Below are 1,153,433 nucleotides of genomic sequence, written 5' to 3'. Positions count from 1 at the left end.
AGTTCAGGAGAACTGCCGTTTCAGAGATGCTTTGTGCAACACTCTTGCACCTATTATCATGCCACGTTCGAAGTCCGTTAGATCACTCCTTTTCCCCATTCTTGCTACGGTTTGTACGCTTAACTGATACTAGAAAGGTTTTATTTCTAGTATCATAAAAAGATATGATACTAGGTTTTATGCAGTTTCTGCTGCATTTATATCTACAACTGTGGTCATGTGACTTGCAACGTTGTGGGACAAACCATTTGTGTGCACAGCAGGATGTACCTAATAAAGTGGCAGCACAGTGTATATACAGTATATATTGCTAATTGTAGTAATAGCATTAGCGCTTCATATTAATGGCTCATATTTAACAATCTAAGCCTTAAAAAACAGAACTATTGAGTTGTATTAAAAATATAAAGTAGCAGCAGTTATGTGCAAGTCAAAGTGACAAAGTAGCAATAAAGGTAACAAAAAGGCATATTATGGAAGTTCGTACGTCTGATGCTTCCATATCGGAAACGGCAAGTCTTGTCGATTGCTCGCCGCCCACTGTGGTTAAGTTGTACAAAGAATAGTGTCGAATAGGTCAAACCACCTCCTGCCGACAGAGCTGTTAAGGATTACATAAGGTGGACGTTAGTAGTAAGCGAAGGGTGCAGCGCGTTGTACAGGCTGAAAGGCAGTTCACTGTGCGACAGTTTACATTGTAATATGCAGAATGCAAGAACAATATCCGAAATGACGATGGACCGCACCTTCATATGTATGGGGTTCCAAGCATACGACTACAAGAAACACCCTCTCCTCACCGCTGATCATCGTCGACAGCGAATGCTGTCGTGTTAACAACGTGCTCGTTGGATACTGGAGGACTGGAAGCGTGTATGAGGGGTCGGATGAGTCCAAATACCTGACGCAACACGTCGACGGACGCCTTCGTGTGTGGCGCAAGCAACACGAGTCCACGGACTCATCGTGCACACTGTCCGTTATCCAGGCAGATGGTGAAGGTTACTTAATATGAGGCATGCTTTGCTGGCAAGAGCTACATCCCTGGTGCGTATCGACCAACGTTTTATTAGTGAGGTCTACTGGCAGCTCTTAGGAGACCATGTGCACCCTGCCATGTTGCATTTTTTTTTTTTTTTTTTTGGACAGAATCGGGATCTTCCAAGGCGATAATGCGCCTTGTCATCAGGCCTACACTGTGAACAAATGATTCGAGGCATCACCTATCTTGAATGGCCTCAAAATTTGCCTGACCTCAGTCCAATTGAACACCTGTGGGATGTTTTGGAAGGACAAGTGAGGCGTATGGACACGCAACCACCATCTCTTCTGACACTGTGTAAAGCCTTGCAGGCAGCATGGCTGCAAATCCCTACGGATCTTAAGACATCTAGTGGAGCCACTTCCTAGGCGATTAGGGACTGTTATCCATGCGAATGGTGGCTCAACATGGTATTAGGTAGATGGTCAGTGATTTCTCAGTGTATGCAAAAAAGTGAAGGAACGAATGAAACAACGGTAAACAAAAAAAAAACAAATTTGCATATAAAAATGATATGATTAAAAATAAATAAATATATTGTTGTATAAGGCACAACTTCTGTATTGTTATGAAGAGTCAACTACCAAATTGCACAAAAAGACAATATAAAGTCTCTATTTCTGAAGCAAAGCAGATGCTACGAAATAATGCTAAAGCAAAGTTACATCTGGCGAAAGTTATATGTTAGTTAAATAAAAACACGAAAATCTCTGGCGAGGCAGCGACTCCTCCCAATTATGCACTCGTCGGTATGTATAGTACAGACGAGAGTTGCCGCCAGTAACTAACCAAAATACTTTGCAGTACAGACGAGTAGTGGGCTTTTTTCATTTCGTGGCTCAGTTAGTCGGTCTCAGACCTAGAGAGCAAGGTTTCCCCCCCAGAAACTGGGATTTTTCGTCCAGCAAAACAGACAAATCGAACAGAGAACACACACAATTAACAGACATAAGACACACAGCACGGGAGATGAATTTAATTATTCGGGTGGCCTAAATATAATAGTTTGGTACAGACGAGTGCGTAAATGAAAGGGTAGACTGCAGTAGTTCTCAAACTGTTATTCAGCACCGTCTGCGCGTGTAACACAGTGGGATCGTCACCGTCTTCCTCCACACCGGTGGGAAAGGCCCGGGTTCGAATCCCGTCGATGACGCGAGGAACTTTAATGGGCTTTTTTCACTCCGTGGCTGAGTTAGTCGGTCTCAGGCGTAGAGAGCAAGGTTTCCCCCCCCCCAGAAACTGGAGTTTTTTCGTCCAGCAAATCGACCAGAGAACACACGCAATTTACAGTTAAAATATGGGTAGGTGTAGTCATTTATGGGTGACCCTAATATCATAATTTTTTTTCTTTTCTTTTTTTTTTGTTCTTCAGCACCTCCGTGCGTTGTGACCTTCAAGTGTGTCGCACATAATTAAGAAAAATTCTATGTATTTCAACGACACTCTTTAAATGTGCCTTGAATATAGTGACAAGAATTAGGAAACCACAGCAGAAGAGGGTAAACAAATTCCCTGCTTCTGCTTTACTCACCAGACCGTGGTTTTCAACCGGAGTGCCGCAACAACATTCCAGGGGTGCCACATAATTTGAGTTTAAGTTACTTAAACTTGTTATTATTATTATTTTTTAATTTATATGTTTATTTCATTATAAAAAGGTGTACAGTATCTTTTTAATTTTGTGGTGATCTATAATTGATGTTTACTTAGTACCTCTATATAAAGAATAAAATTATTATATACTGTATACAGGGTGTTTCAGTTAAACGTTTCAGAACTTCTAAGAGGGGTAGGGTACATCCTGACAACTCGAAATCATATAGCAATGTGGGGTCGGAAATGCTTTCCTGAAGCGGTGTTGTACACAGAAGCACCATAAAAAGAAAAGAGACCGTAAGTGAGAAATCGTTTTAATAATACATGAAAAGAAGCAAAAGGTACATAGATTAAAGTAAGTGTTCGAAGTTTCTTCCACGGGCTACAATGCACGCCTCACATCTCCGACGCATGGACATCTGAACATTCTGGAATACTCCAGGCGAATTTCGAATTTCTTGAACAAGAACGCGAAGTTAGTAGGATGGATGATTACACGAACGCAGAGTTAGCCGATATGCATTTGGCGTACGGGGCTGCAAATTGTAGTGGGCCAGCCGCACAGCGTTTGTACGCGGAACGATATCCGACGAGGCGTATTCCCAGTCATAATTTCTTTGCAAGACTGCACCAGAGGTTAGCTGAGAGAGGTTCATTTGAAAGAGCTGACAGGGACAGGGTAAGAACAGCACGGACTCCAGCCGTCGAACAGAATGTGCTGCAGCATGTACAGGGGAATCCAAGAACGAGTACACGAAGTCTAGCAAACGCAGTCGGGGTTTCCCATTGCAGCGTCTGGAGGAGTCTCCGAGAACAAGACATGCATCCGTTTCACGTGCAGCGTGTCCAGACACAGCAACCGGAGGATTATGCACCTCGTATTGCTTTCGCACAGTGGTACCTTGGAAAATGTGCTACAAATCCCCTTTTTCTTGCTGAAGTGTTGTTTTCCGATGAGGCATCCTTCACAAGGGAAGGAATTTTCAACACGCATAACGACCATATCTGGGCGGTCGAGAACCCGCATGCAATACGACGTCGTGCAGCACAGATTCGATTTTCGGTCAATGTATGGACCGGTATTATGGGAGATCACCTCATCGGCCCTTACCTGTTACCGTGTCGTCTAACCGGACCTATCTACTTGATCTTTCTGCAGCAAGTATTGCCACAACTTTTGAGAGATGAACAGATTTCTGCATCGACGCAACAGACAATGTGGTTCCAACACGATGGAGCCCCTGCCCATTATAGCGGAGATGTTCGTAACTACCTGGATGTCACATTTGGTCAACAGTGGATCGGACGTGGTGGTCCCGTGCGTTGGCCTGCTCGGTCACCCGACCTATCATGTCTTGATTTTTATTTCTGGGGTCATATGAAATCGCTAGTTTATGACACCCCTGTTGACAATGCTGAGGAGCTGGTTGCAAGAATCGCAGTAGCTGCCGAAGAAATTCGCCTGGAGTATTCCAGAATGTTCGGATGTCCATGCGTCGGAGATGTGAGGCGTGCATTGTAGCCCGTGGAAGAAACTTCGAACACTTACTTTAATCCATGTACCTTTTGCTTCTTTTCATGTATTATTAAAACGATTTCTCACTTACGGTCTCTTTTCTTTATGGTGCTTCTGTGTACAACACCGCTTCAGGAAAGCATTTCCGACCCCACATTGCTATATGATTTCGAGTTGTCAGGATGTACCCTACCCCTCTTAGAAGTTCTGAAACGTTTAACTGAAACACCCTGTATATATAATTTGTATTATGAAATGTAATTTTTATAATTATATTATTGTAATAACTATCATATATACAGAGAGAGAGAATCGACTCTAACAGGCAGAAAATTGAGTAGGGGGTGCCGCAAAATAAAATAAATGAGTTAGGGGTGCCGTTATTAAGAAAAGGTTGAAAACCACTGCACCAGACCCTTTACTACGATCAACGAGAGGAACAGTTATTGCCGATCTTTTGTTTAAAGAGGCTGTATTTAACTGCCTCTTTAAACAAAAAGAGTACATTAACTAACTGAAAGTTAGTTAATGTACCAACTTTAAAGTTAGTTAATGTACCCAGTGCATTGCATTTCAGGCGCGTTAGCAAATAAAAAAAAATCAAATTATTATATTAGGGTTTCCTGTAATTGATTACATAAACCCGTATTTGTGTCTATAAATTGCGTGTGTTCTCTGGTCGATTTGCCTGTTTTTGCTGGACGAAAAAATTCCAGTTTCTGGGGGGGAAAACTTTGCTATCTACGCATGAGACCAACTAACTCAGCCACGGTGTGAAAAAAGGCAATTAAAGTTCCTCGCGTCATTGACGGGATTGGACGTGTTAGCAAATAGTAATAATTCATGATTTATAAATTAAAGGGCAAAAATCAACGCTTTTATGCGCGAACCGAGGGCGTTTCGGTTTTGCTCGTCCGCCATATTTCCCATTCATTCTTTCAATCAGAGCACTGCAATAAACACATCTAGCACTTCAGATACAATATGCGCTTTTACCATATCCTGCGTGTAGTGTGTTGATAATTATAATAATTACTAGATTTCAATTGAGCAAAATTTATAAGTTCTTGAAAATCTATTTAGTGGGAGTCGAGTTACATGCAGATGGATGGACAAAGAAATAACAATTGCTGGTTTTGTATTTTTCTCCGATTGTAATAAAATTTAGAATGGCTGGACAAACCTTTCTAAAAGACCCAAATATAAAATTTTATGATAATCTATACGAGTCCAGTTATTCCATGCGGACGGAGGGACAGACGTGGTGAAGAGAATTGGCAGTTTAAGCATATAAGAATTATACTAATGCTCCTAGAAACACGGAATGCGAAATTTTAGTAAAAAAATATATAAAACCATGTTATCTGAAAGCAGCGGTTGCCAAGCTCATGTTTGGGGAGAGATCAGTTCAATTAGTTTTCTTTATTTTATGACCTAGTGGGTTGAATTTTGCTCTTGGTTTCCCGAAAGTTGTGCAGACTGCATCGCTATAACTGGCATAGCTGAGCCTCCGTTGGAACAATCAAGATATCCGGAAACACAAAAATGATGTTGGAATCGTTATTCAACCGTATTTGGTCACTGTCAGTATTTGCATACAATATAAAACTGATCAGTTTGAGAAACAAAACGGCGTTCATGCATTTTTTAAGTAGTCATTTGCAATTCGAATTGCCTGGTCATGAAAAATTCCATCGCGTATTCGTTTCAATGAAACTCAGACAAACTTAATAGGTCAATGACAGACTATAGGCTCCACGATGGAGGGTCTAGGAAAAAAGTACCACTTGTCTTTTCCTCTTCTCTGCCCGAAGGCGGAGGACATTTAAGGAAGAATGGTCATAGTCGTCGACAAAAGAGAGAAGATCGATTTAACAACAATGGCTGCAACAGTAATGATTCTTGAATGCTTATCTCCATTTCGAGTATCGAACTTGTTCTTGAAGGAAAAACAAGACAGACCACGTCGAACCCCGCCCTTCTGCAAATTGTCTTGATCGTGGGAAGAACTGCAACACAGGATGTTAATTCTCAGCAACCTACGGCAACCTGTCCTGGCTTAATTAATCATTAGGTCAACAGCAGATCGGAAGGAACATTCCATTCTCCAGCAACAAGTAGCATCAATTAGAGGTTTTGAGGGATCTCAGCCGAACAGAGCACTTCACGGCTCGTGGAGACAAAAGGTCATTTCAAAGTCAACGACCGGCTCTCTTCTTTACGGGACGAAATAGGCGTCGGTCTTCCAAGTGAATACCTGCCGCATGTTTTTCAGTCGCTATCTCGCCATTGTTTAGTGGTCGGTGAAAACATTTAAACTGGAACGTTCTTGGCGGTTCCTCTAACTTGTCATGCGCGAGCACGTGTCATGTAGGTGTAGAGCTGTTGCGAGGCTAGCGCGTATCACGCCGTTCGCCAGGTATTCACGCGGTACCGTACTGTTTGAGTTTACCTGGCTAAAGTCTAGAGCTTTCGCCTTATCGATGAGTGTACACCGCATACGATGTGGTTTCTTGATAAGGCGACCGAGATCGCAGTCGATGTTTATCTGAGGTTTCGTTCATACAATTGCAAAGAAACGCTGTAGAGTCAAGTTGCGCGACTTCGCGCCAATTTCGTCCCGTGCGACTACTGCAGATGGACGACACCCGCGCGTTACATTTAGAAGTAGTTGAGTTTACCCATCCGTGCCCCGGCGCGTTCAAGTGTCGTCGGTGTCACGCGGTGAAGACAGCTCTCTTTCGGGCGCGCTGTGGTCACGGCTTTTGCTCCCGCTGCATCACTTCCACTACTGCCGAAAAGACAGCGACGTTCCGCTGCCCTGTTGACCTGCAGACCGTGGACAGGAGCGAAGTAAGTGTGATAAATGTTTTCGTCTGTCCCACTTTCTTACTGGTCGCATTGGAACAAATATATATAAATTATTTTAATATTAAACTTTAAGTATTCTAATTTTATATAACTTTATATTGAATATTATTTTATATAATTATTTTCTATATTCGTATATCCTATATTTGTAAAACCCTCCTAGTCAGATGGCTGTACCGGGGGTGGGGCATCTTGCGTGTGGTAAACCGATTTAATAAGTGATTATTAATTATTTATTAATTAAATATTACAAAAATTAATCGTGTACATCTTTTATTATTATTATTACTAGCCATATAGTGCAAGGAAGCCTGAGGCTTATGCTGCACCAGCCAAAAAAAAATTTCCGAGTTACCCTGAGAGAGAGAGAGAGAGAGAAAGAGAAAAAGTAGCAGGGAATCACCAAGAAAGAGAAGAATGATGATATCCAGGTGAGCGCCCTAGGTGTGCCAAGCCCATACTCACCAGATGTGAGCCCCTTTTTCGTGCAGTTAAAGATTCTATTCTATTCTGTAATATATTCTTGCTTGTATGAGGGACGGTGTGATTTTTATATTAAAGTCTGTTATTTAATTATGCCAGTAGCCCTAATTTGGTGGCCTAAGAGATATGCATAAAAATGAATTCCATCGATTATTAGTTGTTCATGAATGAATATATTAATAAGTGTAAACGTGATTGTTATTTTCCATACAAACGGCTGCAGTAGTCGAATGGTCAAAAAGGAGGGTACAGTAGTACACGCATTTGAGTTAACCATGCGGATAACTTTGATGTTCTTACATTTTCGCTGTCTTGCGGAGTATAAACAGAAATTTATTTATTTATAATACTAGCCAACTGTGAAAGTAGCTAATTAATTTAAACCGAGTTTCAACTAGTTGATCAATAAGATTTGTCGACAGGAAAACTTTATTTTATCTGGGACACACCTAGTCTTCGTTTACATGCTTCTGGCTCATCGATACTTTTGAATGACGAAAGGTAGTTCCAGTTTGTTCAATTTCGGTTTGTCCAAAGTTGGAAAACATCCTAGCTGATGTTTTGGACACGAGCCAACCTTTTAAACCTTTTCGACTTATAATTTATTTTTTATCTAATTTAATGGTATCCCGTATTCAGAAGAAGATTGCTGTAATCCTGCACGTATCGTTTTAAACACATTTTCGTATTCATACAAAGTTAAAACGTGATATTTCCAATCGTCATCTGGCCCCAGACTTCGCATCCTATTTCACCAAGCGATATTCATGTTGGAATGCGTCTAAACTGCGACGTAGTTATGAGAAATAGCCGGCACACGTGTTCACACAGGTGGGGTATTTCGTAAGAGGATAAAGTAACCAGGAAAGCAGACGCATTTTCTACTTATTTTTGCGAATTGCAGTCTGGAAGATTCCCCTCTCCCTTTTCTATTTGACGTTACATCCAAACTGCAATCAAACTTTGTCGCAATGAGGGGGTTTCAAACCACGACGCACTGAAGCGCAAACATAGTGTATGTTAATAATATTCGACGAGGGCGTTAATCACTCCCAAATTCCGCAAAACCCCTCGATTTTAGCCACTGATTGCAATACCAACAAGAATTGAGGAAATAAAATTCCGAAATGGGAAATGACTGCAGTACGTTACAAAATGACAACTGTTGAAGCTTAGCTATGATTCTACCTAAAAAAAAAAAAAAAAAATAATAATGAATAATAAGAATATCCCAGATTTAGGTTTGTGGGGAGGGGAGGAAGGATTTAATCACTTTATAAACAGGTTGTCATTTCCGAACTGAGTAAACTGTTTATCGTCCCAATTCGATTAAAGATAATCTATCAGTTTGTGTTATTAGTGCCAGTACAGTGTACTCGTGTATTGAACGCATAGAATATGTACACGATGCAGTTCGCAGATCAGAAGGGTTTATAATCTAGTTAGAGACATTAGAGATCAAGTTTATAAACATTTGCATAATAATTTAAACGTTGAACGTATGAAAATCACCGACTCTCCCTGACATAAATTTATTTAACATATAACAGGTATGAACCTGATTACATGTGCAAGTGTTTGTTTAAAATAGGAAACATAATTTACTATTGTGGCGGCTAAAATAAATAGTAAAACAATCAATACGCGTCATTTCTCCAATAACTAATCCAATTGTTGTGAAAAATAGTTTTTTTTTTAGCTTTTGATTGAATTTCATTTAGAGTAATTATCGCCATGTTCCATGTATACTAAAATACTCTGTGAGCCTGTGCATATGACAACCGTTTATGAAATATTCTCTAAAAATATGTGCACCAGGCCTCCAGCTTATCTGAATCTTGCATTGACTTTTTAATATGTAGCTACAATGTACAAGTAAAAATAATACCTGAAATACTTAAATCATTGCAATTTCCATAATATGAACTATTAAAATTAAGATTTTGGACATGTAAACCCGGTCGGACTCTGAAGGAATTCTTAAAGGCTTTTTCAGTCGAGGCAGTAGTTAGCCGATCTCAGAGAGACTAGGCCTTTTCTCCTTGAATTTTTCAATTTTTCGGCCCTCAGAATATGCAAGTCGGCCTGAGAATAGATGTACTTAATACACGATAAACCATAACACTGTCGATGCTCACAACAAAGAGTGGCAATTGTGGTGAATAGTCCTCTGATGAAACCTTTCCATTAGCTGCTTATCACTGGCTGTGGAAGAGGGCTGTTTTAACATGGAAGACTGGAAAGAATCACATCCAGACGCTAGTTCTCAGGACGGCAAAATGGAGTAGTAGGCCTTCCGCTAGACCTGTTTTTGAATTATTTTCCTTTGGCGGGAAACACTGGCTAACTACAGCTCCAATCTAGGCTGTAGTTAGCCAGTCTCAGGCGGAGAAAGTAGGGGTTTCCCCGTGGGTTATTCCGCATTTTTCAGAACGCACAATTTGAAACCCGCCCTGTAAATACGCACTTGTACACAAATAATACACAATTGGTGAGCGATAAGCTCCGGTGCTGTTAAATAAAAAAAAAAATCAACAACAAAAAAATAATCTGAGAACTTGCACAGACTGCTGGTTGGCAATCAACCTCATTAATGTGTATATTTACCATTCTATCACTCACTGGTTTCTAATACTGTCTGTAAATCATACTCTAATTGTTTAATAACGATATATTCCAGTGCAGATGTAACGTAGTAAAATTATAAATAACTTTTTTCTCTTTTTTTTTTTTTTGTATTACATTTTATTCATGGCAGCGCTCTAAGTCTAAACGAAACTTGCCCTTTCATACACGTATAAGTGAGATTACTTTAAGTGAGTTTTCTATATAGGAAATAAATAAACCTGACCTTCAAAAAACAAATGAAATAAGCCATTAGGTGACCTAACCTTTTATGTTGCATGTAAAGAAAGGTTATCGTAGATTTTATGGATTGCTATAAAAGGATTTGAAGTGAACACGAAATACAGAAAGAATAAGATAAGAAGTGTGCCCAACCAAGTTGCCGACGCCATTCACCAAACGACACAGGAATGTCTATGGCACGGTCTCCGTTTACTTTTGCTTGGATTTTGCCGAAAACGATTTAGAACCATCATAGATGTGAATAACAGTCTAGAACAATGTGACATTTTTTATTCAAATACACACAGTTAATGTGAACATGTCATTCACAGAAGAGAAGTGTGTTGACTATCCTGTTTATCTTTCGGCATTAAGCCCTACGAAACCACAAATACAAACGAATCGGGCTATTGAAAGATAGATTATTATTATTACAAATTTTCGATAAATTTATGGAAATCTTTTACCACTCCCCAGACGGCTGTTTTAGTAATGACTGGAACCTGAGGCGCCAGTCATTACTAAAACAGCCGTCTGGGGAGTGGTAAAAGATTTCCATAAATTTACCGAAAATTTTTAATAATACCAGCTGTCGAAAATTTATCGAAATTTTTCCATTCGAAACGCTGTGGACAGCTGGTAAATGGAAAACTGAATTTACAAACTAAGAACTTTCCTTGTTCTATACTGTACTGGGAATGACGAGGAACTTTTATGGGCCTTTTACGCTCCACGATTAAGTTAATGTTAAGTTAATTAGTTTCAGCAGTTTAGCTATTTTCGGGATAGAAAAATCTCGGAATAATTCACGAGGAAACCCCATATCTCCTCTTGAGACTGACTAACTCAAAACTCAGTGAAAAGGATCTCAGAAACTATTTAAGTTTCTAGTCTCAGAAACTAGTCTATTTACAGAAATGGAAAGCAAGTTTATCGAATCGCCGTGTATAAATAAACTGCTCTACCATTAATATCCGAACACCCGCCTTTAGACAAAAAAAAAAAAAAAAAAGAGCTTTTATTGTATCATTTAATATTTTGTGCTGTTAAACCTTTTCCCTTTATGACGGCCTTCAATCTTCGCGGCATACTCTCAACCAGCTTTTTATTAATGTCACGTGATATGTTCCTCCACTCGCCTTTAACGCAGCCACCAGTTCGGCCTTGTTCTTTGGGCGATACCCGACTATTCAATACACCCCAAAGATGCTCGATAGGGTTTAGATCAGACTCTGGGCTGGCCAATCCAACTTTTCCACACCCATATCCTCAAACCACTCTATTACGAGCAGTATGGCATGACGCGTTGTTAGGTATGCTAATTCAGGTATGGGCCTTCCCCGAAGTATTGCTAGTGTAATGCATAATGTTGGAAGTGTATAATTGTCCAGGATGACCTGGTATTTCACAGCATTCATGGTTTTGTTCATAACGGCTAATGAGCCCAAGCTAAACCATGAAAGGAGCCCCATTCCATGACACTGCCTCCACTAAACTTCATTATTGGGAGTATACAATCAGGAAGAAACTGTTCTCCTGGCATTCGCCACACCCAGGAACGGCCATCAGACTGGAAGAGTGCGAACCTCGACTCGTCTGTCCGTAGGACTGTTTTCCACTGCTCTACAGTCCAGGATTCGCGCTCCTTACACCATGTTAACCGGCATCTAGCATTTATTGAGATGATCAATGGCTTGTGAACAACTGCACTACCATTGTAACCCATATCATGGAGTGTCCTTTGTATTGTACTAGTGCTGACATTTGTCCCAATACTCTCACAGAGGGTTGGTGTGAGTTGAGACAATGGTAAATTACGATTTGCTGCTTCGCAGAATTCTCTTTTCCCGTTCTGTTAGTTTTCGGGGTTTACCAGGCCGTTTTTTTTGGCAGATTCTGCCCCATTTGCATATGACGTCACTAACCGTTGACCTAGGGATCCCCAGAGTGACTGCGATGTTTCGTAAAGAACGCTTGCTTATGTGGCATCCTATTATCATTCCACGTTGGAAGTCTGTTAATTGTGTCATCACGACGCAATGTTGAACGTGTCATCTTGCATGCCCACTTTTGCAATTGTCTGTTCGAAGCCTAGTGTGCATATTTATAGCAGGTTCTGTGACGTGTTGCATGCATAGGACCTGTTTCCCCATCCATGGAGGGGTGTCCGCATATTAATGGTAGGGCAGTGTATATAAAGCCTCTGTCCAATTTTTTTTTTTAGGATTCGTGTTTATAATCCAGTTTAAGCTAATTTACATTACGTACTTGTCGGGAGAGGGCATTACTAAGATATTTTGCAGTGATATTTTTATTTATGTATTTGAACAAGTTTGAAATTGTCACCATTATTCACTATATTGAAAGACTTGGAAAGTAAGTTCCGTTAGTTCTATAATTAGAAATTCTTGTTAATATTTGGCATTATAAATGATTCAGTTATTTTTAAAAATAACATTTTAACTAGTTACATTTTTGTAATATTCCAATAATACGAGTCGTCTGATAACGTTCATACAAACTATGCAAGTTCAGCTTTCTTTCTAGTTATGGTTTCAATGAATAATTTTTGATATAATTCCTTTTTCATTATTTCTTTCTTCAGATATAATCTTATGAAACAATGCGTAACTTTTATATAAAAACAGTTTTTTCCTTTTTAGTCATCTTGTAGATAAGAACGAATTTTTCGGTGTTATCTTTGAGTTGTGTGGTTGTAGATAACCCTTATCGGAATTTGTTATTGTTATTGGTACAGAAAGGTATTTGTTTTAAGGTAGTTCCAAATTTAAAAAAATAAGATTCTTGAAAGATGTTAGTTTTAAGATGATTTCTTGATTGAAAGTTATTACAGTAAAAATTCCTTTTTTACTAATTTTGATATAAGCGGTGAACGACATTAACTTTTCATACTTGCGGTATCACAGTATAGTGTATTGTAGCCTGAGATATAATATGCTGTTTTTACCTATCCTGAACTAGAGCAGCTCAGTGTTTTCATTGGAATGACATCTAATGGTATTAGTATTGGCAAATGATGCCAAGAGGTTAGCTTATACAGCATCAGCCAATAAAAAGAAAGAAAAGAAAAAAAAAAAAAAAACAAAAACCACAAACTTCATTTATCCATTCTTTTAAATAAATTACCTATTCCTTTAATTTATTTAGTTTCCACTTCCACAACACCAGATGAAAGTTCGTTCCAACATCCTATTACTCGATCTGGCTGAAAGCCAGATCGAGTAATAGAATGTTGGATAATATGATAAATATAATATATCCTAAAATCATCCGTTTCCAATTTAAATTTACGTATATATTTCGTCCGAGAAGAGCAAGGCTGCCATCAGCATTTAGCTTACTCAATCCATTTAAAACACTAAACACGTAAACATTTAAGGTCTGAAACATGCAGGTGTCTGATAAGAGTGCCTTTGTTTGATAAGAGTTCCCTTTTGTTCTAACAGATCCACATTCTTCCTAATACGAGGCTTCCAAACCTGTATGCAGTACTCAATATGCAGCCTAACCATTGCCTTATACAACGGGATAAACATCCCTGTCCCTGCCGGAAAAATTCCTGTGTGCTATTTAAGAGAATCCCATGAGCTATTCTAACAGCCCGTCTGTACTTCTCAGAGAACTTCATGTCAGAGTGGGAATGCGTGGTAATCTTCGTGTTAACTCGTAGTAGCTGTGCTTTGAATACGAATATGTAATTCGCACATGAGAAAATCTTTAAGGAAGGGGATGGCAGAAGTTTATCAAACTCCAACGATGAGCTAAATGACTTTGTGATAACTGAAAGGAAAGGGGAGGAGAAATTGTTGAGGATGGACATAAAAAAGGCAACTGGGGCGGATGGAATCTATCCAATTATATTAAGAGCGGAAGCAATGGAGGAAAGCAAACCCTTAGCCACAATTATAAGAGCATCCTTGGATTCAGGGGAGGTCTCCCTGTGAATTGGAGAAGTGATAATATCGCTAAAGAGGAATTTATAAAGAGGAATCAAAAGGCGACACGAGTAATTACAGAATTGTCGGCTTAACGTCTGTTCCAAAGAAAATAACGGAACCACTAGTTAAAGAAACAATGCAGGACCATTTAGACAGCCATGCTATTATACTGCAATCACAGCATGGATTTGTCAAGGAGTGTCTTGTCTAACCAATCTGAACAGGTTACTATGATTCAAGGAATTGGATGCAAAAAACAATTTTGACATCATATATTTGGGGTTCAGGAAGGCTTTTGATACCATTGCACATAAAAGACTGCTGAAGAAACCGGAGCAATGTGGCATTAAGGGCAAGTTACTGCCATGGATAAAGGGATAGTTAAGTGGAAGAACACAGAGAGTGGCTATCAATGGGCACTGTTCTTCGTGGACTAATGTTATTAGTGAAGTTTCCCATGGTTCAGTGCTGAGTCCATTGTTATTTTCAATATTTATCAATGATAATGATGAAGGTATATCAGGCTTAATGTCCAAATTTGCAGATTATACCAAGGTTGGCAGAGTGGTCAATGGCAGTCATTGGGGTGAGCTACTGTAACAAGATCTAGCAAAAATTTAACATTTTTAAATTTTTGGTAGATGTCAATGTTAAATTGGTAATTTAACATTGACAAATGCATGGTACTACACATAGATAGCAGTAACCGTAGAGTAGCTTATCAACTGTGTGGTACTACACTCGGGATAGTGGAGGATGAAAAAGACCTGAGGGTAATTGAAATTCTCTGAGCAGTGCAGACATGCGGCCAGGACAGCTCATGAGGTTTTGTCAATGACATGCAGAAACTGCTAGCAGGGATAAGGAGGTGTTTATCCCTTTGTATAAGGCCTTGGTTAGGATGCATCTTGAGTCTGTATACAGGGCTGGAGGACTCATTTTAGGAAGGATGTGGATCTGTTGGAGCGGGTGCAGAGAAGGGCAACCATATTGGTGAAGGGAGCAGAAGGGTGCTGCTACCTAGAAAGGCTTCAGTTCTGAAAATTGCAGCGTCTCGAGACCAGGCACCTGCGGAGAGATCTGATTGAGGTGTTTAAAGCCTTGAATGGATTGAGTAAGCTGAATATTAATGGTATTCTTTCACTTTCTGAGACTACACACACATGAGGGGGCATAAATTCAAGTTGAGGAAGGATGGTTGCAGGACAGATGTGCGGAAGTTCGCATTCAGTCAGCGGGTGGTTGATTGTTGGAACAGGCTTCCATCTGTTGTTGTTGTTGTGGATGGGTTCCACTTCCACAACATTGCTTCCTTGAATGAATAAATTCAAGGAAGAACTAGACAAATTCTTGGAATGTATGGATTGGTGAACTGTTTTTTTTTTTTTTTGTTGGCCGATGGTATATAAGCTTGCTTTTTGCATCATTTGCTGCTACTACGGCTGCCGTAGCCGAGTGGTCAAGCGCGCAGGTGCATAAGTACACGTGCCTTAAGTGACCGGGGTTCAAGCCCGTGACTTCTAAATACGGTACTGTTCCTTATATTCTATCTATCTTGTGAACTCCTTTGGTCGTCCCGGAGTATAAACAAAAAATTTATTTTTATTTTTACTACCACTAGTACTTCAGCCACGATATGGTAGGCTTTTTCATTGACTGCGTATAGGCATGCTTATCCCAACACATATTGGAATATTCACAATGAGTTATTCTGCGGTAAGAAAAAAAAATCTCAGATTAACTCACTGAGAAAGAAGCCGCTTCTCAAACTGAGGATGACGAACCTGGTGAAACCAACTGAAAGGCCATTAACAATTCTACAAAGAGAAGACTTGAACCAAGATCTTTTCAAACGGATGCCAAGTGGCTACCCACTGTACGGATACAGAGGTTTACCGAAGAACAGCATATATTAATTAATACCGTCTTTTCGAATATTCAGGAGATAAAACAATTCATTGAATAACACAAGAAAATAAAGTTAACTTATTCCTGGAGTAATGTTCATGGAATGGCCTCTGATGAACGTTAGTGGTGGCAGAGGAGAAAATGTACCCCATACGTTTTTGTTTTTTTTAACTTTTTTAATCAGTAAAGTACAAAGTGATGAATGAGTACAGTGGCAAGCGATTATCGCATAAAAAAGAATGGATCTATATTTCATAGATAATTTTCACAAAACATTTTCACAGAGCGAAAATGATAACTGAAATTCAAAAACAAATACAAGGCAAGTACATATAATTTTACCATGAATTTGTATATAAATGGTGAATTTATATATAAATGATGCTTAACTTCAAAATGAGCCTTGTTCTTGAAACATAGACACAATACTTAACATTGCAGGTGTGAGATTTAGTCCACCTTTTACATCATATTTATAAGCAATACTTGCATTGCTGAGACTTGCATTATGAATTTTAATTCTCTTTGAAATACAGTCTCAGCTGTGCAGCATTGTTGAGACTTGCACTTATCGTAAATTATGATAGCGAGGCATTTATATAATACAGTATTTTACTGTACACTACATTCCTTCCGATCCTTATTCCTGGACACAGTTAACATCTTGACTTGTTCATGTTTGGTGGAGTTTCCAAGTTTTCTCCATGCTGAACTTCCATGAAGTTACTGATTTTGGTGAAAAATCAGTATGGTAAATATAATTATAAACTTTGTAAGATTCTGGACCCCTCAGAAACTTTTGCGTTACCACCCATTATTCTTGATTTCCAACAATTCTATAAACTTTGCATCAAAATTAAAGAAAATTGTAAACACTTTTTTAAGAAATTTTATGCCAGCCTTAGTGGCGGCACTGGGGAATTTCTGTCCATTCCTTTACGTGTAAAGGAAAACACGTAATGGAAAGTGGTGTGGCAAGGCATTGAAATTTTCAGGAATAAATACTTTGGCAAACAAAGAATCCTTAAAAAATAAACATGGTACTTCTTTTCTCAAGCCCGTACTCTCAGGCAGACAGGACACTGCATTAAAGTGATGGAAAAATGAAAGGCAGTTAAGCAAGTTTCTTTTTTCAACTAACTGGCTGTTTTATAATTCTTCTTCTTTTTCCCTTATGATGATGATGAAATTGTGTATGACTAATTATCTCTCTAAATGTAGAATGATACTGAAATATTCCATTGGAGGATCGTGGCTTACCCCATCTTTACAGATGCATCATTAGTCCATTGCCTTTTGAAGGAACTCTTCCATAATTTCGTGTTCAGTCACGAACTATTATGAAGTCATGCATTTTTCATAACAAGTTTCCCCATTTTGCTATGCCAACACCTGTGTAGTTATCTGCTTCCTGGGCTTTAAAACAAAAACTGACGTCTGAAGCGATGCAAGTTCAACTGACGTATTGATAAGACACCGGCAAGAGGGCAATATACCAGTTAAAGATAACCCTTTTCCGACACTCCTTACACGATTACAGCAGAGGTGGATGACTCATGGACGTTGCAAATAAAACTCGAATTCGTTCACGCAGGGTGGGATTGCATGACCTTGTCTGTCATTCAGTAAATTAAAGAAAACAGAAATTAATTAGAAGTTATGAATATGGGTGTGGGTCAGTTAAATAAGGAATTACAGGTAAGGCCTGTTGGCAGATAAGTTAGGAATGCTTGTAGTAAGCAAGAACGTGTTCTTGTTACACAGCAACACTGAAAAAAGAGGCGGCTTCTGTGCAGCCATTTTCAAGACTACGTAATTTTTTTTATCTGGGCAACAAATGAGTTAGTATGTGCTTACATTTAACAATCTCTTTAACTTTGTTGACGAATATAGCATTAGCGCATGAAACTGGACTCTTGTTAAGCAGAAACTATTTTATAAATTAAGCTGAAACCTCCATCTGATAAATGAATTATTTGTTCGAAATTGCCTTAATAATAGAGTTTCACATTAGCACTTCAGTTTTAGGAGTGATCTAAACCAGCGCTTACGCCTCTGTGCTATGCAGTGATACTTTTTTGCCACTATGCATAATAATTTGTATAATTTAAAATTAAGTTTTCGATGTTAAGCTGATTAATTTCCCGAGCCTGTCTATGGATTTAACATTTTAGAAATAAGGATTAAGGGCTATATTTATAGCATAGGCCAAAAAAAAAAAAAAGATGCGGTCCAACGAAAATCATTAATCCCTCAAAATTGTATTGTTATTACCACGAGTAATTCCATGTTGCATTATTAAGTCCTATTATATCTAAATTATTAATCCGAAATAATTGATAATTACTATTGTGGTTATTATAACGATTTACTAAATAGCAAATATCTCAACCCGAAGTAGATGTATGTACAATCATAAAAGCAGATGTTTCCGAATGAAAATAGAGGGGATTCCATTTATATATTCGACACGTGTCACATTTTCAAGTGGCGAATAAGGTGTGGGGGGGGGGGGAAACAAAGAAACATTTTATCATCGAAAGGTTACAGGATAAACATGTCTATAATGAAGACTGTCTCAATAATTTTATCAGTATACATTCTGATAACCTCGAACAGAATAGGTAGAAAGACCCATCAATTGGTATTGAGAAGTTGAATAAACAGTATTCCTCAACGACTTCCACTGTCAAGATAAGGTTGTCCATAACAAAAGTTATCTTTAATACAGCATCACTGTGAGTCAATATTAGGTGTCAGAGATCATGTTGGATAGTAGAGCACCACTTCGTAATATTTGTGCACCTGAGGACACTGAAACGGTTACCAACGGTTCAATAATTTTTATTTTATTGTTTATTCAGGAAAGTGAAAATTTAATGGGCATACATACTATTCTGTTGGCTGAGAATACGAGTCTCCCAAGATAATAGACAGAGAACCCGCCTTTCCAAACGAATGACCAATAGCAATACCCATTTGGAAAAGCGTTGGTTTCACTCCATCATTGGTCAGAGAAAGTTTTCACACTTTAGGCTGATTTGGCCAATTTCAAACAAATTTTAAGTTTTTCACAATCCAAAAACAGTTCGGTAGTATTAGGGCTGGAAATGGGAAGGGGTGACAGGTGGACTCCGTCTACACCAGTTCCATAATTGTTTTTAAGCCTACAGCAATGTTACTAGTTCTGAAAAGCCGTTTTCCACGCCTGGCTAGCATGCATATTGCAGACATATTACATTTTGTTGCACTGTAGTGGCTCTGAATATGCTATAGAATATAATTAATGTTGAACAGTCCCTTGGTTATCATGCAGCAGTGTCCCTTGTTGATCGGCCTTCATGACTGAAGATTACACTTGGTGATGAGGAATGGGAGTCATTATAGGATGATCAGTAATCACTAAAGGACATTATCTACGAACCATCATCGCGGAATAACTTGGGTATAGCAGTTCACCATAGAGGGCTAATTTTTTTTATAGAAGTTTCCTTGATTCATTTCCATGACAAAGGAAGTAAGCAAACCCTTAGCCATAATTATGAGAGCTTCCTTGGACTCAGGGGAGGTCCCCATGGACTGGAGGTGTGCAAATGTATCACCAATGCACAAAGGGGGTTCAAAAGGTGACACAAGTAACTATAGACCTGTTAGTTTAACTTGTGTTCCGGGTAAAATAATGGAATCACTGGTTAAAGAAGCATTGCAGGATCATCTAGACAAGACTGCGGTAATAGTTACGACACAGCATGATTTTGTTAAACGGAAGTCTTGTCTGACCAATTTGATTGGATACTATGATGTGGTCACAAAGGAACTGAATGTCAAAAATAATTTTGATATCATAATACTTGGATTTCAGGAAAGCTTTTGATACTGTTGCACATGGAAGACTGCTGTACAAATTGGAGAGGTATGGCATTAAGGGTAAGTTGCTAAAATGGATAAAGGGATGGTTGAGTGGTAATCAATGGACACTGCTCTTCGTGGTCAAATGTTATTAGTGGAGTTCCCCAGGGTTCGGTGTTGGGTCCATTGTTGTTTTGTATATTTATCAATGATATTGATCAAGGTATATCAGGTTTAATGTCCAAGTTTGCAGATGATACAAAGGTTGGCAGGGTTGTTAACGACAGTATGCTAGTCCAACTGGATCTAGGTAAGTTGAGCAAATAGGCTGAGAAGTGGCAACTGAAGTTTAACATTGACAAATGCAAAGTACTGCATGTGGGTAGCAATAACCGAAGAGAAACGTACCAACTTGTGGTATTACACTCAGGGAAGTGGAAAGTGAAAAAGACCTGGGGGGTAATTGTGCAGTCAAATTTGAAGTTCGCTGAGCAGTGCAGACGGGCTGCCAGGGCAGGTCATGGAGTCTTGTCAATGATATATAGAAATTTTTCTAGCAGGGAAAGGGAGGTGATTGTCCCGTTCTGGAGGTCTCATTTTAAGAAGGATGTAGAGTTGCTAGAACGAGTACAAAGAAGGGCAACAAGATTGGTGAGGGGAACAAAGGGGGTGTTATTACCAAGAAAAGATTAAGTTCTGCAAGTTACAGCATCTGGAGACTAGTCACCTGCGAGGTAATCTGTTTGAAGTGTACAAGGCCTTGAATGGGATGAGCAACCTGAATGCTGATAGGATTCTTCCTCTTGCTCAGATTAAGATCTTGAGGGAGCATAGATTCAAATTGAGGAAAGACAGTTGTAGAATAGATGTGCGGAAATATGCCTTTTGCCAGCGGGTAGTTGGTTGGTGGAACAGACTTCCATCTTTTGCTGTGGAAGTTGATAGCCTAAATAAATTTAAGGCTTGAGTTGGACAGGTATTTGGAACGAATGGAGGGGTGAAATGGGATTTTTTTTTTGGCTGATGCTGCATAAGCTTGCTTTCTTGCATCGTATGCCTCCACTAATGCTAATGAAGAGCACAACTAGCAAGTTACACTGAATTTCACTGCAAATCGGAGAGATTTTTAGTTCTTAGATAATGAATATAACTATAAACTGCTGTCCTTGTGTAAAGGTTATTACGTGTCATCCATGCATATTTCGTATTATGGCTTGTTTACCGTTTAGTGGAGAAAAATAAAATTGTTTTATAAAAAATATCATGAACTTTAAACATTGCGCGCTGCTTTCTCTAAGTTGTTCTTTTAGTGGCATGGTGTTCAAATCGAACTGAAGAACAGCAAGAAATTAAGCACTTCAAACCTGCGTAGAGTTGCCTTTAATTTCTTAAAGGACTGCATATCATTCTCAGATGTTTCGCGGTACTACTTTCTGTACTATACTTCATCAGTAACTGTAAAGACGGCAGAACAGGTATTACTTTTAACAAGGTTAAGAATAGTTACCCTTAGTTTTAAGAGTACATAATAATTCAAAGCGGCTGAATTATTAACACCTCCAGGTTGCTCTCCCCGCTTTGTGTGAAGCTCTCATTCGGTTGATGACAATTATTCTGTAATAAAATTATAAAGTCAGAAACTGCGCGATGAGCCGTGTGTGAAGCTGACAGTATAATAAGGAGGGTAATTTAGGTATATGGGTATTCATTGTTATTATTTAATTTACCTTTAATTTCTCCATAACATTTTACCTACAAAACTTGAACAATTAACCGTTAAAATTGTCTACTAAAATTACAATTATAGTATATAGCATAAATAGCTCAAAATTAATTAAAGGTAAATCCTTTGTAAATTAGTTACCAACATTTACCTTTCTGTTGTCTTTACAGTCACAAGAAGTGGTACAGAAAGTACCACGATATTTCAGAGAACAATATGGCCCTTTAAGAAATTAGACAGATTACACTGTACGCAGGCTGATGTGCTAAATTTCTTACTATTTTGCTTTCTCCAAATTTTCTTCGTAAGGCAAAAATACCTATTTGATCGTGATAATTGGCTATTTTCTGACGAGATCGAGTATATCAATATTGAGGGGAAAATATCAGAGTGAAAGACTAGTTTTGGTGCAGGTCAAGGTTTTTGGGACACGTGTGCTAATATTTTAAGTAAAGTCACTCCTTTTCTAATGAATAATGAGATAAATCAATAAAAAAATAATAATAAAATAGTCGAGCTTGGTGTGAAGCATACAGTGATGTCGCTACTGTTGCAGAAATAGCACTATTGATCTTTACAGAAATCATTATGAATAGCACAGCAGAACATCTGTCTTCAATTAGAAAAGAATTAAATTTAAAAAAATAATAATAACCATTCTGTATCTCACTATGAACATTGAATATCTACCCCAGAAATCACGTGCAGATGTTTAGTCAGGTAACGGGAGGGGAGGGAAAGAAATATATGGAACGAAAAGTTGAGAGGGAGTAGTAGAAAGAAGAATCGAAATGTGGAACATTTTTGACAAATCATTATACCTTTGGTGGTAAGAATATATCCGGTAGCGAAAAACCATCATATCACTAGGCTCGCCACTGCGTGGAGGGCAATGGAGGATACGGTTGGCCCTCTAAGGTTATTTAAGAGCACAGGGAACCATTTCAGTATCTTGCGGGGAGTGGCAGGCCGTGTAGTTTCATCTCTGCATGTATCCCCTAACACCTTTGTAAATATCGGAAAAGTGAATAAATCGTTAATGCAGAACATTTTTGAAAACATCCTTTCTTAGCTTTTTCGGATTGTTACCTAGCAACCGTTGGGAATAAGGGACTTGTCTCCATATGCCCTTGTTTAAAGCTTCGAAAATGAATAAAGCTTCAATGAAATATGTCCGAAATGACATTGCCTTTTTTTTATGGGTTTATTCCAACAAATTATAAGATGTCTAGGATTGCCAATCGTCATAAATTTTAATTGAATGTCCTAGGCCCTCAAGGAGGACGTAGGCCATTCAATTAAAATGTATGACGATTGGGAATACTAGATATTCAATTAAAATTTATATTAATTAATAGATTTAAAATAATGGGATAAGAGAAAAAGTCACAAAACAGATTTCATTAAGAGTAATTTCACTGACTTCAGACTTTGTGCCTTGTTTTTGCACAAACAAGGCACAAAGTCTGAATTACTTTGACGAAACTGCGTGACGCCTTGAACTAGAATGGCGATCACATTAGCATCAGTAATAGCAGTGTTGCCAGCTGTAGTCAGTTGAATATATCTGAGCCACAATACAAAAATAGATAAAATCCTATGTTAACAATGAAAAAAAAAAAATTTTTTTGTAGCTAAAGAGAATTTAAACGATTGGTGTATATGCTCCGAAAAACAACGGGGGGCGGCACGTTCCCCGGTGCCCCTACCCTGAACCGCCTATGAACACATCTAGCAGTTTTATTTTGTGTCGATTGTTTCGTAATAGCCAATATATTTCAAATTTATGCTTCGCTAAACCTCAGAAGAACTTGCCATTTCCTTCACTCAAATTTCACAAAGATTGAAAAAAACAAAATATGATTGGTTTATGTATGGTTTGTCTATCGAATGATGAGAATCTAGAATTGTATGCCGCTTGCGGAATGTTCCATAGGCGGATGACTGAACAATCAGATAAAAGGACTGAAAAATATGCGAAAATCAAGGAAGCGTGTGAGTGAGGCAGCATTAGCTAGCAGCGTCTTTAAATGGGTTCCCAACCTTTTAGGAATCCCTTGTAAATCAAATTCAAAATTATACCTTATGATTTTTAATAACAAAAATATATATAATTTTTATACGCTTTGGTAATATCGGGTGTGAAAAAGTCATAAAACTATTTTATTTCTGAAAAACAACTGGCGTCTTGATAAATTTCAGAATTAGCAACTCAAAAAAGAGGTCCTGTTAACGGGTTACTTAAAATAATTTTTAAATGTCATAGCAGTGTTGTACTACTGCAATGTATTGTTGTTTGCGCGGGTATCACTGTGGTATCGTCACTGTCCTCCCCACATCGAGTGGAAAAGGCCCGGGTTCGAATCCCGTCGATGACGCGAGGAAATTTAGTTGACTTATTTTAACTAACTTTCAGGTCTTAAGTACTGAAAAGATTTTTCATATTTCTTCCTGTTTGTTGTCTTTCAGACGTTGTGCTTGTTCAGATAAACTCATTCGCATGATGGTGGAGCATAAATCTGCCTCCCGAAGTAAAATAAATAAATAAAAATAAAATTTGGATAAAAAAACTTAATGCCTTTCCTACAATGCGTGCCTTAATAGATAGTAGACGAAGTTATTGCGCATTCCGACAAGCTCCAGTAAACTAAATTAGAAATGCACTCTTAATTCATTATCGGTACTTGACTGGGTTGATCTGTTCTGCATGTGTAATTCATTACACAACGAGTTATATCTCATATTGCTAAAATTGTAAAGACGACACTGGCATTAACAACAACAAAACAAAATTTTGGTATCATTGCTTTGTAGAGTCCCATGTATAATCCAAACTAGAAATTTGATCCACTTCCAAAATTCCTGGACTGCTCTTGAAAGACTGAAAAAAAATATGAAAGTGTCACTACAGGTATGACATCGAGATGCTCGGGACATGGTTTGTCAATGAACAGTGATTGATGGGGGACGGAGGATTGCAAAGTAAATTCCTATAGAAAGAGAAATAAATGAAAAATGTAAATTTTCATTTACAAATGAAAATGTAAACTGGATAATGGAGGAAGGGGGAAAAAAAAAAAGGCTTGCGGCGGTCTTTTTGAAAATACCTGGAGAAAACAGCTCAGGATGGGACATAAGGAAAGATTGTGCTGGCCTCATTTATCAAAGGATGCGAAAGAGATAAGAAAACGAGGTGTAGCCTCTTCCACTAACCCGATGTGCCGATTGGATGAGGGGAGAACTACAAATTCTCTCTCTAAGTGTTTACAGACTTCCAGTGGAGTTCTGACATTTTCCTCTCACCCACCCCATGCCGAGACTAACATGACGCTGGTGGGTTCACCATCTGTTTAAAGTGACGCCTTGTTTATTGTAAATAGGCAGTTTTGTGAAAGTACAAAGATTTGCTTTTAAATAAGCGCAGCACGAACGCAGTATCCCAATGACACTCCCCTAAGCAGACTCTGCCATGAATTACTAAAGGCGAATACCGACGGCTAGTATAATAAAGCAGAATGAATATTAACTGATGACTCTCCTCGCTTTTCCTTTCTGTCTAGCACTACGGTGTCTATACCTGCAAACTGGGAGAAGTTGAAATTGCATTCCTGGCATACACAAGAGATATTTATGATCGTTCCAGTAACTGGTACTCATACATTCTCTTTATACAACTAAAAAGGAACGGGTGACCTAATAACTAGCTTTACTGCCAACTTAGTTGCACCCACCTGTCGTAGCCGTGCACGAAAAGACTTGCAGACACGTGCTTTCACTAACCTTTTATTGCCAACAGCTGCCGTTTTCCCTGCGAAGGAGATGATTGCAGGAAGTTGTTATAGAGGGCCATCAGTCCGTAGTTCCTTATAGTACGAACAGCTAAGCGATGATTTAGTTGCCTCCTCCCTCCCAGAAGCATTAAATCCACATCGTTAAAAAATGCGAAAATCTCCTGCAATTCCCTGTGAGGCTTTTCTGTTGGGTAAAGTAATCTCTTCGAGCTTCAGAGGAGGAACTCAAAGGATAACGAAGATTCTACCGAATGACGTCAAACCATAGGTGACGCCTTTTCCCCATCAGTAATAGCAGATCACATCGTTACGCGCCCCCATACCCCACAAGTAAATACTGTTCCCTGTTAAAGAGCACATGAGTTTCAAGGTCGGTGAAGGGTAACCAACATTGTCGTGGTTGAGAACACTCACGATTAATAAACCTAAATGTTATTTTATGTAGGGGTTACTGTCTCGTCACGCGACATCATCGTGTGCTCTTGGGGAACACCAGTGGAGGGAGTCGAATTAATACTGCAACGAACGTTATCGGATTTCTTCCAAGCAATTATTAGAATCATGACGACAGAAAGAAAGCATTGACTGCAGGAAGGCATTTGTTTCGCTTCGGTGACGTCTGATAATGCACTAGGAATTCGACCGTAATCATTGCAAGGTGGTTAATGGTGAGCATTTGTTGTTATTAAAACAATTAATCGTTGCTTGGGATCTGTAAGCATTACAGGAAATCTTTCAATTCCCTTCAGAAATGTTCGCACGTTTTTAGATTTATCCTTTTCTTTTCCAACGGAGACAATCCCATATGCTGTTGTTCAGAAATGAAACTTATGGTTCAGAGCACGTGCCAGAGTAATAGATAGATTGATAGAATATACTCGTACAAGCAAAAGGAGAAATGTTCTGTCACTCTGTGGCTTGTGCATATGACTTACTTATTTCAATGTATGCTAATTCGAGGTAACACATGGAGCAAATCAAATTTGTTTATTAGCCCTTTGTTTCATCTGTTGACTATTAATAAATGAGCATAAACTTGAAAAATCAACCAGTATGTCTTATATTATTTTACTTTTAGTTACTCACAGTCAGACCCGACATAAAATTGCCAAAGGCAAGAATTATGCCCTCGCGGCTAGCACAGCTGGTAGAATCGCTGTCCTCCCCACACCGGGTGGAAAAGACGTGAGTTCGAGTCCCGTCGATGACGGGAGGAATTTTCATGGACCTTTTTCGCAACGTGGCTGAGTTAGTCGGTCCCAGGCTAGGGTAGCATGGTTTTTCTCCCGGAAACTCAGTTTTTCGTCCAGCAAACAGAAAATCGACCTCGGAACAAACGCAATTTACAGAAAATATACACGGAGCAACGTGGCCTTAGTCGCTGGTGCTCATAAAAACCCTACAACAACAGCAAGAAGATATCTATAACTTATACTACAAATGTGAAAAATGGGAAGAACTTGTAAGTAGAATCGAAAGGAATTATAGGGGTAAATTGGGACACGTCAAACTAAGGGTAAGGTCCTTAGGTTGACGTATAATTGCCTTTGTGCTAATCGTTGAGTTTTCAGTGCATCAGTATTAAAATGTGCTGCTCAGACATCATCACACAGTGATTTGCCCTTTTAGGGGTTACCCGCGCTTGTAGGACCATCTCCAAAAATGCTCTTCTCGTTATTGGAAGCAGGATGCCAAATGATTATAAAAAGGGGATTACGGTAAGGTAAGCCACAAAGAAAAATTTCTCATAAGGTTTTGTTGTAGTATTGACAGAACGTAAGGGAGTAATTCTCTTAAAGAAGAGTAAAAGATTTAATGAAGAAATTGTTAAGTTTTAGCAGAGCAAATGGTACAGTTCTGACAAGGTTAAGTTACACGGATTCGTACCGAATGTACGAATTAACTTGGTAGAGCAAGGTTCAGCCTGGATTTATTTGCCACAATGTGAGCTACAGTCTGAGCATGGAATGCAAGCAACGATGAAATCTGTGGTCTTGGGAGTCAAGATTTATGTTACTGCAGATCCGTTGGACGAATTTACATGTTATGTTGTACCATTCACTGATTTCAGATATGAACTGAAAGTTTTTAGTTGGGGCATAGATGTTTCAATGTTGTTTGCAGATGTGGAGAGTTTTTAGAGGTTTTTCAAATTGTGTGATTAAGGCCTTCAAGTGCAGATACGCGATAGTTTTAATTGTAAAATTTTGTAAATATGTACATATATTCTAAATGTATAAATAGTGAATTTTATATCTGTTGTTTCCTATATAAACTTTGATTTTAACTTCACAAAATAGTACTTTTCTCCCGTGCCAGGAAGTGATACCCTGCCGCAGGGTTTGATCATACTTGAAGGCAGAAAGTAAGTGGCTTAAGAGACGTAGCCATGGTCAATCGTTAAGCGCGAGAGTACAGAAGCACACACCCTGAGTGGGCCTGGTTCAAGCTCGCGTGACTGCTAAATACACTTAACTTTGCAGTTGCAGCACTCCTAATTGTTACAAACGCATAGTGGCGCTATACCTGACAGGTGTAAACTTTGTATGTACAGTATATATATTCTGTATTATGCCACTATTTTATCTATTCTCAATGAATGCAATTTTTATTATTATTTTTTTTTTTTGTTATCTCCAGTTTATGGGTACACTTCCGGAGGAAGTGGCTTCTTTTGGTTGAATCCGTCCCAAATTACTGATGCAAACTAACCTAACCTTTTTTTTTTCACTAGCCAAAAATGAAAGTCTGTTTAAAAACACACACACACACACACACTTCTTTTGCGTGAATCCGTCCCAAATTTGGCCATGCCCACAACGCTGTGACAAGGTGTATCCATAATCTGGAGTTCAGCCATTTTTTTTTTTTTTTAATTAAATATTTAACGATGTATTCATTGTCTAAATGATTATTTGTAAAACTCTGACTCGAGCTTTTCCTGGAGATAATGTTGTATTTAAGTTGTTTCTTAAATACTCTAAGCTCGGATAGCACCTGTATTGGTAAAATAAAATGTGTACAAACTTTAGTATTTACACAAGGTAAAATTTATTACTGGAATAAAATAACATTTTCGACAAAAACTGGTCATATTAACGGTTCGTGGAAGTTGTCTTTAGAACAAGTTTCGCCTTATTGAATATCTTGTACACAGGAAGTACTGGAGGACGATCGGATATAAATGGTTATAACTGATGACAGATGGCGGAAGTTATTCACCTAAGCGGTGGCATGCGTGCACAAGATGAAAGTGATAAAAAAAACTAAATAGTTATGCACTCGACCACAAAGGTGATAGAAGATGCTGTAATTACGTGTCATAGGCAATGAGATCGTGCAGAGGTAATTTTAAAGCAACACAGTAAGTTGCGTGCAAGCAGAATTCTAAAAAAAAAATCCAGTACAGTACTCTTGTAGTTTCCCTTGTGTCTCATCTGAATATTCCACGAATTACTTCCGTTATTTTTCAGTCACTGGTTCGAAATTTGTTGCTAAGTGGCAAATTTTATATGCACGATTAAATATAGAATTATAGCGTGCTTTCTTTGCGTTTCTAAAAGCACGTTTCTGTATCCTGCTATCAGAGAAAATACCCAGTTTCACTAAAAAATATTTTAAGCAGAAGTATCACGGAACAACCTTTCTGCCTACTGCATATTCATAGTGATGTCACTATGCCATTCATGGTACTTGTAGGCTGCACTTTTAGTTGTGATTGTAATTGGGTTTTAGGAGCATCAGCGACTAAGCGCCTTTAGTTCAAGAGAATGGCCTGAAAACAGATACATACTATGGAAATATGTAAAATAGAATGTCTTTTCATTATAGCTTGCGAAAAGGAAAGTCTTTTAGCATGATCTTAGACAGTAGCCAACTAGGGATTTGTAGTGAGGCAATGAATAGATGCATTGAATTTTATAAAACTATCGAATTATATTAATCGTTTTGGGGATGTATATGCATCCGTACGCGGTATTTTCGCGTTATTTCGCTAATTTCAAAATAACTCCCCCCCCCCACATGAAAATGAAGTGTTACGGGAGTTGGATAGTAAAAGGATGCTGACTGGTTGCGCGCACATATTCGGACTGTTTTGTAAGAGAGAGACTTAAATATGGATTGCGCGTTCAGTTTCGTTCACATTTAGAACCAAAGGTGTAATGCAGAAAAGTATTGCAATATTACAATGGCTAGTATTATAATGGGATCTCCATCCTTCAAACAAAGCCCTCATGGGTACCACAGTTGATGGATCATCGTCCTCCACACATCAGGTGGAAAAGGCCCGAGTCTGAATCTCATCAATGAATCCCCCGAGGAATTTTTATGGTTTTTTTTTTTTTTTTTTCACAACGTGGTCGAGTCAGACGGTTTCAGGCATGGGTAGCATGGCTTTTTCTACCAGAAACTCGGGTTTTTCGTCTAGCAACACAGCTAATCGACTATAGAACATACGCACTTTACAGACTTATTTTATACGGCGCAATATGGTCTTAGTCGCTGATGCGCTTAAAACCTTATAACAACAACAACAAAAACTTGAAACAAACTCAACTTGATGTGGTCTTTGAACGAACGATCCTGGCTCGACCATAGCTAAGCGGTAAAAATTTAACGTACAAGCTTATCATGCTTCGAATATGCGTGAGGTAAAATACAGAAATGTTCTTGTACTGTCGAAATAATAATTGTTATGCAGGTGGTTCAACTCAATCTTATCTTATCTTTCGTCTAGAAAAATTATTTCTTTTTATATTGATTACGATTGCTGCCTTTCCGCCACGACATGCAGAAAAGGCTTGGGTTCGAGTCTTCTTTTTTTTTTTTTTAAAGAAAACCCCAAGCACGAGAGGTATTATAACCTATAGTACTTAGTACCGTGCATGGGTTGAAGGTTGAGAAAGTGAAGGAAGATACTTGTTGACATTAGACTTGAACTTCTGTAGATTGTAATTTTCAGGAAATACGCATGAAGGAAGGTTGTTCCAGAAAATGGGAGTTGAAGGAATAAATGAGGAAGAAGAAAAGTTGGTTCTGTGAGCTTGAAGTTGGACAGTAAAAGGATGCTGACTGGTTGCGACACGTGTTCGGATTGGTTTGTAAGAGAGAGAGAGAGAGAGAGAGAGAGAGAGAGAGAGAGAGAGAGAGAGAGCGGGAATTATGGAAGCCAATTTAGAAGAACAATACCCATGGAAGTATCTATAGAAAAGGCATGCAGCAGAAACAGAACGTCTATGAGAGAGAGAGAGAGAGAGAGAGAGAGAGAGAGAGATATGAATAATTAATTAACCTAACTCTCCTCTTTTGAATGCAATCTAGAAGTGTGAGAGAGAGGTTTTGGGGGTACGGTCCCAGATGTGGAAACGATATTCCATGATAGGACGAATTTGTGGAATATTGTTCCCACATCTGGGACTCCCAAAACTTTCTCTCAAGCTTCTAGATTCCATTCAAAAGAGAATTTCGTTGAAAGAAAAGTAATGCCGACAGCGAAAGAGAAAACCCAGTTTTTTAGATGCAGAGTAAGCAACATTGGTGATGTGCTTATGTCAAGAGAGATTAGAAGTCAGGGTAATCCCCAATAGATATGTGATCTTGTCTAGAAATCAGTGTCATCAAAGATAAGCAAAGGAGCAGAAAAATCATTTGCAAGATATTAAGACAGGAGTGAGTTTTAGAAGGATTGAAATCAACTACTTTTCTTTGCCCCACTGGAGAATTACTTGGAAATCAGCCTGGAAGGTGTAATGCAATGTGGTATCATCAGCAAAACTATGAATAGGATTTCCGGTTAATGGAAAAAGGTCATTGAAATTCGAGAGGAAAAGAGTGGAAGAAAGAACTGAACCGTGGGGGACACCTGCATTAGTGGAGAAGTTAGGAGACAGAGAGCCATCTACCATCACCCTAGTTAGCGGTCAGAGAGAAAACTGGATACCCAACTAAAAAAAAACAGTTGGCCAACCATAAGATGGAAGCTTATTTAGAAGACCCCTATACCAAATACGATCAAAAGCCTTTAAAATGTCAAGAGCAACTGCTTAGTTTCACCAAACGTTTCCACTGAAATCATCAGAGGATCAACATTTACGCAATCCATACTGGCGATTATTGATCAGATGGAAGATTTCTAGATAGTTTTAAGAGTTGGCAGTTAATAGATTTCTTCATTAGTTTAGAAAGAGTAGAAGTGCAGTGGAACGATAATCGGATGGGAGTCTCTAGATGGAAAGGAAGTTTTATGCTTTTCTGCACCATGGCTGAGTTAACTGCTGAGATAGTGCGCTTGCGCCAGCTAGTGCAGTCGCCCGATTTTAGTGCTCTTCGTTTTTCAGGTATTTCTACTAACTTTTCCGTAAAGTTTAACTTATAATTTAGTATGGTTGGATTCATCATTGTGAGCTGAACAAGAGGATACATCACTCAAATATTGGATTTATCCAGGTAATATATTATTTGTATTTTAAGATGAAAATAGGCAGTTCTCTGAGCTGTGCACATTAATTACCAACAACAAGAACTTTCAGGATATATCGCTGTCGGGATAAACCCCTTGGGATTCACCACGTGTAAATGCTGCCTACGTAGGTAGTCAACTAAGAAGTAAGACGAGTGCTCCAGATAATCTCAAGACAATGCCGCAAGCAATAATGGTCAAACAATGTACCACCCCACAGGTGGCACAATAATCTCTTAATCACTGAAAGTACTAGTAAGTTTAAAAGTGCACTAAAGGCAGCGGAGGAATTTCAGAACTATACAGAATTGCATATTTAGTCCACATTATGGATCAGAAAGAAATCATTCCGGGTCTATTAATATGTAAAATTTGTGGACATAATGAAGAAACGATTATCAAATGCATTAAATGCCTCGGGTTGATATGTAATTCTTGTACCAAGATAAACCTAACTAAACTGCCCAAAGCTAAAAGACTGCTATTTATTTGCGATCATTGTAAAGAAAATACGAAACAAATAACTTCCTGTAAGGCGCCAGATGAAGCTCTCATTCAAGAACCACAAAATAAACACCCTGTAACTCTAACGGATATCGATGCCGATACTCCTGAGAATGACCACACGTTAGAAATAGCTTCAAAAATGAATGAAGAAACAAATGAATCGCTGGATGATGATAATTTTACACAATTTCCTCTGAGCACTCAAGATTACTTAGATCTAGAGTCCTATCGGGCCTCCGACAATCAGGAAATCAGTACACGTTCTCTGAATAAAAGTACTCAAACTGAAAGTATAAGCAATGCCGAGAGTAGTCATGCACTGCTAACGGTAAATACGGATTTTCAGAACACAAGAAAAGCCCCTGAACAACTCTCAGCAGCAATAGAAAGTATAGCTCTGAATCTGAAGAACGTTCAAGAAAATCTAGCGGTTTTGATTGACGAAAACCAAATACTTCGAGGGCAAAATATAGAAATCTCTCAAGAGCTATTCACCCTCAAGCAAGTCATAATGAATTTATCAGAACATACAAGGAGACCTGAAAGTACAGCATATGGCAAGTACAAACAACAGGATAATGAATATCATGATTCAGACGCGATCTCAACAGAAACTCGACAACGGGTCACTGATAGCAGTGTCACACTAGAGCCAGAGAGAGTACCAGTATCCACGTGTAGCAAACAGTTCCCAGTGATGATCTCAGCAACAAATGGACACATACCACAAGCTGAAGAATGTTTTGTCACCTTCGAACAGGAAAAAATCGATAAGCATCCGCATAACAGTGCAACCGTTTCCTCTCAGAGCTGCATCTCAATGCATAAAAACTCCTCATCTGTGAAAAAGGATACTCAGAAGATAAGGGGTGTAACACTTGCTGGCACTAATTCAGTAGATACAGTCAATGAGGTAGTCGGCTGCTGCCCAAACCCGCCACAGCAAAAACAATCGTTTTGGCGGTCTTATGCCGACGTTACCGCTATCAGCCCAACTGGCATCCGACCCAAAGGTAGAGACAATCAAAACAGCACCCACGAAGAGAACCAACCTCTTAATCCCAGCGCTGTGTCGTATATCCCTCCATCTTTAACAAACATCAATGAAAAGGGTATCATAAGACATAATCAGAAACCCAATCAACGAAAGACTTGCCCAGCACATAACTATAACATAACGGCTGTACTGACTCGGGACCAAATCTTTGTATCAAGATTAAATCCAAAAACCACTACTCAGGCAATCATAGAAATGTATTGGAAGGAATACTCCATCAGAGTAGATGTTAGACAACTACGTACGCGGCACGCATCTTATGCCTCTTTCATTGTCTCAAAGCCAGCTGACCCCTGCCAACCCCTAATAAGCTTGGACCCATGGCCACAAAATACTCTAATTAAACCTTATGAAAACAGAAAAGCTAGCGTGCTCCAGAGGGGGCATAATAATACTCAGGTATAGCAATTACAGAGTGTCCCATCCACACTGGCATCTGTAACTATCAGATGCTACATTCATAACATAAGAGGCATAAGTTGCAAACTCCATACACTTCAATCTATTCTCCTTACTGCAGAGTACGATATTATTTGTTTAATGGAGACCTGGATGAACCACAATAGATGTATTGACACTCTTTGCCTCCCTTTGAACTATGCTTCTCAAGTTAATGGACGCGCCATTCGCCGCGGTGGTGGAGTTGCAATTATCTATAAAAATTCCTTTTCTCGACATAGGACCAACTCAAGTAGTTCCGAAAACTTTGAAGCCATCTCTGTAATCCTTGACCTCAATGAAATTAGAATACAGGTTTGCACTGTCTACCTCCCTCCAGAACACACCCTAGAGGTTAGAACGGAATTAGCGACCTGGATTACTACCAATCTCCAACCCAACGTCCCTACTATTCTCGTAGGGGACTTCAACATGCCCCTGCCAAGGTACTCAACGGCTCGGTCTTCTCTGGAAAACATGCTACATATGCTCGACCTTCATCCTCTTCAAACTCCCCCAACTCGCGGAAATCAGCAGCTCGACCTCATTTTTCACAACATACCTCATGCGGAACTTATCCAACCAACCATCTTCTTCAAATCAGATCATCAACCGTTAGATTGTGAATTTTATGCCCATTCCGACCTCTCTAATGAGTCGGTTGAAGGATGTGGCCCGCTGCATACGAGAAGAGTCTTTTCAAACAAGTTCATTAAGCAAGAAATAATCCTCCATCGCCTCACTACGTATAAATGGAACTGTCTGTTAGAAAAGTCAGGGCCTGAAGCCGCTTCCATCCTGGCTGAAGAATTATTTCAAATAGCTTGTGTTGGTGCGTCTAAGGAGATTCGGATCTCACATCGATCTAACTGGTGGTTTAACAACAATATGAAGGTTGTGTTTGTAAGAAAACAAAAGGCTTACAGAAAATGGCAGAAAACCAGAACCGCTGAAGACTACATCGCTTACAAAAAAGAACGAGCCTGTTTCTTAAAGCACAAACGCCAAGAGTACAACCTTGCAATTTCTAAAAAGCTTAAACAGTCTAAAAGAATCAATAACAACAAGAATACCAACTTCACCATGGATGAAACTTTATTTAGGGAATGGGCGAACAGTATCTTCGGAATCTCTCCAGACCCTAATTTAAAGAATAACTCTCTCGCACCAGACAATACCAGTTGGCTGGTAAATTACATGAATAACATGACTCCATCCGGATCCAATCTTGATATCAGACCTCTTCTAACAGAAATCACCATAACCAAAGAAAATGTAATTCAGGCATTAAATAGTCTCCCAAATAAATCCACTTCTGGCCCTGATATGTTCCCCCTCTTCATCATGAAAGTAAGCAGTCCATTCATCATCGAGGTCTTGCTACACATATTTAGAGAAACCCTACACACTGGAATTATCCCTGAAATATGGAAACATTATATTGTAAAACCTGTGCCTAAAGTCAAACATCCGAAAGACAAGAAGGATTTTCGTCCAATCTCTATAAGCTGCAATTTACTAAAATTGTTCGAGAAGACTCTGCTGCCAATTCTTGTTATGCATTTTTTCCATAAAAGACCACCATATTTACACACTGTGATTCCAAAGAGATCAACTGTGACTAATCTAATGGACACCCTATTTCGGATCCAAATGACTCTGAACGCCAAAGAACAGATTGATGTAGTATTTTTAGACATTAAAGCTGCTTTCGATAATGTCTCAATCAATTCCTTGATGACAATACTTGAAAGGCACTTCAGAATACAGGGAGGCCTATTAAAAGTCATCGTTTCCATTCTCAAACAAAGGCATTTGAGAGTAGAACATAGAACCTTCCAATCGAACCACGTCGTCTACAGAGGAGTCCCCCAAGGTGGCGTCCTTTCCGCACTATTTTTTGCTGCCGCTTTGGACCCCTTCCTATCTACGCATCCTGACTGCAGCTCTTACGCAGATGATATAAAACTCTTCATCTCGTCAAAACACGGTGACAAATCTGAAGCAATCAACGCCCATGCCACTGCCCTAATAGAAGAACTTGTCCATTATCTTGAGAATATTGGCCTATCCATAAATCCGACCAAGTCAGCACAAATGTCTTTCACCAACCTGAAGAAGAAGATGAACATAAACATCTACATAAATGGTATTAGAGTGCAAAAGGTTTCTCATCACACTGATCTAGGGCTCACCTGGGATGAAGGCCTGACCTTCCAACAGCACTTTGCCAACACTAAAGCAAAAACTCTGTCAGCAATGTGGGCGATAAGACAGGAACTTACTGGAGTAAACAACCAAAAACTTGCCACTCACTACATACAAACATGTCTTGTTCCCATTCCCATGTATGCCTCGACGATCTGGTCCTCTGCTTCCCTCACTAACATCAAAAAATTCATGGGTATCGAGTACTGGATTTTAAGGTGGTTGAACCGTGTTAATGGCCTCCCTTTCACCATCTCGAGATCAATCATGTATGCTAACCTCGGTTGCACCCCTTGGAATCAGTTGCTGATTACAGGAAATCTGCGTAATCTCTGTCAACTCCTCACCGATCGCTTTGACGCTCCAAATGTCCATAATCTTGTTGCAGGTCCTAGGCTTTCCCGCGTCCTTTGCAATAGTTCATGGATTCCCCTAAGAAGCTTATTACAGAATTTAACTATGCTTAGAAGATGTTTTCCGTCTAACATCCTCCAAACGTACAACACCCGAAGATTGATCCCCACAAGTTCTGTGATGAGAAAGCGTACAGATCTGAGAAGATACAGGACATGTACCACCACATACAACTGTAGAAGTTTCCTGATTATCTCCTTCAGGATGGAATCTCCCATGAACTCTACTTTGCTGAAGAATTAATTTGTTTTAAATCATTATGTGTTTTGTATGTATATGTATTGGCTGTATGTGCACACATTAGGACGCGTATGTGTTTATATGTCTCTACCTTTTGCTCGTGTCACTGTATATATTTTTATCCGATATATTTGCTCACTTTAGATGTTTGTTGGATAAAGAAACTAATGTTCATAATATTATATAGAAACTGTTTCTATAAAATAGAAATAATAATAATATGTGTAATTTATGTACGACTTCTATGTTTGCTGTCTAAGTCAAAATGTACAAATGTATATAGGCACCCTCCTAGCTGAAGGCTGTTCAGGGGTGAAGCATATGGAATAAATTGAATAATAAATAAATAAATAAAACTGGTCTAGGAAAGGGGTTCCCAATCGTGGGTCATGGCCCACTGGAGGGCCAAAGCACGTTTTCCAGGCGGGCCACAAAGACTGTCCAATTCTTTCTTGACAGACTACACCATTTTTGAGTTGTACCTGACAAAGTTGGCAGAACACGGTATGACTCATGCAAGTTGCATGAGTTATACCGTGTTCTGCATAGTGTTTAGTTTCTGGCAGTTGCTGCAACTTATTCACTTGTGTTTTGTAGTGCGCTTGAGTCAGATGCTCGTGTCACTCTTTCATGTTTATTACCTTCCAAGACACTATTTCTAGGTAAGTTATGTTGTTCATATACATGTACAATGAACCATGTTCTAGTTCATGTACAATGGTTTTCAAAGAAAGTGCATCACCTAGGAATTTCATATTTCCAACCCTTTTAGATGCAAGAAAAGTACAAACTTGAAGCTTCCTACCATGAAAAGCTGTGGGTCTTTCACTGCACATACCTTGTGGATATTTTTGATCAACTGGACAGACTGAATCTAAAGCTGCATGAAAAAGGAACAACTATCATTCAGTTCATTGACACTCTCAGTGCATTTATACGGAATGCTTGAAAACTGGAAACGAAAGGCCGAGAAAGGGAACTTTGCCATGTTCAAATCTCTTTTACCAGTCACTATTAATGATCCGTTGGATCCTGGCGTTGCAAATGATGTTGTTGACACACCTCAGCTGTCTCCGAGAAGAATTTCTGCAGTACTTTCCAGAAATTTGGAGAGAATAACTGTCGCTCACGCGGAATTCTTTTCTTGTTAAAGTCAGTGACGTCCAGGATGACCTGCAAGATGAACTAGTTTAACTTCAAAATGATTTTGAACGCAGAGATGTTTTTGAAGGTTTCTCTATCTATGAATTTGGTCAAAAATGACGGGAAGCTACCCCAACATTGCAAAGGAATGCCTTCGGAAGCGCCTGTCCTTTGCAACGACTTATCTTTGTGAATCAGGCTTCTCAGTGTTGATGCAGTTGAAGACAAAGGCTCGGAATCGCCTTGAATGGGAGGCAGATCTTAGATGTGCGCTTTCTACAACAGAACCTAGGATTGGAAAATTGGTGCAGAAAATTCAGGAGAACATCTCTGTTGGGTCCATTGTTGTTTTCTATATTTGTTGAGCAGATGGGCTGAGAGGTGGCAACTGAAGTTTAACATTGACAAAAAAGTAAAGTACTGCATATGGGTAGCAGTAACTCCAGAGTAACATATCAACTGTGTGGTACTACACTCAGGGTGGTAGAGAATGAAAAAAGACCTGGGGGTAATTAAGCAGTCAGATATGCAGTTTTCTGAGCAGTGCAGACAGTCTGCAAGAGTAGCTCATAGTGTGTTTTCAATGATATACAGGAATTTTTCTAGCAGGGATAAGGAGGAGATTATCCCCTTGTATACGGCAATGGTCAGGCCACACCTTGAGTACTGTATACAGGTCTGGAGGCCTCATTTTAAAAGGATGTAGAGCTGCTGGAACGAGTACAGAGAAGGGCAACTAGATTAGTGAATGGAACAAAGGGTTGCTCTTACGAAGAAAGGCTTCGGATTTGCAAATTACAGAGTCTGGAGACTAGACACCTGAGAGGTGATCTGATTGAGGTGTATACGGCCTTGAATGGTTTGAGCAAGCTCAATGCTGATGGGATTCTTCCTCTTGCCCAGATTAATCGCCTGAGGGGACATACATTCAAATTGAGGAAAGACAGTTGTAGAATAGATGAACGGAAATTTGCATTTAGCCAGCGTGTGGTTGATTGCTGGAACAAACTTCCATCTGTCGTAGAAGTTGACAGCGTAATCAAATTCAAGGCAGAAGTACACAAACATTTGGAGGAAATGGATGGGTAAAATGGGAAAGTTTTATTTTTATTTTTATTTTTTTTTTTGGCTGATGCTGTATAAGCTTGTTTTCTTGCATCTATATCATATGCCTGTACTAATGCTAACTAAAGTAGTTTCAGCTTAAACTGGTTTGAGTTTTGTTTTTTCATTCGGCAGATGCCTGCAGTGTTTTGTTTTTACATAGAAATTGTTCAAATGAGAAACATCGTTCCATTAATAAATACTTTTAAATTGAACTAAGTTGTGGTTGTTATTGACATTTCTTTGTTTTCAAAAAATTGCTCAGCTATGATCCCCACTAAGCCATGACATGTCAGGCCAAAAGCCAGTTGGGCCACATAGAGAACAAAGTTGGGAAACACTGGTCACTTCTCCTCCCATTGGAAACTGGAATTTTTCATGTTGATTTGCCTGTTTGGCAATCAGCCAAACAGGCAAATCAACAACAGAATTCATACAGTGTACAAATACAGCAAACTGAAGCCCCATAGCCTTGGTTTCTTTGGGGATGATGAAAACGATATCAATTCGCTCTTAGTAAATTCTAATTGATGTTTACTGAATGTAATCATTTCTTGTCACGTATACACAGTGAATAATGTCAGGATGAAAATCGCTAATTCAGGGGTCACAGTATTTACCTTATTTCCCGGCCATAAGACGCACACCTTTTCTCCTGTAAAATATTGAAAAAGCAGGTACTCAATTAATCAGAGTTAGCTGTATTTCATCAGCTGTTTGCCAAATTTAGCCATTGCCACCCCAATTAACAAACCACAGTTTACACTAAAAGGTTGCATGAAACGACCAACAATTCCACAGGTGTTAGAATGGGTGAAAAACCAGTGGGAATTAATTAATCATGGCATGGGGTTAGTCTGACTTCAAACCCCATGGGTGACTGGAAGAATTCTTAAAAGGCCTCATCCGGGGTTGTATCTAGCTGCTCTCGGGAGGAGGGGATAAATTTTTTAGCTCGCACAACATGCAAATGCCTGTAAATAATGCAGGATGAAGATCATAGGAACCAGAGCCCTATGATCCAACTACACTAAGTGAACAGAAACATGGGAATACCTACCCAGTAACGAGTAGGCCCACCTTTCTCCCGGATAAGGGCAGTCACACGGCGAGGCATTGAGTCCACTAGTTCACGAAAGCATTCCACAGGTATTTCCATCAATGCTTGCTACACCATTGTCCAAATTACGTCGCATTCCTGGATGGAGGATGCAAAGCTCGAACGGACCTTTCCACAGCATCCCAAAGATGCTCCACGGGGTGTCCGGTGAACGGGGAGGCCATTCCATGGTGGTAAAATCTGCAGAATGCTCTTCGAACCATGTTCTAGTTACCATGGCTCTGTGGGGAGGCGCATTGTCCTGTTGCAAGAGTCCATTGCCTTGTGGGTGCAAGATGATGATGCAGATGGTCTGGAAGGATGGACACGCAGAGATATGTCTAGACGTACCAGAAGTCCCAACGTGTGCCAGCTGCCTGATCGATTCCTTGTTGACATGACCAGGGCTCCCACTCGTGGGTTTTTCCACCCAGATCTGGGTTTTTTGATTGTCATCTGGGTTGATAGGTTTTTTTCACAAAAATATCTCATTATCTGGGTTTTTTCGGTAATTTTTAATTTTAAGTCAAAATTTATTTTTATTTCTTGTAAATAAATAAAATTTAATACATTTAATAAATGTTTATGAGAGAGGCAGTCCTCTCATTTGAGAGGGGAGGATGGTCATGACAGTATCGTGGTGTGTGTGCGGGAGCAGAGACGCTTGCCGACGGCAATGAGTCTTAAATGTGAGCCATCACCAGAGCACGATTCTATATTGAATAATTGGGTACAGCAAAGACTGTCCCAGCGACCTAGCCAGTCGCTTGAATGTATGAAAAATGCGCCGTACGTTGCGATCACCGAAAAAGAATGGTGAGAAACGTTTACACAAATTGCCGATACACGTACCGCCAAGTAAATTACAAGCAGAACACACATGAAAAAGAAAATATGAGCCCAAAAGGGACGGTCTGGGGCCGCCTGCGCTGAGAAGTGTATGGCGGTCCGATGTCTTCCTCACTCTAAAATCGCTGGGTGTTCGAAGAGAAGCCCCTAGAAATGAGAGCGAATAAAGCAGATACTGACACCGATAAGAGAAGTAATCGAAACGAATGGTGAAAAATATGTGTGGGCTGATCAATACCGATGATGGCTAATCAGCTCTTGATAAAGTGCAGCGTACCTGTGAACCCCTGCCATGTGTTACACCTCTCCTCTATGCCTCTCGTTCCGTTTGCGAAGTAGTGCCCGTTGGTCTACACAGCAAATCCAGTCGCCTGTTCCGCCCGAAGTGCTGATCGGGCGGCGTTCTGGATTCGAATTTCTATTTATTAAGTTTGCTGCCTATGCGCCCGAGCGCCGAGATTTCTTTCGAAGTCGAAGCATTCTTCCGCACCACGAGTTGGAGAGCGGAGCGGGGTCGAGGCTAACTGCTCCTCATTGCGAGGTCTTATTTAAGACATTCTCATTTAAGACCTCTCTCAATACATTTAATAAACTTGGACATTAAGCTTGATATACCATCATCAATATCATTTATAAATACAGAAAACAATAAGGGACCCAACACTGAGCCCTGAGGGACTCCACTAATAACATTAGGCCACGATGAGCAGTGTCCACTGATTACAACTCTCTGTCTTCTCCCCCTCAACCACCCCGTTATCCATAGCAGCAATTTGCCTCCAATGTCACACTGCTCCAATTTGTGTAGCAGTCTTCCATGTGCAACAGTATCAAAAGCCTTTCTAAGATCCAAGTATATAATATCAAAGTTATTCCCTGCATCCAGTTCTTTTGTGACTGCATCATAGTATCCAATCAAGTTGGTCAGGCAAGACTTCCCCTTAACAAAACCATGCTGTGTCCGAGCTATAACTGAAGTCTTGTCTAAATGATCCTGCAGTGCTTCTTTAACCAGTGCCTCCATTAATTTTCCTGGAACAGAAGTTAAGCTCACAGGTCTATAATTACTTGTGTCAGCCTTTGATCCTCCTTTGTGAATTGGGGTCACATTTGCACATTTCCAGTCTATGGGTACCTCCCCTGAGTCCAAGGAAGCTCTCATAATTATGGCTAAGGGTTTGCTTACTTCCTTTGCTGCCTCCTTTAATATAACTGGATAGATCCCATCCACCCCGGGTGCCTTTCTTGTGTTTATCTTCAACAGTTTCTCTTCCACTTTACTCCCAGTTATTTCAAGATTCTGTAGCTTACTGCTAGAGTTGAATACACCTCTGGCATTCCCCTCGCTGAATAACTCCTCATGTGTGAATGTCGATGCAAAATATTCATTTAGTTTGTTAGCTACCTGAGCAGGATCATCAACAGTTGTACCAATGTACCAATTTACACTTGATAGAAGTGTAAATTGGTACACTTCTATCAAGTGTACCAATCTGATTCATCCCCTTCCTTCTAGAGTTTACATAAGTAAAGAACTCTTTGCTGTTTTTCTTTGCATCCCTTGCCAAGGATTTCTCGTAATCTGCCTTCGCCTGCCTAACTTCCTTTGTAACTTGGTTGCATATCAACTTGTATCTATCATAGGCTTCTGTGTCATGTGTTAATTTGTAAGTATCCCATGCATTTTTCTTCTCTGCCATATGCCTCATTAGTTCATCTGACATCCATTTTGTCCAAGTTTGCAGACGGTACAAAGGTTGGCAGGGTTGTCAAGGGCACTACTGACACTATGCTGCTGTAACAGGATCTGGAAAGGTTGAGCAGATGGGCTGAGAGGTGGCAAATGAAGTTTAACATTGACAAATGTAAAGTACTACACATGGGAAACAGCAACCCCAGAGCAACGTATCAACTCTGTGGTACTACACTGACAGTGGTAGAGAATGAAAGGGACTTGGGGGTGGTTCTGCAGACAGATATGAAGTTCTCTGAGCAGTGTAGACGGGCTGCAAGAGTAGCTCATGGAGTATTGTCAATGATATACAGGAATTTTTCCAGCAGGGATAAGGAGGTGATTATTCCCTTGTATAAGGCAATGGTCAGGCCACACCTAGAGTACTGTATACAGGTCTGGAGGCCTCATTTCAAGAAGGATGTAGAGCTGCTGGAACGAGTACAGAGAAGGGCAACAAGATTAGTGAATGGAACAAAGGGGTGCTCTTACGAAGAAAGGCTTAAGTTTTGCAAATTACAGCGTCTGTAGACTAGGCACCAGCGAGGTGATCTGATAGAGGCGTATAAAGCCTTGAATGGTTTGAGCATGCTCAATGCTGATGGGATTTTTCCTCTAGCTCAGAATAATCACCTGAGAGGGCATAAATTCAAATTGAGGAAAGACAGATGTAGGATAGACGTGCGGAAATTTGCCTTTAGCCAGCGGGTGGTTGGTTGGTGGAACAGACTTCCATCCCTTGTAGTGGAGGTTGATAGCCTAAATAAGTTTAAGGCTCAGCTGGACAGGTATTTTGAACGAACAGAGGGGTGAAGTGGAAGTGGGTTTTTTTGGCTGATGCTGCATAAGCTTGCTTTCTTGCATCAAATGCCTCTACTAATGCTAATGCTAAAAAAAAAATAACAGTTTACAATTTTCTTAATTTTATATTCTAACAATACTGATCATAATTTGTAATATCTCAAGTGCTTGTACAAAATACTACAAATGTAAAAGGATTTCAAAGTTTTCGCAGGGTTCTACACTATGAAATTACGCTTACATGTTCATACATGTAAGCATACATGTTCGTGTTACTAACATATATGCTCAGCCTATTGAGCAGGCGGAAGGCGGTCTTTACTGCACAGTCTTTCGTGATTGTTCGTGGTATTATTGCATTATTTGGTGTGATTTTTACATTTATGCGTGTACTACGTACAGTGATATAATAAATTTAAATTGTAGTGACTATTTCTATGTTATGTTAATGGATTAGTGATTTATTTTTTATTTTATAGAACATTTTAAATAAGATAACTGCTAATTAGCCATACCCACAAATTGTCCACAATGTCTGAAACTTCTTCCCCACAGAGAAAGATGAGTAAACGGTGGTATACTCAAAGTTTTAGAAATGAATGTTTAAAAGATCCGGAATTAAAGGATTGGTTGAAAGAAGACAGTAATGAAAAAGGTGCGTCTTACTGTATTTGTTGTGAAATGAAATTAAAGAATGCCAATAAATCGATGTTACTAGCGCATAAAAATACAGTTAAACATAAAAAAGTGCAAATATTGCTAAGACAAGTTCAACGTTAGACACGTTCTTCAAAAACGTAAACCTACAGAGAATGAAGAAGTAGCAAAGGCAGAGTTAACAATTGCTGCACTCATTTCTGAGCATAATATTCCATTTGCGCAATGTGATCACCTTATAGAAACATGTAAGAAAGCATTTCATGATAGCAATATTGCAAAACAAGTTCAGATGAAGGCGGCTAAAGTCTCTTATCTTATACAAGATGGCATAGCCTATCATGAAAAAATATACATTTCTAACATGTGCAGAAACAACAAGTTTTCAATGATAATAGATGAAAGTACAGATTTATCTTTATCTCAAGTTCTAGCTGTTGTTGTTAGATATTTTGATATTCAAAAACTTGATGTTGTAGATATGTTACTTGACACTGTTTGTGTCGAAAATGGTACTTCAGAAGGGCTTTATCAAGCTGTAAAAGATCTTTTCATAGAAAAAAACATTCAAATAAGTAATCTCGTTGGCTTTGGAAGTGATAATTGTGCCACTATGATGGGTACTAAGAGTGGGTTCCAGTCATTGCTAAAAAAGGATTGTTTGTTATTGTTATTTGGTTTTTAGGAGCATTTGCAACTAAGGCCATATTGCTCCGGCATATGCGGTGGTCATTTCCTGACCTTTCCGCATCCTCTGTATTTGGTGGAGACGGGCTCGAACCCCGGTCTAATCAAGAAGCGTGTGCTACGCACTGCTGCTCATTCTCACCTGGCTACGGAGGCGCCCCTAAAAAAGGATGTACCATCAGTATTTATAATGGGATGTGTTTGCCATTCTTTTGCATTATGTGCTAGTCATTCAGTCAAGGTACTACCGTCATATCTAGAAATATTTATAAAAGATATATCTTGTTATTTTTCCTGTAGTAGTAAAAGATTAAACGAGTTCAAAATGATTCAAGATGATTGTAGATACTGCTAAGCATAAAATCCCCAAATTAGCACAAACACGTTGGTTATCCTGTGGCAATGTAATAAAAATTATTATTGAGCAGTGGGATGCGTTAGTTCTTTATTTTCAGTCTCAATCAAAAATTGACAAAATCGATGGTGCAGGGAATATTTACAATATTATGATCACCAAAGGAACTAAGCATATGTTGTTGTTTTTAGGATATGTACTGGAGAAAATAAACTGCCTGAATATTGAATTTCAATCTGAGCACATTTCAGATTGCACTTACTTCATTCAATGGTTTCAATTGAGTATAAAAATATTCTTAGTTTTTTTCATAAAAGAAGTCATTATTTCGTGCAAGCTGGTTGAAATTGATCCAAGCAATGCAATAAATCATAAGCCTCTGAATAAAATATATTTGGGAGGCCGTTGTATGGCCTTATTAAATTCAACACCACTTGGTGACAGTGAAAGCAGGTTTAAAAATGACTGTTTAAAATTTCTTGTTGAACTTTGTATGGAAATCAGAAAAAGATTTCCTCTAAATGATGATGGAATTATCGCCAGTCTCAATGTTCTTGACCCAGCAGTGATACATGATCGTGCCAATTCGCCATCCTCAATTTTCCATTCTGAAGACAAACTAGATCTTCTAGATGATGAATGGAGATCATTTCGTTTAAATCAAGATTTAGATTTCTCTTACAAAACCATCCCTGAGTTTTGGTATCTGTTACGTAATGTAAAAGATGGCTTTAATAATTCATAATATGAGATTTTATCTAACTTTATGACCAGTCTAACTATTTTACCTCACTCTTCGGCAAGCGTAGAAAGAATCTTCTCCCAAGTAAACCATATAAAAACAAAAGCCACAAACTCCCTTAAACCAGAAACTGTGAAAAATCGACTAATGGCAAAACAGGCGATAAATAGATCTAATCAAAATTGCTATACATGGAAACCTAAATCAGAATTGGTAAAAGAAGTCATACAAGGAACTTGTCATAAAAGATACGAAGAACGTTTGAAAAAAATGAAAGAATTTCAAAAAATAAATGTGGAGGGAACTGAATGGGATGAAAATTCTGATTACAATTAAATAAAAGATATTTTTGCATGGTAAGTTTTATCTTATTTGTGTTGCTATACTATATGATGAAAACTAGGTTTTTTTTGGGTTTATTTAAGTTGCAATCTAAGTTTTTTTTAAAATTTGTGAGTGGGAGCCCTGGACATGACGAGTGCATAGTATCATGCGGTTTCCGCCAGATGCATACCCTTCCATCCGTTCGAAATAACTGGAAACAGGACTCATCGGACCAGGAGACCGTCTTCAATCATCCAAGTGCCGAAGTTCTTTCGCCCAGTTGAGTCCTGTGTCGTGGTGTTAGCAATGGGACTCTGGTCGGTCAGCGGCTCCCATAACCTATTGCGGCTAATGATCGCCTGATGGTCATGGTGGAGACTTAAGTCTCAACCTCCAACCCATGCACGGTACTAAGTACTATAGGTTCTAATACCTCTCGTCTTTGGGGCTTTCATAAAAAAAAAAAAAAAAAAAATCGATTAATTCACTAACGATTAGGAACCGGGTATCCTATGAATTCTGTCCTTTCAGTGTATTCTTGAAACAACCAGCTAACTGGATTGTAAGATATGCTAGTTGAAAGCAAGATTGAGAATATAACCAGGAGCATAATTTCAAGGGAAAAAATTAACATTGTTCTTATGAGACTTTCGTTGGGATCAGTAGACCTTGTATGTTAATACAGTATTAATAAAGGCTAAAGCCAGGTTAATTTAGAACCAACCTTAAAAAAAAAAAATTCCCTTAATCATGATCTCAACATTTTGAGTTAACTTCAATTATCGACACAATTTATTCCAAAATAAAAAAATAAAAAAAGTTAAAGTAACAAAGCATTTCAAAGCCTTTGCCAGTTGTTTCATCAACATGCATCTACTAATTTTGAAAAGTAATAATTTCATGGAAGTTCCCTCCAATCCTTCATTAAATGTTAAAATTAACTATGTATTCGTTTTTCTTCTCTGGTAAATTAACTGTTTTACTGTGATATATAGCTGCCATTTCTGCAACAGGTTAGCCGTTCATTCATCAACTTCTCACGACTGCACATTTAGATTTTATGATTCTCCAAACTCTTCCACTCTTTGATATTCATATTTTATCCGTGCAACCTTCTTTAACACCTGTTTCACTGCTCTTAAATTTTTAACGATCGTATTTATCGGGCAGGTAGAATCGCAAACCAGATTATCTAGACTGGATGTTGGTCAGTGCCCATTACCACGTTGAGCACGTTAAGGGCAACGGTTGGTCATCCACCCTGTTAAGTTATTCTCTTCAGATCAGCATCTCCTGCACTGCGCAAAAAAAGTAAAGAAAACAAAAAAAAAAAAAAAAAAAAACATGTCAGGCTTTATTTATGATGTGCGTCTAATTCTTATAACTTGTATGTTTGAGTTTTTCACGCAGATTTTTATTACCATTCTGTTTGCTATCACGGTTTCTAAACACAGATCACGAGACGGAAGTTCATTTAGGTTAACTTCGCTTTTTAACCTTGCCTTAGTGAGACAGAAAAACACACATGAGCTTGAATGTCACAGCGCATGCACCATCTCATCCCCACATGTTTTATTTTGATGACGAAAGAGTAAAACTGCAGTATTGCGTTAGAACTGTTTGCATGAGATCGTCCTTATGACCCGATTTCTTCGTTATGACCCTTTTATATCATTGCTAACCTACAGCATCATGTTGGAAACGTGCACACCTGCAGATGGAATTCTAAATCCATACCCACCTACCTCCCCAACCAACTTTCGTGTCTGATGACACCAAGTAATCTGGCACGATTATTGTGTCATCCACACAAACTACATATTTCGTATTTCGTGATATGGTCTGCAGTTCTAAAATTAGCTGAGAGCAGAGAGATAGCAAACTGGATACAAAATTAGGACAGGAAATGCTAGTATTGTTATTTTATATAATTATTTACCATCAAGTAGGGCCCCAATCAATTCAACATTCATTATGTTTGACGAGTCAACGGTTGCCATTAATCATGATTTTTGCATGGAAATAATTTCTGTAGATGTACGTAATAAAAATCATTACTGTCAGTGAAATAAAAGACTGCTACACATTTTTTTTTTTTTTTTTTTTTTTTTTTTAAAGAAAATGTTGTAAAGTTTTATATTACGATATAATCAGACCCTCTTGCAACAAGCAACTTCAACGAGCATCCAGATCCTCATTACCCAGAAGTTAGAATACCATCCCTGGTTATACAGGATGTTCCAAAAATGATGGTTAATAATTTAAAGGTGAAAAGTACAAACTAAAATAAGCAAAAAAGTTCCAGTGAACGCCGGTCAGCAAATGAACCGTTTTCGGGAAAATGCATATTTTCTGTTACGATCCGCCACTGGCTATGGGAGCACTAGTTTAGCAAAAAGCTGTGGATCCTTTGCTAGGGGTGGTTTTATTAAACATAAGATAATACATTTTTAATTTTTGGTTTCAACACCACAGGATTTTACAGATGTTACAGGATGTTACAAAAAGTGTTTGAAATGTTGTCTGTACGCAGCTTTGCAGTCTTCTCTGCATTGAGTTGCGATTCCTCTCAGGCATTCCTGGGCCATTTCTGATTTGCTGAAAGGAGGGTAGGGTAGTCTGTATTGCTGAGACCGTGTACACGCTGGATATGGTAGGGGTACAATAATTGGGGATGCAAAATTTGCCACACACTGCTATGACTCAGTACTCGCTCTTGCAGAGCAACCCTCCTTGTCAAAATTCCTGGATTTTGTTCTATTCTTTCTACCATTTTGTTCTATTTCTTTCTAATGGAAACCTCGTATTTTTTGACGGGACATGGATCTTTTTATTATAAGATGCATTATTTTGGGTTAAAACCTGACCCGTTTTGCTACTGTACGTGTGTTGAAACCTAAGATCGTGTGCTGTATTATAGTATTATTTATGAGCAGTACAGACAAATTTTAAGAAATACTGTTGTCGTGTTGGTCCTGGAAATTAAAAATTATACCTCGCAAATAGAAGATATTTTAATGCCTTGCAAGATTTTGCAAGATTGGTCTTTAATAAGCGGAGACTGTCTTTCCTTGTAATGTCAACTTCTGGTCTTGCTGAGCAGTAAAAAGAGAAGGATATTTATTTATTTATTTTTATTTACTTTTTAAAAAAAAATTTTTGTTTATTTATTTATATATTTTTTATTCTTTTTATTTTATTATTTTTTTTTTGTGCTGGCCTGTAGTTTTAGGGTAACTGTAGGCAGGATATTATATATCTCCGGTTTGGATTTATATTCCAGGGGATAAGACTTTTTTTTTAAATTTTATTTATTATTATTAGTTTTTTATTTATTATTATTTTTTTTTATGCTGGTTCTCAATTGCAATCTGCACGCTGGCTAATATGTGCACATTGCAATTGATGAGCGGGATTGCTGGCATCTGATTTTTTTTTTTTTTTTTTTCACATGCAGAATTTTTTTTTTTGCTGGCTCTCGGGTGTGGGCGACCTGGGAGCGGGATTTTGCGGCCAGCTGCCGGTTTTGCACGGCCACTGGTGGGTGCGGGATTTTCTGGTGCTATGTTAGCACTGACATAGGAGTAGATCCAGGTTCGTCTCCTTATGCTACGGCGAGCATCGAGTGGTATTTGCCCATGTTGGTGGCTGCCACCTGATGGCAGAGATGTCTGGTAAATACACATTTACACTTCGGGCTGATGTGATTAAGAGTTTTTTTTCTCTACATGACAATTGGTGGAGATGGACGAATAGTCCTGGTGCCACTGTGAGATATATATATATATATATATATATATATACGTCTTCCTCACACCGGGTGGAAAAGGCCCGGGTTCGAATCCCGTCGATGATGCGAGGAACTTTAATTGGCTTTTTTCACTCTGTGGCTGAGTTAATCGGTCTCAGGCGTAGATAGCAAAGTTCCCCCCCCCCAGAAACTGTAGTTTTTTGTCCAGCAAACAGAAAAATCGACCATAGAACACACGCAATTAACAGACATAAGACACAGCACGACAGATGAATTTAATTATTCGGGTGGCCTAAATATAATAGTTTTTTTTTTTTTAATTCTTTCTAACACTTTTCCTCAACATCAGGTGTTATGCTTCTGGGCCTACCTGCTCGTACTCCATGTGCGAAGCGCCCATGTTCTCTAAGGCATTGATGTACCCTGATGAATGCGCGCCTGTTGGGCTCCTTCGGTGGGGAAATGCTTCTTGGTACAAATATGCAACCTCGAGTGCACTGCCGTTGGCTTTACCATACATGAAGTGCATGTCCGCATACTCTTCGTTGCTGTATCCTCTTTCCATGACAAGTACTAGTATGCCCGCTACGTCTCAGAGCATTGAGAGATGGGAAAGGGAGAGAATGAGCATAACCTAACCTAAACAAACTAGTCAGTGGTGGATCCCAACTCTGTACAGTTCACCTTTAAATTATTGACCATCACTTTTTGAAACACCCTGTATAACCGTTGTTCCATTTATGTAGAATTTAATACTACGAACTTTATGCATGCTGTAACCTGTGGCCAGGTAACGTAACCTTATTTTAATAAAGTTAGGTTATCCAAAATTTGATAATTGGTGGTTAGTTATTAATTAATAATTTAGGAAATGTAATTTCACGTGCATATCGCTATGTATCATATAGAAGTTACGACATATTAAATTCCTAGTCTTATTAAAGCGACCTAACCTTATTAAACACGGTTAGGTTACCTAAAATAGGATAAATAGGGAAGTTTAATTTTTAACTAGACATTTATGAAACATAATATTATTAAATAAAGTTAGGTTATATAAAGCGGGTTAAATAAAAACTTGGGAATTTATTACATAAAGGTTGATTTGCAGTGAGTATCAGTAATGGAAGTTTGATTGACATCTGTCAGTCCTGTTGAGCAGAAGCCAATGAGAGACGAGAATTATACAGTAATATCGGCCAAGCTATCGACTTATCAAATGAAAGTAACGGGATAAAAAGGGTTATTTAGTTAACTCTTGCGAAAATTCTAGGATATGAACCTAGAAAAAGAGTTCCTTAGTATCGCCCTCTAGTTAGACTATTTATTCGTCGTTATAGCAATTCAGGTCCAGTAGAAGCTAATGTTTATTCAGTTAATAAGTATATACTGTACTCATTTCAAACTTAATTTAATAATGGTGGTAGTTATTAAAAAATAAACTTTCGTGGCACCATGACGCGGTCTTGTTACGCAAAATTCACAGTCCTTGTGCAGTTTTAAATTTTCATAACTTCCGTTGTATACATGATAAAATCAAGCTGTAAAAAGGGTAAGGGATTTATTACAGTTTTACATACATTTATTCTTGAGATTGTTAATTCTCAACGTGTCCACCGTCATTACGTATACAAACTGAGATACGATTCTGAAGTTTTACAAATACGTTATGCTGTCGATTTTCAGTAATATCCTGAATCACATTACAGTAGTTATCCTAGTCCGTTATCAATTTACTTTCTCTTTTTTTTTCCTATGGGGACATGTTAAGACTATAGTCTAAAGAGCGAGGTTTTGTTGAATAAATAAGTTTTAACATGTCCCCATAGAAAAAAAATCCAATGGGCTCAAATCTAGTGAACGTGGTGGCAAAGAGATCGGTTCACTTCTTCCAATCCATACGTTGGGAAAATTTTCATTCAGAAACTGCCTAACACTGAGAGAAAAGTGACAACGTGCACCATCTTGCTGAAACACGTATCACCTATAATCCTAAACGACGTATTAGTTCAAGAATAAAGTAATTTTGCAGCATTTCCAAATAACTCTCACTATTTACAACCCGTCCTTGGCCTTCCAGATCGCGGTTTATCATTGATCGAACCTGTTTCTTTAAACTTTTTTGTCATCCAGTTAATTATGGAATTCCTGTGTGGTGCATCTTTGTTGTAATGGGTTCTAAATCTTTTTTTTTTTACTGCGGTTACAGACTTTAACTCGGCCAACCACAGCACACAATTTACTTTCTCTTCTATTTAAGCCATTTGGTCAAGCCTAATTCTGCAAACAAAAATAATAATAAAATTTTTGCTAACCTACAATAAAATAAATGAATCACTCTCAGCACATACTAAACGTCACTAAATTACAATTCTAACGTTTTTCACAGATTGATTTTATCATACATAGAACGGAAGGTATGAAAATTTAAAACTGCACAAGGACTTTATAATGACACTATATTAATTACGGGGTCTCAGAAGGCTATCCCGGCCTTTCTTCAGAAGTTGTAAGGAGTGACGCTAAGAAGGGTTGTTGATTATTTACTTCCATTTTCGCTTAAGGACATTGATACTAGTGGCTTTATAAATTAATGCGTACCCTCCATCTACAGAAAAAAAAAATTAAATCACATTCTCTGAAAAGGCTATCATTTTAAGGTATAGGTACACATCAACTTTGTGTGTGGACGATAACGTCAATATATATATAAATGAGCAAGGTGCTCTTATATAAATTTACATTGACATTGCATTGATGCTGTAGCGCTCGCTTTTTGAGTTGACCGTAGTTCGAGGTTACGTGACAGCTAAATACGATATAACGATCGTGTTCTTGTCAGAATGATTAATTGTAAACTCCTCTGACCTACGGGTATGTTGTCGTGCCGGAGTATAAACAAAAACATTTAATTTTTTATAAAACCTGTCTCCACGCAATTACGTACAGGGTTCATGGAATTTTCTCACCACCGCGGTCCTTCCCACAACTCAAGCCTGTCCAAATCATCCCACTCCACGGCATTTATTCTGTACTCTCGGTTCACACACAAATAGCGTGGTATATAATTATATAACGCCACGTGTCTCTCTGTCCAAATACCATTCGCGGTCGCATTATATTCTCTTAGAGATTTATTGAATGGCACTGACATCACGATTCATTTTATTTCCAGTTATGTCTCGACAAAGAGATGAAGAACAAGTTAGTACAGCTGGAGGTTTATTGTCTTCAAAAGAAGCAGGGCTGTAAAAGGACTGTAACACTAAATAACCTTGAGGTAAGGCATTTTTACTCCATAACTGGTTTCGTTACAGAATACAAATGAACAGTATTATTACTATTTTCTCAATGTCTGTTAACATATGAGAACCCATCCTATGGTATATCTTTACTTCATGAAGAACGAAACCATTCTTCAAGATGGGTATACTTTCGTATGTGAAACATTGTATTTTTCATTCTCTTCCACTCCCCTCCCCCCTAGTAAACGAAATTCCTATATAAGCTGCTGTTATTAGCAAAATAATAAGAGTATGAATGAATGCTTTATGAATTGCATTCCTTACAAAAATTTCGCCATAAATAGGCGATGACAGGGCATATGAAAAGCGGCTCACTTTTCTTTAAGGTTTTCTATTAAAAAAAAAAAAAAAAAAAAGAACAAGAATTTCAGAATATTTTGTCCCGCGAGTGATAAATTATATTGCGACCCATGCTTTTTTTTTCATCTGTTAAATCCTTTAAGCTTTAAATTGCTAGCCAAGTTCATTGTTCCAATAAATATTTTTTTGTGTCATTCAACTGGTTAAGTCTGTTTCTGTAAGGCGAAAGAATAGATTACAATATCGTGATCGTCTACTTTTCAGCAAGCGCATCTAAGATGTCAGTCACATAAAGTGAATTCGGTGCTTTCTCTTTGGTATGTATATACAGCAGAATCGAGTCCAGAAAGTTTTTTTCGCCGGTTTCCTTACTGTTATAGTCACGCTGTCCAGTTCCAACATGACACGCAATGGATCTTTGAATAGCTAATAGTAAACGCTGGAGAATACATCGTGGGAAAGAATGCAGATGGCATTTTAAAAGCGGTCTATTGAGCATTCGTGAAGTGGGTAACGGCAAAAAAGATGTAGTAAACACTCATCGCGTGACCAAAAGCTATATGACAGACAGAGAAAACGCGAATAATGGACTTTTCAAGGAGTCATATTTATAGTTAACTTAGACCTGTGAAAATTTCGTGCAGTAAAATGCCAGCACGTAAATCTCCTCCCTCTCACCCGGCCTCCACACCACGGAATAAAAGAACAACAAAATTAATCTCAATGTATTGTCTGCCTGCATTGTAGCAACTAGTGTGTAACGTAGAGAAACCAGGTTACTCGACAAAGTCTCAAGGAAATTCAGATCTGAAGGCCGGGTGAGATAGGAGAGGCAAAGTGTATCAAGGCTTTCAGGGATGAAAGAAGGAAGCGGAGTTCAGGTTTGTAAGCTGGAATTATTCTCTTTCTTTGCTTTGAATCTCTCTCAATCATGCACGCAGCGATTTCCAGATTATCTAGTAGCGCTTCCACAGTTGAGCGGAGGTTTAACTCTTCATATTGAATAATTAACTTTAATAATAACATTATATTCAGTAGTTTATTTATCGATTTTTAAACATCTTTTAATGGCTGCATTATAATCAGTGTGTGGGCTGATTTTCAGCCCACACCCTATGTAGGTTACGATAGGCCTTTTTAATTTTATTTTTTAACGATTATTTGCATTATGAATATACAGTGAAAGTTCACTATAACAAGAAATGATAATCTTCATTATAAGGAATTCTCGTTAAACCTTTTGTATCCAATAATCTCAATAAGCTTTTACCTTAAAATTTACCTTATGGGATGCAACTTTAATAGCATTTTATCAGTTTTGTCATTTTCTAGGTGCGCAGTTCATCCCTTCTCCCCACCACACAACAAACATGTTTACGTTACAACTACTAGTTGGCTACTGACAAGCAAAAGTGAAAAACATAAAGGCGAGTCAAAGTATACTTACTGATAATTTCTCATGCTTCAAACATCTGCTGCAATCATGAAAACTTCTTTCCATAACTTTGAAGAACAAATACACAATACATGTAGTATGCTGCAGTTTAATCCAAATAATACTTAAAATTTTTCTTTGCTGACCGTACTTGTCGTGATGGACTTTCACTGTATTTCTGCTTATTAAGAACGTTTTGTTTTTAATTATAGCGTTTATTAAATAAGGAGAAAACGTTCATAAATAAAGATTTCTTTTATAGCCAGACGAACGGCACGACGTTTGCAACTAGCACGTACGCCACCTGAGGTGTATGAATAAATTTTTGAATCTGGGGCCAAATAATAGTATATATTTTCGAAAAACTATGATCTGTACATAATGGGTCGTTTTTTTTTTGTTAAGGATCATTATAAAATCCTTGTTTTATCTGTATTTGTCCAGGACAAAATTAGTATCCTGTTCGTGGCCTTGTTATAAGCCGCTATATGGTTCAGTGTTAAAATCAGCCTGTACAACTATTGACGTTACAAAGGATGGAACTTTGTGCGTTGTAAGTGATTGCATTTACTTGTTTCGTTCAGTCTACTTCGTTTTTTGATAACATTTAGGAACGGTTATTTGGCTGTCCCAGAAACCGCTTAGTGCATGCTCGTCTTATCGCTGCAGTTATTTTCACTTTTAGCATCGTCTCCGCTGTTTAAATTCATGGGATGAACTTGAAATCATATCGCGAATAAGTCGGTACGCTTCCACGCAGTTTAAATTCTCGATGTGATTGTCGAGTGCTGTTTATGAATTTATTAGTGCCGAAAGTGTCAGCCTACGCCTCTCTCGGTTTGTTTGTCATCAGCAGTACATCCTGTCGGTGTGTGATTTTTATATGGACATCGACTATTGTGGCATGACTGGCGTTTTTGTAAGTTACTACGATTGCAGTGTATGCGAACGTTGACCCTGTTTTTATTCCTGAGTGATCAGGAAAAAAAAAGAGTTAAGTCGTGGAAAGTTAATATATTGTTTTTTGTAAGGATGGCTCCTAGAACGTTAATTCAACTCCGCTTCGTAACTCTGAAGAATAGTACCACTGTAAAAGGGCCAGATATGTGCAGGTTTGTGTAAGTAGTGTTTATGTTCTGGCCGCTTGGCTACTCAGAAGCATCAGTCACATGGAGAGATGATTCGAGGTTCTCGTCCACACCACTGGAAGGTGGGGCAGTCCCAATGGAGTTCGGATCATCATCATATGTAGCTTCAAGAAAATAAGAAAAAATAATATATATTTAGTTCATTTGCCGTTACAAAATTCTCCCCTGAACCGCGATTTATACTAGGGGAAATTCCTCCTAGCTATGATCATTAGATTCTTATCCAATATTTCATTTGACTGACCTCAAGACATGGCTGGCATATACTAAAGTTGGCAAATAATATTAAAAGAATGGGTTACATTTACGATTTTATCCAGATTTCTGAAGGTTCGGTTCATAAATCCTTTTATAAATAATATGGGGGCACGAACAATGCTCGTAGCATGTTGGCCGTTTATTACTGCTTGGATTTTGCTAAAACATTACCGCCAAACTCTAATTAGAATGTTTGAACTAACTGCTACAGTACAATAAAATCCTAAAAGCATCGACAAGAAATTTGTCATTACAGCGTCTCCATTTATGTTTTGTGTTTTAAGGTATTTTTCTCATTTGACGCAAAAGAATGAATAACTTGTATCATATTATGAGTGTATGCATATTGTGCAATTTTTATTTGGCGCATTAGCATATGTGCATAAGCGCCTATTGTTTTCACCATGTTGGTCCGCACGTGACTCCGAGTGGATGGATCTTCATGAAATTTTATATTTGGTTCGTATAGAAAGATTTGAGCCATCCTAAATTTCATTAAAATCGGATAAATAGGAATCTGACTATTTTTTTTATTTCTTTTATATATATATATATATATATATAATTTTTAAGTAAAAAAGAAAATTAATAGATAAAATGTAGTTTTAAGGCAGTATTGTTAGCTTTAGACAGCCCGTTCACGCTTTGCGTGAATTTTAATATGAGAATTGTAAACATGGTGTCGCTCGTGAAGAGATAGATATACGGTATAATACACAGAAATGAAACTTAAAAAGGTATATGGGAAAAAGCAATAACTGTTATTCAGTTGCAATTAAACTGAACAACTAAGTTTCGAGAACGTAAACTATAGAGTTTTATTAAGTGTTCTATAAGTTATAATCTTAGTAATTAATTGATAAAAATAACTATATTTATTTGTCTCTTTAGTTAATCACAGAAAAATAAAAATCAATTAATTTTAAGGAAAAATGGAATGCATTGAATACATTACTTAACTTGTAATGGAAGTATGTTATCGGATGTTTAGATATTACTTAATAAGAAAATGTTTAATCGATATCACATTTTCGGCATATGATTCGTTGGTCCCTGGAAAGCTTTTAAGATCAATCAGAGCCTCCCATACCCCCCCCCCCTCCCATTGACCATAGAAATCTATTCGTATTAAGCATATTTCGCATAATCTCTAGAACGAAATGTCGGATCGAGGCCAAATTTTCAATCTATGTTCTGAGGAAATTTCCTTGGAAAAATTTCGGATCCAGTTACTATTCCACAGCCCTCGTGCCCTCTCCCTACAAAAATCGGCATACTGTATATGAAAGCATGTTCTCCCGTTAATCGACAAAAAAAAAAAAAAAAAAAAAAAAATGCGGATTGCTACCAAATTTTCAATATATATTCTTTTGGCCCCCGGGATGGTTCTAGGTTCGGGATTTCATAGCATTCCTTCCCCATTTTCTCTATAGAAATGTTACTATCAATTTGCTTACGCGCCTGAAATGTAACGCATTAACTAACTTCTTTATATTGTAATGTATTAAATTCCAGTATTTAATTGTATATTTTTATTTGTGTCTAGTGATAAATAAATAAATTCTGAATTTCTGCTTTCTTCAAAGATATGTCTCCTTGTTTCAAAGTAATTGCTACCATTCAAAGTCAGTTACTCTCTGAAAACCTGGGGTCATGGCCAACTGTGGCACAACGTGTTCATCGCCGTAGGTAAAGGAGCCGGAAATTTTTAACTTAACCAATTGTAGAATAAATTCAACCAATTTACTTTCACTGATTAATTCAATTTCTAAAATAATTACTAACACATCCTGTTTTATAATTAATAAATAAGCATTATTTACAGTGCACTGACATGAAATTATATGGCTATTAAAAGTCTCTCTAAACGGTAGGACTTCACTTGTTTTTACATATGGCCTTAGTTGCTAATGCTTCTGAAAACCAAATAACTTGTTTTTACTGTAGCAAAGTTTAATAAATTTCGAGCACCATACAAGGACGAATCCAGTTTTCACGATTTTTGATAATAGCAAAGGTGATCTAATCTTGACGGGAGGGGGAAGTGGGATTAACAGTGGAAGCGTAACATACACGATCATGCTTTTCGAATGATGTTACTGGGTAAATGCCCTCCTCCGGATCTGCTCTTGGAACCATATAATCTCTCTCTCTCTCTCTCTCTCTCTCTCTCTCTCTCTCTCTCTCTCTCTCTTCTCCCCCCAAAGCCTGTCCCTTATTAAACCTTGAAAGTAGAGCAGTACCAGAACAATACTGTATATTGAAATGACTGAGTACGTTCTGATGCTAAAGACTCGTTTTCTCAGGCTACAACAGAAAAATCCTCTTTCTGGTACACATACTTGAATTCTACACTTCGTCTGTTACTCTATATCTTTAATTTTTACTACATTATAACCATAGTCAATAATTAAAGTCACGGAGCCTGCTTTGAAGGATAGCGGCTATGTTATGTCACTTTTCATCTTAATTTAGAAAGGTTCTGGTTTAAATCCTGTCGTGACTATAAATTTTGAATGGTTCTAAGGTGGTATATCTGTGGGGTGACACTTTCCTCCACTCCACAGACAGACATACCAACCTTAGAACTCAGTTTGCAGACGCTACGAGAAGAACTTTCAGGCAATGAGGTTAACTGAGGAAATCTTGCAGTGGAGATGCGGGATACCCCCGGGTTTTTCAAATGCAAACAGATTACCGGCATTAGAACACAACTTATTTTTGTGTGTTCTAATGCCGTCGTCAATCGTCGATTGACGACAATTCAGAACAGCAAGAACAACTTTAAAGTCGCCAACCAAATTCAGCGAAAAAATGGCTTGGAACAAAATTAATGTTATTGTTGTAGGCTTGCTTGGAAATGATTTACACCAGCAGTTATAGCTGTCTTCATTATTCTAACAAACATATGTTCTCTTTTAATCCCATTTTTCTTGTCGACACAATGTGATGATTAATTGCAGACAAGGTATTCAACCAAGTATTAAGGCTGACTGACGTTGCAGAAGTATACTTTTAGACGTGTTTGACAAGATGCTTTTTTTTTAAATTTTATTCTTTCTTGTGTCAGCTCCATAGTTTGAACATTATCATATATAGAAGGATATTTTCTTCCCGAAGGACGACAAATAATGAACTGATAATTTTTTTTCTTCAAGGACAAAAGATAAAAATATTTCTCCGGAAGTTTACAGCAATCAAAATACTATGAACTCGACTTGCCTACAGGGCACCGGTGGCGTCTCACGAGACGACCAGTGGAGAATACATTGAACGTTAAGTTATTTTACGAGCGCCACTCAACCAGTCCTTTCAATTGAATTGCTTTTACCCACAACTATGGAATTAAACCGCCCCTACGGCCGAGCTTCTGATAGGCTGCTGTTCCTTCTAGTACTTGGTACAGCAGTTTTCAGAGCAATGAATAGTTTCCAATGTATTCAGTGAGTGATCAGAGCGAATACTGGCCACAAAAGTTCAGTAATTAACAGATTAATTAAACACTAAGGTAATTTTAATTAAATTGTTTGCAACATTCTTTTTGAGTAACAGGCTGCTCATTTTATGCTGCTAAATACAACCACAAATAAGACAAAACATCACGCATATATACCTATATGTTGGCGAGTGATGTACACTAATTCTTAGAATAAAAACAATTCCATTCTCTTCATTAATATAAAAATAAGCTATCTGCGAAAAAACGAAATTGAGAATTCTAATTCAATTATTAAAAAATAATATTTGTCGTAATATTTATAATAATATATAAAAATTGCCATATTTTTAAAATAAACTTTACATTCTGTTTGTAGGCGCTAAGTCTTTTGCTCTATTCGGCGCCTGTTGCTGGGACAATACTTTCTGTATCCTGGTTATTCCTCTCTCTCTCTCCCCCCCCCCCCCCGCATAATACGTTAAAAGGACCCAGTACATGAAGTACCACTAATAGTATCCATTTTGTCGCCTCTGAGAGTTAGTGCCTGGATACGGTTGTCTTAATACAGCCCTGCTTTTAATCAGGATATTATTATTATTATTATTATTAATATCAATTTATTTCCGAAGAACTGTCCTTTTACAGCTATGCAGCTAGAGGACATGAGTTATATACAGAGAAAAAAACATAAAATACAGACATATGCATTGCATACAGAGCCAGATACAATACACGGCCTTAAACAGCCACTGGTGAAGATACAAAAACATAAAGTTATAAGAAATACAAAAACATAAAGTTACAACAAGTACAAAAACATAAAGTTACAACAAATAAAAGTGCATCCGGATACATCGAAGCGTGGATATTGCGGTATCACAGAGAGTCCACCTAGAGCTTGACTAAGGCATACATGTCTGCAAGAATGGAAGATCTGTAGGTTCTGTCCTTGCAAAGTTTCTCAGCGTCTATGGCTAATCTGTTAAATATTTGGAAGGAGTTGTGTGGAAACATGTTGTCCAAGGAGGACATGCTACGCAGCTTCGACCTGTATGGGGAGGTGTTGGACTGGCATCTTCTACTGTCGGACGGTCTGGCGATGATATCCCAAATATCGGGTGACTTCAGTTTTCCGGATAGAAGCTGAGAGAGGGTAAGAAGGTTCCTAGAGATGATGTGATACCTCCAAGGAAGCGTATTAAGATTGGTGACCAGAACAGATTTTGAGATTGTAGGTGTTAGCCCAGCAACCCTATTTAGCCATTTCAAGATCCAGAATTCCAGGGAGAGGAACCTGGCTTGGTATGATGAGGGTGCTGAGGACCATATAGTCGAGGCATATAATGGAATTGGGAAAATACAACGAAGAATGTATTTGATGATAAGGTCCGGGTTATGGAAGTTGGAGATCTCTTGTTTTACTGCCCATAAAGCCGAATATGTTTTCGTTCGAGTGGCATTAAAGTGAGGCAAGAAGGTGAGGTCTTTGTCCCAGATGATACCCAAATCTTTATGTTGGATGACTTTTTTAACTGGAGAATTCGCAATAATGATGTCCACCTCGTTGGTATTTTTCTTCTTAGTGATAGAGAGTTGTGCAGTTTTCTCTTTATTAATGGAGAGCCCAATCGCATGAAGGTAGTTTTCCAGTTCATGTAGCTGTCGGTTGGAGCTCACAGTAATAGACTGGAGAGACTGGGGGCATTTTGTGATGACGAAGAACTTAATATCATCTGCGTAGGTGGTAAAATTAGTACGGTTTGATAGGAAGGGTTCTAAAGATGCGGCGAAGAGGGCGGCAGAGAGAACGCCCCCTTGGGGGAGCCCTCTGGAGCAGAGAATGTGGTGATTATGGTTTTGATTTCTGATCCATAGGATCCTGGACTGAAGGAGTTTCCTAAGGAGAACTAAGGTGTTGCCAGAGATTTTGAAATAGTTGCACAGTATGGTACATAATGCATGGGTGGACAGATTGTCAAAGGCCGCCTTAATGTCGAGAAACACAATATCCAGTTGCTCTTTGTTGCTTAAGGTACTTTCAATTCTGAACAGTGTGTCCAAGAGGTTGGTGATCGTGGAACGTCCAGGTAGTACACTATGGAGGTATGGAGGTTTGTGGCCGAACATGTGATGGATGAGAGCAGGAAGTATGGCTCTTTCCAAGATTTTGAGAAAAGTGCATCCTACAGAAATTGGTCTGTAGTCATTAGGCAATTTTGGGTTAGACTTTTTTGGAACTGGAGAAACATAATATGTGTTCCAGATAGCAGGGTAAACTCCTGTTACGAGGACGGAATTGAATGCATCAAGCAAGAGATCAATGATATATACACTGCACAGTTTAACCATGAAAATAGGGAATCCATCCGGGCCAGTGGTAGACTTGTTGGGAAGACTGTTGATGACCTCAGTAAGGCGTTCCTTTGTGATGGCTATTTTATCCAGTGATGTCTGGTTAGCTGGTGGATTAACCCGAATAAAGGGGTTTGGGGCAGATAGGGGCTTAGTTGCGAGCGAGTTAGCCCATGCAAGGAAGGTGTCAGTGGACATGGGGGACTGTTGATTCTTGTTGGTGAAGATTCTTTTCCCAAGTTTCATTCTGTGTGCAATCCAGTCATTCTGCGCCTTCCTCCGAATGCGTAGGAAGCGTGCCCGATGTTTTTTATAGAGTTGGTAGTCGGCTAGATCCCGTGTTTTTTGCCATTTCCTGTATAGTTTCTGTTTCATGATGAAGGCGAGTTTTGCGTCGCTGGTAAACCAGTTCTTGGTCCTGGGAGACAGGCGTACAGATTTGGAGGCCCCTTCACAGGCGATGTCTTTTAACAAGTTTGCTAAATTGGTAAGCGTTTGATCAGGATGGCTAGCAGCAATTTTTTTCCAGTCTGTAGCTTTTAGTCTTTGTAGGATGATTTGAGGTTGCATATATTTTAATGAGAAGATCTTGAGTTGGGATTCTTTATGGTCATGCTGTTCAAGTTGTCGGGGAGAACATAGACATTCACTATCAAAGGAAATTGGGAGGTGATCTGATGCAAACTTAAAAATCGGCGTTGTGAGAGTAAGATGGTCAAGGTTATGAAATAAGAGGTCTAGGTTTTGATGTCGTCTTGTAGGTTGCGTATGGGTTAGTCTAAGGCCTAGAGATGAGAAGGAGCGTACGACGTCCTTCAAAGCAGCTTCGTGTCTTGGGGAAGGCATGTTGAAATCTCCTAAAACAAAGGTGAGCATGTGAGGCTTGAGGTGGGTTATAATCCAGGTAGTTAGCTCATCCCTTGTGTCGGGATTATGGTCAGGAGGTAAATATACCGCTACAACTTGAGTTCTCACTTCTTTAACTGTAAAAATTGCAGAAATGGCTTCAAATGCAGGGGAGTCGCTGAGTTGTGCACACACAAGGTGATGGATGTCTTTGTAAATGATGGAGACGCCACCTCCACGTTTGAGGTCCCTGCCGTTGCAAACATTTTTGTAATGGTGAGGAGTGGCCAAGTGGGTGAGTTGTCTTCCATGGTTAAGCCAAGTTTCCTGGATACAGATGAAATCATATTCGTCGAGCAGGAGGAGAGATTGCAGAGGGGCCAATTTGTTAACAATGCTGCGCACATTTTGCGAGAAGACCCTGATTGTGTGGCATGTATGGAGGTTTTTTGGAATAGATGATTGCTATTGTAGAGGACGAGTAAGCAGGGATTGCTGAGGGGATGGCCTTTTTTCGTCCGAGAAAGGTCTGATAAGTATGCCTGGAGGCCAGAAGTCGGGATCCAGAACTTTTTCGTAGGCAGTGGGTGAACATCTTACTAGAAATGAGGCGTAGCCAGTTTGCCTAGTTTTAAGCTGTTTTACTTCGATGCGGACATTGTGTTCCACAAGAAACATTCTCTTTATGGAATCGGGGCTTGTTGAGGGTCCAAACCGGGAGACAAATATCTTGGTTGTGGGCAAAGCGACAGAGATGTCATATTTCTCTGCGAGCGTCTGTTTACTAGGGTGAGTCTTTGATAATCGCTTGTTGACTAATGTTGTTGGAATTCTTTGGTTGCCTTCTAGTGGGGGAGAAAATGGGGCGGGGCTCTTGCTTCTCGAAACACATCTCTGGTCAGCGATTCTCGGTTCAGTAGCTTGGTCATGTCTGTCGTGTGGTACAATGTGATCATTTCTTTCGTGAAACAGAGTCAACTTATTAGTGTGGTTCACTACACCGGTGGTTTTGTTTACTTCCTGTGGACGTTTGTCGCTTTTCTTCTTCTGATCCCGATTCTCAAGTGATTTAAGGAACTTGCAGTAATCTGATTTGATTAGAAGAGTTTCAAGGGCGCTTTCATTTTCTTTAGCCACCCTAAAGGGATTCTTATTGTGCATCTTTTCTTTTTGTGTAAGCAGTTCGGCAGACTCAAGGGGTGTCGTTTGCGTGGCTGCATCCCGTTTTGTGACTATGCAGCGGTCATTAGTGCAAAGACACCGTTCAGCACTTATTTCCTGAAGGGTGCGAGCGATTGTCCCGAGGACTTCACACAATTTTGTAGATGCTTCCTCGATTGCTATTGTTTTTCTTTTCCAATCATCCTCCTGCACCTTCAAAATCTGTCCCGCGAATTCTTTTTCCTTCTTTGCTACATGAGTTTTTAGCAGTGTTATTTCTTTCCGTATCGTCATTAAGCTGGGTAGTTTGGGTGTGGCTGACGTTCTGCTGTTCGCTGTCGGTGCTGCTTTAATATTTTTGGTTTGATTACTACAATCCAAGTTGTTTTCTTTCAGGAGTTGGGGGGTTATTGCAATCTTGCGTTTTGATTTGGTTTCGCTGCGGACAGATTTGAGTTTGCGACTCATTCTTGTGTGTTTCATACGATTGATTGTGCATTCCGAGACTTCGCTCTTGCGGGGAGATGCCCTTGAAAAATCGTGGCTATCGGAAGATTTGTTTTCTTGGGCGGCCTTACCCTTACTTTCGGGTATGTCGCGGTGGTTGCATTGTGGGATCACTGTGGTGTTTATGCCCGATAGGCGCTTTGCCACTTTTTTCATGTTGCCGAATAGGGCTGTTAGTTAGTGAATGGTTGATAATTCTAGTAAGGAATTCACTCTGTTAGGTCGGGACTCCCAAGGACGAAGAGTGGGGGTTCTTTCAGCTTCAAAACAAACAGCCCACGCAGTGAGGGGAAGCTCGCACGGACGACCTTGAGAGAAGCTAATGATTAAGGGACGGGACACAAAAGGCACGTAGAGCACTGTTGGCTTTTGATATAGCTAATATTAAAATCATAAATATCTTTTTACCTTGTATCTTCTGTCCGGAATCACTTAAAGATCTGGATTGGTGACTTAAATCCGCGTCGGAAGGTATTAAACTTAAGCCATAGGGTTACTGAGGCACTGAAATATTACAGATATTGGAGGAGCACGTTGTAGGACGTCAGCACTGCTCGAACGAGAATACTAAGTCCATATATAGTAAATTGTAATTGAGACTGCCTTCCTGTTTATGCATTTCATTATAAATATATTTTGATTAACGGATAGTTTCTTTGGTTTTTTAATTGCGGAATAAATTTGCAGAGTCATTTTCCAGTGCTCATATGTTATTTCACAATTTCAGAAACATCTAGAGACGTGTGGCTTCGTACCCGTAATCTGTCCTTGTGATTGTGGAATTCGTGTATGTAAAAGAGAGCTGGCCCGTCATTTGGCAGTTGACTGTGATCGTCGCCTAATGTCGTGCGAATTCTGTGAAGAAGAAATAACTTTTAAAGACGTTGAGGTAAGCTTTTCTGTAGAAATTCCAAATCGGTTTTGATAAATCCCCTTGCTCTCATAGTGTAGAATTTGTACTGTGCCTACAAGGCAGCGCCTAGCTGGAGTTCAAAACCAAAGCGGCTATTTATGGCTTCTAGTATCTTAAGCGGTTTTTAGGGTGGCTTTTTCTAATGAGCACTGAGAACCGATACCCCGGCGCAAACCTACTTGAACATTATCGTAATGGTCTTTTTATGGCTTTCTTAGTTTTATTTTTCATCTTCCTATATACAAGCTATAATGCGAATAGCGGCACATTAATTCTTGTTGTGTCTGCAACGGGTTCTGCTGACTCATTACCGGATAAGAGACTCTTCAGCGCCTCTACTCGGAATGCTGAGGTCGTGTGATTGACGGTTATTTAAATGAGAAGTTGCAAAACTTGTTTTGATTCGAATTCTTGAGTTCTGCAACCATACACTGTTTACCTGTGGAGTGATAAGATCTTTATTATGAAACAGCAGATATCTTGGGGATGAAGTTCGTTATCCTTCTCCATGGGTGTTTTGTCCCTCTCACAAGAAACCTCACGTGCAGTTAGATGGAAATTTTAGTTTTCAATTCACATTATTTTTCAATACTGTGTGTAGCGCAACGTTTTTTGGCTGATTTTTACAGATATTAATTACAAATAAAAATAATTGCAATTTTGTAGATGCATTTAATAACTAAAATAGCGAACAGACCTAAAATTTCATAATTACTGTGAAGTCAATTGGCTGTCCACACTAAATTAGTGAGCAGTGTCATTTGTTCTGTGACCAGAATGATGCAGGTTCGAATCCTGTAGGAATGGATGTTAGTAAAGCCCTCACGAGAAGAATCAACGATGTCGTTAAGGAAAACATTATGCTCACAATATTAATTTCTGAAATAAATAATTATTTTTGAAAAGGTCTGGTATCTGACAACTAAAAATGTAGTTGTATTTTGAGGATTAATTATAAATTCTTTCTAATTATTATTTGTTAGCTCAACAAGTGTTTAAATTGATAATTACTTATTTTCATTAACTTATCTAATATTTATTAGCTTAATTCCTACTCCATATAATACAAGAAATCAGTGTTACCCAACAGTGTATGTAATTCAATAATTATCAAACTGTCAGTCCAGAGCCCTTTAAAATTATGCTACAGCCTAAAGTTTCATTGACCTTGGTTAGAGGAACGGGAATCGCGGGAGCAGATTGGCTTCCAGGAGGGCGGAGGTCGCGGAACGAAAAAGTTTTAAGAACCACTGATACTTTCGTGATCGATCATCGCTTATCAACTGAAAATTGATGACTTTATGGACTCACATATAGATAATTATATACTAGTCAGTGAAACTTTGACGCTATTTTGGTTATCTTACAAACACAGCAGTGGAACCCAATTAGTGTCTCTCGGTCATTTAAGTTCTTTGGGTTGGTAAAACGAAACTCAAGAAAATAAGTAGGTATTAAATTTCAGAGCAGCAGAGAAAAACAGTAAATTGTGCCGGTCAGCATTCTCCGAAGTCTTCGTTGGAATTTACCGGTCCGTGAGTACAAAATAATGTTTGAGAAACTCTGGAATAAAGTCTAATCGATGATAACTCACAGTTCTCTAACAAACCCAACTCGAACTCGACCTAACTGGATTTCTCGCTCGATTCAAAAACAAAAGATTATGCATTCTAATATGTAATCACCTATTATCGTGCTAGGACTTTCATTCGCTTCGCTACGAGACCAGCTGCGAATTTCCACATTAACGACTTCACGTGATGGTAGTAACGTTCCTTCGATATTTGCTTAAGTGTTCCCCAAAATCCTGGATAGTTAACAAAATCAGGTCCATACACCAAATGGTCCTTTCAAGATTATTGTTATCATTATCTGTTTATTGCCAAACTTCACCATCAACCCTGCGTATAGAAGACGTTGGATTTAGATCTAGGGTTTGGTTTGGATTTTATTGACGCATTAGCAACTAAGGCTATAATGCGCCAAGATAGATCTAGGGCCTCCTATGCTGAGCTCCAAGGTATGGCAGCGTATCCTACTAGAAGTAGCTATTACAAAGGAAAGGCAGAAAGTCGCAAGAGATTGGCTGCACTAATTCATGACATTTCAACATAGATACCTCTAGTCTATGAAGCGTACTTAAAGACGAACAGTATCACTTTAAAAACCAGAAAGTGTTGTGTTTTGTATATGACATATTGTGTTGGGTTTCGTTGTATGTTCTAGCTTTTGGCCGTAAGGCCTCTAATGGGACCCCACGTTGCCCGCACACGCACACCTCTAGAGGCAGCCAGGTCGCCCATAATTTTCTCACTGGTCTCCTGAGCTTCCTGCTGTGTTGCATATGTGCTGGTCCATCGTTATACTTCTTTCATTTTACTTTTAAAATAGTTTTAAGTAGGTTCCATGACAATTAATGCTCAGTTTCGCCAACAATTGTACACTTGATTTTCTTGCATCGGAAACGCATCTATAATTACTAACCAATTATCCCAGAGTCACTAATTTTAAAGAGGTAGTTTGACATGACCTCCACCTTCATCATATCATAACCTAATCCTACCCGAAAAAATTACACATAGTTGACAAAATGTCATGTGTGTATACCGATACATACAATTAATTTAAATGAGATTGTAGACTCGTCCATGAGCCTATTCGTCGAACCAATACGTACTACATATTTTAGCCCAAAAAGTAACATATATAGCGGAAGAATTCGCATTAATCGCTGCAGTGATTTTTGATTAAGAGATTTCTCCAATTTATTATTTACCATAATGTGGATACTTGATTGCTTTCTTTACAGGAACATGGAAATCAGTGCTTGAAGAGGCTAATGAACTGTCCATACTGCAAGAGTGAGGTTACGAGGGAACAAGTAAGTCTGCTTTAATAAAGATTTTCTAAGAGTTCTCTGTGAGTCAGATCAGATTATGATTAAAGATTGAGCTTCATTTTACTTCAATTTTTGCATGAAGCCACAGCCTTAGTTTTACATTCCTATAACCCCAAGGAGGGAAGGGTGTAACTTAATTAAAAAAACAACTGTCCTTTCTTTTATTTTTATTTATTTGTTTTAATATTTTCCACTGATTTACAAGCAATAGTACACGTTTGAGATACAATACTCCATGAAACCCCGGGGGCTCACATCTGGTGAGTATGGGCTTGGCACACCCAGGGTCCTGAGCTGTATATCATCATTCTTCTCTTTCTTGGTGATTCCCTTCTATTTTTGACTCTCTCTCTCTCTCTCTCTCTCTCTCTCTCTCTCTCTCTCTCTCTCTCTCTCTCTCTCTCTCTCTCTCTCTCTCTCTCTCTCTCTCTCTCTCTCAGGGTAACTCGGCAACTTTTTATTTCCTGGTGCAGCATAAGCCTCAGGCTTCCTTGCACCATATGGCTATTAATAATAATAACATCTGGGAATACTGTATCGCCTGTGCCTCATCTGGATCATGCTACTATGAACATGAAATTCTTTCTCTGATGAATACTCTTTCTAAATTTCATTATAATTCAGAATTCCAGTGTGATTTTGTAGTCTTCCTTTTTTGATTTTTATTTCAGTTTGTTGACCAAATTCCGTGACTGTAGATATGCATAGCGTGTGTTATAGCTCGATCTTTAGTAAATGCCCTTCATTAGTATTTTTCAACCCATATCGATATCATTCACGAGTATCAGAAGAGCATTTCTCCAGTAAGTGGGAGGTCGTAACTGGTACGATGCCACGCCCAATTTTAATGGACGTACATGTACATATAAATCCAGAGAATGTAGGATAGAATAAAGCTAATCATTTTACTCAGACGACTTCTCGCACCAAAATTTACTCTCTCTTTCTCAATTTGGGCACTACTGTGCAAAGCCGTTGCCTGGTAACCTGAATGGTAAACAGAAGAAACTGTAAACAGAAGAAAATAAGCAAATAACTAACTCTTTTAAACGGAAAATCAGGTCACTGTTGTATGGTAGCTTTCGTGAAGTCTTTAGTAAATTTTAATGATTGCGTGCAGTGTTTGTTCCCTTGGTTTACTCGGAGAAACAAGGGATCTCAGCTTTTCTAAACATATTCCAGCTAATTTAATTCCACCAAAAGGCTGCCTAAAAATCAAAGGTTTGTATATCCCTCACGAATGCGATAAACTAGGATCACAATGTTATTTGTTCCCTTTTCTGTGAAGAATACTTCTCAAATAAGGCTATCTGCATTTATCGAAGGCGGAAGGGGATTTTACTTTAATAGTAAAGTACATTTTATAATGATAGCAATTTAATTGGCCAGAGAAATAAGTTATGTGACATTTACATTAATTCACGAAATATTCAAAATTGGCTACTCTCCAAGTAGCCAGTTTTGAAGTAGCTTGTATTGAGATAAAGTAAATTAATTTCACAGGTCAGACATAAAGTAACGGGCAAAACACTAGCGACATATTTGAAAGATATCTTTGCTTCAGAAAACAATCGAAGTTAACCAATATTCATTTCTCTTAATCTCGCACCCTACCCATCTTAATTAGATTTTAAAATCCACTGTTCTCCTTAAGAATTTGTTTGATTAAGAATTTTTACTTTTTAAACTAAAGAATTCAACACTTATTTTACATAATAGCCTGATCTCTAATTGCGGAAAAAGATAGCTCAATTAGATTTTAAAAAGAAACATGCAGACATGAAACTCATTGTTTTATGCTTGTAAACGTTGAAATAGTAAGCGCCCAGCAAGCATTATCCTCTGATGGTTAATGAAAGGTGATCCAACGCTCTCTTAGGATTTGTCCTAATAGCGCATTGGGTTACCTTCCTAGGAACAGTGTTCCAGCCATGTAATGAGATTGCATCCCCAGTTGCCCTTTATGTCCTTCCTGTATGGGCCTCTGCACCCACCGTTAACCTTAGGAGATTTCTATCTGTGGGATACTGGATTCTGAGGTGGCTGAAAAACTAAAGCCATTTACTAGCTCTAGAAGTATTTTTCACTCTAACATGAACTGGATCCCCTAGCAACTAACCATATCAAAATGAACGTATCCATTCTGTCGAAGCTCTTCATAGAAAGGATAAAATCCCATGTCTGGCTGAAATTGTCCTCAAACGCCGTCGCCATAATCAAGCCCACTTTCCAACCACCCAGGAACAGGATAAAGTGTAAAGTGTTCTATGTCAACGGCCCCAGGGGTTTCCCCCATCTCCACATTGTGTACTCTGTTTGTGTATCACAGAACTCTGTGAAGGCCAGAGGTTTAAAAAGAGTAATGTGTGTGTGTTAGCGTTGTATAGTGTCATGTTATGTTGTTCTTCTGACCATTTAGCTGTTGAGCCCCTAGTGTGACCCCCCCCCGTTGCCCACACTTATCCCCGAGAAGGCAGGTCAGGCAATAGAGGGATCGCTTAAGTACTCTGGCAGGCCCTGCCACCTAATTTCCGAAGATTTCAGAGGCAAGGGCCTAAAAAAAATATATATATATATAATAAAAATAAACGAATAAAGTAAAAAAAAAAAAAAAAAAAAAACGCGAGACAAGTTAGAGTAAGGGTAGAGTCTGAAGAAGGAGGGGGGAACAGGTAGAAACATGGGGATGATAGGGAAGACAACCCCAACCTGGTCAGTGGGGACAAGCCCGACCAGGGGGAGGGGGACGGAAAACCGTCCCCTCTGCCCAAGGGATGGGGATTAAAAGTGAACTGGGCAAGAGCACCCCGTTCAGGTCGCCAATGTCAACAGTCACTGTCAGGTAATGGATCCATTATTCCAGACAATAAGTACATTCAGGAGGCTGGCATTTGATGTTACTTTGCCTCCTCCGGGTGTTTCTTGGGTCTTCCTTGCCTTATCAATGGCCATTGTCTGGAGAGGTCAGGTCCAGTTTAATTGCCTCTAATAGGACTAAGTCACAGTTAGGTGTTGATGGTCTAAGTTTCCATTTGTCAAAGACAACCATGATGCATCTCCAGTGACTGCTGGCTCCCGATTGAAGTACAACACATCCAGTCTTGTAAGATCGCTCCTAGTCCACAAAGGTAGGTGGTCAGCGAACAGTTTGATTTCACTCTCATTGTTTAAAGTCAGTGATTGGTAGTAGTATATGTCAATACAGGCGCGCTATAGCCCCAGCAGCTTATGCGCCATTAAACCTTCATAACACACACACACACACACACACACGTCAATACTCAGTGGGTCCTTTAGGATATTGATGCATCCGGTAGGTGTTGTGATTCTTAGGTTGCAATTTTAAGTTCAGGGTTTTCAAGTTAGGTGGTTTCAATTCCCTGTGTCTCTCTCATTGGAAGCATTGTTATTTTGTCAGTTCGTCCAAATGGTTTGTCAATTTCTGGTCAGTTTAGAGTATAGCCACATAGTCAGTTCCATGGCGTGCATTTAAAAGGTCCATGTCAGTGTCCGTGAGCTAAGTTTCAAGTCCAGGATTGTCAAGTCGGGTGATGTCATTTTTCAGTTGACTTTCATTAGAAGTATTTATTTTATTGGTCATTTATGTCAGGTCAGTTTGTCTAGGTAGTTTGTCCATTTCCGTTCAGTTTAGTCATATAGTCAATTCCATGGCATTCATCAGTAAGGTCCATGATAGTGATCTCTGTGGGTGGATGGCAATTAATGTCCTGCGTTGGGCAAAAAGTTTCTGTGCATACTTAGTAAAAGCCTTGTACTCTTCTGGTGAGTCAAGGAGATGTGATTTTAGATTCCCCGGGAAGTAAGTGATTGTTGTCATTAACCGGCAGCGAAGGTCCTCATAATGGGTATAGTGAAACATAATGTGGTGCCAGGTCTCTGCCTCCCCACACGTGCAGCATGGGTCCTCGATGATCCCAAAGTTGGTTAATTTTGCATTGAATGATCCCTGGCAGGCCAGTAAGTAAGTTGTGAATAGTCCGGGATGGAACCAAGTTGGGGGCTTTGGATTCAATACTGGGTAAGAACTTTTGTGATTTCGCCTTTTGTTGATGCAGTCCATCGATCCTGCCATGCCTGCTGTAGATGCCTTTGGAGTATAGTTTTCTCTGCCTTCTGATTCGCTGTTGGGTCTATGGTGAAATTCAAAAAGGTGCAGGGCAATCCCTTAGCAATGTAATAAGCCATACCGCAGCGGATTATCTCAAGGTCAAGAGGGAAGGCGTGTGTACTGGTTGTACGGTAGGCACGGGTGATGGTGAGTAGTATCGACCGTTGGATTGTTCCCAATGTTCTTCGATTTATTGCGGTTGCAGCTTTACAGAACCAAACAGGAGAAGCGTAAGTTATTGCGGGTAGGAAAGTAGTCTTATAATAGAGTGACAGGGTGCGCTTATTGAGTCCCCAATCTTGTCTTGTAATTCTGGCAACCAGTGTAGAATAATTCTTAATCTTTGTTCTTATGTGCTTCAAATGGTGTCGAAATAGATTAGGGTCCAAGATGACGCCAAGATATTTTAGCTGGTTTACCAGTTTTATAGTTGTATTAACTTTTATCTGTGGTGGTCTCTGTAGGTTGAGGGTTCCCTTAAGTTAGATGGAGGACGTCTTGGTCGGTGAGATTTTTAAGAAGTGGGTTTGTGCCCAGTCTTGTAGGATCCTTAATGCCTGGTTTGCCTTGGTTTCAAGTTGGGCCCTGCTGTCTGCAGCAGGGCCCAACTTGAAAGGGTCTGGTCTCTTCTGTCATTTGATAAAACACAACCTCATTCAACGTTCCGACTTCATTATATTGCTCTGTACGCCATTGCAGGCTTCTTTTTACCCCCCCTCTTCACCTCCAGGATCAACAGGGTGCATTCCATTGCTTTAGTCCAGTGGGTCCCAAACTACTTATATCTACGGACCCCTTCAAAAATCAAAAACTGTTCGCGGACCCATATATATATGTGTGTGTGCGTGTGTTAGAGAGAACACTGGGTTTTCTGAAAAGAAAATTGAAAGTTTTATGTTTCAAACAACTCGCCGTTATTCTTATTTTTACATAAATATATATAATAATAACCTTATTTATCATCAATTTGCTATACATAAAATGAATAATTTTACCAGTTCCAGAGGGTCTGTTTCGGGGAACCCTTGGAACTGATCTGCGGACCCCAGTTTGGGAAACGCTGCTGTAGTCCATTTCCTGCAGAGTTCCGCATAGTACGAATGCTAATTGATTGCAAAATTTCCGCATTAAAGGCATCAATGAGTTGAGTCCACCTTAACAAGTTTTAAACGCCACACTGGTTCCGCCACCCTAGACTTGTAGCAGCTGTCTCTTTTCATAGGGTCTGTATATTTTTTCAGCATTTCTCCATTCGTGTAATACTCGAATAACAGCCGTCTTGGAATATCCAATAACTTTCTTTTGTACCGTAGTATCTACCAGACGCTAGTCTATTATCTTCTTTCTTTTGAAGCTGATGAGATCTTTCCTTTTTCAATTACTGGAAAACAGAATGCGGTTATTGTACTTTCCCCTAAACCAGGGGTGGCCAACTTAATTCGTGATGCGATCGACTTTTTTTCTTCGAAATGTGCTGCGATCTACTGCGATCTACCATCTCGAGAATTTCATTGCACTTGGTTAAAAAAGTTAATCAACACACATTGAAAACTGTTGTTTATAAATTTTAAAATTAAATACAATTCAGAATTTTATATTTATTTTAAAAGAACTTAAATACAATTCTGGATTTAAGTTCTTTTAATTTATTTTTTCTAAGATCACTATTAGGCTGAAAATCCGATTTGGTATTTACCATGGAGTGCGTTTAAGTGCCTTTCTAAACTTCTTTTTTTGGGTATAACCACGGAAGCATTGCAAATCAAACAACAACATTTTTCTTTTATCATTACAAAAAAGTATTCTAGTTCCCACTCTTGATGAAAATGATAAGTTTTACTCTTTTTCGTAGTATTCATTTTAAATCAAAGGTTATTAAATTAACGTATAAGTACTGTCCAGTTATTAATAATTAAGTGAGCTAAATAAGAATTCGACACGTACACATGCTCTCCACAACGAACTACGTGAATTTTCACTAGACAAGCCTTGCGGCTGCACGGCGACAAGAGTAATAACGTGATTCAACGGATTTGTAATAAGCGTATGCAGTGGGGAGCACAAATAATAATATTTAATTTGACTAATCTATTTTTATATAAACTGTATTTAAAATTCGTCGTGATCGACCGAAATTAAAGCCGCGATCGACTTGTTGGCCATTTCTGCCCTAAACAATATCATCTTTATTGAGATTTTTGTATACGTTACAAACCACAAGGTTGCTTTCATAAATCAACCACAGATGCTTATCGGTCCTAATAAAGTGACCAGATAGTATAAATCGACCATGAAACGAGTTATAATTCGGTCAAGCATTGTGAATATTATGTATATGTAGGGCTGTCTACTTCCCGTTTGAAGATTCTGTTATATAGTATTATATTACCACATCGAGTGGCTTTCACTCACGTTATGAATGCTTTTGCCTGTTCCATCCACTTTGCTTCCGGCTCGAAACAATACTCCAAACCATAACATTTTATTTCTGAACTGCAAGCAGCCTATTTTTACCGGTCCAGCATCTGGTGACGTAAGCAGTTACACCAACTGGACCATCAGCATGCAGGTCGGCTACCTTCAAAATAGTAAATAAAAAAATATTTTTCTGGTCATGGTTTGGTGGTATGGCTAGCTAATGTTTTTCGTTCGCTGTACCCTTATAGCAGAACTAGGAGGGACTGACATGCATGGACAAGTGCACAAACCTAGCACGCGATTTTAACTTTTTTAATTATCATGAGAAACATTGTTCCAAAAAAGAAATGAATGGATTTTACTATGTTTGATTAAACAAATAAAATCCAATTTAATAGTGATTTACATAACGATATTGCAAAGGTCCTCTAGAATTTTGTAAATAACAAACGCTAAAAAATACAGCTACTGTACATTTTCTTATTGGGTTGTAATCAAATAGGAAGCGTAAAATAGCATTTCCCAAACCGCTCTTCCTGTGGTGCGAATCATCATAATGAAAGAAATAAAAATTCTTTTTAATTAATTGCTCTTTTCAAAGCTCGACGAATTTAGAGAAAAAGGCCTCTATAAAACATCGTTTTGCAAGTAGAGGTTAAAGGGGTTGCAGCCTCCCACCCCTTGTGATTAAAGACATTTGGATTTTTTTTTTTTTTTGCTACACAATGGTTAAAGCTTAAATGATTCCCAGGAACACAGGGAATAATAAGGAAATTACCTCTCCTTCCATCCCTTAACTGCTTTAGCCCTCTCCTTTAGTAAATCTTGGGACCACCGCTGTGCTCAGTTTCTACGTAGCTTAGTAGCAAACTTAGTTTGTTATTGTATAGAGGCACTTCCTTACGAGTTGCTTGTTACTGCGTCATTCATATTAGGGCCACCCAAGAGCTATCTTATCTGCCCATGTATTATGTCCATAAATTGAGTATGTTCTCTGGTCGATTTGCCCATTTTGCTGGACGAAAACCCTAGTTTCTAGGAGAAGGGGAACTTGCTGTCCACGCCTGAGACTAACTCAGCCAGTGCTTATTATTTAAAGTGTGTAGTGGTGCAATACCTAGGAAACTCGTGGTGAAATGCCTCCCCGATATGAGATAGATGCTCTCAATAGCAAACTAAGTTTGTTTAATGCTGCGTACAAACTGAGGATGTGCACCATCTGTACAATAATGTTATATTTTTCATTACAAAGTTTAAGTAAAGCAGTAATTTACATTGATCATTTGGCTTTTGCCGCAACCAAATCAGCAATCTCAGAATTGCTTGTTCCCTCCATATTGCCTAAAGGTTACAGATTGCAATAAGCTGATAATTCAACGGCAAACAACCTGGCTTAGGATGGTAACAAATGGCTTTTATGAGATTAAGCCTGTAATTAATTTGTGGCGGTCCAGTGATCTCGGCGTTCGCAAAGAGGAAGTCGTTCTTGCTCGGCTCCTCACAGGACGCGATCATTTAACACATTGGTTTTTTGTTGAGGGCTGATGACCCGCTTGTGTGTGAGTACTGTGACACCAGTTTAACTACCAGCTCATTTAAAGAATGAATAGCAACTTCCACTGCTTTTGACCATCAGACCGAGCCTAACAGAGACAGTTACAACTGACATCTTTTAAATTTTGACAAAATATTAACTTAGATAAATAAATTTAATTCTTTTAGCGTTAGTAGTTTTATATCATCTTTTAATCCCTGTACCATCTTTTACCTTTTTTCTGATTTATTATATGTCTCTTTTGGTGCGGTAACCTATTTTTGGGTGAACAAACACCTACTGGGTATAAGATCAATAAATGAGAGCGTGACGGATGGACATTAGACACCAAACGCTGCTAAATATCATTGGAATCGTGACCGATGAACATTAGCGGATTATGTATACATGCGGGGAGGTCAAAAAGTTTCAGCAACTGAGAATATTAAAAATCATTGACATATAAAGACCACATTTTATTTTAGAAGGCTAAGAATCTGTATCAAATGCAAATGTTAAGACTCAATATATTATATACAGTAAGTCAAAAGTAGCTTCGCAACTTTAAAAGCTTGTAAATGCTGACAGTGATAAAAATCTTTCTAGAAGGCACTGCAACAATGTGCCTTCTAGAAAGATGGCTTACCCCCCCCCCCCATCACTTACATAAGAATATTCGCTGTTCGCTTCTTCACTTTTCAAATCGATGGTTAAGAAAGGCCAGTCTAATTCTATGGTCATCTCACTCGCCGGACCTCACACCATTGGACTTTTATTTGTGGGGCAAAGGCCAGATGTATGAGTTTCCTTTGCCAACTGATGTGAACGACTTGAAGGGAAGGATCACTGCGATCGGCAGTCACACCAGCCATGTAAATGTTGTAACTGTTACTTTACTGCTTATTTGGGTGCGTACTAATTTTTACCTAGTACAATGTTTCTTCTATGTAAGCATAATAAAAAGTTAGAAGACGCCAAATGTGGGAATCTACTTTTGACTTACCTTAGACTTTTAATTATTTTTATGATTTTGTTAATAAGTATATAGTAATATCTAACGTTTGTCCTAAAGAGAAGTTTCTGGGCACCCGGAAATCTTTCTCTTTAGGACAAATGTCGAAAGTGGAATCATTGAAAGGGAATTTAAAATTATATAATGATATTCCATTAAAGTTTTTATCATCTATAGTAACTGGATGAAACATGGCCATATTTTTTGTAAACCTCAGTCGAAGCTAGTCACAGCAAATGAAGCATAATGGATCATAATTCCCATAAATTCTGAATCATTGGCCAAGCGGAAAGATTATTCTACAGATTACCTATGATCTAAAACACCAGTGAAGTATTATGCAAATCTAATGCCTAAAGTAAAAGTTGCAATTCGAGAAAAACAAAAAAAGGAGTCGACTTCCTGTGTGTCCTCACGAATAGTACAGTGGTTTCAATTATTGTTCTTCCTGGAATCGAACCTACGCGTTTTCCGTGAAAAACTGAGTTCAATTCCAGTCGACATGAAAATTTGCTGGCACAGTGTACTGACTCCTCATGGCCTTAGTTATTTCGGCGCAAATTCTAAACACATTGCTCATGGAAACTTCCTATTTCTTGAAAAAGCTGTTATTCATAATGTAATTAGAAAATGACGTTACGTGGCGATTTTAGATGGTGTTTTTTTTTTTTTTTTTTTCTCTCTCTCTCTCTAAATAACCACGTTTCGGGACCCTTGCCGGAACCCATCATCAGACCACGCTTGGCTGTTAACAGTACAGCCAAGCGTGGTCTGATGATGGGTTCCAGTAAGGATTCATTTGAGGTTATCTGATAAACATGTATCCTTACGCAATGGAAAGTATCACATCTACTGTGATCAGTCCGTGTGACAGTCATATTGACTGAACATAATATGAAGCAGGAAGCCATAACACAATCATTTATTAACTCTCACAACTCTTAAGCCATTATACGCTTCCCATCAAAACGCAGCCAACTATAGTGCTTTATTATAGCATCGTTTTTATATCCTAAAGTGTTATTAGGCTTCCTTACTTCCATATGATATATATCCTCTGTTTATTCTTCACTTTCCCCGCGTTTGTGCAGTTACTGAACATCCAACCTGTTATAATCAACGCCTTATAAAGGCATTGATTTGCAACTTCTCAAGATTTTCATCACGAATCAATCGACGTTTCAACATGCATTACGGTAATCAATTCAGTGATAAACCACACCATCGTGAACGTATCAATCAACCCGAAATGAGTGTATTTCCTAACCTGTTATTATCTTAAGATATTGGAAATGGCTGCTATTGCAGCTCACTTTATACGCTACAAAATAAATCTTCCTCGAAGTGGACAACCTGTTTTTGCCTCATTCGCACTCGAAAGATACGTTTCTTGAGAAGTTGCTATTAAGTATCTTGATGACGACTACATGTTCAGAAGAGATAAAGAACCAAGCAATGAGCAGAAAATTGTTCTCGTGAGCGGAATGATTGTTGGAATACTAGCATCAACGATGCATTTCCAGATAAACCTTCGTTCCCCTGACCTTCATGGCGCTATCTTTTTCCTTGTTGTCCAGAGAGCGCGTTCTTGAAAATGTGGAACGAAACTGGAGTTGATAGGGTTCCATCAATCTACACAATCTGACACGACCCAGTGGGTGGGGGAAGCGGATGATACGTCTATATCACCGTGTTCCGGCTGCCCACGTGACAATCATCCATCCGGCAAATGTCACGTTCGCACGCAGATGCGGAAGGACACATCCGTAGACGTGACGACTTGCTCTTTTCGTTCGTGATACTCCCAGACCTAAACCACCCACGTGTTGGTTTGAGGTATATTTTCTGCTTTGATCGTTATAGTTCTAACAGGTGTAACGTCTCGAAATGGCCAGTAATTGCAGGATGGCTTGTAACTAACTCGTTTTCGAAATCACAGAAGTTGCTCATTTGGTCACATAATATCGCTGCGCTAAGCATCTTGGATATTCTTCATTACTACATGCATCTGCGCAGCTCCGCCGTGTAGGTTTATCCCCGAGTTATGCTATTGTTGTTTCTTATCTCACTACTCTCTACTATATCCTATTATTTTCAGATTCTCGTCTGTTCTCCTTTTTTATTCGAAATACTAGTACCTTTCTTAAGTGGGTGTGGAGTGATGACCAAAACTACATCATACTGAAAATAACCGATCCCTCTACATTTTATCTTCCCTTTATGCTTTCTTATTCGCTTCACTATCTTTCCCCTCCCGCTGCCCTTCATATGAATAGAGAAACAATTTCTGGAATTTTCACAAGGAGCTAAAATTTGTTTCCAGAACAAGTAGAAGTCTTCGACGACAAAGTTCATGGCATATCTCCGGTTTACATCCCACTGGAAAAACTTCACGATTGAATTGGATATAATTATCACCCTCTCACACCGGGTGAAAAAGGCCCGAATTCGAATCCCCAATGAAGCGAGGAACTTTTATGGGCATTTTTCCATAATGGCCGTGTCGGTCCCTGGCGTGGACGGTATAGTTTGATTCTGGAAAGTCGGTTCGCCCTGCAAACTGACCGATGCATACAGGCACGATATAGTGACACCTCATTGCCTTGGTCAACGTCAGGTCCCACCAGGGGCCCCCGCGGCCAAATGCCAGGACACCCAACAGAACCTAACGCAATATGTCATATACAACAGACAACACTTTTCTGGCATTTACGGTAGTTCTGTATTTCTTCACAGCGTACATATGGCGCAGATGTGAGAAATCACAGGTGGCGCCTGACCCTAACACTATGCACACTATGCCTTGGTGCCTAATATACACTTAATTTAATAAACTGCACTAGAAAACTCACCCTGCTACGCAGGCAATTTGCTTTTAATTGTGTCCTTGTTCTGCCAACAAACTGCTTTTTCCGTGGTGGCTCGCTGGCCACTTTGGTGAATTGCCAGTCAATTAATCGCTCTGACGCGTTATTTTATTCGTTTAAATTATTCCCAGGAGTGCTTAGGCTTATCTTAACATAACCTTATATTATAAATAAAAAACTGCCTGTTTTACCAACATAACTTGTGAATAAATCGTCAAATTCACTTACCGTTGCTCTTTGCCGCTGTTATAAATCACATATATATATATATAATATTAAAAATATATGTTATATGATAGTTATTACAACAATATAGCTATAAACAAAATTACAATTCATAATACAAATTATATGTATACTGTAGCATAAGCCATAGGCTTCCTTGCACCGTGTGGCCATTGCTAATAGCAATAATTTTATTCTTTATATAGAGGTACTAAATAAACATCACTTATAGATCACCCAAAATTAAAAAGATACCCATATTAAAGATACCCATCTTAAAAAGATACCCATATACCCATATTATCACCCAAAATTAAAAAGATATATAAATTTTTAAAAAAAATAAGTTTAAGTAACTTAAACCCAAATTACGTAGCACCCCTGGAATGTTGTTTCGGCAGCCTAAGGTGCCGCGGCACCACGGTTGAAACCCACTGCTTAAAACCATTTTCTGATCAGAGCTCGTTGGCTGACGTCTCTTGCCTCTGATGTAGAAGTGATAGTTTTAATAGGAGAATCAATAGATGTTCTTATAAACCTAAGTAATAATCAGTGTAGGGTACTGTTATCAAAAATTTAATCGAGATCTTTAAATATTCCTGATATCTAGATGTTTACTTTAACCTTTTAGATGAGAGTTATTTTATTGGGATATTAAAAAATATAGAAAACTTTTAATACATTTTATACTATTTTGGATACCAGCAAAATGTTTTGGTACTTTCGACTTCAAAGAATTAATTAATTTTCTGAATTCCCTGATTATATTGCAAGAGTCAAGACACAATTTTGCTTTTTATGTACCTTCGTTTTTGTCGCCGCATTTTAAAGTACAAATACCCTTCCTGCTCGACTTTACTTCACTAGAACACTACTTTAATTCTGTTTATGCATGCATGCCGATTGGACAGGGTTAGATCCAGACTGTTTTTGTAGGGAAAGGCGATATAACAATAATGATTAGGGTTCTGATTTTTATGTATTATCACATTCATTTACATAAAGGCATGAAACTTAGTGTGTCCATGTTACATGGTCTGAGGATCCTAAAGAAGCGTGTTTGTAATTTCATATTTCATCATATTTTACACATTAGGTCATAATTTCGAAAAAATAGCATATTTTATTCTTGTCGACATAAAATTTTCATATTTCGTCTTACGATAACCGACAAATTATTTATCAAATTGATTTAAAATATATTTCTAAAAAACCATGGGAATTTAATTTAATCATTTCACATTCCGGCATGGGCGGGCACGAGCGGCTAAATCCCAAAGTTATTTTGATTGGCTCTTTAGTCACTCACAACGACATTAGTGTAATCTTTAGCTATAATTTAAAACTTTACAGTAGTTTCGCTTTATACTGAGTTCAACGAATTATTCGTTCTTTCTCTCAATTATTCGAAAAATTGAGCTTTTTAGAAAACGGATTTCTTCTGTGGTGAAAGAAGAGGTCCAAAGACACATACCAAACGGATGGAAAAATAATATATTGCAACGCATGCAATAAACAGGTACGTAATTTAATTAATAAATATAATATCGGTGTAGATACACCATAGATAACTCTTAAAACTGTAGGCCCACCGCTGACCCGCTTCGATCCAGCAAAATATGTCGATTCTTGGCTACTTCGGAAACGTCATTCAGCAACCGACACAAAAAGAGGAGGAAAAGAAGTCGGCATAGCGTGTCGGATGAGAACTTAATAAAAATTTGGAATATTCTACAAAAACTTTTTATTATGAAATTATTTTACTCACAGTTTACTTATTTTTTTATTTAAAAATAACTAAATGCACAAGGCATAATACGTTAAGAGTTTAATATCTATATAATATCGGTTTAGATACACCATAGACAACTCTTAAGAAACTACGGTTGTAGTTGTTGTAGTAGGCATTATTTGCTCTGTTTCTCATATTTCTGTTTCTCATTGTGCCCTTCCTTCACAACGAGTTGCCATGATATTGCGCTACCTCGAATAAGTAACGCTTCACTAATAGAGAAGACTATTGTTACTTATTCTCAGTAAGTACCACCACCCAGACGGCACCGGTTCAAAGCTATTGGCCTATCATCGGTGGGTGGGCAAGTACCCTGGTATTGCAGACATGACGACGACAATATTTTTTTAAATACTTGAATAATAAATTTATGCTTAATAAATTGTGTTAATATACTTAATTTGTTGTTCTTATTCTAAAAACATTTAGAGTACTTTTCATGTCCTTTTAATTTTCAATTTTTCCTGATAGCAAAGAATGAGTACCGGCACCTATTTTTTTTTTACAAAAAAAAGCACTCGCTACGAGCACCAAAACCTTTTTACAAACGTCAAGTGCAAGTACAATTAGATACTTTGTATATAATTGTACTTTCTCTTGTAGACCTATTACCTAAAAGTGAACTTTTGCTTTGGAAGATAAAACAAAATGTCTTGGGAGCTTTATCTCCCTCATTCCATCCCTGTTTGTGCGCCTATGGTCATTTTCTAAAATTACACGATTTATCCCGTGTAAAGTGGGATAAAGTTTCTAATATTTTTGCCAGAGGCACTGGCCAAAATATTAGAAACCTTCATTTAATATCTAGATGGCTGTTGGTTGTTATAGGGTTTTAGGCACATTAGTGACTTAGACCGGTGCTACTCAAAGTGTGGTCCGCGGACAGGTGCCAGTCAGCAAACTGTTTGTTATGGATCCGAGACTAATTGGAAATTCATCGTTACCAGACTGCGACGATTCGTCTATTACCGGTACGCGACGCTTTGTATTTCACAGACGGATTGAAAATAAAAGAAACTGGTCTTTCACCACAGATAGTTTGAGAAGCACTGACTTCGACCATATTGCGCCGTATACAATATGTCGGTAAACTGCCTGGGTCTGTTCCGAGAAACGGAACACGCAAGAACGTGCTCGTTGAATAATCTTTTTCGTCCAGAAAAATAGAAAATCGACCTCAGAACACGCAATTTGAACACACAAATCAACATAGCCTTAGACGCCGATGCTCCTTAAAATATATATATAATAAATAAATATGATTACTGAAGACGTTCAAGCATTACTGGTAGAAAAGAGGCTGGCGAAGCGGATTTGGTGGAAGTGGTATCGAAGGCAAATCAATTCAGAGGATGATAGCGCAGATAAATTCTCAACTTCCAAATTTAACATTAAAAAGAACACGGGAAGGCATAACCTTCCCGTGTGCTTTTTAAACTTAACCGAGCAATTAGAATCTTATTTTTTGAATGCAGATGCTTCTACTGAAAGGAGCACAAAGTTGAAAAGGGAGCTTCAAAAGTGCTTAGCTCCATACTACAAAAATATAAAGATCTATCAAGCAAAAGCAAACAAACCCAGATTACTGATTTTTTATTTATTTTTATTAAGAGAGCAGAAGACGCACGAAATCTAGAATGGTGTATTTTTTTCAGCTTTGTTAATAGTTTGTTAAGGAAATGGTGTATTTTTGTTAGCTCTTGGAACTTAACCCCCCCCCCTTTTTTTTGTATTGGTTCTCAGTCCCGTATAACACGGTTTCAAAAGAAACTTTATTTCTCTAGAATCAAAGATATAAATTTTGGATAGTCTTAAAAAGTGGGGGGAGGTATCATAGGTTGCAAAGAGGTTAAATTTAAATGAAGCAACAATCCCGACCGTAAAGAAAAATGAACAGAAAATTAGAACTGCTGTTGCTGCAGGATCTTTCATTTCCGCAAATATGAAAGCTCTTCCCACAGTGTCAATAATTGAGAAAATGGAAAAAGTAATCAGTATTTGAATTGACGATAGCAATAAAAAACGGATCCCATTAGACCGCAGTGTAATTAAACAAAAAGCACTAAACATTTATAACCATTTAAAATAAAATGGAGGATCTTCTGTTAAATCGGAGTTTGTTGCCAGTAACGGTTGGTTTGAGCGATTTAAAAGCCTCTTCTAAGTACATAACATAAGAATTCAAGGGGAAAGTGCATCGGTGAGAACGAAGCTGCCAAGATGTATGCAGAGGAATTTCAAAAAATTATTGAAGAGCACTGATACACACCACAACAAGTTTTCAATGCCAATGAGACAGGTCTTTACTGGAAAAAAAAAATGCCCAACAGAACGTTTATCTCAATAAAAGAGAAAACTGCACCAGGTTTTAAAGCATCGAAAGATCGTGTAACGCTACTTATGTGCAGTAACGCATCAGAAGATTTACATGATAAAACCTATGCTAGTTTATAGATCCTCTAAACCTCGTGCAATGAAAGGTGTAAACAAAAACTCGTTACTGTTATATTGGAAAGCAAATAAAAAAAAAAAAACTTGGATAACTGCCGATTTATTTAAAGAATGATTTCTAAATTGTTTTGTGCCAGTTGTTAAAGAGGAAAAATCTAGATTTCAAAGTTTTATTAGTATTGGATATGGATAGCGCGCCAGGCCATCCAAAAGATTTAAGTCATCCAAATTTGAAGTAGTTTCTACTACCTAATACAACTTCTTAAATTCAGCCATTAGATCAAGGCGTTATATCTACCTTTAAAACTCATTACATCAGAAAATCGTTACAATGGATTTTGGGAAATATTGATTCCGAATCTATTGAAGTGGTGGAGGCATGGAAACATTTTTCAATTGTGGACTGTAACGAAATCATAGCTTTATTGCTCAAAGAAGAAAGTAAAGCGGTCAACATTAAATGGGTGTTGGAAAAATGTATGGCTAGTAAGTTCATTCAGGAAATATGGTCTCACCGGCAGAAAACGGAATCGGTGCGATAGTAGAAATTGCTCAGTCGGTAGCAGAGGAAGTTTTGATGATATGACTACTGAAGAAGTTTAAGAATTACTGTACTGGTAAAAAAAGAGGCTAGCGAAGCGGATTTGGTGGAATTGGCATCGGAGGAAAACCAAATCAATTCAGAGGATGACAGCGCAGTTGAAAATTCTGAACTTCCAAATTTTACACGGGTGACGAGAAGGCAAAACTTAACCGAACAATTAGAATCTTATATTTTGAATGCAGATGCTTCTACTGAAAGGAACACAAAGTGAAAAGGGAGATTCAAAAATGCTTAGCTCCATACTATGAAAAATACAAAGCTCTATCAAGCAAACCCAGATTACTGATTTTTTAAAGAGAGCAGAAGAAGGTGAAGATATTCTGCAACGGAGAAAACGTTCTCGTTCGATTGTGCTTAGCAGCGATGAAGAGGAAGAAAATTAAATGAAGATACATTATCTGACATATGTATCACAGTTTGTAAGAATCCTGTTCAGTTATCACTATTTTAAATAAAAATTAAGTTTCCGACAGTTAAAAAATGGCGTTCGTTCTTACGTTCCAAAATTAGCTTTTGGAACGTAACCCCCCCCCCTTTGTATTGGTTCTTAGCCCCGTATAATACGGTTTCGCATTACACATTTTATAGGAACCTAACTACCGTGTTATACGAGGGTTACCTATATATATATATATATATATATATATTGCTGACAATCTATGCCAGTGATGACGAACCTTTTGTGGCCTACTGCTAAAAATAAGCTGAAACAAAAATATAACAATTTTTCAAGTTCCATAGGGGAAAAAAACTGATTAATATTAGTCGCCTTAATTGGTAATAAAGGCTACTAATATCTTGGATATTATAAAGGCATCAATACTTGAAAGTTTCTAATCAGAATTTTATTGCTGCATAATTTTTGCAGCAAACAGTTTACATTTACGGTTTCACCACTCGATGTGGCCAATAAACAATAACACAAAGTTACCTCCAAATAATATATATATATTATTTCTATATACACAATGTATATGTACAGTATATGGGTTTATATGGTATATCTACTGGTCTAGCTTGCACCTTGCTGCGAAGACCTTGGTGGTATAACGTGTATACAGGGTGTCTCAAAAATATTGGTACAAACGTTTAGGGAGGTAGGTAACATCTAAAGGAATGTGAATCGCATAGGAACCCATAACCGGAAACGTCACTGTAAGTCGGTAGACGGCGCTGTTCATCATTTCGCGAGAGGGAAAATTTCTGGTTAACTCATTCAAGCAGTAGTTGCCGCACGAACAGCATGCATAAATATACGAACTGTGAGCTGACAGACGTGCACCTAGTGTGTAAATTAGCAAAGGGCAATGGACGAGCCGCTCAACGAATTTGTGGAGAACGCTTCCCAGACAGACATAAACTGGACCACCGTTTGTGCATCAAAATTTGTGCGATTATGGGTCATTTAGAGGTAACAGGAGTAATGCGGGCAGACCATGTTCTACGCGAACTCCCGCCATGGAAGAAAGTGTGTTGAATGCCGTCCAGAATAATCCTACTACCAGCACACGTGCCGTTGCCTTTGCCTTAGGAGTGTCTCGTTGCAATGTACAGCGTGTCTGGCACGACGATTCCTTACACCCCTTTCATCTCCGAAGGGTTCAGTTACTGCTTTCCGAAGATCATCCTGCACGTGTGGCTTTCGTGCAGTGGTTCCAAGAAAGTGTTCAAGACTTGAATTTTCCAGCCTATGTTTTGTTAACGGATGAGGCTTATTTCACTCGGGAAGGCTTATTCAATCAACACAATGCTCACGTGTGGGCTCACGACAACCCACACGGTGTGCGCCCCCATGCGGCACAACATCGCTTCACAATAAATGTGTGGGCAGGTATGGTCTGCGGCTGCTTAGTCGGCCCATACCTGTTACCATCCCGCATGAACTCCGCTAAATATCTGATCTTTCTTGAACAAGTTCTACCAGGGTTACTTGACTATGTTTTAGCAAATGTGAGACGCAACATTTGGTTTCAACATGACGGGCGTCTGCCCATTATGGAAGGTGTGTTCGTGACCATTTGAACAGGCGTTTTGGACATCGATGGATTGGCCGTTGTGGACCCGATGCCTGGCCCCCACGCTCACCTGATTTATCGAGCCTTGATTTCTTTATGTGGGGGAGCACTCAAATCAATCGTGTATGAATTGCCTGTGGAGACGGAAATGGATTTCGTGATGAGACTCGTCTGCACTGCTGCTACTGTCAAAGAAACTCCACCGATGTTCGACCGTGTCCACCAATCCATGCTGCGTCAGTGTCACGCATGCATCGCGTCTCATGGTGGAACCTTCGAGCATCTGTTGTAACATCATGAAATGCATCCATCTTGTACTCCATTGTTAATATTATGTCAAATAAATGTTTGCCACTAATTACTGTCTTGTGTCATTTCTGCTTCTTATACCTCTGCTACTACTTTCTCGTGACGTTTCCGGTTATGGGTTCCTATGCGATTCACATTCCTTTAGATGTTACCTACCTCCCCTAAACGTTTGTACCAATATTTTTGAGACACCCTGTATACTATTTCGTGTACGTGTAGTGGGTTATGGTCAGAGGCAATGATATAGCAGTTTAGCTAACAGTACGCGAGATTAGGTGAGGAATTAGGATGGAAATAGACATTCCTGCCTTCGTATAAGCTAATAGCCCAGAGTGTGGAAAAAATTAGTTGGAGGAAAGTGAACAGCATATGAATGAACAATCCAAAGTTAGTGTTCGGTTTATCGGGAGCGCAGTTCCCGTCCGTGCTACTGACAGCCCTGGACATTGTAGATATATCGATCAGTAAATGGTTATATATGTATATATAGGGTCCAGTCACATTATTATGACGACCTACCTAGTATCCAGAATATGCGCCTTTCGCAGCATGCACCGCAGCCAGTCGCGGCGGGAGGCACTCAATGAGTCCGGGGAAGGTTGCTGCAGGTATCTGTGACCATGCAGACTGCAGTGCACCCCCAGTGTTCCTGTAGGTTCCTTGGTGGAGAATCCATTCGTCTGATGTGTCGATCGAGGTGGTCCCATAGATTTTCAATTGGGTTAAGATCCGAGAAATTCGGTGGCTAAGGGAGTAGCTTGAAGTCTTCGTCGTGCTCCTCAAACCACTCATGGACAATTCTGGTGACATGGCATGGCGCATTGTCTTGCTGGATAGATACCATCGTCCCCAGGGAACACGGTCAACGTGTACGGGTGTACCTGATCGGCGACGATCGATAGGTAACCATTTGCGTTCAGGATGCCCTCCAGAGGTATCAGCGGACCCAAGCCATGCCGTGAAAACATTTCCCAGACCATAACGCCGCCCCCACCAGCCTGCCTTGCCAACAGTCATGTCCGGGTGTCTGTTCTCGGAGGTTTCACACCACCATCTATCCACTCGGTGGAGCAGAAACCGTGACTCATTGGAGAAGGCCACCCTTTGCCACTCGGCCATGTCGGTATTGTTGTGCAAACTGACGGCGTTGTTTGCGATGAACGGCCGTCACCATGAGTGATGTCACCAAGCGTCTGCTCCTGAGCCCAATGTTTAACAGGGTTCGCTGCACTGTCGTGTTGGAGACCTTTCTGGTGGCCCACGGTTCATTTGGACGGCCAGTTGAGCAACAGTAGCGCGCCGATCGGTCCTGACCAACCGTTTCAGCCGACGTTCACCTCTGGGATCAATGGTGCATGGAGCTCTACAATTGGCACGTCGGGTCGTCAAAACTGTCCCCATTCGTCCAGTCTTGATACACTTTCACCACTGCAGCACGTGAGCATTTCACAAAGTCCGCTGTTTCGGAAATGCTGGCACCCCTGGCCCGATAGCTGATGATCATGCATTTTTTCAGGTCTGATAATATTGTGACTGGACTATATATATAAACGTGTGGAGATGCAGGGCCGTGCCGAGCCATTTTAGTACCCGAGGCAAGAATGCAAAATTACGCCCCAGTGTTAATCATGGCAACGTTGGCAATTATTTAATCTTTCTTTTGACGCCTCTTTCAGCTTTTAATCTGAGGCAAGAGCCTCATTCGCCTCACCTTCGGCACGGCTCTGGGTGTATCTTATGCGGGTGGCCCCTGTACGCTAGCTCCACTCCGCCATGGTATTCTGTGATGATACAGAACTCTGTAAAATGACAAGAAATGAGTGTAGTAGTGCTAAGTTTGTTCAGTGTGTATGTGTTGTTTCTGGTCACTTTTCTATCGGGGAGCGGCAATCACCAGGAAGGCTGCTTCTCAATGGTCCACACCACGAGGAAGTGGACCACAACTATATGCGTACGGTCCAAGATAGACAAAAAAAAAAACTATATATATGGGCGGCCGCATGCCCGTATACTTTTCTGTGCGTGCCACTAGTTCGCGATCAATGATGCCATATGGGTTGATCAATCAAAACGCATTGTTAGCATATTATCAATCCATTTGGTGTAGCCTGTTAAGCTTGGATGTAGACAGCTGCTTGCTTCCTTCCTTAATTTATCTCTGATGCATTTATGACGGTTGTAAGATTATGAGACTATGCTGTAGATACGGAAGTGTAAGGGTTTGATTTTTAGGATATCGCATATCTGGGTCCTGGATTTTGTAAATGGATATCCCATCTTAATATTAAGCCATATGTTAGGAACGATGATCAAAGGAATAGAAATGTATTTTTAATGCTGCCTCACACCAAATTTCAGCTCCATAATTAGCATTAATAAAAGTGATTTAAGGAAGCAAAGCTTATTAAACACCGCCCACTGAAAATAGTGAATAAGGTTCGGGATTAACGTACATTACCATTAGGCGCCTCCGTAGTTAGGTGGGAAGGAGCAGCAGTGCGTAGCACACGCCCTTGATTAGACCGGGGTTCGAGCCCGTCACCACCAAATACGGAGGATGCGGAAAGGTCAGGGAATGACCACCGCATATGCCGGAGCAATATGGCCTTAGTTGCAAATGCTCCTAAAAACCAAATAACAATAACAAACAATCCTTTTTTAGCAATGACTGGAACCCACTCTTAGTACCCATCATAGTGGGTACTAAGCCAACAAAAATGCTCCTAAAAACCAAATAACAAACAAACAAACATTGCCATTAAAAAAAAAAAAAAAAAAAAAAAAAAGGATCCAGACATCCAGTGGCGTCATAGTATAATCATTTCCCTCATGGGTAGACAGTTGGTATAACCACCGTCCTCCCCACACTGGGTAGAAAAAAACCTGAGTTACAATGCGAACGAAAGGAATTTTATAGGCCTTTTTCATGTGGCTAAGTTAGTCGGTCTCAGGCGAGCGTAGTATGGTTTTTCCCCGGAAATTCGGATTTTTTCGAACAACAAACCGTCCACAGAACACGAAATTTACAAACATTATATATGGTGTAATATGGTCTAAGTTGCTGATGTGCATGAAACCCTATAACAACCAACTAACCCAGCAACCAGCACAATTATTATATAATTTGTGCAGTAAGTAAGCGGCCCTTGGGGTAGCACAATTGTTATAATCACTCTCTCCCCTATACCGGGTGGAAAAAGCCTCTCGCTGACGCCAGAAATTTTTAAGCGTCATTTTGCATAACATTGCTAAGTTAGTCGGTATAAAGTAAGGAGTGCATGATTTTCCGTCCTGCAAACAACAAACCAACCGAAGAATACCCGCCATTACAGACACAACATGTGTATGATTCCTCGTATAATAAAATAAAATATTTGCTTTGGCCCTTAACACTTTCAGTAAACGTACCTTAGCTGTATGTCGCGATTATTAACACAAAATTTGTTCAAACTCAGTGGCGGATCCAGGAGGGAGCAATCGCTCCCATCCTGAAGAGCATGAGCAAATTAGAACAAATATAGTGTTTTATGATATCAAGTTGTTGTTGTATGCATACATAAAGGTCGTGTAAAAATTCGAGATATATTCAAACTATCTTAAATTCGAGCTTAGTTTTCTGCCAATCACATATCATTATTAGGGTTCGGATTTTTATGACCTTAAAAATGTCAAAACACGATGAAAATGTGTCATTAAATTTAACCAAATATAACCTTAAATATGACTAAATAATTTACCTTTACATACCGTATAAATGATACTATTTGCTTTTTTATTCTTTTAAAGTTGTACAACGACTTGTTATACAAATTTCTAACAAGTAATATAATGAAAAGATCACAATTTGCAAGTTTGTTTGTCTTTTTTAAATATGAACATTAAAATAATTTTTTTTTTAAACATACAAAAACAAAAATGTATAGGCTAAGGTACTGGCTGCTAACACTTAAGTTGCTAAGTACTTTACCAACTTAAGTAGAAGTCATGCATATTAAAACTAAATATGCATGAGCATTAAATTGGGAATGTCCATATATGGAAGCATCAAAAATAAAAATTGATAGATCTATTACAGGTAATTAATTAATTTACTTAAATAAACTAAATACAGCAAGGCATAATATTTAAGATTCTGTATAATATCTATGTAGATACACCATAAATTAAGAACAACTTAAATAACAATTACGATAGTAGTGTGAAAGGCATCATTTCGTCTATCTCATATTGTGCTCTTCCTTCAAAACGAGTTGCCCATGTATTGCACTACCTCTAATAAGTAACGCTACCTCTAATAAGTAATAGTTATTGTTAATTGTCTTACCACCACCCACCGATGAAAAGTCAACTAGCTTTGAAACGATGCCGTCTGGGTGGTGGTACTCACTGAGAATAAGTAACAATATACTTCTCTATTAGTGAAGCTTTACTTACTCGAGGTAGTGCAATACATGGGCATCTCGTTGTGAAGGAAGAGCACAATATGAGATATAGACGAAATGATGCCTTTCACACTACTATCGTACTTGTTCTTTAAGAAACAGTAGTGAAGAAACTGTTTTTGTCATCAACGAAGCGCTGGATGGGCTGGCAATCAGATTCATTTGTGAAGATCCTCGTTCACATTCACTCTGTGAAATTGGTATCGTACTCAGAGCGTTTATCAAATGCTCCAATTCTTCCGAAACCTTCTTACCAGTTAAGTATCCACGAATTGCATTTAACTCTAATTGACAATTTTCTAATTTCATTTTCACCAAATGCCAAAAATTCATATTTAGAAGTACTAATACCTTCGTTGTCCTTCTCTCGTCATCGGTATTGTCACTAGTTATTAAATTTGAATTTTTTTTTTTTTTTTTTTTTTTTGAAACTGTCCAAAATATCGGTGTCATTCAGGTGCTGTGACCATGTAAACAGAGATAGGGAAATTTTACGGAAAAACGTGGATAACGCACTTCAGCGAAACAACAGATGATTATTTGTCGGGGTAAAAGAAAATCACTTTTCTAATTCTCGAACGGGGCGCTTACAGTTGATTCATAGCGGTGTCCAACCTACGGCCCGCAAGGAAAGTGAACTAAAACAGCATTTAAAATTTTGTTAATTATCAAAAATATTTTCTAATAAATGTTTTGTTCAGTAAATGTAATTGTGTATTGTGCTTAATAAAATTTTTGAATATTTTCAATTTTACTTTTACATGCAACAAGATATCGAAAATGTAAAACACTAAAGAAATCTAACTTTGAATTTTTTTGAATATGGCCCCTGTACGGGAAAAGGTTGGACACCATTGGAAGGTGGGCCAGAGCCCATTGGGAATACACCTTGATCTGCTCACTTTTGACCAGCGCGACTTCGGATAGGTATTACCAGGTACCACTAAGTTGTAGAATGCTAATCCCTTCAGCTCTCTTAATTCGGTCAGCAGCACTAATTGTCTGAAGGCTAAAAAAGCGAACAGGGCGTACCGAGTTAATTCTCTCCTAATCCATTCGCTATATGAAAATTTTCTTCGCTCAACGGAAACTATTTTAAATGTAACTTCCAAGGGGAATTCAAAATAATTAAACAGATGTCTGACTGAGTAATTTAGAATTATAAAAATGGTTATACAGTTTTATATAGAAAAAATCTTAATAATTGACAGTAAAAAAATGCAAATTTAGTTAAATCATTTTAAGCTTATTTGAATAGTAGGTAAACATGTGAAAAAAATTTACGGAATATTACAAATTTCGAAGTGCACTGCATCCAAATATCACACGTCACTGTTAATAAAGGTGCCGGTACGCCGTACCGTGCCGTCCCATCCCATCCCAAAAAAGCACTGCTCGTAGATTGTAGAACGTAGTAAGTCAATACTGTAGTTGCATCCCACAGAAAACATTTTCTGCATGCGCCACCCTTTTTCAGGCTACGGAACACTGTGGTGATTTGAAAGTGCTGAACAGGAAAATAGTATTGTACTGCATTTCTTCTGATTTGAATTCAATTATTGTAACTCCCTTTTATCCATATTTTTAATAACGATTATCTTCTGTCCCTGTCAAACTTTTGCATGCGCCCCTGACGGTAATCAGAATTAAAAGACCGAATTCCGAGCGGTTATTAAATTTATCGTAGTATATCGCCACATCTATTTTTATACATAGCTAATTAAGGATTTTGAATAATAAATATTTGGAGCAATTCATGATATCTGCTTAGTGGCCATATAATGCAGTATTCCACCTTTATTCCTCATGCTGATTACACGAGTTACTTATTGAGCAACAACGATATACTGTACTATATTGCCTTGCGTTTACAGAATATGGAATGATTGTATGCAAGACGTGAAGGATTGCGTGTCTCTGGTGCTCACGTGCGCGATTTAATACAGTATATCGTTTTCTAGGACAGTAAATTCCTGATAGCGTGTAATTTTTAGGAAATGACCAATTTTGTTCAGGCTGCTGGAACTGCGGTCTAATTCTGAAAGCGCCGAACAGAAAAGTAGTACTGTACTGTAATTTATAAACTGGTAATACTCCAGACAGAGTAATAACATACAGTACTTACTTCTCTGCGATTCCAGATCTTGGGTACAGTTCCAAATTTCGACTAACGGTCGGAAACAGTGCAGTGATTGACAGCTGCCACTCACTGCTTTCCACGCCCACATGTAACGCGCCAAAGTCACGTGATATCATAATACAGTACATCAAAGCCTAAATAAACAAAGGGAAACTACAATACGTTAAATAAGCGAAAATAATTACAAAATTTGAAAATAAGTCCGTTTTTTAAATTAAATGTCTTCCGAAGTTTCGTAAAAACATAATCTTTGGTTAAAATATCTTTTAAGATAGAGATCTCTTATATATATATATATATATATATATATATATATATATATATATATATATATATAAAATAATTTATATATATTTTATATACATATATAATTTGTATTATGAATTGTAATTTTGTTTATAGCTATATTATTGTAATACCTATCATATAACATATTTTATTTTTTTAAATATTATATATATATAGAGAGAGAGAGAGAGAGAGAGAGAGAGAGCTAATAGGCAGAAAATTGAGTAGGGATGCCAAAAAAAAAAAAATAAATAAATTACTTAGGGGTGCCATTATTAAAAAAAAGGTCAAAAACCACTGTACTAGGCTATCAAGTTATGTGTTGTGCTATACCATTAGGTTCGTAGACTTTTAAATTAGTTAATAGCCTTACTAGAATAAAGTTATTAGCTAAAACAAAAGGCTATTCTTTACAAAATGTATGCACTTTCTTAATCTTTACATGTTGGACCACACATAGGAGTGCATGACCTCTTTATGCATCGTAATTAGACTAATTATGCAAATTAGTTTTAAGTGCTAATGTATGAAAATTAGGCCCAATTAATGGTGCAAAATTAATTAATTTTTCCAACTACTGGTGCTAATGATGTCTTAGTGGTTTCCACGTTCACCTATACAATTATGCAAATTAGCATTAATTTATTGTGCTAATTAATGCAAATTACCAGTGCTAATTACTGCTATTTACATACTGCTTGTTTCACTAACTAATTGGCAAGAATTAATATTGCACTAATACTGTTAACTGTTATTGGCAAGAATTAATATTGCACCATTAATTAGGACTAATTAGTACAAATTAGTATCAGCATAAATTAACACAAGACTAATTTGCATAATTAGTCTTAATTACAACTTTGGTTCAGCAAGCTCTCTGATGCTCCTCCAGGGATGAACTAAGGTATTCCCATGCCCTGGACAGAAAGATTATTTTGGCATCCCTTTGCATATGCTAGAAATAACGTTTTGCAAAAAAATCTTTCCCTTGCTCTTCAGCTTCTGACGCTCTTGCAAGAATGGCGCCCAGGGCAGCTGCCCTGTTAGCCCGTACCTTAATCTGGCACTGCCCCCTTCCTGTGGGAGGAGCTACAACTGTGGCATCAGGCTATGTCACTGCAAAAATATGTGGAATGGTTACCATGTTGTAAAGAGTTACCCAAGCTTCTAATGCTCATTACACTGCTACAAAACTAGGTAAAAATCTCCAAATATTTCCTATATTATTTTAGCCATATAGTGCAAAGAAGCCTGAGGCTTATGCTGCACCAGCCAAAAAAAAATTCGAGAGAGAGTCAGAGTCAAAAGTAGAAAGGAATCACCAAGAAAGAAAGAGAAGAATGATGATATCCAGCTCAGGACTGTGTGTGCCAAGCCCATACCCACCAGATGTGAGCCCCTATCAATAATAAAACAATGGTGGCAAAATTCAAACATTTTAATTGAAACAATGGTTAATTGATACAATTATAAGTCAAGTAAAGAACAAATGCACCAAGTTAATCAGAGAATTATAAGTAATTACTGCACTACTAATTTTAAATCAAAAGCTATGAAAAACAAATTTAAACAATTTTTTTTCACTTTCACTTTCAAAAAGGTTTATAGTCCAGATAGCCCATTTCTTTATTTATTATGTTGTGGTATATGTGAAAGTATATTTCTGTGGTTGGAGAGTCGTTGATTTGCAGCTTAGGGGAGTGGTGTTTTGTATTTTTCTTATTTTATGATTTTATTTTATTTTGAATATTAGGGTATTTTGGTACTCAGGTAGCAGAATTGCACCTTGCAAAGTCTAATCCTGATTGTAGTACTAATTTACTGCATTTGTTTCATGGTAATTATTGTCTTTTTCCACAATGGCACTGAGTTTTGCTCCTTTAACAAAAGTTCAGAATGCCTTCAGCTTCAATGCACATTCTTGCCCATTTCACAAGAGAAAATGTAACATCATGAAGAATATGTTGTTCTTTTGGTGCTTACGATCCTAATAACATGACAAAATAATAATTCCTCACAAGTTTTACCTTGAATTCATAAATAAAACATTTTATGGCCACCTCCCCACATACCATGTAAGTCAAAGGGAGAGGTCGAGATCTGGTGATTACAGTGGCCAGTTCTGCAGATGCTTATGGCCAATCCAGCAACCAGGAACATTGTGAGTAATATACTGTATTAATGATATTACTTGCCAGTTGTGTGGAGTAGAAGAGTTTGACAATTTCTCATGTTATATAGTTGTGATGAAAGCATTGATTAAAGCATATTCAGAGCTTGAGGTGGTGGCATGTTCAAAAATTTTTTTTGGGGGTGGGGCTTGTACATTCCAAAAAAAAATTAGTATTAGTAGTGGAAAATGATGCAAGGAAGCAAGCTTATATAGCATAAAAAAAAACAAAACCACTACCATTGTTCTCCCCAGGACCTATCGAATGGGCGCACCGCCCAGTGAATTTAACTGGCTGCCCAGCTAAAATTTAAGTGATTCTTGCAGTACTATATGGTACTCGTTGATCTCAATCAATATTAATTCGAACATGCTATGCAAAGTATTATGCTTCCCCACCCAGCTACTTCATAATGCCACTTGGCTGGAAAAAATTTCTGGGGAGAACACTGCGCTACCCACGTCATCCGTCAATCCCCTCTAATAATTTGTGTAATTATTTCTTAAATTTATTCATCAAACTACCCAACTTCCCAACACCAGATGGAAGTTTGTTTCAGCAATCACTCTCTTGCTGAAAGAAAATTGTTGCACATCTCTTCTACAACCATCCTTTTTTCAGTTTAAATTTATGTCCCCTTAAACACTTCAAACAGGTCTGTATATATGAAAGGGTTGGTTAAACCAGTGGTGCAGCCTTTACAAGTGTCAGCACTACAGTACAATTATAGAAAATGCAATATTCCTGGGGGTGGCTGAAGTATCATAGACATTTCTGCCCTCCCCCATCAGGATGGCAATGCCTGTGATATTTACACTGGAACATTTGGTGCAAACTGACACACTGCACTCAAAGTCACTTAGGTTGTGCTGTTGTTCCACTGAATTGCACATATATGGACTATACATAGATATGTTATATATGTATATATATATTATTTAATACTATCAGAATTATGCAAGGAAAAGCTTATCAGCCAAAAAAATGAGGGTGCAAAAGCATATGTGCTTTCAGCAGATTGTGGTTAAGCATGTGACTGTTAAATATGGTTAACGATTTTATTCATTGTCAAAATAATGAATGTAAACTCTTCCAGAATTGTTCACTTTTTAATTCCAACTTTAATTTCCATGTATTATGTATGCAACTGAAAAATTCCATTTTTTATATTAAAAACACAAAATTTAAATAATTTTTTGAAAATAAAACCCCTTCTGCTGTGCTAGATCTGTTAGTGATTGAAATGTAAATCAAAAAACATTACAAGAGAGAGAGACAGAGACTTACTTCAACTATTGGACACCAGTCAGGTGCTTCAATGTCACAAAGCCAGAGAGTGTAACCATTGAAGGCACTGCCATCTGTCATAAATTCACTGTACTTCATTAATTGGATGTGAGAGATTCCACTCAACATGCACACATAACTTTATCTTGCGTTTTTTCTGTTTTGCACAATAATTAACGAGATTTTTAGAATTTAATGGAGAAATCTAAAGTGAACACTTTTGTTGACAGCTACTGAGAGTTCAGTTATGGGGACTGAGTAGACGAAGAGTATGACATCTGAAGGCCATGTAGGGATCTCGAAGACCCCTGTCTCAGGGTTAAGTGGGAAAAGCATTTTTGTGAATCTGTTTTCCTGAAGAGTAAATTGATCTAAAAAATGCTGTGCAGTTAAAGGTTGAACAGCAGCATGAAGTTTATTGATCCAGCTAAAATATCAGGAAGGTAGTATGAACTTCAGATAATAATGTAACCTATCTGTTAATGAACACATGATATTGACCACTCTTGGTGTGTAAGAGTTAGCAGTTTATATAGCTAAAATTTGGTATTAGATTTGCCTACTGGTTTGAAGGTTAAGCTCTTTTTAATAGTAAAAGTTATGGGATTATATTGTGTGTTCAGAGGTGAAAACCTGTTTAACAAGATACTTTAATTCTTTTTTAAATTTTTAGTTAATAGTATTAAAGAACTGCATACCTTCTCTTTGTCAGTTGACATTTCATGAAGAAAACTGTCGACAGAGACCACGAATGTGTCAAATGGCTGAACTTGGCTGCAGATTCAAAGTGAGTAAAAAATTTTTTTTTATGTGCACATAGTCACTGAATGCAAATATTTTCTTTTAGTTGCATATATTTCACAAATATAGCATGTATGCAAAAATTATTTATGATAAATATTAATATTAATAATTACTACACAACTAAATTTTTAAGTAAGTTTTGAACTATTAAAATTTAAATTATGTCCATTTCTGATAAGTCTGTGGTCCATTATTTATTTATTTATTTTTTTTTTTTTTGTTGCATCAGGCAGCTTGTGTGCTGAGAATATCCATTTTTTTTTTTTTTGGTTGGTCTGTAACAACTAAAATCCACAACTTCTGGACTGGCTTATCCAGAAGAAGAGACCTGTGAAACATATGAACTAATGACTGAATTTAGTGCTGGAAAGGAAGTATAATGATTTTGTTAGAAGCATAAGGTTTCAGGAAAATATGTAGAAGATGGAATTTCACAAGAGAAATGAAGTATTATTATGAATAGATTTGAAAAGACCTTGTCAAAGAGAACATTTTAAAAGTATAATAAGAGAAGATGACACATGAGTATTTCAATGTAATCTCATGCTAAATGACAGCCTGTGGAATGGAGATGTGCAGCTTCTCCAGTGGGGAAGGAGAATAAGATCATGGCATCTTTGATTTTGAGCACCAAGGGGATCTATTTTATGGGTTTTTTACAGAAGTAACTTAATTAATAAAGAACAATACAGTAAAATTTCACATTTCGTAGCTTTTGTTTGCTGATTTGCTACTGAGTTTTTGTGTCCCTATTTTCTGGGATTGGGCAGCTACTTTTGACTACTTGAGGCCTATACTTTGATCCTTTTCCACCCATTGTGAGCCACACATTGTCATTCATCGAATAATGGGAGTCTGTGGTCACGGATGGAGGGGGCACAATGTTGAGAGCCAAAACAGAGCACCCTCAGATCAGCTTCACTGGGGCTGCCTTTCCCTCCTTCAATTTCTCCTTTCTTTTTATGGCAGAGGTATGAAAGCCCTTTTATGATGCCTCCATCCAATTCTCCCCCACGCATATGGTCCAAGGAATTAATAAGATAGCGGCTACAGTAATATTAATATATTTTGTGGTATTACATGGATTTAAGCACCTGGTAATTGGTTACTTTCTTGGGTACATGGTAAGCCCACTGTGAATCAATCACCTTGACTCATAATCTTATTTGTTGTCGCAATATGTGACATCAGATTTTACACTATAGGCCTAAAAGGATTTTATTGGTGAAGGATGCATATATTATTAAAGCAAACTAAACATCATCTTCTATTGGAAATTTTATTTTTTTTCCTTATGAAATCAAATTCCTGATAGCTGTACAACTACAACCATTTTTGTCAATAGAAAATGCAGATTCATAGTTTTGTTGTTGTTGTTTGTTATTTGGTTTTTAGGAGCATTAGCAACTAAGGCCATATTGCTCCGGGTTATGCAGTGGTCTTTCCCTGACCTTTTCGCAATGTCCGTATTTGGTGGTGACGGGCTCGAACCCCGGTCTAATCAAGAAGCGTGTGCTACGCACTGCTGCTCCTTCCCACCTGGCTACGGAGGCGCCTGCAGATTCATAGCTGGCAAATTATGATAGCAAGGGAGCTGAAGGGATGTTACACACAAATGATGAAAAGGCATTTAGATTTCTCTACATATTTAAATTTGATTCCCATACGTGGAGTTTCACTTGGGTTTGTTAAAATTTGGAATACAGTGTCAGTTCTCCCAATGCCGAGTGAGCATGTGTCTTACTATCATTTGCTGAATGAGTTTCCGGGTGCTTTAACTAAGTTAATTTTGCAATCCAATGTTAAAAAGTGTTAGGAGTGAATTTGTTAAAAAATACCTGAACATCAAAATAAGAAACTTTTTATTATATTTTATAACCTCAAATGTCTAAAATGTGTTCTGTGTGTTTCAAATATTTAGCAAAAATGCTATCTATTGCTTTCATCAAATATTAATATGTTAATTATCTTTTCTAGGGCACAAAAGATGACCTTGGTTATCATGAAGATGATATAAAAGCACACTTTCCATTGCTTGTAGCATCTATTGTATCATGTAGACAAGGAATACAGGTAATTTTTTTTTTTTTTTGTTTTAAATAAATAATTTGTAGTCTGCTATGGGAAACTTACCAGATTTTCAGATTTTAACAGCATTATACAAAATACCAAAGTAACTAATAATATAAATATGGAAATATGGAGATAGAAATTTAGGTAATGTGTGCATTTCAATCATATTTGATTATACAGTAATGAAATGTGTTTAATTTAGTAATTATCAATAGTATCTTTTGGATTCTGGATTCTGTACAGTATTTGAGAATCATCTATTTGCCAGAACTTCAAGGGATGCTCTCACGATGGATAGCTGTAAGGTGGGATTTGTGAAGCAGTACTTCTAAATGCAATGGATAGTGCAGGGTTGATGCATAAGGGAAAAAAAGTTAATCCATCAATGTAAAATTTGGTAGAAAGATCTGTATGAATATTCAAAATAAGTCCTGAAATTTTGTAAAGGATTGGTGCTGCAAATAAAGTTAGAGATGATCAGTTACTATACATGTGTGTTATATGTATCAGTTATAGTATTGTATATATTAATTATATATATAATATATAATTAATATATACTGGCTCTAATAATAGAGGAGCTCTTTATTGCATACAAAAGGCACATGCTGTACACAATACCCTTCATGGCTACAAGCCAGGGGTTAATGTTGAATAGTTACTGTAATAACCTATTTGTTTGTTACTGCATGCAAGGCTATAGCAACAAAGTTGGTTTTTGTTCAATATACTAGAAACCCCAGTCTGCCTTATAAGTCAGTTTGCTTTTATATAACTTAATTGGTCTCTGGCTTTACTGTATTAGCAAACTGCTTTTCCACAGCCATTTTAACAGGATTCCATATCCTGTTAAAGTGGCTGTGGACATTAAAATGGACATTATTGTATCATTATTCATATATGAAGTTTATATATATGCAGAGAGACAAGGAATTTTTGTGTAAGGAATCTTACATTTTTGTTTGGCTTTAATTTCTCCTGACTTTTGGTTTCATATTGTATATACTTGTATGCATATGCTGTACATATCAATTACAATTAATGCAGTGCAAATATATGAAAAACTTAAACAACGTGACTAAATGTTTTACAAATTGTATAACATGAATAAATATTGTACAAATGTGCAATAAACATACCAATAAATTAAATTTTGAATTTGAATTTTTATTTTATATAATTTTAATTTATACTTTAATAAACCATTGGTTTACTTTTGGTATCAGGGAACTCTGAAGGAAATTTTGGCTTAAATATATCGTCAACTCGTGTAAGGATAGCACTTACTCTGGGTTAAAATGACTTCCTGAGTTTTATTGTGAAATCTCATGTTATCCTAGCATGATTCAGATTATTATTAGTAATTTGACGTTCAGCTGAAAGCAGTGGCAAGCTTATTAGTCATTTGACTTATGGAAGACCTTACAGATAAATTTTAAAGTTTCCAAAGCTGTAATATCAGTCAAACATTCCAATCATTCAATGTCGTCAGTATGACAATCATTCTTAAACACTAATTTTAAAATGTGGTTTGGTTACAACTGAAACCAAAGACAGTTTCCATGAACAAAGTTTGATTTCTAGTTCACAGTTTGCTAAAAGGAAGTTAATTTGAAAGCACATACAAAAAAAGTAAACTGTCTTGTTTCAAAAATATTCATACTATAAATTTTCCTACAGCTAAAATACTGAGACCAATCTTTGAGTAATATTTCACTTATTTCATCTATTCAAAGAAAGATTGAAAACTATGTTGGTGTTGTTTAGACTAAATTGTTCACTAAAGCAATCATCTGCTGAGAAATGTATGGTATCATTGGAACATATTATTATACCAGGTACTTATAATAATATAAGATGTCTAATGCAAAGATGTCTTGTTATATAAAATTCTGGAGATGTGACAGTAAGTTCTTGCTTGTTTTGCATACATCTGTGTTACTGTTAATCATTAATATTTAATGCATAATCATGTTGTTTGCCTTCAGCTTGATTATGTACATTATGTATATTCATTCAGTGAAAAGACACACAGCCCACGTTAATGTGTGCTAATGGGTGTCTTTCTGTGTAATGACAGTAAAAGTTTTTCACTCTCATTATAGTCAAGTGCAGCTGTAGAGCATTTGTTCAATGAATATGCTACAGCTGCACTATAGCATATTTGCTGAGTTGGAGGGCATTCCATTGTTAACTTTATAAACCCCTTCAACAGTTGAGTATAGATAAATATTTTGCTTCCATTGCTTCTTCACTAAAGGTCTAGAATCAAGATTGTTTACTGTTGAGAAGGTCTCTGTAAGCAAACAAAGAAGTTGTGCCCCACACTGGAGTTCTCTTTCTTTTACTCTTACTTGATCATTGCAGTTTTGTAGCAGAGCCATCAACCACCTTTTAGGAGTATATGAACCAAGGATGCAGACATATCACCAGTACATGTTCTGTCCTTACATATTGAATTGAACCTCTTTATTCCTGAAAGCAGTGGATGTACCTTTCTCAAGCCTTCAGATTATTCTGTAATGGATGAAGCGTTGATAAGCTAACTCGAACTAGCATATATCTTGGACTTCTCTTGAAGAATATCATCGGATTTCAAGGTTGGGGTGTGGGGGGAGAAACAATAACATTTACACATTCCTACATATATTTCATAGTCTATGGATCTTAACAGAGAACAGTATTCTAAAACAGAGTTTGCTGTGTCTGGAAGTGAACAAACTAAGTCCTTCAGTTCAGCTGCAGACTTGTATTGTAGGTGGTTTCCAGCAAGTTGCATTAGGTGTCATAAAATATGCACCACATGTCCTTTTTTATGCATTGATGTCTGGTTTAATTTTGACCACAGTTTACTGTGCTTTTCAAGAGTGAAGTTGAACTCTTGTTAATGATCTTCTTGAATGATACAGACAAGGGAATAAAGGGTATAATGTTGAAATGTACAATATCTATGCGCGTGTAGTAGAAGGTTTCCTGTAAAGTGAGCTCTTCGTATAATATGCAATTTTAAAGTGATTCTTATTTTCCTGAGTATGAAAGATATCAGATGGTTTGCCTCATCGTCGTGGATCCGATGGTTACCAGGTAATCTTTTATATGAATTTTATTTAAGACTGTTACTAAGAATATAGAAGTGGCTCTATTGTGTTGGACCTATAGCACAATGTTAAGCTAACACCTTCTCTATATGCTGGAAGGACAAGCGCTGAGTTGGTGACTAATACACTAATTCCCAAGGGCAACCTGCTTAAAGGAAGTAAAGTTAATCTTTGCCTCCAGCTCATTCAATGGAACGCTCCCTTGGTGTAGCCTTTTCTTTGACCACGCGCTTCCTAGAAACTGAACGTAAAGCTTTGGAAACAGAACACTTCACATTAAAATGATGAACAATCAAAGCAGCTGCACAATTTGTAAGGTGAAGTCTTTTGTGCAAGAGGGGTTTTTGTAAGCCGTGCACCCCACAATGCTATGGAAATTGAATAAAGAATGGCAAAAAATGTAGACATGCAATCTTTGTAATAGAAATAGTGTAATCAATGTAGATAATGAATCTGTAAATCCACAGAAAGTAGACGGTAGTGTCCTAGCCATTGAACTCGATAAATCCCCATCACTGACATCATTACTGCCTGCTCAACCTCCTCGCAACTCTGTTACTAACAAAAATGGAATGGAGATTGTGTCTGATGAATCCAGCACACAAACCAGTATGCTTGAAAGTCCGATGGTCAACATAGACCAAGTAATCATTAATGATTTAATATCTAACAGCCTTACAGACATTATCAGTGAGCACACGAGAACTATCACTGCCCTACAAACAGATAATGCAAGGAACCTATTAGGCAAGATGGAAAGAATTTCGGAATGTGTCACTGACCTCTTCACAGAAAACCAGCTCCTACGGGCACAAAACGTAGAGATCCTGCGAGAAGTATTCCAACTGAAAAGTCAACTTGAAGAGAACTTAAGAACATGATCGTGAACTGTATCCCTTTGAAGCCTGGCCGATATGTAGGACTGCCGTTTGCCTCCTCTCTGCCACCTAATGATATGAACAAAACCTCCCCACTCAGTGACAGTGGCAGCCCAATAATAACCCCAGTCAATCACGATGGGATAACACTTCAGGAAGGTGATGTACCTGAACATCAGTGGACTTCCGTACTGACAAAGAATCCAATGCGGAATCAGAAAGAAACTAATGAAGAACCAGTTGATAAAAGTAATGGTGAGAATGAAAATCCCCCTGCTTTTTCTGCAACACCACACCTCGCCAAATTGACACACAGAAATAAGCCTCGAATGGATCCACGATGACACCTACTAGTCATTCCAATTATGTTATTTAAAACCATCAGGAAATCCATACGGAAGCTCATCATCATGCTGAGTCTGCCCCCCACTCCTGGGCTGAGGTTGTCGCTAGGCCGTCCCCTCACATATCGAGAGGGGAAACAACTAAGAAAAATTACAAAATCCAAGATGCAAGAACAGTACCGCAGCCACGAATAAACAATAGATCTAGACAATCACATATAACCGAGAAGCCCTACTACCTGGCTCTAGTCTAGCTGGAAACCAGCACATGTCGACCAACAACCCACTCACAGAAGCCTGTTTATTTTACGATTAGCTCCACATACAACCTCAGAGCAGGTTAAAAATGGCATAAAAGATAACCTGAACCTATTTGTTGATGTTTACCAATTGCCCACAAAATGGCCTTCCTATTCATCTTTCAGATTAGATTGTGACATAACCCAATAAAAATCTTGATTCAGCCATCTGCCTGGCCTCGAGGGTTCCTCATCAGACCCTATTTTCAGTCCTCTGCCTCAAGACTTCATCAGCACAGCCAAATACCACACGGTCACATTAAGGGTCCAGGTAACCCAACTAGCTGACTCAGCATGGACATCGAGGAAGAAAGGCAATATACAATTCCTGTGAGATATCTCAAAGAGACATCTCCAGAATAGACAGACACAAACCACCAAAGCAGAAGGTATTAAGGAAGATCCCCAGACAGCCTATCTATCTTTTATCAGAATGCCCATAGCATCTGTAATAAGCTCAAAACTGTAGAAGAGCTTTTACTCTCACACAATTATGATGTGCTTTGCATAACAGAAACTTGGCTTGACCATAATGAAGAGGACTTTCCATTTGCAGTGTTGGCTGGTTATAATGTGATTCTTTGCTCCTGACAGGACAAAAGAGGGAGTGGAGTGGGACTTTTCTATAAAACACCACACATGTTTGTAACTAAGAAGTACAAAAGCCACTCTACTAAGTTTGAAGGCCTAATTGTGTCATGCCAATTTAAATCAGCCCACATTGATATTGCAGTTATCTACACCTCCCCCACCCCGTACCCAATGCTGAAACCATTGACAAGATAACTAATTGGCTCATTCGTGGACTTTGTCCTTCGGCAAGGCATGTAATATGTGGAGATTTCAACTTAACCCCTCAACTTGTGCATCTTCAGTCCAGAATGTTAACTAACCTTTATCCATTAGGAATCCATTTAATTAATAATCTCCCAACCAGGGATTACAACCACCTTGATCTTGTACTATCATCAAGCGCCTGTGAATTTGATTCAACAGCAGAAACGGCCTTTCAATCTGACCATATGCCAATTTTCTTTAACATGTCTTTTATGACTCCAAACTACAACATTTCGACTTGGATCCACACTAAGGTTATAACAAGCCCAAAATTAATCAACATTAGTAAATGCCTTGAAGCAGCAACTGCAATCCCTTCGAATGCACTTGAGCAGTGTGATAGTCAACTTGCCTTGGATCTGTTAACTAGTTGGCTCGTCACAATTTCTAACTTTGCAGCCTCAAAGAAAATAAGGATCTCGGAACGTACAAGAGGATGGTGGACCCCTGAGCTGAGGAACAGCTTTAAGCCTTAAAAGCAACTCTAAAAACAATGGAAAAGGACTCAAAGCGTACTCAAAAGTACGTGCAAGCTTTAAGTCTCAAGCTATAAAGCATTACGTTGAAGCCAAACTTTGTAAGGGTGCCCCATCATACCCACAGAAACACTCTGAACTCTCCGCAGAGTTTGATCCTGATGTCTGGATGGACTTTATTGCATGATTTCAGCAAGGTCACCATGAGTCCAGTGACATTTCCATGTTTGATGATGATGTGCCCAGAGATGCACTCGCAACCATTTTAATTACAAGACACGATCTGATATCTGCAATTAGTCAATTGCCCGCAACTGATACTGCAGGGATTGATAAAGTTCCACAGTTTATAATTAAATGTTTGAGCCCATATCTAATTGATCATCTCTTAATGATTTTTAACACCATATTAAAAGGAGAATTTTTCCCTCCAACATGGAATATGTATTCTGTTAGGCCACTCCCAAAAGTTTCTCAGTCAGCTGAAGCCAAGCACTTTAGACCCATCTCATGCTTCTCATGTTTATTGAAGTTGCTTGAGAAAACATTGCTGAAAACACTTACTATGCACATCCTCCCTCACAGGTCTTGGCAAATTCATTATGCTCTGCAGGATAGATCAACGGTTAGTAATTTACTTATGACTACCAATGCCATACTTGAATCGCTTGAGGAGAAAGAAGAAATGGCAATAACTTATCTAGATGTACAAGCTGTGTTCGATAGTGTTAACATCTCAGCCTTGCTTAAGCTCCTCCAAACTTACTATCACATTACAGGCCGAGTATTGAAATTTTTGACATCCTTTTTTCAGAATAGAACCATCTAACTGTCCATTGGAAAGCAGATGTATACAAGGCAAATACAAGCAGGCATGCCACAAGGGGAGTCCTGTCTGGCATTCTTTTTACAGCAATAATTAACCTGCTAATATAAAACAGAACAGATATATTATCGTATGCTGCTGACTTGAAGCTCCTAACAAAAATAAAATCGACCGCTGAAGCAATAGACACTACAGTACACATCAACAAGATTTTATCAGAAATGCAGCAGTACCTCATGAGATTTGACTTGAAAGTGAACCCTGAAAAATCTAGAATCATGGGTTTCTCACTGAAACCCACACCAACCATAATTCAGCCCACGATTGAATGAGTTTTGATCCCCTAAATTGAAAAGCAAAGAGATCTGGGTGTGATCTTTGATGGAAAACTAAAATTCCATCTTCGTATAGAAGAGATCTGTGCCAAATTCAATAGGAAACAGTGGATTGCCAAGCAGCACTTGTTACATATCAGAACAGATATGTATATCAGAATGATCATTTTTGAAGGCATACTCTACGGTTTGTTATGTTTGTTATTAGGGGCATTAGCAACTAAGGCCATATTGCTCCGTGAATATGCAGTGGTCATTCCCTAACCTTTCCACATCCTCCGTATTTGGTGGTGATGGGCTCGAACCCTGGTCTAATCAAGAAGCGTGTGCTGCGCACTGCTGCTCCTTCCCACCTCGCTACGGAGGCGCCCATACTCTATGGAGTAGAGTTTTGGGGCTCGGCTACAAACACAACAGTTAAATCATTAAAAGCCACAGAATACTGGCTTCGGAAGTGGGTTACCTGGAAGTGTCATCTCCCACCACAGCAGTACACAACTCCGATGGCCAAAGCACTGAATGTAACCAGATTTTCAGCCTTAATGCACGAAAGAAGACTAATCTACGCCATCAAAATGATCACTGGAAAAATCTCAGCACCCAACAGTTGGGACACTGTGTGTTGGCGGATCCCCCAACCAGCACTCCGAAGCTTCTTGCTGTCCCTTCAAGGCTACATTTTAAAGATCGATTCCTCCCTTATCAGAAGCTCTGTCTAGCTCAATCCTTCGACACTGACCTGTGCAAAATCATCAGTGACAAAAAGTATAGACGGCTCATCCTGGATTTGCATGTGGGTTCCAACAACCATCAATTGATGTAAGGTCGCTCCAGCTGGTCAAGAATTTGACGGAAAACCGAATTCAAGGAAACTATTCTGTGTAATTTTTTATGTCTCTTATTATTTTAAATTGATGTATTATTATTTATTTTATTAATTTTTAAGGAAATATAATCTACTTTATGTTATTTATCCTGTATTATATCTCCGGTGAGATGATATCTCACCGCCTGTTAACCCCTGGCTTAGTGCCGTGAAGGGTATGGTAAAATCTGGGTACCTGCGTGTACTTTTTGCACCTTGAAATAAAGATCATATTTATTTATATATAAATTTGCAGATGGTATAAAGGTGGAAGAGTGGTTAAATCAGGCTGATATTCAGAATGATTTGGGCAGGCATTATGGATGGTCAGCGAAATGGCAGTTATGTTATAATGCTACAAAATATAAGGTTCTACACTTGGAACTGAGAGTAGTAGTAATGGCAAACAAGGGAAGAAAGCAAGCTTGTATAGCATCAGCCAAAAAAAAAAAAATCACAGTTCATCCATCTGTACCCTCTGAGAATTTGTCTAGTTCTCCCATAAATTTATTCAACCCATCCACTCCCATGACAACAGATGAAAGCCTGTTTCAACAAACAACCAGGTTGATTGTTGGAACAATCAAGTTTGAAGGCAAACTTCCGCACAACTATCCTGCAATCATCCTCCCTCAATTTATGTCTCCTCATGTGTAGTCTCAGCAAGTGAAAGAATACCATTAACATTCAATTTTCTCAATCCATTCAAGGCTTTAAACACATAGGCGCCTCCGTAGCCAGGTGGGAAGGAGCAGCAGTGCGTAGCACACGCTTCTTGATTAGACCGGGGTTCGAGCCCGTCACCACCAAATACGGAGGATGCGGAAAGGTCAGGGAATGACCACCGCATATCCCGGAGCAATATGGCCTTAGTTGCTAATGCTCCTAAAAAAAACCAAATAACAAATAATAACAGCTTTAAACACCTCAATCAGATCTCCCTGCCTTTCTAGATAAGAGCACCCCTTTGTTCCCTTCACTAATCTGGTTGCCCTTCTCTGCACCCATTCCAGCAGATCTGCATCCTTCCTAAAGTGAGGCCTCCAGACCTATACAGTATTCAAGATAACTTATACCCTAAGTGGGGTAAAAAGGGTGTAAATGAGGAAATACTTGGGTATTTTAATAGTCAGGCATGCAGTGTAAGCAGGCAGCCGGGAAAGTGCATAGTGTTTTATTAGTGATTTACCACCTTTTTGCATCTAGAGAAAGGGAGGTTATAGTTTCATTATAAAAGTCAGTAGTGAGAAATCTTTGGAATATCATTCAGCTTTGGAGAGCACATTTGGAAAAAGACATTCAGCTTCTTCAAAGAATCTGAAGACAAGTGTCTCATATAGTGCAAACAAAGGAGCATCCATATGAGGAGCAGTACAGATTACAAAGTGTAGGGGGGTTAAATCAAGGAAACAAGACAAATCCTTATACACCTACCTCAGTTTGCTTCAGTCAACTCAAATAGATCCCCTTCAGAGAGATCTGTTTGAGGTGTATAAGGATTGAGAAGGGGGGGGGGGCAGTTTGACTGAAGGAATTTTTACACTGAAATCTGATTCAAATATCAGGGTATATAAATATTAATTGCTGGGAAAAACTGATGAGTGAATGTCAGAACGTTTGGCCAGAATTTTGTTGACCACTAGAACAAACTGCCTTCTTTGGTGGTTGAAACTTTTCCACAAATACTTTCTGGTAGTGGGAAAAATATGATTAAAGTAATATAGATTTTTTTTTTTTTTTTGATTCAGCAAATGCCTAGCTTCCTTGCATGTTTATTGCCTATACTAATATTCTTCTGAACTTTCCATTTTCTTGAATGCTATTTTCTGAATATATTGTTGTCACCAGATTAAGTGATTTTCACATTTTTAATGTGAAAGTAATTGTATTTTTCTGTGATCATTAATAATACCTGTGCTCAATCACAGACATCAATAAATTCAGTATTATTTTCTTTTATAATATTTGCACATTCTGTTTTTTTTTCTCCTTTTAGCCTGTTAAAACTTTCACAACATTCAAACTGTTGTTATACAAGCAACTTTGTTCTATTCCTTGTACTATATATGCATATTGTACAATTCATAAGAGCATATTATGCACTTGTCTACATGTCCCTCTGATACATCAAGTAGGTAGAACACAGTGCTTTCTATTCAGTATGATAAAGCTGATGCAGTCAGCAATTATATTTAACTGTTTTTTTTTTTTATATTCTACGGAGGGTGATATGGTATCTTTTGAGATACCAGTCTACTCAAGCTCTACAAATGCTTTAATGAAGTTTGATTATTTTCTTATTGAGGAATTTGTCAAGTCACAAATTCATTTCCTGAATCTCATCTGTCAACAGTTTTGTTTAAAAACAATTACATTTTCATTTTTGCCCAGTTTTTGTAACTCCAGATTATTACTGAAGTTTTGTTTTTTAAGAGGATGATTTTTCCTTCCAAGCATTCTCCATTATGGTTTTGTCACTCATTTGGAGAGGTTTAAGTTTGAATTCCATCAGAGGCTGGAGGAATTCTTAAACTCATCTTCAATTGAGGCTATAATTAGCCAGTCTTGGCAGAGGGAGTAGGGTTATTTATGGATTTTCCAACCTCCATAACATGCAAATCAGCTTGTGAACACACAATACTAGTGTATGACTTTAGATGCTAACATACTATATAAAACAAAATAAAACTAAACAAAACCTTTCCTTCCAAAGTTCTTTCTTGGTTTATATTTCTTCTTGCAGCTTAATATTGTGTGATGTTGCTGTATAACTTTTCAACTCAATTTTCAGGGAAAAAAAAAAAAAAAAACCAGTTTAAAACTTCTGGTGATTAGAAATCAGCTTTAGAAGACTAATATCATTCATAATAAATCAAATAAATGGAGTTTAATGAATATATAGCTTCAAATTTGATGTGGAAACAATTCCAGTGTTCAAAGTTTTCACTTTATTGATGCAGAAGACATGCCACAGTAACATAGTTTCATTTTCAGAAAAAAAACAAAAAAAAGAATAAAACTTAAATCTGCCCCATGGTAATAAATTACTTTACTCCACATCTCAACTGAGACAAACATGTAAATAACAGAGCTAAAATGGGTAGGTAAGCAGGTTCCTACTTTGCTTCATTGGCAACTCCAAGAGTTGGATGATTCAAAAACACTTGGAATGTGGAGTGCTAGTTATAGTCAACTATGTAATGAAGTAGAAATAAAATTAACATATCCTGGGAATTTTTTCAAAAATTAATATGCAAAAGAACTTGAAAGTTGAAAACAAGTGATTGTTCACTGCCATGCTGGAAAGGAACTAGTTTCAAAATAATTCCTTTATAAAGATGTGAATACATTCTCACAGCATGCCTGAAAGGAATCATCTCAGAGGAACAAGTTTATAAGAACTCGTTCTTTATAAGCACAGTGCTTTTCCTGTTGCTTGGAATAAGACAGCACCGAAAGGTGGCACAAAACAGGAATTGACTGCAGAGTTTTAAGAACAGTGAGAGAAATGCCTTTACGACCTGGAAACTAAATGGTATGAAGTTCATTCAGGATTCTTCTAGAACTAGATTCTAGTATCATCAGATAGTTTGCCTATCTGATGCTAGTAGAGAATGTGCAAGGCTGCCTTTACGCATTCAGTTTCACCTTGTTGGATTTTCTCGACTATTCACAGCATGACTATGACTATTAATTAAACTTTGGCACTTTCTTTCTTTACTTCTTTCTTTCTTCAGCATTCATGGCTGTTTTCTTTATGATTGAACTTTTTTTTTTTTATGTAACTTTTTACAAGCATTTGTAGGATGTTGTTGCAAGTTACTTTTGCACAGAATAAATGGCCTAAATAAAAGTATTTAGATCATTTTGGGCAACTCAACTGCTATGAATAACATTAACACATGACAAGCAGGGCTGTACTTTGGACACAGCATGCTACGACGCTCCCAAGGCATACAAAAAATCTCAGATGCCTCAAAAAATGAGAACTGATAAATCAAACTTATTATTTGTTTTAATTGAATTACTTTACAAAATCTTTTTATGATACAATACCAAATCTGTAAACACTGAAGGCCTATGATTATATTATGACCCTATATATAATATACAATGCAAATAAAATAACAGTTGGTACAGTTTGTTACCAACTGTTTTTCATTTGTTGATTTAATCCATCACTGGGATGGTTCAGAATATTTCTTACAGTGCCTCAAATTTGTCTTTACATGTTCAGTTTTATATTTTTGATCTTGTGGGGCTGTGATTAATGAGTGTCCAGGGGTTACAAAGGCTTTAATCTGGCCCTGATTTTAAGTTCCATTTTGTAGGCTGCTACACTGAAATTTTCCATTCGAGTCAGAATCGGGAAACTCTCTAGACATCTTTGCTACTGGCTTGATTGCCTTTCCTATAAATTTTCTTTCAATCTAAGTAGCCCTGTAGGTTCAGAAAGACCTCTTGATGTTTATTTTTTGTATTTATTATCCTGTTCAGAAGTTTTTTAAGATTTTTTTTTTTTTGAGTTGATGATTTTTATCATAAATATAAGCATTTTAGAATTTTTCATCCAGCCACCTGTGTTTATAGTATGTTATGCGCATTATTTATTGAATGTGATATGGAAATGTTTATTTTTAGGCTTATTGTTTATTTTATATGATTATTATATTTATGTATATACAGTTGTTTATTTTGAATGGATTATTAACTGTCACCTAAGAATAACACTAATATGACATATGAAGTTAATTATTTTGAATTGTTTAAGTGAAATTGTTTTTATATATATAATCCACTGTATTTAATCAAATTTTCAAAGTATTATAAAATAGATAATTGTAGTAAAGGATGAATGGTAATGTTTCCATTCTTATCTTTCAGGACTTGCAGGATAAAATGATAATGGTCACATCAAAAAATGAGAGACTTGCCCAGCGTATAGAGGTAAACAAGTTACACATAATTATATACATGTAAATAAAAAAATTTTATTCAAGCAAGTAACAATTTGCGGAGAACTTTTGTAACCTGTGTATATCACAGGTTACAAAACTATATTGCTATAGTTTTAGGAAAATTTAATAATAATCTTATTATTTAGAACTACTAGTAAGAGGATGCAATAAATGTAGCAGTTAGTTTATTGTGGTATTTTTAATTCTGTTGTTAGCTGTTCAAAATTTCTTGATATGTTGAGTGTATAGCATGACTTTAGAACAGTTAAAATTAGATTAATTAATTAACACATTTAACTCCACATTTTTTAAAAGCAACAGTTTTCTTATTGACTTTGTGGCATGGTAAGGGTTTCTTTTTATTTCTTTAATTTGATAATGTAATCCATAAGTGGATTCAGAAAAGTTCTATAAATCCCATCAGCTATTAGTATTTAGTAGTGGCAAATGTTCAAGAAAGCAAGCTTATATAGCATCAGCAAAAAAAAAAAAAAAAAAAATTCTTTCCACATCACCTGTCCATCTCCTCCAATAGCTTTTTTAGTTTTTCCTTGAATTTATTCAAAAAACCCATTTCCTCAACAACAGATGGAATTTTTCCAACAGTTAACCACTTGCTGGCAGAAGGCAGACTTCCCACTATTCTGCAACCAACCTTTCTCTCAGTTTGAATGTATGCTTCCTCGTGTGTGTGTGTGTGTGTGTGTGTGTGTGTGTGTGTGTGTGTGTGTGTGTGTGTGTGTGTGTGTGTGTGTGTGTGTGTGTGTGTGTGTGTGTGTGTGTTTAGAGCAAGAGGGAGAAGGTTTAATGGATTGAACAAGGTCAGCATTAATCTTGCTCAATCCATTAAACACCTCGTGCCTTAAACACCTCAATTAGATCATCTTATAGGTGCCTGGTCTCCAAAACCTGCAATTTGCAAAACTGAAGCCTTTCTTGGTAAGTGGACCCTTCTGTTCTCTTCACCAATCTTGTCCCCTCTCTGCACTTGTTCTAGCAGATTTACATTCTTCCTAAAATGAAGCTTCCTGAACTATATGCAGTACTCAAGATGTGGCCTAACCATTGGCTTGTACAACAAGTTAATCACCTCCTTATTCCTACTAGCAAAATTTCGGTATGTCATTGACAAAATGACATGAGCTGTCTGGAGCTTGTCTGCACTACTGAGAGAATGTCATATCTGGCTGCACAATTAGACCCAGGTCTTTTTAATTTTCCACTATCCTGAGTTAAAAAAAAAAAAAAAAAAAAAAAGGTAAACTGCAGTCGTTATCAACCCACTGCAGGATGGAAGCCTCCTCAACAATTCATGTTGAGGAAAATGTACCATAATCTGCCACGCTGGTCCAGTGCAGGTTGGCAAATTGACCATATTTAGCAGTTAGGGGCTTGAACCCCCAGTCTACTCAAGGAGCGTGTTCTACTGCACTCCTGCTCCTGACCACTCGGCTATGGAGGTTCTGAGTATAGTGCCACAAGTTGGTACGTCAATCTGAGAACAATGCTACCCATATGCAGTACCTTGCGTGTGTCAGTGTTAAACTTCAGTTGTGCTATTTCTCAGCCTAACTTTTTTAGATCTTGTTGCAAAGCATACCTTGATTACTGTCACTAACCTGCCAACCTTTGTATCATCTGAAAACTTAGACATTAAGCCTGATATATGTTCCTTCATCAGTAACATTTAAAAAAAAAAAAAAAACAACTATTCCAGCACCAAACCCTGGGGGACTACGCTAATGACATTAGTCCATGAAGAGCAGTATTCATTTATAACTACCCTCTGTCTTCTCTCACTCAACCAACTCTTTATCCATAGCAGTAACTTCACTTAATTCTACATTGCTTCAATTTGTACTGCAGTCTTTTATGTTCAATGGTATCAAAAGCTTTCCTGAAATCCAGTTCCTTTTTGTTACTGCATCATAGTATCCAGTCAGATTGGTCAGACAAGATTGCCCCTTAACAAACCCATGGTGTGACTGAAGTATGACTAGACAGGAGTGCTAGATGGTCCTACCTAACTTCTTTAATTAGTGAATCCATTATTTTCCCTGGAACAGAAGTTAAATAACAGGTCTGTAATTACCCATGTCACCCTTTGATCTCCCTTTGTGAAATATGGATACATTCATACATCTCCATTCCACAGGGACCTCTCCTGAATCCAAAGATTCTCTCATAATTATGGCTAAGAGTTCGCTAACCTTCTTTGCTGCATCCCTTAGGATAGATCCTATCTACCCTAGGTGCCTTTTTTATGGTTAGCTTCGACAATTTCTCTTTCATTTTCCTCTCAGTTAGCAAAATCATTAACTCCCTGTTAGAGTTTGATAAACTTTCAGTATCCCCTTCCTTAAAGAATTCCTCATGTGTGAATGTAGATGCAAAATACCTATTCAGTTTGTCAGCAACCTGAGCAGCGTCATTAACAGTTAAACCATTGATACCAAGTGGGCCATTATGATTCATCCCCTTCCTTCTAATGTTTACATAAGTAAAGAAGCCTTTGCTATTTTTATTTGCACTCTTTGCCAGAGATTTGTTGTAATACAGCAGACTATCGATTCACCATGATCGGATTAACCGGGACACTTCAAGACTCCAAATAAAAAAAAAAAAAAAAAAAAAAAGAGAGAGAGAGAGAGAGAGAGAGAGAGAGAGAGAGACCAAATGTTTAGGTTGTTTTAGTGTGTCGCGTCGATTGTTGTGTTTCATTGCACCGCAAAAAGACACAAATTTTTTTGTTTCGTTATTTATGTCAGGGATGTCAATGTTTTTTATAGTGAATATATATATATATATATATATATATATATATTTTGTTTAGAAATCGCGAAAATGATGGGCAAATGCAAAAGAGTTGTGCTTTCAGTTAAACAAAGACGAAATTATTCAAAAGTTTGAAAACAGTGCATCCATTAATTCTCTAAAGAACCATTATGATGTTGGTGACCAAACCATATGCAACATTGTAAAAAATAAAGAGAAGCCATTCGATTTAAAATCAACATCGCAAAAAATAAAGGGAAGCATCGTATTGGACACACGAGTAGTACGTGGTAAGTTTTTTATCCATCGCTATATTTTTTAAGTAGGTTGCTGAACATTTTTCGATACAGTAAGTCCCCAACTTACGCAACTATGGATTTACGTAAATTTGTTTTCACTCAATTTTTTTATTTTTAGGATTTTAAAATTTAAAACAACAAAAAAAATAATAATAAGCAATCAATAATGACGATCATGACATGCACAAGTGAGATCGGAGTAACAAGCAAAAAAATAGGAAAGAAGAGAAGATTCTTACAATTATTTATTTTTTTACGTAACTGAAGATTTCAGTGAAGGGGACACACACTTCACCATAATAATGTAAAAACTCACAGAATTCCAGCTATTGGTATCATTGCAAATGCAATAAGATAGAGTTTACTACCCGTTTATAATAGATTGCGCTAACAGAAAAGCCCAATAAATCGGAAAGTGCAATTTTTTTTTATTGTTTTTTGCTGACCTTCAGAAATGTGTTTTAGTAAAATGTGAGCTTGCGCGGGGTGATAATAGTGAGTTTTCACCTTAACCCTGTGAAGTTCTTTACAGAAAATTTCATTTTGACCGTTATCATGGTGCTGACTAAGAGAATAAGTGACAGCACTACTAGTAAATCTACTAAGAAAAGGAAAGCGATCGATTTAGATCAGAAAATTAAACTAATAAGAATGTGTGAAAATGGTCAAACATTAACAAGTATCGCGCTGAATTCAGATTTGTCAATAATAATACAGTAGCAATATGTTACTAGTCATTCCTGAGTTACGTAAAACTTGACGAAGTAAGAAGTCCTGGAATGTATCTCTTAGATATGTTGGGAACTTCTGTATTTTTGGATTAACCGGGAAATCAATTATCCGGGATTTGTTTTTAACTATCTATCCCGGAAAATCAAGAGTCTACTGTGTGTCTTAGTTTGCCTAACTCATTTTGACTTGATTGCAGACTAGTTTATACCTACTGTAGGTTTCTGTATCCTCTGATAATTTGTATGCATCTCATGTATTTTTCTTCTCTGCCACGTGTCTCAGTAGTTCATCTGACATCCATTTAGGTCTAAGCCGTGAATAGCATTTCTTTGTTGATGTGAAAAGCCTAGTAACTTCTTTGATTACTTCCTGTATAGAATTAGAAGTTTTTCCCACTGTACACAATTTAAAAACTGTCTGAGACCACTGTAGTCACCCTTGCAAAAGCCCTTCACTTTACACTTGTTAGTATTCGTCTTTAAGTAAATCTGACATCAGTACACCGTGATCACTGCCATCCAGTGAGGCTTTGACCTGCCTATTCTTAATGCATTAAGAATCACTGCTGATAATCAGATCAAGAGTATTGCTTTCTCTTGTCTCTCTAACATGCTGCTGTTGAAAACAGTCATCCAAGAAATCCACAAAAGTCTTGCTAGTGTGTGTGAGTGATCAACCCACAAATTCCAGTCAACATCTGAAAAGTTAAAATCCCCCATTATAAGACATTCTGATTTGCTGATCCACTCTATTTCCCTATATAGCTGTTTGGTATACTCTTCACAGTCATTAGGCCTATAACATACTCCTACTCAATTTTGTTTTCCCAGTACTTATATCACACCAAACTGACTCAACATTGCACTGCCACCTATGTTGACTGGATGCATTTCCTTAGATTTAATATACTTCTTAACTAAGAGCATAACCCCTCCACCTCTCCTGTCCTGTTTGTTCTTCCTGTATACATTGTACTCCCTGTATTCAAATTCAGCATCACTTATGTTTGAGTGACACCATGTTTTCAGTATCCTTACAATGTCCACATTTGATGACTTAACTGTACTTCACGGAGCAATATGGCCTTAGTTGCTAATGCTCTTAAAAACCAAATAATAACAACAACAACAACTGTACTTCAACAAATTTATTTAATATGCTCCTAGTATTAGTGCACATGCACCTGTTCTTACTCTTAGTTACCTTGATACAGCCCATGTATTTGCTTGTTCCATGAGTTCCCCCCACCACTCACACAGGCCTTGAAATACCTGATATCTTTTTTCCAGGCTGCATGTTCCAATTGAAGCAGTGCAAGGATCGCTTATGCCTGTGGTGTGGTGTGTTGTTAATCTATTGGTCTGTGTATTCCTCCAAACCAGCAGTTTCCAATCCACTTAACACTACCTTAATAGTATCAGCAAACATTCTTGCACTCCTTAGTGTATTGAGTGTTCTGGATGTAGAGTTTGTCTATATTACAGAATCAGTAAACAAATTTTTGCTTTTAAAACTTGGACTAAGTGTTTTAATTAATTTAATGAAATTTTGATATCTAAAATTAGATTTTAGATTATTTGTTATCATGTGTCCCTCTTCTGGTATGGATTACTTGGTAGTGAAACTGTCAGTCTATACAGTGCAAGGCAGAACTTGTTAACATTACTGCATGATGCTGGTAGAAGTTAGCATGAATCTCTTGATAAATTTCATTGGCTCTATCCTCAAAAGCAAATACATTCATGGGGAATTTTCTACAATGTTTTAAGAATAATGGAACATTGTAGATAAGCTTCACTTTGTATGTCCTCAAACACATCCACAGGAGACATGAACGTATTTGGCTAGCTTAGTTACGTGTGAGCAGCTCACATTCATCTGGTCAAAAAGTTGTTCATGAAGCAGGAGTTAAGGTCTTTGTATAAAGTACTAGAAAGGCATAAATTTCATTCCTTCAAATTGCATATGATTGAAATATATGGAGATAACAATCATAAAAGTGTTAATTTTATGAATGAATATTATATATGCAGATATAGAACCAGAATATTCTTTAAAATGTCCACTGCAGGGAGGAATATTCTTTTAGATGTCCATTGCAGTGGAACTCCCCACTGAATGGACAATGTCCAATCTCAAACCACTCCTCAGACAGCCATTTGTGAATAAAAAATTATAAGTCCATACTTGAGGGGACATAAATATTCAAATTGAAAAGAGAGAAAAAAAAAAAAAAGGTGGTTGCAGCGTAGATATACAGAAATTTGTCTTCAGTCAGCAGGCTGATGCTATATAAGCTTCCTTTCTTCCATCACCACTACTAATACTTTATTGTTGAATCTGTTAATGGAGACTCATATAGGTTAGGTTGGGAAATTACATTGATGAAATGCATTTAAATGTTAAAGGTTTTTAGTTCCAAATAAGATGGTTACCCCTAATTTTGTCTATACCAAGTAATGGCCATCTAAAGCACTTATTTGCTTCCCCCCTCCCAATATCTTTATGTGGAGATGTTTGAAGTTTGTTCTATACCAAAAGAGAGACTGCCTGCAAACATTAAGTTAAAAGGTAACATTACAACAGAATATAGAAAAAAACAGTAGAGAAATGCTTGTGAGCAACTTCTAGCTTGAATAAATGTGTAAAAGATTACAAGGAATGCAGTTCGATACTTACATTACTTGTATTTTAAATATAATATCTGCAATACAGATTTTGTAACACATATAACTACATATCACTTTAGCAGAATATAATAAGCATTTTAAAGCTCATTTGCCTATAGACTAGATTTATAAACATTGGTAACTTCTTAACATTTAGTTTTATCAAAGCAAACTTCATGCTCTTTTTACAGTTGTCTAAATTCAGATAGTTTTATATTCAAAGGAAATAAGGAATAACCTGGTTATCAGTGTATATTTACATTTTATATGTTTGCTGGTGATCTGTTTATTAAGAATACCTATACTGATTCTGGCAATAAATTACAAAAAAAAAAAAAAATTGTGATATATGGATCCACTAGCCTTTTTACCCACTATGTGATATTCTTCTCTTCCTAAGGGAGTGTATAATTCCAAAACAATTGATCACCCACTGCTATAGTGATAGTTGCATAACAACTGTCTGCAACACTAAAGTATGCAATGCATGGGGCTCATTTGCCAATAAACTTGATTTATAAACATTGGTAATTTCTTCTTCTTCTTCTTCTTCCATGTTCCGCATGCTCTGTGTCTAGAAAAGTAGCAAATAATGCTGATGGTATTTAATTTAGTGTGGGAGTAGTGTCAACACTGGTTATTCCAACTCAGGAGACACATTGCCTAACCTCATCATCTTTGATTTATCCTTAACTGTAGCACAGTTACTATGAGTTTATCCAAAGTGATGTTAGGCATTCTGTCTTTAATTGGAATAACACTGTCATTTTGATTAAAAATCACTTGTTAAATTTACAGAAAATCAGAGCAGTACTATGGTGAATTATGCCAGTCAAACATGACTGATTTCATAAATGGGTATGAATCAGTGAGTAATTTTTGAATGTGCACAAATGCAACCAGCTGCTATGGCTGAACTGACCATCTACACATGAATGGTGATCACAACTCATCATTGGATTACTATATTTGACATAACTGGTTATGCTAAATAGCAGTTTTGGTAGTATAGAGAACATTGCTTGCTTCCAAATGAAATTAAAGGTGAGTGTATATTAGGTGCTAAGGGGGGTTATTCAATCAAAAGTTGACATATATGACTATGTACAGAGGAATGTTGAATGATAGGAGGGAGGATGGGTTTTCTGAAGTGGATACAATGAATTCCAGAATCCAATAGTTCAGTATATAGTTGAGTCTATGAGTGCCAACCAGTATAACCAGTTTTAAGTGATGGACAGAGCAAGCCTTTTGAGATTAGTAGGATTTAATCTATGTGGACTTTCTGGAATGCACAACAACAGCCAGTGCATAAAATTACAGTGACCTGTTATGAATATTCTGAGGCAAACCATATGTAAATGTTGTTAAAGGGTATAAAAAGGTAACATTACTATAAGTTAGTATTAGTGGCAAATGATGCAAGAAAGTAAGCTTATATAGTATCAGCCAACCCCCCCCAACACTTCCCCCCCAACACCTGTCCATCCCATCTAATGGTTTTTGTCTAGTTTTTTCTTCAATTTATTCAAATTACCCACCTTTACAAAACCAGATGGCTGTTTGTTCTAGAAGTTAGTATTAGTAGTGGCAAATGATGGAAGAAAGCAAGCTTATATAGCATCAGCCAAAAAAAAAAAAAAAAAAAAACACCCCAACACTTCCCATAACAGTTTGTACAGTACTTCTTTGAATTTATTCAAATTACCCACTTCTACAACACCAGATGGGAGTTTGTTCCAACAGTCATCCCTGCTGGCTGAAGGCAAATTTCCATGCATCTGCTCTGCAACCATCCTTCCTCCGTTTGAATTTATGCCCCCTCATGTGTATAGTCTGAGCAAGGATTCCATCAGCATTGTGCTTACTAGTAGTGGTAACACTGGTTGTTCCAAATCAGGAGACATATTGCCTGACATAATTTTTGATTAATCATAGTAACTATGAGTTTATCCAAAAGTTATATTAGACAGTTCTCTCTTGAATTGGAATAACAGTCATCATTTTGTTGCACAATATTGCTTTTCCTCACTCAATCAATATAACCATCAAGACTGTGAGAAAAGGGATGAGAGTTCTTGAACCCATTCTGCCTCACTTTCCATATTCACCTTGTGATTACCAGATGATACAAAGGTTGTCAGGATGGTTAATGACAATAATGAAGGTATGCTGCTGCTGCAATAAGATTTAGAAAAATTAGGCAGATGGGTTGAGAAATGGCAATATGCACTACCTTGCATTGACAAATGCAAGGTACTGCATATGGGTGCAGTAATCCCAGAGTAATATATCAACTGTGTAGTATTATACTCAAGGTATTGGAAAATGAAAAGGACTTGGGGGTAATTGGTCAGTATGTTATACTGATGTGACACAGGTGCCAGGACAGCTCATCAGGTTTTGTCAATGATATACAGGAATTTTGCTAGCGGGTATAAGGAGATTATCCCATTGTATAAGGCAATGGTCATGCCACACCTTGAGTACTGCATGCAGGTCTGGAGGCCTCATTTTAGGAAGGATGTAGAGCTGCTGGAACGAGTGCAGAGAAGGGCAATGAGATTGGGGGGGGCACTCTTACCAAGAAAGGTTTCAGTTCTGCAAGTTGCACCATCTGGAGACTAGCCACCTGAAAGGTGATCTGACTGAGGTGTTTAAGGCTTTGAATGGCTTGAGAAAACACAGCTGATGGGATTCTTCCTCTTGCTCAGACTTCACGTGAGGGGGCATAAATTCAAATTGAGGCTGGATGGTTGCAGAATAGATGTGCAGAAGTTTGCCTTCAGCCAACGAGTGGTTGATTTCTGGAACAAGCTTCCATACATTTTTGTGGAAGTGGAAAGTTTGAATAAATTCAAAGAAGAACGAGACAAACTATTGGAGGGGATAGATAGGTGAAATGGATTTTTTTTTGTTATTAATTATTATCAGATAAATATTATGAAATTAGAAATAAAGTTTGTAAAATAAATATTGTTGACACTTTATATAGGATATTATATTTATAGTGTCGATAGTTTTAAATTTTCAGGATAGCAGCTTTTATAATTTATTATTTATATTATTATTAGTATAATTTATTAGACTAAATATTTTAGGGCAGAAAGCTTCAAACTATGACATTATTTATTTAGTGCATTTGCATCATAACTACATAGTTGAATTTTTTTAGACAAACTGAAATATATAAATTGGCATCTGAGTGGTGGTATTAAATAAGTAACAGTAGTCTTTCCTAATGGGGAAGCATTACTTATTTGAAGTATAAGGAGGGCAACTCATGAAGGATTTCACACGTTAATTATGCCAATGTTAATGTGTGAAATGCCAATGATTTTTTTTAGACAAACTTAGGTTTGTCTAAAAAAAAAAAATTCAACTATGTAGTAATGATGCAAATGCACTAACTAATGTCATAGTTTGAGGCTTTCTGCCCTAGAATATTATTAGTCTAAGATGATACTTTTGGCTTCTGTCATATTGTATAAATAAGTCACAACTGGGTTGTCACCACTTATACCTCTGGGTACCTACCCACTCACTGATGAGAAGCTTCAAAACGGTGCTGTCTTTGGAGGGGGGGGTATCCATGGAGACTGAGAATAAGTAACAATAGTTTTCTCTATTGGGGAAGTGTTATTCGAGGTATTATTGAGTGATTACTGAGAGAATGTGAGTGTTAATTTAGTAACTACTCTAATAGGGGCAGAGGTGTGGAAAAGGTTTTAATTATCCCATACCCATATACAAACAGTTCTGTCTGAGTGGTGGTACTCAACTGAAAGTAAGTAACAGTAATCTTCTCTACTGGGGAAACATTACTTATTTCAAGTATAAGGAGGACAACTCATGAAGAATTTCACAATATGAGCTGTTACAATAATGATGCCAATGTATAAGCTGTGGTTTGTCTAAAATAAAAAAAAAAATTGATCTATGTACTAATGATGCAAATGCACTAATGTCATAATCTATTAGTTAAAAAAAATCAAATTTTTACTTTTACTTTTTTTAAAAGGAAGTGATTCCATCACTAGAAACAGTTAAAATACTTGAGAAGAATGTGAAACAAGTTCAAGAACGTTTAAAGGTAATGCAAATTTAGTACATGTTCTGTAAGTTGTTGTAATTACAATATTCATTTATACTAATTGTCTGATGAAATACCACTATTAAAGATAATGGCATATAGTATTGCTGTATATAAATTTAAAAACATGTCCCTTAATCTCACATGTGGAGATATGTTACTTAGGTTAAATAGCTGAATCTGAGTCAGCCTATTGACAATTTGGAATAAAGTATAAGAAATTATTATTATTAGCAGCCATACGGTGCAAGGAAGCCTGAAGCTTATGCTGCACCAGCCAAAAAAAAAAATTTTCTGAATTATAGAGAGAGAGAGAGAGAGAGAGAGAGAGAGAGAGAGAGGAGGGAATTGCCAAGAAAAAGAAGAATAATGATATCCAGCTCAGGACCCTAGGTGTGCCAAGCCCATACTCACCAGATGTGAGCCCCTGGGGTTATGTAATAGAACTTCTAGGACAACTTGATTGGCATTTGCACTTATTTATGGGATGATATAGAAAAAAAAAAAAAATGCTCAATGTTTTAAATTTTAAAGCAGTTTGAAGATAGCTTTAATAGGTGATGCAAATATATCAGAAGTACTTTATGAAGTATTTCATGAAGTCATGGTATCATTTAACTCTATTCTTCAACATTGTTAACTCTTAGCATTAGAGTGGAATAAATGCAAGGAAGGAAACTTTTCCTTCATCTGTCAGGAAAAAAAAAAAAAAAAAACCTGTTTTAAATTATTTCCATATTGCCAATTCAATTCTACCTTGAATTTTGCCAAATCTTGCTTTTGGTCATCTTGCAGGCAACGTATTCCATCATTCCACAACATGCTGCTTGAAGGTAAAGTTTATAAGATCAGGTCTACGGTTTCCCCAAGATTTTATTTGTGTTCATTTTGCTAATCCCCCCCTCCCCCAATGCAGAAGGATTAGTAAAAATTTTTACCTCACCATGATTAATTTCTCCAAGGTGTTAACTGCCAAGCTCTGCAAATCATTCTTCTAAGCCATTCTTCATCAATCTAGTTGCCCTTCTTTGCATTGTTTCCAAAAGTTCTATAGTTTTCTTTAGATGCAGCCTCCATACCTGGATACAATATTCTGTGTTTGTACCATCACAAAACATCCTTTAATTCCTTTCTGCCTAATCTATAAACTACTCCTTAGTTCCCCCCCCCCTCCAAGTGCAGTAGAACAAAGTAAAATCTTTGTTTTTAGTAGCATTAAACTTTAACTGCCATTTTTCAGACTATACTTAATCAGTCCAAAGCCTTTAGAAGCAGTATAACTGGGTTCTGATTGTTAACCACTCTCTGAACCTGTAAGTTGTCAGCAAACTTTGACATCTTACACTGTATCACTCATCAAAATCATTTATGAAGATAAGAAACAAGAGGTCTGAGTAATGAGTCCCAAGGAACTCATTACTCAGACCTCACTTATCCCTCTGAAGAATACCCACTTATGACTACTCTCTATGTTCTACCCTTCAGATCAACCTGTAATTCACTTGATGGATCTTCCCTGAGCTGCTGGAAGATTTTTTTGATTTGAAATTATTGTTTTTCTAAAACTTTTGATTTAAATTTAGTAGTATAGCATTATTTTGTGATTTTCTGATTAATCTGGTGTATTTATTCTTTACTTGGCCTTGTAATTGCATAAAAGTATCGGTAAGGGTATCAAATCCACGTGTTACAAGTTGCAACTCCACTGAACGAGAAATTTTTTAGCCATATTTAGCCACTTTATTGAATATTTTTTACATCATATTATTTTCTGTAAGTAGCTTATAGACCTAGTAAGGATCGTAAGTTATTCTGAATTGAGACAGCAAGATTTGAAAGTTAATTAATGCTTAAGTGTCCGTAGATTTACCGTTCGTAATTGCCGCCTTTGTCATACGATACGTTATATACCGAACTAGATAGCGTTAGTATAGTATAGGTTATAATATTGTCAGTTGATCGGTAGAATCTATTAAACTTGTTGAACTTCGTTGTCAATTAAATTGTACTTTTAACTAAATACATATAACGACTTAGATTACAAATGTAATATAATTAATTAATACATAACTGATACAGAAGTTATATAAAGGGAACTCGTAGATAATTAATACTTGAAACTGAAAAATATATATACCGTTATAACTGTGTTGGGATACAAGTTTAGGTTTATAATTTTGAACTGAAATTGAAATTTTATTGAAATTAATAGAAATCATGACTCAGACCAGAGCAGCAAAGCAAAAGGCTCAAGCTAATGGAAGTGCTGTGGCTCAGAAGAGAACTGAGGGGGGAAGTTGCCTTCTGAATCATAGCCTTTTAAAATGCACTGATTGCATGATGTTTGTGGAACATTCAGGTACAGGACATGATATTGCCATGGGGGATGTCTTTGTGTGTGCGCGATGCAAGGAGTGTATCGAAATCAGGCAACAACTCAGCGTTGTTATGGGCCTATATGAGAGCTTGAAGGACAGGGTGGATGCCCTCGAAGGAACTAAATTGAGGGGCCCATAAAGCTCTCAGCTGCCCACATCAACACCAGAGCTTGCACTTGGTCATCACGCAACACAGCAGCAACCCCCAAAGCAGAATGGCCCCCACAGGAACTAGTAGTTGTTGGTGACTCTATTGTCAGGAAAACGGGGAACATGCTTTGTAAAAAGGATAGGTGGAAAGGACCAGGGTATGTCTGCCAGGGGCAAAGGTTGATGATGTTGTAGAGCAGATATCATCTTTTAAGGGCACAAAAGGAGATATAGTTGTACACATTGGCACTAATGATATCAAGAGTAGGAGACCGGCAGAATTACTAAATAAGTACAGGTCACTGTTGAAAAAAAGCCATGATGTACGATTGAAATTAAAACTGCAATTCTGCCCAGACACAATAGAAGGGAGTATATGATGAGAGCCTTGTTGATCAATTCGGCCCTGGAAAGATTGTGCAAGGCTCAAGGGGTAGAATTTTTTTCAGCCTGGACTACTTGTTAACAGGAGAGACTGCTTCTACAGGGATGGGATACACTTAAATAGAAAGGGTGCAAGAATATTTGCTGATGCTATCGGGGCAGTGTTAGGTGGGTCGGAAAACTGCTAGCTTGGGGGGAGACAAATACTAATAGATTAACAGTAGCCACTGGCAGAGGTGAAAGAGATTCTTGTACTGCTTCTATTAGAATGAACAGAAGCCTGAAAAACAAGATGCAGGATATTTCAGAAACTGCTGGGAGTCATTGCGGTACAAGTAAACACATGGGTTGTGTTAGGGTAGCTAAGAATAGAAACAGGTGCATGTATACTTGCGTGTACACCAATGCTAGGAGTTTAGTAAATAAATTTGATGAATTTGAGGTATTGCTCTAAACATCAAAGGCAGATATTGTTGGGATATCAGAGACGTGGTGTCACACAGATATAAGGAATGCAGAACTGGAATATGGGGAGTACAATGTCTACAGAAAGGATAGACAGGACAAGAAGGGAGGAGGGGTTATGCTATTAGTTAAGAAACATAAAATCCAAGGAAGTGAAACCAGTTGACATTGCTGGACAGTGCAATGTCGAGTCAGTTTGGTGTGACATAAGCATTGGGAGATCAAAATTGAGAGTAGGAGTGTGCTATAGGCCTAATGACTGTGATGAGTATAATAAGAAACTGTACAGGGAAATAGAGTGGGCCAGTAAATCAGAGAGTCTTATAATGGGGGATTTTAATTTCCCAGATATTGACTGGAATTTGGGGGCTGGTCACTCACACACACTAGCAAGGTTTTTGTGGATTTATTGGATGATTGTTTTCTACATCAGCATGTTTGGTAGGCAACTAGAGGGAGTAATGCTCTTAATTTGATTATCAGTAGTGATTCTTCATGCATTAAGAATCTACAGATAAAGGAACCACTAGGTGGCAGTGATCACAGTGTGCTGAAGTGGGATTTACTCAAAGAGGTAACTACCATCAGGGGTAAAGGGAAGGGTTTTTGCTTTCGTAAAAGCGACTACGATGGTCTGAGACAGTATTTAAATTCTATACAGTGGGACCAACTGATGATGTTACCAACAGCAAATTCAAAATGGGAAGCATTCAAAGAACTCATCTTGGAAGCCACTAGGCTTTACATACCAACTCGAAATATTGTTCAAGGTTTAGGCCTAAATGGATGTCAGGTGAACTAATGAGACATATGGCAGAGAAGAAAAATGCATGGGATACATATAAATTAACATGTGACACAGAAGCCTATGATAGATATAAGCTGATCTGTAACCAAGTTACAAAGGGGAGGTTAGGCAGGCGAAGGCAGATTACGAGAAATCTTTGGCAAGGGATGCAAAGAAAAACAGCAAAGAGTTCTTTACTTACGTAAACTCTAGAAGGAAGGGGATGAATCACATTGGTCCACTTGATATCGATGGGTCAACTGTTCATAATCCTGCTCATGTAGCTAACAAACTAAATGAATATTTTGCATCAACATTCACACATAAGGAGTTATTCAGAGAGGGGAATGCCAGAGGTGTATTCAACTCTGGCAGTAACTAGAGAGTCTTGTAATAACTGAGAGTAAAGTGGAGGAGAAATTGTTGAAGATAAAGACAAGAAAGGCACCCGGGGTGGATGGGATCTATCCAGTTATATTAAAGGAGGCAGCAAAGGAAGTAAGCAAACCCTTAGCCATAATTATGAGAGCTTCCTTGGACTCAGGGGAGGTACCCACAGGCTGGAGATGAGCAAATGTGACCCCAATTCACAAAGGAGGATCAAAGGCTGACACAAGTAATTATAGACCTGTGAGTTTAACTTCTGTTCCAGGAAAATTAATGGAGGCACTAGTTAAAGAAGCACTGCAGGATCATTTAGACAAGACTTCAGCTATAGCTCGGACACAGCATGGTTTTGTTAATGGGAAGTCTTGCCTGTCCAATTTGATTGGATACTATGATGCAGTCACAAAAGAACTGGATGCAGGGAATAACTTTGATATTATATATTTGGATCTTAGAAAGGCTTTTGATACTGTTGCACATGGAAGACTGCTGCACAAATTGCAGCAGTGTGGCATTGGAGGCAAATTGCTGCTATGGATAAAGTGGTGGTTGAGGGAGAGAAGACAGAGAGTGGTAATCAATGGACACTGCTCATCGTGGACTAATGTTATCAGTGGAGTCCCTCAGGTTTCAGTGTTGGGTCCATTATTGTTTTCTGTATTTATAAATGATATTGATGATGGTATATCAAGCTTAATGTCCAAGTTTGCAGACGATACGAAGGTTGGGAGGGTTGTCAAGGACACTACTGACACTATGCTGCTGCAACAGGATCTGGAAAGGTTGAGCAGATGGGCTGAGAGGTGGAAAATGAAGTTTAACATTGACAAATGTAAAGTACTACATATGGGAAACAGCAACCCCAGAGCAACGTATCAACTCTGTGGTACTACACTGACAGTGGTAGAGAATGAAAGGAACCTGGGGGTGGTTGTGCAGGCAGATATGAAGTTCTCTGAGCAGTGCAGAGGGCTGCAAGAGTAAATCATGGTGTATTGTCAATGATATATAGGAATTTTTCTAGTAGGGATAAGGAGGTGATTATTCCCTTGTATAAGGCAATGGTCAGGCCACACCTAGAGTACTGTATACAGGTCTGGAGACCTCATTTCAAGAAGGATGTAGACCTTTGCAAAAGAATTACTAAAATCCACATATGTCAAAGTTGTTTCTTGCATCCAACTGCTTTATAACTTTGCTATCTAGCAAGGCCTCCCTTTCATGAAACAGTGCTGAGACCCATTTAGAATAGTTTTTGTTAAGATAGGCTTATATTGAATTTTTAACCATAGATTCCATAAACTTACTACCCACAGAAGTCAAACTTACTGGTCAGCAATTGCCCATTCCTTCTTTAGCTTCTCCCTTATGCATTGGGGAAACATTGGCACTTCTCCAATTCAAGGGAATAATCACTGAATGTAATGTTGGTGTCATTAATTTAATATTATAAATGGTGATCTGTCACATGGTATATTAGTGTGGATTAATCCTTTCTAATATGATGAATAATCATGTAGCACCCCTCTTCAAATTGATTAGAAGTAATGTAATCTTTTAAATCCACATTCAATTTGTAATTAAAACATTTAGTGGGATAACCTATATTTTTAACACCATGAACAGTTCTGAAAATTCATTCTGAATACCTTATTGGCTGATAGCCACAAGCTTCTGGGATATCTTTTGATAATTGAGGGGCCCATCAAGCTCTCAGCTGCCCACATCAACGCCAGAGCTTGCACTTGGTCATCAGGCAACACAGAAGCAGCCCCCTAGGCAGAATGCGCTGGTCCCACAGGAACTAGTAGTTGTTGGTGACTCTATTGTCAGGGAAACGGGGAACATGCTTTGTAAAAAGGATGTAAAAAAAAAAACAATATATATATATATATAATATAACTTAAGGATTTAATTTTTGTTTTAATTTTATTGAATTAAATTGGAATCATGACTCTAACCAGAGCAGCAAAGCAAAAGGCTCAAGCTAATGGGAGTGCTGTGGTTCAGGGGAGAACTGAGGGGGCCAGTTGCCCTCTGAATCACAGTCTATTAAAATGCACTGTTTGCTTGATGTTTGCGGAGCAGTTGGGTACGGGACATGATACTGCCAAGGGGGATGTCTTTGTGTGTGCACGATGTAAGGAGTGCAAGGAAATCAGGCGACAACTCAGCGTTGTTATGGGCCTTTATGAGAGCTTGAAGGACAGGGTGGATGCCCTCGAAGGAAATAAATTGAGGGGCCCATCAAGCTCTCAGCTGCCCACATCAACGCCAGAGCTTGCACTTGGTCATCAGGCAACACAGAAGCAGCCCCCTAGGCAGAATGCGCTGGTCCCACAGGAACTAGTAGTTGTTGGTGACTCTATTGTCAGGGAAACGGGGAACATGCTTTGTAAAAAGGATAGGTGGAATAGGACCAGGGTATGTCTGCCAGGGGCAAAGGTTGATGACGTTGTAGAGCGGATATCATCTTTTAAGGGCACAAAAGGTGATATAGTTGTACACGTTGGCACGAATGATATTAAGAGTAGGAGACCGGCGGAATTACTTAGCAAGTACAGGTCACTGCTGAAAAAAAGCCGTGAATTAGGGTTGAACTTGAAAGTGTCTGCAATTCTGCCCAGACACGATAGGAGGGAGTATATGATGAGAGCCTTGTCGATCAATTCGGCCCTGGAGGGATTGTGCAAGGCTCAAGGGGTAGAATTTTTTTCAGCCTGGACTGTACTTGTTAACAGGAGAGATTGCTTCTACAGGGATGGGATACACTTAAATAGAAAGGGTGCAAGAATTTTTGCTGATGCTGTCGAGGCAGTGTTAGGTGGGTCGGAAAACTGCTAGTTGGGGGGGATACAAGGACTAATAGATTAACAGTAGCCACTGGCAGAGGTGGAAGTGATTCTTGCACTGCTTCTATTGATATGAGCAGAAGTCTGAAAAACAAGATGCAGGATATTTCAGAGACTGCTGGTAGTCATTGCGGTACAAGTAAACACATGGGTTGCGTTAGGGTAGCAAAGAATAGAAACAGGTGCATGTATACCTGCGTGTACACCAATGCTAGGAGTTTGGTAAATAAATTTGATGAATTTGAGGTATTGCTCAAAACATCAAAGGCAGATATTGTTGGGATATCAGAGACGTGGTGTCACACAGATATAAGTAATGCGGAACTGGAATTTGGGGAATACAATGTGTATAGAAAGGATAGACAGGACAGGAGGGGAGGAGGGGTTATGCTATTAATTAAGAAACACATAAAGTCCAAGGAAGTGAAGCCAGTTGACATCGATGGACAGGGCAGTGCCGAATCAGTTTGGTGTGACATAAGCATAGGGAAATCAAAATTGAGAGTAGGAGTGTGCTATAGGCCTAATGACTCTGATGAGTATAATAAGATATTGTACAGGGAAATAGAGTGGGCCAGTAAATCAGAGAGTCTTATAATGGGGGATTTTAATTTCCCAGATATTGACTGGAATTTGTGGGTTGGTCACTCGCACACTAGCAAGGCTTTTGTGGATTTATTGGATGATTGTTTTCTACATCAGCATGTTCGTGAGGCAACAAGAGGGAGCAATACTCTTGATCTGATTATCAGTAGTGACTCTTCGTGCATTAAGAACCTGCAGATAAATGAACCACTAGGTGGCAGTGATCACAGTGTGTTGAAGTGGGATTTACTCAAGGAGGTAACTACCATCAGAGGTAAAGGGAAGGGTTTTTGTTTTCGTAAAGGCGACTATGATGGTCTGAGACAGTATTTAAATTCTGTACAGTGGGACCAACTGATGATGTTACCAACAGCAAACTCTAAATGGGAAGCATTCAAGGAACTAATCTTGGAGGCTACCAGGCTTTACATACCAACTAAGAAATATTGTTCAAGGTTTAGGCCTAAATGGTTGTCAGATGAACTAATGAGACATGTGGCAGAGAAGAAAAATGCATGGGATACATATAAATTAATGGGTGACATGGAAGCCTATGATAGATATAAGTTGGTCTGTAACCAAGTCACAAAGGAGATTAGGCAGGCAAAGGCAGACTACGAAAAATCCTTGGCAAAGGATGCAAAGAAAAACAGAAAAGAGTTCTTTACATACTTGAACTCGAGAAGGAAAGGGATGAATCAGATTGGTCCACTGGATATTGATGGTTCAACAGTTGAGGATCCTGCTCAGGTGGCTAACAATCTAAACGAGTATTTTGCATCTACATTCACGCATGAGGAGTTATTCAGGAAGGAGAATGATGTAGGTAAAGTAAACATTGGCAGTGAGCTGGATGATTTTGTAATAACTGAGAGGAAAGTGGAGGAGAGATTGTTGAGGATAAACATAAAAAAGGCACCTGGGGTGGATGGGATCTATCCAGTTATATTAAAGGAGGCAGCAAAGGAAGTATGCAAACCCCTAGCCATAATTATGAGAGCTTCTTTGGACTCAGGGGAGGTACCCATAGACTGGAGATGTGCAAATGTAACCCCAATTCACAAAGGAGGATCAAAGGCTGACACAAGTAATTATAGACCTGTTAGTTTAACTTCTGTTCCAGGTAAATTAATGGAGGCACTGGTTAAAGAAGCACTGCAGGATCATCTAGACAAGAATTCAGTTATAGCTCAGACGCAGCATGGTTTTGTTAAGGGCAGGTCTTGCCTGACCAATTTGATTGGATACTATGATGTAGTCACAAAAGAACTGGATGCAGGGAATAACTTTGATATTATATATTTGGATCTTAGAAAGGCTTTTGATACTGTTGCACATGGAAGACTGCTGCACAAATTGGAGCAGTGTGGCATTGGAGGCAAATTGCTACTATGGATAAGGGGATGGTTGAGTGGCAGAAGACAGAGAGTGGTAATCAATGGACACTGCTCAACGTGGACTAATGTTATTAGTGGAGTTCCTCAAGGTTCAGTGTTGGGTCCGTTGTTGTTTTCGGTGTTTATGAATGATATTGATGATGGGATATCAAGTTTAATGTCCAAGTTTGCAGATGATACAAAGGTTGGCAGGGTCGTTAAGGACACTACTGACGCTATGCTGCTGCAACAGGATCTGGAAAGGTTGAACAGATGGGCTGAGAGGTGGCAAATGAAGTTTAACATTGACAAATGTAAAGTACTACATATGGGAAACAGTAACCCCAGAGCAACGTATCAACTCTGCGGTACTGCACTGACAGTGGTGGAGAATGAAAAGGACCTGGGGGTAATTGTGCAGGGAGATATGAAGTTCTCTGAGCAGTGCAGACGAGCTGCAAGAGTAGCTCATGGTGTCTTGTCAATGATATACAGGAATTTTTCTAGCAGGGATAAGGAGGTGATTATTCCCTTGTATAAGGCAATGGTTAGGCCACATCTTGAGTACTGTATACAGGTCTGGAGGCCTCATTTCAAGAAGGATGTAGAGCTGCTGGAACGGGTACAGAGAAGGGCAACAAGATTAGTAAATGGAACAAAGGGTTGCTCTTACGAAGAAAGGCTTAAGTTTTGCAAATTACAGAGTCTGGAGACTAGGCACCGGCGAGGTGATCTGATAGAGGTGTATAAGGCCTTGAATGGTTTGAGCATGCTCAATGCCAATGGGATTCTTCATCTTTCTCAGAATAATCACCTCAGAGGGCATAAATTCAAATTGAGGAAGGACGGATGTCGGATAGATGTGCGGAAATTTGCCTTTGGCCAGCGGGTGGTTGGTTGGTGGAACCGACTTCCATCACTTGTTGTTGAAGTTGATAGCCTAAACAAATTTAAAGCTCAACTGGACAGGTATTTCGAACGAACGGAGGGGTGAAATGGGAGTGGGTTTTTTTTTTTTTTTTTTTGGCTGATGCTGAATAAGCTTGCTTTCTTGCATCGTATGCCTCTACTAATGCTAATGCTAATGCTAATGAAATACACTTTAAATAAAAATGTTTGGCTTTGTTTTGTAAATATATTTGAGGAGGGCTCCGCATAAGTACTCTTATGTTTGTTTTTTAAAAATATGCTGAGTTAGCTTTGCATTAACGATGCCCACTTAATACCAGTGGGGCCACCTTTTGCCCATAATACAGTCAGTACTCATACATGTTTTGGCATGGACTCCACAAGAGGTTGCATGGTGTCCTGTGGAGTGGTACCCATCCATGCATTTGCACAATGTATCCAGCAATGCCTGCCATTGTTAGATGGATGGTCATGGCATCCTTTTCCAGTAAGTCCCAAACATACTCAATTGAGTTGAGATTAGGTGTGCTGGGTAGCCATGGGAGATAGAGAATTCATTGTAATGTTCCTGAAACCAGTTAGCAATTTGCTGGGCCTATTAATATGGCATGTTGTCTTGTTGTCATATCTCAGTTATTGTTGGATACACTGTCATCATAAAGGATTGCTTGTTGATTCCTATCAAGTTGTTTATCAACAGTGATCGAGCATCTAGGGCATTTCACAAAAAACAATCCCCAAATGACAACACTGCTGCCTCTAGCTTGCTGAATGCCAGCAGTGCATCCAAGTGCCATGGCCTCATGTTGCTTTCAAGCCCAGTGTTAGTGCTGATGTGCCCATGTAAGGTGCAGTTTCCTGTTAGTATGGGTACCCATGAGAGCTGTCAATTCTCATAGCCTATAAGAGCTAATGTCCAGCATACAGTCCATGTGGATGTTGGTCTTGTTATTCCTACGTTGTATTTGGGCCAGTGTGGTGTGTTGTGGAATGAGACACATGATGCTGAACATGGCTGTCCCATTTGTAACTTTGGCTGGTTGTTTGACCACAGGCTTGTTACACAACAAAATGGGAGCACTTATCTGTGTTGGCTGTTGTCAAGATACTGGCACTTGTATAACAATCTTTTATCAGCCATTCAGAACTTTGAGCCTTCAGCAACAACACAGACCAGACCATTCATACTTTCCATACCCTACAAGCAGGTGTTGCTAATGCAAGGCCAAGTCAATGTATATATTACCTTGAGCACTGTATACAGGTCTGGAGGCCTCATTTCAAGAAGGATATAGAGCTGCTGGAACGAGTATAGAGAAGGGCAACAAGATTAGTGAATGGAACAAAGGGTTGCTCTTACGAAGAAAGACTTAAGTTTTGCAAATTACAGTGTCTGGAGACTAGGCACCGGCAAGGTGATCTGATAGAGGTGTATAAAGCCTTGAATGGTTTGAGCATGCTCAATGCTGATGGGATTCTGCCTCTTGCTCAGAATAATCACCCGAGAGGGCATAAATTCAAATTGAGGAAAGACAGATGTAGGACAGATGTGCGGAAATTTGCCTTTAGCCAGCGGGTAGTTGGTTGGTGGAACAGACTTCCATCCCTTGTTGTGGAAGTTGATAGCCTAAATAAATTTAAGGCTCAGCTGGACAGGTATTTCGAATGAATGGAGGGGTGAAATGAAGGTTTTTTTTTTTTTTTTTTTTTTTAACTGATGCTGCATAAGCTTGCTTTCTTGCATCACATGCCTCTACTAATGCTAATGCTAATTAGAATTGTTATTGTAGTTGATCAAATTTTAGACATTATATATTAGGACCATGTGCATACAATTTTCTTTTTTGCTATTGCAGAAAGAAACAGGGATATTGTGTTATACCCTCCACTGTGCTTAATTAGAAAAGCACCAGAGCAGGTCCTTGAAATATGCATATACAACGATATTTAAAAAGGAGAAATGAAATTCTTTAGTGAGAAGTGGTTGTGCAGTATGAAATTAGCAATACTGAAATTACAGATCATTGTTTATTAGAAAAACTTGAGCCTAAAGGTAAGTAAGGCACCAGGAGTTGATGGCATACACCCATTAGATTTAAAGGAGGTGGTGAGATAGCGTGCACTGAGCCATTAAGGTTAATTAGGAGGGTATCTTTGGGATCAAGAGATTTCTCTGGATTGGAGAAGTGCCAATACATCACTAATACATAAAGGCAATTTTAAGGGTGAAGTGGGCAACTACAAACTAGGCAATCTGACTTTAGTTGTAGGAAAAATTATGGAAGCAATGATAAAAAGTGCAATACAGGGACCTTTAGAAATGGAATTTGGAACATTTTGTTAAGGAAACGTCCTGCTTAACTAACCTGGTTCTATTTTGATAGCGAGCAGGATCTAGGAAATAATTTTTACATTAGCAACAAATTTGACCACCCTTCACAAGTGGTTTCTTTATAAGCTGGAGCATGTTGGAGTCAAGTTAGATTACAAGATGGATCATAAGGTGGATGCAGGGGGGGGGGGATTGATGGTTATTCTTCAGAATGGGATGAGAAGTGGGATCCTCAGATCCTCCCAAGGATCAATCATGGGACCTGTTTCTGATTTTCCTTGTGAAGGTTGGGAGAATCGTTAATGATCTGTAACAAGCAGTGCTCCTTCAGAATGACTTGGATAGCTTCAAGGATGGTCAGAAAAATGGCAGCTATGGTCTAATGCAGAAAAATGCAAGGTCTTACACTTGAGAAATAGAAACCCCATAATAACTTATATACATGGTGGAGTTAAATTAAATGCAGTAGAGAAAGAAAGGGATTTAGGAGTTAGGATACAGATGGATATCAAATTTTCTGAGCAGTGTAGAAATAAATCATCAGCAGGACACCATGGGCCTTCCTTACCATCTGTAAGGAATGCCCATTATGTCCTATTGATAATTTATTGAACAAATGCTTGTAGAGATATGTGGTCAGTTATAATCCCACTGTATAAGGTAATTGTACGATAGTGCTTGCAAATACTGTCTCCAAAAAAAGACATCAAGTTTCTTGAAAGGGTCTAAAAATGGGCAATCTGCTTGGTTGGGATGTGCAAAAGGGCATATTAGTGAGGACCTGAGTGAGATTTTATAAGGCTCCGAAAGGGGATAGTAAAATGAACGATGGTGAAATTTTAACTTAACTATCATTCATTTTAACTGGAAAATAAATGATTTCAGATCTAGGCCATAAATTCGAATTATAGGAAAAGAGATTTAGGCTGGAGTGTAGGAAGTTTCCCTTAGACAGTGGGCTGTTATTTATTAGAATAAGTTATCTCTGTGAGCAGATGAGGCTACAGCTTAGCATTAGTTGAGGCATATGATGCAAGAAAGCAAGCTTATAGACTCGGCCAAAAAAAAAACCCTTCCCATTTCACCCATCCAGTCACTTCAAATGTTTGTCTAGTTCAGCCTTAAATTTATTTAAGCTATTAGCTTAAATAAATTTAAGGAAGTCTGTTACAGCAATCAACTACCCGTCGGCTAAAGGCAAACTTCCGCACATCTATTCTACAACTGTCTTTCCTCAATTTGAATCTGTGTCCCCCCAGGTTCTTAGTCTGAGCAAGCGGAAGTATTCTGTCAGCATTGGGCTTGCTCAAACCATTCAAGGCCTTATACACCTCAATCAGATCACCTCACAGGTGCCTAGTCTCCAGATGCTGCAACTTGCAGAACTTAAGCCTTTCTCCATAAGCACACCCCTTTGTTCCTCTAACCAATCTTGTTACCCTTCTCTGTACTCATTCTAGCAACTCTACATCATTCCTAAAATGAGGCCTCCAGACCTGTTTACAGTATTCAAGGTGTGGCCTGACCATTGCCTTATACAATGGGATAATCATCTTGTTTCTGCTAGCAAAATTCCTATATATCATTGAGAAAACTCCATGACATGCTCTCAGCCCATCTGCACTGCTAAGAGAACTTCATATCTAACTGCACAATTACCCCCAGGTCTTTTTCATTCTCCACCTCCCTGAGTGTAGTACCACAGCATTGGTATGTTTCTCTTGGGTTACTGCTACCCATATGCAGTACTTTGCATTTGTCAATGTTAAACTCCAGTTGCCACTTCTCAGCCCATCTGCCTAACTTTTCTAGATCCTGTTGCACTAGCATACTGTCTTTAGTGTCATTAACAACCCTGCCAACCTTTGTATCATCTGCAAACTTGGATATTAAGCCTGATATACCTTCATTGATATCATTGATAAATACACAAAACAATAATGGGCCCAGCACCAAACCCTGCAGGACTCTGCTAATAACATTAGACCAGTGTCCATTTATTATCACTCTCTGCCATCTCCCACTCAACCATTTCTTTATCCATTGCAGTAACTTGCCCTTAATGCCATACCACTCCAATTTATACAGCGGTCTCCCATGTGCAACAGTATCAAAAGCTTTTGTGAAATCCAAGTATATGATATCAAAATTATTTTTAGCATCCAGTTCCTTTATGACCATATCGTAGTATCCAATCAAATTGGTCAGACAAGACTTCCCCTTAACAAACCCAGCTGTCTGGACTATTGCTGCTGTCTTGTGTAAGTGATCCTGTATCACCTCTTTAACCAGTGACTCCATTATTTTTTCCCAGAACAGAAGTTAAATTAACAGGTCTATAATGATTTTTGTCACCCTTTGAACCCCCTTTGTGAATTTGGGATACATTTGCACATCTCCAGTACATGGGGACCTCCCCTGCCTCTAAGGATGCTCTCATAATTATGGCTAGGGGTTTGCTTTCTTCCCTTGCTGCCTCTTCATTAAAACTGGATAGATTCCATCTGCCCCAGGTGCCTTTTTTTATGTTTAACTTCAACAATTTCTTCTCCACTTTTCTCTCAGTTATCACAAAATCACTTAGCTCCCTGTTAAGAGTTTGATAAACATCTAGCATTCCCCTCCTTGAATAACTCCTGATGTGTGAATGTAGATGCAAAATACTCATTCAGTTTATCAGCTACTTGAGCAGGATCATTGATAGTTGAACCATTTATGTTAAGTGGACCAATCTGATTCATCCCCTTCCTTCTAGAGTTTACATAAGTAAAGAACTCTTTGCTGTTTTTCTTTGTGTCCTTTGCCAAAGATTTCTTGTAATCTGCCTTCTCCCACCTAACGTCCTTTGTGACTTGATTACAGACTAGCTTACATCTGTCGTAGGTTTCTGTGTGGCCTGGTAATTTATATGCATCCCATGCATTTTTCTTCTCTGCCACGAGCCTCATTAATTCTTCTGATGTCCATTTAGGCCTGAATCTTGAACAGTATTTCTTAGTTGGTATGAAATGCCTAGTAGCCTCCAAGGTTAAGTCCCTGAAGGCTTTCCATTTAGAATTCACCATTGGTAACATCATCAGTTGATCCCACTCTATAGAATTTAAAAACTGTCTGAGACCTCTGTAGTCACCTTTACGAAAACAAAAACCCTTCACTTTACCCTTGATCGTAGTTACATCTTTGGTCCTTGAGGTTGTCGCAGACATTCTCTCAGATATGCCAGACAAGCTGTGCTTGCTACCTGGGAGTCTAAAACACTGATATTTGGGTGACACTCCAGTCAAGTGGACCCAATTTCGGTGAAGTTCAGACAGTCTGTGACAGCTATATCCTCTGCTTGCACCTTTCCGATGGTGGTACTGTTAGTAATCTTGGGTATAACCCCATGTGCAAGCACACTGTGGGTGACCACCCAGGTGCGAACCAACGTAAGCAGGGGTAAAGGTGTAGCGTCCACACCACATGGAGGAATGCCACTCTTCTGTGTTACCAGGCAATACTAGGTGGTAGATGACTCTCATCAACTGGTGCAATACCACCACTTTGCTTATTGGAGGCTCGAAGTGGTGGAACCCATGTTTAGTCTGCAGAGCTAACTTCCGGGTCAACCCTTCCATCATGCAGTATGATTGATGTCTTTTGAGGTTATGATGGACACCACGGTGAGATACAAATATCCTTACCATTTGATTGTACAGCTCTAAAACGGTGTTCACAGGCTGACCGCTAGTTAGTACACCAGACAAAACCTATTGTTAACTCTGTAGGAGGTTTCCGAATCAGCTGGTGTATAATCTTGCTACCTCTACTCTGCCAGATAGTGACTGAAGGGAGTCAGAGTAGTGTACACGTATGCGGGGGGGGGGGGGCATTGTTGAGGCCACGTTATGTCAAGGATCTGGGTATATTCTTACCATGTGTACACCATATCCAAAAATTTCATTACTTCATACAAGCATACCCCCCCCCCCCCCGACTTTTCATACTATTGAATACACCACGAATTGTCAAACTACCAGAGCAAACTTATCTGCAAAAAGATCTAGACCTCCCAAGCACTTCCTAATTCATTTCACAAATATACTTGGTCTCAGTTCTAATCTCAGTGATGTCCATTTCCACTTAGTCTGCTAAACCCCATATACGTTTTTCTGACAGAACCTGTTACCCAAATTATTTGCTGTATGATTCCTTTTGCCTCAAAGGTGGTACTTGTGCATATGTCCATTCTGTTATTCCCTGTCAGAGACTTGGTAATTTTGAATCTCCTCTTTTCAATCTTCTCTGGCTTAGAATCTCTCTAACTCATTCTGTCAAATTCATTTGTTCTCTACCATTCTCCCAACTCCACTAATCACTTCGAACTCTTTCATTTCCTCTTTTTGCAACTTTACTTTCTCCAGTCCAACTTTCCTAACAGTGAGGTAATTTTTCTTGGTGATTTTAATGTTCACAACTTCAGTTGGCTTGCGTTTTCTAGTCAGACAGACCCAGCTGGTCGAGATGCTGAGGCTTTTGCAATTACTAATGACCTTGCACAAATTGTTCATTTACCTAGCAAAATACTGGACCATCCTAACCATACAGCCAACATGCATGGCCGGTTTTGGTAGGTGTGCAGTGCGTGCATGCAGCCAAATCCCTAGGGCGGCCGATAGCGCACTTTAAAGAATAAAATTAAAATTTAATTTAATATTTTAATATAGTGATCGGCGATGAAATAGCGAACGTGGCATTGTTAATAAATAATATTGTATTCTCACAATGAAAATTAAACATAAAAATAACGTAACAAACGTTACAGTAAAATTAAGAAGTCATACCAACATTCACAATGGGAACATAAACATGACCGTAAACATATTTGGTAACCATGGAAACACAACATGCTCTTCTTTCATACTTCAAAAAATTGATGTTTGCATGATGATGTATGATATAGCTGTGCAGTTTATGGTTATAAATAACGCCGAAGCATACATGTTAGGTGTTTTCCATCAGAAAACGTTTAAGTGCAAGCACAGGCAATGTAGAGTTCATCTGTTGAACCAGAGGATTCAACAATGGGACTTCCATAACATCTACAGTTGTGTCTTGTTTTAAGCCACGTAAACAAAAACATAAAAGCTTGGAGTTTGCACACTTTCATGTTAACGTCTTATGATTAAGGTTAAGGTTACACTTATGTAATTCATTGTGAATGGTTTCATTAAATAACATAGGTACATGTTTTATGCGTATGGTACGTTTAATTTTCATTGTGAATGGGCCTTTATTCCAGTACCGTTAATCTTAAAACGTCTTAATCTTAAATCATTATTGTTTTAATTGTTGACTGAACCAAAAGGAAATTTAAATAAAGAGAGAAATGCTCATGAACGTTATTAATTTAAATATTCACCCCAAAATCAATTCTCTTGTCGACCATTTTCAACATTTTCACAGCAAAAAATTCGTCACTACCGAGTGAGTAGTGAGATGAGAAGTATGTGGATGGACAACAAGTGCATAAATCATAAATGTAACCTAAGAAACTGTCGTGTGAGATTAGAGCTTTTGCTGATAAAGAATAAACATAACAGGTACGTGTTTTCATTTTGTGCTTATTTATTTTAATTTAGTGTAAGTAAACCTTTGATACCTGCACAGAAAGATTTAAGTCAGGTTTGGGTCATTTTATACATTCGAAAAGAGAAAAAATAGTCTGTGCCTTGTAAGCAAAGAATTATTTTTATTATTATTGTTGCTCTTATATTATTTCTCCCTGATTGGTGGTTCCACCTCACGGGTATTGCTCAAGTACACAGGGTGGTTGTTATGCCTGGTGTTACTGTTGGTCGAGGAACTCTCGGACTATTCTACAGGTGTTCAGGATTGCAACTTTCTGGAGTTCCTTGTAGGTGTTCGCTGGGAGACCTATTGATGCTAGGCTGTTATGTAGGGTGTTTGGCACCATACCTGTGGTTGATACGATAATCAGGATGGTCATTGCATATGCCACATCTCTTTGATCTCCTGTCTTAGGTTTGTGTACTTTCTGATTTTTTTCTCCATGGGTTTTCTGCAGGTTGCCAGTGTTGGGTACCGCTATGTCAGTCAGATAGGTTGCCTTTTCCTTCTTGTCCACAAGGGTTATGTGCAGGATTGTCCTATCCGTTATTATGGTGTGGTCCCAGTACAGCTTGTGGGTCGGGGTCTCTAGTACTGCCTGGGATTCGTACTTGTAGTACGGTACACTTCCTTCGATCAACTGGTATTTCCTTGCTAGCTTCTGATGCATTATCCTGGCTACTTGGTCGTGTCTATGAGTGTACTGAATCTGGGTGATCACCTTGCATCCCGCAGCGATGTGTTGGATCGTTTCTGAGGCCAGGTGGCATCGTCGACATGTATCATCGAACACTCTGGGCTCCTTGGCGATGTATTTTCTGTAGTTCCTGGTGTTGATTACCTTGGTTGGCGAGAATGAATCCTTCAGTCTCAGGGAAAAGCATCCCGCTCTTCCCCGAGATTTATTATTATTATTATTGCTCTTATATTATTTCTCCCTGATTTGGGGGTTCCCTTGTGACGGGTATTGCTACAAAGTACACGGGGTGGTTTTTATGCCTGGTGTAATAATAATAATAATTATTATTATTATAGGTTCAGATATGTCAGATAGGAAAACAAAACATCAGTATGGTGCTTTTTATCGCTAGCGGAAGAATGAAAGTGATAAGGAAAAGGAAAAATTACGAGGATCCATGCTGAAAATTCATAAAGTTGGACGAGGGTAACCCGGCAGCGCATCAACATCAGTCACTTCAGAATTCAATTCAGACAGTAAGGACAAAATGGAAGGTGAAAAATCAAATGACAAGTTTTAAGTTTGTTTGAAATTATGCCAAGAAATATCAGTGCCTGAATCAAGCTGTGGTGAGGATAATTTAGAAAATAATAGTTTTGAATTTACGGCCGAATATGATATAGGGAATCCTTTTAGCTGGCCACCAATTATTAATAATCAGTTATTAGAACTCATAATTCAGAAGGGACCTGTAACGCCTAAAAATATGAAATTTCCTAAAGATAACAATGGAAGATAATTTTCTGCATCACAATATATGAGACTTTTACCTAATGGTGAAAAAGTTCAAAGAACTTGGTTAATCTATTCTACAAAATCGAATAGTGTGTTTTGCTTTTAGTAATAGTAATCGTGGCATTTGATGCAAGAAAGCAAGCATATGAACTTATGTAGTATCAGCCAAAAAAAAAAAAAAAAAAAAAAAAAAAACAATTCACACCATTCCCTCAAAATGTTTGTCCAGTTCCTCCTTAAATTTATTTAACCTATCAACTTCCACAACGACAGATGGAAATTTGTTCTAGCAATTAACCACCCACTGGCTAAAGCAAATTTCCACACATCTATTCTACAGCTGTCTTTCCTCAATTTGAATTTATGGCCCCTTAGATTCGTAATCTGAACAAGTGGAAGAATCCCATCAGAATTCAGGATGCTCAACCCATTCAAGGCCTTATACACCTCAATCAGATCACCTCGCAGATGCCTAGTCTCCAACTGCTGCAATTTGCGGAACTTAAGCCTCTCTTGGTAAGAGAATCCCTTCATTCCCCTCACCAATCTTGTTGCCCTTCTCTGTACACGCTCAAGCAAATCTACATCCTTCCTAAAATGAGGCTCCCAGACCTGTACATAGTACTCAAGGCGTGGCCTGACCATTGCCTCATACAGAGGGACAATCACCTCCTTTTCCCTGCTAGCAAAATTCCTGTATGTCATTGACAAAACCCAATGACCAAGTTGTTTGCTTTAAAGCAAAACCAGGTAACCAACAGTCAGGGGTTTTCAGATTGGCGGCATTTAGCTACTCATTTATCATGACATGAAACAAGTGTAGAACATATGCAAAATTGTAAAAAGTGGTATGATTAAAAACACGCATTGACTACAATTGACAAAGAACAACAACGGTACTTTGAATCTGAAAAAAGACTATGGCGAGTCATTATTGAAAGAATCATTGCAATTGTCCAGTTTTTAGCAGAGCAGTGTTTATCTTTCAGAGGTAAAAATGATAAATTTTATGAAACAAATAATGGAAATTTTTTAAAGACTATAGAAATGTTGGCAAAATTTGACCACATTATCTCACAGCATGTCAATAACATAACACCATCTCAACCTGCTACAAGTCTCAAGTCTATATACCTCATTACTTAGGCCATGCTTTTCAAAATGAAATCATATCTGTTTTAGCAAGTGGCATAAAATCAAAATATTAAGGAATTTGTAAAGAAAGCAAAGTATTTTTCGGTAATTCTCGACTACATGCCAGATGCCAGTCACACTGAACAGATAGCATTTGTAGTAAGAATTGACACTTCTGATGTTGCAGTTCGAGAATTATTTCTTGGGTTTTATCCAGTATCAGACACTACAGGGGAAGGTTTATGTAATTATCTTTTAAGTGAACTCTTAGAAGTTCACCATTTTGATTATGGAAGTCCCGATGAACAAATCCAAAAGAATTGTTTAGAATACAATTATCTGACAATTGTTGATACAGCCTTAAATTCCATTCAGGAAACGTTTGAAAATCTAAATGAATGTAATAATGTATTTAAATTTCTTTGTGAATTTGGAGAAATGACTGAAGAAGAAATTAAAAAATCTTGTGAAAGTGATCCTTAGCACACAAGTATTAAGGATATTGATGGTCTTCAGCTCTTCAATGAGCTGATAACATAGAATTTTGAGCAGTGGAATTGCAGACCCATTAAAAAACTTGACATATATTACAAAAAATAACTGGATGTCATCATTTCCTAATCTGTTTATAGTTTTGAGAATTTTTCTGCCATTACCAGTTAATGTAGCATCAGGTGAAAGGAGTTTTTCGAAACTCAAACTTATAAAAACATATTTAAGAACGTTAATGACTCAAAGTTTAATGATCTAGGACTGTTAGCTATAGAAAAAGAATTATGTGAAAGTTTAGAATTATCAGATGTTATTGATGAGTTGGCAGATAAGAAAGCAAGAAGAGTGCAGTTCTAACTTTATGGGTTCATTTTGTTACTTCTGTTTGATATCTTGTACATTTTTGATTTGAATAAAATTAAAATAAATATGTCAAATATTTTTATGATTTTTTTTACCTCTGTCAACAATATGGAACTGTCATAGAAACATACTAGTAGGCTCTCGTGGGTTGGGTTAGGTTAGGTTATGAATCTACTTGCGATCTGCATTGATAGGGGTGGCCAAATATCTCTAGCACGCAGGCGGCTAACAGCCCAAAACCGGCCCTGCCAACATGCTTGATCTTTTTCTCACAAACAACCCTTCTAAGAACATGGTCGAAGTGAGTAGTCTTTTAGGCACGTCAGATCACAACTTGGTGATTGTCTCTTTTCTTTTATCTCATGGCTATTCCCAACCTTATTATTCGGCTTACTGTTTCAAAACTTCAGATGTCAACGTTTGCTCAATTCGTGTCAGTGAAGTTATTCTTGTAGGAATGGAATCCTTTATTCCATACTCCACTTTAAAATCTCGTCCTTTATTTAAACCTTGGTTTTCCAATAGATGTGCTAAGGTTGTTCAAGAGAAGAATGTTGCATATCGTAATTGGCTTGCTTCCAATTCTTCAGTTTCATTTTCTGCCTAATCAAAGCTCGCAACAATTGTAAAGCAGTTATCAATCAGTCCAAACTAGATTTTGAACAGGCTAAGAGCAGAAAACTTGCATTCTTGCCCTAATGGTAGCCGAGCATTCTGGTCTCTTGTCAAAGCTATTGGCCGCAATTTTTGCCCATCTCTGTCCAAACCAGATGATTCTGTTGTCACTTCAGCCAAGGATAAAGCTGACTTGCTAGCATCCCATTTTTCTTCTAACTCATGTATTAATGATCTTGGTAAAGCACCTCCCACCATTCCCAACACTCTCCATTCAATGCCTTGTGTGGGCTTCCGTCAAAAGGATGTCAAAGATTTTGACGAATCTTGATGCTAAGAAAGCTGCAGGTCCTGATGGTATTTCTCCTTTTTTTGTTCTCACTTCTTCCACTTGTTCTCAAAACCTGTGCTTCTGAATTTACTCCTGTTGTTTGCCACCTTTTTCACTTTCTTATTCCAAAGGTGTTTTTCCTTATACTTGGAAATTTGCACATATCCAGGCAGTTCCTAAAAAGGATGACAAATTCCTCCCATCCAATTATTGTCCCATTGCAATTACTTTTACTTTCTAAAGTAATGAAGAAATCAATTAATCACCAACTCTTAAACTAGCTAGAAACCTTCCATCTGATCAATGATTGCCAGTATGGATTCTGTCTGTGTTGATCCACTGGAAATATTCTGGTTTATGTTACCCATTTATGGATAAATTCATTGGAAAAGTTCGGTGAAACACAAGCAGTTGCTCTTGACATTCCAAAGGGATTCGATCGTGTTTGGCATAAAGGTCTTTTCTAAACAAGCTTCTATCTTATGGTTTGCCAACTATTTTTTGTAATTGGTTATCCAGTTTTCTCTCTGACAACTCACTGAGGGTGATGGTAGATGGCTCTCTGTCTTCAGTTCTTTCCCCCCACTCTTTTCCTCTTGTATATTAATGACCTTCTTCCATTGACTGGAAATCCTATCTACAGCTTTGCTGATGATAGCACGTTGCATTCCACTTTGAGAAGCCTCTCCCTGTTCAATCAGCTTCAACTTCTCGAATATCCACTACCAATTCCTTAAATGCTGATCTCCACTGGGGCAAAGACAACTTAGTGGACCTCAGTCATAAAACTCAGTCCTGTCATATCTCGCAAAAAGGATTCTTCTGCTCCTAGTCTTATCCTATGTGACACTCCGATTTCTAGGCAAGATGATATATCTCTTTTGGGGATTACCATGACTTCTAATTTCTCTTGGCACAAGCACATTACAAATATTGCTTCCTGTGCATCTAAAAAAGTTTCTTTTCTTCCAAACAGCTGTTCATTTTGTACAAATTGCAAATCAGTCCTACCAGGGAACATTATTTCCACATCTGGGGCAGTTTCCCCAAACCTCTCTCAGGCTTCTAGATTCCATTCAGAAGAGGGAAATTAGGTTAATCAATGAATCATCTCTAACAGCATCTCTCCACTCTGTCTCATAGACATTCTATTTCTGCTGCATTCCTTTTCTACAGATACTTCAATGGGCAGTGTTCTTCTGAACTCACTTCTAAAATTCCTGCTCTCTCTTTCAAAACATTCTGAACACATGCCATCAACATTCATTTACTGTCCAACTTCAAACTCACAGAATCAACTTTTCACCTTCCTCGTTTATTCATTCAACCGCCATTTTCTGGAACTTCCTTCATATGTATTTCCTGAAAATTAGTCTAGAGAAGTTCAAGTCTAATGTCAACAAATATCTTGTTTTGTCTTTCCAACCGATGCACGGTACTAAGTACTATAGGTTGTAATACCTCTCATGTTTGGGGTTTTCATTAAAAAAAAAAAAAAGTAAATCCCACATCAGTACACTGTGATCACTCTCACTTAGTGGTTCCTTTATCTGCAAATTCCTAATGCATGAGTCATCACTGCTGATAATCAGATAAAGGGTATTACTCCCTCGGCTTGCCCCTCGAACATGTTGCTATAGAAAACAGTACTCCAATAAATCCAGAAAAGTCTTGCTAGCCTGTGAGTGACTAACCCACAAGTTCCAGTTGATATCTGGACAGTTAAAATCCCCCATTACAAGACATTCTGATTTACTGGCCCATTCTATTTCTCTGCAACTGTTCAATGTACTCATCAGTGTCCTTAGGCCTATATTATTAGCCATATGGTACAAGGAAGCCTGAGGCTTATGCTGCAGCAGTGAAAAAAAAAAAAAAAAAAAAAAAATTTTCGAGTTACCCCCTGAGAGAGAGAGAAGTAGAAAGGAATCACCAACAAAGAGGAGAATGATGATATCCAACATACTCCTACTCTCATTTTCCCTTTCCCAGTTTTATATCACACCAAATAAACTCAACATTGCACTGTCCACCCTTAGATTTTATGTTTCTTAACTAACAGCATAACCCCTCCTTCCTTCCTACCCTGTCTGTCCTTTCTGTACTCCCGTCTCTGATATCCCAACAATATCTGCCTTTGATGTCTTGATCTGCACTTCAAATTCATCAAATTTAATTACCATACATGTTGTTATTTGGTTTTTAGGAGCATTAGCAACTAAGGCCATATTGCTCCGGGGATATGCAGTAGTCATTCCCTGACCTTTCCACATCCTCCGTATTTGGTGGCTCATGGGCTCGAACCCCGGTCTAATCAAGAAGCATGTGCTACGCACTGCTGCACTTGGCTACAGAGGCAGCTGGTGTACATGCACTTGTTCTTACTCTTAGTTACCCTAACACAGCCCATGTATTTACTTGTTCCATGATGACTCCCAGCAACTTGCTCTCCAGGTTGCTGCTCATTTATTTTCTATTGTAATGATTTCAGATCTAGGCCATAAATTCAAATTATAGGAAAAGAGATTAGAGCTGGCGTGTAGGAAGTTTTCTCTTGGGCTTACTTATTAGAATGTTACCTCTGTGGGCAGATGAGGCTGACAGCTTGGGGAAATTCAAAGGTCAGCTTCAGGGGGAAAATACTTATGTTGTATATATTTATTTTTATTGTATTTTTTTATTCATTTTTTTTCTTTTTTTCACTAGTGCAACAAAAGCCTGTGGCTTCCTTGCACTATATGGCTAATACTAGTAATTCTGATTTTCAGGACTATGATAAACTTGAAAGGACATTTACTGACATTAACAGTACAGTAGGCCTTCTGAAAGAACAGATTCAGGTTGGTGAACTAATTTTGATTTACTAGTGTTTATTTATTTATTTTTTAATTGAAAGCAATCCTAAGCCAAATTATTAATTGTAGAACAATTAATTATTAATATATTACTTAAGCAAGCATACAAGAAATTAATCTATGTATAACAGAAGTTCAGTAACAAAACAAAATAGGTCTGAAAGATTTTTTATAAAAGCCACAAACAAGAGCATACTAGCATAAAATTATTGTACACTATTCCATTATTGTACACTTTCCATTGAAGCATATGTGCAGTGATGAATGTAATGTTCATGAGGCATACCAACACACCATAATCTGTAGAAATAATAAGCTAATGATAGCTTACTGACATTGAATAATGGATAGATCATCGGTTACTACCATGTGAAGTCCAAACATTTCCTGGTACATGATATTGTTTTGCCATGGAAAACTTATACACATACCAGTTGTCTCCCCCCCCCCCCAAGTCTTAGAAAGGAACAGGCAGCTGCAGGGTTTATTCAGAGCATTACTGTGAGAACATTGCTGCACTTAATTTCTCTCTACTTGTTTTTAAGAGAAGAGAAAAATAAATCCATAGAAAATATCCTAGTTTCGGTTATCATGGTGTCAACTTTTAATCATGTTGGGCAACAGAAGATAAAACTGAAGCAGGTTATCAAGTTGGCTTGTTTAGAATAATTTATGGGGCAGCTAAAGCAATGAAATATATCGATGTTACATGTCTATACTGCATGTATTCTGTGATTGGTTTACTTTTTTGTTGGATAGAAAGCCATGCAACCCTTTCCTAAGAACAACTAAAATGACCACTGAGTGGGGAGATAAAAAGCTTTGTTATGATGGGAATAAGCCCCTTTTCGTGACATGTGGGAGAACAGCAATCATAATCATTGTATTAGCCATGCAAAGCTCATTACGTGATGTGAGATAACATGTCTAAGATATTGAAAACTGCAATATGTAGTGATAAATTACATTATTCCATTCAAATGTATCATATACCTTTAGCATTGACTACCAAAACTAAACCTCAGTTGCTTAATCCTGTTCAAAAAGGTACTGAAATTAAATTACACGAGAAAAATGTAGCTAAGCTCCGAATCTAGCACCACCACATAAAAGAAAATTAGATTACTGAAATGGAATGTTAAAGGCTAACTTATGTATGCTTCTGGCTGTTTTATTTAGCCCATAAGTTAAATAAAATCCTATGGATTAAATTGTGACATATACAGTTATATGTTTACTCTATAAATAACAGGAGTTGTGCTTAATTTTACATGGACCCAGCAAACCAAAGTTTGCACTTTTTTTTAAATAATAATAAAAGCATTGATCTTACATCTACTGTACACTGCATGGATGGATATTTCTTCTCTTTCTAGAGAGGCAGCAGTATTAGCACAAATTAAACCACCTTTTCAAATAAAACATAGGTGTTGGTGTCAACTCATAAGTTCTGTTATTTACATGTCTTATCTTAGTTTGGGCATGAAGTTTTTAAATACATAAAGTATAGAGTGAAATTAAGTATTGCCACTTAACAAAATTTTTCCGCAAAGTTGTTTCACTAAGCTGTTTAAAATATCATTTTAACTTGAAGTTATCTTTAAGGAATTTTTGATCTCTTGTTCTCATACCCTTCATGCTTAACTGCTGTGGATTTGGTACACTGTATATTTCTATACACAGATCACTCAGTGTATAGAAATATACACTGAGTAATCACTGAATTATGACCACCTCTATGAAAACTCAATGCGACACGTTGATCACGCGAGGGCACAGTTAGTCGACCTACGCAGCATAGATAAGGTGTCAGTGATTCAGTAGGTAGTAAAATTCCGAGCATGATCGGTAAAAGGAAGGATTTATCGGACTTTGATAAAGGACAGATTGTGGGTGCTTGATGAGCTGGTGCCTTGATTTCCCAAACGGCTGAACTGGTAGGGTGTTTGAGAGCTGCCTTTAACTAAAGTGGCTCTCGAACACCCTACCAGGACTGGCATTAAAATGGTCAAATGACCAGACTGCAAAGGTCAGCGAAAGGTTGATGTTAGAGGTGAGTGCCGGGTTCAATGACTCGTACAGGCACGGCATTGTTGAAGAGTTGCCAACCCGGAACAATATCTGGCATGAGCATGCATCACATGCTGGCATGTATGGGTTATACCAGCAGACAACTCCTTCGGCATCCTCTCCTAACCAAGATTCATTGGCATAAAAGGCTTGCCTGGTGCAAAGAGCATGCAAGTTGGACGTTAGAAGACTGGAAGAAGCTGTGCTGGTCAGATGAGTCACGTTATTTACTCCACACCATGGATGGTCATGTACAAATTTGACACCAACAACATGAGGCTCTTGATCCATCATGCATGGTATCAAAAGTGCAGGCTGGTGGAGGTGGTTGTATGGTGTGGGGCATGTTTCACTGGTAGGAACTTGGACCCCTGGCGCATGTGGAACAACGTATCAGCGGTTTCCGCTATCGTCAACTGCTTGCTGACTGTGTACACTCTGCTATGTTACACTTTTTACTGAATGGCGATAGTGTCTCCCAAGATGATAATGTGCCAAGTCATCGGGCATTTGTTGTGCAGGAATGGTTTGAGGAACATAGTTCTAACTTCCAGCATATCGATTGGCCTCCAACCTTCACCAATATCAATCCCATACCTGCATTTCCTACTGCATTACATACAGCTTGGTTGGCCATACCTCCAGAACGTTTCTGACATCTTGTTGAATCAATGCCACGTCGGATAGCTGTTGTACTGAGGACAAAAGGAGGACCTACAAAGTATTAGGTAGGTGGTCATAATTCAGTGATTACTCAGTGTACATCTACATTTAGTAGGCATGATATTTTGAAATTGTTTGATCAGTTGTTAGTTTTCGCTCACAAAAAAGGATGGGGGGGGGGGTGATTATCCACTTTTTTTTCTTTTTTTTTTTGCATTGTGAGATTTAATTTTTTGAGAAATTAATTTTTTATTTTATTACAGAAAAGGCCATCAAGCCGGGAAGAAAATCATAGATTTCAACCATCACGAGGTCTGTTTAGCCACAACAGTTCATTTTCAGGTGATGAGAAACAGAAATGCACAGCCCCTCCTACTGCTGTATAATTATTCACTATAGATTGCTGCATTTGTAAATTATTCAAATATTTCCTTGAAGGGAAAATGGGTTTTATATGGCAGGCACTAATGAAAGCATTTCTGTTCAACTTAGGTTTTTCATTTATTTAAGAATTTTTGTTATATTTTTACATGTTTAATATTTGTCTTTTGTACAAAGTCAGAGATAAAATGAATGTGTCTAGTAGTATGTATTATCTAGAATAAAAATATCACACTAACACTGTAACCTAATTAAATTTTCCTTTTTACACACACACACACACTGCACTGATGACATTTTCATGAAAGTCCAGAACTGTTTTTTCTGCAGTTCTTTTCAGTTTTCAATAATGAACCACTGGAAGAAAATGTACTTTTTTCCAAGGGCTTCAAAGCTCAAATTTTTTAATTTCTTCTATGTAACTATCTTTTTCTCACTTTTCATGTTTTAGCGCCAGGTAGTCAGGATGCAAGTTTAATCTTCTAAAGCCCTGCTACACATCATTCTTATTGTTGAGCATTGTCTTATCAATTAAGTTTTTATTAAAAAAAAATACAAAGGCCATATTAGACCTGTACATTTTCAAATTACTGAAGGAATTTGACCTGTTTGCACTTGTATCAATTAGTTTGACCCCTCACTTTTTAGCTTTTGGACTCTAAAATCACTGTATGTACCAGCCCAGCTATAACTGGGAATAGCTTTCACAAGAGCTTGTTCTATTTTACTATTAAAACTTTGGGACACCTTCATTGAATAGGATTAAGACAACTACATACTTAACAAGTTTTGATATGAGTGCCAATGGGATGTAGCAGAGTAATGAGATTAATCTGTGTTGTATACCTTGAGAAGTAAAAGTATGTAAAAACTGTTTGTTACAGCCGTATGCACAAGCAAAGATGCCAACAGCATTTAGTTTAACTTAACCCATTTAAAGCTCTTTACACTTCATTTATGAATCCCAGTCTTTCTTGGTAAGGATATGCTTTTTTTCCCCAACTAATCATGTTGCTTTCTCTGCATCCTTTCCAATGAATTTATATTCTTCCAAATCCATACACAGTAGTCCAGATGCAGCCTTAATACAATGGAATAATCACCTCTTTGTTCCCTGGTGGAAAAGTTCCTATACATTACTGAAAGCATCCCATGGCCTGTTCTAGCAACCAATTTGCACTGTTCAGAGAATTTCATGCAAGACTATACAATCTCTAGTTTTTTTTCCTTTATCAACTACCTTGAGTTTGGTGCCACCCAAATAGTATGTTATTCTGGAACTACTGCTATTCAAATGCTGTATTTTGCTTTTGTTAAACCTCAGTTTCCATTTCTCAGCTCATTCACTTAATTTATCCGGAGCTTCTTTTGCAGCATATCCTGATTACTGATCATTAACCACTATGCCCAAATTTGAATCATCAGCAGACTTAAATGTCATTATCATTAATATTAAAAACAGCAAAGGGCTCCAAAATGGACTCCTACGGTGCCCCTGCTCATCATATTCTATATTTTAACTAAACCACTCTATATTTTTTTTTTCTTAAAATAAAATCTTTATTAGAGAGAGGTCATTTATTAACCTGACTATTTTCATTTGGATGATATCTAGAAGGTTGAGAAAAGTTTTGAGGACACCATCTCAGATGTGGGAACAACATTCCACAATATGGCAGATCTGAGATTTGTATAGCATGAGTAGTTGTTTAAAAGAAAAGGAAGGAAAAGGGTGAAAAAGAAACCAGTTTTTTTTTTAAATGCTGAAGAAGCAATATTTGTGATGTGCTTCCACCAAGATCTAATACGGATATGTGATCTTATTGAGAAATGAGTGTCATTGAAGCAGCAGAAATAAGACAAAGATCTGAACTTTGGGCAACACCAACAGTAATGGAGAAGTTAAAAGACAAAGAGCTAACTACTGTTGCCTGCCGGGGCAACAATGGCTGACATGATACAAGTTTGCATACAAGGCATTATTATACATGCCTTTGAAGTTACTTTGAATAAGTAACTTCTCAATAGAGAAGTCTATTGTTACTCATTCCCAGTTGAGTACCACTCAGATGGCATAATTTCAGAGTTGGATGACCCTCTCATCAGCAAGTGTATGTATACAAGGTAAGGAATGACAAGCCTGTTGTGAATTATTCACACAATGAGATGTCAAAAGGATGTCACAATCAGAATTATATGGCTATAAAACATCAAATTACAGTAGCAGTTAGTGCAGTGCATCATGTCTGTTTGCAGTTAGCATGATACAAACCAAAGCTTTCATCAGATGCATATATACTTGTACAGGAAACCCTTGATTAGTGCGGTTAATGAATCCTTGAAATATACCGCACATATTAAAACCGCACTAATCAAACTTAAGAAACAATGGGAATAATTATAATGAATCCTTGAAAATTATGAAATTGTAAAAATGTATTTTTTCTTACTCAATACGTACCTATAATGCACTGCATAGTTCTTAAATTATTAAGGAATAAATTTAAAAAAAGATAGTATGATTTAAATTTTATTTTTTGCAAAAAAACTTATCTAACTTCGATTGAACAGTGGTAGCTTTCTTCCTTTCCTCCATGATTTTGCGATAACAATCAATTTGCTTATCTAACCCTCAACGAACGTTCATGCTTCTCTCTGCATCTGGATCAATCTCTAGTATGAGTTCTTTTGCTTTTTAAAGTGTATTAAATAGTTCAAGTTTTTTTGAATGAAATTTCTTTGGGAGCAAATTGCTTTTCTTCTGCTTCATTTTCGTCTTCTTCCTCGTATGCATATTGATGCTCAATTTCAAGAAGATCGTCGTTACTTAAGTCTTTTGAATGCGATTCCAATAATTCTCTAACGTTTTCTGAATCTACTTCCTCAAAGCCGAGGTCTTTTCCAATTGTAGTAATTTCATCAATAACTTTGTTGACAGGATTAATGAAACCGCAAAAATCATTTGCGCATTCAGGCAAAAGATTCTGCCAGACAGCTCTCATGCAGCTGTTCGTCATTTCTTCCCACGATTTGTGTATGTTCTCAACTGCTTCTTTAATATCATAATATTAAAGAAGTTTAATATTAATAATAAAAGAATAAAAGAATATGAGTTACCAGAGCAAATTTCAATTTCAGAGTGGTATGGGGTGCTGCTGTCGAGCATTTTGGAGTCGATTCCCATTCATTTAAGTTAGAAGACCCTGGTGAGTGCGTGTCACGTATTTGCCACTTTAGGCGCCGTTGTGAGTTGACAAGCACCGCAAGAAAAAAACAGCGCACTAATCAAATTTGATAACGCATATATTAAGGGGATAGTATCAAAAAAATTTTGCGCACTAATTAAAACCGCATTGTTCAAAACCGCATTAATCAAGGGTTTCCTGTATTTTAGTAAATAAGATGTGCACAAAGCACTGAGTCACCACCAGCCCACTTAGATCAGTGATAGATTCCAATGGATTTTGCACAGTGAAACATCCATACTTAATTCTTGAGATGCATGCAATATGCTCTTTTATAACATTAACTGTCATGCCAGAGCTATGATTTATTAAGTTATAGTTTTTCTCCTTTAAAGTACATGAACTGAATACATATACAATTTTTCAGTTTAAAGTAAAATAAAAATCCAACATTAAAAACAGTTGCTTTTATTCAATGGGTTTGCAAAATGAGTAAAGTACTTCAACCATGTAAACAGTTTCAGTTACACACCAAGTTGCCAGTTTTATTTATTTTTTTTTATTCAAATAATTTTATTGCATTTATAGGTTTATATTTTATAAAACTCACTTCAAATATTTATTTTAACATTGTTCAAAATTTTTTCATGTTCCAATGAACTTCTGTGACATGAGGACGGTACAATATTCCAAATTACGAATCACTAAATTGAAGCTTTTTATAAAATAAAGTTACCTCAATATGCATTATGCTAAGTTACCAAGGATAAGTTTTATCAATTCTAAAGAGATCATTAAAAGTATTTAAGAAAAAACTTTTTGTAGCTAAAACCACAGCAATTTAAAGTCAATTAAATCAAAATGCAGCTTTTTTAAAAGAAGCACGAAATATTTTAATGTAAATTTTTAAAAGTTCCCAAAAATTTCTGAATTCACAAAATATATCCACATTTTCACATAAGACATCCATAATTTATATCAAAGATAATTTTTTTTTTACAACACAAATCCTTTAGTTGCAAGACATCAAAAATACAATGTATTTTAGTTGCTCTTAAGTCAGTTGGAGAGTAACAAAAATCACAAAGGAGGCATTTTATTAGTTAAATAACAGTAATACAAATATGGTTTAGGTGCTTAGCTGCCAAGCTTACTTCTCCATTTGGCAGTAATGCTTTATCGATGTATGGGCAATGGCAAACTAATGCCAAATAGAAAATGTACTTGCTAAGAAGTTGCACCTAACATGCATATGCATCAAGATTGCATGATGAGAAGAAAAACATGCTATGCAGGTTATAAATGGGCGATAACATACAAGACCCCCCCCCACAAAAAAAAACCCAGAGATGATCTTACATCAAGGTATATTTACAACCTTCACTTTTTTTTTTTTTTGTTCAGTAATATAGAAATGACATTTTAAATGGTTGTAAGTTACAATAATAAATTTATATTTTACTTATTTTTAATTTGTCAGTATATTCATTTAAATGAAGGTATTCAGAAACAGAACTGCAGAAAGGCTGGTTTCCTCACCAGGACAGGCAAATATCACCAAGTAGCAATTTTCGGTACTTTACATTACTTGTCTCTGTGGAAAAGGAAACTTCGACAACAATGCAATAGTAACCACACTGTTTTTCTTCTACGTATGCTTACATAAATACATTTGTATGTTACATAATTTATTTTATAATTAGCAGAGGAATTCAGATTATAAATAATACAAATAGAAAACATGTCATGGGGTGGAATGGCACTATATCACGAAGAAAATATAATGCAGTCTCTTACCATAAGAAAATATGACCAGCAGCAGCAACCTTACCTTCAATATTAGTCCAATTTCAGTTTTTACATATTGCTATCCTACTGCAACAGAACTTAAATGTAAAAGATATATAAAACTTAAATAAATTATAAAAAATAAGTATTTTTTTCAGGTTCAATTTGTTGACAATATATTTAAACCTGATTTTAAAAGAATTTTTTTTTTTTAATTAGAAGAGTATATGATGATTTCCAGGAACAATTCCAAATAAAGTACAAAGTTCTGAGACTTTTTTCTTGACAGTTGGCAGAATTAACTTCTAAGTTTAGGTAGCAAGATTTTCTCCACACTCCAAATCCACAACCTGTATCTTCTTGTCAAAAAAAAAAAAAAAAAAAAAAAAAGTACTTTATATTGTGCATAACAAATTTTGTCCTTCAGTTATCAAAGGTACAAAAAGTCAACTTCCTCACAACTATACAACCCTATGGAAAGTTCGGGCAATTGTATACAATGGAAATTCTACAAATTTACAACTAAGTAGTTTGGTTCATGTCAGTGCCATTTAGCTTTCTGGGCAAAGATGTCTGCTCGAAGGTTTTGTGCAAAACAGATACCCAGTATCTGAAAATAAAAAAATGGAAAGTAATAAGTACATTTTTAAATTAATAGAAAATGAAATGTATATACTGAAGCTGTAAAAATTTTTTTTTTGCAGAATGTGAAGTAGTGAGTAAAATTCTGAGTAAATATGAATAATATAAATTCAAAAGTTGGCAGATCCACACCTGCCAACTTTTGAATTTAAACAGCTGGAGATAGGGTAACAGCAAGCAGGAGAAAATGAGTTATTTCGAGATCCAACTTAAATTTCACTGAAAATACATTTTATATTAAAATACAACAGGATTGTTTACCAATACAGTATGCTTTCAAACATTAGCTTATGTTTCTGTTTCGATTTTCTGTTACAGATCATTAGACAATGGATTATATACACCAGTGGTTTCCAAACTTTGTTACTATGCCCCCCCTTTAAAAAAAAAATCTAATTTTGGCACCTCCCTCCCTTTATTTCATAAAATAATACAGACATTTTTAAATTACAATTTAAAAATTTTTTTAAATGGTAAAAAATGTATTAATACAAAAAATGAAAAAAAAAATGTAATTCACAGAATAACCAAGTTTTACTATATATATATATATTCATTTTTAAATTAATATATATCTTTTTATACTACTAAACGGGCTTGATATTTGGATTTCACTGCATCTAATGCAGAAAATCCCGTTTCGCATAAATGTGATGTTACGAATGGCAGCAGTACTAGCATTGCTTTGCTTGAAAAGTATTATATTCTTCACTTCGATTCAACCAAAATTGAACTCTGCTTTCACTCTGAAATTTTTGTTTCAATGAAGTATCGCATGATAATTCTATCAATTTTTCCTTTTCAATAGTTGTCAATCCAAATTCATCATCTTGTTCATCGACAAATGGATTCTGTACCCATGCGAACTTTGTAAAATCAAGATCTTCAAAATAATGTGAAAAGTGCATTAGCAAACCATCCAAGTGTTCAGTAAATAGATTTTTGTTTGCTTCAATATTAACTCTGGTGCAGAAATCATTTAAAAGTGGAAACATGTCGAACATAAATTTTTTTGTAAATTTGATTTCCATAGCTCCAATTTTTTTTATGAATGCTTTCACTTTGTCTTTCTGAATCAGTGAATGCATTAGTGGTCCTTGCATTGATTTATTCAAAACACTCAATTTTCCAAAAATTTCAATCAAATAGGCAAGTTTAACGATAAAGTTATCATTCCTAAATAAATTTGCCTCTTCATTATGATTTTCATCAAGAAAAATTGCAATCTCTTCTTTGAGTTCAAAGATTTTTTGAATCACTTTTGCATGAGATAGCCAGCACACTTCACAATAGTATAGAAGTGAGGTATAATTAGCTTCCATATCTTCACACAGCTTTGCAAACAACCTAACTTTTAAAGGACTGTTTTTTTATGTAGTTTATAACTTTCGTAACTTTTGTAAAAAATGTTAAGTTCCTCGCTCATATTTTTTGACAGAAGAGCTGCTCTGTGAAGCATGCAGTGCATCCAGATAACTTCGGGTGCTTTCTTTTTAACTAATGCTTGAAGACCTGCCTTGTGTCCTGACATTGACTGTGCTCCGTCAGTACAGAGTCCAATGCAGTTATTCCACTTTGTTGTTCTCATCAAAAAAAAAAGTCAATTATATTAAAAATTTCATTGGACGTGGCCTTTCCAGGAATGGGGTTGCAAAATAATATCTTCCATTATATTAGTTTCTGCAACATATCGAACATATGCAATTAAATGAGCATCTTTAGCTACATCAGTTGCCTCATCTACTTGTATGGTGAATTTCAAAGTACGCAGTCAAGAAACTAACTGATCGCAAAGATCTTCAGATATATCATCGATTCTTCTGCCAACTGTATTATCAGCAAGTGGTATTTGTCGCAACTGTTTTGCCAAACATTATTTTAACCATATCAATAGCTGCTGGCAAAACTAGAGTTTCTCCTATTGTGTATGGTTTTTTACATTTCGTGATTCTGTAAGAAACTTGGTACGATGCTAGCAATGCGTTTGATGGAACAGAAACTATTTTTTTGAACGTTTGCTTTTGTTTATTAAACTCATCTAATTTTATTTGAAAAAATTCTATGGGCTTACCAACATATTCAGAATGCATTGTTTTAAGGTGCCGTTTTAATTTGCCTGGTCTCATACTATCTGCAGCCAAAACTTTCGTACAAAACAAACACATTGGTTTTTCCAAGCCATCTATAATAACACTTGTGAATCCTAATGATAAATAGGATGAATCGTATTTTCTTGTCTTGGGAGTTCTACCTCCCTGTTGCTTGTATTCCCACTACCTTTACTTGTATCAGCATCAGTATCTTCATTATTAGTGGATTTTCTCTTGTAATCAGTCAAATTTATCCATTCGTCTAAAAATATTAGGATTAAATTTATATTCTTAAAAAATATAACTAAATTACTAACGATTATTATCAGTAAGTAACACACCAAAAACAATAAAAAACACAATTGCACACCCCTGAAACCATATTTTCAACCATGCAATCTACCTATATGTCATACATAGTATGCACTAAATTATATATATATTACATTACATCATATCAATCCTAATTCATCAATCCATTTCAGCAAAATATATATTTTTTTCCAAATAAATGTTCTCATGTTTATATCGAAGTTAGTGAGATAGGTGGCGGTAAATGGTTAAAAAAATAGGTTATAAAATTTAATGTTATGTCATGAAAGTTTATTTATATATGTTATGTTATGAAAATTACATTTCTGTTAAACTTTTTGCGCCTCCTTTTGCACTAGTCAGCGCCTCCCAGTTTAGAAATCTGATATACACTAAAAAACAGGTAAAATATGCACCAAAATGCTATTATGTGCACAATGCATAATTTTTATATTACTCATTTATTACAATTAACTGAACTACAACCTTTGTATTAACATGTTAAAGTAATAAAACTATTTATGAAAAAGTTGCCTTTTTTAAAAAAGTTCTCTTTTAAACTCACACCTGGAGTAATTCTCGTTACAATACACAATAATACATTTCTCAAAATGGTCAACTAAATTTGTGAGTTCTTTTCTAAAATGTTATTGTATTTTCTACTTATTTCTTCTCCTATGCCTTCGGGCATGGTTGAAATATGCAATTCAACTTTTTCCATCTCTCCAATTGTGCTGCTCAAAGAAAGTCCTCACATTTCAAGTTTGGTGATACAACTAGGTAACCATCTGAAATGGATCTGGATGGACAATAAAGGCTTTCTAGCCAAAGAATCGGAAAGCATTGCCTCAGCACTACCAACAGCTACTGCATGTGTAATATCCAAGGAATCAACAAATTCTTTTAGAGAATCAATTTTTAGCATAAAATCATACTGCTTGTAACCATGTTCTTCATCTTGTGAGAACAGGATTAGGTGGTATATTTTTGCTTATAAGTTGCTAATCTCACAGGTGCTTTTGACAAATTTTTTATACTAGATAAGTGTGTTAATTTCAGATTATATGCAATTGCATATAATCTGAAATTAACACACAAATTAACACATCAAATGATTATGATTGCTTTATCTTTGAGGATATTGAGAAGTACTGTAAACTTGTCCTTGAAAATATTTCAAATCTAAAAACGATGCCTCCTATTAACTGATTACATTTGTGCTACATTGGCATTTATATGAACATTATTTTTCAATGAGAACTTGTGCATGATGGGTTATATGCAGCAATAAAGTGTTACTTCATTAAACAAAAGAACAGAATATTCTCCTCTTGTTTTAGACTGTCAATGACCTTGAGAGTAAAAATATTCATGACTAAGTCAGAATCGTCTTTCTGCTTCAGTCTAGTTTAGTAATCTACTTCCAAAATGGATGTGGAAGATTGAAACCTGTTGGTACAACAAAATTTACACATTGCATTCCTCAACATACTAGGAATACTCATCTCAGTAAATGGATTTGAAGTACATCAGATTGAAGATTATGTTTGGATTTTCAAACATAGTTCTTCAATAACATTTAAAAGAAAAAAAAAAAAACTTCTTTATTCGAGATTACAGAAAACCCTTGGGGGTTGGGAACTGGATACATGAATAATTCTTGACTGATCCAGATTTCAGAATATTTATTTATAAAAATATTAAAAATAAAATCTAAACAGCATTGATTAAAATGTACAATACAATATTACTGTAAAATATTTAAAATGTAATGAAATAAAATGTAAAACACAGAAGCTTTTGTCATTTGTATGTTGCCTTTATCAATTAACATTTGTAAGTAGGCAGTAAATATAAATACATGAGAAAAAAAAAATGTAGTCGTGTCAACACAGAATAAAAGTAAAGAGGGGAAGGATAGGAAATTAAAGAGCAATTCTGATTTCTCTGAGGTTAATGGGGACGAGAAGACAAATCATCTACCTTATGCAGCACTACAGATTTCAAAGAGGGAATGTATTCACATACCATCCATTTCTGTTCAAAGTGTGTCTAGTACTATGTACATGGACAGATTCCACCCAGCAACAGATCTTGAAATCTCATGCATTATCAATAATTTGAACATCATTTGCCCATGGAGGGACATGAGGTAGTGTCCTTCCTGCCAGTAGTCCATCGCTATTGCTGTTTGGTTAAAACTAGCATTCTCAAGTGATGTAACAGTCTTTCAAGTGACTCCACTTCTTTGCATAACTGGTATAGGAGTTTTTAAAAAGAGGATACACATTTTGTAGTTTCTCACCAGGAACTTGCACAGTGTTAATATTGTAGCTACATAAAATCCTAGTGATATTCTGAGATACCCCTGGGTAGAAAGGAATGCGAGCTATACTGGAAGTGCAGTTTGGTTCAGATGCACAGTTGTGTGATGGAAAAAAAAAAAATAAATAAAGAAAACAATATTTGCATGTCTCTGGGTTAAAAACAACTCCCAGTAATTTAACTTTTCTTCAGGAAAGTTGCATCTCTGGAGGGCTATTCTGGCTCTTTTTATTTCTTCATGTCTTTTTGTTTCTGATTGACAGTGTGACTATGCCCTATCCATGAGATGAATAGTACTACTGTATTGTGAGGGGGCATGACATGACCTGCAATTAGCATATTGGCCCATGCACATTGGTTTACAATATACTGAAGTTAAGTGCAAGCCTACCCTCTTCACCATTATGCAATGGAAGGGCACAGTCATTCTCAATCTCTATATTAAATAAAAATAGTTATTTAAACATAATAAGGATTCACATATATATCTATTAAAATAAGTACTGTTCTATTAATTAAAGTAAAGTAAAGTTCCATTTTCAAATGTTGTTTTACACAGTTAATTGCATGGTTGTTTCATTATACTAGGAACTGTTCTTTTAAGCATTGTACAACTGATACAGGGGTTTTTGAAGGAAATCTAGAAAAATATGTCATCACTATTAAAGCCTTTAGTGGGCCAAAACTCAGTGCAGCCCACTAAAGGCTTTAATAGTGATGACATTTTTCTACACTGTAAGTTGGAGTCACAATATTGGAAATATTGGCATTTAACCCCGGAACTGTTTTTTTTTTTTTTTTTTTTTAAATCTATTTTGGATAAAATTTGGATAAAGTAAATTGTTTTACTTTCTCCTCTAATCCATTTAAGTGAAGGAAGATGTTTGTTTGTTATTTGGTTTTTAGGAGCATTAGCAACTAAGGCCATATTGCTCCAGTGATACACGGTGGTCATTCCCTGACCTTTCCGCATCCTCCATATTTGGTGGGCATAGGCTCGAACCCCTGTCTAATCAAGAAACGCGTGCTACGCACTGCTGCTCCTGCCCACCTGGCTATGGAGGCGGCGAAGGAAGATGTATTACATTATATTGTGTTATCCTTAAGGCATTCCAATGCCTGCTTTTGTTTTGTATCGTGCTCTGCTCCATCCATAATCATCATAACATGTCCCTTTACTGGCAGGGATAACTAAAATATTCCAAGTCAGTCTGTATATCTTTTAATGTCTGAATCATGGTTTCCATTAAGAGTTTTCCATACATTTCCATTTTCCCAGAACTGCAGTTGCTATTTTAGCAGCCTGCTAGGCTGTCTTATAAAAAAAATAATCTATGCCCATTTTGATTAGAAATAACATGCATCAGGGTGCTGTAACATCAAACATATGAATACAATTAGCAAGACTATATGCACAATTAACCAAAAAGTTAAGAAATAAAAAAACTGTTCAACTTCATAGATATTTGTATGAGTCACCCATCCATTCAATGGGCCTGAATGCATTAGATTGGCACCAGATATTGTTCAAGCATATATTCAAACTTTTAAAAGGTTGCTTGGTAATACAGTATGTACTATACAGGGTGATTCACTACCAGTGCGACAAATCTGCAGGAGGTGTAGGGGGCACAAAGACGAATCGGAATCACATAGCATTGCAGGGTCCGAAATGCCTTCGTCATGTGGGAAGTCGCGTGAACAAAGAAGCAAAGAAAAAGAACAGAAACAGCAACTCGTTAGTGTAATAGAAATCATTTTAATGACAAGTTTTACATTGGCAAAAAACCATGCTACAGAAGGTGTTCCAAAAGTTCAACCAGAAGCAGTCACACAGGCTTCACAGTGCCGCTGCATGGAATCCCTAACGTTCTAGAAGATTCCTGGCGTGTCTTGAATCTCCCCGGCAGCTACAGAGATGCGAACGACTAGGTCTTCAACTGAATCAACGGGGGTCTCGTACACCAATGTCTTCATTTGACCCCAGCAGAAGCAGTCCAGGCACAATAGGTCCGGCGATCTAGCAGGCTAATGAACCGGACCACCACGACCTATCCAATGCTGTCCAAATGTAATGTTTAGGTGTTGGCAGACGTCACTGGTGTAATGTGGGGGAGCCCCATCATGCTGGAACCACATTGAGCGGCACAACGACTGAGGAACATGTGCTTCTTCAATAAGTTCGGGCAGAACTTGCTGTAGAAAGATCAAGTATGCCCTACCGTCCAGACGAGGGGGCAGAAGGTACGGTCCACTGAGGTGGTCTCCAACAATGCCGGCCCAAACATTGACAGAGAAGTGGCGTTGAGTTGCACGTGTTTGCATACCATGGGGGTTCTCCAAAGCCCACAAATGGGCATTATGTTGATTGAAGGTTCCCTCTCTTGTGGAACCTGCCTCATCCGTGAACAATACGGACGCAGCAAATGCACTGTCGACCGCACTCTGTTGAAGAAACCAAGTAGCAAAAGTCCTCCGGAGTGGATAATCCCCAGGCTCCAATGATTGGATGCGTTGCAGATGGCATGAACTCATTTGGTTTGTTGACAGTATCCTCCATACAGTGGATTGGGAAATACCCAATCGTTGGCCTATCGCTCGAGTACTCTTACTCTGATTGCCTTCTGCAAGATGTAGGACATTCTCCTCATTGTCTGGCGTCCTCGTCGTTTGCTCTTGATTCATGGTACCTCTCGTGAAACAACCAGTCTCACGTAACCTTCTGTGCACATGTGCGAAAATCGTATGATGAGGAGCACGCCTGTGCAGGAAACGTTCCTGGTACAAGCGCAGAGTGGCGCACCCATTACAGTCCGCAGCTCCATACACGAGGTGCATGTCGGCCAGTTCAACGTTTGAATACTCGTCCATCCTACTGCCTCGGGAACCGGTTCGCAAATGCTGACTTCCAGTGGAATCGCTGTTCACACGACCTCCTGTTCAACGTCCTCTACCACACGACGAAGGCATTTTGGACCCTGCAATGCTATGTGATTCCGATTCGTCTTTGTGCCCCCTACACCTCCTGCAAGTTGGTCGCACTGGTAGTGAACCACCCTGTATATATATAAAGTACATACTGTATTACCAAGCAACCTTTTAAAAGTTTGAATATATGCTTGTACGATACTCTTAAGACAGGTCAGAAACCTTTTTTTGAGCGAAGAGCCATTTTTGATCTAATTAAAAAAAAAAAAAAAAGAGAGAGAATCCGAAGAGCCACAACTCAGCTCAAGCTGGGGGAGTTTTTTTAAGAAATGGAATAGAGAGGAAAGGTGTTTTATTAAAAATATATTTTGAAATATTATTTATTAATACTGAAAAAATGTAACAAACATTCAATTAGGTACAAATTAGTGTGACTTTTGCTGCTGAACTTCTTGAGTGAGTCTCTCAAGATTAGAAAGGTATGCCATAATTTTCATCTTTAAACATGCTGAGAGACTCATTGTTCAGACGGTTTTTTGATTTATTTTTAATGCAGTTTATGTCCGAAAATTTTGCCAACAGAAATTCGTTGAACCAAAAACTGAGAGAAGTCAAAACGCAAATATTTTCAAATTTATATACGTCCAGTAAGCTACTCCACGCATCGAACACAATTTGGTCTTGCTTTTTTCAACTCTTCTATTGCCATCCATTCGTGTAGAATTGCAAGAGCAGCCTTTTGCCTCTCCAAATTCTCAATTTCAGTTTTAAGGCATTTTAGTCTTCCACATGTCCTTGAGTGTCGGCAACCTGCCGACCCTTGTTCTAAGAAGAGAGTAGGTTTTGGGCACTTTCTGGAAAAACAAAAACTGTAAAGTCTATGCTCAAAAATGAATCACACAGACCACTGATACAATCTAGTATCTGCTCTGCACTAAGTAGATAGTATACTATTTTGAAAATATAATGTTCAGAATCAAAAGAATGTTGCTCCATGGAAAATTTAACAACTTATAAAAAAAGAACAAGTGTTTTTTATTTATACAGAAATGCTGCTTGGTTACTGTATAGGGTGATTCAAAGGTTGTGCACCATTAAAATAATACAAATTATATATATATATATATATATATATTTTTTTTTTGTGCTGAGAAATGGCTGTCAAATTATCTAAGGATTACAGAGTGAGCTTAGTATTTATGTATGGGATACCAAGTGCTACACACCATTCGGTTCCCAAAGAATTTAATAGGCAGAATCCACACTGGCCTCCCATTGATCACAATCAACTGTTGGATGACCAATACTGTTTAAAAGAAACTGGAAGTGTTGCTGATCACTTCAAAGTGGGAGACCAAAAAAGTGTAACTGATGAAGAAACATTGATGATGGTATTGATACAAATTGCAAACAGCCCAAAAAATTAATGAGGAAGTTAAGTCAAGAAATGGGTTAGCCAAAGAAGAGTAGTGCACATTCTTTGAAAAAATCATTTTCACACACAAAGTGCAACTCATTCAGGATTTTCATGATGAGAGATAGACGACAAGAGATTTGTGAATGGATGTTGCAAAACAGAGATATATCGATCTTCAGTGACAAGGCAGTATTTTACCTAAGTGGTAACATCAATAGACAATTTTCATTACTGGTCAGACAGTAATCCTTCAAGTAGTTCTGTAGCATACTTACATATGCTACAGAACTACTTGAAGGATTTTCTGGATTATGTTCCTTTACAATGAATGATCAACATGTTCTTCCAACAAGACAGAGCACTACCACATTAACTGGTTGTGAGAAACTACTCTATGAACAGGTGGATAGGATGATGAGGCCCAGTTGAATGGCCACTGAGTTCACCAGGACTCAGAGCCCTTGATTTTTTCCTTTGAGGTCATTTGAACTCTGCTGTTTACCAGAACTGCCCAAGAAACATTGATGAATTTAGGGAAGCAATATCATCAGAGTGGCATCCAATTACAAGAGACATTGATATGTGTCAAGGCATCATTCACACAGAATTCAAAAAGTGTTTGACAGTTGGAGGTGGTCATTTTGAATATATCTGTAACAATAAAAATAATTTTTACTCCATGGTGTGCTTTTGGCACACCCTGTATATTAAAAAGAACATAGAATATGTTTTAACAAGTCACCTGGCCAGCTGCCAAAGAAACTACAATGCAGTTCTAAGAAAATGAGAGACATTTGCCCTTTTCCATGGAAAAATTGTCATATCCCCACTTTTCAATGCTTAACTACATTCTCCTCTTTTTATTTTATTTTTTTTTGCTGACCAATCAATCTCAAAACTTGTGGATCTTCTGAGGGGAAGAGTCTCAACCTCAGAAGATCCACAAAATGGCAATTAAGAAACTCCAACTTAATTGACTTAGTATGGTTTTCTTCCCAAAATGCATACATAACCTCACTTTTTAAACTATTTTAGTCTGCTGCTGCTCTCAGAAAACAGCCAATAATGATAGCATTGATGTATCATGACAAATTAAAATACTTTCACTGCTGGCTTTTTCTGTATGAGTTTGTGTATGAGTGCACAGTGTAAGTAGAGTATCATTAAAATGTGGTATTCTAGCAACCAAAGAAAGAACACAAAACTATATTCAAAATGTATGAAGCACTTGGTTTTTTTTGGTGAAGGGGGAGGGAGCTTGTTTGCATGAAGCACTTTTTTTTTTAATGAAATATGGACAAATCATCCCACTAATCCAGATATGAAGAGTTTTTTTTTTTTATTTCTATTATTTGTATTTTATTTCTTTGAGATTAAATGTATTGAAGTATATATTAATTTATAAAAGTATGTAATATTCAGAGTAAATTATGTAAAATCTGTTTACTTGCTCTTGTTCTGAAATCTGGGGAGACATGAAATTTATCAAAAATTTCAAGGGGGCACACAGTATAAATGTTTGAGAACCTCTGTTCGAATGCAATTTAAAATTTCTTAAATTTTAACTCTCAATGCAGTGATGCTCATTTACTGTTCATCATTCATTCATTATGTGCGCACGCACACACAAAATTAATCAATAAAGATTCCACTCTCATATATATATATATATATACATATATATATATATATACACACACACACACAAACACTTAAAGAAAAAATTAACTTTGGTTTCAAAATCAGCGATGAACTTTACTACTATATATGTTCAAAGAAAATAAAGTGCCTACCTGTGCAAAGGCAATGGCCAGCACCACCCCTGCAAGAGGAAGTAAGTTTCTTTCTACCCATTCCTCACCTGACTGTACACAGCCTCTTTCGAAGATGACACGAGAGCGATCTCGCTCCTGAGAACCATTAAAAGTTTCAAAATGAAACAAGGTACAAAAATGATCAAATATACTAAAAAAACTTACCTTTTTCCAAATTATAAACTGCTGAATGTCTAAGGGTTTTATATACTAAGTTCATCATTAAGCATAAGGTAAAAATATTTTATCAATGCTACTATTACTACCATTATTTTAAATGAGTACGGAACGGAACAAGTAAACTTTCTAAAATGCATATATCATTATCAGTAAATTAAATAGGTGAAGTACTTTTCACTTCATGCTGATATCTAACAACTAGAGGATTGAATTAGTACTAATATTATTTGTTTTCCAATTTAATGTACATAACAATAATGTACATAAAAAATTATTTTCGGGAAATAAAGTAATATCTTGCCTTCAGTGTTAAAAATTTCAGCATGATACTCTCTGGATATTACAAAATAGTTCATTTAAATATGGTACAGTAGCACCTTGTATTATGCTACCTAGTATTTTGTAATTTTCATAATTCAAGGCAAAAACAAATATTAAGTAAAATAAATAATTTACTATAAAAGAAAAGAAATTATTGAAAATCAATAACACTGCAGTTATACCAGAAAGTTTGACATCGTTAATTCAACTGTTTAAGGATTACATTCATTATGAATGTAATCCTTAAACAGTTGAATTAACGATGTCAAACTTTCTGGTATAACTGCAGTATTGTTGCTTTTCAAGAAACAAAACTTCCAAAAAAATTCCACGAAATGTTTCCATCTGAAGAAGAATATGAATTCTTAGTGTTTTAAAAAGGTGAACAATAATGTACAGTCATCCCCCAATTTGCACGGGGGTTACGTTCCGGGAAAACACTACGCAGTCCAAATCAGTGCAATGTGAAACGTTTATGACATGAGGGTTGTGTACACAAAAAAAAAAATAAATAAATAAAATAAAATAAAATAAAAAAATAAAAAATTGTCTTCATTCGGTAAGAAAAAAAAATTAGAAACATGTCCATAAAATTAATCTTGCTAATACTTACCTCTAGATTTTTAATCTAAATTCATTGCTTCTTCGTCGCTGTTTTCCTGTGATAAACTTGCAATGGTATTTGACACTTTTTGAAAAAAATTAGTAAAAATTGTTTTCTTAGAAGCATGCTGTTTTTCTCTATAAATTTCTTCATAAGGAACTAAAGCTAATGATAAAGTTCTGCAAAAATTTAAATTCCTCTCCAAATTAGGATCCATATCCAGAGCTCCTTGGCTAAGCTGATTTGCAAGTCTTAAACTCAGCTAGTCTCTTTGTGGTCAATTTATGTGCATCTTCATTTTTATCATCTTCTTCAACATTGCGAAAAAATATTGTCCACTGATAACTGTTCTCTAGAGATTCAAGGACTTTTGTGATATCTGCTGGTTCCAGTTCTTCATATCCCTCTCCACTAATCATTTTGCCAATTCTCAGAATCTCAACTTCCTCCGGCATTTTGACCATGGCTTCTTTAGTGCAGCTTTGTGGCCACAGCATTCATTGTTGGGTTCTTAACTTCACCCCATGGAAATTCAATATTTTACAGCATCAAGAATGCTATAATTCAGCCAATAATCTCGAATTGAAAGACTATCTATTCCATCAGTAACTTCTACCAATTGTAAAAAAGGCTTCTTAGGTAATAAAGTTTAAAGGAAGCTTAACACCTTGGTCCATTGGCTGAAATAACAAACTAATATTCGCTGGAAGAAAGGTAACTTTCACATTTGGGTGCAGATCAGCCAAATGTGCAGGATGACTGGGTGCATTATCAAGAATGAGCAAGATTTTGAATGCTATGTTCTTCTTCAGGCAATATCTTTTTGTTTTGATGCAAAAGCAATTTAAAAACCAATCCTTGAAGATTTTAGCTGTCATCCAGGCTTTTTTGCTCGATTTCCAATGAACTGGTAAGGAGCTTTTTGAAATTCCTTTAAAAGCAAGAGGATTTTCTGATGTAAATACAGTCATCGAGAGATGACTGTATTTACATAAATATCTATAGCAATTCCTACATCTTCAAAAGTTGCCTTATATGCCAGAATATGTAGTAATCATATTTTTTGCATTAAAACTGTATAAAATCTGTATACAGTATAGTACTGCACAAAGATGCTATGCTTGTATTTTCTCGCTTAATAATAAGTATGCTTAATAATTATATCTGCCGAAAGAGCACACTAAAAAACAGTTTTTCAGTTCTAAACTTTACACAGGTGATGTGCTTTGATTTAAAATATTTGGACAGAGATAAGCTGTGAAACATGCCATTCAAACGTTAGATTAATAATCATCTTTTATGCTGATATCCAATTACTAGAGTTGAACTAATGGTATTATTATTTGCTTTTTGATTATTTGAAAGCAATTTTTGCACACACCAGAATGTTGTGCATACACTAAAGCAGCATTCCCTAAACTTTTTTAGTCACAGAACACTTTTCATCTCAATATATTTACAGAACACTTAGGAAACACAAGTTCAGCAGGAGCCAAAGAACTGTTTGCTAATATTTTATTACATACGATGCACTGTGCATCAGGAGAATCTTTATTTCAAACACATGTAAAGCCAAAATTCAAATAACTCTCATCATACTTTCGTTTTGGGTCTTTTATTAGTTAGTTCCTGTTTTTTCACTTCTGATTTTTGGGGAACAAAAGGGTGCGATTGTTCATCCTCACTTTGAAGTGTGACAATATTACATTTGTTTTCATCGACCACAGTTGCACTACTAGAAGTACTTGCTTCTTGTTTTAAAGTTCATTTTTTCAACCACAAATCCATGGTTATTTATTTTAATAATAGTATTTCGAAATACTGATAATTATCAAAAAAGATTTATACAAGGAAGTGAGTTTAGTTATGATATCGGTTCGCTTCCCCCTCTCCTTCAACCCATGTACTCCAGGCTAAATCGCATACGAATGGCATATTGGAGCACTACATTGCTACTTTTTCACAGATGTCATTACTCTACGCATACTTCTTTATGCAAAAGCCCACCAAAATAAAGTGTTCCGTGGTCTATTTGATTATTAGTCTATGCCAGTATATTAACAAAAAAAAAAAAAAAAAAAAAATTGTTAAATATTATAATGATACAAAAGTGGTGTACACTATCAATATGCAAAATTTATTTATTTTATTCTTTAAATTATTAATTACGATTTTTTGCAGAACACCTGTTCACATCTCACAGAACACTAGTGTTCGGCGGAACACAGTTTGAGAAAAGCTGCACTAAAGGCTAATTTGTGGTCATCTGGTCATTTTGGCATGACCAAATGAAAGTACTTCACCTTGTATAATCATAATAATCATATGTTTAAATGTGTTTGACATTGCACCTTTCATAGTCCATTGTTAATCCCATAGCACGTGTGTGAAGTCATAACAGCAGGTGCACTAGTGTACTGCCTGCAACATTCAACATTTTTGGGGATAAAGACTATTTTAAAATATTGTTATTTATTCAGATGACATAAATATTTTTCAGAAGAAATACACCTATCATTTCACTAGCATAGGAAATAAACAGATTACTTTCTAAATTATGTATAACTCACATTTGTTGCCGTTTCAGACTCTTCATGAAGAAAAATTTAGATGTTTAGTCCTCCAAGTCAGACAAGGTTCCAGTAAATTTAAACATGCTATCATCAAGAACAGTGCATTGAAAAGGGCAAAAGAGGTGTCAGTCAGAAAAACAAGTCTTTCAAGAAAAGTCAAGTTATGTTAATTTTATTCATAAAGTCTGATGGATTAAAATTGCTCCAATGGTTAATTTTAATAGAAAAAATTATACCCAACAACCCTTTTCCAAAAGAGCATAATAATCAAAGCTAATGAAAGGAGGGATGGATCAGTGGAGAAGTCATGAAAACTTGGATAGAAAAAGTTTGAAGAGGGTGAAAAGGTAGATTTTTCAGACCAACTTTGCTTTTAATGATGGCTTTCTGCATAGATCACTTAGCCAAGGAAGCAAAAAAAGTATCATAGGTTTACATAATTGGTAATTATAGCTGGTTGTCTCACTAAGAAGCTGCAGCGGCGAAGGTAAAGAAAGCCTGCACGAGAACGACGAGAAACGTCGGATAACTTACGCGGAAAATTAGTTTGCCGATACGGCACTCTAGCGCAGCTCACTCGGTAAACAGACGGTAGGTGTTAACGGTCTGGAGCAAAGTCGAGAACGATATACTGATTGACAGGTAGGCGTGGCAAACGACGTGCTGATTGGTGCGCGAACGCAACACACGATAACATCGGTTTAGTATCACTGTAGCAGCACTAATGGTAACTTGTCCTAATCGTACATGCCCTAACATTTACTGTAACGGTGAAAAAAGATCAGGTTACCTCGACTTGAATCCCATGGGAGCTTGAACCCCTCCCGAAGTGGAGGGGGTAACCTAACCTTTTTTCTTTAGAATCAGTCATATTTAGAAATACATTCATAAAAAAATAAATTTTTTTATGACCGTATTTTTATTTTCTTGTTCAATAATATGCCCTAATGGTGAAAATAGGTCAGGTTACCTCCATTTGAATCCCATGGGAGCTTGAACCTCTCCCGAAATGGAGGGGGTAACCTAACCTTTTTTCTTTAGAATCATGAGTGGACTAGCACATAAATTGTTTATTAATAAATCATTTCATTGTTTGCCACGCCTACCTGTCAATCAGTATATCGTTCTCGACTTTGCTCCAGTCCGATAACATCTACCGTCTGTTTACCGAGTGAGCAGCGCTAGAGTGCCGTATCGGCAAACTAATTTACCGCGTAAGTTATCCGACGTTTGTCGTCGTTCTCGTGCAGGCTTTCTTTACCCAAGCCGCTGCAGCTTTTGGATATGTTTATAAATAAATCATATCAATTTTGAGAAAAAAAAATGGGAACAGTAGATGACTGATGGATCATCAGTTCCAGTTTTGTGTACCAAATGGATTTCATCAATATAAGCAATACATCAGACATTTAAAAAAAAAAAAAAAAAAAAAAAAGCTACTGAAGAAGAGGAAAGAAACTGAAAAATAGGTATCACATGTACCTGAATAAATTCAACATATTCACAATTAAATTGAGCTTCAATATCCAGCCCAGTATGATGGGATATCTCTAATATGTTGTTAATCTTCCTTATACACTGCTTTTCATTTATAATTAAATTATTAGTAAATATGAAATAAATTCTATTACCTATATATATATTTTTTTTTAATTCACTTTTTCCAATGTATAACCTACTGGTTTTTCAAAGGAAGATATGGTAATATTCTTAGTAAGAGCAGTCTTGTTATCCCAAAAAAATTGACTGCCTCACTTCCTTCTGCACAGTGGGGGGTGGGGGGATCAAAACTGAAACCAAAACTATATAGGAAAATTATACACCATCCTGCACAGACAGATCATTTTGTATATAACCATGTATTTTCATAGTTATACTTTTCCAATTAAAAATAATTGCATGATGCACATCAAAACTGAAGGAAATATTGGATATGTATTAAAATTCACACTGACATAATTCTAAATATATTTTAATATTAAATTTAAGGGCAGGGGATCAAATGGAGCACAATAGTGCACCTACTGTTGTTGGGTTAACAATAAGCACCATGTCTGGCAATCACTATAGTTGTAACTTCCTCTAGTCCTATATGACCATCCTAGAGTATAAACAGAAATCAAAATTTAAAATAGCAACCTTATTATAAAACATTGTATTAGGTAATAGAAAAGGATAACACTCAAGCCTCCATTATGCTAAATGCTGAAATTACTTGAACATAATGAGAGATCCGAAAGAGCAAAAAAAAAAAAAAAAAAACACTTACCTTCCTTTAGATGCATAGACTGTTAGTAATTGGCTTCAAATCACCAAAAGCAGCAGCAAAAAAAAAAAAAAAAAAAAATTACCTGAGTCTCCAGCAGCACAAGCCTACATTTGCACACAAAAAAAAAGGCACAGGGAAAGGAGGATGAAAAGGGAAGGGAAGAAATAAAAAACAAATACCTGCAGAACTGCAACCCCTACAGCTACCCCTGCTACGGGTACCAGGTTACCCTCTATCCATTCTTCCCCTGCCCTCAGGCAGCCTTTCTCATAGATCACTGAAGACTTGTCCCCAGCCTGACAGAAAGAGACAGAGAGAGAGATAGAAGCAAAGACAGAAATGACTTCCACCGGTTAGTTAATACTTAGTATATTAATTAAAGCTGTTTAGCATCACAAGCTGATATATGCAATCTTCTCTGACAGCATTTAAAAAACAAAGAGTAACTAATTATTCTACAATTAAAGAACAAATTTTAATTTTACATTGTAATTAACCATTCTCTATTTGAAAAATAAAAAATTTTTTTTTTTTTTTTTTTTAAAAAAGTCAGCCAGTCAATGAATCACTTTTTTTTGATAGTCATATTATATAAGAAAAATACTGTACATATCAATGCACAATTAGTTCTTATAATCATTTAATAAAAAACAATCTAAACATCAGTATTAGTCAGGAAACACTTATTACTGTATATGAGTATCAGAAATGCAATTTAAAACTTGTACAAGAGAAATCATGTACCAAAACTGTCCACCATTAATATTCTCCACACAAATTTGTTCAAAGACATCTCCAGAAACACAACTAAGTCAGCAGAATAATTTAAAGATGGCTGGTAATATTCAGCACTTCTTTACATAATAGTGATTCAGAGGGCAACATTTAGCATATTTAGTTTAATGCATCTACAGTAATGTTCCATAAAATATGACACACTACTGGTTACATATGATTTTAAAACAATATTAGGATTGACATAAGAAAACTACATTACTCCCCACATGAATAATGATATTCTCTTTACCCCCCCCCCCCTAAAAATCTGACAATCTGTTGTTATTTGGTTTTTAGGAGCATTAGCAACTAAGGCCATATTGCTCAGAGAATATGCTGTGGTCATTCCCTGACCTTTTCATATCCTCCATATTTGGTGGTGACGGGCTCGAACCCGGGTCTAATCAAGAAGCGTGTGCTACGCACTGCTGCTCCTTCCCACCTGGCTACGGAGGCGCCGACAATCTGTTGGTGACATCATTAATAGTTACTCCTGGCAGACATACCCTGGTTCTACTCCACCTATTTTTATTACAAAAAATATTCCCCATTTCCCTGACAATGGAGTCTCCTAATAAAACAATGTCCTTTTTAACCAGAGTAGTTTGCACTTGGTTTTTCTGTTTTGAGGCCCAAATTGGGTGTGCATCCCTTGGTAGATCGCAGGAGTCTTGAGTCCCTGACGAGCTCCCAGATGCATTATTCTCGAGGGCAAGCACCCATTTTTTCAGGGACTCAAATTGTTCCATCAGTGCACCAAATTGTAATTTAAGATCGGTGCACTCCTTACATCGATCACAAAGAAAAGAATCCCCAGGTGAGCTATGATTAGTCACCAGGTCAACCTTGGAAAACATTCCACAGGTTCTGCAATGAATTAAATCATGACTCACCCATAAATCGCTATCGGCTATTTCCGTGTGAGTCACGATACCCTGTGACGTGTTTAAGGCAGATCTCGTAACTACCATTATAAAATTAGCTAAATATCAATGAAAATTAACTTTAAAAAATTATATTTATAATATTATTAAAACCAAACTCTTACAGGAAAACCTATAACAAAATAAGGTTCTGAAGTTACATCTGTTTCTAATTCCAATCTTCGCTTCTTAGCAAAGAAGTATCCACTCTTGTCTGTATTGCAGCTCCTCCTGCTCATCTACAGTGTCCTGAAGTAAGATATACAGTGTGTCTTCACACTGGCAGTTAAAAAACTCTGTTTGCTCTATGGAATGATGTCTATCATCCAATCTCTTCACCTGGTTCCAAAGGTTGGTTGGTCTGTACAATGCCATGTTTTGTTAGAAATGTATTCACAACAAGTGTGGAATGGGTGAGGGCATTGTTATGCAACAAGAACCGGCTCTCTCTCTCTCTCTCTCTCTCTCTCTCTCTCTCTCTCTCTCTCTCTCTCTCTCTCTCTCTCTCTCTCTCTCTCTCTCTCTCTCTCTCTCTCTCTCTCAATTGCATCCTCACAAGGGAAATGCATTTCAGTAGTCATTGAAGAATGACTACTGAAATTAATGACATTAAGAGTAGATCTGAGGACTTAACAAGTACAAGGCAATGTTGACAAAAAGTCATGAGTTAGGATTAAATTTGAAAGTGTCTGCAATTCTGACCAGACACAATAGGAGGGAGTATATGTTGAGAGCCTTGTCAATCAATTCGGCCCTGGAGGGAATGTGCAAGGCTCATGGAGTAGAATTTTTCTCAGCCTGGTCTGTGCTTGTTAACAGACTGTTAAGAGACAGTTTTTACAGGGATAGGATACACTTGAATAGAAGGGATGCAAGAATATTTGATGAAGCTATTGAGGCAGTGATAGATGGGTTGGAAAACTGCTAGCTTGGGAGGGGGGGCCAAACTAATAGTTTAACTAGAGCCACAGGGAGAGGTGAAAGTGATTATTCCATTGCTACTATTGGTACATGCAGCAGCCTGCAAAGCAAGGTGTCTGCAATTTGAAGCCCTGCTGTGGTTCATCATGGAACAGAATACATGGGCTTTGATGAGATAACTAAGAGTAAGAACATGTGCATGTATACTTGCATGTATAGTAATGCTCAGAGCATTGTAAATTAATTTGAAGTACTGATTAAGTCATCAAATGCAAACATTGTAGGAATAGTGGAGACATGGCATCACTCAGAAATAAGTGATACTCAATTTGAATACAAGGAGTAAAATGTATACGGGAACTCCCCGACTTACGTAAGGGTTGTGTTCGTTGAACTGATTGAATCAAAAAAGAAATGTTCGCCAAACATGTGAATAGAGTTATTTATTGTATTTATTCAATTTTTTATCTCATGTGCAGGAAAAAATTACAAAAGCGTGCAATTTAAAAAAATTTCAAGAGGAAACAGGCGTAACGTCAGTAAATTTTACCTCTCAAACATTGTTGCCAGAATCGAAGTCTTAAGCTGATAAGTATGCCACTACGGAGGTTGAGGGCTGTGGAGATTTAGAAAGGGTCGGCTGCTCAACCTTACGAAAGAACATATTAATCGATGACTGGATGGTGGTTTTTTTCTTTTCATCGTAGGTTTCTTTGTAGCAAGCAAGCATATCATTCACCCCTCTGTTAACTTTTAAGAATCGTTTGCTGTCAGGATCCATCTTCTCAAACCTCTCCATTGCCGATGCAATTTAACGAAATGCCATTGCATCTCTCTGGTGAAGCGTTTCAGCTCCTCATCTGGTTCAACTTGAAGCTTCGTCAGCATTTTCTTCTTTCACTATTGTTGCCTGCAAGTCAATAAGTTCATTGTTAGATAATTCCTTCTCTTCTTCCTCTAACTCCTCCACGTCTCTGGCATCAACCTCCAACTGAAGTAGCTCTGCAACCCTTACAATCTTATCTCTAACCTCTTCATATGATTTGTCTTTTTCAAATCCTTCGAAGCCTTTTACATGCCATGGGCATATTTCCTTTCATGCGCCATTTAAACAACTTTTAGTAATTTCCGCCCAGGCCTTATTAATGTTTAAGATGGCATGGTAAATATAAGATTTCCAAAATCTCTTAACGTAAAATTTTTCTCATTGTCTACTGCAGACAATGCCTGAACAAATGTTGTGCGTAAATAATATGCTTTTAAATTCGAAATAACACCCTGATCCATAGGTTGGATGAGTGAAGTTGTTTGGCGGTAGAACTATGACTCTAGTGTTCGAACTGAAATCATCTAGATGCGTAGATGTCCAGGAGCATTATCTAATAGAAGCAAAATCTTGAAAGGAATGTCATTGTCTTTACAATATTTTTCAATGGAAAATATTGTAAAGAAATATTGGAATGAAGTAGCATTTAAACCAATCCTCAAAGAGAGAATTTGTTATCCATGCTCTCTGGTTTGATCAGAAATGCACGAATAGGGTGGCTTTATTGATGCCCTTAAATGCACGAGGATTTCCAGAATGGTACACAAGCAGTGGTTTTAAGCTGTAATCTCCCACTGCATTATCCCCAAGTAATTTGCCCTATCTTTTGATGCAAGAAGAAAGGGTGCAAGAATATTTGCTGATGCTATCGAGGCAGTGTTAGGTGGGTCGGAAAACTGCTAGCTTGGGGGGAGACAGACCAATAGATTGACAGTAGCCACTGGCAGAGGTGAAAGAGATTCTTGCACTGCTTCTATTAGAATGAGCAGAAGCCTGAAAAAAAAGATGCATGGTATTTCAGAGACTGCTGGGAGCCATTGCAGTACAAGTAAACACATGGGTTGTGTTAGGGTAGCTAAGAATAGAAACAGGTGCAGGTATACTTGCGTGTACACCAATGCTAGGAGTTTAGTAAATAAATTTGATGAATTTGAGGTATTGCTCAAAACATCGAAGGCAGATATTGTTGGGATATCAGAGACGTGGTGTCACACAGATATAAGGGATGCAGAACTGCAATTTGGGGAGTACAACGTCTACAGAAAGGATGGACAGGATAGGAAGGGGGGAGGGGTTATGCTATTAGTTAAGAAACACATAAAAACCAAGGAAGTGAAGCCAGTCGACATCGCTGGACAGTGCAGTGTGGAGTCAGTTTGGTGTGACATAAACATTGGGAGATCAAAATTGAGAGTAGGAGTGTGCTATAGGCCTAATGACTCTGATGAGTATAATAAGGAACTGTACAGGGAAATAGAGTTGGCCAGTAAATCAGAGTGTCTTATAATGGGAGATTTTAATTTCCCAGATATTGACTGGAATTTGGGGGCTGGTTACTCACACACTAGCAGGGCTTTTGTGGATTTATTGGATCAGCATGTTCGGGAGGCAACTAGAGGGAGTAATACTCTTGATTTGATTATCAGCAGTGATTCTTCATGCATTAAGAATCTGCAGATAAATGAACCACTAGGTGGCAGTGATCACAGTGTGCTGAAGTGGGATTTACTCAAAGAGGTAACTACCATTAGGGGTAAAGGGAAGTGTTATTGCTTCCGTAAAGGCGACTACGATGGACTGAGACAGTATTTAAATTCTATACAGTGGGACCAACTGATGATGTTACCAACAGCAAATTCAAAATGGGAAGCATTCAAAGAACTTATCTTGGAAGCTACTAGGCTTTACATACCAACTAAGAAATATTGTTCAAGGTTTAGGCCAAAATGGATGTCAGATGAACTAATGAGGCATATGGCAGAGAAGAAAAATGCATGGGATACATACAAATTAACACATGACACAGAAGCCTATGATAGATACAAGTTGATATGCAACCAAGTTACAAAGGAGGTTAGGCAGGCGAAGGCAGATTACGAGAAATCCTTGGCAAGGGATGCAAAGAAAAACAGCAAAGAGTTCTTTACTTATGTAAACTCTAGAAGGAAGGGGATGAATCAGATTGGTCCACTTGATATTGATGGGTCAAGTGTTGATGATCCTGCTCAGGTAGCTAACGAACTAAATGAATATTTTGCATCGACATTCACACATTAGGAGTTATTCAGCGAGGGGAATGCCAGAGGTGTATTCAACTCTAGCATTAAGCTACAGAATCTTGAAATAACTGGGAGTAAAGTGGAGGAGAAACTGTTGAAGATAAACACAAGAAAGGCACCCGGGGTGGATGGGTTTGGTTGGTTTTTTTTTTTAGGAGCATTAGCAACTGAGGCCATGTTGCTCCGGGATATGCGGTGGTCATTCCCTGACCTTTCCGCATCCTCCGTATTTGGTGGTGACGGGCTCGAACCCCGGTCTAATCAAGAAGTGTGTGCTGCGCACTGCTGCTCCTTCCCACCTGGCTACCGAGGCGCCAGGGGGTGGATGGGATCTATCCAGTTATATTAAAGGAGGCAGCAAAGGAAGTAAGCAAACCCTTAGCCATAATTATGAGAGCTTCCTTGGACTCAGGGGAGGTACCCATAGACTGGAAATGTGCAAATGTGACCCCAATTCACAAAGGAGGATCAAAGGCTGACACAAGTAATTATAGACCTGTGAGCTTAACTTCTGTTCCAGGAAAATTAATGGAGGCACTGGTTAAAGAAGCACTGCAGGATCATTTAGACAAGACTTCAGTTATAGCTCAGACACAGCATGGTTTTGTTAAGGGGAAGTCTTGCCTGACCAACTTGATTGGATACTATGATGCAGTCACAAAAGAACTGGATGCAGGGAATAACTTTGATATTATATACTTGGATCTTAGAAAGGCTTTTGATACTGTTGCACATGGAAGACTGCTACACAAATTGGAGCAGTGTGACATTGGAGGCAAATTGCTGCTATGGATAAAGGGGTGGTTGAGGGGGAGAAGACAGAGAGTGGTAATCAATGGACACTGCTCATCGTGGACTGATGTTATTAGTGGAGTCCCTCAGGGCTCAGTGTTGGGTCCATTATTGTTTTCTGTATTTATAAATGATATTGATGATGGTATATCGGGCTTAATGTCCAAGTTTGCAGACGATACAAAGGTTGGCAGGGTTGTCAAGGACACTACTGACACTATGCTGCTGCAACAGGATCTGGAAAGGTTGAGCAGATGGGTTGAGAGGTGGCAAATGAAGTTTAACATTGACAAATGTAAAGTACTACACATGGGAAACAGCAACCCCAGAGCAACGTATCAACTCTGTGGTACTACACTGACAGTGGTAGAGAATGAAAGGGACTTGGGGGTGGTTGTGCAGGCAGATATGAAGTTCTCTGAGCAGTGCAGACGGGCTGCAAGAGTAGCTCATGGAGTATTGTCAATGATATACAGGAATTTTTCCAGCAGGGATAAGGAGGTGATTATTCCATTGTATAAGGCGATGGTCAGGCCACACCTAGAGTACTGTATACAGGTCTGGAGGCCTCATTTCAAGAAGGATGTAGAGCTGCTGGAACAAGTACAGAGAAGGGCAACAAGATTAGTGAATGGAACAAAGGGGTGCTCTTACGAAGAAAGGCTTAAGTTTTGCAAATTAGTGTCTGGAGACTAGGCACCAGCGAGGTGATCTGATAGAGGTGTATAAAGCCTTGAATGGTTTAAGCATGCTCAATGCTGATGGGATTCTTCCTCTAGCTCAGAAAAATCACCTGAGAGGGCATAAATTCAAATTGAGGAAAGACAGATGTAGGATAGACGTGCGGAAATTTGCCTTTAGCCAGCGGGTGGTTGGTTGGTGGAACAGACTTCCATCCCTTGTGGTGGAGGTTGATAGCCTAAATAAGTTTAAGGCTCAGCTGGACAGGTATTTTGAACGAACAGAGGGGTGAAGTGGAAGTGGGTTTTTTTTTTTTTTTTTTTTGGCTGATGCTGCATAAGCTTGCTTTCTTGCATCAAATGCCTCTACTAATGCTAATGCCTTGAAACTTGGTATTGTATTTTCCTCTTTGGCAATGTATGTTCGATCCGGAATTTTTTTCCAATACAGAGCAGTCTCGTCAACGTTAAAACTTTGCTGCATTGAATAGGTGCCTTCATCATTAATTTTTTTCCAAAACATCACAAAATTTCTCTGCAGCTGCAAAATCAGCACTGGAAACATCACTGCATACTTTAATATTATGGAAACCAGCGCAATGCTTGAACCTATTAAACTACCCGTTGCTTTCCATGAACTTGGGTTGGGGTTCACCGTACTTATCCTTAATATCTTTATAAATACTTGCTGCTTTTGCTTGAATGGTCATTAGACTCAGGGGCACTCACTTCTGAATCTGATTTTCCATCCATATGATTAATAGCTTTTCCATCTTCGATATAGCACCTGAACTGTTTTGTGATCACTGTTGATCTTAAACACGTTGATCTTTTAACATGTTCTTTTATATGCACACTGTCCTTTAAAATAGCATTCAATGAAAGTAGTGCAATTTCCATTATAAATATGACTTTTTAGATAGATAAATACCTTGGTTATGCAGTGAAGTTTTCAACTTACAAGGACTTGGAACGAATTACAAAAAAAAAAAAAAAAAAGTGTTATTGGGTTCACATTACGATACTTTCATGATTTTTTTAAGTTTGCACTGGCTGACAAAAACTTATGTACAATCGAATTTCCGTAAGTCGGGGAGTTCCTGTACAGGAAGGACAGACAGGAGGAGAGGTGGAAGGATTATGCTCTTAGTTAAGAAGATATTAAATCTAAGGCAGTGCTATCCAGTTTACTTGGGCGAAGAGTGTAATGTCGAGTCAATTTGGTGTCATATAAGAACTGGGAAAACAAAATTGACAGTAGGAGTGTGTTATAGGCCTAATGACTGTGATGAGTATACCAAACAGCTATACAAGGAACTAGAGGGGGCCAGCAAGTCAGAATGTGTCATAATGGGGGATTTTAACTTTCCAGATGTTGACTAAAATTTGTGGATTGTTCATCCACACGCTAGCAAGACTTTTGTGGATTTCTTGGATGACTTTTATACTGCAGCATGTTAGAGAAGAGACTCAACACTGCACTTCCACCTATATCAACATAAAATCTAAGGAAGGCTGCACTTCCTTAGATTTTGTTTCTTAACTAATGGCATAACCCCTCCTCCCTTCCTAACCTGTCCTGTCTATCCTTTCTGTACATATTATACTCCCCAAATTGTAATTCCGCATTCCTTACATCTGTGTGACACCACGTCTCTGATAATCCCAACAATTTCTGCCTTTGATGTTTTGACCAACACCTCAAATTCATCAACTTTATTTACTAAACTCCTAGCATTGGTGTGCACACAAGTACACATGCACCTGTTCTTATTCTTTAGCTACCCTAACACAGCCCACGTATTTTCTTGTTCCACGATGATTCTCAGCAGTCTCTGAAATTCCCTGCACCTTGTTTTCCAGGCTGCTCCTCATTCCAATAGATGCAGTGCAAGAATCACTTTCACCTCTGCTAGCGGCTACTGTTAATCTATTAGATTGCATATCCCTCCAAGCTAGCAGTTTTCTGGCCCACCGAACACTGCTTCAATAGCATCAGCAAATATTCTTGCACCCTTTCTATTTAAGGGTATCCCATCCCTGTAGAAGCAGTCTCTCCTGTTAACAAGCACAGACCAGGCTGAAAAAACTTCTACCCCATGAGTCTTGCACAATCTCTCCAGGGCCAAATTGACTGCCTCTCATCATATACTCCCTCCTATAGCATCTGGGCGGAATTGCAGACACTTCCAAATTCAACCCTAACTGATGGCTTTTTTTTTTTTTTTTTTTTTTTTAACATTAGCCTGTACTTGTTAAGTAATTCCACCATTCTCCTACTCTTAATATCATTAGTGTCAACATGTACAATAATATCACCTTTTGTGCCATTAAAAGATGATATCTGCTCTACAAAGTCATTAACTTTTGCCCCCTGGCAGACATACCCTGGTCCTGTTCCACCTATCCTTTTTGCACATTATATTCCCCATTTCCCTGACATAAGAGTCACCGACAACAGCTAGTTCCTCTGGGACCAGCGCATTCTGCTTTGGGGATTGCTGCTGTGTTGACTGACGTTCAAGTGCAAGCTCTGGTGTTGATGTCGGCAGCTGAGAGCTTGATAGGCCTCTCAATTTAAATCCTACCAGGCATCTACCCTGTTCTTCAAGCTCGCGTAAAGGCCCATTACAACACTGAGTTGGCACCCAATTTCTTGACACTCCTTACATTGAGCACACACAAAGACATTCCCCTTGGCAATATCATAGCTCCACAAACATCAAACAAGCAGTACATTTCAAAAGGCAGTGATTCAAAGGAAAACCACCCACCTCAGTTCTCCCCTGAGCCACAGCACTCCCACTAGTTTGAGCCTTTTGCTTTGCTGCTGTGGTCTGATGCATGATTTCAATTCAATTTCAATACAATTAAAAAATATAACCCTCCAATTATATTCCAATGCAGTTATAACACTATCAAGTTTTATCTTCTACTAAGTTGTTATATGACTTTCACATCTCCTATCAAGTTAAGTTCTATGTATTAAGCTATAATGTTATGTTTGTAAAATCTAAGTTATATGTATTAAGGTAAAAAAATTATGTTTGTAAAATATAAGCAGTTATAATAGATAATAAATTTAACTATCTATTGCCACCTATATGGTTCGAACTCTCACAGCCAAATCACCGATTCTAAAATGGGGGAGGTATCTACAGAGGTCTCAGAGAGATTTTAAATTGTGTGCAGTGGGACCAACTGATGATGTTACCAGCAGCTGTTGTTTTGGTTTTTAGGAGCATTAGCAACTAAGGCCATATTGCTCCGGGATGTGCGGTGGTCATTCCCTGACCTTTCCGCATCCTCCGTATTTGGTGGTGACTGGCTCGAACCCCGGTCTAATCAAGAAGCGTGTGCTATGCACTGCTGCTCCTTCCTACCTGGCTACGGAGGCGCCGTTACCAGCAGCAAATTCAAAATGGGAAGTATTCAGGGAAGCAATCAAAGAAACTACTAGGCTTTTCATACCAACAAAGAAATGATGTTCAAGGTTTGGACCTAAATGGATATCAGATGAACTATTGAGACACGCTGCAGAGAAGAAAAGTGCATGGGATGCATATAAATTATGTCTGTAATCAAGTCACAAAGGAGGTTAGGCAAGCTAAGGCAGATTATGAGAACTCTCTGGCAAAGGAAAAACAGCAAAGACTTCTATGCTTATATTAACAGTAGAAGGCAGTGGGATGAATCACATTGGGCCACGATGTCTATGGGTTAAGTGTTGATGACCCTGCTCAGGATGCAGACAAATTGAATAGGCATTTAGCATCTACATTCACACAAGGAACTCTTTTTGGAAGGGGATTCAAGAAGTTTATCAAACTTGAATGAGGAGCTAAATGATTTTGTGATAAATGAAAGGCAAGTGGAGGAGAAATTGAGGATGGACATAAAAAAAAAAAAAAAAAAGGCACCTGGGGCAGATGGAATTGATCCAATTTTAAGGGAGGCAGCAAAGGAGGAAAGCAAACCATTAGCTATAATTATGAGAGCATAATCCCTATGGACTGGAGATGTGTGAATATATCCCGAATTCATAAGGGGTGGGTCAAAAGGCGACATGAGTAATTACAGGTCTGTTAGCTTAGCATCTGTTCCAGTGAAAATAATGGAATCACTGGTTAAAGTAATGCAGGACCATTTGGACAGGCATGCAATTATACTGCAATCACAGCATGGATTTATTAAAGGGCAGTCTTGTCTAACCAATCTGATAGGTTACTATGATGCAGTAACCAAGGAACTGGATGCAAAAAATAATTTATCATATACAGCAGATTGTCTATTTCCTAGTTAATCCAAAAATACAGTAAGTCCCCAACATACGTAAGAGATACGTTCCAGGTCTTCAAATGCAAGTTCTAAACGTCCCAAGCACTTCTTAATTCATTTCACAAATATACATGGCCTCAATTCTAATCTTAACGATGTCCATTTCCACTTGCAGTATGCCAAACCCCATCTACTTTTTCTGATAGAATCTCAGTTATGGGTTGATTCAACTACTGCTCATCTCAGATGCCCAAATTATTCGCTGTATGATTCCTTCCACCTCAAAGGTGGTACTTGTGCATATTTCCGTTCTGATATTCCCTGTCGGAGACTTGGCAATTTGGAATCTACTCTCTTTGATCTTCTCTGGCTTAAAATCTCTCTACCTCATTGTGTCAAATTCATCTACCGTTCTCCCAACTCCACTAATCACTTGGAGCTCTTTGACTTCCTCTCTTTGCAATTTGACTTTCTCCAGTCCAACTTTCCTAACAGTGAGGTAATTTTCCTTGGTGATTTTAATGTTCACAACTCCAGCTGGCTTCAGTTTTCTAGTCACACCAACCCAGCTGGTCGAGATGGTGAGGCTTTTGCAATTACTAATGATATCGCACAGATTGTTCATTTACCTGCAAGAATACCGGACAATCCTAATCATACAGCGAACATGCTTGATCTTTTTCTCACAAACAACCCTTCTAAGTACACGGTCCTTTAGCCACTTCAGATCACGAATTGATGATTGTCTCTTCTCCAATGGAGCCTTTATCTCATGGCTATTCCCACCCTCGTGTTGTTTGGCATTACAAGAATGCAAAATGGGATGACCTGTGAGATTTCTTTTCTTCTTTTCCTTGGTCAGATTACTGTTTCAAAACTTCTGATGTCAATGTTTGCACAGATCGTGTCAGTAAAATTATTCTTGCAGGAATGGAATCCTTTATCCCACACTCCACTTTAAAATCTCGTCCTTTATCTAAACCTTGGTTTTCCAATAAACGTGCTAAGGCTGTTCAAGAGAAGAATGTTGCATATCGTAATTGGCTTGTTTCTAATTCTTCAGTTTCATTTTCTGCCTACACCAAAGCTCGCAACAATTGTAAAGCAGTTATTAATCAGTCCAAACTAGAGTTTGAACAGGCTAAGAGTAGAAAACTTGTTTCTTGCCCTAAAGGTATCCGATCATTCTGGTCTCTTCCCAAAGCTATTGGCGGCAACTTTTGCCCATCTCTGTCCAAACCAGATGGTTCTGTTGTCACTTCAGCCAAGGATAAAGCTGACCTGCTAGCATCCCATTTTTCTTCCAACTCTTATATTAATTATCTTGGTAAAACACCTCCCACCATTCCCAAAATGCTTCATTCAATGCCTCCTGTGGTCTTCCGTCAAAAGGATTTCAGAAGGATTTTGATGAATCTTGATGCTAAGAAAGCTCCAGGTCCCGATGGTATTTCTCCACTTGTTCTCAAAATCTGTGCTCCTGAACTTACTCCTATTCTTTGCCGCTTTTTTTCACTTTCTTATTCCAAAGGTGTTTTTCCTTCTGCTTGGAAATTTGCTCACATCCAACCAGTTCCTAAAAGGGTGACAAATCCCTCGATTCCAATTATTGTCCAATTGCAATTACTTCTACTCTTTCTAAAGTAATGGAGAAATCAATTAACTGCCAACTCTTAAACTACCTAGAAACCTTCTGTCTGATCAACGATAGAAGTATGGATTTCTTCAGTGTCGATCCACTGGTGATGTTCTGGCTTATGTTACCCATTTATGGACTAATTCAATGGTAAGGTACGGTGAAACACAAGTAGTTGCACTTGACATCTCAAAGGCTTTTGATCGTGTTTGGCATAAAGGTCTTTTAAACCAGCTTCCATCTTATGGTTTGCAAACTGTTTTTAGTAATTGGTTATCCAGTTTTCTCTCTGATCGCTCACTGAGGGTGATGGTAGATGGCTCTCTGTCTTCTGACTTCTCCACTAATGCCGGTGTCCCCCAGGTTCAGTTCTTTCCCCCACTCTTTTTTCCTCTTGTTTATTAATGACCTTCTTCCATTGACTGGAAATCCTATCCATAGTTTTGCCAATGATAGCACATTGTATTCCACTTTCCATATTGAGAAACCTTGTCCAGCTCAATCAGCTTCAACTTCTCGAAAATCTGCTACCATTTCCTTAAATGCCAATCTTCAGATAATTCTCCAGTGGGGCAAAGGCAATTTAGTTGATTTTAACACTTCTGAAGCTCAGTCTTGTCTTATATCTCGCAAAAAGGATTCTTCTGCTCCTATGCTTATCTTTAGTGACACTCCGATTTCTAGGCAAAATGATATCTCTTTTGGGGATTACCCTGACTTCTAATCTCTCTTTGCACAAGCACATTACAAATATTGCTTCCTCTGCATCTAAAAAACTTAGTTTTCTCTTTCGTTCTCGGCATTACTTTTCTTCCAAACAGCTGCTCACTCTGTATAAATCGCAAATCTTCCCTACCATGGAATATTGTTCCAACATCTGGGGTGGTGCCCCCAAAACATCTCTCAGGCTTCTTGATTCCATTCAGAAGAGGGTAGTTGGGTTAATTAATGATTCATCTCTAACAGAGTCTCTCCACTCACTGTCTCAGACGTGCTGTTTCTGCTGCATGCCTCTTCTACAGATACTTCCATGGACACTGTTCTTCTGAAATGGCTTCTATAATTCCCGCTCTCTCTTTCAAAACAGTCCGAACACGTGCAGCCACCAATCAACATCCATTTACTGTCCAACTTCAAACTCACAGAACCAACTTTTCATCTTCCTCGTTTATTCATTCAATTGCCGTTTTCTGGAACAACCTTCCTTCATACGTATTTCCTGAAAATTACAGTCTACAGAAGTTCAAGTCCAATGTCAACAAATATCTTCTTTTGTCTTCCCAACCTCCAACCCAAGCATGGTACGAAGTACTATAGGTTCTAATACCTCTCTTGTTTGGGGTTAACATAAAAAAAAAAAAAAAAAGTTGAGTTTACGTAACTCTGGAATGACTAATAAAATAATGCTACTATATCCCTGATATGCCAAAATTACAAAAACCACTTAATATCCTTAGAAAAAATAGTTATATTTTTAATTAGTTCAATTAAAAACTTTATCTGGGGATGGCGGTGAAGTGGCCCAAATGGCACGTAAGAAACATAAAAGGAAGAAAAAAATGCAGGTTATTGTACAGTAAAAACTGATATGTATTTTGTAGCCTTGGTTATTATAGTTGACTTCATTTGTGCACAGGCCTTTACCTCTTATCGTATTCTGTCTTTGACCTTTATTATTGTGTTCACTGTTGACACCGACAAATCTGAATTCTGCACGATACTTGTTAATGTTTGGCCATTTTAAAACATCCTTATTATTTTGATTTTCTGATCCAAATCGATTGCTTTCCTTTTTTAATAGATGCACTAGTACTGCTGTCACTTATTCTCTTAGTCGGCACCACTACAAATTTCAAAATTAAATTTTCTGAAAAGAACTTCTCGTGTTATTATTTGGTTTTTTTTTTAGGAGCATTAGCAACTAAGGCCATATCGCTCCAGGGATATGCAGTGGTCATTCCCTGACCTTTCCACATCCTCTGTATTTGGTGGTCACGGGCTCGAACCCCGGTCTAATCAAGAAGACTGTGCTACGCACTGCTGCTCCTGCCCACCTGGCTATGGAGGTGCCAAGAACTTTTCAGGGTTAAGGCGAAAACTCATTATCACCCTATGTGAGCTTGCATTTTACTAAAGCACATTTCTGGAGGCCATGACCAAAAAACATTTTGTTTAACTGAAAGCACAACTCTTGCATTTGTCTATCATTTTCATGATTTCTAAACAAAAAAGGGAAAAAAAAAAAAAAAAAAAAAAAAATCCGGCATCCCTGACAAAAACAACTTGCACTTTCTGGTTTATTGGACTTTTCTGTTAGCGAAATCTATTATAAATGGCTAGTAAACTCGATCTTATTGCATTTGCGATAATTTCGATAACTGGAATTGTGTGGATTTTTATGTTATTATGGTGAAATGTGTTTCCCCTTCACTGAAATCTTCAGTCATATAAAAAGAAAAAAATATATAAATAACGTAACATATGTCCAAAGCTACATAAGTCAAGGACTTACCATATCGAAAAATGTTCAGCGACCTACGTAAAAAGTAGGGAGATAGATAAAAAATGAAAAACCTTGTCACGCACTACTTGCACATCCAATATGAGAGCCGTGCGTATTGGACACTCATTTATGTTTTATGATGTCGATTTTAAATCTAATAGCTTCCCTTTATTTTTTACGATGTTACGTATGGTCACCAACATTATAATGGTTCGTTAGAACCATTGTTTTCAAATTTTTGAAAAATTTCAAGTTTTTGTTTAACTGAAAGCACAACCTCTTGCATTTGCCTGTCATTTTCACGATTTCTAAACAAAAAAAAAAAAATCCAACATCCCTGACATAAATAACGAAACAATTTTTTCCTTTTGTGGTACGATGGAACACAACAATTGTCATGACGCACTAAAACAAGCTAAACATTTGGTCTTTTATTTATTTTTTTTTTTTTGAGCAGCGGGTGTGAAGACAGAGGGAGCAGCAAGATAAGATTTTGGAACAGGACCAGGGTATGTCTGCCAGGGGCAAAGGTTGATGACGTTGTAGAGCGGATATCATCTTTAAAGGGCACAAAAGGTGATATAGTTGTACACGTTGGCACTAATGATATTAAGAGTAGGAGACTGGCAGAATTACTTAACAAGTACAGGTCACTGTAGAAAAAAAGCCGTGAATTAGGGTTGAATTTGAAAGTGTCTGCAATTCTGCCCAGACACGATAGGAGGGAGTATATGATGAGAGCCTTGTCGATCAATTCGGCTCTGGAAAGATTGTGCAAGGCTCAAGGGGTAGAATTTTTTTCAGCCTGGTCTGTACTTGTTAACAGGAGAGACTGCTTCTACAGGGATGGGATACACTTAAATAGAAAGGGTGCAAGAATATTTGCGATGCTATCGAGGCAGTGTTAGGTGGGTCGGAAAACTGCTAGCTTGGGGGGGTACAAGGACTAAGAGATTAACAGTATCCACTGGCACAGGTGAAAGTGATTCTTGCACTGCTTCTATTGGAATGAGCAGCAGCCTGGAAAACAAGATGCAGGATATTTCAGAGACTGCTGGAAGTCATTGCAGTACAAGTAAATACATGGGTTGTGTTAGGGCAGCTAAGAATAGGAACAGGTGCATGTATACTTGCGTGTACACCAATGCTAAGAGTACATGCAAGTATACATGCGTGAACACCAATGCTAGGAGTTTGGTAAATAAATTTGATGAATTTGAGGTATTGCTCAAAACATCAAAGGCAGATATTGTTGGGATATCAGAGATGTGGTGTCACACAGATATAAGGAATGCAGAACTGGAATTTGGGGAGTACAATGTGTACAGAAAGGATAGGAAGGGAGGAGAGGTTGTACTATTAGTTAAGAAACACATAAAACCCAAGGGAGTGAAGCCAGTCGAGATCGCTGGACAGTGTAGTGTTGAGTCAGTTTGGTGTGACATAAGCATTGGGAGATCAAAATTGAGAGTAGGAGTGTGCTATAGGCCTAATGACTCTGAATATAAGAAACTGTACAGGGAAATAGAGTGGGCCAATAAATCAGAGATTCTTATAATGGGGGATTTTAATTTCCCAGATATTGACTGGAATTTGTGGGTTGGTCACTCACACAATAGCAAGGCTTTTGTGGATTTATTGGATGATTGTTTTCTATATCAGCAGGTTCAGGAGGCAACTAAAGGGAGTAATACTCTTGATCTGATTATCAGTAGTGATTCTTCATGCATTAAGAATCTGCAGATAAAGGAACCACTAGGTGACAGTGATCACAGTGTGCTGAAGTGGGATTTACTCAAAGAGGTAACTATTATCAGGGGTAAAGGGAAGGGTTTTTGCTTTCATAGAGGCAACTATGATGGTCTGAGATAGTATTTAAATTCTATACAGTAGGACCAACTCATGATGTTACCAACAGCAAATTCAAAATGAGAAGCATTCAAAGAACTCATCTTGGAAGCTACTAGGCTTTACATACTAACTAAGAAATATTGTTCAAGGTTTAGGCCTAAATGGATGTCAGATGAACTAATGAGACATATGGCAGAGAAGAAAAATGCATGGGATACATATAAATTAACATGTGACACAGAAGCCTATGATAGATACAAGCTGATCTGTAACCAAGTTACAAAGGAGGTTAGGCAGGCACAAAAAGATTACGAGAAATCTTTGGCAAAGGATGCAAAGAAAAACAGCAAAGAGTTCTTTACTTATGTAAACTCTAGAAGGAAGGGGATGAATCACATTGGTCCACTTGAAATCGATGGTTCAACTGTTGATGATCCTGCTCAGGTAGCTAACAAACTAAATGAATATTTTGCATCGACATTCACACATGAAGAGTTATTCAGGTGAAGGGAATGCCAGAGGTGTATTCAACTCTGGCAGTAAGCTAGATAATCTTGTAATAACTGAGAGTAAAGTGGAGGAAAAATTGTTGAAGATAAAAACAAGAAAGGCACCTTGGGTGGATGGGATCTATCCAGTTATATTAAAGGAGGCAGCAAAGGAAGTAAGCAAACCCTTAGCCATAATTATGAGAGCTTCCTTGGACTCAGGGGAGGTACCCATAGACTGGAGATGTGCAAATGTGACCCCAATTCATAAAGGAGGATCAAACAGCAACAAGTAATTATAGACCTATGAGTTTAACTTCTGCTCCAAGAAAATTAATGGAGGCACTGGTTAAAGAAGCACTGCCAGATCATCTAGACAAGATTTCAGTTATAGCTCGGACACAGCATGGTTTTGTTAAGGGAAAGTCTTGCCTGACCAATTTGATTGGATACTATGATGCAGTCACAAAAGAACTGGATGCAGGGAATAACTTTGATATTATATATTTGGATCTTGGAAAGGCTTTTGATACTGTTGCACATGGAAGACTGCTGCACAAATTGGAGCAGTGTGGCATTGGAGGCAAATTGCTGCTATGGATAAAGGGATGGTGAGTGGGAGAAGACAGAGTGGTAATCAATGGACACTGCTCATCGTGGACTTATGTTATTAGTGGAGTCCCTCAGGGTTCAGTGTTGGGGCCATTATTGTTTTCTGTATTTATAAATGATACTGATGATGGTATATCAAGCTTAATGTCCAAGTTTGCAGACGATACAAAGGTAGGCAGGGTTGTTAAGGACACTACTGACGCTATGCTGCTGCAACAGGATCTGGAAAGGTTGAGCAGATGGGCTAAGAGTTGGCAAATGAAGTTTAACATTGACAAATGTAAAGTACTACATATGGGAAACAGCAACCCCAGAGCAACGTATCAACTCTGTGGTACTACACTGATAGTGGTAGAGAATGAAAAGGACCTGGGGGTAATTGTGCAGGCAGATATGAAGTTCTCTGAGCAGTGTAGATGGTCTGCAAGAGTAGCTCATGGTGTCTTGTCAATGATATACAGGAAGTTTTCTAGCAGGGATAAGGAGGTGATTATTCCCTTGTATAAGGCAATGGTCAGGCCACACCTTGAGTACTGTATACAGGTCTGGACCTCATTTCAAGAAGGAGTAGAGCTGCTGGAACGAGTACAGAGAAGGGCAACAAGATTAGTGAATGGAACAAAGGGTTGCTCTTACGAAGAAAGGCTTAAGTTTTGCAAATTACAGTGTCTGGAGACTAGGCACCGGCGAGGTGATCTGACAGAGGTGTATAAAGCCTTGAATGGTTTGAGCATGCTCAATGCCGATGGTATTCTTCCTCTTGCTCAGAATAATCACCTGGGAGGGCATAAATTCAGATTGAGGAAAGACAAATGTAGGATAGATGTGCAGAAATTTGCCTTTAGCCAGCGGGTAGTTGGTTGGTGGAACAGACTTCCATCCCTCATTGTGGAAGTTGATAGCCTAAATAAATTTAAGGCTCAGCTGGACAGATATTTCGAACGAATGGAGGGGTGAAATGGAAGTTTTTTTTTTTTTTTTGGCTGATGCTGCATAAGCTTGCTTTCTTGCATCATATGCCTCTACTAATGCTAATAATAGGTAAACTAATCTCCCAATGGTGATTTATAGAGCCGCTTCTTGTCGCTTATTTACAACTCACAAAACATCTGTGTATACCTATTCTGTTTATTAGTTGAATTTTATGATTTCTGGTGGATACAAATTTTTTTTTTAAATTTGGAGTCTGAAGTGTCCTGGTTAATCCCATCTCGGTAAATCGAGAGTCTGCTGTACTTGGATTTCAGGAAGGCTTTTGATAATGTGCACACTCTGTACAAAATAGAGCAATGTGGCATTAAGGGAAAATTACTGCTATGGATGGATAAAGAGCTGGTTAAGTGGAAGAAGATAATGTGGTTATCAATGGGCATTGCTCTTCGTGGTCTAATGTTATTAGTGGAGTTCCCCCAGGGTTCAGTGCTGGGCTCATTGTCTTCAATATTTATCAATGATATTGATGGAGGTACATTAGGCTTAATGTCTAAACTGGCAGATGATACAAAGGTTGGCAGGCTGGTTAAAGACAGTCAGCAAGGTTAGCTACTGCAACAAGGTCTAAGAAAATTGGGTCGATGGGCTAAGAAATGTGCTGGTAGTTGAAGTTTAAATAAAATTGACAAATGCAAGGTACGGCATATATGTAGCAGTAACCCCAGAGTAATTTATCAACTGTGTGATACTACACCCAGCGTAGTATAGAATGAAAAAGAACTGGAGGTAATTGTGCTGTCAGACATGAAATTCTCTGAGCAGTGCAGACATGCTGCCAGGACAGCTCATGGGGTTTTGTCAATGATATACAGAAACTTGAGGCCTCGCTTTTAGGAAGTGATGTAGGTCTGCTGGAATGGGTGGAGAAGCACAACAAGATTGGTGAAGGGAACAAAAGGGTGCTCTTACCTAGAAAGATTTCTGCAAACTGCAGTGAGATCTGACTGAGGTGTTTAAAGGCTTGAATGGATTGAGTAAGCTGAATCTTAATGGAATTAGTTCTTCCACTTGCTGAGACTACACACATGAGGCGCCGCCTCCGTAGCCAGGTGGGCAGGAGCAGCAGTGCGTAGCACCCGCTTCTTGATTAGACCGGGGTTCAAGCCTGTGACCACCAAATACGAAGGATGCGGAAAGGTCAGGGAATGACCACCACACATCCCTGGAGCAATATGGCCTTAGTTGCTAATGCTCCTAAAAACCAAATAAACAAACAAACAAACACACATGAGAGGGCATAAATTCAAGTTGAGGAAGGATGGTTGCATTTTTGTTTTGTGGAAGTGGATGGGTTGAACAAATTCAAGGGAGAACTAGACAACTTATTGGAGATGGGTGAACTGTGTTTTTTTTTTGGCTGATGCCATATAAGCTTGCTTTCTTGCATTATTTGCCATTATTACTACTATTAGTCATATAGTGCAAGGAACAGGTACAAATTCCTTGTGAATCACATCCTTTTTGTCAAAAAACATGATCACCATAATCTTGATCCTGGACTTCTGTAAACAAAACCTTTTGGGCCTTGGTAATGATTTTGAAGTCTATTGCATACTTTGATGCTTTGTCTCTGTGTCATACTGAAACAACAAACACTCATTCCCAAGACAATACAGTCAAGGAAATTAGGATTGTCTTGAGAAGTCTGGATGAAGTCTTTCCATGACGACACTCTTCATTTCTCCTGCATGAATCTATGTGGTACAAATTTTGTGCAGACCTTCCTTTTCCCTAAATCTTTATGTAGAATTTGACGAAATGTCTCCTTATTCATACAATTATTCAATTCATCAGGCATCATTCTGAGGGTCAAATGGCAATCTCCTGCCACAATTTCCCTAACTTTTGCAACTCTGTCCCTATTTTGAAAGGTCGATTGTTTGTTTGTTTGTTATTTGGTTTTTAGGAGCATTAGCAACTAAGGCCACATTGCTCCGGGAATATGCAGTGGTCATTCCCTGACCTTTCCGCATCCTCCGTATTTGGTGGTGACAAGCTCAAACCCCGGTCTAATCAAGAAGCGTGTGCTACGCAGCACTGCTGCTCCTTCCCACCTGGCTACGGAGGTGCCTTGAAAGGTCGATGGATTCCAATTCTTGGGTCATTGTGAACATCCTCACATCTGCTTCTGAACCACTTATACCATTCAAACACTGGTAAAACTTAACTTTTCATCACCATAAATAGTTTTTAACATTTCATGTTTTTATTGCAGAATTTCCCAGTTTAAAGCAAAATTTGATATTCAATTGATGCTCCATTGCAAAATTGTGACAGCAACATTAATGTTACAACTAAACTGGTTATTACTTGCAACCTGTCAGCCAACTGGACAATCTCTGTAACCACCATCTGTTGAAGGAAGTTTAAACTACAGCATACCACTTCCATTTATTTTCAAATTCATTGAACATGACCGCAACAGCACCAAGTCTGAGAATTTTATTGCATCTCATAAATTAAATTTTTTTTTTTTTTTTTTTTTTAAGAAAACCCCAAACACGAAAGGTATCAAAACCTATAGTACTTAGTACCGTGTATGGGTTGAAGGAGAAGTAGGGGGGAGGATGCCGGAAACTTTGCTCTAGAGACTAAACATGGGTTTCACCACTTCAAGCCTCCAATAAGCAAAGTGGTGGTATTTCACCGGTTGATGAAAGTCATCTACCACCAATATGAGTTGTGTATTAAATTATGTAAGACTTGTGAATGTAGTGCTGCCTGTGAAGATATATTAGTATTAGTCATGTAATGCAAGGAAGTCACAGGCTTTTGCTGCACCGGGGGGGGGGGGGAATACAAAAAATAGACAAATTATGTACTTGCCTCCACCTCACACAGGTAACTCTCAAGTTGATCTTTGAATTTCTTCAAACTGCCAGCCTCAACTATCTGCAAAGGCAACTTGTTCCAGTAATTAACAACTAGCTGGTTAAACAAAAAGTTTTTACAATCTAGCCTAAACTTTCTCTCCTGCAATTTGAATTTATGGCCTCTAGTTCTGTAATTCTTTATAATAGTGAAAATTCCACCTTCATTCAATTTACTAACCTCACTAAGTGCCTTATATATCTCAATCAGGTCTCCTCTAAAGTGCCTTGTTGCCAAGCTCTATAGCCCACATAGTTGCACGGTTGCCCTTTTTCTGATCTCACCATGTGAGTTTCTCATCTTTGGTCTCTTTCAAGAAGCTGAAAGCCTTTTTTCAAATGAGGTCTCCATACTTAAAAAAAGTATTGCAAATGTGGTCATCTGCACACTGTGGTCAATGTGGGATTATAGCTGTGGTTATAATCCCACATTTGTAATAATGTGGTCATTAATTGCCATAAGACAATTATATGACCACAATTGCATGTACGATTATAACCTCCCTAATTCACAAGCTATTGTTTGATAAATCATTGAAATGATATCATGGACTTTCCTGGCTGCCTGTTTACACTGTTCAGAGAACTTCATATCCACCCATATCATAACTTCCAGATCCCTTTGTTCCTTTACTGTTTTTAATTCAAACCCACCACATTGCATAATTATTTTGGGATTGCTATTCTTGGGTAAGATCTTGCATTTTTCTGCATTAAAACATAGCTACCTCTTATTTGATCATTCTGAAGGAGTGCTACCTGTCACTAACCATTAACCACTCAACCAATCTTAACATCATGCCGCCATCATCCCTTTGTCGATATTTATGAAAATCAGAAGCAACATTCGTCCAAAAACTGATCCCTGGCGAGACCTCATTTCTAGTTTTACACCAATCTGAAGAACATCTCTTAATCACAACATGCCTTCTGCCATGAGACTACCCTGTGATCCATCTTAGAATCTTCCCGGTAATTTGAACATTTTACACATATTCAGTAACCTCTCATGAGAGACTGAATCAAACGCCTTGCTAAAATCCAAATTAACTATGCTGAAATTGTTCCTTACATCCAGCTCATGAGTAACTGTGTCAAAATTGCTTACCAAGTTAGTTAAACATGTTTTTCCACTTAACAAAACCATATTGTGTGTCCTTTCAAATACCAATTCTATCTAAATGTCCCTGGATTGCATTCTTAATCATTGCTTCCAAGATTTTTCCTACTGCTGAAGTCTGTAGTTCCCAACTTCATTCTGAAAACCACTTTTTCATATTGGTGATACATTGGCACTTCTTCAATCCAAAAGAATCTCTCCTGAATCCAACAATGTCCTCATAATTAACCTCAACGGTTTAATGTATTCTCTGCAGCCTCATGTCATGAACTTCAGGAAAAAGAGGTGAGTAGTGTTTTATACTTGTAAAGAAAGAGGTGGATAATGTTTTTTTTTTTTTTTGCTGATGCTGTATAAGCTTGCTTCCATGTATCACTTCTTGCCACTATTGATATTAAAAACTTACACAAGTTTAAGTTTGAGATGAAAGGTGTAAAATGAGACACAGAGAGAGAAATTTGGTTGTTATGACATAATCAGATATAAAAGTTACTAATTTAAGCAGGTGGCCAGAGAAACCCACAGTGTCTTATCAATGATTTACCATAACCTGCATTTAAAGGGAATGTAGTTACAGCTTCATTATACAAAGTCGATAATAAGATTACATCAGGAATACTAAGCTCAGGTCTGGAGGTAACACAGAAAGTGATCAACTTTCTAAAGAGTCCAAAGAGATGGCTCTTCTGGTGAAAATAGCAAAGGGATACCAATATGAAGACGTTGGTTACAGAAATTTTCATACTGAAATACCAACTATTGGAAAAAACTAATAGACTGGACCTCAGGAAGTTTACATTTGTTCAGTCTGTTTGCTGATCACTGGAATAAACTGCCTCCTTAAATTCATGTGCAATATTTTTTTACAGGAATTTAGGGAGGTAGTTTATTCCAGTGATCAGCAATTGACCTGAAACCAGTATAAGGAACAAGGGTAATCACAAAAGAAGATAATTTTGTATAATGAAACAGATTGTATAACATCAGCCTAAAACAAAGTTAAAAAACTATATTTTAGATTAAAAAATTAGAAGTGGAGATATTTACTGGCTAGGTGAACATTAAATGAATGTTAACGTTTACATGACTGTAATGTTCAACTAGCCAGTGAAACTACTATTTTTTCTCCATTTGTTCTAATATGATGAGTAGGTTGGGGATTAAGAAGAGATAGACTAACAGAGGAGAATAAAAAATTTATAGGTCTAGTAAAGAAATATTTTATTTTTAGTCAGACTAATACTTACATAATCTGATTTCCTTACATCATAACCACACTGTTTATTCCTGATAATTTCCTTAAAAAAAAAAAAAAAAAAAAAAAAATGTAGACAATATTCTAAAAAAAATTTATGTCAGTATATTAACTCTTTAAAATAGTGAGTTTTCAGAACATGCATGGGCTCATGGTGGTAAGGTTTTTGATAGTGGAAGGCTCTGTACAGTAAGAATTTAAAAAAATTTCTAAAAACAAAAACTTTGTAAATAAATGCATTTAAAAATTAATTTGTCCTTATTTTGACTTGGTTGTCCAACACTAGAGTGAAATTATTTCAAAAATCAAAGCAGAAAAAAAAGTAAATATAATACAGGTAACTCTCATATAACATGGTAGTTTGGTTCCTACAAAATCTCGTGTAATGCAAAACCATGTTATACGGAGCTGAGAACCAGTACAAAAAGGTGGTTACATTCCAAAAGCTAACAAAAATACACCTTTTTTTAAATAACTATCAGAAACTTAATTTTTATAGTAGTAATAACTTAATATTTTAACTTTATTTTTTATAATAGTAGTAATAACTTAAATAGTTATTTTTATTATTTTTTATTTGGTTTTTAGGAGCATTAGCAACTAAGGCCATATTGCTCCAGGGATATGCGGTGGTCATTCCCTGACCTTTCCGCATCCTCCGTATTTGGTGGGCATGGGCTCGAACCCCAGTCTAATTAAGAAGCGTGTGCTACGACACTGCTGCTCCTGCTCACCTGGCTATGGAGGCACCCGCTTAAATAGTAATAACTGAACAAAGATCTTACCTTACAAACTTATTTGTGAGATAATGTACATTTATTTAATTTTCTTCCTCTTCATTGCTGCTAAGCACAATCTTTTCTGCAGCATCTAGACTTCGTGTACCTTCTGCTCTCTGTCACAATCTGCACGCTTCGAAGTAACAATTTTTTATGGTCTCAAACAAACATAAGTTCAATAGCCCAGGGATCTCCCAACAAAATACAGTGGACCCCCGCTTTAAAGATATAAAGCACAAATTTAACTTCATTACCTTACCAATTAACAAAGTTAAATGATACGTGAAAATCGGAAGAATATTTTCCAGTTAGCAAAATAAAAATAAATTTATGCTTCGTACATAGCTTAATTAATACACACTGTAATATGTACATACTAACTAATTGATATTTCTGTTCACTGACTTTTTTTTTGGTTGTAAAATTTAAAACAGTAAAAATGATAAGCAATTAATAATAAAGAACATGACACGCACAAGTTGCAACAAACATGATACGGAGTAATGGAGTTTCTGAAAATTTGTTTTTATTTTATGTTTGTTTGTTGTTTGGTTTTTAGGAGCATTTGCAACTAAGGCCATATTGCTCCGGGATATGCGGTGGTCATTCTCTGACTTTTCCGCATCCTCTGTATTTGGTGGTCACGGGCTCGAACCCCAGTCTAATCAAGAAGTGTGTGCTACGCACTGCTGCTCCTTCCCACTGGCTACGGAGCCGCCTTTTTATTTTATATGATTGAATATTTCATGGAAAGGAAACACATTTCACTATAATAATGTGAAAACCCAGAATTCCAGCTATCGGTACTATAGCAAATATAAGAAGATCGAGTTTACTACCCATTTATCCAATTACACCAACAAAAAAGACCAATAAACCGGAAACTGCAAATTGTTTTATGGTAGTGACATCCAGAAATGTGCTTTAGAAAATACCATGAAGGCGATAATGACTAGCGAATCAACAGCAGGGATTCACAAAAAGGAATGGAAATGTTGAAAATTACATCAAACATAATAGCAGGGTTTTCCTAGCACAAAAGCTCAAAAATACTGTGTTGTGAGGATTGCCGCAATTTTCAAACCATGTTAGAGGAGCGAAACCATGTTGTATAAGTACAGTGTTATACGGGGGTTGTCTGAACAAAGTTTTTTATTGCTTTACTGTTGCAATAATATCCTCTGAATCTATTTATGTATCACCTGATTCAATTTAATGAATTCTTGATCTAAATTTAAAAAATGACTTTTATAAACCGAAAACAATTTTCTACAATTTTCCAAGCTATTTTTGTGCTCGTTGTCTCTAATAAGCAGTGTCTGCTATTACAGTAAGTCCTCGTATAACATGTGTTTACACTACACAAATTCGATCATACGCGATTTATAAATAGGGGAAGAATGTCGCATATAACACAAACATAATTCGCATATGCATGATTTGCCTTTGTGTTTACAAGAAATGGTAGTTGAACGCGGCGGAATCAGCCCAACTGAACACAACACAGGAGGAATGAAGATAATATTCTGAAAATTTGTTTTTATGATTTCGTGGAAGGGGAAACACATTTAATATAATAACGTAAAAATCCACAGAATTTCAGTTATCTGTATTACAAATGTAATTAGATAGACTTCCTGCTAGTGGAGTCTGTTATAAAATCTATAACAGACTCCACTAGCAGGAACCACCAGTAAACCCAAAACTGCAAATTGTTTTTATTGTTTTATGCTAGTGCCCTCCAGAAATGTGCTTTAGTAAAACGTAAGCATGTAATATGTGAGAATAGTGTGTTTCTGCCTTTACTGCATTATTTATTGTTTCTACATGGGCGCTGCGTCGTTTATTCAGTTGCTACTTGTTTGGTGTGTGTTTATGCATATTAGCATTAGCATTAGTAGAGGCATTTGATGCAAGAAAGCAAGCTTATGCAGCATCAGCCAAAAAAAAAAAAAAAAAAAGTAACATAAATAAATAAAAATAACCACTTCCACTTCACCCCTCTGTTCGTTCGAAATACCTGTCCAGCTGAGCCTTAAACTTATTTAGGCTATCAACTTCCACGACAAGGGATGGAAGTCTGTTCCACCTACCAACCACCCGCTGGCTAAAGGCAAATTTCCGCACATCTATCCTACATCTGTCTTTCCTCATAAGCTTGCCTCCTCATTTTTGTTCATTTTATAATTGTGCTCTATTCCCAAAAAAATGAGTAAAATACTTGAAAAAAGTGTGAAAAGGAAGTGTTCTGGTGAAAATACTTCAGAGAGAAAAAGAAAAGCAATATCGATAGAAGAAAAATATGAAATTGTGAAACGCTTTGACTGGAATGAAAGAACATGCGATATTGTGCGTACTACAGGCCTAAATGAGGGAACGCTGAGAACAATTAGAAAGAATGCAGAAAAAATAAAAGCAACATTCATAGCAGGAACAACACAAAGTGTAACAAAATCCGTTAGATCAAGACACAAAGAATTGGAAGAGATGGAACGTCTTTTATCTGTTTGGATAGAAGATCAAACAAAGAGATCAGGAACAAGTTTGCTTATGATAAAAGCAAAGGCATAGGCAATATCTGAAGACCTCAGAAATAAAGCTGAAAACCCTCAAGAAGTTCCTTCCTTTACTGCCAGTAGTGGCTGGTTCAATAATTTCAGGAAACGTCACACTTTCCATAATGTGAAATTATCAGATGACACTGCGAGTGCAGATGAAGCAGCAGCAAAGGCATTTCTGCCGATATTGAAAAAACTAATTGAGGAAGACGGCTATACACTGGACCACATTTTCAACTTTGATGAAACTGGACTGTATTGGAAAAAAATGCCATCACGAACATATCTCAAGAGAGGAATCACAAGCTTCAGGCTTCAAGGCTGCTAAGGATAGGTTGACCGTTATGTCAGGAGCAAATGCAAGTGGCGACTTGAAACTGAAGCCTGTTGTTGTTGTTTATCATGCAGTCAATCCATGAGCGTTAAAAGGGATCGTAAGGACTACCCTGGGTGTTTACTTTAGGAACAGAAGAAAAGGGTGGATGACAGGGCAGATCTTCACTGACCTTCTACTAGAAGTGTTAGCATTTAGCATTAGTAGAGGCATTTGATGCAAGAAAGCAAGCTTATGCAGCATCAGCCAAAAAAAAAAAAAAAAAACCCACTTCCACTTCACCCCTCTGTTCGTTCAAAATACCTGTCCAACTGAGTCTTAAACTTATTTAGGCTATCAACTTCCATGATAAGGGATGGAAGTCTGTTCCACCAACCAACCACCCGCTGGCTAAAGGCAAATTTCCGCACGTCTATCCTACATCTGTCTTTCCTCAATTTGAATTTATGCCCTCTCAGGTGATTATTCTGAGCTAGAGGAAGAATCCCATCAGCATTGAGCATGCTCAAACCATTCAAGGCCTTATACACCTCTATCAGATCACCTCGCTGGTGCCTAGTCTCCAGACACTGTAATTTGCAAAACTTAAGCCTTTCTTCGTAAGAGCACCCTTTGTTCCATTCACTAATCTTTTTGCCCTTCTCTGTACTCGTTCCAGCAGCTCTACATCCTTCTTGAAATGAGGCCTCCAGACATGTATACAGTACTCTAGGTGTGGCCTGACCATTGCATTATACAAGGGAATAATCACCTCCTTATCTCTGCTAGAAAAATTCCTATATATCATTGACAATACACCATGAGCTACTCTTGCAGCCCGTCTGCACTGCTCAGAGAACTTCATATCTGCCTGCACAACCACCCCCAGGTCCCTTTCATTCTCTACCACTGTCGGTGTAGTACCACAGAGTTGATACGTTGCTCTGGGGTTGCTGTTTCCCATGTGTAGTACTTTACATTTGTCAATGTTAAACTTCATTTGCCACCTCTCAGCCCATCTGCTCAACCTTTCCAGATCCTGTTGCAGCAGCATAGTGTCAGTAGTGTCCTTGACAACCCTGCCTACCTTTGTATCGTCTGCAAACTTCGACATTAAGCTTGATATACCCTCATCAATATCATTTATGAATACAGAAAACAATAATGGACCCAACACTGAACCCTGAGGGACTCCACTAATAACATTAGTCCATGACGAGCAGTGTCCATTGATTACCACTCTCTGTCTTCTCCGCCTCAACCACCCCTTTATCCACAGCAGCAATTTGCCTCCAATGCCACACTGCTCCAATTTGTGCAGCAGTCTTCAATGTGCAACAGTATCAAAAGTCTTTCTAAGATCCAAGTATATAATATCAAAGTTATTCCCTGCATCCAGTTCCTTTGTGACTGCATCATAGTATCCAATCAAATTGGTCAGGCATGACTTCCCCTTAACAAAACCATGCTGTGTCCGAGCTATAGCTGAAGTCTTGTCTAAATGATCCTGCAGTGCTTCTTTAACTAGTGCCTCCATTAATTTTCCTGGAACAGAAGTTAAACTCATAGGTCTATAATTACTTGTGTCAGCCTTTGATCCTCCTTTGTGAATTGGGGTGACATTTGCACATCCGCAGTCTGGGGGTACCTCCCCTGAGTCCAAGGAAGCTCTCATAATTATGGCTAAGGGTTTGCTTACTTCCTTTGCTGCTTCCTTTAATATAACTGGATAGATCCCATCCACCCTGGGTGCCTTTCTTGTGTTTATCTTCAACAATTTCTCCTCCACTTTACTCTCAGTTATTACAAGATTCTCTAGCTTACTGCCAGAGTTGAATACACCTCTGGCTTTCCCCTCGCTAAATAACTCCTCATGTGAATGTTGATGCAAAATATTCATTTAGTTTGTTAGCTACCTGAGCAGGATCATCAACAGTTGACCCATCGATATCAAGTGGACCAATCTGATTCATCCCCTTCCTTCTAGAGTTTACATAAGTAAAGAACTCTTTGCTGTTTTTCTTTGCATCCGTTACCAAAGATTTCCAGTAATCTGGCTTCGCCTGCCTAACCTCCTTTGTAACTTGGTTACAAATCAACTTGTATCTATCATAGGCTCTGTGTCATGTGTTAATTTGTATGTATCCCATGCATGTTTCTTCTCTGCCATATGCCTCATCAGTTCATCTGACATCCATTTAGGCCTAAACCTTGAACAATATTTCTTAGTTGGTATGTAAAGCCTAGTAGCTTCCAAGATAAGTTCTTTAAATGCTTCCCATTTTGCATTTGCTGTTGGTAACATCATCAGTTGGTCCCACTGTATAGAATTTAAATACTGTCTCAGTCCATTTGTAGTCGCCTTTTACGAAAGCAATAACCCTTCCCTTTACCCCTAATGGTAGTTACCTCTTTGAGTAAATCCCACTTCAGCACACCGTGATCACTGCCACCTAGTGGTTCATTTATCTTCAGATTCCTAATGCATGAAGAATCACTCCTGATAATCAAATCAAGAGTATTTTTCCCTCTAGTTGCCTCCCGAACATGCTGATGTAGAAAACAATCATCCAATAAATCCACAAAAGCCTTGCTAGTGTGTGAGTGACCAGCCCCCAAATTCCAGTCAATATCTGGGAAATTAAAATCTCTCATTATAAGACTCTCTGATTTACTGGCCCACTCTATTTCCCTGTACAGTTCCTTATTATACTCATCAGAGTCATTAGGCCTATAGCACACTCCTACTCTCAATTTTGATCTCCCAATGCTTATGTCACACCAAACTGACTAGACACTGCACTGTCCAGCGATGTCCACTGGCTTCACTTCCTTGGATTTTATGTATTTCTTAACTAATAGCATAACCCCTCCTCCCTTCCTATCCAGTCTATCCTTTCTGTAGACGTACTCCCCAGATTCCAGTTCTGCATTCCTTATATCTGTGTGACACCACGTCTCTGATATCCCAACAATATCTGCCTTTGATGTTTTGAGCAATACCTCAAATTCATCAAATTTATTTACTCAACTCCTAGCATTGGTGTACACGCAAGTATACATGCACCTATTTCTATTCTTAGCTACCCTAACACAACCCATGTGTTTACTTGTACCGCAATGACTCCCACTCCCGGCAGTCTCTGAAATATCCTGCATCTTGTTTTTCAGGCTTCTGCTCATTCCAATAGAAGCAGTGCAAGAATCTCTTTCACCTCTGCCAGTGGCTACTGTTAATCTATTCGTCTTTGTCTCCCCCCAAGTTAGCAGTTTTCCGACCCACCTAACACTGCCTCGATAGCATCAGCAAATATTCTTGCAAAGAATATTTGCTGATGAGGATGTGTTTCGAAGCTACTGCAAAAAGAAAAATTTGTATTTTAAGATTTTAATTATTTCGGACAATGTACCAAGTCACCCTCCAACCCTTGCTGAATTGTCACCAAACATCAAAATTCTGTTTTTACCACCTAATACAACATCTCAAGGAGTAATTGCTGCTTTTTAAGCACTATTACACAAGACGCACATTTAAGATGCTGATAGCAGAAACAGCGGGCAAAAATGCACCAACAGTTAAAGACTTTTGGAAGCGATTCAGAATAAAGAATGCAATTTACATAATTGTGGAGGCTTGGAATGAAGTGACAAAAGTATGCTTACATGGTGTTTGGTGGCCTCTTTTATCAGATGTTATTCGTGATTTTAAAGGCTTTGATCCTGTAAACGAGCTTCCTAAATTAAAAGCACATTGTGTTGCCCTCACAAAGCAGGTTGGCTTTGAAGAATTGGAGGAAGATGATTTAGAAGAGTTGCTTCAGTCTCATGAAGAACTTTTAACTGAAGAACTGCAACAACTTGTTCCTGGAGGGCAGGTGGAAGATGAGGAAGATGACGAAGTTGAATGCCTGAACGCCACCATAAAACTGCTTTCTACTTTAGAGTTATCTTCAGTTTTAAATTCATTTGAGAAAAGTATGCAATGGCTAGAAGATAACGATTATAAATAAATAAATTTTCTGTTTATACTCCGGCACGACAACCAAGTCAGTAGAGTTTGCAATAAATCGTCAATACAAATATTTATCGTATTTAGTAGTCACGGGCTTGAACCCCGGTCCACTCAAGGAACGCGTGCTATGCACTCTCGCTCCTGACCACTGGGCTACGTCAGGCCTAAAATAAATTTTCTGTTTATACTCCGGCACGACAACCAAGTCAGTAGAGTTTACAATAAATCGTCAATACAAATATTTATAGTATTTAGTAGTCACGGGCTTGAACCCCGGTCCACTCAAGGAACGCGTGCTATGCACTCTCGCTCCTGACCACTGGGCTACGTCAGGCCTCATTATAATGCAGAAAGAAGCAGAAGAGCACTTCATACAATTCGATCTGCTTTGTGAAAGAAAGAAGATTGCAAAACAACAGAAACTAGATGTCTTTTTTATGAAAACACCGAAGAAAGAGACAGAAAAGGAGAAACAGCCCTGTAGTTCTGGCGTGACCACATTTCGTCCAAAGTCCTCATTGGCATCTCCTCCACCTCCCAGTTCCGATAATGATGACAACCTGCCACCACTTTCCCCATAATTCCGCTGCTTCAATCCTTTCTCAAGCCCTTTCCCTCAAGCTGTCTTTTTAAGGTAAGATTTTTAAGGTAAGAATCTTTAATTTTTAAGGTAAGGTAAGAATCTAAATTTAAATGATTAAATTATTAATTTTACATTTTTCAACTGTGTAAGTGTTTTATTACGATTATTTATTGTGTTTGGTAATGTTTTGGTTACAAATGTGTGTCCAACCTTGGGTGGTCGGCACCTAACCCTATTTTTCCCATAGGACCTGTTGTTTATATTGCACAATTTTGCATTGCACGAGGGTTTCTAGGAACACAACTATCGTGTTATACGAGGACTGACTGTACTTGGAAATGCAGATAAGAGATAGTAGCACCTACAGAGATATTAACAACCATTTTTCAAAAATATTAGCAACCTTGAAAACAAATACATATGAATACATAAATATACATACACTGAGTGATCACTGAATTATATGACCCCCTACTTACTTAATACTGTGCTGGACTACTGTTCGAATGGATAGCAGCTGCTTTCTGCCTAGACATGGACTCCACTAGATGTCTGAAGATATTTGTAGGATCTGAAGCCTTGCTGCCTGAAAGGCTTTCCACATTTTTGGAATAGATGACAATTGTGTTTCTATATGCTTCACTTCCTGTTCCAAAATATTCTCATTATCATTATCTCATTATCAAAAATTATCATTCTTTCTGAGAAAAAATGCAACATGGCAGAGTGCACATAGTCTCCTAAGACCTTATCAGTGTAATGCTGGTCCATATGTCCCAGGGATCCTAGTTCTTGCCAGCCAAACATGTCCCATATTAAGCAATCATTGCCACCTGCCTGGATAGTGAACACCATACACAATAGTGTCCATGAACTTGTGTTGTTTGTGCCACACATCAAGGTATCCATTGGCATGTTGCACGAGGTATTTCGACTCATTTGACCAGCACACTTGTTTCCAGTCCTACAGTATCCAACCAGAATTTTGTTGACACCATAGCATTTGCCATCGATGATGATCAGAAGTGAGGGGAGGGTATCTTGAGTCATTTGTAATGGATTCCCATATGTCTGAGTGTGTGACGCATTGTCCCTTCATTTGCATGTTGTTCTTCCATTTCCCATATTGTACTGCAATGCCAACTGTCACACAGTGACCTACCATTGAGCCCGTAAAACATGCTGCACTCTTTGCTTACCATGAACATCCACTTTGCGTAATTCTTTACAGTTCTGTTGGCAGGAGGTGGTTTGACCTTTGAACAACTGACAAGATGTGCTGTTTCCAATATGGAAGCATCCAACACACGAGCTTTGACAATCATGCTCTTTTTAAACTTTGTGATATGTTTACTACGTCTCATAACTGCTACTTTATCACTAACTCGAACGACTAGATTCACAATACCACTGCTCTAGCATACAAAACTGTTCAGCTTTTTATACTGTGAGCTACATTGCACAGTCCATTACAGATGGAGTGGTCAGAATTCAGTGATCACAGTGTACAACAGCCACTGTTGAAAAAATATAAATACAGTAGGGAGTCAGTTATCTGGAATAATTAATGTCGGACCACTTCTGGATAACAAAATTTCCCGGATAATCGAACGCAAGGTAAAATTAAATAAATTCTGTTATAATGTTTTAGGGTAAAAGAAAGAGATTTATAAATTGAATTAAAAAAAAAAACAAAACAAATTTATTTAATTAAATGTATGTATGTTCGGATAGGTTATGTTAATGCAAATTATGTGGAGAAAAATTTAAAGTAATTTTTTAAAATAATGTTTGATTGTTTTTTGTGACTTTTTTTTGCTGCTAAATCTTTCAAGTTCCTTAATAATATCAATTTTATTATATTGCATTATTTCTGTTTTTCTGCCCAATTCAGTGCTGTTTCTTTTCGTTGACTAAACAATACAAAATGAAGAGAACAAAATACGTCATGGAAAATTGGGTTCACGGAGGCGAATGACTAAACTATCACTCATGGTTTCTGAGAAAACCCATTAGTCCTAATCCAATATTTCACCAGATATACGACATAAAAAAAAAAAAAAAAAAGACAGAAATGCTCTCATAGCATAATAAACATTTGTCTCAAATACTACCATTAATAAAAAAGAAGAAAGATCAAGCTTTCAAATTATTCCGAATAACCAACGTTCCGGATACCCAACATTCTACTGTATGTATATACCACTTAAACATGTAAATTTAAAAAAATTCTACTTATACTCATACAGTTATTCAATATACAGTCAGTCCTCGTATAACACGTGTTTACACTACACGAATTCGATCATACACGATTTATAAAGGAACAATATCTTATATAACACAAATCGCATTCGCTTATGCACGATTCGCCTCTGTGTTGTCAAAAAATGGGAGTCGAAGGCGGAATCACCCCAACTGAACGCAACACGATAGGAATGAAGAGAAGATTCTGAAAATGTATTTATGTTTTTTATATCAGTGAAGGGGAAACACATTTCACCATAATAAAGTAAAAACCCACACAATTTCAGCTATCGGTATTATTGCAAATGCCATTAGATCGAATTTACTACCAGTTTACAACAGATTCCACTAGCAGAAACACAACTGGAAATTGTTTTATGGTAGTAACCCCCAGAAATGTGCTTTAGTAAAATGTGAGGTGTTAATAGTGTATCTCTGCCTTTACGGTGTTGTTTATTCAGTTGCTACATGCGCGCAGCTTTGCTTATGTGTATCAAGCGTGCCTCCTCATTTTGTAATTGTGCTTTATTCCCTAAAAATGAGTGAAATACTTAAAAGGTGTGAAAAGGAAGCTATAAACAGAGGCGGAGAAGCTATAAACTGGGTCAAAAATTCTTACCTGGGAAAATTTATAGTGGCCTCATACTATGGTTTATGGCCAAATTCACACCGGCCTCTGGCCCACCGGGATTTCCCTGGTAAGGCTTATGGCCAGTCCGCCACTGTCGATAGAGAAAAAATATGAAATTGTGAAACGCTTTGAGCGAAATGAAAGACCATGTAATATTGCACATGCTACAGGCCTAAATGAGACAGCGCAGAGAATTAGAAAGAATGCAGAGAAAATAAAAACTTTCATAGCAGGAATAACTCAAAGTGTAATTAAAATCCATTAGATCAAGACACAAAGAGTTGGAAGGGATGGAATGGCTGTCATCTGTTTGGATAGAAAATCAAACAAAAAACAAGTTTGTTTACGATAGAAGCAAAAGCATTAGCAATATTTTATTATGTAATAAAATACGTATTTTATTATGATTATTTATTGTGTTTGGTAATGTTTTAGTTACAAATGTGTTCAATGTTGGGTGGTTGGCACCTAACCCTACTTTTCCCATAGGGCCTGTTGTTTATATTGCACGAGGGTTTCTAGGAACACAACTATCGTGCTATACGAGGACTAACTGTACTCAAAAGAGTTGAAAGTGCACCCTCTTCTCAAAATAAAATTTAATGAAAAGATCACATAATTTTTTTCATTAAAATGTTCAAAATCAAATTAGAATAATTTTTGAATAAAAATTCTATAATTTTAATCTCCTACAATTAGTACAATCATTTATATTGTCGAAGCTCTTTATAGTGTCCCTCCAGGGAAATGAGAAAAACAGTTATTATATAATGACAGTTCATAAAAGCAACAAAGAAATTTAAACAGTACATGTAATTCTATTAATACAACATAGTATAATCTAATTCAAAATATGTAGTACATATTTTGAATTTGAAGATTGCACATTTTGCATTGATTGTATGGTGTAGTAAAATTAATTTGTAAATTATGCATGTACATTGACACTGAGTGGACAGAAATCATGGGATACTTACCTAGTAACAGGCAGACCCACCTTTCGCCCAGATAAGGTCAGTCACACGTCGAGGCATTAAGTCCACGAAAGCATTCCACAGGTATTTCCATCCATGCTTGCTGCACCATTGTCCATAATTCCGTCGCATTCCTGGGTGGAGGATCAAAAGCTTGCATTCCAAAGGTACTCCACAGGGTTCACGTCCAGTGAATGGGGAGACTATTTCAAGGTGGTAAAATCTGCAGAATGCTCTTTGAATCATGTTCTAGTCACCACGGCTCTGTGGGGAGGTGCACTGTCCTGCTGGAAGAGTCCATTGCCATGTGGGTGCACGATGACCACAAAGGGATGCAGATGGTGTGCAAGGATGGACACTTAAACTGGACCGTTCAGAGATGTGTCTAGATGTACCGGACATCCAAATGTGTGTCAATTGAACATCCCCAGACCATTGCCGACCATTCACCTGTCTGAACAGTTCCTTGTTGAGATGACGGGTGCATAGTATCGTGCGGTTTCTGCTGGATACACTCCCTCCCGTCCACTTGAAATGACTGGAAACAGGACTCATCGGACCAGGAGACCTGTCTTCAATCATCCAAGTGACGATGTTCTTTTGCCCAGTTGAGGCGTAGAATCCTGTGTCGTGGTGTTAGCAATGGGACTCTGGTGGGTCGGCGACTCCCATAACCCATTGCAGCTAATGGTCTCGGTGGAGACGTTTCTGGCACCTTCCCAGTTGAAGTCTGAGCTACTGTCTACTGTCGCTCTACAGTTGGTTGAAACAATATGAGACAGATGTCGACGGCCACGTTCATCCACCTTTCTCCTCCCACAGTGCTATCCACGATGAGATATTATTTCAGAAATGGCATGTTCCCAATACACTCTTGATATTGTTGAATGGGGATAGTGCAATTTCTGTACCAGCTCTGTGATAGGGTGACCCATACATTGGGCACCCACAATCATCCCCCTTTCAAAGTCTGTTAACTCATGACATTTATCCATACTGACAACAAATTACTGTCTACGTGAATGCAGTTTACCTATTTACTTGTCAAGCGGTGGGTTCATTCAATAGCAAGAGGGATGATAGCATCGTGTTGCCCAGGAACCCCGTGAATTCTATCCTTTCGGTGTACACTAACTTCATACAGTAGTACATTTGTAGTAGTATCTGTGCATGGGTATACTTAATATACTTACACGTATATCAAGGTCTAGTGGCAGAGGAAGTTTTAAAAGAGAATTATGAATGCATGATAGCAAGTCACCTTCATCAGTAGACTGCACTTGAAAGTTACTAATCTTTGTGGAACATCCTCCAACAAAACTTGTTGAACCACAGTAGATTCCTCCTCTTCTTCCTCACTACAAATTTCAGGTTCCATTACATCTGTTCCTGATACATGCAATGCCTGTACCCACTTCAGTGCAGTTGTCAAAAAATGTCTTCTTGCAAGTTTGAATAATGATGCACATCCCCAAAACTTCATTATTATTGGACTGTTCTTCATGATTACTAGAGGAAGAAACAAAGCTTTATTCATTGCATCACTTCAACAAATATTCAACATGTTTGAAGCAGTTGGCCACCATTTTTTTTGTCAACCTCATCACTGAGGTTTACAGACAAATACATTGCCATTGACCCCTGCTGCACATCGATTTGGCACACATTAGATTACGAAGAACCGCTGCCACATTACGTGGCAAGTGCTGTGGCGATTGCAGATAGGCCATTCACTTGGCAGTGAGGGAATGCAGTCATCCACAAACAGCAAAATTTTAGTAATTTCCCTGCTCATTTTGAGATTAATTCTTTGCAGATTTTTGATGACAGAGCCTTTTAGTTTGCTCGATACATAGTCTGCAGTGTCTAAAAATCTTTAAAGCATTATGGCTTCCTGGTTTTCCCAATGATTGAGAGGTAGCTTTTCTGTGCCAGAAATATTTACTGCTAGGAATGGTAGTCTATTGTTTGCTTTTTCTTTCCCTGGCATTATATTTTTTTACTTTTAAATGGTAGCAGCTTAAAAAAAAAAAAAAAAAAAAGTCTAGTATCATCAGCATCGACAATGTTTATGTCAAAAAAACATTTTTTTAACTCCTTCCTTTTCTTTGTAGTTTCAATGTCGATAGCTACATTTTTGCCACACACTTTTCTTGAAAGACAGCCCATGACAAGTCTTAAATTACAGTAACCATCATAGGAAGACCTGAATTTTTCAACACTGAATACTAAAAGATTTGTCTACAGGAATGTTTCTTGTATTCTGACACAATCTGAATACTTCATTGCCTTTTGTGCCCTGGTCCTACCCAGTGCAGCAGATTTCTCTAAGGTTCCAATCTATTTTTCAACCTTTCAGAATGGTGAAGCATATACTCTTAGTAATGTCAAATTGTTTAGCAATGTTGATCTTCGAATGCATCCCATTATCTATAGCTTATGATATCTTAATTTTGTCTCTGACTAGCATATCAATAAGCATACATATTGACAGACTTAGTTTATATAAACCCCGTATAACACAGTACTTCTACAACACAGTTTCACTCTAACACAATTGATAAATTGCAGCAATCCTCGCACAACACGATACTTATATACATGGTTCTGCTCTAACACGGTTTGAGAATTGCGGGAAATCTCGTATAACACGGTATTTTTGAGCTTTTGTGCTAAGAAAACCCTGCTATTATGTTAGATGTAATTTTCAATATGTTTGCATTCTTTTTTTGTGAATCCCTGCTGTTGACTCGCTAGTCATTATCGCTTCGTGATATTTTTTTAAACCACATATCTGGAGGTCCCTACCAATAAAAATAATTTGCAGTTTTCGGTTTATTAGTCTTTTCTGTTAGTGTAATCAGTTATAAATGGGTAGTAAACTCGATCTTCTTATATTTGCCATAGTACCATCGATAGCTGGAATTCTGTGGGTTTTCAGGTTATTATGGTGAAATGTGTTTTCCCCTTCCATGAAATATTCAATCATATAAAAAACATAAATAAAAATTTTCAGAAACTCATTACTGCGTATCGTGTTTGTTGCAACTTGTGCATGGCGTGTTCTTTGTTATTAATTGCTTATTTTTACTGTTTTAAATTTTACAGCAAAAAAAAAAAAAAGTCAGTGAACAGAAATATCAATTGGTATGTACATATTACAGTTTGTATTAATTAAGCTATGTACGTAAGCGTAAATTTATTTTTATTTTGCTAACTGGAAAATATTCTTCCGATTTTAATGAATCATTTTTAATTGGTAAGGTAATAAAGTTAAATTTGTGCTTTATATCTTTAAAGTGGAGGTCCACTGTGTATTTTGTTGGGAGATCCCTGGGTGAGGTACTGTGCTATTGAACTCGTGCTTGTCTGATACCATAAAAAATTGTAACTTCGAAATATGCAGTTCGTGACTTTTAAAGAGAGCAGAACATACACGAAATCTAGACGCTGCAGAAAAGATTGTGCTTAGCAGTGATGAAGAGGAAGAAAATTAAATGAACATACATTATCTGATACATAAATATCACAGTTCATAAGGTAAGATGTTTGTTCAGTTATTACTATTTAAGTTTCTACTATTATAAAAATAATAGTTAAAAAATTAAGTTATTACTACAATAAAAATTAAGTTTCCGATAGTTATAAAAAATGGTGTATTTTTCTTAGCTTTTGGAATGTAACCCCCTTTTTGTACTGGTTCTTAGTCTCGTATAACACAGTTTTGCATTACACAGGATTTTGTAGGAACCAAACTACCATGTTATACGAGGGTTACCTGTACAAAAAAAAATTAATGTCTAGTAGAAGTTAATTTCATTATTTCAAGGAGTGTGAGGATTGCCAATATGAAATTTCTCATAATCAGCCTGAAAGCTCATCATTAACTTCAATACATTAGCTCTCATTTTGAATATGAATAATGTAATAAAAAAAGTAAAAACAAGATAGAGTGGGGAAATATTTGGTCATTATAGAGAATCTGGTTTTTTTTGAGGTCTTTATAATGAATATAAAATGGCATTACGTTTATGGGAAAATCAGCTATTATAATATGCTGGGATTAAAAAGAGGGTGGCTATAAAGAGCTTTGACTGTATTACAAGCAAGAAGTGTACATTTATTCAGGCAAAATGTTCTAAATTTAACAAAACACTTACATTGGGCTGTGGCTTACAGCAAGAAAATGGGACCCCACAAGCTTCTCGACTGCCAACATCTATACTTGAACAATTAAAATACACATTCATGTCCCAGTCTTTGGGTCCTTCAATTCCACAACATTCCAACTATCACATAAGAGTTAACAATAAACAAGATTATAAAATTGATTATAATATAAATTAATTCTAAACAAGTGAATTAAATAGAGATAAATTAGACATAAAATAATTTTATATATATATATATATATATATGCACGGATGCGCACGCACACGAGCCAAAACATTATGACCACCTACCTAATATGATGTTGGTCCTCCATGTGCAGCTAAAACAGCTCGTAGTCGGCGAGGCATGGATGCTACAAGATTTTTAAATGTGTCTTGTGGTATCTGGTACCAACACGTAACTAGCAAATCCTTTTAACTCCTGTAAGTTCCGTGGTTGAGACACCACAGATTGAAGTTGCTGTTCCAACACAAACCACAGATGCTCGATGGGATTGACATCTGGGGAATTTGAAGGCTAGGGCAATACCTGGAAGTCTTCCTCACGTTCTGCAAACCAGTCTCGAACAATCTGGGTATTGTGGCATGGTGCATTATCCTGTTTAAAGATGGTACTGCCAGAGGGTGAAAGGGAGTACCTGGTCAGCAATGTTTAGGTAAGTAGTAGACGTCAGAGTGCCCGGCACATGGTATCACAGCAGAACATTGCCCAAAGCGTGGCACTGCTGCCACCGGATTGTGTTCATCCCACGGTGCATCCAGGCACCATCACTTCCCCAGGTAAACGACGCAGATGTACCCAGCTGTCCACATGGTGCAACGGGAAACATGATTCATCAGACCAGATGACCTTCTTCCAATCACTCAAGGTCCAGTTTCGATGCTCGCAAACACATTGTAGGCACTGTCGCCAGTGAACCATGGTTAGCATGGGCACTTTGAGTGGCCTGCGGCTACGCAGGCCCATTTTCAGCAGAGTTCAATGTACTGTGCGTTGTGATACATTACTCCAATCACCAGCATTCCAATTTCCAGTGAGTTGCGCCACAGCCGCCCTTCTGTTGCCATGTACCATCTGGGAGAGCTTCGCTCACCTCGAGCATTGATGAGCCGTGATCATCCAACACCTCTCTGGCGGTTCATGGGTTTCCCCTTCTCTGACCACTTTCAGTAGGTACTAACCACGGCTGACTGTGAGTAGCCCACCAGCCGTGTCGTTTCGGATATGCTCTGACCCAGTCGTCTGGCCATTACAATTTGGCCTTTGTCAAACTCACTTAAGTCTGCTGCCTTTCCCACGTGAAGAACAAGAGTAACACTGATTAACAGAAATCAGTATCAGGCGTTTTTTTATACTGTGTCCCAACCCGCGCTGTAGTTCACCTGTAGTTGCTTTGATTTGCATAATGACTCGCTGGTTATAATGTTTTGGCTGAAATGTTATAAAAATGCTGCAAGGATGATTCAAAATTTTATAAAATTCATTATGTATTGCTTCTACAAATTAAAATTTATAAATTATGCAGTTTTACATGAATAACGTTGAGTAAGTACAGTAAAAATAACTAAAATACTTAATTTTTTCCTTCTTGCAATACTTTTGGCCAGGATTGTATCTAAACTTTCATTATACAGTACAGTAATACCCCGACTTACGCTACCCCGATTTACGCGAACTCTGAGTTACGCGGTTCTTGATTTTTTCGTTTGGCAACGCTGCCGCCCACTATCTTCAAGGTCGTTTTTCATATGTTATCGATATCCGGTGCGACGGCGGAGATTGAGAGCGAAAGATGAACAAAATTCAACTTTGCTGCTTTTATGTTTTTTTATATCAGTGAAGGGGAAACACATTTCACCATAATAACGTAAAAACCAACACAATTCCAGCTATCGGTATAATCGCAAATGCAATTAGATCGAGTTTACTACCAGTTTATAACAGATTTCACTAGCAGAAACGCAACTGGATTTTTATTGTTTTATGGTAGTAACCCCTAGAAATGTGAGGTGTTAATAGCATATCTCTGCCTTTATGGTGTTGTTTATTCAGTTGCTACATGCACGCAGCTTTGTTTATGCGTATCAAGCGTGCTCCTCGTTTTGTAATTGTGCTTTATTCCCTAAAAATTAGTAAAATTAAAAGGTGTGAAAAGGAAGCGTCCTGGTGAAGACACTGCAGATTCAGAGAGAAAAAGAAAAGCAATTATCGATAAACAGAGGCGGACTGGATCAAAAATTCTTACCCGGGAAAATTTATAGTGGCCTCACACTATGATTTATGGCCAAAATCACACTGCCCACCTGGATTTCCCCGGTAAGGCTTATGGCCAGTCCGCCTCTGTCGATAGAGAAAAAATATGAAATTGTGAAACGCTTTGAGCGAAATGAAAGACCATGTGATATTGCACGTGCTACAGGCCTAAATGAAGCAACGGCGAAAAGCACATGACAATTGCAAACTTGACAGGCTGAAAATTGAAAAGATCTCAATTGTAAAGGGCTTAAAAATTTTAGAAAACATAGACTCCAACGAAGAACGCGTTATAGCTACAAAGCAAGGAATAAAAAAATTATTAGCTTGCTACGAAGAAATTCTGCGTGAAAAAAAGGAACGCGCTGTGTCGTCAGACGAATTTGTTAGATTTTATGAAGCCATCGACATCGAAATAACTTTTTAACGTAAGTCATTTGTTTTTTTAATACATATTTTGTATTAATATGTATAAAGAACTGCAATTTTATTAATATTTTTCTTCTAAACTAGTGTTTTTGTTAGTCCTTGGTCCCAATTAAGCAAAATTTATATGTATTTATATGCAAAGTTGTACCCCGACTTACGCGAATTCGACTTACGCGATTTTCGTCGGACCCACCTATCGCGTAACTTCGGGGTATTACTGTACATTAATAAACGAATATCATATGTTGTACTGTATTTGCTCTAGCCAAGATAAAATAGTATTATTAAAACTACCCCAAATTTATCTTTGCCTAAGAAGGGCTATGCCAGTAAGACTAAACTTCTCAAAAGGGGTATGTGATTATTGTAAGTTTGAGAAACACTGCTTTACATTAATGATATGTGTGAGTAGAAATAAAGGACATACCTCTACATGTTTGACAAAAAAGCATGGGAATAATGAAAAGAGAATGAACCAATTTTAGCGGTACAGAAATCATACTTTAATGACTACGAATTTCCCATTATGCTCCCAGAATTGAGTAATCCAGTAATCCTTAAAAGTTCTACCACTGATAATAAAATGGTGCAAGTACCTTGTATTTTCTCAATGAAGAACTCCAACTGGAACTCCAACTATCCTACATAGAGTCCTATATGGAATCCTACACTGCTGTTCTATCTAGGTCTCCATTCTGTTTAAGTACTGCAATGAACCCAATAAATTTAGAGAAAAGGCTTCAGGCATATAAGAATAACAAAGCACTGCTGTACAAGTAATGTTACATGCGTACTCAAAGCCTCTCTCTAAATTTACTTGAGTTTTAGACTTTTGATATGTATTATCCAATACAACACTAATGTCAAAACATAATTCTTTGCATGGCTTTGACTTGCTCTTGGTAAGTATCTGGGAAACATTCTACAAAGCAGTGATTTTCTAGTTACGAAATTTCAAACAACATCTGATGTTTCTTGTTGAGTTGTTGGGTCCATACAGAATTTTCCAAATACCTGATTTTAAAAGATACTGATCTAAGCATAATTTATGCAAAGACTTGTTTTTGTCTGTTAAAATTATCATCAATAGAGAATTAGGTATGCTTCGTTAAATCACTTGTGATGGCTGTATTGACCTTTGTTGATACAGCCAGCAATGGTGGTGCAATGGAAACTGATGGCATGGTCAAGGTGGAGGCAGTGCAAAACAGTATGTAAAACTGACTGAAATGTCAGTCAATAAAATGATAAGGTGGCCCTTTGGATGTTCTGAGAGTCGAATGTAGGTTTTCTAGAGAATGTTCTCATTCCGGTACTTGTTCAGGTTTTGATGCATTAGTAATAGCAATGGCCACATGGTGCAAGGAAACTTATGGCTTATAGTGCAGCAGCAAAAAAATAAAAAAAATAATAAAAATAAAATAATAATAAGAAGAAAATAAAAAATAATAAAAATAAGAAGAAAATAAATAATTAATAAGAGAAAAGGAAACTGACAACATATGCATTTCCCTTCTCCCATAGGTAATCCAGCTGACCTTTGAATTACCCAAACTAGGTAACTTTTCCAGTAATTTATAACTTTCTGGCTAAAATAAAACTTCCTGCAATCCAGTCTAAACATCTCCTCTCGTAACTTGAATTTATGGCCCCTAGTTCTAGAATCATTTATAACTGAAAATTTCATCCTCATTCCTTTCACTTATGCCTTTCAGAGCCTTAAACACCTCAAATCAAGTCTCCTCTAAGGTGTCTATTTTCCAACATATTCAAAGCTTTCCTCATATGGACGCCCTTTTTCCAATCTCACCAGGCGAGTTACTCATCTCTGGACTCCTTCGAGAAGCAAAATGTCTTTCTTATAGGTGTGGTCTCCATATTTGAACACAGTATTTCAAGTGTGGTCTAACAATAGCTTTATATAATGGGATTATGACATCCTTATCTCTATTAGCAATTGTTCAATAAATCATTGATAGGACACCATGGGCCTTCCTTGCAACCTGTCTACAATGCTTGGAGAACTTGTCTAACTGCATCGTAACACCCAAGTCCCTTTCCTCCATCACCGGCTTTAGTTCAACTCCACCAAGTGTATAATTTATTTTGGGGTTACTGTTACCCAGGTGTTCCTCACCTTAAACTTTGCTGAATTAAGCACAGTTTTTTCTGACCATCCCCGAAGTCTATGTACATCACTCTACATCACCACGCTGTAGCTTGGCAGTGATCAATAACTACTCTAGCAACCTTTAGATCATTTAAAAATTTAGACATCATGCCCTCTATCCTTTCATCAATGTCATTTCAGAAAATCGAAAACAACAGTGGTTCCAATACTGATCCTTGGGGAACCCCACTTCTTACATCAACCCAATCTGAGGAATAACCATTTATCACAACCCTCTGCCTCCTGCCCTGAAGCCATCCAGCTAACCATTTAAGGATTTTCACTGTGATTCTAACCAGTTCCAGCTTATAAAGTAACTACTCAGGTGGGATTGAGTCAAATCCCTAAGTGCAGCACTTCAGTGACTCTGTCAAAATAGATAACCAGATTAGTTAAACATGATTTTCCCTTTACAAAACCATGCTGAGATGTATCCTTCAGAATTCCATTTCTTTCTAAATGATCCTGAATTCCACCCTTGATCACTGTCCCTATGATTTTCTCTACTACTGAAGTTAGACTGACTGGCTGGTAATTTCCCACTTCACTCTTAGAACCACCCTTATGTACTGGAGATACATTGACACTTTTCCAATCCAAAGGAATTACTCCCATCCAGTAATGCTTTCATAATTAGCCTCAATGGTTCAATGCACTCATTTGCTGCCTCCCTTAAGATTATAGGATATGCCATCAACTCGAGGAGCCTTACTGGCCTGTAGGCTCGACAGTTTTTCATTAAATAAACATGTGAAATTTCACCATCATTAATTACATTTTTCAACTTCACTTACATAATTTCTCATTGACACAAGGGTTTTTCTTCCGTAAATATCAACACAAAGTAACTGTTGAATTCATCTGCAACTTCAGTTGGGGTATCTAATACTATCCCACGTCCATTACATAAGGGTCTGAAATGGACGTGGGATAGTAAGGGTCTATAAATTTGCATTTATATATGTGAAGAATTCCTTATCCCCACTCTTTGCTAGCCATTTCTCATAATCTGCCTTTGTCAGCCTAACCTTTTCTGTCGCACTATTACAGATCACTTTGTAGCTGTTATAGGCTTCAGTATGTTTTATTGCTCTGTACCTTTTTCTGCTCAAGTAATCTGGCAACTTCCTTATTCATCAAACTTGGAATCTTCCTTGTGGAGTATTTTTTTAATGGAATACTAGGGGGCTCCACCCCCCTGCTCGCCAACCCCCGCACACACTTTTCTACGTAATATGTAGAGGTATGATGTAGTAAGTCAAATGTTTTCTATGTAAAAGACACCTGTTGAAATGCACTGATCGATATCTAATCTAATATATAAAAGAAAATAGAAAGTGTAAGAAAAAACTATAAAAAGTAAAATTGTGTGAATGAAAGTTATTATTAATTGCATGTTTTATCTTAGCCTCTTCACCAGACAGACTGATGGCTATGCAGGCCCTCACGGGCCTCATGGTTATCCAAGCTGACACCACGCTGTAGCTTTTCCAAGCTGGCATGGTGTGGGATACTGACACTGGCCATTAGGGTCAGAGGTGAATTGCTAAAAAAATTAGCATTGGAACGCTCGTCGTAAAAAAATAGTAAAGGAATGCTCGTTCTCCAGAAGACTATATGTTAATGCCATATCAACTGTACAGTAACTGAATCAGACTTCAGACTCATGGTTCATAGAATAACCAGTTCTAGCATTCAGCTCACGGCGAATCAAAATGCAGCATTTGCATGCATCACAGTATATCTCATTCATTGGATCTCTTGATCTAACACATTGTACTTTAGTAAGAAACATTCAAGTTTCATTGCGAAATTTGGGAAACAGGGAACATGCTTTGTAAAAAGGATAGGTGGAACAGGACCAGGGTATGTCTGCCAGGGGCAAAGGTTGATGACGTTGTAGAGCAGATATCATCTTTTAAGGGCACAAAAGGTGATATAGTTGTACACGTTGGCACTAATGATATCAAGAGTAGGAGACCGGCAGAATTGCTTAACAAGTACAGGTCACTGTTGAAAAAAAGCCGTGAAATAGGGTTGAATTTGAAAGTGTCTGCAATTCTGCCCAAACACGATAGGAGGGAGTATATGATGAGAGCCTTGTCGATCAATTCGGCCCCGGAAAGATTGTGCAAGGCTCAAGGGGTAGAATTTTTTTCAGCCTGGACTGTACTTGTTAAAACGAGAGATTGCTTCTACAGGGATGGGATACACTTAAATAGAAAGGGTGCAAGAATATTTGCTGATGCTATCGAGGCAGTGTTAGGTGGGTTGGAAACCTGCTAGCTTGGGGGGAAACAAAAACGAATAGATTAACAGTAGCCACTGGCAGAGGTGAAAGAGATTCTTGCACTGCTTCTATTGGAATGAGCAGAAGCCTGAAAAACAAGATGCAGGATATTTCAGAGACTGCCGTGAGTCATTGCGGTACAAGTAAACACATGGGTTGTGTTAGGGTAGCTAAGAATAGAAATAGGTGCATGTATACTTGCGTGTACACCAATGCTAGGAGTTTAGTAAATAAATTTGATGAATTTGAGGTATTGCTCAAAACATAAAAGGCAGATATTGGTGGGATATCAGATATAAGGAATGCGTGGTGTCACACAGATATAAGGAATGCAGAACTGGAATTTGGGGAGTACAACGTCTACAGAAAGGATAGACTGGATAGGAAGGGAGGAGGGGTTATGCTATTAGTTAAGAAATACATAAAATCCAAGGAAGTGAAGCCAGTGGACATCGCTGGACAGTGCAGTGTCGAGTCAGTTTGGTGTGACATAAGCACTGGCAGATCAAAATTGAGATTAGGAGTGTGCTATAGGCCTAATGACTCTGATGAGTATAATAAGATACTGTACAGGGAAATAGAGTGGGCCAGTAAATCAGAGAGTCTTATAATGGGAGATTTTAATTTCCCAGATATTGACTGGAATTTGTGGGCTGGTCACTCACAGACTAGCAAGGCTTTTGTGGATTTATTGGATGATTGTTTTCTACATCAGCATGTTCAGGAGGCAACTAGAGGGAAGAATACTCTTGATTTGATTATCAGCAGTGATTCTTCATGCATTAAGAATCTGCAGATAAATGAACCACTAGGTGGCAGTGATCAGTGTGCTGAAGTGGGATTTACTCAAAGAGGTAACTACCATTAGGGGTAAAGGGAAGGGTTATTGCTTTTGTAAAGGCGACTACAATGGACTGAGACAGTATTTAAATTCTATACAGTGGGACCAACTGATGATGTTACCAACAGCAAATGCAAAATGGGAAGCATTCAAAGAACTTATCTTGGAAGCTACTAGGCTATACATACCAATTAAGAAATATTGTTCAAGGTTTAGGCCTAAATGGATGTCCAATGAACTAATGAGACATATGGCAGAGAAGAAAAATGCATGGGATACATACTAATTAACACATGACACAGAAGCCTATGATAGATACAAGTTGATCTGTAACCAAGTTACAAAGGAGGTTAGGCAAGCGAAGGCAGATTACGAGAAATCTTTGGCATGGGATGCAAAGAAAAACAGCAAAGAGTTCTTTACTTATGTTAACTCTAGAAGGAAGGGGATGAATCAGATTGGTCCACTTGATATCGATGGGTCAACTGTTGATGATCCTGCTCAGGTAGCTAACAAACTAAATGAATATTTTGCATCGACATTCACACAGGAGGAGTTATTTAGCGAGGGGAAAGCCAGAGGTGTATTCAACTCTGGCAGTAAGCTAGAGAATCTTGTAATAACTGAGAGTAAAGTGGAGGAGAAATTGTTGAAGTTAACACAAGAAAGGCACCTGGGGTGGATGGGATCTATCCAGTTATATTAAAGGAGGCAGCAAAGGAAGTAAGCAAACCCTTAGCCATAATTATGAGAGCTTCCTTGGACTCAGGGGAGGTACCCACAGACTGGAGATGTGCAAATGTCACCCCAATTCACAAAGGAGGATTAAAGGCTGGCAAAAGTAATTATAGACCTGTGAGTTTAACTTCTGTTCCAGGAAAATTAATGGGGGCACTAGTTAAAGAAGCACTGCAGGATCATTTAGACAAGACTTCAGCTATAGCTCGGACACAGCATGGTTTTGTTAAGGGGAAGTCTTGCCTGGCCAATCTGATTGGATACTATGATGCAGTCACAAAGGAACTGGATGCAGGGAATAACTTTGATATTATATACTTGGATCTTAGAAAGGCTTTTGATACTGTTGCACATGGAAGACTGCTGCACAAATTGGAGCAGTGTGGCATTGGAGGCAAATTGCTGCTGTGGATAAAGGGGTGGCTGAGGGGGAGACAGAGTGGTAATCAATGGACACTGCTCGTCGTGGACTAATGTTATTAGTGGAGTCCCTCAGGGCTCGGTGTTGGGTCCATTATTGTTTTCTGTATTCATAAATGATATTGATGAGGGTATATCAAGCTTAATGTCGAAGTTTGCAGACGATACAAAGGTAGGCAGGGTTGTCAAGGATACTACTGACACTATGTTGCTGCAACAGGATCTGGAAAGGTTGAGCAGATGGGCTGAGAGGTGGCAAATGAAGTTTAACATTGACAAATGTAAAGTACTACACATGGGAAACAGCAACCCCAGAGCAACGTATTAACTCTGTGGTACTACACTGACAGTGGTAGAGAATGAAAGGGACCTGGGGGTGGTTGTGCAGGCAGATATGAAGTTCTCTGAGCAGTGCAGACGGGCTGCAAGAGTAGCTCATGGTGTATTGTCAATGATATATAGGAATTTTTCTAGCAGAGATAAGGAGGTGATTATTCCCTTGTATAAGGCAATGGTCAGGCCACACCTAGAGTACTGTATACATGTCTGGAGGCCTCATTTCAAGAAGGATGTAGAGCTGCTGGAACGAGTACAGAGAAGGGCAACAAGATTAGTGAATGGAACAAAGGGGTGCTCTTACGAAGAAAGGCTTAAGTTTTGCAAATTACAGTGTCTGGAGACTAGGCACCAGCAAGGTGATCTAATAGAGGTGTATAAAGCCTTGAATGGTTTGAGCATGCTCAATGCTGATGGGAATCTTCCTCTTGCTCAGAATAATCACCTGAGAGGGCATAAATTCAAATTGAGGAAAGACAGATGTAGGATAGACGTGCGGAAATTTGCCTTTAGCTAGCGGGTGGTTGGTTGGTTGGTGGAACAGACTTCCATCCCTTGTCGTGGAAGTTGATAGCCTAAATAAGTTTAAGGCTCAGCTGGACAGGTATTTTGAACGAACAGAGGGGTGAAGTGGAAGTGTTTTTTTTTTTTTTTTTTTTTGGCTGATGCTGCATAAGCTTGCTTTCTTGCATCAAATGCCTCTACTAATGCTAATTTATATTTTTGTTTTAAATAAATTTTTAAAGAAATCTATTAATTTTAAAGATTACTATTAATATATATTTTTAGAGGCAATGGGTAAAATAGATATTTCTGCCTCCCCTTTGATTATGCCATTGTTTCATAATATTAAATGTATAAATTTAATGATTTCCTATTATGACATTTAGAAAAAAGGAACTGGAGCGCCATTCCGGTGTGTTCCGGACCGAATACACCAGTGATTAGGGTAACCCCAGGCCAGTGTAAGACAGAGCTGCAAAAGGCACGCTCCACCATAGGAATCTCTTTCCCTATGTTCTTTTATTCCTACCACTTGGGGTGGTCGGGTCTCCTTTCCACAACTGCCCTCCCCCACCCTGTGTGGTGCTACCCCCTTTTGCCTGGTGGCTCACCCCACCACCTAATTTCAACTCCCAACCTCTGGACATCCTGCACCAGGGGTTCCCTTACTGTCTCCTCTTTTAAATCAGGTGAGTGCCTCAACACTATCCCCTCTGTTCTCTACCCCTTTTATCCAACCCTCTTCCTCTCTCCCCATTATCTCCTTTCTAATAAAATTTTTTTTTTTTTTTGGGCTCTCCTTGGATGCCTAGGTTACCCCAGGATTCATCCCCACCAGAGCTTTCTTCTTTCCTAATGTGTCCTGGCCCGCCTTCCCGTGATGGTAACTGGGGTTAGTGACTCTCCACAGACCCCCAGGCTAAGTGGCCATAGGAACAACACAACCCACATTAACACACACCCTGGCCATATGCAGAGTAAAAATGCAGAGTTGGGGGAGATCTCCAGTGCCGCCAGACAAAAGAACACTGTCACTGTGATTGATATCTAATCAGGAAATGACCTATGTAATTATTTACCTGTGCATTTATAGTGCGAAGCATTTTCAAGGTCGAATAAATATCACTATGTAATTATTTAAATGCATTCAACATAGGTCACTTAGGAATAGGCCTTTTGCTTCAGGTTCCCATAATGCACGAGGAATATTGTTGCAGCCAAAAGAGCAGGACTAAAATATTTACAAACTATACAAATACAGTGGATTCTGGTTATTTGGGCCACCGATTAATCGGGGCAGCCGTTTATTTGGGGCAAATCTTAAAAAAACAGAAACCAATCGAGAAAATAGCCAGGGTTTACTTCGCTTAATTGGGACAGCATGCCGTTTAATCGGGGCAGGAGACCGCAGCATTGGAGATTACCTTATGATTGTCTCCAACGGTACCACGTGGTTCGGTCGAAATTCTGGAGGTCACAACCATAACACAATAAAAACAATTAGCAGTCACCTGTTTATTGGGCTTTTCTGTTAGTGAAATTATCATAAACGGACAGTAAACTCGATCTTACTGAATTTGCGATAATATCGATAGCTGGAATTCTGTGGGTTATTATGGTGAAATGTGTTGACACTTCCATGAAATCTTCAATCGTATAAAAAAATTAATTTTCAGATCTTCTCTTTATTCCTATTTTCAAAGCTTTGTAACTCGTTACTCAGTTCTCTCTTGCGCGTATCGTGTTACTTGCAATTTGTGTGTGCCGTGTTCTTTGTTATTGATTGCTAATCTTTTTACTGTTTTAAATTTTAACCCCCACCCACAAATGTCAGTGAACAGAAATGTCAACTAGTTCGTATGTACTTATTACAGTACTTTAAAATAACTAAATGCACAAGGCATAATACATTAGGAGTTTAATATCTATATAATATCGGTGTGTAGATACACCATAGACAACTCTTAAGAAACTACAAAGTAGTTGTTGTAGGCATCATTTGCTCTTTCTCATATTGTGCTCTGCCTTCACGACGAGTTGCCATGATATTGCACTACTTCGAATAAGTAAAGCTTCACTAATAGAGAAGACTATTGTTACTTATTCTCAGTGAGTACCACCACTCAGACATGTTTCAAGGCTATTGGCCTATCATCAGTGGGTAGTGCAATATCATGGCAACTCGTCGTGAAGGCAGAGCACAATATGAGAAAGAGCAAATGATGCCTACAACTACTTTGTAGTTTTTTAAGAGTTGTCTATGGTGTATCTACATGCCGATATTATATAGTTATTACAGTACGTATTAATTATGCCGATTATGACGTATATTCTTCCGATTTTCACGTATCATTTAATTTTTTAATTAAATGTAAGGTAATAAAGGGTAAATTTGTGCTTAATATATTTTTGCTTTTATAGCCTGTGGATAATATTCCTCCTATTTTCGCTAATTAGAATCGCTGTTTAATAGAATTAAAATTCAATTCACAAACGTGATCACAATGGCCGTCGCTTACTGCACATCGTATTTTATTTTTATTTATTTATTTTTTTTTTGGTAGTTGTTGGAGCATCAGCTTCTATGGCCATAATGCACCTCCCAAGGTTTTTGCAGTACTTTGATCCAAGCCTGAGGCAGGATTCGAACCCGCGACCTTTGGGTTGCCAGGCAGGCACTACCCACCTGGCTAGCCCGGTCGGCTGCACATCGTATAGTGAACGGTACTTTACTATGCTACCTATAAAATCACGTTATGATGGTGACTCCATTGTAATGTGATTTGATTGTACAGTGAACCAATTGTAAAGGGGGGGGTACGCTGTATTTTTAACTATTTACGTGAAACTTCGGATAATTGGGGCAGCCGCTTAATCGAGCCAAAATGCACTAGTCCCGATGTGTGTCCCAAATAACCGGAATGAACTGTATTTAAAATATTTAAAAATACAGCAGACTCAATTTACCGGGACACTTCAAGACTCCAAATTTAAAAAAAAAAAAAAAAAAACCAACCAAAAATCATAAAATTCAAGTAATGACTAGAATACAGTAGTTATAAACAGATGTTTTGAAAGTCGGAAATAAATGACAAGAAGTGGTGTTATAAATTGTCATTGGGAGATTAGTGTACCCATTATCTTGCAACCCAGTTGTCATCACATCCACCGCTCAAAAAAAAAAAAGAAAAAAAGAAGAGAACAAATGTTTAGTTTGTTTTAGTACATCGTGTCGATTGTTGTGTTCCATTGCACAGCAAAAAGACAAAATTTGTCTCATTATTTATGTCAGAGATGTTGAAATTTTTTTTTTATAGTAAATATTTTTTTTGTTTAGAAATCGTGAAAATTATGGGTAAACGCAAAAAAAGAGTTGCACTTTCAGTTAAACAAAACATGAAATTATTCAAAAGTTTGAAAACGGTGCATCTGTTAAATCTTTAACAGAACCATTATAATGTTGGTGACCAAACCATACACACATCGTAAAAAATAAAGGGAAGCTATTAGATTTAAAACAGACATCGCAAAAAAGCATCGTATTGGACAAGCGAGTAATACGTGAGCATTTTTCAATACAGTAAGTCCCTGTATCAAAAAATGCTACTATGTAAATTTTTTTTCACTCTATTTTTTTCTTCTTAGGATTATAAAAAAAAAAAAATAATAATAATAATAATAAACAATCAATAACGATGATCACGGCACGCACAAATTGCACAAGTGAGGTACAGAGTAACAAGCAAAAAAATAGGAAAGAAGAGAAGATTCTTACAATTTATTTATGGTTTTTTTTTTCATATGATTTAAGATTTCAGTGAAGGGGAAACACATTTCACCATAATAACGTAAAAACGCACAGAATTCCAGCTATTCGTATTTTCGCAAATGCAATAAGATAGAGTTTACTATCCGTTTATAATTAGATATATGAAGAGAAAAGCCCAAATAACACGGAAAATGCAATTTGTCTTTATTGTTTTAGGTAGTAACCTCCAGAAACGTGCGCATAGCTGCCAATGCCTTAGCTGCCAATGCACCATTAAAAACCAAACCATCCAGAAACGTGCTTTAGTAAAATGTGAGCTTGTGTGGGGTGATAATAGTGAGATTTTGCCTTAACCCTGTGAAGTTCTTTACAGAAAATTTCATTTTGACAGTTATCATGGTGCCGACTATGTGACAGCGGTACTAGTAAATCTACCAAGAAAAGGAAAGTGATCGATTTGGATTAGAAAATTAAACTAATAAGAATGTATGAAAATGGTGAAAGATTAACAAGTAACGCGCTGAATTCAGATTTGTCGATAATAATATAGTAGCAATTTGTTATTAGTCATTCTCGAGTTACGTAAAACGTAAGAAGTTACGTCTTAGCTTACGTATGTTGAGGACTTCTGTATTTTTGGATTAACCAGGAAATAGATTATCCCTGATTTATTTTTTACCATCTATCCTGGAAAATCGAGAGTCTACTGTATACAATATTCAATAATATACAAAAAAAAGTTACAATGGAACACCAAATGTTAAACAGCGAAGCAAGTGCACGAGGTTGGCAAACGTTATGGAGGCAGTTGTCAATAATTAATTGCATTTGTAGTGACGTAACTGCCTTGCTCTCTTCTCCCATTGGCTCGAATAAATATCACCAAGAGGAAAACGTTTTTAACGTATAGAATGATAAGCATTCAAAGCTTCTGTGTTTAAGGTAAAGAAAGCCGACACGAGAACCATGGAAAACTTAAGGAAACTACCGGGCAAACTTGCTTCCCGCTACTGTAGTTTCGCCCTGCATTCTCAGTAAACAGATGGTGCATGTTATCAGTAGTGGCAGCAGAAGTTGATAACGATGTATTTATTAGTTTTTTCTCATTATTAAAAGCAGATTATTGGAGTTCATGAGTGGGCTGAAACGGACATACAGGTACACCCTCCAGACTGCCTGTGTTAGGGTGTGTTTACCCCCTCCCTCCCTCCCGCTGCTTTAAAACAGGAAAATGACTTCTACTGCCACTACTGATAACACGCACAGTCTGTAGAAGTAATTTTCCTAATTTAAAACAGCGGGAAGGGGAGGATAAACACCCTAAGACTGAGGCAGTCTGGAGGATGTACCTGTAAGTAAATTTCAGCTGCAAAAACACTCAAGAACTCCAATAATCTGCTTTTAATAATGAGAAAAAACTAATCAATACATTCTTATTGACTTCTACTAACAATAACTGCAGTAGTGAGAAATGAGTTTGCCCGGTTTGTCTGTTTGTCATTTGGTTTTTAGGAGCATTAGCAACTAAGGCCATATTGCTCCGGGGATAATGCGGTGGTCATTCCCTGACCTTTCCGCATCCTCTGTATTTAGTAGTCACGGGCTCGAACCCCGGTCTAATCAAGAAGTGTGTGCTATGCACTGCTGCTCCTGCCCACCTGGCTATGGAGGCACCTGAGTTTGCCCGGTAAGTTTTCCAAAGTTTACCATGGTTCTCGTGTTGGCTTTATTTACCTTCGCCACTTCTGTGATTAATGTTTTAAAGGTATACCATAATACAATTGTATTCACTCTGTGTAATATCTACCTAGTTAATAGAGGCCATGTAGCACCTTAAGGCACTGTAATTTCCTTTTTTGTAATTGTAATGCATTCCTTTAACTACAGCTACCTCTCTCTCTTCATCATCCACCACAGAACTCCATGATCACTTGCTGCTACTGATTCCTGTACTGTCAAGCCCTATTATGTCATCTGGTTCATGGATGATGATGCGGTTTAGAATATTCTTTTCTCTATTACTTTCCCTGACATGTTGATGCAAATAACAATCTAGTTGATTTAAAAATTGTCCCCCATGTGGAGTTTTCTTCCCATTTGTTCCAAGCAATTAGAGCCAAATTAAAATTACCCATAATAACTCATTTATTCTTACTTGTCCATTCAATTTGCACGTAGAAGCACTCATCATGATCTTTACAATCACCTGGCCTGTAGATTACTCGCACTCTCATTATACCTTTGCTTCCAACTATCTCACACCATACAGATTCTAGACTAGCATGCGAAATTTCTGAATCCAGGAAAGCTTTTGCCGCACTCAGGCTGCTTTTGATAAGAAGCATGACTACATCATCCCCTTCTATCTTCCCTATCCTTCATAAATACATTATACATACTGTACTGAAACTCATCATCCTCTTTCTCCAGGTAGCACCATGTTTCTGTAAGCCCTATTATGTCAGTGTTACTTGTCCTAACTAGCAGTTTGAATTCACTCATTTTATTGACGACACTTCTGACATTATTCTATAAACAATTAGTGTTCTTGTATAATTAACTCCCTGACACTCAAAGTTATTTAAGCTTGCTTCCCTGACATTAGCTTCCTGCTCATTTGAAACATTTCTGCCCTCAGAATATCTTGCTAATATGTTCTGCTGCAGTAACAAACAAGAACTCTTGAGTTATGGGCAAGAGTTATCTGATAATATTGGTCAAAGTAAAAGTGTATTTATATTACCCTTGTCCCCTCAAACCAGAAGTTTCCCTGAACCTTAGAGGTATCCTCAATAATAGTGGCAAAAACTGTTGCACCACCTTCATTTAAATGTATTCCGTCTCCAAAAAACAGATTCCTTCTACATGCAACTGCAGCCCAAGCTGATAGAAATTTCTCCCCAAAAGCCTTGCAGAGTCCTTCAAGTGTTGAGTTAATCCACAAGGCTTTCAGCATATAATCACCCTTTCATGCCTGGCCAGAATTGCAGACACAGACACTGTGATGCAGCATTTCTTCAGCATGGTCCTATATCTGTCTAACAAATTGTCAGATCGTGTATGCTTAATGTCATTAGTCCCCACATGAATAATAATATTCTCTTCACCCCCCCTTAATCTGATAGTCTGTTGATGACATCATTAATAGTTGATCCTGGCAGATATACCCTGATTCTAGTACACTTATCCTTATTACAAAAAAATATTTCCCATTTCCCTGACAACAGAGTCGAAATGTTATATCTTCTAGCCATTCTTGCAATTTTGTGACTAAGGCTCATAATGCAAGGGATCACACAATGCAGTTGGAATGATTTTGATGTGGAAATTCAAAATTTTTACAGATGTTGTCAGTGGTTTTTTTGATCAGTAGTTCTGGGTAGTGGTTATTGATGGAGTTGAGATATTTCTAAGTTCCATCATCAAGTCTTCTGGTTGGGAACATTAAGGGCACAGAAAGTGTACTTCTTGATTATTGCTTGTTTTTGTTTTGAATGGGATGTGAACTCTCTAGACTTTACCAGTTTCCAGAAAACTAGTAAGAATGATATCATTATACCTGGTGAGGAGAACATCTAAAAAACAGTAGTTTCTAATCAATTTTAAATGAAATTCTGTTATAAGAATTGAATAATTGGAATTTAAAATCTTCTTTACTGTGGTTTTAGATATAAAAAAATATCATCTACAGATTGGAACCAGGTGGTTGATTTTAAAGGGGAGTGAGGCTTCTTGAAGTTCACGATCTTCAAACACTGAACAAATACATCTGGTAGCAAGGGTGAAAGTGTATTACCCATGCTGGAACCAGTGTTTATGTCATTACTGCCAAAATTATATTTTAAAACAAACAGTTTAAATGTGTTTCATAATAACTGTCTCTTGACAAGGAATTAAACTAGCCATCTTCTTATTAGTAAATTCCACTGATGAGAATATTTAAGTACATTTTCCTTTGTGTGAAATACATGCATATTACCTTCCTTACCTAGAAGCTTGACATTGCCTTGACAACAGACTCAAACAAAAATCAACCCAAGCTTCACCAATGCTGTGAACAAACACAACATTCTTAAACTTACAGTACTCTCACATGGACAATCTTACTTCATTTTCAAAGAAAGTTGAAGTTAAGAAACTTCATCAGCATGGTCAAATATCACTAAACGGAAGAGATAGCCAGCATGATTTGGGCTTGGCAACGTGCAGTGCATAGAGAAGAACACTTGCATACAGACTGCACACTAGCTGTAAAGTAAAGTGACAGCAGCATAAAGATAAGGGAATAATTTTCATGGTAAGGCACTGGACTACTGATTTTCATAAGTAGTACAATGAACTGTCCTGCCATGATATTCATACCAACCACACTTCTTAAGCTGATAAAATTTTACTCTGAAACTCCACAGGCATTTCAGCAGGATAATTCACTGCAATAAAATACAATGCATGGAGATGGGTGATGATGGGAAGGGGTGCAATTATGTTTTTAGTTAAGAATATGAAATCTAAGGCAGTGCATCCAGTTGACATGGGTGGCCAGTGCAATGTTGAATAAGTTTAGTGGGACATAAGCATGGGAAAAACAAAAATGAGAGTAGGAGTGTGTTACAGCCCTAATCACTGTGATGAGTATAACAAACAACTACACAGAGAAACAGAATGGGTCATTAAATCAGATTGTCTTATAATGGGGATTTTAATTTTCCAGATATTGACTGGAACTTGTGGGTTGGTAACTCACACAATAGCAAGACTTTCTGTGGATTAATTGGATGACTCTACAGCAGCATATTAGAGAAACAATAAAGAGCAATACTCTTGATATGATTAGAAACAGTGATTCTTCTTGTATTAAGAATCTGCAGGTCAAAGACCTACTGGATGGCAGTGCTCACAGTGTACCGATGAGGAATTTACTTAAAGACATAAGTACTAATAAGGGTAAAGTAAAGGGCTTTTGTAAGGGCAACTACAGTGGTCTCAGATAATTTTAAAATTCTATGAAGTGGACCATCTGATGTGTTACCAACAGCAAATTCTAAATGGGAAGCATTCAGGGAAGTAATCATAGAACCTGCTAGGATTTTCATATCAACTTAGAAATACTATTCCAGGTTTACACTGAAATAGATGTTTCGTGAACTGATGAGACCTGTGACAGAAAAGAAAAATGCATGGCATGCATATAAATTATGAAGTGGTACAGAACCCTATGGTAGATATAAAAGTCTATAATCAAGTTAAAAAGGAGGTTAGGCAAGTGAAAGCAGATTACACGTCTCTGTTAAAGAATGCCAAGGAAAACAGCAAAGACTACTCTACTTATATTAATATAATTGGATTGATCCCATCCACCAAATGTGCCCTTAATCTACATTCAAGCATGAGGAGTTTATTTTAGGAAGGTGAATGTCAGAAGTTCATAAAAATCTAACAGTGAGTTGAATGATTTTGAGATAACTGAGAGGAAAGTGGAAGAGAAATTGTTGAAGCTTAACATAAAAAAAAAAAAAGGGCACATTTGGTGGATGGGATCAATCCAATTATATTAAGGGAGGCAGCAAAGCAGGTATACAAAACCCTTGGGCATATTTATGAGGGCTTTTTAGTATCTGGGGAGGTCCGTGGACTAGAGATGTACAAACGTGTCTCCACTTCAAAAAGAGGGAGCTAAAAAGGTGACATGAGTAATTATAGACCCATTGGATTAACTTCTGTTCCACGGAAAATAACGGAGTCGCTAGTTAAAGAAGTAATGCAGAAGCATCTAGACAGAATGTAATTATACTGCAGTCACAGCATGGATCTGTGAATGAGCAATCTTGTCTGACCTATCTGACTGGATACACTGATGCAGTAATAAACAAACTGGATGCATAAAATACTTTTGATATCATATAATTGAATTAAATATAATAAAGGAGACCGGCAGAATTACTTAACAAGTACAGGTCACTGTTGAACAAAAGCCGAGAATTAGGGTTGAATTTGAAAGTGTCTGCAATTCTGCCCAGACACGATAGGAGGGAGTATATGATGAGAGCCTTGTCGATCAATTCGGCCCTGGAAAGATTGTGCAAGGCTCAAGGGGTAGAATTTTTTTCAGCCTGGACTGTACTTGTTAACAGGAGAGATTGCTTCTACAGGGATGGGATACACTTAAATAGAAAGGGTGCAAGAATATTTGCTGATGCTATCGAGGCAGTGTTAGGTGGGTCGGAAAACTGCTAGCTTGGGGGGAGACAAAGACCAATAGATTGACAGTAGCCACTGGCAGAGGTGAAAGAGATTCTTGCACTGCTTCTATTAGAATGAGCAGAAGCCTGAAAAACAAGATGCATGGTATTTCAGAGACTGCTGGGAGCCATTGTGGTACAAGTAAAGACATGGGTTGTGTTAGGGTAGCTAAGAATAGAAACAGGTGCAGGTATACTTGCGTGTACACCAATGCTAGGAGTTTAGTAAATAAATTTGATGAATTTGAGGTATTGCTCAAAACATCGAAGGCAGATATTGTTGGGATATCAGAGACGTGGTGTCACACAGATATAAGGGATGCGGAACTGCAATTTGGGGAGTACAACGTCTACAGAAAGGATAGACAGGATAGGAAGGGGGGAGGTGTTATGCTATTAGTTAAGAAACACATAAAAACCAAGGAAGTGAAGCCAGTCGACATCGCTGGACAGTGCAGTGTGGAGTCAGTTTGGTGTGACATAAACATTGGGAGATCAAAATTGAGAGTAGGAGTGTGCTATAGGCCTAATGACTCTGATGAGTATAATAAGGAACTGTACAGGGAAATAGAGTGGGCCAGTAAATCAGAGTGTCTTATAATGGGAGATTTTAATTTCCCAGATATTGACTGGAATTTGGGGGCTGGATACTCACACACTAGCAGGGCTTTTGTGGATTTATTGGATGATTGTTTTCTGCATCAGCATGTTCGGGAGGCAACTAGAGGGAGTAATACTCTTGATTTGATTATCAGCAGTGATTCTTCATGCATTAAGAATCTGCAGATAAATGAACCACTAGGTGGCAGTGATCACAGTGTGCTGAAGTGGGATTTACTCAAAGAGGTAACTACCATTAGGGGTAAAGGGAAGGGTTATTGCTTCCGTAAAGGCGACTACGATGGACTGAGACAGTATTTAAATTCTATACAGTGGGACCAACTAATGATGTTACCAACAGCAAATTCAAAATGGGAAGCATTCAAAGAACTTATCTTGGAAGCTACTAGGCTTTACATACCAACTAAGAAATATTGTTCAAGGTTTAGGCCAAAATGGATGTCAGATGAACTAATGAGGCATATGGCAGAGAAGAAAAATGCATGGGATACTTACAAATTAACACATGACACAGAAGCCTATGATAGATACAAGTTGATATGCAACCAAGTTACAAAGGAGGTTAGGCAGGCGAAGGCAGATTACGAGAAATCCTTGGCAAGGGATGCAAAGAAAAACAGCAAAGAGTTCTTTACTTACGTAAACTCTAGAAGGAAGGGGATGAATCACATTGGTCCACTTGATATCGATGGGTCAACTGTTCATAATCCTGCTCATGTAGCTAACAAACTAAATGAATATTTTGCATCGACATTCACACATGAGGAGTTATTCAGCGAGGGGAATGCCAGAGGTGTATTCAACTCTAGCAGTAAGTTACAGAATCTTGAAATAACTGGGAGTAAAGTGGAGCAGAAACTGTTGAAGATAAACACAAGAAAGGCACCCGGGGTGGATGGGATCTATCCAGTTATATTAAAGGAGGCAGCAAAGGAAGTAAGCAAACCCTTAGCCATAATTATGAGAGCTTCCTTGGACTCAGGGGAGGCACCCATAGACTGGAAATGTGCAAATGTGACCCCAATTCACAAAGGAGGATCAAAGGCTGACACAAGTAATTATAGACCTGTGAGCTTAACTTCTGTTCCAGGAAAATTAATGGAGGCACTGGTTAAAGAAGCACTGCAGGATCATTTAGACAAGACTTCAGTTATAGCTCAGACACAGCATGGTTTTGTTAAGGGGAAGTCTTGCCTGACCAACTTGATTGGATACTATGATGCAGTCACAAAAGAACTGGATGCAGGGAATAACTTTGATATTATATTCTTGGATCTTAGAAAGGCTTTTGATACTGTTGCACATGGAAGACTGCTACACAAATTGGAGCAGTGTGACATTGGAGGCAAATTGCTGCTATGGATAAAGGGGTGGTTGAGGGGGAGAAGACAGAGAGTGGTAATCAATGGACACTGCTCATCGTGGACTGATGTTATTAGTGGAGTCCCTCAGGGCTCAGTGTTGGGTCCATTATTGTTTTCTGTATTTATAAATGATATTGATGATGGTATATCGGGATTAATGTCCAAGTTTGCAGACGATACAAAGGTTGGCAGGGTTGTCAAGGACACTACTGACACTATGCTGCTGCAACAGGATCTGGAAAGGTTGAGCAGATGGGCTGAGAGGTGGCAAATGAAGTTTAACATTGACAAATGTAAAGTACTACACATGGGAAACAGCAACCCCAGAGCAGAGCAACGTATCAACTCTGTGGTACAACACTGACAGTGGTAGAGAATGAAAGGGACTTGGGGGTGGTTGTGCAAGCAGATATGAAGTTCTCTGAGCAGTGCAGACGGGCTGCAAGAGTAGCTCATGGAGTATTGTCAATGATATACAGGAATTTTTCCAGCAGGGATAAGGAGGTGATTATTTCATTGTATAAGGCGATGGTCAGGCCACACCTAGAGTACTGTATACAGGTCTGGAGGCCTCATTTCAAGAAGGATGTAGAGCTGCTGGAACGAGTACAGAGAAGGGCAACAAGATTAGTGAATGGAACAAAGGGGTGCTCTTACGAAGAAAGGCTTAAGTTTTGCAAATTACAGTGTCTGGAGACTAGGCACCAGCGAGGTGATCTGATAGAGGTGTATAAAGCCTTGAATGGTTTAAGCATGCTCAATGCTGATGGGATTCTTCCTCTAGCTCAGAATAATCACCTGAGAGGGCATAAATTCAAATTGAGGAAAGACAGATGTAGGATAGACGTGCGGAAATTTGCCTTTAGCCAGCGTGTGGTTGGTTGGTGGAACAGACTTCCATCCCTTGTGGTGGAGGTTGATAGCCTAAATAAGTTTAAGGCTCAGCTGGACAGGTATTTTGAACGAACAGAGGGGTGAAGTGGTTTTTTTTTTTTTTTTTGGCTGATGCTGCATAAGCTTGCTTTCTTGCATCAAATGCCTCTACTAATGCTAATGCTAATTTCAGGAAAGCTCTTGTTGTGCATATTTGTAATGCTGTACATATTGGAGTATTTTGGCATTAAGGGTAAGTTACTGCACTGTATAAAGAGTTGGGTGAGTGGAAGAAGACAGAGTGGTTATTAATGGATACTGCTCTTCATGGACAAATGTTATTAGGAGTGCCTCAGTTCAGTGCTGGGCCCATTGTTGTTTTCTACTTATTAATGATATTGATCAAGGTATACGAGACTTAGGCCTCTGTAACTGAATAGTCAAGAGCAAGAGTGCAATAGTATATGCTCATGGGGCAGACTGGGGTTCAAGCCCCGGACTGCTAAACAGTCGATCTGCCACACATGTGGCAGATTATGGTCCATTCCCTCAACAGGACTTTCTAAGGAGGCCTCCATCCTGCAGTGGATTGACAATGGCTGCAGATTTATTATTATTATTATTATTATTATTATTATAATACGGGGCTTAATGTCTGTTTCCAGACACAGCTGCAACAAGGCTGAGAAAAATTAGGCAGATGGGCTGAGTAATGGAAATTGAAGTTTAACAATGACAAATGTAAGGTACTCCCAGATTAATGTATCACTGTGTGGTTCTACACCCAGGGCATTATTGGAAAATGAAAAAGATCTGGGGGTAATTGTGCCATCAGATATGAAGTTCTCTGAGCAGTGCAGACAGGCTGCCACAACAGCTGATGGGGTTTTATTAGTGATATATAGGAACTTTACTAACAGGGATATGGATTATCCCATTGTTTGGCTGCATCTTGAGTACAGCATAGGTCTGGAGGCCTCATTTTATGAAGGATATAGATCTAGTGGAATAGGTGCAGAAAAGGGCAACAACATTGGTGAAGGAAACAAAAGGGTGGTCTTACCAAGAAAGGCTTCAGTTCTGCAAATTGCAGTATCTGGAAACTAGGTACCTGCAAGGTGATCTGACTGAGGTGTTTAATGCTTTGAATGAATTGAACAAGCTTGATGCTTATGGCATTCTTGCTCAGATTACACACATGAGGCAGCATAAATTCAATCTGAGGAAAGGTGCTTGCAAGATAGATGTGGTTGTTTGCCTTCAGCCAGCAGGTGGTTGATTGTGGGAACAAACTTCAATCTGTTGTTATGGAAGTGGGTAATTTGAATAAATTCAAAGAACTAGACAAATTATTGGAGGGGATGGACAGGTGATGTGGGAATCTCTCTCTCTCTCTCTCTCTCTCTCTCTCTCTCTCTCTCTGATGCTTCATAAACTTGCTTTCTTGCATCATATGTCACTACTATTAATAGCAATAGAGAAGGCCTGGTTTTAAGAGAAAAATTTGCTACCACTGGAATGGCAGACTTAGAATCCCCACTGAGCATCTGTCAGAAGAACTAGTGATGCATATACAAAATCAATTAGGGAGGCACACTTCACAAACTGTTAAAAGATTTCCTATGTGGGGAATGGCAAAATATTTCCAATGAAACTTGTTTCAAAATTTCCAACTTGTCAAAAACTGGAACGTTTGCTACTGCTGTATTGAATGCTAAAAAGGTAGGGGCAACACAATATTCAATTTGTGTTTTTTAGTCCCTTATACAAGTGCCTAGAACCTCAGTATTTTTGATAACATAATATATAATCCAATGATAAAATAATATATGTTATCACTTACCCACTGTTCCTGTATCCAATCAATGAGATTTTGCCTATCAGGATCCTCTCTGTAATGTATAATGAAGGCTTGAAATCCATTTGTAGCTTGAAGTTTGAGCTGCAATAAATACCAATTGATTGTAATGATTTTTTTTTTGTTTTTTGTAATTTCCAAATATAAATGCAAATTACAATAAAAAGGGGTTCTGAAATTAAATGCAGAGATTCTGCAGAAGTACCAAAAAAAATTATTCAATTAGAGCATTCCTATCAAGATTAATTTGCCCCAATCACTCCATACTATTTCAGGTTTACAAAAGCTCAAAAGAACCTGGTTAGAGTGATTTGTTTTTTTTCTGATTCACCATATTAATTTTATTATTATTTTTTTATTATTTCATAGTTTATTGAGAAATGATTTGATATACAATAATATATGTTCATAGCAGAACATATTCAAGGTTTAGGCCTAAATGGATGTCAGATGAACTAAGGCCATATTGCTCTGGGGATATGCGGTGGTCATTCCCTGACCTTTCCACATCCTCCGTATTTGGTGGTGATGGGCTCGAACCCCAGTCTAATCAAGAAGCGTGTGCTACATGCTGCTGCACCTGCCCACCTGGCTACAGAGTTGTCAACGAGACTTGTGGAAGAGAAGAAAAATGCATAGGATGCATATAAATTATCAGGAGACACAGATGACTATGTTAGATATAAGATAGTCTGTAATCAAGTCACAAAGGAGATTATAGCAAAGCAAAGTCAGATTACGAGAAATCTTTGGCAAAGGATACAAATAAAAACAGTAAAGACTTCTTTACTTACGTAAACTCTAGAACAACGGGGATGAATCAGATTGATACACTTGATATCGATGGTTTGACTGTTGATGATTCTGCTCAGGTAGCTGACAAAATGATTATTTTGCATCTCCATTCACATGTGAGGAATTCTGTAGGGAAGTGGAGGCCAGAAGCTTATAAAACTCTAAGAGGGAGTAAAATGTTTTATAATAACTGAGAGCAAAGTGGAGGAGATATTGTTGAAGTTAAACATAAGAAAGCCACCTGGGGTGGATGGGATCTATCCATTTATATTAAAACAAGGCAGCAAAGGAAGTAATCAGGGCTTTAGCCATGATTAAGAGGGCATACTTGGACTCGGGAAGTTCCCATAGATTGGAGATGCGCAAATGTATCCTTAATTCACAAAGGGGGATCGAAAGGCAATATGAGTAATTACAGACCTATTAATTTAACTTCTGTTCTGGAGAAAATAATGGAGTCACTGGTTAAAGAAACACTGCAAGATCATCTACACAAGACTGCAGTTATAGTTCAGACACAGCATGGGTTTGTTAAGGGGAAGTCTTGTCTGACCAATCTGATAGATACTATGATGTGGTCACAAAGGAACTGGATGCAAAAAATAATTTTGATAATATATAATTGGATTTTAGGAAAGCTTTTGATACTGTTGCATGTGGAAGACTATTGTACAAGTTGGAGCAGTATGGAGTTAAGGGCAAGTTGCTACAATGGATAAAATAATGGTTCAGTGGGAAAAGACAATGGTAATCAATGGACACTGCTCTTCATGGACTAATGTTGTTAGTGGAGTTCCCCAGGGGTCTGTGCTGGGCCTATTGTTTTCTGTATTTAACAATGATATTGATGAAGGTATGTCAGGCTTAATGTCCAAGTTTTCAGATGATAAAGGTTGGTAGGGTGGTTAATGACAGTAAGAACAATATGCTACTGCAACAGGATCTGGAAAAGTTGAGCAGATGGACAGAGGTGGCAACAGACATTTAACATTGACAAATGCAAAGTGCTGCATATGGGTAGCAGTAACCTCAGAGTAACATACTAACTGTGTGGTACTACACTCATGGTAGTGGAGATTGAAAAAGACCTGGGAGTAATTGTGCAGTCAGATATGAAGTTTTCCGAGCAGTGCAGACAGGCTGCAAGAGTAGGTTATGGAGGTCTTGTCAATGACATACAGGAATTTTGCTATTAGGGATAAGGAGGTGATTATCCCCTTGTATAAGGCAATGGTCAGGCCACACCTTGAGTACTGCATACAGGCCTGGAGGCCTCATTTTAGGAAATATGTAGAGCTGCTGGAAAGAGTACAGAGAAGGGCAATGAGATTAGCAAGTGGAATAATGGGTTGTTATTACCAAGAAAGGCTTAAGTTTGTCAAATTGAAGAGTCTGGAGACTAGGCACCTGCGAGGTAATCTAATTGAGGTATATAAGGCTTTGGATGGTTTGAGCAAGCTCAATGCTGATGGGATTTTTTTGTCTTGCTCAGATTCCACACTTGAAGTGGCATAAATTCAAATTGAGGAAAGACAATTGTAGAATAGGCCTCCGTAGCTGAGGGGTCAGGAATAGAAGTGGAATAGTACACACTCCTTGAGTAGACTGGAGTTCAAGCCTCTGACTGCTAAATATGGTTGATCTGCCAACCCACACTGGACCAGCGTGGCAGTTTTTTTTTAGTTGTAGAATAGAAGTGCAAAAATTTGCCTTTAGCCAGCAGGTGGTTGGTTGCTGGAAAAAACTTCCATATGTTGTTATGGAAGTTGACAGCTTAAGTAAATTCAAGGCTGAACAAACTTTTGGAGTGAATGGATGGGTGAAATGGGAGGGTTTTTTTTTTTTTTTTTTTTTTGTTTTGGCTGATGTTCTATGAGCTTGCTTTCTTGCATCATATGCCAATACTAATACAGCAGACTCTCGATTAACTGGGACACTTCAAGACTTCAAATTTAAAAAAAAAAAAAAAAAACACAACCAGAAATAAAATTCAAATAATAACTAGAATAGGTATAAACATATTTTGCAAGTCGTAAAACGACTTGAAGCGGTGTTATAAGTCGTCATTGGGAGATTAGTATACCTATTGTCTTGCAAACTCTGCTCTCTTCACATCCACCACTCAAAAAAAAAAAGAGACCAAATGTTTAGTTTGTTTTAGTGCGTAGTGTCAATTGTTGTGTTCAATCAGCACAACAATTGACACTACGCAGAACATTGACACTACTCTGAACTTTTTTTGTTCAGAAATTGCAAAAATGATGGGCAAATGCAAGAGTTATTATTTCAATTAAACAAAAACTTAATTATTCAAAAGTTTGAAAACGGTGCATTCGTTAAATCTCTAATGAACCATTATAACGTTGGTGACCAAACCATACGCAACACTGTAAAAAATAAAGGGAAGCTATTAGATTTAAAATCAACATTGTAAAAAATAAAGGGAAGCATCGTATCGGACATGAGTATTACGTGGTAAGGTTTTTCATTTTTTTTTTATCTATCGCATACTTTTTACGTAGGTTGCTGAACATTTTTCGATACAGTAAGTCCCCGACTTATGTTATTTATATATTTTTTATATGACTAAATATTTTAGTGAAGGGAACACACACATTTCACTATAATACTGTAACTTAAAAACTCACAGAATTCTAGCTATCGGTATTATCGCAAATGCAATAAAATCGAGTTTACTTCCTGTTTATAATGATTTGCAGTAACAGAAAAGCCCAGTAACCCGGAAAGTGCAAATTGTTTTATGGTAGTCTTCTTCTTCAAGAGCAGTGTTTCCATTTACAATGGATTTCCTCAGCCTACAAGTTATTTTTTGGTACAAATTTTTTCCCACCATAAAGTGCGATTCAGATGTCTTGGTCGGTTAAGCCTCAGGCTGTCATGCACTCCTGTACTCCATCCATTCCAGGATAGCCTTTTGATGATAGTGACCTCCAGAAATGTGCTTCAGTAAAATGTGAGCTTATGTGGGGTGATAATAGTGAGTTTTCGCCTTAACCTTGTGAAGTTCTTTTCAGAAAATTTAATTTTGACTGTTATCGTGGTGTCGACTAAGAGAATAATTGACAGCGGTACTAGTAAATCTGTAAAAAAAAGGAAAGTGATTGAGTTGGATCAGAAAATTAAAATAATAAGGATATATGAAAATGGCCAAACATCAACAAGTATTGCAGGGAATTCAGATTTGTCAGTGGCAACGATGAACACGATAATAAAGGAGAAAGACAATACGAGAAGCGGTGAAAGGATCGGTACCAATGAAGTCAACTATAACAACCAAAGCTACGAAACACATATCAGTCTTTACAGTACTAACATGCATTTTTTCTTCCTTTTATGTTTTCTTTTGTGCCACTCGGGCCACTTCACCGCCATCCCCAGATAAAGTTTTTAATTGAACTAATTAAAAATATATAACTATTTTTCTTCATTCTTCTTGAGGATATTATGTGATTTTTGTAATTTTGGCATATCAGGGATATAGTAGCAATATATTATTAGTCATTCCCGAATTACGTAAGAGGTCCTGGTATCTCTTACGTATGTCGGGGATTTGCTGTATTTTTGGATTAACCAGGAAATCGATTATCCAGGAATTTATTTCAACCGTCTATCCCGGAAAATCGAGAGTCTACTGTACTAACAGCAATTGATAGAGAAAGGCTTAAATATTATTTTTGAATATAATTCTTGTTGATTAAGTAAGGTGTTAGACTTGATTAAAATTTTTTTTTTTTTTTTTAAACAGCACTATAATAATACATACACTTGTGCTGCCACTTTATTAGGTACGCCCCTGCTGTGCACACAAATGGTTTTGTCCCACAACGTTGCAAGTCACATGACCACAGCTGTGGATATAAATGCAGCAGAACCACCTTTCAATTTTTTTAGTTAAGCGTAGAAACTGTACCAAGAATGGGGAAAAGGAGTGATCTAATGGATTTCGAACATGGAATGGTAGTAGGTGCAAGACATGCTAGACAAAGCATCTCTGAAACGGCAGTTCTCCTGAGCATTTCAGGTACCACAGTGTCAAGGGTGTATACAGATTGGTGCAACGAACAGAAAACATCCTCTCAACGGCACTCCTGTGGAAGAAAATCACTTGTTGATGAGAGAGGTCAGAGGAGGAGGGCTAGAATTGTGCAAGCAAACAGACGGGCCACAATGTCGCACATTAAGTCACAATACAACTTGGTGTGCAGAATAAAATATCACAATGGACTACTAGTCGCACATGGACTACAACAGCCAACGGCCACATTGCGTACCTTATTACCATATAGTGCAAGGAAGCCTGAGGCATATGCTGCACAAGTTAAAAACATTTCCAAGTTACCCTGAGAGAGAGAGAGAGAGAGAGAGTCAGAAGTAGAAGGGAATCACCAAGAAAGATGATATCCAGCTCAGGACCATGGGCATGCCAAGCCCATACTCACCAGATGCGAGTCCCTGGGGTATAACCTTTGTTATCAATGAAGAACAAGAGAGCACGCCTACTGTGGGCACAGCAACACCAGCACTGGACTATCGAGGATTGTAGAACAGTTGCTTGGTCTGACAGGTAGAAGTTCCTGGTGCATCATGTTGATGGAAGGCTCAGAATTTGGCAAAAACAACATGAATCCATGGACCCGTCATGTCTGACGACTACTGTGCAAGGTGGTGGGACAGTGTTATGGTGTGCGGAATGTTTTCTTGGCACACGCTGGGTCAATTGATACCTATAAATTCACGTCTGAATGCCACATCGTACCTAAACATCGTTGCTGACCAAGTACATCTGTTCATGTTGACTGTTTATCCTCAGTCAGATAGTTACTTCCAGTAAGATAATGCGGCAGTGCACAAAGCCCGATTCATTATGGAATGGTTCCAGGAATGTGACAATGACATTTCTTTGCTGCAGTGGCCCGCTCAGTCTGCGGATCTCAATCCTATTGAACATCTTTGGGATGAGCTGGAAAGGGCTGTTCGCTACACCTTCATCGAATCTCAAGGAACTGAGTGACACACTCATGTCTGCATGGTACTACATTTCTGCACGTTTTCAGCATCTTGTTCAATCCATGCCTAAACAAATTCAGGCTTTTGAAAGCTAAAGGAGGCTCAACACGCTACTAGGCAGGTGTACCTAATAAAGTGGCAGCACAGTGTAGTTGATAAAAGAAACAAAAGGTACACTGAGAGGTGTGCGTGCGAGAGAGATTAAACTAAATAGCGATCTTGCTGCTCATCCTTCACATGTATAATTCCAAGTAAACAATAACCATTCACCTCAAATTAGGAAAGTGCTGAAAGTTTCAGTCATTAATACTAAACCAACAAATTAATGTTTCTGGAGAGAGTACTGTCACATCCCACACAGCCAGCATTGAGTTAAATACGATTAAATTTGCATTTATTAAGATGGCAATAGGGACATGAATTCCATGGGAGGCATATTTGTATGAATTTTTAAAGACTCATCAACATGCAACAATTTACTCAAAACAACACTTGCGGCATATATGTGACACTGACATTCTTATATAATGAAACTATCTAAAGAAAAGTGTCTATCATGATCGGTTAATTGTAAACCAATAATAGCATCATGTAACAGTAGTATTTTTTGATAGCATAAGCTTATAATCCAATATACAAAGAAAGCCAGTGGTGCTAATGCAGAATTCTGATAAGAGACAATGGGTGTAATTGGGCATCCCAATTTATGAATATCTCTCTCTCTCTCTCTCTCTCTCTCTCTCTCTCTCTCTCTCTCTCTCTCTCTCTCTCTCTCTCTCTCTCTCTCTCTCTCAATCACTCATTTTTGAAGGTACTGTATACAGACTACATATAGAATGCATAATAACGAAAGAAAACATTCATTGCTTAATGGACACATTCAGCAACATACATCAGCAGTTGAAGAACACTATTGAGGAAGAGAATGATATGTTAATGTTTTAAACTTTAAAATAGTTAGGACAAAGACTACTTTATATATAAAAGTATTTCATAAGCAGACCAACGTTGGACTGTACAAAGACTATAATAGACAACTCTTTTGAATATAAAAGCTGTTGTGTATAATCGGCTATATCAAGCATAGCAATAAAGTTCCTGGTATAGTTCTGTTGCACATCATGTTTGATGAGTTTGAAAATAAATGGAAGTGGTACGTTGTACTTCAAACTCCCTCCAAATGATGGAGATGGAGAGATTGTCCAGTAGACTGAAAGGTTGCAAGGAACAACTATTTTTTTGTAGCATTAACATGCTATGTCATGATTTTACAATGGAGCAATGAATGAATATCAAATTTTGTTTTAAACTGGAAAGTCTGCAACAGAAATGTATGAAATGTTAAAAACTATTTATATTGATGGAATAGTAAGTCATATCAGTGTTTGAATGGTATAAGCAGTTCAAAGACAAATGGAAGGATATTCACAATGACCCCAGAATTGGGTGTCAATCAACCTCTCAAAATAAGGAACAGAGTTGTAAAAGTTCACCATATTTTGGCAAGGGATTGTTGTTTGACCCTCAAAATGATGGCTGATGAGTAGTATATGAATAAGGAGATGATTCATCAAATTCTGCATGAAGATTTAGGGTAAAAAAGAAAGGTCTGCACCAAATTTGTGCTGCACAGATTCACACAGAAGAAATGAAGAGTGTCATCATGCAAAGACTTCATCCAGACTTGTAAAGACAATCCTAATATCCTTGACTGTATTGTCACTAGAGATGAAGATGAGTGTTGGTGTTTCAGTACCACCCAGAGACGATGCATCAATGCACGCAGTGGACTTCAAAATCATCACCAAGGCCCAAAACACTTCATTTACAGAAGCCCAGGATCAAGACTATGCTGATCATGTTTTTCAACAAACAGGGTGTGATTTTCAAGGAATTTGTACCTGAAGGGAAGAGATGCTGCTTTCTATGTACAAGTGCTTCAAAGACTGTTGAAGTGAACTTCCCAGGTGTATCGTAATTTCAGGAGAAAGGAAGTTGGTTTGTTTTGCATGACAATGCCCCCATCCATTCCATACTTGTTGTGAAGACATTTCAGACATTGTACAGCTCAACTATCCACTCTACTCTCCTGATCTAGCACCAGCGGACTTCTTCCTCTTTCCCATTGCCCTCAAAGGAAAGATTTCAGGATGTTGAGAACATAAAAAGAATGTAATTGCCAAACCGAACATCATCTATTTGAGATAACATTCAGTTTGCCTTCACTGACTCTTTTCAAAACTTTTAGAATGGCATAATAAGTGCATTCAATAAGGTGGTGATTACTTAGAATAAAATAAAACCATTTTTGAGCTCCTTCAACTCTGCACCCATTTTATTGAACCAGTAAGGGAACATTATTGCCACATCTCATAATGTAGTAGATACTGTGCCTTGGCCTTAGAACTGTGATCAGGAAATAAATTAACAAATAAATTTATAGATCTAGAATATCCACTGTCCTTGTTAAACAACAAAGCACAAGATTTTTGAGAAATATGTTCTATGCCTGCTGCACATGATATCCAGAAACTTAAATTCCACACAACTTTCCAGGATATAGATGTTTTGTTAGTATTTAGACATATCCATAACTTACATAAATGTTTCTTTACTAAATTATCCATTATATATTATGCAGATTTACGGAAAAGACACAGTATTAGATACAATATTGAATGTACTAAATGCAATTTACATATAACCATACCACACACTGCATGCACTTTCATCAGTATTAAAAAGTGACCATTCAGTTCTGCTTTGAACTTTACTAAACACTCTGCCTCAACCACTGTGGCAGACTATTCTAATGATCTATAACATGCCACCCACAGGTAAACCTCATGGGATCCAGCCTTCTGTTACTTTTGAAACTTCATATTTGTGGGCCCCTTCTAGTTTCTTCTACCCGTGAAAACATACCTCCCTCATTAGTTTCACTAATCTCCTTCAGGGTCTTACATACCTTAATTAGGTCTCCTTCTCCTAAGATGCTTAGTTCGCAAATTTTGCAGTCCATACCTTCTAAGCATCCTCATATAAACATTGACTAGACCCCTCAGTAATCTGGTTGCCCTTATTTGAACCTTTATAGAAGCTGTATCTTTCTTCAAGTCCTTGACAATATTCTAAATGTTGTGTCAAGATAATTTTATGTAAAAAGATTGCACTCTTTACTCTATATGCAAAGGACCTATATATTGTAGATGGGACATCATACACCTTCCTAGCTACCTGTTTACACTGCATAGTAAATTTCATATCTGACTGTATCAGAACCAAGTCTTTTTCACCTTGACCCACTTAACTCCTCTTCTTCTAAGTTTATAAGTAACTCGTGGATTTCTATTCCCTAGGTGCAAGCTTTACACTTAGAAGAATTAAACTTTAGTTGTCATTTCTCAGACGTGTGCAAAAAATTAAGTCATTTTGAAACAAAATGTCCCATTTCTTTTCTTTTTATGAAAACCCCAACAACAAGAGGTATTAGAAACTAAAATACTTAGTAGTAGGCATGGAGTAAAGGTTGAGAAGATGAAAGAAAACACTTGTTTACATTCGACTTGAATTTTGTAGATTGGAATTTTTAGGAAATACGTATGAAGGATTGGTTTGGTTTGGTTTGGATTTTAATGGCGCATTAGCAACTAAGGCTATAATGCGCCAAGACCAGGTAATTTCTAAAAGTTTAACATCTCAGTGACCTAATTAATTAGGCCACCATGTCCAGATCTAAAAACAAAAAACATAAATAAATAACAATAGCATATAAATTTTAAATACGATTAAAAACCTTTATTGCTTTCAAAAAGCTAAAAATAGCAGACACGTTGTCATTGTCGGATAAAATCTGACTGAGTGTATACGGCTCAGTCAGATGATTAAAAGCGGTAAAACGGGTGCTGCTAAAATCTGGACAGTCAATTAAAAGGTGTCTGATCGTTAAAATTGTGCCACAGGACTCACACATAGGAGGGTCATCAGCCCTCAGCAAAAATGAATGAGTTAAATGACTGTGTCCTATGCGGGTCCGGGCAAGAACAACTTCCTCCTTACGATTCCTGCGCAGATTAGACTGCCACAGTTCAATTACAGGCTTTATACGATACAATTTATTCACAGTCTGTCTATTCCACAAATCCTACCATTGGGAATATATCTTTTGGTGTATTATTTGCCTGCAGTCTGTATAGGGGACTGACAGGCAGCGGTTATTACTGGGAATTGCTGATTTGGCTGCGGCGTCAGCCAAATCATTTCCCCTAATCCCAATGTGGCTGGGAATTCAGCAGAAGCGGATATCATATTCATGTCCAAGGAAGAAGTGAATCTTCTGCTGAATACTAGACAGAACTGGATGAGGATTATATCTCACAGATATTAAAGCCTGTAACACGCTGAGAGAATCAGAATATAAAATGAACCGTTGGTATTGGCATTCACTAATGTGATCCAAGGCTAACTCTATAGCATGCAGCTCTGCAGTAAATATACTACATTCAGAGGGAATCTGTTCCGATTTAGTGCTGTCTGTAAAGACAGCAGCAAATCCCACATATGATTCCGACTTCGAACTGTCTGTAAACTGGCGCGAAGTCAGAATGTTCAGCTCGGTGTCCTGAATAAAGCTGCAGGTAGACAGACGATGGAGTGCCCGACTTTCCCCAATTTCTAAGGGACAAGTCACATGTTGGAACATGAGCATGCCAGGGTGGAAGGGGTTGCTTTGGTGTTTGGGCAACCTTGCCTACCTTAATATTAAGTTTTTTGAGTAGCTCTTGGAGACGAATACCAAAAGGACGATTGGCAGTCTTACGGGTGTTGTACAAATTTTCCCATCGTGGCTCAAAAACGAATGGCCATGTAGGATGGTCTGGCAGGGATTTCAGTTTTAAGGCGTACTTTAGAGACAACTGCTTACATCAAAGTGATAACGGTGGTTCGTTTGCTTCGACATATAAGCTCTGGACAGGAGATGTTCGAAATGCTCCAATAGCGATACGGAGAGCCTGATGATGGACAGGATCCAGCCATCGAAGTACACTGTCTCTGGCCGAATTGTATACCAGGGACCCGTAATCTAGTCTGGATCGTACAAGTGCACGATAGATGCGTAGTAGGGTGCATCGATCCGCACCCCAAGATGTTGAGGAAAGAGAGCGCAGAATATTCAGCCCTCTTGTGCACTTTGTGCGGAGTTGACGGATGTGATCCAGAAAGGTCAGCTTTTTATCGAATACGAGTCCCAAGAATTTTGTGTCCGCTGCTACTGGAATTGCATTTTGTCCGAGCTTTAATTCAGGTTCAGGATGAAGATTACGCTTACGACAAAAGTGTACGCAAACGGACTTCTCCGGCGAGAACCTGAAGCCATTAGCAAGAGCCCAGGAGTTGAGGCGATCAACAGATTTCTGCAGTTGTCTTTCAATAACCCTCATGTTGCATGACTGACAAAATATGCTAAAGTCATCAACATAGAGGACACTGTTTACAGTTGGAGGAAGTTGTTCTGTGATGGAATTTACTTTGATGGCAAAAAGCGTGACACTTAATACTGATCCTTGTGGTACTCCCTCCTCTTGGCTGAAGAAACGAGAGAGTGAGGTTCCCACACGAACTTGGAAAGATCGATTGGCTAAAAAGTGTTTAATAAAAATGGGGAGTTGACCCCTAAGACCAAGGCTATGCAGATCTTTTAAGATGCCAAATCTCCAAGTTGTGTCATACGCTTTCTCCATGTCAAAGAACACCGACACCAAGTGTTCGCGTTTTAGGAAAGCATCCCAGATGGATGCTTCTAATCTAATAAGATGGTCCAAAGTGGACCAGTTCCTTCGGAAGCCGCACTGGATGTTGGAGAGAAGGTCATTTGATTCTAGATACCATATTAAATGAGAATTAACCATTCTCTCCAGGATTTTGCACAGACAGCTAGTCAGAGCAATAGGACGATAATTGGTGGTGACTTTTGGATCCTTTCCTGGGTTAGGAAAAGCAAGAACGATTGCCTTTCGCCAGGAGTCCGGAAACTGCCCTTCAATAAAGATTCTGTTATACAGAAGGAGCAGACAATCCATAGATTTTGGTGAAAGATGTTTAATCATTTCATAATGGATGCCATCTGGTCCAACACCACTTGCTTTGGAAAGAGTGAGGGCTCTTTTCAGTTCCTCTATAGTGAATGCCCCGTTGTAGAGATAGAGGACCTGGGACTTAAAATTAAGTGCCTGTTTTTCGATTTTCTGTTTCAGAACCAGGAACTCTGGGGAATACGAAGATGTTGCGGAGATGTTAGAGAATGTTTCCCCAAGAGCATTGGCTATTGCAGTTGGATCTGCAATAGTGCATCCATTATAATCTAGGATTGAAGAAGGGTGGGATGTATATTTTCCCTTCATTTTCCGGATTTTATCCCAGCCTAGGTGGTAGATGACTCTTACTAGGTGGTAGATGACTCTCATCAACCGGTGAAATACCACCACTTTGCTTATTGGAGGCTTGAAGTGGTGGAACCCATGTTTAGTCTCTAGAGCTAAGTTCCGCCCAACCCTTCCCTATCTCTTCCATCATGCAGTATGATTGATTTTTGAGGTTATGATGAACATCGTGGTGAAATCCAATATTCCTTACATTTCGAGGGTACAGCTCTAAAACGGTGTTCGCAGGACGGCCGCTAGTTAGTACACCGGACCGAACCTATTGGTAACTCTCTAGGAGGCTTCCGGATCAGCTAGTGTATAATCTTGCTACCTCTACTCTGCCAGATAGTGACTGGAGGGAGTCCGAGTAGTGTGTATGTGGGGAGCATTGTCGAGGCCACGTTATGTCAAGGATCTGGGTATATTGTTACCACATGTACGCCATATCCAAAAATTTCATTACTTCATATAGCATGTCCCACCCACTTTTTCTTACTATTGAATACACCATGAATTGTCAAAATAATAGAGCAAGCTTATCTGCGAAAAGAACTAAACCTCCCAAGGACTTCCTAATTCATTTCACAAATATACGTGGTCTTAATTCCAATCTCAACGATGTCCATTTCCACTTGCAGTCTTTCAAACCCCATGTACTTTTTCTGACTGAATCTCAGTTATCAGTTGATTCAACTACTTCTCATCTCAGATGTCCAAATTATTTGCTGTATGATTCCTTTCGCCTCAAAGGTGGTACTTGTGCATATGTCCGTTCTGATATTCCCTGTCAGAGACTTGGCAATTTGGAATCTCCTCTCTTTGATCTTCTCTGGCTTAAAATCTCTCTACCTCATTGTGTCAAATTCATCTGTTGTCTCTACCGTTCTCCCAACTCCACTAATCACTTGGAGCTCTTTGACTTCCTCTCTTTGCAACTTGACTTTCTGCAGTCTAACTTTCCTAACAGTGAGGTAATTTTCCTTGGTGATTTTAACGTTCACAACTCCAGCTGGCTTCCATTTTCTAGTCACACCGACCCAGCAGGTCGAGATGCTGAGGCTTTTGCAATTACTAATGACCTAGCACAGATTGTTCATTTACCTACAAGAATACCGGACAATCCTAATCATACAGCCAATACGCTTGATCTTTTTCTCACAAACAACCCTTCTAAGTACAAGGTCGAAGTGAAGGTCCTTTAGGCACTTCAGATCACAACTTGGTGATTGTCTCTTCTCCAATGGAACCTTTATCTCATGGCTATTCCCAACCTCGTATTGTTTGGCATTACAAGAATGCAAAATGGGATGACCTGCGAGACTTCTTTTCTTCTTTTCCTTGGTCTGATTACTGTTTCAAAACTTCTGATGTCAACGCTTGCTCAGATCGTGTCAGTGAAATTATTCTTGCAGGAATGGAATCCTTTATCCCACACTCCACTTTAAAATCTCGTCCTTTATCTAAACCATGGTTTTCCAATAAATGTGCTAAAGCTGTCCAAGAGAAGAATGTTGCATATCGTAATTGGCTTGTTTCTAATTCTTCAGTTTCATTTTCTGCCTACACCAAAGCTCGCAACAATTGTAAAGCAGTTATTAATCAGTCCAAACTAGAGTTTGAACAGGCTAAGAGTAGAAAACTTGCTTCTTGCCCTAATGGTAGCCGAGCATTCTGGTCTCTTGCCAAAGCTATTGGCCGCAACTTTTGCCCATCTCTGCTCCCACCTCTGTCCAAACCAGATGGTTCTGGTGTCACTTCAGCCAAGGATAAAGCTGACCTGCTAGCATCCCATTTTTCTTCCAGCTCATGTATTAATGATCTTGGTAAAACACCTCCCACCATTCCTAACACGCTCCATTCAATGCCTCCTGTGGTCTTCCGTTAAAAGGATATCAGAAGGATTCTGATGAATCTTGATGCTAAGAAAGCTCCAGGTCCTGATGGTATTTCTCCACTTGTTCTCAAAACTTGTGCTCCTGAACTTACTCCTATTCTTTGCCACCTTTTTTCACTTTCTTATTCCAAAGGTGTTTTTCCTTCTGCTTGGAAATTTGCTCATATCCAGCCAGTTCCTAAAAAGGGTGACAAATCCCTCCCATCCAATTATCGTCCCATTGCAATTACTTCGACTCTTTCTAAAGTAATGGAGAAATCAATTAACCGCCAACACTTAAACTACCTAGAAAACTTCCGTCTGATCAATGATCGCCAGTATGGATTCTGTCAGTGTCGATCCACTGGTGATATTCTGGCTTATGTTACCCATTTATGGACTAATTCAATGGAAAGGTTCGGTGAAACACAAGTAGTTGCTCTTGACATCTCAAAGGCTTTTGATCGTGTTTGGCATAAAGGTCTTCTAAACAAGCTTCCATCTTATGGTTTGCCAACTGTGTTTAGTAATTGGTTATCCAGTTTTCTCTCTGATCGCTCACTGAGGGTGATGGTAGATGGCTCTCTGTCTTCTAATTTCTCCACTAATGCCGGTGTCCCCCAAGGTTCAGTTCTCTCCCCCACTCTTTTCCTCTTGTATATCAATGACCTTCTTCCATTGACTGGAAATCCTATCCATAGTTTTGCCAATGATAGCACATTGCATTCAACTTTCCATTTTGAGAAACCTTGTCCTGCTCTATCAGCTTCAAGTTCTCGAAAATCTGCTGCCAATTCCTTAAATGCCGATCTTCAGGTAATTCTCCAGTGGGGCAAAGACAACTTAGTTGATTTCAACCCTTCTAAAACTCAGTCTTGTCTTATATCTCGCAAAAAGGATTCTTCTGCTCCTATGCTTATCTTTAGTGACACTCCGATTTCTAGGCAAAATGATATATCTCTTTTGGGGATTACCCTGACTTCTAATTTCTCTTGGCACAAGCACATTACAAATATTGCTTCCTCTGCATCTAAAAAACTTGGTTTTCTCTTTCGCTCTAGGCGTTACTTTTCTTCCAAACAGCTGCTCACTCTGTATAAATCGCAAATCCGTCCTGCCATGGAATATTGTTCCCACATCTGGGGTGGTGCCACCAAAACCTCTCTCAGGCTTCTTGATTCCATTCAGAAGAGGGCAGTTAGGTTAATTAATGATTCATCTCTAACAGAGTCTCTCCACTCGCTTTCTCATAGACGTACTGTTTCTGCTGCATGCCTCTTCTACAGATACTTCCATGGGCACTGTTCTTCTGAATTGGCTTCTATAATTCCCGCTCTCTCTTTCAAAACAGTCCGAACACGTGCCGCCACCAGCCAACATCCATTTACTGTCCAACTTCAAACCCACAGAACCAACTTTTCATCTTCCTCATTTATTCATTCAACTGCCGTTTTCTGGAACAACCTTCCTTCATACATATTTCCTGAAAATTACAGTTTACAGAAGTTCAAGTCCAATGTCAACAAATATCTTCTTTCATCTTCTCAACCTCCAACCCAAGCACGGTACTAAGTACTATAGGTTCTAATACCTCTCGTGTTTGGGGTTCTCATAAAAAAAAAAAAAAAAAAAGACTACCTTAGAGTTGGTAGACTGGTTAATAGATGATGTAAAACGGATCCACGATTCCTTTTGACTCTGACGACGGATGTAGCGTGCTTTGGCTCGTGCGCGTTTGAAGGCTATAAGGTTGATCGTGGTAGGATATCGGCGAAATATCCCCCACACTTTGTTTTGAGCCTTTTTTGCTGTTGTGCATTGTGAATTCCACCAAGGTTTGGGAAATGGTGGAAACCGGGCAGATGTTTTTGGGACAGCATTAGCAGCTGCTTGGACAAGGATTTCTGTGATGTACTTTACTGCGTCATTGATAGACTCCCGACTGACTGTACTGAGGTCAAAATTTGCCTGATGTTGGAAGGCATTCCAGTCACCCTGATCAAACTTCCACCGTGGTAACCTAAAAGGAAGACATGGGCTCCCACTGTGTAACAAGGTTATCACAGGGAAGTGATCACTTCCGTATGGATTCTCCTCCACTTCCCAAGTGAGTGAAGGGAGTAGAGAAGGGAAGCAGATAGAGAGATCAATGGCAGAAAAAGTACAGGTAGGCATGTGAAAGAAGGTGTTTGTTCCAGTATTTAGAAGGGAGAGGTCATTGTCATTGAGCATACGCTCTATGAATCGTCCCCTTCTGTTGATGTTAGCACTACCCCATAGGGTGTTATGTTCATTAAAATCCCCAAAAAGTAAGAAAGAGGGAGGCAACTGCGTTACAAGATCATCAAGGTCTTCCTGGGAGATGTCAGTCCCAGGTAGCAAATATATAGAGCAGACCGTCAGCTTCTATGCTAGTTGTAATTAGCAAGGGCTGAACTGGGGTCTGGTTTCCCACAAGGATAGCCACTCCTCCATGAGCAGGATCATCCGCAATTCTATCCTTACGAAAAATTGTGGTGTTATGCATTGTGGGATCATCATTTGCCTTTAGGTAAGTCTCCTGCAAGAAAAAGCAAACTGGCTCGTGCTTTTGCAGGAGGGCCTTGATGTCATCAGTATTTCGCCGGAATCCATGACAATTCCACTGTAAGAATTTAGCCATTATTTTGGCTTGATGGGTCCATCAGGCGGCTTTCAAGGTGCTGAGGGCTTACTTTTATCAGTCTTGGGTTTATCTTTTTTGGGGAAGAATGGACGCTGTCCCGTGTCCATTTCTTCCTCCACAAAGAGTTCCAAGACTGAATCTTCGGGTACCTCCTTCTGCTCGACATCCATGTTTTCTTGGGTAGTAGGGGAGACTTCCCCTTTCTTATTCTTTTCTTTCATAATTACCTTTGTTACTTGTGGAGCATTAGGAGGTACTGATACAGGAGTGGCAGCTGATTGGTTTTTCTGTGCAGGTTTTTGAGAACTTAAGAGATAATGCGCGATGGGAGTGAAAGACTCCTTTGGAGGAATAGTCATGTTCGTCTGAGTTCCGACGGAACATCTTCCTGCTACCTTCTGGGCGTAAGTAGGTTTGTTGATATTCAGGGGTTTGACCGATTTCCCTGCCTCCTGGTATGATATATTTAGCTCTGCCTTCAGCCGTTGAATTTCTTTTTCTTCTTTCCACCTCTGGCATGCTTGTGAGTAGGCCGGGTGTTCGCCTTCACAGTTAATACAGGTGGGTTTTGTGGCTGAACATGCTGTTGTTTTGTGGTCCTTTGCACCGCATCGAGCACATGCAAGGACTCCACGGCAGGCCATTTGAGAATGTCCATACTTCTGGCATTTAAAACACCGTAAAGGGTTCGGAACGTATGGACGCACTGAACAATTGATGTATCCAGCTTTAATCTCGTCAGAAGGTTTAGGAGAGTTAAAAGTCAGGATAACGCTCCTGGTTTTAACAATTTTTCCATCCCTCCGCGCAGTAATTCTCTTGACGGCAATAACTCCCTGGGGTTTTAATTCGGAGCAGATTTCCTCCTCGGTTACGTCGAGAAGGTCCCACTCCGAAATGACACCTCTCTATGAACTGAGTGTTCTGTGTGGTGTCACTGTTATGGGTATTCCTCTGATTGATGTTACTCGGAGGAGATGTTCTGATTGTCTGTCATTTTTAGTTTCAATTAAAAGGTCTCCAGAATGAAGCCTCTTAACTGATTTGGGTGAACCTGCTAACCCATCTAACCCTTTTTGAATAAAAAAGGGCGACATTTTACCAATCGGTGTCTCATTGATAGAATGCATAATTAAAAACCGTGGGACAGGCCCTGATGGTAATTCAGTTCGCTGCCTCTTTATAGCAATACTGCCATCTGTATCTTTCTCATTGATTTCGGATAGGGACCGGGTTGGGTTAGAAGAAGTAAGTTTATCAGGATTCATGTAAATTTTAAGTGGTTCAGTGCCCAGGCTCCCCACCCACCACTGAGCCCAAAGGGGCGCCCACTACCCGGCATGCAATAAATGCGCTCGGGAGTGGGACGCCAGGGCTACCCAGACACCATACCCGCACCGCCGCCAGCCTGAATCCTGTCCCTCGGACCATGAGGGTAGGGGCGTGGCATTGACACGGTTGACCCTCGCAGGCGAGCCTACTAGCCGATTGATCCTAGCCGGGCCTTCCAGGACCACCCGTCTTGTCGAAGCAGGGGCCAAAGTGGTGTATTGAAGCTGGGCCCCTCAACCACCAGGATCCCCCTTTCCGAATTTCCACGGGTCGCAGCGCACGGCAAACACCCGGATTCCATTGATATAAGCCTGGAACCTGGGCTGTGGGCGTTGGATCCCAGTGATGCTAGTCTGGGGGTCCAGCAGCATCACTGGGAGGTCCCCTAACCACGTACAGGTGCCCACATCGAGGGGTCGTATGAAGGAAGGTTTTACCAGAAAACGGAAGTTGAGTGAATAAATGAGGAAAAAGAAAAGTTGGTTCTATGCAATTGAAGTTGGACAGTAAAAGGATGTTGACTGGATGCGGCATGTGTTTGGATTGTTTTGAATGAGAGAGTGGGAATTATAGAAGAAATTTCAGAAGAACAATGTCATTGGATCTATAGAAAAGGCATGCAGCAGAAAGAATATTTATGAGACAGAGTGGAGAGACTCTGTTAGAGATGGTTCTGTTGTTGTTGCTGTTTGGTTTTTAGTAGCATTAGCAACTAAGGACCATATTGCTCTGGGAATATGCGGTGGTCATTCCCTGACCTTTCCGCATCCTCCGTATTTGGTGGATCTAGAGATGGTTCATTAATTAACCTAACTGCCCTCTTTTGAATGGAATCTAAAAGCCTGAGAGAGGTTACTTAACAAGCACAGGTCACTGTTGAAAAAAAAGTTGTAATTGAATTTGAAAGCGTGCAATTCTGCCCAAACATGATAGGAGGGAGTATAAGATGAGAGCCTAGTCGATCAATTTGGCCCTGGAGAGATTGTGCAAGGCTCAAGGGGTAGAATTTTTTTCAGTCTGGTCTGTGCTTATTAACGGGAGAGACTGCTTCTACAGGGATAGGATACACTTAAATAGAAAGGGTGCGAGAATATTTGCTGATTCTATCGAGGCAGTGTTAGATGGGTCGGAAAACTGCTAGTTGCGGGATACAGGAACTAATAGATTAACAGTAGCTGCTGGCAGAGGTGAAAGTGATTCTTGCACTGCTTCTACTGGAATGAGCAGCAGCCTAGAAAACAAGATGCAAGGGATTTCAGAGACAGCTGGGAGTCATTGTGGTACAAGTAAACACACGGGCTGTGTTACAGTAGCTAAGAATAGGAATAGATGCATGTATACATGACTGTCGCTGGCCAGCCATGTCCAGTTGACATGGTTGGACAGTGCAGTGTCGAGTTAGTGAAGCGACTCGACACTGCACAACTTCATAACCTTTGAGGTTATGATGAACATCGTGGCAAGATCCAATCTTCCTTACATTTCAAAAGTACAGCTCTAAAACGGTGATCACAGGTCGGCAGCTAGTTAGTACACTGGACCAAACCTATTGGTAACTCTCCAGGAGGCTTCCAGATCAGCTAGCGTATAAACTTGCTACCTCTACCCTGCCAGATAGCGACTGGAGGGAGTCAGAGTAGTGTGTATGCCGGGGGCATTGTCGAGGCCACGTTTTGTCAAAGATCTGGGTATATTCTTACCATGTGTACATCATATGCAAAAATTTCATTACTTCATACAGCATGCCACACCCAATTTTTCTTCCTATTGAATACACTACGAATTATCAAACTAATAGAGTAAGCTTATCTGTGAAAATATCTAAACCTCCCAAACACTTCCTAGTTCATTTCACAAATATATGTGGTCTCACTTCTAATTCTCAACGATGTCCATTTCCACTTACAGTCTGTCAAACCCCATGTACTTTTTCTGACAGAATCTCAGTTATCGGTTGATTCAACTACTGCTCATCTCAAACTATTCGCTGTATGATTCTTTTCACAAGGTGGTACTTGTGCATATTGTCCATTCCGATATTCCACGTCAGAGACTTGGTAATTTGGAATCTCCTCTTTTCGATCTTCTCTGGCTTAAAATCTCTTTACCTCATTGTGTCAAATTCATATGTCTCTACCATTCTCCCAGCTCCACTAATCACTGGGAGCTCTGACTTCCTCTCTTTGCAACTTGACGTTCTCCAGTCCAACTTTTCTAACAGTTAGGTAATTTTCCTAAGTGATTTTAATGTTCACAACTCCAGTTGGCTTCCGTTTTCTAGTCACACCAACCCAGCTGGTCGAGATGCTGAAGCTTTTACAATTACTAATGACCTTGCACAGATTGTTCATTTACCTACAAGAATACCAGACAAACCTAACCACACAGCCAACACGCTTGATCTTTTTCTCACAAACAATCCTTCTAAGTGCAAGGTCGAAGTGAGTGGTCCTTTAGGCACCTCAGATCACAACTTGGTGATTGTCTCTTCTCCAATGGAGCCTTTATCTCATGGCTATTCCCAACCTCGTATTGTTTAGCATTACAAGAATGCAAAATGGGATGACCTGCGAGATTTCTTTTGTTTGGTCGGATTATTATTTCAAAACTTCTGATGTCAATGTTTGCTCAGATAGTGTCAGTGAAATTATTCTTGTAGGAATGGAATCCTTTATCCCACACTCCACTTTAAAATCTGGTCTTTTATCTAAACCTTGGTTTTCCAATAAATGTGATTAGGCTGTTTAAGAGAAGAACGCTGCATATCATAATTGGCTTGTTTTCAATTCTTCACTTCCATTTTCTCCCTACACAAAGTTGGCAACAGTTGTAAAGCAGTTATTAATCAGTCCAAACTAGAGTTTGAACAGGCTAAGAGTAGAAAACTTGCTTCTTGCCCTAATGGTAGCCGAGCATTCTGGTCTCTTGGCAAAGCTATTGGCCACAACTTATGCCCAGCTCTGCACCCACCTCTGTCAAAACCAGATCGTTCTGTTGTCACTTCGGCCAAGGATAAAGTTGACCTGCTAGCATCCCATTTTTCTTCCAGCTCATGTATTAATGATCTTGGTAAAACACCTCCACCATTCCCAACATGCTCCATTCAATGCCTCCTGTGGTCTTAAGTCAAAAGGATGTCAGAAGGATTTTGATGAATCTTGATGCTAAGAAAGCTCCAGGTCCTGATGGTATTTCTCCACTTGTTCTCAAAAACTGTGCTCCTGAACTTACTCCTGTTGTTTGCCACCTTTTTTCACTTTTTTTATTCCAAAGGTGTTTTTCCTGATGCTTGGAAATTTGCTCATATCCAGCCATTTCCTAAAAAGGTGACAAATCCCTCCCATCCAATTATCGTCCCATTACAATTACTTCTACCCTTTCTAAAGTAATGCAGAAATAAATTAGCCGCCAACTCAAACTACCTAGAAACCTTCCATCTGATCAATAATCGCCAGTATGAATTCTGTTAGTGTTGATCCACTGGTGATATTCTGGCTTATGTTACCCATTTATGGACAAATTCAATGGAAATGTTTGGTGAAACACAAGCAGTTGCTCTTGACTTATCAAAGGATTCTATCGTGTTTGGCATAAAGGTCTTCTAAACAAGCTTCCATCTTATGGTTTTCCAACTGTTTTTAGTAATTGGTTATCCAGTTTTCTCTCTGATCGCTCACTGAGGGTGATGGTAGATGGCTCTGTCTTCTAACTTCTCCACTAATGCCGGTGTTCCCCAAGGTTCAGTTCTTTCCCCCACTCTTTTCCTCTTGTATATTAATGACCTTCGTCCATTGATTATAAATCCTATCCATAGATTTGCCAATGATAGCACATTGCATTCCACTTTCCATTTTGAGAAACCTTTCCCTGCTCAATCAACTTTTAACTTCTTGAATATCTGCTACCAATTCCTTAAATGCCTATCTCTAGGTAATTCTCCAGTGGGACAAAGATAACTTAGTTGATTTCAATCCTTCTAAAACTCAGTCTTCTCTTATATCTCGCAAAAAGGATTCTTCTGCTCCTATGCCTATCTTTGGTGACACTCTGATTTCTAGGCAAAATGATATCTCTTTTGGGGATTACCCCGACTTCTAATCTCTCTTGGCACAAGCACATTACAAAGATTGCTTCCTCTGCATATAAAAAACTTGGTTTTCTCTTTCACTCTCGGCCTTACTTTTCTTCCAAACAGCTGTTCACTCTGTACAAATCGCAAATCCGCCCTACCGTGGAATATTGTTCCCACATCTCGGGTGGTGCCCCCAAAACATCTCTCAGGCTTCTTGATTCCATTCAGAAGAGGGCAGTTAGATTAATTAATGATTCATCTCTAATACATTCTCTCCACTCGCTGTCTCATAGATGTACTGTTTCTGCTGCATGCCTTTTCTACAGATACTTCCATTGGCACTGTTCTTCTGGATTGGCTTCTAAAATTTCCGCTCTCTCTTTCAAAACAGTTCAAACAGATGCTGCCACTAGCCAACATCCATTTACTGTCCAACTTCAACTTTTCATCTTCCTTGTTTATTAATTCAACTGTTATCTTCTGGAACAATCTTCCTTCATACGTATTTCCTGAAAAATACGTCTACAGAAGATTCAAGTCTAATGTCAACAAATATCTTTCTTGTCTTCTCAACCTCCAATCCAAGCATGGTACTAAGTACTATAGCTTCTAATACCTCTCATGTTTGGGGTTGTTCATAAAAAAAAAAAAGAACACACACACACAAATAGAGTGGGCCAGTAAATCAGAGAGTCTTATAATGGGGGATTTTAATTTCCCAGATATTGACTGGAATTTGTGGGTTGGTCACTCGCACACTAGCAAGGCTTTTGTGGATTTATTGGATGATTCTTTTCTACATCAGCATGTTCGGGAGGCAACTAGAGGGAGTAATACTCTTGATCTGATTATCAGTAGTGATTTTTCATGCATTAAGAATCTGCAGATAAAGGAATCACTAGGTGGCAGTGATCACAGTGTGCTGAAGTGGGATTTACTCAAAGAGGTAACTACTATAAATATATAAATAACTACTACTATATATATCATAAAGGTGACTACGGAGGTCTGAGACAGTATTTAAATTCTATACAGTGGGACCAACTCATGATGTTACCAACAGCAAATTCAAAATGAGAAGCATTCAAAGAACTCATCTTGGAAGCTACTAGGCTTTACATACCAACTAACAAATATTGTTCAAGGTTTAGGCCTAAATATGTTTCAGATGAACTAATGAGACATGTGGCAGAGAAGAAAAATGTATGGGATACATATAAATTAATGAGTGACACAGAAGCTTATGATAGATATAAGCTGGTCTGTAACCAAGTCACAAAGGTTAGGCAGGCAAAGGCAGATTATGAGAAGTCTTTGGCAAAGGATGCAAAGAAAAACAGCAAAGGGTTCTTTACTTATGTAAACTCTAGAAGGAAGGGGATGAATCAGATTGGTCCACTTAACATAGATGGTTCAACTATCAATGATCCTGCTCAGGAAGCTAATAAACTAAATGAGTAATTTGCACCTATATTCACATGAGAAGTTATTCAGGGAGGGGAATGCCAGAGGTGAATTAAACTCTGGCAGTGAGCTAGATGATTTTGTAATAACAGAGCAAAGTGGAGGAGAAATTGTTGAAGATAAACATAAGAAAGGCACCTAAGGTGGATGGGATCTACCCAGCTATATTAAAGGAGGCAGCAAAGGAAGTAAGCAAACCCTTAGCCATAATTATGAGAGCTTCCTTGGACTCAAGGGAGGTACCCATGGACTGGAGATGTGCAAATGTGACCCCAATTCATAAAGGAGGATCAAAGAGTGAGAAGTAATTACAGACCTGTTAGTTTAACTTCTGTTCCAGGGAAATTAATGGAGGCACTGGTTAAAGAAGCACTGAAGGATCATCTAGACAAGACTTCAGTTATAGCTCAGACACAGCATGGTTTTGTTAAGGGGAAGTCTTGTCTAACCAATTTAATTGGATATTATGATGTAGTCACAAAGGAACTGGAAGCAGGGAATAACTTTGATACTGTTGCACATGGAAGACTGCTGCACAAACTGAAGCAGTGTGGCACTGGAGGCAAATTTCTGCTATGGATAAAGGGATGATTGAGTGGGAGAAGACAGTGGTAATCAATGGACACTGCTCTTCGTGGACTAATGTTATTAGTGGAGTCCCTCAGGGTTCAATGTTGGGTACATTGTTTTCTTTATTAATTAGTGATATTGATGATGGTATATAAAGTTTAATGTCCAAGTCTGAAGATGATACGAAGGTTGGCAGGGTTGTTAATGACACTAATGACAGTACAATGCTGCAACAGGATCTAGAAAAGTTGAGCAGATGGGCTGAAGATGGCAACTGAAGTTTAACATTGACATATGTAAAGTACTGCATATGGGAAGCAGTAACCCCAGAGCAACATACCAACTGCATGGTGGTACTACACTGACAGTGGTAGAGAATGAAAAGGACCTTGGGGTAATTGTGCAGGCAGATATGAAGTTTTCTGAGCAGGGCAGATGGTCTGCAAGAGTAGTTCATGGTATCTTGTGAACCTCCCAAGGTTTTTGCAGTACTTTGATCCAAGCCTGAGGTGGGATTCGAACCTGTGACCTTTGGGTTGCCAGGTAGGCACTTTACCTACCCGGCGAGCCCGGTCGGCGATTATACCCTTGTATAAGGCAATGGTCAGGCCACACCTTGAGTACTGCATACAGGTTTGGAGGACTCATTTTAGGAAGGATGTAGAGCTGCTGGAGCAAGTGCAGAGAAGGGCAACAAGATTAGTGAATGGAACAAAGGGTTGCTCTTACAAAGAAAGGCTTAAAAGTTTTGTAAATTATAGTGTCTGAAGACTAGGCACCTGCAAAGTGATCTGATTGAGGTGTATAAAGCCTTGAATGGTTTGAACATGCTCAATGCTGATGGGATTCTTCCTCTTGCTCAGAATAATCGACTGAAAGGGCATAAATGCAAATCGAGGAAAGAAAGACAGTGGTAGGATAGATGTGCAGAAGTTTGTCTTTTAGCCAGCGTGTGATTGATTGCTTGGAACAAACTTCCATCTGTCGTTGTAAAAGTTAATAGCTTAAATAGATTCAAGGCAGAACTAGACAAATATGTGGAGTGAGTGGATGGATGAAATTAGAAGATGTGGTTTTTTTTTTTTTTTTTTTTTTTGGCTGATGCTATATAAGCTTGCTTTCTTGCATCATGTGCCTTTACCAATGCTAAAGGTTTTACGGGCACCATCCCAGATGTGGGAACAATGTGGAGATTAGCACTGGCATATGATGCAAGAAAGCAAGCTTATGAAGCATCAGACAAAAAAAACCAAACAAAAACTTCCACTTCACCCCTCTGTTTGTTCGAAATACCTGTCCAGCTGAGCCTTAAATTTATATAGGCTATCAACTTCCACAACAAGGAATGGAAGTCTGTTCCACCAACCAACTACCCACTGGCTAAAGGCAAATTTCCACACATCTATCCTACATCTGTCTTTCCTCAATTTGAATTTATGCCCTCTCAGGTGATTATTCTGAGCAAGAGGGAAGAATCCCATCCAGCATTGAGCATGCTCAAACCATTCAAGGCTTTATACACCTCTATCAGATCACCTTGCCGGTGCCTAGTCTCCAGACACTGTAATTTGCAAAACTTAAGCCTTTCTTCATAAGAGCAACCCTTTGTTCCATTCACTAATCTTGTTGCTCTTCTCTGTACTCGTTCCAGCAGATTTGTGATTTGTACAGAGTGAACAGTTGGTTTAAAGAAAAGTAATGCTGAGAGAGCAAAAGAGAAAACTCAATTTTATAGATGCAGAGGAAGCAATATTTGCAATGTGCTTATGCCAGTAGAGAGATTAGAAGTCAGGGCCATCTCCAATACAGATATATGATCTTGCCTAGAAATCAGTGTCACCAAAGATAAGCATACAAGCAAAAGAATCCTTTTTGCAAGATATAAGACAGGACTGAGGTTTGAAAGACTGAAATCAATTATCTTTACCCCACTGAAGAATTACCTGGAGATCAGCATTTAAAGAATTGGTAGTGGATATTCGAGAAGTTGAAATTGTTTGTGCAGGGCAAGGTTTCTCAAACTGGAAGGTGGAATGGAATGTGCAAAATTATCATCAGCAAAATTACAGATAAGATTTCTGGTCAGTAGAAAAAAGGTCATCATTAATATACAAAAGGAAAAGAGTGGGAGAAAGAACACCTGCATTAATGAAGTTAGAAGACAAAGAGCCGTGTACCATCATTTGTAGTGAATGGTCAGAGAGAAAACTGGATACCCAATTACAAAAAACAGTTGGCAAACCATAAGATGGAAGCTTATTTAGAAGACCTTTATGCCAAACATGATCAAAAGCCTTTGAGATGTCAAGAGCCACTGCTTGAGTTTCACCTAACTTTTCCATTGAATTTGTCCATAAATGAGTAACATAAGCCAGAATACTGACACTGATGGAATCCATACTGGCGATCGTTGATCAGATAGATTTCTAGATAGTTGAGTTGGCGATTAATTGATTTCTCCATTACTTTAGAAAGAGTAGAAGTACGTGCAATGGGATGATAATTTGATGGGCGGTTCCTATGACATCTCCAGTCCATATGGACTGGATAGGTGTCCCCAATTAACAAAGGAGGATGAAAAGGTGACATGAGAAATTACAGATCTGTAAATTTCTGTTCCAGCAAAAAATAATGGACTATATGGTTAAAGAAGTAATGCAGTTATACTTTGGTTGCAGCATGGATTTGTCATGGAGTAATCTTGTTTGACCAATCTGATTGGATACTGTGATGCAGTAACAGAGGAATTGGATGTACAAAATAATTTTTGATATCATATATTTTGATTTCAGGAAAACTTTTGATACTGTTGCACATAAAAGACTGTTGCACAAACTGGAGCAATGTGGTATTAAGGGTAACTTACTGCTCTGGATAAAGGGACAGTTGAGTGGGAGAAGGCAGAGTGGTTATCAATGGACACTGCTCTTCGTGGACAAATGTTATTAGCGGATTCTCAAGTTTCAGTGGTGGGTCCAATGTTTTAAATATTTATTAATGATAATGATGAAGGCATATCAGACTTAATGTCTGAGTTTGTGGATGATACAAAGGTTGACAGGGTGGTTAATGACAATAATCAGAGTATGCTACTGCAACAAGATCTAGAAAAATTAAACAAATAGGGTGAGAGAAGTGACAATTAAAGTTTAACATTGACAGATGTTGTTGTTTTGGTTTTTAGGAGCATTAGCAACTAAGGCCATATTGCTCCGGGGATACGTGGTGGTCATTCCCTGACCTTTCCGCATCCTCCGTATTTGGTGGCTCACGGGTTTGAACCCCGATCTAATCAAGAAGCATGTGCTATGCACTGCTGCTCCTGCCCACCTGGCTACGGAGGTGCCTTGACAGATGCAAGGTACTGCATGTGGGTAGCAGTAATTCCAGAATGACATATCAACTATCATATCCCATACTCGGGATAGCAGAGAAAGAAAAAGACTTGGGGTAATTGTGCAGTCAGACAAAGTTCTCTGAGTAAGGTAGAGAGGCTGTTAGGACAGCTCATGGGGGTTTTGTCAATGATATACAGGAATTCAGCATAAGGGAATAAGTGCCTTATTATTGCCTCATCCACCGTATGAGACAATAAGGCCATCTTGAGTCATCTTCCAGACCTATACACAGTATAGGTCTGGAAGCCTCATTTTAGGAAAAATGAGGATCTGTTGAAATTGGTGCAGAGAAGAGAAAAAAAAAAGACATTAGTGAGGAGAACAAAAGGGTACTCTTATCAAGAAAGAATTCAGTTCTGCAAACAGCATCATCCGGATGTGGTTTTGCTACATTTTATAATACACATGTAAATGTCTTGTTAAATGTATGCTTATAATACAAATGTAAATGATACAGGTATCTGTATAATACACATATAAATCAGTGCTTTGTGATAGTCTAAAATTATCCCAAGTTTTTTTTATTTTGCTCAATAAAATCCTTAACCATTCTCATCATCCACTCTGACAACTTTCTTTTGCAGAACTTCAGTGGAACAAATACATTTGTATTTCGCAAGGATAAATTTCACGAATACTTCCTATGATGCATAGTTATCCAAAAACAGATGGTTGTCTCTCTAACTAACAGAATCCAAGAAATAACTCAATTAGAATGCGTTCAGATTATAAATTTCACCCCCACCAAAGGGATGCACAACAAAGATACCAAATATTTATTTGGTATCTAGAGGAATGAATGCTAATTTTAGAATTCATTCCTTTAGTGCCACTGAAGTCCTCCCAATGTAAAGTGAAATAATTAAAAATCAGCAAACTCAGTGTGATTAAGAACAATTCGCTACTCTGCATTTTGATAAAATTCACCGATGTGTTCTCAGAAAAGGGTGTTTCTGAATCATTTTTTAATGCTGATTTCAAAAATGACTTTCATTTGCTTCCATCATAAGGTTTCTTCAAAATTCATGAGAGAATCTGATTTTTCACAAATTTTTATTAATTTTAGCAGAATTTGTGAACTGAAATTATAACAAAATGCTATTTTTACCAGACTTTTCTATTTAAATACATGTTGATAACACTATTAAAAAAGGGCAGTGTGGTAAAAAGTCTCATTTTAAAATCTGATCTATGATGGGTCAAATTTTCATTTCTTTAATTTTTCTTGCAGATCCTGCTACTTTATAGTCTCTCTTTAGCATCCAGCAATAGTCAGCCATTGCATTGACATTCCACCTCCCCTGGCACCTCAGCTCCATGTCTTTAATGTCCTAGTGAAACCTCTCACCTTGTTCTTCAATAACACTTCCTACATTTTCTGAGTAGTCGATGTGGAAGTGTAAAAAATGTACTTTGACACACATGTTGCAGCCCATCTTCTTGAAATTTGCAAACATATTTTCAATTATATTCTTGTAGTACTCCAGATCCTTGTTCCCTAAGAAGTTCTCAACAACAGATCCGTTTTTTCTCTTTTATTCATAGTTCCTCAAAATCTGTCCCTCATCAGTTTGCAAATTTGAGGTCCAACAAAAATACCTTGTTTTAGCTTCCCTTGGGCAATTGATAGGAATTAAGTGCAAAGGAAGTTGAAACAGGAACCTTCCTGAGGTACAGCTTTCACAAACTATTTCATGAAACCCAGTTTGATGTGTAAGGAGGACAATTTTGAGGTCTAACAGTGGATTATGAACTATGTTCTTTGATTCAGTCAACAAACTGCCCCTATTTGGCCAGACCTTGACATCCCAGTGCTTACTCCTTGCCCGACTGTCCCACTCACAAAAAAAAGAAAGGCATTTTTGTGTAGTCAGATTGCTACCCAAGTAACATACCTATCACTTTAAAGTCAGCATAGACCAACCAACCAATCATGTTCTTCATACTTAATATTTGTCAACAGCTTCAAGTTCTCATATGCTTCTTTCAAATGCACAGAGTGAGCTACTGGAACTGACCCATATTTATTTCCATTGTGGAGTAACACGCTTTTGAGATTCCTCATTGATGAGTGAATAAAAAGTCTCCGCTGTGTAAGAATGTAATTAATTCTTAAACAGTTCATTAAGTCATTCATATTACCGCAAAAAAACCATAGAATTATTCTCAGAAAAGTAGGGGACTAGCTCTCATTCTCTGTGTCTGTACTACAAAAAAAAAAAAAAAAAAAAAAAAAAAACCATACCATGTGCTAGATTTTTTGACTTAAGTCTAGGAGGTGCCACCAAGGATTTCTGCAGATTGCTTTGGTAAATTTAACTATCTTACCAGATCATTGAGTTTATGCTGTGAAAACTGTTTTAGTTGACAGCTGAACTTAACGCCTCCAGGTGTGTAGACTTCAGTTTCATCTTCAGAAGCTTTGCTTCACTTTCAGCACTCTCTCTGCTGTACATTCTCCAATATAAGTAGAGAGCATAAAACAGTGGTGTCCAACCTTTTCCAATACAAGGGACATATTGAAAGCTAGATTTGTTTTGTGGGCCGCACAGTGATTAGAGAAAAATTAGCATGTTACATTTTCCATATCTTGTTACATGTAAAAGGAAAGTTTCTATTTTCATGTTATCGTTTTCTTTTTTTCCAGGCTATATATAAAAAAATGCAAATTCCCAACACTTACATGCAACAAATCTATGTCAGTGATTTATTTTTTAGATTTTATTATTAAAATTATAAAAATGACTTCCTTTAATGTTTTAAGAAAATACTTTAGTTTTTTTTTTTAAAAAAATGCCTTTCTTTTGCTTTTAAATGCTCCCTTTAGAAAATTTACTGAAAAGGATCACAGCTTTTCAATATTAAGGTGAATAAATAAATATAATGATACCCTTAAAATTGAAAATAGTAGAAAATTTTATTAAGTACAATATACAATAACATTTACTGAACAAAATTTAACATTTAATGAGATGATTGAGGCTAAATATTTTTAGATAACTGTTCAAAATTTTGAAAATTCATGACACTAGCTCTCAATATGGAATGAAGATGCTCATCTGCTATTCTGTTTCTTTTTAAATATTTACAGTATTTGATTTCATGAGTGAAGAGTGAAACAATTTGCTCGCAAACATATGTTGATCTGAACAAAATAGCCATTTTAATTGAATTTTGTTTCATTAGTGGAAAATCTTAAGATGGGAGAGCCTTGTAGAATTCAAAAATTCTACAAGGCTCTCAAGAATAAACTACATACTTTTTGCAAGTATGTAGTTTATTCTTGCAGTCCATATACTTAATTTTGAACTATGCTTTGGCTTGAAGATCAATAAGTTCAAGTTGCATGCTGAGATTGTAGTTTTCAGCCATAGAAGTAAATGGATTCTCAAACAAGTTTGTCTTTTTTATGGTATCTTGTATCAGCAAATTGACTTTCAAACTCGTCAAAAAGTAATTGTAATAATGAGAGACAACGATTCTTGTGAAATATGTCTTTCTCTTTTAGCTCGATACAACCTTCGAAGTGAACTAAATTATCATGCTCAATTTGGGATTTAAATAATAATTTATTCTGAAATGATCTGATTTCACCATACAAATCAGAGACCAATTTTTCTTTCTTACAGACATTTCATGACTAGAAATGTCTGTAAGAATTGCAAGGTCAAACAGCCACTCCATATTTGATAGTTGTTTTATTGGTTTTCCTTTTTCTGTCATAAAAATATCAATTTCATCACCAAGTTTAAAGAAATAACACTTTGCCACGACTAAGCCATCTTACTGCACTATGTAAAATTACATCTTTGTATTCAGCTTCAATTTCTTAAAGAAACTGTTGAAACATACGGTGATTAAGGCCATGTGATATTATAAAATTTACAGTTGAAATAACCACCTTTATAATGTATTAGAGATCCAATACATTCCCATATACTTTGATCTTAGCTGAAAGGCCGAGAAGCGATTAACACGATGGGTTTCCGAAAAGTAAGATAACACATATTTTTTCTTAATAATGGTGAAAGGGAATGAGATGAAACACAGTGGACAGACCTGTTAATAACGTTCAAAAAGACTGCCAGTGCAGTGTTGCGGTACTGATGCCTCACAGCAGATTCCAGTTGCAAAATGCCATCTACCATGCGAGTTGTTGTTGTTTGGTTTTTAGGAGCATTAGCAACTAAGGCCATATTGCTCTGGGAATATGTGGTGGTCATTCCCTGACCTTTCCGCATCCTCCGTATTTGGTGGTGACGGGCTCGAACCCCGGTCTAATCAAGAAGCGTGTGCTATGCACTGCTGCTCCTTCCCACCTGGCTACGGAGGCGCCACCATGCGAGTGTGGTCCAAAACATGCGTTCGTGAAGTTATTCACTTTTTGCAAGCAAAAGGGTCTTCACCAAGTGACATTCACTGTGAATTGGTTGCCGTGTATGGCAAAAAGGCGATGGCAAAGAAGCAGGTGTGTTTTTCATGGAATGAATTTAAAGCGGGCCGTGTGACATTGAAGATCAACATTGGGTGGGCAGACCTTCATCGAACAAGACAGAAGACAACATTTTTTTTTAAGTGCACTGTTCTTGAAAACAGGCAAGTGAAACTGCGTGAAATTGCACAAATAGTGAACAAGAGTAAGTCGACTGTTCAAGAAATTGTTCACAATGTCCTTGGCTTTAGAAAGGTGTGCTGCTGCTGGGTGCCCCAACAATTGTCAGAGGAGGACAAAGCAAAACGCATGGGGATGTGTCTGGAGAACCTGTTGCGATACAGCGACGAAGGAGAGGATTTTCTTGCTCGCATAGTCACAGCAGACAAAACGTGGGTTCATCACTTTACCCCGCAGAGCAAACAAGACTCCATGACCTGGAAAAACCACAACTTCCTGTGAGCAAAAAATTCAAACTGTTCCCAGTGTACAAAAAGTCATGGCCACAGTGTTCTGAGATCACTAAGGCGTTCTCTGTTGGTGGATTTGATAGAGGTGTACAAAGCCTTGAATGGTTTGAGCATGCTCAATGCTGATGGGATTCTTCCTCTTGCTCAGAATAATCGCCTGAGAGGGCATAAATTCAAATTGAGGAAAGACAGATGTAGGATAGATGTGCGGAAATTTGCCTTTAGCCAGCGGGTGGTTGGTAGGGAACAGACTTCCATCTCTTGTCGTGGAAGTTGATAGCCTAAATAAGTTTAAGGCTCAGCTGGACAGGTATTTTGAACGAACAGATGGGTGAAGTGGAAGTGGTTATTTTTTTTTTGGCTGATGCTGCATAAGCTTGCTTTCTTGCATCAAATGCCTCTACTAATGCTAATGTTAAGCGATTTGCAAAAAAAATAATATTTCTGAAATCAGCTTAAAAAACTGAGTTAGAAACAGCCAGTGTTTTTTTTGTAAAAAAATAGGTGCCGTACCTCATTCTTTGCTATCAGGAAAAATGAAAATTAAAAGGATTTTTAGAATTCTAAAAATACTCTAAAATTTTTTTAGTACTCTAAAAAATTTCCTTGATATTGTTACTTTAGTAGTAATGTTTTTGGATTAAGGATAACAAATTAAATATATTAACAGTTTATTAAGCATAATTTGTTATTTAAGTATATAAAAAAATAAGCATAATGTGTAAAAAAAAAAAAAGTGAGTAAAATAAGTAAAAAAGTAAAAATTTTATAATAAAGTTTTTGTAGAATATTCCAAATTTTTATTAAGTTCTCATCCAACATACTATGCTGATTTCTTTTCTTCTATTTGTGTCTGTTGCTGAATGATGTTTCCGAAGCAGCCACGAATCGACATATTTGCTGGATCGAAGTGTGTCACCGATGGGCCTACAATTTTAAGAAATTGTAGTGAAGAAATTGTTTTTGTCATCAACGAAGATCTGGTTAGGCCGACGATCAGATTCATTTGTGAAATTGGTATCGTACTCAAGAGCGTTCATCAAAATGCTTCAATTATTCTGAAACCATCTTATCAATTAAGTATTCCTGAAATCCCTGAATTGCATCTCTTTCATTTAACTGTAACCTGATTGACAATTTTCTAACGTCATTTTCACCAAATGGCAACATTTGACGTTTAGAAGGTTTAATATCTTTGTTGTCCTCATCTTCCTTCTCTCGTCATCGATATTGTCACTAGTTCTTTGAACAAGTTGTTAAATTTGAATATTTTCTTTTCTTTTTTTTTGAAACTGTCCAAAACGTCGGTGTCATTCGAATATTCAGGTACTGTGCCCATGTAAACAGAGATAGGGAAAATTTATGGAAAATTGTGGATAATGCACTTCTGCGAAACAACAAATGATTTTTTGTTGGGGTAAAAGAAAACCACTTTCTCCTAATTCTTGAATAGGACAACGCTTACAGTTGATTCACAGCAGTGTCCAACCTACGGCCCGCACAGAAAGTGAACTAAAACAGAATTTTAAATTTTGTTAATTATCAAAAAATTCTCATTAAATGTAATTGTGTATGTACTTAATAAAATTTCCAATTTTTCTTTTACATGTAACAAGATATGGAAAATGTAACACTAATTTTTCTCGAATCACTCAGTGCAGCCCACGAAAGAAATATAACTTTGAATTTTTTTGAATATGGCCTCTGTATGGGAAAATTGTATTTGTATTTTTGTATGGGCGGCTCCTAGAACAGAAGTTAATCTCCGCCTCGTTGCTCTGCTCAGTTTTTACAGACTCTGTCAAGGTAAGGCAAGTGTGTATCATGTAATAAAAAAAAGTTCCAACCAGTTGAATTGGGTTAAACTGAGGCCACACAGAGTGCTACGTACACTATGTGTGGGAAAAATAGTTCCCTTTATAGACAACGTAAGGGGCCACACAGAACTGCATAAGCTACGTTTGCTGTCTAGCTATGTCGCCGTGTTGTTTGATTTGTGGCTATATTTTTAAGCTTCGCTGACAACGGGCATGCGCAGTAGACATCTTGTACAAGACTGATGACGATAAAAACAGAAATTTAGTTCTCTTTCTCTGCTGAAGTCTCGTACAAATCATAGCCAGTGTGGCCACTTGGTGTAGTGAACGTAACAAACATAGCGTACAAAGCATGCATAGCATACATAGTGTAGCGTTCTGTGTGGCCGCGGCTTTAGGGGAAAAGGAAGCAGAGAGAAAAAAAAAAAAAAGTTTTAATCCTGGACAGGAGATTTTCATTCCACTCGGGAGAAAGTGAGAGGACAGACAAATTTTGCCTGTGAGCTTATGTGTGTGTTCTGTATGTAGTGTTGTGCATTGGCCTTTTAGCTACCTGGAAGCAGTGATCACATGGACTTCTGCCTCCAGGTACTCATCCCTAGCCGTAGGAAGGCAAGGCCTCCCCTACTATCTGCTCGCCCTCCCTGGGAGAACAAGTTTCCTAGGGAGGAAAAGAAAACTAGAACTAGAGTTAGGTGAAGAGGGGAAGGAGAAAGAGGAGGGGGATTCCCCTGGCCCAAGGGAGCCACAGTCCAGGATAAATCGCTGGAAAAAAAAAAAAAAAAAAAACGAGTGGGTGAAAGGTTGCTAGCCTGACCTGGGGGAAAAGGTTGGACACCGCTGCAGTATAAGGTTGACAAAAGACCACTGGCAGCATCGGGAATATCCCTTGATCTGCTCACTTGACCAGCGCGACATCTCTGTATGTGGGACAGGTGGTCGGATAAGTGTTATGAGTATCCCTAAGTTGTAGAATGGTAATCCCGTTAGCTCTCTTAATTCATGCAGCAGCACTAATTGCCTAAAGGCTAGAAATGCGAACAGTGTGTACCGAGTTAAGTCTGTCCTAAACCATTCTCTATATGAAAATTTTCTTTGCTCAACAGAAACTATTTTAAATGTAACTTCCAAGGGGAAATAAAAAAAAAAAAATAGCTATAAAAGGAGTTTGTTAAACAGAGGTTCGAATGAGTAATTTAGAATTCTAAAAATGGTTATATAGTTTATAATGGTTATAAAATTTTATATAGAAAACATCTTAACAATAGACAGTCAAGCTTATTATAAGACTTTAAGCTTATTTGAATAGTAGGTAAACATGTGAAAAAAAATTTACGGAATATTACAAATTTTGAAGTGTACTGCATCCAAATATCACACGTCACTGTCAATAAAGGTGCCGGTACGGCATACCATCGCAAAAAAAAAAAAAGCACTGGAAACAGCTATTAGTTTACAAACATCGAAAATCATGCAGAGTGGTATAACTAACATAAGACTACCTCCAGGGTAAACTGATTCAAGTGAATATTAGTAATATTCAAAATTTTGTTACTTACCCAGTCTTTAAAAATGAAACCAAGAATTCCAGCAGTCATTTCAACCAACAGCAAGATTGCTAGAAAAATTGCATACTGAAAAATGAAAAATATGAAATTAAGATCAGACAACTTAACACAAATTCTTTAAAAACTCGAGCATCCTTGTGGCTTGTGGGATCTGTATTTTAAAATCTAAATTTCAGAGAGAATACCTAGTGACTGAGCAATTTTAGTGAAGCACATTTCAATTAATGTTATGCACTAATAATTCAATTTATTTACATTGACAAACATTTATGACTAAAAGGGAATGCTAGTTCCCTTTTAGTCAAAGGTTTGGTTCAAAATGTAAATAACAGTTTATTTGTTAAATGTAAACAAATGACAATAAACAAAGTACAGCATATGTTGTCTTGCACTGTAATGTCAATTTAAGTTCGTGCCTAGAATTAGAGAATATCAATGAACGTTCAGAGAAAAAAAAAAAAACACTTTTGCATTGGAAGATAAAAAAAATAACCATTTTTCTAAAGGGATTATTATAAAAAGGTTTATCAGTATGTGCACTCTATCAATGTGATATTTTGATTTTATCAATACTACGGAGAAATTCAATCAATCTCTTGCATGAAACAACAAAAATTGCTAATTATAAGTTTATAAACAGGCCTATGTCAGTCATCCTTTCATGTGTTTTTTTTTGTCAATAGGATTTACTGTTTAGATCAAGGGTTCTCAAACTTGGCAATAAGCTGGCCCCCTAAAATGATAAATTAATTTGTGCAATCCTCCCACCCCTCATAAATAAAACAAATTATTTTATTTTGGTTTGAGTTGGGCAAGAAATAAATATATTGCTTGTTTTTAATAATTGAAACTTATCTATATATCAAATAAACAAACGACAGAACCATACAACTTTATAAAACAAAAAGATTACATAAAAAAAAAAAAAAAAAAAGTTATCCCCAAAGTTGACTCCCCCCCCCCGGATCAAACTAACAGTTTAAGAATCCCTGGCTTAGATAATGCAATAGATTTAATGCTCACAGCACAGCAAGCTTTGCCTTTTACAATCAACTGGCATGGTATTACATTACTTTTAAACAGATGGCTCCAAAAATTCTGTGACCATTTGTTTAAAAGATGAGGCACTGCTGTGACTGACTGTTTCAGGATGGCACCTCATTAGATAGGCGTCTCTAGCAAAAAAATGCATACAAAGCAGTATACAGAATACAAAGCTCAAATCCAATTTGAGCTACTGCAGTATGTTAGAACTAAAGCCAATGCTATATTGGCTTCAGAGAAACAAATTCACATGCTTTTTTAAAATTAAAATCAATTTTAATTTTAAATTGGATTTTCCTTAAAATCCAGGAGGAAATAAAGTAAACTACAAAAAGTGTGTTAAATTGTGAATACTTCACAAGATGTGCGCTGAAGTGAAACCAATTACTTTGATATATTATTATTAACTGGTGAAAAGTTAATTAGTCATTTACTTTTCACTTCTACTAATCACAAAAAATGGAATATTCAATTAACTGAAGGGGAATACACTAAGTATCACCCACAATGCATAGCATATTATCTAACTTGCTAATAAAGTTGTATTTTTTTAAGTTACAAAGCTTTGAATGACTTTGCACAATGATCCGATCCAGATTTATTCTTTTTTTTCTTTTTAGTTACAGAACATTTAAAGTTACAGAACATTTAAAAGCAGTAAAACACCTGACTCCAAATATATTTTTCAAAATTAAAAGATTGGACAATACCAAAAGCAGAAATAAAGATTTCCTACATTGAGGTACATTTAAATTCACAAAACATGACTGCATTAATGCCAGTTTTAGATCCACTTTGAATTCCATTATTGAGAACAACTATTGGAAAGAAAAAGGTGAAATTAAGAATGTAAGTAATGTAAAAAGTCAATACAATTTTAAAAGATTAAATTTAACTAAAACACATATGATTTACAATAATCCTAAGCATGCTCAGAATGTAAGGATTCGAATTCACTAAATTAACTACAAATGATCAAAATTTGTAAGGAATTCAAAGTATGCATCAAGAATAAAACTATAGGAGGGTTAAAGGAAGCTGATGAACCAGTTAACAATACAATAGGCTGAAGGTTACCTGCATGCTAAATGGTAGTAATGAATAAATCAGGGGGTAAACTGCCAAACCGTGGTCTGCAAACAAACCGTAAATGATTTTTCATGGACTACAAGTGATCCAAAACTTACATCAACAATTCATAAATAATTATTTCAGTTTTATATTTTTGCAAGTTCCCTTAGCTTTATGTGTGACATTTAAAAAAATATAAAATATTATCAAGTGTTATAATGAATGCTTTCTTAGCATTATTTATGCAAAAAAACTTCAAATAAACAATTTTATTTTATAATACAATTTAATACTTGAATGACTATCAACACAGCAAACAGTGCAACTTTTCCCGTTGTCCCTCTATGTAGAGAAGTGTGTAGAGAAGAGCTCTGTAGTATCTAACAAGCATGATATTAACAAATGGGGGTGGAAGCTATTTCTCCCCTATGTAGATTTGCCAAGTCACAGCAGCCTAAGAGAATCTGTTGACAAATGCAGTTCACTGTAGTTTGTGCAAGTGTAATAATGCACTTTTAATTAAACATAACAAAAGTTATTTAAATTTTCTCATTAATGTATCTCTTTTTATATAATTAGTATTAGCAGTGGCAAACAATGCAAGAAAGCAAGCTTATAGAGCATCAGGCAAAAAAACCCTTCCCACATCATCTGTCCATCCCCTTAAACAGTTTATCTAGTTATTATCTACAAACATTCTGTAATAATTAATAAAAGGAAATAAAAATATATCTTGTTATAATATTTATTTGGAATTTTGTTCATTTTATGCCAATAACAGATCTTGGTAATAAATACCAAGAAGAAAACTAAACTGATGACCCTTAAGATGAACTCAGATGCAAAGAGGGACAAGACACTTAACACAAAGTACACAGACTGATGTTTATTGAATATTGGGACCAATTCTCAAGCTTGGTGTCTCATATGGCTCTATATCATAAAATGAATTCTAAAAATAAAGATAACCACAATTTTTACCATATTACTTAAAATAGGACTTGAAAACCATATGAGGGGGAATTTTACAAGGTGAGATCAAAAAGCATTCCCAATATTCTTGTTCTGTAATTGCTAATAGTTCCTGTGCTGTATTCTGAATAATTTCCTCAGTCATTTCTAACTCAGTGACTTTTCAAAATTTCAAACTTAGGGAAGGGGTAGATCAGTGAGCCAATTGTATGATTATGATGTATCACAGTGATGGAGTTCTTTGCAAGGTATTTTTGAATAAGAAGTGCCAAGTGTGTAAGGACATTATCATGATTCAAATACCAATTCCATAAAGACCACTTTTTTGGCCCTTTCTTTGACAATATCATGCAATCATAACTGTTTTGCAGTATTGGAAAAGATAAGTCTTCCATGAGAGGACCTTTGTTTCCAGGTCAGAGCTATATGCCCACAATTCATCACTTCACTAGTAATGACGTAAGAAACAAAGTATAGGTCAGCAGCAGCATTCTGACAAAGATCCAGACATATGAGAAATTGCCATCCTTTGTGTTCATTATTGATTATGAAAGAACATCCTCACTATTTAACACAGAGGCACAAAACTTGATTGAAATGTATTGCATTTCAAAAACTTACCTTAAAACTGACTGGTACATATCATAACAAAACCAGTTTCACTAGCAATTTTGTTGCAGATAGTTAAATGTTGATCACTCCTAATCAGATCATGAACACTAGTGAGTTAATTTCAGTTTTGAAGTTGAAGGGCAGCCAGAATGAAGTTCATCTTCAACAGACATGTGGCCTTAACTTCGCAAACTGATTAAACAACACACAGCATCTTCTCCAAAAGCTGTTTTAATGTTTCGTGGGTTTCTACTACACTTTTTACTAAATTGAAACAAAATTTGATGCAAGTACGTTGCTCAGTAAAATTACTCATTTTATAATGTGATGAAATGCATACAACACGCCCGTCTATTCAATGTGAATTATTCAGATTAACTGCAGATAATTCATGTGTTACTATGCCTGGATGAGTTGCTGAACACATAACAAGCTATAATTAGTTACAACAATGCAATTTCAAGACACAAAGGCAGTCCTCCCAAACTTTTTGATCATAGCTTTATATATTCAAAAATTAGTGAGGACAAACCTAAGTTAAAACAAAGATTTTTACTGTAGGCAAAGAAGTGTTAATTACTTTATGTTAATGCTCAAAGGGAAAAAAATGGAAAGTGAATATGAAACCTCAAATTATCTATTTGGCAATATGACATGATGAGAATAAAGATTTATTTAATTTATTGGTCCTTATTTATTTCAAGATACAAAGGCAAAGGGGGGGACCCCCAAACTTTTGATCATAGCTTGTATTATATCAGTGGTTCTTAACCTTTTTTTACCTACACACCCTCTTGTCAAATTTAACATCAATTGCGTACCCCCATTATAAAATATATCTTTATTTACTTATTTGTACAATATTTTAGTAATCTTAAATATTTAACAAGCATAAATAATGAATACAAATAAAATAAATAAAAAGAAAATAAAAAATATAATAAAACCAGAAGTTTAATGTGAGCATTGTTGCTATTTGTTCATTATTAAAATGGTGAACTGGGGAACCATCTTCGATAAAGAAACACGCATATCACATTCCACAAGAAGCCTATTTTGTTTCTTCGTTTTTAATTAAAAAAAGCGCCAAAAATTCTGCTTCGCACATATAACTTGTCACAAATGGAATTAAAAGATTCATGGCTCTTCTTATTAATGCAGGATAGGATTCTTTTAAGGAAGACAAATTCTTCTAAACATGTAGAATTAAATTTTTGTTTTAGCAATTCTTTTGATTTTAAATCAATAAGGTCATTTTTAATTGATTCCTCATCCTTAATATCATCAATGTGAATAATAAAAGGATTACAGATCCATGTTGCCATTGTTAACTCATCAGAACAAATTATCAAAAGAACTTTGAAGCTTGTCTATATGTACAATAATATCTGTCTGCACAGAAATGAGCAAGATCATGTCACTGTTTTGATCCTTTTTTTTTTAAAGCTGATTCTAAATTTTCCAAATTTAGATAGTTCGATGGCTCCAGTCTTCTTTTCTAAAGCCGTAACTTTGATAAAAATGCTTGTAATCTTTTCAGAGGCATCAATGATAGTAACTGCAGTTCCTTGAATTGAAAGATTAATTTCATTCATGTGGTCAAAAATATCTGCTAAATAAGCCAAACTAATTCGAAATTCTTGTTTTTCAAATTACTGGGCAAGAAAACTTTTGTTTTAAAAAGTATAAAACTTCTACATCGAATAAGCGTTTTAATATTTGCCCTGTGGAAAGCCAGTGTATTTCAGTATGATAAAGAAGAATTTCATGTTGTGCTCCCATTTCTTGACATAATTTTTTGAAAATTCGGTGATTTAGAGCATAGGATCTGATCAAGTTGATGACTTTTACTACCGTTTTTAAGACTTCATTGAGTTTAGGTGGCAAAATCTTGGATGCTACAGCATGTTGATGTACCATACATTGAGTTACGACAGTTTGTGGAATTTCTTTTTTTATTAAACCAGCAAATCCAGAAGTATTTCCAAGCATTTCCAGTGCTCCATCCATACAAATACTGCCAAGTTTTAATTTCCAGTCAAAATATTGTTTTCCATAAAAAAATTTAACATATTAAATATGTCAATGCCTTTCATAGTTTCTTGGAGAGGTTCGCAAAATAAAAATTTTCTTCTTTGATGATATTCATGTTGGTAACGAATGAAAGCTAGAAGCTGACTACATTGAGAAATGTCTGTAGTTTCATTAAGTTGAATACTGAAAGGGTATGCTGTTGCTCTTAATTCCTCCATTATCTGGTTTAAAATGTTATCAGACATGACTTTAAATCCTGGATGATATAACATCATTCGAAAGAGATAATGCTTCAAGTTTCTTTCTTTCACTTAAACCACATACGAGTTCAACCATTTCCAAAGCACAGGGTTTTACTAAGGTTTTGCTGATTGTGTGTGGTTTTTTTTGTTTACAAATGTGATATGCAACTTTATAAGATGCTTCAAGACATGGTTTCTGTGAAGGAGTGAATCCAAATTTTTGTAATGTAGCTGATTTTTCAAACCTAGCTTTCTTGATGTGAAATTGCTCTGGATTGTCTGATAGGTATTCGGGATGTACTGAAGTGAAATGTTCTTTTAATTTGGAAGGTTTCATAGATCCATTCCCCAAAATTTACTGCACAAGAAACATTGTGGATTTTGTGTCCCATCATGCTCAGTAGTAAAAGTAAAACCAAAGCATATATATGACTCGTTATGTTTTCTTTTCTTTGACATTGGAGGGTCAATTCTGGAAGTAATCGAGAAATAAAAATGACTTATAATTTTATCAAAACCAGCTAACAGTTAGCTTTGCTAATAGTTTTGTTTTATATATGCCTACTCCAGTTAGCTGTTAACTGGAGTAGACATACTAAATAACACTGATTCAAATCTATAAGACGCCTTTAGGGGCTCACATCTGGTGAGTATGGGCTTGGCACACCCAGAGTCCTGAGCTGGATATCATCATTCTTCTCTTTCTTGGTGATTCCTTTCTACTTCTCTCTCTCTCTCTCTCTCTCTCTCTCTCTCTCTCTCTCTCTCTCTCTCTCTCTCTCTCTCTCTCTCTCTCTCTCTCTCTCTCTCTCTCTCTCTCTCTCTCAGGCTAACTCTGGAATTTTTTTTTGGCTGGTGCAGCATAAGCCTCAGGCTTCCTTGCATCATATGGCTAATAATAATAACTCTTGGTGTAGCTATCATTCCACCCACAATGCATCGTGAAAAACAAAAGAAATGCCTTTTGTTACCGAGTTGTGATTTTTTTTTGTTATTTTCAATTTCTTCAGGTAATATTTTGAAACAGTTGTTAATGTGAAAAGTCGTAAAATGGACCATCGTAAAACGGGACCTGCCTCTGTGTGTGTGTGTGTGTGTGTGTGTGTGTGTGTGTGTGTGTGTATGTGTGTATATATATATATATATATATATCACTGTAGAGCCTTTATTTAAAAACTATAAAAAGACAATATGTTTATCCATCAATAGAAGACTCAGAAGTTGTGCAGCAGACTCGATTTACCGGGATCGGATTAACGACGTTTTGCAAGTTGTAAATAAGCAATAAAAAGCAGCATTATAAGTTGTGATTGGGGAATGAAATTACCTATTATCCCGCAACCACCTGCTGCTCCAAAAAAAAAAAAAAATAAAAAAAATTAAAAACCCCATAATGGAAAGAGAACAAATGTTTAGTTTGTTTTAGTGAGTCATATGGATTGTTGTGTTCCATCGCACCACAAAAAGACAAATTTTGTTTCCTTTATGTCAGGAGTGTTGAAAAAAATTTTTTATAGTAAAAAAAATCTTTTTTTTTTTTTTTTAGAAATCGCAAAAATTATGGGTAAATGCAAAAAAAAAAGAGTTGTTTTCAATTGAACAAAAACTTGAAATTATTCAACGGTTTGAAAACTGTGCATCCATTAAATCTTTAAAGAACTATTATAATGCTCGTAACCAAACCATACGCGACATCTTAAACATAAAGGGAAACTATTAGATTTTGCAGGTTACATCTGAGAGCATTAAAGACATGGCTATCAGAAAAACGATGAAAGTCTACATACAAGGATCTCAAAAAGGCAATGGTGTTGTGGTTTGGTCAACAATTATATAAACCCATAATATATAACATATGTTAACTTATGTACCCCTATATATAAAGAAGTATGCAAATGATGCAATATAAGCAATAACCTGTTCGACTCTAAGTCAACAACAAGACCGAGCACACAAGACAATGTGATGTATGTTCCATCTCTCTATCTCTCTCTGTGCAATCAGGGTGACTCATCTATCTTCCTAAATCCCATGTGTCTTTCAAAGTACAGTACACAACTGTGAACAGAATTTTTCTTATTTCGATCTGGATTATCCGACATCCAGATTAACTGTAACCAGATTAGTGACGGTTTACTGTATTTACATCAATTCTTCTGTGCAGTGTATTATATTATCATTTGAGTATTAAAAAATACTATAAAGTTTTTCTAAATAAATATGTAATTCATTCTAAGCTCATATCCTCTTTTAGTATATATTTCTTTGAATTAATACTACTATAAATATCAGTATTAGAAAATTGCTTAGAGATTATATAAAAAGCCTCAAGCTAGTTGCAATTTAAATTATGCTAAAGTTGGACAAATGTTCTTAATTTTTTTAACCAAGCCAACTGCTTTATATAAAAAAACAAATTGCCAGTTCCTGAAGAGGCTCTGAACAGATTTCAAACATGTGGTGACCATAAGATAATTCAAGTTCAAAAAATTATTTCCTTTCTTTGAGAGAAATTCACTAATGCTTATTTTTGCAAATAAAAACATGGAATGTGATGGTTTTATTTTGATCATAGCATTTCTACATTCATCTTTTGATGCAATGCAATCAGCTTGTTAAGCACTTTCTTCCACCTTTAGTATAATTAAAAATGTGCAATGACTGCATAATGAAGTTAGATAAAAACAATTCATAATTTGAACTTACTGCTGCAAGAAGACATGTGTTTTCTCTTAATGCTCCAACACACCCAGTGAAGCCGATGATGAATGTGATGGTACCAGCAATTACAAGGATAAAGGCAGGATCCAAGGCAATATTCGTTAATCGACTTAAATTGTTGAAAATATCTTTTTCTGTCCATGCCCAGAATCCCACCACTAGGATACCTAAGCCCAACAGCTAAAAAAAAAAAAAAAAAAACAAACCCCACATTATACACAATCTTATAACTTCAATAAAATACATAAGTTATTTTTATGCAGATTAAATTTACATGATTTATAATTAAGGCATATATATATATGCCCTCTTACCTACTTTGTATTATAGGTATACTCAGGGAATAGTTTGCTTTGTATTGCAGTTTGTCTATATATAGCTTAAATATAAACTTCAGAGCATCTTAGCTGATGTAAGTTGGCAGTTAGTACTTATACTTAGTTGATATAAGGGAGGTGGAGAGTGCGTATAAAGCAAATGGGAGGTGCAACTAGACATGAGAATTAATGTTTTAACACACGACAACATTGTTTCAAACATAAAAAACAGTTTCAAACTTTTGATTTTTAAAGTTCTTACAGTTTTGAAACTTTAAATGAGGAAGAAACAGAAAAATTATAAGAATAACAACTGCATTTAACTAGTTCTTGAAGTGGGTTAGAACACCTTCCCAGTTGATACATTTACTTTTTAAATGTTTTAAGTGGAATACTACTAACTAACAATATTTAATTAGTTCATTAATTTTTTTTTTTTTTTTTTTTTTTTTTGATTTTGGTAGTTGTTGGCGCATCGGCTTCTGTGGCCATATTGCACCTCCCAAGGTTTTTGCAGTACTTTTGATCCAAGCCCGAGGTGGGAATCGAACCCGCGACCTTTGGGTTGCCGGGCAGGTACTTTACCCACTCGGCTAGCCCGGTCGGCTAGTTTATTAATATAAACTAATTAAATATATTATCATATTTTGTAGTTGCACAATTTCTTGCAATCACAGGGAGTCTTGTTACTTTCGATAAGCTAGTATGCCCGCCAAGTGCAAAGATTGATGTGTTACCTACCAGTAGTCAATGTTTCAATGAACCATACTTTTGGCAATAAATAAAAAAAAAAAAAAAAAAACCTTATTGTGCACAGAAATTTTTTTTGTTGTAAATGTGGAAATTAAATTTTACTCGTATAGCAAAAATAAGTTTATACATTGTTATATATAAATTAATTTCTTTCCAAATAATTAAATTAATGCAAATAATTAAATAATACTTAAGCCAAGAAATACATCAAGAAATAATATTAGCATTAGCATTAGTAGAGGCATTTGATGCAAGAAAGCAAGCTTATGCAGCATCAGCCAAAAAAAAAAAGTAACATAAATAAATAAAAATAACCACTTCCACTTCACCCCTCTGTTCGTTCGAAATACCTGTCCAGCTGAGCCTTAAACTTATTTAGGCTATCAACTTCCACGACAAGGGATGGAAGTCTGTTCCACCCACCAACCACCCGCTGGCTAAAGGCAAATTTCCGCACATCTATCCTACATCTGTCTTTCCTCAATTTGAATTTATGCCCTCTCAGGTGATTTTTCTGAGCTAGAGGAAGAATCCCATCAGCATTGAGCATGCTCAAACCATTCAAGGCTTTGTACACCTCTATCAGATCACCCCGCTGGTGCCTAGTTTCCAGACACTGTAATTTGCAAAACTTAAGCCTTTCTTCGTAAGAGAACCCCTTTGTCCCATTCACCAATCTAGTTGCCCTTCTCTGTACTCGTTCCAGCAGCTCTACATCCTTCCTGAAATGAGGCCTCCAGGCCTGTATACAGTACTCTAGGTGTGGCCTGACCATTGCCTTATACAAGGGAATAATCACCTTATCCCTGCTAGAAAAATTCCTATATATCATTGACAATACACCATGAGCTACTCTTGCAGCTCGTCTGCACTGCTCAGAGAACTTCATATCTGCCTGCACCACCACCCCCAGGTCCCTTTCATTCTCTACCACTGTCAGTGTAGTACCACAGAGTTGATACGTTGCTCTGGGGTTGCTGTTTCCCATATGTAGTACTTTACATTTGTCAATGTTAAACTTCATTTGCCACCTCGAAGCCCATCTGCTCAACCTTTCCAAATCCTGTTGCAGCAGCATAGTGTCAGTAGTGTCCTTGACAACCCTGCCAACCTTCGTATCGTCTGCAAACTTGGACATTAAGCCTGATATACCATCATCAATATCATTTATAAATACAGAAAACAATAAAGGCCCCAATACTGAACCCTGAGGGACTCCACTAATAACATTAGTCCACGATGAGCAGTGTCCATTGATTACCACTCTCTGTCTTCTCCTCCTCAACCACCCCTTTATCCATAGCAGCAACTTGCCTCCAATGCCACACTGCTCCAATTTGTGCAGCAGTCTTCCATGTGCAACAGTATCAAAAGCCTTTCTAAGATCCAAGTATATAATATCAAAGTTATTCCCTGCATCCAGTTCTTTTGTGACTGCATCATAGTATCCAATCAAATTGGTCAGGCAAGACTTCCCCTTAACAAAACCATGCTGTGTCCTAGCTATAACTGAAGTCTTGTCTAGATGATCCTGCAGTGCTTCTTTCACCAGTGCCTCCATTAATTTTCCGGGAACAGAAGTTAAACTCACAGGTCTATAATTACTTGTGTCAGCCTTTGATCCCCCTTTGTGAATTGGGGTCACATTTGCACATCTCCAGTCAATGGGTACCTCCCCTGAGTCCAAGGAAGCTCTCATAATTATGGCTAAGGGTTTGCTTACCTCCTTTGCTGCCTCCTTTAATATAACTGGATAGATCCCATCCACCCCAGGTGCCTTTCTTGTGTTTATCTTCAACAATTTCTCCTCCACTTTGCTCTCAGTTATTACAAGATTCTCTAGCTTACTGCTAGAGTTGAATACACCTCTGGCATTCCCCTCGCTGAATAACTCCTCATGTGTGAATGTCGATGCAAAATATTCATTTAGTTTGTTAGCTACCCGAGCAGGGTCATCAACAGTTGACCCATCGATCTCAAGTGGACCAATCTGATTCATCCCCTTCCGTCTAGAGTTTACATAAGTAAAGAACTCTTTGCTGTTTTTCTTCGCATAAAATTAGTGCCCCCCCCAACACACACACAGTGGAATTAATAGGTCTGTTTAAAAAAAGTGTGAAGATGGAAGCATAAATTACACAAAATGCCATAACTAATAGAAGGATAGCAGAAAAAGGAACTACTGTAGGCATGAAAAAGAGAAAATGTCAAAATCCTCTTTGTTATAATGAATTAAGCAAAATTATAGGCTGAATTGAAAAGCCAATTAGAAAGCAGGTAACTGTAAGGCCAAAAATGATTAAGTAAAAATCATTAAATTAAAATAAGGAGTGATAGCCAGCATCATATATGGGTGGGTAATTTTGGTTATAGGTACAAAAAAGGGTTGGAGCAAATATAAATTCAAATCTGATGTTAACTAAAAGTAAAAATTGATATATGATCAGGTACTTCATCAGGGGACTACACCTGACCATGTATCAAGGACTGCATTTCTATACTTGTCCATACCTGTGAGGATAAGCAAATTTAAGAATAAAACTGAGTGAGATCAAAAGAGGGGTAAAGTAATATAACTCTCACAAAATATGGACAAGGTAGTCCCAGCACAGTGTATGCATTATAGCAAAATAAAGCAAGGTGAATTAAGAAGTACAGTGGTAATAAAAATAAAAAATAGAAGTTTATAGTGCAAACTAGATGCAAAAATAAGTGGTTAAAAACAAATGATGCAATTTAGAATAAATTTAATAAGAATATGCATATATAATTTAGGTAGAGTATGTAGATAAAATTTAAGATTATTTTAATTCTTAGTTTATTTTTATTTATTTTTTAAAATTTAAATGATGAACAAGGATGCCACAGAAAGGGATATAATCACTGAAGGAGCAGTAATTGAAAAGGTGGATTCAGATACTTATCTGGGACAAGTAATTAGCTGTAATAATGATAAATGGCTGGAAGTTAAGAGAAGGATAAATTTTGGATGGAGAGCATACTGAGGAAATAGTCACACATAGTGAGGAGCAATATCCCAATTTGTCTGAAATGTAAAATAATGAACCAATGTATACTCCCCACCATGACTTATGGAAATGAAACTTGGACACTCATCAAAAGAATGGAAGAGAAGCTGAAAACTACATAGCAAAGAATGGAACAAATTATATTAGGAATCAGATCGTTAGATAAAAAGAGAAACACATGGATTAGGCAGCAAGCACAAATAAAGGACATTCTTATCAAAACTAAAGAACTGAAATGGACTTGGGCAGGACACATAGCTCAAAGACATGACAGATGGACTAAGAAAATAGCAGAATGGTACGCTAGAGGAGCTAAAAGAAAAACTGGAAGACAACAACTGAGATGGACAGATGAAATTTTTGAGCTGTAAATGGATGGCCATTGCATAAAACAGAAGAAACTGGAAAGTTGCTGGAGAGGCCTTCATTCTGCAGTGGATTGAAAACACTTGATGATGAACCCTCTTTTGATCTCACTCAGTTTTATTCTTAAATTTGCTTTCCTCCACAGGTACGGACGAGTATAGAAACACAATCCTTGATACATGATCGGGTATAGTCCCCTGATCATGTATCAATTTTTAACTTGTAGCTAACATTAGATTTGAATTTTATATTTGCCCTACCCCTTTTTTGGACCTATAACCAAAATTATCCACCCATATCTGATACCGGCTATCACTCCTTGTTTTAACTTAATCATTTTTTGCTTTACAGTTACTTTCTTCTAATTAGCTTTTCAATTTGGCCTATAATTTTGCTTAATTCGCTATAACAAATAGGATTTTCAAATTTTTTTTTTTCTTTTTAACATCTACAATACTTCCTTTTTCTGCTATCCATCTCCTATTAGTTATAGCATTTTGTGTAATTTGCGCTTCCATCTTCACATTTTTTAGCAGACCTATTACTGTAATTCCGCCTTGCATATATAAACTTTTATATCCTTTGCTGCTGCTTTGCATGCTCAGGTGCATATCATCTTTATTTTTATCTCTCCGTTGCCACTTTTTAACCCAATATACTTACCATCATACTTATCAATATACTTATTTGACACACACACACACACACACACACACACACACACACACACACACACACACACACACACGAGCCAAAACATTATGACCAGTGAGTTGTCATGCAAATCGAAGCAACTGCAGGTGAACTATGCTGCGTGCATGAGTCGAGACATGCTTTTAAAAATCACCTGATACTGAGTTCCGTTAATCAGTGTTACGCTTGTTCTTTAGATGGGAAAAGCAGCAGACTTAAGCAAGTTTGACAAAGGCAAACTGTAATGGCCAGACAACTGGGCCAGAGCATATTTGAAACGGCACAGATGGTGGGATGCTCACAGTCAGCCGTGGTTAATATCTACCGAAGGTGGTCTAAGGAGGGAAACCCACAAACCACTGGCCGGCGAGGTGTTGGACGACCACGGCTCACTGATGCTCGAGGTGAGCAAAAGCTCTCCCGGATGGTACTTGGCAACAGAAGGGTGACTGTGGTGCAACTAGCCAGTAATTGGAATGCTGGTGATGTGAGTAATGTGCCACAACACACATTATCGAACCATGCTGAAAATGGGGCTGCATAGCCACAGGCTGCTCCGAGTGCCCATGCTAACCACGGTTCACCGGCGACAGAACCTACAATGGGCACACAAGTATCAAAACTGGACCTTGAGTGACTGGAAGAAGGTAATGAATCTTATTTCCTGTTGCACCATGTGGATGGCCGGGTACTTGAGGAAGTGATAGTGCCTGGATGCACCATGGGATGAAAACAAGCCGGTGGCAGCGGTGTCATGCTTTGGGCGATGTCCTGCTGGGATACCCTGGGTCCAGTCATCCATGTGCCGGGCACTCTGACGTCTGCCACCTACCTAAACATCATTGCTGACCAGGTACACCCTTTCATGGCAACTGTCTTCCCCTCTGGCAATGCCATCTTTCAGGAGGATAATGCATCGTGCCACACCACCCAGATTGTTCGAGACTGGTTCGCGGAACATGAGGAAGATTTCCAAGTATTGCCCTGATCTCCAAATTCCCAAAACATCAATCCCATCAAGCCTCTGTGGTTTGTGTTGGAACAGTAACTCTGATCTGCGGCATCTCAACCACGGACCTTACAGGAGTTAAAGGATCTGCTGGTTACGTGTTGGTACCATATACAACAAAGACATATTTAGAAATCGTATGGCATCCATGTGTCGCCAGGTACAAGCTGTTTTGGTTTCATGTAGAGGGCCAACATCATATTATGTAGGTGGTCAATGTTTTGACTTATCAGTGTGAGTGTGTGGCACTAATTTTTAATATTATTGCGTACATGCACACCCAAATGAAAACTATGTGTTAATCATAAGTTAGCATTGTTTTTATTCTATAATTTTAAGGCTGTATTTATAAAGAATACCCAATATTTTTTCTGATAATTCTGGAATAGAGAAGGTGAACGTAGAAGAAATTCCCTAGTAAATTTGTTTCCATACATTAAAAGAGTCATCTATAACCATTCTCAAGTGTATTCCAACCTTACTAAATAAATCTCTTCTTCCAACTTGCACTGGTGATGCTAAAAAAAAAAAAGTGTATCAGACTTTGTTAAATCTATAATTAGATCAGGCTCTTAACATATATTCTCTCCTATTTATTATCAGTAGAAAAAATTGTGGACTGAATTAAATTTTCACCTAACTAGTATTTTCAGTTAGGTTGGTATTTCTCAACCAAGTCCTCAATGTTTCATATCAATAATTTTCACATGAATAATCATATTTATTGCCAAAAGTTCAATGTTCATTGAAACAATGGCAACTGGTAGGTAACACAATCTTTGCACTTGATGGGCATACTAGCTTACCACATTCTTATACAATATGGACAAGGTAGCCCAAAAGACTACCTTGTCCATACTCTATAAGAATGTGCTAATTACATTTTTTTGCTCTTTGGCTTTTCACCTTTCTTCTACTACTATGGACAAGTACAGAAATGCAGTTCCTGATACATGGTCAAGTGTAGTCCCCTGATAAAATACCTGACCCTGTATCAATATTTACTTCAGCTGACATCAGATTCTGCATATTTGCCTTACCTGTAGTCTACTTTTATCTAAATATGTCTGATGACAGGTTTACCACTTTTTATTTATATTTTACCTCATTATTAATTTTACTTGACAGTTCAATCACCTCCTATTGGCTTTGTAATTCAGCTCATAATTTTCTTAATTCATCATAACTTTTAGGATATTAACATTCTTTCACCTTTTACATATCTGCTATACTTCTTTTTCTACTATTCTCACCCTTCTAGTCACTGGGACTTTGTGTAATTTTCACTTCCATCTATGCATTCTCTCTCTCTCTCTCTCTCTCTCTCTCTCTCTCTCTCTCTCTCTCTCTCTCTCTCTCTCTCTCTCTCTCTCTCTCTCTCTCTCTCTCTCTCTCTCTCACTTTACGCTGTATATTTAAGAAAATAAAAACAGGAATGTGCTTAAATCATACAGTACTAGCTAAGTATGAAGTTCTATCTCCTGCCCATGTGAGAGGTGTAATGCCCTTGGAACACCTGCAGGGTGGGTTCTTTATTAAACTATCTGAAGACTTCCTAACCTGTTATTCAAGTACAAAGCAAACAAAAGAATGAGCATGGATAAAAAATATCTATTTAGAAACACTGATAATACCAAAGAATAGAAGTCAATATATTATTCCTTTTGTTTAAGAGAGTAAATTTCTTTTGGTTAATCAAAACTTAATCAGCTTACATTTAAATAAATTTAACCATTATTGTAATAATACCTTAGTATATACTTTCATTAATATTATTGAAAGTATATACCTTAGTATATTCTTTCAATAATATTAATCAAATTAAGCATGTTAAAAATAACATGAAAATAGTGTGTTCATATTAGATTTCAGGTAGTTTATTAGTCAATTTGTATATATGTGGTGGTAATTTAACTTGCAAAAAGTTGTTTCAGAATGCTAAAGACCAGAAATTAAAAAAAAATAAAAAAATATATATAATTTCTGGTTTTTTGCATTCTAAAAAAAAAAAAACAAAACACATTTCAAATCGTATAGTATCATCCCCAGGGATTTCCATTAATGATTCAGAGTATTGTTGAAAAAGGACAAAATAATCCCATATGTGCCTGTCATAGGTTAATCTGAAAGAGACATTCTTACACAATAATAAGGCATAATTATTATGCCTTTGCCGACCGGGCTAGCTGGGTGGGTTAAGTGCCTGCCTGGCAACCTCATTATTTGTTGCAGGTTCGAATCCCGCCTCGGGCTTGGATATCACGATGGTGCAGCACCTCCGGTTACTGCTGGATTTCACGGCCACGATACATGAAGGAAGCAGGTAAAAACTGGTTCCTTCGTGTATTACTCACATCATACGAAATAAATAAATAAAATTATGCCTTTATTTGATATTTTCACAAAAAGTTCAGGACATATAAACAGAAGTGGAATGTGGCACACATGTAACTTATTAAGAATATAGTATACTCATTCTATAACTGTATGTATTATTAAATGTATATATTATTAAATATTAAATTTTTTTGATTTAATAATGTATCTAGAAATTAAAAGCTCGATCATAAATACATTCTTAAACTGTAATTATATCGTACATAACCCTGAAATAACGTGGCCTGTTAGTTTCACACCCCTGAAAAAAACGGAAAAAAAAAAAAACTGTTCAGTACACCTATGTTATTATTTTTTAGTGTGTTATTCCTATATCCCAAAGGTTTGTTATTTTAAGGCTGCACTGTACCATATTTATTTTTGCCATTTAAAATTCCAAAATTTTGTGGTGTGGTTTAAAATTATAAGAATTTAAAATCAAATGTCTGAAAAAGGTTTTTTCCAGAGTAATTACTAATTACTTGTTTTCTAGGGATGTAGGCCATTTCTGCTATCCTCTCATGGAAAATGAAATCCAAATCTAATGGTTCACAAAGGAAAAATTATAAGCATTTTATTTATTAGCTCATCCATATCTCATTTCTTCCAGATATGTGCTAATTTTGTGACCCCATTTAACTTTGATCATGTGAAGGCTGTAGTACTTGCACATGCTGTGGCACACATAATGGGACCCACTAGTATACATGATTACAATTAAACATTACAATTTTATTCAGGTGGACTGAGGCAAAAATTATATTTTTTTCCGAAAAAATTTTGGGAAGCAAAAAATTGCCTTCAGCTAGCAGGTGATTGATTATTGGAACAAGCTTTCATCTATTGCTGTGGAAGTGGGTAGTTTGATTAAATTTAAGGAAGAACTAGAAAAAAAAAAAAATATTGGGAAGGATTGGCAGGTGATGTGGGAAGGGTTTTTTTTTTTTTTTTTTGTTTTTGCTGATGCTCAAGTTTTTTTGGTCCTTGAGGTTGTCACAGACATTCTCTCAGATATGCCAGACAAGCTGTACTTGCTACCCGAGTCTAAAACGCTGATGGAACCGATATTCGGGTAACACTCAAGTCAAGTGGACCCAATTTCGACGAAGTCCGGACGGTCTGCGACAGCCAAATCCTCTGCTTGCACCTTCACGATGGTGCGACTGTTAGTAATCCTGGGTATAACCTCCATGCACAAGTACATGGTGGGTGACCATCCATATATGAACTAACGTAAGCGGGGTCGAGGTGTGGCGCCCACACCACATGGAGGAATGCCGCCCCTCTATGTTACCGGGCAGTACTAGGTGGTAGATGACTCATCAACCGGTGCAATACCACCACTTTGCTTATTGGAGGCTTGAAGTGGTGGAACCCATGTTTAGTCTCTATAGCTAAGTTCCGGTCAACCCTTCCCCATCATTTCCATCATGCAGTATGATTGATGACTTTTGAGGTTATGATGAACATCGTGGTGAAATCCAATATTCCTTACATTTCGAGGGTACAGCTCTAAAACGGTGTTCGCAGGCCGGCCGCTAGTTAGTACACCAAACCAAACCTATTGGTAACTCTCTAGGAGGCTTCCGGATCAGCTAGTGTATAATCTTGCTACCTCTACTCTGCCAGATAGTGAATGGAGGGAGTCCGAGTAGTGTGTATGCGGGGAGCATTGTCGAGGCCACGTTATGTCAAGGATCTGGGTATATTCTTACAATGTATACGCCATATCCAAAAATTTCATTACTTCATACAGCATGTCCCACCCACATTTTCTTACTATTGAATACACCATGAATTGTCAAACTAATAGAGCAAGCTTATCTGTGAAAAGATCTAAACCTCCCAAGCACTTCCTAATTCATTTCACAAATATACATGGTCTCAATTCTAATCTCAACGATGTCCATTTCCACTTGCAGTCTGCCAAACCCCATGTACTTTTTCTGACAGAATCTCAGTTATCGGTTGATTCAACTACTGCTCATCTCAGATGGACAGATTATTCGCTGTATGATTCTTTTCGCCTCAAAGGTGGTACTTGTGCATATGTCCGTTCTGATATTCCTTCTCAGAGACTTGGCAATTTGGAATCTCCTCTCTTTGATCTTCTCTGGCTTAAAATCTCTCTACCTCATTGTGTCAAATTCATCTACCGTTCTCCCAACTCCACTAATCACTTGGAGCTCTTTGACTTCCTCTCTTTGCAACTTGACTTTCTCCAGTCCAACTTTCCTAACAGTGAGATAATTTTCCTTGGTGAGTTTAATGTTCACAACTCCAGCTGGCTTCCGTTTTCTAGTCGCACCGACACAGCTGGTCAAGATGGTGAGGCTTTTGCAATTACTAATGATCTTACACAGATTTTCATTTACCTACAAGAATAGCAGACAATCTTAATCATACAGCCAACACGCTTGATTTTTCTCTCACAAACAACCCTTCTAAGTACACGGTTGAAGTGAGAGGTCCTTTAGGCACTTCAGATCACAACTTGGTGATTGTCTCTTCTCCAATGGAGCCTTTATCTCATGGCTATTCCCAACTCTTGTTGTTTGGCATTACAAGAATGCAAAATGGTATGACCTGCGAGACTTCTTTTCTTCATTTCCTTGGTCGGATTACTGTTTCAAAAGTTCTGATGTCAACATTTGATCAGATCGTGTCAGTGAAATTATTCTTGCTGGAATGGAATCCTTTATCCCACACTGCACTTTAAAATCTAGTCCTTTATCTAAACCTTGGTTATCCAATAAATGTGCTAAGGCTGTTCAAGAGAAGAATGTTGCATATCGTAATTGGCTTGTTTCTAATTCTTCAGTTTCATTTTCTGCCTACACCAAAGTTCGCAACAATTGTAAAGCTGTTATTAATCAGTCCAAAGTTTGAACAGGCTAAGAGTAGAAAACTTGCTTCTTGCCCTAATGGTAGCCGAGCATTCTGGTCTCTTGCCAAAGCTATTGGCCGCAACTTTTGCCCATCTCTGCTTCCACCTCTGTCCAAACCAGATGGTTCTGTTGTCACTTCAGCCAAGGATAAAGCTGACCTGCTAGCATCCCATTTTTCTTTCAACTCGTGCATTAATGATCTTGGTAAAACACCTCCCACTATTCCCAACATGCTCCATTCAATGCCTCCTGTGGTCTTCTGTCAAAAGGATGTCAGAAGGATTTTGATGAATCTTGATGCTAAGAAAGCTCCAGGTCCCAATGGTATTTCTCCACTTGTTCTCAAAACCTGTGCTCCCGAACTTACTCCTATTCTTTGCCGCCTTTTTTCACTTTCTTATTCCAAAGGTGTTTTTCCTTCTGCTTGGAAATTTGCTCATATCCAGCCAGTTCCTAAAAAGGGTGACAAATCCCTCAATTCCAATTATCGTCCCATTGCAATTACTTCTACTCTTTCTAAAGTAATGGAGAAATCAATTAACCGCCAAATTTTAAACTACCTAGAAACCTTCCGTCTGATCAACGATCGCCAGTATGGATTCCGTCAGTGTCGATCCACTGGTGATATTGTGGCTTATGTTACCCATTTATGGACTAATTCAATGGAAAGGTTCGGTGAAACACAAGTAGTTGCACTTGACATCTCAAAGGCTTTTGATCGTGTTTGGCATAAAGGTCTTCTAAACCAGCTTCCATCTTATGGTTTGCCAACTGTTTTTAGTAATTGGTTATCCAGTTTTCTCTCTGATCACTCACTGAAGGTGATAGTAGATGGCTCTGTCTTCAAACTTCTCCACTAATGCGGTGTCCCCCAAGGTTCAGTTCTTTTCCCCACTCTTTTCCTCTTGTATATTAATGACCTTCTTCCATTGACTGGAAATCCTATCCATAGTTTTGTCGATGATAGCACATTGCATTCCACTTTCCATTTTGAGAAACCTTGTCCTGCTCAATCAGCTTCAACTTCTCAAAAATCTGCTACCAATTCCTTAAATGCCGATCTTCAGGTAATTCTCCAGTGGGGCAAAGACAACTTAGTTGATTTCAACCCTTCTAAAACTCAGTCTTGTCTTATATCTTGCAAAAAGGATTCTTCTGCTCCTATGCTTATCTTTAGTGACACTCTGATTTCTAGGCAAAATGATATATCTCTTTTGGGGATTACCCTGACTTCTAATCTCTCTTGGCACAAGCACATTATAAATATTGCTTCTTCTGCATCTAAAAAACTTGGTTTTCTCTTTTGCCCTCCGCGTTACTTTTCTTCCAAACAGCTGCTCACTCTGTATAAATTGCAAATCCGTCCTGCCATGGAATATTGTTCCCACATCTGGGGTGGTGCCCCCAAAACGTCTCTCAGGCTTCTTGATTCCATTCAGAAGAGGACAGTTAGGTTAATTAATGACTCATCTCTAACAGAGTCTCTGCACTCGCTGTCTCATAGACATACTGTTTCTGCTGCATGCCTCTTCTACAGATACTTCCAAGGGCACTGTTCTTCTGAATTAGCTTCTATAATTCCTGCTCTCTCTTTCAAAACAGTCCAAACACGTGCCGCCACCAGCCAACATCCATTCACCGTCCAACTTCAAACTCACAGAACCAACTTTTCATCTTCCTCGTTTATTCATTCAACTACTGTTTTCTGGAACAACCTTCCTTCATACGTATTTCCTGAAAATTACAGTCTACAGAAGTTCAAGTCCAATGTCAACAAATATCTTCTTTCGTCTTCTCAACCTCCAACCCAAGCATGGTACTAAGTACTATAAGTTCTAACACCTCTTGTGTTTGGGGTTTACATAAAAAAAAAAAAAAAAAAACAACAATTAATACTATTTTTTTGGAATTATTAGGCAGCGACTTCTTGTAATCTGCTTTAGCTTGCCTAATTAATTTTGTGACTTGATTGCAGACTAGTTTATACCAACTGTAGGTTTCTGCATCTCCTAATAATTTATATGCATCCCATGAATTTTTCTTTTCTGTCACTAGTCTCATCAGATCATCTGATATCCATTTAGGTCTAAACCATGAACAGTATCCCTTATAGTTGGTATAAAATACCAAATAGCTTTAACAATTACTTCCTTGAATGCTTTTCATTTAGTATTTGTTGTCAGCAACATCAGATAGTTCCACTTCTCAGAATTCAACAACTGTCTATGACTACTGTAGTCACCTTTATGAAAGCAAAAGCCTTCCCCACTGCCCTTGACAGGAGTTACATCTTTAAGTTAATCCCAATATGATCCCTGCCAGGTAGTGGTTCTTTTATCTGCAGATTCTTAATGCTTAAACAGATACAGCTAATAATCAGACTAAGAGTATGGTTTCTTCTGTTGCCTCTCTAACATGCTAGTGTAGAAAATAGTCATCCAATAAATTCATAAAAAGTCTTGCTTGATGATAAATTCATAAAAAGTCTTACTGTATGAGTGACCAACCTACAAGTTCCAGTCAATATCTTGAAAAGCTAAAGTCCCTTATTACAAGGCATTCTGATTTACTGGTCCACTCTGTCTGTATAGTTGTTCATTATACTCACATAACAGTCATCAGGCCTATAACACACTCCTCTCATTTTTGTTTTCCCACTGCTTATGTCACACCAAACTTACTGAACATTGAACTGGCCAGCCACTTCAAACTGGGTGCACTCCCTTTGATTTTATGTGCTTCTTAATGTCCACGTTTGATGACTTAACTAGTACTTCAACTTTGTTGCTATATTTCTAGCAAAAAATGTACATGCACATATACATGTACCTGTTTTTACTCTTAGTAACTCTAACACGGTCCCTGTATTTGCCTGTTCCACGAGGACTTCAGCAGAATTTGTAATCCCAGACATCTTGTTTTTTTTAGGCTGCTGCACATCCAAACAGAATCAGCAAGAATCACACCTCTGGCTGCAGCAGCTATTAATCTGTGTATTCCCCCACCAAAGTTTGCACTTTTCTAACCCACTTAACGTTGCCACAATAACATCAGCAAATATTCTTACACCTCTTCTATTTAAGCATCATGTCCATGTAAAAAGAGTTTTGTTAACAAGCATAGATCATGCTGAGAACAATTCTTCTTCACCAACCTCACACAGTCTCTCAGGCTAAAACTGAAAGAAGGCCTCGATCATATACACCATCCTATCACATCTGAGCAGAATGCACACTTTCAAATTTGATTCTAACTCTCAACTTTTTCTCAACACCACCCTGTACTTGTCAAGTAAATCCCTAGATATCCTACTCAATATTATTGGCAGTGTTTACAACAATACCATATTTTGTTGCCCTTTAAAGATGACAGTTTCTCAACAACTTTTATCCTTAGCAGATCTACCGTGGTTCTATTCCACCTATACTTTTTACAGAATGAATTTCCTATTTTGCTGACAATAGAATCGCTGACAATTGTTACTTCCTGTGGGACAGAACATTCTGCTGTTGAGTATCCTGTTGTAACATGTGTTGCATGAGTGTAGTCTCTAGCATTGTGTTGGAGCACTAATAATGTAATCAATGTTTATATTGTGAAAATAAGATTTAATCTATTAAATTAAAGATGACATTTTTATATAAATAAAATAAAAGAAAAAAAAAACAGCATTGTATTTAGTAATCACACAAGCTTTAAGCATGTTCACTCAAAGTAAATGTACTTTGCACTCTTGTGCCTGACCACTAAGCTACAGTGGCCGTATGATTCAGATAACGTAGTGAGGTTTCCAAATGAGGAGTATCTAGAGTCTACAAATTTCAAAAGATAGCCTTAACCTAATTATATTGTTGAATTATGTTATAATCTTGTTCAATTTGCTAGATAACCCCTCTCTCCCCCCTTCCTGCTAATCATCCATTCATTCCAAAATGTCTTTCACAATGTGTTTTGACTATGTATTTTGACATATTAATTTCATGTTTTGACTTCAGAATCCAATGAATTACATGTTTAATTTGTTTCACTGTTACAATACATGGCATTCATCAGCGATCACTAGTGTTTCAGGTTTGAAAAAAATTTGAGGGCATAACCATTCATTAAATTGTTAAACAGTCGCATAGCCTACCTACTTTATTAATAGTATAAAACACTTTCTGCAGTAGAACATCTTTTTCTACATGAGATTTTATGACCATTAGGTTGAATGTTTTTATTTAGATAATTAGATAAGCAGCTATGAATAAAATGAATCAAGGTTAAAGACATTACAGGTATTGTCTCATGTTCACTCGTATGGAACACAAATGTCAACAGCCTCTGTTGCGAAACTGCATTCTTTACTTATATGAAGAGGAATCATAGGTAAAAGCACATATACTATGCAGTATTTAGTTTTTTAAGATACTAAACTGCACTGAGCAGACAAGAACTTTTTTTTTTTTTAACCATAAATATTGTATACTGTGACATTTCCTGGGTGTCTTTTCCATGGAATGTACCCAGAAAATAAATCTAAAATTATTACTTTGTATTCAAAAACAATAAATATAATAAATAATAACAATAAAAGGACAACTAAAAATGCATGACAGAAATGGAAATTTAGTTTAATATAATCCCCTCTCCCTTTTCAATCATTTTGTTTTTCATCTTTAATTGCAAAAAAAATTGTAAAACTAATTTTCTGGACTAAGAACTTTTATTTATTTTATTATTTTTTAAAATTGTCCTTGAGAATGGAAAGTTAAAGTTTAAATTTATTTTGTGGATGATGTGGAGGGAGCTTTCATTGTGAATACCTAGAGTTGAATCAATGTTCAATCACTTGGGTTTTAAAACAAATCTTCCCATTCATGCTGTGCACTTATATTTTATTAAAAAGTTCTATGCCTTTTAACAATTATTATATTGGTTTTTGTGCTGTGGAACACATTACTAAGTGTAAAGAGAATACAAGTATAAAATGGGTGTGCAATCAATATACTGCATTTCAGGTTTATTTCTTATCACTGTGAAACTGAATAAAGTGCAGTGCACAATTAAGAAATTGTTAAAATTTGTCAAAAAAAAAATGGTATGAAACAATTTTAGTGTTTCATACCTGCTTAACATAGTCATCAACCTATTGCTAATCCTGGACTAATTATATGGAGTTATTAACCTATAATCAAAATTATTTTTTGCCTCATACAATGGAACACTTATTCCCTTATCATGCAGGCAGAATTCCTGTATATCAGTGACAAAACCCCCATGAGCTGTTCTAACAGCCTCTCTGCCTTACTCAGAGAACTTCATGTCTGACTGCACAATTACCCCCAAGTATTTTTCTTTCTCCACTACCCTGAGTATGGTACCACACAGCTAATATGTCATTCTGGAATTACTGCTACCCACATACAGTACCTTGCATCTGTCAATGTTAAATTTGAATTGTCACTTCTCAACCTATCTGTTTAATTTTTCTAGATCTTGTTGTGGTAGCATACTCTGATTACTGTCATTAACCACTCTGTCAACCTTGTTTCATCCACAAACTCAGACATTAAGTCTGATATGCCTTCATCATTATCATTAATAAATATTAATGATAATGATGAAGAGCAGTGCCCATTGATAACCACTCTGTCTTCTCCCACTCAACTGTCCCTTTACCCTTCATACCATATTGCTCCAGTTTGTACAAGTCATTTATGTGCAACAGTATCAAAAGTTTTCCTGAAATCAAAGTATGATATCAAAATTATTTTTTGCATCCAATTCCTCTGTTACTGCATCATAGTGTCCAATCAGATTGGTCAAACAAGATTATGCCATAACACCCCCAGGCACTCACATCTGGTGAGTATGGGCTTGGCACACCCAGGGTCCTGAGCTGGATATCATCATTTTTCTCTTTTTTGGTGATTCCCTTCTCTCTCTCTCAGGGTAACTCAAATTTTTTTTTTTTTTGGATGGTGCAGCATAAGCCTTAGGCTTTCTTGCACCATATGGCTAATAATAATAATAATAAAATCTATGCTGCAACTATAGTATTATAATTGCATTTTTGTCTAGATGGTCCTGCATTATTTCTTTAACCAGACTCCATTATTTTTCTTGAAACAGAAGTTAACTGGAATTACTCATGTCACATTTTGATCTCCTTTGTGAATTGGGGATACAGTGACACATCTCCAGTCGATATGGACCTCCCCTGAATTCAAAGCTGCTTTCAAAATAATGGCTAAAAAAAAAAAAAGTGCTACTTCCATTAATATAACTGGACAGATACATCAACTCCAATGCCTTTTTTATACTAAGCTTCAATAATTTCTCTTCCATTCCACTTAATTTTGATGGTTTAACTGTTGATGATCCTGCTCAGGTTGCTGACAACCTGGATAGGTATTTTGCATTGTACATTCACACATGAGTTCTTTAGGGAGGCAAATGCCAGAATTTCAAAATCTAACCCCTTCCTTCTATTATTAATAAAAGTAAAGTCTTTGCTGCTTTTCTTGGCATTCTTTGTCAGAGACTTCTTGTAATCTTCCTTAGCAACTTGATTACAGACTAGTTAATATCTACCATAGGATTCTGTATCACCTGATAGTTTACGTGCATCCCATGCATTTTTATTCTCTGCCACAAGTCTTATCAGTTCATCTGACATCAATTTAGGTCTAAGCCTGGAACAGTATTTATTACTTTGTATGAAAAGTCTAATAGCTGCTATGGTTAACTCCTGAATGCTTCTTATTTAGAATTTGCGGTCGGTAGCATCAGATGATCCAACTGCATAGAATATAAAATCTGTTTTAGCCCACTGTAGCCACTCTTACAAAAGCAAAACTTCTTCCTTTGACCATAGTTGTCTTTAAGTTAACCCCACATCAGCACACTGTGATCACTGCCCCTCAGAGGGTCTTTTTTCCTGTGACTGCTAAATACGATTAACATTTGTATTGATTGACTTATTGTAAACCCCACTGACCTGGTGGTTGTGCCTGAGTATAAACAAGAACATTTTTTTTTAACTGCAGATTCTTAATGGATGACAAATCACTTCTGATAATCAGATCAAGAGTACTTCTTTCTCTTGTTGCCTCTCTACCATGCTGCTGTAGATAACATGTCATCCAATAATAAGCAGGTGTTTGTGATACTCATCACAGTCATTATCCTATAACTCACTCCTACCTGTCATTTTTTTTTTCTCAATGCTTATGTCAACACCAAAGTAACTCAACAATTCAAATTGGGGAAGGATGGTTACAGGATAGATGTGAGGAAGTTTTCCTTCAGCCAGCAGATTGTTGGAACAAACTTTCATCCATTCTTATGGAATTTGGAGGGTATGGATGGGTGAAGTGTGTTGATTTTTTTTTTGCTGATACTTTATAAGCTTGCTTTTATGCTTCATCTCCTACTAGTAATAGAAGACTATTGTCAGGGAAATATTTTTTGTAATAAGGATAGGTGGACTAGAACCAGGGTATGTCTGCCAGGAGCAACTAATAATGATGTAGTAGTAGTAGTGGCATGCGATGCAAGAAAGCAAGTGAATGAACTTATGCAGCATCAGCCAAAAAAAAAAAAAACCACACCATTCCCTCTCTAAATTTATTTAACCATCAACTTCCACAATATAACAGCGTAGCTTAATTTAATTTATTATGGCACTCACCTTTTTATAATCTGCATTGATGTTAGAATAAAATGGATGATAATTTTAAATTTAAGTTAGCGTGAACAAGTTAGGATTTAAAAACAGAATTAAAATATGTGCAAGGAAGTAGAAGTGCACGTCTTCATCCTTGGAACAGTTGAAGTTATATGGTTGAAAACAGAAAGCCAATAGCCATAACAACTGGTTTTCATTTTACACATCTTCAGTTGGCAATGGTAGAATGAGAGTGAATGCATGTATTTAAGAAGACTAAGTTCCCGTGATGCTGCTGGATACACCTGGAATCTCATGCACCTGAGATTCCCACACCGGTGCTATATTACAGGGTAGAGTTTGGAATTTAATACTTGGAGAGTGGAATGGCAGCAAAACCATTCTATAACTAGGGCTTCATATTGGAAAATTTTAAAACTGGATTTTAATTTGATAATAGGAATGGCTGAATCTACTAAGGGGATGGATGTGGTTGTGGGATTGAACATGTGTTGCTAATTCGGTATTGGACTGTCCCGTCCTAAAGCTATTGTAATGGTAGTACGCACGTGTGTTTGATGTTTTGATGGAACCGTATTTTGTGGTGGTGCTACCAATGTAGCAAGCATTACAGTTATGTTGACATTTTATTAAGTAGACAATATTATTCATGTCACCAATGTGGTAAACTCATAAAGACACACACAATTAACACATTAGTGACATGAATAATATTGTCTACTTAATAAAATGTCAACATAACTGTAATGCTAGCTACATTGGTAGCACCACTACAAAATACGGTTCCATCAAAACATCAAACACACGTGCGTACTACCACTACAATAGCTTTAGGACGGGACAGTCCAATGCCAAATTAGTAACACATGTTCAATCCCACAACCACACCCCCTTAGTAGATTCAGCCATTCCTATTATCAAATTAAAATTCAGTTTTAAAATTTTCCAATATGAAGCCCTAGTTATAGAATGGTTTTGCTGCCATTCCACTCTCCAAGTATTAAATTCCAAACTACCCTGTAATATAGCACCGGTCTGGAATCTCATGCACCTGAGATTCCCACGTGTATCCAGGAGCATCATGGGAACTTAGTCTTCTTAAAATACATGCGTTCACTCTCATTCTACCATTGTCAACTGAAGATGGGTAAAACAAAAGCCACTTGTTATGGCTATTGGCCTTCTGTTTTCAACCATATAACTTCAACTGTTCCAATTTCAACATTGACAAGCAAGGACGAAGACGTGCACTTCTATTTCCTTGCGCATATTTTAATTCTGTTTTTAAATTCTAACTTATTCACGCTAACTTAAATTTAAAATTATCATCCATTTTATTCTAACATCAATGCAGATTATAAAAAGGTGAGTACCATAATAAATTAAATTAAGCTACGCTATTATATTGTGTCAGTTATAAATGGTACTTTAAGAGATCTACAATTTTCGAACCTATCAACTTCCACAAAGACAGATGGAAATTTGTTCCAGCAATTAACCACCCGCAGACTAAAGGCAAATTTCCACACATCTGTCTTTTCTTAATTTGAATTTATGCCCCCTTAGGTTCATAATCTGATCCCATCAGAATTCAGTGTGCTCAACCCATTCAGACGGTCACCCAACAGACTGTCAGATTTTAAGGGAGGGGGAAAGAGAATATTATTATTCATGTGGGGACTAATTACATTAAGCATATATGATCCGATGATTTGTTAGACAAATACAGGACCATGCTGAAGAAATGTCACAAGTTAGGTCACAATGTCTATGTGTCTGCAATTCTGCCCAGGGATGATAGGAGGGATTATATGCTGAAAATCTTGTGGATTCACTCAAGATTTGACTCTGCAAGGCTTTGGGTGGGGGGGAATTTCTATCATCTTGGCCCACACATGTAGGTAGAAGGAATCTGTTTTGTAGAAACGTGATACATTTAAACAAAGGTGGTGCAGGAATTTTTGCCAGTATTATTGAGGATACCTTAAAGGTTCAGGGAAACTGCTAGTTTACACATTTATCTGATAGTATTGGTCAAATAAATGCTTGCATATACCTCGAGAGTATTTGTTTGTTACTGCAACAGAACATAGTAGTAAAATGTTCTGAGGGCAGAAATGTTTCAAATGAGCAGGTAGCAAATGCCAGGGAAGCGAGCTTAAATAACTTTAAGGGGCATGTTGGGGTAGCTAACTATACAAGAACACTAAGTCTTAATTGTTTATACAGTAATGTCAGAAGTGTCGTCAATAAAACGAGTGAATTCAAACTGCTAGTTAGGACAAGTAACGCTGCTAGTTAGGACAAGTAACGCTGACATAATAGGTCTTACAGAAATGTGGTGCCACCTGGAGATAGAGGGGTGATGAGTTTGAGTACGGTATGTATAATATATTTAGGAAGGATAGGGAAGATAGAAGTGGTCATGCTTCTTATCAAAAGTGCAATGAAAGATTTCCCAGATTCAGATGTTTTGCATGATAGTATAGAATCTGTATGGTGTGAGATAGTTGGAAACAAAGGTATAATGAGAGTGGGAGTAATCTACAGGCCAGGTGATTGTGAGGATTATGATGACAGCCACTACATGCAAATGGAATGGGCAAGTAAGCATGAATGTCTTATTATAGGTGATTCTAATTTTCCTATAATTGATTGGAGCAAATGGGAAGGAAACTCCACATGGGGAACAAAATTTTTAAATCAACTAGATGATTGCTATTTGTATCAACATGTCAGGGAAAGTACTAGGGAAAAGAATACTCTAGAACTCATCATCACCCATGACCCAGATGACATAACAGGGCTGACAGTGCTGGAATCAGTAGCAGGAAGTGATCATGGAGTTCTATAGTGATCGTTAAAGTGAGAGGTAGCAGTAGTTAAAGGCAAAGGAATGGGTTATAATTTCAGAAAAGGAATTACAATGCCTTCAGGTGCTACATGGCCTCTATTAACTGGGTAGATATCGTTCAGAGAGCGAATACAATTGAATTATGGTATACCTTTAAAATTAAACCCAGAAGCCATTAAAAAAAAAATAATAATACTCCACGAGGAGGATTCCAAGTTGAATGAATAATGAAGTTGCTAGATTACTTGAGTAGAAAATGACAGCATGGAAAAGTACAGAGCACCAAAAAGTACTGAAGCCTACAATAGCTACAAATTGATCTGTAATAATGCCACAGAAAAGGTTAGGCTGGCAAAGGTAGATTATGAGAAATCACTAGCAAAGAGAGCAAAAAGTGGGGATAAGGAATTCTTCACATATATAAATGCAAAGAAGAGAAGGACAAACCAGATCGGACCCTTATGTAATAGATGCGGGATAGTATTAGATACCCCAGCTGATGTTGCAGATGAACACAACAGTTACTTTGCATTGATATTTACAGAAGAAAAACCCTTTACGCCAATGAGAAATTATGGGAGTGAAGTTGAAAAAAAAAAAAAAAAACAAAATGCAATTAATGATGTTGAAATTTCACATGTTTATTTAATGAAAAACCGTTCAAGCCTACAGGCCAGTAAAGCTCCTGGGGTTGATGGCATTTACCCTTTAATTTTAAGGGAGGCGGTAAGTGAGTGCATTGAACCATTGAGGCTAATTATGAGAGCATCACTGGACTTGGGAGTGATTCTGTTGGATTGGAAAAGTGCCAATGTATCTCCAATATATAAGAGTTTTTCTAAGAGTGAAGTGGGAAATTACCGGCCAGTCAGCCTAACTTCAGTAATAGGGAAAATCATGGACACTATGCTCAAGGGTGGAATTCAGGATCACTTAGATAGATACGGAATTCTGAAGGATGGTTTTGTAAAGGGAAAATCATGTTTAACTAATCTGGTTAGCTATTTTGACAGGGTCACTCAAGAGCTGGATTTGGGGAATAATTTTGACGCTGTTTTTTTGGATTTCAGCAAGGCATCTGACTCAGTCTCACAAAAGCGGTTACTTTATAAGCTGGAACAGGTTGGAATCACAGGAAAAATCCTTGGATGGATAGCTGAATGGCTTCAGGGCAGGAGGCAGAGGGTTGTGATAAATAGTTAATTCCTCAGATTGGGTTGAGATAAGAAGTGTTAGGGCCACTATTGTTTTTGATTTTCATAAATGACATTGATGAAAGGATAGAGGGCATGATGTCTAAATTTGCAGATGATCTAAAGATTGGTAGAGTAGTTAATGATTGCCACCAAGTAGAACTTCTTCAGAATGACCTAGATAGACTTCAGGGATGGTCAGAAAAATGGCAGCTATGCTTTAATCCAGCAAAGTGTAAGGTAACCCCAAAATAACTTATACACTTGGTGGAGTTTAACTAAAGCCGTTAGTGGAGGAAAGGGACTTGGGTATTACGATCCGGTCAGACATGAAGTTCTCCAGGCATTGCAGACTGGTTGCAAGGAGGGCCCCATGGTGTCCTATTGATGATTTATTGAACAATTGCTAGTAGAGATAAGGACGTCATAATCCCATTATATAAGGCTACTGTTAGACCCCACTTGGAATACTGTGTTCAAGTATGGAGACTGAACCTAAAGAAAAATATTGTGCTTCTTGAAAGGGTCCAAAGACGGGTAACTTGCCTAGTGAGATCGGCAAAAGGGAGTCCATATGAGGAAAGACTTTGAATATGTGGGATACAGAGCCTGGAAACTAGTCACCTTAGAGGAGACTTAATCAAGGTGTTTAAGGCTCTGAGAGGCATAAGTAAAATGAATAAAGACGAAATTTTCATGATTATAAATTATTCTAGAACAAGAGGCCATAATTTCAAGTTATGAGGGGACTTGTTTAAACTGGATTGCAGGAAGTTTTATTTTAGTCAGTGAGTTATAAATTACTGGAATAAGGTACCTACATGGGTGGTAGAGGCTGACAGTTTGGGGAAATTCAAAGGCCAACTGCATAATTCCTAAGGGAGAAGGGAAATGCATAGGTTGTCCATTTACTTTTCTTCTTATTAATTTGTTTTTATTCTTGTTATTTTATTTTATTATTATTTTTTATTTTTTTGGCTGGTGCAGCATAGGCAATTGGCTTCCTTGCACCATGTGGCCATTTTCTGATATTAATACTAATATCAGCAAAGATCTAAGCTGTTGCAAGAATTTTCATACAACTCTTCAACTATTTTTCTGATTGAAAAAATAAACATACGTACACAATCAGAATGTAAAAATTAAAACAACACCATGCTTTTAAAACGTGATCAAAACCCACTAAAATTTACTCAGAAACTATATCTTGTTGAAGCTGCTTAAATTTGGCCAATTTAGCATCCTCCTGACAAATTCTAAGTTTCCACAGATACAAAAAAATGTAACCACATAACTTCCAGCAGGGCAGACTACCTTACCAGACTGTTAGTTTGTGAAGTCCTTCGTACACATTTCTCATATCAATGAATTGGTCATAGCGATCCTATCTCTTGGCCAAAGAGGTCACCAGATATTACACCTTTGGATTTGGTGATGTGACATCCTGGAAATTAGCACAGTGGTCACATCAACATCTTTCCACACCATCTGAAAAAGTACTGGGTTGAACTTTGTTTCAAGAGGAATATTTTTAACAACTTTTTTCACAAATCTGAGTTATTTGGTTCTGGGTGAAGGTTGTTTGGTTTTACTATCATGCAAGTAAGGTTTTTTGTGCAAACAGGAAACTGACCAAAGAATACATATATTACAGACACAATATACTAATGTGTCATAGCCTTATTTTCTTTGATACTTAACATACACACTTGCAGACTATGAACCAGAATCAGGCAGTAGCAGCAACGGTGGTGGTCATGCTGACTTGCACATGGAAAGAAAAATTATTAAATAATTTTACATGCCACTAAAGGGATATACATTGCAGTATACTTATCAAATAAATAAAACTGTTTGAGTTGTTGTGCCATATAAATAACCTTTTTTTTGCATGCCTAGATTTTATTTTACTACAATTTCAAATTGTTCAGATCTTTTTTTGAGAGTGAATTCAGCCCACTGTAGTGGCCCTCCTTAGTCACTGGATCTAATTCCAAATGAGCACTAGTGATGAGGTGGAATGAACACTTCACAGTACAGATCTACAACCATGCAATTTGCAACAAATGTGGAAAGCAGTTGAGTCAATATGAACCAGAATCCCTATGGCATGCTTTTAACACCTCATTGAGTCTAAGCCACAACAAATCCAAGCTGTGGTACAGACTCTTACTACCTACTATTAGGTAGGTAGTTATATTTAATAAAGTGACCTGGAAGTCAGGATTTAATTCCAAAGAATCTCTCTAATCCATCATAAAAACAAAAAAAAAAAAGCACATAATAAAGTAAGTTTAACATTCAAAAACTAGTATAATAAATACACTTGTCAGTTTTTTTTTTTTTGTTGCTCTTTTTGTTTGGTCAATGATTCAATACCAAGTCCCATTACCAGATATGAACATATAATACTAATTAAATGTAAATCTTTTCAAAAAATATCTAGGTATTTTGAAAGGAAATACTTTTGTTGTAGGCAATGGTGGATCTAGGGAAGAATGATAATATCCAGCTCAGGACCCTGGGTGTGCCAAGCCCATACTCACCAGATGTGAGTCCCTGGGGTTAATATCATTATTCTCCCACCCATGAAAACAGTCTGGTTCTACTACTGTTTGTAGGGGCTCTCTTCCACAAAAGAATGTTATTAACTTTGCTTATATTGAGCTGCATAATTACTTTATGGTGAAAATGTTCTTTTTAGTATTTGTTAAGCCATTGACATCCTTTCATGATTCATTTATTGCAGTGAGATTATTTCCATGTTTCACTTTTTTACATGTAAATTTTTTTTTAATTTCTTGTTTTATGTAAAGGTAGTTATCTGCTAAAATACAAGTGTCAATTTTTATGTTATAATTATCATTCATACATTATCATTGCTTATTGGTTGCATAGTCTGAGCTACAGCCACTCAATCAGAATCAATTGGATTGGAGGGTTATCAAAACACTACATCCATCCTTCATCAGCTGGAGTGCTTTGTTGTGACAGTCAAGAAGACATTATCTCACTGGCATTCTGAAGTATTCACTTTCTGAAAAATTTCCTTCCATTCATTCTAGTCATTCCATTCATTCATACATACATTTACAACACCCTAAATAGTAATTTAAAGACAAGTTAAAAAATTGTATTGGAATAGGTTAATAAAAGTATCTGCCTATGTGGTATCAAAGAGTAAATTATATTGTACAAGTAATTTTTATTTGGTAACATAAATTTTACCTTTATAATATAAACATTTTCCTGCATAAAGTTTTCTGTGAATTACAGTTGTTCCCTCTTGGCATCTAGTAAAGTTTAAACTAATAGGCATGTAGCAAATATTGCTAATATAAAAAAAATCCTTTTGCCTTCAATAACCAGTGGGCAACAACAGATAAAAATCTAGGTGGCTTGCAAGTGCAATACTACACTAGGGCAGTTTGTGGTTGTAGTAATGTATACAGATCTATCTGTATAATTCCATGTCACAGGACATTTTTGGCTGATGCTGCATAAGCTTGCTTTCTTGCATTGTATCCCTCTACTATTGCTAATTAGAACCTGCTCCCGAGGACCTGTCCATCACTCCAGTGTTCAAACCTTTCGGATCATAATGCTAATTTTGTTTTTTTTTTTGTCATTTTTATGCTTGTTTATTATGTTGTGTAGTTTCTTTTATGTAAATTCCTGGCTTGTAGCCGTGAAGGGAGTTATATACAGCAATGTGCCTTGTGTATATAATAAAGAGTTCTTGTTCTTCTGTAGCGGAGTAGAAATTTGGGGGGGGGGGGAAGGATGATCAACTTCAGCGAGTCTTAGTTGTTAAGGTGGGCTCTCACGCTAGCGCGCTCGATACAACTGCCTATTTGTTTATACTAACGAATCATTTCCAGAACCGCATTAGCAATGAAACACTGTAAGCGAATACTTAAAAATAAATATTAGGGCGGCAATTTCGAATGTTTATATTTTCATTACTTTTTAAAACTGCCGTTCAATCACGAAAATAGGTGGCAAAAATTATACTTAAAGCGACATTTGCTGCTAACAGTGCTGTAATCTGCTGCTAACTTACACATTCATTGGGATACCTAGCTACTTGAGGATAGTTTTGTGTGATACAAATATGTGAGGGGGGAACCTTTTAAGTGTTAATTATTTTTCATAGAAAGTTAGTAGCAGCGCGGAAATAATAGCATAACAACATTACGATCTTGGTTGAGTGATCATAAAGGAAAAGGAAAGACAATTGTATACTGAACTTCTGATTCAGACAATGTAGACTTTAATATGAATGCAGTGAAAATGTATGTTTATTAAGATATGGCTAAATTTCATACCAATGTGTAAGAACTTCAAAGATATATTACTAGTGCAAGTTATATTTACACGTACAGTAACCACAATTAAAAAAGTGGTATGTGACAACACTCCCATATTCGACGTTTCCAAAGAACAATATACAAGTCGGTGAGGTTGTTTGATGATCTGGCCCAGGTATCTATTAATAAAAATTGCGGTAATCCTGCACTTTAGTGTCGTGAGCACGGTCAAAATTGCTCATATAAAAGCGAAAAACAGCACTCGAATACAACATATTCGAGTATATCAACATATATACCACAATATATATAAAATAAAAATAAATAGTCAACAGCAAACAACAACGAACATTAAAAGGGAAAAGAATGTCCAGCAACTAACAAATTCAGGTTCTAGTAGTTCAGCACCTATCTTCACTGTGAGGTAATATTCCAGATATCTGCACATACAGTATTAACAACGCAAATTAAAACTACTATCACTTTACGCTGTTTAAATGGTTCCCGTTGCAAGTTGTAAATATAAATCATTTACAACCGCGTAAATATATAAATTCTGTTTACACTCCAAGGACGGCTGCATAGGTTGGAGGAATTTGCAAAGAGTGCAAAAATATTACTGAATTTTGTGATATCATACTTCTATTTATTGTACTACAAATCACACAGTACTCTATCAGATAAGATTTAAAGAAATATTCACAAAGAAATTCACAAATTCATAAAGAAATAATTTGCAAAGAGTGCAAAAATATTACTGAATTTTGTGATATCATACTTCTATTTATTGTACTACAAATCACACAGTACTCTATCAGATAAGATTTAAAGAAATATTCACAAATAATATCAGAACAAATATTTAACTTGCCCATGTGCAAAATATACGATTCATCTAACTTACCCAGAATATTACATTAAATCCAAAAATCAGATATTTCAAACAACAGCTGATTTCACTTTTATCCCGTCTATGTTTCCTTCCTGACATTCTTCCATCACTTAACACATGAAACTGTTGCTACGAGCTCATAGTCACCGACACTAAGATATAACTAGCTTGTCATGGTCGACAACTTTCAAGCAAAATCGTGTATAGATGTGTCAGTTCCACAGGCACGTATGTAAAAACAGCGCCCTCTAAAGTTCACCAACCGTAAGCTTGCAGAGAAACACACGGTGGGGGATATGAAGGCTTTTACAGAGAAGCACACAATATGGGACAGTAATGAAGACCACAATTGAATTTTTTTGTGAGATGAATGCTATTAGAGAGCTTATTTGGCTCTTCTATTGATTATTTTTCCAAACTCAGGTTCTCAAGGTAATCAAGGACATTTGTATATTAAAAAAAAAAAAAAAAAAACAGTTTATGCAATGTAACGTAGACAACTGTGTACACAGAAGGATCCAATTGGGGAGAATCGCCTTACCCCAGAGGCTAAAATGGAATAAATATCGTACAAGGAGGGGGGGGGGGAGTTAAAAGATATTTGTATTCACCCAGAAGTACTTGTGATAGACAGAGATGAAATTTTTTGTTTGATATCTTGAAATATCTATAGCAACCGCACCATTGGTTTCGATCGGACAATTCATTTTTTTTTTTCTTTACAGCACTGAATGAAGGGAAGTGTCACAATGAATAAATTGGAACACAGACCAGAGATTCGGTTCCTCTTTCTGTAAGGGGAAACACCCAAAACAGTCCACAAAGAAACGGTATATGTTTATGCAGAAGTGTACCCAGGTTACAATGTTGTTGCACATTGGCATAAACAATTCAAATGTGAAAAAACCTCAGTGCATTAGGTATTAATCCTAGAAGAACTAGCTGCAGAGCTCCAAATTAGTAGGGTCTGTGGAGAACACCATCCATCAACAGTTACATATGAGTAAAATACTGTAGCTACTATATAGGTTCCAAAGACTTTTGACCCCTTACTAGACGAAGGAAAGGACACAGTGTGCACATGAAATGTTGTCGATGTGCCAGGAAAAGCAAGAGGAGTTTCTTTCATGGCTAGTCACGATGGATAAAATAAATTTTCTGTTTATACTCCGCGATGACCACACGGTCAGAGGAGTTTACAAGATAGAGAGAGAGAGAGAGAGAGAGAGAGAGAGAGAGAATACAGCACCGTATTTAGCAGTCACGGGCTTGAACCCCGGTCACTCAAGGCACGTGTACTTATGCTTCCTTTCGATGACTACTCGGCTATGGCGGATGATACATGATACTTGTATCATGTATCATCCGGTGTATAAGGTGTATAAGGCCTTGAATGGGTTGAGCACGCTGAATTCTGATGGGATCCTTCCACTTGTTCGGATTACGAACCTAAGGGGGCATGAATTCAAATTAAGAAAAGACAGATGTACAATAGATGTGCGGAAATTTGCCTTTAGCCAGCGGGTGGTTAATTGCTGGAACAAACTTCCATCTGTCGTTGTGGAAGTTGATAGGTTGAATAAATTTAAGGAGGAACTGGACAGGCATTTGGAGGGAATGGTGTGATTTTTTTTTTTTTTTTTTTGGCTGATGCTGCATAAGCTCATACATTGCTTTCTTGCATCACATGCCACTACTGCTACTACTACTACTACTACTTGGATCCATCACTATGATCCCGAACAAAACAAATGTCAAAAAAAAAAAAAAAAAAATGGAAGCGTGCGGAATCATCACCTACAAAAATGGTCGTTCTTCTAATTTTGCTTGCTATTTGAGTTGATGTTGTATTTGTATTGACTAATATATTAACCCACTGAACATGGTTACAGATGTCATACACAGTTGAGAACTAGTTGTATATGGGCGAAAGCCAAAGAGACGACTAGGATGAGAGTTCATTGAACAGTTCAATATTGTTCAATATTTTGTACCATATGTAAAACTTTCTTAAAATGCATCAAATCTTTTTTTTACTAGAAACTTAGTTTTTGAATTTAATCCCTTCTCCTTTAAAATTGGTCAGTTACAGCAACATGGTTGCCATATTTGGATTCAGCAACGCCAAATATACAAGGATCACCCTGAATTTTAACAGGAAGAGAAAGAATTCTTTTTTTTTTTTTTTTTTTTGCCGACCAGTGTAATCAATGCCAAGGAGCGCTTATTCAGGACAACTTGGACAGTAGTAGTAGTAGCAAGGTTTTAGAAGCATTAGTGACTAAGGCCATATTGCTCTGTGTATACTGTCTGTAAATTGTGTGTGTTCTGTGGTCAATTTTCTGTTTACTGGACGAAAAACCCGAGTTTCCGGGAGAAAAAACCATGCACTCCTCGCCTGAGACCGGCTAACTCAGCCACATTGTGAAATGTGGAATGACCAAAATATAAAATAACTGTTGGACCTCTACTTTTATATGATACTGTGAATAACCTTTCCTAATGTTATCGATAATTACATTCTGTAAATAATACTGTAAATGATTTGCACTTCTGTAAATATTGTAAATAATTGCACTTTTGTAAATATTGTAATTAATTGCACTTTTGCAAATATTGTAAACATGTTTTGTAAATACATGTATTGTATTGTAAAAATTGACATTCCTGCATTTTTGTACACCTTTCTAGCCGGTCGGCTGTGTAGAAGGGGTGAAAGCAATCACTTGTTATAATAATAAATGGATTTAATAATAATAATAATAGTAATAATTATATCCAGCCATAGCAGACTATATTATTATTTATTATTATTATTATTATCATCATGTCTACGGTGGCACCTAGACTTCCTTCTATCTCCACCTGAAAAGTCGAATTTACGCAGAACTTCTGCAAAACGGGCCTGTATGAAAGAGGCCTCTGCGCCACCGGGGAACAGCCGGTACCCGGTCATTCTCCTCCGATGGCCGACCCGAGGCACATAGAACCAGGCCTGAGTTCGCTATTCTGACAGTGCCTCATGCACTAAGTCCCGCACCCACCGGAAGTGGTGCTATACCGGTGGGTGCCAGCGATCTTTTGTAGCGGGAGCAGACTATAGCTCCCGCTACAAAAGGCTGAGGATAGAAAATGGGTGTTTACATATTTCAACATCATGGATCTCAGACATGAATAAGATTCTGTCGTAGAAGACATTTAAATTAATATCGGTATTAGTATTAGTAGTGGCAAACGATGCCAGAAAGCAAGCTTATACAGCATCAGTCAAAAAAAAAAAAAAAAAAATCCTTCCTATTTCATCTATCCATTCCCTCCAATAGTTTGTTCTAGTTCTTCCTTGAATTTATTTAAACTATCCATTCCCACAACATCAGCCAGGTGTGGCTGATTGCTGGAAGTTTGTTCCAGCAATCAGCCACACCTGGCTAAAGGCAAACTTTCGCACATCTATTCTGCAAACATCCTTCCTTAATTTGAATTTGGCGCCTCCGTAGCCAGGTGGGAAGGCGCAGCAGTGCGTAACACACGCTTCTTGATTAGAGCGGGGTTCGATCCCGTCACGACCAAATACGGAGGATGCAGAAAGGTCAGGGAATGACCACCGCATATTCCCGGAGCAATATGGCCTTAGTTGCTAATGCTCCTAAAAACCAAATAACAAACAAAACACAAACAATTTGAATTTATGCGCCCTCATTGCCTGATATGACTAGTGAAGAGTAGTTTAAAGTCAAAAATTATACATAAACGTCTGTTTGTCTGTGTGATGGAACGAGTTGAACTGCTTGTTTTTTTATGAATTATGACTGATTATGAATTAGGCGCTTTTTATTGTTACCATCATGTGTGCCAATTTCAAAACCAATACCTCTAAAGAAGTTGATAATAAAAGTGTCACATTTAGGCCACCCGAGAACCAATTCATCTGACCATGTGTAATATGTCCATAAATTGTGCGTGTTCTCTGGTCGATTTGCTTGTTTTGCTGGACTTAAAAAACCCAGTTTCTGAGGGAGGGGAGTAGTTAGCAAAGGATATTTAGAAAAAAAAAGAGTATTGTAAAAAGATATAAATTTTTTCGACTGATCTTGTTTTGGATATTTTTGGAGGATCGAATATTTTGGTCATAGTGTGCTGGTTCAAATAGTGTACCGGGTATTTCGTTGTTGTTGTTGGGATTTAGGGACCGTGTATATTATTGTCTGTAAATTGCTTCTGTTCTGAGGTCGATTTTCTATTAGCTGGACGAAAAACCCTAGTTTCCGGGAGAAAAACACCTTAAATATATGCTACCAACTTTAATAACACCAGATGGAAATTTGTTCCAGCAATGTCTAAAACCAAATAACAACAACAACATCCCTATAACCCTAGCCACATTTGTGTCCACATGTATCCCTAATGCCACATTTGTCCAATTTGTACAGCAGTCTTTCATGTGAAACATTATCAAAAGCTTTTCTGAAATTTAAGTGTGTAATGTCAAAATAATTTTTTTCTTTGTTACTCTGTGTCATGGTATCCAATCAGATTGGTCAGACAAGATCGCCCTTTAACAAATCCATGGTATGACTGCATTATAATTGCATTCCTGTGTAGATAGACCTACAATACTTATTCAATCAGTGACTCCGTTATTTTGCTTGGAACAGAACTCAAGTTAACATGTGTGTAATTACTCATGTTACCGTGTGTGTGTAATTGTGTGTAACATGTGTGTAATTACTTTGTGAATTGGGGATTTACTGGTGCATTTTGAATCCATAGTGACCTCCCCTGAATCCAGGGATGCTCTCGTAATGATGGTTAAAAGTTTGCTTACCTCTTTTTCTGCCTCCCTTAATATAATTTGGCAGATCCTATCCACTCCAGGCGCCTTATTTATTTTTAACTTCGACGATATCTCTTCCACTTTATTTTCAGTTATCATTTACAGTAGTTCTCTATCAGAATTTGACATACTTTTGGCATTCCATCTCCCTAAAAAATTCTTTACGTGTGAATGTAGATTTGTATATATGCATATATGTATACCTAAATGCTTGACTTCTTCATCTAATATTTAAGCCAAGCAGTATTTTATCAAATGAATAGACTTTCACAAGAATTGTTAAGAAAATATTTATTCTGAAAAAAGTGAACTCCCTCTCCTACAACTTCCTGATTTCAACACTGATTATAAGCGACAATTCAGTGATGAGGACGTCTCGCATTACATCAAGAATAGTCCAGGTGGCAAGTTCGTATAGACAACTTGTAGAAATATTTGGAGCCTCTCACATATTACAGAAACACGAGCCATAGCCAGCAAATATGCTTCTTCATTTCTTCCTTAGTAAAATGACTAATCTTACGAACCTAGAAAATGATTCATCACTTTGTAATATTCTAGAGAATCCTGGTATTGTTAAGTTTTATGAGTTGTGAGTTCAGCATGGCAAAATGAAGGAACAGTCTGCAACTGCATATAATTTTGCTGGTACCAGTTAAACATGCTCTTGGGCGTTGTGTTGAATCTGTATTTGGGTTGGGACTGACCTAATTTTACTTGATAATTTTTAAAGTAACTGGTCACACTGCTTTTCTACACGATCATTTCTAGTTTAGTGGATTTTAATGGATTTTTGTCCTCCCACACCCACAATTCTGAAGATCACATGGTTCTATATCCAGAATCATAGATAATTACGAGATATAATAGGTTTTTAAATATTTCTATATACAATATTTAAATGACGTAGTATGGTCTTATTTGAAAATCTCGATATGATCACGGATTAACATATTGTAGTATGCATTGAGTGATCACTGAATTATGACCACCTACCTAATACTTCGTAGGTCATCCTTTTGCCCTCAGTACAGCAGATATCCGACGTGGCATTGATTCAACAAGATGTCGGAAGCATTCGGGAGGTATGGTCAACCAAGCTGTGTGTAATGCGGTCAGCAATGCAGGTATGGAGGTGATTGGTGTATCCAGACGCCTGATATTCCTTTCCATACTGTCCCACAAGTGCTTTATGGGATTGATATCGGGGGAAGTTTGAAGGCCAATCAATATGCTGAAAGTCAGAAATTGTTCCTCAAACTATTCCTGCACAACAAGTGCCCGATGGCTCGGCGCATTGTCATCTTGGAAGACACCATCGCCATTCGGGAAAAAGTGTAACATAGCGGGGTATACACAGTCAGCAAGCAGTTGACGATAGCGGAAACCACTGATACGTTGTTTCACATGCACCAGGGGTTCACGTTCCTGCCAGTGAAACATGCCCCATACCATACAACCGCCTCCACCGGCCTGCACTTTTGATACCATGCATGATGGATCAAGAGCCTCATGTTGTTGACGCCAAATCTGTATACGACACATGTGGAGTAAATAACGTGACTCATCCGACCAGCACACCTTCTTCCAGTTTTCTAATGTCCAACTTGCATGCTCTTTGCACCAGGCGAGTCTTTTACGCCGATGAACCTTGATTGGGAGAGGATACCGTTGGGGTCATCTGTTGGTATAGCCCATACGTGCGACGCATGGTCATGCCAGATATTGTTCCGGGTTGGCCCATGTTGTATTGGGTAGTCAACTGTTCAACAGTGCTGCGCCTGTTCGCCTGTACGAGTCGTCGGACTCGGCGCTCACCTCTAACATCAACCTTTCGCTGATCTTTGCAGTTTTGTCGTTGGGTAATTGTTTGACCACTTTGACGCCAGTCCTGGTACACTTTAACTACGGCGGCTCTCGAACACCCCACCAATTCAGCCGTTTGGGAAATCGAGGCACCAGCTCGTCTAGCACCCCCAATCTGTCCTTTATCAAAGTCCGATAAATACTTCCTTTTACCCATGCGGCTCGGAATTTTACTACCGACTGAACCACTGACACCCTATCTATGCTACATAGTCGACTAACTCCGCACTCTCGTACCTCACGTGGTCAACGGGTCGCTTTCGGTTTTCATAAGGGTGGTCATAATTCGGTGATCACCCAGTGTATAATTTTATTCCCAATTCTAGATAATCTATGTTTTAATTTCTTTGTTACCTATCGGAGGCTTATATGAGCAGAATACAAGATCGGGGGTCGATGAGTACAGGGGCCAACAAAACAAACAAAACAAAAAACTGTCGAATGCAGAAAATTTACAGAAAAAGTACGATTAACATTGCTGTTCTTAAATACGTGTGATTGTTAGGTTATGTGTGTGCGTTAAGTGCAAAAGCAACTAAGGCTGTGAGGCGTTGCTATATTGTGTCTATAATTTCTTATGTTCTGTGGTCGATTTGCTGTTTGCTGGAAGAAAAACCCGTGTTTCGGAGAGAAAAGGCCATGTGACCTTCGCCTGAGACCGACTATCTCAGCAACGTTGTGAAAAAAGTTTCTCGTGTCATTGATGGGATTCGAACTCAGCCTTTTCCAGTGTGGACGGACAGTGATTATGTCAAGTGTGCTATAGAGATGACTTTGTATGTACTGTGTGTGTGTGTGTGTGTGTGTGTGTGTGTGTGTGTGTGTGTGTGTGTTAAGCGCTAAAGCTCTGAGGTGTCAGTACATGGAGTTTGTAAAAGCGGTATTTCAGGAAAACAAGCAAAACTATTTTTCTGGAGAAAACATAATTTCCAGAGAGATGAAATCACACAACCCTTGCTTTTGACAGAATAATTCGGACATTGTGAAAAAGCTGATAAAAGTATCTCTCATCGAGATGGGATTCAAACCTTTTAAAAAATATGGTGTGGAAGGAAAATGGTTATAACTACGGTGCTGACCGTAAGTGTGTATTTAACTGAAAACACAAATTACTGTGAAAACGAATTTGACAGGAATTATTTGGCTAAGGAAAATAGTTACCTTACACCTAATTTTGTTAATAATTATATTCGATTGTACATTCGTTTGTTAATAAATATATTCGTTTGTACATACCTTGCCATCTGGGTGCATGACTGGTTTTGATGTTCAGTTTATCTCTTGATTGAATTGTATCTTGATCAAAAAAACAAAGATTGTTTTTTTGTTAGGCGTACTAACAAGAAAAGGATTTATTCATATGGCACAACAACTGAAAAAATGTTTTATTTCCTTGATCGGTTGTCTTGTTTCCTCGATGTCTTACATGCAACTGCACATGTTTAGTTATCTGTAAGACATTATTCATTAATCAATTTATCTCCATGTGCGTTCCAGCATGTTAGCAGTGACCGTTGCTAGAATTCGATTCCGGTTCGTAGTTCTGCAAAAAAAACTAAGAAAATAAGGCTATTATGTCTGAAATAAGGTTAGTCTTCGGTTAGTTTACTGTTTGCTGGACAAAACTTGAATTGCCAATTGTAGAACCAAGCAACTCTCGCCCAGGACCGACTAACACCGTCTTGTGAATGAAAAAAAAAAAAAAAAAAAAGCAGTAGGTAAAAGTTCTTCTTGCTAGGCAGGATCTGAATCCAGGACTTTTCCAGACAGCATAGAAATACAGTGATGTAACCACTGTGTTAATTGACACGTCTTTGTTGCAATGAGCAAAACGCAGAACTTTTGTTTGACGATAAAATCTTTAATTCTACAGAACAGAAAGAAATTCAGAGGTGCGATATCTGTTGGCTAAGGGATGGGATCACCATGGACAATTCATACATATGAGAAATGTCTATGAAAGACTTCGCGATCTAACAGAGCCCAGTAAAGTGATGCTTCGCCCTCACTGAAAGAAGATTTCTGGTTGCATTTTCTGTATTTGTGGTAACTTGCAATTTGGTGAGAGGATTCTGACCGAACTGTAGCAGTTTTAGCAGCTTAAATGAAATGGTTAATTTCTGGATAAATTTTATTAGTGATTTTTGATCAATTGTTTTAAATTTGTGGTGTTGTTCTACAATTTATGTTCTGATCACGTAGGTGTGTTTATTTTTCAACCGGACGAGTAGTTCAAAAGTTACATTAAAATTAAATTTTTGCATCAGCTTGGACCATTGATGACATCATAGGATCCCGATGATGGTTAAGGATTTACGTGTTGGTTATTGTGGAATGGTAAAAAGTAGATATACTGTAATACTGTAAATGGTATTTTATGGATGGTTTTATGCTGTAGTTGCAACATTTAATTACAGCAGCAGTAGTTAAAAGATTATAAAATTAGTGCTATTACACTAATTAGAAGTAATTCAACGTAATGTTTTATGAAATTAGTTTAAATCTTTTAGCCAAAACTATAGTAGTGGTCTCAGAAATTGCATCCCCTCCCCACAAAATTTATTACTTCATTAGTATCTTCCTGGACACGTGAAATTATGTTCATCTGAAGCAATTTTTCCGTCATCCTGCAATGTGTGTGTGTGTGTGTGTGTGTGTGTGTGTGTGTGTGTGTGTGTGTGTGTGTGTGTGTGTGTGTGTGTGTGTGTGTGTGTGTGTGCCGCGTTAAGCGACAAAGACACTAAGGCTATGTGGTGTAAAAATTTTTATGGGCCTTTTTCACAACGTGGCTGAGTTATCGGTCTCTGGTGAGGGTGGCATGGTTTTTTTCTCCCGGAAACTCGGGTTTTTCGTCCATAAAACAGAAAATTGACCACAGAACACACGCAATTCACAGACAGTATACACGGAGCAATATGGCCTTAGTTGCTGATGCTCCTAACACTCTACTACTACTTACTACTTTTCCTTAAATTTATTTAAATTATTCACTTCCACTTCATTAGATGGAAGTTTGTTCTAATCAACTACCCGCTGGTTGAAATCAAATTTCAGTGCATCTATCTTGCAATTATCCTTCCTCAGTTTAAATTTATGCTCCTCATGTGTGTTGTCTGAAGAATGAGAAGAATTCTCTCAGCATTCAATCCATTCAAAGCCTTAAACACCTCAATCAGATCTCCGAAACTTTTCTTGGTAAGAGAACGTTTTGTTCCCCTCACTAATCTCGTTGCTTGCTCTTCTCTTTACCCATTCCAACAGATCAGCATCATTCTTAAAATCAGACTTTCAAACCTATATAAGGTATGAGGTGTACACTTAAGAGATGTGGCCTAAACATTGCCTTATCCTTGCTGGCAAAATTCCCATAAATCATTGACAAAATCCCATCAGTTTTCCTTTCAGTCTGTCTGCACTGCTCAGAAAAAAATTCATGTCATGTCAACTGCACAATTACTTCCAGTTCTGTTCCATTTTCAGCTGCCCTGATTGTGATAACACACAATTGCTAAGTTATTTTTGGTTAATTTACTGCTATCCACCTGCAGCATTGTGCATCTGTCAAACTTTTTGCCACTTCTGAGCACATCTGCTTAATTTTTCTAGATCTTGTAATATTATACCCTGATTACTGTCATTAATCACTCTGCCAACCTATGTATCATCTCCAAACTTAAACATTAAAGCCTGATACGCCTTCATCAATATCATTAATAAATATTGAAAACAATAGTTGCCCAGCTGAACCTTTTTCCATCCTACCTTCTTTATGATGCCATACCTGCTCTCTCTCTCTCTCTCTCTCTCTCTCTCTCTCTCGCTTTCCTTCACCCCTTCTGTTACTTCGGAGTCACTTGTGTGACTCGGACGTAACAGAAGGAATGAAGGGAGGAGTTTTGAATTTTCAGTTTTTAATACTTAAATTTTTAATACTTTAATACTTTAATACTTAAGTAATACAGAATTTAATACTTTTTAGCCAGTTTATAATATAATCAGTATATGGAGAAATTATTCCAATTGTAATGCTTGTTTTATGAAAATATATAGTGATGCATCTTATATAGATCATTGAACACTGAGTGGCCACTTTAATAGGTAATCTTGCCTAACAGCGAGTAGATTTCTTTCCCTTTTAGTTCTTAGAGTAGCCTGGATTCATCGTGGCATTGACTCAACAAGTGTTAAAAGGATACCCAGTGATGCTAGTCTATGTTGAGAGTTGCTTCTCACAAATGTCAACTGTTCAAACTGAGCGGTTGCGTATCTCTACTCTGAAGAGCTCCTTTCACCTTATCCCATAGGTGCAATTGAATTAGGATCTAGTGACTGAGAAAGCCACTATAGTAGGCTGAACAACCTTGGCCTCTCCTGTCACTAGATCTCGATCCAATTTTGCATAAACAAAAACAAAATCGAGAATCCATTTTCAAATGGATACACTGCAGCTATGATGGGGTGCACCTGGCAAAAAAACAATTTCTAGATAACCTGTAAACGTCAAATGTTTCTCCACTGGTATAAGTGGCTAAATATGACCTCGAATACACTCTTCACGAGCTATTACAACACCACCACTAGCAGATTTCATTGTTGACATCTTGGACCCATCCGGAAAGATGACAAAAGCGGATGATGTTTTTGTCAAAAATATGACAAAATCAACATCCACTGATGAGTCCATGATTGGTTTTTTTTGTCATATTCTGGTCTTCCTATCAGCATGAAATAGCAAGACCCAGGATTCGTAAGACTAGAAAAGTTTTTTACTGTTCTCCACAGTTCAGTGCTTTCGTTTCTGAGTCTATTGTATCCGTACTTTCTCATTTTTTGTTGACACCAGGAAAACCTGGTCAGGTCATCGGCTGAATCCTCAAACAGCACTGGCAGTATAACTTAGGACGCGAGTCGGTACCAAAGACCTATCACGTTGTAGAGAACACAGAATTATCCAGAATTTTAAGGTAGGCATAGACGTTCATGCATCCTCATGCCAGGGCCATACCATGAGAAGCAGCTGCGCACTGTAACCCTACCTTCTCCGAACTTCATTTTTGTCACAATGCACTCCAGCAGCATAGGTCAGACATTCTTCACACTCAAACGAACTATCGAAATAGGGTTTAGTGGGATAGTTGCTCCATAGAACTGGCTTCCACTGCTATATGAACTAATTATGGCGTTCGTTGCCTGCAAGTCGAAACCACTGATTGCGGTTGGTGTTTGGCTTATGGGCCGCCACTCTACCATAAAAACGCAGGCTGTTGAGCGCCGTACGTATTGGGTGCGTATAAACTTCAACTCCCTTCTTCCGTTGACACCATAAACTCGTGATTAATGGTTTTTCAGGGATAGTATATAGCCCGAGCCTTCTCGGTCAACTTCTGCTTGGAAAGAGTACGCAAGGCTAATTAGAGTAGAATTTTTCTTAGCATAGTCTGCATTTGTTGGCAGACGAGACTGTTTTTGGAGAAGTGGGATGCGCTTGAATAGAAGGACTGCAAGAATATTTGTTGATTTTTGCGTATTGAGGAGGAAGTAACTGTTGCGAAGCTGTTAGAGAGGTGGGGGGAGAGGATACAGAGAACAAAACAAAATTTTTATCGCTGTTAAAAGCATAATTACTTAGTTATTTAGTAAATTAACTATGTATGTAGTACTCTAGGATGTTATACTTCCTGTTTTTTGTTTATGGCCAGCTCATATAAACAACATAAAGCGCATGCTCTTCAAAATTTAGCCTACTTTCCTGTTGAAAACGGCTTTATAATGTGACTTAAGTTACTGATCCGCCTAAAACTCTACAACAACAACATCCTCTTCAAAATTTAGATTGCGTATTATATTTATCATTACATAACGGTAGGCTTAAGAGGCGAGCGTTCCTTTCACTGTTAGGAGAAGAGAGAGGGAGAGCTGACTGAATAATTTATTTGTAAACCTTAATTTTTTAAAATTTATTCGAAATTGGCCGAAACCAATCCTTCATCATAATTGATTACAATCACAGTTCAAGGAAAAAGTCAATAACATATTTTATAAAAATATGCTTTCTAAAATTTTGTAATTAATAAAAAAAAATGAAAATAGTTACTGCACTGTTAAGCTCAACCATCTGCATGAAATTGGCTTATCTCTTTCCCTATCCAGATGATCCTTATTAAATGGAATTCTGGGAGTAATTGCTACATGCTTTCGCATTCTTTTCACGAAATGGAAAACAGATCAGTTGCCTGAGGACAATATTATGAAAGTGAATGCTTTACTTCTATTTTGAGACACCTATTTCAAAATATATTTCTGTTATTTGATATAATCTACAAAGGCAAAACTCACGTGCCCGTACAACAACATTTGCTTGTTTTGGTAGGGAGGAAAACAATTCATAGAAAGAAAGAACCGGTCGAAGTGCACCTGGGAGAGTTTACACCGAACTCGTTCTTCTGTAAACACTTTCCTGTAAGATCAACAGTCACGTATAACCAGGACACCTGTATACGTACCTTAATAGGAATTTTGAATGATTGAGTCACTTTGCACAGTTTCCTCTTGCATGAATTTATTGTACAGCCTCGCGGATGTTGAACCAATTCCTTTTCCGAATATAGAATTATGTGGACATTTTTTCGATATCACTCTTAGAACACAGAAAAGTTTATATTTTGCTACAATGTAAGGTACATTCTGAAGTTCCCGGAAACTCTATATGATAATGAAACTTCCAGAGAAGAAACAATGTGAAACTTTTGACATCAAATTTAACACAGTGATAATCTTTTCTTGCATGATTGTAAATTACAGCTTGTAATCCAATAATGCATGGCAATAATCATGGACAGTGGCCAGCGGTTGCTCTGATAGCTAGAAGGCGAGCAACTAGACATAATGTGCGAATTTAGAAACTGGTTATAATGCTGAGTACATACAGTATTATGGGTATATAGTGTATTGTACTTGCAGGTGATTAAATAAAAGTATGTTGTTTTCGGTGCATTTATGATTGTTCTGAAAACGTTAGTTGGTTATTGATATGAAAAATTAGACAGTATGCAAGTTCTGAAGTGCTTAGACCTAACGATGGCTATCAGTCGCAGTCCATGTTCAAATGTGTGAGGTGACACATCACATTCTAGTTTTCGTTCACTATAACAATAAAACCTTGGCAAAGAGGGGTTAAGTTTTGTGAGCTGCTAAGTTCTGATTTAAAACGTTTCATTGAAAATTACACTTAATTTCAAAATTCCACCGGAACGGACAAGAGTAAAGGCAAAGCGATGTTGGATTTTTTTTTTTTTTTTTTTTTTTTTTTTTTACCACAACAGATAGTTGAAGTGTGCTGAGCTGTGACTAACGAACTGTACGTTGAAATGTTTCGTCGTTTGAAAGATGTAAATAAGAATCAAAAGACCGGAGAAACAACTCAAGTGAACTGGCTTTTGTTAGCTGACAATACGCGTGCTCACAGGTCCGTTTGTCTTAAATAGTTCCTTGTCAGAATGAACTAGAAAAGAAAAGAAAAGAAGTAAAAGAAATAATTGAATTAGCAAATAGACAGTGGTTTTTAAGGTAGATTTTTAATAGGCCAGTCAGCGAGATGCCAAAGATAATTAGAAAAAGGATCGACTCATATGGCAAATATACGATTAAGCAGGAATTTTCAAGGCAAAAAGTAGAAGTTGACTAATACGCCAGAATATACGGTAATTTAGCACCGGGGAAAACAATTCATACTGTGTATCCTACAACTTAAATTTATTTTATTTTTATGCACTTAACAGAAAAGCTCCCGAGACGAGTGACGCATTTTCTCATGTTCTAGCATGGCCTTAGTTGTACTATTTGAATATTTTCTAGAACTCCAGCACTACTCTGCTTGAAGTTGTGAAAACTCATGTTTAGTCTACAGAGCAAAGTTTCCGGCATCCCTTCCCTCCCATCTCCTTCAATCAATGAACTGTACCAAGTAATATAAGTTTTGATACCTTTTGTGTTTACGGGTTTTCATAAAACAAAATATATATTTTTTAATTCATCCAGGAACTTTTGGATATATGCTTACAATCGAATGCGAAGTGAAAAGGAGTTTTAGCTGTATAATTTTAAGTTATTTATTTGACAAGAGTATTCTCTAAATAACTTTTCTATTAAAGCTTTCCCTACCTCCAAATTGTTATGGCAAAAGATAATTAAACATTTATTTTTATTTGTTATATGTACTGTATATGTTTTTAGATTTTAGCATGTTACGTTCGTAACAGCTGGTTCGCAACCAAACCATCCGACGGTTGGTTTGGTAATGGTTCTTATAGATCACCTGAGCTGTTCGACGATCTGAGACCAGGAGTGGGGACGTAATTTATAGTTTTGCTTCTGTCATAAATTTTAAATTTTTTTCAGAGTTAATATCTATTCGTTTGAAAACGTTTCATAATTTTTATTTATTTATTTATTTTTGTAGGAATCATTCAGAAAATATTGAAATAAGGGTATTTTTGCAGTTGCTCTAAATTAGGAAAACGCGAAGCGTAATTATCGTCCGATAGGCTTGGGATTTGTTTGGAATTTGCTTAAATACAGTAGTGGAAAATTGGATCGTTCCCAATTTTCCACTACTGTATTTAAGAAATGAGAAACTGCAGAGGTCTGCAAAAGCTGACATTAAGTAAACTATAAAAGGGAGTTACTACGAACATGTGCGTGGGTGGGTGTTGGCAAAAAGAAATAAAAAATTCTTAATGATCGCTATAAACAAACATTACTGTTTACATAAACCGCTAATAATGCAAAATCTTGTTAATTCTAGCGCATGATATGAATGAGATAAAATGAGTTAAGATGTGTGTGTGTGTGTGTGTGTGTGTGAGAGAGAGAGAGAGAAACAATAAATCACGACGGTCAGCACATCGTGATTTATTGTTTTCTGAAACGTACTTTGTGGTTATTCCCTTACCCACCAGGAAGCGGTCCTCGCATAATGAATAAGCAAGAGTAGCATTTACTAAGAAAAACCAGTGAAATATGACGACACACTTTTCCCAGTTGAATACGTTTATCTCCGAACTGATACACTTCTCACAATTATCTCTCGAGAGCAGAAAGGAAAGCCATTCAACGAATACTAAAATAGTGTAATTTTCTCTTGGTTGATTATTGTTATTAATATAGGCGGTAATAACGTGTAAAGTATGTACGTGCTTGTTTCTGCAAGTCAGTTATGTCGGTTTTAAGCAAGAAACTTATTGAAGCCTTCCTTATGTACAGATATTGATTTACATACTTATAGCTTGTGGTGGATTTAGCATTTTCCAGGTCACCCCCCCCCCCACACACACGAAGTGGGAATATTTTTGAAGCTAGTTTGGTGTCAAAATGCACAATACAGTATTAATATGCACAATATTTACTGTCGGCAAGACAAACTTATAACAAAGATTGTGAACATGACCAAACATCCCAGTTTTAAAATGTTCATTGTATCTGGCAATGGCCGTTTTCCTGATCACTGATCCCGATTGATTATTTTTCGATTTACTATCTTTTCCCAACGCCTAGGATAAAATTTCGTCCACTAAGTCCAACAACCTTCGGAACTGATCGCGACAGATAAACAACACCAAGATTGTCTAGCTAACCCCCCTGGCCTCTTCTCATTTGATCCTCCTCGTCCGCGTCGTCTGACCTTTTCCTCATTTGATCCTCCTCGTCCTCGTCGTCTGATCTTTTCCTCATTTGATCCTCCTCGTCTGACCTTTCCTCATTCGACCTCACCTCTCCTCATTTGAGCTCTCCTGTCTCCCTACTCATTTCGAACCAACCTCAATGCAATTAAAACTCCTAGTTGTCATCCCCGTATCTCAGAAACATAACCAAGCCAGCATTTATTTATGTACAAATTTTTGTACATAAATTTATTTTTGTACACTGTATTTATTTTCTGCATGCTACTTCGGCTGTACGGCAGGATCTTATTGATGATTTTACTCTCGATTGTATATGTTTGTATATTTGCCATTCTCTGCTCTGTTATTTGTATACAATGTCACTACTTTGACTTTACTATTTATACTAGTACTATCTGAACTGTTATCAAATTGTTAGATTCTTGGGTTGTAAAGTTTTGAGATATAATGCTATGCTAATCGTATGCTGTATGGCGTGGTCATATAACTAGGGTTTATCTAGGGTTGGCTCCTTATTAATCAGATCAAATCAATTGAAGTAATTCCAAGACTTATTGGAAAATATTGCAAAAACCAAAACAGCACTTTGAAGCTAAAATGTAAAATGAAGGGTAGTTGCATAAATCAGAACGAATAAAAAATACTAAATGAACATTTATAATATAAATTGTATCTCCAGCCCGGATTTAGTGACATTAATTGACTTTCGTCGTAGATTTTCTTTTCTTCAGCGAACTTCTGAATATTATCATCATCATCATCTAGGCTGGATTACAACCAATGTTTTTCAGGAATTCTACCTATAGCAAGCAAGAACTTTTTCTGTAGAGTCTCCCTGTAATAAAAATAACACTGTACATCGACTCTCTGTGGAGATATTTCAGATCATAGTTCTGATAATATAAAGACACAAAAGAAACTGTCATAGTGGACGATGACACCGTTTTTCGAAAAGTAGGTTTATGTTTTCTTGGATGATTTTTATCAATGGCACTTATTCTTTTTTTATTGCATAATTTATAAGCCAGTTGCTGCACAATTGTTTCAAATTACCCAGAATATTTTCAAGAGTTATTTTCCGTAATTTCGGATACTTTTGTTGATACCATTGTTATGAACATGTAATCTGTTCTGGCACGTAGTATTTCTCAATGAAGTCATCAAAATGCATATGCTTTGTTTCTTTCTTGTTACTTGGAACTTGCTGGTTTACCGGTGAAGAAATAATTTTTCTTTCATGCTCGAGTACAGTCGCTAGTTTATGACTTATGAAGACGAAACAAATTCCGATTTATGCTCATATTTTTTCGAAAGTAGTAGCAGCAATTTATGTGATCGAAATTAGAATTAACAAGAAATTAACGCCCCCTCGGCCATTAACCAACCAAGCATTGATAAATTTAATAATTTCAAGAGGTCAAAAACGCTTCGTTAAAACATTATGTATAAGCACTCAATTATAATTACTGATTTCAGGTAGTTAAAGTATTTTTTTGCTTTAGGCTTGTTGTATTCAAAGCTTTTAAACTATGAAAAAAATCGCAATACGCAAATATTTATTTATTGCATATGACACGAAAAATATTGAATATTTTATGAAAATAAGAAATATAGTTTAAATGGAGCCTGTTTTCAAGAGACCTATTTCTACAACACGAAGACATAAAAGTAATAAATATGTTGAAGTACCTAAAACATCATTTGGATTGAAAATTACGTTATCGTCACTAGTGTAACGATAATGTTGTTATCAGAATGAAGACATTCAGATTTATCGAAGATCAATCCCCTCTTACAGAGTGGTCCTCCGATGATGAATATACATATTGCATGTACACAAAATATTTACTGTTTTCTTAAAAATCCAGAAGTATATTTGATTCTTACGAAGCATGAATCCTCCAGTCAATGCAACACTCTTTACGAAGCATAAATTTTTCCTTCGGTCAATGCAAACACTCTCTGTTCTCTTAGAAAATAAGAAATGCAGTTTAAAACTTGGGAAAGGAAGATAATTACAGCAGGTGATGAAAATGTCCGTACACGCACACACTTGCTCACTCAAATACATATATTATTAGAAACACAAATCAGTCTCACTAGGAATGTCTTCAGTAAGGTTGAAAACGTTCTCTTTAAAATCAATCAGGATTTCTCAAGGGAATGCTGATTGATTTCAAAAGTATTTTTTTTTTAATAACTCTATAAAATAAATTATGTTAAAAACTCCCAAAGTAATTTCTATCCGTATAAGTATATTACGTCTGTAGAAGTGTATGCTAACGATTTGTGTGATATGCGGGCTGAAAAAATCGGCCTGTGAACACAAGAAACCTGGGATAATTCATGGGGGGAGGGCTTTACTCTCTGTCTTGATTGAAGTGGATTCTAGAAATTCCTTCAGTCGTTGACAGGAATCGAACCCAGTCCTCTTCAAATGAGTGACAAGTAGAGAAATCACTATAGTGTCATGGAGGACAAGATAACCTTAAAGGAAAGAATTACAGTACAGAGAAAACAGGCATGGAGCCCAGATCTTTTGAGATTACATGACCTCCCGAGTGTAAGTGAGCACGTGTTAAGCGCTAAAGCAACTATTGTGTCTGTAAATTGCGTGCATTCTGTTTTGATTTTCACTGCTTGACGAAAAACCGAGTTTCCGGGACAAAAGAAAAAAAAAAAATATGCAACTCGCCTGAGACAGGTTTACTTAGCCACGTTGTTAAAAAAAAAAAAGTCCATAAACGTTCCTCTTGTTGACGGGATTAGAACCCAAGCAATTTAAACTGGATTTGGTGAGGACGATGTGCTATCCCCCTGTGCTACCCGGGAGGGCTACGCGACTTGCAAATTTTATGGAAATTTCAGCCCATTGCAATATGAAAGATATGGCGTGTTGCACCATCTCTCGCTAAAAGTAACGCTAAAAGTCATCCAGTTGATCAAAAATGGTTGAAAACTCTGTATAACATTCAGAAATTAGCGAGTTTGAAAATTTATTCGATCATTCATAACCGAGAGATACTATACGTCGATTTTAAGATAGCGTATAGGTGTCTCGTGATACGTATCCGAATTCTTGTTACTCCAAATCTTTGTGATTTGGTTGTTAACATAAGTTGAGAAGCAGAACAAATTTTTATAAATGAAAACTGCGTAATTTTACACCTCCAAATCCCTTGCGCGATGTGAGGAAACTTGGCAATAGGCAATGGGTTTTATACTATTATCTGACTTTCTATACTATTATTATACTATTTTCTTACTATTATCTGACTTTCAATAAGTAAACAAACACAAAAAATAAAATCGTATTAGGGTTCTCCAAATCAAAGTCATACACCTGCAATGCATTGTGTCAGCAACAGCGTGTATTCTTTGGTGGGTTTGTCTGTTTTGCTAGATGGAAAACTGGAGGGGAAAAAAACCATACTCCCAAGACCAAATAACTTGGTCACGATGTGAAACACCCTATAAAATTCCTCCTGTATTTGACAGGATTCGAATAAAGACCATTTCTACACGATGACAGAATACATATAGAACAGCAGTTATTGTGACCGTTGTGTTACCCGTGAGGATTTAATACAGTAGTCCAGATTGAGATGAATACCACAGCCCAGACTGAAAGGAAATGCGACGTAGTGAATTCCGAGGATTTTGGGAAAGCCGACTATTGACACCTTTCGTATGCTCCAGAGTCATAATAAATGACCTTTCACTCAGAGAGTCGGCATAGAAGACTCACTCAGAGCTCTTTTCATGAAATTATTTTACCATTTCCCAAATGGCGAATTTTGTGAGCACATCTCTTGTGGCCGACATATATAGTTTACATTTGTGTATGATCTGAAAATCTAACTTGCAACAAGATAGCGAAGCTGCTATATGGTCATTTCTTTCTTGTATTATTGTTTGTTTTTGATTTTATGTTCCTAAAATATTCTAATCATATATCTTGTATATCATACAAAATAAATCAAATTCTGGGTTTCTGAATTTTTAATTACCCCATAAAGACAAAAATATTTTTATGTATGGCCTAGAAAAACCTGTGAAAAGATCGGATGTGTATTGAAGAGCTATAGTATTTCCATCAAATTTTGATCTAAAATCAATCATTGACAAATAAGTACATGAAACATGTGTTGATTATGAGTACAGCATTGAGATAATAGGCCTATTAGTCTTAGATTCTTTATAAGCTTAATCAACCTCTGCATATAACATTTAAACTACTATTGAGTAAAGCCAAAATTCTTCATCCATTTTATCCTACCACTCGACAGAGACTATGAATTACCATTTTACTCTCTTACAAAGTGTAACAAACTGTACATCTCAGCATACTCCATAATTTTATAAATGAAAAAATTCTTAATTTTACACCTCCAAATGTCTTATGGACTTTTTCACACCGTCAAAAGAAGATCACATGTCTAAAAGTCCGTCTTTAAGTCATGTTTAAAAGTCCCATCTTCAAAAGCCAATTCGTGTCTAAAAGTCAAGTTATTATTATTATTGTTAATATCTGTTTATTGCTCTGCTCTAGAGGACAGCAGTAAGCTAGGGGTGTTGGTGGGGGAGAGGTGATTATTACATTCACAGGTTAAGACAGGGACATGTTTCCGGGGTTACATGGAGCCACATTTGTGCTTAACCTGAAAGGAACAGTATTTACATAATTCTTTAATTACATACTTGAAATTGTGGAATACCATAGTATCCCAAACTAAGTAAGATAATATTTGATCAAAATTGCTGGATAAAACGTCAAGTATATGTACAAAAAGGTATTTCCTTGGTTGAGGCAGTCCATATTTTCCTTCTGGTGGTGTCCCCGTGAGTCATAACGGTAGATTTAAGTGTGTCCATGCTTAAATCTACCGTAGTAGATTTAAGTATGGTGTGCTGCTGGCAGAATTTATCGAGGTCGATGGTTAGACTGTTTATCAAATCAACCGTGTTTCCTGGAAACATGCGTCTCAGGCCTTTGAGGTTGCTGAAACCGATACTCAGCAAGATCCTTGTGTCCAGTTGACCTCTTCCGGCAATTCGGGGAGTTTTTATTAGGTCACTGATATCAGGGGCATCAAGTCGTCTTGTGATTAGTCTGGCCAGTGTAAGAAGGTTAGCTGCTACAATTCGTTGTTTCCACGGTGTGACTTCGAGATTGATGTAGAGTTGGGCCCTAGAAATAGTGTACTGGTTGCCAGTCCGCCAGTTGAGCCATTTCAGGAGTCAGTATTCCAGGCTGATCAACTTTTTGAAGTGTATTGTAGGGGGCGATGACCAAATAGTTAGTCAGTAGTGAGCAGGGATCACATGGATACATGGGCGACCGCAGAGGGGAACAAACGGGGCACTTACCCCCCCCTGGGATCGAGGAAACTCGCTTATCAGGTTTATGTATGATTAGTGTGCACAGGAAGAAACTAGAAGAGGAAGCGGTAAAGAAGAAATTTATTGAAAATGTCATCAATAGGTTTGCAAGCAATAGACGGAGAATTCAATTCTTATACGATACGTAATTATTGAAATTATTATTATCTATCTATCTATCTATCCCCCTACTCCACGCCGATCGGACACGTGCTTTTGAGCTCCCGCCCTTTTGTCCCTTTTCGACGTTTGACTGCGAGAACCCGCAGTCAAGACTTATATAGTTCGATTCCTCTTCAGAAGAGCTTTCGAGTAATAATAATTTTGTGTGTGTAGATTTAGCGGAGTTTGAGTTAGGTTAGAATTTAATTTTTAACTTTAGCCATGGAAAGCTGGAAATTCCAGTAGCGGCTTATTCCATCCCCCACCCATCCCATCTATTGCCTCCAGCTATGGCCAGCGAAGGTCAAACAACCACAGCAACGGAACCTACAGCTACTGCCAGCAGTGACCAAGACACCAGAAGCCACACCCTGCGACAACAGGTGAATACCTCAAGGTCCAAAAGGTCAGTAACTGTTAACACTTATGCTAATGCCGTATCTAATGAATTATGCTTGACGCCAGCAAAAACCCCTCTCTCTCGCGACCAACAATAGTACATACGCGGTCGAACAACGCTCTTACAAATGAAGCAACTGCTATTACTTCCCGAGAAAATGGAATAGTAATCTTTGCTACCAAGGAAAACACCCCCGTAGAGCAGTACCTTACAGCGATCGCGGAGAAAGTACCACCGAAAACTCACGCATCCCGTGTGGCGGGAACTGTGCAGTGTATTTCAGCCACCCCTCATGGGCGCAAACTATCCTGCAAAATGGAATAGACATCGGTCTTCATCACCTGGAAGCGGCGCCAATTGCCTTAGCACCAACGAAAGTTACAATTTCAAACGTCCCACCTGAAATTCCTCATCAATTTCTGAGAGGAATTTTATCCAAATACGGATCCGTTACCGGGAAAATACGCACACCGTCTGCAGCAAACACGAAACCGGAATTTTCGAATATAAAAAGCTTCCGCAGGCAAGAACTTATGCACTTTGCCAACAATGGCGCAGCAAACATCCCAAAACTCAACACCGATCTAAACGGAATAATTTATACCTTCTACACCTCCATTTCCTCACAATGTTACTTCTGCCACGAAGAGGGTCACATCAGGAAAAAACTGCCCGCATATCTCTAACTCTTCTGAAAGTAATACCGAAATTCAGGCGCCACAAACCTGGGTCAGGCCAGATGCACAAAGCGAGCTGACTGTTGGAGATAATGGGGATGCTGAAGAAACTGTCAAACAGTCTGAGATGCTTCCCACACCAAACTCTTCAGAAGAAGAAAATTCAAAGACCACAGACCAGGACGCAATCTTTTCAGGAGACCGACCAACCGAAACAAGAGTTTTATTTCAGAATCAACCCCCAAGCAGACCACGTCCAAAGTCACAAAACAGAAGAAGACAACGCACACGGCGGCAGGAAAAGAGCAAACCGCTAACAAAAACAACAGGAGCGACGAAAATAAATACAGAACACGACAGAAGACAAATGGTCAGATCTCAAATAAGTCCCTCATACCACCAAGTATGGAAATAAATAAACAGCTACAGACCATTCACGACCCAAATGAGCACTGAAGAAGAGACCAACCGCGATTCTCACGATTCAAGTGCTTCAGAGGACGAGGAAAGCGATTTTCCCTACACTAAAGGTCCTTTAACTGTGGAAAAACTACGCTCCTTTCTACGGGAAGTACGCGGCTCCCCACAGAAGCTGGTGACAGCTCTGAAGTTCACCTCTAACATACCCGAGCTGATCTCACAACTTACAGATCTGCGTTCCAAACTAAAAGGAAAAAAGGACAGGGCAGATGTGAATAGACCTAAGCGCCTGTACTACTTGATTAACGGGCTCGAACAGCAATACCATCAATCAGGATGTTAACCGCCCCAAAACTTGCAAAACCCTTACCTTTATTCCTGCAGATAATGCTGACACTTAGCATGCTATCACTTAATGCAAGAGGATGCGCCTCTGCATTGCGCAATAAGCTGACCCTTCACCAGGTCCAACGACATCATGCCACCTATTCTTCCTACAAGAAACAAATATTAAAATAGACACAAGGACATCCTTGAAATGGACAGATTGGCCATGGGTATTCCATCATTCTCCAACACAACAACAACATCATGGAGCAGGAGTGAGTGTCGGCCTTCATCATAAGTCTGCCTGTAAGCTCAATGTGATAGTAGTGATCGCTGGCTACGCAATTTACGCCCGCCTGGATACACCCCAGAAGGAAACCCTGCACCTTTTTAACATCTATATGCCACAGCAGGACAGACTTGCTATTCAAATAACCAACTTCATACAAAGCCACTTCTCTACTATAGATATAAGAACATATCATTCTTGCTGGCGACTTCAACTGCACTCTTTACTCAGAAATGGACAGAGCACGATGCACTGAGCACCGCACAACATTAATCAACAACCTGCAGGCCTTGATAAACAACAATGAACTGGTCGACGCATTTAGACACCAGCACCCAGAAGAAAAGTCCTACACCTGGAGATCAGCAAATACAGCATCTGAAAGACTACCTTAACAAGCCCGATTGGACAGATACTACATCCCAAAACACACCATCCCCCTGGGCAGAAGCATCACACATTTACCATCTTATATCTCAGATCACTCCTTTATCAAATTACAGCTCTCCTTCTCACCCAATCACTACAAAAGTGGAGTTGCTTATTGGATGTTCAACAATAGCCTTCTTCAAGACAAGGAATACATCTCTAAGCTGCAAGACTTGATATCCAATCTTGCCCAATCCAAAGACAGATTGGAGCCCATGAACACATGGTGGCCTAGATTTAAAAGTCAACTGAAATCATTCTCGCAAACCTACAGCCATCAGAAAAGTCAACAAAAGCGTAATAACCTCTATCAACTTGACAAAGGCTGAAAAATTTCCCATCTGATAGTCAGACCTATCAGTCAATACTACAAGCCATACAAACCCACTCAGAACACTCTGCAAAAGGCGCCCTACTCAGATCGAGATACACCCACATAAATCTATCTGATGCCCCGACCAAATACTTTTTCTCATTAGAAAGCAGACATCAGAAATCAACCACCATCACTGCCATTCAGCTGCAAGATGGAAACATCACTGAAGACCCAGAGGAAATCTTCTCTGAAGTAACAAGATTTAATAGAGAAATTTATAGTTCTCAAGAAACCTGTACAAAGGCAACCGAGGAAATTCTTTCAGGACTTGAAAAAATCTCCCATACGGCCCAATGCAGTATGGAGAAACAAATCACCCTACAAGAACTAACAGTAGCATGCAAAGCCCTTTCCAAAAACAAATCACCAGATCTGGACGGACTGACTTCTGAATTTTTCCAAACGTTTTGGGATCAACTCGGAGTGCCACTCTTTCGAATGCTTGAAGAAGCTCAGTCCCATGGACTACCAGCTTCGGTCACCACCTCTGTCGCTCGACTGATTCCCAAGAAAGGGGATCGCACCAATCTACAAAACTGGCGCCCGATTTCCTTAATGAATACGGACTGTAAAATCACTCCCAAAGCCATTGCCAATAGATTAAAAGCCACTCTCCCTGATATCATCGATTCACGATAATCTACATCTGATCTGAGACCTCCTCTCCACTGCAAACAGCCAAAGAGAATTCCTAGCACTAATTAGCCTTGACAAGAAAAAGGTATTAGACAGCGTTGAACACAGCTACCTATTTCGAACCTTGAAAGTCTTTGGATATGGACCCTACATCATCGGAACAATCCATCTGCTATACACGGAAGCCAAATTCTACCTGAAACTGAACAACCAGCTCACCTGCCACTTTTCATATTCCAGAGGGATAAAACAAGGCTGCCCACTCTCTGGACAACTCTACGCAATTGCCATAGAACCATTCCTTAATAAAATTGCCACCAGTATACAATCCCGACGAACACTGCTACCAGAATCCCACCTAAATATAACCTACTCAGAATACGCAGATAACGTCACAACTGCAATACGCCACGAGAGCGAACTTGAAGTCATTCAAAAGGGAAGCTGCAAATTGCATCTCTATGCTCAAGCATCAGGCACAAAACTCAACCACTGTAAGACCAGCGGCCTGTGGGTTGGCAACTGGAAAACTAGAACCGACTCCCCCATCCAATGCACATGGTCCAGCGAGGGACAGAAATAGCTAGGTGTGTACCACGGCAATACCTTCCTTTTCTCCCAGAAGAACTGGCCCGAATTGCTGAGTCGTTTCAACAAAGTACTTGGGAAATGGTGAAGCGTGTGCGCCACATCTTCGCTGAGAGGGAGAGTGCTTGTGGTCAATCATATGGCGGCAAGCGTTCTCTGGTACACCTTCAAAATTCTCACTCCACCTTTTGACTTCCTCCACCAAATCCAGGCATCTGTCCGAAGCTTCCTTTGGAACAAAACCAACTGGATGTCCTGTTCCAAACTTAGCCAGCCACTTACTCACGGGGGTCAAGGGTTAGTCTCTCTTGACGACAAAATCACAGCATTCCGGATCACCTTTCTTCTTAAGACGTTGCAAACAAAATACCCACATTCCGACACTACGGATAAACTACTAGCAACAGCCACTACAGGACTATCTCTTTCAACAATATTGAGAATGGATATGGCACCAGCACCACTCAAATTTATAAAGACGCACTGTACCGCTGGAAAAAGCTAAACCTTCGCCATAATCTTGAGAGAACATACCTTCCTGGAATACTTTCAGAACTGCTCTTCTACAATAAAAGAATAATAGACTCTGCAAATGATGATATTCTTTTCTTTCCTACGTGGAACTGGGCAGGAATAAGAACAATAGGCGACCTCCTGACACCAAGCCTTGAATGGAAAGGATCAGAAGATTTGCCCATTAAAACCATAAATGCAAAGCAGCAACACAGACATCTAAAATCAGCGATCACACAAGCTCTTCCAGACATCACTACAACTAAAGGGATTGAAAATGTCACTGGATCCTCGCCTACACCAACCTTCGTCATCACATCACCAGAAGACACGGCACCTCTGTCTCCTGCACCCTCCAAAAAAGTCTATCAGCTAATCATGTCTCGCCATATAACCACGATTTTCCCGTCATTCACCTGCCAAGCTGACCCTGCACCCCTCTCCACTCGCCACAAGCCGCCATCAAACGTTCAGTGGAACCTTCCGTACAGGACGAAATGTTCCAAATCGGATGCAGACATCCAGTGGAGACTGTGGCACAACATCCTTCCCACCCCAGTCAAGCTACAAATATTCGGGTTACGCTCCTCAAACTACTACCTCTTCTGCGCCACTCCAGGTACCCTGCAACACATATACCTGGCATGCCTTGTGAACAAGGAACTGGTCAAATACGCTTTGGATGCAGCAAAGCTTGCCTGCAACCACGCCCGCACTCCGGAGGACTACTGGTACCTGCTTCACTCTGAGCAGACAGCACACACCACCTTCCTATTCATTGCGGCCAAGGCCGTCATTTACAACGTCTATTTGAAGCACACAAGAAGCAGTGACAACGTGCCTCCTGTCGACACATCGGCGCAACATCTCAAGTGGAGCCTACGGAGGAAGTTGCAGAGCAGACTTCTACTCGAATTCCACTGCAAAAGACCAGAAACTGTGGATCATCTTAACAGCGAATGGAACAGTGGCGGTCACCTGTTCACCATCACTGAACAATCACCTTCAACGTGTGACACTTAATATGAGAATGATCCAATGCCAAGAAACTGTTTTCTTAATTCCTGAAATCGAAATGTCGAAACGTTTGTATTTCATTCTAAAAAGTTTTCTTCATCTTTCCTTTTTGTTTTTGTACATAGAATGTAAATAGTTGTTGTTGAAAATGTATCTACTGTTCACGTTTTAATAAAAAAAATAATAAATAATTATACATATATATAATTATACATATATTTGAATAACTTTTGAAATAGTTGGAAACTGAATCTTTCATAATAAAAATAAAATAAAAAGGTAAAGCAAACATCAGAGGCAGCAAAAAGCATATTCCTGTACATGATGCTTGAAATATAACAATAAAAATAAAAATTAATTAGAATAAGAATTAAAAAATATGCCAGCAGCATGGCAAGACAGAAGAGCGAAAATAGTCAAAATTAAACATAACGATCAAACCAACAGGGAGGGAAGAGAGGGGTAAGAAGAGTAAAAATATTGCAGCAGAAACTATCTAAGATAATTTAGAACATCTAAATGTAAAGATAATAAAATAATAATCCATTAAATTTCGAATGCCAATTAAATAGAAATTTAACGGCGCCCCCTCTGACGGCCACCATGTCCAAATTTATGTGAAATATCACCAAAAGAGATGTAAACCGCTACAATAAAATAAAACAAAAATAAACCAAAATAGACTGACCATTACGCCCCATCTCAACAGAGAACCACAAGGCCAATAATGGTCAGGGAATCGCTGCATTTCGATCGCTAGACAAATCGCCGCAAAGGCGAGTCGATCGAAAGATCAGTCCGCCACCCGATCCCCAGATCGAATCGCCAATGCAGAGGACTTGAATAGCGGTGGTCCTGATGCAGCGAAAATTAAAAATAGAACAGATACGAGCACTCCAATGCAGAGCCACACCACTGACAAAAGTAATCTTAACCAGATTATATAGATTATATGCCAGATCCATAGTTCATTATTCAAAATTAAAATTAAAATTTAATTTAAGACATATAATTTAAGACATAATGCACTGTTGTTTGAAAGCCTTGATTGCCTTGGCGAATACTAAAATAACAATAATAACCGCACACTATATTTTTATTCCACATCTTTTCTTCAGTGTACCTATTTCTTCTTTCCTTTTCTTTAAGCAATCCGCGCGGGTAACACAGTGGTATCGTCACCGTCCTCACGCCGGGTGGAAATACACCCGGATTCGAATCCCGTCGATGACGCGAGGAACTTTAGTGGGTTTTTTTCACTCCGTAGCTAAGTTAGTCGGTCTCAGGCGTAGATAGCAATGTTTTTCCTCCGGCAACTCAGTTTTTTCGTCCAGAAAAACAGGCAAATCGACCATAGAACACATACGATTTACGGACATAATGCACGGCAGATGAATAAATATATTCGAGTAGCCTAATATGATAATTTAAATTTTTTTTCTTTAAGACACGGGTGATAAGGAAATACAAATCATCCTTCAGCGGTAGTCATTGCATAATACACAATGAATACAGCTTTTCTGTATGATTTTTGCAGTTCTAGTCCATAGTAGCCATTGTGCTCAAACCTGGAAATTGCTTACTAAGTTTGCTTCAAACTTTTTTGACAAGCCGTGATACTGAATCAATATAATAAGTAGTAATTAAGCAGTTCTTTTCATCAAGTCGTCTGCTCCCTAAAATTTTTGCATGAAGTCTTCTGATCTCAACAATTTCCCAAAAGAATCCAGAAGTCGCATTTTCTGGATCCTTGTATATTCGAATACTGCTTCATTGGACCGAAATACTAAACAATAATCCGATTGATAAATTTTCTAAAAGAAGCCTCGAAACAATTAAAATAAATTTTACCATCTTGGAAATAATTTAAAAATTATACTAGAGTATGCCTCTAGTATAATTTTATATGCCTCTAGTATGCCTTGGACAGCCAGGGCAACCCGGCATATCCCATTATAATCGCTTTGGAGATAAGTGGCTATCTGTCAACTGCCCAGAACTGCGCTATTCCCTCAAGTCACACTAGAGCGATGTTACGCAAACCTTTTCTCCTTTTTGTTTTTAATTCTACCGGGTACCCCCAAAATAAAATATCATTTGTTTTATTGTTCTCAATAATAAAACGTTGTGATTGACAAACAAAAATATTTCTAACCCACTTTCAAAATTTTCCCTTCTACGTTTCAAAGTACTCAGATTTACAGAACAACATTAAAAATCTATCCGTCTGTCTATCTGTTCGCGCGATACATAATCGCATATGTATCTCGGTTTCCAGAAATGCTGGAATAAAAGGTCTCTAACAGCTTAGTTATCAGAATAGTGTGAAGGGTAAGCTTGTTTCTTTTGCATGTTTTCTTTTTGCTTGTTTCTTTTTCCAGGAAGGAATTACATAGTAACTTCTTCTTCCTGGTGCACTTGATGAAGAGCCTCCACCTTCTCGCGGACGACAGTTTACATTCCATTGCACCAGAGTTACATATTTATTTATAAATAAAATTAGAAAATTGAAGTATTTTTGTGGCTGAAACTTAAGGTAGTGATATGGTAGAGACTGTGATCTGTAGCCTTTAGAAAACCAAAAACTAATTCCAATATTTTAGGTAATTTAAAAAATCCGATTTTTACTTGTAAACAAGGCTGCCACCTATTATAATATTGTCGTGAAAAATAGTAATGTTGGCTTAGGTAGAGTTGACTGCTTTCGGGTTTTTGGTTCAGCAAACAGAAAATCGACCTCAGAACACACGCAAGTTACAGACATACATGAAGCAATATAGCCTTAGTCGCTGATGCTCCTACCCTACTAAAACAACAGTAGACTGCTTGTATTTTTTAAGGGTTGAAGATATATTTAACTTTCTTTAGGAAAGCTTGTAGAAATTGTCTTTATTTTTTGAGAAATTGCATTGCTATTTCTTAGTTGAATTGTAATTAATCGTTACAAATGATTTTAATAATACTATTTCTCATACATCGTTATTTGAGTCAAGAACTCTCTTATGTATGATTATATAAGTGGCCTTTAAAAATAAATAAAACGTTTCTTACATTAAGTTTTCCTAGATTTTAATTGCATCCACAAATTTACTGACTTCTCGTAATATGTAATGAATTAAATCACAATTAAATCAGATTTTGCAGTAGTTGAGACCAAGGATTACGATTCAGGTACATTTTTGCTCTCTAGATCCTTGCACAGATAAATAAACTGGTGTTGTTGTTGGTATGTTGTTTATTAGCACAAGGGCTGCTAAGGCCATATTGTGCCTGATTCTATTTAGTACTGCAGTTGAAATGTTAAAATCTGTTAAATAATCGTGTCTGCTTCAAGAATGCAAAAAACTTAGCTAGATTTGCATTGATAAATAAACTGTAACACGCTGAACTTCTATTACACATTTAGCTTCAATAAATTTAACGTTTCCCATTTCAACGTATTTAATCCATAGACAACCACACCATAATATGGCGTTCCTTTACCGATACTCATGATCTGTGCTTACCTAGGTTGCAGCAAAGCACTCCATGCTTTAAGGATGTTCTCTTTATACTGCAGTAAGTACTCTTAAAATATAGAGAGTGGTTATAGATAGTTATCTAACCATACGGCGAAGCTTTAGAGAAGAGTGTATCTTTAATATGCACTTTACTTTATCAGTATGGGTTGGGTTCATTGATAAGTACAGGAACAGAATTCAGCATATCACTGAAGCCTGCACTACATCAGAAATAGGCAGTCCGCGCTTAATACCGGTGGCAATATCATCAGAACCAGTGGTGAACACTGCTATCAGCCTGTCTGTTGAGAGACGAAAGTTGCAATGGACTTCTTTTTAAAATAATCTCAGGTCCGAAAGGTTAATGAACTCATACTAGTCTTAGTATATATACGGTGGATAGATAAGGTGTTGATAAGCAAAGAAATTATTAATTGGGCTTATTAATTTCAAATATCTCCGTATTTAAGGAACGCTTAACGAAGATAAACCAGAAAGAAACCAGAGAGAGAGAACAGTCAGTGTAAATTTAATCGCATGATCTTAGGGGCACCGACCCAGATGTGAAAACAATAACAATATGGTAAAGTAGGTCATCTTTGGAACTCGTTCAAGGTTAACAATAGTTGACAGTGAGAGGTAAGGCCAAGAAAAAAGAAAAGAAAACTAATTTTATTATCTGCTGAAGAAGCTATAGAAATTTTATTACATGCTTTTGCAAAGTAAAGGATAATAATTTCGAAGTAATATTCCAATTAAAGAAATTTGATCTTGTTTGGAGATCACTATATTATTTTAAGGTAATTTATCGTAAATAATTTTATGATAAATAATAAATGAATGAGTTTTACTACATCTGAAATTTAAACAAAGGAGTAATTAGAGTAGATTTTTTAATAGTGAAGAGTTCAGAGGTTAGTATTTAAGAAGAAAGTAGTCTGTGATGTAAAGGTTATGGTAGTTGTCAAAAACCAGTTTCATCAAACAATAAAGATTACAAAGTACTATCATCATTTTAATCTATGAATAGCACTCATTTCATGAAATAAGATCATCAGTTCTGTATATCAAAAGAAAACAGTAATTGGAAAAGCGGAGCCTTTGAAATATCGAAAACAATTACTTGAGTTTCTTTGAATTTGCTTGAATCGTTTCAATTTGAATCAGACTATTGACATTATAATAAAAATTGACATAGGTCAACGACAATGAAATTCTTGGCAGGTCTATCATTAAATATCTGCCTTAATTTCATTCTTGGTCGTACCAAATTAAAGAGGGCAAACCCCGAACTTGAATAATTTATACTCAACTATATAGACAACTGCACAGAATGCCATTCAGTGAGAACAGACAACCAATCGTTTTGTATCATATAAAATTTCTTCAGTTCGATTATTTCATTACATAACTATTTACAAATCTTTTTTCAAGCAAAGCTTGTCATATTCTTGTTCACAGTTGATGCTAACTCCTTACTTAATCAAGAATATCCTCATAAAAATAAAATAAGATGAAACGTCATACGATTTTGCAACTAGTCCAAATTAAATTTGACAAATACTGTAATAGATTTTTGGCGTTTTTTAATTAAGAAACAATCAATCAATACTTTTCTTCTTGCTAAAGATCATGATCATGTTATATTCACTGACGTGGAAATCTATCTCTATTTGCCTTAAAATTGAAAGAAATTTGCAAATCATTTGAAATAAAATTTTCAACACACAAGCCAAAATTAACTTCATGGGACAAGAAATCCCACGAATAAACACTAAAATAGATAATCAACTTACCAAATAAATAGATTCAGAGTTTTATGCAGCTGGGAAACTTGAGATATGACTAAAGTGAGGGCTTTGACCTTGCAGATTACAATAGTAAATAGAATAATCAGAAAAAAAAAAACTTTAGAATACACGAGGAAAGAAACCCGACTTAGAGTTCGAACATAAAAGCTATTTTTTTAACTCATATATTTTGCTTGGAAGCGAAGCTTAGACCCACGAAGAACACCTTAAGAGACTGGAAGCTGTCAAAATGAATTTCCTATGACAATTTACAAAATACAGAAGTCTCTATAGGAATAAGAACATTGAGAACACACTTTTTCTCTGCTGCTCATGTCTTGGACTTTTAGTGTAGTATAGTACAGTGCTCTGGAACATTTTGTGTTCATGTCGATTGGTTTATTCAGTATTGGAATGTGTAATACAGTACTCTATTCTATTAAAGATGGTACTATTCCCAAATGGAAGGGTGGCCTTTAGGAAATATTTTTTTGCTGAGGATATGTTCATATATGATTTCTGAAAATAGCGAATTAAAACGTGCAAATAAAATAAAAGATTAAATGGCATACAATGGATTTCGGCCATTCGTTCAGCTTAGTTTCACGATAATTTCCATCTGCCACTGGTTTGGAGAGGTCTGGGTTCGATTGGAGGAACTTCTAAAATCTTTTTCAATCAAGTCTGTCTCAAGTAGGCAGAGGAAAGGACTTTCCCAATGAATTATTTCTGGTTCTCCAGCCCATACAACATGCAAATCGGCGAGTGAACACGCACACTTTTACAAAAAAAATATATTGTAAATGAGAACTTACACAATGAAAGGATTCATTCCAGAACCTGACCTTGGAAAGCTTTAATATATTTTTCCTTTTCTATATCACGAAGATCTTAAATAGATGTAATTTTTCCGCCTGTTAATTTGCTTTGACTTATTATGAAAAACTAAGTCAGAGCAATTGTTTAACAGGAGGAAAAGGAGCACAGAGTTACAAAATTTATTACGAAATATTTTAAATTAGTAAAATGAATGAAAACAAATTTTGTAAAATTAAATTTATATGACATAAATTGTTAAACCAGATAATTTCCAAACAGTGTGTTCATTTTGTTTTATTTTTTATTTTTCCAGATATAACACAAATTGTTAAACAAGGATCTAAGACAAATTAGTTCTTAAATCCAAAAGTTTCAGCTCCACTGTCTAATTTAATTTTTACAGGATTATTCATACATTAATTGTATATAATTTTATTATTGTGTTCCTTTCATTTTAGGTTAATAGGGAATGAAAGTGGCGGATAGCATTTGTTACTACTTGGAGCCACAAGATATCTCCATCCCTTCTATCTTTTCCACACGTAAGGTATTATACTCTGGTAAAACAAGTCAAGGTACGAAATTATTTCGAACTTAGTTCGAAAAGAGATTCAATGTGGCCATACTGAATTAGTCCTATCAATTTCGCTGCAAGAAAACATCGAAGAAAAAAAAATATATAGAAATCGTCTACAAAACAGTGGAACCGTTCAACGGTTCCCCAATATCGTTTCAATAAGTCTTCAGAAGCTTAAATATCCAAAGGAACGTCTAGAAAGCATATTTAAGTCTAACGAATGACATTCGACAATTGTAACCTAGTCGAGTCACACGAAAAAGCAAAGAGAAATGAAAAGCGTGCGTGCTTTCTTCAGATTTCTGCGAAACTTCCTAGACGTGACAATGCTACGTTTCCGATGAATTATTGAAAACTCACATTCGAGGAAATTTTATTCCAGGAGTTAAAAAAATCTCGTTATTATGAAAAACTATCAATATCCACCGCACGTAATGATTTTGGCAGGGTGTCTAGCAAACAACTCTTTTGGCCTACATTTTGAAGGCAGTAATGTGACTATATTAACAGACTGATTTTCTAGATATTACAAAGTAGGAGTAGTTTGAAACATAGACATCACAGACTGGTTGTTGTAGGGTTTTTCAGATGCATCAGCAACTTAGGCCATATTGAGCCGTATGTAATGTGTCTGTAAATTGTGTGTGTTCTATGATCAGTTTGCTCTTTGCTGGGCAAAAAACCAGAATTTTCGGGGGAAAAAACCATGCTACCCTCGTCTGAGATCGACTAACTCAATCACGTTGGGAAAAAGACCGTTAAAAATTCCTTGCGTCATTGACGAGATTCGAACTCAAGTCTTTTCCACCAGGTGTGAGGAGGACGGCGATTATACCAACTGTTCTACCCATCACAGAAGTCTACATTTACTTCTTGAACAACTTTAACATCCCGGGCCTTTTCTCGGATTGTGTAATTCATTTATTACACAATCCGAGAAAAGGCCCGGGTTCGAATCCCGTCGATGACGCGAGGAACTTTAATCGGCTTTTTTCACTCAGTGGCTGAATTGGTCTCAGGCGTAGATAGCAAGATTTCTCTCCCCCAGAAACTGGGGTTTTTTTTGTCCAGCAAAACGGACAGATCGACCATAGAACACACGCAATTAATAGACATAAGACACACACAGCACGGCAGATGAATTTAAATATTCGGGTGGCCCAATATAATGGTTATTTTTTATTATTTTTTTTTTTATTACACAATCCTCTACACTTTATACACTCCTGCATACAGAGCCATATTAACAATGGATTCTGTAAGCGGCCACGTGCAGTTACCAACTCAACTCCCACGGTCGGCAAAAAGAATGCAGACTTTTTCTAGTTTATGAAGTAGGGAAGACGAAATGAATATTGAGACCGTTTTGTATTTGGAGAAGGTGGTCGTTATTTACTTGTTTGCATACAGGAGCAATTAAATGTCTAGATACGGCCCTGCCCACAAGAAACAATGATACAAGGAAGATATGTTTTGAAAGTATTAAGGGCATGGCTTTACGAGGTTTAACACTGTGGTCATCCCACAGTGTTAAATTGGCTGAGTCAAGGAAATTTCCAATGTCATATTTGATCCAATCAATCATAGCTTTTTAAGAAGCTTTTCACAGATTACATAAAGCGAATTTTACCTTTTCGAACAACCGCTTCTCCCCAGAACTTTGCAACAACAGCTTTTATTCCACCCCTATTATTACATAACGAAATACTCCAAATCATTCAGGTCATATTATTTATTTTAATGATAAACATTGTCATGTGAAATTCCTACTCCTCGTTTTGTCCTTATCACACTGTAACATTTTATCTGACTTTCCCCTCTTTTAATTCAAGGGGCAGATTATTTTTTAATTTTACTTGTGAATAAGCTGCTAAGGCAGATTTTATTTTCAGGGTGGAGCTACTTAAGCAACCAGAAGATGTAAGTTGTTTTAGGTAAACACTATTTTACTTTCATTAACTATTTGCGAGATTTAATGTTTGCTGGAGGTTAATAAGGGATTCCGACGTATAGCTCACTTTGTCTGGAGTCTACGCTAAGCATATGTACTGTTTTCTTCTAATTCTATCAGAGTAGTAATGACCGCACAATTTTTTATGGGTTCTTAACTATCCTCTAGAGTCGCTATTGATGTAGCAGATTATTTACTTTTTTTCTGTAATCACCACCCTGAATTCAACACGGAGGGTGTGACATGAAATGCTTCTGTAATCCAATACGTTAAAGCGCACAATTTGTAGTCATAAAAATAGATTCTATCTGTTCGTGCTCGGTTAAAACTTGCACGTTTATTGATCTATCATTGCCAGACAACATACCGCGTACGTTGTCTGGCAATGATGGGAAAACAGAGTCACTTTTTCTTTCAAGAAGTGATATCTTTTCTGCTAACATGAATTCACCTTTGAACATGAATTTACCTTTGCAGACAGTTTTTCTAAGATAAAATACTCATAGTCCATCGCTGTGACTTTCTTAGAATATCGGCTACATACTAGAATACCTGATATAAAGAATTATATAAGCTATTCTGGGGAACTAAAGTGAATATTTCTACATTCATACCCAAAAATTAAAATAATCATATAAAAAACAAACCAGTAAAACACTCAGCAACTTTTTATTAATGTTTGACAACTGATATATACTGAGTTAATCGGTCTAAGGCAGAGTTGTTAAAAAAAACACAAATTAACTTTTAGAGCGCACATAATTTACCAACATGATATGCAGTATAAGACAAATCACAGTACAAAATTCCTTTCTAATTCTAAACTAGTAGTGGGGAGATTTTAGGTCAAGTCCCTATCCTTTTTTGGGCGCGTTCGCAGGTGGTAAAGCACTTATTGTCTTCGCCGTGTCCTTGATCCGTCTGTCTGACAGTCTGTCCGTTCGCTTGCATGCAACAACTTGATTCAGAGCAGACGGATTTTCATGAAATTATTATTATTATTAGCCATATGGTGCAAGAAAGCCTGAGGCTTATGCTGCACTAGCCAAAAAAAATTTCTGAAGTACCCCGAGAGAGAGAGAGAGAGAGAGAGAGAGAGAGAGAGAGAGAGAGAGAGAGAGAGAGAGAGAGAGAAGTAGAAGGCAATCTCCAAGAAAGAAAAGTATGATGATATCCAGCTCAGGACCTTGGGTGTGCCAAGCCCATACTCACTAGATGAGAGAGCCCCTGGGGTGAAATTTTCATGAAAGCATACCAAATTTCCCTAAAATCGGAAATATAGAAATGCTGTAATTATTATTTATATCTATTTTTTCATACGTATCACATGACTTATCCATATAATGTATTTTGCAGCGGACTCACTGGATTTATGTTTGTTGCGCTTGCGCTTATTAGTAGAATGAATTGGCAATATGGGGATGCATAGATAGGAAAAGTTCTCGGTTTAAACACTGAGCATATGAAACTCGTTTCTTTCTGAAGAGTTCGTTTTTTGTTATCACTTTAATAAATGTACAAATAATGAATTGTACTACACTCATGAACCAAAACATTATGAACACCTATTTAATAGCATGCTTGCCTTTCGCCGTGATAACTGCATACACTCGGCATGGAATCGACTCCAGGAGACTGTGGAAGTTGACCTTAGGTATCCTGGACAACCTGGACAGAAGGATGTCCGTGGTTCGGCAACGGAATGAGGCACTGGCGTGGACTGGCGAATGCTGCGTTCCGTCGTATCCGACAAAGGCTCGTTGGGATTGATGTCGGGAGAATTTGGCGGCCAGGGGAACATATTGTGAAAAAGGCCCATAAAAATTCCTCACGCTATCGACACGACTCAAACTCAGGTCTTTTCTACCCAGTGTGAGGAGGAGGGCGATTCTACCAACTGTATTACTCACGAGGGCACACTATTTCGTAAAGTGAAGCTACCACCGTTTATAGTTAAGGTGTGTTTAATGTATATTGTGGATCTCCTCCTAAACGTCTTCCAGAAGATTCTAAAGACAGGCACAATACCTGAACTCTGGAAATCTTATTTCGTCAAACCAGTTCCCAAAATTGGAAACCCTAAGACTTCTAAAGACTTCTACCCAATCTCCATAGGATGCACATATTAAAGAAATTTGAAAACTTATACACCCAGTAATTATTCAACACTGTTTTGCTCACCGATCACCCTACCTCCATACAGCTTTACACCATAGATCTACGACCTCTAATCTCCTCGATATTCTCTTCAGAGCATAAAAAGCCCTCAATGACAGAGCTCAACTGGACATAATCTTCTTCGATATCAAATCCCTTTTGATACTGTCTCTATTCCTACTCTTATAGGCATCCTAAAAGAATATTTCAAAGCACCTAACCAAATTGTCAGCATCCTGGAGTCCTTACTACAGCGAAGATACTTAATTAGAGCCAATGGAACTCGCCGGAAAACCATCTGTGCAACGAGGGGTGTACCTGAAGGTAGGGTAATGTCGACAACCCTCTTTGCAATTCTACTTGAACCATTCCTCCCAAAAAATCGAAATTTTAGCTCCTTCGCTGACGATCTAAAATTCTTTATCATTTAAAAAGACTCCAAACAGATACAATAACTTAATAATGAAACCTCCAAGCAAATTCAACAGTTAATTGACTTCCTACAGCGTGCTGGACTCCAGCTAAACAATGCCAAGTCAGCCCACACGACAATCACGAAGAGGAAGGTCAAGAATGATATCCGAGTTACAGTTAATGGTTAGACAATCTCCAAAGTTTCATCTCATACTGAGCTTGGGCTAACGTGGGATGAAAAATTAAATTTCAAGGAACACTTCTTAAGGGCAAAGAAGAAGACCTATGCTGCTTTCTGTACTAGACGTCTCACACCAATACCACTATATGCCTCCGAAATTTGGTCTTCTGCATCTACCTCCCAATGTAACAAAATTCCGACAATGGAATTTTGGATTCTGCGGTGGCTTAACCGTCTGGGAGGAAACCCGTTCACCATCTCGAAATAGGCGCCTCCGTAGCCAGGTAGGAAGAAGCAGCAGTGCGTAGCACACTCTTCTTGATTAGACCGGGGTTCGAGCCCGTCACCACCAAATACGGAGGATGCGGAAAGGTCAGGGAATGACCACCGCATATCCCGGAGCAATATGGCCTTAGTTGCTAATGCTCCTAAAAACCAAAATAACTAACTAACTAACCATCTCGAAATCTGTGCTCCTAGTCAATCTAGGCATGACTTCCTGGAAGCCCACTATCCTCATCTCGCCAGATTGATACTCCATCGATAGAAGATATTATTGCACTCACAAAAGCAAGAAATAGAAACCACAAGAGCAAGCATCTCCACTTAGGATGAAGCTATCTAACCTAGACTCCTTAAAGGGCTTGTTTCCATGTAACACCATTGAGCATTTCAACACTTTTTCTATTGATCCAATGAAGTTCGAAGGCAATAAATATACAAAAAACAAATTATGGACAAAATCTGGACTAAATCACCAGGACTATCGTGAAAATTGAGCTGAATTTTTTTTATCAGAAATTTATATGATATAAATAATTAAATGCAATAATCTAATGAAAAATAAGTAAATTTGTTATGATAGTTACTCAAGAAAAGTAATCATATAGGTCAACCTGTATATTTATCTCTTTAATTATTAAGATCAATTTTATTTTAAACTGAATTGTAACTTGCTATGAAGTAAATATGATTATCTATTTAATACCATTATTGCAAATATCTTGAAAATTTGTATAAAATTGTATGACGCATATTTCAAAATATTTGTACACTCTCCTAGCCCACTGGCTGTACAGGGAGTGAACCCTGAGTAAATAATAATAATAATAATAATAATAATAATAATTAATAAGTTCAACTGATTTTGAAATTTGTATATCGGCTGATTATGTGTTTTGAATCATGTGCCATATATTGTTATTGGAATTTATGGTTATTTTTTTAACAAATAAATATATGGATATATAACTGTATCAACTTTTTAATTTAAATATATTTTTTTAATTTTTGAAATGCTTCTCGTGAAGCTGGATTTTTCTGGAACACATACTTCTTGCATAATGATGCTCTCGTGACCGTTATAAAATTGTATCTAGATCATTCTAATATTTAATTGTTTCTGAACAGGTCAGGAGTACATTACAGTGGTGATATTCACTGCTGCGATCGGCTTCAGAGCTTCAGTTAGACCAAGGCCATCTTTCTTACATAAAGATTTCGGATTTGTGTTACTAACCACTTTCCGAAATGGAAACTGAACTTTGTGCAGAAGTTAATCATTCTAGTCCTTCGGGTTGCCCCTCTGAATCAACAAATGTATGCCTTCTAGGTAGACAAAAAATCGAGAGGGCGTCACCACATGTTTCGATTATGGTCATGACAGCTATAATAAATAATGGACAGCTAAACTTGGACGATATAAGACATTACATAAGGACCCACTATGATGTCGTCTCGGTTACCACTCCAACGATTAGTCGTTTCTTAGGAGCAGCTAGAAGAAGTGGATATGTTGTCAAAACGAAACTCGGTTATAGTTTCGTAGATAATTCGATACCAAGGAAAAATTGCGAGTACAGATCTACAAAAATGAGGAGAAACAAAAAGAAAGGAAAGAAAATAATGGCAAAAAATTAAAAAAAAAACACCGAAAAGAATTAACAAATAGAAGACAGAATTAATAGAAGAAATTAATTAAAGAATAAGGTAGATAATTATACCAAGCTTGAATAATGTTTTACTTTATTTTTTAATTATTTTATTAAATTCTACTTATCGTTTGCATGTTTTTGTAAGAGATTTTTTATTATTAGATGCGATGGCATAAAATTGTACTTCCGAACAAGAGACGTTTTGCTATTTGCTGTATTTTTAATCTTAATATAGTTTTGTATTTTAAATGTTTATTAATTTTTTGTGTACAATAAATCTAATTTTGCTGGAGCAAAAATTCTTTTAAATTTATTAATTTGTCTGACCCTTTTAATGTGTAAATAAACTATACTCTGGGACAGCACTTTTTTTTTCTTTTTTTTTCTACTTTGATCAATGATTTTTTTTATATATTCGAATTATTCTTAACAAAATTTCAGACAATTTAACTTATCTGCATCGCTGAACTGTAACAGATTAATGGAAAGAGGTCGATACTAATCAGCTTAGTCTTCTGATAGCTGCGATTTTGTGGAGTAGTAGTTGTTGTTGTTGTTGTTGTTGTTGAGATTTTAGGAGCATCAGCGACTAAGGCCATATTGCTCGGTATATAATTGTCTGTAAATTGCGTGTGTTCTGTGGTCCATTTTCTGTTTGCCTAACTTATCCACCTTGTAAAAAATCTCATAAAAATTCCTCCCGTTAACGACGCTCGAAGATTAAAGTGATTGTTCTAAAGACTGAAATTGGAAGAAAGATAAAAGGACTAGTGAAAGGTTTATTTATTATTATTATTTTTAATTAAGCGAGCGAGAGGTCTATAAAATGTTAATTCGCACTAACCAATATAATGGGCGCCCTGTGCAGTGGTTATCACGTGCTGATGTCCTCTTACATCAGCCCTTGGCCCGGGTTACTTAGATTTTTTTTTTCTGAAATTCAAATTTTCGTTCAGAATGCAGTAAACTGACCGAAGAACACGCCATTATATATGACGCCTCACAGCCTTTGTTGCATAAAATACGCTTAACCTAACCGTAATTTATATGGTTATTCTTAAGATTTTCAATTCTTTTTCTCAATTACAGAAAATTTCTGATTCTGATATTCTTAATCTGAGAACTCGGAACGCATAATTGTGACATAATTGTGAGACGAACGAAAGACGTGTGGTCCAGGTTAAATAATGGAGTCACTGGTTAAAGATGCATTGTAGGATCATTTAGGCAAGACTGCAGCAATAATTCAGACACATCATGGGCTTGTTAAGGGAAAGGGGAAAGTCTTGTCTGACAAATTTGATTGGATACTAGGATGTGGTTACAAAGGAACTGGATTGATATCATATACATGTACTTGGATTTCAGGAAAGCTTTTGACACTGTTGCGCATGGAAGACTATTGTACAAATTGGAGCAGAATGGTATTAAGGGTAAGTTGCTACAATGGATAAAAGGATGGTTGAATGGGAGAAGACAGAGTGTGATAATCAATGGGCGCTGCTCTTCGTAGACTAATGTTATTAGTGGAGTTCCACAGAGTTTCACCATTAGAAAGACACAATATGGCCCTAGCAGCCTATGTGTCGTTAAACACAACAACAACACAACAACATCCACAGGGTTCAGTGTTGGGCCCACTGTTGTTTTGTATATTTATCAATGATATTGATGAAGTTATATCAGGCTTAGTGTCGAAGTTTGCAGATGATACAAAGGTTGGAAGGGTTGTTAATGGCAGTAATGGCAATGTGCTATTGCAACAGGATCTAGATAATTTGGGCAGATTGGCTAAGAAGTGGCAACTGAAGTTTAACATTGACAAATGCAAAGTACTGCATATGGGCAGAAGTAACCCCAGAGGAACATACCAACTGTGTGGCACTACACTTAGTGTGGTAGAAAATGAAAAAGACCTGGGAGTAATTGTGCAGTTCTGAGCAATGCAGACAGGCTGCCAGGCAGGTCATGGGGTTTTGTCAATGATATACAGGAATTTTGCTAGCAGCGAAAAGGAGGTGATATACAGGAATTTTTCTAGCAGCGAAAAGGAGGTGATTATCCCTTTGTATAAGGCAATGGTCAGGCCACACCTTGAGTACTGCGTACAGGTCTGGAGGCCTCATTTTAGGAAGGATGTAGATTTACTTGAGCGTGTACAGAGAAGAGCAACAAGATTGGTGAGGGGAATGAAGGGATCCTCTTACCAAGAGAGGCTTAAATTTTGCAACTTGCAGCGGCTGGAGACTAGGCACCTGCGAGGTGATCTGATTGAGGTGTATAAGACCTTGAATGGGTTGAGTACGCTGAATTCTGATGGAATTCTTCCACTTGCTCAGATTACGAACCTAAGGGGACATAAATTCAAATTGAGGAAAGACAGTTGTAGAATAGATGTGCAGAAATTTGCCTTTAGCCAGTGGGTGGTTAATTGCTGGAACAAACTTCCATCTGTCGTTGTGGAAGTTGATAGCTTAAATAAATTCAAGGGGAACTGTACAAACATTTAAGAGGGAACGGTTGTGTGAATTTTTTTTTTGGTTGATGCGACATACTCTTGCTTTCTTGCATCACATGCCTCTATTACTATTACTATTCTTTACTTGAACTTGGCTAAGAAGAGAAGAGGATTTAGGACTCTAACCGTAAATTCTACATTTTTATAGAATGCAGCCAAGTAAATGACACCATTTCAATTCTAACTGCGAACTAAAATTTTTAATACTTTTATCTTGAGATTTGTTGTCACTACATGGTCAAGTGCTGCTCTGATCTTGGCCATCAGTGGCATAAGTGAAGCACAACTCATCGTTTTGCGTCTGGGGGGGGGGGTAGGGGAGGTGGATCTAAATTGGAATCTTACTGCCGAAATGAAAATCTGAGTTTGATTTGGCAAGGAGGTCCAAGTAACATTTGAGGACTGGGGGGGGGGAATAAATGACTACGCCGCTGTTGACAACGTATGAAAAGAGTAGTACTCTCCGTTACAAATAAATGACAGCTGTACTTCTCGAAAGGAAAGTACTATATTGTAGTAGTACAACATCGAGGCAGCTAATAGGGGTAGTAACGCAACGTGAGAGAAAAGGAATTCATACAAACGTACGAGTATGCAAACCCTTTGAATTATTATTCACTTTACTTTAGATTTCAAAATGAAATGGTTTTTGAAATATGAATACCCTCTACAATGAGGAAGAATGAAGTATACCAGCCTAATAAAGGAGGAACTGAACCACAGTAGGCAGTGCCGTATGAAACATTTTTGAACTGGTAAGAGTATCAAGAATGAAAAAACGTCACGACGTCGGAGTTTGAAAAAGGGAATGAGTACTGTATGACCACTACTGAAATGACTTAGTCAACCACAAAGTTTAGGATCAATAGATACTCCTTTCCTTTATGTTTGGGACTTTTACAAATTTTGAAATAAGGCTGAAACTATTTAGGAGACAGTTGGAAAATGCTACCCCGTGTCATTTTATTTCTTGTGATCTGCTTCATAAGAATGAATCACAATGTGTTCCTTTTCTGTGTTTTGTACTGTAGAAATGATTTATTTCCTTGACTAAGAATTTTAACATGAGATTCAGTGACTCTCATATCTACCTATGGAAATTCATTCAACGCTGAAGTCCATGATGCTCCTATATTTGCAACGAATTGAATGAATTATAGTATGATTCCGTTTTGCTTTACAGTTTGAATGAACCATTAGTTACCTTTTATGCTTTATTAAGAATTCATGTGCTTCACATTCTATATAGACTCAGTGTTAGTGGCGCATCGAGGATTTTTCTGTTTGAGGGAAGGGGCTGAACATGAGAATCGTTGCATTGACTTAGAGCAGGGGTGCTCAACTTAAGTTCCACGGGTTTTACCAGTATCTCAGTTCTTTAAGCAACTTACCACGAAGTTTGGCAAGTGTATTTTGCAGCATACATACATATAAACAGGCTTTTTCACTCATGAAACAAAACAAATTTGAAATTCTGTTTAAGGATGACCAGTGTGCATTTCACATAATTGGAATTAACATTTCAAAATTGAAACTAAATATTAATTCTCTTGAGGTGCAAAAGGAGGCCCAAATTTCACATTAATAAGGTAAGTTTAGGCTATTTTTATTGTAATTTTCAGTTTTACATTAATTACTGCAGACAGTTTGAATTGTTCCTGCCCTCGTAACGTTTTATATCTTTCGACATAGCCCGCCTGCCTAAAACGTTGAGGACACCTGCTCAACAGTATATTCCTCCTCCTCCTCTTATGCTTGTTGCTCTCCCGTTGCTTAAGTCATGCCAGACCGATGTTACGTGGGTAGTTTCTCATTTGCCCTTTTTAGACAAAAGTATAATCCTCCTTATTATAAATATCCTTTTCCTACACACCATAAAAAAAAAGTAAAGTGCAGCCATTATCAACTCACTGCCTCAACAATTCATGCTGAAGGAAATGGACCATAATCTGCCAAGCTGGTCCAGTGCGGGTTGGCAGATCGACCGTATTCAGCAGTCAGGGGCTTGAACCCCTGGTCTACTCAAAGAGCGTGTGCTACTGCACTCCCGCTACTACCATACGTATATTAAAAATATTACCTCTTTTCATGTCAGCCGTTTATTTTTTCCAATACTGTATTCCAAATTCATTTAATACTCTCCTTGTTAACGTTTAAATAAATAAGCATCCGCTTATTTTATGTTGGATATAATTGCCCGTGGAAAGCCATTTTCTCATCAACTTTGCTACAAATTCAATTAGTTCTAACACTCACTGGAGAGTTGTTATTTTCCCATTACAATTATGTGTAGCTGAAAGTCCATTACTATTTAGCAATTTCCTTGCCATATTAATAAATTGTGCTGCTTATATCTTCTTAAAATATTTTCTATTCATCGAAGTACTTCGTAATGATACTTAGTTGCCATCATTATTTGGTTCACCGCCACGTTGAGTGATTACGCCACATGTCATGATATAAATAAGGGTCACCTGTTTAAATCATGACAAATGGCGTAGCGAAGTCTCGTCGCCACTCAAAGTTGAATATCTGAGGACGGTAAGAGCCTTTAATAAGTTGTTTTCATGTGGTGGCCGTATTAGTCGGTATCGAACGAGGGAGTGTTTCCACTTAAATTCAGGTTTTTCATCCCACAACACAGGTAAAACCAAAGAAAACACTCAATTTAAAGACATGACAAGCTGCTATTTCGTTTTCTTAGGTGTTGCTGCTATCCAGAAATATACCCAATTACAATTCTCAACTAGAAAATCGGTAGCTATTATGAGTATAACATTTAAAAATTAAATACATGCTTAAAATATTAGTTAATTAACTAACGGTTGATATTTAATAATTAAAAATAAACATTTGATTAATTAACTATATCACAAATTCCAAGGAACGTGTTAGGATTATACTACAGTTTATGGGTACACCTCCCGAGGAAGTGGCTTCTTTTGCTTGACTTTGTCCCGAATTACTGGCGTAAACTTACATAATCTTTTTTCACTAGCTAACAATGAGTCTATTAAAAAACCCACCCTTGTTTTTCTTGAATCCGTCCAGAATTTGGCCATGCCCGCAACGCGGTGACAAGGTGTACCCATAATCTGGAATTCAGCCCATGTTAGTGTTGGAAGTCATCTTGGAAAGCAAATGCGTATTTTGGAAATGTTTCCATTAACAAGGATAGGATGGGCTAGGTGCATGATTTGACTATTCAACTTTGTTTTTCAATAAATATGCTTCGTTATATTCATGTTTTTTTTTTTTTTTAAATTAGAGTACGAAGTATAATAGCATACAAAATCATTTTAACATTTTAGCAAAATCATTTTAGCACTGACTTATGACCACACCATCCCCATAACTCGCAGTATAAAAAGCCGAACAGCTTCCTACAACAGAAAAATGGTAATTTGCATCTGTCGTGCAAGTCAAAATGATACAGTTATGGGACATAATAGAGATATCACGGAGTTTCAAAAGGGCATGATTGTGGGAACGAGGCGTCGGACGCTTCCATATTGGAAACGACATGTCTTATTGGTTTCTTACAGCCCACTGTGGTTAGGTGTACAAAGAACGGTGTCGAACGTGTTAAACATTCTCCCGCCGACAGAGCTGTAAAGGATTATGCAAGGTGGATGTTCGTGGCAAGTGAAGAGTGCAGCACATTGTACGGGCTCAACGGCAGGTCACTATGCGACAGTTGATATTGAAATATAATATGTGGAATGCAAGAACAATATCCCAAATAACGATGTGCCGCACATTCAGAGGTTTGGGTTTCCATAGCAGACGACCCCAAAGACACCCTCTCCTCACTGTTGATCATCGTCGACGGCAAATGTTGTGGTGTTAGCAACGTGTTGGTTGGACATTGGAGGAATGGAAACGAGTATGTTGGTTGGATGAGTCCAAATACATGGTGCAACACTCCGACGGATGCCTTTGTGTGTGGCGCAAGCAACACTAGCCCATGGAGCCATCTCGTGCATGGTGCCCACTATACAGGCAGGTGGCTGTAGTTGCTTAATATGGGGCACGAGTTGCTTAATGTTTTTCTGGCAAGAACTAGGAACTGGTATGTATGGACCAACATTTCACTGGTGAAGTCTACCGGCAGCTCTTAGAAGACCATGTACACTCTGCCATGTTGAATTTTTCCCCAACGGCATCTTCCAAGAAGGTAACGCACAGTGTCGTTGGGCCCGCACTGTCCACAAGTAGTTTGAGGTACATAGTGAATATATCACTCACATTGTTTGGTCTTCAAATTCGTCTGACGCTATCCAATTGAACACCTGTGTGATGTTTTGGAACAGTAAGTGAGGTGTATGGACACCCAATTGTCATGTATTCCGACAAGGTGTAAAGCCTTGCAGCCAGCATGGCTGCAGATCCCTACTGACATCTTCAAACATTTGGTGGAATTGATATCTAAGCGAATAATGGCTATTATCCATGCAAACGGTGGCCCAATATGGTATTAGGTGATCATAATTCAGTGATCACCCAGCTTATATATACAGTATCTCAATGCTCCGCATCAGGAAACCACTGCATTAGCTGGTTCTCCCTCCGTGAAGTATGCAATTTACTTTTATCGGTGTCTATTATTAAATTTGTGTGTGCCATAAACAGAGCTGTGGTCATTCAGGATTACATTAAATGATAAAATAAAAGTGTATTGTGTAATTTTATTTATTAAAATTCGAGCCATACCGGTATCACTCGAGCAATACCGGTATAGCTAAATTTTAAATTATAATAAAACTCAAACAAATATTTTTAAAAATAAAAATATTTTATTGGAACTATGCAACTCGCAATGTTTAATAAGGACAACAATTCTGATATAATTTATAGGATTGACTTTGAAGGAGAAGAGTCTGCAACAAACAGAAAATTGTATGCGATAAATTTAGACTGTTACTCAGAGGAGCAGATTATTTCAAAAGCATTAGTATTGCTGGTGAATAATGATGTTGTCAGATGGTGCTAATACCAGAAATGTATTATCGTTTTGCGCCAGTTTACAAAACATGGGGAAATGGCGTGTTCTTCCTACTGTAACATGGCCAAAGACTATCAGCCATTTTACGGTGCTGAGCGGTGAAGGGTATAAAGAAATAACAAGCGGAAATCCTTGCCGGTTTCCTGTTTCTTTCATTGTTTTCCAACACCATAAAATCCCATTAGGTCACCGATTGATAAAAGAATGATTCACTCTAGTTTAAACCAGTTTCGTACATTTTTTTCGTTATTCACTGAAGTGCACACAGTCCTACACTGTAGGGCAGGGGCGTTGTTAGGTACTGGCACAAGGTGCCCGTGCTCCAAATATATTTTATACTTTCCCGATTATTTTTTAAGAACCAGTCAAAAAAATTATTCTGTGCTCAATGGATGCGAAGCAAACTTCTCCAATGCTGCCGCAGTAGTGTATACGGATAAAATTCCAGCAAAGTGATTATAAAGGAATAGATCAAACGCAATACTAGGATGTGTGGCAAAATCTTAAAATTTACCTTTCCTTGGTTGTTCAAGGCAGAGAAGTCGCCTTGAAGAGCATTTAATTACTCATATTATATAAATTCTACTTCACACATAAGCTTAGAGATTGTGTTTTAGTTAGTTTTTTATGAGGAAGGTGGGACGGGGTTCGAAATTACTTTTCAGAATTAGGTGGACACTTTACTCAGCAGTTATAGATAGATAGAGCCATCTCCCAGCAGCATCAGTTTAGGTGACCACAACAGCTCTCGAGCTAGGAGCTTGGGTCCAGCAGTGTATCCCTCCAGCTCCAACCGTGACCTGGATAGGATGATTGGGATGGTGAGTTTATTAAGAAGGCCCACACTCGGAATATTTTCGGTAACTATCGACGCTTGCGCTGTAAGGAATCTTCAGAATGAATGAGCTAACACAGCGACTATGATCGCTGTTTTTCCACACTGTAGAAAACTTTTGACTTCGGTTTCCGTCTAGCGGAATGGAGTTTAAGGACTTTTTAGCATATCGGCCAAGTTGGCCTCGGGCGAGGGTTTCATGGCTTTTTTTTTTCGGAAACTCGAGCTTTTCATCCTGAAAACAGACGAAAGACACGCATACTGATGTCCAGTAACCTTAGTTGCCTCGGGGCTTATTCTAAACCCCAGCTCAACCAAGATTCAATTTAATCATGAAAACAAAAAAGATAAACAAATTCCCTTTCGGTTATTAAATGTTTATTTACTTTATCTCAATGTTATTCAATTAAGTATCAGCCTTCTACCTTTTCTATAAACCACAATATTTAGTATTAGGATATTCTAATTGAACTGAAATTTAAAATTACCACAAGTTTTGCCACATATAAACCCCCGGCACTCGTCGCCGTGATGGGACATTGTGTTGTAATTTTGTACTTCACAATAAAGATTTATTTATTTTTGATGCGACCGAAGCGAAGTGGTCAGTGTACTGTTACAGTATTCTGCTCACCGCTTATTTGAATTCTAGTGATGTCAAAAAATGCGGTATACGGTATTTGTAAATCCCTGAAATTGGATACTCTTCTCTCCTAGGTAGTTGTCCCGGAGTATGTATTTTATCCAATTACATTTTATCTCTTTCTGTTTTATACAGATTTTTTATTTTATTTCGAATCGAGATATTTAGAAAGAGATATTATCAGAGCAATCGCCCATAAAAAATGGGAGACATACTGTACTAATTATCTCCTTCGTATACCATGAAGGGAATTATTTCTTGTACCAGGATATTGCAACTACGCCGATAACTACGTCATCATCTGCTAAAACATATGACGAAGTAATTCTGTGTGTTTTCAGAGTAAGAGGATTAGTTCTCTTAGTGTTTCTTTATTTGGAAGGGAATTCATAATTAAAGCAGTCTTTCTGATGAAAGGAGAAAAAATACACCGATACACAAATATGGGTTTCAGGATTGTTGTAAAACAAAGCCAGCAATTTCGGCTATGATTTAACTTAACCCAAGGCATATACCGCAATTATCGCAAAAGATATTATAAATTATAATGGCTGGGCTATTAAAGAATTAGCAAGTTTTAGTGTCATTCGTTCTCAGTCAAACTAAGATTTTTATGAAACTCGAAATGCTGCATTTATAAACCTTCCACTATTAATGAGAAAGACAAATTGCAAGAAAAGTAAAGTTGTCAACTTTGCATTCATATACAACTGGAAAGTACTTAAAAACTTTAGGTAAGACTAGGATTCTTAGCTCTTTATTTCACAACGCCATTTGTGTGAAGGCAGCCCAAAAATGTAAGTGGCTTGCGATGAACTAAGTAAAAATACGGATGTATAGTTTACTCGTAAGCAGAGAACGGAATGTCGCTTTGATCTGATCTGTCTAGGGCCAATCCGTGTTGGGGCAATTGCAGAATAATCTCTGGTCGGCAATTCGAACATGAAAACACATTACCCAAAACCTTAAAAAAATTATTTAAAATAATCATACAGTAGTCACTATTGCTTTTGTTGTTGTTGTTGTTATTATTATTATTATTATATTATTTTCTACTTGATTGAGGGGTTCCACCTCATGACGGGTTTGCTACCAAGTACACAGGGTGGTTGTTGTTATGTGTGGTGTTACTGTTGGTCGAAGAACTCTCTGACTATCCTACAGGTGTTCAGGATTGCGACTTTCTGGAGTTCCTTGTAGATGTTCGCTGGGAGACCTATTGCTGCTAGGCTGTTATGTAGGGTCTTTGGCACTGTACCTGTGGTTGACATTATGATCGGGATGGTCGTTACTTGTTGCATATGCCACATCTCTTTGATCTCCTGTCTTAGGTTCGTGTACTTCCTGATTTTTTCCCCATGGGTTTTCTGCAGGTTACCAGTGTTGGATACCGCTATGCCAATCAGATAGGTAGTCTTTTTCTTCTTGTCCACAAGGGTTATGTCCGGTCTGTTGTGCGGGATTGTCCTATCCGTTATTATGGCGCGGTCCCAGTACAGCTTGTGAGTTGGAGTCTCTACTATTGCCTGGGGTTCGTACTTGTAGTACGGTACACTTTCTTCAATCAACTGGTATTTCCTTGCTAGCTTCTGATGTATTATCCTGGCTACCTGGTCGTGTCTATGAGTGTACTCAGTCTGGGTGATGTGTTACATCCAACACGATCCAACACATCACCTTGCACTTCGCGGTGATGTGTTGGATCGTTTTTGAGGCCAGGTGGCAGCGTCGACATGTGTCATCGGATACTCCGGGCTCCTTGGCGATGTATTTTTTATAGTTTCTGGTGTTGATTACCTAGTGTTGATGATTATTATTATTAGTAGTAGTAGTAGAAGTATAGCTTATCGTAACTTATATCGTCTGTAAATTGATTATCAACTTATTTTTCATTCTTTCTAGAAATATGTATTCCTGTGTACGAGGGTCCCACAAACTATGCTATTTAAAATATAAAATGCACTAGGAGGAAAAAGAAACTAATGCAACTTTCCACTTCTAACTATCGGGTTTCGAAATATTCATGAAAATATCGCAACAGCAATTAGTTGTAACAGTTTATAGCTTTTACAACTAATTGCTTTTGCGCTATTTTCCTCAGCTGACAAACTTATGGCTGCAGTCATTTGTGACACTGAAGGAGCAGACAAATTACAAACAGTAAGCAGAAGAGGCGCTGTGACCTTCTGACAGCAGAGGAAACTCTGCAACTTAAAAATTTGCAGAATTTGAAAGCTTGTAGCAGAAATATAGACGGAGCAATATGACTTTAGTCTCTGATGCTCATAAAACCTTACTAGAACATCAACAATGTTTTGCATCATATGACACTACTAATGCTAATACGGCAACAATAGCTTCCACCCTATAAAATCAATTTCCCAATAAAATCTGTATTGAGTGGAACTACAAGATTATCAAAGCCGTTATGATTTGCTGAGGTGGTTGACTTACGAGATTCATTGGATCCAGAATGCTTATTTAATATCCCATGAGTGAAGCGCTCTTTCACTTTGATGAGCGTATAATATGACCAAATCACTTTGAGGAATCGCTCCTCAACGCGCGCATAATTATTTATTTGATGATAATGGCGGTCACGTGAAGTTTTGATTATCAATCAAGATTGGTAAAAAAATTTGAAAAAAAATAGTTTCATATTTTTCTTTGGGGGAATTTGATTTAAAAAAAATATGGGAACACTACGTAACAAAAGATGTTCAAGTTTTATTTAATTGTTTCTTTTATGTGTTTTTGTACTGAACATTATTAGAGGGATGGTTTCGTAGTAGTCGAAAGGGTGTCTTTTGCTGTACCTCGAATATAGAAAGAGCCCGCAAATCCCCTAATTACTGCATCTTTTTTTATTGTGAATATATCAAAGTTTAAAAAGTCTGCAGATCGAAAAGCTGTAGTGTATCCTAATATATTATTATTATTTGTTCAAGTAAAGAAAAATGAGAGGTTACATCCACCTTAGACAGCAAAAAATTGCTAGGAGGATAAACATAACTATAACAGATTAACAATACATACATAACTATAACAGATTAACAATACATACATACATAACTATAACAGATTAACAATACATACATAACTATAACAGATTAACAATACATACATAACTATAACAGATTAACAATACATACATAACTATAACGGATACAGATCAAATAAATAACAGCAGCTAAGACAATATTCTGGATAAAAGTTCTAAATAAATTCCGCATCCCTCGAAGCACTGTGCGGGAGAGCCGGAAAGTTGTAGAAAGCTGTCCAGAACTGGAGGGGGAGCGCAGTTTGTTGAGGTGGCCTTCTGACAAATATTCGAAATATTTGTCAGAAGCCTACAGAGAGCGAAGGAGACCTACAGATTCCTCACAGAAGCCTACAGAGAGCGAAGGAGACCTGAAACATCTAAAATTCCAACGTTGAGTAGGTGTCCGCAAGGACTTTGGATCTGTAGATCTTGTCCACGCAAATCGCCTCGGGATTAATATTTAGGTCGTTTAGGAGACCAATCGTGCTTGCTTGCTGGAAACATATGACTGAGCGAGCTGATTTGGTTGAGGGCTGGTCGGATCTTAGACGTTTGATGATTATTTGTTCTTCTGTTTTCTTTGGGTAGAATGATGAGCCTATCGATGATGGGAGCATCAAGTCTACCCGAAATGAGCTTGGAGAGGGTCATTATATTGCGAGTAGCGATTATTTGTTTCCAAGGGGTCATTCCATGCAACGAATGCAGTGCAGCCCTAGAGATAGTAAGGGGATGTCCTGAAGACCTATTGAGGGATCGCAGCAGCCAATACTCAAGCCCCAAGAACTGCTGCAGGTAGGTTGGAGGAGCTGAGGACCAGATTTCCGACGCGTAGAGAGCCACGGGTACAACACAAGTTTGGACTAATCTAGATATTAGCTTCTTATTGCCGTAACCAACTATACTATCCTCTATTGGTTGAGTCCCTTTTAGTTACTAAGAACAGTTGCGTTAACATTTTCATTAAATAAATACTTAAATCAGAAGCAAATTTAATGGCACAGTCATTTTCGAGAACCTGTTTGATTGTACAACTGCTCCATACAAATGGTTGTCACTCTCTTATTCTACGACATTTAATAAAACTGTTGCAATTCAGAAGAAGAGGGCAAACGCTCATGTAAGTGTAGTGGTGGTGTTTTATAAAGAAGACACAAACCATAACCGGATGATATGCGAACTTTTTTTTGTCTTTAAGTAAATTTTACGTTACCTGACTTTAGTGCTTGTAAAGTTCCTGAAAAAGTGAATCAGTTCAAGTTCAGCGCCTCAATTTTTTTATGCTAACCCCAAATACGGAAGCTATTAGAACCTATAGTACTTAGTACCGTGCATGGGTTGAAGGTTGAGAAGATGATAGAAGATACTTATTGATATTAGACTTCAATTTGTGTAGATTGAAATTGTCAGGAAGGGAGGTTTTTCCAGGAAACGGAAGTTAAAGGAATAAATGAAGAAGAGGAAAAGTTGGTTCTGTGAGTTTGAAATTGGACAGTAAAAGGATTCTGACTGGTTGCGGCACGCGATCGGACTGCTTTGGAAGAGAGAGTGGGAGTTATAAAAGTCAATTCAGAAAAACAGTACCCATGGATGTATCTATAGAAAAGGCATGCAACAGAACGTCTATGAGGCAGAGAGAGAGAGTGGAGAAACTCTGTTAGAGATTGATCATTAATTAACCTAACTGCCCTCTTCTGAATGGAATCTAGAAGCCTGAGAGGTTTTGGGGACACTGCCCCAGATGTGGGAACAATATTCCATGGTAGGGCAGATTTGCGATTTGTACAGAGTGAACAGCTGTTTGGGAGAAAAGTAACGCCGAGAGCGAAAGAGAAAACTCAGTTTTTTAGATGTAGAGGAAGCAATATTTGTGATGTGCTTAGCCAACCAAGAGAGATTAGAAGTCAGGGTAATCCTAAATAGAGATATGTGGTCTTGTCTAGAAATATGAGTATCCTCGAAGATAAGCATAGGAGCAGAAGAATCCTTTTTGCGAGATATAAGATAGGACTGAGTTTTCGAAGGACTGAAGGCAATCTTTGCCCCCACTGGAAAAATGACCTGGAGATTATCATTTAAGGAATTAATAGTAGATATTCGAGAAGTTGAAGCTGTTTGTGCAGATCAAGGTTTCTCAGACTGGAAGGTGGAATGCAATGTACTATCATCAACAAAACTATCGATAAGATTTCAGTAAATAGATGAAGGTCATTAATATACAAAAGGAAAAGAGTAGTAGAAAGAACTGAACCTTGGAGAATACCAACATTAGTGGAGAAGGTGGAAGACTGCGAGCCGTTTATCGTCACCAGCAGTGAGCGGTCAGAAAGAAAACTGGATATCCAATTACAAAAAACAGTTAGCAAACCAGAAGATGGAAATTTTTTTTTTAGAAGACCTTTATGCCATGCACGATCAAAAGCCGTAGAAATGTCAAGTGCAACTGCTTGTGTTTCACTAAACGTTTCCAGTGAATTTGTCCATTGATGCTTAACATAGCCAGTATATCACTAGTGGATCTATGCCGACGGAACCATACTGGCGATTATTGATCAGATGAAGGTTTCTAGATAGTTTAAGAGTTGACTGTTATGAATTGTGAAATTTGAACTATTTAAAGGTTATAGTTATTTATTTTTCATATAACTTGTATGGAAAAAAAAGAAATTCGTAGATTAAATGTAGTTTTAATGCGGTATTGTTAGCTTTAGACATCCGTGCATTCTTCGTGTGCTGTTTTGTAATGCTTTTGACCAGATACATCTATATATATAGAGAAGAGACTTGAAAAAATATGGAAGAAGAGTATAAATATTGTGGTTGTAATTAAATAATTAAACTTAACGGCTAAGATTAGAGAATGCAAAACTGTAGAGTTTTTATTAAGTGTTCTATAAATTTACAAAACATTTAATAAATCGAATGCGCCTGAAAAGTAACATATAACGACGTTAACTAACTTGTCTTTCGATCTCCTCAGTACCGTGAGCCATCTGGAGGATGAATGACCATTGTACACCGAACATCCTGACATGTACTGCAGATTTATACACTGTATTTCAGAACTTTATTCTGTATTCCTTTGACTTCAGTGTTACCATCCCTCTTTTTCCCAGTTTATTTAAATGCCAAAATGTTATCTAATCTAAAATTTGTCTGCAAAAGAGCATGTTTTTTTACTTTCTTGTTTCTGATTTACATTTTAAGTCTCGGCAATGAATAAAGGTATCCGTGAAAATTACAGCACCAATAACAGTTCCATTATCAGTACTAAACACGTACATCATTATTCATCAAGGACGGTTCATTCTGTTCGGTTTTTTTTTTATTTTTATTTCAGCCACACTAAAATAAGGTTCAAAAGGGAACAAGGTCACGTTGGATTCTTTCTACTTCCCTTTCCTTTCTGTTCCTCCCACTCTATGCAGGAGAAGCAGATAACATCTCTTTCACTGAGAAACGACTTTCTAAGTGCGTGGTTTTTCTTTATACATAGTTATCTGTAATAAGCTCTTTGATAATCAGAGAACGCATGTGTTCTTTTGTGTGTTGTTTCTCATTTAAAACTAGCTGCGAGTACAGCATTTGGTTTCATCGTGGAGAATAAAGTAAAAGAAAATAATGCGCCCTTCAGACTCTTTCTTAAATGTCAGCACGGAATGCATAATTAGTGGAAACAAACTGTTTTCAAATAGGAATTATTATCAGTAAATTCTGAGAAGCAAATATTTTAATAAGAAATTGCATTCAGGTGTGTGGATTAGGTCGGATTTCAGGTACGCATCGGATATCCTTTCATAGTTTATTCACGCTTTGTATATTGCTTTATAACTTTTTTGATCATCATAATTTAAATATTAATACGAATGAACGCATATACGAGGGAGTTTGGGGCCTGAATATGAAAGGGTACAGTGCGAAAAAATTTCTGTACTAAATGTATAACGCTTCAAATACAATGTTCGACAAAATTAAGAGAACAAAATGTTTTTCATGAATATTTTCTTGCGTTATACATAGTGTCGCCGAAGACAATTATTTGATATAATAGGCATCCTGGCATGCAAATTTTGAGTATTCAATAGAAATCGATCTACCACCTTAGAGCTGCACTTTATGCAAATTATTGATGGCTATAAAAACACGGCTTGCGACCATATCGCTTACAGAAAGCTTCTTTACCGTATTAAATTTATTTAGTTACCGTATCCACTGGTTCTACTGTACCCTTCTTTTGCAAAACTATGGAAACCAGTGCCACAGATCATCTCTTATTACTATGAGAGTAGTTTCAGGAGACAGGAACCATTACAAGAAGAGAAGAGCTGGCCAAGGTCGCCCGATGGATACGTCAACCAGAACAGACCGCTATCTGGCTCTAACAGCAAGATGGAACCCTACGATGTCCTGTCATCAACAGTCCCTCAGTCACATGTGGAAACATTTCCAGCCGGACACTGTATTAAGAAGGTCAAATGGACTCTACATGAGGAAGCCACTGGTTTGATTCATATTAACCCCAAACCACCGCAGAGCTCGTTGAAACTAGTGCCATGAACTTGCGACCTAGAGCCCTGACAAATGGGGCAGTGTTATTCTATTCTAGACGTTATTTTATCTGGAGACAACGAGGAATGCGATACTATCCTTCCCCAACATCTGAGAAAGGGACACTTATGGTGGAGGCGGTGTTCTCGTATGGAGCGAACTAATGATCAATGGCCGCATCCCTTCTAATATTTTTGATAGGGGTACCGTAACTGCGCAGAGGTACCGAGAACAGATCCTCGAACCCTATGTGCGACATTTAATGGGTACGATTTACCCAGATATTCTCTTTATGCACGACAACGCCACTGTACGTAGAGTTCAAGTGGTGGAGGAGTATCTTGAAACTGAAGATATTCAACAACTGGCGTGGCTAGCACGATCACCATACTTAAATGCGGAACATGTGTGGGATGCCTTTGGGCGTCGCATTACACGCCAACAGTCAACTCTTCAGTCATTTGGTGAACTATGGTCTGCGCTGGTGGAAAAATGGGATTTGTTGCCCCAGAATCTTATATATACTCTTATATCGATCATGGTTTACTGCTGTCAGGCCTGTTTAGCCGTTGGAGGGAATCATACGCCGGACTGATGTAATGTAACCATATTTTAGAGCATCTTGTATCGACTTCTGTAATGTGACCTTTTTGGTAATTCTTTTATAACCTAGGGGTTATAAAAGAATGTCCTTTATACCTGTCTGAAGTTTCTCGCTGTCTCCTCATTTCAGTGTTATTCATGGTACACCACTACACCAAATTTTGTCCCATTTCATCGCAAGCTACCCTGCATGAATGCGGCTTTGAAATCTTGGACATCCCCCATATTCATCAGATCTGCACCACTGGACTTTCCCCTATTTCCAAATTAAAAAAAAAATACCTGCCTGGCATCCATTTTCTACTGACAGTGACGTAATTGCTGCAGTGAATGCATTCCTGGAGGCTTTCTTCGCACCTGAGATCAATGCATTGCAGCATCAGTGGCAAAGGTGTGGACAATGCTGAAAAGTAACATGTTACCAGATTCCTCAAATAAACCCATCATTCCCAGAACATCAACTTTTCAAACGTCCCTCCTATAATGTCCTAGTGGTAGCGGAGTTGGCATAATCAGCGTCCTCCCTACGGGCGGAAAAGACCCGAATTCGAATCTCATCCATGACGCGAAGAATTTGTATGTGTATTTTTCACAACATGGCTGAGTTGATAGGTCTGACGCGAGGGTAGAATTGTTTTTATTTTCTCCAGGAAACTCGGATTTTTCGTCGAGCAACAGCAAATTCATCACTGTACACGTTCATTTTACAGGCATAATATATATACGGAGAAATATGTCCTAATTTGCTGATGCACCTAAATCCTACAACCCTGGTATAATACAGCGCTGAAAAATGTGGGAAAATTACTGTTATTCCTAGTAAACAAACTAAAGAAGCCTTAGCCTTGCATATCACGGTTCCATGCTTAGAACTGATTTCTAATTTTAAGGTTTTTCTGAATTTATGATTTTTAAATGTAATACATATTTTAGATACTTTATTAAACTGTCCTGGATCCTTAAGTGGTAAGTTTGGAACTTTAAGAATATCATTTTATGGTTAAGGTGTTATGCTGATTTGAATTTTGAAAACCTATATTATGCATCATTGCTTCTCTTTCTGCTTACTTTAGACTTGATAACGGAGCGCTAATTTAAGCTTAGGGAAAAATACACTGTAATTTTGTCTGTTTAAAAATAAATATTCTGACCTCGGGTCGACCACAAGAATAGCACCATATTTAGTACCTACAAGGGATTAAACCACAGTCACTCAAGTGCTTGTACTTTCGTATCCTCATGCTAAAGTGTTTTTTAAAGTTAACAATCTTCGCCCTCGCCATTCCTTTTACCCAAGACCCATCTATTATGTAATACTGACTCGCATTAGGAACTTTCTTGTTTATTTATCTGATTTTTTACCCTCTACTGTTACTTATTTATTATAATTCATTGTAATCGAATCCAATATTAAGTTATAATTTTTTCTCTCAGAAAAACATTTTAAGATGTTTACTCGACGAGAGAACAGTGATTACGCGTGACTCATTTGAAGAACATTCTTGTGGAATTAGCTTCTTGCAAAATACCTTAATATTGGCGGAATACTACAGCTCTCATGTAGCTTCTTGAGAAGATGAATTGTTTCATCTTCTCAAGAAGCCTCATGATGTGTTTCTTAGTACATAACACAAAGATGGATGGATGGTTATCGACAGTAGTCAGGGTGAGCTACTGCAACAAGATCTAAGAAAATTGGGTCAGTGGGCTGAGAAATGGTAGTAGAACTGTAAAACTGACAAATGTAAGGTACTGCATATGGATAGCAGTAGTAGCTGTGTAGTACTACACTCAGGGTAGTAGAGAATGAAAAAGACCTCGGGGTAATTGTGCAGTGAGATATGAAATTTTCTGAGCAGTACAGTGCAGACCTGCTGCCTGGACAGCTCATGGGATTTTTGTCAGTGATATACAGGAACTCTCCTAGCAGGGGTAAGGAGGTGATTATCCTTTTGTATAAGGCCATGGTTAGGCTGTATCTTGAGTATTGTATACAGGTCTGGACGCCTCACTTTAGGAAGGATGTAGATCTGCTAGAATTGGTGCAGAGAAGGACAACCAGATTGCTGAAGGGAACAAAACGGTGCTCTTACCTGGAAAGACTTCAGTTCTGCAGATTGCAGTTTCTGGAGACTAGGCACCTGAGGGGTGATCTGATCGAGGTATTTAAGGCCTTAAATGGATTGAGTAAGCTCAATTTGAATGGCATTCTTCCTCTTTTTGAGACTACACGTATGAGGGGACAATATATTTAAGTTGAGGAAGGATGGTTGCAGGATAGATGCACAGACGTTTGCCTTCAGCCATCGGGTAGTTGATTGTTGGAACAGACTTCCATCTGTTGTTGTGGAAGTGGATAGGTTAAATAAATTGAAGGAAGAACCAGACAAATTCTTGGAGGGTATAGATAGGAGAAAAGTGTGTAATATTTTTGTTTTTTAGTTGATGCTATATAAGCTTGCTTCCTTGCGTTATTTGCCGCTACTACTATTAATTACCTAATTATCTTAGATAGTCACACCGCTGTGACTATCTATGGTAATTAGGCTATCATATATTTCTTATGGCTATCATCAGATTTTTTTTTTTTTAGTGTGAAGGATAGCACTATCTCAGCGTCTGTTAAGACTGCCTAATAGGAGGAAAAATGTTTATCGGTGTCAATCCTATGCACAACACTGATTCGCAGAATTAGTCTCTGATGAGGATCATTTTCTTTCAGTGTAGGCACAAGGAAGCTTTTGTGAGGGTCAGTGGCACATTTAAGAGAGGAAAGGCTAATCCTCTCATTTACTTAACTTAATTCTGGCTAATTTTCTTTTCGATTAGATTGCTTCGTGCACAAGGTGCATGAAGCAAATTATAAAGGCCTTTACCACTTTTAAAAATTAATAACCATAAACTATGGTTGCGAAAAACTTGGGTTTTTTTTATAATCAATATGTGTGGAATTTTTTTTAATAATTAAAATTTTGTTCAAAATTTGATCAGGGGTTAAGCGATTTATTCGCTCCAATAAACAAATTCACATTTTTGTTCATTTGGAAAAGGAATGACTCTGGGATTGGAAAATTCTAATGTTTGCTCGTAGTGGTCTTATTCTTCATTAAGGATGAAAAGATTTGCAGCTGCAGCCCTAATTTAGGAACCAAGTCCAGTCAAATTCATTTTAAAATTTTGTCTAAAGATAAAGCATTTTTAATTTAACTTTATTAAAAGAATGGCAACAGTGTTATTGCAACCTTACAGTGTTTAACAGATTGGATTGGAGACGTGCAATTATATCTCCTATTCACAAGGGTAGTTTAGAAGGTGAAGTGGGTAACTACAAACCTGTAAGTTTAATCTCGTATCAGGGGAAAATGGAAAATAATGGAATCAATAGCTAAAGAAGTAATGCAAGATCATCTTGATAGGAGTGGAGCCGTAAGGCAGTTACAATTATAATCAAATGTTTGTGTCTCGCCAGTCTGATTAGCTACTATGAGGTTGTTTAAAAGGAATTAGATGCAAAGAATAATTTTGACATCGTCTACTTTGATTTCAGTAAAGCTGTTGATACTGTACTACACATTGCTCCAATTTATGCGATAATGTGCTATTAAGAGAACATTACTGCTGTAGACAAAGGGATGGTTAAGTGATAGAAACAAACAGTAGTTATAAATGGCCACTGCTTTCTATGAACTAATGGGATAAGCGGGATTCAACTGGGATCAGTGTTGGGTACACCTACTGTTTTTAATATTTATTAATGATATTGATATAAGCACTTCTAGTTTCTTGATGATACAAAGTTGGGCATAGTGATTAATGAAACTAATCAGGATATGCTACTGGAAGAAGATCTAGATAAACTCAAATAGGCTGGCAAATGGCAATTGAGGTTTAACAGTGATAAATGCAAGGCACGGCATTTGGGTATCAGTAGTCCAAGAATAACATACCATCTAGGTATTACTACCAAATTCGAGGTAGTGAAGTATGAAAACGATCTGGGAGTATCCGTACAGTGCGACATGAAATTCTCTGAACAGTTCAAACTGTATGTTAGAATATTTTATGGGGGTTCTGTCAATGATACACGAGAACTTTTCCAGCAGGCGTAAAAAAAAGAAGTCATTATCTCAGTGTATAAAGCAATGATAAGTTAAATCTGGAATACTGCATACAGGTTTAGAAACCTCATTTCAGGAAGTACATGGAGCTGTTGGAAAGAGTGCAAAGAAGCTACAAGGTTAGTTGGGGAGGTGAAAAAAATATTCTTACCTAGAAAGGCTGGTATTCTGTAAACTGCAGTTTTTAAAAACTAGGCATCTCTGTGGTGACCTAATTGAAATGTATAAGGCTTTAAAAGGATTAAGTAATTTAACCGATAGCTGTTTTTTTTTTAACTGATTTTTTTTTCAGATGAAACATACAAGTTACTTAAATTAAAAAAGGATGGTTGCAGAAAAGATGTGCAGAAATTCGCATCAGCCAAAGAATGGTATTGTTTGAATAGTCTATCTAATGTTGTGGAGGGGATAGTTTGAATGAAGAAATTTAAAGAAGGTTTGGTCAAATTATTGGAAGAAATGAGAAATTAAGTTTTTTTTTTTTTTTTTTTTTGGCTGGTGCTTTATGAGCTTTGCATCCATACTTCATGTTGCCAATGGAAAAATTTGAGGCAAGTGTGAAAGAATACAATTCCCCATCTTGACTGCTTATAAAAAAACAAAGGTGGATGTAGAGATTTCATTTTCAATAAAGATTGTTGAAAAATGTACTCTTGTGTTATTTTTCTAAATTAATTATTTTGCAACCCGGTAGTCAAATTTCGAACTATTTTTATTGTAAAAAAACTCCCACATTTTCCGAAACCATCTGTAGTTTTCTAGAATTTAATTTTTAAAAGTGGGAAAGGATGGGAAGCGTTTTGAACTGTAAATTTATGTTCTGATAAAATATATATTTGTAATACAATACAACAATATTATAATTATTTTAATTATACTATACCTTCGAGGAGTTTGAAAAGTTGCCTTTATTTGAAGGGTTTATTGTGGGAGTCTGCTAACGTATTACTTTTCAACATAGTCCCCTTTGGAGCCAATAAACTTTTGCCACCGGTGTCGCAATGTGTCGATTCCAGCTGTGAAGAAAGTTTTCTCTTGAGCTTCCAGGAATACATCTGCTGCAGCAAAGACATCACTGTTGATGGGAGAATGGATGTCAGCTAGGTATTTTTTTCAAATTAGGAAATAGGTGAAAGTCTGATGGTGTTAGATCTGATGAATATGAGGGCTGGTCCAAAATTATGCAGTACAGCAATGACATACCCCTTTTCTGAGTTTTCCTCGGCGTTTGTCTTTGATTTTTCAAACACTTCACAAGGTCGTCTGCGTAATATGCTCCTGTGACTGTCTGGACTTTCTGAAGTTAATCCACTAAGTACACTCCATCAGCATCCCAAAAAAACGTTCCATTACCTTGCCAACAGAAAGGATCGACTTTACTTCCTTTGGAGGGGGAGAAGGGAGAAGAACTGCGTTTGAACTGCTCCTTTGTCTCTGGCTGAAAGTGCTGGACCCATGTGTCATCCACAGTCACAAAACTTGCAAGGAAATTTGGTGGATCTGCTTGAAAATGATACAAATATTCACTTAAATGTCTGCGTTTTTGATCTGCCGTCAACAATTTTAAGATCCATCGTGCTGACATCATTTTCACAGCTAGAATCTCTGTTATTATGTGGTACACTCGTTAAGATGGCAATGTACCGAACATCACCAGATCATGCACACTGTCAACAGCTTTTGGAGGGATGGATGTTGCAGGATTTCCACAGCATGGGTCATCGTTTAAATTCTTCTGCCCACTTCTTAACCATGGAACTGGAAGCGGAACCCCACCCCCCTCAGCGTTGTAAACATCCTCAAGAAGTTCCTTTGGAGTTCGCCCTTTTTTCCCAAATATTGGATGACTGCACGGTGACTGATTTTGTCCATCTTTCCTCATTCACACAACTTTGTTGATTTCAATTGTAATAAAAAAAAAAACACTTTATTAAAATTGCACAAAACTTTATTGGGTTACTATTTTGCGTTATACATTAAGTGCAGAAATATTTAATACTGTAGCACTATCCTTTCTTACTCAGGCCACGAATTTTCAAACGACCCTCGTATTTTTGTTGGCTTTGTTAATATTAATATTATAATCATGACACTTATTTCCTTGATAATGCGAGTTTATTAATTTAAACAATTCGTAAGTTTTTATTTCACATTGCTTAGAATTTTAATTAAATTACATGTGTTGTTTTTAAAGTTTTTATAAATTCATTCGAACGTATTTGCGTATACGCTTTTTACAACAAAGAAAAGAAAAGAAAAAGGGGGAAAACAGATCAAAGCAAACCTAGTCTGGTGGCGAAAAACAACAACGAAAAAAGTCTTTTAGAAGGCAGCTACTTCTTAGACTGATGTAGGTCGTTGAACCCACTTGAAGATATACCTCAATTAAAATTTTTGATAAAAATCAATTTATTTTACGATGCTCGTTTGCGAAACTCACAATGTCAAATATAAACATATAAGGGAAGTAAAGCATAAGTGCAACGCATATATATATATATATATATATGAAATCCTACAAAATGTATTAGGAATCTAAGGGAGCGTGACTTGCTCGAGAGGAAAAAAAAGCAGGGTGACGTTGTCTCAATTTTCTTTTGAGTGATGATCTAATTAAAAACCATCGGCTTGGTTTCATCCGAACAGCGAGCAGTTCGTTTGAAGTAATCATAGTAGGGGTAATTTGCTTTAGAGCAGAGCGTGCACAAAAAAAAAAACAAAAAAACTGAAGCATACAAATGTCTGGCTGAGCAATCTCTAGAAAGGATTTAACGCAGGCACAACAAATAGAGTTAAAAGAAAGATCCAGATTACTAAATTGATATATTTTACAAATACAATTTTAAAATTTTTATTATTTAAGTCTATTATAAAAATTTACTGCTTTTATATTTTTAATAATAAGTTTTATTAAAAATATTATAAAAAATTATTATCCAGAAGACTGTTGCTAATGCTCACATTGAAAATATATGGAATTAGGAGAATTATCGTGTCCTCTCTTATTTTATTTAATATATAGTTAATATATATAAAATAAAATAAGTTTTATATTAAATGTTGTGGTCCAGGTATTGCATTACTCGCAAACCCATATATTCAAAAGTAGTGTAGTTGGCAAATCTTTTTAGAGATGTCATTTTACTAAACATTAATCTACTGTTTAGCCGTTTTTTTTTTTTTTTTGTTTGCTGGTATCTTTAGTCTGGGTAGCTGTGGGTATGAGATTTTTCCTTGCACCCACTGGCGCAGCACTACCTCCAGTGGGTGCTGGACTTCGTCCGTTAGGGCAGATAATGATTATAGTGTCGGAGGTCGACCCTGATTTACCCTTAGTTGTGGCCCCATCTTTACGTGACGTAGACGCGTACTGGGCAGACATTCCAGGTGGTCGCCTTCCTAGTGGAAAAGTGGCCAGAAACAACACACACACACACAGCACAAATATTACATTACACATATTTTTGGCCGTTTTACAGAGTCCTGTATTAACACAATGTACCAACCAAGGTGGAGTTTAATTAAACGCTGTACATAAAGTACAATACACGTCTACATGGCCACAGACTTTAATATGGAGAAGACTAGTGTTGTTTCTACGACCATGATCTAATGATACAGCGAAACTGTAGGGAGGAATCACTCCAATGTCCTGGTCCAATATAGAAACAGGCAAGTGGGAGTTGTGTTTTGGTGTGGTGGACGCGTTCCTGGGAATCTATTGGCGCCTTAGACCGCACTCTTGATTGCTTAAAACTACCGAATCTATTGTGGCTGATTAGCTAAATCCACCCCTTTATTGTGACTGTCTTCTCGGATGGCACAGGTGTGTTCCAGCGGAATGTGCCCTGACACGTTGCTGGTATTGTTCGAGGGTGGTTCGCCGAACCCGAAATTGACCTTTGCCGCAGAATTCGCTGGATTGGATATGACTTCCATAGAACATCTTTGGGATTATGTGGCTCGACACATTCGGTATTTAGGTCCTCCACTACGGACGATCGTAGATCTAGGGACGCAGTCCTGGCTACGTGGTACAACGTATCTCCAGAAGCGTGTGCTACGCACTGCTGCTCATGCCCACCTGGCTACGGAGGCGCCCTTCACTTGACAGTGTATTTAAGGATCATTATGCTATCAGGAAGATTGCGAACAAAATCTCGACCACGCATTTCGTGGGAAAGCTCATTGATGCTAACATTAGAGACGTAAAGATCGCCGAGACACTCTACAGTTTGACTCATAAAGACCCAAAGGTTAGAAATTCATTAAAAATAGAGTCAAAGTGAAAATTATTTGAAGTAATGTACAAATTACTGCATATATATGCGCTTCCTATAAAATATGGATAAACAAATAACAATCAATTAAGACAATTTTCATACGATGGCATGAAATCTCAACAAGTTGCCTCCGTATTGCTAACCCTTAAATTCTTACTAAGAGAAGTTGCTGTTGTAGTGTTTTAGGCGCATGAGTGAAAACCATATTGTGTTCAATAGCTGATTTATATGTTTGGCGGGCTGAAAGATTCGAAATAACTAACGGGAGAATTCTTACTCTTTCTGCTTGAGGTCGGCTAACTACAGCCTCGATCGAACAGCACTTTCATTCCTGTCACAGGACTGGAACCTACACGTCTCCAAACGAATGTTGTTCTTATAGTTGGTATAAAGTTTAATGACACCCTGGCTACTGAGGCCAAATTGTGTCTGTTCATAGTTTATTTAAAAGCGATCCCAAGCGACTGACAAATGGCTAAACCACTATATTGCCATGGAGGACCCCAACAGAAGTACACGATGTTCAAAGAAAGTGCATCACCTAGGAATTTCAGATTTCTAACCCTTTTTCGCGATGGTACGTTACATTAATGACTAGCATCACAAATAGAAATATAAACAAAATATATTTATTAATAGTTAAGGCAAAGCTAAGTAATATTTTACAGATGCTCTCAAAATATTTCAAAATGAGCATTTGCAACCTTCATACAATAGTTTTGGTAAACACGACAATTATGGCTGAAATGTTATCAGAAGCCCTCAATTTACTTCAATTTATCATTTTAAATGGAAAACAAAATTAAAAGTTCACCAGGTGCAAACTAATATTTAGTTCAACCGCCTCTGGCCCTGATGACAGCAGCACACCGTCGAGGTATTGACAAGATCAATTTCTGAAGATAATCAACTGATAGTTCGTGGTTCCAAACACGAATTATGGCTTCCTGAAGTTCACGAAGGGTCTTTGGTTTCTTTCTGGCAACTTCAGATTCGACACGATGTCAACAGTTCTCTACAGGACTCAGATCAGGCGGAGCTATGTCCTGGCCAGCTAACAGTTGTAATGGACCGTTCTTCCAACCATTTTTTCACCTGTAACAAATGTAAACACATTACTGTCGAACCTCTAATGCAAAAATGAAGCTAAAGCAACCACAGGCTACACTTTTCGCCTGATGACAAGGAGCAGAGTCATCCTGAAAGATGCAGTTACTTGGAAAGTTGAAATGGTCTCTAATGGCTGGCAGAAACTTGCCTTCCAATATAGCCAGGTATCTGTTAGCATTTACAGAGCCTGTAGGTGACCTACTCCGCGATAGGAAATGCACCCCCCATATCATTTGGCTGGTAGGGAATTTCACTATAGATACCATACAGTCTGGATGGCATTCTTCACCCCGTCTACGGTGAATCGTTTGTCTCCCATCAGAGCCATGTAGGTTGAATTTCTTCTCATCCGAGAAAATAACTGACTTCCACTGCTCGGGGGTCCATTTGACATGATCCTTACACCAAATTAATCGGGCCTTTTTCATTATTCCTGTGAGGAGGGGCTTCTTCTTAGGACGACGGGCTACAAGTCCATTTTTGAAGAGGAGTCTCTTGACTCTTACTGCACTTGCTAGTGGTCCTGTATGTTCTTCCCATTCTCTTTTCAGCTCAGACGAAGAAGCTTTTCAGTTTTTAAGGCATAAGCGCTCCAAAACGCGGTCCTGTTTTGGCGTAGAGACTCGTTTGCTTCCTGTTCATTTTTTCCTATCAGCCGAACCAGTATTCTTGAGTTTGGAAAGAAGTCTGCTCACTGTCTACTGATTACAAGACACTCTGTAAGCAATGACGGGAAGAACATCCTTCCTGACGTAAAGCAACAATAGCACTCTTTCTTCGTGGCGTCAACTGCACGTAACTCGCCATCCTGACACAAGCAAGGAATGACTGCAACTCTTGCAGAGCGTGCTTATACTCTATAGCTGAAAGTAAAGCTGATGCAATTTTAAGTTATCACCTACGCGTGTCAATCTTATCTGATGCAATCTGTAAGAAATATTGCCATATACTTACGTTATTCGGACGACAATTACAATTTTAAGGGATGACGCACTTTCTTTGGTGTATATTGTTACTTATTAATAACAGCAGCAAGCCATTAAACGATACGTCATAAAATCATTTAAAGAAATAGATGACATTAAAAAAATGAATGGTGTACTCAATTTTTAAAATCGATTTAAATCGAAAAGTTCGAACACTAATCAGAATTTAACTAAAACCGAAATATAATAGTCGTTCAATAACATTTATAGTATTTACACATGTAAAAACGAAGGATTGAGAAATATAGTTTATTAATTTTTGTACTGACTCTTAAGTTTTCTCATGACAATGTTCCAGTGATCTTGCTAACAAAGCTAATTGGCACCTTAACTTATTAAGATTACTTTTTGCAATCAGTGAAATAAATGGCTTCTCCTTTAAAGATTATTAGTAGTTCAGTATAAGTACTTGAAATATCCTCTTATCAATTTTTTTTAAATGAGCGTAACTTTTTATAATTATTTCATTTCGTATTGTGTTCTTCATTTAATTATCTTCACTAAAGGCAAAAAAAAGTCAAGGACGAGACAGTTCTATAGCAAGTGGTTATATCTGTTTGGGTGCTGGATTGGCTGATAATGAGAAAAAAAAAATCTCGTAGCCTCGCTTTGGTCCAGGGTACACCTACTGGCAGGCTCAGTTACTGAGCAGTGTCAAGCATCCGGATGCAAAGAAGGAAATGCTACTCCGCCACACTTCGTGAAAAGATTCCATTAACACTAAATTTGCCGCTCCTGAGGGTTGGCCCATGGTCGCAGTCACTTCCTGGCTTCCATCTTAATACACCCTTATTCATGAAACCAAAGAAAAATACTTATTTTTTCCACTCTACCCTGTCTTTTTTGTGCAATTTAGTATCGTCCGTCGCTCAAGTTTTTGGATATTTCAGTTTGGTTTCCACGCTGACGAGTTTCGTTTAACCAATTGATCAAACAAAGTTCCACATGACGTGCTTCGACAGCTCTTCGATTGTCTAATATGAGTAATTTAAATATGCAATTAGAAACAAGGAAACAACATGGGCGACCTCGTTCGCTATAAATTCCCAGAGATTCCCAGCACATATGAAACATTTCCTGAGATGCTTAGATTTTCTGCGTACAATGAATTTACTGTTGCCACCCAACTGTAACGAGTAGCGAAAAGCTCTTTCTAACATTCTAGGAAACCGCTCTACCGTGAGTGAATAATATGTAAGCGATTACTGTTATTTTTTTCTGTCGCTTTTTTTGGGCTAATCTTAATTGGAGCCTGAGGGTGTAAGTTTTTATTCGGTGTTTGCTTTCCTAAATGAGGTCTCGAGACATTTTTTCGGTATTAAAGGGAAACTCGACAGCAAGCGTGCAATGCACTTTGTATGTCCCGTCTAACAGGTGAGTTAACGGTACATTAAAGAGGAAAACAAGATATTTATTATAATTGAAATGGTAAGAAAGGTATAATCAATGTGAAAACTTAGTGGGAAAGAAGGATAAATTTGCTGACTGTAATTCACTATAATTTTGGTCTACTTTTAGTAACTTATTTCTTCGTTCTCTCACTCGTGCCTTCAATTCAGGTGACAGAAGAGTTATAGTAACAGAAAGTGACTTTGCAACTTTAAACCATTTGTTTCTTTTTATTGTGTCAGCAGATCGGTGGTCAAATTATACTAGGTGATTCGCGAAACAACAACGCCAAATTTTGAGTTTAAAACGTTCTCCACTTGTTTTTCAGCCTTGTTTTCAACAGGACTGAAAAAAAGCAAGTAAAGGAAATCAAACATCAAAAATTCGCGTGGGAAGCACATGGATGCTTCCCATGCTGCTACTAAAATAAGAGGAAATGCTGAAATTATTCGAAAGGCAACAAAAGCTGTTTGAATTTGAACACGTGCAAAATAATTTCTGAGCAGTAGATCATTTTGTTTAACAGTCTTCAACGTTGTTGTTATCCTTTCTTTTTTAGCACCTCACATAATTCTGATTTCTAAAAGAAAAGGCAATAGAACTGATCTCATTAGCTACCATCCCATCACTATATTCGACTCGTCGCCAAATTTTTTGAAATTAACTTTCAAATATCTCAATACCTACAAGTCCTTTTGTTTTCGATAGTCACCCAATATGGCATTTTTTCTTAAAAATGCAATCTCATCTTTATCCTACCTTATACATACCAGTCAGTAAAAATAGACCCGAGTCACCAATTCATCTCATGCCATTGCTTCTGTTCATCGCTATATTCCTCTCTTTAAACTCCTCTACCCTACAGTAGATCTTTCTCTTGGTGACCAGATAAGTGCGAACATGAAAAAAGCCAAATTCCGCAAAGAAAAAAAGCCCACTGTCATAAATGCTCGCATGAAATACTGAATCTGATTGAACAGCTGTTTAGCAAAGAAATTTATCTGTTATTTTTGTTATTTTCGATCCTTTTTAAGTCCCGCGAGATTCTCTTTTGCAAAAAGTCCCACGAGATTCTCCTAAAAGAGAATCTCGTGGGACTTTTTGCAAACTTCTCCATTTTAAATACGTACTTCTTCATGTTAAAACCCCAAAATAAAACCAATTTAAACTTCTAAGTATTAAAAGAAAAATAAACTCGATATCTTTAATATAATGGTAACATAATATATCTTTATTTGAAATAAAATAAAAATAGTTAAAAAAAAACAGAACTATACTTTACTGTTGGAAAAACAGGTTATAATTTTCAGCATACGCGCACACAAGTTGTAGCTAAAAGCAAAATCTAATCACTCCATAGTTCACAACATGGTGGAATATTATTCAGAAATTTCTTAGCCTCCATCGCAAATAGGGCAGGCGAAACATTTCTGGGGATTTAGTGTTACAATTGACTACAGATCGTCATTAGCTACCACATAAACTGTTAAACTTTAGAAATGGCTACGAATTCCTGTGATTTCTGTTTAATTTACCCACTTTTCAGCAACAAACGTCCTTGTGACTTAAATGCTCATACCTCTGTAACATGTGAGAAAAGGACGCGTGTTCTTATAACATTTTCAACTCAGTCACCTAATTAATCAACGTTCTGAAGTTTGACTATTATTTCGCACAATGTCCTCTACATGAAGATAATGAAATTTTATGAATAAGAAACGTTACCATGATATTGTACGCATATAGTGTCTTTTAAAAATAATAAATTGATGTAATTAAATCAAATCGGCACTCTTTTTTACTGGATTGCTATTCTGCAGCTTAATTCCTAATTGCACCCAAATACAGAATGGAAAATCTTAACAGTAGATAATGTCGAAGACAACAGCAAGCTTTCACTTTAGATCTCTGCGTGTGTAAATACAGAAATATTCTACTTTATTTCTTTCACTTTCTTTAATTTTATTCACATCACTTCGCCATCGTTCGAGTTTTCTCGAATGTCCAGGTCTTTCCTCATCGCGGTAGCACAGCGATTATATTCATTGGCATCCCCAAACCAGGTTAGAATCCCCTTAAGGACGTGAGGAACTTTTATGGGCTTTTTTTCCTCAGTGGCTAAGTTAGGCAGTCTCAGGCGAGGATATGAAGGTTAATTCTCTGGTCGGTTTGCCAGAAAAACAGGCAAACCGACCAGAGAACACAGAATTTATGGATATAATATATATGGATGGATGAGGTTGTTCTCGGGTAACTCTAATATAACAATTTTGTCCAGTTCTTCCAGTTTATATACCCTCATGTGTGGCGCACTTAGTATAATAACAGTACTCTCCACACAGGGTGAAAAATACCCGAGTTCAAATTCCATCAATAACGCGGAGAATTTTTTGGGTGTTTTTTCTTTTTATCAAAACATTGCTGAGTTAGTCTATCTCAGGGGAGGATAGCAGGGTTTGTTCTCCCCGAAAGTCGGGTTTTTCTTTTAGCAAATAGCAAATCGACCACAATTTCAGACATATTATATACGGCGCAATATGGCCCAAGTTGCCGATATGCCTAAAATCCTACAGCTTCCTTTTTATCTTCGAACAGGAGACTATCTTTGATTTCATCCACGGCATTAGATTTATAGAGAACCTTTTTGAATCTTTTGGCCTTAGAGATGATTGTTGTTGTTCCATGAACTGCAAACACATTGCCAAAGTTGTTTTCTTATTATTTTACACATGTGTAAGTAAGTAGTTCACAGTCAAGAACAATGTAGAACATTACCGGAGTAAATAGTTCCTAAATGACTGACTACTTTCCATCTACACTCATTCTAAGTGGCAATGACTGTTGGATAATTAGACAATTTTTATTCTTTGACTAACAGTAGCCAAGCTTCGTTGACGTAGCAATTCCGCTCTACTTGGAAGAAATAATATTTCCTTGCATTACAGCTAAAACAATTCAGAACGTGGTAAGTCGGTAATTACAGGTTATAATCTGTAAATTGTATGCGTTCTAAATACGGGTATGTATGTCTCTTTCGGGATAAAAAACTGGATAAAAATTCCTTATGTTTTTGAGACGGCATGAGGATTTTTTATCATATGGGTAAGAACTGATATTACTGTTCCCTCGACCCTTCCCAAAAGTTCAGAATGAACAAATAAAAAAAAATATATATATAAAAATGCATAATTACTATTTATGAACTGAATTTAACTTAAATTTATATATATATTAAACAATGACTGTTTAATATATTTATAAATTAAACAACAAGAAAAAAAATGGAATACAAGGTTCCATTTAAAAAAAAAAAGAGCGGCTTTTCTTGTTAATTGCCCAAGAACTTTTTTTTACAACCTCTTCCTAATTTGAGCAGTCTCCTAATTGCTTTAGATTAAAATTTAACGAGACGTTGAACCATCAAGGAACTGGCAGACAGTGCTACCCACGTATCCCACACACATGTTAACAGTATGGTAAGTAAGTTTAACTTATGTTAACGACATGGTAAGTTTTTAACTTAACTTTTAAGAAAGTTGGATTTACTTTCTTCTATCAATTTTGTTGTTGGATTTTTGAGGTCGTTTAAAACCCAAATTCGAAAGGTTATCTGCTAACCCGCACTGGACCAGCGTGGCAGGTTATGGTCCATTCCCTCAACGTGAATTGTTGAGGAGGATTTCATCCTGCAGTGGATTGATAATGGCTGCAGTTTTTATCCCAAGTCTAAAAATTCTGTATACTTTATAAGTCAAGCGATATTAAGGGAATTTCCCATTTTCACCGTGGTCTGCTGTTTACTTGTAGCCGAGTAAATTATATCGCAGATCGACGTTCATTGTACTGCAAAAATGCTTTTGAAACGTTAGACTGTAATGCTATAATTGACCAAGTTTTTTTTAATTCTTTTTGTACTCCGATACGGTCTCCCAGGGATTTGAGGAGTTTACAACTTAATAGTAACTCCTAAGACAGTCGATAAACTCAATCGTAGATATCACTTTTAACTAGACCACAACCAGCCTATTTGATTTCATTGAAAAAGTGACGATGTTAATGGTACCAGTCCGGAAAACGAATATAGAATTCAAAAAAATTCAGATGCTCCGCGAGCGAATAGCTGGTGCCTCATGTAAAGGACATGCCACTCGTTTGGAGAAGTCTGGATTCAAATCCCACTAAAGCTGGAGGACTCGCCTTCTGTGGAGTCCAATGACCCAGCTGTAGAATCCAGCGTACCCTAAACAATACAGGACAAATAGATATATTTTTTCTGGACATTAAAAGCAGCATACGATAGACTCTCCACTCCATCAGCTTTCTACTTGTAATTCTTGAGAATTTACAGACCCCCCCCCCCCATACTTAACCTTTTTTTTTTTTTTTGGAAAACTACTAGCTGGAAAACAAATCTTCATGACACATAATAACAATTTTTTTTTCAAATACACAGGAGTATCTTCTCGGGTAGGCCTCTGTTTATGGTGCATTTTGAAGCAGGCAGCCCTTCACCCTTCATGTCGCTACATTAGAATTTATTTCCTATGCAGATAACCTCAAGATTTTTTTCGTCACCTCAAAAGGGAGTCAAGATGAAGAATTTAGAGGCCACCGCACGCCCAAGTTTTCACTGTTAACATACCTCAAAGCATTGGCTTGAAGTTATATCCCAACAAATCCGTCCAGGTCACGTTTACGATAAAAAAAAGAAAAAAGAAAAATAACACCACAATGCAGTCTTCTGGATGGTCTTCCTATCAGCCCAATAATATAGACCAATAATATAAACAGAGGCCTACCTCTACCACCTCCTTCGGGTGATTCCGTTTATGGTGTATTTGAAGTAATTTTTCTTATGCATCACGAGGATTGATGCATTATCATTTATTTATTTAATTTTTAACATAAAATATACACAACAAGCATGCGCCCAGTTAGTGTATAACAGAGCAGGAAAAAGATAACGGAACAAAGATATTGTACAAAACATAAAAATAAATAGTAGAATAACACACTTTGTACAATGAGAGTTCTTCAACGGGAACAGTCCAATTCAAGGAAATAATAAAAAAAAAGGTATTCATGACATCAAGACGAGCGCCTTGAAGAAAATCGCCGAGAGAAGGTTGCTGTAGGAGACTCATCATCACACACTCGCGAATTATTGAGGACATCATTAACCCAGACGTCAGCCTACTGCAAATAGTTTTGTGAAATACTTTCCTGTTCACAGCACATTATATACTGAGTGATCACTGAATTATGACCATCCCTATGAAAACTGAATGCGACCCGTTGACCACGTGAGGTATGAGAGTGCGGAGTTAGTCAACCTACATAGCATAGATAAGGTGTCAATGGTTCAGTAGGTAGTAAAATTCCGAGCGTGATGAGTAAAAGAAAGGATTTATCGGACTTTGATAAAGGACAGATTGTGGGTGCTCAACGAGCTGGTGCCTCGATTTCCCAAACGGCTGAACTGGTGGGGTATTCGAGAGCCGCAGTTGTTAACGTGTAGAGTGTGTTTAGTGTCAAACGGCACCAGGGGTTCCCCCCATCTCCGCGTGCTATACATTGTGGGTGTGAAACAGAACACTATCAATGCCAGAGGTTTAAAGTGTATGGATTTTGTACATGTGTAGTGTCGTGTACCGTTGTTCCTCTGGTCATTTAGCCGCTGGGCCCCTAATGGGATCCAACGTTGCCCCACTCTGCCCCGTGGAGGCAGACCAGGTACACCAGTATCATAGTTATTTACTCCGGTTGCTAAAGTGTACCAGGACTGGCGTCAAAATGGTCAAACAACGATCCGACGGAAAAACTGAAAAGGTCAGCCAAAGGTTGATGTTAGAGGTGAGCGCCGGGTCCGACGACGCGAATAGGCGCAGAACTGTAGAAGAGTTGACTACCCAATATAACATGGACCAACCCGGAACAATATCTGGTATGACTATGCGTCGCACGTATGGACTATACCGGCAGATGACCCCTACGGCATCCTCTCCTAACCAAGGTTCATCGGCGTAAAAGGCTCGCCTGGTGCAAAGAGCATGCAAGTTGGACGTTAGAAGACCGAAAGAAGGTGTGCTGGTCGGATGAGTCACATTATTTACTCCACACCGTGGATGGTCGTGGACGGATTTGGCGTCAACAACATGAGGCTCTTGATCCATCATGCATGGTATCAAAAGTGCAGGCCGGTGGAGGTGGTTGTATGGTGTGGGGAATGTTTCACTGGCATGAACTTGGACCCCTGGTGTATGTGGAACAACGTATCAGTGGCCTCCGCTATCGTCAACTGCTTGCTGACTGTGTACATCCCGCTATGTTATACTTTTTCCCGAATGGCGATGGTGTCTCCCAAGATGACAATGCGCAGAGCCATCGGGCACTTGATGTGCAGGAATGGTTTGAGGAACACAGTTCTGACTTCCAGCATATCGATTGGCCTCCAAACTCCACCGATATGAATCCCATAGAGCACTTGTGGGACACTATGGAAAGGCATATCAGGCGTCTGGATACACCAATCACATCCATATCTGCATTGCTGACCGCATTACATACAGCTTGGTTGGCCATACCTCCCAAACGCTTCCGACATCTTGTTGAATCATGCCACGTCGGATAGCTGCTGTACTGATGCAAAAGGATGACCTACGAAGTATTAGGTAGGTGGTCATAATTCAGCGATCACTCAGTGTATATCATTATCTTCCAGTCAGCAGTTCTTTAAAAAGCTTGAGTATTGGGCTTGTTATTCTGAAAGAGTTCTTGGGAGTATAAAAAGGGAACTGATGGAGAGTCCATCGTATGCTGTTTTGATATCTAAAAAAAGGATATCTTTTTGTCTTTTATCCACCCATCCGGCCTGCACTTTTGATTTAGGAGTCACCTGAGATGAAACAACTCACTTTCTCGCATCATTTTGCAAACATCAAGACAAAGACCCATTGCGGCCCTCTGAAAAGTAAGCCAAGAACTTAAAAGTGTTTATGGACCAAGCCTCGTAACACATTATGTCCTGAGATGCATCTCGCCATTTACGCTCTACTCGTCTGTAGTTTGGTCTTCTGCATATTGTACTTAACTCAAACGTATCAAACACTGGATAGTTCATTCAGTGGCCACATAGTGCATTTGGAAAATCCTTTACACTCCTTTAAATCTCAGAAAGCATCATCTATGTCACCTTTAACTGGACTCCACCTGGGAATTAATCAAAATCAGGCCATCATCACCACCTTACGAAATTAGTCACATCAAGAATAAACGCACCAAACCTTTCCAGAATTATTTCTCTTCCTCGCAGCCAAAGGATAGCACACAGAAGTGAAGTGAGGTTGCCAGGTTGCAACTATGACATCTCAGAAGCATACAGAGGATGTTCGTGTACAATACAGCAACTCTCGTGAACCGATTCAGCATAAATAAAAAGCAACAATATGCCAGTAAGACGGAGGGAACTTCCATTTTTCAGAAAACGCGCTAGCTGGTGAGCTCCGAGAAGAAAAAAAAAAAAAAAAAAAAACAGTTCAGGTGTTGCAGCTCCCTCAATTAGATGCCTTACCGGTAATAGCTACTTCGCACCAGTTTGACATCTGCCATTTCATTAACTAGCATCAAACTTACTCTCACACAGCGGTATTCTCTGTATGTAAACGATAACATTGTTTGCGTGGGTGAATTAAAACATTATAATCATGGGACGAGAGCAGGTCAAGGTACCCATGTTAACGACGCCTAAGGTTTCCATCTTAACGGTGTCATTTTATCACTGACGACTCGAACAGTAGATAAAGGATACGGCGACAAACTGCGGAGAGGAATCACCCCGATGTCATGCTCCAAAGAAACAGGCAAGTGGCGGCAGTATTTTGGTCTAGGGATGTTTTTCTTGCAGTTCTCATACCCTAGACCGCACTCCTTTATGGTGACTGTCATTCCCAATGGCACAGGTTGTTCCAGCAGGGTAATGCGCCCTTACACGTTATTTGAGAATGGTTCGCGAATGCAAAAGTGACTTCCATGTGCTACCTTTGCGCCGAATTCGCTGGATATGAATCCCTGGGATTATGTAGATCGATAGATATGGCGTTTGGATCCTCCACAACAGACTATCACAGATCTAGTGGACGTCCCTGGTTACGTCCACTAGATCTGCGATAGTCTGTTGTGGCATGGACTCTATAAGGTCTCTGAACGTAAGTTGTATGGTACAACGTACGATCAGAGACCTTATAGAGTCCATGCCTCGCCGTATGAAAGCGGTACTTTCAACAAGGGGAGGTCCTTGTTGAAATGTCATAATGTTTTGAGTGGACAGTGTATACTCTTACAGCACATGGTATTACGTCTTTTATCTATTTCCAATAACGTATATTTGCTGTACGGGGATGAAGTTGTACACTTTTCAGCAAACGCACCAGCTGATGGACTCTGGCCTAACTTCCGAGAACGGACAAACAGCTCAGTTGTCACAGCTCCTGCAAAAGTAAAACAAAGTAAGAGGATTTTCGTCGCGTTGCTCTTTGGAGAAATTCTTAACAGACTTTTCAATCGGGGATGTATCTAGCTGACTTCAGGCAGAAGGAGCAGACTGTTCCCCCACCCCCTTTTAGCTTGCACACATGCGTATATTACATCACAGAGAAAATACACGATAACTGGCATACCATAGGAATTGGCGCATTATGACCAAAGGAGTCTATGTACCAGAAATCCATATAAAGAAACAACAGCACAGGAAAGTCAACAATTTTGGAAATATAAAAAAAAGATAATATTTGTTTTTGTTATTTATATAGAGTATTAACATTTAAAACCGTGTTGCATTGTGTGTATTATGCCAGTATAATCTCTGACTGGATTCAAGTGATGAACCCACTGCTGTCACGGAGAAAAAAGCGGATTCAATTTTTAAATTGACTTCTCATTGCTATCTCAATAAATTCTTCTAAACTAAAATGTTCTTGTTTATTCTCCAGCAGGTCAAGTGGAGTTTATAATAAATTAATACAAATGTTAATCGTATTTAGTAGTCACGGGCGTGAACCCCGTCTACTCAAAGAGCGTGTGCTACTGCACTCGCGCTTCTGACCACTCGGATACGTCAGACCTTAGTTCAGGCAATCAAAGTTCCACTGTAACAGCAAGTCCAAGCAATCTTTTTAGCAACATTCAGGATCGGAAACGCACGCATTCGGAATCTAAATTTTGTTTTATGACTTTTTAAGGAATTATTATTATAATTCAAACGGGTGTTGCTGAACCGAAAGATTAAAAACACAAACAAAACAACCCAGGTCTTCCAGACGATATCGGAATCGAATTTTATGGGTTCCCTATAACATTGAAGAAACGATGGAAGAATCGAACCTTTACCTCTATGTGCCCAAGTGTGGCAGTCTAAATTTCGCATATTCAATAGTTCTGTTATGACAACGCGGCCAAAAAAAAAAAAAAAAAAAAAAAGCTCGAGCCTAATCTGGAGGAGTTGGGAGGAGGAGGAAAAGGAGACACTAGGAACGATCGATTTCATCGATCGGTTAAATCGATAACCAACCCACACAAAGAGTAATCTGCAAGTTCCTGGAATAAATCTTCGCAGCAACAGTGATCTTTGGACATGTGTTTTATCGCTGTTGCAAGGTCAGCGTGATGACGCTGTGGCGAACGAACCACAGCGTCAATTTGCGGCGTTATTATCGAGAATAATTTATAAAACCTGTGACTGTAGCGTTGTCTGTTTATGTTTCGTGGTTCACTCTATAATTTAAGCTGTGTCAAGGGCTTGTCTGCTGATGGTAGCCCTTATGACAATTAAACCGCTTTTCCAGGAAAATTACTTCTACGCCCGGTTGGCTTTTTAACCAGCCGCGCGTCTCGGATCCAAGGCCAACGGTGCCTCCGTACAAGGAACTTAAACTATATTACGTGCGCGTGACCACGTGCTTTTTTTTTTTTTTGTGCCACGAAAAGCGAACGGCCTCCCGAAATATTATTTGTAAACATTTCGCTTTTCGTGGTGGCAGCGGCGTTTTGTTATGGAAATCTTTACATCGGAGAAGGCATTGTCGATGTCTGGAGAACAGGTGAGAAAGTGAGAGCCACTCTGTCGCCATAGATACGGTTCAGGAATTATCTTCAGGAAGAAATGTAGGTCGGGAAAGAATGAAAGGGCATAGTGCACGTCTCTGGTCTTGCGGAAGCTGCTCGTTGAAATGTCGAAAGTTACTTTCAATTTCATCTCGCTTAAAAGAAAACTCTTGAGATCGAAACAGCAGCAAATTGTAGGGTAGCTTAGTAATTTAGACATTGCTGTCACCGCTGTTTTTATCCCCAATGTCCGATGCCATTTTTATGTCTCCTCTGATGTACTGACGCGCTATTTATTTTTAGATTTGTGATTAGACCTTTTTATTATTGGACATTGGGCCGATCTTTGTGTTGATTATTTTTGGATTTGACGTTAAAATTGGATGAAATCAACCATAATACCAATGTGGAGTTCGTTCAGTCCGCACTTTGGACCGTGTACGAAAACCGGCTTTCGTACAAAGAATTTTTTTCTTTTCTCTTTTTTGTATATAAAATGAGGTTGCGTTCGTTTCTTAAGTGCAATCGTGAAATTCTTTTACAGGAAGCAACTTTTCATTTGATTAGTAAAAATGTAGAGTTTCAAATCGAAACGGTAACAGAACCACCAGATCAGAAAATGATCTGGTGGTTCTGTTAATCTTAATTGACTACGTTGAAAATTCTTTATTGAGGATTTCAACACACAAGTATGTCACCTCTCTTAGATTAAAAAGTAAAGAAAATTCACTAAAATAACTTTTTTTTAATTTAAATTTCCTTTACCGGTGAGTAATCAGAATGAACAATTTCTTGTTCTAAAAATAATATTACGGTTTAGAACCTCTGTTATTTTTTTAAGCGAAATTATTCATATAGTTTATCAGCTCTATTTATTGTTCTGAATACGCTGTTATTGGTCACCCGTAGGTGGTGCTTTTCTTGTCATAACACACACACACACACACACACACACACGAATGTGGCAATAAAGTTTACGTACTGGTACTGTTGCGATCATTTTCGGTAAGTTTGAAATTAAACGGAAGTGGTATGTTGCAGTTCAAACTACCTCCAGCAGATGGTGGTATAGATTTTCCAGTAGGCTGAGGTTGTAAGTAACAACCAGTTTCGTTAGTGGCATTAAAGTTCCGTATCACGATTTTGCAATGGAGCAATGAACGAATATCCAATTTTGCTTTAAACTGGGAAAATCAGCAACAGAAATGTATGAAATGTTAAAAACTGTTTATGGTGATGAAACGTTAAGTCCTACAAGTGTGTTTGAATGGCATAAGCGGTTCAAAAACGGACGTGAGAATGTTCGCTATAACCCAAGAAGCGAGCGCCCGTCAACATCTCGAAATGAGGACCAAGTACGGGAAATAGTGGCAAGAGATCATCGTTTGACCTTCAGAATGATGGCTGATGAGTTGGATATGAAAAAGGGGACGATTCGTCAAATTCTGCATGAAGATTTAGGGAAAAGGAAGGTGTGCGCAAAATTTGTGCCGCATAGCCTCACGGATGAGCAGAAGCAACGAAGAGATCCTCATACGAAGACTTCATTCGGACTTGTACAATCCTAATTTTCACTGGAGATGAGTGTTGGGTGTTTTAGTACGACCCACAAACGATGCATTACAGCATGCAGTGGACTTCAAAATCACCTTCACTTAGACAAAAAAAGTTTCGTTTACCGAAGTCCAGGATCAAGATAATGCCGATCATGTTTTTCGACAAACAGGTAAAAGGGAGAGAGACAATGCTGCGTTCTACATATGGGTGTTTCAAAGACTATCGAAGCGCATTTCCGGGAGAGCCCGCAATTTCGAGAGAAAGGCAGCTGGTTCTTTTTGCACGACAATGTCTCCCTCCTATTTCGCATTTCTTGTGAGGACATTTCTGACAAAACATAGCATTGTAAAAATCAACCATCCAACGTACTCTTCGGATCTAGCACCATCGGGCTTTTTCCTCTTTCTGAAAGTGAAACCGCCCTCTAAGATCATTCCTTTGGACGCATTCGTTTACTCTTTTCAGAAACTTTTAGACGGTGTAATAGGTGCATTTAATCAGGCAGTGATTATTTTGAATAAAAATAAAACCATTTTTGAGCTCTTTCACTTTGTGTTCTTTTTTATTGCACTAGTCCTTGTAACTTTATTTCCACGCCTTGTGTGGTGTGTGTGTGTGTGGGTTTTTCTATGTTTAAATGTATATTCAAAGGGATTATTTGAAGGGTTTTTACGAAGAAGTAGAAATTATGATAAAAATGAAAAAAAAACAAAAAACACATCGTATTGTTGACACTCCTTTCTTTCTTTCGAAAGCCTCTTTGAAAATTAAAGCACTTTCGCCACTCCTCAAATTATGTCACTCCGTTATCTTTCATCTGTAATTGAAATGTCATCATGGAATGCATAAGGAGATTACTACAGCTGTAAAAACTTGTAGTAAAATAACATATTGTGAAATAGCCTCTGCTATTTTACAATATGTTATTTTATTACAACATCATTGCGCAAGGTAAGACCAGTTAGCTAATCCAAAGCAGTTAGACTTCCCAATAATCAAAACACAATAACGATCGTTAATTAGCATAAGACCAAAGTAGTTGATTCTTCGAAATCCTCAAAAAAAAAAAAAAAAATGCAATGTTCATGGTAGTATTTCTAGATTTCATTTTAAACAAAATTGCAGTATTCGAAAAAAAAATCGGTACATTTATACTTCAAAAAAATTATATTTTATGAGGAAAAATTTGTTCTTATCTCGTACAGAACACTTTCAAATGAATAATGATTAGTTGAACATGCGAAAATCATGCTACTCACTTGTGACACAACTGATATCCGACAGACGTTTCAAAAAGTTTTTACTCGTAGGGAAATCGATGTTGTTCTATCTGATTTGCTGTTTCTATCGAGATTTTGAGTTCTCATCCATAAGATCCAGCCTATTTCGCATTAGCAGTGCGCGCATAGTTCGTTAAAACAGTGTCCTGAAAGTATGACAATATGTTCCATCGAATGAACACTTCGAAGTCGCGATTTACTTAAAATTCCATGGTTAGCTTATATCTGAAAAACAATTCTGGTGATACATTGAAGAAGTTGATTCACTTCTTCAGTAACTGAAAAATCAATGCACAAGTTGAATACTGATTTAAACAATTCGTCCTTTAATGGTTCCTTACCCCCGTGAATACTCATAAAGATTGCGTAATAGCTTAGTATCAACACCAGACAAAATGAACTGAAGCAGCATTTGTAATAACGAATAGATTTAAACAAGAATTTAATCTACTGGATATTATGCTGCCGAAATGGATTAGCATGATTCGTGAAACATTTATAAAAAACATTTATGAATTTTTCTAAGTTATTAAAGTGGATAAAAGTCTTAAAGGCGTATTTTACCATGTATCTCTTTTGCACAATCATTAAAAAAAATTAAGTTAGAAATAAACACTTCTCTCCACGTAATTATCGGCTGGCAAAATTCCACATTTGAGTAATAATGTTCATATTTTCTCAATATATTTTGTAAGTGTTCTTTGCGTACTTCAATAGAGTTTTGAAATTTTCTTTGGAATTCATGGATAATGAGTAACTTAAAATTTTTTAAGGATATTTATTTCTTAGAAAAGCTTTCGTTACCTTTATCTTTCCCCTTTTAAATTTGTAATTTCACCTTTGGACTCCGCAGACACTTTATCAAATTACAGCTGTTGAATCCATACAAAACATTTATCAAATTTTCATGTTTGAAATCATCTAAATATTGTAAATCTCAGTTCCATCTAAACCAAAGTAAACGTTTCAGCTTACTTCTCAAGGTCGAAGAGCAGAATATTCTTGGCATCAGAGATCGATAAAGTAATTGGAAGCTTCGTTAACTCATCACTTATTAGAAAGATTAAATTGTGGTACGCCGAGAGCAAGGAAACTCTTCTCTTTGCCATTTCTCATGCTCGTACGAAATAAAATTAGAGTTTCTTGAAATTATTATCTCTGTCAGTATTAAAATGGCAGAACGATGCAAGGAAACAAAACTTTCCATATGTAGCGTCTGCTGTAAAAATAAATACTCTAAATAAAATAAGTTAAAAAATAATATAAAATATTTATCAAGGCCAAAAAGCGTCCTTGTTTTACTGGATGAAAATCCTCCGTTTCTGTGTTTCTGGGATAAGAATTGTGCAACCTTCGCTTAAGGTGACCAATTTGGAGTGGGCTGGGGGAATCTTCGTAATAGTTCCTTTTGTCACATGGAAGTTCTTCGGCTGAAGACAGGGACCAAAGAATTTTCGACATAGATGCTATCAGAAATGCTGTACACTGCACCACCGTCGCATCCAATTTTTTCTTTAATCTATATACTTTAAATGCATGGTTTTCGATGTTTGTAAATTATTACCTGTTTTTAACTCAATTTTTACGCTAATTTCAGAAACGTTTTTCGTTTTTTTTTAGTCATGTACCGATTTTTCACAAATCTCTTAAGTTGATCTAATGAGTTGTATTATTAAATGTATTAAATTAAGAGTAAAAGCTGGGAATTTGTAAACTAATCTTCACATTAGCAACACTGCCCTCAGTCATTTTTCTTGACCTTGAGAGCTCCATGCACCAGTGTTTATCAAAGTGAGCTCAGCTTATTTCTCAGGTTATCGTGTCAAACGTGCTGAAAAGTGAGTAAAATGTCTTCACGCAAGTGTTTGAGCAATCAGAACTTATTTTGTTATATTTGTTGACGTTACTCAAGCAAAGACAAGATATGAGAGAATTTGTAAAACATGTGTATTGTGCTTATTTTGGAGTGAAACTGTAACCAAGATAAACAATGGGCTGCACATAAAGTTTGCCGAAAATGTGTTGAAATAGTGAGATTGTGAAACAATCTCACTACTTCAACATTTCCCATGATTGGCAGGCGCCTACAAACTACCGTTATTTTGGCTTAGTTAATGTAGAGCGATACAATGCAAAGAGTAAGAAGGGCATTGTGCATCCTAATATTCCATATGCCCCTCACCAGAGCGTGCCGCACCATATCTACTCATGCGCTGCAAGTACTCACTGGGACCCTCCCCCTTGATCTTGAAGTGATTCGCCTAGGCATGTTACAGCAGCTTAGACGCGGAAATCCAACTACCTTCCAGGATTACACCAGAGATCCAACTGCAAATCGAACAGTGAAGAAGAAAAGACTCCAGATCTATTTGCGATCAATATGGCAGCAGCGCTGGACGACCTCCACAAAAGGGGAAGTCACGCGGAGGTTCCTCCCCGATCTACTACAAATATACCCACAGTATCCAGCATGGCTTTGCCCTGGATTGTACAGCACGTATCTCCTAACAGGACATGGAGCGATCCGCCACAAATTACACCTTTTCGGACTCGAAAACAACCCAATGTGTGCCTGTGGCTCTGTGGAGACCTGGGGACACCAGATGTATGACTGCGAACTTTATGAAGATCTTCGTGTTGAATTAATCATCCAAGGGTGCCTTAATCCCAAAAAACCGGGAACACTACTTACTGGAAGATGAAGCCTCATATATAGCATTCACCAAGTTTGCCCAGAACCTGTATGCCAGACGATTGACCATTCCTCTGCATGCAAACTTCGAATAGACGTGTCAAACAAAGCTTCTCAGAGCCCCCCAAACGTCAGGTTTGACTGCTTGATCCTTCATGCAGGAAAAAACTGGAACTCTTCTGAGAAGTGACAAAACTCCACTTCCCAGAACATTGACTACCGGACGGGACAACAGTCCCATGAATGACTTCCAACTATGACATTTTCCACAACCTATTCAGCTAAACCAACATTGGATCGCCTCTGCTGGGCCTCAAGTTTTCTGGATGGTGCGGACTTGACCCTGCGGTCTGGTTTGCTTCCACCCATACACACAGGCCACATTGGCAACCTGAGCCGGCTCCCTTGTCTGGCTCACTATCTCACCTCTTCCTGGCAGGGTGGGAAGGGGACGGTTTGCTGCCCCCTCTCCACCCTGCCACACTATTTCTTCCTTCTGGTGGGGCTTGGGTATACCCCACTGTAAACTGGAGTTGCCTTCCCTTTCGGCTCTATATTTCTGTCTATCTCCCCCCAGTCTTCAGCCTTCATCCCACTCTATCTGACAGCAACGTGAACACGCCCCACACAATCTAAAATCACCAATCGAAATTAATTTTGCCCAACATTTTGGACTTCTCCTAGCGCTTCCCGCGACGCGTACGCGATTTTTTTTTTTCTAGGTCCTAGCCACTGAAATCTCAGGAAATTAGGTGGCAGGACCTGCCAGAGTGAACTATATACTAGTGAGTACCTGGTCTGCCTCCACGGGGCGAAAGTGGGACAACGTCGGGCCTCAGTAGGGGTCTGGCGGCTAAATGACCAGATGAACAACGGTACAAGGCATCACACATATACAAAGTCCATACACTTTTAAATCTCTGGCTTTTCCAGTCAACTGGTTCACCCACAATGTAAACTACGCGGGGATGGGGGAAACCCCTGGTGCCGCTTGACCCTAAACACACTTTACACTTTATTCCATATGCCATTAGACAGTCCCACATGAAGATAATCTGCCGATTCCATGACCTCTTATATTGGAGAATGTAACAGCATAGAGTGCTCAAAGTGAATCTTTTGAAAGTGGAAGTGAAGTCTACCCGCCTGGAGACATTGAGTCCATCCTTCAACTGTTCTGACAGCATGAACTCAATGATCTGGTAAAAGATTTAAATTTACGAAAGCAATCTGCAGAACTCCTTGATTCTAGACTTGAGTCAAAAAATCTGCTATCACAGGGGACGCTTTTTTCATGGTACAGACACAAAGAACGAGAACTAATCCCCTATTTTTTTTTTTTAAGGACAATTCTACGAATTTTTGCAGTAATATAAATGACTAATGAACTATTTAGGACTTGGTTACACTCCTAAATAGTGGAGACTTGTTATTTACTTATCAAAGCGGAGTCTCAAAGTTGTGTTGCCCCACAATGGAAATAAATATAGATCAATTACAGTAGCTGACTCTGTGCATTTTAAATAAACATATGAGAACTTGAAGTTGTTGACAAATATTAAGTATGAAGAACATGGTTGGTTATTCTGTGCTGACTTTAAAGTGATAGGCATGTTACTTGGACAGACAGCAATCTGGCTACACAAAAATGGCCTGTCTTTTGTGTGAGTTGGACAAGGAGTAAGCACTAGGATTTCGAGGTCTGTTTAGCCAAAGAGGGGCAGTTTGTTGCCTGGATCAAAGAACATAGTTCATAAACTATGACCCCAAAACTGTCCTCCTTCCACCATTCCACATCAAACTGGGTTTGATGAAACAGTCTGTGAAAACTTTACTTCAGGATCGTCCCTGTTTCTACTACTTTTGTACTAAATTCCCATTGATCATCCAAGAGAAGCTAAAACAAGGTATTTTTGTTGTACCTCAAATTTGCAAATTGATGAGGGACTGAGATTTTGAGGAACTATGAATAAAAAGAAAGACAAACATGGAGTTAGTTAGTTATTTGGTTTTTAGGAGCATTAGCAACTAAGGCCATATTGCTCCGGGATATGCGGTGGTCATTCCCTGACCTTTCCGCATCCTCCGTATTTGGTGGGCATGGGCTCGAACCTCGGTCTGATCAAGAAGCGTGTGCTACGCACTGCTGCTCCTGCCCACCTGGCTACGGAGGCGCCCAGACATGGAGTAGCTTCAGATCTGTTGTTGAGAACTTCTTAGGGAACAACAAGGATCCAGACTACAAGAATATAGTCGAAAATATGTTGGGAAAAAAACTTCAAGAAGTTCAAGAAGCTGGGCTGCCATGAGTGTCAAGGTACATTTTTTACACTCCCACATTGACTACTTCCCAAAAAATCTAGGAAATGTTAGTGAAGAACAGAGTGAGAGGTTTCACTAGGACATTAAAGACACAGAGATAAGGTACCCGGGGAGGGAATGTCAACATGATGGCTGACTATTGCTGGATGCTGAAGAGGGACTGTAAAGTAGAAGGCTCTGCAAGAAAACCAAAGAAACGAAATTTTGACCCATTGTAGACCAGTTATTAAAATGAGAGGTGCGTTTAGTGGACCTTTTACCGATTGCCGTTTCTAATAATGTTTTAACGTGAATTTAAATATAAAACTCTGGTAAAAGTAGCAGTTTGTTATAATTTCAGTGCATAAATTCTGCAAAATTAATAAAAAAAAATTGTGAAAAATCAAATTTTATTTCATGTTTTTTGAAGAAACTTGACGAAATGGAAACAAACGGAAGCAAGCCATTTTTGAAACCAGCATTAGAAAATGATTCAGAAACATCCTTTTCTGAGAAAACATCATCGTGTTTTCTGCGCCACTTACAAAAACATGTCCGTGTGTAGACGGACATGTTTTTGTAAGTGGCGCAGTAAAGCTCGCACTGTCTCAATTCGAGACTTTCTTCCCAGAGAAAAGTCACTAATATACATTGTAGTTGCAAACGTAAATCAGTATAATAAGGACACTCATAAAGCACGTGTTTTTCCAGTTTTCCTTAAGTCCACGCAGACACAATTCTGTAACACTTAATCCCATCTGAAACAACTTCTCGTTTAACGATCCATGACCAGTTATCAAGAATGAAGTGTCCATTCTCATAGAAAATCACATTTGATTCACCTTATTTAATATATATGTCACATCTGGAATAAAATATTTTGTCACTACTCCAGTTGAATAATTGTCCCAACTCGTCTGCCAGATATTAATTAGTTCGTTCCAACATTTTGTTTTCTCAACTTTTGGACTATTCCGATTCTAAATGGATTCGTAATCCGTTTCTTAATCCGATAGCAAAAGCCTCGAAAGACGACAAACAAATCCAGGGGTATTCCCCCAGCAAGGACCTGGAGTGCAGATGTGAAAATAGTTCTACAAGCACGATTGACAACCAGAAGCATAGATAGATCTGTGTCGATGTAATGTATTTGTACGTGTATTTGTCTTCAATTAAACTGAACAGAAAAGTTTACAGAGCGTAAAACTATAGTTTTAAGTGTTCTATAAAATTAAAATCTTAATAATTAATTGATAAGGAGATAACTATATTTACTTTTCACATATATTAATCACAGATAAAGAAAAAAATCTAACGCGCATGAAATATAATGCACTGCGTATATTAACTAACTTGTCTTATTTTATAGCTAATAAATGAATATACCAATGCTTCGTATTTTCATAAAGCAATGTTCATATTGTGATGATTTTTCCATGCCGATTTTTTTTATTGTCTAAAAATATATAACTGGAAACGAGCTCTAAAGCAGATTTCAGAATAATTGAATTTTCGCTGTTCAGTTACTTCTTCGTGTAAGTCATGAAAAATTCATGAAACGAACTGAATTATTAACATGAAAGTAATCAAGGAAAATCTGAATACGAAGACAAAAATATATTTCCAGTGAACTGTCAAGTATCGTTATCATAAATTCAAAGAAAAACTATTACAAGGTCATAATCAAAGAAAAAGGACTTCTCAACCTTCTGATCGTGGGAACAGAAATTTGAAATTTTTAAAACAGCAGCTACTAAGATTTGAAAATGTTTGGCATGCCACCTGGTCAACCTGGCAAGGCTTTTGAATTTACCACTGGAGATTTATATGAAGGAGTAGTCTATTTTCTCAAGCATTCAGTGTGCCAAACGAAGTGAGAAGTGAATGACGAAAGGTTTTTGAAGAGATTATGTATATGCCAAGGCCATCTTTTCAAGGAAAGGATGTCCTTGGCACACAGAAACATGCGAAAGAAACGTATATAAAGGAAAGTCCAAACAACTTCAGTCAGAACTGCTATCAGTTGATCTTCTAGCACTTCGCGAACAGTGTTGCATCAAAGAGAAGGCTGTGTGGTTATGAGAGAACAAAACCCTACACCGGCGAATTCATATTACATTTATCAGTTTTTTTATTGGTTTTTATTAGTTTTTATTCAAGTGTGATTTATGAACGTTGTCAGGTCTTTTAACAGTTCTGAGAACCTTCTCCTCCTTCAAATTCGGGACACTTCTAGGATAATAGCGCCTGATTTGTTATTATCATTCTTAGAATTGCATTCTGCGGATTTACCACGTTATTATTAAGAATTGGCGTAGTTTGTTTTAATTCTATAATGACTGCAATTTTGATGATTGATTCCGGCGCGCCGTCTCTTTTCGCATTACACATTAACACCATAATACGCTCCAATTCAAAAATTGGAGGCCCTGTGATTATTGTATTTTATTTTTCATTCAGAATTTGCACGTTTTCCTCCTTCTGTTTCATTATGCATGCTTCCTCTATTTGCTTCCTGTTAATCGTCTTGACAGGCCAATTTCATTGTAGGAAAGATCTGGAATCAGAACTGGTACCACGGGTTTTGTATGGAGAGAGGACCGATCTGGTCTTGAAAAGCGAACATAAATTTCGTGCACAGATACAGGAGAATGTGAAGATAGTAGTTTAGAATCAGTGGAATTTGATGCCGTGAGAGGAAGAAAACAGATTGAATTACTGATTTTTATATGAAAAAAATATTTATACGAATTATATGAAAATTATGAAATTATTATAGGATTTACATGAAATATTTTTATGAATTATTAATTTTATATGAAAAATCAATAATTCAATCAAGAAGTTGGATTTTTTTAAAAAATATATTTTTTTCCAACCAACGTTGATTTTTGAAAAATCAAAAATCAGTAATTCGTTTTGAGAGGTCTGGATTGGAATCCCATTATAGACCAGAAATTTCTCCATGAGTTATTCCGGGTTTTTCAATCAGCACAACACGCAAATCAGCTCTGATTACACGCTTGTACAGACATAATACACAAAGGTGTAAATGGTCATAGTCGCTGATGCTCCTTAAACCCAACAACAACTGATGCGTACTCTGCTGATACGCACAAACCCCACATAGTACCGAAGAACGCCAAAGAGTGGGTGCATCGATCATCGTTCGCGGACTTCGGAATAATGGAAAAGGTGATATGGAGCGAAGTTCGTGCTGCAAAATGGAATTATCCTAGTTTTCTATATCAATCTTAACTTTGTAGTTTCATTAATTTAGTTTCAGTCAATGGGTATCCAAAAGATAGGAGTATTCAAAGTGTTTGAATCAAACTACATTCCACTTTATTAGATTTGATTAAGCTTTGGCTAGTGAGAGATTTCAATCTCTTACTAGTTGCAGCTTAGACAACATGACAAAATGTTAATAAATCAACACTCTGAGAAGGTTGAAAATAAAGAGCGATCGACACGAAATACAGCAGTTTTTACGACAGATATCTTCTGGTTTCTCAGATACAGTCAAGAATAGTATTGACAGAGATTTTTATTGCTAACAGATCTGAAATCCTCCTAATATAATACCAATTGGTTTGTTAAAAACCTTTAAAACGTATTCGAAAACCAACTGATCTGTTGCTCCATTTTATAGCTGTGTCGCCGAACTGGAAAGGATTTTGATTTCCATAAAGATGTCTACAGTAACCTCAACTCGTGGTTGAGAGAGAGAGAGAGAGAGAGAGAGAGAGAGAGAGAGAGAGAGAGAGAGATTACATTCACTGAAATCCAAATATGGTTTTGGCTGTTTTAATTTGTTTTATTTCAATACATTTGAATTGAAGTGGTTAAAGCCTGACTGATCATGATGTTCTTGTATTATCTTGTGAACTTCTCTGGTCTGCCCTGTGGTCGTCCCAAAGTATAAACGGAAAATTTGTTTATTTTCTACCTCTAGCGTAGCTACCCTTTTTCGGGCCCGGAAAATGTTCGGGCCCCTGCTTAAGGAAAATTGCAAAAACAGGAGACAGCCAAAGAAGCTGGGCCCCTAAAGGGCCTGGAGGCAATTTCCTTGCCTGCCTACATGGTAGCTACGCCACTGTCTTCTACACATTAACAGCCCAGTTTCATTTGGCTGCAGAAATGCAGTATGCCCAGGGTGCTCACAAGTCCACCAGTGTGATATAGAAAAAAGAGGATTGATTGCTACAAACTTGTTATACTTCGCCTATAAGGTTCGCACTGTTGTGACTTTTCAAAAGATAACCTTATAAACTTAGATTTCAATCTCTCTCTAGTCACACCCTGATCAAACTACACGTTCATTGACCTGAATATTTCTCTCATTAGCATTTAGACTTCTGAAGGGAAGCCCGACTTTTACTTTACTTTTGATTAAAACTAATGTTGTTGCATTGCTTTTCGTTTGGGACAAGGACGTTTTAAATGTAGCACATAGCCTTGGTCCTCCCCAAAGGAATATTTAGTTTCTCCTACGGTATTTTAAAATGGAGTATTCTGATTAGTATATAGGTAGAAGTCATATTCAGACTCAGAAATTCCCATAATTGTGCAGGTTTTTTGAACCTCTTTTGTAATTATTACTTAAAGCCAATAAACCACGAATTTTCCCGAGTGGAGAGTAAAATGTTTAATTTTAACTTGAATTTTGTAGTAAATTTACGTGTATGCCTTTCAAACAAGAAATAAAAAGTGAATTTAAGTGACCTCCACCATGACAACTAAGTATTATTGTGCTAGACTGGAAACTGTAAAGAGCCTTCTTTCATCGGGTACACTTCGATTTGAAGAACTGAACGAGTTCTTAAGGCGCGGACATTCATCATTTGAAATCTCGTGGATGAAATCTCACCTCCCACGTATATAATAGCCAAACACGAATTAAACGAATCAACCTGATTATTTTGAACAGTGGCGGAGGGCTTTGAAAAGTTTAGAAACCACGCCTTTAGCTGCCATAATTCTAGTTCGTGCAACACGGTTTCCCTGATGCAAATTTTTTTTCCCATTATTATTGTATTGTATTGAACTTAGCGTCACCCACCTTCACTTCTTATTAAATACGATTGGAGTTACCGCCCAGGCAAAGCGAACGTTCCGCAAAGTAACGCGGGCCATCCCATTCGTGCAACAGGTGAGAAAAGCGGAGAGAGGGAATGCCTAAGTAAAAAAATTTCAATTCATATTACGTTGTTTTTTGTGTGTGCACGCCCGAACACAGTATACAGATATGTTCGTGTATACACATTCACACGCATGTACCGTATTATATAGGCACCCACTATATGAAAGTGTACCACTCAGGCGCGACTCAATACACCTCCCTAACCGTCTCCGTAACATTAGTCACCTTGTTAGTCATGCTATTCTATGAATTGTTGCGTCACGTTCCTTGACTGTTCGACCAAACGTTACATGGAAAATTTATTTTTAAGTTTTTTGACACAATTTAACCTCGATTTTATTCAGCTACCTTCCAATGCATTATATTTTTCTTCCTTAAAACGTCTTTAGGATTTATAGCGAGTAATACCACAGTCATTCTCTTTTTAAAACATATTTTTAAAATTTTTACTTGTGAATTGAAATTTAATTTTTTAAATGATGGTTTCCAGATGGCGCATTGATATTGTTGTGCTTAAACGCTGTACAGGAGTATTTATAATAGAAAGAAAAGCACTTCTTTTCTTTTTTTTTTTTTTTTTTCGTTTGATAATTATGAACCTCCCGCAACGTTGCATATTATTTATTCGTTCGTTTCACGATAAATCCCAATTTAGTACAACTTGCTCTTCGTTATGCCAATCTTATTAAGGTATTTGCTAAATATTTTATGGTTTTCAAATTGATCTAATTGTTCATCCATCAAATGTTGACAAACGCGAAACACAAATGATGTCGTCCGGTTTAGTGCTGCCATCTAGCGAATTAAAACAATATTTTTCTTTTATTTTCTAATTTTCTTTTATCGTTATTTACTAATTAGCGCCATAAGGATAATGATAATAAATAATTTAATTATTTAGAATCATCTTTTTGCCAACTTATGGAAATTGTTTCTCCGTATAAATGGACTGATCATTCTTTAAACTGGAACTCGCATATTAATTATTTGATAAGTATGATAAAATTTTCTTTATTTGTTTATCGTATTAGATATAAATATGATACTCGTGGAATAAAATTATACAGGGAATACCATTAATTAAATATGGAACAAGACATCCTTATTACATTATTTATAACAGTTTGTCAAAGTTGGATTTGAAGATTAGGCAAATCATTGACATATTCTCAGATGAATTATATTTACGAAAAATTTTAATATTTAACCAGTTACCATAAGAATTATAATAGTTACTTGTTCTCTATCTCGGTTTGGTGGAATCAATTAAATTTTTAATTTTTTTCTCTTTTCTTTTCCGTTCTTTTTGTTTTCTTTTTCGAATACCGCCTTTCTGCTTGTTATTGCAATGCTCGTACTTCGCTTCCCATCTTCCGGTATTGTCTCTTCTGCCCATATTTCGGAACAACTTCCACACCCACTCCAAACCTTCCCTCCCTCTTACCAAGTGCTTCATCATCTTAGTCACTAGTTTTTCCATCCTGGTGTCCTCCCACATTTCATACTCTCCATGACCTTTTATAAAAGGCGTGAAATGTGGGAGTTAATCAGACATTAATACTTACTCTAGTATTAAAGCCCGATGACATAGACTTCTGAATTAAGATAATTTTTGCCTATCTTAAACGATACTTATGCAAATAATCGTAAGTTTTGGTATGCAAACCATGAGGAATTTGTCAAGGCTGGATTTACCGAGGCGCACTTGCTCCAGAACTCCGGTTGGCGGGGTTTCACTGAATATACAATTACCTCCACGATCTTACTTTTAGGGCCTCTAAAAATATGCACGCCCGTGGCCCCGGATTTCCTAATTGTCATTTGTAAACAATGTTTTTGAAGCCCATAGTGTCCTCTGTGACAGTATTTGGAGTTTACCTCTTGCGCCCGGGCAATTAGCACAGTTGGAAGAATCGCCGTGTCCCTCACCGGGTGGAAAAGACTTGGGTTCAAATCCCGTCAATGACGTGGGGAATTTACGGGCCTTGTTCACAACGTGGATGAGTTAAACGGTCTCAGGTGAAAGTAACATGGTTTTATCTCCCGGAAGTCGGGTTTTTTGACCAGCAACTGGCCACAGAAATGTAGCCAATTGCTGGTCAAAACACCAGCCAGTTGCTGGTTTGACCAGCAATTAACAAACATAATTTATATGGCGCAATATGGCCTAAGTCGCTGATGCGCCTAAAACCCTACATCGACCATCAACCATATCCACTTGCCCTTGTTTCGAGAGGTCTGAGTTCGAATCTCTTCGGAGACTGAATATTTGCCTATCTCAGGCGGAGTGAGTAGGGTTTGCTTAAATCCTTATTCAGGATTTCAACTCGCACTGTACGCAGATCAGCACGTAAACAGACACTTGTACAGATAGGGCTGTATTACGGTCGCTTCCAGGCGCCATTCTGAAGGGAGGCAAAGTGAATAATGTTAATAAGATTTTTCAAAGTGAATAATGTTAATAAGATTTTTCAAAGTGAATAATGTTAATAAGATTTTTCAAAGTAAATAATGTTAATAAGATAAGTAATACAGTATTTCTAAAACCTTTTCATATAGCAGGGAGGGGCGACATGGGTGTGTAATAAGTCTTGACAGAGTCCTGTGTATAAATATGTCACACCATAAAAGAGATTACTTTGATTTAAGACTGGATACGGAAAATTTTAGGAACAGGACGCTAGTCAGAATAAATGATAAATATATTTGCACGATGCTTCCAATGCAATGCAATGAAAAGGAACGGCGCCTTGCTTTGATTATTGCGCAAGTTCTTACGCTTTTATCTGCCATATTTTAACATGCAATAGTTCACAGAGGACCCCTACTTTTTCTAAATAAAATTGGCTAACTGCATTCTCAATTGAAGAGCCCTTAAGATTATCACCATTCTCCGAAGGGATTTTAACCCAAACTTCTCTAAAGGGACGCATTGTGAAACCATTATACTATCGCAGAGGACTTTATACTGATTATAATAGGAACAAGAATATGAATTTCAAATTATTATTTATTACTGAGCATGTATTACCGCATTTTAGGAAGGATGTAGATTTACTTGAGCGTGTACAGAGAAGGGCAACAAGATTGGTGAGGGGACTGAAGGGATCCTCTTACCAAGAGAGAGGCTTGAGTTCTGCAAATTGCAGTGGCTGGAGACTAGGCACCTGCGAGGTGATCTGATTGAGGTGTATAAGGCTTTGAATGGGTTGAGCACGATGAATTCTGATGGGATTCTTCCACTTGTTCAGATTACGAACCTAAGGGAGCATAAATTCAAGTTAAGAAAGGACAGATGTAGAATAGATATGCGGAAATTTGCCTTTAGCCAGCGGGTGGTTAATTGCTGGAACAAACTTCCATCTGTCGTTGTGGAAGTTGATAGGTTAAATAAATTTAAGGAGGAACTGGACAGGCATTTGGAGAGAATGGTTGTTTTTTTTTTTTTTTTTTTTTGGCTGATGCTGCATAAGCTCATACACTTGCTTATATCTAGTTTATAAGTAAGTGAATATTAACATTTATTACGTGTATGGAATGCAATGGAAGACTTGCTGCTGTTCAGAACATGAAATGCAAGTATCCGTATTTTAATGTCATCTTTTATGTTGAAATCTGGCATGAAATCTGAATTTCGCTCATTCTGAATTCTGAGTATGCTAAATGTCCCTTCGAAGCACGGAATTTATTAATGACTTCTTTTTTCCCCCATCCAAATGGCTGCAAAGTACTTCTCCATCTTCCAAAAAGAACTCTCCTGACACTACTGGAATGTGACATTTCATACAATCACAATTGCTTTTAGCCTTTGCTATTCTTGGAGAGGGGGGGAAGAGAATTCTCATGTAAGAGGAAGTCTTTCCTTTGAGGTTCCACCCATTTCCGCTTGTTTGTATTTTCAGAAAGCGACTGATTTCTTTACAACTCGTTATCTCGGAACTCTGTAGTGCACCGTACAGCGTGGGACAATTAAGCAAATCATGACATTAAGGTTCAAAACGGCACCATCCCCTCTCTTCCTTCAGAGGAAGGTGAATCGCGGTTCTTAATTACGTTATTTTTTTCCGGAATCGTTACTGTTTTTCAAGCTACGTGATATACTTCTGGGAGTACAAAGAGGGCGAGGTAGACGCTGGTACAATGTTGCTAATGATGAAAATCTGCTAGGGAACAAATCTCGCCCTCTACAGGATTCCATAACAAGAAGTAGTAATTACTATAATTTTCATAATTTCTCTGTTCCATTGAATGCTGTTCAAGAGCGGGCACGACAACCATGACTCTCACATTAGAGAATGATAAAAGTATCTAAAAGGGAGTAAGTATTCATCGTTTCTACATTTTGAATTATTTATAATGCTACGAATATTAGCATTTTTAGCAATCCTACACTTGGCAATCCTTTAACTTATCCAAGAATATCAAGAAATAATTACCAATAATAAATGTGAAACACTAACGAAATAATTTCAGCTAACTTTTATATTATATTCATCTTTTGCATTAAGGTATAATGCCTTCTTTTCGAGCTTTCGCTGTTGAGGTTGAACTATTCACAGGGTTGTTGTAGTAGTAGGGGTTTTAGGAGCATCAGAGACTAAGGTCATATTACTTCGTGTATACTGTCTGTAAATTGCGGGGGTTCTGTGATCGATTTTCTGTTTTCTGGACGAAAAGTGGGGATTAAAAACCATTTCCCTCTCCTGGATCGACTAAACTCAACCACGTTGTGAAAAAGGCCCATAAAAATTCCTCACGTTATCGACGGAACTCAGGTCTTTTCCACCAATTGTGCTACCAGCGAGGGCTATATATTCAACGGATAAAATGTTCCCAAGGACAGTATACAACGTTTATGTCGCTTGGAGGATAGGATCCTAAATGGTAATTGTGGCTACTCTACAGGCAACTTGGCTGGTGAGTGAATATTTCTTGCAATTTCGCGACATAAATGTCTCGGCCTGATCATACCATTGTTTGCTCCTGGGAAGGCGCAACGTATTATAAAGTAGACAGTCAGATTTCAATGGTCACCAAGTGTAGTACAAATTAAAAACGAAGTGTGTTACCAAATGGTTTCTGTATTTCCTGTACTGTGATAACATGATAAATAAATGGATAAAAAAATAATCTATCGTAGATTTGTCCACCGCAGTAGACAAGCCCAAGAGCATTGTCCATGAGACTGAATACAGAAAAAAGTGCATTCTAATTTGAGAAAAGTAATACAAAACGTAGGAAACCTTAAAAAACAAAAAATAAAGTAGTAAAAATATATAAGTATAAATAAAAAAAATAATAATCATAATAAGATAAGTTTTATATCATTTACTGGCTAGGGTCAGTCACTAATATATACCAGTTGAGGAAACTGGGTTCATCATGTCTCCAGCTTATGAGGGTCAGAATAGTAGCGCCGCGTGCAGAGATTCAATTTAAGGACTTGAGATTTTTTGTAGCTATGGTAGCTTGTCAGTGTATGTACTGGGGATGCGCAGTTATCATCCGAGGTCAAGGCATATGAAAGTTAGAGTTGAAAGAGGAGAAGTAGGCGACAAGAAGCCGGGCTTCAAGAAAATTTGTCCAATTCAATTTCAAGTTTTTGAAGTAGAAGTATCTGCCCATGGAAGAAGTGGCAGGAGAGATTTAAAGCTGTTTTTGATTAGATTACTTTGGCTCTATCCTGGAAGCTATTTCCATAAATTCCATAGATTTTGGGAGGTGAACTGTCCTGAGAACACCTTGAAAGTGGATAATATGGAGCTCTGCCGCAAGATGCTGATCGCGTCTTCCTTTTTTAGAAGTTTAGTGCTAACCCTATCCCTAGCTTGCTTTATTTTACAATTCTCTGAGTGAGGTCGTTTTTTAACCCTTTACGATTTCCGCGTTTTACAGCACGGGTGGATTAGAAGAACGAGTTCCACAAGCTAAAAATGTTGACCGAAACTTTTACAACGTCTGTTGGAATGGCGAGTTTAAACAGCCAGGAAAGTTGCGAACTCGGAACTAGTTTTCAGCATCATGATTAATGAGTTAAGCAAACTCATTAATTCATACCGGTCCAGATTCGTTTGATTTCTTTTTTGTTTGCGAGAGTAAAATTTACTCAAGGGAGGGATATGGAGATTCAGGTGCTCAAAAGAGATAACGAAACAGAAGCTTTGGTAGTAGCAGTTCGTGGCCAGGTTGCAGGCTTGAGTAACCAGTTTTATTTAATGAAATAAAGTTAGTGTATAGATACAAATTATTTTAACTACTCTGCGCTGTACTATAATGTGCTGTAAAGCAATGTTATTTACTCCACTAATATGGAGCACTCAATAATGTAGTGTTGCGATCGCACGTTATTGGTGTAGCTGGTTGCTACACCAATAACGTGCGATTGACGAAGTATTTGCAAAAAACATCATTTAAACACTGCTGTAATCGATGGGTTTAAATCTTGTATGTTCTTCATTTTAAGAGAGGCTCGTATCATTTTTGTTATATTTCGAAGTTTGACCTGATAAAAGAGGAATAACCTTCCTTTCACCCATTTCAAAAAAAAACAAAAACATAATAAAGACTGAAGGAAAGATTGATGATACTTGCGCACTAGCCAAATCAGGCTATGTTGTGTGTGGCTGAATTGATCTTTGTGAAATTATTTCCTCTTCCCCACCTTCCGGCCTCCATTGTACTTTTCAGCGACATGTTCCCTGTTATCGCAGCCTCGCCCTCTTACATTTTTTATCATGATTTAGTCCATTAATAAGTTGCTCAGAGTTTCTGAAACTAAGTCACTACGCTTTTTTGAGGGCGAATGAAATCGATAAAATCCTCTTTTATTCGGTTCTGCAGCTTTTTTCATCATCATCATCTTCACTAACTATCGAATTATTGATTTGTGAGATACTTTGATTATGAAACAGCTTTTTTTAGATTTTTTTTTTTGGCCGGGTCAATTAAGACCATGAGACGTCATCATATCGTTTCTGTAAAATGTGTGTATTCTGTTGTTGGTTTGCCAGTTTGAGAGTAAAAAAAAAGCCTATCCATCTTACTGCCGGCGAGGAACCCATGTGGCAAGAAAATTTGAGATCTGATAATCAAATGCAGCATTTAATCTTGTTATGATTATATACTTATGCTTTTCTTGGCCCAGCACATTTGTCACAGACTTTCTCTTAATGGACTCCTCCGAAATAACGGAGGAATTCGATTCTCGTCGACAATTAGAGGAAATTCTAAAATTTTCCTCAATCGGAGCTGCAACTAACCGATTCAGGAAGAGGAGAAGTTTCTTTTCCTGTGAGTTATCCGGGGTTTTCAGCTGTTTGTTTGTTGTTTGTTATTTGGTTTTTAGGAGCATTAGCAACTAAGGCCATATTGCTCCGGGAAATGCGATGGTCATTCTCTGACCTTTCCGCATCCTCCGTATTTGGTAGTGACAGGCTCGAACCCCGGTCTAATCAAGAAGCGTGTACTACGCACTGTTGCTCCTTCCCACCTGGCTACAGAGGCGCCTGGGGTTTTCAGCAAATATGCAAATCTTCAGATATTAAGTTACGTTTGTATGTAATTGAGAGCCACGTCCTTAGACTTACGTCCAGCATAACATGCTTGGGATGCTCTAAGAAGGAGGATTACCAGTTATAGGCTTTCCCTCCTCCTAGAAACTTCGCTGCATTGCGGTTACGTCACCCCTTACGGAGGAATGGAAATTGGTACTTCAGGATATATGAGGAGCCTTTGTTTTTAGTTACTTTTGTTTAGCACAATAAACAAGTGTGGGTCAGTTGGTTGATTTGTATTTTATATTATCATCATCATCATCATGAACTTGGTCCGGCTTAGGTCTTTTAAGACCTGTTCCGTTGTAGCTCTTGGAGGTGGTCTTGATCTCGCCATCGTTGTCTTGGTCGACCAACATCTCTCTTGCCTGTAGGTTTGTAGTTAAAGGCTAATTTTGGGATCCGGTCTGGGTTCATTCTTTCTATGTGGCTGATCCATTTTTCCTGATACCATTTTATGTCATTTTATTTTATATTATTTGTATTCAAGTACGAACTAAAATTGATATTTGTTACGAATAAATTTTCTGCAGGCGACAATGAAAGATTTCTAAATTTTCAAGATGTCTTAATAGTGCCATTCCATTGATAGAGGGAAAGAAATGAGTTGTCTCGTCGTTATTGAATCAGAGATGGATTGTTGTTTCCTTTTGAAAGGGGGGACGCATCGACTACTTTGGTCAAAGTGCACCCATATGGTATGATAGTAAGATGGTCTTTTTATAGTAAATTATGTCTTTACAAATGTAATATCGGTGTACATACACCATAGACAACTCTTAAGAAACTACGAGTTGTTGTAGTAGGCATCATTTGCTCTGTTTCCTGTTTCTCATATTGTGATCTTCCTTCACAACGAGTTGCCATGATATTGCACTACCTCGAATAAGTAACGCTTCACTAATAGAGAAGACTATTGTTACTTATTCTCAGCGAGTACCACCACCAAGACGGCTCCGTTTCAAGGCTATTGGCCTATCATCAGTGGATGGTCAGGTACCCTGGTATTGCAGGTATATCGGTTGGAAGAGCACAATATGAGAAACAGGGCAACTGATACCTACTACAACTACTTCGTAGTTTCTTAAGAGTTGTCTATGGTGTATCTACACCAATATTATATAGATAATAAACTCTTAACGTATTATGCCTTGTGCATTTAGTTATTTTTAAATATTGTCTTTACAAATGTATGCTTCCTGGAAGGTATGTTATGCGGGCAGAAAAGCTCCGGAATGACTGGGAGATGGGCGAAGAATCCTATTTCCTCCACCTGATATCGTTAACTACACTGCTCTTCAAAATTAACAGAACAAGATTTTTTTTTATGAATATTTTAATGTGAACAGTGTAATGATGCCAAAAAAAAAAAAAAAAAAAAAACCACGAGCTGCGACCACATCATTTTATTCCCGTCCTTTGGCTTTCTCAGTGTGATATCCACATCTCCAGTACTCAGCATGGCAAGTTATCGTCGTTTAGATGATTCTTTGAGGTGCTGGGCTGTTGGACTACTTGAAGCAGGGCAGGCGGAAGTGGCATGTTGGCATAATGTGTCAAGCAGTGTCGTCTCAGCGCTACGGAAACAGTTTCAAGAGACGGGAACCATTACAAGAACAGCTGTCCAAGATCTCTCGAGGGCTACGTCAACCAGAACAGACCGCTATCTGGCTCTAATAGCAAGACAAAATTGTCCTGTCATCAACACAGGAAAAATCATTTCCAACTGGACTGTGTTAAGAAGGCTCAATTCAAGTGGAATCCACGCAAGGAAGCCAGTGAATTGTATCTCATTTACCCCAAACCACCGCAGAGCTCGTTGAAACTGGTGCAATGAACATGCGACTTGGAGTCCTGACAAATGGGGTACATTTCTGTTCTCAGACGAGTCCCGTTTTAGCGTACAAACAAATTCTAGACGGTATTTCATCTGGATACATAGCGTGCATAATATTTGGGTCAGGCGCCACCTGTGGTTCCCACATCTGCGCCATATGTACGCTGTGAAGAAATACAGAACTATTGTAAATGCCAGAAAAGTTTTGTGTGTTGAAGACGTCGTATTATGTTGGGTTCTGCTGTGTGTCTTGGCATTTGGCCGCAGGGCCCCTGGTGGGACCGCACATTGCCCGCACACACACCACTAGGAGGTAGCCAGGCTGCTCATTATTCTCTGGCTTGTCTCAGCCGGGATGCCAGAGCTTCCTGGACAGAGACAAAAAAAAATAATAATAAAAAGAAAGCTCTCTTGCTGTGCCTTATTTATCCTCCTCCCCGGGAGGAGGATAAATAAGACACAGCAAGAGAGCTACGTGTAAGTTGCCACTGGTGAATCAGGTGGCCCGTGGGCAAGTTAATCCTATCCAGGTTAAGATCGGTTGGCCAGTTAGGTTAGGATCAGATGTTTGGAGTGTTCCTATCCTGCTTTGGCAATAGGGTGCTCCGTCTTTTGAAGAAGGCTTGTGCAAACTTGGTAAACTCATAGTAGTAGTTTTCTTCTGTGATGAATAAGTGTTCATTTCCTTGAGGGTTGCCTTGTATACGAGTAAACAGGATGCTGCGGAGGTCCTCATAGTGTTGACAGGTATATACTAGATGGTTCCAGTCTTCTATTTCACCACATGCACAGTAGGGGTTGTCAATAATTCCCATGGATGTTAGTTTGTGGTTTATTGATCCGTGTCCGGTAATAAGGTAGGTTGGATAAAAACAAGGAGAGAACCAATTTGGAGACTTGGGAAATACGGCATTAACATAAGGTATAAATTTCTTGGTGATTGGACCCTTGTCGGTAGCAGTCCATTTGTCCTGCCAAGTCTGAAATAGTAGGGTGACAATTTGTTTCTTTTCCTGCCTGATTTCATTCAAGTTATTGATGGAGTGTCCAAGGATAGTTGCTGGTATGCCCCTTAATACACAGTAGTGGAGGCCCCTTAAAATAATCTCCAGATCGAGCGGAAGGACGCCTGCAAGAACCTGAAGGGCTGGGTTGCTAACCGTGCTAACCGAGAAGAGATTCTCGAACCCTATGTGCGACTTTTTAGGGATGCGGTTGGCTCAGACTTTCTTTTCATGCACGACAACGCCACTGCACATAGAGCTTAAGTGGTAGAGGAATATCTTGGAACTGAAGATATCCAACGGATGCTGTGGTCAACATGATCGCCAGAATTAAATCCGATCGAACACTTGGGCCTCGCATTACACGCCTACAACCAACTCTTAATTCTGACTGCAATTTACTTTGGAGAATACTTCCATGGTGTGGAATTCAGCTTTCCGGGTATTATTTCATATATTAAAAATACTTTTTTTTTTCTCAGGCTGCACATTACATTGAAATTGTATGCACTCTAGATAATTTCTGACTAGCAACTTTCCGTAGCAGGAACTCCAAATTCATTTTATATGAACATATGCAGCGCTTCAATGTCTTATAATTGTGCGGGAACATGAAGCGCAGAACTTCAATATCATGTAATGGAGCGAACGGGAATTAGTGCAGTAAGTCTGTAATTATCTGTACAGTATTGTGATTAGTGGCAGGGATGCCAGGAAAGCTGACTGGGACCGCCTAATACAAAAAATAAATTTAAAAAATGTACATAAACTCTTAGGTCACTATGTGAGACAAAGTCTACGGTTTTTCACGAAACCCGAAGTACGAGAGGTTTTATGATCTATAGTACTTGGTAACGTGCATGGTTTGAAGGTTGAAAAGATGAAAGAAGATACTTGTTAATATTAGACTTGAATTTCTGTATATTGTAATTTTCAGGAAATATTCATTCCACTTCCAGAAAACGGAAGTGGAATGAATAAATGAGGAAGAAGAAAAGTTGATTCTGTGAGTTTGAAGTTGAATAGTAAAAGGATGTTTACTGGATTTACTGACTGGCTAAGACAATAAAAGGATATTGACGTGTTCGGACTGGTTTGTAAGAGGGAGAGTGAATTATAGAAGACAATTCAGAAGAACAGTGTGCCCCATGGAAGAATCTATACAAAAGGCATGCAGCAGAAGCAGAACGTCTGAGATAGAGTGGAGAGACTTTGTTAGAGATGCGTCATTAATTAACCTAACTGCCCTCTTCTGAATGGAATCTAGAAGCCTGAGAGAGGTTTTGGGGGCACCTCCCCAGATGTGGGAACAATATTCCATGGTAGGGTATATTTGAGATTTGTACCCAGTGAACAACTGTTTGGAAGAAAGGTAAAGCCGAGAGCGAAAGAGAAAAACCCAGTTTCTAGATGCAGAGGAAGCAATATTTCTGTACTTATGCCAAGACAGATTAGAAGTCAGGTTAATCCCAATAGAGATATGATCTTGACTAAAAATCACAGCGTCATCGAAGATAAGCATGGCAGCAGAAGAATCCTTTTTGCGAGATAAAACAGGACTGAGTTTTAGAAGGATTGAAATCAACTAAGTTGTCTTTGCCCCACTGGACAATTACCTGAAGATCGGCATTTAAGGAATTGGTTGCAGATTTTCGAGAAGTTGAAGCTGATTGAGCAGGACAAGGTTTCTGAAACTGGAAGGTAAAATGCAATATGCTCTCATCAGCAAAACTATGAATAGAATTCCTGGTCAATAGAAGAAAGTCATTAATACACAAGAGGAAAAGTGTGGGAGAAAGAACCGAACCTTGGGGAACACTAGCATTAGTGGAGACGTTAGTAGACAGAGAAAGATATACCATTAACTGCAGTAAGCGGTTAGAGAGAAAACCGGATACCCAGTTACAAAAAACAGTTGGCAAACCTGGCGCCTCCGTAGTCAGGTGGGCAGGAGCAGCAGTGCGTAGCACATGCTTCTTGATTAGACCGGGGTTCGAGCCCGTGAGCCACCAAATACGGAGGATGCGGAAAGGTCAACCACCGCATATCCCCGAAGCAATATGGCCTTAGTTGCTAATGCTCCTAAAAACCAAATAACAACAACAACAGTTGGCAAACCACAAGATGGAAACTTATTTCGAATAATTTTATGTGAAATACGAAATGTAAAGAGCAACTGCTTGAGTTTCACCAAGCTTTTCCTTTAAATTTGTCCATAGATCGGTAACATAAACCATAATATCACCAATGGATCGACACTGACGGAAACTGGGATGGTGATCGTTGATCAGATGGGAGGTTTCTAGATAGTGTAAGAGTTGGCGGTTGATTGATTTCTTCATTACTCTTCTCTTTAGAATGAGTAGAAATAAGTGCAATGGGACAATATTGGATGGGAGGAATTTAGCACCCTTTTTAGCAACATGCAGAATATGAACAAATTTCCAAGCAGAAGGGAAATCACCTTTGGAATAAGAAAGCAAACTAAGGTGACACAGAACAGGAGTAAGCTCAGGAGCACAGGTTTTGAAAACAATTGGAGAAATACCATCAGGACCTGGAGTTTTCTTGAATAAAGATTGTTCAAAATCCTTCTGACATCCTTTTGATGGAAGACCACAGAAGACATTGAATGGTTGTACTGGAAATGGCAGAAGATGTTTGGCGGTTTACCAAATCATTAATACATGAGTTAGAAAAAAATGTAGGATGCTAGCAGGTCAGCTTTATCTTTGGCCGAAGTGCCAATAGCTTTGGAAAGAGACCAGAATGTTCGACTACCATCCGGACAAAAGGAAAATTTTCTACTCTTAGCCTGTTCGAAACCTAGTTCGGACTGATTAATAACCGTTTTACAATTATTGTGAGCTTTGGTGTAGGCAGAAAGTGAAGTTGGAGATTTGGATACAAGTCAATTGCGATATGCAACATTCTTGTCTTGAGCAGCCTTAGCACACTGCGTACTGGAAAACTTTTAGGAAGGTTCAGGTAAAAGACGAAAGTTTAAGGTGGATTGTGGAATAAAGGATTTCATTCCTGCGGGAATAATTTCACTGACACGATCTGAGCAGACGTTGACATCAGAAGAGTTGAACAGTTTATTTTTTTATTATATTATATTTAAGCCACCCGAATAATTAAATTCATCTGCCGTGCTGTCTCTTGTCTGTTAATTGCGTGTGCTCTAAGGTCGATTTGTCTGTTTGCTGGCGAAAAACTCCAGTTTCTGAGGGAAAAAAAACCTTGCTATCTACGCCTGAGACCGACTAACTCAGCCACGGAGTGAAAAAAGCCCATTAAAGTTCCTCGCTTCATCGACGGGATTCGAACCTGGGCCTTTTCCACCCGGTGTGGGGAGGACGGTGACGATACCACTGTGCTACCCGCGCAGACAGTTGAACTGTAATCGGATCAAGGAAAAGAACAGAAATCTCGTATATCATCCAATTTTGCATTCTTGTAATATCAAACAACACGAAGTTGAGAATGGCCATGAGATAAAGGTTCCATTGGAGAAGACACCATCACCAATTTGTGATCTGAGGTACCTAAAGGACCACTCACCTACACTATTTACTTAGAAGGGTTGTTTGTGAGACAAAGATCAAGTGTGTTGGCGTGTGGTTAGAATTGTCTGGTATTCCGATAGGTAAATGAATAATCTGTTCGAGATCATTAGTAATTGCAAAAGCCTCAGAATCTCGACCAGCTGGGTCCGTGTGTCTGGAAAACGGAAGTCAGCTGGAGTTGGAAACGTTAAAATCACCAGAGAAAATTACTCACTGTTAGGAAAGTTGAACTGGAGAAAGTCAAGTTTCAAAGAGATGAAGTGAATGAGTTTGAAGTGATTATTGGAGTTGGGAGAACGATAGAGGCAACAGACGAATTTGGCAGAATGTGGTAGAGTGATTTTAAGCAACAGAAGATCGAAATGAAGAGATTCAAAACTACTAAATCTCTAACAGGGAATGTCAGAGCGGACGTATGCACAAGTACCACCTTTGAAGCGAAAGGTATCATACAACGAATAATTCGGACGACTGAGATGAGCAGTAATTGAATCAATCGATAACAGATTCTGTCAGAAAGAGTACATGAAGTTTGTTAGACTATAAGTGGAAATGGACATCATTGAGATCGGAACCGAGAACACGTATATTTGTGAAATGAACTAGGAAGTGTTTGTGAGGTTTAGATTTTTTCGCAGATAAGTTTGTTCTCTTAGTTTGATAGTTCCTGACCTATTCAGTAGCAAGAAAAGGTGGAAGGGGGGATATGCTGTATGAAGTAATGAAATTTTTTGATATGCCGTACACATGGCAAGAATGTACTCAGCTCCTTGACATAACGTCGCCTCGACAATGCTCCCCCCCTCCACATTACTCGGACTCCCCGCCAGTCACTATTTGACAGAGTAGAGAGAGCGAGATTATATAATAGCTGATCCGGAAGCCTCTTAGTGAGTTACTATTAGGGTCAGTCCTGTAGACTATCTAGCGGCCGACCTGCGAACACCATTTTAGAGCTATACCCTCGAAACGTAAGGAAGATTGGATCTCGCCATGATATCTATCATAACCTCAAAAGACATCAATCATACTGCATGATGGAAAAGATGGGGGGAGTGGGTTGCCGGAGCTTTGCTCTGGAGATTAAAAATTGGTTCCACCGCTTCAAGCCTCCAATAGTCAGAGTGGTGGTATTGCACCGGTTGATGAACTTCATCTATCACTGGCGGAAGAATGTAGAGTGTGTTTAGTGTCAAACGACACCAGGGGTTTCCCCCACCTCCGCGTAGTATACAGTACATTGTGGATGTGAAACAGAGCAATGTCAATGCCAGAGGTTTAAAAGTGTATGGATTTTCCATATGTATAGTGTCGTGTACCTTTCTTCCGCTGTGGAAGATGGGATTTTTTGTCACAAACTCTTATCGACACCCTTATATCGAGCATGGTTCACCGTTGTCAGGTCTGTTGGAGGGATCATACACCATACTGATGTCATGTGATCATAATTTCGAGCATCTTATATCGACTTCTATAATGTGACCTTTTTTGGTAATTCTTATAAATGTCCCTTATACCTGCCCGAAGTTTCTCGCTATCTCTTTATTTCATCCATCGTTATTCTATGGTACACCATCGTACAAAATTTTGTCACGCTTCATCACAAGTTGCATGAGTTGCACCATCTGTACTACGTGTTCTGTAAATTTTGTCGAGCGGTATACAATCCTCATTGAAGAAACTTTTAAATTCCGCGGTCTCCAACGTGTTGAAACTCAAACACTCCAAAAACGAGAGAGAATTTGAGAACTCATTATCTTCTCTAGAAAACCAAGTTAGGGAAGCATTATTTTATTCTTAATAATAAAATAATGAGACAGTTCCAATTTGAGTTGAGCAAACATCAAACAGAAATTATAACTTGATCATCACTAATAGGGATACTCAAGTTTTAAGTGAAAGATCTTTCTCTCTCAACTTTGCTTAGGAACAATTTTAAAATAAAAGATAAAAGAAGAAATATGATCACTTTTTAAATTGAATATTTTGTACAACGTACTAAAAGAGAAAATAAAATTTAAAAACTCAAGTGAGAATTGTTTTTATTAAAGATACGAGCTTTGATATTATTAATAACTGTTATTGGCCTTCCAGAGATACAATTTTCATTGAAAAAAGTTCAAAGCAGAACTGACAACTTGCTTTTATTTTCTTTCAATATGGAATAGAAGGAACGTCAATCTTGTTTGTTTTAAGCAAAGGTAGATCAAACTGAAATGCTGCCATTATCCCAGGCTTCCCTAATATGTGCTGTAAACTTAGTCTGGAATGGGTAGTAACCAAGAGTTATAAATTACGATGGAGGAAGAAAATATCCTGTTTCAAAATTGCAGATAAAAATAAAAAGTACAGTACTGATTGTCAGGATATCCTAGATCCCCCTCATACGTATTATGAATTGAACTGGACTGTAAAAACAAATTTTATTCGGAGTGGTAGGAGGGACAACGGACATGGCAATCTCCCACGCTGGTTGTAAACTAAAACTGCTTTGGCCACTTCACGACCTTAATTTTTTTCTTAAACTCTTGATGAGTATTATAAAAGTTTATTTTTCTTTATTTCATCGCATTTTAACATTAGCGGAATATCAACTTTTTTTTTGTTTTCTTGAATATAAAATAAAGAAGTTGGATATTCTGTTAAACCGCTGTAGTCTTTACTGGGACATTCCTTAACAATGTTAACTATTATTTCACGATAAGAATATTAAATAGCACTTTATGGCCGGTAAAAAAGTAATAGTTAAAAAATATTGCGAGGAGATGAGATAATTGAAACAGAACAACGGGAGGACAACAGGAAGTAACCTACAAACTTTATATCATTCAATCAGTTCGTTGTTATTTCCAAAAAAAAAAACAAACTAAATCAGGCTAAATCAGTAAGTAACCTGAACGCTAGTTGAAAGAATTCTTTCAAAATAGACAATGCAAAGAAAAATCTATAAAGGAGACAAGTAAACTTAATTGGTAAAGTGACCAATGGAGATCAAACAGGTTGAAAACACAACCAGACAATGCCATCTATAACCGGACAGAACAGAGCGCGATGCAGAAAAGACTCTAGTTGAATATATATTAATACCTGCCTATGGCTATTTGAAATTATACGCATAACTACATATTTTAAAACAAAAAACAATAGTCCTCTAACAGATCATGTACATATATCTGTTTGAACTTGTAATAGCCGAGTCAAATTGGAAACTGATTGTTGCTGAGTCTTCGACTCAAAACATTTGGGTGTTTGTGCTGAAATGTATTCATATATCACGGTGAGTTTGGATCAAGCCTTATTAAAAAAACAAGGGCGACAGAGTGTCTGGCTGGGTTGTGACTTTTCGACCCATGGCGATCTTTACAGTCTAGACTAGTGTTTCTCAATCTGCGGGTCGCAGAAAAATAAAATATGCGTATTAACACATAAATACTTTTTCAAAAATTATACTTATAACTTCGATATGGAAAATTGAGTCATTAAATAAAAATATAAGGTATATTAATGGAGGCGTTTTTTGTTACTTATATTTGTGTTTTGGATATGAAAAATTGAAAGGAACCAAAATGATGACTTCTCTTATGCCTTTATATAAAACTTCTAAAATGGTTCGCAGATTTTTTTTCTTTTATTTTTAAGGATATTATTATTCTGTTAAGCGATCCTCGCATAAAATAAACTGTAAAATATTTTAAAATCGTTCTCGTATTCATTAAAATGGCTAAACACTACTCATTACAAAAAGCAGCTGTAATAACGTTATGAAAATTGCGAGTTATAGCAAAACTCGTTTGCCCACTAAACTTCATGCTAACAGCCTTGGTGTGTGTGTGTGTGTGTGTGTGTGTGTGTGTACAGTTAACGGAACTTGTTGAGATGGTATGGAGGGTACGCCGACCAACAAGCTACATAAACCAAAAGAGGAAAGTTTAAACAACCTTTGAAAGATCCCACGGTGATTTACACATTGGAGGTCAATTCTAGTCACGATATCAAACCTGAATAACTGCGAAAATTGTGAATTAATAAGATCTCTACCGAGAAGTATTTAGGACTGAGTAGTTCCATAGTGTTTAAAGAAAAGTCTCGAAAATGACGAGCCCATTACAGACAATACGTATTAGAACTACAATGAAGTACATATAAAGTTATAAAGGTTCTTCCCTGTTTGTAAATTATTGGTCAGAATCTGAGAAAGTCTGTTGTGTAGTCAAAATTATTCAGTCTGGGTAAAAGAAACCACTTTGGCATTATCAGTTGCCATGAAAACGGAACGGATGGCTGTTGATGTAAAATGGATTTTTGTCAATGATATACAGGATTTTTTTTCTAGCACGGATAAGGAGATGATTATGCCTTTGTACAAGGCATTTATTAAGGCCGGATCTTGAGTACAGGTCTACACGCCTTATTTTAGGAAAGATGTAGATCTGCTGGAACGGGTGCAGAGAAGGTCAACGAGATTGGTGAACGGAACAAAAAAAAAAAAAAGGCTTCAGTTCAGCAAATTGCAAATTCTGGAGAGTCAGCAGCTACGAGGTGATCTGATTGAGGTGTTTAAGGCTTTAAATGGATTGAGCAATCTCAATGCTGATGACATTCTTCCTCTTGCTCAGACTCCATGCATGGGAAGGGGAACTTCAAATTGAGGAAAGATGGTTGCAGGATAGATGTGCGGAAGTTTGCCTCCAGCCAGCAGGTGGTTGAGTGTTGTAACAAAGTCCCGTCCATCTCTTATTGTGGAAGTGTGTAGCTTTTTTTTATGAAAACCAACCCCAAACACGAGAAGTATTGGAACCTATAGTACTTAGTACCTTGCATAGGTTGAGAAGATGAAAGAAGATTTTTGTTGACATTAGACTTGAACTTATGTAAATTGCAATTTTCAGGAAATACGTATGAAGGAAAGGTGTTCCAGAAAACAAGTTAAAAGAATAAATGAGGAAGAAGAGAAGTGAAAAGTGAAGAAGAAAAGTTTTGTGAGTTTGAAGTTGGACAGTAAAAGGATATTGACTGGTTGCAGCACGTGTTCAGACTGCTTTGGATGAGAGAGAGTGGGAATTATAGAAGCCATTTCAGAAGAACAGTGCCCATGGAAGTATCTGCAGAAAAGGCATGCAGCAGAAAAAGGACGCCTGAGACAGAGATTGGAGAGTCTCTGTTAGAGACGAGTCATTAATTAACTCAACTGCCCTCTTTTGAATGGAATCTAGAAGTCTCAGAGAGGTTTTGGGGGCATCGCCCCGATGTAGGAACTATATTCCATGCTGGGCGGATTTTGCATTTTGTACAGAGTGAACAACTATTTGGAAGAAAAGTAACGCCGAGAGCGAAAGAGAAAACTAAATAGACAAATTATTGGAGGGAATGGACAAATAATAAATGATGTGGGAAGTTTTTTTATTTATTTATTTTGTTTGGCTGATGCTTTATAAGTTTGCTTTCTTGCATCAGCTGTCACTACTAATACTAAAAGATATTGGATAAAATTACAAACCTTTAATTTAGTCTGAAACCTGCTCTTGCGCTTCGCTCATTCAGCATGAAATAGCAGTAAATAACAAATTGAAAAATGCGAAGTTTATTGGGTATTAGCCATACTTTTCTGTACCAGCTACAGCAAATGACGAATATTAAGACTGCTTTTGTATTTCGCAAGTTCGTTATTTAGAGCATTAAAAAAAATTCCCAAAACTCAAAGGAACTGAGAAATACTCTATAAATTTACAGATCAAGCGAAACACATTAAATATTAATAAATATCGATTTAATTACAAAGTGACTTAGGTCTCTTAAGAAAAGAAATTTATTTTTATTCATCTTACGTATAGATTTCCTATTTTTATTACTTCCAGATTTCACTGCAAAATCCATGCTTTAACTATACGAGAGAAGATATATGAAGGAAGACATTATAGGCAAAAATAACAGAGGAAAAGACAAAAAGGACAGTTTTTCTCAAAAATATATGAAAATAGGAATTTATGGCATTTTGCTTGAACATCGGGTGCTTAGATGTAAGTCTTACTGATGAGCCGCATACAGGCTGCATACGACAAGCAAATTTAGCATACTTCTTGTGTCGAATTTAAAAAAAAAAAGAAGGTACTCCTAGAGATTTATTAATATATTTCAATTCTCATTTATCACAGAAAAAGGAATAATCTTTGATAATATAAAATATTGCATTAGCATTGTCCTTTAAAGCATTTGTTAGAATATAGTTTCAAAAAGCTCATTCGTTACTCTGGAAGAATTTTTGCATATTTAATTGTCAATTTAATGTTATTAAATTAACAGTACATTAAATAACTATTTACACTGAACGTTTACTGTATATTCATTCAAATGAATCCTTATATACTGTCCCAATATTTTTTGTAAGCGATTAATTGTATATAGTACATCTAAATTGCAAGAGGTATAGGAAAGCACTGGGGGGGGGATGAAAGAGAGAGAGAGAGAGAGAGAGAGAGAGAGAGAGAGATAGAGAGAGAGAGACTGTGAACTGAACTACCAAGATAAAGTCTTATGAATAAGATACTTTCAGAAGGAATGGTTAAACAAACTAAATGGATGCAGATGGAGTAGTACGAACTCTGAAAGTATGTATCTGTAATGTTGCTATCAGTAGCATGTTACTTCGTTCGTTTGCATATCATAATTATTTTTTATTTTACTTCATTTAGGAAGTAGCGGGCGTGAGTTTATGCTCACCCCCGCTACTTCCTAAATGGCATAAATGCTCGCTCAACTTACTTCGTTCATCGGTTTTACTTCAGTCCGAAAGGACGATGTAACGTTTTGTGCTCACGACCGCTACTTACTCTACCGAATCAACGTTAGTGACTGCATTAGCGTCATTTACGAAAAGTAACGTAATTTGCGTCATTTTCGTGACGAATTGGTTGGTTTTACTTCAGTCCGAAATTTAGTAGATGCCGCCAAAGATGTTTGAACATTAAAAATCTACAATTTCTTAATTGTGTTCTTATGTGCCGTATTTCAAACTACATGAAATATTCGCAGAAATAAGCCCGATAGCTCTTGCTACATTTGCGAAGAAGTGTTAAAATCCCAGCGGAAGCCACTTTCACAACTTGCGAGAAAAGCCTATGAACTTTATTTTGGATTTAGTCGGAGATCAAGATAAAGTATATGCAACAAAGATTTCCTAGCTCATGTTTAAGGACATTAACAGGCTAGCTTAGCGGTAGTTATACATCAATGCCTTTTGCTGTTTCGGTGATATGGGGAAACCTCGAGACCACATAAACGATTGTTATTTTTTCATGACCAATATTTCTGGTTTTTTTGGGAAATCCAAGCATAAAGTAAGGTATCCCAACATACCTTCTGAGATTGTGCCAAAGCCACCAGAAACTTATGGAACTTGTCTCTGATTCAGGATCAGAAAAGGAGTCTCCAGAAGATGCAGAACCCAGAACGAGTACAGATCCCCCACTTTTAAACTCATGATATTGTGAAGCCGCATCTAATCACTCAGGCAGAATTGAACGATTTGGTCAGAGATTTGGATCTCTCCAAGGCTCAATTACTAGGATGACAGCTTCAGCAGTGGAATTTTGTTGAAAAGGGTGTCCACTTGTTTTTTTTTTATAGGAAGAGGTAATCTAACATAACGACCTATTGCTCCATGGAAGGTGCTTTGGTTTATTGTACCAATGCCCCACAGCTCGGGGACGTGCTCCAGAGGTACATCTGCAGCAGGTCCCCGAGCAATGGAGGCTTTTCATTGATTCGTCCAAGGTCAGTTTGAAAGTAGTTTTACTCCATAATGGAAATAAGTATACGATTGACCCATGCAGTTCACATGAAGGAAACGTTAGAAAACCCACAGGTTCTTTTGAAAAATATGCTCTCAAGAATATAAATGAAAAATATGAAAAATATGTGCCGACCTAAAAGTGGTAGCTGACTGGGTTGAAAGGTGGGTACACTAAATACTGCTGCTTTTTATGCGAGTGTGACAGCGGTTGTAGGATTGTCAATACATGGCAAAAAATGGTCAGACCTTTCAGAAACTACACCAAGCCAGAAAAACGTAGCACATCCTCCTTTGGTGGATAAGTCAAAAATCTATTTACCTCCATTGCACATCAAGCTAGGTTTGATAAAAAAAAATATTTGTGAAAGCGATGGACAAAAAAAGGAGAAGGATTTTCCTGTTTGAGGCAAAAGTTTCCTCGAATTAGTGAGGCCAAGACAAAAGAAGGAATTTTTGTGGGTACTCAAATAAAATTGCTATTGCAAGATGAGGAATTCGCTAAAAATTTAAATGCTACAGAAATAAGAGCCTGGAAGGCATTAGAAAACATGTTCGGGAACTTTGTAGTTAATGAGAAATCACAAAATTACAGTGAAATTATGGATGAGCTAATTTTAGCGTACAGAGAGTTGGATACAACGTGACGTTAAAGGCGCATTTTGGCCGTAATAGCCCCCTGTGCCAAAAAATACCAACAACAACATGACGTTAAAGCTTAATTTACTACATTCCCATTTAGTCTTTTTGCTGAAAACTTGAGAGCGGTCTCCAATGAACACGGCGAAAGGTTTCACTAAGATATTTCTCAAATGGAAAAAAAGATACCAGGAAAAATGGAGTCGAGATATGTTGGTAGGCTACTGTTGGAATCTCACATGGGAGGCACCAATGGACGATTATAAAAGGCAATATAAGTGTTTTGTTATTTGATAAACATTTTTGTAAATAGAATAAGGTTAATAGACCCATTGTTCAATATTTAGTACTGTGTAAGTGACATTTTCTTGAAATGTATGAATATTTTTTTCTTAGTTTTTACTAGAATTTAATAAATTAAAAAAAAATACTTCAATTATCTTTTATCTTCTATAAACTTATTTATCACATTAAAAATATAAATAACTTTCACTTTTTCATGTTAATATTGAATAAGTTGACTGACAAATGACATCAGATAAAAAAAAAAAAAAAAAATGCAGTTGCATGTCTTTCGGCCCGTCATATTCCCTTCCTGTTTGGAATACGTAGTTCCGGTTCATTGCTTAAAACTCTTGTGGTAATACTGATTAAAAAAACTGTAAAAAATCATTTCCATTTTAGCTGCTATATACGTAGCAAAATCTAAATCTAAAGTTGGCCTTAGTTGCGAATTGTTACTAAACCCTTATTTTACAAAGGGGATAATAAATACGCTTAAAATTACGCAGGTTAACAACTTTATTTTGACTAATAAAAACTATCAGTATGTACAACCAGTATACTGCTGAAGCCATTATATTTATTGATTGTAAACGAAGTGAGGTTAATACAAACGTGCCACCTGTTTATTTAGTAATGCGTTGTAGAAACATTTCAGACAGGTGAGTTTGTTTCCTCCTCTTTTGCTTAGTCCCTGACGTTGTACTTTCATGAAAACGAAGGCAGTTTTTAGGCTCACAGTTGGAAGGCCACATTTTAAACTGGTTACACCTCAGAGCTGACCAAGGACAACGCTCGAAGAAGAGGAATTGTCTGGATATAATTTGCTGTCATTCGTCGTGCATGTTTTTATTTGTAATAGGAAACAGGATATAGATCGAGTGTTTAGGGTTAGTGTGCTGTGTTAGGTACTGCTTATGAAGGTAGTGTTGGAACTCGCTCGACCATGTTACTTTAATGGTAATGATAATGAGATAAGAGGCTTTTTATCTTTGGTAGGTAAATAAATACTTTTTACTTATTTATTCATCATTAACTAAATAAAAATGAGAATTTCCTTAATCAAGCATGCTTATTCGAAAAAAGTTTAAAAAACATTTGTGCGCCTTTAGATTAATTTTGTTATTTATCAACTTGGCTCACTAAATGTTTCTTTCAGGTTTTGCTCTCCTGGTTAATCCGAGATGAACCGATGATTTGCCAATAATTTTATTGTTTATTGCTTGGATCCCAGCAGTAAACAACAATATGTTTCCCATGAATAGACGTGATTTGTCTCAGATTGAATATTCTACAAGGAATATAAGGAAGCAAAACTTCAATTTAGATATTCGTGAGAAATTAAAAGTTGATAACATAATAAATGACATAGCACGGTATCAAAGAAAATGGATCAGCCACATAGAAAGAATGAACCCAGGCCGGATCCCAAAATTAGCTTTTAACTACACACCTACAAGTAAGAGAGATGCGGGTCGACCAAGACAACGATGGCAAGATGAAGACCACCTCCAAGAGCAACAACAGAACGGCCTTAAAAGACCTAAGCCGGGCCAATTTCAATATGATGATGATGATGAACTTCAAAATTTCCTCCACCTGTATCTAAAAGGGTTCCCGCGTAAGAGTTTCAAAGTGCATATTTGGGGCGCTCAGTGACAGTGTAGTAGTTTCGCCACTTGTCACTCTTCTGGAGAGGTCTGAGTTCCATTCCCGTCCATGATGAAGGAATTTCTAAAGTCGTTGTCAATCGAGGACATAGCTGATCACCTCAGGATGAGAGAGAGAGAGAGAATAGGGTTTCCCCCTTGAGTTATTCCCGGTGTTTCAGCCTGCACAACATACAAATTGTTCCGTGAACACTCACTGGTAGAGACGCAATGTACAACTGCGTAGTATGGTCTTAGTTGCTGATGCGCTTAAAACCCTACAACAGGGGTCCGCAACCTGTGGCTCGCGGACCGCATGTAGCTCTTTGAGCATGTAACTGCGGCTCTTTAACTTTTAGCCCACATGAAGCAAAGCTTGAAATGGAGTTAGAGGACTCAAAAATCAAGGACATGTGAAGTGCAAGACTAAAATTCTTTAAAACTTAAATTGAGGATTTGGAGAGGCAAAAGGCTACCCTTGCAATTCTACAAAAATGGATGCCGATAGATGAGTTGAAAAAGCAAGACCAAATTGTGTTCGATGCGTGGTGTAGCTTACCGGACACGTATATAAATTTGAAAATATTTGCGTTTGGACTCCTCTCAGTTTTTGGTTCGACGAATTTCTGCGGGCAAATATTTTCGAACATGAATTATATTAAAAATAAATGAAGAAACCGTCTGAACAATGCGAGTCTCTCAGCATGCTTAAAGATGAAAATTACGGCATACTTCCCTGATGTTGAGAGACTCGCTCAAGAAGTTCAGCAGCAAAAATCACATTAATTAGAAATATTATTAATAAATAATATTTCAAAATATATATATTTTTAATAAAACACCTTCCCACTCTATTCTATTTCTTAAAAAACTCCCCCCCCTTCCCCAGCTTGAGCTGAAGTGCGGCTCTTCGGATTCTCTCTCTTTTTTTTTTTTTAATTAGATCAAAGATGGCTCTTCACTCAAAAAGGTTGCCGACCCCTGCCTGCCCTACAACAACAACAACAGTGTATATGGGGTACATTTCAGCAATAAGATTCCATATTATGGTACTTTTAGCTAGTTACGGTATTGAAGATAACGTATTGCCGCTTATCTTATATTGGGTGTCTCTCTCAAAAAAGTTTGAGGCCGAAGTAATTATTCAGGCATTGTAATGAGCTGCGAAACACGAATGAAGTGGCAACGCTGCTGAGTACGGTTAACTTCGTAGGTGCAATCACGCGTATAACAGACGATTGCTTTTGTCATAGTGCTCCATAATATATATAGATAAGTTTGTATTAATATATTGAATATAATATTTATGTAATCTTTCTATCGTGTATTATGTTTATGTAAATTGCATTCACAGGTAAGTAAATTGTGCGGCTGAAAATTTCAGACTAACTCGTTGGGGAAATCTTACTCCCTTTACCTGCAATCGCTAACTATTGAGGAAGCATTTAAGAAATTCCTTCGATCTCTGATGGGATTCGACACACTTCCGAATGCATGTCAATTGCTGAATTGACTACACATATACTCTGAAAGATGAAAATGAAATGTTGTGAAGAGCATTAAGCCCAATGGAACATTAATGGAATGCTCCATTGAATTTCAAAATTAAAACACACACAAAAAGAAAGAAAATCAACACGGCAGGTGCGATGAAATGGCAAGGTAATGTTTTCGGCATCTTTCAACTGGGAAACCTTAGTTCACCATGAGTATTTTCTTTTAATCCATATTATTAAACTGAATTAAATGTTGTTTCCCCTCGCAAAATTTTGTAAAAATGAGTGCATATAACTGGCATATAATCCATTTTTGATTGTAAGTTTTTGATCGTAAATATTTAATTGCTAAATCATTAGTAAACTAAATTGCATCATGTCTATACGGAGTAGTTCAACTAAAGTTAATTACATGTTATCGTTTTATTTTCATTTCATATTATGAATGCCTTCACAATGAGTTGCCTATTCGTTGTATTTCGAATAATAATATTCGAATTGATATGTTAGCGAAAGACATTATTTGGGTTTAACAAAATTAACTTAGTAAATAAACACTTTACCCAACTTATTAATCCAATTCATTGAAATTCTTAACGGAAAATTATGGTTTTTCCTTCTCCCCTCCCTCCGCCTGATACATTCGATTTACTAAACTAATTGGACTACAAGAGACGTTTCTGTACGCTATTTACTGTTACAAAAAAAAAATTCCCATACTGCTCGCGTAGAGCTTCCATTTTATTTCTTAAGGAAAAGCACTCATTTGCATAAGAAACATTCATCTGTTGAAAAGCATCTCATTTCCATCTTTGTTTCAATCACATTTCTTCAATGTGATAATTCGTCGATGTTTTCCATAGTGATGGATTACTAGTTACTATTTCTAATGTTCGTTCTTACATTACTAATCTCTTATAACGAGACGTTTTAAGACACTTAAACATTAAAGCAAGTAGTAGCAGAGACCAGCTCTTAGATGCTACGTGAAAGTTAAATCGTTATAGGAGCAACCGAATTTTCTCGAATAACATGCTCTATAATTCAAAAAAAGACTTGCCAACTTACAAGTCAGCATGTCTCTGCGGCTATTCAACTCTTAACTTGTCATATGATCGCTAACCACAGAAGAGTCCTTTGACCGGTGTTGATAACGCATCTGTCGTTTGCTAACGATGTCTGCGAGGTTAAAAATATTCTTTTTGGAGTTGGAAAGGGCATGTCTAAGAGTGGCTTGACCGTCATTGGGAGCATTGAGAATCGACACGATAAACTTTTAGTTAAGGTGGACTTTCACAGTGAGTTGTTTATACAAAATTAAATGAAGCGGTGTCTATAATGCACGTGACAGAAGTTGTTGGTTCAACTGCACATTTCACAGTGCAATAGTTCTCAATTTTTTTTTTTTTTTTTGCGATCAAAGAGAATTTAACATGAAAAACTAGTGAAATATCAAAGAAAAATTCAAGGCAACAGCAAGTTTGGCGCGCAGTTCGTTGCCAAGCACAAGACCGGTAAGTGTTTTTTCCTATTTTTAATTTTTCTTTTTTTTGTTAAACAGTTTGTACCCAACGAGATGGAACGTCATGCGATAGATAGACAGAATGAGAGCGAGAGAGATGAATTGAAGCATGTATATTACTTTTTAAATCTCTTCTACCAGTTTTACGGGCTCCGTGACAGTGTAGTTGGTTTGCCACTCGTTTTAGAGAGGTCTAGGTTTAAATCTTAACGGAGATGAGCAATTCTAATGGCTTCTTCAGCTGGAGTTGTTGCCGGTCGCTCTAATGTGGAAGGAGAAGGGTTTCCTCCGCGAGTCCTGAGTTTTTCAACCTACACAGCGAGAAATTCGGTCGTAGAACATACATTAATACAGCCATAATACACAAGTATCATATGAAGTGGCTTGCCATAGGAACTGTCGCATTGTAATTAAAATAATTGATATACAAACGACAAAACAACTTTTGCCACAGTATTAATAGAATTGACAGAAATAAAAGCTGTTGAAGTGAACCTTCACGAAAAAGGAGGGCGTGCGGTTTGTACAGTGCACTTCCATAACACACACTTTTCTTGGAAACTTACTGCGGAATTTTCTGTATCCCTTCCAGATGGTAAGGGCGGAGAGAAAGAAGAGACAAGTAGTGACTGTTGCTGGTAGATTTGCACATAAAATTCATTATACCCGAATGAGATTCTGAGGGGTAGATAGCACGCCTATGTTAGACTATTCGAGAAAATAATCGAGCGAACTTTATCTGATTACTACAGTACAACCAACCAGCCACACTGCATTTCAATTAGCATTTATAATTCTCACGTTTCTCTAAACCTGCTCGAACACGTGTTGAAATTAGCCACTGTCCATCCATTCACGATGGGCTCCAAGCGAATACTAAACTATGGTTCTATTCTTTGGAACAGCCTTTGTTTCTATGTATTACCCGAACACTACAACTTACAGATACCGAAATACAACTTCCTTCCACATTTATGTGTTGCAAATAAAGGCAAATTCACGTGAAATTTATTTAATGAATTGAATGTATGATATAAATCTTCAAATCAGTGATTGGGGTAAAAGAATTACTCTCACATTTATTTCAGATGAGAAGATTTTTTGTTCAATAAGTTTATTCAACAAATACCAAAAAAGTAACTTCATATTTATACTTTTCTTTTTCTTTTTGATTTTTTTTTAAGAGTTGTGTACTTTTCATGTTCGATAGTTCCCCTCTTCTTGCACAGATCAGTAAGAATTATTATTTCCGTCTTGTACTTGTACAGAAGAGCAAGAGTTATTATTTCCGGTTCCGGTAGATGCTTATAATCACCTGGCAGCAAAGGGATCACGGAACATTATTAACTCATGCGCCTTGCTTTCGCTAACTTTCACGTTCATCAGGGCTATACAGCCGCCCTTTTGTCACGGCATAAAGAAGGCACGCCTGTAGTAGAACTGGTTTTTCTTTGAGCTCGTGCATGAATGGCTAACGTTTTTTTGATCGAAAGTCTTCTTGATTGGTACCTTGGGTGACCACGTCTGTGCTTAGTGCTGTGTCGCCGACTTACTGAGGCAGTGCACATGTGGATTTACCCGATCATGACAGTGATGTGCTTTTGCTCTTTCAGGATCGGAGTCTAAGTGATAAGGATGATCCAGGGGCATGTGCCTCGGTGAACACAGGGCAATTTTTTTTCGCAGTTCTGGTAAGCTTTGCTAACTGTAAGGATTCTCGTTCTAATGATATTGATTCTAGCAGGTGGAGCAGTAGATGAGGAAATATATTAAGACGGAGTACTTTTTTTTCCTTCTATATTTGAGAGGATTACTCGCATCTACAATGTATCATTGTTTCAGGAATTCAATTTCTTATTTTTTTTTATTATTATGCGAAGTAAAGAAACGGAAAATATCCTTTGATTTATTTTACGTTTCATTTCTGTGCTTTGCGCTTGGAGAGTTGGAGGTTGTTGTACCTGGTTTGTAACTCATCATACGGTATTATGTATCTTGTTACAGAGTTTTTTCCATTCATTTTAACATGGTGTGCAGTATATTTTGCTAATTAATAACTTATTTTTCTTTGTACTTTTACGCAATTATAGCAGTGCTATCTATTCTATTGGGCCTATTTGTTTATTATAATCTTATTACACAGTTCGAAGCTTAAATATTCTGAACGGAGTATAAGAATATTAAGATAAAAAAGACATTGTCAAAGATTTTATTTGGGGGAAGGCATAGACACTGGTTGAGGAAATTTTGCTGCAACATGAGTATATCAATTTTAACTAACGATTTAAGATCACAAAGCGATAAGATTTTATCTGATGCCCCCTCCAGCATGCGCGCCTTCCTCAGTTGTTTTGCTCTTTCGCAAAGTTATGTCGGAACTGCTAGCCTGGTTATAAATCTCGATAAGTTTTATCCTCATGTTTAACCAGAGTACACTGGTTAGCACATCGCTACCGTCTTTGCAAGCTTTTAGAGCAAGTCGTATTCCGTAATAGTGATTATGTCAACAGGCAAAACTACAAAGTACATGCCCCAAGAACCTAGTATTTTTTTAGGGGAGGAGGGGGAGAATTTGAATGGAGCAATCCAAAATAAACATATGTCATAACTTGCAATAAAATGCTAGTTTCTTTTTTATTTGAGAAACCACCAGCATCTTACTTAGATCTGTTGCCTGCAGTCGATGTATGTAGTTGCACAAACGATGGAATTACAAACAAGGATAGTTTTGAAGAAGACGAGGATACCTTAGCATTGCAGACTAATTGCATTTCCCGCCAGGTGAATTGGAAAATATGGACATATTACTACTCCCATCCCTCTATATATACACCTCATATACTATTTGTTGTAAGAAACGTGGATCTATTCTTTGGGGAATTACCTAAGGGATTCAGTCCCTGGATAAGATGAAAGGAACGATTTTACTTTGGTAAAATCACTTCACAAATACGTGCTAAGTCCCTTCTCGAATTTGATTGCTGTCTCACAATCCTGCAAACGAAGGAAGTCTATGTAGAGGTTTATTAGTGCGGAAAGAAACTTAAGAGTCGTTCTCACTCTAGCGAAAACTGCAAGTTGATAACCCAAATAGTTTTACCACTAACTTTTAAGGTTCGATTTTCTTCTTTTTCGAACATTTTGTATTCAAATATAAAATTGGCACTTTGAATTATTATTTACTGTAATATTGATTAATGGATACACTGTTTTAGGCGATTAGCATAATATATGTATATATGCTGGAGGAGTACGATGCCCTTGCGTCCGTCCGCAAAGGGACTCCCGAAGGACGAATTTTTATGAAATTTTGTATTTGAACTTGATAAAAATGTTTGTTGGGCCAAACCAAATTTCATTAAAATCAGACAAATAGAAATCCGGCAATTTTTATTTCTTTTTACCATACAATTTGTGTTGGAAATAAATCAATAAATTCAGGGATTAAATGTAGTTTTAATGCAGTATATTTAGTTTTAAACAATTGTGCTCGCTTCGCTTATATTATGATGTAAGATTAGTGAACGTGGTGTTGTTTTTGTGAATGATACATATATATACAAAGAGAAAAGAGGCTTAAATAAAGAGTATACGGGAGGATAGTAATAAATATTATTCAGTTGTAATTAAACTAAATGGCTAAGTTTCGAGAACGTAGACCTGTAGAGTTTTATTAAGTATTCTGTGAAGTTAGGTATAATTTTGGCAATTAAGTGATAAGAAAATAACTATATTTACTTTCTATTAATCACAGAAAATGAAAAAAAAAAAAAATCATTAATTTAAGAAATCGAAGGTGCCTGAAATGTAATGTACTGCTTACATTAACTAACTTTTTTTTTTTGTACCGAATTTGTGACTGATTGACAAACTGAAATGGTTGCTCTGTTAGGCTAGGAGGACTCTCGCAACTTGTTTATTACTTAATGTCTGATGTTTATGTTCGGGTCTCTGAAACCTTACAACACTTTTCGTCTTTTCTCCAGCCATTGCCAGACCGCATAACGCTATCACTACATTTATCTTTCTTTTAATTAAGGAGTTGGTTTACTTACTATTTGCAGTAATACCTGCACACTTTAAAATGTTCAGATGAGAGATACAGGAATATGCCGGATTCCCACGGCTAGTTTCAACTTTCTCTATCACTATCTTCTCTTGTGTTGAGGGGAGGAGAAAGTGTAAATCATTAGGTGTAGTGCAGTAATTGGCACCACTTCAGTATAAACAGTGAAACTTGATTTTTCTATCTGTGTTTACTTTGATTCTACATTTCCAATAGATTCTGTATTCAGGTTTGCATTGGAAGTTACAAGACATCTCATAATCTAGTTTTCCAACAGTTCTTGGTCCAACCGGTTCAAGTTACTCACATCTAGGGAATGCGGATGGGCTGTTCTTATCTTCTTGATAAAAAAACAAAATAAACCGCGGGTAATCCGTTGCATAAAGTAGTAAAATCACTTATAGAATCTCCTTGATCCCACCATCTTTATTCCTCACTTTTCAGGTATTCATCGACGTCATATGTCCTAATAAGAGCTTGCTGTAGTGGAACAGTCGGAGGTTAGAGGTGACGTTTGTTGCTGTTCAAAGTGAAAACAGGTCACGCACAGTATCGAGTACACTGCAGATGACATGAAATGTTTCCACTCAGCTTGTAATGATTATGAGGTCGTTCAGGCAGTTGGTAGGAAGGCAGTGGCGTATTTCCTGCATTATTATATATGACTTTGCATTACGCACAGTATGTATATTTGGGATAGACGGATCAAACATAACCTCCTCCACATCTGGAACACCGATGTGCTTCGAAAACATTACCTTAAAAGTGTAAAATTACGTCACTTCCTTTTATTACGAAATATTTTATAACACGAATAGGCAATCCGTCATAAAATCCTTTGTGTAAAAGTAGACCTCGGTCAAAGTTACCATAATCCAGTATTAAAACCTAACTAGCATTCCAGGTGTAGGAGAATTATTTGCATGCATTTTATTTCAGAAATGCCATCATAAGTGGTTTAGCAGGGTTCTTCTACGTTGGGAAATGTAATCATTTTAGTGGCTTACGAAAATTACGTTGATATATATCATCTTAGTCAAATCTTTGCTTTCTGTAGCGTAACTCTTTTAATCAGTACTGATAGCACTTAGTGGATGAGGAAAGCTACCGTAGAGAAGGATAGAAACCGTCATTCAATGCAGAGAAAAAAAACTTTCACTGCCAATGGAGAGTTTTGTTTTCTCTGCATTGATATTCGGCTACTCAAAACCATTTCAGCAGTAAAAAGTATTTATTAAGTTTAAGGAAATGCTAGTAAAGGTATTTCTCTAAATTCCTTTCGCTAGTAATGTAAACACGAAATGAATACTCATATTTTATTTTTCAAATACGGCATTACAGTGCGCCTTACATTACGAGCATACACTTCTCGGCCAAATTATTAGAAATCGTATCCAATTTGCGGTGGCGAGGCAATTCATATCAGGGAATCAAACAATATGGTCACAATTCAGCCTTAATGCTTTAAATACTGTCAGCATGGTTGAGAACCGGAACTCGATGTTGGGATGTGATAAATGCGTCATCATTTTTTTTTTTATCAGCAAGCAGATTGGCTTACAATAGCAAGAACTAAGGAAATCCAGAATTATTCATATTCAGAATTTATAGGAAGTGATCGGAAGACGTAATCCACTTCCAAAAAGGATTACTGTAGCAGATGTGACATTAACAGATATTTGATAGATCAGGAATTTGATATGATAATTCTATGTAAATAAAATTATTAGATCAAAATACAAAAGATTTTAAATAAAATTATGAAAGCAAATCTTGGATCTGCCAAGAAATTGAGAAGTAATGCTTCTAACCTAAGCGCCGAGATTCGTTTTCTCGAGTGATGTGTAGGGAAGTAAGAAATGTGGAGTAAGAAATGTAGGACTGCAGTGGATTGGAAGTAGATATTGTAGTCTGATGAACCCGGATTTACACTCTTTTGTACAGACGGCAAACTCGTATGAAGGCAACCTCATAAAGCTGACGATCCAAAATGATCCTTGCCCTTGCTGTGCCCATTCTTGAAGTGGAATAATTTCATGGGGGAATATCCTCGTGGTATATGTCGGAACGCTTCATTTTTCATCCAGAGGGAAATAGCCGCTTACAATATCATAAAATAGGATTATCCATCGCGCTAGATCGTAAGGGCGAATTCAGTCGCCTTCTCCCCCCCCCCAATTCTTCACATCTAAACCCCCATCGAAAATTTTTGTGGTACAATAGAAGTAGTATATGGGCATGAACTTGGCTACTATCATCACAGAGAAGGAACCAGAATTATTGCTACAAAAATCGCTTAATATTACACTAGATACCTTCTATCCCCTATTTTTGAATCCATGTCACTTAGAATTTAAGTTGTGATTTAGGAAATGTAGATGTTTTACAAAACCGAGTTTCGGTTAAGAATATTTTTGTCCATTAGTGTATATAAAACTTCTTTGCTGACTTGTGGCTGGTTTAATGAAGAAATTTCGTAAGACTTAAGCACCAAGACTTAAGTGATTTAAAAAGCGCATGCTTAATGGTTCCCCCCCTCCCCTCGAGATGCCATTCTTTGTTATTAGTTCAATATCTGGGTCTCTGTTATTGCTTTATTAGCCAATTTCTTGTGTGCTATTTCTCCTGTCACTTATACAGTTTTTTAAATTTATTTAGATCCTCATTTTCGGGAATGGTTTCTGTGGAATTTTGATTATTTCTTGCTTTTCTAAGCAGTTTAGCACTCAATGACTCAACATTTAATAACCATTGTGATTTCCTGGAATGCTGCTGTTTCATCTGGTTGTGTCGTATACCATTTGGGTTATAAAATGGATTTACTTTTGGCCTCATTCCACGCAAATTATAGTGCCTTTTGTGGTGTAAGTGATATGTTACAGGTCTTGTTAATAATTCGACATGTTTTCAAATTGAAAAAAAAAAAAAAAAAAAAAAATGCAGGTGCCGACCGGGCTAGCCAGGTGGGTAAAGTGCCTGCCTCGCAACCGAAAGGTCGCGGGTTCGAATCCCGGCTCGGGCTTGGATCAAAGTACTGCAAAAACCTTGGGAGGTGCATTATGGCCACAGAAGCCAACAACTACAAAAGAAAAAATGCAGTAGCAGTAACATTGTTTATTTTTGTGATAAAAATTTTAATACATTATTTTATGATCTATACAGTTGATATCCTTCAATCAGGTATAAAGATGAGTTTGTTTGTCAGGTATTTTTCTCTTTTATGTGCACTGTTCTGCCATCTCGATTATTGCTTCCCATTATCCTTATCCTAATATGAATAATGTGCCTTTATTTTAAACAAACGTGTAGGTGAAGATATCACCAAAGGCATGGTTGATTCCCGCAGTCACTGGCAGGTTTAGAATTATTTCAACAACATTCAGAGCACTTTTTCGCAATTTATCACCAAGGATAAAACATAGATTCGTCTCTTTAACCTAAATTCCATACGACGAAGAATGGATTGGAATCACGAATCATCTTCTCTTCCAAACTTCGTATCGCTGTCTGTTGGAGGAAAAGATTGTACTTTCTATATTACTAAGAATGTTCTTGATTTCATCCGAATAGTCTGTCATCGCATTCCTCAGGAAAGAATCTTTGTGAATCTTTGTTTATTTGAATTTTTGACAGAATAGTCGTACTATTTTAATATGAGATTTTTACAGGGCCACTATGAAATACTCACATAAGCTTCTTGATTAAGAAAAGGAGATGGCTTGTGTTTTCTTGTTAATTGTTAGTCGAAAAGAGGTAAGAAACATTCCATGATTGCTATTGATTCGATTATTTCATTTTATTCAGATCATTTCAAAGGTACATATAGAGAGATTCTTGGTTATTTAGAACCCATTTCCGAACATAGGAGACACGATTAAATAAATAATGTTACTGAATTTATTATAGTATTACTGTGTTGAAACAGAGGATTAAAACGTTGTGGTACGAATGAATGTTTCTGCATGAATACTGAAAACAGAACAGCATTTTATATATTGTGGAATAAAAGGTATGGCCGCACCTTATTTATTATTTAATTCATTATTAAGTGACGTGTTTGTTAGAAGACCTGCGAAACGCCAGCTGAAGTTGTTAAAATGTCACGAGAGAGAGAGCGAGAGAGAGAGAGAGCGCTATCTTTATTTCAACTATATTTACAAAATTACATTTCAATAAGCAAACCCGGGACCAGGAATTCACAGAACAATTTGAATATAGCAAATAAGAAAGCCAATTTATGGAAATTTAATTATAATATGATGTATACAGTATTGCCAAAAGTAACTGGACACCCTCAAATAACTTTTTATTGATACAATATTACTTAATATTGGTTACCTGTGTACTGTATACTCTTCGGTAGATTCAAAACCAATTTTTGATAATAGAAGTAAGCATTTTGGTTCATTCCTCCCTCAACACAGCGGTCACTTCAGCTGCTGATTGCGGGCGTGTTGGCCTGTACAAAATCTGATGTTTCAGTTCATTCCAAAGGTGCTCAATAGAATTACGATCGGAGCTTTGGGCAAACCAATGGTGCTTCTTCTGATGTCTTCAAACCAATAACTATTAACTATTAACAGATACTTGATAGATCAGGAATTTGATCTGATAATTCTATGTAAATAAAATTATTAGTCACTATAGGCTATGTAGTAATAGCGGATTGCTACGCTGAAATAAAAAAAGGCTCCATCCTTCAAATACTGTAAGAAAAGTGGAATCGTCCTGAATATCAATACTGCACATATTTCACTGTTCTAGGAACGACGATCAATGGTTCAAGAAACAACTGACCAAAACGTGGGACTGACACGTGGGACTAACACTAGTGAATAACGATCTCCGAGCATTTGACAGAACCAAACACGACCATCAGATCAAAAACCATCTAATATAATTCGTCATTTCATAACACAGCTTTCCAATGTTTCCAGTGTACCAATTGAAATTTTTAGTTGTGCACCAAACAAGTCGAAGTTGTGCATTGCGTGCTGTGATGTTTGGTTTTTGTTATGCAGCCTTTCCCTTAAAATAATCTGACATACTGCAGCTCTCCACCTATCTTCTATGTACTCATACCATTTCCTATGGTCCTCAGAATTCCTAGTTGACAGTATTTCCATGAGAACAGGGGGGGGGACCTACTTACCATTTTTCTGAGAGCCCTCCAGTCACTTGGCTTAAATTTGCAAGTTACGCGAACCCAGCCGGTCGAGACGTGAGGCTTTTGCGATTGCTAATGATTATACACAATATTTAATGCACCAGACAATCCTAATCTGATACCAAACACGTTTGATCTTTCCTTACTATCGGCCCTTCAGAATACGCAGTCAATGTTAATAATCCCCTAGGTACCTTTGGTCACTACTGGTTGGTCTCTCTCCTGATGTCAGTATTTGCTTAGATTGTGTCACTGAAATTATTATTATAGATATGAAATCGTTTATTCCGCATTTCACTCTATAATAGTTCATCTAAACCTTGGTTTTCTAATAAATGTGCTAAGGCTGTTCAAGATAAGAATATAACGTTACGATTGGCTTGTATCCAAATTTCCAGCTTCATTTTCTGCCTACACTAAAGCAACAGTTGGGAAACATTTACTAATCAATCGAAACCTGATTTTGAACAGGATAAGAAAGTTCTTGCCAAATGGTAGCCAAGCCTTCTGGTATTTTGCCAGAGCTATTGGCCGCGACTTCTATCCATCTATATTCCCACTTCTGTTATAAGGTAATGGTTTTTATTGCATTCTGCTAAAATTAAAGTTGACTTATTATCATCCTGCTTTTCTTCTAACTGTTGCATCGATGACCTTGGTAAACCACTTCTTACCATACCAAACACAAGCCAGGCATTGCTTCCCGTGGTCTTTTGAAAGGAGGATGTTAGAAGCATTCTGAACATTCTGATGCCAAGAAAGCTCCAGGTTCTGATGGCATTTCTCCACTTTTTCTCAAAACCTATGCTCCCGAGCTTGCTCCTGTTTTCTGCTACCTTTTAATACTTTCTTATTCCACTAGTGTTTTTCCTTCTACTTGAAAATTTGCTCATATCCAGCCTGTTCCTAAAAATGATGACAAATCCCTCTCGTTCAGTTATCGTCCCGATGCCCCGATATCTACTCTTTCCAAAGTAATGGAGAATCCATCAACCACATTCTTACATTTAACTTGAAACCTTCCATCTGATCAGTAATCATCAGTATAGATTTCGTCAGCGTCGATCCACTAGTGATATACTGGCTTTTGCTATTGATCTTTGGGCAAATTCGATGGAAAAATTTGGAAAAAAAAATCAAGCAGTTACTCTTCACATTTCCAAGCCTTTTAATCGTGTTCGTGATGAAGCTGTTCCTTCATTTTCTTCTGCATGCCTTTTCTTTTGTTATTTACACTGGTACTTTTCTTCTAAACAAACTCCCATATTATGATTGCCATCTGCATTTTGCAATTGGATAGCCAGTTTTCTCTCTGATCGCTCTCGATGCTGAGTATGTGCTTTCTTTATGGCTCTTTCTTTTAACTTCTTTGGTGTTCTCCAAAGTTCAGTTCTTGCTCCCACTCTTTTGTTGTATGTTAATGACTTTTTTTCCATTGACTAAAAATCCTATTAATAGTTTCGCTGATGGCGGTGCACTACGTTCCACCTTCTAGTTTTAGAAATCTTTCTCTTACACAAACAGTTTCAAGTTCTCGAATATCCACCACCAATTTCTTAAACATCGATTTCGATGTAATTCTTCAATGACTTTAGGAAAACTTAATTAACTTCAGTTCTTGTGTTGTTTCTCGCAAAAAGGTCTACTGCTTCTATGCCTCATCTTCGATGACACCCAGATTTCTAGACGAGATCACTTATTGCATTTCTGTTGGAGATAACTCTGACTTCGAATCCCTCTTGGCATAAGCGCATTGCAAATATTGCTTCCTCTGCATTAAAAAACCTGCCTTTTTTCTGCTTTCAGAGTTAGTCTTCTAATCAGCTACTGACTCTACAAATATCAACTCCACCTTATTATGAAATATTTTTCCCACATTTCAGGTGATGCCTCCAAAAAGCTTCTAGAGACTTCCAAAAGTCAGCAGTCAGGTTAAATAATTATCCATCTGTCACGAAGTCTTTCTCTGCTTCGTCGACATTAAGTTTCTGCTACATGCTTCTTTTATAGATATTTCCACGAGCTGTTCTTCTTAATCTGTAACTCTACCGATCACTTCGAAAGCAGTCTGCACACGTGCCTCAACCAGGCAGCGTCCATTCACTGTCCAATTCCGAACTCTCTAACTTTTTCCTCTTTCTCATTTATCCCTTCTATTCTCTGGAATAGTCTTCGTTCTCTTTTTTCTCATGTCTTTTCTGAAAAGTACAATCTACAGAAATAGAATAATTTCAGTATTTTCCTTCTTCTCAAACTTCAACCCTGCACTGTACTAAGCGCTCTAGGTCTTGGTGTGTGAGATTTTCAAAAAAAAAAAAAAAGAAAAAAAGAAAAAAGAAAAAGAATAATAAATAAATAATAATAAATATGGCTTTAGTCGCTGATGCTCCTAAATCCCAACTAAAACAACAGCTGTCCTGTATGCGAGGTGAGTGATGCGCAACGGCAAAGATAATGAGATTCACAATGACAGGTGCGTTCAAGCTATCACAAAGCAGTGTTATTTAGTTTAATAAAGCAATGGTTTTATCTCGATTAAAAAATTTACGAATATGTATAGAAAATATGTGTTGACTACTGTATATGTTATGCTCACGAGTGCGAATTTTCGGGAAATATCTATGAATGAAGGCTGTTTGAAAATGAAATTAGTGTTGGATGAAGAAGAAAAGTTATTTCAACCTCACTCAAGTAGATCATGATTAATAGAAACACAATTATACGAAGGAAACCTAAAAATTTAATTCAGCCTGTTTTTTTGCACTTCAGTGTAGTGGGATCCATATTCACTATCTTATTCATTGTTGAACGTTATCAACGTTGAACGTTAATACAACGTTCAACCCAAGAACATTTTATATAATATGACGATCATATACGTTTCGTCTCTATAAACAGAGCCTGAAATCATGTCCTACTTTGGATGATTATCATTTCGTGCATCTAATTGCAGACATTTCATTGTTGACGACTTTGCCAATGCACAGTGAGTTAATTACTTTTCACTAATAATACGACTGTACAATATAATGACCAGTAATGGATTAGAACAAGTCTGTAACATTGCAACGGGAAGAAATAGTTTCCTTGACCTAGTCTCTGTTAGCTCATAGCCGGTAGTCTCTGGGAGAAAAAAAATATGATCAGCTCTGACTAATGTGGTTGGTTGGGGAAACCAATATAGGCTACCGAACTCAACGTGTACACGTACACGTTAATTTGTATATATCGATTTTCAGGTTATATGGGGTCCTATTCACATCGGGTGGAATAATTACAGTCCTATTCACACCGGGTAGAAAGGACCTGAGCTCGAATCTCGCCAATGACGTGAGGAATTTTCGTGGGTCATTTTCACAACATGGTTTCCTGGAAACGCGAGTTTTTCGTCTAGCAAACAGCCAATGGCCTAAGCTGTTGACGCACATAAACCCTGTAACCAACAACCAGATTACATGGGATTGAATGTTCAATGAATGAGTGCCACATAGAAGCTGTTGATCTTTGTGGTGATGTATTAGCAGCTGTATAAAGTAGGCTTATTCCATCAGATTGTTCTGCTTAAAAATCAGAGCAAGTAAAATTCCTTTTCCGGTTAGATCACAATTTTAATTACCAAATTTTAAAACGAAGGTGTCGTTGCATAAAATATTTAAATAAGCAGGCTCCAAAGATTATTACTCTGATTCGGAGAATTAAGAGATGAGACTGAAATAAACAGTGTTCTTCAATGACATCATTTTCTTTTTTTTAAGTGAAAGTGAAGTCAAGTGAGTTCCAATCCGACATATAAGGGAAATATTCTGAAATTTCAAATTCAAGTTTTTGTTTATTGTGAAGTTATTATTCGGTTCACGTGTAAACAACTTTAAAGTTGACTTTCAATTTTAATTTCGAATTTTATTTCATTTATTTAAATGAAGTAAAATTCGCTTAACGCGCACACACAAGTCTCTCTCGAACAAAATTTCGCCGACGTATGGAAAAGGTATGAAAAACTCACAAATGTATGCCACCTACACGACTGTACGAATGGCAAATCGTTACCCGTAAGTTGGAGGAGAAACTCTGGAAATAACCCTTGCCGAGGACAAGTTCATATATTATGCAACGTCATCAGATCGGATTGGTGCATTACAGCTGAATGATGGTGAAGGTAAGACCCTTGACTGATTGCAGTCAAGAGTCTTACCTTCACCATCATCTATGGCTAATTTCAGTACAGGATGGTTTCTGCGAAGTGGGATCCCATGTGTCTGGATGAACAGAATAGTTTGCAGATAGGATTGTCTGTAGCACTTGACACAATATGAAGGGAAGAGGAAGCAAATGACTTTTTGAACCATAATAGAGACTGTGGATGAGGCAAGATGTCAAGGATCTGGGTATATTCTTACCATGTGTACGCCATATCCAAAAATTTCGTTACTTCATAGAGCATGTCCCACCCACGTTTTCTTACTATTGAATACACCATGAATTGTCAAACTAATAGAGCAAGCTTATCTGCGAAAAGATCTAAAACTCCCAAACACTTCTTAATTCATTTCACAAATATACATGGTCTCAATTATAATCTCAACGATGTCCATTTCCACTTGCAGTCTGCCAAACCCCATGTACTTTTTCTGACAGAATCTCAGTTATCGGTTGATTCAACTACTGCTCATCTCAGTTGTCCAAATTATTCGCTGTATGATTCCTTTCGCCTCAAAGGTGGTACTTGTGCATATGTCCGTTCTGATATTCCCTGTCAGAGACTTGCCAATTTGGAATCTCCTCTCTTTGATCTTCTCTGGCTTAAAATCTCTCTACCTCATTGTGTCAAATTCATCTGTTGTCTCTACCGTTCTCCCAACTCCACTAATCACTTGGAGCTCTTTGACTTCTTCTCTTTGCAATTTGACTTTCTCCAGTCCAACTTTCCTAACAGTGAGGTAATTTTCCTTGGTGATTTTAATGTTCACAACTCCAGCTGGCTTCCGTTTTCTAGCCACACCGACCCAGCTGGTCGAGATGCTGAGGCTTTTGCAATTACTAATGACCTTGCACAGATTGTTCATTTACTACAAGAATACCGGACAATCCTAATCATACAGCCAACACGCTTGATCTTTTTCTCACAAACAACCCTTCTAAGTACACGGTCGAAGTGAGAGGTCCTTTAGGTACTTCAGATCCCAACTTGGTGATTGTCTCTTCTCCAATGGAGCCTTTATCTCATGGCTATTCCCAACCTCGTGTTGTTTGGCATTACAAGAATGCAAAATGGGATGACCTGCGAGATTTCCTTTCTTCTTTTCCTTGGTCGGATTACTGTTTCAAAACTTCTGATGTCAACATTTGATCAGATCGTGTCAGTGAAATTATTCTTGCAGGAATGGAATCCTTTATCCCACACTCCACTTTAAAATCTCGTCCTTTATCTAAACCTTGGTTTTCCAATAAATGTGCTAAGGCCGTTCAGGAGAATAATGTTGCATATCGTAATTGGCTTGTTTCTAATTCTTCAGTTTGATTTTCTGCCTACACCAAAGTTCGCAACAATTGTAAAGCAGTTATTAATAAGTCCAAACTAGATTTTGAACAGGCTAAGAGTGAGTAGAAAACTTGCTTCTTGCCCTAATGGTAGCCGAGCATTCTGGTCTCTTGCCAAAGCTAATGGCCGCAACTTTTGCCCATCTCTGCTCCCACCTCTATCCAAAACAGATTGCTCTTGTCACTTCAGCCAAGGATAAAGCTGACCTGCTAGCATCCCATTTTCTTCCAAATCATGTATTAATGATCTTGGTAAAACACCTCCCACCATTCCCAACACGCTCCATTCAATGCCTCCTGTGGTCTTCCGTCAAAAGGATGTCAGAAGGATTTTGACGAATCTTGATGCTAAGAAAGCTCCAGGTCCTGATGGTATTTCTCCATTTGTTCTCAAAACCTGTGCTCCTGAACTTACTCCTATTCTTTGCCGCCTTTTTTCACTTTCTTATTCCAAAGGTGTTTTTCCTTCTGCTTGGAAATTTGCTCATATCCAGCCATTTCCTAAAAAGGTGACAAATCCCTCCCATCCAATTATCGTCCCATTACAATTACTTCTACCCTTTCTAAATTAATGCAGAAATCAATTAGCCGCCTACTCTTAAACTACCTAGAAACCTTCCGTCTGATCAACAATCGCCAGTAGGGATTCCGTCAGTGTTGATCCACTGGAGATATTCTGGCTTATGTTACCCATTTATGGACAAATTCAATGGAAACGTTTGGTGAAACACAAGCAGTTGCTCTTGACATCTCAAAGGCCTTCTATCGTGTTTGGCATAAAGGTCTTCTAAACAAGCTGCCATCTTATGGTTTGCCAACTGTTTTTAGTAATTGGTTATCCAGTTTTTTCTCTGATCGCTCACTGAGGGTGATGGTAGATGGCTCTCTGTCTTCTAACTTCTCCACTAATGCCGGTGTACCCCAAGGTTCAGTTCTTTCCCCCACTCTTTTCCTCTTGTATACTAATGACCTTCTTCCATTGACTGGAAATCCTATCCATAGTTTTGCCGATGATAGCACATTGCATTCCACTTTCCATTTTGAAAAACTTTGTCTTGCTCAATCAGCTTTAACTTCTCGAAAATCTGCTATCAATTCCTTAAATGCCGATCTTCAGGTAATTCTCCAGTGGGGCAAAGACAACTCAGTTGATTTCAACCGTTCTAAAACTCAGTCTTGTCTTATATCTCGCAAAAAGGATTCTTCTGCTCCTATGCTTATCTTTGGTGACACTCCGATTTCTAGGCAAAATGATATATCTCTTTTGGGGATTACCCTGACTTCTAATCTCTCTTGGTACAAGCTCATTACAAATATTGCTTCCTCTGCATCAAAAAAATTTGGTTTTCTCTTTCGTTCTCGGCGTTACTTTTCTTCCAATCAGCTGTTCACTCTGAACAAACCGCAAATCCGCCCTACCATGGAATATTGTTCCCACATCTGAGGTGGTGCCCCCCCAAAACCTCTCTCAGGCTTCTTGATTCCATTCAGAAGAGGGCAGTTAGGTTAATTAATGATTCACCTCTAACAGTCTCTCCACTCGCTGTCTCATAGACGTACTGTTTCTGCTGCATGCAGAAACATATACGTCCATTCTACAGATACTTCCATGGGCACTGTTCTTCTGAATTGACTTCTATAATTCCCGCTCTCTCTCTTTCAAAACAGTCCGAAAATTACAGTCTACAGAAGTTCAAGTCCAATGTCAACAAATATCAAATATCTTCTTTCGTCTTCTCAACCTCCAACCCAAGCATGGTACTAAGTACTATAAGTTCTAATACCTCTCGTGTTTGGGGTTTACATAAAAAAAAAAAGAAGGAAAAAAACATAAGCTGTTGGTACTTTGAGCCAGAGAGCAAGCGACGCAGAATGCAGTGTAAACATGAGTGCTTATCACACGGGTGATGAAATGGAGAAAGCCATAGTACAATAATTCTAATAGAAACAAAAAAAAAAAGTCAGGTGAACACATGGCATAAGCAAAACCCTCAAGTTAGAAATCAGAAACAAACATCTCAACCTAAACTTTTGAGATTTTTTTTGAAAAATAAAGTACCAATCATTAGTACAAAAATTTCGTTTTCATTTGATTCACCCCTTCTATTCTAATTACTATATTTTACGAATACCCCACGCACAATTTTTTTCTAAAAAAATTGAAGGCATGTCTTATTCGCGAATTTAATCCAAACCCTATGATTAAAAACGCTGCTTTTCTGTTAACTTCGATATTTTCATCTGCTGTCTGGCCGTAGCTTAAATTTAATTTGTTTACCCACTAATTTGTTTCTGAATAAATAAATATCTATGGCCTTGAACCAAGATGTATTCCCTTAAAATGGCTGTTTTCTAAAAACAAAAGATATATTTTTTCTCTATCTTCCAGTAGTGTTTTGCCTGCATGTTTGAAGACCAACAAGTGGAAGGCTAGAAGAGAAAAAATCATACCGAAATAATTAATGAGTTTGCTAATTGGATGGATTAAACCAATTTCAGGTGAGTACTGTTATAATTTAAGATTAAGAGAAATATACAGAGAGCTCTAGTTTTAGCATTACACTTCAATAAAAATCCCAGGAGTTACCCCAAAGTTAATATTTGTTTTGTTTCTTAGGAATACTATTAGTTTGGTTGGTTGTTGTGTGTGGCAGGCGCCAAAGGAACTAAAGCTAGGAGGCGTCAGTATATAATAGCACATATTCTGCTAGGTTTTCCTGTTTGCTGGATGGAAAACCCGAGTTTCCAGGAGATAAAACCTTGCAACCTTCGCCACTGTATAAATAAAGCCAATAAAACTTCATCCTGTCGAGATGGATTCAAACCAGCCTTCACTCACTATGTGATACGATAGTGATCGTAACCATCGTTGAAAGCAAATACTACTTACGTAGAATATTTTAGTTCTTTTCAAATTATTACGATTCAATGCTAGTAGAAGAGTGTTTGGAGATAGTAACTGTCTCTCAGGCACCGACCATTTATATGAACTCACTAGTTCATTGAGTAACTGCTTCTGCGTTATGCACACCTCATGTTTATCATTTGCACTTTCTGTTTTATGTCCCATCAGCATGTGGGCAATGGTAATTTAAATATTCCTCCCTTGCCCTTACAGTTAGTTATAGCAATTACAATTGTTGTTTTTCCTTACCATATAGAAAAGACCTGTGTTCGAATCCCTCTCGAGGGAGAAACCCTTTTGGACGTTTCCAAGCAAATTTGCCATAGAATGCGCACAATTTATAGACATGGTATACTTACACCTCACGACCCTAGTTGCCAATAACTCATCTCCCTCCTTCGCTAAGCAGACGAACTGAGATTTGCAGACACGCTATATCTGCAAATTGCGTGCATTCATAGGCTAGTTTGGATTGGTTTCCGGATGAAAATCACAATAATACCGGTTAAAAAGAAGTAACCTTCTTCCTCCTCCTCCTGAGAACAACTAACTACATTCCCGGCGAGAAGTTCTTTGTAGAGATCTTCCAATTGGCGAAGGGAATCAAACTCAATGGGTGCAGTAGCCGAATGTACAAAAGTACTCACGTTTGAGTACTCCTTTACAAGCCCACATGACTACTAAATGCGATAATATTCTTGTATCTTGTGAAATCTTACCTTATATGGTCGTAACAGATATAAATAACTTATTTATTTTTTATTACACCAAGTATATTATATTTAGTTCGTCCTTCCGCGACAATTAAATGCTATTAGCAGTCACAGTGCTAATCAAACTAAATCCACTCCCTTATTTCTTTTCCTTGTTTGTATTTTTTTTTTTCATCTTTGTTTCCCTTTGATAATACCCAAATTTGTAGATAAGATTTTATTTCCTACTTAGAATATGTTTACTAGTAATGCTCATTGACATAAACGAATATCTGCAGCTTCCTCAAAATCCAGAAAGCTACGTTTTTGCCTTTCCATTCGGTACAGTTATGTGTCCAATAAAAGGAGCTATTGATTAGACAGTAATCAGTGACCCCATTCCCTCTTTTCCACAAACTCTTTACACAAAACACAGGTTACAGATACTTCAAATAACATTTTTAGTCTTCATTAACTCATAGTTCTGCGATTTGAATCAGCCATTCTTCAAATTATTCCCTGAAATTTGTAATCTCCAAAAATTTCTGTATGATATCAACAAGTCTTCTTTTTTTCTCAATCCATGTACGGTATTTAGAATGCTACAGATTTCAACAAAAGTTTATGGATAACCACAAAAATATTCTCCCGTTGTGTCCACTTTATGGTCGTTCTATACCCAATCAGAAAATTTAAGAAATGAATAGATTTGAATTTATAACAAGTCATCGGTTAAAAAAAAGCGCAGTCTGTAAGTAAGTACTGTAGTTAACGTTCACAGTAACGAGTTTTACAAAATAAGAATTTCGATAAATTTGCGTTTTATTTTGTTTGGGTATGCTGCAAAAAGTCTGATTCATAATACTCTTTTTTTTTTGTTCACAGATGCACAGTTGAAACCTGTTTATAAAATACATTTTAGGCAGATGTTTTTGAGGTCTTTGTTCTATGAGTAGAGAAGATTTCGCTACCCTAAACCATAATTTAGATCATCATCACGAAACCCGAAAGTTGAATTAGGGCCTCTGCTTCCTGGTTTTATCCTAGTATAGATAAGACAAAAGACTTCTGTTTCCCCCGAGGATGTAAATTTGTTTTGTAATTTCATGGAATAATTTTGTCAAATACTACCCCTTGTGTGGAACATTATCTAGCAGCAAACCGAGACTTACGCGTTCTTATTTGAGAAAACGATTGTCCAAATTCAGAAGTTATTGATTATCGCATCTCTTAAGTAATTTTCTTACTTTGTAAGTTTTAAATAAGCCGCATGGTCCGATTGTGGAATTGCTAGCAGGTGAAAGTAGCGTCTTCCCGTATGTAGGATTGTAGCAGCCTAGTTCACCTTGGCCTACTGCAGCTGCACGGGATGGACTCCAGTAGTCTGACGTCACTGTTAACGATTTCTCTTATCAGGGTTAAAAAGAAATTCTGCAAGAGAAGCATTAAAACAAACCGTCATACCGATCATAGCACGCAGATAAGAAAAATATCAGAACCCTTAAATCAATCATTTAAACTAAAGATTAAGATTGTACACATTCCTCCACTTCAAAATACAAGGTGCGCCAAAAGTCAGGTGCACTATATTAAGCTCTGTGGAGATGTATAGAAGTATTGTAGTAGAAAATAAGCTTTTATTATTTAACAAATCCGAAAACGAGTTATAGCCATAAAAGTAATCGGCTTCAAAATGGTGTCATTTATTCTCAATGCATGAAAGAAACATTTTTGGCACACTTTTGCAAACTTTCGAATTTAACATAAGATCAGTGTTTAAATTCGAAAATGGACAGTTCTTCAATTAGCATTGTTTTTATGTTCTCTATTGTATGCTGTTTCCTGGAATAGATAGTCTTTTAAATAGTCCCACATTAAAAAAAAATCCGCAGGGTAAAATCTGATGACCTGGATATTCGAAAGGATGATGACATCCGATCAACTTGTTTGGTATTTTTCATATAGGAATTTCTTAACTTCCAGGAGGGATAAGGTGCAGAAGCAGAGAAAATAACTTTTTTTCTGCTTGAAAAAGAGTTCATAAAGTTGAAGAAATATGGTGGTTATAGTAAATTCCGGCCCAAACGACAATTCCATTACAGTTTGGATATTAAGGTTCTCAATGGTCTATTTAACACATGTGTGGCTACAAAATGTCTGTTTGATCTTGGAAATCGCCCATTTCATTGAGCATTATTTCATTAAATCATTATTCCACAAACATGTGGAGAAAATTTTCTGAAAATTCATCTACCCGGATCACTCTCAATAAATACTCAGTAATGTATTTCTCAATAATGTGAATTTTGGGATTTTGGATAAGTTATATTTTGCCAAACTTATAGAACTCTAAGTCCTTATGCTCCAAGAAATATGTTGTTATGGTGGACATTTAGATGAGGCGATTTGCATAATGGATTCTCAAACTATAGTACTGCGGAAACCTGCAGTATGCGCTTAAAATTTTCTCTAGAAATACAATACTCAGTAAACATTTGAATTAAATTTAAAATTTCAATTTAAATTAAAATTTTGAATGACAAGAGTACCTTAAAAACTTTTAAGATAATCTATAAGCAAACAAATACAGCACGTTTTTGTATTACAATACTTTTTATCCTTTCGCATGTAAAACCTAGTCTTATTTAACCAATTTTTAAATGCGTATAAGTACTTTCCGCCCAAACTTGAATAAATAAAAAAAAAAAAAAATTAAATTCGCCCAGCTGGATTTCATCAGCACAGAAAAAAAAACAACAACATGAGTCCACCATTATAAATACACATCACTATTTTTTCGGTGTTTTACCTGTATCCCATATACAGGGTTGTTAAAATTAAAGTATCCCTATTTAGAGGGCTCTGGAGCGAGTTCTAACGCTCGTACCGAAGAGAAATTTGGACAACAGGTACAATCAAGAATGCGCTCGCCATTTATTGGGAAAAAATATGTATATATATATATTTACAAAATTTGTCACTGTATGGCGCGTAACTATCTCAGTTACGATTATGCAAATAACTTACGTTATTTCCATAATCGTAAGTTATTGCCACAGCGCTACTACTCAGTTCTACTGTACTGTATAAAAGCAAAGCAGTCAATTCAAAATCATACAGTAGATGTTTGCCTGTACTACAGCAGCAATGCCAACAACGTTGCAGGAAAAGGCGCTGTTAGCGAAGCTGTACTATCAGAACAGCAACGTTGCAGGAAAAAAGCGCTATTAATGAAGCTGTACTATCAAAACAGCAAAAATGCAGCTGCGGCTATCAGAGAATTCAGGCGTCAGAAGCGCATAAGGCCCACGTGGACCTATGAATGCTTGTGCTGTCCGCATTTTGCGGACAGCACAATTGCGAAATTTGAAGCGACAGGACATCTTGGTATTCAACCAGGTAGAGGTCGAAAACGAGTGGAAGATGTGGCTATGGCTGTCGTGGATTTATCAAGTCAATCTCCATGTGGTAGCGCAAGTTTGCCAGCTGTTTCTCGTGAAGTGGACATGCCGTATTCCACTGTAAGGCTAGTGATGCGTCAGGTGTTGCGGTACTATCCTTTCAAGATGTATATGCTACAGCAGCTAAAGCACATCCTTTAGAGTGATGAAGCCCACTTCTGCTTAAATGGACAAGTGAATACGCACAACTGTCGCATTTAGGCAACAGAAAACCCTCGAGTTATCCAAGAGGTCCCGTTGCATTTTCAAAAAGTGACAGTGTGGTGTGGATTTACGGCCACACACATGATTGGGCCATATTTTTTGAATAGGTAACGCCGACTGGACCCCTCACCTGTTCCGTCACTGAACAGCAATATTATGAAATGTTGGCAAATTTCGCAATACCAGAGCTGCAACAACGTAGGTACCTTCAGGATACCATATTCATGCAAGATGGTGCGCCACCCCACATCCACCATTGTGTCCAAATAATGCTAAGGCAACACTTTACAGACGAACGGGTCATCAGCTGTTGTTATCAGACATCTTGGCCACCCCAATCACCGGATCCCATGCGACTTCTGGTTGTGGGGTTATGACGAACCAGGTGTATCGCGAAGGATGTCAAACTCTGGCAGATCTGAAGGACAGCATTAGACGTCATGTGCTGGCTATTCCAGTTGACTCAACTGGAATAGCCAGCACATGAAAAGCCAGCTGTAGAAAATGCTGTTCTTCGAATGGAAACTGTTGGACTTCGAATGGAACAAAATGAAGGACACATTGAACAATTGTAGCGCTGTTCAAGTGATTTGTATTGCCACAGCGCCATATGGTGACAAATTTTATAACTAATTTTTTTTTGCCAATAAATGGCGAGCGCATTCTGTTGTCCAAATTTCTCTTCACTACGAGCCTTAGAACTCGCTCCAGAGCCCTCTACATTAGGATACTTTAATTTTAACAAACCTGTATTTCTTAATGGCATAAAATACTCGTGAACTTGATTAAAAATACAGAATATCGAAACTCTCCATATCCTGTATTTTTTGTGTTTTCACGAATAGACTAGTGAATATAATCACCCATCCTCCCTATACTGGTGGTAAAGGGCTGAGTCCCTATTCCGTCAATGACGTGAGGAAGTTTTTTTTTACTTTTTTCACAATTTGGCTGAATTAGTCGGTCTCAGGCGAGAGTTTGATTCTCTCCCAGTAAGTCGGGATTTTCTTCAGGCAAATAAGGAAATCAACCACTGAGTATACACAATTTACTGACGCTTCATAGCCTTAGTGTTTTTTTGGCGCTTAACACGCACATAGAATACAAAATCTAAGACGCTAAACCAATTTATAATCTTCGGTCAGTTTTAAGCTGTCACAAAACAGAAAATTCATACGAGAAGTATAATTTGGTTATAGCGTTTCGTATATGCAATGCAGCCCTTCCTACCAAGGCTCTACCAGTGCATGTTGCAACAGAGGTTAAAATACCACTTAAGCTCTATCAGTTGGAATCGTCCAGGAACGCTAGAATCGACACATCATGCGGTTTACATTAGACCACGAATTTAATTCTGAAACACCATTATTATAGATGTCTCATAACTTTAGAAAACTATTAAAAGCAGATGCATTACAAATACGCCTACCCAAATATTGCATATACGCTGGTCGTCCATATTTGATATGGCATAACTGGTGTTTTGAATATATGCGCGAAAAGCTTTCTCACCTTCTACCACATGAACTGCCTGTTATCTTAAATATCACTAAGCTTCGCTTGTAGGTTGCCAGTCATCGAAGATAGTAATTCCGAAAAGTCTTTGTCCCTCTTCTGGCTTGGTTAAAATATTTTAACTATAACTCATTATTTCAGGTCTAGATAAAATCAGGTTGAAAATTTTTGCATATTATTGTATTTGTACTTTAAGAGCGCACGGTTCCCACTTGTTTTATTTATTTATATTTTCTGCTTCTCTGTATCATTTGTCTTTACTAATATATAAGAAATCAAGTAATATTGGACTGTTAGCAACTCCACTACTAACAATATCTCGATAAGTGCGTGACGCGATTTCGGAATATAATCTTTGTAACCTAAACTTTTAAATTCTTCTTACTGAAGTTTATAGTACTGTATTTTTAGCTCCCTTAAAAGGCTTTTTGTGAATTCGATCCATAGCTTGCTTAACACGTGTGACATTTTCTTCTGTTGAATGAGCGCTTCCACCTCCAGGGAGATTAGCAACACATCCTTCTAACAAATCATTGAAATTATTTGATATCATGTTTTGAGTGTAATAAAACTTTACTCCTTCCCTCAACAAGCAACAAATAGCTTTTTAAATAATACTTTTCAAGATATTTTTAATGCACGTCCTAAATTTTGGCTCACCCAATGAGTCAAATGTTAGGACATCTATTCTATTCTATTTAGAATAGAATTAGGTTTCTGATATCTACTGCAGGACAAATATTTTAACATATCGGTGGATTATCCTTTTTTGTTGCTATATTGGCCAATGCAAATTTATAGTTGTCTCCTTCCAGTAGTGCACTCCGTTTTTTTATTATTATTTTTTTATACCAAGATGAGTGTTGAGTCTTGGATCTGATTCTTACCTTCGACAGGCAATTCTCTATTATAGACTTGTGAGAATACTTTTTAATTACTAGGTCCTCTTTGTTAAACAGTTTTATTGATCTCCATAAAGATTTTACCTTTGCTGCAGAACTTAGAGGTTTTCTTTTTGTGAATATCGATTTAATAAATCAATCGACACAAGGGAAAATAATTACGAGTATGCCAAATTCATTAAAGAAAAAGATTTAAAATAAGAATAAGAACTTTCGTGTCGGCAGTCTCGAAAAATTAACGGAACTCAATAATTCGCTTAGCTTTGGACAACGTTTATATCGTACTTTGAATCTCGTTATCAAGGGTGGAGCATGGAACAGAAACGACCTCTAAGTTGTTCCAAGTGAATAGCTTCTGAGCGGCACAAGTTAGCAACAATCTAAGTTCCAGACTTGATAACAAGCTCCACAGCGAGTTGGTACAAAGTCTAGGGAACTTAATTTATTTGGATGTCATCTAGTTTTCCTAGTTGATCTAATTAAACCAACTTTTTTATAAATGTCAGGTGATATATTCCTCCACTCGGCCTTTAACGCAGCTACCAGTTCGGCCTTGTTCTTTGGGCAATCTCGGCGTGCACGTACCCGACGATCCATACATCCCAAAGATGCTCGATAGGATTCAGATCACGACTCTGGGCTGGCCAATCCAACTTTTCCACACCCATGTCCTCAAACCACTTTCTTACGACCAGAGCAGTATAATACAGGTATGGGCCTTCCCCGAAGTATTGTCATAACGTCGGAAGTGCCTGGTTGTCCTGGTTTTTGCACAGCATTCATGGTTTTGTCGATAACAAATAATGGGCCCAAGCCAAACCATGAAATGAGCCCCCTGCCATGACACTGCATCCACCAAACGTCATTGTTGGGAGGATATAATCAGGAAGGAACTGTTCCCCTGCCATGCGTCCTATCCAGGAACGGCAATCAGACTGGTACAGTGCGAACCTCGACTCGCCTGTCCATAGACTGTTTTTCACTGCTCTACAGTCCAGGATTCGCGCTCCTTACACCATGTTAATCGGCGTCTAGCATTTGTTGAGGTAATTCTGTCGAACGTGCCATCCTGCATGCCCACTTTTGCAATTGTCTGATCGAAGCCCAGTGTGCATATTTATAGCAGGTTCTGTGACGTGTTTCATGCATAGGACCTGTTTACCCATCCATGTAGGGGGTGTCCGGATATTAATGGTAAGGTAGGGCAGTGTATATGCACAAGGTTATACTGAACTCGGGGAACCACTGTGAAACTTTTTTTACAGATATTTGCTGCGCTATTAAAGCTTTTTTTGCTATATATTACAAGGTGACAATATTTACCCACCTAATCATAATATCAACTAGGTCGCAGAATTCTGGAACTTTGCAGGGTAAACGTTTTCCTCGTAAAGATATTCTTTCGGGTCAAGGAATGTAGGTGCGACAACAATTTGTTTTGAATTACATTAAGAGTATGAAATTAGGGATGGGGAGTTGTAGCAAAGCGACAATAGTTCTCCTTGCTACAATTACTTTCCCATCGATAATAATACATACTGATCACAATTGAGGTGCTCTGAAATGAGGTGAAGTGTCTTGAAGAAAAGTTCAAGGCCGGCCGAGGGTTAAAGAACTTCAGAGTGATTACTATTTTTTGTCCTACCCCATAGCTGACAAGACCGATCTATTAGGTTTCACTCCTCTCTCTCTTAAATAAAGAGACAAGACCCCTGATTCGCGGGGCTATACAAAGGTAGGCTATATAGGAGTGGCACAAGCGTTGAATTCATTTTTATCGACGATAATGTTATAAGATACGACTTAGCTAATCGACAAATCGTTTTTTTATTCTTCTTCTGATAGGATTAGTAATAGCAAATGATGCAATGCAAGAAAGCATGCTTATAAGGCATCAGCCAAAAGAAAAAAAAATTCCCACATCACCTGTCCATCCCCTCCAGTAATTTTTCTAGTTCTTTCTTGAATTTATTCAAACTACATACTTCCACAATAACGGATGGAAATTTGTTCCAACAATCAACCATCCTCTAGCTGAAGGGGCAAACTTTTGCACATATATCCTGCAACCATCCTTTTTCAATTTATTTATGCTTTCTCATATGTACAGTCTGAGCAAGAGGAAGAATGCCATTAGCTTTGAGCTTACTCAATCCATTCAAGGCCTTAAACACTCCAAAGAAAAAAAAATTCCCACATCACCTCGTTTAGCCCCAAATACCACGCCAAATCATTTGGCTTAGGTTCTACGTGATCAACTAAACCTCCGACTAAAGGTGCAGCAACTTCACACCAGGAACGCTCACTGCGCATCTTTGAGTTGAATGCGCACAAGACCTGTCTAATTTAACTGGAACTGAATCTGTCTGGCCGATCGACGCCATTATTAGACCTTTCTATAACAGGAGAACCAGTCACCTTCCCCAACCTCCACCTCTTCACCAAAACCAAGTCTGCAACCCCACCACCACCCACAGCTGACTCGACTCATTCCCGGACAACCTCCAACGATCTCAACAGTCTTCCTTTCATACCACTGCTCTGCCAAGCCACACAGTTAAAGCTCCACTCTGCCATGATAACAGTATCCTGAGTCCCCTATATGATGGTCCTCATAAAATACCGGTCCATCATACCTAAGGAAGTCGTGCCGTTCGCTTGCGAACATGCCAACTCAGGACACCTCCAGTCAGGACGGAAGTTTGTCGAACATCTGTCATTAGGGTGTACTTCCAAAATATCAGGTCTATTAGGAACAAACTAGATTCAGCAGAACAGATCTTCCTCTCTCAGGCCGCTGACGTGGTCTGCCTCGCAGAAACGTGGCTGCAACCTAATCAAGACACACTCTTCTGCTCAGCTATTGCTGGTTACCACATGCCGTCTACCTCCAGGGAGCAATCAAGAAGCGGTGGAGTAGCCATACTGTATAACATCTCCCTATTCTCATATGTGCATTCGACCTTAACTACAACTCAAGCTTCGAAGCGATTATAGTCTCGCTACGTTTCCACTCCAGCCACATTGATATCGCTTCCGTGTATATTCTCCCAGTGCCTACAATTCAAATGATTGAAGATCTGGGGAACTGGCTCTTAAACCATTTTCGTCCGTCTGCACAACACCTTGTTTGCGAGTGAGTTCTTCAAATCCATCGACATTACACGGGTCAATGAGAACCCCACTAGGGGATCGAACCTACTGGATCTCGTTTTTTCCTCAACACCATGCACAGCTGAGGATGATCCAATCGCATTCTTCCTGTTCGATCACCAGCCTATAGTCTTGACATGGTCATTAGAGGTACCAAACCTCAACATTCCTGACAACAAAATAGTCAAATATGTTACAGCACCTAAATATCTCAATCCTCAACTCTGTGTAGAAGCATCGTCCTGCATTCCTTGGGATGTCCTCATTGACTGCGACCTCAGCCTGGCAGTGACACTCATGTCCAACTGGATTAAATCCGTAACCGACTATGCTGACACCAAACAAGTAACAGTGACTCCCAGTTCCAGATCGTAGTGGACTGCTGACCTCAACAACAGCTTTAAAAAGAAACAAGTCCGACATAAGAAATGGAAGCTTACGAATGGCAGTCAAAACAGAATCGCCTTTTCCCGTGCCAGGGCCCACTTTAATCAGAAGAAAGCTGCTGCAATCCAAGCAAATCTTGACCGCACACTGAGGAAAGGAAAGTTATTCTATGCTGCCCCCACATGATGAATTCAATCAAATGCTTGATCCTCAAGAATGGCTCAAATACATCACCAGGTTTTCAAATTCAACCACAGTCCCATCTACAGCTGTCCAACCTGACTATGAAAACCCTTCATATGTCCTAGGGACTATCCAGATTACTAAACAGGAGCTCATAAGTGCCATCAATTCCCTTCCCACAACAACCACTGTTGGTAGGATGGAATTCTGCAATTTATAGTCAAATGTTTGAGCACATTCATCATAGACCCTCTTCTCTCGATCTACAACAGATGCCTCACTGAACATTATTTTCCATCCCAATGGAATAAGTACAGAGTGTACCCCATCCCTAAAAACCAATTTGCCACAAACGTCAGCCAGTTCAGACCCATATCAATTGCCTCTTGTCTGTTAAAAACTGTCGAAAAGGCTTTGCTGCCCACAATTTCTCACTAAATACTCCAGACGAAACCACATGAAATCCACTATGCCATCCCAGGAAAATCATCAATCACTAACTAGGCAGACACCACAGAATGCATCCTCTCAGCATTCGAACAAAGAGCTGAACTGGCAACCATATATCTCTTTGAGGCCGTGTCGATCCCCGTCTTGCTCCTCCTACTTAAGGAGAAATTTCATATTCGAGGTAATATGCTGTGCTTTTTCGAATCTCCGCTCTGTCACAGAATACTTATTTTCCATCGGGAACAACACTATCCTGTGACATTACGCTTGAATACAGAAAGGGGGTGTCCTATATGGTGTCCTATTCACGACTATCACCATGCCGATTATTGCCTCCATGAACGGTCTGTTATGCTATGCTGATGACCTCAAACTGCTGACGCAAATTAACCCAGGCAAATTAACCATTCAGCTCAGAAACAGGATCAATTCCCAACTTAAGGATCTTGAATTGTACTGGCAAGCTTCAATCTAAAAATCAACTCACGGAAGTCTGCTCAGGTCATATTCTCCCTTAAATCCGTGCCAACCCTACCCAACGTGTCACTCGAAGGGGTACCAATACCAAACGTACCCTCGCACACAGACCTTGGCGTTCTGTTTGATCAAAAGATGCCCTTTGTCAACCAGATGGACAAAATGAATACCAAAATTTCTCGGCTACAGTGGATTTCAAAGCAGCAGCTGCTACAAGTCCGACATCCTCTCACTGTTAAAAAGTTCATCACCTCCACGATCTACCCCGCCATTCTCTATGGTGCCGAAATATGGGCCTCGGCCGCATCTACAAACATTAAGCGGGTGTATACCGCTGAATACTGGTTATTGAAATGGGCAATAACAAGATTCGTGTGCCTCCCCCTACCACAACCACCATGATGGCACAAGCACTCGACATCCCGAGGATGAAATTGCTGATCGTGGAAAAGAGGCTGGTCTTCACAGCCAAACTCATCACAGGCCAGATATCATCTCCGAATATTTGGAACGTTTGCTCTTGGAGGATCCCACATGTGTGGACATGTGTTTATGTAAGGGGCGGCTCCTAGAAAGTCAGTTCAACTCCGCCTCATATCTCTGTGAAGAACAGTATCACTACAAATGGGCCAGATATGTGTGTGTGTGACGGAGGATTGTGTGTATTGTGTTCTGTTGTTATGTTCTGACCACTTGGCTACCCAGAAGCACCAGTCATCTGGACAGATGATTCTGGATACTCGTCCACACCACGGGAAGGTGGGCCAGTTTCAGTAGATGGACCTATGGTCTCAGAGTGAGTATGAGACAACAAAAAAAAAAAAAAAAAAAGAAAAAAAAAAGAATTTTCTTCTCTGGGCCCACATGTGGACATGTGTATATGTAAGGGCGGCACCTAGAACGTCTGTTCAACTCCGCCTCGTGTCTCTGTGAAGAACAGTATCACTACAGATGGGCCAGATGTGTGTGACGTCGGTTTGTGTGTATTATGTGTGTGTTCTGTTGTTCTGTTCTGGCCGCTTGGCTACCCAGAAGCATCAGTCACCTGGACAGATGATTCTGGGTACTCGTCCACACCACGGGAAGGTGGGCCAGTCCCAGTAAACACGTACCGTCTCGAAAGAGACTCTGACCCACCTGCTGTTGTCAGCAGGTGGGCCAGGAACCTCTGGGGGCCCATTCCAGAGGGAAGAGAGGAGAGAAAAAAAAAAAAAAAACTACCCGTGGTGCAAGTTGTAAAAAAAAAAAAATAAAATAAAATAATAATAATAAAAGCAATCCATTGTAATATATTATAATAATACAGTAATATATTTATGTATGAGAAAAAAAATAATAAATAAATAAAATAAAATAAGAATTGATAGTATGGCAAATTTAGCAAAAAAGAAATAAATAAAAAAAAAAAATAAAAAAAAAAATTATAATAAAAAAATAAAATAATAAAATAAAATAAATAAATAAAATAAAATAAAAATAAAATAAAATAAAATAAAATAAAAATTGATAGTATGGCAAATTTAGCAAAAAATAAATAAATAAAATAAAGGAAAATAAAGAAAAAAAAAGAAAAAAAAAAAAAGAAGAAAAAGAAAAAAAAATTAGAATTTAGCCTTTCCCTTCACAAGAGTGAAATCTAGGCTGCAGAATTGCTTATCTGCTTTTGATTGGCATTGGCAGAGCCCACGGAAGATGCAAAGGCCTGCAGGGAGGAAAGATTGTCTGGAGTCTGGATTAGTTGATCCACGTTGGTTGGGGAGAAGTTCAGAATTTTTATCCGAAGTTGATCTCTGAGGTCCTCATACAGGTCACAGTCAAAAAGAAGGTGGTACCAGTTTTCCTTGCCTCCACAAAAGCATAGGTCGGTAGCGAGAAGCCCCAGTTGGTGCAGCTTTTCATTCAGGGAGCCGTGGCCGGTCACCAAGAAGGACGTTTCAAGGCTGAGAGAGAACCAGGATCTTGTAGTTTTAGTCATCGCAAACTTTACCTCGGGGAGGAATCTTTTGGTTACTGCGCCTTGTGGCGACGTATTCCACCTGGTTTGCCAGATGTTGATCAGTTCATTGTAACATCTTGATTTTTCACGTTTATCATCTGCAGTGAGATTAGGCTCAATATCCAGAATACAGGTTGGTATTTTTTTTTCTGATTCTGAAGCAGAGCCCACGGAAGATTGTAAACAAATCAAGCGGGAGAGTTCCCGCAATTACCTGAATAGCTGCCGTGGAGACAGTCCTGCATATACGGTGAGTGGCCAGAATCATTCCTCTTTGGATGGAGTTCAGTTTGTTTCTCATTTTTATGATAACTGCACGGTGGAACCACACTCCGGCAGCATAAGTTACAATGGGTAGGAATACTGCTTTGTAGTATAGCGATAACGTTCTCTTAGACAAACCCCAATCACTTCGAGAGACTCTGAGGATGGAGGCAGAAAAACCTTTAACTTTGGTGCTGAGGTGTTGGAGGTGTGGGAAGAAGCAGAGTTTGTGGTCTATAGTGACTCCTAGGACCCTTGCTTGCATAACTAAAGGCAGTTGCACACCAGAGATCTTGATTTGCGGGGGTCTCCGCAGGTCAAGCTTGTTCTTGAAGATCATCATTTTGGATTTAGTTGGATTTATGTGCAGCTTGTTTAACCTGGTCCAGATGGAGAGATTGGACAAAACGTGCTGAGCATTAGCTTTCAGAGCAGAGGGTGAGTTTCCAGACACGATAATGGTGAGATCGTCCGCAAATGCTACAATTTTTGTGTTGTCAAAGGAGTTACCAAGCCAATTTTGGAGAACCATGTTCTAGACCAGAGGCCCCAGGACAGAGCCCTGAGGACAACCCCGGTAGACAGGCCTTGTGATCTGAAGAAATTTTGATTTAACTACTACAGAACGCTCTGAAAAGTAGTTCTGGAACAGCTTGTATAAATTGGAAGGGCATCTGGCGGCACGGAGACGTTCAAGGGCACTTTCCCACCATACAGTGTCGAAGGCTCCTTCGAAGTCGACAAAAATAGCTAATTCATATTTGGAGGTTGAGTTCTCCAGGTGCAAGACCAGATCAAATAGGGCTTCTTCACAGGAGCGGCCTGGTGTGAAGCCATATTAGGTATTAGGTATTAGGTATGTTCGGGGTCTGACGGCACCTGGGATTTCTCCCATCTCCGCGTATGTTCTCTGTATCGGACAAGCCAGAGATTTAAAAGTGTGTGGGATATGTACTGTGTAGTTTGTTGTGCCCATTGTTCGTCCGGCCTGTTAGCCGCCGGGCCCCTAGTGAGACCCGACGTTACCAATACCTGCCACAGGGAGGCCGGCCGGGTGTTACCAATATTTGTACTCTGGCTGGTCTTGCCACTTACTTTCCTGGGATTTTAGTGGCTAGGACCAAAAAAAAAAAAAAAAAAAAAATCGAGGTTGATATTAGTGATACAAGTTAGTATTAATATTGCGCGACGTGGGGCTGTGCGGTGAAAGTGAGTTTTAAAAACCAAATAGGTTCGGGCAAGAATTTTGATGTTCTCTTTTGATTTTGACATGTAGGGCTAAACGCTGTGCAAGACAAAAGTTTGGGGGGAGGATGAAGACTGGGGGGAAGAAATTGGAAATAAGGGGCCGACAGAGTAGATGGCCCCTGCAGGTAGTGAGGCATGCCCGTGCCCCACCAGAGTGAAAAAATTGGGGAGGCAAGGAGAGGCAAGCCTCTCCTCCCCAGGAGTTTGGAAAGAAAGATCCGCTCAAGAGAGTGCGGATTTGGGTCGCCAATAGGCTGTTCCGGCGGGAGAGTGCCACGTATGTCGTCTCCATCAGTTTGCAGGCCCTAAAAAATTGGCCGTTGAGTCTCATCTAGGTGGGACACTAATAGGGGATTAAATCTGGATGTCATCCTTCCAGACTGCATGTGGTCTGGGGCTTATTTTCTGGTCATTATCTTGGGGTCATAATCAAGTCTACTGGCTGTCATTATGGGGTTTTATCCCTTCCGTGATGTTTGCTAGTCCTTACACTACCTTTTGTCATTATGTAGTGGGTCTATGCTGCAAGGTCTTGGGGCAGTGTCCCTTTGTTCTGATGTCACGACTATTTAAAGGTGTTTTTTCGCTTCTATTGGCGGTAATCATGACTCTTGTAGTTCGACAATCTATTGTCACTTGTCTTTTCCTAGTGCATTTTGTAGTCAGTCCAAGGTCTGTATAGTCGGTTCCTCTGTGTCGTCTCGCAGCTATTTGCAGTTTTGTTTTGTCTCATTCCGTTAAGGTCTTCGGTATATGGCGGCTAGTGTTTGGCGCCTGCTAAATAATCCCTGGGCAAAATCAGTTAAGGCTAAATATTCTTCTTGTGTATCTAGTAGATGTGACTCGAGATCCCTCGGTAAATAGTGAACTCTAGTTATTAGTCTGCATCTAAGGTCTTCGTATTGGACACACTCAAACATAATGTGCACCCAGCTTTCTTGTTCCCCGCAAGTACAACGCGGATCCTCCACTATTCCCAATGCTGTAAGCTTTGCATTGAAAGCCCCATGACCCGTAAGGAGGTAGGTCGTGTAAAGTCCGGGTTGCAGCCAGGTTGGAAGAATGGGGTATACTCTGTCTACGTCCGGGATGAACTTTTTGGTGATGTTCCCTTTTGTTGTGTTTGTCCAGCGGTATTGCCAGGTTTCTTTTAGGTATTTCTGCAGCCTGTTCTTTTCAGCCTTGTGGGTTGCATTGTTATCCACTGTGTAGTCTTGGTGGGTGCAAGGCATTCCTTTGGTTATATAATAGGCTATTCCAGTACGTATGATGTCCAGGTCAAGGGGAAGGGCTCCGGCCAAGACCTGTAGGGCAACAGTGCTAGTGGTGCTACAGGCTCTGGTAATGGTTAACAGGATAGTTCTATGGATTGAGTCGATTATGCGTCTATTTACGGCGGTTGATGCCTTGTGATACCAAACCGCAGAGGCGTATGTTATAGCTGGTAGGAATGTCGTTTTATAATATAAGGAGAGCACGCGACGTTTAAGTCCCCAGTCCCGACGAACCACACGTGCTAACAGTGCAGAGTACTTCCTTATCTTTGTTCTTAAATGTGTGAGATGCTGCTTGAAGGAAAGATTACAATCTAATATCACCCCCAGGTACTTAAGCTGGCTTTGGAGTTTCACTGTGGTGTTGTTCACCTTTATTTGAGGTGGCCTGTGCAGGTCAAGGGAGCCTTTCAGTAAGATTGAGGATGTCTTAGTTGGTGAGATTTTTAGGCAGTGTAAGATGGTCCAGTCCTGTAGTATCCTGATGGCATGGTTTGCTTTTACCTCCAACTGGGTTCTACTGTCGGCAGCAATTTTCAAGATTAAGTCGTCGGCAAAAGCTTGGGTTTGGACGTCACCAAGGTCCATGGCCAGGAACTCATCCAAGACAATGTTCCACAACAGCGGCCCCAGGACAGAACCCTGGGGGCAACCCCTGCAGACACGGCGGTTTACCCTACCATAGGGTGCCACGACACTAATACTCCTGTCGGTAAGGTAAGACTTGATAGTGAGATACAAATTGCAGGGAAGGTTGGCCCGCCTTAGCCTTGCCAGGACACTTGGCCACCAAATGGTGGCCAAGTGTCCTTGCGGGTCAAAGGAACAAAGTGGTAACTCTTTGGGCCATTAGCCGCTCTAATATTTTTCCAAGGTTAGCCAATAGTGCAATAGGCCTGAAGGACCGTGGTTCAGTTGAAGGCTTATTTGGTTTTTTAATGAGCCGGAGCAGTGCCTCTTTCCAACACTTAGGGAACTGGCTCTCTCGTAGACACTTGTTAAACAGCAGCAAAAGGTGTGATGGTCTTAATTTGTAGAACCTGAGGATGAAAACATATTCAATAAGGTCCATGCCCGGACATTTCCTGGGATTGATTTTTTTCAGTATTGTATCCAGCTCCAGCATGGTAAAGGGGTCAGCTAAGGACTGAGAACAGTAATTAGCATTTTGTGCTCGAAGATCAGCATGTTCGGGAAGGTCTTCCAAGGGGTCATCAGTTGGGAAAAGATTGTCCAGAATGAGATTGACCGAGTCGTGCCAATTAGTTGATTCATTCGTTCCTACGACCACAGACCCTAAGATCGGCACCTGCACTTGTGGCTCATCACAACAGGCTTGCACTCACTGAGAAGTTTCTCCCCAAGCAGATGCTCGCCGCCCTGAGCTGTTTGGACGCTGACTTTGACAGGCTAATAAGTAACAAGCAGGACAGACACAACTTTATCAAAGGCCTTGAACTCTGACCTATTAAAAGAGGATCACGATGCTCTCATCCCCAGTTTCAAATCTGTCATCACTGGAGCTCTGCTGAATCATTGTCAAGTTGTATTCTGTTTTTCTGTATTTGTGTTCAGCTCTGTTTTTTATGCTGTATTTGTATTTATTTTTGCCTAATCTGTATTTTGTAGCCTTTTTTGTATTTGTACGCTGTTCTTTATTCTGTTTTTGTCTAACTGCTATATGTGAACCCCTTGCTCTCGTTGCCGTGATGGGACATTGTGCTGTAACTCTACTTCACAATAAAGAGTTATTTATTTATTTCTTTGGCATTCTTTCTATTAAACGCGAATTAACTAGGACTTTCGGTAGTAATGAGCACACGATTATGATTTATGAAAACAGATATAGTTCTTTTAGAACTCAAGGGTCCTCCAGATTTAATGAAATTCTGTCAAGCAGATATTGTTTTTGGTATATCCAATGTTATGATTGCGACTTAACTTTTGGAAACTATCGTATTTTTTTCCTGGAGAATAGAGCAATTCATTGTGATTTCAAAACCAACTAAGTAACCTCTGAATTAATATCACAAGTGCAACACAGACCTAATTCTGACTTTCTGCAAAAGGAAGTGTCCTCTACAGTAATATTCGTTAAAGCGATTATGAAACAGAGAGACACAAAAAAAATCAGAAGTGATCACGAAGTCACAATAGAAGGCGTTGCTGGAGAGCAAATACGTACCTCTCAGTTGCTGGATCTCATTGTTTGCTATTATGGGTCTATTGTACAGAGACCGGGAAATGAGATCTGATTATGGGGCGTTGACAAGAAGTACACAGTTAGAATCAGGTTAGAACTTCTTAATTAGTTGTTTAACGTGTAGGTCAGTTGCTGGTGATCATTGAATTTCTATGAATATAATGCTAAGTGAAATAATGTTAGTACATTGACACGTGGGAAATTATTGGCCGACACAAAAAAAGAAGTTATAGGGTAATGTGTCAGAAGCTGATAGTTTCGAGATGTAACCGTGGACTCATTCAGTTTCCTGATCATTGTGGCGAAATTTTGTAGTGAATATACTTGACTGGATTCCATCATAACCTCGTATTACATCCTCTTTCTGGATAATTCCAAAATGAAACAGTTAATCGTTTATATCCGAAGCATGCAGTTTGGGTCATAGCCAATCAATTCCATTAACTAAATGAGTTCATCTTCTAGAGTTTTTATCGAAGAAGGGTGCATCTTAGGCTCGGCTCAAAATTAGTACTATAAAATATACGAAAGATAATTAATGGAATCTAAAAATGCATTTCAATATGCAATGTAAGCAATGCAGTCCGACAGATATTAAAATGCGGTAGTTAGAGACAAATTGGACCAATTGTGTAGCATCAATTGGACACTGCCGAATGCAAATTATACATCTGTAAATGGACTACATTGGAGCATCCTTTCCGTGCTTCATTTCACTTATTATAAAGATGCACGTTCGATATGCGATTTGTAATACTGAAATAAGAAAGCCTTTATGTTCAATAACCTCGTAAAGTAAATATTTTAAAAATTAAATAAAAAATAAAATAGAAATGAGAATTATCTGGAAAATACCGGCAGATCAATACACAAATCAAATGCAAATCGCCATGTTACTAGTGTGACTCCATGAAAAAGGAATGCAGAATCCTGCGCTGTATTTTGGACGAAGCTGTTGCAAAAAAAATCAACAATATCAGATCCATGTGCACGGCATAACGGTAACAGAAATGCAGTTGCGGACCACACCATGGAAAGTATCTAAGTTGGGAGAAATTGCAAAAATTTGTGACATTGGACGAGACATTCTGTTTTGTTAATACGTTCTTCTAACTGGTGGGCTACAATTCGAGTGCAAATGGAAGATTATAGACTTAATTCCATGGTTTGCCTTCCGTGCACTATTATTATTGCTATTATTTTAAATATATATATACGTGTATATATATTATTCATTTATTTATTTCAATTAGTTTTTACACAACATCAAGTAGAGGGTTTCTGTAGAAGTGTGTACTCTCTGGTCGATTTGCATGATTTACGGACTGAAAAATCCGGAATAACTGACGAGACAAACCCACCTCCCTTGGACTAAAATTGGTTTACAGCCATGAAGTGACCCCCTTATTTGGAAGGTCTCCTGTTTCGGTTGAATAAAAAAAAATGTAGACCATGCGTACCGTTCCTTATAAATAGACAGAAGACGCTTTTTACATATGCTGTTATTAATAAATGTCTGAGCTGCAAGGCTCAATAAGTTCTACGTTATACTGTATATCAATTAACAATGATTAAGAGGAGTTACCTCAATAATGACTTGTAGAACGCTTCAATGATAACTCCCTCTGTTATTCAAATGAGTATAAGAATAATTTAAATGAATTTTCCACACCCGAAGATAAAAATCGAACCAATGCACCCGGAATCAAAGGTCTAAGAGCTCCCAACCAACCAATATCCAGGAGCGAAAGAAGACATTTGGTCCATAATTATCAAAGGTCTCCAAAATCAAAGTCTAAGAGCTCCAACGTCTAAGTCTAAGAGCTCCAAACCAACCAATATCCAGGAGCGAAAGAAGACATTAGATCCATAATTAAAAAAAAACTAATGCTAAAATAATATTAAGGAAGGTAAAGAAAGTAACAAATTTTTTAAATATTATTTTAACATTCGTTTTTTAATTATGGACCTAATGTCTTCTTTCGCTCGTGGAATTGGTTGGTGACGTTATATTTTGGGGTCGGGTTTGGAGCTCTTAGACCTTTGATTCCGGGTGCATTGGTTCATCGATTTTATCTTCGAGTGTGAAAAATTCGTTTAAATTATTTTTATACTCATTTCAATAACGGAGAGAGTTAGCATCGAAGCATTCTACAAGTCGTTATTGAGATAATTCCTCTTAATCATTGTTAATACATACTGTTATGAAAGTCAAGTTTTTTCTTAGTGTCCGATTTACAAATAAACTATGATGTAAACAGTGTGAACTCTGTCCTGATATTTTGTTATGATCAAGCCGAGCTAGAAATCTTTCCAAGCTCATTCTTGTGACAATTGGAAATCTTGTTTTGTGTCGAATATAATAATGTGTACTTTGCTGCCAGAAATAGATTACAAAAAAGCAACCTGCGAAAATGTTGAGAGTTCCGTAGTTATTATAAACCTTAATCACACCTGGATTTTTGAATAATCCAGTTATAAGAAAATTCAGGATCATCCATCTTGTTATTAGCTGAAAAGGAATACTTTGCTGCTTGCATAGAATTTCAAAAATCATTTGTAATTTCAAACGGGACGCATTATGAGCAGTTTTACCAGATAGTCTCCACCTTGATATGACTGTTGCTTTTATTTTTACATTTGATTTCTATTTTTTCATCAAAGAGAAAGAAAACTGCGAAGAATTGCTCCATCATCTTAGAGCACCGTTTCTCAGTCTTCTGATTTTTCTCTTGCGAGCGATATTTGGCGGCCATTTCTCTGAGCAACAAGAAGTTGAGTTCTCTTTCGCTTTTTTGTTTCCTTCCTTTCTTTCTTGTTTTTTTTTTGAAGCGTGCTCTTCTTTTTGAGATGGCAGGAGAGGTCAGGAGTTAATAACAATTTACTTAATACCATGACACGTAAAAAGGTTATTAACATCCATTAATTATTACTCATGATTATACAAGTTTACATTTAATTCAGCACTGTCCAATGGAATTAGGTTCTTGAGCAGGCTGAGCAACACTTGTGTGGAGTTGAAGCGCAGATTAGTTCGTCAACTGTAATCAGGGTTTTAGTGGAGTTTTCGTTCTTGAGGCGATTGGACATGAGGTAAGTTTTTTGAAGAATATATGCATCTTATGTCTTATCTTCATATACCCGTCCACAATCAATACGAAGCTGGTTAAAATGCCGAGCATGTTACGGGTTACGTTATGGCTACATCTGTCTAGACTTCATGAGAAATAGGAATTTTTGTTTTAATTTTAATACACTCAACTAACAGATCTTCGAGGCCTCCGGAAGTCGCGATCTCCTAGTTGGGAACTACAAGTATTTATTAAAAGAACAGTTCCATTGTTAATACTAGGTTGTATGTTTGTAATTGACTTGCACATCATTTAGTAGTCAATCGTACCTTTGCAGAAAACTTGCATTACAACTGCTCCTTATCAATTCAACGATTTTTGTAAGTTGCAAATTCCGTTCTCATTTTTCCGACATCTGATCCTGAAGGTCAGAGTAGAATATGGGTTAGCTGATTTGTCAATGACACATACACACAATCATTTTAGCATTTTCCCTCCCCGCAAAGTGAAGTAAATATTCACTTGTGGCGAAGCACTATTTCTACAATTTGTGGCGTATCCAGTTTGGTTTGTATGAAAGTGGGTGTAGAAACTGGAGTTTCTGGCATTCTACACCTAGAACAGGCTAGCTGTAGTCTTAAGTGAAAAACAAGTCTTTAGTAGAATTCCACAATGGGAATCGGATAATCAGGTCATTGGAGAAAACTTAAAGAATTTTTTCAGTCTCTGACGGGATTTGAACGCAGACTTCTCTAAATCAGCGACAAGTGGCGACCACAGACATTTTCCAGACGAGTAGCAAAGGTAGCTCGGCTTATAAACTGTGCTGCCATTGGGGCCGATTGATATAGTGTTAGTAGTAAAGGAGCAGAGAAGATAAAACTATTACACCTACGTACACTGCTAGAAATTATTAATCTTCCATTTCATCTTGCCATTACGCCAAACCTGGCCGAGTATATCATTTAAACAACCGTTTTTCAGTTTCGGTGTGCACGTTTTCAACTACCTCTAATGAGCATTTTGACATAGGCCATCATACTTTTCTTTTTTTACTCCGTTAAATATTTATTTTTCCTTTATAAACTCAAAAATGCTGCTCGAAATGCATGCGAATAATTTGCAATTCGATTGCCTTCCATACCAACGCTGCTTCTGGGCTTCGAGCAGGACCGCCACGCAATGCTTAAAGATATCTTCGTATTGCTTTGCTGAAACATGCAATTTTGTTTTGTATTCAGCCAGAGATATCAGTAAATATCCATAAACGGTGTATATCGTGACCAACTTAATGTGCTGTTTGCAGATATCATAAGTCTGTCGGTGCTTCGCGTGACGTGAAACAATCAGTATCAGGATAGCAGTGTGAATACTACCGCTCATGATGTCCATAGTGGAGGTATAAACTTATATGGGGTCGAGGGCAGTGCCTCTCATCTAGGCCACTATAAACAGCGAGGTGAAACTCTTGTAGCCTACTGTTAATGTCGCACTCTTCAGAATTAAGAAAATAATTTTTATATTTTTCCTTTTAAATAAATTTAATACTAACCAATCTTGAAACGTCTCCAGAAACTTCGGGAAATACATCCACATTTAACAGTTAAGTGTCTTCATTACTTAATACCACAATCTACTGTATGATATAAACATACAGATACTCTTCACTAGTTTGATAAAGACGAGTTCTTTGAAATATGTTCCATGTTAATGTACTAAAGGCGTACTCCAGTCTATAAATTGAGTTACAATTAAACTCGAAACTTTCATTCCATCTTCAGATTTGTGTATTTTATTTTATATTTCGTTCTCAATATCCTATCCCAATTGGCACTTTTGCTTCCCCTTTTTTTTTCACTAAAAATCTGAAATTCTTTAGAATTGTGGTACTCAAACTTTTTTTTCGCAGCAACCATAATTAGTTGGTATATTTGTAGCCAATCCTTTATTCGAACTTCTTGTCGTTATGTTTGAATTGCGTGTAGGATTATATACAGTTAATACAAATTTATTTAATAGGAACATAAATAAAACATTCAAATTTTTGTTCCTTCTGTTCTCAGAAATATTTTTCCTTTGATAAAGTCAAGATTTAAGACACCAGTTTTTTCTCTTCTCTGATATTTTATTTACAAGGACAGCTCTGCTTTTCGTGCGAGACCACGAATCTTTTGGATGTGTCTTAGCAAAGTTAAATGTTCAAAGAAACTAACGAAATACGGGGGTACAATGCCCCCAAAAAACAACGAATAAAATAAAACACATTTATACATACGAGCTTTACATATAAAATTGATTTATATCATAATTTTGCGTTTTAAAATTTAGACCCAATTTCTTCAGATTTCTGAAAATAATACGCTCTACTGTAACGTATTAGATGAACAGCCTTGTCCTTGAAGATTTGTAGGTCAGCCAATGTTTATCTTGTCCGGATTATATTATGAACGGTAAATCTTTGTAATCTTAAAATGGAATAAAATTTTAATGATAACCATAAATCTACATTAGTATTTGTCCTGATTAGATAGCCGGGTGCTTTAGATTAGTCCTTCCATAGATGAGTTATGGAAGAGCTAATTTTCAAGCGTTAATCTAATATTCTTTCTAAAGTTGGTAAAAATGAATAACGTTAAAGTTCTGTCTTTTGAACACAAGGACTGTAAGAGCTGTTATTTTATTTTCAATCTTATACTACTGTAACTGAAAATTTTATTAAATATGAAGTAATAAGTACTTAATATGTACTTAAGTCTGTAAAAAGTAAAAAACCACAATATTTATTAGCTCATTCCAAGTCTTAGGATAGGTGCTTTAGGTTAAAAAATAAATATTATCAAGAAATTTTCCTTTCGATTTAATTTTTATAATTGAAAATGCAATTTCGAATTCCAATATTTCTAAATTCCCATCACGACCATATGTTTTACAACTTTTTTTATTAACTTTCTCTAAACGGTCATTTTTGGATAATTGGAAAAGGGAAATTGGCGATCTATCTTCAGTCAGCTTTTTAGAAATCGATTTTATATGGAGCAATTAAGACTAGATCTTCATCACTAACACAATATATTCGAAAATGCTGCTGAAAGTTAAGCGTGTTCGATTAGTGCTTCCATAGATGGAAGGAAATAGGGAAAACCGGATAAAAGGAAGGAAGGGAGAGAAAAAGACAAAGGGCAAAAAGAAATAACGTGAGATAAAATGAGCAAAGGGATCAGAGAGGGAGAGAGAGATTTGGTTGTTGTTGTTGTCATTATAAAGGATAAACAAACATGACAATAAAAAAGAAAATACGCATGGACAGAAAGATGTCGAAATGAAACTGTGAAGATTACGTGTCTTATAAGGATGACATTCTTGTTGTGAACAAGTACCATTTACATGTGGTCATCGGAAGTTGGTGGTTCTGATTGCACCAGTTCTTATTTTTTTCTGTAACTTGTTTTAGGGATAATGAGAAGGCCATAAATACGTTTGCGTGTAAAATGCTATGTCACTGTGTCGGGTCATAAATCTTCCTCTCTAGGCGATAAGCAATGAAGCCAGAAGACCATGAAAGAAGCGCTAAGTCAAGCCTTGAAATGTGAGGTACGAGGAAGGTGGGAGATGATGCAATTAAATAAAAGAAAAAGTTAGCAGGGAATGTGCTGCAAATACACCTCTGGTAGTAGTAGTAGTAGGTTGATGAATCTAATGGATTTTACCACTCACTAGAAACCTATTCTGAGCGAACTGAGAGATATACTTTGGCTTAGGAAGATAAGCTACTTAAACAGATGTAAGATGATGCAATTAAAGTGGATAAAGAGAAATAATTTTAAAAAATGATGCCAGTCATGCTTTATATTTGAACTACAATTTAATGAACAAATAGAACTTCTCATAATTATGATGAGTTTATATCGCTTTTCACTAGTATCAGTATACTTTTCATTGATTGGGGGACGGAATCTTTTTCAAGAAATTAATAAAGACCCTTAATTTACAAGAGAGCCTGGACCATTTTATGACGACTTTTGACACTAGAATAGTTTGATCCTCCGTTGCGTGTCAGCTTGTTAGACCATATTGCGCCACTGTATTATACCATTCAGGCTTGTGTCTACAGTTAAGCATGCTGTCATAGGTGCGTGAGCTACCGATTGTTAGATGACAACCTGATGGTCTGATTTTTTTTCATTCATTTTCTAGCAGAACTTAGCAACCTATTGAAAATATAATTGATAGTTTATGGTTAATTATTAAACAACTCTAATAATTGATAGTTTTATCATCTAGAGCAATCAGCAAGCTCATAAGAATGCTATATTGAAATTTTTAGAGAAAAAGATAAACTTCCCACCCCTTGTAGTCATTATCGCCACATTTCAATATTTATGAAATTATTCAAGATGACTTTGCTATCAGGAAAATCCATGCGGTGTTGGCTCACCATAATAGGAAATTTACAATACACTGACATCTCACGGCCTCAGTTACCTCGGCACAAACCTAAGATTGCTGACCAAGCAGCCACATGTTAACAATATATTAACACGCCGAAACTTTTTTTCTAAATTGTCAGAAGTGAAGCTGTCTTTTGCCATGGAGAATTGCTTTGAAATCAGATAAAGATCTTTCGACATCAACAATATTTGTAGCACATCTTATCTTCTCTGCAACTTGATTTAGGAAATATTCCATAAAATGTGTGAGTTAATTTCGGATAGAATGCTCCCAGTGATTTTGCTGCATTGCAGGAGCATCGGTTACCAGTGCTGAATTTTTAGCCTTTAGGACACAAAACTCTAAGGGAAGTTTTCCAAATCGGGAGATTGCGCGTGTATCGTTCTTTTGAGTCACACCAGCATCGTCACTTCCCTAGATCATTGTCATGATAGTACGCCCTATCCCTGATGTCAAAGGGATAGGAGGAGGAGCAGCTATACCTTCTTGCTAGATCACATGTCTAGAATCGGTTTCAAGGAAAACTCGATTCATCTATAGAGAGAACATTGGCTATTGGACGTTGTTTCAGATACTATGTTGTTTTGCATTAAGAGGAAAAAATAAATGAACCTTGGGCCTGATTCATTTCTTTTTTAAATTCCTTCTGTATACAGCTTTCCAACTGTTATTCGTATGGCCTTCTCAGAGTTCGAGGGAGAGCTGCCTTACTGTCATCTTCCTACGTCTCGTTGTTGGACTAAATAGTGGTCTGCCTAGGATTTTGTAACTCTTGGCCGACCTTGAACTTTCATTCGAGACACCTTTCCTGTCTCCTGTTGTTGCTTCTACAACACCTTTAACTTGCCGTTATTTAAGTGTTTAAGGCTCTGGCTATTTGAAGTCCCACTGCGTGTAAAATGTACTCGAAGAATTAAAAAAAAAAACGGATGTAACTTAACTTTTGGACACCAGTGTTTTTATATATAAAAAAGGCGCCTCAGAAATTACTACATTTTAAAAAACCTTTCGCATTGTCGTGTGGCCGCACATTAAATTCTTGGTGACCTCATTCGTCGTCCTGGCCGGCTTTAAGAATCACTAGCACAGAGACTAGTTCTTCATAAATTTTACGCGAGATGCTTCAGTTGGGAAATGCATGCTTCTTAAGTAGGATAGCACATGCTTCGATAATGAAATTCTTGACCTTTTATATTATTATATGTCATGGCAAAACAGTATTTTTTGTTTCAAACGTTTAAAGTCTGCAACAAAAACTTGACTTCGTATTAGTAAACCTTAAATTAAAAAAATTGCAGGGACTCAAACTCGTATATGCTGATCCCTATCTATATCCATAAAATGTTGACCTCATTTTTTTCCGCAGTGCGTGTCGAAGTGTAAATAATGCATTATTTGTAATGTTTGAATGGTATACTGCACAGGTTGTTTTGATCGAAATGCTTGGAATGAAAGCACTTCACCTGCTTAAAGTTTATAATCTATTAACCGTACGAGAATGCCCTCTCCTCTGCTTCTTCTTCAGTGATTGTCTTTCTGTTCATCATCAGCCATTTTCAATCCACTGCAGGAGGAAGGCCTCTCCAGCAACTTTCCAGTTCCTTCTGTTTTGAGCACTGGCCATCCATTTACTACCCAAAAACTCATGAATTTCATCTATCCATCTCCGCCTTTGTCTTCCAGGTTTTCTTCTAGCTCCTCTTGGGTACCATTCTGTTATTTTCTTAGTCCATCTGTCATCATGTCTTCGAGCTATGTGTCCTGCCCAAGACCATTTTAGTTCTTTAGTTTTGATAAGAATGTCCTTTACTTGGGTTTGCTGCCTAATCCATGTGTTTCTCTTCTTATCTAACAGTCTGATTCCCAATATAATTCGTTCCATTCTTCGCTGTGTTGTTCTCAGCTTCTCTTCCATTCTTTTGGTGAGTGCCCAAGTTTCACTTCCATAAGTCATGGTGGGGAGTATACATTGATTCATTATTTTACGTTTCAGACAAACTGGGATATTGCTCTTCAGTATGTGACTATATTTCCTGAATGCAATCCATCCAAAATTTATTCTTCTCTTGACTTTCAGCCATTTATCATTATTACAGCTAATAACTTGTCCCAGATAAGTATATGACTCTACCTTTTCAATTACTGCTCCTTCAATCATTATTTTCCTTTCCGTGGCATACTTGTTCATCATTACTTTTGTTTTAGCCATATTCATCTTTAGTCCAAAATCCTTACTAACTGTGCATAACTGATTAAGATTTTCCTCTAATTCTTTGGGATCGTGGCTTATAACAACAATGTCATCTGCAAATCGTAAATGGTTTAGGTACTCTCCGTTCACATTGACTCCTTTTTGCGACCAGTCTAATCTTCTGAAAGCTTCCTCAAGGGCAGCAGTAAACAGCTTCGGAGATATTGTGTCTCCTTGTCGAACTCCTTTCTCGATTTTAAATTTCCTACTGTCTTTGTCTAGTCTAATGAAGGAGTTAGCACTCTCATATATTTTCTTCAAAATCATAATATATGGGGTATCTATGCCTTGTCTTTCCAGTACCCTAAACATTGCCTTATGCTGTATGGAGTCAAATGCCTTTTCATAATCCACAAATGCCAGGCATAATGGTGTTTTATATTCATTTGCTTTCTCCATTAGCTGTGATATTACGTGAAGGTGATCCATAGTTGAGAATCCTGACCTAAAGCCAGCTTGCTCTTTCGGTTGATTCTCATAAAGTATTCTTTCTAATCTGTTAGTAATGACCCTTGTGAACAACTTGTAGATGTGGGATAACAAGCTAATTGGTCTATAATTTTCAATTTCTGATTTATCTCCTTTCTTATGTAGCAAAACTATGATTGCATTATTCCACTGCTTAGGCGTCACACCTTTTCTAATGCACTTTGTGAAGAGCCTTGCCAGTTTTTGTGTTATGTCTCTTCCTCCCAATTTTAACAACTCTACAGTAACTTCATCTTCCCCAGGGGCTTTCCGATTCTTCATTTTCTTCAATGCATGTTCTACCTCATCAGGAAGAATATCGGGTATGTTGTATGTGTTGCTACTTTGCAATCCATTTTCCCCACTGCTGGCATCATTCCCCTGCTCCTTGTATAATTCTCTATAGTAGTCTTCTGCTATTTGAATTATGCCTTCTCTGCTGTTTATAAGTACACCATCGCTATTCTTCAGTTTCAGTATCATTTGTCTTTCTGTATTACTGCTCATGGCTGCTGATTTAAATCCTTTGTTTTCCCTTAATGCTTGTTCTACTTTTCTTGTGTTAAATCTTCTTATGTCCTCTCTGAGTCTCTTTCTAATGGCTTTGCATAACTCAGTATACTCAATTTTCTCCCTGTCAGTGTTTTTCTTGCTCTTCATTTGTCGTCTTCGGTTCATCATGACAAATGTTTCTTGACTAATTTTTTCTTCTTTGGATTTCTGTTTCCCTATAGGTTTCTTGGGCTTTATCACTTTCAGAAAGTTGTAATATTCCTCGTCGATATCTTGGTCCTGAGCAGTCTGCAGAAGCTCAAATTTGTTCTTAAGTTCCAGTACATACTGCTTTTTCTCCTCCTCTGTTATCTCAAAGACCTTTGTATTATTTACTCGAGTCAGTTTTTTCCTTTCCTTTCCTACATCTATATCAAGTGTACATCTTACCGTTCTGTGATCACTTCCAACATTTACCTTATTCAGGACGGTAACATCATTCACAATATATCTTCTGTTAGTGAGGATGAAGTCGATTTCATTGGTTGTTAATCCATTTGGACTCTTCCATGTCCCCTTTCTGTTCACCCTTTTCTTGAAAAAAGTGTTCATTACTGACAGTCCTTGAGATTCTGCAAATTCCACAAGTCTTTCACCTCTATTTCTTTCATCAATTCCAAAATTTCCTATAGTTCCTGTTTCTGCGCTGTTTTGCCTTTTTCCAACCTTAGTCTTTCTGTTACATTGTCACCAAAATACTGTTTATCAGTTGTCAGTTCAGTCTTTTGGTGTTTTTGTGATGATTTGTCCACATGCCGTGGGAGAGCATTGGTTGTAGCCACTCTACTAGCCCAGAGACTAAATAAAAAGGATACGAGAAAAGAAATGGTGAGATTGTCCTCACTAGAGGTTTATATCTCGTAATATCTGTCGTTCAAATAGCAATTTTTGAAAAAAACTACAGAGAAATAAGTTTTTTAAGTGCGCTTCAAAGCTTTGCGGATGTCCATACATTCCCATATGTCCCGATATGCCTGTTTCTTACTTCCATTTTGCACCAGATTGTCGATGAACTAGTACTGTGAGGTAAGCTTATTCGATCTTAAATATTTATTAAAAAGTTCTAACCTGACCTCATGCTATTTCAAGTATTAACAGAATACAGTAATAGCAAAAATTAAAAGAGAGGTAAATGAAAAATGGTTCAAAGTAGGAAATTGGATCCTTGATTGGACCATGTGTGTGAGTGTTTTAGATCAGAATAGTCTGGGAATTATTTGGAACCTCAAATTTAATTATTTTAAGCAAAATGGAATAAATAAAATTCTTTTCCAATTTAATAATACTTAAAAATATGCTAGAACCAATTTTTCAGAAATTGGAATATATTTTTTTATTAAATGAGCTTAAAAAATTGCAAATAATTTTCATGAAATTTATATTTCGCTCTTTTAGAGCGATTTCTCGAGCCACCCCAAATTTCATTAAAATCGGACCAATTTTAATGAAATTTGGGAATTCAGCAATTATTATTTAATTTTTTCATATAAATCACATAAGCTATCCATATACTGTATGTGGTAGCTGAAGCACTGGATATTATGCTTTTTTGCCATGTGCTGATTGGAGGAATGAATGGGCAATATGGAGGATGGGCATAAATTAAATGTTCTCGGTTCGCACATAAAAGTCGTTGGTTTTTGCTCGTTATTTTTTATTATCGGTTTCCTAAATACATAAATCATGAATTCTTATTATCTGTTTATTGTACTAATCACAGCATTTGACGTATTACTACTGTATTTTTAATGTTATTTATCTTACACTGTAGAGATTATTTATTTAATAACTATAATTTAAAAAATTACGACATACACAATTTATTGTGGATACTACTTTATGCAAAGTTCATATTGGTGTTTTATGCAAAATTACATTGATATTTTAAAATATACTATATTATTTTTATATCACAAATATTTAAATAACTAACAAATTAAATACATAATCTCCGTAGATTTGCCCACGCGGCTGATAAGGCCAACCGAATTACATATAGTATAAAATAGTCAACATTAAAAAGTTAAATAACATGCAAATAACAATCGCAATACGATGGATTCATATCAGGTAGTTGGGTCAGAGTCAGTGGCTAATTCATATGATGTATTCAGTACCATCACCTATTCTAGGGAGTGTCACTTTAGGAGAAACTAAGTTCAGACTGTCTGCGATGAGAAGTAGCATAGATGGTTGGTGCCGAAGAGATTCAGTTCAATGACTTCAAGGACACAGAGTAAAAAACATGTGGAGGCCTTAAAGTAAGTCTCGAAACCTTATTAGACAGTTGGACAGACAACTTGAGTAGTCGAGACCCGCTAATTTTCGTAAAATCGGACAAATGCTAATAATTTATTGTAATTTTTCCTTGTAGAGGATCTGCGATCTCATTATGGATTTAAAATAAACTTTGTGGATTTTTTTGAAAAGGGTAGTGTAGGCTATTTTTGAAATTTTAAAGGAATATTATATATTTTGTTTTAAGGCAGAAGAATACTCTTCTGCCTTAAAACAAAACCTGGAGTTTTCTTCAGGAACAGCTGCATCTGGGTGAGGTGTAATTCAGGTGTTGAAATTGCAATTATATGGAAGGAGGACGAAGGAAAAAAAGACAGCTTTTGTCCTAAATCCTTGCATGGGGAGTAATTGTAGGCATTAAGGGAGATGATATCCTGAAGCCTGATGGGAACTTTTCGTTAATACCATCTTCAAAGGAGGGTGAATACGTGTCGAGGTTGTCTTTTATAGCCCGGGCACGTTCCATTGCCGCATTTCTTCTGCCTTAAAACAAAATATATAATATTCCTTTAAAATTTCCAAAAATAGCCTATACTACCCTTTTCAAAAAATCCACAAAGTTTAAAAAATCCACAAAGAAATCGCAGATCCTCTACAAGGAAAAATTACAATAAATTATTAGCATTTGTCCGATTTACGAAAATTAGCGGGTCTCGACTACACAAGTTGTCTGTCCAACAGACTTCAAGGACGTGATATGTGGCAACTCTGGAACGTCATCAGTGTCCTAGGATGTACAGTCATCATCCGTAATTCGAAAATATGATGGTTAGGATTGAATGAGAGTAGTGGTATGAAGTTTCGTTTAGCAGTGAGCGAACGATGTATTGAACTTGGAGAGAGAGACAGAGACATTTCATTTGCATACATTCCAGAAAGTGCGAAGTACATAATATGTAGTCGAATACCTTTATTGAATCGATTACGGCAAGAAACCACAAAAAAATGTATTTTCAGTTATTTATAACCTGAATGAAAGTAATTCAGATTATGTATTCGAATATACAATCATTAATATGAAATTATTAACAAGGCTTTCTATAGTTTAAAAAAAGCATTATGGAAATCCTAAAGTCTTGAAATTTATTAGATACGTTGGACAGACAACTTGTGTAATCGAGACCCGGTCTCGGCTACACAAGTTGTCTGTCTAACATGGCTTTCTGTAGTTGTGAAGAGATACTTTATTTTCACGAAGGAGACATTCAATCGCAGTCTTTCATTATTATGATCTCTGTCCCCAGTCCTTGCATAACATTCTTCACTCACTAACCACTATTCAGTGGATGGCACAGACGACCGTGAGCAAAAGCAACGATGAATGTCTGAAGGAAGTAACGCATTTATCCACCCCACGCCCTGCATACCAATGCTCTTTCAGAACGGTTATACCACCTTTGGCCCCGTTTCCGGCCCGCTGTTTCATTGTGTCCAACCAATTTGTTCGTTGATGGCAATCACGGAGGTGCCAAGTGGCACGAGATCACCGATGACCCCATTAGTACGCTCACCGTTAATTTGTACGTGAGATTCAGGTCTGATGAAACGGCGATGATGTGTCATTTTCTTTACTATAAATGGAGAAATCTCTTGTCCCATTTTCAGACAAAATTATCTGTGTGTGTGTGTTCACTTTCAGAGCGTATTCAATACCACAACTATTAGCAATACCCCCTGATAATGAAAATGCTTGAGCAATCCGACCATAGTTGCTTTTTTTTTTCAATACTAAACAACATGTTTGAGAGAGGTGAGGCATCTTCGCATGAACAGTTGCAGTTTTTTATGAAAAGGAATATAAAATGTTTGTCCTTAACGCTAAATAACAGTATGTTAGTGGGTGAACCGTGTTAAAATTACTTCTGACGTTTTTATCATGCTCTTTCACAAGACCTCTAAAATTACTTGTGGGTGAATATGATTGCCGTTAAGCAGAACGTTCTGGCTAACCATTCTAGTTAGAATGAGGAGATGTACTATTTAAACAAATGCCCAGATAGGTTGGCTGTAGTGCTGGGGTAGCAAACTCCAATACTGGTGTGTATATTGCGAGATCGAAACCCTTAGTCTCTACAAAAAGTGTATAATTTGCTCTCTGGTATTACGTTGAATTAAAAAAAAAAATGAAGGTGTCTACTATTCTGGCTCCATCACTACGAAAATTTATTTACGAAGAAAATAACGTTTCGGATTCGAGGAAATACCAGTCACAATTTAGTGAAGATGGTCCCTAAATTTTTTAGGCTTTTTCTTTTTTACTTTTAGATCTCCCCCTCCCCGCTACACTTGATAACAACACTTTGACCCTTCCCCAATATTATGAAACGAAATATTTAAGTTCACAACGCGTTATTTATTTTATTATGAAAAAAATGTCACATTCGTGTTGAACTCTACCTCTCCTACTTGAAACGCATCATAGCATTTCATCTGATATTTGAATAAATTCAAAGAAGGACTGGATAAACTATTGGAGGAGATGGACAAGTGATGTGGGAAGTTTTGTTTCTTTGGTAGATGCTTTATAAGCTTCCTTTTTTGCATAATTTGCCACTGCTAATACTACTATAATTTGCGAAATCCTTTAATCAACACGTCAGAGCTGGTAAAGGAACCAAGTTAATACATGTACGAGTTTTATAAAGAAAACTTCTATTTTAATAATATTAGTTCGTTTCATTAGAAACTTTCAAAAATAAACTGATGACAACCAAAACACAGAGACCTAAAATTGTACTAATATTTACCGTATTAGGTTTACCCGCAGTCATTAATGAATGATCCAATGTTTTAAGTTAATTCCACTATGGAAATGCAAGCAATAAACTAAAAATGCATGCATGTCGTGAATGTCTTCAACTTTTATTCTAGATTAACGAGAATGTTGGTACAGTTGGTCCTTGAGGTTGTCATAGACATTCTCTCAGATATGCCAGACAAGCTGTTCTTGGTACCTGGGAGTCTAAAACGCTGATGGAACTGATATTCGGGTGACACTCAAGTCAAAGTGGACCCAATTTCGGCGAAGTCCGGACGGTCTATGACAGCCAAATCCTCTGCTTGCACCTTCACGATGGTGGGACTGTTAGTAATCCTGGGTATAACCTTCATGCACAAGTACATGGTGGGTGACCACCCAGGTGTGAACCAACGTAAGCAGGGGTCGAGGTGTGGCGCCCACACCACATGGAGGAACGCCGCCCCTCTATGTTACAAGGCAGTACTAGGTGGTAGATGACTCTCATCAATCGGTGAAATACCACCACTTTGCTTATTGGAGGCTTGAAGTGGTGGAACCCATGTTTAGTCTCTAGAGCTAAGTTCCGGCCAACCCTTCCCTATCTCTTCCATCATGCAGTATGATTGATGATTTTTGAGGTTATGATGAATGTCGTGGCGAAATCCAATATTCCTTACATTTCGAGGGTACAGCTTTAAAACGGTGTTCGCAGGCCGGCAGCTAGTTAGTACACCGGACTGAACCTATTGGTAACTCTCTAGGAAGCTTCCGGATCAGCTAGTGTATAATCTTGCTACCTCTACTCTGCCAGATAGTGACTGGAGGGAGTCCGAGTAGTGTGTATGCGGGGAGCATTGTCGAGGCCACGTTATGTCAAGGATCTGGGTACATTCTTACCACATGTACGCCAAAACCAAAAAATTTCATTACTTCATACAACATGTCCCACCCACTTTTTCTTACTATTCAATACACCATGAATTGTCAAAATAATAGAGCAAGCTTATCTGCGAAAAGATCTAAACCTCCCAAGGACTTCCTAATTCATTTCACAAATATACGTGGTCTCAATTCTAATCTCAACGATGTCCATTTCCACTTGCAGTCTTCCAAATCCCATGTACTTTTTCTGACTGAATCTCAGTTATCTGTTGATTCAACTACTGCTCATCTCAGATGTCCAAATTATTTGCTGTATGATTCCTTTCGCCTCAAAGGTGGTACTTGTGCATATGTCCATTCTGATATTCCGTGTCAGAGACTTGGCAATTTGGAATCTCCTCTCTTTGATCTTCTCTGGCTCAAAATCTCTCTACCTCACTGTGTAAAATTCATCTGTTGTCTCTACCGTTCTCCCAACTCCACTAATCACTTGGAGCTCTTTGACTTCCTCTCTTTGCAACTTGACTTTCTCCAGTCCAACTTTCCCAATGGTGAGGTAATTTTCCTTGGTGATTTTAATGTTCACAACTCCAGCTGGCTTCCGTTTTCTAGTCACACCGACCCAGCAGGTCGAGATGCTGAGGCTTTTGCAATTACTAATGACCTAGCACAGATTGTTCATTTACCTACAAGAATACCGGACAATCCTAATCATACAGCCAATACGCTTGATCTTTTTCTCACAAACAACCCTTCTAAGTACAAGGTCGAAGTGAGAGGTCCTTTAGGCACTTCAGGTCACAACTTGGTGATTGTCTCTTCTCCAATGGAACCTTTATCTCATGGCTATTCCCAACCTCGTATTGTTTGGCATTACAAGAATGCAAAATGGGATGACCTGCGAGACTTCTTTTCTTCTTTTCCTTGGTCTGATTACTGTTTCAAAACTTCTGATGTCAACGTTTGCTCAGATCGTGTCAGTGAAATTATTCTTGCAGGAATGGAATCCTTTGTCCCACACTCCACTTTAAAATCTCGTCCTTTATCTAAACCTTGGTTTTCCAATAAATGTGCTAAGGCTGTCCAAGAGAAGAACGTTGCATATCGTAATTGGCTTGTTTCTAATTCTTCAGTTTCATTTTCTGCCTACACCAAAGCTCGCAACAATTGTAAAGCAGTTATTAATCAGTCCAAACTAGAGTTTGAACAGGCTAAGAGTAGAAAACTTGCTTCTTGCCCTAATGGTAGCCGAGCATTCTGGTCTCTTGCCAAAGCTATTGGCCGCAACTTTTGCCCATCTCTGCTCCCACCTCTGTCCAAACCAGATGGTTCTGTTGTCACTTCAGCCAAGGATAAAGCTGACCTGCTAGCATCCCATTTTTCTTTGAGCTCATGTATTAATGATCTTGGTAAAACACCTCCCACCATTCCTAACACGCTGCATTTAATGCCTCCTGTGGTCTTCCGTCAAAAGGATATCAGAAGGATTTTGATGAATCTTGATGCTAAGAAAGCTCCAGGTCCTGATGGTATTTCTCCACTTGTTCTCAAAACCTGTGCTTCTGAACTTACTCCTATTCTTTGCCGCCTTTTTTCACTTTCTTATTCCAAAGGTGTTTTTCCTTCTGCTTGGAAATTTGCTCATATCCAGCCAGTTCCTAAAAAGAGTGAAAAATCCCTCCCATCCAATTATCGTCCCATTGCAATTACTTCTACTCCTTCTAAAGTAATGGAGAAATCAATTAACCAACTCTTAAACTACTTAGAAACCTTCCGTCTGATCAACGATCGCCAGTATGGATTCCGTCAGTGTCGATCCACTGGTGATATTCTGGCTTATGTTACCCATTTATGGACTAATTCAATGGAAAGGTTCGGTGAAACACAAGTAGTTACTCTTGACATCTCAAAGGCTTTTGATCGTGTTTGGCATAAAGGTCTTCTAAACAAGCTTCCATCTTATGGTTTGCCAACTGTTTTTAGTAATTGGTTATCCAGTTTTCTCTCTGATCGCTCACTGAGAGTGATGGTAGATGGCTCTCTGTCTTCTAACTTCTCCACTAATGCCGGTGTCCCCCAAGGTTCAGTTCTTTCCCCCACTCTTTTCCTCTTGTATATCAATGACCTTCTTCCATTGACTGGAAATCCTATCCATAGTTTTGCCGATGACAGCACATTGCATTCAACTTTCCATTTTGAGAAACCTTTCCCTGCTCAATCAGCTTTAAACTTCTTGAATATCTGCTACCAATTCCTTAAATGCCGATCTTCAGGTAATTCTCCAGTGGGGCAAAGACAACTTAGTTGATTTCAACCCTTCTAAAACTCAATCTTGTCTTATATCTCGCAAAAAGGATTCTTCTGCTCCTATGCTTATCTTTGGTGACACTCCGATTTCTAGGCAAAATGATATATCTCTTTTGGGGATTACCCTGACTTCTAATCTCTCTTGGCACAAGCACATTACAAATATTACTTCCTCTGCATCTAAAAAACTTGGTTTTCTCTTTCGCTCTCGGCGTTACTTTTCTCCCAAACAGCTGCTCACTCTGTATAAATCGCAAATCCGCCCTGCCATGGAATATTGTTCCCACATCTGGGGTGGTGCCCCCAAAACCTCTCTCAGGCTTCTTGATTCCATTCAGAAGAGGGCAGTTAGGTTAATTAATGATTCATCTCTAACAGAGTCTCTCCACTCGCTTTCTCATAGACGCACTGTTTCTGCTGCATGCCTCTTCTACAGATACTTCCATGGGCACTGTTCTTCTGAATTGGCTTCTATAATTCCCGCTCTCTCTCTTTCAAAACAGTCCGAACACGTGCCGCCACCAGCCAACATCCATTTACTGTCCAACTTCCAACCCACAGAACCAACTTTTCATCTTCCTCGTTTATTCATTCAACTGCCGTTTTCTGGAACAACCTTCCTTCATACGTATTTCCTGAAAATTACAATCTACAGAAGTTCAAGTCCAATGTCAACAAATATCTTCTTTCGTCTTCTCAACCTCCAACCCAAGCACGGTACTAAGTACTATAGGTTCTAAAACCTCTCTTGTTTGGGGTTCTCATAAAAAAAAAAAAAAAAACGTATATGCACGTCGGTTGACTTCGATTATCGAAAAACACAAGCCACGGGTGTAACCTGTAAATTACGCTAGTTTTAGAGGTTGGTTTGTCTGCTTTATGAAATTAAAAAAAAAAACAGAGGTGAACAAATACCACTGCTTTCCAAAATTAAACCCATTAAACTACAATCAAGAAAAACGTCTTTCTCTTAAGAACTCCAAGTTATTACTGTACATTATTTATTTAAAAATAAGCAGTTCAGTTGGGATTTATTAAAACTTCGTTTATTTAGTAAGCGAAATGAAGAAAAACGGATTAATTATTGCGATCAGTTTGGAAAAATGCAAGTGAAACAAGGAACTTTTATTTTTTAGTTCTAAAATATTTTTTAGGTTTTAGTATTAATAGTGGTAAAATAATTCAAGGAACCAAGCTTTTACAGCATCAGCCAAAAAAAAAAAAAAAAAAAGAAAACGGCACCAGGTAGAAGCGTGTTCCAAAAATTAATTATTAACATAATATTGCTAATTAATATTAAAATTAAAATTAAAAAAATAATAAATATTGATAAACCATTAATAATATATAATTTTAATAAAATGTTCATCATTAATACAACGATGTATGATTATGCTTTTTTCATCGACATACAGACAAACCCGACTTTAAATATGTAGAAATCATGGCCTCAGTTATTTATTTTTTTTCGATAATTGAAAAGGACTTCAGCTCAAACAAACCTGAAACAAAAAGCCTTGGAAAAATTGCACTTCTTAACGTACCCGATAAAAATCGAATTAAATAAAGCCCGATGGAACTTCTGATAGTTATATGCGGTGAGGTGCTTATGTTTCCATCGAACTGGCATGTTTTCCCTGGCGAATACATCACTCTATCTCAATAAACTATGCACTTTTGATGCTTCATTAATTGCTAAAGATTACGTGAGACAAAGGCGCTTTACAGGTGCTTAAGAAATGTCTAGTTATCCGACTCTGTTGTCTTTCAGTATCTTTACCTGATTTTAATCAAATTTCACCTGGCCTCATATTGTGTGTGTCATCCAAAGTTGCTGAAGATCTCTTATGAGAAATTGCTAAAGGTTCAGATTTCTTCAGAGGAGACTGAAATGCTGTCTGGTAGTTCATGTTTCATTACTTTGACGTATATTGCACGTTTAAGGTATTACAAAAGTTTTTAATGTGTGCGTTTTATTTGGGGGGGGGTATAGTTCCTTTCTGAACCCCTATGCAAGGTGATTTATTGTCACTGCTGCGAAATCAAATAAATTAGCAAAAATACAAATAAGCGGCTACACATTAATAATAGTAGATACAACTTTTACTAAACAAGAAGTTGTGATCAACGCATATATTGCTAGTCCTTCATTTCCTATTGAAGTACACTTTCTGGCTCTTGCTACTATCATGCGTATACATATACTTGTCCTCCATGACAATATAATGGTTCTACAACTTTTTACTCGTTTGGACAGATCTAAGTTTGATTCACGTCGATGACTGGGAAAATTTCTAAAATCCTTTTCAATAGAGGCTGTAGCTGGCCATCTCAGCCAGAGTAGGGTTCACCGTGAGTTATTCCGGGTTTTTCACCCCGAACAACTTGCACATCGGCTTGTGAAGACTTCTACAGACATAATGCACTAACACGGACATGAGCCGTTAACATAATTATTATTATTATGCTAATGCTGTATTGAGAAAAATGTCCACTAACCTTGGGCAAGTCACGTCCTTAAATGCCACTCCACATATTGCAGTTTGTCTACTGTTTATAGAGATATTCTTTCAAGATCTACCATGTCTATTTTGTATTGTTTTTATCCTTTTCTAAATTCCTGACATAATTACTGTTACTTTGTTATTAATGTTAACCATTCTGGCCGCCTTGGCTATTACATTACTCATTACCGTAAGCCTAAGTGTTCACGTTTATGTTAGCACTGTTGGTGGGCAATAAAACTTATTATTAATATATTTTATGCAAATTGAAGCGTGCATTTTAAACGAGGAAAATTAAGAAAATCATTATCATAATTTAATTGACCGGTTTTCGATCAATTCAAATCTCCCATCTCTGATGATAACCAATGTTGCTACAGACTCCCTAAGTCTGTATCGACAATTTTTAATGAATTTTTTTCTGTAATAGTTGCCTTGTAGGCTCTCTCTCAAAGAAACCAAGTTGCGAAACTTCCTCAATGTTTCAATATTTTTGCCAGGACTTTGCCAACAGAGGCACCAAATTTCTGTTGTGGTGGAAATGATGCTTTCCATACTTGCGTTGTTGTTTGGTCTTTGGGTCGAAGTAAATTATTCGTGATTCAGATAAAGCCGATGAAAAGTCTCCAATCACGCCGTTGATCATTACAGTCGAATTTGCTCTGTTGACACCCTTCAAACAAACTCGCACACAAAAGAAATTCGCATTAAGAACGCCATAAACTTTGGTACATAATCCCGAGATCTGTGTTATCTGTACATAAAAATTTAAAGCCATTATATTTTAATTCTCCGAAAGACAAAATAAGAATTTAAGCTACTCTCGTAATACTCTTAAGGAGTAAAAGATTCTTTATGTCAGAATCGGTCAAATGGTTTTGAAATGTTACGAGCAACTACCTGGATTTCCAAACTATTAGAGAAACATACACACACACAGGTTGCTAAGCTCTCCCTGCTACACCACCCTCGCAAATATCATTCGATTAAGGCCAATTCAACTGTAAGCTGTGTTTAAGCCGTGTGAATTCACTTATCAGTCATAAAATTCTATTGGATTAATATTTAATCCTACCCTGCACAAATATTACCTTAGCGGCATTAACGAAAGTTTTTTTTTTTTCTTTTTTTTTTTTTTGTGGTGGGGGAAGGGTGGACTTTCGTTTTACCCTCCGGAATTGATATGGTATTGCAAGAATTAAAGTATTTTCTGAGCAAATTTTATTACATAATCTGAATAGTTTATTTGGATAGTGCAGATTTGAACACACTTTGATCAATTGGCCCCACAGGCTCAAGTCTGAAATTCTTGGAGAAGCAAATTTGAACACTAGTTTCCCAAGTCTAATTCGCGTTTTGCCTAAAGCGACGCAAGTAGTTTCCGGGGATGCGCAATTTCTTTATTTCGGAGCACAACAAGAAGCTAATATAACTTTCAAATGACATTACTCAGGTTGTTGAACTTCAGGGAAAAAATATTACACTGCGTTGCGAAAATCTCAAATTTCTTCTACTACTTGCTTGGTATTTCGTCTAAGGTTATACTAAGACATCTTCAAACGAAACATCACGCTTATAGCACAAGTATAATATTGTTTCTTAATCATACAGTATGCTTATGTAATATAATAGGAATTCAAACAAAAATTGTGTTTCAACAATATGATGATTAGAGTTTGAGCATCAAAAGAAAAAGATTGTCAATGCAAACTGACATTGATGCTTTCGTGTTTATTTTATTTCATTTTGATCTAAGCGCTCAGTATTTATTGCCAGTTTAGATTTTTTTGTGTGGGGGGGGGGACTGCTTGTCTAACTCTCATCATTAGTTACTCAGAGGAATTCATTGGTGGCACTGTTATTCTATAATCTCTTAACAGAGATGTAATAAGGTTATTTTCTTTCCTTAATAATATGGGTTGAGGATGCTGTTTGCATACCATAAAAGTGCTGTTGAAGATTTTACTGCCGGCGTGGAGTTATTGCACAACTTCAGTTTATGAGAACTCCAATAAATGATCCCACACAAAATCCTTTCCTCCATGGGTGTTCAGTCATTTTCAACACCTTCTAAGTAGGAAGAAGAGTTATCCGCTGTAAATCACGGTGCAGGTAAAAAAAAAAAAAAAAACATTTAAAAGGTGAATGATCGGTAATGACGCGGCTTGCTAGTGATTTTAATGCTTCTATAGGTTGAGAGCTGAAATAGTTGTTCATTACCTTCCTTTTGCACCATTCCCCGAAACTATTAAAATAAACCCAAAAGCCTAGTGACATCGGACCTTGAAGGCCACTATTTTCACTAGAGGGTAACCCTTTTTTTCGCCTTCTCTCTCTCTCTCTCTCTCTCTCTCTCTCTCTCTCTCTCTCTCTCTCTCTCTTTTCCTTCTGCGGGAAGCTGTGAAGGCAAGGTTATTGACACTTCGCCCAGTCCATCTGTGTGCCAGTCACGAACAGCCTTTAAGCCCAGTGACAGAAACAACCTCCAGGGCTAAAAGCAAAGTAAATTCCATGACCTCTGCCACGAAAGGCTAATAACAATCAGAGAAAATATGTACACACACACACACACACACACACACACACACACACACACACACACACACACACACACACACACACACACACACATCATCATCATCATCAGTCCTTAGCTTTCAGCAATTTTAGAGAGCTGCACTATCCTGTGGAGACTGTAACCTCTAATTTTCAATTTGATTTTATTATAAATTCGATTTTAAAGTTACTAACTTATTCTGATGGAAATATGTAACAAGATTAACGAGATCCTTTTAGTTACGGATAAATATTTTTTATCCACATTCTTTGCTTTCCATATTTATAGTGCTCCCTCCAGAACCGCTGGAAAGAATTCCTGAGATTACCCATCATACTGAATGCAGCCATACTTCATAGGGTAATCGAAAGATCTAGTAATAATTTCTGGTTGTACTAGACAGACGTGATCAGCTGATTGACTAGTTTATGTCAGTGGGTAAAAGTGGGCTAAGCTGGGTATTTAGCTCGCACACAGTTCGATAAACTCGTAGTCATGAGTCCCTCAGTCTTTCCAGTGGGTGAATCCTCAATTATGAATCGCCAAGTCTATTCCTTCTAGTCCAGATAGTGAGGTTGATCCTTTACTATTATGATGAGTCCACTTACTAAAAAATGCAGACTGTGTATTGCTTTGACTGCACATACTGCTAGGCCACAGCTGGAGATTTCAGCGAATGATTCCAATCATCATTTACTTAAAGGCCGTAAGTTCCCTTCTCGGGAGTAGGCCTCATGACCTATCCTTTCCAGATACCTCGCATCCTCTTCTCTCAAACCTTCTCCTTACTTAGGTTCTTCACCACTCCATCCCTTCATCTTTCAAGTTGCCTGCTCCTACTGCTTCTTCTTTCCACCTTCGATCAAAAACCTCGTCTTATTGGGTTTACTCCCTCTTTTCTCCATAGGTGTCTGAACCAATTTTAATCTCATCCTTTCATATCTTAATATCTTCGTCTCTGCACTCTTTCAGTTATATCCCACGTATTTCACTACGTGCTTATTTCATAAATCTTCCGATATTCTTTTAATTTGGAATAAATATATTTTTGCATATAGAAGCAATTTTCAATTGTATCTATTCATGTCAGACTATACCCGTAAATATCTTAAAGAGAGAAAAATCCTTGTGAAACTGTTTACTGACCAAACTTTATCAAAGATAGCACATAAAGACCGAATTTTAGCTTATTTATCTTGACATGAAAGTGTCAAGATAAATGTCTTGGCAGATAGATAAAAACAGTGGATGGATTACATTTTAATAGATTGACGCTTAATAAATTTTAATAAAACTTTAAATAAAGTTTAAAGTATACCAAGTTAATGATAACATAAATCAAATACACAAGGTTTTGAAACACAAATAAAGAAAAAGAAATACGTGAATAAATAAGGAAGAAACGGCACACACACACTATCCGTTTAAAGAGTAAATATTATAATTACATATCTTTATAAAATTTTATTAAACTTTTGAGATTCCAGGCCTTACGATTTCGACTCTTATTTTGAATTAGGTTGTTTATGATAGCATTTAGGGAACCAGGGCCATAACGCTTGAGTAGAAAAATATCTAAACTCAAGCGTGATGTCCAGATATTGCTTATTTCTACAGACGGATGGCTTCCCTTACGAAATTAAAAACCTGAGTTATCATGAGGAGAAAAACCTACGCTTCCTCCCGAGGCCAAAAAGTCAAATTATATTTTTATATATAGAGTATATACAACATTTTTAATAGCGGCTCCTTTCAAAGTTTCCTCTTCTCCGCTTTAATATGTAAATGTCCCAATGTTCATGCTACTTCTAGAAGTCTTCCAACTGTGAGCCGTTTATGTTCTGCTGTTGCATTCTGTTGGATGATTGGATTGTGTTCGATTTTGTGGACTTTCCATCAGAAGCCCTCGTGGGTAGCACAGTTGGTAGAATCGTCATCCTCCCCACACTGAGTGGAAAGGATCCGAGTTCGAGTCCCGTCGATGACGTGAGGAATTTTTATGCGCCTTTTTTCACAAAGTCAACCACAAAACACACGCAGTTTGCAGACAGTATCGCGGAGCAATAAGGCCTCAGTCGCTGATGCTCTTAAAACCCTACTGTAAAAAAAAACAATTCCAACAGAAAGTCCTCAAAAGGATTTTGAGGACTTTCTGTTGGAATTGTTGTTGCATTAGGGTTTTAAGAGCATCATTTGACATTTCTCTGTTATTACAGTAGGGTTTTAAGAGCATCATTGAACGTTTCTCCTTTCGGTTTCATTTTGAGTTTGGAGAAAAAGGTAAAAATCTGTGGCAAGTTCAGGTGACTATGGAGAGTGGTATGATACAGGAATATGTTTTTTTTGGAGAAAAAAACCTTGAATAGAGACTGCGGCGTGTGCAGGAACATTGCCGTGATGGAGAAACCACTCATCATTTTCAAACAGTGGCATTTATTCCAAACTCCCCCAACCTCATCCAAGCAGAACTTTATAACAGACTTGGTTTACCATCTGACCATTCTAAACAACTTCAGAATGAACGGCACCCAGAATATCATGAAAAAAATTTTTTTTTTCATATTTGACCGAACTTTTTTTGTTTTTTTTTGACGAGACAAGTTTGGCCTCCACTGGGATCATGATTCCTAAACGAAACGTCCTGTAACCCTTGTTTCTGTAATAGTCACAATGAAATTGGTCAAATGGAAGGCGAATATTTTAATCAGCATTCAACAATCTTGAAACAAATTTTGCTGACGTTCATGCCAAGGTTTTCGGTCAAATCTTCTGAGATGATCCAAAGGAAGTTCCCAGTACGCCAAAAAATTCTCTGATGGTTAATTACCGATCAGAGCAAATTTTTTCATGTACTTCAACTATTTAATCACTGTCCAAAGTTGAAGATCGACCTGGACGTTGGTCATCTCAGTCATTTCATCCACTGATAAACGGCTTTACTTAAACAAGCAACACGAAATGCAGACTGCTGTACCAAAAGTATTCGGATTGCCCTTCCCTTCCAATGTACTTGAATGGTGTGAACGCGACTTATGCTAAAACGGAACGGTTTAAAAGTATGCAGGCATTATCAATATAATAAGCAAAGCAGAATGAGTCGCGAACTTACTTAATTTCAAAGAGGTGTAATCTTCGGTTCGATCCACGGCCCCATGTTTCAACCTCTTCGAGTCAATCGTAGCCAATGTACAGGTATTAGAGGAACAGTTGAAAAGATGAAAGAGAAATGAGGCTATCTATTATTTATTTATTTAAAAATTATTTTCTGTGTTTAATTTTCGGTTTTTCCCAGATAGCTGACTGACTAGAAGGAAATATCCCCCCCCCCAAAAAAAAGTGGAACAGACTACTTGAATTTTGTACAATACATGCACTGAGTGGTTACTTTATTAAATACACCTACGCTTTTCATGAAATAGAGCGCTTCTTCAGTAACATCGTCTCGTGTTCGTACCATGCGCTATAAAGCCCATGGAGAGATGCGTATTCGAACTGAGGTCTTTTCAATACGGTGTGGGGAGGACAGTGATTATACTAACTGTGCAACCCGCGAGGGCGCTAATGACCGAATCAGATTCCACTGCTATTAGAAGAAAATAAGAAGTCACGGTTGTAGTGGCCTGAAGGGCACCAAGGGTATGAAGTGCAGGATTGGATAAACTTTGCCTGCTGTTTCACGCTCTGATGAGGGCGGAAGCAGCATGAGCCCCTGCCAAGCGTCGATGATTTAGGCTGCTGGTGGCGGTGTAATGGTGTGGACAAGTGCATTCGTGCTGCAAATTAACCCCCTTTATACCAATGGAACAATATTTGAATGCCAGAGGTTATCTGGAAATTGTTTGATTAGGCGTATTCCTTCACGAATATTTCATCTGCGAATATGGGTTCTTCTAGTAAAACAAGGGTAACCAAACAGCACCAGTCCATGATCAGGATAATGCGCCACATCACAAGGCCAGAATTGTACAGAATTGGTTCCAGGAACGTGAGAGCGAATCAGCCTGCTGTGATGCCCCCCCCTTTTCCCTGGTCAAAAGATCGCAATCCAATTGAGTACCTGTGGGAGGAGGAGGAATGAGCTCTTCAGAGTAGAGATCCACAACCATCCAAACAACTACGGAAACACTTGAGTCAGCATGGACGACCATCCCTGTGGCACACTTTCGTTACCTCGCTGAGTCTATTCTATAATAAATCTAGGATATTCAGAAGGCTGATCTATTCGATATTAGGTAGGTGTATCTAATAAAGGGGCCACTTGGTTCATACAAGTATGTGAATATTTACAAGAATATAATAAGTCAGTTTAACATAATCAAGACGCAACAGCACATAACATTTTTTGACAATTCAGTCTTTAATGCAAATTTCATTCTCTGATCTTTCAATTTTTTTTTTTTTTTTTTTTTTTTTTTTTGTCACATCGATCATCTAAGAGACCCAGAAACGTTGGAAGTGCATTCATATGCCACAAATGTTAATCTTCTGAATCAGTGGGCTTCTGAATAACGTATAGATGCGGATTAGGTTGGTTGACAATGGTGTTTTATTAAAACATTACTATAGATTGACACTGCAATGCAAGTCTTTCTGCATTTCTTTATCATCGATTAACTTGTTCGGGTAAATTTCCAGGGTGTTAATTATTCACGAATTTTACTTGTTTTATAAGTTCATATCATATGTTGAACCTGCAATGATTTCAATAACCTTGGGGGAGAATCATGCTATTGGTTATTAGTTCGGTAAGCTTTTCTCAAGAAATCTGATTTTCCATGGTGTGATCTTCTAAAGCAGTACACAGATGTGCACGGGCAGTGAGGTAGGCCAAAAACCTGCCTGAGAGGAATTGCCTATCTATGTTATGAACCCAAACCGAACCGAACGACTTTCACATTAGAAATTAATGAAATATTTCAAAGAATTGCAACGAATACTTCTTTAATTCATACTTATTTTTTCAAAAGAGTAAAAGTAGTAACAGAATTAATAGCATTAGTATACAAAAAAAGAATACAGAAGCATGGGCGTATCTAGGAATTTTCAAAGGGGAATTTAAAAAGTTAAAATAAGTTAATTACTAGTATTTAAGATTATAGATGAAAACAAGGGCGATGTCCACGTTTTCATCTATTTCATTCAGGCATCTATTCAACCTTTCTTTACATTTATATGAGCACACAAGATTAGATCGCAGTTTGTTCGAATAGTTAATTACTTTTTGGCTAAAATAAATTTTTCTTATCCCTACTCTACAACCAGAGGAGTATGAACAATAACGGAGGCGCCTACCAGACGTTGGAGAAGCCATTCCATAATCATTAAATAACACCTGTGACTGATGTCTGCCAAGAGGTAGGGTCGCTCGAAGTTGACTTTGTAAACCGTTTTTTTTTATGGAAAACTTTACATTTGTGTTCTAGATATCCACAGGACTGTCTGTAAGTACAGAGTACAGTGTATTTTCTAACGGCACCAGGGATTTACCCCATTTCCCCGTATGTTCTTTGTATCGAGGAGCGAACGCTGTCAAGGCCAGAGGTTTAAAAGTGTGTGGGTCATGTGTTGTGTAATATGTTGTGCCCCTTGATCATCTGGCTTGTTAGCCGCCGGACCCCTAATGGGACCCGACGTTTACGTACTCCTCCACGTGGAGGCCAGCCAGGTGTTCCCTTAAAGTTTGTTCTGGCAGGTCCCGCCACTTACTTTCCTGAGATTTCAGTGGCTAGGACCTAAAAGAAAAAAAAATTCTTTTGGGCACAGTTGGGATGGTATATTATACGCTGTTTAGAGGGGCTAGGGGATATGCGCTGGAAGTGATATGATTTCCTAATACGTTGGGCATGAATTTTGGTGTTTTAAATTTGGACGTGTGGGGCAGACGCTGTGTAAGGGGAAAGAGATGGGAGGGGAGGCGGAAGACTGGGGGGTTAGAAATTGGAAGTAAGGGGATTGATAGGGAAGATGACCCCTGTTGAAACAGTGGAGCAGGCCGTCCCCTCCCCCTTGCCAGGGAAAGAGGAGTAAAAAGCAGGCTATGCAGAGTGTCCAGCCCGGGCGTCATATGGCTGTATGTCATCATAAGATGCAATCCTCACCTTTGTGTTAGTCCAGTGGAGGTCTGAGTCCAAGTTGCCATCTTCATCTTTATGTTAGTCCGGCGGAGGTCCAAGTCCAGAAGTCAGATCCAGTTTGTCACGTTCATGCGTTGTATCTACTTCAGGTGGTCACTGGTTCAGAGTTTTGCAATCATTTCCGGTGTGCCTGTCAGTGCATCCATGTTACGTAGGAAGCCATTGCATTTGTTTTCGATGTTGGAGTATTGCTGATCATAAATCCTTCATCTCATCAACAAACGCCAGATATTTGCAGTGTTGCCTACCCTGTCGTTCTTTGACCATGCAATTGTGGAAACAAACACTATGGTGCAGTGAATTGCTCCTTCAGACGGTCCAGATAAACTCCATGAAATCCTTCTGTTACTCTATATATATTTTTTTTTTATTTGTGCCCCCATAGTTATTCTCTCTGCCAATGGAAATGTATTCCTGATTCCTTTCGGGGTCTTATATATCTCTATCAGGTCCCCTCTAAGATGTGTAGGTGCTAAGCTTTGTAGTCTGCACTTTTCGAGTCGTTTTTCATATGGACATTGATTATTACTTCTTACCAAAGTGGTTGCCCTTTTCTGAACCATTTCTAGAAGTTATATGTCTTTCTTCAAGTGTGGCCTCTAGATCTGAACTTAATGCGTTCTCACTATCTTATATGAAAACAGTTAGTGAAATCCTTTTCCTTACTTGCTAAGATCGTACATGATCACTCAACTTACAGCAGTCTTACTCCTTCTCGCTGATCTCACGTGGTTCGAGTGGTCTTTCAACTGTAGAGATCGTTTGCGAAGTATCTATTAAATTCTGCCATTTTTGATAGACTTTCTATGATTTTCCATTTCGATAGCCCTCGCAAAAGCACATTGGACATAATCGCCGCCCTCCCCACAAAGGGTGGAAAAGATCTCAGTTCGAATCCCATCAATGATGCAAGGAATTTTTATGGGCCTTTATCACAATGTGGCTGAGTTAGTTGGTCTTCTTAAGCTAGAGTAGCACGGATTTTCCTCTCAGAAACTGGTTTTTATTTCAGTAAACAGACAAATCCAATACGCAAAATTCACGGACAATATATACGGCGCAATATTGCCCAAGTCATTATGTGCCTAAAACTCTTCTACAACAGCTAACGCTTCGATCAAGTAAGGGGTACATTTGATTCACTCTCTTCCCTTTTGTCTTCAGGTACGTAAAGAACCCTTTGATATGTCGTGTACCAACGCTGAACTACTAATCACAACACAATGATAAGCGGACGATATAACTGTGACAACTTGAGGTAGTTATGGTTCTAGAGTATTATGTATATCCTTTGAATCGTTTGAATTCTTTAAACTGTTCACGGCCCACTGCCGAACGAAATTATATTGGCTGTATCGACCATGAAGCTGTAAAGAATTAGCATGGTACGTACGCATTAGCAATGGCAAATGATGGAAACAACACCTCCCATTTCATCTATTCATTTCCTCCAATATTGTAGTTTGTCTAGTTCCTGAATTTATTTAAACTATCAACTTCCACAACAATAGATGGAAGTTTATTCCAGAAATCAACCATCCGCTGGCTAAAGGCAAACTTCCGCACATCTATTTGCCCTCGCAAGTAGTAGCACAGTTGCCGACCTGGCTAGCCGGGTGGGTAGAGTGCCTGCCTAGCAACCCAAAGGTCGCGGGTTCGAATCCCGCCTCGGGCTTGGATCAAAGTACTGCAAAAAAAAACCTTGGGAGGTGCATTATGGCCACAGAAGCCGATGCGCCAACAACTACCAAAAAAAAAAAAAAAAAAAAGTAGCACAGTTGATATAATCGCCGTCCTTCCCACCCCGGGTGGAAAAGACCTGAGTTTGAGTCCCGTCGCTGACGTGAAGAATTTTTATGGTCCTTTTTCACAACGTGGCTGAGTACGTCGGTCTCAGGCGAGTGTAGCATGGTTTTTTCTCCCGGAAACTCGGATTTTTCGTCCAGCAAACAGAAAATCGACCACTGAACAAGCAATTCACAGACAGTATATACGGAGCAATATGGCCTTAGTTGCTGATGTTCCTAAAACCCTATTACAACAAATAGCACTTCTATTCTGCAACCTTCCTTCTTCAATTTGATTTTGTTTCCTCTCGTGTGTGTGTGTGTGTGTGTGTGTGTGTGTGTGTGTGTGTGTGTGTGTGTGTGTGTGTGTGGTTATGAGCAAGAGAAAGAATCCTATCAGCGTTGAACTTACTCATCTATTCAAAGCCTTAAACACCTCAATCAGATCACCTCTCAGGTGCCTAGTCTCTAGACACTACAATTTGCAGAACTGAAGTCTTTCTTGATAATAGCACTCCTTTATTCCGCATACCAATCCCGTTTCCCTTCTCTGTACTCGTTCCAGCAGATAAATATCCTTCCTAAAACGAGGCTTCCAGACCTCTATACAGTACTCAAGATGTGGCCTGACTATTGCTTTATACAATGGAATAATCTCTTCCAGTTCTCTTTTCACTGGGTGGCTCTCGCAGAGCGTAAAAAGAAACAAAAAAAAAAAAAAAAAAAAAAGAGGCCCTTTGACAAGTTTGTGTTCAACAGTTTACAAGATTAGTGTCTTTTCCTCAAAGTTTAGTGTGTCGGAAGAGTTAGGCGTCAGCAAAACAGAGAAATTAATGTTTACATTCCGTCGGATAGAGTAAATGTTCCTTTTTGGAACATTGTATTATGCAGGGCATTCATGTATTACCGGTTGAGTTTTTGACTGCAGGCTGGGATTTGTCCAGGTGTCTGTTAATAAGAAAACATTTGTGAGGAAGGTAAAACATACTTAGAAAGTATGTAAACTACTCCAAACCATTCGTGGCAGCTTTGATCCTGCAAAAAAATGAAAAATATACAAGATGTTTCATAACATGTGGGCCGTACTTTCATTATTGAATCAGAATATGAAAAACAATGAATTTAAAAAAAAAAATTAAAATGCCTATGGAGTTTTTAATAGTAAAAAATTATAATAAGCAAATATGCACTTAGTATGAATGAGCATTTTACTAGTTGTGAATCTGCTTATTCTTATTTATTTTTTAATTATTTTATACCAAACTTTTTTCATCGTTTTCAGGTCACGAATCAAACCTAAAATTACAGGCCACACGTTATTGACACACCTTGTATAACAAGCCTTTGGAAATTTATTTTGAAAACCTTGATTCGCTCTCATAAATCTTTTGTTTCTTGACACATTGTCAAGAAACACACGTTGTCCACTTTTAGCAGTAAACCATCGTGTGTTTCTTATTGCTATCTTGTGCCCTTGTACAAGTCAAGGTTTCCATCAGGCTTCGTACATAAATTAATTCTTAATCGCCATCCATTGATAAAATTCCAACATTGTTTTCGAACTCCGTCTGATAGTTGAAAAACAAAATGTAGTTGTCAGTATTCATTTATATCGCACTTTTGTTAGATATTTTATTCTAATGAACCTTTTTTGCGCAATCAGTAATTGCACTCATATGAATGTTTCCACTTGAGTGAAGTATTTCTCCCTTTGTTAACTTACGGTGTTTCAATGTCGTGCGATGAGTATCTCTAACAAAACAATGCAACTAATTAGAAACAAAGGACATCTCTTGGAAGTAACTTGACCTCGACCTGGTTTCGGAACAGTGTGGCCAGTTTAATGAATCCCGATGTAGAATAAAGTTTCAAAAAAATGAACTTAACAAAATGGAATCTTTCTATTTCCGGATAACAATGGATAACTGTATGAAAAGTGGAATAATGTTTGCGGATTTGATAGCAGCTAATGATAATCACCCTGTCATTCCTGTCTTTACTTCCACTCTAGATATTTATAGGCTTTCCTTTAGTTACTAGGTTATGTACATGCAAAAAAGTAGCACAAACAACTGGGTTTAGGCTTAGCAGATATTTTATTTTTAAATAATAATTTAAACGCACGAATACGCCAGTGAGGGCGCTGCCTGACAGAGTATAACGATGGCGATTGGCAGAAACACAATTCAGCAAAAGTAGGAACACCGGTCTCAACGGAAACTAGTTCCCGTCAGGCCTCTTTCAGATAGAACCGTGCTGTTTCTTCCGTTGCTTCCCGTTTTTGCTCGCTGGTCCGCATACAACGCGATAAATTACAGGTCGTACAAATGAACACCACACAGCTACTATTGTTTTTCCTAGAACTGCATTCCCTTGCCAAGTTTAGTGAGATATTACGATAACTAGAACATGTAAATTTATGTCTGTGAAGAACACACGAGATTAGTGGATGCATGTGACACTTGGAGTGTGGTGGCATTATTCCTTGACTGCCACCTGACTGAGAATTAGGCTGTGCTAAGCAAACGCAATCCCTTTACTTTCGCGTAGGTTGGATGACGATCGGTGACGGAAGGAGCAAAGCTGGTAACTTGGCAACGAAAGCGGTTTGTGGTGCACTTGGCCAGTAGCGCAGGTTATGTAAACTTCAACCTCAAATACTAGGGGGACGTTCTTCTAGCAGACGGGACCCTAAGGAGGTTATGAAGGTATGAGACTTTTTATTCGTGACCATTTTATGCTCTTTGCTCATTTTCGGAAAGAATTAGAAACCATTAAATGCTATTTCAAATGGTCACAATTGTGAATTTGATAGATTTTAATTAACCGCCTAAATAAAATGCTCCGGAAAAATCTTCGTATGAGGTAATCGCAAATTAAAATCCAGAAAAAGCTTTTTGTTAGTGATTTTGGCATTCAAAGAGAGTGAACATGAAAAGAAAAAAAGCAAGGACTAAAATGGCATACTTCTTTTTAATGTTGTCCTGGTTTTTAACCACGTTCTTTTCCAGCTCTGAATGTGTTCTTTTCGTCTGAATTTCAAAATCCCTAATCATTCCAGAACCTTGTTTTGCTGATTTCTAATGTTGTCTCGTGTTTTATTTTTATTTTATTTCATATAGCGTTTTTTTTGTTTTTTTTTTTTTGTTTTTGCTTCTGATTATTGTTTTTAATGTTTTCCGATTTTCAGATTATATTTTATGTGCAAAAAAAAAAAAAAACAAAACAAAAAAAAAAAAAAAAAAACATATAGTATCCCATGAAGCAAGTGATTGGATCAAGTGAACGCATATTTGGTACGTTGTGGAGAACTGCGTACATTAATTGGTATAATTATCGTTCAAGCTCGTTCAAAGAACAAGTGAATGGAATTTTTTTTTAGTTGCTGAAAAGTTAATTTGCATTATATTAAGTGAATAATCGCCATTTCTTTCAGAAAAGTTTTATTTTGTTATTTATTTTTTTGATAAGAGGTTTTTTTTTTGTTTTGTTTTGTTTTTTCGTTAACTTTTATAAATGCGTTTCTAAAAACTTCAGTCGCAATCAAAAAAAATATTTTTCTTACTTTGGTGCACAGATCAGTATTTTTATTTTATTTATTTATTTTTTTCATTGGTACTAACCGTTATCAGTAAAAAAAATTCTGATCAAATGCAAGTTAAAATTTCTTCATCTAAGAAAAAAGGAAACATTGAAACCCAGAATTTTGGATTACTTCCCCCCCCCCTTTTTTGAGTGCCTTCAGGGAGGCCTTGATAGTTCTATGATTAATTAAATTTTATAAACAGATATTTATTATCTAAGTGAATAGAAAATATTGAGAAATCTGTTTGGGGCAAAGTATTCATTGCTTCAATTCAAATTGGCCACCAATTTTAATCATTAAGGCTAGTCGAAAAACAAAATTACTCACAGAGCTATAAAGTTCACTAGACGGATATTGAAAATATCTTTTTTTTTTCAGTTGCATATTTCGATTCTAATAAATTATAATACTGGGTTTAGTAAAGACGGTCTTTCAAAAAATACCAATCCCAAAATTCGCAATGATTTAACCTGGAGTTTCGCGGAGGCCATTCAACATCAAAACGCCAACTATTGAGATTATTATCGAATGTTTTCTTTAGAAGACTAGTTATAAATTAGGTGATGAGTCTTATTCCATTTTGCTGGAATTCTTTCTCTTAAGGACGCCTCGTTTACATCTAATTTAGACAAAACTATGATTGACAACATCTTGGCGTGCCTTTCCCTGATTACTGTAATAGTTCTTAGCATTCAACAAATTTACTCTTCAAAGCAATACAGGCCACTCAAAAATTTCGACGTACAGCGTGTAACTTTTTCACCATAGAGAGGAATTCGCGTAAGTGTGGAGATTCTCCGTTGCACAAATAATATTGTGTTGACAATGAAGCAATGAGAATCTTCTGTTCATAATACATTAACTAGCCAATCTGAGTTTCATTCAGTGTTACTGAGCAAACAGATTTGATCTTGTGTGGACTTTTAAAACAGTCTTCTGTTGAATATCCAAGCATCGAGCGACATCCTTCGCACTGCAAGTGCCTGACGCCAACTTTATGTCGAAGCAATTTCTTGAATGGTTTGAGATATTTCCTCAGTTGCCTCATCTGGAGAGACAATTGAGAAACTGACTCTCCAGAGTGTTTATTTTTTCCTTAGGTTTTTTTCCCCTGATGAAACTGTGTTTTAGTGGCGCATTGACCAGAACTCATTTCTCTCTCTCTCTCTCTCTCTCTCTCTCTCTCTCTCTCTCTCTCTCTCTCTCTCTCTCTCTCTCTCAGGTTTTAAGAAGTTTCAGGGAAGAAAAGACATTTTTATAATACCAGATGGTAAAGGTAATGCGTTATTCAATTGATAGTTATTTAAGAAGGATTAAATAGAGGCACTCTGTAACCAATCTATCATTAAGATTATTTTATTTACAAGCCCGCACGTAAAATTAGCATTTCATGCAAATCGCAACTAGGCTAACAAATAAAGCAATCTTGACAATAATCATCATTTTGTATAACGCGCAACTGATTTAACCTAAAATATTTTAAATTCATCACCAGAAGTTATTTTATGTATCGGTTGTTATTTTGCTCTGTAAGGATAGATTGCAATAATTTCCATACAAAAAATTGCCTCTGTAAGATTTATTCTATCAGATTGGCGAACAAAAAGTGACTTCATATGTTCTTTGACTTTGAGTTCTTTCGTAACAAGAGATGACGGTTTCATAGTACACAATAAGTGCCTTCTAACTGCGAATAGAAACGGAATTAACATTGTTGGTTGCACAAATCTATAATTAATGGATGAAGATTATTGGAATATCAAAATATGTCCACTAAATAGCATATGTAGACGATCAAAGACAAAGAATGCGTTAAAATTCATCGTAAAATTGACAACTATTATATATATAGAGAGAAAGTTTACAGAATTCCAAATCACTTCATTAAGTGCAAAGTCCACAACAGCTAGGTGTTTGCATATTCTCAATAGCAAGGTATTCAAACAAAGAAAAATTAAGTGGATAGCTATTAAAACTTTCCATTTTTGATTAACTTACGTGATCATATTGAAGTCTGAAACACCGTCACCGTTGATTTACTAACTTTTTTATTATCCACCTGTAATAAATACTCAAGGAAAGCCAAAGAAAATTGTGTTAGCTGAGTCAGATGTAAAAGCTCCACGGTAGCTGGTAACTCAATTATCTGCATGCGGAAAAGCTGAAAGAATTTGCGTGTGTATTAAATAACCATAAAGATTTTTATCTCTAGTACGGTTTTATGGTATTGTAAATTTCGCCTCTTTCTGTCCAGTTTTTCTTTTTCTTTCTTTCTATTTTCTTTTATTATTTATTTATTTAAAAGAAATTTGTTCTCACCATTCTTCGAACTTAATATTAAAACTAGAAATTTGAAATAAATTTACCAACTTTCGTTTTCAAGACGTTAGACGAGTTGGACTAAATGTATCTCCGTTTATGCTTTCCACGACGTAAACTTTCTGAAATAAGCACACACACTATGTTTACCCAGCGAAAGTGTGCACCTGATATGGAAGGTCTCGGACGCCAGTTCAGACAGGGAAATGTAGCCGTAAGGTATGGTTTGAGGAAGGAGCAAGGTATTTCCATTAACTTCTTTTATCTCGGTTAAAAGCAAAGAATTCGGACGGATGGAAGCAGGAAAATATCTTCGAAAATCGGAGAATATGGAACACGAAACTTCCGAATAAGTCATGTTGGAAAGACAATGATGAGAAAAAATAACGTCGCGCCAACGGCAGAGATATTTTGAATAAGTGTTCAATATCAGTAATTCAAGGCTCAGTTCTTTCACTTATTTTTTCTCAGGACGATGAAAGTAATCCAAAGCTCTAAAAGAAGCAGCGCTTTGATAGCATAAAAAAAACCCAGATCCATCTATGAGTAGGAATCTTTTATTTGTCTACTTATTTACTGGCTTATCTTTAACCAGATGTAAAAAGAGTTCCAAGCTCGGTAGAGTCACAGTTTGTCGCTTATAATGCGTTATCCATCCATAAAAATAATAATCTCTAAAAGAAATATTTTTCAGGTGAGACGCTCTCTTCACAATCGATTTTCTATATTTTAGAATATTACTGTTTTACTTCCAGAGTATTGCAAAGCTTGGATTATTTCAAAAACGTCCGCAAGATCAAGAAACAATTTTTTGAGAATGTTCAAAACCAGTTAGTTTTTATTTTGTCACCATGAACTCTTAAGTAGAGCGGATATTACAGATACTAAATCTTAGTTTCGTAAGGTTGACGTGTTCCCTTTCATGGAGGAGTTCCTATATTAAAATGAGTTCATTTTAATAACTTGTGAAATAAAAATAACTAGGCAGTGGTTTTGTTTGCAAATGCTACGAAGTGATCGAATAAAAAGGTGTATACTCTTTTTTTATTTTTTTACTGTTATGCTGTTGCTAATTAATATCTTGTAATAGTTTAGAACTCTTGAAACTACTATACGAACAAACTGGTATAGAAGTTTCAGCTTTGGAACAAATAATCGTCTTCAGCACAAAAATAGCTGTGTATGAAAAATGTCCAAAATCGTACTCATTCAAATATGTATATAAATACTCTACTTGAGTCCATGAAAGTTGTACTTATTGTGGTACTGCTGTTTTCATGTCAAAGACCTTTCAATCATCTCTAACATCTTACTGTGCACATCACTGTGCTATAAAAAAGAATATGGAGAGAGAGAGAGAGACAGAATCTTAAGGGGGAGCAACTAGGAGAGGAAAAAACCAAGTAGAGTAGACAACATCACTTTTATTTTTCCTCAAGCGAAAAAACTTTGGAAACCTGTCCCCATGGAATGCGATTTCTGATAAACTGTTTGCTTGCTTCTGCTTTGTCTTGGTGTCTACCGATCCATGGCATAGTTTGTTTATCACATACCACCTACTTAGGAAAGTCTCTGTTAGAATCTAGTCTCTCATAGGAGGAATATTTTCTCAAGTTTTTCAAGCGAGGCAGAGTCGTGAGCTCGATACAGTGGTGCCTGATTTTACATTCGGTAGCTCTGAGTTTTCATCCTAAAAGCAGGAAAACAGACCCTAGCAGTGTTCTCAAACCTTAGCAGGAACCACCCAATACAATAAATAAAAAATATACGTAAAAACGTACTGTATATTTGTGCTCTTCTTTGGTATCTAGAAAATATCCAATAAGCCATGAAATAAGTAGGAAAATCTTTAGTTTATACGAAAGGTACCATGAAGTCAGAATTTTTGTTAAAAACTAAATCTAAAATGGACTTGAGCTGATTTCAGATGTTGAACAGAGAGAGAACAAAGAAAGTTAATTTCACACCCTGTTAATAGAGCAGATTAGAAGAAAATACTCTATACACTTCAGTCACAAATAAGAGTGACATGGTATATAAGCATTTTGTGTCATTGAAATGCCTGATACAGTCGTCGGCAATAATATCTTATTCGCCAGAGAATAAACTTATTTGCATAAAATAAGCTTTTTTTTAGTTGATTTAGTTAATCCGAATAATTTCTCCTTCTCTCTTCCTAAATAATTGTGATAATTGATTAGGAAGTTTGGAGAGGTCTAGGTTCGAATTCCGTCAGAGACCGGAGAAATTCTTCAAATCCTCTTTAATCTGAGCTGTAGTTAGCCTATACTAGACGAAGGAAGTTGGTGGTTTTTCAGCCCGCGCACCATTCAAATCGACCCACAATTGCAGACATAAAGAACGAGAGCAATATGGCCTAAGATGCTGATTCTCTGTAGAACCTACAACAATCACCGAGTAGGGAAGTTATCATCGTATAGAGAAAGAGAGAGACTCATTCATTTACTCTGCAGTTTATGCTGTAACGGTATCAAGGGCAGTATTAAAATTTTAGAGGGGCTCCCTGAGCGAGAATACTTCTGGAAACCCATGTGTAATAAAAATACAAGATTACCCACAGCACATCTCATCCACAAAACATAAGGGAAGTTTATTTCTTAAATAAATTAACTTTTAAATTATTCGTTACATTTGATGGATTTAACCATTAAGAGGCCACTTATCCCTCTGACTTAAATCCATCATTAACAAGTGCGTACTAGGAGTAATTATAACCGAGAAAACGAGAAACCAACGCGAAACGTGTGGCTAGAACAAGTAATTGATTTCAGAGAGAAATGTATGCTGTCTAGAATTGTGCAGGCCACTGTGATTCAAATATTGTCTCGGTGCAGCTGTGGACTATAACGGCAGGCTGTCCCAAAGCACGATACTTTGCACCCTGTCCAGTCTAGCTTACAATAGCAGAAAATCCTACCTTATACCTTGAGTATATGTCTGCTTATCAAAAAAACGTTTGCAAGCCCTTCAAAGTCCTTAAGAAAAACATGTATAGAACACCAAATACATGATGAATGAAACGTTATGAATTTGTTTGACGTGTATGCATAATAAATTAAACTTTATGAATTTTTGATTGAAGATGTGTATGATATTGTAAAGCTGTACATTATGAAATGGATATCATATTAGAGACGTTAAATATTTTAATGGTATTTAAGGAGATTATGATTTTCTTGTGGTATATCATTTGCCACCTATTAGAAAAGCCTAGGTGGAATTTTCTGTAGGCTTTTCAAGCAAGGATTTGTTAGCTGGCGTGAAGAGAAAGAGGGAAGGAATTTTTTTGATGCTTTTCACCTGCAAATATAAAGTGATCTTAGAACATTGTTTATGGTCACTACATTTTGAGTCTCACATCTATTTGGACACATAGACAGGGAGGAGGCAGCCAATGAAATCAAGATTCGGTTCTCAACGACTACCAGGTCACGGTACAAGCTCAACTGGATTTTCCAGGTATCTCCTAGGATTAGAAAATTTCTGCATAATCAAGAAACGATCTTTTTGGCTGGTCATCACACCGTTTCCAGGACTTTGTACCAGTTATGAAATGTTACAATTGCCTAGAATACGGCTATACCTCCAAGAAGTGTCTCAAAAAGCAGCCAATCTGCGGGCTTGTGCAGAGGCAGGACACCTTTACAAGAACTGTCCAAATAAATCCTCCCAACCAACCTGTGCCAACTGCAAAGCTATTAATAAACCCAGCAATCACTCCGTTCGGGATGGAGCATGCCTTGTATATAAAAGAGCAGCTGAAATAATCCGCAACAATACAAATTACGGATAATAGGCCACCTAACCAGACAACATCCACGCATCGCCTAAATAAATGGACAAAAATCAATCTCTGTGGCTTCTCAGCTCCATCCCATCATGGAAGAACTTGACCTCGACCTTTTCCTCCTCCAGGAACCCTACTGCGTTTGCGGTAGAGTCTCTGGATTCCACTTACATACCGGAAGATACAGACTACAAACCAGCTATGCCTTGCAGTCATCATAATCCGCAACCCGGACTTTGTTGTGACCAGACTTGATTCCTTATGCACCTCCCACCTGGTTGCTGCTACTGTGGAAGGCTGCTTCGGCCGCATCTCAGTCCTTACATCCTACTTTCATTTCGGCACTGACATCCACCCGCATATTGCCACCCTGGAACATGCTCTTGACCTGCTTGATGATTCACATGTTATCATCGCAGCCGACTCCAATGCACACTCTACTAGTTGGTACAATGCCACCCCTAATGCTAGAGATGATTTACTTGACGAATTTATTGCTGCCCGCGGATTGGAGATCGCTAATCTACCGGGTCAACCTACCACCTACTCCTCAGGAACCGGGGAATCCAAATTGGATGTTACCCTTATAACTCCTTCCCTCAGCAATTGTCTCCAACAATGGCAGGTGCATGAATATGCGACCACCAGTGATCACCGCCTTATCACATACTATATTACTGATCAAGTTACCCCTCGCCAAATCTACATGCATGAAACTTCAAGGTTCTCTGCAAGCTCGGCTAAATGGGACATTTTTGATGAGATCATTCGGGAAGCCACCTGCAGCCCCTCTGCCTTCAATAGGTATCACTCCATGAATAGTACCCAAAAAACAGATTTTGTTCAATCATTGCTCCCGAAAGCCTCACAAGCATCGATGAAGAAATGTTCTAAAAGTCCAAGGTCCGTTCCCTGGTGGTTGCAGGATCTTACTAACCTACGGAATGATCTCAAGCATGCACGTAGAGCATACCAGCGTAAACGCAGAACTGAGCCTCCCCACGTTGGTGATCAATACAAAGAAAGATTCAGAGCCCTTCGCAGAGAATACTGCAATAGGATTTACCATGCCAAACAAAACTCATGGCGCACACTGATAGAGACAGAAGGGAAGAGGAACCCTTGGGGCCTGATGCATAAACTTGTCAGGAACAAAATCAGGTCTACAGACATCATCAATTCCATACGCAATAATGGCTCTCCTGAGACAACAATTTGGCTGGACACAATGAACAAAATTCTGGATGACTTGATTTACCAAGATGATGCTGCCCTAAACACAGACTTCCATAATTAAGTCACTATCGACAACCAAAACTTCAAGCCTACCGCTATTGAAAATCCTTTTACTGAAGAGGAAGTGGCTATGGCCATCAACAAGATCAAGAATGGCAAGGCTCCAGGTCTGAACCTCATCGAGGGGGAATCTGTCAAACGTCTTTGGACTGTCGCTCCTGCTATCCTCATCCAGCTTTTCAACACCTGCCTGAAAGATGGCATGTTTCCATCATGCTGGAAGCTTGCAAACCTGAGACTTCTACCAAAGGATCCCACTGGCAGGACATCAGCTTATCGTCCTATAGCACTTTTACCAATACTGGGTAAAGTGTTTGAGAGACTCCTGCTATTTCGCCTCCAGCCTGCATACGAAGCTAAAGGTCTTGCAGCTCCCCTCCAGTTCGGGTTCAGGCCGAGTTGTTCTACAATTGATGCTCTGACCACGATTCTGAAACTTGCAATTTTTATAGATTTTAAGGGCGCCTTTGACATCGTTTGGTGGCCGGCTATCCTACAGAGGGTCAGGGCCACTGATTGCTCTCAGAATCTGTTCAACTGCCTCAAGAACTACTTCTCTAACCGACGTCTCACCATCAAAATACAGTTCCATTCCATCACCCGGCAACTTACCAGAGGCTGTCCCCAAAGCTCCATCCTTGGTCCAGCAGTGTGGAATATGATCCTGGATGACTGGCTTCTGAGGATATATCCCAACGTAACACAAATTTCTTATGCCGACGACCTTGTTATCGTCATTGAAGGACCTACGAGAGCTACAATAGAAACGAGGGCCAGTTCAGAACTTTCTGCCCTTTCCGAGTGGGCTGAGAACAACAAACTTTCAGTATCTACTGAAAAGGGCAAAACCCTTCTACTGAAAGGAAAGTTGGATGTGAGGCGGCCTCCGACCATCCGTTATAAAGGGCAATCACTCAAAAACCAACGCGCTGTCAAATATCTGGGTATTACACTGGATGACCGAGGAACTTTCGTTCTCCACCTGTGTTCCATCAAAGAGAAAATTAAAGCCTACATTGGCATGCTGGCACGCTTCACCCGCAAAGACTGGGGCCTCAAAGGCCGAGTTTTACATCTTGTTTACACAGCTGTATTTATTCCCATTGTCACATATGGTGCCGCAGTTTGGTGTAACAGGATGACGATAGTAAGAATGCAACGTCTGATCCTTCAGGTCCAGCGGCTTATGATGCTGCAAATGACTCGTGCATGTCGGACCACGTCAACCGTTGCATTACAAGTTCTTACTGGATGCTTACCCCTAGATCTCCATGTCATATAGCTCGGCCTCTCTCATGCCATCAAGAAGAATAAAGAGGTTGAAATACTCACCATTAAAACGCGTACAGACACTAACATCAATCATGAGATGACCCGTGTGTGGACTGAACTGGTTTCCCTATGGCAGACACGATGGAACAACTCATCAACAGGTGAAATTACTAAACTCTTTATTCCGGATGTCACTTTCCTCAACAAACGACGTTGCCACTGGTTCTACCCTAACGTCTACACGTCCTTTCTTTTGACTGGCCATGGATCATTTAAAAGGCGTCTTCTCGACTTTGGTCTGGCTGAGAATGCTTTTTTGCATCTGTGGAGAGTCAGAGGACTGGAACCGCGTGATGCACTCCTGTCCGATCTATCTTGACCACCGCAACCAGCTTCTTCTGGCCCTTAATGCACCGACATATATAGTGTGCATAGTGTTAGGGTCAGGCGCCACCTGTGGTTTCCCACATCTGCGGCATATGTACACTGTGAAGAAATACATTACTACTGTAGGCGCCAGAAAAGTGTTATGTGTTGAATGTGTAGTATTGTGTTGAGTTCTGTTGTGTGTCCTGGAATTTGGCCGCAGGGCCCCTGGTGGAACCCCACATTGTCCGCACACACACCACTAGGAGGTAGCCAGGCTGCCCATAATTCTCTGGCTAGTCTCCGTCAGGGTCGCCTCAGCTTCCTGAGCGGAGACCAAGTTAAAAAAAAAAAAAACCGACAATCCATCCAGAGGCTAAGGTATTGGAATCAGAAGAAGCCTACAAAGCATTCTCGACCTATGCCATCGCGGTCTTCAACAGACGCCGCTATCACTCACAACCACAAACTGGCACACCTATGACTACTGCAACTCATTCTATCGACTAGCTTCTCCACTGCCAGTCACACCAGAAATTAAATAACTTGTCAGCCATAAGGATATACCAAACCCAGTAATGATTCTCTACTTCACAGGATGCACCATTGCAATCACGTCACCAAGTTTCTATTATGTGGCCACTCGAGAGCTGCCTCATTTTTTTTTCTTCCTGTTCATCCACAGTAACTTCATCTTCCCCTGCAATGCTCCAACATGTTCTCTGCTGCTCCTAGAAGACTTCACCGGGTGACTCAACTTCCCTTGACACAGCTTCCACCAGAGATTCTTGCCGACGCCGACACTTCTCTCTGCAGGGAATAAACCAATGGGATTCCTGCCTTCACCTCTTCTCCGTGAAGCTCCTTTGCTGACGCTGCTCTCCATCGGCGTGGGATTAGATGCTTTCGGGCTCTTTTGCTGGCCTGAGACACTCCCCAGGCGGGATTTTACCGACCCTCGATGAATCCTCATCGAAGGGGTTCTGCTTATGTTGGTCAACTGACAGGCATGAGATCATCTGGTCGATTGGCCCTCTGCTGGGAGTAGCTTTCCGCTCTACCTACCCTTGCTTCCTTCCTCTTTTCTTACCTTTCCTGTCCAACTCACTCCGTTCCTCTAACTTGGCCTCTCTCCTCTCTAGCTTTGCAAGTGGGGAGTGAGCCCGTCAGGCGTTCCTTCTACCTTACTGGCCCAGCTCCTCGTGCCGGTGGACGGATGCTGAAAGGCTCCTTCCTCTCACATCTGGAGTTGCCTTGAAAATGATTCAAAACGACTCAACTGAATCAGGAGATACTGAAATTCCTGTTTCATTACGTAAAAAGTTTCATTACTGTGCTTCACTTGACAAGTTTTATTAGTAAATAATTAAGTCTTTACTTTGTAAAATTTAGGTTAATGAGGATTTAAGTTCGTCGGTCAACCGTTGTACTAATTCAGTGGTTTTCTGTTTATGTTGTTGCGAGTCATTTCGATGCTTGATTTACTTCTTACGAAGTATCAGTTAGTCAATCAGAGTTTCCGCTGTCTATGTATGATACGTAAGAAATGATTATTTTTCTTATTATTCCAGCTGAAAAACTTTTTTTTTTTTTAAACTGGTCATTAGACAGAGTAAGAGTGATAATATCTGTTTGGTCGCGTGATTTTCTTTCTGTGTCCGTGAAAAATACATTATTGAAAACTTACACAGATTACTGAAACGAATAAATGATACGCGTTTCAGTTTGATGCCTTCCTAGCTGAACGAACCTTTAAATATACTGATTACTATCTAGAAAGCTTTAAATATGCGATATGCGTTCCATTTCCCCAATTTTCCTGTCCTCATCTTCCGATATCAGCACCATCTAACGAAATGATGCAGCAAAATTACTCTTCTGTTTCTAGATGAAAGATAAATATAATGCTATAAATCTTTCATGCAGGTTTACCAAAGAAACAGTTAACAGGAAAAATGAATGAATATTTCAGTAGCAACTCGTCCTATCGGCGAAGGCCGGTGCTAATAAAGGGATCTAATATGAGGGATGATATTTCTTATTTATTCGAATTCAGCATAATTTGTACGATGAATTCAATCGATATTTATTCGACTGAAGTTTTATAAAGATGAAAAAAATTCACTGAGCAGCTTCATTCTAACAGTTAGGAGACATGAAAACCAAATTTCCTTGGTTCAAAATTTCTGATTATTAAAGCCGGCATAAGAAAAGGAATATATGCTTAAATCGTGTGTGTGGACAGAAAGAGGTTCTAGTAGCAGGACAGTGCCTTTCTTCCACTGGGAAAAAAGATCCAAATTCTGATCTGAAATTTTTGATTATTAATTCGAAATTTGATATTGAGCACAGACCGGTCATTATGACACCAAAAGATCCACAGATATCACCTCTGATTGCCCACACCTGTATGGATTGTTTTATCTTCGTTATTTTAGAACCTACTTTGACAGATAGTGGCCATGAAAATACAATGCTTTAAATGGCAATTAAATACGGGGTTGTTCAATAAAAACAGGTTTTTAAAGCTTTAAAAAAATTTAAAAGTTATCTTTTAGAATTTTTAAACGAACCCAGATTAAAAATTTAAAAATTTTTAATCTGGGTTCGGCATTTTTTTTTTCAATCTTGGAGACTTGGAAGGCTTCCTTCCCATACTCGAAAGCTTACACGACAGCGGTTTTCGAGTAGAAACCTGTACTGTTAACATTTTATTTATGAATTTCTTCCGGTTGCTATTCTCCAAGTGTATTAAAAATTTTTGACTATCTGCATACTGATTCATTTATTTAAAATGCACCATCTATTTGAGGTGCCATGTTAGTTTAAGCGCACGCAGATTCGTTTAACCTGCCTTGCTGGGAACTTAGCTTAGAGTCAAGTAAGGTTCCTAGAGTTGATAGCATACACCCAATAATTTTGAGGGAGGCAGCCAGAGAGTGTATTGACCCATTAAATTAAATTATGAGGGCATCATTAGACCTGGAAGAGATTTCTATGGATTGGAGAAGTGCCAACGTATCCAATACAAGAAGATGGATCTACGAATGAAGTACTTCACTATAAATCAATTAGGCTGACTTTAGTGGTAGGGAAAATCTTAAAGGCAATGATTAAGGGTATAATCGAGGAACATTTAGATTGAAAACGCATTATGGGCACACAACAGGATTTTGGGAAAATCATGTTTAACTAACATGGTAAGCTATTTTTACATTGTTACTCATGAGCTAGATGCAGAGAACAATTTCCACATAGTTTATTTGGATTTTAGTAAGACATTCGGCTCAGTCCCTCATGGGAGGCTACTGTATAAGCTGGAACATATCGGGATTACTGGAAAGATTCTAAAATTGATTGCAGGGCAGAGGGCAGAGGGCTGTGATTAATGGATATTCTTCAGATTGGTGTAACGTTTAGAAGTGGGGTCCCCAAGGAACGTTTCCTGGACCATTGTTGTTTCTAAATTTTCATAAACGACATCAACGAAGGGATAAAGACGTGTGTCGAAATTTGCAGACGATGTAAAGATTTAGAGTTGTTAATGATCAGTGCCTATCCTTCAGGATGACTAACAAGCTTCAAGAATGGTCAGAAAAGTGGAAGCTATACTTTTATGAAGCAAAATGCAAAGTCTTATATCCGGGAAGTAGCAACCCCAAAATAACTGCTATAACAAAATAACTCTACTATTTTTAATTCAACCCCTCTTGGTGGGGTTGAATTAAAAATAGTAGAGGAAGAAAGGGATCCAGGGGTTATAATATAGCAGATATGAAGTTTTCTGAGCAGTATAAACATGCGGCCAGGAAAGCACATGGTGTTATCGATGATTTATCTAACGTTATCCTCTAGAGATAGGGACGTCATAATTCTACTGTGTGAATAATTGTAAGATCACATTTGGAATACTGTGTCCAAGTATGGAGATTTCATCTGAAAAAAAAAAAAAAGACATTAAGCTTCTTGAAAGAATTGAAGGGTGGGCAATTTTCATGGTGACATCGGCAAAAGGGTGACAACGGTAAGCGGGCAACTTCGATTATGCGAGCTACAGAGTTTAGCAACCAGGCACCTTAGAGGTGATGATTGAGGTTTATAAGCTTCTGAGAAGGGTTAGTAATATGAATGAAGGCGGAATTTTCACTGTTATAAAGAATTCCGGAACTAGGGGGCAAAAATTCAAATTATAGGAGAAGAGGTTTAGACTAGATTGTAGAAAGTTTTCTTTTAGCCAGCGAATTGTTTGTTTCGGGAAGAAGTTGCCTCCACTGGTAGTTGAGGTTGACAGTTTGTAGAAATTCAAGGGTCAGCTGGATAGTTACCTACGTGCAGAAGGATCGCATAATTTGTTTTGTATTTTATTATTCAGTTTTTTATTTTTTGGCCGGTTCAACAAAAGCCTGTGGCTTCCTTGCACTATATGGCTGATACTTATTTATCTGTTGTCGTTCCAGTCGGGTCGATAAGGAAACCAAGTCTTCTCTATTTAGCTCTGTCTCTTCCCACCATTTCTCTCTCTCTCTCTCTCTCTCTCTCTCTCTCTCTCTCTCTCTCTCTCTCTCTCCACCTAACGCCTCTTCTCTCGACATCACTCTTCACTTCTTGCTATCTCCTCTGGGTCTTCCTCTTGGTCTAATACTATATGGCTAGTAATACCAAGTGGCCCACGTTGGACGTTTTGTAATTACATAGCCCACATATTTCGTTATATAACAACAACAGTTGTTATATAACGAAACATGTGCGTTGTGTAATTACAAACTAATAACAAAATAAGAAACTGATTAATTATCAGTAATTCCAAATAGAAAGGACAAATCAGACAAGTAAAATCAAATAATTTTATTTTCTGTGACCTTCAGGAAGATGACTTAGCAATCGATTGTATTCAGATACGAGTCGGGAAAATAATGATTTTCAATGTGGCACTGACAATTGGAAAACTTATAAACTATTCTACTTACATTAAATCGATTGTGGGCGTTTTTAATTTCGATTTATTAAATAGCCTTATAATAAGTGCAGTGTTTTTTCTGATTTGGAAATGGGCGTCGAGCACACGATCTTCACGCACTATCGATCTACACCACAGTATTTAATGATAAAAAAAAAAAAAAAAACTCAACAAAATTAAGTTTCCTAATTTTAGGACCAGACCGATAAATAGAAATTACTTTTCAATTCCTAAAGGATCTTGTCTCCGACGACAGGTGATTATGAAATATATTTTTTAAAATTTCGTTCACATCTTTTTCTTTAATAAAATTAGTATTATAATTACTTTCATAAATAAGAAATTCTTCACTAATAACTACATGCAAACGGTATATCTCTGCATTTTATGTTAAAGACAGCTGGAAGAGATTTTCAAATAGAATATAAAGTAGTCAGGTTTTGCTATGACGGTTTATAGGGAGGTGTTTAAAATGGTTGGAGCGATTCATGGGAGATCTTGAGAATCATTTCCATTATGTACACCACTGCTATTTTAACGATGACTTTAAAAGTGAAATGAAGGCGTAATTATAATTTACAAATAAATAAAGTGGAATAATTTATAAATAAACGACAACTGTCTTTAATATTAGCATGCTTTAAATGAAGGACTTTTCGGTTCTAATGAATAAATGTCATTGTGTCAGTATTTTGTTCTTATTGTTAAAACACGGTAATAATCTTACTTTCCCATTAAAATGGTGTCCCAAACTGGTTGTTGCATTAGTTATTTACAAATTACGTTGACATACCTTTCGTTATTAAGGCTGACCGATATCTCTTCGTTTGTAAGTAGGACACATTCTTGCAAAGGCGGTTCAGTTGGCTCTATACAGAATGCCTTTCGATTTAGAAAAATGGGAATGCTTATGATGAAACAGTTTTCAAAATGAAGGTGCAAACGCACTTAAGAGAAATTAATCTTAAATTAAGAACTCTTTATTATATATTTAATACATTAGAGCATGCAACGCCCTTCCTGCAAGTCAGTGGTCTAACAAAGAATAAAAACTTGCACTGGAGGTAGAGTTCATATAAAACTATGATTTAACTTTCAAACGTTGCGTTCCACAATTGTCTTGTTCTCCTCTGTTTTACCCTTTCAGGCTAGTTGATATCTTTCCTGAAATGAAATTTCCAGATTTGTACACAGTATTCACGATGTGGTCAACTATTGAGTTGCACAGCGAGATAATTACGTACCTTTTTTTTTTCTTGCATAATTGGTTTGTATCATTGACAAGACCCCATACGCTGTCCTAGCAAATATACAGCATGCCTAACTCCATACCTGCATACTGATAACTCTGTTGAGGTTGTACCTTTAATGTAAACATACGGTTTGCAGTTCAGGCATATTCCAGAAAGTGGCTAAAATATATTCTTGAAATATGATTACAAAATTGTTGGCAATGTTATCTATAAATATCAGGATCTAATGGATGGATTTTCCTTAAAATATACATACTGTAATATTAAAAACGTTTGATGTTGAGTATTGTGTAGTCAGAATGAGGTGCATTTTATATGATAGAGCTTAATCTTCATTTAGAAGTTAGTGCGGTTATTATTCCAATATGTGTCCTATAAGATGCCTCATTTCTAATACTTTATCTCTTTTGAATTTCTTCTGAAATCCATTAGTGAAAATGATAGTGTCTCTTTCTTAATTTAGTCATTTCCCTAAGAATATATTCGTCGTCTTTTTGTCTTTAATGCTGTCTAAAGTGTAAAGCCACTACAAATTTTTAAAGAAAATTTAGGAAATTGAAACACGATAATAGCTCCCTTTTAAGTCTATATTTTTAAGACGTCACACTCCATAGAAGTTAATTGCTACGTCATTCGCCATTTGTTTGGAAAGATGTGGGTTCAGTTCTCGTCGGCAACTGAAAGAACTTCCCAAGATCTTTTCATTCAGTTTCGGTTTCAGACGGAGGAATAAGATTTTCTTCCATATTTTTTTCCGGGTTTTCATCCCGCAGACTGATTCATGAACGCACTCAATTTAAAGGCGGTGCACAAATATAAGAGCATTTGAATGTCACTTACCTAGAAATAGTGATTTCGGCTATCCTATTAAAATTTCCTTAAAAATAAATAAAAAATTTAAAACGAAAAAACGAATAACATCCTATCGGTTACTACTGACCTTGGGGATTTTCTGGTTTTATATGCTCACGATACTTTTATTTAAAAACTACCACTCCTAACTACATATGACTACGGCCAGCTTCCATTTTGAAGAAGCGAAATACGAATAATAAAAAAAAAAAGTTATGAAATTCATTTTGCCTCCATGTTACATTTTAATGCAGAATTGCTGAATAGACTTATTTGGTTCTTCTACTTCAAATTAGGGAATATCTCTTTTCCAATGCATTTTTCTAAGTGTCAATCTTAGATTAACACTTAGAAATCCTTGAACGATTGTAACTGCTTAATATTTTTGATGAGAATGGATTTTTTGAAGTCGGTGCTGTTGATTTTGAAGGTTTTGGAACAAGGGCTACAGCGGCCATATTGTGCCTTTCAAATTATTAATATAATAGTTTCAAGTTTGTGAGTTTTTAGAGCTGAGAGAATATCTTTATCGTATCTTCTTTAGAAAGGAGAACAATTCATCTAGATTTCATTCATTTCCCAAGATGTGATTCATTGTTATAGGCTTACTTTCTTACTTTCCTAGTGCTCAAGTCCAGAAGGTTGGATGTCTTCATTTATATAAGTTTATTGTTGCCATGTTCTTGCCATATATTTTTCTATTAATGTGGTAGGCTTTTCGTATAATGGTTTTGAACAGGGATCTTCAGTCTTGAACAGGGATCGTCGTATAATTACATTTGAATCTGTTGATTTCTTTTGTTGCCTGATCTACGTTTTCATTTCCGAGTATTCCACAATGAGCTGCGATCCAGTAGAATACCAAATGTATGCTGTTTGTCTTGTAGTTGGTTCAGTTTGGATCTGATCAAACTGTATTGTGGTCAAGCAACTATCATTAGTTCATGAATCCCATTCGAAGAATTAAGTATTTAACTATTGTTGAAAGGTAGTCAATGTATTACTGAAATGTTGTGAAAAATAAATGTATTTTTATTTCTAGATGTAGGTTTATACAGTATACCAATAAATAATGAAAACTGCTTCGTTTTAAAATTATTGAGAACGTTCATTCCTTGAAGCAAAAGATCTTTCAAGTTAAAGAAACCCGTGAAAGACCAGAGACTGTAAATTATCTGATCTTGAAAAGATCAAATAACATTTATTAAAACGCAAAATAATCGAATTTTCATAAACTTGCAGTGATATGAGTAAATATTTAATTTTTCTAGAAGTTCTTACAAGAAGTACAAGGCATGTTTCTTTGATTTCATACTTACTCATTTTTGTAATCCTAGAATAAAGTTGGACAATGGATAATGACACTTGCTTATTTTAGATTACCGTGAAGATTACTTGCGATTTCTTTATAATCCATTTCATCCGAATAGGATGTTCCAGTGGATAAATAAATCAGTTGACACTACCACTTTCAATGTACTAGAAATGTTTTTTGTTTTTTTTTCAGTTCTGTTTTCACTTTTTTAAGTTAAGTATACAATAACTTCGATGTCATTTTTAAATGCATACTTTTACTTAATTATTTCTAATAGAGGAGTGAATTTTAAATAAAAATAGTTTAACATACCTAGTTTTACATTTAAATTAACTCATATAAATCAAGAGTATAAATTGATCGTACAGGTTGGAGTCTAATGACATCACGAAAATCTTAATAGCTCACGTGTCTTGTGGAGTCTCTGTCCTCGCCTTCATCCGGCTACCAGGAAAAGGTTCACTACTAGACAACCTGAGGTCGTCGACCGTGGCGGAATGGTCATGGAGAGCACTTTCCTCGTGGTCCGAGTTGCTTCAGTCGCAGCAACCACTTTAGTAACCGTCTTACTAGTGGCGTCACAAGTCACATGGGGTAAGCACCTTCTCTGTAGCTCACTGGCCTTGAGATAATATAAGAGTAAAAGACTTTTCTAGGGTAAAGTTATTCATCAAAACTAATTGCTAATTTATGTTTCTGAGATATCTAACTGTACTCTGTAAATCCATTTAAATACCTTAGTTTTTCTCCAAAAAAAAGACTTTTTTTTTCTTGTATTACACATTTACTTCAATTGACTAAAATGAAGCAACCTGCAATGCTGTCTTAATATTTTTTAAGGAGTATTATTTGAATAAATATGCGGATAGGCTGATAAAGTGTACACTAGTATCCGTTTATCGTTATATTCATTTATTCAAACTTCCAACTGCTATATAAAACATGGCAGGTGGCAGTAAAAAAGGTAAAGTAAGCATCAGCTGTTATCAATCCACTGCAGGGTGGAAGCCTCCGTAACAATTCATGTGGGAAATGGATCATAATCTGCCACGCTGGTCCAGTGCTGGTTGGCAGATCGACCGTTTTAGCAGGCAGGGGCTTGAACCCCAGTCTGCTCAAAGAGCGTGTGCTACTGCATTCCTGCTACGCAGGCGTTTTCTGCTCAATTGCAAAAAAAAAAAAAAACAAATGAAGTTTTCGAATTTCTGTAGCTGCAGAGGTGTCTATTATTTAATCAAAATCTGTTCTATACAAAACGTATTTCTCAATGTTCAGAAGTGTCAAATTACTCAGAGATTTTGGCCCATATTCACAAATATGTCAAAATTAACTTTAATTTCTTGTAGAAGCGGCACTCGAATTGGAAAATATTAACAACCGTAACGTTAATATTTGGCAACAGGAACATGATTAAATATATTTTTGTTAAAAGTGTATTCAACATTATGTGTATACGCTAATTTGTTTCTCTCATTCTTATTCCACGTTTAATTACAGAATTTAACAACCGGAACGCTTTGAGCTTAATTAAAAATATATATATATTAACTGGTACGACGTTCTAACCAGTTCGAATTCGAGCGCTGTAGTGCTCTCTCACTGGAGTGACCGTACTTCCCATCGTTATACAAAAGATTTGTTATACTCTTCCCTATAAAAAAAAGTAATGGGAAGCATGTAATTCGGAGTCATACATTTATTAAAAAAATTAATAGCAGATTGGTCACTTTTGGCCTGCCTTCCGCCTTTGACTTCGTGAATACTTTTTGGAATGCTTTTCATCAATTTCTGGCAGAAAAGGCTCTGGTATTGCGCTTCATTCTCTCTTCAAAATAATAGTGAATTTCATCAATGAATAAGGCTTTCTTGTGCATGCCAGAATCTAGAATTTTAAACAGAGCATAAGGCACCCTATTGGGTTGGGTTTAGGCAGTATTGTTTATCAACCCCGGATCTACGAGTCGTGCTTTGTGATATGGGTCATTATCACGCTGAGAGGTATACAGATCAGTTCAATAAAATTGTCACAGTGTAGTACACACTACATCTCTCAGTAGTGAGGATAGGCCTCGACAATCATAGTTATGTGCATTGCGATCAGTGGATCAACATAATCTGATTATATTGTTCCAAAAGTGGATCAACATAATCTGATTATATTGTTCCAAAAGTGGATCACTTTTGGAACAGCATAATCTGATTGCATCCGTAAGAGTGTTTCTACCCATCCATACAGATGCAAAGTGCATAGATGCACGGAAAAATATTGCAGGATCCTGTCACGACATGTCTATCCTATCCGTTTGCTTAGTTTTCTGATCAGGTTGCTTACTAAATTAAAAGTTACTACCTCCCAGAGAATGATCAGGACAATTTCCATTGCTTCAAGTTTTCTAAAACTTTGCTCCTTCCTTATCTGTTGTGATGTCTGGTTTTGATTCTCCAAGATCAGACGTCACAAATGCACTACACCATCATGTCCACAATAACAAACCCTGTCTCTATCATATCTGGTATTTTCAAAGCATTTTTGAAGAGAAGACCAAAATCTCATCACATACATCGTGATAGCAATTTCGTTACTAGTTTTCTCAAGTGCTGTCTACCATTGATACGGATTATGGGAATACTTGGCAGTCTCTTCACACAGGATCATCTTCAGCTGCCTTCCATTTTCTCAGCATGTTGTTATCAGTTAATTTGGAGGAGTTTAATTTTTACGCAATAGTACGCATTGACAATCGTTCAATATGACATCCAGCTATTATACCCACTCTCTGAAAGCACGTTAATTCATTTCTACGACTTATTCTTCTGCAGACAAGTACATGCCGTGTGAATTGCTGATCACTTCTAAATGAAAAGTTGTTTCTTTCCAAAGAATGTTCAGACCAATTTCCATCAAATTTACTATTTTTGAAAGATTTTCAAAAAGTAAAGAACCAAAAATATTGAGAAAAATTTCTTAATAATTTTGGTTCAAAACTGCCACGAAAGAACTGTAAAATAAATTATTTCTTTTACAACGTTTATTTAATTTAAAACAATTTAACTTAAAAACACACCTAAATTATTTTTCGTCAGCTTTGAAAAATTATTCAGTGTAAATTATGCAGTACATATTTCTCAATTTAGCAAGTTGGTGAATATATATATATTTAAGAAAGTACTCGTAAGTTGAACTTAATAACGTCTATTCAATATTCCACAAGGCCAAACAATCGAAATACTATCACATACGTCGCAAAATAAAATTCATTGCGCAACATTATGAAAGTAACCTTATTTCATTATTCACAAGTGATTTAAAGGATCCATACCTGTTTCTTAAACCGCCATATAATAAAAGCAGCAGGGACAACTTGCACGCGACATCCCATTTCTTTCGTTATATGATGAAGTATGACATTTCACAAAACGTATCGTTTCTTACTCTTTAGAATTGTAATGAAAGTTGTCAACTTTTGACTGCAATGACGAAAATTAATGCTTCCCAGCTAAAGGAAATAAATATAAAAGAACTTCTTCAGGTTTAATTTACAACTGTTTATCACAAAATGAGATCTTTTCTTTGAATCTACAAAAACTTGAGAAACTAGACGGGAAGACGTCCATACAAGGGCAATGAGGATTCTATTAATAACGAAACAGGCAAATAAAAGACAAAATAGAGTTGAAGTATTTTCAGTGAATGCAACAAAAACTGAAGTTTCTCAGATGAATTACAAAATGTAAGAGAATATCTATTCTAAAACATCTAATAAGAAATGAAGACATTATTACATTGTAGAATAATTGCTACTAGTTGAAGTAGTCTATAGAGAAAGATAATTATTAATTTAAGAATTATTTTAAAAGTTAATTCTTTATATTCAATTAACGATTGTTTTATATTGATATATCATTTTGTTCTAGAAGGTAAGCAGGACCTTTTATTTATCTTTTGTTCAATTACAGCATAATTTCCATTGATATTATAGTGTGACTTTTTAAACTCTTCTGAAGTGGAAGCTCGTTCAATGCTAGACAGCCGGATTTCCGCCCGTACGAATACGATTGTGACTGTCAGAATTTTTGATTGCTACCTGGCATTTAATTCACAATTAATTCCTTTATTTTATATGCATGCTTTGTGAACCATATTAGGCCAATAAAAAGCGACTGTCATTATTCTAATGTTTATTAGCCTCAATGTGTTTATTACTGTCAGTTCCATTGTTTTCGATCATACATTATTCATGGATTCTGACATCGGTGATGCATTAACCTTTCTTGAGGAAGAAGGCAGAGGCCTCAGAGGAAGCGCTTCTGTTGACAACTTCACATTTCTTCATTGTTTTTAGAGTAAACTAGCATTAGTTTATAAATATGTCTTTTGACTCTATACTCGCCCAAGAAATATGCCAGCATATTTGCAAAGTAAGCGTAACAGTAACAGTTTTACAAAAATAAGTTTTAGTAGCGTAGAAGCGTTGGTATTTTTTTGAGGGGCGGTTTGTTTCCTTGCAGGTCAAAGCTTCATCAGACATTTCCGAAGATTTTTCCCCCATCATTTGTAACTATGGAGCATATAAAAATCTATATATTGGAAGAATGCTGCTTAACTCTGAATGCACTCCCCGACCTCTGCGAAGAAATCAATGAACCCTTCGTGCAAGGCGAAACAAAACAGATTAATGGCCGTGATAGTAGTAACAGTGTCGTGGTCTGGGGAGGGGGTTTGTTAGGAATCTCATTGCTGGTGTAATAATGCCTGATGGCTGTGGATTACGTAAGCATTGTGACAAACCAGATACACCCGATAATAATTCTGTTTCTAACAAAGGATGCTACTTGGAATGTGGGGAATGGATTGCATATTGTTATGAACTTTATCTTTAAAAGAAAGACGAGTCCTCGTGCGTGGCAAAATTGGTAGAATCGCCGTCCTTTCCACACCGGGTGGAAAAGACCCGAGTTCAAATCCCATTAATGATTTGAGCAATTTTTAATGGTCTTTTTTACAACGTGGCTGAGTTATTCGGTTTCAGGCGAAGGTAGAATGATATTTTCTCCCGGAAACTAAGGTCTTTCGTCCAGCAAAACAAACTCGATCACAGAACACAAGCAATTTACAGACAGTGTACACGGAGCAATATGGCATTGGTCGCTGATGCTCCTAAAAAAGAAAAAACAACACAGACGCATTGAATATTAATTAATTAAGAGCGATGTATGATGGTATATTTACCTCAGAGCATCAAACTTGATGTCCTGAGGTAAATATTTGCTATTAGAATAATGATTTTGCACCTTTAAATTAAAATTAGCGGAATTACATGACATTTAATGATGGAAATTTATTCGACTAATTTTCCTCTTAATTAAATTACTCTGTGTTGCCAAGAGGATCTACGCAAGAGAATTTTATTTTTAATGATATACATGGCTGACATTTTTTAGTTTTCAAAATTCTTCAGAGGAATTTTGAACATCTGTTCATAAATGAATTGAACAGATGAGAATAAATATATACAAGTTCTTCAGTAAAACTGGTACCTATTTTTCTTATTTATTTTATTTCATTTCCTCTCGACAACTGTTACACGAAAACTTATGAAATACGAGCATTCTTCTTCGCAGTGTCATCTTTCTGAAAACTGCCGTCATTAAACTGTGTTGCACCAGTGTTTTGACGTCACATTTACGAAATACTGGCACGAAAATTTTTACAGTCGATTAAGTTTGTTCATGTTATCTCTAAGTTAACTGTTTAAGAAAAATGCTTTATGTAGTATATAGCATAAAAGTCAATAAAAAACACAGTGACATTGTTGTTCATACTCTTAACTTAGCCAACAAGAATTACACAACTCAAAATGATTTCCAGTATTTCGATTCTTTTCGAGTGACGCGTCAAGGATTTTACAGAAAAAGGGATTACAGCTCCAATCGAGGAGAATGAGAAAAAAAAAAGGGGTTTATTGTAAAAGACGAAGGTAAGAATTCTATTCTTGAAGATCTTGCCACAACCTTAGAGAAAAACGCCAAGCTCTGGGAGAAATTAAATGGCCCAAGATGCTGCACTCGGAAGTTACTTATATTCTGTTTAATTCCAATTTTGGTATTAGCATAAAAATTTGGTTACTACTATAGCCAACTGTGTCACTTCTGGACATATTCGTATTTTCGTATGGAAAGATGCTAGCTAAAAATTTCCATTTAATTTATTTTTAATTTGTTGGAAAGCACGTTTCGGAAACGTGTTCCCCCACTGTATACTCAGACGAGCTCCCCAATAATCCAAATAAAACCATCAGAAATAGGAACTGAACATCAAACAAACAAGACCTATGTCTGAATTTTTATGCGTATTAATAACTAACAGACTGCCATGCAACCAATTCCTGTTCCATGATCCATTAAACAGTAATTGTCTAAAGCAATAACGTTCCATATTTAGAAGACGTCCTGACAATTCCATTTTAAACAGAAAATATTATAAAGAAACATCAAATACTTTACTAATAAAATAAAAAGACCTTACTTAATTTCGGAAGTGAGTAACTAGGCATTGTCATTTTAGAATTCGGCAACCCATCAATAACATTTCCACAGTATGAGAGCTTGCTAAAATATAACCATATTTATTAATTAAAATAAACATATTTATTTATTAAAATTGAGTTCTCATAACATTTAATTAAATAAAAAAAACGGAGAATGCAATTGAAAATCTTAATGCCTTGCAGCTGTAAATATTAAAGGTGCCCCAGTAAAATAATTTAAAAATTTCGTGTGCACATTGTATAAAAGTCAAAATGTTGGAAAGATGTACCAGTATTCTCTCCGGAAAAGTCTTAGCTGCTTTGCGAAATCTACGTTATCCATCATTGCCTTGGAAAGTTCAAAGGTCTTGCTATTCATTTTGTGATGTGCTTCAGTGAAGTCTATCTTTTGAACTTGAGTGGCGTTGTTTGCTGTCGTATATTAATGAAGAAAATGACTTTTTTATTATCACAGTCTTCTGTATAAAAAGCATCTGAATATGGGGTGAGTAGTGTTGTAATAATCGCTTGTACCAATTCCTTTATCGTCACACACATCAATACAGCGTAGGAAACGTGGTGCTCTAATGTCTAGACACGAAATTCTAATCCAACAGAGGAAGTTGATTAAATGTATTTTAATGTCACGCATCCAGTTCTTGAAGGTTACGGAGGTTCATGACCTTTCATAACTACCTATCTTGGTGATTTCCTTTGTATATACCAATGTTTGAGAAATGAGCAGATGGAAAAAGACCAACAATATGGAAAAAATTGCGTAATTAATTTTTTTTTTTGACATAAATCGAAATACTGAGATGTGACTCGTCTTATTTAATTTCTAATGTTATGGAAGACCTCATTTCAATCATAGCCGTTATTGGCCTTAATCCGGCGCAGATTTAATTTTAAGAAATCTCTCATTATACATGAGCATGCTAGTAATAATTTACTTTCGACTTATTCCGTTGTGGGTCAGTGCTGGGGCTCATACTTTGAGTAAACAAAACATTTCTCAGAAGTGGAGGTCGCGATCCCATGATGGAGGATAAGAATGGGGATTGCGAGCACCTCAGCGGAAGTCAGTTTTTTTTTTAAATTTTGCCACAGCTTTTAAACATCCTTTTTTTGCTTATTTCCAACGAAAACGATTTTATTTCATAAAGTTACATAATTGTTTTATTCGATATATAGAGTAAGATTTAATTATTAAAAGTAATTGGTATATTTATTTCTTGGCCAGCTATAATCAAAATGAAATCATTAGTTTTGTTCATGGGGGATCGCGCAAATTTGTTTATGATTTTTAGAGGATCGCCGTATTGCAAAGTTTGAGAATCTCTGCAATACTTCTCTGATATCTTAAAAGACCGATTTAGTATTACATGTTTATTCAAAATAAATGGATTTTAGGGAAGTAATGGTTTAAATACTTTAACATTACGACGTATATTTTAATTCATAATGTTAAAGCGTGACTTCTATTTTAGATTTAGGTGACCGTGCGAAATAGAAGACACGCGTGACTTCTATTTTGCACAAAGTTTAAATACGTACCGTCGACAAGAGGGTTTTTTTTTTTTATCCAAGCTTGAATTAGTCGATTATAAAAATAGTATAGGCTTCTTCGCTTGAAAATCTAATTTTCAAAAACAAACCAATTTTTAAATTGGTTTGTCGCTGTCCGAAATTTTTAAAACAGTTCACAATCCATGTTCTGTTGTTTGGCCTTATAAATTTTTGTTTTGTAGTAATAGGAGACATAAACTCACCGTAAGGATTGGAATTAAGTTGTTTAGAACCTTAAATATGACTAAGAATATGGTGTGCCAATGTGTATGTCGGTGTTCAGGTAGAGAAACTGTCATTCCCCAAATAACTCGACATCTAAGATGAAAAACCTTGGAAAATGTCCTTTACCATCAGTGATTCCAAGTGATTATTATACTTTCTATACAACATTATATATAATGTATATATAAGTACCCTCTATATTACACCTATATGTAATTTTATTGGATAAAAAGTCTTAAGTTATACTGCTTTATCCGACGAATGTTTAATACTAATGATTCATTTCAAGCAATATTTTGATTCATATAAATTCGTAGGGATGCCTCTTTTACCGCGCATCCACACTCTGGTACTGGAAAAATGGCGCTTAATTTGGTACAAAGTCCACCGCTATAAATGCTGGACAGAAATGAAGTCCTGGTAGATGTAAGAGACGTTTATTTACTTAATTTAATTGTTTATAGAAGTGCCGATCTTCTGAGAACATGACAAGTAAAGGAGTTGTAATATAATTCGATAGATAAAATGCAGGGCCATTACATCAACACATGATATTGGAAACCGCAATAGGATGTAGGTTATACCGTTCAGTTGAATGAATTTCCATTGTCTCCTGTCATCCATTTCCATTAGATCTCATCAATATACATTCAAGGCATATTATAATTACAGAACTCTGGGCAATTACAACAGTTCCTTTAGATTCCATCCTAAGTCTCCCGAAATATAAAATATACCCGAGTATAAACAGAACATGTAAAAGCATGTAAAATTGGTTTCGCTCATGATCACATGTTTGTCTTCTAAGATGAGCTTAGGAAAAAAGTATTACATTACTTCTTTGCAAAGTTTTAAGCATCTTAGCTACAAGATTATCATAATTCTTTTGTGAATGGACATATCTGCCTGATATGGAAGGAAACAAAAGAATAATCACTGAAAACAAAGGTTTTACAATATCCTCATGCTCTACCTGTTTCATTTAATCTCCGTGATAGTAATATGCTGACAAAACAGTCAATCTGCTTGCTCCACCAAGCGGAAGAAAATATTCCTTTTCTCTCTCTCTCTTTTATATTATGTCCAAGTCATAGCATGAAAAGGTCTTAAAGGAATCATGTCACACTTCAGAACAGTTCTCTCGTAGTGAACTACGAGAGAACTGTGTGAGTGTGACCTGGATAAAATTTTATGTCTAGAAAAAATATCCTGCCATTGTTTTTGATATCAGCATGCCACGTAATACCGAATTTATCAGGGGCACTTTGTTTTAAAAATTTTAAACTAAAAACCTCGCTACAGTTGTACTTCGGACAATGCTAAGTTAAAAGTCATTTATACTGGTGTGCACTGAAGAAATAATATTCTGATTGAATGGTATTTCAATCAGAATATTGATGGAAATACCATTTAGTACCAAACTATTTAGTATGAAATAGCAAACCATTTAGAACAGTAAGTTTCACAATTTAAAGAGAGTAGTAACGAAGAATATCTAAGTGATTTATTCCGTTTTTGTTTTCTTACTCATAACTTAAAATAGTGACGCTCGCACCCTTCGATTTCCTTCTTATGCTGCCTTATACGAGGTCTTCCCATAGCTCATTAAATTCAGAGTTATAGTAGATGTTCGTGTACTAACAGTAACTAAAACTTATTTTGATAGGTACTTTCTATCCTATTACCATTAAAAAATTCAAGCATACTTGAATCATAACTTTAATACAATATAATAAACTATAATAATGTACGATTTTTAAGAGGCACATGCACCATAAAATAAAATGTGCATATGATAATAAGCTCCTCATTTATATTATTTTACTAGAATGGTAACAAGCTTCACTGTCCGAAAATACTTCTAATAGCCTTCAAATTAAATTCAGTTATTTTGTAGTTAGTTCTGCTAACTTTTATCATCAAGATCTGTCCATCTTGATGATTTTATTCTGCTATAGTATTAAAATAAAATATTGTGAATGAACCACAAGTATTTCAGTGAATAAGACTAATTTTAAAACATGTAACTGTTATAATATTGATGCTATCAAATCAGTGTTATCATATTTTAGGTTCTATATATAAATGCGCTTTGTACATAGTACACAGGACCAGAGAGTCCAGTTATCCCTTATCCATAAAAATCAAATGCATTAAATGTAAATGCAGTTACTCATTCAGGATGTCTGTGTACACATCCATTTTCATAATAAAATTATCTGCCTTCGTGTGAGAAACGACGCAATATTGCCGGAGTAATATCAAAAGCAAATCTGAGAAGTTTCAGTTATTCGCTTATGTTGTAATGCGCCTATGTCTGCTTAATGAACTCCCATAATGAAATGTGACACCGACATATCTGGCGTTCGGAACAGCCAGTGAAGAAAATCTGGTAAAATTTGTGAGCCCTGATCAATCTGTCTGAGAATACTTCGTTGAGGAATTCCTCACATTGATGGAAATATGAGCCCGATCCCTTCTTCCTGAAGCGAAACGTGATCAGACAACCTTAAATGAACTGAAGCTCAAACCATTTCGGTATCATGTTGGGGTAAGTTGTTTGGTTGACGGGATCATCAAAGATCTACAGACCGAACAAATGTGTGCCAGACATTGTAGTCCACATCATGTGATGGGTTATATTCATGTTCCAGTTTCTCAAAGAAGTGTGCGCTCTCTCTCTCTCTGCTCTAGAAATAATTATTCTGGATATATCCCATGATTTTTTTACCTGCATGTGGTCTTTCAAAAGCATACATAATTATTATTGTCCTCTGCAATGTAATTGGAGATTAGCCATTACTCACACTCTTTCATTTATCTGGATTTTACCAGGAGCAGACAAAAGCTGCCCTTCAGGGGATGCATATGTAAAAAATTACATTAAAATATAGAAATAATTATATATATAATATGAGGGAAGTAAGAGGATTTTCCGAACACCTTATACAAAATGCTTTGTAAGTTTACCATACAAAGCTAAAATGGTATTTCGTGGACTGGCTCCAATCCGTGGGCATAAACTTCGCCCCAGCTACACATTTAAAACTTAAAAGCCATCCAGTGTTAGTTTAATTTTTTTCCACACTTTTAAAGCAAAAGATTAAAGTTTGGTTTTCGCAAAAGATTAAAGTTTAGTTTAACAGGAATGTTAACTACTTAACATTCCTGTGCTCTCTCTCTCTCAAAACATAATAGAAATTTCAATTATTCGATGTTGTTACACCAAGTGGAATTTTATCTGGAATCAGAAAGTTGAAAGCTATTTATACAGATTAAAATTTATCGGACAATCTCTCTTTTAGGGTTTTTTTTTTGTCTTCGGGAAGGACAGTTGCCATGAAACTCCGGTTCCAGTTTTCATCTTAGGCTGTCCCGCCACCTCTTAGTCCCCCACTAAGGCATTCTCACAAATAACTGCCAGAAAGCAGTTAAACTTCTTTTTAAAATAGTCAGCCATTTATATCCTCGTTTGGTTTCTTATCAAGTGACATTCAAAAATGAGGAACATGTAAGAATCATCAGATAAAGCAAAAATTCAACATAAGAGGAGTGGATTCTTGAAAATCTAGAAAAATATCACAATAAATAAAAGGGAAAAAAATTATAAACATCGTGGAATACAAAACAGGGGAGAGAGAAATTTTTTGTTACTTTCTATGCCCATAGAAATCACAAAAAAGTGGGTACTTTTAATTATAATCTTCTATCGTTTTTTAAACCTCTTCACTCCTTAAGTAGGTCTACTTTTGTTAAAGTTATTAATTTTTTTGTCTCTCTTCTTACTGTTCTTCCTGAAAAGCACTACTATCACTGTAATCTACTCACATCGTAAAGAGTTTTAGAACACTTCCTCTTTCAGCTCCTTTGTATCGACATTTCTAAAGTTCGTGGTGTGTAGAAACAACTGGCAGATCCCCAATTATTTTATTCTAAACCCATTAAGCCTGCTTGTTTTCCTTACCATCGAACTTTCGATTTAGTCATATAATTATTCCCCAGTAGGACACCGGTGAACTAGTCCTTCGCTCTATTTACGTTCCTGTAAGCAGTTCCTTCAATCGAATAGAGTAATGATTTGGGCTCCAAAATATGCGTGTATATAAAAACACGTTAAATAAAAACAGTGATAAACAATGTATTTTGATAATTTATTTCTGAACAGATCACAGAGAACGTTATTTTGATTGATGTTGATTTTATTTATAAAAATTATATATTTCATAGTTTATTCATATAAATATTACAAAGGTTAGCGTTCATTGTTTGTAATGATATGTTTAAGATATTGTGTATTTTAAATATACAATATCTTATACTAGAATAAACAATTTCGAGATGAATTCTCGCAAATACTGTTTTACTATTTTCTTACACTTGCAGTCGTGTAAGTTACTCTGCATTTGTTTCCATATACTGTAGAATATTTAATTCTCTATCTGGGAATCAGCTATTTCTTCATACGCATTTTCTTTTTAATGTCAACAGTGTACAGATTATCCTTTCGTCTTTTGACCAGGCTCTGTTGTTATTAGCTTTTTCACGGATCACAACACCTGAAGTTGCTGATTGTATCTTCTTCCTTCCTAACCACGTTGCTGTGTACAACGAAGGGTAATTTCCAAGATACTCCGGAAGCTCTAGGAATCAGAGCGAAACTGCTGATTACAGAGCACATCGCACCATGCGATTATCTGCAGTTAGATAACTCAGTTTGACCCGGAGAATAAATGTGAGAGACATGGTCATTCGCAGCCTACAGTTTGAAAGGATATTTGAAGATTGGACTGTCACTAGTATCTGTGGTTATTTCTTATAGGATAATTGTAATTAATATAATTAAAAGTTTTAGCTTTCCATACACTGTTCACCACTATGCTGCTGCGAATGGAAGTTCTGACGATCTATAATATCAATTCTATTTAGATTGTTAAAATAGCAATATTGGAGTATACTTATATAATAAAGTGTTCTATACTTCATAAGTGCTTCACAAATATATAAAACGTTCTGTTGTTTTTCCAATTTTTTATTTTTTATTTTATTATTCGTATTCCATCGAGTAATAAAATACTATCTTGCTATTGGCAGTCTGTTTAGGTTTCAGTAGTTTTGTAGAACAGTTTTGATATTGAGTCTGTTTATTTAGAACACTGGTGCTTTATTTCGTTACATGTGGGCCATATCCTCCTAGGGGACATATGACGACTCAGGAGGTTGGGGGGAGTCAAGTATTTTATATAGACCAGTCGGTTTTACCTCAACCTCAAATAGTGCAACTATTTTTCAATAAACAAATATTTTTGATAAATATTGATTATCAAAAATATAGTTTTCTGGAGAAGGGGAGAAGGACATAGGAATTTTTGAGATCGGATGGTACGAGAGGCGAAAAAAATTTGGCTGCTACTGACCTAGATTGTTTGATTTTCTTCAGTTTCTTTTTGATAATAGATTTTATTTTCAGAATGAAGCTTTTATTACACTTTAAACGGCTGTAATTTTATAGTTACATGCTTGCGCATATAAGAAGAATTTTGCTACTTGGCACAGCTTTTATTTATTATTATTATTATTTTTTTTTTACTATTCCTCTATCATTGTCTGTAAAATGTAAATTTTATTTATTATATTAGATCTGAGCGAAGCTTGAAGTACTAGATAATACATTATCTGGTAAATGTGACTTGTGAAATGCAGTTTACGCCTAAACCTCTTAATAGCAACATAGAAATGGAACTATTTATAGTCTCATTTCTATTTCATTTTCATTTGTGTATTAGTTTTAATTTCAGATAATTAAATATAGAAGCGGCATTTGAATATTTTATTCCTCAGAGAAAAATATGAATGTTTGAACTGAACAAAAATTGTTAAAATAATGAAACAATTTTAAAGTAATTGCTTGTGCAACACATGGTTCACAAAACGTGTCAATGAAAACTGCAAAGCACGAGTGTCATTCATAAAGTAAAGGCAATTTGCGTAATAAATAGTGATAACATGACAAAACGTACAAATAAAGCGTGCACGACGACATCGCTCAACAGTGGTGCAATCCGAAAGCGGAGCCGACATGTTCAACCAGTAAAACTCTTCGAGATTCACACGAATGATAGCTCAGTACAGTGAAAACTGAATTACTTAAAGAAAGATTTAAAAGTGGCAAAAGAAGTAGAAAAGCGCCATTTTCCGCTGAAGCGATGTTGATATTGTCTTAGGACTGTGAGAGACCCACCCTGGAACTGGGACCGTGTACAGACTATTAATAGGAGAGGAGTTGAAACCTGCTAATCTCACGAAACTTCGAGATTGCTCTCAAAAGTTGTTGTTTTACCTCACGACAACGCAATCTCATTACGGAAGTAGTGAAGGTCGAATTTAAATTCGACCTTCTCCTTCATCCATCTCAGAGTCCGAATCTTGTCTCATCTGACTATTGCCTTTTCGGACCGCTCAAAGAAACATTACGTGGTCATTGATTTTTAAATGATGAAGTAAAAGACGCAAAGCATACTTTGCTTCAGGAAGATGATGGACCAATTTAACACGTGTTTTGGAGAAATAAGGGGATTACTTTGTAGTTTATTAAAACAATAAATTGCCCTCGTACTTTTAATTACAAGCTACATCGACTGAGATCATCAACCCATTGGAGAACTGTAGATATTTGTATGTTTCTTCGAAGATTTGTTTTCTGTATTGTACAATCACTGTACGCGTGGAAGGTAAATATGCAGCTGATTGATGGGCCTAACCGAATTAGCTGGGACCATTCTATGGAGATACTTAAGCTGATTGATTTGGCACGAGCTGAGTGGTAGGATTCGACTTTTTGGGGGGGGGGGTCTTTGCGGAACGCCTTCGTGGTTAGCACTGTTGGTAAGATCGCCGTCCTCTTCACACCGGGTGGAAAAGACCTGAGATCGAGTCCCGTCGATGACAGTAGCAATTTTTCGGAGCCTTTTTCCCAACGTGGCTGAGTTAGTCGGTCTCAGGTGAGGGTAGTATGGTTTTTTCTTCCGGAAACTCGAGTTTTTCGTTCAGCAAACAAAAAATCGGCCACAGAACACGTGCAATTTACAGACAATATACACGGAGCAATATGGCGTTGGTCGCTGATAATCCTAAAACCATACTACAACAACATCTTACTTCACGAAACTTCATATTTTGCAATATTCAAATCAAAATCTGGGGAATACAGTTAGCATGAAATAATTTAATTTTTATTTATATTATTTTATTTTTACACATAACAGGTTTACCCAATTACAATAGGTTAATTCATATTTACAATATATAAAATAATATTCAATGATAAATAAAACGTACACTTCAGATTAAGAATAAAGCAATAAGAGAATTGTGCTACACAATAAAATATGTTATTTTAATTAATATTGAAAAGGAATGATCTGAAATCAATAAAATTAATTATAAAATATTTGTTTTTAAACAAAATTTTGTTCGTGTACAGAAGTTTTTTAAAGTTTCATAGATCAGGTACAGTGGCTTTTATCTAATTTTGGAATGAGGTAAAGCTGACAAAGAGATCGAGATTATAGTGGTTAATTAGAGCGAGTAAATAGTTCAACGAGAAAAGCCTTCCATACTCTGTTCTGAAATTTATTTTAAATATGGTATGTTTGCGCGTATGATATTGTGGAACATTAATTGCTATATACGATAAAAACCAAGACTGATGGATGTGCTAGTGACTATTCTATAGATCAATTCGAGTCTCTGGGTCTGTCTTCTGGTTGAGAGAGGTCTTATGCGATATTTATTTAAATAAGTTAAGTATAAACTGCTTTTTTAAAGTAAAGATAAGGTCCAGTATCAACATATTTTTTTTATTATTGTGGTCTGTATTTTTTCAACTTTTTCTTTTAGAGCCGCGGTAGTTCAGATTCCATACTAGACAAGAAAACTGTAATGTAGGAAGGATAAGACGACAGAGTAAGATTTTGGTTAGTTTAGAATTGTATAAACCTGCAGTCTGCGAGGTAGCACAGTGGTATCGTCACCATCCTCTCCACAACGGGTGGAAAAGGCCCGGGTTCGAATCCCGTCGATGACGCGAGCAAGTTTAATGGGCTTTATTCACTTCGTGGCTGAGTTAGTCGGTCTCAGGCGTAGATAGCACGGTTTTTCCCCCAGAAACTGCGGTTTTTTAGTCCAGCAAAACATGCAAATCGAACAGAGAACACACGCAATTTACAGTCATAATTCACACGGATATATGTAAGAAATTACGGGTGGCCCTAATACAATAATTTGAATTTTTATATAAACCTTCAGCTAGTCATGCCTAATAATATGCCTAATTCTTTTTTAAATTTATTCAAAATACCCACTTCCACGACATCAGAAGGTAGTTCGTTCAAACAATTAACAATTTACAAATCTGTCCTGCAGTACGATCACTGCAGGATAGATGTGCAAATTAATCCTTTTTCAATACAAGTTTATGCCCCGTGACGTGTTGTTCGAGAAAGAATAAAAATGCCGTCAGCATTTAGTTTGATCAATCCATTTAAAGACAAACAATTCAATCTTGTCTCCTCGCAGGTCCTAGTGGTCAAGGGTTGAAATTTGCAGAACTGCAATCTTTGGTGGTAAGAGTGCCGGTTTGTGTCTTTGACTAATCTGATTTATCCTCTCTGTACCTGTTCTAAGAGATCCATATCTTGCTTAAAATGAGACTTCTAGACCTGTATGCAGTACTCAAGATGGGGCATAACCATTGCTTTATACAATGGAATAATCACTTCCTTGTCCGTGCTGGCAGAACCATTAACAAAACCAAATAATAATCACTGCTGAAATTTTTGTTATATGATTATCTTTCTATGCCATATTTCTTAAAATAATTTTCCCTTAATGATATTTATTCAGCCAATGGGAGAAGAGAGATGTGACCACGCGGTACCATTCTTGATTTCCATATGTAAAGTATTTATTTAAATAAACTAAATTCAACAAGGCATAATATTTTAAGAGTTTAAGATTCTATGTCTATATAATATCGGTGTAGATACACCATAGACAACTCTTAAAGTAGTGTGAAAGGCACCACCGATGAAAAGCCAACTAGCTTTGAAACGGTGCCGTTTGAGTGGTGGTACCCACCGAGAATAATTGACAATAGTCTTCTCTATTAGTGAAGCGTTACTTATTCTAGATAGTGCAATACATGGTAACTCGTTGTAAAGGATGAGCACAATATGAGATACAGATGAAATGATGCTTTTCACACTACAATCGTAGTTTTTCTTTAACAGTTGTCTATGGTGTATCTACACTGATATTATATAGAGTAGTAACGTATTTACGTATGTATTCTTAGCTGAGGAAGAGACACACACAGAGTCGAAAGCTTCTGTAAGTATTTTTTTTTATTTTATCAAAAGAATCAAGCGTTGCGAGCAGGGGACGAAGTCCCCTAGTTTTTATTAAAAAAGTATTATTATTATTATTAGCCATAAAAAAAAATCTGAGTTACCCTGAGAGAGAGAGAGAGAGAGAGAGAGAGAGAGTCAGAAGTATTGCAGTGAATAAGATTAATTTTAAAACAAGTAACTGTTATAATATTGATGCTATCAAATCAGTGTTATCATATTTTAGGTTCTATATACAGTACATGCTTTGTACATAGTATACAATGAATCACCAAGTAAGAGAAGAATAATGATATCACCAGATGTGAGCCCCTGTGGTTTGTTTGTATTCTTGAAATGAATGTTTCTCAACTTAGTTGTTATGAAAGAATCTCTTGGGATCGCGAAATTTATTTATAAATGAAAAGCCCAAAATATTTCTTTATAAATAAGGAAAGGGAAGTTTATTTTCTTTATTGTGATAGATAATCTGAACAAATCCGATTTTATTCAGACAACTTTTTTTCCTCCTAATAAAATATGTATGTAGTATGCGAGTAAAAGTATGTAATCATATTCAATTAGTTATTTTCAAGCTAACGGAAGAGTAAATTAATAAGGTGCTTAAGCTGAAATATGTTACAAAATAACCTAATTTATTTTTCAATTTTTGTTTATCATGACAGTTTTGAGATATATTTTTGTTGCAAATTTTTTTGGGACATTTGCTTGTTCTGTCTTAAAAGAACCCTGAAAGTACAGTAACAAATGACTTCGATTAGTTTCACAGCTGATTTCAGTTTTCAAAACTGAAATTCTCTTCCGTCTCAAAGAATTTATGACACAATAATAATTATTATTGCAGGAAAATGATTTGAAGTGAGAAACAGGTCCATGGAGTTAGGTACTCATTTCCATTGTGATCTAAACTTAACTATTAGTACTACTACTAACAAGGATATAAAAACAAAACACAGATGAAGTAGGTCAGGGTCAGCGACACTGCACTGCACAAGACTTTTACTTGCGTTTTTCTTTCCTTCTTCACGATGGAAATGTCGTATATCTCAATTGAAGAAAAGAATAAGAGGAACTGATGTAGTGCTATAGGTATTTGGGGTTCAAACAGTTCTCCACCTATGACGTACTGATGACGTGAGATAACAGATAAGTAACGTACGTGCTGTGTACACAGGTTAATGCTAATGCTAGGTATTAATATTTTGGGATCATTTGACTTGTCACATTAACTGAATCATCGAATAATGAACGAGTGGATATATATAGGCACGACATTCCTCTAAACCAGTGATTGTAAACTGAGGGTACGCTTACCACTAGGGCAATGAAAACGCTTTCGTACTTAATTGATCCTTAATTATTTTTTACGTAACAACTATACATTGTCGATTATGCTTTTTTATTTATACCAAAGCAGTCCAGTTACAATGCATGTGTGAATATAAGTATAACGTCAATAACCAATATGAAATATGTTGTAAACTACTTCAATAACCAATATGAAATATTGGTTATTGAAGTAGTTTACAACATATCTTAACAGTTCATATATGGAATGTAGTCTCCGAAAAAACAAAATAGTAAAAACGGTTAACAGACAAATAGTTTGTTCCCCCCCTCCCCTGCTTATTTAAAATAGAGAAGTTAGTGAAGAATTCAATCCCAAACTTGTCACAGTGTTAAGAGAGCAATTGGCTGAAATGTCCAAATAAATGGGACGTGTAATGGTGGTGTTTACTTCTGTGGAAAAGCAGTCGAACACTTTTTTTTACACTTATATTTTTGAATAAATAAATAGCAGATTTATGTTTAAATACGATAGCCTTTCGGTGATACGATTTGCTTGAAAGTAGCGCAATACTCAAGAAAATTGTATTACATTAGTAAGGCCAAATGATGCGATTAAGCGGACTTTTCTGCATCAGCCAAAAATAAATGATAATAAAATAATAGAATAAAAGTAAAATAATAATAATAATAAAAAAACAGATATTCATAATATTCCCATTCCCACAAGATAACCATCCAATTCCATTTTGAATTTAGTCACACTCACTTCCTGTGCCACATTGGGAGACAATTCATTTCATTGTTCAACAACCCGCTTGACCATAGGCGAACTTTATGAGATCTAGTCTTTTGTTATTTCCTGAGATTTTTTATTTGTGTCTGGTTCATGTCTCGTTTACAATAGAAAAAAAAAGACCACCTTCATTATTTTACTTCACCCCTTAAATGTTTACTTAACCCCTTAAATGGTCAGGCGCGAGGGTACATAAGTACACGTGTTTAGCTAAATACGGTGTTGGTTCTCGTATTCTCTGTATCTTATGAACTCCTCTGACCGTGTGGTCGTCTTGGAGTATAAAAAAAATATTATTATTTTTTTTTATTTTATACAACTCAATCAGATCGATCCCCCCCCCACTCCCAGAAATGTCTAATTGGCAAACTTTGCATCCCACACTTTCTTAGCCGTCTTCATGTGTGCATCGCTTTGCACTCGACACCAATCTGCTCGCCCTGCTTTAAATCTTCTCCAGAAGTCCTATGCTGTTTTAGATGCGATTTCCATATCCGAATTACAATACTTCAGATACAGTCTAACCATAGTCTTGTATACAGAGATAACGAGGTTCTCCTCCCTACTAACAAAGATCCTATAAATCACGGACAGGACACCATTTGTTTTCCTAGCCACCTGTTTACACGGCCATGGAAAATTTCATGTCTGACTGAATCGTAAAACCCAAGTCTTTTTCGTCTTGAACCACTTCTATCAAGCTTATATGTTACTCCGGGATTTCTGTTTCCCCAGATTTAGAAACATAAAACTTCAATTGTCATTTTTCAGACTATGTATGCAACTGATTCAATTCGTTTTGAAGCAACATGGCTTGGTTCAAATTGTTAACTACCCTTCCCATCTTCAAATTACGCCTTCGCATGAACTGCGAAGTGCTGGAAGGCGTCTAGAAATATAACAACCCATAGGAATCACGCTGCATCTGACAGTTGCCGAATATTCAATAATACTGAATTCGGGCTCCAAACAGTCCGTTCCATTGTCATACTCGGAGGTCAGTTGGATTGGCGACCATGGACGAAGGAGAGCTCACTGTAGATGTTTCACGAATTCCAGAGTCCGTTCTGGAACACTGTGAGCTCTTTTCATGAGCTTATCATTCCGTGTACACGCTTGATAAAAAGTAAAATTCTGGGCTAACGCTGATTACTTTCCTTGGGAAAAATGTTTGCAGTTGTACTATGGATTTTGGTAGAATTGTTTCGTTGTACTGTATTATCTTTTTTTGGAAATGAAGAAATTTTGTACGAGTATCTATTCTGTTGCAGGTGTACCCTCTCTAGAAGATACGCCGTTAGAGCCAATACTAGGAATGGAAGGAGAGGAAGTGTTAATGGAGTGCGTTGTTCGACATATGGATAATTATACAGTGAGTAGAGTTTTTTGTTTTATCCAAGTAGCCGTTTATTTCATGTATATTAAAATTAGAATTTTACATATACCAAAAGACCACATAAAAAGTGTACCAAACCAATAAACCGTACCAAAAGCATTCGGGCACAATCACGTTGGGAAAACACGATTTTTTTTTTTTTTTTAATGAATAAATTAAAAGAATATACGCCCGATTTTAGCCTCGATGGTAACATCGATCCTTTCGTTATGTACACTTTTTTTTTTTTTTTTTTTACCAGTTCTTGGAACAGGAAGTAGGAATTTGTGTCCATGTGTCCTTTACCCTCTCCAGCACGACACGTCCTGATTCAGCGTTCTAGTTCGATCCGATTCAGGTCTGGTGCCTGTTAGTGATTAGTCATGGGGGCTCATTATGATGCCTTAGTGATTAATCTGTACGATAGACGGCGGGGTTGCCAAATATTGGTTGGGACCTCCTAAATGCAATAAATCTAAATATACTTACCAAGTGAGTCGTTGACTTACCATTGCTGGCAAACTAAGTTTTTACACTGTTCGCTGTATGGGACATGGAGGAGCCGCTTTCGTACAACTACCATAATGTGGGTACCACAGAATTGTCCATGGCGTCAGTATACTACTCAGCAATGATAGTTTATAGCACAACAACCAGCGTCCGAATCACGAGAAGCAGCTCACTAACTGCATCCTTCCAAAGTAATTGTAGGCACAGTCACTGCTGTAGCTGACGCTCTCCAGCCGCATCTGATTTGAAGGTTGTGTAACGCTACTCATTGAACCACGAAACAATGAGATAGGCACCAATGCAAGCGGACTGAAATTAATTGATGCGATGTGGGGCTTGTAATCCCCACATCGCATCAATTAATTTCTGGAAGGGGCTGCTGCTGCCATGGATTTTCATGGCAGCAGCAGCTATGCCATAAAAACCCTAATGTATACAGCGCTCTGTAGTGAGCCCTGTGGACACAGGTATGGATATTTGGTGCTCAGTTCACTTTCATCACCTTCAGTAGCGTTTCGATTCGTAATTTTTTTAATACCTGACAATTTTCGTGCACATTCGTCGCCCTCTGGTTTCTATTTTTTTATTATATAAGTTTCTGTTGACTTAGTAAGGCTCAAAAGTGTGGTTGTTGCACACACTGCGAAGCCGATGATCTGACGATTACGCCTCTTCACAACTTCATAAAGTGCCTTGCTGCGAATTATTCTATTTGTTTGTTTGTGCTATCCTTACCATTTTAAATCTTTTTAAATCTTTTCCTTTTTAGTATAAATCTTGTTCTCACCGTTCACCCTATTGAGAATAACGTCCTCCTAGTGTAACAAACAGTGTAATTTATTTACAAAATGCTGAATACATTAAAATATCTAGTAGTAATTAAAATAAATAGTTAAAAAAGTAATAATGAAATAAAATAAAAGTTTAGAAATCTAAATGAGAAATAATTACATTTATTTTGAATTCCAATATCTGTAGAACAACGTCGTTTATTCTCCAAACTTTAAAAAGGGTTGGAGACATTCCACATCCCTGCCTTAGTCCTTTTGGTGTTCTAAATTCTTTCGCTATCTTTTTTCCAACTTTGACTGTTGCCTGGACTGTGTCATAGACCCTCTTTATCAACTGGATGAAAAGTTGATCTACTCCAAATTTCCTAAATGCCTTCCACAGTTGGCTTGTTGGTATCAGCCAACTTCTCTGACATCTGGTGAATTATGAATATGAATTAACAAAGGTAATAATGTATTAATTGGTAGTTATCTTTAATGGATATAGCCTACAAAGGAAACGAGTCTTTTAAAGTCAGGACTAGAGAAACACTTTTATCCACTACACTATGGGTTCAACAGTTATCATTGCTTTTGTATTATCCCGATTTACAATGTTAATTGGTCATTTGCACAAACACTTAATTTCATATTTAAAAATAAACTCTTTAAATTCGGTTAATGTCATAACTCAATTTCTGGTTGGGAGATTTCAAATGATATATGATTTATCTTTGCAGACGAAAAACGTGAGACCCGTATAGTAAACAAACGTATATAGAAGAACGGTTTTGATAATGTCTGTTGGACGAGTGATAATACCCAGAACATTAAAAAGTCTATATAAAACTTAAGATTCCAAGTAGACGAATTTCAAAATCATCAGTCGATTCAAGCATTCTGTTGTGGCCTGCTGAGATACAACCAGGTCATAATCAAACTTGGAAGACATCAATGTGCTGCCGAAATGGTAATGTGCGTATTTTAAGAGCAAGGTCACGAAGAGTTATGGCACCTCGTGGCTCACAGTGCGTATTTTAAAAGTTTTGGCTTAAATACGCACTGTGTCCGGAATTGACGAATACTGTGTTTGTAATTGTGTATTCTTTGGTAGATTTTTTTTCCTGTTTGCTGGAATTAAAGCCTGAGTCTCCTGGAGACAGAATTATGCAGTCTTCTTCAACTCTCAGAATGACTAACTCTGTTTTGGTGCGAATTAAAAAAACAAACATACACAGGGTTTGAACTAAAATCTTTTCACACTGTCAGACGAGTCTGAGTCTTTACATCTGGAGTCGTACATGTTACGTAGAAATATTATTATTATTTAATAAGAATAACTTTAAATAAATAATCTTTATTTGTCTTACCATATTAAATAAAGTGTTACAACGGTGAGTGACAAAGTCCCTTCACGGCAGTAAATGCCAGGGGCTACATAACAGCGATAAATTCTCAGTTAAATTTATTTATTTATTGTTTTAATGCTTCAAGGTTTTGTACCACCTACACTTTGTTTCGTAATCCTGATCGGCGGTTACTTAATTAAAATCATAATCAAGTTATAAGTTACTACATGGTTTTCATTCTCCTTATCTCTTGATTTATTTACATAGCACCACCCTCGTCATCGGAGTCGAAGTGTCTGAATTTTTGAATGAAGGTGGATTGGGAGAGGTCATGAGCTGTTAAGGTCGTGAGGAGCCTAAGACTAATGAACCTCCTTAACAAGTTTATAGCTTAGGGGCGTCACCAGGAGTTTCATAGGGGAAGTGATAATAGGAAAATTAACAATTACTCATACTACAGCCGCTGTGACTGACAATTCTTCACTGTGCCAATGCTGTAGTCATCTTCTGCCCATACTCAGCTTCTCTTTGGATTAAAGGACAATCTATGCATTCCAGTGGTTCCGCCCCTGCATAAGTTGAAAGGAAGAAGGAAAGTATCTTCAACCTGTGGAAACCAGGATTTTGTCAATCCGACTTGAAAGTGTGCTTCTTGTTGCGCGCTCTATCGGATCTGGTCTGGTTAAATATGCGCTGATTCAATTAGACCTTGTCGAATTGTGCTGTAACGACAATTGTATCGAAGAAGGTAACTGTTATACGTTCAAACAAAACAGTTAAGAGGTTTGATGGTGTAATTTTTTAAGTGGTTGAGGAGGGAAGGGGAAAATTGTGGAATAGCTTCAACGGTGCAGAATACCTCCTGCAGACTGACTGCGAGTCGCATATTTTCAGTCCACTGAGGTCCTATCTAACTGGGGGTCAATTTCTCCACGAAGATGTGCGGACTCGTCCCGAAAGCTCGAATGCTGTTTCGATTTTTTGCAAGCGACGACGGTCATCCATAATTAACTTGGCGCATGGAATAGCTTATTAAGAGTTCTTCATCTGAAGAAATCATTTTGTGATTTTCTCCAGACAGGTTTCAACAAATTACAATTCTATTAAGTTTCATAATAGGATAGTTATTTCGGCATCCTGCATAGAATCTCGAAAAAAAAATTATATCGCAAGTTCACCCTTAAAAAAATAACGCTTCTTGTATCTTTTCTTTTTACAAGAAGGGTCAAAGAACTAGGCAGAAAAACCAAAAGAAAGTGCTTGCAATTGATTGCCCTGTTGTCAAGTCACGTGCCTGATGTTGTGGTCAACTATTTTCCAAGAACCTACCGTCGTTAGGTGGAGTGTTGAACTTCACTTAAAAGGGCGGAGCTTATCGAGACGATCTTTTTTGCTTGTAGGTGGAATCGTACCGAGATGCAGCTCGGGCGAACCTCGCCTTGTGTTGCCAAACTGCAGAACCTTCTCGCTATGAAGATCTGATTTGATAACGCCCTTTCAAAGTGTCGTGCCTTAAAAGGCTATCTGACAGCTGGCTAAGTACAAAGCAGCATTCCCAGTTCTTACCTGTGAAGCACAACTTGAAATAGCGAAGTAGAATAGAGATACGGAGCTCCTTGCACGTGCCTCTACCAGATTATCTAGCCTTTGTCATGCGTGAAGCTTTATTCTTGCTGTTTTGAAGATTAGTGAGACTTCGCGTAGGAAATTTGATGTAGTCGAAGATAATTATAATACTATGACGCTGCCGCATTATTTTCATTCTTCGAGACATCGTTTTATTGTGAAGTGTAAAGTGATACATTTGAACACTGTTAGAATGAGAGAGAAAGAAGTGGCACTAGTATATGCAAAGTGTTAGCTGGCAGTAAATGATGAGACAGCTAATTTGAAGCAGAACTTAATAGTTGTTAGTTTTACTTCTTAAAACAAACATTTTTTTTTAAGTAAAACCCCAAACACGATGAGTATTAGAACGTAGAGTACTTAGTAACGTGCGCGGATTGAAAGCTAAGAAGGACGATACTTGTTGATATTAGACTTGGATTTCTGTAAATTGAAATCTGGGAATACATGAGAAGGATGCTTGAACACAAACTTCTGCTTGTGTTCCAGAGAATACAAGCAGAAGCAATGAATTCAGAAGATAAAAATTTGGTTCTGTGAGCTTGGAGTTGGAGAGTGAATGGGTCGTTGACTGAATGAGGCACGTTTTCGGACTCGTTTTAAATTGAGTGGTGGAATTATACGAGTAGATGTCAGTTCAGAAGACCAGTGCCCATGGAAGTATTTATAAAATAAGCATGTAGCAGAAACTGAACATCTAAAACTTCGTAAGAGATGGGTCTTAAATTAACCAGACTGACTGCTTTTGTATATAGTCTAGAGTTCTAGACACACACAGTGAAGTTGAGAGTATTCCAAGGGAGGGCTGATTTGGGATTTTTTTATTTATTATTTTTTTTCATGCAGAAGCAGCAATATTTATAATGTGCTTATGCCAAGAAAGATTAGAAATCAGGGTAATTTCGACGTAAACATTTGTGATCTTGTCTAGATTTCTGAGTATCCTCAAAGATGAGCATAGGAGTAGTAGACTTTTTTTTGTGACATAAGACAGGACTGAGTTTTAGAAGCGATCATAGTTAATTATGTTTAATTTATCCCATTACGGAGCTGCCTGGAGATCTAGATTTAAATAATGGTGGTGGATATTCTAGAATTTGAAGCTGTTTGTGCAGTGCAACATTGCTCAAACTGGAAGGTGTCACAGCAAAACTATGGATAGGATTTCAAATAAGTTGAAGAAATTGATTAATATGAAAACTACTAAGCTATTACATTAGGGTCACCCAGAAAGTTATTTCATATACCCATGTGTATTGTCTGTAAATTGCGTGTGTTCTCTGGTCGATTTGCCTGTTTTTCTGGAAGAAAAACTCCAGTTTATGGAGGAATAACCTTGATATCTACGCCTGAGACCGACTAACTCAGCCACGGGATGTAAAAGAATCGCGTGTGTACCATGTACGCACGAACGATGTTTTACGTGTAAACATCTTTGACGACACCTACTAAATTTCGAACAGCTAGAACCGAAATTATGAACGATGCAATTTATGCTCACGCCCGCTACTTACTCTACCGAATCAATGTTAGTGATAAATATGATACACACGCCCGCTGCTTACTCCACCGAATCAACTTTTGGAAGAGGTTAGGCCAATAGCCTAATTACCCATTTGATTGTAGCCATTTGTTGAATAGCATGATTGCAACAATACAAGTATTTGTATTGTAACAATCATACTATCATGTTGGATCATGTTACTCTGTCATGCTTTGTCGCAAATTACACATGTAGCGCTAACAAAATCTGCAAGAAACGAGAGTATCCACGCATAATACGCTATCGAAACTATGACCTGGCTCAGGATCTCAACGAGTACAAGCGCGAGATGATAACGCTGCACATTCCATTTCGCAATGAGGAAACAGAGATACTGTCAGAGATGAAATATGTCAAGGTCTACGACGACAATGAAGAGTTCATACTAGATCGTAAATTGTATGAATCGGACTTCGACATTCGCAAAACGATTGAAATATGTAAGATGATGTGTCAAGACAACGAAGACGGTGACCCTGACGAACTGTGCGGTAATGACCTGCATTGCCTTGTAACGCGACTACGAGAAGAAGACCCCTTTCGAAACGAAACTTTTACAATCATCCAAACAGCAAGATGAACGAGAATCTAAAGCTCACCACGCTCAACTGACTCAGCGCAATTGCAAAGAAACGCGAAAACTTGATGACCAACAAAGACTTCTGCAACTTAATGAGAATGGCCAATGACAAGCAAAAGATTCTACTCATACATGTAATTTGGAGTCTGTTATCTCCAAATCGGGAACAGATTAAAATATTCTTGACCAGCCCAGCTGGTTGAAATATACAACCGCTTCAGTAATACGGATGGGTGCTGTAACGCCTACATTACTGCCCTTCAACTGATAAGGCTGAAACGCATGTAATGTAATGATCTTGAATGTGCTCAGAGCTGGTAGCTATGAGTACATCCAAGATCACTGCCCTCAAGATATTCATTTCTCTGTTCACCAAAAGTATGCATTTCTCTGTTTACCACGGGTGGCAATGGTTAGCCCAAAGCCACCTAAGTGGTGTTCCCCGAATCATAAACATTTTTTCCGCAACCAGCTAGTTTATGCCAGCTCTGACCACGTCCAAGATTACCTCCCACGATCCTTTGCTCGATCTCCTCTCCCGACTCTGTTCTTTTTGCCTTTCGCACGATGCTTTGCGCTGGTCTAAGGATCTCAATTTATTATTATTTTTTTTTAATTTAAAATTTTGCAAGATATTCATTTCTCTGGTTACCAAAAGGTTTCTGCCATGGGTGGCAATGGTTAGCCCAAATCAGCCGCAACTAGCTGGTTTATGAGCACATCCAAGATCACCTCCCATGATCCTTGCTAGATCTCCTCTCCCGACTCCGTTTTTCTTTGTTATGAAACGGAAATGACGTCAAATGACATTCCGCGTCGCAAAATCGTGACAAATTGATTTTACTACCGTCCGAAATTTAGTAGGTGCCGCCAAAGATGTTTACACATCAAAAAGCCCATAAAAGTTCCTCGCTTCATCAACGGGATTCAAACCCGGGCAGATCGGTGACGATCCCACTGTGTTACCGGCGCAGACATCATTAATATGAAAGATGAAAAGAGAAATGAAACTTGAAAATACCACCATTAGTGATGATAGAACACAAGACAGCCAGGTACCATCAACCACAGTGAGCCGCCAGAAAGAAAACAAAATATCCAATTGCAAAAAACATGAGGCAATTCAATAAAATGGAGGGCGCCTCCGTAGCCAGGTGGGAAGGAGCAGCAGTGCATAGCACACGTTTCTTGATTAGACCGGGGTTCAAGCCCGTCACCACCAAATACGGAGGATGCTGAAAGGTCAAGGGAATGACCACCGCATATTCCCGGAGCAATATGGCCTTAGTTGCTAATGCTCCTAAAAACCAAATAACAAACAAACAATAAAATGGAAGCTCGTTGAGAAGACCTTTATGCCAAACAAAGTTATTTTGAAGTTGCTAATCCCCAAATGTAAAACTTCAATTTGCTGCATTAAAACGTAGTGCCCTTGCGGTAGTACAGTTCATATAAGCGCCTGGTAGAAAATGCCACGATTCGATTACCGTAAACGATGCAATATGCTGACTTCTCATGGCATTAGTTGTATTGTGACAATCAAACAACTATCCTCGGCATAGAAGATTGTGAGCGAGGTTTGATATACTTCAGTTAACTTCATTTTATTCATAACACATTGTTGATGCCTGGTGTCAGTTGCTCATTCTGTCTGGCCATGGAAAAAATTTGTCCTGAGTAAATTGTCTTGTCAGAACAAACTAAACGCATAAATTGCGTGTGTTTGCTAGTTGGTTTGCCTGTTTACTTGAAGAAAAACCCGACTTTTTTTTTAGAGAACAAATCTTGTTATTGTCGCTTGAGACCAAAGACAGCATTGTTTGAAATAAAGTCATTCGACTTTAGTTGTTCATTGAATGTTGTGTCTTTGTGGACAGTAAAGTGGTTATACTCAATAGAGAACATAAATTAAAATTGAAGAAGAATCGTTGCAGGAGAGATGTGCGGAGGTTTGCCTTCAGGTGGTTGATTGGAGGAACAAACTTCCATTTGTTGTTGTGGAAATGGGTAATTTGAATAAATTCAAGGAAGCACTAGCCATATTGTTGGAGGGGTTGGGCCTGTGATGCGGAAAGTTTTCGTGTTTGGCCAAATGCTTTATAGGCTTGTTTAGTTGCGTCACATGTCACTAATAATAATAAAGAGGTCCGATTAGCCCTGTGGTTACGACGCTGGACAGCAAATATCATGTAACCGGTGCGAATCCCATCGCGAAAGTCGCTTCATCGGAACTACCTACCCCAAGGTAGAAGTGACAGATGGCAGTTCCGATATAACATACTGCATCGACTGTGGCGCAGGATAAAGTCACTCGCGTTTAAGCCTTATGCGGAGGGGTCTGTTAGAAAAGTCGGAGACAGTCTCACGCAGACGACAGTAGAGCGAGTTACACGGTGTTCCCTATGGCTTCAGCTGATGAGCAAGACTACTCAGCCCGACCATCTGGAAGTGCTTCGTGCACAACTGCACTAGTGACCACCCAGGAAGGAAGAAGAAGAAACCAACGCATGCAGTAGCGCATCGAAATGAATACATTCATCATGAAAGCATTCTACACAGTAACGAATCCAAGAGCCAGACATGTCTCTTGGCTTTTACTCAATAAGAACCTGATGCTCCTGAAATCTTGGAAAAAAATCAAGCAGGATGTGAGCGATCAACTACAAACAACAACGAATACGGACACAACGGAACCAGAATGGAGGAAGAACAGCAGTTATAAGAATTACAACCCTCTCTAAGTCGAAATGCAAACAGACAAGATCGCGATATCCAGAATAGAAGTGAGTGGAAGAAAGCACTAGCAGAATTCGAAGGAATTACCCCACAAAGACCCACAAGATACCAAACCAGAGACCCAACAGAATCCTGTGGCAAGCCACAGACCACCTCAACTGGGAATAATACTGGATTATCTGAACAACAACGAAGTAACATTAAGTACCATCAACTCAGCCATTTACTGAGCCGCTTTATCAGCCACCAGGATGAACGGAAACTAGAGGCCAACAGGAAAAAAAAAAAAAAACGCAACAACAAGGAATCAACAACCTGGGAAAGAAGGTTACAGCAGAAGACAGAAGAGATAAGAAGGAAGATAGGCCAACTGACCCAGCACGAACTGGGTAACGGAATTAGCAAGCTGGTCAGAAAAATGACAGACATCCTCAATAAAGACATCTAGAGCTCACAACGAACCTTATAAGTGCCCAGAGAAAAAGAGACAACAGTATATTTGATGAAAAATAGAGATACTTCTACAGGAAAATTGGACAAGAGGTGAAGAAATGCAACGGAACCACAAACCAGAATGCACTCGAGGAGTTCTGGAGTAATCTCTGGAGCAGAGAAGTTTGCCATAACGGCTGTGCCCGTGGTTAGATTTACGAGTATAAAGCAAGAGATAGCAGAATGGGAAATTCGGGAAGAAGAAGTACAACGGTCGATCAGGAAGTCCCACAACTGGCAAATGCCAGGAATCGATAACATCCACAACTATTTGTACAAGAATTTCAGCTGCACACACAGGCACATAGCAGAGCAGTTCACACAGATAATAAGGAACCCTGACATAATTCCAGAGTCTCTAATTCAAGGAATCATCTATTTGAAGGCTAAGAACAAAGACACCACAAACCCGGCAAAGTACAGACCAACAACCAGTCTCCCTACAATGTACAAGATCCTGACCTGACTAAGAAGATATCAGAACACTTGGAGAGCCAGAACATCAAGGCTGAGCAGCAAAAGAAATGTAAGCAGATGAGCAAAGGATGCAAGGAGCAATTGACCATTGACGATGCAGTTGTGAAGCAAACCTACAAGAAGCACCGCAAGCTATACGCGACTTATATTAACTACCACAAAGCCTTTTACTCTGTGTCCCATAGCTGGCTAATAGAAACTGAGATCTACAAAGTCAGCCTGACACTCTTCCTAGAAGAAAACATGACAAAATGGAAGACCATCATTAACGTCGAGAACATCACGACAGCCCGATACTCATCAGAAGAGGAAGCTTCCAGGGAAATACCCTGAGCCCTCCATGGTTCTGTCTAAGATGCAACCCGTTGTCCACCCTGCTCAATAACAGCAAGTACAGATATACTCTTAAAGAAGGGAAGAAAAACCTGTATACCCTCTCTCACCTGATATGCATGGATGGTATCAAAATGTATGCTGCAAATGAGACTTAACTCCAACAGCGAGTCCGGATGACCAAAGCCCTGACATCAGGATGCAATTTGGCCAAGACAAATGGAAGACCCATGGGCTACATCAAGGACATCTCGTGGGACAAAACTACCAGCTGAAGACTAGTGAAGAGATTTTTTTTTTTTTTTTTTTTTATGAAAACCCCAAACACGAGAGGCATTAGAACCTGTAGTACTTAGTGCCGTGCTTGGGTTGGAGGTTGAGAAGACGAGAGAAGATATTTGTTGACATTAGACTTGAACTTCTGTAGACTGTAATTTTCAGGAAAGACAGAAGGAAGATTTTTCCAGAAAACGGCAGTTGAATGAATAAACGAGGAAGATGAAAAGTTGGTTCTGTGAGTTTGAAGTTGGACAGTAAATGGATGTTGACTTGTGGCGGCACGTGTTCGGACTGTTTTGAAAGAAAGAAAGAACGGGAATTATAGAAGCCAATTCAGAAGAACAGTGCCCATGGAAGTATCTGTAGAAAAGGCAGTCACCGTCCTCCCCACACCGGGTGGAAAAGGCCTGGGTTCGAATCCCGTCGATGACGCGAGGAACTTTAATGGGCTTTTTTCACTCCGTGGCTGAGTTAGTTGGTCTCAGGCGTAGATAGCAAGGTTTTTCTCCCCAGTACCTGGGGGTTTTTCGTCCAGCAAAACAGGCAAATCAACCATAGAACATATGCAATTTACAGACACAAATACGGGTTAATGTATTTAATTACGGGCAACCCTAAAATAATAATTTGATTTTTTTTTTTGTAGAAAAGGCATGCAGCAGAAACAGTACGTCTATGAGACAGCGAGTGGAGAGACTCTGTTAAATATGAGTCGTTAATTAACCTAACTGCCCTCTTCTGAATGGAATCTAGAAGCCTGAGAGAGGTTTGGGGCACCGCCCCCAAAATTGGAATATTGTTCACAGATGTGGGAACAATATTCCATGGTAGAGTGGATTTGCGATTTGTACAGAGTGAACAGCTGTTAGCTAGAAAAGTAAAGCCGAGAGCGAAAGAGAAAACCAAGTTTTTTAGATGCAAAGGAAGCAATATTTGTAATGTGCTTGTGCCAAGAGAGATTAGAGAGACATACAACTATCTGGGGATGATGCAGGTCCACAAGTTTGGACACAAGGAGATCAAGCCCGCCTGACTGAGAAATACCATCAGAGACTGAGAACTCTGCTGAAATGAAACCAAAGCTGAATAGTGGTAATATGGTCACAGCCATAAACACTTACGCAGTCCATATATTAATGTACTCCTTTGGGGCTGTAGATTGGACCAACAGAAGAAGCAATATGTCCTTAAATACAGTGCTAATCTATTAAGCTATAAGAAAGATAGACAACAGAGAAACACCGCTCTAACTGATCAAGGAGACCCCCACTCACTCAGAGAGAAGCAAAGACAGAAAGATGGGCGGAGAAGGCCTCCATGGCAGAGACTACAGTGATCTCCATAGAAGCTACATTGATAAGATGACTTCAAGCGAGTGGCTCACGAGAGGGAGGCTCTTCCCGAGACAGAAGAAATTATGCTTCCCACCGGGTACAGTTCATAACGGTGCAATGCAGGGTTATCACCGAAACAGAATACACTGATAGAACCGAGCAGTTCGCCAGAATAATACATCAGGAGTTAGCACAGAAATACCAGTTGATCAAAGGAATTGTACCGTATTACAAGTATAAACCACAGGTCATACTAGAGACCCCACTCACAAACTATACTCAGACTGCACCATAATTATGGACAAGACGATCCTGCCCAACAGGTCAGACGTACTCATCGATAAGCAGGAAATGGCTACGTACCTGATCGACATAGCGGTGCCTAATACCAACAACCTCTAGAAACCTACAAGGAATAGATTAAAAAAAAAAAAAAAAAAATCAAACTATTATATTAGGGCCACCCGTAATTTCTTACATATACTGTACGTATTATGTCTGTAAATTGAGCGTGTTCCCTGGTCGATTTGCCTGTTTTGCTGGACGAAAAACCCCAAATTGCTTAGGGAAAAAATTTTGCTATCTACCGCTGAGGCTGACTAACTCAGCCATGGAGTAAAAAAAGTTCCTAGTGTCATCGAAGGGACTCGAACGCGGGTTTTTTCCACATGGCGTGTGAGGACACTGACGTACTAATCATCCCAATCAGCACGTGTCAACCGCTGGCGTGGTGACAAAGAGACATAATAATAACTTAGTGGCAATAGGCTTTGAACAGAATACTTACATGGAATTTCAGAAAGCCGCAATCCTGAACACCTGTAGGATATTCAGAGAATTCCTCGACTGGTAATGTTAATCAGACATAACAACCACCCCACGAACCTGGTAACAGTACCCGTCTCTGGGTGAGAAAAATATTAATAATAATAATATTAATATTATTATTATTATTATTATACAATTGACCACCCAGACTGAATACACTCGTAGACATGACCAGGTACCCAGGATAATACATCAGAAGCTATTGAGGAAATACCGGTTGATCAAAGAAAGTGTACCGTACTACAAGTACGAACCCCAGGCAGTACTAGAGACCCCAACCCACCAGCTGTACTGCGACTGCGCCATAATAACGGATAAGAAAATCCCGCACAACAGACCGGACATAACCCTTGTGGACAAGAAAGAAAAGGCTGCCTATCCGATTGACATAGCGGTACCTAACACTGGCAACCTCCAGAAAACCCATGAGAAAAAAGTCAGGAAGTAAAAGAACCTAAGACTGGAACTCAAAGAGATGTGGCATATGCAACAAGTAATGACCATCCCGATCATCATGTCAACCACCGGTATGGTGCCAAAGACCCTACATAACAGCCTTGCAGCAATAGATCTCCCAGCGAACACCTACAAGGAACTCCAGAAAGTCGCAATCCTGAACACCTGTAGGATAGTCAGAGAGTTCCTCGACCAACAGTAACACCAGACATAACATCAACCACCCTGTGTACTTGGTAGAAATACCCTTCGCGAAGTGGAACCCCCAACAGGGAGAAATAATATAAGAGCAATAATAATAATAATGCCTAAGGCAGAGGGCCGGTTCGAAAAGTCGAAGACTGTCTCCCGAGGACCATAGTGGAGTAAGTGGCGCTGTTCCCCCTATAGCTACCACAACTAAAGGGCAAGACCACCCAGCCCAAACAACTGGAAATGCTTCGTGCGCAACTGCACTAGTGGCCACCCGGAAAGGAAGAATGAGCCAATACATGAAATGGAGCATCGAAATGAATACTTTCATCATGACAACATACTATGCAATAACCTTACTAGAAACCGATATGACAATGTACAGAATGAAACTACACACCAAGTGGTTCGAATGGTCACTGAACAGAAAACAGCAGGCCAGAAACGGACTGTCGTCATGAAGGACCTGATAGCTCCTGCAATCTTGGAAAAAATTGAGCAGGATATGTGAGCGACCAACTACAAAGGTCAAGGAATGGGGACACAACCGAACCAGAGGAGGAACAGCGAACAAATACAACAAGTACAACCCAGTGCAGCCGAATTGGAAAGAGACAAGGTCACAATATGTAGAATAGAATAAGGGAGTGAAGATGACCATATCAGAAATGAAGGAAGCGGCCCCAACAAAGACCTATGCCATACCGAAGTAGAGACCGAACAGAATCCTGTGACAAGTCACGGACCACTTAAATCGCCAAATAATACCGGATTTCCTCAACAACAAAGAAATAACACTAGATACCAAGAAATTTACTGTGCCCTGTAGTGGACATCAGGATTAATGGAAGACAAAACAGAGACCAATAGAAAACAAAATGCAAAGACAAGGAACCACCAGCATGGGAAAGCAGACTACAATACAAGATAGAAGAGCTGATAGTGAATACAGGCCTATTGACCCAGAACGAACGGGACAGCAGAAGTAAGAAGCTAATTAGAAAAGTGTAATCACACTAAGTTCTGTTCTTGTAGTAGGGTTTTAGGAGCATCAGCGACTTAAGGACATATTGCTTCATGTATACTGTGTGTTCTTCATATTTCATATTTTATATTTTATTTATTGTGCCTCCAGGGCAATAAGCCCATATGCACTAAAAACAATTACAAAATTTAAAAATTCCATAAAGCATTAAAAATATTAATTTCAATTAATCATTTGTCAGTACTGTGTGGTCGATTTTCTGTTTGTTGGATAAAAAAATCGGAGTTTCCGGGAGACATTCCTTTGCCTAGGACTGTATAAATCAGCCACGTTGTGATAAGAACTTATAAAAATTCCTAGCGTTATTGAAGGTATTCGAACTCGGGTCTTTCCGCCCGGTGTGGAGACGATTGTGATTATGCCAACCACGTGCTACCCACGAGCGCTTCTGATTCAAGGAATCACTTATCAGATGGCTCAAAACAAAGCAGCCCAATCACCTGTTTCCTAACAATGTGTAAGATTCTGACCAGCTGCATAGCCAAGAGGATCTCAGATCACTTGGAGAGCCAAATATCATGGTCGAGTAGCAGATGGGATGTAAGCAAACGATCGAAAGAATCAGGAAGCAATTTACCGTTGACGCGGCAAAAAAAGTAAAAAACCAAATCATTATATTAGGGTCACCCAGTAATTTCTTACATATAGCTGTATTTGAGGTTGTCACAGACATTCTCTCAGATATGCCAGACAAGCTGTTCTTGCTACCTGGGAGTCTAAAACGCTGATGGAACTGATATTCGGGTGACACTTAAGTCAAGTGGACCCAATTTCGGCGAAGTCCGGACGGTCTATGACAGCCAAATCCTCTGCTTGCACCTTCACGATGGTGGGACTGTTAGTAATCCTGAGTATAACCTCCATGCACAAGTACATGGTGGGTGACCACCCAGGTGTGAACCAACGTAAGCAGGGGTCGAGGTGTGGCGCCCACACCACATGGAGGAACGCCGCCCCTCTATGTTACCAGGCAGTACTAGGTGGTAGATGACTCTCATCAACCGGTGAAATACCACCACTTTGCTTATTGGAGGCTTGAAGTGGTGGAACCCATGTTTAGTCTCTAGAGCTAAGTGTTCCGGTCAACCCCTTCCCCATCTCTTCCATCATGCTTGATGATTTCTGATTGATGATTTTTGAGGTTATGATGACTGTCGTGGCGAGATCCAATATTCCTTACATTTCGAGGGTACAGCTCTAAAACGGTGTTCGCCGGCCGGCCGCTAGATAGTATACCGGACCAAACCTATTGGTAACTCTCTAGGAGGCTTCCGGATCAGCTAGTGTATAATCTTGCTACCTCTACTCTGCCAGATAGTGACTGGAGGGAGTCCGAGTAGTGTGTATGCGGGGAGCATTGTCGAGGCCACGTTATGTCAAGGATCTGGGTACATTCTTACCACATGTACGCCAAAACCAAAAAATTTCATTACTTCATACAACATGTCCCACCCACTTTTTCTTACTATTCAATACACGATGAATTGTCAAAATAATAGAGCAAGCTTATCTGCGAAAAGATCTAAACCTCCCAAGGACTTCCTAATTCATTTCACAAATATACGTGGTCTTAATTCCAAATTATTACAGCGAATCATACAGCGAATAATGTCCAAATTATTCGCTGTATGATTCCTTTCGCCTCAAAGGTGGTACTTGTGCATATGTCCGTTCTGATATTCCCTGTCAGAGACTTGGCAGTTTGGAATCTCCTCTCTTTGATCTTCTCTGGCTTAAAATCTGTCTACCTCATTGTGTCAAATTCATCTGTTGTCTCTACCGTTCTCCCAACTCCACTAATCACTTGGAGCTCTTTGACTTCCTCTCTTTGCAACTTGACTTTCTCCAGTCTAACTTTCCTAACAGTGAGGTAATTTTGCTTGGTGATTTTAACGTTCACAACTCCAGCTGGCTTCCATTTTCTAGTCACACCGACCCAGCAGGTCGAGATGCTGAGGCTTTTGCAATTACTAATGACCTAGCACAGATTGTTCATTTACCTACAAGAATACCGGACAATCCTAATCATACAGCCAATACGCTTGATCTTTTTCTCACAAACAACCCTTCTAAGTACACGGTCGAAGTGAGAGGTCCTTTAGGCACTTCAGGTCACAACTTGGTGATTGTCTCTTCTCCAATGGAACCTTTATCTCATGGCTATTCCCAACCTCGTATTGTTTGGCATTACAAGAATGCAAAATGGGATGACCTGCGAGACTTCCTTTCTTCTTTTCCTTGGTCTGATTACTGTTTCAAAACTTCTGATGTCAACGTTTGCTCAGATAGTGTCAGTGAAATTATTCTTGCAGGAATGGAATCCTTTATCCCACACTCCACTTTAAAATCTCGTCCTTTATCTAAACCTTGGTTTTCCAATAAATGTGCTAAGGCTGTCCAAGAGAAGAATGTTGCATATTGTAATTGGCTTGTTTCTAATTCTTCAGTTTCATTTTCTGCCTACACCAAAGCTCGCAACAATTGTAAAGCAGTTATTAATCAGTCCAAACTAGAGTTTGAACAGGCTAATAGTAGAAAACTTGCTTCTTGCCCTAATGGTAGCCGAGCATTCTGGTCTCTTGCCAAAGCTATTGGCCGCAACTTTTGCCCATCTCTGCTCCCACCTCTGTCCAAACCAAATGGTTCTGTTGTCACTTCAGCCAAGGATAAAGCTGACCTGCTAGCATCCCATTTTTCTTCCAGCTCATGTATTAATGATCTTGGTAAAACACCTCCCACCATTCCTAACACGCTCCATTCAATGCCTCCTGTGGTCTTCCGTCAAAAGGATATCAGAAGGATTTTGATGAATCTTGATGCTAAGAAAGCTCCAGGTCCTGATGGTATTTCTCCACTTGTTCTCAAAACTTGTGCTCCTGAACTTACTCCTATTCTTTGCCGCCTTTTTTCACTTTCTTATTCCAAAGGTGTTTTTCCTTCTGCTTGGAAATTTGCTCAAAACCAGCCAGTTCCTAAAAAGGGTGACAAATCCCTCCCATCCAGTTATCGTCCCATTGCAATTACTTCTACTCTTTCTAAAGTAATGGAGAAATCAATTAACCGCCAACTCTTAAACTACCTAGAAACCTTCCGTCTGATCAACGATCGCCAGTATGGATTCCGTCAGTGTCGATCCACTTATGTTACCCATTTATGGACTAATTCAATGGAAAGGTTCTGTGAAACACAAGTAGTTGCTCTTGACATCTCAAAGGCTTTTGATCGTGTTTGGCATAAAGGTCTTCTAAACAAGTTTCCATCTTATGGTTTGCCAACTGTTTTTAGTAATTGGTTATCCAGTTTTCTCTCTGATCGCTCACTGAGGGTGATGGTAGATGGCTCTCTGTCTTCTAACTTCTCCACTAATGACGGTGTCCCACAAGGTTCAGTTCTTTCCCCCCACTCTTTTCCTCTTGTATATCAATGACCTTCTTCCATTGACTGGAAATCCTATCCATAGTTTTGCCGATGATAGCACATTGCATTCAACTTTCCATTTTGAGATACCTTGTCCTGCTCAATCAGCTTCAACTTCTCGAAAATCTGCTGCCAATTCCTTAAATGCTGATCTTCAGGTATTTCTCCAGTGGGGCAAAGACAACTTAGTTGATTTCAACCCTTCTAAAATTCAGTCTTGTCTTATATCTCGCAAAAAGGATTCTTCTGCTCCTATGCTTATCTTTAGTGACACTCCGATTTCTAGGCAAAATGATATATCTCTTTTGGGGATTACCCTGACTTCTAATCTCTCTTGGCACAAGCATATTACAAATATTGCTTCCTCTGCATCTAAAAAACTTGGTTTTCTCTTTCGCTCTCGGCGTTACTTTTCTTCCAAACAGCTGCTCACTCTGTATAAATCGCAAATCCGCCCTGCCATGGAATATTGTTCCCACATCTGAGGTGGTGCCCCCAAAACCTCTCTCAGGCTTCTTGATTCCATTCAGAAGAGGGCAGTTAGGTTAATTAATGATTCATCTCTAACAGAGTCTCTCCACTCGCTTTCTCATAGACGTACTGTTTCTGCTGCATGCCTCTTCTACAGATACTTCCATGGGCACTGTTCTTCTGAATTGGCTTCTATAATTCCCGCTCTCTCTTTCAAAACAGTCCGAACACGTGCCGCCACCAGCCAACATCCATTTACTGTCCAACTTCAAACCCACAGAACCAACTTTTCAACTTCCTCATTTATTCATTCAACTGCCGTTTTCTGGAACAACCTTCCTTCATACGTATTTCCTGAAAATTACAATCTACAGAAGTTGAAGTCCAATGTCAACAAATATCTTCTTTCGTCTTCTCAACCTCCAACCCAAGCACGGTACTAAGTACTATAGGTTCTAATACCTCTCGTGTTTGGGGTTCTCATAAAAAAAAAAAAAAAAAATTTGTGTCTGTAGATTTTTCTATTTTCCTGTGTTCTGGACGAAAACCCCCAATTTTGGGGAGGGGGGGGGAAATATTGCTATTTACGCCTGAGACAGATTAACTCGGCATGGAGTGAAAAACGTCCATTAAAGTTTCTAGTGTCATCGACGAGATTCGAACCTTGGCCTTTTCGACCCTGTGTGGGGGGAGACGATGATGATACCACTGTGCTACCGCGCAGACTCCATTGACCAGGCAGTTAGGATGAAGCATACAAGAAGCACCGCAAGCTGTACTTGGCCTACATCGACCACTGCAAGCTGTACTGGGACTGCGCCATAATAACGGACAGGACAATCCCGCACAACAGCCCGGACATAACCCTTATGGGCAAGAAGGGAAAGGCTACCTATCAGAATGATATAGCGGTACCCAACACTGGCAACCTGCAGAAAACCCACGATGAAAAAATCAGCAACTGCACGAACCTAAGACAGGAGATCAAAGAGATGTGGCATAAGCAACAAGTAACGACCATTCCGATCATCGTGTCAACCATAGGTATGGTGCCAAAAACCCTACATAACAGCCTAACAGCAATAGGTCTCCCAGCGAACACCTACGAGGAATTCCAGAAAGTCGCAATCCTGAACACCCGTAGGATTGTCAGAGAGTTCCTCGACTAACAGTAACATCAAACATAACAACAACCACCCTGAGTACTTGGTAGCAATACCTGTCACGATGTGGAACCCCCAATAAGGGAGAAAATAATAATAACTCAAGGAATCACATAATAATAATAAAATACAATAATAAACTGTGTCTAGTCTCCGGTCAATTTGTCTGTTTTGCTGGATAAAAATCCAGATGACCGGAATGAAAACCCTGCGTTCTCGATGAAAAAGCGCCATATCTGTAAATTGCGTGTGCAGGTACAATATATGTACAATAGTCTATTTACTGTTTGTTGGACGAAAAACCCGAGTTTTCTGGAGGAAAAACCAAACTATCCTTGCCTGCCACCGGCTAACTCAACCACTTTGTGAAAAATACCATAAAAATTCCTTGCATCATTGAAGGGTTCGAACTCAGGTCATTTCCACCCGGTGTAGGAATTAACTGAATTGAATGCCTTTTTTCCGTTTCTGCATTTATCAACCCGGAAGCTTATTTCTGGTGATATTAACAGGTGATCATCCTAATACAGAATATGTTCTCCAAAAAGTGGCGGTGATGAAGGAAAATTTTATAGAAAATGCAGAAAGTGAAAAAGCATATTTATATGAATATTAAGATGAAAATAAATCAGTAGCATATTTAGAATTTCGAATAGCGTAGTGGACGATTGTAAATAATGGTGAATTATCATACCGCCAGGTTCGCTTCAAGCAGTTCCAATAATTCACATGTCAACATGGATTGCCAATATGCAGTTAAATAACATCATTATTTAATATACACACCAGGAGGTAATAAAAAATTATTTTTGAGGGGAATAAGTGCCCCAGTATATGATAAGTAACATGTAGATTAAATTCAGTTCTAGGTACAATATGTTTTTTTAAGCCGAGTTATCAGTGACGTAACCCAAAATCTTTTAATCCCCAGTTTTACATGTTTGAATCATCAAGAAAAAGTAGAATGATGGTATCCAGCTCAGGATCCTGGGTGTGCCAAGCCCATACTCACCAGATATGAGCCCCTGGGGTTTATGAGTTCATCACATCAGTGGGTCCTTTCATGTACCCCATCCCCTATGAAGAACTTAATATTAAAACAAAAGTCCACTTTGACCATCTCTTCTAATTCCTTAAATTTATTCAAACTACTCACTTCCACAGCACCAGATGTTTTGTTCTAACAATCAATTACTTCCAGAAGCAAATTTTCACACTTACTCTACAACTTATCTTTTCTAATTTAAATTTATTAATTTTAAAATAAATTCCTCTAATACATAGTTGCTTTTAATTATATATGTATAACCATTTAAAATTTCTTGTCTTAGATACCATAATTAAGGTGTACAAAATGTTTGTATATTATAGCTAAGACATATATATTCTCTACTTGCTTTATGTAAAATAATTACTAATTGGTATAAAGATTGCACAACTAACATTTGTGCTAAGAGAAAAAATGTTAACATGGTGCTGGAAGTATGAAAATGTTAGAGAAATCAAGCATACAAGGTGACAAAAATGCCAACACACGACAATAACTCACTATACAGGGTGTCTCAAAAATATTGGTACAAATGTTTAGGGGAGGTAGGTAACATCTAAAGGAATGTGAATTGCATAGGAACTCATAACCGAAAACATCACCGTAAGTTGGTACATGGTGCTGTTCATCAGTTCGCGAGAGGGAAAATTTCTGGTTTACTCATTCAAGCAGTAGTCGCTGCACGAAGAGCATGCATCGATATATGAACTGTGAGCTGGCAGACATGCACCTAGTGTATGGATTAGCAGAGGACAATGGACGAGTCGCTCAACGAATTTATGGAGAACGCTTCCAAGACAGACATGTACCGGACCACCATTTATTTGCGCGTGTGCATCAAAATTTGTGCGATTATGGGTCATTTAGAGGTAACAGGAGTAGTGCCGGCAGATCACGTTCAACGCAAACTCCCGCCGTGGAAAAAAGTGTGTTGAATCCCGTCCAGAATAATCCTACTACGAGCACACGTGCCGTTGCCTCTGCCTTAGGAGTGTCTTGTTGCAGTGTACAGCGTGTCTGGTACGACAATTCCTTACCCCCCCCCTTTCATCTCCAAAGGGTTCAGTTACTGCTCCACCCAAGATCATCCTGCATGTGTGGCTTTTGCACAGTGGTTTCTACAAGAAAGTGTTCAAGACTTGAATTTTCCAGCCTATGTTTTGTTCACGGATGAGGCTTATTTCACTCAGGAAGGCTTATTCACTCAGCACAATGCTCATGTGTGGGCTCACGACAACCCACACGGTGTGCGCCCCCATATGGCACAACATCGCTTCGCAATAAATGTGTGGGTAGAAATGGTCGGTGACTGCTTAGTTGGCCCATACCTGTTACCATTCCGCAAGAACTCCGCTAAATATCGGATCTTTCTTGAACAAGTTATATCAGGGTTACTTGACAATGTTTCAGCAAATGTGAGACACAACATTTTTCAACATGACGGGGCGCCTGCTCATTATGGAAGGTGTGTTCGTGACCATCTGAACAGGCGTTTTGGGTGTCGATGGATTGGCCGTGGTGGACCCGTTGCCTGTCCCCCATGCTCATCTGATTTATCGAGCCTTGATTTCTTTCTGTGGGGGGGCCCTCAGATCTATCGTGTATGAATCGCCAGTGGAGATGGAAATGGATCTCGTGGCGAGACTCATCTGTGCTGCTGCTACTGTCAAAGAAACTCCAGGTGTGTTCGACCATGTCCGCCAATCTATGCTGCGTCAGTGTCATGCATGCATCGTGTCTCATGGTGGAACCTTCGAGCATCTGTTGTAACATCATAAAATGCATCCATCTCGTACTCCATTGTTAATATTATGTCAAATAAATGTTTGACACTAATTACTGTCTTGTGTCATTTCTGCTTCTTGTGCCTCTGCTACTACTTTCCTGTGACATTTCTGGTTATGGGTTCCTATGGTTTGGCTTTTTTTTTTTTTTTTTTTTAGGAGCATTAGCAACTAAGGCCATATTGCTCTGGGATATGCGGTGGTCATTCCCTGACCTTTCCGCATCCTCTGTATTTGGTAGTGACGGGCTCGAACAGGTTCCTATGCGATTCACATTCCTTTAGATGTTACCTACCTCCCCTAAACGTTTGTATCAATATTTTTGAGACACCCTGTATAATGAAATCAAGAATGTGGGCTGCTAACAGTGACAGACATAGAAGATGATGGATGTCAACAAGTGCCAAAAATGTCCACGCTGTCAGAGATTTCTGTGAACAGTCACCTGAAAAGTCAACAAGGCAGTATTCTTGAGAGCTGTGATAAATCAATTTGAATGTTCTTAGAATTTTTATGGACAAGGAGTAGAAACTATACATACAGTAATGACTATAAGTTCTGCCCCTCCACACTGAGAAATTTTTGAATGGCATATTCCCTTTAACAAATGTAAAAAAAACTAACCATTACATCCCTCACACTTCCACTTTCTCAACTATGCAGTAGTGGATATTTTAGTTTTGTCACACATCTCAGCTGTTGCTTGTAATTTTAAGAAGATAATCCAGGTTGATATATATAGAGTTCTGGGACTAAGGAAAGATAGGTAGCATTTTTGATAATGTAATTGCATGATCTGAGGAAGCTACTTCATATTAAATGGACATTACTGAAAAAAATTTAAAAAAACAGCACAAATGTGCTGTTTTTTTATTTAATTTATTTTTGCTGTTGTCTTGTTGTAAGTTTATGACCATGGGTAAATATCTCATTATCCATATTTGGCTGATGCTATATAAGCTTTCTTTCTTGCATTATATGCCTCTACTAATGCCAATGCTAATATTATTGAATAATGACTTATTTATGAGTATTAACAAAATTACAGAAAATTTCTGCCATTTGCCAGACATCCATTTCAGTGCTAATTTAGCACCTCAGCAATGTAAAAAAAGGCATTTGAATAAAAGAGTCATAATGAAATCAATTGAAAAGCATTCATGTAATAATGTGCTGGGCAAAACCATTTCATTCCATAACTCCAATTAGAAATTCAAATTGAACTGTATTTGCTATCTATCTATCTGTAATGTAACACGGCCACCATTATTACTCATTTTATGGTTATTACTGTCTTATAATCAAACACTACATTATAAGGTAGTTTCTGAATTTACAAACACCTGATTTATGAACTTTCAATCTTTAAGTTAGTTGTAGAATAGATGTTCAGAAGGTTGCTTTCTACTAAAGTAGTTGATTGTTGGAATAAATTTTCACTTGGTGTCAAAATTATTAGAAGGAATGAGCAAATTAAGTGGGTAATATTATTTTTTTCATTGTATCTGTATATATCTATATATGTTTATTTCCTACATCATTTTGCCACTACAAGTGCAAACTACCAATACAAAAATGCTAATAGTAATTTATGATTTTGTTTGTTTATTATATAGATTTTATGGCGGCGAGTTATTCTTGGAGAAAATCGAACCGAGGTGCTAACTGCTGGTAAAGTTAGAGTAACCCCAGATCCTCGAATATCTGTTCTTCATCAGTCAGGTGATTTCAGATTATATTCAGTTTTATATGTATATAGTCCTTTCCTTGCCATTTCTATAAAGTATGGCAGTAAAGCTTTTAAATTAAAAAATAGTAATTCTATTGTTTGGGATCCATTGGTAGAAAACTGAAGCCAAAGTTTTCTCTTTGGCTTCATTGTTCTACCATGCAAAAATAACTTTTGTAAACAAGTTCTTTATGTTATGAGGTTACTGAAATGTTCTGGTCACAGTGTACAAAGCTATTTATAAGTAGTCACCATTGTGGATAACATAAGGACAAAATTCTCTACGTAAATAAAATGGTAAAAAGATATATATTTATAAATGTTGCATTTTAAATAAAAGAGAAATATAAGCAGGTAAGTCAATAAAGAAAGGCAATTCAGTCACAGAATTTATTTAAAGTTCAGAGAAATGTTTTGTATGTACATAATTTTTCTGCATTATCTTCCAGTTTTCAGTGCACTTATTCCAGTGATCTATCAGCATATTTATATTTTCAACAAAGAATGCATTTGATTGCCAAAATAGCCTATGCTGCTTATTTAACATTATCACTATAAAACTTGTAGCCTCCTTGGTGCTCCTTCCGATGGTCCAGATGTATGAAAATCATATCGTACAGGATCAGAACTGTGGTGGACAATGAAGAGCCAAAATTTAACTTTGTGATCATTTCAGTTGTCCAGGTAGTAGTGCACAACACAATCAAACACTATCACAAAGCAAAATGGTTAGGATTTCTTAATAATGTTCATTGTTGATGCTTTCTCCTTTCTCTTGGTACTGTTCAAAGTATTAGTCTTTCAGAATTAAAGAATAATGTCAGCATGATTTTTATTGCAGATAGTTGTGCTGTCTTGATTTTTTTTTTTTTTTTTTAATTTGGAGATGAAATATGGTTCCACCGCTTATTTTTTTATTTTGGTTTTTTGCTCATAATATTGAATCCAATATTTATCTCCTATCATAGGCCAAGTTTCATCTCCTGTGAATTTTACTTGTTTTTGCTTCTTCTGACTGCAAAAAAATGGACAACTGCTTGTTGTTCTCCTTCTTTAGCACAGTTAAATAGTTGGGCAGCTGTGTTAAACACAGATCACTCTAATAATACAAACAGCTAGCTGATAGCTTCCATCAAAGCAGCAGGTATATATGTTGTCATTCAAAACAATACAATTGGGAAGAAGTATTAAAAATGTCCAAATTAGCAGACCTGCTTTTCAGTGCTTATGCATGTCATCCTGGAGCTTTCTTGTGCCAAATGAATTCATGAAGTGAACCTATCAACAATGCTACTACTGTATTACCTCTCTAAAACCTAACAGAGACCCACTGCTTGGGCAAAATAATAAAATTTTACCTGTTTGGAAGAAATCTAGATATTTTTTCATCTCATTTTGTATTTATTGCCTTCGCCGTCTATCTTCTGTAGAGTTCAATAGTATTACTGGGAATATGTTGACACAAGAGCAAGGTAGAACAGTTATCTCCCCCTCAGGTGTATTATGGATTTGTAATCCTGTTACTTTCCATAGGGAGCAGGCCTCTTATGGATTTGTTAGGACTACTTCTTTGATAGAATTGTTAATTATTGACATACAGCAATATGTTGTTAGCATGATGGTTTACTTTAGCCAGACATCAGAGGATCTGAATTAAATGTTCTCATGGTATTTGATTGTTGTGGTTCTCATCAGTGGTTTTCATCATCACTGTTTTAACCACGAAGCAGTTGTGATCCTACTGTGCCTGAGAGTGTCTTGAAGATGTGACATATTCCACAGATGCTAAGAATATGTCACAAATGATATGGCAGTACATCTAGCTCTGTTTAAATAGTGATGGTACCTATACAGACATATCATATGCATAGATAAAAAGGAGTTATGCTGCCTTTTTTGGCCAATTTGTTCATACATGAGATAATCATAAAGTCATTTTAGTACTGGTTGGCCCTGAATTTTAGAAAATTATCAGGTGGATTATTTAATGTAGAGTCCATGGCCAATACTACTACTGACTTGGCTTTAAATTTCTTTATGTATTGTGGTAGTACTATTTATGCAGACTATCATAGTTGTGCAACATTGTGATATTTGTTTGTAGTTTAAGCAGAGTTATTTCTAGTAGTGTACACAGGCATTCAGAGCTCATTTGTTAACTGTACTCATGTCTTTACTGTACATCCAAGGCTGCTATGGTCACAGATTTTGATAGATAGCAGGCTATCAGTCATAATCACCAAATTGCCTGGTTAGCAGTCTAGCCATGACACACACAGAATCATGTTAATTGAAGAATCATAAGACTGTGATAATAAATTCTTTTGCATCCAGTGAAGCAACAAGGACAACCCTAGAGAGTATTTGCATCCACTTGGATTTTTTCATGGGCTCACTTGAACTATACTTTGGCTCAGCTCATTGTTATCTCATGAGAAAGTTTGAGAAATCAAGTTGTACTTGCATCAAGGAAAACACAAGCAAATTGCAATTGCCAGTGATTACAGTCACCAAAATCCATCACATGGTATTCTGGAAGTGGCTGCAACAATGTGTAGAAGTGCTGATTTTCATGTTTTCAACTGGTAGCTTAGTCTTCAATTTCAGCTGAGCAAAAGGTGCTTTTCACTACCCCTACTCCATGGATAGTACTGTACTAGAATTTGTGCAGCATACTGATCTAGCATAGTGTAGCCATAATTAGAACTCAATCATCCAGAATACAAGGGCCACAGTACTCATACAAGTACAGTCTGCCCTCGTATAGCACGATAGTTGCGTTCCTAGAAACCCTTGTGCAATGCAAAATCGTGCAATATAAACAACAGCCCCTATGGGAAAAGTAGGGTTAGGTGCCGACCACCCAAGATTGAACACACATTTGGAACCAAAACATTACCAAACACAATAAATAATCGGGTAATTTTAATCGTTATAAAATACGTAAGTATTTTATAACGATTAAAATACATAATAAAAATAATATTATATTATAATAAAGTATTTTTAGTATTTTTTAATACTAAAAAAGTATTTTTTACGGATAAAATACGTATTTTATTCGTAAAAAATTTATTATATTAAATAAAATAGTCGTAATAAAATACTTACGTATTTTATAATACGTAAGTATAAATTATAATACGTAAGTCGTAATAAAATATTGCTAATGCTTTTGCTTCTATCGTAAGCAAACTTGCTTTTTGTTTGATTTTCTATCCAAAGAGATGACAGCCGTTCCATCTCTTCCAATTCTTTGTGTCTTAATCTAATGGATTTTAATTACACTATGAGTTGTTCCCGCTATGAAAGTTGTTTTTATTTTCTCTGCATTCTTTGTAATTCTCTGCGTTGCCTCATTTAGGTCTGTAGCACGTGCAATATCACATGGTCTTTCATTTCGCTCAAAGCGTTTCACAATTTCATATTTTTTCTCTATCGACAGAAGCGGACTGGCCATAAGCCTTACGGGGGAAACCACGGTGGGCCGGAGGCCGGTGTGATTTTGGCCATAAACCGTAGTATGAGGCCACTACAAATTTTCCCGGGTAAGAATTTTTGACCCAGTCCGCCTCTGTTTATCGATATTGCTTCTTTTTTTTTTCTCTCTGAATCTGCAGTGTCTTAGCCAGGACGCTTCCTTTTCACACCTTTTAAGTATTTTACTCATTTTTAGGGAATAAAGCACAATTACAAAACGAGGAGGCATGCTTGATACACATAAACAAAGCTGCGCGCATATAGCAACTGAATAAACAACACCGTAAAGGCCGAGATACACTATTAACACCTCACATTTTACTAAAGCACATTTCTGGGGGTTACTACCATAAAACAATAAAAACAATTTCCAGTTGCGTTTCTGCTAGTGGAATCTGTTATAAACTGGTAGTAAACTCCATCTAATTGCATTTGCGATTATATCGATAGCTGGAATTGTGTTGGTTTTTACGTTATTATGGTGAAATGTGTTTCCCCTTCACTGATATAAAACACATACATTTTCAGAATCTTCTTCGTTCCTATCGTGTTGCGTTCAGTTGGGGTGATTCCGCATTCGACTGCCATTTCTTGTAAACACAAAGGCGAATCGTGTATAAGCGAATTCGGTTCGTGTTATATAAGATAACGTTCCCCTATTTATAAATCTTGTATGATCGAATTCGTGTAATGCAAACACGTGTTATACGAGGACCGACTGTAATGCCATAACATACACTATTATGGCATTGGGTGGAGGAAAGTCTATGTAGCTTTTCTGGGAAACAATTAAATGAAACTAAAGTGGCTTCACACTGATAGTTTAGCAGTTTAGATTTATATTTTAATTATTCTCCTTCTGGAAGAGAATAGCATCAAAATTTCAGATATGCATGACAAGAGCCAGATGACATCATGCACTGATCCTTGATATTGTTGTGCTAGTTAGACGTTAGAAATGTCTACACCATGGTTGAAGAAAGTGACATTCCGTGCAAGTGCATTAGCATTTAGCATTAGTAGAAGCATACAATGCAAGAAAGCAAGCTTATGCAGCATCAGCCAAAAAAAAAAAAAAAACCTTCCATTTTACCCCTCCATTCGTTCCAAATGCCTGTCCAGCTCAGCCTTAAAATTTATTTAGGCTATTAGCTTCCACAACAAAAGGTGGAAGCCTGTTCCACCAGAGAACTACCCGCTGGCTAAAGGCAAATTTCTGCACATCTATTCTACAACTATCTTTCCTCAATTTGAAACTGTGGCCCCTCAGGTTCTTAGTCTGAGCAAGACAAAGAATCCCATCAGCATTCAGCTTGCTCAACCCATTCAAGTCCTTATACACCTCAATCAGATCACCTCGCAGGTGCCTGCTCTCCAGGCACTGCAATTTGCAGAACTTAAGCCTTTCTTGGTAAGAGCACCCCTTTGTTCCCCTCACCAATCTTGTTGCCCTTCTTTGTACTTGTTCTAGCAACTCTACATCCTTCCTAAAATGAGACCTCTAGACCTGTACACAGTACTTTAGGTGTGACCTGACCATTGCCTTGTATAATGGGATAATCACCTCCCTGTCCCTGCTGGCAAAATTCCTATATATCATTGACAAGATTCCATGACAGCCCATCCATCTGCACTGCTCAGCGAACTTCATATTTGACTGTACAATTACCTCCAAGTCTTTTTCACTTTCCACTTCCCTGAGTGGAAAGTGAAAAATACCAATAATACCACATGGTTGGTACATTCCTCTTTGGTTATTGCTACCCATATGCAGTACTTTGCATTTCTCAATGTTAAACTTCAGTTGCCCTTCTCAGCCCATTTTCCCAACTTATCTAGATCCAGTTGGAGTAGCATACTGTCTTTACTGTCGTTAACAACCCTGCCAACCTTTGTATTATCTGCAAACTTGGACATTAAACCCAATATACCTTCATCAATATCATTGATAAATATACAAAACAACAATGGGCCCAACACCAAACCCTGGGGAACTCCACTAATAACATTTGTTCACAAAGAGCAGTGTCCATTGATTACCATTCTCTGTCATCTCCCACTCAACCATCACTTTATCCATTGTAGCAGCTTATTGGAAAGGTATGATGCCATACCTTTCCAATTTGTACAGCAGTCTTTCATGTGCAACAGTATCAAAAGCTTTCTGAAATCCAAGTATATGATATCAAAATTATTTTTGGCATTCAGTTCCTTTGTGACCACATCATAGTATCCAATCAAATTGCCCAGACAAGACCTCCCTTTAACAAACCCATGCTGTGTCTTAACTATTACTTAAGGTGGTAGATGACTTTCATCAACCGGTGAAATACCACCACTTTGCTTATTGGAGGCTTGAAGTGGTGAAACCCATGTTTAGTCTCTAGAGCAAAGTTTCCGGCATCCCCCCCCATACTTCTCTTTCAACCCATGCACGGTACTAAGTACTATAGGTTTTGATACCTTTCGTGTTTGGGGTTTTTATAAAAAAAAAAAAAAAAAAAGTCGATCCTGCAATGCTTATTTAACCAGTGATTCCATTATTTTTCCCAGAACACAAGTTAAACTAACAGGTCTAAGGGTTTGCTTACTTCCTTTGCTGCCTCCTTTAATATAACTGGATAGATCCCATCCACCCCAGGTGCCTTCCTTATGTTTAACTTCAACAATTTCTCCTCTACTTTGCTCTTAGTTATTACAAAATCACTTAGCTCCCTCTTAGCATTTGATAAACTTCTGGCACTCCCCTCATTGAATAACTCCTCATATGTGAATGTAGATGCAAAATACTCATTCAGTTTATCAGCTACCTGAGCATGATCATCAATAGTCAACCCATCTATGTTAAGTGGTCCAATCTGATTCATCCCTTTCCTTCTAGAGTTTACATAAGTAAAGAACTCTTTGCTGTGTTTCTTTGCATCCTTTGCCAAAGATTTTTCATAATCTGTCTTTGCCTGCCTAACCTCCTTTGTGACTTGATTACAGACTAGTTTATACCTACCATAGGCTTCTGTGTCACCTGATACTTTATATGCATCCCATACATTTTTCTTCTCTGCCACAAGCCTCATTAATTCATATGACATCCATTTAGGCCTAAACCTTGAACAGTATTTCTTAGTTGGAATGAAAAGCCTAGTAGCCTCCAAAATTAAGTCCCTGAAGGCTTCCCCTTTAGAACTGAACATTGGTAACATCATCAGTTGATCCCACTGTACAGAATTTAAAAACTGTCTGAGACCTCTGTAATCACCTTTATGAAAGCAAAAGCCTTCCCTTTAGCCTTGACGGTAGTTACATCTTTAAGTAATTCCCACATCAATACATTGTGATCACTGTCACCCAGTGGTTCTTTTATCTGCAAATTCTTAATGCATGAATAATCACTGCTGATAATCAGATCAAGAGATCAAGAATAATCACTGCTGATAATCAGATCAGATCAACCCTCTGGTTGCCTCTTGAACATGTTGCTGTAGAAAACAGTTATCCAATAAATAGACGAAAGTCTTGCTAGTGTGCGAGTGACCAATCCACAAGTTCCAATCAATATCTGGAAAGTTAAACTCCCCCATTATAAGACATTCTGATTTACTTGTCCACTCTATTTCTCTGCACAACTTCTCATTATACTCATCAGATTCAGTAGGCCTATAACACACACCTACTGTCATTTTTCCTTTCGCAGTGCTTATTTCACACCAAAGCATTTTCATGAACTGAATTTATGAACTTATATCAGAAGCTCATCTCCTTGAACTTGTAATAGAATGCTTAATAGTAAAAAATTATTTCAGTAGCTCAAATTCAAGCAACGTGAGTTTTTCCATGAATGCATATTTCACATTAGCCCAAGCATGGGTGTATCCATCAGTGAAAAATACATAAATTTTATGTATTGTTATAGATTTTTTACTACAGTGATAAATCTACAACACAGCATGAATAAATTGAGTATCATGTAATAGTTGTTTTATTGTAGAATATTATGAGTGCAGTATAAGTGTGAAGATGCAGTGCACTGGTTTTATGCTAGTGAAATTTATAATTAATATTAAGTGGCCATTGTGATCTTAATTATTACTTTTTTCAGAACACGACACATGGGTTCTTAGTATCAGTCCTTCTCGAGTCACAGATTCTGGACGCTATATATGTGAAGTCAATACAAGTCCAAGGTTACAATTATATCGTCTGTTAACAAGTAAGTATTGTTTTGAAAGTTGTGATATAAGAATTGAGTTATGAATTTTTGCCTTCTAATAATACAGACACATCCTCTTACCAAGAGAGGCTTAAGTTCTGCAAATTGCAGAACTTAAGCTTAATGCAGGGTGCTTAATGATTTTGTAATAACTGAGAGCAAAGTGGAGCAGAAATTGTTGAATTTAAACATAAGAAAGGCACCTGGGGTGGATGGGATCTATCCAGTTATATTAAAGGAGGCGGCAAAGCAACTAAGCAAACCCTTAGCCATAATTATGAGAGCATCCTTGGACTCAGGGGAGGTCCCCACAGACTGGAGAAGTGCAAATGTATCCCCAATTCACAAAGGGGATCGAAGGGTGACACGAGTAATTACAGACCAGTTAGCTTAACTTCTGTTCCTGGTAAAATAATGGAGTCACTGGTTAAAGATGCATTGCAGGATCATCTAGACAAGACTGCAGCAATAATTCAGACACAGCATGGGTTTGTTAAGGTAAAGTCTTGTCTGACAAATTTGATAGGATATTATGATGTGGTTACAAAAGAACTGGATGCAAAAAATAATTTTGATATCATATATTTGGATTTCAGGAAAGCTTTTGACACTGTTGCGCATGGAAGACTATTGTACAGATTGGAGCAGAATGTTATTAAGGGTAAGTTGCTACAATGGATAAAAGGATGGTTGAGTGGGAGAAGACAGAGGGTGGTAATTAATGGGTGCTGCTCTTCGTGAACTAATGTTATTAGTGGAGTCCCACAGGGTTCGGTGTTGGGTCCTCTGTTGTTTTATATATTTATCAATGATATTGATGAAGGTATATCAGGCTTAATGTCGAAGTTTGCAGATGATACAAAGGTTGGCAGGGTTGTTAATGACAGTAATGGCAGTGTGCTACTGCAACAGGATCTAGATAATTTGGGCAGATGGGCTAAGAAGTGGCAACTGAAGTTTAACCTTGACAAATGCAAAGTACTGCATATGGGTAGAAGTAACCCCAGACAAACATACCAACTGTGTGGTACTACACTTAAGGTGATAGAAAATGAAAAATACCTGGGAGTAATTGTGCAGTCAGATATGAAGTTTTCTGAGCAATGCAGACAGGTTACCAGGGCAGGTCATGGGGTTTTGTCAATGATATATAGGAATTTTGCTAGCAGGGAAAAGGAGGTGATTGTCCTTCTGTATAAGGCAATGGTCAGGCCATGCCTTGAGTACTGCGTACAGGTCTGGAGGCCTCATTTTAGAAAGGATGTAGATTTGCTTGAGCATGTACAGAGAAAGGCAACAAGATTAGTGAAGGGAATGAAGGGATCCTCTTACCAAGAGAGGCTTAAGTTCTGCAAATTGCAGTGGCTGGAGACTAGGCACCTGCGCAGTGATCTGATTGAGGTGTATAAGGCCTTGAATGGGTTGAGCACGCTGAATTCTGATGGGATCCTTTCACTTGTTCAGATTACAAACCTTAAGGGGGCATAAATTCAAATTAAGAAAAGACTGATGTAGAATAGATGTGCGGAAATTTGCCTTTAGCCAGTGGGTGGTTAATTGCTGGAACAAACTTCCATCTGTCGTTGTGGAAGTTAATAGGTTAAATAAATTTAAGGAGGAACTGGACAGGCATTTGGAGGGAATGGTGTGATTTTTTTTTTTTTGGCTGATGCTGCATAAGCTCATACACTTGCTTTCTTGCATCACATGCCACTACTACTACTACTACTACTACTCCTCTTTAAATGGCATGTTCTATATACTGGGTATGTTCCTCAATTTCCTAAATTTTTCTTGTGTCATATATCATACATTAAGTAATTTTTTTTACAAGGGGGAGACTCAGATTTGTCCAAGAATTTTGATCATAACATGCCATTAAATCATATTACCTGTTTCTTATTTGGTAGTGTTCTTGTAGTGTTCTCCCACACTGTTGTACACACTTCATCATTCATGTGTCAGTGCAATAATGGTCTGAAGGAATCATGTCTAGACTATAAGAGTGTGGACCAGAATCTCCCAGCCCAGGAGATGGCCTTTTGACAGAATGGGACTGAGTGTTATGAAGAACGATCCCTTTTTAACCTTTCTGAGATACTTTGTCCTCAACATTACTCTCAGCTTTGTTGTCAGATCAGAATAATAATGGCATTTATTTTTACACTGTCATCCAGACAGCTGTACAAATTAAACTGCGAGTCCCAGTAAACTGAAACTATGGTTTTGCTAGCAGACTTCTGAATTTGAATTTTGTTAGTGGTAGAGGTCTCCTCTCCTAATCTTGGAGACCTGATTGAATTGTTTAAGGCTTTAAATGAATTGAGTAAATTAAATGGTAATGGTATCCGTACTCTTTCTCTGACAACACATGTAAGGGGACATAAACGTAAATTGGAAATGGGTGGTTGCAGGATAGATATGCAAAATTTTGCTCTTGTGTGAGAGAGTAATTGATTGGTGGAACAAACTTCTATCTAGTATTGTGGACTAGTATCTTGTATTGTTCAAATAAAAATACCCCAGGGACTCATATCTGGTGAGTATGGGCTTGGCAAATCCAGGGTACTGAGCCGGATATCATCATTCTTCTCTTTCTTGCTTTCTTGGTGATCCCCTTCTACTTCTCTCTCTCTCTCTCTCGCTTCTTGATTAGACCGGGGGTCAAGCCCGTGACCACCAAATACGGAGGATGTGGAAAGGTCAGGGATTGACCACTGCATATCCCCGGAGCAACATGACCTTAGTTGCTAATGCTCTTAAAAACCAAATAACAACAACAACAACTCTCTCTCTCTCAGGTTAACGTTGTAATTTTTTTTTTTTGGCTGGTGCAGCATAAGCCTCAGGCTTCCTTGCACCATATGGCTAATAATAATAATAAAATTTAAGAAATGCTTAAACAAATTAGTGGTGGATAGTGATTATTTCTTGTTCGTGTTGTGTAAGCTTGCTGATACTACTACTAATATTAACTTTCGTGGGACTAGACATCATAACCATAGTCCTCGTCTAAAAAAATTAACATAATAACTAAAATTAATAATTTTTTTACTCCCCCAATTTGTTTCCAAAGTTTTTTCTCCCTTTTAATGACACATTATTGTTATAGTTGATTCATTTCATTTTATTAGTTTACCTCTTATTCATTTAAGCCATGTTTTTTTGCTCTTGCACTACCTTAACCTCTCATTTAGTCTGTTTCTCCTCTTTTTCTTTACCTTCTTACCCTGATTGGTAATTGAATATGAAAGCACAATATACATCTATAATTCAGACCATCTTTTTTATTAATTTACTTATCTCTCTCTCTCTCACACACATGCACGTGCGCATACACACACACACACACACACACACACGTGTATGTGTTTTCTGTGATGTATTATTATAAAAATGATTAATTGTATTAATACAAATGCTACTGTTGCTGTTTTTTTATTATTTTTAAAAATTTTTATTATCTATTTAATGCTCAGGAAGATTTTCTAAACTAAGAGCTGAAGTGGCAGTATTGCTTTGCTGCTTTGTCAAAGCATAGTATAATATTTCTACAGTACTTGATGGACTTTACTGTGCACATTATTATACAGTAGGATGGCCAATAAGGTCGATCACAGCTTTAATTTCGGTCAATCATGGTGAATTTTAAATACAAATTTGTATATATAAAAAATAAATTAGTCAAATAATAATTGACTAATTATTATTAGTCAAATAATAATAATAACAGCTAATTATTATTAGCTGTTATTATCATTATTCGTTGAATAATAATAATAACAGCTGCTATGCTTGTCTAGTGAAAATTCACGCAGTTATGTTGTGGAGAGAATAGTGTATGTGTCGGATTCTTATTTAGCTTACTTAATATTAATAACTGTACAGTACTTATATGTTAATTTAATACCCTTTGATTTAAAATGAATACTATGAAAAAGAGCAAAATGTATCATTTTCCTCAAGAGTGGGAACTAGAATACTTTTTTGTAATGATAAAAGAAAAATGTTGTTATTTGATTTGCAATGCTTCCATGGCTATACCCAAAAAAGGAAATTTAGAAAGGCACTTCAACACACTCCATAGTAAATACCAATCGGATTTTCCACCTAATAGTAACCTTAGAAAAAATAAAATTACCACTATTTAAGCTCATATCAATAATAACAGATGGAGCTTTAGCTAAACCAATGATGAAGCATCTTAACGAAATTCATTACATTGTTCCAAAAGAATTATGAATTTCTAGAATTTTTGAGTTACCACTGTATCATTCACCGATAAGTGTTAGCCAGCAAAAGATTAAATACTAAAAGCATTATGGACATAGCTTTCAAAATCATGAATTCCATCAGAAGACAATCTCTTCAAAGGAGATTTTTTAAAATGCAACTCGATGAAAATGAACCAGATCTGATACACAGATGTGAGGTGACTGAGTTGGAGTAAGTTTCTACAGAGATTTTGAAATTTGCTGAATGAAATTAAAAAATTTGTTGATCCAAGGGTGATGATTATCAGCAGCTACAAGATACCGAGTGGTTGTGTGATCTGGCATTTTTGGCAGATATTATCAATAAATTAAGTGATATAAATTTGTAATTACAAGAATAAATAAATAAATGTGGGTGACATGTTTAATAGTAATTCTGCATATAAATATCAATTTTTGGCAATGGCTAAGGATCTCAAATAAAAAAAATTCAATCATTTTTCAAATATGCAAGATGATTTGCAAAAATATCCTGTATTTGAATTTAATAGCGCGAAATATGTTTCTGAAATTGAGAAAGTTGTGGATAATTACGAAACCAGATTCAGTGATTTTAAAACAATTGAAGACATTGTTCAATATACTGTATTTCTTATCCTTTTAATGTCGACTTAGATACAAAACAAATTGCAGAAAAAATAGCTGAGATTTTTCACATGGAGAAAATATTACTTGAAAATGAAATTATTACATTGTGAAATGTAATAATTCTTCCTAAAAGCCAGATCATCTGAAAAAGACTTTTGGAAATATGTTTGCTCAGAATAGTACCTGAATGTAAAAAAATGCATTGAACTTTTAAATTCCTGTTTTGGGTCTACATATCTATGTGAATTGGCCTTTTTGTATTTGGAACAAACAAAGATGAAGAATCAGTCTACTCTTACAGACTTGCATACAGAAAATTCTTTACAGTTGGCCTTATTACACTATATCCCTGATTTTGAAAGCTTGGCAGATGACATGAAGACACAAACTTCACATAAATTAAAAATTTAAATATGTATGAATTTAAAATAAGAATTCTGAATTGTATTTAATTGTAAAATTTATAAACAACATATTTCAATATGTGTTGATTAACTTTTTTAACCATGTGCTATGAAATCCTTGAAATGGTAGATCGCAGCACATTTTGAAGAAAAAAAGTAGATTGCATCACAAATTAAGTTGGCCACCCCTGCTATACAGGCAACCCCCATATAACACGGTACTTCTACAACACAGTTTTACTCTAAAATTATTGATAAATTGCTGCAATCCTTGCACAACGTGATACTTCTACAACAAGCTTTTGCTCTAACACAGTTTGAGAATTGCTGGAAATCTCGCATAACACTGTATTTTTGAACTTTTGTGCTGGGAAAACCCTGCTATTATGTTAGATCTAATTTTCAACATTTCCATTCCTTTTTGTGAATCCTTGCTGTTGACTCACTAGTCGTTATTGCCTTCATGGTATTTTTATAAAGCACATTTCTGGAGGTCACTACTATAAAACACTAAAAACAATTTGCACTTTTCGATTTATTGGATTTTTTTGTTAGTGTAATCAATTATAAACGGGTAGTAAATGCAATCACCTTACATTTGCTATTTTACTGATAGCTGGAATTCTGTAGGTTTTCACATTATTATGGTGAAACGTGTTTCTCCTTCCACCAAATATTCAATCATATAAAAAACATAAATACATTTTCAGAAACTCATTGCTCCTTATCGTCTTTGTTGCTGCTGTGTGCCTTATTTGTTGTTATTAATTGCTTATCATTTTTACTTTTAAATTTTACAAAAAAAAAAGAAAAAAAGTCAGTGAACAGAAATATCAGTTATTTAGTATGTACATATTACAGTATGTATTAGTTAAGCTATGTATGTAAGCGTAAATTTATTTTTATTTTGCTAACTGGTTAATATTCTTCCGATTTTCACATATCATTTAAAGGGGGGGGGTCCACTGTATTTGTTGGGAGATCCCTGGGTTCTGTGCTATTGAACTTGGGCTCGTGACTTTTAAAGAGAGCAGAAGGTACATGAAATCTAGATGCTGCAGAAGAGATTGTGCTCATCAGCGATGAAGAGGAAGAAAATTAAATGAACGTACATTATCTCACATATAAGTATCACAGTTTGTAAGGTAAGATGTTTGTTCAGGTATTACTATGTAAGGTACTACTATTATAAAAATAATAGTTAAAATATTAAGTTATTACTGCTATAAAAATTAAGTTTCCAATGGTTATAAAAAAAATGGCATATTTTTGTTTTTGGAATGTAACCCCCTTTTTGTACTGGTTCTTAGTCCCGTATAACACGATTTTGCATTACACAAGATTTTGTAGGAACTAAACTACTGCCGACTGGGCTAGCTGGGTGGGTAAAGTGCCTGCCTGGCAACCCAAAGGTCATGGGTTCGAATCCCGCCTCGGGCTTGGATCAGAGTAGTGCAAAAACCTTGGGAGGGGCATTATGGCCACAGAAGCCAATGCACCAACAACTAAGAAATAAAAAAAAAAAAAACGAAACTACTGTGTTATACTAGGGTTACCTGTACAGTATAATTGTCCTGTACACTGCAATTATACTGTAATTCTGAAATTAAAAAAAAAATTAAGGTTTCTAAAATTTTTTTTGATTTTGAAAATTTCAGAAATATATAATTTTCAAAAATTTAGCATGGGTTAAGTAACAATATTTCCATATTTATAAGATTATACTGCATATTGAATTATATTATATTCATACTTTAAAGGTCGCATTCACAAGTTTCATTAATGATTTGAATTATACTCGTGTATGAATTTCACTGACAGTTTTGAGAAGAGTATTCTAATGCATATAGAAAGTTTTTATTTGCTTCTCATTCCTCTTCTAGCATATAGAGCCATGTTGTGGGCATTTTTTTACATTACATTCTCTCCCTCCCTTCCTCCTCTCCTCCCCTCTGTTTCTTTCACCTTTTCTAGATTTTATGAAAACAGATGCTTGCATAGATTATAATCTGATGATATAATATTTTTATACCTGTTTTTATATATTGATGTATATTTTTTATTTAGTTGTTGAAGCCACAGTTAATGAAGCACCATTTTCCCTAGACCATAATTATACAAGTAAGTCTTATCAATTTTTAAAACTGTTCCTGTATTGTTTTTATATAAAACTTATCATTTTATTAGTTTTTATATGTGGGGAACTTAATACCTATGCTTTCCAGTATCCCACAGTTAAGGAACAAAAATATCCCGAACAAACATTTTATGTTTGTTTGTTTGTTGGGGGACACATTTGTCCTTCCAGTGACAGAGCTTGGACTTCTGCTCATAGTTTGAGAAAACAAATAGTACTCTGTTTCTTTACAAATTGCTGAATTGGATCAATGCAGCCTGCTAATAGGACTACATTATATACATAACAAAAGTTAAGTTTTATGCTGTACACTGCTTTGCTTGTTTAGATTTGATACATTTATTCATCACCTGATACAAGTTCACTAATTGAGGCTGTCTTATGTCTGATGAGTAACCAAAATAGATCTGAAACTGTCCACAATAGTACCTTTGAGCTTTTAATGAATAATGGATTCACTGACTGTGCGATGTCTTTTTATTAAAAAATGGTATTTATTACTTTAGGTCAACTCATGGGTAAATATAGTAGTTTCTAATGGGTGTAAGCTTAAGCTTTGTCACCATTGTTGGAGGAATCAAAGTATCCTCATGCAGTCATGACAGAAAAATGCAGTGTTTTTTTTTCTCAAACAAAATAATTTTTTGAAAGAAAATTTATAAAAATAGATTTTTAAAAGTACTTTATCTTATCATGAAGCTGTAGGAACTTAACATTTAGAATAACAACATAAAATTAGATTTCAAATTTTGTCTTGCTCATATTCCTTCCTAGTTAAAAGTACATTTGTAATTGTCAAGTTACCAAAAAAAGTTTGTGATGTTTTTTTCAATGTTAATATTTTTATCAAAATTATGTGGAAGCCATTGTACAAGGAAGACATTGTCCTTTAAGTCTGGAATCATAGGGAAAAATAACTGATTCATATATTTTCATATTTGCAGCCTGAAGATATCTTTGAATAAGGAAGAATGAGTTCAGATAAATTTTCTTGTAGGAAATTGGAGAGAGAGAGAGAGAGAGAGAGAGAGAGAGAGAGAGAGAGAGAGAGAGAGAGAGAGAGAGGGAGGGAGGGGGGGGGTCACCGCAGAATTTAACAGACTGAATCCAGACAACAAGCCAATAACATAGAGCTGCATTAGCAAACTTATTGCAAAGTTTAGGAAAACAGGATCCATAAGAATAAACCATGCAGCAGACCTTCGAGAAGGGCTACAAATGATGACACAGCCAATGCCATCCTTGTTTATTTAAGCAAAAGTCCCAAAAAGTCTCTTCAAAGATTGTCTTCTGAGACAAGAGTGTTGAAAAGCAGCATTTACCACATCCATTTATTTTTACCTGTGATTATGGGATTAGACACTTAGGGGACACCCTGTAGATGGCATCTGTCAAAGCATTACAAAGTACCAGTGATGCTGACTCAGTTGATGCCAGTGGCAGTTATTTGAGGCGTGTTTCTTTATGAGTATAAAATGGACAGAGATGGTACATAAGTAGCCATTAATATATGCATGACATTACTATGAGTAAACACACAGCTCAAAATAAAAAGGTTAAAAAAATTTAATCAGGTAGAGTCACTTCATGAATCACCCTGTGAGGGACAACTAACCACCATTGTTATTGTTTAGGATGAATCCATCAAAATTCATTTTGTTGGATTCAAGTCAAACATGGCAGGTGCTTGCAGAAATGTTCAGTGTGAGTAATTGAACCATTTGTTTACGTTTTCATCAATTGGGAAAGGTATGTAGACTGAGCAAATAGGTTTGAGCAAACAGAACACCTAAAAAAAGTCCCAGAGACTATGAATTTGTTGTTGCTGCTTTCACTTCATAGTAATGAACCATTTTTAGACTGGTTGTTAGCATGCAGAAAAAACTGACTTATGTCAGCATTGGTTGCTGACATAAGCAACCAGTGATCACATTGCTGGTTGTCATCATGTGAACCTGTGCTGCACACATTGATACTCACTTCACCAACAGAAGGTTTTGCTGTACATTTGGTGGAATACAGCTGGTATTGTCCATTACGAGCTTTTATCCTCTGGCCAAATGGTTACAAGTGACATAAAGTATTTGTGTTCATATTTTTACATGTTTTAATTTCATCCTAAAAATTGCCCAAACTTTAGTTACCCAATAAATAATTTACTGAAATCTGTATACTTAGTATTCATAATACTGCAACACTATAAACCAATCCAAAGAATAACAGAATGATTTATTAAAATAAAAATAAAATTAAATTAATAAAAATAAACTTCAGTAAATAAGTACAGTGAATGCTGGTTAATGTTATCATTATCAGCTGTTTATTATGATCAAAATGAAAATCCAAAACCATTTATATTATAATGTATGTAAATTTTGCTATTTTATGTGATCATACCATCTTTTATTGTTATCGTGTTTCATTTCAATTAGGAGAAACGTGTCTTCCAGAACACCTAAAATTGTGTATAAGTCAGAAATTTGTCAATTATTTACAACTATGACTACGTCAAATAATGTTTATGACTTTGTCCCTTGTCATGTGAAAGCAGTACCTTTTAACTACTAATCCCTGCCACATTTCTGCAGCCTTCAGGAAAAACAGGAGAGTGGTGCCTGTAAACAAAAGCAAGTGGATAATCAAGAAAATTATGCTTTTACTATCAGGCTATATGGTTGGGGAGAGGAGCAATCTAACCCACTATTGCAAAGTTTTACAACTGCATATATGTACAACAAGTTATTAGTGTTTAATTACACTGTCCAAACATTTGAAGTTTTCCCACAAGTGATCACATGATCTCACAGTACATGTGTGCTGTACTATATTCACTGTCTGCTTTCCATGAATAGATGTGAGTTTAGTTTGCAACTGACGTCCATTGAGAATTGAACTATAATTTATTTTTTCTTAGAATAGAAATTTTGCAGAAATGTAGAGATTTATGTATGACCGAAAAGAACATTACCTAAGTGTAGTCGGAGAAAAAATGCATTAAAACTTAGTGTTTCACACCTTTTCTTTTTGTGTAAACTTTTAAAGAATAGAAAATTGCATGAATTAGGGATGACTGATAATGACAATCTGAACAGGAAAAAGAAAAATATGTGAAAAGAATGAACTTGTGGAACAAGTGCTTCTAAGATGGTTCACAAATGCAAAATTAAAAAAAAGCTCCTATCAGTAGAAATATCCTCTGCAAAAAAGGTGATGGAATTTGCAAATGAACTTGTAAATGATTTTAAGCCCTACAGACAGATGGCTAAGCACGTGGAAGGAGAGGTGCAATGTTGTGTACAAAAAACTTCATGGAGAAAAATCCGACTTGGATACTGGTTTAGTGGAAAATGTCTTACCTCATTTATTGGAAGAATTTAGTCCTGATTGTATTTTCAACACCGAAACTTTGTTTTAGAGCATGTCTGAGTCTACCTTATTATTTATAAATGAACATTCAACAGCTGGAAAAATGCAGAAAGAAAGAAAGAGTGAGTGTATTTCTTATATGCAGCATAATAGGCACAATAAAAAAAAAAGCTTTTTGTAATTGGGGAAAGTAAGCATTCAAGTGTCTTCAGAGGAACAAAAAACCTACCAGTTGAATATAAGAGAAACACAAATGTGTGGATGATGTCTCAAATTTTCTTTGACTTTCTAAAGGAATATGACAGAGAACTATTGAAATTCAGTTATTGGGGTATGGCAATTCATTTATAAAAAAAAATGCACTTAACTTAGATAACTGTACAGCCCATCTGAATGTGCACTTGAACAACATAAAACTTATATTTCTTCCAGCAAATACAACATCCATAGTGCAATCTATGGATCAAGGAATCATAAATATTTTCAAAACATTGTACAGGAGTGCAATGCAACGAAAAATTATTGCAGAAATTGAAGAAAGCAATGATGCCCAAGTTAAGGACATAGCAAAAAGGAATTAACTTATCAGATGCAGTGCATTGTGGTTGTTGTTGTTATTTGGTTTTTAGGAGCATTAGCAACTAAGGCCATATTGCTCCGGTAATGTGTGGTGGTCATTCCCTGACCTTTCCTCATCCTCCATATTTGGTGGTCATGGGCTCAAACCCCGGTCTAATCAAGAAGCTTGTGCTATGCTCTGCCGCTCCTGCCCACGTGGCTAGGGAGGCGCCTGTGCATGTGGTGGCTAGTGCTTGGGATTTAATTTTCAAGCAATCAAAAAACTTTTTTTGTGAAGGCATTTTGTGAAACCAGTAATTCATTTAATATTACACAAGATTTTGACAAGTGGGTAAATATTGATGAACATATTCCAACAACAGGTGATCTGTCAGTAAAGAATATAGTCAATGGAATTATACCAGATAAACCTGACAGTGAGGAAAATGAAAATTCTGATAAATAAAATATCAAGGTCCAGAGAATTATGCCAATGACCAGAGAAATTAGGAAATTTTTTTGAAGTATTATGGAGTGCATTAGAACTTAAGGGAGGGAAAAGTGAAGACTACAAATTATTGTACAAGTTACAAGAATGTATTGAAAATTTAACTGCTAAGGATTTAAATCAACAAACATTTGAGAAATTTTTTTAAGTAGGTCGGTATGTTTTATATGTGTTTTTGTATTCAAGTTTTTTTTTATTTGTCCTTTTTTTTTATTTTGACACTGCTGTCAGTTGATATGTGTTTATATTATAGTTATGCATATAGAGTATTATATATCCTGTACTGTAGAGTATTATATATATCAATAAAGATTGGTAAGATAAACAACTTTTTATATTTCATGAAAAAAAAATTCCTTCCATTTAATGTTAAGCTGCTTAATGTTATAAATTTTCATAAACAAAACATGGTCACAATAAGTGGCACTCATTGTATTTACTAAATATACTTACAATAACTGATTATAAGTGTTAACTTATAATAACTGGATTTTATATAAAATAAAATACAGTATATGATAAAACAATATAACAGAGTTGAAAACATTAAATTTAAAATCACTAGAGCTTTCAATGGCAGTTACCTTCTTTTTCAACAGGGAAATTTTCTCTGGCAGTGCATCTTTAAATATCATAGCAGGATCATGACTCATAATATCAGAAACTACAATCATGGAGGTTATCCTCTACATGTACATAAAGGCCAGAAATGGCCTGGGAGAAAGCTTGTTGAGTGAAACTGTTTATCTGTATAAGAACTTCAGTTTTGAACATGAGATGAATATGGACACCACCTATCAATGTTTATTATGTTTAAAAAAAAAAAAATGTGTAGCTCTGTTAAGTTGCCCAGAAGTAAGTAAAGAGTGTGTGTGGATAATGGCAAAGGATACAAATAAAAAAAAACAACTCAAAAACATGGTCGCCATGCCCCCCTCTTATGATGATACCTATATACGCCACTGTTTAAAGCAATAATCACAGAGGCCACGAAGCATATATAGATTAGAAAATATATCATAAGAAGGATGCAAATGGATGAAGTGAGAGCTGGCCAGTCTAATAGAGCAAAAAAAAAAAAGACTGGGAAAGTAACAGGGTGATGATAAGTACTGTAGCTTATACAGCTGCAAGTTGATCTGTAATAATACCAGACAAAGAGTTTTTCATGTATACAAATACAAAAATGAAAAAAAGAAAATGAATCAGATAAGGTCCTTTACTAATGGGTATGGAAAAGCCTGTGTAATCCGATTGATGTTGCTGATGAACTGAACAAGTATTTTGCTTTGATATTTAAAGAAGAAAGATCTCTTATAGTGAGAAGAGGCTATATGAACGACGGTGAGCAGTATGAAATTGGTGATATTAAAATTACAGCTGAGTGTTTATTAGAAAAACTTTTGAGCAAAGCCCAGGAGTTGATGGTGTATACCCAGTAATTTTATGAGAGAGAGAGAGAGAGAGAGAGAGAGAGAGAGAGAGAGAGAGAGAGAGAGAGAGAGAGAGTGTGTATCAGCAATAATAAAGTGGTTCTCAGATCAAATTGGATTAGGCTGATTTAAGTTTTAGGAAAAAATTATGAAAGCAATGATAAAGAGTGCATACAGGAACATTTAGATAGAAATGGAATTCTGAAGGATAATGGCCTTGTTAAGAGAATATCATAGATGTAGAAAATAATTTTGACATTGTTTATTTGGATTTTAGCAAAACATTTGACTCAGTCCCTCACAAGGGGTTATTGTATAAGCTGGCACTTGTTTGGATCATGGGTAATATTCTGAGATGGATTGCATGGTGGCTGCAGGGTGAAGTTGAGGGTTGCTCTAACTCTATAGTGGGGTCCTTCAAGGATAGGTTCTGGGTTTAGTGCTGTTTCTGATTTTTATAAATGATATTGACAAAGGAATAGAGTGTGTGATGTCAAAATTCAGATGATGTGAAGATTGGGAGGGTAGGTAATGATCAGTGCTAGGCAGCACCTTTTCAGGATGGCTTGGATAGGCTTCAAGGATAGACAGTAAAGTGGAAACTGTTTTAATGCAGTACAATGCAAGGTCTTATGCTTGAGAATAGCAACCCCAAAATAACTTATACACTTGGTGAAGCTGAATCAAAAACAGGAGAGAAGAGAAGGGTTTTGGAGTTAATACAGGTGGATATGAAATTGTCGGAGCAGTGCATTCAGGTGACCAGGAAAACTCATGGTATCCTATCAATGATTTACCAAGCTTTTGCTTGTAGAGATAGGAAGCCATAATCCCACTGTATAAAGCAAATAATAAGATCTCATTTGGAATACTGTGTCCAAAGAAAGAAAGGCATTGGGTTTCTTGAACAAAAAGAAACAATTGGTGCAATCTGAAATTCAAAGATCAGCTGAACTTTACTATTGATAGTTACTGATGGGAGGAGGGAAACACATAGATAGTTCATTTTATTTTTTTATATTTTTAAAATTTTATTTCTATTGTTATTTTAGTTTTTAGTTTTTATCATTTTTACTTTATTTATATATATATTATTATTATTATTATTTTTTTGGCTTATGTAGCAAAAGCCTGTGGCTTCCTTGCACTATATGGCTAATGTTCCAGGGGCTCACATCTGGTGAGTATGGGCTTGGCACACCCAGGGTCCTGAGCTAGATATCACCATTCTTCTGTTTCTTGGTGATTCTCTTCTACGTCTCTCTCTCTCTCTCTCTCTCTCTAGCGCCTCCATAGCCAGGTGGGCAGGAGCAGCAGTGCGTAGCGCACGCTTTTTGATTAGACCGGGGTTCGAGCCCGTGACCACCAAATACGGAGGATGCGGAAAGGTCAGGGAATGACCACCGCATATCCCGGAGCAATATGGCCTTAGTTGCTAATGCTCCTAAAAACCAAAATAACAACAACAACATCTCTCTCTCTCTGGGTAACTCGGAAATTTTCTTTTTGGCTGGTGCAGCATAAGCCTCAGGCTTCCTTGCACTATATGGCTAGTAATAATAATAATAATAATAATATACTAATATGATGAAAATTAGATGTCAGTTCCATGATCCTACTTTTCCTTTTAGAGTAATTCCTGAATTATCAAAACATATTTTTGTTTATATAGTTTTGTTTAGGTTGAGCTGGTGAAGCGTGGGGAAGAAAGCTTTGGAATTAGAATTAGACCTGAAACCTTTCCATTGAGCAATAATATATACTGAAAATTTGATGTCAGTACAGTGTTTCCTTAAGAAACAACATATTTACATTTATATATATTGTGCATTATGGCTTTAGTAGCCCTTGCACCAATAAATCCAACAAACAACATTTATATATATTAGCTAACTTTAGATATTTATGAAAGAAAAAATTGCCAGATTTCTATTTTGTATAATTGTAATTATTTTTTGGAAACAAATCTTTAAAAGATCCAAATATAAAATTTAGTGAAAATCTATATACTTAGAGTTAGATACATGGAGGTGAATAGATGGATGTGGTTATAGGTGTTTTTTAATTTGTGAACATACCTAAAAAAATTGCAACAAGCAAACAAATAAAGTAGGGACTTTTCTAATTTGGTACAGTTATTTTAACAAATGCTAATAATTTCTATTTTTTTTCAACCCATTTTTCCACTCTAAGGTTGCTGTTCACGTTTTGGTGTTCCCTCTACATGCCAAGATTTTTGCAGTCTTCGATCTGTTGTTATGGGAGGTCATCCAAATCCATGGCAGTGTATGAACTATCTTCCTGCAATAACACGGTGTTTAACTGGTAAATATAATCTTTCATTTCTACAATACCATAAGAAAATGAAGTTGGAGAATCCATACAATTAATGAAATATTTGTGTTAATTTATTTTAAAGAAAGCAAAATTTTTCATTCTTTCATGGAGAGAAATGCAAGAAATGTCTTAGTTTTTTTAAATCAATGCTGATTTAAAAAAAAAAAAATTAAGGGGTATACATTGTATTACATTTAAGGTGCATTGATTGTTTTAATTAAATCAATTAAATTTTTTCATTTTGTGTTTGATTTAGGTGAAAAGTAAATAACTGATTACTAATTAACTAATTAAATTTGGTTCTTGGGGATTGTCATAGACATTCTCTTAGGAATGATAAGCTAGGGCTTATCATGCCTGAGGATGACTACCTGGGAGTCTAAAACACTGATGGAACTGATATTCAGGTGACACATGTGAGTTAAGTGGACTGAAATTTGATGATGTCAGTTGTTCTGGGACAGCCATTGCACCTTCATTATGGTGGGACTATTAGTAACTCTGGATGTAACCTTGTGTGCAAGTCCTGAAATGCTGCACCTATTATGCTGGAGGTGACCATCAGCCTTTGTACACTTTTTTATTCCACTACTTCTGCTTGGAAATTTGCTCACATCCATCCAGTTCCTAAAAAAAAAAAAATCCCCCCATTCAAGTATTGTCCCATTGCGCTTACCTCTACTGTTTCCAAAACTAATGGAGAAATCCTTTGCACTGAAATGTTACCAGTGGATTGGTAAAATTTCAGTGCCAATCCACTGGTAATATTTTGGCTGTGTTACCCAGCTGTGAACAAATTCAATGGAAAACTTTGGCAAAATTCAAGCAGTTGCTCTTGACATTTCTAAGGCTTTTGATCATATTTGGCATAAAGGTCCTCTTAATGAGCTTCATCCTAAGATGCTGATTGTCTTTTGCAATTGGGTATCCAGTTTTCTCTGACCACTCTCTTCTAGTGAGGGTAGATGAAGCTCTATCTTCTAACTTTTCAATTAATGCTGGTATTTCCCATGGTTCAGTTTTTCCACCCTATTGTGTATTAATGATTTTCTTCCATTTGCTGGAAATCCTATCCATAGTTTTGCATTCAACCTCCCAGTTTGAGAAACCTATCCCTGTACAAACAGCTTCAGCTTCTTGACCAATTCCTTGAATGCTGATCTCCAGGTAATTTTATAATGGGACAAAGATAACTTAGTTAATTTCAGTCCTTCTAAAACTCAATTCTGTCTTACAAACGGGATTGTACTCTTCCTGTGCTTATCTTCAATGACTCTCAGATTTCTAGACAAGTTCACATATCTTTATTAGGGATTACCTTTCTAATCTCTCCCTTGCATTAGCACACTAGTCTCTTCCACTTGCTGAGATTACACACGAGGAGACATAAATTCAAGTTCAGGAAGGATTGTTGCACGATAGATGTGTGGAAGTTTGCCTTCAGCCAGCGGGTGGTTGATTGTTGGAACAGGCTTCCACCTGATATTGTGGAAGTGGATGGGTTGAATAAATTCAAGGGAGAACTAGACAAATTCTTTTTTTTTTTTTTTTTTTTGGCTGGTGCTATATAAGCTTGCTTTCTTCCATCATTTTCCATTACTATTTCTACTATTACTACTACCACAAATATTGCTTTATTTGCATCTAAAAAACTGGGTTTTCTCTTTCACTCTCATCATTACTTGTCTTTTAAACAACTACTCGCTCTGTACAAATCTGAAATCCTCCCTACTATAGGATATTGTTCCCACAATTCTGCGATGGTGTCCCCAAAACCTCTCTCAGGCTTCTAGACTCCATTTAAAAGAGCACAGTCAGATTAATTAATGACTTGTCTCTTACAAAATCTCTCCAGTCTGTCTCGCAGACATTTTGTTTCTGCTGCATGCCTTTTCTATAGATACGTCCACAGGGACTAGTCTTCTGAATTGGCTTCTATAATTCCTCTTCTCTCTTCTAAATCAGCCCAAACATGTGCCACAACCAGTCAACATCTACTTACTATCCAACTTCAAATTCACACAACCAACTTTTTTTTTTCCCCCCTTTCCTCCACATGTATTTCCTGAAAATTACAATCTACAGAAATACAAGTCTAATGTCAACAGGTATCATCTTCTGTCTTCCCAACTGTCAATTAAAAAAAAAAATAGTTTAACTTCACTGCAAGTATCTCACAATGTAATATATTTTACTTATTTTTTCCTGAATTTTAAAAAAAAATTGGAATATATTAACTACAGTCACAGTTAACCAAAGCAGGCAGGCAATTTAAGTTAATCAAAGCAGGCAGGCAATTTAAGTTAATCAAAGCAGGCACAACTAATAATATTTATTTTGTTTTTTAATGCCATTATTACTCATTTATTCTTGCATTCCATGTACTGCTACACACACACACAATTTCCAGCACTTTGATTAATTACAGTATATATGGATAGTGCAATATGTATGGAAAAAAAAAAGTCAGATTTCTGATTTTAATAAAATTTTAAATGGCTTAACAAAAGTTTTTAGAATGGCTAAATATAAAATTTCATGAAAATTAGTTGATTGAGATTCAAGTTTTTACATGTGGATGTATGGTTAGATTGATGTGTTAAAGCCAGTAGATAATTTATGTATTTGCAAATGCACCTAAAAGAATTGGGCTCTTTTAAAGTAGTTTCTTACTTCTTTTCATTTTGAATATAAGTGAAATACAACCTCTGTTGCATCCTTGCTTTTATTCAGCTTAAAGCAAAATCTAATGTAATTTCTTAACCTTCCTTTATGTGTAAGCATAATCAAGGAAGCATGTTGCACGCACAACCAGGATGAAATTGTCAGAAGTTTGAAATTGAGTGTATTTTATGATTTTATAAGAAATTTATCGAAAATTATTTAAATTAGTCCTATAAATTTTGGGACATAATTTGTGTTATATATGGAAATAAAATTGGTTTAAATAATTAATTATAACCTAAAAATTATAGTTTTATATGCTAAGTTTATTCGTCTGTAAGGATTAAGATCATTCAATTTATCAAGAAGTTTAAACCCTGGTGAGCATAAAATCACAACTTTTCAAATTGCTGAAAAGGCGAAATAGTGTTATAAGTTTGAAGGTGTAACTTCATATACTGTATGACAGTTCACATCAAACAACTTAATTTCCATGTTTTATCAGAAGATAAAATTGTTGTTAGAGGCCACCCGCTAACTTCGTATACAATATGAATATATTCAAGTTGAATGATATTTGTAAAATAACAGGTTATTTTATTTATATATAATTTTTTATGAAAACTCTAAACACGAAAGTTATTAGAACCTACAGTACTTAGTGCTGTACATGGGTTTCCCTCAGCATGAATTGTTGAGGAGGCTTCCATCCTGCAGTGGGTTTATAATGACTGCAGTTTACTTTTTTTATGGGTTGAAGGTTGAGAATGCTGAAAATACTTGTTGACATTAAACTGAAATTTCTGTAGATTGTAGTTTTTAAGAAATACATTTGAAGGAAGGTTGTTGCAAACAACAGAAGTGGAAAAGATAATTGAGAAAGAAGAAAAGTTGATTCTGTGAGTTTGAAGTTGGACAATAAATGGATGCTGATTGATTGTGGCATGTGGTTTGGAGGAGAGTGGGGGAATTAGAGATACCAATTCAGAAGAACAATGCCTATAGGTATCTATAGAAAAAGCATGCAACAGAAACAGAACATCTGAAACAGATGAGAGAGAGAGAGAGAGAGAGAGAGAGAGAGAGAGAGAGAGAGAGAGAGAGAGAGAGAGAGAGACTTTGTAAGAGACAGCCATTAATTAACCTGTTTGCCTTCTTTTGAATGGAGTCTAAAAGCCTGGAAGAGGTTTAGGGTGCACCACCTCAGATGTGGGAATAATATTCCATGATTTAAGAGCAGATTTGAGATTTTTACACATGAATAGCTGTTTGGAACTAGATATTCTTTTTTTTCCAAGAGCAAAAAATAAAATCCAGTTTTTTAGATGCAGAGGAAGCAATATTATGATGTCTTATGTCAAGAGAGCGATTAGGTTGGAGTAAGCTCTGATAGAGATATGTGATCTTGTCTAGAGATCAGTCATCAAAGATAAGCATAGGAGCAATAGACTCCTTTTTATGAGATATAAGACAGTACTGAGGTTTAGAAGGATTGAAATTAACTAAGTTAGCTTTGCCCTATTGAATAATTACCTGGAAATCAGTATTTCAGGAAATGGTGGTTGATATTTGAGAATATGAAGCTGTTTGTGCAGGCAAGATGTCTCGAACTGAAAGATGGAATGCAGTACTCTATCATCAGCAAAACTGTGAATAGGTTTTATAGTTGGTGGAAGAAATTTGTAATTCTTTAAGCATCATTAAACATATAAACAAAGTTATGGGAATACATTTGACATTGTTGAAAGTGCCAAAAAGACAGAAAAAAAATATATATATTGTATCAGTGATACTAATTCATCATCATATCAGTCTGGTTGAATATTGGAAAAACTGCTCTGCACCTAGCAGAATACAAGATGTCTGAAGCAGTGCTGCACCTATGACCCTTGCAAGAATTGTGCCTAAAATTCTATGGGTCATGTCTTTGTTGTTGATATTTGTGAATGTTTGGATGTGAATGCTTTTATTCATGGTGACCACATATGGAAAATATCTATTGTTTTCTAAGGTAGTTAAATATTATCAATATCATGATTTTACCTCTTATGGGACAAAGATAACTTAGTTAATTTCAATCCTTCTAAAACTCAGTTCTGTCTTATATCTACAAAAGTTCCCCAGGGTTCGGTGCTGGCCCCATTTTTGTTTTGTGCATTTATCAATGATATTGATGAAGGTATGTCAGACTTAAATGTCCAAGTTTGCAGATGATACAAAGGTTGGCAGGATTGTTAATGATAGTAAAGACAGTATGCTACTGCAACAGGATCTAGAAAAATTAGGCAGATGAACTGAGAAGTGGCAACTGAAGTTTAATATTGACAAATGCAAAGTACTGCATATTTGTAGCAGTAACCCAAGAAAAATGTGCCAACTATGTGGTACTGCACTCTAGGGAGGTGGAGAATGAAAAAGATATGGGGGTAATTGTGCAGTCAGATATGAAGTTCTCTGAGCACTGCAGACAGGCTGCCAGAGCAGGTCATGGAGTTTTGTCAATGATATATAGGAATTTTGCTAGTAAAGACAAGGAGGTGATTATACCTTTTGTATAAGGCAATGGTCAGGCCACAACTAGAGTACTGCATACAGGTCTGGAGACCTCATTTTAGGAAGAATGTAGAGTTGCTATTATGAGTACAGAGAAGGACAACAAAATTGGTGAGAGGAACAAATGGGTTCTCTTACCAAGAGAGGTTTAAATTCTGCAAGTTTCAGCAGCTGGAGAGTAGGCACCTATTAGATGATCTGATTGAGGTGTACAAGGCCTTGAATGGTTTGAGCAGGCTCAGTGCTGATGGGATACTTCCACTTGCTCAGATTAAGAACCTGAGGGGGCATAGATTCAAATTGAGGAAAGACAGTTGTAGAATAGATGTGCGGAAGTTTGCCTTTAGCCAGCAGGTAGTTGATTGCTGGAACAGATTTCCATCTGTTGTTGTGGAAGTTGATAGCTTAAATAAATTTAAGACTGAACTAGACAAACATTTGGAGTGACCAGATGGGTGAAATGGAACGTGTTTTTTTTTTTTTGGCTGATGCTCTATAAGCTTGCTTTCTTGCATCATATGCCTCAACTAATGCTAATGCTAAAAAAAAAATGATTCACAATTGGTGGAACAAGATTCCTCTGCTGAGTTTTCCTTGGCATTTGTCTTTGATGTTTTCATGAAAATATCTCACAACATCTGCATAATATGTCCCTGTGGCATGTTACTTTTCAACGTAGTTTCGTTTTGAGTGAACGTCTTTATACCACTGAATCTACAGTGCATTGTGAAGAAAGTTTTTTCTTGGGACTCCAGGAATGCATCCACTGCAGCAGTAACTTCACTGTTGGTGAGAAAATGGATGCCAGCCAGGTATTTTTTTTCAAATTAAGAAATAGGTGAAAGTCGAATGGTGCTAGACCTGGTGAATATGGGGGACGGTCCACGATTTCAAAGCTGCACTCATGCAGTGCAGCCATGACAGTGATAGATTTATGTGCAGGCATGTTGTCCTGGTGGAACAAGACTTCTCTGCTGAGTTTTCCTTGGCATTTGTCTGTGATGTTTTCATGAAAATATCTCACAGTGTCCGCATAATATGCCCCTGTGACATTAGCCTTTCTGAAGGTAATCCACTAGCAACACTCAATCAGCATCCCAGAAAACCAATGCTGTTGTCACCTTGCTAGCAGATGGAATTGGCTTGGCTTAATTTAGAGAGGTAGAAGAGCTGTGTTTCCATTGGACTACTCCTTTGTCTCTGGCTGAAAGTGATAGACCCATAACTCATTTGCAGATAAATTTGCTGGATTTGCTTGAAAATTATGCAAAATGACTTGACCACTCTTTTATTTTTCTGATTTGCTGTCAAAAACTTTGGGACCATTATGCTGACACCATTATCATAGCAAGAACTTCTGTTATTATGTGGTATGCACATTCATATGAGATGTCCAAGATGCTGGAAATGTACTGAACTGCCACTCTGATCACCAGATCTTGCACACTATTGTCAACAACTTCTGGAGTGATGGGCATTGCAGGTCTTCCATTGCATGGGTCATCTTCCAGGTTCTTCCTCCCTTGTTTAAATTGTGATGCCCACTTCTTAACCATGGAACAAGAAAGGCATCCTCCCCATTGTAACCATATCCTCATGAAGTGCCTTTGGCATTTCATGAGGATGTATTGAATGACTGCATGGTGACTGATTTTGTCCATCTTTGCTCGTTCACACAACTTTGTTGACTTCAGGACCTCTAATTAAAAAATGACGTTATTGAAACTGTATTAAATTTGATGGGTTACTATTTGAAATGCTATTACTCCATTAAGTACAGAAATTTTTAACCCTGTACCACTACCCTTTCATACTTAAGTCACAATCTTTTTAAACCCTCCTTGTATTCTGTTGGGTCATACAGTCATATAGAAAGGCCATCATTACTGCCTGTTGGGTTTGTCATTCATGTTAGCTTAGTGAGCACAATACATCGACATATGACATTTGTTTGGACAGATCTTGGTCCAATTTTGATTGATTACCGGAAGAATTTCTAAAATCCTTTTCAGTCAAGGCTGTAGTTAGCCATTATCAGGGCAGTGAAAATAGAGGGTTCCTCCCTGTGAGTTATTGTAGGATTTTCAGCCTGCATAAAGTGAAAATTGTCTCCATGACTACATGCTTGCACAGATAACTACGCAGGGTATAGATATGAGTTTATACAGATATATCAGTTCATCATAATAAACTCTTTTTTAGTGAAGTGTGTCTATGCATATGCACACACACACATACACATGGATTTCCTAATTAGTTGCATTTACTTAGTGTTTTTCAGAGGAAAAATATGGTAAAATATGTACATAACATAAATATTAGAATATTAGCATGCTGCCTCTCTCTCTCTCTCTCTTATGAATTGTAATAATGATATGCCACATAATATTAACAACATTTTTAACATTGCATTTTCTTTTATATGAAAGAATGATACAAACATGTATAGAAAGGCAGCTAAGATAAATACAAAAATGAACACTAATTGTATTTGTGCTTTTTTAGCCATATTCATTATGTTATTCAAATATTAAATAATTTTTCTAATCTTCCCTTATTTCTTTGCCCTGTTTCTTTTAATTACAAGATGAAAGGAATCATTTGCCTTGTTGTATAAAACAGAACATCCCAAAAGTGTGCCGCTCTGTTTGTGTTGGAGACTATGGTTTATCAACAGTTTTGCAGCATTATTCATGTATGGAACATACTACACCCACTCTTGCATGCATATCTGAAGGAATTGGTAAGTTGGCTATATAGCTTTTATAATGGATAGTAAAACAATGACTCAACCAGAAATAAATTAATTTATACCTCCACACATGCAAGAGTTTGTCTCTCTCTTGTTTACTATAGGTGTATATAGTTTCTGAACACCATACTTTCATTTAATAGATATCTTTGTATTATTTTGTTGTTATGTTCATATTAAAGCATGTAGAACATCATATTTTTAATTTATAAAATCCCTATTTGTACAGTAGTACATTTGGTTAAAATATGATGAAGAAATTAAAATGGGAAATTTTTTTCCTGTTTTAATTTATTTTTCCCATGGGATAAAAATGCACTCTTTTACTGTGATTTAGAATTTAAAGTTTATTTCCAGAATTTCAGAATATTTTTGTTTGTTGTTTCATTATATTATATGTGAGGTATATTGTAATTCTTTTCTTTTTCAATAAATTAATAATAATTATTTACGCCTTATTTTATTTTTTAATCCAAATATTTTGGAGCAGAAAATTTGATTTCACTTATTGGCAATACATAGGGTCACAGTAGCTCTACGTTTTATAAAATATTAAAATCATTATAAAGAATAACAAGTCATTATTATTGTATTGTATCTTTTACTAAAATGATATTATAAATACTAAAATGTGTAATATTTTAAAATACTTTTTTATTCTTTACCACAGTTTACTGTTCTTATGCTACATAGGTCACTGAGATGTTAAATTTTTATATATTACCTGGTCTTGGCGCATTATAGCCTTAGTTGCTAATGCGCCAATAAAATCCAAATCCAAATCTTATGCTACATAGGTACACTGATCATTTTTCAGAAATTAATATTTATAAAGATAAAAAAAAAATATGCAAATAATTTACATGATATAAATATCTTTAATAATAACATAAACACAGACTTCATAATTTATATAATATGAAAATATTTTATTTTTACCTTAATAGCTTATAAATTAAATTAAGTATTTTTAAATTTAATTATTTCTTAGAGGTTACTGTAAAATTTGAAAAAATAAAAAATTAAAAAATCACTATTACAAAAACACCCCATATAAGTTTTGTACAGAAACCCAGGGCCCACAAGTAATTCCTGTGCGTGTGTGCGCACACACACACACACACACACACACACACACACACACACACACACACACACACACACACACACACATACAATTATACATAATAAACAATGTAATATTTTAATGCATTAATGTACAGCTTGTATAAATTGAGCTGTATCATTACTAATGGTGGTGATAGTGAAACTTAACAATCTAGTTATCACATGAGAGAAATTTATTGAATTTCTTTACGGACAATTGTTATCTTTCTCATATTGATCAGTGTGTGTAATATGTATACTTATGTTTTTTGGCTGAAAGCCTCAAGTAATGTTAGAAGAAAAATTACAAAATATTTCTGTTGTAAAAGTATCTGGCTAAAAATTTCTCTTGATTAATTAATGCCAACTTGTTCTGATCCTTTAAATCCATTTAACTTGAAATGGACATATTTTGGTCCTTTGAACTTCAAATTAAGCAAGTTTTGCTGCTGTATTCTAACGCCCAAAAATTAAAAAAAAAAAAAGTTAAATTAAAATATATGTTGGAATTATATTAGTGTGAATTTTGATATTCCTCCAGTATGGTGTCCAGTTGCAATCTGTATCTTTGGTTATTATAATTGAAGAATTATAATACCATAAGAAATTCTTTGTGGTTCCATGTTCATGTATAAAATACAGCTTGTTCCTGCATCCATGTTAATTTCCCATAATGTTTTTTTTTTTGGTTTTAATTTTAATTTTTTTTACTTTGCATTGGTAAGCAATGAAAGTGGTTGGGAAATATATATATATATAATTAAAATATAAAAAGTGAAAGAAATAAGAAAAGGGAGAAAATGCATAAAAGTAAAATAAAAGGGAAGGAACTTCATGGACCAGGGAAGAAATTAAAGCCAAAATGAAAGTAAAAAGAGGAGCAAAATCATGTGATAGGCATTTAGTTTACAGTAGACTCTGCAGAGAATGCAAAAAACAGTGAAAGAAAAAGAACTTTTTCCAGAAGAAAGATGCATAAAAGAAAGTAAAACCAAAGACATTGGAATATATAGCACAGAAAAACAACCTCTGGTGAGAAAAAAAAATTGGGCTGATCTTTAGAATAAGGTTCCCCTCTCCAGACTGCCTCAGTCTTAGGGTGTTTATCCCCTTTCCAGCTGTTTTAAAATAGGAAAACGAGTTCCTGATTTTAAAACAGTGGCAAGGGAGATAATACCCTAACTAACACTAATCATAGCAGGTTAGGCATGTCAGTTTGCAAGGGGGACCCTGTTCTAAAGTTTTACCAAAAATTGTAATGAAAGCAAAAAATTTAATTTGTGATATGCACAACTTAGCATAGAAAAGGAATATAAGCAATGAACAAAGCAGCCAGAAAAGATACTAAAAACTTTGTGAAGTCAAAAATTTAATTAGGAAGATAATAGTTTCTCAATATGCATTTGTGAAACTAATGGCTCATGAGAAATAGAAGGAAGGTTGTAGAACAGTAAAAAGAAAAGGAAATGTTCTTCTCCATTATTGTATCCACTATTCTTCTCTGTTTCAATTTTCTTCTCCATATCCTTGAAATTCTCACATCAAGCATAATATTACTACTGTGAGCTCTGGAATATCAGTTCTAAGATTTTCAGAGAATACAAGTTAACAGAAAAACAAAATTCAGTCTTAATCCATAGACCAAGGCTCAGTGTGGGTGAAATGTCAGCACTCCTTTGAAAAACAAAAGACATAACCTTAGAGCCAGAAATGAATACACATTCAGGATCAGTCAGTAACAACTTTCCTAAATTTATTTAAGCATTCTATAGTTAGTTCATTGAGACTTATCTGCATAAATCTTCAACATATATTATAAATTGTAACTATAAACTATAATTATATGTAATATGTAAAGAATTGTTTTACCTAGTAATGCAAGTAGAGAATATTTCTTAGAGAGTGAGAACATCTTCAGAACATTGTCTGAAATTAGAATATTTTTCAAAATAATTTTTCCTCAAGAATTATTTATGATTATTTTACCTGTATAATTTATATTCCTTATTTAAGTATTTGTATTCATAACATATAAATATATATTTTATTATGTGTTTTAATTTTTATTATAAATGACCATTGTTTTATGTGGATTTTTATTTAGAGTTACTTCCTGGGCCTCCAACAAAAGTAACTGTGGATCCTGTATCTCCTACAGAGATAAAAATAATGTGGCGATCGCCTCATCAGTCAGTTTCTGTCACACACTACCAGATTAATGTGACACAATTGCAAGAACTTAGTAGTCTTGATCCATGGGATAGTATCATGGTAAAAATAGTTGCTTGATTATTTTTTTTTGATTAGATAGTTCATATGTTTTTTTTAACATGTGGAAATTATCAATTTAGATTTTCTATACAGTTTGTTACAGCACTAAATGAGCAGCCAATTTTAAGAGTACATTTTATTGTCAATTAATTAAAAATTACCAATAAAATGATCAATATTAGTAATTTTGTGTGTTCTTGGGTTATGATTATTATTGACCTTAATATAAACATTCACTTATACTAATTCCTTGAAAAGAAAATTTTTTTAATATACTAAAAAAAAATCTGAATTTGTTAAGACAATTAATTTAATAAAAATTGAGAATAACATTAATATAAATAAAGGAAAACTGTCAGAAAAATGTTAAATCTATTGTTGAATTCTGCTTTATATCAACAGTCACAATTTAAAAGATCCAGTCACAGACAGTGCCATGAAATCTAATGTCATCAAACCAATCAGTATAATATTCAGAAAATATCAGGATAACTCTGTGACTAAAAAGTTCTAAATGTGGGCTCCCTGTCACTTGTAGCCTCATTCATAACCTTTGAAAGCACAGCTCTTCCTGAAACTTCTTCTTCTTCTTCTTCTTGGTCCTTAGCTGGCAGCTGGGAGAGGCGGTTGGCCACGCAACCAGTATGCTACTGTAGGTGCCGCAGGGTTTCGGACTTGCTCTGTGATGTTCTTCCATACTTTACGATCCATGGCGTCAGTCCTGGCCTGGTTAAGGTCGAGACGTCGGCTCTTCAAGTCATTCCACTTGCTTGGCCCATGTTTTCCTAGGCGCGGTCCGTTGGATGCTCCATTGGGTGGGCCGTTGTCTCCAAAGGAGTGTGGATGGTATTCTGTTCGTGCCCATTCTACATACGTGGCCAAACCATCTAAGCCTTCGCTTCTGGATTTGGTCGGCAATGGTTGGTTGCTGTTGGCATCTGGTGCGGATGGTATCATTAGTGATGCGGTCATGAAGTGAGATGCCCAAAATCTGCCGCAGGCATCGCATTTGGAATACCTCAAGTTTGTTTAAATCTAGCTTGAGACAAATCCATGTTTCTGATCCGTAAAGGAGAATGGGCAGGATCAAAGTCCGGAAGAGTCGGATTTTAGTCTTTGAGGAAATGTTGGTCCTCTTCCATAGACACCATTTGAGCGAGGCGAACGCAGTGGCTGCCTGTCCAATTCTGCTGTGGATTTCCATAGTGGATGCAACTTTCTTCTCCTGGACCAGCGACCCAAGGTATTTAAAGTCCTGCACTTGCTCGATCTGGATGCCTTCGAGATAGATGGTGGCTTGCGACCCATTTGTTGTCAGGGCCTTTGTCTTATCAGCATTGATCTTCAAACCGTATGGCCGGGCAATGCGGGCAATGTCGTAGAGGATGTCCGTGGCTTCAGAGTCGTTACCAGCAAAGATAGCACTATCATCGGCAAACATCAGGTCAGTCACATAGTGATCCTTGTCATATTGTATGCCCCGTCTGTTTCTGAATGCTCGCCTCATAATGGCGTCGACCACGATGTTGAAAAGCAACGGGGAGGCTACATCCCCTTGGTGGACTCCAGTTTGGATGATAAATTCCTCAGATAAATCATTCTGGATGCGCACCTGGCTGGTTAAACCGTTGTATGCAGTTTGATGACTGCATACAATGTTGTATGTGATGACTTTTCGAGGTACATGTTCGACCTGAAACTTAAATTATATAAATCTACTATAAATTAGAAGTTATATGAGGTTTGTCTGAAAAGTAATGCCTCTTATTGCTTAAAATTTTGAAGGAATAGAGATAAATAAAAAAGGAAGAAACATGTAGATAAAAGGTTTCCTTTAATTTGATGTATCATTTTACTCCATATGCCCCACCTAATTTGATATATTTTGTCCAACATTTAAAAAAGTTTTTGTATATCATTCAAATAATATTCATTTGGCTGAGAGACCCCATACACAGCTGCCTATTGTTGTTTATTTGAAGGGTTTTAACATTTAATCTTACATTTTAACTTGCTGGAAGTTATGTGAAATCATAAAAGGGGTCGCATTAAGGATGAAATAGGCTGCCAGCCATATTTAAATTTGAAGCCCCTTTAATATATATACATGTATTACACACATACATATAAATATAAATGCTACATAGGTTTTTATATTTATAAGGTTGGATGACAGAAAAAACTTGTTTTTAGAGAGTTTTATTCATCCATACATTGATACATATTTTTCTGTCATACATAAAAACTTATTATTATTAGAAATTTTTATCACTGCTTTATAAAATATTTACACTGAAAGTGAGGCCCCTCTTTGGGTGAGGCCCCAGCCATGGCCGGTTTGGCTATGGTGTTAATGCGAACCTGTATGAAAGATATTGACAACTTTGTAGCACAATTTTTCCTTAGAGATTTCTTAGAGAATTTTTAATAGAAATAAAAGCTTTCTGAACCAAAAATTTACCTTAGAATGCACTTCATAGTGAACAGAATGGTTTTTGAGTGAAGCCAAGGCAAATGAAAAGGGGATTCAAAATGAGCCTTGCAACAACCAGTGTATTAAAATCATTTCAGTTATTGTAAAATGGTAGAAATGTTATAAGTAAAGATAATAGTCAAAGAAACTGTTTAATATATGAAGAGCAGTGTTTTAGATATTAAGCCATGTATGTGATCTCTAGTTATTGTTAATAGTTATCACATTATTACAGTTAACACAATAATATTCAAATATATTATAAAATATATTATTGTTGTGGTATTAAAGTAGTAAGACATAGTGTCATATTAGATGTCATACAAGATGTCATAGATGTCATACACTATGTCATACAAGACATAGTGTCATGTTTCATTGGGTAACTTGAATTGTGCATTATAAGTAGCCATTAAATAAATTATGTAGCATCATATTAAATATTTCAATTGGGTAACTTGAATCTTGCACTATATCATCATCATCACGAGCCATTTTCAATCCACTGCTGGATGAAGGCCTCTCCAGCAACTTTCCAGTTCCTTCTGTTTTGTGCAATGGCCATCCATTTCATGAATTTCCTGTCCATCTCCATCGTTGTCTTCCAGGTTTTCTTCTAGTTCCTCTTGGGTACCATTCTGTTATTTTCTTAGTCCATCTGTCATCATGTCTTTGAGCTATGTGTCCTGCCCAAGGCCATTTCAGTTCTTTAGTTTTGATAAGAATGTCCTTTACTTGAGTTTGCTGCCTAATCCACGTGTTTCTCTTCTTATCTAACAGTCTGATTCCAATGTAATTCGTTCAGTTCTTCGCTGTGTAGTTCTCAGCTTCTCTTCCATTCTTTTGGTGAGTGCCCAAGTTTCACTTCCATAAGTCTCACTTCCATGGGTTGTTAAGGACACTACTGACGCTATGCTTCTGCAACAGGATCTGGTAAGGTTGAACAGATGGGCTGAGAGGTGGCAAATGAAGTTTAACATTGACAAATGTAAAGTACTACATATGGGAAACAGTAACTCCAGAGCAACGTATCAACTCTGCGGTACTACACTGACAGTGGTGGAGAATGAAAAGGACCTGGGGGTAATTGTGCAGGCAGATATGAAGTTCTCTGAGCAGTGCAGACGAGCTGCAAGAGTAGCTCATGGTGTCTTGTCAATGATATACAGGAATTTTTCTAGCAGGGATAAGGAGGTGATTATTCCCTTGTATAAGGCAATGGTTAGGCCACATCTTGAGTACTGTATACAGGTCTGGAGGCCTCATTGCAAGAAGGATGTAGAGCTGCTGGAACGGGTACAGAGAAGGGCAACAAGATTAGTGAATGGAACAAAGGGTTGCTCTTACGAAGAAAGGCTTAAGTTTTGTAATTTACAGAGTCTGGAGACTAGGCACCGGCGAGGTGATCTGATAGAGGTGTATAAGGCTTTGAATGGTTTGAGCATGCTCAATGCCAATGGGATTCTTCATCTTGCTCAGAATAATCACCTCAGAGGGCATAAATTCAAATTGAGGAAGGACGGATGTCGGATAGATGTGCGGAAATTTGCATTTGGCCAACGGGTGGTTGGTTGTTGGAACCAACTTCCATCACTTGTTGTTGAAGTTGATAGCCTAAACAAATTTAAAGCTCAACTGGACAGGTATATCGAACGAACAGAGGGGTGAAATGGGAGTGGGTTTTTTTTTTTTTTTTTGGCTGATGCTGAATAAGCTTGCTTTCTTGCATCATATGCCTCTACTAATGCTAATGCTAATGCTAAGTCATGGTGGGGAGTATACATTGGTTTGTTATTTTACGTTTCAGACAAATTGGGATATTGCTCCTCAGTATGTGACCATATTTCCTGAATGCTATCCATCCAAAGTTTATTCTTTTCTTGACTTCCAGCTATTTGTCATTATTACAGCTAATGACTTGTCCCAGATATGACTCCACCTTTTCAATTACTGCTCCTTCAATCATTATATCCCTTTCTGTGGCATACTTGTTCATCATTACTTTTGTTTTAGCTATATTCGTCTTTAGTCCAAAATCCTTACTAACTCTGCATAACTGATTAAGATTTTGGGATCGTGGTTTATGACCACAATGTTATCTGCAAATTGTAAATGGTTTAGGTACTCTCCATTCACATTGACTCCTTTCTGTGACCAGTCTAATCTTCTGAAAGCTTCCTCAAGGGCAGCAGTAAACAACTTCGGAGATATTGTGTCTCCTTGTCAATCTCCTTTCTCAGTTTTAAATTTGTTACTGTCTTTGTCTAGTCTAATAAAGGAAGTAGCATTCTCATATATTTTCTTCAAAATCAGAGTGTATGGGTATCTATGCCTTGTCTTTCCAGTGCCCAAAACATTGCCTTATGCTGTATGGAATCAAATGCCTTTTCATAATCCACAAATGCCAGGAGATAAATCAGAAAATTTTTTTTTTTTTTTTTTTATAATGGTGTTTTTTATATTCATTTGTTTTCTCTATTAGCTGTGATATTACATGAAGGTGATCCATAGTTGAGAATCCTGTCCTAAAGCCAGCTTGCTCTTTCAGTTGATTCTCATCAAGTATTCTTTCTAATCTGTAGTAATGACCCTTGTGAACAACTTGTAGATGTGGGATAACAAGCTAATTGGTCTATAATTTCCAATTTCTGATATATCTCCTTTCTTATGCAGCAAAACTATGATTGCATCCTTAGGCATCACACCTTTTCTAATGTATTTTGTGAAGAGTCTTGCCAGGTTTTGTGTCATGTCTCTTCCTCCCAATTTTAACAACTCTACAGTAACTTCATCTTCCCATTTTCTTCAACGCATGTTCTACCTCATCAGGAAGGATGTCGTATATGTTACTAATTTGCGATCCATCTTCCCCACTGCTAGCATCATTCCCTCACTCCTTGTATTATTCTATATAATAGTCTTCTGCTATTTGAATTATGTCTTCTCTGCTATTTATAAGTACACCATCGCTATTCTTCAGTTTCAGTATCATTTGTCTTTCTGTATTACTACTCATGGCTGCTGATTTAAGTCCTTTTTTTCCCCCTTAGTGCTTATTCTACTTTTCTTGTGCTAAATCTTCTTATGTCCTCTATGAGTCTCTTTCTAATGGCTTTGCATAACTCAGTATACTCAATTTTCTCCTTTTCAGTGTTTATCTTGCTCTTCATTTGTTGTCTTCGGTTCATCACGACAAGTGTTTCTTGACTAATTTTTTCTTCTTTAGATTTCTTTTTACCTATAGGTTTCTTGGGCTTTATCACTTTCAGAAAGTTGTAATATTCTTCATTGATATCTTGGTCCTGAGAAGTCTGCAGAATAAATAATATAAGTAGGCACTATAAGTAGGCATTAAATAAATTATTGTATCTGTGAATAATTATCATATTTTAATAAACCATTATTGTCATTTCAGTATGGTGAAAAAATGATCCCCTCTGAAAGTGGACTTCATGGACAAAATGTTACAGCTACAGTACAGTCATCTCAGTCTTTTTTGGTGTGTATGTTATTTTATGTATACTATTACAGTAAAATACATTTAATTTGCATCTATGATTTGATGCACCATAATTATTTAATTATTTGCATGCTTTTCATTTTGCTCCTACACCCTTTTCTTAACTTGCTTTAGAAAAACTTTATTAACATAAGAAATTGCAGTCCACTAAGGATAATTGAAATGCAGATTTTCTTTGAAAGATTTTTCTTTTGTTTATACTATGAGTTTTTTATTTTCCATTAGCATAGTATAACCACTAATAGTGTCCTATTGGAGGCTCTTCATGCTTTCCACTGAGTATATTTTTATTTTATACATTTCCCTGAATGACTTATTTATATATACATCAGTGAATTATAAAATTTAAATCACTGCCCGAGGGACATCAAGTTACATGGTCAACATGTAAAATTATTGTGAACAGATGAAAACATGTATTTCTGAAATCATTTTTCTATAGAAAATAATATAACAGGGCTGATTTATGTTCTGGATCAGACTTTTCATGGTTGTACTTCTTCATATTAATGTTTTCTAAGCATTTTAAAAACTATGATATCAAACTTGATATGTCAATATCATTAATAAATATTGAAACAACAAGGAACCCAATGCAGTACCTGAGATTCAGCTGAACACCAAACCCTCAGTTATCACTAATAATATTAGTTCATGAAGGGCAGTGGCCATTAATAACCATTCTCAATCGTCTGACAGCAAACCATTTCTTTAGCCATAGCAGTAACTTGCCTCTAATTCCACACCGCTCCAATTTGTAGAACAGTAATTTATTTGTAACAGTATTAAATACTTTACAATACTTTACTGAAATCTAAGTAATATGATGTCAAATTTGTTTTTTACATCAAGTTATTTTGTGACTACTTCATAGTAGCTAATGAGATTGTTCAGATGTGATCTACCCTTAATGTTCAGATGTGATCTCTTGTATTCACAGGTAGAGAATACAAGAACATTGCTGAATTTATTAGTTATGTGGTTTCTTATAGTGTAACATGCATGCCTCTGTACCCTTGTACTTAACTGCTTGGCTATAGCCATTAATTCCATTATTATTTTTTCTGGCACAGAACTCAAACCTATTAATCTTTATGTGTGTAATTACTCTCTTTTCCTTTGATCCTTTTTTGTAAATAGGAGAAGTATTTGCACATCTCCAATATTTAGGGATTGCTCCTGAATCCATGGATTCCCATAATTATGGCTTACCATAATTATAACAACATCCTCTTTTGCTGCTTTTAATATAATTGGACAAATTACATCTCAGCTCCAGGTGCCCTATTATACTTTTAACTTCAACAGTTTCTCTCCCACCTTCCTTTCAGTTATCATATATCTGGCATCCCATCTCTAAATATTTACTCAGTTTGTCAGCAACCCATAAAGGAATCCATTAATAGTTATGCCATTATCATGTGGACAATGTAGTTCATTCCTTTCCTTCTAGTGTTAATACAAGCAAAGGATTCTTTGCTTGTATTAACACTTTTTTACATTCTTATTTCTTACATTACTTGTATTACATTCTTAGTCAAAGCCTTCTCTTAATCTGATTTAGCATTCCTAACCCCTTTTAGTACTCTATTGCAGGATACTCTATAATAACTTAGGCATCTGTGGAATTGACTGATATTTAGGTCTAAAACTTGAACAGTATCTTTTAATTGGTATAAAGAGTTTATTAGCTTCTACAGTTACTTCCCATTTCGAATTTGCATTTATTAACAACATCAGTTGGTCCCACTGAAAAAAAATTTAAAATTGTCAAGACAATTGTAATCAACTTTATAAAAACAAAATTCCTTTTCCTGCAAGTGAACAGAAATGATACAAGGGTTGGCAGGATGGTTAATGACAATCATCAGGGTGAGCTACTGTAACATTCTTACAGCATAACATTGACAAGTACAAGGTACTGCACATGGGTAGCAGTAACTCCAGAGTAACTTATCACTGTATGGCACTACATTCAGGGTAGCGGAGAATGAAAAAGACCTGGGGATAATTGTGCAGTAAGGTAAAGAATTCTGTGAGCAGTGCAGACATGCTGCCAGGACAGCTCATGGTGTTTTGTCAGTGATATACAGAAACTTTACTAGCAGAGATAAGGAGGTGATTATCCCTTTGTATATGGTCATGGTTAGGCAACATCTTGAATACTGTGTACAGGTCTGGAGGCCTCACTTTAGGAAGGATGTAGATCTGCTGGAATGGGTGCAGAAAAGGACAACCAAATTGGTGAAGGGAACAAAAGGGTGCACTTACCTAGAAATGCTTCAGTTCTGCAAAGTGGTAATCAATGGACACTGCTCTTCATGGACTAATGTTATTAGTGGAGTCCCTCAGGGTTCAGTGTGGTACATTGTTGTTTTCTGTATTTACTAATGATATTGATGATGGTATATCAGGCTTAATGTCCAAGTTTGCAGACAATACAAAGGTTGGCAGGGCTGTTAATGACACTAATGACAGTACACTGCTGCAACAGGATCTAGAAAAGTTGAGCAGATGGGCTGAGATGTGGCAACTGAAGTTTAACATTGACAAATGTAAAGTACTGCATATTACCACTGTCAGTGTAGTAACTGTGTGTTACTACACTGACAGTGGTAGAGAATGAAAAGTACCTGGGGGTAATTGTGCAGGCAGATATGAAGTTTTCTGAGTGCTGACGGTCTGCAAGAGTAGCTCATGATGTCTTGTCAATGATATACAGGAATTTTTCTAGCAGGGAACTAGACAAACATTTGGAGGTGATTATCCCCTTGTATAAGGCAATGGTTAGACCACACCTTGAGTAATGTATACAGATCTGGAGGCCTCATTTTAAGAAGGATGTACGACTGTTAGAATGAGAACAGAGAAGGGAAACAAGATTAGTGAATGGAACAAAGGGTTGCTTTTATGAAGAAAGGCTTAAATTTTGCAAATTAGTGTCTGGAGACTAGCCATCTGCGAGGTGATCTGATTGATGTATATAAAGCCTTGAATGGTTTGAGCATGCTCAGTGCTGATGGGATTCTTCCTCATGCTCAGAATAATCACCTGAGAGGGCATAAATTCAAATTGAGGAAAGACAGTTGTAGGATAAATGTGTGGACGTTTGCCTTAAGCCAGCATGTGGTTGATTGCTGGAACAAACTTCCATCTGTCGTAGAAGTTGATAGCTTAAATAGCATCAAGGCAGAACTAGACAAACATTTGGAGCAAGTGGATGGGTGAAATTAGATTTTGTTTTTTTTTTTGGCTGATGCTAAATAAGCTTGCTTTCTTGCATCATGTGCCTATGCTAATGCTAACTTTGCTAGCAGGGATAAGGAGGTGATTATCCCTTTGTATACTGTATCATTTTGTATCTTGAATACTGTATACAGGTCTGGAGGCCTCACTTTAGGAAGAATGTAGATCTGCTGGAATGGGTGCAGAAAAGGACAACCAAATTGGTGAAGGGAACAAAAGGGTGCACTTGCCTAGAACTGCTTCAGCTCTGCAAATTGCATTGTATTGAGATCAAGCACCTGTGGAGAAAGCTGATCAAGGTATTTAAAGTCTTAAAGGAAGGATGGTTGCATGATAGATGTGCAGAAGTTTGCCCTCAGCCAATGGGTGGTTGATTATTGTTGGAATAGGCTTCCATCTGTTGTTATGAAAGTGGATGGGTTGAATAAATTTATGGGAGAACTAGACAAATTCTTGGAGGATACAGAGGAACTGTTTTCTTTTGGCTGATGCTATATAAACTTGCTTTCTTGCATCATTTGCCCTTACTACTACTATTACTTATTCTATGTAGTTGGACCAACTGATGATATTACCAGCTGCAAATTCTAAATGGGAAGCATTCAGGGAAGTAATCATAGAAGCTACTAGGCTTCCTCATACCAACTAAGAAATACTATTCAAGGCTTAGACCTAAATGGATGTTAGATGAACTGATGAAAATTGTGGCAGAGAATAAACATGCATGGCATGCATATAAATTACAGGTGATACAGAACCCTGCTCAGAGTGCTAAAAAACTGAATGGATATTTTGCATCTACATTCACACATGAGTAATTCTAGTTCAGGGATACCAGAAGTTTATTAAACTCTAATAAGGAGCTAAATGATTTTGTGATAACTGAAAGGAATGTGAAAGAGAAATTGTTGAAGCTAAACATAAAAAAGATGCCTGGGGTGAATGAAATCTATTAAATTGTATTAAGGAAGGCAGCAAAGGAGGTAAGCAAAGCCTTATTCACAATTATGAGAATATCCTTGGATTCAGTGGAGGTCTCTATGGACTGGAGATGTCCAAATGTATCCCTAATTCACAAAGGGAGATCAAAAGGCAACATGAATAATTGCAGACCTGTTAGCTTAATGTCTGTTCCTGGGAAAATAATGCAGTCACTGGTTAATAAAGTAATGCAGGATCATCTAGACTCGAATGCAGTTATACTCAATTATATCTAGTCACAGCATGGATTTGTTAAGAAGTGGTCTTATCTGACCAATCTGATTAGAATTGGATGCAAAAAAATAATTTTGATATCATATACAGGTAGCCCTCGATTTACGTTGGGGTTAGGTTCCTGGGGAGATAGGCGCAAATGGAATCATTTATACAGTGGAGTCAATCGGAAATTTCAGGGTTAGGTTTTGGGCACCAAAAATATTACCTACCACTTTGTATTGATTGTTTTATTTTATTACCATTCTCCATAGTTGTAGTAATAGTCGATGGAGGCATATTCATAGCCCTACACAGGGCGACTTTCACCAGATTCCATCCTCCGAATATTGCACTAGGATTCAATGAACTTCTTTTACCAGACATGGCATCTCTTTATTATATTAAATTAAAAACTTTATAACGTGATTGGCAAAAACTGCACACGGATATCACTATTATTATTATTTAATTTATTAATAGCACAATTAATAAAAAATGTTGGCGTAATAAATTTCCGACACATGTAAATAGCGTAAACAACAATCCACTGAATGCTTCACCGCATGGACCTTTAGCACCTGCATATGCGAGTGGCTACTTTGAGGGCTGGAATCTTTCTCGTCTCTGATAAGGATGTGCTAATTGCTGATTGGCTCAGATTGTCCTAAATCACATGAACAGTGTATGATACATAGCACAGGATGATGCAGATAAATTTTGTCCGACGATTTTAAACTTTCAATTTATAAAAAAATTTCAAAAAAAAAAAAATGCTAAAATTAATAAATAAATAAATAAAAATAAAAATGCCATTGTGGTTAGTGATCAGCACTATTGCAAATCAGCACAAATAGACCAGCACAAAATGTGGGCTACCTGTACTTGGATTTCAGAAAGGCTTTTGATACTGTTGCACATAAAAGTCTACTGTACAAACTAGAACAATATGGCATTAAGGGCAAGTTACTGCAATGGATAAAGGGATGGTTGAGTGGGAGAAGACAAAGAGTGGTTATTAATGGACACTGCTCTTCATGGACTAATGTTATCAGTGTAGTCCCCCAGGGTTCAGTGCTGGGACCATTGTTGTTTTCAATATTTATTAATGATACTGATGGAGGTATATCAGGCTTAATGTCTAAGTTTGCGGATGATACAAAGATGGCAGGGTAGTTTGTGACAGTAAACAGGGCAAGCTATAGCAGGATCTTGAAAAATTAGGTCAATGGACTGAGAAATGGAATTTGAAGTTTAACTATAAATTATTACCCATATGCAAGATTCTGCAGATGGGTAGTAATCCCAGATTAAGATTCCATTACATACTGGAGCAATTTTTAAAAGTTTACTTCAGTTTTTGTTGTAGTTAGCCAATCTTGTGTAGGAGTAGGAGCTTTGCCACCTTGCTTTGAGTTACTGTGAGATTTTTTAGACTGCACAGCACAGAATGGATGGGTGAAATGGGAAGGTTTTTTTTTGGCTGATGCTGTATAAGTGTGCTTTCTTGCATCATATGCACTAATGCTAATGCAGATTGGCTCATAAATGCATATATCATACAGACAGAATACACACATAGGTCACTTCAGCTGGAGGGAGTGGGTCTTTCCCCACAAGGTTAAGTTTTTCTGTATGCACAATATGTAAATTGAGGTGCGAACACAGAGTTGTGCAGATATAATACATAGTGAACCATGTGAACTCAAGTGCCTAAAATAGCATATTGACCGGAGTAGTTGAGGCACCAAAAACTTATAAATGATAATAACTAAATCTAGATATTCTTTTCATATCTGATATTTATTTTAGCTTCTGCCCTGTAAAATTTGTTATTAATTATAACTTACTTATATTCTTAATATATTAGTTAAATATCTTAATATATTCTTTTGTCTGTATATTTTTAGCTCCCTGCATATTAGGAGAATTAAATAGTAGTACCTTTCACATGGCATGCTTTTTTTGAAGAAGAATTCAAGAAAGTTACTGTGAAATAATATATATATATATTGTATTTATAAGAGGTTGAAGAGGAATATTACAATATATTTAATTTAAATGGTTTATGGACCAGCGACACTGTCATTTTTAGTAAAATGAACCCAGTGACCATAATGGATATATAAGTTGGTAGATTGAGAGGAAGAGAATAGGTAACGAGCTAGCAAAATGGGAATTGGAACTATGGAAAACCTAGAAGGTACAAGAAAAATAAAAAAAATAAGTACTTAATGCTGAAAATCCTATGATTTCAGCATCTTCGTCAAGTGTATACCTCCTGTGGTTTAGGTGGTATACTCTTTGTTTCTGACATGAAATATACATAGCACATGGTAAAAATGGTGAACCAATTTTGAATTTAGCAGTAGTGGAAGTAAGACCAAAAAAGTAGCAATAAGCTGGGTACTGGCGCCTCCATAGTCAGGTGGGTAGGAGCGGCAGTGCGTAGCACACGCTTCTTGATTAGACCGGGGTTCAAGCCCGTGACCACCAAATACGGAGGATGTGGAAAGGTCAGGGAACGACTACTGCATATCCCAGGAGCAATATGGCCTTAGTTGCTAATACTCCTAAAAACCAAATAACAAACAAACAAAACAAAGCTGGGTACCCTGGGTCAGCCATGAAATATATGTATGCCTTTTTTTTATCACCACATTTAGGCCTAACCTCGCTACCACTAGTATATTTCATGTATTTCACTACATATATTTCATGTCAGAAACAGAGGCCTTGCTTATTGCTGTCTTTCCTGTGGTTTCGACGGGATGACCCTTGAAGACGACATTGAAATCATTGGGTTTTCAGCATTAAGTATTTTTATTTTATTATTTTTTGTACCTTCTGTGTCTTCCGTAGTGTTCCATCTCTGGTTTTGCTAGCTCATTTCTTACTCTCTTTTGCTTGTTCGACTAACTTACACACACACTAATTTTTTTCTACATGTCGTGGTCACAGGCAGTGGTATAGGTTTAACTAACAGGAGGAAATTTAAATAAGGAATTAGGATATATATATGTGTGTGTGTGCAGGCACTATATATATAATTTTTTTTTTTTTTTTTTGCCACACTCTATTAATTCAAAACAGAATTTAAATAATTTAAGGTTTTCAAGTTAAAGGAAAAAATTTAACAACTTTTAAAATGAAATGAAAAATTTTTTTTTCTAGGTTGACGGTAACAAAACATCATTTATGATTAGTGATTTGCAACCAACTACCATATATGAAATTCAGATGTTGTCACTGAATGATCATGGCAGTAGCCTACCCACATATGCAATTAGAGTATTGACTCTGGATCCACAAAATATAACAACATACACTAATGAACAACCTGTGACTACTTTGCCTAATATAACAAGTTGCTGTGAAAGTCGTGGAGTTCCAGTTGGTCGCTGTCTACGCAGCCTTTGTGATCCTTCTAGAGCTGAAGAGACGCGGTAAGATCACCTTGTGATAATTATATTACAGTTTCTGTTATTCCAGATCATCTTACTTATCTCTCTAAAGAAATAAAATTAAAACTGAAGTGAATTTTAGTTTACTTTTTAAAATGTTCAGCTACTATGTCCAGTGTTTACTTTACACTGGACATCGTAGCAAAACATGAATACTATGAGAGTCGGTTAAAAAAAAAAGTGAAGAAATTTTTATCTAAGAAATCCATATGGAGCTTAGTAGTGGAAAATTTTATTAATATTCTGTTTGTTATTGAATGAATAAATTAAGAATTCCAGTTGATTATTGAAGAAGAGTATTATTCCATCATTTAGTTCTCGAATTATATTTGCATTTCTGCTTTGTTTATCATTTGTTTTATCAGTAAGGGTATCCAAGACAAGATTTTGTAGCTCCGGTGAATGCTAAGTTTTTAATTATATTTAGCCATTTTATTGACTTAATTGTTATATTAAATTACAAGTCGCTTATAGACCCTGTCAAGCTCCCTGGTTTATTTTGAATATACGGACTGATAGATTAACAGTAGCTGCTGGCAGAGGTGAATGCAATTCTTGCACTGCTTCTATTGGAATGAGCAGCAGCCTAGAAAACAAGGTGCAGGCGATTCCAGAGACTGCTGGGAGTCATGCAGATCAAGTAAATACATGGGCTGTGTTAGGGTAGCTAAAAATAGGAACAGGTGCATGTATACTTGCATGTACACCAATGCTGGAAGTTTGGTTAATACATTTGATGAATTTGAAGTGTTGGTATCAACATCAAAGGCAGCTATTGTTGGGATATCAGAGACGTGGTGTCACACAGATATAAGGAATGCAGAAATGGAATTTTGGGAGTACAATGTGTACAGGAAGGACAGACAGGATAGGAAGGGAGGAGGAGTTATGCTATTAGTTAAGAAACACATAAACTCCAAGTAAGTACAGCCAGTCAACATGGCTGGACAGAGCAGTGTCGAGTCAGTTTCGTGTGACATAAGCACTGGGAAGGTAAAATTGAGAGCAGGAGTGTGTTATAGGCTTAATGACTCTGATGAGTATAATAAACAACTATACAGAGAAATAGAGTGGCCAGTAAATCAGAGTATCTTATAATGGGGGATTTTAATTTCCCAGATATTTACTGGAATTTGTGGGTTTTTCACTCACACACTAGCAAGGCTTGTGTGGATTTATTGGATGATTGTTTTCTACAGCAGCATGTTTGCGAGGCAACTAGAGGGAGTAATACTCTTGATCTGATTATCAGTAGTGATTCTTCATGCATTAAGAATCTGCAGATAAAGAAACCACTAGGTGGCAGTGATCACAGTGTGCTGAAGTAGGATTTACTCAAAGAGGTAACTACCATCGGGGTAAAGGGAAGAGTGTTTGCTTTCGTAAAGGTGATTACGGCGGTCTGAGACAGTATTTAAATTCTGTATGGTGGGACCAGCTGATGATGATAACAACAGCAAAATCAAAATGGGAAGCATTCAAAGAATTAATCTTGGAAGCTACTAGGCTTTTCATACCAACTAAGAAATATTGTTCAAGGTTTAGGCCTAAATGGATGTCAGATGAAAATTACCTCACTGTTAGGAAAGTTGGATTGGAGAAAGTCAAGTTTCAAAGAATTCCAATGATAGAGGCAACAGATGAATTTGACAGAATGTAGTAGTGAGATTTTAATTCAGAGAAATCAAAAATAGATTCCAAATTACCAAGTCTTTGCCAGGGAATATCAGAATGGACATATGTACAACTATCACTTTTGAAGCAAAAGGAATTATACAGTGAATAATTCAGACAACTGAGATGTGCAGTGGTTGAATCAACTGATTACTGAGATTCTGTCAGAAAAAATTCATGGGGTTTGGCAGACTGTAAGTGGAAATGGACATCATTGAGATTTGAACTGAGACCATGTATATTTGCGCAATGAACGAGGAAGTGTTTTGGAGGTTTGGATCTTTTCGCAGATAAGTTTGTTCTATTAGTTCAACATTTCTTGATGTATTCAGTAGTAAGAAAAGGCTGGAAGGACATGCTGTATGAAGTAATGAAATATTTGGATGTGGCATATACATGGTAAAAATATATCCACCTCCTTGACATATCATGGCCTTGGCAATATCCCCCACCACATACACACTACTTGGATTCCCTCCAGTCATTATCTGGCAGCGTAGAGGCAGTGGGATTTTACACTAGCTGATCTGGAAGCCTCCTAGAGTGTTACCGATAGGTTCGGTCTGGTGGACTATATAGCGGCTGGCCTTTGAACACCGTTTTAGAGCTTTACCCATGGCAAGATCCAATCTTCCTTACAGGAAAATTGGATCTTGCCATGTTTTCCCTCATAACTTAAAAAGACATCAATCATACTACATGATGGAAGAGATGGGAGGGTTGCTAGAGCTTTGCTATGGAGACTTAACATGGGTTCCACCACTTCGTCTCCAATAAAGAAAGTGGTTGTATTGTACCGGTTCATGAGAGTCATCTTCCACCTAGTACTGACTTGTAACATAAAGCGGTGGCATTTCTCCATGTGGTGCGGGTGCCACACCTTGACCTCTGCTTACGTTGCCTTGCATCTGGGTGGTGGTCACCTCCTGTATGCTAGGTTCCGTATTTCAGGACTTGCATTTAGGAGTTATATTCAGGGTTACTAACATTCCCACCATCTTGAAGGTTTAAGCAGAGGATATGACTGTCACAGACTGGACTTTGCCGAAATTAGGTCCACTTGACTTGAGTGTCACCCAAATATCAGTTCCATTAGCATTTTAGACTCCCGGGTAGCAAGCCCAACTTTACATACCTGAGAGAATGTCAGTGACAACCACAAGGACCAATCTTTTTACTTTCTAACCATTACCATATAGTATACACACAATTCTATTTGTCTGTTGTTATTTTTTTTCTGGCCCTGGTCATTTTTGTTAACTGCGTGCTAAAAAAAAAATGAGCTTGTTTTCAATGTTTGTGACTCAGTTTAGATTACAACATGCTGTGCTGTGTCGTGCCAATACATAATGGCTAAAAGTAACGTTACCTACAGTTCTGGGATTGCACTTTTATCACAAAGAGTTTAATAATTTTGTGCAATAATATTTAATTTAATTAGAATTGTCTTTTGCAGATCGGTATTCTCATTTGCAGATACATATACAGTAAACCCTTGATTTTATAATCTAAAAGGGTGAAAGTGGTTGGCCTTTAGTGAATGTCCTTTATATATTTAAACAGTTTACTTTGTTTATGTATGTACATTATGTATATGCTGAAATAAAGAAATATAAAAATATAACAATAAAAAACAACCTTTTATGTACCTGGACTTTATTGGTTGATGCATAGTACATAATTAGTAGACAAAAATTTACCATGTAGTGGTGCCCAGGAAAACTTTGTTCAGAGTGGGAGATAAGAAGCCAAAGTTGAGGCATTAGTAAATTTTCAGAGTCAGATCCCTTAAAAACTCTTGAAGCCTAGCCTTGCTTTTTACAATATCTGGCAGATTTTTTTTCCATGCCTCATAGATGTAGGAAATTGACACAACTGAGTCTAACCTCTCTAACAGCTTTAATTTCTGCACAACACTCAGATGCACACGCTTTCTCTTTTCACTAGTTTTCTTAGGTTTGTGATGATACACTGTTAGTGAGGTTATAATATAAAGAAATAGGATGCAATGTGATAATGAGCTTATCCATAAACAGACTGTGACACTTGCTGTTGGCTACCATGGTTTACGAGTTCTTAGTTTTCCTATTTCATAATACAGTGTGGTGGTCACCTCCTGTATTATGATCCAGTTTAATTAAATCCAAGGTCCACAAAATTGAGGGTTTACTGTATATTGTTTTTTTTTTTTGCTTATTTATCATCATTTTTATCTATAATCATGTAATAAATAGCAATTATTAATTTTATTAGACTCTCTGATATCATGGTATGTGCTCCATGGGCTAATATCACTTTTGAGTGCATGGCTGGAGGTGTGGACCACTCCCAGTGCTGTCACCACAGAGGTCTTCCAGATATCTGTATGGATTTTTGTCGTGGCAATGTAACCCAGTTAGATTTCAGACATTTTGTGTGTCTAGAACACATGAGTGTTTATGGAAATTGCTTGCTTGAACATTATGGAGTTTTACCAGGGCCTCCACAAGATCTCATGGTTACCATAATTCATCCCAATTGGGCAGTTCTCCAGTGGAAAGAACCAAGGTAAGCATTGAATATTTAGTTGAAACTTGATCCTTGCTTTGTGAATGCTAATTTATTTTGTAGAAAACAATCAGAGCAGAGATGAAGTATTTCTGTGCCCAAAGCAGTTACTCAGTTCACTCCCCACTCTCTTCCACCTAACTATATAATTTTAATTTACACCATTAAATGTTTTAAACCTTGTTTCTGAGGCAGGTGCCTCATCCCAGCTCTGGAAAGAAGAATATATTAAAGAATAAAAATTATTTTTATTATATCATTTATCTGTTATTCCTAATTTGCAGCTATTCTAATATTATATGCTTAAAACCCTTTAAAACATTGTAATAATTAGGAACACTACATATCACTAAAATAAATAGATATAAATATTCTTCTGTATTATGATTTACCAATAAATAAATAAAAACAAATAGACACAAATATTATTTGTCAATTAATAAAAAAAAACAAATATGATTTGTAACTAAATAAATAAAAACAAATAGAAATGGTTAACACTGTTGATATTGTTTGTTGTTAATGAATTAAACTGTTGTGTTAAACCGGTGCTGTTATTCTTTTCAATGGTTTTGAATGAATTGGATAAATGAGTACTATAATTTGGAAATAGTTGACTTTAGCAGGATAGCTTTTCTATATTTGTTTTTTAAATATTTTTACTTAGAATTTTACATTTGAGTTTAATATTTTGAATTTAAATTTCTTATTGCAGAACTCTGAAGTCCTTTTATTTTAGTTAATTTAAATTAAGTATGTGTCTTGCTGATATTTGACAGGAGGACTTATATAGAGGAGAACTCCTATAATAATACTTCTACCAATTACATTTATAAATTATTATATACAGTAAAGCATCATTTATCTGGAATAATTGGTCAGACCTCTTCCAGATAACCAAATTTTCCGGATAATCTTACCATAAAAGTTATCTGGAAAATTTTAATTATTTAATTAAATAAATTAAAATTATTTAATTCTAATTCTAATTATTTAATTAAATAAATTAAAATTATTTAATTCAAATTCTAATTATTTAATTTTAAATAAATTTAATCTTACCTTACAATTAAATTAAATAATTAAGATTAATTAAATAAAAAAAATATAAACTATTCTCAGAAAACAGAAACATCCATCTCCAGATATTTTTATGATTTTTATACAAAACAGAAAAATTAGAAAGATTTTTAAATGCTCTCGGTTTTTTCCACTTACTGATAATGAGCATGGACAATCTGTGTGCCCCAATGACATTTACACACATAGCAACTGTAACTCACTGTTTTCTTATCTTAGAACCTGGTGCAGGCATTTCTCTTTTAGTGGCTAGGGTTTTTCTCAGTAATTCTTTCCATAATAAGCCTGTCTCAACAACATTATAAATATTTTCTTCGATAGTATGAATCAGAGCTGTAATACTCAATATGTTCTACGTTGATAATATTAGTAAATTAATAAGAGGAGTTTACCTCAATATAGTACGTGGAACACTTCCGTGTGATACCCTCCAGAAATTAAAACGGAAAAAACGAAAAAATCGACAACTTACCAATATATTAAAGTAAAATATAAATAATTAAATAATCAATTTAACTCAATTCAAAACAATTAAAATTCAAATTAACGCAATTAAAAGAATCTAACGAAAATATTCAAAACGATTTTCCTTCCTGAAGCTGACAATGCTTTTCGACCGACTGTCGTGATCACAGGAATGAAAATTACCGAATCAGGCTAAACCTGCACCTTAAATAGTGATTATGTGTCTTCGCGCATGCGCGTAAAGGTCCACGCATCGGAGATCAAATATGGCCGCCGAACATTAACAGAATTCTCGTGTAATTTAATTTCAACGGTTTCTGCAATTAATAGTCGCGTATAATTACGTTGAACGTTAAGTATTTTGGCCTCGTTAAATAAAAAAGTATGTTTTTCGTTAATGGCATGAAAGGCTAATTCTGACGCTGCTGAACGAGAAGCACGAACTGAGGCTTCGTGTTGATTTACACGGATATTAAGAGAAAACCGCGTCGAACCCTGATAAGACGAGTCGCAATCACCGCAAGAAATGTTGTATACTAGATCATTAATTTGTGTTGCGAACGCCGAAAGAACCGAGCGATTGTTCAGTATAGTGTATAACTTCCGTATAGGCCTAGCTATAATTTTAAATTCGGTATCTTTAAAGAATCTGTTAAGCTGTTTGTGCCACTGTTCAACATATGGGACAGAAATAAAGTATTTTTTGATATTATTATTGTTGATTGGTGCAGTATTTTGTATCCTATCCTTAGCTTGTACCCTAATTCGATTTATTGTGTTAATGGGATAACCCCTGTTCAAGAATCTGGTAGTTAATATTTGTATTTCTGAGTCTAAAGCAGAATCCGTCGTTGAATATTTATAGGCATTTAGAAATTGATTAAAGATAATCGATCTTTTGTAGGTGAACGGGTGGTAGCTATTATAATGTAGAAGCATACCGGTGTTTGTGGGTTTTCGATAGATGCTAAATTGTATTTTGTTCGAGTCTCGGGTAAGCGTGAAATTTAGAAAGTTTAATGACTTAGTATCCGTATCTTCCCTTTCCAATGTAAATTTGAGTCTAGAATGAATATTATTAAACGAATGTAAAATGTCTTGGATAGTACTACTATCGGTAATAACTAGAACATCGTCTAAATACCTCCCATAGTATGTGATACGGGGACGAAAAGGTGTCAAATGTATCTGCTCAATCGTTGAGAGATAGATCTCTGACATTAAGCCACTCAGGCTCAAACCCATTGGTAATCCAAAAATTTGTTTGTACACCTTGTCTCGAAAGGTGATGTAGTTAGCCTCAACTAATAGTTTAATTAAGTGAAAAATCTCCTTTATAGGCAGCTTCGTATAATTAATCGGTGTCGAGTTTTTATTTAACATATCCCAAATAATATCTAATGTGTATTCAACGTTTACATTCGTATATAATGAGGTAACATCTAGGTTATACAATTTGGGATTAAGAATTATTTCTAGGTTATACAATTTGGGATTAAGAATTACGATACATTATTTAATAATCTTAAAGACTGTAGACTCGGCGACAATGACAATTTATTCTCATTAGATGTTACCTCATTATATACGAATGTAAACGTTGAATACACATTAGATATTATTTGGGATATGTTAAATAAAAACTCGACACCGATTAATTATACGAAGCTGCCTATAAAGGAGATTTTTCACTTAATTAAACTATTAGTTGAGGCTAACTACATCACCTTTCGAGACAAGGTGTACAAACAAATTTTTGGATTACCAATGGGTTTGAGCCTGAGTGGCTTAATGTCAGAGATCTATCTCTCAACGATTGAGCAGATACATTTGACACCTTTTCGTCCCCGTATCACATACTATGGGAGGTATTTAGACAATGTTCTAGTTATTACCGATAGTAGTACTATCCAAGACATTTTACATTCGTTTAATAATATTCATTCTAGACTCAAATTTACATTGGAAAGGGAAGATACGGATACTAAGTCATTAAACTTTCTAAATTTCACGCTTACCCGAGACTCGAACAAAATACAATTTAGCATCTATCGAAAACCCACAAACACCGGTATGCTTCTACATTATAATAGCTACCACCCGTTCACCTACAAAAGATCGATTATCTTTAATCAATTTCTAAATGCCTATAAATATTCAACGACGGATTCTGCTTTAGACTCAGAAATACAAATATTAACTACCAGATTCTTGAACAGGGGTTATCCCATTAACACAATAAATCGAATTAGGGTACAAGCTAAGGATAGGATACAAAATACTGCACCAATCAACAATAATAATATCAAAAAATACTTTATTTCTGTCCCATATGTTGAACAGTGGCACAAACAGCTTAGCCGACCGGGCTAGCCGAGTGGGTAAAGTACCTGCCCGGCAACCCAAAGGTCGCGGGTTCGATTCCCGCCTCGGGCTTGGATCAAAGTACTGCAAAAACCTTGGGAGGTGCAATATGGCCACAGAAGCCGATGCGCCAACAACTACCAAATCAAAAAAAAAAAAAAAAAAAAACAAACAGCTTAACAGATTCTTTAAAGATACCGAATTTAAAATTATAGCTAGGCCTATACGGAAGTTACACACTATACTGAACAATCGCTCGGTTCTTTCGGCGTTCGCAACACAAATTAATGATCTAGTATACAACATTTCTTGCGGTGATTGCGACTCGTCTTATCAGGGTTCGACGCGGTTTTCTCTTAATATCCGTGTAAATCAACACGAAGCCTCAGTTCGTGCTTCTCGTTCAGCAGCGTCAGAATTAGCCTTTCATGCCATTAACGAAAAACATACTTTTTTATTTTACGAGGCCAAAATACTTAACGTTCAACGTAATTATACGCGACTATTAATTGCAGAAACCGTTGAAATTAAATTACACGAGAATTCTGTTAATGTTCGGCGGCCATATTTGATCTCCGATGCGTGGACCTTTACGCGCATGCGCGAAGACACATAATCACTATTTAAGGTGCAGGTTTAGCCTGATTCGGTAATTTTCATTCCTGTGATCACGACAGTCGGTCGAAAAGCATTGTCAGCTTCAGGAAGGAAAATCGTTTTGAATATTTTCGTTAGATTCTTTTAATTGCGTTAATTTGAATTTTAATTGTTTTGAATTGAGTTAAATTGATTATTTAATTATTTATATTTTACTTTAATATATTGGTAAGTTGTCGATTTTTTCGTTTTTTCCGTTTTAATTTCTGGCGGGTATCACACGGAAGTGTTCCACGTACTATATTGAGGTAAACTCCTCTTATTAATTTACTAATTACAAATATTTTCTTCATAATTTGCTTAACTGAAGTGAACTTACTTTTAAAGGATACCACTGCTAGATCATCTGCAGAAAGTTTCTCGCCTTGAATGTCTAGTTCATGTATACCGTGTCTTAGTTTAAAGTTTTTCAGCCAACCTGTACTTGCCTTAAAGTCTTCATTACCTCTTAATTTTTAATTAAAATCCAATGCTTTTTCACATAACATTAGGCTAGACACTGGTTCACCTAAACTTTGCTTCTGAAGAAAAAAAAATAAAGTGCACTCTCTAAAGCAGCATTTTCAGGTTTCGACATAGTATTTTTCCTGCTAGATCCTCCTTCACTATCCATAATCAACACAAATTCTGTTATAGCATTGGAATTTTTCTTGATGTTGTAAATTGTTGAAGTCCCCACGTTAAACTCTTTGGAGAGATTTCCTAAATTTTCACCTTTTATAATTATATTAATAATTTCAGTTTTTTGTTGCAATATTAAAACTACGCGTTTTCTTTTCATTCACATTTTTCCATAAAAAATTGAGAAAAATGATAAATTACACAGTTTCAGGCCGATATTATTCTTACCGAATCTGGAGCTAAACTAATCTGAAATTCACTCGTGGTTTCTGAGAAAACTCAGTAGTGCCTGTGATATTTTTCTAAAGCACATTTCTGAAGGTCACATAGAATTCTAGAAGTCACAACTATAAAACAATTTGTAGTTTTTGATTTATTGGGCTTTTTGTTTGTACAATATGTTATAAACAGGTAGTAAACTAAATATTTCGCTTATTATAATCAAAATTCAATTTGCAAACGTGATTGATTACTGTAACTGGTGCTTACTTTACTACCATCAATAAAAAAAAAAGAAGAAAGATCAGCCTTTCAGATTATACCAGATAACTGACATTCTACTGTATATATACTGCCCTATTATTAATATATGAACACCTGCATATCTACAAATAACCTTTATTCAGAAGAAACTAATGAGGTGTGCTGAAATGTTTAGCCTTTCTGACAGCCTTTGGTCTCCACGGAACACTCTCCATGGTTTTTTGTAAATGTCCACTGATATTTTCCACCATTTGGCCTTCAAAGTATCAACCAGTTCAGCTCAGTTTTTTTAGGCAGTTTTTATTTGCACACAACCAACAGTCCAATTCATCCCAGAGGTTCTCTGGTTAGGATTGAGGTCAGTGTTCTGGACTCAGTCCAACTTTTTGCTCATGTCCTCAACCCATCACAATGCAAGTAGTATGAGTGTTGTCCTGATACAGAAAAGGAACTTCCCTAATGTGCTGCTAAAATGTAGGTATTACATTATTGTCCAGGATGTCAACCTCAGCATTCATGGTTTTGTCAAAACACCCAGGCCAAACCATTGTGCTGCCAGAATTCATTGTCAGGATGATACAGTCTGGCAGGTAGCTTTTTCTGAATATCTGCCACTCTCACGCATGACTGTCAGACTTGTAGACCATGTACTGTAACTTTTCACTTCAAAACTGCATTAGGTTAGTCTAGGGTCCAAGAATGGAGGGCTTTACACCAAGCTGGATGGCATCTAGCATTAGCATTAGTAGAGGCATATGATGCAAGAAAACAAGCTTATGCAGCATCAGCCAAAAAGAAAAAAACTTCCACTTCACCCCTCCGTTCATTCGAAATATCTGCCCAGCTGAGCCTTAAATTTATTTAGGCTATCAACTTCCACAACAAGGGATGGAAGTCTGTTCCGCCAACCAACTACTCGCTGGCTAAAGGCAAATTTCCACACATCTATCCTACATCTGTCTTTCCTCAATTTGAATTTATGCCCTCTCAGGTGATTATTCTGAGCAAGAGGCAGAATCCCATCAGCATTGAGCATGCTCAAACCATTCAAGGCTTTATACACCTCTATCAGATCACCTCGCTGGTGCCTAGTCTCCAGACACTGTAATTTGCAAAACTTAAGCCTTTCTTCGTAAGAGCAACCCTTTGTTCCATTCACTAATCTTGTTGCCCTTCTCTGTACTCGTTCCAGCAGCTCTACATCCTTCTTGAAATGAGGCCTCCAGACCTGTATACAGTACTCAAGGTGTGGCCTGACCATTGCCTTATATAAAGGAATAATCACCTCCTTATCCCTGCTAGAAAAATTCCTGTATATCATTGATAAGACACCATGAGCTACTCTTGCAGCCCGTCTGCACTGCTCAGAGAACTTCATATCTGTCTGCATAATTACCCCCAGGTCCTTTTCATTCTCTACCACTGTCAGTGTAGTACCACAGAGTTGATATGTTGCTCTGGGGTTGCTGTTTCCCATATGTAGTACTTTACATTTGTCAATGTTAAACTTCATTTGCCACCTCTCAGCCCATCTGCTCAGTCTTTCCAGATCCTGTTGGGTTGATTGGTGGCTTGTGGATGGCTGCAACTGTAGTAACCTGTATCATGCTGCATCCTGTGCACTGCACTGTACTGATGTGTCCTGTTCATCTCACTGAAGGCCTTTGTGTTCCAACAATGCTGACCGGCATTCAGAGTGGACTATTTTTTTGCAGTGCTCCTTGCCACATTTTGTCAGCTTCAGAGGTTTTCCAGATTGTTTTGTGATTGTTTCAGCACCAGTCCACCTCCATTTGCTGATCACATCACCAATCATCAACCTAGGGATCTTCAGTGCCATTGGATGTCACATATAGACTGATTGTTTATTTGGCACCCAATTATCATTCCACACTGGCAGAAAATTAATTCTGTCAATCATGGCATCTTGCACTCACAAACTTACTACTGTCTTCTCAAAGGCCTTTGAGCATATTGGTAGTTGTAACTGACAAGTGGTGCTTGGGTAGGAGATGACCAACTATCACTGGAGGGATGTTGTTGTTTATACTCAGCATGACCACCAGATTAGTGGAGTTTACAATAAATCATCAATACAAACATTAATCGTATTTAACAATCACAGACTTGAACCCCAGTCCACTCAAAGAATGTGAGCTATTGCACTCTCGCTCCTGACCACTCGGCTATGTGTGAATATTAATGGTAGAGTAGTATGTGTGTGGTCGTGTATATACACATATATCTCTCTCTCTCTCTCTCTCTCTCTCTCTATATATATATATATATATATATATATATATATAATATAATATATTGAGAGTGTATAGGGGAAGGCTGTTATATTTCAGTATACTGCAGTTTTATACATTATGGTTGTAGGGTTCATGTGCCTAAGCAGTGCCCCTGATCCATAATACCAACTTTATTTCTTTTTCACCCTACTCTATTTCCCTTTATGGTTTATTTTCTTATAGTTATTATATATATATATAGAGAGAGATAGTTTTTATATATTACATATTGTTTTCAATATATATAAAAAAATTTTTTTTAGATATTAAAACATATTTTGAACAAACAGTTCAAGATATAAAATAAGTATGATATCATGTAAAATAAAGTAAATTTAACAGAACTGATTAATGTGTTCGAGTAAATGATTAAACATTAAATCAAACTGTGATATTTGATTTAATGTTAATATTTGCTGATGCTATCAAGGCAGTGTTAGGTGGGTCAGAAAACTGCTAGCTTGTGGGGAATACACAGACTAATAGATTAACAGTAGCCACTGGCAGAGGAGAAAGTGAATCTTGCTCTGCTTCTATTGGAATGAGCAGCAGCCTGGAAAACAAGGTGCAGAGAATTTCAGAGACTGCTGGGAGTCATTGTGGAACAAACAAATACATGGGCTATTTTAGGGTAGCTAAGAATAAGAATAGGTGCATGTATACTTACGTGTACACCAATGCTAGGAGTTTGGTAAATAAATTTCATGAATTTCAGGAGTTGGTGAAAACATCAAAGGCAGATATTGTTGGGATATCAGAGATGTGGCGTCACACAGATATAAGGAATGCAGAAATGGAATTCCTTATATCTGTGTGACACACACACACACACACACACACACACACACACACACACACACACACACACACACACACACACACACAGATATAAGGAATGCAGAAATGGAATTTGGGGAGTACAATGTGTACAGGAAGGACAGACAGGATAGGAAGGGAGGAGGGGTTATGCTATTAGTTAAGAAACACATAAAATCCAAGAAAGTACAGCCAGTCAACATGGCTGGACAGTGCAGTGTCGAGTCAATTTGGTGTGACATAAAATTGAGAGTAGGAGTGTGTTAACAACTGTACAGAAAAATAGAGTGGGCCAGTAAATCAGAGTCTTATAATGAGGGATTTAATTTCCCAGATATTGACTGGAATTTGTGGGTTGGTCACTCACACTACCAAGGTTTTGGTTAATTTATTGGATGAGTGTATTCTGCAGCAGCATGTTTGGGAGGCAACTAGAGGGAGTAATACTCTTGATCTGATTGTCAGTAGTGATTCTTCATGTATTAAGAATCTGCAGATAAAGGAACCACTAGGAGGCAGTGATCACATTGTGCTGAAGTGGAATTTATTCAAAGAGAAAATTGCCATCTGGGGTAAAAGGAAGGGTTTTTGCTTTCGTAAAGGTAACTACGGTGGTCTGAGACAGTATTTAAATTCTATGCAGTGGGACCAACTGATGATATTACCAATGCCAAATTCAAAATTAGAAGCATTCAAAGAATTAATCTTGGAAGATACTAGGCTTTTCATACCAACTGAGAAATATTAGCATTAGCAAAGGCGCATGATGCAAGAAAGCAAGCTTATATAGCATCAGCCAAAAAAAAACAAAAATACAACCCCTATTTCACCCATCCTCTCAAGTTCTGCCTTGAATCTATTTAAGCTATCAACATCTACAATGACAGATGGAAGTTTGTTCCACCAATCAACTACCCGCTAGCTAAAGGCAAAATTCCGCACATCTCTCCTACAACCGTCTTTCCTCAGTTTGAATTTATGACCTCTCAGGTGATTATTCTGAGCAAGAGGAAGAATCCCATCCACATTGAGCATGCTCAAACCATTCAAGGCTTTATACACCTCGATCAGATCACCTCGCAGGTGCCTAGTCTCCTGACACTGTAATTTGCAAAACTTAAGCCTTTCTTTGTAAGAGCAACCCTTCATTCCATTCACTAATCTTGTTGCCCTTCTCTGTACTCATTCCAACAGCTCTATATCCTTCTTAAAATGAGGCCTCCAGACCTATATACAGTACTCAAGGTGTGGTCTGACCATTGCCTTATACAAGGGGATAATCACCTCCTTATCCCTGCTAGAAAAATTCCTGTATATTGTTGACAAGACACCATGAGCTACTCTTGCAGACCATCTGCACGGCTCAGAAAACTTCTTATCTGCTTGCACAATTACCCTCAGGTCCTTTTCATTCTTTACCACTGTCAGCGTGGTACCACAGAGTTGATACCTTACTCTGGGGTTACTGCTTCCCATATGTAGTACTTAACATTTGTTAATGTTAAACTTCATTTGCCACCTCCATCCAATCTGCTCAACTTTCTAGATCCTGTTGCAGCAGTATACTGTCATTAGTGTCATTAACAACCCTGCCAACCTTCGTATCGTCTGGAAACTTGGACATTAAGCCTGATATACCATTATCAATATCATTAATAAATACAGAAAACAACAATGGACCCAACTATGAACCCTGAGGGACCCCCACTAATAAAATTAGTCCATGAAGAGCAGTGTCCATTGATTACCACTCTCTGTCTTCTCCCACTCAACCATCCCTTTATCCATAGGAGCAATTTGCCTCCAATGCCACACTTCTCCAATTTGTGCAGCAGTCTTCAATATGCAACAATATCAAAGGCTTTTCTAAGATCCAAATATATCAAAGTTATTCTTTGCATCTAGTTTCTTTGTGACTACATCATAGTATCCAATCAAATTAGTTAGACAAGACTTTCCCTTAACAAACCCATGCTTTGTACGAGCTATAACTGAAGTCTTGTCTAGATGATCCTGCAATGCTTCTTTAACCAGTGCCTCCATTAATTTCCCTGGAACAGAAGTTAAACTAACAGGTCTGTAATTACTTGTGTCTCCCTTTGATCCTCCTTTGGGGAGTGGGGTCACATTTGCACATCTCCAGTCCATGCGTACCTCCTGCTGATTTCAGGGAAGCTCTCATAATTATAGCTAAGGGTTTGCTTACTTCCTTTGCCGTGCCCTTTAATATAACTGGATAGATTCCATCCACCTCAGGTGCCTTCCTTGTGTTTATCTTCAACAATTTCTCCTCCACTTTACTCTCAGTTATTACAAGATTATCTAGCTTACTGCCAGAGTTGAATACACCTCTGGCATTCCCCTCTCTGAATAACTCCTCATGCGTGAATGTCAATGCAAAATATTCATTTAGTTTGTTAGCTACCTGAGCAGGATCGTCAACAGTAGAACCATCGATATCAAGTGGACCAATCTGATTCATCCCATTCCTTCTAGAGTTTACATAAGTAAAGAACTCTTTGCTGTTTTTCTTTGCATCCTTTGCCAAAGATTTCTCGTAATCTGCCTTCGCCTGCCTAATCTCCTTTGTAACTTGGTTACAGACCAGCTTACAGCTTATATTTATCATAAGTGTCACATGTTAATTTAAATTCTTCTTAAATTTAAGAATTTAAATTCTTAAAGGCTTCTGTGTCACATGTTAATTTAAATGCATCCCATGCATTTTTCTTCTCTGTCACATGTCTATTTATTTCATCTGACATCCATTTAGGCCTAAATCTTGAATAATATTTCTTTGTTGGTATGAAAAGCCTAGTAGCTTCCAAGATTAATTCTTTGAATGCTTTCCATTTTGAATTTGCTGTTGGTAACATCATCAGTTGGTCCCACCGTATAGAATTTAAATACTGTCTCAGACCTCCATAATTGACTTTACGAAAGCAAACATCCTTCTCTTTACCCTTGATGGTAGTTACCTCTTTGAGTAAATCCTACTTCAGCACACTGTGATCACTGCCACCTAGTGGTTTGTTTATCTGCAGATTCTTAATGCATGAAGAATCACTACTGATAATCACATCAAGAGTATTACTCCCTCTATTTGCCTCCCGAACATGCTGATGTAGAAAACAATCATCCAGTAAATCCACAAAAGCCTTGCTAGTGTGTGAGTGACCAAACCACAAATTCCAGTCAATATCTGGAAAATTAAAATCCCCCTTTATAAGACTCTTTGATTTAGTGGCCAATTCTGTTTCCCTGTACAGTTTTTTATTATACTCATCAGTGTTGTTAGGCCTATAACACACTCCTACTCTCAATTTTGATTTCCCTGTGCTTATGTCACACCAAATTGACTTGACACTGCACTGTGCAGCGATGTCAACTGGCTGCACTTCCTTGGATTTTATATGTTTCTTAACTAATAGCAATACCCCTCCTCCCTTCCTATCCTGTCTATCTTTCCTGTATACATTGTATTCCCTAAATTCCAGTTCTGCATTCCTTATATCTGTGTGACACCATGTCTCTAATATTCCAATAATATTTGCCTTTCATGTTTTGACCAACACCTCAAATTCATGAAATTTATTTACGAAACTCCTAGCATTGGTGTACACGCAAAGATACGTGCACCTATTCTGTTTCTATTCTTAGCTACACTAACACAACCCATGTGTTTCCTTGTACTGCAATGACTTCCAGCGGTCTCTGAAATCCCCTGCATCTTGTTTTCCAATCTGCTGCTCATTCCAATAGAAGCAGGGCAAGAATCACTTTCACCTCTGCCAGCGGCTACTGTTAATCTATTAGTCCGTGTATCCCCCCCAAAGCTAGCTGTTTTCCGACCCACCTAACACTGTCTCGATAGCATCAGCAAATATTCTTGTACCCTTTGTATTTAAGTGTATCCCATCCTGTAGAAACAGTCACTCCTGTTAACAAGCACAGATCAGTCTGAGAAAAATTCTACCCCTTGAGCTTTGCATAGTCTCTCCAGGGCTGAATTGATCGGCAATGCTCACATCATATACTCCCTCCTATCATATCTAGGCAGAATTGCAGACTCTTTCAAATTCAACCCTAATTCACGGCTTTTTTTTCAATAGTGACCTGTACTTGTTAAGTAATTCCGCCGGTCTCCTACTATTAATATCATTAATGGCAACATTTACAACAATATCACCTTTTGTGCCCTTAAAAGATGATATCTGCTCTACAGTGTCATCAGCCTTTGCCCCTCTCCGACATACTCTGGTCCTTTTCCACCTATCCTTTTTATACAATATGTTCCCGTTTCCCTGACAATAGAGTCACCGACAACTACTAGTTCCTGTGGGACCAGTGCATTCTGCCTTGGGGGTTGCCACTGTGTTGCATGATGTTCAAGTGCAAGCTCTGCCGTTGATGTGGGCAGCTGAGAGCTTGATGGGTCCCTCAATTTAGATCCTTCGAGAAGTTGTTATTGATGTTGAGGTTCCAACCAATTTAAAGAATTCCAGGCCCAGGTAGTACTGTAGATCCCCTCTAATATTTCTCTAAGAGTATGAAGCAGACAGTTATGATTAATGTTTACTGTTCAGTTAGGCTAATATCATAAGTAGGACTACCAAAGGATCAATAGTGAGACCACTGTTTCTGAATTTCTTAAATGACATCAATGAAGGAATGGTGGAGGGCATGATGTCAATATATGTAGATGATGTCAAGATTGGGAGAGTGGTTTATGATCAGTACCAGGCAGTGCTCCTTCAGGATGATTTGAATATGCCCAAGAATGAGCAAAAAAGTGGCAACTGTGTTTAATTCAACAAAATACAAAGCCTTACACTTGGGGAACAGCAGTGCTAAAATAAAACTTATACACTTGGTGAGGTGCATTTAAAATAGTATAAAATATTATAATCATTCGCGATTGAGTGTTGAGAGATTAACAGTCCTACTCAAAGGTATGAGGTTTTCAGCAATAATTTAAGATTATTTAAAATAGTAGAGGAAGAAAAGCATTTGGGGTTACAATGCAGATAGACACAAAGTTCTCTGTGCTGTGTAGATAAGCTCAAGGAGGACCTGTGATGTCCTCGTGATTATTTATTGGACATTTTCTTGAAAGGTCATAATACCACTGTATAATAAACCAATTGTAAGACTACACTCAGAATACTGTGTCCACGTATGGAGACTGCAACTGAAAAAGACATTGAGCTTCATGACAAAATATTTTTAATATGTGGATTATAGAGCTTGATAACTAGGCACCTCAGAGTAGAGGACCAGGTTGAGGTCTCTAGGATTCTGAGAGTTGGAATGTAAAATGAAGGCGAAATTTTCACTATTATAAATGATTCCAGAACTATGGGCCATAAATTCGAATTTCAGTGGAAGAGGTTTAGACTGGATTGTAGGAAGTTTTTATTTAGTTGTGAGCTGTTAATTACTGGAATAAGTTACCTCCCTGGGTAGTTGTGGCTGTCATCTTGAGGAAATTTTAAATTCAGCTTTATAAGTACCTGTGCAAGGAGGGAAACATGTAAGTAGTTTATTTTGTTTTATTTTATTTATTATCATTATTTATATTTATTTATTTTTGGCTGGTGAAGCAAAGCCTGAGGCTGTGTTGTAGCATATGGCTAATACTAATTTGATTTTACCCCATATGAATAACCTCGCATATTATACACCTTTGCTTAGTTTTCTGACACTTAAAAATCAGATTGACTAAGTGATACCATTGATATCTGACACAAAATGAGTGTTGTTATATTTTAAGTCTGCTCTATAATGAAATGAAGTGAGTAATTGAAACTGTGGATTTATTCAAAATACTATTCCCAAAGACTAATGTGCTTGTTACATCTTTTTTTAAGCCATTCAAAACAAATTTTAAAAATTTTTCTGAAGTCTGGTTCCCTATCAGTGAGACTACATTATCAGGTCAAAATTTCAAACAGTTTTTTTCATTTTCTCAAAGGAATTGCAGTTCCTTTGAAAAAATATAATCACATCTATGCAGACTCCAGTGGTTGAAGAATTATTGATATTTATTCTAATAACTTTTTAAAATTATCATGATATTATATAGACAATGTCTATATCATTTACCAATTGGCCGGAAAAATTTGTGTGCAATTCTTTTCCCATGTTGGAGGAATTTACATAAAGGCTTTTTTCATGTGGAATTAAGTTAATAAGATTCTGAGGAGAAAATTGTTGCCTAGGTTGACTCTTAGACTAACATGGCATCACATAAAAATTTGTTGCAGAAACCTTAGTGCTACTGAGACATCATCGAGGGCTGTATGCTCCACACAGAATGAAGAGTTAAAACAACACCAACTTTTTTTTTTTTTTTTGTGTTATCTTGTATAATCTGGTATTAACTCAAGGTGATATTTCTTTTTTGCTATAATCAGGGACATTGAGAGCCATCATGATTTCTGGGGCAGGTAGCCTCATTTTTCCTGGCATGGACCCAGACTCCAATTCGTCCCCCCCACCCAAACAACATCCAGGTCCAGAACATCTGACCAACCTGCTTTGTGGGTCAGTGCATGTACAGCAATGGATTGTGGGGAACCTAGAATTTCAGAGAAGCAGGGCTGCTATCCACAGATGATTTCTATAGAAGGAGAGCCTTCAAAGAAGCATTCTTCGTTAAATGCTTTCAGAACTTCAACAATAAATAAGCAATATGGTATTGCTTATTTCAACAATAAATAAGCAAATAAGACTTCCAGATATTGCCCTGGCCTCCAAATTCTCCAGATATCAATCCCATCGAGCATCTATGGTTTGTGTTGAAACAGCAACTTCGATCTGCAGCATCTCAATCATGGACCTTACAGAGTTAAAGGATCTGCTGGCTACGTGTTAGTACCAGATACCACAAGACACATTTAGAAATCTTGTAGCATCTATGTCTCGCTGGGTACGAGCTGTTTTGGCTGTACGTGGAGGACCAACATCATATTTGGTAGGTGGTCATAATGTTTTGGCTCATTGGTGTATGTTTCAAATTGATAGACATCAAGACCCCAACAATTTAGGTAAAAAACAAGGCATCTTGAGCAACTCCTGTTCTCCAGCACTATTTAACAAATTCCAACCAACCAAGATCTGTTTTTCGAAAAATACCGTATGTGCAGCAGGAAGAATAAATAAACAGTTCCAACTGGACAAGAAACCTAACAGAGTAGCCTCTTACAGGCTACTCTGGTAGATCTTACAGGCTACTCTTACGGCCTCTCTCTTATTAAAAAGAAACAATCTACAACTGGACAAGAAACCTTCTGGAGTAGACTCTTTCAGTATTCGACCCTGTAACTCATGGATCACATACCTTCTAACAGTAGTGCCTTTATCTTTTAATATGAATCATAACCTTAAATACAAAATCCATGATAGAACATTAGTATTTAATATTTATTAATTATTTAATCTATTCAGATTTTGTTAGTTTACTAGTTATTTTAATTTTTATTGGTACTTTTATTTATTTCTAATTTCAATTTTATTATTTCTTCCAAAGTAATTTATTTAATCACTTGATGGTTTAACTCTCATTTTAATAGTTATTACCCCTCTTAATAGCCCTTGAACCTTTATTTCTGTAATCTTTAATCGTAGTCCTATTTGCCTTTAATATCCTTACCACCACATTTAAAATAAAACTTCCCTCTAACCAGTTATCACTAGCCCAACCCACATAACCAGTTATTGCTAGCCCAATGTTTGGGACCTAAGCTATTTGTATCGCAGTAAAGAAAAATGTTCTGTTTATACTCAACATGACCACTAGAACAGAGAAGTTTACAATTAATCATTTTGACAGTGAATACAATCATTAACCATATTTAGCAAACATATGGGCTTCAACCACAGTCCAATCAAACAAATGTACTGTGCACTCTTGCACTCGGCTATGTTAGATCAGCAAAAGAAATCATACTTTCCCCCTGCATTCCCAATAATCTTCTACCCTGTAAAGTTAGGTTCCCGAATAGGGAAGCCTAAGAATGCGTTTATTAGTATTTGTTGATTAAAATATTTTGTCTGAGGTTAATTGTTTAAAAATGTTTCAATTCTTAAATAAATTAATTAAATACATAGACTAATATAAAACATATTTTTAGTCAATTTTTAGTACACAGATGTATGGTTCCATATATCATTAGTAGCTTCCTTTACAGTTTTCTGTAAAAAGGAAGCAAAGTGATTACTTAATATTTCTCTTGGAAGAAAGATGATTACTGGATAAGTTTCCTTCTACAGCTAATCCATTTTGGTTCCTTTCTCCAATATTTGTAAGCAGAAATGCACACTGACTCATAGGATGGATCACAGTTCTGTATTCTTCTCTTTTGATCTTTATGCACTCTGCATTTTACATATTTAAAACTAATTTGGTGAAATTTTGGTTTCATTATTATCTGAATATTAGTTAATTATTAACTTAGAGATATAACTATACTTTGAGGAAGGGAAGCCTAATCAAAAACTCACTGAAATGATGCATCTTCTTTCTAGATGAATTTAATAATTCAGGTAAATATATTGTGTTAAACTTATATTTGTAAAAGATTTCAACTTAAGAAATAAATAAGAGAAATTCAAATAATATATTTAGTAATAATATTTTTATAACTAGGGAAAAAAGTTAATAAAAATAAACTAATAAAAATTAATAAGTTAATAAAAAATAAGCTAGAAAAAAAATTATCACCATATTGGTAACAACTGGAAAACAGTATGTTTAGAAAAAAAGGAGATGATACATTCAAAAAAATTTCCATGTGATGGGTCACTGGTATTTATTTTTGGTCATTGTTATTTTATAAATAGAAGCTTGACTAAAAACTTTCTGACGTTTCAAAAAACTTATAGCTTCTCAGTATTCGATAAAATTCGTCATCTCTTATTTTTTTCTGAAATCATCTTTGATACAATTATGTACTCATACTGAAATGATCATAATATAGTATAATGGTCCCAACATGGGAATTAAGAAAAATAATCGTTATGGCCTTTAAAAGATCAGTATTGTTTTACTTAGTATTTTTGTAAATTGTGTTTATACATCTGCTTTTACCCCTCCCTCATAATGTAGGTTAAAGATCCTTAAAGCAGTTTGTCTTCTTCATATGGAATTCACCTAGATTAGCTCCTGTGATGCCTTCTTATTCGAACCCCTAATGGTGGATTTGGTAACTTTACTATTTGCATGTTAACTCTCTCTCTCTCTCTCTCTGGGGATCCTCCTCTACTGTCTCCTTTATTATTTTTTCCACTTTCCTTAACATATTGCTAATGTGTTATTGTCCATTTAATATTCTTATTATTAAGAGACATTCTTTAATAATCCTAAATGCCTACAATTAATATTTATCTGGGAAAATAGCTATAAAAAGATCTATATAAGCCCTAGCCAAGCATCTGTATTTTTTAATTGTATCATTAACAAGAGTTAATTAGTTGGAAATTATTTTGAATTATATCTTTTTAAATTTATAAATCTGTTTATATTGATTTTAAATATTGTTAATTTGAATAATTAATTGTACTGTATATCTAAATAGATTGTATTTTTTGGATCATAAGTTGCACTGTTTTTCAGAAAACATGGGATTCAAAATTGCTCTGCATTTTATAGTCAGAGGTTCCAACCAGTTCTAAAATTACAAATGACCCATCTCTTACAGAGTCTCTCCACTTGCTGTTTCATAGACATTGAATTTCTGTTGCATGCCTTTTCTCAATAGATACCTCCATGGGGACTGTTCTTTCAAATTGGAATCTGTATTCTTCCCCCACCACTCTCTTCCAAACCATTTTGAATTTGTTCCACAAGCAGTTAGCATCCATTCACTGTCCAACTCCAAACTCACAAAACTAACTTTTTCTCTTCCTCATTTATCCCTACTACTTCTGTTCTCTGGATCAACTTTCCTTCACATGTATTTCCTGAAAATTACAATTTACAGTGTCAACAAATATTATATTCTGTTCCCAGCCTTCAACTCATGCATGGTGCTAAAGACTATTCTAATACCTTTCATTTTTGAGTTTTTCATTAAAAAAAATGGGTTTTTGGTGTACATTTCTCAAGCAAGGCAAGCAGCACATATGTCTATTTTAGAGTGCACCCTTTTTAACTCAATATTGAATAGGTGTTGGTAAGCTCTGGTTTTTCAATAATGTTTCTAGTGAAAGGACAAATTTTTGTAATTTCACAGAAAGGACAAAATTTTAAAGTTTTCTACCTTTCTGGTGTGCTTAACAGTTTTCAATATTATGTTTAGCCAGTCCAGGTGAGAGAGAGAGAAACACACAAACCAAATTTGGCACCAAATAGTTTAGGTGGACATATTTCAGAACATTATACACTAATTCATTGTAGTGCTGTATGTAGGCAAGTTTTAGTACAAAGTGTGACCATGAAAAAGAAACAGTTTTCTTATGCTGTAAGTTTGGAATTGAAGATGATAAAAATATGCAAGATGCTCTGATTAAAACTTTGCTAAAGGAGGTAAAAAGAAGGGACTGCTGAACTGAGGGGGGGGGGGACTGGGCTTGGTTGCCCATGGACCTTTTAATTATCAGAAATATATCATTGACAGTTCAGAGGTAGGGTCCCATGCTTTCATCTGATCTGTCAGATAAGAACATGAGGGCAATGAATTTGTTTTGCTCATTACAAAAAACTGTTTTTATAATATAAGTATAGCTTATTGGTGAATATTTTTCATGTATGGGCAGTAAAATCTAAACAGGAAGTGAAAACAAGTAATAATGGGATATGTATCAATTTCCAGCAGAAGGGAAAATAGCAAATTGAATGTTTAAGTTTCTAGTGTCAGAAATTGAGAAATAACCATATTTTAATTATTTCTCATTTTATCTTTTCTATTTCTTGCATTTTATATGTAGTTTGTTTAGCATTCAGTTCTTCCATATTGACCTTGTTGGTCTCATGATTAAATTTATTTCCTTAATTCTTCCTTCTGCATTACTAGGTGAAAACTCCATTAGTATTTCTGAAAATTGTTAGCATGACTTTTTTGTTAATGAAATGTCACGCAGCTACATAATTGTGTTGTAATGGTATACTGTATTTGATATTCAGTTTTAACTTGCATTAAATAAATTTGAAAGGAATGTTGCATCTTTTGTGCCTTCATTCAGGACTAGAATCAGAGCACTGTACGATGTCATGATGTCACTTTTCTTTGTTTTTCCTTTGGCTTCAGCTTGTTTCATAAAGAAAGCCTTAATATTTAAAAGTTATTTACATGATGAACATTTTCACTTTTATTAACAATAAAAGTTAAACATTCAGTAAGATGCCATCATATTATGGTGTAAGATACTACTATCCAATTGCATTTAACTACAATATCAAATTAGTATTGTCATTAGTAGTACCAAAATGATACAAGCAGGGAACAAGCATATACAGCATTAGTCAGTTAAATCCACTTTATTTTTCCATTCCTTCTGATAATTCTAAATTCCATTGTTTTATTATTATTATTATTGTTGCTCTTATATTATTTCTCCCTGATTGGGGGATTCCATTCTGTGACGGGTATTGCTACCAAGTACACAGGGTGGTTGTAATGTCTGGTGTTACTGTTGGTCATTATTATTATTATTATTGGCCATATGGTGCAAGGAACCCCGAGGCTTATGCTGCACCAGCCAAAAAAAATATTTGAGTTACCGAGAGAGGGAGAGAGTCAGAAGTAGAAGGGAATCATTGGTTTGGCATACCCAGAGCTCAGGACTCTGGGTGTGTCAAGCCCATACTCACCAGATGTGACACCCTAGGGGTGAAAAAATTATATTCATAGCAATTAATTCTCCAGATTTATGACAGAGAATTCATCTTTTTTAAGTGATTTGATTCTTCTCTCTCTCTCTCATAATATAGTTGGTGGTGACAAAGAGTTTCTCTATTTTTCTATAAAAACTCAGTTTATCTCCACTTTTTCTTTTTCACAAAAAAAATAATAAAATACAACTGTGCTAAAATTATTTATTATTTTTTTAAAATTTGCAGATTTCTGCTTATTTTTATTCATAAGTTGGGTGTCAGGCGTGCTCTGGTAGTCTGTATTTAAAAATAGAAACATGTGATAATAGCATTGTTCTGTAATGTGTGATATTTCATTGGACTTGCGTGGTATAAAGCTAATTAACATTGTCTTTCAGTAAGATGTCAAAAAAATACAATGTAAATTTCAGATGTATATGCCAGATTTTTTGTGTATTGTGAAATCTTAAAAAGGTAACACATCTGCCTTGTGTACCATATGTGGATGTGATATTTCATGCTTCACCATGAATTGCAAACATCAAATAAGCATAACAACGTGTTATGCTTTTATGATGGTGGATTTCTTGGTGATGATGATGATGATGATGCCGTATTCACTGAATGTTTATATGCATAATTCTTCAGAAATAAGTGATAGTGAAATGGCAAAAGATAGTGAAATAGCATTTCCCTGATAGTGAAATAGCAAAATTATACTGTTGTGGATGAACATAAACAGAGGATTGTTAGTAAAATTGTATTGGTAGGGAAAGAAGAGGTAATGATGGCTCTGAAAAATGGGCCATTTTTGATTGCTACCAATAGCACTAATAAAAGTGATTCCAAGCTATATCTCATTGTGGCTACATTTTGTAATAAAAAAAAAATTGTAAAATTGAAAGCTGCTTTCTCTCGAGGTCAGCATTGGAAGATGGCTCTGCAGGGTATTGCAAGTCATCTTCCAGTATTATTGTACATAATCTTCTGAACAACTTGAAAAAAGAAAAACTGTAGTAGTAGTAAGGGTATTAAAATAGGCTGTCTTTGTCATCTTATTAATTTGTGTACCAAAAAGGGACTAGTATCCAGAAAGAAGTGCTAAAAGAAAAGAGGTTTAAACAATTTCAACTGGTGCATGCCACCAAAGTAAAAACAAAGAGTTTGAAGCATGTTTGAACACATTAGTTGTCTTTGGTTAAATGTGTAACTAGACTGATAGAACATTGTTGACAAGTCTGTTTAAATAAGAGGTTAGAAGTGGTGAGAAAAACAATATATGCACTTTTTGGACTTTTCAATTTGTTGTATTGAAAAATAGAACAAATTGAAAAGTACAACAGGCTACCACTGGTGTGTAGCACTGACTCATGTTCAAATCCAGTTCATGGTCCAAAAGTTTTGAAAGAGGACAAATTGATGAACTCAAGAAAAAGAAATTAATTGCAAACATCTGGTAAGCAATCCTAAACAGGCAAGCAAGCTGATAATTCTAGTGATGTTATCCTCACTCATGTAGAAAGTTTGTTAATGTTTCTCTCTTCTGCTTGAATAAAGCAATTTGCTTGTTCCTTACTTTTAACTGTTATGCCAAATTTTGAAAGTCTGAATGCAACCCTTAAATTCAGTGTACCTCACATCCATGTACTGAGGTCATTACTTCTAAAGAATGTTATGTGCAAATTATTTTACTAACAGTTTCCAACTCTTTCTTCCACTTCCATTCTGGAAACTGATTGACATAGCAGACTAAATCAGATAGATGATTTTGACTTAGTCATAGGCATTTCTATTGCTAAGGTCATGGGGAATTCTTTTGCTAAGTGAGGAAGTACTTTATGGCTGCATGTGATTACATGGTGCATAAGTTCCCATTAAAAAATTATGTTCTTATAAATGCTGAAGTAGCAGCATCAATTTCAGTTTTTCATTTTCAAATTTGTAATTTTTTGTGGAGAAGTTTCCAGTACATCTTGATGTTGTTAAAGATAAAGAAGTAGATGAAGCAGTAGATGTTTTGTAGCATCAGTTCTGCCAGTTTCTGGCAGAATTTATGTCGGAATAATATAACAAATTATTCTGAGTCATGTTGTCATTTAACAGATACTCATAGCATTGCCAAGTGTGAGAAAATATTCAGCCAAGTTAGAAAAGCAAAAACTGAGTTCACATCTTCTCTTTCTAGTGAAGCTTTGTTGATGCTCTTGACAGACAAGTCTAGACAGTAATGATTGTTATGAGCAAAACTTGGACTCAGTGTTTCTGTAGAGAGCAAAGTTTGCAACAGTATTTTTCTTGAAGCAATCAAAATCAGTTGATGCCTAATAGAATATCCAAATAAAAATCCACAAATAGAAATATCTTAGATAACTTAATGTTTAAAAGCATAATGCATTCTGGTAAATAATCCTGTGCCTGTTTTTATAAAATGTGCATTTTTCCAGTGAAATATAATTTTTAGTGCAGCTTGGACATTGACAAAACTTCTTTCTTTTTCCCAAAAATCTCCTGTTTTTTGAGAAGTGTTCCTGCTTTTTGGGAAAAAAAAAAAAACCCTGTTTTTCATCTGTTTTTTGATCAAAAAGCAGGTGAAAAAACCTATTTTTCTCCTGCTTATAAATGTTTGATCTCCCACTTTTTGAAAGACAAAAGTTGGCAGCTATGTATTTAACATAGCTGCCAAAGGTTAAGTAACAAGGAATGTAAACAAGAAATTTCAGAGTTTGTGTTAATGTGATCAAAGTTATGCTCAGTGTATATGCTGTTCATTTATCCTATTTCAGTATCATTTGCATTAAGGCACCTCCGTAGCCAGGTGGGAAGGAGCAGCAGTACATAGCACAGGCTTCTTGATTAGACCGGGGTTCGAGCCCATCACCACCAAATACGGAGGATGTGGAAAGGTCAGAGAATGACCACCGCATATCCCGGAGCAATATGGCCTTAGTTGCTAATGCTCCTAAAAACCAAATAACTAACTAACTAACTCATTTGCATTATAAGTAAACATTAATCTTATCACATTAATAAATGCTTTCTTATATAAATGTCATATACATAAAGATTTTTTTGTTTCTTTCTATGCTCATTAATCAGCTGATAAAAATTTACAGGTAAAAAAATTATTCCTTGTAGGGAATAACTATTTCAGTTTAATGATCACTGATACCAAACTAATGCATTAATTTCTTACAGCTTTAAATGCGTTGACTGAAACCTTATGAATCCATTGAGGAATGCTCTTTAAATCACCCATATTTTGTAATGTAGTGTTTAGTATGCTTCAGTTTTTAAATAATTCCTTTTTTTTTTTTTTTATCGTATGATGTGAGCAATACTCGAAGGAACCAGTTTTTTCCTGCTTCCTTCGTGTATTGTGGCCATGAGGTTCAACCAGACAGTATGGCACCATCGTAATATCCAAGCCCGAGGTGGGATTCGAACCCACGACCTTTGGGTTACCAGGCAGGCAGGCACTTTTCCCACCTGGCTAGCCCAGTCGGCAATAATTCCATAAAAATTAAATTAGAAACTGTCATATCAGATAACTGCTTGTGAAAACTCCTATTAAGAAATGAACTTTTTGAAAGGAATCCAATCAGGAATTACTCCAGTATGGGTAGATTAAGAATACTTTGGCTTCAAATCTTCAGGGGGGGTCAAAGTTTCTAGCATGTGCATATATAGGGTGGTTAAAAAGTCCTTTCCTACTTTAAATCAATAATTCAAAAATTATAGAGAGATACATTGTAATCAGTATTAGTATTAGTAGTGGCAAATGATGCAAGAAACAAAAACTTATAGAGCATCATTAGCCAAAAAAAAAAAAAAAAAAAACTACCCACCTCTCCTTTCCATCCATTCCAAGAATTTGTGTAGTTTCTCCTCGAATTTATTCAAACTACCCATTTCCACAACAACAGATGGTGATTTTTTTCCAACAATCAACCACCTGCTGGCTGAAAGCAAACTTTTGCACATCTGTCCTATAGCCATCCTTCTTCAATTTGAATTTATGCCTCCTCATGTGTGTGTGTGTAGTCTCAGCAAGAGGAAGAATGCCATCAGCATTGAACTTACTCAATCCGTTTGAGGCCTTGAACATCTCAATCAGATCTCCTTGCAGGTGCCTAGTCTCCAGATGCCACAATTTGCAGAACTGAAGCCTTTCTTGGTAAGGTCACCCTTTTGTTCCCTTCATCAATCATGTTACCCTTCTTTGCACCCATTCCAGCAGATCTACATCCTTTTTTTAAAATGAGGCTTGCAGGAATTAGGGCACATCTTACTCAAGATGCGTTCTAATTATGTCTCTGTCTATCTTGTGAACTTCTCTGACCGTTTGGTCATCCCTGAGTATAAACAGAAAATTTATTTAAAATTTATTTATTTATAATCACCTCATTATCTCTGCTAGCAAAGTTCCTGCATATCATTGACAAAACCCCATGAACTCTCCTGGCAGCTTGTCTGTACTGCTCAGAGAACTTCATATCTGATTGCATAATTACCCTCAGGAAGTATATGTGAGATTTTTTTTTAAAACAATAAAAAATAGTTTGAAATTTCACCACCAGGAGGAACATGATTAATTTTGAAAAATTAGTAAAAGGTAAAATTTTCACCAATCTTTATTGACGATCAAATCTCTACATGTCCACTATGATTATCTAATAAGCAATTAAGACTGGGCATTGTGTTCTCCACAGCCATCTTCAAAATTTCTGATGGAATGTTCACTATCTCCTGGTGGATTGCATCCTTCAAATTTAAAGGAGTTGAGGGGAAATCCTGTAAAAAAAAAAAAAAAAAAACAGTGTTTCAGATACAGTGGGTTCCGGTTAATTGGGCCAAATCTTAAAAAACAGAACCCAATCAAGAAAATAGATGGGGTTTACTTCACTTAATTGGGACAACATGTCATTTAATCGGGGCAGGAGACTGTAACACTGGAGATTACCCTACGATTGTCTCCGACCATACCACGTGGTTTGGTCAGATTTCTGCAGGTCACAACCATAAAACAATAAAAACAATACAAGAAACAGCACTGTATTCAGCAGTCACAGACTTGAACCCAGGTCACTCAAGGCACTCAATGCACCCGGGTGCCTAACCACTCGGCTATGGCGACAATAAACGGATAGTAAACTCGATCTTATTGAATTTGTGATAATACTGACAGCTGGAATTCTGTGGGTTATTATGGTGAAATGTGTTTACATTTCCATGGAATCTTCAATCATATAAAAAAAATTAATTTTCAGAATCTTCTCTTCATTCCTATTTTTAAAGCTTCATAACTTGTTACTCCATTCTCACTTGCACGTATCGTGTTACTTGCAATTTGTGTGTGCCGTGTTCTTTGTTATTGATTGCTTATCTTTTTACTGTTTTAAATTTTAACCCCCACCCACAAATGTCAGTGAACAGAAATGCGATTAGTTAGTATGTACTTATTACAGAGGCTGACCAAGCTAGCCAGGTAGGTAAAGTGCCTGCCTGGCAACCCAAAGGTCATGGGTTCGAATCCCGCCTCGGGCTTGGATCAGAGTAAAATGCAAAAACTTTGGGAGGTGCATTATGGCCGCAGAAGCCGATGCGCCAACAACTAACAAAAAAAAAAAAACATATTACAGTATGTATTAATTATTCTGATTATTGCATATATTCTTCCGATTTTCACGTATCATTTAATTTTTTAATTGGTAAGGTAATAAAGGGTAAATTTCTGCTTAATTATCTTTATTTTTATAGTCTGTGGATAATATTCCTCCTATTTTCGCTAATTAGAATTAAAATTCAATTCACAAACATGATCACAATGACCAGCGCTTACTACACATCATATAGTGAACGGTACTTTACTATGATGAGTCCATTGTAACGTTATTTGATTGTACAGTGAACCAATTGTAAAGCGGGGTCCATTGTATTTTTAACTATTTATGTGAAACTTCGGATAATTGGAGCAGCCACTTAATTGGGCCAAAATGCACTAGTCCCGATATGTCCCAAATAACCGGAATCGACTGTATCTTCACAACCAAAAATCTGCCAGAATTAGGTTAAGTGATTTTGCAGGCCAAGTATGTGAAAAATGGCATCTGATAATTCCCTCTTCCATGAAGGTTTATTATGGGAACTATTTAAAATTATTGTTAATATGGGGCGTAGCACCATCCTTCATAAAAATTGTTTCAATGTAAAATTATATAATATTCATCAATCTGTGGGATGACTTTGGTTCATTGTAGCTTAGGAAATTGTGTGCCATTAATTGAGCATATTGCAAAATGTCCTTGATTGTTAATGGTTTCAAGAAAAAGGGATCAGTAATAGCATGCCATAACTCCACACAAATACTGTAACCATTAATGAGTAGAGCTGGATGCACAGCAACTAGGTCTCATCCTGTATCCCATAAGTAACCTTTTTTTGGTGAAACAGAAGCTGCTATTAGCAAGTCAAATCCAAGTGATCCTGATTAGAACAAAGATGTGTCCTTTATGTATTCTGTGCACAATCTTTGTACTCAATGCATTTGAAATAATAATAATGGGTAGAGCAATTCTTCAATATGCACATCAAGATTTTTTCTAGCCCATATTCAACAATTTATGACTGTCACAGATCCATTACGATGAAATGTGCTTTGTCTGTTCATAGGACATAAAATTAAGCATTCTGGATCCTGGGGAAATCTTGTCAATTATTCATTGGGTGAAATCATATTGGCTTTGATATTCTAGCAGTTCCAATTAATGTACATGTTTGATTTTATAGGAAAATAAGTGGCGCCTACCCTTAAGTATTTACATACTATGTTCCTGGGAATACACTTGAGTGAATGGAAGAAGGGGTAACGTACTCCATTCACTCAAGATATTTGACAAGCACTAGATAATCTCAACAAATTTGATTAGGCTTTTTTTGTTGCATTTCATCAGTTCTTTGAATCTCTTCTTATGATGTTGACAGATGACCATGTTTGAGATTACGAGTTAGCATTAGTAGAGGCATATGATGCAAGAAAGCAAGCTTATACAGCATCAGCCAAAAAAAAAAAAAAAAATTTTCCCATTTCACTGATCCATTCATTCCAAATGTTTGTCTAGTTCTGTCTTGAATTTATTTAAGCTATCAATTTCCACAACAACAGATGAAGTTCTTTGAAGAGCATGCTGTCATTAGTTATTTCCTCTGTATGCTATCTATTTTCACAAGGAATCAAAGATTTGTTTTGACTACAGTTATAGTAGTTGCATTGTCTCTAATAATGCCATTTATGTTTGCTTCACCTTCATTTTAAGCATATTCCCTGAACAGTAAATGCACAAAAGACTTCTCTCCTGGGGCACCTCTGTAGCCAGGTGGGCAGGAGCAGCAGTGTGTAGCACACGCTTCTTGATTAGACCGGGGTTCGAGCCCGTGACCACCAAATATGGAGGATGCGGAAAGGTCAGGGAATGACCACCGCATATCCCCGGAGCAATATGGCCTTAGTTGCTAATGCTCCTGAAAACCAAATAACAACTTCTCTCCCAGAAGTCTTTTGTGCATTTACTGCTGTATGACTTTTACAGTGGTGTTCTATAATCATTTTGTGAATTGTTGAAGTCCTAAGAATCCAGAATGAATACTTTTCTATGATTTATATACTGCTAGTACATAAATCATAGTAAGTTGCATAAATAAATCATAATATACCATTGATACATATATAACAAATTGGATGAAGATGTTCCTTTTGGATATAAGTAGTGAATTATATTTTATATCTGTGCAGATGTCCACATTGGCATTCAATAAATGCAGTGCAATTTTTGCTATTGTCATTTGAAAGTTTCAACAAGAATTTATGCATACATAGGAGTTTTTTAATCGTTCAGCACATTTCATTGCATTTAATTTATAATGACTTCTGTGTGTGAAAAATGTCAAATTTGGAACATTGTTCAAATGTAAAACTTTTCAAATGCATAGGCAAATCTACTTCTGAAATATTGGAAATGTTCCAGTAGCAGAACTATTAGAAATGACTAAACTAACATGTTTTAATGGCATTATAGATTCAAAGAGGGATGAAAAAGAGACACTGATCTTTCTGGAAAACTTTAACAGCCTGAAAAAATTGAAACAGCTAGACAGTGCATATGTCAGAACCACAATGTGACCACTGATAAACTTGCAGAAGCTTTAATGTTTTGATATGGAAGTTGTTATAGAATTTTAAGTGGTGAATTAAATATGTGTCAGGTTTCTCTGTATGTTCATATCCTTTGGTATTTACTGACAATCAATACAGTGAGCAGATGACAATTTATGGTAAAATTCATAACAGCTGGTGATAAAGATCTGTTGTTCCTAGACTCCATCCTGACTGGGGAAGAGACTTGGTGTTTCCTCAGTCAGGATGGCTCACAAATTGAAGTGTTAATCCTGAATATGGAAATTATCAGAAAAATTTTGGCAAGACTAGTCAAAAGGGAAAGTGATGCTAGAATTTTTTTTGACCATCATGGTATTGTCGGTTGGTTGGTTATTTGGTTTTTAGGAGCATTAGCAACTAAAGCCATATTGCTCCGGGAATATGCAGTGGTCATTCCCTGACCTTTCTGCATCCTCCGTATTTGGTGGTGACGGGCTCGAACCCCCGGTCTAATCAAGAAGCGTGTGCTACGCACTGCTGCTCCTTCCCACCTGGCTATGGAGGTGCCTCATGGTATTGTGCACCGCTAATTCATTCCTTAGGTGTCACTCTGAATAAGGATGCTGGCTGCAAGAGGTAATTCAGAAAATGCATAAAGAATTATAGGCAAAAAAAGGATTGGAATCAAAAAGGTCTGTGTTTACAGTGGTACTATATGTACCACTGTAAACTCAGACCAGACATAGGAACAATGTTTGAGGCAAAGAGCATTACAGATTCAACACTGATATAGACTTTGAGCTGAATTCCATGAAATATTTTTCCATAGGATTCAGATGATAATTTTAAGGAATGAAAAGAAGATTTTAAGAATATTTTAAAAAGTCATCAACTAAATGCTTTCAGTATGCAGTTGATGACTTTTTAAGGGGATTGATGGCATGGTTGGCTTACATATTAAATTATTTATAAGAATAGTCATTTACATGAAAAGTACTGGTGTGCAAATACTTATTTAATCATAAAATATATATTATATCTGTATATTTACTTTGGTTTCATGTTCCAGTGTATTACCTCAGACTGTGAAAGGGTATGTACTTTTCTGGCGAGAAGTTATGGCTGATGAAGTTACAGAGTATCAAATAGCACCAAATGCCAAATCACCTTTTCTGCTTGATAACCTTCATCAGGGAACAAGGTATAAGTTTTAAGTCATTAAGTTTTAAATCATTAAGTTTTTTATAAAACCAGCTTAATTAATGTTATTTTGAAAGATATAATGTGTATAAATGTGTATCAATGTGTATCAATATAATGTGTATCAAATTTTAGCATTAGTATTAGTAGTGACATATGATTTAAGAAAGCAAGCTTAATAGCCAACAAAAAAACACTTCCCACATCACCTGTCCATCTCCTCCAATAATTATCTAGTTCTTTCTTGAATTTATTTAAACTACTTGCTTACAACAACAGATGGAAGGTTGTTTCAGCAATCGATCACCTGCTGGCTGGAAGCAAACCTCCACATATCTATCCTGCAACTCTCCTGCTTCAGTCTGAATTTATGCTCCTTGTGTGTGTAGTCTGAGTAAGAGGAAGAATCCTATCAGCATTGAGCTTGATCAATCTATTTAAATCCTTAAACACCTCAATCAGATCACCTTGCAGGTACCTAGTCTCCAGACATTGAACTTTGCAGAATTGAAGCCTTTCTCAATAAGGTTACTCCTTTCATTCTCTTCACAAATCTCTTTGCCCTCTCTGCACCCATTCCAGCAGATCTACATCCTTCCTAAAATGAGGCTTCAGGATAGGGAGGCTTTAGTCCACTCAAGTGAGGCTTTACTCAAATGAGGATTTAGTCCACTTAAGATGTGGAATAATCATTGCTTTACAATGGGATAATCATCTTATCCCTGCTAACAAAAAAATCCTGTATATCATTGAAAAAACCTTATGAGCTATCCTAGCAGCCTGTGTGCATTGCTCAGAAAAGTTCATATCTGACTGCATAAGTACCTGCAGGTCTTTTTCATTATCTACTAACCATACAGTTACAGTTGGTATGTTAATCTGGGATTACTGCTATCCATATGCAGTATCTTGCATTTGTCAACGTTAAACTTCAGCTGTAATCCCTGTGTCCATGTGCCTAATTTTTCTGGATCTTGCTGAAGTAGCTTACCCTGATTATTGTCATTAACCACCCTGCCAATCTTTGTATTATCTGCAAACTTAGATATTAAACCAGATATACCTTCATCAATATCTTTAATAAATATAGAAACTAACAATGGGCATAGCACAGAATCTTGAGGGACTCCACTAATAACATTAGTCTACAAAGAGCACAGTCCATTAAAAACCAATCTCTGTCTTTTACTGCTCAACATTCCCTTTATCCAGAGAAGTAACTTTCCCTTAATGCCACACTGCTCCAAGTTGTACAGCGGTCATCCACTCACTCCAAATGTTTGTCTAATTCTGTCTTGAATCTGTTTAAGCTATCAACTTCTACAACGACAGATGGAAGTTTGTTCCAGAAATCAACCACCTGCTGGCTAAAGGCAAACTTCCACACATCTATCCTACAGCTGTCTTTCTCAGTTTGAATTTATGCCCTCTCAGGTGATTATTCTGAGCAAGAGGAAGAATCCCATTAGTATTGAGCATGCTCAAACCATTCAAGGCTTTATACACCTCAATCAGATCACCTCGCAGGTGCCTAGTATCCAGACACTGTAATTTGCAAAATTTAAGCCTTTCTTTGTAAGAGCAACTCTTTGTTCCATTCACTAATCTTGTTGCCCTTCTCTGTTCTCATTCTAACAGCCATACATCCTTCTTAAAATGAGGCCTCCAGATCTGTATGTAGTACTCAAGGTACTGTATACAGATCATTGCATGACCATTGCATTATACAAGGAGATAACCACCTCCTTATCCCTGCTAGAAAAATTCATGTACATCATTGACAAGACACCATGAGCTGCTCTTGCAGACCATCTGCACAGCCCAGAAAACTTCATATCTTCCTGCACAATTAACCCCAGGCCCTTTTCACTCTCTATCACTGTCAGTGTAGTCCACACAGTTGATTCATTACTCTGAGGTTACTGCTTCCCATATGCAGTACTTTACATTTGTCAATGGTTAAACTTCAGTTGCCACCTCTCTGCCCATCTGCTCAACTTTTCTAGATCCTGTTGCAGCAGTGTACTGTCATTAGTACTGCAATAATTAAAGACAAACACCAGCCAGGGAATTAAAAATTTTTACTATAAAAATAAAATATACAGAAATAAAATATAATGAAATACTGTAATACACTATCGGAAGACTAAAATATTACAAAAAATTACGATAAAACGTTAAAAATATAGTTAAAAATATACTGAAGCAATAAAATTATCTAAAATAAACTGGATTAAAAGCGATAAAACCTGAAGTGTTCGGAGACTGCTGTCTCCTTCTTCAACAGATAAAGATACTGTTAAAGAAGGAGACATCAGTCTCCGAAAGACAGATACAGGCAGATATCTGTTGAAGAAGGAGACAGCAGCCTCCGAAAGCTTCAGGTTTTATCGCTTTTAATCCAGTTTATTTTAGATAATTTTATTGCTTCGGTATATTTTTAACATTTTATCGTAGTTTATTTTATCGTAATATTTTAGTCTTCCGATAGTGTATTACAGTATTTCATTATATTTTATTTCTGTATATTTTATTTTTATAGTAAAAATTTTAATTCCTAGGCTGGTGTTTGTCTTTAATTATTGCAGTATGGAATTTACCAACCCAATAGGCCTGTTTCAAGATACTGTCATTAGTGTCATTAACAACCTTGCCGACCTTCGTATCATCTTCAAACTTGGACATTAAGCCTGATATACCATTATCAATATCATTGATGAATACAGAAAACAACAATGGACCCAACTAGGAACCCTGTGGGATTCCACTAATAACATTAGTCCGTGAAGAGCAGTGTCCATTGATTACCACTTTCTGTCTTCTCCCACTTAACCATCCCTTTATCCTCAGCAGCAATTTGCCTCCAATGCCACACTGCTCCAATTTGTGCAGCAGTCGTCCATGTGCAACAGTATCAAAAGCCTTTCTAAGATCCAAATATATGATAACAAAGTTATTCCCTGCATCCAGTTCCTTTGTGACTACATCATAGTATCCAATCAAATTGGTCAGACAAGACTTCCCTTTAATAAACCCGTGCTGTGTCTTAACTATTACTGCAGTCTTGTCTAGATGATCCTGCAATGCTTCTTTAACCTGTACCTCCATTAATTTTCCGGGAACAGAAGTTAAACTAACAGGTGTGTAATTACCTGTGTTTCCCTTTGATCCTCCTTTGTGGATTGGGGTCACGTTTGCATATCTCCAGTCCATGGGTACCTCCTCTGAGTCAATGGAAGCTCTCATAATTATGGCTAAGGGTTTGCCTACTTCCTTTGCTGCCTCATCTAATATAACTGGATTGATTCCATCCACCCCAGGTGCCTTGCTTATGTTTATCTTCAACAATTTCTCCTCCACTTTACTCTCAGTTATTACAAGATTATCTAGCTTACTGCAAGAGTTTAATTCACCTCTGGCATTCCCCTTCCTGAATAACTCCTCATGTGTGAATGTAGATGCAAAATATTCATTTAGTTTGTTTGGTCCTTGAGGTTGTCACAGACATTCTCTCAGATATGCCAGATAAGCTGTACTTGCTACCTGGGAGTCTAAAACACTGATGGAACTGATATTCGGTGACACTCAAGTCAAGTGGACCCAATTTCGGGGAAGTCCAGATGGTCTGTGACAGCCAAATCCTCTGCTTGCACCTTCACGATCGTGGGACTGTTAGTAATCCTGGGTATAACCTCCATGCACAAGTACACGGTGGGTGACCATCCAGGTGTGAACCAATGTAAGTAGGGGTCGAGGTGTGGCACCCACACCACATGGAGGAATGCTGCCCCTCTATGTTACCAGGCAGTACTAGGTGGTAGATGACTATCATCAACCGGTGCAATACGACCACTTTGCTTATTGGAGGCTTGAAGTGGTGGAACCCATGTTTAGTCTCTAGAGCTAAGTTCCGGTCAACCCCTTCCCCATCTCTTCCATCATGCAGTATGATTGATGTCTTTTGAGGTTATGATGAACATCGTGGCGAGATCCAATCTTCCTTACATTTTGAGGGTACAGTTCTAAAACGGTATTCGCAGGCCGGCCGCTGCTTAGTACACCGGACCAAACCTATTGGTAGCTCTCTGGGAAGCTTCTGGATCAGCTAGTGTATAATCTTGCTACCTCTACTCTGCCAGATAGTGACTGGAGGGAGTCTGAGTAGTGTGTATGTGGGAGGCATTGTCGAGGCCACGTTATGTCAAGGATCTGGGTATATTCTTACCATGTGTACACCATATCCAAAAATTTCATTACTTCATACAGCATGTCCCACCCTCGTTTTCTTATTATTGAATACATACACCAAGAATTGTCAAACTAATAGAGTAAGCTTATCTGCGAAAAGATCTAAACCTTCCAAACACTTCCTAATTAATTTCACAAATATATGTGGTCTCAATTCTAATCTCAACGATGTCCATTTCCACTTGCTATCTGCCAAACCCCATGTACTTTTTCTGACAGAATCTCAGTTATTGGTTGATTCAACTACTGCTCATCTCAGTTGCCCAAATTATTCGCTGTATGATTCAGTTTGCCTCAAAGGTGGTACTTGTGCATATATCCATTCCGAAATTCCCTGTCAGAGACTTGGTAATTTGGAATCTCCTCTTTTCGATCTTCCCTGGCTTAAAATCTCTCTACCTCACTGTGTCAAATTCATCTGTTCTCTCTACCGTTCTCCCAACTCCATTAATCACTTGGAGTCCTTTGACTTCCTCTCTTTGCAACTTTACTTTCTCCAGTCCAACTTTCCTAACAGTGAGGTAATATTCCTTGGTGATTTTAATGTTCACAACTCCAGCTGGCTCCTGTTTTCTAGTCACACCGACCCAGCTGGTCGAGATGCTGAGGCTTTTCCAATGACCTTGCACAGATTGTTGTTCATTTACCTACAAGAATACCGGACAATCCTAACCATACAGCCAACACGCTTGATCGTTTTCTCACAAACAACCCTTCTAAGTACACAGTCGAAGTGAGAGGTCCTTTAGGCACCTCAGATCACAACTTGGTGACTCTCTCTTCTCCAATGGAGCCTTTATCTCATGGTTATTCCCAACCTCGTGTTGTTTGGCATTACAAGAATGCGAAATGGCATGACCTGTGAGATTTCTTTTCTTCTTTTCCTTGGGCGGATTACTGTTTCAAAACTTCTGATGTTAACGTTTGCTCAGATCATGTCAGTGAAATTATTCTTGCAATGCTTCTATTGTAATGAGCAGCAGCCTATTTCTATTATAATAAGCAGCACCAGGGTAACTAAGTTAGGGTAACTAAGAGTAAGAAGAAGTGCATGTATACTTGCATGTACATTAATGCTAGAAGTATTGTAAATAAAATTGATGAATTTGAAGTGCTGATCAAGACATCAAAGGCTAATATTGTTGGGATATCAGAGACATGGTGTCACACAGATATAAGCAGTTCAGAATTGGAATTTGGGGAGTACAATGTGTACAGAAAGGACAGACAGGGTAGGAAGGGAGGAGGAGTTATGCTTTTAGTTAAGAAACACATAAAATTTGAGAAAGTGCATCCAGTTGACACAGGTGGACAGTGCAATGTTGAGTCTCTTTGGTGTGACATAAACGCTGGGAAAGGGAAAATGAGAGTAGGAGTATGATATATACCTAATGATACTGATCAGTTCAATTAACAGTTGGGCAGAGAAATAGAATGGGCCAGTAAATCAGAATATCTTGTATTGGGGGATTTTAATTTTCCAGATATTGACTGGAACTTGTGGGTTGGTCACTCAAAGGCAAGCAAGAATTTTGTGGATTTATTGGAGGATTGTTTTCTACAGCAACATGTTTGAGGGGCAACCAGTGGGAGTAATACCCTTGATCTGATTATCAGCAGTGATGACACATGCATTAGGAATTTCCAGATAAAGGTTACTAGGCGACAGTGATCACAGTGTACGGATGTGGGATTTACTTCAAGATGTAACTATGACCAAAAGTAAAGGGAAGGGTTTTTGTTTTCATAAAGGTGACTACAGAGGTCTCAGACAGTTTTTAAATTCTATAGAGTGGGATCAACTGATGATGTTAATTCATAATTGTGAATTCTAATTGGAAAGCCTTCAGGGACTTAATTTTGGAGGCTACAAGACTTTTTATAAAAATTAAGAAATACTGTTCATGGTTCAAGCCTAAAGGGATGTCAGATGAATTAATGAGGCTCATGGCAGAGAAGAAAAAGGCATGTGATGCATATAAATTATCAGGTGACACAGAAGCCTACGATAGATATAAGCTAATCTGTAATCAAGTCACAAAAGAAGTTAGGTAGGCAAAGGCAGATTATGAGAAATCTTTGGCAAAGGGTGCAAAGAAAAACAGCAAAAAGTTCTTTACTTATGTAAACTCTAGAAGGAAGGGAATGAATCAGTTTGGTCTGCTTAACATAGAGGGTTTGACTATTGATGATCCTGCTCAAGTAGCTGATAAACTGAATGAGTATTTTGCAACTACATTCACACATGAGGAGTTATTCAAGGAGGGAAATGCCAGAAGTTTATCAAACTCTAACAGAGAGCTAAGTGATTTTGTGATAACTGAGAGCAAAGTGGAGGAGAAATTGTTGAAGTTAAACATAAAAAAGGCACCTGGTGCAGATAGAAGCTATCCAGTTATAATGAAGGAGGCAGCAAAGGAAGTAAGTAAACCCTTAGCCATAATTTTGAGAGCATCCTGAGAGTCAGGGGAGGTGTGCAAATGGACTGAAGATGTGCAAATGTATCCCCAATGCACAAAGGGGGTTCAAAGGGTAACACAAATAGTTATACACCTGTTAGTTTAACTTCTGTTCTGAGGAAAATATTGGAGTCACTGGTTAAAGAGGTGCAGATACAGGATCACCTAGACAAGACAGCAGCAATAGTTCAGACACAGCATGGGCTTGTTAAGGGGAAGTCTTGTCTGACCAACTTGATTGGATACTACAATGTGGTCACAAAGGAACTGGATGCTAAAAATAATTTTGATATCATATACTTGGATTTCAGGAAAGCTTTTGATATTGTTGCACATGGAAGACTGCTGTACAAATTGGAGTGGTATGGCATTAAGAGCAAGTTACTGCAATGGATAAAGGAATGGTTGAGTGAGAGATGGCAGAAAGTGGTAATAAATGGACACTGTTCTATGTGGACTAATGTTATTAACAAAGTCCCAAAGGGTTCGCTGCTCGACTCCCATTGCTGTTTTGTGTATTTATCAATGATATCGATGAAGATATATCAGGCTTAATGTCCAAGTTTGCAGATGATAAAAATGTGGGCAGGGTTGTTAATAACATTAAAGACAGTATGCTACTGCAACAGGGCTGAGACTTGGCAACCGAAGTTTAACCTTGACAAATGCCAAGTACTGCATATGGGTACCAGTAACCCAAGAGAAATGTACCAACTGTGTAGTACTACACTCAGGGAGGTGGATAATGAAAAACACCTGGGGGTATTTGTGCAGGCAGATATGAAGTTTTCTGAGCAGTGCAGATGGTCCGCAAGAGTAGCTCATGGTGTCTTGTCAATGATATACAGGAATTTTTCTAGCAGGAATAAGGAGGTGATTATCCCCTTGTATAAGGCAATGGTCAGACCACACCTTGAGTACTGTATATAGGTCTGGAGGCCTCATTTTAAGAAGGATATAGAGCTGTTGGAATGAGTACAGAGAAGGGCAACAAGATTAGTGAATGGAATGAAGGGTTGCTCTTACAAAGAAAGGCTTAAGTTTTGCAAATTACAGTGTCTGGAGACTAGGCACCTGCGAGGTGATCTGATTGAGGTGTATAAAGTCTTTAATGGTTTTAGCATGCTCAATGCTGATGAGGTTCTTCCTCTTGCTCAGAATAATCACCTGAGAGGGCATAAATTCAAATTGAGGAAAGACGGTTGTAAGATAGATGTGCGGAAGTTTGCCTTTAGCCAGCGGGTGGTTGATTGCTGGAACAAACTTCCATCTGTTGTAGAAGTTGATAGCTTAAATAGATTCAAGGCAGAACTTGACAAACATTTGGAGCGAGTGGATGGGTGAAATAAGTTTTTTTTTTTTTTTTTTTGGCTGATGCTATATAAGCTTGCTTTCTTGCATCATGTGCCTTTGCTAATGCTAATAACAATAGTTAGCTGTTGCTGCCTTCTTTCATACATTAATTGAACAATGTGGTTCTGCTTTCGACACTAAATGGTTAGTTTTAACCAAGTAATTAGATAAATATTTAACTATATAGTAGGTTTGTTGGCATACATCTTACATCAAAAACAGAAAAACCTAGAGATTTTAATATCTATTAGAATTACTTCATTGTAAATTTTAGTATTCATCCAGTATGATACTCACTTTTGACCTGCATTATTAATTATTTTTTAACTGTAAAAGTATAGTTGGAAAAAAAATTATTTGTGGCAGCATTCCTATACAAAAAATGTAATGGGGCCCTTGTTTGTGTATTAATTTTCTAACAGTTTTGGTTTCCTTTTGATTTTTTTCCATTTCACTTCTCTGAAATTTGGCTCTAAGGTAGTCATACCCAAAAAAGATTATTCCCTATTCCCAGGGATAGGGAATAATCTTTTTTGATAACAAGACTGTTGTTACCAATATTATTATTTTTTTATCTTATTATCCAATATTATAGCAGAATTAAGAACAAAATTTTATTTAAAGTTCTTAATTTTCAACTATTTCTTTCCTTTTATCCTAAAAAAAAAGTGATTGGCAAACTTTGTACATAAAAATTGCTGCTGAAGTTATATTTTTGATGAATCCACTAGTTAGTTAATTTGAATCAGATGCTATATCTTCTATTTTCGTGTATAGTTATGCCATCCTACATTAGCCAAACCTAAAATGAAACAAAAGGCATGCATCAAACTCAACAGGGATAGTACTTCTTTTTTAAATTACTTTATAATTATTACAATTGGAAGAATATTTCATTCTAGTTTTTTATTTAAAATGGCCAACTTTTTACATTATTAAATCAGAATTCATTTTTTTCTGTACATTTATTGTTTTAATTTGGTACTCATAAAGTGACCTGCAGAGTATCTTTTAAAAATTTTCAGATATGAGGTTCTTGTTGTAGCAAGAAGTGAGCATGGAACCAGCAGAGAATCTGTGCATGCTGTATTTACTACGACACCAAGGCCAGCATATGATGATATTGACGAAGTGGAACAGCATTCAGGCTACAATGAGAGTGCATGTTGTGTTATTGCTGGACTAAGAGAGAGTTGTATGTCTCTTTGCTCTTATCAGGTAATCATTGAAACTTATATATGCTAAAGCCAATTAAGATAATTTTATAGATATCTATAAAATTTAATTAAGATAGCTTTTAGCTAATTTTTTCATCTGAATCTATTAGCTACTAATCAAAATTTATAAGAACAATTGCACATAACAATTCTACTGATAATAATATAATTTCTTTAGTTATGTAGTGGTAGAGTGTATTTTCATTGTAGTTTTCTTTATCATATTTAATTCTACGTTGTGTCAGCCATGCAAAGGGTAGATATAGAATTTAGGAAGGGGAGGTCACACATGTAATGTAGAATGAAGACTACATACTTTTCTAAATATTTCCTGCTTTTTTTGTTTTTTGTTTTTGTTTCAGCATTTAAAGTTCAACTATTGAGTTTTTAAATGTGAAAATTAAATAAAAAATAGTGATTCAATAAATGATTATGCTATCTGTTGGGTAAATAATTGTGTTATCTATTTGGTTACTTAAGTTAACTTATTGGAAAACAAGCCTTGAGCTTCAGGTTGCATATAACAAAACTTTCCAGCAATGACTGTGGTGGTGTCAAATAAACTTAATTTATCAGATAACTCAAAGTGAGTTATCTAATAAATTAAACGTACAATAAAATGGTTACTTCCATTTCACTTCCCTGAAAATAAAATGAATTGCACGTCACAAATAGATATAGTTGTCTGAAAAATAGACTTAAAAAAGTACACAGTTATGTTTCTGGTTGACAGAAAACAAAATATTAATAATAAATAATCAGTTCAAATAAATAAACCACATATTTAGCACTACCTTTTGCATCCAACATTTCCTGTGTGATTAAAAGATGGTATGATAATACCATCTTTCTAGAATGTTTCTTTGCAAAGAAGTCCAACACTTTATTCCAATCAATGGGATATCTTTGTGAATGGAGTGAGGTAAATCTCACTAGTCTGTCTTCTTCCATTGTATTTCTTAAATATGTTTTAATTCTTCCAGGGATAGGAAAACTTCATTCAGCAGAAGATCTCAAGAGAGGAATTACAGCTATTATTAGCATTAGCATTAGCATTAGTAGAGGCATATGATGCAAGAAAGCAAGCTTATTCAGCATCAGCCAAAAAAAAAAAAAAAAAAAACCCTCTCCCATTTCACCCCTCCGTTCGTTCGAAATACCTGTCCAGTTGAGCTTTAAATTTGTTTAGGCTATCAACTTCAACAACAAGTGATGGAAGTCGGTTCCACCAACCAACCACCCGCTGGCCAAAGGCAAATTTCCGCACATCTATCCGACATCCGTCCTTCCTCAATTTGAATTTATGCCCTCTGAGGTGATTATTCTGAGAAAGATGAAGAATCCCATTGGCATTGAGCATGCTCAAACCATTCAAAGCCTTATACACCTCTATCAGATCACCTCGCCGGTGCCTAGTCTCCAGACTCTGTAATTTGCAAAACTTAAGCCTTTCTTCGTAAGAGCAACCCTTTGTTCCATTTACTAATCTTGTTGCCCTTCTCTGTACCCGTTCCAGCAGCTCTACATCCTTCTTGAAATGAGGCCTCCAGACCTGTATACAGTACTCAAGATGTGGCCTAACCATTGCCTTATACAAGGGAATAATCACCTCCTTATCCCTGCTAGAAAAATTCCTGTATATCATTGACAAGACACCATGAGCTACTCTTGCAGCTCGTCTGCACTGCTCAGAGAACTTCATATCTGCCTGCACAATTACCCCCAGGTCCTTTTCATTCTCCACCACTGTCAGTGTAGTACCGCAGAGTTGATACATTGCTCTGGGGTTACTGTTACCCATATGTAGTACTTTACATTTGTCAATGTTAAACTTCATTTGCCACCTCTCAGCCCATCTGTTCAACCTTTCCAGATCCTGTTGCAGCAGCATAGCGTCAGTAGTGTCCTTAACAACCCTGCCAACCTTTGTATCATCTGCAAACTTAGACATTAAACTTGATATCCCATCATCAATATCATTCATAAACACCGAAAACAACAATGGACCCAACACTGAACCTTGAGGAACTCCACTAATAACATTAGTCCACGTTGAGCAGTGTCCATTGATTACCACTCTCTGTCTTCTGCCACTCAACCATCCCCTTATCCATAGCAGCAATTTGCCTCCAGTGCCACACTGCTCCAATTTGTGCAGCAGTCTTCCATGTGCAACAGTATCAAAAGCCTTTCTAAGATCCAAATATATAATATCAAAGTTATTCCCTGCATCCAGTTCTTTTGTGACTACATCATAGTATCCAATCAAATTGGTCAGGCAAGACCTGCCCTTAACAAAACCATGCTGCGTCTGAGCTATAACTGAATTCTTGTCTAGATGATCCTGCAGTGCTTCTTTAACCAGTGCCTCCATTAATTTACCTGGAACAGAAGTTAAACTAACAGGTCTATAATTACTTGTGTCAGCCTTTGATCCTCCTTTGTGAATTGGGGTTACATTTGCACATCTCCAGTCTATGGGTACCTCCCCTGAGTCCAAAGAAGCTCTCATAATTATGGCTAGGGGTTTGCATACTTCCTTTGCTGCCTCCTTTAATATAACTGGATAGATCCCATCCACCCCAGGTGCCTTTTTTATGTTTATCCTCAACAATCTCTCCTCCACTTTCCTCTCAGTTATTACAAAATCATCCAGCTCACTGCCAATGTTTACTTTACCTACATCATTCTCCTTCCTGAATAACTCCTCATGCGTGAATGTAGATGCAAAATACTCGTTTAGATTGTTAGCCACCTGAGCAGGATCCTCAACTGTTGAACCATCAATATCCAGTGGACCAATCTGATTCATCCCTTTCCTTCTCGAGTTCAAGTATGTAAAGAACTCCTTTCTGTTTTTCTTTGCATCCTTTGCCAAGGCTTTTTCGTAGTCTGCCTTTGCCTGCCTAATCTCCTTTGTGACTTGGTTACAGACCAACTTATAACTATCATAGGCTTCCATGTCACCCATTAATTTGTATGTATCCCATGCATTTTTCTTCTCTGCCACATGTCTCATTAGTCCATCTGACAACCATTTAGGCCTAAACCTTGAACAATATTTCTTAGTTGGTATGTAAAGCCTGGTAGCCACCAAGATTAGTTCCTTGAATGCTTCCCATTTTGAGTTTGCTGTTGGTAACATCATCAGTTGGTCCCACTGTATAGAATTTAAATACTGTCTCAGACCATCATAGTCGCCTTTACGAAAACAAAAACCCTTCCCTTTACCTCTGATGGTAGTTACCTCCTTGAGTAAATCCCACTTCAACACACTGTGATCACTGCCACCTAGTGGTTCATTTATCTGCAGGTTCTTAATGCATGAAGAATCACTACTGATAATCAGATCAAGAGTATTGCTCCCTCTTGTTGCCTCACGAACATGCTGATGTAGAAAACAATCATCCAATAAATCCACAAAAGCCTTGCTAGTGTGCGAGTGACCAACCCACAAATTCCAGTCAATATCTGGGAAATTAAAATCCCCCATTATAAGACTCTCTGATTTACTGGCCCACTCTATTTCCCTGTACAATATATTATTATACTCATCAGAGTCATTAGGCCTATAGCACACTCCTACTCTCAATTTTGATTTCCCTATGCTTATGTCACACCAAACTGACTCGACACTGCCCTGTCCATCGATGTCAACTGGCTTCACTTCCTTTGACTTTATGTGTTTCTTAATTAATAGCATAACCCCTCCTCCCCTCCTGTCCTGTCTATCCTTTCTATATACATTGTATTCCCCAAATTCCAGTTCCGCATTACTTATATCTGTGTGACACCACGTCTCTGATATCCCAACAATATCTGCCTTTGATGTTTTGAGCAATACCTCAAATTCATCAAATTTATTTACCAAACTCCTAGCATTGGTGTACACGCAGGTATACACGCACCTGTTTCTATTCTTAGCTACCCTAACACAACCCATGTGTTTACTTGTAACGCAATGACTACCAGCAGTCTCTGAAATATCCTGCATCTTGTTTTTCAGACTTCTGCTCATTTGAATAGAAGCAGTGCAACAATCACTTCCACCTCTGCCAGTGGCTACTGTTAATCTATTAGTCCTTTTATCCCCCCCAACTAGCAGTTTTCCGACCCACCTAACACTGCCTCGACAGCATCAGCAAAAATTCTTGCACCCTTTCTATTTAAGTGTATCCCATCCCTGTAGAAGCAATCTCTCCTGTTAACAAGTACAGTCCAGGCTGAAAAAAATTCTACCCCTTGAGCCTTGCACAATCCCTCCAGGGCCGAATTGATCTACAAGGCTCTCATCATATACTCCCTCCTATCGTGCCTGGGCAGAATTGCAGACACTTTCAAGTTCAACCCTAATTCACGGCTTTTTTTCAACAGTGACCTGTACTTGCTAAGTAATTCTGCCGGTCTCCTACTCTTAATATCATTAGTGCCAACGTGTACAACTATATCACCTTTTGTGCCCTTAAAAGATGATATCCGCTCTACAACGTCATCAACCTTTGCCCCTGGCAGACATACCCTGGTCCTATTCCACCTATCGAATATTTAACAGTTTTATTATATTTGGTAATGACTGAAACAGAAGAGGATTCTGGGACTTCAAGACTCACTGCCTGTTCATGGTGCTTTCAGGAGACAGAGGCTGTTTCTTCCAAATGGACCCAGAGTTAAAATTATCCTCTGACCACATCTTCTACATCTTAATTGGAAGATGAAGTACTTTTACCACTTATTTTGAATAAACAAATTGAAGTCTGAAAGCTGTTTCCATGTTATTCAAAAATCAATACTGAATTTTACACATGACAGAATCTGAGAACGGGATGTGGAGTTTGGGAGGAGAAAATGTTTCCCTTGTGTTCATATCTGGATCTACTTATGCTAGTTATAGTTAATCGTGTATAATATGTTCACAATTTAAAAGAACAAAAAGTTTGCATCAAGTTTTGTTCCAAATTTGGCAAAGCACTTACAGTAGTACATGACATGTTACAACCAGCCTCTGGAGGAGATGCATTATCAAAAGCACAGTTATTCTGGTGGTTTTCAGTGTTCAAGGGTGAACAAACTTTCATGGAAGATAAAGAAGGCAATTAGTCTCACTATTTACAATTTCTGCAAAAAGTTAATCTTTCAGAAACTGACAATACATTTATTGGAAAATCTTAATATGCAAAAGATCTCTTTCAAATTTGTTTGTCTGTTAATGGATGAACAGAAGGAAAATTGACCATATGTGCCATGTGCTGCTTCAGTAACAAATTCAAGATGACATAAATTCTTGTTAAAAAGTCATTATGAGGGATGAAACTTGTTTTACAGATGCAATTCAGAAACAACATTGCAGTCATCCCAATGAAAATTTTAGCATTTAACATGTCTAAAGAGGGCCAGGCAAGTTTGATCAAAAGTGAAGAGCATATTGTTAGTTCTTTTGATTGCTTTTGAATGGGGCTGTTCATCATGAATTTTACACCTTCTACCCAGGCTAAACTGTCAATCAGCAATATTACAAAGGTGCGCAATACTATCTGTAGGAAAACATATACCAAAAACATGAAAACTGAGAAATGGAAGAATGGAGGAGTATGATTCATTGTTGGTTCTCCTAACAATGTACCAATTCACACTACCCTCTCTGTCTTAATATTTCTGCCTAATAACTCAGTGCTTGAGTCATCCCCCCCCCCCATCTTACTCTCTGGAGTGTGATCCCTTAACCTTCTTGTTTCCAAAGGTAAAATTGGAACGCAAAGAGATTAAACATAAAGATTTAACATTTAAGGTTCAGCAAAAACCTCAGGAAATAGTTGAGAGTATTGCAAAAAAAAAAAAAATTTGCACATCTGGTATTTTGAGTGAAAGGCATGGCATGGGAATTAGCAAGTAAAATAGATTAAATTAATTAATATCAGTTAATCCTATTTTAAAGCACAGTTTGTTTACCGATTCCATAACATTGAGAAATCCTACATTCAGGTAAAAACTAAACTAAATGTTTATTTACGGACTACATTTCTGAATCCACATTAGAATTCTGTTATATAGTCTAAAAAAGAAGGAAACATTGCTACAGTTTGGAAGTGTACTTGCAAAATAAATTTAATATACTAATTGAATTCAATATTCAAGTACTTACTTGAATATTGAATTTTGGTTGAGTTTTTAGTACAGTGGATGGCACTTTTTTTAATCACTTCAGGACTCAGCTAAAGTGATAACAGTAACCAGTGGAACAAGAATGCACCTGTTCAGCATTATTTACTGATGCAGAACAGAAATTTATACATAAAAAGGTGGAAGTGGACAGAAATAAAACATTAAAATCAAGAAATATAAAATACTTTAATTTGACTGTCTACTATTTCTTTGAGAAAGTCATCAATAAAAATGAAACTGGAATATTTCTGAAAATCCATAAAAACCATTAAAAACAAATAAATAAAATATTAAAATCAGGAATTAGAAAGGGGTTAATGCTGTATACTGCAAAACAGTCAGATTAGTAGGAGTGCAGATATAATTTCTTTCATGGTGTAATGACACAAATAACTGTATGAAACATGTCGGAGTTCAAGACCAAATTGGGGTGTTATGTAATCACTTGCACTGTATGTGCATAAACCACAATAAGGCAAAAAAGCAACAACATAAATCAAAACTCCTGATTATAATATATGGCATTTTTTATATCTATTCATATACATCTCATCAGAACTTTATAAAAGTGATAACATCGTCCATGATTACAATAAGTGGTGTGCACTGTATTAGCATTAGTAGAGGCATATGATGCTGGCTCATATGCCTCTATCAGCCAAGGCCAGCAAACAGCCAAGAAAAAAAAAAAAAAAAAAAACCCTTCCCATTTTAATCCATTCACTCCAAATGTTTGTCTAGTTCTGCCTCGAATTTATTTAAGGTAGAACTAGACAAACATTTGGAGTGAGTAGATGGGCGTTAGTAAATGATGCAAGAAAACAAGCTTATACAGCATCAGCCAAAAAATTTTTAAATAATAAACAAAAAACTTCTCACATCACCTGCCCATTCCCTCTAATAATTTATCTAATTCCTCCTTAAATTTATTCAAGCTACCCACTTCAGCAACACTAGATGGAAGTTTGTTCTGGCAATTAACTACCATCTGGCTGAGAGAAAATATCTGTGCATATATCCTGCAACTCTCATTCTTAAGTTTAAAATTATAACCCCTAATGTGTGTTGTCTGAGCAAAAGTAAGGATGCCATTATCACTTAGTTTACTCAATTCATTCAAAGTCTTAAACATTACAGTCAGACCTCACAGGTGCTTAGTTTCTAGATGCTGAAACTTGCAGAAATGAAGTCTTTCTTGGTAAGAGTACCCTTTTGTTCATCAAAAATCTTGTTGCTCTTCTCTGCACCTTTTGCAGCAAACCACATCTTTCTAAAATAAAGCTTCCAGACTTTTTTTTTTATCATACTCAAGATTACCTTATACAGTGAAATAATTCCATCCTTATCTCTGCTGGAAAAATTCCTGTAGATCATTGACTAAACCCCATTAGCTGTCCTAGTAGCCTATCTGCATTCCTCAGAAAATAAATAAATTCTTTATTGCTAATAAGTACAGGACATGTACTAGAGACAATAATACTCAACACGGCGACATGGCCGTGTTGAGTATATTTTTCAGCAACATGAAAACTTCATGTTGCTGAAAAATTATCCCCCCCCCCAGGTATTTTTCATTCTCTACTAGTTGAGTATGATACCACACAGTTAGTATGTTATTCTGCGATTACTGCTGCTCATGCATGGTACCTTGAATTTGTCAATATTAAACTTCATTTGGCATTGCTCAGCACATCTAACTGTTCTAGATCTTGTTGCAGCACTATACCCTGATTATTGTCATTAATCACTCTGCCAACATTTATATCACCTGAAAATTTAGACATTAAGCCCGATATGCTTTCAGAAAATTTTGGAAAAGAGAAAATTTCTGTGCATCTGTCCTGCAACTCTCATTCTTCAGTTTAAATTTATAACCCCACATATATCATTAATGAAACATAACCCCTTATTATCATTATGTGTCATAATGATAAGAAGGGGTTATTATCATTACGTATCATAATGATATAACCTCTTATGTATCAGTATCTTAATAAATACTGAAAATAACAATGGGCCTAACACCAAATCTTAGGGGACTCCACTAATAATATCAGTCCAAGAAGAGCAGTGGCCATTGATAATCACTCTCTGTCTTTTCTCATTCCCACTTTGTCTAATAGTAGCTTGCCTGTAGACTGCTGTACACTGCTCCAGTTTATACAGCAGTCTTAACATGTGCAAAGAATTCTTTGCTACTTTTCTTTGCATTCTTATCAAAGAAAAGAATTTTCATAACCTGCTTTTTTTCAAGTTTATATTTGTTTATATTCAAGTCACTAAGGCAGTTTAGTTAAGCTAAAAGCTTACCTAAACTGCCTTAGTGACTTGAATATAAACTAGTTTGTACTTACTGTAGATCTCTATGCCTGCTGCTAATATTTAATTATCCCACGCATTTTCTTCTCTGTCTAGTTTCATCAGTTCATCTGACATCCGTTTAGGTCTAAACCCTGAACACTATCTCTTAGTTTGTATAAAAAACTTTGTAGTTCTATGATTACCTCTCTGAATGCTTCCCATCTAGAATTTGCAGTTGGTAACATTATCAGTTGGTCTCACCAAATAGAATTATAAATTATCTTCAATGACTATAGCCACTTTCATGAAAGCAAAATCCCTTCCCCTTACTCTACACAGTGATTATATCTTTAATAAGGTCTCATGTCAGTATATTATGATCATGTGGTGATTCCTTTATCTAGATATTCTTAATGCATGGGAAATCACTGGCGATAAGAACAAAGAGTATTACTTTTTCTCAATGCCTCTCTAACATGCTGGCATAGAAAATAGTCATCCAGTAGATTCAGAAAATTCTTGCACCTGTGTGAGTGACCAACCCATAAATACCAGTCCAGTCAATGTCTAGATAATTAAAATCTCTGTTATATGACATTCTGATTTACTGGCCCACTCTAATTTATCTATATAGTTCATTGTATTCATTACAGTTGTTTAGCCTATAACACACTGAAAATGATCTAGCTCACTGCCAGAGTTTACTTCACCTCTGGCATTCCCCTTCCTGAATAACTCCTCATGTGTGAATGTAGATGCAAAATACTCATTTAGTTTGTTATCCACCTGAGCAGGATCCTCAACTGTTGAACCATCACTATCCAGTGGACCAATCTGATTCATCCCTTTCCTTCTAGAGTTTACATAGGTAAAGAACTCTTTTCTGTTTTACTTTGCATCCTTTGCCAAGGATTTCTCATAATCTCCCTTTGCCCACGTAATCTCCTTTGTGACTTGGTTACAGACCAGCTTATATCTATCATAGGCTTCCATGTCACCCATTAATTTATATGTATCCCATGCATTTTTCTTCTCTGCCATATGTCTCATTAGTTCATCTGACATCCATTTAGGCCCTAAACCTTGAACAATATTTCTTAGTTGGTATGTAAAGCCTAGTAGCTTCCAAGATAAGTTCTTTGAATTCTTCTCATTTTGAATTTGCTGTTGGTAACGTCCCACTGTATAGAATTTAAATACTGTCTCAGACCATTGTAGTCGCCTTTATGAAAGCAAACCCCCCCCCCTTTACCCATGTTGGTAGTTATCTCTTTGAGTAAATCCCACTTCAGCACACTATGATCACTGCCATCTAGTGGTTCCTTTATCTGCAGATTCTTAATGCATGAAGAATCACTACTGATAATCAGATCAAGAGTATTACTCCCTCTAGTTGCCTCCCAAACATGCTGATGTAAAAAACAATCATCCAATAAATCCACAAAAGCCTTACCGACCGGGCTAGTCGGGTGAATAAAATGCCTGCCTAGCAACCCAAAGGTCGCGGGTTCAAATCCCGCCTCGGGCTTGGATCAGAGTACTGCAAAAATTTTGGGAGGTGCATTATGGCCATAGAAGTTGATGCTCCAACAACTAACTAAAACAAAACACACACAAAAAAAAAAAAGCCTTGATAGTGTATGAGTGACCAACCCACAAATTCCAGTCAATATCTGGGAAATTAAAATCCCCCATTATAAGACTCTGATTTACTGGCCCACTCTATTTCCCTGTACAGTTTCTTATTATACTCATCAGAGTCATTAGGCCTATAGCACACTCCTACTCTAAATTTTGATCTCCCAATGCTTATGTCACACCAAACTGACTTGACACTGCACTGTCTAGCGATGTCGACTGGCTTCACTTCCTTGGATTTTATGTGTTTCTTAACTAATAGCATAACCCTTCCTCCCTTCCTATCCTGTCTATCCTTTCTGCAAATTCCAGTTCTGCATTCGTTATATCTGTGTGACACCACATCTCTGATATCCCAACAATATCTGCCTTTGATGTTTTGAGCAATACCTCAAATTCATCAAATTTATTTACCAAACTCCTAGCATTGGTGTACATGCAAGTATACATGCACCTGTTCCTATTCTTAGCTACCCTAACAAAACCCATGTGTTTACTTGTACTGCAGCCGACCGGGCTAGCCGAGTGGGTAAAGTACCTGCCCGGCAACCCAAAGGTCGCGGGTTCGATTCCCTCCTCGGGCTTGGATCAAAGTAGTGCAAAAACCTTGGGAGGTGCAATATGGCCACAGAAGCCGATGCGCCAACAACTACCAAATCAAAAAAAAAAAAAAAAAAAAAAATCAACTTGTACTGCAATGACTCCCAGCAGTCTGAAATATCCTGCATCTTGTTTTCCAGGCTGCTGCTCATTCCAATAGAAGCAGTGTAAGAATCACTTTCACCTCTGCCAGTGGCTACTGTTAATCTATTAGTCCTTGTATGCCGACCAGGCTAGCCGGGTGGGTAAAGTGCCTGCCTGGTAACTCAAAGGTCGCGGGTTCGATTCCCGCCTCGGGCTTGGATCAAAGTACTGCAAAAACCTTGGGAGGTGCATTATGGCCACAGAAGCCTATGCGCCAACAACTACCAAAAAAAAAAAAAAGTCCTTGTATCCCCCCAATGTAGCAGTTTTCCGACCCACCTAACACTGCCTCGATAGCATCAGCAAATATTCTTGCACCCTTTCTATTTAAGTAAAAACTGTAAAAGCCTAGTGGCTTTTACAGTTACTTCCTTGAACATTTCCCATTTCTAATTTGCTGGTAACATCATCAGTTAATCCCACTGAAGAGAATTTAAAAGTTGTCTCCAACCTCTGTAGCCCTCGACATAAAGAAACAGTTGAACCTTGACACAGTTGAACCGGTGAATGTGGCAGGTAAAATTTTTAATACAGTAGATAGGAGCTTTTGGAATAATGTATTCCTTTATCGGCTAAGTTGTTGGTACCCGGTGCATATATGAGCTGACTGCCAGCATTTTTTGTGCTTTAGCACTACAGACTCCAAAATTGGGTGTAGTCTTGTATCCCTGTTTCGATTTAAAACCTTGCGACAGCTAGATATATTTAGGAACTCTAACCACAGGCAGTGATAGTCAGTGATGAGATAGGTCAATCACCTCGTTGTCGCAACACTTTAAATCGCAACAGGGGTACAAGACTACACCCAGTTTTGGAGTCTGTAGTATTAAAGCATGACATATGCTGGCCTTCAGCCCATATTTATGCTGGGTACCAATAACACTCACCTGATTCAACATAGAAAGTAATTGATCATGCTCACGTTCACATGCGTGCTCTTTCAGTCATCTGAACATGCACTGCTTTTTTTAGTTTATTCCATTCTTAACATTTTATGTTATGTTTGCATTTCCATGTGTATATGTACTTAGCCGATGAAGGAATACATTATTCAGAAAGCTCCTATCTACTGTATTAAAAATTTTAGCTGCTGCATTCACTGGTTCCACTGTATTTTCTAGTGCCACAGGTCCATTTTCATTCACTGTAACTCTCTTTATGAATGCTAAACACCTTCCCTTTATCCTTGACAGTGGTTATATCTTTAAGTAGGTCAATATATCATAAATTATATTAATATATAATAACTGCCACCTATGGTTCCTTTATCTAGATATTCTTAATGCATGAAGAGTTGCTGCTGATAACTAGATCAGGAGTATTTCTATCTTTCTTTCATTGCCTCTCTAATGTGTAGAAAAACAGTCATCCATTAAATCCACAAGTCTTGCTACTGTGTGAGTGACCAACCCACAGGTTCCAGTCAATATCTGGAAGGTTAAAATCCCTCATTATAAGACTAGTCCACGCTATTTATCTGTACAGTTATTAGGCCTATAATACATTCCTATTCTCATTTTTGTTTTCCCAGTGCTATGTCACACCAAACTGACTCAACATTGCATTGGCCACTCATATCAACTGGATGTACTTACTTAAATTTTATGTGCTTCTTAACTAAGAGCATAACTTCTCCTGTTTCCTGTTCTGTTTGTTCTTTCTGTGCACATTGTACTCCCCATATTCAAATTGTACAGTCCTTGTGTAGTGACATCATGTCTGATATTCCTACAATGTCCACATTTGGTGATTTAACCAGTACTTCAAATTCACCAATGTTATTTACTATGTTGCTCCTAGCATTAGTGTACATGCAATTATACATGCACCTGTTTTTGCTCTTAGTAACCCTAGTGCAGCCCATGTATTTTCTTGTTCCATGACGATTTACATCTTGAAATCCCCAACACCTTGATTTCCAGGCTGCTGTATGTTCCAGTAGTAGCAGTGCAAGAATTGCTTACATTGCTTACACCTCTGCCTGTGTTTATGTGGACTACTTTTAATATACTTAATATTAAGAATATTAAAACTTATTTTCAGCCAATATCAAGAACATTAACACTTATGTTCATCCTGTTTCTGTTCTTCTGTTTTCTCTTTTCCTACTTAAAGTTAATATATAATTTGATAAATGATAGATAAACAGGATTTGCATTCTTTTTTTATTTATTTATTTATTATCATTATATTTTAATGAAGTTTAGTCATGTCTGGCATAACTTACAGTATAAAATTTTGGCAATGATTTTCATTCTATTTAGATGAAAATGGCAGATCTGCAGTTGTTGGGTGCCTCTTGTGCTGATCAGTTAGAAGTACTGGTAAGATGTGGAGCAGGTGGAAGAGATCACAGTCCATGTTGCCAGCATCGGGGAGTACGATGGAATTGTCTTCCTCTGTGTTCCGGTGTTTTAGAGATGATCCCTCAAGCTGTACTGAATTCATGTGTTGGAGATGTTGGAAAAATTGTTCAAGTTAGTTAACTTAACTTACCCTTTATTTTTTAATATTATTTATAATTATAATTTATTATTATATCATTTTATTTATTAGTATAACTTTTATTGTTTTTTAAGCTTTAACTTGGAAATATGTAAATTATGTACTATTTTTTGAATATTATTTAAGTTTTAAAATAAGGTTTATTATTTTTTTGCATCATAAGCAAGCTCAAGTCCTTCTCCAAGGAGATAACTTCTTGAAGGAAATCAATTACAGTGACTTAATTTAGGTGAGGGTTACATTCCAGAACATCTTGTGCAATTTAAATTCACACGTACGTAATGTAAATAATCAACAAAAAATATGATAATTGGCCTATGAGAGTAACTATTGCATCTAGCTAAGTTACCCCTACCGGTACATACCATTCATTTTATTTGGTTGGAAGACTAGGCACTCTAAAGAAAATGATGAGCAACCAAAGAGATTCGTTCATCTTTATTGATTTACTTATTTTTTTTTGTACAGTAAGAAAAAGTATGTTTACTATAATCAACTTATACAGTACAACACAAATAGCAATTGAGAGAGAGAGAGAGATTGGGGAGGAGGCTTTAGGAAAATTGATGAGAGGAATCGTCATCATCAGATTCCGTTCCCTCAGATTCAGACCAGATAGGTGGGAGTGGGGTTGTGCTAACCTGGGAGGTGGCAGATTCACTTGAAAAAGGGATCCAGAGTTAGTTTCTTTGCATGTTGTCTCTTCTCATGCAACAACTCATAGTAACAACCAAGGTGTAGCGTAACTTTACATTGCACTTTAGAGCTTCGTTCAAGATTAGGGTCTTCATGCTAATAGACTTAGACCTTCATCTGTAAGATTTAATGCTTCTGATATTCCTTTCACTGTCAGACTCTGTTCTTCTTTAACCCCTGGGCTTTCGCTCGCTGCTGCTGCTTCCTCCTCTTGAATGCAATGCTGCTCCAGTGTAAACAGACCTTCATTTGACAATTCTTGACAATACAAATCAGTTAAATCAACTATATCAGTTGCCTCCACTTCAGTGAATCCTATCTTTTTAGCAAGTTTCATGCATTTGTCTTTAATTTATGCAATCTTCTAATTTATATTAATCTTCATTGATATCAGAGCCTTTGAAGGAATTGCTATGATCTGGACTTTGGATACAGTTATGTGGAACTTAACGGCATGCAGCATCAATGAATTTTAAAGCATCTTTTGTATTAAAGGTTCACCAATATTGCTGCACACTCATCTGTCCGTGGTTGGTCTTGTCAATTAGATCAGCTGGTCCTTAGGCTGGAGTATTGAGATTGTATTTGCTGGGCAAAAAACAGTTTTGATATTAGAAAACAAAGGTTGTATACCAGCGTTTGTAAGAACATTCATAACTGACAAATAAAATATAGATTTTTATTGAAAAAAGAGAGTAAATTTATTAGAAGATTAATATGTTTAGGTTAAATAAAAAAACTTCATGTCCACACATTATTTATCCCTCAAAAATTTGACCAGTGATTCAAGAGCATGCCCTGCATTCAGTGGACCAAACTGACAGGATGCTTTGGCATTTGATAGGAGATAAGAAAGTCATATAACGTAACTCGGAGATAATATTTGATACTGAAATGCATATATATAGTGTTATAACTGCATTGGGATTTAAGTTAGGGTTATATATTGTATTGGAATTTTATTTGAAATTGAATAGAAATCATGACTCAGACCAGAGCAGCAAAGCAAAAGGCTCAAACTAATGGGAGTGCTGTGGCTCAGGAGAGAACTGAGGGGGTGGCAGTTATATTCTGAATCACAGACTCTTGAAATGCACTGCTTCTTTGATCTTTGTGGAGCAATCAGGAATGGGACATGATATTGCCAAGGGGAATGTTTTTGTGTGTGTGCAATGTAAGGAGTGTGAGGAAATCAGGCGCCAACTCAGCATTGTAATGGATCTATATGGGAGCTTGAAGGACCGGGTAGATGGCCTCGAAGGATTTAAATTGAGGTGCCCACCAATCTCCCAGCTGCCGACATCAGTACCAGAGCTTGCACTTGAACATCACGCAACACAGCGGCAACCCCAAGGCAGAATTCGCTGGTCCCAAAGGAACTAGTTGTTGTTGTTATTTGGTTTTTAGGAGCATTAGTAACTAAGGCCATATTGCTCGGGGGATATGGGGTGGTCATTCCCTGACCTTTCCGCATCCTCTGTATTTGGTGGGCACGGGTTCGAATCCCGGTATAATCAAGAAGCGTGTGCTACGCACTGCTGCTCCTGCCCACCTGGCTTCGGAGGCGCCTGAACTAGTTGTTGTCGGTGACTCTATTGTCAGGGAAATGGGAAACATATTGTGCAAAAAGGATAGATGGAACAGGACCAGGGTGTGTCTGCCAGGGTCAAAGGTTGATGACATCGTAGAGTAGAGCAGAGATTATCTTTTAAGGGCACAAAAGGTGATATTGTTGTACATCTTGGCATTAATGATATTAAGAGTAGGAGACCAGCAGAATTACTTAACAGGTACAGGTCAATGTTGAAAAAAAGTCATGAGTTAGGGTTGAATTTGAAAATGTCTACAGTTCTGCTCAGACATGATAGGAGAGAGTATATGATGAGAGCCTTGTTGATCAATTCGGCCCTGGAGAGATTGTGCAAGGCTCAAGGGGGTAGAATTTTTCTCAGTCTGATCTGTGCATGTTAACAGGAGAGACTGTTTCTTCAGGGATGGGATACACTTAAATAGAAAGGGTGCAAGAATATTTGCTGATGCTACTGAGACAGAGTTAGGTGGGTCCGAAAACTGCTAGCTTGGGGGGGGGATACACTGACTAATAGATTAACAGTAGCCACTGGCAGAGATGAAAGTGATTCTTGCACTGCTTCTATTGAAATGAGCAGCAGCCTGGAAAACAAGGTGCAGGGGATTCCAGAGACTGCTGGGAGTCATTGCGAAACAAGTAAATAAATGAGCTATGTTAGGGTGGCGAAGAATAGAAACAGGTGCATGTATACTTGTGTGTACACCAATGCCAGGAGATTGGTAAATAAATTTGATGAATTTCAGGTGTTGGTCAAAACCTCAAAGGCAGATATTGTTCGGATAACAGAGATGTAGTGTCACACAGATATAAGGAATGCAGAACTGGAATTTAGGGAGTACAATGTGTACAGGAAGGATAGACAGGAGAGGAAGGGAGGAGGGGTTATGCTATTGTTTAAGAACCACATAAAATCCAAAGAAGTACAGCCAGTCAACTTGGCTGGACAGTGCAGTGTCGAGTCAGTTTGTTGTGACATAAGCACTGGGAAAGCAAAATTGAGAGTAGGAGTGTGTTATAGGCCTAATTGACTCTGATGAGTATAATAAACAACAGTACAGAAAAATAGAGTGGGCCAGTAAATCAGAGTGTCTTATAATGGGGGATTTTAATTTCACAGATATTGATTGGAATTTGTGGGTTGGTTGCTCCCACACTAGCAAAGCTTTTGTTAATTTATTGGATGATTGTTTTCAACAGCAGCATGTTTGGGAGGCAACCAGAGGGAGTAATACTCTTGATCTGATTATCAATAGTGATTCTTCATGCATTAAGAATCTGCAGATAAAGGAACCACTAGGTGGCAATGATCACAGTGTGCTGAAGTGGGATTTACTCAAAGAGGCAACTACCATCTTGGGTAAAGGGAAGGGTTTTTGCTTTTGGAAAGGTGACTACATTGGTCTCAGACAGTATTTAAATTCTATATGGTGGGACCAACAGATGATGTCAACAGCAAATTCAAAATGGGAAGCATTCAAAGAATTAATCTTGGAAGCTACTAGGCTTTTCATACCAACTAAGAAATATTGTTCAAGGTTTAGGAATAAATGGATGTCAGATGAACTAATGAGACATATGGCAGAGAAGAAAAATGCATGAGATACATATAAATTAACAGGTAAAATGAAGCCTATGATGGATATAAGCTTGTCTGTAACAAAGTCACAAAGGAGGTTAGGCAGCCAAAGGCAGATTATGAGAAATCTTTGGCAAAGGATGCATAGAAAACAGCAAAGGGTTCTTTATTTGTGTAAACTCTAGAAGGAATTGGATGAATCAGATTGGTCCACTTGATATCGAGGGGTCAACTGTTGATGATCCTGCTCACATAGCTAATAAACTAAATGAATATTTTGCATCTACATTCACACAAGGAGTTATTCAAGGAAGGGAATGTCAGAAGTGATTTAAATGATGGCAGTGAGCTAGATGATTTTGTAATAACTGAGAGCAAAGTGGAGGAGAAATTGTTGAAGATAAACATAAGAAAGGCATGGTGCCTCCATAGCCGGGTGGGTAGGAGTGGCAGTGTGTAGCACACGATTCTTGATTAGACCGGGGTTCGAGCCCATCACCACCAAATACAGAGGATGCGGAAAGGTCAGGGAATGACCACCGCATATCCCCGGAGTAATATGACCTTAGTTGCTAGTTGCTAATGCTCTCCTAAAAACCAAACAACAACAACATAAGAAAGGCACCTGGGGTGGATGGGATCTATCTAGTTATATTAAAGGAGGCAGGGAAGGAAGTAAGCATATCCTTAGCCATAATTATGAGAGCTTCCTTGGACTCAGTGGAGGTACCCATGGACTGGAGATGTGCAAACGTGACTCTAATCCACAAGGGAGTATCAAAGGGAGACACAGGTAATTAGAGACCTGTTAGTTTAACTTCTGTTCCAGGGAAATTAATGGAGGCACTGGTTAAAGAAACATTGCAGGATCATCTACAGAAGACTTTAGTTATTGCTCACACAACATGGGTTTCTTAAGGGGAAGGCTTGTCTGACCAATTTGATTGGATACTATGATGTGGTCACAATGGAGCTAGATGCAAAGAATAATTTTAATATCATATATTTGGATCTTAGAAAGGGTTTTGATACTATTGCACATGGAAGACTACTGCACAAATTGGAGCAGTGTGGCTTTGGAGGCAAATTGCTGCTATGGATAAAGGGATGGTTGAGTGGGAGAAGACAGAGAGTGGTAATCAATGGACACTGCTCTTTGTGGACTAATGTTATTAGTGGAGTTCCCCAGGGTTCAGTGTTGAGTCCATTGTTGTTTTCTGTATTTATTAATGATATTTATGAAGGTCGGCAGGGTTGTTAATGACACTAATGATAGTACACTGCTGTAACAGTATCTAGAAAAGGTGAGCAGGTGGGCTGAGAGGTGGCAACTGAAATTTAACATTGACAAATGGAAATTACTGCATATGGGAAGCAGTAACCCGAGAGTAATGTATCAACTGTGTGGTACTAGACTGACAGTGGTAGAGAGTGAAATGGACCTGGGGTAATTGTGCAGGCAGATATGAAATTTTCTGAGCAATTCAGATGGTCTTCAAGAGTAGTTCATGGTGTCTTGTCAATGATATACAGGAATTTTTCTAGCAGGGATAAGGAGGTGATTATCCCCTTGTATAAGGCATAAATGGTCAGGCCACACCTTGAATACTGTATACAGGTCTGGAGGCCTCATTTTAAGAAGAATGTAGAGCTGTTGGAAGAAATACAGAGAAGGGCAACAAGATTAGTGAATGGATCAAAGGGTTGTTAAGACTTTCTTACAAAAAAAGGCTTAAATTTTGAAATTATAGTGTCTGGAGACTAGGCACCTGTGAGGTGATCTGATTAATATATATTTGGATCTTACTCTGATTGAGGCATATAAAACTTTGAATGGTTTGAGCATGCTTAATGCTGATGGGATTCTTCCTGTTGCTTAGAATAATCACCTGAGAGGGCATAAATTCAAATTGAGGAAAGGCAGTTGTAGGATAGATGTGCGGAAGTTTGCCTTTAGCCAGTGGGTAGTTGATTGCTGGAACAACTTCCATCTGTCGTTGTAGCAGTTGATAGCTTAAATAGATTAAGGCAGAACTAGACAAACATTTGGAGCAAGTGGATGGATGAAATGAGAAGGGTGTGTGTTTTTTTTAATCTTTTTTTTTTTGGCTGATGCTATATAAGCTTGCCTTCTTGCATCATGTGCTTTTGATAATGCTAATTTTCAAATAACAATTATTAATAATTTCTAATTAACTGATATCAAACTGAAATCTTCACAAGCACTTTTTTGTGAACAAAAAATATTCGCTACTCATAATGAATTATATTTTGAAGAAGAAAAAAAAAAAAAATGTATATACAAAAGAGCATTGTGAAAAATATGAATGTCAATAATTCAAACGTCAATAATCCGAACGAGTCAGCATTTTTTTTTTTTTTTTTTTTTATGCTGGTGCTATAAAAGAATTATAGTAAGTGCCAGTTATTGGGATCATATTTGCGAATTGAATTTTAATTCTATTAAATGGTAATTCTAAAAAGCAAAAATCAGAGGAATATTATCCACAGGCTATAAAAATGAAAATATAAAGCACAAATTTATATCTTTTGTTTTTTTCCCCCTACCAATTAACAAAATTAAATGATACCCAAAAATCAGAAGAATATATTATCCACAGGATAGCAAAATAAAAATAAAAATTTACACTTATGTACATAGCTTAATTAATATACATACAGTACTAAATTCAAACATAACACTTTGTAATTTGTTATTTAACATACTTTGTAATCTGATATTTCTGTTCACTGTTTTTTTTTTGTTTTTTTTTTCAGTTGTAAAATCTAAAACAGTAAGAAAAGATAAGTGGCAATCAGTAACAAAACACGGCACACAGAAATTACAACTAACACAGTTCATGCAAGTGAGATACAGAGTAAAAAGATTCTGAACAGAATTTTTACAGAATTTTATTGTACCATACTATAATTTTCTTCGTCTTTTATAAGGAAGCAGAAATTTTTAACAATCGATTCCAAGATTGAGATTATAAACAGACTTTCAAAGGGAGAAAACGGGCCTTCATTAGCAAAATTTTACAAGGTTGGAAGGTCAGCCCTAACAGTCATTGAAAATAACTAGGAAAACATTTTAAAGTTCACATCAAAACTTGATTCAGACTGTGCAAAAAAAAATAAAAACAATGAGAACAGCTAATGACCCATCCCTCAAAGATGCCATTTATTTGTGTTTCATACTGAGACAACATTTAGGAGAAACCATATCTGGATCTTTGTTTGTGAAAAGGTGCTGGATTTTAACAAAAAAAATTAGGCAATCTCTCAGATTTTAAAACCAGTGTTATTATTTCTAAACTTACTGAACTTTTTTTTATCCTCCAGAACTATTTTTGATAGATTCAAAAATCCAAACAAATTGGAAGTCCAAACTACCTCTGGTCCCAATTAGTTCAGATTAGCAATGCTGAACTGTATATAAAATCATGCATTATTTCAAGGAAATTTCTGATGGAAAGTTGCTGTAAAAATTTGTACTCAAGGCAAAATGAAATAAAAAGAGTTCTGTATGTTGTACACGTATAATCCACAGTCAAGTGGCCAGGGAATTCACAAAGAAAAATGGCAAAATTATTAAAAGAATTATTTTCAAATGGAAAACTTGCAGTAAGTTGATTCTTGCATTTGCTTTTATATAGCACACACATTAATAATACAGGGACATTGAAAATATTTCTAGTTAAAAGAATAGCTTTTGATTAAAAGTGGAAATTTTAGCCTTGAAAAGAAAGATATTTTCTCTGAAGTTATGCAGAAATAGCAGATCTCAGAATCATTAAACTGAAGCTGACAAAATTTAGTTTTAAAAAATAATATTGTAAAATCACAAGGATTTACACTTTGTTAAGAGCAGTTTCTGACTAACAGAATGCAAGCACACAGGAAAAAAGTATTGCTAATATATTGGCTGACACAAGCCATTTTAAATGATCTTTAGCAGCAATAAAACATCCTTTTCACATTTCTCCTTAAAAGAGAAAATATTTTCACATATGAAATGAAAGTTTGGGCTATTTAGAGTTTGCAATTATTTTAACATTTCCAAAGATTTTGATTTTGTTGACATAAATTTATGAAAATGTGAAAAATGTAAGTGATTGATTTGATAGAAATGTGGAAATCATGGCTATAACAAATTCCTAGTCGTAATTATAATTTTAGTGTACAGCAAGTAAAATTTCTTGGAAGTATTGCTGTTAATGTCATTACCTGCCTTTCAACAGAAATTAATATTTCTGTGTTAATTACTTGCAGCTGTGCTTATAGTGAGAAGGGTGAAAACATGAAACAGTTTCGATCAGTCAGCCCCTCTGCATTGAATCAGAATTATAGTAGTAATGCACTTGCTTGTTCCTTGTGTCCTTGGCTATAAAATGCTGCAGATATAAAAAATTACTTAATGCTTTTTATTTTTACCTGATAATATTGAAAATGATATAGTAATAGTAATAGAGGCGTGATGCAAGAAAGCAAGCGTATGAGCTTATGTAGCATCAGCCAAAAAAAAAAAAAAAAAAATCACACAACCATTCCCTTTAAACGTTTGTCCAGTTCCTCCTTGAATTTATTTAAGCTATCAACTTTCGCAACAACAGATGGAAGTTTGTTCCAGCAATTAACCACCTGCTGGCTAAAGGCAAATTTCTGCACATCTATTCTACAACTGTCTTTTCTCAATTTGAATTTATGTCCCCCCCTTAGTTTCGTAATCTGAGCAAATGGAAGAATCCAATTAGAATTCAGCATGCCCAACCCCTTCAAGGCCTTATACACCTCAATCAGATCACCTCGCAGTTGCCTAGTCTCCAGCCGCTACAGTTTGCAGAACTTAAGCCTCTCTTGGTAAGAGGATCCCTTCATTCCCCTCACCAATCTTGTTGCCCTTCCTTATACACGCTCAAGCAAATCTACATCCTTCCTGAAATGAGGCCTCCAGACCTGTACGCAGTACTCAAGGCGTGGCCTGACCATTGCCTTATACAAAGGGATAATCACCCCCTTTCCCTACTAGCAAAATTCCTGTATATCATTGACAAAACCTCATGACCTGCTCTTGCAGCCTTTCTGCATTGCTCAGAAAACTTCATATCTGACTGCACAATTACTCCCAGATCTTTTTCATTTTCTACCACTCTAAGTGTAGTACCACACAGTTGATACGTTCCTCTGGGGTTACTTCTACCCATATGTAGTACTTTGCATTTGTCAATGTTAAAATTCAGTTGTCACTTTTCAGCCCATCTGCCCAAATTTTCTAGATCCTGTTGCAATAGCACACTGCCATTACTGTCATTAACAAATCTGCCAACCTTTGTATCATCTGCAAACTTCGACACTAAGCCTGATATACCTTCATCAATATAATTGATAAATATACAAAACAACACTGGGCCCAACACCGAACCCTGTGGGACTCCACTAATAACATTAGTCCAAGAAGAGCAGTGTCCATTGATTACCACCCTCTGTCTTCTCCCACTCAACCACCGTTTTATCCATTGTAGCAACTTACCCTTAATACCATTCTGCTCCAATTTGTATAGTAGTCTTCCATGTGCAACAGTGTCAAAAGCTTTCTTGAAATCCAAATATATAATATCAAAATTATTTTTTACATCCAGTTTCTTTGTAACCACATCATAGTATCCAATCAAATTTGACACACAAGACTTTCCCTTAACAAACCCATGCTGTGTCTGAATTATTGCTGCAGTCTTGTCTAGATGATCCTGCAATGCATCTTTAACCAGTGACTCCATTATTTTACCCGGAACAGAAGTTAAACTAACTGGTCTGTAATTACTTGTGTCACCCTTTAATCCCCCTTTGTGAATTGGGAAAAAATTTGCACATCTCCAGTCCATGGGGACTTCCCCTGAGTCCAAGGATGCTCTCATAATTATGGCAAGGTTTGTTTGCTTAGTTCCTTTGCCGCCTCCTTTAATATAACTGGATAGATCCCATCCACCTCAAGTGCCTTTCTTATGTTTAACTTCAACAATTTCTCCTCCACTTTGCTCTTAGTTATTACAAAATCATTAAACACCCTGTTATAATTTGATAAACTTCTAGCATTTTCCTTCCTTAATCATGTGTGAATGTAGATGCAAAATATTCATTCAGTTTGTTTGCTATCTGAGCAGGATCATCAACAGTCGAACCATTGATATTAAGTGGACCAATCTGATTCATCCCCTTCCTTTTAGAGTTTATATAAGTAAAGAAATCCTTGCTGTTTTTCTTAGCATCCTTTGCCAAACATTTCTCATAATTTGCCTTTGCTTGCCTAATGTCCTATATTGTTACAGTTTCTCGTTTCAATGTGTATTTGATCAGATATAAAAATATTAATTTCTACTAGCAGGAACACTATAAGCACCTAAATTTAGTATGTAAAAATTAACCAATGAGACAGCAAAATTCTGTTATATCCAATGTCAGATATCAGTATTTGTCTCAATCTATCATAAGAATAACAGCAATATGTTTCTTGAATATATCTATTATTGCATTCCCTAGTTGGGTCTTACTGTATTCATAAATGTTGCACAGTAATAATAGGATAATAAAATTATTTTTTGTATATTTTCTAAGGACCAGGGTTTTCTTTTCCATGGCCTGGTACCAGACATGGACCACGGCTTGAGAAATACTATCCTAGCAAATGATGAAATTTTCAAGGTGCTGGTAGAATGCATACTACATATGCAAGTTATCATTTTATACTTTGAATTTCATTAAATCTTATACTGAATCAAGGTTTCTAATATGTTGGATAGTACATGTGGTATAGAGTAACTACATAGCTTATTCATTGTTTATTTCTAGTGTATGGCAGATGGAGCAGATACACTACCAGGAATTCCTGAATATTTTCATACCACACTGATTACATCCACAAGCATTCACTTAAAATGGAATCCTCCAAAAGATAATAGTACAGTAAGTGGTTATGAGGTCAGATATCATATAACAGTTTCCAAAGTTCCTCCTCATCCTCTTGATTATGCACAGGTAGGTGACCTTAACTTTCTAATAATACCATAAGAGTTTATCTTATATCATAATATGTACTGAAAGAGTATTTGACTTATGTTTAATTGTCTCTGGAAGTCAGTTTGTTAGTGTGCTTTTTTGACTTTGGATTCTGGTTAGCATGCACATCATTAATATCCTAAGAAACTAGGATCCTAAGAAATTAATATCCTCTGAATCTATTTGAGATAGTCTGAGATATGTTTAATGTGTTTTCTGTGTATCTCTATAAGTATTTATCATGAAGATATTAATAATTTCATAGATTCTCTTATTGTAGCATAGCCTGTATAACTTAAATATTAAAGTATTAGTAAGTAACATTAAGCCATAAACGAAGTAGAACTGAACTTAAAAATTTTAACATTTTTATAAAATGGTATGGGTTTTTATTTTTTGTTTTACATTTATATATATAAAAGTGTAAAAATAATGTTTAGTAGTAAAATAAAGAAAGAAAGAAAGAAAGAAAGAAAGAAAGAAAGAAAGAAAGAAAGAAAGAAAGAGGTGGCCATGACTAAGTGGCTGCATAAGCAGTATTCATGAACACATCACATAATATATAGAAGAAATATGAGAAAAAAATAATTATTTATTGTTTATTGGATAATAACTTTGGCTATATTTACCCCATACTTAATATTTTTTAAAATTTTTAGATACATATTCCTTCTATTTTTCTTCCATTTTTGCTTCTGTCTTTGTGATTTATTTGTTTCTTTGCTCATTTTCTGTCTTTTTTCCTTTATTTGAATATATACGTGCTTGTGCATCTGTTATAAAAAAGTAATATGTGTATGAAGCTAATAAAGAAGTAAACTCATACATAAGCATGGGAAGAGTATGATAAGAATGGATATAAACAAGGTGTTTTTTTTATTGTTTTGTTTTGTTGATATGGCAAATGCATGACTTTATTCCATATTTTGGCATATACTGATACTCACCAGGCCTTGAATGAATTGATGTTAATTTAACCTAAGAATAAAATATATTTAATCTTAATATTTTTTATATGAAGCAGTACACTGAATATGCTGTAGCCAGTAATATATTGAAACCAGTCATTGTAAAAGTAGAAAGTGAACTTTTGAATCAAAAACACCATTTTAACATATTCACTGCTTCCTCACATAAATATGTGGCTTTGAATTTTTAATCCACTTGGAAGGAAAACCACCCTACTTTTAGAACTTTTTTTTTCCAATTTGACAGAAGAAACACTGGATACTTAGCATATTTCTTGCTGATTAATTCAATTGTTGGTTTACATCTCTGCTGGTGATATTTCACATAAATTTGGACTTGGTGCCCGTCAAAGGGGGTGCCGTTAAATTTCTGTTTAATTGGCATTCAAAATTTAATTGATTATTATTTTATTATCTTTGCATTTAGATTTTCTGAATTATCTTGGAGAGTTTCTGCTGCAATATTTTTACTCTTGTCACCTTTCTCTTCTCTCCCTGTTGGTTTGATCGTTATACAGGGTGTCTCAAAAATATTGGTACAAACGTTTAGGGGAGGTAGGTAACATCTAAAGGAATGTGAATTGCATAGGAACCCATAACTGGAAACATCACGGGAAAGTAGTAGCAGAGGCACAAGAAGCAGAAATGACACAAGACAGTAATTAGTGGCAAACATTTATTTGACATAATATTGACAATGGAGTACAAGATGGATGCATTTCATGATGTTACAACAGATGCTCGAGGGTTCCACCATGAGACGCTGCGTGACACCAACACAGCATGGATTGGCGGACATGGTCGAACACACCTGGAGTTTCTTTGACAGTAGCAGCAGCGCAGACGAGTCTCGCCACAAGATATTTCCATCTCCACAGGCGATTCATACACGATAGATTTGAGGGGCTCCCCCCCACAGAAAGAAATCAAGGCTCAATAAATCAGGTGAGCGTGGGGGCCAGGCAACGGGTCCACCACGGCCAATCCATCGACGCCCAAAATGCCTGTTCAAATGGTCATGAACACACTTTCCATAATGGGCAGGTGACCAGTCATGTTGAAACCAAATGTTGCGTCTCACATTTGCTGGAACATCGTCAAGTAACCCTAGTAGAACTTGTTCAAGAAAGATCCGATATTTAGCGGAGTTCATGTGGGATGGTAACAGGTATGGGCCGACTAAGCAGTCACCAACCATACCTACCCACACATTTATTGCGAATCGATGTTCTGCCGCATGGAGGCGCACACTGTGTGGGTTTTCGTGAGCCCACACATGAGCATTGTGCTGATTGAATAAGCCTTCCCGAGTGAAATGTCTCATCCGTGACCAAAACATAGGCTGGAAAATTCAAGTCTTGAACACTTTCTTGGAGAAACCACTGCGCAAAAGCCACACATGCAGGATGATCTTGGGGAAGCAGTAACTGAACCCTTTGGAGATGAAAGGGGTGTAAGGAATCGTCGTGCCAGACACGCTGTACACTGCAACGAGACACTCCTAAGGCAGAGGCAATGGCACGTGTGCTGGTAGTAGGATTATTCAGGACAGCATTCAACACACTTTCTTCTATGGTGGGAGTTTGCGTCGAACGTGGTCTGCCCGCACTACTCCTGTTACCTCTAAATGACCCATAATTGCACAAATTTTGATGCACACGTGCAAACAAACGGTGGTCCGGTACATGTCTGTCTGGAAGCGTTCTCCATAAATTCGTTGAGTGGCTCGTCCATTGCCCTCTGCTAATCCATACAAAAGGTGCATGTCTGCCAACTCACAGTTCGTATATCGATGCATGCTCTTCGTGCGGCGACTACTGCTTGAATGAGTAAACCAGAAAATTTCCCTCTCTTCTCGCGAACTGATGAACAGCACCATCTACTGACCTACGGTGACATTTCCGGTAATGGATTCCTATGTGATTCACATTCCTTTAGATGTTACCTACCTCCCCTAAACGTTTGTACCAATATTTTTGAGACACCCTGTATTTAATTTTGACTATTTTCGTTCTTCTGTCTTGCCATGCTGCTGGCATTATTTTTATTTTTTTAATTATCATTCTAATTTATTTTTATATTTCTAGCATCATGTAGAGGAATATGCTTTTTTCTGCCTCTGATGTTTGCTTTACCTTTTTATTTTTTATTATGAAAGATTCAGTTTTCAACTATTTCAAACATTATTCAAATATATATATATATATATATATATATATATATATATTGTGGTTTAATTCGTCTTTGTTCATCATTAATGTCATTGTTTTTCGCCATGATGGCTAATTAAACATTGTCCGTGCCGGTGTTTTTTACCTATAGATATTATAGTTAATACATTACTGGTCTTTAAGCTAGCCTATTCTCGGTTATCTTAATTACCTATATCTTAATTATATATATATATATATATATATATAATTATTACGAATAATAAAAATTAAAAATAAATAGAGAAGTCGGATTTGAAGTGCGATATTATGGATCAGGGACACTGCAAGAGCAAAGGTACCCTACAACCATAATATATATATAAAATTATTTTTATTGTTATGTGTAGAATGTAGTAGGTATATATATAAGTATAGAATTTAAATATAGAATTTAACTAGTGCTAATAATGAAAATACCGTGTATCCTGGTAGCGATATATATGTTGAACAAAGGGTGGAAAAAAGGAAAAGAAAAAGTGTAACGATATAAAAGAGTGTAACGATATAAAAAGAATGTAACGATATAAAAAGAAACAAAATGCAAATTTTGAAAAAACAACGACCAATGTGGAAATAGCATTGCAGTATTTTTCATAAACACAAAAGACACAAAAATTATGAAAAATACTGCAATGCTATTTCCACATTGGTCGTTGTTTTTTCAAAATTTGCATTTTGTTTCTTTTTATATCGTTACATTCTTTTTATATCGTTACACTCTTTTATATCGTTACACTTTTTCTTTTCCTTTTTTCCACCCTTTGTTCAACACATATATCGCTACCAGGATACACGGTATTTTCATTATTAGCACTAGTTAAATTCTATATTTAAATTCTATACTTATATATATACCTACTACATTCTACACATAACAATAAAAATAATTTTATATATATATATATATATATATATATATATATATATATATTGTGTGGTTTATAGAATAAATAAAGTGTCTGTGAAAATGGAAATGAAAAGTCCACAAGGTACGAGAACTAAGAGAAGTTTAAGGAATATGGAAGTGAAGTAGTGGGTTAAATAGGTGAAAGAATTTGAAAAACCTAGTGCAAAAATGAACTAGGACTGAGGGGGAAAAAAAAATTTATATATATATATATATATACAAGTAAATAAATAAATAAATAAATAACACTATATTCAGATATGGGAGGGAAATTTTAGCAAGAGGTCGAATCAGGGGATGGCAAATATGCAAAATCTGAATAGTAGATGAAATTATGATACATAGCCAGGAAATTCATCAGGGGACTACTCCTGACCATGTATCAGACACTGTCTTTCCAAACTTGTTTGTAGTATTAGAAAAAGGGGGGGGGGCAAATATGCAGCCTTTTATTGTAATACTAGTAAACAAGGTAGTCCCTATGCCGTGTAAAAAATGTAAATTAAAATAAATGCAAATATATACAAATTTACAAAAGTGTAATGTGGAATATAATACAAATGTATGTGAATTGCATGAAAAAGTATAGACCAGCAAATGGTATAGGGAATGGTAAATTCTAAGGGAGGGGAAGGGGAGAAAAGATGTTCAAAAGAAGGCAAAAATAGCAATAGGATTTAGGATAGACAAAGCATTCGTATCACCCTTGTATTGCACTAATAGTTTTACGAACGGGAAAAAAATAGAAAATTACAGTATAAAGAAAACAAGTGTAGAAAAAGTCATTAAAAAACCGAACTTACTGGGTATGTAAGATCTAACCTTAAAGAAAGGGGTCTGGTATAAGCAAGTTTAATGTTGGGCCTTACACACCCAGTAAATTCAGTATTTTTAATGACTTTTTCTACACTTTTTTTCTTTATACTGGCTTTTTCTATTTTTTTTCCGTTCATAAAACTATTAGTGCAATATGAGGGTGATATGAATGCTCCGTCTATCCTAAATCCTATCACTATTTCCGCCTTCTTTTGAACATCTTTTCTCCCCTTCCCCTCCCTTAAGATTTACCATTCCCTATACCATTTGCTTGTCTATACTTTTTCATGCACTTCACATACATTTGTATTATATTCCACATTACACTTTTGTAAATCTGTATATATTTGTATTTATTTTAATTTAAATTTTTTACACTGCATAGGGACTACCTTGTCTACTAGTATTACGATAAAAGGCTGCATATTTGTCCCCCTTTTTCCTTAGAAAAAGGGAGGCAAATATGCTTTTTCTCAGGAAAGCTTTTGACACTGTTGCGCATGAAAGACTATTGTACAAATTGTAGCAGAATGGTATTAAGGGTAAGTTGCTACAATGGATAAAAGGATGGTTAAGTGGGAGAAGACAGAGGGTGGTAATCAATGGGTGCTGCTCTTCGTGGACTAATGTTATTAGTGGGCAGGTCATGGGGTTTTGTCAATGATATATAGGAATTTTGCTAGCAGGGAAAAGGAGGTGATTATCCCTCTGTATAAGGCAATGGTCAGGCCATGCCTTGAGTACTGCGTAGGCCTCATTTTAAGAAGTATGTAGATTTACTTGAGCATGTACAGAGAAGGGCAACAAGATTGGTGAGGGGAATGAAGGGATCCTCTTACCAAGAGAGGCTTAAGTTCTGCAAATTTCAGTGGCTGGAGACTAGGCACCTGTGCGGTGATCTGATTGAGGTATATAAGGCCTTGAATAGGTTGAGCACGCTGAATTCTGATGGGATCCTTCCACTTGTTCAGATTACGAACCTAAGGGGGCATAAATTCAAATTAAGAAAAGACAGATGTAGAATAGATGTGCAGAAATTTGCCTTTAGCCAGCGGGTGGTTAATTGCTGGAACAAACTTCCATCTGTTGTTGTGGAAGTTGATAGGTTGAATAAATTTAAGGAAGAACTGGACAGGCATTTGGAGGGAATGGTGTGATTTTTTTTTTTTTTTGGCTGATGCTGCATAAGCTCATACACATGCTTTCTTGTATCACATGCCGCCACCACCACTACTACTACTACTACTACTAATACTACAGACAAGTTTGGAAATGCAGTGCCTGATACACGGTCAGGAGTAGTCCCCTGATGAATTTCCTGGCTATGTATCATATTTTCATCTACTATATTCAGATTATGCATATTTGCCATCCCCTGATTCGACCTCTTGCTAAAATTTCCTTCCCATATTTGAATATAGTGTTATTTTTTATTTATTTACTTGTATATACAAAATTTGTATATATATATTTTTTTTTTCCCCTCAGTCCCAGTTCATTTTTTCAATAGGTTTTTCAGATTCTTTCACCTGTTTAATCACTACTTCACTTCCACTTTCTACTATACCTTAAACTTCTCTTAGTTCTGGCACCTTGTGGACTTTTCATTTCCATTTTCACAGACACTTTATTTATTCTACAAGCCACACATTATTTATATCCTGTTGCTTCCTCTATTGCTGCACTGCGCATTTTGGAGCAATAGACATACTATAACTTTTGTTATTTTCCTTTTTCTGCTTATTTTGCTTCTTAACTGTTATATATTACTACTATATATATATATATATATATATATACACACAATGGTCCCTTTGTACCAGTTAACTGCAAAATTTATACCTACCTAATTAAGCTTTATATATTTTTACACTCTAAATTTTATTTATATGTATTCAAATTTTATTTATTACCCTATTTGAATTTAAACTTTTGCTTGTATCAGGATCTTAGACACAGATAGTTTTGGTGGCTAATTACTTTTCTTATACATTTATGGGCGTTGGTCCCGTTGAGACCCTATTGATGTATACAAGTGGGAATTGGTATTTTTCCCTCTCCTTTTCTCTTTTTTTACATGTTTATTTGATATTTCACATACTCATCTGATTATATTTCATTTTCATACTTTGCCTTTTTTAGTACATTATACATTTTACAGCCTGCTTTCTAAAATGGTATGAGTTTAGATGCTGGTTGATGGTATTTAGTTATATTATAGTATACATGGAATAACTTCTATGTCTCTTGTGATTACTTAATGTTTAATCAGTGAATGGCATTATTAATTTTCATACTGTTATAAATTTCTTATTATAAATTAATGTTCTTTATATTTTATAATATATATATATATATATATATATATATATATATATATATATATATATATATATATATACCAAAATATATATATACAGAATTAGTAGAACCAAGAAAGAATATTGCCATATAACTCATAATTGTGTTGTCTTCACCACATGTCAGCCACCAGGATTTCAAGTAGAAACAGCAATATTCGTTTTTCCCCCTCTTAATAAAAGCAGAGTATAAATAAATTATATATACTCTTCTTTTTATCTTTCTCTCCCTTTCTTATTTCCTTATTACTTTATATATATAAAGTAATAAGGAAATAATATATATATATATATATATATATATATAAGTTTAGTGATAAGATTAATGGAAAGACGAGGGAAATAGAAGAGTGGAGAAAAAAAGAAAGGCTATAAAGAGTGAGTATAATTAGTTTTGAGATAGCAAGAAGAGAAAAATAAAGTTATCAGTTTAGAGAGGGGGGAAAAAGATTGAAGAGAAATATAAAAGTAATGGAGGGTTAAATTACACTGAAAGGACAGAATTCATGGTATTCCTGGTTTTTGGGCAATGTGACACTGCCACCCCTCTCACTAGTGGACGAACCTACCACTTGGCAGGTATGTAGGTACACTGCATTCATGTAGACAGTAATTCGATGTCAGTATGGATAAACGTTGTGAGTTAACCGAATTTGAAAGAGGGATGATAGTGGATGCCTGACACATTGGTCACTCTATCGCAGAGGTGGTAGAGAAATTGCACTATCCCTGTTCTATAGTATCAAGAATATATTGGGAATACGTCATTTCTGGAATAACATCTCATCGTGGACAGCATTGTGAACTGTCCACAATGAGATGTGGACAGCTCACGATGAATTTTAAAGAGGGATGATAGTGGATGCCTGACACATTGGTCACTCTATCGCAGAGGTGGTAGAGAAATTGCACTATCCCTGTTCTATAGTATCAAGAGTATATTGGGAACACGTCATTTCTGGAATAACATCTCATTGTGGACGGCATCGTGAGCGGAGAAAGGCGGTGTATGAACGTAGCCATTGACTTCTGTCTTGCATTGTTTCAGCCAACTGGAGAGCGACAGTGGCACAAATCACCACTGACTTCAATGAGGGAGGCCAGAAACGTCTCCACCAAGACCATCAGGCAATCATTAGCCGCAATAGGTTATGGGGGCTGCCAACCCACCAGAGTCCCATTGCTAACACCACGACATAGGACTCTATGCCTCAACTGGGCAAACGAGCATTAGCACTGAACCTTGGATGATTGGAGATGGGTCTCCTGGTCCAGTGAGTCTCGTTTCCAGTTATTTTGAGTGGATGGGAGGGTGCATATCTGGCAGAAACTGCACAAAGCTGTGCACCTGTCATACCGATAGGGAACTGTTCAGGCAGATGGACGGTCTGTAATGGTCTGGAGCATGTTCAACTGGCACACATTGGGACCTCTGCATGTCTGAACATGTAGATGCATGTCTGAACAGTCCAGGTTACATGTCGATCTTTGCAGACCATCTGCATCCCTTTATGGTCATTGTGCACCCACAATGCAATGGACACTTCAAGCAGGACAGTGCACCTCCCCACAAAGCCGTGGTGACTAGAACATGGTTCGAAGAGCATTCTGTAGATTTTACCACCATTATAAACCGTTATGACCGTTATAAACAACCCACACATAAAAAACAGACAGATTCATCTTCCTCTTATAAAACCAAATAATGGAACATATTATCCAATGGAACTGTAGAGGTCTTCGCAGTAACATTGAGGCGCCTCCGTGGCCAGGTGGGCAGGAGCAGCAGTGCGTAGCACACGCTTCTTGATTAGCCCGGGGTTCAAGCCCGTGACCACCAAATACAGAGGATACGGAAAGGTCAGGGAATGACCACCACATATCCCCGGAGCAATATGGCCTTAGTTGCTAATGCTCCTAAAAACCAAATAACAACAACAGCAGTAACATTGATGATATACATGAATTAATTCACCACTACAAACCTCTTGCAATATGCTTGAAAGAAACTAATTTGACATCTCTGTTCTCAGTTTCAATCAAAAATTACACTGTATTCAGGCAAGACAGAGCTGACTCCAATAGCACTCAATAATGGAGGAGTAGCGATACTTGTGGATTCAAGCATCCCCTCCAGACGCATTCCATTACAAACATCCTTAGAAGCCATTGCCACGCATGTTGTTAATGGTATTACTCTGACATTGGTTTCAACTTACCTTCTGCCTAATCATCAATATACTATTCAGGAACTCGAAGATCTTGTTATGCAGTTACCATCTCCATTTTGTTTACTAGGGTTCCCCCACCTCAGGCAGACGAGGTAAGCTTTTCGAAATGCTGAATCGATAGACAGAATTTAACATTACTAAATACTGTCTCTGCTACATTTGTGGATCTCCCTACATGTTCAACATCTGCAATAGACCTTTCCATTTGTTCTCCAATCTTCCTTCCAAGTATAGATTGGGTATCTCTGAGTGATCTTTATAGCAGCGACCATTATCCGTTAATCTGCAAAATTCTATTCCTTCCCAACAGAAAATCCAATTAAATGGAAATTTTCATGGGCTGACTGGACAAAATACAGAACGCACATATCATTTGACAACAATATCATTCGATCCAGTTCCATCAACAGTGTTACCGAGCACATCACGAATCAAATGCTGGCAGCTGCATTCGGCACCATTCCTCAATATCAAGTAAGAAACAGACAAAAAATCAATTACTGGTGGAATGAAGATTGCAACAATGCAAAAAAAGAGAAAAATAAAGCATGCAACCTTTTACGCAAATATCCAACCACATCCAATCTTATTAACTATAAATGGCTTAGAGCTAAAGCTTGTTATATCAGACATAAAGCAAGAAAAGAAAGTTGGATTAAATTCGCCTCATCAGTTAATAAAAGTATCGATATCAGATTAATCTGGATAAAAATAAAATGTTTGAACAGTAAATTTCCACCTTTATCCACCCTACTACTGAACTGGAATGGACAAGAGCTCTCTAATCCTACAGATAAATTAAATGCACTGGGAATTGTGTTTTCTCTGTTGTCTTCTTGTAATGCTTTTGATCAGTCATTTCAAAAACATAAAACCATTACATACAGAGAAATCTAGACTGAATTTCACTGACTAGCATTAGCATTAGCATTAGTAGAGGCATTTGATGCAAGAAAGCAAGCTTATGCAGCATCAGCCAAAAAAAAAAAAAAAAAAAAAAAAAAAGTAACATAAATAAATAAAAATAACCACTTCCACTTCACCCCTCTGTTCGTTCGAAATACCTGTCCAGCTGAGCCTTAAACTTATTTAGGCTATCAACTTCCACGACAAGGGATGGAAGTCTGTTCCACCCACCAACCACCCGCTGGCTAAAGGCAAATTTCCGCACATCTATCCTACATCTGTCTTTCCTCAATTTGAATTTATGCCCTCTCAGGTGATTTTTCTGAGCTAGAGGAAGAATCCCATCAGCATTGAGCATGCTCAAACCATTCAAGGCTTTGTACACCTCTATCAGATCACCCCGCTGGTACCTAGTTTCCAGACACTGTAATTTGCAAAACTTAAGCCTTTCTTCGTAAGAGAACCCCTTTGTCCCATTCACCAATCTAGTTGCCCTTCTCTGTACTCGTTCCAGCAGCTCTACATCCTTCCTGAAATGAGGCCTCCAGGCCTGTATACAGTACTCTAGGTGTGGCCTGACCATTGCCTTATACAAGGGAATAATCACCTCCTTATCCCTGCTAGAAAAATTCCTATATATCATTGACAATACACCATGAGCTACTCTTGCAGCTCGTCTGCACTGCTCAGAGAACTTCATATCTGCCTGCACCACCACCCCCAGGTCCCTTTCATTCTCTACCACTGTCAGTGTAGTACCACAGATTTGATACGTTGCTCTGGGGTTGCTGTTTCCCATATGTAGTACTTTACATTTGTCAATGTTAAACTTCATTTGCCACCTCGAAGCCCATCTGCTCAACCTTTCCAAATCCTGTTGCAGCAGCATAGTGTCAGTAGTGTCCTTGACAACCCTGCCAACCTTCGTATCGTCTGCAAACTTGGACATTAAGCCTGATATACCATCATCAATATCATTTATAAATACAGAAAACAATAAAGGCCCCAATACTGAACCCTGAGGGACTCCACTAATAACATTAGTCCACGATGAGCAGTGTCCATTGATTACCACTCTCTGTCTTCTCCCCCTCAACCACCCCTTTATCCATAGCAGCAACTTGCCTCCAATGCCACACTGCTCCAATTTGTGCAGCAGTCTTCCATGTGCAACAGTATCAAAAGCCTTTCTAAGATCCAAGTATATAATATCAAAGTTATTCCCTGCATCCAGTTCTTTTGTGACTGCATCATAGTATCCAATCAAATTGGTCAGGCAAGACTTCCCCTTAACAAAACCATGCTGTGTCCTAGCTATAACTGAAGTCTTGTCTAGATGATCCTGCAGTGCTTCTTTCACCAGTGCCTCCATTAATTTTCCGGGAACAGAAGTTAAACTCACAGGTCTATAATTACTTGTGTCAGCCTTTGATCCCCCTTTGTGAATTGGGGTCACATTTGCACATCTCCAGTCAATGGGTACCTCCCCTGAGTCCAAGGAAGCTCTCATAATTATGGCTAAGGGTTTGCTTACCTCCTTTGCTGCCTCCTTTAATATAACTGGATAGATCCCATCCACCCCAGGTGCCTTTCTTGTGTTTATCTTCAACAATTTCTCCTCCACTTTGCTCTCAGTTATTACAAGATTCTCTAGCTTACTGCTAGAGTTGAATACACCTCTGGCATTCCCCTCGCTGAATAACTCCTCATGTGTGAATGTCGATGCAAAATATTCATTTAGTTTGTTAGCTACCCGAGCAGGGTCATCAACAGTTGACCCATCGATCTCAAGTGGACCAATCTGATTCATCCCCTTCCTTCTAGAGTTTACATAAGTAAAGAACTCTTTGCTGTTTTTCTTCGCATCCCTTGCCAAGGATCTCTCGTAATCTGCCTTCGCCTGCCTAACCTCCTTTGTAACTTGGTTACAGATCAACTTGTATCTATCATAGGCTTCCATGTCACCCATTAATTTATATGTATCCCATGCATTTTTCTTCTCTGCCACATGTCTCATTAGTTCATCTGACAACCATTTAGGCCTAAACCTTGAACAATATTTCTTAGTTGGTATGTAAAGCCTAGTAGCTTCCACAATAAGTTCTTTGAATGCTTCCCATTTTGAATTTGCTGTTGGCAATATCATCAGTTGATCCCACTGTATAGAATTTAAATACTGTCTCAGTCCATTGTAGTCGCCTTTACGAAAGCAATACCCCTTCCCTTTACCCCTAATGGTAGTTACCTCTTTGAGTAACTCCCACTTCAGCACACTGTGATCACTGCCACCAAGTGGTTCATTTATCTGCAGATTCTTAATGCATGAAGAATCACTACTGATAATCAAATCAAGAGTATTACTCCCTCTAGTTGCCTCCCGAACATGCTGATGTAGAAAACAATCATCCAATAAATCCACAAAAGCCTTGCTACTGTGTGAGTGACCAGCCCCCAAATTCCAGTCAATATCTGGGAAATTAAAATCCCCCATTATAAGACTCTCTGATTTACTGGCCCACTCTATTTCTCCGAACAGTTTCTTATTATACTCATCAGAGTCATTAGGCCTATAGCACACTCCTACTCTCAATTTTGATCTCCCAATGCTTATGTCACACCAAACTGACTCGACACTGCACTGTCCAGCGATGTCGACTGGCTTCACTTCCTTGGATTTTATGTGTTTTTTAACTAATAGCATAACCCCTCCTCCCTTCCTATCCTGTCTATCCTTTCTGTAGACATTGTACTCCCCAAATTCCAGTTCTGCATTTCTTATATCTGTGTGACACCACGTCTCTGAAATCCCCACAATATCTGCCTTTGATGTTTTGAGCAATACCTCAAATTCATCAAATTTATTTACTAAACTCCTAGCATTGGTGTACACACAAGTATACATGCACCTGTTCTTTTTCTTAGCTACCCTAACACAACCCATGTGTTTACTTGTACCCCAATGATTCCCAGCAGTCTCTGAAATATCCTGCATCTTATTTTCCAGGCTGCGGCTCATTCCAATAGAAGCAGTGCAAGAATCACTTTCACCTCTGCCAGTGGCTACTGTTAATCTATTAGTCCTTGTATCCCCCCAATCTAGCAGTTTTCCGACCCACCTAACATTGCCTCGATAGCATCAGCAAACATTCTTGCACCCTTTCTATTTAAGTGTATCCCATCCCTGTAGAAGCAGTCTCTCCTGTTAACAAGTACAGACCAGGCTGAAAAAAATTCTACCCCTTGAGCCCTGCACAATCTTTCCAGGGCCGAATTGATTGACAGGGCTCTCATCATATACTCCCTCCTATCGTGTCTGGGCAGAATTGCAGACACTTTCAATTTCAACCCTAATTCACGGCTTTTTTTCATCAGTGACCTGTACTTGTCAAGTAATTCCGCCGGTCTCCTACTCTTAATGTCATTAGTGCCAACGTGTACAACTATATCACCTTTTGTGCCCTTAAAAGATGATATCCGCTCTACAACGTCATCAACTTTTGCCCCTGGCAGACTATTCTGCTTTATCTTATAATCAACCATTTCCCATGCTTGAGCTGCAGCAATCTCTTACCAACTCAAGAAACAGGGCTGCTGGCGCTGATGGGATATATTATATAATGCTCCAAAATCTGGATCAAAGATCACTCTTTTTGCTGCTCATATTTTACAATGGAATTTTTTCTGAACATACTTTCCCAAGCTCCTGGTGTCATTCTTATGTACTAGCAAATGCAAAACTCGGTAAAGATCATTCTGTTCTTCAAAATTACAGGCTGATATCCCTTACCAGCTGTCTCAGCAAAACTCTTGAGAAAATGATACATCGCCATCTCACTTGGTTCCTCGAGTCTCAAAATTTGATTAACAACAACAATTTGGATTCTGGAAAAACCGACCTTCATTGGATCTCATGATCAAAGCCGAGACAAATATCAGAAATGCTTTTATTAAAAAGGAACATCTCATCATGGTCTGTCTTGACGTTGAAAAAGCCTTTGACACTACATGGTGTTTCGGCATCTTAAAGGATCTATATTCTCTTGGCTGAGAGGTAATTTACCATATTTTATCCAAAATTTTCTTCAACAGAAATCTTTTCAAGTTCGTTATCGAGGAACCCTCTCTAAAAACTTTATCCAAGAAGAAGGAAGTCCACAATGGTCTGTTCTTGGTGCCACTTTGTTTGCAATGAGAATGAATCATATAATTAAGCTCATTCCAAAAACTGTGGATTCGTACCTTTTTGTAGACGATCTCACAATTTCCTGTCATTCTCAAAACATGGATTACATTGAACACCAAATATCAATCAATCAAACACATCCTGACATGGATGACACAAAATGGTTATAGACTATCCAGTCAGAAATCTACTGCCATTCACTTCTGTACTAGATGCAATATGCATCCTGAACCTGAGCTCCACTTAAATAACCATCCTCTTCCCATAGCTAATAATATTCATCTACTAGGATTGTTTTTTGACAGTAAGTTAAATTTCCAAAAACACATTGAACATCTCCAGACTGCTTGTCAAAAAAAACTGAACTTACTCAGAGTCTTATCAGCCACAGCATGGGGAGCAGAATGTTACAGTCTGCTTCATTTATATAGATCCATAATTAGATCATGCCTGGACTACAGTGCACCTGTCTTCGATTCTGCTAGGGAGAGTGCTTTATCTTGCCTCAACCCTATTCAACATTCAGCTCTTAGAACAGCACTAGGTACATTCAGAACATCTGAACATACCAGTGCAAAGTTTGTATATTGAAGCCCATGAACCTCCTCTAAATATCAGGAGAAAGATGTTGCTGCTGGACTATGCAACCAAGATCCAAAGCCAGGTGACCCATCCTAATTGGTCAATACTTTATAATCTGCAGTTTATGATCTTCTTTAGAAACAAACCACAGACAGTTCAGCCTGCTGGTATTAGGCTAAAGCAACTAGCAGAAGATTGGGATATATACTTCAATAAAATCTTGCAAGATCCTATAGATCCCGACCCTCCATGGTCTGTCATCATGCCATCTTGTGACAATTATTTCCACCAGTGATGGAAACACTCTCTATCAGACATTAACATCCAACAGCTACACATTGCGTATACTCAACATTATCCAGACTTCGTTAAAATATATACAGATGGATCGAAATCTGAGAGTGGTTCGGGTACAGCAGTGGTACTCCCTGATACTACCATTTCTCTATCTCTTCCAACAGAGTGTAGTAGTTACATGACTGAATTATATGCCAAAAATATTTTCCATATGTCAATTCAAATGAGCATAATATACACATACTCGCAAAGTTCCTTATTAACTATGGAAAGCAATTCCTCACCTACTCACCCGCTATTAAAGTTCATTAGAACAGAGTTGATACGTCTCAGTGAGCATCAACAAAAGGTTATCTTCTGCTGGATCCCAGGCCATACTGGAATACCAGGAAATGAAATTTCAGATGATGCTGCCAAACATCCATCCAGCTCAGCCCCAATGAATTCCCTAGTACCGTTCACAGATTATAAAATGAATATACAAAGTATATGTAAAGGTCGACAATGGCAAGCAGAAATTCATAATAAACTACTTCAAATTAAACCTATACCAAAATTATGGGCTTCCAGCCTCATTGCAAACAAACAAGAAGTAATTCTAGCCAGAGCCAGAATCGACCATACTCATTTAACTCATCTGTTCCTTTTGTCAGGGAATGACCCTCCTAGTGTAATCATTGTCATACACCACTCACTCACAATCAAACACATGCTTCTGGAATATACTCGATATAATAATGCTCAACTAGTCTCATTCAGTTCTCTGGCAAGCTTAAAGGAACCTTTGTCACTTAGCCATATCAAAGGTGAAAAATCAAATCTCACAGAATTTTTCTCCTTCCTAAAACGAATAAGTCTGTATAGCCATTTCTAACTGCTTCTACATCAACCAACACAGGCAGTATGAATCACTTTCATAAGTGCAATATGGCCTAAGTAGCCATTGCACTTAAAACCCCCATCAACAACAACATGCCCAATAAAACCAATTGTAAACTACATACCTAACACATAACAAAAACTGCAGCCATTATCAACCCACTGCAGGATGGAAGCCTCCTCAATAAATCATGTTGAAGTAAATGGACCATAATCTGCCACACTGGTCCAGTGTGGGTTGGCAGATCGACCGTATTTAATTTTTCTATGCTTTAATTTTCTTAATTCCAAATTTTCTATATCTTATAGTTTTAACCTAAACCTTCATGGCATGTATTTTATGACTGAAACAGAAAGACAAAAAAGGTTTGATATCGTCATCCTTACTTGCAGTCTTGAAAATTGGTTCTTGAAAAGTGACGCCTAGGTTGAGTATATTATGTGGCAGTATCTTTTTTCCTCGGGGGCTTGCATCTAGTGAGTATGGGCTTGGCACACCCAGGGTCCTGAGCTGGATATCATCATTCTTCTCTTTCCTGGGACTCTCTCTTAATAATAATAATATCATTTTGTATTATATATATATTTTTGTCTATTACATTGATCTATAAACTAATTTTTCTCCACATCTCATACTTTTCTGTTTCTCTTCAGTTTTTATTTTCTCTTCTTGCTATCTCAAAATTAATTATACTCACTCCTTATTACCTTTCTGGTTCTCTTCACTCTTCTATTTCTCTCTTCTTCCCATTAATCTTATCACTAAGCTAATATTCATTGTGGTTGCTGGGTTTCTCTGATTACATGTATGGGTGTACATATGTATATACTACCCTACAATTACTATCCAAACATCTTCATATCTATAAATAACTTTATTTATAGGAAAAATAATAATGTGTGCTCAAACCTTTTGCTTTTGTGACAGCCTCTAGTCTCCATGGAACACTGTCTACCAGTTATTTGTAAATGTCCTCTGATATTTTTACCATTTGGCCTTAAGATCGCAGACCAATTCAGCTCTGTTTTTTGGGGCAGTCTTTCCTCACATGCTTTTGAAAATCCAATTCATCCCAGAAGTTGGCTATAGGATTGAGGTCAAGGTCTCTGGGCTGGCCAGTCCAACTTTTTGATGCTCTTGTCCTCAAACCAATCCATCGCAATGCAAGCAGTATGACATGGAGTACACTAAGTTAAACAGCACCTGACATTAGTCAGGATGATTCATGGCTTGTGGATGGTTTCATGATCATGGTAATCCATGTCATGCAGCATTCTGTATGCGCTATGTGTCCTAATCGTCTCATTGAAGGCCTGCATATTGTAACAACACTAGCATTAGCATTAGTTGATGCATATGATACAAGAAAGCAAGCATATACAGCATCAGCCAAAAAAAAAAAAAAAAAAAAACCTTTCCCGTTTCACCCATCCGGTCACTCCAAATGGTTGTCTAGATCAGCCTTAAATTTATTTAAGCACCACAACAACAGATGAAAGTATGTTCCAGCAATCAACTACAGCAGGCTAAAGGCAAACTTCTGTACATCTTTTCTAAAACTGTCTTTCTCAATTTGAATCTATGCCCCCTCAGATTCTTAATCTCAGCAAACCGAAGTATCCTGTCAGCACTGAGCTTGCTCAAACTATTCAAGGCTTATACACCTTAATCAGATCACTTCACGGATGCCTAGTCTCCAGATGCTGCAGCTTGCAGAACTTAATTAAGCCTTTCTTTGTAAGCACGACACCGTTGTTCCTCTCACCAATCTTGTTGCCCTTCTCTGTACTCATTCTAGCTACTCTATATGCTTCCTAAAATGAGGCCTCCAGACCTGTACGCAATACTCAAGGTGTGGCCTGATCATTGCCTAATACAAAGAGATAATCACTTCCTTGCCTCTGCTAGCAAAATTCCTATATATCATTGACAAAACTTCATGACCTGCTCTAACAGCCCATCTGCACTTCTCAGAGAACTTCATATCTGATGGCACAATGAGCCTCATTAATTCATATGACATCCATTTACAACCTTGAACAATATTTCTTATTTGGTATGAAAAGTCTAGTAGCCTCCAAGATTAAGTGCCTGAAGGCTTCTCATTTAGATTTCTCACCATTGATAACATCATCAGTTGATACCACTGTATAGAATTGAAAAACTGTCTGAGACCACTGTATAGAATTGAAAAACTGTCTGAGACCACTGTAGTCACCTTTACAAAAACAAAAACCCTTCCCTTTACCCTTAATGGAAGTTACATCTTTAAGTAAATCCTACATCAGTACACTACATCAGAACCACTAGGTGATCACTGTCACCTAGTGGTTCCTTTATCTGCAAATTCTTTATGCATGAATAATCACTGCTGATAATCTGGTCAAGAGTATTACTCACTCTGGTTGCCTCTCGAACATGGTGCTGTAGAAAACAGTCATCTAGTAAATCCAAAAAAGTCTTGCTAGTGTGCAAGTGACCAACCCACAAATTCCAGTCAATATCTTTAAAATTAAAATCCCCCATTATAAGACATTCGGATTTACTGGGCCCCTCTATTTCTATTTTTTTTCTATTCCTTCTATTCCTTTCCCAGTGCTTATGTCACACCAAACAGACTCAACATTGTACTGTCCACCCATGTCAACTGGATGCACTTCCTTAGATTTTATGTGTTTTTTAACTAACAGCATAACCCCTCCTTCCTTCCTACCCTGTCTACCATGTTTCTGTACACATTGTACTCCCCAAATTCCAATTCTGTACTGCTTATATCTGTGTGATTCCATGTCTCTGATTCCCAACAATATCTGCCTTTAATGCCTTGATCAGCACTTCAAATTCATCAAATTTATTTACTGTACTTCCACCATTGGTGTACATGCAAGTATATATGCATCTGTTCTTACTCTTAGTTACCCCAGCACAGCCCATGTATTTACTTGTTTTATGATGACTCCCAGCAGCTCTTGAAATCCCCAGCAAATTGCTCTCTAGGCTGCTGCTCATTACAGTAATAGCAGTGCAAGAATCACTTTTACCTCTGTCTACGGCTACTGTTAATCTTTTAGTCCGTTAATCTCCCCAAGCTAGCAATTTTCCGACCCACCTAACACCACCTCGATAGCATCGGCAAATATTCTTGCACCCTTTCTATTTAAGTGTATCCCATCCCTGTAGAACCAGTCTCTCCTGTTAGCAAGCAGTTGATTTTTTGCAGGCATCTCCTACAGAGTTTTCAGGGTCATTTTGTGAGGGTTTCAGCACTGCTGCCATTTTCATATCACCTCACCTGTCATTGACCTAGGGATCTTCAGTACTATTGAAATGTCGTGTATAGACTGATTGCTTATGCGGCACTCAGTCTTTCTGTCCTGGAAGTCTGGTAACTCCATTGATCAGAGCAGCTTGCATTCATAATCAAAGTACTGTCTCCTCAAAGGCCTACTAGCTTATTTATAGTTGTATTTGACACATGGTGCTTGGGTAGGATGTGACCAACTATTAACAGAGTGCTGTCCAGATATTTATGGTGTGGCAGTATATGTGGATATGTGTGTGTGTGTATTTAATACCAAGCTAGAATAAATTTTCAGTTTCTTAAAAATTCAGCTACAGTTTTTTTGTCCCCTCTTATTTTATGATGAGTTTAAGCAAAAACCATTTATTTGTTTCTTGTCACATTCACAACCTTGAATTCATTAATTTTCTTCACAGAATATCAATGTGACTAAAAATGAAGCAGTCTTAAATGATCTACATCCTGGAAACTATTATAGTATCTACGTTGTGGCAGTGAATGAACATGGCCAATCGCTACCATCTTTGGTAATAATAGCTCACACAGCAGAGTCTAGTAATGATACATCAAAGATATTTGGTGAGTTTAATTGTCTAAATGCCTTCTTTACTACAATTTTATAACTGTGAAAAATTATAAAATATTAATTATGTTATAAAAAAAAAAGTCACAGGCAAATTATGGAAATAGACCACAAGGAAATGACTGAGCACACCCAAATGAGAAAAATCAAAAAATCCATTTTTTTTTTTTTTTTTTTTTTTTTTGGAAAATGTGTCTTTCTGTCCTGGAAGTCTGGTAACTCCATTGATCAGAGCAGAGACCTAATCCATCATAAAAGCAGGAAAATTAGATTATACCTTATGGTCTGGTTTTGCTACTTCAACTTATATTGCATGCTAATTATTGGTTAAAGGCTGAAACTTTCAGTACCTTCCTAAATATAGACAGAATTTTATTTGAGCTTTTTGGAAATGAATAATTATTGTTTACTTAGAATTCCAAAAGCAAATAAGCTGTCATGATTCATGATGTTACTGTTTCAGTGTATGCTGGTTTCAGTGTATAGTATTGTATACAAAAATCTTTCTTGCTGTTGGTTGATGTGTGTGTAATACAGAAAATTAGATACCCTTTGTTTTATGCTTAATTATTGCACAAAATGTGTTATTTTTTTATCTTAGTTATTATTGATGTAAAATGGTTTATTGTGTTAGTTATTATTATTATTTATTTATTTGTATATTTTTTGACAACACATATTAATATGTATGCACATGTAAGTTTGAATTTTTATGCTTAATGATTTTCTGAATGGAAAACTGAAGTGACTAATAATTGTTTCATATTTATATTTTATATTTATAACATTTTCTTTTTATTTTCCATAGCATTAATAAAAGTTTTATTTCATTCATTAAATATAATGTAAAAAAATTGAAAATTTCAACATTTCAAATTTTCATTAAAAAAATAAAAAATTACTTTGAATAAATATTGCAATCCATTAGTAGAAGATCAAGAATTTATGTATTTCAAGAATTAAAAAAAAAACAGCAACTTTTTTCTGATATAAATATCAAATCTGGGCATCTATCAGGTGATATTTTACTGTTTTCATTACATGACTGCTGAGTAAAGGACTTTTTATCTCTGCAGAATTAGAATGGCATTGGCTTGTGCCATGAGGTTCATTAACTCTACATTTTAGCTTTTGTTATTTGTTGTAAGAATTTCAGTCCATGGCTTGATCATGGACTGAAACTGTGGTGCAGTATCACAGTGTTCTCCTTGGAAAAAAAAAAAAAAAAAACAGTAGAATAATATGATCAACTACTAAGATCTTTTTCAGGGGTTGATACCAATATTATTTAATACATTTAAAACATTGAAACTTGTGCAGTATATAGTAATTTCTCATTTACTGACTTGCCTCAGTTATGACATAACAGTATTTTATTCTAAAACAGTTTGGCAGCTTGCAAAAAATTTGTAATTTAAATTGTTTAAAATATTTCCAGATAATTATTTTATAATTAATTTTCTCTGAAATAATTTTTATTTCAGATTTATTCGATTTTTAGATTTTGATTTATGATTTATTTGTGATTTTTACACTAAGAATCATAAATAAGATAAAAGTATTGATAGTATATCAATATAATAGAAAACATCACAGTATTTTTATAGAGTATCTTTATAGAATGTGTATAGTTAAATGCAGTAAAATTAAGCTGCAATTTTATTAAAATTTTTGGATGAATTTTATTACAGTATTGATAGTTTGATCTTTAAAATTATGTTTTTGTTATTGCAAATTGATATTTTTGATACAAATTATATATTGGTCATTTTATAGGTTCATTGAGTCCTCCTCATTCACTGGAAGTTGTTCATCAAACAATGGATTCTGTTACTATCACCTGGAGATCTCCCCTTCATCTACCTGTTGAGGCATCATTAAACTATATGGTATATTATCAACCAGCTAACAGTAGCACAGACTTGGAGAAATCACTCACTACAGCTGCTACAACTTATAACACAATTATGCTCAGCAATCTTACCATTAACACTCAATATGCTGTTGCTGTGAAGGCCAGAAGTGGAAGTGAAGAAAGTCAGTTATCTGAAGTTGTACTGGCTTGGACTGACCCTGCCATACCTGCCTTCCTAAATCCTCCTGTTATTATTCCACCAGAACCTGTCATAGAGGGTAGTAATGTGACTTTACTCTGTGTGGCAACAGGCATGCCTGTGCCCAATGTTTCTCTTTATGTTAATGGACAACTTATGGTAGAACAGCAACAGAATCATGTAGCTTTAGTTCTTCCATATATTCAGAGAAACATAACAAATGTAGATTGCTTTGCTGATAATGGCTATGGACAAGGAGCCCAAAGCTCTCTGAATATTCATGTAAATTGTAAGTGTTATAAAATGCTATTTTCTTATTTTAAAAATGCTTTTTAAATTTAAATTTTTTTGTTTTTAACTATAATTTCAAATGAATAAGATGAAAAAGTGTTTCATTATGATTTATGATGAAACAGTTTCATCATGAATCGTAAATCCAATATAAGGATGCCCTTGGCCTCATCAAGTGTACTGCAAATTGAATTGTGTTTACAATTGAATTTAAATCAAATTTCAAATTTAGTTTATATTTGGTTGTAAATGCACAAGTATTTAATGGGTGGTTTAGATTTTAGATTTTATGATTTCTAAACATAAATTTTGCCTAATCATCTGCTTTTTTCACAATTACAAAGCTCTTCTCTATTCTTGGTTTAGTTTATAACATAATCGGTGAACTTCTGAAACAAACATAAGCCAATTTTATTTGAATAAAAAATATTAAAAACAATGGTTGCAGCATGAGGAGACATAACACAAATTGCTTTATATAGCTAACTGTTCTGCAGCTAGATATTGAACGATTCTTTGTACAGTCTGTGTTTTCTGTATCTGTTGGTGGTTAGGACCAAGATGTTATTGAAATTTCATTGGTGATCTTCAAACCAGGTGTAGAAAGCTGGATCTGATTTTGTTATTTGGCCAAAAGCTGTGTCATATTAATGTTCTTTAATTCCTTTTTTTATAAATACGACATGGCCAAATAACAAAATCAGATCCAGCTTTCCATGCGAAGAACACCAATGAGATTTCAACGTCATGGTCCCAGCCACTGGCTGATACAGAAAAATACAGACTATACAAAGAATCATTAATTATTGGAATAATAAACAATATTAACCAAAATAAAGGCATGCAGACAGACAATAAACCACATACATATTTTCAAAAGCAGAGTATAGGAGCAGATAAAAACACAAAAATAACAACCACAATAAGTATATCCCAAAAAAGAACTCCTATTCCTCCCACCCCTTCTAACATAATCTCGAACCCACTTACAAATTAAAACACTCACAAAGATTAGCCACCAAACAGATGTCTAATCCGACAACATCCAAATCCCTACTCTTGTTCAAAATATCCTCACTTACAGTGACAAACTAACCTAAGATTAGACCCTGGAGACCTTAACCTGAGTTTTAATTCCAGACTTTATTAGTAAATTATTATAATTGCACAGAACATGTAAATATAATGAATTGTAAACTGCTGCTTTGGTATTTGAGGTTGATGATATCAAAAGGACACAGCATTACAGGAGTGTAAATAGTCATAGTTATCCATTTACTTAATGATAATTGATTTATTATTAATCTTATTAACAAAATTAATAACTAATGTAAAATTATTTAAAACTGTTTGAACTTAATTCTTAACCTTATAGTTGCTAATAGCTATTTGTTAATTAAATAAAGACTAAACTTTAATATTAACAAATAAGAAATGTGTAAACAAATTAACATGTAATAATGTATAATTAAAGTAATGGGTAGTAATGTGTAATCAAATTAATAGGAAATAATGTATAATCAAATTAATGGGAAATACAGTAAACCCCCGCTATTCGCGGTATCTGTATTCGCAGTTTCGCGTATTCGCGATCGCTGATTTAATATAAAATGAAACCTAAAAAAATTTGAATTTTAAAGCGCCGTGAATATTTTCTGCCATAAAAAAACATGGGCGTGGCTAAAATTATCTTTCCCGGTCAAAACAGCATTCAGTGGGTGGGGGAGAGGGGTGACAAAATCGCGAGTGTGGATGTTTCTCGCTAATCCTTGTTCAGTATGTGTTATGCACTTGTCATGGAAGGTTTGGTCATTTGCTTTTAATTTATATGCTTATAAATTGAATAAATTTATCAATTTATAAATTGATATGCTTACAAAAGTGATAAATCTACCGTTTTGCAGTGTAAAACAGACTTTTTCGAGTGTGTTAACGGAAGAAAGTGCCTTTATTGTGGACAAGTTCTTTTTTACCCGTACAAAAATATGGCTACGAATAACAAGGGAAATGTGAAAATATCAAAGAAGGTGATGGCATTAGCGAATAAAATTGAGTTATTAGACAATTTCTAATGATGAAATTGTCTCTTCAGTGGCAAAACATTATAAAATCAATGAGTCAACAGTACGATCAATCAAAAAATCGGGGCGCCTCCGTAGCCAGGTGGGAAGGAGCAGCAGTGCGTAGCACACGCTTCTTGATTAGACCGGGGTTCGAGCCCGTCACCACCAAATACGGAGGATGCGGAAAGGTCAGGGAATGACCACCGCATATCCCCGGAGCAATATGGCCTTAGTTGCTAATGCTCCTAAAAACCAAACAACAACATCAAAAAATCGGAAGAAAAAATCCGCCGTAGTGTCCGTGAAAACGCACTAATTGCTTCAAAAATTTGCTCTGTAACTCGTGATGTTAAATTAGAAAAAATGGAAAAGGCTTTAAATCTGTGGATAGAAGACCAAACTCAAAATAAAATTCCGTTAAGTTCACTCATCATTCGTGAAAAGGCAAAACTCCTTTATTAACACTTTAGTGAAACTGGTGATAGCACTGGCAGGATAAGTTTTTTGCTAGCAAGGCGCTGGTTTGAAAGATTTGTTTGAAATTTCTAATAAATATTACATTTAATATTAAATTGTTTCTTATTTTCATTTCGATGCCATATGCTTGCATTTCACTATGTACTGTCTATGTACAGTCATATTATGAAGTGTAATGTGTAATCAAATTAATGGGAAATAGTGTTATCAAAATTAACAACTTTATGTAAATCATATCACTATAATTTACCAGTTCTACTGTCTTTACAGTTGCTGAAGAAGTGGTACAGGAAGTGCCACCATAGCCTAGTGGTCAGGCGCGCTGGTGCATAAGTACACGTGCCTTGAGTGACCGGGGTTCAAGCCCGTGACTACTGAATACGGTGCTGTTTCTTGTATTCTATCTATCTTGTGAACTCCTCTGACCGTTTGGTTGTCCCGGAGTATAAACAGAAAATTTATTTATTTTACTACGAAATGATCTAATTCTTTAAGAAAGTTTGTTTGTTTGTTTATTTGGTTTTTAGGAGCATTAGCAACTAAGGCCATATTGCTCCTGGGATATGCGGTGGTCATTCCCTGACCTTTTCACATCCTCCGTAATTGGTGGTCACGAGCTCGAACCCTGGTCTAATCAAGAAGCGTGTGCTACACACTGCTGCTCCTGCCCACCTGGCTACGGAGGCAGCCCTTTAAAAAAGTAAAGGCAGATTATCCACGAGGTTTAAGTGCTCGTAATTTCATCAATTTCCACCAGTTCTTGATATATCTGCACACTGTGCCACTAAAAGAATATTTAAAATTTGAGTCCAAACGTGGTAAAAATGATCAAGACAACAAATAACCTAAACCTAAAAATAAACAACATAACCTTGGTGCTGTTTAATTGAAACACCTTGTAATATATATATTTATATATTGCAATTTTGGTTTGAATGAGACAGTAAACCCAAGAGCTCTAAATGAATATTGCTTATGATGCAGTCTTATAATTCATATCAAACTGCAACTAGCCAAATAATGCTTATTTGGGTAGTTGTAGTAATATTGAGGAAAGAAGGTGGTTTAAAATGGCAGATGGAAATAAAAATATCTCCATCAGAATATCCAACCCCTTTACCTGTAACATATGCATAATACTTATTAGGAACAACTGTTATGTTAGTTTGTTATTTGGTTTTTAGGAGCATTAGCAACTAAGGCCATATTGCTCTGGGCAGTGGTCATTCCCTGACCTTTCCGCATCCTCCGTATTTTGTGGTGATGGGCTCGAACCCCGGTCTAATCAAGAAGAGTGTGCTACGCACTGCTGCTCCTTCCTACCTGGCTAAGGAGGTGCCATTTTTTTAGGAACAACTACATATTCTTACACACAGAATGATAATCTCTTGATCTTGCTTTCCATTTTTTTGAAAGTAGTCCAAAAAGTGTAGGTAGTTTCTCTTTATAATGATAGGTAACTGGCAGAAGTTAATTGTTAAAAAAATGCAAAAATTACTTGCCATCATTGTAAAAATGTTTAGTAAACAAGTTCAAAAAATGCATAATTTTCCAAGGAAAGTTGACAGTGATAGGAAAGAAGGTTCTACTCCTAAGCAGAATTATGAGGTGTAAAAAATTTCTCTTAAACTACTATAACATAGCTTTAACCCAGCCGAGAAGTGAATGGGCAGAAATTTTTATCCACCAGTGGCAGAACCATTCCCCACTGATTGTGCAACATGAGTTTAAAAGCCTGTTTTTCTAGGGAAGGAACCCTCTAAAGTATAAGTTTCACAGTTAGACAAATTGTTCTTTGGAATGAGCCAAACAATTTGTCTAACATCTAGTTAGATGGTGTTCTTTTTTTGGATAATTTAATTCACCTCTGTGGCTTTAATGGCATGTGTTGGGCATCAAAAAAGGTAAGCAGATTTAATCTTGATTATCTCAAAGAAACAGTGATGTCTAATTAAAATAAACAAATAGTTATGTCCCATCAAATATAATGGGATGTCTTTCTAGCAAAGGTTTAGGCTAACTTCACTTTACAAGAGGCACAATGAATGCACATGCTTATTTCCATGATTTGGAGCATAGCATATAGAACTCCAGGAACCTGTGCCCCTGAGTTGCATCTTATTATGTAATCACAATTTTTACACTCTTAATTCACCATCATTTTTTCTTTCTGCATGGAAATTTTCCTACATCAAGTTAATTCCTAATAAAGGAGATAGATCTCTGTGATTACTCTTTTGCCATAACCTCACTGCTATCTAAAGAAATGAAGGAATTCATTAATTGCCACTCTAAGTGATTTTTTTGTGTAATGCATTTCTGCTTCACAGTGAAACCACCTCTCAGGTCATAATCTTGCAAATCAAACCAAGGCTGAATATAAAAGTGGTATAAGTACCTTCGCACAAGAAAACAAGCAACATACAAGAGTTATTGCATTGCACAAATAAATCTCCACTGTGTGTGTGTGTTTAAAATTGCATTTTGTGCCCTCAAATTTAAAAGCTTCTGGGACCCTCACTCGTTACACTTGAGTGGGGGTGTTTTTAAATAAGTTTCTGAATAGATTTTTGGAATCTTGTGTTTTGAGTTAAAGTTGAGTTGGGTCTTTAAGACTCTTGTGTTTAAAGTTTCAAGACTTTTGTGTTTAAAGTTCAAAGTTGTAAATAGTTTTGGCGATTAATGCCTTTTAATATGTCGGGTAAAAAGTCGAGCGCTGGCTCTCTTTCCAAGAAAAAAGCTAATATTGAGGTGGAAACAAGTAGCGTTTCGGATGATTCAGAGAGTGAAAGCTCTGAAAGTCAGGAGGATGGAACGACCTTGGCTGAAGTGGAAGAAAAAAGACAAGTTACCAAGAGTGGTGCCATAAAAAAGAAGAAGGCTAGTGTTGTGTGGTCACCAGAAAAGAAATTAGAAACAATGAATTCTATGAAGATGTTGTTGAGCTCTATGGCAAAAAGTTCTGAACAAGGGACTGTTGGGTTAACTGGATTAGAGAAGGTAGTGAAGGCATGAGGGAGAATAAGGGCTCTCCTATTTCAAAGAGAAAATCGTGTAATTAGGAGTGTGGCAGCCAAGATTTTAGAGATATGGGATGAACTAGAAATGGCTATTGTAGAGCTCGAGATAGACCTACAAGTAAGTAAAGTTAAAAAGAAGGATATTCAGGAAGAACATAAAAAGGACTATGCTGCTGTGGTTAAAGAAAAGTTGCAAAACCTAGAGTGGCAATCATTACTACCAAGAACATAAAAGTAGTGAAGATATCAGGAAAGACTTAATTGGTAAAGTGAGACCTGAATTACAGAATGTTAAAGTAAGAAATCTTAGAGCTGTACAGGATAAGAAGATCGTCCTTGAAGTTGAATCGGAAAAGGATATAGATATGATCATTGATTGTCCAAAGTTTAAAGAACTAAAACTGTGAGTGGATAAGGTTAAGAAGCGAAATCCAAAAGTCCTAATTTATGATGTGGAACAAGAAGTGAATAAAAATGAGTTGAGAGAACAATTGTGGATAAAGAATTTGAAAGATTACGGAATAAGCCAAGAAGTGTTCCAAGAAAGTTTTAATGTGATATCAGTAAATAAAGCAAAGAACAAGAATTTGAATAACTGGATAGTGCAGGTAGCCGGTCCGGTGCATAAACAGTTGATTAGAACAGGAAGAGTGTTTGTGCATTGGTCTGCCTGTCAGGTTCGTGACATTGTCACGGTGACCCAGTGTTATAGATGCATGGCTTTTAGCCATATTGCAAAATTTTGCAAAGTAAAGGCGTTTTGCGGTTATTGTTCTATAGAAGGACATTCTTATAAAGACTGTATGAACAAGGAAAATGTACCTTGTTGTATAAATTGCAAACGCAGAAAAGTAACAGGTGAACATAATGCTGTAGACCATACTTGTCCAGAATATAAAAAGGCAATGGTCTTGAGTCAGAAAAGAACTGACTATGAGTAAAACCTGATATGTGATGTTGTCAATGGTTATGGGTCTGTATTGGAGGTGCCGTGGCTTTGTCATGGACTTGGCAGGTATGGCTTCAATGCGAGAGAGCTAAGCTTGGAGAAAGCCTCAGTGTGAGACTATAGTTTTAAACTAATTGATAAAGGAAAAGTTTAAAATTTTTTAACTTCCGTACGAGTAGAGGTCTTCCTCCTCGAGGAAGGGGCGGTAACTATGGTCACACGGAATATTTACTTATCTCTGTGTGACCACAGGCTGAAGACCGATACAACGAGTCATTTAATCAACAGAAATGTTTAGAAATATCTTTTGGCCTGATAACTATTGCAGTGATGATAAATCACAAAAAATATAATTGCAATATAATAAAAGAGTAGACTTTATGCGCAAGGGCACATTTGCCCAGGAGGCGCACTGAAGGTTCTGTTGCTTATATGATGATGATGGTGTGTGTGTGTGTGTGTTTGTGTGTTACTCTCATTCTTATCTTATACTTTCATATATGATTGTTTTATTTGTCATTAGACTAAATAAAATATTACTAAATGTTATTTTTCCATTTTTGTGTCACATAATGTGTTTTTTACTCTTTGAAAGTTCTAGCCTGGTGCCTCTATTGTTTTATTTTATATTTATATTTCATTTTATTTTGTTTTTACTGCAAGCTGTTGCCTAAGTACTATCTCGTCTCTTGATCTCTCTTAAGGCTACTTGCTTTTAACTATATTTTCAAATCTCTTTATCTTTACTAGTATTAGGCTAATATATTATATGTCTCTAGAAATTCTGCATGGCATTAGGGGAGGAATTTTCATCAGCTTGGCCTGCACTTGTAGGTAGAAGAAATCTGTTTAGTAGAGACAGGATACATTTAAACAAAGGTGGTGCAAGGGCTTTTGCCACTATTATTGAGGACACCTTAAACGTTCAGGGAAACTGCTAGTTTGTGGAGACAAGGGTAAAATGGATACAAGTTTATCTGATAATATTGGTCAAAGTAACGTATGCACATACCTCAAGAGTTCTTGTTTATTACTGCAACAGAACCTATTATCAAGGTATTCTGAGGGTGGAAACGTTTAAAATGAGCGTGTAACTAATGCCAGGGAAGCGAGCTTAAATAACTTTAAAGGATGTGTCAGGATAGTTAACTATACAAGAACACTAAGTCTTAATTGTTTATACAGTAATTTTAGAAGTGTCGTGAATAAAATGAGTGAATTCGAACTGCTGGTTAGGACAAGTAACGTTGGCATAATTGGGCTTACAGAAATGTGGTGCCACCTGGAAATAGGGGATAATGAGTTACTGTACAATGTATATATTAAGTGCAATAGCATCATTAATACACAGCCATTTCTGAATAAACAGAATATTTATAAGGCGGCATCGTTTTAAGTTATATCTCATATTGTGAATACCTTCCCAACGAGTTACCATGATATTGCACTACTTCGAATAAGTAACGCTTCACCTATGGTAACTCGTTGGGAAGGTATTCACAATATGAGATATAACTTAAAACGATGCTGCCTTATAAATATTCTGTTTATTCAGAAATGGCTGTGTATTAATGACGCTATTGCACTTAATATATACATAGTCTAAATTCCCTCGCAGCTTGAGGCTTTAGCCCCAAATGCATCTTAGTTACTGTACAATGTATTTAGGAAAGATAGAGCAGATAAAAGGGGTGGTGGGGTCATGCTTCTTATCAAAAGCAGCCTGAGTGCAATGAAAGTTTTCCCAGATTCAGATGTTTCGCATGTTAGTATAGAGTCTCTACGGTGATTGTGAAGATTATGACGAGTGCCTCTACATGCAAATGGAATGGGCAAGTAAGCGTGAATTTCTTATTATGGGTAATTTTAATTTGCCTCTAATTGTTTGGAGCCAATGGGAAGGAAATTTCACATGGGGGACAAAATTTTTAAATCAGCTAGATGATTTTTATTTGTACCATTGTGTAAGGGAAAGTACTAGGGAAAAGAATAACCTAGACTTCATCATCATCCATAAACCAGATGACATAATAGGGCTGACAGTACAGGAACCAGTAGCAGGAAGTGATCATTAAAGAGAGAGGTAGCAGTAGTTAAAGGCAAAGGAATGGGTTATAATTTAAGAAAAGGAAATTACAATGCCTTAAGGTGCTACATGGCCTCTATTAAATGGGTAGGTATCGTGCAGAGAGCGAATGCAATTGTATTATGGTATACTTTTAAAATTAATCTCAGAAGCTTTGAATGTGTATATACTATTAAAAAAATACTCCACGAGGAGGATTCCAAGTTGGATGAATAATGAAGTTGCCAGATTACTTGAGTAAAAAATGACAGCATGGAAAAGGTACTGAGCAACAAAAAGTACTGAAACCTATAACAGCTACAAATTGATCTGTAATGATGCCGCAAAAAAGATTAGGCTGGCAAAGGCAGATTATGAGAAATTGCTGGCAAAGAGAGCAAAGAGTAGGGATAAGCAATTCTTCGCATATATAAATGCAAAGAAGAGAACGATAAACTAGATTGGACTTTTATGTAATGGACGTGGGATAGTATTAGATACCCCAGCTGATGTTGCAGATGAACTCAACAGTTATTTTGCATTGATATTTACAGAAGAAAAACCCTTTACATCAATGAGAAATTATGGGAGTGAAGTTGAAAAAGATGTAATTAATAATATTGAAATTTCACATGATTATTTAATGAAAAAACGTTCGTGCCTACAGGCCAGTAAGACTCCTGGGATTGATGGCATATACCCTATAATCTTAAGGAAGGTGGCAAGTGAGTGCATTGAACCATTGAGGCTAATTATGAGAGCATCACTGGACTCGGCAGTGATTCTGTTGGATTGGAAAAGTGCCAGTGTATCTCCAATACATAAGGGCAGTTCTAAGAGTGAAGTGGGAGTTAACTGACCTGTTAGTCTAACTTCAGTAGCAGGGAAAATCATGAAGGCCATGATCAAGGGTGGAATTCAGGATCATTTAGATAGAAATGGAATTCTGAACGCTCAGCACGATTTTTTAAAGGAAAAATCATGTTTAACAAATCTGGTTAGCTATTTTGACAGGGTCACTCATGAGCTGGATTTAGGGAATAATTTCAACATTGTTTATCTGGATTTCAGCAAAGCATTTGACTCAGTCCCATATGAGTAGTTACTTTATAAGCTAGAACAGGTTGGAATCACACAGAAAATCCTTACATGGATAACAGGATGGCTTCAGAGCAGGGGCATAGGGTTGTGATAAATGGTCATTCCTCAGATTGGGTTGATGTAAGAAGTGAGTTTCCCCAATGATCAGTATTAGGACCACTATTGGTTTTGATTTTCATAAATGACATTGATGAAGGAATAGAGAGTGTGATGCCTAAATTTGCAGATGATGTAAAGATTGGTAGAGTAGTTAATGATCACTGCCAAGCAGAGCTTCTTCAGAGTGGCCTAGATAGACTTCAGCGATGGTCAGAAAAATGGCAGCTATGCTTTAATTCAGCAAAGTGTAAGGTATTACACCTGGGGAACAGTAACCCCAAAATAACTTATACAATTGGTGGAGTTGAACTAAAGCCAGGAGTGGAGAAAAGGGACTTGGATGTTATGATGCGGTCAGACAGGAAGTTCTCCGAGTGTTGTAGACAGGTTGCAAGGAAGGCCCATGGTGTCCTATTGATGATTTATCGAACATTTGCTATTAGAGATAAGGATGTCATAATCCCATTATATAAGGCTATTGTTAGACCACACATGGAATACTGTGTTCAACTATGGAGACCGCACCTAAAGAAAGACATGGAGCTTCTTGAAAGGGTCCAAAGACAGGTAACTTGTCTGGTGAGATCAGCAAAAGGGTGTCCATATGAGGAAAGTCTTTGAATATGTGGGTTGCAGAGCTTGTAAACTAGGCACCTTAGAGGAGACTTGATTGAGGTGTTTAAGGCTCTGAGACGAGTCAGTAAAATGAATGAGGGTGAAATTTTTATGTTATAAATGATTCTAGAACGAGAGACCGTAAATTCAAGTTATGGGGAGAGATGTTTAGACTGGATTGCAGGAAGTTTTATTTTAGCCAGTGAGTTATAAATTACCGGAATAAGTTACCTACATGGGTGATAGAGGCTGACAGTTTAGGGAAATTCAAAGGTCTGCTGGATAGTTACCTATGGGAGGAGGGAAACGCATAAGTTGTCTATTTCCTTTCCTTATTATTTTTTAAATTTTCTTATTATTTTATTCATTTTTTTTTGTTCTTTTGGCTGGTGCAGCATACCCCATAGGCTTCCTTGCACCATGTGACCATTGCTAATACTAATGCTAATCCTAATACTAATATCTTTACAAATCTGTGGTTGATGTGGCTTCTTGAATTCCAATGTACTGTGTATAAAAAATAATAAAAATTTCAACATATCATAACTTGAAAAAATAAAATGTAATGGTGGAACCTTTAAAAATTTATTTTAGAAATATTTACAGTTAAATTTTACTTTCTTTTTGTTTCAGTTCATCCATCAATTCACAGTGAGTCTGCTGTAATAAGGGCTGAAGAAGGAAGTGCTACACAACTTCTTTGTATAGTTTCTGGCCACCCTCAGCCGAGAGTTCTTTGGTACCAAGATAAAGAAATGAGGAAACCTGTAAAAAGAGGGCCAAATATGGATATGTTGATGCTGCCTCATGAAGAAGTAAGCAAGCAAAGATTTCTTAATAATTTTGATTTAATGCAGTGCTTGCCAAAGTAATGCACTCCTATAACTAAATTTGTATTAAAAGGAGACCAGTATGCATAATAAAAAAAAATAGAAGGAAACTCTAATATGAGATTGGAAAGACATCTAAATAACCAGAGGTAAAGTGCTCATTGCTACATGTAAAAGGATTTATTGTATTGGATGAGCGTAGTTGCAGTTAACACAGTTGAATGTTGGTAGCAACAATGTTCTTAAGGGTCAAATAAATATAATTAATTAAATAAACATGCATTTTGTAGAATAAAATGCTAATAAACATTTAGACAACCACATTAGAAATACAGAAGTATATTTTTAAAGTCTGTCTTGCCATTTATTTCTGGTGCAATTGTTCCAAGCCCCCTCCCTCTCTCCACTGGCCAACTTGCAGTAACGAAGCAATTTCCATGCAGATGTTACTTGAATTTGTGTGTTAAACAAGCTATGGTCATCTAGTACAGTTAACCTTTTTACTTGTAATGGTGAATTCTTCACTTCTAGTGATTTATAATAAATCAAAACATTTTGTCAGATAATGATTTTAGGCTAAGAAAAATTTTTGAACCATCTTTTTGCACATATAAAAGTGCATTTTATAAACAGTCTTTTATTTAATCACTATTCAAGAATAGGAATTTTTCCTTTCTAAACTTAATATAAAAATTAAGTTTCAAACGAGTTAAATGAAAATTGCTTTTTAATATTATATTATTCCCTGTTTTTTAGGAAAAATATACATATATTGCAAGCCTTGTAATTCCTAATGTGAGTAAAATTGACCAAGGACAGTATTTCTGCCATGCAGAAAATCAGTATGGAAAAGCAGCCTTAAATATTACACTTAAACTTGTTCACAAGCTATATGCCAACACATCAGGTAAAAGAAGATCCTCATAATGTAGTATAGCAACTTACATTTTGGTTATTTTAGATATTTATGAGAAAGAAAAGTAAAATACTTTTCTAAATGGTTAAATAGTAAAAATAGGCATTTAAAAAATGATATCCAAGTTATTTGAAAGAGTATAGTGTTTATACCTGTCATTATTGTAAATTAAAAGGAAATACACTTATCCAAAATTATTATGTAAATAGTAACAATTTTAGAATTTATGGTGTCTATTAACTAATATGTGTATAGGTAGGTATTTATACACATCCCTAACTCTACAAAAACTCCAAAATTTGTATAGTAGGCTGTTTCGTGATCCCTATTAGATCCTGTCTTCAAACCAAAATTTTATTTATATGAATGTAGTGTATTTCCTTTTAATTTTTAACCATTTATTTTTATCTATGTCCTTTAAATTATTATCATTATTATGCCATAGAATTTTGTGTGCCACCATCTTTATTGCTATCATTATATCATTGGTGTAAGAACAATTTATCCTTCATAGCCAACTAATACAGGTGTTTATATATATACACAGTTATTTTATATTATACCACAATTATATAAATTAATTATTATTAAAAAAAGTACAAGGCAGTTTTTTAATGATATAGTGCTTTTAATAAACTAATTTTTCTTTAGTGGTAGTAGTAGTAGTGCTGCATAAAATCAAGCTTATAAGGCACTGGGCAAAAATAAAATATATGCCAATAAAGCATCACTATAATGACCTCCATCATCTAAAACTACATAGATGGCTTCCATCGCAATGCTCATGAATGGGAACCTCTTTCCCGCGACCAAAAGATTCATGTGCTTGCCATCCAAGACCAGGTAATCGACATCAGGAGCTACAGGAAATACATCACCAAGGACTGGAGGGACAAATGACACACGTCGATGATGCAACCTAGTCCAAAAAATAGTTCAGCATATCAATGCAAGGTGCAGGGTGATCACCCACATGGAGTAATAGTAATGGTATTTGCCATATAGTGAAAGGAAGCCACAGGCTTTTGTTTTCTGCACTGGCACAAAAAAAAAAAAAAAAAACCCAAATAGATAAGAAAATTCAAATTATATTCTTCCCTCTTTATACAAGTAATCCCTGGTCATGAGGATAATATATCAGAAGCTACCATAAAATTACCAGTTGATAAAGAAAGTGTACCAGAAAGTACTATAAGTATGAACCCCAGGCTGTACTAGAGACACCTACTCACAAACTATACTGGGACCATGCCATAATAACAGACAAGATGATTCCACACAACAGACCAGACATAACCCTCATCGACAAGAAGGGAAGGGTTACTTACCTGATTGACATAGCAATATATCCAACATCAGCAACCATCAGAAAACCTATGTGGAAAAGATCAAAAGGTACACAGACCTAAGACAGAAAGTCAAAGAAATGGGGCATATGGAACAAGTAATGACCATCCCGATAACCGTATCAACCACTGGCAGGGTACCAAAATCCATAAGAACCTTGCAGCAATAAGCCTAATAGAGAACACTTACATGGTACTCCAGAAAGCCACAATCCTGAACACTTGCTGGATAATCAGAGAATTCCTCAACCAACAATAATAACATTACAGCAGGCCCTTATTATAACTGTTCACTCTATGCTGATTTGCTATAATGCTGTTCTTATATTATAACCCATATCTCACTCTAACGCTATCACAACTCACTATAACACTCTTTTACCGGCGTACAGACACGATAGGAGGGAGTATATGATGAGAGCCTTGTCGATCAATTCGGCCCTGGAAAGATTGTGCAAGGCTCAAGGGGTAGAATTTTTTTCAGCCTGGACTGTACTTGTTAATAGGAGAGATTGCTTCTACAGGGATGGGATACACTTAAATAGAAAGGGTGCAAGAATATTTGCTGATGCTATCGAGGCAGTGTTAGGTGGGTCGGAAAACTGCTAGTTTGGGGGGATACAAAGACTAATAGTTTAACAGTAACCGCAGGCAGAGGTGAAGGCGATTCTTGCACAACTTCTATTAGAATAAGAAGCGACCTGGAGCGAGGGGTGTTGGGGGTTTCAGGGACGGATGGCAGTCATCATGGAATAGTTGGGTATATGGGATGTGTTAGGGTAACCAGGAATAGGCATAGGAGCATGTATGCTTGCATGTATACCAATGCTAGAAGTATAGTAAATAAATTTGATGAATTTGAAGTGTTGGTCAAGACATCAAAGGCGGATATTGTTGGGATAGCAGAGACGTGGTGTCACAAAGATATAAGGAATGCAGAACTGGAATTTGGGGAGTACAATGTGTACAGAAAGGATAGACAGGACAGAAAAGGAGGGGGTGTTATGCTGTTAATTAAGAAAAACATAAAATCAAAGGAAGTGCACCCAGTTAATATAGATGAACAGTGCTCTGTTGAGTCAGTTTGGTGCGAGATAAGCACTGCGAAAGGAAAAATAAGGGTAGGAGTGTGTTATAGGCCTAATGACTTGAATGAGTACAATGAACAATTGTACAGAGAAATAGAGTGGGCCAGTAAATCTGAATGTCTTATAATGGGGGATTTTAACTTCCCAGATATTGACTGGAACTTGTGGGTTGGTCACTCACACACCAGTCAGACTTTTGTGGATTTATTGGATGATTGTTTTCTGCAGCAGCATGTTCGAGAGGCAACCAGAGAAAGTAACACTCTTGATCTGGTTATCAGCAGTGATCATTCGTGTATTAAGAATTTGCAGATAAAGGAACCACTAGGTGGCAGTGATCACAGTGTGCTGAAGTGGGATTTACTCAAAGAGGTAACTACCGTCAGGGGTAAAGGAAAGGGTTTTTGCTTCCGTAAAGGGGAGTACAGTGGTCTCAGACAGTTTTTAAATTCTGTACAGTGGGATCAACTGACGATGTTACCAACAGTAAATTCTAAGTGGGAAGCATTCAAGGAATTAATCGTGGAAGCTACTAGACTTTATATACCGATTAAGAAATATCGTTCAAGGTTTAGGCCTAAATGGTTATCAAATGAACTAATGAGACTCGTGACAGAGAAGAAAAATGCATGGGATGCATATAAATTATCAGGTGACGCAGAAGCCTGTGGCAGATATAAGCTAGTCTGTAATCAGGTCACAAAGGAGGTTCGGCAGGCGAAGGCGGATTACGAGAAATCTTTGGCAAAGGATGCTAAGAAAAACAGCAAGGATTTCTTTACTTATATAAACTCTAAAAGGAAGGGGATGAATATGATTGGTCCACTTGACATCGATGGTTCGACTGTTGATGATCCTGCTCAGATAGCAAACAAACTGAATGAGTATTTTGCATCTACATTCACACGTGAGGAATTATTACAGTTTGAAAATGGAAGAAGGTTATCAAATTGTAGCAGTGTGCTTAATGATTTTGTAATAACTGAGAGCAAAGTGGAGGAGAAATTGTTGAAGTTAAACATAAGAAAGGCACCTGGGGTGGATGGGATCTATCCAGTTATTTTAAAGGAGGCGGCAAAGCAACTAAGCAAACCCTTAGCCATAATTATGAGAGCATCCTTGGACTCAGGGGAGGTTCCCACGGACTGGAGATGTGCAAATGTGTCCCCAATTCACAAAGGTGGATCGAAGGGTGACACGAGTAATTACAGACCAGTTAGTTTAACTTCTGTTCCGGGTAAAATAATGGAGTCACTGGTTAAAGATGCATTGCAGGATCATCTAGACAAGACTGCAGCAATAATTCAAACACAGCATGGGTTTGTTAAGGGAAAGTCTTGTCTGACAAATTTGATTGGTTATTATGATGTGGTCACAAAGGAACTGGATGCGAAAAATAATTTTGATATCATATACTTGGATTTCAGGAAAGCTTTTGACACTGTTGCGCATGGAAGACTACTGTACAAATTGGAGCAGAATGGTATTAAGGGTAAGTTGCTACAATGGATAAAAGGATGGTTAAGTGGGAGAAGACAGAGGGTGGTAATCAATGGGTGCTGCTCTTCATGGACTAATGTTATTAGTGGAGTCCCACAGGGTTCGGTGTTGGGTCCACTGTTGTTTTGTGTATTTATCAATGATATTGATGAAGGTATATCAGGCTTAATGTCGAAGTTTGCAGATGACACAAAGGTTGGCAGGGTTGTTAATGACAGTAATGGCAGTGTGCTACTGCAACAGGATCTAGATAATTTGGGCAGATGGGCTAAGAAGTGGCAACTGAAGTTCAACCTTGACAAATGCAAAGTACTGCATATGGGTAGAAGTAACCCCAGAGAAACGTACCAACTGTGTGGTACTACACTTAAGGTGGTAGAAAATGAAAAAGACCTGGGAGTAATTGTGCAGTCAGATATGAAGTTTTCTGAGCAATGCAGACAGGCTGCTAGGACAAGTCATGGGGTTTTGTCAATGATATATAGGAATTTTGCTAGCAGGGAGGAGGAGGTGATTGTCCCTCTGTATAAGGCAATGGTCAGGCCACGCCTTGAGTACTGCGTACAGGTCTGGAGGCCTCATTTTAGGAAGGATGTAGATTTGCTTGAGCGTGTACAGAGAAGAGCAACACGATTGGTGAGGGGAATGAAGGGATTCTCTTACCAAGAGAGGCTTAAGTTCTGCAAATTGCAGTGGCTGGAGACTAGGCACCTGCGCGGTGATCTGATTGAGGTCTATAAGGCCTTGAATGGGTTGAGCACGCTGAATTCTGATGGGATCCTTCCACTTGTTCAGATTACGAACCTACGGGGACATAAGTTCAAATTAAGAAAGGACAGATGTAGAATAGATGTGCGGAAATTTGCCTTTAGCCAGCGGGTGGTTAATTGCTGGAACAAACTTCCATCTGTCGTTGTGGAAGTTGATAGGTTAAATAAATTTAAGGAGGAACTGGACAGGCATTTGGAGGGAATGGCGTGATGATTTTTTTTTTTTTTTTTTTTTTTTTTTGGCTGATGCTGCATAAGCTCCTACACTTGCTTTCTTGCATCATGTGCCACTACTACTACTACTACTACTACTACTACTACTACTACAGATTAAATTTTTGGCATGTTTAACGAAAACATTTCACGTAGTCAATAGCTTTAAAATGAATAGCAAAACAGCATTAAAAAGTTTCCCATGCTGACTTGCAAAATTTTCCCACACTCAGTGAAATTTTCTTCCATGCTAATTTAATTGAAGTACAGTGGCTTGTTACATAGTTCCGAGATCAACATTTTAAAAAATGATCAAGTATATTGCTTGTAATATTTGTGTTATATGCATTTGTCCGAAGTCTAGTCATCACTCAGTACAGTGTTAGGTAACGGACAGTTTACTCAAACATTGTATAATAATTAATGCAATGCAGTTACATTTTCGAAGATGAATAATGGCGGATAAGAATTAAAAAGCAACAATGTCTGGAGGCGGTAGGAAGCCTGCTAAGAAAAAGACTGAATTTAAAAATTAAATTATAATACGTTTTGAAGCAAATCAATTCAGTTCAACGACAAGTGGATGTGTGCAATCATTTAGGACTGCCAGGTTCAACTGTAAGAATAATTATAAAAAATAAAGAATTAATTTTAGCAGGAGGAAAGCCAGCTGTTCCACTGCAAGCAACTAAATTGGTTATGGCTAGGCCGGCTATTATAATTGAAATGGAGAGATGTTTAAATAATTTTATTGAAGATAATATCCAATGCACAATTCCATTAAGTTAAATATTATTAAATAAAAAGTGATTAGCCTATATGATGATCTGAAGAAAGCTCACCTTAAAAAAAAAAAAAAAATGTGGAACCATTTAAAGCTAGTAATGGCTGGTTCGATAGATTTGAAATTCAGGGAGAAGTCATAAGTGTGGATCAAGAAGAAGATGAAACTTTCAAAAAAGAACTTAAAATTATTGAAGAGAGGTGTTATACTTCTCAACAAGATTTTAACATAGATGAAACAGGACTTTTTTGGAAATGAATGCTTAAAAGAAGTTTCATATCGAAAGAAGAAAAAAAACATGCCAGGCTTCAAAGTGGGAAAGGATCAGTTGACTTTATTGTTGAGTGGTAATGCTGCAGGGAATTTAAAAGTAAAGCCCCTTTTAGTTTACTAGGAAGAGGACCAAAGTACAACCCAAAATTGACCAAAGATACAAAAACTCGACAGCCCAGGGCCATCGGATTAATAGATTCGTGATTTTAATTGGCATTTTAAGTTTAATTTTGATATGTAATGTAGTTACTTACCACATAATTATATACGTATGTAATGGAGAATATTTTATATGTACAGATTTTTAATATTAAATATTTTTACCGACATTTGGCATCTTTTTCACTACCGTTTATTATTTGTGAGTTGCAGTCTATACCACTGCGACTTACAAATACATATGTTACATTACAGAAATACAGCACTCGCTTAGCCCTGATTCGCTTAGCACTCTGTTTTTCCAGAACGAATTATCAGCATTAAGCGGAGGTCACCTGTAATAATAATACTTGTAATAGTAACCGGATAAAACCTCAACCACCCCGTGCATTTGGTACCACTACCCATCACGGGGTAGAAAAAATTCCATAAAGGTGGTAGTACAAAACAATAATAATAATAATATTCTTGAAACGATATCAGGCATACAAAGGATGGCAGTGTGGTTAATGGCAATAATCCAGGATATGGTGCTGCAACAAGACCTAGAAAAATTAGGCAGATGAGTTGAGAAGTGGCAATTGAATGTCTACCTTGAGTATGGTACAACATAGTACCACTGTGTTCTACCATGCTTAAGGCCACACTCAAGGTAGTAGAGAATGAAAATGATCTGGAGGTAATTGTGCAAGCAGACATGAAGTTCTTTGAGTGGTGGAGACAGGCTGCTAGGATAGCTCATGGGATTTTGTCAATGATATACAGAAATTTTGCTTGCAGGGATATGGAGTTAATTATTCCACTATATAAGGCAATGGTAAGCGGCCTTGTTTTCAGTACTGAATTCAGCTCTGAAAGCCTCATTTTAAGAAAGATATGAGTCTGTTGAAACATTTGCATAGAAGAGCAATGAGATTAATGAACAGGAAAAAAAAGAGGGTACTCTTGCCAAGAAATTTTCATTACTACAAATTTCAGAAAACTAGGTGCCTGCAAAATCTCAGAAAACAAGCACCTGCGAGAGCTGATTGAGGTATCATCTATGGAAAAACATTCATCTGGTGTTATGGAATAGTAGTTCCAATAAATTTAAGGAGGAATTAAACAAATTACTAGCCAACACAATTTTTACCTCCAAGAACTTAAATGCTGTTTTTAACCAATTTTTATGTGTAGATTTCGAAAATAACCATGATAATTTCACATCACATCACAGTTATTAAATATAGAGGGAGTTATGTTTTACCAAAATATGCCAATTTTGCATAATCTAGCCAGTAATATATGACATACTGATTTATTTTAACAGATATAACCTAATTCTCTTAATTTTAACAATCGATTCTGGCCTTGGTTTTCTTGAGATAAACATATCAGACTTCTACCTATGGTTCTTAGGTTCCAATTCAGATGCAGCAATTTACAATTTGAAGAGAGCACACAGTGTTTTTGGTGAGAATTTTTGTAGGCTGTGCCAAGGTTTTCCAAGTATTAACTGATCGTGACATGTTCTCAGGGTTGTAAATTGCTGCATCCTCAACTTGAAATTGCATCTGCAATTTCAAGTTGAGGATTCCCCAGAAGCCTCCACTTCACAAGATTTTGACTATCAGCCAGTAAGTTCAGGTAATGAGATACATTTAATCAAACAAGATGAGCTGAATGATTTGGTTAGAGACTTAAATTTTCCGAAAGAACAAGCTGAACTGTTAGAATGAAAATGACCTCAAAGACAAGGTAATTGTGCAAGCAGACATTCTAGGTTACAGCAGCAGAATATACATGCAGAAGGAACAAAGATTTCAGTGTTTCGAAAAAGTCATGAAAAGTTTTCGAAACATTTTACTATGGAGGACAGTATGTGTTTTTGCAAAGAGATTATTGGACTTCTGAAAGAACTAGGTGTCGTGCATAAGTCAGATGAATGGCATTTATTCGTGAATGCCTCAAAATTAAGTTTAAAAGCAGTTTTGCTTTATAATGGCAATGAATTTCCGTTAGTTCCTGTGTTTCATTCAGTTGGACTTAAAGAAAGTCATGAAAACATGTCTAAGGTTCTACATTCTATAAAATACCAGGATTATGGTTGGAACACATATGCAGTGATCTTAAGGTTTGCTTGTTGGTTTGCATTATTAGTCACTTAAATGCTTGTTTCAGTGTCTCCTTTGCAGTTTCTCCTTCTTTTCCCTCTCTAAACAGTGAAAGATTCAATGTAATTAATGATTCTTCCTTCTTGGTAACTATTCAGAAATTACATAGTCATTATTATATAAAGTATAAAATATAATGACATGATTACTATGTGAAATTCAGGCTTCAAGGAATACAAGGACTTCATCATTTTGATTACAGAAATATAAATAGAAAGTTATATTTGACATATGCTGAAATCTAAATCTAGTAGAATATTATATTTTTGCATCTTACTGTTTGCATCTCCAGATTAAAAAAAAAAAAAAAAAAATGCTAGATTTATTCTTGTTCCTAATATTAATTTTAGTTATTTTGAATATTCTTTTTCAAAGTAAAGAATGAATATAAATTAAATTTAGTCATTAAAGAATATTTTTTTATTGTGAATATGTATCTTTATATCAATATTGGATATGTAATTAAATAAGTCAGTAGCAGACCATTTTGCCCAAAATAAAACATAACGTATTTATTTTAGCATGTTGTGAAGAAAAAGGAGTTTCTCCAGAGTGCAGAGATGCCTGTTCTTTTGATGTTGATATTGGTATGGCTCTGAATAAACCTAGGTGCTTCAGGGAGCTTGATAAGTTGATGTTTTGTGCAGCAGGTAATGTTTGACTTCACTGTACAATAAAAGATAGCTAGTGTGCATCTTCAGCATATTTCAGATTATTTTCTCTGTCAAGTTTTTGTTTTATGTCAAAGTCTTATGATTTGAATTAAAATAAATGATAAAAAATTTAATTCTCTTTTTTTTATGCTCTAGCTAGTTGTCATAATATCATTTTTATTGTTTGTGAAACTATTTTAATATCATTTGTTTTATGCTGGTACATATCTGAAAGTATTTTTAAATGTATAATAAGTAAATATGATTATTTTGTTAAGTAAATATTTATATTTTTATAATATAAATTGGTTTAATGTTAGTTTCAACCATATGATGCTAGGAAGCCAGGCTTGTACCAGTCAAAACAAACAACTACTCCTTTGGTATCCTCTGTTTCCATAGGTACTGAACCAGCTGGTATTTGAATTTCACTAAGTTAGAAGTTTGTAAAGTGAGGGGCAAGCATGTTTATTTTATTATTATTATTTTTTTTTGATGGGTTAGTGGGGGGATACTGTTTTATTTCAATTTTATTTATTTATTTTTTTTCATCATTTCATCAGTTTTACTTCATAATTTTATTCCATTCATGTCTTCAGTTTTATTTCAATCTTTGAGATTAAATGTATTGAAGTATATATTAATTTATAAAAGTATATATACTCATAGCTAAATTTTATGTCAAATCTGTTTAAATTGGAAACTGGAATGAGATCTGGAAGGGCAAGCATGAAATTTATGAAATTTTAAGGGAAGATGCAAAGTATAAAAGTTTGAGAACCTCTGCCCTGAATCGTTGGCCTCAACTAACTGGAGGTAACTCATCCAGTGATTAACTTACTAGGAAAACTTTCTGTAAACCATCCTAACTCCTCCCCATCAATTTGAATTTATGCCTCCTGTTTCTCCTGTCATTTAATACTGTGAAAGTTTCACTTTGTTTGCTTTTCAAACAGAATCTTATAAATATAATGACATAAATAAATGGAGCATAGAATGAGCAAAAATTATTAATATCAGCATTATTAGAAATAAACTTTCAAAAGAAATTATTTACATAGTTTTAATTATCAAAAAATATCAACAATTTTACATGTCCTACTTCTAAATGAAACAGGATGTTATAGAAGTGATATAATAAATGGATGGATGGCCAGGTGATTTATCTTTTTCTGAAAGGATATTTTATTTTCTGTGCCTTTAGATTTCAAATAAGAAATATAATTCACGGAGAAGTGTATTGACAACAAAATTTTTATTCTAGATGGCAGTGATCACAGAAAGTGTTGTCGTGATCATGGTGTATCTCGGAGTTGCTTGAGATGGTGTCAAGGCCGTCCCATCGTCAATACACATTTGTGTATCCTCCATTCTGTGAAAGAAATTGTGAGCTGTTTTGAAGAGGGAAAAAGTAACTAACCTAAAGTTTTATTTTTTGTAGTATTTTTAAGGATATTATTTGAAGCATAATTTTAAATACTGATAAAGTTATTTTTTCTGAAACTATATGTATAAGATCTTTAAGTACTTCTAAATTTTAAATACTATTCAAATTGAATTAACTTCACTTATCAAAAACTATAGAAAAATTAAGTTAATTTATTAATATTTCATTAATAGTTAATATAATATCAGTTTACATCAAAACACACTAGCAAATTAAATATTCTTGATGAAAAATGAAAGCATCTGTTACTTCAATTATAGCTAGTTTGTGTTTTCATAATAATTCTTTTCAGCTACACTTTGGGGTATTTGCCAATCTTAATTTATAGTCAGTAATTTCTTCCCTTCCTGTCATTTTTTTTTTTTTAACAAACCTAAGGTGACATAATGGTGTGTTGCTTTTTGGTATCATAAAATAGTAATATTTGTTAATGACTAACTCACCTTAATTCTAAAGCTATGGACATGGGAGGCATGGCTCCAGAGTATCGGTGTGACTTGCATACTATTTTACCTGTGGCTAACAGGAACCATCATCTGGGTTCTATGGCAATATCAAATCCAATGTAGAGGCTTTTAGGAAAGACATTACAAGTCATTTATACTTTGGTAAAGTTCCCCACTTATGAAGTGGTAAAGTTTATTGAAGTTGCACTATTTTTGGGTTTTTTTACGAATAAAGAATGTTGTTGTTTTTTTTTTTTTTTTGCCATATTTTTTCAGATAAAATTGTGTTGTAGCCTTTAATTATGCCTTTAATTTCGTGCTTAACTTTTGCTGCATGATCATGTAGAGGGTTGTTCTCACAAAAATATTCAAGTGTTTGGTCAGTTTTCTCAAGGGCTTCCTTCAATTCTTTAATTTTTAAATCTTTATCCTTTGACAATTCCATTGCATCATCATTTTTGGCTTTCTCTTCTGTGGGTAGCTGGCCTAATTCTTTTAGCCCCTCATTTGTAAGTGGTTTTGAGCTTGATTCAAGCAATTGTGCAATATCCTCATCAATAGCTTATGGAATCCCACTTCTTTTGCAAGACTTACAATTTCATTTTCTAACCCAGTCACATTGCCTTTTTCATATTCACGAACAGCGCAAGGTTATAACTGCTTCCATGAGCTATACATTAATCTACACAAAATTTCTTTCCAAGCTTCTCCAATCATTTTTATGCTGTGCAGAATATTAAAACTTTTCCAAAAATCCACCACTTAATTTTCATTGCTTGTATCAATTTCAGAAATCAATCCCTATAACTGCGAGGACTCGGATAATGAATACTCAGGTACCAGAGATCTCCTGTATTTCGAATTTAAAAGCATACTATTTACACACATTTACTCAGGCATTGTCTGCAGTAGACAGTGAGAAAATTTTTACGTTAAGAGACTTTTGGAAATCTTACAATATTTACCACACCATCTTAAACATTAATAAGGCCTGGGGGAAATTACTAAAAGTTGTTTAAATGGCACATAAAAGGCTTCGAAGGATTTGAAAAAGATGAATCATATGAAGAGGTTACAGATAAGATTGTAAAGGTTGCAGAGCTACTTCAGTTGGAGGTTGCCAAAAACGTGGTGGAGTTAATAGAGGAAGAAGAGAAGAAATTATCTAACAAAGAAATTATTGACTTGTAGGCAGTGATAGTGAAAGAAGAAAATGCCGACGAAGCTCAAGATGAACCAAATGAGGAGCCGAGATGCTTCATCACCAGAGAGATGGAATGACATTTCATGAAATTGCATTGGCAATGGCGAGGTTTGAGAAGATGGATCCTGACAGCGAACGATTCTTAAAAGTTAACAGAGGGGTGAATGATATGCTTGCTTGCTACAAAGAAATCTACGATGAAAAGAAAAAAGCCACCATCCAGTCATTCATTAATATGTTCTTTCGTAAGGTTGAGCGGCCGACCCCTTCTAAATCTCCACAGCCCTCAACCTCCGCAATGGTGTACTTATCAGCTGAATATGTTGATACTGGCAACGATGCTTGAGAGGTAAAACTTACTGACATTATGCCTGCCTCCTCTCTTTTTTTGTAATTTTATAATTTTGAAAATTTTTTAAATTGCATGCTTTTGTAATTTTTCCTGTGCATGAGATAAAAAATTGAATAAATATAATAAATAATTCTATTTACATGTTCGTTGAACATTTCTTTTTTGATTCAATCAATTCAGCGAGCACAGTTGTGAGTGCTGCACAAGAATGGGGGAAATTCCGACCTATGTAAAATCCGACTTATATAGCGTTCTGTGGAACACAACGCTTACGTAAGCCAGGGAGTTCCTGTATTGAGCAGTTTTACTTGAGTAATTTTGGAGGTTAATATTATTATTAGAAGTATAGTAAATAAATTTGATGAATTTGAAGTGTTGGTCAAGACATCAAAGGCGGATATTGTTGGGATATCAGAGACGTGGTGTCACACTGATATTAGGAATGCAGAATTGGAATTTGGGGAGTACAATGTGTACAGAAAGGATAGACAGGATAGGAAAGGAGGAGGTGTCATGCTCTTAATTAAGAAAAACATGAAATCAAAAGAAGTGCTTCCAGTTGATATAGATGAACAGTGCACTGTTGAGTCAGTTTGGTGTGACGTTAAGCACTGCGAAAGCAAAAATAAGAGTAGGAGTGTTTTATAGGCCTAATGACTCAAATGAGTACAATGAACAATTGTACAGAGAAATAGAGTGGGCTAGTAAATCAGAATGTCTTATAATGGGGGATTTTAACTTCCCAGATATTGACTGGAACTTGTGGGTTGGTCACTCACACACTAGTAAGACTTTTGTGGATTTATTGGATGATTGTTTTCTGCAGCAGCATGTTCGAGAGGCAACCAGAGAGGGTAATACTTTTGATCTGGTTATCAGCAGTGATCATTCGTGTATTGAGAATTTGCAGATAAAGGAACCACTAAGTGGCAGTGATCACAGTGTACTGATGTGGGATTTACTTAAAGATATAATTACCATCAGGGGTAAAGGAAAGGGTTTTTGCTTCCTTAAAGTTGACTACAGTGGTCTCAGACAGTTTTTAAATTCTGTATAGTGGGATCAACTGACGATGTTACCAACAGTAAATTCTAAGTGGGAAGCATTCAAGGAATTAATCGTGGAAGCTACTAAAAGTTTCATACCTATTAAGAAATATTGTTCAAAGTTTAGGCCTAATGGTTATCAAATGAACTAATGAGACTCGTGACAGAGAAGAAAAATGCATGGGATGCATATAAATTATCAAGCGACTCAGAAGCCTATGGTAGATATAAGCTAGTCTGTAATCAGGTCACAAAGGAGGTTAGGCAGGCGAAGGCAAATTATGAAAATCTTTGGCAAAGGATGCTAAGAAAAACAGGAAGGATTTCTTTCTTATATAAACTCTAAAAGGAAGGGGATGAATCTAATTGGTCCACTTGTTATCAGTGGTTCGACTGTTGATGATTCTGCTCAGATAGCAAACAAACTGAATGAGTATTTTGCATCTACATTCACAAACAAGGAGTTATTAAGGTTTGAAAATGGCAGAAGGTTATCAAATTGTAGCAGGGTCCTTAATGATTTTATAATAACTGAGAGTAAAGTGGAGGAAAAATTATTAAAGTTAAACATAAGAAAGGCACCTAGGGTGGATGGGATCTATCCAGTTATATTAAAGGGGGCAGCAAAGCAACTAAGCAAACCCTTAGCCATAATTATGAGAACATCCTTGGACCCAGGGGAGGTCCCCACGGACTGGAGATGTGCAAATGTATCCCCAATTCACAAAGGGGGACTCGAAGCATGACACGAGTAATTACAGACCAGTCAGTTTAACTTCTGTTCCGGGTAAAATAATGGAGTCATTGGTTAAAGATGCATTGCAGGATCATCTAGACAAGACTGCAGCAATAATTCAGACACAGCATGGGTTTGTTAAGGGAAAGTCTTGTCTGACAAATTTGATAGGATATTATTATGTGGTTACAAAGGAACTGGATGCAAAAAATAATTTTGATATCATATATTTGGATTTCAAGAAAGCTTTTGACACTGTTGCGCATGGAAGACTATTGTACAAACTGGAGCAGAATGGTATTAAGGGTTAGTTGCTACAATGGATAAAAGGATGGTTGAGTGGGAGAAGACAGAGGGTGGTAATCAATGGGTGCTGCTCTTCGTGGACTAATGTTATTAGTGGAGTCCCACAGGGTTCGGTGTTTGGTCCACTGTTGTTTTGTTTATTTATCAATGATATTGATGAAGGTATATCAGGCTTAGTGTCGAAGTTTGCAGATGATACAAAGGTTGGCAGGTTTGTTAATGACAGTAATGGCAGTGTGCTACTGCAACAGGATTTAGAAAATTTGGGCAGATGGGCTAAGAAGTAACAAATGCAAAGAAGTAACCTTGACAAATGCAAAGTACTGCATATGGGTAGAAGTAACCCCAGAGAAACATACCAACTGCGTGGTACTACACTTAAGTTGGTAGAAAATGAAAAAGACCTGGGAGTAATTGTGCAGTCAGATATGAAGTTTTCTGAGCAATGCAGACAGGCTGCCAGGGCAGGTCATGGGGTTTTGTCAATGATATATAGGAATTTTGCTAGCAGGGAAAAAGAGGTGATTGTCCCTCTGTATAAGGCAATGGTCAGGCCATGCCTTGAGTACTGCGTACAGGTCTGGAGGCCTCATTTTAGCAAGGATGTAGATTTGCTTGAGCGTGTACAGAGAAGGGCAACAAGATTGGTGAGGGGAATGAAGGGATCCTCTTACCAAGAGAGGCTTAAGTTCTGCAAATTGCAGTGGCTTGAGATTAGGCACCTGGGCAGTGATCTGATTGAGGTGTATAAGGCCTTGAATGGATTGAGCACACTGAATTCTGATGGGATCCTTCCACTTGTTCAGATTACGAACCTAAGGGGGCATAAATTCAAATTAAGAAAAGACAGATGTAGAATAGATGTGCAGAAATTTGCCTTTAGCCAGCGGGTGGTTAATTGCTGGAACAAACTTCCATCTGTCATTGTGGAAGTTGATAGGTTAAATAAATTGAAGGAGGAATTGGACAGGATTTGGAGGAAATGGTGTGATTTTTTTTTTTTTTTTTTGGCTGATGCTGCATAAGCTCATACACTTGCTTTTGTGCATCACATGCCACTACTACTACTACTACCACCCCAGAGTGAACCTGTCTGGTTTATTGTGACCATTTTTGTTACTATTTTTTTTTGCCTTCCACTTCATCTTACTAATTTCAGTTTGAGTAAAACATAAAGGTTTCTTACCAGACAGCTGCTGTCTTTGTTTCAGAAATTTTGTATACTCTTTGTTTTGTATTTAATTCTTGTATAAAATATTTTTTTCTTGTCTTGATTTTTATTATTATTGACGTATAATAGTTTAGTGTTTTGATTATTATTTATTACTTTATTTATTTAACAAAACGTATTAATACCTGCACATGTGCAAGTTTGAATTTTTATGCATTTAATGGTTTTATAAACTGGAAAATGAAAATGACTGATAATATCACGTTTATATTTAATGCTTATAATATATATATTTTTTTTAATTTCAGCAGCATTAATAAATGTTTTATTTCATTTTTGACTAGTAAAAAAATCATTTTCATAATTTTTTTGACCAATCACAAAAACTGTGAGGGAAAAAATCCCACTTTATTAATAAAAATAACTATTAAAAACCACAGCATTTAAAAATTTTTTAAAGTTTCCTTAAAATAAAAAAATTACATTGGAGAAGTATTGCAATCCTTTGGTAAAATGTCAATCATTTGTGTACTACAAGCAGAATTCAAAAAATAAACTAAAACATTTTGCAGAAATAAGTAATCGCACCCTCAACATAAACAGAAATGGTCATTCAGCATCTGTCAGGTGCCACATAACTATGTAATAAATGTAACTGTGACTATAATTTAATGACTTCTCTAAATTAAAATTAAAATTTCAAATATTTTGAAACCTGTCATTTATTTGCAATTTTCATTTTTTAGATGTGTTGCCAGGGCCCCCAATGAATATTCGATCACAACAGGTGTCAGCAGATACTATAGAAATCCAGTGGGATATCCCTCAGAAGAACCCTGAAGCAGTACAGTGGTATCGAGTTTTCTGGAGACTTGTGGGCTCACATACCATGTTTAGGGTATGTTAATTATCACAGATTTGATTTGAAAGATTTATATAGGAGTAGTATAACCTATTTTCAGATATTCTGGTTACCATTTACTCTCACTTACATTTTTAACTTCAAGCGGACAGGTTTGTATTGCTGTAATATGTAATAAGCAGTAGTTGCCATTACTGAAAAATCACACTACAGAGGCTTGATTTAAACAGTTATTCTTAGATATGAATTATGGATTAGCCTATACTCTTCTGAGATTGAGGAATACATACTAAATCCATTTCCACACAAATTTTAAATTATTCACCAATTCATCTGGCATACTCATCATTAGATACACCATATAATCCAGTCTTTCCTTTTGAAATTGTAGCATTAACTCCATATCAGAATATTTCTTTGATTATATTATAGGGCCATTGATTTTCCCAATTATGTACCTTTAACATAATTTTGTTATGTTAATGAAAACATAATAAAATTAAGATACTGATTTATTATAAACCAGTAAATGTTGAATTTACATTTGTGCACATTTTCAATTCAAGAAAATTAGCTTCTTGGCATTAAGAAACTTATTTTATTTTACATTTTATAATATGTATATTTAAACTTAGAAATTTTCTCTTAATGAAGAAGTAATACTTAACAAACAAACTCTTAGTCAGGTTATTCTAGGAAATTAATTAATAGTGTTATAAATAAATTTCCACAGTCTTTTAGTAATATTTTGCAAGATAAAATGTCATTACTGTTTTCGTACATAGCTTCCATTGATAGGCAACTAAAAATACTTTGAAAATCTTTCTATATTTTATTTTCTATTACACATAAAATTAAATATTGAATTCTCTTATTTAAACAAGCATATAACAATAATAGCGTATACATATTCAATCATGTTAGATGTCGTGACAGTTGTAGCACTACATACATGGAAGTGTGTAACATTTCCTTCATTATACTAATATATCAAACCATAAACTAATATATTATAACGTAAACTAAAGTGTAAGGGGGGGGGCTGTTTTCAAACAGAAATTCTTCATACTAATTTAACAGCCACATACTGATAAATAATACAAATGTCTTGTTTATTGCATTGCTGGTTTGTGAAGGTAATTGACAGCAAAAAAGAGCAATAACTGAAGAAGCAGAGTATGTCTGTAAAACATATGTACAGAGTCTCTTTATAATAAATAGATTTCAAAACATATCCAAAGCCAAGTGTTTCATCATTTATTTTGTCATACTTTCTATTTATTCATCTATAGTTGTTTTTTTGTTTACTAATCTCTAGTACTGATTAGAATTTACATATCATTAAGTTTATGTGCTTAGTTTTTACCATTTGGAGTGCAGTTGCCTCCTTGTACTGTCAAATTTGTATTCCACATCATGTTGCAACACCATTCCATTGCATATATGCTAAAATGTGTTTCCCTCAATAAGTTGGTGCTGGACATTAAATCAGCAATATAAATTTCATCTAATGTGTTTTTAACCTCCTGAAAGATAGAGCTTTTTTGTTTTGGAATTGATAGGGGTTGATATGATGCATACAAACTTTCAGTTAGTTCTAACGAAAACAGTTTTCTAGGAACAAGGTCAGGGGAAGAAATTATTGGAGATTATTCCCAATTTTTTAGGAATCACCAATAATTTATCTCTCTTTCTCTCTCAAAATATTTAAATAAAATTAAATGAAAATATATAAATGGACTTAATGCTGTAGGTCCTAAGATTTTAACTACGTCATCAAGAGCCGGCAGCCAAAACCAAAGGAAACACAGCAATAAGCAAGGCCTCTGTTTCTGTTATGATGTATACGCAGCAGACAACAAAGTGAGCATACGTATACATTATAGCCAACCTGACAGAGACCAAAAAGAATAAAGAACAAAACCAGTATAATACTAAAATAAATAAAAAGTAAAATGCAAAATTACGCTAAAATTAAAATAATTAATTCCAGTTAAAAAAAATTGAACAAATATCAAACAGCCCTACTTGAATTTTAACAAAGAAAGTGTAATTTCAAGATGAAAGAATATAGTCAGGATATGACAAATTACTGTCGAGCCTGGCAGGAGACAGTGAGGGAAGCGAACACACCAAGGCTGTAATGAAGACCATGAAGTTAGCCGAAAGTTCCCAGCGAATTTATAACAGTTAAAGCACCATAATTATGGGGGGAAGAAGGTGTGAATTGGTCAAAGTAAACCTTACCCGTGTGACAGGGAAAAATGGCAATTAAACAAATGAGGCAAATGGACCAGCAAAGGGGAGAATCAAGAACTAACAAAGTAGTGTTGAAAAGACTCTAAACTTTGTTGTAGAAGAAAAAAAGGAGTGATAGCAGAAAAATAGTATCTGAAATATTGCTTTTGGTCAGCCTAATCACATATTAGATATAGGATGTAGTGTTTAAGAAGAGAAAAGTAATTGGAAGAAGGGGAATATACTAGTGCTCGGGCAGTCCGGGGTTGCGTAACCCATACCAAAAGTAGATCCCTGGACATAGGACTAGACATGTGCCCATGTGTTTAAGTCAGTAATGGTATTGGTTTTTGTATTTACAAATATGAGACTGAACAATGTCAAAAATAAATAAAAATAAAAATAAAGATGATAAAACAGTTAGCAAGACATGACAAATAAAGCATAATACCCTCAAATTAGCCAATCCATGGGCACAAGCTTTCTACACCATGAGACACAACAGAAGCTAGGGGATGTATGACTATACATTATGTACAAGCCTGAATTTAAATAGATATCAACCGGAAATTATGTTGTTAATATCAATATTGTTGTCAATAAGTTTTTTAAATTTCATGATATTCAATGCTTTCCTAAAATGATGGTAAAGGAAGACCGAAGGGAAACTATTAGCAAGCTGTTCATTATAGAGTGATTTGATATTGTCTAAAAAGAGATTGTTTTGATTACATATATTGACAATTCTGATGCATCAAGAGAGTATTATTTTTGAATGCACTTTTTTTGAAATGTAGGAGTGCCAGTGGGTGAAGCTGACTACATCAAAGTTAAAAGCATTTCTTTTATTATATATGTTAATTGCAGTTTGAGGGCCATTGGTATTAATGTCCAGGTCTAAGTATTTAGTTGAATAGCCATTGTTATTAGTTCTCTCCAGAATAAGTTCTGGAGGATAAATAAATACCAGCAAAGTCCTGTATAAATGTAGGGTAGTTGAATACTAACAAGTCATCTATATATCTGTAAATCTTTATGTCTGAGGGTAGGAACGTTTGAGACCGGTATAGGTCAGCTAAGACACAGCTAGTGGGGCTGTGTCTTAGCTAACCTATAGAGTTCAAGAAGTGATGAACTTGAAACCTGTGGGATTTCAGGTTCATCACTTCTTGTAAGTACAGTTACGCTCATAAGACTAGAAAACTTCTACAACAAAGTTTAGAGTCTTTTCAATGCTACTTTGTTACAACAACAATCCCATCACATGAATAAGGTTTACTTTGACCAATTCACACCTTCCTTCCCCTCATACTCAGAGTGGTTTAACTGTTATAAATTCACTGGGAACTTTCAGCTAACTTCTTTGGTCTCTGTTACAGCCTTGTGTTCACTTTCCTCACCGTCTCCTGCCAGGCTCGACAGTAAGTTTTCATATCCTGACTATATTCTTTCATCTTGAAATTCACTTTCTTTGTTAAAATTCAAGTATGGCTGTTTGCTATTCATTCAATTTTTCTTTAAGTGGAATTGCTTGGTTTTAATTTTAGCTCATAAGCATGGCAGTTTTTCCAGGCTTATGAGTGTAACTGTACTTGGCACATCCCAGAAAAAAAGATGAATGCATATTAAAATATGTATTTTCTTATCTACTTGTTTTTTATTTTTATTTATTATTATTATTTATTTATTTTTTTTTGTCCATTGCAGCAAAAGCTTGTGGCTTCCTTGCACTATATGGCAATTACTATTACTACTATATTACTAAAATTTTAAATACCAGTTCCTGAAATTTGGGGAAATACGATATTGTATTACATTGTTTCTTGAAAATAACATCACAGGTGAAAAAAAAAAATATTATTCAATATACATAGAATTGATGTATAGCGATCTAATTTAAAATATCCAACTAATTATGACTATTTTTGACCATACCTTTAAGTTAATGAACAAATTAAAGTAGATCACTTAGCACTAAATATTTTAAAAATGATAACATCTGAATTTCTGGATTGGAAAGACTGTTATGTTTGATATTCAAATATCCATGTAGTTAGGTAAATTACCTTTTTTATAATATTATTATTAAATTTACTTAAAGTATTGTTTATAAATCTGTATAATCAAATAAAATAACACTTAAATTAATATTTTATTTCTTTCATTTCAGAATCAAACTCGTAAAGGACCAATGACACTAAAACTTGGCCCTAATGCAACTTATGAAATAGTGGTGAAAGCAGGAAATCACTATGGTGTTAGTTTACATTCAGAACCTCTGATCACAACTCTGCAAGGTAAGGTTAATCACTTCAAAATCTGAAATGTGAAGAAGGGTTCATTACCTTATTTAGGTATTTCTTACAGAAAATACAACTGAGGTGTTAAACTGCAGTCCACTTCAAAAATATATGTTTTTCAGGGGTGGCCTCTCTAGGGTAACTATTAACATTAGCATTAGTAGAGGCATACGATGCAAGAAAGCAAGCTTATGCACATTGATATTTATTAGTTTGAGCGGTCCCAGCCAACCAATGGTAACCCCACTGTCAGTTACACATAATTTAGCAGTACTCTTATATACTCCCTCTCCTGTTTCCCCAAGTACAGGGAGGGAAAAAATCTGTCATGACCAAACTGGAAATAATCAAATTACATAAAAAATAAATATACATATAATTAAATTTCAGACAAAGTCCAAACTTCATTGGAAAGAGCTACATCTGTTCACAGTCTGTTGGAAAGCCAGCAGCGCCAGGAGCTGCCGAGAACAGAAATGCCAGCACACGGAGATGCCTAGAACAGAAATGCCAGCACAAGGAGCTGGAGTTGCAGTGGATATAGTGGAATCAACCACGATTTCACAGAACTTTAGGTAATTCGGTACTACACCATACCACATTACAAATCCAAAGCTTCCAGATGCAGAAAAGTCTTCCACCTAAGAAATATTGCAGTTGCAAAGTCTTGGAAAGCCAAGAAGTTCTCCTGCATATCACCTAGAATTGTCTTGCAGCATTCTGCCATAACATTGAGATTACTAACCTGAGGTATCAATTCAATTCATAGATCGCTGTATTCCTCACAGTTGTACATAATATGTTCCCATGATTCTCTTTCGCCACAATGGCAACTAGATCTTTCAGTAGGTGCCTCTGTAGCCAGGTGGGCAGGAGCAGCAGTGCGTAGCACACGCTTCTTGATTAGACTGGGGTTCGAGCCCGTGATCACCAAATACGGAGGATGCAGAAAGGTCAGGGAATGACCACCACATATCTCCGGAGCAATATGGCCTTAGTTGCTAATGCTCCTAAAAATGAAATAAAACAAAAACAAACAAAATCTTTCAGTAATTCCTTGCAGAAGAGTCTTCCGCCTAAGAAATATTGCAGTTGCAAAGTCTTGGAAAGCCAAGAAGTTCTCCTGCTTATCAACTAGAATTGTCTCACAGCCTTCTGCCACAAGATTGAGATTACTAACCTGAGATACCAATTCAATTCAAAGATCGCTGTATTCCTCACAGTTGTACGTAATATGTTCCCATGATTTTCTTTTGCCACAATGGCAACCAGATCTTTCAGTAATTCCTAAATCATGCAACTTTGCATTAATCAAACCATGACCAGTCAATAAGAACATAGCTTGTACGTTTGAGGCAAACCTTTTGAATTTTATTGAGACTGCATTTCTTAAATCTGGGAAAAATTTTGTGTAATCTGCCCTTAATCACAAACACTCCAGGGTTCTTGCCAGACTTTTACCAAAGCATCCTGGGATCTGCCAAGATGTCCACCTGTATATTCAGAAAAGAACAGGGAATGCCACAACGGATGAAGTAAGCCAATGCACAATACTCCAAATGCAGATCAATAGGCAATTTTCCAGGTATACAACCTGCAAAGCTGGGGTCAACACAGTTCTGTATACCATGCACATCCTTAGGAGCATTACTCTTTGAATGGAACTGGGCTTTCTAGTAAATACTTTTCAACTTATATGCTCAAACCAAAGCTTATGCACAGCATCAGCCAAAAAACCCCCAAAAAACTCCCATTTCACCCCACCATTTGTTCCAAATGCCTGTCCAGATCAGCCTTAAATTTATTTAGGCTATCAACTTCCACAACAGAAGATGGAAGTCTGTTCCACTAATCAACCAGCCACTGGCTAAAGGCAAACTTCTGCACATCCATTCTACAACTGTCTTTCCTCAATTTGAGTCTGTGCCCCCCTCAGGTTCTTAATCTGAGCAAGAGGAAGAATCCCATCAGCATTCAGCTTGCTCAACCCATTCAAGGCCTTATACACCTCAATCAAATCACCTCACAGTTGCCTACTCTCCAGGCACTGCAATTTGCAGAACTTAAGCCTTTCTTGGTAAGAGCACCCCATTGTTCCCCTCACCAATCTTGTTGCCCTTCTTTGTACTTGTTCAAGCAACTCTACATCCTTCCTAAAATGTGGCCTCCAGACCTGTACACAGTACTCTAGATGTGGCCTGACAATTGCCTTGTACAACACAATAATCACCTCCCTCTCCCTGCTAACAAAATTCCTATATATCATTCACAAAACTCCATTACCTGCCCTGGCAGCCCATCTGCACTGCTCAGCAAACTTCATATTTGACTGCACAATTATCCCCAGGTCTTTTTCACTTTCCACTTCCCTGAGTGTAGTACCACACAGTTTGTATGTTTCTCTTGGGTTATTGCTACCATATGCAGTACTTTACATTTGGCAATGCTAAACTTCAGTTGCCACTTCTCAGCCCATTTTCCCAACTTATCTAGATCCACTTGGAGTAGCATACTGTCTTTACTGTTGTTAACAACCTCCTTTGTATCATCTGCAAACTTGGACATTAATCCTGATATACCTTCATCAATATCATTGAAGAATACCCAAAACAACAATGGGCCCAGTACCGAATCCTGGGAACTCCACTAATAACATATGTCCACGAAGAGCAGTGTCTATTGATTACCACTCTCTGTCATCTCCCACTCAACCATCCCTTTATCCATTGTAGCAACTTACCCATAATGCCATACCAATCCAATTTGTATAGAAGTCTTCTTTGTGCAACAGTATCAAAAGCTTTCCTGAAATCCAAGTATATGATATCAAAATTATTTTTGATATTCAGTTCCTTTGTGACCACATTATAATATCCAATCAAATTGGTCAGACAAAACCTCCCTTTAACAAACCCATGCTGTGTCTTAACTATTACTGCAGTCTTATCTAGATGATCATGCAATGCTTCTTTAACCAGTGACTCCATTATTTTCCCCAGAACACAAGTTAAACTAACAAGTCTATAGTTACTTGTATCACCTTTTGAACCCCCTTTGTGAATTGGTAACACACCACCAGTCCATGGGGACCTCCCCAGAGTTCAAGGAAGCTCTCATAATTATGGCTCAGGGTTTGCTTACTTCCTTTGCTGCCTCCTTTTATATAACTGGATAGAACCCGTCCACCCCAGGCGCCTTCCTTATGTTTAACTTCAACAATTTCTCCTCCACTTTGCTCTCAGTTATTACAAAATCACTTAGCTCCCTGTTAGAGTTTGATAAACTTCTGGCATTCCCATAGAATAACTCCTCATGTGTAAATGTAGATGCAAAATACTTATTCAGTTTATCAGCTATATGAGCATGATCATCAATAGTCAACCCATCTATGTTAAGCGATCCAATCTGATTCATCCCTTTCCTTCTAGAGTTTACATAAGTAAAGAACTCTTTGCTGTTTTTCCTTTGCCACAGATTTCTCGTAATCTACCTTTGCTTGCCTAACCTCCTTTGTGACTTGATTACAGACAAGCTTATATCTGTGGCTTCTGTGTCACCTGATAATTTATATGCATCCCATACCTTTTTCTTCTCTGCCATGAGCCTCATTAATTCATCTGACATCCATTTAGGCCTTGAACAGTATTTCATAGTTGGAATGAAAAGCCTAGTAGCCTCCAAGATTAAGTCCCTGAATTCAACATTGGTAACATCATCAGTTGATCCCACTGTACAGAATTTAAAAACTGTCTGAGACCCCTGTAGTCACCTTTATGAAAGCAAAAGCCTTTCCCTTTAACCTTGGGATGGTAGTTACATCTTTAAGTAATTCCCATATCAGTATATTGTGATTACTGTCACCGAATGGTTCCATTATCTGCAAATGCTTAATACATGAAAAATACTGCTGATAATCAGATCAAGAGTATTACTCACTCTGGTTGCCTTTCAAACATGCTGCTGTAGAAAACAGCATCCAATAAATCCAAAAAAGTCTTGCTAGTGTGCAAGTGACCATCCCACAAGTTCCAGTCAATATCTGGAAAGTTAAAATCCCCCATTATAAGACATTCCGATTTACTGGGCCACTCTATTTCTCTGCACAATTGCTCATTATACTCATCAGATTCATTAGGCCTATAACACACATCTACTCTAATTTTTCCTTTCCCAGTGCTTATGTCACACCAAACGGACTCAACATTGCATTGTTCAAATACATCGATTGGATGCACTTCCTTAGATTTTATGTGTTTCTTATCTAACAGCATAGCGCCTCCTCCCTTCCTGTCCTGTCTATCCTTTCTGTACACATTGTACTCCCCAAATTCCAATTCTGCACTGCTTATATCTGTGTGACACCACATCTCTGATATCCCAACAATATCTATGTATATACCTTTTTAAAGTATGTTTCAAATAATGTGTCCTTTTATATATGAATTGTCTTAAGTTTCCATTAATTTCACTTATGATAGATGGAAGCATAAAAATAGCTTTGAAATTGCAGGACATGATCACACCTGCTATTTTTATCCAGTTTGAGCCTGTAAAAATGAATTTTTTTTTTGGAATTCAGATGCAGGAGTTGATGAATTGAATCAGTGATACATAAATAGATGTAGAGGATATTGTTTCATCATAAAAAGAAATAATAATGAGTTCATTTTATGAATTGTTTTAAATTCTGATTTGATTTTTTTACAGTAATTAAACTCTAATCTTTAGTAACCAAGTCAGATTGATATTTAAAAGAATTTATATACAACTTTTCATTTTACAAATTTTTAGCATTTGATTAAGAAACTCACATCACAGAGCTGGCCAACCTCTAGTGGGAAACTCACTGCCTCAATACCACACATGATCAGTGAACTCACTATTGAATTGGTTAAGGATGTCTGTTATTGGTTATTATGTCTCTGTCAGGATGACCCTGCAGCTCTGTCAGGGTCATCCTGACAGAGACATAATAACAGAGAGTTACGTGACTTTTTGAGGTTAGGTTTTGTTTGACCAATCTGTTAAAGTATTAAAAATTTTTGTTTATACTTGGAGATGGCAACATAATATCAGAGAAATTTACAAGATAGAGAGTACAAGAATATTACCATATGTAGCAGTTACATGGGTTCAAACCAGAGCCAAATGAAACGTGTGTACTGCTTTACTCTCACATTTAACCACTCAGCTACATAACTATGATAGAACTGAATGAAAGAATAACTCTGACATAAATTAATTAGACATTAGAAAGACTTGTGACACAATCCCACATGGCTGTCTTGCACTTAAGTTAGGAAAGAGTGAAATATATATAAGCAGAGCTTAGAGTAGACTAGCCTTTGAGAGGATCCCTCAAGATTTTATTCAAGGGCTATTTGCTGTTTCTAATTTTTATTAATGGTATTGATGACAGTATTACAAAAGAAAGTATGTTGCTACAACAGGCCTTACTTCATTCACAACTGATCTAAAAATTAGATTATGTAGCTGGTCTAAGAAAAAAGTAATTAAACTTTAATGCTAGCAAACACAAGATTCTTGATTTGGCAACATTAATCCCCGATTAACATAGCCAAAAATGAAAATGAACTAGGGGCAATAATATACAGGGTGTCTGATAAGTCATTCCCTATTTTTAAATTATCATAACTTTTTTATGTGTTAACCAATTTTAATGAAACCATTGTTAAATGATTCATAATTTATTGAAGTTTTTAATGCTACATTTTAAAATTTCACATGTTCCCAAGCATTTTCAACACATTTCCTTAAATGAACTAGCACATGCATTACTGTCAATGGCAAAATGGGACTGTCTGTGAGCACATTGATGATTGTTGTGTCCAGTTCATCCAAGTTGCATGGATTTTATTGTAAACCTTGTCCTTGGCCCACCCACCCTTCCAAAAAATCACATGGTGTCAGATCTAGGTCATGAACTGGCCAATCCATATTCATCACCCTTTGAAATGATTATGCAGCCATGTACAGACATCATTTAGAAAATGAGGGGTTGCTTCCTCATACATAAAATTAACTGTGAAATAACTAGCCAATCTTTCAACATTTTGAAGTATATTTTGGCATTCTGTGTGTCTTGCAGAATGAAAGGTCCAACAACTGGAGATGATGTAATACCACACTAGACTGTCACCTTTGGATTATCCTGAGTTTTTTTCAACACATTGTGGATTTTCAGCTACCCAATAATGGCAGATATGTTGATAACAAAGCTGTCAACATGAAAAACAGTATTATCAAACAGCTTGGGCCACTCTTTGTTCCATGCCAACATAACTGCTGCAAATTCCATCCTTCTGTCACAGCCATCAAGAAACAATTGCCAAATGTAATGTGGCTTCCATGGTTTGAAAGACAGTTCTTACCTGAAGAGATTTGCAACTGCATATAGGAGAGTCCACTTTCATGAGCTCCTCCATGTGCTGATTTCTGTGGACTCCTTGAGAACATCTTAATCATTGTCTCAATGTTGTCTTGAGTTCGTGTGAAGTTGATGGCCTTTCTGTCCTCTTCTATCAGTGACACAGCTTGTTATCAGTAACTTGTGATGACAAATTTTTATTATTTTTGTATCCAGGTTGCATGAATCCCTAAACCTCATGGTGGGCTGCAGTTTTGCCTCTTTCTTGCATACTCAAAACTGGAGGAACAATCAACCTAGAGGAACAATGAATCATTTCATGTTGATTAATAAAAATCATTTAAAAAATAATTAAATTACAGTAATTTAAAAATAGGCAGTCACTTATCAGATACTAATGATATTAAGAGTAGGAGACCGGCAGAATTATTTAACAAGTACAGGTCACTGTTGTAAAAAAGCCGTGAATTTGGGTTGAATTTGAAAGTGTCTGCAATTCTGCCCAGACACGATAGGAGGGAGTATATGATGAGAGCCCTGTCGATCAATTCGGCCCTGGAAAGATTGTGCAAGGCTCAAGGGGTAGAATTTTTTTCAGCCTGGTCTGTACTTGTTAACAGGAGAGACTGCTTCTACAGGGATGGGATACACTTAAATAGAAAGAGTGCAAGAATGTTTGCTGATGCTATCGAGGCAGTGTTAGGTGGGTCAGAAAACTGCTAGATTGGGGGGGGGGATACAAGGACTAATAGATTAACAGTAGCCACTGGCAGAGGTGAAAGTTATTCTTGCACTGCTTCTATTGGAATGAGCAGCAGCCTGGAAAATAAGATGCAGGATATTTCAGAGACTGCTGGGAATCATTGGGGTACAAGTAAACACATGGGTTGTGTTAGGGTAGCTAAGAAAAAGAACAGGTGCATGTATACTTGCGTGTACACCAATGCTAGGAGTTTAGTAAATAAATTTGATGAATTTGAGGTATTGCTAAAAACATCAAAGGCAGATATTGTTGGGATTTCAGAGACGTGGTGTCACACAGATATAAGGAATGCAGAACTGGAATTTGGGGAGTACAATGTGTATAGAAAGGATAGACAGGACAGGAGGGGAGGAGGGGTTATGCTATTAGTTAAAAAACACATAAAATCCAAGGAAGTGAAGCCAGTCGACATTGATGGACAGGGCAGTGTCGAGTCAGTTTCGTGTGACATAAGCATTGGGAGATCAAAATTGAGAGTAGGAGTGTGCTATAGATCTAATGACTCTGATGAGTATAATAAGAAACTGTACAGGGAAATAGAGTGGACCAGTAAACCAGTCTTATAATGGGGGATTTTAATTTCCCAGATATTGACTGGAATTTGAGGGCTGGTCACTCACACACTAGCAAGGCTTTTGTGGATTTATTGGATGATTGTTTTCTACATCAGCATGTTCGGGAGGCAACTAGAGGGAGTAATACTCTTGATTTGATTATCAGTAGTGATTCTTCATGCATTAAGAATCTGCAGATAAATGAACCACTAGGTGGCAGTGAGCACAGTGTGCTGAAGTGGGATTTACTCAAAGAGGTAACTACCATTAGGGGTAAAGGGAAGGGTTATTGCTTTCATAAAGGCGACTACGATGGACTGAGACAGCATTTAAATTCTATACAGTGGGACCAACTGATGATGTTACCAACAGCAAATTCAAAATGGGAAGCATTCAAAGAACTTATCTTGAAAGCTACTAGGCTTTACATACCAACTAAGAAATATTGTTCAAGGTTTAGGCCTAAATGGATGTCAGATGAACTAATCAGACATATGGCAGAGAAGAAAAATGCATGGGATACATACAAATTAACACGTGACACAGAAGCCTATGATAGATACAAGTTGATCTGTAACCAAGTTACAAAGGAGGTTAGGCAGGCGAAGGCAGATTACGAGAAATCTTTGGCAAGGGATGCAAAGAAAAACAGCAAAGAGTTCTTTACTTATGTAAACTCTAGAAGGAAGGGGATGAATCAGATTGGTCCACTTGATATCGATGGGTCAACTGTTGATGATCCTGCTCAGGTAGCTAACAAACTAAATGAATATTTTGCATCGACATTCACACATGAGGAGTTATTCAGCGAGGGGAATGCCAGAGGTGTATTCAACTCTGGCAGTAAGCTAGAGAATCTTGTAATAACTGAGAGTAAAGTGGAGGAGAAATTGTTGAAGATAAACACAAGAAAGGCACCTGGGGTGGATGGGATCTATCCAGTTATATTAAAGGAGGCAGCAAAGGAAGTAAGCAAACCCTTAGCCATAATTATGAGAGCTTCCTTGGACTCAGGGGAGGTACCCATGGACTGGAGATGTGCAAATGTGACCCAAATTCACAAAGGAGGATCAAAGGCTGACACAAGTAATTATAGACCTGTGAGTTTAACTTCTGTTCCCGGGAAATTAATGGAGGCACTGGTCAAAGAAGCACTGCAGGATCATCTAGACAAAACTTCAGTTATAGCTCGGACACAGCATGGTTTTGTTAAGGGGAAGTCTTGCCTGACCAATTTGTTTGGATACTATGATGCAGTCACAAAAGAACTGGATGCAGGGAATAACTTTGATATTATATACTTGGATCTTAGAAAGGCTTTTGATACTGTTGCACATGGAAGACTGCTGCACAAATTGGAGCAGTGTGGCATTGGAGGCAATTTGCTGCTATGGATAAAGGGATGGTTGAGGGGGAGAAGACAGAGAGTTGTAATCAATGGACTCTGCTCATCATGGACTAATGTTATTAGTGGAGTCCCTCAGGGTTCAGTATTGGGTTCATTATTGTTTTCTGTATTTATAAATAATATTGATGATGGTATATCAAGCTTAATATCCAAGTTTGCAGATGATACGAAGGTTGGCAGGGTTGTCAAGGACACTACTGACACTATGCTGCTGCAACAGGATCTGGAAAGGTTGAGCAGATGGGCTGAGAGTGGCAAATGAAGTTTAATATTGACAAATGTAAAGTACTACATATGGTACTACACTGACAGTGGTAGAGAATGAAAGGGACCTAGGGGTGGTTGTGCAGGCAGATATGAAGTTCTCTGAGCAGTGCAGATGGGCTGCAAGAGTAGCTCATGGTGTATTATCAATGATATATAGGAATTTTTCTAGCAGGGATAAGGAGGTGATTATTCCCTTGTATAAGGCAATGGTCAGGCCACACCTAGAGTACTGTATACAGACCTGGAGGCCTCATTTCAAGAAGGATGTAGAGCTGCTGGAACGACTACAGAGAAGGGCAACAAGATTAGTGAATGGAACAAAGGGGTGCTCTTACGAAGAAAGGCTTAAGTTTTGGAAATTACAGTGTCTGGAGACTAGGCACCAGCGAGGTGATCTGATAGAGGTGTATAAAGCTTTGAATGGTTTGAGCATGCTCAATGCTGATGGGATTCTTTCTCTTGCTCAGAATAATCACCTGAGAGGGCATAAATTCAAATTGAGGAAAGACAGATGTAGGATAGACCTGCGGAAATTTGCCTTTAGCCAGCGGGTGTTTGGTTGGTGGAACAGACTTCCATCCCTTGTCGTGGAAGTTGATAGCCTAAATAAGTTTAAGGCTCAGCTGGACAGGTATTTCGAACGAACAGAGGGGTGAAGTGGAAGTTGTTATTTTTTATTTATTTTATTATTTTATTTTTTTTTTGGCTGATGCTGCATAAGCTTGCTTTCTTGCATAAAATGCCTTTACTAATGCTAATGCTCTGCAGTTGGACATGAAGTTCTTTCAGTATCATAGTAGAATTTCTAGAATAGCATGTAGGGGGATTTGAACAATTATTTCATTGTACAAATCAGTGGTCAGACCATCTTGAATATCATATTCATTTCAGAAAATGATATTGCTGGAAAGGGTACAAAGGAGGTCAACAATATTAGTGGGTGGTACAAAGAGTGGAGTAGAAAGATCTGCATTGAGATCTGACTGTGATTTAAAATCTTAAAAGATTTGTGCAGATTTAAACATTGGGAGCATATTTCCACTCCCTAAGATAATATAAACAAAGAGACATAGATTGAAATTAAGGGAAGATAATTGTAGACTGGATGCATTTAAATTTGCTTTTAGTCAAAATGCTATCAGCTTTTTAACATTCAATTGACATCATTCATGAAATGTGCACACTATTTCTTTTATTTGTAGAGATATACAGACAGTTTTACCTTGCCTTAGTAGTAGTAAAATGATGCAAGGACTATCCACCTCTACAACACCAAATGGAAGTTTATTCCAACAATCAACTACCCATTGGCTGAAGGCAAATTTCCACACATCTCTCCTGCAACCATCCTTCCTCAGTTTGAATTTATGCCCCCCTTTTTTTTTGTGTGTGCGTGTGTGTGTGCGCATGCACATGTGTGTGTGTAATCTGAGCAAGAAGTAAGGTTCCATAGGTATTGAGCTTACTCAATCCATTCAAAGCTATAAGCAACTCAATCATATCTCCTTGCATGTGCCATTTCTTTTAGTTTCAAAAATACTTTAAAAAAATAATAAATAAAATATGAAGCTTTGGAGTCGTTTTTTTTGGTTATACAAGTACTAGGTAAGCTTACTTGCATCATTTTCCATTTTAATACTAATAATAATACAGTATGAATGATACAATTCTTATTTGTTTTATATCTCTTGCAAGTGTGCATTTCATTGTAGGCTTGCAAGAGATATAAATTAATATATATAATTTTTAATCTTAATAATCCTGTTTTTGCATTTGACTAGTAACTTTTTATTTTAAACTCTGTTGTTTCAATTTTAGGTTCTGAAACAATAAAAATAATAGCTGAAGGTAAGTAAAAATATCTTTACTAGTTTTACTGATTAAAACCTTTAGATAAAATTTCAGAGTTGCTGATTTGTCAGGTGGTAGTAGTAATAGCAGTAGTAGTGTTAGTCCAACATGCAGCTTCCTTAATTTGGAACAGATTTATTCACAATTTCTTGTTATCCATTATGGGCAAGAATTTTTTTTTTAGCTTACATGCTATTATAATTAGCAATCTTAGTGCTTGAGCACTTAGTATATTCCAGACACTAAGTAGATTTCTGTACCTTAAATTAGCCAGTTTAAGCTCTTTATGGTTTACTAATAATATTAATGATGTTAATAATAGCATGATTGTGCACATGTCAGTAAAAAATTTCCAAACATACCTCCTTCTCCTCTGTTGACTGCTAATAGCAATTTGGTCTTTCATTTAGTACTACTGAATGGCTTACAAGGCAGGTTCATGAAATTATTAGAACTTTGTTGTTATTGTTACTGAAAAAATGCTAACCAATTGTGGAAAGTATTAACTACTTGTGTACATTACATCACTAGGTGGTGTAATGTACACAGATTGCACATTGAGTTCCATTCACATTTTTGGGTACTTCTGGAAAACGGTGTATCGAGAAAAGCTGCATAATGTTCTTCAGTTTCTGTGAACCAGAAATGTAAACCTAATTGGAATTCATCACCAGTTGATAGACAGTTATGCCAAGGAAGAGAGATTTGGGTTGCCATCTCAGAGAGTATTTTTCTGCATAACAACTTATCCCCATATCGCATACAAACCCCCTCACTCTGCCTGTTCTTCAACTTGGATCTGTCAGCCCTCTAAACTTGGTTTACATTGCAAGATACAAACTTTTATTATGAAGGCATAAACAGTGTAGTCTTTCATTATACTAGGACAATTATCTGAACAATATCAATGACCATGTTAAAAAGTAATATAATAACATGTTGACATTCTGTTCTAGTTTTATTTTATTTATCTAGAAAATATAAATAAATTTCTGGTTTCTTAATGATTCTTCCTCATTTACTCTATATAATCACTATATATTCAGGGGTATTCAGATACCCATCCATGATATTGTTTGCTATTCCAGAAGTTCCTCATGCATGCATATCAGTTCAGATGTAACAATATAAATCTCATGGCATAAACATGAATGATTCATATCTGCCTGTGCAGCAGTGCATTAGATTCCACCTCATCAGCCATGTGTGTGTGTGTGCGTGCGTGCACACACGTGCTTCTGAACCTCACAAAATCCACTGTAGTGGGTGTTATTCAAAGATGGAAGGCTGTATGTAACGCTCCAGTGAATAAAAAAGAGGTCTAAATGATAACAGATTATCTATGATATGTATTCAATGAATCATAAAGAGTGTAATTCATACATTGCCCCTGGTGCAGGCAGAAAACATTCCAATGCTCCACATCAAGTCCAAGAGGGCATAGGGACATCTGTCATTATGTAAATCATCCATTGGGAGCTTCAGTGCCTTGGGTTTAAAGGCAGGGCAGTTGCACACAAACTCAACCCAATATCTTGGTCACCTGTGTGAAATTGTATTAGAATGGTGTTATTTCTGAGGTGTCTCTGGAACAATTGCAGAAGTATGAAATGACAAATCTCAATGTGCAATGCTTTTGATCCAATGGAGATGTTTGGGTGTGGAGTATATGTGGATTTGTTGGTTGGATGTCAACTAGTGCAGACATATAGCACATTGCGGCACTTGATTATGTATGGTGCAGTGCATTTTGGAACTTCATAGCAGGTAAGTTTTTGGAATAAAAGTGGGGTGTTTTTTTTAATTAATATATATATTTTTAATTCGTATAGTCACATAGGTTAGTTTATTTTTGTATTTAGTTAAGTATTTATAAAGCTACAGCTTAATATTCAGAAGGCCTTTGTTGTCAATATTTTGGCAGGAACTTTGTAACTTCCGTTCAGTAGCCTAAATTGAACTTCTCTAGTGGTTAAAGTTTTGTCAACAGTTTCATTTCTGTAATATATTGTAAATTTCAATTTTGTAATCTTTCTGAAGTTCAGATTTTACCTTAATAATGGTTACTACAAAATTCACTTACAATACAAAGTCCAAGGATGTTATGACCCAGGCTGAAATGCCTATAGTAATTTCTGGTTATGAGTTTATCATTTGTATAGCCTGTGAAATGTATTTTAAGGTTGGTCTAGTGGACAGACCTAGCTCAACTGACAGTTTTTTCTTTGCACGATGTAAGGAGTGTACCAATCTCAAATTAGAACTTGGTGCATTATGAGAAGAATTTGAGTCACTGAAGAAATGAGTGCTTGCCCTTGAAACAAATATAACTATGAGCTCGCCAAGGACTCAAGTATTTCGTGACCTGTCGAGTGATGCACCCCTGATTCAGGTGCCAGATAAGAATAGTCAAGTGCATACTGCTCTGGAATAAAACATTGCTTGAAAGTGATCTAGTTTTATTAGGAGACTCTATTGTCAGAGAAATTGATAAAATATTTTGTAATAAAGGTAGGTGGACCAGAACCAGGGTTTGTTTGCCAAGAGCAACAATGGATGATGTTACCAACAGATTTTCAGATTTTAAGAGATGCAAAGAGAGCATTATTATTCATGTGGTGACTAATGATATTAAACAAACATTTTAAGCTTTGGTCTGCTTTCATAAGTCATCCCAAATTCATTTGTTTTTGTGATGTATAACTCTTGGCAAACACACCCTGGTTCTGGTCCACCTATCTTTATTATAAAATATTTTATCAATTTCCCTGACAATAGAGTCTCCTAATAAAACTAGATCACTTATACATGCAGGGTAATGGCAAGTGAGTAAATTTAAAGCCATCTATTGTACATCCAGTTTTAAATTTGCAGGACTTATGTTCACATTTTATTGACAGAGTTATAATAAAGGAAAGTTTGCATGAGAAAATAGCATTTTTTGTAATGATACTGATATATTTCATCTTATAAATCTATTTGTAAATTACTTCACTGTTACACCATAAATAAGTAGCACTTCTTGTTAGAGAATTATAATTATTTTTCTAGACTTTTAAAAATTGTGAAAAAATAAGAGGCCTTCCTTTTTCTTTCTCTTGTATTTTTGCCTTGGCAGGATTTAAACTTGCCTAGTAATTGCAATGGTCTTAATGCTCACAGCAGAAAAAACTTGCTTTATCATAAGTTTTCTTATTATTGCACTATTTTTAGTCAAATTGCTGTACCAAAAGGTAAATCTTTTACTTATATAAAATATGTTACTTAGATGTTACTTACCAAGGGTGGTAATGAAGTTTTTATCTGTGAGCAGCCATGCAATATAAGTTAAAAATTATTAATTAGATAATGCTGTTTTTGCCTTTTCAAAATTATGAAAAGTAGGACTTTCTAATCCTCTCTTGCATTTTTATGACTTGTAGGAATTAAACTACCTAATAAATGCAGCAGTCTTAATGCTTAGCAGAACTTCATTTTGTAAGGGACTGAGGAACCAGTAAGTCAGGTTGTGTTGTCATAGAAGTGTCCCGTGTTTTAAATAAATGGTATATTAGTGTTTTCGTGATGGTATTAAGCAAAAGGTAATGCAGTAGCAAGACAGGTAATATGATGTTTATTCTACTGTAAGCAAAAAAACCTTCATTTACTAGAAAGTTTAAATCCAGCCACCCACAAAAACACAAGAAAGGAATATAAAGTCATTCTGCTTTTCTTAATAATGCTATTTGTAATTCACTAATAGCCATCCCAAATACTCCTTTTCCAAGACATCTGTTTCAGTGATTTTCATGTCAATTATGGGATGCAAGGTACCCCCATTAACACAACAGTTGATAACAAGAAAATTTGAACTCACAAAATACCAGATACTGAGATAGCAAATGTGTTACTAATCAATTTACTCTGGGACATGTTAAGTAATCTGTACCTCCTAATGAATACTAACACTCCCAAATGCACATCTTGTCATGTACAACTGACTGTTCATCCTTTGTTAGTAGACTGTCCTCATCTTCTAACTGTCTGATTAAATACTTTTCAATCACTTTGAAATGTATAGCTATCACTGACTTTATCTCATCTTCATGAAGATGATACTAATATAGAAGAACATTTTGCTTACCTGAATCAGATTGTACTGTACTGTGCTGTGCTGTCATTAATTATAGTTTCCTCTTTCTTACTAACCATTAGATAAACACAATTTGGCCCTGCTGGCTCTTGTATCATTAACCCATATAAACAACAATAACAGCTGTGTCAAGCCCTTTAAGTGGCCAGTGCAAACAAGAAAATGCTACCCCTGTCCACTACTTGAAAATGTTCCAGTAATATTGTATTCTTTTGCCATTGCACCAGTACCCATAAAGATCTCATTGCTGTTACTCAATTTATTGCTGTTGAGAGCTAGTGCCTGGATGCAGAGGCATAATCAGGGGTGGGCAGAGAGGGTGTGTCCCTCCCCTTAACCATGCATATAAGTGCATTCATATAAGTGTTCCTAGGTCTATCTAAGAAAAAAACACAAAAATCTGGTCGTCATGCACCCCCCCCCCCCTACGATGATACCTGGATACGACTGTCTGGATAGGATCATTTACAGGCTTCTGTCTTAACATAGCTTTGGATTTGATGTAGTTAGTTAGAGAACAGATAGGAGAGCTATATTTGCAGGCCTTACATACTTATTCCATTGAAATAAAAAGATTTTTATCAACTATAAATGTACATTTTATAAGGAGAGATAGTCTTTTCATAATCCTATTGATCTCCTATTTTGTGAGGTTACCATTATGCCTCACAAAATATCTCATTATCATACCATAAATAAACAGCATTTCTGATTAGAAACTAGATTTATATATATAATGCCAGATTAATCTAAGTTTTTATAGATATATACAAAAATAGAGCCTCCATACCTGTGTGGTCAGGAGCAGGAATGCAGTAGCATATGCTTTGAGTAGACAGGGTTTCAAGCCCCTGACTGCTAAATACAGCCAACCTGCCAACCCACACTGGACCAGCATGGCAGATTGTGGTCCATTTTCCCTCGACAATGAATCATTGAGGAGGCTTCCATCCTGCAGTGGATTGATAATGGCTGCAGTTTATCTTTACCTTTTTTTATACAAAAATAGAAATTCATAAAAAAACTAAATTTGTGTCTAAAATCAGTTTGAAAATACCAGAAATAATCATCTGGAATTATATAAGAGTGATTGCATTTTGGCTCACACTTATATTGAAGATTTAGTATTAGATTGGAAAGCATATCTGCATTTCATTCTTTGAACTTGTGCTTTTGATTACCATGATAACTTGTGTTTCTCTTTCTGATAAAGCATAATTGAAGTATAGTGAAGTATCAGTTCATTCCATAAGTGATGTGTGTTAAAAACTCTTTTCCATCAAGATAGTATTGTAGACTTAAGTGGTAATCTGAATGCAAGGTCTTTATGATATGGAAGCTGTAGAATATTTTTTCACCTATGCTTTTTGACTTGGCTACATGAGATTTGAGTACTATTAGGATACATACTGTCTTGATGAAATTTGACCAATTGTGCTACACCCTTGAGACTAGTCAAAGATATTTTTCTTGCAGTGTAGTGCTCAGACTTGGCAGTTTTTGCAAAAGATATGAGCATTATCCACCTGCACAACATGCTAATTGTCCCATGAACACACACTTGTACAGGCATAATATACATGAATGCAATGTGGTCCTAAGATGCTGGGGGTGCCATAAAACCAACAGCAGTAACTTCAGATGTGATGGTTTCATTGGGCTGTAACAGTTTAAAATAAACCACACCTTGAATGCATAGAAAACTTTAATGTGATGAAAACCATGTCTTGACTGTGTTATATCACATCCTCCCATGAATCTACTATTGGTGATGCTTTACGTTATAATAAAGAATCATCCACTTTTCATCCCAATAAAGCATTAATTAAACAATAGTGCTTTAAGTTCATGAAACGGAATGTTTAGGTGATATCTAAGATTGTCTCTGCTAAAAACATATGTAGAGCCCCACTTTTCAGTTTTGATACTTTTCCCAGCCATTGCAAGTGATGATGAATAGTGGAATGGGTTAAATTGAGTTCCAACAGTTACAGATCTTCAAGTGTGGCTATCAGCAGATCAGTGTGAACATATTCCACCAGCTAAGCAGGCCTGTAACTAATTGACCTGAACTTCTGTACCATACCATTGTTACCATTTTCTAACATTCTCTCATAACACACAATTTTTTTTTTTTATTTTCTTAAATTCTCAAAGCATTATATGCCTCATGCATATCTTGATATCATGTACTTGAATTTCAGGAAAGCTTTTGATACCGTTGCACATGGAAGACTATATAAATTGGAGCAGTATGGAATTCAGGGCAAGCTGCTGCTATAGATAAGGGATGGTTGAGTGGGAGAAGACAGAGAGTGGTAATCAATGGACACTGCTCTTTGTGGACTAATGTTATTAGTGGAGTCCCCCACGGTTTGGTATTGGGCCCATTATTGTTTTGTATATTTATCAATGATATTAATGAAGGTATATCAGGCTTAATGTGCAAGTTTTCAGATGATACAAAGGTTGGCAGGATTGTTAATGACTGTATTGACATTGTGCTACTGCAACAGGGTCTAAAAAAAGTTGAGAAGATGGGCTAAGAGGTGGCAACTGAAGTTTAACATTGACAAATACAAAGTACTGCTGGATAACAGTAACCTCAGAGTAACATACCAACTGTGCAATACTACCCTCAGTCTTGTGGAGAATGAAAAAGACCTAGGAGTAATTGTGCAGTCAGATATGAAGTTTTCTGAGCAGTGCAGACAGGCGGCCAGAGCAGCTCATGAAATTTTGTCAATGATATACAGGCATTTTGCTAGCCTTTCCCTTTGTATAATGTAATGAACAGGCCACACCTTGAGTACTATATACAGGTCAGGAGGTCTCATTTTAAGAAGGACCCATATCTTCATCTTATTTTAAATTTCTGAAAAATATGGAGCACTGTTAACTCATTAAAACTTGCATATAGGCTGAGGCTAACATCTACCAAATTATCATAGAAATATTACATGTTATGTGCACAGCTGCATATGTAAATAAGACAAGTTTAGCAATGTAAAAAAACATTACATATGATGCAAGAAAGCAAGCTTATACAGAATCAGCCAAAAAATAATTTTAAAAATAAAAAAAAACTTCCCATTTCACCCGTCTATTTGCTCCAAAATTTCATCTTGTTCTTCCTTGAATTTATTTAAGCTATCAACTTCCACAACGACAGATGGAAGTTCCAGCAATTAATTACTAACTGGCTAAAGGCAAATTTCCACACAACTGTCTCATCAATTTGAATTTATGCCCCCTTAGGTGTGTAACCTGAGCAAAAGAATGAATGCCATCAGCATTGAGCTTGCTGAAACCATTCAAGGCCTTATAAACCTCAGTCAGATCACTTCGCAGGTGTCTGTCTACATTGCTCAGAACAGAAAATTTCATATCTGACTGCACATTTACCCCCCTACTCAAATCTTTTTCATTCTCGACTAGACTGAGTGTAGTATCGCACAGTTGGTATGTTACTCTGGGATTACTGCTACCCATATGCAATACTTTGCATTTGTCAATGTTAAACCTCAGTTGCCACTTGTCAGACAATCTGGCCAACTTTTCTAGATCCTGTTGCAGTAGCATAATGTCATTAACAACCCTGCCAACATTTGTATTATCTGCAAACTTGCACATTAAGCTTGATATATAAGCCTGATTCATCACTATCATTGATAAATAAAGAAAACAGCAATGGGCCCAACACAAAAATTATTTAAATTTTTAATTTATTAATTATTTTAATATCAAAATTATTTTTTGCATCCAGTTCCATTGTGACCACATCATAGTATCCAATCAAATTGGTCAGACAAGACTTTCCCTTAACAAACCGTGCTGTGTCTGAACTATAACTGCAGTCTTGTCTAGATGATCCTGCAATGCTTCTTTAACCAGTGACTTCATTATTTTCCCTCTAACAGAAGTTAAACTAACAGGTCTGTAATTAATTGTGTCCCCGTTTGATCCTCCTTTGTGAATTGGAGATATGTTTGCACATCTCCAATCCTTAGGGACCTCGCCTGAGTCCAAGGATGCTCTCATAATTATGGTTAAGGGTTTGCTTACTCCCTTTGCTGCCTCCTTTAATATAACTGGATAGATCCCATCCACCCAAGATGCCTTTCTTATGTTTAATTTCAACAATTTCTCCTCCACTTTGCTCTTGGTTATTACAAAATCATTTAGCTTCCTGTTGTATTTTGATAAGCTTCTGGCCTCCACTTACCTACAGAATTCCTCATGTGTGAATGTAGATGCAAAATAGTTATGATACTTAGTTTAAAGTTTAACTTAGATAGAGATTTTGTAGGTATTACTTAGTATCGGTAAGAGTATCAAATCCACGTGCAAGTTGCAGCTCCAAACGAGAAGTTTTTTAGCCATATTTAGCCGCTTTATTGACCAATTGTTATATTAAATTATTTTCTATAAGTAGCTTATAGACCTGGTCAGGATCCTTAGTTTATTCTGAATTGAGACAACAAGATTTGGAAGTTAATTAATACTTAAATGTCTGTAGATTTACTGTTCGTAACTTGCCGCCATTGTTATACAATACAATGTTATATCCCGAACTAGATAGCATAAGCTTAGTATAGTATATAATATAATATTGTCAATTAATCAGTAAAATCTATTAATCTTGTTAAACTTCATTGTCAATTAAATTGTACTTTTCAACTAAATACATATAACGACTTAGATTACAAACGTAACATAATTAATTAATACATAACTTGATACAGAAGTCATATAAATGGAACTTGTAGATAATACTCAATATTGAAAAATATATATAGCGTTATACCTTTGTTGGGATACAAGTTTAGGGTTATAATTTTGTACTGAAATTGAAATTTTATTGAAATTAAATCGAAATCATGACTCAGACCAGAGCAGCAAAGCAAAAGGCTCAAACTAATGGGAGTGCTGTGGCTCAGGAGAGAACTGAGGGGGGCAGTTGCCCTCTGAGTCACAGCATTTTAAAATGCACTGCTTGCCTGATGTTTGTGGAGCAATTGGGTATGGGACATGATATTGCCATGGGGGATGTCTTTGTATGTGTGCACGATGTAGTGTAAGGAAATCAGGCGACAACGTTGTTATGGGCCTATATGAGAGCTTGAAGGACAGGGTGGATGCCCTCAAAGGATCTAAATTGAGGGGCCCATCAAGCTCTCAGCTGCCCACATCAACGCCAGACCTTGCACTTGGTCATCATGCAACACAGTGGCAACCCCCAAGGCAGAATGCGCTGGTCCCACAGGAACTAGTAGTTGTTGGTGACTCTATTGTCAGGGAAACGGGGAACATGCTTTGTAAAAAGGATAGGTGGAACAGGACCAGGATATGTCTGCCAGGGGCAAAGGTTGATGACGTAGAGTGGATATTATCTTTTAAGGGCACAAAAGGTGATATAGTTGTACACGTTGGCACTAATGATATTAAGAGTAGGAGACCAGCAGAATTACTTAAGAAGTACAGGTCACTTTAAAAAAAGTCGTGAATTAGGGCTGAATTTGAAAGTGTCTGCAATTAAGCCCAGACACTTAATTCTGCCCTGGAAAGATTGTGTAAGGCTCAAGGGGTAGAATTTTTTTTCACCCTGGTCTGTACTTGTTAACAGGAGAGACTGCTTCTACAGAAATGGGATACACTTAAATAGAAAGGGTGCAAGAATATTTGCTGATGCTATTGAGGCAGTGTTAGGTGGGTCGGAAAACTGCTAGCTTGGGGGGATATAAGGACTAACAGATTAACAGTAGCCACTGGCAGAGGTGAAAGTTATTCTTGCACTGCTTCTATTGGAATAAGCAGCAGCCTGGAAAACAAGATGCAGGATATTTCACAGACTGCTGGGAGTCATTGCGGTACAAGTAAACACATGGGTTGTGTTAGGGTAGCTAAGAATAGGAACAGGTGCATGTATACTTGCATGTTCACCAATGCTAGGAGTTTGGTAAATAAATTTGATGAATTTGAGGTATTTCTCAAAACATCAAAGGCAGATATTGTTGGGATTTCAGAGACGTGGTGTCACACAGATATAAGGAATACAGAACTGGAATTTGTGGAATACAATGTATACAGAAAGGATATACAGGACAGGAAGGGAGGAGGGGTTATGCTATTAGTTAAGAAACACATAAAATCCAAGGAAGTGAAGCCAGTCGATATCGCTGGACAGTGCAGTGTCGAGTCAGTTTGGTGTGACATAAGCATTGGGAGATCAAAATTGAGAGTAGGAGTGTGCTATAGGCCTAATGACTCTGATGAGTATTAATAAGAAACTGTAGAGGGAAATAGAGTGGGCCAGTAAATCAGAGCATCTTATAATGGGGAATTTTAATTTCCCAGATATTGCTAGAATTTGTGGGTTGGTCACTCACACACTAGCAAGGCTTTTGTGGATTTATTGGATGATTGTTTTCTACATCATCATATTCGGGAGTCAACTAGAGGGAGTAATACTCTTGATCTGATTATCAGTAGTGATTCTTCATGCATTAAGAATCTGCAGATAAAGGAACCACTAGGTGGCAGTGAGCACAGTGTGCTGAAGTGGGATTTACTCAAAGAGGTAACTACCATCAGGGTAAAGGGAAGGGTTTTTGCTTTCGTAAAAGCGACTATGATGGTCTGGGACAGTATTTAAATTCTATACAGTGGGACCAACTGATGTTACCAACAGCAAATTCAAAATGGGAAGCATTCAAAGAACTTATCTTGGAAGCTACTAGGCTTTACATACCAACTAAGAAATATTGTTCAAGGTTTAGGCCTAAATGGATGTCAGATGAACTAATTAGACATATGGCAGAGAAGAAAAATGAATGGGATACATATAAATTAATGGGTGACATGGAAGCCTATGATATATATAAGCTGGTCTGTAACCAAGGCACAAAGGAGATTAGGCAAGCAAAGGCAGATTATGAGAAATCCTTGGCAAAGGATGCAAAGAAAAACAGAAAAGAGTTCTTTACCTATTTAACTCTAGAAGGAAAGGGATGAATCAGATTGGTCCACTGGATATTGATGGTTCAACAGTTGAGGATCCTGCTCAGGTGGCTAACAAACTAAATGAGTATTTTGCATCTACATTCACACATGAAGAGTTATTCAGGAAGGGGAATGCCAGAGGTGAAGTAAACTCTGGCAATGAGCCAGATAATTTTTGTTATAACTGAGAGGAAAGTGGAGGAGAAATTGTTGAAGATAAACATAAAAAAGGCAACCAGGGTGGTTGGGATCTACCCAGTTATATTAAAGGAGGCAGCAAAGAAAGTAAGCGAACCCTTAGCCATAATTATGAGAGCTGCTTTGGACTCAGAGGAGGTACCCATAGACTGGAGATGTGCAAATGTGACCCCAATTCACAAAGGAGGATCAAAGGTGGGCACAAGTAATTATAGACCTGTGAGTTTAACTTCTGTTCCAGGAAAATTAATGGAGGCACTGGTTAAAGAAGCACTGCAGGAACATCTAGACAAGACTTCAGTTATAGTTTGGACACAGCATGGTTTTGTTAAGGGAAAGTCTTGCCTGAACAATTTGATTGGATACAATGATGCAGTCACAAAAGAACTGGATGCAGGGAATAACTTTGATATTATATATTTGGATCTTAGAAACGCTTTTGATACTGTTTCACATGGAAGACTGCTGCAAAAATTGGAGCAGTGTAATATTGGAGGCAAATTGCTGCAATGGATAAAAGGATGGTTGAGGGGGAGAAGACAGAGTGGTAATCAATGGACACTGCTCATCGTGGACTAATGTTATTAGTGGAGTTCCTCAGGGTTCAGTGTTGGGTCCATTGTTGTTTTCTATATTTATAAATGATATTGATGATGGTATATCAAGCCTAATGTCCAAGTTTGCAGACAATACAAAGGTGGGCAGGGTTGTTAAGGACACTACTGATGCTATGCTGCTGCAACAGGATCCGGAAAGGTTGAGCAGATGGGCTGAGAGGTGGCAAATGAAGTTTAATATTGATAAATGTAAAGTACTACATATGGGAAACAGTAACCCCAGAGCAATGTATCAACTTTGTTGTACTACACTGACAGTGGTAGAGAATGAAAAGGACCTGGGGTTAATTGTGCAGGCAGATATGAAGTTCTCTGAGCAGTGCAGATGGGCTGCAAGAGTAGCTCATGGTGTCTTGTCAATGATATGCAGGAATTATTCCAGCAAGGATAAGGAGGTGATTATTCCCTTGTATAAGCCAATGGTCAGGCCAAACCTTAAGTACTGTATACAGGTCTGGTGGCCTCATTTCAAGAAGGATGTAAAGCTGCTGGAACGAGTTCAGAGAAGGGCAACAAGATTAGTAAATGGAACAAAGGGTTGCTCTTATGAAGAAAGGCTTAAGTTTTGCAAATTACAGTGTCTGGAGACTAGGCACTGGTGAGATGATCTGATAGCGGTGTATAAAGCCTTGAATGGTTTGAGCATGCTCAATGCCAATGGGATTCCTCCTCTTGCTCAGAATAATCACCTGAGAGGGCATAAATTCAAATTGAGGAAAGACAGATGTAGGATAGATGTGCGGAAATTTGCCTTTAGCTAGTAGGTAGTTAGTTGGTGGAACAGACTTCCATCCCTTGTTGTGGAAGTTGATAGCCTAAATAAATTTAAGGCTCAGCTGGACAGGTATTTCGAACGAACGGAGGGGTGAAATGGGAGTGGTTTTTTTTTTTGTTTTTTTTTTTTTTTTGGCTGATGCTGCATAAGCTTGCTTTCTTGCATCATATGCCTCTACTAATGCTAATGCTAAATACTCATTCTGTTTGTCAGCTACTTGAGCAGGATCATCAACAGTCATACCACGGTATCAAGTAGACCAATCTGCCCTTCTAGAGTTTACATAAGTAAAGGAGTCTTTGCTGTTTTTCTTTGCATCCTTTGCCAAAGATTTTTTTGTAATGTGCCTTTGCTTGCCTAACCGCCTTTGTGGCTTGATTACAGACTACCTTATATCTACCATAGGCTTTTGTGTTGCCTGATAAATGCATCCCACGCATTTTCCTTCTCTACCACAAGTGTCATTAGTTCATCTGACATCCATTGAGACCTCAACCTTGAACAGTATTTCTTAATTGGTATGAAAAGCCTAGTAGAATTTAAAATATAAATTTTAAAAATATAAAATATAAACTTTATATAAAATATAAAGATTATAAATAAAAGCAGTGATCCTCAATGAAAGTTTCACAGATTTCAGCCAGTTATATATTTATAGCATGAAACTTTTACTTTTAGTTCTGAACTTTGCTTGGTTATGTTACAAGGGATATTTTATTAAAATTTTATTTTATAAACTTAGGTTATCTGAAATTTTCACAAAATGATTTTATCATAACGAGTTAAATCTGCATAGCACTTAAACAGAGTCAGAAATGTTTGAAAATAGTCATCTGTTGTATATCAGATAATATCCTTTCTCTTGTTTTTAGATAACAGTGGTAGTGGTGGAAAAATTGCAGCAGGTGTTGTAGTGGGTTCTCTACTGCTTGTTTTAGCTGGAGCTATAGTCATTTACGTGTATCTGAAATTCCATGGAAGGACAGCACCAGGAACAAGTGTCTCTTTTGAAAATCCTACTTACATGAGAGACAGTTTATCTCTGCAGGTAAATTTTCTTTTTTTTTTTTTAAATCGATTTTTATGAAAAAAACACTTGTTTTAAAAAATGTTTTATTTTAAATGTTGTTGTATTACGATTATAAATTATCTAAACACTGCTTATATATATGTCCATGTTTCAAAACCATAGGGGTGAAACTGTATCCCTTGCAAGTTGCAGGGGTTAGGAACTGGTTGATCCCTGCAATCATCAAAACCATGAATAGCAAATACTTATCCTGCTGTTGGTCACTTAGGAGTCTGGCTCTCAATTTTTTTTTTTTTTTTTTTTTTTTGTTCTAATTCATTCTCATCTTACTTGAAAGCCAATCTGTTCATTCAGAAGCAGCTCACACTGCTTTCCAAGGTAATATTTTGGCACAGTTTGTCTATTAAAAATATGAGAGCTTTCTGTTGAATGGGATGAAAATGGGTCAGAAAATTGCCAGTATCTTGAGCATGATTTCATGTGGCTGACAGCAGGTAAATTAATGGGAAAAAGGGAAATTACATTCCTGGTGAGTTGAAAAATACAGAAACATTATTATTAAATAATAGAAGTAGAAACAGTAATGTAAGTTATATGTACAAGGTTTGATCAAAAAGTCTGGTGAACAACCTTATAATTCTTGAATGTATAACAGTAGAAAAAAAATTGACTGAAGCTTACAGTAATATTTTTTGAACATTTGCATGACTGGTGCATAACATCAAATTTTAACTTGTTGTTACTGACTAGTCTAATTGAAAGCTGCTTGTTTTCTCATTTGTGACATGTACTGAAAATGATGAAATTTTAACATGTGCAAACATAATTTTTTTTAAGCTTGGAAAGTCAGGTACAGAAACACATGAAATGCTCATTACAGTTTATACAGGAAAAAAAAACAGTTTTTGTTCTCATGAGGGAAATTTTTAGCTTGAAGATGAAAGAAGCAGGTGCCCATCAACATCAGAAAATTGATTAAGACATCAATAAAGTCCTCACCATCAAATCAGTTTGATGACTGACCATTTGAAAAATTTCTGGGTGGCATCTCTTTCATTGGTTCAATTTAGGCCATTCTGACTGAGGATTTTGGCTTCAAATGAGTGAGTGTCAAGTTTATTCCTCATTTCATCTCAGTTGTTTGAACAAGCTGTGTTAGTTCCTGCATGGATATAATCCAAAGATTGAGTGCCAATGCTCCCAGTAGAAAACAGCATTGTCACCTAGGTCAAAAAAGGCAGTAATCAAAATCACAACTGTTTTGGAACCAACCAAAATAGTGCTTTCAGTAACTGTCAGAATGCTAAAATATTTCGAGAAATTCTGAACAGATACTTCACCAATTTTTTTTTTTTTTTTTTTGGCCGATGCTGCATAAGCTTGCTTTCTTGTATCATATGCCTCTACTAATGCTAAAATGCTAATGCTAATGCAATAGCCAACCATCGTGGTAACCTAACAAACAGTGCTTTCAAGGATATAAAGCATGGCAAGACAAGAAAAAAAAAAATCTTCTCAAGAAGTTTTAGAAGACTTGAGGAAGCAGAGATTGGGCTAAACATGTTAGGGAATTTGGTAGTCTGCATTTTGTGAAGTCGTCTTATAAAATAACTGCCCACTTTAGTAGGAAAGTTATTTAATAAGGACTGGACAATTTAGTAGGAAAGACATGTTTTTACATGGTCTTATTGAAGATTAATATAAAGGGGTTCGATTATGAAGAGGTTAAGACAGTGGTTTTCAACCTTTTTTTAATAACGGTACCCCTAAGTAATTTATTTTATTTTATGACACCCCTACTCAATTTTCTACCTGTTAGATCTGTCTCTCTCTCTGTATATATATATATATATATATATATATATATATATATAATATTAAAAAATGTTATATGATAGTTATTACAATAATATAATAACTATAAACAAAATTACAATTCATAATACAAATTATATATATATAATAATTTTATTCTTTATATAGAGGAATTAAATAAACATCAATTATAGATCACCACAAAATTAAAAAAGATACCGTACACCTTTTTATAATGAAATAAATATATAAATTTAAAAAAATAAGTTTAAGTAACTTAAACCCAAATTACGTGGCACCCCTGGAGTGTTGTTGCGGCACCCTAAGAGGTTTAGACTGGATTGCAGGAAGTTTTCTTTTAGCCAGTATGTTAATTGCTGGAATAAGTTACCTCCATGGGTGGTTGAAACTGACAGTTTGGAGAAATTAAAAAGTCAGCTGGATAGACACACGCATGAGAGGAAACCTTTTAAGGAAAAGCTTTGTTGAGGTCAAAGTTCAAACTTTTAGACTGATTGAGATCTTTAATCTTTTAGGTCAGCACCACAGCTTTCTGGCATATCCCAAGAAATTGCAGAGGCAGTTTTGAGACACTGGAATGCATCCACCTTCACCAACTGTATCTGGAATGCATCTTCTTCTTCACCAACTGTATTTGGTGAAGCTGGAACTTGGAAGGTTAAAGTGGATAGAAACTGGTTCATGACCAGACTGAAAAAGTAATGCTGGTTAGTTAAGTAGACATCCTTCAGATATGTAAAATCAGAGGTCAAGAAGATTTTTGAGTGAATTATGCAGTGTTTTGCTTAGCCAATTAATGGGCTTGTGGTTTGACTTGAATTTTCCAGCTATGCTTGATTCCCGAGATTTAATCACTATTGAATTATCATTTCATTGGTGAAAATAAGGATCTGGCCAGATCCTTATACTGACGGGCCAGATTATAAGTTCTTCATTGTCATAGTTAGTACAGGTACAATCAATCCAGAAGAAGGAGGAGTAACTTGCTCTGTGTGTTTAAAGTTGGTGGACATTATAGTGAGTATGAAGCTCTATAATGGCTTCTGTAACAAGAGTTGAAGTAAGTGGGTTCAGACAGGTAACAAACAACCTACTGGCATGAAAAATGATAAGAGGGTTGAAACACAGAAAAAGCTTAGAATCAGCAGTGGTTCATTTCCATGTTCTTGATTTTGGAGGCAGTAGTGTCACCGGGGTTCGAGCCGTGACCACCAAATACAGAGGATGCGGAAAGGTCAGGGAATGACCACCACATATCCCCAGAGCAATATGGCCTTAGTTGCTAATGCTCTTAAAAACCAAATAACAACAACAACAACAACAGCAGTGGTGTCCCCCCCCCCCAAATTTCTGGCCCTCTATTGAAAGGGCTCTGTCATTGGCATAATTTGCTATTACTGTGCCATCTTGGCACTGTTTTTGCTATGCTCTGGCTAGAAATGTGACCATATGACTGCACCATATCAGTTTTGTTAACTGGGTGTGGTTGGCAGAGTGGCATCATGACAGCAGGGCAAAGTGAAGTGTTAGCAGAAAAAAAATTTGATGAGTCGATTGACAGAGCTTACATTTTCACCAGTGTTACAGGTTTTCCATCCTCTCCAAAATAAGATTCTTTATTTTTAATGTAGTTGCAATTATTATCAAGGTGAAGTGGAGGTTTAACTTCTGGCTAGCTTTGGAAGTGTTCACCACCTCTGTATAGAGTTCTTTATTTCTGCTGCCATGGCAATTATCAATGGGAAGCAGAACTCTTTGAAAGAGTGCTACATTAATGGATGAGTAATGCAATGATTTCCACTACAAGGGATGTGGGTAAGGCACAGCCTTACCCACATCCCTTGTGGTGACCTTAGAGTCAAGTTACTGCAAATTTGTTGCTGCAAATTGTCAGTTTTTTTTCCAGGACAGAAATGGCTTTAATCAGGATTTGGCAAGCTTGAAAAAAAAAAAAAAAACTTTGTGCATTTTTTTTTTTTTTTTTTTTTAATTACAAAGCTGAAAATTTCCTGTCTGATTGCTTCATTAGGTATTTCAAGCTGTTTAACTGTTCGTCCAGGAATGAGTTAACATCTGACAGATAAAAGCAGACATTAGAGCTAGAGCAGAGTGATGCAATTTGTGTGGCAGCATCCCACTTGCGGCGCCTCCGTAGCCAGGTGGGAAGGAGCAGCAGTGCGTAGCACATGCTTCTTGATTAGACCGGGGTTCGAGCCCGTCACCACCAAATACGGAGGATGCGGAAAGGTCAGGGAATGACCACCGCATATCCCGGAGCAATATGGCCTTAAGTTGCTAATGCTCCTAAAAACTAAATAACAAATAGCATCCCACTTGCTAAATTCTACTGTGGACATAAACACTTATGTCAGTCATGTCAGCTATATTGCAGCAACTCTGAAGCTAATCCCCTGGCTAACACTGAGATTGGTTATATTTGTATGGTGGCAATAAAACTAATACTTTTTTCATGATCTTCAGTTATCACTATGGCACTGTTGACCAAGAGAGTTTCATAGCTGTTGTTTGGGTGTGGCTCCATGAACCACATCTGGTTGTGGACATGTAAAGAAAAAATTAATGCAAAGCAGTGGGTACAGTGAAGTCCTGGAGGAACTGACCTCTGAAAGAGTAAAAAAGGAATTGACCTGGAAAGAGTGAAAAAAGGATTCTTTGAAGCAATCAGTGAATGCTCCACAGAATCCTTTGGGGAACCAAGAGAATTTTTTTTGAAAATGATTACACAAAATCCCAACTGATTTCCACTACAAGCATGTGTACTGGCAGTCTGATGGTTTGGGTTTGCACTTCATGGTACAGTATTGGACCAATAGTTTTTGCAGATGGTGTAAAGTGTGATCAAAAGGTTTGACTAACTAGATAAATGAACCATTCATTTATCTAGTCAGTCTAAATTAGCACACATTGAATAGAAGGCATTTTATGAAACACATCTTAAACTCATTTTAAAATGTATTTCATCACATGTGTATCATAAATCCTCAAATTTTGTTTAATGTTAGGGAAAAACTGCAACAGAAACTCATAAAATGTTAAAAACAGCTTTCAGAGAAGTTATGTGTTATTTGAAGATTTTTCAGTGGTTTGCAAAGTTTAATGAGGACTACTTATCCATTGAAGATGATCCTCTGCCTGCCCTTCAACTTTTAAAAACAATAATTCAGATGCTAATGTTTATGATTTGATCAGGAGGAATGATCAATGTTTAGCTATCTGCAGTTACTAATGGAACTGTTATTTCTTATGGGACATGCCAGTCAATGTTAACACAATATTTGGGAATGTGATGCCTTTCAGCCAAGTTTTTGCCTTGCTTCCTTCCTGATGATTACAGAGAGCAGAAAGTTCTCGTATGTCAGGATCTTCACCAATGTGCTACTGCTGACCCACCTTTTGGTTTTTTCATCATTACTGGTGACAAAATCAAATGTGAAGCACATGCTTATTGTATTGAAGCACCTCCATAGCCAGGTGGGCAGGAGCAGCAGTGCATAGCACACGCTTCTTGATTAGACCGGTGTTCGAGCCCGTGACCACCAAATACGGAGGATGCGGAAAGGTCAGGGAATGACCACTGCATATCCCCGGAGCAATATGGCCTTAGGTGCTAATGCTCCTAAAAAAAAAACAAAAGAGCTTATTGTATTTTTTGACTCACAACACATTTTTCATTATGAATTTGTTCCGTATCATCAAACAATGAACTAGGAATATGACAAAACAGTTGTATGGTGAGTGTAGTGATGCTGGAAAAGTGGATCTCGGGAATTTGAATGCCCAATTTAATTATTGTGAATACCATACAAAAACTATAAGTAATTCCACAAGAAGCCTATCAGAAATATTCAAGAAGTTGGAGAAGCATTGGAATCTGTGTGTACAGTGCCAAGGAGAATACGTTGAAGGAAATCCATCCAAAAAAAAGCAGGTAGGCTTCATTTGTGGAAACTGCAGTTTAACATTGATAAATGCAAAGTGCTGCATATGGATAGCAGTAACCCCAGAGAAATGTACCAGCTGTACATTTCTCTGTAGCACTACACCCAGGGTAGTGGAGAATGAAAAAGACCTGGAATTAATTGTGCAATCAGATATGAAGTTTCCTGAGCAGTGCAGACAGGCTGCCAGAGCAGGTCATGGGGTCTTGTCAATGATATATAGGAACTTTGCTTAGCAGGGATAAGGAGGTGATTATCCCCTCCATATACAAGGCAATGGTCAGGCCACACCTTGAGTACTGCGTAGACATCTGGAGGCCTCATTTTAGGAAGGATGTAGAGTTGCTAGAATGAGTACAGAGAAGGGCAGCAAGATTGGTAAGGGGAACAAAGTGTGTGCTCTTACCAAGAAAGGCTTAAGTTCAGCAAATTGCAGCATCTGTAGACCTGCAAGGAGATCTGATTGAGGTTTATAAGGCCTTGAGTGGGCCCAATGCTGATGGAATTCTTCCTCTTGCTCAGATTATGAAGCTGAGAGGGCATAAATTCAAATTGAGGAAAAACAGTTGTAGAATAGATGTGTGGAAATTTGTCTTTAGCCAGTGGGTAGTTGATTTCTGGAACAAACTTCCATCTGTTGTGGAAGTTGATTCAAGAAAAAGCTGGACAAACTTTTGTAGCAAATGGATGGGTGAAATGGGAAATGTGTGTGGTTTTTTTTTTTTTTTTTTGTCTGATGCTTGCTGTCTTGCATCATATGACTCTATTAATGCTAATTTCCCAGATATTAATTCAGCCCCCCCTCCCAAAATTTGGTCACACTTCATACTTTGCAGGAATAATATTAAAACATCCTCTGTAATGGCATTTCATTTTATATAGCACAATAAATGTTTTTCAACAGGACATTTGTCACAAAACTATTCATAATGGCTTGGTTTGGAAAAAAACAGAATCGAGACTTATAGTAGGCCAATCCATCAGAGCCCCAGAGTGTGGTACCGATTAACTGGCCTGCTCAGAGCCCAATCTAAGCCACTGTAATATGCATTGGAAAGATTTGTGCGAACTCATTCACAGAGGCCAATATCACTTGCTAAATTAAATGCTCTGCCAAAGAAATATTATTTCGGTTGACACACATCATAACTTGATGGAAAGCATTTCAAAAAATCTGTATGTTGTATTACAGGCCATATGATGCCCTGCACTGAATATGTGATCTGTAAACCATTGCTGTCATTTCTTCTAGTATTCCACTACTTTTAGTAATATAGCAGATATGCACTTACTTTTTATTTATATATTTTTTTCTATCTTCTCAGAACTCCTCTTTGGCATTGGAAAAAAGTAACTCAAGTGGAGGATCAGGACTTCAAGAGTTAGAACATAAACCAGTGAACCAGCAGAATAATTATGGTATTCTTCATCAGGAATTGCGACTCCCAAATGGTCAGGCATAATTTACGTGGAAATTAGTGAAAAATAGTGTCTGTGAACATGTGTAATACTGCACTTCAACAATTGCACTGTATTAAAATGTGATATAGTAGCTCTGATGGAACAATTTTGTGGACCACATTACAAGTGTGAATAAAGTGACCCTTAGGAACGCTATAAATTGGCACATGAAGTTAGATATGGTGCAGTTTCTCACTTCAGATGTTGGAATAAAACAAAACATAACATAATAAACTCCTGGTACTTAATCAGGTAAAAAAGTTTCAATCATTTGAGTAACATCATCCAACTTTCTTCAAATATGAAGAATGGCAATAAGTGCTGCTGCTCTACCGTTAGTTTAGTCTGGTTGTTATAGTGTATATTTAAAAGAAAAGGACACTGATAACTTTCTTGATGTGTTCATATCTGATTATACATACTGACAGTATTACAGATATTTCAATATAAAATTGTGCATCCAATGCAAAATGTGAAAAAAGTGAAAAAAAAAAAAAAAAAAAAGGGCTAGTGTTGTATTCTTGATATAGTAGAAGAAAAAAGTGTATACAATTAAGGAACAGTTATAAACCTTGGGGGGAAAGAAGTTGTATGCTTCGAAAGAATGGTTTGTATAAATAAGTTATGAAACTTAAATGAATAAAGTATCTATTCATTTATTTGTTATTCTTGCTGTCATAATTATTGAAAATATTGTATGATCTTGATTTTATTCATTTAAGATTAGCTGTTAGCTGTTTTGCTTTGTTTGGAATCATTTCATGTTAAACAAACATCAAATAATACCAGTGGTGGCATCTCAAATTGTAACTTTTTTATGTGAGTGCATATGTATTATAAAAGTTTCTTGCCTCCCTAAATCTTAAATGTTACCATTGACACCATATATCCAAGAAATTACATAACCTTTTTTGCTTTACAACACGTTCACCTGAGCAAACTGCATCGGACTCCTTTGCAAACTGCTTAGTGTCCTTTTGTTTTAAATAATGGTGTCAGACTTTTTTAGTCTGACACCATTATTTAAAAAAAAACAAAACAAAAAAAAAAAAAAAAAAACGGTGTCAGACTATGAAAGTCTGACACCGTTTTCTCTAGTGAGTATATCAAAAACAATAAGATTCTACTATTTTTAGATACAGATTAATTATTACACTGAACAACAGTGTAAAATTTTTGCAATAGAAATATTATGGACTTAACAGTAATTTTTAATTGGAGCCATTTGATTTTGAGCCATCTGCTCATATTAGTTGGACTGCTGATTGAGACGTTCTAGAGTGAGGAATTTTATAAATATTGCTGTGGTGATCAGTTTTTGGCACTATTCTACCTCTGCCTGCTTCCTGCACATCAGGCAGATATATAAAGTAAACTACCCAGACAGGTTAATCAGTGTGACCTAATTTTGCTACATATTAGTAAATTCATGCTTTTTTTTATAGTTTTTGAGTGAATTGCAGTTGAATATATTTTTAAAATGTCACGTGAATACGTTAATTCACCAGATATATTTTATGCATGTGGCAATTACACAATTAAAACTCACAGACAGCCTATGTCCCTGTTAAAGAAAGCATATGAACTTTATTTTGGCTGAAAATTACATGATCAAGACAAGAAGTGCGCTCCTCATACATGTTACACTAATTTTGCATCATATATGTGAGGAACTGGAAGCTTGGAAGTCATTCAAGAAAGTTTGTGAAAATGTTTTGGGCAACAACAGAGCAGAGAACTATAAAATTATTATTGAGAATTTATTACAAACCTACTAAAATTTTTAATGCTATATGACTCTAAAATTACTCTTCCTCTGCTCTAAAGGCGCCTCCATAGCCAGGTGGGAAGGAGCAGCAGTGCGAAGCACACGCTTCTTGATTAGATCGGGGTTCGAGCCCGTCACCACCAAATATGGAGGATGCGGAAAGGTCAGGGAATGACCACCGCATATCCTGGAGCAATATGGCCTTAGTTGCTAATGCTCCTAAAAACCAAATAACTAACAAATAACTAACCTCTGCTCTAAGTCACTTTTTTTGCAGATAATCCTGGTCATAGTGATGAACACGGTGAACACTTTCATCAAAATATTGCTACCATGGAGAAACATTATCAAGGAAGGTGGAAGCCCAGTATGCTGGAGAGTATTGCTGGATATTGATTGGGGAGGCTTCTGATCATTACAAAAGAAAGAGCAACTGAAAAAAAATGACTATTTTTATTCCACCTATTGTAATACTTGTTAAACTTAGTTAAAAATTGCAGTAAGTGCCTTCTTCACTAAATCTGTGGGTACTAGGCAATGTATAACTTCAAATTTGGATTCAGCTCATTAAAATCCACATGCCATATTTTGGAATGAAAAAATTAAAAGCTTAAAATTTGTTGCATTATCACTACCATAAGCCTAAGGTTGTTTACCAACTCTAAGTTTTATTGATGCCATGAACAATATTAATATTTGTATACTTAAATTGCTAACTGATTAAGCTGTGAATGTGAAATTTGTGTAGTTTTCACCATTTTGCTAGTAGGATTGAAAATTAATTTTGCTGTTTCACATTTTTATTTATTTATTTTTTAATTTTCAAGAATTTATGAAGGAGTTAGCAACAAAAAATATGGTAGTAGTCTTATAGTGAACTAGAAAGAGCTGTATTCTGTTTCAATCAAAGTTGACACCACTGAGAAAGGTGCAGGATCTCCTCACATAACAAATGGTATAATGTATTAAAACAGTTTATTTTCATTGCAGTGTAGTATAGTTTTTTACTTGCAGATATAAACAGTAATAAATATTAATATTTTCACTTGGAATTTGTGATCAATACAAAATGAAAAAAAATAATAATAATAATAAAATAGTGGGTGGTTTTATTATTATTATTATTTGCTGTATGGTGAAAAGAAGCCTGGGGCTTAAGCTGCACCAGCCAAAAAAAAAATTCTGAATTACCCTGAGAGAGAGAGAACTAGAGTAAGAAATAGAAGGGAATCACCAAGAAAAAGAAGAATGATGATATTCAATACTAAAATATAAAGTTATGATCTTACAATAAATAAAATATAAATTAGATATTACAACCAAATGGTTGACTAACTCATCACTTATGATAATTTCATTACACCTGAAGAAATCATGAACTTTTCATAGCCCAATAACCATTTCTACTTGATGCAGCTAGTTTTTCTTTTCTCAATATGTGAAGGACAGTCTGCTTTTTATTTCAGCTGTAATCTAAAAAAGCAGTTTTCTTGGAATTGCCAATTAATGTATTAATTTTATTAGCAATGAAAATGATTCTCTGACTGAACATTTCTTCTCAAAATTTGGAATAAACATTTATAATATTTTGCCTAACATTATTCTTTGGCAGGTCCCACATTTATTTCTGAGAAACTGAGACTTCAGGTTGTGAAGTTGAGAGTGAACACACACTGCATTCTGTTCCAAGGCCAAAGATAAATACATTAATCGTGGCAGTGACATCACTTCTACATATGAATAGATATAAAATAAAATTAACATAAAAAAATTCTAATGTTTATTATGCCAATTCTTTCACAAATGTGTTTAGATCCAAGCTTATATAATGGTAAATGTTGATGAACTAGTTTTTGTATGCTAGAATATTATTAATATTTTATATAATACAATACATTATTATTAATATAGGCTTTTCTTTAGTGCTAACTTAGAGTGAAACAGAGTATAGATGAGTGAGATTCCCTTCTTTTCAGGGAGGTAAACTTAAGTTTAACCCATAGGTAGGCAGGCACTGTTTTTTTTTTTTTTTAGCATTTTGCCTAGTTTATATATGACTATACATATGAATATTCAATTTTTCCAATTCAGTACCACTCTAAGCATTGTAAGAATTGTCATCATGTAAATTAAATTTTTTGTATTTGCTTCACATGATTGAGCATGTAATCTTTAGAAGCTTGTAGTTGGAAGGCTTAAAGTTACAAGCTTTTACTGTATTTAGGCATGACTATCTAAGTACAGTAAAAATCCACTGAACAGTAGTTGAGAAAATGAAAAAAAAAAAAAAAATTCATTGTTAAAGCAGATTTTCATTATAACCCAATTAATGGTTAATATGTATATACAGGGTTTCTATAATTAAAGTGCCTCATCTTGACTGCTCAAAAATGCAAACTCTGAATCACACAACAATGACATTTGGAATAGACAGTGTCTAGACTATATAGAAACAAAACAAAAAAGTTACATCAGAGTAAGCTTGGCACTGCATGCAGTATGCAGACTGTGCTGACCTTAATTGTTACAGCTGTACAGTTATAACACACATTGATGTCACATCCATGGCCACTCACAAGGTCATTTGGCAAATGCATGTGCAGTAATTAAAATATATATAAGTGTACAGACTAAGTATACAATAAAGTATCACTGAAAGAATTACTTGCTGTGCTATATATTAAGCTAAATTAAGACTATTAAGCTGAACAGCCTCTTCAAATTATTCAAGCTTATGCTCCTACAGGTAGCCATAGTGCTGATGAAGTCAAAGAATTTTATGAAGATGCATTGTGCCTTTACAAAAATACTGACTACCGCTATAAAATGGGAAATTTCAATAGGTAATGGGAAATTTCAATAGGTAAGATCCAAAATGAAGAAAGATCTCTCGGCCCATATGGAACTGGAAAAATATGATAGAGGCAGTCTACTAATTGAATTTGTGGAGGAATGAAATTTGTTCATCAAAAACTCATTCTTCAAGAAAAAGGCCCAACAAAAGTGGACATAGAAGAACCCTCTTGGAAATACAGTACTAGTAAAATTGACTTCATATTGACAAACAATAAAATGATATTCACTGACTGCTCAGTCTTGAACCATTTTAATGTTGGAAGCAACCATGTTGATCTCATCAGAAGTACACTAGAAGAACATCAAGGGCTAAAGAAAGAAATGCAAAAAATGGTTACACACAAGAGCCAAATGTTTGCTTCGAAGCTTGAGGATAATGCAAATATTAAAACGAGTGGAAGAATTTTATTCATATCTTTATAAGGATAAAGGACAACTGGATCCAACACCAGATGCAGAAGCTGTACCAGAAATTTTGAGGGAAGAAGTAGAAGATGCTATAATATCAATGAAAAATAGCAAAGCAGCAGGACCTGATAAAGTCACTGCTGAAATGTTGAAAGCTGGAGGCCAGCCAATATGTAAAGCTCTAGCCAAACTATTTTCAAAACACCTTCTACTTAAAAAAGTACCTGTAGCATGGAAAATTGCAGAAACTATCCTACTGTACAACAAAGGTGACAAAGCAGTTTTAAAAAAACTGAAACAATTAGCCTACTGCCAGTTTTCTACTTGGTTTTCACTTCTTGCCTATTCTTGGTTTTCACGCCTATTCTTCTTGAAAAGACCCATTTTCCCAAAAATGGGTCTTTTCAAGAAGAATAGGCACAATACTTGCTGCAGCACAAGTTAAAGAGTAAGCAGGTTTCAGAAGCGGCTTTAGTACAATGAATCACAGCCAAACGGTGCAGCTAGTTATAGTGTGGCACAATGAATACAACCTTCCATTATGTACAGCCTTCATTAACTATGAAAAAGCATTCAACTCAATTCCGAAACAAGCAATAATCAATGCCCCAATCAATCAAGGTGTAGACAGAGCTTACTTCAATATTCTCCGGTCAATATGAAAAGGTGACTGCATCAATATAGGTCAACAATGATAAAGTTCAGATCAACATAGAAAAAGATGTCTGACAAGGAGATTGTATCTCCTTGTCAGATCCCCAAGGGGATCTCCAAAACTATTTTCTGCCTGTTTGGAAGAAATTTTTTGCAAGCTAAATTGGGATAATAAAGGACTCAAGGTAAATAGAGATTACTTACAATTTGCAGTTTATAATATTCTCTTTGCTAGTGATCCAGAAGAATTTCAGCAAAACATTGAAGAACTGCAGCGTGAAAGCAAGGAGTTTGGTTTAAAGATGGATATCGAGAAAATACAGGTTATGGTCAACGAATTTACCAGACCAAAGAAAATCAATGCCGATGGACAAGGACTAGAAGAAGCAGAAAGGTATGTTTATCTTGGACAAGAAATTTCAATAGATGGAAATATGGTGGAAACTGAATGGGATAGCAGGCATTTGGAAAGCTTAATATAGTCTTCAAGATAAACTTGCCACTCTGTCTCAAACAAAAAGTTTTTGATCAATGTAACTGTCAGTGTGGGTTGCACTGATATCATTACCGTCCTCCCCGCACCGAGTGGAAAAGGCCCGGGTTCAAATCTCGTCAATGACGCGAGGAACTTTAATGGGCTTTTTTCACTCCATGGCTAAGTTAGTCGGTCTCAGGTGTAGATAGCAAGGTGGTTGTTTTTTTTCCCCAAAAATGGGTCTTTTCACCCAGCAAAACAGGCAAATCGACCAGAGAATGCACGTAAATTACAGACATAATGCATATACAAGTATATGCAAGAAATTACGGATGGCACTAATATAATAATTCGAATTTTTTTTTTTTTTATCAATGTAACCTCCCTGTCCTAACAGGGTTGTGAAACATAGACATTGAATGCTAAAACTTTACAAAAACTGAGGATCACACAGAGAAGTATGAAGCGCCAAATTTTGAATATAATGAAAAGAGACCAAAAAACGTGCATGGATTTGCCAACAAACCAAAGTCTGTGACATCATTGAAAGAGCAAAGCATTTAAAATGGAAATTGGCAGATCATATATCAATAACAACATGATAGATGAACCAAATGAATTTTGGAATGGATACCATTAGACTCTAAATGCCCAAGAAAAAGACCAAAGATGAGATGGATCACTGAAAGCACAAGACTACAGTTTCTGGAAATGTGGTGAGCAGGCCTTCATCCTGCAGTGGATCAACAATGGCTGAAGATGATGATGATAATAGAAATTTACAGTAAAATACAATACAAGGTTCTTTCAAATTAAAAGCACAAAAATTAAATAAAAGTTGTATTTCACAATCAACAAGGAAAGTATGCATGTCAATCTTTAATGTAGTCCCAATATGTTCGACACATTTCCAATGCTGAACTAGTCTGGATTCCTCAAGAGATGTTTCTTGGTTGCCGTTGGAACCATTCATTCACCACTTCCTCGACCTCTTCGTCTGACAAGAGATGATGTCCTCTTAGTGCATTTTTAGTGGCCAAAAATGGTGATGGCCAAACTCACTCCTGTTTTTTCAATATAGGATACATTTAGTAACACTTTCCCAACTGTTACTTGAGTAGATACTTGCTTTGGTCTAGGTGAGCCACACAGGCTCACCTAGACTAGTAGTGGCTCTACTCTGAACTTGTGTATTTGTTTTCTGGTGTGTCACAGCACACCCAAGATTCATCTCCTGTCACTGTATGTGTTCTAAGGAAGCATCTTCATTCTTATTCCATCCAAGAAGCAAATAACACATTAAGCCATTCTTTTACTTGTGGTGAAGTGAAGGAACAACTTACTTCTGATATTAAACATCAAGGAATCCACTGAGTACACATTTCTAGAAAGTGCAGCTCCTTGCTGATTATAGTATACACTAAACCAATGCTAATTTTACATGCTCTAGCAATTTTTTGCAATAGTAGTGAGGCAGTTTCCTCATATGAATTCTTCCACTACTGCTGTGACTTCTGGTATTACAACATGGTATGCTTGTTCTGGTCAAGAAGAATCTTCAATACTTTCAGTACCATTCATAAACTTATTAACCCATTTGTAGACTTTCCATTGACTCATTCACATATCACTGTACTGAATCTATATTCTGCCATCAATTTGTGCAGGTTTTATTCCTTCAGCATTCAAAGATTAAATTTCATCGCTTGACTAAACAATGTGGTACTATGTTTCCTTCAGTTGATTGTTGCACATAAACTCTATGTGTTGATCCAAAATTTTCAAATTTCAAATCAGTACTTTTTTCTACTCTTCAATTGTCCAATGTTGATGTTCTTAGCACAAGCTAACCGTTTCGATTTACCGATATTAATAAGCGTTTTCGGACCGCTATGCGACCATAAAGTCCTGCTTGTTTAAGACGAAGTTTTATAGTGGATGTAGACATGGGAGTTTCTCTGTTCTTATTAAACTCAGCTCAGATTTCAAATTAGTCGTCCACTGCGTTTAGAAATCCGTGTTATGGTCTTATCTTGTGCTTCATTGTTTCGCTCGGTCGTTCTGATCGTGGTAAAATTGCCAGTCTCCTTGAATCGTTAAATTGTAGTTTGTCCATTGATCCTTTAATGAAACATATAGTTATTTGACCAATACCTCTCACGGAATAACTTTCTTTATACAGAATTATAATAGCATTTCTTTTTTCAACACCCAGTTCCGTATTTCTTGCCATGTTTTTCACGAAACGCACAAGCCTTACACGAAACACTTTCTGAATAACGGTGTTCCATTTTAAGCTACAGTTGTTACACCTCAGTGTGTATTATTGCAAAACACTCTAGAACAGGGATGGGCAACTTTTTTCGTCAGCGGGCCGAATGAAATTTTCGTATCATGATGCGGGCCGGAATAGATTGAACGATTTAATAAAACAAATCAGAACCTAAAAAATGTTATATTACTTGAATTACCAAATTATTAATGTATTTTAAAAAAAAATATCTGAATGTCCAATTATCATTGAAAATGTGGCATTCGGCATAAATTTTTCTTTTTTTTTTAATTGGCTCATTTTATGGGCTATAAATTATATTAAATTAAAAATTGTAATAATTAGAAAAGGCATAAAACATAAAATATCTCGCACCAATATTATTTTTTTCAATAAGAAGTCAAACCCAAAGGAACTTCGTTCGATCGATGCTACAATAATAATTAGGAATAGAATCACTTGGTTACTGTTGTACTGGCCGCGATTCCCAATTGAACCGAATTAAGCCGAACGTTTACGGCGAGTGTAGTCAGGTATGGATTTTCTATATTTATGCATTTACCGAGGGGGCCGGATTCAACATCGTCGCGGGCCGGATGTGGCCCGTGAGCCGGCTGTTGCCCACCCCTGCTCTAGAATCATCTACAACCTTCTATAATATTGAAACAATACTTCCACTTTCTAGAATATTGTAAAAGCATCTACAACGTTCTAATCACAATCGGGAATCTTCTATAACGTTCTATCATGTAATCAAGAATCGTTTACACCTTTCTGGAATACTCTCGAACGTTCTGGAAATTTCTTAAATATGATTTCAGTTTGTTTTATTTATAGACATAACAGAAAATATTTTTTTAAAAAAATGGGTTTCAAGTTGGTCCTATTTTCAATTTCAAAATCCATACTGTATGCAGACTTGAACACAGCTCCGTGGATTCAGATGGTCACATTGCATAATATCTGCACGCTAGCATACTTCTGACTTAGATGCCCCTCAAATTGAAAACCTTGTGATCAGGCCTCGCCCTGGAGCCCGCCTCCACTATCCCCATTGTCTCCGTAACGCTCTCCATAACACGGGTGGATGTTTCCTGCCAATACTCTGGAGTTCTTTAGAAACTTCAAAATAGACCCGGACCCATGAGAAAACTTACAGGAAGCTCATTGCAGTGGATCTGTATACGAAACTACAAATGTAATGAAGAATGCACTTCAAGAAAGACTTCAAGCGCCCTTGAACTCATAAAAAACTGAAATGAACGATTTATATTGTCTTCAAACGACTCTTATAGGACTGAGGATATTCCTTTTTGTTCAACAGAATGCCTATCAGAATCAATTCATAGTGTAAATGACTGTGTCATTTTTCTATTTATGTATAATATTTTGTAATTTTAATTTTTCAATATATTATATTTCGTAATTTTTCTATGTATGTATGATTTCTGTATCTATGTAATTTTTCCTGTATATTTAATTATTTTATGTATTTTCTGATATTTTATTCCATGTTACACTCTAATAAGTTTGGTTGGATGTATGTATGAGCCGCCCTCCTAGATAATTTCTGTACAGGGGTATTTGTTAAATAAATTGATGATAATAATAATACAAGAATTTGCCAACACTACCAAACAGCTGGACTCGAAATGACTACCCAATTTGGCTTTAAACCACAATCATCTACTGTGGAAGCTTAAAGAAAACTATTAAACTCCAACTTCATGAGGCAGCAAATACTTTCTTGTCATATCAATTGACTTTGCCGGGACGTTGGAAACCATTTGGTGGCCGAACGTCCTGGCGAGACTACGGCAGGCCCATACGCCAAATGACCTCTCTCACAGAGGACAATCAGCGTAATTGCACCTTATGGGAAACTAAATCGACCGGTCCACAGTGTTCTGTACTCGGCCCGCTCCTGTGGAACAAATATCCTCGATGAGTTTCTAGCCTTGGATTTGGGCGAAGTCCACTTCCAGGCTTTCGTGGATGACCTAATCTTGACGGTCGCTGCACACAGCAGGGCCCAGCTGGAGAATAAGACAAACCAGGCTCTGAGGACGCTTCAGCAGTGTACCCAGACTCACATGTTGAAGATTTCACCGACTAAAACGTCCTCGATTTTGCTCAAAGCAACACTAGACCTACGCAGGCCACTTCAAATAAAAGTTGAAAACAAGACCATTAAGCTAGTGAGCCAACTAAAGTACCTTGGCCTTGACTCAACCAGGCATTTAAACACCATCTGACATATATTATGGCGAAGATTAAAAAATACGCAGCACTAGTGGCCAGAATTACAAGACGGGATTGGGGGCTCAAGAAACGCATCCTATCACTGTATTATGAAACAGCCTTCCTACTTGCAATAACTACGCTTCTCTAGCCTGGTTCCCAAAAGCCATAACAGCTGTAAATCGACGGACACTGGATGCCACCCAACAGACAGTATTGCTGACCATCACTCTATCACAAGTACGCCTGCTCTATCACAAGTACTTCGGCTCTACAAGTACTGACAGGAGCCCTCTCCCTGGACTTAGAGGCAATTCGCTGTGGTATCACTTACAACATTGCAAAAGGACAACCCTTCACCTTACTCGACTTTACAGTTAACGTAGCAGCGAATCACAAACAAGAAAAAACCAGATTACAGCGACACCTACAGCAGGTATGGCAAGACCGATGGACAGCTTCAACCAAAGGTGAAATTACTAAGAAATTCCTGCCTACCATTGACTGGGTGTACCCCAAGTCCCCAAACTAGTTCCAACCTGGCCTCTTTACACGACCTACTTGCTGACAGGCCACGGAGCATTCAACGCTAAATTAGCCTCCTTCAGAATCTTAAGAGGATCCGCGAGGCTCCTGTGGGGAGCCAGAAACCTAGACACACATAATGTACGAATGCACTAATTATGAAGATTTACGCTGCAGACTTATGACAGAAATCATGTACTTCCCAAGGCATCTAGAATCACACCTGCTAGACTCATGTGACGAATATAAGGCATTAACAAAATCTGCGCAGGTGTTGTTCACTCGGCGCAGAACACAAATTGCTGTTCACAGGCAACTTCAACAAAGAGGGAACTGACACCTGACGAACACCTAGACTCCACAACCTACACGATAGAGACGAGGAAATACGAATGACGCAAAAGGATAAGCCAACAAACTGGACAGCCACAAGAATGTCAAACTTTCGCATCCTGAATATAGTCACTACTGTGACTATATGCAGCTATGCTGCCAGGACATGCCAACTGGATGGGACTAGACTGTCTCAAGAATGACAACTATCATGGCTTGGACACTTTACATATTGTGACTTCATGCACCTATGCTGCCGGCGCCATATGGCAATTCTCAACCCGTGCTTCCTTGCATGGTCTATCTTCCCTTGTCTTGGGTGGAGGACCGCTCTGCTGTCTCCTCGCACCCCCCTCTTTCTTCCTAGTGGGGCATGATTATGTCCCACCGACTTTTATGGGGCCGCTTTCTCTTTTGACTCTTTACTCTGACTTCCCCCCAGTCTTCACTCTCCCCCCACTCTATCTATACACAAACGAACGCCTCATACATCTAAATTTAATCATATCAAAATCAAACCGCACACACACACACACACCATTTTTCGGCCCTACAATTCTAGCGCTGTTCCCCACGTTTTTTTTTTTTTTTAATTTTTTTTTTTTTTTAAGGTCCTAGCCACTAAAATCTCAGGAAATTAGGTGGCAGGACCTGTCAGAGTAATTATCTTAAACTACTGGTGTACCTGGTCTGCCGCCACGGGGCTAAGTGCGAGCAACGTTGGGCCTCAGCTGGGGTCCAGCGGCTAAATGACCAGAAGAACAACGATAAATAACACTACACTTACAAGATCCATACATTTTTAAATCTCTGGCCTTTCACAGTGAACAATTACACCCACAATGAAAGCTACGCGGAGATGGGGGAAACCCCTGGTGCCCTTTGACATCAACATGCTTTACACTTTACTGCTACACTGCTCGACAAAATTAACAGAACAAAATGTTTTTCATGAATATTTTATTGTGAACTGTGTCGCCGAAGGCGAATATTTGATATAATAGGCATCCTGGAGTGCAAATTCCGAGTATCCAAGAGAAATCCATCTACGACCTTACAGAGCCAGTATCCAATAGAAATCGATCTACCACCTTACAGAACCGCAAATCATGCAAATTATTCATGCTTATAAAAACACGAGTTGCGACCATATCACTTCATTCCTGTTTTTTGGCTTGCTCAATGGGATAGCCACATCTCCAGGATGGCAAGTCATCGTCGTCTAGATGATTCTTTCAGATGACGAGTCGTTGGAAGACTTGAAGCCGGGCAGTCGCAGGCGGAAGTGGCATGTTGGCTTAATATGTCATGCAGTGTCGCTTCGGGGTCAGTAATTTCAGGAGAGAAGAGCTGTCCAAGGTCGCCCGAGGGTTACGTTAACCAGAATAGACCACTATCTGGCTCTAACAGTAGAACGAAATCCTATGATGTCCTGTCATCAACTGTCTCTTGAGGTCACTGTGGCCACAGGTGTAAACATTTCCAGCGGGACAGTGTTAAGAAGGTTCAATTCAAGTGCACTCTACGCACGGAAGCCAGCCGCTTGTGTCCCATTAGCTCCAAACCACCGCAGAGCTGTCGAAACTGGTGCCATGAACACGTGACTTAGAGTCCTGACAAATGGGGTACATTTCTGTTTTCTGACGATTCCCGTTTTAGCGTACAAACAGATTCTAGACGGTATTTTCATCTGGAGACAACGGGGAATGCGGTACTATCCCTCAACCATCGGAGAAAGGGACACTTATGGTGGAGGTGGTATTCTCGTGTGGGGCGGAATATTGACTAACTGCCGCACCCCTCTTCATGTTTTTGATAGGTACCGAGTACAGATCCCTGAACTCTATGTGCGACTCTTTAGGGGTGCGGTTGGCCCAGATTTTCTTTTCATGCACATCAATGCCACTGTAGATAGAGCTCAAGTGGTGGAGGAACATATTGAAATTGAAGATATACAACGACTGCCGTGGCCAGCACGATAAGATTTAAATCCTATCGAACATGTGTGGGATGCCCTTGGGCGTCGCATTGCATGCAGACAGCCAACTTCTCGGTCACTTGGTGAACTGAGGTCTGCGCTGGTGAACGAATGGGATTTGTTGCCACAAGCATGATTCACCGCTGTCAGGCCTGTTTAACCATTGGTGGGGATCATACGCCGTATTGATGTCATGTGACCATATTTTCGAGCATCTTGAATCGACTTCTGCAATGTGACTTTTTTGGTAAATCTTATACAATCCCTATAAATCCCTTATACCTGTCCGAAGTTTCTCGCTGTCTCTTCATTTCATTGTTATTCTATGGTACACCACCATATCAAATTTGGTCCCGCTTTGTCGCGAGCTGCACGCGTTCAGCATGTTTCTACGTGTTCTGTTAATTTTGTCGAACAGTGTAGTGTGTACTATGCCACACTGATTACTCACAAATGATAATTGGTATAATTCATGTAGTATGACACTTTATTACGATGTTAGTATGCATGTTTTGTGCTGTATAAAGCCCGTAAAACGGGCTTTATACGGCACAGATATTTTTATGACATAGAACGGAGCATAAAAAATGCTTTGCCGCCGTATCTGACCAGTTTACAGATTTTTGTAATTTATATTAATGTTTAACATCTTAGAAATAGACTTTTGAGAATTATGTCCTGCATGAACCAATACAATACGTACACTACTGCTACCATTAATATCCAGACACTTGCATATCTACAAATAACCTTTATTTACAGAAAAATTAATAACGTGTTCTGTAACCTGTAACATTTATCACAGCCCCTAATCTCTGTGGAACACGATCCACCAATTTTTTGTAAATGTCTTCCAATATTTTTGGGCATTCAAAGCGGCGCCTAGTTAAGCTCTCTTTTGAGCAGTCTCTCCTCATATGCACTCGACGATCCATTTCATCCCAGAGGTTCACTATAGGATTGAGGGCAGGGCTCCGGGAAGGCCAGTCTAACAATAACATTTTTTGCTATTGAAAATTTCAGTCATTTTTTTTTTTTTTAATTCAAAGAGCCGTAACTCCATAACCGTTCAGAATCTGACATATGTTTATAAACTTTTTCTTCATCAGTTTCAACTCCTGAATCGATCCTGAAAGTATGATCCACATATTATGAAACATTTTTTATACAAGCCTTATATCTATAGGCTATATATATATATATATAGAGAGAGAGAGACCTATACCTAGTATATAATACCATAAATATTATATAAATTATGAATTATATGAAATAGAATATGTGAAAAACCTCGCCTTGTATAAATAAAACTGGTTTCATTTATACGAGGAGAGGTAAATTAATGTTTTTTCTAGAATTACATAAAAGACCATAATCGAACGAACTATTTATGAAAAGTGTCTGTTGTGGGTGCATTAAGATAATGGCAGTGATGAAGTTCTGATTGCATGGTTATCAGCTGTTTGAAAAGGCGACGCAACAGTATGAACGCAGAAACAGGTGCTAAGTTTGTTTGAATTCAATTTCTGTGAGCAAAAAAAAAAAAAAAAAAAGTCAAAGCTACTAAAGCTCATGGCCAATTGATAGTACTGTAGTATGAAGAACTTGATGAAACCAGTTACAGCTTTATACTCCACACAATACATCACTGGGGATGCTAAGACATCAAAACGGGAAGACGGGTTTTTCTCAAACGGGATGCTTTTTCTTCTGCATGAAAACTCACGTCCCTGTTTTGTTCAACCCCCAGTTAAAACTACCATAACGATTTCAAATGAATCACTTAACATACAGCGCGACTTGGCTGACTTAGCTGACCTGGCTGACTTGGCTGACTTAGCTATCAAAAACTGTCTTACATCGTGGCACATTCAGTCTTCCATGATCTGGAAAAATTCCTGAACAGCCTCGGAGGTGTGTTGATAATTAATACAATCACATCTCTATAATTTGTGCTGGTTTCATTACAATCCAGCAATAAATCTGAGAAAATAATTAATAACTTAATGATACTAGTCAAACAGAAAATTTATTTATTTATTTATAATCATCATAAGATTTGAAAACACACACACACACACCCTTACTCTCCAAGAATTTGTCTACTTCTTCCTAGAATTATTCAAACCATCTACTTCCACAACAATAGATGGAAGCCTGTTCTAACAACCACTCGCTGTCTGAAGATAAATTTCCACACATCTATCCATTAACCATCTTTCCTCAACTTAAATTTATGCTCCCTCTTGCGTGTAGTCTCAGCAAGAGGAAGTATGCTATTCACATTCAGCTTACCCTAGACGGACACTCATTTAAGGTCTTAAACAACCCACTAAGGTCACCCCAGCATGTGCCTAATCTCCAGACGCCGCAATTTGCAAAACTGAAGCTTTTATAGGTAAGAGCATCATATTCCCTTCATAGCATCATATTCATCATATTTTAGGTAAGTGCATCATATTCCCTTCATAACAAAAGAATATGATGCTCTGAAGAGCATCATATTCTTTTGTTCCCTTCACCAATCTGGTTGCCCTTCTCTGCACTAGTTCCATCAAATCTACATCCTTCATAAAGTGAGCCCTCCAGACCTGTATGCAATATACTAAAGATGCGGTTTAACTATGACCTTGTAAAAAGGGATAATCACCTCCTTATCCTTACTAACAAAGTTTCTGTATATCATTGATAAAAGCCCATGAGCTATCCTGGCAGCATATCAGTTTCATATCTGACTGCACAATTATCCCCAGGTCTTTTCCATTTTCTACAACCCTGAGTGTAGTTACAAGCAGTTGATAAGTTACTCTGAGATTATGCCACCCATTTGCAGTACCTTGTATTTGTCGATGTTAAATTTCAACTACCATTTCTCAGCCCATCAACCTAATTTTTCTAAAGCTTGTTACAGTAGCATCCCGTCATTGCTGTTGTTAACCACCCTTCCAAACTTTATCATCTGAAAACTTAGATATTAAGCCTGATATACCTTAATCAATATCATTAATAAATATTGCAAAAAAAAAAAAAAAAAAAATGGGCCCAGCACTGAAACCTGGGGAACTCCACTGATAACGTTAGTCCACGAAGAGCAGTGCCCACTGATAACCACTCTCTGTATTCTTTCACTTAACCAACCCTTTATCCATAGCAGTAACTTGCCCTTAATACCACATTGCTCCAGTTTATACAGCAGTCTTTTATGTGCAGCAGTATCAAAAGCCTTTTTGAAATCCAAGTAGAATTATTTTTTGCATCCAGTTCCTTTTTTTACTGCATCATATTATCCAATCAGGTTAGTCAGACCACCCCTTAACAAATCGGCGCTGGGACTGCAGTGTAATTGAATTCCTGTCCAGATAGTCCTGCATTACTTCTTTATTCAGTGACTCCATAATTTTCCCTGGAACAGCTGCTAAGCTGACAGGTCTGTAATTACTCATGTCATCTTTTGATTCCCCTTTATGAATGGGGGATACATTCGCACATCTCCAGTCCATAGGGACTTCCTCTGAATCCAAAGATACTCTCATAATTATGGCTAATGGTTTGCTTGCTTCCTTTACTGCTTCCCTTAATATAATTAGATAGATCCCATCCATCCCAGGCATCTTTTTTTGTTTTAGTTTCAACAATTTCTCTTCCACTTATCACGATATCATATAGCTCATTGTTCAGGTTTGATAACTTCTAGCTTTCCCTTCCCTAAAGAATGCCTCATATGAATGCAGATACAAAATATCTATTCAATTTGTCAGCAACCTGAGCCGGGCCAACAGTTATCCCATTGACATCAAGTGGTCCAATATGATTCAACCCCTTCCTTGTATTGTTAATATTAGTATAGAAGTCTTTGTTCCTTTTCTTAGCATTCTTCTACTGAGACACGGGTATGGGATATGCATCCCATGCCCGTGTCTCAGTAGTTCATCTGACATTCATTTAATTACTTCTCTGAATGCGTCTCATTTAAAATTTGCTGTTGGTCCTACTGTAGAATTTAAAAACTGTTTGAGACCACTGTAGTCATCATTACGAAAGCAAAAGCCTTTCTCTCTACTCTTGACAGAAATTATCTCTTTAATTAAATTTCACATTAGTACACTGCAATTGTTGCCATCCAGTGGGTCTTTTAGCTGCTGCAAATTCTTAATGCGTGAAGAATCACTGCTGACAACCAGATCAAGAGTATCGCTTCCTCTTGTTGCCTCTCTAACATGCCGCTATAGAAAACAGTCATCCAAGAAATCCACAAAAGTGTTGCTAGTGTGTGAGCGACCAACCCACAAATTCCAGTCAACATCTGGAAAGTTAAAATCCCCCATTATAAGACATTCTGATTTACTGGCCCACTCTATTTCTCTGGAAAACGTTTTGGTATCTCACAGTCATTACGCTTATAACACACACCTACTCTCATTTTTGTTTTCCCAGTTCTAATATCACACCAGACTAACTCAACATTGCTTTGTCCACCCATGATGACTGGATGCACTGGCTTAGATTTAATATGTTTCTTAATTAAGAGCGTAACCCCTCCACTCCTTCCTGTCCTCTCTGTTCTGCTGTATACATTATACTCTCCATAAATATAAATTATTCCATAATTATTTATTCATAATAATTCAAATCTACACATTTCTGAAATTATCCTTGACCTTAAATAAAAATAGGAAGAGAAAAAAATCGGAGGAGCGCTAAGTTGTGATAGGTAAATTATGCATGCTGACTTGCTGACAGTTGTACAAAAAATGTGAACATTTTTGGTGCTTGACGAAGCGGATATAGATTTCAGAACGTTTTGATATGACAGGCAAAAACTAAGACAAAAAAAGGGGCTAGAACTACAGAGTACACGCAGGATAAAGTGGTTCGGTTCATCAATCATAGTAAACCAGTAGCTGGTGACAGAATGTATTAATCAAGATTATGTTGTCAGTACACAATTTTTATCCAAGCATATTTATCTCCACCCTTGTGTGTGTGTGTGCGCGTGTAATTCCCCCTATCGTTTTTATTTTTATAGAAAGAAGTTCGTTTCTTTCTCCTTTTTTGTCACCTTTTCGAGAGAATTTATCTTTTTTTTTTAGTTTAAAATGCTTAAATAAATAATGTATTTTAAATCCTTTTAAATTATTTTTAAAATCAGCGTTCAAAGTCACATTTGATATAATAAAAACCACGATTTGATCTCTGCGAATAAAGTAATAGTGTACTGTGATCTGCGAGTTGCGTGGTTTATGTCACCACTGTGAATTCGCAGATAGTCAGTTGAGCTGCGTGCGTCTAATCCATCAAGTAGTGAGGCAATAAAGGTAACCGAATTGCCATCATTGATTGGCACAAAGCTGTTGTAACAAATAGAGATATTTTCAAAATGGAAGTTGCAGTCATTAAGTAACAGTCTTTAGTTTGTCGGCCGAATAACTGTCAAAATGATACAAAGATTGCGCAAGAACTAGCTTCTCTCATCTGGTCTGGACTCCATTGGCACTGAAAGTGGTGACTAGTGAAGTCCACTTAAAAAGCAGGGGATAATGACCAGGCAAATCGAATTTTCAACAAGAAACGCTCTTGGCTGATTGAATCATTCTTAAGAATGAAGATTTACCCAAGACGTACGCAATAATACTTATTCCGTACGTCAGTAAAATTAAGAGGCCTTGAAGGAAATGATGCAAAACCAGTTCTCTGTAGTATCTTTGTTTTTTCTTTGGACGAAAACATCCTCACCGTTTAAAAACAATTTAATGAAAAATGACGAAGTAAGAATTCTTTAGAGGCTGCTTATATCATCCACAAAACAGTTAGAGTTTGCCATGTTGCCTCAGTTACATTTTGGGAATTCTCATACGAGGGCCTCACTGAGTTGTTTTTTTTGTTTTTTTTTGTAAAAAAATATGTATTTATTAAAAATAAAAATGTCTGCGTTTATCTTTTTAATATATATGTAGCTTTTGAAATTTATTATGCAAATTAGTTCCAAAATCCTACTAACTGTTCTAGAGAAAACAGCGAAAACGCCTAAATGAATCAGTGTTGGTTCGTTCACTGGCTTTTCCAACAGAATTCTGTTACTTCTCATAAGGTATACCAATAAGCAGTGGCTAAGAATCTAAGGAGTTCATCAGCTCCCTAGTTTGGCTTCCTGAAACATCCAGATTCGAACCCTTTAGACTTAGAGTAAAACTCTAAGTCTAAAGGGAGTAAAACTGCATGGCCTGCAGCAATATCAAAAGTTTTAGGAGACGTGTAATCTAGAAAAAATCGAAAAACTACCAAGAAGGCTGTCGAATCGCTTCTGATTATGGCTTATGGTGGCTATAATTAGTTTGACACTTTACGCCTATAAGTGACAGACCATGAATAGCTCAAATAAGAAATTCGCAATAAAGAGCGCGCGCACGCACACACACACACACACACACATGAAAATTTGTTCCAAAATTGTCACCTCGGTGCGTTTTGCGATTCATGCCACTTCATGGCTGACACAGCGGGATTTATAAAATTGCACTCTGTGATAACCATTTGAATTGAAAATGTGTTGGAAGTGCAGTACAGGATTGTTAATTCTTGGAAGCATATCATAGGGAACATCGACAATGTCTTGCAAAGCTTCAATGCCTCGAGATGATCCCCACAACCAGGAGTCAAAAAGATGTAGTTAAGCATCGAGAAAATTTGGAGTAGTAGTTCTCTAATCCTGCAGTTTCCAGCTGGACACGATTATTATTATTGTTGCTGAGAAAATTGCGGGAAATGATGAGTTCATCGTCAAATGTGATGATGTGGTCATCGTCAAACATTTCCTTAAGAAACTGTGTACCGGACGAGAAATACGTGATAAAGCAACATCTTACATAAAAGTTGTGTCCAAACTTCCTCTCTCTTGAAATTAGGAATCACAAGTGTAGAGACAATACAGTAAATGTTCACCCTTAACGACACACGTTTCGGGACTACGTGCTCGAAACTTTCGAAGATGAATCGTCTAATTATGAAGTTTTCTGCGAACCCAAACGAAAACGAAACAGTAACATGTGGGCATTAGAGAAGAATTTCGTGGATAACACGTGGAGATACTGTTCCCCATCCCCCACGATTATGGATATTCACGCCGCTGCTTAGCTGGAAATCATTTGTCCATTAGATGTTCCAAGGCCACCCGTCATCACCTTCATCCTGGCCAGAAAGTAGAGCGAAGAGAGTGTGTTGTAGGGAGTGGACAGTTGTCATGAAATATCTAATTATTGTGGCACTAGCGGGCAAGTGTGGATTTCATTTGTCACCATCGGCCACATGAACGCCGATTTCCTTAACAGATGTCGCAATTGGATGGCGCCTTTACAGTGAGCCACAAACGAAGCAAGCCCCTGAATTTTCTCATCATTTGAGATCAAATTTGAGAAAGCGATCCATTGATAAGTTTTTTAAACGGCAGTACTTCCAGCTTAGCTAAGCCATTGCTTTTGTTTTTATAAAAGCTTTACCAACAACGCGAGATATTCATTTGCAGTACCATGTTGGCTTTTATCACTGTGGTTGGTCGTCCATGGGCGAAGGCTGCTTAGTTTACCATCTGGAAACTTGAAATTTTCGGCCAGAAAACAGGAAGAACAATCAAAGGCAACAGGCAAACACAATAAACTAACCTAACTCTTCATAGCCTTAGTTTCTTTGGTTTAACACTCAACAGTTACAGCTCCAGTGGTCTCATATGCATTTCATCGTATCTATGACATGTGTGTCAGTCATATAATGAGATTTGTTTTGCATACTGAGAGTGTGTGTGCACCATGCGCCAGGTACTCCCTTTTGGAACTTTTTCGTACCTTTCGTTTCCTAATATGTCCTAATATGTTTCATAATATGTCTATAAACTACGCATGTTCTGTGTTCGAGTTGGTGTTTGGAACTTGTCTAGAGACCGAAAACCAGTTGTTTCCGGGAGAAAAAAACCGTCTTACCCTTAACTGGGACGGACTAACTCATCCACGTTTTGAAAAAGACCCGTACAAATTCTTGATGTCAGTGAAGGGATTCGAACTCAGGCCTTTTCCGCCCGATGTGGAGAGGACAGGGATTATACCAACTGTGGTTGTAAGATTATTAAATAAATAAAATACTGTGGTTACAGAATTATTATAATCATTTTATCATAAAAAGCATATTAGCAGGTACATAAAAATTTGAGATAAAAAAATCACATTTAGAAAACAGTTAACAAAAAATCGTAGTATTGGTGTTCTCTAGATAACTATATTGTATTTTTATTTCTATGCACTGCGATCGATCAGTCGAACGTGATCGAAAATTTCCTCACCCCACTCGACATGGACGCTATCTGTTCTAAATTTTATCTTCGGATGAGTCATCGTTTGCCACCTATAGGCAACCACTTTAATTATAAACACGTTTTGTAAATTGGCCACCTATAGGTGGCAAACAAAGCATGATAAGATTTCATTTTGGGTACGCATGATAAGAGTAGCATGCGTGTCAAACTGAAATCGTAATACACAGATCGCGTATTTGTTCCGTATTATAAGCGGGGCCCAAGACGCACGGCACTTCACATCTTTACTTAGTACTCGTCCTAAGGCTGATTGAAGACGAGTAACAGACAGGTCAAGGCCAGGCATTTCTTAACTGGAATTTTTACGAATGTTAATTTTCGAAACGTTGCTTGGTTATTATTATTATTATTGTTGTTGTTATTGCTCTTATATTATTTCTCCCTGATTGGGGGTTCCACCTCGTGATGGGTATTGTTACCAGGTACACAGGGTAGTTGTTGTTATGTCTGGTGTTACTGTTGGTCGAGGAACTCTCTGACAATCTTACAGGTGTTCAGGATTGCGACTTTCTGGAGTTCCTTGTAGGTGTTCGCTGGGAGACCTATTGTTACTAGGTGTAATGTAGGGTCTTTCTCGCACATATGGTTGAAATGATGATTGGGATGGTCGTAACTTGTTGCATATGCTACATCTCTCTGATCTCCTGTCTGCGGAGATGGGAGAAATCCCAGGTGCCATCTGACACGAACATACCTTATACCTTATGTCAGTGTAGTACCACAGAGTTGATGCGTTGCTCTGGGGTTGCTGTTTCCCATATGTAGTACTTTACATTTGTCAATGTTAAACTTCATTTGCCACCTCTCGGCCCGTCTGCTCGGCCTTTTCGGGTCCTGTTGCAGCAGCATAGCCTCAGTGGTAATCTCCTGTCTTAGGTTCGTGTACTTCCTGATTTTTCCCCATGGGTTGTCTTCAGGTTGCCAGTGTTGGGTACCGCTATGTCAAACTGTACTGTCTGTTGTGCAGTATTGCCTTATCCATTATTATGGCGCGGTCCCAGTACAGCTGGTGGGTTGGGGTCTCTAATACTGCCTGGGGTTCGTACTTATAATACGGTACACTTTCTTTGATCAACTGGTATTTCCTTGCTAGCTTCTGATGTATTATCCTGGCTACCTGGTCGTGTTTACGAGTGTACTGTCTTGGTGATTACCTTGTATCCCACGTTGATGTGTTGGATCGTTTCTGAGGCCAGGTGGCATCGTCGACATGTGTCATCGGACACTTCGGGCTCCTTGGCGATGTATTTTCTCTAGTTTCTGATGTTGATTAACTGGTCTTGGATGGCAAGCATGAATTCTTCAGTCTCGGGGAAGAGCGTCCGGCTCGTGAGCCATGGAAGCATTGGAAGCATTTTAAGGTCGCCGTAGCCTAGTGGTCAGGCGCGCGGGTGCATAAGTACACGTACCTTGAGTGACCGGAGTTCAAGCCCGTGACTGCTGAATACGGTGCTGTTTCTTGTATTCTGTCTATCTTGTGAACTCCCCTAACCGTTTGGTTGTCCCGGAGTATAAAGGAAAAATGTAAAAAATGTAAATTTTATCTATGTGATCTTGATGGAGGTCATTATAGTGTCTGCCATGGAGTGTCTTATTTGCCCATCTTTCTAGTTGCGTTCGTTCCTTCTGGATGGGAGAGGACTCCTCGCTTTGGTTGAGTGGGATATACCGCTTGTCTATCTTCCTTATGGCCTTGGAGTGCTGCTATGTGTTTCTGGAAGTAATCATTCAGGTTAACAATCGCTGTTTTCTGTTGCTTGATGAGGTCTATCTGGGCCCTTCCTCCTTCTTTCCGAGCAATTGTCAATCTCTCCAAGGCTGATTTCGTAGTGGTTTTGATGGCTCTTGGTCATATTGTCTTTGTCTTTCTCATGATATCTTTCAGCTCAGTGTTATTCCAATTCATAACCCCCTAGGTGTCATGGATTGGAATAACATAGGTGGAAAAACATAGGTTAATAACTGGGACTGCATAGGTGTTTAAGGCTTTAACTGTGTTCCCTCCTTTCAGCAGTCTTCTGAGTCTCTGACGGTATTTTTCGGTCAGGCAGGCCTTAATTTCCTTGTGATGTAACTGCTGAGCCTGCATCATCCCCAGGTATTTATAGGACTCTCTCTATCATGGCTTTGATCTCTTTACTAGTCTGCAGCTGGTAGTTTCGGTTGACTAAATTTCCCTGTTGCAATCTGTGGGTCCTGGATTTGTCTAGACCAAATTCCATCCTAATATCATTGCTGAATTCTTCGGTGATCTGGAACAGTTGCTGGAGTTGCTTCTCAGTTGCCCCGTAGAGCTTGATGTCATCCATGAATATCAGGTGGATGAGGGTGTACAGGTTCTTCCTTCCTTCTTTGAGGTTATATCCGTACTTGCTGCTGTTGAGCATGGTGGTTAAGTGCTAGACAGAACGACAGTGGGCTCAGGGCATCTCCCTGAAAGATTCCTCTCCTGATGGGGATTGGCTTGGTTGTGATGTTCTTGACGTTAATGATGGTACTCCATTTCGTCATCAATCGTTTCTCCTAGGAAGTTTGTCACTATCGGCTTGACTTTGCAGATGTTCAGCGCCTCTATTAGCCAGCTATGAGGCACCGAGTCGAAGTCCTTGCGGTAATCGATGTAGGCGATTATTATTATTATAGAAAAGGAATAACATAAAACGGTATATCTCCTGAAAAGAACTCCATTGGTGCTCACGGCATACAAAAAAAAAAAAAAACTAACAGATGAATTAAGAATTGCGACACGACTTTTGGAGAAAATTGTTAATATAATGAACGCATGAGGCAATTCCACAAATATATAAGTTTTTGCAGACATTACGGTAAACAACATGATAGTGTCATAAATTATAGAAATTTTCGTGTTACAAAAATTCTCTGTTGTTATAATCAGCAACATGATTAAGTTGGCTTCCAGTTTATTTTATTACCTTTTTTTTTTATTTTGGGCAAGTTGGTGATTAGCTTCGACTGACTACGAAGGAACCTATCAGGGATTTGCCAGGTTATAATATTGTATTCCAAGTATTGATGCAGTCGTCCGGGTGATTGGGGATTTACATAATGATTTCAATGGTGTTTGTATTTCCAACTTCAGTTAAATTGAATTGATATTTCCAACTTAAGTTTCGATGGCATTGATATTTGCAACTGCAGTTTTGTTTTTTTTAACAAGAAAAATGCCAGATGCTTTTCTACACCCATCATTGAGACTTCAGTCATGAAGCAGCCTGTCTTAAATTACAGAAACTAAAGTTAGAAAACCTAAGCCTCTTTCCCCTCTAGGTTTGCTACCTCACCTCATCTCGCAGTTCGGATCGATCTGGGCTTTCATAAGATGAGTTACTTCAACTTCAAATAGTTACTTCAACTATTTCATACATATATAAGGAAGGCATTTGAAATTCACAGTTTCCTGTTTGTGATTCAAATAGTGGATTCGATTATGCGGCGGTCATTTTTCGATTTGACCATAAAATTCTTTTCTTCCTACAAGAAATCGCTATTACTTAATTAAGGATGATAGATTTTTGTTTTGGTAATAATAAGCATATTCTCTTTTATGTTACAAGTTATGTATATTTTAATTGTGAATTCAGGAAAAATAAAAAGAGAAAAGAATATAGAGCAAAGCAAAATTTTATTTTGATCCATACCGTGCAAAGCGGTTCCATCTATACACAAATGGTAAGTACAAGTCATCTATAAACATAATACCAGGACTTTCCATTAGAATAGATCAATGTACAAGTTGAATTAACTACAGATATTTCGTGCAGTTATATTTTATTCATGTATTGGGTACGAGCAAGGTGTATTTAAAATCCTTTATATACAGTTTTGAAATTTCAAAGAAATATGAAGTTATGGCAAAATCATCTACTTTTTATATCATATTTTAATGTCATTTTGAAACAACAAAGCAATACTTATCTGAAGTGTTATTGTATATTCAGTATATATTTGCTTTTATGTATTTGTTTTAAGAAATATTAGTTTAAAATGAATTGTTGCTGTTAATGCTCACTCTCTCACACACACACAATTGGATGTGAGTTCCCGCAGGAAAAACCATGTAGTTCTTACCAGAAACTGACTAACTTGGCCGCAAAGTTTAAATTCTGGGTTCATTAGTGAGGTTAGATGTTACTCTGCTTTTACTTAATTCGGCCTGTTGGAAAAAAAAACTAATAAAACGTAACTTTCCTGTGTGCATGTTAGTTATATGTACATATGTACAAAAGCATATAAAATGTACCAAGTATTAGTGGGAAAAAACACAGAAGAAACAAAATTTAGTGTAACAATTGAAAATATGCCTTGAGACTTTTTTTTGAACATTTATAAAATCACTCATAAATTGCTAATGTTTTGGCAATTTCATTTTCTAGTGATCCACACGAATTGGAAGCGTAAAAAATTAGAAACATCACAGTCTGTAGGGTGTTTTTAAACACGAGAAGTACAACCAGTTCGAATAAGAAATATACAGTATGCGTTAGAAATAGCTTATGGTACCACAAATTCATCTTAAAAATTTTAATATTACAATAATAAAAGTATATTAAACTAATACTGGAATTTTAATATTCATTTTAAACGCTTTTCATTTAATTTAAGAAATAATTCTTAGTTCGTTATCTGGAAATTTAATGAAGCCAATATGGATATAACTCAGAATAAATGGCACCATTAACTATTCACTAGAAATGGAAAGTCCGGGTATGTTTTAATTATTAAAAAATCTAACAGTTGCTTACAGTTCTTCTACGGTAAGAATAGAAGAATGAAGAAACTCTTGTTTATTTTTTCCCAATGGCACACATGATTGGCACGTGACCTAGGTCGCCGTCTGTCATTGTTTGAACGCTGGACAAACAAAGTCAGTGGCGACAGTGTATGGTCCCTTTAGGGGATCTTCTTCTCCCCATCTCCTTCTCCCTGAGTCCCCTCCGAAGGTGAGTTCATTCAGGGAGTGATAGTGATGGGGTTGCTCGTTGAACTGGATGAAGAGAATCCGCTGTCATCCTTCGAAGCGTCTTTACTATTTGAAGGGTCGGAGAAAAAGGCTGCTTTTGCCTCTGCTAATTTCATCCTGTGCCTCGAGGGGTCATTGAGTTCACTATAAACCGTACAATTACCAGTACAGTCCACTATGTGGGAGGTTTTCATGCTATGTAAAGGGCTACTCTCTGCACTGCGGGTTCGTGGAGTGTCGACCGGAGAACGTTTCTGCAAGTCCTTTAAACCACCATGGGAGACGCTGGTTGTTATACTGGTACGCGTCGTAACCGTTGGTCCACCGTTCGTCTTTCGAAATGAAGTGTTCCCACTGATAGAGTGGTTCCAAGTGGTCGCTAAAGTAGCTTTTACCATATCAGCGCTGGAATTTTTGCTTGTGTCATCAGGCACTTGTGCGGGCTTGGGATCTACTTTAGGATTAATGGTGATCTTAAAGTCGATAGAATTATCCACCGCAGGATTTCGGTCAGGCGATGGTTTAACGAGAATTTTAGGCTTGTTGTCTTCCTGTATTTGTTGAACTTTTGGTGTGGCTGCTGGTGTAGAAGGTGGTACGCTGGCAATCTCTCGTACCATAGGTCTCTGTGGTAAAACAGACGATGTCCTCTTTACAGGTTCTCCAACAGCGAGCTTTTGATCAGACAACGGAATTAAGGAAGAACGCCAACTAGAGCGAGGCATAGAAGCAGCGGGAGACCGGCGAAAATTATTTAAAGAAGGGCTAGCAGGAGTCTTAACTAATGATTGTTGAGGAACGACAGATAGCGGATGAGGTCGATAAGGAATGACAGTACTTCTCGGTACACCTTGGAAATCATCTGGAGCAGGAAAAGTGGGTTGTGCATCATTTTCCTCTCTTTTAGGCATTTCTCTGTTGCTTAACCTTTCCATTCTTGTTCCAGTCGATTCTCTGGATGACGACCGTGCTTTGGGTCCCGGGCTGACGCAGCTGTTTGGCTGTTGATGGCGTGAATTCCTGGATGATTTCCTCGAAGATGATGATGCGGTGCGTCTAGTGCTGCCCTCTTGTGGCACGGATGGGAGACAACGACGAGGGAGACTTGCTGAGCGGGTGTGGTAAGCAATGTCGCTGACCTCGTGGGTGATGCGACTTCGCCTGTCTCCTCGAGGTGTGCCGCAGGGAGTTGAGTGCACGTGGACAGAATGCCGGTCACGACAGTGTGTTCGAGTGAGGCTGTTTGACCGCACCTGCGAAATAAACAAGAAGATATAGTCCAAGTGAACATAGCGGGTGTTAAGTTAACAAGTTTTAAATCATAATCTTCGTACCAGTTGCGCTGGTACGATTGTTTTTCATTGAATTCATTGTAACAATCGTTCCAGCACGCTTGATAAGATGACAGGGTTTTGGAAGTTAATGGACCTTGCAAAATTGATATGTTTTGTAGCTGGATGTTAGAATAGGTCGAGACAACGGGCGCAAAAGTGTTGAGATCACGACCAAAGTTCGAGGACTTTCTTTTTGAGAATTTATATTTCAATAACACGCTTTGAATGCTCTTTGAACCAAAGAGCATTCAAACACATTCAAACAGGCATTGTAGAAAACCATATATAAATGTTGTTGTCCTTAATATAACATTCAGCTTCAAAACAGTTATAAATATAGTAAGATGAAATCTTCAAAATATAAGTTCATAAAGCAGAATCATTATTTTAACACTTAGAAGTTGGTAAAGAAAAACTTGAAATAGTTACAAAACATAAACTATAGATTTTTTTTTCTGTTACAGATTAGATGGATGTTTATACAATCAAAACAAAATCTACAAGAACCTGTTAGGTAATGAACCAGTCAAGTATATCAGTACTGTACATTCATTAATACAGTAAGATATACTGTAAACTACGCTCTCAAAAGTAATTGGAAACTTCTCAGATGCTACCGAATAATGTAATAAACGCATCACGGAAGCAACACAGATTTCAGTATCAGTCAGAATAGCTCGCAATCTGCAGCTCATGAAACTTCAAAGAGGTTTGAAAATCGGACGCCGCATTTGTTATTTGTCATTGCATGCTGCTATAATCCGTTTGCATCTTCCAAAGTAAATTTTAACATTGCAAAAAAAGTCAGTCCTTTACTCGTAATAACATACATTGGCATCTCTGCGAAAATGGATCCTGCGTGAACGAGCGTATGAAGCTCCAAACCATAAAACAGACCCGCCAATTAATTTGAGAAAATTGACCTCACACATTTTTCCTGTCCGGTAAGTCATTCTCTCCCCTAAACCATCTTCGGTATGAGGTGGAATCCCATATTAGGGATGGCGAATATACCACTCTTCGACCGCACAGATGATATTTGTTTGAAGGAAGGATGTAGCAAATTATTGACTATCTCATCAAAATTTACCAATAACTACAACTGTGAATAAGGAAACGATTTATATTCTGTTATACTAAACCCTCCCTGTTATAATGAGTGATAATCCTACAGGGGCGAAGATTATACTGTATATGCGCTTTTTCTGTATAATGTGCATATTGCCGACCAATTTTCATTTTATGTGGACTGAAAAATATCCAGTATAAGCCACAAATAGAGGGGATCTATTCATTCAGTCTGAGTTCAGCTAACTACAGTCCTGATTGAAAAGGTTTTAAGAATTCTTCCAGTTAAAAAGCAGAACACATTAGCCGTCTGCTGCCATAAACTGCTTGAAAATATTTCTAGAATAACCACGCTGTTGTTCTTAAAGAAACATCAGTTTTCTTGAAAATTTTCTGGTGTCTGTATGAATTAGAGAGCTTTTCTGTATATATATATATATATATTAAATGAGGTAAAAGTTAGGCAAAAGTAATAAAAATAAATAAATATGGCTATGCAGCTATCATTAGAGGCAGCAAATGCACATCCTCCACATGATGCCTAATTATATCTGATAATTAAAATAAATGATATTTAAAATAAAAACATCAGCCAGTAGTACGGCAATAATGCAGAGCGAAACGAAACGCAAAATAATATAAAATAAACAAACAAACAGGGAAGGGAAAGTAAAGATAATAGGACAAAAAGGTAGTCGATAATCCCCTATATAATTTAGTCAATTAAGTCATTAAACCCAATTAATAAAATGTTATAAATTTAAAATAATGCCAATTATAAATAATTTAGCGGTACCCCCCTCGAAGGTACCAGTTCCAAAAGACGTGAAATAATCACCAAAAAAGGGTTAAAGAAACTACCAAAAAACTAAAATATCAAAATGATAGACTGACCATCATGCCCCATATCGACAGAGGACCACGAGGCCCATAATGGTCATGGAATCGCTGCATTTCAATCGTCATACAAATCATCGCAAAGGCAGAAATATCGAAGAACCAAACCACCCCACCATTCTCCGATAGATCAACCAATGCAGAGGATTTGCATGGCGGTGGTCCTTATGCAGCGAAAAATAATCTATAGAACAGACAGCACTCTAGATCAGAGCCACACCACTGACATAATGCAAGCTTAACCAGCTTATATAATAGAAAGGAAAAGAATAGATGGCGGTACAGGCGCTGCTTATTTAGCATATCAACCCACTACTACCACTAATTTATATTAAGTGAGGTAAAAGTTAGGCAAAAGTAATAAAAATAAATAAATATGGCTATGCAGCTATCATTAGAGGCAGCAAATGCACATCCTCCACATGATGCCTAATTATATCTGATAATTAAAATAAATGATATTTATATCATTTATTTTAATTATCAGATATAATTAACTAAAATATCAAAATATCATTTTGATATTTTAGTTTTTTGGTAGTTTCTTTAACCCTTTTTTGGTGATATTTCACGTCTTTTGGAACTGGTACCTTCGAGGGGGGTACCGCTAAATTATTTATAATTGGCATTATTTTAAATTTATAACATTTTATTAATTGGGTTTAATGACTTAATTGACTAAATTATATAGGGGATTATCGACTACCTTTTTGTCCTATTATCTTTACTTTCCCTTCCCTGTTTGTTTGTTTATTTTATATTATTTTGCGTTTCGTTTCGCTCTGCATTATTGCCGTACTACTGGCTGATGTTTTTATTTTAAATATCATTTATTTTAATTATCAGATATATATATATATATATATATATATATATATATCCGATTCTAAACTGTTATATAGTTAACCTTCAGAACTCCATAACCATTTTTAAAAATTCAAATAGCCATACTTCCATAGTGGTTCAGAATCAAACATGTTTATATGACTTTTTTTAAAATTCTTTTAGATCCTAGAATATGTCCGATTTCTTTTTGCACATTCTTTTGAAACCCTTGTATATACTTACAGACATAATTAGAACAAACTATAAATTCACAACGGTATAAAATTTTAATTTATACATAGTTAAAATAGCAAATTAAGAATTGCTAGTTGTAATAACTGCCTCTAACTTTAGGGACATTACAAGAGCTAATAACTGGAAGAGAACTGTATATTGGAATCGTGAAATAAATGCCCTACACAAAAATTTAAACAAGCCGTTTTAAATTCTGCTGGAAAGAAGATACATATGGAAAAAAACCATGGATTACGAGCATACAAAAATAAGGATTTACAATAAAATTGTTTACATAGATAAAACAATGAAAAACTGCAAATTCATAGCTAATATCACCTGTTGGCTTTGAGTTAACGATTAGAAATACGAAAATAGTTTATGCTATTTGAGACGTCAGTGACATAAAAACATGAGGAGATTTTATGAAGTGAGGATTCTGTGTTTAAGATTTATTTTTCAGAAGATGAACCAAACCTTATCAACGTGATTCATATCACGTTGATATGATTCAATTATTCAGCCTTCTTTCTGTGTACATCATGCTCTGTTCGTTCCTTGCTTCATAAAACCTTCACATTATGTTTTCTTGATTTAAGCCTAAGGCTGTAGAATTTAAGAGCAATAGTCATATAGGGGAAACTCAAAAACAAAAGAAAAGATCATGAATAGAATTTTTTTTTGTTAGAGGTACAAGCACCTGTGATACTTCCTGACACCGGAAAATGGACTCATTAACAAAGAATTTAAATCTACGTTCTTCAATTAATAATAACTCTTACTTGTCATTATGCATATGACGAGAATCAGAAACGATTGAGTTTTTTTTTTCATGTAGAAAAACATGTTCGGTGTGAGGTACAATGACCCAATGAGAGGAAGTCGTGTTACGTAAGGATGGTCATAAAGAAGAGTTGAAAAATGGAACACGGATGCTTGCAAAGGATCTTTGAATAATAGAACAGGAAGGTTGCCTCTGTCATTTCTTTCATCACTTAACGATATAATATCATTTGTTGCAGCGTAGACTTAAGAGTAACAATTTTCGGTTCTATTTGAATCACTACGAGCGCAGTAACCTCTTTCTCAATATCCTCCTTGGTTTCTTCATGCACAAACTCATAACAGCAGCGCAAATAATCATCTCATAGGTACTACCATTAATCCATCACCACTTTTAAGAATATACGGCCAAGTCAATATACAGTATATTGTATTTTAGATAGATTGGTTGTTACCGTGAAATGTTTAGTTCAGCACATAAATTACAAGCTTAAACAAGTAAGAAACTGATGTCATGTTAATTCAACAAATACTAGGACAAACAGGGGCTGACATCTCGTTTTTGACAACAACCCAATCTACGGTTAGCTCAATATTGCGTGAATAAAACCCTTGTTATGGTGAGAAATAAAATACTGTTATAGAATGGGAAATAAATTCCGAAAAATATTATTCAGGTCACCCAGTAAGTACACGTCTCGCTGTTATGAGGTGCAATAATGGATTCATTTAATTAATAAAAATAAGAGAACTCCGTAACTGTAGTCGAATGCCACAATATATACTTTCTGGTTACTTGAAATTGTATTACTACAGTAACGATTATGGGGACGGTTTTATTACAAGGAAATTACTTTTCAAGGTGCGACATCTCCTATCATTGTGCAAAAACAAAAGAAAATAATAAAGTTCCCTGTGTTAATTTTGTTTTTGTCAATTTTCCTAAGTTCTCTAGGTTTCTTGTTTTTCATCATTTTCTCCAACTGAGATAAAATAATAACTGGAGGCACAAAATGCGTAAAATAACGATTTTCGAAATGTATTTTTAGGTTTTCGCTTATGACAGGCTGTTATAAATTTAAGCTAATGGGTTGAATTGTTTTAAGACAGTGGTTCTCAAATTACTTGTTTTCGCGATTTCCCTAAGTACTCTTTCTGCTCTTGTGACTCCCTGGTTGCATCTAAATCTTTATTTATTTGAAAAAACTGAAGAAAAGAAAAATTGAAAGAGATAGCTTTCCTTCTCGATGATTTCCATTAGGTGATTTACCCTTCCCTCCAGAGATCCTTCGCTATGTTACTAGACGATACCAGACTCGACATTCTATCCTTCAGATTACTGGATTTAAGTACGTACCAGAAATGCTGGCTAGTTTTGAAAACATTAATTCTTGCTAATGAGTTTATTAACGAAATTGAGTTTCCCCATTCCAAAAAAAAGAACAAAAACACGTTTCATTTTTTCAGGTTGCAGACCATGATTTAAAATTCTGCCTTTTGATAAACATCACACTTTTCTGGTTGAAATATTCGTTCAGATAGAAGTCAGAATATCCATTGTAGTGAATATTCATTGTAGATTTGCTATTAAGGCATCGCATTGAAGAAATCGGAGAAGAATTATCAACGGATTCCATTTTTTAACTACTGTACTTACTTTATCTATTAAAATGGTCTATCACTGTTAAAACATCATTAATGCACTTTACAACAATCCAAATCTAGATTAAACTTTACAATTATCCAAATCTTGATCAAATTCTTGTTGGTAGGAAATCATAGAATTACGAATATCATTCGCTGTTTTTTGTTTTTTTTCTTTTGAATAATTTCTAGTATAGCAATGGCTCTATAATTTCATTTCCTTAAAATTCCTTCTAATAGAATGTTCATTCATATGCGCTCTTCAATCGAATTAGATTGCACTTTTTTAAAATTATTTTTAACTTATCATTTACATTTCTCAGTTTATTTTCCTACATTTAATAAATTCTCTGACTGATTCTGTCACTGAACAAAGAAACCTTGTAAATTTATTTAATTTCTTGAAAACAAGCGTTGAATTCCTTTACAAACGAACAAATATTAATGCGACGCATCTTATTTTTCAATTCATTCAGCGACTTTAAAGGAAATCCGGATGGTTTTTACCAGAATACTATCCCTGTTTCTCCAGTGTCATGTGATGTAATAAAATGATGTAAATAAATTAGGGACTTTTCTGGAACTTGATGATTTTTGTCTTTAAATGGTAGTTGAGTTTCGTTGGGTTGGCATTTCTATTCCATTTTATTTTTCTCGGTTGTCCAAGTATAACTGAAAGCTAAATATCCATTTTTATGCACTCAATGGACAGATTTATTATGAACATTCTGGCTATAATTGTTTATTTTAGTCCCAGCATAGTTTTCACGACATGACATAATCTTCTGCCTGTATTTTCCAACCCTACAGATTGGATAAATCCCTCAGTTCCGAAATAGCAGATGGAAGCGATCCATATACCTAATGGCCCTTTCGACGTCATCTGTAAATGGACAGATTAAAGAAATTAAGGAGAGATTCGGAGACTATATACAAACCGGAGAAGCATTTCAGTGTTGTAATATATTTCAGTAAACTTTGTTTTGGTATGCATACCGTATGATAAATATTTTTTGTGTATAGACAGGCGTCTTAAATTGTATATATATTAAAATAAAGGAAAGAAGGTATTAACCAAGAGAAATTCAACGTCTTTCTGATTGCTTACTCACTGTAGCCTTCCTCCTCCATTCGAGAATAACGCAACTTTTCCAGAGCGAAGGAAGCATCGTGTGTTTCTTATAGAAAAGGAATTGTGTTTAGTATACAGACAAAATGCATTTGCATGTTGTCTGTGGGCTTCACAGAAACATGCAATTTAAACAAAAGCTTTGGAGTATTGATTATCGTTTCTGTCTGTGATCTTAGTCTAGTAAGAGAGGGAAGAGAACTTGAGGCACGTCATCTTGGGACAGCCGCTTCGCACAACGAGGATCAATATCTTTTGTTCTCCCGTCACGTACGTAGGTACATCCGACGTTAGAAACGTCTTACTTAAAAGAAGGAATAAACAAAGATAAATCGGACGCGTCGCGCATCACTATGCGAAGAGTTTGTGAGAACAAGGAGGTGTGTGTGTGCAAGTGTGACATGTGATTACCGATTCCCTTTACACCAGAAACCAGATCTGACAGCTGCCCCATTTTGTGGGAAGCGAATGCACCACACTTTTATCTAGGATGATGCTGCACGTGGGAAAAATCAAGTAAGGGAAGGAAGCGACGTTCTCACGATCCTTCTTTCTAGACACGCCGCTCACGAAACTGTCTGAGAAACGCGTGGGAAATATGGGTGGTCTCAATTGTATTTATTTTCCATCTTAAAAATAAGAAAACATTAGTACATACTCCCCTAGAAACTAAGGGGAGAGAATGGTAGGCGTCGGAATGGATGGGGGGGGGGAGAAGAGGAGACTTGCATCCGTAGATCGACAACATTATTCAGATATCTTTGTCTCTAACGGGGAGGGGGAAGACAAAGATATCTGTAAAATTTCTAGAAACGCCCATGAGAGACTTAAAACATCTATAATTTTTTTTTTTTTAAATCGTGAAGCGTAAGGTTTTATGTGTGGATTACTCTTTGGTATATTAGAACTCTATAAAGGGATTGGAATTATGCAGCGGCGAAAAAAAAAAATTGTAGACCTTCAAATATCGCGAGGCTCCAGAAAAAAAAGGACGATAATTGTTCTGTCTTATTCCAGATTAGGTCAAAAATATTGATATTTAACATTTATAATGCAATATATAAAACAGTTGAGATGGGAGAGAAAAGTGCAATAAACGTGATTCACTATTAAACTTCATATAATATGATATTACAAAGGCTAAAGTCTCTAAATACAAAAGCTCAAGGATAGATAACACTACAGTGAGATATAGTAAGAAAAAAAAGGTAAGGAAGGAAAACAAATCGGAATTCAGAGTTACTTTGAGAAGCAAGATGAAAGTGAACTCTCGTTGATAAACCAGGAAAAGCAAAAAAAGTTGATTCGTAAAAGGAGCGATTCGAGAAACATACAGAAAGAGCAAACAGCCGAAAACTTGTTGGAAAATCTGGAGTAATTTGAAGTAATATTCAGATTCCATGAGGTTGTTAATTAATTTCAAACAGAGAAAAGAAACCCCGATAAAGATTTCTTGCGTCTAAAAGAAAGAAACCAAAATGACTGCAAGGAGAAAATAATTATGTTGATTATAAATAAGATTATATTTAATGTACAAAAACTTAATCAGAAGAATTTAAGTTGATTTAAGAAGACCGTTAAGTGCTTTTGATGGAAGGCCCAAATAAGATAACCATAATCTTTATAGACATATTTATAGAATTTCGGAATGGCTGCATCGGAAGAAAGTGAAGACGAAAACCTTGTGATCAAGATATAGTTTTTAAGATGGACAAAATTGGCAAAATTTTAACAGTTATTATCTTCTTTCTCCTATTACTGATTAGTTCACTATAGTGCGCCTGCACTTTGATTAAGTCTGGGCGTACTACAGTTAAAATATTGTAATTACTATCAACTGTATTCTTACTTTTCATTATCTGAATAATATATCACCATCATCATTTTCATATCTTATAATTCAAGTTATCCAATAATCACAGTGTTTTTTAACATCAAATATCGTGGTGTTGCGCCTTTATCTTGGTTTAGTTTAATGAAATCATTTAGGATTTCTTAAGACTTATATTTCAAGGATGGTTAACTGGTATGAGGAGACCGATACATCTCTCTCTCTCTCTCTCTCTCTCTCTCTCTCTCTTTCTCTCTTTATATAAGTTGACCCTGTTTGGTAAACTGCTCATAAATAGCTACTGACTACTCTGTTTGCTTACAGCCAATTCCTAATGGCTGAAGGCTGTTTGCCTTCAGCAGCAAGGAATGGTTTCTTTTCGCTATCTCATTAATATTTCCGACAGCAAAGAGAAGCAATAAAAACATGAAGGGAAGCAAGTTGTAATAACACGATATTCGATAACTGGACTTTTATTACGTGCAGCGGTTCATGAATTTAATTTCCATCTAGGTCAAGACTTTCTTGACTTAGATGGGATACTAGTCACAATTAGAACTTGCTGGGTTAATAGCTAGGAATATCAGTTTTATTCTATGAAGTGAAATAAAAAGACAATTACATTCAGCGCGTACTACTCTGACTGGTAATCTCGGTTAATCATCAGTGATCCAGGTCACACAGAAAGCTTTTAATCCTATTATTGTCAAATGCGTTTTCGCTCTCATTTTCCTAATAACACAGTAGGATGTGCTTTTCAAAACAGAGCAATCGCTTTTGTCTTTGGCTGTGGTGACCTGACAGACATAAAAGTCTCCGTATCTGAATCGATTTCCGGAGAATTAAGAAATACCCCGGCATGGCAATTATACGCTTTTTCATTGATAACATCATGAAATCCATTTCACGTATGCTGCGAAGCACATACATGTTGCAATCAACCAGAGCTGTGAATTTTATTACGTGATGAACAGTTGGTTCCAGTAATTCACCTATCTGTTATTCAGAAACAAAAATTATTTTGTGAAATTGTTCCTCACAACTCTTATGATGTTATCCCTCCAAAGCAGAACTACGAATCTTAATTTTTTTTAAATTTCTGAGGAGTTAATTATGAAAATGAATTTAATTTCTTTCACAGTCTTACGAAGTTTCTGTGCAAAGGACGGAAACAGAGTTTGGAACCTGAAGGCACGATTAAAAGACTCTCGGAAAAAAAAAAGTTGGAGACGTTTAGTTACAGATGTTATAGACCCCTGCTTCTGGTGAACATTAAAAACACCATGCATTAAGGGAACGAGGAAATAGTTCCTTCAGACGTGGTGTGTAAGCCGAAGAGGAGGGTAAAGGATGTCGTTCTGTGAAAAAGAAGCAGACCTAATTCTCAGAACGGGGTAGGCAGGTGAACCGGACCGGGCAGGAATTTAGCCACAGGTCGCCGATCTGATGTCCTCCGGCTTTTTAACAATATATTGACTTTATATAAGCTGACCTTATAAGGGTTTCATTTAGAAAGAAGTACCAGCATCTAGAAGATGAGCTTCAGTTGCTTTTGTTCTATCTGAAGGTGCTATCACGTAGTAGCGAGAAACTCGAGGTCAACCCAACGTAATAATGCAAGAGTTCCGAAAGAGTTTGGGAAGAAACGTGACTCTGTTTCTTAACCCTTCTGTTCTGTACGTTCCCAAGGGGTCATGTCTGGTTCTTTGAAGATTATCAGGGGAAAATACTGCGTTTTGATAACTCTTATACATGGTAGGCAGTGTGTGCGCCACATGCATTGTGATTGCATTCAAATGATGACTACGTTCTATTCAATTTGTTCCCTACAAAATTGGACAAGCTGACTATCCGGTTCAAGATAAACTAATTTAAGAGAAGCCAGTAATGGCTTACTACAATAATAGTGCTGGAGAATAGATAGCAGCACGAACATCACCGTTGCTCTGTACATACTGCGTATCGTTGCTGCCCAACGTTTTTCTTTTATAATCGTAAATAAAAATAAGCTACAATTTTGTCTGTAAAACGTTAAATTTTAGCAGGTTTGATGTGTTTTCTTGTACTAAATAAAGCTGACTTTGTGAAAAAATAATGTATGTTTATGTGAGAAAGAAGGGGTACCAAAAGAAAAATCCCACCATCATTGCCATAATAAGAGGAATAAAATGACTCCTGCTCCCCTCCGCCAATGAAAAAGAAAAAAAAAAGTGACTGAAACAAACTTACCTTTGAGCGAATTATGACATCCCTTTCTAAAGTCTGGGTCGCCCTTGAATGATAGTGGACGAATGCTGGATCTGTCCACTCCACTGGAGGATGCTGTGCGGAGAATGTGGCACATTTTGGTCCCTTATTTGACTTTTCTCCACGGTGTCGGCGGAACAATTTGGCAAACACTGACAGCTTTTCTTCTGAAACAAATTAAAGATTGAAGTAATAATGAAAGATTTAGTTTACATGGTTTTAGTTGAGATACACTGTTAAATAATCTGCCAGCTTAAAAAGAAGTCCGGTACAGTTTAACTTCCCAAATCCGACGATACACTGTTTTTTTTTTTTGGCTCTTTTTTATGAAAATTGAAGAATACAACAAACCATCCAAAAATGAACAATTTTAGATCTCTGGTTGCATAATTTTTCCACGCAGCGTGGCAGATCTCATTGGATAAGAGATGGAAAACTGAGCTGGCCTAAGACCGACTAACTCAGCCATGTTGTGGAAAAAATTCATAAAAATTCCTCGAATCAGTTACGGGATTCGAACTCAGACCTTTCACATTCGGTGTGGGAAGGATGGTGCGTATGTGACTTCACTGTGCTAACAGTGAAGTCACTATTGTCTGAAATGATTGCTTTTTGTTTTCAACCCCCGTAACATTTCTAATCTAAATCATCATATTTACCATTCCTATTACTTTTCTACCTTCTATGGATAATCTAGGATATTCTAATTTCCTTTTTTATTTCTTTCTCCGATTAATCATCATTTTATAGTACTCGTTATAAATATTCACGCTGTCCCGGTAATAACTCAAATTCAAGTTATTCTCTGATTTCAGAGAATAACTTGAAATTTGACTCAAAATTTATATGTATATTTATTTATTTTTGCAAAATTTATTTAAAAAAAAATCGTGTTTGGCGTGCTCAGCCATATACGTACGAGTGATATGTCATTCGCCTTATAAAAACAAAAAAACTTAGAGCCAAAGCTGACTGATTTCGAGAAGGGTGTTATTGCTGGCTTGTTGCTCTTGCAATTACTGACAGCCTATAGTGGGTGTTGTTATCATGAACTGGAAACGTAGTGGTAAACACCGTTCAGCAACGCACAGAACGATCGCGGAAACTCGCTCCATGTTATTCATTCAGTCAAAGTGGATTCAAAAAGTACTCAGGTAATGCGACAACCTCGTCAGATATGCTTGCAAAATATCGATCAGGAGTTCGGTTTTCGTGGGAGAGCGGCGGTGCATAAGCCAAACAGCGCTAACCGCAATCAGCGGTCTTTCACCTTTGAATGGTGCAATGAGTGCCGTAATTGGTTGTTCATAGAGCAGTGGAAATCGAATCTACTCAGTGACTAATCTCATTTTAAAGGGTAACAAGTTGATGCCTTTTAAAACAGACTTCCAAAGTAGATTCAGAAACGTTGTCTCTTGAAATTAAGCTATTAGTTTAGTATATTGGATGATGTGGATGTAAAGTTTGTCAACATTTTACAGTTACTAAACAAATTATTTCTTTTTAAAATGTGGAGTTAAATTTTAACTAATCCAATGTACAGTAATTTTAATTGTAAATTCTCATGTCGTTTCCTTCACTCAATATATCGTTTAGACTTCTCAAACAGAACGATAAACACGCAAACTGTGGAAAAATTGAGGCCACATTGGATGATTTCAGAGATGTTTAAGATCATCCAAAGATTCTCGATTATTCAGAAATATTATGGTGAAGGGAGGTGATATAACCGAACATGAATAGTATAAAATACAAAAAAGAACCTGTGCATGTGAATTAATAAAATATTGAAACAGTTTATAAAGAATTTTTACATAAATACATTCTTAAAAGACCATCATATGCAGCCTCTTTTAAACACGTATTTGTGTGTTTAAAAGAGGCTGCATAATATGGAGCGACTTTACAAGTTGTACTAAAATCAGCTAGTCACAGAAATATGTAATTAACTATAAAATAGAACAGCTCCTGATATTCCCAAGATTACGATACCGATAATACGCAAACCAGATAATCCAGAGTCCACCGCAAACCCATTAAAAGATAAATTCAAAACAATGACTAATAGCTACCTGTAATAAAGAATCAATAAATTTCTTACATTATAAACAGACTGCTTCAGTGCATGTAAAGAAGTAGAACGTGCACTTACTTTTATGGTACTCCGCGTTCTCCGTGTCGCTTTTGGACTCTCCTTCTTTGCCCGCTAAAGGACTTCCTCCTCCCATTCTCAAGGAGCTGCTACGATTAAGACGGTCCTTTTCTTTGCCCCGAAGAAGCTTCAAAGAATGACTCCTTTTCAGTTTCGATTCCTTTTGACCCCCGTCAGGCTGATGTTTGCGCGGGATGATGATTTTATCGGACGACGAGGACGAAGACCAAACACTCAGAAAGTCCTTTTGGTCTGTCTGCACCGATCGCGAGCGAGCAGTCTCCCTGTCGTCGTGTGCCAGCATGAGGCACGCTCCGTGGAGTCGGATGATCGCCTCTTCGTTGGTCATCAGCATCTGGCGTTCCGTCGGAGGGGGAACGGCGGTCATCCTGTAGGTTTCGGGAGTGACAACAGAGTATCCGTGACCAGTGTGGTAAAGTTTTCGCTCGCGGATCAAACTGCCCAGAGTGCGGTAAAGAATTTGGTCGTTGGGGACGACCATCTCAGGAAAACTGTTGTGCAGACGGCAGGCGATGATATCCATGGTTGCTATCATTCCTTCTGTGTTCAGTTCGTATATGACCTTACAGAGCGCTTCGGACAGCGGAGCGAACTGCGTTTGGGGCACCAAAGTCATTTCCACAGACTCTACATCACCTGAGGAATAAACGGAAGAAAAAGAATATTAAGTAAATGAAGCAGTAAATTCAAATGTAGTGAATATTTTGTATTCTTTTTTTTTTTTTCAGTCATAAATTCACACTATTATTTAAATGTTGGAATCGCTTCAAGCGCTCACTACTTTATGTTACGCTTCGAAATTATTCATTTTTGTCCTTTAAATTTACTTACTTTTGTTTGTAAGTGTTTGCCTCAAAAAGTAAGGAAATTTCATCCAATTAAAATGAAATTTCCGTGATTAATTAAGAAGAGTCTTTCAAATAAAATTGGATCGTCTTTCTTCTATTGTCTGCACACAGACAATAGAATAAAGACAATCCAAAGACGACATAAAATGTGTTTAAAAATATTTATTAGTCTTGTCCCAGAACAAGTAAACTAAGGAACCCGAAGATCATCTAAGTTTAGTAATTATCAGACTGAAATACCTGATTAACTATAAATGCTAGAAATCTACGTGATAACAGTTAAATACGGTTTATTTTGTGCATAACAAAATAAATATTACGTTATTTTAATTAACTGGAAACTCGGAATTATCTGGGAGTACCTAAACAACCCTTTACATTGCTTAAAGGGCTGAGAGTGGCCAGGTCATAAGCCTCAAAGGTTCAGGTTTCTCCGTTCCTAATTTGGTACCACCCGTCGTATATCAAATACTCTTTGTAGTACAAATAGTGGGGCAGACCGACTATTTTATAACTTGCTCATTAGCTGTAAACGCCCTGAAGACTGTTCTTTGATTTCTCAAGATAAGAAGGGATGCGAATTCGACCATTATTATTAACATTAATAAATATAACAAATTAGCATATTATCTAAATTACCTTGGAATTTCAAACTATTTATTTCGTAATGAGCTATTATCTAAGGAGCAGGTCTTTTTCTTGACTTCTTTTTTTTGCCGAAAAAGGTATGTTGCGTTTGGCCTGTAGATAAAATACAGCTGAATGTTTATAACAAACGTATTTTTTCCTTTACATTCATGATTTGCACATAGAAACGTATTCATAATCTAACAACAATCACTTCTTTATATCTAGATCGAATAAATTTATACGAATTCCAATCGAAACAAATTTATTCTCAATTCCAATCGAATTGTATATATAAAAAAAAAGGGCGCCCTTATACGACCCGCTCTGTACGTTAGTTCCATGATCCTCAGAACGCAACGAATCCGTATAGGAAGGCGTTGCATTTTATTTTCCCTAACGCATTAGTCTGGTTTTTCCTAGGTTAGTCTGTTATCCAGCCATTTCTCCAAAAATTATCCTTTGTTGACTGCCTCAAGTCCTTTCCCTCATTGGTAAACGTAAAAGATTAAATTCCAGAAACGATGAATTCCACATTTTCAAAATTTATGATGGCTTAAAGTTGGTGTTCAACTGCGTATTCAATTAGATTCATTGTCCGAAAGTTGTTACGAGAGCTCAGCGATAAAAAGAATGAATACTCTACCAAGACTGGAGGGATTCTTTCTCTGTGGGAATTTGTCAGCTCCTTAATGTGGATAAGATATGATTGATTTTTAAAATGACTGGCGATCAGCACGATTATTTCTTAAATGACAGTTGGTGTTGCTTGTTAAACCAAGGTGATGAGTTGATTTGTTGTGTAACAGTTTGTGACTAATGCCATAAAATGTTGTTGTTTATGTTCGCAGCCAACGTGACTGAGGCAATGAGGCGTCATATTATATATTACATCTTAAATATATACATATTATTCCCAAGGAACCATCCAATTCTGCTTTGAATTTAATCAGAGGGTTAGCTCTATCACTGTATCTCTCACTTTGATAGGTAGCTTATTCCACTATTGGGCAACCTGCTGGTCACAGGTGGACCAGCAGGTTGCCAGCAGCTTCTGTTATTCCATAAGTCTGTTTTCGTGTTTAAATTGTATGTTTTTGTTTGGTTTCTTGGATGGTAAACAGTTTCCAGGAATAAAACTGTGCAGTCCTCGTTCAAGACCAACTAATCGGTCAAGGTGTGAAAAAAAGAAAAAAAAAAAAAACTATAAAAATCCTGACCATCTTGACGGGATTATACTCAGGACTTTTCCACGTAGTATGGAAAGATAATGATCATAACCACAGTCATGACCGCAAGGGTAGGTAGGATGGCGTGAAATTATTGAGTGAGATAATGAACGGAGTGAAATTATTTTAATGAAAAAGAAAAAGAAAAAAAAAAAAACTCGGCACAAGAAAAGCATATTACAGTTAATATTCGGGAAACTTAATAAAGCGTGGAAAATGCTGCTCATTAAAGCACTGTCAAGTACTCCCCCCCCCTGCCATTTCTTGAATGAAATGATTTAACAGGCAAAAAAATCAGCCACAGCGTTTAAAAAAAACATAAAAAAAGTTTCCCATTCACAGAACGTTAGTAAAACTGAGCAAGTACAGAGCAACAAGTGTACTTTCAGTACACTTGTTTCTCTGGATCGAATAAGGACGCCACAGGTCAACAAAACTTACGGATACGCCCTTACATGTATCGCGTTCTGGTAAGAAGAGCCCGATTACATTCTAACAGTGAGGCGGACGGAAGTGCCTCGACACTTCTGACCACCAACAAACCCACGACCGTGCGAAACAAAAAGCCTCTTTAGTAGCTTCCTGCGCTGTCGCGTGACTCCTTTTCACTTTCGTCAGCAGTCAGCATGACATTCACGCCGTGTGAGTGCCAGTCACCCCTTCCGACGATTGAAGACCGAATCACACTAATCCCCTGCGACACTGTCAAGTCCGTCAGTTTTGTAATGAGCGCTCGGCACGCGAGGCCACTGGAAACCCCATAATCGTCTGGCCCATTCGGAGAGGTCACGTACTGATGAATAACGCGATCGCAACAAACACTGTCGCTGCGAAACACAGGTGGAAATGAATACGTTATAAACTTTGGGAGGGCATCGACTCTTTCAATGCACGACAGTTGTAAGAAGGGAGATAAGAGGGACTGGAATCTCAGGTGCCTTTTAACAGAGCAGGGTGGCGTGCAAAGAGAAGTGAGCGAACATTCTGTGAGATAAGGCGCGTTCAATTAGAAGTTCGTGTGCCAGGGCTCAGCTTCTTAATAGGGCATTTTGTTTCGGGAAAGACCTCCATTTTATGAGATTTCCGGATGACCGTTTGACCTTTTCCTCATTGAAGTGGAGCTGATGAGTGTCAGAAGACAAAAGGCATACGAGTAATTTCGTGTTTCCTCTCTACCAAATGTAAAACCAGAAGTTAATTTTCTCAGAAATCTAAGTAACTTTAACTACCATATATGATGAACGGCTTAACATACAAACTCGCTAACTGGAAGCCCTCTCTAAGGCTTATACATATTCTTGTTTATACCACAGAACAACAAACTGGTCAGAGCAGTTTACAATAGATCACGAACAAAATCGTATTTAGTTGTCACGCTAGCCCGAACCTCGGTCCACTCAAAGAGCGTGTACACTCTTTGACTTCACCACTTGGCTACATCAGGCCATATATAACTCATTTGGTTCAATTTAGTCGCCAAGAATTATAAACGAAAGATCCCAGATATAAGGGATGTTGAATTTGAATATGGGGAGTACAATGTTTACGAAAAAGATAGAGGATAGGAGAGGGGGAATGAGGGGTTATACTCTTAGTTAAGGAGCACAAAAAGCACATAAAATCTAAGGCGGTGCATCCAGTTGACATTGGTGGCCAGCAATGATGAGTCAGTTTGGTGTGAGATAAGAAATGAGAGTAGGAGTGTGTTAGAGTCCTAATGACTCTGATGAATACAACGAACAACTGTACAGAGAGAGTGGGCCAGTAAATTAGAATGTCTTTTAATGGGGGATTTTAACTTCCCAGATATAGACTGGAACTTGTGGATTGGTCATTCGCACACTAGCAACAATTTGGTGGATTTACTGGATGACTTTTCTACAGCAGCATGTTAGAGAGGCAACAAGACGAAGCAATACTCTTGATCTGGTTATCAGCAATGATTTTTCATGCATTAAGAATCTGAAGGTAAAACAACCACTAGGTGGCAGTGATCATAGTGTATTGATATGGAATTTATTAAAGGTGTAACTACCATCATGGGTAAAGGGAAGGGTTTTTGTGGTCTCAGACAATTTTTAAATTCTATAAAGTGGGACCAACTGATGATGTTACCATCAGCAAATTCTAACTCAGAAGCATTCAAGGAATTATAGAAACTACCAGGTTTTTCGTAATAAGAAATAGTCTTCAAGGTATAGGCCTAAATGTATGTTAGATTTACTAATGAGCCTTGTGGCAGAGAAGAAAGCATGGGATGCATATAAATTATCAAGGCGATACAGAAACCTACGGTAGATATAAACTAGTCTGTAATCAAGTAAACAATCAGAAGCAGGTCGGGCAAGCGAAGACAGATTACGAGAAATCTTTGCCAAAGGATGCAAATAAAAACAGCAAAGAGTTCTTTACTTATGTAAACGCTAGAAGGAAGAAGATGGATCAAATTAGTCCAACTGATATCATCGGTTCGCCTGTTGATGATAAAATGAGCATTTTTCATCTACATTCACACATGAGGAATTCTTTAGAGAAATGGATGCTCAAAGATTATCAAATTCTAACAGAGAGCTTAATGATTTTGTAATAAGCGAAAGGAAAGTGGAAGAGAAACAGTTGAAATTAAACGTAAGAAAGACACCGTGGATGGGATCTATCCAATTATATTAAAGGAGACAGCGTAAGAAGTAAGCAAACCCTTAGCCACAATTATGAGAGCACCCGCCATGGGGAGGACGGCGGTTATATCCAAGTGCTCACCGCGAGACTCTTTTGACCTACATTACGGGTACAGATAGACACAAAAATAGTGTATTTATAGAAATTATTATTTTCGAAAGCTACTAAATTACATTTATTTATATCAGATGGAGAAGACATGGTCCATTTGACATAAAAGTCGCAGTGTCACGATCAGTTATTGTGATAGTAATTCACTGGTCTGCATTTGATTATACTACAAGTAAAACAGAATTAAACTGATGCGATGTTTCCCTTAAGCCATGTGCAGTAGCGAAATTTTTAGGGAAAAATTGAAAAAGATGCTTTCGTCACGTGTGCAGCTCACAATTCTCAACCTCTTCAGACTGAAGAAATGTTCTTTAGGAGTAACACCTGATAGTGTTTAATTTAGTAACGATGTCTTAAGAGATTGATTCGCTCGCTAATTGCATGTAAGAGTAGGTTCGTAGAAAAACTGCTCGTCTATGTGTACAAGCCTAGTACAAAACTTCCAACTCTTATTAAATTTTCTCCAGAACCTCCCCAATTGCAACATATTTCCCTAGAAAAACATTCTGAAGATGTGACGCAGGATCTAAACAATTAACGTACTGTTTACTTGTTTGTTTTAGGAACATCAGCAACTTAGGCCATATTGCACCGTATATATACCATGGCTATAAATTTCGTGTGTTCTGTGGTCGATTTGCTGTTTTCTGAAAGGTTTTCCGGGCGGAAAAACTATGCTACGCTCGCCTGAGACCGATTAACTCAGCCGAATGTGAAAAAGGCCCATAAAAATTCCTCGCGTCATCGACGGGATTCAAACTCAGGTCTTTCCCACCCATGGTGGGGAGGACGGTGGTTCTATTAACTGTGCTACTCGAGAGGTCTGAACGTACTGATTTCAGTTCCTGGAAAATACTTATGACGTATAAGAAATTCTCATTAATCAGAAATTAACATTTAATTGGACATCTGAGACTGGATAAAAACGAATCTAATCTCAGATGTGCAATTGTGTCATGGTATGTGCGTATGGGAGGAGTTGGGGGATAGAGTTATCTAAAATTCAACCTTCGATACTCCTCTGGCTGTTTCATTGTAATAAAGTCAACCGTACCAGCTGTATGGGTTTTAAGGAAATGGCGATTTTTCTTTGTCTCTTCCAAGAAGTTGACACCCATAATTTGCTTTCGAAACTACTATGATTTCATGCTTCCCCTCTAAAAGGAAACACCGACCGGTTATCCAAACATTTACTCAACGAATGCACTGGCACTACTAGTATATGTTGTGCCAAACAGGAAGCTAAGACAATTAAATACTTGTAACTTTAGCTTGCGCCCATTATGATCCAGTCCACATTCACAATCTGGTGTCAAATGCCATTCTAGAATTAGACAATATAAAGAATGAAGTAGGAAAGAAAGAAGCAAAATAGTCGAAAGAACAGGTCGGGTCCAGAGTTATTGCTATTGGGTTTAATCTTGATGGACTACTTTTCACAAATGATATTGTCTGCATAATGTTTTTGCAAGTCCAGAACTTTCTTTAATGTAACTTATAAATGACATCACCTAGAGTTAGACCATTCAGTATACACATTTACATAAGAGAAAAAATGTTTTAATTGCTAAGTTTCATTATACATCTTCAGGGTGATTGAATGAGAAAAAGATCTATTTCATAGTGTTTAACTAAAATCAGACTGTATTGTCATATGGTCATCATAGCTTCGTGTCCAACATGCAATAAATTTGCCAGGTGGGCAGAAGCAGCAGTGCGTAGCACACGCTTCTTGATTAGACCGGGGTTCGAGCCCGTGACCACCAAATACGGAGGACGTGGAAAGGTCAGGGAATGACCACCGCATATCCCGGAGCAATATGGCCTTAGTTGCTAATGCTCCTAAAAACCAAATAACAACAACAACAACATCAATAAATTTGTTTGAAACAGTAAAGTAAATGTTTTAACGAGTGTACAATATATTCCAAGAACGAACTGTCCGAAACGATTGCTAAAATATCACAGCAGAAAACTGGGACAATACTTAGTTAAGGAAACACACAAGGAGCAAAAAGGATGGAAGTAAAATGTGGAAAAAAATGCTCTTCACTGAAACACAAGGCATTACTAAAATGCAACAGAAAATTTAAGGCTAACTTACAACGAAAGGTAAAATCTAAAACGAATACGAATAGAAATAAGTGGCGCAAAATTAACGATTTGTTGTGATCAGCTCGATTTAAAGATAAAAATTTATGCAGCAAAGAAATTGAATACACAAATGTAATAATAAAAGTTCAATCAAGCAGCTGAATAAGGGCCGTGAGCGCAGTATCTTTCATCCAGTGTTCCAGGAAATGTTGCATCACAAATTTGTGCAATTGTTTGGCTATTATGATGCACTTTAAAATAAAATAAAAATATGCTCGAGATTTGTCTATAAACACAAATCTCGTGATATGAATAATTTAAGTTATATTTTGTTTCTGTTCATGAATTTTTATTTATTGATTGTTATTTTATTTTATTTATTTATTGTTAATTTATTTTTATATTTTATTTTTTATTTATTTATATTTTATTTTTTATTTATATCTTTTTGAAGGTTAAATGAACGAAATAAAGTTTATACAGATTTGGTGTTCCGCTAGTTTCTTACCCATTTCAAATTGTTCCATTACTCGAAAAAAATGTCGAAAAACGCTGTCTTAGACGTGTAAAGACATCAGATAAAGAAAAAAAAAGAGCAACGCTCATCCTGTGTTGAAGGGAAGGGCAAGGTCAAAAACAAAATGCTGGTTACAACTAGGTTAGACAATCGAAGGACGTCCCGATGTACCACAAGGAGGAAACAACTGTGCTGGTAGAAGGAAGTAAAAACAGTTCAAATTGCTAAATGCTGTTGCAGTGTTGACTATAACATTCATAAAAAAATAAAAATAAATAAAATAAAATAATAATGATAATTAAAATAGAATGCAAAATTAGAAATAAAACAAAAGTTGTGACAATGAAGTATATTATCATACCCTTGGAAGGATCCGCTAAACATCCGATTAATTTCAAAAAACAGAAGGGAGGGAAATGCATAAATGGCAAAGCTCATTCACCCCTCTAATAATAATAACAAATAATAATAAAACTACTTGATTCGCGTTACAAATAAACAGTGGTGTAACAGAAGATAGTGCAGTGAAATATCAAAAGAAGAGTACTCGTTCGAAGAGACTAGATTGCACTGATGGGCATAGATTGCTCAATCAGTGCAATTTAGTCATTTGAATCAGAAATCCATATAAAGCACTTGGGAATCTGTTTTGATCAACACGGTTGTAAGTTATTGTAGGATTTTAGGCGCATCACAACTTAGGCCATATTGCGCCGTATATATTACGGTAAATATCGTATGTTCTATGGTGATTTGCTGTTTGCTGAATGGAAAACGGAGTTTCTGGGAGGAAAAAACTATGCTACCCTCGCCCGAGGCCAACTAACTCAGCCGCACTGTGAAAAAAGGCCATAAAAATTCCTCGCGTCATCGACAGGATTCAAACTTAGGTTTTTTCTACCCAAGGTAGGGAGGACGGTGATTCTACCAACTGTGCTACCCACAAGGGTCTCGATCAACACCCAAGATGGACAAAATACATTGAATACCTCTCATCAACACGATATTCTCTCTATACCATTATATCTTCTTCCTCTTCAGAAGAACCCTTGTTTTGTTATATTCAGACGCAGTCAATTGTTCAAAACGTCAAACTGAAAGAGCATGTAATCAGAAGTGAAAATGGCTTTTCAGTACTGATTATAAGATGCAGGATTAGCTCAGAGATAAGCTTAGATAAGCTCAGAGAATCTGGGGTAGATACTGGGACTCGAAATCCCCCTCACGAAATTGGTGGGTTAAAAGAAGAGCGTCTTTAACTAAAACACTTCCTATACCTTGATCACAATATTCAAAAATAAAAATTTCACCTCCTATTATGAAATCTTCATCTTCCATCATTACAGAGAGAAGAAAATTGTGTCTCTCAGGAAGCTGTACGTTAAAACCATATTTAAGAATATATTAAATGACACTATCAAAAACAGAGAACTGGTTATTTTAAAAATATGGACAGGGTAAATACATTCAAATACGGCACTACAAAAAGAGCCTACAGAAACTTTTAAAAACATTACTGTTTTCTTATTTCACACTTCTATAACGCTGTTTCATGGTATAGCAGATACGTACAGGTGTACAGAAAACGAATCTCAACAGATAATTATTAAGACGCTGAAAAAAAGATTATGATGCAGAAGATAATGAATGTTTATAAGCAAATTACAAGTTACATGGGTAAATCGGAAATAAAGGTCTTCAGCGTTGTAATTTAGAAATTAGACGTACAGAAATTTAACTTCTAACGTTTAGAAAATCCTGTACGAGAATTGAGATGTTCTGTCTGATTTCCTTTCAGATGTGTAGTAATTTACATTATCTTACTAAAACTCATGAGACACCTATGGTTATGATCAAAACCTATACATATTCAAATAAATTAATATCTTTGACTTTAAGGAGTTAAAATACGTCGTGGAAGACTTTTTTATTATAATTTATGACAGAAAGCTGTGGTATTGTGCTCTGATTCCCCTTTAAAGCTTTCTTCAGCTTTAAAGATGATCGTCTTGGCCTTGCTCTAATTCAGCCTTGCAATCATCTCAAAGATGTTCAATTTGTTGAGGTCACAGCGTATGCCTAGTCCACTATAATGATCCGATGTTATTTTCTTCAAATCAAACATTCAAAATCCATCTTCTGTGACATAGAGCGTTGCTATATTGGAAAGAGTAGGGGCTACTTATTCATAATTCATAATTGTCACAATGCACAGCACATAGAATTCTCCAGAATATCAATGCAGGATGTCACATTCATAATTCCACACATTGAGACCAGTGGGTCTAGTCCATATCAGGAGTAACACCCTAGACTATGACCTTCTTCTCCTCCGCCCAACTTCGAGGTTGGGAAAACACACGCAGACACTTAGCGCTCTCCAGGCATTATCGATGCCCAGACACCTCCAAAAAAAAATGTCACACTAGGGACACCCGGAATATACCTTCATCTGCCCCAAGTGTATTAATTTTGTGTTCTCTGATCTATTTGAATGTTTGCTGGAGCAAAACGAGTTTCTGGGGTGAAAACCTTGCCATCTACGCCTGAGGCCAATTAACTTAGCCACGTAGTATGCAAAGCGGCTCCCAAACTCTAGTTCAACTCCGCCGTGTTACACTGTGATGTTACAAAAACTCTGCAGAACGGCCAGAAATGTGTGTAATGCTATGTTTGTGCCGTGTATGTGTTTATTATGTTGTTTAGTTGTTTCTGGCCGCTTTGCTATCAGGAAGCAACAAGCACCAGGGTGGTGCGTCCGGATACCCGTCTACGCCGCGAGGAGGCAGGCCACAACTGAGCGCGAACCGCAGCAAACATCGAATGTCACGTACTGAATGTCAAAATCATTCAAAATATGAGCAAATAAAGTTAATTTTAACAATAAATTAAAAAAAAAATAATAATAATCAGAAAAATTAAAGATAAAAATAAAAATAAAATTGTAAAAATTAGTTGCAGAGAAAGTAGTTGCAGGTTAAGTTGTAGAGTTGTGAGGAGCATCGAGCAGCCCTGAGGCCACTTAGCCACGTAGTGAAAAAAACCTATAAAAGTTCCTCGAATCATTGACGGTATTCGAGCCCGAACCTTTTCCACCCTGTGTGCCACTGTGCTACTCACGCAGACTATTCAGACACGTCCAAAAGAATGGGGGTATAGCATGACTCGTCGCCCCACAAGACCGAATTCCATTGATTCACAGTCCAGCTTCAATGCACCACAAATGCACAATGTCAGTCGACTTTGTGCATTTGTTTTTATTATCAATGTTTGTGGGCTGCAGTTATTCCGTGAAAATTTATGGCATATAGCTCTCTACATGTGGTGGGAACACTTACAGGTTTGCCTGTGGCCGCTCGCGTTCCGAATTTAGATTCTCTAGAGTCTGATGACGAGATGAGGTAACCGTCTCTGATAGTCAGTCAGTATTTTATGCCTACTTAAACATTTATTGGGCTCAGTGTCTTCTCTCGACTTCCATTTCTTCAATACATGTCCAATTGTCGACTTCGAAATGTTCATTCTTGAGCAATATTTCCCCCATTAACTATCGTTCCTCCCTTCTGATACTCTACTGTTTCCACATACATGTTTGAAATTAATTCCGGGCTAATCGCTGATCATGCTCAGGGCCGAAATTCATGATCAAACACAATTTCCTGCAATTAGAGGGGGTGTCTTATGACTTAAATGTCTCAGTAGCGGAGTGGTTTAGGCTTTAGTCATAGTTTCATGACTTTTGATAGGGTTGATGATGTTGTAGGGCTTTAGATGCGTCAGCAACTTAAGCCATATTGCCCCGTAAATAATGTCTGTAAATTGCGTATGTTCAGTGATCGATTTGCTGTTTGCAGAACGAAAAACCCCAATTTCCGGAAGGAAAAACATGCCACCCTTACCTAAGACCGACTCAGCCATTGTGAAAAAAAAAACCCATAAAAATTCCTCGCGTTATTGACGGGATTTGAATTCGGGTCTTTTCTACCCGGTGTGGGGAGGACGGTGATTATAGCGACTGTGCTACCCACGGCCATCCCTATTAAAGCCCTCGTGGGGCTTTAATAGGGATGGCCGCTCGCATAGACACGTACACAAAAGAAGTGCGAAAAGTCATCCGTTTCTTCTGCACTGAAGGACTGATCGCAATTACGATTAGTATAATGGTGTTGAAAAGTCTGCAAAAATGGTCCTGAGAAGTATTCATTATTTAAGGAAGGGAGAAGCAAAATGAGGAATTAGAAAACAGGCCTTGCGCGTCGGGTTGCATACCATCCAAGTTTCTTGCGACGACTGACTAACTGGTTAAAATAAATTTATTAAATAAATAAATGATATATACATAAGATAAAACAGAGATAAAATAAGATAAAAGCGTTATATCAGCAATGTAATGATGAGAAAGAGCAATAGCCACCAATGCCTGGACTCGTTCCTGCAGCAAGGTCTGAAAACCTGGCAACAAATGTTTGAACGTTCATTGCGAATATTGACAGACAAGACAATATGCTTCTTTGTAACCAATCATGATTTATTTTCTGTATTTCAATAACTTTTGAAAAACAAAACATTGGAGAATTACGTTTCGATTTGCCCTCATAGATTAAGGTATTCCCCATTTATATTTACCTTTTCTACCGAAAATGTTATTTACTGTGTAGGCTTATTAGTGAGGGTGCTTTATAATTTTAATAGATTCCACACGAGTTTTCTCAAAGGAATTTTTTTTCTTGACGGTATCATAGTTCTACTGTTCCCTACCAACTTGGAAAGGTTAGGACTCAATTCACGTCTCCAGAATGAAGTAGAGTATTACCCCATCACAGACAAGAGGCGCTTCTAAAATCTTCTTATTTAATGGTTGAGTTGGTCGGCTGGTTGGTTGAGTGAGGCACGTGCCTTTTCCAATTCGGATTCTTATCCTACAGATGCGCAAATTAACCATAAAATATTTGTATTTAATATTTTAATAGACGCATTTATAGACACTGTAAAACATCATAAGGCCGCCGATGCTAGTTTTGTATGCGCGACCTCTGATTTCCACATCGTGTGGAAAATACAATGTGGAAAGGAATTTATATAATTAAGAATTCCAAACCACGTGCCCAGTTCAACGATTGTATAAGAAATATTTGACTGGAAAAACCACTTGTTTGTTTAGAGATGCTCACACCATATTTCATTTCTCGATTTAAATCACTCCCTTCACGTGTTGACAGACGCATAAAAGAGGACGGGAACTGTCGTGTGGAAGCTCGTGGCCTTGCCGAAAGACAAATGACTTCAGCTGTCACGCTATGTCCGGTCGCATTTCTCATCATGAATGTGGCTTTCATTTTCTAGGCGGTGGATTACTATGCAACGTCAGGATACAGTCTGAGAAGTAACGCCTCGTATGGGCAGTGCAAGACAGAGTAACCCCAAGAGATGGAGGTGCCAGGGTATTTTTAATAGTCGGGTCAGTCAGCGCAACTTGCTCGAGCTGGTAACTTGAACTGAGCAACACCTGTGCAGCAGTTCTTCGGAATGTTCATTTTGCGTGCAGCTGAATACCTTGACCCAATGTGCGCAGAATCAGTGACCGACCTTGGTCGCCAAACATCTCCATATTTGGAAAGACTGTCTGCGGCCACACTCCTTTATTTTCACCACGAAATTTGCATACAATGCAATAAAGGGACAATGGAGCAAGTTTCATAGAGGGGTAAACATTGAGTGGTGGAATACTCTCCCACCGGTGCCTTACCGAGCAGGCACGCGTGTAGAGATGTTTGAGTAAACAAAGAATGCAAAAGTGGCCGGTAAAACCTGAAAATTTTAATAAGATCACGATGTCCATAACTGGGCCAGTTCTCTGAATTCCTTCTGTTTTTGTTTTTTTGTTATAGGGTTTTAGGCGCATCAGTGACTTAGGCCATACTGAACCATATATATTGTCTGTAAATTGCGTGTTCAGGTCGATTTGCCAGCTTGCTGGACGAAAAACCCGAGTTTCCAGGAAAAACGAAACATGCACCTCTCGCCCGAGACCGACTATCTTAGCCACGTTATGAAAAGGCCCATAAAAATTTCTCTTGTCATCGATGGGATTCGAACGCAGGTCTTTTCCACCTCGTGTGGGTAGGCGGAGTATGAATTTCTTTAGGAGAATAGTCAGTCCAATGGACACCCTTTGAAAGAAAGACACTTTGGATTATTTTGAATAAAAATTCGAACCCAAAAAACAATTTTTAGAAACGGGGTCGAATAGAGTAAAAGAGTGGAAGGTAATCGCTATTGATAGGGCACTGAGACTTCGTAGGCCGGCTGAACACAAACAGGTCGCTAACATCATTACAACTACCACAGACCATAAAGCTGAGCATAAAATAATCAGGTCGCACCTTATTGGAACAGACGCGGTCCTAACCTAGACAGCAACCAATTTCGTCTTGGGAAAGTGAACTCACATTGAAATATAGAGAACCATATGTAGCACTTTATTGCCTGATGAACTAGGCTAAGTGATTCTTACCGTTGAAGGGACTGATATACAATGAAACCTGCTTAAGTTTTTTTTTTTTTTTAAGGAGCAGATAGTCCGATGTTCCTCAAAGGGAAAACTCGAATTTTGAGCTTCAAAAGAAACTTTTCATTACAGTATTCAATTATTTCCAGTTTTATCTAGGTTTTGACGTAGCCATGTAGATATACCATTAATTATTCTGAAGTATTTATTATTCTGAATTAATATTCATTAATTATTCGAAAATTCTAAAAGGTTGCATAATTGAATACGAATTTACATTAAGTAATTGCTACTGTAAATTTGATATTTACAGCAAAGTGACGTAAAGGTAGCCTAGATATTTTAACGTCACTTTGCATATCAGTACGCCTTAGTGTGACATTTGAAACTAAATAAAATTTTAAAACATCCCGTAACTTGGAGTGTATTATTTAAAAAAAAACTGTATTCCTCTGCTATAAGCAGTCTCCTATAACCGATTTTTAATATTTTGACAGACTTTTGGAATACTCTTGAGCCGTTGTACTTATAAACTTCACATAAGCGTGGAATTTTTAAGCTCTTTAAATTTAAGTTTTACCTAGAGGGCCACTAATATATTACTTCACACTTATGAGAAGGGAGTATAGCGAAGTGAGCTTTTCTCTCTTTGTACAAAGAGAGAAAAGGGGATTAATTCATGATTGAAACTGAAAATTAAAATAGTTAGTTGACATACGCGCGCGTTACTTTTAGGCGCGTTAGAAAATACTGTAATAATAATTCATGATTTATAACAGTTTCTAAGCGAATTATTTCTGAGATTGTTCCTAAAATCGAATTCGGAAGATGAATTTTAATTTTTTATATAAAATCGGTTTAAGGTTTCCATTACAGCAAGATTAGGGGGATATTAACTGAAAAGACACTAAGATCTTGACTATGTGATTGGAGTTACGACACGAACCTTATTAATTTATTCCATCATGTTTACACAATACCATCAAAAACAAGCGCCGAGGTCCCTTGTCAAAGCGGGTGCTACATACTACACCACAATGCTAAGTTTCATATGAAGCTAATGATAACCGAGACTCTTAACATTCAGAAACAAAGTATTGGAACGTACAACTCTGAGAACTCAAAAGAAATATGGAGAGATGTGGATCGACATAGTGCATAATGAGATATGGCTACTACAAAAATACTGCTACAACTACAAAAAAATTTATGGACACTGCACTGCATAGATGCGGGTGACACATTGGGTTGAATATGCATTAATAGTTTATAAATAGTTTTCCTATTATGGGTTGCTGGCCCACTTTCATCCTCTTTGCCTTTGTGTCATTTTGAAAATTGCTTAAAAATAATCTTACACAGTTCATTATTTTGATTCTGTTAATAACAAGATAGATACAACTGTTGTTTGCAAAAGTCTGTGATTATTATCAGATGTACTTCATATATTTCTATTAATAATTCTTCTCTGCTTATTAATAAAAACAAATTGGCAAATAGTGCCCTGAAGCCAATTAAACAGCGATCCTAGCATTACTCTGTTTCCTGGTGCTGTGCAGATCAACAGAAAGAAGAAGAATGGGATAGATATTAAGAATATAGCCTTAGAAATATCCAAAATCTTTTAAAAGAAATCCATAATTGTCTTGGACAATAGTGTCAGGGCAAAATTGTTCGAGAGAGAGAGAGAGAGAGAGAGAGAGAGAGAGAGAGAGAGAGAGAGAGAGAGAGATTTTTAATGATGGAATAGCAATTGTCCCCCAATGACAACTAGCTTTGGGTCCACGTTGTTATATCCATAACCGCATATTTATTCTATAAAGAAGGCAGGTGGGAGTCTCCAATATCAAAAGTAACTCATCGTGGTCCTGATCCTTTTTTAAACATTAGCTTAATAAAACTCCAAGTAAATTAAAATTATGAACGTATTTTTTTCCCTTTTATACAGATCAATTACAGAACTCAAAGAAAGTAGCATTCTGTATAACACATGGTCGATTATTTTTAACTTCAAATTAAGGGAACGAACTTACAGAACTGAAAAACTAAAATAATTACTTCCTCTTGGTGTCTCTTACCATATAAAAGGTCGCCATTACTGTTTGGTCATTCCAGTTGGTTTTCAAAATTTGACTTCTGTAGTTATTTGCATTTTAAATCCTGAAGTCTCACAATACAGAAAAATAGCGTCAAAAAGCATTGAAATTAGCGACTGATCAAGAAAATGAGTTAATGTTTAATTTGAATTAATGGTACAGTAATTATATTTTTTTATAGAAAAAAAAGATTAAATTTTACTAGTTCCGATAATGTTTGTTGGTTACAACGTGATTTACATTGGTGCATTTAGAAAAGTTTGTTTTTACTATCATTGTTTAATAGTTTTTCTTAGGTTAATGGGACGTATGTAAACTTTTTCTTTCTTTCTTTTTTTTAACTGCTAAAGGCAATCTGTTGATGCTCCAAATACTTCGAATGACTTATTTTCGCAAAATCAAAAATAAACTCGTTTTATACTATTTACATATCGAACGTCGAGCACACTTTCTTTTTAAAAAAGAATTCGTTCTGATTTTATCAGGTGCGTGTTTCTTCGCTACTAGGGTGAAAAGGTGTTTTGCTGCGCACACTCAAATGCGTTGCAGCGGTACGATCCAAGGTACAATCGGCACCAAGGTCATTTCCATATCTAATAGGAAAGGAGAGCGAAGAAAGCAACTTTGCCTTTGGATGTTTATTCATGGGTCATAATTGCGACATAAATCAACTACTCTTTGGGTTTATGATGTTGTCGTACATCATGGGTTGACCGCCCTTTGAAGATCACTGCCCTTAAGAGCTTGCCATTGACGTTCATCCTTTTTTTTTTTATCATCGAGTTGGTTAACCCTTTAAGGACGTCATTAAAGATTGTCTCGACCTATGGAACTATCAGTTTTTTGGGCCCCCTGGCGGTTGGATTGTCGGGAGGTAAGGGAAGGAGGGAGGGAGGGAGGGCGGTTGGGAAGTCCAGAGACTAAGTATCAATTATAGCTAGGCATTAGCTGACGAACAGACGTGAGGCAGACAACCTGCTATGTGGTTCCGGCTAATGGCTGTTTATTGATTTATTAACGCATTTAGCCTACCTTACCCTCCTCTGTTCAGCCTGTTACGATGATGGTAATTAGCCCAAGACAAGTTTTAAAATTACGCCATCTAATTTTTTGTTCGTTAAGGATACTCACTCATTATACAAAGCGTGTTGAGTTTTTATGTAGAAAAAAGAACGCCTTATTATTTTATTAAGTTTGTCGCAGTTACTGCTACAAAATAAATGTTGGTTCGTTTCCAGCGCTACATAGTATTAATATTATTGAGGTTAGCAGTAATTCTGATTTCCCAGTTACTATAGACTCCTGTCAATTGACAGGAGCCTATAGTAACTATAGGCTCCTTTCAATTTTCACTGGAGGCTTTAATTAATGTATACGAACTAACATGCCATGTGAATGAGTGTTCTTCCGAGGCATTTGCCACTAGCACGAGGGCCGGAGGACCGAAAGACTTAAAAGAATTAATGGTATAAATTCTATGATATAGTTAGTTGGGGAGCACACTTTTAAACACCTATTTCGAGCAAAAAAAAATACCTCCTCCCAGCTCTGAATGTATTCGATACATTGGTCAACAAAATGAAAGTGTTTTTTTATATAGTATATATAAACTTTGTAAACACTTTTCTAAACGATTTTTACGCTGATTTCAACAAATATGTTGTCGAATTTTTTTTCCCTTCTAGCACTGTAGTTTTCGTAATATGACTGCTGATAATATCGTTAAGAGTTATTAAGATGATTTCATTACAAAACACACGAGGGAGGTTACAATTAAATTTTATCAATTTAAATCGTTTTATCGTTTAAATCCGTTACACTTGACATACATAGTAAAAATAATACAGTTCACTATTTAAAATATATATATTAACAATTTAAAAAAGGGAGATGATTTCGTTTGGTACATCATCCAGCAGTAGGCTGCCAACATCCGTTCGTTTCAAAAACCTTGGTGGAGGTTTTTTCATTGACTTCACGTCTTCATGGAATCGTTTCTCCTGTTCGTCACCCACTATGCCAAGGTTTTACAGAAATAAGTTTAAATGTGAATGCAAAAAATGAAGTTTCAGTGATATACGACTTCCCATTTCGTTATATGTATCGAGAAGAATTTTTCAACTCCATAATTGTATGCGAGAGAACTGTGGTTACCTGAAACGTTTTCACAAAGCCGTTTGGAAGCCTGTCACTACTTCTAATACATTGACACAGTTTTCAAAGCAGAAGCTCTTCCAGACGCTCTCTAGAAAATTCTCACTAAAGTAATGAAATCCTCTCGAATTCATCTTACCCGTCGCTTTCAGAAAATGTCATTAGGCCAAGCCTAATGGCATTTTATGGAGAAGCGGAAGAAAAATCTTTATTAGATCCACTAATGGATCCAATGATGAAGATTTTTTTATTCGCATGTGCTTCTTTGAGTCAGTCACGTCTGATGGTCTGCTGTAGAACGGTTGTAGAATAGGTCTGCTTAGAGCAGTTGTCCCGTATGTATAGGAAACAACAATATTTTCTGAGCCCTCCTTGCATGCCCATTAAGATGTCGATGACTTTGAGGTCATCGCAGATATGCCAATGAAAAGCTCTATTGAATTGCTTCGAGTAGTCTTCATGTTATAGCATGTTTCGTTTAGATAAACAAAGTATTGTACCTTTAGCACAGTATTGTATCTTTAACATAGTATAGCCGCTTTCAAAAACTAGTTCAACTCCACCAGTTGGCTGGATAGCTTTAAATTCCCGTTATACAGGAGAACAGCTTTCAAATTTAGCTGTGAGGAGTCAATGAAGAAGCGTCATCCAGGTGTCGTGACAATTCTCTAACAATCTATTGATATCATGACAGTAGCAGAGCAGAGCAAGCCGTTTCTCTTTGATGTTCGTCTTAAAGAAGTGTTTAAGAAGAATATCAAACTTTATCTTTGGCGAGGGCTAGATCTGTAATGAGGTCATTCAACTCATTTTGGGTAAATAGCCTGGCTCCGATATCTCTTCGTGTACTAAGGATCGCTTCAGATGTGTATTTAGGATCGGCTGAAGTTCACAGGTTTCTGTCAATCGTCCCTGCCTCGCATTCCATTTCGCCATCTAAAGAATCTTGTCCATGCGTGGAGGTACCGAAATTGCCATACTGTCATTGTGAGGGATTGGTCTCATCGCTGAATCCAGGTTCGGATAAACAATCTTGTGCTTTTCTCCGCTGAGAATCCAGTTAATTTACATTAAAAAAGTAATAATCACTATCGTGGTCTTTCGGCACCCTTTATATCATGAATATGGCAAACGGCATCGACTTTTTCCCTTTGTTCAACTAATGTAATCCATTCGTACAAGCAGTACAAATAACATGTGATGCCCATGCCTTATTCTGGTCGCCCTAGAGGACAGCAAACGTATAACTGGCAGGTTTTCCGAACGTTCGTCGTGATTGTACGCCGTTGTGATTTAGTTAAGAAAGTGCCGCACATACACAGTATTCGAATGATTTTTACCTTCGAAGCATGATAATGAATGTGTTTCAATAATTCATCGCATATTATCTGAAACGAACTATAACGGAATAATTAAATTATGAGATAACAGAGATATACACAAGCAATAACATAAAGAATAATAATCAATAAATAACTATATTCATTGGCTGGCTGAATAGACATGTGAGTGGTATAAGCAGTCTCATCATGTTCATCTCATCATAAATATTAGGCGTGCTAGAGGAAAATCAAAAATAGATTTGGAATCAGCTTCCAAAGATCTAGTCCATTTGTTATTTTATTTATTTATTTTTTTATTCTGATGAAAAATACTTCTGGCCTGTGTTATTAGATTGATGCTTTAACACTTAGCAAGGCTGTTAAAGTCGCTGGTCTCCTACCCCCCCCCCCCTTTTTGGGAATAGTCTAAGTTTTAAACCTCTCCCGACGAGTGGAACTTTTATGAAACTTTTTTTTCACATTGTGGCCAAGTTAATTGGTCTTAGGCTAGAATCACATGATTTTTTCTTCCGAAAACTAGGTGTTTTTCATCTGACAATATAGAAAACCCAACTACAGAATACATGCGATTTATAGTTACAGTATATTGACGCCTTCGTTTCTTAACTGCTTTGACTGCAAATCAGAAACAACAAAGATTAATTTTGGTATACACTGCCCTACCATTAATATCCGGACACCCCTCCATGGATGGGGAAAGAGGTCCTATGCATGCAACCTGTCACAGAACCTGCTATAATATGCACACTGGGCTTCGAAAAGACAATTGCAAAAGTGGGCATGCAAGATGACACGTTCAACAGAATTACCTCAACGGTTCAACAGAATTGATCATCTCAACAAATGCTAGACGCCGATTAACATGGTATAAGGAGAGCGAATCGTGGACTGTAGCAGTGGAAAACAGTCCTATGGACAGACGAGTCGAGGTTCGCACTCTACCAATCTGATGGTCGAGGATACAATCAGGAAGGAACTGTTCCAGGAGAACAGTTCCTTCCTGATTGTATCCTCCCAACAATGAAGGTTGGTGGAGGCAGTGTCATGGTATGAGGCTCCTTTCATGGTTTGGCTTGGGCCCATTAGTCGTTATCGACAAAATCATGAATGCTGTACAATACCAGGACCTCCTGGACAATTATACATTTCCAACATTATGGCAATACTTTGGGGAAGGCCCATACCTGTATCAGCAAGACAACGCGCCATGCCATACTGCTTGGGTCGTAATAGAGTAGTTTGAGGACATTGGTGTGGAAAAGTTGGATTGTCCAGCCCAGAGTACTGATCTGAACCCTATCGAGCATCTTTGGTTTGTATTGAATCGTCGGGTACGTGCATGTCGAGATCGCCCAAAGAACAAGGCCGAAGTGGTGGCTGCGTTAAAGGCCGAATGGAGGAACAGATCACCTGACATTTATAAAAAACTGGTTGAGAGTATGCCACGAAGATTGAAGGCCGTCATAAAAGAAAAAGGTTTCAGCACAAAACATTAAATGATGCAATAAAAGTTCTTTTTTTGTATAAAGGCAGGAGTCCGGATATTAATGGCAGGGCAGTGTATCTCTCAATTGCTTGTGCATGAACAATATTTTTTCTAAAAAATTATAAAAGCTGTACAATAAAAGTAAATTTATAACTTGTAGATTATTATTTTGAATAAACTTTCAGCTGAGTTCATCATATTTTAAAGTAATTGACGTTCACATCAATTACTTTAAATTCCGTTTCAATGGAAAGCTGTGAAGAAACGAAAATACGTGAAAGCGATAGCTGTGTGGGTTTTCTGAGGACGTTACCTAATAACATTACTTCCAAATGAAAGGAGAGATCTTGCTAATCAATTACCTCTGTATTGGCTACGCCACAGCTGCCAATAGAAGCTTCATGACACTAAAGTATACAATCTAAACATATATGCCGCACCCTACCTCGAAAGTTGCGATACCACCCTTATTTTCAAAAACGGACACCATTACATTTTCTAATTGCTAAGCGTTACGTAACGCCAAAATAAACGTTACTAACTCTTTTTTTTAGCTTTGTAACACTAATGAGAACTGTCTTATTAACTCAATGGAAAAGAGTCGGTTTTTAATATATTGAAATTTTTTTCTGAGACAATATCATTCTGATATTTTGACCACGACAATTTTCGAACAATGCAGAGCATTTTGAGCCGATCAATTTTTTGACTGTAGATATTGTAATTATATTCTGATTGTGCCGATTTTAAACACTGGTATCTTTTTTGGGTTTATCTGCGTTTTGTACCCAGCGCCTTGATTTCTTTCACGCGCTGTATCTTATTGCATTTACAGCTGCACATTGAGAGCCACACGGCTCAATTTTAGATCGTTCCGTCTAACAGGAAAGGGGGAAAGGGTTACCCAGTTTAGACCTCTAGCAAAACACGACCTTCTAGGGTGCTTAAATTATGCTTCCCACTCTCAGTAATTCATTACTGGTCGCTGAGCTTCCATGTTGTTTTGGTATCTGCTATTATTATCTTTCTTTGAACATCCGTGATTAGTAAAAGGCTCCCCAGTTGCTAGTATCTCCGACTGTAGGTCATTCCTTCCCACTCGGATTCATGATAGCGTTATGGAGGACATGATCCGCCGTCTGATGGTTATCACAATCCGCCTCCTTTCTAACGACGGCAAGAAGGGGGTGTTCAATTAAGTCAAGACTGCACACGGACACCTAATTATTCTCCGTTATGAAGGGTGCGTTCAACAGCCGCGAGGAACACCATGTATAACAGAGTTATCATGCTTGGCATCACCTTTGGTTCCAAACAGCACTGGAGGCAGCGCTGTGAACTGTCTCGTCACCCAGAGCTGAACATCATATATTGGCCTCACGTTCTCACGTGGGCATAATGCAGTCAGTGGCCTCGACTAGAACCGAAGCACCTGACAGACTTCGACACAGGCAGCGACAAACGTTGCGTAACAAAACGCTGCAGTTATTTCGCTACCAGTTGATTTAAATTCATGGAGTGAGAGCCCGTGTAGGATGGGATTTGGTGTAAATTTGGTTCACACATAAGTTTCCCCTTACCCCCACTTCAGGGTAAGGGATTAAAAATAAAAAGCCATTTAGAAGCCTTCGTTATTTCTGCTAATGCGCAAACTTTATTGTTCCTTATAATTATATGCTGCTTTGATCGTTTCGGATTAACAAAGTATCTTTTTCAATATTTAAGTATTGTGCCTTGGTTTTTTAAACAAAACTTTCATCGAGATGGAATCAGGAAGACTAGTGATATTTGTCAATAAATGTTATGATGTGGTATCCGTTGATCATAGTCTTCCTTTACATAAATTAATCGACCATTTTCCATTTTTAAATTCGCACATGTCTTTTGAAGCTCACATAAAAATTGGGAAAGAAACAAACAGAAACCGTAAAGATTTGAATAAATTTTGACACTCAGTAAGTCAGACATTCTTTGGAGACCAACTACTAGTTAACTTAAAAACACCTACAACCGGGAAATAAAAGAACAATGAAGAAAGAGTAAAGGTGAAGTTGAGGCTAGCCTCGTAGACTGCACTGCTACAGTTAAGGGTTATGCAAAAAAGTTGGCCTTTCTAAATTTGTTGTTGTGGTTTTTCAGCATCAGCTATTAAGGCCATATTGCTCCCTGTATATTGTATGTAAATTGCGTGTGTTCTGAGGTTGATTTTCCGTTTTCTGGACAAAACATCAGAGTTTCCGGGAGAAAAAACCAGGCCATTCTCGCCTGAGGCCGAATAACTCAGCCGCGTTGTGAAAAAGGCCCACAAAAATTCCTTCCATTATCGACGGGATTCCAACTCAAGTCTTTTCTTTTCCACTCGGTGTGGGGAGGACGGCGATCCTACCAACAGTGCTACTGACGAGGGTCCTTTCTAAAGTAAAAATTTAAAAATTAAAATGACATCATTTCAGTTTATAACACCGCAATGGCCCTGTAGGAGTAAATGAATTTACAGCTATAGTGAGTTACATTTGCCAAACACTTACTGTTACATACCACAGATGTGTGTAGCATTCAAGTTCGAACGCGCATGCGTGGTATGCTCTACCTATGCGCTACCCACTGGACCGCAGTTGGCCTGGAGAAACAAAGTACATGTATTCATTTCAATAATGAAAAATCAATGCAAGCTGCTAATTTATTGCCTAACTAATTAGGGTGTAGCATTATTTTAGATGACGGCACGGTTAAGTGGGCTCATTGGAGTAGGCTACATTCATGTTACGCGTGTTTGAGTCACCCGTCTCAGTTATACGTGATGTTGTTTTTTTAGTAATAAGGCTTAGAATGAAATTGAACCTTATGTAAGAGGGCGTACACTAGTATATATGATGAACTAACATAAGATAAAAAACAGGCGAAAACTTTAGAGATACAAACTATTCAATCTTAACATTCAGGAATTTTAAATAATTTATTAATGTGTCAATTATTTTCCCTGTTATAAATTTTTGTGGTTCCTGATCCACTTTAAGCTTGCAGTAGTTCTCATGATATGCTAAGTAAACTCTGGATACCGTATACTTTGCAAGACCATAATTTCTTTGAGAACACCTTAATAATATTCTAAAGTTAGTGTTGCAGTCTCCTTAGGGATTTGAAAAATTTTCATGGGAATGTAAGGGTTCGGATAGAAAACCAATTTTCCAAAATGAAATTATCGACCCTAATCCATTAACTGGAAACTTGGCATATATCAATTTATTTCAAGGAAGAACAGCTTCTAAATGGTATTTATTCCCACCCCTTCCCTACAAACATACACCTAGGTTGTCACTTGAAACTTGGTGCTTTCCCATTCCACTGAAACAGACTAACCCAAGGGCAAGAAGGATGCAAAACACCAAACATCGCAATGGAATTGTGGCAAAATAATCAATTCCACTTACTTATTTCAATATCTGAAATGTTTCTTTTGGTCTTTCTCAGTTCCTGGGATCATTTTTTTGCCGCTTGATTTATGTTTGTATTAGAAAGTCCAATGTATCGATTACAACGTGCGTTGACGTTTGGGCGGGGGTTGGGTTGGGTTTATTCACAGTATGCGCTTAAGCAAACTAAGATCTTGAATCATACAGATATGTCATGTATGTAAATTTCGTATATTCTGCCCAGTGTGCATGAGGGACCCTATATTTTAGGATCTATACTCTTCCCAAGGCTGGTTAGCTACATTGTCAAGTGAAAAAGTACCTCTATGAAGTTTTCTGGTCTGTGATAAGATTCGGACCTCAAACCTTTTGGAAATTGGAAGCATGGTGGCTTATTATTGCGACAACAATAGAGACTTAATATTTAAGGAGACATCCTAATGCTTCGTGAACGAGCGAAGAAGGAAGAGTATGGTATTAGGACACAAATATAATGAAAAGAAATAGAAAATTTTATGAAAATATTATAAAAAAGGGAACAGGAAGAGTTTAAATTAACCAGAACACGAATAACGCAATTTTAAAACAAATTATAATTAATGTTTTAAACTGTAATAACTGTAAATTTAATAAGATATATATCCCCACCTCAAATGGTATTTTGTTTTTTGAAGAAATCTGAAATGTTCTTCCGACTAAAGGTCCGTGTTGTATTGTATTGCCATTTCGTTCTTCGTGCGTTTATGTTTTTATTTGCATTTAATTATTTCTTTTAAAGAAATTTATTTTACTTTTTTTCCAACTGATTGTAAACCAATCTGAAAGAAATTCGGAACTGTAACGTTAAATTTTCACACAGGAAAGAGTCCGCTCTGTTAGAAAAACATAGATAAGAAAGAAGCAACTCGAATTATATAGAGCCCGAATTAGTGAGGTTTTATTGTAAATACATATCCTCATTTGTATCAAAAGTGCTACGAACACATGAAGCGAAACATAAACTTGGTGGAATGCCGTGTTGTTCTGGAAAACGCTGACCGAATGTAGAAGCTACTCATGTTCCAGTTCGGAAATTTTCATGTTTATAGTGAAATCACCATACACGAAACGTATCTAGAAATATCAACGCGAGAAACATTTCATACAATTTGTATGAGTTGACGTACCGCAGCTTGTATCTCATACACGTATCTCAAACAAGTTCTGATACACGTATCCAAGAGGTAGCTTAAAAATGTTCGTTCAATGTGATAAGAGTTGAATTACTGTCATTTATTTTTCTTATTTCAAACGGTGTATTTTTTTCCGTAGATCACTTTCTTCTTGTATCTCTTAATTTGTACGATTTGTGTTTCAAGAAAACCCAACAACGAGAAGCACAGACTACCACGAGTAGTACAGGAAATGTAATATTCCACGAACTTCCTTCTCTTATTAGCAGCATATGAGCACGTACATGATTGAGGACGCAAAGCACTTTGAGCATATCTTGTCCGATTTATCGTTATAAGTTGGACAATTCTGATCGTTAGAAAATCACTTGGAACCCTTGCCTGTATTGCTTATCTTAAATAGTTTTCCACTCTTACTCCGATTTCATCGTATTCAAAAACTAGAAACACTTTTCTGAAATGTGACTCCCAACTCCACCCACTCAAATTTTCAGCCTTAAGCAGTTGCTTTAATCCTATTCCAAGGTGTGCCTTAGTTTTCATTTCGGTGTGATTACCTCACCTCGTGACACTCGAGGAAATGATAAGTCTCTCTTGATTTGCCTTTTTCGTTCTCTGCCCAACACAAACCTGATTGAGGCTGTGATAATAACATGCATGCGTTGTGGGGAGATACTGAAACAATTGTCTCCCTCGCCAAATTCCCTTTTCGTCGACTGCTTGCGCCGACAGCCATCTTTACGACTATTTGCTTACAAACCGATTAGCTTGATCAAAATAGCAAACATCTGTGCGCGCCTGTACAAACATTCCACTTCTTTTTTCCTTTAAGCGGGGAAATAAAAGAACATTCTGGAGAGATTTGTGTAATTGCCTTCCTTATAGAGGGACGGAAAAGGTAAAGAGGGCTTGAAGTTTGTTTTTTTCCCCTTCCAATAGGGGACGGAAACAATAAAAAGAAAGCATGTATTCGTACTTTGGTTGCCCCCCCCCCCTCGTAGAAAGTGCGGTAAAAATTTTCAGACTTGGTCAAAAGTTTACCAAGGCATTTACGGCTCGTGGGAGGTAGGAAAAGCACGTTCTGATCAACTACGTTTGTGGGTTCGTCATTTCGTCCACGTTAGTCCGTTAATAACAGTAAAGGATGTGGAAGTAGTGGGAGATGGCCTAGTGCGATATTTGAAGTGTGGGTGGCCTAAAGGATGTTGCTTGCACGAACAATAGGCTATTCCAAGTAATTCCCAGGCCACTAAGGAGCGAGCGAAGAAGGAAGAGAAAACGGGGACAGTGAAAATTGGAATCTTTCAGCTTTGGATGTACAGTAGGTTTACCGTCCCCCTTCCTCTCAATAAGAAGCAATACGAGACTTTACATGCACCTGCCAACTGCAGAAAGAACCCAAATGAAGCACATACGAAGTTCTTGCTACTCAGGCCTTTGGGATCAACCCCTTAATTAAGAATATGCGATCCTTTTTACATCACCATACTCCAAGCAGCAAACGTAAGTTAATATTCGGGGCATCTACTACATTATTTATTTATTAACTTAATATTGTATTATTATTTGCTGCAGAAGAATCAACACATTTCTTAACACCTGCCGGGCATCTGACATTCCTCCATTTTTCCCACGCGTGTTCCCCACAGACGCACACAAGGCCATGGGCTTTGTGGGAACCAAAGGCCGAATGATCCCACGATGATCACCGCCCCTGTTAAGGAGTGCCACCAACGTAGATAAGAACGAAGAATTAACTTCCACCTGCTGGAGGACCAACCTTAACTGTCAATCACAAGTATTTTTAGTTAAAAGAATGCTGTCGTGAAAAAGTACGTTTCAGAAGAAAGAACCTGTGTGAAAGGTCTTATCGGTAATTATAAAAAACAATTTATCTTCCTCGATCTGTATTATACATGCTATACATGGCAGGTGTCAGCCTTTGTGCAATGTCTCTATGGGATTAAACGGAATCACTATCGACTGCATTGCTAGTAATTATGGTTCACTACAAGCCAATTATCCGAACACATACTCTAATTGAGCGTGCACACACACGAAAAAAATCATTGCAACTCGAGCCCAAGATCGACTGTTTCGGTTAAAGTGTGAACAAAAGTACATAACAGTTCTTTCCATTTAAATGGGACTCGAAACGAGAACTTTAGTACATGGTGTCAAAATACAACCGATGTGTTAGCTGCGAGGGCATCCCATTTGGACAAGTAAGCTAAAGAAACTTGACCAATGAACGATAATCACAATCTAGGAAGTCTCAAATCAGAAGAGACTATAGTAATCATTGAGGGAAGCTCAGCGGAGCCTACGAAAATCGTTGAAACGTGCATTTGTTGAATTAAACATCCAAAACCTTACAGAGCACAAAATTGCATAAAAACATATTTACAAGATTGAATGCCTCAATTGTTACAGGAAGCGGATTGGAAGTAGAAGTTACATTTAGGTCAACAGTATTAATGAAAAATCAAAACAGTTTTCAGTTTCTTGGTGAGTTTACGTTATCTGATGCAATTCTGTGCATTAGTTGTAAAGTCAACCCGAGATAGTCACTTTTACAAAGTTGCATAATCGATTGTTTCTTTTTCAAAGAGGTGACAATCAAGTCAATGACGAAATTACATCTCCATGTTGTAGAATTCGTTAATTCTTGCACCACAATGATCTTTCTCGTAGGCCCTTCTTCCAGCAAGATGATACCCTGTGTCACTGTGCTTTGAATGTGACACAGTTACTGCATGTCTTCGCAGAAAAGTGAATAGGTAGAGGCGGACCAATTGCTTGGCTGCCTTATTCTGTTGCTTTTCGAAACCGTATTTTTAGGAGGAACTAAAGGTCATGACCACATATGCAATTTGTGAAATCGCCCTTCTCTTTTCTCTGGCAACAGAAGAACGTTTCAAGGAATTAGAAAATCGGATTGAATGATGTGAAATAAATCATGGGAGTATAAAGCTTCAAGTAAAAGAAGTAACAAATAATATTCGTTTATTAATAGAGTACTATCTGCTGACTTTTTGCGATAAATCGAACTTTTCACGTTTATAAAAGAAAAAGAAATCAATGATCGTTTAACGGAAAATATTAGCTAATTACTAAAAGGAAAACGTCCCACAAGATTAAAGAGTATCGAAGTGGATACCAAAATCGTTAAATTATTAAGTCTTAGGCATTACAGAAAATTCCGCTTGTTTACATAAGGGAATTGGACTAATGAGGACAAAACTATTTTTATTATCTGAGACCGTATTATTGAGTAAAATTGAGTTGGTAGTAGTTCTTCAGTTAAAGTGACAGCAGATCTTGCTCTGCTGTAATTGCAATAGCTTTCCCAGAATTCTTAAAAAACTATCAGGAAAAATTTCAGCTATATAAGATGGTCAAGATACATAACCACATAAATAAGCAAAAGAAGTGTTCTTTAATGATATATTTTTGTATTGAATCTGTACTTCTTTTTTTGTTGCTTGTTCAACAAATGCGTGAAAAGCATCTCGATCCAAAGTGCATCCTTCAGTAAAGATGGTGTACTGATTAATTATGTTCTTGTGGTCTGAGAACGTTAATCGTAGATATGACCATCTCGGCCGGCCTCCGTAGCCGAGTGGGCAGGACGGGAGTGCAGTAGCACACGCTCTTTGAGTAGACCGGGGTTCAAGCCCCTGCCTGCTGAATACGGTCGATCTGCCAACCGGCACTGGACCAGCGTGGCAGATTATGGTCCATTTCCCTCAGCATGAATTGTTGAGGAGGCTTCCACCCTGCAGTGGGTTGAGAATGGCTGCACTTTACTTTATGACCATCTCGAAGCGAAGACTTCATAACATGCGATAAATCACATTTGGAGAGTGTGAAGAAGAAAATTTCTCAGCTTGTTCGCCAATGATAAGTACTGAAAACATCAAAATAGCCACCAGAGAGTGCTTTATAGTTTCCGGGATTTAATCTCCAGGAAAATATCTTGCATCTAATTTCACTTTTATAGCCTCTGTTCCCACCGCGTAGTTTTCAGTTAAAAAAGCACAGTTAACCGAATAACAGACAGAATAATCTACCACTGTAAATTAACGAATCCCAGTAAAGAGACGATATTTCTATAGGTAGTTGATATATTTATTTTTTCTTATATACAATCACTGAAGGGGAAAATCTTTCTGCTGTGGGAAGGGAGAGGGAGGAAGGCGTCTTCCCTGTAAAACTTATGGGTACAACACGTTCAAGGAGCTTTAACAATCAGCCAAGTAGTCGAAGAGATAGATTGCTGGAATCCAAAACCAAACTATTTCAAAGCTTTTTTTTAATGACACTGAGAGTGCCCGTGATACTGACCAATGCAGGGTAATTGGCTACTGCTCGGGGCCACACGGAGCTTACTATTAAAAATCTACCTGCTATTAAGGAGGGTGGGAAGAGGGTCATCTCTCTCGTTTGGCACGAAAATCACGCTCTGATCAGGTACGTGACAAGAGTCCTAGGTACCGACATTTACTACCCCTCCCATGTAACCCTTATGCACTTCCTGCACACGGAAGACTGTTTACAGCTTCGCGGTGGACATAATTTTCTCTAAACATACTTAATACAGTCGACGGGAGTACCGCGCATTTCACATCGCTTACATCCGTCTACCTTGCGACAGTCACGAGCATGTAAAACACCCAGGAAAACAACGCGTAATTATTCCTTATCCCCATTCATTCGTAGTTGTTAAGGCAGACAAAAGGGGGTTTCTTTTTTGTTTGCTTGCTACGGAGCAGGGGGTGTTGGAGTTAAGTGTAGAATGGACACTGAGACTAGCCTACTTTATTGGGTCTTATCAGACCCAATAAAGTAGGATAGTCCCAGAAATTAACAGTCGTCTGGCCAACCCGTAGAAGGTGAGCGGGTGGATTTTATGGAACCTTGCTGTTTAAGATTCATGATTTTAATCTTCGTGCAGAAGCGCGCACCACGAAGTAGGTGCTTAATGTGCAAACAAAGTTTTCCTCCACTGTTAGATTTCCTTGAAAGGATCAATTGCAGTGTCATTTTTAATGTACTGGCTGGCGTTCTATGTAAAGGCTGGCGTTCATTTTAAAACAGATTACAGACAGTAGCGTCCGGGTGATGCCTGGAATTGTCTTGGAGGGGATTTCATAAAGTTGAAATAGGAAAATTAGTAATTGTTCGTGTCCGAGATGATAGATATGAGAACTTCAGATATAACTCTGTCTCACTCTGTCTGAAAAGGGATGAATAACCACTTCGACCCCAGGGAAGGGAGTGAGGGAGGTTGAAATCGTTAAGTACAAATAAAACTGTTCATCGAATCTTACGGTGCTTATCAGAATCTGTCAAAAGTTACTTTTATTTTAATTATGATTTTTTTAGGTTGGATCGTTTTGTATTATTAAATAATTGAAGAACATCATTGCTACGCTGTCTTATTGTTCATATATTCTTATTGGAACGAGAACTCTCTTTTGTATAAATTTTCGTGAACAGATCCCTTCTTAGCAGGTGTACAAGTTCTATCGCGTGAAGAGAGAGAGAGAGAGTTGTCATCGCTTGAGTTATCGTCAATTTTTGATGGGATTTTTTCCACTTCGTGACGGGTACTGGTACCAAATGCATGGAGTGTTGGTTGTGTCCAGTTACTATTATTGTTGTTATTACTGTTCGTCAAGGAACTCTCTTGCTATCATACAGGTGTTCAGGATCGCGGCTTTCTGGAGTTCCATGTAAGTGCTCTCTGCGAGTTTTATTACTGATAGGCTCTTATAAAGGCTCTTTGGCACCATGCCAGTGGTTGACAGGATGGTCATTAATTGTTCTATATGCAACATTTTTCTGACTTCTTTTCTGTCATTCTGTCTGTCATTTCTCTTTGTACTTCAAGTATGGAGACTATCTGAAAAAAGACATTGAGCTTCTTGGAAGGGCTCAAAGGAGGGCAACTCGCATTGGGAGATCGGCAAAAGGACGACCGTAAGAGGAATGATTCTGATTATGCGGGCTACAGAGCTTGGCAACCAGACACCTCAGAGGTGGCCTGATTGAGGTTTATAAGGGCTCTGATAGGAATTAGTAAAATGAATGAAGGTGAAATTCTCACTGTTATAAAGAATTTCAGAACTAGGGGGGAAAATTCAAATTACAGGGACTGAGATTTAGATTAGATTGTTGGAAGTTTTCTTTTAACCAGCGAGTCGTTGATTACTGGAACAAGTTGCCCTCGCAGATGGTTGAAGTTGACATTTTTACATTTTTTTCATTTGTTGATTGGCAGACCTCAGGGTTCCCCCTATTAGCCGCAGTTTAACATCATGTGAAGATAGCAGAGTAACTATGTAACTACCCAAAATTATATACAGAACAATCAACAGTCTGCACGGGTAGCACAGTGGTATCGTCACCGTCCTCCCCACACCGGGTGGAAAAGGTCCGGGTTCGAATCCCATCGATGACGCGAGGAAATTTAATGGGATTTTTTTCACTCCGTGGCTGAGTTAGTCGGTCTCAGGCGTAGATAGCAAGGTTTTTTCCCTAGAAACTGGGGTGTTTCGTCCAGCAAACAGACAAATCAAATCGACCATAGAACACACGCAATTAGCAGACATAAGACACAGCACGGCAGATGAATTTAATTATTCGGGTGGCCTAAATATAATAGTTTTTTTTTTTTAGAACAATCAACAATATCTGTAGTTCTATATACAATTTCTAACAGGTTAACACTCATAAAATACAAGAAGAATCATCTTAAGTAAACAACTGAACTAGCCAGATGGCCAGTAGAATGGCTAAAATATATTTAAATACATCTTCAGGTCGAACACAAGGTAGAGCAGGAAGTTAAAAATAGAGTATATTACTCAAATCTCAATAATAACTTTATCACAATACTCTCAGTATGATTAGACATTAGAACATCAAAGCTAATTAAACATAATCGCCAAACACATTATAAAAGCATATACAGCACAATTAATTAATTTAAATATGCATATACTACACTCAAACCTTACACAAAAGGTATAAGGCTACAGTAATAATAACAGTGACATTACCAGCAGAATAAGTTACTAAACCAAAGAATGATTGACCTTAGGATTAAGCGACAGCAGAGGAACTACATCAACCTCCAACTAATACTCAGAACGTTAAAATCGAATCTTCACAGTCGACTTGAAACTTCCAGAAGTGAAAGTTCGCAATTAAAAGACTCACTTATGTCTTCCAGAATGAAAGTTCATAAGAAAGCAGACATTAATGATTACACATATTTGACACTTAATCCAGTCAGAGCATAAGCTAGACCAACCAAACAATACATTAAGTCAAGTTCTCAGGGACCAATAACAATTACAAATACACCATATTCCTGCGGCTTCCAACAAGGTGAAAATTCACAAGCACGAGTTTACCAAGCAGAAAGTTAAAACCAAAACGATCAACAACAATACAATATTTACATATAAAAAATTACATCATTTATAACAGATATGGTAGAATATTTGCAATATTCCAACAATTACCAATTATGCAACAGACTTTCTTGTGACTTCCAGACTAGGTGAAAGTTCATAAGCCACTCACCTGTAGCTTCCAAACAAGGTGAAAGTTCACAAGCAAATCTTTTCCGTAATAACAATCTGTTCCACTGAGAGCAAAAGTGCATAGCGGATCAAAGTGCACAGCATAAAAAGGACAAACACGCTATCTACTAGATTCTAAGGAGAGAAACACGAGCAGTCAAGTACATCATGAGATGCATGTTAGGAACAACTTGTGTTATCAGAGTTCAGTATAACCGTGAAGTTCTCATTCAATGATTGACGCAGAAACTCTTCTTTTGAAAGCTCTGCCAGCAAAACAGTTTAAGATGATAAAAACATTTTCCGTTTGCACCAAGGCCTTTTCACAGCCGGGGAAAAGTTTGGAACTGATGACTCCAGTTCAGTCCTAAGATCACAATAAGATGGACAATCAAAGAGAACGTGGTCAACAGATTCAATAGCTCCACAAAGACAAAGGGGAGTGTCAGAAAGGCCAAATTTAAACAACTTCTTATTTAAACTACCATGTTCTGTTAGAAGAAACATTCCATGCAGACTCGGTGACATCCAGAGTAGATCGTTTCTGAAAAACTCTTTCACCTCAGAAAAAATTCTCTCGTTACAGAGCCGACCGAAGAAGAAGACTAGTCCTGTTGCCACACGGAGACAAAATGAGTACGCAGTCTCTTCTTTTCACTATTGAAACTCTCCTCTAGGTTTAATTGAACACCACCAAAGGATAGAGGGATATTCCTTCTCAAATGAAAAAGAAGGTACAGTATCTGTATTGTATCTCGTACTGAATTGTGAGTTTGCCAAGGTAGGACTGTAAGGCAGCAGTGGACGCAGTTTTACAAGCCTGTGACATAAAAAGAAGAGCAGATCTTTGAGCCTGCTGCAGTTGATTAATAATCACGACTTTGTTAGTGCGAAACCCCCAAGCTCCAGCACCATTGGAAATAATTACCAAGAAGATGCAGTTATAATAGAGACGCAACATGGCATCAGCCTTTAATTTCCCAGTCTCGTTTCGTAATCTGCCTTAGTTTTACCCTCAGAACCTTACATTTATCTTTGACATACTTCATATGCGGTAGGAAACTTCGATGTTCAATCAGTAGTATGCCCAAATATTTAACCATAGAACTATAGTGTATTACCTTTCCATTATATTTGATTGCAGAGAGAGAGAGAGAGAGAAAGAGAGAGAGAGAGAGAGAGAGAGAGAGAGAGAGAGAGAGAGAGAGAGAGAGAGAGAGAGAGAGAGAGAGAGAGAGATACGATTAGGAGCCAACCTTCCTTTCAGAAGCATCTGGAACGTTTTGGCAGACGAAAGTTGAAGTTTATGAGTTAAGGTGCAGTTGGATAATTCCACTAATACCGAGTTTGCAGTGTCCTCCAGTTGTTTTCTAGAATTTCCTGGCAATGAGTTTTTCGAAGGCTTTTCCCATAACAAGCAACAAGGCTATTGAGCTGTAAGAGAGAGGATCAATAGCCAGTTTTTGAGGACCTTTAATGAGAATTTTCAAAGTGGCTATCTTCCAAACCTTTGGGAAAAGACCAGCCCGTAGACAGAGTTAAAGAGAAAGATTAATACATCAGGTATAATTCTCCAAGCTCTTTTAAGGACTTCCACTTCCAGTCTGTCAAATGCAGGACGCTTCCCAGATTTCAAGCTCATAATAGCACAATCCACCTCATCCTTGGAAAAAGGCAGTTCAGTAGAGGGGCCAGAATAATTCAAGTCTATAATAGTGGACTGTTCAGTATTAACGATTAAGCCATCATCTTGATGTATGATGGCTTAATGTAGGATGTATGATGACATCCAATATTTTATTTATCGACCCAGAACTTCGGAACCATCATCAGAACGTATTGATGTTAAAATCTCATCAGGAGATAATTTATTGTTGACCAATTTATAAACTAAACCCACAGGTGTTAGTATTTCCCTGAGAGTTTACAAGGCCTTCCCACGAAGCTCTTTTGTGTTTGTAGATCTCTTGATGGTAACATCTTCGGACATTCCTATATCTGGTTTGTAAGACTGTATTTTCCAGAATACTATGATAAGGATACCTCCTAGCTCTCTGCAATTCTCTTCTGGTGGAAAGAGTAAGCAACTTCAGATTTGTAAATTGATCAGACCACCATGGGACATGATGAGACTTCCGTTTCCCATAAGGAATGAATTCATCGCAGGCTTGCAGTATAGTACCCTGTACATAAGAAACAAGCTCCTCATGATCCATGACATCAAGGTCAGAGGAGAAAACAGTAGACATAAAGTGTTTAGGAGAATTTTCAAATAAATTCCACTTAGCAAGTTTGGCTTGAAATCTGGCGATATCTTTATCGTCATCCCTAGAGTGCCAAATGTTCCCACAGTATGAAAAGGTAATTGTGTTGTGGTCACTTGTGGACCAAGGGGGCCGAACCAAGCAGTCACTAATAGTTGACGCAAGAGCAGAAGAGGCAAGGAGACATCAATATGAGAAGATCCACGAGAGGTGACAAAAGTGGATGGATGGCCAGGGCAATTAAGAACCTTTAATCGATGGGTTAAATCACTTCTTCAAGCAATTCCCCTTTTTCGTCAGTTATAGGGCTATTCCAATAAACAGAACTTGCATTAGAATCCATTATCAAGAGAACATTCTTTTGATCGAGTGTATGGAGCACCTTCTCAGGTTGAAGTTGACAGTTTGAATAAATTCAATGATCAACTGGATAGTTATCTGTGTGAGAGAGAAGTATATAATTTGTATTTTCTTATCTACTTTTTTGCCAGTGCAGCTTCCTTGCACTATACGGCGATTACTATTACCATTATTATATATTTTCTTCGATGGAAGTTTATCTCGACGTAGATCGGGAAGGCAGCCTATTCCTCCTAGTCGACGTGGGTTTGTTTGGTCCGTTGTGCGGGATCACCTTGTCCGTTATTATGGTGCGGTCCCAGCATAGTTTGCGAATAGGGGTCTCTAGTACAGCAAGTGGTTCGTACTTGTAATACAGTACACATTCTTTGACCAACTGGTAATTTTGGGCTAGCTTCTTATGCATTATCCTAGCAATCTGGTCGTGTCTATCAGTGTACTCCGTCTCGGTGATGTACTGTATTTTTTCTGGAGCCAAGTGACATCGTCGATATCATTTATCACTCCGCGTTCCTTAGCGATATATTTCCTGTGGTTCCACGTGTTGATTACCTGGTCTTCGACGGCGAGCATGAATCCTTCGGTCTCGTGGAAGAACCACTCGCTCGTGAGTCATGTGTTGAAAGCTATCTTATATATGTAGTCTTGATGGAGGTCATTATAATGTTTGCCATGGAGTGCCTTCTTCGCCCATTTTGCTGTCTTTGTTTCTTCTGTCTGTTTGAGTTGGGTGTCCTTGTTGAGTTTGAGCGGTATGACTGCTTGTCTATCTTCTTTATGACTTGGTAGATTGGCGCTTGTTTTCTTAATCGCCTTCTCTTGTTCAATGAGGCCAGTCAAAAGGCTCCTCTCCCCTCCTTATTTTTCTGGGCTACGGTCAGTCTCTCGATCGCCGACTGCGGTTGGTGTTGGCGGCTCTTCGTCATCATTATCCTGGTCGATTTCATAATCTCCTCCAGCTCGGTGTTAGTCCGATCCATGAATTCGGAAGAATATATTAGTACAGTATTGGGATTGCGTAAGTATTTATGGCTGTGACCTTGTTCCCGTCATTCATCTTTGATTTTAGCAGGCTTCTCAGTCTATAATGGTATTTCTCAGATAAGGCCTTGATCTCCTTGAGTTCTAACTGGTGAGTCTGCATTATCCCCAGTATTTGTAGGTCTCTCCCCCTATAATGGCTTCAATCTCTTCACCAGTCTTCAGTTGGTAGTTTCGTCCAGCTGCACGTCCTTGATGCAATCCATGGGGCTTGCATTTGTCTAAGATGAATTGCATCCTAATGTCAGTGCTGAACTCTTCAGTGATCGAAGCAGCTGTTGGATTTGGTTGTCGCTTGCATAGAGTTTGATATAATCCATATATCAGGTGAGAGAGGATGTACAGATTCTTCTTCTCTTCTTTTAGAGTATATCCGTACTTGCTGTTGTTGAGCATGGTGAACTGAGCGCTGAGTGGGTTGAGTGCTAGACAGAACCATAATGGGCTCAGGGCATCTCACTGGAAGATTCCTCTTCTGATGGGATCGGTTTGGTAGTGACGTTCTCGACCTAGATGGTGGTCCTCAATTTTAATGAGGCACAGAGTCTAAGGCCCTGCGATGTACGCCGTGTGAGGGTAGGCTCGCTCCATAACTGTCATGCCAATTGTCAATTGCTCCTTACATCCTTTGTTCATCTGCTTAGCCTTCTGCTGCTCAGCCATGATGTTCTTGTCCACCAAGTGGTCTGATATCATTTTGGTATTACAGCTGGTCAGGTTCGTGACATTATTGACCGGTCTGTACTTCGTCGGGTTTGCGGTGTCTTTGTTCCTAGCCTTCAAATAGGCGATTCCTTGAATCAGATTCAGCCATTTTGTCAGGATGCCTTATCATCTGGGTTTATTTCTCTACTATGTCCGTCTGTGCGTGCAGCTGAACTTCTTGTTCAATCGCGCGCACACACACACACACACACACACACACACACACACACACACACACACACACACACACACACACACACACACACACACACACACACAGTTCAAGCCTAATGTCAACGAGTATCTTCTTTCACCTTCTCAATCCCAAGCACGAGAGGTATTAGAACCTTTAGTACTTACTCCTGTACATGGGCCGAAGGTTGAGAAGATGAAAGAAGATATTTGTTGACATTAGACGAACTTCTGTAGATTTTGATTTTCAGGAAATATGTATGAAGGAAGGCTGTTCCAGAAAACGGAAGCTGAATGAATAAATGAGGAAGAAGAAAAATTGGTCCTGTGAGTTTGAAGTTGGACAGTAAAAGAATGCTGACTGGTTGTGGAAATTGTTCGGACTGTTTTGGAAGAGATCGCGGGAATTATAGAAGCCAATTCAAAAGAACAGTGCCCATGGAAGTATCTGTAGAAAAGACATGCAGAAGAAACAGATCGTCTATGAGATAGAGAGGGGAGAGACTCTGTTAGAGATGAATCATTAATCTAACTTCTTTCCTTTGAATGGAATCTAGAAGCCTGAGAGAGGTTTTGGGGGTACTCCCCCAGATGTGGGAACAATATTCCATGGTGGGTCGGATTTGCGATTTGTACAGAGTGAGCAGCTGTTTGGAAGAAAAGCAACGGCGAGAGCGAAAGGGAAAATCCAGTGCATCAATTACTTCCAGTTGGTTGGGCTGGATGGTCTTTCCCTTCCTTTGTGGTAGCTATTCGGGAGACAAGTCTCTGACTTTTCGAATCGATCCTTTTACGCAAAGCCTGGATGCGAGTGATTTTATCTCCGCCACATTCGATGCAGTACTCTCTGCCTCAGCTATCACTATGACCTTGGGTGAAGTTGATCCAATGAAGCGACTTGCGTGATTTTTTCCCCTTTAGTTTTTTTTTTTTTTTTTTAGCTAGCTTCGAACTCGGGTCTAGCACATTGGTGGTCCGGCGTCGTAATTAACCACTGGGTTAATGGCATTACACTTTTTCTGATTCAAATGGTCTAAGTTGGACAAATCTAATTGAATTCTTTAAATTTCATATTGATAAAAATATTTAAATTGATTATTGCTTACAGCTTATTGGAATAATTTAGATTCATGAAAATGTTTCTTGTTTTTATCACAAATTCCATTCGTCAGAGCAGAAATTAACATTCAAAATTTTTATTTAACCCTTCAAGCAAACCTCAAAATGGCCGGAGCGCACCGAAACGCCGTTCCGATTCGTCACACTCCTCGGCAATGTCATGTACATACTTGGTTGTTAGAAAAAACTATATTTTATAAACGCCTCGTTTAGTAAAATTTTCTATTTATAGCCCTGCTCTCAAGTTTAAAAAGTATTTCTAGTTTTATTAACAGGCCCAACGAAAGATGGTGATTAGCGGATGTACAATACCAGATACCGTGATTCTTCAAGTGGTCCTTGAAGAATCTTCAAGTGATTCTTCAAGGGGTCAGCCAAAACCTTAATATTTTTAAGCGATAAATTTCAAATTTAATAATTGACAAAAAATTCTACAAACTGAAATTATAAAAATGTTTTATTTTATCTTATTGATTTTTTTATCTTACTGATTTTTTTATATTTTATGTACTTGTTGCTTTTAACCCTCCTTCTACATATAGACACGTAGATGGGAAGGCAGCATCATGCACTTTGTACTGCGGCTCGCATTAACTCTTGATGCCCCTCTATATTAAGAATATTTCTGTCAGTTTAAGAAATTCTACAGTAGATTTAATTGATTATCCTTCACATTGCATTGAGCGTCTAAGAAAATTATAATCTCATTGCAAAACTCTTTTCAGGTGATATCACATGTTTATTGAGCTTTGTCACTCGCAAAATTATAGTTTGTTAAACATATAAAATTAAATATTTACTAAATATTTATCAAACTTCCCCATGAAAATCATGTTTAACTAACTTGGTAGGCTATTTTGACACAGTTACTCACGAGCTGGATGTAGAGAACAATTTTGAGTTCCACCAGTTTATTGGATTTTAGCAAGGCATTTGACTCAGTCCCTAATGAAGATTTACTGTGTAAGATGGAACGTGTCTCGAATACTGGAAAGATTCTAAGATGGATTGCAGAGTAGCTTCAGGGCAGAAGAGAGATGATTGTGATTAATGGATATTCTTCAGATTGGTGTAACATCAGAAGTGGAATCCCTTGGATCGGTTCTTGGAATACGATTGTTTCTGATTTTCATAAACGACATTGACGCAGGGATACAGAGCGTGATGTCAAAATTTATAGGCAATGTAAAGATTAGGAAAGTCGTTAAGGATCAGTGTCAAGCAGTGCTCCTTCAGGGTGACTTCCACAGGCTTCAAGATTTGTCAGAAACGTAGCAGCTAAGTTTAGCTGCTTACACTTGGAAAATAACTTATAAACTTGTTGGGATTGAATTAAAAACAGAAGAAGAAGAAGAAGAAGAAAGGGATCTGAAAGTACGGGCAGATATGAAGTTTTCTGAGCAGTGTAAACAGGCGGCCAGGAAAACCTATGATGTCCTATCAATGATGTATCGAACGATATCCTGTAGAGATAGGGCGGTTATAATCCCACTGTACAAGGCAACTGTAAGACCACATTTGGAATACTGTGTCCAAGTATGGAGACCTCATCTTAAAAAAAAAGACATTGAGCTTCTTTAAAGAATCCAAATATGTGCAACCCGCATTGCGAGATCGGCAAAAGGGCGACCTATATAAGTGAGCTACAAAGCTTGGTAACCAGGCACCTCAGAAGTACGCGCCTCCGTAGCCAGACGCAGCAGTGCGTAGCACACGCTTCTTGATTGGACTCGGGATTCGAGCCCGTGACCACCAAATACGGAGGATGGCGGAAAGGTCAGGGAATGACCACCGCATATCCCCGGAGCAACATGGCCTTAGTTGCTAATGCTCCTAAAAACCAAATAATAACAACAACAACCTCAGAATTAACCTGATTTGAGGTTTATAAGGCTCTGAGAAAGGTTATAAAACGAAAAAGAGGTGGAATTTTCGCTGTTTAGGGGAGGTAGGTAACATCTAAAGTAATGTGAATTGCATAGAAACCCATAACCGGAAACGTCACCGTAAGTCGGTACGCGGCGCTGTTCAACAGTTCGCGAGAGGGAAAATTTCTGGTTTACTCATTCAAGCAGTAGTTGCCACACGAAGAACATGCATCGATATTCGAACTGTGAGCTGGCAGACATGCACCTAGTGTATGGATTAGCAGAGGGACCCACACGGTGTGCGCCCCCATGCGCCACAACATCGCTTCGCAATAAATGTGTGGGCGGGTATGGTCGGTGACTGCTTAGTCGGCCCATACCTGTTACCATCCCGCATGAACTCCGCTAAATATCGGATCTTTCTTGAACAAGTTCTACCACGGTTACTTGACGATGTTCCAGCAAATGTGAGACGCAACATTTGCTTTCAACATGACGGGGCGCCTGCCCATTATGGAAGGTGTGTTCGTGACCATTTGAACAGGCGTTTTGGGCGTCGATGGATTGGCTGTGGTGGATCCGTTGCCTGGCCCCCAAGCTCACCTGATTTATCGAGCCTTGATTTCTTTCTCTGGGGGGGGCCCTCAAATCTATCGTGTATGAATCGCCTGTGGAGACGGAAATGGATCTCGTGGCGAGACTCGTGTGCGCTGCTGCTACTGTCAAAGAAACTCCAGGTGTGTTCGACCGTGTCCGCCAATCCATGCTGCGTCGGTGTCACGCATGCATCGCGTCTCATGGTGGAACCTTCGAGCATCTGTTGTAACATCGCGAAATGCATCCATCTCGTACTCCATTGTTAATATTATGTCAAATAAATGTTTGCCACTAATTACTCTCTTGTGTCATTTCTGCTTCTTGTGCCTCTGCTACTGCTTTCTCATGAAGTTTCCGGTTATGGGTTCCTATGCGATTCACATTCCTTTAGACGTTACCTACTCCCCTAAACGTTTGTACCAATATTTTTGAGACACCCTGTAGATAATTTTTAGAAATCGGGGGCATAAATTCAAATTACAGGGGAAGAAGTTTAGACTAGATTGTAGAAAGTTTTCTTTTTGCAAACTAGAAATTGAATTGCTGGAATAGGTTGCCTTCACAGACAGTTGAGTCTGATAGTTTAAAGAAATTCAAACTGTCTACATGAGGCTAGAAGTGCATAATTTTTATTTTCTTATCTACTTTTTTTTTTTTTTTTTTTTTGCCAGTTCAACAAAAGCCTCTGTCTTCCTTACACTATATGGAGAATACTAATACTAACATTATTATTGTAAATTATAAATACTAATACTAACATAAGTAATGTAAATTATGAAACAAAATTTCATCCTCTTATATTTGCACTAGATGCAAAATTCTACTCCTACGGAAGAGGCAATTGTATAATTGTGTTGTAATGTAATATTATTTATTATTATTGCAAATTTTATTGTATTTAATTTAAATGAAGGCGTGTGTGTGTGTGTGTGTGTGTGTGTGTGTGTGTGTGTGTGTGTGTGTGTGTGTGTGTGTGTGTCGGAAGCTAGATTTTAGAATGAGAGAGAGAGAGAGAGAGAGAGAGAGAGAGAGAGAGAGAGAGAGAGAGAGAGAGAGACCTGCTTGTTTCTTCGATCAACTATCCTATTATTGCTGTAACAGAGGAGGACGGATCATTATGCTGTTCTAGAGGAGGAGGAAAGAGGTTCACGTTCAGAACAATTGGATGAAATCAACGGATATTAATGGGTCAGAGTTCCATTTGGGAAATAACGAAGGACGTGATTCAATCAAGTGAACATGGTTTGGGAGAAGTTTCCGTTTAATGACCAAGTGAAGACCATTGCATTGTGGGAAGACTTTCCAGGAATGAGTCAGTCGTTATGTTGACTAAAGACAAGATTTTGGGCGATATGGTTTTAGTTGGTTGAGTTTAACGAGAATATTTTTCATAATTTGGAAAGATCCTTAAACGTGGAAGCGCAGAAAAAATTACCTTGGAAGCATCGAAACAACTACAGGACTTCTTAGAGCATAAACCAGTTCTTTTATTAAATACACAAGTAGTGGATAACAAAACTGGATGGTTTTGCTGTGGCAAAAGATATCACCTGTGTTTATCGGGATACGATGTAAAGCAAACACCATTCCTCTACAATATGCTTCAAGACTTATCTTCTGCAATACAAAGCCATATTATCCAGTCGAGTGCTATCTTCCTCTGCGATATGTATGCTGTTTATATTCGCATGAAACTGTGTGTGTATATCCTGTGCCCATTAAATTCCAGTAAATGTGCATGTGCGTATAGTATATGTATGCACTTCGAAATGGACGTTCGAAATTATGTACCTCATTAAGTGATACGCATCAATTCTTTCGTGTAAATCGGATTGTTATATAAACAGTCAGACGTTCTTTACTTCAGCAATGAGGAGAAGATTATCGCAGAAGTTTTAAGCAGGAATTTAGGGAGTGAAAAAATATCAAATTCGGTTCCAGGTGGTTGCTATATATTCATTTTTCTTATAGCATGCTTGTCCTTATAATGAAACGAGCAGTTCCTTTCGGTTCTTCATTGATTGGTTACGTTTTTCGAACCCCATTTGATCAATTTACGTTAGAAAAATAGAGTTGACACCGGCGCCATCTACCGATAAAATGACAAAACATACAAATTGCAGCAATTTCGTTTGTTTTTTTACAGACGTGGGAACTGCAGTTGTGAACTCTTGACTAAAGAAATTAAATCATTTTTTATATAATTTTTCAGAATGGGCAAACTAGAAACTGTTGATAAATGGCAAACATTTTGTGTAGAAGGTAAATGAAGGGAAAGATAATATTGTATTTGTATTTGTATTTAAAAAAAAAAAGAAAAGGAAATATAAAAGTTTTGCGTAGCAAGAAAGATAATCTGGATAAATATACCCTGTCATGTATACATATTAAAATAAAGGCGTTTTTTGAACTCAATTTAATTATCTTTGTAGGGAAAAAAAAATGTATACTAGTCTAAATAGTTGAAGAATCTATGGTCTTTAATAATGAAAATATGAATACGTTCAATTTATAATTTTAATTCACGTAACGTTTCAGTAATTCCCACATTAGGAACTGCAGAAACATTATGTGAATTAAAATTGCCCCATACAAACATAAGTACTCTAAATCTTTTCTTTCTCTCTCTCTCTCTCTCTCTCTCTTACTTTATTTCCTGATGTTACGTGATTGTCAAGCCCATTGTGTAATACAAGTTCAGCATGTAAAACTGTAAGGCTAGTAAAAGGGCTATTTTTTTTAGTTTGGTTTCTTCGTTTTAAAATTCCAAAAAAGGACCGAAAACCTTCCTTCTAAATTTAGTCTTACTTTTGATTTTTAAATGTTTCCACACGTCACCTTGAGTTAACCCACAAGGCAAACGTACTGAAAATTGAGCTGTTCAATCTGGGACAGCTCAAGATTGATTTTCCTTAGTAGGCGTGAATGTTTTAACTGACATTTCTTTTCTGGAATGTCGATTTTCTGGAATACATAAACGTTAAAAATGATTTTTTTTTTTCTTTTTAAAAAGAAAGTGGTCTCTAGAGATTATAAACTGGTCGTAACTTGTCTTCCCACTTGTTATGACCGCTCCTACTTCATTCAACCACTTGATTTCATTCTTTTTTTGGGAATGAAGGCAGCTAATTGCATACTATCTTGTTATCAGTCGTGGCCGCTTACCTGACTGAAGGAGCACGCGGAGGCGGACAGAGTGACGGATACTTCTGTGTATTTTTATCGTCTCCGGCACCCCAGGCAGAAAAAAAAAAAAAAAAAAAAGAAATTAAGTGAGAGTGAATGGTGTTTGCCAACAGATATTCAATTTTATTATCCCTTAAACCCAGATGTTCTTTAAAAGGTTAAGAAAAACTCTGGTTTTCACTCATCTGAATCAAAAGTTGGAAATTCTGAAATTGTGTTAGAGTGCCATTGACTTCAGTTGATTAAAAATTAGACCTCATTGGATAGACTATTAACAATATTATTAATATCAAGATTGTGCGCGTATTTATGTTGTTTGGTTAAACAGTTTGCATTATATGATTATTATTTCACTTGAGGTCATTCTGTATGGATTGATGCTATCTTCAGGACCCAAATTTAAGTATATTAATTATTTATAGATTTTTGAAATCTTTGTGTTTTCAAATTTAAGCTCTTTTGCGATATTCTTTACAAAAGAAAATTAATTTTAAAATAATATCTTTAAAATTATTAAATGGATTATAAAAAAATGTGCAATCAGTGAATGGTGCAAGAAGTTATATGCTATGAATATTTTTGAGTTCCATTTTAGGCACTCTTTTATGAAAAATACTTATAAGGAATGACCAAGGCCAAGAAATTAAAATGGTGCTGCTTGATTTGCTAAAAAAAAAAACAAAGAAATTATTTAAACACCATGGATATAAACGAATCTCATAATCAAGAGAATCTCTCCACTTCTCAAGGGTTAGGTAACTCAATTTCGCTTGATTCTAATGTATTATTATGCTAATAATGAGCCATGTAATACAGAAATAAATATATCTTGAAAAAATTATCAAAGAACATTCATTGGGACTTTGTATATATATATCCAATTTCTTTATATTATGGTGAATGTAAAACCTTTTAAAAAGTTACCACATCATCACTAAACAACTGCGGCTCACTAATTCAAGGATCATGAAAAGAGGTTAACAAAGATAAACAGAGGACGATATAAATGAGCAAGAATTATATTAATTAACAATACAGAAGTTATGAAATTAAAATTAAATGACACCACTGATTTGGGCTAATTAATAGCAAATTAGTAAGACAGAACTTATTGGTACTTGAAATTAAACTAGTATTTAATGTTATAAACCTTAATATTAAAATTTCCTGATCAAAAAGCAGTTTTCATGCCAAAGAGACTACTAAAGATAAATTATTTATTTCAGGATAATAATAATAATAATAATAATAATAATAATAATAATAATAATAATAATAATAGGCTCGTAATTTTAATGCTCTTCTGGATGTAATAAGACTATTTTGAAAAGTAAAACAAAAAAATAGCAAAGAGATTTTAGAATTTATTGAGATTAATTAGGGAAGAATCCTCATTTGGAAAGTTGAATCGACAGACAAAGTAAGATTTATTGAGAAGATATGCTTGAACAAAATGAAAAGAGCAAAAGTATCTGTTACGTTTATCCTTATGGATTTTGCCAGTACTGAGTCTTTTATATCTTCATATTTTAATTAAAAGACTAATTTTAAATACTGAACGATGAAATTCGTTTATTCTTTTTATTTGTATTGAACACTAGATCTCCACGTGATCGTTTAATATGGTAAGTTTTTGAATTCTTTATCTTGTACAACTCCCCTGACTCTATGTGTCCCTCCCGGAGTATAAACTGAAGATTTATTTATTTAAAAACTTGTTGCAGGTTTTAGAGGCGTAGAAGTTGATATTTATTAGAAGCCATACCAATTTCTAAGCAGATGGCCTACTAGAAACGTACTCAGTTCGTTTTCGTTACTGCGAGTGGTTTCATCAGCATAGTAATTCTACGAGGAGAGTTTTTGCACTTAGTAAAAACAATGGTCGTTGTAGATTTATGCCAAACCAGCTAAAGCGATGAGGTGTCCTTGTATTTGATGTATAAATTTCATGAATTCTATGTTCGGTGCGCCCGGATGAAAAACTTAAGTTTTCCCCTTTTTAAAAAAGGATGTAACCCTTTCCGGAGACCGAATTTTACGACCATGGTATGTAAAAGCCTAAAATAGTTCGTCTTGCCAAAGACAAGAGGAACTTTTGCAAGAGGATTAATTATTAATGTGATTTGAATCCAGGAATTTTTCACTTCGTGTGGAAGGGCAGCGAAGTATCTACTGTGTGCTACCAAAGAGAATGTAACAAATAATAATGGGTTTAATAGATCACAGGAAAGTGTCCCCTCTAGCGGCATTATATTGAACCTCGTTTATACTAACAGAATTTTACTATGGCTATTAATACCCGCAATATGATTACCGAGACATTCGGGTGCAAATGAAAGATTTTCTGTCGTTAGGAAACGGGTCCATTTTACAGTGGAAAACAGCAGTCAACAGTCTTTGTCGAATTCTGCCCTCGGCCAAATGACTTCCTCTCTCTATTTGCAAATGTGGTTGATTCAAGTTATTGAATCAACAAAATTTTATATAACTATTTTATATATCTATAGCCATCAGAGGGATTAATTATCATTGGATGGAATCTCCTTCGCTTTAATATTTGCGACTGTCACCTAAGCAACCAGTGAACAAAAGTGAAAACCAAACAATATATTGTATGTTGAAACTGAGGTTGTGAACTCCGAGTTGTTTTCAATTTTGACCTTCTCATCGGAAAGTCCCCCGTTACACTCCAACTGTATTTTTGGTTGGGGTAAAATCACCAATACTATGTATTAATTCGATACTATATATGTATGGAATTTGTCGCTCGATATAATAAAAGTTCTTATATCGATCTGGTTGAAGTTCCTAGGTTCAAATTTATTGGTCATCTTCGAAATGGTTAATGTCATCGTGTTAAGTTCGGGTGGCGGAGGCTGCGATTCACTCCTTTTCGATCAGAAAAGTTCTCTGATGTAACTGATGAAATGGTGAAGACTGGACGTGTAACTTCCAAGGATGAAATACACAATGCAAATTGAAAAGGGTTTGGAACTGTTAGTATAAATGACAAGGAATTATCATTTTTTGTTATTTATATCATATGATATATTGTCAGATATTTTCCGATGCATCAATTTGTGCCAATCACAGCACAAATTGACGCAGCGGAAATTTTCGTATTCTGCATAACGTTTCTGTTTTCATCAACCATGTTTTTTTTTTTTTTAATGATGTTCACCCAGTAATAAGGAAGTCAGCCTCCAGCTATGGTCATGTGATCATTCCTCAGAGTTCCTATTTTCTTTTTTTTAATTTGCTTCTTAAAACATCAACAATTCTGGGGAGTGAGGAAAGAAAAGAATAAGCAGTTCACCGAGTATTGCAAACGAAAGGAGTAGTAGCTCTTAGAATTATTGCTCTGGGATCCGAGCACGTAAATAAACAATGGGCTTACCCACATGACCCCAATCTTCGGTGTTTCTGTGTTATCTGGTCTCAATAATAAGAGACAATCGCAGTAGTGTGATTTGGGTAATATTTTAAAAGGTACTAGATAAAAATACAGTGTGACAACCGGGTCCCCTCAGGCCACCATGAAGTGGAGTTCTCAGCTGCACTATTGCTACTTATATCCAACAGATGTATCTCTGGGTGAAAGATAAAGTGCCTATATATATATATATACCAGGGCGTTGACCGTAATTGGAGACTTAAGTTTTTGATTTTGTCGTTTGTGTAACATTTGTCCCAACAAAAAATATTAATAAAATAAATAAATAAAATAATAATAAAGAAAGAAACAGTTGAAAAGAAAACATTTTTTCCCAGTTTTCACCTTAACGGAAGTGAGAATTATTCTGTGGCCTGCATTGCTATCTAGCCACCTGATGTACTGAACGAAGTCATTAAACTTACACATCTGTCCTTCCTTTGCAAGGACACCGTCGGACAGTTAGCCGAGCATGCAGTGACAGATTTAGGACATTTCCCCCCTCCTTTTCAACCAGAAATAAGCGGAAATTTGATTGGTCGTACTGAAAGAATGTAGCAAGCTGATTTACGTATTTCCCACCTGGCTTGAAAGACAAGACATTTAGGAGATACTCAAATTACCAGAGCTTCTTACACGTCCCTTAGGTTTTTTACTGCTAGTTATGATCGCAGCCTTTTACCAAAATACACGTAACCGAGTATGAATATTCCATTCCAGTCGCAAACATTCCGCAATGTGTAGTACACATGTAGGACAAGCATTAGGACTGGAAGACAGCAACGAAGAATTCGTAGATTCTTAATAACTAGCTCGTGCGATGGCGTCAGTATTAGAAATTTACAAACAGGCTTGGCGTGTATTGACCTTATTTCGTCCAAGTTAAATGTTGGGTGTGAGAACACCCTTATAAGAAGTGCTTACGGGTTAATATATTATGCATGTTGGTGTAGTTCATTATGTTATTTATTTCTATATATATATTTTTTTTTTTTCCATCAACGGTTACCTCCAAAATCTAATTAGGAATTACATTACTTTCAGCCCCAAATATCCTTGTTAAGTTTTAATTATGAAAACGTAATGTATTTTTTGTTGTCATCAGTTCTAGAACCTTACGGGTTGCAGGCTATTTTGAAGTCGTAGTAAGCAGCAAATCTCGACAGCCAGTTTCAGTTTACCGATTTCACCAGAACTAAATAAAGCAAATGCCCAAATCACAATAAGAGCATGTCGTCACAACGTGGCTATTTTTTGCCTCAATCTTTTCGCGCTCTGCGTTTTTACATTGCTAAACACCTAGTTCATCGATCCTAAAATATATATCCTTTTGGGATCAATGAATTCTGCCATACTCCATTTGGAGTCACTGGCCAGAAGGAAGGAACACAAGTCACTTTTGATTTTCGCTTTGGATTTTGGTCCACTTATTCTCTGTCGGGTCAACGATAATCAATGCCTGCTATGCATACATTTTATAACATTATATAAAATTGTATAAAATAAAAACATTATAGTGTACATAACCATTAGGCCTGATTAAAATACATTTGATAATGTCACAATTCATGTTGATTATCACACAGACAGAGAACCCCTTATCCTTGTTTTTCCTTTCAATCTGGAAAGATTGACCCCTGAAAAAGTCATCCAAATTGTAGGTATTTGTTGTTGTTGTTGTAGGGGTTTTAGGAGCATCAGCAACAAAGGCCATATTACTCCCTATATACTTTCTGTAAATTGCACGTGTTCTGGTCGATTTGCCTTATGCTGGACGAAAACACGTGGCTTCCAGGAGGGGGAAACTGTGACCCTCACCCGAGACAGACTAATTCAGCCACATTGTAATAAAAAAAAAAAAAAAAAAAAAAAACCATAAAAATACCTCTCGTCATTGATGGGTTTCGAATCCTGGCCTTTTAAACCCGATGTGGGGAGGATGGTACTTAGATAAATTGTGCTACGCACGAGGGCGTGCCCTTTTATATACAGAGTTTTTTTAATTTCTTTGAATGCGGTTCGAGACAGAAATTTTATCTCAGAGTCATTCTTACTGCTGTTCCAAACACTTTGCAGTCACAGTACTTATTTTATAACATGAACTAGTTTGTCAGAAAGTCATGTGATTGTCTGAGGATAAATGGGCCTGTTGTACTGGAATCCATAGTGATATGAAATACGTTATCGTTATTTCATATCATGTGATTGTCTATTGCTATTCCAGAACAAGATTAATAATAACCTATTGATAAAATACTTTTTTGTACGTCGTCCAAGAAGATAATTAAACCTATTATTAAAATTAAATAAATAGCAAATTGATTTAATTAAATTAATTTTATTTTATTAATATTAAATTAAACTACGCTCACAGACAACCTTTCTGGTCCCGGAGCTCCTATACCTTGTTCCGTCCCTTGTCTCAACTGTTTTAAATCTTGCATTTAGTAATCAAGGGTGCGTAGAGCCACAGGACTATAAATATAATTTTGGTTTAGGAAGAGATATTTTAAAATTTAATTGGTGACGCTGAAATTGTCTTTTATTCTCTAATCGGATTCACTAAACTTAACTGGAAAAACAGAAAGGATTCTTTCTCTGCACAGCCTCACAACCGAAGCGATTCTCTGCTCAGAAAATAATAGGACTATATACGAGAGCTTCGAACACGACTCAATAGTCCATCCTTATGCAATAAAAAAGTATTTGATTTTACGAGTAGTTTTCATGGAGATTATGCTGATGACAGCATGAAAAAAAAATTATGCTTTGATCCTGGTATTCGTCAGACATCTAACCAAATATAATAGACTGCGAACTAATATATTAATTTCTAAAATTCGTTAAGAACCGGAAGAACATATCTATTTTTCCACTGGAAACTTTTTTTTAAGTTTTGATTATGAAAATCACTCTGTTAAAGCTATATGTATATAGAGTAATAAGAATTCTTTCCTTACTACTTCCTGGAAAGCTTAAATATTTATGTGTGGATAAGGATTCCTTGCCAATATATCCAAGCTAAAAGAACATTGTACTTTTTTTCAAAAAAAAACTCCTTCCTTTACGAATTTTCTCATTCTGCACTACTTTTCATTTGATGGTTTAATTCACAGTATTAAAAGTCTCTAGGCAAATGAGTAAAGCTTACAGATTCTTCTTCAGTAGATTCTTCTTTTGGTGTTTCACTTGTAATAGAAATAGCAGATGCTACTTCCTCAGCAAACTTAAGGATCATTGGAATGGCGAAATAGACACCAGCCAGCGTTGAATATCCTGTTACCCCGGATGCACAAGCAGTATTTCTTACTTCCTCAACAGTTCCAGAATTATAAACTTGTTGCATATTAAGATATAAGTAAATATTGGTACATTTTAACATATTTAACAGGCTCGCTTTGGATACTCCAATCATTCTTGATCAAAAAAGGTTGAAATTCTGAATGATCTCATTCTAAATTACAATTATCTGCTAGGAAACATTTGTTGGAATTTACAAAGCATGAAAGAAAGATCTCTCAGGGCCTGGCCATGTTCTCCTGCTGCAGAATTGCTTCACATAGGGCAATGGTAGCAGCTCTTAGAAGAGCTGTCACTTTGTTATCCACAATTTTATCTATGATCTCTACGTGATCCTCTTTTGTTAATAAAATCCTACATTGCTTCTAATGTAGACTAACGGCTGTTCTAGGGCCGGATTCTTTTCCAGATATCCCCTACAGCTTTATGGTGTTTTTTTCCCATAAGCAATACGGCATATTTCCTCAGGGGTAGCCGTATTTTCTGCATCTGACGGACCGAACATTGTCCACACGACACAGACGGCATTTTGGGTACTCGTCCAAAAACTGAATTAGTTTTATAAAATATATTCTTTTCCAGGTAGATCGATACTCCCTGTCTATCTTGTAGACAGAGAAGACTCAAGGGAAGTCCAAATAGCCAATTGAAAGCTAACTTTTCTGAGTTACCCCTGATAAGCGACTTGCATTGCATTCGCAGCAGAACCTACAGTATTTGTTCTCCGGAGATGAATGATTAATAATCTACTATTTCAAGAACTGGCCGTGGTCCTGGGATAATCATCAAAGTAAATAAAAGCTAAGTACACAAATTACCCGTGAATGTACAAAAGCATTTACAAAAAATAACAGTACTGCTTTTATAAAATCCATTAATTTACATTATATTTACCGTAACAAAAATGAACTAGAGAATTAATTTCATTATTTTATATGTCGCGCTTTGTTTCAAAAATATTTAACGAAAAGATTTTTAAAATTTTTATTTCAATTTCCCTTTCGCGCTGTAAATACCAAAATAGGAATGACTAGTTAACAAAAAGTGTGAGAACCTATTTTTACTAAAGGCAATCGTTTCCACTGGCAGAAAGATGTTTATTTTCACAGACTTCGTCCAAAATTCAAAATATGATACGTAATCGTACCAATAGGAATTCTCAATAGGTAAAAACATTAAATCACAACATTCTGATGGCATTTAAGTCCCGAAGGGCCATCTGCACTCACGGAATCAACAGCAGTACGTCCTGACCTTTCTAGGAAAAAAAACTCGAAGACGAAACCCGTTTTTAGGGACACCATTCTGTCCGATAAGCATTCAAAAGTTATTGAACTAACCTGTTTATATTGGAGCAGGTCGGCCGAATGAAAAAATGAATAGTGATTATTTTAATGCTACGTGCTAACTAAATTAAGCAAACAGACTTTGGTTGAGGCATTTGTTCGCACCTGCAAGTAACGAAGATCGCTGGGAGCCAATTTAGAGCTTTTTTTTATCTTGCCAACAATTGGCTATTTGCATTTTTTTTCCTTATTCTCGATTACAGTGTGACACTACAAAATTTATTTTACTCCGTGCACTATTTTCTGAACTGCACGAGGAAATTACTCATCCTTTACTTATCTTTTTTGGTCTAATAAGAGAGATCACAAGGAATTTATGTGCTAGAACCATTAATATTACGGTAAGTATGTTTTTAGACCAATGATCAATTACGGCATATCGCACGATCTGATTAAAATATCGCAATCTAATTAGGCTGATGTGTCGATGTAAACATCATGTCTAATCTAATTTAATCCAATATGATTCTGTGCCAGAGTGGCCTAAATAATTTAGATAGTGCTACAATGTTTTGAGCAGCTTATGACCTTATAAAGGTCATACATCATTGCTGTTCAAAATTGTGTCTTACATTGTATAAATTGCTCTTCTTAATAGGTTGGTAAATCATGTTAGTTTGTTTTCTGGTTAATATGAATAAATAATAACTTTATTGCATAGAGAAAATTAAGATCCAAATTAGTTCAAACTGGGTATGATAATTCTGTCTCTCTCTCACTCTCACAGACTTTCTCTCCTTTTTTCTGAGTCTCTGTTCTCCTTTTTCGAATCTGTCTATCTATCCTTCAGAAGTCATAAGCTACTACTGTTCAATTTTCGGGCATCGAACAAAAGGGACAGCAGATTAGAAGACGCCCAGCTAACAGTTGACAGCACGCCCATCACGAATGAAAGTATACCAAACAGAAGCAAATCACGTGTTTTGCCTAATCACAACCTGTTCTGAATAGATGAGAGGGTATGGAGAAACCCTCCACGCACGTTGAATGCATTTGTTAACTGTAAGGCTGCTGCTTGCAGACGGAATTATACTCGGCATCTTGCTCGGAGAATTGATTTAGGCTTCTTATCTCCCACTGGGAAATCCATCTGACATTGATGGATTATCTACCGGTGCCAAACCGAGTGTCGCTTTAAGATATACATCCAGATGATAATGGGATACTTTTAAGGATACGGAGACACCTTCCGCAACTGCACAATTTGGAGATGTCTGGAACAAATGTCCATCACAATCTAACTGCATCTACTGAATCTATTGGATCTACCGTTATAGCTTGGAACTGGTGCATTGTCTTTAAGATTTAAAATTTTAACAATTTATTAGTAACAACGTCATTTTAATAGCGGAGTTATTAAAATGCTGTTCTTACCAATAGTTATTCATATCAAGTTAGGAACCTTCATAGCCAGTTCATATATATATTTCTCAACCGGGAGTCAAGAAGAGTTTTCGTTTCTTATTTCCTTAATGTATGGATGTCCTGATCAAAACTACTATGAATTCCCTTTCTTGCATTGCTGCTTTTACGAACACCTGCAACAAAAACCACAAACATTAAAAAAAGAAAAATATTCCGGCCAAACTCTGGCAACACCTGGAACACTTAATTATCGCATCTTCCGGGTTGTAAAATTTTAAAAAGAGTTTTTAAATTTTATTATATATTACTTCGGCGTTGGAATATTTTTCTTAATGCAAGTATAAAACAGACCCAATAAACGTTTCATGGAGCGCATTCGTCAACAACAGCAAGATATCGTAGGAAGTCTGTAGCTTCAAAAAGGTTTGAGAAATATTGCTATACAGTACAGGACATTTTTCCCCAGGTCTTTTACTGACTCCTCTAACTAATTTTCACAATCTCTCTCTCTCTCTCTCTATCTCTCCTGGATATTAGTGTTTTTCATCCCCACACAAATCACAGAATATACGCAATTTACAGGCAGACAATCCTCCTGATTACCATAGTTGGTATAATCACTGCCCTCCTCACACCGGGCGTAAAAGACCTCAGTTCGAAATCCATCAATGGCGCGAGAAAATTTGATGGACCTTTTTCACAATGGCTAAGTTAGTCAAGTCGAAACTCGGGTTTTTCATCCCGAAACCGCTTCTTCATTCATCCCGAAACTGCATTCTACCATTTAACCGCTCTCGCCATATTGTCAAATTCATTTGATAAATATGGTGAGGGTGGTTAAATGATACGCGATTATTAATTTTCTGAAAAAATAAAATTCATTAAAAATTTAGAAATTTAAAGCCGATAGAAATTAACAAAGAATTTTATTTTTTTATGTGTTTTTTTTTTTTTTTTTTTTTTCGTGATTACACATATAGCAGTGATAAGTGGAGTTATGGTCCACAATGTCTAATAAATTGTTTACTGAAGGCAGCCCTCGCTAAACAACAGTAGCAGTAATAGCTAAAACAAAGTTATCGAAATGCTGTGGGTATAAATCAAGAGCTATATATAGGCCTCCTTTTTGATTGTAAAAGGGTTAATGGAGTGTGCTAAGGGAGATTGATCTGCAATCATGAATACAGCGTGCTCGGTAAGGGGCATGAAAGATAGGAGGAGATCGAGCGGCCTGTTTGTCCATCACGTTTTGCATCTTAGCGACGAAGGGCTGCCCATTAATAGCGTGATGAACAACTGTCTCGTGCAGTAAATGCTACCGAAGGCCTACATTTCAAGGGCCATGACAAATGGAACTTGGCAGCTTGGCTACTGTTGGGTGCTTGACCCACGTTAGCGATCTTTACCGGATCGCCTAGACAAGTAGCCGCGTCCACCCACCGAATTCGTAAGACAGGTGTATACCAGAAGCACGAGGGGGTTTGAACCCGGATCACGGACAGTAACGATACTCGCTTGTACTTGGCGTGATAGGAAGTTAATGCGGCAGAACAAGGTGGAGGACAAGTGTTTAACACTAATTCAGTATGTGCGTGAGTGCCTTCATCGTGCTTCTTACAGGCTGATTTACTGAATTTTTTCTCTCTCTTCTCCTTATGTAATGTCGAGTTCAAGTAGCACTGTGTTTGCGTGTGAGTAGCGTTAGCACTAAGGCAATACGTGTGTGGACTAGTAACGCGTGCTATCGCAATTAATCCTTTGCCACGATTCGGCAAGAAACATTTAAGAACTGTTTGATGGCGAGGTATGATAAAGTCCGATATTATTTAAGACAACTCAGTTTTGATGCTCTTACACTGTAACTAACGTATTATCTTAAAATGTCGACTTGCTCTCAATGACCAGATAGCGAATTAGAATTTTCTACTTAAGTTATAGCTTGTTGCTGGCTGTAATGGTGTTTTGTTGTAATCTGACCACCGTAAGTTCAGCACGGACTGAAAATAATAGATACAAAATGTTTTGAAGTTCATCTTTCCCCGTGCGTTACCCTAGGCAAGTGGCATACCAGCTTATACTTGGAATGCGATGATCTGCAGATATGACATTATGTACATCACAGTACATAGGAAAATGTACGAAAGGAGACTTGTCAAACCATTTGTAAAAATAACGATAATAGATTAATAAGAATAATGAGAATAATAAGAATAAGAATAAGAATAGATTAATGGTTCGTTTGATTATAAAGTAGAGATTCCCACAATATTTTTAAGTTGATAGATACATCCTATCGACTTATTTATTTATTTTTTGTAACATTAATTCTCTTCAGCCTTTAGCGACTATTTTGTACAAAATCGTTGTCATATGATCTTAAAACATTTGCGATATTATAAGCTTCTAACGGGAGAAACTGCAAGTTGTATTCAGTGTCCTAAGTGCAAAAAGATGAACATGAGCCACCAAGTTGCTTTTCCCTCTTTTTGGCTTACGGATCCAAGTGCATCCGCGCCTGCTGAATATTCGAATGATTTGTCACTGGCAATTCTTAAATCTGGGGTAATACAAACTGGTAAAAAACTGCATTTGCCTAAGTACAAATGGGCTTAAGTACCAACCAAAAAATATTTATTGAGCTATTCCAGAACTATTAAAATTTGACTTCGACAATTTGAAAACTATGGTTTAGATTTTAACAATTTGAAAACTACAAATTACACCGAATATTTGAAAACTGGCAAAATTATACATTGTCTTGCTTTTGGTTAACTAACAAGTACGAATATCTCAACCTGAAACTAAAAGATAAATATTTATCGTTGTTAAGACTCTTATAATAAATATTTATTTCACAATTATAAACGCTCTTTGATCATAAATGTGGAATACAGTTTCAAAAAAATACGCTAAATTCTGTAAGAAAATCAGCCATTGTAAAAGCCTCGAGAATAAATTCAGAATGCATTGGACAATTTTAAATTATTGTGTTAATTCGACTGGAATTCTGCTTACAACTTCTACTCCTTTAAAATAGTGGTGAGTACACTGCCGGGTCACAAAATATTTTTGGTGTGAGGGGAAACTCAAATGTCAATGAACAGGGAAAGTGGTGCAATACCAAAATAAATGTTTTAATCTACATGTGTCAATAATAATATATAAGTTTTCTGTGTTAACTTTTTAATAAATATATTAAGACAGTAATTTCATTCTCTTTAAGCAAATACATAAATAAACACTCACACATACAAACACACCAATGTGTGAATCAATAGTGCACAAACCTACAAACATAAATCAATAGTGCGCACAAATGTTTGCGCACTAATAGATTTAGAATTAATGAAGATTTTTATTATTTATTTATTTATTATATTAGGTGACATATGACAGCCCCACCGCGTATATATATGACTGTATCGTCTTATAAAAAAATTCAGTTATTGTACAAAAATTATCTGGACCGACCTGGAAACTGCTGCGTAGAGTTGTCCATGACAAAAGCTCCAAAGTTTTTTGGAAGTCTGACCCTGAGATTTGTTGATTGTGAGGACAAATGCTAAGAAACTGTCTTCACTTCAAAGTGCACGGCCAGTTAGTTTCATTGAGAGCTAAATTAATTCTCAGGATCTGAAAATCGGTCGGAAAATATTTTGGAATTCCGTATTCTCAATTTTACGGCTAAATAAAACCTATTGCAAAAGAAATCAGGTCAAAAGCTTGTTTAGTCCTTCAGTTATACATGTTCAAATAGCGTTCCGGATAGAGGGGCATAAGCAAATCTAAGAAAAGCGCATGCAATGATCACCATTAGGGATTTTTAACAAAACTGAGTGAATCTCTTCTGAGTTTATTTGAACTAGAGGAAAAATCCTTGTTGTGTGTGTGTGTGTGTGTGGAATAGCTGGTTAGCTGGTTTTTACTCCCCTTGATGATAATTTTGAATGCAGAATAAAGAAAGGGCACTCTTACTGCGAGCCGGATAATTATTCCGATTCCGAGACAACCGGGTGTTCCCGATATCTACCACGAATGGAAGTGAAATAGTAAATCTGCAAAAAACTCGTAATTATTGGGTATTTCTAACCCGCAAGAATAATGATGTATGATGGGAGATAATATGTTATCTGCCCAAGATTTTGTTTCAGAATTCAGTTGTTGGCAGATCATCTTTCGTGGGCGTAGGTAGAGAATGCTTCAGGGGTTGAAACTGCTTCAGACAGTTTCTTAACACAGGAAATCAGGAAGATAATTAGTGTTGCAGAGTAGTCTTTCAGTTGCAGAGTAGAAAGTCTTTCTTTCTTTTTTTTTTTGTTTTGGTGACCCCCCCCAAGAAAGGTTATTGAGACTTATAGCAGTCTGGAACTGTGAATGGACTGAAGGTTAGGAGGCCAAAAGAAATTTTAAATTTTGTCGGGTGCAATTTTCGAAAAATAAGAATAAAAGAAGACTGTTCCAAAAAAAATGGAAAATGAAATGGAAATAAAATGGGATAAACGAAGCTGTTGTTTTCTGTTTTTTGCTCCAAAGTAACTGAGATCATATGGCACCAGTATATCGCGAACTGTACATTCTATGGTCAGTCTTTTTTTTTTTTTTTTTTTGTATTTCGGGATGAAAAATCATAACTTCTGGAGAAAAAAACTATCAGCCCTCTTCGAGACCGATTAACTCAGCCATAACCATACTGTGGGGGAAAAAATCCTAAAGCTGTGCCTTTATGTTCATTCTCATTATTCTAATCACGTTCTTTCTCAGTGTGGCGAAGAGTTTTAGAATAGATTTATGGGATCTTAATGAAGCCAGGTTTAGGTGGTATCCGTGGATCCAGTGAGCTAGAAGATATATTTTACAGATAATAACCGAAAAGGTCAAGAAATAAATTATGACACTGGTCAGCAGTCAAGTGTATCTGAAAATGGTTCCTACAGAGGGGAAGAAATGCAACCACGATATTGGAAGGGGGTTTTATCAATAGATTAATACTCGCCGTTCTCTTAGTACAGAATACCGACGTACTACAGCAAAGGCAAATGTCCACAGCCTACAGGACTAGGGATCTTATAAATACGTATAAACTAATAATAACATGAAATATTCTTTATAAGCTTATCATAAAATGGATAAAACACAATAGTGAATATATAAATAAACATGAGAAAATACTTCCTTAACATATCAATGTATAAGTTACATGTACTGTCTCATTTAGTTGCTGGCCTCTTGGATTTTTATTTTATTTATTATTTATTTTTTTTCTTGGGAAACTGCTACGATGAATTGATTGTCTTCAGTGATAGTTGTTTCATTGTTATAATAGTTTAAAGGTGCTGTGGTATATGGGGATAATTAATTAATTCACTTGCTATGTGCATGGTTAGTCGCATATTTGTTCAGATCAATTCCGATGAAATCCATGCACTGGATTGTATACAGGCAGAAGTTGCACTGGTATTATCGTATTATAAAACACAAAATGGTGCAATGTAAATTATTTAAGTAAAACTGGTTAATAACTTCAATTTATTTATTTATTATTATTTTTTGAAATGTATGTTTTAAAATGGGGCATGCATTTTATTCGGGAGCACGTGGTATTTGGATGTACGGTACATATGTGTCAATAAACTGAAGGCTGTTATTAAATGTACATCCTTTATAAATATATAATAAACACTTTTTTTATCAACACATTGTCAATACGTAAATCGCTTAAAGCCAATGTTCATTCTTGAAAATCCAGTATGATTTTATCCGCTACATCAGGCTGATTATTACAAAAAATTTTAAAAAAAAGTTATCTTAAGAAGTGTTACACCAAACAGGTTCTACAACACAGGTTGGAAATATATGCAAATAAATTAGCCTGGTTTTCGGTGTTTAGACGAATTACCCATTGGTATTAATTAAAGGGGTTATCTTTTGTTTTATCTGTAATGTTAACACAGTTTCAAACCCGCTTAAGAGTTTTATTTCCATTGAATGATAACAAAATTGTTAACAATATAATCAAAATAATGTTCCAAGTTCAGTTTTGTGCATTGAAGATTATACACGAATTGGGAAAAGAAAGCGAATCGTATAAATGTCATTCCTGTTCATAATGTCTGTATGACCCCAGTGATGTTTTCAAAACGTTACCGCCTTTTGGAATCAGTTGTTAGTTTGTTTGAACTGGTCGTCCACCTGTTGTTGTAAATCCGACAGGAATTCGGCGAAATTCATTTCGAAAGCAGAAAACAATGGTCAGCGAAGAGCATCCCAGTTAACTAAATCAGACCTAAGGATGAAGGCTAATCGTAGAATCAGACAGTGGACTAAATACGTCACTCAAGAATAATGAAAGATACCGAGTGAAACAATTGTTTCACCACCACATGGGAAAAAAAAAGTTATTGCAATATCATATTTTGATGAAACAGTTGAATAAGCAAAATCATGGGGACTGAGCTCACACCTTTCGGGAAAGTCATTCCACAAGATGGGAGGAGGTCATCATCCTGCCTCAGTCATGATTCACCTTTGACGACTTACTGAGCTGAATTTTTGTGAAAAAGATATTAAGAAAATAGACCACTAGTATACCAACGAGAAAGCAGTGAGTCTCCTGAATGGTGAGTTGTTGTATGATTTTAGGGCGCATTAACAACTTAGGCCATATTGCGCCATATATAATATGTCTGTAAATTGCGTGTGTTTTATCGTCGATTTGCTATTTGCTGGACTAAAAACCCGAGTTTCTTGGGAGGAAAAACCATGCTGCCCTTCTCTGAGACCGACTAACTCAGCCACATTGTGAAAAAGACTCACTGGAATTCCTCGCGTCATTCACGGGATTCAATCAGTCTTTTCTACCCGGTGTGAGGAGGACGGCGATTAAACCAACTGTGCTACCCAATATGAAACAATATTCAGTGAAGAGCCACTCAGTGTCTATTTGATAAATTTCTTTGATTTCCTTAATGTAAAGAAAATTCATTGGGGGACAATACTATTTCACTTCTCGATTGTTTCATTTCGAATGAAGTGGTATCTTTTATTTACAGCCTCTTAATAGTTTTTAAGTGTACGTGTTTTATGTTATAAATGTGGTGCGAAATCCTGAGAATATAAAATGTAAGCGAATTACAATCACAGCACAAAAAAGTTTCTTTATACTTTCTGTGACCCACTAATAAAAAACGTACTGCTTATAGGCGAATCTTAAAACTGTCACATCAGTCAAAAAAAGAAAATATAATGAAGAAATTCACGTTTAATAAAATTGATAACGTGGATTTTAAAAACGAATTGTTAACTCATTATTCAATTCTGTATTATGTTATAAAAAGTACCATGAGTTCCTTTACAAACATTTTATGTTCATAAATGTTTTTGCACATATATTTGTATTTGTTTCAAAGGGTAAGCATGGTATGACAGTAATATTCATATAGACCGTTAACAAAGCGAGAGGTTAATATAAACAGATGTATTTGTCAGAGCTTACTTCGTAGTAGAGTGCACATAGAGTGCGAGTTGGATAATGGTTTAAGTAGCCGGACAGACAGAGCACCTGGCTGTTCTCATCTATGCTAAACAGGTTTATTGCACAATATAAGTGCATTTTCTGCAATTCAGAAAAGAAAAGGTATAAATACAAACGACTTTAAATGATTTTTTAAGAATTATTTAATTCTTTCAGTTATTTAAAATCTGCCATACTTTTAAATATGTATTATCCAAAAATATGTTTTTGTTTCAGACTTTTTGTGTTTTTTTTTAAGAAATAAGTGTATAACATTTTTTTTCGTAATTTGTATTATCCATTCTTTTGAGTAATACAGGCGTCCATTTTCTTCTAAATAACGAGAATAATTAAAGGCCACTTGCAGAAAAAAAATCGAACAGTGTGGAGAAATAGTTATGAAAAAATAAAATAAAGAAATAAGAATTTAAAAAACATTCTATTTTCATTTGATTGCAGCTAAATAAATACTCTTTCAAGAATGTAAAGTTAACTCTCATGTTAACATGTCTAGAAACGTAACAACATCCGATTACTGCGCAAATAATGATTGTCCAATTAATGATCCATTGCAGTTTGGCTCAAATAATGATTTCACAATAAAACAGTATGCGATTTGAACATCATTAGAAAAAAAAGTCACTGTAGAATCCATATTCGTCGTCTCTTTCATTAAACTAAGCATTCATCATATTATATTGGAAGCACAGTTGCTATAGTTACCGTCCTCCCCACACCGGGTAGAAAAGACCTGAGTTCGAATCCCATTAATGATGCGAGGAATTTTTATAATGACTCAGTGGTTATGACGATGAATTGCTACTCCATTGGGGGTTTCCCCTGCGCAGGTTTGAATTCCATTCTCGCCGACAATGCTTTTTTTCCCCCTTTTTTCGTTCCTGACATAGCCGAGTGGTCAGGAACGAAAGTGAAGTAGCACACGCTCTTTGAGTAGACCGTGCTTCAAGTCAGTGACTGCTAAATACGATATCCTCATCTGACATGGTCGTTGTGCCTGAATATAAACATTTCAGCCATCGTAGCCGAGTGATTAAGCTTGAGAGTTTGAGTGATTGAGGTTCAAGCCAGTGACAAATACGGTGCTGTTTCTTGTATTCTCTCTATTCTGAACTCCTCTGATCATGTGGTCGTCCCGGAGTATAAACAAATTTTATTTTATTTATATACGTGAAATATCCTGAAATACCAACACACTAATGTATGTTTGTAAAAAATAATACAAACATACTAATGTATGTATATTATTTTCTGTACACATTCTATTTGTTGTCAGGTAAAGTTGTTTTCTATAAGTGCTATTCATGATACCTATGCCGTCAGGCATCATTCTGGTGATCAACGCACACAAAGTTTGAATCTCTCATCGTCTTAGAATCCCAAAGAAACTCCACCTCCCGTATCATCTTTATCTGATAAATATAAATGTTATACAAAGCATACCATAAAGTAAACTTAAAACGTGTTGGGCATGTCGATTGTACTATCCGAGGAACGCAGGCGTTCAGTCAATTCAGTTATTCAGCCATTAGCATGGTTACCATGGCGACGTATACTTTCCATTCCCACTCCCTCTTACAGTGCACGTTTGTGGCATCTCGCATTTGTTGGTACAGTTGCCGGAAGTGCCTACTAGTCGGGCCACTTATCGTTCTGTTCGCCAGTATCCCCCTTACGGCGTGATGACTCGACACTGCTTAACATGAACACCCTACTGCTCACTTAATGTAACTGAAAACACGAAATGACCACGTTATGTGAGCATATTTGGGCATATCTATTTTTTTCGTTTGACTCGGAAATGATAAAAGCTAAACAACAATAATAATAATAATAATAACAGTCTTCGCATACAGAATCTGCTTTCTCCAGGTTGCGCAATCTTTCTTAAACGCAAACTGTAGAACCAACACACAAGCAAAATGACAGCAGTATTTGAAAAGGACTGCTAAAATCAGATTGCAGCCAGTTTCCTAATGGGTAAACTGATATGTACAGGCAATCGTCTTACTTTGCTCTCTAATTAACTCTCTTGGTCTTCTCCAATTTTGAGAAGACAAGTTATTGAGCTATAAACAAAGGAAGTACTTCAAGAGACACGAAATGCCTTGTGAAAGCTTAGGAAGACGCAATATGTCAAAAGAATCGGAACGTTCATATACTTTGGGGACAATCTTGCGGCTTCGGGGAGACAGTCACAGACTGCATTCTAATCTGTTCATTAATACAAAGCCCACGATGAATCACCGCCATCTGACACTTACTTAGCGACTTGTTAGCTGCGTCTTTTTTTACTTTCTTCCAAGGACGTGACGCCAATTGAAGGTTATAATCTCATGCGATAACTCTCGTGTTCCACCCTCTAATTTCCAGTTCGAAGATAATTAATACGGCACGTAACAAGAGGTTTCTTCTAGCCGTCTCGTGCCGCCTGCCTTGTCCATATAAGGGAATCCAGGCACGACGAACTTAATTAACCCGAGTCGGACTTCTTGCTGGTATGATTTATAACCAGCTCGTGTGCGTGTCGGGTGATAAGAGCAACATAAGGCTTCTTAATCTGTTTCTGGGAGCAAATAAGACGTCGTATTGAAGTCACAGAACTCGTTACTTACATACATTCAACGCAGAGGTTTTCAGGAATAATTTTTGGAGATGAGCTACAGTTTCAAATTTCTGTCTAACAAGACTGAAAATCTAAGCGTAGAAAAACCATTTCTGCAATGGACTGAATGTTTCCAGCTGATCTGAAGGCTAGCACTGTTTGGAATGTACCCCGATAAACATGGTTTCTTCGTCTGTTTTAAAAATGCAAATTTAGATCAAATATATAATCGAATTGCAATATTTGAAGAGCTGCTGGGGCAGAAGTATATAATATATCGTCAATACTAGCATTATCTTAAATTTCTTTTATTTAAATAACAAAATATTAATTTTCTTTTAAAACGTCGATTTTTAATATACACCTTTAAATTAAGTTGCCATATTCAGGTATGTGGTGTGCGCGTGTTAAGACTATGAACAACTAAGGCTATGAGGCATCAGTGTATCATCTGTAAAATGCGTGCATTTTGTGGTCGATCTACCACTTTTCTGGAAGAAAACTAGAGTTTCTAAGACAAAAACTACGTTACCTTCGTTAAGATCTACAAATTAAGCCACGTTTGTTGAAAGATTCCCATAAATATTCCTCACATCATTGAAGGGATTCGAACTCAGGCCTTACCCATCCGCTGTGGGAAGGACCATAATTATATTCATTGTGCTACCGGTGAGGGTGCCATATTCAAGTTATTCCTAACGTGAATTGGATAACTGCTACATACGTACTTATTAAAGCCAAACACAGTTGCTTGCCATTCCAAAACTATGGCTGATAATATAATGCAATTCGATGCTCAACGAGCTATTACATTATACTACATGTCTTATGGATTTTTTTTTTTCAAAAATAACAAGGGACAGAAAGATTTCAAAATATTCATAAATCAGTATTCCGATGTCAACTTGAGAAATTAACTTTGGACAGTAATGGCGAAAGCGTTTCATCGAGAGCACCTTGCAGGATACGAGACACGCGTTTTCTATTCTTGGTGTCGATCTACGAATAAAAAAACAAAAATACAAGCGATGCTTCATACAGTCTCTGGGGTATAAACGCGTCTTATGAAGACTCGTAAAATGTTCCTCACAAGGAAAGCTTCTTTTCAGACTCATTTATCCCCAGGGAGGACGGACTCTCACCAGCATTATGGCTGCACGTGATAGTCGACAGATAGAAGAAGCAGCTCATTAAGAAACCAGGAGGATAATTAGAGTTGACGATGCGTTGGAGACTTAGTAGGATATTATTAGTCCCTCTCTTATTGTCCCTTCTGTTGCTGGTATTCAATTTTGTCTTAATGGACTTCCTAATGCCTTTCTATGGATCATATGACAGTTAAGAAATGAGCCCTCTGTAGTGAGGAGAACTGTTACAAGGCTAACAGTTCCTTGATTGCTATATAGGAGTCTCTGGGTCAAAAGATGGACAGTGATAACGATGTTTTTGTTAACAATCGCCGAGTGTGATTTATTCTAAACTGTAAGAACATGATTATAGGGATGTTATTTGAGGGTAAAAATGACTCGTACAACCACTCTGAATTGAAATATTTGTCAGCCTCAAGGCGAAAATACTTTTCTATTTATTAAGGAAGTGTTAACATTACAGCTCTTGACTTCCTGCCACCCCCGCTCACCAACTAGAAGATAAACCTCCAAAAGTAGTTTACAGATTCTTAAATATGAGTATCCATCATTAAATTTGATGATTCATTGTGCCGCTTTTGGATTGCTCCGAACAGTTAGTTATATATATACAATTGTGTAGGATTTCCTGTATCAAATGACTGCAATTGAGATACGTTTTCCTAATTATATGGTGTTGTGGTAATAGTTTCATCTGGCCATGGAAGACCATTCTAGAGCCGTTTTAATGTGGAAGACCAGCTGGCAATACAATCTTTCAGATATTTCGCAGTCAACTAGTATGGTATGAATGTCCTAGAAAGAGAGAATGTCCTTGAGAAATAAGTACCACCAGTGGTGATTTATTTAATTGACCATATAAAACTACAGCAAACAGAGTCACTAATTCTGATGCGTGTGCATAGCGTAAATATGCACACATCCAAAAATAAACAATTATAAATTGTTCGTGGTGAAGTCAACAGGAATCTTTATCATTGGTGTGGTATTAAAGTTTGGAATAATTAAGTAGCTGTATCAACATTTACAGAAAGTGCAAGTTGCATCAGTTTGAAGTTAGGTCTGGAAACAAAAAAAAATAAAAATAAATAAATAAACTTAACCACGCTGTTTTCATTTATGATGGTTAAGATCACTCCTTGCAAGAGTGATGTGCATAATCGATTTTCGAGAGATTGGGGGATGCTGGGGAATACTATTGCCCGAGAAGAGAAGCACTTCTGTTTTGATAACATCGGATCGAATAACTCCACTGTCGCTTGTTTGTTTGTTTCTTTCTTTCTTCTTTAGTTTTTAACTATGTAGATTTCTTAATCAACTAATCTGCATGTAATCGATTATGAAAATGCCATAATCGATTACTTCGATTATCGAACGTTTCATAATTGGTTATTGATCTTATGATTACTCCTGTTACTAGTTTTCAATGCCTTCACGGCAATTTAAGTCAGAAATGGATCAGGATAGAAAATAAAACACCGTGCAAAATAATGTGTGGTTAAAATTTTCTCTAAATATAATTTCAAACTGATGAATATTGAACTTTCTGCAAATGTTAGTACAGTTTTTCAGATGTCACGAAAACAAGAACTATCATATTAAGACCCCAGAATTACATCATCTACCCGTGTGTGTTATGTTCTTAAACTGCGTGTATCATCTGGTCTGTTTGCCCATTTCGCTGAATGAAAAACCAGAATTTTTGGAGTAGAAAAATTGCTATCCTTACCTGAGACTGACTAACTCAGACACGGAACGAATAAAAATAAAGCCCATAAAAGTTCCTGGCGTTATTGAAGGGATTCGAACCCAGGCCTTTTCCATCCACTCTGGGGAGGATGAAGATTATCACTGTGCTACCTCAAGGACGCATCGATGAAAGTAAAAATCATTGCGTAGTGAAAAAAAGAGTATTATTATTATTATTTTAAGTAAATAGGAAGTGAGTGCCAATTGAGAACACCCGCTGGTTTCGAAAGTTGTAATTTTTCTATTTTGGAAAGAAATAATTCTCTTTTACAGATTATGATTATTCACTAAACATTTTGTTCGGTTTCAGTTCTCGACTTCAGACTTCATTAGGACGAACCAGAAATTTCATTACGTCGGAGGAGAATTTAGCATTTAGGCTCTCCCACCTCAGTTCTGAAAAGGAATTAAGCCTTTAGTGAGGGGACACAGAAGAAGAAGACTGGAGGGAATTTTAAGTAGCAGATGACTGAAGATCACAGATGACCCAGTGTGATGAATCTTCCCCGGTAAGACTGCAGCACACAAGGGTATATACGATGAGTACAAAGTAATGTTAGCTGTAGTATTTTCGTACTTTGTGTGTGTGTGTGTGTGTGTGTGTGTGTGTGTGTGTGTGTGTGTGTGTGTGTGTGTGTGTGTGTGTGTGTGTGTGTGTGTGTGCTACACAGGATAACAACGCTTCAAATATGCGAATATACAAACTGTGATCTGGAAATTACGAAACTGATAATTACTGAATGACTATGCATAGAACTGCATTAATGTATATTCTTTGCAGTCAGCACATCTGGAGTGTTTTTAAAACTGTGCAGCCGTTAGGAATCAGTTATTAGTTTGTTTAACTGGCTATTGACTATTACAAAGATATACAAGAAATACTTATACTTCTCGTATATCTTTGCATGCAAGTAAGTGTGTGGGTTAAGCGCCAAAGCAACTAAGGCTATGAAGTGAAAAAAAGTATTGCGTATATTCTTCGATCGGCTTGCTACTGTTTGCCGGATGATAAATTTGGGTTTCCGGTAGTAAAACCACATAACTATTGCCCAAGACCGACTAACTCATCCACGTTGTGAAAAACCACATAAATTCCTCGTGTGACGGTATTCGAACTCAGGCCTTTTCCGCTTGATGTAGGTGGACTGTGATAATATTGCTAAGCTGCCACGAGGGCAAATACAAGGGCTGTTCTTTCACCTATTATCTGGCTTACTCAGGATGATTTCGGCCGTTTTTATTTCATATTAACAAATAAGGAAAGGTACCGTTGGATTGACTAGAGTTTGTACTGAGGAGTTCAAATGCACAACCTCGTAACAAGTCTGAATATTTTTTTTAGGTTATGTGTTTTGCGTGTTAAGCACCAAAGAAACTAAGGCTATGAGGCTTCAGTATATTATGTTTGTAAATTTTCCTGTTTGCTGGACGAAAAATCGAGTTTCTAGAAGGAAAAACTATTGAACTCTCGCCTGAAACCGAAAAAAACCATGAAAATTTCTCGAACCCGGCCCTTTTCCAGCAGGTATGCGGAGAACGGTGATTATACCAACGATGTAGGCAAAAGAATTTGAAAATTGTGTGTATTTTACGGACAATTTGCTTGTTTTCTGATGAAAAAGATCTGAATTGTGCGTGCTCTGGGACTTTAAAATTACTGGTAATTATCGTTACATTATGTTTTGAATGTAATTTTTTTTACTTATTTTTTGTTTGTTTATTTATTTTTACACTCTATAAAAATTACAACACACTTAGGCTTAGAGGAAAATGTGATTTACTCAAATTCTTGGAAAATCACAGCAAACGAAAGCCAATAGAGCATTTATAAATAAGAAGAAAACTGTTGTTAATATAATTGAAATAGTCAAGATACTTTTATTAACAACCGGAGGCGGGAATTCAACATTATTCACTTCAGGGTAGTTAATATTATCAGCATGCATGATTGAAAATCAGGAAGAGAAATTTCAATGAGAATTATTCAAAACTGCTGTACTATGAGAATTTTAAATTCATGTTTTTCATACCCCACACCCACGCTAGTGTTTCAGATTTTCACACTGCACGAGAAGTTCAAAAAAAAAAAAAAAAAAAAAAAACGAAGGCCGAAAACCGGAATCGTTTTCCTATCTACACTCCCGGACAACTAGAAAGGGTTAGAAGTGTTTATAGGATATAGAGAGTACAACAACATCATAGTATTTAGTAGTCACTGGAGCTAGAACACAATCAACGCTAACACGTGTACGACTGTATCTTCACTTGATCATTTGGCTATGGCGGCTTTGAAAATGAACCATTGCACTTCAGAAAACTATAATAATAATAATTCTGATCTTTTCCTCATGCGAGGAAAAAGTCAGGAAGTACTCAGACAGGAAGTCAAAGATATGTAACATATGGAACAAGTAATGAACATCCGGATCATTGTGCCAATCCGGCTTGGTGCCAAAGAGTCTCCATAAGAACCTAGCAACAATAGGCCTCCCGAGAAAGCTTACACGGAACTCCAGAAAGATGCGAACCTGAACACTTGTAGGATAGTAAGAGGGTTCCTCGACCAACAGTAATAATAGCAAAAATAATAGTAACGGGACACAACCAACCACCTACACACTTGGTACCAGAATCCGTCATGGCGCAGAAAAAAAATCGCATAAAGGAGAAAGATTTTTATAATAATAATAATGATCAAAGAAAGTGTACCGTATTACAAGTACGTAGTACAGGTCGTACTAGATACCCCAATCCACAAGCAGTACTGGGACCGCGCTATAATCACGGACAAGACAATTCCGCACAACAGACCGGACATAAACATCGTCGACAAGAAGGAAAAGGCTGTCTATCTGATCGACATAGCGGTACTCAACACTGGCAACCTCCAGAAAATCTTCGAGGAAAAGATCAAGAAGTACACAGATCATAGAGATGTGGAGCAAGTAATGACCATCCCGATAACCGTGTCAACCACCGGTATGGTGCCAAAGACCCTACATACAGCCTAGCAGCAATAGGTCTTCCAGAGAACACCAACGAAGAACTCCAAAAAAGTCGAAATTATAAACATCTGTAGGATAGTCAGAGGGTTCCTCGACCAACAGTAACAACCCGACATAACACACTGTGCACTTGGTACCAGTACTCGTCAAGGGGCGGAACCCTCATCAGGAAGAAATAATATCACAAGTATAATAATTAATAACGGAATTTTAAGAAATTAGTAAATTAACGATCTTTGGTTTTGAAAAAAAAAATGCGAGGAATAAATGCAAGATTTTAAAAATGATATGCTTTAAAAGCAGAATATTAATTTCTAAAAATATATTCTGTGAAGTAATGTAATTGAGATTAATCTTTGTTTCAAATTCCGGCACTTATATTTTGGAATTTGCTGAGGCTTTCAATCCTGAAAAATATTTATAATATAACAAGTGCTGGATTAATTTTCAAGCGATGCCTGATTGCACTTTTTTTTATTAAACGAATTTGTATAAAACTGACATCAAAGGAGCTTCTCGGTGTTGCTTGCGACCAATAAAAAAAAAAAAAAATTAGAACATTAATTCCAACCTCTGGTTATAGGAAAATCCTCAAAACTTGGATACTTCAAGTACCTCCAAATGGCTACAGCTTACCACTTCTATGGAGAGCTAAAATTACTCGTATGACCTCGGAACTGTTCGTTGAATGTCTTAAAGACATTAATAATAAAATAAGAAAGCAGTAAAGGCCCATTTAATGACTGTTGATAACTATCCTGTTCACTTATTCGCTGACCATCTGTTAGATGTAACACTTAACAACTGTTAGTCACCGAGAATATACATATAAACGCTGCTAACCAGCGAAAGACGTAATTCAAAATAGAAACCTAAAGTTTCTAATATAACTGTCAGTTGCCTGATCATTCAATATAAACATGCCACGTTCTCCCTGACCTGTAATGTACTATAGTAGTTAAGGAGAAGGAAAACTCTTATTTTCAGGCGAAGCAACTAAGCCTAACCTGAGTTTTCTGGATCATCGCTCAGTACTTTCATTACAATCAATACAACAAAGGTTTATGTACAGAAGGCCACCCAATATCAATTACCCAGTTGGCCGATTTACCTATTGTTTATATATACCTCGAGCAGAGGTCACGCGCACCTCTCATTCATTAAACAGACTCAGTAAGTGTGTTAATGATGTGCATTGTCTAAATGAATGACCAATTGTGAACCGTACGTCGATGGGTCGTTGATAACCTTTGGCGCCGAATACGCCATGTTTGTGTTTCTAATTTTAGCTTTAATTAGTAGTGTGGTAATTGGGAGTCGGTACCTGATGCAGATGGCTATCCAACCATGAATAATGCTTGTTCAACCGAACAGCCGTTGAAACTGATATTATCCGTAACCCTAAAAAATGACTATTCTATATTTAACCTAGTAGGTTAAAAATACCGAGAAATCTCTCAGAAAGAAAGTTTATTTTTAATAGCGAAGCGTAAAAATAGTAAGAGCGTATGAAACAACTTTTCACTAATACTGTACTCTAAACATAACTGTTGGAATCAAATCTATATTTTCTGCTTTCCCATTTAGTTCCTGCCCATGATGTTCGACTATTTTCAACCTATTTTTCCATACGAAATTTAAGTTTTTTTGCTCAGCTATTTTTATGCGTATCGGTAAATATTCTTAATTGAATACTAGGTACACGTATAAAACGTATGCAACTCTCCGTGACCATGAGTTCGAATTTTTTCGAAGGCTGTTTAACATATAAGATTATAAATACGTTAGATTTGATTCGAATTCAGTCGAAAATTCCTTTCCACATTGTGGTCTCGTATTATCTTGTAATGCTTAATATCATTCACAAGCGACACTAAATTGTTATTTGGTGACGTTTCAGGATTCGTTCCGAATCCTATCTTCAGACCCAAGTGGAACTGTAAGTTAAGAAAGGAAAACAAATGTTTACTAAATGGAAACTTATTGCAATTAAAATTACAATAAAATTACATTACAATAAAATACGCGATCCAGTTATTGCGCAGTTTAAGATTATTTTCTTTAAACTATTATATCTTAATGGATAATAAATCTTCATTTCTTAACCATATTAGAAAGCAGTGGGGTTTGAGCTCCACACATTCTAACATCAGACATCTGCAACGGGGTTCTGATGACTATTTTGGGTTCCTTCGAAACCGTTAGAGGAGTTACGAAGAAACAGGCCCCGGAGAGGCTATAAGCGCCTTGCCCCTTCCTTTTTTAAAAGATATTTTTCATTTTTCGTCGATATTTTATTAGATAACACTGATTTTTAGTTTTCTTTGCAATGTTTATGGATCAATGGTTTATATATAAGTTGAAAACCTGCATACATAAATATTACGCTTGCCTTTTGGTATGTTCATAAAAATTTAAAATATTTAAAGAGATTTTATTAAATTAAACTAAAATATCTTGAGTATTACTTTAGAATCGTAATATTCTGGTATGAACACAACAACAACAACTTCAATAATAATAATAATTCTGTCATTAAAGAAATTTATTGATGCCATGTTGAACACGCCAAAGATACTAATTATTGTTCCAGCAAGGAAATCGGATTAAAACCGAATAATGTAAAAAAAAAAAAAAAAAAGCTTGAAAATACGATAATGAGTGGCCAGACACAGAATTGTTGAAATCTGCCTTTCTACCTTAAAAGGTTCGAGTTAAATATGAAATAAATATTACCTGCACCATGGACAATTTCTATGAAGTAAGCCAAACTACATGATTAGAGGAAGAGGGGTTATATCGAGTTTTGATCATTTTGGGACCTTAAAAAACGAAATAACCTAGAAAAGAGTGCTTTATACGCATTATAACCGGAGTTTACTGAATATTCTATTCACATTCGTCTTTATACCTTTCTAAATATCAGCCTGCACCTTAAGGCGCAAAGGAGCCCAGTTTTGTTCCAAACTGGGCTCTGCAGAACCCTTGAGTTCCGTGAGATTTTTAATAACAGAGAGAGAGAGAGAGAGAGAGAGAGAGAGAGATGGGTTTTAAAAGTGTTCTCTGGTGTTCTTAAAAGGGAATCCTAGAGGTTCTGCAAATGTTCCGTTATTTGCTATCATTCATTTTTTTAATTTAATTTTGAACAAGTATTTTTATTTAATTCTTAATTTATTTATAATTGTTGCTGTTTTTAAAGATACGAGTATTAGAATTCCACGAAAGATTTACATTTGGAAAGGGTTCGGCGGAAGACATCTGCAACCGAGTTCTGCTTGCAAATATTTGAAAAGTCATGCCTTAAGGGAACGGTGTGCAAATATTTCAGTTCACGTTTCTTTCTCTCCTTCCTTCTTTTTCATTCCTGTACAGTTTAGCGCATGCGTAATGGTATCCGCCTCGGGTATTATTGAAAAAAGCATTGATACTCCGAGTTTAATCGACGCATTGTCGAAAATTTAGAAATAATTTTTTTTTCAGAAATTTCGCCGTTTCTCTAAGTTAGCAAAACATAGTCACCGTTGCCCCCTTCCCTTTGCCCCTTTAGCATCCTTGTACTGAGGTGTAAGCGAAGAACAAGGACCATATATGTAAGTTCGCATGAACATTCCGTGATGTTTTCACAGTTTGAACAGGACGTGCCAGAGGGCGTAGTGTGTTGCGGTCACAGCAAGAGGCAGTGGTCCTTCAATAAATTAGGAAACAGCTACTAGCCACTTAGCAACGATGGTATCTGCCCGAGTTAAGTTTCTCATCGTTTGGCAAAACAGTACAAAGAAGAGTCACATATTGAGGTCAGACGAGAAGCTATTATACTTCACATGTCTCGAGCTCCTCTTTGACCTTTAATTCATTTGATTCCCCAAGGTCTACATATACTGACATGGGTGGATCTCGGAGTAATTATGAAAAGAAGGCTGCGTCTGTGTGGTTTCGGTCGTGCTATCAAGCAGTTAAATAAAAATCTCCAGACTTGTGGTCAAAGGTCTTGGATTAAGAAGTGTACAAAAGAAAAACACTGTTAGGCGAACACATGATGCCTTCTAGGCTGAGCACATTTTACCTGCGCCATCCGAAAATGGCTAAAGTGGGCTTGAAGTCGGAGTCTGTTGATCCAATGTTAGACCGGTTTTTCTGCCCGGGAGCATCTTGTCAAGACGAAGTAATAAGGTTTACCAGGTCTCATGACAAAGTTAGCGACGGAAGCTCCAATAGGCAATTCGCTTATTAGAGCCCTCTGTAGCTTAATTTTAAAACCTTTAGCGTTTAAGGATAAACGACTTCACGTTTAAGAGGGAAAATAAAGCTTCCTAAGAATTAATGTCATTAGCTTTCAAAGCAGAAAAACCAAAAAGAAACATGTTTATCTTAACTCATTTTATTTAAATTTTTTTAAGTGCAAAATGAACATATACCTGTCGCTCACGGGCACATACAGCAAGCTTCGATCTTCCTTACATCTGCACGCGAATCCATCTGAATTTATTCTCAGCAGTACTTTGTAAGAAATATCCGATTACTGGGTTAGAAAATAAGAGGATGGGTCATGGAAAACTGGATGCAGATGAAACCATAAGAATTAGGAAATACTAGCCTGGTTAAGAAAACAGAAAGGTTTCTAAGGAAACCTTAGAAACCTTTCTGTTTTCTTAACCAGACTAGTATTTCCTAATTCTTAATTAACATATTTGTTGCCACATAATTGTTTTAAAAAGTCTTGTATTATATTTAGGTTTTCTTTAATTTAAAGAAGCTTCGTTATCTATAGTTATAAAAATTCTAATTATTATTAATTTTTAAAAAATAAATGTACTCTTAATTTCTACGTTAGAAGTAACATTTCATGTTTGAATAAATAATAAATAAATCTTTCATCGGTATACCCCCAATTTTCTTCCCCAAGGGGCGAATTTAAGAAATGTTCTTGTATTAATTATTAATAGGAAAAGGACGTTCTTGTATTATCTCTATCTCCTGAACTCCTCTGACCTCATGTCCAGGAATTTTATTTTTATTTATTTACTCTGCCAAGGAGGAAAATAATATGTGTAAAGTGTGAGCAATGAAAACATTGTCTATGGAATATTGAAAACATATTTAATAGATATTTCATTCTCAGGGGAAAAACATAAACACAGCTTCACGTGTTTCTTAAAGGAAACTGTCTAAATAAATACATCAAAATTCATAAGAATTTCAGTGGTGTGCAAATAGCTAGAAACGTATAAAATCTTCCCAAAGAAAGTAGAAACTATTATCAGTTCCACGTTCGATTTAAGAGAAGGCAGACATTCATTATCTGGAATCTATGAAAAAATACCCCGCGGCGAAATCTTACGCTAAGCATCACGGTAAATATCTCTCTCCTCTACTTCCACCGTGCACTGCTCTTACTCCAAATCTAGAGATAGCCAGTTTGTAGTCAAGGACGCCCACAACAGAACTTCGGAGTATTTAATTCATCCCCCACCCCTCAGATGACAACCATAACAAATGAAGCCGCGGATTTTTCTGATGTGCTAAGTTTTTCTAGCCACCCTCGTGTCATCTTCTTACAATGTGGGTGTGGCGGATTAAGACTGGTTTTCCTGGACCGCTGTGCATTTATGCGTGCTAGCATGAGAGAGAGAGAGAGAGAGAGAGAGAGAGAGAGAGAGAGGTTGTGTTTTCGTATATCATCATATATATAAGATACTTATGTTTACAAATAAGTAACAAAGACTCGTTGACCACTACGAATCTTTGTTATGGAAACTACATTATGGAAACGATTCGTTAAGACCTTCTGGAAGTATGGTGAACTGTTTCTAACTGGATTTCAGTAAAACCGTAAAAAGCTGTGGTGGGTAGCACAGTTGGTAAAATCGCCCTCCTTTCCACGCCGGCTGGAAAAGACCTGAGCTCGAATCCCGTTACAAGAAATTTTTATGGGACATTTTTCACAATGTGCCTGAGTTAGTCGGTCTCAAGCGAGGATAGGATGGTTTTTTCTCCTGTAAACACGGGATTTTCGTCCAGCAAATAATAAATCGACTATGGAACACACGCGATTTATACACACACTGGCCAAAAATAAAAATACGAACGTTTATTCAGTTGGGCCAGCTTTGTTTCGAATAACAGCAAGCGTGCGTCGCGGCGTTTTGGTCTAATTCTTCCAGAAAAATATCGCGGAGCTGCAAAGTTGAAAGAAGCGTTGCAGAATAGCTGTCTCCAGCACATCCCTGACCTGCCTTCTCGGGCTAAGTGTGTGCAACGGGGGTCCCACTAGGGGCCCAACGGCTAAAAGGGCAGAGGAACAACACAACATAAACATATACCTTACACTTTTTTAAAATCTCTGGCCTTCACAGTGTTCTGTGTTTCACAAACAGAGTACACAACACGGAGATGGGGGAAACCTCTGGGGCCGTTAGACAATGAACACTTTACACTTTACACATCCCACACATTTTCAATATAATTGAGATTAGGTGAATGTGGGGACAGAGAATATGGTCCAAATCCGTGTCATGTTCTTCGAACTCGATGAGCTGTTGCATTGTCATCCATAAAGTGGCCATCACCTTCGGGATAAAAGCATAAAATTGCAGGGTGCAGTACATCTAATAGTGTAAGTGTTTTTAGGGTCAAGTGGCACCAGGGGTTTCCCCCATCTCCGCGTAGTTTACGTTGTGGTGTATTACAGTACACTGTAAATGCCAGAGATTTAAAAGTGTATGGATTTTGGACAGTGTAATGTCGTGTACCGTTGTTCTTCTGGCCATTTAGCTACTGGACCCCTGTTGGGATCCAACGTTGCCCCACTTACGCCCCGTGGAGGCAGGCCAGGAACTCAGCAGACCTACTTTACTCTGGCAGGTTCTGCCGCTTAGTTTCCCGAGATTTCGGCGGCTAGGACCAAAAAAAGGTGATTTTTATTATTTGCGTTGACGTGGGGGTATTATCGCTTTAATTTATTAGGCCGAATGCTGGGCGTGTGGCGGTTTTGATGTATTAAATTTTGATGTATGGGGCTTTCGTTAGCGTGATGATAGAGAGGGAGGGGAGGCAGAAGACTGGGGGTAAAAGGCAGAAGTATGGAGCCAATAGAGAAGGCGGCCCCAGTTTCAGTGGGGCATGCCCATGCCCCACCAGAGAGGAAACAGGGGATGGCGAGAAGGGGGGGGGACCGTGTGGTCGTCCCCTCCTCCTGGAGAGATAGGAATTACGTAGTCCAGTGGTCAGGAGCGAGAGTGCATAGCACGCGTTCCTTGAGTGGACCGGGATTCAAGCCCGTGACTACTAAATACGATAAATATTTGTATTGACGATTTATTGTAAACTCTACTGACTTGGTTGTCGTGCCGGAGTATAAACAGGAAAAAAAAATTATAGGTGAAGGGGCTAGAGGTCTCCAATGTGGCCTTTGTCTCACGTCTGTTTCTCTTCATTGTCACTCACGGGGCAAGCCCTGTCCTTGTGTCCCTCTTTCTTTGGTTCAGCATCCTTCTTTGATTGTGCGCTAGCTTTTTTTTTGTTTTGTTTTTGTTTACTTCCCTATCAGGTGGGTTCCGTTATCAACTTTGGATGACTTATTCATGGTCATCAATCATTGGTTGATATCCCGTCCTTAGTTTCTCGTATTCCTTGGTGTCCATATTTGGTTTCATTACTCCTGTTGGCCTTGGTGGATGGCTATTTGCAGTTTTCTTCTGGAGAAGACGTCCCGTGCAAAGCGACTAAAGGCCGCAAATTCTTCTGGTGTATCCAGGAGATGGTGTTCCTGGGTGTTATGGATGTATTTAATTCTCGTGATCATTTGACATCTGATGTCTTCGTATATTTCACACTGATGCATAACTACCTATCTAAAGGGATGCCCGTCACATTCATTGGGTACACCATCGAACCTAGAAATGACAGAAAGACAGAAAAGACCCGATTATTGGGGCATCTAAAACAAGAATGGCAAACCCGCTGGACAAACAGCACCAAATGAGAAGTGACAAGGAAATTTCTTCCGGACATACACAAACTGTACCCTAAATCACCGCCTTTGCTCCACCCAGGACTGCACTCCACTTACAGCCTGACGGGTCACGGACCTTTCAATGAAAAACTTGCAGCCTTTCGGCTTGTGGAGGACCCACATTGTCCATGTGGGGAACGCGAGAGCTGGCAACATTTGATGCACCAATGTCCAATGTACGACGACCTACGTGGAATCCTAATCACCAGACTAACTTACTTACCTCAGGACCAGGAACACCATCTCCTGGACAGCTTCGATGAATATAGTGCGCTCGCCAAATTTGCACAAGACTTATTTGCAAGAAGGAGAACACAAATTGCAATCAATAATGCACGCCGTTAGCCCAAAGCTCCCTGCACATGAGCATCCAAACTGAACCAGACTATGGCCGTTTTGGTGGGACCTCACTCTCTCTCCTAGGATTGAACATCCATCGCAAATGATAGACGATCCGACACCATATATGCGGACTCCTACTAGACAATGATCTCTCTCTGGACGGGACTCTTTCTCCCATGTGCGACGCAACGACTGGACCACATGACCACAGCAACTCTGCTGCAGCACGTTGCCTGGCGTTCTGAACTGGGCACCTTTTCCCAGTTCACTTTTAAAACCCTATCCCTAGGCAGGGAAGGGGAAGAGATGGGCCCCTGTCTCATCCCCTCCCCTGCCCCCCTTTTCTCCCTGGTGGGGCTTGCTCTACTGACACTGCTGGGATCGCCTTCTCTTTCGTTCCCATACTTCTACCTGTTCCCCCCAATCTTCAGTCTTCCCCCACTCTACCTTTACCGACCGTGAATGTCCCACTGCAAGCTACTAAACTTCAATGTGGAAAATTAAACCTAACCTTCATTTAAAACATATCTCGGCCTCATCTAAACCTCTAGTGTCTACCCCATTTTTTTTTTTTTTTTTTTTTTTACATAAGCCCTAGCCACTGAAATCTCAGGAAATTAGGTGGCAGGGCCTGCCAGAGTAAATAATGTAATACTGGTGTACCTGGTCTGCCTCCACGGGGCCAAGTGTGGGCAACGTTGGGCCTCAGTAGGGGTCCAGCGGCTAAATGACCAGATGAACAACGGTACACGACAGTACACATGTACAAAATCCATACACTTTTAAATATCTGGCCTCAACAGTGTTCTGTTTCACATGACAATGTATACTACGCGGAGATGGGGGAAAACCCCTGGTGCCGTTTGACACGAATACACTTTACTTTACACTTTACACTTACTGATGCATAACGTGATGCCATGTTTCTAGTTCGCCGCAGAGACAGTGTGATTCTTCGATTATGCCCAAATCATTTAATTTGGCCTTGAAAGGCCCGTGGTCGGTGAGTAGAAAAGTAGTGTTTAGGCCCGGATAGAGACATACGGGAGCCTTGGGATACAGCTTGGTTACTTGGGGAATAAATTTTTTTTGTTATCGCTCCTTTTTCCACGTCTGTCCATCTTCTCTGCCAAATTTGTACGAGGTGGTCGACTATTTTTTGTTTCTCGTTTTTCCTATTATTGGTGATATCGATGGTAAGACCGTTGTGGGTGGTTTGGGTTCCTTTGGCTAGTAGATACATGGGTCCGCAGTGGGTTACCTGTAAATCCAAGGGTAGGGTCCCCGCAAGGACCTGTAGGGTACTCGTACTAACCATGTTACATGCTCTTGTTATTGTTAATAATATGTTGCGTTGGACCGTGTCCAATATCCCTTTATTCACTGCTGTTCCTGCCTTCTTGTACTATATGGGAGATCCATATGTTATTATCGGAATGAAGATGGCTTTATAATACAGGGACAGGGTTCTCCTGTTTAGTCCCCAGTCCCTGCGTGTAACTCTGGCAACGAGCGCTGTATATTCCCGCAGTTTCTCTTTTAGATAGATTAGGTGTGGTTCAAATGATAAGTTCTGATCGATGATCAGTCCCAGATATTTAATTTGCATTGACAGTTTGATTGTTTGTCCTGCCAGCCTGATTTGTGGTGGTCTTCTAAGGGTTAACCTCCCTCTGAGTAGTACTGAGTCCGTCTTCGTTGGCGAGATTGTTAAGGTGTGTAGTTTTGCCCATTCCTACAGGGTTTCAAGGGCTTGGTTTGCAAGCGTTTCAAGGTTCTGTCTGGAATCCGCCGCGACCGTCAGGATGAAGTCGTCTGCGAAGGCCTGGGCCTCCACTTCGCCCAGGTCCATGGTGAGGAACTCGTCAAACACCATGTTCCACAGGAGCGGCCCCAGGACGGATCCCTGAGGGCAGCCCCTGCGGACCGGCCAGGTCAACTTCTTGTAGGGCGTTATTAATTGAACGTTTCTGTCCGAGAGATAAGTTTTGATGCTCCTGTACAAATTACTTGGTGTTCTCGCTGCCCTGAGCCTGCCAAGGACGCTCGGCCACCAGAGGGTGTCGAACGCCCCGGCAAAGTCGACGGCTATGTCCAGAAAATATTTCTTGGTACACTGCATCGTATTGGTGATTAGGCCTTGGATGGCATCTGTGGTCGAAGATCCCGATTTGAAGCCGTATTGCTTGGGTGAATTCAGGTTTGCCTCATTATAGTGGTTGTGGATCCTTTTATGTAATAAACTTTCGTAAAGCTTGCTGAGTGTCGACAATAAGGCTATGGGTCTATACAAAGTCTATACTACATCTAATATAAAATTTAGGTACTCCCTGGCAGAGCCGCCGCAAGTGGGTAGGCGAGGTGAGCGTCGCTTACGGGTGGCAGTTCGAGAGGGCGCAGAAATTTTTTCGATATTGTTTTCTGATTGGTTAACGCTTATCAGTATTCAACATTTAGGGTGGCAAATTTTATTTTGCTTACTGGTGGCACACAGAAACGCAGCGCTATTGCTCCCTGGATGACAATCGACCTTCCACCCGTATCAACGGACCCAGACTGTGCCAATGAAAACATTACCCATACCATGATACCACCTCCAAATGCTTGGGTTGTCTTAACAAGGCAAGCAGGGTCCATCGTTTCTTGAGACTCTCGCACACTCTCTGCCTGCCATCAGTGCAAAACGAAATGTATCGTGATACGTCTGATCACATGATTTTGTTCCATTGCTCCATTATCCAATCATGAAGTTTTCGACACCACTGCAAGCATTTTTTCTGTTTTTTCTCTGAAATAAATGGCTCCCGAATAGGCAAGCAAATGCCAACCAACACCCAGGTTGGTTGTTGTCTATTTCAAGAAGTCGAGCTGGGAACCAATTCCCAGCTCTACTTCTTGAAATAGGACAGTTCTGGGCTTGGTTGAATTTAGACGTTATTTGCTGCAAGCTGGATGTCCTATTTTTCCGTACAGTCCTTAAAGTACAACGCTTCGCTCTTCGGATATTTTGATGTGGAAGAACCACTTACTTTCCACTGATTAAAAACCTTTGAGACGGATGCCTTCGAGAAACCAGTGATGTCTTTCGTTTCTCGAATCGTGGCTTCTGTAAATAGCTAACCCACGATAAGATCTCTGATAGATCACGCGTTTTACCTATTCTAGCTTCAGATTATTGTAGTCAAACAGCCTACGCAATCTTTACACTCAATGAAGCAACGCTCCATCAATCCACGGCAGATTCAAATAGATACAGTTTTCTTTGTATCTATTTGAATTTATTCCCATTTATTTGCATTTCTTCTGTCTGTGACTATCTTAATAAAAAGGTTCGTATTTTTTTTGGGCAGTGTGTGTGTGTGTGTGTGTGTGTGTGTGTACAACATGAAGTGTTCAGGCTCTGATCGCTTTGACTTTCCCCGCCTGAATCTGCCACAGACCTCCTAGTGGTATGTGCGGGTAATGTGGGGTCCCATTAGGGACCCTGCGGCTAAATGCCAAGACACAACATAATACTACACATTCGCCACACAACACTTTTCTGGCATTTAGTGTTCTGTATTTCTTCACAGCGTACATATGGCACAGATATGGGAAACCACAGGTGGTGCCCGACCCTAACAGTATGCACACTATGTCAGAAATACTATATTGGACGAAAATTCAAATTGAACATGTCTAATAAAGTATTTTTGTCTGCTTCCAGTTAGCCATTTCTTCATTGACATCCCCACTGAAACAGTAACTTAATTTCACTGTTTTCAGATCTTCTTCGAGCAGAATTCGTATCAAGGGAGTAATTTCTACAGTTTTATGGCGTCCCGACTTAAACCATGTCAGGAGCTGATGTCACCGACTATAAATATTAGTGAAGAACAAACGAACGTTGTGATGACCTCGTCCCAACAACAGCAAGACTGGTCGATCCAGTTATTTTATAAGTATTAACCCAGAAGCTTCACGACAGAAGGTGAATTACAACGACAGCCTTCACATGCAAGAGGGTAATGTGTGCTGTCCTCGGACACATTTGCATTACTTAACAGTGTTGAGTAAAGCCCATTCTGTCACACTTGGCTGGCTGTCGACATTCAAACCGTGGAAACAGTAAAACGAACTCGCCAATCGCAATTTCTCTCCAAATACAGATTGTTATTAACAATCTCTGCACATTATATGAGAAATTATTATTACTAGCGGAGTGTATCTCTTCTGTGGTCATCGCAAATAGGTCATTGAATCCCATGAATTACCCATCTAGCCCATTGTTGCCTTGGGATGAGATTATGTCTATAAACCGAAGAAAACCACATATTTAGTGATTTTCTTCGGTTTATATGTAGTTGATGTTTGATTTCAATCCAGCAATTTTTAAAGGGGATTGAACTCAATCCCCTTTAAAACACACGCACCTTGTCACCTTCCACACACGCACCTTGTCAAAGTGACAAGGTGCGTGTGGGAAGAGGGAGGGATTACTTCAGTGGTTCGATAAACATCGTTCCGGAAGTCAGTGATACAATCGTAATTTCTTAATGATTATAAATGAAAGTAAGTCATTTTAGACCTGCATTTTTTTATTGATTTATTTTGCACAGTACATTTTAAACGATATTGGGATTCCGCGGAAAAGTTGAAGAGCAATTCGTTTAGCTAAAAACACATTTCTATGATCTCATTGAAGAGAAAAAGAAAGAGAATTATGAGAAAAAACATCTTAAATTTTTCATTTGCTGATTTTTAGGAGCTATACTGTCACGGAGGATAAATTTATCAGTGACGTAATAGGCAAGCTGACGCTCGTACATCTTATTACGCCTTCCTACAGGCCCATAGTACATGAAACACTGACCTCCCCGCATTCATTGTGTGCAATGGCCGGGTTTGAATCCCTTCATTGGTGCGAGGAATTTTTATGGGCTTTTTTCGCAACGTGGCTGAGTTAGTCGGTCTCAGGCGAAGATAAATAGGTTTTTTCTCAATGAAACTTAGGGTTTTTTGTCCAGCAAAACAACCAAATCGATCACAGAACACCTGCAATTTACAGACATATTATATACAGTGCAATATGATCTAGGCTTCTGATGCACGTAAAGAACAGCACTTGTCTTCCCGCTTGGGCAATTTCTTGCCCCAATTCAACACTAAACCTGAAACCTACAATCGCAAACTTCCCATCTAAGTCTGGTCTACGATTTTCCAAATAGCTGAAAGGTTCATACTAAGAAGTTCTGTACCAATCATCGAAGAATTTGTTTAATCCTTAATTACAGATTGTCTTAAATTGTTATAATTGTATTCAGTCCACGAAATACTCCACAAAAACGCAATTGTGGACACATAACATTGCATGTGTGGGTTTTATTGTCCACATCACTTTATCTAGCGGTAAGTAAACACCTCACGATCCGAGCACGAGATGGCTTAACTTTTTCAATTAACGGAACCTGGAAGGGAGGGAGGGAGTGGAGCAGCCACGATTTTCAAGTCACGACGCCTGTATGTGCTTTACCGTATCGTACTTAAGTGTTTTTGTGTGGGACTATGAAATGCCTCTTTACATTAAAGTTAGCAGCCAGGCTGTTATATTTGCAGCAGTGACGTCACCAGCAGCGTTTTTTGCATTTATAGAAAAGGCTTCTGAGCATCGGAATGTGCTGTTTCCGGAAGTGGTAAACACCTGGGGTTGTTTTCTGCATTTCGAAATCCTCTTTGCATGTTATAAATCAGAGTAGCTGGACGGATGCCAAGTGCTAAGACTCCGAAGTCAATCTAAGATAGCGTAGTTTATGGCTTACTTACAAAGGCATACAACTGTCTGGTGCAGGAATAAATTATAGCAGGCTTTATCACTCGCAATAAACGTGCGGTACTTTTATATGGCACTCGTGACTTGAGCGTGGTGAAGGTGAGCTTGTGCCAATTTTAGTTGTTTAAGAACAAGCTTTTTTTCATCTCTCTTTGCATATATTGGGTGCAGGATGACATGCGAAAAGAATAAAGCAAGTAGCGCCACATATCCTCTTGTAGGAGTACAAGTTTCCAAGAAATAATAAAAGAAAGAAGTCATGAGAAGGAAAGAACGTACAGTTTTCATAAAATATGTAAATATTCTTCTCGGATAAATTATATCAGTAATCATTGAAATGGAAATAAAAAATAAAATGACTTCTCTGTTTATATTCCGGAGGGAGAGGAACATTGGACAAGAGAATTTAAACAGCTGCTGCGATTACTGCCAACAATTGACCACGTTATTTCAGGGGCATCCTGCAGAATATAACCTTTGATTGTATTGAAGACACGACGAGAGAATCTCGCTATAGCGTATTATTTGATTATTAGTGACTGTATTCCAGAAGTTACCGGAGGTTTTCACCACTCTAGGGCTACTTTCGCTGAAAACAGTTGGTTAAAATGGACAGTCTGACGTTCTTCAATCTTTGGACTCCTTACGCTGTACCTACATAATACTGTGTTTGTAATGACTAATATTTAAAAAAGAAACAAGTGATCTTTATTTAAGGTATCAGAAGCATAAGGGAGGGAAATAATACACATGGCCGGCAGGAACCCTTCACGGCAGCCAAAGGCTGGCAAAAATTCAAGAATAATAACATGCTTACAAGTTAACAGGGCACTCCAAAGTCAATAGTTAGATCACTGGAAGTAAAGTCAATGCAGGCAGGAAAAGAATCCAGAGGAAATAGAACCGTATTCCACTCTTAGATTACAGCGGCGACTGGAGCAACTTCTTCCCCATCAGGCAAGCAGGAGTCAGTAGTAGCAAGAACCGCTCGTCTATAACCTTTATGGCCCTCGTGGGTAGCACAGTTGATATAATCGCCATCCTCCCCACACTAAGTGGAAAAGACCTCAGTTCGAATTTCGTCAATGACGCGAGGAATTTTTATGGCCCTTTTAAGAACACGGCTGAACTGGTTGATTTCAGGTGAGGGTAGAGTGAATTTTTTTTATCCCGGAAATGTGGATATTTTTCGTCTATCAAGCAGCAAATCGACCACAGAACAAACACGCGAAATTTAGACATATTATATACGGCTCAATATGGCCTAAGTTGCTGAAATCTTACAACAACACAACCTTTATGTGCTGCTTCCGGAGGTCATAATCTAGGTTACGTATGGCTGTATATTTCTTGGGCAGAAACTCCTATATTTCTTAGGGGAAGGACTCTTCTGAATCTGGAAGACTTGGATTGGTAATGCGGTATGGTGTAGTGCTGGATTACCTAAAGTTCTGTGGAATCATTCTGAAAGGCTTTGCTTTGGCGGAGGCATGAGCCTACTATATCCCCTACAATTACAGCTCCTTGTGCCGGAATTTCTGTTCTCTGCATCTCCTTGTGCTGCTGGCTTTCCAATGGACTCTGAACAGGTGTAGCTCTTTGCGATAAAGTTTGAACTTTGTCTGAAATTTAATTATATGTATATTTATTTTTTATGTAATTTGATTATTCTCAGTTTTTTTTTTCATATGTACTGTATCTGTTTTGGTCATGGCAGTTTTTCCCTCCCTGTACTTGGGCAAACAGGAGAGGAAGTATATTAGAGTACTGCTAAACTATGTGTAACTGACATCGGGGTTGCCATAGGTTGGCTGGGACCGTTTTAATTAAAAAATGTAAAATGTAATGTAATGTGTATGGAGGTAAACATACATTCGCAAAGCACTGGTAATCGATCTGAAGTCAGTAACTTGGGAAGCAGAACGGCTTTTGAAAGATGACTGATTGTGTAGCAGTTCTAGCTGGGAGGGAAGTAATGCTGTTCTAGATTACGGTTATAAATGCTGAGGAGAGGTTCAAGACTGATCCTTAAGCACGACTCCATCGTTACCACAGGTCGCTGAAGTTAGAAGGCCATTCATTGCTTTCATCAGCTGAGACTTAGAAATACGAACTACGACGGATTCGAGTGGATGGAGAGAAGAGGTATATTTGGAAATCTACTAACACGGTGTGGTTTGAGAACTTCGCAATATGATCAGCCACAAATCAATGTCCGGGTTATGTTTACTACGAACATACTTTAACGTTCCGATAAACCTAATTATAAATCTAAACATTCTTGTACTTTTAATAAGTTAATGATCAGTAAAACTGCTCTTCATTTCTAATAAAAACACAAATATTTAAATTCATATAATGAGGTTAATTTTTAAAAAGCTGAAGACTTTTTAAAACGGTGATGAGGCTCCTTTTAGCATCCCTGGCAACTGTCCTCTTATAAATATCTTATAAAAACTGATCCTTCACACCAAATATGGAAAATCTGCGTCTCTCTGACATTTCAACTATGACCTGCAGGAAAATATAGGCTGGAAGAATTCATGCGTCAAAGTACTTTGATTAACGGGAAATTTAAAAAAAAAAAAAATCACGATTGGCAACCACATATCTAATGAGTTTAACATTTTGTTAACATTTTTAAAGAAATGTATTCCCTGTATCTAATATTTTCATTGCCACTTTACAAATTATTCGATAGTATTTTCATAATATTCTACTTTATATATTAATGGAAATGTGAAATATTAAAAATCCTGATAAAAAAAGCTATTAATCGTGATTCTGAAATGACAATCTCAAAAGGAAACTTTTACTGCGCACGTGAATTTTGGCCGCCCCTGCTCTACACCTTGCCTTTTTATAAACCAGATTATAAGGTGCCATTTTTACATTCCATAACGTTCCTGACATAGAATGAGGCCACTTATCGAAGGACACAAGAAAAAAAAAAAAAAGAAAAGCACCAGCTGTGAACACCTGTTGTGATTCCGGGTGGGGGCGATTTATATTAAACTTATTCGAAAAGGTCAAGGGGTGGAGTAAAGAAATTAATGTTTCTATTAATGGTTAGCCGCTTCAATCACCTTTTTGTCTGGAGTGTCACTATACAACGATGTTTTTAATCACCTCGTCGTTGGTCAGAAATCAGAAAAATACAGAAACTGGATTATGAGGAGATTAAGCCAAAGGTTCTCAAATGTCGAGAATCATAAGCGACCCCCGTTTCGCTTTCACTAGCCTTCATAAACGTTATTTGTTATTTACTTTTGCGCAACAAGTACGTGGATTTGAGGAAGACAGTGTGGCATGTTATGAGTCAATTTTTCTATTAATAAGACACAAGAAGAATCTGGCAGGATTAGGATCGCTAGACACGGGAAATAAAAGAGGGTGCGTGGAAGTTTGTTTGAAAAATAAAGAATATTCTTGGCTATTTAAAATAAAGCTCAGATAAAAGACAACATTTCATTATTAATATGTTTAAAATATGCGTGTTTTTTGATAACAACAATATGATCCTTTTAAAAGTGACCTTATTGGCCATCCTATCCAGAATGATGTTTTAAATTTAGCAACCTTGGTTCTGATTTATCCTAATAAGGACCTAAGAAATGAACCCATCCATCGCTTTGATGAAAATATAAAGAATTAGAATTTAACTTAGTTTGCTTCTTATGCTTTAATCCTAAATATGATATCCTATATTATGTATTTTATGGAAGAGGAAATGACAATCTGTATTTTTTATAGATCAATCATCACCAAGCCTATACACACCTTTTTTTTTTAATAAGGGGGTATCGCCACCTCTTTTTGTGCAAAGTTCTTATAAGAATAAAGTGCAATATTTTTAGAATTTTAAGTTAATAAGAAAAAAAAATGGAAACTAAATTAACATTTTCGGTTTTTAAGTCACTAAACAGAAATCCATTCAGGTTTTCTTCTTCTAATTACGTAACTGCAAGCTCCGCTGTATAGGTAGGGTGGTCCGTATGTATGTAGTCCTTGCACGTACTGAAGAATGCATGCATAATAGGCAGCGCGAGTGTGTGCGTTGTGGTACTCGAAGTACACGTAATTTACATTCACTCAAAAGGAGTGACAGAATTATTCAGCAGTTTAAGGCAGACAGGTGCCACTTAACATTTGGAAAAGGGAACTCCCCGAAGTAATATTTATTTCTTCGTCGGGGTAACCTGTAATCGGAAAGCTAATATTTCCTTTAATTAATAGTATTCGAGCACGGTGTGCATTTATTAGAAGAGAACATGCAAACAACATCTTCCGTTGTTGTCACAACATCTCGTTTCCATTCTTCGCGGGGGAGAATCGGAGAACGTGCTCAATAGGTGCACGTGCCATTCGTGTAAGGCCTAGTGACAGCTGATACGGTTGGTGCAGGTGTCATTACAGTATTATGTGCGCGTCGTGACTATGTTTAGGTGGTTTTCTTGTCGACCGCTTTTCTCTGCCGGATGTAGGCCTAACAAGACAGATGGGATTCTATTCATTTTCTCGTAATAGTCTTCCCCTGTAAATGCCATGTTCGTGATAATATCTGAGCAAGGATGACTTTATTGTTCTGTCAGAAACAGTGTCACTGTGACGCGTGAATAGGATTTCCCTTGCCTTTCTCATGACACCAGACAGGAAGGTTTTGAACATTGAAACTCTTTGACATGTTCTGTCCTACTTCAAGGATTACTCACATTTACCATTCACTTTAAGTGCACGCTCTTGTAAGATTTTATTTTGCATTACAGCACGTTTTCTTAAGTAACATTAAAACCGTGCATCTGGATTGAGGTTATGAAGTAACACTGTCACAAGACTTTTACACAGTGACATCAGTACGAGTCTAAAATGAGACAAAATCGTTCAAATGAATGGAAAAGGAAAATAAAAACGCGAGCTACACCGAATCGCTGATAAAAGAGCTTGATGGCGTGAAACACTTGCACTCGCGAGTAATGTTCAGCATCTCACGCTGGAAGTGTCAATAAAAGTTAAGCCACTGTTCGATATATTTATGCAAATAAAAGTTTCGATTGTTTTGCTGTTTTTAAACTCACATATTCTTTAAAAGATTGATTTATTCATCCGCCTTTTTATCCTGCTAATTAACATTTTTTTGAAACACGATAGATCTGAAGGCTGTTCAAGCAGCGTGTACTGAAAGAAAGGTTGCCGACCCCTATCATACGAGCTGCTTACTTTTTTCCTTAATATTTCAACATGGAAAAATTCACGGACGCTGAATTCAAATCGTTAACAACTGCACTAAATTTAACAATATTGACTCAATCCAATAGCTTGAGTCAGTTTAAATATGACGTTTCAGGCAATATTTATAATCAGTTTACCACTTCGTGGAAGCGCTCCTCCGGTTGAAAGGTATACGGAAGGCATGGATGTTTATTCAGGTTATGCCAGTATGCATCATTTGTTCAGGTCAGCAGTTTACTAATAAATCTACATACGTAATATGCTTTCTGGTTTTTTATTCAAGTTGATTGCAATATTTATAGGATTCAGTTCCTGTGAAACTCCTTTATTTCAAATTCCCTATAGCAATCATATGTGATGATCATGCAATCAGCTTGCAAAAGGCAGCCCTGTACAGTGTTTGGAAAAAAGGATAATTACTAGAGGAAGTATTTCCACCTGCTTATAAAGTAAGATTACGTAACTTGATAGTAATAGTAAATTCGACATTTGTTTCAATGGAACCATTGTAAACAGGATAATAATTCCATCAATTGATGGGATTCTAACCCTGGTCTTTCCCACCCCGTGTGGAGAGGACGGTAATTATGACCATTGTGCTACTCGCTCGGACACAGTTTTGAGGGAAGTGGCGAATGAGCGCATGAAATCATTAAAGTTAATTATGAGAGCAACTCTGGATTCGGGAGAGATCCCGTTGGATTTTAGAAACGTCAATGTATCGTTAATACGTAAAGGTGGTTCGAAAAGCAAAGTGAGTAATTACAGACAGCCTGACTTTAGCGGTAGAGAAAATCATGCAGGAATTGAACACTTTCTTGTAGAGATAGAAATGCCATAATCCCACCGTACAAGGAAATTGCAAGACTGAATTTGGAATGCTGTGTCCATATATGCAGACTGAACTTTAAAAAAATGACACGAAGCTTCTTGAAAAGATCGAAGACAGGCAACCCACTTGGCGAGATCTGCAAAAAGGCACCAGTATGAGGAAAGTCTTTGAATATGTGGGTTACAGAGCTAGGCAACTAGAGACACCTTTGGGAGGGGGAGCGATTGAGGTGTATAAAGTTCTGAGGTGGGAGGAACAGGAAAATTAATGCAGGCGAAATTTTCATTGTTATAAATGATTCCAGAACTAATGACCATAAAATTCAAATTACAAGGAAAAAAGGTTTAGAGTGGATTGTGGTAAGTTGATAGAATAAGTTATCTCCATGGGTAGTTGAGGCTCACAGCTTGAATAAATTCAAAGATCACCTAGATAGTTACCTACAGGAGGGAATCATAAAGGTAGTTATTTTCTTTTTTATATTATTATTTTTTTTTATTGTGCAACAAAAGCTTGTGGCCTTTCCTGTGTTATATATGGCTAATACTAATGCTAATATAACTAACCTAGCCTGATATGCCAACATAATCATAAGCCGTGACTGAATTAGTTGGTCTCAAGAATGGATAGTATATTTTTCTCCCAGAGAAACTCTGGGTTTCCATCCAGAAAAGCTGGCAAATCGACCAGAGAAGACACGCAATTTATGGACATATTACACATGGATAGTTCTTGGATGGCCCTAATATGACAGTTTTAAAATAAATAACCTAATCATAAAATCCTACATGACCATATAATCATATTAGATGACAATCTGGTATACTGAGATTTGTATTTGACTTAATATGTTATGAGAAATCATTTTGTAGCGATTAATACAAGCACAATACAATGCGTTTTTGGACTTCATTATGTAAGTTGTGAGAGTGGTATGTATTATTTTGAATCGGTATAAGAATGCAATTTAGGCCTGACGTAGCCCAGTGGTCAGCAGCGAGAGTGCATAGCACGCGTTCCTTGAGTGGACCGGGGTTCAAGCCCGTGACTACTAAATACGATAAATATTTGTATTGACGATTTATTGTAAACTCTACTGACTTGGTTGTCGTGCCGGAGTATAAACAGAAAATTTATTTAAGTACTCTACCCTTCAATTACTTGGATTAACGAACGAGACGCATACGGCATACTGGGTCATTGAGAGTGCTCCAGGATAATGCCCCTGCAGTTCTCTATTTTATTCGGAGAATATGTCTCATCTGCTAACTTCTCACGTTGTCGAACTTTTCTCCATAAACCGAATAGAGAAAACTGTTTCGCGTACTTACAGTACGTACGTACTATATGGACAGGATTTTGTTGTTTTGGATAAGCTTCACAGCGACTAAATTCATGAAGGGGCAACATATCGTTTTCAAAGTAATGATATTGAACGGTTAGTTTTTGGGATGAAAAACCTGGGTAATTGGCAGAAAAACCATACCCACTTTGATTTTAAACTGCAGTGAGAATTCTGTCGATATATTTATGCTGTTTCAGTTATCTGAACTCGGGAACTTTGTCTAGGAAGTACTTAGTAAACTGGTTAAGTACTTCCTAGCGAGGAGAAATTTAGAAAATGAGCCGCATTGTGACAATTGTGTGATAATCCGTTAGTGAGAAAGGTAGCGTGCCACGGTAGACCAACAACCATTAAAAGATGTTTCGCTAAATCCTTAAGCATTTCATTCACCGAGGAGATTAAGGCATCGTGGCATTCGACGTTACTATATATAAGCGGGTTTGAAGACGGAGGTGAGCGCTGAAATATTGTTTAACAACACGATGTCAATGAAAGGTGAGGTAAGTTACGGCTTCCTTCAAATAGTTTAACCACCCGGAACGTAGGCTGTATTAAGGTGATAGTAATCGGGATTCGAGAGTAACTCAAGCGTTTTTAAATTACGCCACGTCAAAGAAACGTCAGCGATTATCCACACTGCTGTAGGCATCTGCCCAGGCTCCGTTACATTCGAAGGATTAGGGTTAATTCACATTCCTCTCAGTGTACAGCCAGAATGAAAGAAAGGTAACGAACCATACGAAATATGGGAAACACCAGAAAATTCTTCTTCCCAGAATTATGTATAAAATACTGTGAAGGAATAGTCTAACATTTGAGATGAAATAACAGCCAGCATGTCTTATAACAATGTCACGATGTGATAATACCACTTTGCGCTTCAGTAAGCTGATGATTGTGAAGTTCTTTTTTTATTGCAATTGGGCTTCTTTTTTTTTTGTCTTTGATATTGTTTTATTTATTTCTTTTTAAGGGATCGCAAGTGCGTTTGGGTTTTTTTTTAACACCTTAAAGACTAATTTTTAAACGAGCCACGTTACCTTGAATTTATTTGCCACACTTTCTTATTAATATAATCAAAATTGGTTTCTCTTTCTTTGTATCTGCCTGCGTTGTTGATGCTCATTATAAAGTACTGTAGAGGAAAGCTACGCTTCACTGTATTGCTCTTTATCCGTTCTCTAATAAAGGAAGACTGTCGAGCGTTTGATGTGCTGTCATTTTCAGTGGCTATATGCAGGCGATTGAGGATAGTGGCGGTTTTTCCATTGGGTACTCCCAGGAGCGGTCTCGAAATATATATCTTTGAGGGGCCTGCGACGCACGATAATAAATTTAAAACATGGTGAACTAAGCTTGTTGCGACCAGTAATGAGGTTGTAGAAGGGATCATAGCTATTTGGTATATCAAGTTTTATTTCATGAGAAATAGATTTAGTGTTTTCTACATTGGACTGATTTCCCACTGTCGTCTTTAAACCTCTACAGACTTAAAAACTAAACACAAAAAATGTTTGCTGTAATCGTCATCCTGAAACTTCCGGGAAAGTTGCCACTGGCTCCACCTGCTTTAAGAGTTTCTTCCATCTGTCATAGCCACCTAATTGCAGGTTTTTTGCTATTTCAAATACTGTGAAGTGTTGAAGAAGCAGATGTTGATCTAGAACGGTTTATTTGCTACTAGCAATATAGAAAAACAAGCCACCTCATCATTGCCAATTCGGAAATTGGTTATATTATTGGTCTACAAACAATAGTTAAGAGCAGCAACTTGAGTAACGTATTTATAGACGTCTCTGTGCACGGATATGTCTATCAGCCAATGATTTTATACTCTTATATTTAAGTAATTGCTAGTATAATATTAATTCGTTCGTACTTTAAATTATGAAGTACGAACGAATTTCATAATTTAAAGTACGAACGTACTATAGAAGAATTTATTTAAATAGCTTACTAGGAGTAAATTTAATTACCTAGTTATATTCCTATAGAAAGACTATAAATATCTCCTTAAAAGACATTGAAATAATTTCAGAACTTGAGCAGAAAAAGCTGTGTCGAGAATTTTAAATTTTCTAATGATCTACTCGTTTAACAACTTAAAGTAACAACTATAATCTTTCACTTCAGCAGAAAACAAAATACTTCTCTCTTATCAAGTACTTTAATCGGTTCAAGAAGACTTAACAAGCACTAGAAAGGAGAATTATTCATTCTTCGAAGTTCAATTTATTAGCGAAGCTTGGAGGTTTGTACTGAATGATTTGACTGACGTCATTAATTTAAGCTGAATGCGTCTGGAAACTCGCGTCTTACTAGTACCAGATTTATTGTTTCATTTATAGGAGTGATCTCTATAAGCCCAACAACAACAACAACATGAAAAGCAGACACTATGCGCAGACGCTATGGACTTAACCTTGTATAGACCTTAAATAAGTTCATCCTCACTCCGTGGTGTTGGTCTAGATGGGTTTCCATGGTTACTTATCGCAGTCCCATTGAGACTTGCCCAATTCTTGATTCGTAATTCAACCATTTACTCTCGTTCATTCACTGTTTAGTGATAATTGAAACACTACAACCGCTTTTCGAGATAGGTTCCACATGACTGCCATCTGAATGAGGCCTCCATCGGCTGCAGGTTAACTCCGTGCTCGATACAATTACTCCGGATATATTGGGTACAGCTACAAAGCAGGCGATATCCCTAAGTCCGATCTCTATCGCCTCAACGGTCAATGTTTACAGCGTTAAATATTAATTATTTCACGCTCAACCGTCTGCCGTTTCTTTTGATATGGGTACGTCAATCTCGCGCGTGCCACCACGTGATGGTACGTCACAAGAAAATAAAGCTGTTCACAAAAGAAGGAAGGAAGGAAGGAAGAGGAAATGTTGGAGCCCTCTGTTCACCCGCGCGTGACCAAGGTAATTGGTTACAGCTACGAGAAGGGAGAGATACGACTATGGTGATGAGGATCCCCTTTCCTGGGGCCTTCGACTGAGACCTTATCGAGTACTTTTAATGTCTGTATTATTTTGCAACGTCCGTCACAGTCAGATTAAGGTGCTTTTCGTGCACGAGATGGAGGATGAGTCGAGATATGTGTGGACATTACGATTATGGTAAGGGCAATAAGCTCGTGTGTAACTGCACGAGGAATGGAGTTCATCTCTTCCATCCAAAACAAGCGCACATTAAAATGCTGTCCACATTCCGTTGGTTAGTACGAAAATTCACTTGGGAGCGGTCCCATTTTAATGTACACAGCGATGCTATCGGAAACTACCACACACCGCATAAGTAACAACATCCTTTGGGAAGACTGTTTTCCACTACTCCCTAGTGAGAGGGTGATAGACTACCCACGCAACACCTCTAACTACCGTCAATGGGCAGGCAGAAATAACCTTGTGATTTAGCAACGGCTAACTCCTTTGGTAACCAAACTATCTTTTTGATCTGTTGCCAACTGTTCTCTTTGCGTACAAAGTGCTCGGCAAACAATGGCGATGACATAATAGTTAAATGTCAGCTAACGATACCAGCAGCTGACGACTTCACTTCCTCTTCCTTTTTCTGTGGCTATTAGCGTGGTTGTCGAAACACTGACAAGAGTCATACTTCGTGATATTTGCATATGTACTAGGAGTATCAGCAACACATAAATTACCCCTAACTACTTTGTTGAAAATGCGCATTAGAGAAATATTCTGTATAATACATAAACCACCAATGTGAATTTTCTCATTTTCAGTAAAAATACCACAATAATTTCTAACCAGATGGAGTGAAAATTTAATTATTGTTTTAAGTACATATTGACTACGAAATCGTTAATTATTGATATAGTGGAGCATGTTTAAGTTCTGGAATTCATCGCTCTCAGACCATTGGCAATAGGTTTTGCCCGAGAATTCCACCACAGAGAGAGAATCCATTATATACAGGGTGTCTCAAAAATATTGGTACAAACGTTTAGGGGAGGTAGGTATCTAAAGGAATGTGAATCGCATAGGAACCCATAACCGGAAACGTCATGGGAAAGTAGTAGCAGAAGCACAAGAAGCAGAAATGACACAAGACAGTAATTAGTGGCAAACATTTATTTGACATAATATTAACAATGGAGTACGAGACGGATGCATTTCATGATGTTACAACAGATTCTCGAAGGTTCCACCATGAGACGCGATGCATGCGTGACACCGACGCAGCATGGATTGGCGGACACGGTCGAACACACCTGGAGTTTCTTTGACAATAGCAGCAGCGCAGACGAGATCCATTTCCGTCTCCACAGGCGATCTATACACGATAGATTTGAGGGCCCCCCACAGAAAGAAATCAAGGCTCGATAAATCAGGTGAGCGTGGGGGCCAGGCAACGGGTCCACCACGGCCAATCCATCGACGCCCAAAACGCCTGTTCAAATGGTCACGAACACACCTTCCATTATGGGCAGGCGCCCCGTCATGTTGAAACCAAATGTTGCATCTCACATTTGCTGGAACATCGTCAAGTAACCCTGGTAGAACTTGTTCAAGTAAGATCCGATATTTAGCGGAGTTGATGCGGGATGGTAACAGGTATGGGCCGACTAAGCGGTCACCGACCATACCTGCCCACACATTTATTGCGAAGCGATGTTGTGCCGCATGGGGGCGCACACCGTGTGGGTTGTCGTGAGCCCACACGTGAGCATTGTGCTGATTGAATAAGCCCTCCCGAGTGAAATAAGCCTCATCCGTGAACAAAACATAGGCTGGAAAATTCAAGTCTCGAACACTTTCTTGGAGAAACCACGCGCAAAAGCCACACGTGCAGGATGATCTTGGGGGAGCAGTAACTGAACCCTTTGGAGATGAAAGGGATGTAAGGAATCGTCGTGCCAGACACGCTGTACACTGCAACGAGACACTCCAAAGGCAGAGGCAACGGCACGTGTGCTGGTAGTAGGATTATTCTGGACGGCATTCAACACACTTTCTTCCGTGGCGGGAGTTCGTGTCGAACGTGTTCTGCCCGCACTACTCCTGTTACCTCTATATGACCCATAATCGCACAAATTTTGATGCACACGCGCAAACAAACGGTGGTCCAGTACATGTCTGTCTGGGAAGAGTTTTCCATAAATTCGTTGAGCGGCTCGTCCATTGCCCTCTGCTAATCCATACACTAGGTTCATGTCTTCAGAGAGACCTAGATAGACTTCAGGAATGGTCAGAAAAATGGCAGCTTGCTTTAATCTAACAAAGTGTAAGGTATTACACCTTGGAAACAGTAATCCCAAAATAACTTATTCACTTGGTGGAGTTCAACTAAACCCAGTACTGGAGGAAAGGGACTTGGGTGTTACGATACGGTCAGACATGAAATTCTCTGAGCATTGTAAACAGGTTGCAAGGAAGGCCCATGGTGTCCTATCGATGATCTATCGAACTTTTGCAAGTAGAGATAGGGACGTGATAATCCCATTATATAAGGCTTATGTTAGACCACACTTGGAATACGGTGTTCAAGTATGGAGACCGCACCTAAAGAAAGACATCGAGCTTCTTGAAAGGGTGCAAAGAAGGGTAACTCGCCTGGTGAGATCGGCAAAAGGGCGTCCTTATGAAGAAAGCCTTCGAATATGTGGGTTGCAGAGTTTGGAAACTAGACACCTTAGAGGAGATTTGATTGAGGTATTTAAGGCTCTGAGAGGCATCAGTAAAATGAATGAGGACGAAATTTTCAAGATTATAAATGAGACATAATTCAAGTTACAGGGGGAAATGTTTAGATTGGACTGCAGGAAGTTTTATTTTAGCCAGCGAGTTATAAATTATTGGAATAAGTTGCCTTCATGGGTGGTAGAGGCTGACAGTTTGGGGAAATTCAAAGGTCATCTGGACAGTACCTTCGGGTCAGGGAAGCGCATAGGATGATAGGTTTAATTTCCTTTTCTTTTATTAATTATTTATTTATTATTATTTTTTTATCATTGTTTTATTCGGGTTTTTTTTTTTTTTTGGCTGGTGCAGCATAAGCCATAGGCTTTCTTGCACCATGCGGCCATTACTAATACTAATACTAATGTCTGCCAGCTCACAGTTCGTATATCGATGCATGCTCTTCGTGCAGCGACTACTGCTTGAATGAGTAAACCAGAAATTTTCCCTCTCGCGAACTGATGAACAGCGTCGTGTGCCGACTTACGGTGACGTTTCCGGTTATGGGTTCCTATGCGATTCACATTCCTTTAGATGTTACCTACGGCGCCTCCGTAGCCAGGTGGGGAGGAGCAGCAGTGCGTAGCACACGCTTCTTGATTGGACCGGGGTTCGAGCCCGTGCCCATGCCCACCAAATACGGAGGATGCGGAAAGGTCAGGAAATGACCACCGCATATCCCGGAGCAATATGGCCTTAGTTGCTAATGCTCCTAAAAAAAAAAGATGTTACCTACCTCCCCTAAACGTTTGTACCAATATTTTTGAGACACCCTGTATAATTTTAAATGACTATATTTAATGCTGTTTTCTCCATACTCTTGAAAAAAAACATTAAACCCAGACTAACTCGTTATGCTAAAATTGGAGAAAATGCAAGTTGGTGTGGATAAAAACTGCCATATTAGGATCACTAGAGAATTACTTCATCCATCCGTGTTTATTTTGTTTGTAAATTGCGTGTGGTCTGTGGTCGGTTTTCCTGTTTTGTTGCATGAAAAACCCGAGTTTCCAGGGGAAATCCTTGCTAAGATCGACTAACTCAGCCAAGTTTTTTTTTTGTTTGTTTGAAAAAAAAGCCCGTAAAACTTCCTCGCATCATTGATGGGATTCGAACTCGGACGTTTTCCACCCAGTGTAGGGAAGACGGTACAGTTATAATCACTATGCTACTTACAAGGACAGGGTAGTGTGGACATATACGTATGTATGTGTGTTTGTATTGGGGTGTCCCCCAGAGGGTCGTCCAACTCCACCATGTATCTGTATGCTGAGTACAGAACTCTGTATAAAAGGCCTGAATTTGTTGTGTTTTGTTTGTTTGTGGTAGAGAGTATGGGTGTGGTGTTTGTGTTTTTTCAGGCCACTTTGCCATGAGGGAGCAGACAAACTCTTGGGCAGTAGCTGCCTGGTACCCGTCTCTAGCCAACAAGGAAGTGAGCCTGATTCTACTGTCTGCACTGTAGAGAGAGATAGAGGGAGATTCTTTAATTCAGAACTTCTGGATAACAGTATTTATATATGTACATTCCTGTAGAATTTCAGGATTTCTATACCTTTCTACAACTTTCAGAAACCAAGGTTGAGCTTGCAAATATACAAAGGTCATTCCATAAGAAGTCTTCAAGAATATAACTTTTTAATCTCTTGTCATCTTCGTATACCATATACAAAACATCCAGGCATTGTTACAGCCATTAAATACTGTTAAAAGATAATTTTTCAGCAGTGGCTGAGTTACAGAAGTTGGGATAATTTTGAGTTCAAAAATAAATAATTTTATTTAGTTGGCAAAATTGCGCCCAAAAGGCTGGTGTGTAGTGTGGACAGTGTGAGCTGTTTTACTGGGAGACACTAGCACTAAGAACCAAACAGGATGGTATTATTATTATTATTGTTGTTGCTCTTATATTATTTCTCCCTGATTGGGGGTTCCACCTCGTGACGAGTATTGCTACCAAGTACACAGGGTGGTTGTTATGTCTGGTGTTACTGTTGGTTGAGGAACTCTCTGACTATCCTACAGGTGTTCAGGATTGCGGCTTTTGGAGTTCCTTGTAGGTGTTTGACACGATGATCGGGATGGCCGTTACTTGTTGCATATGCCACATCTCTTTGATCTCCTGTCTTAGGTTCGTGTACTTCCTGATTTTTCTTCATGGGTTTTCTGCAGGTTGCCAGTGTCGGGTACCGCTATGTCAATTAGATAGGTAGCCTTTTCCTTCTTATCCACAAGGGTTATGTCCGGTCTGTTGTGCGGGATTGTCTTATTTGTTATTATGGCACCATCCCAGTACAGTTTGTGAGTTAGGGTTTCTAGTATTGCCTGGGATTCGTACTTGTAGTACTGTACACTTTCTTCGATGTATTATCCTGACTACCTGGTCGTGCCTATGAGCGTACTCATTATTATTATTATTATTATTATTTAATGTATAAAGCGGTTCCTGCCGAAATTTGGCACCGCTGTTCACATAATTTAGATAATTAAACCAGAATGGTAGGGCAAGTATAAACGTTGTCGCAGATCAGACACGCTCCATTATAACCATTCCCTACTCTCAGTGATGGCTACTTCCATCCATCACACCAAAGGGTTCCCATCATGCAGAAATAGCTCTGGGAACATGTCTTCGTCCCTGGTCTGTTCAGTCTTGATGTCAATTCTATAGAACATTTATGCGATGAGGTCGAATGCCAGTCAGGCATATGGACCCGCTTCCGTCCATTATCCAAGTTTGTAACGTTCAATACGGAAGAACGTTATTCACATCTCGTGGAGATAATGCAGAAGGAAATCGTTACTGTTCTCAAGGCGAAAATACTGGCGTTTCTAATAAATTTGACACGGAGTTAAATGGAGTTACATGTTATCGAATATTACATCGACAGTGAATTTTCTGAATAGGGCAAAACATTTAAAAGTTGTAGAATGGGGATTTCTGTTCTAATATGTTTACCTTCTCTAAATTTGTTAGGTTGTGCTGTTTTTTTTATTCAAAATTAATATCCTTTTTATTGTATCACTCGAGAATTTTCCACAATTTAGAAAAAAAGAAAAATCCGCTTTTTCTTATTTTTTAAATTTTATTTAATTTATTCAAATAGCAATTTGTGTACTTTTTTATAATAAAACTGATAAAAACTCAAATTTTAAAGAAAAGAAAAATAGAAGAACATTAAAGAACAGTGAGTGTTTATACGGATTCATCAGATTTCTTGGAATAAATTCTGTCTTTTGAGCTGAACTTAACGTTTTTTTAGTTTTCCTTTCTTTTATGCATTACATCAAATGTTTCTCGGTCAAGATGAGCAGTAATCTGCCATCATGTTTACGTTACTCTTTCTTCTAGATTTTTTCCATTTCCATTTTTTTCTTGGTGGAATCGCTCGCTCTGTTTCCCTCTAGCAGAATCAAGATTTTTCTAGAAAAAAGTGTATTGGCGAGTGCAAAAAATCAACCACCAACTAACCTTGCATCTTAATTTTTGGACTTTACTGAGCATATTTTCATAACATCTGTCTTGTTTCCTAAGAAGTTGCGAACTACATTTTTGTAGCAAATCCATGCTTTATTTTCTATTTAATTAATAATGATAATTATTATTATTCAACAAATAAATAAATATTTCGCTGGGTAATAGGTTAATGCATTAAAGTATTGCCATCCAGTGGACTAATGTAATATCAAGAATAAATCAGTATGCTGCTGGTTTTTTTAACAAGAAATAAGAAATATTAACAAAAAATGTTTTATTCCTTAGTGAAAACCAACACGATGAGCATCTGAAATAAAATAAACACAAGGCAACACTTCTATCAGACATTCTATTAATAAAAAGGGCAGCTAAAGCAACATCACGATATATTCTAGATCAGGGGTGGACAACGAGTCGATTGCGGATTTAATTTCGGTCGATCAAGACGAATTTTAAATATACAGTCATCCCTCGATTTGTGCACCTTGTGCAATGAATTTTTTGTGATGGTAGATCGCGGCACATCTTCAAGGAAAAAAATAGATCGCATCACAAATTAAGTTGCCCACTCCTGCTCTAGATAGCAGAAATGATTTACTTAACAATGACATTTCAAAGAGGATTTCGCAAATTCTTCCTTTTCTGCTCTCAAGAGATAAATGCAATCATCTTTGAAATCTTGAAAGGTCAATTTTAATTAATCTGTTCCTTTTAGGTGATATTTTCCTGTGGAATACATAGGAGCATTGTAACATAACAGTATTATCAGTACAAATTATGGTTTCTGTTATTTCAGTTAGATAAACCAACGATATATTCAGAGGGAGAGATAAAATGAAAATATTATGGAGAAAGTAATGGCTGTAAGACGTTTGCAAGGATTTCAATAATTTCTTTCCGAGAATTACAAATTTTGATCCTTTCATAGGGAAAATTATCTTATCGTATAAGAAGTTTTCTGGCGTTTATTATTAGATCCAGACTGTAAGGGAACAGTTAGAAAGGATCATAAACTGTTACCGAGTGGTGTGATTATGATTACCAAACACACAAACAAATAATAAAACGAAAAAAACGAAAATAAACTAAGAACAGCCCAGTCTTTCTGGACAGTTTCTTTCCTGGCTATTTCTTTTCCCCAGATTTCCTCTTTTTAATAGTCGGAATGGCTATAGTGCACAGCAGGTATCAATCACGGGTCACTTACGGTATCCTTAATGTATATGTTTACGTACGATCATTTCTACAGTCAGTACATCAACCTCCACGGGTCGCTACAAACAACGCAGATCCCTAAGTACTCAGCAAGGTTCCCGAAAGAGGGTTAAAAAGAAACAGTTTTTGTTTACTCTGTCATCTCCGTTCCCCCCTCCATCTTCCCGTCAGCCCTCATGTCCGTTCAAGTGTCCATGTTCCGGTTACGAAGCCGCTATCCTCGTTTCAGTTAAGAAGGTTACAGTAAGAAAAGGGCGCGTGGCCGCTTGCAGAGAAAGGTACACTGTGGCACAAAAATTGAGAAAGAAAACCGTTCGTTTTCAGAAATTCTGTTCTTTGTTTGTGCGTGAAAATGGGGGTGCTGTTGAGATAAGAAAGAAACAGGATTTGCCATAGGGGATGATATCTGCACCTCTAGTTAACACGCGATCCATTTCAGTGCATTTCCAATAGCATACTAATGACGTTTCTGCATTAACCTCAGTGCGTAGAATATTCCTTGGTAGTGACTTTAGTTTTACTCTAAACTGCGGGTAGCCGAAATGAACTGTGTCACTTCTTCCCCTCCACCCCCTTCTTTCCGCGGTTGGGCTCACTGGGAATAATAAGGCAAACAGGATGTTCTATTTCTTACTCACTTCAGTGGGTAAACAAAAAAGAAACAATTCTTTAACAAGCTTTTCTAGTTGGCATCGAAAGACCCTAAAGTGCTATGAACATTGCATAAGAATCGTTTAACATTTGTCCTAATTACACCACCTACAACACTACACCCCTTTCTAGATTTTCCAGTCCACAGATAAATGTTGCGAAACATTTTTGCAAACGCTATTGTTATGGTAGCTCTTTTTGTAGCAACTGAAAGTACAAATAAATTAAATAAAAGAGACCGTTTCCATCTATTCTGTAATTTCTTGAAGTAATGAAGACAAATTAATTATACTCGGAGTATATACATAACGACAGATATTATGATTTTGTCAGTTGGACATATTTGTTTTAACCGAACTCTAGAGAGTAAGAAAACACATGGTGGTTCAAGCCACTGCGCTTACGTTCATGCGTTTTTTCTATTTATCAAATCATTACTTGATGAAGACGCTCTCTTTCACCTTGCTATTACAAGAAAGTTCATTGTACTGAAAGAAGTAAATATTATATTTCCCTCAAGTATTTAGTACATTACTGACATTAACTTGAAACAAACTGAGTAGCTTCTTAGTCCACTTGCTGGTGTTTTGACTGTGCTTTCTAAATCGCATTACGTCTAACAAGACCAAGTATCAAAATATACTTTGCTCATTTAAACATGACTGGAGATTAATTAAAATATTCAGAAATATTTTTTATTGTTTCCTACAATTAACAAAACTACAGTTGAGTAAAGTGTTCACATTTGATCGTAGTTCTTTATACGCGAGGAGTGAGGGGGGCGCCGTATTCTATGGACAACTAGACAAGCACCGCTTTAGATATTATATGTACCTAGTACGATCAAAAGCACGGTTATTTCCGTGAAAATGTCTAATTCGTAGACATTTTGTGCTCTTCCACTCTCATATCCACATGGCCTCAGTGACAATTCAGAGCTCCATCTGCCGAAGCAGAGCTCCATCCTCTTGCCGATACTCCCATTGTTTGTCCATCTCTATCCTTCTAGCAGTTCTACAACGCTGATAAGCATCCAGATAGTTTTTACCTTGCCATATTATATAGTCCTGAAAAAGGAAACTATCAGCTACAGTCTCTTGGGCATCAGGATTAAACGAAATTTATAACTCGCATAGGTGTCTTCAGTTTTACATATAAGTTTTATCTTAAACTACGAAAAATACACAATTTTCTTAACTTTTGCATATGAGTATAAATATAAATTTAACTCAGAGTGGGGGATGGTGTTCTCGTTCTTCCACCGGTCCTATACATTGCATACTGCAGATATCTAAATATATCAGCACCTTTTTTTCATAATGAAAAAGAGCTTGTTAGATTTTGGATGATTTTTGTAAAACAGCTTGTTAGATTTTCCGAGACTGTTACTAATTGGTTACAAGCAGTTTATCTTAGTCAGCAATTAGGATTATTACTATATTTAATACCACTCTTATACCACATGAAATTAATAATATAGTTTATCAGACCATGCTGCTCATAAACTCCTCCTGCCGATGTTCCCAGAACCTTGATGTGCATACCCTAATGTTTCTGAGAGCATCGGCAGGAGGAGTCTGTCAGCAGCATGGTCTGATGAGGAGTATCGATAAGATGCCCGAAACGTCACCTTAATATATGTAGTTATTTAGGCGAATAGCTTAATAAACTATATTATTAATTTCACGTGTTATATGAGTAGTATTAAATATAGTAATAATCCTAATAGAAAACAACCACGTAACATCCATCCCTAACTATATTAGTCAGCGATCTCATAACAGATTATATCACTGTTTTATTATTATTGATTGGCAGCAGATCGCTATATGCTATTCCAAAGCTATGGTTTTGGATATCTAGTTTTAACTTAGCTTAAGGTGAGACAGTTATATTTTCTTTATTACACTTAATGTAATAAAAAATTGCAAATACCCACCATGTAAACAAAGCCTATAAAATAATAGCGGTAATATATTTTAAGACATCTTCGAGCAGATCACATATGAAATTGATATTAGAAGTTCATTGTGCAGTCACTGAAAAATCATATCAGAAATTCAAATGCTGATATAAGTCTTCATTGGTAGTACAGTTGACGTAATCACCATCCTTTTCGCACTGCTTGGAAAAGACCTGAGTTTGAATCCCGTCGATGACGCGAAAATTCTGTTTTTTTTTAAATCTGGATGAAAATCCAAGGAAACTCGGTTTTTTTCATCCGGCAAACAGGTACAGAACATACACAATACACACATAATATACAGTGCAATATGGTCTAAGTAACTGCGCCTAAAAGATCCTATAAACAAAAACAGCTGCTATGACTCATTTAGTGACTTTGTAATTCAGTGGCACTATTAATTATCGAGAATAACTATAACCTTTTGGAGGTGCCACCATAAAATTTGACGTGCTGTTGCAAAAATGAAATGAACTACGTATGACATTATGCTCTTCTAGATCGAATTTTGACTAGTAATGAGAGAATAGTTAGTTGGGTTTTATTGGCCCATTAGCAACTAAGGCTATAATGCGCCAAAACCTGGTCTGAGAGAATAGGAACAGTGGCGTAGCTACCATGAAGGCAGGCAAGGCAATTGCCTCCGGGCCTGGGCCCTTTAGAGGCCCGGGGTCTTTGGCTGTCTCCTCTTTTTGCAAATTTCACTAATTAAGTAGGGGCCCGACATGTTCTTTGCCTCCGGCCCGAAAAAGGGTAGCTACGCTATTGGATAGGAAGTTCATTTAAACAGCAGCTAAAGAAGCAAAACGGAGAACAGTCTTCGCACACTCACCATGAACAAAAATCGCACGATAAAGTCCAGGCGGATGGGGGTGGGGAGCTTCGAAGGTTATGCGCATCACGTCTTTTTACGTTATGGTCATGTCCTTGACCATCCTCTTCTTCATGGTCACAGTGAATAAGGAATATTGTGTCAACACGAATGTCTCCGCATCAATACACGGCCACGTGCTGATGTGAGTCCTTGTCCCAGGCAAATCTTTGCTTTTCTCTTTCCCTGTTACCTCTGTTAAACGTGTGGACCGCCACATTTATTCTTGATCGTAGGAGTTGAAGGAGGAAAAAGGATTTGCTATTTTAGATTTTATGCAAGACCACTTTTATCAGATATTTTCACTAAATTATCAAACAGAAGAATACTAATTTTCATAACGTAGTGCCCATCCTCTACAAACATCTTTGCTCTTTCTCTTAGAAAGATTTCTGGCTACCCTTATGTTCCCAACATTGCAAGCAGAGTTCAGAACAGAGGTCATCCAAACCCGGGACTGTCTCAATTAAATTCTTGTTGTCAAGCTGTACGCCTCCAGAATCTCTGAATGAAGTGTGAAAGTTATGTATCGGTTTTCTCATTGGAGAACCGTTGGAATGTTACGCGTGTTAGCGTGCATATGTTTGTAATCTATCCTTTTAAGTATTTCATTACCCTTTTTTATTCAGCATCTAAAATTTCGGATTTTTATTCGATCCAAGGAAAGAGATACTTCGCGTACATCTTCGGGGATTCAATAGCTTGTTAGTAAAAGAAGCGGCTGTTATTGGAAAAGAAACACTAAATATCACGAAACCAATGCATCAAATTAATGCTTCTATTAGAGTTATATTTGGCAAGGCGCGATTCTGCTAGCCGAGTACCAAGGTGACAAAATATTCAAAATAAGCTTATAGTATTAATTTTCTATATTGGTTTTGTGGTAATTAGTGTTTCTTTTTGCATAATAATCTTGGAGATAAACAGGTTTATTTTATTATAAAGACGGCTGTATATATGAAAATTTTTGAATGACTGCAGTAGTGATTAAAATTCCTACGAATAATCCTCATTGGTCTTAGCTTGCTCTATCTCACGCTATACAGTAAATTTACTTATAAATTATTCTTATGGTTGTTATTGTTACATAGCTTTAGCATCTGAGACCATATTGCGCCACGTGTATTACACTGTACAATTGTGTGTTCACGGACCGACTGTACGTTGGCCGTGATGAAAAACCCTATTCCTCCCTCTGAGATCAGCTAAACTACAGTTTCGATTTAACAGGCCTTGAGAACATATTGTCACTCTTGTTGGGAGCTGTGCGATTAGGAAAAGGGTATAGGCTGATGGAGCTGGTGGAGTAAATTTACTGTATAGCATTATGGAAGGTGGCCAACAGCTTAAATAAATTAAAGTCCACGACGTTCTTTCAAATAGTCATTGGCCAACGGGGATCTGCGGTCGTACACCTCAGTCATTTAGGGATTTGGTGTGGAATTAGAACAAATTGCTTCAACATGTTGATGAAGAGGTACGTGATCCCACGATGGTTTCACCAACTGGGAAAGTCGCTTGTTCGACGATTAACATCATGCACCAAAGTTCGACATCGAAGAAAGAAAGAAATTAAGGAAAGGCTTTGAATTCTTACTTGTGTTAAGAGATTTGTTTACAAGGCTTTTACATCGCAATAATTTAATGGATCTTACTGGAAATAATCCACCAATAAAATGAGTAAAAATAAATATAGGCACATTTGCTTAGTATTAGTAATACTAATACTCAAAAATTTGTCTTTTCCCCATTATTAACAACTCCGGATTTGCAGTATAGTGTTTTACTATAACATGGACGAACTCATCTTAAAAGTATCTATCGTGAAACAATAGTACTAGTAGTAGTAGTAGTAGTAGTAGTAGTAGTGGCACATGATGCAAGAAAGCAAGTGTAGGAGCTTATGCAGCATCAGCCAAAAAAAAAAAAAAAAAAAAATCACACCATTCCTTCCAAATGCCTGTCCAGTTCCTCCTTAAATTTATTTAACCTATCAACTTCTACAACGACAGATGGAAGTTTGTTCCAGCAATTAACCACCCGCTGGCTAAAGGCAAATTTCCGCACATCTATTCTACATCTGTCCTTTCTTAATTTGAACTTATGTCCCCGTAGGTTGGTAATCTGAACAAGTGGAAGGATCCCATCAGAATTCAGCGTGCTCAACCCATTCAAGGCCTTATAGACCTCAATCAGATCACCGCGCAGGTGCCTAGTCTCCAGCCACTGCAATTTGCAGAACTTAAGCCTCTCTTGGTAAGAGAATCCCTTCATTCCCCTCACCAATCGTGTTGCTCTTCTCTGTACACGCTCAAGCAAATCTACATCCTTCCTAAAATGAGGCCTCCAGACCTGTACGCAGTACTCAAGGCGTGGCCTGACCATTGCCTTATACAGAGGGACAATCACCTCCTTTTCCCTGCTAGCAAAATTCCTATATATCATTGACAAAACCCCATGACCCGCCCTAGCAGCCTGTCTGCACTGCTCAGAAAACTTCATATCTGACTGCACAATTACTCCCAGGTCTTTTTCATTTTCTACCACCTTAAGTGTAGTACCACACAGTTGGTACGTTTCTCTGGGGTTACTTCTACCCATATGCAATACTTTGCATTTGTCAAGGTTGAACTTCAGTTGCCACTTCTTAGCCCATCTGCCCAAATTATCTAGATCCTGTTGCAGTAGCACACTGCCATTACTGTCATTAACAACCCTGTCAACCTTTATGTCATCTGCAAACTTCGACATTAAGCCTGATATACCTTCATCAATATCATTGATAAATACACAAAACAACAGTGGACCCAACACCGAACCCTGTGGGACTCCACTAATAACATTAGTCCACGAAGAGCAACACCCATTGATTACCACCCTCTGTCTTCTCCCACTTAACCATCCTTTTATCCATTGTAGCAACTTACCCTTAATACCATTCTGCTCCAATTTGTACAGTAGTCTTCCATGCGCAACAGTGTCAAAAGCTTTCCTGAAATCCAAATATATGATATCAAAATTATTTTTTGCATCCAGTTCCTTTGTGACCACATCATAATAACCAATCAAATTTGTCAGACAAGACTTTCCCTTAACAAACCCATGCTGTGTTTGAATTATTGATGCAGTCTTGTCTAGATGATCCTGCAATGCATCTTTAACCAGCGACTCCATTATTTTACCCGGAACAGAAGTTAAACTAACTGGTCTGTAATTACTCGTGTCACCCTTCGATCCACCTTTGTGAATTGGGGACACATTTGCACATCTCCAGTCCGTGGGAACCTCCCCTGAGTCCAAGGATGCTCTCATAATTATGGCTAAGGGTTTGCTTAGTTGCTTTGCCGCCTCCTTTAAAATAACTGGATAGATCCCATCCACCCCAGGTGCCTTTCTTATGTTTAACTTCAACAATTTCTCCTCCACTTTGCTCTCAGTTATTACAAAATCATTAAGCACACTTCTACAATTTGATAACCTTCTTCCATTTTCAAATTGTAATAATTCCTCACGTGTGAATGTAGATGCAAAATACTCATTCAGTTTGTTTGCTATCTGAGCAGGATCATCAACAGTCGAACCATCGATGTCAAGTGGACCAATCATATTCATCCCCTTCCTTTTAGAGTTTATATAAGTAAAGAAATCCTTGCTGTTATTCTTAGCATCTTTTGCCAAAGATTTCTCGTAATCCGCCTTCGCCTGCCGAACCTCCTTTGTGACCTGATTACAGAGTAGCTTATATCTGCCACAGGCTTCTGCGTCACCTGATAATTTATATGCATCCCAAGCATTTTTCTTCTCTGTCACGAGTCTCATTAGTTCATTTGATAACCATTTAGGCCTAAACCTTGAACGATATTTCTTAATCGGTATATAAAGTCTAGTCGCTTCCACGATTAATTCTTTGAATGCTTCCCACTTAGAATTTACTGTTTGTAACATCGTCAGTTGATCCCACTGTACAGAATTTAAAAACTGTCTGAGACCACTGTACTCCCCTTTACGGAAGCAAAAACCCTTTCCTTTACCCCTGACGGTAGTTACCTCTTTGAGTAAATCCCACTTCAGCACACTGTGATCACTGCCACCTAGTGGTTCCTTTATCTGCAAATTCTTAATACACGAATGATCACTGCTGATAACCAGATCAAGAGTGTTACTTTCTCTGGTTGCCTCTCGAACATGCTGCTGCAGAAAACAATCATCCAATAACTCCATAAAAGTCTGACTAGTGTGTGAGTGACCAACCCACAAGTTCCAGTCAATATCTGGGAAGTTAAAATCCCCCATTATAAGACATTCTGATTTACTGGCCCACTCTATTTCTCTGTACAATTGTTCATTGTACTCATTCAAGTCATTAGGCCTATAACACACTCCTACTCTTATTTTTCCTTTCGCAGTGCTTATCTCACACCAAACTGACTCAACAGAGCACTGTTCATCTATATTAACTGGGTGCACTTCCTTTGATTTTATGTTTTTCTTAATTAACAGCATAACACCCCCTCCCTTTCTGTCCTGTCTATCCTTTCTGTACACATTGTACTCCCCAAATTCCAGTTCTGCATTCCTTATATCTTTGTGACACCACGTCTCTGCTATCCCAACAATATCCGCCTTTGATGTCTTGACCAACACTTCAAATTCATCAAATTTATTTACTATACTTCTAGCATTGGTATACATGCAAGCATACATGCTCCTATGCCTATTCCTTGTTACCCTAACACATCCCATATACCCAACTATTCCATGATGACTGCCATCCGTCCCTGAAACCCCCAACACCCCTCGCTCCAGGTCGCTTTTTATTCTAATAGAAGTTGTGCAAGAATCACCTTCACCTCTGCCTGCGGTTACTGTTAAACTATTAGTCTTTGTATCCCCCCAAACTAGCAGTTTTCCGACCCACCTAACACTGCCTCGATAGCATCAGGGAATATTCTTGCACCCTTTCTATTTAAGTGTATCCCATCCCTGCAGAAGCAGTCTCTCCTGTTAACAAGTACAGTCCAGGCTGAAAAAAAATCTATCCCTTGAGCCTTGCACAATCTTTCCAGGGCCGAATTGATCGACAAGGCTCTCATCATATACTCCCTCCTATCGTGTCTGGGCAGAATTGCAGTCACTTTCAAATTCAACCCTATTTCACGGCTTTTTTTCAACAGTGACCTGTACTTGTTGAGTAATTCCGCCGGTCTCCTACTCTTAATATCATTAGTGCCAACGTGTACAACTATATCACCTTTTGTGCCCTTGAAAGATGATATCCGCTCTACAACGTCATCAACCTTTGCCCCTGGCAGACATACCCTGGTCCTGTTCCACCTATCCTTTTTACAAAATATATTCCCCGTCTGAGAAGAGTTTCTAATGTAAATGGGACCGCATTAGTAATATCAATATAGCATAGTAGTAATAATAATAGAGGCATATGATGCAAGAAACCAAACGTATAAGCTTATGTAGCATCAGCCAAAAGAAAAAAAAAAAAAAAACAGTTGTACACAACCATTCCCTCTGAAAGTTTATCCAGTTCCTCCTTGAATTAATTTAAGCTATTAACTTCCACAACGACAGATGTAAGTTTGTTTCAGAAATTAACCACCGGCTGGCTAAAGGCATATTTCCGCACATCTATTCTACAACTGTCTTTCCTCAATTTGAATTTATGCCCCCTCAGTTTCGTAAACTGAGCAAGCGGAAGAATCCCATCAGAATTCAGCGTGCTCAACCCATTCAAGGACAAATAACACCTCAGTCAGATCACCTCGCATGTGCCTAGTCTCCAGCCGCTGCAATTTGCAGAACTTAAACCTTTCTTGGTAAGAGGACGCCTTCGTTCTCCTCATCAACCGTGCTGCCTTTTTCTGTGCACTCTAAAGCAACTCTACAACCTACCTAAAATGAGGCCTCCAGACCTGGACGCAGTACTCAAGGCATGGCCTGACCATTGCTTTATACAAAGGGATAATCACCTCCTTTTCCCTACTAGCAAAATTCTTGTATATCATTGACAAAACCACCTTGACTTGCTCTGGCAGCCTGTCTGCATTGCTCAAAAACTTCATATCTGACTGCACAATCACTCCCAGGTCTTTTTCATTTTCTACCACCTTAAGTGTAGTATCACACAGTTGGTACGTTCCTCTGGGGTTACTGCTACTCATATGCAGCACTTTGCATTTGTCAACGTTAAACTTCAGTTGCCACTTCTCAGCCCATCTGCCCAAATTTTCTAGATCCTGATGCAGTAGCACACTGCCATTACTGTCATTAACAACCCTGCCAACCTTAGTATCATCTGCAAACTTGGATATCAAGCCTGATATACCTTCATCAATATCATTAATAAATATACAAAATAACAGTGGGCCCAACACCGAACCCTGAGGAACTCTACTAATAACATTAGTTCACAAAGAGCAGTGTCCATTAACAAGCACTCTCCGTCTTCGCTCACTCAACCATCATTTTATCCATTGTAGCAACTTACCCTTAATACCATACTGCTCCAATTTGTACAGTAGTCTTCCATGCGTAACAGTTTCAAAGGTTTTCCTGAAATCCAAATATATGATATCAAAATTATTTTTTGCATCCAGTTCCTTTGTAACCACATCATAATATCCTATCAAATTTGTCAGACAAGACTTTCCCTTAAAAACCCATACTCTGTCTGAATTATTGCTGCAGTCTTGTCTAGATGATCCTGCAATGCATCTTTAACCAGTGACTCCATTATTTTACCCGGAACAGAAGTTAAACTAACAAGTCTGTAATTAGTCGTGTCACCCTTAACCCCCCCCCCTTTGTGAACTGGGGATACATTTGCACATCTCCAGTCCGTGGGGACCTCCCTGAGTCCAAGGATGCTCTCATAATTATAGTAAGGGTTTTCTTAGTTTTCCTTTGCCGCCTCCTTTAACATAACTGGATAGATCTCATCAACCCAGGTGCCTTTCTTATGTTTAACTTCAAAAATTTCTCCTATACTTTGTTCTCAGTTATTACAAAATCATTAAGTAACCTGTTACAGTTTGATAAACTTCTGACATTTTCCTCCCTTAATAACTCCTCATGTGTGAATGTAGATGCAAAATTCTCATTCAGATTATCAGCCATCTGAGCAGGATCATCAACAATCGAAACATCGATATTAAGTGAACCAATCTGATTCATCCCCTTATTTTAGAGTTTATATAAGTAAAGAAATCCTTGCTGTTTTCTTAGCGTCCTTTTCCAAAGCTTTCTCGTAATCTGCCTTCGCTTTTGTGATTTGATTACAGACTAGCTTATATCTGCCACAGGTTTCTCTGTCGCCTGATAATTTTTATGCATCCCATGCATTTTTCTTCTCTGCCACGAGTCTCATTAGTTCATCTGACATCCATTTAGGCCTAAACCTTGAACAATATTTCTTAATCGGTATGGAAAGCCTAGTAGCTTCCACAATCCCACGATAATGCAAACATAAATTACTGGAAAAAATGAGTTGTTAACACGTGATTAAGTTTCCGAGAATTCTCTTGCTGATGAGCCCAATGAATTCATTCAAATTTTTAAAATTTGTTTGAGCAATCTGTTCGTAGAAAGACAAAGCGTGTAATAGATTTAGAACTGCTGTGATGTCCTAGAAACGTTTGCGATTTATTTCCATCGTTTTATTTATCCAACTTGTTGTTAGTCCGTTATTAAGAGGAAATAATGGCGTCAACATATTTAAGAAGGGTGCGGCTGCTTGACCAAAACAAATAAAAATCGAATTCCCTCTCTCTCTCTCTCTCTATCTATCTATCTATCTCACTCTGTAATGGTAACGCTTATGACGGACAGAGAAGGATAGAAAAAGATAAGGCATACTTCAGAGACAAGGTGTAAAGGTCACGGTCAGGCAGGTGGGGTAGGTAATGGATCGTGACGAAGGATTTATTTATTTCCTTTTCTTGTGGAAGAAAGTAATTTGTGTAACGTCTCTCCAGCGGACCGAGACATTCGATTTAACGTGACACACTTCTCTGCTATCTTCTAAAATAATGGCGACAAAGCATTTAATCCATCCACAATCCCCTAAGTAAGACAGGTGCATGATATACAGTCGCGCAATAAAATTCAGTTTATCCAGAATACTGTTTAATGAATACAATTTTTTTTTTTGAGAAATGGAGTAAACTTTAATAGTTACTAAAGACAAACTTATTTATGTGTAATCTTTATTAAAGGTAACAGAAAAGTACGCCAACAAGATGGCCTCAGTTGAATCCGTTACAAAATAAGATCATTATTCACGTATTTTTATCGTGATAAATTAAGGAGGTATTTTTGTTCCAAAAGATTTTTTTACACATTTATTTTTTTGTAATTTTATAAGCAGATCACAGATTGTTTGCATTCTGAAAGCAATATTTCAAAGATTTTTTTTTTCAAACAATCAGAAAACAAATAATTTATTTCTGATTTGTTTTTTTTTTAAAAAAAGGTTACATTTTACCGTACGGTGGATAATTTATTAAATCTTAAACTGTATTTCTGTCAATAAAGCTTTCCATTTATATCCATAATATCATCATAATTCCATCCGCTATTCCTTTATTTACACAACTTCTCCCTAAATTGAATAAAACACTCCTGATATCTATTGCCACGACAATAAGACTCAAGTAGTCGACTTGAGAACTCAAGTGGGAGCAAAGAATTACTTACTCCCAATGCACTGTGCAAAAAATGGAAGTTTAATATGTAAATTATACAAAACACTCAAATTCATATCAGAATCATACAGCAGTACGATAATAGCCTTGTGACAAAACACTAGACACGAGGGGGGGCCCTGCCCTCTGGTGGCTAGTGTTTAAAACATTTATGCACACGTGATGTCAGAAACAATGCTATTTAAAATGGGTGAAATTTATAGATGGAGATCCTTAGATTGATAACGCATTTAGGAAGCGCCTGGCTATTTATTTGTGATGGAAACATTGCATATTTCAAACAATAAGGGTCATTATTATGAATATTTCAAATAATAAATTAAACAAACATTTTAGGGTTGCCCTGTGTGTGTGTGTAAAGCAATTTTCTGTTAAATTCGATTCGCTTTCTTTATATGAAAACAAATCGAGTTTTTGTTAAATACTTACATCGATTAAATCACAGCTGAATGTTGATTCAGTTCCAGGTTGTTTTATCAATATGCAACGGATGAAGTAACGGGGGCAACGTCCCGGTGTGGTGAATCGCACTTATGTCGACACAAGTGACATCTTTTTCGTAACAAGCGGGGACTTGAGCTTCCAATACGAGAGAGAGAGAGAGGTAATTCGTATGCAGTTTGTGTTCGGTTTCGGGCTTGCGATTCGACCACACCTTAAGACTAAAATAGACAGACATTCTATGCGATCGGTCATTGAGTTCATAGCCGAGAAAACGGTCACCGCAATTAATTATTTAAGCAAAACTAATTTATTAATCAGATTCGCAAAGCTGAGAAGAGCGTAAAAAAATACAGTAATTGCTCACCTCTCTTGATGTCCTGAATAATTGATGAAATGAGAGAATGTTTTTCGCGATAATCGACGTATGGTCGGTATGGCGAGGATGCATCGGAATGCTAGTAATAGGTGAAACGTCGAATAGAGTAAATGCAAGTATTTTATGAAGATCCACGCATATTTGTTGATAGAAGGATATTCCAGCGAAGAAGGACTCCAATGTCTATCGCAACGTTGTGTAAGATCAAGGCTTTTAGGTAAGGACGATGCAGAGCACAAAATAAATCATCTAACTTTATGAGCTTCTCATAATTATATCCATACGTTTCGGTAATATTTTGAGATAATTGAAGGCACGGGTCCCACAAACTAACCTGAAGAGTGGAATTTGAATCGCGGTTAAAAACGATTAAAAATCACTTGTTACTACAAATTTACAATTTTTATATAAACTAATCTAACCTAATTGAATCTAATCTAAAGGATATATTATATTATATTATATATAATTTAATATATCGGTATTCGATTATGTTATTCGATAATTAATACCATTAATATATTAATCCCTGGTATATCATTAATATATTATAAATTTCTAATTATCAAATTAATTAATAAGTTACATCGGCGGTTAAAACAAACAGAATGTTGTTTGTTTTAATGCTAGAAATGGAGGAAAAAATAAACAAAAAAACTATTATCTGCGAGAGATATATTTATAATAGCAATAAAGTCCCACGTGGGACTTTTTTCCCTCTTGTAAAGAGTTTTTGCTACTACAGTAGCCCTGTGGATATAATCACCGTCCTCCCCACGCCCAGGTTCGAATCCCATCAATAAGGAGAGGAACTTTTATGAGATTTTTTTTCATAGAAATAGCTGAGTTAGTCGATATTCTGCAAGAACAGCAAGGTTTTTATCCCCAGAAACTCGGATTTTTCGTCCAGCAAAAAACAGACAGACCAGGGAACACATGCAGTTTATGGATACATTATACATGGGTACAGGAGATCGTTGTCGAGTAGCATTAATATGACAGTTTTACAAAAGAAACTGAACTGTGCAGAAACAAATTAATTTAAATGTATATTATTCACAAAAAGATATTCAATAAAATCATGGCTAAAGTGAAACCTCGTTGCTACAAGAAAAGGCAGCAGATGTACATATTCTAAAATCATTTTCGTGTCCTTTTTACCTTACAATTTTCAAACTCACTATTTGCCTTAGTTAAAATAGTAGTTTAACTGAAACCCCAACGGAATTCAACTTAAATATTAATTGCAGCTTTGTAGCAAACTGATGTATTCAGTTGATGAAAAACAAATAACCAGAGATTCCTTCAGAAAGGAAAATAAACACGGCTTTTGTAAGAACTGGCAGGTCAAAATTGCAATGAGATCACTATGGTGATGAACCAGAATTAATTTGGCGTTATTTTTAGTGTCTAGAAGTTTGTGGGCAAATCCGAATGAAATAATGAACTCTTTGTGGTTTAAATGCAATCCACCTTGAACTCAACAGCAAGTGGCGGTTTTCTAGCTCAAACTTTTTTGATGGTGGGTAAATTCCGATAAATGCCAAATTGGCATTTATCATAAGTGTCTGGTTACTGGCCCTTGTTTGGTTACCTAAATGACAATACAACTTCCTCGGTTTTTCAGATAACTCATGATTGCACACTATGACAGAACCGAACAAACGTTCGACTCAGGTCTACATAAATTACATTGATCTCATTGACAATGTCAATCTTTTCTAAAATAAAATTTCAGAAAGAATTAAGGTTCATCACCATGACTCTATTGTATATAAATGCATGCTGTGCATCCACTGCAAAATGCATAAAAGAGAAAAGGTATCCATGGCTATATATGCACGCATAAAGTTCTTACATTAAAGGATATTTTTAATCGAAGCTTAGGACTTTTTTTTGCAAATATCAAAATTTTTTGTCAGATAATTAAGCAAACATGATTATAGGACGATAGTTCTCGACTTTAGTAAAATATTTTTTTAAGGATAAATTATCAGGTATTACAATCATTCCAAAACGATTAGAATACCTGCTTTATTGAAAGGTTGAATATATGAAGCATAATTTGAACAAGTGAAAGATTCCATTTTAATCAAGAGGCAAGTGGAATCATATCTGGTCTAGTATAGAAGTCATTACCAGGTTTGGAAAATGCAAAGATTATGTCCACGAGGTTAATAGTAATAGGAAAGAGAAAATCCTTCTTGACAAATGGGAAATTAAGCATTTCTGATGCAGAGGCGTTGTTTTGAAAATGTAGCATTACTGTTTGATTTACAGAATACCTGACCATTGAACAACCTACTGAGTCTGCGTCTTGCGCAGAAAATGCGCGAAGATTTGTGCGTTTTCTAGATAGGAAGCATGGAAGAATCCTGTATCTTGTTATGGTATTCTGCATCTCAGTATAATCATAGTTTAACCTAGCGGCATGATTTTTTTTTTTTCACAAAGGAAAAAGAATTTCAAATCACCTTTAGATTTCGGGCTCTCTTTTATTAATTGAATTCTGATTCCTGCTGATTTTTTAATCTAAATGTTTTAACGTGTTTAACTAATCATCATGGCGTCTACTGTCTAGCTGCTGTGAACAATGTGTATATAGATTGACTGTCTTTATAACTTGTAAATATCACTCACTGCCAATGAAAACGTAACAGTTGCTTTTTTAATTGACAGAATGCCTGGCGCAGATTACCGTGGTGACTGATATGATGATTATCTCTAGTATGCTCAATAAGAAATCATATCTCTCTCTCTCTCTCTCACACACACACACAAACACACATACACACACACTGATGAGGCCGTTGAAGAATTCCTTGCGACTCACTACGATCCTAATCTGGGAGAACCTTAGCTTGTCTCATATCAAACTAGGAAACCTATAAACAAAACCACTTTAATTTTTCTCTTCTCTAACGAGAGAGAGAGAGAGAGAGAGAGAGAGAGAGAGAGAGAGAGAGAGAGATGATGACACTGATCGAATGTGTCCTTGGCTGATGGAATTCAAATCTGCAATTATCAACGAATTGCGGGGTTTGTCCTGGTCCGGAGCCTTGCAAACACAAGTGCGTTACCTCTTCCGCTTTTCACACGAAAAGTGGGGCCCGCGCAGAAAGGTCGTCCACAAGTTACTGAGGACAACCTTCTCACAATGCTGGCTACTTTTAGTTCCGGCCGTCGGCGACAGTAGTTTATGGAGTTCTAATAGGCATCCATCATGTAACAATCGGACAACACTCGCAGGGTTAGACGTTTCTTAATTACACACGACCTCATTACAAGAGGGGCTCAGCAGGCAAGGCAACTCCACGCGACCTCGTGACGTCGCCGTAGTGTTTTGTTGCCTTATCAGTGCCTGTTGCAACGCCAACTTGAGAACGAAGCCATATAAATACTACCGGAGGCCGAATCTTTAAGTTTTCATTGTTTTTGCTGCTCGCCGATATTAAAATGTTTGCTTGTTGCTCAAGTAATTATCAGCCGGTTCAGTTTCTTTGCTGTAATGGCAAACCGCAATTTATTTCCTCAATTCGTTCCTGTTTCGTGCGAGTTCTAGAAAGCTGCCGACTCCATGGCTAATTAAATCTAATTTGTTAGACGTTGATGGTAGAGCAAATACGCTGAAAAACTGCGAGGGCGCACGTTAAACACGCAACTTACGAAAGAGTAATATTCACGCTACATCAGCTAAGCTGCTTTGTTTATCTTTTCTTCCAGGATAATCCAAGATGCATAGGAATCGGTTGTTTTCTTATTGTTTTTCCGCATAATGACGCTGGTAAATTGGTTTCTCTAAAGGGGGTTTTCTGACTTCTGATAACCAAATTCGACATACATTTTATCGTAGGGATTCTCCATATTTATTCTGTCATCTATCGTATTTTGTAAATTCTATTTAATTTATCCAAATGGTGTGTGTACTTTTTATAACAAAGTCGAGAGAACTCAATAAAGGTAAAGAAATCAGAAAAAGCGTTTATGTCTGATATTTCTTGGAATAAAACAATTTCTTGGTATTTGTTATTGGTATTATCATTACTTGGTATTTCTCTGAATTTTATTTTATTATTTGTTTATTATTATTATTTATTTTATTTTATTTTATTTTTTATTTATTTATTTTGGACAGGGAGAACTTTTTTTGGTGCAATTTATTGGACAGGCGTTTATGCTCTAATTCCTAAGAGAAATATTCCACTACGTTTTTCCTTTGTGTGGTTTCAATCTTTACTTAAGAGAGTCTACCTTCATCCATAAACATAGCTTAGAGCACGTGCCTGCTCTTACACTTTTCCATCTATCGAAACAACATTCCCATTACGATATTGTTAATTAAACTACATAATTTCGGGGGGGAAACGATTGAAAAATTATACTTTTGTCTCCAATTTGGGAAATTCGGCACACTGGTTTTCTGGATCGTCAGCAGATCTCAATAAGTTTTATGAGCAGTTTAAGAAGGAGTAGTGTAGTGATGTGGCAGCTAAATGAATTTTCGTTCATCTGTTGTTTCTTGATATACGTGCCCGAATTCAAACGTAGATATTTAGTTTTCTCTCCTCCTCAAACTTTTTTGATTCTTTCTGTCAAAAGAAACAGACACTGAATAACTCATATTTCTTGCAGTCAATAACCAACGTAGCATTCTGTGATCACATGTGTAAAATAATAATTACAAGGGATAATCTCATGGATACAAATCTATATCATAGTGACGAATAAAATGGAATTTTCGTTTAATAATCTTGCACTGACAAGTGAAAATATCATCCATTTCCTACTAGTAATATCAAAAATGCACTTAGGACTATGCGAACCATACAGTCAGCTAACCTCATTATTCTACTCAGCGTACACTTCGTAAATTAATGCCCGGTCAGTAAAAAATACATTAATTAATCCTCTTTCCCAACGGTCCTGAACCTTGCCTATCGTAGGCATCCTCACGATCGTCGAAAGCCTACTGTACTTTCTTGTATGCTAGTACAACGAAATACTTTACTCAGTTTTAAGGGGAAGGGCATGTAGTCATCCGTGTAATAATCACAATAAATACATTTATTATTCCACAGTACGGTAAAGCATCTTTAATGGAGCATTAACTGTTTTTTAACGGGGATTGAGATGAGTCGCAAAATTAAAATTAAACTACAAATTAAGTTTATTGACCTTGGTCGTAGGAAGAGAGGAATTGCAGAAGCAGAGATCATTCTCCAGAGTTGGGGTGGAAAGGGGATGAGAAAGTTTAGTAAACACTGTCCTAAACGATGACTCTGACCATCAGTCGTGCGCATTTTACCTCACCTCCGATATAATAACTTCTGAAAAAAGTTCAAATAATCCGAAAAAAAAATTAGGCTAAATAAAACTGGTTCTTTCGAGTTGATAAGTACAATCGTAAATTGATTTGTAACTACAGTTTGTTAGTTCGCCTTCGTGTCAGTGAAGGTGGGCAGAAAGGCTAGAAAAAGGTTGAATTACGTTTGGGTTTTAGGCGCATCAGCGATTTAAAGCATTGCTCTATTGTGTATTATGTTTGTACAAGTGTGAAGAAAGAGGTAGAGCTATTAAATTCATTCTTTTGTTCCTTTCTCTTAAGTTCAGAATCGGCTGGTTCGTTCATTCATCACAAGCTGTTGGAGAACAGCTATTTCCTAAAATAGGTGGGCCTAATTGTAGAGACTGTTGTCTCGAAGTATATTAGCTGCTGTTTCAGCCTTCGAGGACTTCGAATGAATGGAGTAGGTTAGGTTACCGCGGTATTCAGGTCGTCCTCATCCGTGTTGTAAATCAGGGTCAGGCTAAATCGAAAACCCTCCAGGAAAATAAACATAAAAAAGAAATAAGTAAACAACCAGAGAAAGAGAGAGACAGAGAGATTTTGAATTTGATAGCGCGTCCATTAGCATGTGAAATTTATCCCTAGTTTGGCATTAAAGCGAAAAGAACTTCGGCATTTGTTATGCTATGGTGACTGCCTGGAATAACAATTCAGTTATACGCTACAGCGCAATTAATGGCCGCACGCTTCAAGAATTAAAAAAATAATAATAAAATAAGCGGAGATTTTAAAATAAAAAAATATGATTGCAATGCTCATGGTAGACAGAAACCGCGTGTTTCAAGACAACCTTGACCTCACCTTGACCCCATGTATCCGGATTAGGGGAAATCGTTAAGGAAGAATGCAAATCGTGTGACGGGAAACAGAACACTTGAAATTATTAATGAGGAAATAACTACTAAGCATGCTTTGTAAACCTTGTATAAAGCTTCGAGCGATGACAGTACACGTCCTACATGGGCTGAAAAAAAAAAAAAAAAAGCTTCGGCATCACAAGAAGTTAATGATTAATACCTTAACTTTTCAGATGTGAAAAAAGAAACTAGATCATGGATCAATATTGTTAAAGAACGTAGCTCAAAAGGAGTTTTCAGGTCACCGATTAGGCGAATTCAATTTTTTGTGATTTGATGGAAAACTAAAGGTCCTTCCATTATCCAGTATTGAAACTTTCATGCAGTTCGAGTCATGCTTCGTTTCATGCAGTTTTAGGTTCAAGTCCTATCTAGACGGAGGAAGTCTATAAAACCTCGACCTTTTTCATCCCTGGCCGATTTAGTCAGTTTTGTTTGAGGATTTCACGTATTTTTCTTCCTGGAAACTGAGTTTTCATTCAGTAAAACAGGCAAACCGACCAAAAATGTACGCAATTTACAGACATAGTATACTGACGCCTCATGGCTTTGGTTGTCTTGGTGAAAAATCGAAAATACACTAATCATTTCAGTATCCAAATGAAACGACCTACGAGTAGATGTGCAGAAAAGCTGGGAACACGAGTTTCCTCCGGTACTCATATTTCTACTGTAATGACCTTAGAGGCCGGATATTTTACCCTCTTGTTAACCAGTCTAACATCTGTAATCTAAGAACGGGTTCGAATTATTTGGTTAGAAAAATAAATCTACAGAATACCGATTTCCACTGCATCTTTTATCCTTTAATTTATTTTCCATTCCTCAGTTGAGTTTGCTTCTGAATAATGAACACTCCTGTGATTCGAGAAAGACGCAGGAAGGTGATCCTAAATAATGGATATTAAAGGATTGTCTGGGAAGAATTTATTCAAAATATCGGTTGACCGAGGAACTGCTAAATTATGACTTCCAACAGCATCACTCTCTTAAATAGGAAGCAGAAAAAATAATAATAAATAATATAATTTAAAAAAAAAAACTGCAGTATTCTTTTGGCGACAAACGCATTGCCAGAGCATGTGTGGTATGGGAGTTTAATGGCGCACAAGCTGCTGTGGCTATAGTGCGCCTATTTGCCAGAGCAGGAAATACCACTGCACGATTGTCTTACAAAAAAGCATATATGGTCATATGACTATAAACGCAAGAAGTTTGATTACAAAACTGGCTAGCATAAAAACCCAAATTTCCTTAACTGGGAATTCCAGAATCTTATATGAAGCCTGCGGCCAGTATTCTTGCAGAACACTTAAAAGAAGAGGCTGAACTTAACTATCTAATGCTTTTTTGTAAAAGGAACGGTCCAGGAATATTACACTGAAGGGCAACGTTCCACATGTGTTCTTCGAAAGTTTAATTTACAAGCAAAATCGATTTTCCTTGGTCATTGGTGCATTCTGCTGGGCTATGAAGAAAAAAGTACACAAAAAAACTATTTCTGAGCGTATCAAGTGAATTAATTATGTGGCCGCCGCAAACTAGTTATAAATGAATGCTTTGTCCGCCTAGAGTGGAACCTGTGTTTGCAGATTTGTTTTGAGAATAAATTACAGAAAAGTTCTCGGTAGAGGGCAGCGCTAAATACACGTTGTCCTCCCCCCCCAAAAAAACTTTGTGGTTCAAATAATTATGGTAATGGTAAATGCACATCGTACATTTACTATTATGGTCCAGCTACAGATGTACTCTGGCTTTATTAAGCTAATACTATTCCTTGCAGAGCAATAGTGGCCACTGTTGAGTGCAAGCGGACATTGCGAGGGGGGGACATGTTTATTTAATGGACGCACGCACTGATAAATCACAATATGGATTTATGGGTTAACCTAACGGAAGCTGTGGCCAGCTTGTTTCCTCTGACATGCCCAATGCATTTTAACACCGGATTTCCTTCGATTGCTTATTCAACAGTTTGTTGCCTCCCTACATATGTGTGGGGGGCGATAGTTGTTTAAATATTGTTTTCGATATAAGTTATAAAATCTAAATATTTGATTTCTTATACCATTTATTTATTTACAGCATAAAAAGACTGTTTATTTTACTCACATGAGCAAACTTCTATTTGCATCCTTGTTCGTTGAAAAACGGGCGTAAATCCTTTGAATGTATTATTTACAGCTTGGGCAGTTTGACAAATAAATATGTGTGCTAGGACACCAAAAAAATCGGTATGGCATATTAGGGGAATGAGTCCTTCCAGCACCCCCAAAGGAAATTTATAAACTCCCCTTGGAGAGGCGGATCTAAATTCAACATTGTTTGCATTTCCGCAATCCAGCTTCGTCTCGTGGTGCTCGTACAGGCAGGTCAGGGTGCATGTGGAATTTCCCTTAGCAAGAGTGATTTATCCGTGGGAACAAACAGGCCGTGTTTTATCTAATATGAGACCAGTGGACACATTAATCGAGACTGGGGATGAGGAGATATAACTGCTCCACTGGGAACAGCTCCCCGCAGTACACCCAATGGTCAGGTGATGTCACGTTCTAGGAGAGAGATGGAGCTTTTTCTTTTTTTTTTCTTTCTGATTTTCGATGGAAAACTTTATCCGGAAAAAGAACAAAGACAGGAATTTTTTTTTTAGCAAAGGATAATTATTTGATTTTTACTTTTAACCTTTGCGATTTAGTACATTTTTTTAAAATCGAAAGTTTTTATGCTAACCAACTTTAAATAAAAACTTCGCCATGTTTTTTTGTCATCATCATCATCATGAGTAATTCAATCTTGTGACTGGTCAGTTCCTCTGATGAGCTTTCGCCATCTTTGTCTTTCCTGTGCCGTTCGTTTTAGTTCATCAAAATTCTAAAGTGCTGCTTCAGCCAGCAACGTCCCATGAAGGTGTTTTTTGATATACTCCTAGGGCGTTTTCTCTCAACAGTCCCCTCCACAGCATCCAGAAGCAAACCACCATATCGAATCACGTGGCCCACCCATTTGAGTCTAGTTGATCTTATTCTACCTAAAATTTTTCTTTGTTGTTGGACACATTTCACACTTTCTCAGTCCATTTAATTTTTTCCATCCTGCTCCAACACCATATCTCGAGTTGTTCAAATTAAAAAAAAATAATAATAATTCAGCATTAAACCAACTTGACAAACTCGATATTGCTGTTATTAACGTTCGACCTCCGAAATAGCAAAAGTCAAGTCGTGGTCGTGCATGTGTTAAGAGTTTGCTTGCCATTCGCTACAAGGAAAGGTTAAAAGAAATTTGCTTGTTTCTTGTGTTTCGCACACACAACAGTCTCTCCTGTTTCCAGTACATTTAAGGTACTGTAGTAGGCGAAATAATTTTCTCTTGATGCTTATCAGGTGAACAGCGAATTCGGGCGTAATAGAAACAGTTTGTGGCCTTGCGAATTAACACCCGTCTGTACGCGTCCTCACACATTCGTGCTGACTAACCTTGACAATGACATTGCAGTCCCTCCGTGCTTGCCTGACCACGCCATTGTATTCCTGCCCTACGGCATTTCACCTGCGTCATTTCACTTTAAAAGAACTACCTCTTTCTTGCTCCCTGTTATCCTTTTCAGTTTCTTTCCCCAATTTTTGTTTATTATCTTCATCTTTATCTTTCTTCCTTTCTCTTTTTTTTCTCATTTTCTCTCTTTACTTTCTTCCTTTCTCTTTTTTTTCTCATTTTCTCTCTTTACTTTCTTCTGTTAACCCTTTCTCTCTCTCTTACCTTTTCTTTTTCTTTCTATTTCCCTTATTTTTCTTCGTTTTCTTCTCTGTTTCTCTTACTCTTTATTCGATCTCTCTCTCTCTAACTGCCTATTATGCTATTTCTGTCTTTTTCTCTTTGCATTTTGATATTTTCTCTTTTCTCCATTCTTTCATTTTTTTTTCGTTCTTTTCTCCCTACTACGAGGGCCAATACTGAAACGTGAAACGAGCAACCAGAGCTCACTTGGGAATGAATCTCCTTTTCACTGAAGTTTCGATCCTCAAGATCCAGTTGTCTCTCTTTAAAACGAGTAACAAAAACTAAAAAGAAACATGAGAAAAATAAACGGAAAAATGCACGAAACAACACTAAACATACTGAGATGAAAAACAAACAAAAAATATAGATCATTAAACAAGTGTGGAGTGAGTAGACAGAAACACATAATAGACAGGGACAAGAGCATTAGTGAGCAACTGAGAGTGTAAAATCGATACACTTATCGGACAGAGGAAGAGTTGCACAGCGTCTCGGTTGATTGATTTTTACACGAACAAAGTAATCCACAATACGAGCTTTTACAGCTGGGCGAGAGAACATAATCGCTAGAAAGCTTATTACAATGTAAAGAATGATAAGAAATGTCTTCACGCTCAAACAATAAGGCTCATATAAAGACCAGACAGAAGCATCAGCCAAGGATGATATAGAAAACAAAAAGAGAGACGGCAGAGAATGGAGAGATGGTTAATTTTTCGTTCAAATTAGTACTGAGTTATATCGCCATCTACGAAACCCACAAAATGACCAGGAACTCCTGCACGGATCCAGGAATCCATTACCAAGAGGAATAGATGCCAATAATGAGCTGCATCGAAATCGCAGTGAAACTGCTCTTCATAGATGTATATCGAATACTTTTGTACCGTAGTATACATGCAAGTACATGTGCTCTCATACATATGCTAGGCAGGGTCTTCTGAAGCCCGGGCGTAAGGATTTGGCGCCGATATGAATTTCTCAACAAAAAAAAAAAAAAAAAGTTTTTATACGGTCCTCAACGGGGATTACTGTTTGGTGCCAGAAAATATATCTGTCGAAGATCACTGGAGGCACGCTCTGTAGGCTCGTGTCAGCATGGCGAATACAAGATAAATGACTGACTGCCGCAGTGGAATAAGGAAAGAAATATTGTGGTCGAAGATTACCTCGCGTTTCGTATTTTATCACCGTCATCCTTTTCACGCCCTTACTACAGCGACTGTAGATTAGATTTTATTGATTAGGTCGTAGCTTCTGACGCTAATGGTTACAAAGCCCTTAACGACGCTCACGTGCAAGATGAGGTTAAACTGTCCCTGCTTTAGCTGAAGAGCTTGCTTTTTCTTTGCATAAAGACTACTGGCAGTCCAGGAGTGACACAGCTATTTGTTGACAGTTTAACCTCATTGGCAAGGGCTATCATACGATACGTTTGCCCTCTCCCCCCTTGCCTCCCCACTGGCTATTTGGAGATATATTAGGGGAATTTATTTTTCGTAAAAGACAGCTGCGGGTTACCGTGTCATCAGTCATTTAAAGCATGTTAACACAGCACCCCCTGGCGACTTTCTTGAGACCAAAGATACTTTACCTCTAGATTTAAAGATACTGACGATACTGCTTGAACGCATGGATAAAGAAGCCATGCATGGTCCTTCAATCACGCTTTTCTGTTCAGTAAATAATAACTCCGATGCTATTACACCCCAAGGAGAATGTTCATTTATATATAAGGGAAACGAGTTATTATTTTTTTTAAGCTTTATCATCCCCTGAGGGAGAAAGGGATCATGTGACGTGCTCTCATCAGGAAGCTTATACTAAACTAGAATGAGCTGCCAGTTCGAAACCGCTTAGAGATATATTGAGGAAAGTATGCGGGTAGAGTATTTTTGATCACTAAAATGATAAGACGAAACACATTCAGACCAGATCGGTGCTGATAGGAAATTGGAGTAGCTGGTCACACGGTTGTACAAAAGACTATTTTTGAAGGTGGGATAAAGTGAATGTACTCCAATGGCTGCAATATTATTTTTAAAAAAATCTTGCCTTAAACAAGAATGGTAGAAAAGTGTAAAGGGTTAACAATGTTTCATATTTTAAACATTTAGAAGAGTCACGTGTAATTTTATCCATTTAATTATTATCCGTGACTTATCAAACTTTACTTTTTGAACCGACCCTTTTTTACACGCTTACAACTGATCTATTATTAAATTATGCTTCTTATTTACATTCTCTTTCGTATTTACTGTACAATCTAATTTTAAATCATTTTTATTTTCAGTAAGCTAATTTTGAATACTTATATTTTCATTTTTATGTACTCACGCTGTTAAAAAATATTTCCTTCGTCCTAAATTAATTTAGTAGGTAAATAGGAAATGTTAAATGATGATACTAATTTAATATTTTAATATCCATGAACTAATATACTCAGTCGCATTAACATTGCTCAATTGCTAAGTTATTTAGGTTAAGGATTTTGCCTTAACCTTTCCACTAAAGTAGTACGAGAAGGTCAGCTCTAGGACTTTAGTTTCGTAATAGTTCGGGGAAAAAGGTCAACGATTTTCATTTAAACCAGCTGTCATCAATCATTTGTTTATTTGCACTTCTAAGGTTTTTAATTAACCACTAACAGATTTAATTTATTTTTTAGCTTTTAAAGACAGTCCTCTTCATATCAGTGAACTCGTTGTAACTACAGAGTCGTTGGATTCTCTGGGTCAACGCCAAGGCAACTCAGGCCTCCTTTTGTGTGTTACTTATTACAGGTGACGTTTTCGTTCTTGATTTAATGAATCGCGCTTCGGGCACAACCCAAAATAATCTACTTTTGTGAGTTGAGTTTCTTTTTTCATTTAGGCAGAAAGCAACTTTCAAACAAGTTTCTGTTGTGGGGTCACTCATGCCATTTTACGATAAAGCAATGAATCGTACAGTCTGCAAAACACCTACACAATTCATTTAATCGAGTCGAAAATAACAAAGAGAATTCCTGCTGGGCCATGTCAACAATCTTCTGTCATTCCTCACCAACTATCATCATTTCTATAAGATAGAACATAGTCTGCTCGAGAATATATTTGTTGCCAAAATTTTGTGCTGACCCTCTATTCCCCTAGGAGAATGAAGTCACCCTCATGAGATCACCGCTGTTATTCCCCCTTCCGTTTCTCTTATATCCAGATACAAAATCAGTCCCCATTTTGAATGTGGGAGGAAGAAAGAGCGAGTGTAGTATGTGAGCAGCCACTCGTGAGGGAATATGGTCCAGTGACTGCATGTCATTAAAGATATCAACAGAGCAAATACCTTGATCACCCTCAGCTCTAAAAGGCTCTGCCTCTTATATGAAATGAGTTGATGCAGAGTGTGGGACAAAAACGTCGGCGCCCGTCAGTATGGCAGACATTCATCTGAAAAACAAATGAATCTTATAAAGGAAAAAAAAATGACATAAACACAGATCATTTCGTTTTCTCCAAGTCCAAATACTTGCTGTGGGGCTTCATTTTCATGAAAAAGATTTGTATTTGTCAAGGTTTAATGCAACATCATCAAACCTTGCAAGCACATCATAAGTTTATTTGGGGTTCCTTCATTAAAAAAAATGGCAATTTTGTTTAAAATCATTACTAATTTCACTGCGCTTCAGAGCCATTTTTCCTTTAATAAAACTTCACAATTAATTGTAACGTACGAGTAGCTAAAATGTGGGCTTGATGTTTTTTTGAAGAGAGTTTTCAAGTGTCGTAATCCTTATCCGCCCTCCAGGGAAACTTCATTATGATATTCCTTAACTGATTATGCATAACGTTCATGGGCCCAATGACCTTCATTTATATTGAGTTGTAAGTTGTGGAATAAACTAATTTTTAATTGATTAAAGAATTATGCTGAATAACTGCAAAATCAAACTAAAAAGGTCCTATGTTATGCTTATTGTACTTAAGTCCTTATAAGAAGGCAGGGAAGATTTGGTCTAGAAATCAACAAAGAGCGAATTCGTCAATAAGACTTTACCAAGTTTCAATGTGTTCTCAAAAGGCCATGTTGTTGATAGCTCTTGAACTAATTGTGGTGGACATGGATGAATTTAAATGTGTTATATCACTTCTCGTTGCTGTTTGTGGTATTTTAAATTCTGATCAATTGATTCTTCGATTACTGCTTTGCTATTACAGGTCGGTGATCTGATTTTTGGCAATACTGTAATAGAATCAATAATAAATAACTGCTTTTATCTATTTCCAAAAAAAGATAAAAATGATACTTCTTTTTCCAAAGCGTTCCTGGAAGTCGTATGTTAAAGCATCTAAATTGGTGTTCATATTTACTCAGGGTCCCAGATGGAAGAAAAGATAAATTCTTCAATTCAGAAATTACTGGAAGAATTCACTACTTTAATTTTAATTAATTCAAAAAGAAAAGACTTTTCTTGTTTCACTTACTTAATAATTGAAACATAAAAAGAAATATCGGTATTTTAAAACGTAAGCGGTGCATATCAAAAATGGGTAATTTAATTTTAAAAACTAGAAATTTTCTGTGCGATGGAATGTTTGTTATGAAGGCCAGTTGATCCATTCACATCGTAAGAAGCAATGTAAAAGTAGTGCCAGTAGCGACGTTTAAAATTCAGAGGAGAATTTTATGCGGCACTACTTTTAAGGGGAGACAAACGACCCCCTCCCACTTTTTCTTCTAATTTCCATAGGTCATCACTCTCCATTATCGTGTTTTCGACTATATATTTCCAACACGAAACCAAAGAAGAACTATCACAATCCATCCTGCTCTCTAAAGTAGTCCGGGTCAGAAAAGACTGAAACCATTTGTGGGTGCGGTTACTTCACAAGTTACTTTAATTTTTATTACCTCAAGGATTTGTGGGATGGGCAGCCATCATAGAGGATTAGTAGTAAGCGGTCTTTCGAGCTTCTATTGACATGCAGAGTACAGTATACGCTTTCAGCATACAGTACTTGTGTCTGTCTTACCTGATTTGCGGTGAAGCTACCTTTAAATCTTTCTGGAATTAATTGAACGAATCTTCAACCACCATAACTCTTATTGTGATGATCCAGAAAATTTTCCATCCTGGTCCTGGATTTTTCTTCTTCTTCTTTTTAATTTAAATTACCTATGACCTGACCTCAACTTCTGTTATATTTGTACTTTAGAAAGGACAGCTACACCGTGAGATCGAAACGGCGATGTTCCGCTTCTCCCAACTGGGGTAAAGGTCATCAGTATTCGTTTGTATGTGCGAGTGCACAGGACTTGCATAACTGTAAACTCGTCATGAAAATAGCGCATGGACCGATCTGGAAGAGCGGGGAGGGGAAAGAAACAAAATGACAGTACACTTTTGGCATATAAAGTAAGCTGGAAATGTGACGAATCACGCAGTATTTCTGGAGGTTATTCGGTTACCGAAATCCCCGAATGACGTTGCGTGTTTCCCCGGTAGAAATGAAGCATGACTGCTATTGTTATTTGAATTTCGTTGTGGTGTCGACTATCTAAATATAATATGATTCCAGTTCGCTATTCGCACATATAATCGTAATATGAATATTGCATGCGCATGAGACAAATACTGTTATGTCTGTGTAACTTCAAGTTACATACTTCTGGTGCATACATAGCTAACTTTCGCAATTACAAAATAATGACAAGAGAAAAAGAAGTTATCGAAATCACGTGGGTACGTTGACCTTGAAACCGAACAGGTATGCTTTGCTAGCCTAATCTTAGGTTCGATGCAAGCAGGTAGAAATGTTTACGCATTTTCCGGTATATAAGACGCATACATAAAAATAGCTGTTTTCAAGTTAATTAAATAGTGTTGTTTACTCATCTTATGAAACGGATTTGCTTATTTATATTTTATAGCTTATGTACTGTTTTAGCCTTTCCTCTTTAATAAATTAGACACATTTGTGCATTTAGAAAATTGTTGCAGTTTTAAAAGCTATGTTGAGACATTAAAACGGTTAAAAACATTTTCTAAATTTGATTCTAACATTCTAAATATATTATAGCCTTCTCACTACGAATTTCTATAAATGCAATACCCTTGTTCTTTTCATTATCTGCAAGTGACTAAGCTGGAACAGCTTCTCTTCCTTCTCCACACATATTTTGACCTTATTGAGGTTTACTGTTAGTAAATTAATAAGAGGAGTTTACCTCAATATAGTACGTGGAACACTTCCGTATGATACCCTCCAGAAATTAGAACGGAAAAAACGAAAAAATCGACAACTTACCGGTACATTAAAGTAAAATATAAATAATTAAATAATTAAAGTAAAATATAAATAATTAAATAATCAATTTAACACAATTCAAAATCAATTCAAAACAATTCTGCTTTGGACTCAGAAATACAAATATTAACTAGCAGATTCTTGAACAGGGGTTATCCCATTAACACAATAAATCGAATTAGGGTACAAGCTAAGGATAGGATAAAAAATACTACACCAATCAGCAATAGTAATATCAAAAAATACTTTATTTCTGTCCCATATGTTGAACAGTGGCACAAACAACTTAACAGATTCTTTAAAGATACCGAATTTAAAATTATAGCTAGGCCTATACGGAAGTTACACACTATACTGAACAATCGCTCGGTTCTTTCCGCATTCGCAACACAAATTAATGATCTAGTATACAACATTTCTTGCGGTGATTGCGACTCGTCTTACCAGGGTTCGACGCGGTTTTCTCTTAATATTCGTGTAAATCAACACGAAGCCTCAGTTCGTGCTTCTCGGTCAGCAGCGTCAGAATTAGCCTTTCATGCCATTAACGAAAAACATACTTTTTTATTTAACGAGGCCAAAATACTTAACGTTCAACGTAATTATACGCGACTATTAATTGCAGAAACCGTTGAAATTAAATTACACGAGAATTCTGTTAATGTTCGGCGGCCATATTTGATCTCCGATGCGTGGACCTTTACGCGCATGCGCGAAGACATATAATCACTATTTAAGTTGCAGGTTTAGCCTGATTCGGTAATTTTCATTCCTGTGATCACGACAGTCGGTCGAAAAGCATTGTCAGCTTCAGGAAGGAAAATCGTTTTGAATATTTTCGTTAGATTCTTTTAATTGCGTTAATTTGAATTTTAATTGTTTTGAATTGATTTTGAATTGTGTTAAATTGATTATTTAATTATTTATATTTTACTTTAATTATTTAATTATTTATATTTTACTTTAATGTACCGGTAAGTTGTCGATTTTTTCGTTTTTTCCGTTCTAATTTCTGGAGGGTATCATACGGAAGTGTTCCACGTACTATATTGAGGTAAACTCCTCTTATTAATTTACTAATATTATTATCAACGTAGAACATATTGAGTATTACAGCTCTGATTCATACTATCTAATGAGGTTTACTGTATAGAAACGCAGCATAATTTTCGAGGGATGTGGCAACAATAAGAACTGCATCTTATAAGGTTTACTGTATAGAAACGCAGCATAATTTTCGAGGGATGTGGCAACAATAAGAACTGCATCTTATACGCAGAAAAACACGGTGCTTTATCTATTAAAATGGTACCACATTACGTAACTAATTTCCTTCCTTCTCTCTGTAAACCAAGATATTAATAGAAATGATTTTTCACATATACTTTTAAAACTTCTCTTAAAAATATTTTCCATTTTTTTAATTAATTGGCAACTTTTCGCTCGTTCTGAAACGATTGCTGTGATTATTATTATTATTATTTTGTATAAGGTCGTGCCAATGTCCTTCGGGAACGAGGAACACAGGCAAAGTAAGGTGCATTTATTATAGGGCAGTATCTTTTATCTTGTTCGATAGAGACAGCAGGAGATTCTAGATTGAAAGAGGCTATTCCGATACAGAATATAGACGTAATGGAGTTAAAAGTCAAGGATATAGATGAAAAGAATTTTGTAATTCAAACTTTTCTTTTTTTACAGATATGTTTTGGAATATATTATTCGAAGATAATAAAGCACTCAAACCTACGTTGGTTTAATTATGTTTATTTCCGATTTGGAATATGTAGAGAATGTACCGGCTAACTCAGCCACTTCTATATTGACAGCTATCTTTTGCAAAATCACTGTTCTTGTGACGTAATATCACCTTTTGTGAAGGTGATATTACAAAGATAGCTGTCATGTTTTCTGGACGATAAACCAGAGTTTCCGGAGGAAGAATTCATGTTACTCTTCCCTGAGACTGACTAACTCAGCCAGGTTATGAAAAAGGCCCATAAACATTCCTCGTGTCATCGGAGATTCGAACTCAGGTCTTTTCCACCCGGTGTAGGGAAGACGGCGATTTACCAACAGTGCTACAATCTTCTGTAATTCCTTCACATTTTATATTTATGTTCCTTGGTTCGTGTCTCACCTACGAGGGAGAGCAGACTTTCCTCGTTCATTTTACTCAACACTTTCGGCGCTTTAGACACCTCAATCAGATCTCCTCTTGGATGCATAGTCATAAAATTTTGATTACTGTTTCTAAGCCATCCTTCATAGGGGTATCGATTTACACTCATCACTCATATAGTCGCTCTTCTTTGAGAAATTCTCCACATCTTCTCCAGAAATTCTCTCTTTTTACTGGTGCGGTCTCCAGATCTGAATACAATATTCCAAATGCGGTCTAACCATCGTCTTACATTGAAGGACAATGACGTCCTTCTCTTTACTAGCAAAGGTCCATAAATAATGGACAGGACACCATGTACATATCTTTCTAGTTATCTGTTTACACTTCATGGAAATTTTTAGCTCCCCTCTCCCTATCTTATATTTGACTGAGGAATTTTTGTTCTACAAATGCATAACCTTAAATTTAGAAGCATTAAACTTTAGTTGCCATTTTTGGGATAGCAGGAGATTCTAGATTGAAATTATTTAAAGAACAAAGAATTAAAATGGTAGTGAGCTGAAAAAGAACTGACAACAACTACAGCTGGACAAAGTTAATCTGTGTGCAGCCCGGCTCTTAGCTGATTAACTATTATGTCAGTTCGTCTGGCATGCTAGTTCATATGATCTTCATTGTGGGCATGCATGTGTGTGTGTGTGTTCACTGATGATTTTTTGCACGTTTTGCTCACTGAAAAAGCCAGAATTTCTGCAATGTCAGACGGGATTTGAACACACAGTTGTCTGAACGAGTGAAAAGAGGCGAAACCTCTGTTTCGGTGGACGGAACTGTTGAAAAGAGAGAACATGAAAGACCAAAGCACCGATGAAGCGATGAAATAAAAGTTGATAGCTGATGAGTGTGAGCAACGACCGCTCCGAATATAAAAATATAGAAGTCACTTGGATATCATATATATCATTGGGCTGCACCAGCATTCCTGGTGCAGCCCAACACTAAGAATTATTATTATTATTATAAAACGTTTTCTCCTTTTATGGGATTTTTTCCATCGCGTGGCGGGTACTTGTACCAAGTGCATGGTGGGGTTGGTTGTGTCCGGTCACTATTATTACTGTTACTGCTGGTCGAGGAACTCTGACTATCCTACAGGTGTTCAGGATTGCGGCTCTCTGGAGTTCCATGTAAGTTCTATGGGAGGCCGATTTCTGCTAGGTTCTTATGAAGGCTCTTTGGCACCATGCTGGTAGTTGACACGATTATCGGGTTATTATTATTAATGACAAAAAGAAAAACAGAGAGGTATACATTAATTTTACTGCAGAAAGATTTCCCGATTGGAAGGATGATAACTGAACCGCATCGACTGTTACTGTATCTTTGGACAACAGATTTGCGCGTTTCTGTCCTCAAGCTTCCAGTTAGAAGAAATAAGAGAAATTGTGTCAATGGAAATATTTATTACGCTGAGTACGGCAGTCAGTAGATGGTACATCAAAGTTAACTAGTTAAGCAAGGATAACAAAACTGCGTTAAACTTCTATAATTTTAATATAAATTTTGTGCCCTTCTTAAGAATGCGCCCTTGGTGCACTGCATGCTTCTCTTGCCAATTCCTTAAGTATAGTTTTAATGGTAGCAAATTTAAGTCAGTTGAGGGCAGAATTGAGAGCCCCTCTCCAACCGATTAATATTTGAAATGTTTCAATGAAACGTAAAGAATATTTTACGCAACTTGTTTTCCGTATTTAATTTCTTGTCCAATGGGCTTACTGGTATAGAACCCGGTACTTTTCTGTTCTCGCGAAAACTACAGGATCCTCGAGAACAATTTTATTTTATTTTTATTTATATACCGAAAAATAAACAAATTATTTATTTAAGAAGTCCGGGATTCATTGATGCAGACCAACAGGATTTAAATCGAATCACACTTTTGATAGTTTACTTCCTGGTCATGGAATTGACCAGGAATTGATCATGGCCGTAATGGGATTGTATACCATACTTTTAAATTACTTATATTAATAAAGATGCAAGGTTTCCCATCCAGTGTTTTAATTGTCAAAGACAGAGACTTTGTGATAACGCATATAATTGAAGAAACCATGAAAAAAAATCACTGAAATGTTTCCTCTAATATCGTTACCAATTTAACGCGAAAAGAGATTCCGTTATCAGAAAATGGAATAAATAATCCATAAATTCCACTGCAATATACGAAAGAAATTTCAAGGGTTTTTACGCTCCCCTTTTTGAGCCCCCGTTAGCTTTTAGGACCTTGTTCAATCAAGGTGATCAGTAAATACATTAATTATAGCCATACTACAAATGCAAATTACGATCCAATGGAATGTTCCGTCCTTAATCTTAACAACAGAGCAGCAAAAAAAGATCGATGCACGTTTGCCAGAAACATGTATTTAAGGCTTTTACAAGCCACGCTGAATTAATCAGCCTCAGGCGGAGATGCAAGGTTTCCCATCCAGCAAACAATCAAGCCGACCTTAGAACACACGCCATAGTGATGCCTCATTGCGTAAGCTGTCTTAGTGATAATCCAAAAAACCAGCCGCTCATTTGTTATTGATGAGACAAGCTTGACAAGGGTTGCCGCTTCTCCTGGAATTTCGGAATTTTATATCGTATATCAGTCCTCGTTTCCCGGTAGTAACTGTCATAAGAGCGTTTTTTTTTCCAGTATTTATATGCAACAAAAAATTAAGATTAAATTTTCATTATAAAAAATCTCTTATAACTCTGTAATTAACTAACCACAAGGTGAAAACTTTAAACATGAGATTGTAGTGCTTAAACTATTCATGAAAAGCAGAAATGTCCAGGAAGTTCGTTGACAGCATTCATAGTGCTAAACCAAAATAAGTGGTTTCCCCCTTTAGGCATGGATAACCAAGAGTAATTGTGAAAATACACTTCTCAATATCAGTGTGGATCAACAATGTCTTGGGGGGAAAAAAGTGGTGTGTGTTGTTCTAATTCTACTGTATTTGTATGCCGAGCTGGGTACAATTCGTTATACAACAAGAATAGATGCAACTTACCTTACTGCACCATACATGACACCGTGATCCTTCAATATATGATTGTGGTAAAGATGATCGTGCACAGAGAAAAAGAACATGATATATATATGACACTGAGAACATTTTAACCTGGTCAAGCATTTTTCCATCATATTGCCGCCCTTTTGGACACAGGTAATCTTTTTAAAGTCCGTGAGCGTGAATCTACCCGCTTTACCTATATTACTAATGGTACCATTACCACAAACCACCATGGAAACCATCAATATTTCCATTTCCATTAGTAGTATACAGGTATCTTTTGAAATAGTTGGATAGCCTATATACTGTATGTGCTAAATTAAAACTGGTAATCAAACAACCTTCAATTTAATGATGAGGATAACTAACACATTTTACCCCCTTACAAGACTAATGAGGGGAAAGTACAATGGCGCTAAAGAAAGCCATTATTGCATTTCGTGTTTATAACCGGTAGCATCCAGTTATTATATTTTACATTCATAAACAGTGCTAAGAATGTGCTGCAGTTCTCTTCTGTTCGTGCGCCATCTAGTGATAACAGAATAAAATAAATAATAACCTCTCCTATAACAAATGGACATCAGACAATCCAATAATATCCTCCCGCTGTTATCACTAGTCCCATCAACAATACCACTGCTGATGAGACATGCAGAATCGACAAGGCGTGCAATATAGTAGAAGCATCTGTCATTAAAATACTTTAAAACATCCTTGCTGTTTAATATCTAAAGACCACATAAATCTCTTTGTATTATAACGATTGAAGACCTCCTAAATTAAGTAGATCTTTCCGAATTATACATTATACTGATCAGAACTCTGGTCCTAAGCTGACTACTTTTCATTACGGTTACGAATGGAGAGTAGAAAGGGGGGGGGGGGATCTGTTTGTCGACTAAATGTGCGTGTTTAGCTGAGGATCAAGAGAGATCATAGACTATAATACCTTAAAGGTTGTTCTTTGTTGAAGGCTTGTTTTCCCTATTTTTAGCCTCAGCCTCTACCTTTACCTTTCGTTACCCTTTCTCCGTCACTTGAACAGATTGACCTCATTTAAATGAGACTATCCTAACAAATTACCTCTGCATATCTGACGTAATTGTTAGGTCACACAACATAAATATCTTATATGGTTGTAAACTTGAAAGGTTTTCGGGATGATTTCCTAGTGCGCTGATTGCGCCACCACCCATCAAGTAAGCCTTCTCGACCTTGAGCAGTAAAGATGGGAGGGGATGAAGTGGGAAGGGAAGAAAGGTACAGAGCTACCATTGGTAGGTGAAGTTCCGCTACATAAATTTTAAATTTTCGCTTCCTTCATAATGTTGTTGTTGGATGCCGAAGCCGCGCTCTCCCGGTTTTTGTTTAATTTTCTATCAAGTAGCTTTTATTCACAATTAAACTTTTTATCTAAAAACTAAAGTGTCGATAGCAAAGCAGCCATTGCCCAGGTGTGTAACGAGTTTCTTTTGAGGTGATTTTTTTGTCAGTATTTGCGATGGGATATGCTGTGTTTTTTGTTCATTCCTACTGCGCAGAACTGTAGGCTCCTTTAAGAAACTAGACAATCCACTTCACAGTGACTATCAATAACAAAATGAATTTTCATGTCCGTCCCACAGTGGTCTCTAAGGTAGAAGTATATGGTTGAAAAGGACTGGCAGTCACCCAATGGTTAAATGTACAGGCTTCATAAACCAGCAGCCATGAATGCCTTGACACGATGCTTTTGTGTTATACTTGGCGAAATCCTGTTTTCTAAAGAATAAAGACATTCCATATGTATAAATATAAATGCGTCCTGGGCTGTTTGTCTAGTAGCAACCAGTGCCACTGCACAAAAACGTCAGATTTCAAAAGCAAATATACCACTGTACGTTTATCGAGCTTTGAACCTGGTGCGGACCCCCCCCCCCCCCCAACTCTAATATATGCTTGCACAATCGGCTTAAGAACTAGAAAAGGATCTTGATTTCATTGGGTAAAACCAATGAAATCAAGATTTCAAACCAATGAATCAAGTTTTCGATTGAGGGTAATGGGAATAATCGAATATTCGGCAATCAGAGTTAAAGAATGTTCTGTTTTTGTCTTCAGTTATTATCAAAACATGTAAAAAGTTGGCAAAATTTTGTAGTAGAAGATCCCCAATTCAGCAATTGGGGATTTTCTGACCCTGCGGGCTGCGTAAGATAAAGGTTGGCTCGGCATCGCACTGTTTCGCGCAGTGAGGACTAATGTAAACGTGGTGGCTTCCTTGATAAATAACTTAAACTAAACTTCAGCATATAAGATTAATAAGAATTTTTTATATTTATATTTAATTAGGAGTATCAATAAAAGTAAAAAGAACTTTTACAAGCTGAACTTAGTAGAAATGTTTCTGAAGCACTTGCAGCTATGTCGCACTTGTATATCAAAACATTGGGGTGCATGCTTATGTATGAACAGTCTCGAAGCTTACTGATGCTATGAGAAGTTTTATTTTCATATTTTGCCTCTGGGATATCTAATTTGACAAGCGATAATTTTAAAAATTCTTTCGCAGCCTTGTTGAGAGCCTCAGCACATCTAGTCTTGGCTATGCTGAAGATGGAAAATTAGAACATTGTTTCGATGCATTTGATTATTTGCTGAAAGAGGTTATTTTTATTATTATTTTTTTATTTTAATCATATTTCAACATCGGAGTCGATTCAATTCAAATTTAATAAAACTTTAACCGGGAACAACGTTCCAAGATTATTTTGGAACTTTATAAGGACATTTAAACGTAAGCAGCGACGATTATACTGAATTGATTCACAATAGCCAAAATGCAACAGATTAATCCACGACAACCAAACTGCTCAATCTTCTCAATAAATCTCAAAGCTATTTGCAGAATACCATGAAAGCCTTGACTCGCTCTCTTTCGATGCCCACTCTCTTTTGGTATCACTTCTGCATATTCGACAGAACAATTATCAAATTTTACTATTAATGAACGCGACATCTGGACGTATTATTAATAAAAATTACTATTTCAGAGGACCAGATCAAATCCCCTTGATCTTTTGGAAGCGACGTTCTTCCTCCCCTGGTTCCTATTTTCTTTGTATATTCAACAAATTTTTAAAAGAAGCAAAATAAAAAAAATTGCTGCTAGCCTTTATGTTCTTATAAAATGCCAAAATAATCTTGTATCGCTGTTAACAGTTAAACTGTTTTTTTCTTTTTGGCATTATGGGCCATTAGATAGAAGCCGAAAGGAGGCAATAATCCAAATATGATTGTGCACTACACACAAGTGTGTCCCATGCTAATGCCGCGCTATGCATCCGCTATTTGCCGTCTAGAACTGACAGATGCTTGAAGAAACCTTACAACTTAGCTCTGAACCTTACAACTCGCTCTGAACCTTACAACTAGGCTCATAATGGCTCTGAACCTTACAACTTGACAGAATGGCTCTGAACCTTACAACTTTGCTCTGATCAATCAATGGATGAGCAGAATCGGAAGAGGGCCCTTCATCACCTCGCGTGTTATTCTTCATACTAGTTTGGGCACAATAAATAAAAGAATAATCTTTATTCCCATCACGGCAGGTTTCTAGGAGTTTGCACATTAAATGGATATTAAAGAGAAAAATGTTACATGGAGATAGTATATAAGTAAAAAAAAGGGAAATAAGAACAAAATAGCATATCCTCTAATGAAAGGAAGGCACAACAATGAATTTGTGTACGGAGGGGAACTTAAAAAACCTAACCTATGGAGCGCTGTGGCAGGTGCAGGTAGTCCAGCTAGCGAATATGGTGGCCTGTCCATCCACAGCTGGAGGTGCTAAAGCCAGATGTTAAGGTAGAAGGTATTGAACGGATCAGTCCACACAGTTATGATTACGAGTCAGCTGGGGAGTTTGCGGTGAAGAGCACATGGCGAATGGATTCTGTAAAGCATCTGATTCGGTAGGAAACAGTCCGATAAAGCAAGCCTGTTGTGGAAACACCAAATCCTAACCAGGAACCTTCGTATTATGACACAGCTGCTTACGAGGAGGATCTGTTCACCAAACATCTCAGATATGAGTAATTCTGACACACAAAATAAAACTGATCCCTCATAAGGAACACCTTCCTGCTTCTCTCTCTCTCTCTCTCTGGCCACATCTGATTTATTTCTTTTCCCAAGTATCAAAACTTTGCTGAAGGGACACATATTGTTGGGTCTTTGGAGGAAGTCCTGCAGCGTACATCGAGGGCACTAAAATCAGTACATCAATAGACGAGTTCCAGAAATGTTCCAATTATGGTAGAAGAGTGGGTGTCGTATAAGCTGTCCAAAGCAGCTACGTTGAAAAGGGACAAAATCAAATAAGTAGCGAGTTCCATTTTTACTTACAAGTTAAAATTTTAACGTACTTGTAAATTGTAGCCACACATATTATTATTAAAAACACAGTATTATTAAAAACTATAAAGTGATCAGAGAGTGCAAAAACGTTTTTTTTTTAAGAAAAACACTTTTAAAGACCTGTAAAAGACTTTATAAGTCTTTTACAGGTCTTTAAAAATATATAAAATATATTTTCATTCTGTTCATGATTTTATTAGATAAATATTTGGAAGATTATCGTATATTTAATAAACAGTACTGTATTGGGATAGATGTTTTGATCTACCACGCTTATTTTTCATAATTCTTAACTAAAATACAGTTTTGTTTTTTTTTTATGTGAACCCCAAACACGAGAGGTATTAGAACCTATAGTACTTAGTACCGTGCTTGGGTTAGGGTTGAAGGAGAAGTATGGGGGGAGGGGGATGCCGGAAATTTTGCTCTAGAGACTAAACATGGGTTTCACCACTTCAAGCCTCCAATAAGCAAAGTGGTGGTATTTCACCGATTGATGAAAGCCATCTACCACCTATAAAATTTGTCTGCAAAGAAATCGAATGTTCATAATACGTAGTGCAATCTGTTATCTAATTAAGCGATGGAACAACGAGCGATTCCGCAAATGAAAGGAAAAGAACTTGTGCGAATAAATTACAATATATTTTAGTAAAACTACAACAAATAATGAGCATTGTGGATGCTTCCACTTTTAAAACAATAATCAATAAATAAATAATGAATTAATTAATTTACAACAGGCTGATATGGTGACTGACGACTTTTTGTTTTTATTATTATTATTTTTTTAAAATTCATTGAGTTCAATGCAGAGCGAACTGCTAGAATTGAGATTAAACAAATATTATCAGTGTACACACAATTGGGTTACCCCTGTCACATTTGCTACAATAAATCTTGGGGGAAATGTTTTCTTAATTCTGTCCTTAACCTCTCTAATTCTATTTAGAAAGAAGTACATCTCTTAAGCCCGAATAAGCAAAAAAAAAGTAAGCATGACCGTAATGTTATGTTTTCAGCTAAAAAAAGAAAAAGAAATCATGGTTTTATTTGATATAATCGATGCTAAATATAAAACTTCACATTAGTCTTACTTTTTATTTATTATTTTTTGGCACATGCGCAGGTCTTTTTTTTAATACGAATAACTTTAAGGGTAAAACAAATGAATGATCAGTAACACTTGCTGAATGAACAGCATGTTTCAGAAGTTTTTTCATAGAAAACGGGGGAGGGGGTTTCACAACGTGCACGTGCAAGTAGAGCAAGAGCCGCCCTATGGCAACGGAGAGGAATGCAGAATAAATATGTCCAGACGACCATAACTCGATGGGGATGCGGCAGAAAAAAAAAAAGAAGAAGAAGAAGAAGAAAAAGTAACTTTTGTGGGCAAGAGTAAGAGTGGAGAGGTATTTCAAACTCTCCTGCTATGCGCGGGCGGATAATGTGACCTCAATTCTCTCCGCTTGACCGCCAGGTAAGTGGTTTGAGACCTGCGTTGATAACTTCCAAGATATACATGCGCACACTGGTAAAGTTCCCAAACTGTGCGGCGTCCAGGCTAATTGTAGCCACCCTTCGTGTATATGGTGACGGCAGACAAAGTAAGTACACAAATGATATGTCGGGTGTCTGTTGCGGTGTGATAGAAGGAGAATGGGCCCAGTGAACCTAACAAAGGTGTACTTCTCTAGACTTGCTAATGGTTTGTTTCTTGAAGGAGGTGAAAGAAATGCATTGGATTGAGAAGTATTGTGTTATTTGTTTGCAAACTGAGAAGTTTACTAGCCACAGGATTTCGAGGTATTCCCTTTTTTTTTTTTTTTCTAGAATGCTTAATGTTGGCCCCATGGCAGGCAGGAAGTGGTAGTTAGCTGCTATACCAGACAGTTCTTCAGCATGGGGATAGGGCTATAGACATAAAAAGAGCAGGGAATATACTAAATATGCCCAAAATATATCGTATATAAAATACCCATGCCAACGATAATTGACCAAAAGCTGAGAGCACGCGGTACTTGCTCGAAACATCCAGGTGGTATACGGCGTATAACACCATAGAAGAGGGGAGGGATAATGATCTTCCCCACATCTTCTTCTGTGTTGATTTAGTAAAAGGTAAAAAAAAAAAAAAAAGATTAACTGCAGCCATTATCAATCCACTGCAGGATGGAAGCCTCCCTAATCTGCTATGCTGGTCCAGTGCGTGTTTGGCAGAGTAACCGTATTTAGCAGTCAAGGGCTTGAACCCCGGTCTACTCAAAGAGCGCGACGCTATTTCACTCCCTCTCCTGACCACTCGGCTACGGAGGCCGTCCTCCTACATCCAAACAAGATCCGCATGATCACCATACTTTGTTAAGAATTATGTGAATTACATAAAATAGAAAGGGGAACCAAGTAACTAAAAGGCTAATCACGAGTCAATTTGCCACAGTTCATGTCTCGTGCAGAATATTATTTCTAAAACATAGGAATGTTTACTGCAGTCGGTATTATCACCCACCTGGCTAATCATTTTCTTTTATTTCAAGAGAACAAAAAAAAAAAAAAAAAAAAAAAATTGGGGTGGGTTGTGTACGGGGACATAACCGCAGTCATTTAAGGCGTGAATGCGTCTTTATGTTATTAGAGGACGGGTAAGATGTAAATGAATAAAGTCTTGGTGGTTATAAATGAAGTATAATTTTATTTATCAAAGGCTGATGATAGGAGAAGTAAGATACATCTGGCATAGTATTTACATCGACGTTTCTTACAAAGGTTAAAGCTATACAAGTGTTGCCCAGAGTAGTGGGCAATGTAGAAATGTACTTCAAGTTGAACTTTTGAATTTTTCTTTCCAATGATATGCGTTTCTTACATTTCTGTTCATATTTTCTTTGCAATTTTTTCGACATTATGAAAATTTTCTTCAACTCAGCACACTTATCGGCTTATAACTTTACAAATTTTATTTTATCGGTTATTATTGCTAAATAATATTGTAGATCCTGTTATTCTCTACAAATCGACACCAATTTCAACGTCCTACCTCTTTGTAATCCAAAGTTACACTGCCCAAACCCCGCGCGGCGTCGACATTTTCAGGATTCACGCGCAAGCGCTACCCCCCTCACCGCTGCAAACCCCCATTACCCACCATTTTAGATACGGACATAAACCCTCTATCCAACAAAATTTAAATCATGAGATTATCGTTTATAGTTTACGAGATATAAGCTCGACAAATCTTGCCATTTTTTTGGTCGCTAGAGTTTTTCGTAGAGACCCCCCCCCTATACCGAACCAAATTTAAAGACGTAGTCACGTAAAAAAAATCATACTTATGTATGGAAAATTATGGAAGCTATCAAAAACCTAAACAGTCAAAATTTGACCTGGAAGCCCCAAAGAGAAAAACACCAGCAGAATATCCTCAAGCGTGAAGTGAAAAATCTGAAATCATAATTTTCCTGTACTTCGAATCAGAAACCGACACCATAAAACTACCTTGGAAGATCATTTCGCTCTCACTTGCCAAGTAAATACGAAGTTTCTTTTTTGAAACAACGTGGAGGAAGCAACGATAGATTTTACAGCAGGAATATATCTGAGCGATTTCCTGAGGATGTAGACATTGCATTGTTATTTATAAAACTGTTGACATTGAGACTTTAAAAGCAAGAATGTTAAGCATAAAACTGTGTACTTCCTATTTCCACTAGTGACAACCTAATTGCTGGAACACAGAATTGAAATGGAGTGAATTGCTTAAGGCAGTGGTTTGCAAGCTTCTAAAACCCAAGGTCCACTACTAATGTAAAATACTATATATAAAAATAATAATAATAATACTAACAAGTTAGTTAATTTACTTAGTGCTTTACATTTCAGGCGTGTTCAATTTTTTCTTAAATTAACTTATTTTATTATTATTTTATTTATTTATTATTTTTTATTTTTTTACGAAAACCCCAAGCACGAGAGGTATTAGAACCTATATAACTTACTTAGTACCGCGCGTGGGTTGAAGGTTTAGAAGATGAAAGAAGATACTTGTTGACATAAGACTTGAATTTGTGTAGATTGTAATTTTCAGGAAATACGTGGAAAGAAAGTTCCATAAAACGGAAGTTGAAGGGATAAATAAGGAAGAAGAAAAGTTGGTTCTGTGAGTTAGAAGTTGGACAGTTGGTTGCGGTTTTGTATAACAATCGACACGAGTTTTTTTATAACAATCACTCGTAATAAAATAATAACACTGCATTAAAACTACATTTAATCTATGAATTTCATTTTTACATACAAGTTGTATGGAAAAGAAGTAATAATTGCCGGATTTCTACTCGTCCGATTTTAATGAAATTTGGAAAAGCTTGACAAATGTTTTTAAAAGGCTCAAATATAAAATTACATGAAAATCCGGGTACTGGGAATCGAGTTGTTACTTGCGGACGGGCATGGTGAAGACAATAGGCGCATATGCACATAGATATGTGAACGTGCCCAATAAAAATGAACAAGCCACCTAAAATTTAACCAAATTAGTAACCAATTCATGAAATCGTAATAAGATCAGAAAAGCCAACGATCTACTTCTATATTAATAATAAAATATAAATAATAATAATAATAATTACGAACAGTTTTGTTCGTGAATTTCTTGGTCTGAACACTAAAATTCGAAAAATGAAAACCAAGATAAGAAGCTGAGCTGAAATCGAACTACTGTATACCGAATATTCTAGAGCAGATTCCTCAAACCGTCTTAACGTCTGTCACACTTGAGCTATAAGACATTATATACACTATATTTGCGACACGGTTGAAAAGAGATTTGCTATTAAAAATGGGATTTTTACAAATCCCGTTGTCCACCTTGAAGAAACTGACAGTACACGTTAAAGGACTAACCTTTAACTTCGACTACTGTACTCTATCTGCAGTATTGAACACAGTAATGGCGGTTGTTGATAATGATATTCGAAAGAGTTTATTTACATACTGATGATGACTTCATTTCGTCTTTATATCGAATAGGTTCACTTTTCTAAATTTTTTAAAGAAATGGGACAAATCTAAACAGAATTCCTAAAGGATCAGTGAAGCAATCAATCAATCTCTCTCTCTCTGCCAAACTAGAAATACTTTCTACAAATCTTTACTTTCGCACAAATATCTCCAATGTGGAAGGCTGGTCGGTGATTGTGCATATAACACGGTAACATGACTATACACCAATAGATTTTAATGTACAGATTAAATAAAATTCGTCCGAAGAGATGGAGTAAAAAAAAGGTAAAGTGCAGCCATTATCAACCCACTGCAGGATGGAAGCCTCCTCAACAATTCATGCTGAGGGAAATGGACCATAATCTGCCAAGCTGGTCCAGTGCGGGTTGGCAGATCGACCGTATTCAACAGTCAGGGGCTTGAACCCCGGTTTACTCAAAGAGCGTGTGCTACTGCACTCCCGCTACTGACCACTCGACTACTTCAAGTAACCAAACAACAAAAACAGGAAAAGTTCTTTTTTAAATCGAATAACATTGGAAATTTTACAAAATTTAAAAAAAAGTGGTAAACTGTAAACGCTTAATTAAAAGCTTAACACTTCAGTTAATGGCTTTTGAACTAATTAATTATATTGATCTGCACAGATTCGGATCGTAAAATTTGCTCTCGACATAGCGCTTATAGCCAATTCAAATACAAACGGATTGTGAAAATCCTAATGAAAAATAGTTTGGGACTTCATTCCAGAGAAAGAAAGTTAAGTGGAAATCGTATACATTGGTCAATATGCAATTAGATTAGCACGATAAGCTTTGCAATGCATATTAAACATTTACGAACTTATCAGTTTAAAGTCACCTTCTAACTATCGAAAGCACAGCAAGACTTTCGGTATTGCTTTATGAAGCAATAACTTAAATCAAAAAGACAGAATTTAAACCAATAAATCACATTTTGTTTTCTATTTTTAAAACACGGACGCGATTCTTCAGATAAGGAAATTATTAGAATTTTACGTGTGTTGAAAGCGAATATGCCTAAAACACAATATTGGTGTATGCAAGAAAATCAGGAAGAAGTAATAGAAGGGGAAAGAAATTAGTCAAGTGGGAAGATTTAAACATCTGCGATGATATTTGCAGGAAGAAGGAAACTGATAACGTTTATATTGCGGAATAGGAGCATATAAAAGAAAGAATAAAAGATACGTCATTGTCCGTTTTTTTTTTTCTGAAAGTTTGTTTCTTCCCTGCCTAATCAATACTTCTGTCAATACTTCCCTAAAGATGCATCTTTCATTGGTCTTTTTTATTCTTCTATGGGAAGAAGCTCATCAGATTGAAAGAGAAGTTAAGATAAGAGGAATGAAGAAAATTTGGAACTAGAAAAGAAAACTGTCGGAAGAACGAGAGAAATATATTAGATGCATTAATGTTGTAGGATTTTAGGCGCATCAGCGACTTAGACCATATTGCACAGGATACATTGTGTCTCTAAACTGAGTTTGTTTGGTGGTCGATTTGTGGTTTGCGGGAAGAAAAACGTGCAACCTCGCCTGAGACCAACTAACCCAGCAACGTTTTGAAAAAGGCCCATAAAAATTCCTCGCGTCATTGATGGGATTCGAACCCGGGCATTTTCCACCCGGTGTTGGAAGAGCGGTGCTTATATTCAGTGGGCTGTATTCATGTAATTGAATCAATAAGTATAAGGAAAATAGGATTATGGGTGAAAGCGATGGAAAAATACTAAAAGCGAAAAGACTTGAGAAAATATCAAAAGCGAAAAGACTTGGAAAAATACTACATACGAGTACAACAGAGAAGTCCGTGAGTGTAGTGTAAAATGAGGTAATTAATTTAATTAGTTTAATTAGTTTAAATCATTTTCTGAATACATCATGTTATGTTTCGTTCATAAATACCGTTATTAATTTGCTGTGGGCTAAAACAGAAACTCGGCTACATCGCAAAATTAAATTATTATCTTCATTCCATCCCCAGGGATCGAATGAACAAATAAAAAAAAAGAAACATAAAACGGGGGAAGTTAAAAGTAACAAAAATCCTTACAATTAGAAATCAAATACAACAAAATTAATATCAAAATTCAAATAAATATTAATAAAAAAATTCAAATAAATATTAATAACAAAATTCAAAATTAAAACCTACAAAATTAATATATCTCTTTTCCTCGGCTTTGGGGAGACTTTCCGACTTTTCATTTGTGATGGTTGCTTTGGCATAGCGCTTAAGCCAGTATACCTCACAAGTCTCAAGTCACTGCTAAGAATCATTTTTGTTATTACCAGTCATTCTATAACTGACGTAAATTCTGTAATTTCGTTTGTCATTCACATTAAAACATTTTCCTCTAAACTTAATAATAGAATTATTATTATTAAGAGAAAGTTCAATCTTAGCAGAACTAAGATCGAACGTACTGTTTATTAAAATATTAACCTTTCAAAGAAACGTCATCATTTTACTGTTTGCACATGGTCCTCCTGGTAAGTTTCAGTAAGAACTTCCTCCACGTCATGAGTTCTGAAATCAGTGTTCTCAAATATGGACTGGAAACTACGAATCTTAGGAGGTTTTAAACCTTCGGCTGATTCTTGTGATTGTGTAGCAGAACAAGAAGGCCACGAACTTCATGGACACGCATTTATATATTCGTATTAAAGTATCAAAGCATACATCAATAACGCACTTTCTCACCTAATCGGGTCAAAATATTAATTTGATATGTGATTTTAAATCTCGCTGTTTTTTTCCGATCCTATGGAGTTTTCGAAAGCCAAGTTCCGTGCTCGTGCATTGAATCATGTTGTTGTAGAGTTTTAGGCGCATCAGCAACTTAGACCATATAGCGCCATATACATACAATGCCTGTAAATTGCGGGTGTTCTATGATCGATTTTCTGTTTGCTGGACGAAAAACCCGAGTTTCTAGGGATAAAAAACCATGCTACCTTCTCCTGATACCGCCTAACTCAGCCACGTTGTGGGAAAAGCCCATAAAAATTCCTCATCATTGACAGGATTCGAACTCAGGTCTTTTCTACCCGGTGGGGAGAGAATGGTGATTATACCAATTGCGCTACTCAGAAGGCGCATTGAATCACGGAAAATATAACGTGACATACTGAATAGTCTAACTTTACATTACACTATTTAATGATTTGTTATTTAAAAAAAAGCCTTCCATTTTAAGTATATAAATTGTCACTTCCGGTAAGCGGATGTAATTTTTTATTTTTTGAAAGCGCTAAGGCCTCCGTTGTATTCACTGCCCCACTTCCTGTATGACAAATAGAGATCTTATAAGGTACGAGTTCAGTTAACTAGTATGCGATTACTCAGCATATCATTCTCCAGGCCTTGTTTCTAAAAGTACCAGTAATCAGCTGACGTGCAAACTGATCACTGCTTTTTTATTTTTCTTTCTTTTTTATTGTTATTATTTATTTATTTATTTTTGTGCAAACTGATTGGAGAATTTATTGTTATCAGTTTTGGGACTCAGCAAACCTGGCTAATGAGTTACGAAGCAATCTTACGCTAGTTAGCAGAACTAAGATCGAACGATAAAATATGATATACACCTGGAGAGAAATGGGAGGGCCATACAAGGCCTTTGGCCATGTGAATAATAAAGTCTTCTTATTATACGTGATTTTAAATATCTGGTCTCTGAAAAAAATGTAATTTCACACAAACGTAATTTTAGGACAGAAAGAAATGAGAGCGCAGAAGGCAGACATGCCGTGCTAGAGTGCAGCAAAAATTCAATTATTTCAAAACAGGAAGTCAGAAATCTAATAGTTCCCTCATAAATATACCACAATGGGCTTCAACGGTACGAAACAGCCGCAGCGCTTTCCGCTTATGACAGAACAATACACGCTCAGAAAAGGATTCGATCCGTGTGATCACCCAGTTATGACCACTTTTTTCATATTTGTCACAGTCTAACATTCTTTTCCGCTCGTAGTCTTGTTGTTCTGACATTGGAAATAACTCAGCCTCTCGCAGTTTACTGATCGAAAATACTGTGTGTAACAGGAAGTGGGAAAATGAGGAGGCCATATTCGTTTACTGATCAATTCTTTTGGGACGTACTCGGCTGGCAATTAGATATTATCGAGAAGTACCGTATTATTTATCTTTAACTATCCGAATACAAAGCACACAGCTTCGCCCATAAAGAGAAATGGTAGGTTCAAACGGCTCTTTCCAGTATACTCAGAGGACAATTAATTAGGAGAAGCACCTCCAATAACAGAATCTAACGTATACTACAAATGCCAATGTTATATGTTCCAGCCTCAGCTCCTGAACGCATACGCAAAAATGTATTATGCTATGTGGGGGATCCTCCAGGAACTAACGGGGATACACAATGTTGAATTGGTAAAGAAAAAGTCCTCTGATGTCTCTATCCCATTCCTTTTTATGCAGAAACTATTTGGTCCTCTGCCCCTACAACACACTTCAACAAGTTCCTCAGCCTAGAATACTGGCTCTTGAAATGGCTCAACTGGCGGACTGGCAACCAATACACCATTTCTAGGGTTCAAGTCTACATTAATCTCAAGTCACTCACACCATGGAAACAACCGATTGTGGCAGCTAATCTTCATGCAGCGGCTAGACTGCAGAAGAAGACAAGTGGACCCAAGGCTTCCACTTAGATTCAGTTTCAACAATCTCAAAGGCCTGAGACGCATGTTCTCAGGAGACACGGTAGATTTGATTAACAATCTGGCCATCGATCTGGATAAATTCTGCGAGCAGCATATATACAGACGCCAGAAGCTAATGGACACATACACAAATCTACCGTTACGGCTGACAAGAACACCATGTTATGTTTGGTTCCAGATGGAAAATAACTTGCTACGACAATGCTTCTCATTGAAGCCTCTACTAATCACTTCCCTTAGTATCTATTAGACCAAAGACGCCTGGCAATGAGCCAGGCGTATGTGGTGTGTACTGAGCGCTAAGATAGTCAAGATTGAAAAGATACTAGGAGCAACAATCGGTTGTCCGTAATATCTCTTGGGTCAATGTTCTAATGACAGTTTCGCCAGCAACTGAAAAAAAAAAAAAAAATAATAATAATTAAATAAAAAAAAATATATATAGATTTTTTTTTTTAAATTCAGTTGCTGGCGAAACTTCATTTCATTTATTAATTACACACAATATACAGTCTCAAGATTATGTACATCAAAGTATATATTGTTCATGATTTATATACAAAATATATATTTACATATATTTAAGATGCTCTGTTCATATCATTAAACACTTGTGTGTGTGTGTGTGTGTGTGTGTGTGTGTGTGTGTGTGTGTGTGTGTGTGTGTGTGTGTGTGTGTGTGTGTGTGTGTGTGTGTGTGTTCTTTAATCTGTGTAGCTCCCGGGCATAAGTCCAATTCCACCTTGAAAACTTGTGAATATGTAGTCTTTACAAAGCAGGCCTGGAAAAGTATGTTGGATTACCTGGATCTGGTTTTACTATAGCACAATTCACGCATGAAATCCCGCACGTACCCACGAAACTGTGATTAGAACTCAGCCTGGACCCTGGGGACCTAGAAGTAGTACCTAATTAAACATAGCCACTAATCAAATGAATCTCTAACCCCGCCTCCAGTCTGTGCGGGCACAGTGGTATCATCACCGTCCTCCCCACACCGGGTGGAAAGGGCCCGGGTTCGAATCCCGTCGATGATGCAATGAACTTTAATGGGCTTTTTTTCACTCCGTGGCTGAGTTAGTCGGTCTCAAGCGTAGATAGCAAGTATTCTTGCCCCCAAAACCTTGGGTGGTTTTTCATCCAGAAAAGCAGGCAAATCGACCAGAGAACGCACGCAATTACAGATATAAGACATACAGCACAGCAGATGAATTTAATTCGGGTGGCCTAAAAATAATATTAGTTTTTAACCCCGTCTCCCACTTCTAGCAAGATAATAATAATAATAATACTGTAATTTTAACTTTTTTACCTAAAGTTTGGTAATAATGATTGTTATTATTTCAACAAAACCCGGCTAACGCATATCCATATGTAGGTACTTTGTCTGTAGACGTGTGTTCACCGGCCGATTTGTATGTGGTGTGGACTGAAAAATTCGGAATAAATAAGGGGGATACACCCTGTTCCTTCTCTCCGCCTGAGATTGGCTAACTGCAGCATCGATTGAAGAGGAGTTTAGAACGCATAACTCTATTTTAATTTTATGATTCTATTACGCTTATCAATAGTTTTTATATTTTTATTTACTGTTATTATTATTATTATTATTATTTATATATACTGTATATATATTTTTTTGCAAGTCATTTTAAACTCAGAGATGGTAACTACTCTTAATGCATGCACAGTACGTCTGAAAAGATAATTTATTTTAGGTTCTTAACAATCCAGCTAGATGTGCGCATGCCCACACGAAGCGTTGATCCTCCCTCTTTCAAATGCATTTCACACTTCAACTAGATTTGTAAAAGCATGTCAACATGTTCGGTTACAATGGCGTAAGCTTGGAAAAATTTCCAGTGAGATACTAAACACGTTAAAAACTGCTTATGGTGATGAACGTTCATCCTGAGCATAAGTTTATCATTAGCATTCTCGATTTAAAGAAAGTCGAAAAGACTATGAAGATTGGCAGGCCTCTTGCACCAGCCAAAGAGTGGCAGGCCTCTTGTTACGACAACCCCGAAAATGGTTGATCGCGTTCATTATTATTTGTTTGTCAGATTTCAGAAGATCGTTGTTTGACTACGTTACTGGAGACCAACTGTAGTGTTTTTAAGTACGAATCATCAGGGCTCTGAGTGGTGTTCATATTTATTTCCTCAATCAAAAAGTAAATAAATAAATAACAAAAATTAAAGGAAATTCTGTTCCCAAAAATCGAAAATCCAAACAATATTTTGATCCTTGTTTTTTCTTTTCTTTTGTTGCAAAGAATTCATCAAGTCAGTCACACCAGACTTTCATCAAAACAAGAAACTGGTTCTTTTTGTTGCACGACAATGCGCCTGCGTATTCCCCGTTAACTGTTCGAAGATTTCTTTCGCAAAAAAAAAAAAAAAAAAACTAAGATCAATCCCCCGCCGAAAGAGGAGAATAAATCGCAGAAGGAATGTGCTCCTAAAATAATTTAGAAAGAATGCTAATTAATAAGAATATATAAATTTAAAATTAATTCAAATTTAGCTTCTTCCCTTGATAGCACCAGGCCCAAATTACGTAAACAGAAACGAAAAATCACCCACAACAATTTTATTGTTTTTTTAGAAAATGTTATACAATTGATTTTGAATTTTAGGATATAAAAAATCATAACCACAACTGAATTTCTAACCCGCTTTTTAAAACAATTTTTTTCAAATTCAATTGAGTTCCAGGAGCGCTAGAAGCGGAAAGCCTGAGTCCTGTGAACCAAGGACAACATTTAATTTGAATATGGTCCTCCTTGCATAAAGAACATTAAAAAAGAATAAGACTAATGACGGGCTATCTTCTCTAACCTCCTCTCCACTTCTCTGCCAGCTACGGGTGCGTGACAAGTGTCTCAGTTCTCTTCCCCTTCAGCTTCAGTCCGCACGCTACGCATCACGGAATCTGGATACGCGTGTGGAACAGAAATATTGCTCTTCATCTGAAACGTACGTAAGTAAATTCAACCTGACGTGAAGGTTATTTCCATATGGGACGGATCTGGAGCCTCTGTCCCGTAATTTGTTTCTTTAATTATAAACAATATTTGTTATTTAATATCCTTGGCGAATATTCGCCAAAACTATTTCAGAGTAGAAGCAAAGATTAATATCGAAGTAACCACAAAAACCTTTCCCTCGGTTCCCTTAGCTGCTAACTAAGGCTTTTTTTGGATCCCCCCTTCAATTTTACTGTTAAATAAAACCTATTGCAAAAGGAATCAGGTCAAAAGATTGTTTAGTCTATGAGTTATACGAGTTCAAAGAGCGTTCTGGATAGAGGGATGGAGAGACATAAGCAAATTATTATAAAGATTTCTCTAGAACTTTCTAGTCTCGTCTTACGTTTATATTTTGTCCCTAAAGACCATCTGCCATCTAATAAGACACTCAAAGTCCACAAACAGGCTTTCGTAGGTCCTTTATTTTTTAAATAAGCAGCATATTAATGTTTGGGCAATGCATACTATTTCCATTTTTGTAAAGAGTGAATACCAAGGCAACTCGTGGTTAAGGCAAGGTTTGTTTAGTTGTGAGAATTAAAAAGCATGGAGTTAATTAAGCCGTTTAAATTTAGCCAGCAAAAAATACAAAAGAGAATGAGAAGTCAAGTATCCCTCATTCACACCATTTTAAATCTACCCTATTTAGAATAATTGTTTAAATCTGATTTAAAGGTGCATCTGCGCATTTATATGAAGTCTGAATAAACCGGTTGTTCGCTTTTATAAAGCTTATTATCAAATTAATTATAAACAATATTTGCTATTTAATATTTCTCTGGTATTTAATGATATACATCTATAACTTCTGTGAAAAGCTTTGTAGCATCCATAAATACAAACCACCTTTTATTTATCAGCATGTAAATCGATATATTATTTGCATACTGAAAATCCTTGATGACATACTTCCTCGTTTTTTACATAATACAGTGTGCACGTTTAAGTAATACCAGATCGTTAAGCACAAACATTATTATTAATATTTAAGGCCATTGCAGATCTTCGTCTATCCCTATTCTGACAACTTCTATTTTTACTTTCCTCAAATAAGGAAATAAGCTAAAATCGAGTTTATGTACTTCTAACGTTTAAAGTGTTCCCTTTATCGATCTCGATTATAAAGACAAATGTACTGCTAGTTTATCTCGGCAATAAGAATAAGGAAATATTTGTCTTTTACTAAGATAACTGTAATTCTTTTTCTGTTCCTTGAAATTGTATTTGATGGCTTCATTCGTAGATATCCACATCACGAATTACCACACCACATCATACTCATAGACTACTATAAGCACACCAAGCCTCCCTTCTACTTACTCTTTGCAGATTTAGATAGGAGACGTAATCAGCACGAGGACTAAACAATGAAGGTGGAAACGTGGGGAGTTGTGCCGACAGTTACTCATTTCCTTGTGTGTGTGTGTGTGTGTGTATCAGAGTAAAGTGGTGGCTGGGACGCTTATCTCGTGCATTAACACACGACATTTACTGGGAAAGTCGGTTTGGGTTAATGACAACGCCCGTCTTCAACTAACTGGACGAATGATGGTTACTTACTTTTCTTTAATTCAATGTTTGAAATGATTGAAAATAATTTTTCCATTATTATGTTTACAAGGAAATGCCTCCACGTGAAAGCGCTAAATGATGCAGAACGCCACCTGCTTCACTGTGGTGTTAAATTATCACGAGTACGAGATTAGTAGAAGGCGGTTTATGTAAGGAGCTATTATCGGACTTTAACTGTAATCCCTTTTTGAGCTGCACGTTGAGAAATAGAAGTTGGACTACTTTTATATTAACTTTTGTTTTGAGGTGTTATTTATTCCTCCATTAATACAAAATGGTCGAGCTTAAGCTTCGACCAGGTTTAGAACATCACGTGGTTTGTGGAAAATAAAAAAGTTTTCTAAGCAGACCTTTGAAAATTATTTGTCTTGAAAAATATTTATATATTTTCCTATTTTTTTTTTTAAAATAGGAAATTATTTTATAGGAAGCTTATAGGAAATAGGAAGCTTATTTTAAAAAGACAATTCGTATTGTCTTTTTAAAATAAGCATCTTATTTGATTAATTATTAATTTTAGAGGTAAACAACTTATGGTAGCAGACCTTGAATTTTCACAATATGCAGTTCGTGTTTGCATTGATAAAACGTTTCACTTTTATTAAACTTAGCAAATTAATTATAAATAATGGAGGTCACCTAATATTTCTTAAGAATTTAATGAATCTTAAATCCATTACTTATTTTCAAATATTATCTTCTTCGAATAATAAAACACGGATTTATTTTCCGTAAAATAAATAGTATAATATACAAGAAACTATTTCTTTGCCATTATTGCTACGATTTACTAATCGTTTTGGATGTTGGTGAATGTGAACTTGTGATCTGTTTAAATTTAGGCAGGAGAGGAGTGTCTCAAGTGATTTGCTCAAAAATCGGCATTTCGTTCGCGAAGCAATTTTCGAGTTTGACCTTTCGAAAACTATTCTGAAATATTTTTATATATGAAAGAATTTCTTCCTCACCAGCGTACTCTGTCAGACAAAATAACTCAAGCACTCCTTTACACACATGAGTTTGCAATCTTTAGATCGCACACGTCGGGCCGAAAACAGTCTTGATTGAAGGCCACACCCTCCTGTCAGAGGTAAAAAAAAGGACCTGCTTCCCGACAATAATCTCCATTTATTTAATCCTCCTTCCACTCTCACTGCGATTCCACTTACTTCCTTATACTTATCACCTGACAACAAAACTAGAATTTCTAGATCCTCACAAGCCAGCCGACTGCTTCTCAGCACCTTTTTTCGTCCTTTTTTTGTAGCTTGTACTGGGGGTCATGTCTGCCATCTATTTGTTGTCAACACAGCGGCGGAGTGCTCATTTCTAGGGCTATTCTTTCCGAGGCCCCTCGCACAGCAGAAGGGAGAGTTACGTCATGCCACCCTGCTGATCCTGATAATTAAGTTGACCAACCTGTTTGGCGACACATGCACCGACTTAGGTCCGCGTGTGACACTGCACCGGAGTCGATTACCCAAGCACAGATATCGAAGACAGAAGTCCCCTTCCAGAAACACGTGCAGAGAGGAGAGGACAAGTTCAAAATTCACATCATGAATTGAGAATGATGAAATCTGGATTTTCAAGATTTTTCTACCCTTTGCTCACTTGCGATAAGCAACATTTGTTGTCTAGATTGTGAAATGTGGCTTGCAAAGAACGTAGCGAAAACTTTAGTGTCTTCTACAAGATACATCCAAACCAGGAGTTCCTAACTTTTTTTTTTAAACTTGAATACTATTAATCAAAATATAAAAAAAATTTTCTCATACCTAATATAATTTAATTTGATGTAAATTAAATGTAAATTAATAATAAATCAATGTTAATTTTAATTTAATATAATTATAATTAATTAATATGATAACATACTATATTATTGAAAAATATAATAATAATAATTATTATTATTATATAGTATATTATTATACACAAGTATATTCGTATAATGAATAAAGGTCTTCATTGTTATGCATTTCAAAAATAAAGAACAGAGAAAAGAAAGGGCAAGGAATCAGAAGAATTTGATAATATGGAAATTTTCCTTTAACCCTTAAATTATAAATTATTTTAAATAAATAGGGAAAATAAACGACAAGTTGAACTAGCAGCATGAGGATAAAGTCAAATTTAATGGGTATGGGGAAATATAAATCGGCGATTTACTCGGAATCTCGGGGTCGTAAATCCCATTAGTTTATCCCCGAGGTGGTACCACAAACCAAAAAAGTCATTAAGATATACGTACACATGACAACTTCATATTTATAGAAATAGTTGGGCCTCGTAATATTTAAAAACAGCAGCCTTTTGTACCAAGAAGCCTAGATTTAAAAGATTGGAGAATTCAATCTTTTTTCAATTTTTTTTTAAACCTGTTTCATGTGGTTATTTGATAACGTGCTTGTTCGAACTGCCGAAAGCGTGGACTGCATATTTGAACTGTAGTTCGACCCGTACCTGAAAATTATTACGAGACCACGGTCGCTCCATTTCAGCTCAAATGATCACCTGAAAATGTTTTGGGCGGGAGTTGGAAATGGCTGCTTTCTATAGTTCGAGAGCAGCCATTTTCAACTTTTTTTCCCTTTCTTTTTTCATTCTTTCGCGTATCACCACGAAATAAAGAACAGTTTTCTTTTTTATCAGAAAAAAAACTAACTCGCTAAGCCATGCTCAAAAGCAGACTACAAACAGAATTTGGACTACTGAAATATGGACGTGGAATGAGGAAAACCTGAGGAAAACTTCAACCGCAAAATGTATTGTCTGGTTTAAATGAAGCGTAAATTCGTGCCAGAAAAGAATAACCATAAGATTTTTTAAAATTTTTCTCCTCTATTTTTCACGATTTTTCTGTGCTAACGGACTGAAAAAATTTATTTGAACTTGATCCAACTGCTTAATACAATCTGTGACATTGAAATTGAAGCAGAAGGAACGAACGGAAGTGCATGGAAATCAGCAAGGAGGCGAGTTGCACCGTGGTATACAAATGATTAAAATACGGGGTCAATCGAACGGAAGCTTCGGCTGATTTAAAAACGAACATTGAAATCGTTCAGTTCAAAGAAAAACGTGTGCGACACAGTTAACAGGCTTATGTCTTACAGGAAATTCAGAGTGCAAAGTGATGTAGAAAATGTCGAGACGTCGCATTCAACACCAATATCAGCAACTTCGACAGAGGGCGGATAATCGGTCTTCAAGAGACTGGATGGTCTCTTTGTCGTGTAACAGAACGTGTGGGCCGTGACAATACCACAGTGCACAGACGTTGGCAACACTGGCTGCGGGAAGGTGCGACTCTTCTTTCCGAATGCGTAGAGGAGAACAAAGGAGGACTTCAGAAAGGGAGGATCGTCTTATCCATCGACAACCTCATCTACAGCCGCACTGGCTACCATCCAACCAGCTGTAACATCAGCTGGCTGTTACCCCATCACCGATCGAACCGGTGATGGGGTGATAAATTCCCACATCACCCCTGACTGCTGCCCAACGTCAACAGCGTCAAGAACGGTCCGCGCACGGGCCACCTGGGATACATAACTGCCTCAAGTGATCTTCAGCGATGAATCACGCTTGTCCTTGTGGACTGATGATCACCGCCAGCACGTATGGCGACGACTTGGTGAACGCAACAATCCTAGGACCATTATTGAACGCCATACTGCACACCCTGCTGGTGTTATGGTGTGGGGAGCGATCAGTTTCGATGGTCGCTGTTGTTCGGTAACGGTAATCTTGACTGCTCGCCGAGATTCTGAAACCCGTAGGCCTCCCCTTTCGTACAGGGGTGCCATTTTTCAGCAGGAAAACGCCCGAACACCTGTACGACTCAAGGTCGAGATGCTAAACTCAGTGTATCCACAACCGTGGTGGATTTACATAATACATATTTCGGTTTGTATGATTACATAACCAATTCATTTGAATTGGTTATGTAAAATAGCACAGATGGTCGTGCATACCAAGCAGACGAAAGTATCACTGATGGTACTCATATCAGTTTCTCAAGTTTATTAATATAGAAAAACTCATATCAGTTTTTCTATATTAATAGAAACTATATAAGTATATCAGTATGGGTGTGTATTTGGCTAAAAGTTACTTTTGGGAGGAAAAATAAAATTTACTGAACGCAAGCTGTGTAAACTTTCCCTTTTCAACCCGTACTTGATAGACTCTCAGAAAGAGAAGATCTTCTCGGTCTCAGATACGCGATTCACGATGTCACCATAAAAATTTCGAAGGCATTTATCTCTGTCGCCTGCAGATGTGCCCTGATCGCGTGATTGCTTAGGGCTGATGAAAGCGGCCAATGCAAAATGGTAAACTGTTTACTCAGATATTACACGTACCGCTTTGTTTTCAAAGCTGTCAGTGACGGAAAATAATCGCAATAAAAGTAAAGTAGAGCGCACGAAATGGCTGTCGACATGGTGATCTTTACACTACAAGGAATGCGAGCTGCAACTGAAAAACTGACGTATCGCCTTCTGGTGTTCGATTTCATTAAGCAAAGTTTTTTCCCTACCATTATAAGCTAAGCAACAGAAAAAAAATGAATCGTAACTTCCCTAAAAGAAACTAAGGAATTGAATGAACTTTTTTTTGTCATTGTGGATCATTTTATTGGTTTCTGTTTTTTTTTTTTTTAATAGGGCTGAAATAACTCCACTTCATTCCTTAGCCTTAACCAAAGCAATTTCAGAGGTTCATTTTATGTCTAACCAGACAGAACTGCTCTTTGATTAGATACCAAATGAATAATAAATTGACAACAAAATCACTCTTTTTGACTGCAATAGTAATGTATCCAGGAACTACGTCCATAAATGAGCAGAACAGCCAGTAGAAAGAACAATATATTATATGATGTGATGATAATTTCAGAGTTCATTTTATGCCTAACCAGACGGTATCGCTCTCTGATTAGATACCACATAAACAATAAATTTATAACAAAACTGCTCTTTTCGACTGCAATAGTAATGTATCCAGGAGCTACGTCCGTGAATGGGGAGAACAGCCAGTGGAAAGAACAATATTTTATATGCATATATAAAATTTTGTTCTTTCCTTGGGTAATAAAGGATTTTTAGATAAAGGATTCAAGGTTCCATGGGAGAATCCAAATACTCTTGTCTTTGCCTCAGCGACGGTCCTAATTTTGTCTGCCACCCATTTTCACAAGTCATTAAAGTTTACAACCCTCCCTAATACTCTTGGTTTATTAAATTACAATTTAATCCAGAGAACTATTGCCAGTAGATACCAAACAATGGGTTGAAGCCTATTGGTCCAATTCTCTGAAGTGATAGCGCCCATCCCTTGTTCGTACGTTTCGTTAGTATAAATAAAGTTCTAAATACTATATATTTGCACAGCTAGTTTTACATCCTGCAACGCAAGTGTTCAAACATGCATGGTGGTATTACATGGCTCAATACAAAAAGGGGTGCTGAATAATTTGTTCAAATCGCGTTTTCATTCTTAATTTTATTTATTATTTTTTCCCCGCCAACACCTCTTCCCAGATTTGTATTAAAAGTTGAATAATGATTAATCAGGGATCGAAATAGGAAATTTTAAGAAACGTTAATAAAATATCTTATTTTTCGTAATAAAGTTGTACAGGGAATTTTCGATTCGTGCGAAAAACCGGAACTACGTTCCGGTACACTCCGGTCCATTCTGAGCCCTGATAATGATTGAATGCGTTAGGACATTTTAAGGATATTATAAATTATTACAGAGGTGACAACCTACGGAGTGAATGAAACAAGAAATGTGTAGTTATTTCTGGAATCCAGTGTATGCTGTATATATATATATTCATATACATTATGTTATTTCTATTAATTAATGCAAACCCCCTCAATTTTGGAGTAATAATTGGATCGCACGAGATGGACCAATTCAATCCCACTATACTTATATATACCTGTTAAAACCGTTTGTAAGATCTTCAGATCTCGGCAGTGAGTTTCTCTGGTGGGAGAAATTTTTCCTTCATGTCCATTCGACACAAAGGTTTTCGGAATAAAAACCGCGCATGAAATTACTGATTAAGAAAAAAAAGCTTCCAAAAAAAAAACTAATTTCTCAGCACCCACATAATCTGCGCCATTATTCGCCTCTTTTGAAGAGAGCGGATGCTTGAATTGAAAGTTCTTTTCAATTTAGACATCGGCCTTTGTTTTCAAGGATTCCGAGGGACTTTCTTTCAAAACGTCCAACCTGCGGGACTAATCCGGTTCCTAACTTTGATTTTTATGACCTCCAAAACGGTCCCAGCATTCTTTAACAGAGCTTCAATGACTGACATTTCGGTTCTCTATTAGCACGCTGTGCATGGAGTAGTTATGAAATATAATTCAATGAGGCCTCATTGATTAACTACTGTTTCATTTTTACGTAGCTTTATTAATCAGAAAACGAAGTTGACTCTCTGATGAAGTTATTAAATTGCTAATTTGTCTTAAATTAATCATTCTAGCATTAAATATGTATTTGTATCTTAATAAATTTGCAATAACGTTTTATAATTACAGAATTTGTAATAATAATCGTATATGCCATCACAAGCGAAATTCAGTGGAATTCCAGTTATTCGAAATTTTAATGAATTCATTTTAAATTTAATTAATAACTAATATTGTTAATTAATGCTTGATATTAATTATTAATATTAATTAATAATTAACTGAAAGAAACACGAATATAGCAAAACTATGATTCCACTTACATAAAGCGTTATGATCGAAGCAAGGAAGAGTAAGTTTCATCCATGTCGCTTCTAGTCTAATGCCAGCCCCCATACTGGTGCTATGATACATGAAAATTTTACTGTTAAAAAAATATAAGGCTGTAAATTTGTAGTACATAAATTACTACAAATAAAAGAATCGTGTAATAGTTAATTACATAAGAATATAATTGACTATTACACGATGGGAATGTGTTGAATGAAGATGCAAACGATCCAGATTATTAAATTTTGACAGATGGCGAAACAGTTTCATCATTAAATACTAATCCATATCAGACAGAAGAGGTGGATAAAAAAGCTGGTGATAGTTTAACAAAACTGTGTAACACATAATAGGTAAATAATAAATGCAAATTAATGTAATCTTCCCACATTTTTTTGTTGCTTACCTTTTATACTCTAGATAGATCGCATTTAAAATCGATTATCGGAAATACCCTAGGTCCCATTAAGCGGGATTCTACCCTATTCTCTTCATAAAAATTCCATGCAGCATTTTCATAACTAATAGTAAAAACCACTTTCAAAATTAACGTGTGATACGCATATTGATCAGACCGCTCCTGAGGAAATTTTGCCCTCTTACTTTGAAACTTTGACAATCGTAAATTAATGATCACCCATAACCGGAGAAGCTCTTCCGTAGTGATTTTTAATGTCTTTAACATTAGTCTCAAGATCATTTCGTATTCTGTGCCTTATACAGCAGTGTTTTAAACCCGCGGTACGCTTACCCTTAGGGATACACGAAAGAATTCTGGGGGGTACGTCAACACGACTGAAATGTCGATAAAGCTGAATTTTTGTTTTTAGTTTAACACTTTTATAATAACGGAAAATTCATTACATTACAATTTTCATTACAATTGTATGCATATTAAAGTGCTATTAAGCAAGCATCAACTTTTTGAGCTTTCAACTGAGTGTATTGAATACGCAACGTTGGAGTTGACGACATTTCAGTGTTCTGGCCGCAAATGAAGAGTGAATATAACCAATTGAGTGACATGGCCTCACAAGAAATCCTCCGAATCGCATGAATCCATTTCTATGAGGCAAGATCTTTTGCTTTAAGGAAATTAAAAACGGAATTATGTCTCCAGAAAATGATTTCATTTTGGCTCTCAGCAGTTTAAAACTCTGGGTTTGAATTAATAATATAGTTTTTCTTGTAGCTTTATATTAAAGGCGGTTAATGCCACGAGAGACCCTATATTATGTCTGTAATTTGCGTGTATGCTGTGGTTCGTTTCCTGTTTTGCATGGTGGAATGGCTTTTCTCTCCAAAACCAAAGTTTTGGTAGCAAAACTATGCGCCCCTCCATCGAGACCGACGCTAATTCAGCCACAGTTGAGAAATACATAAACTTCCTCTGTCTGAATATGCAAGGACGCAAATTATACCTGTGCTGACACGAAGGTTTTAACGATGGAACATTTCTCCTTAAAAGAATGCATTGCATTCTTTTAAGGAGAAATGCGAAAACTTACTTACTAGTAATTATTCCGTATCAGCATTTTTTTTTCCGTTTTTTTAAGGTGGCATTTGCCAACTCAGAATTAATTTAGATGTAAATTCTGAACGGGAAACTTTCCAAACGAGAGATACAGCTCTCATCTACTACTTTTTCTGTCTGCGTCATCATATCGGTTCCTCTCTGCCTAATAATAAAAACTGCGGTAAAAAGGGACAAAATTATATTTGTAAATTCAAAGTGAAATCAATTTCATGGAAGTTACTCAACAGAATAAGTATTTTCGTTCTAAAGTCTCTTGGCCAACTATTCTAAAAAAAAGGTAGAAAGAAACTGAGAACTACCTGGAATTTTCTCGAATACACCCCGCAATTATTTTCCTAAAAAAATGGAACTAAAAATTTGGATGCGTGGGTTATTCGGTTATTTAGTTCTTGATATAATTTCCATCCTTCCCACATCAGGTGGAGGAGGACCGAGTTCGAATCCCGCTAATGAGGCAGGAAGTTTTATGGACTTTTTTAAGGCCGACTAACTCTATCACTCCCTGACTGAGTTAGTCAGTCTCAAGCGAGGGTTGCGCGGTTTTTTTTTTCCTCCCTGAAACTCAGGTTTTTCCTCCAGTGGACCAGAGAACAATGGGTGTGGATAAGGTTGTTTTCGAGTAACTGTAATATGATAATTTTTTATTCGAGAATTTTAATCCACAACAAGGTCAGCGCTTTTATCAATAGTTTCTATTCCCCCGTCTGGCAGTAGCCCAAACTTTAAAATATTTAAAGTTATTAATATGCGACTTGAACTGTTGCGCTGCGTAAAAAATTAGATTCTCCTTTTTGGAAATTATCATTCCTGTTACTTTCTACGAAACCATGGCAATAAGCGATGTTACCGAATATTCGTCTTAGTTTGAAAATAAGGTAAAGGATTTTATCTACTACTATAAATTAATTGCTCAGTAAATCAACTGATATCACATTCTATGCAAAAACACAATTCTTTTAGCATTACTGCCTGCATCTCTTTCGCATTCTAGAAAAATATTAAACATCTATCTGTAGTTCAGGTAACGATTTTCTCCTAATTTATTCCCATGTTTCTTACCTTTCACTTGAGAATTTAAAAAAAGAAAACAAAATTATCTATAAACACTTCAGAAAACAAAAAGTGACCCATTTTAGTGTTTAGCTTGGTTTAAAGCGCAAGTCGTGCTACGACTTTTAAATACACCGCCACATCCATGCCAGTGCTAGTTAAGAACTCCAGGTTATGTCCAAAGTACATAAATCAAAGAGGACATTTGAATCCACGCTACTCTCCACTAAAATAAGGATTAGTTAGTAATTGCCACACATGCGTCGCTAAATATTAATAGTGACCCCAATAATTTGAAACTTTTGAACAGAAGCTGGTTGTTGAATATTCTGTGCCACAAGTATGATACGTTATGTGGAGTCATTAACCTCTTTCTAAGGAGTAAGTCAAACCTACCAAGTGCAAAATAATTGCTTTCGACACATAAGAAATCAATCAAAACTCATAGAGTTTATACATAATGCCGTTGTTTCAATTTAAGATAAGCATTTTTGATTGGGCTCCTATATACTGAGAGTGCATGGAAAAAAGGATTCTGATATTGCTATACAATGTTTAAATACGCATTTATAACAAACAAAATGTTTTTTGTAATAAAATCCCAAAAATGTAGTATAAACAGTTATTAGATTTTAATCATAAAGATATCCTCAGTCCAATAATTAACAAAGACATCTCTAACTAAAGCCTTAAGAAAAGCAGATCAAATGGCTAAAAGATTCCCATTGCTATCCCCCGTCATGATAAATGTTCTTGCACCAGCAATGTGAAAAGACAAAAAAATCGTCCCTAAACATTTTTCGAAGTCAAATTGATAGATAGTTACCACTCGAACTAGCAAAGTATCGGTGTCAGTATGAATTATCATGAAATGAAGGCTTTTTTTTTCTTGGATGAAGTAAAAACTTCAAGCCATTCATCGGTCTACTTAACACCCATGTGTTGCCCAACTTTATACATGTAAAGACGTGACTGGATCACTCACTGGTGATCCCGCATTTTGTGCAAAGTAATGAGAACATTTCTCGCATACCAATGCGAGGCTCGGAATCCATTCGAGAGAGAGAGAGAGAGAGAGAGAGAGAGAGAGAGAGAGAGATTGTCTTTATATGTGAATTGGTTTTCCAGGATCTCTCACAAAATCTAAGGTATTATTATTTAGAGTCAGTGAGGACTGTGTCACTGTTTGATTCGTCTTTAATATTTGCAAGCCATAATCAACTTTAGTCTAGTTAGAACTGCAGACTGAAAGTGCACTCAGTTGCTGCAATCTTCATATATTTTTGAGAAATGTTATTCTGAATATTACACTAGCTTTTTTTATCGAAAAATATGCCTTCAAAGTTATATTTTTACATTCGCAGAAGTGATTATTACCGTACACACATTCTATCTGATTTACCAGTGCGAGAAAAGGTGACTAATCGAGTGATTGGACAGCTGCTCTAATTTATCAATCAGCAGCGCAATCAGCCATTTCTAAATAAAAGTGTAAATGTGCAGTTTTAAAATTTCAGTTCCCAACACGTAGAAAAATTATTTAATTATTTACCGTAATTATATAACAAACTAAAGACACCTGTCTCCTTACAAAATAAAGCTCTCTCTATCTGTCTTAGACTAAATTCATTGACAGCAATTTCGGCATGCAGCTTTGACCACTATAAACACCATCATCTGTGAAGATGATCGTTTCTCTGCAATGCATCCACAGTGGATGGATGATGCAGAGAAGCAATCTTAACAAAAACATTTTCTCTGACTATAATTGTACAATTGACGACAACCTGCAGGTGAGTCCATCTTATAGATTAACCACCTAATTACTAGCTAAGAAATCCTTAGCTGGTTTGTGATTAACAAAACTAGGCCGAAAGAGCAAGAAATGAACATGGTGCGACTTACCCATTTTCTGGATTTCGTAGCCCTGGGGCGGTCTGAGCACTCGCCGGGCCCATGCAGAACGGATAATTTCCAGAGAATAATCGGTACTCGCGACCAAAAGGGTGTGTGGCTGAATGAAACCTTTGTACTCCAAGGTGCACGTGCTCTTCACGAGACACGGATTCCAGAAACACTCGCTGTTTTCGTGCAAGAAACTCTGGAAGACCACGTAACCGTCTTCTACCGATGTCTCGTCGTCGTACGGTTCTTCTCCATTACTCGGCGGGCCGGGTCCTGCAGGTGTCGAACTTCCCTCCAGGCTAGCGGACGATGCTCGCACGTTCGTTCCGACGCTTGATCGTCTGGCAGCACCGAGCGAGGGACTTCCATCTCGTGTGCTGTCGCCGCCGGTGTCTTCGACGTGCCGCAAAACGATGGCCAAGCACTTTTTCGCTACTGTGTGTTTGTACTTCTCTTCCGGTGCTGGTCTCGGAGACATTTTACTCTGACGAACCTTCCGGTGACAATACTCGTGCTCTTCAGCTACCCCCGATAGTACACCTGAGCAACCATTATCGCCGACTCGACACGCGAGTAGACTGGTCGTGTTTCCTTGTTCAGCAGCTAGCGCGTGAACTTCACCTGTTCGCAGCGCCTTCAAACGGAAATCTCACGTACTTGCGGTGATTTTTTTTTCGCGCGTTCCTCGTGACTGTGACATCCCTGTTTTGTTGCTTTAATTATGCGCGTTTGCTCGCTCGTGTATTAAGTGGTTTAATTGTTAAGCGGAGAAAATGTATGGAGGTCAGAGGTTAAGTATATCTCGGTAAAATCGCTCTTTTCGAAAGGTGTAATTATGTTGCGTTAAATCTCTCAATATTAGTGACAGCTGCACTGACCCCAATCTGTTTAGATGTTCTGGCTATTAAAACAAGCGATGATGTGGAATTATTGGTGTATAGAGAAAAACCCGCCTGCCACATAAATCATAGAGATGAATTAAAAAAGGAAAATCCTTCTTCGCACGTCTTTTCATGCGATAAACTGAACTTATTGAGCAGTCGCCTTTTATACAGTTTTGTTATAGCGCTGTACTTGACCTTGGCAGCAACCAATATCCAGGAACATCAGGAGATACATCACCACCGCATTATTGCCCTCAGTCGTACTCGTTTCTTTCCTTTCCGACTCCTCCATAAATTATACAAATAAATTAGAAAACATTGTCAGAAGCCTTAGTTGGTTTTCTTGTTTGCAGTTATTCCGTATCAATGGCCACGCATTGAAGTAAACGTGACTCATGTTGCTAAGCCTTCACGAGTAGGAAAACCACGTTGAATTATTTTCCGTTAAAGCTTCCATTGTTGGGAAGCGCCACCTGACCAATATTCCAAACTTTGTCCCATTGTGGAAGCCATGCGCTCTGGTTTTCATTGAAGTCGCGTTATCAAACGTGCGAACGGTGCACATAACTGTCTCTGGTGTTATAGGTGAGGCGAGAGTTGGGCTGCTCCTAGTAGCAACTGACACTTGCAAGGTGCGCAAACGGTGGGAGTGCCTTCAGCTACTTCCGACACCAGATGGTACTTCACCGGCAAAGTAGGCCGCATTTTGCAACGGGATCATTACACATTGTTCTTTACAGCTGTTATGAGAAATGTTGTCACAACAAGCGTGATAATTCTGAAAATTAGCGCTTGTAAATGTTTAACAATCAAAGGAGTGCCATTTATTGCCTTAAAGCTTACTTTCTACAATTCCCATTATTGTAGAAGGGCTGCCTATTACCATACCTTATCTTGGCTTTATATTGTCACTGCGTGGTCAGTATGATAACAGAGCTGTATTTATACATTTCCGTCGGATTATAATAATCCATCTGTGCTTTTAATTCGTTGATGTAAATTAATTTACATTTATTTGAATGATGGTTGATTACTTCCATCTAAAAAACCTACAAATGCTTGCCTATCAACATACCCTACATTCTCAAAATTATTATTCATTGGTCTTGATGACAACTCAAAAATCTCAAAAGTATATGGCCTAGGATCCTTCCATGAACATTGTTGATTAATTTACAGAAATAAACAGCTGATGGTTTGTTTCTCTTTCTGCAGAATCATGCAAGGTAGTGTTGTTTGTGATCTAATCGGCTTTCTAGCTCATCACAAAGGTACTCCCCTGGATTCAGGTCAGAAGTCTGAGCCGGGACGGAAAATTCTTAGGTTAAGAGATACAAAAGACAGTAGATCACGACCTTGCATAAACTAGTCCGACACTTACAAACTACACGACATTAATGAATAGTTCCAGCATTTCCGGAGAGGAGGACAATGCAGTATACGCAGTGCCGCGTCTTCTCCTCTTAATTTATAAATGAGGTTACATGTCAATGGATGATACAATTAAACAGGCCCTACTGCCGTGTTTCTTTCTTTCTTTCTTTCAATGTTTCATGCTTATATATTGGAACATAAATGAATACCTATTGAACATAATTCATCTCTTTTTCTTTTGGACTTACGAATGCATCTGCCCAGGGAGACAAAAAAAAAAACCCCTTATGATTTCTGTGCGGTAGTCCTGCAATTAGCAGTCGCTCAATATTTTCCCATAAATGGTTGAAGGAGAATGGCGGCCACAGTAATTCGCATTATCTAAGTTAGGAGGACATAAAAAAGAAATGCAATCTACGTACAATATTTAAACAAATACCATTATGAAATTCAGTTACGCAAAAATGATGCTTGCGTGCCTTTTCAAGAATCATCAAAAAGTTCATTTTACGGTATTGTATAATACTGGTACATTACACAATTCAGCAGTGTAATCAACACTAAGGCCTTGTTTGATCGTTGGTGCGCAAGTCTTTGATGCAACGATTTCACAGGCATTGGCAGTTTTATCTGAAAAAATGCGGAATGTCTAAAATATCAGTGCGCGGAGCACATCAAGGCGGAAACTTTGGCTGACTGTTTCAGCAACGAGACCATAAAACATTAGCCAGATCCATGTGAAGACAGGCATCAACTAAATTTGTTCCTGACCATGTGGGTTGAATTCCCCAATGTGGACTGAGATGTGGACTGAGAATTGATATCATATTTGCAAAACTCTCATCACAACAATAAATACTGTGAACGACTGGGAACAGTGCTGTTCCAACAAACACCATTTGATACTTTTCTGCACATGGTTGGACCTAACCAAGCAACGACTATCACATGCGTTAATGGATGCTCTTGTTACATAACTGCCAGAGAGAGAGAGAGAGAGAGAGAGAGAGAGAGAGAGAGAGAGAGAGAGAGAGAGAGAGAGAGAGAGAGATGTATTTCATGATAGAGAGGGATGAGGCATCTTACATGTCCTCAAAGCTGTATTAACGAGAGGGAAAACCAGTGCATAGCCGTGATTGAAAAGAAGAGACAAAGTTCTCCCCTTTCATCTACTTCCGTTGCGTTTTATGAATTTGGACTGAGGGGGAAAGATGCTGTCTTCACATAGAACGCAAGATCACCTAGTAATTGCGCTGCCTCTACTAAATGGATTCCAACATCTTAGAGAGTTTATGGGCTATCCTGAAGCATGATATACGGTCACGGAGTCCCTTACCTTTGCAAAGTAATGTTCTTTTCAGCTTGACGTCTTTCACATCCTGATTAAATTCGTGCTGCAGTCTGTTCGTAGTCATTAATGAGTGAGATCGCTAATGTCCTTAATACTGGAGCAAGATTTTTATGGGGAAAGGAGGATCGATAAAATTAAAATGGGAATTATTAATTGCTTGTATCTGAGACGATATCGGTGATAATCTTCCAGAGGGACAGGTCCGTTGATTCCCCAACTGAAAAATTATCACTTTATCTTTCTTGAAAGTTTTACTTCATATTAATCAAATTATGAAGTCGTAAATTAGTAAAGCTACAAGGATATCGGGGCGGATATGCATCCATTGTATTTAAGAAGCGAAAAGTTTCTTTTTTAAGGGTGTTGGTTCAGGTGATTTACAAATTATCGTTATATATAAAATTTTTAAATATTTCTAGATCTGGAAACTCCTGAATGGAAATATAAGAAATTGATATTCATGTATGATATCGTGTATATATATGATATAATACATCACTATTTTTCCAAGTTTTCTTCTTACACTCATATAATGCTAATCTTTCGTTGACAAATCAACAAATGAAATCAGTGGAGTGCATAAATATCAGAGCTTATTACTCTTAATAACGAAATTTTGGTATTGATTTCTTACCATTTACCAACAAACTCTAGAATCAATGGTGATCCCTTTTGAGAGCACGCCGAACTGTCACCTTACGCCATTTTAGCACACTAATTAAAACAAAAGTGGCGTAATAATGGCGCAGTATACGGAACTGTACATTATTACGCCATTCTTTCGCTACAAGCAGTCTCAATGTAGAGCAGGGACAAGAAGTTGTCATAAGAAGCTGGGATCAAGGTCGTCGTACTACGAAGACAAGGTTTTTTCCTTTTTTTCCAAATATCCTCGGGCTATTGTTTTTTCAACTTTTTCCTCTTTGGAGGATTTTTTAGCCAAGATCTCTAACCAGTTCAATCGTGTACATTGTAAGCTGGATGTTGTTTGCTCAAGGAAATCTTTGGACCTATGGTTATCTAATTGAAATTATACTTTTGAAAATTTCAATTTAACTTAAACATCCCTGTAACTTTCGTTGTGCAAGGGTAAGGAAAAATAATGAAGTCAATATTGATGGGATGTCATTGTAATGCTATGAAGGATTCAACCGAGAAAGAGTTACACGCTGCATAAGAGGAAAGACACTTTTTATATAAACAAACGAGGGCCATTGTTCTGGTTACTACTAAAATAATAAATGAATTGATGAAACTTAGTGTATGCCAGCTAAAAGACTGACTTAGCAGTCATCTTTCTGTTGTTTTTGTTGTTGTTATTGTAAGATTCTTAGGCACACCAGAGATTTAGACCATATTGCGCTGTATATGTCTGTAAACCTCATTAATGATAAACCGAGGCGTTTTCCACCTGGTATGCAGAGGACGGTGACTATATCCACTGTACTACTATGTGCGAGGGAGACTTCATCTTGCCTGAACAAACATAAAGTAGTGGAATGGACGGAACGGTAGGGGACATTTTTCCTCTGCGGTTAAAAAAAATATGCAAAACGAAGACAGCGTATAAGTTTGTTTCCTTCCCCACTAAGTTTGAGTAACTTAGCAGAATTTAAGTTTACGTTACTTAGAGTGTCCTCGCTAGTTTATAACCAGTGGTAGTAATCACCGTCCTCCTCACATTGGTTATAAAAGGTGAGGGTTTTGAAACCCATCAACAACGACAGGAACTTTTATAGGATTTTTTAAATTCCGTTGCTGAGTTAGCAGGTCTCAGAGAGCATAACAAAGAATTTTTTTTTTTGATCCCGGAAGCACACACGTAACTTATGGACATAATACAAATTGGTGGATGGGGTTGTTCTTGGGTAACTCTAATGTACTTTTTTTTTTCATTATTTAGAGCAAGATACTGTTTATACGTATTTCTTCTTTTCACTTGCATATATAACAGAAAAACCAAAGGCGGAGAGGAAACGCTCCAAGATGCACAAAACTTGACATATAAGTTAAAATCAGAAGCAAATAAAGAAGCTACTCAGAAGCTACTTATATACGATGAATCAAACCTAGAAAATCGGAATTCTCATAAGATACGCTTTTATTCCTCATTTGTTTATATTAGATGCACGTACTGCAAATAATGAGGAATGCTAGTTATTTAATTGTAGTTTTATATATAGATTTCATTCTTGATGTTATCTAGATTTCATCAGATATTTTCTTCTTATTTGAACTTCCATTTTATATTAGAATATTCTTTTTCATGGTGGGGTTTTTTACTAGGTTTGACTTGATATTTAGCGTAATACGATTCCTGTAGAAAGTGTCCTGTGGCGTACATGCATCAGGTTGTGTTGGTTGTTATAGAACGAAGGTGCTGTGCTTTTTAATAATTGTAATAAAGTTTTTAATCTTCTTGCATTATACTGGCTTTTTTAGTATCTTAATTAATAGTGATTTATTATTATTTTTGTGCATTTTAAGACAGGCTAATTTTTTTTATTATTTATTTAATTAATTTATTATTATTTTATTTTATATTTTGTATCTGTATCTATTTTATATTCTATATTTAATTTTCGAAAGAATAATGAAGTAAGGATCAGTGGTTTAATTCCAGCCACTTCAGTGCTTGGAATTAAACTAGAAATGGGGGCAGAAAGGTTTTTATAACTTTGACTGCTGCTCCCAGATACCGTTTGGAGAAGTGGACAGTTGTGCAATCAGATTTTCAGTTTATGTTTGTAATTTTGTAACATTTAATTCACGATATTTTCATTTTGATTCTCAATAATTTAACTTTCAAATTTCATCTTTTTTTCTTTTCTTTTTGATGAGTAATTCGCATTATGAATACTAGCGGTTAATCAAAAATAGGAGCTGCAAGAGAACAAATCTGCAATTTAATCAGAATAATAAACAAAACTTCATGCCTTTACGAATATTTTTTATATTTATCTGAAGGACAACTGAAATATTTCTAGCTTAACAGATTAAGGAAGACTTTGGGTGTAGAAAAGTTTACAGCCAATATATCTTATCCTGTCGGTCCCCTCTTTTCCGTGTTTGTTTTCCAGTCTTTTCCCCGATATCATTCACCATATTGTTAAGCTCTTGAAGGCCACCTTTGTGTAATACACTACAATGAAATAGTGTATAACTTGTGAAATCAAAATTAGATAAAAATTGTAAGTACATGCTCTTTCCTCTTAATATTTCTTCGTAGCTTACATTTATAAAGAACTTAATAATCTTTTGCTTCGAAGTTCATTTTATTTACAACCAAGAGTGTTTTAAACGTATAAACAAGAAATGTTCCCATTGAGAATATGGTGGTTAACTTTCCTTTTATTGCGCGTTTGGAAGCACGTTCGATTCCAACAAACACGTCCTTGAACACAGACAATTTGCAGAAGTCAGCACTTTTTCTAGGAAGCAGATGAATTTAGTAGCCGGCCTTACCAGTTTATCACTCCACTCTACTCAAGGTTGGGAAGGACTTTTACCTGTCCTTTAAGGCCAGATGTGAAAGATGGTGAAATACGAAGGAATCTGACAAGTTGTAATATGTTAAAACTGGTACAAACGTTTAATTTACTGAAATTTTCGTCGTCGTCCTGCTTGTACACAATAAGCAGACTACAATTAGACCAGGAATAAGCATCACACACTGTGAAACATACACTAGCAAGCATTAAAAGAGAAAATTTTCTTTTCCCAATGGAATCCAATAATGAAAATAATCAAATGAATATTTGTTTACAGCGTACAAGTTTGCGCAAAGGCAGCATATTAGTATGCAGCAAACCTCTAAAAACTAAGAATAGTTAGAAAAGGCATGGTTTTAATTGTATCTCATATTGCGAATGTCTTCACAACGAGTTGTGAAGGCATTCGCAATATGAGAAGAGAGTTGCCATGTTATTGCACTACTTCGAATAAGTAACGCTTCACCAATGGAGAAGACTGCTGTTACTTATTCTCTGCAATACCACCAACCAGACGGCACCGTTTCAGGGCTATTTGACCCTTCTTCGGTGGGTGGGTAGGTACCCTGGTGATGCAATGATGGCAAAATAGTTATGAAGTATTAATATGCTGCCTTTGCACAAACTTGTACGTTGTCAAATTCTCTCGCAGCCTGAGGTTTATGCCCTTAAAATGCTTTAGGCTATTTGTTTATAGTTATTGGGCAAACCGTTATTAAATACAATGACTACGAAACTGACAGTTACAAATAATAGCTCAAAAGTGTTTATGGTACATCAATAAACATGAACGTGTGCCCCTCTTGTAGTTCTGAGGATGTTAATCTGCTCGACCTCCCGTCATATATTGCTTAGTATTTCAAGTGAAATCGAAGAGATTGCTTCAATTATTCTTATCTTGAATATCAATTATTCTTATCTTGACAAATCAGAAACTGCTGTTGCGAATACTTTATCCTTAACATATAAGCTCACAGGAAAACAAATCGAGCCGAGTTATGTCAGGTGACCGAGGCGACCCTTCAATCGGTCCACAATCACCAATCTAGCGATTTGGGAAGAGCGTCGAATTGACTTTCTTGGGCTTCGATGAAATGTATTATGAATGTACTGAACTTTGATAGAATTCGAGGCCATCCGCTACCTTCGTCATACAGTAAATTTCTATTTTCCTTGAACTTTTATGCGCGCATAAAAGGAGGACCACTTGGTGGATCCTTCCTAAACACCTGATTCTTCACAGAATGCACCGCAGTGAATTAATGTAACACTGTCAGCAGAGTCATGACTCACAGACACCCCTTACGAGTTTCAAATATTTTTCAATATGAGGTGTGACAGTTTAGTCCCGGGATTCATTCAATTATCACCAATGCGTTTACCTAAACAAGTACTGGTAGTGAGCCCTTTCATAACTAGGTTTCTTGTAACGCTACATAGCTCCTTTGTCACAGAGTCTGCATGCATGGAATGTCGGCGCACCGATGTTCTTTCAGAGAATTTTTTTTGCTTGTGAAGGAGGGAAGAAGTAAACTGTCCGTATGGGTTTACCCAAATAATTAAACGGGTTTCAGACAGCATTAAGAGGAGAATTTTTCAGCGGCAGGAACGGCCTTTAGGATGACTACGTCATCGTAAATATTGAAAGTTAATCCTCATGCAACGTGGATTTTTTTTTTTTTTTTTTTGATACTGGTGGTTAGCACGTGGATATAAATTTCGAATTCTGTCCGAACAGGTTAATTCATGTGTAACTTCCCTTTTACCTTCCCACTAGACCACTTTTTAATCCTCTAGGTGCAATTGGTAAGTTTTCCACTACTGAGAAGAGTTTTTATTATTTTATCACAAAACATGTACCTCATGCTTTGTTTTTTATGTCTTCATTCAGACTGTTTTTGTGTGTGGGGGGAATCATGATGAAAGAAGAAAACCTGGACATTACACAGACGGAGAAGTATTATTAAAAGATCAAATACAAGAAGTATTCGGGATTCTAGGTGATTTCTTCTGCGTGATTGCGCTTATTCATAATTTTGTTAAACATCTTGATTTTTTCAATTCCTCTTCGTTATATGAAATCGTTCTTATAGGATTTAAAAACTAATCAAGTTGAGTCTGCATTTAGTTCAGGCTAAAACTAGTTATTGTTCCTGAAAACTTAATAACAACTGCATATCCTTAAAACTAAGTAAAGAAACAAATCCATTATGTCGAACTGAACTTAGGTATGTGTTAAAATGGAAGCCCGGAAGCGACTGCCTTCTCACACCAGCTCTCAGGGACTGGAGAACAAATACGTGCTGTACATTAATACTGGAACCATTCCGTGTAGTTGGAGGCCGAGTTTTTACTTTGCATTCAGGCTTTTAAAAGTATTGGCCAAGTCCTCCGAATGTATCTTCTTGGAAATTAAAAAGTTAAACAACCTCATCGTGGGTGACAAGTTGATTTAACACAGACGTTGAAATTGGCATCAAGTCATTTACTTAAACAGAAGTTTATTACAAGTATTTTTTTGTAATTCTGGACGTTCAAAATTTTCCAGAGCCGAATATACACAGCATACACGGTGTCAGTTTTTTTAACCTTTTCCTGTTCTTCTTCCTTTTCAATAAGGTAACATATTTTTCTACAATTGTGCCTTTCGCTTCTTCTTCTTCTTCTTCTCTCTCTCTCTCTCTCTCTCTCTCTCTCTCTCTCTCTCTCTCTCTCTCTCTCTCTCTCTCTCTCTCTTCTCTGGTGTTACAGGATATAAATTCCAGCACGTTACATTGTTCATGAGTCATCGATTCTCTCATGCACTCACAAAATGTTTCGTCATAGTTATTCATAAACTAACCGATTTATCCTCCATGACATGATTCAGGATTGGCTATTTCTCACCCATTTGGAAAACGTCTAGGGTTCGATCCGGCCGCAGCTAGGAACAATCCTCTCAAATTATATACTGTATATATACACTGGTGTTCAAAGAATGTGCATCACCTAGGGATTTCACATTTCTAACCCTTTTTCGCGATGGTAAAAAAAAACAAACATATGTTACATTATTATTATTATTATTATTATTATTAATATCAATTTATTTCCGAAGAAATGTCCTTTTACAGCTATGCAGCTAGAGGACATGAGTTATATACAGAGAAAAAACATAAAATACAGACATATGCATTGTATACAGAGCCAGATACAATATACGGCCTTAAACAGCCACTGGTGAAGATACAAAAACATAAAGTTATAACAAATACAAAAACATAAAGTTACAACAAGTACAAAAACATAAAGTTACAACAAATAAAAGTGCATCCGGATACATCGAAGCGTGGATATTGCGGTATCACAGAGAGTCCACCTAGAGCATGACTAAGGCATACATGTCTGCAAGAATGGAAGATCTGTAGGTTCTGTCCTTGCAAAGTTTCTCAGCGTCTATGGCTAATCTGTTAAATATTTGGAAGGAGTTGTGTGGAAACATGTTGTCCAAGGAGGACATGCTACGCAGCTTCGATCTGTATGGGGAGGTGTTGGACTGGCATCTTCTCCTGTCGGACGGTCTGGCGATGATATCCCAAATATCGGGTGACATTAATGACTAGCATCACAAATAGAAATATAAACAAAATATATTTATTAATAGTTAAGGCAAAGCTAAGTAATATTTCACAGGTTCTCTCAAAATATTCCAAAATGAGCATTTGCAGACTTTATATAGCAGTTTTGGTAAACACGACAATTATGGCTGAAATGTTATCAGAAGCCCGCAATTTGTTTCAGTTTATCATTTTAAGTGGAAAACAAAATGGAAAGTTCACCAGGTGCAAACTAATATTTAGTTGAACGGCCTCTGGCCCTGATGACAGCAGCACACCGTCGAGGCATTGACAAGATCAATTTCTGAAGATAATCAACTGATAGTTCGTGGTTCCAAACACGAATTATGAAGTTCACGAAGGGTCTTTAGTTTCTTTCTGGCAACTGCAGATTCCACACAATGCCAACAGTTCTCTATAGGATTCAGGTCCATGCTGTTTCCTGGCCAGCTAACAGTTGTAATCGAATGTAAATACATTACTGTCGAACCTCTAATGCAGAAATGAAGCTAAAGTACAGAAGTGCCTACTTTCACTTTTCGCTCGATGACAAGGAGCAGAGTCGTCCTGAAAGATGCAGTTACTTGACAGGTTGAAATGATCTCTAATGGTTGGCAGCAATTTGCCTTCCAATATAGCCAGGTATCCACTGGCATTTACGGAACCTTTTATAACCTGCAGGTGATACGAAATGTACCCCCATATCAATTGGCCGGTAGGGAATTTCACTGTGGACACAATACAGTCTGGATGGCATTCTTCACCACGTCTACAGCGAATCGTTTGTCTCCCACCAGGGCTATGCAGGTTGAATTTCTCATCCGAGAAAATAACTGACTTTCACTGCTCGGGGGTCCATTTGACACGCTCCTTACACCAAATTAATCGGGCCTTTTTCATTTTTTGTGTGTGAAGGGGCTTCTTCTTAGGACGACGGGCTACAAGTCCATTTTTGAAGAGGAGTCTCTTGACTCTTACTGCACTTAATAGTGGTCCTGTATGTTCTTCCCATTTTCTTTTCAGCTCAGACGAAGAAGCTTTACGGTTTTTAAGGCATAAGCGCTTCAAAACAGGTAAAGTTACCAAATTTACCTGTTTTGGCATGGAGAGTCGTTTGCGTCCGATTCCTTTTTTCCTATCAGCAGAACCAGTATTCTCGAGTTTGGAAAGAAGTCTACTCTCTGTCGACTGATTAGAAGACACTCTATAAGCAATATGACGGGAAGAACACCCTTCTTAACGTAAAGCAACGATAGCACTCTTTCTTCGTGGCGTCAACTGGACGTAACTCGCCATTCTGACACAAGCAAGGAATGACTGTAACTCTTTCAGAGCGTGCTTATATAGCCGAAAGTAACAGTTGATGCAAAATGATGTCATCACTTACGCGTGTCAATCTTATCTGATGCAATCTGTAAGAAATATTGCCATATACTTGCTTTATTCGGACGACAATTACAATTTTAAGGGGTGATGCACCTTCTTTGAACACCACTGTATATTATATATATATTTTTTTATTTTTCTACTCAGAGCTATTGTTAGTAAGTCTCATGCGGAGGTACAAGGTTTTTACTTACGAAACGCTTTTTTGATTCCCGCATATAGACCAGATACCCACAGTTTATAGGAATGATATAATGACGCTTCGTGGTCGTAGGTATCTCAGCGCTTACGTTTAAACAGTAGCTCTCAAACTATGCGTCGTTATACCTACAAAGATAGTGAAGATTAAAAATTTTTGACCATAGCGGCAGAATTTAATTTAAACATTCAATTATGCTGCAGTCCTTTTCTGATATTATTTCCGGGACAACATCCGTTGAACCCCTAATTCACCAAACCAACATTTTTTATCTTACTCGTTTATCCCTTCTATTCTTTGGAAGAGTTTTCCTTCTTATGCGTATCTTGAAATAAAATCGCGCCTACAGAAATTCAAGTCCAATGTAAACAAATCTCTTCTGACTTCTTGGCCTGTTCTTCCTTCTATTCTGGCTTCTCGGCTTGTACTTCTTTCTATTCTGACTTCTCGTCTTATTGTTCTTTCTCCTCCTAATTATTTTGGCTTTTCGGCCTGTTCTTCTTTCTATTCTGCTTTCTCGGCTTATTTACAGCACACAGACAATATTGATTCCAATAACCTTCCGTGTTTGGAGTTACTAGGAAAAAACAAAGGAGAAAGGAGGAAAAGAGAAAGAGAGAGAGAGACGGGAGTAAGCGTTGAACAAAAACACAGCTCAACCTTAACACAACCCAGCTGGGCGGTACATTGTAACACAATCTGTGCAGTAGTAATTAATTCTTCACGTATTGATTTTATCATCTCCGTTGCTACCCAAGAAATAACAAAACGAAACCTTATGTTAAGTAAAAGAATTCTGTACAGGTGTAATGACTTAGATAAACACTTTCAAAGCTCTGTTAGGGTGTTGCAATTTTGAGTTCATTACTATAAACAAAATACTTCCTGTATGGTGGATGCACTTCCTGCATGCTAGTTTATAAAGTCATACATCATTCCTTACACTAAGTTAGCTATACCACGCAGCTAAATACTTATAGACTACATATATTCATTAAATTGATCAGATACTGCTCTTAATTATTAGTTAACGTTCTGTTTTCCTGAAGTTTCTGTAGAGAACGGAGGAAAAAGATCTCGTAATCTGCACGCTTGAATATTGTCACAGACTCATTTAAAAGTTTACAAATGTGAAAACACATAATTCTTCCACTTCTCGCACTTTTTGTCGCATGCCTCGCGATAAATTAATACTATGTATCGGAGCACAGGATGCAGACATCACAGGCAGTTTACCTTGATCTTATCTCTAACGCTATCGATAAAGAACTGCGCTGTAAAAACGGGTATTTCAAGCCAAAGATCGTGAACTTTAGTCGTGTGGGCGTCCGGATGTCAAGTGAAACATTACGGTTTGTCTTTATAAGTCGCGTTACAAGGCGAAAAAATCTATTATGTATACACAACATCGAGCGACATTCTTTCCATTCATGCTAAACAGACCAAAATATGAACTCATGCCTTAAAATATCCAGGTGGGTAATTCGCTTTCATTGCACAAGTGTGCGTGTTATGTATATGCAGTTTCCTTGAAACATTTCCTCTGAGCACATCTGCATGAACGAATGGGAATAATTTCGTTTATAAACCGCTGATTCAATGGTATGGAGAAGGAGTGATGTTCCGTTTCGCTCATTGATAATATTTCCGAGTGATTCTCCTTTTGTCAAGATTTATCTTAATTGGATCGAAGCATTTAAAGTGAATGTTGCGTTGGTTGGATCTGATAATAATGCTTTTCTGTTTCCTTTTCGCCACGCCATTTCGATGCATGCAGAAGAACCTCGGAGTAACCAAATTTGCCATTGCCTTTTCTATCGTGCGCAGTAAGGTCTGGTAGATCCAAACAGTAATATCAGTAGTCTGGATCCACCAATTTTGTTGCTAAAAGTGGCGTAGTGGAAAAGATGTATAAAAACATGAATGAAGTTTCAGACCTCCTGGCCAAATTTTGACCAGGAGGACACCTTCAGAACTTAGACGGTCTACTCGTTCATCGAGAGAAAGACCGAGGCTATGTTTAAATCCAAAAATTTTACTGTAATGGCAGATAATTTTTTTTATCAGGTTTCCATCAAAACGATAAAAATATTTTATACAAAAGTTTTGTAATTCCAAATTAATTTAATAATACTGGTCATCAAAATAAAACTTTTTTTCATCAAGGACGTATAAACACATTTTGTGAACTAGTTTTTGAATGTGGATTTCAAATATGTTCTCTATATCGCGTTTAGCTTTCGTAATGTGACTGCGGATAATATCAGAAAAATTTAATTAAGAATTCATTACAAAATACATGAGACTGGCTGCAATTATTACATTTTTATCACGTTTACAGTTTAATAGTATATTATTGTAGAAAAATATTTAAAATGAAAAAATAAATGTTGTGCGGATAATTTCTCCCGGTATACTTTGTTTGGAATGGTTAGCGGTATATCCAGCAGTAGTCGTTCCAGAAACCTAATCCTCCCCACACCGGGTGGAAAAGACCTAAGTTCGAATCTCGTCGATAACGGGAGGAATTTTTATGGGTATTTTTCACAATGTGGCTGAGTCAGTCGGTCTTAGGTAAGGGTAGAATGGTTTTTCCTCCCGGAAACTCGGGTTTTTCGTTCAGCAAACAAAAAATCGACCTCAGAACACACGCAATTTACAGACAATATACAGGAAGCAACGTGGCCTTAATCGCCGATGTTCCTAAAACCCAACAACAACAACCATCCAAAAACCTTCGTAGTGGTTTTCCATTGACATAAAGCCTTGTTAGAATCGTTTCCTGTCCTCATCACTCACCTTGCCAAGATTTTAGGGAAAAACGTCTAAATACGAATGCAAGAAATGAAGGTTCAGCGACATACGATCCCATTTCTTTATATTCATCAAGCAATTTCTGAACTCCACCTTTGTATGCGGGAGACCTGTGATTACCCAAAAGTTTCCGCAAAGTCATTTAAAAACCTGCCATTCTGTAGATCTAATGCAATGAGGCATTTTTAAAAGCATTCATCTTGCAGAAGCTCTCTGATTTGAGGCCCACAAAGATTCCTTCTTCACTTTCGCGGTAGTTATCTTTGGAAATTTCTCAAGTAATGAGTTCCTCTTGAATTCATCTTACCCATCGCTCTCACAAACTATTCATTAGGGCAAGTTTAATGTGGAGAGTTGGACGGAAAACCCTTCATTGGCTCGACTAATGGAACGTACTCGGTACACACTTCGCTCCTGGTTCATATGTGCTTTTATGCAGAACAAAACATTTACCGTAAAAAATATCTCCAAAACTTGGGTTTTTTTTTTGTCAATAGTGAGACACTTTGACTTTCTTCTTAACCAAGTGTTTCTTCTTTAGTGTCGGGGCAAGAAGTTCGGCTTTATCTTTGGAGAAGGCTAGATCTTTAATGAGATCATTCGACTCATGGGTAAATAGCTTCTGTTCCAATGTCTCTTCGTCAGGTGTGTACTCAAGATCGGCTGAAGCTCTTAGGTGTCGGTCAATCGCACCTTCATTGCATTCTGTAGGAGACGAATCAACTTCATTGAGTCGTCTTCTACAGAATCTCGTCCACGCGTACTGCCATTGTGAGGGAGGGGGATCTCATCACTGAATCCAGATTCGGATAAATAATGTAGTGCTTATTCTTCGCTGAGAATACAGTTAACATTCACATTACAAAAGTAACAATACCATCGTGGTCTCTTAGGTTCCTTATCATGCGTATGACAAACGGCATTGACTTTCTCCTTGAATTCAATCAGTCACGCAATATATTTGAATAAGCGGTACAAATAACTTGTGGGGCTCGTGCAGGGCTGTTCTGTTCACCCTAGACCTAGGGGACAGGCACAATATAACTGGTAAATTTTCCAAATATCCCTCCTGATTCGTATCGGGGTGATTTTTATACTTTAGAAGCATAACGATGAACGTGTTTCAGTAATCACTGATTATAAAACAATTTATAATCGAATAATTAACTTATGAAATAACAAGAATATATTTAGACAATTACATAAATATATGAATGTGCAAACAATAACAAATAAATAATTTATTCATGTGGCTTGGCTGAATAGATATGTAAGTGGTATGGCTGATTATACCACTCATACGAATACGATGAACATGAACACCAGACTGATCTCATGTTCATGTAATCGGTCTCATCACGCAAACTATACGTGCTAGAGGGGAAAACCGAAAATAGTTTGGATTCAGCGTCCAAAGATCGGTCTGTTCAACATATTTTTTTCTATGAAAAATACTTTTGACCTGCATAATTCATTCAAAGCGACCACTAAAGCAACACGACTCTGAGAACTTGGGTATTCTATAGAATTTCTCCAACAACAACAGTTGGAGAAATCCTAAAGAATACCCAACTTTGATTACAAACAAAAGTTGTTCGTAATCAAAGGTTCCAAAGAAATTTAAATACAAACACAATAAAGGGGTAAGTTAACTTAACAGAAATTCTTAAATAATTATTATCTAAAGCAGTACTTATTTCTGATAGTGATTTTTGCCATTGGAATTGATATTTGGAGTTTCCCTTACCTCTGCCTCCCACAGGAGAGTCAGTTTTGTTAGCTCCAGTAGCAGACAGCACCGCCACTGGAACTAAGCCCAACAGGCCAATGTCTAATAAGTTGAGATTCAATCTTGAAATTGCAATTGATTCTTGACGTTCTTTTATCTGGAGAACATGGATGCGCCCCAATCCCTCTAATAACAGGGGAAGAAGCCACTATCATGGAGGTGGTATGACGATTTGAGGATTCGTCGTGATGAAAAATTCATGATGCATTGTTTCATCATGACGGGATCAGACCACAATCATCTCGATTTTTGAGGGAAGCACTTTGATTGCTCAGATATGTTGGAACGAGATCTGCGAGTTCATTTTTCTTGGGCTTCTGCATAGGGCTCAGCTAGTTAATGAGTTCTTTGAAGTTGAGGGTATTCTCTGGATAGAGTGGCCAGCGGTAGAGCATGTCTGGGATGCTCTATAAAGACATACTGATGAACTTTGTTCTCTCAGAACTCTATGTGCGTACAGAATTCATTAAGTAGAATTGAGACACTTGTAAGAAATCACTTTCAAGTGTAATACAAGGGTTGAAGAAAGATTTATTTATAGAATTTATATTCGCCTAATTCACCAGCTTTTAAAAATAGACTTTTATTGACATCGCCCGATTTAAACGAAAAAGATGAACCCTAGCTATACTGCGTTGAGTTCTCTAACGTTGTAATACCATGTGATTACCAGCGTCACTGGTAGATTAACAGTAAATAACAGGTGAATTAACATTGCGAGTGTTCGCAATTGGAGAGGGAACTATATAGTCAACCTATAACTGACATGAATGTCCTATCTGACGGAGATTATGGGAAGAAGAGATACAAAACCAGCCGTGTACTTGCTGCAATAGACTGCCGAACTACCTTATCGTTTAAGACGAAATTCCCTCGATCACACTATGTTGCTCTCGGGAGTTTTTAGACCTTTTGGTATCATAGCACTGCTCATGCGTGACGTGTTTATTTTTAGTCACGACACGACCGTAATTCTACTCCGAAACACGAGGACAAAGGAAGAAGGCAATTTACTCTCATAGCGACCTCTTGTAAGACGAAACCACGACTACTCAAGACATTAAAACAGCGGCCTTTTTCAACCTCTCCTTCAGGTGCGCATAATTCATTATGACCACACGTGCGTGCGTGCGAAAGTATTTCGTGTGTATCTGGCTGGCTGAGAAAATATTTGAGTTGTGTTTTGTAGTAGTGAAAAAGTCACAAGATGGATGTAATGGAACTAGAAGGAGAATTATGTTCACCAATCAATTAAACTCAATTTGCTCAGTTTTCTGTGGAATGTAAGCAAGAATGTTTCCAGGAATTTGCCTGCCCCAAGCGAAATACGGGAGACCATCTCTTTCAAACAGAAGACAAAACAGAAACGAAATCAAAAAAAATAATTATTACATATTGACGATGGAAACAAAAGTTTCCATCGCCAATATGTAATAATTATTTTTTTGTTCACGGTTAACAACATTTAGAGCACGGGTTCGCCCACCCACCGACTTTTTTAAGGTTGCAGGTTGTTGCCAATCTTTAAATTGTTCTTAGGTTATACAACTTCATTAAAATGTGCAAGGTGTTTATAGAAAGAAATAGCATTTAAAGCGCAGGTGCATATTCAATAAATAACTTGAGAACTTTTCACAGAATTAAAGTTTAGTTTATAGCCAATTTTCCGGGAACTTGCATTAAAATAAGCGTGCAGTGTCTATTCATAACAGAGTATAAGTGTGCATAAGATGTTAAAAATCTGAAATCTAGAGACGATTTGGAGAGGGCCAGAAGAGTAAAGGAAACCCTCCGGAAGTTTCTCGTGTTAAATACTCTTTTTTTCGATTAATTTGTAACGAAAACTTAATACAGTACTATTTTAAATGTTATTTATTAGGAAAAACTTATTAGAACAAATGTTTAAATTATTTACTGGTACACATTTCTAATTTCCAAAGAATCCATTGGAACCAGTGGTGAATACTCATTGGGGAAAACCGTTGATGAATTCAATGAGGCGTTCGTCTGGAGAACATGGATGCGCGATGTGGGTATTTTTTTTTTTTTTTAAAGTGGTATTTGGTTTGCTGGTAGCTTAACCTGTATGATGTGGAGGGGCAGGGGGAGAAATAGGCATGGACTTCTCTTCTAGCGACTTAGATAACTTATGGAAGATGGCAGTCATCGTGGGAAGGAGTCTGGAGACTAGGCACCTGCGAGGTGATCTGATTGAAGTATATAAAGCCTTGAATGGGTTGAACAGGCTCAATTCTGATGGGATTCTTCCACTTTCTCAGATTACGAACCTGAGGGGGCATAAATTCAAATGTAGAAAAGACAATTGTAAAATAGATGTGCGGAAATTTGCCTTTAGCCAACGGGTAGTTGATTGCTGGAACAAACTTCCATATGTTGTTGTGGAACTTGATAGCTTAAATAGATTCAAGGAAAAACTGGACAAACTTTTGGAGCGAATGGACAGGTGAAATGGGAAGGTGTTTTTTTCTTTTCCTTTGGCTGATGTATGAGCTTGCTGTTTTGCGTATCACATGCTTCTACTACTACTACTACCACACACACACACACACACACACACACACACACACACACACACACACACACACACACACACACACACACACACACACACACACACACACACACACACACACACACACACACACACACACACGGACTATATCTAAATTTAAAAAGAATAGATCTGCCAAAATTTGCTTTCAGCCAGAGAGTAATTGATTGTTGGAATAAACTTCCTTCTGCTGTCAAACTAGACAAATTATTAGAAGGGGTAACATGGTTGTTGTTTCATTATATTTTATTTCATTGTATTGTTTATTCATTTATATTTTGTACTGATGCTGTATGAGTTTTCTTTCTTGCATGATTTCCAATTCCAATACTTGGAGAGCGTGGAAACCAGAATGACTCATATAAATTGTAACAGAAACAGGGCTTGTCACTTAAAATAAATCTTCTTTGTTGACAATAACAAACAGAGCACTCTTCTAAAGATGTTTTGAAGGATTTTTTTTCTTAGATGTCTACTAACATTTCCTAACCCCATCTGATGGAATAGGGTTAATATACTCAAATTTAGCCAAGGCCGGGGAAGGATGAGCATGATGAACTCCAGAATTATATAATTATATAATTCTGCAAATAAAAAAGCTCTTGTTGTTGAATGCGACGAGCATTAAGGGCATTTTGGGGCTAAACAAACGACCTTCATTTTCTTCAGACATGAAGACAGCGTTACAAAATCGCATCAGAGCAGGTCCATTAAACTCCACAGAAGAACATTGGGATGGGAACGGATGATAGGTGTTACACTGCACGTGCGACTAACAAACTTGGTTTTCAAAAATGTTCCTTGGTCATGCCGCTTGCCAATGACCTCTAGAGATAGAAAATCTGCGTCCTTTACTGAGACCTACAAGGAGGCCTGGCGATTACCCCACTAGCATCCTTCTTGCGCTCATCCCTTCGGGTACTCCATCTCCCGGTTAATGACAGGCTTTCCGCACTAGCCCTAGGTACATCACCAAACAGTACCCAGCTAGGGGGCGTTTTAAATGCGCGTTCTTCAGCCAGTATTGTAGAGGGGATCCATCGTAACTCCGTTACCATAATTATAGACATGGCTTTATTTTCCAATTTTTTTCAGCTGTGTTATGTTTCTGTAGCTGACCAAGTTGCATGTATATGTTCAATAGGAACTTCAAATAATCGCAGCTTCCTTTTGGAAAGGGGTTTTAGAACAATTGCTTCAATAAAGAACAGGAACAAAAATGAATGCCATCATCACACTTTTTGGTTTGAACGGAAAATGTTAGTAAAGTATAAAATACCGAATTACACAAACTGTAAATAAAGAAATTGTGCTATTTTTTTAAAATTCTTTCTGCTATGTGAGTTTCTGTCTGCCCCAAAGCTGTTTAACGAGACACGGAAGAGTTATAACACTTGTTTACTGCCGACAAAATGTGGGTCGGTACTAGCTGGAAGACTTTCTTCGGCGAAGAGACAAATTAAAAGAAATAAAATCTTTCAATGGCTCACGCTATGAACAGTCAGTCTCATTGCGTGAATTTCTTGTTTGTAGTTTCAAATCTCGCGTATTCTAAGGCCAGTTTATCTCTTTATGGAATTATAACAAAAACGAGAAACCGTATCCTTTTGCCTCAGACCAGGACACGCATTTTCACTTATGAAGGACGCATCAATAAGTTGAAAAAGGATTCGATTGTAATGCGAAGACTACCACGGTAGACCACGATCCACTGCAAAGCATAATATGTGTATCTGAACTGAGATATGATATATGGTCTAACAATTGAAATTGTGTAAATATTTGCAATCTCTACAAATTTTACAAGGATCCGAAAATGGCACATGCTTTTGAAATGGGATGTTTCAAAAGTATGGGCAAAAAATTTGAGATGTATTCCAGTGTCCAAAATAAGAAAGCAAAATAGTCATATCAACATGCGTCCCATTCTGAATGGTTACGAAACTATGGTTTTGAATTAAAAGAAAAGAAATGTTTGTGGAGTTTTCAATTGTTAAATAAAAATAATTAAAATATTAAATAATAATAAAAATATAAGAATAAGCAAGCAGAGCACCTAGTAAAACGATTATTCCTACTATGTATGTTTTATTCTTATTTATTTTTGTACCATTCAAAACGCCATAATCATTTTTGAAATTAAAACAGCTATAGCTGTACTGTTCAGAATCAGACCCAGTGTATGATTCTGATCAATAGAATCGGATATATGTTTATATGACTTTTTTTTTCGATCCTAGGATACGTTCCAAAAATTTTTGCGCATACTTTTGAAACTATATATAGGGTCAGTTGTGTCGATGGCTCTCGATAATAAAAAGAGTGGATAATACGATTCTGCAGGGCATAAGCAGTCTTTAATACTGGATTTACTTTAATTCATTAAGTATTTCTTCACTTCGTCTTCATCTCTAAGATGAAGACGAAGGGAAGAAATCGTTTCTAAATACTGTATAGTGAAATCCTTACCTTCTCGGGGGAGAGGATTTATGAATCGTTTTGTCTTACTGCAATTTCGTTATAATAACTATCTGTGAAAATCCTTGTGAAAGAACCGTTATTTGTCCAAATAAATTCTGCTGTAGTTTTTTTTAAAATATGGAAAGTAGAAACTTCCGTTTTGGTTTACTTAACTATCGACTTAAAAATCAATAATGACTATATAAAATGACAACTCGTACTACCAAAGTAAAAATATTTATTCAGTGATCATCATTCGAATTAATACGAAACTTAAACTACAATGCAATCGAAAATATTTCCATTCAAGTTACACTACGTTAAATTAGATTACTACTTCTATGTTTTATTTTATTTTTTTCACAAACGAAGAAAGCGTTTTCTTCGATTTTAGCGCTTTATCCTCTAGAAAAAAGGTAACGAATAGCTAGGCGAATTCTTCATCCCACATCCGCCTTTTTCGGAGAGCCCAGAAAAGGCTGGACATGGTATGATGACTTATTAATTGATTGATTGCAATCACTCAAAAATGTGGAAAAACTAAATAGAAGGTGTGAAAATATTTACAAAGCATTAAGGGAAGTCGAAAGAGAACCTGGAAATATCATCATTATTGTGATATATTCGTTAAAACGGTATTTTTCATACTCTAGGCCCTCTTTAGATTCTTATTTTTTTTAATTGTTCATGTTTCACTCCATTAATAATACAGGATTTAGAAGTTTATTATATATTTTTATTCTACTTTATTTCTGATCTTTTTATGATATAAATATGTAAATTATCATTCCTATAGTCTTAATAAAATTTGTTGTTTTGATTTCACCTATACAACGCTCCGTACCATACAGCTAAGCTAAAAATTCCAGGCCACCTTTGAGACGATCTGAAGACTCAGATCGGTGTGGCCTTCTTGGACCTTTGCAATGGCGATTGAACTGGATGAAAAACGTCATCAAATTCTCTTCGACCATTTCAAGATATAGCGGTGGCTGCTATACCTTGAAATGGTCGAAAGTCTCCCACAGAGAATTAACGCTGCCATTCATTTGAAAGGTGGACCTACACTGATTTCATTAATAAAAACGCTGTGGTTCATTATAGAGTTGCAATCACTTGAATGAAATATAGTGAAAAAACGTATTTCCTTACTAAAGGTTTGGTCCGCAGAGAGAAAAACGTATCTAAAAGGATTTTTAATGGTTAATAGGTTCGACAGCACTGCATTAGGCTGCATGAGAAACAGATGCATAAACATCTGTATAATGTCTCTAAAATAATAAAAATACAGACTTTATATCAGCACGTAAAACTTCTGCGTAGTACTCGTTTTGTTCTTCTGACTGGACAAACGCGATATTAGGATAGTATGAGTCTCATTTATTTGTGGAAATAGTCCTTGTTGATGGCTATTTAAGGCTGTAAATATCCGAAGATATATCCACATAATTACGAGAATATAAGTCGTTAAAGTTTGAAAATATATTTTAGGAAATAAATTATTCGTAAATTGTCGCTACAAAACATCACTTTATTGAGGAAACTGTAAAATGTTCTTTGCTTACTCTGTAATTTTTATTAGTTGCAGCATGAGATCTTTCATTATGTAGCTTAAACTGTTTCTGAGATTGTAAATTTTATTTGTGAATAGTGTTTTGGTGGTTTTTTTTTTTTTTTTTTGTCTTTGCCATTTTCACATGATTCCATTATTAAAATAGAGAGAGAGAGAGAGAGAGAGAGAGACGGACGAAAAAACGAGTACAGGAAATTGTGAGAAATATTTAATTCTTTTTTTATCATTGTAGACGTTTTACACTTGGAAAATAACAACTCGAAATGGCACATTTTGGCCTTAGCTGCCCTTGTGCCCTTAAACACCAATACCAATACAACTCGAAAATAACGTATACACTGGGAGAAATTGATATAAAACAGCAGATGGATAGACATTTTGGGGTTACGATCCGGATGGACAAAATATAATTCATGCAGTCTCCTCGTGAGAACACAGTGATTTCGCCACTTGTCTAGACCACTAGACCACTCGTTTAAAGTGGTCTAGGTTCGAGTCGATGAATGGAGAAATTTCTCAAGACCTCTTAAATCGGGGCTGTAGTTAGCCGATATCAGGCAGAGGGAGTAGGCTTTTTCTCATGAGTTATTCTGGAATTTTCATCCCTCACAAAATGCAAATCTGTGAACGTACACCTATACAAACATAATACATAACGAACCATATGGTCTAAGTTCTCTGCTCATAATCAACATCAATAATAACAACAGTCCCACGCAGTGTAGACAGCTGGCAGGGAGGGCTCATGGTCTCCTATCGATGATTTGTCGGACATTTGCTTATAGAGATAGAGTTGATCATAATCCCATTATACACCGAGTTGTCACTTTATTAGATACACCTATCCTTTTCATGAAATGGAGTGCTTCTTCAAGAACAGTATCACATGTTCGCACCATGCGATATAATGAAAATAGGAAGCTACTTAGGGTTGATGTATGTGTCTGCAATTCAGAAAGGCAAGATGAAAGATTTGCGACTTTGAAAGTGGAACAGACGTCGACACCAGACTCGTCGTATGAATACCTTGGAAACAGCAATTCACGTCGTGTTTTCAAGTAAAACCATTTCTCGGATGGCTCGAAATTGGCCCAATAACCAAATAACACCCAATGAATGCCGATTCCGTGGTTAGAAACAGCTCGTTAATGCGACGTGTGTGTGTGTGTGTGTGTGTGTGTGTGTGTGTGTGTGTGTGTGTGTGTGTGTGTGTGTGTGTGTGTGTGTGTGTAAGGGAAACGTTAGTTCTTCCAATGAATAGCTGTGTATTGCACTCACGTACCGAAGAGTTGAGCAAAGATATGTCCAATTCGTGCAACGCTCTGATACAACGGCAAATACGAATCGTCACGTGCCGTTACAGACGCCTTAGCTTAGCAAAAGATGATATTCATTTGTGTTTGTTGAGAAATATTTTAAGATATGTGATGTCATAGACTGCACTGCAGGCAAGGTTCTTTGTGTTTATGACATTTTTAAAGTGATTTTTCGACTTGTGTAATGTGCCTGTCCAGACAGTATCTGACATATACAATAAAAGTTGGTTGGGATGAAAAGCATCAGGCAGTAAGTACGTCATTAATGCCACAGCTAAACACTGTTCAAGAAAAAGACAAAAGAGCAAAACATTTTACGTTATGTCCAATAACATAGTCAACTCAAACAGCAAACCTCAGAATTCAATATCAACATGGAATTTTTCCTTAAGATTTTACCGAAATATTTACAGTCTCCAAGGGCTGAGGAGTTCTTATGTGCTGTTTGGGGTATATGTGAGCTGATATGGTATTTACCATGAGGTGATATATCATATTTCCTCTCCGCACTTTCAAGAACCCGAATTATTGAAGAACCCATGTGAATAACAAAAATGGGATCTGACTTTTTGTGATACCCAAGGGTTCTGTAATTAGAGCCATGTCCTATTCACAAGATGAAACTGAATGTTCTACATATAAGATATTACATTAAAGTTTCAACAGAAAGTAAATGAGCAAAATGAAAATATAATTTTAATATTTAAATATCGAATTAACGTATTATTCGTTTTAAAAATTTGAGCTATTTCAAGGACTCACATGGTTTAAATGTATAAAATGCGCCAGAACAGCTGTACATTAGTAGTTTCTTAAGTGTACGGAATGTAACAGCTGTTTCGCTGGATGGAGCAATGTAGGTGGTGCTGCCGCTCTTGGACGAAGATGAAATCTCCAAGGGGCGAAACACAAAGGAATGTTTCCGTATTTTCAAGAAGCATGTGTGAATGATGCTTGCTGTTGTTGTTGTACTAGGGTTTTAAGAGCATCGGCAACTAAGGCCATATTGCTCTGCTTATACTATCTGTAAGTTGGGCGTGTTCTGCGGACGATTTTCTGTTTGCTGGATGAAAACCCCTAGTTTTTGGGGGCCGGGGAACATGCTACCCTCGCCTTAGACACGTTGTGAAAAAAGTCATAAAAAAAACTCCCGTCATCGATGGGACCCGAACACGTGTATTTTCTACCCGGTGTGGGAAGGACGGCGATTCTACCCACTTCGCTACCCAAGAGGACATGATGCTCGCTTAACCTATTATGGCCAGGTAGTGAAGTTGTTGGATTAACACTTGCAGATAATACAAGATATACTGCAACCAGGAGATCAATTCTTCGCCAGTCTTCAATCTATCTTATCGAAGACTAGCGATTACTTTCTCGCCAGTCTTCAATAAGTAAATTTCTAATGGCCTCAGACACCTCTGCATGTTTGGAAATGAGTTTTTTAGAGTGGGCGGAAAAGATTTTGAGAGAGCGTAACCATTAAATACTTATGAATAAGTTCGATTGTAATGCTTGTTGCCGCTAGTTTTTCAACAATCTTCGTAGTTAACAAAATTAATCGGAATTCAAGACTGCAATTCTTTGATTTAAATTTAAATGAATATCGGGTATTACGGCTGCTTCCTGCAAATACCAGAGTATCTGAACAGTCAGACTTTCTGCCTTGATTAGCGATTTTGAAATTATATTGCTATGATAATATAATAATGTGAATTTTATTATAATCACGCGAATGGTGATAGCATCTTCAAAGAAGGTAATGCCAATATTCATTGCACATAGTGTGCAATGAATATCATTGCACACTATGTGCAATGTTTAAATAAACATATAATAATAAGAAAAATAAAAGAACAAAAACAATAGAAAATTACTTCAAGGAAGATTACGATTAATTACCATTCTTGATTATTGCAATTCCTAAATGTCTTTTCAAGCAGGTAATGGATCAGCTGGTCCCAAATGGTGGTATAGAGATTTTCATATCATAAATCCATATGCGCCATAGGATCAAAGACTTATCAAAACGATTCAGAAGAAATATATAAAGTATTTGTGCTGAATGTAGTACCTAATTTACGAAAACAGTATCCCGAATGATGTAGGTATTTTTTTAAATTCTTGTGTTGAAGGCTCGCCATAAATACCTTGAATAGACTTAGCTTTCTTAACAAGTGTCCCAATAGTTCTATTTACACGTCCTTCCTTTTGGAGACCCTTTGCTTTAAGTATCCGTCACAACTTCTAGAGATCAGCTGTTTTCTCTTTAAGCCTATTCTCAAACATATAAATTACATAAAACATCAGAATTTGAATAGAGCGATGTTAGATTTCAACAGTTTGGACATATTTACAAACATTCAAAGCGCTCCTGAAAATGGTTTAATAACAATATAAATTATTCGTGTAAATCATTCATTCTAATTAGCTATTAGTTATGTCTCTTATTTCCGCCAAGTGACCACTTTATTAGGCACACCTATCTAATAGCGAGTAGGTCCCCTTTAAGCCCTCAGAACAATTTAGATTCTTCGCGACAGGACAAAACGAGGCGTCGAATGCGTGCCACAGCGATGCTGGTCAGTGTTGACTCAATTGCTTCCCACAGTTGTTGCAAATTAGTTACTGCGGATCTCTACTCCGAAGAGCTCGTTCCGCCTAATCCTACAGGTGCTCAAGTGGATCAGATCTGGTGATTGGCGAGGCCCCTACAGTAGGTTGAATTCACGTTCATGTTCGTGGAACCAGTTCTGTATAATTCTGGCTTTACAACATGGCGGATTATTCTGTTTACTTTTACTCTTAAAACCTACATATGCACACCTTACCCGTAAGACTGAAACCGGAAAATAATGTTATTTTCTGGTTTCAATCTTACAGAACACGTGTGTGTGTGTTCGTGTGATATTCTAAGAGAGAGAGAGAGAGAGAGAGAGAGAGAGAGAGACAGCAACAACATATATTAACTCAAACTAAGAAACGGAAAATTGTATTTAAGGAATTATGTTGAATCTCCTCGAAAAGATGCCACTTACTGATGAAGCAGTCACTGATAGAAATTAATGAATGAACTAACCCATTTCTAGAAGCTAGCGTGATTCTCTAATTTTCTGGGATGTTAGTGCATGTAGGAAAAACAAATCTGATTTACTCAAACCTTCGCATTAGACTGAATGAATTGACCGTTAGGCGTGCATGGTTCGCTGAAAATGCGAGTAATTTTGTTATGTGTAAGAGATGCCATCCCTAGAACACATCTAACGAATATTAACTTCCGGTTTGAGATGAATGCTTCAGGAGAGTTATGGTTACAGGTGGCTGAGTGAAGGTGTCGTTTCCTACTGTTTTCCCTCGTGTAACCATGACCACCTGGAACATGGTCATTGTGCAGTCTTTTTATTATGCTGGTCAATATTTTTGCACAGTCAGTAATTTTTATCTAGCTCGAGCTTTGCTCACGGATGAATGATCCCGATAATAGTTTACTTTTTTTTTCACGTTCTAGTATGATGGCCAAGAACAATAGAAAGTTTTCCTGGCCCACTGACCAACATATGGGTTTCATAATGCAGTGTGACAAAATCACCAACACATAGGCAATCAGTGTTTCTGTAAGAAACAGAGAACTTTTTCTTGTAAAGAGGACGAGAAACAAAGCAGAAGAACAGAAGCTATTTCTGGGCACTTTTCTTTCCTTTCACTGCGCTTGTTACATAAATCAAGACTTCAAAAAAGACATAGTCCTCTGTACGGTGATAGAAGTGACAGACTAATCACTAACTTTCAATGGAATACAAAACTTTCTGAAGAAAACAAGGTAGGTTATTGCTCGTTATGCACTTCTGTTTGTCATTGGAAATACAACTCAAAATGCTTCCATTGATGTCGCTACAGCATATTGAAAATATAAATATAGACAGCGCAGAAGCTCGACAATGTCCAGCGTGGTGTCGCTGTATAATGCAAATAAAAAGTTAACTAGAGCTTTCAAGTCGTTCCAGGAAAATAACAAATTTGCATAGTTATTTTTGTACAAATCGTTATGTATGTTACGGAAAACACAGTGAAGTCATTAATTTTATTTACCAAAGATATAAAATAAGACAATAATATACTGAGCGGCCATTTTATTAGGTGCACCTATACTTTTCGTGAAATGGAACGCTCACGGAGTAAACATCACATGTTCGTACCATGAATAAAGCAGCTGAACAGATACGCACGGATCCTGTATGTGCATTTCATTTCAGACGAAATATTTAGGTGATTTTGAGCATGGTGTGGTAGTCGGTGCCAGACATGTCGGTATGAGTATCTGGTAAAGTGCAGTTCCTAATGGGTTTTAGGAGCAAACATCACATGTTCGTACCATGAACATCTGATATTTACTCCGTGAGCCTTCCATTTCACGAAAAGTGTAGGTGCACCTAATAAAATGGCCACTCAGTATATTATTGTCTTATTTTATATCTTTGGTAAATAAAATTAAAGACTTCACTGTGTTTTCCGTAACATACATAACGATTTGTGCATAAAATAACGTATGACTGTAACTTTGTTGTATCGAGATTGGTCTGATAATCAAATAACATCCAGCTGACGACTGAACTGGATTACATTCCTGTTAGCAAAAAAAAAAAACAGAAGTTATGGTTACAGTGATCTCAGGAACACTAATACAAGAAAAAACGTTCCGTGGTATTACGAATCCCGGTTCTGCGCTGTTAGAGAACTGGAATTCGCTGATTGGAGGACCACAATATGGCGTAAGCAGCATGAGTTGAGTCCATCGACCCATCCTGTCAGGTGTCAACGATGTAGGCAGATGGTGGCAGTGTAATGGTTGTGGTGGTGGTGGTATGCGGAGACTTTTCGTAGTATATGTCGGGCTCCTTGATACTAGTGGAGTAACATTTTGATGCCACAGGTTATCTGCAAATTTTTTCTGACCAGGTGCACACCTTCGTGGCTGGAGTGTTCTATCTGCGAATGGGTTCTTACAACAGGATAAAAATTGGTTCCAGGAACATGACAGTGAATTCAGCCCACATACTGATCTACCCAATAACGAGATCTCAGTCCACATGAGCAAATTTGGGATGAGGTGGCACGAGCTCTTCGGAGAAGGAATCCGCAAGCATCCAATCCGCAACAACTGTGGGACGCAATTGAGTCAGCATTAGTATGGGGATGACAGTCCATATTGGATTGTCATCTCCGTGGCATGCTTTCGACACCTAGTTGAGTCCATGACACGACGAATCCAGTCTATTGTGAGGGAGGGCTAAAGGGGAATCTTTTATGCTATTAGATAGGTATGCCTAATAAAGTAGCCATTCAGTATATGTTGAGAAAATCATAATTATCAGTTCTGTGACTGATGTCATACTGTTGAGTGCTGTGTCAAATTCAAGTTAGAATTCTAGCGAGACGGTTTTTTAGTTTTGAAATGGAGGAGAGATATTTTATGATGACTTGAATTTCAAATTCAAATTAAAGTATTATTTTGAATGCCACCGGAGCTTGAATCTTATATCCATGTATATGTTTATCTTTAGACATTTTTATTAACAGGCAGATTTGAACGATGGCCGGCGTTGAAAACCACTCTACTCTCTCTCTCTCTCTCTGAAACAGGCTAAATATAGTGGCGCCTCCGTAGCCAGGTGGGCAGGAGCAGCAGTGCGTAGCACACGCTTCTTGATTAGACCGGGATTCGAGCCCGTGACCACCAAATACGGAGGATGCGGAAAGGTCAGGGAATGACCACCGCATATCTCCGGAGCAATATGGCCTTAGTTGCTCATGCTCCTAAAAACCAAATAACAAACAACAAACAAACAAGCTAAATATAGCCTCGATTGAAGAGGACTTTAGAAATTCCTTCAATCGTTGATGGGAATCGAATCCAGATCTGTCCAAGCGAGTGGCAGACGGCGATGTATCGTGTCGACTACGCTGCCACGGTGGAAATGATGACTTCATAGAAGAGTTCGATATTTTCCAAAGCTGAAAAAATTCGAGAACGTTTTCAGCGCATTAAGGAGCATTCCACTGAAATGAAGCTTGTAATCCAACATAACAACTGCAACAGCTGCTGGCCTTGTTATTATACATTTTGGGCTAAGATAAATCAATAGACTATCTGTAAATTGAGTGTATTCTATGGTCGATATACTTTGTATTTGTTTGCAGAAGCCATATTCTTCCGAATATCGCTTTTGCGAACGGTGTGGAAGCAAGCTTGGAATCCGAACGTTTGGTATAAAAACTACTATCCGGAGCAAGTCTAAGGTCGTATGTATATCTCATCGGATGATACATTATTCCTGCTAGCAACAGCTACTTTCCGGACAATAATACAACTGGAAATTGTCAAATAACGCGAATGGATGTTAACCATTCCATGTTCCCTCAGTCGCGAAATCTCAATTCTGTTATTCTTCAAAGGTTTCTGTATGTTTTTTTTCCTGTCAAGTGCAGGGAACGTATCCTTTAATTAAAAAGTGATTTATAAAATGGTGATAAAGGCCATTCTGTTCCACTAGACTTAATACTGTCGATAAAATAAAGTTTCACAAGCTGTTTTGCTTGTGAAATCTGACATGTATTTAAAACAAGATAAGTATTCTTGTCTTAAAACTACAAATATAATAAAGAAAAATTTTTGAGACAAAATTGCAACATCCATACATAAAAGATGACCTTGAATCGTGATATCACGTACTTTTCAGTGTAAACATAGTATACGGTAATTACCTCCTCAGAAATCTATTCAATGTAGCAACAACTCGTCTTTCAAATGTACATCATAATGATGGCGTTTTAAAGTAAGAATGCAAAGAGCAACTGTTGAGTTACGTGGGTGGGCACTCAGACAAAATTAGTTGAGCAATAAAACTTTGATCGAAACAAATTGTGATTTAGACAAGCTCTATAGAATGGCGTGATAATAGCAGCAGATGTCTAATCCGCTTATTTACGCATATTACTACCGTGTCGGACATTCGTAATTTTCATAAAGTGGAGCAGACCATCTTCTACGCCATTAGTTCCGCCATTGAGAACACAATCCCCTTTAATACTCTCCCACGAAGAAGTGAATTACAACGATATAACACGCACAGGTTCCTTCCAGTTAAGGTCTTTGCACAAAGAACAGAAAGACAACGTGTGAAAATAATTTTATAAAAATTCATTATTCTGTATCGGCGTTTGTAATTAGGCTGTGCAGTGTTACTACAGTATTTGGTAAAATCTACAATGGCAAGGCTACAATGCAATATTACAGGCCTTTGAGGGAAGAATGGTGATATCAGCCAATGTGTGGTTGAGATCACCATTCTTCAACACCATATGTTGGCGCCTCCGTAGCCAGGTGGGAAGGAACAGCAGTGCATAGCACACGCTTCATTGATTAGACTGGGGTTCGAGCCCGTCACCACCAAATACGGAGGATGCGGAAAGGTCAGAGAATGATCCCGGAGCAATATGGCCTTAGTTGCTAATGCTCCTAAAAACCAAATAACAAACAAACACCATATGGTCTGAGTTCAAATTAGTGGCACAACTACAAATTCTGCCCCAACACGTAGTCTTTTAAAACTATTTGATATCAGGCGCCTTCTCCCTCCTCCATTGTTTCGCGGTAGCAGACCTGGTAGTATGGGTTTCGCCACTGGTACGAATATTGTCGAAACGGGATTCGAACTGTCATTGACAATAGGTTGTAACACAGACGCAGGTTTAGAGATTTCCTTCTCCTACAAATCTGTCTTCCTTTGGAGTGAGCGGGACATATTAGTTATTAGTTATATATATATTACTATACAGGTCGTGTTCTCAATACCTCTCACACCTATTCCACTCACCATAATAAATGCCTATATCATCCTTTCATCCACATCCCTACTCCCTCCCTCCCCTTCCCCACTAAGTGTTATGTATGTTGTTGGGGCAACAGGGTGGGTACACTAAAATGCCATGCTTTATTTTTGAATGGGACAGCAGAGCTAAAGCGCTGCATTGAACAAAGAAGCAATGGCCTCAGAGGCACAATCTTACACTGGGGTAAAAAAATATTGTGCACGAAAGTTTGGTGAAGCCAGATAAAATACTTTTACCTTCACTGCATATCAAGTTAGGCATAATCAAACAATTTGTTAAAGCATTGAATAAGGATGGCAACTGCTTTAAGTACCTTTGCAGTAAATTTACCTGTTTATCTGATGCAAAACTTAAGGAGGGTATCTTCATTGGTCCCCAAATTAGAAAATTGGTTTTAGACGGTCAGTTTGAAACTACTATGACTGACGTTGAAAGGGAAGCCTGGATTGCTTTTAAATGTGTAATGGAAAACTTTCTAGGAAATCATAAATCACAGGATTATTGAGAAAATTGTTCAAAATATGCTCGAAAAGCTTCGCAATTTAGATTACAATATGAGCATAAAAATTCTTTTTGCATGCCCATCTTGATTTTTCCCCCGAAAATCTTGCACAGATGAGCCAAGAACAAGGGGAGAGATTTCATCAGGACATAAAGGAAATGGAGCAGAGGTACCAGGGAAGGTGGAATACAAGCATGATGGCCGACTACTGCTGGTGTTTAAAAAGAGAGAAACCTGGCACTGTACATAAAAGAAAAACGATTAAACGGTCTTTTCAAACAATGAGACGAAGGTCTGATTAATGAAAGTTTCAGAATTTTGATTAATACTTGTTAGTATTTACGTATTTTTTTATATACGAAAATGTAATCCTATCAATTTGTCATTACTAAATACAATAAAATTATATACTTTCGTTAAAAGCAATACTTTTTTATTTCTTAAATTGCGATGTATCTGGATGTGATAGAAAAAAAAATCTAAGTCATATTTGAAATCACAGCAACATATTTCGGCAGTAGGACCTATTGAAATTCAAACTCCAGTGAAGAAACTTAAATTTGTAAACTAGTGTAATGTGTATCTATTTTACTGTATTATAGCAAGCACTCTCAACCAAGCATTCGTAAACAACAAGCGAGCATATTTCCCTTTAAACCAATTGTTTCTCGGTGGTGCAAGGCTGAAAAGTGCTCTCCACAAAGAAACACTTGGAAAACTCCTGCTCTATGGATTAGTGAGAGAAGGGGCGAGCAACAAAAATTAACAGTATTAATATCATAATAAACTGTACAAATATTAACTTAATTGAATTTCTGATATGGTTTCAAATTGTCAGAAAGATTCGAAAATGGTGCAAACTGGCTTCCTCAGTCAATTTCTCAATCATAAACCATAAACGTCGTAGTAACAAGTAATCATTATGCATCTATTACGAAAATATGAGCATGAGTCTCCTCTTTTGTTTTCTTTTATTTCTTCCGAAGATTAAAAGGGCAGGCTGTTCACGAGTCCAATAATTTTCATTAAAGGAAGTTCTTAATCAAAGAGATATACTTCATTGTTTGTAATTATCCACGTTTGGAAAAGTGGATAATTACTCTTTGATTAAACTTAAAGTTTACTTGATGTTTTAGCAGGAAGATTACGTGTAATAAATTAATTTGGTGTAAATACTAACAATGTTTTTCTTTTTGTTGTTATAACTTCTTATGGATATAAGGAACGATAAGTACAGTATATAAAGTTTGTCATTAATTTAGGCAACCGTGAATACAACATAAAGTTTTTTTTTTTACGGATTTTTACAATCCACTTATGAAGTTTAACTCCACAATATGAGAGATGTCTGATGGTGAGCAATAATGTAAACTGAGGTGATTATTTTGCATAAAGCATGAGACTACGCGTAAGATTCACTAACTTGTGGAGTTAAACTTCATAACTGGATTGTCACGATTGCAAAAGCAGGGTACCTACCCGCACACCGAAGAGTGGCCAACAAGCCTTGAAACGGTGCTGTCCGGGTGGTGATATCCGCCGAGAATAAGTAACATTAGTCTTCTCCATTGGTGAAGCGTTACTTATTCCAGATAGTGCAATACTATGACAACTCGTTGTTAAAGCATTCACAATATGAAATACAATTAAAACGATGCTGGTTACCAACTTCGGCAGTTCATTACAAACAAAACATGGTGCACTGGCACTAACCTGTACTAATGAATCTTACGCGTAGCCTCATGCTTTATGCAAAATAATCAGCTTATTTATACATTTCATGCATGCTTGCGGTTGCAAGGATTGATTAAAAAATGTGAATTCAGGGGTAAAAATCTGTAAAATATGAATTCAGAGTGGTAACCGCGTGGAAAACACCTAAGTTCGTCTTCCATCAAGATGACGGAACTTTGTGGGTTATTTTCATATCGTGACCGAGTTAATCGGTCTGCGGCGGGGTTGCATGAGGCTTGCCTTTTTCTGGTTTCTCGAATAGCAAAAGACAAATCAACTATAGAACACACATAGTCTATAGATATAAACCTCGTTTAATGGATTTAGCTGCTTTCGTGCTAATTGTATTAGCACAACTGGAGATAAATAATTCTATTTTATCTACAGTTGGTCAGTGTGTTTTAGAAGTTATTATGTTACTGAGATATTAACTGTTTCGCCAGTTAACTATTTCTCAAACATGTGGCACACCCATGCGGAACACATGGCTCATAAGATGTTGAATTCAAATAGACACTCATCTGGAAATAAGAGAAAAGCAAACGAAAACGAAATCTTCATGTACAAAATATACATATACTCACAGAATAAAACGGTCCCTACAATAAGGTCAGTATCTTACAATAAAATACTTTGTGTACCCAAAAAGGTTAAACCATTTTCACCATTTCATACTTGTGTCATTACTGCGAGCAATTATTTGTTGACATATACACATTTATAGCACAAAAATGGACTTCCGTTTCAATTTTCACTTCTTCCTTGAAAATATACGTATTTATGCACGTGCGTTGCAACCATTTCACTTGTCGATGAATTTTAGCTGTATTATGACAGTAGCAGGTGCGGTAAGAGCTTTATAGGGCCCAAAGCTTGAGATAAACAGGAAAATTGGGTGCAGTTACACCTTGAGCCGCAACAACATCCCGGCCTCTTGAACCCATTACTTTATCACATCAAATATTTAAGAGTCGTTAATGTTAGGTATCCACCCAGACCATAGCGTTGATAGTAAGCAGTGTTTGTATATCAAAACTCAAGACATCCAGTAAAACCAGTTAGTAGCAACGCCACCTCGTGGTCATCTGAAGTGTCTTTATTCTTACTTAAGAGAGGTTTTCTCTCCCCCCCCCCCCTTTTTTTTTTTGTGCAGAAGAGAAAGAAAGAATGAATTAGTAAACCGGTTAAACGGGCCTTCACAGTCGTCACCGAGCGATGACCCTTTCTGTCCGTTAGGAATCACGGGAGGAGAAAGCGTCGGGTGACATCCTACACCCCGAGGCATGCGAAGATAAAAACGCCAGTTATGTCTGGAGTCTTTCACGTTTCTGTTACACTGCCGACTAGCGAGATCCTGATTTGGTTGAGCGCCACTAGGTATAAAGACCAGACAAAACGAAAACAAGATAAAACAAACTGTTTATTTGACAGGACAGTATAGAACAGTATTCGTTAACAGCTTAGAATAATATCTATTCATATGCACATCTTGCCAAAATGCACGTACTAATTAAGTTCCCAACTTTATAATCACTTATGATATTCATATTCATTTATAATATTCATACCCCCCCCCCTCTCTCTCTCTCTCTCTCTCTCTCTCTCTCTCTCTCTCTCTCTCTCTCTCTCTCTCCTGAAACGTTTCTTTGCATTTTATCTTCCGAACCTTACGTCCGTGTAATCTAGGTCAGTGAATTCTTACTTATGAGGTGCGCCTTACAGGTAAGCAATGTAATCAGAGGAAGGCGACACCAGTTCTAGACTTGTAGAGCATCACCAAGTTATTTTTGCATATTTACTTTTAAATATGCGATAATGCTAATGAAACTTACTTAGGTATCAAAGCAGCATTTGATAATGTTAAGAATACATTCGAACACTGTTGAAGTGCTCAAATCCTTGTATCACATTAATGATTATTGTCTGGGTTTCCTAAAGTAGCTCAGCGAAACAGAACACTTCAACTAAAATAGGAAGCTGAATCTTTACCAGTCTACCAGCATGTGAGCGCTCCTAAGATGGTGTTTCATCATGTGTCCTCTTTGCAATAATCATTCTCTCCTTCCGACTCCCGATCAATAATTCAAACTTCTATCAAATATTAAGTCTAATGCAAGGCTTTTGAAATGGACATTTCAAGAAACCGAACTTCATTACATTACCGATAAGGATAACAAATAGGGATGGCGTTTCAGTGTCCATTCAGAGACTCTGACCCAATGATACAAGCCACAGCCAATCAATAACTCAACTAGAAGCAGATAGAAATTGGAAATTGTTTCGTTTCAGACTGAAGATAAATCCTTGTGAAACTGCAAACTATTTTTTTTTATTTATTTTTTCCTTAAAAGCCAAACCTATCTTCCACTCGACTAATGAAATGCACGAGGGGACAGATGTCTCAAAACCGTTAAGAAACAGAGACCTCTGGGTAATATTAAATCACAATGGCACACACAATACGCTGTACAGATTAGGGCAACGGCTAATTTGGAAGCTGTGCGGACTGAAAACCCGGAATAACTCGCAGGGAAAATCCTAATCTTTCCGCCTGAGCTCGTTTAATTCCAGTGTCAACCTTATACCCATAACAAAAAGATAAGGGGATATCCCCTTGCATATTAGAAGTTATTATGTTACTGAGATATTAACTGTTTCGGCGGTTAACAAAAGGAAAGTGACACCCCCAGGCTGCCATCGTGGTGGGAAACCGAACGTCACTGTTACAAGGATAGACAACCTCTGCACGTCCAGGGCCGCGTGTACACATCTAATTACCACCTTGGGGGAGCTTTACGCCATTTCACTTTACTGTAGACAGGAGACGATATTACACCAGCGACTAGATACCTCCAAACAGCCCAGCTGGAACTCCCAGACCAAAATTGTAATTTGTGCTGACTTAAACTGCCGTTCTCAGTTATGGCACAGCAAAACGGACGATCGTCGTGGCACTCATAATGGCCGACGCACGGAGGAATTTTTGGTCAACTCAAACCTTACCATCATCAATCTGCCAAATAACCCTGCAACGTTCTCAAGCACCCTGTGGGAGGCCACCATTGATGTCACCCTCGCCGCTAGATCCCTAGCTGGCTACCTATTTGATTGGAAAGTTCAAGGGGCGTGGACAACCTCTGACCTTTGAGATGGTGATTACCTTTGAGATAAGACACTCCATTTCGCGCACCCCAATTCAAAGACAGCTCATGAATAGATATGCTATTAATAAAGCAGACTGAGCGCTATTCCGTGAAGCGCTGGTGGCCCCCGAAAACAGACTTCAACTGGAAGACCCAAGTCTGATAGGACCTGATCAGCATTAACACAAAATCACAAACCTGATTACCGCAGCATGTAACGCAGCAATTAGGAAGAAGAACCCTATGCTGGGCGCTGTCCTTTGGTGGTGCCGGAGTTGCAAACGCTTAGACGTGAGATCAATCACAAAAGGAAGACATTCCAGTGGACCCGAACGACCTGGCTTGAGGCGGAGGTCAAGGTGCTCCGGCAACAATATAGACGAGTGCGAAACGAATACACTGCTCTCATTCGGAAGAGAGAGAGAAGAAATCTTGGGAGGACCTTGTTTTCACGACGGGCAACGTGTATCCCTGCGGGGGGGGGTGTACAAAGTCAACAAACTCCGCAAGGATGAACTAATCATAAAAACTAAATTACCGGACGGCATAATGACAACAATATGGCAAAGCACAATAAATAATATCCTTGACTATTTTCAAGCCGATGGCCACCCCAACCATCCAGCTTCAAGTTCAGATCTGCCAACAAAATGAAGCATACTCGACTGAACAGATTGAACCTCCCTTCCCTCTGAAAGAACTGACCCTTGCAACCGCCAAGATTAGGAACCGCAAGTCGCCTGGACTGAACTTACTAGAGCCGAAAATAATAATGAAAGTGGTAGAATTCATACCAGATCACATATTAAAACTGCTTAACCACTGCCTGTTTAAACACTGCCTACACACCGCCGCTTATTACCTGCCTGGAAAGAAGCCAATGTACGCCTCATCCCGAACAAGCTGTGGCTTGTTCGGGACCAGCCAAACTCATACAGGCCCATAGCACTTCTCTCAATTTTTAGTAAATGTTTTGAGCACCTACTGCGTAACAGAATAGTCACCCACTATAACAATGCAGGCCTACAATCATCAAACCAATATGGATTTAAAGAGGGCTTCTCCACTGTGGATGCGCTGGAAAGTATCATCTCTGCTGCAAGAAATGCCACCAAAAAATATTTCCTGATAATGATCTCAATCGATTTTGCCAAGGCGTTTGCCTCACTTTGGCGGCTAAGCATGCTCCGCAGACTCCGTACATCTAGCCTGTCGCAAAACCTTTAGCGTTGCAAAAAGGACTATCTCTCAAAACAAAGCATAACAGTTAAAGCACCATACAGCTCAGTTTCCAGAGAAATCCACAGAGGATGCCCCCAGGATTCAATCCTGGGGCCCGTTCTATAGATTTTGTACTAGACGGCTTTCTAACCATGAACCTACAAGATGTTTCTTCCCAGGCATTGGCAGATGATCTGGTCCTTACCCTGGCAGCGGACTTCAGACAACAATTAGAAAACATAGCAAACAGGGCTCTTGTCACCCTGCAGGAATGGACTGATCATAACCACCTGCAGATCTCATCTGCAAAAACAAACTCCCTGCTGCCGAAAGGGACGTTTCATCCCACAAGACCACCACAATAAAGATACAGAACAGGACTATTCGACTGTCCTAGAACTTAAATATCGCGGCATTATACTGGATAGAAATCTCTTCTTCACTCCGTGCTTGACTTACATTACAAAGAAAATTCGCAACTACGCTGCACTAGTAAATAAAATTTCACGACGAGATTGGGGCCTGAAAAAGCGTGTCCTCTCCATTTACTACGGGATTTGGTTTCACAAAGCTATTATGGCTGTAAACAGGCGGAAACTAGAAAGAATGCAACCTGCCATCCCTCTTACCATTACAAGGGCATGTTACACCGTCAGCACCCATGATCTGCAGGTGCAGGCCGGTGCACTTCTGATGGACTTAGAGGTTGTAGACATGGGCTGCTGTACAGTCTTTCCAAGGGGGAGATCCACCACGTGCCTTGGATTCACGATTGATCCTGCCAACAATACCAAGGCAGAGAAAAAGCGGCTGACAGGACACTTAATGCAGACTTAGCAGTCAAGATGGACATTCTACTAAAGGAAATATCACTAAAAAATTCATCCCTGAAATTTCCAGAACCTACCCAGAGCAACTTCGTGGTTCTACCCTGACCTGTATGTCTCATTCCTACTTACTGGCCACGGATCAATCAAATGAAAATTTGAGGCGCTGGATATCATTGACGACACCCTGTGCCATTGCGGCTCCCCTGAAAATTGAGACCAACTCATGTACGATTGTGAAATCTATGGGGATATAAGATGTACTCTACTCACAAGGATACACTATCTTCCAAAAAACCTTGAGCACCAAGTACTGGAAAACAAAGAAGACTATACTGCCTTCACCCGCTTCACCCAGGACCTGTTCGAGAAGCGGAAAACCCGGTGTATGCCATAACCTTTTAATAATCGGACGATCACTGGATCTAAAAATGTAAACATCACTTGGACTTGACTCAAAGAACATAACCTGGACTTGACTCAAAGAAAACAACCTCGTCTTGAGATGCACTGCACTACTGCACTACCTTGAGAGTCAAGGTAGTGCAAGTAGTGCGACCTACTCAGTGCTCCCTTGCACTGTCACTTTTGTTCCCCTTCTCCTCCCCCCCTCTTTCGCCTGATGGAGACATCTCCATCTCACCTGAGGATACTTTCGCTGTAGTCCTCAAGGCTCAGCTGGTAAGCTGAGCCTTGGTAAGAGAGAGCTGTAGTCCTCAAGGCTCAGCTTACCAGCTGAGCCTTGAGGACTACAGCTCTCTCTTTTCTATCTCTCAACTATATTCTCACTTTCCTACTCTCTCTCTCTCTCTCTCTCTCTTTTTTTTTTTGTGGTCTCTGTCAGGAAGCTCAGGCGACCCTGGTAGAGACCAGCCACAGATTTTGGGACTGCCCGGCTACTTCCCAGAGGTTAGTGGTGGGCTACTTAGAATCCCATCAGGAGCCCCGCGGCGAAAAGCCAGATGACAACGCAACCCAACACCACACTTCATAAAACAACACACTACTCACACTCTGGCTTTCACAGAGTACTATTTTACCACACAGAGTATACGGCACAGTTGTAGGAAACCACCGGAGGCGCCCCCAACCCAAACAATATACCACTTTGTTCACTGAAGACACTGCCCTGGTGTTTGTTTCTTAGTGTATGCAAGATCAATGTGTGTTAGTGTGTTGACGGTTATGCTATCTTTATGCTATCTGCAGCTGTCTGTCACGCCTGCGTTGTTGGACGTGTTGGAGAGCTCGTGCTTGGGTGCATGCACTTCGGTTTATGTTAGAATCATAAATGGCGCTCTATGCTGGATTGTAGCTCTCAGTCGCAACCGCGTTGTCAAGAGTGATTGAGAGCTGGCACAACTATATTTAATAACATCTTTTCTTTCATAACACTTTTCTAGATAAAATTATTTACGTCATATGTGTCTATAATTATTTTCGATGCTTAACCATAAATATATGTGCTATATGCTTATTATCATTATCCTCAGTATACAAATTATACATATATAAATGAATACGTGGTGTGAACATATAAGCCCAAGTAGCTCTTAATGTCATAATGTGTATACGTTTTTGATTGCATAAGTTCTGCTGTGAAATACTAGATGTGTGCATGTGTGCGTGCTGTCCTATTCAAGTGCTGTATTGAGTGGCACAAACGTGTGAAAATGGGGAAAGAATAAGAACTTCTGATAAGTGTCCACTGTTACCTTGAACATGCTTATTAAAACAATACATAACATTTTTAAATTTGTTTTCTTGCAGATTAAGATGTATAAATCGGTGCAATGCCACCAATTTGCTTTTTGGAGGCTTGAAGAGGTGGAACCCATGTTTAGTCTCCAGAGCAAAGCTCCGGAAACCCCCCCCCCATCTGTTCCATCTGCAGTATGATTCATGTCTTTTGAGGTTATGATGGACATCATGGCGAGAACCAATCTTCCTTTCATGTCTTTTGAGGTTATGATGGACATCATGGCGAGAACCAATCTTCCTTACATTTCGAGCGTACAGCTCTAAAATAGTGTTCGCAGGCCGCCCGCTGGATAGTCCACCAGACCGAACCTATTGGTAACTCTTTAGGAAGCTTCCGGATCCGCTAGTGTATTCTCTTTTCTCTTGCTGTGTAATGTTGCTGAATCTACTCTGCTAGATAGTGACTGGAGGGAGTCCGAGTAGTGTGTGTGTGTGTGTGTGTGCGGGGGAGGGGGATTGTCGAGGCCACGTGATGTCAATGAATTGGGTATATTATTGCAGCGTGTACGCCATATCCAAAAATTTTATTACTTCATACAGCATGTCCTCCCCACTATTTCTTACTACTGAATACATCACGAATTGTCAAACTTATAGAACAAACTTATCTGCGAAAGATCTAAACCTCCCAAACACTTCCTCGTTCGTTTCACAAATAAAATATACGCGGTCTCCATTGCAATCTCAATGATGTCCATTGCCACTTACAGTTTGCACTTTTTACTTTTTTGGAGAAATCCAAATTATCAGTCGATGCAACCACTGCTCTCTCAGTTGTCTGAATTATTTACTGTATGATTCCTTTCGCTTCAAAGGTGGTACCTGCGCACGTGTCCGATCTGATAGTCCCAATCAGAGACTTAGTCATTTGGAATTTTCTCTTTTCGGTCTTCTCTGGCTTAAAATTTCTCTACCACATTCTGCCAAATTCATTCGTTGCCTCTATTCTTTTCCCAACTCCACTAATCACTTGGAACTGTCTATTTCCTCTCTTTGAAATTTGACCTTCTCCAGTCCAACTTTCCTAACAGTGAGGTAATTTTCCTTGGTGACTTTAATGTTCACAACTCCAGCTGGCTTTCGTTTTCTAGTCACACGGCCCCAGCAGGCTAAGATACTGAGGCTCAGTGGCGGACTGGTCACGGTGTCAGCTTGCCCGATGGCAAGTGGGCCCCCTTAAAAACATTAGACAATAAGTTAAAAATGTTAATAACCTTTAAGTAGCTTGAAAATATAATAGTTGTGGGTGGGCCCTCTTTGTTTCCTGGCAACCAATACTTTTGAACCCAGTCCGTCACTGCTGAGGCTTTTCAATTACTAATGAACAGCTGTTTGGAAGAGAAGTAACGCTGAGAGCGAAAGAGAAAACCAAGTTTTTTAAATGCAGAGGACGCAATATTTGTAATGTGGTTGTGCCAAGAGAGATTAGAAGTCAGGGTAATCCCTAAAAGAGATATATCATTTTGCCTAGAAATCGGAGTGTCACTAAAGATAAGCATAGGAGCAGAAGAATCCTTTTTGCGAGATATAAGACAAGACTGAGTTTTAGAAGAATAGAAATCAACTAAGTTGTCTTTGCCCCACTGGAGAATTACCTGGAGATCGGCATTTAAGGAATTGGTAGCAGATTTTCGAGACGTTGAAGCTAATTGAGCAGAACAAGGTTTCTTAAAATGGAAAGTGGAATGCAATGTGCTATCATCGGCAAAACTATGGATAGGATTTCCAGTAAATGGAAGAAGGTCATTAATATACAAGAGGAAAAGAGTGGGAGAAAGAACTGAACCTTGGGGGACACCGGCATTAGTGAAGAAGTTAGAAAACAGAGCGCCATCTACCATCACTCTCAGTGAGCGATCAGAGAGAAAAGTGGATAACCAATTACAAAAAACAGTTGGCAAACCATAAGATGGAAGCTTGTTTAGAAGACCTTTATGCCAAACACGATCGAAAGCCTTTGAGATGTCAAGAGCAACTGCTTGTGTTTCACCGAACTTTTCCATAGAATTAGTCCATAAATGGGTAACATAAGCCAGAATATCACCAGTGGATCGACATTGACGGAATCCATACTGGCGATCGTTGATCAGACGGAAGGTTTTTGGTAGTTTAAGAGTTGGCGGTTAATTGATTTCTCCATTACTTTAGAAAGAGTAGAAGTAATTGCAATGGGACGATAATTGGATGGGAGGGATTTGTCACCCTTTTTAGGAACTTGCTGGATATGAGCAAATTTCCAAGCAGAAGGAAAAACACCTTTGGAATAAGAAAGTGAAAAAAGGCGGCAAAGCAGTAAGTTCAGGAGCACAGGTTTTGAGAACAATTGGAGAAATACTGTCAGGACCTGGAGCTTTCCTAGCATCAAGATTCGTCAAAATCCTTCTAGCATCCTTTTGACTGAAGACCCACAGAAGGCATTGAATGGAGCGCTTTGGGAATGCTGGGAGGTGTTTTACGAAATCACTAATACGTGAATTGGAAGGAAAATGGGATTCTAGCAGGTCAGCGTTATCCTTGGCCGAAGTGACAACAGAATCATCTGGTTTGGACAGAGGTGGGAGCAGAGATGGGCAAAAGTTGCGGCCAATAGCTTTGGCAAGAGACCGGAATGCTCAACTACCATTAGGGCAAAAAGCAAGTTTTCTACTCTTAGTCTGTTCAAACTCTAGTTTGGACTGATTAATAACTGCTTTACAATTGTTGCGAGCTTTGGTGTAAGGAGAAAATGAAACTGAAGAATTAGAAACAAGCCAATTACGGTATGCAACGTTCTTCTCTTGAACAGTCTTAGCACATTTGTTGGAAAATCATGGTTTAGATAAAGGACGAGATTTTAAAGTGGAGTGTCAAATAAAGGATTCCATTGCTGCAAGAATAATTTCACTGACACGATCTGAGCAAACGTTGACATAAGAAGTTTTGAAACAGTAATCCGACCAAGGAAAAGAAGTAAAGAAATCTCGCAGGTCATCCCATTTTGCATTCTTGTAATGCCAAACAACACGAAGTTGGGAATAGCCATGAGATAAAGGCTCCATTGGAGAACAGACAATCACCAAGTTGTGATCTGAGGTGCCTAAAGGAACTTTCACTTCGACCGTGTACTTAGAAGGGTTGTTTGTGAGAAAAAGATCAAGCGTGTTGGCTGTATGATTGGGATTGTCCGGTATTCTTGCAGGTAAATGAACAATCTGTACACGGTCATTAGTAATTACAAAAGCCTCAGCATCTCGACCAGCTGGGTCGGTGTCACTAGAAAAGGAAGCCAGTTGGAATTGTGAACATTAAAATCACCAAGGAAAATTACCTCACTGTTAGGAAAGTTGTACTGGAGAGAGTCAAATTGCAAAGTGAGGAAGTCAAAGAGCTCCAAGTGATTAATGGAATTTAGAGAACGGTAGAGACAACAGATGAATTTGACACAATGAGGTAGAGGGATTTTAAGCCAGAGGAGATCGAAAAGAGGAGATTCCGAATTACCAAGTTTCTGACAAGGAATATCGAAACAGACATATGCACAAGTACTACCTTTGAGGCGAAAGGAATCAGAGAGCGAATAATTTGGGCAACTGAGATGAGCAGTAGTTGAATCAACTGATAATTGAGATTCTGTCAGTAAAAGTACATGGGGTTTGACAGACTGCAAGTGGAAATAGACATCGTCGAGATTAGAATTGAGACCACGTATATTTGTGAAATGAATTAGGAAGTGCTTGGGAGGTTTAGATCTTTTCGCAGATAAGCTTACTCTATTAGTTTGACAATTCATGGTGTATTCAATGCTAAGAAAAAGTGAGTGGGACATGCTGTATGAAGTAATGAAATTTTTGGATATGGCCTACACATGGTAAGAATATACCCAGATCCTTGACATAACGTGGCTTCGACACGTTATGTCACCTCATGTTTAACCTCATGTTTTTGGCATTACATGAATGCAAAATGGAATGATCTGCAAGATTTCTTTTCTTTGGTCTGATTACTGTTTCAAATCTTCTGATGTCAGCATTTGCTCATATCGTGTTAGTGAAATTATTCGTGTGGAGATGGAATCCTTTATTCCATACTCCACCTTAAAATCTCGTCCTTTATCTAAACCTTGGTTTTCCAATAAATGTGCACTGTTTATTTTCAATAAACTGGCTTGTATCCAAATCTCCAGATTCATTTTCTGCCTACACCAAAAGCTTTTAACAATGGTAAAGCAGTTATTAATCAATCCAAACGAGATTTTGAACAGGCAAAGAATAGAAAATTGGTTTCTTGTCCAAATGGTAGTCGAGCATTCTGGTCTCCTTCCAAAGCTATTGGCCGCAACCTTTTCCCACCCCTGTCAAAGCCAGTTGGTTCTGTTGCTGCTTCAGTCAGAGAGAAAGCTGACATGCTAGCATCCTACATTTTTCCAACTTGTGTATTGATGATCTTGGTAAACCACCTCCTACCATTCCCAGTACACTCCATTCAAGGACTCTGGTGGTCTGCCATCAAACGGATATCAGAAGGATTTAGAAAATTCTGTATGCTAAGGAACTCCAGGTCCTGACATATCTTTACTTGTTCTCAAAACCTGTGCTCCTGAACTTCCTACTGTTCTCTGTCGCCTTTTTTCTTTTTTATTCCACAGGTATTTTCTCTTCTAATCAAAAAAATTTGCTCATATCCAGTCAGCTCTTATAAAAGGTGATAAATCTCTCCCATCCAATTATCGTCCCATTGCACTTACTTCTACTCTTTCTATAGTAATGGAGAAATCAATTAACCGTCAACTCCTAAACTGTCTAGGAACCTTCCATCCCATCAATGATCGCCAATATGGATTCCGTCAATGTTGATCCGTCAGGGGTGACATACTGGCTTACCAATCTATGGAAAATTCAATGGAAAGGCTTGGTAAAACTCATGCAATTGCTCTTGACACTTCAAAGGAAGGTTTTTGATCGTGTTTGACATAAAGGTCTGCTAAATAAGCTTCCATCTTATGGTTTGCCATCTGTTTTTTTGTGATTGGGTATCTAGTTTTTCTCTCTGACCATTCATTGCGGGTGATCGTAGATGGCTCTCTGTTTTTTAACTTCTCCACGAATGCTGGTTTTCCCCCAAGGTGCAGTTTTTTTCTCCCACTCTTTTCCTCTTCTATATTAATGACCTTCTTCCATTGACCAGAAATCCTATCCATACTTTTGTTGATGACAGCGCATTGCATTCCACCTTCCAGTTTGAGAAACCTTGCCCTGCACAAACAGCTTCAACTTCTCGAATATCCACTGCCAATTCCTTAAAGGCTAATCTCCAGGTAATTCTCCACTGGTAAAAAAATAACTTAGCTGTTTTCAATCCTTTTAAAACTCAGTCCTGTTTATTTCGTAAAAAAGGATTCCTCTGCTCTTATTCTTATCTTTGATGACATTGATTTCTAGACAAGATCACATTTCTCCACTGGGGATTACCCTGACTTCTAATCTCTCTTGGCATCCGAGAAACTGGTTTTTCTCTTTCGCTCTCGGCTTTACTCTTCTTCCAAACAGATGTTCACTCTGTACAAATTGCAAATCCACCCAACCATGGAATATTGTTCCCATATCTGCAGGCGGTGCCCCGAAACCTCTCTCAAATTTCTAGATTCCATTCAAAAGAGAGCAATTAGGTTAATTAATGACTCATCTCCAACAAAGTCTCTCCATTCTACCTCACAGACGTTCTGTTTCTGCTGCATGCCTTTTCTATAGATACATCATGGGCACTGTTCTTGTGAATTGGCTTCTTTAATTCCTGCTTTCTCTTCCAAATCAGTCCGAACATATGCTGCGACCAGTTAACATCCTTTTACTGTCCAATTTAAAACTCACAGAACCAAATTTTCTTCTTCCTCATTTATTCCTTCAACTTCCGTTTTCTGGAACAATCTCTCTTCTCTACACTCTGCTGCCACTTTATTAGGTACACCTACCTAGTAGCGTGTTGAGTCTCCTTTAGCCTTCAAAACAGCCTGAATTCGTCTAGGCGTGGATTGAACAAGATGCTGAAAACGTTGTGCAGGAATGGAGTACCATGCAGACACGAGTGTGTCACGCAGTTCCTTGAGATTCGACGGAGGTGTAGGCCTGCAGCGAACAGCCCTTTCCAGCCCAAAGATGTTTAATAGGATTGAGACCCAGGGACTGAGCGAGCCACTGCAGCAAATAAAAGTCACTGTCATGTTCCTGGAACCATTCCATAGTGATTCGGGCTTTGTGCACCGGCGCAATATCTAGCTGGAAGTCATTATCTGACTGAGAATAAACTATCAACATGAACAGATGAACTTGGTCAGCAACGATGTTTAGGTACGATGTGGCATTCAGACGTGAATCTATGGGTATCAATGGACCCAACGTGTGGCAAGAAAACATTCCCCACATCATAACACTGCCCCACCACTTGCACAGTAGTCGTCAGACATGACGGGTCCATGGATTCATGTTGTTTTCGCCAAATTCTGAGCCTTCCATCAACATGATGCACCAGGAACTTCGACTCGTCAGACCAAGTAACTGTTTTCCAATTCTCGATAGTCCAGTGCTGGTGTTGCTGTGCCCACAGGAGGCGTGCTCTCTTGTTCTTCATTGATAACAAAAGTACGTGATGTGGCCGTCAGCTGTTGTAGCCCATTCGCGACAAAGTGCGACTAGTGGTCCGTTGCGATATTTTGTTCTGCGCACCAAGGTTGTATTCTGACGTGATGTGCGACATTGTGGCCTGTTTGTTTGCTTGCACAATTCTAATCACCCTCCTCTGACCTCTCTCATCAACAAGCGATTTTCTTCCACAGGAGTGCCTTTGAGAGAATGTGTTCTATTCGTTGCACCATTCTTGATACGCCCTTGAAACTGTGGTGCTTGAAAAGTTCAGGAGAACTGCCGTTTCAGAGATGCTTTGTCCAGCACGTCTTGCACCTACTACCATGCCACGTTCGAAGTCAGTTAGATTACTCCTTTTCTCCATTCTTGGTACGGTTTGTAATCTTAACTGATACTAGAAAGGTTGTTCTGCTGCATTTATATCTAACTGTGGTCATATGACTTGCAATGGGACAAACCATTTGTGTGCACAGCAGGGGCGTACCTAATAAAGTGGCAGCACAGTGTATTTTCTGAATATTATAATCTACAGAAATTGAAGTCTAATGTCAATAAGTATCTTGTTTCATCTTCTCAACCTTCAACTCACGCACGGTACTAAGTACTATAGGTTCTAATACCTCTCGAGCTTGGGTTCTTCCTAAAAAAAGAAAATGTGAATGATGTCAGGTCACCTGTGTAAACTACGGAATGAATGTCATTAATATATATATATAAAATTAAGTGGCACTGTGTCCTATCCGTTAATGATAAATGTAAGAATTACGTAAATGTAAGAAATAAATGTATAACGCTTGAGAGAGTGCTATATGCTGTTATTCAGTCTTCCCCTAAATACTTTGTAAAACCGAAAAAAAAAAAAAAGTGTGTGATTGTGCAAATGTAAGCATGACAGGTGTGCAACTGGGCTGAATACATGTAGAGTGTGTGCTGTTCTAGCAAGCCCCCAATTTGACTAGTCGGAGAAACCTATTTGGAAACCTTCTCTGCCTTGCTGACATCATGTCCCCTAATTTGAGGCATGTCGTGGTATATGCTGATACTGGCTTCAGCTGACTAGTGTTGAATTATTTACAGAGAAGCACTGAGTGTCCACAGTGCATAGGCCACTCTATCCCGACATAGGCCACCCTGGCCCTATGACTTCCTTGTGCCGCGGACGACGGTTGCGTGATGCGGTTCCTGATACTGCAGGCAGCTGCTAGAAAGCTAGATAATCACAAATGTTTCAAGAGGACTAGTATTAGGCCAAACAAACATCCCTGGTTAGTGCACATTTCATCACGGAGTGCTCTTTCACGGCGGGGTATTCGAGGTCAGGTGCTATACTGAGCGGTATTTCAAGGCAGAGTATTCGAGGACAGGTGCTTCCCTGAGTGGTATTTTCAAGTCTGAGTACTCGACGAGGATAGGTGATTCGGGTTGTGCATTTCATCACAGATCATTCATCACATACATGGTCTTTTAAGTCGGTGTACTAGACGAGTCGATTGGAAACGTCAACCTCTAACCAAACATATTTCAACGCTTATGAAGATGACGCATTTACAGTAGATGTGTTCATCTTCTGACTACAATTTACTAATGAGAATACTTTTCCGGCCTGACTGCAATTTACTTTGGATAATACTTCCATGGGGTGGAATCCAGCTTTTCGGGTAATATTTCGTTTATTAAAAAGACTTTTCTTTTTCATAATGGATATTACATTGAAATTGTATGCACTGACGGCAATTTCTCACTAGCTATTTTCCGTAGCAGGGACTCCAAATTCATTTTATATGAACCGAAGCTCTTCAATGTCTTATACTTGTGCCGGAACATGAAGTGCAGAAATTCAATATCTTGTAACAGAGTGGGAATTAGTGCTATAAGTCTGTAAATATCTGTGCAGTATTGTGATTAGTGGCGAGAATGCCGGCTGGGACCGCCTTGTACAATAAATAAATATATATAACTCTACTACCTTACAATCCCTGTTTTTCTTCTCCACTTCCCAAATATACCTCTCCACCTGGTGTACTCTACCACCACAAATCTTTTCTGTTCTTAACACACCCCTTCCTGTTGAGTATGGATCCTCCCACAGAGTCCCTCTCTATCCCTTTAACTTTCTATTTCTAGGCGAAAAGTCTTCCTATCATCCACCTTCTTTATCTTCACCCGTTCTTTGCCTGTTTTCCAAGCACCCTTTTTTTCACTCTACACGGTTGTTTTTTTCTTTTCCTGGGTCCTCCCTGGCAAGCTGCTACGCTCAGGGCTCGCCCCAGCCAGAGACCTTGCTGTTCCCTACTACACCCGGCCTAGCTCCTTGGGGCAGAGACCAGCGGTCTGAGAAACAGCAAAGCAACAAAACCCAACACTGTCCTACGTAATTCAACACTAAAAACACGATATCTCTGGCCTCTACAGTTTGTACTTCGACACAGAGTACACACATGCGACGTTTGGGGCCCCCGGTGCACTTGATAACGAACAATATACCCTATACATGTCTATTGAAGAGAATGTCCGAAATTCTTCCAGTCACAGACGAGGTTTCAATCCGAACGTCTCCAAAGAAATTTGATAATCGGCAAGAGCTCCAGCGGCCATCAAATGTATTTTTACATGGTATTCCGGCTCCTTAGGCGTAAATATAGGATCCCACCACCTTAATGCAATTCAATAGCGATGGCTGAGGCCCTAGACATCCTAAAACTTCCCTCCTCTCCCATAGAAAAAAGGTGGACATGTTTTTGTAAAGGGCGGCTCCTGGAACGTCAGTTCAAATCTGCCTCATGTCTCTGTGCAGAACAGTACCACTTTAAAAGGGCCAGATATGTGAGTGGTGTAGGGTTGTGTGTATTGTGTGTTTGTCCTGTTGTGTTGTTCTAGCCACTTGGCTACCCAGAGGCATGTCACCTGGAGAGATGATTCTTGGTCCACACCATGGGAAGGTGGGCCAGTAGAGCATGTATTGTCTAATTCGAGACTCTGTACCAACTGATATTGCCAAAAGGTAAGGCAGATTCCTCTGGGGGCCCACGCCAGAGAAGTAAAAAAAAAATCCGGTGGCGTTAGGTTTTAAAAATAAATAAATAAAAAAAACCAGAAAAATCCTGGGAGCCCTTCCCAGGGAGAAAAAAACCGAAGCTGTTGCTCACTATGTACATAGTAAAATCTAAAATATATAGTGTTCACAAGATTAGGAATGGTTCACATTATTTATATTATGGCCAGCATGATAATCGCTAATGATTATCCTGCCGACCATAACATAAGATTTACGACGAGAGAACAGCGGTAATATAGTCTTGAAGATAAGAAAGATGTTGTCTTGACTGGAGTAATACTTCTTCATGGCCTAGAGAAAGGGCTGGAACAGCTGTAAGTAGAATGCATCTACAATCATAGATAGCACAGTCAAAAAATAAATGAGATCAATCCTCCTTCGCACCACATTCACAAAGATCGGAATTCGAGAGTCCAAGCTTACATAATTTGTCATTTAGAGAACAGTGGCCTATAACGATAAACGTTTCCATGCTAAAGGCGAACCAGGATCTGTTTTACTTATCCAGAAGAAAAGTAACATCAGGCAGAAATTTTTTAGTAGTTACACCTAAAGCTGTAGTGTCCCACCTAGACTATCAAATATTAATAATTTCGTTAAAACACCTTTTTTTTTTTTTTGGAACAGCTGACAAATTTAATTCTAAATCCAAAATTTTGATAGAATCCTTTTTTTTTTTTTTTTTTTTTTTCACATAGTCCACGAAAGATGAGAAGACGGTCAAATGGTACCTCCCAGCAAAGACTTGAAGTGCAGGATTCGAGACGGTCCTACTGACTCCATTAATGGAATACAATATAGTTCTTTGTGTAGAAATGAGCATAGACTGAAATTTGGAGCTTTTTTTTTGATGGAACTAAGCTCCCACGGCATAAAAAAAAATAAGTAAAAAGACAGCACAATAATATATATTTAGGTTTTACAGGAAATACCCATCAGAACGAGAAATCCGTATGGAACCTGAAAATTTTTTAACCTTATTTGATAGATAATCAAGGTAAGGAAAAAAGCTTAGCCTATGATCAGTCCTAACCCCAAGATATTTGCATTCTGTAACTATGGGAATTTGGACACCATTCAAACAAACTTATGGAGGTCTTATCAGATCAATCTAGGATTTAAACAACATCATTTTCGTCTTGGTCAGACTGATTGTGAGGTTAATAGCAAACCAGCTACTAAGATTTGAAAGAATGTGGTTGGCCCAGACTTCAAAAACTGAACAAGATTTTCCAGAAATAAGTCAAGTCATCAGCAAAAGCAATTGTTAGATCAAGAAAACAACAACTAAGCCAGTCTAGTAAGATGATATTCATTTTAAGAAGCCCCAGCACAGAATCCCGAGGGTATCCACGAAAGATTTGTCTAGAAATGGATTTAAATTTAGAGTTTAATAGATCGGTCGGAAAAGTAGCTTTGAAATAACTTATATAGTTCGAGTGGGCATCTAGCATTTGTCATTTGTGTTCGCCCTTATCCTCTCGGGCTCTCTCCCATATGCAATTAGTTCTCAGGCATGAGTGTATCTTAACTTTTTTAAAGTTAGTATGTTAGCTATGCTTTTAGCATTAGCAAAGGCACATGATGCAAGAAAGCAAGCTTATATAGTATCAGCCAAAAAAAAAAAAAAACCTCATTTCACCCATCCACTCGCTCCAAATGTTTGTCTAGTTCTGCCTTGAATCTATTTAAGCTATCAACTTCTACAACAACAGATGGAAGTTTGTTCCATCAAACCGATGGCTAAAGGCAAACTTCTGCACATCTATCCTGTAACCGTCTTTCCTCAATTTGAATTTATGCCCTCTCATGCAATTATTCTGAACAAGAGGAATAACGACAGATGGAAGTTTGTTCCAGGAATCAACCACCTGCTGGCTAAATGCAAACTTTCGCACATCTATCCTACAACTGTCTTTCCTCAATTTGAATTTATGCCCTATCGTGCGATTATTCTGAGCAAGGGGACAAACAACTCAACTCAACTCAAAACGACAATATTGATAGAACGACCATTTGACCTCGTGGCTGGGAAGGCATCTCGATCCCCACCACGAGGACATAGGTCACCCTATCTAGCAAAACAATACCCGCCATGTAAACACATCTTTCATGTACTCCACAAATCTGCTGAACAGTACTTTGTCTAGACAGAGTTACACCCAAGTGGAACAGGAGAGAGTAAGCATCCCTCCCTCCAGCCTCACTGGGTCTAAATAATTGGGGCAGCTCAGCATGATGTGAAGGCTGGTCTCCTGCACCCCCACAAGAGCAAAGGTCTGAGGTCACCAAACCCAGCTAAAGTAACCTCAACTTCAGGCCATATCCAGTCAAGACACAGCAGGTGGCCAAGCCGAGGCCTTTGCTGGCTCACAGTAATCACGGAGGGTATGAAGACATACAAATGACACCCTTTCTCAGAATTGGTCCATTAATTCTGTCAAATGACCTCCAATTCACTTGTCCTCCACTCAGATGTTAAATTCAAGGTAACACCTGCTAGACCAACTGGATGGCAAAAGCCAAATCAGGGAATCCCTCTCTTCAGGCACTTGCTGATGGCTCAGGTGTACCTAACCCACCAGCAAATCAGGTGGCCTTTTGCCATCCAACACACGCAAAGAGCATCAGTTGCAACAGCTTAGCAAGTTCAAATTTCTTCTAAACAGGCAGAAATGTTTTGGATTGATTGCACCTCCTTGTCAGATGCCTTTTTTTATGTTGATATGAACTTCATCATTGTTGACCTGTACTGATGCAGTTGCCTTTTCATATATTGATTGTAAAATATTTATGTATGCTGTGTATACACCTTTGTTGATTATTGCTTGTTTTGTGACTGAGTCAAATGCTTTTTCATAGTCAATGAAGGCTATACATAATGGAAGGTTGTATTCATTGTGCTGCTCTATAGCTTGCTGCATTGTTTCGATATGATCCATTGTATTGAAACCACTTCAGAAACCTGCTTGTTCTTTGGGTTGTGGCACATCAAAAATTGTGCCTTTCTTCTTTAAAGTATCTTTGTGAAACCCTTGTAGACAACTGGCAAAGGTTTAATGGTCTGTAGTTTTTTAAAATCTGTTATCACCTTTTTGTGCAGTAGGATGACTTCTGCATTTTACCATGCTACAGGTACTTTAGTAGAAGGTATTTTGAAAATAGTTTGGCTAGAGCTTTATGTACTAGCTGACCACCAGCTTTCAACAGTGACTTTGGGTACTGCTGCTTTGCCATTTTTCATCAATTTTATAGCATCTTCTACCAAATATTTTTGGTACAGCCTCTGCATCTGTTATTGGATCCAGTTGTTGTCTTTTATCCATATTGAGATCACATAAAATTCTATTTGTTTTAGTATTTGTTGTTGTGCCATCAAGCTTCAAAGCAAACATTTGGCTCTTGTAACAATTTTTTGTTTTGCTTTCTTTAGCCCTTGATTTTTTTCTAGTATTCTTCTGATGAGATCAAAGTAACTTGCACATTTTTTTTTATGCACTTTATTATGGTCTTGCACATTTATACATATTCTACCTTGTTTTTATGTTACTGCTGTGCTTCATTTCTCATCACTTTCATCATGGCAATTATTTCTTTTGATATTCTGGCTGGTTTTCCTTGTTTTACAACAGGTGCAAGGGCATAGGCAGTGTTTACAATAGCCTCAATGACTGTCAGTATCAGTTGAAATATCTGTTTCAGGAAGGCCTTGCAGCAGACATGAAAACAATTGGACAGTTCTAGTTCAAAGCTTTGGCGCTGTTTCAATAGTTAGTGTTGATCTTCACTTTAATTGATTTAACACCAATTTCTTTCATTCTTCGATGCAATCAATTTTGATTTTTGCTCTCAGTAACCAATGGTCACTTCCAATATTAAAATGGTTCATGACTGAACAGTCAATAAATATTGTTTTGTTGTTTTTAAGTATGAAGTCACCAATACTTCTAAGAGGGCTCTTCCATGTCCATTTTCGTTGGGCCTTCCTTGAAGAAAAAGTTCAAGAAAAACAAAATTTGTTCCTCTCCAAATTCAATTAGTAGACTGCCTCTATCATCCTTTTTTTTAAGTTCCATATGGGCTGAGAGACCTTTCCCCATTTTAGATCTTACTAGTTCTTGCATAGAAATCTCCCATTACAGCAGGATGACAACCACTATTTTATAGTGGTAGTCATCCTGCTTGTAAAGGCATAATACATCTTCATAAAATTCAACTTGATCACTATGGCTACTTGTAGGAGCATAAGCTTGAATAATTTGAAGAGAACATGGAATAGCAAATTTAGCTTAATAGCAACAGCAAGCAATTCTTTTGATTCTACTTTTATGGTTGAATCTATTAGTCTTTTGTTGATCAGGAATCAATCCCATCACACCATCCATTATTTGTTCCTTTATAGTACAGCCAATGATAAATGTTACAATGTTTTGTTTTGCAATTCCACATATTTTATGCAAAACAGACTAGCTACAACTGATGGCCAATTCATTAACTAAAAAACAAAATTTCATGCACAAATTTGCATAATTAAAAAAAAAAATTGAATTTAATGGTAAAGATATAATCTTACAGGTGAAAAAGATGGAGAAAAACTATAAGGTACTAAACAGAATAAGTAAAATTTTGGTATCTATAACACAGAGAGAGAGAGAGAAGAAAAAACTGCATATGTATATGTATACCCAGAACCTTGAATCACTGACCAATAAATTTGTTTTGTTGTCAAACACACAAAAGTGCATAACAGTAAGCATATTCCATGTCATGTGAAACCTGTTTCCCAACAGAAAAAAAATGGTCTAAACACAAGTATGACACCAGGTTAAATACAATAGGGTTTGTGTGTGTACTCTAAGTATCAAGAATAACCAAAAGTGAAATCAATCTGGCATTTTTAAATTACATTTTGGAGAAAGTAAAATCACTGTTGACACCAACAATACCAGCATGCTTAGATCCAAAAGAATCATATACAAATTATTTTTATACAATTCTTTGTTGAGGGCTGGATGCCAATCTATCAACTTTCTTAAGTAACACATATATCAATATGAAGACTGTTGAAACCAGGTTACAGACAGTTTTTTTGGATAATGGGCAGAAAATCTATTCTCCATACACCATTTTCATTTTAACACCTGAATTTAATTTTCCTCAAAAAAGACAAAAAAAAAAACAAGTATGTACTCATATGTATATATCATAATGTGATAAAATAGATAATGCACTTTCATAAAGAGAAAATCATATAAATACAATACAAAACAAATAAAATAGTGCAGATTTAGAAGTGGAATAAGAATTTCTAGTACAAACTGAACTGAAAAATCCAGAAAATGAATCACAAATAAAATAGGAACCGTGCAGTTAAGTGAAGTATTAATAACAGATTTGAATCATATTATACCAGAGATATTTTATACTGAACATAATCACAAACAATAAATGGATAATCTACATTTAAAATATTATACTTTTAAAAAAAAGTTATATTCTCCTGACTGGAAATGATATACTTAATTAACAGCTACTGTTCTAACTTAGTAATCATATCCATTGTTGCCACTGTTTGCATGTAATAATTTGAATAAAAGATACTCTTTTTAAAGAACACAGTCAATTTAATATTTAAAATATTACATTTTTATTTACACTGTACAGTGTTTATACATACTATTGTATATACAACCCTATTTCAATCACATAAACATAATGCTTTTGATTTAAATCACTTTCAATATCCACACAAAGCAGTTGCATATTTTAGCATCTATTGCTACGAGAAAGATTACGACCAAAGTTATATGTGATATTCCCATAATTTCTGTATTTTCCCCAAGCCCCAAATGGCACAACAATAGCAGTAGCATTATCTTCTGAGGCAAACTGTAAAGCCTGATCAGTGACAAAACTTGCAGCTTCAGAAGGAGTATGACAGCTGTTAACAGAATCACATATCTCTTGATCATTCATCACAAAATTAATTCCATCAGTTGTAAGAATAAGAAAAGCATCTTTACCATGTTTAACCTAAAAGATAAAATCAATGCAAAATGCTATATATTTGAGAGTAAGTTTGCATAATAATAAAAAGTAGCAAATTTTCAAACTATGTATTTTGTTTTACGTAAAAATCCTTAACAACATTCATTCATTTATGGGTAGAATGAGAATATCATCTTAAAATTTAAAAGATTATGTAACAAGAAAATAATTCAATAAGAATAACAGCATGGATGCATGAAGAAATATCTATAAAATGAACAAGTAGAGTAGTTCAGTTTGTTTTACATATTTACTCAATTTTCATTAATTTTCTAGATACAATTGGAAATCAATAAGTAAGTCAGGCAAAGCATAAAAAAAATAAATACTCAAATTTGAATTTTAAAATATCCTCTTTAAAGAAAAATGGATATCTGAAGAATCAGTAGCCACTGAAGTTAAAGACTATTTTTTATTTTTGCTATTAATAGCCAAAATATCAGCATGCCTTACAGAAGACCATGGCCCAACTAACATGTCAGATAAATATGCCTAAAATAATGTGCAAAATGTCTTCATCAAATAAAAATCACTAAATGGATCTTTAAATAATCCACAGGAAATATCACTTTGATGAGTTAATATGTGGTACAGGCAAGATTTTTCTGGACTGGCCACAGAGCACTGCCTCCAGTAAATGCAAGGTAATTTGCTATTGTCAAATTGCAAGTTTCAACTTTCATCTACAGATATATACAACTGTTAATCATTTAGTACATGTTTCATTGCTGTATGTATTTCAAGTGCACTGATTTAAAAAAAAAAGATTTCTGAGTGTCAAATTTGGAACATCATGCAAATATTCAACTCTGTCAAGCTTATACACAATCAGCCAAAAAAAAAAAAACCCTTCCCATTTCACTCAGGTTCTTAATCTCAGCAAGTGGAAGTATCCCATCAGCATTGAGCCTGCTCAAAGCACTTCCTAATTCATTTCACAAATATACGTGGTCTCAATTCTAATCTCAACGATGTCCATTTCCACTTGCAGTCTGCCAAACCCCATGTACTTTTTTTGAAAGAATCTCAGTTATCGGTTGATTCAACTACTGCTCATCTCAGATGCCCAAATTATTTTCTGTATGATTCTTTTTGCCTCAAAGGTGGTACTTGTGCATATGTCCATTCTGATATTCCCTGTCAGAGACTTGGCAATTTGGAATCTCCTCTCTTTGATCTTCTCTGGCTTAAAATATCTCTACCTCATTGTGTCAAATTCATCTGTTGTCTCTACTGTTCTCCCAACTCCACTAATCACTTGGAGCTCTTTGACTTCCTCTCTTTGCAACTTGACTTTCTCCAGTCCAACTTTCCTAACAGTGAGGTAATTTTCCTTGGTGATTTTAATGTTCACAACTCCAGCTGGCTTCCATTTTCTAGTCACACCGACCCAGCAGGTCGAGATGCTGAGGCTTTTGCAATTACAAATGATCTTGCACAGATTGTTCATTTACCTACAAGAATACCGGACAATCCTAATCATACAGCCAATACACTTGATCTTTTTCTCACAAACAACCCTTCTAAGTACACGGTCAAAGTGAGAGGTCCTTTAGGCACTTCAGATCACAACTTGGTGATTGTCTCTTCTCCAATGGAACCTTTATCTCATGGCTATTCCCAACTTCGTGTTGTTTGGCATTACAAGAATGCAAAATGGGATGACCTGCGAGATTTCTTTTCTTCTTTTCCTTGGTCGAATTACTGTTTCAAAGGTTCTGATGTCAACGTTTGCTCAGATCGTGTCAGTGAAATTATTCTTACAGGAATGGAATCCTTATCCCACACTCCACTTTAAAATCTCGTCCTTTATCTAAACCTTGTTTTCCAATAAATGTGCTAAGGCTGTTCAAGAGAAGAATGTTGCATATCGTAATTGGCTTGTTTCTAATTCTTCAGTTTCATTTTCTGCCTACACCAAAGCTCGCAACAATTGTAAAGCAGTTATTAACCAGTCCAAACTAGAGTTTGAACAGGCTAAGAGTAGAAACCTTGCTTCTTGCTCTAACGGTAGCCGAGCATTCTGGTCTCTTGCCAAAGCTTTTGGCCGCAACTTTTGCCCATCTCTGCTCCCACCTCTGTCCACATCAGATGGTTCTGTTGTCACTTCAGCCAAGGATAAAGCTGACCTGCTAGAATCCCATTTTTCTTTCAAATCATGCATTAATGATCTTGGCAAAACACTTCCCACTATTCCCAACACGCTCCATTCAATGCCTCCTGTGGTCTTCCGTCAAAAGGATGTCAGAAGGATTTTGACGAATCTTGATGCTAAGAAAACTCCAGGTCCCGATGGTATTTCTCCACTTGTTCTCAAAACCTGTGCTCCTGAACTTACTCCTATTCTTTGCCGCCTTTTTTCACTTTCTTATTCCAAAGGTGTTTTTCTTTCTGCTTGGAAATTTGCTCATATCCAGCCAGTTCCTAAAAAGGGTGACAAATCCCTCCCATCCAATTATCGTCCCATTGCGATTACTTCTACTCTTTCTAAAGTAATGGAGAAATCAATTAACCACCAACTCTTAAACTACCTAGAAACCTTCCGTCTAATCAACGATCGCCAGTATGGATTCCGTCAGTGTCGATCCACTGGTGATATTCTGGCTTATGTAACCCATTTATGGACTAATTCAATGGAAAGGTTCGGCAAAACACAAGTAGTTGCTCTTGACATCTCAAAGGCTTTCGATCGTGTTTGGCATAAAGGTCTTATAAGCAAGCTTCCATCTTATGGTTTGCCTACTGTTTTTAGTAATTGGTTATCCAGTTTTCTCTCTGATTGCTCACTGAGAGTGATGGTAGATGGCTCTCTGTCTTCTGACTTCTCCAATAATGCCGGTGTCCCCCAAGGTTCAGTTCTTTCCCCCACTCTCTTCCTCTTGTATATTAATGACCTTCTTCCATTGACTGGAAATCCTATCCACAGTTTTGCCGATGATAGCACATTGCATTCCACTTTCAATTTTGAGAAACCTTGTCCTGCTCAATCAGCTTCAACTTCTCGAAAATCTGCTACCAATTCCTTAAATGCCGATCTTCAAGTAATTCTTCAGTGGGGCAAAGACAACTTAGTTGATTTCAACCCTTCTAAAACTCAGTCTTGTCTTATATCTCCCAAAAAAGTATTCTTCTGCTCCTATGCTTATCTTTAGTGACACTCCGATTTCTAGGCAAAATGATATATCTCTTTTGGGGATTACCCTGACTTCTAATCTCTCTTGGCACAAGCACATTACAAATATTGCTTCTTCTGCATCTAAAAAATTTGGTTTTCTCTTTCGCTCTCGGCATTACTTTTCTTCCAAACAGCTGCTCACTCTGTATAAATCGCAAATCTGCCCTGACATGGAATATTGTTCCCACATCTGGGGTGGTGCTCCCAAAACCTCTCTCAGGCTTCTTGATCCCATTCAGAAGAGGACAGTTAGGTTAATTAATGACTCATCTCTAACAGAGTCTCTGCACTCGCTGTCTCATAGACGTACTGTTTCTGCTGCATGCCACTTCTACAGATACTTCCATGGGCACTGTTCTTCTGAATTAGCTTCTATAATTCCTGCTCTCTCTTTCAAAACAGTCCGAACACGTGCCACCACCGGCCAACATCCATTTACTGTCCAACTTCAAACTCACAGAACCAACTTTTCATCTTCCTCGTTTATTCATTCAACTGCCGTTTTCTGGAACAACCTTCCTTCATACGTATTTCCTGAAAATTACAGTCTACAGAAGTTCAAGTCCAATGTCAACAAATATCTTCTTTCGTCTTCTCAACCTCCAACCCAAGCACGGTACTAAGTACTATAGGTTCTAACACCTCTCGTGTTTTGGGTTTACATAAAAAAAAAAAAAAAAAAAAAATCCAGTCACTCCAAATGTTTGTCTAACTCACCCTTAAATTTATTTAAGCTATCAACTTCCACAACAACAGATGGAAGTCTGTTCCAGTAATCAACTATCCACAGGCTAAAGGCACACTAATGCACATGTATTCTACAACTGTCTTTCCTTGATTTGAATCTATGTCCCCTCAGGTTCTTAATCTCAGCAAGTGGAAGTATCCCATCAGCATTAAGCCTGCTCAAACCATTCAAGGCTTTATATACCTCAATCAGATCACCTTGCAAGTGCCTAGTCTCCAGACACTGTAATTTGCAAAACTTAAGCCTTTTTTCGTAAGAGCAACCCTTTGTTCCATTCACTAATCTTGTTGCCTTTCTCTGTACTTCTTCTAGCAACTCAACATCCTTCCTAAAATGAGGCCTTCAGACCTGTACACAGTACTCAAGGTGTGGCCTGACCATTGCCTTATACAAAGGTATAATCACCTCCTTGTCTCTGCTAACAAAATTCCTATATACCATTGACAAAATTCCATGACCTGCTCTGCATCCCATCTGCACTACTCAGAGAACTTCATATCCAACTGCAAAATTACTCCCAGGTCTTTTTCATTCTCCACCTCCCTGAGTGTAGTACCACACAGTTGGCACATTTCTCTTTGGTTACTGCTACCCATATGCAGTACTTTGCATTTGTCAATATAAAACTTCAGTTGCCACCTATCAGCCAATCTACCCAACTTTTCTAGATCCTGTTGCAGTAGCATACTGTCTTTACTATCATTAACAACCGTGCCAACCTTTGTATCATCTGCAAACTTGGACATTAAGCCTGATATCATCAGCCATTTTCAATCCAATGCAGGATGAAGGCCTCTCCAGCAACTTTCCAGTTCCTTCTGTTTTGTGCAATGGCCATCCATTTACTACCCACAAACTCATGAATTTCATCTATCCATCTCCGCCGTTGTCTTCCAGGTTTCCTTCTAGCTCCTCTTGGGTACCATTCTGTTATTTTCTTAGTCCATCTGTCATCATGTCTTCGAGCTATGTGTCCTGCCCAAGACCATTTCAGTTCTTTAGTTTTGATAAGAATGTCCTTTACTTGAGGTTGCTGCCTAATCCATGTGTTTCTCTTCTTATCTAACAGTCTGATTCCCAGTATAATTCGTTCCATTCTTTGCTGTGTAATTCTCAGCTTCTCTTCCATTTTTGTGGTGAGTACCCAAGTTTTACTTCCATAAGTCATGGTGGCGAGTATACATTGGTTCATTATTTTACATTTCAGACAAAACTGGGATATTGCTCTTCAGTATGTGACTATATTTCCTGAATGCTATCCATCCAAAATTTATTCTTCTCTTGATTTCCAGCCATTTATAATTATTACAGCTAATGACTTGTCCTAGATAAGTATATATGACTCCCACCTTTTCAATTACTGCTCCTTCAATCATTATGTCCCTTTTTGTGGCATACTTGTTCATCATTACTTTTGTTTTAGCCATATTCATCTTTAGTCCAAAATCCTTACTAACTGTGCATAACTGATTAAGATTTTCCTCTAATTCTTTGGGATCATGGCTTATGACCACAATGTCATCTGCAAATCGTAAATGGTTTAGGTACTCTCCATTCACATTGACTCCTTTCTGCAACCAGTCTAATCTACTGAAAGCTTCCTCAAGAGCAGCAGTTAACAGCTTCGGAGATATTGTCTCCTTGTTGAACTCCTTTCTCGATTTTAAATTTCCTACTGTCTTTGTCTAGTCTAATAAAGGAGGTAGAGTTCTCATATATTTTCTTCAAAATCATAATATATGGGATATCTATGCCTTGTCTTTCCAGTGCCCGAAACATTGCCTTATGCTGTATGGAGTCAAATGCTTTTTCATAATCCACAAATGCCAGGCATAATGGTGTTTTATATTCATTTGCTTTCTCCATTAGCTGTGATATTACGTGAAGGTGATCCATAGTTGAGAATCCTGTCCTAAAGCCAGCTTGCTCTTTCGGTTGATTCTCATCAAGTATTCTTTCTAATCTGTTAGTAATGACCCTTGTGAACAACTTGCATGTCAGATAACAAGCTAATTGGTCTATAATTTCCAATTTATCTCCTTTCTTATGCAGCAAAACTATGATTGCATTATTCCACTGCTTAGGCGTCACACCTTTCTAATGCACTTTGTGAAGAGCCTTGCCAGTTTTTGTGTTATGTCTCTTCCTCCCAATTTTAACAACTCTACAGTAACTTCATCTTCCCCCGGGGCTTTCTGATTCTTCATTTTCTTCAATGCATGTTCTATCTCATCAGGAAGAATGTTGGGTATGTCGTATGTGTTGATAATTTGAGATAAATCATTTCCACTGCTGGCATCATTCCCTCACTCCTTGTATAATTCTCTGTAGCAGTCTTCTGCTATTTGAATTATGCCTTCTCTGCTATTTATAAGTACACCATTGCTATTCTTCAGTTTTAGTATCATTTGTCTTTCTGTATTACTGCTCATGGCTGCTGATTTAAGTCCTTTGTTTTCCCTTAATGCTTGTTCTACCTTTCTTGTGTTATATCTTCTTATGTCCTCTCTGAGTCTCTTTCTAATGGATTTGCATAACTCAGTATATTCAATTTTCTCCTTGTCAGTGTTTATCTTGCTCTTCATTTGTCGCCTTCGGTTCATCATAACAAGTGTTTCTTGACTATTTTTTTCTTCTTTGGATTTCTTTTTCCCTATAGGTTTCTTGGGCTTTATCACTTTCAGAAAGTTGTAATATTCCTCATCGATATCTTGGTCCTGAGCAGTCTGCAGAAGCTCAAACGTGTTCTTAAGTTCCAGTACATACTGCTTTTTCTCCTCTTCTGTTATCTCAAAGACCTTTGTATTATTTACTCGAGTCAGTTTTTTCCTTTCCTACATCTGTATCAAGTGTACATCTTACCATTCTGTGATCACTTCCAACATTTACCTTATTCAGGATGGTAACATCATTCACGATATATCTTCTGTTAGTGAGGATGAAGTCGATTTCATTAGTTGTTAATCCATTTGGACTCTTCCATGTCCACTTTCTGGACATGGAAGAGTCCAAATGGATTACTGACAATCCTTGAGATTCTGCAAATTCCACAAGTCTTTCACCTCTTTCATTTCTTTCACCAATTCCAAAATTTCCTATAGTTCCCCTTTCTGTGCTGTTTTGTCTTTTTCCAACCTTATCATTGAAGTCCCCCATAATAATAGTGTAGTGGGTTTTCTGCTCATCTAGAAGACTCTCAATTTCGGTGTACATTTCTTCAACCTCTTCATCATCATGGCTCGATGTTGGTGCATAAATCATTATAACCTTTAGCTTGTACTTCTTAGAAATCTTGAGTATTAGTCTTGACACCCTTGGTGATGTACTTTTGAATTCCAAAATGTTGTTTTTTTAAATCTTTATGGACCAGAAACCCAACTCCACCTTCACTCCTTTCACTGTTTCCGTTGGTGTACAGCAGATTGGCCACTTGATAAACTTATAAGTGATTCATTTCTTCTCCTTGTTTCAGCCAAACCGAAGATATTCCAATTCACATTTTCTAATTCCTTTTCCAGTTCTAATATCCTGTCTTCACTGATGAGTGATCTTACGTTATAACATGCCAAGTTCAGTTTCCGTGCATGGCAGCCTGGTCGTACTCAGAGATTCTTAGTACCCTCTGCTTCCACTCTGATCCTCTCGCTGCCGTAAGAGGGAGAGTGAAAGCTGCTGGGAACTGAGGGCCATTTGTTTTGTCGTGCTGTCATATGCTGGAGGGTTTGGTCTTTTCCTCTTCGCACTGACCAGGCATCTTGAAGAGAACCACTCTACACATTCGTTGCCACCTAAGTGACGTAACAGGGCTTACCATTGGGAAGGTGTGCATGAGTGGATTTCAGGGAGGCAGGCCAACCGGACTTCTCCTAAATCTTCTGTAATAGAAACATATTGGATCCATCAGTGCTTTAGACTGTGTCTGATAACACACAGAATACCTGTTCCCCTCTAAGCCTGATATACCTTCATCAATATCATTGATAAATACACAAAACAATGATGGGCCCAGCACCGAACCCTGGGGGACTCCACTAGTAACATTAGTCCACGTAGTGTCCATTTATTACCACTCTCTGCCATCTCCCACTCAACCATCTCTTTATCCATTGCAGCAATTTGCCCTTAATGCCATACAGCTCCAATTTGTACAGCAGTCTTCCATGTGCAACAGTATCAAAAGCTTTCCTAAAATCCAAGTATATGATATCAAAATTATTTTTTGCATAACTTTTTGCAACACTGGAAATGATGCATGAGCTTTAGTGAGAGGATTCTCCATCTTGTACTACCATGTTTAAATGATATCATGTTTTCCAAGAGGGAAGAGAAAGTTTAGTAAACAACATGCTGGAAGATCTGTAACTGCTTGTATACCTGAAAAATTGAAACAGCTGAACAACTTGTGCATTGGAACCACTGTGTGGCTGATAAACTTGCAGAAGCTTTAAATATTTTATACAGAAGCTGTCACTGAATTTTAAGCAATGATTTTAAAATATGTTGAGTTGCTCAGCATCTGGTACCTGAGATGCTCACCTGAGATACTCATTGTGTTGAGAAAATCAACACAATGAGTGGATAATAATTTGCTGCTATCTCATAACAGCATGTGATAATGATCCATTATTCCTAAGTTCATCACCTGAGGTGAGACGTTTTTTCTATGAATCACAAAGCATAAATCATTGTCTTGGGAATTGCCTCATTTGTCGTGATCAAAAGAAATCCAATAAGACACATCAAAAGGGAAAGTAACATTAGAAATTTTATTTTGACCAATGTGGTATTGTACACTATAAATTCAATACTCATAGTGCCACAGTGAATAAGGAAAGATATACTGCTTAAGTCTGGGAAGTTTTATTATGACTGTATGGCTTTTGAATGATATGCAGTAAGTCATGAATACAGCAATCACTCACAGATATAATGGGATGATGTGTGCCAAAAATGTTTCTACACCTTTGTTGAAGTACTGTTAGCATTAGAATGAATAAAGGATGTGTGTGTGTGTGTGTGTGTGTGTGTGTGTGTGTGTGTGTGTGTGTGTGTGTGTGTGTGTGTGTGTGTGTGATGGGGGTTTAATGGCGCATAAGCTGCTGTGGCTATAATGCGCCTAAATAAAGGATGCAAGGAAGTTATTGGTTGATGCATTCTTCAATTAATATACACAATGCTTTATTTTCTATATGCAGAGCAATTATATTGAAGTAAAAACAATGATTAGGTACACCATTATGTTGCACTTGACAGCACAATACAAGCGTTTATAAGGTTTTATTCCAAAATGTGGCACTGATCCAACCTCAAAGTTGCCAGTTTATTTATTTACTTTAATAAAATACTTTCTATTCTTTCTGAAATTTGTAATAATTATGTACTATACCATACAACCCCAGGGGCTCAAATCTGGTGAGTATGGGCTTGGCACACCCAGGGCCCTGAGCTGGATATCATCATTCTTCTCTTTATTGGTGATTTCCTTCTACTTCTCTCTCTCTCTCTCTCTCTCTCTCTCTCTCTCTCTCTCTCTCTCTCTCTCTCTCTCTCTCTCAGGATAACTCAGAATTTTTTTTTGGCTGGTGCAGCATATTGCACCATATGGCTAATAATAATAATAATAATAACAAATATTAGGAAAAGCATTTTCTATGACAGACAGCTGATGTAATGGTTTGACAAATGGGACCTTTGCCCTCTTATCTTTTGTGGAAATTGCACTAAAATGATAGTATGTACTGTTAAATAATTAGTATTAGTATTAGTATTAGTAACGGCCGCATGGTGCAAGAAAGCCTATGGCTTATGCTGCACCAGCCAAAAAAAAAAAAAAAAAAAAAAAAAAAAATTTAAAAAAATAAATCCGAACAAAACAATGATAAAAACAAAAAAATAAAAATAAATAACTAAATAATAATAATTAATAAAATAAAAAATAAATAAAAAGGAAATTAAACCTATCATCCTATGTGCTTCCCTTACCCGAAAGTACTATCCAGATGACCTTTGAATTTCCCCAAACTGTCGGCCTCTACCACCCATGAAGGCAACTTATTCCAGTAATTTATAACTCGCTGGCTAAAATAGAACTTCCTGCAATCCAATCTAAACATTTCCCCCCGTAACTTGAATTTATGTCCCCTAGTTCTAGCATCATTTATAATCTTGAAAATTTTGTCCTCATTCATTTTACTGATGCCTCTCAGAGCCTTAAACACCTCAATCAAATCTCCTCTAAGGTGTCTAGTTTCCAAACTCTGCAACCCACATATTCGAAGTCTTTCTTCATAAGGACGCCCTTTTGCCGATCTCACCAGGCGAGTTACCCTTCTTTGCACCCTTTCAAGAAGCTCGATGTCTTTCTTCAGGTGCGGTCTCCATACTTGAACACAGTATTCCAAGTGTGGTCTAACATAAGCCTTATATAATGGGATTATCACGTCCCTTTCTCTACTTGCAAAAGTTCGATAGATCATTGATAGGACACCATGGGCCTTCCTTGCAACCTGTTTACAATGCTCAGAGAATTTCATGTCTGACCGTATCGTAACACCCAAGTCCCTTTCCTCCAGTACTGGCTTTAGTTGAACTCCACCAAGTGAATAAGTTATTTTGGGATTACTGTTTCCCAGGTGTAATACCTTACACTTTGTTGGATTAAAGCACAGCTGCCATTTTTCTGACCATTCCTGAAGTCTATCTAGGTCTCTCTGAAGAAGCTCAGCTTGACAGTGATCATTAACTACTCTCCCAATTTTAACATCATCTGCAAATTTAGACATCACGCCCTCTATCCCTTCATCAATGTCGTTTATGAAAATTAAAAACAACAGTGGTCCTAATACTGATCCTTGGGGAACCCCACTTCTTACATCAACCCAATCTGAGGAATAGCCATTTATCACAACCCTCTGCCTCCTGCCCTGAAGCCATCCTTCTATCCATCTAAGGATTTTCCCAGTGATTCCAACCTGTTCCAGCTTATAAAGCAACCGCTCATGTGGGACTGAGTCAAAAGCTTTGCTGAAATCTAAATAAACAATGTCGAAATTATTCCCTAAATCCAGCTCGTGAGTGACCCTTTCGAAATAGCGAACCAGATTTGTTAAACATGATTTTCCCTTTACGAAACCATGCTGAGTATCCTTGAGAATTTCAATTCGATCCAAATGATCCTGAATTCCACCCTTGATCATTGCCTCCATGATTTTCCCTACTACTGAAGTCAGACTGACAGGTCGATAATTTCCAACTTCACTTTTAGAGCCACCCTTATGTATGGGAGATACATTTGCACTTTTCCAATCCAAGGGAATCTCCCCAGAGTCTAATGATGCTCGCATAATTAGCCTCAATGGTTCAATGCACTCGCTTGCCGCCTCTCTTAAGATTATAGGGTATATTCCATCAACTCCAGGAGCCTTACTGGTCTGTAGGCTCGAAAGTTTTTTCATTAAATAATCTTGCGAAATTTCAATATCATTAATTACATATTTTTTAACTTCGCTCCCACAATTTCCCTTTGCCACAAAAGGCTTTTCATTTGTAAATATCGATGCAAAATAACTGTTGAGTTCATCTGCAACGGCAGCTGGTGTATTTATTACTATCCCCTTTCCCTTACATAAAGGTCCGATCTGGTTTGTCCTGCTCTTCTTGGCATTTATATATGTGAAGAATTCTTTATCCCCCCTCTTTGCTCTGTTTGCTAGTGATTTCTCATAAACTGCCTTTGCCTGTCGAACCTTTTCTGTGGCTCTATTACACATCACCTTGTAGCTGTTATAGGCTTCAGTACTTTTTGTTGTTCTGTAACCTTTCCATGCCACCTTTTTCTGCTCAAGTAATGCGGCAACTTCACTAGTCATCCAACTTGGAACCCTCCTCGTGGAGTATTTTTTTAATGGTATATACGCATTCAAGGCATCTGTGATTAATGTTTTAAAAGCGTACCACAGTTCAATTGTATTCATTCTCTGCGCGATATCTACCCAGTTAATAGAGGCCATGTAGTACCTTAAGGCATCGTAATTTCCTTTTCTGAAATTAAAACCCATTCCTTTGCCTATTACTTCTGCTACCTCTCTCGTCATCATCCACCGTAGAACTCCGTGATCACTTCCTGCTACTGGTTCCTCTACTGTCAGCCCTGTTATGTCATCTGATTCATGTGTGATGATGAGGTCTAGGATACTCTTTTCTCTAGTATTTTCCCTGACATGTTGATACAAATAACAGTCATCTAGTTGATTTAAAAATTTTGTTCCCCATGTCGAGTTTCCTTCCCATTTACTCCAATCAATTAGAGGCAGATTGAAATCACCCATAATAAGGCATTGACGCTTACTTGCCCATTCCATTTGCATGTAGAGGCTTTTGTCATAATCTTCACAATCACCTGGTCTGTAGATTACTCCTACTCGCATTATACCTTTGTTTCCAACTATCTCACACCATACAGACTCTATACTAGCATGTGAAACGTCTGAATCCGGGAAAGCTATCGTCGCACTCAGGCTGCTTCTGATAAGAAGCATTACCCCACCACCCCTTCTATCTAACCTATCCTTCCTAAATACATTATACAAGCCGTACTGAAATTCATCATCCCCAATTTCCGGGTGGCACCACGTCTCTGTAAGCCCTATTATGTCCGCGTTACTTGTTTTAACCAGCAGTTCGAATTCGCTCATTTTATTGACGACACTTCTAACGTTACTGTATAAACAATTAAGATTTACTGTTCTTGTATATTTAACAACCCTAACACAACCCTTGAAGTTTTTTAGGCTCTCTTCCCTCGCATTAGCTACCCGCCCACGTGAAACGTTTGTGCCCCCAGAACATCTAGATAATACGTCCAGTTGGGGTAACAGATAAGAACTCTTGAGGTATGTGCAAGAGTTACTTTGACCAATATTATCAGATAAACGCGTGTCAGTATTACCCACATCCCCCCTAACTAGCAGTTTCCCTGAACCTTTAAGTTTTCCTCAATAATACTGGCAAAAACTTTTGCACCACCTTTGTTTAAGTGTATCCCGTCTCTACAAAACAAATTCCTTCTACCTACAAGTGTGGGCCATGCTGATAGAAATTTACCCCCTAAAGCCTTGCAGATTCCTTCAAGTCTTGAGTTAATCCACAAGGCTCTTAACATATAATCCCTCCTATCGTGTCTGGGCAGAATTGCAGACACATAGACATTATGGCCTAGCTCGCGACATTTCCTCAGCATGGTTCTGTATTTTTCCAACAAATCGTCAGATCGTGTACGTTTAATATCGTTTGTCCCCACATGAATAATAATATTTTCTTTACCCCCTTTAAAATCTGACAGTCTGTTGGTGACATCATCAATAGTTGCTCCCGGCAGACATACCCTGGTTCTCCTCCACCTATCTTTATTACAAAAAATATTCCCCGTTTCCCTGAAAATATGTACTGAATAAATACTGAATTATATTAAATTAATACCTTATACTAAATTAATAAAAAAAGTATCCTATTTTAACGCCAATACTAATTGTAAATCGAACTGTATATTTGCACAAGTACAATATAAGTTAATAAGTGCATAAATGTTTAAAGTATTCTGGTCTGATCAGTTTCAATTTCAAAAGGTGCCATATTGTACAGTGCTTAAACTGAGCAAAAAAAAATCATATGGAAGAGTTTGATTTCATAAATCACACTGCTGTACAAAACAAACACATTATGCACAAAAAGTGAAACATTTATTGCATACACCGACGTTTTCAAGGCACTGTGAAACGTTTATCACTGGAGTAACTAATCCATAAGTCCTCTCATAATAATAATAATCAGCATTATTTAATTTTTAACTTACATTTAATCTATTTCTTGCAACCAGTAATTTGAAAGTAATTAATCTCATTTAAAACTGATCAAAAAAGGTTAAGATAATTGTCTGGAAAACAAATTAATTATAAAATAATTATGAATCTTTATTTATGTGAATACTTATGAACATAAAAAATATTAATAAATATTCATATAACTTCATAAGTATAATAATTTTTCTTCTAGTTCCATTTCAATTATCATGAAATAATTTGCCTCCAATTTGGTATAATGAGCTTTCCATTTGTAGGTTGGTATCAAACAGAAACATCTTGTTTTCTGTTTTGGAACTGTATCTTTAAATTCTTGTTTATTGTGAATTATGGAGGATCTAAATTAGTGAGATTTTATTGCATAAAACTTAGAAATTATTATTATTTTTTTTTTATTCAATTCATTAATGACAACCTCACAGCAGCTAATTAGATCAGTGAGACATGATCTACACTTAACAAAGCCAAACCATAATTCCATTCCTGTTCAGATGATCCCATATTACATGCTTAACTGACTCCACAGTCTTCCCCTAGCACAAAAGTCAAATTAACAGGCCTTTTTACTCATTGAGTAACAAGACCTTCTATTCACAAAGGTAACTCATTGTTACCTTTGTGAATAGAAGAGATGACTGCACATTTTCAATCTGCAGAGAGACTTTGACTGAATCCAAGGGATACTATCATTATAATAGTTAAAAGATCTGACGACAGCTTATGCTGCTCACCATAACTGGATAGATTCCATTAGCTCTGCTTCATTCAATTTTAATTGTAATAATGATTTTGCTTCTAGTTCCTTTTCAATTATCATGAAATCATTCAACTTACAGTTGTTATTAGCTAGGCCACTTGTATTCACAAGTTTAAAACTTTCTCTCAGATATGAATGTGGAAGCAAAATATTTATTAAGCTTATTGATAAGCAGTTCAGTATCACTGATACTTGTTACAATAAATAAAGTGTATTGTTGTGGTTGATTCCTTTCCTGTTACTGCAAATCCAATTCCCAGTTGTGTTCTTTATACTCTTAGCTAAGGAATTCTCATAATTTACCTTAAGATGCCAAATTTCTCTCTCCACCTCTCCGAGTAACTTTATTACACACTATTTTATATTTACTGTAGGATTCAGGATTCCATGACAGTTTATGATCATACCACGCATTTTTATTCTTTGCCACTAAGGTCATCAATTCTTTTTATAACCATTTTGGCATATAACTTGAACAATAACTTTTTGTTGGTATAAAAACAGTAACTGCCAAGATAAGAAGTTGTGCAAGAATATTTGCTGATGCTATAGAGGCAGTGTTAGGTGGGCCGGAAAACTGCTAGCTTGGGGGGATTCACAGACTAAAAGATTAACAGTAGCCACAGGTAGAGGTGAAAGTGATTCTTGCACTGATCATTACAGTAGAAACAGTGCAAGAATCACTTTCATTACAGTAGAAGCAGTGAAAGTGATTCTTGCACTGCTTCTACTGTAATGAGCAGCAGCCTAGAGAGCAAGTTGCTGGGAGTTATCATGGAACAAGTAAATACATGGGCTGTGTTAGGGTAACTAAGAGTAAGAACAGGTGCATGTACACTTGCTGTACACCAATACTAGAAGTATAGTAAATAAAGTTGGTGAGTTTGAAGTGCTGATCAAGGTATTAAAGGCAGATATTGTTGGGATATCAGAGACATGGTGTCCACAGATATAAGCAGTGCAGAATTGGAATTTGGGGATTACAATGTGCACAGAAAGGATAGACAGGGTAGAAAGGGAGGAGGGGGAATGCTGTTAGTTAAGAAACACAAAATCTAAGGAAGTGCATCCAGTTGACATGGGTGGACAGTGCAATGTCGAGTCTGTTTGGTGTGACATAAACACTGGTAAAGGGAAAATGAAAGTAGGAGTGCATTATAGGCCTAATGACTCTGATGAGTATAATAAACAACAGTAAATCAGAGTGTCTTATAATGGAGGATTTTAATTTCACAGATATTGACTGGAATTTATGGGTTAGTTGCTCACACACTAGCAAGGCTTTTGTGGATTTATTGGAGGATTGTTTTCTACATCAACGTGTTTGAGGGGCAACCAGAGGGAGTAATACTCTTGATCTGATTATCAACAGTGATTATTCATGCATTAAGAATTTGCAGATAAAGGAACTACTAGGTGCCAATGATCACAGTGTACTGATGTGGGATTTATTTAAAGATGAAACTACCATCAAGGGTAAAGGGAAGGATTTTTGCTTTCGTAAAGGTGACTACAGTGGTCTCAGACAGTTTTTAAATTCTATACAGTGGGATCAACTGATGATGTTACCAATGGTGAATTCTAAATGGGAAGCCTTCAGGGACTTCATCTTGAAGGCTAATAGTCTTTTCATACCAACTAAAAAATACTGTTCAAGGTTCAGGCCTAAATGGATGTCAGATGAATTAATGAGGCTCATGGTAGAGGAGAAAAATGCATGGGATGCATATAAATTATCAGGAGACATAGAAGTCTATAGCAGATATAAGCTAGTCTGTAATTAAGGCACAAAGGAGGTTAGGCAGGCAAAGGCAGATTACGAGAAACCTTTGGCAAAGGATACTAAGAGTTCTTTACTTATGTAAACTCTAGAAGTAAGAGGATGAATGAGATTGGTCCACTTAACATAGATGGTTCGACTATTGATGATCCCTGCTCAAGTAGCTAATAAACTGAATGAGTATTTTGCATCTACATTCACACATGAGTTATTCAAGGAGGGGAATGCCAGAAGTTCATCAAACTCTAACTGGGAATTAAGTGATTTTGTAATAACTGAGAGCAAAGTGGAGCAGAAATTGTTGAAGTTAAACATAAAAAAAGGCACCTGGTGTGGATGGGAATCTATCCAGTAATATTGAAGGAGGCAGGGAGGGAAGTTAGCCAACCCTAAGCCATAATTATGAGAGCATCCTTAGATTCAGGGGAGGTCTCCATGGACTGGAGATGTGCAAATGTATCCCAAATTCCCAAAGGGTGTTCAAAGGATGACACAAATAATTATAGACCTGTTGGTTTAACTTCTGTTTCGGGGAAAATAATGGAGTCACTGGTTAAAGAGGTGATACAGGATTACCTATACAAGACTGCAGTAATAGTTCAGACACAACATGGGTTTGTTAAGGAGAAGTTTGTCTGATCAATTTGATTGGATACTACGATGTGGTCACAAAGGAACTGGATGCGAAAAATAATTTTGATATCATATGCTTGGATTTCAGGAAAGCTTTTGATACTGTTGCATGTGGAAGACTACTGTATAAACTGGAGCGGTATGGCAGAGAGTGGAAATAAATGGACACTTCTCTTTGTGGACTAATGTTATTAGTGGAGTCCCCAAGGGTTTGGTGATGGGCCCATTGTTATTTTGTGTATTTATCAATGATATCGATGAAGGTATGGTGGCTTAATGTCCAAGTTTGCAGATGATACAAAGGTTGGCAGGGTTGTTAATGACAGTAAAGACAGTATGCTACTGGAACAGGATCTAGAAAAGTTAGGCTGACAAGTGGCAACTGAAGTTTAACATTGACAAATGCAAAGTACTGCTACCCATACAAAATGTGGGTAGCAGTAACCCAAGAGAAACGTACCAACTGTGTGGTACTACTCGGTGGTGGTACTCAGGAAAGTGGAGAATGAAAAAGACCTGGGGGTAATTTTGCAGTCATATATGAAGTTCTCTGAACAGTGCAGACAGGCTGCCAGAGCAGGTTACGGAGTTCTGTCAATGATATATAGGAATTTTGCTAGCAGAGACAAGGAGGTGATTATCCCTTTGTATAAGGCAAAGGCCAGGCCACACCTTGAGTACTGCATACAGGTCTGGAGGCTTCATTTTAGGAAGGATGTACAATTGCTAGAATGAGTAAAGAGAAGGGCAACAAGACTGATGAGAGGAACAAATGGGTGCGCTTAGGAAGAAAGGCTTAAGCTCTGCAAGTTGAAGATCTGGAGACTAGGCACCTGCGAGGTGATCTGATTGAGGTGTATAAGGCCTTGAATGGTTTGAGCAGGCTCAATGCTGACGGAATACTTCTGCTTGCTCAGACTATGAACCTGAAGGGGTTATGTTGTTATTGTTATTTGGTTTTTAGGAGCATTAGCAACTAAGGCCATACTGCTCTAGGGATATGCGGTGGTCATTCCCTGACCTTTCCGCAACCTCCGTATTTGGTGGTCACGGGCTCGAACCCCAGTCTAATCAAGAAGCGTGTGCTACTCACTGCTGCTCCTGCCCACCTGGCTACGGAGGCGCCACCTGAAGGGGCATAGATTCAAATTGAGGAAAGACAGTTGTAGAATAGATGTACGGAAATTTGCCTTTAGCCAGTGTGGTAGTTGATTGCTGGAACAGACTTCCATCTGTTGTTGTTGTGGAAGTTGATAGCTTAAATAAATTTAAGGCTGAACTAGACAAACATTTGGAGTTATTGGATGGGTCAAATGGGAAGTTTTTTTTGGCTGATGCTGTATAAGCTTGCTTTCTTGCATCATATGCCTCAACTAATGCTAATAACTTCCCATTTAGCATTCATAAAAATTATCATTTTATCCCACTGAAAAGAACTTTAAAGATGTGTAAGATGTATCCTTAGATTCACGGAAGGGCTCCATAATCCCCTTTATGAAAACAAAAACCCTTTCCTATGATATTATTTTTTTCTTTAGATATATTCAACATGATTACTGCTTGTCAATGATTTCTTTATTTGAATATTCTTAATATCCGACGAATCTTTACTGATAATGATATTGTGAATATTTATTTCCCTCATGGAATCAACTTTAACATGCTGATACAGAAAGCAGTCATTCAAAAAATCTAGAAATATCCTGCTACTAGTGAGTGATAAACACACAAGTTTAATCATGCTTTGGAATATGAAATATCCCCCATAATAATAATAATGATCCGCTGGCTAACTCTATTTACCTGTAAATATCTTCATTATACTCTCAGTTATCTGGTCTACAGCATACTGTTAATCTCATTTTTGTTTTATTTTTAATCTATATGCTTAGCAAGTAAAAGCACATTTTTTTAAAAATTACACATTTTTTTGCATGGTGCTATACAGAAACAGGGCTTCATTAACAGTTTCCACATTTTATCTTACACAGATAATCCAGATGCAGAAAAATTTTTCACTGGCTGTACTGCCAATAAAAGAAATTTTCAGATTCAAAATCTAACTACTCTTTTTTTTTTTTCGAATTATGTGAATATACCCTTTTTTGAAATAATTTTAATGAATAAAAAGCACAAATTATTATTTAATGGCATAGAGCTTATCACTCATGTCTGCATTATAAATGTATACAAGCTGTATAACACAACGCTACATTGTGTTATACATCTTTGTACTTCGTGCTGCATGACAATTATGGTGGCAAAAATGAAACTTGGTGACCTTTGTTATTACACACGAAAAACTAAGAAAGGCTGCATGCATTGTTGTGGATTCCTTAAGTAGTTAATCTTTTTTATTCACCAATATAAAAGTATCTTTTCTGTGAAGCACATTCATTGTCAGTTTCTCACTCTCATACTTTGAGAATGTACACGTGGTGATTTAAAACATACAAAACCTACATTGGAAAATCATGTTTTGTAATTTTAGTGATCATTTTTGTTTCAGCAGTGTGAACAAAACAAATTACAAATGTGCAATGTGGCATAAGTTAGATGTACATGAGGTAGTGGATAGAAATGTAAAATTTAAATGCAACATATACTGTAGAACAGTGAATTTCTGTTATAGCTCAATTCAGTTTCTTATAACATTGTTTGACTATTATTATATATAAAAAAAAAAAAACTTACGTGACTACCTATGTGATTCCCCTCCTTACACAGGTACCTATCCAGCTGACCCTTGTACATCCCCAAGCTATCAACCTCAGCTACCCACAGAGACAATTATTTCATTAAATAACAACTCACTGGCCACAAGAAAATTCAAACCCAATTCAGACTTTAAATTTCACTGTAGATATATTTTGAATTATGTATACTAAAATGCATATATCATTAATTGAGGAAAAGTTTGAAAATACAGTGGATTCCAGTTCCACCAGTTAATCGATGCAGCTGTTTATTTGGGACAAATCTCAAAAAACAGAACTTAATCAAGAAATTAGCCAGGCTTTTCTTCGCTTAAGTGGGACAACATGCTGTTTAATAGGGGCAGGAGCCTGCATCACTCGAGATTATCCTACAATTGTCTCCAACAGGACCATGTGGTCTGGTCGGATTTCTGGAGGTCACAACCATAAAACAATAAAAACAATTTGCAGTTTCCAGTTTATTGAGCTTTTCTGTTAGTGCAAACTTGAACTTATTGCATTTGAAATATTACACTAGTGTGCAAAACTTAAGGACTAGTCAGGTTGTCACCTGTACCTTCTCATAGGAGTGGCCTGGATATGGGAAAAAGCATACCAAAGGAACCTCGTGAGGTACAGAAATGATGAAGGAAACAACACTGACAACAACAACAGAAACAAAACGGTATGGAGGCACTTCATTCAAAAATGGCAACATAGCACTGGCTGCCATGATACAGCGATACAGATGCATCACTGCCAAAGATGGAACAAAGGGAAGAGGTGGTCCTCAGTAGGAGATACGGCCACCCCTAATGTCGATGCAGGCTTGCACTGCCTGTCCATACTTAGAACAATGTTGTTAATAAGTTCTTGCAGTAACATCATCCATTCCTCTGTCAGTGCCATCTTCAGCTGGTGAAAATTTTCTGGTGGGCGTTGACGTGCCGCTAGGCATCTCCCCAGAGCGTCCCATATGTGTTCAATGAGATTTAGATCAGCGGAACGGGCAGGCCAATCCATACGAACAATGTCCTCACTTTCCAAAAGCATATCAACAGTTGCAGTGCGATGGGGTGTGGTGTTATCATGCATAAACACAAACTCAGGGCCAATGGCACCTCAGAACAGACGCACATGGGGAAGGATTACCTCAGTACAGTAGCGTGCACTGGTTACAGTACCGCCTTCCGGTATCTGGAGTTCTGTACGTCCATCCAAGATAACGCCTCCTCATACAAGAACACCTTGACCGCCATATCGATCCCTTTCAGTGATGTTTGCGGGGTGATACCGTGTGCCAACCTCTCGCCAGATTAGCTGACGTCCAGAATCACTGCTGAGACTGAATCTACTCTCATCAGTAAAGAGTACCTTTTATCCATTGCACTGCTGTCCAGTCCTTGTGTTCAATGCACCACTGTAAACGGTCCTCTGATGATGTTGCCATTACCTTGAAATTACTATTCTTGACATTTAATGCTCTTTCATCTAAGAAGTCATGAATCTTCCAGATATCTCTGGTGCTTTCTACAAAAAGAAAATACCAACTCAGAAGCATTTTGTACTGCACTAGGTTAGAAATTAATGATGCTGTTATGGTGTCCACTTTAATAATGCACCTAATTGTTTGCAATCTTTAGTTTGCAATTTGTATTTAGATAATTCTAAATGTGTCATCAAATTTAGAATTATCATGTTAAACTGCACCTCCTATGGCAGGAGGAGCAATAGGTTGCACCCATATTGCCAAGATATGAAAAAATTCATGTATAAATTTATGCAATTATGTTAAAAAAAAAAAAAAAATTGCTGTAGTCTTACTTTTGGACACCAGTACAATTTTCAGGCAAGGAATATTCACCAACATAATAAAAATCATCTGGAATAAGAAATATCATATATGGCATTTGTACTTTCTTTAGTTATTATGTTGTAAAATAATCCTACCTCCAATGATCTAGTATATGGAAGTGGAATCACTCCATATGGTTTTAAATCTAGATCTCCCAAACTTCTTGTCATAGCTAGCCGCCCATTTACAAGACATCTGCCTAAACTATCAACTTTAATCATTCCTCTTGATTTGATGATTCTCTCCTGAAAGAAAAATTATAAATAAATTTAAAACTAGTTTGAAAGATTAAAAAAAAAATATAACAAAAACAGATGCAACAAACTTACTACAAAACACAATTTTGAAATGCAAAGATATTACGTATAATTTAAGAGTAGATTACTTTAAGAATTTAAAAAAATGTTTCACAAAAGGTATTCCATTTTCTATGTTAAATCTATATTTCAAATAATAGAAAAAATTAAACACTATATATTATCCACAAAGGCTAATTTCCATTACTGTCTTAAGGAGATGAACAATATATTTCCAAAAGTCCAAACAGACCTAAAATTTTGGTAAAATTAATCATATCCCACTATCTTATTGTGGGTGTAGTGCAGTGCAGGAATAGCAATATAAAAGAACAGTGCTCATGCTAGAAATGAGTATATCAGCAAAATACAGTAGGTGGGTCAAGATAACGAGCTTAACTACTTCCAATGGGGAGTCATTATAGGATGCAAAATTGAAAATAAATCTCTTTACATCATTGCAGAAAAGCTGCAACACCCTTAATCAATGGTGGTTGATGAAATAACCAAAAAATGTTTGGGTAAACTACAGAAATTGATTAAAAGAGATTGTAGGGCACTCAGAAGAGTGGTATATTAGCCATAATTATGAGAGCTTCCTTGGACTCAGGGGAGGTTCCCATGGACTGGAGGTGTGCAAATGTATCACCAATTCGTAAAGGGGGTTCAAAAGGTGACACAAGTAACTATAGACTTGTTAGTTTAACTTGTGTTCCGGGGAAAATAATGGAATCACTGGTTAAAGAAGTATTGCAGGATCATCTAGACAAGACTGCAGTAATAGTTAAGACACAGCATGGGTTTGTTAAAGGGAGGTCTTGTCTGACCAATTTGATTGGATACTATACTTGAATTTCAGGAAAGCTTTTGATACTGTTGCACATAGAAGACTGCTATACAAACTGGAGCAGTATGGCATTAAGGACAAGTTACAGCAATGGATAAAAGAATGGCTGAGTGGGTTGGTTGGTTGTTTAAGGATTTTATGGCACATTAGCTTGGTTGAGTGGGAGATGGCTTTGATTTTACTGGTGCAAAAACGACTACGGTTACACTGTGCCAAGAAAACTCGGAGATGGCAGAGAATGGTAATAAATGGACACTCCTCTGTGTGGACTATTGTTATTAGTGGAGTTCCCCAGGGTTTGGTGTTCGGCCCATTGTTTTGTATATTTATTAATGATATTGATGAAGGTATATCAGGTTTGATGTCCAAGTTTGCAGATGATACAAAGGTTGGCAGGGCTGTTGACGACAGTAAAGACAGTATGCTACTCCAACTGGATCTTGATAAGTTGGCCAAATGGCTGAGAAGTGGCAACTGAAGTTGAACATTGACAAATGCAAAGTACTGCATATGGGTAGCAATAACTGAAGAGAAATGTACCAACTGTGTGGTACTACACTCAGGGAAGTAAAAAGTGAAAAAGACCTGGGGGTAATTGTGCAGTCGAATATGAAGTTCACTGACAGTGCAGACGGACTGCCAGAGCAGGTCATGGAGTGTTGTCAATGATATATAGGAATTTTGCTAGCAGGGACAGGGAGATGATTATCCCATTATACAAGGAAATAGTCAGGCCACACCTAGAGTACTGTGTACAGGTCTGGAGGCCTCATTTTAGGAGGGATGTAGAGTTGCTAGAATGAGTACAAAGAAGGGCAACAAGATTGGTGAGGGGAACAAAGGGATGCTCTTACCAAGAAAGGCTTAAATTCTGCAAATTGCAGTGTCTGGAGAGTAGGCACCTGCGAGGTGATCTGAATGAGGTGTATAAGGCCTTGAATGGCTTGAGCAAGCTGAATGCTGATGGGATTCTTCCTCTTGCTTATATTAAGAACCTGAAGGGGCACAGATTCAAATTGAGGAAAGACAGTTGTAGAATAGATGTGCAGAAATTTGCTTTTAGCCAGCGGGTAGTTGATTGGTGGAACCGACTTCCATCTTTTGTTGTGGAAGTTGATAGCCTAAATAAATTTAAGGCTGAGCTGGACAGGATTTGGAAGGAATGGAGGGGTGAAATGGGAGGTTTGTTTTTTGCTGAAAAAAAAAAATATATATATGCTGCATAAGCTTGCTTTCTTGCATTGTATGCCTCTACTAATGCCAATGCTAATATAAATCCTATCATAGAAGTTCAGGGCAGGCATAGGATTTGATATTACTATAAAGAAGAGATGTGGGGGGGGGACTACATAGCATCAGGTTTTATGGAAGAGCTAGGGCATATAAAAACCAAACAAATGGTATGCAATGTGTCCAACACATTGTAATTGGTCCCTGGAATGCTGTGTTATGGAGTGACAAATCATGGGACATAATTTTATGATCTGATCGCTGTGTTTGAGCCTGACAGATGCCCAGAGAACATTATTTACCAAGCTCAAACCATCTCGTGGTTTGGGTCTGGATAATTGATTGTTGCGCCTGGAATAATAAATCACATAGTACATTCACAGTCTGAGCAATTCCTCTCTTTTTACACTGTGGCCACAGTACGGGAAGTGACATATGTTTCAGCATGACAATGCACCATGTCATATTGCATAGCCTATAGTGACTTGGTTTGAAGAGATGAGCATGGAAAAGACTGAATACTGAACACTTTTAGGATGACCTCAAGTGTTAGCTTTGGGCCAGGATAAACCACCTGCAATTAACAGCTGAATAGAGTGCTGTGTTAAAGGATAAATGGACAAAAATACTACCTTCCTGTTATCAAAAACAAGGATATAATGTGAAATTAAAGGCAAAAATGGACCAGCATTTTATTAGGTTCTTTCAGGAATTAAAAGGTACAAATGATTCATTAACTCTAAAGTACATGTTTTAAAAAACCTGAAAAAAAATGTCATCAGGACCTCAACACTTGCTGGTGGTATGAATAGTAATTTGTACATTTAAGCAACTATAATCAGAAATATATTTCTGATTCAACTAACTTTGAATTTTCAGAGGATGTGATCTGGGAACCTGGATTTTCTAAATCAATGTGGCAAAGCCACTCTGACAATTCACCTGCTCTTAGTGTGAATATCAGTATTAACAAATGATGTAAGGAAGCAAGTTTATACCCAAAAAAAAACAAAAAAAAAACAAACAGAAACTTATCCAACATTATCTATCCACCTCTCTTACCAAGACTTACCAAGCACTGCTCATTGACAGGCTTTCAAAAAAACCTTCCAAGGAGAGGAACACCAGTCACTGAAATTTTTAAAATAAATGGTTTTTGATGAAAACATTTGTGCATTTCATTACTTTTGGAATCAACCTCCTGTTAATTTTAAACCTCCTGTTAAAAATTCTTCATGCACATAATAATAATAATTTCTTTATGGAATGCAACATTTCTGACTTTTAACTTTTATTCTATACACCCAGTAAGAGTTAAGAATTCCAATTTATTGTTAATTTCAATTTTACTGCAATTGCATAATTTCTAATGCTTTTACAAAATGAACAAGGTTTACATAATATGCCCCATTGAAAAAAAAAACTGTTTTAAAGCTTTATTTTTTATTAACAATAAGAAATCAATAACAAAAAATAAGATACTTTGCTTTTTTCCAAATTAAAAATAAAACATAAAATAGCAGAATAAATAAACAGCAAAATAAGAAGTATCTGTATTTAACATAAAAGATTATAAAATGTCTCTGCAAAAATTTTTACCTCTCATTTTAATTTCCACAAACTTTTAAAACAGTGTCATTAAAATTTAAATTATTTGAGTAATCATTTTAAATAGCCATTGGCCATTTTTCTTTCTTTTTTTTTACTAATTTTCTGTATTAATTATCACTCTTCCTTTCTCTGTCACGCATCTCGAGAAATACTAAAAAGTAAAAATCTTATTTACGTTATTGTAAAATACAAATAAATGAAAAAAAAAGTAAGTCTTAATTGTTCATAACATTAATGAATATGTCTCTTTCTCAAACTATAGCAGGATGAGTACCATTCATGCAATGTGATTTGCAAGTCTCTTCCAAGCACAAAAATGTGACTAGAAAACTACAGTAGCAAATTAAATGGGTGGGTTTCAACCTCATCAAATTGATCCTTCTGATTGAGACGCAAGCACGCACACACACACGCTAAAAACTGGCATTTGGCCATTAAAAAATTCCAGCACCTGAAATAACCAGAAAGGAAACAGGATATAAAATCCTTTGCCAGTAATGATGATATCATAAAAGCTATCTGTTGTTTACATTACATACAACTGAAATTATCTGTTATTTATATTAGTGTCAGAAAGTACACATTTTATGCATTCACCTGAACATAATGTTTTCCAAATAGTTCTAGTGTATGTTATAAGCCATTGATTGGCACCATACCTTCATAAATTATGAGGTCTGATCAAAATGTTTGGGTATTTACTGTATATTGAGAGTGTGGCTATGTTTTGTGACTCATGTGGCCATAGTAACACATGAATTACCAATCTATATCCAGTCTGAATTAGCATATATTGAATAGAAGGTGTTTTATGTGTTTTGCTGCATTTTTAAATGAGTGATTTTACTGACCAGTGAATTTGCATCAATTTTTTTTCTAATCAAGAAAGCGCAAAAAGAAACCAACAAAATGAAAAAAACAGCTTTTTGAGAAGATGCTATACATCATTTGAAGAATTTTCAGTGGTTCAAAAAAGTTTACAGAGGGCCACTTGTCAATTGAAGATGATCCCTTCAGTCTGGTGTCTTCAACTTCAAAAACCAGCAAATTCAATCACGTTCATGATTTGACTGAGAGTGAAAAAAAAAAAAAAAAAAAATGTGATTGATGTTTAACTATCGATGAGATTTCAGGTGAAAGTGCCATTTCTTATGGGACAAGATTTGGGAATGTGAAGTTTCAGCCATGTTCATGCCATACATCCTCAATGATGACTGCAATAAGTTCTCACATGTCAGGAACTTTGCTAATGATATTGCTGACCCATACTTGTCTCTTCCATCATTACTGGTGTATGGATGTGATCAAAATCAAAGGCCCAGTCCTTTCAATGGAATACTCTGTCTTCTCCAAGGCCCCCCAAAAAAAAGCAATCTTGGTGAAATGTGAAGATTATGTTTAATATATTTTTTGTCACACTGGGCATTGTTCATCATGAATTTGCACTGTGTGATCAAACAGCGAACCAGGAATAATACAAAAATTTTCATGGTAATTGTCTGAAGCTGTTTGGAGAAAACAGCTGGAAAAGTGAGCTTCAGGGATTTGTTGCTTGCATTATAACAGTGCTCTTGGATACTTGGTATTTTCTATTCAAAAATTTCTCGTGGAACATGCCATCAAATTGGTTCCCCGTTTTCCATGCACACTAGATTTAACTGTTTGTGATTTTTTTTTTTCTTTTTTTTGTTTCCAAAGCTTAAAGCCCACTTAAAATCACTAATTTGCAGTGACTGAGGATTTAAAGTGCATTCCTAACAGGATTCAAAATAAGCCTATCAGGAATGCTTCCAGAAGTTGTAAAAGCACTGAACCAATGATACAGTGTCAAGTAGACTGCAGGTGACCCCCGCTAAACACTGATAATTCGTTCTAGAAAAATGGAGTGCTAAGTGAATCAGCACTAAGCGAGCACCGTATTCCCATAAGAAAATATATGTATTTGTGAGTTGCGGTCTACGCTATAGAATATTTCCTAATCAATAACAAAAGATAGTGAAAAGAAGCACAACAAATGTTGGTCAAAATATTTAATATTCAAAAATTTGTACATATAAAACATTCTACATTACATACGTATACAATTATGTGGTAACTACATTACGTAACAAAATTAAATTTAAAATGGGAATTAAAATCATGAATTTATTAATCTGATGGCCCTGGGCTGTCGAGTTTTCATATCTTTGAACTGAAAAATGTGTCGATTTTGGGTTGTACTTTGGATTTCTTCCCCTCATTGTACAAAATTATGTAGGGATTCATTTCTTTCTTTTAATTTCTTATTATCTTGGAACTTTGTTCCATGTCAGGGTCGTTCTCCCGGAAATAATCACACATTTTTTCAAAGTATTCAAAAGCTTCACTAAGTCCTTTTTCAGTCAGCAACTTTATTAGTTCTTTATCTATAGGGTCTTGATTATCTTCTCCCTCAATTGCATGCTCCTGTTCTTTTGTCCTTTTCATGAGTTCTTCATTAGAAAGGCCATCCCTGTCGTTGTCGATCATCTCTTGTTCGTCATCATCATCAATTTCGTCCAATCCTGCTTCTTTTCAGAGCTCAACAATTTGTGGTTTAATATTCTCAATCGAATCATCGAGTTCTTGGGAATCCTTTATGCAATCCTTCCTAGCTTTCCTCCACACTCCATTCATGGTTTTCTGAGTCACTTCATCCAATAGCATAGCTACCCTTTTTCGGGCCTGGAGGCAAAGAACATGTTCGGGCCCTACTTAATTAATGAAAATTGCAAAAAGAGGAAACAGCCAAAGACGCCGGGTCACTAAAGGGCTCTTGCCCGGAGGCTGTTGTTGTTATTGTTATTTTTGGCGCAAGGGCTGCTTAGACCATATTGCGCCTATCAGTGATATGAAAGTTATCAATGGTGACTGTTATGGAAACAGTCAGAGACGATCATATAATTTTATTCGTTTAAGAAAGCAGAATAACTCCGAGGGATTAGCATCGTTGCCTATGATATGAGAGAGTTTTAGAGGTTCTTTTAGATTTGGAAGGAAGCTGAATGAACATTGACGAGCATGTTTGTACAGAGTGCATTCAACAAGAATGTGCTTCATTGTTAGCTGACATTTGCATTGAAAACACTGTGGAGGATCATTTCCTGTGAGGAGAAATAGGTGAGTAAACTGGCTGTGGCCGATTCGTGCTCTGGTTAAGATTACTTCTTCCTTTCTGTTAGTACGAAAACTAGAGGTCCATAACTGTGGTTCTGGTTTTATTTCCAATAGCTTATTATCCGTTTGAGCTTGCCATAGAAGTGTCCATTGTTCCTTACATGTTCTTCGTATCATAGGTCTGTAATCGACATATGGAATGCAAAAGCCTGAAGATGATGGGTTAGATGGATGTTTTGCGGCATAGTCTGCGCATTCGTTTCCTGGTATCCCAGTGTGACCTGGGATCCAGCAGAAGATGACTTCTTGCTGGCGTTCCTGAAGAAGAATCATCTTACTTCTTATGGTTTTTATTAAAGGATTGGTTGGTGAAGAGGTGTTTTGTAGTGCTACTAGTGTACTCTGCGAGTCGGTATATATTATACTTTTTTTAATGGAACGATGGACAATATTTTCTAGGGCAAGTTTAATGGCGAATAACTCAGCTGTATAACTGCTGCATTCAGTAGGCAGAAATACAGAGATGGTGTTAGAAGGGAAAACTGCTGCAGCACCTACTCCACTATCAGACTTTGATCCATCTGTGTATATTTTCATGAAATGCGGATAATTTTGTGTGTGAGCAGTATGAAGTTGTCGCACGTTAATATTTGCAAGGGAATCTTTTCCCCAGTTCAGGAAGTAATTGTCACAGGATGGATTAATACAGGACCATGGGGGAACTGAAGTGTTTGGATCTTGGAGGACTTTTTCAAGGTGTACATTCCAGCTTTCAGATAGAGCCTGCAATCTGATGCCAGTAGGTTGGACTGCTCTGGGTTTATTTCTGTAGAACATTTTAAACTGTGGATCATTAAGTATAGGCCAAATTGGATGGGTAGGCCTGCTTTGAATTTTAGCGGCATAATTCAGAAGTAACACCTTTCTTCTGAGGCAGAGTGGAACTTCATGTTGCCCGGAGGCAATTGCCTTGCCTGCCTACATAGTAGCTATGCCACCGACTTCATCCCTAACACTTGAAATGTTGTAAATGGCAGTTTTAATGTTGTAAGATTTTGAAAAATCCTTTAGGTTTGGTATGTTTTCACCAGTGTTGATGGCTTTAATATCTTGGGAAAAGGTGTTCCTTATATAGTAAGCTTTAAATGTGGCAATAATACTTTGGTGCATTGATTGGATCAGAAATGTAGTGTTTGGAGGCATGTAAAAAATTTTTATACAATTGTTCAAGTCCTCTAAGCTCTCTTTGCTTGGATGTCCTGGCACATTGTCCATTATTAGAACTGCTTTGTAATCAAGATTATTTTTCACACAATATCGTTCCACTGTGGGACAAAAGAATGCAGCGTACCAATCAATGGAAAGAGGCCTGGTTACCCAAGCTTTTTTATTAGCCTTCCAAATTACAGGTAGGCTTGATTTTGCAAAACCTTTAAGAGTCCTTGGATTTTCTGAATGGTAAACTAAAAGGGGTTTTAATTTAAAATCCCCCACAGCGTTACCACCCAACAATAAAGTCAACCGATCTTTCACCACTTTGAAGCCTGACATGTATTTTTCTTCTTTCGATATGAAACTTCTTTTAGGCATTCATTTCTAAAAAAAGCTGTTTCATCTAGGTTAAAAACTTGAGTAGTATAACACTCCTCTTCAATAATTTTAATATGTTCTCTTTTTAAAGTTTTGGCTCCTTCTTGATCTGCACTTGCTGCTTTTCCCTGGATTGCTATGTTGTGTAGGTTATAGCACTTTTTAATCTATCAAAACAGCCCTTACTAGTGTTAAATGGTTCTACATTTTTTTCGAGGTGAGCTTTCTTCAGATCTTCATATAGGCTAATTGCTTTTTCTTTAATAATAATTGAACTTAACGGAATTCTGCGTTGGATATTATCTTCAATAAAATTACTTAGAAGTCTCCATTTCAATAATAATAGCAGGTCTAGCCATAGTCAATTTAGTTGCCTGCAATGGAACAGCTGTCTTTCCTACTGCTAAAATTAATTCTTTATTTTTTATAATTGTTCTTACAGTTGAACCTGTCAGTCCTAAATTATTGCACACAACCACTTGTCGTGGACTGGAATTGATTCGCTTAAAAATGTCTAATTTACATTTTAAAACTCAATCTTTTTCTTACCTTTTTAGTCTTCATACTGCATCCAGATATTATTGCTTTTTTGTTCTTATCCACCATTATTAACTCTTCGAAAATGTTACTGCATCGCATTAATTATGATACAATGTTCGAATAAACTGTCCGTTACGGACGACGTGTAACACTGTACTGAATGATGACTAGACTTCAGATAAATGCATACAGTGTAAATATTACAAACAATGCTGCATATTCCTTAACTTGGTCATTTTTTCAAATGTTGATCTCGGAACTACATAACAAGTCACTGGACTGCAATTAAACTAGAATGGAAGAAAATTTCACTGAGCATGGAAAAATTTCTCAAGTTGGCATGGGAAACATTTTAATGCTGTTTTGCTATTCATTCTCATGCTATCGACTACATCAGTTGAAACGTTTGTCAAACACATCAAAAATTCAATCTGTAAAATAATTCAGTTCAATCTCTATGCTGATAAAAGAGCATCACAGTGAGTTGTGACAATGTTATAGTCAGATATACGGGGTTATAATATAAGAACAGGGTTATAACAAATTAGCATAAAGAGAACCGTGTTATGAGGGCCAACTGTACTTCAAAGAAGATTCATCCAAACAGTGGTAAATTTGGTAATCATTTTCTAAATATTAGGTTGATCCCCAAACTTTTTGATCATGTTAATTTTTGATTATGACAATTTAGAATAACATGAAGACAAAAGAAGGGGAAAATTTTTCATGGTATTAAATGATGCTAAAACCAGGAGGTATAAATATTTATAGAGTAGATTATAGGAGGTTTCCCTTCAGCATGCCAGTGAGTTCGTAAGCATTGGAACAAGTTGCCTCCTCAGGTAGTAAGACTGCTGGATCAGTACCTATTGTAAGAGGGAAACACATGGGTTAGTATTTTTTTGTGGAGAGTAGGCTGCTAGAGACTAAAAGCCTCTGGCTTCCTTGCATTGTACGATTTACTAATAATTAATATTAATGTATTTCTGTTGTTTTAACTTCTCACAGAAAAATCTGTTGCAAGCCTCCATAGATGGTAAAGTAAAGTAAAAAGTAAAGTGCAGCCATTATCAACCCACTGCAGGATGGAAGCCTCCTCAACAATTCATGCTGATGGACCAAATGTTAATTTAAGATTTGATAAGAAGAAATAATATAATATGGACAGACGACTGAAAAGAACCTAAATATGAACGAAAAAAATGCAGTAACCAGGAAGCAACCCTGACTTAAATATAGAGGATATCAGAATTTTAAAGGAAAGAACTCCCAACAATAATGAGCAAATAAATAACGAAGACACTGAAGCATGTCCCTCAGGTCCCCTTGGTATGAAAGGGGCAAAAAAAAGGGAGAAATAAACAGAAAATAAAGGGTACAAAGAAAAAGATAGCAATGAAAATACAGAGAACAAAACAGAAGAGGAAATAAGGTCTGAAACCATTAACCAGATTCAAGGCCCAATCAAACAAATTAAAGAGTTAAAACTATACTTAAAAGACTTTCTCCACAAGCAAACAAATAGAATAACGTCTGCAACAAGACTACAGATAGTCAACTGCTGGACAGTCTTGGAGCAGAGAGTCACAGCTGAACACAGAAAACATTGTTTTAAAAACCAAAGTGGAAACTGTGACAGAAGAAAAAAATAATTATAAAGATCAACACATTAAGTTATGCCCAAGTAGCAAGGGCAAATAAAACAGTGGCTATACAGCTGAAAGGGGTTAAACAAGACAAAGCAAACATCCAGAAATAAAGAAACAAACATTGTCATACTAAAAGCAATGTCTGACTCAGCCCACAAATCCAGTGAGGCTGCCAAAGAAACAGTGATGACACAACTAAAGCCCTACTTAAAGGACATAAAAATTAACAGTATGAGAAAAGTGAAAGAAAATGGGGTGCTACTGGAAGTAGCAAATAAAGAGGATTTAAAAAAGGTGGAGGCAATACCTGGTCACAAAACGTGGGCTTAAAACAGAAAAGCCAAAAGGAAAAAAATCCTCACATCTTAATTTTTGATGTACTAGAGGCAACATTAGAAAAAGACTTAATGATTGATTTATACTATAAAAACTTCAGTAGCATAATGACAATAGATGAATTTACTGCTGAATTCCTTCTAAAAAGAGGAACCAAAAGCAAATGAAATGAATTATTTAACATAATAGCAAAAATTATACCCAAAATATGAAAGGCACTGCAGGAACAACAGAGAATCTATGCTGGCTGGACCAGCCATAGATTCAGGGAACATTTCCCCATACAAAAGTGTTTTAAATGTCATAAGTATGGTCATACTGCCAGGGACTGCAGTCAAAAAGAACCTGTCTGTGGTCACTGTGCAGTCACTGGCCACGATTACAAAAGTTGCAAAAATAAGTCTCAACAGCCAAAATGTGCTACCTGCAAGGCAGCATGGCTGACTGACTATGCACACAGCATCAGGGATTACAAATGTCCCTGCTATAAAAAAAATGGTAAAACTTATACAATCTAGGACCAATTATGGGCCATATTGAAAATATAAATGTGACTAGGGCTCTAAATCTCATCCAATTGAATGCTCAAAGAGCAAGAGCTGTTGTAGATCAGATCAAGCTCAAATTAGAAGAAAATGACATAGACATTTTGGTACTTTGGTACATAGACATATGAGTAGGGTTCAAGGATACCCAAGAAACTACAAAATCATAGAATGCACCTTGGGTGTCCCTTCTACAACAATAGTAGTGTGAAAAACACTGCCTTACAGTCACAAAGGTGAGTCACCTCTGCTCCCCAACTTTGGGTGTGTGCTCAAATCACCCAAAGTGAGATAACAAAAAACTGTGGGACAGTTTTATGTTATGTCACTTTATTCCAGATCTGGCAAAGATATAAATCCTACAATAGAATATTTACAATCAATCACAGACCTGCTACCTACAGCAAATATCATAGTGTGTGCTGATGTCAACTGCCAGTCAGCCTTATGGCAAAGTCGTACAGAAGACAGAGAGCAGGCACACACACAATGGCCAGATATTATCAGATTTTATAGCCACCTCACCCTTTCAAGTGATAAATCAACCTAATAACTTACCAACTTTTAGCAGTACCATGTGGGAGAGTGACATTGATGTCACTCTTGCCACCAATTCAATAGCCTATAAATTACAGACTGGTGTGTCCAGCCAGCCTGGACCACATTAGATCATAGAGCCATCACCCTCAAACTAAACAGTTAATTACAAATAACCCAACACTCCTTGTTGGATACCAAAAGGTATAACCTCAAAAAGCTGAGGAAACAGGAAAAACAGGAAAATGAGTGGTCTAGATCAGGCAACTGTAATCCGGACAAGCAATCACTGACTGTGACAAACATTTTAACAAAAACAGCAAACCTGTCTATCCCAGGGAAAAAGCCGAGGAAGCAGGCAGTCCCCTGGTGGTGCCCTGAACTGAGTATACTCAGGAGAAGGGTGCACCAGGCAAGAAGATATTTTCAAAGAGCCAGAACATCTTGGCCACAAAATGAGGTGGATGCACTGAGAGATTCTTATAGAATCTCTCAGGAATCAGTATACAGCCCTCATAAGAGACATCATCATCACATCACTGTCCTAACACTTACTTGTACCTGCACAATAAGCTCATCTGCACTTTATTCCTCTATCCTATTAATTTTAATCTTTTAATCCTTAATCATATCCTCCATATGATAAATCAAACATTGAGGATATGTTACCGCCCCTGCCCCGAAGAGGCAGATATCAACTATCTAGAGCTCAATTAAACTTGAAACTTCAAAGGCAAACTTCTATAAATTGTGATTCTTGTTCCAACCAAATTAAAACTCTAAACATTTAAAATTCATCAATATATTTTTGTATTTTATACTTTTTACAACACTTTCTTTTATACAACTATAAACTCTAAAATCAATATAAAACTCTAAACAATAAAATTCATTAATATATTTTTGTATTTTATACTTTTTTTTTTTTTCAACATTTCCTTTGTATATAACTATAAACTATAAGATGGATAAATTCCAATTCCAACTAAATCTCAACTCCATAAAAGCACTATTTATATATATAGAAACTTTTACAATTGTCTAATCCTGTTTACTTCTCTAGCAAACTCAGCAAAAGCTTCATTCCATTCTCTATTCTTAAACAAGTCACTCCAGGTGACTGAGTCGGAGCCAATCTGCCTAATTAACATATTCCTTGGTATATCATATCTTAGACACTGCCGTAAAATATGCTCTGTATCCTCTACCATCCCACAAATACACATTGGAGTTTCTTCTACACCAAGCTCTACCAGCCTTTTCTTTAACCCATGTGCAGTTATTAACATTGTTTGGAACATTCCTAGACCAGACCAAGATGAAATCTCTTTCACAGTTTTCACCTCAGGCAGAAAGGCAAAGGTAACATGCCCCTTAGAACTGTTACATCTTTCCTGCCATATACAATCTATATCTTGCTGCAACCTTTTCTTTTCTACTTTCAAATTGTGTCTCCCATACTCTCTTCCCTCTTCTCTACAAGATTTTATCCCATAAGTTCTATTCTCTTATTATTCTTAATCGCATATTCCATTATCCTTTTAAGTATAATCAGATCCACCAGTTCCTTTCCTGCAATAACTTGCAGAGCATCATTTGAAATGGTTCTGCAGGGCTGTGTCAGTGACACAGCCCTGCAGAAGGGCAAATCTCTGTGCTGAAATAAGACTTCTTTTAACACGGCTATTAATCACTCTATGACCCCAAGCCCCACATGCATATTAGCATTAGTAGAGGCATATGATGCAAGAAAGCAAGCTTATTCAGCATCAGCCAAAAAAAAAAAAACAACCACTACTCCCATTTCACCCCTCCGTTCGTTCGAAATACCTGTCCAGCTGAGCCTTAAATTTATTTAGGCTATCAACTTCAACAACAAGCGATGGGAGTCTATTCCACAAACCAACTGCCCGCTGGCTAAAGGCAAATTTCCGCACATCTATCCACATATGTCACAATTGATAGAAATATACATTTATAGAGGAGGTCTAAGGATTTACCTTTCACTCCCCATTCTACCCTTGTGACTTTCCTAATTTTTAAATAAATCATCCTCACTTTATCTCTTAATTTCTGCACGTGAGGCAAAAAGGACATCCTTTCATCCACAAACTCCTAGGTACTTGACCAAGGGGGCATATGTTATCGTCGTACCAAATATTTTTGCAGTTGGCCTTCTTCTTTCACTGAGCTTCCCTTTGAGCAGAACCATGTGAGTTTTTTTCATTGATATCTCCATTTTATGGACCTCGGCCCATTTCTCCACTTGTCCCATAGCCCTCTTAATTCTCTCCTCCAATTCTTTTCTAGACTTTCCCACCACCATTATTAACAAATCATCAGCATATGCTACTAGTTCACATCCTACCCACTCCTGAACCAGTAGCTCATCCAATACAATATTCCAACTATAGGGACCTATGATTGAACCATGTGGAGCACCTCTTGTTACTTCCTGAGTAACTTTCCCATATTTCGTTACAATTGTAACTTTCCTATCTTTAAAATAATCTTTTAAAACCCCATAGAACTGCCCAGTACACTTCATTTTTCTCATTCTTGCTAGAAAGCTTGGCCACCATATACAATCAAATGCCCCCCCCCCCCCTTAAAGTCAAGAAATATACCCAGGACATAATTTTCTGAAGTCTCTTGTACATATGACACCATTTTAATCACAGCATCTTCAGTAGATCTGCCCCTCTGAAAGCCAAACTGCCTAGGGCTGCTCATTCCACTACTCTCATAATATCCCTCCAATCTATTCATCAACACTCTTTCAAAAACCTTTGCGATAACTGGCAATAATGCCACTGGTCTAATATGATCCAGGATCCGTCCTCTCTTTTTCTCTATTCTTTAATAATATTTTAATGTATGCCTCCTTCCAACAACTAGGAAAGATTTTCTCATTTAAGCACACATTATATAACTCTACCAATTCCTTTCCAAATTTCAAACCAAACTTCTTTATCAATTCGGGTAGCAATCTATCTCTGCCTGGTGCTTTCTTTGTCTTAACTTTCTCCAATACTATTTTCAATTCTTCCTCAATTTCCCTTTCAATTAAACTTTCAATTTCCTGCTCCCCCACATATTCATCATTTAATTTCCTGATTTGTCTTTGTTCTCTACTATGCAAACTTATTTGATCTATAGGAAACAATGAAGAGAGCAAACCACGCATGGAGGACTCTTAGTCCCTTGTACTCTGATTTTCTATTTTAATAGTACTATAAACTTGATCAATTTTCATTCTATCAAATAATTTGTATGGTAATCCCCATACATTTTTATTCATTTCCTCTTTTGCATAGTTTCACCATGCTTCTCTCTTCTCTTTTTGAATTCTACCAACATATTCCCGGCTTATTTGTTGGTATTGCCTCTTTAAATCCTCCATTTGTTCACTTATTCCTCTTCTCCGTACTCTCTGGAAATTCCTCCTATCCCTGTTCACTCTCCTCATTTCTGCTAGTATCCCATTCCACCAAGGAACAACCCTTTTTAATTTTGTGCTCCTCCTCATAGACCTGCAGCAACTTTCATATATAATACTAACTATTTTCTCAGCCCTTTCTCCAGCCAGGCTGCTATCTATTTCTTGTCTATTATCTCTAAGTCTCTTTGTCTCTTCTTCAAAACACTGCCAGTTCACAGAACTCTCTGCAAACCTCTTTTGAACCCTGTATTACATTCTGCCCTCTCATTTCTTATCTCGAAGCTGATACATCTATGATCTCTTGTAGTCCTGTCCTCCCTAACCCTCCAACACCATTTCTTATTCCACAAGGCTTCTGTAGTTAATGTTAAATCTATATTAGATTCTCCTTGTATAGTACTGATGGTAGAGGGCTGGCCCAGCTCATTTACAATATTAAGTCTCTGACTTATCAACGTTTCCTCTAATTGATTTCTCTAGTATCAGTCTCGCAACTTCCCCAAGTTGTTGAACATGCATTTGAATCAATACCAATTACAATTTTCTTTCCTTGTAATACATCTACCACTTTTTCAATATAGTTTAAATAAGGCTGTAGTTCATCACGGAACTGGCAGTACACACTTACCATATATACGCTATCGATCTCACTCAAGATCTCAGCACAGACTCTATGAGTAAAACACAACTCATCAATTTGTGTTACCACACAGTCTGCATTTCTCACTATGACAGCAGCCTGACTGTTTACTCCGGACTGCACAATTTTATCAGTTATTTTATAACCTTTAACAAGGTTCCCAACCACGTATGGCTCCTGAAGAAGGAGGACATCATAGTCTTTTTCGTCCATCCGATAACTCAACTGCATTCACTTGCAGTACCTTTAGCTTTTTCATTTCTATTTCTCTCCTATCCATAATCTAATCTAGTCCTATATTGTTCATAATACTTCTTATATTCACTGCATTCCCTGATTCTAATTGAATGGCAAAAATCCCTATTTTTTCACCTACAATTAATACATATAGCGCTTTCATTTTTCTTTTTACAATCTTTAAAAATGTGTCCCTCTTCTCCACAATGTCCACACATGGTCTTCCCCTTACACTGATAAGCCACATGGCCATAAGATAAACATTTTAGAAAGGGAACAATATCCTTCACTAGAAATGAGGTCCACTGGCAATAGACTCTTCCTTTATTTATTAATATCTCTCTCAACTCCTTGGGCACTTCCAAAATCCAATTACTTCCTTCCTTAATTGAAGAAATAGACCTCACAACTGCTTCCTTTTTAACCCTTTCCAAACTATATCCATGATCAAACAAATTTCTATCCCAAAGTTCTTGCATAAACTGTTCCTTTTGTATATCCTTATTCACATCATATACTATTATCTTTAAACCAGGTTTATTTGGAACTTTGACTTTAAGACCAGACTCTTCCAACCTCTTATTATTCTGTAATTCACATAGATCACTCATAGAATCAACTTCAACCAATATTCCTCTATCTCTAATCTTTCTTGTTCTCTTTACTTTAACTTTCTTCATTAAAGGTCTTATATCCTCATTCACCACTGCTTCAACTTGTTCATTCGTAGTATATTTATCTGTATTTGCCTTAATGAAGGCCAGTATAGTTTCACCTCCCTTTTTAACTTCCTTCACTTTTTCTCTTCCCTTCTCTAATACAGAAGCAGAACTTTCAAATTGTTGTTCTTGATCCTGAATTAACTGTCTACAGTATTTTACTCTAGATACAATTACTCGATTTTCCACACACAATCTAATTGTTCTATCTTCCAACGTATCCCACATTGAAAGAATCTTGTTCATGGCAGCTCTAGTTACTTTATTTGCATCACAAAATAGAAATTTTTGGAGCCTAGTCCGTACTTGTCTTATTTTCAAAAACTCCTCCCAAATATCTTTTCCTATACCCATATGTTCACTATCTCCATTATATATCTCTTCATCTTCTACTCTTACCCTTTTCTGTGCCCTTGTTTCCTTATTCTCTTCTCCACCTTCCCCTTTTTCTTCACTTTCTATTCTCTCTAAACTCCAACTGCCGTCGTTCTTGAAACCTCATCTCTTCCAACTCTTTGTCATCCATCGCCAGCAGATCCTCCTCAGATGAGGACTCCTCACTCCTTCTATGAGCCATAATAACTCAAACAATAAGATTTTAATACTAAGCAATCAAAATCAGCAATCCTTCATAAGAGACAAGAAAAAGGAATGCTGGAGGCACTTGGTGGGAACTACTGGAAACAATAACCCTTGGGGAGTTGTTTACAGAATAGTGGCCAACAAGCTGCCAAGAGATGTCTTGGAAACTACTGTCAAACCAGATGGAACCCCAACCCTGTGTTGAGCAGATTCTGTAAATAAATTCCTAGACAGTATTATTCAGACTGAAACTGGGGAACATTCCCCCATCCAGCTAGACATTATAAAAGAAAACACTGAATATGACAAAGCCAATATTGAACCTCTGTTTACTATACAAGACTTAGAAATAGCACTATTTAAAACCATAAACAATAAATACCTACAATAAATACCTGAGATTAACAAAAAATTAGCAGAAATAGCGCCAGAAAAATTAATAGCACTATATAATAACTGTATGACAGAAAGTATATTCCCAAAAATATGGAAAAAAGCTGTGTTAAGATTAATTCTCAAAAATCCTGAGAAACGGCCTACTGATTCCAAATCATATAGACCAGGGATGGGCAACTTTTTTCGTCAGTGGGCCGAATGAAATTTTCGTATCATGATGCGGGCCGAATGAAATTTTCGCATCATGATGCGGGCCGGAATAGATTGAACGATTTAATAAAAAAAATCAGAACCTAAAAAATGTTATATTACTTGAATTACCAAATTATTAATGTATTTTTAAAAAAAATATCTGAATGTCCAATTATCATTGAAAATGTGGCATTCAGCATAAATTTTTCTTTTCTTTTTAATTGGCTCATTTTATGGGCTATAAATTATATTAAATTAAAAATTGTAATAATTAGAAAAGGCATAAAACATAAAATATCTCGCACCAATATTATTTTTTTCAATAAGAAGTCAAACCCAAAGGAACTTCGTTCGATCGATGCTACAATAATAATTAGGAAATAACTCTTTGACGCTGTGTAGAATCACTTGGTTACTGTTGTACTGGTCCCGATTGAACCGAATTAAGCCGAACGTTTACGGCGAGTGTAGTCAGGTATGGATTTTCTATATTTATGCATTTACCGAGGGGGCCGGATTGAACATCGTCGCGGGCCGGATGTGGCCTGCGGGCCGGCTGTTGCCCACCCCTGATATAGACCAATAGCCCTACTCCTAGTACTAGGGAAAATATATGAAAGACTAATATACAGTAGATAAGCTCAATACTACACAGAAGCAGGTTTACATTCCAATAATCAGTATGGTTTTAAGCAGGGCAACTCTATGGAGGATGCCATGCACCACCTACTGACAACAGTTAAAAACTTTTTTTTTTTTTTTTTTTTTTTAAGGAGCATTAGCAACTAAGGCCATATTGCTCTGTGAATATGCGGTGGTCATTCCTGACCTTTCCACATCCTCCGTATTTGGTGGTGACAGGCTCGAACCCGGTCTAATCAAGAAGCGTGTGCTACTCAGTGCTGCTTCTTCCCACCTGGCTACGGAGGCGCCTAGTTAAAAACTCAGAGGAGAAATATATGCTGGCAATCTCCATTGACTTTGCTGGGGCATTTGACTCACTCTGGTGGCCTAGTGTCCTTAGGAGACTCTGCCAGGCAAATGTTCCACAAAACCTTTATAAGGTAATAAACAGCTACCTTACAGACAGAAGTGTCTCAGTACGCACAAGGTTCCAGGAATTGACATGCCCTGTGAATAAAGGCTGCCCGCAGGGTTCAATCCTTTGCCCATTCTTCTGAAACATTGTTCCTGGACGAATTTCTGACTTTGGTTCTGGGTCCCGTAGAAAGCCTGGCCTTTACAGATGACATGATTTTCCTTGTAAAAGGTAACACGCGAATGGTTGTAGAGCAAAGATCAAATGCTGCCCTCTTTCAGCTGCAGGAGTGGGCACAAATGCACATGCTCAAAATATCGCCTGAAAAAAATCAAACATACTTTTAAAAGGCAATTTGGACATATGAAGACATCCACAAATCAAAATTAACACAACCACTATAAAAATGGTAACAGAACTAAAATATCTTGGAGTGGTCTTTGATTCAAAATTAACTTTTTACCCCCCATTTGATCTACTTGGTGAAGAAAGTGAGAAATTATGCAGGTATGATTGCCAGGATCAGTCGAGCAGACTCGGGACTCAAAAGAAAGACCCTGGCAATCCTATACTGTGCAATGTTCCTATCACCTATGGAGCCGGTGCATGGTTCACCCGCTCGGCCATAGTAAGAAATAGGAATAAATTAGAATCAATACAAAGGACAATACTACTCACTATTACCACAGCATCCCGCACAGTAAGCACACCTGCACTACAGTTGCTGGCCGGAGCTCTCCCACTTTACCTGGAAGTAACCAAAAGAGGCTTATATTATAGATTTAAAAAGGGCATACCCACAGAATTTCTGGGGATAGCCTTTGATACAATCGACACCTTCAATGATGAAAAAAAAAGAATAACCACAAAGCTCCATGAGCTATGGCAAACAAAGTGGGAGCAGGAAACCAGAGGTTTGGTTACAAAACGGTTTCTACCATGGGTGGCAATTGTTAGCCCAAAGCCACCTAAGTGGTATGCCCCTGGACTTTTTGCAACATTTATATTCACAGGTCATGGCTCCCTAAAAGTGAAACTAACCTCCTTAGGCCTGACTGATGACCCAAACTGCACCTGTGGCGAGAGTAAAGACTGGGCACACATTCTATGTGAATGTATAATATATGACATCCCCAGAACAGAGCTAATAGCCCAGACTGGCCCCTTTCCCAGGGGAGAAGAACATCTGTTCATCATAGAAGAGGAAAATTATAAAGCCATTACATCTTTCACACAGAAAATATTCGAAATTCACAGAACTATCCAAAGAATGACAATTCAGCCCCCAGCAATTAAACAATAATCAATAGTCAAAATTGCCCAAGTTTCTCACGACACCCAAACGATGACTTAAAAACTGTCAGAATAGCAGTATTCTTCACCCTGACAGAAACCTCACATGACAAACCTCCCCAGGACTACCTTTCCATGTGTAGGAACCTGGGACCAAATAATAACCACGTAAGGGAGGGAGATGTACAGGCAGTCAGGGAAGCAGATTAGCTGAAAAATATCAGTAAGCTAGTAGCAAAAGGATGCAATGTAGAATGAAAGAAAAATGAATGAATGAGAATGAAAGATAGAATGAATGAATGAGAATAAAAGATAGAATGAATAGGCTGGGCAGTGAGTGAACTAGGAATTATGGTAAAAGGGAATAAATGGCAGTTTTGGTGAAAGAAAGAGTGACCTAGCATGAGGGAAAGTGAGAGTGAATGGGAATGAGGGGAAGAGCAAATGTAATTGGCCGAAAGAATACAAAGTTAAAAATATCTTACATGACTTTATATATACTAACAAACATTTACTAACAACATAAACACTATTACTGCATTCTCCCCTGGCCTGCACCATCAACTGAAGAATAACAGTAAGTTGAGATGCCCAGAGAGTGCAGTGCAAAAAGCAAGAGTCGAATAAATGAAATGAAAGCCAGAAGAATGAATGAAAGTGTAAGTGTGTGAGAAAAAGAACACAAACCATAAATGCTACAGTTAAGTACACACTAACCCTCTGACTAGGTCAGAGAAATGGTCAGAGAAACAACTGACTAGGTCAGAGAAATGGTCAGAGAAACAACAGAACATAACGCTACACAACAGACCACTCCCCACATACTTTTTAAATCTCTGGCCTCCACAGAGTTCTGTGTCACTCACAAAGAATACAATGCAGAGATGGGGGGGGAAACCCCTAGTTCCATCAGACAACTAACACTTTACACTTTAGTTCCTTGAGATTCGACGGAGGTGTAGCAAACAGCCTTTTCCAGCTCATCCCAAAGATGTTCAATAGGACTGAGATCTTGAGACTGAGCAGGCCACTGCAACAAAGAAAAGTCATTGTCATGTTCCTGGAACCATTCCATAGTGATTCGGGCTTTGTGCACCGGCGCATTATCCTGCTGGACGTAACCATCTGACTGAGGATAAACTGTCAACACGAACGGATGCACTTGGTCGGCAACAATGTTTAGGTACAATGTGGCATTCAGATGTGAATCTATGAGTATCAATGGACCCAACGTGTGCCAAGAAAACGCTCCCCACACTATAACACTGCCCCCCACCTTGCACAGTAGTCATTAGACATGATGGGTCCATGGATTCATGTTGTTTTCACCAAATTCTGAGCCTTCCATCAACATGCTGCACCAGGAACTTTGACTCGTTAGACCAAGCAACTGTTTTCCAATCCTCGATAGTCCAATGCTGGCGTTGCTGTTCCCACAGGAGGCGTGTTCTCTTGTTTTTCACTGATAACAAATGTACGCGATATGGCCGTCAGCTGTTGTAGCCCATTCGCGATAAAATGAGACTAGTGGTTCATTGCGTTATTTTGTTCTGTGCACCAAGGTTGTATTCTGATGTGATGTGCGACATTGTGGCCTGTCTGTTTGCTTGCACAATTCTAGCCATCCTCCTCTGACCTATCTCATCAACAAGCAATTTTCTTCCACAGGAATGCCATTGAGAGGATGTTTTCTGTTCGTTGCACCATTCTCGATACACCTTTGAAACTGTGGTGCGTGAAAAGTTCAGTAGAACTGCCGTTTCAGAGATGCTTTGTCCAGCACGTCTTGCACCTACTACCACGCCATGTTCAAAGTCTATTTGATCATTCCTTTTCCCCATTCTTGCTATGATTTGTATGCTTAACTGATACTAGAAAGGTTGTTCTGCTGCATTAATATCTACAACTGTGGTCATGTGACTTGCAATGTTGTGGGACAAACCATTTGCGTGCACAGCAGGGGTGTACCTAATAAAGTGGCAGCACAGTGTATGTATGCACAGTCTCTGTGTACCTCATGTTGCTATGAGAATTGGTATAAAAGTAACATATTCTAGAATGTCAAGATCATAACACAGCATATCATGCTAATTACACAGCTCTCACAGCAGTATACAATTTCCAAAGAAATTCTGATCTATGAGATGAAACAGTTAGTCTCATTATAGCCAAACAATTTTGAGCGACTATAGAAATACTAATTTCTGGCTACATTACGAAATATGCCCAAAAATTAAAATTACATTATATAGATTGCTCATAGCAAATTGTATAATGTGATTTTGTTCTTGTCAGATCCATTAATTAAAATGTAAGTTGATTGCATTTAAGAACATTGCTTTAAAATGAGAAAAACTTAAGATTATGAGGCAGCAGTATGCTGACTGTAAATTGCAAACTGACAATATTCTATTGTTAGTTTGTCTGCTTACAAAAGAAAAATTTAGTTTCTAGGGGGGAAACCATGTAGCTATGGTGTTGGGGGAAAGCTCATAAAAATTCCTTCTATTCTAAAAGAAGGTTAGACACAATCGTTTTTCATATGGCACCAAGAACAGCAATAATAGTAGCCATTGTGCTAGTTCTGAGGCATACAAATAATGAAAACATCTGACCAATGTTTTCAATTCACTATTACATGAAAACAATAAACAATCCTAATTCACCTTGAAATGAAAATAAAAATGATTCATACACAAAATAAAACCTGCTTCGAAGTAGAATGACAGTGCAAGAAGAAACATAAGGGTTGTTTCCAATGAAACATAATAAGAGGTAATATTTTACTTTGCACTGCAAAAGATTATAAAAATTACAATAGGTATTGCTTTCTAGTGCAGAATTCAAGCAACTGCTTCTTCTTGTTGCTTCCCATCATTATCTGTGTGAAAATACTTTTCAGTATCATGATCTTCAAGAATTCAATGCAATACTACAAGCAACAAAGGACAGGAAGGTCATAAATTTCTGGGAACTAAAATTATATGACAGTGCAAAACCAAATCTCATTACTCAGGGCCACTGTAAAAGCAAATTAATTCCAAACAAAATAAATTCACATATTATGCTGAATCAACCAGCCGTTAGCAAAACTATAGAGACAGCACTCCAAAGTTAACCAACTCATAGTTCATCAGTGGTCTATGGAAAGTTCCTATAATACCATCTCAGCTTCTCTTAGTATAACTATTAAAATGTTAATACCTAAAAATTAAAACTGAAAAAAATTTACATTTTGAAAACAATTAATGAAAAATTCAATGTATTTAAATAAATTATTTTATTTACCTTTTCTGGTTTTAGATCAGCCACATGATCAATTGTCAGCTTCTTAATTTCTCCATTTCGACATAACAAAGCCCTACTGTCCCCAACATGTCCAACAACCAACTCAATGCTATTTCTCAATAAACACACAGTTGCTGTCGTTCCTGAAAATGTGGCATCTCTATCTGGAATTATATATAACTTCTTTAAATAAATAAGAATAGATAAATTTTACTCAAATAAAAAGCATGAAAACCTAATTATTAATTAAATATAGGGTGTCCAAAAACCTTTACAAAACTAAACCCCTGTCACAGGTTGACAGGGGTACATCTGCAGGTTGACAATGATGTCAACTTGAACTTCAAATAAAAGGGAACTCCACCAAATTACTAGAAAGAAAGTTTATGCATACTTGTGTGTTTGTGACAATCTCTCGCCATGATCCCCTGATCTGATTCCTTTAGGTTTTATTGTCTGGGTATTTGTAAAAGAACAGGTGTATGTTGCATCTATGCCAGGAACCATTATGGAACTTAAACAATCCATTTGTGAAGCAATCAGCTGTGTTTACAGGGATGTGTTGTGCAGAATATGAGAGAAAATGGATTAGAAGTGATATATCTGCAGAGTTCTAAAGATGCTCACAATGAACACCTCAAGTTAAAACTTGAAGATATCTTGTCACCTGGATTTGGTTCAAGTTCACATCATGTACTTATTCATACAACAGCATTTTAGTTTTGTAAAGGAGATTCATGAATACCCTGTACAAGTGCTTGACTAAGAATACGAAGTACAATAGCAAAGGACTCTTTGTTTATGTTAAAACTAAAAAGAAAAGGGGTGAACCACATTGGTCCACTAGATATGAATGGTATAACTACTGATGATCCTATTCAGGTTGCTGACAAACTGAATAAATATTTTGCATCTATGTAAAGACGGTTCTAGGGATGGAGATATCAGAAGTATACCAAATTCTAACTGGGAACTAAATGATTTTGTGATAAACAATAAGAAAGTGGAAGAGAAATTGCTGAAGCTAAAAGTAAATAAGACACCTGGGGCTGATGAGATCTATCAAGTTAAATTAAAAAAAGCAGCAAAAGAAGTAAGCAAACTTTTGGCCATAATTATGAGAGCATCCTTGGGAGGTCCATATAGGTTGCAGATGTGCAAATGGCTTTCCTATTCACAATGGAAAATCAAAGCATAAAGTAAGTAATTGCAGACCTGTAAACTTGACTTCTGTTCCTGGATAAATAATAGTAGTGGTTAAAGAGGTATTGCAAAATCATCCTGATAGGAAGGCAGTTATATGAAAATCACAGCATGGGTCTGTTAAGGGGAAATCTTATGTGACCAATCTGATTAGCTTCTTCTATGACATAAGAGGTAATAAAGTTCTTGGATTGATGCAATAAAAAGAACACAAAGTAAAGGAGCTCAAAATGGTTTTATTTTTGTTGCCACCGAATGCACATTACTACACAATCTAAAAGTTTCTGAAAAAGAATCAGCAAAGGCATCTAAAGAGATGGTGTTCAGTTCAGCAGCCACATTTTTCTATATGTCCTCAACATTCTGAAATCTTGTCTTTGAGGGCAGTTTTCACCTTGGGAAAGAGGTAGAAGTCCATTGGTGCTATATTGGGAGAGTAGGGGGCATGGTTGATCTTTAAAATGCCATGTTTCATCAGGATTGTCGTCACAACAAGTGCAGAATAGGCAGGGACATTGCCGTGCAACAAGAACCAGCTGTTTTTCTTTCAAAATTATAGCCACACCCAGGAAATGCACTTCAATAATCTTTGTAACACCTGAGTAGAATGCAGCATTGACTCTCTCCCCTTCAGGTATAATTCCTTGTGAATCACACCCTATTTGTCAAAAAACATGATCAGCATTGTCTTGATCCTGGACTTCTATAATCAAAACTTTTTGGGCCTTGATGATAGTTTTCAAGTCCTCTGCATGCTCTGACACTTTGTCTCTAGGTCATACTGAAACACTCAACACCCATCTCCAGTGGCAATACAATCAAGGAAATTAGGACTGTCTTGGCAAGCATGGATGAAGTCTTCACATAATGACACTCTTCATTACTTCTGCTCATCCATGAGGCATGTAACACAAAGTTTCATAGATCTTCATGCAGAATTTGATGAATTCTGTCCTTATTCATATCCAACTCATCAGCCATCATTCTAAGAGTCATATGACAATCTCTCACCACAATTTCCTGAACTTTGCAACTCTGTCCTCATTTTGAGAGATTGAGGATTCTCACTTCTTGGGTCATTGCGAACATCCCCATGTGCATCTCTGAACCATTTATACCATTCAAACACAATGGTATGACTTAACATTTCAGCACCATAAACAGTTCTAGCATAAATTTCTATTGCAAATTTTCCCAGTTTAAAGTAAAATTTGATATCCATTACAAAATCATGACATGGAACATTAACAGTACTAACAAAGCTGGTTGTTACTTGCAACTAGTTAGCCTACTGGATAATCTCTGTACCACTATCTTAACATTTGTTGGAGGACGTTTCTGTTGGAGGATGTTTTAACTATAACATACTACTTCCATTTATTTTCAAACTCATCCAACATGACTGCAACAGCACCAGTCTAGAAACTTTACTGCCACATTTCATAGTCATAAGAAACTGGATGCAAAATTAATTTTGACAACGTACACTTAGATTTCAGTAAAGCTTTTGATACTGTTCCACATGAAAGTATACTGAACAAAATGTAGCAGGAGAGAGAGTGATTATTAATGTCCACTGCTCTTCATGGAAATGCTATTAGTGGAATCCCTCAGGGTTTAGTTCTACCCCCCTTATTGTTTTCAATATTTATTCATGATATTGATGAAGGTATATATCAAATTTAATGTCTAAGTTTGTTGATGACATGAAGGTTGGCACAGTGATTAGTGACAGTGGTTTAATGACAAGAATCAGGGTATGCAAAAAGACCAAAATAAATTATACAGATGGGCTGTTAAGTGGCAATTGAGGTTTAATATTGATAAATGCAAGGTACTGCATTTGAATACCAGTAATCCCAGAATAACAGGGATTGTACCACAATCAAGGTAACACAGAATGAAAAAGATCTAATTCAACATAAAGTTCTCTGAGTAGTGCAGATGAGTTTCTACGTCAATTCATGTGGTTCCATCAATGATACAGGAATTCTGCTAGCAGAGACAAGAAGTTGATCATCCTGTTGTATAAGTCAATGGTTAGCCCATACCTTAAGTACAGAATACAGGTCTGGAAGGAAGCCTCAATTTAGGAGGGATGTAATAGTAATCGTGGCATGTGATGCAAGAGGTTTGTTCCAGCAATTAACCACCCGCTGGGTAAAGGCAAATTTCTGCATATCTATTCTACAGTTGTCTTTCCTCAATTTGAATTTATGCCCCCTTAGGTTCATAATCTGAACAAGTGGAAGAATCCCATCAGAATTCTGCGTGCTCAACCCATTCAAGGCCTTATACAGCTGAAGTTAAACATAAGAAAGGCACTTGGGGTGGATGGGATCTATCCAGTTACATTAAAAGAGGTGGCAAAGCAACTAAGCAAACCCTTACCCATAATTATGAGAGCATCATTGGACTCAGGGGAGGTCCCCACGGACTGGAGATGTGCAAATGTACCCCCAATTCACAAAGGGGGATCGAAGGGTGACACGAGTAATTACAGACCAGTTAGTTTAACTTCTGTTCCGGGTAAAATAATGGAGTCACTGGTTAAAGATGCATTGCAGGATCATCTAGACAAGACTGCAGCAATAATTCGGACACAGCATGGGTTTGTTAAGGGAAAGTCTTGTCTGACAAATTTGACAGGATATTATGATGTGGTTACAAAGGAACTGGAAGGAAAAAAATATTTTCGATATCACATATTTGGATTTCAGGAAAGCTTTTGACACTGTTGTGCATGGAAGACTATTGTACAAATTGGAGCAGAATGGTATTAAGGGTAAGTTGCTACAAAGGATAAAAGGATGGTTGAGTGGGAGAAGACAGAGGGTGGTAATCAATGGGTGCTGCTCATCGTGGACTAATGTTATTAATGGAGTCCTACAGGGTTCGGTGTTGGGTCCACTGTTGTTTTGTATATTTATCAATGATATTGATGAAGGTATATCAGGCTTAGTGTCGAAGTTTGCAGATGATACAAAGGTTGGCAGGGTTGTTAATGACAGTAATGGCAGTATGCTACTGCAACAGGATCCAGAAAATTTGGGCAGATGGGCTAAGTGGCAACTGAATTTAACCTTGACAAATGCGAAGTACTACATATGGGTAGAAATAACCCCAGAGAAATGTACCAACCGTGTGGTACCACACTTAAGGTGGTAGAAAATGAAAAAGACCTGGGAGTAATTGTGCAGTCAGATATGAAGTTTTCTGAGCAATGGAGACAGGCTGCCAGGGCAGGTCATGGGGTTTTGTCAATGATATATAGGAATTTTGCTAGCAGGGAAAAGGAGGTGATTGTCCCTCTGTATGAGGCAATGGTCAGGCCACCCCTTGAGTACTGTGTACAGGTCTGGTGGCCTCATTTTAGGAAGGATGAAGATTTGGTTGAGCGTTTAGAGAAGGGCAACAAGATTGGTGATGGGAATGAAGGGATCCTCTCACCAAGAAATGTTATTAGTGGAGATTGCAGTGGCTGGAGACTGGGCACCTGCCCAGTGATCTGATTGAAGTGTATAAGGCCTTGAATGGGTTGAGCCCGCTGAATTCTGATGGGATCCTTCCACTTGTTCAGATTACAAACCTAAGGGGGCATAAATTCAAATTAAGAAAAGACAGAAGTAGAATAGATGTGCGGAAATTTGCCTTTAGCCAGCAGGTGCTTAATTGCTGGAACAAACTTCCATCTGTCATTGTGGAAGTTGATGGTTAAATAAATTTAAGGAGGAACTGGACAGGCATTTGGAGGGAATGGTGTGATTTTTTTTTTTTTTTTTTTTTTGGGCTGATGCTGCATAAGCTCATACACTTGCTTTCTTGCATCACATGCCACTACAACTACCACCACCAGATCACCTCTCAGGTCCCTAGTCTCCAGCTGCTGCAATTTGCAGAACTTAAGCCTCTCTTGGTAAGAGGATCCCTTCATTCCCCTCGCCAATCTTGTTGCCCTTCTCTGTACATGCTCAAGCAAATCTACATCCTTCCTAAAATGAGGCCTCCAGACCTGTATGCAGTACTCAAGGTGTGGCCTGACCACTGCCTTATACAGAGGGATAATCACCTCGTTTTCCCTGCTAGCAAAATTCCTGTATATCATTTACAAAACCCCATGACATGCTCTGGCAGCCTGTCTGCATTGCTCAGAAAACTTCATATCTGACTGCACAATTACTCCCAGGTCTTCTTTCATTTTCTACCATCTTAAGTGTAGTACCACACAGTTGGTTCATTCCTCTGGGGTTACGTCTACCCATATGCAGTACTTTGCATTTACCAATGGTAAACTTCAGTTGCCACTTCTCAGCCCATCTTCCCAAACTTTCTAGATCCTGTTGCAGTGGCTCACTGCCATTACTGTAATTAACAACCCTGCCAACCTTTGTATCATCTGCAAACTTCGACACAAGCCTGATATACCTTCATCAATATCATTGATAAATTACACAACAGTGGACACAAAACCGAACCCTGTGGGACTCCACTAATAACATTAGTCCACAAAGAGCAGCACCCATTGATTACCACCCTCTGTCTTCTCCCACTCAACTATCCTTTTATCCATTGTAGCAACTTACCCTTAATACCATTCTGCTCCAATTTGTACAGGAGTCTTCCATGCACAACAGTGTCAAAAGCTTACCTGAAATCCAAGTATATGATATCAAAATTATTTTTTGCCTCCAGTTCCTTTGTAACCACATCATAATAGCCAATAAAATTTGTCAGACAAGAATTTCTCTTAATAAACCCACGCTGTGTCTGAATTATTGCTGCAGTCTTGTCTAGATGATCGTGCAATGCATCTTTAACCAGTGACTCCATTATTTTACCCGGAACCGAAGTTAAACTAACCGGTCTGTAATTACTCGTGTCACCCTTCGATTCCTCTTTGTGAATTGGGGGATACATTTGAACATCTCCAGTCCGTGGGGACCTCCCCGGAGTCCAAGGATGCTCTCATAATTATTGCTAAGGGTTTGCTTACTTCCTTTGCCGCCTCCTTTAATATAACTGGATAGATCCCAGTCACACCACAGGTGCCTTTCTTTTGTTTAACTTCAACAAGTTCTCCTCCACTTTGCTCTCAGTTATTACAAAATCATTAAGTACCCTGCTACAATTTGATAACCTTCTGGCATTTTCAATCCTTAATAACTCCTCACGTGTAAATGTGGTTGCAAAATACTCATTCAGTATCTTTGCTATCTGAGCAGGATCAACAATAGTCGAACCATCGATAACAAGTGGACCAATCTGATTCACCCCCTTCCTTTTAGAGTTTATATAAGTAAAGAAATCCTTGCTGTTTTTCTTAGCATCCTTTGCCAAAGATTTCTCATAATCTGCCTTCGCCTGCCTAACCTCCTTTGTGACTTGATTACAGACTAGCTTATATCTGCCACAGGCGTCTGTGTTGCCTGATAATTTATATGCATCCCATGCATTTTTCTTCTCTGCCACGAGTCTCATTAGTTCATTTGACAACCATTTAGGTCTAAACCTCGAACAATATTTCTCAATAGGTATGAAATGTTTAGTAGTTTCCACGATTAATTCCTTGAATGCTTCCCATTTAGAATTTGCTGTTGGTAACATATCAATTTATCCCACTGTACAGAATTTAAAAACTGTCTGAGACCAATGTAGTCACCTTTACAGAAGCAAAAACCCTTTCCTTTACCCCTGATGGTAATTATATCTTTAAGTAAAGTAATACGAAGCACTCTATTAGGAATCTGTTAGCTTATTATAGTATTATCAATTAATAAAAAATAATATTAATCTTATTAAAATTTATTGTTAATTAAATTGTATTTAAATGGAAATCATCACCTATACTAGAGCTGCGAAGCAAAGATCAGACTAGCAAGAGTGCTGTGACTCAGGGGAGAAACGAGGGGGGCGATTCTCCAACGCATCAGTCTCAAAAAATGTGCAAAATGTGAAATGTTTGACAACCTTTCTAAAACAGGACATGATCTAGCCAAGGAGGATGCCTTTGTGTGTGCTAGTTGTCTAGAGTGTCAAGAAATTAGGTGCCAACTCAGCGTTCTGATGGACGTCTATGAGAACTTGAGGTGTAGGGTAAATGCCCTTGAAGAAATTAATATGAGGGGCCCATCAAGCTCTCAGCTGCCCAGCTCAATGACAGAGCTCACTCCTGTGCATCAGGCAAAACAGTGGCAATCTCTAAGGCAGAATGTGCTGGTCCCAAAGGAACTAGTCATTGTCAGGGAGATGGGGACTATACTATGCAAGAAGGATAGGTGGAACAGGACCAGGGTATGTCTGCCAGGGGCAAAAGTTGATGACGTTGTAGAGCAGATATCATCCTTTAAGGGCACCAAAGGTGATGTTGTTCTTGTTGTACACGTTGGAACTAATGACATTAAGAGTAAGAGATCTACAGATTTACTCAACAAGTACAGGTCAATGTTGAAAAAAAGTCGTGAGTTGAATGAGAAAGTGTCTGCAATTCTGCCCAGACACGATAGGAAGGAGTATATGATGAGAGCCTTGTCGATCAATTCAGCGCTGGAGAGATTGTGCAAGGCTCAAGGGGTAGAATTTTTTTCAGCCTGATCTGTGCTTGTTGACAGGAGAGACTGCTTCTACAGGGATGAGGTACACTTAAATAGAAAGGGTGCAAGAATTTGCTTATTCTATCGAGGCAGTGTTAGGTGGGTGGGAAAACTGCTGGCTTGGGGGGAGATACACAGACTAAAATGTTAACAGTGGCTGCAGACAAAGGCAAAAGTGATTCTTGCACTGCTGCTATTAGAATGAGCAGAAGCCTGGAAAGCAAGGTATTAGAGATTTCCAGGACTATTGGGAGTCATAGTAGAACAAGTAAATACATAGGCTGTGTTAGGGTAACCAAGAGAAAGGATAGGTGCATGTATTCTTCCATGTACACCAATGCTAGGAGTATAGTTAATAAATTTAATGAGCTTGAAGTGCTAGTCAAGGCATCAAAGGCAGATATTGTTGGGATATCAGAGACGTGGTGTCACACAGATATAAGCAGTGCAGAATTGGAATTTGGATAGTACAATGTGCACAGGAAGGATAGACAGGACAGGAAGGGAGGAGGGGTTATGCTGTTAGTTAATAAATACATAAAATCTAAGGAAGTGCATCCAATTGATGTTGGTGGACAACGCAGTGTCGAGTCTGTTTGATGTGAAATAAGGACTAGGAAAGGAAAAATGAGAGTAGGTGTGTGTTATAGGCCTAATGAATCTGATGAGTATAATGAGCAATTTTGCAGAGAAATAGAGTGGCCAGTAAATCAGAATGTCTTATAATGGGGGATTTTAATTTCCCGGATATTGACTGAAATTTGTGATTTGGTCACTCACACACTAGCTAGGCTTTTGTGGATTTATTGGATGATTGTTTCCTACAGCAGCATGTTCGGGAGGCAACTAGAGGGAGTAATACTCTTGATCTGATTATCAGTAATGATTATTCATGCATTAAGACTTTGCAGATAAAAGAACCACTGGGTGACAGTGATCACAGTATACTGATATGGGATTTACTTAAAGATGTAACTATGATCAAAAGCAAAGGGAAGGTTTTTTGTTTTCGTAAAGGTGACTACAGAGGTCTCAGACAGTTTTTAATTCTATAGAGTGGGATCAACTGATAATGTTACCAAGAGTGGATTCTAAATGGGAAGCCTTCAGGGACTTAATCTTGGAGGCTACTAGGATTTTCATACTAATTAAGAAATACGGTTCAAGGTTCAGGCCTAAATGGATGTCGGATGAATTAATGAGGCTCATGGCTGAGAAGAATGTATTGGATGCATATAAATTATCAGACAACACAGAAGCCTATGGCAGGCATAAATTAGTCTGTGATCAAGTCACAAAGGAGGTTAGGCAGGTGAAGGCAGAGTTCTTTACTTAAGTAAACTCTAGAAGGAAAGGAATGAATCAGATTGGACCACTTAACATAGATGGGTTGACTATTTATGATCATGCTCAGGTAGCTGATAAACTGAATGAGTATTTTACATCTACATTCACACATGAGGAGTTATTCAATGAGGGGAGTGCCAGACGTTTATCAAATGCTAACAGGGAGCTAAGTGATTTTGTAATAAATAAGTGGAGGAGAAACTGTTGAAGTTAAACATAAGGAAGGCACCTGGGGTGGATGGGAACTATCCAGTTATATTAAAGGAGGCAACAAAGGAAGTAAGCAAACTGTTAGCCATAATTATGAGAGCTTCCTTGGACTCAGGGGAGGTCCCCATGGACTGGAGGTGTGCAAATGTATCACCAATTCACAAAGGGGATTCAAAAGGTGACACAAGTAACTATAGACCTGTTAGTTTAACTTGTGTTCCGAGGAAAATAATGGAATCACTGGTTAAAGAAGTATTGCACAATCATCTAGACAAAACTGCAGTAATAGTTAAGACACAGCATGGGTTTGTTAAAGGGGGGTTGCACATGAAAGACTGTTGATACTGTTGCACATGAAAGACTGCTTTACAAATTGGAGAGGTATGGCATTAAGGGTAAGTTGCTACAATGGATAAAGGGATGGTTGAGTGGTAGATAACAGAGTGTGGTAATCAATGGACACTACTCTTCGTAGACAAATGTTATTAATGTAGTTCCCTAGGGTTCGGTGTTGGGCCCATTGTTGTTTTGTATATTTATCAAATGATATTGATGAAGGTATATAGGGTTTAATGTCCAACTTTGCAGATGATACAAAGGTCGGCAGAGTTGTTAATGACAGTAAAGACAGTATGTTACTCCAACTGGATCTAGCTAAGTTGGGAAAATGGGCTGAGAAGTGGCAACCGAAGTTTAACTTTTGACAAATGCAAAGTACAGCATATGGGCAGCAATAACCGAAGAGAAACGTACCAACTGTTTGTTACCACTCAGGGAAGTGGAAAGTGAAAAAAACCTGGGGTTCATTGTGCAGTTAAATATGAAGTTCGTTGGGCGGTGCAGACAGGCTGCCAGGGCAGGTCATGGAGTCTTGTCAATGATATATAGGAATTTTGCCAGCAGGGACAGGGAGGTGATTATCCCATTATACAAGGTAATGGTCAGGCTACACCTAGAGTACCGTGTACAGGTCTGGAGGCCTCATTTTATGAAGGATGTAGATTTGCTATAACGAGTACAAAGAAGGGCAACAAGATTGGTGAGGGGAAAAAAGGGGTGCTCTTACCAAGAAAAGCTTATGTTCTGGAAATTGCAGCGCCTTGAGAGTAGGCACCTGCGAAATGATCTGATCGAGGTGTATAAGGCTTTGAATGGGTTGAGCAAGCTGAATGCTGATGGGATTCTTCCTCGTGCTCAGACTAAGAACCTGAGGGGACACAGTTTCAAACTGAGGAAAGATAGTTGTAGAATAGATGTGCGGAAATTTGCCTTTAGCCAGCGAGTAGTTGATTGGTGGAACAGGTTTCCATCTTTTGCTGTGGAAGCTAATAGAATAAATAAATTTAAGGCTGAGCAGGACAGGCATTTGGAATGAATGGAGGGGTGAAATGGGAGGATTTTTTTTTTTTTTTTTGGCTGATGCTGCATAAGCTTGCTTTCTTGCATCGTATGCCTCTACTAATGCTAAATCCCACATCAATACACTGTGATCACTGCCACCTAGTGGTTCCTTTATCTACAAATTCTTAATACATGAATGATCACTGCTGATAACCAGATCAAGAGTATTACCCTCTCTGGTTGCCTCTCGAACATGCTGCTGCAGAAAACAATAAATAAATTTTCTGTTTATACTCCGGCACAACAACCAAGTCAGTAGAGTTTACAATAAATCATCAATACAAATATTTATCATATTTAGCAGTCACGGGCTTGAACCCCAGTCCACTCAAGGAACGCGTGCTATGCACTCTCGCTCCTGACCACTGGGCTACATCAGGCCAATCATCCAATAAATCCACAAAAGTCTTACTAGTGTGCGAGTGACCAATCCACAAGTTCCAGTCAATATCTGGGAAGTTAAAATCCTCCATTATAAGACATTCTGATTTACTAGCCCACTATTTCTCTGTACAATTGTTCATTGTACTCATTCGAGTCATTAGGCCTATAACACACTCCTACTCTTATTTTTGCTTTCGCAGTGCTTATGCCACACCAAACTGACTCAACAGTGCAACTGGATTCACTTCTTTTGATTTTTATGTTTTTCTTAATTAACAACATAACCCCTCCTCCCTTCCTATCCTTTCTGTACTCATTGTACTCCCCAAATTCCAATTCTGCATTCCTAATATCTGTGTGCCACCACATCTCTGATATCCCAACAATATCCGCCTTTGATGTCTTGATCAACACTTCAAATTCATCAAATTTATTTACTATACTTCTAGCATTGGTATACATGCACCTATTCTTATTCTTAGTTACCCTAACACATCGTATGCACCAACCTGTTTCACGATGACTGCCATCAGTCCCTGAAACCCCCAGCAACCCTTGCTCCAGGCCGCTGCTTATTCCAATAGAAGTAGTGCTAGAATCACTTTCACCTCTGCCTGCGGCTACTTTTAACCTTTTAGTCTGTGAATCAAGGCAATAGGAATTTTGAAAGCAAGGCAATAGGAATTTCCAGGACTGCTGGGAGTCACACTGGAACAAGTAAATAAATGGGCTGTGTTAGGGTAACTAAGAGTAGAAACAGGTGCATGTATATTTGCAGGTACACCAATGCTAGGAGTATAGTTAATAAATTCGATGAGCTTGAAGTGCTAGTCAAGATATCAAAGGCAGATATTGTTGGGATATCAGAGACATGGTGTCATACAGACATAAGCAGTGCAGAACTGGAATTTGGGGAGTACAATGTGTACAGAAAGGATAGACAGGACAGGAAGGGAGGAGGGGTTATGTTGTTAGTTAAGAAACAAAATCTAAGGAAGTGCATCCAATTGATGTTATGTTGGTGGACAATGCAATGTTGAGTCTGTTTGGTGTGACATAAGCATTGGGAAAGGAAAAATGAGGGTAGGTGTGTGTTATAGGCCTAATGAATCTGAGGAGTATAATGAGCAATTTTGCAGAGAAATAGAGTTTTGGTTTTGTTTGTTTTTTTTTTTTTTTTTTTTTTTTTTTAGGAGCATTAGCAACTAAGGCCATATTGCTCCGGGAATATGCAGTGGTCATTCCCTGACCTTTCCGTATTTGGTGGTGACGGGCTCGAACCCCGGTCTAATCAAGAAGCGTGTGCTACGCACTGTTGCTCCTTCCCACCTGGCTACGGAGGCGCCTAGAGAAATAGAGTGGGCCAGTAAATTAGAGTGTCTTATAATGGGGGATTTTAATTTCCAGATATTGACTGGAATTTGTGGGTTGGTCACTCACACACTAGCAAGGCTTTTGTGGTTTTATTGGATGATTGTTTTCTACAGCAGCATGTTCGGGAGGCAACTAGAGGGAGTAATACTCTTGATCTGATTATCAGTAATGATTCTTCATGCATTAAGAATCTGAAGATAAAGGAACCACTAAGTGGCAGTGATCACAGTGTGCTGAAGCGGGATTTACTCAAAGAGGTAACTATCATCAAGGGTAAAGGGAAGGGTTTTTGCTTTCATAAAGGTGACTACGGTGGTCTGAGACAGTATCTAAATTCTATACGGCGGAATCAACTGATGATGTTACCAAGAGCAAATTCAAAATGGGAAGCACTCAAAGAATTAATCTTGGAAGCTACTAGACTTTTCATACTAACAAAGAAATATTGTTCATGATTTAGGCCTAAATGGATGTTAGATGAACTAATTAGACATGTGAAACAGAAGCCTATGATAGATATAAGCTGGTCTGTAACCAAGTTACAAAGGAGGTTAGGCAGGCGAAGGCAGATTACGAGAAATCTTTGGCAAAGGTTGCAAAGAAAAACAGCAGAGTTCTTTTGTAAACTCTAGAAGGAACTTATGTAAACTCTAGAAGGAAGGGGATGAATCAGATTGGTCCACTTGATATCGATGGTTCAACTGTTGATGATCCTGCTCAGGTAGCTAACAAACTAAATGAATATTTTGCATCAACATTCACACATGACGAGTTATTCGGGGAGGGGGATGCCAGAGGTGTATTCAACTCTGGCAGTAGGCTAGATAATCTTGTAATAACTGAGAGTAAAGCGGAGGAGAAATTGTTGAAGATAAACACAAGAAAGGCACCTAAGATGGATGGAATCTATCCAGTTATATTAAAGGAGGCGGCAAAGGAAGTAAGCAAACCCTTAGCCATAATTATGAGAGCTTCCCTGGACTCAGGGAAGGTACCCATGGACTGGAGATGGGCAAATGTGACCCCAATCCACAAAGGAGGATCAAAGGGAGACACAGGTAATTACAGACCTGTTAGTTTAACTTCTGTTCCAGGGAAATTAATGGAGGCACTGGTTAAAGAAGCATTGCAGGATCATCTAGACAAGACTTCAGTTATAGCTCGGACACAGCATGGGTTTTTTAAGGGGAAGTCTTGTCTGACTAATTTGATTGGATACTATGATGTAGTAACAAAGGAACTGGATGCAAAGAATAACTTTGATATCATATATTTGTATCTTAGAAAAGCCTTTGATACTGTTGCACATGGAAGACTGCTGCACAAACTGGAGCAGTGTGGCATTGGAGGCAAATTGCTGTTATGGATAAAGGGATGGTTGAGTTGGAGAAGACAGCGAGTGGTAATCAATGGGCACTGCTCTTCGTGGACTAATGTTATTAGTGGAGTCCCTCAGGGTTCAATGTTGGGTCCATTGTTATTTTCTGTATTTATAAATGATATTGATGATGGTATATCAGGGTTAATGTCCAAGTTTGCAGAAAATACGAAGGTTGGCAGGGTTGTTAATGACAGTATACTGCTGCAACAGGATCTAGAAAAGTTGAGCAGATGGGCTGAGAGGTGGCAAATTAAGTTTAATGTTGACAAATGTAAAGTACTTCATATGGGATGCAGTAATCCCAGAGTAACGTATCAACTCTGTGGTACCACACTGACAGTGGTAGAGAATGAAAAGGACCTAGGGGTAATTGTGCAGGCAGATTTGAAGTTTTCTGAGCAGTGCAGACTGTCTGCAAGAGTAGCTCATGGTGTCTTGTCAATGATATACAGGAATTTTTCTAGCAGGGATAAGGAGGTGATTATGCCCTTGTATAAGGCAATGGTCAGACCACAGTTTGAGTACTGTATACAGGTCTGGAGGCCTCATTTTAAGAAGGATGTAGAGCTGTTGGAACAAGTAGAGAGAAGGGCAACAAGATTAGTGAATGGAACAAAGGGTTGCTTTTACGAAGAAAGGCTTAAATTTTGCAAATTACAGTGTCTGGAGTAGGCACCTGCGAGATGATCTGATTTAGGTGTATAAAGCTTTGAATGGTTTGAGCATGCTCAATGCTGATGGGATTCTTCCTCTCGCTCAAAATAATCGCCTGAGAGGGCATGAATTCAAATTGATGAAAGACGGTTGTAGGATAGATGTGCAGAAGTTTGCCTTTAGCCAGCGGGTGGTTGATTGGTGGAACAAACTTCCATCTGTCGTTGTAGAAGTTGATAGCTTAAATAGATTCAAGGCAGAACTTGACAAACATTTGGAGCGAGTGGATGGGTGAAATAAGGGTTTTTTTTTTTTTTTTTTTTTTTTTTGGCTGATGCTATATAAGCTTGCTTTCTTGCATCATGTGCCCTTGCTAATGCTGTGATGATAACTGCATTCAATAAGGATATATTTGACTGCGAGTTGCGTATTACGATGCATTCATTGGGGAAGATTGTCTCCCATTAACAGATAAAAATGAGTCAAATGTGCCTGACTGAAGTGTTTAAAAACTATATGCTGATGGCGTTCTTACTCTTTCCCAGATGATACACACATAAGGAGAGAGAATTTTAAATTGTTGAAGGATAAATGTGCAAAAGTTTTTCCTAAATATTAGTTTCCAATGATCAAAATTCCAAATTTATAATCATTCTTCTTATTCAACCTGAGTCAGAAAGTATTCACAGAAGCCCAAAAATATTAATTTAAAACTTCTTTCTGTTCGACACTAATTTAACAATGAACCTGCAGAGCAAACAGCTGTTTTCCACTGATTTTATCTTCTGCCAATGTGGAAAAAGTTTACACTGGGGAGGCAAACAGACCTTTGATTAAATATATTTAAGAACACCAAGATGATAATAATTCTGTTGATACCTCAAAATTGGAGCTTGCATCAAAATATATCAATAAAGTTTATTCAGTTGACTTCAAGAATATAAGCAGCTTACACTATTATTACTATAATGTTATCATAAATTTGAGGTATTTCTGACCCAATGTTTTCTTAAAAATTGTAAACAGAAGATCAAAGTAAACAAATGCTGAAAATCATATGTATTACAAATATTTCTAATATTTATCAAGGCTGTGTTGATTCTTTCTATAAATGTATACGTGAGGGTTGTTACAAGTGAGAATTGTTTCATAAAGTTAATTTTAGTTTATAGTTTTATTTTAGCCATAACAAGAATGTGCATCCATTTTTTTTATAGCACGAAGTCTAGTGGAAGGCACTGATCTCTCAAACCATAAGACTACCACCACAGTTGTCCCCATGTTGCACAACTAATATATAACACCTCTAAAAACAGAAATATAATGTTACTTATTAGTAATGTGATGTCACTGCCCTTTTTTTTTTTTTTCCCCCCCGTTAGTTATTGGCACATCGGCTTCTGTGGCCATAATGCACCTCCCAAAGTTTTTGCATTTTACTGTGATCCAAGCCCGAGGCAGGAATGTCACTGCCCTCTCCTTCCAGATAGGTATTTCCATGCTTCTTAGCACCTCACGAGCAATAGGCACATTATTAGTACATAACTCACAAGATGAGACATCAAATAGTATTATAAAAAATGTGACTGAGAAACAGAAGACTTTTAAGAGAAATCCAGTTTAGCCAGGACACTCTAGAACTGTCCAAATAGTAACCCAGACTTTTCTTACAAATTCATGTTAACTAATTAATGCATGTCATATGCTGAAGCAGGTAAATTAAGCTTGTTTTAATGAAATGCAATACATTGTATTTTAAAAGTTTTTTGCTTTGTTTATTTATTTAAATTTTTGTTTTTTTTTTTATTCTGTTCAATAATATAGTTTTGACTAGTGAAAATCTTGAAATTTCACAACCTGATTCCAACCACCATTCAAACTTACACAAATTAGCCACCGCTCAACAAATTCAAAGTAACTCAATCTCCTTTCACAAATAAATTCTTAAAAAAAAAAAAAAAAAAAGTTGGACTATCTTAACCTTTTGGTACTGTATATGTATTTGTTGTTAAAACAACAAATATATGTACTGTATTAAAAAAATTACACAGAATAGTTTTCTATAAGGCTGAAGTAATAAATTGTTATGAAAGAATAATCTGTCCTAAAAAAAAGTATAAAAGTGGCCCAGCCCCCAACAGGCCTTTTTATCTTTACTATGGAAATTGCCCATAAATAAAATGTGATATTTTATAGCATTTACTTTTGTAAATAAATTGAATGAGTCTAGCAACAATAAATGATATTAAACTCATCCTCAATGTGACAAAAAGGCACTAAAATGAATGACCATTCCACTTTTGAATGGGAAATGGTTTTATAATTTCAGGACTACACCAAAGTTTGACACATCTACGGTGGGTTATTATAAAATTATTATAAAGCCTTTGATACAGATGTAAACATTGCTTTCTTAGCCAAACTTACAAAAAATATATATATAAAAGTCAGTATGATTATTAATCCATTGGCTATCATGTGAAATCATATATAAGATATTGCCAAACCAATGGCAAAATTTGTCATATTTAACAGAGACTACTTGAATTTTTAATAGAGAAACTAGAGTAAAAATCTACTTTGCAAAGTACTGCAAGTTACTCCTGAGTGAACAGAATATTTTTTGTGCAAAATTCAAAGTAAAATATATAACAAATAAAAGTGGGGGTCAATATCATTCCAATGTCACTGAAGGTGGATTAGTAACAGTATTACATCATGGTATCTTTGTTGATATCCTATAAAGTTATTTTTCAACTTTCTGTTTGCTATGTAACACTCATTTGGCAGTTAATTTCCCTTACCACTTACAAGTGATAAGAAAAAAGTCAGAGTTGGACTTTTTTTTTTTTTTTTTTTTTAATGAAAAAACTCCAAACACAAAATGATACTAGAACCTATAGTATTTAAGTACTATGCATAGGTTGAAGGCTGAAAAGACAAGATATTTTTTAACATTAGACTTAAATTTCTGTCGATTGTAATTCTTTTCAGATGATACATGTAAAGGAAGGTTGTTCAAGAAAGTAGAAAGGATAAATGCAGAAAAGAAAAGGTTTGAATGGATGCTGACTGGTTGAAAGACCAGTCAGCATCCATTGGGTGGAAGACCAGTTTGGAAGAGAGTGAGAAGAATTAAATATGCCAACTCAAAAGAACAGTCCCCATGGAAGTATCTATATCTATAGGAAATGTCTTTGTAAGAGATCAGTTATTAATTAACCTGACTATCCTCTTTTAAATAGTCTAGAAGCTTAAGAGAGGTTTTCTGGGAGCTTGCACCAGGGATTAGATGTCAGGGTAATCCCTAATTGAGATAAGTGATCTTGTATAAAGTTTGTGTCAGATGCAATAGACTTTTTTTTGTATGTAATAAAATGAAATGATATGACTGGATTTTACAACGATTGAAAATAACTTAAGTTTTCTTCCAGCAAACTATAGATAGGATTTCCAGTCAGTGGAAGGTCATTAATATACAAGAGGAAAAGGGCGGGAGAAAGAACTGATTCTTGAGGAACACCAGCATTAGTTTAAAAGTTGAAGGCAGAGAGCCAGCTACCATCATCTGCAACAGTCAGAGAGAAAAGCAGACATCCAATTGCGAAAAAAAAAAAAAAAAAACAGTCAAAAATCCATAAGATATGAGCTTATCATGATCAAAAGCTACAGAAACATTAAGAGAAATTGTTTGAGCTTCATAAAACTTTTTTCTATCAAATTTTTCAAAAGATAGTAATGTAAGCCAATATATCACTAATGGATCAATGCTGATGGAATCATAATGGCAATCATTGATCATATGGAAGGTTTGAAATAGTTTAAGGGTTGGAAGCTAATAGATTTCTACTTTACTTTAGAAAGAGTAGAAATAAGAGTGATGGGACAATAATTGGAAGGGAGGGATTTGTCAACCTTTTTTAGGAACTGGCTGGATACAAGCAAATTTCTAAGTAGAAGGAAAAACACTAAACTAGCTCACATTTTGAGAACAAGTGGAGAAATGCCATCAGATACTAAAGCTTTCTTGGCATCAAGATTGTTCAGAATTCTTCTAACATCCTTCTGTCAAAAGACCACATAAAGCACTGAGTGGAGTGTACTATGTAGAAGGTGATTTACCAAGATTTCAATACAATACTTAGAAATAGGCCTCCGTAGCCGAGTGGTCAGAAGCGGGAGTGCAGTAGCACACGCTCTTTGAGTAGACCGGGGTTCAAGCCCCTGACTGCTGAATAGGTCGATCTGCCAACCTGCACTGGACCAGCGTGGCAGATTATGGTCCGTTTCCCTCAACATGAATTGTTGAGGAGGCTTCCATCCTGCAGTGGGTTGATAATGGCTGCACTTTACTTTTACTTTTTTTTACTTAGAAATAGACTAATATGAAAACAGAGCTACAAGGGTCAATTGGTTCTACATTGTAATGATATTTTAAAAGGATAAAAGAGATTACCTTAATCTGGTACGTAGAATGACTTCAGAATGACACTCTCCAAACGTAGACAGATAAAATAATTTAATGAATTCTTGCACTCACAGCACCATGAATGATTCGATGCGCTCCAGAATCGGAAGTCAAGGACCCTAACCCGATCCCACAACACATCAAACCACCCCCATGAAACTATGAGTTAAAGAAGACATCGTGTCAAAATTAATTACAATGAAAAAATTTCACCATGGTATTAAAATAAATTAAGATTACGATGATGAAATAAATCGAGATGAGAAATTTAAAATAATTTTAAGAAAATTTCCTTCCTTAATCTGACTAGGCTTTTCAACAAACCATCTTGATCACCCAATGTGTGAATGTGTCAAGATATTAAACGGAGAGACTATCTGTCCTGGCGCATGCACATAAAAAACCAGGAATCCGAAATGAGGTAGGGGAAATGTACATTGATAGAATTTTCATGCAACTTAATTTCAAGGGTTTCAGTGATTAATAACTTTGTGTAATTGTGTTGGATGTTCAGAATTTTTGCTACATTAAAAATAAATGTATGATTTTATTCACGGCATGAAAAGCCAATTCCGACGCATTTGCACACAAAGAACGGACTGAAGTGGCATGCTATTTCACCCTCAAATCTAGGATACACCGACTGAGCCTTGATACGATGAGTCGCATTCACTACAGGATATATTGTATACAAGATCAGTTACTTGTACCGAGAAATAAGAAAGGACTGTGTGATTTTTTAGTATAGTACATAGTTTCTGCATTGGTCTTACTACAAATTTAAATTCAGTATCTTTAAAGAATCTACTAAGATTTTTATGCCATTGTTCAATATATGGAATGGAAACAAGTTTTTTTTTATTGGTTCTGTTGATTGGTGTGATATTTTGTGACCTGCCTTTTGCTTGTAGCTTGATTTGGTTAATAAAGGTGAGAAGATAACCTCTATTTAAAAACCAGTTGGTTAATATCTCAATCTCTAAGTGTAAAGCAGGCTCAGATGTGGAATATTTATAAGGGTTAAGAAATTGGTTGAATATGATGGACCTTTTGTAAGAGAACGGGTGATAACTATTATAGTGACGAAACATACCTGTATTTGTAGGCTTATGGTAAATGCTGAATTGTATTTTATTTCCCTCCTGTGCAAGCATGAATTTTAAGAAATTTAAAGATTTTGTTTCATTGTGTTCTTTTTATAATGTAAAATGTAGTCTTGTATGAATATTATTGAATCTTTGTAAGAAATGAATATTATTGAATCTTTGTCAGTAGTGAAATCATCAGTAATAATGAGCACATCATCTAGGTATATCCCGTAATAAGTAATATGGGGAAGAAATGGTGTTAAATATACATGCTCGATGTTAGCAATATACAACTCTGATATTAGGCCGCTCAGGCTTAGACCTATAGGTAGACTGAAAATTTGCCTATATATCTTGCCCTGAAAGGTAATACAGTTTGCTTTAATCAGAAGTTTAATTAAATAGAAAATTTCTTCTTTAGGTAATTTAGTATGATTTATCGTGATGGAATTGTTAGGTGATCAAAACAGTTTGTCAAAAAGTTTAGTCAGCTTAAGAAAGTTTCATAAAATTGTTTTAAATTTCTCATTTCGATTTATTTCATTGCCATGATCATAATTTATTTTAATGCAATGATCAAGTTTTTCCGTTTTATTTAATTTTGACACAATGTCTTCTCTCACTCATAGTTTCATGGGGGTGGTTTGATGTGTTTTGGGGTCGGATGAGCGAGTGAGTGTGTGAGAGAGAAAAAGAGAGAGAGAAAGATCCACTGAAGAAGAGACTGTCCCCAAGTTGTGATCCCTAGAGGACTACTAATATTGACCATGTATTTGTGGGTCATTGATGAGGAAAAGAATAATAGTGTTGGATGTGTGCTTAGGATTGTCTGATATTCTATTAGGTAAATTAATAAGCTGTGAAGTCCTTAGCAATCACAAAAGCTTTAGCATCTTGGCCAACTGTGTCCATGTAACAAAAAAATTTACTCCAGATGGAGTTGTGAACTTTAAAATCATGAAGGAAAATTACCTCATTGTTAAGAAGTTAGACTAGAGAAACTAGAGTTTCAAAGAAAGGAAGTTGGAATTCAGAATGGTTAATAGTTGGAATAGTTAATAGTTCAGAATAGTTAATAAAAAGCCAGAGGTGATCACAAAGAGAAGATTCCATATTAGCAAATCTCTGACAAGGAATATCAGAACAGACATATGTACAAGTGCCAGCACTGAAGTGAAAAGAATCACAGAGCAGATAGTTAGGGAAACTGAGAAGCACGGTGGTTGAGGCAGCCAATAATTGAGAAAATTAAGTGGGGCTCAGCAGACTCTTAGTGGAAATGGGCATCACTGAGGTAGGAACTGAGATCACATATATTTGTGAAACGAATGAGGAAGCTTTTTTGGGAGGTTTAGATCTTTCTGCAAATAAGTTTATTGTATTAGTTTCACTATTCATAATGCATTCAGTACATAAAGTAGGAAAGTCAGAGGACACATTGTACAAATTAATGAAATTTTTGGGTATGGCACCCACAGTAAGAATACACCCAGATTTTGAATTTTATACCAACTCCTCTTTTTCAGATCACGTGAACAAAAACAGGTTTTATGATTAGAATTACATTTCAACAATAAAAGTTTTCTTTTGTTCTTGACCTATTCTTATTTACTGTTCACAATTCTGTTATAATGTTTAACTGCATAACACAAACATAATATAACATGTTTCAGCGTGTAAAGACTAAATTTTTGATTTTAGACACTAATTTAGGGAAAAACACACACACACACACACACACACACACACACACACACACACACACACACACACACACACACACACACACACATGTACCATTAGCATTCAAGTAAAATTGCTTAACTACATCACAGTATTACTAAGCTTAAGAGAAGAATAAAATCATTAAAATTCCTTTGTAAAAGTGATCGATTAATTTTTTAATTTCTAATCAAATTTGTGTATCATTCAAAAATTTATAACTATTACAGCTTTGGGAAATTCTGTTGTAAAGAATTTAAAGGAAAATTAGTTCAATTATTGTTGTCATTATCTGATAAGCTTCAGAGTTTATACTATGTTACACTGATGTTTAGAGAAGAAAAAATTGGCAAATTTCTGAAAAAAGTTTATTTAAAAAAGGAGATATTTAGCCCATAAAATAATGAACTGTAAATAGCGTTAGCAAAAGCAAATGATGCAAGAAAACAAGCTTATACAGCATCAGCCAAAAAAAAAAAAAAAAAAAACATTCATTCCAACAGTTTGTCTAGTTCTTCCTTGAATTTATTTAAACTATCAACTTCCACAACAACAACAGATGGAAGTTCGTTCCAGCAATTAACCACTTGCTAGCTAAACGCAAACTTCTGCACATCTATTCTGCAACTGTCTTTCCTCAAATTGAATTTATGCTCCCTCATGTGTAGTCTGAGCAAGAGGAATTATCCCATCAGCATTGAGCTTGTTCAATCCATTTAAAGCCTTAAACACCTCAAACAGATTACCTGCAGGTGCCTGGTCTCCAGTTGCTACAATTTGCAGAAATGGAGCATTTCTTGGTAAGAGCACCCCTTTGTTCCCTTCACCAATCTTGTTGCCCTACATGCAGAGTAATCTAAAAATTAACAAGAATTTTAGTAATACAAACATAATGCACATAGTTTTCTCCCTCAAATATTTTTTTAATGATAATCTCAAACATGAAAAGTGTAAAATCCTATATAACTTAATACTATGTATGGATTGATGGCTGAAATGATACTTGTTGACATTAGACTTCAATTTCTGTGGTTTGTAATTTCTGGGAAACACACATGAAGGAAGGTTGTTCCAAAGAACAGAAGTAGAAAAATAAATAAGAAAAAGTTAGTTCTATGAGTTTGGAATTGGACATTGAATTGGTATTGAATAAGTTGAAGCATGAGTTGACTGGTTTAGAAGGAAGGAGTGGAATTTAAGACACCAATTTGGAAGAACAGTGCACATGGAAATATCTATAGAAAAAGTATGAAACAAAAACTGTATGTCTGTGTGAGAGAAAGGGGAGAGGATTTGTAAAAGAATAGTTATTAATTAACCTGACTGTACTCTTTTAGATAGAATCAAGGAGTTCTAGATGAGTTTTAGGAGCACTACCACAAATGTGGAACTTGTACAGCCAGTTTAGAGAAAACATAATGCTAAGGTAGAAAAAAAAAAAGTTTTTTGATGCAGAAGAAGCAATATTTGTGATATGCTTATACCAAAAGAGATTCCTTTTAAAAAAAAACCATGTATTTTATCCTGAGAAAGACATTTCTGTCCAGATGAACAGTGCCAAGACAGCTCATGGGGGGGGGGGGTTGCCTATGATATTACAGGAACTTTGCTAGCAGGGATAAAGAAGTGATCATCCCATTGTATAAGGCAATGGTTAGGCAGCATTTAGCATACTGCATAGAGGTCTGGAGGCCTCATTTTAAGAAGGATGTAAATATGCTGGAACAGGTGCAGAGAAAGGCGATGAGATTGATGAAGGAAACAAAAGGGAGGACTTACCAAGATAGGCTTCAGTTCTACAAATTGCAGAATCCAGAGCCATTAAGCACCTGCAAGATGATCTGAATGAGTGTTTTTTGGCTTTGAACGGATTGAGCAAACTCAATGTTGATGACATTCTTCCTCTTGCTCAGACTACATACGAGGGGGAAGCATAAATTCAAATTGAGGAAGGATGGTTGCAGGATAGATGTGCAGAGGTTTGCTTTCAGCCAGAAGGTGGTTAATTGTTGGAACAAACTTCCATCTGGTGGTGTGAAAGTGGGCAGTTTATGAATAAATTCAAGCAAGGACTAGACAAATTATTGGAGGAGATGGACAGGACAGGTGATGAGAGAGGTTTTTTTTTTTTTGGTTGATGCTTTATAAGCTTGCTTTCTTGCATCATCATGTGCCATTACTACTACTAATAATAATTAGGGTGTGATCCCATATAAAGATATGTGATCTTGTCTAGAATTCTGAATATTATTGAAAATTGGCATGGGAGTAACTGATTCTTCTTTGTGAGATATAAACACAGGGCTCAGTTCAAAAAGTTTAAAATCGACTAAATTTTCTTCACAAGAATTATCTGAACATCAACATCTAGCAGTGGACATTCAAGAAATTACAAATACTAACCTTATACTGTACAATTTTTGTGCAGAACAAGGTTTCTCAAACTTGATGTAGTGCAGCAGTGCTGGTAAAAAAACAGAAGTCAAACTGTAATATGAAAGTTGGTTTAGAAGACCTTCATGCCAAACATGATCAAAAGCCTTGGAAATGTCAAAAGTAACTGAATTTCATGAACCTTTTCACTGAATATGTTCAAATTTGAGTAACAAAAGCCAATACATAACCAGTGGACTGACACTGAGAGAATCCATATTGGTGATCACTGATCAGATTAAGATTTTAAGATAATATAAAATCTAGCAGTTAGATTTCCCCATAAATTGATTAATTTGGAAAGAGTAGAGGTAAGTACAATGGGATGATAATTGGATGGGTGGAATTTATCACTCATTTTAAGAACTGGCTGGATATGAGAAAATTTTCATGCAGCAAATAGTGGTAAAATAAGAGAGCACAAGAAGGCAACACAAAACAGAAGAGCAAGCACTGGAGCAGAGGTTTTGAGAACAAATGGAAAATTGCTATCAAGTCCTGGAGAATTCTTGGCATCAAGATTCACAATTTTTCTAAGACTGCACGAAGCATTGAGTGGAATGTGCTTGTAAGGTAGGAAGTGATTTACCAAGGTCATTGATGCAAGAGTTAAAAGAAAAGTAGGATACTAAAAAATTCTTTTTCATTTGAAAAACTACTTTTAAAATATAGACTTACCACTGCAATTAAATGTTATGTGACGAGCATAAGCATTGTTCACTTCCAAAAATACATTCTGCAAAATCACTTGTAAATCTTTTTCTTGTCGAGCAAGCCAATACAAAATATGATGCTCCATATGCTCACTACAGAAATCAGCACAACTAGGGCCACCATGTCCATCAAATACAGCAAAATACAGCAAATTTGGTTGAAGTTCTTTAAGTCTATATAATAGGAAAATGAACTTAACATAAAAATTTTGGTAGATTATATTTTTAGATCAAGAAACACACACACACACACACACACACACACACACACACACACACACACACACACACACACACACACACACACACACACACACAGTGTCCTGGCCAATTTGCTAGGACCAGGGATAGATATATGCAATAATCTGTAAAATGAATAAGTTACATTGTATGCAACATCTTCACTCTGCATTAGGAGTCATCTGAACCTTCAGTGAGGGTACCCAAGAGAGATCTTCAAATGCCTAATAAGCTTTAGTAAAAGCATTCACTGCTACTATATGCAAAATTTCAAGCTTTTCTACTCAAATAATGGTACAGTAGAACTTACAGCAAAATAAAGTATTACAACATTTAATGTTTATCATTGCACACTTTTTCTTAATATTCTGACGACTTCTTCATATAAGAAGGTTATATCTATTTTTTTACCTTCAGAAAATACATTTTTTTTTTTTTTTTTTACTTTAACAGATGATGAGATTTAACAGACAATTTTTAATAGTTTAATTATAGTGTACTTTTATTTTCCAATTCAATGTTTCCATGTTGTTAATTTACAAACATGACTTTTATTATTTTAGTTAATTTAAAAGCATATTTTAACTGTATTATAATTTTATTTCAAAATAAAAGCATCATGCAGCAACTTCATTTCTTTACGATTTATTTCAAAAATGGTTAAATTTATAAAAAAAAAAAAAAATGTAAGGCAAAAATAAAACAGTAGAACCAGCATAAGTTTTCCCCTGTACTAGGTTTGGTTTCTTAAGTCCCAATTTCAACTCTATATATTGTAATGTATTATTTTCCAGCGTAAGAACTTTCCCAGATAAAAGGTTTCTCACATAAAAAGTTTGTGAATACACAATGTATTATTATAATGACATTTTCCCACTTAATACATTTTATAAATCCTTTATTTCTATATTTATTTCTTAGCGCGTTGACCACGTGAAGCATTTGCTGTTAAGTTCTCACGGTTCTGAATTACTTAGTGGATTGGTGCCTCCTTAGCCAGGTGGGATGGAGCAGCAGTGCGTAGCACACACTTCTTGATTAGACCGGGGTTCGAGCCCATCACCACCAAATACGGAGGATGCGGAAAGGTCAGGGAATGACCACCGCATATCCCTGAGCAATATGGCCTTAGTTGCTAATGCTCCTAAAAAAAAAAAAAACCAAACCAAACTTAGTGGATTGTTGCTGTGTCTTATTGTAATTGAGACCTTTTAAGGTATGTTGAAAGCTGAACTTATAATACTGTACTTTGTTTATTTCTGTAGATTACGATTAGTATTTTTGGTAATTCTTTAAAGAATAACCATATTTTTGTCTATCTACCATATTGGCTCTAATTATTTGTCTCCCCTTGGCAGTTTTATTTTAATGCTACAAATAATAATTATACTGGTTATATTAATTATATTATAATTTTCTAATTTGGAAGAATGAACTCCAAACGAATAAAGAGAAAGGCTTTGACATTAAAAGAAAAACTTGATGTCAGAGATGGTGGAATCAAATCCCTCTTGAACAGGAGTCAAGGTGGCAAAAAACTTAATATGGCAGTTTCTACAGTAAATGGAATTAAGCCACGAAAAGAGGTGTTGAACTCAAATGCCCTTAATGTTTTGTGTAAAGTTAAAAGGAGACGAACTGGAAAATATGGAGATGTGGAGAAGGCATAGTGGTTTGGTTCAAGCAGATATCTGCTACAAATGTTCCAGTTAATGGAAATTTGTTGAGAGAGAAGGGCATTGAAATTGCTGATAGGCTTGGAGTGGATTTCATTTGTTCCAATGGGTGGATTGATAGATTTAAGAAGAAATATGGTTTAGTTTACAACTTGTTGAGAATTGTCTTGTGTGAATACGTTACAAGTTGATGAGTGGAGAAAAAGGAAACTACATGTTTTAATCAAACAATATAGAAAGAGTGATATTTTTAATGTTGACGAATTAGGACTCTTATAAACTACTTCCTAATAAGACTTATGCATTCAAAGGACAGAACTGCCATGGTGGTAAACTGAGTAAGGAGAGAATTACAGTGCTAGTGGGAGCTAATATGAATGGCTCAGAGAAACTACCATTGCTTGTCATAGGAAAATCCAAGAAATCATGCTGTTTCAAGAATAAAACAGCATGGATGACCTGTGCTCTTTTTGATGAGTATTTAAGAGCTCTAGATTCAAAGATGGCAAGAGAAAACAGAAAAATTCTTTTTATTTGTCGATAAATGCCCTGCTCATATGAAAAACAATAAGCACTTAAACATTGCCCATGTGGAGTTCTTCCCTTGGGATTCCAGGTCAGTTGTGCAACCAATGGATCAGGGAGTGATCAAAATTTCAAAGATGCATTTTTGTAAGTACCTTGGTACATAAATTGCTTATGTTCATAATCAATGTAAAAACTGAAAAGTTCAAAATTTCTTTGTTAGATGTAATTTAGAATGCATCATGGGATACACAGACCTACTGCTATAATTATTGCTTTAAAAAGGCTGCATTCTATAATGATATAGAAGAAACTGTTGATAGCATTGAAAGTGATGAACAGGAAGGGATTCCTTTTGATGAATGGGATTTCCTACAGCGAAGTTTGGGATTTACAGTAAGCTTTTATGATTATGTTAATGTAGACAATGACGTTATTGCATGTGAATTCCAAAGTATTGAAAATATTTGCAATGATGATCAAAACGTGACTGATAGTGAGTCTGAACAAGAAGATGAGCCTGCTGCACCAACATTCCGAGATGCAATGACTGGCTTCTCTTCATTGCAACAATTCATTCATAGTGTGCTCAATTTTCCTGAGTTAGTGTTGAAATGTGTTGGAGAAATTTATTTATTCTTTATGAAGCTTTCCCCAAAATATTAGAAGCAGTCTTCTCCGGTTAGCTACTTAAATTATAAAAATTTTTTAGTTTTTTTTTTTTTTTTTTTTTACTACTTGTAATTATTGTAATTGATTTTTACCATTCTCATTACCTCTCTTCTCATTGCATCCTTGTTATGATTTTGAAATCTTATTAAATCATGACTAATAAATATTGTTTTGCATTAAATGACAATTTTTATTCTTGATAGTTTTCCTACAATTCACATGTACGTGTACCTTTTTATTTTTATTTGTGTAGTTAATACAGTAATACCCCGACTTACGCTACCCCGACTTACGCGAACTCGGAGTTACGCGGTTCTTGATTTTTTCGTTTGGCAACGCTGCCGCCCACTATCTTCAAGGTCATTTTTCATATGTTATCGATATACGGTGCGACGGCGGAGAATGAGAGCGAAAGATGAACAAAATTCAACTTTGCTGCTTTTATGTTTTTATATCAGTGAAGGGGAAACACATTTCACCATAATAACGTAAAAACCAACACAATTCCAGCTATCCGTATAATCGCAAATGCAATTAGATCGAGTTTACTACCAGTTTATAACAGATTTCACTAGCAGAAACGCAACTGGATTTTTATTGTTTTATGGTAGTAACCCCTAGAAATGTGAGGTGTTAATAGTGTATCTCTGCCTTTATGGTGTTGTTTATTCAGTTGCTACATGCGCGCAGCTTAGTTTATGCATATCAAGCGTGCCTACTCATTTTGTAATTGTGCTTTATTCCCTAAAAATTAATAAAATACTTAATTAAAAGGTGTGAAAAGGAAGCGTCCTGGTGAAGACACTGCAGATTCAGAGAGAAAAAGAAAAGCAATTATCGATAAACAGAGGCGGACAGGATCAAAAATTCTTACCCGGGAAAATTTATAGTGGCCTCATACTATGGTTTATGGCCAAAATCACACTGGCCCACCGGGGTTTCCCCGGTAAGGCTTATGGCCAGTCCGCCTCTGTCGATAGAGAAAAAATATGAAATTGTGAAACGCTTTGAGCGAAATGAAAGACCATGTGATATTGCACGTGCTACAGGCCTAAATGAAGCAACGGCGAAAAGCACATGACAATTGCAAACTTGACAGGCTGAAAATTGAAAAGGGCTCGATTGTAAAGGGCTTAAAAATTTTAGAAAACATAGACTCCAACGAAGAACGCGTTATAGCTACAAAGCAAGGAATAAAAAAATTATTAGCTTGCTACGACGAAATTCTGCGTGAAAAAAAGAAGGCGCTGTGTCGTCAGACGAATTTGTTAGATTTTATGAAGCCATCGACATCGAAATAACTTTTTTTACGTAAGTCATTTGTTTTTTTAATACATATTTTGTATTAATATGTATAAAGAACTGCAATTTTATTAATATTTTTCTTCTAAACTAGTGTTTTTGTTAGTCCTTGGTCCCAATTAAGCAAAATTTATATGTATTTATATGCAAAGTTGTACCCCGACTTACGCGAATTCGACTTACGCGATTTTCGTCGGACCCACCTATCGCGTAACTTCGGGGTATTACTGTATTTCATACCCTTAGGTTATTTTCCCTTCTAAGTTTTCCTTCGTAAGAAATTCTAAACCTTGGAAAACTTCTTATCCAGGTTCGACTGTATTTACATTCTTGTTAGATTTATAACTGCAACAAGTTAGAAAAAGCAACAAACAGCCATCCAAAGTAGTAGTAGTAGTGGCCTGTGATGCAAGAAAGCAAATGTATGAGCTTATGCATCATCAGCCAAAAAAAAAAAAAAAAAAAAATTACAAAACAATCCCCTCTAAATATTTGTCCAGTACCTCCCTAAATTTATTTAACCTATCAATTCCACAACAACAGATGAAAGTTTGTTCCAGCAATTAAGCACCCTCTAGCTAAAGGCAAATTTCCGCACATCTATTCTACTTCTGTCTTTTCTTAATTTGAATTTATGCCCCCTTAGGTTTGTAATCTGAAAAAGTGGAAGGATCCCATCAGAATTCAGCATGCTCAACCCATTCAAGGCCTTATACACCTCAATCAGATCACTGCGCAGGTGCCTAGTCTCCAGCCACTGCAATTTGCAGAACTTAAGCCTTTCTTGGTAAGAGGATCCCTTCATTCCCATCACCAATCTTGTTAATCTTCTCTGTACATGCTCAACCAAATCTTCATCCTTCCTAAAATGAGGCCTCCAGACCTGTACACAGTACTCAAGGCGTGGCCTGACCATTGCCTTATACAGAGGGACAATCACCTCCTTTTCCCTGCTAGCAAAATTCCTATATATCATTGACAAAACCCCATGACCTGCCCTGGCAGCCTGTCTGCATTGCTCAGAAAACTTCATATCTGACTGCACAATTACTCCCAGGTCTTTTTCATTTTCTACCACCTTAAGTGTAGTACCCCACAGTTGGTACGTTTCTCTGAGGTTACTTTTACCCATATGCAGTACTTTGCATTTTTCAATGTTAAACTTCTCAGTCCATCTGCCCAAATTTTATAGATCCTGTTGCAGTAATACACTGCCATTAATTTCATTAACAACCCTGCCAACCTTTGTATCATCTGCAAACTTCGATACTAAGCCTGATATACCTTCATCAACATCACTGATAAATATACAAAACAACAGTAGACCCAACAGCGAACCCTGTGGGACTCCACTAATAACATTAGTCCACGAAGAGCAGCACCCATTGATTACCACCCTCTGTCTTCTCCCACTCACCCATCCTTTTATCCATTGTAGCAACTTACCCTTAATACCATTCTGCTCCAATTTGTACAGTAGTCTTGCATGCACAACAGTGTCAAAAGCTTACCTGAAATCCAAGTATATGATATCAAAATTATTTTTTGCATCCAGTTCCTTTGTAACCACATCATAATAACCAATCAAATTTGTCAGACAAGACTTTCCCTTAACAAACCTATGCTGTGTCTGAATTATTGCTGCAGTCTTGTCTAGATGATCCTGCAATGCATCTTTAACCAGCGACTCCATTATTTTACCCAGAACAGAAGTTAAACTAACCGGTCTGTAATTACTCGTGTCACCCTTCGATCCCCTTTGTGAATTGGGGACTCATTTGCACATTTCCAGTCTGTGGGGACCTCCCCCAAGTCCAAGGATGCAATCGTAATTATGGCTAAGGGTTTGCTTACTTCCTTTGTCGCCTCCTTTAATATAACTGGATAGATCCCATCCACCCCAGGTGGCTTTGTTATGTTTAACTTCAACAATTTCTCCTCCACTTTGTTCTCAGTTATTACAAAATCATTAAGCACCCTGTTACAATTTGACAACCTTGTGGCATTTTCAAACCTTAATAACTCCTCATGTGTGAATGTAAATGCAAAATACTCATTCAGTTTGTTTGCTATCTGAGCAGGGTCATCAACAGTCGAACCATCGATATCAAGTGGACCAATCAGATTCATCCCCTTCCTTTCAGAATTTATATAAGTAAAGAAATCCTTGCTGTTTTTCTTAGCATCCTTTGCCAAAGATTTTTCGTAATCTGTCTTCGCCTGCCTAACCTCCTTTGTGACTTGTTTACAGACTAGCTTATATATATCATAGGCTTCTGTGCAGCCTGATAATTTATATGCATACCATGCATTTTTCTTCTCTGCCACGAGTCTCATTAGTTCATTTGACAACCATTTAGGCCTAAACCTTGAACAATATTTCTTAATGGTATGAAACGTTTAGTAGCTTCCACTATTAATTCCTTGAATGCGTCCCACTTAGAATTTGCTGTTGGTAACATCATCAGTTGGTCCCACTGTACAGAATTTAAAAACTGTCTGAGACCACTGTAGTCACTTTTATGGAAGCAAATATCCCTTCCTTTACCCCTGATGGTAATTATATCTTTAAGTAAATCCCACATCAGTACACTGTGATCACTGCAACCTAATGGTTCCTTTATCTGCAAATTCTTAATACACGAATGATCACTGCTGATAACCAGATCAAGAGTATTACCCTCTCTGGTTGCCTTTCGAACATACTGCTGCAGAAAACAATCATCCAATAAATCCACAAAAGTCTTACTAGTGTGCGAGTAACCAACCCATAAGTTCCAGTCTATATTTGGGAAGTTAAAATCCCCCATTATAAGACATTCTGATTTACTAGCCGACTATTTCTCTGTACAATTGTTCATTGTACTCATTCGAGTCATTAGGCCTATAACACACTCTTACTCTTATTTTTTCTTTCGCAGTGCTTATGTCACACCAAACTGACTCAACAGTGCACTGTTCATCTATATCAACTGGATGCACTTCTTTTTATTTTTATGTTTTTCTTAATTAACAGCACATAATAAATGGTTACATAATACAATAGACTAGTGGTCATAACTGAATTTCCCACATAAGAGATACCTATCTTTACTGCTGGGGTAATCAAATATTGCTCAATTTTAGAAAGATGGTCAGTATATGCAGGTGGGCATTTTAAAAGTTCTACTACTCCTTATGGGAAAGTGTTATTTAATCAAGAGCAAGATTCAAAGATCAAATGGATAGTTACCTATGTGAGGAAGGAAGCAAATAATTTTTTTTATTTTCTTACTTATGGTTTTTTTTTTTTTTGGCCAATGCAGCAAAAGCCGGTGGCTTCCTTGCACTATACACCAATGAGCCAAAACATTGTGACAACCTACCTAATATGATTCTGATCCTCCACGTGCAGCCAAAACTGCTCGTACCCATTGAGGTATGAACACTACAAGATTTCTAAATGTGTCTTGTGGTATCTGGTACCAACACGTAACCAGCAGATCCTTTAACACCTGTAAGGTCCGTGGTTGAGAAGCCACAGATCGGAGTTGCTGTTCCAACACAAACCACAGATGCTCGATGGGATTGATATCTGGGGAATTTGGAGGCCAGGGCAATACCTGGAAGTCCACCTCATGTTCTGCGAACAATCAGTCTCGAATAATCGGGGCAGTGTGGCATGGCACATTATCCTGCTGAAAGACAGCACCGCCAGAGGGGAAGACTATTGCCACGAAAGGGTGTACCTGGTCAGCAATGATGTTTAGGTAGGTGGTAGATGTCAGAGTGCCCAGCACATGGATGACTGGACCCAGGGTATCCAAGCAGAACATCTCCCAAAGCATGACACCACTGCCACCGATTTGTTTTTGTCCCATGGTACATCCAGGTGCCATCACATCCCCAGGTAAATGACGCACATGTACCTAGCAGTCCACATGGTGCAACGGGAAACATGATTCATCAGACCAGACGACCTTCTTCCAATCACTCAAGGTCCAGTTTCGATGCTCGCGTGCCCATTGTAGACACTGTCACTGGTGAACCATGGTTAGCATGGGCACTTGGAGCAGCTACACAGCCACATTTTCAGCAGGATTCGATGTACTGTGTGTTGTGACACATTACTCCCATCACCAGCATTCCAATTACTGGCGAGTTGTGCACAGTCACCATTCTGTTGCCACGTACCATCCAGGAGAATCTTCGCTCACCTCAACATCGATGAGCTGTGGTCATCTAACATCTCACCGGCGGTTCATGGGTTTTCCCTCCTCGAACCACTTTCATTAGGTACTAACCATGAGCATCCCACCAGCTGTGACGTTTCGGATGTGCTCTGACCTAGTCGTCCGGCCCCCTAGTGGACACTTTGCCCGTACGGTCGAGTAAATTAGTGCTCCGTTATTTGAGTTAAATTGAGTTAATTATTTTGCGTTTCTCGGATTATATTCTGGTGTACTACAATCCATATGAGAAGGTGAGTCTTTTGGTGTCTTTTTCATGCTGAACTTCTAAGGCGTTGAACAGAAATGGAGATTTTAAAATTTTCGCATCATGTCGTCTTTCTCTACGACGTGCACTATGGCGACGCCCTATAGGTTCGGCCGTTGCTCTTCAGATTCTAATTAAGTATAAATTAGAGGTGCTTCAGAGGAAATAACTATAACCATTTTAAATCTTCTAATAGAACTGCAATGCCTTTTTAAATTATGTATCCTGTGAGTTTATCATTTTGTACTCGTCCAGTTTTTTTTTTTTTTTTCCCCGGGAGCTGCTAACTGCTTAGAAAATACAACCACGTGGAGGTGGCCATTCCTTCTTCCCTAGTTGAAGGGGTTAGTCTGCGGTGCTTCTGTCACGTGACTCAGTTCCCATTGGCTGACAGTTCGGAGGTTGAAGTAGAGTTGGATAAATTATTTTAGTAATCAAACTGAACCCAATCTAATGATGATATCACGATATGGAATTAATAGTTGATTTTATTAATATTGTATTATTGGCATCTATTAATAATGATTTTTGATCTTTAATCGGGTGCTAATTAGTGTTAGTTTGTACTGACGTCATACTCCACTGAACTCGTATTACAGTGACGTGTCTTCTAACAGAATACTGAATTAACTATGGTAGATTATGACGCCCCCTTCTGAAAGTAATTGGAACTAATAAATACCAGAAGTAAATCTTTAGCCTAAAATAAATTATCTGGGAAACCGATACTAAAATTGGTAGACTGCGCTACCTTATCGGATTTTCATCCAAACCAGCACAAACACAACGTATGAGTTCTCGAGAAGAGTCCAGCTCCTCAGCTCCAGAGGATGTTCCTCAGGATGCGGGAGATGAGGCTGAGGCTTCGGGCTCCCTCCTCCCTAGGGCGCCAGTAACAACTGCTTCCAGGAAGAAGAAAAAGAAAACTAAAAAGAAATCCAAGTACCGGGAGCCTCGCTCTCCCCCTCTGCTTCCCCTTGATGATAACAGTAAGTCTCCTTGTGCCGAGCCCCCAGATTCCGACCCAGACCCGCTGATGTCATCAAAATTAGAATTTAGCATGTCGACACCAGTTGCCAATTCAACTACTAAAAATCCAGCTTCAGATTCTTCTCATCCACAAGCCTCACCAATACTTCTGAAACTGGCCACTAAGGCTTCTTCTGCATCTCCAGCAGCCTTCCAACTTGCTGCAGTTCAACCGATATTGCCAACCTCAAAAGCAGTTTCCGCATTCCTCTTAGCAAGCGATGCTACCCCAGTTCCTGCAGTAACTAGCAATACAGCCTCTACTGCCCAACAAAGCTATTCAGCTGCAGCCACTCCTGCTACCCAAACTGCGGCTGCTCTGACACAATCGGCCCTTGATCAAACTATAGCGGCTGGAATTCAAACCTCCAGCAAGCTGGCAATTCCATCTACATTAGTCCCAACCCTGACTGTCAACACTGATAATACTTCATCTCTATCCCTGCATCAGGTAGTAGCAATGCTACACAAAAAACTGGTTGCGTTCCTAAACCAAGACTCCAATAGGATTACGAAGTCAGCTAGCAATACGGTACAAGAGCTTTGGAATAATTTGGAGACTATCTCCACAGCTCTCCTAATAGACAATGAGAAACTAAAAGCAGTTAATGCTGAACTCAAGTCCAAAATCCAGCTATTAGAAAAAGTGGTTGATACAGTCTCCAAGTTCTCACCAAATCTCTCAGAGAGTTCTGAACAAGACATGAGCCCTCCTTTGGAAATTCCGCTGGCATGCACCTATGCTGCTGCAGTGCAAACATAGCCCTCCGGAACCAGACCAGAACCAACCTCCAACCTACGGATAAACAGATCAGAAATGCAGAGCCCACAACATGTCCTACTACTGAGAGCCATTGAAGATTCTGAGTTAAAAACAAGTAACGCGGTAAAGGACCTTGTTCAAAACACCCTGAAGAATGAATTTAAATCAATCAAAGTCAAGTCACTGCGCCCTGTAAGAAACAGAGGAGTTATTATTGAAACTGCCTCAAAACAGGACCTGGAAAAAATCTCTACAGCAAGTTCATTTCAAACTGCTGGGGTTACAGTTGGTCCTCCAAAGATGAGTAACCCATCAGTGATCATCTATACTATCCCCAACTCAATGACCAACGACGAGTTGGCAGAAGACATGTACCACAAAAACCTGGTGGACTATGGAGTCACCTTGGATGAAATAAAGAAAGGAGTAACATTCAGATTCTCCACAAGTGCGAAAGGCAGCTCTACTGCCCATAGAGTCATAACACTAGATCCCTATCTTTACAAAAAAGTTATATCGCTCAACAGAATTTTTCTGGGCTGTAGTTCCCACAAGTTCAGGCCATTCACTGTGGTAACCAAGTGCTTCCTTTGCCTGGGCTATGGGCACACTTCTGTCCACTGCACCCACACTTCTCCAACGTGCGGACACTGTGCCCGAAGCGGACATGTTCATGCTGAATGTCCGTACCGAGACGAACTCCCAAGCTGCATCAACTGCAAACGGAGAAAGAAAGACCATCAACACTCAGTTAGAGAGGTAAATTGCCCAGAGTATCAACGAGCTCTAGAAACTGCACGGCAAAGGACCACTAATGGATAAGAACCTAATTTCTCAACAACAGCTTACCAGACCTGCCCCGGCAGCATCATCCTCAGCAGCCAGTAATAGTCAGAACTCCAGCCAAATTAAATTACGCATCATGCAGATAAACGCTCACCATTCCCGCACAGTTGCGGATGAAATAAGACAGGCAGCCGAGACTCACAAAATTGACATAATTGCAATACAGGAGCCATACACCATCAAAGTCCCAGCAGAAAACACACACAAGATAGTGGGCTATTCAATGCAGACAAGACTCATACAGCCAGCTAGCACTGACCCTAAGACCTGCATAGTTGTACTCAATAAGCAAATTGATGTCCTTATAATTCACGGGCTCTGCACAAAGTTTGCTACTTGCATCCAGGTTAGGTTCTTTTCAATCACACTATATATTATCTCCCTCTACTGTCCGCCTTCCAGGGATATAGATGACTTCCTAAGATATATTGAGTTTGCCATTGACCTTCTTAACTCTAACAGTATACTAATAACAGCAGACGTTAATGCCAAATCCCCAATGTGGTTCTCAACTTCCTTGGATGCACGTGGGCGACTTCTAGAGGAATTAATTCTGAACAGAAATTTAACCATCCATAATCTACCCAACAATCTTCCGACATATTGTAGCACCACTGGACAATCTAATATTGATGTCACACTAACCACCAATGACTTACGGACATGCGTCTGGGATTGGGTCACAATACCGGACTGGACGATAAGTGACCATCGGGTCATCTATTTTCACATTGGGACCAGGCGCCTGCCGACAACTACTAAGGAAAGAGTGACAGAATTAGTAAGGTTTACCCTAAGAACAGTCGACTGGGATGCCTTCGACTTCTCCATCAATAGAGACTTTCCAACACATGACCCTCTCCAATATGAAGAAGCAACACCAGAAGAATACAGTGAAGTAATACAAACAGCAATTACCAGAGCTTCGTATAGAGCAACAAAGAAGAAAGTCCCATGCAACAGACCTTGTGCATGGTGGAACACGGAACTTATGACACTAAGGAGGGAAGTCCACCGCGCACGAAAGCAGTATCAGAACCGACGAAACTGGCCAGCAGCAGACGTCGAAAGGCTACACAGGGAATACTTGAATAAAAAGAATACATACACCAAGGCAATAGCAACTAGGAAGCGAGAAACATGGGCTACATTCGTCCTAGAATCTGGAAATTCAAACCCCTGGGGGTTACTGTATAAAATCACACGGGGAAAAACCTTCACAACAGATATCTCTGGCACTGTCCAGGCTGATCAAAATGAAACCACTAACTGGACTGACTGTCAGTGCCATCATAAATAAGCTCTTCCCAGACGACAACCCTCAGAATGACTTGCCGGAACACAAAAGTATTCGGAAGAAGAATGCCGAATATATAACACAGACCCAAGCTGAACCCTTCACTGGTCTGGAATTGAATCAGGTCCTCAAAAAAGTAAATACGAAAAAGTGCCCGGGACTGGATTTAATTGAATATGCCTTCATCATTAGATTTCACAAATTAAAGCCAGAACATCTTCTATTATTGTACAATAAATGCCTCCAAAAATCAAAGTTCCCCCAGCCCTGGAAGGTTGCACTTCTCCGCCTAATACCAAAACCAAATAAACCAATAACAAACCCTCGTTCATACAGACCAATTGCCCTGCTGGCAAACCTGGGCAAGACCTTGGAAAGACTAATGGCCATCCGAATCACGAATCTCTTTCTCTCCAAAGGTATGATTTCACCAGCCCAATATGGATTCACCCAGGGCAGATCATGTGAAGATGCCCTCTCTGATTTGATCCTGCATCTGGAAACTTCGCAATCCAAATATGAACTCGCTCTGTTTATTGACTTCGAGGGGGCCTTCGATAATGTATGGTGGGAAAGTGCACTGGAACGTCTTCGCACAGCAGAATGTCCAAACAATCTTTACTGGCTGTTCAGAAGCTATTTCTCACAACGTACAATAATAGTTAAGTCAAAATATCACCAAGTCCTTAAACCCATCCACCGTGGGTGTCCCCAGGGCTCTGTCCTGGGGCCCTTGGTGTGGAATATGGTGCTCCAGAGCTGGCTCAGTAACAGTTTTGAAAAAACGAAAATCATAGCATTCGCCGACGACCTCACCATCGTGGTCGCTGGTCATTCCAGAGCAGCCCTCGAATCCACAGCACAGCGAGTACTCAACCATCTCTCTACCTGGACAACAATCAACAAATTGCAAATCAACCCTGCCAAAACTAAGATGATGGTGTTTAAAAACCGACTCGACTTACGAAGGCCTCCCCAGGTCAAAATCAACGGAACCCAGCTAACCTTCGTAGAACAACAAAAGTCCTGGGAGTAGTAAGAGACAACCGTCTGTCTTTCTTCCCCCATCTACAGCATCTGAGTTCCAAGACCAAAAAGTTCTCCGCCGCAATTATACGGATCTCAAGAAGTGAGTGGGGACTATCAAAACGAACCCTTCTTCTTTATTATAAAGCTGTCTTTCTCCCAATAGTAACCTATGCTGCCGGGGTCTGGTTTCACAGAGTTCCCATCATTAAGATGAAAGAAAAGCTAAACTCTATACAAAGAGCTATGTTACTGGCAACCCATCGAATCTGCCGTACAGTCTCTACAGCAGCTCTCCAAGTTATAGAGGCACCCTCCCTCTCGACCTTTACACAATCTACAAGGGGCTCTGCTATCGAATTAAAAAAGGTATTCCGGCAACGATCCTGGATATAGAACTCTCACTAACTACAGATATAAAGCAGGAGAAATCTCGATGTCTCAATAAACTCTTCAATGTATGGCAGACCAGATGGGATTCTTCTACTGTAGGGGTTGTAACTCGGAGTTTTCTTCCGGAGGTAACCTTTGCAACCACTAAAAATAACGCCCGATGGTTCTCCCTCAGCCTCGAATCTTCCTTTCTCATTACCGGACATGGTTCTCTAAATGAGAAACTGCATACACTGGGACTCATCAACACTCCCTACTGCTTTTGCGGGCAAAGTGAAAGTTGGAAACACTTGCTTCTGGAGTGTATACATTACAACGATATCAGAAACCGTCTCCAGAATAAGATCCAGGACTTCCCACCAGCAGATCTGCATCAACTGATATGTACCCAAAACAATCTCGAAGCCTTCCAGACCTTTGCAGCTGAGGTATTTGCCTGGAGGAGGACACTGATCGTCAATCACCGACGTGGAAATGCCAATCATTAACAATTCCACTGCCAAGTGAAAGTCACCCCTTCTACTGACTATTTTTTTTATTTTTTTTTATTTATTTATTTATTTATTTTATTTTTTTTTTTCTAACCTCCGTTCTGCATTGTTTCCGGGTCCTGCCCTGCTCACCTTTTCTTCTTTCTCACTCTGAGCAGGATAGATAACCACTCTCCCGTTCTTTTTTTTTTTTTTTTTCCTCATTCTCTCTCTGGTGGCACCCGATTTACATTTTTCTCTTCACTGTAGCCAGGGTGTGGGATTAAAATTATTTATTTATTCTTTAATTATTTTTATTTTTTATTTATTTTTATTTATTATTATTATTATTTTTATTTATTATTTTTTATTTTTTATTTTTTCTCAAACCTGCGTTCTGCACTGTTTCCGGGTCCTGCCCTGGAACCAGGAGCAGCTTTGGCTCACCTTTTCTTCTTTCTCCCTCTGTGCAGGATAGATAACCACTCTCACATTTTTTTTTTTTTTTTTTCCTCTTACTCTCTCTCTGCTGGCACCCCGACTTACATCTTCCTCTTCACTGTGGGATTAAAATTATTTAATTATTCTGTAATTATTATTATTATTTATTTTATTTTTTCTTTTTTTTTTTTTTTTTTTACTCGTGCTCTGTTCTGACAACTGGGATGTGGACTATCATTGGTGCCAGACAGCTCGCCCCTTTTTTTTTTTTTTTTTATTTAATATATTTTCATTTTCACCACGGGGAATTATTATAATTATTTATTTGTTTATTATTTTATTTTATTTTTTTTTATTTTTATTATTTTTTTTTTTTTATTATTTTTATTATTTTTTTTTATTTATTTATTTATTTTTTTTGTCTTTTTGCACCACGGGGAATACATTTTGTTTCTGTTTTTAGTTTATTTAATTTTTATTTTATTTATTTTTTTTCCCCCTCTCTGGAATGGGCCCCCAGAGAAATCTGGTCCACCTTTTGGCAACATCAGGTGGTTCAGAGTCTCGTATCGAGACAGTACGTGCTTCATTGGGACTGGCCCACCTTCCCGTGGTGTGGACGAGTACCCAGAATCATCTGTCCAGGTGACTGATGCTTCTGGGTAGCCAAGAGGCCAGAACAGAACAACAGAACACACACACAGTACACACAAACCGACGTCACACACATCTCGCCCATTTGTAGTGATACTGTTCTTCACAGAGATACGAGGCGGAGTTGAACTCACGTTCTAGGAGCCGCCCTTTACAAAAACACATGTCCACATGTCCACATGACCTAGTCGTCTGGCCATTACAATTTGGCCTTTGTCAAACTCGCTTAAGTCCGTTGCCTTTCCCATCTGAAGAACAAGAGTAACACTGATTAATGGAGCTCAGTATCAGGTGTTTTTTATACCATGTTCCGACCCACACATGTGCCATAGTTCACCTGCAGTTGCTTCGTTTTGCATAACAACTCGCTGGTCATAAGGTTCCGGCTCATTATTGTATGTCTATTACTATAACACATTGTGAATAAATAAAAGTTTGAATAAATTTTAAGCATTAGACAAATTGGGAGAGACGAACAGATGAGATGGGTAGGCTTTTTATTGTTTTTATTTTTGGCTGATGCTGTATAAGCATGGTTCCTTGCATCATTTGCCACTATTAACAATAATACTTCTAAAACAGATATATATTTTATTCGGCGCTTTCACCAAACATTTTATTAAAGTTAGCATTAGTAGGGCATATGATGCAAGAAAGCAAGCTTATTCAGCATCAGCCAAAAAAAAAAAAAAAAAAAAAAAAACACAACCACTACTCCCATTTCATCCCTCCGTTCGTTCGAAATACCTGTCCAGCTGAGCCTTAAATTTGTTTAGGCTATCAACTTCAACAACAAGTGATGGAAGTCTATTCCACAAACCAACTGCCCGCTGGCTAAAGGCAAATTTCCGCACATCTATCCGACATCCGTCCTTCCTCAATTTGAATTTATGCCCTCTCAGGTGATTATTCTGAGCAAGAGGAAGAATCCCATCGGCATTGAGCATGCTCAAGCCATTCAAAGCCTTATACACCTCTATCAGATCTCCTCGCCGATGCCTAGTCGCCAGACTCTGTAATTTGCAAAACTTAAGCCTTTCTTCGTAAGAGCAACCCTTTGTTCCATTCACTAATCTTGTTGCCCTTCTCTGTACTCGTTCCAGCAGCTCTACATCCTTCTTGAAATGAGGCCTCCAGACCTGTATACAGTACTCAAGGTGTGGCCTGACCAATGCCTTATACAAGGGAATAATCACATCCCTATCCCTGCTAGAAAAATTCCTGTATATCACTGACAAGACACCATGAGCTACTCTTGCCGCTCGTCTGCACTGCTCAGAGAACTTCATATCTGCCTGCACAATTACCCCCAGGTCCTTTTCATTCTCTACCACTGTCAGCGTAGTACCACACAGTTGATACGTTGATCTGGGGTTACTGTTTCCATATGTAGTACTTTACATTTGTCAATGTTAAACTTCATTTGCCACCTCTCAGCCCATCTGCTCAACCTTTCCAGATCCTGTTGCAGCAGCATAGCATCAGTAGTGTCCTTAACAACCCTGCCAACCTTTGTATCGTCTGCAAACTTGGACATTAAGCTTGATATACCATCATCAATATCATTTATAAATACAGAAAATAACAATGGACCCAACACTGAACCCTGAGGAACTCCACTAATAACATTAGTCCACATTGAGCAGTGTCCACTGATTACCACTCTCTGTCTTCTGCCACTCCAATTCCCACAAATCTCCAATTTACTGCACAAATCTCCAATCTGCTGCACAAATCTCCAATTTGTGCAGCAGTCTGCCATGCGCAACAGTATCAAAAGCCTTTCTAAGATCCAAATATATAATATCAAAGTTATTCCCTGCATCCAGTTCTTTTGTGACTACATCATAGTATACAATCAAATTGGTCAGACAAGACCTGCCCTTAACAAAACCATGCTGTGTCTGAGCTATAACTGAATTCTTGTCTAGATGATCCTGCAGTGCTTCTTTAACCAGTGCCTCCATTAATTTTCCTGGAACCGAAGTTAAACTAACAGGTCTATAATTACTTGTGTCAGCCTTTAATCCTCCTTTGTGAATTGGGGTTACATTTGCACATCTCCAGTCTATGGGTACCTCCCCTGAGTCCAAAGAAGCTCTCATCATTATGGCTAGGGGTTTGCTTACTTCCTTTGCTGCCTCCTTTAATATAACTGGATTGATCCCATCCACCCCGGGTGCCTTTTTTATATTTATCCTCAACGATTTCTCCTCCACTTTCCTCTCAGTTATTAGAAAATCATCTAGCTCATTGCCAATGTTTACTTCACCTACGACATTCCCCTTCCTGAATAACTCCTCATGTGTGAATGTAGATGCAAAATACTCGCTTAGATTGTTAGCCACCTGAGCAGGACCCTCAACTGTTGAACCATCAACATCCAGTGGACCAATCTGATTCACTCCTTTCCTTCTTGAGTTTAAATAGGTAAAGAACTCTTTTCTGTTTTTCTTTGCATCCTTTGCCAAGGATTTCTCATAATCTGCCTTTGCCTGCCTAATCTCCTTTGTGACTTGATTACAGACCAACTTATATCTATCATAGGCTTCCATGTCACCCATTAATTTGTTGTTGTTGTTGTTATTTGGTTTTTAGGAGCATTAGCAACTAAGGCCATATTGCTCCGGGATATGCGGTGGTCATTCCCTGAATGACCTTTCCGCATCCTCCGTGTTTGGTGGTGACGGGCTCGAACCCCGGTCTAATCAAGAAGCGTGTGCTACGCACTGCTGCTCCTTCCCACCTGGCTACGGAGGCGCCACCATTAATTTGTATGTATCCCATGCATTTTTCTTCTCTGCCATATGAATCATTAGTTCATCTGACAACCATTTAGGCCTGAACCTTGAACAATATTTCTTGGTTGGTATGTAAAGCCTGGTAGCTTCCAAGATTAGTTCCTTGAATGCTTCCCATTTTGAATTTGCTGTTGGTAACATCATCAGCTGGTCCCACTGTATAGAATTTAAATACTGTCTCAGACCATCATAGTCGCCTTTATGAAAGCAAAAACCCTTCCCTTTACCTCTGATGGTAGTTACCTCCTTGAGTAAATCCCACTTCAGCACACTGTGATCACTGCCACCTAGTGGTTCCTTTATCTGCAGATTCTTAATGCATGAAGAATCACTACTGATAATCAGATCAAGAGTATTACTCCCTCTAGTTGCCTCCCGAACATGCTGGTGTAGAAAACAATCATCCAATAAATCCACAAAAGCCTTGCTAGTGTGTGAGTGACCAACCCACAAATTCCAGTCAATATCTGGGAAATTAAAATCCCCCATTATAAGACTCTCTGATTTACTGGCCCATTATATTTCCCTGTACAGTATCTTATTATACTCATCAGAGTCATTAGGCCTATAGCACACTCCTACTCTCAATTTTGATTTACCTATGCTTATGTCACACCAAACTGACTCGACACTGCGCTGTCCATCGATGTCGACTGGCTTCACTTCCTTGGATTTTATGTGTTTCTTAACTAATAGCATAACCCCTCCTCCCTTCCTATCCTGTCTATCCTTTCTGTAGATGCTGTACTCCCCAAATTCCAGTTCTGCATTCCTTATAGCTGTGTGACACCACGTCTCTGATATCCCAACAATATCTGCCTTTGATGTTTTGAGCAATACCTCAAATTCATCAAATTTATTTACTAAAGTTCATATAGCATGGCTATGAGTTGTTTTAATTAAGAATTGTGGGAACAAACTTCCATCTGCTGTTGTGAAGGGGGGGGGGGGTTGAATAAATTTAAGGATTAGACAAATTAGGAGAGGGATATATTGATGAAGTGGGTAATTTTCTTTTTTGGATGATGCTGTATAAGCATCATAAGTATAAGCCTTACATCATTTGCTACTACTAATACAGCATCAGCCCAAGTACTATTAGTACCATAAAAATCAAGTGCCATTTCCAAAATTGGACTCCACCAAAATTTAAGTGGCTTTTCCTAACAATTGAGATTAGGACCTTCATATAGAAAGAAATGTTTTCATTCATGTAAAAGTAGAGCACAATGTTTTGCTTTTCATTCATATTGTTTATGTTATTATTTTTAAATATTAAAAATTTTTGCAACTGAGAGGAAATAGAGGGTGAATGCTAAATTTTTTGTTTGCAGAAAAATTTTATCTCAAATCTGTGGTGATTATACTTAATAATAATACTCAACATAAAATGTGCATTCATTCTGAGGTAATCTTCAATATTTATATAGTGGAGGTTGACTCCTCTGTATTTTAAATAAATAAATATGAATATTAAAAATGAGTAAGAGGAATGGAAAAAAATAAAATCTGTTACAGTATCAAGCAGCCTAATAACTTTTTAAGTTTACCTGAACTTATCTTCATTTGTTGTCCTTCTACCAATAACACTAGCATAGCCGGCATTTTCAACAGAAATTTTTGGAATAGGTCTTCCACGTTTTATGCTCTCTTGAAGCAAGAGAGGAAGATCAATTCTGTTATCCCATGTTCCTAATGTATCAAAATTTACATGTTCTTGCCTTTCCCCTTTATTTTCTGGATCTGTTAATACTGGAACATAATTACGATTTCTTATCCTCCATGTGGCAGGAAGCGAAGGGGAACATATTCTGTATAACCAGTACTGAAGAACAGATTTTGATATCATAAATGGAAACATCTCTTTCACATATCTGAGATGGTAATGGATTAGTTTCTTTTCAAAACATTGGCTCCAAGCATAATTTCAGCTACAAAAAGAGTGAATGATAATTATTAACGAACCAGTTTCATATAAATGAAATAATAAAATAGTAAAACAAAAACCATAAATAAACACAGGATTCATGAAAAGTTCCTTACAGTTAAAACTCCAAAATCCAGCATCTTGGGAACTGAGTGTTGTTAGATCATGGAATTTTGCAAATTTCAGATGGTCATATATACTAAAAATAAAAAGTGCATTTTTGCACTGCAGTTTTATTATACACAGTACTACATGGAGCTGTGTACTGCAGTGTATTTTATATGATGTATCCTATGTACTGCACAGTGTATCCTATATCGTACATCCCGTGTACTTCAGTGTATTCTACATCACGTATCCTATGTACTACACAGTGCTCCCTACACCAATGTAAAGTTCCACAAATTGCTGCACTGGCCTACTGGAAAATTTCATGCACAATGTAACTTTTTCCACAATAAATAGCCTTTTTTTCCATTTTGAACATAAACCTCCAGAGACAACTTGGATTTTTTTTTTTTTTTACACAGCATTTTTTAAGGACAATACACAGACTAAAATATACTAGTAAGATGAATATAAATAAGGAAGAGCCCGCTAAAGTGGAAGTATTAACTGAGATGAAGATGATACACCACAGGTGAGTATCTATCCTGAGAACTAAATTTGACTCTTCTTGAGTGGTTTGTTGAATCACCCACTTTCCTATAATAGTCAGAAAACGGGTAGTGCCAGATGATGGACTGCCAAATCATAGTATTTAAAATATACTGAATTTATAATTTAAATAATTATCTGATAGTTAGTTATGCTAATTTAAATTTGACTATTCTTAGTAGCTTATTGAATTCATCCACTTTCCTAATATAGCCAGAAAATGGTAGTGCCAGATAATGGACTGCCAGATCTTAGTAGTTCAAATGTACTGAATTTCTAATATAAATTATCTGATAATTGGTTATTGAGTCAAGATAAATCTACCATACCAAAAAAACAAGCTCTAAAGAATATGATATATATCAATGGGTCCCAGGTGTGACCCTGCACACGTCAATGCAGTAATCATATTCATGTCACACTTTCTCTGCCATATTGCTGTTGATCTGAGCAACAGCTCCAGTGATACATCCTTGCAATTCTTGCATAGTAACAGTTAGGAAGGGAGCACAAATACCAAATCTTTCACAAAACCACACAGATAAAATCTAAGTGAGTGAGGTCTGGTGATCTTGATGGCTAATGAAGTAAAGGTCTGCCATCATGGCCAATCCAGCAATGGGGATAGCTGTCATTCAGAGACTTTCACGCCCCTCTCTCTCTACAGAAATGTGGCAGAACCCCCATCCTGCTACAAAATGAAGTTGCCTTGTGTCAGCAACCATTATATCAGCATGTCAAGGTAGGAAATGCCATTCACAATGTCTTCTGTGAAAAAGAAGGGCTCATAAATCTTCTCCATGGACATTGCACAGAAAATGTTTACTTCTGGACAGTCCAGTTCCCATTCCACAGTTTCATGTGGATTCTTGCTCCTCCAGATACAAACGTTGTGTCGATTCACTTTACCACTGAGATGGAACATAACTTCATTGGTAAACACTAATCTGTTTGTGAAATTTTCAACAGTATCACACAGTTCTAGGATGTTAGAACAAAATTCATACTCCGAAACTTTATCGTGTGGTTTTAGGGCTTGTAACAAATGAATTTTGTAAGGTTACGTGGAGAGCCACCATCTGAGAATATGCCAAACACTACTCTGTGGAATCCCAAGCTCTCTACTGGCTTTGTCAGTCAATTTGCAAAGAACTCCAGAGATACACCTACCACACACATTCTATAGTCACATCATCTGTGCTGGGATGACCTGTGCTTTTGCCCTTGCATGTGCATCCACACTCCACAAACTGCCCATACCATTTAATGATGGAGTCTCAGGTTAGTAGATTTCTGTGAAATTTAGTTCGGAATGAATCTAGTTTATCTTATTTATTGAACTTATTTAAGTTGACCTCCACTACAACATATGGAAGTTTGTTCCGACTATCAACCACTCGCTGGCTAAAGGAAAATTTCCACACATCTTTCTACAATTGTCTTTTCTCGATTTGAATTTATGTCCCCTCAGGTGAGTAATCTGGGCAAGAGGAAAAATCCCATCAGAATTGAGCTTGCTCAAACCATTTAAGGCTTTATACACCTCAATTAGATAGACACGCAGGTGCCTAGTCTCCAGAAGCTGAAATTTCCAGAACTTAAACCTTTCTTGGTAACAGCAACCCTTTTTTTCCTCTCACCAATCTTGTTGCCCTTCTCTGTACTCGTTCCAGCAGCTCTACATCTTTCCTAAAATGATGCCTCCAGACCTGTTACAGTACTCAAGGTGTGGCCTGGCCACTGCCTTATGCAAGGGGACAATCGCCTTCTTATCCCTGCTAGCAAAATTCCTGTATATCATTAACAAGACACCATGAGCTACTCTTGCAGCCTGTCTGCACTGCTCAGAAAACTTCATATCTGACTGCACAACTACTCTCAGATCCTTTTCATTCTCCACTATCCTGTGTATAGTACAACCCAGTTGATATGTTACCTTGGGATTACTGCTACCCATAAACTATAATATACAGGGTGTCTCAAAAATATTGGTACACACGTTTAGGGGAGGTAGGTAACATCTAAAGGAATGTGAATCGCATAGGAATCCATAACCGGAAACGTCACGGGAAAGTAGTAGCAGAGGCACAAGAAGCAGAAATGACACAAGACAGTAATTAGTGGCAAACATTTATTTTACATAATATTGACAATGGAGTACGAGATGGATGCATTTCGTGATGTTACAACAGATGCTCGAAGGTTCCACCATGAGACGCGATGCATGCATGACACCAACACAGCATGGATTGACGGACACGGTCGAACACACCTGGAGTTTCTTTGACAGTAGCAGCAGTGCAGATGAGTCTCGCCACGAGATCCATTTCCGTCTCCACAGGCGATTCATACATGATAGATTTGAGGACCTCCCACAGAAAGAAATCAAGGCTCGATAAATCAGGTGGACGTGGGGGCCAAGCAACAGGTCCACTACAGCCAATCCATCGATGCCCAAAACGCCTGTTCAAATGGTCACGAACACATCTTCCATAATGGGCAGTCACCCAGTCACGTTGAAACCAAATGTTGCATCTCACATTTGCTGGAACATCGTCAAGTAACCCTGGTAGAACTTGTTCAAGAAAGATCCGATATTTAGCGGAGTTCATGCGGGATGGTAACAGGTATGGGCCGACTAAGCAGTCACCGACCATACCTGTCCACACATTTATTGCGAAGCGATGTTGTGCCGCATGGGGGCGCACACTGTGTGGGTTGTCGTTAGCAAGCCCACACATGAGCATTGTGCTGATTGAACAAGCCTTCCCGAGTGAAATAAGCCTCATCCGTGAACAAAACATAGGCTAGAAAATTCAAGTCTTGAACACTTTCTTAGAGAAACCACTGCGCAAAAGCCACACGTGCAGGATGATCTTGGGGGAGCAGTAACTGAACCCTTTGAAGATGAAAGGGGTGTAAGGAATCGTCGTGCCAGACACACCGTACACTGCAACGAGACACTCCTAGGGCAGAGGCAACGGCACATGTGCTGGTAGTAGGATTATTCTGGACGGCATTCAACACACTTTCTTCCATGGCGGGAGTTTGCGTTGAACATGGTCTGCCTGCACTACTCCTGTTACCTAGAATTATGACCCATAATCGCACAAATTTTGATGCACACGCGCAAACAAACGGTGGTCTGGTACATATCTGTCTGGGAAGCATTCTCCATAAATTCATTGAGCGACTCGTCCATTGCCCTCTGCTAATCCATACACTAGGTGCATGTCTGCCAGCTCACAGTTCGTATATCGATGCATGCTCTTCATGTGGCGACTACTGCTTGAATGAGTAAACCAGAAATTTTCCCTCTCGCGAACTGATGAACAGCGCCTTCTACTGACTTACGGTGATGTTTCTGGTTATGGGTTCCTATGTGATTCACATTCCTTTAGATGTTACCTACCTCCCCTAAACGTTTGTACCAATATTTTTGAGACACCCTGTATAAACTATTGCATATTATATATATATACGTTTAATTGTAGATTGTTACCTATAGGCCATATGGAATGAAGATAACCAAACTAGGTTAACTTGATTACAAATTTGTATGAACACTAATACTTATATGAAAAACACCAATAATCGGTAACAGTCTACAATTAAACGAATATATACTGGCGCGTATAATGTACAATTGGCCTATGGCAAAAATACAATGGCATTAACGCAGCACAGAAGAACTCGCAAATCTAAAAAAAATATATACATATAAACGTAATAACCACATTATATATATATATATATATATATATATATATATATATAATATGCAATTAAAAATTAAAAAATAGTTAATGATGGAGACTAAAAGTAAATAACACAAAAGAATAAAATTCACACTCAGATTCTAATAGAGAGTTAAATTCATAAACTAGTGCTTGTTTGTTATCTCCTGCCAGTAGTTACGTCAACACTTTAGCAGTGCAACCTTCATCGGCATTGAACTGTGTATACAAATTACAGAAATATATATATATGCATATATAAATATAAACATAGATAAATATACATACATGGCAGGAGGATAATAGATAAGTAGATAAATTTTAAATTTATCTACTTGCCCATAAATTTTGGCTGTTTTTAATATATCAAATATGCCAAGGCGCCAGCTAGATGGTTAATTATGACACATTTGATACTACAAAGATCAATGCTTTGGTTATCATAGAGAATATTACAATTAGAAATATGACAGTTCTTTGACAGCCTTATATTAACATTACTTGGATTTTGGGTAGTCAATCTAATTCTACATATTTTGCCAAGAGTAAAGGCATCATTAAAATCATTTCTGGAGAGTTATTAGAGTTGCAATAAATTCATTTTGTCTTTTGGCATTAGCAGTGTTAGCTAACTGGTATGTTGAAAGCTATGATTACAATTAGATTTGACGGTAGATGTGATATTGCTATAAAGGAATCCCCACTGTTACAAAACACATGAATGAGGTATACAGTTCCTGCATTCAGTCTTTCTACCACTAGGAGTATAGTGCCTCTGGCATCCAAGATATTCCTGTAGGTGTGGTCAGAGGCAAACAACTTGATGAGGTGTACATCAAGATTATACATGAGATGCAGCATTTAATGTGGTATTGATTTGTGGGGTTTAGGTGGGTGGCAATGGCTTCTAGTGTTAGGATCGAGCACAACCCTGGAGGTGGAATTTGCCTGCAGCAAATGTCCACATATCAAGAGTGACTGCCTTTGTGTTGACTATGAGATATGGGCACGCATTGTCAACATGTGTTGTTGTGAGTTTATTGATGCACTAGCAACTATGGCTATAATATGCCAATCAACAAATGTACCCCCTCTATGAGATATACTGCCCCCACTTTAGCAGCCTTCTTAGAAAAAATGAAACCATCTTTATCCAAAATAAAGAAACCTGTCTTCACAAATTTGCTAAGAAGGTAATTGAGAAGAGGGAAAGTGCTATGATCAGGCATACAAGGGTTGTACAGACAACAAGAGAAGAAATGTAACCATACAAACCACCTGCTTATTGAATACTGCACTCATATCATCTCTCCCATCTACTGACACTACACTGCCACTTGGTGCTCATTAGGCTCCAACTGCATATGCCCTGATTAACTGCAAGTAGATGTGGGTCACCAATACAGCACAGATATTATACCTGGTTGGCTGTGCTCATAAATCAATACATATGCATTAATAATAACTGCTAGTATTAATAGTTAATGTCTAGGTACTAACTATTAGATGTCAGTACATCTCTAGTGCCCGCAGCACCACTCACAGATAACAAAGCATACAGCAAGATATTACACCCTGCCTCTCCCTTCTTCTCTTTATCCATCTCCCCACCATCTCACACTGTGCCAGTGACAAAACCTGTCAACCTTGTTCCCAACATCACTTCCCCTCCAGATACTAATCAAGACATAAAACTAAACAGCTGCCACCTCACCTAAATGCACAAATCTGTCTACCCCTTCTTCAGCTACCAACTACTTACTGACTGACTTATCAACAGGCTTGAGGAAATACCACCAACTGCACACTACAAACCTTGCCTCCTTTCTCCTCCCCACTATGGGATTGGCAATAACAATGCTATATGACTAGGGAAGTATTTTTCTTTCTGGCAAATGCAGAACATATCTGCTTCTCTGCATCATTCAGTCTAATACTAATAAACTTTCAAGTACCATGGTCTACACATCTTTAAAAAAATTTACCAGAATACCAGGATAAAACATATTCCTAAAAGAAACAGCAGCATGAAACATTCTGTATATATAGTTAACAATAATTTCAAAATAATAATAATAATAAATAGAAGAAAATAAAATTTAGGAATAATATACAGGATGAAATTATCATGGTCAAATTTATGTTGAAAGCTAAGGGTTGAATTAGAATATAAGTTAAACCTGGTGAGAAAAAAAAAAAGCTGAGCTGAATGAATGGAATCTTATAATATAAAAATGCATCATTTTATATATCAAAAACTTCTAGACAATTTTTTGTCCACTAAACATTTGCATCCATGGGAATTTATAGTCAAAATTTTTAGCAACAAAACTATGATAGACAGTGTTTAAAAAAAAAAAATAGGAAACAAGAAGTCAAAATATAAATGCTACATGTCACCAGCCAAGGAAAGTTGCATACTAGTAATGACAAATCATTTAAGAATTTTTAGCTATGTGGGCTTTGGTTATTATTATATTTGCCATATGCTGCAGCAGCCAAAACAAAAAAAAAAAAAAAAAAATCCCAAGTTACCATGAAAAATTCCCTGCCCGGAGAGACAGAGAGAGTCAGAAGTAGAAAGGAATCACCAAGAAAGAGAAGAATGATGATATCCAGCTCAGGACCCTGGGTGTGCCAATCCCATACTTACCAGATGTGAACCCCTGGGGTGAAATGTTCACGAAATTTCTTCAAACTGGTACTTTCAAAACTTCCAACCCTTCTATTGTGAATTTAAAACAAGTTTAAAACCTGAATATCAACCATATTCGTCGATGAATTTTTTTGAAGCATCCTCATTACAACAGTACCAGACTGAATAAGGGGTTGGCATTTTATTAACAAATAGGTTAAAGATATTGCGGTTTCACCTTTGAAACAACAACACATCTAACACGAAAGGAAATAGCTTAACACGAAAGGAAATAGCTTAACACGCTTCCAATTTTTACCTTATCTATTTATTTTTTATAGACTGTAATAATGTTGGATATTTTTTAATGTTCATTTATTCCATCATGCCTGTTCAAGAAATTACATTTAAATTTAGTTTCTAGGTATAGAAGGAAAATGTTGCCATTTGGAATTACAGTATTTCCCTTTTCAGTTTGATGTATACCAAACAAGCTGATTTTGACAGGAACTGAATAACACGCGTAATTCATCAAACGACAATATTTACAGTATAATAAAATAAAATATTAAATTAAAATGCATGCACTTCATTATAATTACATCAACTGTTATAATATACGATAGACACACAAGCGAATAAACATGCAAAACGAAATAAACACACAGGAAATACAAAAATTTTACCGATATATATGCAGCGACATCTAGCAAAAAATTTCTGAACAAAGTGGCAACGATTTCTTTAGCGATTACTGTATAATTTCGTATTCAAGACTTGTTAACCAAAACCATAATGCTTGATGTGCAGGAGCGATCCCAGAATTTTCTAAAGGGGGTAGGGGATCGGCTAAAGAAATGTTCCGAGAAATTATTAGGCTAATCAACATATGGCAGTAAACAAATCCGCATCATTTTGATTATGAGGGAGGGGGCTATAACCAGGCCTGGCGAGAAGGTGGGGATTAAAGGTCTGTCGTATCGGGCCCTAAGTTCTTAAAGTGGTATGACCCACCTTAATATTACATTTTTAAGTTACTAAATTAATTTTTAATCACTGGAAAAAAATTACAAACTTAAAATAATAAAACTATTTTTATTTTATTAATTTTTAACTAATTGATTAATTATATGTTAGAATTGCTTTTGTTTTTTTCATCTTCACGTTACAGGCGGACATACACGCACAAGAAACATATATACATAGCCCAGAGGGGAGGATGCATCATACACTTTGCAACAGTCCCTCATGGGAAGCACAGTTGGTATAATCACCGTTCTTCCCATACCGGGTGGAAAAGATCTGAGTTCGAATCCTGTCAATGATGCGATGAGTTGTTATGGGCCTTTTTGATCACATCGCTGAGTTAGACGGTCTCATAGTTTTTTCATCCAACAAACAGCAAACAGAGAACACACACAATTTACAGGTATTATATACAGTGCAATAGGGCCTAAGTTGCTGATGCGCTTAAACGCTATAACAACAACAACGACAACCCGACAACCTTGCAACGGTGCCACATTCGATTCGATCCAAGGGGCTCACATCTGGTGAGTATGGGCTTGGCACATCCAGGGTTCTGAGCTGGATATCATAATTTTTCGCTTTCCTGGTGATTCCCTTCTTCTTCTTCTTCGCTCTCTCTCTCTCTCTCTCTCTCTCTCTCTCTCTCTCTCTCTCTCTCTCTCTCTCTCTCAGGGTTACTCAGAAATTTTTTTGGCTGCTGCAGCAAAAGCCTCAGGTTTCCTTGCACCATACGGCTAATCATAATTATCTTGATTTACTTGGCTATAACCCCTTTTGACCCTGTTTATGTATAATTACTGCAGCAGTGATTTTTAGGTGTGTGTGTGTGTGTGTGTGTGTGTGTGTGTGTGTGTGTGTGTGTGTGTGTGTGTGTGTGTGTGTGTGTGTGTGTGTGTGTGTGTGTGTGTGTGTGTGTGTGTGTGTGTGTGTGTGTGTGTGTGTGTGTGTGTGTGTGTGTGTGTGTGTGAAGAGGAATATGGGATAACATATCAATATCACATTTGATATAAAAGTTTGGAAAAATATTTTAAATAGGCCTAAAATTTTGAAAAGAATTGTATTTTTCAAGGTAAAGTGGGTGGAGACTACAAAATGTGAATTAGACCTAAAACTTCCCTAGAGACCAATGAAATGTGTACTGAAAGTTTGGTGTCAATCTGCCTCTTCCTTCTGGAGTAATAACTGAACAACTGAAACCGACTTTCATTTATATGCAATATATTTCCAAAACGTATATAAATATCTCTGAGATTTCAGAAAAATTAACTAGTAGTAGTAGTAGTAGTAGTAGTAGTAGTGGCATGTGACGCAAGAAAGCAAGTGTATGAGCTTATGCAAAATCAGCCAAAAAAAAAAAAAAAAAAATCACACCATTCCCTCCAAATGCCTGTCCAGTTCCTCCTTAAATTTATTTAACCTCTCAGCTTCCACAGCGACTTATGGAAGTTTATTCCAGCAATTAACCACCAGCTGGCCAAAGGCAAATTTCCGCACATCTATTCTACATCTGTTTTTTCTTAATTTGAATTTATGCCCCCTTAGGTTAGTAATCTGAACAAGTGGAAGGATCCCAATAGAACTCAGCATGCTCAACCCATTCAAGACCTTATACACCTCAATCAGATCACCTCGTAGGTGCCTAGTCTCCAGCCATTGCAATTTTCAGAACTTAAGCCTCTCTTGGTAAGAGGATCCCTTCATTCCCATCACCAATCTTGTTGCCCTTCTCTGTACACGCTCAAGCAAATCTACATCCTTCCTAAAATGAGGCCTTCAGACCTGTACACAGTACTCAAGGCGTGGCCTGACCATTGCGTTATACAGAGGAACAATCACCTCCTTTTCCCTGCTAGCAAAATTCCTATATATCATTGACAAAACCCCATTACCTGTCCTGGCAGCCTGTCTGCTTTGCTCAGAAAACTTCATATCTGATTGCACAATTGCTCCCAGGTCTTTTTCATTTTCTACCACCTTAAGTGTAGTACTACACAGTTGGTACGTTTCTCTGGGGTTACTTCTACCCATGTGTTGTACTTTGCATTTTTCAAGGTTAAACTTCAATTGCCACTTCTTAGCCCATCTGCCCAAATTTTCTGATCCTGTTGCAGTAGCACACTGCCATTACTGTCATTAACAACCCTGCCAACCTTTGTATCATCTGCAAACTTCGACACTAAGCCTGATATACCTTCATCAATATCATTGATAAATATACAAAACAACAGTGGACCCAACACCGAACCCTGTAGGATTCCATTAATAACATTAGTCCACGATGAGCAGCACCCATTGATTACCACCCTCTGTCTTCTCCCACTCAACCATCCTTTTATCCTTTGTAGCAACTTACCCTTAATACCATTCTGCTCCAATTTGTACAATAGTCTTCCATGCGCAACAGTGTCAAAAGCTTTCCTGAAATCCAAATATGTGATATCAAAAATATTTTTTTCCTTCCAGTTCCTTTGTAACCACATCATGATATCCTATCAAATTTGTCAGATAAGACTTTCCATTAACAAACCAATGCTGTGTCTGAATTATTGCTGCAGTCTTGTCTAGATGATCCTGAAATGACAGTAACTCCATTAACTCCATTATTTTACCCGAAACAGAAGTTAAACTAACTGGTCTGTAATTACTCGTGTCACCCTACTGTATATTTGCCATCCAAGTTTGAAGAATAGACATAAATGCAACCGCGTTAAAGATAGAAGTAAGCGGATGAACGAAATACAGTAGATCTCAGCGGTGGACAACGAGGAGTCATCATAGGACATTCTGTTATCGATCAAATGTTTCTGCCACTGCAGCAAAACTGCAATACCCATCAGTAAAAGTTCACGTTAATCGTCCTACGATAACCACTAAACGTTCCCGTAGACCTCAGAAGCCACTCTGAATCAGATTAGAAGGTCAAAAAGTACAGTAGCTGATATTACTACAAGAACGATACGTAGTAGAGATGTGTATTTTACGGAAGATTTACAGCAAACAACGCAAAAAGCGCATCACAGAGTAGACTTGCGTGGTGCACAGTTCATCGTAGTTAAGTGCCCGCAACGTGGAAAACTATATTATGGCGTGACGAATCATAGTACAACCCTCGCCAAATCATAGTAAAGTTTGTATCTGGTAGATGCTTCGATAATTTAATTTTCTACAATTTGTCATCATAACTGTGAAGTTTGGCAATGGTGTTCTTACAGTCAGTGATTGTTATTCGAAGTTTGGGTATGGATCATTGGTCGTCGTTCCTGGAACAATGAATGCCATGGACACGATATATGATAATATTAGTACACTATAATATGTATGTACTAATATACATATTATATTATATAACAAATGACTTGTATTATTATTATCCATATGGTGCAAGGAAACTTGAGGCTTTTGCTGCACCAGCAAAAAAATTAAAATAAAATAAATAAATAAATTCCTGAGTTACCCTGAGAGTAGAAGGGAATCACCAAGAAAGAGAAAAATGATATCCAGGACCCTGGGTGTGCCAAGCTCATACTCACCAGATGTGAGCCCCTGGGGTTAATTCAAAGTGTTTAACTCCATTTGGCATCTACGATGAATCAAAACCATCTTTGCCATTCCCTATCAAATTTTGGTTCTCTTCCTTATCGAGTAATGCAAAAACAACAGAAACATCCATTTATTGTGAAGATAATGCAAAATTTTACGAAAAAAGATGACGAATTTGTATTAGTCAGATTTTAATTAAATTAGGACGAATTTGTATTGGTTCGATTTTAATTAAATTATAATGTTCTTCTGCATGTGACAACCCGACTCACTATCGGGTTGTCTCATGCAGAAGGACATTGTGCCAAAGAATAGGCACTCAAACGGGTATTCAAACTCGCATAACTAGTCATAAACAAATACAATGCAAACTAACCAAGCATTTTTATATTATATGGATTTCCCGAATCATGTCCTCAATAATCTGTGTTGTTTTGATTGGTTTGCCTTTTTTGATGACATTTAACATAGATTTCCAGAAGGGGCAGGGAAACCACGCTGTCCTCGCCAAAGAAAATCTAACTCAATCTCAGCAATGGTGTGAAAAAGGCCCATAACAATTCCGATCGTTTCCGATGGGATTCAAACACCCGGTTTTTCCACAGAATCATGATCCTTCGCAGAGTAGAAGGGTGGCGATTGTAACCGCTGTATTAAATGCAAGTGCGGACAGTATATGGTGCAATTTCTAGTGATACTTAATTTTCCTAACAAAATAGCTAATTGGTCGCATTTATATCTATTACGCTCTGTGTTTATTTTTGAGTTTACTCCAAGACAGCTAAGACCATTAACCTATTGTTTCTGTAAAGTGCAGGATTTCTATGGTTGGCTTACAAGCTTACTGTATAAAAAATCCCAGTTTATGGAAAAAAACCATGGACAATTGTCTTATGCACTGATTCTCAGCGAAAACACTTCAGATGAGGAGCAATTAGTTTTGTTTTTGTGCCAAAGCAACTAAGATTATGAGGCTTCATTGTACTGTCTGTAAACTGTGGATAAGCTACAGTCGGTTTTCCAGTGTTGCTGGATGAAAAATCAAGTCTCCAGTCGGGGAATTAAAAAAACATGCAATTCTCAGTGCACCCCAACTAACTCGGACAAGGTGCGAAAAAATGGTCTACAAAATTTCTTCTATCATGGCTGGATGCAGACCCAAATCTTTTCCACATGGTGTGGAAAAACAGCGATCGTTAACACTGAGTATCCTCCAGAGTAGTTGGGATAGCCATAAAGATCATCTTGGTTGAGCAGAAAAGTTCGTGACCATTAGTAAGATACTGTCAGAGGAGTTACCATTAATAAAGATATTGTAATGTTTGAGTGGGAAATGGGTTTCTCAAGGAAAATGACCAGTGATTAAATCAAGAGTTTTTTTATCCTTTCATGTCAATAAAACGGGATTGCGTTCTCAGACACTCGAAGATTTGATCCATGCTCCCTCTAGGAAATAGAGGGCTGTGTATTATGATGATATACTTTCTTCTGTACAGATCATTGAAGACTACCCATGTCAATCTATATAATAACCAGATGGTAATCCACTAATAATTCTCTTCGTGTCTATGAAATTCCCGATATGTACGTCAAAAATGTGTCAGGTCCGACGATCGTACTGACTATGGCCAAAGACCATTTGGCCATAGTCAGTGCAATCGTCGGACCTGGAAATTGGATTCGGCTTTTCTTAAAGCCACGATTACTAATAAATTTACTCTAACTAGAGAGAAAAAATCATCATGAAAAAAATTAAACATGATCTAAAAACTGATCATGTTTTTGTTTTAGAAGGGCCTTGTGGACCAAATTGTGCTCGTACATGATTTCTTTGACTAATTCTTCATTATTATGATTATTAAAAAAGATTATGTAACTGTATACCTCTCAAGTAGAACGATTAAGATTTCCATTGTTTCCAAGAAAGTGCTACAGGGTTAGCGATTCTTGTAAGTCGAATAGAGAGCCTTTCTGACAGCCGACTTTGAGGATATTCAAAGAGGATGTGTTTGATTGGACTTTTAAACATGCTCCGAGTAGAGATCTCTCTCATAATTAAAAAAAAATTATGTGCTGGTCATTTCTAGCACATGTGTAAGGAAACATGAATAGTGAAGGCAATCACATATACGATCACAAATTCGTTCATTTGTTTTTTCAACTTTCAGATGTATATCCTGTGGCAGTGATTAGTAGCAGAAGGGAACTCAATGAAGTCAGAAATTGTTGGATCATAGTACATAAAAATAAACGATGTATATCTCGAACAGGCATTATCATCCAATTAGCTGATTGCGCTTTCATCAACTGGTACCTTTTTAAAACCCTTAACTGCAAGAAACCATTTAAAATTGATTGTTTTCTTTTCAATATGCTATTAACACAACTGTGATTAATTCATTTTTAAGTAATAAATTTTACTGCGGCTGCCAGTCACATCAATAAAATTTTGAAGCTGCGAATCAGAATGTCTTTGTCGCATAAATCCACTTTTGTGATTTTGCTGAAATCATTCCAATGTGGAATTTGTAGCATTTAAATTCATGAATAGTGTTAAATCTTGGTGTCATTTACAAGGAATTGTCTTATATAGTTTTCAGACCCCTCAAGTACTTAATTCGTACATAAACGTTTTAAATATTTGTAAGTGCGAGGATTGTAAGTGCGAGGAAAGTTATTAAAAACCTATTCTGGTCCCACTACCCAAAACCTCTGTGTATGCTAAGTGCAGGTAGGAGCCGTTTTCTCCAAACTAACGAGCCCAAATGTTGTTTTTATTGCTAATTGAGTTTTATCTCAGCTACGAATCTGCATCGAACCCACCCTTTCGTTCGTGTTTCAATATCAATAGAATGCCTGTGTTGCCTTTTTAGTATTAGTATTAGTATTAGTAACGGCCGTATGGTGCAAGAAAGCCTATGGCTTATGCTGCACCAGCCAAAAAAAAAAAAAAAAAAAAACCCGAACAAAACAATGATAAAAACAAAAATTAATTAAATAAATAAATAATAATAATTAATAAATAAATAAAAATAATAAAATGAAATAAAAATAAATAAAAAGGAAATTAATCCTCTCATCCTATGCGCTTCCCTTACCCGAAAGTACTATCCAGATGACCTTTGAATTTCCCCAAACTGTCGGCCTCTACCACCCATGAAGGCAACTTATTCCAGTAATTTACAACTCGCTGGCTAAAATAAAACTTCCTGCAGTCCAATCTAAACATTTCCCCCCGTAACTTGAATTTATGTCCCCTAGTTCTAGCATCATTTATAATCTTGAAAATTTTATCCTCATTCATTTTACTGATGCCTCTCAGAGCCTTAAACACCTCAATCAAATCTCCTCTAAGGTGTCTAGTTTCCAAACTCTGCAACCCACATATTCGAAGTCTTTCTTCATAAGGACGCCCTTTTGCCGATCTCACCAGGCGAGTTACCCTTCTTTGCACCCTTTCAAGAAGCTCGATGTCTTTCTTTAGGTGCGGTCTCCATACTTGAACACAGTATTCCAAGTGTGGTCTAACATAAGCCTTATATAATGGGATTATCACGTCCCTATCTCTACTTGCAAAATTTCGATAGATCATCGATAGGACACCATGGGCCTTCCTTGCAACCTGTTTACAATGCTCAGAGAATTTCATGTCTGACCGTATCGTAACACCCAAGTCCCTTTCCTCCAGTACTGGGTTTAGTTGAACTCCACCAAGTGAATAAGTTATTTTGGGATTACTGTTTCCCAGATGTAATACCTTACACTTTGTTGGATTAAAGCACAGCTGCCATTTTTCTGACCATTCTTGAAGTCTATCTAGGTCTCTCTGAAGAAGCTCAGCTTGACAGTGATCATTAACTACTCTACCAATTTTAACATCATCTGCAAATTTAGACATCACGCCCTCTATCCCTTCATCAATGTCGTTTATGAAAATTAAAAACAACAGTGGTCCTAATACTGATCCTTGGGGAACCCCACTTCTTACATCAACCCAATCTGAGGAATAGCCATTTATCACAACCCTCTGCCTCCTGCCCTGAAGCCATCCTTCTATCCATCTAAGGATTTTCCCAGTGATTCCAACCTGTTCCAGCTTATAAAGCAACCGCTCATGTGGGACTGAGTCAAAAGCTTTGCTGAAATCTAAATAAACAATGTCGAAATTATTCCCTAAATCCAGCTCGTGAGTGACCCTTTCGAAATAGCGAACCAGATTTGTTAAACATGATTTTCCCTTTACGAAACCATGCTGAGTATCCTTGAGAATTTCAATTCGATCCAAATGATCCTGAATTCCACCCTTGATCATTGCCTCCATGATTTTCCCTACTACTGAAGTCAGACTGACAGGTCGATAATTTCCAACTTCACTTTTAGAGCCACCCTTATGTATGGGAGATACATTTGCACTTTTCCAATCCAAGGGAATCTCCCCAGAGTCTAATGATGCTCGCATAATTAGCCTCAATGGTTCAATGCACTCGCTTGCCGCCTCTCTTAAGATTATAGGGTATATCTTAAGATTATAGGGTATATGTTCTTTTCTGTTCTTTGTTGCTCATACGACGATACTTTGTTCATATGCACAAAAAAGTTATCTATTATAAATTTTTTACGCTAGGAAATTAAGCAGAGAGGAAATGCTCAGGAAAATAGAATATCCTGGAGAGTATGTATCGCTAAGCACAACTAATTCGCGGTCCCTGCTTAGTACTCAATTTGCTCATAAGCAGACTAGTTTGTCTTGACAAACATGTGCTTAATCAAATTTGCCATCTCTTTATTATATAAAAATCTTTCGTAGTAGTGTATTACAATGAACTCTGCATTAAGAACAGATGTCTAGTTCATTTAATTATTTCCGCTTTTGAAAATTAAAGTTTATTTTACAAATTGCACCGTAAACAAAGCTGTAATCAGATTCAGCATTCCTTGTGATGACGTGTCCGTGGAAAGCTTTATGTAATCCAGTCATTCCTTCTGTTCAGTATACTGCGCACAAATTTCTCTGTAAACAATGCCTCAATATGGTCGGATGAAGATGGGGCGCCTCCGTAGCCAGATGAGCAGGAGCGCATAGCATACGCTTCTTGCTTAGACCGGGTTTCGAGTCTATACCCACCAAATACAGAGGATGCGGCAGGTCAGGGAATGACCACTGCATATTCCCAGCCCGCATAAAGGGTGAGCGTCAGGAAGGGTATCGGCCGTAAAAATTGCAGGCCAAAACAATAAAAAACGCTGACCCCATATAATAATGGGAAAAGGCGAGGATAAAAAAAAATGGTCGGATGAAGATGGGGAAAAAAAAAAAAACTGTTTTAAAACAAAGCAATAAGTGTTATTTGTCTAAATATATGCGTATAATGAATGGTAAATATTGGTATCAATTCATTTCATTCTAATCGGAGCACGTTAGATAAGTTTAGGATTTTATACTCTGCAAACTTGAAAATGTAGTGCTACCAAGGTAGACTTATACTACAGAATAGAGTAGGTTGAAAAAAAAAAAAATAAATAATCGCACTCCCTCACGTAGTGTTAACACGATTTCATTTATTCCAATTCGTTCACGTTCCAGTGTGAAATAATTGTTTTCACTGGTATGTTTGTTCCCCTACCTTTTCGGAAAGTAGGCAGAGGGACAATATCTAGCCTCGTTATTTTCGCTAAGCTGAGTTTTCAATACTTTATGAAGGAAATATTTATTTCATCTGCGTTAGAGATGAGCAGTCCTTGTTTTTTTTAAAAAAAACAAACAAAAGTAATTGATACTTCGATTTAGTAATTTTTTAAATCGAAAAAATTAAATAAAATTCTTTAACTACACATGCTCCTGATGACAGCTCTCCTTTTAGCTCAGAAAGGTGAATGTAAAGTGTTTTGGCACAACCCTTCAAAGTTATCAAATATCGAGTATTTCTTCATTCTTAATGTAATTAACCGACGAGTGTATTTGTATAAAAATGTGACTAAGGAAAGACATGACAAAAGATAAACTCGGAATTTAATGGTACTTTAACATTAAAAACTGGAACATGAAAATTTAGTAAAGTATGAAGCTTGCACAAAAGGCAACAATAAGTAAAATTACAGGAGGAGCAGAAATTTGGTCACTAGCATTTGGTCCCTTGGTGGTAGGCACTGCAGTAGTTGGAACGTTGGTAGTTGTCTTTACTTCTGTTGGTGGTCTCTCAGGGTTAAACGTTGGATGCAAAGTTGTATAAATAGTACTTCGTACTGTCGACGGGACGCTCTCTGCCTTGTGGACTGAGGTTGTGGAAGATCCATGAGTAGTGTGCTTTGGAGCAATGGTTCCATACATTGAGGGTATCTACGGGGGGAGAAAAAAAAAAAAGTCAATTACTAATGCGATTCAAGTCCAGCTGTTAACTGAAAAGTAGTATATTCAGATATCAAAATCTTCTTTACAGAATTAATTTCAAGTTACACATCGGAACAACGATGTATTTCCCCAAAAAGAGAATTTATCGATTAAGATCTTTAAAAACTTGGCAAGATACATGCAATTTAAGCATTATAAAAAGTGACCATCTGGATGCCGAAGCCTCAAATGGTTGCGAACTCAGGGAGTGCAATGATATCCGGGGGCCAGGATGCATGGTTGGCTTTGAGGGCCTCTGTTATAGGATTAAGAAAAAAAAGACAGGGTCTTTAGCCAGGACTAGGTGAGTTGCATTTAGCACAGGCTCATTTTGCAATGCTCTATCTTTTTAAAGATAAATTATACAGGACAATACATACAATATTTTCATACAAGGATAATTAGCAGAAATTAAAGCTGCCAACTGCACATTTCGGATACATGCAAAGCACACAGAATTGGATACATAAATTCTAACTGGTGAATGGGTACTAAATACTATTTCAGTAAGTAGTATTTTTTGCTTAAATATAAACTAGTAAGTTTCATTACTGTATTTTTAGTACTACCACTACTTGCTCACAGGGCACGGGCCATTTAATGCAAGACTATCTAGCTTCCAAATCATTAAGGATCCCGTTGCCTCTGGCCGCGAGGAGACATGGCAACATCTCATGTATGATTGACCACTATAAGCCTGCGATGCATGCTCACCACTGCTATCGCCTACTTCCCGCAGAAAAAGTAACAGTATCTTCTCGACTCGGAACATGAATACAAAGCCCTTACCATCTTTTCACAGAAACTTTGCTAGAAGGCGAGCACTTATAGCAAACCACCATGCACAGCACCCGGAAGCTGATGAATCTCAAAACTAAGACTGGAGAAAACTGGAATACACAAGAAAACTGTACCAAATAACCTACAACCACAAACATGATCATTTAGTCTTGTTCACGAGGGAACTGACAACCAGGAAGACCTACGTATGAACCAGAGACAAACTGACACAGGACTTGACATGAACTGGATACAAATTATTCGCACTGGACCACTAGCTGGATGACTAAACCAAATGACCAATGCACTAACTAAGAAAATGATATCACTAAGACCCAAGGCTGCATCCTCATAACATGCACAATAGGCAACCTGAACAAGTTACATGACCAACTATAGGACGACTGCCTCATGTATGACCTTGAGACTGGGATTTGACTCCCACATTGCAAAAGATCACCAAAGATCCGGTTCAGATCGCTTGGACTCAACTTTCAATGCCTGATGGCGATTTTTATCGGGCTCCCTTGCGTGGTAACTTTACTCCTTCTCCGCTGGTGGGAGAGGAGACAAGTCTTGTCTCCTCTCCTGCCAACCCTTATTCTTCTCCTGGTGGGCATGGGCCTGCCTCACTGAAAATCCTGGGATTGCTTTCTCTATCGTCCCCATACTTTCTCTTTTCCCCCAGCCTTCCCCTACTCTGTCAGCATATAACCCTACAAACTGCAAAAACTTAACTTCGTCCAAATTAAACAGCATAAACCTCAATTGGCTTTTCTAATTCCAGCACGAGGTTTTTTAGGCCCGAGTCACTGAAATCTCAGGAAACTAGGTGGCAGGGCCTGCCAGAATAAAATTTCATTCTGTGTACCTGGTCTGCCTCCACGAGGAGTGTGGGCAACGTTGGGCCTCAGTAGGGGTCCAGCGGCTAAACGGCCAGATGAACGATACACAACATGCACATATACAAAATCCACACTTAAAAAATCTCTGGCCTTCCCAGTGAACTGATACACCTACAATGAAAGGAACGCAGAGATGGGGGAACGCCTGGTGCCGTTAGACATCAATACACTTTACACTACCACCACTATGCATTTATACAAATACGTGCTAATCAAATAAGATCCTTGGTTAATAATTTTGGAAGGTTATCTATTGTGGAAGTATAGGGTTTAACATTAAACCTTTGATGTCTTATTGTTGCTCGCGAGCAAATTTATTTGGAGCAACTATCACAGCTACCTAAATAATAGTTTCTAAAAGAACTTCAGATTGAACATCTGTGTGGAACGTGGGTTCCTTAATCCACCCCATCAGAGTCCGCTAATACATGGATAAGGTAGACAATTTTAAGGGGCGTCAATTTCAATCAATAAAGACTGCACTACTCTAATATGATGTCTGCTGGTTGTGTGAACCGAATACGCTCCTTAAAAATAAAATCGACCAAATCTAGGCACTGCTTGATCTGCAAAGGGTGGATAAACGTGATATCTGGCCAACCAGGAACTAAGTGCTACCTCGGATTTATTAATCGACGGGAGTACTTATATATAAAATAATTTATTGCCATCCAATAAAGTTGGGACAATACCCGGATATAGCCAAACTAGAAGTTTACATTACATGAATTAATCAAGAATATCCAAAGCCACTGCTCGAACTGAACCGAAGTCAGTATTTTGAAATTAGTATTATAAAGGCAAGACCTTCCTCACTTCCAAGAAAGAGCAACACGTTCCCTCATTCTCAGTCACCAGAGAGGCGATCTATTCCGCATTGAACTTTACCAAAGTTCCCGACTTCAACCTCCGTGGCAGACAATTTATTCCAATCATCTATAAACATGCTGCTCGAAGGTAAACTTCAGAAGTTGCAGCTTTGTTATTCCCAAAGCTGCAACTGCTACCAGTTAAAATAAACCTCGCTTAGTTACAAGTCAAACTTCATTAATTTTTGCCATTTCAGATCATTTTTTATTAAGAATCTAAACATTAAAGGTGTTAGAACTGGTAGTGTAGTACTTAGAACCATGCATGGGCTAAAATTACTTTTTGATTACATCAATTTTTGTAGATTGTATTTTCTTGGATATGAACAGATACGCATGAAGGTTGTTACAAAGAACAAAAATAAGGAATTAATGATGGAAAAAAGCTCTGCGAATTGGATCTAATAGAGAACGGGTGCTCACCGATTGAGGCATATTTGGAAGAATGAGTTTCAAATCGCAATTAGTCTTTGGGATGAGTCTGCGCAGTAGCACTGTGGTATAGTCACCGTCCTCCCTACACCGGGTAGAAAGGCCCGGGTTCGAATCCCGTCGATGACCTTGAGTGGGCTTTTTCACTCCATGGCCGAGTTAGTCTGCCTCAGGAGTAGGTAGCAAGGTTTTCCTCCAGAAACTGGGGTTTTCTCGTCAAGCAAAACAGGCAAATCGACCAGAGAACACATGCAATTTACAGTAATAATTATTACTAGCCATATAGTGCAATGAAGCCCGAGAGGCTTATGCTGCACCAGCTAAAATAAATTTCCGAGTTACCCTGGGGGAGAAGTAATAGAAAGGAATCACAAAGAATGATGATATCCAGCTCAGGACCCTGGTGTGCCAAGCCCATACTCACCAGATGGGAGTCCCTGGGGGAAATATATGGGTATATATTAGAGCATATGGGTGGCCCTAATATAATAATTAGTCTTTAGGGACAAGTGACCCCCTCGACTGAAGAGTCAAATCCCAAAGTGGACCAATCCCGGCAAAGCCCGCATAGAACAATTATTACACTCGGGTTCATGAATTCTGGGACTGACCCTGAGAGTATGCGTTTTCCAATTAAGTGGAAATTCAGGCTATGGAGTATCAACTTCTAATTGAGAAGGATGAAAGAATTTTACATGTTTGATAAATGATCTTGTCTGTTAAAGAGGAGTTAGCAGTTTCTGGCTAGGGGCCGCTTTTTATTTAAGAAAGCGTTAGAAAAGGCTGTCTTAACTGTTCTTAGCATTTTTTTGAGATGCCTGTAGTCATATCGTTGACTCTCCAAACGAAACGGCACCTAGTCAATCTCAAGCAGAGGAGCATGGTTGCGAGTACAAATCAGTTCTAATTAGTCCACGAGCATATAGCATACTCGTGCGACAAAAGACCACGTAGCCTTGCATACTACATAATATGCCATTAAACCAGAGCTGAACCAAAGTATATCCGCGCCCCGGGCGAAAGCATTTTTCAGCTCCTTTTATTAAGGAGCTCAGCTTGTTTCATTGTTCTGTTTTTGGCGCCTCAGGCAACGGCGCCACTAGCCCATGCCTTAATCCAGCACTGCACAAAACTTAGCAGTCAGGAAGCTCTGACTTTTATGTTTTGTGTCGAGCAGAAGAGTCCGAGGAATGAAAAGGCAATCAGAATCCTTACCTGCTCTCAAATTAATTTGCCCCCGAGTACGTTCTTACGAATTCCTAACTCTATGCCTACATAGACATTAACCTGCGAGTTCGTGCATTCGCTTAGTTTACAAGGTTTAGTGCAAATATTAGCCATTCGATTAAGATTATATTTGCGTTCCAGTTAAATTTAATTCATTGATTTAAAATGAGAAAGTTGACAAATTATGGTAAGCTAGAACACCAAGAGTTACGATACAAGGTTAGAATGTATTTTTGAAAAAAAGTTAAACTGCATCATGATGCAGTTTTGATTTCTATTACGAAATCAAAAAATATTCGTGCAAGATGGGGTATACAGAACCTGTCCTTGGGGGATGCGAAGGGCCCTCATTTGTCAAGTTAAATCAGACCAACTTCTTTGCCTTTGTAAAAGAAGCATTTCGCTGGGAAATTCTTCCCCGGGTATAACCACTATGTTACCGATTCAGATCACCGTGGTGTTTCCTTTGTTTAGAAGGAAGGTTTCATAGATTCTCAAGTGTGCGCAGAATCTTAGTCGAAGATTTAACTATCGTCTATTGATGAACTAAGTAATTCTTGTCTTCTTTTCCGGAAGAGGACATGTAACAAGGCAAAACTTAAATTTTACCTTAATCCGAATTCTTTTCGGTTCTATAGAAAGATTAGAAGTTAAGTGGCTTTTAATTCGCCGTATATTTAGGATAGAACGG

General features: G+C 37.4%; 5 protein-coding genes across 13 annotated transcripts; 2 read left to right on the top strand and 3 right to left on the bottom strand.

Moving 5' to 3' along the window:
• The first annotated feature begins 6,579 nt into the window (after window positions 1-6,579).
• Window positions 6,580-153,444, top strand: LOC150089690 (TNF receptor-associated factor 5-like). Of its 3 annotated transcripts, XM_090368735.1 has the most exons (10): window positions 6,580-7,010; window positions 53,332-53,436; window positions 65,635-65,796; window positions 68,630-68,701; window positions 99,116-99,190; window positions 101,185-101,280; window positions 114,123-114,185; window positions 124,693-124,764; window positions 150,157-150,228; window positions 153,240-153,444. In XM_090368735.1, exons 1-10 carry the CDS (start codon window positions 6,795-6,797, stop codon window positions 153,360-153,362), a joined length of 1,056 nt encoding a protein of 351 aa, XP_090224861.1. In that variant the 5' UTR covers window positions 6,580-6,794; the 3' UTR covers window positions 153,363-153,444. The 3 variants fall into 3 exon arrangements, with proteins under 3 accessions (XP_090224861.1, XP_090224862.1, XP_090224863.1); XM_090368736.1 differs by lacking the exon at window positions 53,332-53,436; XM_090368737.1 differs by lacking the exons at window positions 6,580-7,010; window positions 53,332-53,436 and adding an exon at window positions 54,600-54,642.
• A 5,267-nt stretch (window positions 153,445-158,711) lies between these two features.
• Window positions 158,712-314,748, bottom strand: LOC150089689 (tetraspanin-5-like). 4 transcript variants are annotated; one of them, XM_090368731.1, is made up of 9 exons: window positions 314,551-314,748; window positions 286,172-286,366; window positions 277,482-277,556; window positions 241,570-241,668; window positions 216,867-216,995; window positions 200,602-200,652; window positions 175,985-176,101; window positions 169,838-169,954; window positions 158,712-158,940 (listed from the first exon to the last, which is right to left on the bottom strand). In XM_090368731.1, the coding sequence occupies exons 1-9, from the start codon at window positions 314,635-314,637 to the stop codon at window positions 158,872-158,874; spliced, it is 939 nt and encodes a 312-aa protein (XP_090224857.1). In that variant the 5' UTR covers window positions 314,638-314,748; the 3' UTR covers window positions 158,712-158,871. The 4 variants fall into 4 exon arrangements, with proteins under 4 accessions (XP_090224857.1, XP_090224858.1, XP_090224859.1 ...); XM_090368732.1 differs by lacking the exon at window positions 169,838-169,954; XM_090368733.1 differs by lacking the exon at window positions 175,985-176,101.
• A 121,748-nt stretch (window positions 314,749-436,496) lies between these two features.
• LOC150089688 (Ig-like and fibronectin type-III domain-containing protein 1) lies at window positions 436,497-773,966 on the top strand. Of its 2 annotated transcripts, XM_090389599.1 has the most exons (28): window positions 436,497-436,637; window positions 452,107-452,216; window positions 524,459-524,649; window positions 545,135-545,235; window positions 569,288-569,393; window positions 576,977-577,087; window positions 584,421-584,474; window positions 592,549-592,680; window positions 600,497-600,652; window positions 603,873-604,039; window positions 609,928-610,011; window positions 617,647-617,918; window positions 621,864-622,157; window positions 651,974-652,105; window positions 661,190-661,382; window positions 674,488-674,700; window positions 685,441-685,626; window positions 705,708-705,870; window positions 707,651-708,217; window positions 719,242-719,423; window positions 720,195-720,345; window positions 729,162-729,290; window positions 730,558-730,704; window positions 736,748-736,899; window positions 741,272-741,398; window positions 752,600-752,629; window positions 766,229-766,404; window positions 773,507-773,966. In XM_090389599.1, the coding sequence occupies exons 3-28, from the start codon at window positions 524,553-524,555 to the stop codon at window positions 773,642-773,644; spliced, it is 4,260 nt and encodes a 1,419-aa protein (XP_090245725.1). In that variant the 5' UTR covers window positions 436,497-436,637; window positions 452,107-452,216; window positions 524,459-524,552; the 3' UTR covers window positions 773,645-773,966. The 2 variants fall into 2 exon arrangements, with proteins under 2 accessions (XP_090245725.1, XP_090245726.1); XM_090389600.1 differs by lacking the exons at window positions 436,497-436,637; window positions 452,107-452,216 and adding an exon at window positions 505,343-505,739.
• A 25,544-nt stretch (window positions 773,967-799,510) lies between these two features.
• On the bottom strand, window positions 799,511-982,363 carry LOC150089687 (uncharacterized). 2 transcript variants are annotated; one of them, XM_090389598.1, is made up of 4 exons: window positions 981,790-982,363; window positions 814,637-815,293; window positions 812,467-812,648; window positions 799,511-801,745 (listed from the first exon to the last, which is right to left on the bottom strand). In XM_090389598.1, the coding sequence occupies exons 1-4, from the start codon at window positions 982,265-982,267 to the stop codon at window positions 800,483-800,485; spliced, it is 2,580 nt and encodes an 859-aa protein (XP_090245724.1). In that variant the 5' UTR covers window positions 982,268-982,363; the 3' UTR covers window positions 799,511-800,482. The 2 variants fall into 2 exon arrangements, with proteins under 2 accessions (XP_090245724.1, XP_090245723.1); XM_090389597.1 differs by having other exon boundaries at window positions 799,512-801,745; window positions 812,467-812,651.
• A 56,678-nt stretch (window positions 982,364-1,039,041) lies between these two features.
• Window positions 1,039,042-1,138,229, bottom strand: LOC150089686 (protein phosphatase Mn(2+)-dependent 1K-like). 2 transcript variants are annotated; one of them, XM_090389594.1, is made up of 6 exons: window positions 1,138,175-1,138,229; window positions 1,130,167-1,130,547; window positions 1,109,971-1,110,179; window positions 1,085,038-1,085,201; window positions 1,060,989-1,061,138; window positions 1,039,042-1,039,377 (listed from the first exon to the last, which is right to left on the bottom strand). In XM_090389594.1, the coding sequence occupies exons 2-6, from the start codon at window positions 1,130,475-1,130,477 to the stop codon at window positions 1,039,111-1,039,113; spliced, it is 1,101 nt and encodes a 366-aa protein (XP_090245720.1). In that variant the 5' UTR covers window positions 1,130,478-1,130,547; window positions 1,138,175-1,138,229; the 3' UTR covers window positions 1,039,042-1,039,110. The 2 variants fall into 2 exon arrangements, with proteins under 2 accessions (XP_090245720.1, XP_090245722.1); XM_090389596.1 differs by lacking the exon at window positions 1,138,175-1,138,229 and adding an exon at window positions 1,137,892-1,138,171.
• Between the last annotated feature and the right edge of the window lie 15,204 nt (window positions 1,138,230-1,153,433).

Source organism: Mastigoproctus giganteus, chromosome 2 (assembly GCF_048544385.1).
Source record: "Mastigoproctus giganteus isolate SK-2022 chromosome 2, ASM4854438v1, whole genome shotgun sequence".
NCBI classification, from domain to species: Eukaryota; Metazoa; Arthropoda; class Arachnida; order Uropygi; family Thelyphonidae; genus Mastigoproctus; species Mastigoproctus giganteus.
The sequence above is the reverse complement of the archived record's forward strand: the minus strand, read 5'-3'. Positions and strand labels throughout refer to the sequence as shown.

Coding starts and splice junctions, on each gene's coding strand:
- LOC150089687 (XM_090389597.1), bottom strand. CDS start 982,267: ATGTCTCCGAGACCAGCACCGGAAGAGAAGTACAAACACACAGTAGCG. Junction 815,294..981,789: donor CTACGAAATCCAGAAAATGG/GTAAGTCGCACC, acceptor TTTATTCCTCAG/GTGATGTAGAGTCTGTGGAA. Junction 812,652..814,636: donor GAACGCGGAGTACCATAAAA/GTAAGTGCACGT, acceptor AATTTGTTTCAG/AAGAAAAGCTGTCAGTGTTT.
- LOC150089686 (XM_090389594.1), bottom strand. CDS start 1,130,477: ATGTTTCCATTTATGATATCAAAATCTGTTCTTCAGTACTGGTTATAC. Junction 1,085,202..1,109,970: donor CATAACATTTAATTGCAGTG/GTAAGTCTATAT, acceptor ATATAATTCCAG/ATAGAGATGCCACATTTTCA. Junction 1,039,378..1,060,988: donor CATATACTAGATCATTGGAG/GTAGGATTATTT, acceptor TTTATCTTTTAG/GTTAAACATGGTAAAGATGC.
- LOC150089690 (XM_090368735.1), top strand. CDS start 6,795: ATGGACGACACCCGCGCGTTACATTTAGAAGTAGTTGAGTTTACCCAT. Junction 53,437..65,634: donor TAACACTAAATAACCTTGAG/GTAAGGCATTTT, acceptor TCACAATTTCAG/AAACATCTAGAGACGTGTGG. Junction 114,186..124,692: donor GACTTGCCCAGCGTATAGAG/GTAAACAAGTTA, acceptor TTTTTTTAAAAG/GAAGTGATTCCATCACTAGA.
- LOC150089689 (XM_090368731.1), bottom strand. CDS start 314,637: ATGTCAGGAAGGAAACATAGACGGGATAAAAGTGAAATCAGCTGTTGT. Junction 176,102..200,601: donor ATGTAAGGAAATCAGATTAT/GTAAGTATTAGT, acceptor TCTTTCTGTCAG/GCTGGGGACAAGTCTTCAGT. Junction 169,955..175,984: donor TAGGGGTTGCAGTTCTGCAG/GTATTTGTTTTT, acceptor AATGGTTCTCAG/GAGCGAGATCGCTCTCGTGT.
- LOC150089688 (XM_090389599.1), top strand. CDS start 524,553: ATGGTCATGGAGAGCACTTTCCTCGTGGTCCGAGTTGCTTCAGTCGCA. Junction 729,291..730,557: donor GTTGATGTTTTGTGCAGCAG/GTAATGTTTGAC, acceptor TTTTTATTCTAG/ATGGCAGTGATCACAGAAAG. Junction 730,705..736,747: donor CTGTTTTGAAGAGGGAAAAA/GTAACTAACCTA, acceptor TTCATTTTTTAG/ATGTGTTGCCAGGGCCCCCA.